A 1,116,637-nucleotide genomic window follows, 5' to 3' on the forward strand; every position below is an offset into this window, starting at 1 on the left:
TATTAAATCCTATTTTTTTTCTCCAGTAGGAAACAGATTTATTCCAGCTGTATTGCAAGTGATTGACATGAAACTCTGTGCCCAACTTCTATACGGCACACCAGTGTGGATTTCAGGTGACCTCAAGAGGTTGGATAAATTTCACGCATCCCTTTTGAGGTCATTATTAGGACATGCAAACTCTGTAAAATATGAAACAATATGTTGTGAGCTGGGAATACTGCCTTTATCAGTAAGAGCATGGCTGAGGACCTTGAAATATTGGATCTTCCTCCATTATAGAGCCCTATCCCCTAATTCTATACTTTACGATCTTTTAAGTGATAGTGCAATCTACAATTTATCAGTGATTTGTAGGAGAAAACTGGATTCGATAGGGCTCACTCTAACTGATTTTGAAAGCTCTGATCCCAAAGATATATGGGAAATTATCAGGAAGACCCTCACAGAAAAAAGTGTTCTCGCCATGCTTGAGGTTGCAAAGCACAGCACCTGCTCTCCTATCCACCTAAATCTCCCTTTGTGTAGAGATTTCCAAAAGGGATACATGACAAATCTGAAGAAACATGAATCGTGTAGGCTGTTTATGTTGGCCAGATTTAACATGTTTCCCTCGGCGGTAGTGAGAGGAAGATACTTAGCTATCCCAGAATCAGAGCATCTCTGTAAATGCAGAAAACAGGAACCCGATACTCTAGAGCATATATTCTTTTCCTGTGATTTTGGCAGCTATGCCAGAAGACAATTATTTGAGGCCCTAAAATTTAATAGACAGTTTTTTACACAACCAACTGTTCAGGACCTGCTGGCGGACAGCGATGATCAAATTACTTTAATAGCGGCTGAATTTTTAAGTGCTGTCCATGAAGAAAGAATGGGCCATGATAAAGAGACTTAGTGGTTTTTAATGGTAGGTAATGTTGCTGTGTTGTATTATATTATTTATGTACATCGATTTATTTTTTGGAGTTAAGAATAGGACTGGGATAAATTGTGTTCGCTAAGCCCGTATTTTATACAGTCTGTATATGATGTTTGTTTGTTAATGTGAGGTGTGATATGCCTAATAAAGGATTTTGAATTTGAATTTCAATTTGAAACTAGCCAAGTATTCTTGTACTATCTCCTTAGTTATTCTGGGCTGTGTTTCCTCTGCTGAATCATTTGCTCCAAATTCTTCAGGTCGGGCATTGTTTTCTTTATCGGAGAAGACTGAGGCAAAGAAGGCATTGAGGAGTTCAGCCCTTTCTGTGTCCCCTGTTTGCATTTCACCATCTTCTCCTCTGAGTGACCCCACTGTTTCTTTGTTCTTCCTTTTGCTACGGACATACCCATAAAAGCCTTTCTTGTTGCTTTTAACCTCTCTAGCAAGCCTGAGTTCATTCTGTGCTTTAGGTTTTCTGACTTTGTGTCTACATGTGCTGGCTATTTGTTTGAATTCCTCTTTGGTGGTTTCCCCCCTTTTCCATTTTTTGTACACATCCTTTTTTAATCTTAACTCAGTTAAAAGTTCTTTAGATAGCCACCCTGGCTTCTTTAGGCACCTTCCATGTTTCCGTCTCATTGGTATTGCCTGAAGTTGTGCTTTTACTATCTCCCTCTTAACAAACTCCCAGCCATCATGAACTCCCTTTCCTTTTAGTATTACTGTCCATGGGATCTCACCCAGCACTTCCCTAAGTTTTATGAAGTCGGCTTTCTTAAAGTCAAGAAATTGAGTCCTAGTATGCTTGGCTGCTCCTTTCCGCTGTATAGTAAACTTCAGGAGAGCATGATCACTCGCGCCTAATGATCCTTCCACTTCTACCCCACTAACCAGGTAATCAACATTGGTTAGGACCAGATCTAAAATGGCTGTTCCTCTTGTTGCTTCTCCCACTTTCTGGACAATGAAGTTGTCTGCAAGGCCAGTGAGGAATCTGTTTGACCTTATGCTCTTGGCTGAGTTTGACATCCAACAAATATCTGGGTAATTGAAGTCCCCCATTACTACTATCTCCCTTCCTTTTGCATGCTTGGCCATCTGTTCCAGGAAGGCATCATCTATGTCCTCCGTTTGGCTTGGGGATCTATAGTAAACTCCCACAATGAAGTCTCTGTTATTCTTCTCTCCCTTAATTTTGACCCAAATGCTCTCACTTTGGCTTTGAGGTTCTAAATCTTGGATCTCTTCACAGGTATACACATCCCTGACATATAACGCCACTCCTCCTCCTTTCTTGTCTGATCTGTTTCTCTGAAATAGATTGTATCCCTCCATTATTACATTCCAATCGTGGGACTTATCCCACCAGGTTTCAGTGATGCCTATTATGTCATATTTAGTTTGCTGTACCAAGAGCTCAAGCTCATCTTGATTATTTCCCATGCTTTGCGCATTAGTGTAAAGACATTGAAGTCCATTAATCATTCCCCCGTGTCTCTTATTTAAGGATTTTTCCTCCCACCACTAGGTCTGCGTGCTGTTTGCTCCATTTGATCTATGACATTTGGATGATCATCTTCATCAATTGATAGACTCCTACCTTCAGGAGCACTGTCTCCCGCCCCCACATTAGTCAGTTTAAAGCCCTCCTGATGAGGTTTCTGAGATTTTTGGCAAAAACATTCCTCCTAACCGCTGTGAGGTGCAGCCCATCGCTTGCCAGAAGTCCATCTTCAATAAACTGTAGTCCGTGATCTAAGAATCCAAACCGTTCCTGTTTACACCATTTGCGAAGCCAGCTGTTCACTTCCACTATTTTTCCCTCTCTCCCTGGGCCACGTCGTTCAACTGGGAGGACAGATGAGATGACAATTTGTGCATTTAATTGCTTCAATTTCCTGCCCAGAGCCTCGTAGTCTCTTTTGATCTTCTGGAGGCTATTGCTTGCAGTGTCATTGGTTCCCACATGAACCAAGGGGTATTTGTCAGTGGGTTTTATGATTCCTTGCAGTCGTTCAGTTACATCTTGGATCTTAGCCCCGGGGAGACAGCACACCTCCCGAGACATCTTGTCAGGCCCACAGATCACTGCTTCTGTTCCCCTCAGTAAGGAATCCCCTATCACCACTACACGCCTCCTCTTAGGTCTGGTCGGGGTTCTTCCGTGAGCTGTCCGTTGCAAGGTCACCTGCACATTCCCTGAGGACTGACTTTGCTGCTTGTCTTCATATACCTGATCGACTGTAATGAGGGAGAGATCCTCAAATGGAGTCTGTTCTTCGTCTTCCATGCTAGGGGAGAGGACTTCAAAGCGATTGTGTATTTCTAAACAATCAGAGCGAACCCTGGGCCTCCTACTTCTTTGAGTCACGTTTCTCCATATATCTGGCACCTGTGTTGGTGAACTAGCCTCCTTCTCAGGGGTGTCCCCTGTCTCCTCCTTGGTGGAGACGGTGTGCTCTGTTGCTTCCAAGAAGAGCTCCAGCTCTCTAATTCTTTGGAGCGTAGCTACACGTTCCTACAGTTGATGGACTTTGTCTTTTAAGAGGGCAATCAACATGCAATTGCTGCAGGTAAAGCTGCCTGCAACCTTTGGCAAGATGGCAAACATTTCGCAGGAACCGCAGGCAACTGCAGCTGTTCCCTCACCATCCATCTTGAAAACGTGTCGTTGGGGGTGGCTACAGTGGTCCTCCATCTTAAAAAGCATGAAGACAGGACAAATAACCCCCCTAAAAAAACCTTGGTCTCCCCCAACAAACGTTTGAGACTAGCTCCCCTAAATCTAAAAGATGGATCAAACTGCGCGCGCCGCCAGCTGCTGCCCTGCAAACTTAGATATACCTCTGTCAGTAAAGCACGAGACTCTTAATCTCAGGGTTGTGGTTTCAAACCCCATGTTGGGCAAAAGTTTCCTGCATTGCAGGGGGTTGGACTAGATGACCCTGGTGGTTCCCTTCCAACTCTGTGAATGGTTCTGTTATTCTGTTGTAACTGAAGGGCTGTTCATGTCAGCATCACCCTTGAGCCAGTGCCACCAACTGGACTCATCCACTTCAGCCCCGACTGGGCTAGGCGAGCTGGGTAGCACTTCCAGAGACCACCTTCTGCACAGGAACAGGTCAAAGTGCTGTGGACTCACAGCCTAGAGTTGTGAGCACCGGATTCACTTCCACAAGAAGACAGTCGTCGCACAGCAGAGTACAGCAGAGTATAGCAGAGCATAAACGACTCGGAGAGCAGCTCTGTAGAATATCTTCTTTATTCTATCTACAACTACAGTGGTGCCTCGCAAGACGAAATTAATTCGTTCCGCAAGTTTTTTCTTCTTGTGAGTTTTTCGTCTTGCGAAGCACGGTTTCCCATAGGAATGCATTGAAAATCAATCAATGCGTTCCTATGGAAACTGCCTTCAGACCAGGTCCGGGGACAGTCTGTCCCCCGACCTCTTCTGAAGGCTGGGGGGGGGGGACAAGGGCTTTTCTTCCCACCGCCAGCCTTCAGAAGGCTGTTCTGAAGGCTGGCGGTGGGAAGAAAAGCCCTGCTCCCCACCTCCCGCCCCGCAAGCTCCGGGGACAGGAGGGCTTTCCTCCCGACCACCAGCATTTTAAAAGCCCCCAGGACAGCGGAGACTTCTCCGCTGTCCCGGGGAGATTTTAAAATGCTGGCGGGCGGCAGTGAAGCCTTCTAGCCTGCCTTCAAAAGCTGTCGGGATAGCGGAGAAACGCGCTGCGCTTCTCCGCTATCCCGGGAAGGCAGGCGGGGGGGGGGGGGAAGCAAAGACTTTTGCCCCCCGCCGGCCTTCAGAAGAGGTCCAGGACCTCTTCTGAAGCCCGGCGGTGGGCGAAAGTCTTTGCTCCCAATGGCCAGCATTTTAAAAGCGGTTCGGGATAGCGGGAAAGCGCAGCGCGCTTCCCTGCTATCCTGGACCGCTTTTAAAATGCTGGCCATCGGGAGCAAAGACTTTCGGCCCCCGCAGGCCTTCCTGGACCTCTTCTGAAGGCCGGAGGGGGGCGAAAGGCTTTGCTCCCCACCGCCAGCATTTAAAAGAGGTCCCCGGAGATTTCCCTATGGGCTTTCTTCTTGCGAAGCAAGCCCATAGGGAAATTCGTCTTGTGGAACGACTCAAAAATGGAAAACTCTTTCGTCTTGCGAGTTTTTCGTTTTGCGAGTCGTTCGTCTTGCGAGGCACCACTGTATAATACACAAACTATATACAGAGCTAAATGAGGTCTAAGCAAAATGAATGCTGAACTGCACTGAGTGCCTGCAGCTGCTCTTAGCAGCAATCTTATCTATACACACCATCTCTAACACTCAGTCTCTCTCTCCCCCCCCCCCACTGACTGACTGACTCTTTGATGTTAGGCTGGAGTGGAATAAGTAGAGAGCAGAACACAGTCTCTCTGGAAAATCACCAGACTCATCAGGAGATTCTTGGATATGGGAGGGGTGAAATCTCCTCAGTTCACAGGAAAGATGGAGCAAATGTGTTTTGTGAGAGATGCTTGTGCTGTGATTCCTGCACTGGAGAGGGTTGGTCTAGAGGACCCTCGGGGTCCCTTCCAACCATCCTGTTCTGTGATACTTTGATTAAAATACTCCAAGAAATAAATAAACAGGCTTCCCTGTGGCAGTCACTGGAAAGGGCTCCAGGGGCGGCCATCCCACAGAAAGTTTGGTATGTGCCCTGTAGCCCAAGCCCCATTCACCAGGCAGGACCCAGTGAGCCGAAGGAACACTCCACAGTGGCAACAGGGCTGTCCAGGAGAGCTTGAGTACGTGACTGCACACCTGAGGGATCATGGCAGGAACTGATGGGGTTTGAAGTACTTGGCCAATGGTATTAAGGGGACTAGAATGAAGCAAATCGAAGGAACTAGTGATTTTATATGAATTTCCAAAGTTTTGAGGCTTTTTCCTAAAGTCGACAGGTTTTGGAAATACTCTGACATTCACTCTGACATCATCCAGGTTATGATAGAGTTAACAAGCTAATGAGGAGGTTTTGGTAGACTCAGTCCATTGTTCTCCCAGCGGGAGATCAATCAGGTGCACCTGGGATGAAGAGCGGAACAGGGTCCTACTGCCTCCAAAGTGCGCTGGAAGCACGCAGGCACCAAGCCCCTGCTCTGCCTCTCTTACCTCCCTGCTCTCCCCTCCCCGGACTCTCTGCCTGGCACCCTCCACTGCTTGGTGCCCTGGCTCACTGCGCCACTACTCCCAATGGTAAAGACGTCCCTATCCAGCGCCCACAGCCGTGAGGGAGCTGAAGGGATTGCGTGGGTGGCACTGATGCCAGAGGAGTCTGGCAGCAAATAGGGGAGATCCTGATTCACTAAGAATGTCACTACACAAACACACATATACACACACATCCTGGTTGGCATTCGTCTGTCTCGGGAGACAACGGAAGAGTGTGCCTTTGTGGAAGGAGTTAAACCGTTGGGTTACAGCGCCTGCTGTGGCTGTAGAGACTGACATGGGAGACCGTGGGTGCCCAGGGCTGTGGGTGCCATGCAGCATGCATGCATGGCCATGGCACAAAAATTTGTGGGTGCCTGGTCCCTTCATGGGGGAATTTTGTGGATGATCGGACACCCAGGGCCCCATGGAGTTGGCACCTATGGGGAGAGATGTTTTGATGCAACTGGGGCTGATGAAGGCATCGGGTTGTGCTGATATAGGTGTACCATACAAATATGTGTGTGTAGTCTCAGACACCCAGAGAGAGACACATATTATATATATTATACATACATTTCTATCAAGCCTTCTCTCCAAAGCGCTCAAGGTTGTGTGCATGGTTCTCTTCCTCCCTGTTTCATCTACTCAACAACAACCCCAAGGTAGGTTAGGCTGAGAGGCAGGGACTAGCCTAAGGTCACACAGTGAGCTGTTTGGCTGAGTGGGGATTTGAACCCTGGTCTCCCAGGCTCTAGTCCAACACTCTAACCACTGTACCATATTGTCTCTCTTAAATACATTCTGCTACTAAAAAGAAAAGAAAAGACACACACAGTTACAACTGTAATACTTCAACATGCACCAGAGGCTTAAGGGAGATGAACGTCTGCACTACCTACATTCTTAAGTGGTACAGATTAGGCACAAGTTGGCCTCAAAGAGAATAGACCCTGCAAGTACCAGAGAACAGGACAGATCAGCAATGTTGAAGAAAACGGCTTAGAATCTTCCTTGCTCCAAGTCCAGCAGCACATTCCAGAATAATATTGCTCTTCTGTGCTGTCCACATTGCCGTAGCAATTAAGCAATTCCTGCTCACTTTGGTGCGCCTGCATATCAGTAAATCAGGCCATGCAAGTTGGAGTTAACCCTTTATTAGCAAGAACACAATCAGCACAGATTTGGTGGACTGTTGGGCCTAATGAACACAGGAGCTCTGCCTCATTGATCAGCTGTCAAGACCGAAAGGCCCTGCGTCCCCACAGTTGTCTATGTCTCCTCCTCTCCAGGGCTTTTACCAACTCTGTCCTTTTCATGCCTCTTTTGGTTTTGGGTGACCAGGGGGTTAGGAAAGCTTGTTGCAGCAGCTAGGAGATGTCGAGGTTCCTTTAATTGCTGTTAGGAAAAATCTGCTATACGTGTGAGACATGGTACCCTTATTTTGCACCTGCAGGTCTCCTGATCAGTGTTTGAAGGTTACTGTGACCTGGCAACAATTTTGGCACTGCACCAACAAATTACTGCAGGGGTCAGCAAACTTTTCCAGCAGGGGGCCAGTCCACTGTCCCTCAGACCTTGTGGGAGGCTGAACTATATTTTGAAGGGGAAAAAATGAACCAATTCCTATGCCCCACAAATAACCCAGAGATGCACTTTAATTAAAAGGACACATTCTACTCATGTAAAAACACGCTGATTCCCGGACCGTCCACCGGCCGGATTTAGAAAGCAATTGGGCCGGATCTGGCCCCCGGGCCTTAGTTTGCCTACCCATGAACTACTGCACTAGTTCTGGAGCCCCACTAACAGGTAAAGGTAAAGTTAAATTACAACAAGTAATTATTTATGGATTGAGTGGAAGGCTAAACCCCAGGAAAGTTCTTTAAACTTAATTAAACTGGATTTTGGTTCAGCAGCATTCCTAAAACAATAGTGCCACCTGCAGCTGGCCTGGTGCAATTATCCTGGCTTTCCCAGCTATTCACCTATTTCACCTATTATCCATTTATGTAAAATTACAAATAAACTTAAAACCCTGCTAATGTATTAACCTGTGTACATTGCTTCTGTATATATGCAATAAACATCTTCCACTCTTCCTTAAATTCATATAGGTGATATAAATATGTAATAAATTTAACAATGGATATGCAGCATGTTGATAAATACAGTGGTACCTCCACTTGTGCACGGGATCTGTTCTGGAGCTCTGATCAGATCCTGAGGAATTCGCAACCGGAGGTGCTGCTTCTGTGCATGTGTGCAGCGCAGTAGAGCGCTTCTGGGTTTGCCACTTCGCATCCTGAAGGGTACCAGAGGTGTGCGTATCCAGAGGTACCACTGTAATGGAACCAGAGAAGGGACTAGAGGGAAGTCAATTTTTTGTTTTGTATTGTTTTTTGTTTTTGGAAAATCAATAAAATATTATTATATTAAAAAAAAGACAAGTGTTTGCCAGAATGATGCGGAGAGCAAGAAAGATCACGGTTAGGTCTTTACTCCACAGACGAACAGAGTCCCAACAGCTTGACTTTATAAAACCTGCCCCACTATTGAAATGCTTTGCTATATCTGCTATATCTGCAGATGTTGGTTCTCTGAGAACCTCCATTTCAGCTATAATCTGCTGCTGTTAGGTTATTAAGCAATCTGGATGTAGTTGGATTTCTGCAATTTTAAAAAATTGGATTCTTTTTAAAAGCTGCTAGGTCTTTCAGAACTGCCCTATTATTCTATAGCAAGGTAGATTCTATACAGAGAAAGCTTGCATGCTGCAGAGTGGTCTGTTGACAAGACATGCATGTGGTTTGTATTTTTCTTCACTAATGAGCTTATTGGACAGCCTTTGGTAGGCAACAATTTGCCAGCTCCACTACTTCATCTTGGTGATAAGAATACTGGACTATCTCATAAAGTTGTTGTAGGAATCATTTAGAGCTCCTTAAATTCTTCACAGATTATTTTGGTAGAAAATGCATTTTCTCTTATTTTTGCTTTTTATACCAGTTATGATTGTTTTATTTCTTTTTTCTCCGTAATCTGTTTGCTAAGAGTTTTGATTCCTTCCCCCCAATTCGTATGTTTTTGTTTTAAATATGACAGCTGTATCATTTTCTCTGCTTCTATAGTTTCTAATTCTTTCCATTTTATTTGTAGCTTTTTAAATATGCCCTTTGATCCTCTTCCTCTGTGTAGTTGTTCTAAAAAGGAGATTTCCTGTTCCAATTGATATTTTCTCTCTCCATTCTGTGTTATCTGTTTAATTTTATCTGAATATAAGCACCACTCATGACTGTCTTTATAGTTTCCCCCCAACAAACTGGAGCTTATTCCTCCAGTATTATTTTCTTTAAAGAAATTTGCTAGTGTTTTTGTAAACTTTACCCTAATCAGCTGATTTGGGCTGAAGTACCACACTGGAGCAAAGTCAAATTTTGCACAGACTGGTGCATGTTCTGCTATTTTAATGTCTCCTGTCTGCGTCCCTTGCACTGCATTCAGAAGTGAGGCAGAAGTTAAATCTAGATTGTGAGCTGAAAACTGGAGCCACATGTGAGTGACTCGTTTCCCCTGGGTTCATGTGTCTCTCAGCATATGTCTCTTAATCCCCACTCTTGCAGCAGTCTTGAGAGTTTCAGCAGCTATCTGCCTTCTTAAAGTTCCAGCGCACTTTTCTTTTTCTAAGCAGAATCAGCCAAATGCTTATGATAATCCTTTTATGTTCCAATTAAGGTCACTGTCAATTATTAAATCCCTAACACAACAAACAACACAAGCAACATGATGACAGTATACTAGATAGCACTGCAATTCTTATTGCATAATATACATAATTAGTACAACAAAAACAAAATTATTAAATCCCTAGCAGCTCTGCCCAAAGTTATTTTGCAGGAAACTGACCACTATTTGGTACATAGACAGATGCCAATGTTACCTTAGGCATTCCATTAAAAATCCCTTCAACAAATGCAAGTCTTCCATTTACATCTCTCAGCGCTTTAGTAGTTTGGAAATTAAATAATGTGTGTATTAATATGCCTATACCTCCTCCTTAGCTTGAACCTCTTGCTCTGAACCTTTGCCCCACCCATAACTGAATAAAACATATTTTTTCCAATCGGCTTTGTGTGTTTCTGGCAGGAAAAATATTTGTGGATCCCTTTTATAAAGAAATGCTGCTGTCTTAGTCCATTTTATCAGGTTTTCCAACCCCTTCACATTTAAAGCAATTGCATTTATACCTGTACTCATTCATGCAAATAATCACTACTTTTCTCGACCAATCCATATCTCCTATGTACTGTATATTAGTCTGTTTTTGCTCATTGGTTGGATCTCCAACAGGTCTACTTAAGTTCTAAGCCGTGGAACCTTCATAAAATATTCAATAAATAGTTTGGTATATGCCCAGCAGAGGGCACTCCAGCACCGTCAATGGAATAGAGCAGCAGTTTCAAACTTCTTTTTCTGGGCCATACTTTCAGAATAAAAATATGCTGGCACCACACTGTTGCTGTTTTATTGGTAAGAAATGCATTGGAAAACACAACCAGGATTGTTCTCAGTATCGCTTGATGCTTTTGCTCTCATTTCGAAAAGATATCTATCCATATTCTGCAATATATATATATATATACACACAGAACACCCATATGCACTATATTTAAACATTTTAACATGTTTAAATATTTTAAACATTGAAATGTTTAAATGTTTCTCTGATTGTCCTTGAATCTTCCCACGACACATGCCATCCTCTCTTACCACACCAGTGCACACAGTGTAATAAGCAAATCTATTTGAAGCATCTTAGATAAAAGCGGGAGGCATATTGAAATGGAACATTAGTTTTCAAATACAGCTGTACCTTGGTTCTCGAACGGAATCTGTTCCGGAAGTCTGTTTGACTTCTGAAAACCAAGGCGTGGCTTCCAGTTGGCTCCAGTTGGCTTCCTGCACTCAATCAGAAGCCGCGTAAGCCGTGTTGGACGTTCAGGTTCCAAAGAACATTTGCAAACCGGAACACTCACTTCCGGGTTTGTGGCGTTCGGGAGCCGAAATATTCAAGCTGCAAGGCGTTCCAGAACCAAGGTACGACTGTACCATATCCCTGCTCCTGGGTACCTTCTTTGAGATTGCATTTTTAGCCCTTTCTGCTCTGATTGCTTTGTTTCTGTGGAGAAGAAGCTTTTCTTTGTCAACAACATTATGTCCTTAAACAGTTCTATTTTGTGGGCAGACAAATATCTTTGAAGTGTGGGTGTTCCCCCTTCTGCCCCATGGCCTACTGATATACCCAGGCTCTTGTTATTCACATGTGGGGGATGCTCCCTCAGGTATACCTATTTTGGGAAAAAGTCTTTCATGAAATGGGACTCATAACACAAGGACCTTGATTCTAAAATAGCAATACTGCCTGTATTGGGGGGGTGGGGTGCAGAAGGTTAATGCTCTAAAGACCTTATGGCCCAACCAATGACCGCAGCACAATTGTCCGTAGCTGGGGACTGGAGAACGTTAAATATAAATTTGAGATTTGTGGTTGGCCCAGCTTTGACAGACAAGTTAACTGACAGGGTATGTGGATACAGAAACCAACAAAAAGACAAGGCACCCCATGTCTGCAAAAAATGCTTTGACTTCGTTTCATACAGTATTCTTTTATTGCAATAGGCTAGGAGTTCCAAAGTGCAGGTGCTGCCACACTAAATAGTGCAGTACAGTACAGGTATTATGTGGAATCTGTAGTAGTGCTTGAAACTACTGAGGGGAAGTTTTCCTTATTGTGATTTCACCATACTCTGTATTATTTGAAAAGGAAAACACTTATTCTTGCTTCTAAATAAGCAGGGTGGTAGAACAGCCTGCACAGCAGCAATCTACTCGCCTACATCATGATCAGTGGGACTTATTCCCTAGGGGGCGATGCATAAGATTGGCTGCAATCCTATGCACCCCTTGCATCCACCTTGTGCCCCAGGAATCTGCACAAACCTGCACCAGAGAATTGTAGAGTTGGAAGGGACCCCTAAGGGTCATCCAGCCACCCCCTGGCAATGCAGGAATCTCAACTAGACCATCCCTGACCGATGGCCATCCCAGCCTCTGTTTAAAACGTCCAAGGAAGGCGAGGCCACCTGCTCCCGAGGGAGTCCTTTCCACTGTCGAACACAGCTCTTCCCGCCAGAAAGCTCTTCCTGATGTTCAGATGCTGAACCTCCTTTCCTGTGACTTTGAATCCGCTGGTTCGAGTCCTTACCCTCCGGAGCAGGAGAAAACAAACATGCTCCGTGCTCCGAAAAAAACAAACCACCTGCATGGCGATGCGTTTACTTGCGAGCAAGCTCCCTTTCCTTGCGGAATAAAACGTGGTCAGTTAAGACTCTTCTGCAAACCTGTCAATTGACCGCTGTTATTATGGTCACTTTAGGGTTGCCATACAGTGGTACCTCGGGTTAAGAACTGGAGGTCCGTTCTTAACCTGAAACTGTTTCTGTTCTCATCCTGAAGCAAAGTTTTTAACCCGAGGTACTATTTCTGAGTTAGTGGAGTCTGTAAACTGAAGCGTCTGTAACCCGAGGTACCACTGTATATGGAAGAGCAAAATAATAATATATATATATATATTTAAAAAGAGGACTTTGCGCCGGCTATTCAAAGCGAATAAATGCAATTTGTCTCAATTTGTTACTCCCCCTTTAAAAAAAAAAAAAGGGCACGTAGCAACCTTTAATTATTATTGCAAGTGAGTAGCAGCCCTCGGAGGTGGCTTTTACTCGCGAGCGCAGCATAGGATCGGGTCCGCACGGAAACTGAGTGGGTGGGTGGGACACCTCTACCTGCGGGCAATAAATAGCAATCAGCTCTGGGCGTCCGAGGGGCTCCTGGCTTCGCTCGGCTTTCCAGCGGCGAGGCAACGTCCCTTTGACAAGCGAGGAGGAGAAGGAGGAGAAGAAGGAGGCTCCGGCAAGCAAAGGCTCCCCAGTTCCCCCGCGGGCAGCGGGGCCCGGCGCGCTCTGCCCCGGGGAGGCCCGAGCAAGAGGCCGCGAGGAGCCGGTTTGGGGGCGGCGGCGGCGGCGGGAGAGCCGGTGAAGGCCTCCGGTAAGAGGGGGAAGCCAGCCGCGGGTCCGGCTTCGCCCTCCGCCAGCGACTAGGCCTCTCCCCGGGAGAAGGGTCGGGAGGGATGCTGGTGGGGGACGCCGTACAGCGGAGCGGGGGGCTCGGCAGTCGCCCTTCGAGGCCTGCCCTGGGAGGCGGGGGCGGCCGGGGGAGGGAGGGGGCGAAGCGGCGGGAGGGGGGGAATGGGGGAGCGCTGGCCCCGGGGGTGGGTTTTGCCACGGATAGGGTTTCGGGGCGGTAGCTGTGGGCTTCGCCGAGAGCACCTGTGGGGCGGGGAAGAAGGGGGAGGTGGGCCGGGGTCGTCGGCGTGGTTGGGGGAGGGAGGCCTGCTGGCCGGAATCGTCCCTAGGAAGGCGTGGACGGTCTTGGTCCCCTGCCGCCGCCCGCTGGGGTGGTCTAGGGGTGCCGGGGGTGGGTGGCTTGGGGGGTGGTCTAGGGCTTTAGGGGGTGTGTGGCCTGACTGCATGGCTTGTGAGTGGTCTAGGGGTGCAGGGGGCTTGGGGGGTGGTCTAGGGCTTTAGGGGGTGGGTGGCCCGACTGCATGGCTTAGGGTGGTCTAGGGGTGCAGGGGGTGGGTGGCTAGGGTGCATGGCTTGGGGGGTGGTCTAGGGCTTTAGGGGGTGGGTGGCCTGACTGTATGGCTTGGGGGTGGTCTAGGGGTGCAGGGGGCTTGGGGGGTGGTCTAGGGCTTTAGGGGGTGGGTGGCCCGACTGCAGGGCTTAGGGTGGTCTAGGGGTGCAGGGGGTGGGTGGCTAGGGTGCATGGCTTGGGAGTGGTCTAGGGGTGCAGGGGGCTTGGGGGGTGGTCTAGGTCTTTAGGGGGTAGGTGGGCTGACTGCATGGCTTGGGGGTGGTCTAGGGGTGCAGGGGGTGGGTGGCTAGGGTGCATGGCTTGGGAGTGGTCTAGGGGTGCAGGGGGCTTGGGGGGTGGTCTAGGGCTTTAGGGGGTGGGTGGTCTGACTGTATGGCTTGGGGGTGGTCTAGGGCTTTAGGGGGTGGGTGGCCTGACTGTATGGCTTGGGTGGTCTAGGGGTGCAGGGGGCTTGGGGGGGTGGTCTAGGTCTTTAGGGGGTAGGTGGGCTGACTGCATGGCTTGGGGGTGGTCTAGGGGTGCAGGGGGTGGGTGGCTAGGGTGCATGGCTTGGGAGTGGTCTAGGGGTGCAGGGGGCTTGGGGGGGTGGTCTAGGGCTTTAGGGGGTGGGTGGCCTGACTGTATGGCTTGGGGGTGGTCTAGGGGTGCAGGGGGCTTGGGGGGGTGGTCTAGGGCTTTAGGGGGTGGCTGGCCTGACCGCATGGCTTGGGGGTGGTCTAGGGGTGCATGGCTTGGGGGGTGGTCTAGGGCTTTAGGGGGTAGGTGGCCTGACTGCATAGCTTGGGAGTGGTCTAGGGGTGCAGGGGGCTTGGGGGGTGGTCTAGGTCTTTAGGGGGTAGGTGGGCTGACTGCATGGCTTGGGGGTGGTCTAGGGGTGCAGGGGGTGGGTGGCTAGGGTGCATGGCTTGGGAGTGGTCTAGGGGTGCAGGGGGCTTGGGGGGGTGTTCTAGGTCTTTAGGGGGTGGGTGGCCTGACTGCATGGCTTGGGGGTGGTCTAGGGGTGCAGGGGGTGGGTGGCTAGGGTGCATGGCTTGGGGGGTGGCCTAGGGGTGCAGGGGGCTTGGGGTGGTCTAGGGCTTTAGGGGGTGGGTGCCCGACTGCATGGCTTGGGAGTGGCCTAGGGGTGCAGGGGGCTTGGGGGGTGGTCTAGGGCTTTAGGGGGTGGGTGGTCTGACTGTATGGCTTGGGGGTGGTCTAGGGCTTTAGGGGGTGGGTGGCCTGACTGCATGGCTTGGGGGTGGTCTAGGGGTGCAGGGGGCTTGGGGGGTGGTCTAGGTCTTTAGGGGGTGGGTGGCCTGACCGCATGGCTTGGGGGTGGTCTAGGGGTGCAGGGGGTGGGTGGCTAGGGTGCATGGCTTGGGAGTGGTCTAGGGGTGCAGGGGGCTTGGGGGGTGGTCTAGGTCTTTAGGGGGTAGGTGGGCTGACTGCATGGCTTGGGGGTGGTCTAGGGGTGCAGGGGGTGGGTGGCTAGGGTGCATGGCTTGGGAGTGGTCTAGGGGTGCAGGGGGCTTGGGGGGGGTGGTCTAGGGCTTTAGGGGGTGGGTGGCCTGACTGCATGGCTTGGGGGTGGTCTAGGGGTGCAGGGGGCTTGGGGGGTGGTCTAGGTCTTTAGGGGGTAGGTGGGCTGACTGCATGGCTTGGGGGTGGTCTAGGGGTGCAGGGGGTGGGTGGCTAGGGTGCATGGCTTGGGAGTGGTCTAGGGGTGCAGGGGGCTTGGGGGGGGTGGTCTAGGGCTTTAGGGGGTGGGTGGCCTGACTGTATGGCTTGGGGGTGGTCTAGGGGTGCAGGGGGCTTGGGGGGGTGGTCTAGGGCTTTAGGGGGTGGCTGGCCTGACCGCATGGCTTGGGGGTGGTCTAGGGGTGCATGGCTTGGGGGGTGGTCTAGGGCTTTAGGGGGTAGGTGGCCTGACTGCATGGCTTGGGAGTGGTCTAGGGGTGCAGGGGGCTTGGGGGGTGGTCTAGGGCTTTAGGGGGTAGGTGGCCTGACCGCATGGCTTGGGGGTGGTCTAGGGGTGCAGGGGGCTTGGGGGGTGGTTTAGGACTTTAAGGGGTGGGTGGCCTGACTGCATAGCTTGGGGGTGGTCTAGGGGTGCAGGGGGCTTGGGGGGTGGTCTAGGGCTTTAGGGTTTGGGTGGCCCGACTGCATGGCTTGGGAGTGGTCTAGGGGTGCAGGGGGCTTGGGGGGTGGTCTAGGTCTTTAGGGGGTAGGTGGGCTGACTGCATGGCTTGGGGGTGGTCTAGGGGTGCAGGGGGTGGGTGGCTAGGGTGCATGGCTTGGGAGTGGCCTAGGGGTGCAGGGGGCTTGGGGGGGTGTTCTAGGTCTTTAGGGGGTTAGTGGCCTGACTGCATGGCTTGGGAGTGGTCCAGGGGTGCAGGGGGCTTGGGGGGTTGTCTAGGGCTTTAGGGTTTGGGTGGCCCGACTGCATGGCTTGGGAGTGGTCTAGGGGTGCAGGGGGCTTGGGGGGTGGTCTAGGTCTTTAGGGGGTAGGTGGGCTGACTGCATGGCTTGGGGGTGGTCTAGGGGTGCAGGGGGTGGGTGGCTAGGGTGCATGGCTTGGGGGGTGGCCTAGGGGTGCAGGGGGCTTGGGGGGTGGTCTAGGTCTTTAGGGGGTGGGTGGCCTGACCGCATGGCTTGGGGGTGGTCTAGGGGTGCAGGGGGTGGGTGGCTAGGGTGCATGGCTTGGGGGGTGGTCTAGGGCTTTAGGGGGTAGGTGGACTGACTGCATGGCTTGGGGGTGGTCTATGGGTGCAGGGGGTGGGTGGCTTGGGGGGTTGTCTAGGGCTTTAGGGGGTAGGTGGCCTGACCGCATAGCTTGGGGGTGGTCTAGGGGTGCAGGGGGCTTGGGGGGTGGTCTCGGGCTTTAGGGGGTGGGTGGCCTGACTGTATGGCTTGGGGGTGGTCTAGGGGTGCAGGGGGCTTGGGGGGGTGGTCTAGAGCTTTAGGGGTGGGTGGCCTGACTGCATGGCTTGGGAGTGGTCTAGGGGTGCAGGGGGTGGGTGGCTAGGGTGCATGGCTTGGGGGTGGTCTAGGGGTGCATGGCTTGGGGGGTGGTCTAGGTCTTTAGGGGGTAGGTGGACTGACTGCATGGCTTGGGGGTGGTCTATGGGTGCAGGGGGTGGGTGGCTAGGGTGCATGGCTTGGGGGTGGTCTAGGGGTGCAGGGGGCTTGGGGGGTGGTCTAGGGCTTTAGGGGGTGGGTGGGCTGACTGCATGGCTTGGGGGTGGTCTAGGGGTGCAGGGGGCTTGGGGGGGTGGTCTAGGTCTTTAGGGGGTAGGTGGGCTGACTGCATGGCTTGGGGTGGTCTAGGGGTGCAGGGGGTGGCTGGCCTGACCGCATGGCTTGGGGGTGGTCTAGGGGTGCAGTCAGGCCACCCACCCCCAAAAGCCCTAGACCACCCCCCAAGCCCCCTGCACCCCTAGACCACCCCCAAGCCATGCAGTCGGGCCACCCACCCCCTAAAGCCCTAGACCACCCCCCAAGCCCCCTGCACCCCTAAACCACTCCCAAGCCATGCGGTCAGGCCACCCACCCCCTAAAGCCCTAGACCACCCCCCAAGCCATGCACCCTAGCCACCCGCCCCCTGCACCCCTAGACCACCCCCAAGCCATGCGGTCAGGCCACCCACCCTCTAAAGCCCTAGACAACTCCCCAAAGCCCTAGACCACCCCCCCAAGCCCCCTGCACCCCTAGACCACTCCCAAGCCATGCAGTCGGGCCCCCCAAGCCCGACTGCATGGCTTGGGAGTGGTCTAGGGGTACAGGGGGCTTGGGGGGTGGTCTAGGTCTTTAGGGGGTAGGTGGGCTGACTGCATGGCTTGGGGTGGTCTAGGGGTGCAGGGGGTGGGTGGCTAGGGTGCTTGGCTTGGGGGGTGGTCTAGGGCTTTAGGGGGTTAGTGGCCTGACTGCATGGCTTGGGGGGTGGCCTAGGGGTGCAGGGGGCTTGGGGGGGTGGTCTAGGTCTTTAGGGGGTAGGTGGGCTGACTGCATGGCTTGGGGTGGTCTAGGGGTGCAGGGGGTGGGTGGCTAGGGTGCATGGCTTGGGGGGTGGTCTAGGGCTTTAGGGGGTTAGTGGCCTGACTGAATGGCTTGGGGGGTGGCCTAGGGGTGCAGGGGGCTTGGGGGGTGGTCTAGGTCTTTAGGGGGTAGGTGGGCTGACTGCATGGCTTGGGGGTGGTCTAGGGGTGCAGGGGGTGGGTGGCTAGGGTGCTTGTGGGGCTGCATGGCTTGGGGAAATAGTTGTAGGGCTGCAGGGGGTGGCTGAGGTCTTATCATGGGCATAGCAAGAGGGACAGGGGCAAATTGCCACCCAACAAGTATATAAAAATAACTAAGTGGGGTTCTGCCCCCCAACCTGACGCCTGCCCCCGTAACGTGAAGCCTGTTTCCCCTAACAAACCCTGGCTACACCCATGGGTCCTAGTGGTGCTGAATGGCTGGGTGCTAGTTGGGGATGCAGGGGTGGGTGGGGGAAACCCCTGTTTTGGCAGAAGAAGGGGGCATGAGGCATGGCTGCCAGAGGTGCTCTCTGGGCTGTTCAAAGAAGGCTGGGGGGGGCAGCTTGCCTGGGGGAAGAAGCAGGACAAGTGGGAAGGGCTGGCATCACTGAGCCCTGTGGGAGTGGAAAAAGGGGTGCTAAGTGTTGGCTCTCTGTGAGGCATAAGCAAGGTCTGAAGGTGCCTGGGACTAAGTACTGGGTTGTGTTTGAAAAGCAAGAGGGGACTTTCAGCTCTGCAGGGTTGCAGGAACAGGGGAACTATCCCTGTTGGGGTGGGGGTGTTGGTTGTCTACATGGCTTCAGAAAAGTCCCTGTGGTGGGGTAGAAGGTGGGCACGACGGGCTCTGTGGCTTGTGCCAAGAAATCTCCCTGTGGGTTGCAGAAAACCATGGACTCTTCCCTCATGGAGTGGGGCTGCGCCGCAGGTGGCGAGTGGCAGTGTGGGCAGCTGCATGGAGTTAGGGGAAAGCCTGTGGTGAGGAAGTAGAGGGCATGAGAGCTTTCCTCACACATTCTAGAGAATATTGGCTGTGTTGGGTAAGGTTGGGGCAAGGAAAGAAGCATCTTCCTTAGCAGTGGAGAGGGTTTCCCTGTGGTGGTGTTTGTATGGGTAAAGGAACCCTATGCGATGGAAGAAAGGGGGTAGTGGAAAGTATAATGGGGTTAGCACTCTGTGGGGCATAAGCAAGGCTCTGCATGCAGATGGTTGCCTGACACAGGGGTCTGGTTTGCTTAGTGGGTTTATGTTTGGGGGTCTTTATAGGCTCTGGAACCCCTTTCTTGGGCAAGAAGGGTTTGTGAGGTACAGCTACTTTCCTCTTTCTGGGCCGTGTGAGGAAAGCTCTGTGTGGGGCTGGGTTGTGGGAGACTATTTATGGCATTTATGGCTCTTCAGCCAACTCACTTGGCTCCCGTTTTATCCCCACAACAGCTCTGAAGCAAGTTAGACTGGGAGATTGTCCCATGACCACCCAGTGAGCTACATGGCTGCGTGGGGATTTGAACTCTGGTCTCCCCAGCCCTAGTCTTCACACTGTACAGTCACTACACCACAATTGCAGCAAAGGCCTTTCCTTAAGGAGATGAGTGGGCCGTGGCAGTAGAGAAGGTTATTTGTTGCCCTAGAGGTGTGAAAGAAGGATCAATGTGCAAGCCACAGGAGAGTGGAGTGGGCCAGCACTCTGTGGGGTGTGAGACATTATTGGGATTGGGCTGTGGGGATTAGAGGCCTCTGGAATGGACTGTGCTGCTTTCTGAATTGGCTCAAGGAGTCATGGGCGGTGTGTGGGGGGGGGGAGAAAAAGCATGTTGAAAAACTTTAGGGTTTGTCAGCTCTGTGGTGCTGGGGTGCAGGAAGCTGAGGACCTGTGGAGTGGTCTGTGGCTGCATTACTGTGTATAATTTAAAGAGGGACTTGTTGCTGTATGAAAGAAGAGCAAGAAAGCTCTTTGGAGCAAGAAAGCCGTTTGGGCCTAGGGAAATAGTTGAAGCCTGCTCATGACTTGGGCTTGGCTGTGTAGGGTGTGTTTGCCTCTGCATGTGTTATTGGAGTTGTATGTGAGAAGGACCGCATGTGCAGTGTGTGTATGTTTGGGTGCATGTGCTGCAAGATGAGGATGTACTGAGAGGCCCACTGATTAGAAGTGTTCAGGTCACATATATGTAATGTGGAAATGCTCCTTGGATAATTTTATTTTTTAAAATCCTTCAGTTTTAAATTTTTATTTTTGTACATAGGGCAATACCTGGGGGAAGGTGTTATTTGGGGGTGGGCTTAGGAAGCAGCAGCTTATCTAAGGGGAACATATATGTGGATGAGGAAGAAGAGGTGTTGTGAAGTCCAGTATTGAAAGCTGAGGGTAGTGGAGGTGTCATTTTATGGATGAGAATAGACTCAATTTGTGGGAACTGTGTTTTACAATTTACTCTAGTGCCTTTCTGTGGCATATACACCAGAGGGAGCTATGCCCCCTTTTTGATATGAATTGAAGGAAGCAGATGATTGAAGACTGCATATCTAGATTGAAAGGAGGGATGGATTTATATGTTATGGGAAGCAGGAACAGGTATCTCCAAGTATTGATAGGGTCTAGGAAGAGCCAATGTTAGGCTTGGATTGAGGAGAAGGGTCAAATTTCTGCTCGACTATGCTTGATCACATAATAGAGTGATCTTGGTTGATCATAAATTGGCATAATATTGGCCTAACTGCCATGACCCCACAATATTTCCAGTGTGTGTTTTAGGTTTTTTTTTTGCCTCACCGAGACCCTGGGGAGATAAAAGGGTAAAAATAAAACCAAATAGCTCCTTGGATAATTTTATTATCTTTTAAAATCCTTCAATAGGTAACTAACAAAAACACACTAAGAACAGCAAAATTCACAAGAACAGCACTCAAAATTCAGAGTAGATAGGACCAGTAAAATCAGTTTAAAAGCCTGGGATAATAAGGTATTTGATGGCCCCAAAATAATTTCAGAATAGGTGAAAAGCAAGCCTTTCCACAGATGGCCTGCCGCAAGCAGGGCACATTTGCTGAGAATACTCTTCTTGCTTGCAGAAGAAAGGGCATCATGTCATCCTGTCACATCAACAAATGTAATGATATTTTGACAGTGATGGGTCCCTGTATAAGGGATGAGAAGGGTGGTTAGGAGGGAGAGGAGCATCAGGGTGTTTCTGTCTTGTCTTTTTCTAAGCCAAAGTAATATAAAGTACAGTTCTGTAAAAACAGTAAGCCATCCTTGAAGATGCACAGAGTTGGGTGGACAGATTCTGGAGAAGGGACTGTGAAGATAGAAGCAAAATAGGATGCCTGTGTTTAGGAAGAAGGGGTTGAATTGTTTTACAACCCACACTGCAGCATGACAGTACTAGTGCAAGTCTACTGCTAACCGCTAAAAGGTCAGTTGCATCACCATGCAGTCTGAATGTGGTTACAGCTGGACCATTATGGTGCAGGTTGTATATAGCTTTCACTATAATATTCTGCTCAGCCACAAATTCCTCTTGGGTGTCTACCATCATGCAGTATTATTGAAGATAGGAACAAATTTCTTTTTGAATTGCTTCATAAAACTTCCTCTTCTGTTTGTGGAACTGTCTTAACAGTCCAAGTTTACCAAAGGGAACCAAGATACAGGCAGATGAGCCTGCTACTGTAGTTGAGGTTTTTTCCAGCATCATTGGACACTTACCAGGCTATCAAGAAGTTATTTATATGTGCTACACTCCAATTCTCTTTTGTGTGATTTTAATTTTTAAGATAGGATGCTTTCTGGTTATTGTTGTTTTAAAGTATGGCAAAGGACATTATATAGCCCATTTCAGCGTTGTGTTTGAACTTCATTGGGTGTATGTATTTTACTGGGATGTTTATTAAGAAGCAAGATAAGCAGCAGCACATGTGGGTGTACACCTGTGATCAAGGTGTTTTTTTAAAGGATGGGAACAGGTGATGGCTTTGCCAGCAGCTGCATTTTATTATTTGCTCCAGTTTCCCTTGAGTCTTGCAATTTGGACCCTGACATCTCAGAAGAGAGCTGGCAAGGATTTGCCAGTATACTTTCTTAACACATTAATATAGCAGAAGGACTAAACTGAGGAGTATTTTGTTATGCTCTGACTTGAATACATAAAAATACAAAAAAATACATAAATCTGTTGAGAACTATGGCATTTTAGGAGAGAATGCAAACTGTACAAATTGGAATATCATAATTTCTAGTGCAGAGCTTAAGGACAAACTAGAGGACTGAGAAGGGAAACATACTACAGTGTGGAGGAATGGAATTCATGACTTGTATTCTGAAAAGCCAGAAAATCTCAAGATAAAAAAATTGACTGGATTATATTGCCTTTCGAAGTAAACTGCATTCCAAGGTGTGTAATTAATTATAGCATGGAGTGTGAGGAACAGATTTCCCTAAGTTATGTTAAACTAAACTTGGAGTGTAGACCTCTTATGCACTTGACCTATCTTGCCTTGAAACTTGACATAGTTGTGAGTGAATTGTGGAAGCATTTATTTGCCATGTTAATGGAAACTAGTTCATCCATGTAACACAGAAACTGCATTGCTTGACTTGACTGTGGGTTGTCTAAGAAGACAGAATGGTTTTTGATTACTGCAGATGCTCTTTAAAAGCAATAGTCATTTTATTTTTAACAGAAAAGAATGTTTGACTTGTGCAGTTTACATGTTCTTATGTATTGGAAATAGCTTAGTTAAGTCTAGAGACTTTTCCTAAAGTACCCATTTGCTAGAATTACTAAGCTGTGTTTATAGATATTTGTAGATGTGTAAAGTTTCAGAAAGCAGTTTTTGTGTAGTTTGTTTTAGACTTCGTTAAAATATTTTTATACCATTTCCCCATCAGTTCAATTTTAATTTTAAAGAGAGCTTGGATACATTAGCTGCAATTCTTTCATGGCTATTAGAGCTTGAAGGGTGTAGTCCTGATTACACTTGCTAGGGAGTAAGACCAGTGGAATTCATTTCTGGGTAAACATAGTTTGCAATGTGCCACGAGTGTGTATTTTATCTTACTTGGTTTCTTGGTTATCTTATTGGGTTTCTTTCAAATTGGTTCTTGGTTGGCATTCTGTGACATGCTTAGTGATTTATCCAGTAGTGGTGTGTATTTCAGCTGCAAATGCTTTTTTTGTATCTGCATAGTTTTTCATGTGTGTGCGTTTTGCTGGGAGTTTGGATTTAATTTCAGACTCTTCCGTAGTTCAATAAGAGATCCTATTGGGACTGTGTATTGTATTTAACACTCCTCACAGTGTGTATTATATCTCTTCCCTACCAACACTTTAGGATGATTGTATGCCATTTCTAAAATGACTGTATATCATTTTAAAGATATTTTGTGCTTTTAGAAGATAACCTTTAAAACAGCAAACAAGCAAGGTTGCAATCGCAGTGAGCTCCATTGAAATAAAAGGCCCTTCATTCAAAGTAAATTTGCAAAGATAGGGTCAAACAGTTTTAGGTCTAAATGTGCCTCTAATTTTAATTCAGAAAATAGTGTACTTGTCAGAAATTTGGAAAACACAGGTCCAGCTTGAAAGAGGTGTGGTATGAATGACAGCTGTGTTTAATGTCATCTTGCACTGTTTGCATGGTGCAAGCAGCTGACCCTGGTAACTATGTAGAATATAAAGGAGCATTCTTTATTTGCTCTTTATCATAACTGCTCCTCTTTAATTGTTTTTCTAAAGGACCTCTGGACATCATGAATCACACTGTAGTATATGATACCTCAGAAACTGTGGAGTTCTGTGCTTTTCATCAACTCTTTCTTATGCCAGTAGTGAAAATGACAATCTGTATAGTGCTTCCAGAACCCACCGGACCTACCTACATAGTCCCAAAGTGGGAAGTGATTGAAAAGCTGAAGAAAATGGTTTGTCCAGACCGGTTCGCCAGTGTTAAGGTTACCAAGAACACTAAGGGTTTCATTCTGTGTGAGGGAGAGGCAGACACCAATCGTGTGTTTTGTAGGCTGAAGGAGAAGCTTCATGGCAAGATGATAAACCTCAGTGGCTTCAAAGATGATTTGCAAGTGGTTGTCATGGAGCCACCTTCCAATCCGCCAGCTCCTCAGGAGTTGGAACCCACTAGAGAATTGCCAGAGGAAGACTTAGCAGAGCAAAGCAAGTATAGTCCTGGTTGCATCTATTTGGAAGGATTGCCATGCAAATGGTTTGCAGTGAAAGGCTCAGGTAGTGAATCACCAAGGGAAGATGTCTTGAGAGCAGTGTTTGAAAATTTTGGGAAGATCAAGAACATAGATATCCCTATGCTTGACCCTTATAGAGAAGAAGTGGGAGGACGCATGAATAATTTGACTTTGCGTTCCCTTTTGAACCTGCGGACATTTGAAGCTTTTGTCCAGTACCAGGAGTCCACATCTTGTTCAAAAGCTATGGAGACATTTAAGGGAATGAAGCTGGTGTTTAAAGGGGATGATGGAAAAGCTCTTGCATGTTACATCAAGGTAAGAAGTATTGCTTAGGAGTAGCTATTTTTAGTCTATTGCTGTAAAAACTACCAAGTCTTATGCCACCTGAAAGGCTGGCAGTTTTATTTTGGCATAGGCATTATGAACTATTTTCTACCATAGGAGGAAGTGCCTAGTGATGTGGAATCTAGTCCCATGAAAGGATATGCTGAATTAAATTTTTCATGCATCTGATGGTGGGAGTCATGTTCCTCAATTAATCTGCCACCCTTTCAGGTGGCTCCAAAGTTTTTGTGTTGTGCCAGGGATGGGGAACCTGTGGATCTCCAAGGCTGCTGGGCTACAGCTTTTGTCATCCTTGACCATTAGCCATATTGGCTCAAAGCTGATGGGAGCTGCAATTCAACAACCTCTGGAAACCACATTCTTTAGGAAACAGGAGTCCTTCCGTTTGTGGAAGAGTCTTGCAGAAGCCAGCACTAATGGAAGAGGAGGTGAAGAGATGTTTGCCTATCTATCCTACAACCTCCTATACCCACTTCCATGCTGTTGCAAGGGGTCTCACAACTCACTGGAGCAGAACTGAAGAGCACAATTCACCCTCCCCCTTGCTGCCATATGGTTTTGACAGGTTTGGTTTTCTTTATATGGGGCATCTGCTTCCATATACAGAAACTTTGAATGATTACTGAGAGTAAATCATAACTTCCTAAAAAATATGCATTTTTCTGGGGCTCCCTAACTGGAATATCTTTCAGCATTATTTCTATGTTTGGTCTTTAATGGGTATACAATTGCAGCTTTGAAAATAATTTCACTTTGATCACCTCTTAGATTACTTGGATTTGATTTTATTAAATGTATGTAGCCTAGTTACACAGACACCTTTTAGTTCTTTTCATTTTCAGCACTGTGGTTTTTAATATGGGAGAGGTTTGAAAGATGCCCAATTCTCATTTTAAAATTGAGGGCAGATAACAGCTGGTTTTCAGAGCCTTAGGGATATCCCATGGGTACCTTCACATGACACCTGTATTCTGTTTACACCCTATCCCAACTGAACCTTTAAACTGCCTTTATAATTCCAACCCCCAGCTCCAAAAATAGAAGCTTGCAGTGTAGCATAGGGACCAGGTGGGAAGTGTTTGTGTTCATGCTGGGTTACAATCACAAGCAGTTATTTCTCAGTAGCACAACTTCCTTTACTTGAGCATGAGTCTCCCTGCCACCCCTATGTCATCTGTGTTGGACTGCATAGCAAAGGCCTTCTTTCTGGTATGGAGATAATTGAGCCAAAGTGGTTTAGGGAATGTCCCAATGCTGTTAAGGCTCCCTGTGTTCTATTTGAGATCTTGAAATTGGCTCTGGAGACCTTGTAGATTTTGTATGCTTGAGTGAGCGAGACTACAATTTGTACTTCTTTGATTTTTAAACAGGTGACGTCTGATACTACTGATCATTTCAGTGATACTGCTGTAAATCAGAGAAACCTGGAAAAATCAACTCTGCGAGAACTAGAGAGAGAGCGAAAGAGGAAAGAAGACAGGGGGGGGAAACGGATTGAAAGGTGAGGAATCTCTGTGGCTTTTTCTTTTTTCTCTTAAAGACAAGATTGAGCATGCCCTGTTAGTGGGGAAACTGAGATAAGAGGATTGTTTTTTGTGGCTGTGGGGGCTCCATACCTTTTCTTTGCATAATGGCAGCTGACATTGTGTACCAAAATCAGCTGGACCTTGTGACTTACCTAAGTTTATGCAGGTAGAGAAAATCTGCGTACTTTCCCTTTTTAAGCCATTTTATTAGTTACGCATAATTCAGATTTTGTTTAGTTATTGGGATATCTATGTGAGATAATGGAAAACGTGCCCCCCAAGTACTTGAAATCTTTTCCAGACACCTTTCTGCAGGCATTTATACATAATATGCTCCTTGCCATGAGGGCTAGAAACATTTCTTTTAAAACAAACAAATGAAAGTTGAGTCTTGGGAAACTAATTTGTTTACCCGGTACTAAATTGTGTGCTCCTGTAGCATTCACATAACCATGATTATTTTACTGTCTTCCCTAAAGTACATTTCAGTGTAACTGATAAAGCTGAAAGACTTTTAACCAGAAGGCTGCAAACATCAAAACACTGTTTCTCACTTCATGTTTTATCTGCAGCTGTTAATAGTGTTACAATCCATCCCAATCTCTGATCAGCGTGAGATTCCAGGGGTTCCGGGTGCTTAACCCAGGGTTTGTGTTTTCTTTTGGAAATGAGGCACAGTGGGGACTGTATGTCTTTAGGATATATGGTTTATTTACACATATATGCAGCCTGAACATACGATGGAGGGGTTCACAGCATTAACACCCCAAGAGGGTGACCATAGCCATAGCCTTAGATTTAGTAGACATCAAACATTATGCTCTGCCTCTCTAGCTTTCTAGCCTGCAGCTTTACTTCTAGATCACCACTCCTAAACTCTTCCTTCCACAGACCCCCCCCCCCTTTGCTCTCCTTACTAGGAGGCTAGCTTGGTTTGAGTAGTTTTGAACACTTGCTAGTTCCAGGGATTAGAAGAGTCTGGCATCCACAAACTCAGAACAGTATCTGTAGGTGTAAACTTGATAGTAAAGACATCTAGATTACTGGAGAAAACTAGCAAGATATAAGCAGTCCAACTTTTGGCCATGGGATTACTATCTGGTTACTAATTTCATGCCCTGCTATTCAAAACATGTTTCTATCAGGTAGTAGTAGTAATAATAATAATAATAATAATAATAATAATAATAATAATAATATGTGATCTATACCCCACCCATCTGGCTGGGTTTCCTCAGCCACACTGGGCGGCTCCAAACATAATATTAAAAACACACACAAAAATCAAACATTAAAAACTTCCCTATACAAGGCTGCCTTCATATGTCTTCTAAAAGTCAGATAGTTGTTTATTTCCTTGACATCTGATGGGAGGGCGTTCCACAGGGCAGGAGCCACTACCGGGAAGGCCCTCTGCCTGGTTCCCTGTAGCTTTGCTTCTTGCAGAGAGGGAACCACCAGAAGGCCCTCAAAACTGGACCTCAGTGTCCTGGCTGAACGATGCGGGTGGAGACGCTCCTTCAGGTAGCTGTTACTGGGCGACTGAAAATCCAGCAGACTCCAAATTCTGCCATTTTACTGTTCAAAGACTTCCTGATTCTGCCAAGGGGAACAAAAAAGGAGTTTAAAAAGGATATTTTTGCCATTTTAGCTGTTGGTTATATAGCTGCATGAATTTTTCCATAGATGCTTAGTTCTTTTCTGTTGGTTCAAAGTTGCCTCCTCATGGTAATTAACAAATAGAAACTTCAGTGAAAGGGCAATATGTCCTTTGCTTTACGTTAATAGATAACAAGTGACGGTTCTGTATGAGGATGAACCTTAGGCGCATAGTTGCATAAGACCTTTTTTTACAATTTGGTTTGTTTTATCAATTGCTGAAATTCTGTATAACAGCATTATGCCTACACTGAAGTTAGATCAATTTTTGTGAGAGAATATAATGTAATTTGGTTTTTAGGTTTTGCTGCTGAGTTCAAAGATAAATGTGTGTCACTACTTGTTTTCTCAACCTCCCTTCGCTCTCCAGAGGGCTTCTTCAATGCCAGATTACATCTGAGCACATATGTTCTTATTCTGCAGGGAGCCTTGGGCTCCACCTTCTTTCTTGCATTCAGAACAAAAGTTGTTATGCCAAAAGACTGAAATAGTAACACTAGATTTACGAAACTCTCAACAAATTCAGCTTTTGCAAGACGTTATTTCACCCCTCCCCTTTTTAAAGACTTATTTAGCAATTAGGATATAAAATGCAGACCCTCAGGCCCAGGGATTTCCTGTTACAGGTAATTTGCAACGTATGCTCATGAAACTTGTATGCGTTTAGCTTTATGAGGTAGGCAAAAAAAAATAATTAACAAAGACAGGGCAGAAAATGGGTGGGTGTCTGGGGAAAAAAAGACTTGGGCAAGCCCAGTCGCAGTGTGTTTTGACTACACACAATTTTGGCTTTAGGTGCTATCCCTGGTACATAGCCCCTCCATACATTGAGAGCCACCAGTATGTACAGAAGTCCGAGTTGGCTGCGTACCAAAATTGTTTCCTAGAAAATCAACAAGGATTTTACAAAATATTTTTTCTCATCAGGAATCGTTCAGGTCTATAGAACCCTTACAAAATCCTTTCTGCAATGCTTCTCAGGCTTTATGAGAACTCTGGCACACTTTCTCCGAATTAAATTTGGAGAGACGTGCTTCATTCATGCTCCTGGAAAAGGCCTACTTTTATACTATGTGCGTTACAATTCACCTGCCTTTAGAAGGGCCCTCCTAGCTAGAAGACGGCAAGGTCAGAGCAGTGATTCATGCACAGACACAACAGACCTCTCAGACCAGGACGTTCTATGTTACTCCATGAGGAGTGGTAGAACGATCCATTTACATCTAGTGACAGGTTAGGAGGAGGAAAGATCAGAGTAGTGACTCACACAGATACCAGAAGCATCCTCTTCTGTGGCTGGGTACTTTTGAGCTCACAGGAGCATTATATATGCTCATGTGACATACTAGCAGTTTTCACACAGCACAGAGTTTGGGAATTAGCTGCTCTGTTCAGTCTGCAGTAGGGCTCAGCAACTTACAAGGCCAGAACTGCTTAGATCTGCATTCTGTGTCTTGACACCATTTTTGTGGCCTGTGGAGGCATAGAAATGTTGACTGGAGGTTAGGAACAATGATTAAATTGAAAGCAAAGTGGTCCGTAGCTCTAACTGTAAAAAAGAAGAGCCAAGGTCAGCAAATGCACAAGGCCTCCAGACGAGTGTCTTATTTCTTTTCTTGAGCCGGGGAAGGTGAAAGTGTTTGTATATAATCTGTTAGCTTTCATAGTGCATCTGAGCACTCCCTGAGTAGTAATAATGATGCCTGTTCAGGAGTGATGGGGAATAATCCTAGCGTTTGGCATCATTATAATGAAGCCAGTGAAGGGCGGAAGAAAGTTGTTAGGTTATCAGTATTGCAGGTATGAACACACTAACGGTGCAGCAAGAATGAAGGAACATTAATGACATGTAGAAACTATTCTGTAAGAATTGGGGAGAAAAGTTTAAGATGGGTTTCTTAGCTTTTTTAAAAAAAGCAAATATAAGTGAACTTGCTATACAGTGGTACCTCGGGTTACAGATGCTTCAGGTTACAGACACTTCAGGTTACAGCCTCTGCTAACCCAGAAATAGTACCTCAGGTTAAGAACTTTACTTCAGGATGAGAACAGAAATCGTGTGGCGGTGGTAGCAGGAAGTCCCCATTAGCTAAAGTGGTACCTCCGGTTAAGAACAGTTTTGGGTTAACAACAGACCTCCAGAACAAATTAAGTTCTTAACCTGAGGTACCACTGTGCTAGATTTTTATTTACTGATCATTTCGTAAAATTTATAGACCGCTTGATTGTAAAAAAAACCCCCAACAACTTCAAAGAGGTTTACCCAAAGATAAAACAAGAAAATAAATAAAAACCACAAGCATGCTTTAAAACATAAAGTTAAAACACACATCACCTCAACTTTCTAAGCATCTGGGTAGGCTTGCCTAGACAAGATGGTTCTTAGTGTGGTATGCTGTGGCATGATTGCTGACTGCATTTTCCAGCTCACATGTGAGGGAAGCTCCATGTAGAGTGCATTGCAGTAGTCCAGTACACTGGTACCTCTGGATCTGTTCCGGAGCCCCATTTGCATCCAGAAGCGAATGCAACCTGCATCCGCGCATGCGTGGGTCACGATTCGCCACTTCTGCGCATGTTCGTGGCGTCATTTTGACCATCTGCGCATGCGCGAGCACGAAACCTGGAAGTAACACGCTCCATTACTTCCGGGTCGCCGCAGTGCGCAACCCAAAAATACTTATCCCGAAGCTACTTCAACCCGAGGTATGACTGTATTGATATAACCAACACGTGAACTACTGTGGCAAGGCTTTCCCAGCCCAGGAATGGCCACAGCTGATGGACCAGCTGTAGTTGGTAAAGGGCCTTGCCAGCTGCTGAGGCTACCTGAGCCTCCAGTGATGTAGGTGGATCTGGAAGCACCTCACTCTGTGAACCTTCTCCTTCAGGGAGAGTGCAACCTCATCCATGGTAGGAACTGACCAATTTCTCAGACAAAGGAGCTGCTCACCCACAGTGCCTCTGTTTGGCCAGGATCCAAGCTCAGCTCACTTGTCCTCATCCATTTCACTATTGCCCAGGGATTGCTCAGGTTCATTGTATTGGCATCAGAAATGTATTCAGTGCAAATTACCCTTGCTTTTCAATCAGTCCAGAAGACCCATATCACTAATCTAAAATAGCAAAAGCAGTGGTGGATCTAAGCTTCAGGGACCCTAATCTTGGAGGGTCCCCAGAAAAGACTTTAGCCTCGAGTGGTACCTCGAGTTAAGTACTTAATTCGTTCTGGAGGTCTGTTCTTAACCTGAAACTGTTCTTAACCTGAAGCACCAGTTAAGCTAATGGGGCCTCCTGCTGCCGCCGCGCAATTTCTGTTCTCATCCTGAAGCAAAGTTCTTAACCGGAAGCATTTTTCTGGGTTAGTGGAATCTGTAACCTGAAGCGTATGTAACCCAAGGTACCACTGTATATAGCATTCCTCCCATAACTCAAGAACTATAAGGCATAGGATTTTTTTTTATTCACACCAGTGATTTTGACATGTGAGATAATCTGTCCAGTATAGCAATTTAAATCAAAATCTGAGATGTAGCAGTTATCATTTTTAAGTGTGTGTGTGTGTGTGTGTGTGTGTGTGTGTATGTGGTGATCTGCCACGGAATACCCCGTTGCAGATAACAGTGGGCACCCAGACCTTGTTGCTGATTGTGTAGGGGCCCGCATAACAGTTCAAACTTCCAAAATGTAGGTCTGCCACTGAGCAAAAGTGCCACACCGTTGAAGGACCGGGTGCGGGCACAGGGTTGTGAGACTAGGTTCATTATTGTCATGATAAACCATGGTTTATGGCAGTGATTGAAATAGCTCATGTAACTTTAGATGCAGTACTGGGAAATGTTAGCACCAGAAGATGTTTCAAGAGAGAGCTGCCCTGAGGTTATCTTCAAACATTTTGCATCTCCTTAGAATGTGTGAAGTATATATGTTTACATTCCAAAACACAAATTTGTAGGAAGTGTTCTCTCTTGTGTCCAAACAGATTTCAAGGGTGGAAGCTCTTCCTGTTACCTCCTTATCTTCCCTTCTACCTTGCAAGGGTTAAAACTGTAAAATTATTTCCCTCCCGCACCTAAATTGTCCCATATCAATAATTGCCTAGAAAACGACGCGATGATGAAGAAAAGAAAACTGGAGAAGGAAAGAGGAAGTATAAGCACAAGAAACATGGGCGAAGGGAGATAGATTGGGATACAAAACGCCCAAGAAAGCAGCGGAAGGTAACAGATGCGGAAGATTTGTGGACAGAGAAGATGCCCAATTGGGAAGAGAAGAAACACGATATAGCTCAGAAAAGAGAGGAGTCCATGAGGCTGCTTTCCCTGCTCTTAAACAAAGTAAAAGTAAGGATATAATTTTCAAAATCTTCTAAGGGTTTTTGTTTTTTAATGTTTTTTAAAAATATATGTAATAAGTTGTGGACAACTGTAGGCATATATGATAGCAGAGTTTGCCAGAAGTGGGCAGCAGGTTTCTCAGTTTCCACATCCAAGGCACACCACATTTTGATGCACTGAACTGGGTGCGCTGGGAGATGTTGACTCTGAGAATGAAGTGATTTAAGTAAACTCCTCAGCAAGATGTAAGGCTTTTGATAACTTCTCCTTTTCATCCTGTGATAAAGGATCATACAAATGCTTGTTGGTGGAAGTTCTCTTTTCATATAGGAAATTGCTGTGAATTATTGAGGTGGGGCTGAAACTTGCTTTCTTGTGTGGGGTCATTATTTTAGTAGAACAACTCCGAAGTTGTTATTAAAAAAGCGAAAGCAAATAAACCGGCAATTTGACTATTGCCTATGGCAAGTGACTTTCATTAATAATTATTTTTCCTCTGAAAACAGCAAAATCAAGCTGGCTTGTATCTTAAAGGCTATGATTTGTGCAGCTTTGTGAGCCTTTTAAGATGTGGTTTGAAGTGAATTGGCATTTAAAAAACAAAAAACACAGGTTTCCTTTCTGGAAAAATTGAACCGCCTCAAACAGCAGTCTGCAGAGACAACTCCTACAGTGAATGAAGTCTTAAGTGTGTTTCCCAAGCTGTGTATTTTGGGTCTTGCTAAGACTGGCAGGGAGGGAGGCAGATTTCACCCATGAGGTACAACCCACAGGGAGGTTATGCATAAGTCCCTTTTTATGGGGGTGGGGACGAGCTGTTAAAACACAACAATGCTTTTATGCAGCTTTTGCATTTTAGTAGAATCACTAGGACAAAGTAATCCATCCATGTTGTCCTCCAACTGTTCTTGGACTCCAACTCCTGCAATCCCAGGCCATTTGACATGATGGGAGTTGTAGTCCAAGAGCTTCTGGCCACACACCAGGTGCATTCTGGCTTGTTTGACCTGGGTGGGTGGATGCCATTTGGATTTCCTGTCTTAGGCACTGAAGAGTCTTTGACTAGCCCAAATTGTACATAAAATCATTTATCATTAGGCTTTGCTGATTTACCGGTATTTGCTTTCTGCTCAAGCCCCTTGTTCTGTTGCGCTATAATTCTTTTTTTTATTCCCCCCCCCAAAGGACGTTGCACAAGCATCCGAGCAAATAGGGGGCCCTCTGCTGAATCTTGAAATCAAAAGGGAGAATTGCTCCTTTGCATCTCAGATACAGAATGCACCAAAGGAACAAGTAAACTGCCTTGGGCAACAAGAGTCGAAGAATAAGAGAGAAACCAAGTGTCAGTCACCTCAGTTGGCGGATGCTTTTATTGAGCAGCAGCAGCAGCAGCAGCAGCAGCAGCAGCAGCAGCACATTCCATTTAAGTTGCCTCCATTACCTGATCCGTTTTGGAGAAATACTTTGAACAGGCCAGTCGCGGAAACCATCACCACCTACGTAACACACGGCCCCCATGACAGCCACTCGTTTGGGTGCTCCTCTAAAGCTTCCAGGGAGAGAGAATTCAGGAAGCCCAAGGTATATGAAACTGATGAATTCACACATTATTTACTCAACTACTATCAAACCCCAGAATATGCACGGGACTTTCCAAGGGTGGATAACCCAGCGAATAAGTCTCAGTGGCAGAGGGTGGTGTATTTCAATAAGGACAGCTTACAGATTAACCTGCAGAACAAAGATAGGCAGTGCATGACGGATTTGATTTGTGTACCAAATACCCAAGAGAAAAGCTCTAGACGTAGTGATAACTGGAAAGTAATGGATGAGGAACCTGGGGTTATGCCAAGAAGCCAGGCATGTGCTAGGGAGTTTGCCAAAAACTATCGGGGCAAAGATCTGTCAAATGAGGCTGAAGAAGGAACGCTGCGTGGTAAATTGAATAGTCGTGTCCTAGTAAGTGTAGCTCATGATAGAAAATCTGAAGCAGAAGACACTGAAATGGTGGCTATGGCATCACACAAGCTAGTTGGCCGTGTGAATAAATTGAAGGATGTATTGGAAGAGATCAGCAGTGATTCTGAATCCTTCAGTGAGGCACTTAATGAGTCACGAAGCAAAAAAGAAAGAAAAAATGGTGGTGGCTGCAAGGTGTCACCCTTCGGTCAGAAAATGGTGAGAGATTTGTCGATTTCTGTCCAAAATGATTGTTGTGGTACTCAAGGTATTGAACGCAGCAAACACAGTTTCTTCTCACGCTCTGAGTACTGTGATTCAGCAAGGCACTCCAAGCTAAAGCTTAGGACAACATACAAAAGAGCCAGCAGCAAAGCAAGGGGTGAAGAACAAAGAGTCAAATGGACATCTAGTGATGAGGAGAGGGAAGCTGATCGGAAGAACAACAGAAAGAGATATTCTGGAAACAATTTGTCTGATGATGAACCGCAGTTCTTTAAAGCAAACCATTGTGAAAAGATGGAGTCTCTTGGCAAGATGTCCCATCACAAAATGAAATGTAAAACTCATCACATCATGCCAGAGGCAGTAAAAGCAAAAGATGCCACCCATTCGGGCGGGTCTCCTTTTCAAGAAGCTCACCCAAAGGCAGATAAGGGGAATGTAGACATTAATAAGACCGGTGAGAATGGGTGCCAAATAAATGAAAAGCAGAGAATTTTCAAGGCTAGCGCAAGAAGAGTGGTGCCAGGGCAGAAAGGAAAGGCGAGAGAATTGGTGAGATGGTGAAACAAGCAAGTGGGTGGAATAGGATGGGGGCAGCTTTCAGTTTTTGGAAGCCCTTTTTGGTGTTAATGAGCAGCTCCTGCAACGGGGACATTCTTCACTCCAGGAGGTTTTGCTGCAACTCCTGGTGTTCAGGGGACTTGCTGTTAAGAAAATAGGTGGAAACAGATTCCTGAAGGACGCCCTTTGTTTCCTGTCAAAACAATTCAATCCATATGCAGAGACTGTGGAGGAAAACTTGGATGATAACTTGGTTGGTCTTGGGGGGTGATGGGTGTGGTTCTTGAAAGCTCAAATTAGGCCCTCTTAAGGACTTTAAAATAAATCACATTTGGTGATTTGGGTGCTCTGCTTGGGCTGCTGTGCATGCTAGCAGAGCACGAGAGGGCAGGCACAGCTTGGCAAAAACTGGTCAACAGATTCAACATCTGTACTAATGACCAAAATTTTTTTTTTATTAAAAAAAGTTACTGCAGTGCATGATTGAAGCCATGTTGAATGGTCTACTCAGAATCTGAGCCAAGTGAAGTGAATGGTCCCTGCCGATTTTGGAGGGAGCCACAGAATATGAAAGTAACTGTACAGTTAAAGGAGTTAGTTGAACAAATTGTTTAATTTATAAGATAAAAAAAAAGAAAGTGCCTCCTCAGTGATGTCAGAAAGGGGATGGTGTGAGAGATGAAACATTTATCCAAAAGGCAGAGAAGGAACGTGTTTGTTTATAATTTACTGCAGACGTGGCAATTTGAGATACTCAAGCTTTTTTTTAATAATTATTATTATTTATTTTGCAAGAAGCCTTTTATTTATTTAGAAAGATTTATATGCCACTTAATCAGAAAACTCTGCAATTAGCATAGCTTAATCCAGCATTGGGCAGTATATGCTGTGTGCCAGATTCTGCTTCTCAGTCCAGACCCTTTTTGTGGCAGGTCCCTTTGGGTTTATTGGAATGGTTTAAGTAGAATAACAGGTGCCCTGGTTTGAATGGCTCCTCCCTTTAATTCTGCCTAAATCTTCTGCCCTTTATTATCCAGCCGAGGGCAGGACACAGGAGAGCCATTATTGGATTTCCTGCCATTCATTTTTTTTCCTTTTTCCTTTTGAAAGAGCAGTTGCAGGGTGCTCAGATGGCAATCATAGTAGTGGAGTTGGGAGGAAGTGTTTAGCCCTTCCCACCCCAGTCACTTTACTAATAATAAGTAACTCCCTACTAGCGTCAGGGTAAGGTGGAAATGTGGGCATGATAGAGGTAAGGTTGGGCCCATATCTTATGCCCACCTTATATATATATATTTGGGGTGGTGGTGATGGTAAATACATAAATGGAGAGCGAGGTAAACATTTCATTCCCAGCTGTTTATTTCCCCCCACCTGTGCACCCAGCAATTTTTCCTTGCTTGCCAGGATTTGGGAAGATAGTGGGAAGCTCCCAGAGCCTGGTAAACAGCCCTTGCCTTATATTTGGGCTTCCTGACTGCACAACTTTGCTTTTGTGCATGGGCACCTGGAACAGAACCCTCGCTTTAAGTGGCGGGCCAGTTGTATCTGTTTTCCCCCACTGCCATGGGACAGAAGTCAGTGGCAGGAGGGGACTATAGGTGGGAGGAAACAGCAGGGAAAGGGAAGGCTTAGCACCCCTAGAGCCCAGCATCCCTGCGCCAGTCAAAGCAGGATGCACCAAGGTTGCTTTAAAGTGTCTTTTTCTTTTTTCTTTTTTTAAAAAAACTCATATCAGGAGACCAGGAACTCACACAGAGTTTGGCCCCCAAGTTAATTTATTTTGAAGAATAGGTGGGGCTTGAGAGGGGAGAGCTACATTAAAATCATGGTTGATGTTGTGTGAGAACCAATGAAATTTCCCCCAGTCCTCTCCTAAATGTCACAAAATTAATTTCATTTCATTTCAAAAGACAGAATTAATTTCATTTTCATTTCAAAAGACAGAACTAGAAAGCAAGAAGTCCATATTTTCACATGTACTTCACAGGCTAGGGGTGCTGTACTTTGTATTCGATGGATCTGCTGAACAGGGAATGCTTTGAGCAGTGAAAAAGGGGTATGAAATCTACTTAAGTGCTGGTTGGTATTTTGTTCCTTGAGTAAGTGACCTTCTAAGCATAGCTATGTAGTCTGAGCCCATAGAAATTATTCTGTTCAGTTATTGCTTATAATTTTATGAAACATGGAACGGGCAAAACAAAGACCGTCAAGGACTACAACCTGAAACCATTCTACTGACAAGAATAGGCAGTTCCGAGGGCTGCAAGCTAGGTTGTCGCTTGTTGCACCAGATAGTCACAGCTGTAAGAAGAGGAACAAATTATAGTTTGAGTTTTTGCTTATACTTTTAATATGCTTTATTTATTTCATGTCATGGTAATTTTCATGTGAATAAGCGTTCCCTAGCATACCATCCATGTTTGTTAACCTCTGCTCCAATAAAGTAGTAATGAAGCAATGTATGCAGGTATTTTCTGTGCTTAGATTCATGTTTTGCGTCAGGCTGATGGGTGGTGGGTGGTGGCAATTTCCACAGTCCTCTAAGCTTGTCTTTTCTTTAACGCTAACCTAGTTTGCAAAAATTGAATGGATTTCCCAATGCAGCCAACAAATGTTTATTTAATCTGAAAGTAATATTTTGCACTTGGGTTTTATTTATTCATTTAGATCATTTAGTGCTCTTCGGCCAATGGCTCCCAGAGTGGTTCACATACAATCAAACTAACACAGTGCTGCCACTGTAGGCTTATAATCCAGGGGGGGTGGGAGAAAGGACACACAAGGGGAAAGGGACAGGGAGGGAAGAGGAAAGTAAAAAACCAAAACTCAAGCACCAATTTCTAAACAGGTGTGCTGTAATGACCAGCTGGCACAGTAAAAGGGTCTTCCGCAAAGCCAATGAAATGAACCGTCCTTCCTACCTCTTCCACTGAGGCAACCTGATGGAATGGCTACCCCCAAATGGCAGTTAAGGGGAGAGGACAGTTGAGGGGTTCCATTTCCCCCTCTGGATCTTCACCACCCTGCAGCGAATAATACATTTTACACGTGTGTGCATGTTTTTAGTACACGGTTTGTACACATTTCATTTTATGACGGCAAGCATGAGATGCAGTGCTGGGGAAACAGGCCTTCCTGCATGGTAATCAAGAGGGGCTTGTGGTATCATCATAACCCTGCAGCTCATATCATCTGTTGGAGGTTGCTGAGCCTCTGCAAAGGGTGAAAAGTGGCTAAGTGCTCTCAGCGTAGGTCCCTTGGAAGCATTGCTGAACGTCTTACTTTATTCTGCCACAAACCAGCATAACCTAAATAAATAGCATAACAGTATGAATCTAAGCGAACAATTATTGAATAAATGGGAGCAAGAACCAATTGTAGATTAAAACATACATAGAATATTTGATTAAGCATAAATAACGGGTGAATAAATAATAATAATAATAAATTTATTATTTGTACCCCAGCCACTCTGGGCGGCTTCCACAAAGACCAAAAATACAGTAAGATGTCACACATGAATGTCAGGTGTCTTCTGAATGTCAGGTAGTTGTTTATCTCTTTGACATCTGATGGAGGGCGTTCCACAGGGAGGGTGCCACTACCGAGAAGGCCCTCTGCCTGGTTTCCTGTAACTTTGCTTCTCGCAATGAGGGAACCGCCGGAAGGCCCTCGGCGCTGGACCTCAGCGTCCGGGCAGAACAATGGGAGTAGAGATGCTCCTTCAGGTATACTGGGCCGAGGCCGTTTAGGGCTTTAAAGGTCAGCACCAACACTTTGAATTGTGCTCGGAAATGTACTGGGAGCCAATGCAGATCTCTTAGAACCGGTGTTATGTGGTCCCGGCGGCCACTCCCAGTCACCAGTCTAGCTGCCGAATTCTGGATTAATTGCAGTTTCCGGGTCACCTTCAAAGGTAGCCCCACATAGAGCGTGTTGCAGTAGTCCAAGCGGGAGATAACTAGAGCATGCACCACTCTGGCGAGACAGTCCGTGGGCAGGTAGGGTCTTAGCCTGTGTGCCAGGTGGAGCTGGTAGACAGCTGCCCTGGACACAGAGTTAACCTGCGCCTCCATGGACAGCTGTGAGTCCAAAATGACTCCCAGGCTGCGCACCTGGTCCTTCAGGGGCACAGTTACCCCATTCAGGACCAGGGAGTGCTCCACAGCCGCTCGCCTCCTGTCCCCCAAAAACAGTACTTCTGTCTTGTCAGGATTCAACCTCAATCTGTTAGCCGCCATTCATCCTCCAAGCACCTCCAGGTACTCACACAGGACCTTCATCACCTTCACTGGTTCTGATTTAAAGGAGAGGTAGAGCTGGGTGTCATGTGTATACTGATGAACACCCAGTCCAAACCCCCTGATGATCTCTCCCAGTGGCTTCATATAGATATTAAAAAGCATGGGGGAGAGGACGGAACCCTGAGGCACCCCAGAAGTGAGAGCCCAGGGGTCTGAACACTCATCCCCCCCCCACCACTTTCTGGACACGGCCCTGGAGAAAGGAGCGGAACCACCATATAACAGTGCCCCCAGCTCCCAGCCCCTCTAGGTGGTCCAGAAGGATGTTATGGTTGATGGTGTCAAAGGCTGCTGAGAGATCCAGCAGAACTAGGAAACAGCTCTCACCTTTGTCCCTAGCCCGCCAGAGATCATCAGCCAGCGCGACCAAGGCAGTTTCAGTCCCATGGTGAGGCCTGAATCCCGATTGGAAGGGATCCAAATGGTCCGCATCCTCCAGGCGTGCTTGGAGTTGTTCGGCAACCACCCGCTCAATCACCTTGCCCAAGAATGGTAGATTTGAGACTGGGTGATAGTTGGCCAAATTGGCCGGGTCTAAAGATGTTTTTTTAAGAAGCGGTTTAATGACTGCCTCTTTCAGCGGGTCTGGGAAGGCTCCCTCACAGAGGGAAGCATTCACCACCCCGCAGAGCCCATCGCCCAGCCCTTCCTGGCTCGCTTTTATCAGCCAGGATGGGCAAGGATCAAGTAGACAGGTGGTCAGTTTCACTTGTCCAAGCAGCCTGTCCACATCCTCGGAGGTAACAGATTGGAATTGATCCCATGTAACAGGACCAGACAGAACTCTAGCACTCTCCCGCCCTGTCCCTGCTCCCACGGTGGAGTCTACCTCCTTCTGACTCTGAGCGACTTTATCTGCAAAAAACTTTGCAAAAGCACTGCAGGAGATCTTGGGGATCCCCGGTGGTACAGGTGGTTCCGATAGATTGCGAACCACCTGAAAAAGTCTCCTGCTGCTGTTTTCTGCAGATGCAATGGAGGCGGCGAAGAAGGCCCTCTTCGCTGTTGCCATTGCCACTTGGTAGGCTCAACGTTGAGCTCTAACCCATGTCCGGTCTGATTCAGAATGAGTTATCCGCCACCGGCGCTCTAGCCGTCTCAACGATTGTTTCATCACCCTCAGCTCCGGGAAAAACCACGGGGCTGTCCGGGCTCCATGCAATCGGAGAGGGCGCTTCGGAGCCAGACAGTCAATAGGCCTGGTTGACTCCGCATTCCAGTGTGCCACCAGGGAATCAGCTGAAAGGCCATCAACTTGGGATAAAACATCCTCTACCACTCTCTGGAAGCCAATTGGATCCATTAAGTGGCGGGGGCGGACCATCCGAATCGGTCCCACCTCCCTGCAGAGGGGAAGGGTCGCGGAGAAGTCCAGTTGCACCAGGAAGTGATCTGACCATGGCACTTCTTTTGTTTCGCTTTTAGTTAGTGTCAGATCACCCACGTCACTAAAGGTAAACACCAAGTCTAAGGCATGTCCGCGGCTATGAATTGGGCCAAACTTATTCAGAGACAGCCCCATGGAGGCCATGCTTTCCACGAAGTCCCGAGCGGCCCCTTGTAAGGTCGTGTCGGCATGGATGTTAAAATTCCCCAGGACAACCAAGCTAAGTGTCTCCAGGAGAACATCCGCCACGACCTGAAGCAGCTTGGGCAGGGAATCCTTGGTGCAGCGGGGAGGTCGGTACACCAATAGGAATCCTGTACTGCCCCTATTGCCCAACTTCCAGAACATGCACTCAGAGAACTGGGTTTTCCCAATAGGACGCCTGGTGCAAACTAATGACTTCCTAAAAATCACTGCAACCCCCCCTCCCCGCCCACAAGGCCTGGGTTGCTGTGCGTAAGAGAAACCTGGTGGACAAGCAGCGGCAAGGACAGGCCCATCTGCTTCATCCAACCAGGTCTCTGTCACACATGCCAGGTCAAATCCTCCATCCACAATCAGGTCGTGGATGGCAGTGGTTTTATTCATCATTGACCTGGCATTGCACAGCAACACTTTCAGGTGATGTGGGTTTCCCTTGCTGATTCCTGTATCCTTCCGGTCAGGACCAAACCTGGAGGCAGGGATAGTCCTCAAACAACGACTAAGCCTGCTTCCTCGGTAATGACATGGTCTGGTCTTAGCATAACTCCTCCTGCTGCCCGTGATCACTGAGATTTTAAACTACTCCCCACCCTGACAAAATGCTTATCCCACCCCAAGAAAAATTAAAATAATAAAATAAAATAATATTCTAAAAAACAACAGCCACCATTTAAGGTGCTGCAAATTAAAAGCGCTTAAAACATTTAAAACCATTTTTGTCCCTTGCTGCAGGTAGCTGCTCAGGCCTCTAAACTGTAGTGGTGAGTGCAGGCCCCGCCCCCTAGGCCCGATGGAGTTGGCAAGAGAGGGAGTGGTCTACCCAGCACTCACCAGAGCAGCAACAGCAGCAGCAGTGTCCCAGAGGCCTTGATGGAGGCCCTCAAGCTGTGGCGCTGAGTGCAAGCCCCAAAAACTATTAAGAATTAAAACGACCAGTTAAAACAGCTTTATGGGGTGGTGCTTCAGTGATACAGATCTAACAATATGGGCCTTCATTTTAGGACTGATTTGTAGCATAGACCATCCTTCGACGAGTATCTATCATGACAGCGCAGAATCTGGCGCCTGAATATATGACTTCTGGGCTTTCGTCCTGTAGTAATAGGGAAATTTTGTGTTGTTCTGAATGCCCTGGGAATTTATATAGGATAGGCTGGATAAACCTGGCTCGGATGTCTATATAATACTGGCAATAAAGAAGGGCATGCTCCATTGTTTCCTGATGCTCAGAGCCCATGGGCATTTCCTCCCCTCGTAAGGTATCTTCCTATAACGGCCTTCCTGGACTGCCGAAGGGAGGGCCTGACAATGGGCCAAGGTGAAAGCCCTTCGCTGTTTTGGTATTTCGAGGTTAGCTATGTATGGCATTTGGGAAGTCAAGTATCTTCTAGTTTCACTAATTAGAAATTTTGGGGACCTGGCTAGGTCTACCTGTCGATTGCTGAACGTCAAATCTCCATGGAAGTACGCCACAATTGAAGTTGCATTTTATAAGAGCCTCCTAAGAGAATGCTGTGTGCTTCTATGCTCCACACAGCTTTTGCTAATGCTCCGATTCGAACAAAGACGTAGCTCTTGCATCTTAAAATGAAATGCCAATACAGTGGTACCTCAGGTTACATGCGCTTCAGGTTACATTCGCTTCAGGTTACAGACTCCACTAACCCAGAAATAGTGCTTCAGGTTAAGAACGTTGCTTCAGGATGAGAACAAAATTCGTGCTCCGGCGACGCGGCAGCAGCAGGAGGTCCCATTAGCTAAAGTGGTGCTTCAGGTTAAGAACAGTTTCAGGTTAAGAACGGACCTCCAGAACGAATTAAGTACTTAACCCAAGGTACCACTATATGGCTTTTTCATGGCCCTTAACACCAAATGAAGCCATGGGGCATCCGAGATGTCACCCAAGGATTGAATTTAGGAGCTGGGTTTGGGTTTGTGTGCTCCTCCACATAGAAAGAAAAGATTGAATGGTTCAGGGGAGTATTCCATGTTTCGGTGAATGCAGACGCTCCTTGGTTCGGTCATTCACTTCTGTGGGGAGGACAAGTAAAATCACCCCACTGGTAAAGGTAAAGGGACCCCTGACCTTTAGGTCCAGTCACGGACGACTCTGGGGTTGCAGCGCTCATTTCGCTTTATGGGCCGAGAGAGCCGGCGTACAGCTTCCGGGTCATGTGGCCAGCATGACTGGCAAACCAGAGCAGCGCATGGAAAAGCCATTTACCTTCCCGCCGGAGCGGTACCTATTTATCTACTTGCACTTTGACGTGCTTTCGAACTGCTAGGTTGGCAGGAGCAGGGACCGAGCAATGGGATCTCGCCCTGTCGTAGGGATTCGAACCACCAACTTTCTGATCGGCAAGTCCTAGGCTCTGTGGTTTAACCCACAGCGTCACCCGCAGCCTCACCCCACTGATAATCCCAGCCAATTTCCCTCCAGGGATGCTCCCCAAACCTCCAGAGATAAAAAGCAATTACTTCTTCATATGGCACTGCAGAAGATAACTTTAGCTAGCAGCTCCCTTATTTAATCACTCGGGAGTGTCAGTTTCTACACAAAACTGTGCTGAACTATTTCCCTGCTTTTTATGTGCTGCCAGAATTTATATATAGAGAGAGAGAAAAAACACTGGTTAGGTTGCCAAAAGATAAGACATGTGCAAAGTAACCTTGCAGATGTTTTCTAGGATTCTTTGTCAAATGTCTTTTTAAAGCAATTGTGAATACGTGTTCTGATTCAAGCTTGTACTGCTTGGGGGAAATCTGTCTTAAGAAAAATAAAAATATTTATGTAAATTTGTTTAAATGCTAGTTCCTGATAATTATTGGCAAGCAACAACCAACATAGTGTATTGTTTTGAAATTAAGGTGGTTCTAATGGCCAGGCAGTTGAGAAATGGCAAGAAAAGTGAGAAACCTTTACAAGGAGGGAGAAAGAATATTAAGTTTACCGTCATCTACTGCAGGTTTTTGCTCCTCTTGTTTGCACCCATATCATCTGGAGGTGCTAAACCAGCCACATAAAATTCGATTGCTACGTTCTAGCTTTGCGTTCATCCCAGGAACTGAGAATTGATTCATAGGCTAGACTTTTCAGCAGCAGAAGGGCTTATAGAAAGGAGGGAAGATGGCTGTTCCACGACAGGCAAAACTAGAGCTAGAATAATTTAATACTTGGCCTTTGCCCCATCAAGAATGGGCCTTGGGCTCAGCTGCCTGATTTGCTCACAAAAACAGGCTGGGCCTGAGGCAATAGGAAGGTTTGGTTCTCTGTTGCAATTACCATGTTTCAAAACCGTCAGTGTTGAATTTCCAAAAAGAAGTGTCTGGGTTAAAATGTTCCTGTGACCTCTGTGCCTTTTTAGTACGTAATTGAAAGTCTTAGTTTTTATTTCTTTATTAAATTTGTATACCACCCTTCACCCACTGATCTCGGGGGCAGTTCACAGCATGTTAACAGAGCTTTTTCATGCTAATCATTTGTTGATGTAAGAAGCTAGTGTAAAAGGTAAAGGGACCCCTGACCATTAGGTCCAGCCGTGGCCGACTCTGGGGTTACGGCACTCATCTTGCTTTATTGGCCGAGGGAGCCGGCGTACAGCTTCCGGGTCATGTGGCCAGCATGACTAAGCCACTTCTGGTGAACCAGAGCAGCACACAGAAACGCCGTTTACCTTCCCGCCGGAGCGGCACCTATTTATCTACTTGCACTTTGACGTGCTTTCGAACTGCTAGGTTGGCAGGGGCAGGGACCAAGCAACAGGAGCTCACCCTGTCGCACTCTGATGCATGTCTACTCAGAAGCAAGTTGTGCTGTTTTCCATGGGGCTTACTCTTACTTAAGAGCACTTAAGAATGCAGTCTAGCAGCAAATATATATACACAGAATATCTGCACAGAAGTCCCATTGAATTAAATGGGCCTTACACTTCCACATTAAGTGCACAGAGGAGATTGCAGTCTTAGTATTGATGCTGCCTTACTTAATGGATTTTGGACATAAGATCCAGGCTTTTGAATTTCAGACTTGCACCAATACAAAGACAAGGAGAGGAGATATGCCAGGGTTGAGTGTGTTCCATTCTGTACAGCAGTTTACCTGATCCTATTTGCCTAAACCATGAGTGGCAAACCCGCAGCTCTCCAAAGGTTAAAAAGGTAAAGGGACCCCTGACCGTTAAGTCCAGTCGCGGACGATTCTGGGGTTGCAGCGCTCATCTCGCTTTATTGGCCGAGGGAGCCGGAGTACAGCTTCTGGGTCATGTGGCCAGCATGACTAAGCTGCTTCTGGCGAGCCAGAGCAGTGCACGGAAACACCGTTTACCTTCCCACCACAGCGATACCTATTTATCTACTTGCACTTAACATGCTTTCAAACTGCTAGGTGGGCAGGAGCTGGAGAACGGGAGCTCACCCCGGGACTAGCTAAACTAAACTAAACTTGGAATCTGGAAAAGGTGCCAGGAATCCCAAATCCTTTTGATGTAAGTGCCCTTTGGCCACACAAGTGACCAGGCAAAGTTTGGGAAGAGCCTGAATTTCAGTGGTGGACAAGTTTTAATCCATCCCTCCTCTACCTTATCCACTCTGGAGGTGGCCTATGCCATAACACTGTGTCTGTCATGTGGCAATTGGAAAGCCCACTGTACATACTCAGAAACATTCTTTGTCACCTGTTCTAGAAGCAGAGGGAAGGGGTGTAGCTAAGGGGCAGAACGCTTGCTCTGCATTCAGAAAGCGGCAGGTTCAACCCTGGGCATCTGCAAGTAGGGCTGAGAAATTCCCCACCTGAAACCTTGGAGACCTGGTGTAGTCAGCATGGATGTTACTGTGCGAGGCAAACCAATGTGCAGACTTGATAGGAGGAACGTTCTGAACTAAGCCTTGGCTTTGTGGTTGAAGAACCTAATTGTGAACATTGCACACAACATGGTTTGACACAACTTTGCTTGGAAAATGTATTGCAAGTGTCTTTTTTTTTTTTTAATTCTCCAGCAGCAACATTCTAGCTACTAGCTGGTACTGTGGGGATTTTCAGCTCTTCAGTTTGCCACTGCTTACATAAATATGAAAGAATCCCTGTCCCAGTGGCATAGAGATTGGTTATGTAAAACCTAGTTTCAGACAGTTAAAAAAAGGTGGATTGAAGTCCCTAGAGATTTATAGAACTTCCTGAGTTGGAAGGTGTGAAGTTACTGGGAGATGCAAGGATAACAGAGCAATTATTATTTGTATATCGCCCTATACCCACAGGTCTCAGGGTGGTTACAACATAAAACCACAATATAAATATAAATAAAAATACATAAGAATAAAAAATAAAACCCCCTCCCAAGCACATTTTAAAAGGGCATTGGAAGTCAATCAGCCAAAGGCCTGATTAAAGAGGAATGTCTTTGCCTGGCGCCTGAAGTTACCACCCTCAAGACTTCTCGAGGAGGCACATGAAGAAGGGCCTCAGATGATGATCTCAGGGTCCGGCTAGGTTCATATGGAAAGAGGCAGTCCTTGAGGGGCATTGTGGTTCTGAGCCGTTTAAGGCTTTATAGGCCAAAAACAGCACTTTTTATTGGGCCTAGAAATTAATTACCTTACCTCTCTCACCCTGACCTAGCCACTGTGATCCACGCGACGGTCACCTCCAGACTAGATTATTGTAACTCGCTCTACGTGGGGCTGCCCTTGAGACTGACCCAGAAACTCCAGCGGGTGCAGAATGCTGCAGCGAGACTCCTTATGGGGTCCTCGTCGCGGGATCACATTCACCCAGTGCTATACCAGCTGCACTGGCTCCCTGTGGAGTACAGGATCAGGTTTAAGGTGCTGATTTTAACCTTTAAAGCCCTATACAGCCTGGGACCCTCGTACCTACGAGACTGCCTCTCCTGGTATGTCTCGCAGAGAAACTTACGGTCTTCAAACAAAAACATCTTGAAGGTCCCAGGCCACAGAGAGGTTAGGCTGGCCTCAACTAGAGCCAGGGCTTTTTTGGCTGTGGCTCCGATCTGGTGGAACACTCTGTCACAAGAGACTAGGGCCCTGTGGGACTTGATATCCTTCCGCAGGGCCTGCAAGACAGAGCTGTTCCACCAGGCCTTTGGCCAGGGCACAGCCTGACTCCCTCCTTCGGCAATCTTCGTGGAGCTCTGGCCCAATGGTTGCCAGTGGTTTAATTTGAATTAATTTTATAAGGAATGATTTTAGAGTGTTGTGTTGTACTGTTGTATTATTGTTAGCCGCCCTGAGCCCAGCTTCGGCTGGGGAGGGCGGGATATAAATAAAAATTATTATTATTATTATTATTATTATTATTATTATTATTATTATTAATTGGTAGCCATTGCAGCCAAACCAGGATCAGCGTAATATGCTCAAACTTGCTCCGGTGAGCAACCTGGAAGGCACTCCAAGCCACTGAGGCCACCTGAGCCTCAAGTGACAGTAAAGGATCCAGGAGAACCCCCAAGCTACATAGGTAAAGGACCGCTGGATGGGCTCATCTCTGCTTTCAGGCCGAGGGAGCTGGCGTTTGTCCACTGACAGCTTTTCTGGGTCATGCTGCTAGCACAGGGGTAGGTAACCTAAGGCCCGTGGGCCGGATGCGGCCCAATCGTCTTCTCAATCCGGCCGTGGACGGTCCGGGAATCAGTGTTTTTACATGAGTAGAATGTGTCCTTTTATTTAAAATGCATCTGGGTTATTTGTGGGGCATAGGAATTTTTTCATATTTCCCCCCGAAAATATAGTTCAGCTCACCACAAGGTCTGAGGGACAATGGACCGGCCCATGGCTGAAAAAGGTTGCTGACCCCTGTGCTAGCATGACTAAACTGCTTCTAGTGCACGGAACACTGACAAATACCAGAGCACACAAAAAGACTGTTTACCTTCCCGCCACAGTGGAACCTATTTATCTACTTGCGCTGGTATGTCTTCAAACTGCTAGGTTGGCAGGAGCTGGGACAAAGCAGTGGGAGCTCATCCTATTGTGTGGATTTGAATTGCCAACCTCACGATCAGCAAGCCCAAGAGGCTTGGTGGTTTAGACCACAGCACCACCAGCATCCCTGCCTCAAGCTACATACCTGCTCCTTCAGACGAAGTGTAAACCCTTTGAGAGCAAGCCACCTCCCACCCACCTGGTCTAGGAAACAGTGCCTTAGTCTTATCTGGATTAGCTTCAGTTTGTTGGATCTCATCCAGTCCATTACAGAGGCAAGACACCATGCAATTCCATGCAACATTATTACAGAAACTACTTTCAACTTGCAGAAATTAAGAGAGAGCACTATATATATAGCATGTGCAAGTTTCTTTGTGTTGTCTAATTTCCTATCTCTGAACTTTTTAGTAGTTCAAAAGGAGTCTAAAGGTACAAAGCCAAAAAATGGGTGGTCGAATTATTACCCTAAAATAGTTATAAATCTAGTCATAACCTTTGGAATTCCAACTGAAAGCCTACTACCCTACTTGAATGTGCTACATTGGAGAAAATTTCAAGTGCAGTTCAAACTTGATGTGAATACATATTTTTTAATTGGGTGAAAACTTCTTAATTTTCAGGGGAGATTTAAAATCATTCCTGCTTTCCTAAGTTTTTTGGGGAAAATACTGTTACCTGAAAAATAGAGTTCTTAAAATACAGTACAGTGGTACTTCAGGTTACATATGCTTCAGGTTACAGACTCCGCTAACCCAGAAATAGTACCTCGGGTTAAGAGCTTTGCTTCAGGATGATAACAGAAATGGCGCAGCAGCAGCAGGAGGCCCCATTAGCTAAAGTGGTAGCTCAGGTTAAGAACAGTTTCAGGTTAAGAACAGACCTCCAGAATGAATTAAGTTCTTAACCCAAGGTACCACTGTAATTAACAGTATTAGCCATGAGTGTATGCAAGTATGTTATTAACCATTTTATCACTGATCTGGTTGCTGCCCTGGGCCAGCCTAAATCTGTGTCGATAGCAGGGGTTAGGCCTCAAAAATATTTCCTTAAATGATGCTTTGCCACTCAATGGTGCCCAAAATCTTCTGCTTAGTGGCTTCAGTTGACTCTTGTCAATAGAGTAAGAACACCTTAGTTGTGTGAACAAACCAGTACATTGGAGAGAGGGCTTGTGTTGTATGTGTTATAGAAACTTATGTATCTTGCCCTTCCACAGGGCTGTTCTTACCCAATTTCTTATATTGTGTTGAAAAGCTGTGAAGTAGCTTCAGCCTTGCTCTACTGAATGTGTGAAGACTGAAATAAATATCTGATTAGAAACCCACTGCTTATTTCATGAGGAGCATTGGAAGGCACACAAGTGAGAGATTCCATTATAAACACTTCCATTTCCTGTGACACAGGAGCGCTTATTACTGCTGGTTAGTTTTCAATCAGACAATGAGGCGCCAACTTTTATGGAAGATTTTTATTTTGCCATTGAGAAAACAAATGCATGTGTCTTGAGTTGGAAACACCCCCCCAAGAGACACAGCAGTACAATTAAACATCATTTAGTGTACTATCAGTTAACCTTCCAGGGGTAGGTCATGATATACTTCACCCAACAAGTGACAAAAAAAATCTAACAAAATCTTGCATTAGAAACTGAGAATATCCAGTAGCAGCTGAACTTTTGTTCTTTATCATACTGGAAATTCAAAGAGACACCACTTATTGCTTTGTATAAAGAATGCAGGAAAGAAACTAAGTCATGTAAAAAATAAAACACATTGGTACAACAACCTTAATCCAATCATTCCCACTGTTGGGGTTATCTAAATGGGTCTGTGTGCTTGTTGTTTCAAGCTATTTACCCATAGTAAGGCCAATCCTAATTTCATTTTTGTCTTCTGCACTTTGCAAGGGTTCTGTGGTACAGAGTCAGGGCACAGAAGCTAAGAGCACCTTGCAGCTGTACAGTAATGGTGAGCCAAGCATCTTTGAAGTAATGGTTGTCTAATCCTTAAGCACTGTAATCAGTGTATGCTGGTGAGCTTCCAAAGAACCTCTCAGCTAAGGATGCAGTTCAGGCTTCACAAAATCAAATTTTAAGCCATACATGAACTATGGCCATCTAATCTAGGCTCCACAACATACACTAACATCAAGGAAGATATTCCTCAGACCTAAACAAATCTTTCTGCAGGTTTTGAAGCTGTTGTTTTCCCATTTGTTCGAGGCTGCATTGGTGGATTTTTTCCAGGTCCAGTGTTCATGGATCCTGCTTGCTCCCAGACCGTTCTAATGAAATCTGATGCAGGGGCTTTCGCCATTGGGTTGACCCAGCAAAGGCAGATGTTTATATATACCCCATATTTGGAGCAATACATCACTAAGGAACCATATAATAGCCCCTACTCCCAAATATTAACAGTAATCAAGATTATGAGTAAACCATACAGAAGCAACTTGCAGTAGACATAAATTGAGAATATGTGCCCGAATATGGGTTATGGTGGAGCTGTAGTTAATAAACAGAGGTCAGATTTTTTTAAAAAAATCATAATAGCAACATTGCTGCTGTAAAGGAATGGAAAGCTGTTTGATCCCCTTCGATTCACTGTGAATACAGGAAAGGGAGAAAAACTCTACCTTAACAAATACCTGCTATCTCCCAAGCTGGAGGGCTTTTGGAAAGCACCATTAAATGTATGGAAACTGCACAGCATCAAGACTTGGGTGGCTGCCCCCTTTATTTACCAAAGAACTGGGTTCTGTTGTAACCCCATTGCCAGATTTGTATCACATTATCTTTAAGAAGTTTAATGCTGACTTGGCAAGGTTATGTAGGAATGTAGATTTAAATGTATTTAATTAAAGATAATTCACATACTATTTCTAAAACCAAAACTGGTTTAGACTGAGAGAAAATCGGAATGCAAGATTTAAAAAAAAACTCATAACAATTTCAAGATCGTTCTCCACTAATCATCCTTGCGAGCCTGAGCATCCTTGGGTTTCTCCTCTTCTTGGGCTTTTCCTTCTTCTTGGGGTTTTCCTTCTTCTTCGGCTTTCCCTCCTTCTTGGGCTTTTCCTTCTTCATCATCTGAATATACAGTGTGCTCTTCCCCATCCTTCAGCAGCTTGCCCACGTAGTGGTATTTAACTGAATGAAGACCAAAGAAAAATACTTTAGTAAACATCCACAAACTTTGGGTACCAACACTTTTTGGGGAGGCAGTTGTGGTGACGCTTTAAATGTACGGTTAGAACATCCTTGATACCAATAGTGAAGTCAACAGAAACCCGTTCTGTTTAGATTCTGCAACAGGAAAATTTGGATTGTGTGTGCCAAGAAGATGACAAGTTTTTATGCAAATACCTGCAGAAAATTTCCATGGGTTTGCATTAAAATAGTTCCTCTGTCTTGCGGCAGCAATCCTAACTGCACTTCCCAAAGAACCAATTCCATTCAACTTCAACCTGTGGCATTCTGGATGATGTAGGACTCACAAACTCCAGTTAGCCTCAGCCAGCGGAACCAAGGGTCAGGAATGAGAGCTCTAGTCCCAGCTTCATCCAGAAGGCCAAAGGTTCCTCAAACCTGTCTTCAGGGATTTGCTTCTAAGCAAAGATGCTTGGAATCGTGCTATGTATGGAATCGTACTAATAGCACTGTTTTTAGTTAATGCTAATGTAAAACAAATTCATCTGGAAGACAATGGCCAACTTGTTTAGGAAAAAAGTGAGATGGGTTCAATCCCCAATCCATAATCAGTTATTGACCAATATGATCTCGTGGGAGGGTGTAAAAGATTAAAAGTTTTGGGGCAACAACATTTGAAATACTTACATTCGAACTGTTGTTCCCAGTCGCTCAGGGTCTCTCTCTGGGTGGCATCAAGATCAGAAAGATCATCATGTCCCTCCTTCAGAATCTCTCTATCCAGGCAGAAGGTGGCAAGGCCTCTGGATGCATCTCTTCCACCAAAAATCCCATAAGGACCATCTTCAGAGAAAAAGAGTGAGATATTAGAATGCTGATACCTGCCTGACCATAAGGACTTGATAACAAGGTCAAGTACACATGACATGCCAAATGCCTGCACTCACATCCCCTCCCATTTGGCCTCTAAACTTATGACATGAGTACTTAAAACAGGTGTTCGAAATTACCCAGATACCTGGCTTTTGACCACTTGTGACTTAAGTGAAGCTGCCTGGATGCCTGGATGGCACCAGACATCTCCACCTGGGGATCATTGGATCTGGACTGTTTCTACACATTAGCAACACACCCTGTAGAATTCTATCAGCTGTATTTTATCTGCACAGTCAGAATGCATTTCTGGAACCAAAATGCTTTTTTTCTGAGCAGGTGCACTCACCATTAAGAAAAAGAGGTCAGGATAGGCCAATATATATGTGTGTGTGTGTGTTGCTAATATGTAGAAACAGTACTCCTTCCAGCCAGAATGTCTGCTGGTCAGGGACCTGTGGGAGGCCAGTGGTTCCATATTCCTGGTCTGCACCAAAACTTAGAATTAAATACAACTCCCCATCTGTCTTCCTATGGGAAGTCTTGAGTTAGCACAGGCATAATGGGCAAGGTCACCCCCACCCACTGTATATGCAATTCTGGCAGGCTTCTCTATGGACTTTAGACAATAAAAGTGTAAATCAGTAACTTTCCTAGTTCATCACTCCCTGATTTCTCTGAACTGTTGCTGGAACACCATAATTTTATTTCAAAATTTCTGTACAATCAATCTGTGGGTTTAAAAAAAAATTGGGAGGAGGGGGGAATCCCCCTCAATTTCCCCAACATAGATTCACTTTCATCATGAGGTCTAGAAACATACGTTAAGATTGGATTATAAATTCCAGGCTCTGAAGCTGCCTGGTAGGAATTACTGAGACACTTTCAAGAAAAGTATGATCTATGCTTGGGGAGGGAATGGGGGTGGGGGGTGGGAAAGAGAAGTAAACAACAACAAGAGACAACAGGCAGCACATTGTGAATAAGGAACAAGGAGTAGCAGAAAGAAACTATGCAAAAAGTAGGCCATATGAAGCTGTTGCCAAACAATATTTGCCAAACAACATTTAGGGACATAGAAAGTTTTGGCAGGCGAAAGATTAAAGTGCTTGCTGACCAGGAGCAAAAAGGTATGAGTGGAGATTACTTTGAAGCCATTCCAAGCTTCAGTGGCATGTTGCATCTGAGTTCACTGGAGACTTCAGATCTCCTATCAGTTATGGTTGACATTCTGGCAATTGCTCTCAGTCTAACCTACCTTGCAGGCTTGTTGAGAGGATTAAATAGGAGGAACTCCAAAGTATGCAGCTCTGAGAAAACACCCATGGCTACCTTGCTGTAAATCAGCAATAGAAGGGGGACAATTTGTGGTGAAGTGATTGGGGGAGAGGTATGGATGAGGTTAAGAGGGTGCTTCAGCTCCCCACCCCCACCCCTGCTGCTTGTATTGGAACTTTTATTTTGGAAATAAAATCCTTTCTTACTTCCATGCAACAACAACAAAACAGTTTGTTGCCATTTTGTTAACATTCATTTGCCTGCAAAAGTCTAGTTAGGCCCCAGGCTCCTGCAGAAAGAGCAGGCCACAATTAATCATAATCATCTATCTTCCACAGTTGAATAAAAAACAAAAGTTGTGGAAGAGCCATGGTATATGTTTAGCTAGCTATACAAAGGGCTCTGTATAGATCCTGTGACTGCACACTCTGGCCTTTTGGCTTGCCCAACATCTGGGTTGGGAGAGAATGGAGAAAGTTTGGGGAGAAGCCTCTGGGTCTTGTGCAACCACAGGGATTGCATGCCAAGCAAAGCTCACCTTGAGAGGGGCTAGAAAGAGACAATAGGCCAGAGTGGTCACCTCCCTCCCTCTTTCAGTGCCTGGGGTATAATCCCCTCTACAAAACAAGACTGGCTGGTTAGGCAGGAAAACAAGGGGGAAGGGAACTGGGCAGAGTCTCTCCTTACATCCGAAAGGCTGTTTCAGTGTACCTCTTCCCAGTGTTCCCAGTACCTGAGCATTTTAATCTAAAGATGAGGAAGACTTTAGTCTTGTTGGATTTACCACTGAAGAGCCAGGCACACAACACACATAGCATTAATGAAAAAAGCAAGGTGGTGCCTTGAACCAGGTGCCTCCCTAGTGCATTCCAAGCCTAGGAATTTGTTTCCAGCACCGGAACTGAATTGAGCGCACAATACTTTCACAATAAACGCCTGCTCCTTATCAATAAGGGTCCCCCCCCCAAATTTCTGCAGCTTAGTTGCAGTCTACAACAACAGGTGGGCAGAAGTTAGATCAAGCTATATTAACATCTCTGGATGGAATTGCAGATATTCCATACCAATCTGCAAATCACCCAGAGATATTAATACAGCCTGATTTATCTTCTGCCCACCTCTTGTACCCGAGACCAATCCAGATGCTAACCTTTCATATGTGTACTCAACATGATTTCCGTCAAATTTCTACCTGCCTCTCACGTTCTGTGCTTCTCTTTCCACTGCCCTGGAAACCCGTTTTGCAGAGTCACACAAAACTTGGTTTCGTGAAACAGCGCACCAGTTCTAAGCTTCAGGCACAACTTTAATGTGGGGACCATGGCAAACAAATCTCTGGAGTCCTAAAGGGCTTTGGCTGCTAATTTAAAATGAAACAAAGAAGCAACTGAACATCACCATCATCTCTCAGCTTCTATTTCCCATCACAACTGGTGCAGAGCTTCACAACTGCTCCCTACCGCAAGTCTGGGGTGCACACCTTCCCTCTCCCAGGCCCCCCCACCCATGCTTTTTGCACAGAAAGCCCGCTGCAGGTCAAGAACAGACTGTACTGGCCTAGGTGGACAGACAGTATCACAGTTGAATAATGCTCTTCAACCAACAAAAGCACTCAAATGAGGGGATGGAACAAAGAATAGTTTACAGAGAGGCATTTGGCCTCCACGTTCCTTGCAATGTTTCCCAAACTTGGGTCTCCAACTGCTTAGGGTCTACAGCTCTCACCATCCCTGGCTACCAAGACCAGTGGTCAGGAATGATGGGAACTGTAGTCCGAAAACAGCTGGAGACCCAGGTTTGGGAAACTGCTCTAAAGTGCCATGTAAATTGATGACAATGCAATAACAGTACATAAATATTTCCTCCATTCCTGTCACAACAGTTTAAATCCCTCTCTCACACAGTTTCAATCAGGATGGCTGATCAATTGGAAAATGGTCAACTATTTAATTCATATTTACACACAGTGAGAAAGTAGATGGCGCAACACATTATAGAGCCCCAACGAAACAGCAGACCCACAAATCATTAGAGGTGCCATCAAAGCATGAGATTACCCAATTTTAATCACTATTTACAGGTGCAGTTTTTTACTTAGCAAATGGGTCAGGATTTTAGGCACTGACACCAAACCACAACACCTAACTCAGAATTAAGATGGTGAAAAGAGAAAATAAATTCTTCAAATGCAAACTTGTAGCAGAAGCCTGGATTTAAATTATACATTCTTGGGAGGAAATGAACAAATGCTGCCATTGTACTGGTTATTCCAGATTGATATAAAGTGCTGATCAGCACGGAGGCAAATACCCCGATCCAACGAAAGCTTACTCGAGAGCAAATATTAACTGCTCAGTAAGTCTAGACATGGCCTATGGCAGCTTGGCTATTACCCAATTCCCTCTTGGGTAAGCGACAACGAAATCTGTGGAACTTTCTTCCGAGCAAACGCAAGCAGGCTCAAGCCTCGCAAACCTCAACCTAGACCCAACAGCATTCTGCTTCGAAAATATCATCTCAGCTACATATATATTTTTTTAAAAACCGAATTCGACCGCAAAGCGAGACACACTTCCCCGCGAGCAAAAGCCCCGCCAGGCAACTCCACGGGGCTAACCTCTAGAGTAGACCTCTCAGCAACATACAGACAACATTTGCCAGTTTAAGTGGCTTTTCCGGCAAGGGACTAATTGCTCTCTTACAATATAAGAAATACTGGCTTGTTTGGAAAGACTCTACTGAATCAATTTCCAACGCTAGCCCAAAGTGGCCTTGCCGGGAGGTAAAGCAAACTGACTCAACAGGCAGACTGACCCGGAGCGTGCCATGCAAGATTGCACAATTCGCAACCACCACGCCACCACCCTCCTCCCCCCCCCACGAACTTCTGCCTGCCTGTCTGCCCCGCTCCCCCGCCCCCGCCCCCCCCCCCCCCGCTGTAACTAGGGACGGAAAGGGCGCAAAAAAAAAATCTCATACCCGGCCCGTAAAACTTCCTGGCGCGGGACACGTCGAAGACCTTCCCGTTAATGGCCATGAGGATACGCTCGTTCTGGACGCCGTCGAAGGGGCGCAGCTCTTCCAGAGTGAAGTCGCGGCGCTTGAGCTTGGGCAGCGGCGGCCCGTCTTCGTCGTCTCTCTTCTGGATGGGCTGGGACCGATCCCCCCGGATTATCTTGTAGAGCAGGTAGCAGCAAAGGCCCAGCAGCATCAGGTTGAGCGGGGAGCTCAGGATCGCCATAAGCAGACCCGGGTCATCGGCCTCTACGTTCTCGTTGCCCGCCGCTGCCGCCGCCGCCGCCGCCTCGTCTTGAGTCATCCTGGCTGGTACGTTTGCGCTCGCCGTGCGTGTCCGGGATCTGTAGACAGTGGTCTCTCGGTGGTCTCTCGGTTAGCTCCTGGGGTAGCTCCTGGCTTAGAAAGATCCAAGGCAAGAATCCAAAGGAACAGGACTCGGAACAGGCCAGGCGAGCGAATATAAAGAGGAAGAGGAGGTGGAGCCGGGGCGGGCGCAGGATGAGCTGGGATCCAATGTACGGAGAGGTGGGAGGCGCGCAGCCGGAGACGGGGTGGAGACTGAAGCGCCGCCGCGCTTCGGAAAAGTGTTCGCAGGTGGGCGGGAGAGAAGAGAGGGACCCGATCCCTGTGCAACTCAGGTTGTAGAACAAATTGCTTCGATCAAACAGTGACAAAAAAGACTTCTCTGGCTTATCCAACAATTACATCAGGCCAGGAGTGCCGACTTGAATTGAATATTTGCACACACATACACCCCCCCCCCCCCGCGTAATTGATCACATGACGCAGTGCACGCACTCCATTGAATGGCAGGGCCCTTTAACTTTATGGGAACCTGGGGTCCTCAAATATTTTATTGGGAGGCCAAATACACCTGTGCTCCTAGAAATTGGCTCCTATGCATAAGGCATAGGATTACAATTACAATATGCCCTTTCACAGGCAATTCCTATTAAAAGCGGATTAAAGCAAGGATATATATTGGCACCATTCTTACTTAATTTTTATATCAACAATTGCATTCCTGATATGGCATCCCATGTTTTGCAAAGTGTGAAGTGCTCATTCCATTATACAGTATACTGATAACCAGTGCTTTTTTCTGGCGGGACATTGGGGGGTATGCATACCCCTAAACATTTTGTAAATCGAAGTTTGGCCTCATTGAGGGGCAGTATTTCAACATGAGTAGGAAAATGTTTTTGTTGTTTAGTCGTTTAGTGGTGTCCGACTCTTTGTGACCCCCTGGACCAGAGCACGCTAGGCACTCCTGTCTTCCACTGCCTCCCGCAGTTTGGTCAAACTCATGCTGGTAGCTTCGAGAACACTGTCCTGCCATCTCGTCCTCTGTTGTCCCCTTCTCCTTGTGCCCTCCATCTTTCCCAACATCAGGGTCTTTTCCAGGGAGTCTTCTCTTCTCATGAGGTGGCCAAAGTACTGGAGCCTCAGCTTCACGATCTGTCCTTCCAGTGAGCCCAGGGGCAAATGAAGGCATCGTGACACCTGGGGAGGGGCGTCACTACGTAGGCCGCATTTGCAGCCTTGCTACGTACGACGCATGCACTGTATGTAGCCATGCTGTACATGCACTGTACATAGCGGTTTGCCCCCAGTGCCACTCCAGCGCCATACGGACAGTGCCGGGATCCTCTGCTCATGGCTGCAGCCGCGAACGGAGGATCCTCTACATGTGGCTGTAGTGACAATGGAGGGATCCCACTGCCGTCCTTACAGACCCAAGCAGCGCCGGCAGCAAAGTGCTATGCCCTCTGCTCGCAGCTGCAGCTGCAAATGGGATATCCTCCACATACACCTGCAGCGGCGCAATGGTTGCTCGTGATGCCACGGCGGGGCGAGCCCCCATGGGGTGCCTTCTTGTGTGTGTCCCCCGACATGGCACCCAGGGCGCAACCGCCCCCGCCCTCCCACCCCATTGCGATGCCACTGAGTGAGCACTCAGGGCTGGTTTCCTTCAGAATGGATAGGTTTGATCTTCTTGCAGTCCATGGGACTCTCAAGAGTCTCCTCCAGCACCATAATTCAAAAGCATCAATTCTTCGGCGATCAGCCTTCTTTATGGTCCAGATCTCACGTCCATACATCACTTTTAAAATACTTTTTTAATACTTTTTTAAAAAAATACTTTTTTAATACTTGGGTTTGTTACTGTGTAGATATCCCTTTTAAATAGGAAGAAAGCTTTTAAGTCCTCAAGTGGTGAGGGGAGAGACTTCATCAAGCAAGGCCTCCTTCCACCTGCCTTGCCCCACCCTTCAGTCTCTGCTTCTCAGTTTGTATTGTATTATTTTATGCACTGTGGCTTGCTGTTGTTTTATTGATTGTAGTTTAGAAATCATTTATTGTAATTGTTAATAGAGTATTTCTGTTTAATTTTTATATGCTGATATTTAATATTATTCTATACTAGTCTAATGGTTTGTTGAATGTACTTTATTTGATGTAGGTTGCTTGTTTTAAAGTTATGTTTTATTATTACATTTTTGTATTGCATTAGATTGTTATAAGGTGTACATTCTTTGTTTCTTCAGCTTGTAAACCGCCTTGGGTATTGTAAGATAGAAAGACGGTATACAAATTAAAAGTGATGATGATGATGACTACTACTGGGAAAACCATGGCTTTAACTATACAGACCTTTGCTGGCAAGGTGATGTCTCTGCTTTTTAAGATTCTGTCTAGGTTTGTCATTGCTTTTCTCCCAAGAAGCAGGCATCTTTTAATTTCATGACTTCTGTCGCCTAAACATTTTTTTTAGGAAAAAAGCACTGCTGATATCCTAGTTTTGCTTTCTTTGAATAAAATTGGACTTAGAAGGATGCTAGTTAAATCCAGGCACATGGGTGTAGCTAGGATTTATCTTTGGGGGGGAAGAGGCAGAGCCTCAGTTAGTTAAGTATGTTTTATTGATTTACTATGCCCATGTTTGAGCGACGTGGGTGGTGCTGTGGTCTAAACCACAGAGCCTAGGGCTTGCTGATCAGAAAGTCAGTGGTTCGAATCCCTGCAATGGGGTGAACTCCCATTGTTCGGTCCCAGCTCCTGTCCACCTAGCAGTTTGAAAGCATGTCAAAGTGCAAGTAGATAAATAGGTACCACTCCAGCGGGAAGGTAAACGGCATTTCCGTGCGCAGCTCTGGTTCGCCAGAAGCGGCTTAGTCATGCTGGCCACCTGACCCAGAAGCTGTCTGCAGACAAACGCTGGCTCCCTCGGCCAATAAAGAGAGATGAGTGCCGCAATCCCAGAGTCACCTGCAACTGGACCTAACGGTCAGTGGCCCCTTTACCTTTACCTTACACCCATGTTTGGGGAACTGTGTAAAAAGGAACGGCTAAAAGTAAATTATTATAAAACCAAGCTTGTCATATTTGGTAAGAGGGTTCCTAAGTCCAGGTGGCCATTAGATGGTCATATACATGAACAAGTAAAAGGTAAAGGTAAAGGGGACCCCTGACCATTAGGTCCAGTCGTGGCTGACTCTGGGGTTGCGGCGCTCATCTTGCTTTACTGGCCGAGGGAGCCGGTGTACAGCTTCGGGGTCATGTAGTCAGCATGACTAGGCCGCTTCTGGCAAACCAGACCAGCGCACGGAAATGCCGTTTACCTTCCCGCTGGAGCGGTACCTATTTATCTACTTGCAGATTGAGGTGCTTCGAACTGCTAGATTGGCAGGAGCTGGGACCGAACAATGGGAGCTCACCCCGTCACGGGGATTTGAACCACCGACCTTCTGATTGGCAAGTCCTAGGCTCTGTGGTTTAACCCACAGCGCCACCCGCGTCCCTCACGAACAAGTACATATGTTTAAAATTTAGGATTACTTATCATTGAAATCCCATCTGTTTGATGGTTTGGTTGGCATCCCTCTGTCTTGGGAGATAATGGAGGAGTGGGCCTTTGGGGGTGAAGCCAAACTACTGGAGAGCTACAGCGACTGCTGCAGTGCATAGCTATGGGGCTGGGGGCAGGGCAGGGGGTTGGCTCTCTAGGTTTCTTGCCCTGGGTGAAGCCTCCATTGAGGCTCCCAGCCTGTGTGTGTGTAGGCAAATGTGCATGGGGTATGTGCCAAACTGGGTCTTTGACCCAGATGAAAGAAAGCCTAGTTTTGCCCCTACCTGCTGTGGCTGTACAGACCAATACAGGAGAGCAGGTGTGAAACTAGGTTTTATGTCCCTTGGGTCAAAGGCCCATGAACATGCATTTGCGCACACACACACACACACACACACACACACACAGGCTGGGAACCTCAGTGGTGCCACTCTGGAGGTTTCACCCAGGGCAAAGACCCCCGGCTAGGAGCCCCCATCCCCACCCATAGCAATGGCACTGCATGAGAGACATGTTTTGTTGCAGTTGGAGCAGATGAAGGCATCCAGTTGTGGTACTGTGGATGCACCATTGCATTTCTTCTCTCTGCGTTCCTCCCAGCAGTCTTTTCTCCTCTGGTCACTGTTGTGGATACACAACCTGCCTTGTCTCCAGGCACTGCGGTTGTCTTGCAAGGAATCATGTCACGTTTGCAGACATCTTTGTAGCACAGCATTGAACTGCCAACAGGTCTAGTGCTTGAAACCAGCTTCCCTGGGGTTCCTGCCATCTTCCCTTCTGCAGATACCCAAGGACATAACACAATCCCTGGCAGGCAACCAATGTGCCAGCCAAGACAGAGCACCCCTTATCACTGCTCATTGCTCTACTAGATACTCTCAAATCAAGGACAACCACTCACGGCCCCATTATCTGGAGACGCTTCCTTTTCCACAGTTATGCAGGGCTTTTGTTGAACTTAGGTTTCAGCAGATGCCTTCAGCATGTTTGGAGGGGGAGAAACTTTGGAAATAGGACCAGAAATGCACCTATGGATGTAACCAGGTTGAGGACATCATGCACTATTTGTTGATTTGCCCATTATATACGATGACCAGAGTTGTTGTTTTCAGATTAATCCCCCAAGGAAGTGATCGTTGAACTCTTAGACGATAAATACATACAAATTACACATCTGGTAGCCAAATTTGCTCTGGCAGCTAAGAAGCTTTGCTTCAGTTGTGTTAATGTGTTGTGCTTTCAAAATTTTATGCTGTGGAATTTTACATTTGTGTTGCCTGATTCTAGATGAATGTCTTCCTTTTTGCCCTGTGGTGTTATGAAGACCTATGGCTGTATACAATGAGTTTAGCTGACTGATTTTTCCAAGGCACTGGATGCAGGCTCACCCACCAACACCAATATAACTCCCATTTACTTTAATGTAAAATATTGTGTGTGTGATACTTTGAATATGTATGTAAAGGCCCTTCACGGCCTAGGACCCTCGTACGTACGGGACCGCCTCTCCCGGTATGCCCCACAGAGAGCCTCAAGGTCCATAAATGGCAACACCCTAGTGGTCCCGGGCCCTAAGGAAGTTAGATTAGTTTCAACCAGAGCCAGGGCCTTTTCAGCACTGGCTCCGGCCTGGTGGAACGCTCTGCCTCATGAGACCAGGGCCCTCCAGGATCTGATTTCTTTCCGCAGAGTTGTTCCGCCTGGCCTTTGGCTTGGAGCCAATTTGATTCCCCCCCCCTTCTTTTTTCTTTTTCCTTTCTCCTCCTGTGATGAGGCGGCGTTTTAATATTTAATGTTTAATGTTTCAATATTTTAATGTTGTATTTTAATCTTGTTTTTAAGTTGTATTCATTCAACTTGTTTTTATTATTGCTTGTTAGCCGCCCTGAGCCCAGCCTTGGCTGGGGAGGGCAGGGTATAAATAAAAATTATGATGATGATGATGATGATGATGATGATGATGTGATTTTGTTAAAGACATTGAATTTATTGTAGATTGTTAGTTCGACTGAGTGTAGAGCAGGCTTCCTCAACCTCAGCCCTCCAGAAGATAGGGTAGATAGGGTCTCGGCCTGCGTACCAGATGGAGCTGATAAACAGCTGCCCTGGACACAGAACTGACCTGCGCCTCCATGGACAGCAGTGAGTCCAAAATGACTCCCAGGCTGCGGACCTGGTCCTTCAGGGGCACAGTTACCCCATCCACACCTGCCCGCCTCCTGTCCCCCCCAAAAGCAGTACTTCTGTCTTGTCAGGATTCAACCTCAATCTGTTAGCCGCCATCCAAGAGACAATGGAGTGTGCTGCTCGGGTGAAGTCAAACCACTGTGCTAGCAACACGGATGTGACCTTCCTGGGGCTCAAGCCTAGGCAGTGTGCATGGAAGTCCTAGGTTGCCAAGGTGACAGGACCCCACTTTGGGCCTTGCTAATGTTGTCCAAAGGAAAGCAGAGCAATGTTTGGCACCAGATTGGCTGTGGGGGTTGCCGGAAAGAGGCATACAAGATGCCATTTAAATATCTTAGGGCAGAAGTTTTCAACCTTTTTGTGTCTACAGCTCCCTTGACCAAGTACATTCTTTCTTCGGCCCCCCTGTGGGGCTCAGGAGCCCAGTTATGTCACCCCTTGCCTGCAGAGCTGGCAGCCTCTCACCCTCCCTTGTGGAGGGTTCCCTCAGCCTCCTCTCCCCCTCCTCTCCCCTCTCCTTGGGAGTCCTCTGGGCAGCAGCTGCTGCTGCCCCTGGTCTCTGAGCTGCCCCCCTGCCCCAAAGAGAGGTGCCTCCTCGCACTGACCCACAGGGGTCTGGGACTTTTCTGTCCATTCCCAAAAGCAAGGGCTGGCAGGCTGGCGGGCTGGGCTCCCTTGCCCGCTAGCTTGTTTGCATACTCCGAGGCTACCTCAGCTCCTGGCAACCAGCACCCCCTGAACAGCCCCAAAGGCACCATTCACATGTGAGCTTGTAGCCAGGGCTTCAACAGCTGTGCTAGAGGCAGAGACCTGAGAGGGCATCAGTGGAAGGGAGGGAAGGAAAGAGGGACAGATGCCAGTGTTGTCTGCAGCACCCGTGACCATCATTCAAGGCACCCCAGGCTGCCATGGCACACTGGCTGAAAACCACTGTCTTGGGGACTCCAGATTTGTGTAGGGTTTACTCTTTTCCCTTTTCTTCTCTCAAGGCAGCAAGGTTTAGGATCAGAGTTTTCCTTCTCCTAGATGGACTACCTTCCCAGGCTGACAAGCCCCATTTGCCCCTCACTTCCCTCTACAGCACAAGCAGAAACCACCTTTTTGACTATTGGATCTACTATTGGTCCTAGCCCCTCAGCATGCAGGGAAGTCCCTAACTCGCCAAGGGTTTGAGACCCATTGACTACCCTCAACTGGTTTAGCTGGCCAGTCGAAGCTGTTTGTTGTGGCCTGGGATTCAGACTCAGAGGCTGAACCTGAGGAATCCCAGCCTGCACAGGAGTCCCCACCTCCAGAACCAGCTGAGCCGGGGCTGGGGCCTGAGCCTGAAGGGTCCTCACCTGTGCTGGATCCTCAGGTGCAGGCACCAGCTGAGTCTGCTCTGGCCCCTGAGGTGATGGAGGACCCATTGCCTGCAGGTGCTCCACTCTCAGCCACGTCAGGGGAAGAGGAGGTTGCTTCTGGGTCCGGCAACCCTCCAGCCTCTCCTGAGCTGCAGAGGCTCAGAGGCAGAGGGAACCAAGTTCCCACAGGAGGAGTGCTCGCCTCCAGGCCAGGAGAGGCGCATCACCAGAGGATCGGGGCCACTGTTGTGGCTGCTATCACATGCTGATAGCTTCTAAGAGCCACAGGTGAGAACTAAGCGCAGGGTGGGGAGTGAGATATTTGTTCCCCAGTCATGAAATGCTTCTTCTCTTCAGCAGCCCCACAACCAGTAAGTGGTGGCTATTGGGGGGGGGGGGAGAGAAGTGCTATGGGGTAGGTAGGTTTGTTTTCAGCCTTTAAACCCTACACCATTTTGCCAATGGGGGAGCTTATAAAAACCAATTCCATTATTATTTCATTACTTAATACACTTGAATCCCCTTCCAGGCTTTCTTCCTAGTTGGGATCCAGCTAAGGCAGCCCTTGACCTCTGCCTACAAAGAGATGACGCAAGGAGAAAAGGAGGTTGCAGGACAGAGATGCAAGCTGAAGGCAGTTGTTATTGTTATGACTACTTTAAGTCATCAGTATCAACTGTGGTTCTGGCGGCTTTGCCCAAGGTAAAGAATGGCTATAGCCCTGAAAGACTCTTTGCGCACATATTCAAAACCGCCAAAGCAGACCCAAAAGCAAAGCTGGTGACCATGCTAAGGCTTGGCTTCGAGGAAAAACACAGATCTCTCTCTCTCCCCCCCCCAATATATTTTATTAGTTTTACAAATAAAAAATACAAGTAAGCACACATCAATAAAGTCATACTGTATGTGGAGATTCTCCGAATCTCGCAACTTCCCCCCATCCCGTCCATCTAATCTTGTTTTAAACATCTGCAATTGCATATTAGTCCATACTCCAGTTTTTATATCAAACCATATTATCCATAATGTTTTTTACACTATAAGTGAGTCAAAATCCTGCTCTTGTTTCCATCTGCCTGCAGTGGTCTCCTAGATAACTAATAAATTTTTCCCATTCTTTTATAAAGTTTTTATCCTCTTGGTTTCTGAGTTTTCCAGTCAGCTTTGCCATCTCAGCATAGTCCATCAACTTTGGCATTCTTCTCTGGTAGTTACTATCATCTTTCCAACTCTGGGCCAATAACATCCACACAGCTGTTGTTCCATACACGGGGGCGGAGGAAGGGGTATGTGGTAGGAGTGGGCCTTCCCGGGTGTCACAACTGAGAGGGGGTGACAAAATGCCGGGCAGCACTCACCACGGGGCCTGCAGCGCACCTGAGCCATGCATATCTCCTGGGAGAGATGTGGTGGCTTGGGCGCACGCAGGCTTCCTGCTGCCCAAACAGTCCGCTCGCTTCCTCCCCCACAGCTGTAGAGTGGCTGAGTGGGAGGAGGCAGTAGACTCCTTGGAGGCCCCACGAAGTGTCCTGCCCCAGATTGCCCCACCCCCGCAGGCGGCTGGCCCCACCCCTGGGCACGCGTGCCACCCAAGGCGCCCAATTGGCTTGCTCTGTCACTGTCCATACATGAAAAGTCTTTTCTGCTCCTTCAGAATGTTACTACAGTCATTCCTCGGGTCAAATATGCTTCAGGTTGAGCGCTTTTGGGTTGCACTTTGCGGCGACCCAGAAGTAACGGAACGCATTACTTCCAGGTTTCGCCACTTGCGCAGGCACAGGTGCTCAAAACGACGTCACGAACATGCACAGAAGTGGTGAACCGCTGCACATGCAGATGTGGATTGCTTTCACTTCAGGATGCGAACAGGGATCCAGAACGGATCCCGTTCGTATCCAGAGGTACCACTGTATCTGTTGTTGTTGTTGTTGTTTAGTCGTTTAGTCATGTCCGACTCTTTGTGACCCCATGGACCAGAGCACGCCAGGCACTCCTGTCTTCCACTGCCTCCCACAGTTTGGTCAAACTCATGCTGGTAGCTTCAAGGACACTGTCCAACCATCTCGTCCTCTGTCATCCCCTTCTCCTTGTGCCCTCAGTCTTTCCCAACATCAGGGTCTTTTCCAGGGAGTCTTCTCTTCTTATGAGGTGGCCAAAGTATTGGAGCCTCAGCTTCAGGATCTGTCCTTCCAGTGAGCACTCAGGGCTGATTTCCTTCAGAATGGATCGGTTTGATCTTCTTGCAGTCCGTGGGACTCTCAGGAGTCTCCTCCAGCACCATAATTCAAAAGCATCAATTCTTCGGCGATCACCTGTAATTCCTAATGAAAAATGCTTCTGGTTTGAAAACACATCTTAACCCCAGCTGAGATGGTGTGCCTGTGGCTCAACCCCACCTGGTTCCAGAGACACTGGACAGCGTGCCTTTTGGTAGCCTGTCTTGTTGATGCCCCCTCCCAGGCTTAACTATAAGTATGAATAGCTTTCCAAGGGTGGCCATGCTGCTCTGGAGCAGAAGCATACCTAGGTTCTTTTGCACCCTTGGCAAGGAGCTGTACTAGTGCCTCCAACCCAGGGGAGCCACAAAACAGAAACTCTGCTTTTTGTTGCCTTTCGTGCTCCTCCAGTGACTTCTTCCTCGGCCACTGGGTTCGGGTCTGCTCTGCTTTGCCTCCCATCCTCCTCCTCATTCTCTGCCTCCATTGGTCTGTCTGTCTGTGTGCCTGCCTTCATCCCTCCCAGCCAACTGCAGAGTGAAGAGGCCCAGTTTTTGCACCCCCTAAGCCAGCAACCTTGGCAAGGGCCAACCTGGACAGCTCCTAGGTTGCTCTGGAGCACCCATGCCTCTGAAAGAAACTAGACTTTAGGGATATTAAACTGGAGGCTCACAGACCCAGCTGCCTAGGGTGGGGGGTCTCAGGCAGGGGTCAGTGCTGGTGGGAACTGGTGGGATATTGCACCCCTGGCAGTGGGCCTGGGAGGCCAGGTGCTTATGCCAGGCAAGAGAGTGCACTGGTGACAGCCACTCAGTGGATGATCTAGTGTATGTGGCAGCCATATTTTGCACCAATGCCAGCAGTTGAGAACGCAAGACCAAAGCCTTATGTTTCCCAATGCATTAGAAATACCAATGTTGCAATCACATTGCTGCTGCTTTTTTGTTTGCCTAACCAAGAACAGGTATGACAAGGTGCCTCTTAAAATTAGGATGAGGCAAGTAAACAAGGGGATTTACAAGCACCTTCTTCTTATCAATAAATTTGGATATGGATCTCCTTCCTCTTTTTCCACAACACCGGTTGTTCTAGTTTAGCTAAATGGGTTTCTCTAGTACCAAGAAACTCACCTTTCTTTTTCTCAATTTTTTTTATTGATGTTCCAAATTTATAACAAATATAACACACAAAAAAGAAAAACATTACAATATTAAAAAGAAAAACAAACAAACATATAAACACCTATTCTTTCTAAAAAGCCAATTTAATTTTCATTGTTAAGTGACTTCCTCAAATCCCCCCAACTGAATTTCAATGGATCTCCTTGTAACAGTTTTCCAATATTCACTTTCTCATAAAATTAACTCATTCAAATTGCTCTCTTCGTTCCTTTTCATAATATTCTGAACCCAAAATGTTATACAATTAAACATACTTTAATCCTAGGCCAATTTGATACTTACAGGTAGTTCTACTTACCTTATATTAGAATATCTAGCTAAATAATCTTTAAATTTCTTCCAATCTTCTTGGTATACCTCCTCTTTCTGATTGCGGATTCTTCCAGTCAGGTTGGCCAGCTCCAAAAAGTCCAACATCTTCATCTGCCATTCTTCCACTATTGGTATTTCTTGCGATTTCCAATTTTTGGCTAACAAAATTCTTGCTGCAGTTGTGGCATACAAAAACAAAGGAACTCACCTTTCTTATCTCTTTTGTTTATTTCTTTACTTGCAGATTTATATATTCACCTAAAAGGCTCTCAGGGAGGCTTGCAAAAGCCACTACAAATGCTGTCTCTGCCCTCAGGCTTGCAGTCTGAAGAAAAAGGCATGACACACAAGGAAAAAAGAATGGGAAGGAGGCAGGAAAAGCAAGCACAAGTTCACAGAGGTCACAATACAGGTGTGAACTGACATTCAAGCAGTATCTTTTAAAATACTTTATACTGTAAACCACCCTGTGCTCTTCCGATGAAGGGCAGTATATAAATTCCCTCACACCATGGGTGCCAACATTTATTGGGGGGAACTGTGCCCTGCATAATTGATCACATGATGCAGTGCACACCATTTGAATGGCAATACCCTTCAACTGGGTCGCGGGTGGCACTGTGGGTTAAACCACAGAGCCTAGGACTTGCCGATCAGAAGGTCGGCGGTTCGAATCCCCACGACGGGGTGAGCTTCTGTTGCTTGGTCCCTGCTCCTGCTAACCTAGCAGTTCAAAAGCACTTCAAAGTACAAGTAGATAAATAAGTACCGTTCCAGCGGGAAGGTAAACGGCGTTTCCGTGCGCTGCTCTGGTTCGCCAGAAGCGGCTTAGTCATGCTGGCCACATGACCCAGAAGCTGTACACCGGCTCCCTCGACCAATAAAGCAAGATGAGCGCCGCAACTCCAGAGTCGGTCACAACTGGACCTAATGGTCAGGGGTCCTTTTACCCTTCAACTTGGGGGGGGGGCGCTGCTGTGAAAGACACAGCAACTCAGGTGCTCTGAGCCCAGCGGCACTCACAAAAGCAGTTTTGGGCTGGCACATGCCTGCTGCATTGCTCTCAGCTGCCCTCCTCCAGCAGCTCATGACGCCCTATGAGCCCAGCACCATTTTTGTGAGTCTTGCAAAGCAACACAGGGCTTGCAGGATGCCATGAGTGCAGCCTTCAAAGCGGGCCGGCCGATGGGCTGATGGTGGTCATAGCGGCGGTGCACCCTGCCCCACAACATAGCAGCGGTGCACCCTGCCCCACTCACTGGCAGTGGTTCTCAAGCTTCACCCACCCTCTGGGCCACACTTTCAGAATAAAAAATTGCTCTCACCAAATCTTTAATTGATAAAGAAATACATTAGAAAACAAAAAGAAACAACTCGTAGCTGTGCTTGATTTATGACACAGAAAACAACTACTTTATAATATGATCCTGGGACACCCAGAAAGCAGATGGCTAGATAATTTATTATGGTCGGAGACCAGCTTAACACCCAGAAAGATAAAACAGTGCAGTTACATAAGAACACTCCCATAGTATAATTAATAAACAAGCCTCTTACATATGTACCTTAAATATGTATACTCAATGGGAGGTGTGAACTTGCTTTTGCCAGGTAACCTCATTTATATATCAGGTCGAATTTGAGACTAACAAACTCTCATCTCCTCATCAACACAGTGAAAAGCCTTTCTCTTTTCTGATCTTTCGTATTTGTCAGAGTTGAAAATCCCTCTTCACAACAATATGTCATGGAAAACTGTAGAAGAATAGCCAGTGATCTTGAAGAGACATGTGGATACTGTTTCTGTTTGTATATCCAGTAAAATTAGATTGATACTATACTGTGATACACTTTACTGAACTGTTTAAATGTTTCTTTGATTGTCCTTGAATCTTCCCAGCACGCCTGCCATCATCTCCTGCCACACATGTAAAAGCCATAATCATGCATTAATGAAACTTAAGCATGCAGGTTATATAAGACTCATCTATTGCAATTATTTGCATGTTTTAAGCAGATTTTACATATGTGTATAGTTTTAATTCTATTAATATTTAATTGCTTTTTAATGATAGCTTTTTCTATGCTTGAGGTCCGTCAGGGGAAAAGGTGGAGTTTAATAAATAAATATAAGAGATAATGAAAATATATAATAATGCCCCCTGTAATGTCCTCTTCATGGGGTATTTTTTCCTGTGATCTCCAATCTCAACAACTTTGACTTCCTAAGAAAAGTTAAACAACTTTGGCTGCCCCCCCCCATCCTGGCTATACCCATGTTTCACATAGTGAAAGACAGAGCTATAGCCATATGTATATTTTGTCACACCAAGAGTAAAGGTAACTATGTTAACACATCAGAAGAACTCTAAAATCCGTATTAGGGCAGTGCCTTTATTAGGCCTGTGTAAATGCCATGAAATAGTGTGAAAAATAGTCTGAGTCTTAAAATTATTGTTGCAATTCTAGTCCCATCTTTTACCATAAGGGGAAGAAGTTCTTGCACAAATGTTCACCATGGAAGAATTAATTCAAGACTATAAAACAAAGGTAGACAAAATAAAAGATTCACACTGAAGGCTACACACCTAACTGCAGCTATTTATTATCACTTTCATTATCATGTATTAGCCAACTTTCATCCAAGGGTCACAGAGCAAATTACAGAATAAAAGCACAACAATGGATAACATAGTGGCTTGATGAGTCAGTGTGTCTGGCTATTAACCAAAACATTGGTGGTTTGAGCCCACACAGGCATGGCTGTGGGCAGGATTCTTGCACTGCAGTGCCTAAAACTAGATGACCCTTGGGGTCTCTTTCAACTCTATGATTCTCTGAAACAAAAGAATCACACACACACACACACACACACACACACACACACACACACACTCCAACACATTAAAAAACAACAACCCCATGGATTGTTTAATTAGCCAAAAGTCTGGGAGAAGAGGAATATTTTCATCTGGTGCCTAAATGCGTGTGATGAAGGTGTCATTGGGGTGAACATTCCACAAACACGGAATTGATGCCGAAAAGGCCTGCTCTCTTGCTGCACCCTCCCCAGGTGTCTCACGGAGGGGGCATACAAAAAAGAGCCTCAAAGTGTCCAGGTTGGTTCATATGGAGAGAGGCAGTCTTTGAGGTATTGCAGTCCTGAGCCATTTAAGTTTTCATAGGTCAAAACCAGCACTTTGAAGCAAGTATGCTGCCTTGCCCCTGTAAGAGCAGGTGCCCAGTGCTCTGGTAACCTTAAAGTTAGATGTGTTAGAGGTGAAGTTGCCTCTGAAGAAGGTTTGGAAACTTAAACTGGTGCAGAATTCGGTGGCCAGGTTGTTCCAGGACCAAAATACAAGACAGATTTTGCATATGTATATAGTTTTAATTCTACTTATATTTAATTGCTTTTTAATAGCTTTTTCTATGCTTGAGTTCCGTCGGGGAAAAAGATTGAGTTTAATAAATAAATATAAAATATAATAAATATATATAATTATGCCCCCTGTAATGTCCTCTTCACGGGGTATTTTTCCCTGTGATCTCTAAGCTCAACAACTTTGATTTCCTAAAAAAAGTTCAACAACTTTGGCTGCCCCTCCCCCCAACAAAAATCCTGGCTATACCCATGCTTCACATAGTGAAAGACAAGAGCTATAGTCACATGTTTATTTTGTCACACCAAGAGTAAAGGTAACTGTGTTAACACTTTAGAAGAACTCTAAAATCTGTATTAGGGCAATGCCTTTATTACTGTTGTTTAGTCGTTTAGTTGTGTCCGACTCTTCGTGACCCCATGGACCAGAGCACGCCAGGCACTCCTGTCTTCCACTGCCTCCCGCAGTTTGGTCAAACTCATGCTGGTAGCTTCAAGAACACTGTTCCACCATCTCGTCCTCTGTCGTCCCCTTCTCCTGGTGCCCTCAATCTTTCCCAACATCAGGGGCGTTTCCAGGGAGTCTTCTCTTCTCATGAGGTGGCCAAAGTATTGGAGGCTCAGCTTCAGGATCTGTCCTTCCAGTGAGCACTCAGGGCTGATCTCCTTAAGAATGCATAGGCTTGATCTTCTTGCAGTCCATGGGACTCTCAAGAGTCTCCTCCTATTAAGTAGTGGGTGGACATAGCAGACGACACAGAGATTTCTCCAAGTAGTTCTTTATAAGTAAGCTGGAACTGAACTGAACAGCGAACAGCTCAGCTGGGCTGCTTTTATAGGCAGCTGGCATTCAATATTGTAACAACAACAGCCCTGGGTTTCCCGCCTAAATTAACTTACGTGGACCTGAGTGAAAACTATATACACAATCCCCCCTGGTGACCAAGCTGAGAACTTCAATACATAATACCCCTCCCCACCAAGATAAGACATTATTTACAATCATAATGGTTCCATTACATCAGCACTACCCTTATTGATTCAGTAAGGCACATAAGCATATTGATTCCAATTTTACAAATTCACAGGCATAACTGTTTCACTATCAACTATATTGTCTGTAAGACTCACAATCACATATTAATTGACCCTATTCACCATACAGCAATTACATGTGCAGTTTGTCTGGTGAACATAGTCTTTTAAATAAGCTGGGCGTTTGGAAACCCTGCTGGACCGCCGAGGGCCAATACCAGAGTCCGGGTGGCCGCCTGATTCTGGCTGCAACTGTGGTGTGACCAAATGTGGCGTTGAGCCTGAGTTCCCTGGCTCCGCTGCTGTCAAAGGAACCGCCACGAGCGGACTCAGCGGACGGTCAGGGATGGCAGTGGTCCGAGTCTCTGGAGAGCCAGGTAGACCCACCAAAATGGCTTGGCTCGGCTCCACGCCCACAGGTTGAAAGGAAGATGTAGGTGGAGACTTGCTTTCCATTAGCATCCACTCCGGAGCTGGTGCCACAGTTGGGGGCATAGCGGTAGCGTTCAAATCCCCAACCCTGTGCCTTAGCTGGTCTATGTGCCGGCACCACAAGCGTCCGTTCTTGAGTGCCACCTGGTACGAACAGGGCTTCGTGACTCCCACTTCATGACAACCCAGAACCGGCCGACGCCTACCATAGGGATGTCGTTTCCCTGGTAGTCTCTCAAGTGTGGGTCAAGTTGCCTCTTGGACAGCTTGGGCATGAATCTTTTGATGGTGCTCCAGGATACAATGGACAAGGCAGACCCAGTGTCAATCTCCATGTCACACGGAGCTCCTCCGATGAGCAAGGTGACGTGTAGCTTGTGACACATAGGCGAGTTGGTTTGGCCAATCATGAATCCGGATGAGGAGTGGCAGTTGGTGAGGGTGAAACAGCTTCTGCTGGTGGACTGGGGTGAAGACTTGGCCTTGCGAGACGGTGAAGAGGGCGCGTCGGACTGAGCCGATCGGCAGACCTTAGCAATGTGGCCCCTTCTGGAGCATCGCCAACAGATGGCGTCTCTGAATCGACACTTGATACAGGAATGATTGCCTCTACACCCAGCACATTCTGATCTGTCCTTGGACCTCTATTTGAACTTCCCGCATTCCCGCTTCGTCTGGTGCACGTCTTCGCCTTCGCTGGGGGACGCTTCATTACTGCTGGCCTCCTTGTGGTGCACTGGAATTGGCTTCTTAGCAGGATGTGGGCTACTGTCCTTGCGAATCTCCTGGGTGGAGAGTTCAGCAGCTTCTGAGGCTGCAGCCTCCTCGAAGGTCTTCTGCAGTGTGAGGGCTGGCTTGGCGAGAAGACACCATTGAAGATGATTGTTCTGAACCCCATAGACCAGTCAATCCATCAGGGCACCGTCTAAGTCTTGGAACTCACAGTGCAGTGCGGCCTTTCGGAGGGCGGCGATGTAGCTGTTGATCGACTCCCCCTCTGCCTGGTCCCGGTGGTAGAACGTATGGCGGACAGCAATTTTGGACGGCTTTGGAGCATAGTGGTTTTTTAGCTTCTCTTTTAGCACGTCCCACGGCACTGCCTGGACGGCGCGACCAAAACTCGGGCTGTCTCGAACACCTCGGGTCCACAGAGGCTGAGGAATAGGCCCCATTTATGCTCCTCTGACCCTTCCATCAGCTTGTTTGCTTGGAGGTAGCAGGTGAACTGAGCGAGGTATGAGTCCCTGATTCAGAGGCTGGTGGGCGATGGATGGAACACACTGCTCTAGCCAGTACGGTCAGCTCTGAATTGGGTTCTGTTCAGTGATATCGCTCAGTATTTTAACTCAGTGATTCCACTCAGTGAGTGATCGAATCTGGCTGTGCTCTGATGTCCATCCAATCCCACCTTCGTCGCCAGTATAAAGTAGTGGGTGGACATAGCAGATGACACAGAGATTTCTCCAAGTAGTTATTTATAAGTAAGCTGGAACTGAACTGAACAGCAAACAGCTCAGCCGGCCTGCTTCTATAGGTAGCTGGCTGTCAACATTGTAACAACAACAGCCCAGGGTTTCCCGCCTAAATTAACTTACGTGGACCTGAGTGAAAACTATATACACAAACCCCCCCTGGTGGCCAGGGTGAGAACTTCAATACAGAACACCTCCAGCACCATAATTCAAAAGCTTCAATTTTTCGGCGATCAGCCTTCTTGATGGTCCAGCTCTCACTTCCATACATCACTACTGGGAAAACCATAGCTTTAACTATACGGACCTTTGTTGGAAAGGTGTTGTCTTTGCTTTTTAAGATGCTGTCTAGGTTTGCCATCGCTTTTCTCCCAAGAAGCAGGCGTCTTTTAATTTCATGACTCCTGTCACCATCTGCAGTGATCATGGAACCCAAGAAAGTAAAATCTCTCACTGCCTCCATTTCTTCCCCTTCTATTTGCCAGGAGGTGATGGGCCCAGTGGCCATGATCTTCGTTTTTTTGATGTTGAGCTTCAGACCATATTTTGCGCTCTCCTCTTTCACCCTCATTAAAAGGTTTTTTAATTCCTCCTCACTTTCTGCCATCAAAGTTGTGTCATCTGCATATCTGAGGCTGTTGATATTTCTTCCGGCAATCTTAATTACGGTTTGGAATTAATCCAGTCCAGCCTTTCGCATGATGAATTCTGCTTATAAGTTAAATAAGCAGGGAGACAATATACAGCCTTGTTGTACTCCTTTCTCAATTTTGAACCGATCAGTTGTTCCATATCCAGTTCTAACTGTAGCTTCTTGTCCCACATAGAGATTTCTCAGGAGGCAGATGAGGTGATCAGGCACTCCCATTTCTTTAAGAACTTGCCATAGTTTGCTGTGGTCGACACAGTCAAAGGCTTTTGCATAGTCAATGAAGTAGAAGTAGATGTTTTTCTGGAACTCTCTAGCTTTCTCCATAATCCAGTGCATGTTTGCAATTTGGTCTCTGGTTCCTCTGCCCCTTCGAAATCCAGCTTGCACTTCTGGGAGTTCTCGGTCCACATACTGCTTGAGCCTTCCTTGTAGAATTTTAAGCATAACCTTGCTAGCGTGTGAAATGAGTGCAATTGTGTGGTTGTTGGAGCATTCTTTGGCACTGCCTTTCTTTGGGATTGGGATGTACACTGACATTCTCCAGTCCTCTGGCCACTGCTGAGTTTTCCAAACTTTCTGGCATATTGAGTGTAGCACCTTAACAGCATTTAGGCCTGTGTAAATGCCATGAAATAGTGTGAAAAATAGTCTGAGTCTTAAAATTATTGTTGCAATTCTAGTTCCATCTTTTACCATAAGGGGGAGTGCTTGCACAAATGTTCACCATGGAAGAGTTCCTTCCATCAGCTTGGGCTGGTGGCCCAGCTACGCCCCTATCTGGACAGGAATAGCCTAACTACTGTTGTCTATGCTCTGGTAACCTCTCGGTTAGATTACTGCAATGTGTTAGAGGTGAAGCTGCCTCTGAAGACAGTTCAAAAACTTCAGCTGGTGCAGAATTTGGTGGCTAGGTTGTTCCAGAACCATAATACCTCAAGGACTGCCCCTCTCCCTGTGAACCTACCAGGACCTTGTCATTATCATCTGGGGCCCTGCTCTGTGTAGCTCCTTCACAAGAGGTCTGGAATGCAATAACATGGGAACATGTGGCTCCCTTTGTGGCTCCCCATGTCGCTCGGGGCTCAGATGGCCTCAGCAGCCCAGAGTGCCTTCCATTAGCTTGGGCTGGTGGCCCAGCTACGCCCCTATCTGGACAGGGAAAGCCTAACTACTGTTGTCTATGTTCTGGTAACGTCATGGTTAGATTACTGTAATGTGTTGTACGTAGGGCTGCCTCTGAAGACGGTTCGGAAACTTCAGCTAGTGCTGAATTTAGCAACCAGGTTGCTCACTAGAGCAAGAGGGTTTGAAAATATTACCCCAGTCTTGGTCCGACTGCATGGGCTACCAACAAATTTCTGGGCCCAATTCAAATTGCTGGTTTTGACCTATAAAGCCTTAAATGGCTCAGGACTGCAGTACCTCAAGGGCTGCCTCTTTCCATCTGAAGCAACCCAGACCCTGAGACCATAATCTGAGGCCCTCCTTCGTGTGCCTCATCCTTGAGAGGCCTGGAGGGTGGCAACAAGAGAACAGGGCCTTCTCGTGGAAATCTTAGAAAGTAATACTAAACTTCTATCCAAAATGTATAACCAACTGTTAGACTGGGATACTAGAGATGAAGAGGTGAAAGGAGTCATGGTCAAATGGGCCAGAGACCTTGGATATAATCTGGAGTATGACAGATGGGTAAAACTTTGGAAGAAGGGTATGAAGTTTACAGCATGTGCTGCTCTCCGAGAAAATATGGAGAAAATGATGTATCGTTGGTACATCACCCCGGCAAAACTGGGGAAGATGTATAAGACCGGAGACAGCACATGCTGGAAATGTAAAACTAAAGAGGGTAATTTCTTTCACATGTGGTGGACCTGTGACGAAGTGAAAAGATTTTGGGGACAAATTTACGATGAATTAAAAAAATAATGAAATACACTTTCCCCAAAAAACCTGAAGCGTTCCTTTTGGGTATGATCGGAGAGGAGATCAAAAATGAAGACCAAACATTCTTTCAATATGCAATGGTGGCCGCCAGGATTTTGTTAGCGCAAAACTGGAAAACTTCAAATATCCCCACCATTAGAGAATGGCAAATGAAACTATTCGAGTATATTGAATTAGCAAGAATGTCACAAAAAAATCAGGCATCAAAAAAAATGTAAAGTTTACGAACGACTGGAGTAAATTTTTAAGTTACATTGAAATTAATCTAGGTATTACCAAAATCACAGTAGGCGGAATTTAAAACCTGCGATGTAAAGAGCTGAAAGAGCTGATATGATACAACTGCAGATAGGTTATGAGTTTATCTTGCCTAAACTGAGATGGAAGGAAGTCAATTGAGTGATGTTATGTTGGTTTATTTGTGTTATGTTTATAGGTGTGTTTTTTTTCTCTCTTTTTTTTTCTTTTCAGTTTTTCTTCTCTGATATTATTTTTGGCATTTATTAACTTTGTTTTTTTAATATTTTTGTATTTTTTGATGTTGTTTTCAAGATTTCAATAAAAAGATTATATATAAAAAAGAGAGGTCTGGAGGGTGGCAACAAGAGAACAGGGCCTTCTCTGCAGTGGCTCCCCGTCTGTGGAATGCTCTCCCCAGGGAAGTTTGCCTGCTGCCTTTATTATACACTTTAAGGTGCCAGGCAAAAATGTTCCTTTTTAACCAGGCATTTGGCTGATTTGACCGACATCCAATGCCCTTTTAAAATGTTGCGAGTTTTTTTGGGGGGGGGGAGTATTGGGTTGTTGTTTTTATTTTTATTATATATTTTGTGGTTCTATATTTTGATTTTGTTCTGTGAACCGCCCTGAGACCTTGATGCATTTCATTAATAGGTTATCAGAACATAGACATAGTAATTAGGCTATCCCTGTTTTTCCTTCCAACATCTCCTGTAATGTGTAATTCCTTCCTTGTCACACATTTTTCTGGGTGACTAGAGTCACTCTTTTTGCAGGGGGGATTAGGGCATGTACCAGAAATCTAGGTTTGCACAATTAAAGCAGATTCAAGAGCTACGTTGCCTTAGTGCAACAAATCCATTAAAAAGAAAAGACACGGGACTTTTGTTAGGACTTGTGGTGAGGAAATGCATTGAAAGGTGTGAGATGAACGAATGGTTCACAAAGTTTGTGCAAGCAAATCAAGATGAACAAACTGTGTCATATAACTTCCCACCCCAAACAAATGTTAAATAAAGATCAAATACAGTCTAACTACTGCACACATTTTGTGCAAGACAAAGGTGTACCTAGGCTTGATTGCACCCTTGGCAAGGAGATGTATCAGTGCCTCTGGGATCTGGAGAGATCATGGATCAGAAACTTAAAAAGTTTGCTTTCTGTCGCCTTTTGCACACCCCCAGCGACTTCCTCTGCAGTCACCAGTCAGGTCTGTTCTGCCTCCCCTCCTCTTCCTGTTGGTCCATCTGCCTGCCTGCCTTTCTGCCTTCCTCTTTTCCTCTGCTCACCCGCTTCCCTTCTGCCTCCTTCATCCCTTCCCTCTTTCTTCCTTTTTCCTTCCTCCTGCAACTCTCACCTGCTCTTGCTGTCTTCCTTCCCTCTGAGCCATGCTCCACTCACACTTCTAATAGTGCTGCTGTCCGACTTGGGAGGGGCCTCTGCAACAGTCCATGCCAGTGACCTGGAGGTGCCCAGAGGAGCCTTTGTGCCTCACCTGGCCGCCCAGAGCAGTGGAGGAGTAGCTCGAGGACCGTGTGGGTGGGCTGGCTCCTGAGCCAGAGCTCAGAAGTGTGATTTTAGTGTGCCCCGCCCCCTTGGTGGGGTCCAACCTAGCCAACCCCTAGGTACAACCTTGGTTCAAGCAAACCAGGATGAATGCTAAAAAAACTGGCCACTAGAGGACCCTTCTGTTTATTATGCACTGCAAATTAAATCTCCCCTGCTGTGATGGATAAGATGTCTGTAAGAGCTTTGCTTGTGAAGACACAATTCATTGACTTTTCTGGAATCTATGGTGTTGTTGTTTAGTCGTTTAGTCATGTCCAACTCTTCGTGACCCCCTGGACCAGAGCACGCCAGGCACTCCTGTCTTCCACTGCCTCCCGCAGTTTGGTCAAACACATGATGGTAGCTTCGAGAACACTGTCCAACCATCTCGTTCTCTGTCGTCCCCTTCTCCTTGTGCCCTCCATCTTTCCCAGCATCAGGGTCTTTTCCAGGGAGTCTTCTCTTCTCATGAGGCGGCCAAAGTACTGGAGCCTCAGCTTCACAATCTGTCCTTCCAGTGAGCACTCAGGGCTGATTTACTTAAGAATGGATAGGTTTGATCTTCTTGCAGTCCATGGGACTCTCAAGAGTCTCCTCAGGCACCATAATTCAAAAGCATCAATTCTTCGGCGATCAGCCTTCTTTATGGTTCCAGCTCTCACTTCCATACATCACTACTGGGAAAACAATAGCTTTAACTATACGGACGTTTGTTTTTTTTATAAATAATTTTTATTAATTTTCCAACACAAATATACAATTTTATCAAAATTTCCACAAATTTGGTTCTTTTTGGACTTCCTTCGGCTTCTCTGGCAATCATCCATATTTACCTCTCAATTATGCATTCCTCTGTTTATATTGCCATTAAACTTCCCTCCCACTCCTGTTTCTTTTTAACAATATATCTCAACTTTCACAGTGCTTCTTGAAATCCCGCCAGTGTTGTTTGCACATCACATATTCTTTTCAGATACTCAACAAATTTCCCCCAGTCCTCGATGAACTTTTGGTCTCGAAGATATCTAATTTTTTCGGTTAGTCTGTCCAATTCTGAATAGTCAGTCAGCTTCAGTCTCCATTCTTCTATTGTCGGTATTTCCTCTTGTTTCCATTTCTGGGCCAGTAGAATTCTTGCTGCTGTGACTGCATATTGAAAAAGTTTACAGTCTTTTCTTCTTATTTCATTCCCTGTAATTCCTAAAAGGAAGGTCTCTGGTTTCTTTACAAGTGTATATTTTAACATCTTTTTCATTTCATTATAGATTATCTCCCAGAAACCCTTCACTTTCTTACACTCCCACCACATATGATAAAACGTACCTTCTTTTTCTTTACATTTCCAACACTTATTACACGTCTTATACATTTTTGCTAATTTTACCTGTGTAATATACCATCTGTAAAACATTTTCATAACATTTTCTTTAAGTACCGTACAAGCAGTAAATCTTAAATTCTCTTTCCACAGTCTTTCCCAGTCCTCAAACTGAATATTATAACCGAAATCTCTGGCCCATTGTATCATTACCGATTTAACTTCTTCATCTTTGGTATTCCATTCCAACAATATTTTATACATTTTTGACAAAATTTTACAATTATTATTGTAACCCTTCTCCGGCATCGCTTGGGAGCCTTGCCTCCACTCCTGGCTCCGATGGCAGTTCCCTGACATCCACCTACCCCCCAGGACCCCCTCCACCTCCGGCCCGTTCCTTTGACCCAATTTCGTCCCTTTCCTCGGCCGACGATGCGGGGAATCCCCGGAAGGAGCTGCCCCCATCCTCTGATGATTCAAACTCTGCTTCCCACCTGCTCCTATCTCTTCCCGCGGGGTAATCTTCCCAGTCCGATTCCTCTCCCTCGGATACCTCTCCTCCCTCCTCTTTGGAGGCCAAAAACCCCACAAAATCCCCTTCATCTTCTGTGATTCCAAATTGCTCCTCCCAGAATCTCGCTAGTGGTTTGGGTTTCCTTGGGAACCTACTGTGAAACTCCTCCCTAAGATACTCATCCCTGATGGCCTCCGCGGGAACCCACGTGTTTTCTGACTCGGGTTCGCCCTCCCAAGCCACCAAGTACTCCACCTGGCTCCCTTGCCATCTTGAATCGAGTATTTCCGTGGCTTGACTGTGAAGTTCCCTCTCCTCCACCTGCGGGTGTGTGGGGACTTCTCCCTCTCGCCCCAGAAATTCCCGCCCCTCCCTGTATGGTGAGAGTAGAGACCTATGGAACACCGGGTGTAATTTCATGCTGGCCGGCAACTTGAGCTTAAATGCCACGGGGTTCACCTGCTGTGTTACCTCAAAAGGTCCTAGTCGCCTTGGCCGCAACTTCTTGCAACCTCCCTTAAAAGGTAACCCTTGGGTTGACAACCACACCCGGTCACAACCCGTATGGTTTCCCCTTCCCTACGGTGCTTGTCTGCCTGCCTCTTGTAAATTTCCTTGGCCCGTTCCAAGTTCATCTTAAGTTGCTGGTGTAAGGCCTCCATTTCTTCCACAAACTGCTCTGCCGCCGGTACGCTCCACCCTTCCTCCCCTTTCCCCGGGAAGGCCCTGGGGTGACACCCATAATTAGCCATGAACGGGCTCATTCCCGTGGACACATGTTCAGCGTTATTGTATGCAAATTCGGCCAGCGCTAGTTTCTTCACCCAATCGTTCTGCCTCTCGCTGACGTAGCAGCGTAGGTATTGTTGGAGTATACTGTTCGCTCTTTCCGCTTGCCCGTTGGTCTCTGGGTGTCTCGCCGTCGAGAAGCTCACCTCGACTTGCAGCAAGCTCATGAGCTTCCTCCAGAACCGGGAAGTAAATTGTTTCCCGCGGTCGGATAAAACCCTCAAGGGGGCGCCATGCAGCCTGAAGATGTGATCCACAAACAACCTGGCTGTTGGCAGAGGAAACACTTCTTGGCTGTTTTCCCATCCCTTCCCTCCTTCTTGCGCACTTCGCTGGAGTTTGAAACCCCGCTCGCGCCCCATCGATTTCCATTGGCTCCACTGGCTGGGAAGGCTGCCTCGGTATTTCAGGAATGCGGTTGTCATGCCAACGCTCTCCTCTCCCTTCCCGCTTCTCTTGAGCCCGCGCCTCTTGCCTTACACCAGTCGCAAGCACAGCCTTGGTCAGCTGATCCATCGATTGCGGGCGGGGTGCGCGGGAAAGCTTGTCTTTCACTGATGGGGCTAATCCTTCCTCAAACAGCATTTGTATGGGTTCCGAGTCCAGATCCCACCCAAGTCTGTGGATAAGCATCGCAAAACGTGACCAGTACTCTCTAACTGATCGGCTCCCCTGCCTGCAAGCCATCAGTTCCCGGCGAGTCACACTTTGCTCCACTTGACTGGAAAACATGGTATCCATGGCGCCAAAAAATTTCCTAAGGTCTTTTAAGGCAGCATTCTGCGTTGCCATTAAGGGCCTGATCCATTCCCTGGCCCCATCTTGAAGATGCCCTACAACATAAGCCACCCTCTCCCCATCGTCAGCAAAGTCATCATACTGCAGTTCCAAAGCGTACTGTACCTCCGTTCTGAATGCATTATAGTCTCGGGGGTTCCCCCCCAACTTGTGCACCAGTCCTGGTACCTTCCTTGCGATGGGGGTGGGCCTCCCCTGGGCATCCTGAGTCCGCCTTTCGTCTAGCCGCGCCATCAACAGAGCAACCTGCCGTTCCAGATCTCGGTTTCTCTCCTTCAGATTTGGCACTGCCGCTGCTTCCTCCATGGCACCTGCTCCACCGGTTTGACTCATGGTGCTGCCTGTCCTGTCGTTGTGCACAAGCAACGTCAAGGCACTGACGGATTGCTGTAATGGGAATTGGGGTTGCTCGTGCGTAAGTGGCCGCCACTCTTGGCAAGGTTGCCTGGTTAAACCTTTCCCTGGCTGGACAACTTTGATCCATATTTTTGTAATTATTTTAGTTTTCTTCTTGTTTAATCTGAACCCTGCCACACTTCCAAATTTCTCAATCTCATCCAAGACTTCTTTTACACTTTCTAAAGGTTCTTCAATCGTAATTACCAGATCATCTGCAAAGGCTTTTACTTTATATTCATTCTGACCAACTGTTACCCATTTTATTAGTTCATTTTGTCTCATTGACCTCAGGAAAACCTCTAGGACCATTATAAATAGTAATGGCGAATTGACACTACAGGAGCCAGAATCTAGTACTAAAAGAGTATTGGATCTGATTCAAGAATTTGGTCAAGTGGCAGGATTTAAGTTGAATAAGTTAAATACTAAGGTTCTTGAGAAAAATTTAACACCGATTGAGAAAGAGAGGTTTCAGAAGGAGACAGGGTTAACATTGACTAAGAAAGTTAAATACCTGGGGGTGAACATGACCACAAAGAACTTAAATTTATTTAAAGACAACTATGAGAAATGTTGGTTAGAAGTGAAAAAGGATCTAGAAATATGGTCAAACCTGAAGCTTTCCTTGCTTGGTCGAATTGCTGTTACAAAGATTAATGTATTGCCAAGAATGTTATTTTTGTTTCAATCGTTGCAAATTTTGGATAAAATGGATTGTTTCAAGAAGTGGCAGAGAGATATTTCTAGATTTCTCTGGCAGGGCAAGAAGCCCAGAATAAAATTTAAAATATTAACTGATGTAAAGGAAAGAGGTGGATTTGCCCTGCCAGATCTTAAACTCTATTATGAATCAGCAGCATTTTGCTGGCTGAAAGAATGGCTGCTTCTTGAGAACACAGACATTTTGGATTTAGAAGGTTTTAATAATGTTTTTGGGTGGCATGCATATTTGTGGTATGACAAGGTTAAAGCACACAAAGCATTTAAAAACCATATTGTCAGGAAAGCATTGTTTAATGTCTGGATAAGATACAAAGATTTACTTGAAAATAAAACCCCAAGGTGGTTATCACCGATGGAAGCGAAGGGTCAGAAAAAACTCAATATGGAGGCCAAATGGCCAAAATATTGGGAGATTTTGGAACAAGAAGGTGACAAATTGAAATTGCAGAGTTTTGAGAAATTAAAAGATAAAGTGCGAGACTGGCTTCATTATTATCAAATAAGGGAGGCTTACAATATGGATAAAAAAATTGGCTTTCAGGTGGAAAAATCAAAATTGGAAACAGAACTGTTAGATCCCAAAACTAAGATACTATCAAGAATGTATAACTTGCTGTTGAAATGGAATACGCAGGATGAAACGGTTAAATCTGCTATGATTAAATGGGCACAAGATGTTGGACATGACATAATGTTTGCTGACTGGGAACAGTTGTGGGCCACAGGTATTAAATTCACGGCATGTAATGCCTTAAGAGAGAGTATTATGAAAATGATATACAGGTGGTACATGACACCAGTCAAGCTTGCAAAAATTTATCATTTGTCTGATAATAAATGTTGGAAATGTAAAGAGAATGAAGGTACATTCTTTCACCTTTGGTGGACATGCCCAAGGATTAAGGCTTTCTGGGAGATGATCTATAATGAAATGAAAAAGTTATTGAAATATACCTTCCTGAAGAAACCAGAGGCCTTTCTCCTGGGCATGGTCGGCCAATTGGTGCCAAAGAAGGATAGAACTTTCTTTATGTACGCTACAACAGCAGCAAGAATACTCATCGCAAAGTATTGGAAGACACAAGATTTACCCACCCTGGAAGAATGGCAGATGAAAGTGATAGACTATATGGAACTGGCGGAAATGACTGGCAGAATCCGAGACCAGGGAGAAGAGTCGGTGGAAGAAGATTGGAAGAAATTTAAAGACTATTTGCAGAAACATTGTAAAATTAATGAATGTTAAAATGATGTTGGATTGAAATGAAGCGGCCTTAGCAACAAGGTTAATAAAAATATGTAAAAATGGATTGATAACGGATGAAAATATAAAGTTATAATATGTTGAGATATAGAATTAAGATAAAAATAAAGAGGGTAAGGATTTGCTGAATTAACCATGTGAACGGGAATACAAAAAAGGGAGGTGTAAGGAGGTTGGGGAAATGAGTAAATGAAATCTAAGATGTGAAAAGATTGATTTGTTTTTAACTATTTTCTATTTATTTTTTCTGTATTTTGCATTTCCCCCCCCATGTATTTTTGTATTTTGTGTATTTTTCCTTTTTCTTCTTTTTTACTTTTTGTAACTTTTGTAACTTTTTCCTTTTTGTAAAACTTTAATAAATATCTTTTTAAAAAAAATATAAATAAATAGTAATAGCGAGAGTGGGCACCCCTGTCTAGTTCCTTTTGTTATTTTTATGTCTTCTGTAGTCACATTATTTACAATTAGCTTTGCTTTCTGCTCTGTATAAATTGCCTTTATCCCATTAAAGAACTCAGTCCCCACATCCATAAACTCTAAGTTCTTCAACATAAAGTCCCAAGCAATATTGTCAAAGGCCTTTTCTGCATCAACAAACATTAATATGGCTTGTTTCTCATTCCTAGCAGTCAGATATTCCATAATATTAATTACATTTCTTATATTATCTTTCATCTGCCTGCCTGGAAGGAAACCTGCTTGATCTTCAGGGATAATTTCTTTCAATATTTTTTTCAATCTATACGCTAAAATCCCTGCAAATATTTTATAATCTGTATTGAGCAGTGAGATAGGCCTATAATTTTTCACTTGTGTTAGGTCTGAGTCTTGTTTAGGGATCAATGTAATGAATGCTTCTTTCCATGTTTCTGGGATGTCTCTTTCCTTTAAGATGTTGTTCATTACTTCTTTCAATGACTATACGGACCTTTGTTGGCAAGGTGATGTCTCTGCTTTTTAAGATGCTGTCTAGGTTTGTCATTGCTTTTCTCCCAAGAAGCAGGTGTCTTTTAATTTTGTGACTACTGTCACCATCTGCAGTGATCATGGAGCCCAAGAAAGTAAAATCTCTCACTGCCCCCATTTCTTCCCCTTCTATTTGCCAGGAGGTGATGGGACCAGTGGCCATGATCTTCGTTTTTTTGATGTTGAGCTTCAGACTATATTTTGCGCTCTCCTCTTTCACCCTCTTTAAGAAGAAGAAGAGAAGAAGAGTTTGGATTTGATATCCCGCTTTATCACTACCCGAAGGAGTCTCAAAGCGGCTAACAATCTCCTTTCCCTTCCTCCCCCACAACAATGGGTGTCCCAATACACCCCCCCCCCCGTGGAACCTGCCCCAGCCATTCTATTGGCTGAGGCCCACTCCCAGGCAGCCCTGACCCTTCCCCTTAAAAAGCAAAATACAAACTATATAATAACTTAAAAGAATAATAAAAAACAAAGCAAGAAATGATAGTGCTCAAATTAAAATACTCCCCACCCTGACTAAATGCTTATCCCACCCCAAGCAAAAATAAAATAATAAAATAATAAAATAATATAATATTATAAAAAACAACAACCACCATTTAAAGTAAAGGTAAAGGTACCCCTGCCCGTACGGGCCAGTCTTGCCAGACTCTAGGGTTGTGCGCTCATCTCACTCTATAGGCCGGGGGCCAGCGCTGTCCGCAGACACTTCCGGGTCACGTGGCCAGCATGACAAGCTGCATCTGGCGAGCCAGCGCAGCACACGGAACACCGTTTACCTTCCCACTAGTAAGCGGTCCCTATTTATCTACTTGCACCCGGGGGTGCTTTCGAACTGCTAGGTTGGCAGGCGCTGGGACCGAGCAACGGGAGCACACCCCGCCGCGGGGATTCGAACCGCCGACCTTTCGATCGGCAAGTCCTAGGCCCTGAGGCTTTAACCCACAGCGCCACCCGTGTCCACCATTTAAGGTGCTGCAAATTAAAAGCGCTTAAAACATTTAAAACCATTTTTGTCCCTTGCTGCAGGTGGCTGCTCAGGCCTCTAAACTATAGTGGTGAGTGCAGGCCCCGCCCCCTAGGCCCGATGGCGTTGGCAGGAGAGGGAGCGGTCCACCCAGCACTCACCAGAGCAGCAACAGCAGCAGCAGTGTCCCGGAAGCCTCTCTCAGGCCTCTTAAGCTGTGGCGGTGAGTGCAGGCCCCGCCCCCTAGGCCAGATGGAGTTCTTTAATTAAGAGGTTCTTTAATTCCTCCTCACTGTCTGCCGTCAAAGTTGTGTCATCGGCATATCTGAGGTTGTTGAATCTATGGTAGCCATCCATTGTTAAGGATGATGGGTAGTTTTTGCCTTCACAGCAGCATGATCTCCAAGGACTTTCTCAGGCCTGGGAAGGTAGAAATAAGTTTGTTTGCCCCTTTATTGGGTGGGTGGCTTTTTGGGCAGGGCCTCCCTAGTAAACAAGCCTATTGCAGGCCAGATTGTCTTCCTGTCACCAAATGGGCCACTGGCGGCAGGAGTTAGGGAGCGTTCCCTTGTCGTAGGTTATAGGGTTTGTCCCCCGCACACCAGCATCACCCTTAGAAACACTCCCATTGTCTAAAGCTTACCGACTCCTCCTTGACTGGAAAGTCAAGGAGGAGGAGGTAACAGCAGCCATGGTGAGGTGGTCACAAGATTTTGGCCATTCTATAACTATGTTCCAATGGGAAAATTTGTGGAAGAACAATTGGAAATTCACAAAGTGTTATACCACTAGAGATAATTTTCTAAAAATGCAACACCGATGGTACTTAACAACCTGGAAACTTTTGAAAATATATAAAAGTGTCCCAAGTAATTGTTGGAGATGTGGAGATAATTCAAGAACTTTCTACCACATGTGGTGGTTATGTAAGAAAAGACTGGTACAGTCATACCTTGGGTTGAATGTGCTTCAGGTTGAGCGTTTTCAAGTTACGCTCCGTGGCAACCCGGAAGTAACAGAGAGCATTACTTTCGGGTTTCACCACTCACGCATGCGCAGATGCTCAAAATAACTTCACGCACATGCACGGAAGCGGCAAAACGCAACCTGCGCAAACGCAAATGCGCAGTCGCGTCTTACGTTTTATTCAGGATACGAATGGGGCTCTGGAACGGACCCTGTTAACATCCAGAGGTACCACTGTATTCTGGGAGAGTACTCACTCAGAACTGCAAAAAATGCTAAAGATCTCTTTTAATAAAAAACCAGAGGCCTACCTCTTGGGAATTACCGATTTGGATATTCCGCAAAAAATGAAGAGTATCTTTTTATATGCTACGGCTGCAGCAAGAGTTCTCATCACGGCAAAATGGAAGAATATTGAAATTCCCTATATACATGAATAGATCCAAAAGCTGACAGAATATGCCAAATTAGATGATCTATCAGAAAAAATAAATAATAAACCAAAACAGGAATTTGTTTCAAAATGGGAGGTTTTCAAAGACTATTTGAAATATAATTACAGTAGTTTAAATTCTGTTGCAGCATTTGAGGAATTTCAGTAAAGCTGCAAGTTAGACATAAGAGTTTAGATATATTGAGAAAAAGTTAAATTATGATAAAAGTGTGTATTAGCAATAAGTAATATAAAATTAAAATAAGGAATAGGAGGTTGGGTCTATAGTGTTAAGACCAATTTATGTATTATTGTTTGTTAAGAAAACTTTGTGTTTATTGTTATTCTTGTGTGTAATTTTGTATTACAAAAACGAAAAAACGTGTTTTCCATTTTTTGTTGTATTGATTAAAAAAAAGAAAAAGAAAGAAACACTCCCAGTGGACTGGCGGGAGTTACATACGCTGTTACTTACCACAATTCCCATGGCCAAACTTCACATCTGTAGCCAATAAAGTTGTGGCCTTATTTGATCCCAAAAACCAATATGCCATGTGTTGTCTAGTTATTCACACCTTAGGGAACAGGGTGGTCACGGGGCCTCAATATGCAAATGCTGCCCTCCCTAGTCCAAAACCACACTCAGCAAAAGATATAGAAAAGGCGATGGTATCCTATTTTAGAGTCCTCCTTCTGCCTTGACCAGAGATGCAGATTACTGGCTAGTGTAGTATTCTGTCAGCTATTCCTCAGCACCTAGAAGAGTGCCAAAATTTTGCTACACTTGAACTGGAGAAGGCGACGAAATATGGGAAATAAGCATTTGAGGCTTTTTGAAAACCGGTTATTATATTTTGCTGTGAACAGGAAATGCTCCAGGCTCTGATATGAAAAAAAAATGTGTGCCTACAAGTAAACTGCAGTGTTTGTGCTCTCTACATTGGATTGAGATGATGAAAAATTTGTAGGTCATGAGAAGTGGGCATTTTGGGTTGGGGGAGGGAAGGCAGCTGTCATATTTTTATACTTATGGGATGCAAAGGCATATGGTGTCCCAGGTATAAGGTCTCAGCAGGTTGCAGTTTTTGGTTAATCCACAGAACTGGCGCACATGCGCGCGCACACACACACACAAAGTTCTGTTTAACAGTGCGACAGACTCACATGAGAGGTGGTGGACTCTCTCCTTCCTTGGAGCTTTTTAAGCAGAGGTTGGATGCCCAGCTGTCATGTGTGATTTAGCTGAGATTCCTGCATGACAGGTGGTTGGACTAGATGACACTTGGGTTCCTTTCCTACTCTACAGTTCTATGATTCTGAATTTATATTATTTTGTTACTCTAGAAGTGCCACAATAAGATGCAGAAAAGGGCAAGCCCAGGAGATGCTGGATTTTGGCATCAATGTCATCCAATGAAGAAAGATAACTCCCCAGGTAGGAGAAGTGATCAGCACTTTCCAAAGTTACACCACTGAGTTGGATTTGTGGCACTCCAGAGGGGTTATTTTGTACTTGTTGGTGCAGCACTTTGGTTTTTTGGATATTGAATGACAGGCCAAGCTTTTTGTAAGCTTCTGCAAATATATTTAGGATGGTTTGGAGGTTATCATCTGAGTGTGCACACACTATGTTGTCATCAGCATACTGAAGCTCTATGACGGAAGTTATGGTAAGCTTACTCTTTGCTTTCAGCCTACTCAGATTAAAGAGCTTTCCATCAATTTGATATGATTTCTACTTGAGTTTCTCTTTGACAAAGTGTAGGATCATGGCAATGGAAATAATGAATAGAGTTGGGGCAATAACACAACCCTGTTTAACACCTGATCCCACCGTGAATGGTTCACTTTGAGAGCTGTTGTTATCTGTAATTGTTGCTCTCATATTATCATGGAGGAGCTGAAGGATGTTCACAAATTTATCTGGGCAGCCAATTTTCAGAAGGACAGGCCACAGGGCATTACGATTTACAGTGCTGAAGGCCTTAGTCAGGTCAATAAGTGCCATATAAAGGGGTTGGTTTTGCTCTCTGCATTTTTCTTGAAGCTGTCGAGTGGTGAAAATCATTTCCGCTGTCCCCCTAGAAGGTTGAAAGGTCAAAGGGGAGGAGCTAGACAAAAGAATGATCCAAGAAGTCCTCAAAAGCAGAACAGGTGGAAGATACCATGGCTGTGAAGGCAGATGAAGGCTGCAGCAGCTCACGCCATCAGACTAGAGCCTTACTGCAAAGACTGTGTGTTGGTCAGCATGCACTGATCTACACACATAAAACAAATTCAAACACAGGCATCCTCCAAAAACCCATCCCAAACCCCCAAAAGTCCCACAGCAGTCGGCAAATGGCAACGGGGGCAGGACCATGAAATCTGGAAGCCCCTAATCATGAACCGGTACATGGGCGGTGGATATAGATTCAGTCACTCTGACTCAAGGAATGAGACAGTTGAGCAGCTCGGCAGCTGTATCCATGACTGAACAGCCCTATTTAGGATCCACTCTGCTCATCCCAAAAAGAGGGAGGAGCTAGAAAAGGTACCCTAAACATAGTCTGCCTCCCTATTTCCCTGACTGGATTACCATGCCCAGTGGGGTCACCCAGTGGTTGTAAAAGACAATTGAACATCAACAAAATATATCATGAGGTATCAATAGACATCGACCGATGGGAATCATTGACCCTGACCCTGTGGGGGAAAGTCACTGCTCTTAACATAATATCCAGACAGTTTATATCTTAAGAGGAATTCCAGTTCACATACCGAGCAAATACTTTCACAAAATTAAATCTTGTTTAGAAGATGCTTTTGGGGCTCTTCAGTTCCAAGAATATCTATTCAAAAATGCAAATATTGATAAAGGAAGGCCGCAAAAAGATCCCATTAAGCACATGGATTGACAATATGGACAGACTAGTTACCTATGAACGAATTGCATATCAACGCAAATTAAAGGTAAAGGTAAAGGTACCCCTGCCCATACGGGCCAGTCTTGCCAGACTCTAGGGTTGTGCGCTCATCTCACTCTATAGGCCAGGAGCCAGCGCTGTCCGCAGACACTTCCGGGTCACGTGGCCAGCATGACAAGCTGCATCTGGCGAGCCAGAGCCTCACACGGAAACGCTGTTTACCTTCCCGCTTGTAAGCGGTCCCTATTTATCTACTTGCACCCGAAGGTGCTTTCAAACTGCTAGGTTGGCAGGCGCTGGGACCGAACGACGGGAGCGCACCCCGCCGCGCACCTTTCGATCGGCAAGTCCTAGGCACTGAGGCTTTAACCCACAGCGCCACCCGTGTCCTTCAACGCAAATTAAGAATGGATAAATATGAAGAAATCTGGAAGGAATACTTAAGCGATAAGGCGGACAGTGGTGGGAAGTAGGGGGAGGAGAGGTGGGGATATATTGTTTAAAAGGTGTAGTTATAGGTATATCAGTACTCAAATCTGAATTGTTAAATTGTGTTATTAGTGTTATTGTGGTTTTCGTTGTATATATATTTTTTGGTTGTTGTTTGTATTGAAAAAATGATTAAATAATTTTTAAAAAAATATATTGATAAAAGAAGGAGGATTTGGGATACCAGGCTTAGAATTATATCACCAAGCATATCTACTGTCAGGTACACAATTCTGGAGACCTATAACTCAAAATAGTCCAAATTGGGCTACTTTGGAATATTCCTTTGTAGCACCTGTAGAAAGATGGGTGGCACTTGGGTCTAAATACATGAAAACTCAAGAAGCTATTGAAACAATAACATCAGTTTGAACGATATGGCACCACATGCAACAAAAAATATAAAATCGACCTTTTCTCCCATGACAAAATGACTTTGTGGGGAAACCAGTCTTTAAAAACTGCGAAAGAAATGGTTGTATGGAAGAGGTGGATGAATTTGGGTATATTAACATTACACCAACTGATAAATGAAGAGGACAAATTTAATACATATTCCGTTTTAGGAGACAAATACAGATTACCTACAAATGCTCAATGGCAGTATCTCCAGATAAAACACTTGCTAACCACTATCTACGGCAGTTGATTAATTCTTACACAACAAAAAAAACGGCCATCAACCTATATACCTTAAATCTTTGTTACTAGCAAACCAATGTGATATACAGGTGTTGAGGGAGGAATGGAATAAAGAACTAGAGATCTCAGTTTCGACCACACAGTGGGAAACTGTTTTAAATGCTATAACAAGGGCATCCCTGGACCTTAAATTGAGGCTCATACAACAAAAAATAATATTTAGAATATACTGGATACCATTACGTTTGATTAAAAAAGGGCTATCTAAGGTATCTAACTGTTGGAGATGCAATAGGGATAATGCTTCTTGTAAAACATGTTTTTTTCATTGTCCTATATTGAAAGATTTTTGGCAGAAGGTAACTGAAACTATCAACAGAACTGTACGGAACAACCTTACATTTACACAGCAAAATACCCTTTTGAATTATATGCCAAGCACATGGAACCTTACAAAAGGACTGTATGAGTGAACTCTCCATGCCCTTATCATAGGGAAAAGACTGATACTGATGAATTGGAAAAATAAAAATGTGGCTCCCTTCTTCAATTGGATTGAAGACATACAAACTCACAACATATGAACAATTTGCATATAAATGCAGACTTGCCACGGGCAAATTCAATGATATTTGGAATTCATTCTTACAAATACTGTAATAGGTTAAGATCTGGTGAAGTAGGACCCAGAAATGGAAAGAAGACCAAGTTGCAACACAAGAAGAGTGGCAGATGAAGATGATGGACTATGCCGAAATGGCAAAATTAACCGGGAGACTCAGAGACCAGGAGGAGAAGTTCAAGAAAGAATGGGAGAAATTTATAGTGTATTTAAAAGAGCATTGCAAACAATTAAAAACTTTGGCAGGATTAGAGTAATAATTGTACAGTGGTACCTCAGGTTACATACGCTTCAGGTTACATACGCTTCAGGTTACAGACTCCGCTAACCCAGAAATATTACCTCGGGTTAAGAACTTTGCTTCAGGATGAGAACAGAAATCGCGCTCCAGTGGCACGGCGGCAGCAGGAGGCCCCATTAGCTAAAGTGGTGGTTCAGGTTAAGAACAGTTTCAGGTTAAGAATTACGAATTAACTTCTTAACCTGAGGTACCACTGTAATATAAAATAATACAAAGGAAAAGAAAATAATATTAATAATAATTTAGAAAAATTGGATAAGCTGAATGAAAATAGGGAATGTAATGGAAACCAGAGAAGGGTGGTGGGAAGTCAAAGGATCCAGAGAATCTTACATGTAATGGTGAATGATATGTTTTGATGGAAATTATATTTGTAAAAATTAATAAAAATATTTGCACAAGGAAAAAGATCTGGTGAAGTACAATAACAACTTTGTAAAATACCTTGGTTCTCGAACTTAATCCATTCCAGGAGTCTGTTCGACTCCCGAAACCATTCAAAAACCAAGGCGTGGCTTCCAATTGGCTGCAGGAGCTTCCTGCACTCAAGTGGAAGCCACATCGGACGTTCGGCTTCTGAAAAACATTCGTAAACCGGAACACTTACTTCCGGGTTTGCGGCATTCAGGAGCCGATTTGTTCGACAGCTAAGCCGTTTGAGAACCAAGGTACCACTGTATACAGTTTCACCCCTCCTTATTTTCAATTCTACATTGGTTCTGTTTCTCTTTTTCTTTTTCTCTCTTTTTGTCTCACCATGTTTAGTGCACATATAATTATGTACTTTTTTTTTACTTTCAATAAAGATGTCTGGGGAAAAAATGAATGAAAACATTAATATTAATAAAACTAATAATAAAGAAGTTAGGGAGACGGGCTGTAGCTTAGTGGTAGAGCATCTGCTTTGCATACAGAAGGTGCCAGGTTCAATCCTCCTGCATCTCCAAAAAGGGCTGGAAAAGGCTGTGGTCTGAAACCCTGGAGAGCTGCTGCCATTCAGTGTAGACAGCACTAAACTAGATGGACCAATGGCCTGACTCTGCATATGGCAGCTTCCTTTGTTCCCAACTTTTCATTAGGCAAATTGTGAATGGTCTAGAACTACCACTTCCAGTAGGGTAGCCTAAATCTCTTTGCATGCCTACCTGGCAGTAAGACCCATTGTGTTTAATGAGGGTTGTTCCCAAGTAAGATTGTAGCCTTGGTCTGTCGCAGCAAGGAGAACAAATAGTCTTTAAGATGCCACGTAATATTGCACCTTAGCTGTTTTTCCAGAACAACCAGTAGATAAAAGCATAGGATTATAAAAGACTTTGTGAGCCATTCTTTGCCAACCCTCCAGATGTTCTGGACCACGACTCCCATCAGCCCTGGGACCTGTAGCCCAGAATATCAGGAGGCCAAATAAACGGGCAAAGGCTATGCAGCAGGTCCCCTAGTCTAGAGCTAAAGCATCTCCAGCAGATAAGCTGACCAGCCCCTGCTTGGAAATCCCCATCTTGGTTCACAGGGGACCTCTGTCTCTGAGAACCTGCACTGGTGGACTCCAGTTCCTATCAGCCCCAGTATAATCTGTATTACACAATATATGGAGGACACCAGGATGGTGAAGGTGGCCTTTACTTCAGAACTGGGGAACCTGTGACCCTCTAGATACTGATGGACTGGAACTGCTATCAGCACCAACCAGCACTGTCACAGGTCAGGAAGGATGGGAGTTGCAGTCCAGCAATACTATGAAACTAAGTTTAAACTTCAGGCCCCTAATCTCAGATGGGCCCCAGAAACCTTAGTCCACATTGCTTAGAAATTTGAGGTCAATTTGAGCTGCATTACTTTTTTTGGGTATATATTTCAACAATCCCAAAGCTCGAGAGTCAGTAGCACAGATGTTGTAAAAGTGTGGTGATCTGTTGTGGAACAACCCCATTGAGAAAGAGAACAATGGTTACCCAGACCTCGTTGCTGGTTGCAAAGGGGTCTCCATGACAGTTTAAGCCTCAAAGCCCCCAAAATGTACGTCCACTACCGACCAAAGCTAAGACTTCATGCATCTGATGAGGAGGCTTCTAGTCCATGGAAGCTGATGCCACATCACAGCAGTGCTCAACTTATTTGCAGGGAGTGGGGAAGATAGGAGTGCTCTTAACACTTTGTTGGGGGAACCTGTGGCCCTTTAGATTTTGCTGGATTACAGCTTCTGTCATCCCTGACCATTGGCTTTGCTGGCTGGGGTTGTGGGGGCTGGAGACTGGAGTCCAGCAAGGGCCTTAGCTCAGTGGCAGAGCATTGAATGTGTAGGTCTCAGGTTCAATCCCTGCTGTCTCCAGGTGTCCCTCATCTGAAACCTTGGAAAGCTAATTCCAGTCTACGTAATACTGAGTGAGATGGACCAATGGTCTGACTCTGTATAAGGCACCTTCCTATCTTCTTAACATGCCCTCTGCCTTCTTAACAGCCCTCTGCCTTCATGATATCCAGAAGCCTTGCACTACCTAGACTTGTGCCCTGTTGACCGTGGCGGACCAAAGTTTTGAGGTCCTGAAGCTTGAACTGTCACAGGGGCCCCTTTGCAACAAGCAATGAGGTCTGGGTAACCACTGTTCTTTGCTTCAATGGGGTTGTTCCATGACAGATTGTTGGCATCTGTCTGTCTCGGGAGATAATAGAGGAATGCACCTTTGGGAATGAGGTCAAACTGCTGGAAGATTGCAGCACCTGCTGTGGCCGGTGTAGGAGAGATATGTTTTGTGAAGACCAACATCCTGGGTCAGGACGTTGCCAGCACATCATCACTGGTGACCACATGCTTGAGATGGTAGACAAATTTGTCTACCTAGGCTCCACCATAACCAACAACCTTTCCATTGACGCTGAGCTCGACAAGCATTTTTGCAAGGCAGCTTTGGCAATGGCTCACCTCTCCAAAAGGGCATGGGAGAATGTGATGCTAACATCCAATACAGTGGCACCAACTTGAATAAAATATTGGCAGGGGTGTTGCCCTGCCCCTCACTAGAAGGTCACTGGAAGGAAGGAGGGAGAGGGAGGCCAGAGACAAGCGAGCCCAGCCCAGGATGAGGACCTCCAGTCAGGCAGAGGTTGTGCCACCTTCCTCCTCACCTGGTATTTCCAAGACCCAGGAAGCCAGACTCCAGGCATGGGAGGCGGTGCTGCCCTGGCTGGTGCTGGTGCTGAGAGACTGAGCCAGGAGGCCTGCTGGGGGACGATGGCAGGTCCAACTCGTGCACAGCTGCTTCCTCTTCCTGCCTGGTTGCCAGCAGGTGGCGGCGGCCAATTTCCCTCTGTGACAGGTGTGTCTGTGGTGCTGCTCATGGGGGGGGGGGCAGGACCAGGCCACGCCTCTGGAGGGTAAGAGGAGGGAGAGCACCCCGGGAGAGAGGCAGGCAGGTAGGTCTTACTTGCACTTTCATGCCACGGTGGTAAAAGAAAAAGTACACCAAGAACTCAGGCCAATGTAAGTTTCAATAGTGGGAGTGATCCCTGCTCACAAATCAATAGTCAATAGTAACAAAAACTAATCCATTCAAAAGTATGTATTCTGACAAGGATTACAAACTCAAATAGAGATTACAAACTCAAATTCATAAAGATATGTATAACACAATAATTCATTTCAAAGATTTTCTCTTTTTCACTCGAGAATAATGTTGATCCTTACAATTTATCAGCTTGCAGATGGAGACTCTGTTTCAATCACAGAGCAAAAGTCAGAAGTCAGTTATGGATTAGAAACCAGGACAGGGCCCTGTTTCGATGTATTTGCCTTCATCAGCTGGAAGTATCAAATATTACATGAAAATACATTTAAATTCTAAATTACCATAAATTATAAATCAGCCCTATCCTGGTTTCTAATCCATAATTGAGCAGGGACCACTTCCACTATTGAAACTTACATTGGCCTGAGTTCTTGGCGTACATTTTTCTTGGTATATTTAATAACAAGAACTCCAACTTACTTAACGGTGGCAAAGGAGGCTGGGTGGCTCACCAATTTGGGGGTAGTGAAGGGGTGTGGGCCCCTTAAAGTTGGAACCTATGGTCCAATACTAAGGAGGAAGGTCCACTAAGCTTGCTTGTTGAGCCCACTGCCTTGCAAAAGTGAGTCGTGGGCAACTTACAACCGTCAGGAGCAATGCCACAATGGCTTCCACTTCAGGAGGATTTTGGGTACACTGGTAGAGGAAGAGGAATGTGGGGGGAGCGCACCGCCCCTGGCAGCGTGATCCCGGTGGGGTGCCATCGCTGCTGCCCCCCACCTGTGCTGGGTGCCACTGCCCCCCAGGCAGCGTGCCCCACCCCCAGGAAGCGCACCCCACCCCTGCAGGTGGCGCGCCCTGCCTCTAGGATGCGTGCCAGCCCCGCCTCTGCCTGCTCTCTGCCCCCCCCCAGTGCCGGAGCATGAAGCTCCGCCACTGTTTGGGTATCACATGGCAGGACAGAGTTTCTTTTTAAAAAATATATATTTTATTTTCAATTTTTCTAATAATAACAATTTTCTTATACATAGATATCAAACCCAAATTTACACTGACCCCCCGTTTCCATTTCCCCCCTTATTATTTTCATAGTATTTTTTCCCCACTTGATTTCCAATTATTTTTCACAACTGATTCTGCATTCATTTCATAAATGGTACAACAGTCTTGCTAATGTTTCAACAGTCTTGCAGTGTTCTTTAAAATAATCTATAAAGTTTTTCAATCTTGACTAAATTTTCCTTCATCTTGGTGCCTGATCTTCACGGTTAGTTTTGCCATTTCGGCATAGTCTATCATCTTAGTCTTCCATTCTTCTTTCGTTGGTATACTTTCTTCCTTCCACTTCTGGGCAAGTAACATTCTAGCAGCTATGGTCACGTACATAAACAATTACTTTTGCTTATTGGGTACTCCATCTCCTAATATTCCTAGTAAAAACAGCTTTCCCCATAATTCAAGTGGTATATTATACCCTATATCTTGTGCCCGGTGTATCATTACCACCTTAACCTCTTCATCTTCCGTCTCCCATTCTGACAGTAGTTTATACAGGTGAAACTCGAAAAATCCCCAAATCTCTTTTCTAATGAGAGCAGCTTTTACATCTCATATGGAAACCAAGGACCCAGAGTCGGGAAGAAGACTGGGGAGGCACACAATGCCAGATGCTTGAAGTCCAGTGTGAAGTTTCCACAGTCTGTCTTGATTTGGGGAGCCATGTCATCAGCTGGTGTTGGTACACTGTGCTTCATTAAGTCCAGGGTCAACGCAGCCATCTACCAGAAGATTTTGGAGCACTTCATGCTTCCTTCCACAGACAAGCTTTATGGGGCTGCTGACTTCATTTTCCAGCAAGACTTTGGCACCTGCCCACACTGCCAAAAGTACCAAAACCTGGTTCAATGCCCATGGGATTACTGTGCTTGATTGGCCAGCAAACTCGCCTGACCTGAGCCCCATAGAGAATCTATGGGGCATTGCCAAGAGAAAGATGAGAGACATGAGACCGAGCAATGCAGAAGAGCTGAAGGCTGCTATTGAAGCTTCCTGGTCTTCCATAACACCTCAGCAGTGCCACAGGCTGATAGCATCCATGCCACGCCACATTGAGGCAGTAATTGATGCAAAAGCGGCCCAAAACCAAGTACTGAGTACATATGCATGCTTCTACTTCTCAGAGGTCCAATATTGCTCTATTTGCAGTCCTTGTTTTGCTGTTTTCAGTTAATATTCTGAGATTGTTATTTTGGGGTTTTCATCAGCTGTACGCCATGATCATCACAATTGTAACAAATAAAGGCTTGACATATCTCGCTTTGCATGTCATGAGTCTATCTCATATATTAGTTTCACCTTTTAAGTTGAATTGCTGAAATAAATGAACTTTCCCACGATATTCTAATTTTTCGAGTTTCACCTGTACATTTTTGACAATTTCTCATTGTTTTCCAATAATTCCTTTTCGAACTCCTTCCCAAAGCCCGTCCCTTTATTGCATCTGAATATGTCAATTAATTGATCATATTGTAACCAATCTGTTAACAGAAATTCCATTTCATTATATTCTTTCACCCTTAATTGATTTTCTGATTCTATTAACAGATCTTTATATGTTGCCTAGTATCCTTTCATATTTACTTTTTTCAGAGATATCGCTTCCAATGGGGAAAGCCACCAAGGTGTCTTACATTCTAACAAATTTTTATATTTATCCCATACTTGAGAAATTGATTTCCTTATAATGTAGTTCTGGAATCCCTTGTGTACCTTTGCTTTCCCATACCATAAATAGGCATGCCAACCAAATCTATTATCGTGTTGGTAGGACAGAGATGTGCTTTCCCAAGCTCACGTTCCCAGCATGATCACACTCCTGTTTCAGCGATGTCTACGCTGGGTTGGTCATGCCCACAGAATGGAAGATGGAAGGATCCTTGATGACATGCTCTATAGGGAGCTGTCTTTAGGCACCAGGCCTTGGGCAGACCAACAGCATTACAGAGATGCCTGCAAACATGACATGAAGGCATGACAGATCACCACATTGTTTTGTTTTAAGCTAGGAATACATCTCAGATTTTGCTTTAAAATTGTGTACCATGACACTCCACCTTTACAACATCTGTGCTACTGACTTTGTGAGTGTTGAAATATACAGAGAAAAAGAGAAAAATAACTACCAAACTTTTAGAAGACATCTGAAGGCAGCCCTGTTTAGGGAAGCTTTTAATGTTTTTAATGTTTTTAAAGCTTTTAATGTTTAATAGTTCCAGTCACAGAAAGGTAGCCATGTTGGTCTGCCATACACTATCTGAAGAAGTGTGCATGCACACGAAAGCTCATACCAAGAACTAACTTAGTTGGTCTTTAAGGTGCTACTGGAAGGAAAAATTCTTAATGTTTAATAGGTTATTGTATTTTAGCGTTTTGTTGGAAACCGCCCAGAGTGGCTGGGGAAACCCAGCCAGAGGGGCAGGGTATAAATAATAATTATTAATAATTATTAAATATTAATTTTTAATAATAATAATTATAAATTGTTGTTGTTGTTGTTGTTATTATTATTATTATTATTATAGAACAAAAAACTAATCAATTTGAGTTGTGCGAATCAAATTGTTTCTACTGGACCCAAATCTTTCAAGCAGTGTGGACTGAAGTTGCTTTTGGGGCCCATCCAGGATTAGGAGCCCTGAAGCTTAAGCTTTCTTAGTTTCATAGTAGCTTCACCCCTGCCCAGAGAAGACACTTTGGTGCTGCTAACGCATCAAAAACAACATGGGAAGCAGCAGCTCTGAATGACCAGTCTCTGCAGCCACAGTTGACTTCACCCCTAGAGGTGTACTCCAGCAACACAACCCCTGACTCCCTCCAGCTTTTGTCAAATCTCCCACTCCCAGGTTTCTAACAACAGCAGCTAAGGCGGGCTGTCATGAAAGATAAGTCACTCCCTGTTCCCTTGGCTTTGGGTACTTTGAGCACCCACTGCCTTGCTAGTTTTCCAGATGCCTCCAGTTCTCCACCACTGCCACCCTTGTCTGTTCATTTCTTCCCTTTCTGTGACCTGGAAGGGGGGGGGTCCTTCCACTTCCTGATCGGCAAACCCTGTAACGCTTTAGAGAGAGAGAAAAGCACTCTGCACATGGTCAAGTATGCTCTTGCCTATTTTTTAAATCTGAGCGTGGGGGAAGGGAGGGGAAGAGAGGGGGAACCCAAGCCTGCTGCAGAATACGCAGGAGCCTGGGTGGTACGAAACGAAGGCAGCTTAAGTTTCAGGGTTCCTAATCCTGGAGGGTCCCCAGAAGAGACCTTAGTCCACATTGCTTTAAAAAATGAGTCCCGTGTACGCATTTTGAGTCGCATGGCTCAAATTGATTTTTTTGTCGTATGTATTTCAACAATCCCAAAGTTTGAGAGCATGTAAGCACAGATGTTGTAATGGTTACAACCCCATTGAAGAAGATAACAGTGGTTACCCAGACCTCGTTGCTGGTTATGAAGGGGCCCCCATGAGAGTTCAAGCTTCAGGGTCCCCAAAATGTAGGTCCGCCACTGAGAAGGGGGAGGAAGGGGCGGCAGGCAGGCAGGCAGGGTGGGTGCGTGGGTGGGTCTCGGCGCCTGGTTGCCGCTCCGCCCGCTGAGCGGCTGGGGAGGCCGATGGGCGGCGACTTGCTTGCTTGGAGAGGCAGGGCTGGGCAGCAGAGAGGGCGGAGCTCGGAGAACCACAGAAGGTGCCGCGGGAGGGCAGGACGCACCTGGGGAGACCCGCTGGATGTGAGTAGCGCCGGCACCAGGGCAGGGAGGGGAGGAGCGCGCTGGAGAGGAATTTGGATCAGTGGCTTCGGCCGGGGAGAGGGCTTGGCTGGAATAAGCCTGGATTCAGGGGAGACAACAGCCTCATGCAGCAAAAGGGACCGGGTCCTCCCTTGCGAGGCCGGGGGTGCGGGAGACGATCTGCTTATTCTTTGCCCCCAGGAAAGAAATGGGGGTGGGGTTCTTGATGGCGGCGCCGGGCACAGCGCTGCCCCCGCACCTTTCTTCTCTCTCTCTCTCACGCCGCGGAAAGCTCAGGGCAGGAGGGTGTTGCAACCGCGGGAAGAATGGGCGTGGGAATAAGGCAATGTTCTAAACAAGGGTTTTATTGGGGGCGGAATCCTACTTGGAAGTACCCCCTCTGATCGCGATGCCCCGCCCCTCCAACCCCTGAAAAGTTTGAGGTCGCGTGCTCTGCTTCTTCTGAGGGAGGTGTACACGATCCCGGACACGAGAGGTCCCTTTTCTTCAGTATCCCAGAGCTCGCTGGACCCTAGTGGATCCTGGCACACATTTTTAATTTCGCGTGTGACTGGATCGCAGCTGTCATTAGCGTGCTTGCGTACGTGCGCGACTGTATTTTAGTTCGTATTCTTCCAGACTTTAAAATACAACTCATCACAGGCCCTCAGGAAAGTGTGCAACTCTTAAATCAAAGATAGGGAATGAATGGCCTGCCAGATGTTACTGGACTACAACGCCCATCGTCCCTGGCCATTGGCCTTGCTGGCGGGGGCTGATGGGAGTTGGAGTCCAACAACATCTCGGGAGGGCAGAGCTTTCGCTGCCTTTGCCTTAACAGCTTAACTGAATGCACGCACGTTAATAATTGTGAATGGAATGAGAAGTGTATAGCAGATTCAGGGAGAGATTGGGAGCAGTTTGATCGAACTCCTGACATTCTAAATGTTCTTGAAATTATGTGGACTTGACTCCCTGGTTCTCATTCTCAAAGTGGTCCTTTGGGAGATTTGGGTGCTGACCCGCCCTTTAGAATGAAGGAATGAGCGCTTTCTCCTGAGCTCCCGGCTTATCTGACAATGTTGTGATTGTACGAACACGAAGTGCTTCTCTTAAGAGCCTGAAATCTCTTGCGTGATGGCAGTGGGGGCATGCACCCCCTCCCAGCCTTTAGAATTTAATCTTTGAGGGAGGCAGCGCTAATGCAGCCCGGGGATGTCAGTACTCAAGATGTCAAAAGGCTCCATCTGTCTATTTTAAGAATACGGGGAGGCGGAGGGATTAGCTAGGCTGGCTAGTTAGACAGCCAAGCGTTCCACCATATGCTTTCTAATTTTCCTTCTTTCTCCCTCCACCCCATTTCTCTCTCTCATGTGCGTGAGTTTGGTTGCCCTTGGGGATGGTTGCTCTTAATTTATAAGCACAATTTGAGCCACTGCACATATTTCTAATTGAAGATCCTTAGTTATTCCAGTTGCACTCAATTCAGTGTCACTTCCCCATATTTCTCTTCCTAAACCTTGACCTGAGAGGTTCAAAAGTATTCTGTTGTTGTTTCTATTGCTGGACATAGAGGGGTGGGAATGGAGATCTGTTTTATTATTAGCATTTATGATAGCAGGTTCCCGCACTCCCTATCTAAAGTTCTTATAGGAATATCATTATAGCAGCTATTTCTGCACGGCTACCATATATTTCAATAATTCCACACAAGCTTATTTATGCTGGTATTTATGTGCTTTCCTACAGGTAAGATCAATACACTTGCTTGCATTAGGGCATGGGTGTGGAACTCCCGAGCAATTGGTGGACTGCAACTCCCATCATCCTTGACTGCTGCCCATGCTGACTGGGGCTGCTGGGAGTTGGAGTCTAAAAGCAGCTGGAGGATCACAGTGTTACAAACCCAGTTTGGGGTGGAAATGCGCAAGTTGGTGCTAGTGCTTCTGCTTACAGTGGTACCTCAGGTTACAGACGCTTCAGGTTACATACGTTTCAGGTTACAGACTCTGTTAACCCAGAAATAGTAACTTGGGTTAAGAACTTTGCTTCAGGATGAGAACAGAAATTGCGCGGTGGTGGCGCGGCAGCAGCAGGAGGCCCCATTAGCTAAAGTGGTACCTCAGGTTAAGAACAGTTTCAGGTTAAGAACGGACCTCCAGAATGAATTAGGTTCTTAACCCAAGGTACCACTGTATTAGGGCTGCCAACTTACTAAAGCAATTTAAAAAATAAAATAAAACGGTGCATTTTAATCATGGCAACAGGTTCCTTGTCCTTGCATGATGGACTGTACAATAACAGAACATGTTGTAGATAGTTTTCCCAGAAGAACTCCCATTCTTCTGGAATAATTAAGGTTATTCCAGGAACAAATACGTTGAAAAGTGCTTTCTTTTGATATAGCTGTTTTTGGTGGAGGGAAATGACCTGACCTGCTTCGTTATTGGGAAATAACCTGACTTTGCATTTAGGGATGGGGAACCTGCAGCATTTCTAGATATTGGTAAACGTCAGCTTCCCAGAGGGACTTGGGGGTCCAGCACTATGAAACTGCATCAAGCGATATTTTATTTTATTTATACCCACTCTGCCTTTTCCTCTTTTTTTAAAAAACAATATTTTATTAAAGCAATATATTAAATAAACTAAGTAACATAACAAACAAACAAGATACACACTGTTATCGCTAACATGAGCAATTTTAACTTGGAGCAGTTTGATTTTTACTGTCTCTCTGGACGGACAGTAACAGCTTTCGTTTGTTTTAATTTGTTATGTTTGTATGAATCATTGCCATTAATAATAATAGTAATTGCATTGAACTTCTCCTTTACTCCTCTGTTAGCTGCCCTGGAAACATAAATTCAAACCACATTTTGTAAATGTTTAGGGCTCTGGAGTGCAGGGAAGGCAAGTGCTGCTGCTTCATTTCTTGAATTTCCTTCCCATCCATTTATTTGTTTAGGTTTTCATAGCACTGGAAACCACAGTGTCAATGGAAAGCAATAATTTTAGACTCTGGTTGCTTTTGCCAGCACCTTAAGGTACCCCTGCCCGTCCGGGCCAGTCGTGACTGACTCTAGGGTTGCGCGCTCATCTCACTCAAGAGGCTGTGAGCCGGCGCTGTCTGAAGACACTTCCGGGTCACGTGGCCAGCGTGACGAAGCTGCATCTGGCGAGCCAGCACTAGCGCAGCACACAGAAACGCCGTTTACCTTCCCGCTATAAAGCGGTACCTATTTATCTACTTGCACTTAGGGGTGCTTTCGAACTGCTAGATGGGCAGGAGCTGGGACTGAACGACGGGAGCTCACCCCGCCGCGGGGATTCGAACTGCCAACCTTACGATCGGCAAGTCCTAGGCACTGAGGTTTTACCCACAGCGCCACCCGCGTCCCTCTTGCCAGCACCTCGGTACTGTCTAATGAGCACAAATTCCACTCCACAGAACAGGGGTGAAGACACAACCTCCAGATGCTGCCAACGTCCAGCCCTGCTGGCTGTGGCTGATGGGAGCTGGAGACCCTCAGCTTTTGGAGGGCCACAGGTTCCCCACCCCAGCACTAAACTGTGATTGACATCCACCTGTCTTGAGAGACAATGGAGTGCACCTACAGGGGTGAAGTCAAAACTCTGTGTGGGCAGCACTGAAGTGATACCCCTGGGGTGCAAACCTGGGCAGTGTCTATGGAGGTCCTGGGATGCCCAGACAACAATATCCTGCTTTTTGCTTCACTGATGTGGTCCAAAGGAAAGGAAAGCAATGCGTTTGGCACCAGCTTGGTTGCAAGAGTTGCCGGAAGGAGGCGTACGAAGCGCCATCCAACTGCCTTAGGGACTCCACTCTGGATTTGTGTAGGGTTTACTCCTGAACCTTTTCTTCTCTTGAAGATCTCCTGCAAGGCAGCGGAGGTTTAGGAGCAGAGCTTTCCTTCTCCTAGATGGGCTCCCTTCCCAGGTTGACAAGCCCCATCTACCGCTTCTTGAAATACTTTGTACACTGGAAAAAATAGCGTATTTTCTACTTCTTTACGCATAGCGACCTCTGGATATTTCGTTATCCTAGCAAATAAACGTTTTCACATCTCCAATCAATCTTTGCCTGATGCTTAACTGCATTTTTAAATCTGGTGAACATAATCTAATACATAGTTTTAATGGGATAAAATACACAGGGCCCTGGTCAATAGGCCTGATCTTCTGCCTCTTTCCTCGCCTCCTACTGGAGGATTGCCGCTAATCTTTGTCTTTCTAGCATAGCCGCTTGGTTAGGCTCTGTGGTTAGCCTCCATATCATTAGTTACATAATGTGGGCATCAAATGATGCAAAAGAAGAGCAAGCACAGGGTAGAAGCTGCATCTCTTGGTTTCTCTTGGGGTTGCAAGAAAATGTTACCCTGCAAAAAAATTTCAAGGAAAAGATGTGCTTTCAGGAAGCAAACAAACCTACTTTTGTAACAACTTGCATTTTTCTCTCTGCTCATTTGCAGCTCTGGTGAGGTACTTTTAATATTTCTCTCTCTCCAAAATTCTGCACAGCAAAGAGACCTGCATAACCTACTCAGCATCCATACCACTTGACTTCATCTTCATCTTCAAAATACCTGCAATTAGGGATGGAAGGATCTCTCAATTCCGGTTCTCTCAGTTTCTCGTTTTTCGAATCTTAAATTCAGTTCTCCACATTTCTGCAGCAATTTACGAACATGTGGTGGTTTGTTTGTTTTTAAAATCCTCATGGAAATTCTTCAACATTCTTGTGCGAATGTCTTTTAATAAACACATTTTTGTATGCAGTTTTGACAGATTCACACATTTTTGCAAGCAAGTTCTCCTCTAATATAATGGATTTCTGTGTTATTTTCACTAGCATAATTATTTTTATGCACACTTTTACCTAATATATGCCTGGGGAGCAGGGGTAAACATTGGAGGAGTGCAGCACAAAATTGAAATAAATATAAATTTCAGTAGATGAGTGTGCTTTGGTTCTTGGATGATTCCAGAAAGTGCAAATTTGATAGAGTCACCTTTAAATGCAAACTAAATCAAATTTCTCCCTTATCCCATGAAAAAGCTGCAAGTAAATTGTTTAGGTATTCTGTAGGTACTCTTCTTTCTTCATTGCATTTCACCTCTTTCTAGTACACCTCCCCACTAACATACGCATTTTGCACGCCCTTTATAAATGCAGTATACCTACTTTTGTGTGCATATTTTGGGACTGAAAATCTGGAGAAATGTGTGATCCAACTACTAGTACTGCTGTGATCCACAAGCAGCTTTGGAAAAGTCAAATCAGGTTGATCTGCTGAAAAAAAAGTGGACAAATTCTTCCTACTCTCCCTGGTATTTTGCACCTGAGTTCCTGGACCCGCCTTCAAAGATGCCACTGGCCCTTAGCATCTGTTTACTCCACTTCAAAATGCAAAGTACAAAACTGTCTGGATTGTTCCTATGATCCTACACTGCAGGACTATGTACACCTTAAGGGCTTGAGATGAATGCATCAAGATCGTTTCCTCCTGCTGTGGTTCAAGAGATGTTCTCACGGTGTTATACACATCAGAGCAGGGTTGTCTTCAGCCAGTGCTCAGGACCTGCTTGGTTTCTTTGCCACTGCAGCCCCATCTCCAGAACTCCTATTCATGAAGCTGTCATCTGCACATGCGTGCACATTTCTAAATGCACAATGGGTATCTCAAATGTACACACCTGATTTCAGTACAAAGTGAATGTGGCTTTAAGCTTTATAGTCTGATTGAAGCTGGTTTGATAGAGAGAGAGAAAATGCACCAAACAGCATTATTTCTCAGGAAACTACAGGACTGTTTTGGTTTGTGGCTATCGTAAATGCAGCTTCAAGAACTAGCAGTGGGAATGCACTGGCTGAGGAGTAAAGTGTGTAATTTGTACACAGTCTAGGCTACTTATTAGAAGAATGCAGCAAGCCAGGCAGAGATCCTTTGCATGTTGCTAACACGTACAGATTTGAGCTCAGCTTTCACACCAGATGTTCCTCTTATTAACAGTATTCGTCCTCAACTTCACTTGATAAACCTGGGTTTTGTCTGAGCTTGCCTGTCTTCTTCCCTGAGGAACTGTAGAGCAGGAAAGCAACTCCTTGTAAGGCGTTTTTATTTTTTATTTTAATCTTGGTTTTTTTTGGCGTGCTTGCCTGCAGAGCTTCTTCTTTGATGGTGCTCCTCTGTGTTGGTTCCACCCCTCTTCCCCCAGTGAGTTGCAGCTGGGCAGGTTGCCAAACATAGAATTGTCACTCTACTTCCAGATGGAATGAGACAATGCTCCTGACCATTCTGTGCCTCCAGTGGCTGCCTTGGTTTGGGTATCTGCACCAAGTGATACTTCTTAGGACTGATGTCGAAGATGGAGCAACCCCCAGTGAGGAACAGCTAAACCTTTTGTTTGGCTGAGACAAATAGTCCTGTAATGAAAAATTCTGTAGCGTCGCATCAAGTGAAGAGCCCCCCCTCTTGATTTTTCACTATCGGGTGGCTATTTACTTAACAAAATTTGCATGCCGCTCAGCCGTACATAAGCCTCCAGGAAGTGGTTTGTAAACAATATGAAGTATGCATTAAAACTGACATTAAAAACAGCTTATAACAAAAAGCAAAATGAATAAAATCAACAGTTAGAAGTATGCATTTCTAAGCCAAAATTACAGGCTATTTGTCTTTACTGGTCTGAGTAGGTTCACCTAAACTGAAACTGTATTAGCAGGTGCTGAAAAGAATACAGGGGAAGCACCAGGATAATATCAATGGGCAGGGAGTTCCAAAGTGTAGGAGCCGTCACACTAAAATATCAGTTACTTACAAGTGTGGAATGAACATTCTTAAAAATGCCAGTTTTGCAGCTCTAAGTGTTTCATTGGGCATATGTAGTGTCAGCTGATGTTTCTGTAGCTACCTGAAGCTGCTTGCTCAAATGGCTGCTGATGGCTAGGTTAGGAGATGCTGTTTCACTCACGTTGATAGCTCAGGTGGCTACTAAGGAAGGATGTGCCCCGCAAAATGAGGTCTGGGAAAGTAGTTGAGAATTGCCATATTGCTAGCACAGGAGGCAGAGAGTTCAGTTGTGCTGGTGGTCGGAAGGAGGAATCCAAAATGTAGCAGCTAGCCTGGTTGGTTGACCAGTCCTGAAATACCTACATTGGCTCCCAGTATGTTTCTGAGTACAATTCAAAGTGTTGGTGCTGACCTTTAAAGCCCTAAATGGTCCTTGACCAAGAATACCTGAAGGAGCGTCTCCACCCCCATCATTGAGCCCAGAGACTTAGATCCAGTTCCAAAGGCCTTCTGGTAGTTCTCTCACTGTGAGAAGTGAAGCTACAGGGAACCAGGCAGAGGGCCTGCAGTGCCACCGATCAGATGTCAAGGAGATTAGTAACCATACAGTCAAACCTCGGTTGTCGAATGTAATCTGTTCCATTCAGCTTCCGAAACATTTGACAACCGAGGTCCGGCTTCCGATTGGTTGCAAGAGATTCCTGCACTCAAGTGGAAGCCGCATTGGACATTTAACTTCCAAAAAATGTTTGAAAACCAGAGCATTACATTGCAGATTTTCAGCGTTCGGGAGCCAAAATGTACGAAAATGGGGCCATTCAGGAACTGAGATTTGACTGTATAACCTTTAGAAGACATCTGAAGTCAGCCCTGTATAGGGAAGCTTTTTCAGGTTTAATGTTTTCTTGTTTGTATATATGTTGGAAGCTAGAGTGGCTGGGGCAACCTAGTCAGTAGGGTGTGGTACAATTATTATTATTATTATTATTATTATTATTATTATTATTATTATTATGTTAAAGAGGAGGACTATGTAGATGCTGTTTGCTTTGGGGAAAAGTGATACTGAGTCACACAGTAGTGCTGTCTGAGTGCCTGTGTTCTCCTTCCATGCTCAACCCATATATATTTGTAAATATATAGATATGGGTGGGTTGGGGACTACTCTTAAGCACCCAGTGCTTTTTCCTTCTAAGCAACTCCATTATCATTGCAATTTTTACTGCTAAGAAGAGGAGGCGGGGAGGTTGTGAATGAAACTGGATCGTGCCAAACAAACAGGTGCAATGGCAATACAAAAACCCTTTGCTTGAAATTGCAGGAGGGGGAGTGCTCTTGTGTTCAGGTCCTACTTGTCAGGTTCCCATGGGCACGTGAAAGCCACTGTAAGAACATGATGCTGGGCTAGATGGGCCATTCGCCTGATCCAGTTGGAACTTCTTATGGTCTTAACTGGGTGAATATTCAGCCTATGCCAGCTGAGTTATATGTGGCATGAAAACGTTTGCTGTGCCTGTGTAATAGCCCTAGTTGTAGGAGAGGACCTGGCTATGGAGTCTGTAAAAGCAGAATATGGAACAATGAAAGGAGATGTACTATTTGGGACATGCTGTTATATATGACAAGGAGCAATATGGATCTCATTAGAAAGATCTTTCATCTCCCACCCCACCTCACTGCCCCATCGTCATTATGCAAAGCCTTCTCAAGCTTAGGAAAAAGTATAACAGCATTTCCCTCTGGCTTCAATTTCCCCAGCACTAGGCAATCCAATCAATAAATTTTTTGGTCATTGGTTTAGCAGGGAGAATGAATTGGTCCTGCTGCTAAATTTTAAACTCAGTTTTGTTTTGAGTTTCTCTCTGGGTTTCCCTCTCTTTTTGATGAGGTTTCCCATCTTAACCATTTTCTGCATTTATTGCAGTTGACAGCTTTTCCCATTCAAATGCCTGAAACGTTATAGTTTGGAGCTCAAGTTCCAAGCTGGCACACAGAATGTAATCCTTGGGAATTCAGTTCTGAGCGATATTAAATTGTACAATTTCAGTTTTGATCTCAGCCTCTCTTTTTCTGGGCTTACTCTGTTGGATCAAACTGGGGAAGGAATTTCTATCTCACTTCCTGAATTTATTTATTGTATCTATATACCGCCCTATATCCAGAGATCTTTGGGCAGTTCACAGAAAAGATCATAATATATAAAATCAAAATAAAATCAATAACCCAAATAACCCCCTCCCCGAAGAGCCACATTTTAAAAGGGCATAGTATGTAAATCAGATCAACAAAGGCCTTAAAGAGGAACGTTTTTCCCTGGCACCGAAATGTGTATAATGAAGGCGCCAGGCAAACTTCCCTGGGGAGAGCATTCCATGGATGGGGAGCCACTGCAAAGAAGGCCCTGTTCTCATGTTGCCACCCTCCGGACCTCTCAAGGAGGAGGCACACGAAGGAGGACCTCAGAAGATGATCTCAGGGTGTGGGTAGTTTCATATGGAAAGAGGCGGTCCTTGAGCTATTGTGGTCCTGAGCCATTTAAGACTTTATAGGTCAAAACAAGCACTTTGAATTGGGCCCGGAAACTTATTGGTAGTCAGTGTAGTCAGACCAGGATTTCCAAACCGTCCTCAGAGGCAGCTCCACTTATAACACATTGCAGTAATCTAGCCTTGAGGTTATCAGAGCATAGACAACAGTAGTTAGGCCATCCCTGTCCAGCTGGGGTGTAGCTGGGCCACCAGCCAAAGCTGATGGAAGGTGCACTGGGCCACTGAGGCCACAAGTGCCTCGAGTGACAGCAAAGGATCCAGGAGTACCCCCAAGCTGTGAACCTTCTCCTTCAGGGGAAGTATAACCCCATCAAGAACAGGAGATCTCCCAGCCATCTGGTTTAGGGAACCACCCACTAACAGTGCCCAAGTCTAATCTGGATTGAGCTTCTGTCTGTTGGCTCTCATCCAGTCCATCACCGAGGCAAGACCCTGGTCCAGCACTTCCACACTGTCTCACCTGCAGATGTAAAGGAGCACTAGAGCTGAGTGTCATCAGCATACTGCTGACAACGTACTCCAAACCTCTGGATAACCCCACGCAGTGGTTTCATGTAGAGGTTAAGCAACATGGGGGATAGGATTGAGCCCTGCAGAACCCCACATTGAAGGTTCTATGGAGCTGAATGCACTCCCCAAGTAACACCCTCTGGGGACGACCATCCAAGTAGGACTGGAACCACCGCAAAGCAGTGCCACCCACCCCTACTTTGGAGAGTCGCTTCAGAAGGATACCATGGTTGATGGTATTAAAAGCCGCTGAGAGGTCGAGAGCAATTAACAGGGACATGTTTCCCTTGTCTCTCTCTCTCAACAGACGCAATCATACAGGGCGACCAAAGCAGTTTCTGTGCCAAAACCAGGCCTAAACCCCGTTCCAGGAAATCAGTTTCTTCCAGAAGTGCCTGGATCTGGTCTGCGACCACTCACTCCAGAACCTTCCCCAGGAAAGGGGGATAAGCAACTGGCTGGTAGTTACTTTTCTGAATCCAGGGAAGGTTTCTTAAGGCTTGGTTTTACCACTGCCTCCTTCAGATAGGCAGGGACCACCCTCTCTCATAAAGAGGCACTGATCACCTCCCTGGCCCAGCCAACTGTTCCCTTCCTGCTGGTTTTCGCGAGGTGAGTCCCCCCCCCCCGTGGAAATAATGACACATGACACAATTATTAAGGTTAATGGGATAAATAAGGCCACAACGTTTATTGGTTACAGGTGATGAGCGCTATTGGCTTAGGCATTAGTCCTAACCGACTATATCAGACTATAGCCCATCCGCTAGAAGTCCGGGAAGGGTTAACCACCAGAAGGGGGAGTTCTGCTGATGCACATCAACTAGGAACTCCCCCGGGGTCACTGCTAGGGGGGCATGCCTTAGGCCCTCACCTCCTTAGGCTTCAGACAGGGCCACGCCCCCCGGAATCCTCTACCGGACTACCCCTCAATATGTGGGGCAGGTGATGGCGCTACCTCCCCTCTCCCACCTACAGAACTATACCAATGCCTAACCACCAATACCCAAAAAGTTGTGATGATTTGCCTACAAGGTAGGCAAAAACCAAGTGGCTGGTGTCACTTTGCCAAGTGGAAAAATTCCTACCAGGCCCCTCAACGGTGACCAACCAAGGTCCATAGCAAGGTCAAAGAACGAAAACCTTATAGGGCAGGAGGGTGGGAAAAGCAGGAACAGCTGGTAAGCGGCAAAGAAGGAGATCCCTGGCCACGTCCTGCTTTAAATAAGGCAGGCCACACCCCCAGAGTCAGCTGATTGGCTGGCCAGGAGGTGACACAGCCGGGAATCTCCCCAATTGTGTGGGAGCTGTGTTCCAGCCACCACGCACGTGGTGGGGCCGTGAAGCCTGCAACTCCACCTTCTCCAAAGGGCGGAAGTGGCTTTATCAGCCAAGAGGGGCAGGGGTCTAGAGCGCAAGTGGTTGCCCTGACTGATCCAAGCACCTTGTCCACATCCTCAAGCCTTACCAGCTGAAATTGATCTAACACAACAGGACTAGACTATGCTCTGGACGCGCCATGAGATTCATCTGCTATAACAGCAGAGTCAAGGTCTTGGTGGATGCAAGCGATTTTATCCTCAAAATGCTTTGCAAACAAGTCACAGTGAGTTACCGTACAACCTGGAAAAGCTCTGCCGGACGACATAATGAAGAGTTGTTAGGGGTTGTTAGATGCTGTTCACAAGTTCAGTATGCTCAACAGCCATTATGCTCCTTGAAGAAAAATTTCTTAGCCCCTAGCCATCAAAAGCACCTGAGCAAGCAGCTTCAGCAAACTGCAGATCAGTTGATGACTGCTGTTCATTATCAATCAACCAAGTGGAACAAACAAACAAACAAGATCATAATCTCTTCACCGGAGGCAGACAACATCGCAGCATTTTCATTGCACCAGGGATGGGGAACCTGTAGCTTTCCAGTTGCTAATGGGCTGCACCTTCCACCATCCCAGACCATTGACCATGCTGGCCAGAGCTGATGGGAGTTGCAGTCCAACAACTTCTTGAGGGCCACAGGTTCCTCATTCCTAATTTACAGAACTCTTTGTCGCAGTGATACAAAAAAAGCCTAGCTGAGTTCATTGGTATTTGCATCTGGCTGAAATAGAAACCTTCAGTCCTCTGCAAACTTGCATGGGAGTAAGGGCTGTTGAACATGGTGGGAGTTAAGGTCGTAGTGGATAGCTTGATAAAGACATCAACCTAGTATGCAGCAGCTGTGAAACAGGCAGGAAAGGAACTGAAAATAAAAGTGACCGTATCTTGATGCTGTTATACAATTCTATGGTGTAAATGCATTTGGAATACTGTTGGAATACTGTTCTGGCCACCTCTCCTCCAAAAGGATATTGCAGAGTTGGGGGGAAACCCAGTACAGTGGTACCTCGGGTTAAGTACTTAATTCGTTCCAGAGGTCCGTTCTTAACCTGAAACTGTTCTTAACCTGAAGCACCACTTTAGCTAATGGGGCCTCTTGCTGCTGCCGCACTGCCGGAGCACGATTTCTGTTCTCATCCTGAAGCAAAGTTCTTAACCTGAAGCACTATTTCTGGGTTAGTGGAGTCTGTAACCTGAAGCGTATGTAACCTGAAACGTATGTAACCCAAGGTACCACTGTAAAGGGCAGACAAAATGATTGAAGTGGTGGAGCAATTCTCCTATGAGGAAAGTTTGCAGCATTTGAGATTTTTTTTTATGTTTACGGAAAAGGTGAGTAGGTGCTGGCATGACGGAAACCAATAAAATTCTAAATAGCATGAAGAAGGTAAAGATAAGCCCCCCCTTATAATAACAATATAACTTTTTGACATCCAATGAAGCTAAATGCTCAGGACAGATAAATAGCAGGTATTTCTTCACATAGCACATAAACTGTGGAACTTGCTTCTGCAGGAGGCAGCAATAGTCGGTCCCCAATTGAGATGGCCGTAAAAGAGGATTGGACAAATCCATGGAGGGTAAGGCTAGCAATAGCCCTGAGTGCTCACTGGAAGGAGCACCTGAAGCTGAGGCTCCAATACTTTGGCCACCTCATGAGAAGAGAAGACTCCCTGGAAAACACCCTGATGTTGGGAAAGATGGAGAAGGGGATGACAGAGGATGGAATGGTGGGGCAGTGTTCTCGAAGCTACCAGCATGAGTTTGACCAAACTGCGGGAGGAAGTGGAAGACAGGAGGGCCTGGCGTGCTCTGGTCCAGGGGGTCACAAAGAGTCAGACATGACTAAACGACTAAACAACAACCACAAAGGCTAGCAATAACTATTAGCCACAAGAGCTGTGCCTTGCCTTCATAGTTGGAGGCAGTAGTGCTTCTGAATACCAGTGGCAGGAAGCCACAGGAGCATAGCTGTCAACGTTTCCCTTTTTCAAAGGGAAATTCCCTCATTCCGAACAGGATTCCTAGCAAGAAAAGGGAAAAGTTGACAGCTATCCACAGGAGGGGAGAGGTCTCTTGGGCTTGAATCCTGCTTGCATTTGCCAGTTCCACACAGGCATCCGGTTGGCCACTGTGAGAACAAGACCCTGGACTAGAAGGGCCTGATCCACAGGCTCTAACTTCTGAGTAAACATGCATTGGATTGTGCTGCCAAGCATGGAAGAGTAGCCATATCAGTGCTTTCCTCACTGGTTGTTTTTAATCAACATTTACCAACCCAGTTCCCTCAGATGTTCTGTATTATTTACTCTCATCAGCTCCAGCTAGTGCAGCTGTGCTTGTTGGGGCTGATGCAGGGTGATTGTTACCCAAAACACCTGGAGGGAAAATAGTTTGCTGAAGATTGGTTTTAATGACTTCATTTTCAGTGTTTTTTATTTTATTTATTGGTATAGAGGTTTTTGTCAATTTGGTGGTACAGTTGTACCTTGGTTTTCAAATAACTTAGTTCTTGAACGTTTTGGCTCCCAAACGCTGCAAACCCAGAAGTGACTGTTCTGGTTTGCAAACTATTTTTGGAAGCTGAACATCTGATGGGGCTTCCATGGCTTCCGATTGGCTGCAGGAGCTTCTGAACGTTCTGGAAGTTGAACGGACTTCTGGAGCATATTTTGTTCGACTACCAAGGTCCGACTCTATATAAATCTTGTCAAGTAAAATATAACGGGGATCTCATTTAAAAAAATAGCTGGAAGGAATAAGCTACACTGTTGCATTGCTGAGAGAAATTACTTTCCTCAACAACTGGCTGTGCAGCATGCTAGAAAGGATGTTCCTTGTTGTATAATTTAGACTCCTAATGGCTAGAGGAAATAACTTCTCCATTGCTGCTATTAACCTGTTGACACTGTTTTCTTCTCTGCATCTTTTGGGTGCCCCAACATTTCACAACAGCCTATTTTCTGAAATCACTCCAATAGCAGTGTTGGAGCAGCACTCCAACCATCGCCCCTCCAGATGTTGCAGCTCCCATCATCATAGGTGTCAACGCTTCCCTTTTTTAAAGGGAAATTCCCTTATTCTGAATAGGATTCCTCGCAAGAAAAGGGAAAAGTTGGCAGCTATGCCCATTATCCCTGATCATTGGTTCTGCTGGCTAATGCTGATGGGACTTGCAATCCAGAAGCATGGGGGGGTGCCACAGGCTCCCCATTTTTGCCATATAGAAAGCTGCCTTGCACTGAGTCAGGGCTGTTGGTCCATTTAGCTAAGGATTTGCACTGGCAGGCAGTGGTTCTCCAGGGATGCAGCCAGGAGCCTTTTCTGCCCCTTCCTGGAGCTGCTTGGGATAGAATTTGGGACCCTCTGCGAACAAACGCTCCTTTTTCTTAACAGGATTGCAGCTTGCTAGTTTGCCCCATCCTTTTTCGTACGGCGTGTTTCAAGTGTGTGTTCTTCTTTAATAGTCGGCAGAGTCCCTTATTAGCCATGGGCGGGGTGGGGGGGGGAGAGAAAGAGGCGGAGAGACAAACAGATGGTATTTAGGGCTGGAGATGCTGTGGTTTTGTAGAGTTTGAGAGAGACAGAGACAGGAAAGGGGAGAGTTAACAATTCTTACCCATGTATGGAACAAGCACAACCTTCTTTGAATCCTGTTAAGCAGAGCCCGTGGGCCTCAGATCAGGAACTTTATCTGGCTAGTAATCTATAGGCACGCTAGCTTTCGAGTTGGTGTGAGGGAAAGCCGGATGCTAAGTGCTTAGTTCTGATAGAAGGAAGCATCGTTATATTGCACGTGAGGAGTTATTAAATATACCCTCACACTGACTGTGTATGAGATACCATGGCGGCGTTCTACAGCTGTCTGAACTTTAAAAGGTAAGTGACTTTAATTATTCTTCGCTTCCCACCTCCTTCTCCCATATATCTTTTGCAGCGTGGAGACTTTTGCAAACACTTCTTTTTCTTCCTTTAATCATTGTATGATATTGTATGCAAGAACAGGGACCGCTTATCAATTGTTTTAGGTTGTAAGCCTGCAGGCAGAATCGGTTGGTTTTTTAAAAAAAATTTGCTCTGTGTAAATGTCCAGGTCTTAGGTGTTTAAGAAAGACCATTCTTTTTTTCACATGCAAAGGATGAAGCACCAAATGAATTATCTGGCTTTCCTGAAAGTGCAACTTTTGATATAGAAATGGATAATGGTAATTAAGTTTGCAAATGTACCTTGGGGTAGTGTGAGATAGTGGGAGATGCTTCTGCATAAATATGAACTGAATCACTGCAATCTTATTAAGTTACCTGGAAGTAAGCCTCATTGAATAGAAGTGAACTTACTTCTGAGTAGACGTTTTTAACAATGCAAAGTGGGATTTCCAGTATGAAAGTGTATGTGCTTTTATTGTTTCTATAGTGTTTTTTAAATATGCATTATTAGTTAGAGAAGATGCTTTCAGGTGTGCTAAGTTGTTTGTGAAGTTGAAAGCAGGAAAATATGTCAGTGTGTCAAGTTCTTGGAAACTAGTTGGATTTAAAACACTAAATGGAATTGAAGATGAGAGTGTTCCACTTGCAGAAAAAAATGAAGGTTTTTTTTAAAATTTAAAAACGAGTGCGATATTATAAAGCAACATCTTTGCAGTTTTAAAATAAATAGGTTCTTATTTGTTTTGATTAATTGCTCTGTGGCTGGAATCCATGCAGCAAATTGCAAAAGGGAAGAAGAATGGAACAAAGCAGGGTTATGTCTGTGTTCTTCTTCTTCTTCTTTATTAAGTTATGGTCCATTAATTTTAATATGTACTTGTCAATCACTGAAATTAGTCATTTAAAAATGTGTACTACTTCCAGTGTAGTATCAGAAGAGGTGTACCAGCTTCTGGGAATTGCAAGTTTGGAGAGTGCTGTTGCATCCATGTCTGGCTTGAGGATTTCCCATGGACATCTATGAGAATAGGATACATGGAGTTTCGGTGTGACCCAGCAGGAGTCGCTTTATGTTCTACAGAAAGCAGCTTTGCCAGTCCTATACATGGTGCATTGCTGAGCAGAGGGCCTGCAAAGTGCCTTTTGCTGTGGTGCCCATGTGTCCAACTCCAGTTGGCTGTTGGGTACATGGGAAGCACTGTGGAAGGGAGTTTGATGGACAGGTGGTTGGCCTGCACAGCTGTGAGAGGTTAGCAAACCTTCACTCCTTTCAAACCTGGCTTTTTTCAGCAAACCATAGTTAAGGTTAGTTGCGCCATTGGGGTGGCAGAGACCCCCAAAAAATTTCAAGGAGGGGCCTGGGCCCCCCTCAAAATTCCCTGGCGGTCATGTGCACATGCCACAGGGTGTCACACGTGCAAACTGTGGGGTGTGCACACAACACATCAGCAAACCCTGTGGCGCATGCAAGTGACTTGCCCCACAGTGTGTGCATGTGGTGCGAGCATGCCGTGGGACACACTTATGTCATGTGCGCATGCCCCTCAGTGTGCACACACAATGTGCTGACGTCACATGGCCCCAGCCACCTTAATCACAGGGGCAAGGCAGTGTGCATGCTTAAGGTGAACTACAGTTTGTCAAGTCTGTATGCAACACTAAATTGCAGCTGATCAGAAATGGTAATGAAAGCTTCTGATGTCTTCCTTTTCAGGTGTGCTAAAGGAGGATAATGAAAGAAGGGGACATGCAAGGCTCACCTAGACACCTTCTGGTCACTCCAAACCAGTGGTGGCAAACCTATGGCATGTGTGCCAGAGAGGGCACTCGGAGCCCTCTCTGTGGGCACACGCGCTGTTGCCCCAGGGCAGTAGCTTCCCAGCCGGGGGTGGGGGAGGAGGAGAGGAGGGCTCTTGCGTGCTGTCCAAAGCCTGCGGCACCAGGGCCTGGCAAGTGAGCAAGGGGCTGAGCAGGCATTGACTTTTAATGCGCCAGGACCTCCCACCAGTCTGTTTTTCCTACTTGGGAGTAGAGATGGGAAGGCCTGGAAGAAAAAAACAACCAGGAAAATTGGGGGGAGGAGAGAAACCAGGGTTTTGTGCCTGGTTCCCCCCCCCCAATTTTCCCGGTTTCTTTCCAGGCCTTCCAGCACCCCCACTTTGGAGCTGCCTGCCGATTGACACCAGGCAGGTGCTCTCACTGTACCTTTTCTGGCAACAGCTGAAAACATTTTGGTTAGGGCCAGCCCACCTGGACACATAGAAGCTGCATGCGATTTACGGTATTTCCTTTTAACCACTGCTGACTTTAATCATCTTTTGAATACTCTTAAATACCTGCTTTTAACTGTTTCATCAATCATTTTAATATTCTGTTGTATATTTCTGTAAACTGTTTAGAAAGCTCTCTTACCATCATGCGATGTATAATATATAATAACAAATTCAATTAAACACACACACACACACACACTCCTTTTCCATTCAAACAGAGTTTGAGCCTTAGTGCAACATACTATTCAGTAACTGGATGTTGGTTACTTCTGGGCCTGGCATGCAGAAAATTTGCCGTATGCTTTGCCCCGGCTGTCCTCAAGTAGAGATGGAAAGGCCTGGGGGGGAAATTGGTAAAATTGGGGGGGGGGACAGGTATCCATCCCACCCCACTCACGTTTTTCCCCAAAGCAGTTTTTTAAAACTCCATGAGAAAAATGAGAAAGGGGAAGAGCAAGAAGAAATGGAAAATGATAGCATTACAGTGGTACCTCGGGTTACAAACACTTCAAGTTACAGACTCTGCAAACCCAGAAATAGTACCTCGGGTTAAGAACTTTGCTTCAGGATGAGAACAGAAATCGTGCTCCGGCAGCGCAGCAGCAGCAGGAGGCCTCATTAGCTAAAGTGGTGCTTCAGGTTAAGAACAGTTTCAAGTTAAGAACGGACCTCCGGAACGAATTTAGTATTTAACCCGAGGTACCACTGTAGTTCAGAAAATGAGATAGAATGAACCGCATGTATATGTTGTGTCTTCTGGTTTTGTTTTTTAAAAAAGCACTGCTCAAAGGGTAGACTTTCTATGGAGCTTAAATATTGAGGCGGACCTTAACTTTATGTGCTGTTGGTGCTAAGGGGCAAATCTGATTATTTTTTATGTTTATGGTTTCTTGCTTTTTTTGTTGCTTTTGAGGGAAAGGGGGTGGCTACCCGTTTTATTGCAAGCATAATACTTTTATCTACACTCTGTTTCACGCAATTTGTAAAACTACTCCACCCTGAACGTTTTTTTTTTCAATTTTTCCAATTTTTCCATTTCCCCCAGGGGAAAAACAGGGGAAAAACCTTTTTCCCCCCTCATGGCTTCAAAATTTCCAGAAATTTTACATCTTTACTTGGGAGTAAGCCACCCTGAGTTCAGCAGGGCTTAACTCCCAAGTCAGTAAGCATATAAAGACGGCAACCTAAGACGGGTCTGCTGGGTTTACAAGTTCGCTGTGCTTTCCCACGGAAGCCAACAGAGAAATCCATTCCGTGGAGGCTGCGATCAAACGGCAGCCAAAGAAATGGCAAAATATAATAATAATATATATTATTTATACCCCACACATATGTCTGGGTTTATTTTAATTTTTTTAATATTTATTTGTATGTGCGCATGCAGACAATCATTACTATCTCATATTAAACACTGGGAGATGGTGGCTCTTAGTATAGCCCTCCAGTGTACAATAGTGGCCAAAATTGTGGAACCTTCTGGAAAAAATGTATTTCCGAGGTTTGATGGTTCATAACACCACTTTGTTTTGGAGTAATACCAGTGCTTTTTTTTCCTGTGGTGACGCAGGGGGATGCATACCCCCAAACATTTTGTGAATTTAATGGGCGAAGAAATTCACTGTATTTATTTCCCCCAATTTGAACTGTATTTATTTCCCCCCGGTGGCAATTTTCTTGAGTCAAAATGGCAGTACCCCTAAACATTTTTTTTTTTTAGGAAAAAAGCACTGAATTATACTATAAAATTATATATCAATGGAAAGATAATTTAATGAAGAATGTAATGCAATAACTTTTAGGAAGCATTATTTATTACAGCAGCAGTCATAAAGAAGAAACGTGAAACGCACAGAAAAAATGAGAGACAGGTTAAATTGCCGTGTTGGCACTTTGCAATAAGTGGGTTTTGGGTTGCAGTTTGGGCACTTGGTCTCTAAAAGGTTTGCCATCACTGCTCTAAACCATGGCAATAAATATGGTTTATTATGGCATCTGAATGCAGCCCATCTCTTGGTTGTGACCTGGGAAACCTAGTTGTAATTAGGAATGGGTGAATCTGCCAGTTTCAGTTTCCCATACTTTATCATTTTCCCCATATTAAATTCAGTTTGTCGCATTTCCACTTCAGTAGTCCTCATGAAAATTTGTCAGCGTTTTCACGAGCATTGCTTTTAATATATACATTTTTGTATGCAGTTTTCCCTAATGTAACACATCTTTGCAAAGCAATTTCCCCTAACATAAATGCATTTGTGTGTGCGTTATCATTAATATATGCTTTTGTAAGCATACTTTCCCTAATATACACATTATTGCACAAATTGGGTTTTTGTTTGTTTGTTGGAAAACTACATCACAAAATTCAGAGAAATGAAAATTTTAAAGGATAGTTGTGTTGTAAATAACTATACAACTTTTGGAAGACCCCTGAAGACAGCCCTGTACAGGGAGGTTTTTTATGTTTGATGTTTTATTGGGCTTTTATATTTGTTGAAAGCTGCCCAGAGTGGCCGGGGCAAGCCAGTCAGATGGGTGGGGTACAAATAAGAAAATTATTTTAATAATAATAATAATAATAATAATAATAATAATAATAATAATTAATAATAATAATTTTGGTTTGTGTATTGTTTTGGTAAGAGTGAATCTGATTCACATTAAATTGCAATCCAAACTGAATACCTGCGCCCCTCCCGCATCCCTAGGTGTGGTCGCTGGTCTGTGAGATCTCAATCAGAATGCCGAAATAGGTAAGATGAAACTTTTAATTTGACCACTCTGGTGTTGTAGTGTGTGTGTGCATGGACACACACTCTCTCACACTCTTTAGGGTTGTATTGTACTCATTTCACAGAACATCTTCCTTCTGCATGGCAAGGGGTGCTGTATAACTCTGAACTTTGCCTATGCCAACAAAAAACTCTGCTGTGCTTATTTCTTTCTCTCTCTCTTTTCTTTCCCCATATCGTCTGCCTTTCTGGAGCTCAGAGTGCAAATTAAATCCGTGTTGTTTGCAAAAGTTTGCAAAAAAAAAAAAATTGACTCTCAAGGTTTGCTGTTTTTTGGAGAAGTAGGTTATCAATGACTGCTAACCCCGAGGACTATGTTCTGCCTCCAGTGGCAGAGACTAGAGTACAGTACCAAGTTCTGAAAACCATGGTGAGGGGAGAGTTCTATTGCACTCAGGTCCTGCTTGTGTGCTTTCCATAGACTTCTTGCTGACCACTGTTAAAATAGGATATTTGGCAAGTTGGTTCTAGAACCACAGATTCTTCTTTTTTTTGGGGGGGGTTCTTCCACCCAAAAACGATCTTTATTGAAACTTAACTTATATACATAATAACCAAAATTCCCAATGATTCCCTCACATAAAATATAATATCTAAATTACAACAGCTGCATAATTATGCACTTAATTATAAAATGCAGCACTCACCCTCTACTTCCCTCCACAGCAATTCAACTTCTTTATATTTCTTTCTACCTTTCCCCCCTTGCATTCTGTAATAAATTATTTTTGTTAAATTCTGAGTTTTCCTTTTCTTTATTGGTTTTGTTATTGCTTACATTTTTTATTCTAAGCCTATTAGCATGTCATTTTTAGAACAATATTTTGAACAATCGCTATTTAGCACCATTACATTACAAAACAATAGGAAATTATTATCGAAAATTTACACTCTGTTATTGGACTATGATTTGATGGATGAAGAGGTAAAAGAAACAATGGTCAAATGGGCACAAGATATCGACCACGCTTTATATTTAGAACAGTGGGAGAAACTCTGGCGTGAGGATATTCGCTTTACCGCCTGCTATATGATAAGGAAAATTTTGTTTAAATGTTTTACAGGTGGTATTTAACACCAGTTAAACTCGCCAAAATTTATAAATTAAAATCCAACCTTTGTTGGAAATGTAACAAAGAACCTAGAATAATAATTCATATGTGTTGGGGTTGCAAGGAAATAAAGAAGTTTTGGGGAATAATCCAGGAGGAATTTAAGAAAATGCTTTAAAAAACCTTGATAAAAAATCACGAAGCTTATCTGTTAGGGTTGGTTGGCAAAGACATAGTACATATGAAAAAAAAAATATTTTTATATGCAAGAACAGCTGCCAGGGTAGTGATTGCCACTAAATGGAAATCCCAGTACACGCCAACAAAGGAAGAGTGGATTTGTAAATTAAGTGAGTATATAGAATGGGCAAAATTAACTTCAATTATAAGATATCAATCAAATCAAAAGTTAAGAATGGAGTGGAAGTATTTCGAAGATTTTATGTCAAAATATAGAACCACAGCTTCTTATTATATTCTAGCATGTCAGAAGCTACACAAAATATTTGGCATGCAAACCTTTGAGCAGACTTGAGATTGGATACCCCTAAAAATGTGCCGTAAATTATATTTAGTTCTCCTCTCCTGTGCCTCAATCCTTTTCCCCTTATCTCGAACCGGCAGCGCCGTCCTATTGCTAGTGCAAAGTGAGAACATAAGAAGACCTTCATAGACCGCAGTATGGTCAGGGAAATCCAGTCACATAATTTTTGTTGTACAGTGGTGCCCTGCAAGACGAAATTAATTCGTTCCGCGAGTTTTTTCTTCTTGCGAGTTTTTTGTCTTGCGAAGCACGGTTTCCCATAGGAATGCATTGAAAATCAATTAATGCGTTCCTATGGAGACCGCCTTCAGACCAGGTCCGGGGACAGTCTGTCCCCGGACCTCTTCTGAAGGCAGGCCGGGGGAGAACGGCAAGCTCCGGGGACAGAGGTGAAGGGGCAGCACTCCTTCGCCTCTTTCCTCGAACCTCTTCTGTAGGCAGGCGGGGGCTTCAGAAGGCTGTTCTGAAGGCTGGCGGTGGGAAGAAAAGCCCTTCTCCCCCCACCGGACTTCAAAAGAGGTGCGGGAAGTCCGGCGGGGGTCCAAGGGATTCCCTCACCGCCGCCCGCATTTAAAAGCGCTCAGGAAAAGCAGCGCGCTTTGCTGCTTTCCCCGGAGTGCTTTTAAACGCGGGCGGCGGTGAGGGAATCCCTTGGACCCCCGCCGGACTTCCCGAAGCTCTTTTGAAGTCCGGCGGAGGTCCAAGGGATTCCCTCACTGCCGCCCGCCTTTAAAAGAGGTCCCCAGAGATTTCCCTATGGGCTTTCTTCTTGCGAAGCAAGCCCATAGGGAAATTTGTCTGGCGAAGCACCTCGAAAAATGAAAAACTCTTTCTTCTTGCAAGTTTTCCGTCTTGCGAGGCATTCGTCTTGCGAGGTACCACTGTATCAGTTATTAAATATGGAGGTGATCATTATTATATTGGAGTTTATGGATTGGGAACCTCAAGGCTAGATTGCTGCAATGCACTGTATATGTAGGGCTGCCCTTGGGCCTCATTCGGGAGGTCCAGCTGGTGCACAATGTGGTGATCAGACTATTGATACTTTATTTATTTCTTTACCACATTTCTAGAACACACCCTCTCTCTCTGTGCAATGTGCAGAAAACTTTAGGCAAGAACAGACCACTTAAGCGACAAATATTACACAAATACAGAGCTAACTTATAAGAATGTTACATTAATACGGTACAAAGCATAAACAGATATCCTGCAGCAGAAGGAAGGAAAGAGGGAGAGAAGGCAGCTGGCTGGAAGAGGCAGCGTGGGGAGAGGCAATGGAACTCAAATATATGCTTTATTAACAATAGTGCAGTAACTCCCCCTTACATCTCAGACCAGCCAGTACGGAGAAATTATCTTAGTGCTCTAGATAGTATACCCTGTGGGTGTGAGCTTAATCTGTTTTCCGTCTCTTTTGATGCCATGTGCACAACTGCATGCAAGGCTTAACATCTGCACATGTACTCGTTCTAGAAGACAACACTTTATGCTTGGTAATTGTTTCAAAACATTTCAGTAAAGTTTGTAATAATAATAGAAATAATAAAAATAATAATAAGAAGAACTGGTTAACATCAGGCCACCTATCTACCTTGTAAAAAGCAGCTGCCCGTGAGAGGCTTTTGTCAGTGGGAGTTTATTTTCTTTTTCTTTTTCATGTTCAAAGATCTTTATTGAAACTTAACATATATACATAATAACCAAAATTCCCAATGATTCCCTCATATAAAATATAATATCTAAATTACAACAGCTACATAATTATACAGTTAATTATAAAAGCCACCACCCACCCTCTATTCCCCTCCACAGCAATTCGACTCATTTATATTCCTTTCTACCTTTTTTCTTTGCATTCTATAATAAATTATTTTTGTTAAATTCTGATTTTTCCTTCTTTCTTTATTGGTTTTGTTATTGCTTATATTTTTTATTCTAAGCCTATTAGCATGTCGATTTTAGAACAATATTTTGACATATAATCTTCGAAATACTTCTACTCCATTCTTAACTTTTGATTTGATTGGTATCTTATAACTGAAGTTAATTTTTGCCAATTCTATATACTCTCTTAATTTGCAAATCTACTCTTCTTTTGTTAGTGTGTCCTGAGATTTCCATTTAGTGGCAATCACTACCCTGGCAGCTGTTCTTGCATATAAAAAAATTGTTTTTTTTTTCATATGTGGTATGTCTTTGCCCACCAACCTTAACAGATAAGCTTCAGGATTTTTTAGCAAAGTTTTTTTTTGCATTTTCTTAAGTTCCTCATGTATTATTCCCCAAAACTTCTTTATTTCCTTGCAACCCCAACATATATGAATTATCGTTCCAGGTTCTTTGTTACATTTCCAACAAAGGTTGGAGTTTATTTTCAATAGGGTCGGGATGGTATGGGGATGAGGGACCAACTCCCTTCTCTTGCGGGGGCCCAATTAGTGCCATTGCCTTCTGTTAAGAGTTTGGGTGTAATCCTTGACGCCTCCCTTTCCATGGAGACGCAAGTTACAGCAACAGCCAAGGTGACATTTTTCCACCTTCGCCGCATCAAGCAGTTGGTCCCTTACCTTTCCCGCCCCGACCTGGCCACAGTGATCCATGCGACGGTCATCTCCAGGCTTGACTACTGTAATTCGCTCTACGCGGGGCTGCCCTTGAAGTTGTCCCAGAAACTCCAGCGGGTACAGAATGCTGCAGCGGGGCTCCTCATGGGGTCTCTGCCATGAGAGCATATTCACCCAGTGCTTTTCCAGCTGCACTGGCTCCCGGTGGAGTACAGGGTCAGATTTAAGGTGCTGCTTTTGACCTTTAAAGCCCTTCACGGCCTAGGACCCTCGTACCTACGGGACCGCCTCTCCCGGTATGCCCCACAGAGAGCCTCAAGGTCCATAAATAACAACACTCTAGTGGTCCCAGGCCCTAAGGAAGTTAGATTAGCCTCAACCAGAGCCAGGGCCTTTTCAGCACTGGCTCCGGCCTGGTGGAACGCTCTGCCTCATGAGACCAGGGCCCTGCAGGATCTGATTTCTTTCCACAGGGCCTGTAAGACAGAGTTGTTCCGCCTGGCCTTTGGCTTGGGGCCAATTTGATTCCCTCCCTCTCTTTCTTTTTTCTTTTCCTTTCTCCTCCTGCGATGAGGCTACATTTTAATATTTTAATGTTAATTGTTGTATTTTGTTTTTAAGTTGTATTCATTCAACTTGCTTTTATTATTGTTAGCCGCCCTGAGCCCGGCCTTGGCTGGAGAGGGCGGGGTATAAATAAAAATTATTATTATTATTAATAATAATAGGGCTAGACCCTACTGAGCCCACAGACCGTTAGTCTGATTAGCTGCAGCTGTTCAGGACTCTCCCCAAATCAGCCCACCTGAAAAGGAGTTGCCTCTTTGGGCCACCCACTTTATTGTTTCATTGGACATTGTTATGTGTGTGGTGTCCCTTTCTCTGGAAGGTTTATGTTTTCCTCTAGACCAGGGTTTCCCAAACTTGGGTCTCCTGCTGTTTTTGTACTACAGTTCTCATCATCCATGGCTACTGGATCTGCTAGCTAGGACTGATGGGATTTGTAGTCCCCAAACAGCTGGAGACCCAAGTTTGGGAAACACACCTGTAGGTCATTTCTTGGGTGAGAGGCTGGATGTGGTCTGGTCTAGTGGAAGTGGTTTCATATTCCTGGAGTGCACAGAACTGTGGCCCTTCCAAGGTGTGAGGCAGAAGGGAATGTGGAGTTTTTTTGTCCCAGGTGAGAGCTGGAGTGTGAGTCACGCCAATTTCTTATTTTTGTAAATTTCTCCTTGTGGATGTTCCCCTGACACAGTCCTCTGCTGCTTGTCTGTGTTCCTAAGGTAGGTCATGGACGTTGTATGTCTGGGTCAGGGGGGTGGATGGGAGCTGGACTGCCAACCTTGTGGTGACAGGTTGGTGGGCATTCTCTGTGGTGGCCCCTAAGTTGTGGAACTTCCTCCACATCTGACACCCTCATTATACAGCTTCTGCAGGATGCTGAAGACAAATCTCTGTATCCTAGCTTTTGATACTTGAGGTGTAAATTCATAGGACCCACCTTATTTTTATAATTGTATGTTGTTTTAAGCTACTTTTTTGAATGATGTGTTTTAATTTTGTAACCTGCCCTGGGACTTTGGGTGCAAAGGGTGGATAATAAATAAATAAGTAAGTATAATCCCAGTTCAATCACTGAGATCAATGGCAAGAGTGTTGTTGGTCATTCCCCAAACTGGTGAGGCTCATTTGACAAGAACAAGAAACTGAGCCTTTAGTGTCATGGGCCCATTATTGTCAAATCTCTCTGCCAATAGAGATTCATTGGGCGCCTTCTGTGCCAGATTTCAAACGCCGCTGAAAACTTTTCTATTCAGTCAGGCTTATGCTGGCAATTAAGAATAGGTCTCTCCGTAACAGCTGATATCTGGTTCTAACTTTTTAATATGGTTTTAATTCTATGGCACTGTATTTTATTTTATTTTTTAAAAATCAGTAGTGATATCAAAACATTTAAAGTAAATAAGTAAGTAAATACAGTATTACTGTCCTGTGTTATCCTGCAGAACACAGTAATTTTTTTCCAGATCAGAAAGGCAAGCAACACGGTCGTACCTTGGTTCCCAAACACTGAAAACCCGGAAATGTTCGGTATTCAAATGTTTTTCGGAAGCCAAACATCTGATACGGTTGTCTGCTCTTTGGGGTGGTGGGGGGGGGGGCGCCTGCACCAATCAGAAGCTGTGCCTTGGTTTTCGAACATTTCAGAAGTCAAACAGACTTCCGGAATGGAATAAGTTTGGTGCTTTTGTTTTTGCTATTTATTTTGCGTTTTTGTTTTTGAGACTTTTTCTGTTAATTTTTATCATCTACAATACTGTCTTATTTATTTTATAGTACAGTATATTGATTATTGCTTTTATTTTATGGATCAGTGGTCTCGTTAGATAGTGAAATTCATGTTAAATTGCTGTTTTATGGGTTGTTTTTAAAAGTCTGGAATGGATTAATCTGTTTTGCATTACTTTCCATGGGAAAGTGCGCCTTGGTTTTGGAACGCTTTGTTTTTGGAACGGACTACCTGAATGGATGGGACGCGGGTGGCACTGTGGGTTAAACCACAGAGCATAGGACTTGCCGATCAGAAGGTCGGCGGTTCGAATCCCCATGATGGGGTGAGCTCCTGTTGCTCGGTCCCTGCTCCTGCCAACCTAGCAGTTCAAAAGCACATCAAAGTGCAAGTAGATAAATAGGTACCGCTCTGGCGGGAAGGTAAACGGCGTTTCCATGCGCTGCTCTGGTGGCCAGAAGTAGCTTAGTCATGCTGGCCACATGACCCGGAAGCTGTACGCCGGCTCCCTCGGCCAATAAAGCGAGATGAGCGCCGCAACCCCAGAGTCGTCCGCGACTGAACCTAATGGCCAGGGGTCCCTTTACCTTTACCTTACCAGAACGCATTAAGTTTGAGAACCAAGGTACCACTGTACTGTCTTTGGATGGTCTAAGCAAACATGGGGGAAAGGAGGTGTGGCCCATTGGCTTGATGTAGAAGCTCTCCTGTTCAATTCCTGACATCCCCAGTTACCTGGTTTGGGTAGCAGATCTCAGCAAAGCCTTCACTTGGCGAGCCACTACCAATCAGAGTAGATCACACTGGGCTACTGTTGTGGACCAGTGGTTATAGCTCAGTATGGCCTTCCTCAACCTGGGGCTTTCCAGATGTCGCTGAATGACAACTCTCATTGTTCCTGACCATTGGCTGTGCTAGCTGGGGCAGATGGGTATTGAGGTCAAAAAAACGTGGTGATTACCAGGTTGAGGAAAGTTGGCTTGAGGCATCTTCCTATGCATCCTCCCAGGGGTAAGGAGTGGCTATTAAAAGCAGCGCATAAGCAGGCACTAAATGCCTCCCTCTCCCATGAATATGTGTGCAGCTTACTTTGCAACTGGATTCCAGCCCCTCAACCCCTGGTAAGTTGACTGAAGAGAGCTTGTTGGCAATGCAAGAACTGAAACCACAATGCCTGCCTTTCATTTACAATCTAGAGGCTCAAGGATGGGGAGCTGGGTTTTTTTCCCCCAGGGGTGGGGGAAATTAGTTTTTGTTTTGGCTTGGAGATTAAATGTTTATGGCAAGTGTCCCTCCAGGAATGCATGCCAAAAGTGTACCCTTCCATATTGGAATTCCCTGACCATGAAACATCTGCATTGAATACACTTGGAATCAAGTCTGCCAGCAAGGGATGGAAGGGGAATTCAATTTTGTCTAAACTGCCTCCTGTTCCCCATTGGAGCTGGTTGGTTTTTTTTTTAACCTACCAATTGAAGCATAATTGACTCTTTTTCTTAGAACCTCAGAGTCTTTCCTGGTATTTTGAAAAGAAAAGAAAGAACACCAAGCATTTTTAGACTTAAGCTCTGACCTAACACCAGAAATACAATACCATAACTTCCTTGTAATGGGTAGAGGGTGGGAGAGAAAAGCTGTTGGGAGAGGGGGCAGAACTATGCTGATTTTCAGTTTCTTTTCTTTCTTTTTTTAAAGAAAGAAACTCCAGTGTGGCTTTTGTACAGGGGAGCAATGGGTGGGTGGAGTGTCTCAGGTAAGTTCCTGAACCAACAGGGCAATAAAGCCCCAGGAACATAATTACCTTATACGGAGTCAGAGCACTGGTCCCTCTACCTGAGTATTGTCTGTACTGACTAGCTGTGGCTCTCTAGGATTTTGGGTGGGTGGGGGGTCTTTCCCAGCCCAACCTGGAGATACTGGAGATTGAACCAGGAATCTCCTGCATGTAAAAGCAAAAACACTACCATAGACTTAGGATCCTTCCCCAGCTGTGGTGCATTAAAAAAAAATCTTGGGTGGTGGAACTGGATGTTTGGTGAATGGGACCCGCTTCTCAACGAAGAAGCAAGAAGAACCTCAAAATACTGTTTTAAAAAAGGAGTATTTTATGAAGTAGCAAAATCTCCTCTTAAAATAGTGTAGCACTTCTTCAGGGAGAAGAACAGGAACAGCGAAATCAAAAATAAATAGAGGCTGTTATAGACATACCCACTGGTTTATAATTGAAGGAGCCATCCTTTAAAAAACAAGCACATCTTAATACAACAAACCTCAACTAAATCCAAACACAGCTGCAGCCAGAGGAAAATCACACATGGTATCCTACCAAATCTAAAGGCCTGTGCATTTTTTTGTTTAAAAAGCCATTGTTGTTGTTGACCACCTTGCTGTATGAAAAAGGGGGAGGGAATTTAAACATCTATATGAAACCGCTGGAGAGATCTTCCGGGGGTTTGGGCTGGGTGTTCACCATTATACTCGGCTCTACCTCTCCTTTAAATCAGAACCGGTGAAGGCAGTGAAGGTCCTGTGTGAGTGTCTGGAGGCGGTTGGAGGATGGATGGCAGTTAACGGATTGAGGTTGAATCCTGACAAGACAGAAGTACTGTTTCTGGGGGACGGGATGGGGAGTCCTGAATGGGGCAGCTGTGCCCCTGAAGGGCCAGGTGCGTAGCCTGAGGGTCATTTTGGACTCATAGCTGTCCATGGAGGCACAGGTCAATTCTGCCTACCTGTTCCACCTGGTACAATAGCTGAGACCTTACCTGCTTGTGCACTGTCTTGCCAGAGTGGTGCATGCTCTGGTTATCTCCTGCTTGGCACAATCAGACTTCCAGGACACATTCCAGTCAGGGAAAGACACATTCGAGGGCAGGCCAGTGAGGGGTGTAGCTTGGGGAGGGCTGGATAGAGTTGCTTTTGCTCCCCCTCTGCCTGAGTTTCCCTAACTCCTGAGACAAGGGAACTAAAGGTGTCCTCAGCGCAGCCCAGCCCAGGTCATAGGTGTGTGTGGGTGATAGCATACATCAGTGTGCTGACACATAATGTGTGGAGTGTGGTTTTCATCTAGCTTCTCACCTGTGCTTGACCTAGAGCAGCAATGGTGATCTTGCAGCATTCCAGGTGTGTGTGGACTCCCAGTGCCCCTCTACCACAGTCAGCATGGTGATTGGTCAGGGATGTTGGAAGTTGTAGTTCAGCAACATTTGGACAACTACAGGCTCACCAACCTTAGTTCGGAGGGTGGGTGTGCCACAGCAGGGAAGGTATAAGGCAAAGGGCCTTCTTTCTTCTCCCTGCCCAGACACAGGATTCTTTCTGGAGACAGAACAGGTTTCTTCTGACTGGGAGATGCCCCTGTGCATGTGGAATAGCTAGTGGAGATGCTGCGAGTGACTCCTTCATCCCCAGCCACATTGAACATTCTGGGTTACCCACGGTGCCCAGATTGTGTGAACTCAGCAGAAGTTCAGAGTGACCAAATGACAGGAGCCCAACTGCATCTCTTTAGGATGTGTATTCGTTTATGACATTTGGCTTGCCTTGAATGCCTGTGTCGGGAGATTTCTATTACTGAGGCGGTGCCGTATAGGTGGGAAGAAATCGAGGCAGCATGAAATTCAAGATCTGTGGCTCAAAGAGGCGTTTGTTCCCTTGGCTTGACTGCTACGTAGCAAACCATTTATTTTCGTTTCTTTCACCAAAGAGACTTGCCTTGTCTTTCATTCCCTTTGGCTTCCCCAGCTAAGCCTGTGTAATTGTATGAAAAGCATTTCCTCCTGTTACATTTTTTTAAAGGGGGAAACCCACGAAACCAGCTGTTTTCTATTAGATTTTGTTTTACTTGCACATGAGCACACACACAAAACTCTCTCCAGCAATAAAAGGCACTGCAGTAAAGCCTGTTCAATGTGAATGGCGGGAAAATCACACACACTTCTCCATACAGATGTACTTCTACTTACTACTATTCCTTCTCCTCCTCCTAATACATTAATGTGTAATTGTATTTAATCAAATACCTTTTTATAGGAATTGTATGGGCCTTTGTGGTGCACCCAGAGAGCTCATTTGAGCGTGATGTCCGTTGATATTTGCAAAAAAGCCAACATGACCTTTTAATGATCCTAACAGAATGCTTTCATTAATATTGAATGTCACTTGGCTGCTAAACTCGACTTTCTTAATGCTATTATTATCTTATTATATTTGTGATACTTAAGAGAGAGCTTGGCATCTTAGACCTACCTCAGCTCTGAATGTGACCTATAGCTTGGAATGTGTGTATTCATTAGTTACATGAGAACGTGGGGCGGGACACTGGGGAAGCTGTGTGCCACCAGATGTTTTGGACTACAACTCCCATCAGCCCCAGGTAAAAATGGCCAATGGCCACGGTTGATGGCGCTTGGAGTCCAGCAATATCTGGGGGGACAGAATCTCTGACTCCTGTCTAGGATGTCAGAATAAGTGCAGAATTGAACTTCTTCAGCTGTCCTCTTTACATACATAAAAGTTTTCAAGCAACTTTCTGGCCCTTTGATTGTAAATATATGCTTGAAAGTGTATACATGGTTTGCAACCTGTAATTGATTAATTGGTTATATTAATTGATTCTAAAACCTTCTTTTAACTGATTAAAAGATTAACTGGATTATCAGTCAGCACATTTCAAAAAAGTTCATTATTTTTAATACAATACTTATATAAAGGGTTGTATCAAGTGTTTGTCCTCCTTATTGTAGACCTATTGACGGGCATGGCTTAGGCCCATTAATTTCAAGTAAAACTTAGTTGGCTGCAACTCAAAAACTGTAACCGCTAGGTACCATCTTAAAAGAAGGCGCACCTCCCCCCCCCCTTTACTTCCTTACACGAGCATGCCCACAACATTTAAAGATTCTCCATTCCTGGAATAAAATTAGGATCCACAAGCACACTTGGTAGTTCGCCAGTGATACCAGGCAGAATTCAGGAGAATGAGGAAAAGGCAGGGGCTGCCCAGGATGCAGCACTGAACCTTGTTATCAGGGTTGAAGCCTGTCTGGACCTCTGCCTTCAATTGCATAGAAATGCAAGAAAGGAAGCAGATGGTGGGTTGTGGAGGAGAGTGTTTTGCAAGCTAAGCAAGTCTGCAACCCTTCTGACTTCTCTGGTATGTGGGCATGATGGAAGGGCAGTCCGGTGGTTGCACTGCAGAACTGGGATTTTTGCAGCCCCGAGCTGAGGGACCCTATAATAAAGCACATCAGTTTAGAAAGATAGTTACATGAGGGAGCTCTGTGGCTATAGCTATCTTTTCATTCCCCCGCGCCATTGGATCAGATCTGCCCCCAGTTTCCACTGCTATCATCTGTTGGGACTTGAGCCTAGTCCTTTAATGAACCCAGTAGTTAGGTTAGCCAGAAAACTCTCCACTTTGAAGAAGAAGAATTGTTTATTATACAGTCACAGACCAATAAATTTTTGTACAGAAACAGAATATGTGTCACAACAATGCGAAAACAAATACTTCTAGATATGCAGCCAAATCAGATGTGGACAGCAAGGATAAGTTCCTATTTTAGTCCCTGCTCCGAGGGGGGTTAGACACAGTCCTGTTTCTTTTAAATTTATTTCTAAGTGACCTGGCTTCTTATCTGCATATTGTTGCCTTCACATCTGCTGTTTTCTGCTGTTGCTGCTGTATTTCCATTTATTGAGTGATAGCTCATATTCTCCGTTATGTAGATCCTTTAACCCCTTGGCACAGAGGTGGGGGTTTTTTAAGTCTAAAAAAAAGCTGTAGAGTCTGATCTGTGAGATTCTTTTGCCCACGGGAAAGAAAAAAAATTAAACATTCTAAGCATTTACTGTTTCTTCCCCCTCTTAATGCGAACGTTGATCCCAGCTTCCTGAAAAGTGGTACATGTCCTCTTGAGAAGCAAGGCTGTTTGTTGTTTTTGGCTGGAGAATGGGGTGTTATTGAAAAGTGAGGGAAAGACCGTTTAGCTCCTGTGCAAACATATATGTGAAATAACCCCCCCCCCCCGGTTTGGTATGCACAGAGTGGTTCTGTAGGACTGCATCAGAGACAATGTTTTCCTTCTTTGCTGGGTGTGGAACTATATCCCCGTCTATCATGAGTACTTCAGAGTGTGTTCACATCTAAAGTAATCTTTCGTTTTATTCTTGGAAATTTCAGAGAGACTGTGATGGCGACTGGAGTGTATGAGATAGAGCCATGTGAGGTTGAAGAGACAGAGGAAGAATGTTCAAGTAAGTAAATATATTGCACTTTCGATGGCTGTTTTGAAGATGTCCTGATCTATGGTTTGGCAACTGTCAGTCTGAACTAACCCCCAATAAGCTGATGGTACCTGGTCAGCAGCAGAGCCACCACTCCCAAACTCCTCACCACTTTCTCTCTTGTAAGCTGAAACTCTGGCAAGGGGCTACTTTCTTCTTTTTTCTCCTAGAATAGCCTTACTGAACTGTGGTCCTCTAGATAATTTTGGGCTACCACTCCTATCACATTTGACTATTGGCCATGATGGCTGGTGCTGATGAGAGTTGTAGTCCAAAAAAAAGACATGGATGCCACTCTGTTGGGGAAGGCTGTTCTAGAATGGCCCTCATGAACAGCAACAGAGGCCTGAATGGCAGCATGGAACAATGGCTGGCTGACTGCTGTCCAAAAATGTTTTTCAAAGTAGCAGCTAGGGATGGGGGAGCAATTTGATTCAGTTCCCATTGAAAGGTGTATCTTATCAAATTTGCACTTTCCAAAACTATATGAGAACTGAAAAACAGCCATTGTTCAAAATTCATGCTTATCCAAATGTTGTGCTGCAGTGCCCCGTATCAACCAGCTTTTTTTTTTTTAATGTGAGTATATGGGGAAAGTATATGAAAAGCAAATTCTCAAATGCATTGTATTAATTAGGAGAAGTTTCTTGCAGAAATGCGTATTTTAGTCAAAACCGCATACGAAGATACGTTTCTTAGGAGGGATTCACACTAAAATGCTAGTTAACTTTCACTAGAACTTTAAAAAATTGCAGATTGCTGCATAAGTGTTGGGAACTGGATTTAAGACGGGGCGAAAGCTGAAACTGAGAGAGCTGAAATAAAACAACAACACCTGAAATTGACAGGTGTCCCTAGTAGTAGGGTCTAAAATTTCCTGTCTAAAATCCTTTGGGGCAGGCTGCAAATGAGCCTCCCCCAGAAGTTGTCCCTATAGTCTAGGTGTTTTGCTTTCTCGCATGCACGGCACACACCAAACTATGGACTGTGTATGGTTGTCCTTAAGATATCCTGATGTTACACTGTTTATGGAAGCCTTTAACTGTGAATTCCTGGCAACTCCAAAACACAAACATGTTTGGTGATGAACAAAAGCGGATCCTGCAAAGTCTACTGCTTTGCCAGTTTCCCTGTCTCTTAGATCAAGATGCCTAATCACTATCTGCATCAAACTACGTGGCTTAAGTCATGTTAAGTATGTTGGCTGTGGCTGACATCTCTCTCCCACAGAGCAAGGCAGAGAGAGAGGGCAGGTAGCAGCCTGGAGTCATTGTTCACTCCACAAAGCAGTTACTGTGCAAGCCACTCTGCAGCTGATGGTGGCACTATCTTGCCCCTGCCATGCATGCTGGCACGAGGCGGAGAGAAAACATTGCTGACAAAATGATTAGCTGGCAGGGAGGGGAGGAGATGAATTCCCACTGAAGTGATGCTTTTGTTTTCGAAGGAGCCCACCCAGCTGTGAGGATTTTTAAAATGTCGGGTGCCCCTGTTTAGTCAATAGAATATGTGTCGAGGCAGGTTCTGGTCATCTCATGACTTCTTTGCATCCAAGATAGTGCAATGCAGCTGGGAAAAATTTCTCATCTTAGAGGGAAAGAATAGGGCGGCGGCATGGAAATATGTGTAATAATCTACACATTTAACAAATGTATGAGTTAATTGTTAGAGGAACAGCCCAATGTTTTCCAGGCATGTGAAGGAGCATAAGTTTCCTCCAAAATCAGACAGATCCATATTTGCTGCCGATTGAAAAAAATAGAAACTTTTGCTATCTAGCAGGCCACGAGCCTTCAAAAAACCACCACTGCTAATTAAGGAAGCAGCTGAACTAGTTTCGTGCATTGTTAATATGTGATATTTTAGCATAATCTTGTGTATTGTTCTTGAAATCTTCAGCTGGAGTAGAGGCCATAAATGGCTTTTCCATCACTTTATTATTATTTCCTCCAGGGCTGCTAACAGCAATCAAACAAATAAAATCAAAGTGAATAAACTACAGCTCTCATCAGCACCACCAAACATTGCTAGTGGCCAGAGAAGTGGTACTGTAGCTCAGCTACATCTGGAGTGCCAAAGTTTCCCAACACCTGTTTTAATTGCTGTGGGTATTACAGTGTTGGGTCTTTAAGCTGTACGCTGCCTTGCTATATTTCTTACAAAAGTGCCATTTATAAACAAACAATATTTTAAACCAATGCAGTATAATAAGAATGGACGCGGGTGGCGCTGTGGGTTAAACCACAGAGCCTAGGACTTGCCGATCAGAAGATCGGCGGTTTGAATCCCTGCGATGCGGTGAGCTCCCATTGCTTGGTCCCAGCTCCTGCCAACCTAGCAGTTCGAAAGCACATCAAAGTGCAAGTAGATAAATAGGTACCGCTCCGGCGGGAAGGTAAACGGCGTTTCCGTGCGCTGCTCTGGTTAATCAGAAGCGGCTTAGTCATGCTGGCCACATGACCGGGAAGCTGTACACTGGCTCCCTCAGCCAATAAAACAAGATGAGCGCCGCAACCCCAGAGTTGGTCACGACTGGACCTAATGGTCAGGGGTCCCTTTACCTTTACCTTTAATAGAATACAACACAGCAGGCAGCCATTAGTTGGACATACTGTTGTCTTCCATTTTCTCACAGTCATTATAACGCCAGAGAGGTTTCCCCCCTTCATGCCAACTGCTTTGACGTGACACTTTTAAAATTTTCTTTGTGCAGAGAAGAAGAGATCAAGGTTTCAGACTTTTAAGAACTTTTTCTCCAAGAAGAAGAAAAACAAGGAGCAGCCGTCCTCCCTGGGAGAAATAAAATTAAAGCCAAGTCAATCCAGTAGTGATGTCAGCATCCGAAACCTTGATTCCTGCATACTCCATTTGCCAATAGAGCCTGGGTAAGGTAGTGCAATTGTCTTGTAGCAACAGGTTAAAAGCAAGAATTGTCCCACAGCAAGCTACACATTTCATTCATGCTGGTGCACAAACAAATCCCAGCGCTGCAGCTGGAATGCCAGGAATTTCCTCTTTTCCATTTGCAGCGTGCCTCAAAACAGCTAGTGCAGTAAAAAACACACCCTCTGGACTGTTTTAGCTCACAGAGGCGCTGAGAGATGGGATTTGACCGTCTGTTGTCTAAAATCCACCCAGACAGCACCAATTAGCATGGGTGCTGCAGGTGGGTTCGTCAATATTTTATTGTTATCATATGGTACCTGAAATATTATCATGGCCTGAGCAGCTATTTCATACCACGATTGTGGGAGGAACATGACCTTATCCCTCCACCTCCAATATGCAGACAGTGGCAACACTCTGCAACTAATAAAAAAGGATCTCTATAGCCAAATCTTGAACTTGCAGCAGTCCAAAATACAGAGCGTAGATGTGCACAGTATTATTGACTAATACAAGGTATTATTTTAGGCCACATTTCCACGAAGAACAAAGTCCCCAAGGCTGCTTTGTATTGTGTATTGTTGTATGCAGTAGTGAACACAGGAAACACAGAGTTGGAATGGGCCACCAAAGGTCCTCTAGTCTGACCGCCTTGCCAATGCAGGACAGTCTGGCAGGCCAGTGTGAGAGCAGAATGCTGGACAAGAAAGCTCTGACTCAACAGAGATCTTCTTACATGCTTATTTGCTTCTCTAGCCTCTGCTCTTAAAAACCTCTAGCAAAGGAGAGTCCACCACATTCCAAGGAGGCCTGCTCCTCTGAGCAGTGGAAACTACTCCATTAGGATGAATGGTGCACTGCTCCACCAACCTCACTCTGACCCCCACCTTCCTGCCTTCTTACTAACAAGCAAGACAGTAGATGGCACTGTGTGTCAGCTTCCGCCTCCTCCTTAGTCTCAATGGTGCCCTTGCAGAATTCAACAGGGAGGAGGATGAGAACAAAACCAGGAAGAGTTGGCTGTGCCTGTCCTTGGGTCTTGCTTCACCTACTGTTGGGCTTCCTGCTTTCTGCCCCAACCCTACCAATGGGCACCAGAAACCACTGCCATGGAGTCAAACCACTAGTCTTTCTAGCCCAGCAATGGCTGTTCTCCAGGGTCCCCTACAAAGGACTTTCACGGCCTCTGATTATTTATCTGGCTCTTCTATAGGCACTAAACTAAGGGTCCTGCCCTGCTTTCTATGTTACTATGGTTTTTATGGTTAAGCCACCTTGGCTGCTACTTGTAGAAGCACAGCAAGTAAGTTTTCTTAAGTATATATAAAATAAGAGTTATAATAAATAAAGTACTTTTGGTGGCAGACCCACCCAACCAGGTGCCCCCTAGATGCTGTTGGACACCAAATCCCATCAGCCCCAACAAGTAGGAGCAATAGTCAGGCATGATGGGAGATGTAGTTCAGCAATATCGGGGGCTCCAGCTTAGGAAAGCTGGAGTTACTCTCTAAGACCCAGGAAGCCTCTTTCTCGGCTTAGCTTTGAATACTTTGAGCGCCTTTTTTAGCTGCTAATTTTTAGCCTTGGTGCCCTATGCATGCTATGTAGGAAAGACAGCCCTACCTTACAGGACTGTTGTAAAAATTAGCATGTGCATGTGGAGAATGTAAGGCAGAGATGGAAGCCATCCAGACTCCAATTCCCATCGGCACCTTCCAGCAAAGACAGTGGCTAAGGATGCTGGGAGTTGGAGTTCAGCATCATCTGGAGAGTCATAGCTTCCCCGCCTGTGACTTAAAGAAACATTTTTTAAAAAGCGTTAAAATATAGTTTAAAAAAAAGTATGAACTGCCCCTTTTTCCCATTTCAGATCCAAAGGGAACATGGGAAACAAAGCCTTATCGCACGACAGTGTTTTCACAGTGTCCTCTCCAGAAACCTTTCCAGGGAAGGTGAAAGCTTTGCAGGTAAGAGGACCTTCACCTCTCCGGAGGGCTGTGGTTTCTTGGTTCAGTTGAGGACTCTCCAGGATCCCCCTTTCCTTCCAGCACAGTTCTGTCACTGAGAACCAGATGCTGCCACTGTAAGTGGGATCATATGAACTCACCAAGGAGGAGCATGTGTTTCAATGCATGGTGGCGAGAGAATCTCTCAAGTGAGCTCACTCAGTCTTGTCTTTTAAAGCTTGGTGGGAGGGGAGTGACAGCTGTTGGGACACCTCCCCACCACCCTTCAGTCTTCCATCTTTTTCCTTTATCATGTATCTTGGGAAAATGACTTCTGGGCCCATGCTTGCTGCCAAGCCTGTGCCATTATTAATAAGAGACACAGTCGTCATGTTTTAGGATGGGAGCATGGCAAATTAAAGCCTTTCAGCATAGCAAAAGCGACTTCCTTTTCCAAGTCAGAACTCATTCTTTGAGTGGCTGTGGATATATGCAAATTCCACATGAGGATGTGCATCAAGACATTTGTCTGAATGAAGATATTGTACAGCCGCCGTGGGCTCATTTCTGCCCCTTCCTTTTTCGTGTATGTGTTCTCTGAATGAGCACATTTTTCATTGGGTTGATACAAATGCCACAGATTTCAGAGCTCAGGCCAATTGACACTGCTTTAGAGAGACCACACAGCAGGACTCAGTTACCCACCAGGAGTTCTTTGAAGTGCTGGAGATCAACTTTTGGAACGTTTCTCCCCTGTCTCCATGTTCCATGAAATGTGCATGTTATTATTATTATTACAAGCTATGCCCAATACAATTGTAACCATAAGGAACTCGTTTCTTGCCCTCCATATCCGATAAAAACTGAAGTTATTGGTTTTTGCAGTCAGCATCACATTCTGAAGTTTGGTCACTTCCAGGTGACCTGTTTATTGAGATTTGTTTGCTGGGAGGTTAGATGATGTTGTACTGAGCAACTGTTATCCCACACTTCCCATTGCATTTCCCCAGTAGTTTCCTTATTGTAAAAAGTCCAGCCTTGTGTGGAAGTGGATTTGACATGTACGAGCTCCAAGTCGACCTCAGTGGTGCAACCTGAATTTGCCAGGATGTACTTGATCCAATTGGCGGGAAGGTAAACGGCGTTTCCGTGTGCTGCGCTGGCTCGCCAGATGCAGCTTTGTCACGCTGGCCACGTGACCCGGAAGTGTCTCCGGACAGCGCTGGCCCCCGGCCTCTTAAGTGAGATGGGCGCACAACCCCAGAGTCTGTCAAGACTGGCCCGTACGGGCAGGGGTACCTTTACCTTTACCTTTACTTGATCCAATAGGAATATTATTACGTTTGTGTCCTCCAAGGTCTGTCCCATCCTGTTGCCCACAAAGCTAGCCTGCTGTCCTCAGGTACAGTGGAGGAGGATGCTATCATTGCCAGTGCTGAAGAGCAATTAAACTCTCAGGACAGCTGGTTTTGAATGCATATAGAGCTGTGGAAATTAAGAGTACCATCCTGTCCTAGGCTTCAGGTAGCAAACTCTCTTGGGCTGGCCCAGGTTGCAATGTAAGGGTAGAATGGAAACCGAAGCAACCTTAGCAGCATTGTACTTGCCAAGAGGGCTGCACCTCCTAGTTAAAAAAAATGTTTGACGACTCCTGTGTACTTTTATTCCTTCCTTTCCTTCCACCCAAACAGCTTCAGTTACAGCCGAACCTCGTGTTTCGATCACCACCGCTTGTTATCCCCAGCAAGAGAATGGAAGAGGTGGGTGGCATTTCGGAAGACGATGGCTTACCCAGAAGTCCTAAGGGAATTTCCTCCCTCCATGATGTTCTGATTTGTTCTGCAAACAAGGTACCGTATTTTGCGCTCTATAAGACGCACCAGACCACAAGACGCACCTAGTTTTTGGAGGAGGAATATAAGAAAAAAAATATTCTGAATCTCAGAAGCCGGAAGAGCAAGAGGGATTGCTGCGCAGTGAAAGCAGCCATCCCTCTTGCTGTTCTGGCTTCTGGGATAGCTGCGCAGCCTGCATTCACTCCATAAGACGCACACACATTTGCCCTTACTTTTTAGGAGGGAAAAAGTGAGTCTTATAGAGCAAAAAATACAGTATGTGCTGTGCCCTTTTGAACACAAGGGATAATAGAGAATAGCACTTTGGGGGCACTTTTCCCTCACACTATTAATGATCTTGAGGTGTGGGGAGAGGGAGTGGGGTATGCTGCTGGCAGTGGCGTAGCGTGGGGGGTGCCAGGGGTGCCGGCCGCACCGGGCGCAACATCTGGGGGGGGGCGCGAGTCCAGAGGGAAGGGACAAGTTCCTTCCTCCGCCGGGCTCCCCGCCGCCACCACCAGCCTTGCGCCCTAGCGCGCGCCCGCCCCCCGCCACCGCTGCGGCTGCGCTCCACTCACTGCTCACAGGAGGAGCAGCCGCTGCAGCAGTGCCGACGCCTGGCCGGGCACGGGCAGCCTCCACATCCTGACGCCGCCGCCATCCCCTCGGCCCAGCCACAGGCGGCGGCTGCTTCTGCCGACTGGGAGGGAGGAGAGCTCCGAGGGGCCTCGCCGCGCCCTGCGCTCCCCAAAACCCTCCGAGAGGAAGCCGGCGGGCGGGCGAGGGTCTCCCGGCGGAAGGGGGCGCCGCTGGCTCCAGCCCAAGGAGAGGAGGGGGCGGGGAGGCACCCGAGGGGAGGGGGCTTCGGCTGCCTCGGCCCGCGGGGGCTCCGCAAATAATAAATTTAATAAATTCCTGCTGAGCCTTGGGGGGGGTCCATGGCTCCTTCGCTCACCCCCAGCCCCAGTGGCGTAGCGTGGGGGGTGCAGGGGGGGGCGGCCGCAATATCTGGGGGGGGGCGCGCTCGCACTCGAGTGCTAAAATCCACGGGTTAGGGGGCGCAAATTACTTGCCTTGCCCCGGGTGCTGACAACCCACGCTACGCCACTGGCTGCTGGCCCCTGTCCTGGCTATCCAGGCATTGCAGAATGTGAGGCAGAATGTCCTTCTCTATACATGTAGTCTCCTGCGTGGGGTGTGTGTGTGTGTGTGTGTGTGTGTGTGTGTGTGTTCCAGTCACTGGGAATGATCAGCTTTCATGCATTAGGGCAGGCTGCTTCCAAGAGGGGATGAGGACATACAGTGCCACACTCACAGCCCTGCTCTCTCCTTCACACATTTTAAATTGTACTATTGCATTTATATTACCACTTTCCTCCAAGTAGCTCAAGGCATAGTACATTGTTCTCCCTCCCCTTTCATCCCTGCTTTATCCTCACAACAGCCCTGTGAAGTAGCTTATGCTAACAGAGAATAACTGGCCCAAGAGCACGCCATGAGCTTTATGGTTGGGTGGGGATTTAAACCTTGGTCTGCAGTGTTTTAACCATGGCACCACTGTTTAATCATGTGAAGGATAATGCCCGAATAGGTCTATTATATCATGAGGTGTGGTGCCTCTGCCATTTGGCAGGCAACAGCAAATGTTTCACTACACGTTTCATTTCCTTTTCCTCCATTCCAGCTTTATTTAATATTAATTTGGACAAATCCTGATAGTTCTCCAAATCTTTATGGTCATGGTGGTTTCCCTCCCCACCCCTTTTTAATCCAGTCCTCAAATCAAGAAAAGAAAAGAAAAGAGAAAAGAAAAGTGTGTGTGTGTGTGTGTGTGTGTGTGTGTGTTTTAAAGGGTAAAAGTAAAGGACCTCTGGACAGTTAAGTCCAGTGCTCATCTTGCTTTTCAGGCTGAGAGAGCTGGCATTTGTCCACAGACAGCTTTCTGGGTCATGTGGCCAGCATGACTAAACTGCTACTGGTGCACATATACATGTATATGAATAAGGGAGGGGAGCAGGGTTTGAAACTCCCATTGTTCTTGGCGCATTTTGCGACAGGGAATTTCATTAACGCGAGCAGTTTCTGAGCTCTGGGTGTAGTACTGCGCCTAAGATTTCAGATTAAAACTGCAGAGTGGAAGGAAAGGAGGACCTTTTTCTGCCTCCCCACTTCCGGTTACTCTCTGAAGGCTGGAGAAGAGACGCTCTTAAGAATATTAGAGGGGTGGGCAGGGGAAGGACTAGACCATGTGAAAAATGAACATAATATTTCAGCTGCAGTTCATTCATTTTCAGCTTTGTATTCTTGTTATAAAAAAGTATGCTTAAACATTCCATTGTTGTGCCCATAACTTAAGTTTAAGGTGCCATTTAGCTCCTAGCTTTCATATTTCAGTTTCTGACACTGGTGGGGAGAAAGACATTGGTCTGCTGGAGCCCTTCGTATTTTACAAAGTGGTGGCACTGAAATGCATAGCAAGTGTTCTTGAAGCGTGGAAGAAACATAGGGTTATATTCAACGAAGTCCTATTTGGAGTAGAATCACTGAAATTAATGACCTGAAGTTAGACCTTATCTGCACTATCCATTTAAAGCAGTATCATACCATTTTAAACAGTTCCTACAGAGAATCCTGGGATTCGTAGTTTCTAGAGGGTGCTTGAGTGTTGCCAGGAGACCTTATTTCCTTGACAGAGCCACAATGCTCAGAGTGGTTTCACGGTCAATCCCTCTTCACAGGGAACTGTTCCCATGGAAAACCACCCATAGAAATTGCAGCTTGCAGCTTGTGGTTTTAAGGCCCCTGTTCCTCTTTACTTTCATTTTTATACGAATCTGATTTGGAGATGTTTCATGAAGCCAAAACAGAGAAAACTCTCAGGAGAGCCCTGCTGAACCAGACCAAATGACTGTCTAGTCTTGCATCCTCTTTTACACAGTGGCAAGCTAGATGCCTCTGGGATGGCCAGAAGCAGGGCACGGGGGCAAGGGTCCTCTCCCGCTGTTGTTGTTGCATAGCAACAGAGGTCCGCTGCCTCTGCTGCTGGAGGCCATAGCTAGCTATCATGATTAAGAACTTTAAGGAGACTTGGCTAAAGCTTTCCAGTGCACCCCAAAGCTTTGGAAGCAGCAGTTTATTGAAAACACTTGCCAGGACTTAGAAACCAAACATAACTTTGCACTGAAACGTAACAACTTTGTCCTTGCTCTGCGCAGGCCCTTTCCTGAAGAGCACTGGAGGGGTTCAACACCCCACTCAGCTATGAAGTTCCCTGGGTGCTGCCCACTGTCCTTCAGCCTAGCCTACCTTACAGGGTTACTGTTGAGGATAAAATGGAAAGCGGGAGAAGGGTATATGCAGTGGTTTTTTCCTGGGGGGATGCAGGGGTACACATACCCCTAAACATTTTGTGAATCTAAGTTTGGCTTCATTGTGGGGCAGTATTTCAATATGAGTAGGAAAATGAGGGTACCCCTAAACATTTTTTTTAGGGGGAAAAAGCACTGGGTGTATGTCACCTTGAGCTCCTTGGAGAAAAGGTGGGATATACAGTGGTACCTCGGGTTACAGACACTTCAGGTTACAGACTCCGCTAACCCAGAAATAGTACCTTGGGTTAAGAACTTTGCTTCAGGATGAGAACAGAAATCGTGCGGCGGCAGCAGCGGGAGGCCCCATTAGCTAAAGTGGTGCTTCAGGTTAAGAACAGTTTCAGGTTAAGAACAGACCTCCGAAACGAATTAAGTTCTTAACCTGAGGTACCACTGTAATAGCAACAAGTACAACCTCATCTGTCCTAGTGGCAACTATTTTGGCAGTGCAACGATAGTTGCCGGCAATATTGTCATAAATGCATGAGAGATGGGTGCTGTGTTGACATTCCTCCCTCCACCCCCGATTTCCCCCACCCCCTTTGTGTTTTCTCATAACTGTCCTTTTTATGGGCCATCCTGGAGAACGTTATGCCAGCACCATGCTTCCCTGACTTATCCCTTTCCCTTGTTTTATCCTGCAGTCCTCAATCCCTGCCCAGCGCTATAACTCTTTGAGTTTAGGTGGCACAGACAGTGAAGATGACCAGGTAAATAGCCATTTTTCCAGCTGCTGCTGAAGTGGCAGCCTTTTGTACTTTTCCTGCAGTGGCAGAATTCAATCCCACACAGAACCAGACAGACCCCCATTCCTCCATAGCTTCACATGGGTCTGAAAGACCTGTCTTTTTTTCTTTTTCTTTTACTTCTGCCTTCAGGGAGTGTGTGTGGCTAATTGTAAACTGAGCTGTAGAAATAAATGGTCCTTTGGTTTAATTGGTTGTTTTATGTATAAGGCTTGTGCTGGGTGATTGCCATGTCTGTGCTGACTTTGCTTTTTCTTCTTCTTTTAGTAGCATTATGAAATAGGTCTTTTAAATGGAACTCTGGGAACTGTAGCTCTTTGAGGGGAATAGGGATCTGCTATAATTCTCAGCACCCTGAACAAACTTACAGTTCCTAGGATTCGGGGGGGGGGGCGGAGCCACAGCTGTTTAAAATTGTGTGGTGTTGATTTAAATGTAGAGTATAGCACAGATGGGACCTACCTTGTGCACACCAGGCCAATGTCTGACCTAAGTTCAGCCTGTGAGTTTTGTGGGGATTGGAATCCTTAACTTTCAAAGTGTGTAGTCCAGCAATCTCTATCAACAATATTACACTCACTTGATTGGACAACAGCCTACTTCAGTGCAGTAATTTTCCCAGGTCTAAAGGTAGAATCTTACCTACTTATAATGTTTGTTACGTGCTTACATCTGAGTATTTTAGCTTCTGAACCCAAATTGTTGTTGTTGTTTTTAGCGCAATAATCACATGTATAGGGGAGGCCTGAAACCTATTAAACTTGTCTGCATTTTTCAGGTCACCTCAGAATCTGCCTCCAGACCCCTTAGCCCACAACCCTCTGCAGTTGTTGGGAGTCCTACCTTGCCATACTGCCACTTGCTTCCTGTTGATTTCAGCCGTCCACCCACTCCGCTGGGCTGCCTCGACACATCAGCAGCCAAGCACAAGATTGCAATAAACCCGCGAAAGCAGAAAGCCTTCACTCACAAAACCCAAGCTATTTCAGTAAGTGCCTTCTGGAGGTTGGAAGAAATTCTCTCTTATGAGCCTTCCTGTTTGTTACGATATTCACACAGGACTCTGCTCCAAGAATGTTCTTGCCCAGATCTCGTCAATGCTTGCAGCATCAGAATTCTGAGCTGACAGCAAGGACTGTACTACTTTGGGTTACAGATGGGGAGCATTGCATTTTGAATTGTTGCCTTTTTTATTAATTGCAAGAAGAAAACTAGCCTCACAAGGAATGGGATGGGCTAGTTTTCTTCTTGTAGGTTGGTAGATTTTTTTTAAAAAAAAGAAAGATATGAGGGATGATCCAATTCCTTCCTGGTTCTTTTGGAAGAGATTCTTCCTTATGGTTTTTTGTAGTCTGTAATTTTTGTAGTCTGCCAGGCTTTGGGAAGGGTAGGTGTTAGATTCATGCTACTTTATCCATTCTACTTCGTCACATTTTATTGGTCTATTGTCGTATGCTGCCTTGAGGTCAAGGGGTGTGTTAAAACAAATGAGTTTCCTTTACCTATGGTTCCATCAACACTGTTCTCTTTGGATCTTGTACAGAAGCTCTTGAAGAATAAGAGTTTGATGCAAAACAAAGGAATCTTTTCCCCCTTTCCATTCTAAGTTCCCGACAGCGCCTTTCAATATTACATTGTGAAATTGGTTGGCTGCCTTAAAAAGGCAGGCAGCTGATCAACCCCCAACCCCCTTTTTGTTGGTTGAAAGCCCTTTTTGTTTATGTTCAGTTTAAAAAAATGGAATCTGTGCCCTCTGCAAATTGTCTGAACTGTCTTTCTCTTTCACAATAGGTAAAAGAGGTGGCAAAACAGCAAGGCCTTCTCAAACCCAGAGAAGGAAAACCAGACCATGAAAAATTTCTTGAAGAAGATGGTAGAAAAAAGGAGGGCTTGGCAGGTAATGGCCTCCGTGTGTGTGTGTGTGTGTGTGTGTGTTTGCATGCGTGTGCGTGCGTGCGTGCGTGCAAGAGTGTGATCATGCATGTGCCAGCACATGTGGGAGAGTGTGGGGAAGAGCGTTGAGGTTTGTATTGGTTCTGCAGATCAGAGACCTATGGAAGAACACATTGTTTGCAATGCAAAAGGTCCCAGGTTCAGTTACCAGCATCTCCAGATTGGGATGGGAAAGACTTCTGTGTGAAACCCTGCAGAGCCAAAAGCAGCTGGTACCTCCCACCATTCCTCTGCATCCAGCCAGCCCATGACATGGACCAATGATCTGACTCTGCTTCTTGTGTTCTTTAACCATCTTCTTCTCTCCTCCTTTCTTACTTAGGCCTATCAATCCAGAATACCAGTAACTTAAATGGGAGTCAAACTAATGATGCATTATCCATGACAAGGGCCTCTGATGCTTTGCGTTATTCTTGGAATGCTGGCCCTGGTGCTGAGGAGAATTGCAGATTAGAATCTGAGAACCAGAACCGTATGGAAACAGATCTCCAGGCTTCTGTAACAGTGTCCTGTCCAAATGCACTGTCCTCTCTAACAAAGCACAAAGAAGAAGAGATGGAGGAGGAAGGGGTGAAAACAACTGGGCAACCAACTGATAACGTCACGTTGAACTCACAGAGCTCCGTGAAAGAGATCATTGAGAAATTTGAACCTTTGCAGACTGAAACAGAAGATATTAGATGCTTAGATGCTGCCTTGCCTGGGAATAGCATGGATAAGGACCCTGATGCAGCAGAAGAGTGTCACAACATACCATGCCTACAACCTGTAGATCAAAAAGCAAAAGACTCCATTGATGGCAGTGATGCAATACATATTTATAAAGCAGAAGATAGACTTGGTGACAGGGACAGCTCGGTCACGCTTCAGGAAGACCCTGCACTGCATGGTCCACAGTTTTCTGCATCCACTATGGAGGCTCCCACAGAAGCAGAGAAGGCTGTAGACTCAGCCCTTGAAAAACACCAGATACCCAAAGAAGTTACAGGAGGACAGTCTGCAGATATGGAAATTCAACTGTGCAAAGGCCACACAAAGCCAACAGCTGTTCCACAGGGAGGACCAGCCATCTCAGATTCCCAAGTAGATGAGCTTCCACATCACAGTGCCGTGGGTGAGAAACCTATCCACCCAAATGAACCTTATTGTTCTGATTTGAACAGCAGCCGAGGCGGGCAAGAGGATGCCAGCTTTAGAAACCTGAGCAACCCTTCTCTGGTAGGTATGTCCTCTGCAGGATCCCCCAAGGTTGCTCCTAAAAGTAGCTGTTCTGATGACGAGGCTGGAGACTTACCAAGAAGTGTGAAAATGGAAGAAAGCAAAGGTCCAGATGAGATTGCCAAGGCCCACCCAAAGTCCACTTCTGCTAAGCCTGCCAGGTTCACCATTGCATCAGCCTGGCAGAGGTCTCTTTCGGGGGGTTCGAGTTCCATGGATAGTTCCTGCCCTGGAAGCACCCCTTCTTCACCCATAAGACCAGAGTTGTTTGAAGGAGTGCCCCAGTTGGATGCAGCCACAGAGGGATATATAGTAAGGAGCCCAGAGTGTCTTGACAAGGGTAATGGGACTGTTGGCGCCAACTTAAATTCTGCAAACGAATGGCCAAAAGAAAATATGCTTGACCGTGAGAGCCCATTTGGGGTTAAGCTGAGGAGAACACCCTCTCTCTTGAAATACCGAACCCAGCAGAAGCATCACGAGCCTGCAAAGCAACTGACATCTGTGGTTCCAGGAACCTCTTCTACTTTGATCAAAGAAGATCTGATGCCATCAAGTTCTGGGAAGCCTCCCCAAAATCTGACAGGTGGGACTCAAGCTTCGGTTCCAAAACCCATCTTCCAGAAGGAGAACCACCCCATCAAAGCCATCAAACCTGACGAAGATGAAGCCAAGCAGCAGATAGGCAAGCTCTCAGGTATTTGTGTTATTATACAAGCAAGCTGCTTTAGAGGCATCTGCTTGTTGGCTGCTTGGTAATGCATGGATGCTCAGGAGAGTGCTACATGTTATGGCAGATGTGTTTCATGCTGCAAACATCTTCATGTCGCCCAACAGATGATGCTGGAATCCAGCTTCCATTGGCCTGAGCCAGCATAGCTAGTGCTCATGTACGATGGGAGTTGTGGTTCAACAAGTTGTCTGTATTTGGTGTACATAATTACTTTTATTTCTTAATGTGTAGTTTGCATTTATGCCAAAATTCCACCCCTGTATATACATTCAGAAAACCACGTTTTTATACAGGTTCTGTGGGCTTGGCTGCACTATGAACACAGTGGACTTTTAAATTGTTATTTTTGTGCATATATACAATTTCAAGTTCACAGAACGTTGGGACATAATAAACCAATAAAAACATTTGAGTTTACTTTCATTCATTCCAAAAATCCATCAATCAGATACATAAGCACTACGTCAGTTAGAAATAGATCATCTGAACCATAGCTTGAACAGTTTTTGCAGTTTTTAGGATGCATTTTGACATTTGAGACTTTGAATAACTGTAATGCAGGGTTTGCTGTTCAGCTGTGCATTGACATGATTTGAATTCCTCTTCTTGGAATTATGCACTTTGCAGAGTCTGGATCAATAAAAGGGTGTTGAAGAACTTTTCTTTTTTACAAACTGTGTGTGTGTGTGTGTGTGTGTGTGTGGACTTGAACAGACTCACTAAGGATTAATAATATACGTCTATTTCCATGGGCAGTAGCTTTGTCATATCAGCCACCCTCTGGTCTGCCACTGCTGCTGTTGAATGCTAAGTCAGTGCTGAATAAGACCTCCCTTACCACAGAATCTGACTGTGGATGAGGAGGCTGAACTAGTCTGTATCACTGAGACCTGGGTGAGCAGGGTGCAGTTGGTCTCAACCAGCTTGTACCCACCTGGGTACTCAGGGCAGCATCAGGGCATGAAACAGTTGAGTTGGGGTCATCCAGAGTTTTGGAGTTTTCTTTTACATCTGCTGGTGTTGCAGTAGATGTGCTGGACTGTTGTCTTTCCTCTGTAATGGATTGGATGATAGTCAACAAACTGAAGCTCAATCCAGATAAGATGGAGGCACTGTTAGTGGGCGGTTCCCCAGACTTGCTCTTAATGGGGGTTCACTCCTACCCATTAAGGTTCAGGTACATAGCTTTAGGGTTCTTCTGGATCCATTGCTGTCACTTGAGGCTCAGGTGGCCTCAGTGGCCTGGAGTGCCTTCTATCAGCTTTAGTTGGTGGCCCAGCTGCACCCCTTTCTGGATAGGGATAGCCTATACTGTTGTCTATGCTCTATTGGTTAGATTACTGCAATGAAGCTGCTTCTGAAGATAGCTCAGAAACTTCAGCTGGTGGCCAGGTTGTTCCAGGACCACAATACCTCAAGGACTGCCTCTCTCCCTATGAACCGACCCGGACCCTGTCATTACCATCTGGGGCCCTGCTCTGTGTAGCTCCTTCACAAGAGGTCTGGAATGCGGCAACATGGGAACATGTGGCTCCCCATTTATGGAATACTGTCCCCAGAGAGGCTTACCTGGGGCCACCTTTACATATCTTTAGGTGTCAAGCAAAAACTTTCCTCTTCACCCAGGCCTTTCACTGATTAAACAATCTACAGCGTTTTAAAGTGTTGGTGGGCGGCAGCAGGGGTATTGTTTTGTTTCTTATTATGTCATGTATTTTGTGTTTTTATGTTATGTATTTTGTGTTTTTATACTGTGACCTTTGGATTAAGGGAAATATATACAATTGATAAATAATAATAATCTTACATATTTGCGATTGTGCCTGTCCGTGTGTGGATTAAGTGTATGTGATCGTGTGATTGCAGTCCCCAAACAGATTTTCTTACCAAGGCTGCATGGCGCTCTGCATGCGTCAGGTGTACCAGGAGGGAGGCCAGTGTGAAAGTTTGATCAGTTTCTCTCCAATCCCTAGGGCAAACCCCGGCCTCACATCTGGAAAGCACATCCTCTGAACCAGCATGGATTCTGATGGCAAAACTAAAGCAGAAAGGCTTCCAGGGTCACCCTCTTGCGAAAGAACAGAAATGCGAGGATAAAACCTCTGCCAAAACTGAACAAGGAGGGGAGAAGCGCAGCAGCATTTCTCAGCAGGAAAAGGTAGGTGCATACTGACCCTTGTTCATATCATTTAGCGGGATAGTTTTGTAGGAAGCTCTCTGTTGGTATACTTGGAGATTGACTGATAGTTTTATTTCCGATTTTAATTTCCAGTAATTGTGCACCTTGAGTACGTGTGTGTGTGTGTGTGTATAGTTATGTAGAAAACTGCTTCATCAGGTCAGACTGTTTGTCCATCTAGCCCGTATTGCCTACTCTGACTGGCAGCGGCTCTTCGGGTTTCAAGCAGGATTCTTCCAATCCAGGGCCAGCACCAAGGGCAGGTGTTACTGGGCTCTTTTCAAGGCCCTGGCCCCTGACCACTGCCACACTCTGCATACAGACTTACCTTCCTGCTCCTCTTTGCTGTCACTGCCTGTGTTCACCTTCTGTCTCTGAACATACGGGCAGTGATGAGCGAAGGGACATGGCTGCACCATCCACAGGCCTTAGTAGGTGGTTGTCTGGAGCAAGGAATGGGCAGCAGTGCCTCAGAGAGCAAGAGAGGAGCCAAAGAGGTGTCCAAAGAAGCACCTCTGCAGAACCTAGAACCAGCATTGTTCCCATCATCTGCTACTTAAGTATCCCTTCAGCTTTGGCTACCAGGGATTAAACTGCCTATGCTCTGCCACTGAGCCATGACCACTCTCACTAATACATTTGGATATCAGGATTTATTTTTTTAAGAGCCTAACTCTTCAAAACTTGACTTCAATATTGTGACAGTTGCAGGGAAGGAAGCACATCCTGCTTTGTTTAGACATGGTCTCTGGGTTTGTGTGTAGGGTGCTTCGTGTTGGTGTCATGTGAACAATTGGTTAATTGTACACAGTGCTTGGGCTCTTGAGTTGAGGAGCACATCCCACATGTCTTGATGTTCTGAGATAATGCTTCCAGGTGCACTGGGTTACCATAGTAACACCAGCGGAGGTCAAGCGTATGACTTCCTGAGAGCTTCACCCTCTCCTCAGTATAATGGTCTCTAGGGCAGGGTTTCCTAAACTTGGGTCTCCATTTGTTTTTGGACTGCGGCTCCTATTATCCCTAGCTAGCAGGACCAGTGGTCAGGGGGTGATGGGAACTATAGTCCCAAAACAGCAGGAGACCCACGTTTGGGAAACCCTGTTCCAGGGCATTGTGTTCATTATGTATGTCCTGATGTCTGTGTCCTGACGCATGTCCTGATGCTACCCTGGTTCCTGTCGGGGGCTGACTCTGAATCTGTGAGAGTCAGCAGAAGAGGCTGTGGGTCTGCAACCTTAGAAAACGACTGTTAGTCAGTGGACGGAGCAAAAGTCTTTCTCAGCATAAGTCACTTTCTTATGTTTCTATGACTGTTGTGGGAGTACTTTATGCACAGAAACTGTTCATGGCTCAGCCAAGCCATTCATCTTTCAGATGGAACAGTCCGGCCGTGGTAAATCTTTGTTTAGGAAGCCAGAAGCCAGTGCCAAGTCTGCACTCCCCTTTGATGCTTCAACCCTGGTCTGTATAAATCAAAGTTACTTTTCATGTCTTTCGTCTCCAGGGTCTGATATATTGGACAAAAGTGGGAACTGAGCCTGTAATTAAGGCTTGATGAAGTTAGGCTGGCTCTTAAAACGTTTATGTACGTGTTTTTCAAATGCTGCTCAGTTTTAGATTTTTATAGTTTCTAATTTGCATGTAAGTTTAGTGATAGGATTTTGATGGTGACTTGCAAAGTGGCATACAAGCTGCAATGTACGAAGAATCCCTCTAGATCATAGCTGTCAACCTTCCCTTTTTTTGCGGGAAATACCCTTATTCCAGCGCTGTTTCCCGCTGCTTCCCACTGCTATCCCGGATTGTTAGATATCCAGGTGAGGCTGCTGATCCCTTATTTTCGAGGCTGCTGATCCCTTATTTTTCAAATCTGAAGGTTGACAGCTATGCTCTGGATTTGTGTTGGTTTGCTTACTAGGCACTTAAACAAGGATTTGACTGTGGCTTAGAGTCCTGATTAATACACTGACATTAAACCAGAGTTCCCTATTTCAGTAGTAATTAGGATGCAATTGCAATGGGAGGAAGGGGAAAGGAGTGCCTGGGCCTGAAGCTCACTCCCAACTTTCTAAACCACTGTTTGTTAAACTGGAAAAACCATTGGGTGAAATCCAACACTAGTCATATGTTACTGATTGAAGTCAATGGACTTAAGTCACTCAAGCTTCATCTGCTCTGCAGTGCATGAATTACATTCTTCTTTTTTTGCCTTATAGCAAACAAATTTTACCAGTGAGAATATATTGAAGAAGACCAGTGCTCCTCAAGTACGTACACTTGAGAGTAAAGTCCCATTGAAGATGGCTCCATCAGCTATAAAAGGTATTAAAAACTGGAAAAAAGAACAGGAGTGGTTATTTAACCTACCCCATTGATCTCAACTAATGTGGAAGGGATGTTTAAACTTTGATATAGCACCGTGCTTGGATGGAAATAGCAGCTATATTTGGATATATTGCAGGATGATGCATGCATGCAATTCTTCTATGGGCAGTGAAAAACTTCAGGGGCAGTCTTCACTGAGACTTGGGTTCATTTTGAAGAAGATTCCTGCATAGTGGGAGGTTAGCCTAGACAACCTTTGATCAGCCAGGACATATGACTTATTTACATACAAACAAGCAGAGCACAGGTGGAGGTACAGCGTTGACAGTTCTTCCAGGAAAGCAGATCCACTACCTCCCCTTCAACATGTTTTCCATCCTTCCAGCAGAATTTCACTTCTCTTTGTGAATTTAGAAAACTGCCTTTTACTTAATCAGGCCATGGATCTATCTAATTTGGTGCTGTCTACCCTGATAGGCAGGGACGCAGGTGGCGCTGTGGGTAAAACCTCTGCGCCTAGGACTTGCCGATCGTCAGGTCAGCGGTTCGAATCCCCGCAGCGGGGTGCGCTCCCGTTGCTCGGTCCCAGCGCCTGCCAACCTAGCAGTTCGAAAGCACCCCCAGGTGCAAGTAGATAAATAGGGACCGCTTACTAGCGGGAAGGTAAACGGCGTTTCTGTGTGCTGCGCTGGCTCGCCAGATGCAGCTTGTCATGCTGGCCATGTGACCTGGAAGTGTCTTCGGACAGCGCTGGGATGGGCGCGCAACCCCAGAGTTGGACACGACTGGCCCGTACGGGCAGGGGTACCTTTACCTTTACCTTACCCTGATAGGCAGCAGCCATCCAGGACTTTAGGCAGAGTCTCTCCCAAGGATTGCCAGGGATTGAAGCTGGGACCTTCTGCATACAAAGTAGATGAGCTGTAGCTCTTCTTCCCCGTCTTACTCTGCCTTAACCACAGTTTATTGAAGCACAGCGACACAGGCACCACAGGCACCATCCCTTAATTGAGGAAGACAATAATTCCTGCACACTTTCCAGGATCAGGAAGCCATCCCCTAACCAAGGGACGGGGAACCTGCAGCCCTCCAGGTGCTGTTGGAATTCAGTTCCCACCATCCTTGACCATTGGGCATGCTGGCTGGGGCTGATGGGCCACCTCTGGAGGGCCACAGCTTCTCGCTTATTGTTTTAAGCCAGTGTTTCTCAAACTTGGGTTCCCAGCAGTTGTTGGGCTACAATTTGCACCATCTGTAACCGCTCATCCTGCTAGCTAGGGATTGCATCCTCATTAAGCAAAACTTTCCCGGGTAGCATGAGACCTTTTACAGTCTGGCCCAAAGGAGGTAGCAAAACTGATTAGAGCTCACTGTGACTTGTTGACAAAGCATTTTGAAGAATAAATCACTTGCATCTGCTGAGAACTCATCTCCAGTGTTACACAGTTTAATCTCAAGGGGGTTACATGGCACTGCTTTGTCCTGTTGGATGAGTTTCAGTAAGGCCCAAGGACACAGACATAGTGCTTGGATCGGTCAGAGCGACCGCCTGTTCTCTGAACCCCTGGCCCTCTTGGCTGATAAAAACTAGCAGGGAGGAGACAGCTGGCTCGGCCAAGGAGGTGATTAATGTTTTCTTGTGAGGAAGTGGTTCGTGCTTGCTTGAAGGATGCAGTGATAAGACCACTGCTTAAGAAACCCTCCCTGGATTCAAAAAATCTGAGCAATTTCCTGTCTGTTGTCAATCTCTCCTTCTTGGGCAAGGTTCTTAAGCGGGTGGTGAAGGACCAGATCCTTGCTTTCTCAGAGGAAACTGATTTTCTAGATCCATTTCAACTGGAGTTTAGGCCCAATTTTGACACAAAAAATGCTTAGGTTGCTCTGTATCTTGATTTTTGTCAGGAGAGAGACGGGAGAATTAATTCTCCTTGACTTCTCAGCAGCTTTTGATGGCGTCAACCATAGAATCCTTCTGTGGCAACTGTCCAAGCTGAGGGGTGGGCGGCATGTTTTGTGGTAGTTCTGTCCTACTTGGGTGGTTGTTTCCAAAGGGTGATGCTTGGGGTGTGCTCTTCAGCCCCATAGAGCTGGAGGCTCAATGTCCTCCTTTTCTCCCCAGCAACATCTGTTAGAACAAAGCCTCAAGAAGCCCCTCAAATGGAAAAGGAAACGAGGCCGTTGCCAAGCCTACCAATGTCATCGTGCAGCCCTGCTGAACCACCTTGGCTTTCTCTGGCCAGGAAAAAGGCCAAAGCATGGAGTGAAATGCCTCAGATTGTTCAGTAGCCATTCGGAAGAACTGTCTACACTGCCAATAGCTGCATTAATAGTATATACCAATGTTTTCACTGTGATCATTTATTGAGGGTTTGGAGGGATGATGGGAAGCACTGGTGAATTGGGGGGGGGATTTCTACCACACATTTAATACGAGGGTAACCATTGGAATTATTAATACACTGGGTGCTTTTCACTGTAAGACAATAATTGCTCCAGGAATCTTTGGCCATATGTTACAGTATCAGTGTTAAGGTCAAAGACTCTGCTGAGAAGGACCTTGAAGGTGGTTACACATTTCCCATTAAAAAAAAGCCACCTGAGATACAGTATTCCTGCACTGGGTGGAAAATATTGTGCTGGTATTTCTGGCTTTTCTGTTTTCTGCCAAAAAGACAGAAACCCTAAGCAGGCCCTGGATTGCCAGTGGCTGATGGTGAGGCTACAAAGATGGTGGCTGTGTTCTGTTCTTCAAATAGTGAACTTAGTTTTCTAACAGCAAGTGCAACACCAGTGCCTGCTTTGATAGTAACCAAAGACATCTCTCACACACAGACTTCCTATTGTATGGGAGATATGGTTGTGCAAGGAGACGGATTGTACCGATTTTCCAGATGTTTAGAGTCAGTCCAAAGTACTTGTCGCTCAATGGAAGAGGTACCCAATGTGGTGCTCTCAAGATGCTGGACTACAGCTCAATCCACCCTGGCAAGTGGGACCATTGGTAAAGCATGTTGGAAGTTGTAGTCCTAGCATCATCTGGAGGTCATCATATTGACTGCCCTTGTGTGGAGACCCAATGGCAATTCATGGTAACCCTTTCAACTCCATTTCCCCCAAACATCTACTGCTGCCCAGCCTAGTTTTTACCTATACAGGCAGCAGAATAGCAGCCATGACTTCAAGGTGTGTTTATTTGTGGGAAAGGGCACAACTGGATAGTGCTGCTCTTGGCAATGGATGATTGCCAGTAAAATAGCACTTGATTCAACCATTCAGGAATGTCCGCATGCCTGTCCAGAACTGTCTGCAAATACAACAAATCTAGTTTAATATTTTTTTCAGGCTTTGGCATAGATGTCTGAACCAGTTATGCATTGTAAAGAGCATACGTAACACCAAGCAGAGTTGAGTTTTCTGGCTGAGCATACTCGGAATCTGAATCTGCTGCAGCCCCTCAGATTTTCCAAAGCATCTTGTCGCTGGCGATGGATGAAGTGGATAGGTTGTTTCTGTTCCCTTCCAAGGAAAACAGGAAGCCTTATAGTTGCTCAGGTCTTCCCCTGTTCCTTATGATCCTTTTGAGCCCCAGTCCAAGAAACTGGCTGTGAAATTCTAACTTGGGATCAACTTCCGATACCAGACTTTGCTAACCTGGTGCCCTTCAGATGTTTTGAACTACAACTCCCATCAGCTCCAGTTAGCACATGCTGGCTAAGGCTGATGGGGCTTGTAGTTCAAAACACCTGGAAGGCACCAGGTTGGCAAAGGCTGCTCTACACATAATGATGTCTTCCTTTTGCACTAGGTATTTAAAGCAGTATCATACCACTTTAAACAGCGGTGGCTTCCCCCAAAGAATCCTGGTAACTTTGCCATGGGTACTGAGAGTTGACCCCTGTTCCCATCACAGTGCTACAGTTCCCAATCAATCCTTCTTCCCAAGGAATGCTAGGAATTGTAGTTCTCTGAGGGTTTCCTAACAACTCTCAGTGCCCTGAACAAACCACATCTTTCAGGATTCTTTGGGGGACGCCGTGACGGTTTAAAGTGGTATGATACTACTTTAATAGTATAGTGATGGTGGGCTATTGTCTTGGAATGCTGTCCTGCCATTCCTGATCCTCTTCTTCTATGTAAAGGATACACAAATCAATACATTCCTGGTTTCTGTTCCTGGTTTTTATTCTTTATTGTTTATTCTTTAAAAAAGAAAGAAAGAAATGTCTCTTTTGAAATGTATGGAATGTATATATGTTTTTGTAATCCTTGCCTTTCTGGAGCACATTTTCATTTTTTGTATTTTGTTCACACACTTTGTTTACTATTAAATTCTTTTGTCACAATTGACTTTTTGGTTTGTTGTGGTGGCAGGGAGAAACACATTTTAAAAGAAGACAACACCTTTAAATATCCAAGATATTTAATATCCAACACGTTTAAATATCCACTTTCAACTGCCTCTCTCACCCATTTGCTAAACCAAAGGCACACATGCTGTTTATAGCATTAAATAGATGGCGATGTGGGACGCGGGTGGCACTGTGGGACCCGGGTGGTGCTGTGGTCTAAACCACAGAGCCTAGGGCTTGTCGATCAGAAGGTCAGTGGTTCAAATCCCTGCGACAGGGTGAGCTCCCGTTGCTCGGTCCCTGCTCCTGCCAACCTAGCAGTTCGAAAGCAGCACGTCAAAGTGCAAGTAGATAAATAGGCACCGCTCTGGCGGGAAGGTAAACGGCGTTTCCGTGTGCTGCTCTGGTTCGCCAGAAGCGGCTTAGTCATGCTGGCCACATGACCCGGAAGCTGTACGCCGGCTCCCTTGGTCAATAAAGCGAGATGAGCGCTGCAACCCCAGAGTCGTCCGCGACTGAACCTAACGGTCAGGGGTCCTTTTACTTTTACCTTTAGATCTACAGTGGTACCTCTGGTTACATACGCTTGAGGTTACATACGCTTCAGGTTACAGACTCTGCTAACCCAGAAATAGTGCTTCAGGTTAAGAACTTTGCTTCAGGTTAAGAACAGAAATCATGCTTTGGTGGTGCGGCGGCAGTGGGAGGCCCCATTAGCTAAAGTGGTGTTTCAGGTTAAGAACAGTTTCAGGTTAGGTACAGACCTCCGGAACGAATTAAGTACTTAACCCGAGGTACCACTGTATATTTATGCTTCAAAAGTTTTCAATTGGGTTCCTCCCCTTTGCCTGCCAGTAGAGGGCAATAGGACACTATTTTGGAAAAGTTGTTTATTATTTTGTTTTATAATGGCAATCAACACTTTTTTAATACAATTAATTTTTCATTGTGGATTCCTGTTCTAGGAAGATAAAAAAAAATCCCTGAATCAGCTTGTTCTATTTCATGTGTGGCCCTGGTTTGGTTTATGTAGTTGTACAGTGGTACCTCGGGTTAAGAACTTAATTCGTTCTGGAGGTCCGTTCTTAACCTGAAATTGTTATTAACCTGAAGCACCACTTTAGCTAATGGGGCCTCCCGCTGCTGCCACGCCGCCACATGATTTCTGTTCTCATCCTGAAGCAAAGTTCTTAACCCAAGGTACTATTTCTGGGTTAGTGGAGTCTGTAACCTGAAGTACCACCGTAGTTAATAATAATAATAATAATAATAATAATAATAATAATAATAATTTATTATTTGTACCCCGCCCATCTGGCTGGGTTTCCGCAGCCACTCTGGGCGGCTTCCATAGAAACAAAAAATACACTAAAATATCACACATTAAAAACTTCCCTGAACAGGGCTGCCTTAAGATGTCTTCTGTATGTCAGGTAGTTGTTTATCGCTTTGACATCTGATGGGAGGGTGTTCCACAGGGCGGGTGCCACTACCGAGAAGGCCCTCTGCCTGGTTCCCTGTAGCTTTGCTTCTCGCAATGAGGGAACCGCCAGAAGGCCCTTTGCGCTGGACCTCAGCTTCCGGGCAGAACGATGGGGGTGGAGACGCTCCTTCAGGTATACTTCAGTTAAGGCTGCAATCCAATGCATCTGTTAAGTCCCACTGGATTCACTAGAAATTACTTTAGGCCGCAATCCTTTGCACGTTTTCCTGGGAGGACATTCTGCTAAGAAGTGTGTGGTGTATTAGGGGAAGAGGAGTACCTCTGGTGGGGGAAATGTTGTGCTCCTTCTGATGTAGTTTGTCCATCTTTGGCCCCCACCCTGTGCTCAGAGCTCACCTGTGGCCCCTAGAAACTGTCAGCATGACAACACTGCAGCAGTGACAGCGGCCACACCACAGGAAAAGGCTTTGACTGGCTGATTAAACCAAGTGAGGGCAGCTGATGGGTCTCAAACCCTCAGTGAGTTAGGCACTTCCCCTGCATATGAAGAGAGGCTCTGGTGAATTGAGCTGACAAGGCCAATAGTGGGTCCAATGGTCAAGAAGGTTTCTGCACGTGCTGAGGAGGGAAGTGAGGGGCAGATGGGACTCGTCAACCTGGGAAAGGACCCTTTTCGGATTATCTGAGAAAATATTATAGTCAAATGAAATCACAGGCAGGACTTGAGGAATGATAAAGGAATGTAATGTAGGGTATACCGTATTTTTCGCACCATAGGACGCACTTTTCCCCCTCCAAAAATGAAGGGGAAATGTGTGTGCATCCTATGGTGCGAATGCAGGCTTTCGCTGAAGCCTGGAGAGCGAGAGGCATCGGTGCGCACCCACCCCTCTCGCTCTCCAGGCTTCAGGAAGCTATCCGCAAGCCTTGCAAGCCCGGCGGGAGTTCCCGCGGGCTCACAAGGCTGGCGGGCAGCAGCCTGCAGCCCCGGCAAGTGTCCGCAAGCCTTGCGCGCCGGCGGGAGGTCCCGACGGGCGCGCGAGGCTTGGGGCGGCAGCCTGTCGCCCGAAGCACGGGGAGCCCTCCGGAGGGCTCTCCGTGCTTCGGGCGACAGGCTGCAGGGCTTGCGCGCCCGGCGGGAGGTCCCGACGGGCGCGCGAGGCTTGGGGCGGCAGCCTGTCACCGGAAGCACGGGGAGCCCCCCAGAGGGCTCTCCGTGCTTCGGGCAACAGGCTGCAGGGCTTGCGCGCCCGGCGGGAGGTCCCGACGGGCGCGCGAGGCTTGGGGCGGCAGCCTGTCACCGGAAGCACGGGGAGCCCCCCAGAGGGCTCTCCGTGCTTCGGGCAACAGGCTGCAGGGCTTGCGCGCCCGGCGGGAGGTCCCGACGGGCGCGCGAGGCTTGGGGCGGCAGCCTGTCACCCGAAGCACTGGGAGCCCTCCGGAGGGCTCTCCGTGCTTCGGGCGACAGGCTGCAGGGCTTGCGCGCCCGGCGGGAGGTCCCGACGGGCGCGCGAGGCTTGGGGCGGCAGCCTGTCACCGGAAGCACGGGGAGCCCCCCAGAGGGCTCTCCGTGCTTCGGGCAACAGGCTGCAGGGCTTGCGCGCCCGGCGGGAGGTCCCGACGGGCGCGCGAGGCTTGGGGCGGCAGCCTGTCACCCGAAGCACTGGGAGCCCTCCGGAGGGCTCTCCGTGCTTCGGGCGACAGGCTGCAAGCCTTGCGTGCCCGGCGGGAGGTCCCGACGGGCGCGCGAGGCTTGGGGCGGCAGCCTGTCACCCGAAGCACGGGGAGCCCCCCGGAGGGCTCTCCGTGCTTCGGGCGAGTGTCTGCAAGCCTTGCGCGCCCGGCGGGAGGTCCCAACGGGCGCGCGAGGCTTGGGCAGCAGCCTGCACCCCGAAGCATGCGGAGCCCTCCGGAGGGCGCCCCGTGCTTCGGGCAGGTGTGCGCAAGGCTTGGGGCGGCAGCCGCGGCTGGGGGGGAATAAATTTTTTTTATTCATTTCCCCCCCCAAAAAACGAGGTGCGTCCTATGGGCCGGTGCGCCCTATAGAACGAAAAATACGGTATGTTTTGGAGACATACTACTTTTATGGCAGTAGATGAATGATTTGAATTGAAACGTCACGGAATAAAGGGTGGGAAGCCAAAATTATAAGGGAATATTGTACTGAAATTGAACTGAATTTGTTAAATGGTTTAAAAACTCATAAAATTTTATTAAAGCAAAAAGGATATTGTAAAAAAAATTACTTTTGAGAAGACATGCTTAGGATTGTGATTGTTAGTCCCAGCGGAAGTAGTGAGACTTGTTTCCAAGTAAACATGCATCGGTTTGTTCTGTAGGGCTGCTATCTGCACACCTATCACAGAACTCTCCAGTATTTATGGCCAAATATGCAATAGCTTCAGACAGTAAGCCTTATGAACATCTGCTCAGGACTGTGGATTGCATGTCCAACTGAAAGCAATGGAAGAAAGTAAGTTGACTAGCTGGCATCAGTGGTGGAGCTTCATGCTCCGGCACCGGGGGGGGGGGGGGGGTTTGGAGAGCAGGCGGGGGGGGGCCTGGCATGCATCCTGGGGGCGAGATGCACTGCCTGCAGGGGCGTGTCCTGTGACCTGGGGGCGGGGCGTCCCACCCAAGTTGTGAGGCTGCTGCTCCAATCAGCCCTGACCATTGACCATGCTGACTGAAGCTGATAGGAGCTGCTATCCAATGACAAGGGGCTTGGACCATATGACACTTGTGGCCTGCTCTACAATTCTATGAGTCTATGAACAAAAAAAAATCCAGAGAGCAACAGGTTCCCCATCCCTACATCTGAGACTTGTTAACCCCTCCCACATCAGCATCATCTTTTAAAATTTTAAATTGTTCAGCTGGATTATCATCACTTTCACTGGCCTCGTTATTAGCAGTGCTTTCTAAGGCCCATTTGACTTCACTCTCCAGGATGTCTGGCTCAAGGTCAGCAACCACACTACCTGGGGTGTACGAGCCATCCATATCTTTCTCGTATAATTCCTCTGTGTTTTCTTGCCACCTCTTCTTGATGTCTTCTGCTTCTGTTAGGTCCTTTTGACTTTTGTCCTTTATTATGGTAATCTTTGTACAAAATGTTCCTGTCAGTTAGGAGATGATGTTCTAAGCTTGGACCTTGTAGCTCGAAGAGAATGCCTGCCCGAGGAGCTTCAAGGCCACTGACTAAATCCCTCTTGGAAATAAAACAATGCACAGCTCAGATCTATGGGGCCTTGACATTTCTGCATGGAACTCAGTGTACAGTGGAACCTTGGGTTGCAAACATGATCAGTGCGGGAGGCACATTCTCAACCCGCACTGTTTGCAACCTGCAGCACCGTGTTTGTGCACGCGCGGGTTGCGATTTGGTACTTCTGTGCATGCGCAAAGTGCAATTTGGTGCTTCTGTGCATGCTCAAGTACCGAAACCCAGACGTAAGCTGTTCCGGTACTTCCGGGTTTGGCGTGGTGCACAACCCAAAATCGCGTAACCTGAAGCGTTTGTAACCCGAGGTACCACTGTACTGTATGGAACTCCTGCACGGAACTCTGTTCACTGCAAAAACACAGAACCCAACTTCTCCAAGAAAGGCTGGGGAAGGGTCCTTATCTGAAATTCCAGAGAGCTGCTGACAGTCAGTCTTGACAACACTGACCTAGACAGGCCAATGGTCTGATTCTGTATAAGGCAGCTTCCTATGTTCACATCTGCCCACTTTTTCCATAGAGACTGCAACCCTACCCTCACTTATTTGAAAGAAAGTCTCATTGCAGTGAATGGTGCTTACTTCTGAGTAGGGGTGGAAAGACCTGACAATTTTGTTTCTTACAGATTATCATCCCACCCACGCCCCACCACTGTTTCAGATTCAGTTTTCCACATTCTACAGCAATTTGCAATGTATTAGGAGAAATTTTAGTACAAATTTTTGTATGCCGTCTTGACTAATGTATGCTATTTTTGCAAGCGATTTCTCCTAATACTATGCATGTTTTTGTATGTGATTTTCACTAATATAGTTATGCACACTTTCCTCTAATATATTATTTTTTTGTAAACATTGTTTGGTTGAAGAGCTGTCTTAAAAATCTGGGTAAGTGTGAATTCGATAGATTCATCTTTAAATGCAAACTGAATCAAATTTATTCCCCATCACTGCTACTAAGTAGACCTAGATGGGATTGTACTGTTGCTCATTCACCTTACTGGCTTATCCAGTTAACACTTGTACATTTATTTACATGTTTTAAAATATATTAATTTTTAAAAAAGGTTTTCCTCCCAACTTTCATTGCAAATGTTGGGAGGGAATCCACTTATCTCTTGTCCCCAGCTTTCATTAAATCTTTGAACTTTTAGACTTTTGCAAATCGACAACTGATTTCTAGCGATTTGGGTGGCTATGGAAGGAGATGAGATCTGACCTAGAAAACAAGAAACAGCAGCTGCAAACTGACATTGGCTGCAAACTATTGCAACAAACAATATAGGTGATGAAGGGAAATAAGCTGTTCTGAAAAGGTGTGAGGAACTGCAGTGAAAGTAGGCTAAATATTATACTACATAGTAATAGAGTCTATTACACAGAATGAGCAGAACAAAGCAGAACATTCATAATGCAGGGATTATGGCTAAAAAGGAATACCACTATAACTTAACCCTTAGGAAATAGCACCAGGCCTTTGAATTCTCCAGGGGAAAACACTGGAAAGCTGAGAAACAGAAAGCATATTGCTAATGTTTTATGTCTCTTTATGTAGAGTTAGATTATTCTGCTGGAACCTGAAACCCCTGATGTTACAAGGGGTATATTTTCATTCAGTTTCCTTTCCCTGTCCCATTAAAAGCCAAGCCTTCAGTATTTGGTTGTACAGAACCACTCTCTAAGGCAGAACAGCCAGTTTTGCTGTTGTCATCATTCAGAGTGTAAGTTGACTTGCTTGTTGCAGGTGACCTCCTGCAAAGCTTACCTTAGTTAGCAAGGGTGACCTACTTCCCTCCCACTGCTTCTGGACTTTAAACCTCATTGTATTATACCACTGACAATGGGGAGTCCATCAAGAGGTCTTCCATCCTGTCCTAAAGACTAAAATAATCCAACTCTTTGTCCAATTCTAAAACAGTTCCATGGTTCTGGAGAGCAGGAAAAAATGGTTCAGTTTCAAATTCTGCTGTTACAGGTCTATGGCTTTATAAGTGCAAGACAATATTGCCTTTTGAAATCTCTGTGTGTACACAGCTTTCTTTAAGCATTACCTTTCTTTTCCTCATAGCTCTGGTGTTGTTTTTCTTGCAAATTTGGTTTCCAATTAGCTATGGAAAGTTATTTAGGGAGGCAGCTATGACTAAGATTGGATATTTATTTGTTACTTTATTTCGGGGGGGGGGGGACACACACACAGACTTTTAAAAAAATCCTTATTTTCATCTGGGACTCTGTAACCTTTAGTTACAGAGGCTGTGGTGAGGACTGCAGGGCCTGCTCCCTTCCAAGGCCTTTTCCAACTGGAACAAACTTTTGGGGAAGTGTGGGAAGTTGTTCTGCTGTTGCTTCCCTGTTCCAAGTGGCTAATGTGTTTTAAAATGTCCTTAAGCAGTTAATTAATTTTAGTATAACTGTTCTGTTTTTGTTTTTTTGTTGTTTTATTGGTTGTTGTAAAGTTTGTGTTTTGTTTTTAAGGGGCGGGATGAGGACTGCCTAGGAGTGGGGCCCCAGCCAATACAATGGCTGCGACAAGTTCCACAGGGGGGGAAGCACTGGGACATCCGATCTCGGTGATCATAGGCAGGAGGAGGAGTTACACTAAGACCAGACCATGTCATTGCCGAGGAGGCAGGTTTAGTCGTTGTTTGAAGACTATCCCTGCCTCCGGGTCTGGTCTTGACCGGATGCATACTGGAATCAACAAGGGAAACCCACATGACCTGAAGGTGTTGCTGTGTAATGCTAGGTCAATGATTCATAAGACCACTGCCATCCATGACTTGATCGTGGATGGAGGACTTGACCTGGCATGTGTAACAGAGACTTGGTTGGATGAAGCAGATGGGCCTGTCTTAGCTGCTGCTTGTCCACCAGGTTTCTCTTAGGCACAGCAACCCAGGTCATGTGGGCAGGGAGGGTGGGTTGCAGTGATTTTTAGGAAGTCACTAGCTTGCATCAGGCGTCCTACTGGGAAGACCCAGTTCTCTGAGTGCATGTTCTGGAAGTTGGGCAATAGGAGCAGTACAGGATTGCTTTTGGTGTACCGACCTCCCCGCTGCACCAAGGATTCCCTGCCTGAGCTGCTTCAGGTCGTGGCGGATGTTCTCCTGGAGACATCTAGTTTGGTTGTCCTAGGGGATTTTAACATCCATGCCGACACAACCTTACAAGGGGCCGCTCGGGACTTTGTGGAAAGCATGGCCTCCATGGGGCTGTCCCTGAATAAGTTTGGCCCAACTCATAGCTGCGGACATGCCTTAGCCCTGGTGTTCACCTCTAGTGATGTGGGTGATCTGACACTAAGTAAAAGTGAAACAAAAGAAGTGCCATGGTCAGATCACTTCTTGGTGCAACTGGACTTCTCCACGACCCTTCCCCTCTGCAGGGAAGTGGGACCGATTTGGATGGTCAACCCCCACCACTTAATGGATCCAAATGGTTTCCAGAGAGTGGTAGGGGATGCTTTATCCCATGTTGATGGCCTTTCAGCTGATTCCCTGGTGGCCCGCTGGAATGCGGAGTTAACCAGGGCTATCGACTGTCTGGCTCCGAAGCGCCCTCTCCGATTGCATGGAGCCCGGACAGCCCCGTGGTTTTCATCGGAGCTGAGGGCGATGAAACAATCGCTGAGACGGCTAGAGCGTCGGTGGCAGAAAACTCATTCTGAATCTGACCGGACACGGGTTAGAGCTCGACGTCGAGCCTACCAAGTGGCGATAGCCACAGCGAAGAAGACTTTCTTCAACGTCTCTATTGCTTCTGTAGAAAATAGTAGCAGGAGACTCTTTCAGGTGGTCCACAATTTAATGGAACCACCTTTACCACCGGGGTCTTGTAAAGACCCCAAGATCTCCTGCAACGATTTTGCAAAGTTTTTTTGCAGTCACTCATAATTGGAAGGAGGTAGACACCACCGTGGGAGCAGGGCTGGGGCGAGAGAGTGCTAGAGCCCTGTCTGGTCAAGTTGCATGGAATCAATTTCCTTTGATTGGAAGGGATCCAAATGATCCGCATCCTCCAGGCATGCCTGGATGTTCAGCAACCACCCACTCAAGCACCTTGAACAAGAATGGAAGATTTGAGACTGGGCGATAGTTGGCCATACTGGCCGGGTCTAAAGATGTTTTTTTTAAGAAGCAGTTTAATGACCGCCTATTTCAGCAGAGTGTGAAACCAAGCATCTGTCTCCTTGATCCTTGCCCATCCTGGCTAATAAAAGCAAGCCAGGAAGGGCTGGGCGATGGGCTCTGTGGGGTGGTGAATGCTTCCCTCTATGAGGGAACATTCCCAGATCTGCTGAAATAGGCGGTCATTAAACTGCTTCTTAAAAAAAATATTTAGACCCGGCCAGTATGGCCAACTATCGCCCAGTCTCAAATCTTCCATTCTTGCTCAAGATGCTTGAGCGGGTGGTTGCTGAACAACTCCAGGCATGCCTGGAGGATGCGGACCATTTGGATCCCTTCCAATCAGGATTCAGGCCTCATCATGGGACTGAAACTGCCTTGGTCGCACTGGTTGATGATCTCCAGCGGGCTAGGGACAAAGGTGAGAGCTGTTTCCTAGTTCTGCTGGATCTCTCAGCAGCCTTTGATACAATCGACCATAACATCCTTCTGGACTGTCTGGAGGGGCTGGGAGCTGGGGGCACTGTTATACAGTGGTTCTGCCTTCTTCCCGGGACGTGTTCAGAAAGTGGTGTGGGAGATGAGTGTTCAGACCCCTGGGCTCTCACTTGTGGGGTGCCTCAGGGTTCCGTTCTCTCCCCCATGCTTTTTAACATCTATATGAAGCTGCTGAGAGATATCATCAGGGGGTTTGGGCTGGGTGTCCATCTATATGCAGATGATACCCAGCTCCACCTCTCTTTCAAAGCCTGTGTGAGTGCCTGGAGGCGGTTAGAGGATGGATGGCGGCTAATGGGTAGAGGTTGAATCCTGACAAGACAGAAGTACTGCTTTTGGGGAACAGGGGGTGGGCTGGTGTGAAGGACTCCCTGGTCCTGAATGGGGTAACTGTGCCCCTGAAGGACCAGGTGCGCAGCCTGGGAGTCATTTTGGACTCACAGCTGTCCATGGAGGCACAGGTCAATTCTGTATCCAGGGCAGCTGTCTACCAGCTCCACCTGGTACGCAGGCTGAGACCCTACCTGCCCACAGACTGTCTCACTAGAGTGGTGCATGCTCTAGTTATCTCATGCTTGGACTACTGCAATGCGCTCTACGTGGGGCTACCTTTGAAGGTGACCTGGAAAGTACAACTAATCCAGAATGTGGCAGCTAGACTGGTGACTGGGGGTGGCTGCCGAGACCACATAACACTGGTCCTGGAAGACCTACATTGGCTCCCAGTACACTTCCGAGCACAATTCAAAGTGTTGGTGTTGACCTTTAAAGCCCTAAATGGCCTCGGCCCAATATACCTGAAGGAGCGTCTCCACTCCCATCGTTCTGCCCGGACGCTGAGGTCCAGCACCGAGGGCCTTCTGGTGGTTCCCTCATTGCGAGAAGCAAAGTTACAGGAAACCAGGCAGAGGGCCTTCTCGGTAGTGGCACCCACCCTGTGGAACGCCCTCCATCAGATGTCAAAGAGATAAACAGCTACCTGACATTCAGAAGACACCTGACATTCATGTGTGACATCTTAGTGTATTTTTGGTCTTTGTGGAAGCCGCCCAGAATGGCTGGGGTACAAATAATAAATAATAATAATAATAATAATAATAATAATTACCCCGGTTATGTAACTGGGCCACAGTGCAACTGTAGTTCTAATGACCCCCCCCCCCCGAACTCCATGAGTTCAGAAAGGTGTTATCTGTCAAGTTGGTACAGCAGCAATAGCTTTCCTGGTTTGTTATGCAGGTATGCATAAAGCAAAGAGAACTTTAGGCTGGATAGTGCAGAAGTTTGGACAGGTTAGTAGGTCTTTGAGTACAGCAACCTCAGCCAACCTTGGCGCCTCTGGATGTTTTGAACTGCAGTGCCCATCAGTCTCAGCCAGCACTGATGGGAGTTATAGACTCACAGAATCTTAGAACTGTAGAGTTGGAAGGGACCTCGAGGGTCATCTAGTCAAACCGCCCCCCCCCCGCAATCTCAACAACATTATACATGACAGATGGCCATCCAACCTTTGCTTAAAAATCTCCAAGGGAGGGGACTCCACAACCTCCCAAGGGAGTCTGTTCCACTATCAAACAGCTCTTATGTTCACAAAATTTAGTCAGAATCTCATTTTTTCTAACTTGAAGCCAATGGTTTGAGTCCTACACTCCAGAGCAGGAGAAAACAAGCATGCTCCATCTTCCATGTGATAACCATTTAGATATTTGAAGATTATTATCATAACTCTTCTCAGTCTCCTCTTTTCCAAGCCATACATACCCAGCTCCTTCAACCTTTCCTCATAAGGCTTGGTTTCCTTGATGGCCCTCATTTGCAAACATTCCAGCTTGTCAATAACCTTCTTATAATGTGGCGGCCAGGTGTTGTCTGACCAAGGCAAAATAGAGTGGTACTATAATTCCCTTCATCTGGCCACTCTACTTCTGTTGATGCAGCCTAGAATAGCATTAGATTTTTTTGCTGCTGCATCACACTGTTGACTCAGGTTAAGCTTATGGTCTAAGACCCCCTCGATCCTTTTTACATTTCTGCAGATGGTTCTTCCTGCCTAAGTGTAAAACTTTGCATTTGTCCCTGTTGAAATGAATTTTGTTAGTTTGGGCCCAGTTCTCCAATCTGTGAAGGTCATCTTGAATTCCAATTCTATCTTCTGTGGCATTAGATACCCCTCCCAGTTTGGTGTCATTTGCAACTTTCATGAGCATCCCCCCAGCTCCCTCATCCAGAACTCTGCAGCACCCCACTTGTCACTTTTCCCCCAGGATGACAAGGAACCATTGGTTCAGTCAGTCAGCCAGCTACAAATCCACAGTTACCGTATTTTTCGCCCCATAGGACGCACTTTTCCCCCTCCAAAAATGAAGGGGAAATGTGTGTGCGTCCTATGGGGCGAATGCAGGATTTCACTGAAGCCTGGAGAGCGAGAGGGGTCAGTGCGCACCGACCCCTCTCGCTCTCCAGGCTTCAGGAAGCTATCCGCAAGCCGTGGGAGAGCTGCCTGCACCCCGAAGCCTGGGGGCGCGCTGAGCTCAGCGCCCCCAGGCTTCGGGCTTCGCGCAGCTCTCCCACAGCTTGTGGAGAGCTGCCTGTTCTGGGGGGTGGGGTCAGGGGAAGCTCGGGCTTGCCCCGCCCCAGCCCCACGCCTGGGGGGGAAATAATTTTTTTTCTTTATTTCCCCCCCAAAAAAACTAGGTGCGCCCTATGGGCCGGTGCGCCCTATGGGCCGAAAAATACGGTACCTTGTCCAGCCCAATTTTACCACCCTCTCTGTAAGACTATAATGAGGGACTTTTGTCAAAAGCCTTAATGAAAACAAATACACTACGTCCACAGTATTCCCCTGATCCACCAAGCTTGTAACTTTGATTTTAAAAAAAAGACTTGTGAATTGTAGTGGTGACAGCATAGTTGGAGAACCTCAGGCCTGTGGGCCAAATGTGGCTCTCCAAAATTCTCTGTCAATCCCTCAAGACTCTCCCTAGGCCATGTCTCCTCAGGCCGCACCTTTCATTGGTCCCCCTCAAGTGCTTTTACCTGGCTGGAGTGGGTCTGTGCAATGATAATACCTGGCTGGAGAAATATGTCCTTGCGTATATCTGATTTTATATCTGAATGTAACTTCACACCACCCACTTTTGTCTTGTTCCCACCTACCGACAACCCTAAATACACTGGTTTATGATCTTAGGCCATTTTCTCTCAGACTAAACCTACATCATAGGGTTCTTGAGAGGACAGATTTGAGGTGGGTTAGAGGAATGGGAAGAACCCTATGTGATGACTTTGTGGAGGAAAGGTGAGCTATAAAATAGATGCATACATTAAAAGCTAGACTGTACAATGAGAAGTGTGGGTTTAGCTAGCCCTGAGCTAAACTGTGCCTCACTTTATACCTATCAAAGGAGTGTTTTTCCCCCCACTCTCCAGGTATTGAGTGTCAGATTTCTTTTGCAGAAACAGAATGTGTGCCTACGCCCCAGTCAATAAGGTAAGTAATAATGTGCAACCTTCTGTTACAAAACAACACAATGACATCCCATATCAGTTAAGCCACCAACACACGTTAGTCAACAAACAATTTTTTTATTAGCAAATCACAGATCACCAAAGCTTTGATGCTAAATGACATAAGAACACATACAGATTTTATTTTTTTAAAACTAGACTATGAAATACATTTATAACATGACAAATCAGAATGCACTGGGGAAAAAATTCCTAATCAAACCTAACAGAAAGAGGTAGCTGAACCATGATAAGAATTTATACTTAATTTCACTTCAAGTTCATTGTAGTGCAAACTTTTGCTTGTTTATTAATTCATTCATTTTTAAAGAATGCTGTACAAAGTGATGTAATTTTGCAATTTCACAGGAGGTTGGCTACCTTGGGGCGGCTTAATTTCTGGCATCAGAAACATTTTATTGTTAATGCAGGGCTAAGACAACTGAGACCCTCCAGATGTTGTTGGATTGCAACCCCCATTGCCCATACTGACTGGGGCTAATGGGAGTTTCATTCCAGCAACATCTGGAAGGCCAGTGGTTCCTCACCCCTGGTTTAATGGGATTGCTGAGGAGCAGCAACTTAACCTATTTGAACTTTGGCCTGTTATACACATGCAGACTAGCTGAGTTGTTGAGAGTACTGCAATAGTAAAATGGGCACTCCTTCCATCTCTGATATTTAAATGCGACTGCTGCGGCATATATAGCTAGAGCAGTACAAACCACACGAAAGAATGAAGCTTCAGCAGGCTTAAAAATACCAACACCTTAAAATCTGCAGAACAACAATAAATTGTTACAAAAAGCCCTAAAAGGGGCGGTGCAGTGTGTGTGTGTGTGTGTGTGTGTGTGTAAAAGATGTAGGATTAAGCATGTTCAGTGACCAATGCTGAAAAAAAATGGAAAGTAGGTAGAAAGGGAAATGGAGTGGACATGGAAATGAACAGGAAATGTTAATGCTGCAACATTTTGTTGCATGCCCCACCTGTACTACTACAAACTACAGGTGAGGTGCCATTTTTAAAAATATACATTTCATTAAACAAACCAACATAACTCATTGCATGTAGAAATCTTAGACAGCAGAAACCGGGTTGGGATAAAACCTACTCCCCCAGCCAATAGGCTAGTTTTCTACTTGCAGGGAGTTCCTAAACCAACCAACCAACCCTTAAAGGAGCATTCAGACATGGTGCAGTGCAACTCAGGAACAATCTGCCACCTTGTTCTGCTGTTTGTGTAGACTAGGCTGAAGCCTTGACAGAAAACATTTCAAAGCATAAAACACTGGTTTTGCTACACTACGGCTTTGTAAACCTTTTCGTTGCTCAAAATTTACTCTCAAACATATTTTCAAAATCTTCTTCAAAAAGTAGTATATGGCTCATGAAGTCTGAGAAGCTCATAAATAGCAACTAACAAAAGTATTCAGGCACTTCAAATCCAGGAGTTAAGTCATTCTTGTCGTATGAAAACTTCAAAGTTTAAAGGAACAACAGACATCAACTTTGCCAATGCCTGTCCAAGTTTTGTGGTCTCTAGGAGACTGTACGTCAAAATATCCTGAAAAACCAAGAGAGAGACTGAGACAGATCAGTCTACTAACTATCACAACTGCATATTATTAGATTTCAGGTTTAAAAAGTCTCTGCTGATTAATTGTATGACTTTTTAAGGCCCACTCAGGAATTCCACTGGCACTACCCAACAGAGGGAATTCTAACAAGAACCCCCTGGTCCTCCTCTTCATTATTGCAACAGACCAGTTCACACTGGTGGTGAAGAGGAGTACATCCCATGGCTGCTTGCTCACTGATTAGCCCCTGCCTGAACAGCACACAGGTGTGAGCAAGTGATGAGGAAAGGGAGAAGCAGAAGCAACAGCAACAGGTTGCTATGGTGATGAGGAGGTAGACTCACTCATTGAAGGAGGGAGGCCTTTGACAAGCGCGCCCCCCTTAAAACCCCCATCGAACTGGCTTTTGTTAGTCTTGTAAGTGGGTAAAGGGCTGCAGCCCAAAGCTACACGCTTTCCTGGGAGCCCCACTGAACACACAGCTGGCCCTACTTCTGAATAAACATGAATAGGACTGCACTGCTAGAGCTCCAAAACTTTGCACAGGAATAAAAACAACCATTCTAAAAATAAACATATCATCTCTCCCCCCCAGCCCCCCTCAAAATACATGTGTGGCGGCAGACAGCATCTCAGCAGGGCGAGAGAAAGAGGCACCCACCACATGAGGATTTTGAAGTCCGTGTATATATTAAAAAAAAATCCTTTTTTTAATAAAAAAGTTCTTTAAATATCTGCAGCCCACTCCATCAGGGTCATCCTCAAAATCCAGTAAAACCTTTTTCAAAACAGTTTCATTTAACGGATTAATTTAAATATTTAATCGTTGATATTCTACCAATCTTGCTAAGTACCATAGGCTTAATATGCATTGCATGCTTAAGATTCCCCCCCCCCCCAAGTCAGCATCTCCTCTGACTTGGACTATATTGAAAGATGGCCTGAAGGGGGTCTCTACCAATTAGGGCAAACTGTAGAGTTGCAGAACTGTAAAAAATGGCAGTGGCATCATGAGTCCCCTTATTCAGCCATTCTCAATGTCACACAGAGAGAAAGCAACAATTCTGTGTTTCCACCCACAAGAAAAGCTGTTGTCCACATTTCTTTTACACACCCTTAATGGACCTGTGCCAAATTCTTACGTTACCAATATGGCAACCTTCCTAGTAACCAGTGGTTACCAGTGGTTTAACAAAAAATAGAAAAGATTTGGGCAAGACCCATCCAGAGAAGATAAATATAACTCATTGCAGGCCAAATTTTCCATTACTGGTTACATAAATTTATTCAGCTCTGCTATATGCAAACTGCCATTGTCTACCTCCCAGAAAGGTCTTCTACCTGAGGAGGTGAGTATGGGCGCACACAACCAAACCACACAACTGCAGTGTTGCTTTGCTCCCTATTTGTGACTGCATATATTTAATGAGTAGCTTCACAGTACAGTTTTGGTCTCGACACATCTTTGGTTTCTTTCAGGCAAATGCGCACACAAAATTCCGGGCACTTTTGAATGAGATCATTTCCGTTACTGTTTTTCTTTTTCTTTTTTACACTATCACTTGGAGTGGGTGGGAGGGAAACCGGCACAAAAATCCACAGGTGGGAGAAAAGTCTCTGAGGACCTAGTGCTATATAATGCCTGGAGTGGCCAGTTACATAGTGCAACAAGTGAGGAAATGTATCAACCAAAAGAAAAGAAAGACAGGTTTGCATAAAGTACAACATGCCGATTTACATACAGATGCACATTTGGAAATAGTAATAACAACAGCAACAACAATAATAATAATAATTCATTAAACTGAACTTGCATCTTTAAATAGAGGTCTTCAAATGCAGAGAACTGTCCTCCAAAATAGAACACAATGGAGATTTATGTAGAAAGCAGTGAGTCAGATTAGTAGCGTAACCAACTTTGACTTTTTTCATCAATTGCTTTCCACAATTGCTAGAGCATAGCCAATGAGGAGGCAGAGGTGGAGATTACATCCTCTGCCCCAGTTCCCAAGTCTGTTGTAAGCTACAGATCTGTAAGTACTTGGGGAAAGGACTTTTCTAATGGTGGCAGTACTGCTCTGGAATCGCATCCCCATTTAGGTCCACCATATATCTCTTTAAGTGTCATAGGGTTGCCCCTTCTTCGAGGAGTCATTTATGTAATAATAGTGCATTAGTGGCAGATTTACACTAGGCTGTCCACATGTCAGGCCCTTTTTTCAGCTGGAACTCAGTTCTGGCACCTCTCAGGTGGGTGTCATTGCCATAGTAAGAGAATAAGGGAGGCATTCACGGTGAGTTCTGGCACCTCTTTTTCTAGAAAAATAGCACTGTCGTATGCTGTTCTGCAACAGTTGTTCTGGGGTGCTCCTGCAATATTATTGTTCTATTGCTATTTGGAAGGGTAAAGGTAAAAGGCCGACTCTGGGGTTGCGGCGCTCATTTCACTTTATTGGCTGAGGGAGCTGGCGTACAGCTTCTGGGTCATGTGGCCAGTGTGACTAAGCTGCTTCTGGCGAAAGAGAGCAGCGCACGGAAACGCCGTTTACCTTCCCGCCCGAGTGGTACCTATTTATCTACTTGCACTTTGACATGCTTTCGAACTGCTGGATGGCACAAACAGTACTGAAAGCAGAATCAAGTAGAATCACCCCGATACCATCAAGAGCACAAATCGTCATGAATGCAGAATAAAAGGAACGTCTGTAGGGATCCGTGTTCATTCTACCAGGCTTTCGGCTATTATGAACTGCTTTTGTTTGCATTTAAGTCTTCTCCTTTGATCACATGTATATGTATATATAGATCTCATGATACCTTTGCACCATCTTGTTTTCAATCATTGCCTACTTTTGCTATTTTTATTTCATATTTTTGTAAACTGCCTTGAGCACTCCAGTAGAAAATAAACAGTTTTTTTAAAAAATAAAATAAATAAATCTGGCAATGCAATCGGTAGGAGTGCAAATATTAAATAAGACATTTCACCTGGTTTTAAGGACAGGTTTTCATCATGAGTCTGGAGGAGGGGAGCAGTGCGCGGTGGCGGCAGCATTTCAACCTCCTTCTTTGAAGTTTAAAAAGGGTCAACGTCTCTGCACATTAATGTCCATCACAGTAGTTTTCAGCCCCAGAACAACTCAATCCCCCCTCCACCACTCCCCCCCAAAATTTATACAACTGCAATGCATTTCCATTTGCAATGCAGACCTCATGTAAGAGCATTTCAGAGAACTGCAGCAAAACCTGTCCAGAAATATGTTAGGAGGCATCCAAACCACCACCAGCCTCGCAGTACAGTTAAGATAAAAGATACATGCTTTTAAAAAGTGATGTTGTTATCACATTATCTAAATAAAAACAATGCAGTTTTGCAGCAATTGGGAGCCAGAGGATGCAGGTGTCAGAAAAGCAACAAAGGAAAGGGAATGTAGGAGGCTGCCTTAGAACAGAGTCAGATCAATGGTCCGGCCAGCTGAGCATCATCTATGCTGACTGGAAGTGACTCTGTGGATTCAGGCAGGGGTCTCTCCCACTCCTAACTGGAGATGCCAGGGATTGAACTGGTGGCCTTCTGCATACAGGCAGATGTTCTACCACTGAGCAATGACCGCTCTCCAATTTAGGAATACATTCCCAAGGAGAGTAAATTGAGAATTACCAATGGGAGAGTAACACTGATAAAGCCAGTGGGAGCAGTATCTCAATCTGTTACTCTCCTGTAGGCAATCCGCATAATCTTCCTATGTGGAAAGTTCTTTGTGTCCTCCTGTTGCTGCCATCCAACCTGTCCCCAGTATAAAGGCTACCAAAGAAATGCTGTAAAAGAGTCTCTTCAAAGTGGTCTGCAGTTGTTTTGTGAACAGCCACCTAAGAGCTCAACTTGGCAAAGCCACAACATTCATTTAGATCAGAAAAATAACAGCAATCCCAAAGCAAACTGTCACAGCAAGCTTCTCTAAACAACAATATGAAGGACAGTGTGTTATGTACACCTTGTTCCCTTGTCCCTGATCATTCTTCCTTTGACCCTCACTGCTGTCCTTGAACATCCTTTTTACAAATTAAATGTCAAAACAAGATTTGTCCAGATGTTATCTGGCTCCTGGTACCAGGTACAGATAATTCTGTACTCAAAGAAAGAATTGTAAGTACTATTTTTGGTGTGTTTTTTTTAAAGAGAGAGAGAGAGAGAAATCCATCGAAGCATACCTTGACACATCTTCAAAAATTAGAGGGTTGGATCCAGACTTCAGTGGCAACCCAAACCCCACTTTCCTAGATGTAAGTCCTATTGAATTCAATGCAACTTACGTCTAAGTGGACTTGGTTAGGGTGGTGCTGTTAGTCATGCTTTGAACAGACCCAGCTAAATTAATCTTAGGTTAGTCATCATGATAATGTCACATTCATGTCAATGGGTCTACCCTAAGTATGACAAAGTCTGGATCCAACCCATTGTATCAGAGCCATTTAGACCTTCCACAAAATGTAAAAGCAAACTAGTTATCAAGCATGAGACTGCGTATTATTAACACTCCCACCCCCCATCTTCATGTTCATTATTAAAAACACTATAAGATAGTAAAGCAGCCAGACCTCTATGAAGAATACACACAGTCCTAGGCTATGATCCTAAACACACTTTCTAGGGGAGTAAGCTAAACGTATGTATGTATGTAAGCTAAATGAATGTAGCAGGATTTACATTAGAGGATCATGCTGTGAATTTGCAACTGAAAACCAAATAAACGTTTTTTAGTCCAAAATAATACTAATAATATCCATCAAAAACTTCTGAATACTGTTAATATACAGATTTTTTTAAAAAAACACACACCAAACCAGAACCCTTTGGAATATGCCTTGAAATAAAACAGCACGATGGCTAGTTATTTCAGCTTCACATTAAACCAGAAATATTTCAATGCAACTGTTCCCAGATAAAATAAAATAAAAATTTGGACAAACCCTTAAAAAAATTGTTTATAGCAAAAAAGAAAAAAAGTTCACATCTGTTTTGTTCACTTTCATTATGCATATATGTAGAAAGATATCTATATATTTATGGAAACATTGGTAATTCTTTTTGAACTGAAGAACCAACTCAGCAACATTAAGGCTGCAGCCCTTCAGAGTGGTTACATTGAAGTGAAGACCTGTCACGCTTTTCAGGACTTACTTCTGAGTAGAACGTGCTTGGGATCGTGCTGCATGCTCCCAGCACAGTTTTTGCTGTGTTGATGTTAGAGCCATTTCTCGCTCCAAAAAATCATTCTCTGTTAACACATCATTGCAACTAGCTAAAGGGCTCTTCCACCCGTGAAGCTTAACCTTGCAGATCTTGCTTCAGCTGGCGAAGAGACAATGAGATGTAATAGCAGGAGAGAAAGCTCAAGAAGCCATCAGTGTAAGGAAACAGCCGAGAGACGCTCAAGTATTCTAACAGGATTCACAGGATCTCTTGCGCCGCTTATCCTCATGGTCCTGGGTTGGCCATATAGTCAAGAATGCGCTTGATGCCGAGGAGACGTTCTTTCAGGGATGTCATGGCAAGAAATGGGAGCTGGGCTCTGTTCTCAAGAGGAAAGACAGCAAGGATCCACCAACACCAGGCAGGGCCATTGGGGTTGGACTGCAAGGAAGAGCAAGCATTATTGTTAACAGCCATGGTTAATAATTGGAGAAAGTGGCAGGATGGAACCCCGTATTCAGGAACTGCCAACCTAATTGTAACATCTTAAATTAAAAGGCAACGTGCCATATTTTTCGCTCTATAGGGCACACTTTTCCCCCTCCAAAAATTAAGGGGAAATGTGTGTGCGTCCTATGGAGCGAATGCAGGCTCCTTGGCTTCAGTGATAGTAACGCGAAGCCTACCAAGCGCAGAGGGAGCGCTCGCTCCCTCCATGCTCCGGAGGCTTCGTGTTGCTTTCGCTGAAGCCTGGAGAGCAAGAGGGATAGCTGCCTGAAGCCTTTGGAGCACAGCGTGAGTTCCCGCTGCGTTCCGCAGGCTTCAGGTTCCTTTTGATGCAGCCGGGAGAGCAAGACTGTCCGCGCAGCCTGTCCGCTGCTCTTTGGGGCTGCGGGGGGGGGTAAGATTTCCCCCCCTTGATTTCCCCCTCTAAAAACTAGGTGCTCCTTATGGTCCGGTGCGCCTTATGGAGCGAAAAATACGGTATATAACAACATGAATAAGCTTCATATAATTAAATAACTGAAACTATACCCAAGGTAAACTACACAAAAAAATGCAAGGATGGCATGCAAAGCATCACTCTGTTCTAAACAGTGTACTCCAAGGTTAAGGAATAGAGGAAGCTGCCTTATACCAAGCCAGACCATCAGTTCATCTAGTTTGGTACTGTCTACACAGACTGGCAGCAGCTCTCCAGGTTTCCAAGGTTTTCACACGCCCAGGCCTGCCTGGAGACGCCTGGGATTGAACTGGGCAAATTGAGTGAGCTCAAATTCTTGTCCCTGCCGGAGTGTTACATCCTGTACCTACCTGTGGATCTGAATCCTTGGCAGGCATTAGACCAAAGTGACCAAGGATACGAGACTTGAGCCCTGGACCGAGGGCATCAAACCACTTGTAGGCCTCGTCATATACAGACTCGTGAAGGAGCTTCAGCTCAGCACTTTCTGCTCCTTGCACCTGGAATCATAGAGTTGTAGAGTTGGAAGGGGGACACAAGGGTCATCTAGTCCAACCCTCTACAATGCAGGAATCTTTTGCCCAACGTGGGGCTTGAACCCACAATCCTAAGATTAAATCTCGTGCTCTACCAAACTGAGCTATCCCAGGAGGTATCACCAGGGAGCGTCAGGGGAAAAACAGTTTTAGAGGGATTCTAACAAAGAAACCCAGGCACCTGGATTAGTTGTCAAGATTGTAGGCTGGATTTGGGATGGTCAAGTCAAGGCATTCCTCACTGAAGCTGGCCTATCTCACAGGGTTGTTGCAAGAATAAAATAGTATACCACAATCAGCTCCTTGGAGGAAAGGGGGCTATGCAATGATACTGGTAACAAATAATTGATATTAAACAGCTGCCTTTACTGTACTGTTTTTGGCACCTGCTATAATTTATGATGATGATGATGATGATGATGCAAGCCTACCCAGACATGTGAATTTGACATGTAGCTTTATTTTACATATGTTTGTCTTTGAACCTGCTGGTTTTATTTTTAAAAAATATTCCACCCAACTTACCTTACCTGGTAATTTTAATGTATATATTTATGTAAACCAGGTAGGTTTTGATGAAGCAGTATATAAATCCTGTTAAATTAAATTAAATTACAGCAGTAAGAAAGCATGGATATGTCAGGAATCCAGAATGCAGTGGTGGCCACGACACTGAATCAGTAGCCGCAGGCCCACTGGCTGAGGGGCTTGACTGGCTTTCTGGCTCTGAGCCAGATACTGGGGCCCACTGAACCAGAGAGTGGTAGGCAGGAGACCACTGAACATCAGGACTCCACAAATTAGGGTCTGCAGAGCCAAGGCCATGACAGACACCTTCCCTGAGCCTAAGGAACAAAGTAGTCCTGTTACTATCTTGTCGGTCCTATGGTCAAGGGAGGGCACAAGACCACATCCCTACTATGCATCAGAGAATCGTAGAGTTGGAAGGGACCCCAAGGGTCATCTAGTCCAACCCCCTGCAGGAATCTCAGCTAAAGCATCCATGACATATGGCCATCCAACCACTGCTTAAAAACCTCCAAGGAAGGAGAGTCTACCACCTCCTGAGGGAGAACGTTCATGGCTCCCTGCAAAGAATTCTAGGAGCTGTAGTCCTTTAAAGCAGTGCTCCCCAATCTTTTTATCGCCGCGGACCAGTAAATGTTTGATAATTTTTCCGTGGCCCGCTTGTTTTGAGCTGAGTCCCCCCCCTCCGTGCACTTACCTCACGGCAGCTTCTCTTCAGTCCCCGCGTCTCCGACCTCGAGTCCTCAGTCCTCCCGTGGTGCCTCCTCCTTGGCCAATGGCGTGAGGTTTGCCTTTCGGCCAATCAGGAAGTGGGTGGACCCACTCCCTGATTGGCCAGGAGGAGCATCAGTGTAACAATAGCGAATTTTCATTCGCTATTGTCACACAATGGGCAGGCTTGAGAAGGCGCAATGCTCTGCGCCTCGGCCGCCCGCCACAGTGAAATGATTTGAAGTTCCTCGGGCAGCCCGGTGCCGATTGATCCACGGACCGGCACCGGCCCGCGGCCCGGGGGTTGGGGAACACTGCTTTAAAGGGTCTGGGAGTTGTTTGGAGACACCATAGAGCTCTAGTTTCCAGAGTGGTTTAACAACAATTCCTGTTCCCAGGGAACTCTAGAAGCTGTAGCTCTGGCACATCGAGTCAATGCTCACCTTCTGATCTTCTATGTACTCAATGTCTGCGGTGTTGTATCCATCGCGTTGGCCATGCTTCAACACCTTGAACCTCCTCTTGCCAATACTGTCAACCACAGATCGGCCGTCAGCAAAGAACTGAACATTTTTTATCTCCAGCATACAGCCATAATCTGCAAATCTGTAAGCCAGAAAGGACAAGGTAAAGAAACAAGAGTTACTCTTTTCTGGCCGCAGTTTCCACAGGTCAATGGTGAAGACATTCAGCAGTCTACTTCAGACTTGCTCAACTTGGTGTCCTTCCATACATTTTAGGATTTACCCCCCAGCCAGATGGAGCTTGTGGTCCACAGAACCATAGGAAGCTGTCTAATCAGACCATTGATGCATCTCACAGTATTGCCTACAGCAGGGGTTGGGAACCTCAGGCCCAAAGGCCAAATGTGGCTCTCCAAGCCTCTCTATTTGGCCCTCATGACTCTCTCCACACCACACACCTCATTGGCCCAGCATTGCAACCTCATTGAGTGTTGGTACCTGTCAGGGCTGGGTACCAGGAGCAGGTCAGTAATAACTCACACAGCATCAGTGTGAGCTATTAAAGGAAAAAAACAGCTCAGGAGGCCAGGCCTAGTAAGCACAGCTGGTGGATCTTGCCCCTATAAGGGAGTGGCAAGGACTGAAGGTCCCTGCCTTCCCACAGCTAAGTCTCCTCCCGGGTTCTTCCAAGGAGCCTGAGCCTTCCTCACCTTCTGTATCTCTGCTCTGCCCTCTTCATATCTCTGTGGGTACTGGGCAACCAAGATGGAGGGGAGCTGGTCACAGCAGGAAAGGGAGACTACTTGGCTTCTTCTCTGCCTCTTGGCCCCCCTCCTCTACAGCCTCCTCTTCTGCCTCAGATTCTGTACCGCTCTCTGCCCCAGCCTCTTCCTGCTCACTAAACCCTGTTGCGTCTTCAGCTTCCAACACCTCCTCCCCACACTCTGCCCCCTCTTCTCCCTCTGGCCATTCATCTTTGCCCCACCACCACTCCGCAGGCTCTGAGCCATCTTCCCTTGGGGGTTCCTCAGCTGGTTTCTCCCACCATTCCTCTGTGCCCAACCAGTCCATGACAATGCCTGGCTGGAATGTGCCCTTGAATTTTGATAACGCTTCTTGCTTCCCTGGGTGGAGGAAAGAGTGAATGTGCGCACAAACTACCCTGTTGTACAAAGGCAAAATGTTCACCTGTTGCTCCACCCACGTTTTCCTCTGGTACTACCCACCACTGGAATTCAGCCCCTGCCGGGAAGAGAATGTGGCCCCTAGGCTCAAGCAACTTATTCCCCTCTGGTCTACGCCAACTGGGAGGAGGTCCCCAGGTATTCAGAGAAGAGCCCCTCTCAGCCCTACCTGGATATGCAGGAAAATTGTGCACTACCACTGGGCAGTGACCCTTCCTCCCCCTCCCCCCCACGTCCAAAACATCTGGAGGGACTCATGTTGGGCAAAGCTGGTCTAGCAGCACATAACAGCATCATGCTCTCTGTCACTCACCCTCTGACAGGGTCGCCAAGGCACATCCCAAACTGCTTGGTGCCAGTTTCCATACATCTGCGGATCATCAGACGGTAGCATGGTTCAAAGATGTGCAGCGGGCAAGGGACGGTCGGGTAGGCAATCGTGCAGACAAAGATGGGGACGTTCTTATTCAAGCTGCAGGACAAACTTTTGGGTTAAGACTCTGAACATGCCACACTTGCTCACAATGCAAAACACAAGAGAGGCAGGGTGTGGAAGAGGGGCAAATATTAAACTGACAGAGAGGGCGGCGATCAACTCAGAATATCGTTTGTTTCTTCATATTGTACTAGGAGAGAAAGCCCGCAGTTCCTGGTTTTTTGTATCGTTTTGCTGATCTACTAGATTTTTAGCCGTCGTCTGCATTCATATGTGGGGTTTACAGTGCTACCTCGGGTTACAAACGCTTCAGGTTACAGACTCCGCTAACCCAGAAACAGTACCTTGGGTTAAGAACTTTGCATCAGGATGAGAACAGAAATCACGCGGCACCAGCACAGCGGCAGCAGGAGCCCCCATTAGCTAAAGTGGTGCTTCAGGTGAAGAACAGTTTCAGGTTAAGAACGGACCTCCAGAACGAATTAAGTACGTAACCAGAGGTACCACTGTATCGTGTTAGTTTTTCCTGGCGCTTCTGTCTCGGTTTCTAACATCCCTTTTATGCTGCAGTATCTGTTGTGTTATGGGACTGTGGCTTTTTGATCAATATACTGCAATGGAACACTAGTTTTTAAATGGTGAGAAAAAAGTGTATGCTGGGATGCCGCTTCATATTTAGTCACACACAACTCCTGCTATTTTCCAAGTTAACAGGGTGGCAAGCTGATTTTCTCTCTCTCTCTGGAAACAATGAACACAGAATGGGTACTAAACTTCCACTAGATTCCCAGGTGGGTTTTTTTATGTTGTGGGAAAGATCATAGCCATATTCAGGCCACACCATGCATTTAAAGCAGTATTATACTACTTTTAATGGTCATGGCTCCCCCCAAAGGAATCTGGGACTTGTAGTTTAAGGGTGCTGAGAGTTGTTAGGTGACCCCTATTCCCCTCACAGAGCTACAGTAATTTTAGTTCTGTGGTAATTTTAGTTCTGTGAGGAGAATAGGCGGTCTCCTAACAACTCTCAGCACTCTTGGCAAACCACACCTCCAAGGATTCTTTGGGGGAAGCCATGTTTGCTTAAACCCAAGAACAGGGTCCTCTCAGAGAAAAACAGACTTCATTCTTAATGAATCCTTGCTCCTGGCCTGCAAGTGCTCCAATTGGAGAATAGCCTTTACCAAAGGTGTCATGAGCTTTGAAGACACTTGAACTTAGGACGCAAGGGAGAAACATACTAAGAGGAAGGCATGCTTGTCAAATCCACGCCGTGATCAACTCCTGCCTGAAACCAATGTCCCCACTGTGGAAGGACGTGTGGCTCCAGATTTGGCCTCTACAGTCACTTACGGACTCACTGTTAAGACTGTGCTCATGGAAGACAATCTTACTCAGCTACAAGTGCATAGCTGTCAACTTACAGATTTGAAAATAAGGGACCAGCAGCCAAAATAAGACAAGGAAGATTCTTGGCAATTGAAATTCAAGTTCAAGGAGAAAAATTTTTGATAGTGGGAATATATGCACCTAATGAGGGGAAATCAGAATTCTTTAAGAAGTTGCATGAGACTTTGTTGGATTATCTGGACTATAACTTAATAATGATGGGAGATATGAATGGAGTAGTTTCGACGAACATGGACAAAACTCAAAGACAAACATTGACCAAGGATGGAAGACTACCAAAAACATTTTTTGAAATGACCGACAATATGGATCTGATTGATATATGGAGAACAAAGAACCCCCTTGAAAGAGAGGGAACTTTTTTTTCCGAAGCCAAATTGACATGGACTAGAATTGACCAAATTTGGGTCACTAGAGGAATGGCATCAAAGATAAAAAAAGTGGAAATCTGCCCGAAGACTTGCACCGACCACAACCCAGTAAAAATGGTGATGAAACAAACAACAACTGGCACTTTTAGATGGAGAATGAATGACAACTTGTTTAGAGATCAAGAGGTATACAAAAAGGCTCAAAAAACCCTGAGAGATTATTTTGAAATAAACATGAATACTAATGTGGAGAAAAGAGTAATTTGGGACGCAAGCAAAGCCGTAATGAGAGGATTTTTGATACAACAAAATGCAATCCAAAAGAGAATGCAGAATGAAAAAAAAGATAAGATTTTGGAGAAGATAAAGGATGGAGAAAAAAGATTAAGATCAAAACCAAAGTCCCAAGAGATTCTGAGAGAAATTAAACTTTATCAAACACAATATATGGAATTGATGAATCAAGAAATAGAGTGGAAAATTAAACAAATGAAACAAAAGACATTTGAATCAGCTGATAAATGCGGTAAACTTCTGGCTTGGCAATTACGTAAAAGACAAAAATTTAATATGGTCTCAAGTCTAGAAGTGGAAGGAAAGAGTATTCATAAGCCCAATGAGATTAGAAATTGTTTTCAAAGATATTTTAAACAACTATACTCACAAGGGCCGCAGAAAGAAGAGGACATAGACCAATTTATTGAAAAGTATGGATTACAAAAAATCTCTCAGGAACATAAAATTGTGTTGAACCAGAAAATAACTGAACAAGAAATAGAAGGGGCCATTCAAAAGATGCAATTGGGCAAATCTCCAGGACCAGACGGACTCACTTCCAAGTACTATAAGATGTTGAAGGAGTGGATTATACAACCAATGAAGGAAGTTTGTAACGAAATTTTGGAGGGGAAAAGGGCACTGGATTCGTGGAAAGAGGCCTATATTACACTAATACCAAAGACAGAGACAGAAAAGACTCAGCTTAAGAACTATCGTCCCATCTCGCTATTGAATGTGGATTACAAAATATTTGCTGATATTTTAGCTAACAGACTGAAGAAGGTTTTGACAGAGGTGATTCATGGGGACCAAGCGGGCTTTCTCCCGAGAAGACATTTGTCAGCTAATGTAAGGAACATTATTGACATTTTGGAAATGTTAGAAGTGAACATAAACACTAAAGCTGTCCTTATATTTGTTGATGCGGAGAAAGCTTTTGACAATATTTCTTGGAGTTTCATGAAGAAAAATCTTCAGGGGATGGGGGTAGGTCAAGGATTTGAAAATGGTATTGGTGCAATATATTCAGAACAGAAAGCTAAACTAATTGTGAACAATGTGGTTACAGAGGAATTTAAGATAGAAAAAGGAACACGTCAGGGGTGCCCAATCTCTCCATTACTTTTTATATCGGTCCTGGAGGTTTTGCTAAATAGGATTAGATGTGATCAGTTGGTTAGGGGGATTCAGGTCGGAGTTAAACAATATAAACTGAGAGCATTTGCAGATGACTTAGTACTTACTTTACAAGAGCCAGAACCTAGTACAAAAAGGGTTTTAGAACTAATTCAAGAGTTTGGTCAAGTAGCAGGATTTAAATTGAATAAAACTAAAACTAAGGTTTTGGAGAAAAACTTAACACCTATGGAAAGGGATAGGTTTCAGAATGAGACAGGTTTAACGGTGGCTAAGAAAGTGAAATATCTGGGGATAAATATGACAACTAAAAATTTGAACTTATTTAAAGATAATTATGAAAAATGCTGGATAGAAGTGAAAAAAGACTTGGAAATTTGGACGAAATTGAAGCTTTCCTTGTTGGGTCGAATTGCAGTTATAAAAATGAATGTATTGCCTAGAATGTTATTTTTGTTCCAAACTTTGCAGATTGTGGATAAGATGGATTGTTTCAAGAAGTGGCAAAGAGATATTTCTAAATTTGTCTGGCAGGGCAAAAAGCCCAGAATAAAATTTAAGATATTAACTGATGCAAAAGAAAGAGGGGGGTTTGCCCTGCCAGACTTAAAACTTTATTATGAATCAGCAGCTTTCTGCTGGTTGAAGGAATGGCTACTACTTGAGAATACAGATATTTTGGATTTAGAAGGATTTAATAACATTTTTGGGTGGCATGCATATTTGTGGTACGACAAGGTTAAAGCCCACAAAGCTTTTAAAAACCATATTGTCAGGAAAGCATTATATAATGTCTGGACAAAATATAAGGATTTGTTGGAAAATAAAACTCCTAGGTGGTTATCGCCAATGGAGGCAAAGGCTGTGAAAAAACTTAATATGGGGCTGAAATGGCCGAAATATTGGGAAATTGTGGAACAGGAGGGGGACAAATGGAAATTGCAGAGTTATGAGAAATTAAAAGATAAAGTGCGGGACTGGCTTCATTATTATCAAATAATGGAGGTCTTTAAGTCAGACAGGAAAAATGGCTTCCAGGTGGAAAAATCAAAACTCGAGACAGAATTGTTAGAATCCAGAACAAAGAATTTGTCAAAAATGTATAACTTGCTGCTGAAATGGAATACACAGGATGAAACAGTTAAATCAGCTATGATTAAGTGGGCACAAGACATTGGTCATAACATTATGTTTGAAGACTGGGAACGGTTGTGGACCACCGGTATAAAGTTCACGGCGTGTAACGCCTTAAAAGAAAATATTATGAAAATGATTTATAGGTGGTACATGACCCCAGTCAAACTTGCTAAGATTTACCACTTGTCTGACAATAAGTGTTGGAAATGTAAAGAGAGTGAAGGTACATTCTTTCACCTCTGGTGGACGTGCCCAAAGATTAAGGCTTTCTGGGAGAAGATTTATAATGAAATAAAAAAGGTATTTAAATATACCTTTCCGAAGAAACCAGAGGCCTTTCTCTTGGGGATGGTTGGCCAGTTGGTGTTAAAGAAGGACAGGACATTCTTAATGTATGCTACAACAGCAGCAAGAATACTGATCGCGAAGTATTGGAAGACAGAAGAACTACCCACCGTGGAAGAATGGCAGATGAAAGTTATAGACTATATGAGACTGGCAGAGATGACCGGCAGAATCCGAGACCAGGGAAAAGAGACATCGGAAGAAGAATGGAAGAAATTTAAATATTATCTTAAGAAACACTGTAAAATTGTGGAATGCTGAGACGTTGTGGATTTGGAAAATATGAGGTTGAATGCTGTAACCATTATGTTATATGAAAAGAAAGGTTAAAATTTATTTATTAGAAAATAGGGAAGGATTTGTTGATCATAATTAATTAGGGATTGGAATGCAGTAAGGGGAGGTATGAGGAGGTCGGGAAAATCTTTTATGAAAAAAGGGTTTGAAATTATACATGTGGTGTTTTTTGTGTTTTGTGTGTGTTTATGTTTTTTGTTTTGTTGTGATTTGTGTCTTTATAATCTGTGAAAAATTAATAAATATTTATAAATTAAAAAAAAACAAAATAAGGGACCTGCAGCCTCACCTGTTCCAGGCACTCCAGTCTTCCTGTCCTCCTGCAGTCTGGTCAAACTCATGCTGGTAGCTTCGAGAACACTGTCCAACCAACTTTGTAACCAGAGGTTCAACTGAATAGAATCTGAATCACATGCACCACAAGGCCTATGCAGCCTCAACTTAAGATGGCTCCCTGGCCTGGCTTTGCACTGCAAAGTTTGCAGCAGCACGTGCAACAAAATGGCGTCCAGCATTCAAAACCCCCCTCAGTTTGCATTAACTAGCCACACACAAGGCATGCAAACTCCACCCCCCAGTCGTTCTTAGACTTCTTATTGGGTGAGCAACACAGCCAAGCAACACAGTTGGAGCCTCCCTCCTCCCTGGCCAGCAGGAAGGGGGGGAGAGGAGCTGCTTCCTTTGAAATTTAAGGGACATCATTAAAGGGACATTTAAGGGACATCCATCAATAAGGGACAGCAGCGGGACATGGCGCTGGAATAAGGGACTGTCCCTTCAAATAAGGGACACTTGACAGCTATGCGAGTGATAGCCAACACTCCCCAAGGGTGGTGGTGGTAAATGTTTTAACACCTCCCAGATTTTTGGGGGGTGGGGGTGGGGGAGCCATGATTGCCTAAAGTAGCACCACAGTTTTTTAAATGTATGGTTTGCATGTGGCCTATCAGGTAAGGAAATGTAAAGAAAATGTTCTTCTTTGAATAATAGGTTTGGAATTGCCCAAGAAAGATGTTAGATTGTTTTTGTATGCCACAACTGCTGCTAGAATTTTGCTGGCTAAAAATTGGAAAACACAAGAAGTGCCAACAGTGGAGGAATGACAGATGATGATGACGGACTTTTGGGAGCTAGCCGACCTGACCGGAAGAGTCCGTGACCAGAAGGAGGAGGAATGCCAGAAGGAATGGACGAAATTTAAAGACTACTTAGCTAAATATGCTAAGATAACTAAAATAGAAATACTTGCAAGCACCAGATTGGCCTAGGATTTAAATATGTCATGTTATAGAACAATATGTTTAAAGTTAAAATGAAAAGAAAGAAAGAAAGATGTTAATTGACTAAGTAAATTTTATGTGAAAATAGTTTTGGAAAACCGTTACAATGATATACATAGAAACTCAGCCAGGGGGATTTGAAGAAGTCACCCAGCAATGTTAACAAAAATGGAACTATTACAGTTAGGACCAATGTTGGTTTGTTTGTTTGTTTATTTGTTTCCTTTTTCCTTTTTTGATGTTTCTTATAAATTTGGAAAATCAATAAAAAAATTGGGGGGGGGGAGGAAATGTAAAGAAAATGTTGTCTGAATGCAGCCATAGAGCAAAACCCAACCTGTGCAACCCCAGCCATCTTGATGCAGTCAAAATTAGGGATGGGTACATCCCTACACCCCAACAATTTCCAACAGAGCAGGCTTTTCCCCGCTGCCCAGCTAAAAAGAGTGGGCAAGGCTCCCCTGGGGGGGGGTTGGTGCATCACATACAGTGTAATCAGTGAGTACATCAGCCATATGAAACCCACGCACAGCTTACACATTGCTGAACCTCTCCAGCAGCGCATGGAGGGTTATTCAGAACTAGCCCCCCCCCCCAGTCTCTTGTCCTTCTCCAAACACCTGTTTATGATCTGTTGGGCACAGAGGATTATCTTTTCAATGTACTGCTGATGAGAGAATCAAGGTCGCAGCTTGTGATCCCTTATCTTGTACCAGGATAGCACATCGTGTTCCTACCCTTTCCGCTCAACTGAACAGAGAAAGGGAGCTTGAAAAATGCAGACTTCTGCACAGAGATGTTGCAGGAGATAGGGTACCAAAGCCTGCTTGGTGTGAGAGTTCTGAGCAGTGCTTTTTTCTGTGGGGACACAGGGGTATGAATACCCCTAAACATTTTGTGAATCTTTGTACTTTTGTCCATTTACTATATATATATTTTTTGGAGTCAAAATGAGAGTACCTCTAAACATTTTTTAATTAAAAAAACCCACTGGTTCTGAGAATGCTAAAAGCTTATGTGAATCCCCTCTGGAACCAGAGAGAGATTCAAGAGAAGACTGATAGGCTTTATAATTAATTTTTTATTTTTATTATTTTTATTTTTATTATTATTATTATTATTATTATTATTATTATTATTACCAGCCCATCTGGTTGGGTTTCCCCAGCCAATCTGGGCGGCTCACAGCACATTTCCAAAAATACTAAAACTTCAAACATTGAAAACTTCCCTAAACAGAGCTGCTTTCAGGTGTCTTCTAAACGTCAGGTAGTTGTTTATTTCCTTGACATCTGAAGGGAGGGTGTTCCACAGGGAGGGTGCCACTACCGAGGAGTGCCAATTTTGCCTTGGTTCTCCTGCCACCATCTATCTTCTCCTGTCACTGCCTGCTCTGCCCCATCCAGCATGACAGAGATTAGGCACTGCCATCAGCCCCACAAGGTCTCATGCAATTTTGGGAGAAATCCTGCCCCAAATGGACGCAATTTTGCCCAAAATCAGCACAGATAGAGTTGGCACTTTGCCTGTGGGTGTGCTTCCCCGTGGGCTCCTGCCGCCTGAAGTAGCAAGCTCACCTTGCCTAATGGGTGAGCTGGTTCTGAAGGAGGCAACAGTCAGAAAATTCTCCTAAGCCTTCACCTTCAGGTGAATAAGTTTTATTGCTTCACTGGACTTTGCTCGCATAAACCCCAACAACACCTTGGGCACAAAGGAATTCTACCCCAGCTGACAGGATAATTAAGAAACAAAACTTTCAGGTCAAACCTTAAGTCATAAACACTTACGGTTGTAGCCACTCAAGAGCAGACCTATTGAAATTAACGGACCTGGGTCTATTAATTTCAGTGGGTTTACTGTAAGCAAGAATTAGCTAGCTATAATCCTTATCCATGAATCTACAGTGGTACCTCAGGTTAAGTACTTAATTTGTTCTGGAGGTCCGTACTTAACCTGAAACCATTCTTAACCTGAAGCACCACTTTAGCTAATGGGGCCTCCTGCTGCTGCCGCGCCGCTGGAGCACGATTTCTGTTCTCATCCTGAAGCAAAGTTCTTAACCTGAAGCACTATTTCTGGGTTAGTGGAGTCTGTAATCTGAAGTGTATGTAACCTGAAGCGTATGTAACCTGAGGTACCACTGTATTTAAAAATGATTATACAGAACTATTGCAAACATTTGTTACATGAAACCATTTTTTGGTAGGTTGATAGCTGAGTGTATTTGAGGTAAGGTTCTGATTCTCTCCCCCAATGCACTGGGTCAGTTCTACGTCAACAGAATAACTTTCTGACACTTTTCATAACTCTTCACTCCTGGAGGGTTAAATATTGGGAAGGGAGGTGGAAGAGGGGAAATCCACTTGGAGGGGACTGGGTAAAAAACATATGACATACTTGGAAAGTTCAGCAATTTCCTCTTCATGGAGCCTCCTTCTTTCTGTGAGTTGCTCAGGAAGGTACTTTGCTATTAAGTCTTCCACCAGCACTGTCTTACAGTGTTTCCTTATTGCCAAACACTGGAACAGAAAACAGGGATTCCTCTCAGGCTTGGTTTAGAAATGTTCAGGATTCTGTTAGAGCAGCTTCCCCTGTTAAAATCTTCAGCTTCATCTGATTTTATTTTTTTTGTCCTCTAGCTAACAGCTTTGTGCCTTTAGTGGGGGCAGCCTGAGTGCCTCTGAAACTGCCCTACTGCCTCTGAAACTGCCCTTGTATCTACCTGGAGCCCTTTCAAGGGTGTATGGAATAAAATGTGACAAGCAAATAATAGTGCCATTAACATGTCTGAATCAATAGGTTCTGGGGCAGAAGCCCAATATGCTAAATTCTACTAGTGGGCGGGGAGTTGTGTGATTTCCAGGTGGGCGGAGTTATGAATACGAAAGTTTGCAAAGAAACCATGCTCACCGACCAAGCATTGCTACCTGCTCTACACCTGACATGAAGTGTGGGGCAGGCAAAGATGGGGTTGGGCCTAAGGCAGGTGGGGGGGGAGGGTTTCCACATAGTGCTTTGCATGCCCTGAACATGGTAGGGGCTTTTATACCTAGCAGGGAACCTAAAACATACAAAATGTTAAATGCTAAATGGACTGAAATGTTAAAATGGATTAAAATTCACACCAGTATTTGTAAGCATCGGGGAAAGGTAAAGGGACCCCTGGCCATTAGGTCCAGTCGTGGATGACTCGGGGGTTGCGGCGCTCATCTTGCTCTATAGAGTGAGGGAGCCGGTGTTTGTCCGCAGACTGCTTCCAGGTCATGTGGCAAGCATGACTAGGCTGCTTCTGGCAAACCAGAGCAGCGCAAGGAAACACCATTTACCTTCCCGCCGGAGCGGTATCTATTTATCTACTTGCACTTGGCATGCTTTCGAACTGCTAGGTTGGCAGGAGCAGGGACCGAGCAACGGGAGCTCACCCCATCGCGGGGATTCAAACCGCCAATCTTCTGATCGGCAAGTCCTAGGCTCTGTGGTTTAGACCACAGCGCCACCCGTGTCCCATTAAGCATTGGGATAGACTTGTATAAGCATGAATGTCCAGCAGGATACCATGGTCAATGGTATCAAATGCCAACAAAGGATCAAGCGGCAGGAGCAAAGTCACACACCCCCTCTGTCCTGCTCTCTGCAAAGGTCATCCATCAGGGCAACCAAAGGCGACTCAGTTCTGTGGCCAGGCCTGAACCCAGATTGGAATGGATCCAAATAATCCACGTCCTCAAATAATGCCTGCAGCTGCCTCACTACAGACTTCTCCACCACCTTCCCCCAAAACAGGTTATTGGCAACTGGTCAATAGCTGTTCCAATCCCTAGGGTCCAGAGCCAGTTTCTTTAGAAGCAGCAGGGACCACCCCCTCATGCAGTGAAGTATTAACCACTGGACCCAACCAGTTACCCTCCCTCCGCTGTATTTCATAAGCCAAGAGGGGCAGGGGTTGAGGGGGCATGAGCAGAATGCCTAACATGGGCTATGGCAAAAGGAGCGTTTCAATACAGGAACTCAGGAAGCTGCCTATTCCAGAGGGGAATTCCTAGCCCTACATGGAGATGGAGGGATTTGAACCTGGGATCTCCTGCATGGAAACCAGTTGTTCTGCCCATTGCGATAGAGTCCTTCCAGTTTCATGACTCATTTCAGTCCCTAACCCACCCCAGGTGCATGCCAATATTTAGAGAAACATCAGTGACAAGACACAAGCAACACACAGGCTCACCTCTGAGAGACCCTCTTTGCACAGGGGGCAATTTGGTTTGTGATCCAAACATCTTTCAAGGCATTTCAGGCAGAAGGTATGTCCACAAGGGGTGGTGACAGGTTCGTAGAAGACCCTGGTACGGAAAAATCAGGAGAGGAAAGAAAAGCAATACAATCTTTTAGCAGGAATAATGGAAGGCATGGGAATTCACAGCAGTTGACACCCATGAACAATCAATGTGGCAAGGGTGAAGTTCCAAACATCCCAAGGACCAAAAACATCAGGAGTGTTACAAGTAGAACAGCAACAGAATGTTGCTGTGTGAGGTCTTCCTATCCGGACTTTCAGCCAGCCTTTTGGAAGATACTCCACTCAGTTTCCTCATTTTTCTTGTCTAAATCAGTCAGAATGCCTTGATCATTGAGCATACTCAGTCCTCATTGGGCTGACTGAGGTGTCCCTTCCTTAATTTTTTATTTCTTTCCAAATCCTGGGATTTCCCTGAACCTACTGATGTCCCTTTGTTTGTGTTATATAGTCAATAGTCACATATTAACTATATAAGGATCCACAGAGAGAATGAGTTCCTTTAATAGTGGAGAAGATGATCTGTATAGGGTTTCCTTGTTACGTGTGTGCATATGTGTAACTATGAAATCATATAAGTAGATATCTATTTTGTGTGTCTAGGGCCCCACATGCACTATACAGTTAAAAGCAATATCATGGAGAGCCCTGGAAACAGCAGTTTGTGAAGGAGCTGAGAGTTGCTAGGAGGCCTCTATTCCCTTCACAGAGCTACAATCCCCAGAGTGGTTTAACAACCAATCCTTCTTCCCAGGGCACTGTGAAAACTGTAGCTCTGAAAGGGAAATAGGGGTCTCTCAACAATTCTCAGCACCTTTTACAAACTACAGTCTCAGGCTGCTTTGGGGAAAGCCATGACTCAGCTGAGAGCTGTTATAGATTGGGGGCCTGAAATGTTAATACGGTGGTGGTGGCTGAAAGTTTTAATATTTGGGGTGGGCCTGAAAGTCCTCTCCTCCAGCAACTTGTCACTTCCAGCAGAGCAGCCAAAATTACAGTGGACGCTCGGGTTGCGAACGTGATCCGTGCGGGATGCAAGTTTGCAACCCGCAGCAGCGCGTCTGCGCACGTGCGGGTTGCGATTTGGCGCTTCTGCGCATGAGCAAAAGCGATTTAGCACTTCTGCGCATGTGCGACCACCAAAACCCGGAAGTAACCCGTTCTGGTACTTCCGGATTTCGGAGGTCCATAACCTGAAAAAACGCAACCTGAAGCATCTGTAGCCCGAGGTACGACTGTATTCTATTAGCTCACCTGGAACAAGGCTGAGGATTCAAGTACCTGAGTTCAAAGCAGTTCAGGGTACGAGTCTGAATGTGTTTTATGGAGAAGGATCAGGGGAGAGGATTAAAAAGCAGCCTCGGAGAAATTCTGTCCGATTACCTAGGTGTGCTGCAGGTGTTTATGCAGGTTTCTTGGTCTGTCCCTGACTCACTCCCTGGATGTAGGTCAACTACATTACTTAGTTGGGCGGGCAAACTGGGTTAATAACAGCTTGGGCCAGTTGGAGATGAGATCACTGGGTTACTGGTTCATGGAAATACAGTATGCAGATTTCGTTGAATTTCCTTATGGGCAATTATGACAAGCTCTACAAGTTAAAGTAAAAAGACTCAGACCCATGCCAAATCAGTTGCATGGATTTCCAGCAATTCAGGCAACCTATCACCTGCCTAGCAACCTGAACAATTCTTTCTAGGTGTTCATGCTTGCATTCCTTTTCATTCCCTCTCCTGAAGAACTTGAATTCCACCCTCCAGCTTTCAGGGTGATGTTGGCACCACCATCAACCATGGTTAGCATTAAGCAGGTTCCGGAATTGGTTTCAAGTGGGTTTCTATTCCTAAGTTAACACTGCACCTTGGTTTGCATCTGTCACAAAGGACAGATCTCCTGCTTCCACCATTTCTCTAAGCCGGTCTGTCACCTATTTCCTGCCAGTTCTGTTCACATGCAAAAGGGTACTTGGGTTTCCCATATGGGAGGTGTGACATATCTGACAAACTGACTGTGGCTGTCACTGGTCAGAAAGAGCGATGGGTTGTTCCCTCCAAGGAGAGGAGAGAAAGCCTTTAAAAGCTGAGCTGCAGCTATGGTCCCTCTTACCATTAGGGATCCAGGCTGGATCTGACCATCCTTGCTGCCTACTTGTAAGTAGACCAAAAATACTGTCCTGTGGCTTAAAGGCTAGGATTAGTCCAGATATACAGCCAAAGCACTTTTATTTATTTTGCATTCTGTTTGACCTGTTGCCTGCTTTCCCTCACCATTTATTTCTTCTTTTTTTAAAAAAAATAATTTTTATTAAAGATTTTCTTGGTTTAAAAATTATGTACATTGTCTCTTTCTTCAAGACTCATTTATTTCTGATAAAGTTTCATAATCCGACTGTTGATACGTGTGTGGTTGCCAGTCCCAGCACTCTAGTATCCCTAGAAGCTTGGAATCCAGTTACTGAAAGGTTAGGCTCAGAGTCATAAGAGATCAGAATATTCTTCCACCCCTGGAAGAGACTTGGGGGAGCATGGTCTGCCTTTATGCTCTGAATAAACTATAATGGAGCTGTCTGGGAAATGCAAGGTGAGTTTGTCTTGGAGTTCCTGGGCTTTGAGAAATTGAGGGGGTCTACCAGGGAAATGAGCAAGCTGCTTTGATCTCAGGAGTGAGATAAGGCTGGAAACCAGCCCTGTTTTCCCCAAGCAAGTTGTGAGTCAGTTAGGCTGATGAGTGGAAGGTCCACTGGTTTGGACCCTATTTAAAAAGTACAGGCATCCCCCCACTTACATGGGGGTTACGTTCTGGGCCCCTGCGTGCCTAAGTGGAATTGTGTAAAGTAGGGAACACCCTCTAAAAAGCCTCTAAAAGCCTATTTTCCCCTGCTCTCCAGCTCTCTCCCCCCCAGTCTCTTTCCAATCCACACCAAAATATCTGGAGGACACATGGAAAAGCAGCTGCTGCTGCTGTGCAACCCTGCACATCAGCTGTTAGGCAGGGAGGCTGGGCAGCCTAAACAGAGCCCTGCTGTGCCTCTGGTCTCTTTGGGGTTTCCTCCACCCTCCTCTGCAGACTCTGGGGAGAGTCTTCTCATGAGCCACAAGAAATCTCTGGCCCTCCAGAAGTTGCTGAATGCCAGCTCCCATCAGCCCCAGCAAGCATGGAGTTGTAGTCAATCAACATCTGCAGACTGAAAAGTTCCCTGCACCTATTTTAGACAAGAAGATAGTAATGGTTACCTCATGCACAACGAACACTCCATATCTGATGGTTCCACAAATCCAAACAGAGAACTCTTCCCAGCACCGGATCCTTTCCCCTTACTTGCATCTGTTAAAAATGGGAGTGGGGGGGGCGGGACAAAGAAGGAGAAAAACCAAACACACACATTACAGAACTGGAAGGAGCATATATTGGAGTTAAAAGTGTGCACTTGGCCACAGATGTGTAAACGCCAAACAATCGAAATTGGTGACTTAACAATCATCTCTCCCACAAGAACCCACCATTTGCACCTCACATTTTTGGGCATCACAATCGTGTCTGCAGGTTCAAAGGTCTAACATTCGTAAGTGCTTAATACAAAAGTTTTATAGTTTAGAGAAAAGTGTTGTCACTCACTCCACACCATTGTGTTTAGGGGGGCATTTAATCCACATGTACTTTATGCAGAACATAAAGGTAGAGGTAAAGGGACCCCTGACCATTAGGTCCAGTCGTGGCCGACTCTGGGGTTGCGGCACTCATCTCGCTTTATTGGCCAAGGGAGCCAGCATACAGCTTCCAGGTCATGTGGCCAGCATGACTAAGCCGCTTCTGGCGAACCAGAGCAGCGCATGGAAACGCCGTTTACCTTCCCACCAGAGCGGTGCCTATTTATCTAATTGCACTTTGACGTGCTTTCGAACTGCTAGGTTGGCAGGAGCAGGGACCAAGCAACGGGAGCTCACCCCATTGCAGGGATTCAAACCACCAACCTTCTGATCAGCAAGTCCTAGGCTCTGTGGTTTAACCCACAGCGCCACCCGCGTCCCTATGCAGAACATACAGTGGTAAAATTCTGGATGGTGCCACTTCAGAGAGCAGGGATTTGTTGTATTTTAGAATCCTCCAGCCCCATGGCAATTTTTTTAAAAAAATAATGAACAAGACTTTCCTACATGTAGTTTCTCTCGCTTTCTGATGGGCTAATTTTTTACACATAGAGGGTGGTGGGTTTTTTCATGCGAAGATGTAGTGAACCCTGGCATATGCAATGTGAAGTAGTACAATCTACCACCTCTTTCTGCACATCATGTAGCCTGGCTACAAGTAACATTTCCAAAAAGGTACATATTCAGATTTTACAACTGAATTTAAATTTAGGCTCTTCCCTCTATTTGAAGACATCCTGATTTGTATCAAATGCTAGTCCTACTTAGAGTAGACCTACTGAAAGTAATGAACATCACTAATGCAGGTCCATTAATTTCATTTTTTAAAATAGATTTTATTGATACATCAGAACAACAACAACAAAACAGAAAAAACAAATGTTTTGTTTTATACATTTTAGCTATTTTTGAAGGTGTTAGATACCACCTATAGAACATATTATCAGGGACGCAGGTGGCGCTGTGGGTTAAACCACAGAGCCTAGGACTTGCCGATCAGAAGGTCAGTGGTTCAAATCCCTGCGACAGGGTGAGCTCCCGTTGTTCGGTCCCGGCTCCTGCCAACCTAGCAGTTCAAAAGCACGTCAATGTGCGAGTAGATAAATAAGTACCACTCTGGCAGGAAGGTAAACGGCGTTTCCATGCGCTGCTCTGGTTCGCCAGAAGTGGCTTAGTCATGCTGGCCACATGACCCAGAAGCTGTATGCCGGCTCCCTCGGCCAATAAAGCGAGATGAGTGCTGCAACCCCAGAGTTGGCCACGACTGGACCTAATGGTCGGGGGTCCCTTTACCTTTACTTTATAGAACATAATGATTTCATTTCCCCTTAATGCCTTGCGAGTAAAACTTTGTTGGATACAGCCACCCTCTGTTTGAAAGGTTCTCAGGTCCAAGCCCAATTTAAATAAAGAAACTTCAGAAGGGATGAGGGTCCAGAAATGGCCTATCAGCAGTCAGCATCTGGATGGAAGACTAAGCAGGTACTCAGGTGACCTCCTCAGGTGACCTCCTCAGTTTTCCCACACTATGGTGAGGTGTACTCTATTGCTATTTAAATTAAAGTAACATTTAAAAAATGCATCTAGCCATATAAATTATAAAGTGCAAACTTCTCAAAAATTATAAGCCATCCTTTTTTTTGGCATTGCCACTTTAAAGGTATAATAATAATAATAATAATAATAATAATAATAATAATAATAATTTATTATTTGTACCCCGCCCATCTGGCTGGGTTTCCCCAGCCACTCTGGGCGGCTTCCATAGAAACCAAAGATACAATAAAATATCACAGATTAAAAACTTCCCTGAACAGGTGTCTTCTGAATGTCAGGTAGTTATTTATCGCTTTGACATCTGATGGGAGGGCGTTCCACAGGGTGGGTGCCACTACCGATAAGGCCCTCTGCCTGGTTCCCTGTAGCTTTGCTTCTTGCAATGAGGGAACTGCCAGAAGGCCCTCGGCGCTGGACCTCAGCGTCCGGGCAGAACGATGGGGGTGGAGACGCTCCTTCAGGTATACTGGACCGAGGCCATTTAGGGCTTTAAAGGTCAACACCAGCACTTTGAATTGTGCTCGGAAACGTACTGGGAGCCAATGTAGGTCTTTCAAGATCGGTGTTATGTGGTCTCAGTGGCCGCCCCCAGTCACCAGTCTAGCTGCCGCATTCTGGATTAGTTGTAGTTTCTGAGTCACCTTCAAAGGTAGCCCCACGTAGAGCACATTGCAGTAGTCCAAGCGGGAGATAACTAGAGCATGCACCACTCTGGCGAGACAGTCTGCGGGCAGGTAGGGTCTCAGCCTGCGTACCAGGTGGAGTTGGTAGACAGCTGCCCTGGATACAGAATTGACCTGCGCCTCCATGGACAGCTGTGAGTCCAAAATGACTCACAGGCTGCGCACCTGGTCCTTCAGGGGCACAGTTACCCTATTCAGGACCAGGGAGTCCTCCACACGAGCCCGCCCCCTGCCCCCCAAAAACAGTACTTCTGTCTTGTCAGGATTCAACTTCAATCCATTAACCGCCATCCATCCTCCAACCGCCTCCAGGCATTCACACAGGACCTTCACTGCCTTCACTGGTTCTGATACCAGTACCCCTGCCCGCACGGGCCAGTCATGACCGACTCTGGGGTTGCGCGCTCATCTAGCTCAAGAGGCCGGGGGCCAGCACTGTCCGAAGACACTTCCGGGTCACGTGGCCAGCGTGACTAAGCTGCATCTGGCGAGCCAGCACCAGCGCAACACACGGAAATGCCATATACCTTCCCGCTAGAAAGCGGTCCCTATTTATCTACTTGCACTTAGGGGTGCTTTCAAACTGCTAGGTAGGCAGGAGCTGGGACTGAACGACGGGAGCTCACCCCGCCGCGGCGATTCGAACCGCCAACCTTTCGATCGGCAGGTCCTAGGCTCTGTGGTTTAACCCACAGCGCCACCCGCGTCCCCGACTTTACTTCAGTGCTAAAATAGATTCTTTTTTTCTTTTTTAAAGAAAGCTTACCCCTTTTCATAATTTTGCTAGGTGGGTCAGTGTTTGGGGCCTCATCAGAACAGTATTTTCTCTTTAGAAGACTGCACTGATCAGATATAAGGGTGTCTGATTCAGTCGCTGAAGAGGCATGACTACCTTTCTTGCTCTCTGCCACTGGGGTGGACTTTTCTAAGCCACTGCGGTCAGCTGCTTTCTGATCTTCACGGCGAGCAGCACACATTTCCATATTTTCCTGTGCAAAGAAAAAGGTTATTCTTTAGAACTACTGATCCCCAGAGATGATGTTCTTCACAAGACCTTCACAGATATCCTCAAAGCGCACCTGCACAGAACATGGAACACCTCTGTTAACAACCTTTTTTATCTTGCATTCCTGACAAACTACACTTCCCAGGATTCTTTGGGATAAGCTGTGATTGGTTAAAGCAGTATGATACTGATTTAAATGTAGAATGCAGATGAGGCCCAAGAAATAACAAAGAACAGGGTTCTATCAGAGAAGAGAGCAGGCTTCCTTCAACTCCCTGCTCACCACGGGCAGCAGGAAGATATTTTAACTCCCATTCTCATGGTGTTTCTCCCATATAGTGGTTTTTAAAATTTTCTTCCTGTTTGCATGTTTCCAAGAGAAATTATCACTATGTGTTGGGTAGCTGATAAACAAATACAGTAGTAGTTTGGAAATATTGAAAGGAAAATGAAAAGGTGAATAAATAAAATAAATCTGCTTCAGGGTGGTATCATTTCAGCCTACAAGTGAAGGCTCACATTATTCCCCCCCCCCAAACATACCCTGCATGTAGAAAAGTAAGATGTCAGGGAGAAGGTTTCAAACTTTGCTTTCTGCCCAACAAGCTGGTTCGCAACATGCAGGTATATTATTAGCAGTATTATGTTAATTAAAAAATTAAAAAATATCAGTAGTTGTAGTAGTATGAAGTGGTATGGCTTTGAAAAAGATTGACTACTTCATTCAATTGATTTGTGAAAATTGAGGCTACTTCTTATGGGAGTTAATAACATTCAAAATAGAAAATAAGCTATTGTTGAGGTTAAGCTTTAAAAGGCCTGGTTACCAGAGCCGGTCAAGATTTAACCTTAGCAGTCATAAGCCAAGGCTTGCCACTGGGGCAAACTATTATCTGAGTTTTTTCAAGAGGCCTTCCAGGCAGGGTACAGCTCATGCTTCTACATAAAAATCTGGAGTTTGTATATGACTAAGTTATAGTAGACCTTTAGTTAGTCCTGTCTATTAATGGTCCCTATATTAGTCAGGCCCATTAACTTTAATGTGTCTGCTGGGAGTGGGACTACTATTGGTGGGATAGCTCAGTTGGCAGAGTTTGAGACTCTTATTCTAAGGGCTGTGGATTCAAGCCCCACGTTGAGTGAAAGATCACTGCATTGCAGGGGGGTTGGACAATATGACCCTCGTGGTCCCTTCCAACGCTACGATTCTGTGATTCTAGGTGAGACTCACAACAAAATGGTGCCATGCAGAATGTTCCTGCTCAGGGTTCCTGCCAGCCAGTCACACCTTTCCCCAAGACAATCCGTTCCAATCTAATCCCCTCTCTGCAGTTTTCCATCTAACCCACCAACCTGAACACTTTTCCGGGTCCACTTAGCATGCTCAGCCTTCACTAAGATGCTTTTTGGGAGTCTCTTCTCCACCTTTGGTTTTTTTTGTACTTCGGCGAACATTGCAATTCCCCCAAGCTTGTCCACATTGCCCTCTTGGCATGGATACTAGACACAGCCATTTGGACTGTGCAAGGACCAGCATTTGGAGAATGAGTTTGCTATGTAGGATGCTTTGGCAATGAGGCTGTGTTTTAGGAACCTCTTCCCCGCACCATGATGAAAGAGCAACTCTGCCCCAAAGCTAACTTGGCCGGTTTCAGAGATGGCCACCAGAGACAAAACTGGTCCAATACATTTTTGGCAACTGAGGCAGACCCCAGAATGGCAGCCCCTGCCCTCCAGGGAAGAAGGCGTCAGCAAAGACCTACATCAGGAACAAGCTGGGGGAGAAAGATCGATATTGGGATCTGCTGCCTGAGGCAGTCACCTCACCTTGCCTCATGGGTGGGCCAGCCCTGATCAGAGGTGACTACCAGAGAATGGGGAAGAGGTGGGGGTCCCTATGTTTCCAAGGAACAATGCTTAATGCTGGAAGGGAGACTCCATAAATTAAACTGCCTCTCAACTCAAGACCTAAAATGCAATTCAGTGCTTCAAAGCAATCAAATCACCCTGCAGAAAAAGCTACACATCCCCTAAAATCAGGCTTAAGGTTGCTGTCATCCCCAATTCTAAATAGAACTTCTGCAACATCTTGCCTGTACAGCATCTTGCTCACAATTTGTCGTGAGGCAACTGAAGCAGGATGAGCAACAAATGACTTCAATAGAAAAACAATCCTGCTGCAAAAGTAACAGAGACAGACTTGGGTAATCTTTTGTAATATGACGCCCTGTGCGTGGCCAAAATTTTGCACCCCCAAATGGATCTTCTCAATTATGGATCTTCTTAATTTTGCACCCCCTCAGTGCACTTTTTTGTGGTGGGGAGGGACTGACTGCACAGCACTGAAAGTACAGATAATACACTGGGTGCAACACTAAGCAGTAAAACAGTTTAAGGGTTGCATTCCCTGCCAGGGCCACAGCCAGAAGTGGGTGGAGTAATGAATGTAAACCTTTATGCAATAGGCTAGCTTCTATACCCACCCACCCACTCACCCCTCTCTCAGTCCTCCATCCAGACAAGCAAGAGGCATAATCAGAGTTCAATAACACGTTCCAGCTAGGCAAAAACACTCAAGGAAGGTTTGAAGCAGGGCTGGTGAGCGGTGTGGCCTAGGCAGAGTACCAAGGGCCAGACAGAGAAGGCAAATACAATGGCTGTTCTATCTCACCAGCTCAAAGACACAAGATCAGTTCTTTGCAGCCCAGTAAATCCATACAAAGCCTATTCTGAAATCATAGATCACACTTTCTGGTCAAGGTCTTGAAAGGAGAACTTATAAAAAAATAAAAAACATTGCCCACATGTCCAGCTTTGACATTTCCCAGAAGCACCTGGCTGTGGCGGGACTTGGGTACTATGACACCCCTCATTGATCTTACTGCCTTCCCAAGGCAGGTAATGAGCCCCCCCCCCCCCGCATTAGGAAGGAGGCACAAGGATTTTGACAGGGTCCTAGAGCCCTCCCCCTCCTTACAAAGCTGGGAAAGCACAAACCAGGCTTTGGGAAGGAGGCGGGAGGCCTAGGACCATTTGGGTCTGATCTATCAGCCAGACTCTTAAGTTGTAAGAAATAAGACCCAGTTTAATGAGTCTTCAATCCCAACCTTTCTGCCAAGCTTTTCCCTAATGACTGGCTGCAATTCTCAGAGAACCCCATGAGCATCTTGTTAATAAAACTAGAACCCCCATGTGCCTTGCTAATAAAATCTCAGGGTGGTCAGCAGCATGCACTCATGCATCAGGCCAATGACCCTACACACTCACCCAGCAGCAAACTGCGCAACCACCTCCCCTCCACAACCAAATATTAACATACAAGGACAGTATCACAGACAAGTGTTACCTTGATCAAACTTTGTAGGCAATGGATGGTGCCTTCAGATGGTGCTGAACTTAAAAGGTTCCCTTTTAATTTAGGGTGGCGGGATACCAGCTGCAGGATATCAGGCATGCGTTCCTGAGCATCCCTCGGGACACGCGAAATTAAATTAAGTAGAAGCTATGATATAAAACAAACACACACACACACACTTCATTACTTAATTTGAACACATAACGTCTTGCGTTCAATTCCTGGCATTTCCACTTCTGAGGACTAGGCCACATCCACACTATAAATTTAATGCACATTTGATTTAACACACATTTAAAGCACATGGCTTGCCCTAAGAAATCCAGGGAACAGTAGTTTCCCCCTCACAGAGCTACGATTCCCAGCACCCTTAACAAACTGCAGTTCCTATAATTCTTGAGCATGAAATATGCTTTAAATGTATGAAGCGGATATGGCAGCAGGTGATGGAAAAGCTCTACAGGGGCTCCAGAGAGCCATTGCCAGTCATGGCCATCAATACAAGGCTATCTGGGACAAGGATCTTATTTAGTGTAAGCTAGCAACAGATGTTGAGGCTTGGGGTATTCAGGAGAGAAGTGCTCTTTAAGCTTCCCTGCAGAACAGTTAAGCTATGAAAAGCACACACACAAAAGGCTGCTGCAATGCAAACTCATCTTGTCAGTGCCAACAGGTTGATAGTCATACATTTCCTGTTTAATAGACAGACTCCTAGCAAAACAAAACAAAACAATTTTCAGTCATCTGGGTTTGACCACAGGGCAGGGCAGATTTGACTTGTGTTCTACCCACACCATTAAAAATTTAAACACCTGCATCCTACCTGTCTTTCAAAGGGAAGAGGCGAGCATATCTGGGGTTATCCTACTTTTATCTACACAACCACATTGTGGGGTGGGTTAAGCTAGAACACATTCCTTGTCTCTTGGGATAAGCATTAGAACATAGTTCAAAGCTACACGAAGTGGGCAGGAATCTAAACCCAAGGTTCAACAGGATGGGCCAAGCCTGTGCATCCCATCTCTGAATGAAATCCAACAGAGGTAAGCATCAAGTTTAATCCTCTGCACCAAAGCAAGATTTGCTGTGTGCTTTTACATTCCAAAATGGGATCATCATACATTCAGAGAGAGAGGGAGCCAACAGATTCACAAAGATGTGAAAACCACTGGTTAAGTGCCAGCATCAAAAGAATGCTGATTCATCTGAAAACTATTAACTGCAAGCTATCTCAGCATAAAAATAAAATCAGAGGCTGGAAAATTCTGCTGCTTTATTTTCTGGGCTCCTAAAATAATCCAAGGCTTGCTTCTGTTGCCTTTTTGGCAGCTACCAGAAGCCATCCCCTCTTTCAATAAGACTTTTAAGTAGGGAGCTTTCAAAGTCTACACCTGTAATGGAATTCTTTTAAATATATTTTATTGCATGTACATTTGCTGCCCTGGGCTCCTTTGGATAATAATCATTAGCCCCTTCCCTCTCCAGTCAAAAGGATCAGGTAGCAACAGGAAGATTCCTTTGCCCAAAGAGCAGCTGCCGGTCTGCATAGACAACGTTGGGCTAGATCAGGGTTTCCCAAACTTGGGTCTCCAGCTGTTTTTGGACTACAACCCCCATCATCCCTTGCTAACAAAGCCAGTGATCAGGGATGATGGGAATTGTAGTCCAAAAACAACAGCTGAAGACCCAAGTTTGGGAAACGCTGGGCTAGACAGACAAATACTCTGATCTGGTATGAGGTTGCTTCCTATGTTTTTGTTTCTTAGAGGCAATCCCTTTTTTCTGCCCTCTACATCAGGGATAGGGAGCCCAGTGTCCTCCAGAGGTTGTAAGGACTACAACTCCCATCAACCTTGACCACTAGCCAAGCTAGAGCCCAGCAACATCTGGAGGGCCATTTATCCCCTACCTGCAGTTTTGCATTCTCATCTCATGAGACTAAGAAGCTAACGCTAACCATTGGCATCAATATTGCGTTGCATGGGCCCAGTGCAGTTTGCTGCAACCCTCCTAGCTTGAATTGCACAGTGGAAGACTCATGCACACTGTGTGATGTGACCAAGTCACAGGACAGTACGGGTTTCTCTTGGCTGAGATGTCTCCCAACTCCTTTCCCCTATATTCCTGAACAAACAGCATTTGTGAAACCCGGAGGCAATATTCTGAATTGAGCAAGGGCTAGAGGGCCAGAAACTTATTTGCTTCCATATTACCTAAGACCCAAGCCAAAGGGCTCTTTAACCTCCTCCCCACACTTTATTTCAGGGCTGGGGAACCTGTGCCCCTCCAGATGCCTCTCCCCAGCCAGCACGGCCAATGGCCATGGTTGATGGGAGTCTGACCATATCATAGGCTCCCCACTCCTACCTCCCCCAACCCTACCTCCCCTACCTGCAGCTCATTTTTCTGAATGCCAATTGCTCAAGATACTCAAATCCTGCCAGAGCCTCTAGTTATTTACACTGGAGAAGGAGGTGACTTAAAGAGCCCTTGCGAGCAAAGGTATATACTTTAATAAACAGGCATTGAATCTGGAACAGAGACTTTTCCCAGTCTCCACTCTGGAATTCCAAGGTAGAAGGGAGGTCAGGTTGCTTCCCTGAACTTTATCATGCTCACTGAACACAACCCACTTCTTAGGCTGATGGCAATTATAAACTAAGCAACCAGCTAGGATGAGCTCAGCTTCATGGGTTCAGTCTGAGCGCTTCTGAAATAAGAGTGTCACAACTGCCCAAACAGCCTTAGTGAAGAATCAGACAAGTTCACTGTGCTGTGCTCTGAGGACAGTCATCCAATTCACCCAAAGGCTACTTTTATCATTAAATGCAGCCTCCTTCACACAATGCACTGTCACCAATGCAACTTTGGAAAATGAACGTTATCAGTTCATTGCAGCGTTGTGCTGAGGAACAGCACTGAAATGAGACACACCAGTACAAAAACAGCACATGGCACAATGACAGCACATAAGGCAATGGTTTGTCAGGGAGGCAGGGGGAAAGGGACATGCCAAGATACAAAAGTTGGCATATATTTACGGTATATATATATATATATACATACAATATATATATATGTATGTATTTCACCTTACCAAGAAAAGGAAGTTAATTTTAAAACCAGTTGCAAAATTGCTCCAGGGGCTGCCAAGAAGAAAAGAAGAAGTGGCGGGTTGGTGACATCAGAGTCACTAGCCAACTGGCAGCCTTCCTCCCCACAGCCAGCTTTCCCCAGTTCAGCCTGAATCACGCCAAAAACCTTGTGCAACTGGTTTTTCAAAGTTCATCCCAGGGAGGAAAACTGTGTGCATTTGATGGCACCAACATCACCATAATTAAGCTATCTCTATCCCTTTTTAAATCTTACAACATAATGACATGACTTGGCTTAGAGGTTTAATATGACAGCTGACAAAAAGTGGACTAAAAATCATGATTATGACTGTTTTTTATTTATGCAATGCCATTAGGGAGATGGATGCAGAGGGCAGACACGGGAACAATATGCAATTACTTTAGAAACCCATGGGCAATAGACGTGAGGCATGAGAACTATGGGGTTATGCTAAGTACTTCTAAGGGAAAGGTAGGTTTTGAAGAAGGAGCTGATGGGGGAAAGGTGGAGTCATGTAGGGCAACCAGGATACAGTTACAAGTAAGGGGAACTCGCAAAGGGAGAAAGTCACAAGATCCATGCCAACTTCACCACCAATCCCTGAAGCAGTTTTTAAAAATATTATTGATGAAGTGGTGGGGATCAAAGTTGAAGTGAACACCCTACATTTAAAAAAGTGAGCATGGTGCAAAAGGGGCAAGACCGATGGCTGAACAAACATCTGATTTGCTATTTTGCCTGTCTGTCATGTGCACTGTGAAGGACTCAGTGTGACCTCTGCATCACAGCACCACCGATGTGCTTGGCAGCTTCATATGGCAACAAGATGGTGACAGTTCCCTGCTCCAAAATAACTTACATAAGGTTCACCCAGACAATACAATAGTGGAGAGCATAATGAAGCACAACCACATCCCATAAACTGATAAACTGGTAAGCTACAGGTTGGCTTCTTTTTTAAAATAGGAGATGGTGCTACGGTTAAAGATGTGGACATCAGATAAAAAGATACATAGGACTCACCCTTTGAGCTTCTGATCTGGCCATTTTGTTCCCAGAATCCAAGGCAAGGGAGAATAAAAAGGCCTGAAAAGCTTCTTCTGTTTTCCCAAGTTTAACAAGGGCTTGTCCCTTCCGTAAGTGACCCTGCAAGAAGGAAGGGAGTCATCACTGCCTTTTCCTAGGCTCACCTAACAACTTAAACATATGCAGTAAAAACACAGGAAATTGCCTTGTATAGAGTCAGACCATTGTTTAGTTCATCAAGTTTAGTATTGTTTACATGGACTGGCAAGGGCTCTCCAGAGTTCCAGAGAGGGAGTCTCTCTTGGCCGTACCTGGAGACTCTGGGAATTGAACTTGGAACCTTCTGCATGTGAAGCAAATTCTCTGCCACCCAGCTACAGCCCTTCCTGTGCTTCTGGGGATACAGCAGAGAAGACCTATAGTTTGTGCACCAGCATCTTGAAGGCGGCAAGTGCACCAGCCCTGTTATACCGCAAAAGCCGATAAACTTTTTCTTACTGAGGGCCGCATTCCTTCTGAGAAGTTTCTGGAGGCCACATGACAGTGGTGGGCAAGGCCAGAGGCAAAATCATGCATACACAAAGCATTATCAGAGATCAAGGAGAAATTTCAGCCAAGCAAAACCACTCAAGGAGGGTGAGGGCTGGGAAGAGGAGGTGTAGCCTATGGAGAATCCTGACAGACGGACAAAGATATCTAATGAGCTGCATTTGCCCATGAGCCTCAGATTCCTCACCGCTGCCATACTAGGTCATCTGTAGTGAGCAAAATTACCTCCAAGTGGCTAGGCAAGGAAGAATATTTTGTAAATGTAGCTGATAACTTGACTTTTTCTTTCAGGCCACCAATTTGCCAGAAACTACCAAAACGTTGGGGGACGCGGGTGGCGCTGTGGGTTAAACCACAGAGCCTAGGACTTGCCGATCAGAAGGTCAGCGGTTCAAATCCCCGTGACGGGGTGAGCTCCCGTTGCTCGGTCCCACCAAGCAGTTCGAAAGCACGTCAAGCGGGAAGGTAAACGGCGTTTCCGTGCGCTGCTCTGGTTCACCAGAAGTGGCTTAGTCATGCTGGCCACATGACCCGGAAGCTGTACACCGGCTCCCTCGGCTCCAATAAAGCGAGATGAGTGCTGCAACCCCAGAGTTGGTCACGACTGGACCTAATGGTCAGGGGTCCCTTTACCTTTACCAAAACGTTTGTGGACTAGTAACTTGCGTGGAGTTATTTGCAAGCTCAGGCCTCCTTTATATCTCAGAAGTTACCACTGCATATTTCCCATCACAAATTTAACTGCCCACAATCTGCTGGCCTGTTTGAGGAATTGCCAATTGGCCAAAAATCAGAGACATTTATTTCCACTGTGACACGGACAGTGATGATTTGCTCAGTTAAATAAAAAAGATGTGAATCTGAAACCAGCACTCACCTTTATCCACGTTGGCTGGAGATTACAGGCCATTTCTGCATCTTTCAGAGCTTCTTCCCAACTGTTCAAAAGTGAGTGAACCTGGGACCGGTTGCTATATGTCAAATGATCACTGGGCTCTGGAAGTAATGGAAACATTGACTCAGTACAACTATTAACAAGAACTATAGGCACTTCTGATGTATACAGTATCCTTCATAATCACTTCGTCTCCGGTACGTCTCGGAAACATCCATTATTTAAGTTTTAAATTAACTGGAGCTCTCAGGAACTGGTGTTATAAGAGCCATCATGTTTGTCTTACACAAGCTCTTCAGGAGTTTCATAAACACAGGTGATGACAAAGCTATAAGATCACACAGTTTCTATAAATCAATGGGGAGGAAATGAAGGTTCTGTTATTTCTACAAAAGGGTGGATCAAAAAAGGCTACCTTAGCAGACAGTGACGTTTAAAACATGAATTTCCTGATTTTTAAAATAGTGTTTTTCATAGTGTGTTCTATGCAATATAAACTTTACATAAGGGTGACAGGAACCAGTGCTCCCCTCCCTCTGTTTGCAATGTTCAGAGGCAGGTGCTGCTGCTAATGCAGTTGAAACAGCAGCATCCACATAAAATGTAGAATCATAGAGTTGTTTTATTATTATTATTATTTATGCTTTTCAGGTTTATACATCTCACTAATTTTACAATCATTTTAACATTTCAAAACTTGACTTCCTTCCCCCTTTCTGCAGTTCCTTAAATTTATTTTTTTTTTATAATAAATGTTTATTAAGATTTTACAAAACATAGAAATCATAAAAAAATCACATAAATCAAACAATCACATATATCAAAACAGAAAGCAAAAAACAGAAAATACATACTTAATAAAGAAAAGAAAAAAGAAAAAGAAAAAAGAAAAATCCACTTTTAAGTTTCAAGGTTCTATATCCCTCTTTCCTGACCTCCTCACATCTCCCTTTTTTGTGTTCCTCTTTATTCCGTCAAGTTCAGCAAATTCTAACCCTCTTTCAAACCTCATTCATGATTATATGTTTCCACTTATTATGTCTCTAGTTTCCCTTATCTTGGTCCTTTACTCCACCTTATATACTTTGACATAATATTTATTCTAGTCATACCCCCCTTCTCTTTTTTAAGATTCTTCTTTTCATAGCTCTTTTAACCATATCCCAAATGCCATGTTACCTTCACATCCCACATCATTTTAACACTCAAACATTTTACAATATTTTTGTAGATAGTCCTTGAACTTTTTCCAATCCTCTTCCATCAATTCTTCTCCCTGGTCACGGATTCTGCCGGTCATTTCTGCCATCTCCATATAGTCAATCACTTGCATCTGCTACTCTTCCACGGTGGGTAAATCTTGTGTCTTCCAATACTTAGCGAGAAGTATTCTTGCTGCTGTTGTTGCGTACATAAAACATGTTCTGTCTTTCTTTGGCACCAATTGGCCGACTATGCCCAAAAGGAAGGCCTCTGGTTTCTTAGGAAAGGTAAATTTAAATACCTTCTTCAGTTCATTATATATCATTTCCCAGTAAGCCTTAACCTTTGGGCACGTCCACCAAAGATGAAAGAATGTTCCCTCAGCTTCTTTACATTTCCAGCACTTGTTGTCAGGCAGATGATAAATTTTTGCAAGCTTAACTGGGGTCATGTACCACCTGTAAATCATTTTCATAATATTCTCCTTTAAGGCATTACATGCCGTAAACTTCATACCTGTGGTCCACAACTGCTCCCAGTCAGCAAACATAATGTCCTATGTCCTGTGCCCATTTAATCATCGCTGATTTGACCGTTTCATCCTGTGTATTCCATTTTAACAGCAAGTTATACATTCTTGACAATGTCTTAGTTTTTGGTTCTAGCAATTCTATTTCCAATTTTGATTTCTCCACCTGGAAGCCAATTTTTTTATCCAAATTATAGGCCTCTCTTATTTGATAATAATGAAGCCAATCTCGCACTTTATCTTTTAATTTCTCAAAGCTCTGCAATTTCAATTTGTCACCTTCTTGCTCCAAAATTTCCCAATATTTTGGCCATTTGGCATCCATATTGAGCTTTTTCTGAGACTTAGCTTCCATTGGCGACAGCCACCTTGGGGTTTTACTTTCCAACAAGTCTTTATATCTTATCCAGACATTGAACAATGCTTTCCTGACAATATGGTTTTTAAATACTTTATGTGCTTTAACCTTGTCGTACCACAAATATGCATGCCACCCAAAAACATTATTAAAACCTTCTAAATCCAATATGTCTGTGTTCTCAAGAAGCAGCCAGTCTTTCAGCCAGCAGAAAGCTGCTGATTCATAGTACAATTTAAAGTCTGGCAGGGCAAATCCACCTCTTTCCTTTACATCAGTTAGAATTTTAAACTTTATTCTAGGCTTCTTGCCCTGCCAGACAAATCTAGAAATATCTCTCTGCCACTTCTTGAAACAATCCATCTTGTCCAAAATTTGCAATGATTGAAACAAAAATAACATTTTTGGCAAAACATTCATCTTTATAGCTGCAATTCGACCCAACAAGGAAAGCTTCAAATTAGACCAAATTTCTAAATCTTTTTTAACTTCTGACCAACATTTCTCATAGTTATCTTTAAATAAATTCAAATTTTTCGCAGTCATATTAATCCCTAGGTACCTTAAATTTATTTTTAATATCTTCCACATATCCAAATTAACATAATTTGCTCATTTATTCATCTACTTTAAATATGTATTCTTATGAAACTGCAGGTTATTACAATAATCCTGCCAACGTTCTTTATCTGTTTGCAATTTATTTGTAAATATTTAATGAACCATTTGCATTCTTTTATAAAAAGTTTGTTATCTTGATTTCTTATTCTTCCGGTAAATTTCACCATTTCTGCATACGCCATACGTTTCTGTATCCATTCTTCCTTTGCTGGGACTTCTGCATCTTTCCATTTTGAGGGCGAGTAACATTCTTGTCACTGTAGTAGCATACATGAATAAGAAAACCCAGAAGCTTTTCTTTTGGGAATTATAGGGAAAGAACTACTTAAACTGCATAGAATTGTAGAGTTGGAAGGGACACCAAGGGTCATCTAGTCCAACCCCCTGCAATGAAGGCAGTTGCCTAATAGGTACATCTAGGCTACTGGTTCTTTTAGCTCAACGTTGACTATGCTAATCAGGGCCAGATTTAGGTTTTATGAGGCCTAAGCATGGGTGGCGCTGTGGTCTAAACCACAGAGCCTAGGGCTTGCCGATCAGAAGGGCAGCGGTTCGAATCCCTGCGACAGGGTGAGCTCCTGTTGCTTGGTCCCTGCTCCTGCCAACCTAGCAGTTTGAAAGCACATCAAAGTGCAAGTAGATAAATAGGTACCACTCTAGCGGGAAGGTAAATGGCGTTTCCATGCGCTGCTCTGGTTTCGTCAGAAGTGGCTTAGTCATGCTGGCCACATGACATGGAAGAACTGTCTGTGGACAAACATCAGCTCCCTCGTCCAGTAATAATAATAATAATAATAATAATAATAATAATAATAATAATAATAAATTTTTATTTATACCCCACCCTCCCCAGCTAAGACCGGGCTCAGGGCGGCTAACAACCAATAATAAAAACAAGTTGATTAAAATACAATTTAAAAGATTAAGATACAACATTAAAACAATTCAGGAGCAATCTCTTCATAGGAGAAAGGAAAAAGAAAGAGGGGGAGGGACTCAAACTGATTCTGAGCCAAAGGCCAGGTGGAACAACTCTGTCTTACAGGCCCTGCGGAAAGAGATCAGATCCCGAGGGCCCTGGTTTCAAGAGACAGAGCATTCCACCAGGCCGGGGCCAGTGTTGAGAAGGCCCTGGCTCTGGTTGAGGCTAATCTAACTTCCTTAGGGCCCGGGACCTCTAGGGTGTTGCTATATGTGGACCTTAAGGTCCTCCGTGGGGCATACCAGGAGAGGCGGTCCCGTAGGTATGAGGGTCCTAGGCCGTGAAGGGCTTTAAAAGTCAAAACCAGCACCTTAAATCTTACCCTGTACTCTACCAGGAGCCAATGCAGCTGGAAAAGCACTGGGTGAATATGCTCCCATGGCAGAGACCCCGTGAGGAGCCTCGCTGCAGCATTCTGCACCTGCTGGAGTTTCTGGGACAGCTTCAAGGGCAGCCCCACGTAGAGCGAATTACAGTAGTCAAGCCTGGAGATGACCATCGCATGGATCACTGTGGCCAGGTCGGGGCGGGAAAGGTAAGGGACCAACTGCTTGATGCGGCGAAGGTGGAAAAATGTCGCCTTGGCTGTTGTAACCTGCGCCTCCATGGAAAGGGAGGCGTCAAGGATTACACCCAAACTCTTAACAGAAGCATCTGTAACCTGAAGCGTCTGTAACCCGAGGTACCTCTGTACATCATAGGAGCCTACACAACCCAAAACACTGTTGTTGTATGTAGGTTTTATTTTATTTGTTTTTTAATCTTATATTTTGGAAATGTACATCCAGGTTTTTTTCCTTTAAATTTTTTTGGGGGCGCCCAAGTGAGTGGGGTCCTAAACTATAGCTTGTTTAGCTTATACGTAAATCCATCACTGAGCTGATTGACAATGTCTCACCGGAGTGTCAGGCAGGGTTCTCTCCCCGCCATACTCAGAGATGCCAAGGATTGAACCCAGGACCTTCCGCACACAAAGCAGATGCTCTAACATCTTCCTTAAAAAAGAAACCAGTTTTGAAAGGATGAGGGAGACCAATTAGTGGACACAGGAAGTTGTTGTACACCAGGTCAGATTACAGTGGTACCTCGGGTTACATACGCTTCAGGTTACATACGCTTCAGGTTACATACGCTCCAGGTTACAGACTCCGCTAACCCAGAAATAGTACCTCAGGTTAAGAACTTTGCTTCAGGATGAAAACAGAAATCATGCGGCAGTGGCGCAGCGGAAGCAGGAGGCCCCATTAGCTAAAGTGGTGCTTCAGGTTAAGAACAGTTTCAGGTTAAGAAGGGACCTCTGAAACAAATTAAGTACATAACCAGAGGCCCAACGTACTGAGCTAAAACACTCATGTCAAATGCACGGTCAAATTATGACTGTATGATATTATGGCTGTATGATATTGTGATGATATCTAATGCTGTATTGTTTTTAATATTCAGTTGGAAGCCGCCCAGAGTGGCTGAGGAAACCCAGCCAGATGGGCGGGGTATAAATAATAAAATTATGATTATGATTATGATTTATGGCTGTATGAACGATTGCTTGATATTATGGTTACATGGTATGGCTGCATGATTTGATGATTTGATTATATGATATTATGATTTTCACTACAGATGATGCTCTAAGGGTCAACATTTTTTTTCTCTAAACACAACAAAAACTTCATGGCATCCCAAGAGTTTTCCTTTCATCTTTAAAAGGTGCCACAAAGAACCTCTGATCTCTCTCCTTTTTTTTTTTTTTTTTTTTGGCTGCAAAATACTTAACACAGCTACCACTCTGGAAGTTATGCAAGTTTTCCAAAAGAAAAAAGATTTTAAAAAAAGCCAGCAGGATTCATGTGTCAAGCCTCTTGCTACAGAAAAGGTAATATCAAGATTCTTTATGGAAAAGCTTCCACAATTTCTGACACACTGACACTGACCCCCTCGATTTGGCACAATCAATGCTTTCTTAAAAAGGCATTTCACTCAATTCAACAGTGTCTATTAATCCTAGCTTGCATGCTGCTTTAAAGAGAAATGCGTGGGGCGGCGGCGGCGGTGCGCGCGCGGGGGGGGGGGATCCTTTGCAGACAAAAAGCCACTGTTCACATCTAGAAATAAAATCTAATTCCAGTGAGCAAGAGACCACAGCAGTGAGTCATTGGCAATTTAACTAAATATGATCAGCCCGCTAGTGGGATGCTTTGGAAAACGCGACCTGTGCTTCGTTACACAACCATTCCATAGGAAGGGGGCAGGGAATTAAGACCGGGCTACTAAGCTTATGCAACATACTGTTCTCCTGACCTACTTTCACTTCGGACGGAATCGACAAGACTTTGGTGAGGATGCAAAGGTGAGGGTTTGCCTGATGGACAAGACACAGCCAGGGTTCATTGCTCTTTCCGTTCCTGGGCTAGATGCTAGTTAGGGGTTGTTGCTAATCGTGTGCGTGGTCCAGGGACTTACGTGATCTTCTGTCATTTCCTCTACTTTTAAAAAAGCTTTTAAAAAAAAAACAAACGACGACGACAACAACAACAACCACAACAACAACTTTGTTTATAGGGCAGCTCAGCATGCTGCAAAGCGCCGTGCAGCTTACAGATCGATATTTGTAGCTGTACATATAAATCAGCATATGTACATTTTAGTCACGCCGAACCTTTTAAAGACCTTGCAGGCTACACCCCTCGGAGGGGGGTGGGTACTTAGATCTCCTTATACAGTGGTACCTCGGGTTAAGTACTTAATTCGTTCCGGAGGTCCCTTCTTAACCTGAAACTGTTCTTAACCTGAAGCACCACTTTAGCTAATGGGGCCTCCTGCTGCCACTGTGCCGCCACTGCACGATTTCTGTTATCATCCTGAAGCAAAGTTCTTAACCCGAGGTACTATTTCTGGGTTAGCGGAGTCTGTAACCTGAAGCGTATGTAACCCGAGGTACCACTGTATTTCGTGGCCGGCAGTATAAGCTGGCCAAGATATTCAGGTTGAAACCCATCACATTACAGTAACTGATACCGTCAGCATCCCAGAGGAAACACACCTGTCCTTCTTTTAATACACTTTGGCTTTATACAAAGATGAGAGGCGGCCAGAAGCATAGTGGTGATAAGACTACCTTGAAGGTATGAATTAGTGTTACTAAGCTGTAATTTATCATGTTTGTATTTACCTTCTATTCCATCCTGCCAACAGGCAAGAAGACCTTTCTTACATGGCAGGTGTAGATGTGGGGTACATTGGTTGTATGAATGCGCACTCTCACCAGGTACCACACTATGCACAAGCAGTTACACTGATCTGCCCTGGATAACATACACGGCAAACAGAGCCCTTGTTTAGGCACTCACAATAGTGACCCAACACCAATACTAAATCTGTCAAAACAAGCTGCGATTGGAGTACAATAAACTCAGATTCATAACAATCGGTGCACATCTTCTGTATAAGGTTGCTGGCTTCTTCTTTTTTACTGATCTGCTGCTATACCTTTACACCCATCCACCCACACCCCAGCAGCAGCTCTACATATTGCCAAGAGCTGTACCAGTTGAATTTCTGCCTGTCAGGATACAACACAGGGCCGGAGAGCAGGGCCAGTTTAACAAATAACAGCAGCTGGCCACCTCACGTCCCTCAGAAAAGTTTAAGAAGTTGCAAGGAGAACGGGAAACGTCAAAGGAGTGACAAGGAGCTGGTTCACACGTGCGTATTTATTTCTAGGAAACGGAAACTTCCTGTGGTAGCTTGCACATGTGCACGAGTCACCAGATAGATAAAAACACGGAGAAAAGTTTCAACCCCACCCCCCTACCCCGCCAGGAATACCACTTTCCCCCATCAAAGCGAAGAAACTCACACGCTCATTTGCGACTCAGCAAGAAAGCAAGGGAATAACGCGTTCTACGCTCACGCGTGAACAAGCTAGCAGAAATACAACCCCACAGGTCCCTGGTTAAGCGAGAGGAAGAGAGAGAAAAGAAAAGAAAAGGTGGCGCTGAGTAATCCACTGCCCACCTCACCTACGGAGCGCATCGCAAGGTAATTTACCTAATCGGATTGCTTCGTTGTACTTCTGAAGGGCAGCCTGCAAATTCTTCTCCTTATATAAGAGATTCCCTTCACACCGGAGCTGCGACGCCTTCACTCTTTCAGGAAAGCATTTGGCCAACAGGTTGCTGAGGACGACATTTATCCGGAGCCGGGGCAGAGCGCCCTTGCTCCCTGGACAGATGCTGCATCCTGCCGCCTGGCCCCTTTCCTTCTCCAGGCACTTTTTGCAGAAAGTGTGGCCGCAGAGCAACGAGACAGGCTCGTAGAGGAAGCCTTGGCATTTGTGGCAGCCGAAGACCTCCCATTCACGTACCGGCGCCGAGCTGCTTTTCAATCGGATGCTGCGCGCCATGCAATCCACCAGCTCGCCCATTTGCTCCGCGCGCAGCAGCCGAGTGTTGCCCGACGCCAGCTGACAGAGCCGAAGGACTTCGGGGAGCTGCCCGCTCTGCGCCAGCCACCGTTCTGCCCTCTGGAGCATCCCCTGCCACTCGGGCGGGCGCATCGTGGTCTCTGGCGGCCGCGAGGACGCAGAGAGGGCGACGGAAGCCGAGGGAGAAGAGCGCTCTGAACCGCGCGCCTGGGGAGCCTCGGCAGCTGGTAGCTTTTGCTCCTCCTGCCGCTGCGGGGAGCCCATGACTGGGCTTGAGCGGAGGCGGTGGGTGGCTTCTGCTCGGGAGGGCTGGCACGCTGCTCAAGTGGCGCCGCGGAGCGCGACAAGCTGGAGGAGGCAGAGGCAGCGTCTACACCGCGCTGTTGCTGCTGCCCGTCTGTTTCTGTGGAAGCGCCAGCCCCTCCATTCTGCCGGCTTCCCTCCCCAGACACGCCCCTCATGAAAATACCTCATCTATGCAAATGACTTATGTAAAAATCAAAAGGCCAATGCGATTGTCTGCCTCGCTTTCCTTCTCTCCACCCCGCCCTCCTCCCGCTGCAGCCGCTCATTGGGCAGCGGCATACGGGATGGTTACAAAACCCAGGCAGTTTTATAATGTGTTGTTGCTGCGAGCGAGTTGCAGGACGAGGGAAGCGCTTGGAGTTTGGGTTCACCTCCTCGTTTCAGTTAGCTCGCCGAAGCAACCCCACAACACGGGTGGGTAAACAGGGGCAGGATTCAGCCTGCCGTTAGTTTCTAACAAGAGCTCCCCAAGATCCCATCCACGGAAGCCCCATACGAAAGAAATGCACTGTGTCCACACGTTGCACTGTACACGGTGAGGTGTGTCTGCGTGTGTTCAAATGTTTGTGCACATGCTGATTTGTACAGGTCAGCTACTCATGCGCACAGAAACTCGGACTGGACATTCAGGTCTTGCTTTGGGGCTTTCCAAAGGGACCTGGTTGGGCACCATGAGAACAGGATGCTGGACTAGATGGGCCATTTGCCTGATCCAGCAGGCTCGTTTTATTTGGATTAGCAGAACTGCAAACCTATGCATCCAGTTTAGTTTACCTAGGAGTAAGCTGCTGCATCAAACTCTCTCAGGTGGTCCTTCTGTCCTTGGGGACCTGCATGCTTTCATTCCCGAAACTGACAACATTCCCTTCCCTTACAGAAGCAGGTCTGCAAACATTCCAGTAGCTTCATCCCCTGAGCACACCAGCTTAGCCAGTTGATAGGCAGCTAGGCTTCCCCACTGCAAGTGCATCACATTACAGTGAACTGCTCAATTTACCCTTAAGTGTGCTTTGTGTGTTTACAGTATACACATTGACTTTGCATCACAGTTGACCCATTTGATGTAATTTTGTCTGCAGAGCTACAGTTTGGTGAATTATGCCTCAAATAGCTGGGAGAGGCACATTTAAAGTGACTAAGGTTTAGATTTCAAAACAAACAGCAAAAATGTGTCACTGCTGCAAGCATATCTTCATTCAGAGATCAAGTGGCCAATTGCCTCTCACAGTGGGAATCACTCTTAGGATGAAGGGTATTGAAAATAGCAACAGGTGGCCATCAAAGCAAGAGCCAGGAAGAAAAACTGATAATGCAATTATGAAAAGATGAGTGAAAAGGGGGGTCAGACTTTCTCAGTTTGTAAATAAGCTCTCAGAATAAAAAATGGGGGCATGAACAACTTTTACACATCTCCCTATAATAGACTTGTTAAGTGTTTGTGGCTCAGCACGGCTCACAGCTCAACTAGGCTTGCCGAAAGGGAGGGCTCAGATGATGATAAAATGGAGGCAGGATGCGGTGGTACTTGGGGAAGAGCGACAGCTCAGTGCCAGAGGTTGCAAATTCAATCCTCAGCATTCCCAGGTAGTGTCATGGACTAGCTGGATGCAGATGAGTGGTGCAAGGAACTAGCTGGGGAATCCCTAAGGGAAGAAGGTTCAGAACCCAGGGACTGGTGGTGGGACAACAATGAGTGGTCAGTCAGAGGGAGAAGAGGGAGCAGCCTGGGAAGAGGAAGTGTTGGAAGCTGAAGAGGTAACAGGGCTTAGTGGCCTGGAGAAGTCTGTGGCAGAGAGAAGCTCAGAAGGCAAAAGCTGAAGCAGAGTAGGAAGGAGGCCAAGAGGCAGAGAGGAGTCTGGATGGTGAAGAGCCTCTCCTGCCGCAACTTCCCTACCTTCTGGTCTCCAAAAACCATTGAAGGTATGAAGAGGAAGGAGCAAAGACAGGCACCGCAACTGAGTCTCAGATTGCCTGGGGAAGACCCGGGGGGGGGGAGGAGACTTAAGCAATGATGGGAGAATTGCAGAGTTGGGGGGGGACCCCAAGGGTCCCCTGGTCCAACCCCCTGTAATGCAGCAATCTCAACTAGATCACACATGACAGATGGCCACTCAACATCTGCTTAAGAACCTGCAAGAAAGGGGAGTCCTCTACCTCCTGTGGGAATCTGTTCCACTATTGAACAGCTGCTTTGCTCAGCAGCTATTATATAATAGGCAATTGCTTAACTGCTCACAATGAAAAAAAATAGTAGCTGGAGATGAAAGCAGAGGGGCTACATAAATTAAATGAGTGCTGAATATTTAGTATATCAGATAAGTATGGCTCTCAGCAGTCAGCAAAGTTGACTGGGATTAGCAATGGGTGAACCTGTTTGTTTTGGTTTCTCTCAGTTCATTTTTCCAATCTTGAGTTCAGTTCTCCACATTAGTTTGCAATTTGGGGTGGGGTGGGGTTAAAAAACAAGTTCTCATGAAAATTCACTAGCATTTCAGCATGGCTCTCTCTTTATACATGCAGTTGTATGCAATATGGCATCATTTTTGCAATAGACTGTATATAATGCATAATATGCATTTTTGCATGTTATTTCACCTATTTGCATTTTATGCACATTATCCTGCTTCTTAAACATTACTTGGCTGGAGAACTGTGTTGCAAAATTCAGATAAGTGCAAGTTTCAAAGGACGGCTATGTTTCGGTTCGTGCATTGTTTCAGAAAGTGTCTATCAGGTGGGCTCTTTTAAATGCAGACTGAATCGAATTATCCATTGCATCTCTGTGATACTTCAATTTGAACTCTACCCTCTACATCAGGCATGGCCAAACTGGGCCCTCCAGCTGTTTTGGGACTACAACTCCCATCATCCCTAGCTAACAGGACCAGTGGTCAGGGATGATGGGAGTTGTAGTCCCAAAACAGCTGGAGGGCCAAGTTTGGCCATCATTGCTCTAGAACAGGCTCTTCTTCAGACACTGCCCATCCTTTCTTGCTTCCCCCTCTTGTAAACCTCATGTGGAGATACTTCCTTGCTTTTCCAAACAGTGCCCCATGCACTGACAAGCAGTTTTGCTCACATTCATTGTTTCCCTGACCTCTCCCCTGCTTCCTCTGACCTCTCTTTCTAACCACTGCTAGCTAATTATAGATGGTAGGTTCCCTGGGGCAGGGACCTGTGTTTTGCTTACGTCACATTTGTTGTTGTTGATGAGAAGTCCATTATTTTGGGAATAATCTGTTGGCTGCGTTATGCTGCTGGTGGTACACAGGACTGAAGTATTATGGGTGGGGCAGAGCCCAAAAGCTTACACCCCTTTCACCTCTCTCTTTCTGATGCCACTCCCTTCACCCCACCCTATTTCTGAAACCCTTTCTCCTTGCCCAGGGGAGGGTCAGATTGCTCTTGCCAGCTGTCTCAACTGACCACTTGCTTTTGCAATTAGGCTAGCAGCCTTAGGGGTGCAAGTTGCCCAGTCCTGTTTTAAAGTGCCATGTAGGCATTGATGACAAAAGGAAGTACTGCAGAATTTGCCCCCCCCCCAAAGGAGTGGTGGGAAGCAACTTAGTCTGGTTGTTGCAACGATTAGAAAAAAATTAGATAAAGCTTTCAGTAGCTACTAGCCGCAAGGGCCGTGTTCTACCTCCATTGTCAGAGGCAATACATCTCTGAATATATTGCCTCCGACGATGTATCCAGAGCACTGTTGTTCTCAGATTCCCAGAGGCATTTAGCTTGCTTCTGTGAAAAGAGGATGCTCGACTAGATGGGGCCTGATTCAGCAGGCTCCTCTCCCCTCTGAATGTATATATTGCTCAGCTGAACAGAAGAAGTTTGGATAACTGGGTCCATAGCTCCATCGGTAGAGCATGAAACTCTTAAACTAAGGATCATGGATTTGAGCCCCACATTGGGCAAAATATCCCTGCACTGCAGGTTGTTGGGGTGGATGATCCTTGTGGTCCCTTCCAACTCTACAATTCTATGCCAAGGATCCTGTGCAACAGCGACACTATGGCCTGGCCAACAGTCCGTCCCCCCCCAGTTCCCCACAATAATTAATAAAGGCCTTGACCCTTAAGAAAGAAGGGCATTTTTGCTGGCCAGGTTTAATTCAAATCCATCAAACCTCCTTTGGGGAAGGTTCTCTGGTAGGGTGGAAGGAGAAAGAACTTGCCCACGTGAAGACCACCTGGTGGAAACCCTCACACATATGGTTTTCAATTGTAAATTATATGCTGATCTCCTCCAACAATTTCTAAATCAACTGTGTATCCCCAAATGGAAACCAGAGTCAGAGGTCATACGTTTTCTATTACTGGGGGGAATGATCAGGAGCTCATCAAGTTAGTGGCTAAATATCTCTATTTGGTTTTTTGTCGTCGAAATACACTGCAGACGTCTGATCTCCCTGGAGACCAAGAGATGTGACGATAGACTGCTCTGCCTCCTTTCTTTTAGCAAATGTTTTGCACCACTGGGGAGGTGGTAATTCTGTATTGATTTGTTTTGGATGTTGTATGTGATGCCAATAAAGGTTTTACGATACGATACGATATGATAAAGGCCTTGAGTGGAGTTACACAGTTTAGGGACACTTCCCTGCTACTGCTTCTTCAACAAACTTCAAGTCTCTTTTACTTTCATTGTATGCAGCACAATGCCAACTGCAATTCTTCTTTAAGCAAACAAGCAAGCACACGTGCACACACGCACGCAAGCAAGCAAACAAACAAACTGAATTTCATTCCTGACAAATTTCCCTGTTTTTCAGCTAAAGGTCATCTGAAAGGCTACAACACCTTTCCCCACCTGTTTTTCTATGCTGCCGGTAGAGCGGGTTGTGAGCAGATCTCTCACAAACTCTTAGAAATAATTAGTGAGATGAATCAGCACTCTTTCAGAAAGGGCTTTTTCACATCTATAGGGACAGCTATTTTTAAAACGTTTCAATGAATCACGCAAAAGGGCTTATCCAACGAGGATAATGCTATCTTTATGTGTAAAACTTAAAGGAAAAATAACAACAATCTAACAGCTGCTTCTAATACACAGGCGAAAAAATATTTACAGCCACATTATCAGAAGGGTGACGTCGCAATACATGTGATTACAAAACAGAAGCAACTTCTTTTTGATGGTGTTTCTTGTGTGGTTCTCCTAATGTCTTCAAGCCCCAATAATTTAATCAGAAAGGGTTCAGTCCTGAATTTTCAGAACACTCCTTTTCTCCAGGTCATTCATCTCCTTCAGGATCAGAGCAACATTGTACCTTAATTCTTGGAATTTTCCAGCTGGCACCTGGAACATAAAAATACCCAGAAAGGTCAGGGTACAACATCTCCTTCTGATAATATATAATAGGCTTGTAGGAGGCCCCTGCATTCTGAACCTATTTAGAGGACAAGTCACCAGAGGAGAAATCCGACAGATCACCTGAACATTATGTCCCCCAAATTGAAATGGTTTAATTAATTGCATTTTTGCAAATAGAGTCCACAGATCTTAACTAGCCCACAAAAAATTCCTGCCCAACATCACTACAAAGGGAGACAGTGACTTTCATTTCCTAGCCAATTTGAGCCTACTTCAATTCCGTACCCATGCATCTGGGAGTAAGCGCTTCGGAACTCAGTGGATTTACTCCCAAGTATTTATTTACAAATTGCAAAGCTTTCTTACCTGCCCTTCACTGTAAGGTCTGAGGGCAAGTTATGACAATATGCAATTACAGAAAATGAAATTATAAGAACAAGTCAACAGCATGACAATGATAAAACACATAAATCCATTCCAAACGCAGCAGAACATTATAAATTCCTGCAAAAGGGGCGGGTCCCACAAAACACACTACTTTAATCGTCAAAGGCCAGGGGCAAAAAGGTGAGATGTCAGCATCTGTCAGAAGCTGCATAATGACGGTGCCAGATAGGAAGGCAGATGTACAGTTTAGAGGCTGCCACAGAGAATGCCTTTTCCCAGGCTGTCACTCCCTGCAATTCTGAGGATGAGGGATCTACCAAGAGTTCTCTCCTCTGCAGATAATAATAACGTTCAACCAGTACGCATGTATAGGATTGTGCCATTAAGTCTGTCATCAAAACTGATTATCAACAGCAGATCTAACTCTTAGATTTATTAGCAGCAGCCTTGGGACTTCTGGGTTAGCGCCATCGGCTAATGGCGGATTCCCACCGAGCTCCGGAGGGAATCGGCTCCGCAGGATCCGGGTCTTGCCGGGTCTTGGCGACGCGGGGACCCTCAGAAATCACAGGCGCTGAAGCCTGTGAACTTGGTGACTCGGCAGGCACCATTTGCGCCCCCCGACCCGCGAAGGAGCCTTTTTAAAGGCTTCGGAACGGGGGACGGGGTGAGCGGCGCGGTGCTGAGAGTCGACTGCTTCTCCTGCAGAGTGAAGCCGCATGCCATGGTTGGAGAGTGCTGACTTCTTCTTGTGAACAATTGGACTCTAAAAGTAACAACCCATGAGTAATACGGAAATTGGATTTGTAAAGAATTTTTTTTTTTTTAATTAGGCACGATCGGGGAAGGCGCAAACAGGAAGTCCGTCCCCCCGTCTTATAAATAATCTAAAGCAAGGACTAGCTAACTAAGGTCGAGAGAATTTCTTCTTCTTTATTGGGTAAAAGACATTAATTTTACGATTTGGCAGTATAAGTAATTTCACTGGAGGATAAGAGCTAATTTTGAGAGCTGAAGTGCCACCCCCCCGGACCCGGGAGTGATCTGCGAGAGAGCCTGTTGAGGAGATATAGAAGAGTTTGACAGCTGTCAAATTAGCTGTCAAGAAGGAAAAAGAGAACTTTGTTTCTGCTATCTCTGCTGGATATATTTGCTACAATTTGGCTATATTTTGTTGAAAACAAGGAAGAAGTGATACAAACTAACTTGATTTTTGGATTTGAACTGGAAGGAAGATAAAGTAACCAAAATCCCTCTAGAGGGGATTTTGGGACATTACAAGAATGGCTGAAGGAGGAAAAATTCAAGCTAAATTGGACAGAGTGTTTCTTCTCTTGGGAAAGTTACAAGGCCAAATTGATGTTTTGGCTACAAATGTTGCAATTCTGGACTTAACAGTAAACAAATCCATTGAATTTGATAAGGACTTGACTCATGAAGTCCATGCAGCTGGACAAGAAGAGAAACTTGAAAGATTTGAGAGTGTGGAGAAAGAGATATATGTTGTTTCTGAGGAAAAGGAAGGAGGAGATGTAATGTTGCAGATGACGAAGGAGAGCCAGAGGCCTGACATGATGGCTACAAAGGAAAACAAGTACTGGATGATGAAAATCTGTTTTGAATTGAAGATTGAAGAATGGAGAGATCTCCTTATGTGGAGATCTGAAGACCTATGGATTACAAATTTGATTAAGGTGAAAGTTGGAGCTTTTGGGACATTTGGACTTAAAAGGAGTAAGAAACAAGATTCAGGCTCCACTTTTAAGTATGGAGGTCTGGCTGGAAGAAACATGGACCCTATTGGGACAGAGCTTCTCCGAGATCTGGTGTTTAATACTAAGGACTACCAAAAAAACCGGCAGAGAGGAATTGAGAGAGAATTAAGAGCCTCGGACGTGAGGTCTCCAGGCTGATAGTAGACTAAGACTGATGGACATTTGTTGGGGATTGAAACCGGGAAAGGGTGGGGTGGGGTTTGGGAATCCAAAGGGTGCAGAATAGTAATCTGTTTGTTTTATTTTGTTTTGTTATTAGTATGAAAATTGGGGAATTCGTGGAAGGGAATTTGGGTCGACTTTAGAAAAAAGTTTTAAGAATGAGCACTGATGTTTAAATACTGATGTTTATAAGTTAAAATAGGTTTTTTTAAAAAATGAATTAAATATAAAAAGGTCAAAAATTGGGGACAAGAACTTGTTGAATTAACAATTTGAATTGGAATATAAGAAGGGGAGGTGTGGGGAAGTCAGGGAAATATGTTATTGAAAATAAGGATTGTAAACTTTATGTGTTTTTAACTTTTTTGTTTTTTCCTTTTGGATTTTTTAATGTATAAAGGTGGAAAAACTCAATAAATATCTTTAAAAAAAAAAATATTAGCAGCAGCCTTGCACTTGTTACTCAGGAACTCAAAGATACCAAAATATCGGGGCAGTTTTGAAGTCAGCGGTTAAAATCAGTTTTGAAACATTTAGCTTGCCATCTTGATTGAAAATGGCACACTGCTATATCCAAAACCTGCTCCTCAGGAATAATCACCCAAAATGTGCTAATAATATCTTAAAAGGTGTCCGAATGCACAACTTTCCAAAATACTTTTTAAAAAACAAACAAACCCAAATGCATTGAAAAACATTGGGGAAAAACTTCTTTCATGTTGCTTTGATGGAACAACCTCCTGAAAACACCCAGAACAAAACAAGGTTGCATAACTTTGTATAAAGAAAAGCCGCAGTTTCAGCAACTTCTGTGTTTTCCCCACCTCCTGGAGAGTACAGGATCCGACCTGGCCACCTAGCACATGAGTGTGCTGACTTAGAAAAATGTGATAGCTCAGGATCAATTTCTCTTTCAGCCTGCCAACAGCATTAAGGATTTTCCTCATCTAGTTGCCAAATCCCTTCATTAGATTCATGAACTAAATGAGAGATAATCTGTGGAAATGACTGCTTATCTCCCTGCTGCCAAACATACAGCTCAGTAGGTAGAGCATGTGACTCTTAATGTAAGGGCTGTGAGTTTGAGCCCCACACTGGGCAAGAGTCCTGCATTGCAGAGGGTTGGACTAGAAGACTCTCAGGGTCCCTTCCAATTCTACAATTCTTTGATTCTATACCAGGGTCTCCCAAGCTTGCATCTCCAGCTGTTTTAGGACTACAGTCCCCACCATCCCTGACCACTGGTCCAGCTAGCTAAGGATGATGGGAGTGGTACTCCAAAAAACAGCTGGAGACCCAGGTTTGAGAAATACTGTTCGATACCAATTCACCTCTCACATCACACACTTTGTACTCCAGATTAAGCTTTGTAGGATCTACATCAGTGCTGGGAAACCTATGGCACTCCAGATGTTGCTAGACTTCAATTCCCATCATCCCTGAATGCTGGGTGTGTGTGTGCTGCGGATAGGGGCTGGATTCCAACAACATCTGGAAGGGCACAGGCTACCCAGCCCTGACCTACATTATGGGTTTTCAAATCAAATTTAGGCAAAAAGGAGAACTTGCTCTCTGGAGAATTATTTCTTGTCCGCACCACAACAACTGCATCCCACTAATTTCTGCAGAGCTGCAATACTGCCCACTCAGTTCCATGTTGCCCCCACCTTCCAAAAAGGAATGGGGAAGAACTTAAGAGCCCTGATAGTAAAGGTAAAGGGACCCCTGACCATTAGGTCCAGTCATGGCCGACTCTGGGGTTGTGGCGCTCATCTCGCTTTATTGGCCGAGGGAGCCAGCGTACAGCTTCCGGGTCATGTAGCTAGCATGACTAAGCCACTTCTGGCGAACCAGAGCAGCACACGGAAACGCCGTTTACCTTCCCACCGGAGCGGTACCTACCGTATTTTTCACCCAATAGGACGCACTTTTCCCCCTCCAAAAATGAAGGGGAAATGTGTGTGCGTCCTATGGGGCAAATGCAGGCTTTCGCTGAAGCTTGGAGAGCTAGAGGGGTCGGTGCGCACCGACCCCTTTTCTCTCTCCAGGCTTCAGGAAGCTATCCGTAAGCCTGGGGAGCCCGCAGGAGTTCCCGCAGGGCTCCCTAGGCTGCGGAAAGCAGCCTGCTGCCCGGAGCGTGGGGCGCACTGAAGCAGAGTGCCCCACGCTTCGGGAAGCTATCCTTAAGCCTGGGGAGTCCGCAGGAGTTCCCGCAGGGCTCCTTAGGCTGCGGATAGCAGCCTGCTTGCCCGGAGTGCGGGGCGCACTGAAGCAGAGCGCCCTGTGCTTCGGGCAGATATCCGCAGCCTAGGGAGCCCTGCGGGAGTTCCCGCGGCTGGGGGGGGGGAATAATTTTTTTTCTTTATTCCCCCCCCACCGAAAAAAAACTAGGTGCGTCCTATGGGCCGGTGCGTCCTATAGGGCGAAAAATACGGTATTTATCTACTTCACTTTGACGGGCTTTCAAACTGCTAGGTTGGCAGGAGCAGGGACCGAGCAGCGGGAGCTCACCCCGTCATGGGGATTCGAACCGCTGACCTTCTGATCGGCAAGCCCCAGGCTCTGTGGTTTAACCAACAGCACCACCCGCGTCCCAAGAGCCCTAATGGACCAGGCTAAAAGCCCACCCAGTTCAGCACCCAGCTCTCACGATGGCCACCAGAAGCCTGGGAGTCCATCATCAGGACATGGGGGCAACCCAATGTTCTCTGCTTGCAATTTCCAGCAACTGGTATACAGTACATGGGCTTGCTAAAACTTGTTGCTTAAACACAAAGGCAGTCTTGCAGGGACCACTCTGAGAAAGAGGTGTGAACCACTAGCAGGGCCCCCCTTTCAAGGCACCGTTTGTGTGGGCAAGCACCTCTCCATGGCCGCTGCACTTTACAACCCTGCAATTCTCTGCAAAAGCAGAGCAGCGGCCTAGAAAGGTTTGAAGACCAAAGCTTAGTGTGAATTTACAAGGCCGTGCACCATAGCTCACTGGGCAGAGCATCTGCTTTGCATCTAGACGGCTTCAGGCTCCATCCCTGACATCTCCAGGTAAGGCTAGGAGACAACTCTGGAGAGCTGTTGCCAGCCAGCATGCAGAGCTAGATGTAGCAGTGGTCTGGCTTGGTATAAAGCAAGCTTCCTACACTCCTAACTATATCTTGCATCTCAAATGTTCATTAGTTATTTGCCTATTTAGACAGCTGAGCTGATTAAAGTCTGTTCAGCAGCAGCAGACAATGCCAGGGAAAGCCAGCGTGGCTCCCCTCCCGATGCTGTTCAACTCCCCTAAAACCCCAGCCAACATGGCCAACAGGAACTGCTCTTGGCATCAGTCTGTCTCAAGAGGCAATGGAGTGAGCCTCCTCTCTGGGATGCAAGCCTGGGCAGTGTGTATGGAGGTCCTGGGCTACACAGACAACAAGAATCTCCTATCAGCCTTGTTGGTGTGGCCCAAAGGAAATCTGAGCACCACCTTGGCAGCAGCCACGAAATTAAAAGATGCCTGTTTCTTGGGAGAGAAGCAATGACAAACCTAGACAGCATCTTAAAAAGTAGAGACATCACCTTGCACATCACCTTGCCAACAAAGGTCCGTATAGTAAAAGCTATGGTTTTCCCAGTAGTGATGTATAGAAGTGAGAGCTGGACCATCAAGAAGGCTGATCGCCGAAGAATTGATGCTTTTGAATTATGGTGCTGGAGGAGACTCTTGAGAATCCCATGGACTGCAAGAAGATCAAACCTATCCATTCTGAAGGAAATCAGCCCTGAGTGCTCACTGGAAAGACAGATCCTGAAGCTGAGGCTCCAATGCTTTGGCCACCACATGAGAAGAGAAGACTCCCTGGAAAAGACCCTGATGTTGGGAAAGATGGAGGGCACAAGGAGAAGGGGACGACAGAGGACAAGATGGTTGGATAGTGTTCTTGGAGCTACCAGCATGAATTTGACCAAACTGCGGGAGGCAGTGGCAGACAGGAGTGCCAGGCGTGCTCTGGTCCAAGAAGAGTCGGACACGACTAAACGACTAAACAACAACAACAAATGGCTGCAGTAGTTGCTGGAAGGAGGAGTACAACCGTCTTAGGGACTCCACTCTGGATTTGTGTTGGGTTTACTCCTGAGCCTTTTCTTCTCCCAAAGATGTCCCACAAAGCAGCAGGGATGGATTTTCCCTTGGGGTTTACTCCCAAAGCCTTTCTTACGAATGAGTATAGCAGAGGTTTAGGACCAGAGTTTTCCTTCTCCTAGATGAGCTACCATCCCAGGCTGACAAACCCCACCTGCCCCTCACCTTCTTCAACAGCTTATTCAGAAAACCACCATCTTGACCATTGGGCACACTACTGGTCTCTTCATCTCCATCTGCTAGAGCCTGTCTTCACATGCAGGGGAATTCCCTAATTCACCAAAGGTTTGAGACCCTTTGGCTACCCTCATTTTGTTTAGCCAGCTAGTTGAAGCAGCTTTCTGAGTTGTGACTGCTGTCACATGCTGACAGTTTCTAGGAGCCACAGGTGAGAGCTGAGTGCAGGATAGGGACCAAAGGTGGACAAGCTATCGCAGAAGGAACATGATGTGTCCCCCGCCAGGGGTGCTACCTTTCCCCTAATACCCCATACACTCCTCAGAAATGGTTGACCAACAACATATGGAGGACCAACACTGACACTTTGTGCCGAATTTCTTCTGAGATGATGAGCTGTGGCTTTTGGAGGAGAATGTTTTTATTAAACAATGCCTGACACACTACAAATCAATTATTTCCTATTATATAGGAATATAATTCTGGTATATTCTGCATTTCCTTTTTGGATGAAATGACCAGGAGATAGTCGCAACAACAAATACACTTTGTTTGATTGATTGATTGACTGACTGATGGATGTTCGTAAGTGGCAGGCTTAAGTGTAGTTTCAAGGGAATCTTAAAGATTTTAATTTATTTTTAAAATGCAATTAAATGTAAGCTGGATAAACCATTAAGGTCAATGCATAAGAAGTGAACTCCTATGAAGATCTGCTCAGAAGGAAGTACCTTAAGCTCAATGGGACTTACTCCCAGGTAAGTATGTATAAGATTGCAACCTAATGTATGGGAAACAGTAAACACATGAAGCTGCCTTATATGAAGTCAGACCAGTGGTCTACCTAGCTCAGTATTGTCTACACTGACTGGCAGCAGCTCTCCAAGGTTGCAGATGGCTGACATTCCCAGCCCTATCTGGAACTGGACCTGAGACAACTGGCATGCTCTATCACTGAGCCAGAGCCCATTCAGTTGGATATTTCAGACTTGTTGCTTTTCATGTTTCTCTCTGAATCCAGAAGAGCAAGAGATGTATATTTCCATTTTTTCACCCATCAAGCTCAGCCCTTGTTGGGGTCTCCTTCTTGCAGTTTTCCCTAAACCACACAACCCTTATGCCTCGGCACTGTTGTTTTAACCTCTTAAACCACAGCACTCACTCAATGAATATTGGAAATAGAGATAATGCAATGCACTCTGAGAGCTTTAATTTGTTTTACAGCCCAGGTCACCCTGTGCCTGATTCTTAAGAGCAGTCTTTCAGAGAACTCCATACAAATCCATGAATATAAATTGCTTCCAAAGGCTTTCTAAAATTCCTAGTAAACAGCTATTCACTGTCGTACGAAGAATATAAAGCGAGCCCGCTCTTATTTAGCAATGGCAGTACTTACTTCAAAGCGATGAGCTGACCCGTCAGAGAGCTTCAGTTGCATTAAAATGGATGGCTGCAAAGCCCGAGCCAATGAGCTGAAATCAATCACATTATTACCATTAGAGTTGCTAGGGGAACAAGGAAGACTTGGACATGAGTCCTTTACATGTAGTGCAAAACAACAACAACAACAACAACAAAACCCCACAGGCAGTATCTGCTACATTCCAGGGGAATGTGTGCCTTTAAGCTGGACAGGAAACCAGATCCAATTAATGGCCACAACAGCTGGACTCTACATGTAAGCAAATGTGGGTATATGTGTAAAAAATACAATGCAAATTATCTTAAGATATAACCACTATATGAAAAACACAGGTGTCAGGGTTGTCTTAAGCATATGCGGCACTGGGGTGCAAAGACCTGCCCGGCGCCCCCCCCCCACAGCCCAGCGCATCAAACAAGCCCGAGGCATTGGCAACTGAGCGAAGCCAGGCGCCTCGTGGTGTGAGCAGCATGCGCTGGGCAGGCCTCTCCACAGCCCTACACCAATCCCAGGCGCGCAGGAGGGTGGAGCCAGCCGGCCGCTTCAGTGCCTCGCTGGCTTGCTCGCCCCCAAACTCACGGTGCAGAGTTGCCCACAGCAGAAGAGCCTGCGGCGGCGCTCTGACGGGTGACCACTTCCCCAGACTCCAACTCTTGGGCCCCCAGACTCTCGGCCTGGTGCCCCTGAGAGCCTGGCTCCCGGATGCCCCGCACCCTTGGCGCCTATGGTTAAGACGGGGCCCTGACAGGTGTTCTTTAAACCATGCACTCTTGGAGGAAACTGATTTTATAGAACCATTTCAATGAAAGTCTAGGCCCATTTTGGCACAGAAACTGCTTTTTTTCAGAGGCCTTTGGCTAATTAAACACTCTACAGCCTTTTAAACCGTGTGCGTGCGTGCGCATGTGTTATTGTTTTGTTTATTGTTAAGCTATGTATTTTTTGTGTTTTCATACTGCAAACCGCCTTGTGATACTCTGAGGAAGAGCAGCATATAAGATTTAATAAATAAATAAAATAATTGACGAGCTCTCCACAGTTTAAAGCATGAAACAAGATGTATTCCTGGAGACTATGGTTACGTGCTTAAATAATCATTATTGCTGGTATCGTTTTATTGTTTCTTGTGACTTCATCATTCATATACTTCCCCCCCCCACCCCCCAATGAAAGAAAAACTGCTGGGGCTGCCCTATCAAAGGCTCAAACAGCTGGACCACTAACACAGTATATTACCTACTGTGACAGGCAACTGCTCTCTTAAGATCTCAGGAGCAAGCCTTTTCTTCTTCCTATCAGAGAAGTTTTTCACTGGAAATGCAAAGGACTGATCTAAGGTCCTTCCAACAAGCCAAAAAAGGTTCCATAACATTATAATCTATCCCATAGTATGATGTCAGCTGCTTTCAACCTGGTATTATGCCCCCCTCTAAATTCCTTAATTCCCTGGTCCAAGCTAAGTCCCACTCAGAGCAGAACCACTGAAATTAATGTGCATGACTAATTTTGCCCCATTAATTTCAATGGGCCCAGGTTTGGTTGAATACAACCTACTGCTCTCTCTCTCTCTCCTAGCAGTGGGATTCATTTCTGAAAGTGTTATGAGCATTAGCATTCCTCAGTAAGGATGCACTCTCAGCAAACTAGCACGCAGGAAGTCAACAGGGTGGCAGGGGAGAGCAGTTTTCCACTACAGTGGTACCTCGGGTTAATTACTTAATTCGTTCCGGAGGTCCGTTCTTAACCTGAAACTGTTCTTAACCTGAAGCACCACTTTAGCTAATGGGGCCTCCTGCAGCTGCCGCGCCGCCAGAGCACGATTTCTGTTCTCATCCTGAAGCCAAGTTCTTAACCTGAGGTACTATTTCTGGATTAGCGGAGTCTGTAACCTGAAGAGTATGTAACCTGAAGTGTATGTAACCTGAGGTACCACTGCGTTTCTCATTTGCGAAAATTTTTTCCATTACCTGAAAATACACTGTTTCAGAAAGCTAATTAGAAACAGGATGATTGCATGATGATATCACTCAAACTGGGCAGTTTCAAAAACAGTAATTCACTCTCTGCTACCCTGCAAAGCAGTTGAAGGCCACCATCCCCTTACCTAACACATGGCCCTGGAAACAACCTTGAGACCTTATTGTTTGATCAAGGTTTTCTAGCTGGATGAGAACATCTCTGGCTTAGGTGTTCCTGCTGCTTTGCTTTCAAAATTATGTTCAGTTGCTTTTATGGCTACGCTTGTAAACAACCTTGAGCCTGATGTGGAAGGCAATCTGTAAAATAAATTAATGAATTTGTATTTGCAAAAGGGGGTGGCAGGGGAGTTGAAAGGTGTTAAAACTGAAGGAGATTAAATTTTATTTGATTTGAAGCCAAAAGCACACATAATCCAAACACGGAAAATTAGATCTAAATAGAGTTAGGGCATGTGGGGAAACGTTCTGATTGAAAGTTATCGAAACAACAACGACAACCCCACATCAGCTGAGAAAGAAACCCATCTCTCTGAAAACAGGACAAGGACCTTATAGCAACCAAAGTGAGGGAAGGGCCTTTCTGGAGCCAGCCTTGTTGAACTCTCCCCAGAAGTAGAAAATGAATCACTGTGTGTGCCATTCTGCCAGCCAGTTGGCCTCTACCAAAATTAGAAAAGAAACCAGCAGGTGCCAAGAGCTCTATGGCCAAGAATGAACTCTCCCCGTGCCTGTAGGTGAGGCTGTTCCTTGAGGATAAACAGGAAATTTCTGGGGGAGCTGGCAAGGGATGGAAACCAAGAAGGAAGAAAACCCAAAAATGGAACCCACGTTCTCCAAGGAAGGACTGTTTACACCTCCCAAAACAACTAAGGTGAAGAATATTTAGCTATGTGTTCTCCAGTCTTTCGTTGGTGCACAATATATAATAAAAGCCACTGTTATGATAGTACTGTTGACTCCAAATAAATAGAGGGATTCAGCTCCCTCAACAGCTCCTGTCAGGTCAGGTTTCTCTACCTAAAACATGTTCAGCAGATTTCCGTATTTTTCGCCCTATAGGACGCACTTTTCCCCCTCCAAAAATGAAGGGGAAATGTGTGTGCGTCCTATGGGGCGAATGCAGGCTTCAGGAAGCTATCCGCAAGCTGTGGGAGAGCTGCGTGAAGTCGCGCAGCTCTCCCACAGCTTTTGGAGAGCTGCCTGCACCCCGAAGCCTGGGGGCACGCTGAGCTCAGCGCCCCCCAGGCTTCGGGCTTTGCGCAGCTCTCCCACAGCTTCTGGGGGCTGGGGTCGGGGGAAGCTTGGGCTTCCCCCGCCCCAGCCCCGCGCCTGAGGGGAAAAAATCTTTATTTCCCCCCCAAAAAACTATGTGTGTCCTATGGGCCGGTGTGCCCTATGGGCCGAAAAATACGGTACCTTGAGACACTGACTACCTGGCAACTACATAGAGCCTTTGTTGGACCAAGGTTCCAACAGATGCCTTCAGCATACTTAGAAGGGAGACACCCAGGAATTCCCAATATGGAACGCAAATGCATTTATGGATGCAATCAGGTCGAGGGTATCATGCAATACCTGCTGATTTGCCCCTTATATACCGTATTTTTCGCTCTATAAGACACACATTTTCCCCTCCAAAAATTAAGGGGAAATATGTGTGCGTCCTATGGAGCGAATGCAGGCTCCTTGGCTTCAGTGATAGAAATGCGAAGTCTCCGAAGTGCAGTGGGAGCGCTCCCGCCGCGCTCCAGAGGCTTTGCTTGCTTTCGCTGAAGCCCGGGAGAGAGAGAGGGGGGTCGGTGCGCAACGACCCCTCTCGGTCTCCAGGCTTCAAAGATAGCTGCCTGAAGCCTCTGGAGAGCAGCGGGAGCTCCCGCTGCGCTCCGGAGGCTTCGGGTTCCTTTCGCTGAAGCGTAGGTGCCCCTTCAGCTAAGGCGCAGCACCCCTTCAGCCAAGCGGGAGGAGAAATGGAAGGGGCTCCGTTTCTCCTGCCGCTTCGCTGAAGGGGCGCTACGCAGAGAGGGGGAGAATTATTTTTTCTTGTTCTCCCCCTCTAAAACAAGGTGCTGCCTATGGTTGGGTGCGTCCTATAGATCGAAAAATACAGCACAATGCACAGACAACTTTTTTTAAATGTCCTCTTCTCAGGCTGATCCCCCTCAGGAAGTGACAGTTGATGTTTAGGCTTAGCTGATAAAAGATCTACAAATTACCGTATTTTTCGCCCCATAGGATGCACCGGCCCATAGGATGCACCTAGTTTTTTTGGGGGGGGGAATAAAGAAATTTTTTTTTATTCCCCCCCCCCCCCCAGGCGTGGGGCTGGGGCAGGGGAAGCCCGAGCTTCCCCCGACCCCAGCCCCCAGAACAGGCAGCTCTCCGCAAGCCTTGGGAGACCGGCGCGACTTCCCGCCGGGCTCCCACGGCTTGCGGATATCTGCCTGAAGCCCAAACCAGGTCGGGGAACAGTGGGATGTTGGCGCTCCGCCTCCCCACTGTTCCTTGAGCTTGTGGGGCTGGCGGCGGGGAGAAGCGCGCTTCTCCCCACCGCCAGCCTCCAAACCAGGGCGGGGAACCGAACCCTGGGGCGCGCTGTGCAGCGTGCCCCAGGCTTCGGGATGCAGGCTACTATCCGCAAGCCTAGGGAGCCCGACGGGAACTCCCGCGGGCTCCCAAGGCTTGCTGAGAGCTTCCTGAAGCCTGGAGAGTGAGAGGGGTCGGTGCGCACCGACCCCTCTCACTCTCCAGGCTTCAGCGAAAGCCTGCATTCGCCCCATACACATTTCCCCTTCATTTTTGGAGGGGAAAAGGTGCGTCCTATAGGGTGAAAAATACGGTACACACCTGGTAGCCAAATTTGCTCTGTTCCAGTTATGTTAATGCTTCCTAATTTTAAATATTTATGCTGTAAACTTTTTATGCTGCAAACTTTTATAGGTTATGTCGTGATTTCAGAAGAAAGTCTTGCTCCTGCCTTTGTAAAGGCCTAATGGATTGATTGATTGATTGACTTTCAGCAGACCAGCTCCCTACTTCCCTCTGCTACGGCCTGGAAAACTACCAACTATGAGAATGGCAGGCTGTCAATTGGCAACAAGAACATGATCGGGGTCCCTCTGGGTTTACATCTGTCCTGGTGGTTAGGCTTTTCCTGTCTGTGTGTAAATGTGCCTGAGAAGGTGCTTATTTTTTAAGAATGTGGTGGCTCTGCTGGACAAAGGCCTGTCCAATCCAGCATTCTGTTCTCACAAAGGCCACCCTGAGGCCTATGGGAAGCCTGCAAGAAGGACACTCTCTTTCTCATGACCCCCAGATACTGGAGGTAACACATAATCTTCATGCTTGTGTTTTCCTAACCAGGTGGGACCTGGCTGAGGGGAGATTTCAGTTGGGGGGGGCACTTTTGCCATCTGCCCAAACTGGGCCAGCCTCCACAGACACCCACTGAAAATTCAGGCATGGGCTTCATATATCCTGTACCTGGTAGAAATGGCCACATCTACCCTCCACTTGAAGTCTTCGATTCTAGGCAGCTTACTAGCTTGCTTCTGAATGGCCTCTTCAAGAGCAGGTTGCCTGTTGGTGAGAAAAATAAATGGCACTCAAGAAAGCAGGAGCAAGACTCTTCAGAGCAGTGGTGCAATGGAACCTTGGTACCCCAAGGGCCACATTGCCTTCTGGACAATTTTCCAGGGGGCCACACCCAGCAGTGGGCAGGATCAGAGGCAAAAGCAGCTCAAGAGGCAAAAGCAAATTTTACCTTTGTATACCAAGCTAACTTTCTGCACACACTCACTTAGCTGTCTGCCCCCTTCATTCAGGCAAGCAAGAGAAATAGCCAAAGTTTAAGGGCAAATTACAGCCAGGCAAAAACACTCAAGGAGGGTGTAGAGGAAGACACTGGTGTGGCATAGGGAGGGAGTGTGGCATAAGGCGGGTGTGTGGCCTGGAGAGAATTCCGAGGGCCAGACAGAGAGGTTGGGAGGACCACATTTGGCCCCAGGGCCAAAGTTCACCAACATTACTCCAGAGGCAATGAACTGGGAAGACTGGAGTATGACTTCAGTGAATAATCTAAAGAGTAAGGTATACTGCCATGACTAAGGAACATAGGCCAGTATCAGTGTGTGGGATATTAAGGGGATTCTCTTAGTACTTCCCCCCACCCACAGGAAAGGGCATTCTCTGTGGTAACCCCCTAATTCCCCCTCCTTAAAGTCTTTCCAAGACAGAACCAATAAACTTTCTGATGAATGGCTTGTTCAGAAATATATTAAATGAAAGAATAAGACCTTGTGGAGAGAAATATAGGTTAGGGAATGATGCAAATCTCAAGAAAGGGAAAGGGAAAGACTGAAAATCTGCAAACTTACCTGTTTCCAAAGACTACAGTGGCGAAGTCCACAATGAAATCTTCTGGAATCCTTAAAATAAAAGAGCAAATTGAGGCAAACGGCACACGAACCCCACTATGAAGTATGTCCTCCTCCCAGTTATTAAAGGAAGAAAAGATAGTAGCTTACTGGATGTGGGATTGCTTTTTAGGAAGTCCCCCATAAGGAAAGCCAGCACAACAACCTTGTGGTCAAACTATACCAGCGTCTTGGACAGCTGATTTTGTTATCACAAACGCTTCTCCGATGTTTTAATCCTCTAATGTTCAATTTCTGTTTTGAATTCTGTATATTGTATTTTGTAAGTTCGTTTGGGCCCCAGGTGGTGAAAAGTGGGGTATACATTTTTTAAAAAGGTGAGTAAATGGAACAGGAAAGTTTCCCTAGCTGAGTGAAAACCTCACCCAGAACTTCAGGGTAGGAGAGGAGGCGAGAGGTGAAGGGGTTGAAAGGAAATAGAATTCTCTTTAGATGGGAACTCCCCCAAGGCCTATCTTTCAAATTTAAAGGAAGGAAAATAAGAATAAGGACAGTGGATGATAAAGACAAATTTTTGAACGACCACGAGGAGGATCTACTGAAGGGGGTGGAAGCTGGAGAGGAGCCAACTGCATCAGAAAAAGGAATTGGGGACATAGCAAACTTATCATTTGGACTTCCTGAACCTGGGAAAGATACACCACCGACAGAAGAAGAACAACAACTTGGTGCAGTTGGTGGGAGGAGCAAGTAACTCACTATGGCTCTGCAACTTCTAAGTTGGAATTGTAATGGACTTAATTCCCCTCAAAAGAGAAAAGGTGTTTTTCACATATTAAGAAAAGAACAATTGGATTTGATTTGTCTACAGGAAACACATGTAATGAAGCTACACAGGAAGATACTTATTAACAAGAGATTGGGACAAGAATTTATTTCATCTGATAAGGTCAAAAAAAGAGGAGTTGTGATATATGCAAAGGAGAAACTTTTACCGAAACAAATCTTTAAGGATGAACAAGGAAGATATTTGGCTATTGAAATTCAACTTCAAGGAGAGAAATTTCTGATTGTAGGGGTGTATGCACCGAACGAGGGGAAATCTGAATTTTTTAAGAAGTTGCATGAAGTTCTTCTGGACTATATGGACTATAATATAATCTTAATGGGAGATATGAATGGAGTTGTCTCCACAAATATGGACAAGGCACAAAGACAGGTAATCACCAAAGATGGTAGATTACCAAAGACTTTCTTTGAACTGACTGACAATATGGACCTGATTGACATTTGGAGAACTAAGAACCCCCTAGGGAGAGAGGGAACTTTTTTCTCTGAAGCTAAAATGACCTGGACTAGAATTGACCAAATTTGGATTACTAGAGGAATGGCACCAAAGATAAAAAAAGTGGAAATCTGCCCTAAAACATGCTCTGACCATAATGCAGTAAAGATGGAGATGAAGCAAATGACACCCGGCTCTTTTAGATGGAGAATGAATGACACTTTATTTAGAGATGAAGAAGTATATAAAAAAGGCCCAAAAAACCTTGAGAGATTATTTTGAAATAAATATGACTACTAATGTTGAAAAAAGAGTAATCTGGGATGCCAGTAAAGCCATGATGAGAGGGTTCCTGATTCAACAGAATGCAATAAAGAAGAGAAGTCGAAATGAGAAAAAGGATAAAATTCTGGAGAAAATAAAAGAAGGAGAGAAAAAATTGAGAGTAAAGCCAAAGTCACAGGAGATCTTGAAAGAAATAAAGTTATTTCAGGTACAATACATGGAATTGATGAATCAGGAAATAGAATGGAAAATTAAACAAATGAGACAGAAGACATTTGAATCAGCGAACAAATGTGGGAAACTACTTGCTTGGCAACTGAAAAAAAGACAAAAATTAAATACTATTACAAATTTGGAAGTAGAAGGAAAAGATATACATAACCCAATTGAGATTAGAAACTGCTTCCAGAAATATTTTAAACAATTATATGCACAAGGGCCACAGAACGAAATGGACATAGACCGATTTTTGAAGATAAATGGATTACAAAAAATCTCACAAGAAAGCAAACTTATGTTGAACTGCAAAATATCTGACCAGGAGATAGAATGTGCCATTCAAAATATGCAAGTAGGCAAGTCTCCAGGACCGGATGGTTTGACTTCCAGCTACTACAGATCCTTGAAAGAGTGGCTATTACAACCATTGAAGGAAGTCTGTAATGAAATCTTGGAGGGGAAAAGGGCACCAGAATCGTGGAAAGAGGCTTATATTACACTAATACCAAAAACAGAGACTGAAAAGACTCAACTTAGGAACTACCGTCCCATATCCTTATTAAATGTGGATTACAAAATCTTTGCTGACATTTTGGCTAAGAGACTGAAAAAAGTTCTGATTGAGGAGATTCATAAGGACCAAGCGGGCTTTCTTCCGGGAAGACATCTTTCTGATAACTTGAGGAATATAATTGACATTTTGGAAAAGCTAGAAGTGAACATAAATACTAAGGCAGTTTTGATATTTGTGGACGCGGAGAAAGCCTTTGACAATATTTCTTGGAGTTTTATGAAAAAGAACCTGCAGGGTATGGGGGTAGGCCATGGTTTTGAGAATGGTATAGGTGCAATATATTCAGAACAAACGGCCAAACTAATTGTAAATAATGTGGTTACTGAACAATTTAAGATAGAAAAAGGGACACGACAGGGATGCCCAATTTCCCCTCTGCTCTTTATATCGGTCCTGGAGGTTTTGCTGAATATGATTAGAAGGGACCGGATGGTTAAAGGTATACAGGTTGGAGCTAAACAGTTCAAATTGAGAGCATTTGCAGATGATCTAGTTTTGACATTACAGGAGCCAGAATCTAGTACCAAAAGAGTTCTAGAATTAATTCAAGAATTTGGTCAGGTTGCAGGGTTTAAATTGAACAAGTTAAAAACTAAGGTTCTTGAGAAAAACTTAACACCGATTGAAAGAGAGAAGTTTCAGAATGAAACAGGACTGACTGTGGTTAAGAAAGTGAAGTACTTGGGGATTAATATGACAGCAAAAATGGGAATTTGTTTAAAGATAATTATGAAAAATGTTGGGCTGAAGTGAAAAAAGATTTAGAAATTTGGTCAAACTTGAAGCTTTCCTTGCTGGGTCGAATTGCAGCTATAAAGATGAATGTATTGCCTAGAATGTTGTTTTTGTTTCAAACATTGCAAATTTTGGACAAAATGGACTGTTTCAAGAAGTGGCAGAAAGACATTTCTAAATTTGTCTGGCAGGGCAAGAAGCCTAGAATAAAATTTAAGATATTAACTGATGTAAAGGAAAGGGGTGGATTTGCCCTGCCAGACTTTAAACTTTATTATGAGTCAGCAGCATTCTGCTGGTTGAAAGACTGGCTGCTTCTTGAGAATACAGACATTTTGGTTCTTGAAGGTTTTAACAATGTATTTGGGTGGCATGCATATTTGTGGTACGACAAGGTTAAAGCACATAAAGCTTTCAAAAACCATATTGTCAGAAGAGCATTGTTTAATGTTTGGATTAGATATAAGGATCTATTGGAAAATAAAACTCCAAGTTGGTTGTCACCAATGGAGGTTAAGGCTCAGAGAAAACTTAACATGGAGGCCAAATGGCCAAAATACTGGGAAATTTTGGAACAAGAAGGGGACAGATAGAAATTGCAGAGTTTTGAGAAATTGAAAGATAAAGTGCGAGATTGGCTTCATTATTACCAGATAATGGAGGTTTACAATTCGGACAAGAAAGTTGGTTTCCAGGTGGAAAAATCTAAATTGGAAACAGAATTGTTAGAATCCAAAACTAAGACTTTGTCAAAAATGTATAACTTGCTGCTGAAATGGAATACTCAGGATGAGACGGTTAAATCTGTAATGATTAAGTGGGCACAAGACGTTGGACACAATATTATGTTTGCTGACTGGGAACAGTTGTGGACCACCGGGATTAAATTTACGGCATGTAATGCCTTAAGAGAAAATATTATGAAAATGATATATAGGTGGTACATGACCCCAGTCAAGCTTGCAAAAATCTATCATCTGCCTGATAACAAATGTTGGAAATGTAAGGTAAATGAAGGTACATTCTTTCACCTTTGGTGGACGTGCCCCAGGATTAAGGCCTTCTGGGAAATGATATATAATGAATTGAAAAAGGTATTTAAATATACCTTCTTGAAGAAACCAGAGGCCTTTCTCTTGGGCATGGCCGGCCAAGCGGTGCCAAAGAAGGACAGAACTTTTTTCATGTATGCTACAACAGCAGCAAGAATACTCATCGCAAAGTATTGGAAGACGCAATATCTACCCACTCTGGAAGAATGGCAGATGAAACTGATTGACTGTATGGGATTGGCAGAAATGACGAGCAGAATCCGTGACCAGGGAGAAGAGTCGGCAGAAGAAGATTGGAAAAAATTTAAGGACTATTTACAGAAATATTGTAAAATTAAGGAATGCTGAATGATGTTGGATTGAAATTAAGTGGTTTCTAGCTGTAATGATATAAAGGAATATGGAAGAAAAAAAGGGTTTGGATAGAAAATAAGGTGATATTGTAAGCTGTAATGCTTTAAGTTAAGGATTTGCTGAACAAAGAATTTAAAAGGGAATACAAGAAGGGGAGGTATGAGGAGGTCAGAGAAATAGGTTACTGAAAAGATTGTTTTATGAACTATATGTCTTTTTAAATTTTTCTTTTTTTGTTTGTATAAAAAATTGAAAATTTCAATAAATATCTTTAAAAAAAAAAAGAGAGAGAGGTGAAGGGGTTGGGGAGCCAACAGTGATGGCGGCAGGAAGAAAAGACTGTGGCTCAGTCTCCACTATACGTTTAAAGTGGTATCATACCAATTTAAACAGCCATAGTTTCCCCCAACGCAGATGGCGCGGTGGGTTAAACCACTGAGCCTAGGACTTGCCGATCAGAAGGTCGGCGGTTCGAATCCCCACGACGGGGTGAGCTCCCGTTGCTCGGTCCCTGCTCCTGCCAACCTAGCACTTCGAAAGCACGTCAAAGTGCAAGTAGGTGAACGGCGTTTCCCTGCGCTGCTCTGGTTCGCCAGAAGCAGCTTAGTCATGCTGGCCACGTGACCCGGGAGCTGTACGCCAGCTCCCTCGGCCAGTAAAGCGAGATGAGCGCTGCAACCCCAGAGTCGGTCACGACTGGACCTAATGGTCAGGGGTCCCTTTACCTTTACCTTAGTTTCCCCCAAAGAATCCTGGGAACTGGCATTTAGGAAACCCCTATCCCGCACACAGAGCTACAACTTCCAGAGTGGTTTAACAATCAATCCCTCTTGCCAAGGAACTCTGAGTATTGTAGCCCTAGGCAGGTTAAGGGGTGGGTGTGTCTCTGAACAACATTCAGCACCTTTAACAAACTACAGTATCCAGGATTCTTTGGGGGAAAGCCATGGTTGTTTAAAGTGGTATGATACAGCATTATTGCAACAGCACTGATGCATTTTTAAACCCAAGCCAAATCTTTGCCAGCAGGTCTTGAGTTCTCTCTCATTTTCTCTCTCTTGCTATGTCCAAAGATAGGATGTTTCAAATGCAGCCTCTGCAGCACTTTAGTGCTTATGCAAAGCCTTTGCTTTGCACCACCCGGCAGAGATTTTGACTAAGTCCACGTAACAAATTGCATATTTTGCTTGCTAATTAGAACAAGCGATCACACCCAGACAATACAGGCGGATTCTGCTTGTTATATCACCGTCCTTTGAAAATAGAAGGAAATGTTTTAAAAGTAGGACAGGGTGTCTCATTCAGAAATACCAACTGTCTTGCTATTAACAACAACAATAAAAAGTTTGTGTGTGTGTGTGAGGGAAGGTATTTGTGGGAAATTAACATGCATGCGAGAAAGATATAATTTAGAAGAACTGATAGAGGCCCATCTCTTCTATATAACATGCACTCAGCACCACATCAAAAAAAAAAGGACATGTTATACAACATCAGGGTGATTCTCCTGGCTTCCAATGAGCTCATTAGTAAACTATTACATGCAAAATTCCATCTGAGTGGGACGACAGGGCAATGCTTCTCTCCTAAGCACCAATAATCTCTTTTGTGATAGTTGGGGGTGGGGAGAAGAAGCTGCCAGCCATATTTCATCAGCTGATTTGTAATATTAACAGGCTACTGAATTAGCCTGCCTGAAAACTGAGATGAAGCAGAGACCAAGCCCACTTCTACACTATACAGCCAAAGCGTTACAATACCATTTTAACCAGGCATGGCTTCACCCAAAGCATCGTGGGAACTGTAGTTAGTTAAGGATGCTGCTAGGATGCGCCTATTTCCCTCACACAGCTAAACTTCACAGAGTTCCCTGGGATAAGGGATTGATTATTAAAGCACTCTGGGAATTGTGACTATGTGAGGGGAATGTGTGTGTGTGTGGGGGGGTGTCTCCTGACCCTCTGTACCCTTAAAAAGGTAAAGGGACCCCTGACCATTAGGTCCAGTCTTGACCGACTCTGGGGTTGCGGCGCTCATCTCGCTTTATTGGCCGAGGGAGCTGGTGTACATCTTCCGGGTCATGTGGCCAGCATGACTAAGCGGCTCCTGGCGAACCAGAGCAGCGCAAGGAAACGCCGTTTACCTTCCTGCCAGAGCGGTACCTATTAATCTATTTGCACTTTGACGTGCTTTCGAACTGCTAGGTGGGCAGGAGCAGGGACTGAGCAACGGGAGCTCACTCTGTCACAGGGATTCGAACCGCTGACCTTCTGATCGGCAAGTCCTAGGTTCTGTGGTTTAACCCACAGTGCCACCCACGTCCCTTTCTGTACCCTTAAAGGTAAAGGTAAAGGTACCCTTGCCCGTACGGGCCAGTCTTGACAGACTCTAGGGTTGTGCGCCCATCTCACTCAAGAGGGCGGGGGCCAGCGCTGTCCGGAGACACTTCCGGGTCACGTGGCCAGCGTGACATCGCTGCTCTGGCGAGCCAGAGCCGCACACGGAAACGCCATTTACCTTCCCGCTAGTAAGCGGTCCCTATTTATCTACTTGCACCCGAGCGTGCTTTCGAACTGCTAGGTTGGCAGGCGCTGGGACCGAGCAACGGGAGCGCACCCCGCCGCGGGGATTCGAACCGCCGACCTTTCGATCGGCAAGCCCTAGGCACTGAGGCTTTTACCCACAGCGCCACCCGCATCCCAGTTCTGTACCCTTACCTTATAGCAAACTACGGCTACCAGGATGCTTGTTTAAAATGACACTGTGGTGATTTAAGTGTACATTGTGTATGGGGCCCACGCTTAAAGTTTTATTCGTTTATTGTATTTTATATACTGCCTTTATCTTCCAGGGATCTCAAAGGTGGTGCATATGGTTCTCCCCCCACCCATTTATTCCTCACAACGTGAGGTGGGTTAGGCGAAGAGATGGTAACTGGCCGAAGGTCACCCAGGGAGCTTCATGGCTGAGTGGGGATTCGAACCCTGCTCTCCTAGGTCCTACTCTTGACCATTGTGCTTTGTGTTTCAGCTGGTTGGAGTAAGCCTGGCAGCCTACAACTGAAACCTGAAATCTGTCAAGTTCTTCGACTGCCTGAACCACTTCCTGTGTGCGCTGCTCTCTCCCTCTTTCTGTGTGTGTACGTCTAACTGTGGCCTAACGATATGTCTTCCTTTGCTGCCGCTAACTCTGAGTGATCAACCGTTTGTGTAATTTTAAAAAAACCTGCCCCATTTCCAAGCCCTCACTTTTCTCTCTTTGCAGAGGGCAGTGGAGCAGAAAAGTTTTATGCCCCTTCCATGTGCTCTGGAATGTAGGTGCTGCCAGTTGACATCGCACACACTTGACTAGCCCCGCTCACGATATCCATGTGTTGAGAATGGGCATCCGTAGTTTAGGTTCCCATGAGCTGACTGCAGTTCCAAAAGGCCTTGAAGACCATGCCTCAAGGATGCTGGAGGCAGGGCCAACAGGGCGTCCCCCAACCTCTGTTCCCATCAACGTGTGGAGCCCTGATTCATCCAAGTAACACATGAAGGGGCTCTATGGCAGGGGTGAGGAGCTTCAAGCCTGCAGGTATAATGTGGCCCTCCAAACCTCTCCATCTGCCCCCCAGGAATCTTTCCAGGTCACTGTCCCTGTGCTGTGCCACTCTCAGGTATGCATTCTTAGCTGGAAAGTATTTCTCAACCATGATAATGCTTCTTGCTTTCCTGGTGGGAGAGAGGGAGGTGGAAGTATTTGTGTGTGCCACATGGAGAAAGAGAGAGCAGAAATTCAGTCTACCGTACAAAAGGTATGAGTCACACCTGTTGCTCCAACCACTTTTGCACCTGGTATCACCCACCACGGGGATGCAGTCCCCCATCCCCCAGAAGTCTAGTTCTTCTTGGGCTGGGGGAAAAAGTGTCCCACCCCTTGCTTTTCAGCAACCACTTATCCATCGTGTTTGACACAAGCAACTGGCAGATTGACCTAAAACAGGCATACCTGAGCTCCTGTAGGTCTTCTTTAAAAACCTGCAAAATGAAAAGACAATGAGAGTTCAAGGAGAGCTTCTGCAAGAACAAGGGTGGGTGCCCCTCAGACGTCTGGGAAAATGGAAAGGGATCTAGAAGACAGTGAAACCGCCCCCCCCCCCCGGCAACTGATGCATCCAAACTTCAGGGAGAGTATGCCAAGTCTGGGTGACCCAAGATAGGCAGCTTTCATGAGTGGCTGACACCACACACCCGACCAGTTGAAACCGTTCCCGGGGTGTGGCCTCTGTTGCATGCTGACAGCGTCTAGGAGCCAGATGTCAGAGCAGGGTAGGGAGCAAGGGTGGACAAAGTGCCCAGAAAAAGTAGTACGTGTCCCCTGCCAGAGCTAGCTCAGTACTGTCTACACTGACGGGCAGCAGCTCTCTAGGATTTTAGGAAGAATAATTCCCTGCCCTAACCTGGGAAATGGGACACGGGGGGGGGGGGCGCTGTGAGTTAAACCACAGAGCCTAGGACTTGCTGATCAGAAGGTTGGCGGTTCGATTCCCCGCGACGGAGTGAGCTCCCGTTACTGGGTCCCTGCTCCTGCCCACCTAGCAGTTCGAAAGCATGTCAAAGTGCAAGTAGATAAATAGGTACCACTCCAGCGGGAAGGTAAACGGCGTTTCCGTGCGCTGCTCTGGTTCACCAGAAGTGGCTTAGTCATGCTGGCCACATGACCCGGAAGCTGTACGCCGGCTCCCTCGGCCAATAAAGCGAGATGAGCACCGCAACCCCAGAGTCGGCCACGACTGGGCCTAATGGTCAGGGGTCCCTTTACCTTTAACCTGGGAAATAGCAGTACAGTCATACCTCTGGTCACGTCCGCTTCATGTTCTTTCAGGATACGTCCCGCAGCGACCCGGAAGTACCGGAAACGGTTACTTCCGGGTTTCACTGCTCGCGCATGCGCAGACGCGCAGAAGTGGCGAATCGTGACCCGCACAGACGCGGGCTGCGTTCTGCTCATGTTGCGAACGGGGCTCTGGAATGGATCCTGTTTGCAACCAGGGGTACCACTGTAATTGAACCTGAGACCTCCTACACGCAAAGCAATTGCTTTACGACTGAGCTAAAACATCTGGAGGGTCACAGGTTCCCCATCCCTTTTTTGGAGCTACCATCTTGCTCGTCTCACAGTTTACCACATACATAGTTTTTATTGAGGAATGTGTATGCCTTCTACTCACTTCTTGCTTCAGAGAAGATGTGGGCAGCCTCAAGGCCTCTCGCAGGAGAGTATACATTCCAGAGATGAGGACAGCAAGCTGTTCATCTGATAGTTTTGCATTCTCGGAAATCACTTTTACCAGTTCTTTGCAGTCTTTTCCTTCTAAGGCGCTGACAGTGACTGTTTGGCAAAATAACAATAAAGGTTAAGTTATCAACTTTGGCAGAGTCCCGCAAGTGCAAGAACATAATTTCAGCATGATCAAAAGCCCTTGGGAAAACACTAGCGACTTTGCAACAGCAGCAGCATCTAGGGATCTGACACCATCTAGTCGCGCTTTAAAGGAGGAGGTTTGTGCACAAAACAGGGGAGGGAAATTTAAATGGAAAAGAACAGCATACAAACTTCAGAAGAACCTTCTTGAATCTGGCCAATGGCCAATCTAGTCTAGCATCCTGTTCTCACAGTGGCCATCACCAGATGCCTGCCAACCGGACCTGAGCGCAACACCACTCTCCCACTTGTCACTCTCAGCAACTGACATTCAGAGGCAAACTACCTTGAACAGTGTAGGCGGAACATAACCATGTGGTTTAGCTGTAAAGAACTTTCGGAAGAGTCCCATTTAGTGTTTTTTCCCCTTAAAAAAATGTTTAGGGGTACAGTGGTACCTCGGGTTAAGAACTTAATTCATTCTGGATGTCTGCTCTTAACCTGAAACTGTTCTTAACCTGAAGCACCACTTTAGCTAATGGGGCCTCCCGCTGCCGCCGCATGATTTCTGTTCTCATCCTGAAGCAAAGTTCTTAACCCAAGGTACTATTTCTGCGTTAGCGGAGTCTGTAACCTGAAGTGTATGTAACCTGAAGCGTATGTAACCCAAGGTACAACTGTACTCTCATTTTGACTCAAGAAAACCACCATTTTACAGTCATACTCAGGTTACAGACGCTTTAGGTTATTTTTTTTTTCCGGGTTGCAGACTGCCGAAACCTGGAAGTACCGGAAGTACTGGGTTACTTCCAGGTTTCAGTGATCGTGCATGCGCAGAAGCCCTAAATCATGCTTTGTGCATGCGCAGACGTGCCGAATCGCAACCTGCGCGTGCACAGATGCACCGCTGCGGGTTGCAAACGTGCATCCTGCACGGATCACGTTCACAACCCAAACGTCCACTGTATAGTTCAAATTGGGGAAAATAAATACAGCAAATGGACAAAAGTAAAAAGATTCACAAAATGTTTAGGGGCATGTGTACCCCTGTGTCTCCCCAGAAAAAAAAGCACTGGTCCCATTTAGTCCCACTACTGTGGATAACTGCTCCCTCTAACAGCAAATGCATCTGCTGAGTGCCAACAGGATTAAAACCCAAACCTGGAAACTGAGAAACAAGAGAGGTATCCGTATACTCAGGAAAACACCAAGGTTTGCAAAGTACGAAAGAAAAAGGGTGAAAAATCCTAAACACACTTCAGTGAGGGGGCAACCATTTTACACCCCCAAACCCCACCCCAAAAAAATTCAGCCTAATGAGAACTGCGCATACTTTATGACCACAGAATGTTAGGGGTGTACAGGGGCAGGGAATGGAATCAGTGTTCGAAATTAGCCAGGCGCCAGGCACATTTTGCACCTGACTTTTGACCACTTGCGACCAAGTGAAGATTCCTGGGCGCCAGTATGGCACCTGACAGCTCCACCACCTGGAGGTGCATGCCCGGGAATCATTGGATCTGGACTGTTTTCACACACTAATACTCGATACTGCAGAATTCTATGTTATATTTTATTTACACCAGTGGTTTCAACCAGTGTGCTGTGAACCCCTTGAAGGATGGTCATGGGTGACGCAAGCAACACTGGCCTCTGTCCCTCTTTCCCATCCTCCCTCCTCTGATGCCCTTTTGCATCTCTGCCCCCCCCAGCTTGCACAGCTGTTTGTTGCAGCAGCCCTGGCTACAAGCTCCCCAGGTGAATGGTGCCTCTCGGTCTGGCCAGGGGGTGCTGGTTGCCAGGAGATGAGCAAGCAAGCAAGTGGATAAGAGAGCCCAGCCAGCTAGTCCTCCAGCCCTTGCTGTTGGGAATAGACAGACAAGTGGGAGGCCAGGCAGGCAGGCAGGCACTGGCCTTTCTTGTGCTTGCTGTGTGCAAGGCCTGCCTGGGAGCTGAGTGCCCGGTGCTGAAGGGGACACAGTCTGCCATGCAGGCCTGGCAGTGCCCGCTGTTGCCACTGCTGCCTCCCAAGGTAAGGTGCTGGCCTCACAGTCATCTTTGGCCAGTCTCTGTTGGACCACTAAGGCTGGGGGCATCTTCTGCCAGGCCCCTGTGGGCAGTGTGAGGAGGCACCTTTCTTTGGGGCTGGGTGGGGGGTAGCTCAAGAACCAGGGGCAACAGCAGCGGCTGCCCAGAGGCCTCTCAAGGAGAGGGGAGGGGAGGCTGGGGTAACTCTACAAGGGAGGGTGTGAGGCTGCCAGCTCTGCAGGCAAGGGGTGACATAACTAGGCTCCTGAGCCCCACAGGTGTAAGGCAGAAAGAATGCAGTTGGTCAAGGGAGCCATAGACTCAAAAGGGTTGAAAACCTTTGCTTTACACAATCAGAATGAATTTCTGCAGCCAAAATGCTTTTGCTGTGCAGCCTGGGCAGTATACAATATGCAGTATACAATAAAAAGAAAAACAACAACCCAATAGCCCACCCACACAACAAAAGCAGCAACACATTTTAAAAGGGCATACTATGTAAATTGATCAACCAAAGGCCTGGTTAAAAAGGAACACTTTTGCCGGGCGCCTAAAGGTGTATAATGAAGTTGCCAGGTGAACTTCCCTGGGGAGAGCATTCCACAGACGGGGAGCCACTGCAGAGAAGGCCCATTTTCGTGTTGCCACCCTCTGGACTTCATGTGGAGGAGGCACACAAAGGAGGGTCTCAGAAGATGATATCAGGGTGTGGGTATAGGATTGAGTCCTGCGGAACCCAACAATGAAGGTCCACAAGGCTGAAAAGCATTCCCCAAGTAATTAATTCTTCCGTGGTGAACATTTGTGCAAGCACTCCCCCTTATGGTAAAAAATGGAACTAGAATTGCAACAATAATTTTAAGACTACTATTTTTAAGCACGTCAAAGTGCAAGTAGATACCACTCCGGCAGGAAGATAGACAGCGTTTCCGTCCGCTGCTCTGGTTCGCCAGAAGCGGCTTAGTCATGCTGGCCACATGACCCGGAAGGTGTACGCCGGCTTCCTCGGCCAATAAAGCGAGATAAGTGCCGCCACCCCAGAGTCGTCCTTTACCTTTTTTATTTTTCGCACTATTTCGTGGCATTTACACAGGCCTAGTAAAGGGACTGTCCTAATACGGATTTTAGAATTCTTCTAAAGTGTGAACATAGTTGATTTTATTCTTGGTGTGACAAAATAAACGTGTGGCTATAGCTCTGTCTTTCACTATGTGAAGCACGGATATAGCCAGGATTTTTTTGGGGGGGGGCAGCCAAAGTTCATGAATTATTTTTAGGATGTCAATGTTGTTGAGCTTGAAGATCACAGGGGAAAATACCTGTGAAGAGGACATTACAGATGTCATTATTATATAGTTTCATTATCTTTTATATTTATATATTTAATTGCACCTTTTCCCCTGAGGGAACTCAAGCATAGAAAAAGCTATCATTAAAAAGCAATGAAATATTAATAGAATAAAAACTATATACATATGTAAAATCTGTTTTGTATTTTGATCCTGCAACACCCTGGCCACCAAATTCTGCAACAGTTGAAGTTTCCTTACCGTCCTCAGAGACAGAACAGTCTCAGGTTAAGAACAGACCTCCATAACGAATTAAATTCTTAACCCGAGGTACCACTGTTATTACCGGTAATTCTTCCATGGTGAACATTTGTGGAATCACTCCACCTTATGGTAAAAAATGGAACTAGAATTGCAACAATAATTTTAAGACTCAACTATTTTTAAGCACATCAAAGTACAGTGGTACCTCGGGTTACAGACGCTTTAGGTTACAGACTCCGCTAACTCAGAAATAGTACCTCGGGTTAAGAACTTTGCTTCAGGAAATCACGTTCGGGAGCCCCTTTCACAACCGGAGCAGAACGCAACCTGCGTCTGCGCGTCTCTGGGTCGCAATTCATGGCTTCTGTGCATGCGTGTGATGTCATTTTGAGCACCTGCGCATGCGCGAATGGCAAAACCGGGAAGTAACCCGTTCTAGTACTTCTGTGTCACCGCAGGACGCAACCTGAAAAGATTTAACCCGAGGTATGACTGTAATTAATTCTTCCATGGTGAACATTTGTGCAAGCACTCCCCCTTTTGGTAAAAAATGGAACTAGAATTGCAACAATAATTTTAAGACTCAACTATTTTTAAGCACATCCAAGTACTAGTAGATAAATAAAGTACCACTCCGTTTTCCGTGCACTGCTCTGGTTTTGCCAGAAGCAGCTTAGTCATGCTGGCCACATGACACGGAAAAACTGTCTGTGGTCAAACGTCGGCTCCCTTGGCCAGTAAAGCGAGATGAGTGCCACAACCCCAGAGTCGTTCGCAACAGGGGTCCTTTACCTTTTTTATTTTTCACACTATTTCATGGCATTTACACAGGCCTAGTAAAGGGACTGTCCTAATATGGATTTTAGAATTCTTCTAAAGTGTTAAGCTTTATTCTTGGTGTGACAAAATAAACATGTGGCTATAGCTCTGTCTTTCACTATGTGAAGCATGGATATATTATTAATTGCAAAGCAGATTTTATTTCATTTATTTATTGAATTTATATACCACCCTATACCTGGGGGTCTCAGGGCAGTTCAAGGAATATAATCAAGATATAAAACCACAAAATATATAATAAAAATAAAAACAACAACTCTATACCGCCCCCCCCCCATAAAAAACACATTTCAAAAGGGCACAGTATATAAATCAGATCAACCAAAGGCCAAGTTAAAAAGGAATGTTTTTGCCTGGTGCCTAAAGGTGTATAATGAAGGCACAGACAACAGTAGTTAGGCCATCCCTGTCCAGCTGGGGTGTAGCTGGGCCACCAGACGAAGGTGATGGAAGGCTGTCCGGGCCACTGAGGCCACCTGAGCCTCAGCGACAGCAAAGGATCCAGGAGGACCCCCAAGCTGTGAACCTGCTCCTTCAGAGGAAGTGTAACCCCATCAAGAGCAGGCGACCTCCCACCCATCAGGTCTAGGGAACCACCCACTAACAGTGTCCCAGTCTTATTGGGATTAAGCTTCTGTTTGTTGGCTCTCATGCAGTCCATTACCAAGGCAAGACCCTGGTCCAGCACTTCCACTGTCTCACCTGCAGATGTAAAGGAGCACTAGAGCTGAGTGTCATCAGCATACTGCTGACAACACACTCCAAACCTCTGGATAACCCCACCCAGTGGTTTCATGTAGAGGTTAAACAACATGGGGGATAGGATTGAGCCCTGCGGAACCCCACATTGCAGGTTCTATGGAGCTGAATGCACTCCCCAAGTAACACCCTCTGGGGACGACCATCCAAGTAGGACTGGAACCACCGCAAAGCAGTGCCACCCACCCCTACTTTGGAGAGTCGCTTCAGAAGGATACCATGGTTGATGGTATTGAAAGCCGCTGAGAGGTCGAGAGCAATTAACAGGGGCATGTTTCCCTTGTCTCTCTCTCAACAGACGCAACCATACAGGGCGACCAAAGCAGTTTCTGTACCAAAACCAGGCCTAAACCCCGTTCCAGGAAATCAGTTTCTTCCAAAAGTGCCTGGATCTGGTCTGCGACCACTCACTCCAGAACCTTGCTCAGGAAACGGGGATAAGCAACTGGCCGGCACATTGCAACAAGCGGAAAGATGCAAGTAAAATTATACCACCCAGTTTATAGGAAGCGCAATTAACTATTTTAATCACAAAACTGATTAACAATATTTCCTGTGGCCATCACATTAACTAGTCAGTTTCCCATCACAGCGTTGGAAGCGATCCGCAAGAAACTTAAGCAGTTAAGTTAGAATAAAGGTGAGAGGCTGCCAGCTCTGCAGGCAAGGGGTGACATAGCTGGGCTCCTGAGCCCCACAGGGGTGATGCAAAAACAATGCAGTTGGTCAAGGGAGCTGTGGACTCAAAGAGGTTGAAAACTCCTGCTTTACACAATCAGAATGAATTTCTGCAGCCAAATTGCTTTTTTTGTGCAGCCTGGGCAGGCGCACTCACCATACAGAAAAAGAGGTCAGAATAGGATAATATATATGTGGACTGTCCCTGGAACAACTGACTTTTCCTCCTTAAATTCTCAAAGCTCTTAACTTGGCTTAAGACTGTCTTATTACCTAGCCAGATGTTCAACTGAGAATCAATCACAGTCAGTCCATCGAATATGAGAGGCACCTGTGTTTAGGCTCATTATTCCAGGACTTCTAACAAGTTCCCACGCAACCCACAAGCCAATCCTAAAGAGACTATATCACACCACCACGGGAAAAAGCCAACTTCAAATCAGGAACCAGCATAGTAACCAGGCAAGAAAGGATCTGCCAATTATGGTTCTCTCATTTTTCCAATCTTAAATGCAGTTCTCCACATTTTGCAGGAATTTGCATTAAAACAAAATTCATGAAAATGCATCAGTATTTTAGTGTGAAGTTTCCCTTATAAACACATTTTTACATGCAGTGTTGACTTATGTACACATGTTTGCAAGCAACTTCCCCAAATGTAATGCAGTTTTGTATATTATTTTTACCAATATATCCATTTTGATGCACACTTCTTCAATTGAAAGAAGTGCAATTCCCTATTTTAATTGCAAAGCTGATTTAATTTCATTTATTTATTTACTGAATTTATATACCGCCCTATACCTGGGGGTCTCAGGGCAGTTCAAGGAATAAAATCAAGATATAAAACCACAAAATATATAATAAAAAGAAAAACAACAACTCAATGGCGCCCCCCCATCACATTTTAAAAGGGCACAGTATGTAAATCAGATCAACCAAAGGCCTTAATGAGGAACGCTTTCGCCTGGTGCCTAAAGTTATATAATGAAGGTGCCAGGTAAACTTCCCTGGGGAGAGCATTTCACAGACGGGGAGCCACCGCAAAGAAGGCCCGTTCTTGTGTTGCCACCCTCTGGACCTCTCAAGGGCACACAAAGGAGGTTCTCAGAAGATGATATCAGGGTGTGGGTAGGTTCATATGGAAAGAGGCGGTCCTTGAGCTATTGTGGTCCTGAGCCGTTGAAGGCTTTATAGGTCAAAACCAGCACTTTGAATTTGGCCTGGAAACCCATTGGTAGCCAGTGCAGTCGGACCACGATCGGTGTAATATATTCAAAGCGTCTTGCTCCAGTGAACAACCTAGCCGCTGTATTCTGCACTACCTGAAGTTTCCAAACCATGTTCAGAGGCAGCTTCACCTCTAACACATTGCAGTAATCTAACCAAGAGGTAACCAGAGCATAGACAACAGTAGTTAGGCCATCCTTGTCCAGATAGGGGTATAGCTGGGCCACCAGCCGAAGGTGATGGAAGGTGCTCTGGGCCACTGAGGCCACAAGTGCCTCGAGCGACAGCAAAGGATCCAGGAGGACCCCAAAGCTGTGAACCTGCTGCTTCAGGGGAAGTATAACCCCATCAAGAACAGGCGACCTCCCACCCATCTGGTCTAGGGAACCACCCACTAACAGTGCCCCAGTCTAATCTGGATTGAGCTTCAGTTTGTTGGCTCTCATCCAGTCCATTACCAAGGCAAGACACTGGTCCAGCACTTCCACACTGTCTCACCTGCAGATGTAAAGGAGAAATAGAGCTGAGTGACATCAGCATACTGCTGACAACGTACTCCAAGCCTCCGGATAACCCCACCCAGTGGTTTCATGTAGAGGTTAAGCAACATGGGGGATAGGATTGAGCCCTGCAGAACCCCACATTGAAGGTTCCACAGGGCTGAAAAGCATTCCCCAAGTAATTAATTCTTCCGTGGTGAACATTTGTGCAAGAACTCCCCCTTATGGTAAAAAATAGAACTAGAATTGCAACAATAATTTTAAGACTCAATTATTTTTAAGCACATCAAAGTACAGTGGTACCTCGGATTACAGATGCTTCAGGTTACAGACACTTCAGGTTACAGACTCCGCTAACCCAGAAATAGTACCTCGGGTTAAGAACTTTGCTTCAGGATGAGAACAGAAATCGCGCGGTGGTGGCATGGTGGCAGCGGGAGGCCCCGTTAGCTAAAGTGGTACCTCAGGTTAAGAACAATTTGGATTAAGAATGGACCTCCAGAATGAATTAAGTTCTTAACCTCAGGTACCACTGTACTAGGAGATAAATAGATACCGCTCCGGTGGGAAGGTAAATGGTGTTCCCATGCGATGCTTTGGTTTCGCCAGAAGCGGCTTAGTCATGCTGGCCACATGACCCGGAAAAACTGTCTGAGGACAAATGTCGGCTCCCTCGGCCTGTAAAGCGAGATGAGCGCCGCAACCCCAGAGTCGTTTGCGACTGCACTTAACTGTCAGGGGTCCTTTACCTTTTTTTTATTTTTCACACTATTTCATGGCATTTACACAGGCCTAGTAAAGAGCCTGTCCTATTATGGATTTCAGAATTCTTCTAAAGTGTTAACCTTTATTCATGGTGTGACAAAATAATCATGTGGCTATAGCTCTTTCTTTCACTATATGAAGCATGGATATAGCCAGGATTATTTGGGAGGGATGGCAGCCAAAGTTGCTGAATTTTTTTTAGGATGTCAAAGTTGTTGAGCTTGGAGATCACAGGGAAAAATACCTGTGAAGAGGACATTACAGGGGGAATTATTATATAGTCTCATTATCTTTTATATTTATTTATTAAATTGCACCTTTTCCCCTGATGGAACTCAAGTATAGAAAAACCTATCATTAAAAAGCAATTAAATATTAATAGATTTAAAACTATATGCATATGTAAAATCTGTTTTTTATTTTGGTCCTGGAACAACCTGGCCACCAAATTCTGCACGGGGTTGAAAAGCATTCCCCAAGTAACACCCTCTGGGAACAACCATCCAAGTAGGACTGGAACCACCGCAAAGCGGTGCCACCCAGCCCCAGTTCAGAGTCACTCAAGAAGGATACCATGGGTGATGGTATTGAAAGCCGCTGAGATGTCAAGAGCAATTAACAGGAACATGTTTCCCTTGTATCTCTCTTGACAAAGGTCATCATACAGGGCGACCAAAGCAGTGTCTGCGCCAAAACCAGGCCTAAACCCTGTTCCAGGAAATCAGTTTCTTCCAAAAGCACCTGGATCTGGTGTGCGACCACTCACTCCAGATCCTTGCCCAGGAAAGGGGGATAAGCAACTGGCCGTCACATTGCAACAAACGGAAATATGCAAGTAAAATTATACCACCCAGTTTATAAGAAGCGCAATTAACTGTTTTAATGGCAAAACTGATTAACAATATTTCCTGTGGCCATCACATTAACTAGTCAGTTGCTGATTTTTTTTTTTAGGATATCAAAGTTGTTGATCCTGGAGATCACAGGGGAAAATACCTGTGAAGAGGACATTACAGAGGGCATTATTATAGTTTCATAATCTTTTACATTTATTTATTAAACTGCACCTTTACTCCTGATGGAACTCAAGCACAGAAAAAGCTATCCTTAAAAAGCAATTAAATATTAATAGAATTAAAACTATATACATATGTAAAATCTGTTTTGTATTTTGCTCCTGGAACAACCTGGCCACCAAATTCTGCACCAGTTGGAGTTACCAAAGCGTCCTCAGAGGCAACTTCACCTCTAACACATTGCAGTAATCTAACCGAGAGGTAACCAGACCATAGGCAAAAGTAGAAACCCAGAAGTAACCCGTTCCGGTACTTCTGGGTCGCCGCGGGACGCAACCTGAAAAGATTTAACCCGAAGTGTCTTTAATCTGACTGTAATTAATTCGTCCATTGTGAACATTTGTGCAAGCACTCCCCCTTATGGAAAAAATGGAACTAGAATTGCAACAATAATTTTAAGACTCTCCTATTTTTAAGCACATCAGAGTACTAACAGATAAATAGGTATTGGTCCGGCGGGAAGGTAAATGGCATTTCCGTGCCCTGCTTTGGTTTTGTCAGAAGCGGCTTAAGTCATGCTGGCCACATAACCTGGAAAAACTGTCTGCGTACAAACACCAGCTCCCTCGGCCAGTAAAGAGAGATGAGCACCGCAACCCCAGAGTCGTTCACAACTGGACTTAACTGTCAGGGGTCCTTTACCTTTTTTATTTTTCACACTATTTCATGGCATTTACACAGGCCTAGCAAAGGGACTGTCCGAATACGGATTTTAGAATTCTTCTAAAGTGTTAACCTTTATTCTTGGTGTGACAAAATAAACGTGTGGCTATAGCTCTGTCTTTCACTTTCCTGGGTATAGCCAGGATTTTTGTGCGTGGGTGGGAGCCAAAGTTGCTGAATTTTTTTTAGGATATCAAAGTTGTTGATCCTGGAGATCACAGGGAAAGATACCTGTGAAGAGGACATTACAGAGGGCATTATTATAGTTTCATAATCTTTTACATTTATTTATTAAACTGCACCTTTACCCCTGATGGAACTCAAGCACAGAAAAAGCTATCCTTAAAAAGCAATTAAATATTAATAGAATTAAAACTATATACATATGTAAAATCTGTTTTGTATTTTGCTCCTGGAACAACCTGGCCACCAAATTCTGCACCAGTTGGAGTTACCAAAGCGTCCTCAGAGGCAACTTCACCTCTAACACATTGCAGTAATCTAACAGAGAGGTAACCAGAGCATAGGCAAAAGTAGTTAGGCCATCCCTGTCCAGATAGGGGCGTTGCTGGGCCACCAGCCAAAGCTGATGGAAGGCGCACTGGGCCACTGAGGCCACCTGAGCCTCAAGTGACAGCAAAGGATCCAGGAGTGCCCCAAAGCTGTGAACCTGCTCCTTCAGAGGAAGTATAACCCCATCAAGAGCAGGCGACCTTCCAGCCATCAGGTCTAGGGAACCAACCACTAACAGTGCCCCAGTCTTATCAGGATTGAGCTTCAGTTTGTTGGCTCTCATCCAGTGCATTTCTGAGGCAAGACACTGGTCCAGCACTTCCACTGTCTCACCTGCAGATGTAAAGGAGAAATAGAGCTGAGTGTCATCAGCATACTGTTGACAACATACTCCGAACCTCCGGAGCCCCATTCGCAACCTGAGCAGAATGCAACCCGCGTCTGCACATCGCAATTCACTGCTTCTGTGCCTGTGTGTGATGTCATTTTGAGCACCTGCGCATGCGCAAACAGCGAAACCCAGAAGTAACCCGTTCCGGTACTTCTGGGTCGCCGCGGGACGCAACCTGAAAAGATTTAACCCGAAGTGTCTTTAATCTGACTGTAATTTATTCGTCCATTGTGAACATTTGTGCAAGCACTCCCCCTTATGGAAAAAATGGAACTAGAATTGCAACAATAATTTTAAGACTCTCCTATTTTTAAGCACATCAGAGTACTAACAGATAAATAGGTATTGGTCCGGCGGGAAGGTAAACGGCATTTCCGTGCGCTGTTTTGGTTTCGTCAGAAGCGGCTTAAGTCATGCTGGCCACATAACCTGGAAAAACTGTCTGCGTACAAACACCAGCTCCCTCGGCCAGTAAAGAGAGATGAGCACCGCAACCCCAGAGTCGTTCACAACTGGACTTAACTGTCAGGGGTCCTTTACCTTTTTTATTTTTCACACTATTTCATGGCATTTACACAGGCCTAGTAAAGGGACTGTCCGAATACGGATTTTAGAATTCTTCTAAAGTGTTAACCTTTATTCTTGATGTGACAAAATAAACGTGTGGCTATAGCTCTGTCTTTCACTTTCCTGGTATAGCCAGGATTTTTTTGGGGGGGGCAGCCAAAGTTGCTGAATTTTTTTTAGGATATCAAAGTCGTTGAGCTTGGAGATCACAGGGAAAAATATCTGTGAAGAGGCCATTACAGGGGGCATTATTATATAGTTTTATTATCTTTTATATTTATTTATTAAATTGCACCTTTTCCCCTGACGGAATTCAAGAACAGAAAAAGCTATCATTGAAAAGCAATGAAATATTAATAGAATTAAAACTATATACATATGTAAAATCTGTCTTGTATTTTGGTCCTGGAACAACCTGGCCACCAAATTCTGCACCAGTTGAAGTTTCCAAACCATCTTCAGAGGCAACTTCACCTCTAACACATTGCAGTAATCTAACTTTGAGGTTACCAGAGCATAGACAACCGCATCAAGAGCAGGCGATCTCCCACCCATCTGGTCTAGGGAACCACCCACTAACAGTGTCCCAGTCTAATATGGATTGAGCTTCAGTTTGTTGGCTCTCATCCAGTCCATTACTGAGGCAAGAACCTGGTCCAGCACTTCCACTGTCTCACCTGCAGATGTAAAGGAGAAATAGCATACTGCTGACAACGTACTCCAAACCTCTGGATAACCCCACCCAGTGGTTTCATGTAGAGGTTAAACAACATAGGGGATAGGATTGAGCCCTGCAGAACCCCACATTGAATTTCCACACGGTTGAAAAGCATTCCCCAAGTAACACCCTCTGGGAACAACCATCCAAGTAGGACTGGAACCACCGCAAAGCGGTGCCACCCAGCCCCAGTTCAGAGTCACTCAAGAAGGATACCATGGGTGATGGTATTGAAAGCCGCTGAGATGTCAAGAGCAATTAACAGGGGCATGTTTCCCTTGTCTCTCTCTCCCCACAAAGGTCATCATACAGGGTAACCAAAGCAGTTTCTGTGGCAAAACCAGGCAAAACCCTGTTCCAGGAAATCAGTTTCTTCCAAAAGTGCCTGGATCTGGTGTGTGACCACTTGCTCCAGATCCTTGCCCAGGAAAAGGGGCTAAGCAACTGGCCGGCACATTGCAACAAACGGAAACATGCAAGTAAAATTATTTTGTTGTTGTTTAGTCGTTTAGTCGTGTCCGACTCTTTGTGACCCCATGGACCAGAGAACGCCAGGCACCTCTGTCCTCCACTGCGTCCCGCAGTTTGGTCAAACTCATGCTGGTAACCTCGAAGTAAAATTATACCACCCAGCTTATAAGAAGTGTAATAAACTGTTTTAATGGCAAAACTGATTAACAATATTTCCTGTGGCCATCACATTAACTAGTCAGTTTCACATCGCAGCGCTGGAAGCAATCCGCAAGAAACTTAAGCAGTTAAGATAGAAGCACAAAAGCAGTAACAGCAAGATGTCCTGCTGTCAAGAGCAACTGACGGGAGCGTGAGGAAAGGGCCACGCAGAGCCTACGACCAAGCTCGCTTCAGGATCGCTGGAAGGAGGTTAAGCTAACCAGCGCCTAAGCAGGATAAGCTCTTAAAGGCAAGAACTCCCTGCGGGCACTGATTCCCACCCCTCTACCTGTCCTGCCGGCAAAGCGTTTGTTTACCTTTGAGGAGTTTGCGAAAGGTTTCCTTGTCCAGCTCCCGAACGCTCCTGGCCATCGCTTCCACCTCTGCGGGTATCCGAGCCCCCAGAAAGCTGACCCTGCTGAGGTTAGTCTCCAGTCCCGACTGCTGGTAATGGGGTAACAGGGCCTTCGCAATCGCAGCCATGGCAGCAGAAGCCCCCTCTGCAAGGCTTTGCAAAAACGAAAGAAAAAAAAATGCAGGCCCGGCTGTCAAGTCACGTGACTCTCCTCTTCCCGGGGAACGTTCTATTTCATTCGAGCGCCCCCTAATGGCCCAAAGTCCGAAATGAAGGATGGGAGAAAGCTTGTTTTCTCCTGTTCTGGAGCGCGGAATTCGAACCAATGGCAAGGCAGGAGATTCCGAGGAAACATCAGGAATAACTTTCTGTCAGTGAGAGCTGTTTGACGGTGCAACAGACTCCCACGAGAGGAGGTGGCCTCTGCTTCCTTGTAGGTTGGATGGCCATCTGTCCTGAATGCTTTAGTTGAGATCCCTGCATTGCGCGGGGTTAGACTACAGGACCTTCGGTGTCCCTGCCGACTTTATGATTCTGTGATTCTATGAATTTGTCTGTCTTCGGGAAGTAAAGGGTAAAAGCTCGCGCCCCGACAAAGAGCGTCCGTCTGCATACTTGTAAATCCATCGTTTGATGACTGCAACGGGAATAGCGTCCTGTGAGGCATAAATAGGACACTCCGCATATAATGCGCAGATATTACAGGCTTACCCAACCTGGTGCCCTCCAGATATTTTAAATTTGTTTGCATCAATTTGTTTAAAATGCTGCCAATTAATCACAGTCAGTTTTTGTCATTTTCTTAAAAAAAAAACCCCAAAACCTAAGCATTACTAAAAATAAAGTACCAATTCTTACATTATGGTGTGAAATAACGGTTACATAATATTCAGGTGGAAAGGGTGCTTCTAGTGTGGTCCATTCAGCTAGCTGCTTGTTAGAGGAATCAAGAAATGTGTGAACCCGGACCCCTCTATGTATGTAAACAGTTATCAACATTAGCTCAAATTGAACAGTCACCGTTCTAGGCACACGTAACAGTACTTTGCATCTGCACCTATGAATTGAATAAAGTTAGGACGACAAATAAGAATAGTAATCATCATTCATAATTATATGATTTGGCTATAATGGCTAGGTTTGCAAATTATGTCCAGTCACAGCATCATACTTTTATAATAAATTGCTCTGCGCCATTAATTTTTATAGACAAGAAGTCAAGGAGGAAGAGGTAAAATCAGTTATGGTCCATTGGGCCCGGGACATTGGAAAGGCTTTGGAGAGAAAACATAATGAAAATGCTGTACCGATGGTATCTGACCCCGACCAAACTGGCCAAGATGTAGAAGAAAAGCTCTGACGTTTGCTAGAGATGCAAAAAAGCGGTTGCAAATGTGATGGGACTGTGTGAAGATAAGATTATTTTGGGACATAATATCCAATGAACTCAAAAAGATATTTAAATTTTCGTTTAAAAAACACACACCCTGAAGCCTTATTGTTAGGCATTATGTCCATTGATATACAACCCTCCGCCCCAGAACCCTCCTTATGTACGCAACCACAGCGGCGAGGATTTTAATAGCAAAAAATTGGAAATGTGATGTAATCCCGCAATAGCTGATTGGCAAACAAAGAAGATGGAATATTCAGAACTTGCAAGATGACTGGGAGAATAAGAGGAAACTCTAACCAGAAATTTAGTAATTTCATAATGTTCAAAGAATATCTTTAAAAGTACTGTAATAACACAAATCTCCTGACAGATTCGGATTGAATCTTGAAGTTCAAGGAAATTATAGAGTAAAATCCCCCCCCCCGATAATTAACTGAGAAGAATAATAAATATGAAGTGCGTATACACTAGTAAGGTATAAAAAGCACAATGAGGTGAATCGGAAGTTAAAGGCTATGTAATGTCAGATGAGGTGTTCTATGTAAATTGTTTTGTAACAAAGAATCTTCTTAAAATGAAAAAAAACCTTTTATAGATACAAACCACACTCATCTAATAATGTTATACGCCTGTACTTATTTATTTTTAACTTGCTGATAAAGCCTGCAGTCCAGATCCACTTAACTGCAAACAAGTTCACTTGAAAGATAAAGGTCTTACTTCTGGGCAGGCATATATAGGATCGCAGTGAAAGATAAATGCATATTTGTATGCACAGGTGAGCCGTAGCGGGAATTTACGCCAGCAACACAGGCTGTGTACACGTTACCGCTTACTGTGGCTCCAGTGCGCTCCCGCTGCTGTTGTTTAAAGTCTAATGCACACGGCATTAGCCACAATCCATAAGTATACTGTAGTTTATTTCAAAATACTCCTCTTTGATACGCTTTCCCTCAAACAAGCTTCCATCAGTTTTTAAGCTGCGATGTGTACCTTTGAGGCCGGCTTTGCCACATGCGATGGACAAAGGTTCGTTGAATGGGAGTTTGAAAACAAACCCAGTAATGTACCCTGGGTGAAGACATCTCCGCTCCCTCTTTGGTGTGCCCACTGGGGTTGCCGCCGCATGCAGGGTTGCCCTGTATTTAAATGTGAAATACGTGAAATATTTGAAATATTTAAATACGTCCCGTATTGATAGTTTTGTCCTGCATTTCAGGTCTCCTCTATGTCTCTCTTCGACAAGTTAGGGGCGCTCCCGAAACGCGTGTGTTTGAAAGGATGTGGGAAAGGACATGTCTTTAAGCTCTGGGTAGCCAAGGACAGGCAGATGTACAAATTCAGGTGTAAGTGTGCGCGCAGGTGTGCAGCGAGTTCCAGAAGGGCTGTCCTGCTGGGCTGCAAATAGGTCGTAACGGATTTCTTCAGCACCAGATGAAAATGAAAACGAAAATCGCCCCGTATCATGCCAGAAGAAAGGTTGCACCCCTAGTACAGCTTTGTTTAAAAACAAAACAAAAACCCCATATGAAACGCAGGGTGTGGAGGGAATCACCTTGCAACATCTTAAGTCGCTAACGAGCGTGTAGCTGTATTCATTCACTTATTTGTATATAGAATTATGTTCCTCTTTGTACTAGCCTGGGCAATGGCGGAAATGTAAATCCTCCTCGGTTTATTAATTTATTATTCTCAACCTCTTTGCTCACCATCTAGCTGACGACCCCAGATTCAGTCCCTGGGAATCTGCGGGTAGAACTGGGCGAGGCACTACCTCCCCACCCCACCCGCCCTTCAAAAATGGCGCCGAACGCCGAGGAAAGTGGTGAGGCGGGAGGCGCGCAAAGCAGGGAAGGCTGCTCTCGAGTAGACTCTGAGAAAGGTCTTCTTTCACCCTCTTCACGCCGCGCCTCTTGCAAAGTTTCTTGTTGTGTCTGGAGGCTGGTTGAATCAGGCACGACCCCTTTCTATTAGTAACCAATTTACCCGGGACTAGCCTGGTTCCCCCCGCACCCCAGTCCACTGTATACCGATGCTAAGCCGCCTGGACACCCGCTCCCACAAGGCTTGCAATTTGCCCTTAACCTGTAATCGGGATGTATGGCATTTCTACAAAGCCTTGAAAATGCTTAAGAGTTTACAAAGCGACAAGCGGAGAAGGAAACTTAATTGCAATTTGTGCTCGGTAGTGGAATTGTCCCCTGCTTGCAACTAGCTATCGGAAATGGACAGTAAAGGAATGCAAAATCTAACACGCAGTGTTTCTTGCACTTAAATGATATTTCCAAGGACCTGCATCTGCTTAAAGTACGTTGGAATGTAGGTCGCTAAACCTTCCATTCCCGGGGAACGATCTATTACAAAAACTAATGAGACAACAGGTTGCCCATTTGGGGTCCAGAAGACCCAAAATGGGCAACCTGTTGTCTCATTAGTTTTTTTAAATTAAAATACGTAGTTAATTAAAATACATAGCATTCTAGTTTACTAAGCAGATAATTGTAAAGAAGTGAATTAGTCATAGTTAGGTGAACCAATTTTTTTTTATTTTTTTTCCATCAATGCAGTTGCACCCAGTGCAAAATAGTAATAGATATGCAACAACCCCAAACTCCAAAGTCAAACCCCAAAGTCATTAACTCTGCAGGCAATAAACTCTCCTTTTCTTCTCCTGTAGGTGAGCACTAATTGTGCTAACAATGCAGTAAGCCAAACATTCAAAGCTCATAGAATTTGTCAGCAGGAATTATAGTAATGTCACTGCATATGTCCTCTTGCTTCATGTCAATAGCTCGCATATTTGCAAGCTCCAACAAACAGTAGAATGTTTCTCCTACTTGCTTGCAGCCCATATGATGTGTTAGTTCAAAAAAGCTGATGGTTTTATTTCCAGTTTTGGCAACCTTCTGCTGAAGAACACGGAGCAATTGCTGAGGGGTCTTGTTCCATTCGTGTTCCTCTTCTTCATCCTCGGTTGATTGAATTTCCCCCATTTCACCTAAGAGCTGCGGCTCTGGAGTTGTCTGCAATGGCACCAAAGTCTTCATCCTCGCTTCTGTAGCAGCAACCGCTTGCTCCACATTGTACGGAGGCGAGGCTTTGGAAGCGGCTTCCTGGTAGCTACAGGAGGGCTGCTCCTCCTTATCTGGCACTTCTCGATTTGTCTTTCTCACTTTCTTTTTCGGTTCGGAGGATGGAAGCATTTCGGTACTCTTGAAACCCTTTGTCACACTCGGCTCCCCTCCTGCCCTCTTTTTGGTAGCTGCCGCCGCTGCCGCCTCCTCCTCTGGAGCCACAGTTGGTTTATCCGCAGGTGACGGAGGGAGGTCCACCATGGCCACTTCACTTTCCAAAGGAGCAGCTCTTTCGGCATCCAACATGCTTCCTTCGTCGTCGTCAAAAAGCCCTGCAAACGGGATCAAGCCATGGTCGCCCTCTCTGAAAATGTCACTCAAGTCGTCGTCACAGTCCATGAGGGAACTTTCATCTCTCGGGTTGACGATAAAGCAGTCTATGATGCTGTCGTCTCTCATTAACTCGTTGATAGTTCCCATATCAACACCAAATATATTTCCCTCATACACAGGGATGTTCTCCGTGTTGTCTTCCATCGTAACGCTGCTTTGGTGCCAGCAACAGCGCCTCAAATTAGGAGATTTCTGATAAGGTGGTAGCGTTGTGTCTTTGTCCCAAGGCTATTCAGCGCGTTATTAGCCTCTTCGACAAAGCACGTAGCCTTTTTATTGCAAACCTGAGTAGCACCCAGCAACAGCTGTGCTGAAGCCTCCAAACCAGGAGAGATAATTTGTTTCCCACGCCTCTCCTGTTTGCAATCGCCTGCAGCTAGCCAGACCGAGGCTAGTGCCCTCTTATTTTTTACAACAAATTGAGCATACGTGGCTCTAAATTTGCAGCCGTCTAGTCCTTCAAATACTCTCGCGGAAACCATGCTCCCCACAATTTCCCTCTATTTTTTAAAACTCTAGTTTCAACGCCCACTTGAGCTCGCTGCACCCCTTGCCCGCCTCCACGGCAGGGGGCGCTGCAGGGAGAGAGAGAGAGGGGGGGGGAGAGACGGGCTTTCTTCTTTCTCCCCCCTCCCCCCTCCTAGGCAGGCGCGCGGCTCAGCAAGGAAGCTGGCGATAGAGGCTTCCGGTGCGATCGCCCGCTGGATCTCTGACAGGAGGCTCCGTTTGGAAGCCGGCAGTGATCGCGGAGGAGAATCGCTTTCTTTCCCGTTATGGCGGCTCGGCTGAGCCTTCCCGTCGCGGGGCCCGCGGGCGCCTGAGGGACGCGTAAGCCCCGCCGCCTCCGCCATGGCCGGCGAGGAGCCGCAGAAGTTCCTGGCCCCCGATGAGCCCAGCGCCCTCCTCTTCTCCGCGCCGCCCCGCGCTCACGGCGCTGGCGGCGGCCTCGGCTTGTGCGATGAGGGCTCCGCCTGCCTGGACGTCAGCGACTTCGGCTGCCACCTCTCCTCCTGCCACCGCACGGACCCTCTGCGCCGCCTCCACGCCCACAGGCGAGAACGGGGGGCGGCGAAGGGTGTGGGGGGAGCGCCTCCAGGTGGTCTTGTGGGCCCCCGATGCAGCGGCGGCGGCCCTGGCCCTGGCCTACCTCGCAGGGTTGTTGTGGAGGCTGGGAAGAAAGGGAATGGGAGAGCCGTGGGAGTTCAAAGGGTCGTCGACATGGGTGTGAGGTGCTGCGGATCATGCCCCGAATAGTTTCTCCCCCCTCCCCCCAGCTTTAAAAGCCTCTTAACTGCGTGGGAAGCTGTGGGGGAAAATTAGACGTTTCTTTGTGGGAAGCCCGAATGCCTAACACCTTCCCTATCTGGAAGAATGAATCGAGGCGGTTATCTTTTCATATCATCTTCTGCTTCAACATCTAAAGGGCCTCCGTAATAATAATAATAATAAAAAAATTCTTCTGTAGTATTTAATAATGCAACATTTTCAGTAGAAGCCCCTATTTTTGTTTTTATTGATTTCCCATTGGGAAGAATGCAGGTAGGAGAATTCTCTCCACGGGGTATTTCAATCCTGCACCCCAAAAGTCTCAGAGCAACACAAATTAATGGCGAGAGGCGGTGGGGGGGGGATTGGTACCAGTCGCATCCGCATTGTGCATTGAAAAGCACATGGTGTTTGGGTACAAGGAGGCTAAGAAGACTGCTGTGGGTAAGGGGACTGTATGGGCTTTTAAAAAACGTTTTCTTAATAAAACTAAGGAGAGACGGGACTAAATACTAACATATTGGCTTCAATACACTGATGTGGTTGAGGCCGAGTAGAAGCTAGGTAGGTTTGCTACTTCTTTTTTTAATAACCTGCTTGGCATGCAGAAAATTAATAGGCAGAGCTGTTCCCATTGCTGATATATCTGTGCGAGGGAAAGTGTCACTTGTTCAATTTTTTTATTTGCAGTACTGCTGTTCAGGGCAGAGGATCAGGGCCAGAAGAGAAGGTGGCAACCCTTGCAGTGGGTAGAGATGGCAGCTTCTTTTCTAGCAGGGCTCCTGTGCCCTTAACATATTCCCACGGAAGCCTTTTACACTGTTGATATTTGCACACTAAGCAAGTTTCTGAAATATGTTTCTGGACAAGCAGAAATTCAAGAATTTCATTTCTTTTTTTTGTAGCAGAGTGAAGCCTGCCCTGTCTTGTATCTGCCTGTCATGTACAGGTGGAACTCAAAAAATTATAATATCATGGAAAAGTTCATTTATTTCAGTAATTCAACTTAAAAAGTGAAACTAATATATGAGATAGACTCATGACATGCAAAGTGAGATATGTCAAGCCTTTATTTGTTATAATTGTGATGATTATGGCATACAGCTGATGAAAACCCCAAATTAACAATCTCTGAAAATTAGAATATTAAATGAAATCAGCCAAACAAGGATTGCAAATAGAGCAGTATTGGACCTCTGAGAAGTAGAAGCATGCATATGTACTCAGCACTTGGTTTGGTCCCCTTTTGCATCAATTACTGCCTCAATTCAGCGTGGCATGGATGCTATCAGCCTGTGGCACTGCTGAGGTGTTATGGAAGACCAGGATGCTTCAATAACAGCCTTCAGCTCTTCTGCATTGCTCGGTCTCATGTCTCTCATCTTTCTCTTGGCAATGCCCCATAGATTCTCTATGGGGTTCAGGTCAGGTGGGTTTGCTGGCCAATCAAGCACAGTAATCCCATGGGCATTGAACCAGGTTTTGGTACTTTAGTTAGCATCCCCATAAAGCTCATCTGCGGAAGAAAGCATGAAGTGCTCTAAAATCTCCTGCCAGAAGTATCAAAACCTGGTTCGCCTGATCTGAACCCCATGGAGAATCTATGTGGCATTGCCAAGAGAAAGATGAGAGACATGAGACTGAGCAATGCAGAAGAGCTGATGGCTGTTATCCTGGTCTTCCATAACACCTCAGCAGTGCCACAGGCTGATAGCATCCATGCCACGCTGCATTGAGGCAGTAATTGATCCAAAAGGGGCCCAAACCAAGTACTGAGTACATATGCATGCTTCTACTTCTCAGAGGTCCAGTATTGCTCTATTTGCAATCCTTGTTTTGCTGATTTCATTTAATATTCTAATTTTCAGAGATTGTTAATTTGGGGTTTTCATCAGCTGTATGTCATGATCATCACAATTATAACAAATAAAAGCTTGACATATCTTGCTTTGCATGTCATGAGTCTATCTCCTATATTAGTTTCACTTTTTAAGCTGAATTACTGAAATAAATGAACTTTTCCATGATATTATAATTTTTTGAGTTTCACCTGTAGGTACAGAACCCCTGATAGAGAAAATAAACAATGGTAAACTTCAGAAGGGTTCATGGCAGCCATTATTCCTGCTTTTTTGCCTGTTGGATCCCTGAAGCAGTTTGAAACACAAAAATTGCAAGATAAATACTTATAACAATAAAGCATTATACAATACTCAGGAATTTGCTTGGAGGGGGGTTGTTCTTGATTTTTTTTTGGTATCTTTATTTTAGGTCTGATTATGATTTATGTGGAAATTTTTCAATTTGGTCATGTATTTTTGATGTTTTATTATTTATGACTACTTTTCTTTGTAGTTGAGCATCCCCCCCCTCCCATTTTGCAAGCCGCCATAAGCATGGTTTGAATTATGGAAAGGCTGCATACAAATAAAATGGTGTATGTATGTAAACAATTTCAGTTTACAGTTATTAACACATCTGGCTGCAGCAGCATATTGAAAGCTAAAGTTTTGTCTGTGAAGTTCATTTGAAAAAGAGGTGCATTTACTTCTTTTCTGAAGCCTGGAAAGCTGCTAAGCTTGTGGACTTCTGATGGGATAATGGAGTTTATAGATGGGGTACCATTGTTTAAGAAATATTAACTTGAGGTCTAACTTAGGGCTTATTTTGTCATCCTTCGAGGCCGTTGTCTGGCTCACTGTGAGCTGAACATGAACAATCCCTAATCTGCCATGTACCCTTTGTTGCCCCATAACTGGTGCATATTTTGAATGGCTGCTTTGAAGCTCGATGCAAGATATGGGGGACACACAACTTGCTTACTGCATGTTATTGTGCACTCAAGGTCTTAAGCAGATACCTGTCAACAGCTGTTCATCCTGGTGCTTAGGTTAGCTGGCTTTTAATTCCAAGTAAGCTAGCAACATTCAATGTTACTGAAATACTAAGGTCAAATGTGACTGCCATTCTGTTTTGCAGGTGGAACTTGACTTCATGTGGCACGAGTGTAGCCAGCTCTGAATGCAGTGAAGAACTGTTTTCGTCTGTCTCTGTCGGTGACCAGGATGACTGCTTCTCACTTTTGGATGATCAGGACCTGACATCTTTTGATTTGTTCCCGGAGGGTAGTGTCTGCAGTGATGTCTCTTCTTCCATTAGTACATATTGGGACTGGTCAGACAGTGAATTTGAATGGCAGGTAAAAATGCTTTTATAGGCTGTCCCATGCATTAATAAACTGCCGTGGTCTGTATAACAACATTGAAAGCACTGTGTTTCTAGCTAGACAGTAGCCATAAGTCAATGCTACTTTTCCTAACACAGTTGGTTCCCATGTAGGTGTGTTTAGGATTGAAGCCTTAATTTTCCGTATTTAATTCTAGTGTTTTAGTTTGTTCCTGAATGTTGGACTGCATTGCTTCATTCTGAAATTGATCGGATATATGTATTTTTTTGTCTATAAGTTGCCTGGCAGTGACATTGCAAGTGGAAGTGATGTGCTTTCTGACATCATACCCAGTATATCAAGCTCTCCCTGCATGCTCCCAAAAAAGAAAAACAAGCACAGGAATCTTGATGAGCTTCCATGGAGTGCAATGACTAACGATGAACAGGTAAAACCTTTTTGAATTTGGAGACTGCATGCTTGTAAACAAATTTTTAAGGGCTAAATTATTCATAGCAGATAAAACTCTGGTTTGCAACAGTAAGTGCTAATTCTCTTAATTATATAGAGGAGGTTAATTTCTCAAGTTTTATTTTTCTGTGGTGTTATTCAAGGTATCTTGAATTGTGAAAGAGCTGACATTTATACCCTGCCTCCATCTAATAAAAATGTTTTAAAAGCCCCCCAAAGGCCATCCATAATAGACTAAATAGAGGATAAAGCATAACTAGCAGATAGCAACTGGTAGGAAAGAATTGGGGAGGATAGACAGTAAGGCTTGGCTTGTTGTCTAAAGAGAGCAGAGATGATGCTACCCAAATTTCTCTGAGGAGGCCAGTCCAAAGGCAGGAGGCTTCAACCAAGAAATCCCTGTCCTCCTCTCACAACCCATCTCCCCTTGAATGTGGGATTCTCAGTGAGCATCATTGGTAACTAACTACCTGTTCCATTGTTTTCTTAGGTGGAATACATTGAATATCTGAGTCGTAAAGTCAGCATGGAGATGGGGCTTCGAGAGCAGCTTGACATCATTAAAATTATTGATCCCACAGCTCAGATTTCTCCTACAGACAATGAGTTTATTATCGAACTAAATTGCCTCACTGATGAAAAGCTGAAACAGGTATGTGAAACTGAGCTTGAGATTCTTTTTAAACCAACTATTTGTCTTATTCTGGTATGCATGATCTTGCTGCATACTTCTATAAACAGTAACAATTAGTTGTTAATTTAAGGGCAACTGAAAGACTTAATGCATTTTATTTTGGAATGAGCTCTCATAAGGTAAAGCCCTCTTTGTTGGGCCCCTCAAGAGTAAGAATACATACTTCTACAATTGTGTCAGGGTTGTTCCATCCCTTTCGTTCTCCATCAGATTTTTGTTGTTACTCATATGTGTTTACTTGAAATCATTTCCACCATACCTTACTTAATAAAGAGATACTTATTGAAGGTAGTGGCCTGTGGATATCCTCGTCTATCAGCATACTCTCTGGAGATGGGGATCCTTGAATATCCTGGTCCCAGGCTACTTAGGGCTTTAAAGTATATTGAAAAGGAGGGGAAGTCATTGGTGTTGGTGGGTGAGCATCTACTCTTGGGTTTTCCTTTCTTTCTGCAGCAGAGTTCCTTTTACAGAAAAGTTTTCCTGCATCTTTTACTTCTTTACAGCAGCAGCATTGCAGCTCTTAGTGAAATCCCCATTACAGGAATAAACACCATTTGGTTCTGTTTTTCAGAGCCTTTATTGTTTACAAAACTTTACACTGGTCATTTAATAAAGAAAACAAATAAAGCAACATAATCTTTTTCTCTTTTAGCTATCCAGCCAGAGACCTAATGCAGACTCCTTCACATACTCATTTACAATGACCCAGACTTAGTTGAGCACCTGTTGCTGGGGAAATTTTCTGTTCAAGACCATTTTCAAAAGTTTCTTCTAGAATATTCCAGCCATTGGACCTGGTAAAGCACCTGTATGTATAGTAGGGTTCCCCCTGTAGTTGCTTTTAAAACCAAGTGAAGTTTCTGAACAATCTTCATATAGCATCATGTGGACCATACAGCACTAATTCAGGCCCCATCTGCAGTAGATATTCAAAGCAGTATCATACAACTTTAAATAGTCATGGCTTTCCCCCAAAGAATCCTGGGAGCTGTGGGGTTTTGTTTTTTAAGGGTGCTGAGAATTATTAGGGGATTCCTGTTCCCCTCATAGAGATGCAATTCCCAGACTTTCTTGGGGAGAAAGATTGATTGCTTAACCACCTAGGAATTTTAGTTCTGTGAGGGGAAGAGGAGTTTTCCTAATAATTCCCAGCACCCTTAACTAACCGCAGTGCTCAGGATTCTTTGGCCAGAAGCCATGATTAAATTGGTATAATAGTGCTTTGGATCAAAACAAAATAAAAAAATTCCTTCCAGTAGCACCATAGAGACTAAGTTTGTTATTGGTATGATCTTTCGTGTGCATGCACACTTCAGCCCATACCAATAATAAACTTAGTTGGTCTCTAAGGTGCTACTGAAAGGAGTTTTTTTTATTTTGTTTCGACTACGGCAGACCAACACTGCTACCTACCTGTAACTAGTGCTTTGGATGTTATTGTGTGGATGTGGCCTCAGTCTTTTGAAGGCCAGGTGTACCCAAGCACTTGCCACTTTGACTCTTCGCCTTGACTTCTTTCTTTGTGTGTTTAGGTCAGAAATTATATCAAGGAGCATGGCCCCCGGCAGCGGTCTGCAAGGGAGAACTGGAAGCGAAGCAGCTACAGTTGTGGCAGTGCCAGTGGAGTGAGCGGTGCCAGTGCCAGCAGCAGCAGCGCCAGCATGGTCAGCTCAGCGAGCAGCAGCGGTTCCAGCATTGGCAACTCTGGTTCAAACTCCAGCGCTAACATGAGCCGGGCTCACAGCGACAGCAACTTGTCTGCAAGTGCTGCAGAGCGAATCAGGGATTCAAAAGTAAAGCTTCAGATTCAGATGGACTTTAAAAAAACCTTATTAGTATACTTTGAATCATTGCAGTTAAAATGTAAATGCATTTACATGTTGCAAAAGCTCGATGAATGTTATTTTTTGAGGATTCCGGAGAAAAGGGTAGCCCACCTTTCCTGTAGGTAACTTGCAGCTTAATGAGCTCTAGCGCTCTTTTATTTTGCCATCAGATTTGAAAGTATGGAATAAGAGCTAAAACAGCTTAAGCAAACAAGTTCAGTATTTGTTAGCATTGTGGACAATTGAACTTTGAAAGATTAGCACTTTCAGTATAGCACCATTTCAATTACTCATATTTCTTCAGGAAAGCCATAGTATACTCCTGACCCCAAAGGGAAACTAGCTGTTAACTTTGGATTGTAGTCAAAGAAAATGTCATTAAGATTTCTCTTTTTTGTTTTCTTTTTAAAATTTTTATATCTATACAATCAAAGGTGAAGGAAAGCAGCCATTCCCGAGTCGAGTCACGTTTTGAACCAAAGAAAGCAATGAATATGGTCTTATGTTGTTGTTAAATTTATAGCTCCAAAAAAGAAATTGTTGGTTTTTTGGATTTATATACCACCCTTCCTCCTCAGGATGCCCAGGGCAGGAAACAGAAATGCAACTTAAAAAAAGAAAACAAAGCAAAAACATTCTAAAACAGTTTAAAACATTAGGAAACCAGTTACAGTTACATTATTCCATCCCATTACAGGATTGCCAGAAACAAATATTCTTCAGCCACCAAATGTCTGGGCAAACAGGAATGTTTTCAAATTCCTCCTGAAAATTAATAACGGTAGAGACAAATGTGCCTCACTAGGGAGGCATTCCAAAGCCAGGGAGCCACCACTGAAAAGGTCCTGTCACCCATCTTGCTATAAATCTGCTTTCATGCAGATTTCTGTAAAGAGTCCTTTCTCATTGAACTTCGTGTAGGGAGGATAGAGTTGGCATATCTCTGTGGGTGGAGCCTTCCAGCATCATCAGATTATTGCCATATGTAACTGGATATTACGAGGCATGTAGAAGAGGGTTCCTTTCTTCCTCTTCCATCCCAGTATCCCAGTAAAAGATGCTTACCTGAAAATACTGGATTAGTTTTTGGCTGTATACACAACATCTGTTTAAAGCACATCTCCCCACCCTAGTTGGAACTGTGGTTTAGAGCTATGATGCTCAGTATCCTTAACAAACTACAGTTCCCAGAATTCTTGGGGGAGGGGTGCTTTAAATGTATTGTGTGTACGAAGTCCTAGTTAAATATGTGTCTTGTTTTACAGTGGTGTGTACAGTTTTGTGTAGAGACTGGGATTGACTTTGGCCATTTCCTTTATTTTGACAGAAACGTTCTAAACAGCGCAAGCTTCAGCAAAAGGCTCTGCGCAAGAGACAACTGAAAGAGCAACGGCAGGCTCGAAAGGAGAGACTGAGTGGTTTGTTCCTTAATGAAGAGGTTCTTTCTTTAAAAGTCACTGAGGACGACCATGAAAGAGATGTGGATGTCCTGATGTGACAGGGGTGATTTTTTATTTTATTTTAAATCAGTGTTCTTTCTAAGCCTTAAGCCTATTATATTGTTTACATATACTTTTACCAAAATTTTGATTGGAGCTGGGGCTAGTTAGCCTGTGTCCCTCATCTATAGTTTAAAAGCAAAAAAAGGCATGTGATAAGAGATTAAGAGGATACTTAAAAAAAATAAAAATAAACTAAGGCTAATTTATTTTGCTTTCAAATATCTGTGAGTACTTTACTGAAAAGTTTGCATTTCGTTTGTAATTCCGCCTTAACCAGATAGATATAATAGTTGTTCTTTGGGTAAGAGTATTTCCCCCTCTACCTGCTTTTTGGCCTGAATGGCTTAATGTTATTTTCTTTTAAAAACAAAACAAAAAACTGCAACTCCATTAATAGTTAGTGGGTGACACGTTCTCCCAGTGGATGTGACAGGATTGCCCTTCCTTCTCCTCCCCCCGTGCCCTCCCCATCTGCTCTGAAGGATCCCTCAGTTTTTGCAGAGCAGATTTTGGGAATGTTGGGGAGGGCTACAAGGGCAAGTCCTGTTTGCACAAGCAAGACACTACAGTTTCACGTCGCACATTTTTGTTCCTAGTGCAAATCATATCAAGGCTTTAAGGCTACACAAAATCATTTTTAAATTTATTGAAATAATTATTATTTAATTTTTATTTTGCCCTATGCCCATAGAACTCAGGGCGGTTCGCAACATAAAATTACAATAAAAAAAAGAATACATAATAAAAACAGAAACAAAGAAACCCCAATAATTCTCCCATGCCTTCATTTACTGCAGGGACTGGGGAACCTTTTAAGCCAAATGCACCCCATGACTAACGTATACATGGCCCACAAGGGACTATTGAACCTGCGTTTCTGCTTGCCAGGGAATTCAAAACCAGGCAGGCAGAAAGTGCTTGCAAGTGCCTGTCAGGCCATGAAATATGGCTACATATAGCCGGGTGGGTCATTCATGGTGTGAAGGCCTGATGTGGTGTTACAAAGCAATAGGACAATCTGGTGAAGGAAACTTCTAGAAACAAATTCACATTTCCTCCCTCTAGATGCATGTGTGTATATGTTCCAAATCACTGTAGTGTCATGTGCCTTAAAATTTATTTGAGACCTCTTCTTTAAAGTGAAGGTTTTGAGGAGAACATTGCAAAATTGAAATTAAGCAGATAACATTTTCCTGGTGTTTCAAAAAGATAATAATGTTTATTTCTCAAAGTCCTCTTCAGCTTTTTTGGGGAAAAAGGCAGCGGTTGAGAGATTTCCATCCTGACCTTATGTTTTTGCATAAAACCACATATTTCTTTATTCAGTTTCATGGTTAAAGTGATCTCATTTGGTTAATATTTATGAGTGGTTTCATGACATTATTTGCTATAACAGAGTTAAGCAAGTGTGTTTAAAAGACCCGTTGCACATCTTCATTACTACTGCCTCTACATTGTTTAGCTTTCATAGCGTCAATCTGTGGGAGATGCACTAAATTCAGCGTTATGTGCATCCTCCAATACCAGCTAGGAAGCACCTTCTTCCATTTCCGACTAACCTCTGTTTATTTCACTTGAAGTGTTTTCGAACTGCTTAGTGTAAGCTACTGTTTGTCTAAAGACGCCAACTCAAAGTTGGTTTCTGATCTTGGCTCTTTTGCATAAACCATGGTTAAAAGCAACCGTAGTTCCCAACTCAGGTGAAAGTGGCAAACTCTGGTTAGCTTAAAACTGAAGTGGATGTTGCTGATCTCTGTATGGCCACACTGGATAAAGAGATAGAAGTGGGGAGCAGGTTCATGCATGTAATGCTAAGCTGTAGTTTAATGTTTCTGAATCACATCTAACTTTTAGGAACTGATGATACTGTGGGTAAATTTCAAGTAGTTACAAGTGTTGGACATTCACTAGATAAAGGGATTTCTACTTTAAAAGCAGTTCTTAATGATGTGATACTCCTGGCTCTAATTCTAAAAAGTTTCTACTAAAGTCTTGTTTCATTAGGCAATCACACATAACACACACACATACCCCTCCCCCAAAGCAGGAAACATTTGTTTTGAAGTAGCTCATAGGTCGCAGGTAAGATACTTTGGAGTAAATAGGATAAGACCACAGCCAAAACTCATCATTATGGCAATTTTTTTGAGTGTTTGATCTATTTTGCCTCCCTCCTAGATCTTGGTTTTTGTAGCTGAATGGTTGCATAACACTTTATAGTTTCCCTTTAAACCCCCACCCCCATTAATCTTTATTTTATTGAGCACATAATGTACTGTGTTTAAGGTGCTTCTCTGTCTAAACTGAACACACTGGTCACTCCGTGAACATTCATTTTGAATTAAACTAGCATTGTAAGTGAAAATGAAACTATAGCTGAGCCCCAACCCCATTCATACACACTTGTTATAGAATGGAAGCAAGTTGGGGGGTCTGCTTGGTAGACTTTTGTCTGGGTCCTATTTATCTTGAATGCTTTACAAGATGCATAAATAATTTAACTAGTGAAAGTGAGCAAATACACAATTCACCTTCTTTGGAATTGCTGATCTCACAAAGCTTAGAAGGAGCACTGAAAACTTGATTGGAAAAAAAGTTGTTCTCTTAGCCTAATAAGATCTGTTTTACATCTTGTTCTTGCATCTGCATTGGTTTCATTTTCTGATAGAAATGTTTGACTGAAATAAAGCAGTGACATTTGTGTAAGGCAGGATATAGGATGCTATACCCTGGTTCTGTTCAAAATGCTCGCTGAAGTTGGCGATCTCAACATTTAAAATGATCTTGTGGTTCGCAATAAGTTTTTGTTTTGTTTTTTCTGTATGTTGGTCAAAGAAAACCATAGAGAATTTCTCACACAAATATTACATCAGATTGTATATATGACTTAAAAACCCCTTAAGGCTGGTGTACAGCACTTGTAGAAAATGTTATAGGACATTAGCCAAATTTCTTACTAATGCTGAAATAAAAGGACCTGTTAGTGCTCATATTTTTCCCACCCCCTTGGCACACCTGCCTTCTAAATATTAGCATGCTGTTGACTTTCTTCCTTTTTGCAAACAGGTTTTCCCAGTAGATCAGATTCTCATCACTTATCTGGAAACCTTAACTTGTGGGTGACTAGCCTGTGGCCCTCCATATGCTCTTGGGCTGCAACTCTGCTGATCCCTCAGGCTGATAGGAGGTGAAGTCCAACCACATCTGGTGGATGCACAGTTTAGCCACTTCAACATGTTGGATCAGTAGTATTATACTCCCTGTGTCTTGCAGATTATTTTGGATTATTATTTGTCATGTTGGCCAAAATCAGTGCAGCAGGGGGGCAATTAACATTATAACCTGAGCTGTTATCAGATCATGTGCATCATACTGGATCAGAATGCATTGGGTGTGTGTGTGATGGTTTGTGACCGGGGGGGGGGGAGATTAGAGAGATGCAGGGAGCATCAAATATGTTCAGAAACATGGTTGAGAGTTGCTTCGTAAGGGCCAATGGCATTGGCATTCTGAGGATGTGTGCTTCATAACCAAAGCAAAGAAGATGTTTACCTTTGGCAATATACTTCAGATGGTCTTAAATACAAATAGATATATTAAATCTGGACTATTTTCCAGGTTCTCTGCAAAAGTGTATTGTATGCTGAAATGCACATGTACATACAACTGTTTGCTGTACATTCTGTATCTACTCACTATGATGTTTGTGGAAAACTCTGTTCTTTCTTTATTTTTTGATGTTGTGAAGGTTTTTCCCAATAGGATACTGTTTTACTTTTCTCCCCCTTAAGCCCTTAATTGTACTTTAAATTAGTGGATATGATAGTTTGGAATAATATTAAAATGAAACATAATAATGCAACTATATGTGTTCAGTGCCATACTTGGATTGCTCCTACAGATAAATGGATTATTTATGTGTACTATACAGTCATTGCATATGGTGCTTGGCAGAGTGAGTCAGGAAACACAGATAGGTCCCTGTTCTCAAGAAGCTTACAACCTGATTCCTATCAAGTCAGACCACTGACTTACCAAGTTCAGTATCATCATGGACTGGTAGCAGCTTTACAGTGTTTCTGCAGCGCTCTTCCTATTGTCTTTAATTGCAACACCTTTTCCCAGGGACAGGGACAGGTGTGTCAGCATGGGCCCCTCCTCAGCCTTGACATCTACCCAACAGCACCAACTACTTAATGCTGCCAGAAGGAATTTTTAAAAATGTGCTGTACAGTGGTACCTCGGGTTACATATGCTTCAGGTTACATATGCTTCAGGTTGCAGACTCCGCTAACCCAGAAATAGTGCTTCAGGTTAAGAACTTTGCTTCAGGATGAGAACAGAAATCGTGCTCCGGCGGCGCAGCAACAGCAGGAAGCCCCATTAGCTAAAGTGGTGCTTCAGGTTAAGAACAGTTTCAGGTTAAGTACGGACCTCCAGAACAAATTAAGTATTTAACCTGAGGTACCACTGTACTTTCATCTTAATTTGCTTGCAAGCATCTTTGGTTTCCACTAGAGGGCATCCTGCAACTACACAAATAGTAAGCGCTTGGTTTAGAAAGCAAAAGTTATTGCTATGTATCAAGTAGGTGCAGATAAAAATTCTGGAATGCAAAACCACTCAGAGCAGAATTTTAGACACATAAAAAGGTGCTCGCCTGCTTGATTTATCCATGAGAATGTCGAAGGTAAAGTAAATCAGTTTACATTAACAGATGATAAAATGCATATGTGATGGCTTTTGCATGTGTGCACCCCCCCACCCCCCCCAGACATACTTGTGTGGACCATCCTTTAGATATCAAATGGTATGTGTATTAGCATAAGGATCCTTAGAAGATGATACTGGGCAGCTTCTGTAAGTAAAGGTTAAATGGTGTTTTTAAATATGTTCTAGCAAAATGAGATCATGCTCTACTGGTGGCATCTAATTAACATGCCAAATGTGAAGTCTGAAAGACAACTAGATCTGGAGGCCATTTAGGTCAGCACTCTGCCAGATAGTGTCCAGTAGCTCCAGTCTTAAGACCAGTTCCCAAACTCACCGCACCTGCTGGACCACTTACAAATTGGTTACTGATTTTATTATTATCATTATCATTGCCTATTGTAGCAATTGTAATGCACTGTGCTCAATGGCCCATGGTTTTTAATTGTATTTTTATTGAGTATTACTTTTTTATTGTATTGTAATTTGAACGCCCCAGAATAAAAATTGTAATACGGAGCAATACATCTTATACAATGTATAAGATAAAAAGAGGCAATAGAAATACAATTAAGAATCAATATGGCTGTTTCATGTGGACATGTTGTGGATCACCTGAATGAGGCTTTTGGGCCACAGATCACAGTTTAGGAACCCCTTTCTAAAGATAGAGCACCATCTTAGTTTTCTGATACTTTCCAAAATACAGCCTAAAAGAGGCACAGTGAAACATTAGAGAAGGGGGCAAGGGAAGACTATGTCATCATTTCAATTACACATGTTTAGGCTGAGTTGCAATAAGAGCCAAGGATTAGGCACTAGGTTAGCATCTCCCAAATTATTGACCCCCCCCTTGGGGTTGATGGGACACTACAGGAGTTGAATAAGGACATGAAGCAGTTACTCTGTCACTGAGATGCAGCCGTTCAAAGGAAACCTATTCTAAACGATGAGGGAGAATGATCAGTGGATATAGGAAGCTGTCACAAACCAGGTCTCCACCTCTCTCAGTACTGTCTACTCTGGGGCTGTTTTTAATAATAATAATAACAATAATAATAATTTTTATTTATACCCTGCCCTCCCCAGCCAAGGCCGGGCTCAGAGCGGCTTACAAGCAATAATAAAAACAAGTTGAATGATTACAACTTAAAAACAAAATTAAAATACAACATTAAAATATTGAAACATTAAAATATTAAAATGTAGCCTCATCGCAGGAGGAGAAGGAAAGGAAAAAAGAAAGAGAGGGAGGGAATCAAATTGGCTCCAAGCCAAAGGCCAGGCGGAACAACTCTGTCTTACAGGCCCTGCGGCAAGAAATCAGATCCCACAGGGCCCTGGTCTCATGAGGCAGAGCGTTCCACCAGGCCGGAGCCAGTGCTGAAAAGGCCCTGGCTCTGGTTGAAGCCAATCTAACTTCCTTAGGGCCCGGGACCATTAGGGTGTTGCTATTTATGGACCTTGAGGCTCTCCGTGGGGCATACCGGGAGAGGCGGTCCCGTAGGTACGAGGGTCCTAGGCCGTGAAGGGCTTTAAAGGTCAAAAGCAGCACCTTAAATCTGACCCTGTACTCCACCGGGAGCCAGTGCAGCTGGAAAAGCACTGGGTGAATATGCTCCCATGGCAGAGACCCTGTGAGGAGCCTCGCTGCAGCATTCTGCACCCGCTGGAGTTTCTGGGACAGCTTCAAGGGCAGCCCCACGTAGAGCGAATTACAGTAGTCAAGCCTGGAGGTGACTGTCGCATGGATCACTGTGGCCAGGTCACATAGCTTCCTGCAGAGAATCCTGGAAACCGTAGTTTGCACTGAACACAGCTATAATTCCAAGCATCCACAACAAACTACAGTTCCCAGAATTCTTTGGGGTGAGCCATGTGCTTTAACTGTGTATGCAGCCTGGGAGAGCCTGGGAGTAGCTTTCCAGGGTTTCGGGCAGAGCTCTTTCCTGCCACTTGCTGCCTCATCCTAATTGGAGATGCCAGGGACTGAATCCGAGACCTATTTTCCATTCAAAGCATGTGCACGAATACTGGCTCTCTCAGTTGGACAAACCCATGTTTAGGTGTGTATGTCCACCCACCTTAATGGCTTAAAAGAATCGGTGCCGGTTGCATCTTGGGAAGAGAGAGAATTATGTAGCCAGGGTGCCACTATCACCAAGAAGACCCATTGCCACATGGTGAATTTCAGCTGCCCACGGTAGAGCTGCAAGGACCTCCCTCCAAGATCTCATGGGCAGATCTTTAAGGGAGAAGACACACTCCTTTAGGTATCCAAACCTTGTGTTGTTTAAGGACTTTATAAGCCAACCTAAGAACCCTGAATTTGGCTCAGTAGTGGATTGGCAGTCAGCATGCTCCTTTCAGAACGGATGTTCTGTGTAATTCTTAAGACAAATCCACTTCCTTCTTTCCAAACCAGTAGATCTGGGGGAAAGGGAAAAAAACCAACCATTTGAAAGGAACCAGCTGCGTTTCGTCCAGCTGCAAAACAGTCGATCATAATGCCCTGGAACAAATCCACTCACTGACCGATAAAACTATTTGCAGACTGATAAAATGAGTAATTTATGGTGCTGAATACCTTGTTGGTGAATGTATTAAAATTCTGAAATATATCTGTCTGCCTGGAAATTACAGTTAATGCAATTCCATATAATGCTTGAATTCATTTATATATTTGCACAGCATGCTACCAGATAAAAAGTGCCAAAATGTGTATAAGGAGGTCATCACTTGAGCTTAATTGCACACAAATTTCCGGCAGACTGTGATGTTTAAGACCAACAACAACAGCCCGAGAGCGAGAATTAATGCATTAGCCCATAAATGGAGAGCTTATACTTGCATGACAAGGGCCACATCGTCTCTAAAGGAGCTTAGTAACATTGATTTGTGATTAATCATTTTACTTAATGACTCATCTGTGATCACAGTGCAAGGAAAATGTCATGTTTGCTTAGTTGCATTAAGTCCATTTATCTTATGTTCATCCAGCCTATGTTGGGCTGTGAATATGCTTCGGCTATACAGTTGTGAAAGATGGATGTTGGGGTGTTTGTTAATGTGGATATTGGACACCCTACCTCTTCTTTCCAATGTGCCTTCCATTGTCCAACTGTAATCACATGGTACACACCAATGTAGCACTGCTGCTCTCTTCTCTATAGATAACTGAATGGGAATGGGTTACAAGCTTGTATCTGTTTAATGCCAGTCCTGCCATTTGGCAGAGAGAAGCAAGCAATTCTTTCTGCAGATGCTGGGGGACAGTGGTGGTGGGTAATCCCTCTGGCTGTTCCTCCTGAGTTATTTTTAGTCACCCCCTTCTGTTGCAGGGCAGTTCACTCCTAAACTAGCTTGCTGCTTCAGGTGCAGAAGAGGATGCTATCCCACCACTTGTGTTGATGTAAGATTCAAATGCCCATCCAAATGGTTTTTGTACATGGAAGGGGGAGGAGGCACCACCTTGTCCTTCACCTTAGGAAGCAAAATGTCCTGGGCATCTCTTTCCTTCATCATGGTTTAGTATGAATGCGTGTACCAATCCAACCATGGTTAAGATCAACCAGAGAAGGGGCAGGGCATGCATGCTAGAGAAGAAGGAGGGAGAAGTCTGCAGGCCTCTCTTGAGGAGCACTTAATTGTTACTAAGAGTGAGTTCTTCCGTCTGCTGTTAAGTATGCACATTCCTCAGAGATTCTGTAGCAGCTTCCTACAGAGCTTGGCATAGAACTGGACTTGGTTTGCATCTCTGTCGAATGATTTCATGCACAGAAATTTATCCTTTTATGATCTAATACTGTGGTTCCCAATTAGGGATCCGGGGACCGCTGGGGGTCCGCGGAATGCACCCTGGGGGTCCGCGGCACCATCCCCTGCTGGGGGACTCACTTATCTTGTTAATTGCACAGTGAAAGCCTTCCATGGACCACCCCAGCCTCTGCTTGTGACCAATGCCTGCCTGCTTGCATATGCAGTTATTTTTACATACAGAAGTGTGTTGGCTGTCAAGGATGAAAATACTGAAGCGATTCTTTGAGTTACGTGATGAAGTATGACTTTTTCTGAAAATTTCCATGTGATCAGTTGAACCACTTTGTGTGGTTGTTTATGGTAGCCTACTTAGCAGATGTTTTCACATACTTGAAGACTCTCAACACAAGCCTTCAAGGTAGTGATGTGAATATTTTCTACGCTGAAGATAAGATTGAGGCAGTGATTTAAAAAATAAGGTTATGGGCAAGCTGAGTAGAAGGTTGAAGCCTCATTAACATCCCAACACTGGAGACCACTGACAAAGAATTGATACCAGAAGATTACTTCCCTGCACCAAATCCTGAAAACTCATGGATAAGGAATCCTTTTGAATGTGGTGATGTACAACTAACAGCTCTGTCTGCGGAAGAGCAATAGGCACTTGTTGACGTAACTTGTGATGGTTCATTGAAATCATTTTTCAAAGAATGTGGACTGGACCAATTCTGGGTGAAGGTTTTCACTGATTATAAGAAGTTAGGTGAGAAAACTTTGAAATGTCTAGTTCCCTTTTGTTCCACATATCCAGGAACCCTATTTTAGGAAGGTACCGTACAAGGAGAGGAAGTGCCCCTGTGGCTCAGGGCAACTAGAAACTACTGAACATGTCTTCTTCCACTGCCAGTATTATAGAGACAGACAAGTCAGGTTCATCCTGCCAATAGTACACAAATTCCCTGGACGGACAGAGCAACTCTATACCTCCTTGCTACTTCAAGATGCAAACCCAGACATAATATACTCAGCCAGATTTTCCACTGCTGTGATGGTTTGGGTCACACACTTGACCAAAACGCAAGGCTCAGTCGCAAGACCCATTCCCTCTCTTGCACCCTCCCTTCTATAGTTGCTTTTGCATCTGCTTGCTCTTAACCCTCTAGCTAATTTTAAGTCTCTCTCACGCATTCCCCCTTCTTTGAGTCATCCCATTCACCCGTTTTATCTGTTCTGTTTCCTAAATTATTGTGTGTTTCTATTTTAACATGTGCTGGTCTGTGACCGTAATAAAGATGATGATGATGATGATGAAGCTCAACAACTTTGGCTGCTCCCCCTACAAAGAGCTCAACAACTTTGGGTGGGTGCTCCCATAAAAAAAAGCTCAGCAAGTTGCACCACCTCTTTTTCTAGAAAAAAGAGAGCCCTGGATCTAGATCTAGATCTGTTATTAAGGTTTAGTAGCTGCTTCACATGTCATCATTTGTTCGCTTGTACTATACGTTAATAATATTCAATTTATTTCTGCTCCCCCAACTAAATCTTTGTCATTTTTGCGCAGTAATATCAAAAATTTCATGGTTTGTTTTTTTTAATACAGTGGTACCTCTGTTTTTGAATGTCTCGGAAGTCTAATGTTTCGGTTTTTGAACACCAAAAATCTGGAAGTAAATGCTTCAGTTTTTGAACGTTTCGGAAGTCGAATGGTCTTCCAGAAGGGCTTATGTTTGAAAACCGAGGTACCACTGTATACCTAAAATCCTTTGCTTATTAGGGGCTACCCCACATTCCCCCCTCCCCGAATTGCTTTGAACAATTTAGAGTTATCAACATTAGCAAAAGTAGAGGGGTCCGTGGCTTGGCTTTTGAAAAATAGAGGGTCATCAGTAATTAGTCAATTGGGAACCACTGAAATGCATTTGGGCAGGACTGCATCTGAGTAAGATGGAAATATTGGTTGGAAAGCATGCAAGAACAGAGATAGCTAAGACCAAGTGGCAGAGCATCTGTTTTGCATGCAGAAGGTCCCAGGTCCAATCCCTGGCATATCCAGGTAATGTGGGGGAAACCTCTGCCTGAAATGCTGGGAAGCCACTGTTAGTGTGTATACTATGCTGAACTAAATGGACCCAGCAATCTGGCTCAATATAAGGTGGCTTCCTACGTTCTGCTTCCTGTGTTCCTGTTGATAGAACCCATTCCCAAGATTGCAAGTTGTTGCTTTCATGAAGAAAAGGGCAAAGAGTTTATTGCACTCTGCTTTCCAGATGGCAGGACAAGCTTGTTGAAGCAAAGGTCCAGGTTTGAGTCTGGTCAGTGATGTCTCAATGTGTGACTGACCACCTAGGAAACTCATGTATGCTGCCTTGGGTTCTGTGAGAACTTGGGGCCATCTGATGAAGCCCAATGTTGGAAGATCATGAAATTCCAAAAAAAGTACTTCTTCACAGAAGGAAATAGTTATATTCCACTTTTCAGTAGAGTTTCAAGGGTGGGTGACGCAGTTACAACTACAGTGGTAGCTTGGTTCTCGAACAACTTGGCTCCTGAACAAGTCAGCTCCTGAATGCCACAAACCCAGAAGTGAGTGTTCTGGTTTGCAAATGTTTTTTGGAAGCCGAACGTCCGATGGGGCTACCACAGCTTCCAATTGAGTGCAGGAAGCTCCTGCAGGCAATCGGAAGCTGTGCCTTGGTTTTTGAATGGTTTTGGGAGTCGAACAGACTCCCGGAATGGATCAAGTTCGAGAACCAAGGTACCACTGTACACAAAATAAAATAAACTGGCAACTAAGTCATTCCCATTGAAACAAATGGATTTAAGTTCTGTACATCCTTTGTTCTCAATGGGTCTTTTTATTTAGTTATGAGATTTCTTATATACCCTTCACCATGAGGCTCCAGGGCTGGTTAAAACAACTTAAAAGAAAACTCTGTATGGCAAACACTGGATATCTCCCTATAAATATGTAATTTTATCCCTTAAAAAAGGCAAAAATCCTTAGTGGCAGCGTATAAAAAAGATCAAATGGAGTATAAAAAGATTTTTGCCAGATGCTGAAATGACACTGGGCATGGAACTCTTTAAGTGTCCTTAAAGAGAACACTTCACAATCATGGCACGGCCACTGCTCCCAGGTGCCTTGGATGGTGGAGAAATCTATGGAAGGGCCTTTACTGACTGATCTTTCGGATGTCCTTGTCACAAATTGTGCTTTGATTTAAAAAACAAACAAAACCAGTATATTCTACTGAGCCTGGAAACAGACGTGGACCTGGGGCAGTTGACAAAGTGTTAACTGATTATAAGTGTCTCAACAGCAATCAAACAGCTGTATTCTAAATCAACTGCTGTTTCCAAACCAGCCTTGGCCAACCTGATGCTATCCAGATGTTTTGGGCTACTACTCCAATCTGGCAGGGACTCATGCTAGTTGCAGTCCAAAAAACTGGGGAGCAGGCGGTTGTTGAAGACTGGTCCAAGCAATATTCAAAGGCAGCCCCATGCACAACTTATTATAGCAGTCTAATAATCACTGGGCAACAATTTTTTACTTTTTGAATGTTGTGTAGATTTCTACAACTGCTTTAGGGTATTTTTGCACTGCTGAATCAGGAAATGGCATCCGTTTCTCTCCATCAGGTCAGGTTTTTGTGCTATGTTGATTTGAAAAAAATCAGATCTTGTGACAAAATCGATTACATTTTTGTGGCATTATCAGCTGATTTTTGTCAACACATATCATCCTAAATATGTTTTTAAGAGAAAATAATGTTTTTCCAACAACATATATTGATTACCTGATAGAAACATTGATTACTGTAAACTGAATGGTGGGCATTGATAAAGGTAAGTACACGTAAATTGCATGTTGCTTCACCATTTTTCAAACTTCAGGGCTTGAACTTCTGTTTCTTGGAACTCCTGGAATGCTCAGCAGCAGGGAGGTCTCTCTTCAGAGTCCAACAGTAGTCAGCCATCATGACTGCGTCCCAGCGACCCTGATACCTGGTCTCCATCTCTTTCATGTCCTGATGGAATCTCTCCCCCTGCTCGTCACTCATTGAACCCAGGTTCTCAGGAAACCGGTCCATATGTGAAAATAGGTAGTGCATCTTGACGCTCATGTTGCAGCCCAGGTTTCTGAAAGCAGTCAGCATGTTGTTGACAAATTCTGCGTAGTTTCTGGCCTTATTGTTGCCAAGAAAGTTCTTCACTACCAGAACAAATGCCTTCCACGCTTCCAGTTCCACTTTGTTCATTGAGTTTCCGAACTCTGGATCTCTGATGAGCTGATGGATCTGAGGACCGTCAAAGATGCCAGCTTTCAACTTCTCCATGGTCAATCCTGGAAAAGCCTGGCAAAGTAAGTGAAGCAGTCACCATCCTTGTCCAGAGCCTTGGCGAACTGCTCGATTAAGCCAAGCTTGATGTGCAGCGGTGGGAAGAGTATTCTGTCTCTGTCCACCAGAGGGTCGTTGATGACGTTCCTTTTTCTGCAAGGCACCAATTCCTCCCGCACAGGTCAGTCCTTCTTTGTGTAATGCTGAGCACGGTCCCTACTATCTCACATGCACAGAAAACATGGGTACTTGGTGAATCCAGACTGTTGTCCCAACAAAAAGTTCACCATCTTCAGGTCAACAAAAATAAACCACTTATGCTGATCATAACCAATTTTTTTCCAGCACATACTTCACCGCTTCATAGATCTCCTTCAGTGTACTTGAGTGAGCCAGGGGTATAGAGGCAAACTGGTTGCTGTTGTGTAGCAGAACACATTTCAGTGATCGATTGCTGCTGTCAATGAACAGTCTCCAATCTTTGGGTTCGTATTGTGGCACTCCAAGCTTGAGCAGAAGCTGCGCAATATCTGCACAGTACACCAAGTGCTTCTCTTCCGAGAAAAAACGGAGGTACTCTTGATGCCTGTTGCGGAAGAAGCTGATGTGAGCACTGTCAGAGAGGAGGTTTTTTTCCTTCAATCTGGATGCCAACAGTTTGGCAGAGTCCTTTGACAAGCTGAGGTCGCGAACTAGATCATTCAACTCCTTTTGGGAAAATGGATGTGGAGCATCATCTTCAAGAACTTCTTCTTCAACACTGGAGGCATCTTCGTCACTAATGTCAGGAAGTTCTCCGAAGATAGGCACTGGAATTTCATCACAATGAGCTACAGGACGATGTGCTGATTGAAGATCAGGATACTTGAGGCTGCTCCGGTTCTTTCTGTTGATCCCAGTCACATCAACAGCGGAGAAGTAGCAGTCAGTGACATGGTTTGTTGGCTCCCTCCAAACCATGGGAATTTCAAAGTTCAGACTCCTCTTGCCATTGGTCCACCCACGTAGAGTCTCGGTGCATGCCTTACACACCATGTGTGGCGCCCAAGCTTTATCCTGGTCACCAAGTTTAATACCAAAATAAGCATGGTAAGCAACTTTATGCTTTGCCGCACCAATTTATGGAAGTTTTCGAGGTTTTATGACTTCAAACTGATCCCTTTTCGACATAATCACCCAGAACTATTGGACCTGAATACTTCTTGTCATTAAAATAATCATTTCCAATCAAAACAATTATTTGACATGGCATTTTACCCCCACCAACTTCTCCTAAAATGCTCCACACAAGCGTACATGTAAACAAAAACGTAAAAAAATGACATGTGGCCATAGCTCAAAAACGTGACCTGATTGAGCAAAACCAATGTGATTTTTGGATTCAGCACATCAGATTAATCCTAAATCAACTGAAAAAATGCAGACAACAAATTTGTTGTTGACCAGTGTAATGCATGCATGGTTTCAATACACATTCCTCATCCAACTTGTCCCTTTGTTCTAGATTAGAATGTCTTTAATTGAGCAACAGCTCCCGTTTTAAGCCATTAACAATTATACTTAAAAAAAAAAGTTTGGTATTCTGCTTTCTGGCTATTTAAGCTTTGGCACATACTTTAAAAAACAAAAAACAAAACAATGAACAGTTCAGTTCTCCATGTCCGTCTGAAGCTTTTTTCTTAGGAACAAAATTCTAAATATTTTGTTTTTCCTTCCTGAGCGGATGCTGATCCAAGGAATTTTGAGCAACGGTAATCTCTTAACAATTCAAACCAATAACACGAGACTTTACAGTTGCTTACAGCAACGTATGTAGCGAACATGATTGCAGCAATTTAGAAGACAATGTAGTAATCTGAAATTCCTTGAGTTGTTAGATACTGATGCTTTTTTTGCTATAGCATCAGTTTGGCTTCTAGCTAGGAGGTGAAGGACAAAGAGACTTAACGTTTTTATTTGCTTTCCCCTAAATGGAAGGTTTTCAGGGGAGTGGGAAATGACAATCTGTAATTTTAACTTTGTTTAAGTTAGTAAAATCTGTCTTGTAAATGTCTAGTTACCAATACATATCTTCAAGGGGTTTCTTTGAAGATTAAGCATTACTGTTTATATTTCACCTTATATCACAAGCATCAGCTTAGCATGGAACATTGTTCTTCTGAGAGAAGGAATGTCATGAAAAAGAAACAGTGGTCAGGAGTGTCCTGCGATATTTTGCTCTTTGTGGTGAGAACTCCCATCCCACATACTGAATCTTCCCTAACTATCAGTTGAACCTTATCTGAACACATGATGGTGAAGGACTGTGGACACTCATTGCAGAATCTGGTTCAAGGTAACCTTAATATACTGGAAAACTGGGCCCAAACTAACAAAATGAATTTCAATAGTAGTACAGGTGAAAAGGATCTGTGGGTCTTAGTAGACCACAAGCTTAACATGAGTCAACAGTGTAATGCAGCAGCAAAAAAGGTGATGCTATTCTAGGCTGCAGAGAAGCATAGTGTCCCAATCAAGGGAAGTAATAGTTCTGCTCTGTTGCTTTGATCATACCCCACCTGGAGTCCTGTGTCCTGTGGGACCTGCATTTATTGTCAAAATACTGTACAAAATACAGGAACTTCCACCTAATATATGCCAGGCATATATTATATATGCCTGGCATAGTTCCAACTCTGCTTACATGTGATGAAGAGAATGCTTGCCGCAAAGGGGCACTTAAATAACCTTTCCTGCCTGTTTATCTCCTGTCCTCCAAAAGCCCTCTTCCAGTCCTATCTGCTTTGCTCAGCCAAGCTCCTTTCAACCTGGAGAGCAGTAATTCCAGATACTCTCCCAACCACAGAGCCGCCCCTAAAAAGGTAAAGGTAAAGGACCCCTGACAGTTATGTCCAGTCTCAGATGACTCTGAGGTTGCGGCACTCATCTTGTTCTATAGGGCAAGGGAGCCGGCGTTTGTCCGCAGACAGTTTTTCCAGGTCATGTGGCCAGCATGACTAAGCCACTTCTGGTGAAACTAGAGCAGCGCACGGAAACACCGTTTACCTTCCCGCCGGAGCGGTACCTATTTATCTACTTGCACTGGCATGCTTTCAAACTGCTAGGTTGGCAGGAGCTGGGACAGAGCAACGGGAGCTGACCCCGTCGTGGGGATTCAAACTGCTGACCTTCTAATTGGCAAGCCCTAGGCTCAGTGGTTTAGACCACAGTGCCACCTGAGTCCCTTAGAGCCGCCCTTACCATTAGTCAAGGTAAGGCACCTGCCTAAATTGGCAGATTTTCCCTGGCTGTTCCTCCTAAGCCCTCCTGGCTGTACCCCTCTTTTGGGTGGATAGAGCTGTATATGCTACATGACATTTCTTGCCTGCTGAAAAAAACTTCTCTTACAAGTTCCATGGATTTCAGACGCCTGCTCCATAGTGACTCAGAACAGGGCTTTTAGTGTGGTGGCTCCTGTTTTGCGGAAGAGCATTTCCATCGAGTTACAACTATCTCTGTTTTCTGGAAAGAATAGAAGACATTTTTTTGTTCCGAAAAACTTTAGCTCCATCTTGAAAGCTACTCTGAATTGTTTTTAGATCTGCTACTGCTTCCTGTGTTGTTTCTAAACCTTTTAAGCAGTTTTTACTGCATGTTGTACAGCTCCTGTGGGTGATGAATAAACAAACAAACTACCGCCACAGATTATATTTTTAATTTTTTAAAATAATTTTTATTGAATTTTCTAATTTTACATTTCAAATTAAACATCTTTTATTATACCAAACATTCATTGACTTCCCTCTCTCCCCTTCCAAGGTTTGTTTGACCTATCCAGTATTCCTGCATATTTTAATATATCCATCTAATTCAATTTACCTTTCTTACAACACTTCAAAATATGTTATACTGTTGAATTACTTTAATACTGCCAACATTTTTAACTGTGCACAATTATTTTCAATACAGTGGTACCTCGGGTTAAGAACTTAATTCATTCCGGAGGCCCGTTCTTAACCTGAAGCACCACTTTAGCTAATGGGGCCTCCCGCTGCCGCCACACTGCCACTGCGCGATTTCTGTTCTCATCCTGAAGCAAAGTGTAACTTGAAGCGTATATAACCCGAGGTACCACTGTATACTCAATGAAGATTTTCCACTCCTCTTTAAATATCTGTTCTCCTTCTTCTTTTATTCAACTTGTTAGACCTGCTAACTCTGCATTTTCTATTATTTTAAGATGCCAATCCTTGTTACTAAGGACCTCTCTCACTTTCCATTTTTGGACTAACAAAATCTGAGCTGCTGTTGTTGCATACATAAATAATTTTTTTCTGACTCCTTGGAATCTCTGTCTGAACAATTCCTAGCAGAAATGCCTCTTTTGGGGGGTTGGGTGGGGGTGCGGAATTGTTTTAAACATTTTTTTTTCATTTCATGATATATATACAATGGTACCTCGGGTTAAGTACTTAATTCGTTCCAGAGGTCCTTTCTTAACCTGAAACTGTTCTTAACCTGAAGCACCACTTTAGCTAATGGGGCCTCCTGCTGCTGCCGCGCCGCCGGAGCACGATTTCTGTTCTCATCCTGAAGCAAAGTTCTTAAGCTGAAGCACTATTTCTGGGTTAGCGGAGTCTGTAACCTGAAGCGCATGTAACCTGAGGTACCACCTTACTCTTTAACTTTTTTGCATGCCCACCACATATGAAAAAAGGTTCCTTCTACTTCTTAACATTTCCAACAGAAATCCGATTCCACATTATACATCTTAGCCAATCTCCTTGGGGTTAAATACCATTTCTGAACAATTTTCATATAGTTCTCTTTCAATGTCTATCATGCAGTGAATTTCAAATCATTCTCGCAAAATTTCTCCCAGAGGTTTAATGCTATATTGCAGGGATGTCCAACCGGTCAACCACAATCGATAGTTCGACCCCCTGCTGCTAGCGGTCGATCACGGGGTCATTTTCCTCTGTGGGGGAAGAAGAGCATCCGACCCTGCTCCCTCGCTCTGTGCTTCTTTTGTGCACGATCACAAAGTCAGAAGAGGGAGTTATTGCTGCTGGTTTTTGCACTCCGTTAGCAATTTTATGCGCTAAAAAAAGTGCTAGAAGTATGGCGCCCTCCCAAAAGTTCAACAACTTGTTCCCCCCCCGGCTTGTTCCCCCCCCGGGAGTAGATCGCAGTCTCTTGGGAGTTGGACGTCCCTGCTATATTGTATCCTATATCCATTGCCCAGTGGGTCATTGATGCTTTAAACAGCTCATCTTTTGTTTCCCATTCCAATAATAATTTGTACATTTTGGACAATCATTTTTCCTTATTCAGCAATAGCTCTTTTTCAAACTGTGAGCTTTGGTCCAAAAAACATTTTTCTTATCTAATTTAAGCATATCATATAATTGATGGTACTGTAACCATTCAGTAACTTGGTTCCTTACTTCCTCCATTGGTTTCAATCTGAGTTCATTCCCTGAAAAGTCCAACAAATCCCTATAAGTCGCCCACCGTCTATCCATATTTATTCTCTTAATTGTAATTGCTTCAATTGGTGATAACCATAGGGGTGTTTTTCTTTCCAACAGTTTTTTATGTTTCTCCCAGACTCTATAGAAATTTCTCCTAATAACATGGTTCATGAAACTCTTCTGTATTTTAGCTTTCCCATACCAAAGGCATGCATGCCAGCCAAACTTCATATCATAGCCTTCCAGATCTAAAATATGTGCATCCTCCAATATAATCCATTCCCTTAACCAACACAAACAAGACGCCTCATAATACAATTGCCAGTCTGGCAGGGCAAAGCCATCTCTTACTTTTGTATCAGTCAGTATGCCAGACAAATTTAGAAATATCCTTTTTCCATTCCGTGAGGCAACTTGGTTTATCAACAATCAGGATCAACTGGAGTAAGAACAACATTTTAGGGAGCACATTCATTTTAGTAGCTGAAATTCTACCTAATATGGAGAGCTTCATCCTTCCCCAAATCTCTAGCTCCTTTTTAATCTCTTTCCACAGTTTAATATAATTATCCTGGAATAGGTTAAGGTTTCTCAATGTCAACTAGATCCCTAGGTATTTCACTTTCTTAACTATTTTGAGGCCAATTTCCGTTTCCAAAATCTTTTTGGAAAGTTCCATTGCACAAGCGCAAATCTTTGAACTAATTTACTTAGCATCTGTAGGGTAGAGATGGACACAAATCATATAATTATTTTTTCTAAGTGCTTGTTGAAATTTTATGGTGGTTATATCTTCACCTGCAACCTGAAGGACCAGGTGCACAGCCTGGGAGTCATTTTGGACTCACAGCTGTACATGGAGGCACAGGTCAAATCTGTGTCCAGGGCAGCTGTTTACCAGCTCCATCTTGTATGCAGGCTGAGACCCTATCTGCCTGCAGACTGTCTCGCCAGAGTGGTGCATGCTCTAGTTATCTCCCGCTTGGACGACTGCAATGTGCTCTACGTGGGGCTACCTTTGAAGGTGAAACTGCAACTAATCCAGAATGAGGCAGCTAGACTGATGACTGGGGGCGGCCGCCAAGACCATATAACACTGGTCTTGAAATACCCACATTGGCTCCCAGTACGTTTCCGAGCACAATTCAAAGTGTTGGTGCTGACCTTTAAAGCCCTCAATGGCCTCAGCCCAGTATACCTGAAGGAGCGTCTTCACCCCCATCGTTCTACCCGGACACTGAGGTCCAGCACCAAGGGCCTTCTGGCGGTTCCCTCACTGTGAGAAGCCAAGTTACAGGAAACCAGGCAAAGGGCCTTCTCGGTTGTGGCGCCCGCCCTGTGGAACACCTTCTATCAGATGTCAAAGAGAATAGCAACTACTAGACTTTTAGAAGACATCAGAAGGCAGCCCTGTTTAGGGAAGCTTTTAATGTTTGATGTATTACATTATTTTAATATTTTTTTGGAAGCTGCCCAGAGTGGCTGGGGAAGCCCAGCCAGATGGGCGGGGTATAAATAATAAATTACTACTACTACTACTATTGTATTTTCCCAATATGTTGTTATTGATATACTTCAGTGATAGCTGCTGCATTTACAACTGTTTCTAGAATCCTACTTCCATCATCCTTGCCTATTGGGCAAGCTTTTATATATGGTGGTTGAAAGTGGTAATTAGGCTAAAGATCTTCCTGGCACTGGGGTGAAATCTGAATCCTGGCTGCAGAGTGCTACATAAAAGCTAAGTTATAGAAACTGTCTTCAAATTACCGCTGTTTTTTATCCTCATTAATTTGCTTTGTCAGAATAAAATGGACTTGACAGCACGATTGTCTGACAAGAGCTGAAAAGCAGCATTTGCTGTAAGTAATTTAAATTGAACTCTATTACCATTTACAGATTTATTCTGTTTAGAATCAATAAGGGGATGGGAGGGGGGGAAGAATCACTAGCTTTAAAGCTAATGCCAATCATTTTTGGTTCAGTAGCTCTTTATACCCTATTTGCCCGCCCCCTCCACCTAAATTTAGTAATTTGTCATCTGGGGAGAGAGACAAGACTGAAGTTCCATCTAACAGATTCTGATGGAAGTCTCTGTATATTTTCAATTAAAAACAAGGGCTGGGATCGAAAGGGCCACTGTATGACTTGATCTGCTATGTGCCCAAGGGGACTTTATGGCCATGATCCATGAACAGCACAGCAGCTCCCCATGTGACACGGGAACCCACTTTTTGAAATGTGTAGAACTCTTGAAAGCAATTTGGAAGTTGGCAGGAGGGTCAAAGAGGACAAGTCGAAGATGCCACTGGGTCTGCCTAAGCCTCCAGGTTGTGTGCCTCATGTAGCTCTTTTTTGATCCTGCCACCTATGAAGGCACTGGACCGGTGATCAAAGTAACTTGGAAAGAAAGGCGTCCTGAGCAGACTGGGGACTCAGCTACATTAGTAAAGAGACAGTGATTTGAACTTGCTATGAACATCCAACACCAGATGGTGCCAGAGAGCAGGAAATTTTAAAACATGATTTTCCATAGAGATTCCCCCCCCCCTTGTTATAAACAGGGTTGCTGTACATCCGGAATTTCTCGGACTTAGCCGGGGTTTGGCCGTCTGAAACAGTGTCCAGTTGGAAATTGATGAGATGTCCGGGAAAATCTGGGTGTATGGCAGCCCATGTCAGAAGTGTAGAAATTGGCAGTAATTGCCATTAAGAATAGCTCAAACCTTAAAAAAAGAAAAAGAATTTGCAAAAAAAGTTCAAAAACTTTGGCACAAAAAGTTTTGTTTCTAGATTTTCACTTTTATATATTTTACCCCTAGTTATAAGCAGCTAGTTTCTGACTTATTTATAGTGATTTTTTTCTGTGTCTAGATCCACCCTGGGCAACAGAGGTGGGAAAGGGAAAGATGGAGACAGACAAGTAGGTGTTTAGAACTTCTTATGTTCCTATGAAAGATGCTGTTATTAGGCAGTGGGGTGGTGATGCAAATATTGGAGTTATTCCCAATAACAGTTAAATCTGTGCTTAGCTTCTGTACTGGGTATCCAAAAGTATTCTGATGGAAATTATATGCTGTGGTTATAAGCAGATACTTAAATGCTAAGCCAGTGGGCTTCTTACTGACCACAGCACGATTAGCAATAGCTCAACAATGGAATAACCATGCTGAAATACCCCTGAACATATGGGAAAATAATATCTGGGATACAGCAATGTCTGAGTGTCCCACCAGACACAGGAGGGCAATTGAAGGCATAACAAAGAGAGACACCATCCAAGAAATGTGGACCCCTTCCTTTAACCATGTTAAGGGCCAAAACCAAGACCTTGTTATACCAGCTGCTCTAACTGATAGGTTTGAACACTGAATGTGTGAGCTTGTGTCTAAAGTCAATGGATAGAACAAACACCATTTAGATGTACTGCTGGATAAGTGTTTAATGGTTCTTGCATTTGTATTTGCTTAAAAAACAGTAAATATTTGTGGGTTTTTATTTTTAAAAAAAGTTTGGTGAGAGCTATTCAAAAAAGGAAAAGGGAAAGGGGGGAAAAAGGAAAAAAGAAATCCTGACAGGGAGATAGGACAGAGCAAATAAATTAATCCCTAGGGCCAGCTGTGAGGAATCTTTGGCCTTCTGGAAGTTGCTGGATTGCAACTCTTAGACTCATAGAATTGTACAGTTGGGAGGGAACAGGGCTTTTTTTCAGCTTCCAGAACTCAGTTCTGGCACCTCTCACCATTCCCATTCTAAGAGAATGAGGGAGTTGTTCATGGTGAGTTCCAGCAACTCTTTTTCTAGAAAAAATAGCACCGAGTACAACTCCCTGCAATGAAGGTATCTTGTGCCCAACATGGGGCTCCAACCCAAAACCTTGAGATAAAGAGTCTCATGCTCTGTCGACCCATCATCCCTGGTCATGCTTGCCATGCTTGCTAGTGCTGATCGGAGTTTTAGTCCAGCAACATCTGTAGGACCTAAGGTATTATTCAGAGGCATCATGGGTAGCACAGAGCCATCATAGTAGCCATAGGTTGCCTTTCCCACTATGGAGTTAGAGAATCCCCTCTTTAAAGCCATCTAAGCGGGAGGCGCTGTGGGTTAAATCACAGAGCCTAGGACTTGCTGATCAGAAGGTCGGTGGTTCGAATCCCCACGATGGGGTGAGCTCCCGTTGCTCGGTCCCAGCTCTTGCCAACCTAGCAGTTTGAAAGCACATCAAAGTGCAAGTAGATAAATAGGTATCACTCCAGCGGGAAGGTAAACGGCGTTTCCATGCGCTGCTCTGGTTCGCCAGAAGCGGCTGAGGCATGCTGGCCACATGACCCGGAAGCTGTACGCCAGCTCCCTTGGCCAATAAAGCGAGATGAGCGCTGCAACCCCAGAGCGCTGCAACTGAACCTAATGGTCAGGGGTCCCTTTACCCTTTACCTTTAAGCTTGTGGTGATGGCCACATTTTGTGGCAGTCAGTTTAATGGTTTAATTAAACTGTTCCTCAGGGAGCACTTGAGGCCCAGTTCAGATGTACTGAGAAAGCAAGGGGTCCTACTGCATGAACAGGCCACTTCTAATTCATAAGAAATTATGAAGCCTGATGCATGAGGCCAATGGCATCCTGTTCTCAGTGGCCAACCAGATGCCTATGATAAATACACATGCAGGACCTGAACGCAACAGCTCTCTCACCACCAGTGATCCCCAGAAACTGGCATTCAGAGGTACAACATAGCCCCCAGGGAAAGTAGCCACTGATCATGTTATTGTCCGTGATTTTGTCTAAACCTCTTTTAAAGCAATGCAAGCAGCTGGCCATCTGCTTCTTACAGGATTCTCCCCATACCTGCCTATTGGATTGGGGTAGCCTTGCCACAACAACCATCCATTATACTCCTAAATCCATAGTAGGCCTAACTGGGTTGGTTCCACCTTTGTACATCAATCATCCATTATAAGCATGAATCCAGGGCAGGCCTTTCTGCTTATTGCCTCAAGTAGCTGGTTTTGGTTGTCATGAAAGGGCAGCAAAATTGAATGATTATTGCAGTTTTACTGCCAGGGAGAGATGGAAGCACTTGTGAGATGTCTGGTCCTGAGTGCTACTCACTCCGACGTGAGTAAGGGCAGTTATGGGGTGCCATTTGCTGCTGCACCTCAGGCAGCAAAATGTCTAGGGCTGGGAATGTATAATTTGTTTAGTTTTCCATGAAACAAGCTGGGTCCTCCTTTTTAACTCCCAGCCGTCTTCTGTCTAAATGCCACAAGCACAGCATGCATTCAAAGTGCTCGTATGCTTCTTGAAAACAGTCATAGCTTCCACCAGAGAATCCTGGGAAATGTCATTTGTTGAGGGTGCTGAGAGTTTGCACACGGCCCCTCACAGAGCTACGCTTCCCAGCACCTTTAACAAACTATAGTTCCTGGGATTCATTGGGTGAAACTATGACTGTTGAAGTGGTATAAGAGTCCTTTAAACATATGGTGCAGAGAGGTGGCCTAAAATTTCCTTTGCTAGTTACCGCATTTTTCACTCTATAAGATGCACCCGACCATAAGACGCACCCAGTTTTTAGAGGAGGAAAACAAGAAACAAGAAAGCAACGCAAAGCCTCTTGAGCAAAGAGGCAGGAGCTCTCTGGCTGCGCTCAGGAGGCTTTGCAGGGATATCCCTGAAGCCAGGAGAGCAAGAGGGATCAGTGCGCACCGATCCCTCTTGCTGTTCTGGCTTTAGCTATAGCTGTGTAGCCTGCATTCGCTCCATAAGATGCACACACATTTCCCCTTACTTTTTAGGAGAGGGAAAGTGCATCTTACAGAGCGAAAAATACGGTAACTTTTCCAAGCAAGTCCTTTAAAACACACACCAAAACACACACCCAGCACGTGGATTAAACTTTCCTTCTATTTCAAATGGGCTCTAAGAGCGAATATAATATTTTTTTTCTTGTGTGTGCTGTGAACAACTATAAAAAAAACACATCAAAGGTTTGAATAACGGGTAGCTGTATATTTTGTAATGCATGCCTATTGAATTTCCATTTTGTTACTCTATTTAAAGGGGGGTATTATCATGCCCCATTTCCTGCCAGCCACTTCTATTTGTCTGCACGGCAGGGAGGCAGGACACTTTTAGGTCCAAAAGAAATTATCTCTCAGTAAATTACTCCTAACTCCATTACGGAATACTAAATGCTGTTCCTCCTGTTTGCTGTACCTGAGCAGCGCAAAGAGATAACATTGCAATTTATTTATTTGGTTTGTCATCTCTGCCTAGGTGACACGATGGGCCCATTTGAGCAGGAGAAGGTGATAAACTAACAGCTGCATTAGATCTGCAATGGAGAGTAAAGTTTACTTTGATTATGTAGTAAGTGTCAAGATGTACAGTGGTCCATGTCACTTTGACGGCTCTCCTAACGTATAATGGCTTGCCTTTTTCACAGTTGATTGGACACTAATTTTTGTCTAATAAGAGGGCTATCAATCGAAAGTGACTTCAAAAGTAGCCAGAGTTCTTTATCCTCCCCAAAGGGAAACCATTCGTGAAATTATTTTAAAATTTGTTTAGATTGCTGCTTGTATTTATTTACCCCCTCACCCTTAAAGCCTCTGGTTTGTTCAAAACAGCCTTTGTGTTTTCCAGTGGTCTCCACTGGATTTGCAACACTGTGTAAGGCCTTCCTATGTTAAAATAGCTTTCTGAAGGCTGTCTCTATCGATATATCAGGGGCTGTGGAACCTTAGGCCTGTGGGGGGCACTTTCTGTCTGGCCTCTGGATTCTCTTCAAGTGCATGATCAGTGGTCACCCTCCTCAAATGCTTTTCCCTGGCTGGAATTTGTCTCAGTGGAATCGTGACAATGCCTCTGGCTTGCGTAGATGAAGAAACCTCTGACTTCTGCTTTTCTGGAATGTAGCCTACTGTACAAAGGTAATATTTGTTGCTTTGTTCAGTTGTTGCTTCTTTTTAACAATCCTGTGAGGAAGGTTAGGCTGAGAGGTTGCACTTGGTTCAAGGCGACAGATGTTGATTATTATATGACATGTATGTTTGTGGCGAGAGCAAACATGGGAGAAGCTTCCCCACGTCCCTATTTTCATCAGAGAAATGTTGGAGGGTATGCAACTGGAGCAATACGATCTTTCAGGTATATTGGGCCCAAGCTTTATCAGGCTTTAGATACCACAACCAGCCCTTTGAACTTGGCTGAAAATGACTTCCTACAGACTCCTCCTCTAAATGAGTACAGTGGTATCTTGGGTTAAGAACTTAATCCGTTCCAGAGGTCCGTTCTTAACCTGAAACTGTTCTTAACCTGAAGCACCACTTTAGCTAATAGGGCCTCCTGCTGCTGTCACGCCACCTCCGTGTGATTTCTGTTCTCATCCTGAAGCAAAGTTCTTAACCCGAGGTACTATTTCTGGGTTAGTGGAATCTGTAACCTGAAGCGTCTGTAACCTGAAGCGTCTGTAACACGAGGTACCACTGTAATTAGGTTTTTAAAAAAAGTAATTTTACATATTTACCCAACTTGTCTGCTCATAGAGCACTCAAAGTAGTTAGCAATACAGAGCGCAACACAGTTAAAAACAAATGAGCATTAAAACAAAAACACTAATTTATGAAAAACACAATCAAAAGGAAGCAGCTCAAGAATAAAATAGTTTTAGGAACATAGGAAGCTGCTACATAACTGAATCTGACCGTTGATCCATCTAGCTTAGTATTGTCTGCATTGACTGCACTGGCTCTCCTGGGCTTCAGGCAGGAGACATTCTGAACCTGACATGCATAGCTCAGTTAGCACTGGCGTAGCTAAGGGGTGCGTGGTGGCACCACAGCCATGGCTCACAACCTGCTCTGGCTCAGGCATTGCTTCCTTGCCAGTGGACCAAGAAGCCACCAAGCTCTTCCTCCAGCATGCATAATCTGGGCCATGCAATAAACCTCCAACTACAACCTTAGTGAGCCTCCTCTTCCCACCCCACTCTACAGGAAAAAAAAGATGAATCAGAGAGAGAAAGAGAGAGCGAGAGAGTTGTACTTGGATATGGAAAACAAGTACCTACCCCACTAGTTCCTCCAAGCTCCGCCTGCCATTTATTGATGCACTTTGGATTGGCCCAGCGGGGCTATCTGAGATTGCCTTGCAAAAAGCTTGTTAGCTTGGAGGAAAAGTCTTGAGCTTGATCGGGAGCAGGAGGGATGGGGGTGTCCCTGGGGGTTTCGCTTTCAGGATGAATCTATCTAGCACTCCCAAGCAAAAAACAAAAACAAAATGCAGAGTTAGGAGGAGGAGGAAGATGAAAGAGGCTTGTTTGATGGTCCTTTGTCAATAACACATTCTGCTTCCTAGCAAAGCCAGGGACTTTAGACCGAAAGCTGGGAAGGAGAGGAGCAGGAAAGGGGTGGGCAGGTGTGTCATGCTTTTGCTCTGTATCGATCCAGAGCAGGTCTCAACATATAGCTTGCAGAGCAAAAAGCTTAAACACGTTACAGGGTTCCCAAAAAAACAACAACTCTGAGACAATCAGCTTAATTCAGCAGAGCTTTTTACTACTGATTGCAAATGAGCTTAACGGTCACAAATCCATACATCTTCAGGATTGGCTCAGTCCTTAAGAATCCAGTTGCAGCAGACTTAACTTAAACTTACAACAAGACTAAAATCTTAGCACTTAAACATACTACAGTCGTACCTTGGTTCTCGAACGCCTTGGTACTCATACATTTTTGCTCCCAAACGCCAAAAACCCAGAAGTAAGTGTTCTGGTTTTTGAACATTTTTTGGAAGCCGAACGTTCGACACGGCTTCTGCTTGTGTGCAGGAAGCTCCTGCAGCCAATCGGAAGCCGTGCCTTGGTTTTCGAATAGTTTCAGGAGTTGAACGGACTTCCGGAACAGATTATGTTCGAGAAGCAAGGTACGACTGTATGTACAAAACACCACACCAGAAGGAAAGAGAGACAGAGAATGAAACCCAGGCTCCTTCTGACCTTTTATTACAGGACACAATGACCTTGACAGAAAGAGGTAACAGAACCAGTTTGAACCAGCTGTTCATCTTTTCTGAAGGAATAACTCAAACATCAGGAACCTTCTGCTTGTTTCCAGGCAGAATAGGAACTTACTAATCAGCTTGAAACTTCCAGCTTGCACCAGCTTGGCATCAGCCAGAGAAGCTTCCAGAACTCTCTTGAATTAATTAGAATTGGTTTACTTTCTGTACCAAATAATGCAAACCTGACAAGGCGAGCAGCCTCTTTAATAATGCAGATGCAGGTGAATTGGGAGTTGGCAGGGATGTAGCATCTTTCCCAGTGCTTCCCTTGAAATGTGGGCTAAGGAGCAGGACTTGGAAGGTTGTGTCCTTCCATAGCACGTGCACAAATTGGGGAGAAATGCTCTGCATAGTTTAAATCTTTTCCAGGAACTCTGTTCCTCCAAGGAGACTGCTGTACTTAGTGAATCATATGAAAGAAATGATGAGCATGTTTTTGTGCATGTGACATAGACATAATATACAGGCTTTCACAGGAAGACTAGCAATTATACCCAAATACTTACTGAAGTTATTTAGTCTTTTGCAACAAATATTCTTGATACTGGCGCTTTGGTTGGTAAACAAGTGTTGTCATCCAGATGTAAGGACTGGCGATGGACATGTCTCTCTGCTATTCTCGTGTCAAAAGTGTCATATTCACTCTGAAACATATATGTCCCATGTTTTGTGATGGTTGCGTGCTTTGGATGTCCATGTGCACATGGGAGATGAGCAAACTGGAGGCATATATGATTTTGTCCGTCCCCTGTTTAAGTACTGTTTAAGCTTTTGCTTTTCAAAAAGAAATCAGTGAGACACGGTGGGGTAGACCTAGAAAGGAGGTTTCATTTGGTCACAGAGAACACCCAATGCAAGCGTATTAAATCGCCATACCAGCACAATACGTGCGTGTCAAGATGTGCAGTAGGGAAGCAGGGGCGCGTTTTGAAAAAGTATGACTAGGCCAAGCTGGGATAGATCAGTTGGAATTAAAGTTTTACTTCAAAAAATAAGCATAGTGTTTTATTTCCCTATACAATGGTACCTTGGATTACAGACACTTCAGGTTACATATGCTTCAGGTTACAGACTCTGCTAACCCAGAAATAGTACCTCAGGTTAAGAACAGTTTCAGGTTAAGTACGGACCTCTGGAACGAATTAAGTTCTTAACCTGAGGTACCACTGTACATCATGTTGTTTTTGTAGTATTTGTCTGTGGTTGAAGCAAAAGAAAAGAAGTCCGTTCGACTTCCAAAATGTTCAGTAACCAAAGCACGGCTTCTGATTGGCTGCAGGAAGCTTCTACAGCCTATCAGAAGCTGCAGAAGCCACGCTTGGATGTTCAGCCAGTGTGGTGTAGTGGAGCCAGTGTGGTGTAGTGGTTAAGAGCGGTAGACTCATAATCTGGTGAACCGGGTTCGATTCCCCGCTCCTCCACATGCAGCTGCTGGGTGACCTTGGGCTAGTCACACTTCTTTGAAGTCTCTCAGCCTCACTCACCTCACAGAGTGTTTGTTGTGGGGGAGGAAGGGAAAGGAGATTGTTAGCCGCTTTGAGACTCCTTAGGGTAGTGATAAAGCGGGATATCAAATCCAAACTCTTCTTCTTCTTCTTCTTCAGCTTCTGAAAATTGTTTGAAAACCGGAACACTCACTTCCGGGTTTTGATTGTTCTGGAGCCGAAACGTATGAGTTCCAAGGCATTCAGCAACCAAGGTATGACTGTACAAGTAAAGTGAAGAAGAGCAGGAGTCTGTGGTGAAAGGGAACAGAGTTCCTTCCCACCCCTTGGAAAGCAGGGGAAAAGAAGGGCAGTTGGAGAGGAGGGGAGGTCCGTGGCCAACTGGTGGGCCTCCTGGATGGGGAACAGTGAGATGAGCAGCAAAGTCAGTGACCGCCCTGTGCGGTGAAATCCTTAGGTACACCACTGATTAGCGAGTGGTGCTGATAACACCAGGGTGGTAGGTTTGATCCCTGTGTGGGACAGTTGCATATTCCTGTATTGCAGGGGGCTGGACTAGATGATCCCCAGAGTCCCTTCCAACTCTGTGATTCTGTGAAATGTTGGCAATTGAACCTGATATCTTTTGTGTGCAAATTAGCTGCTTAGTTACTGCTCTTCCCTGAGCCTAGAAGCAGAATAAAAATCTACCAGTATTAAAATGTTTTCAACCTCAGTATAAAAAATTGCCCAAAGGGGAAGAGGGACTGACAAATTTTATCTGGGATGATATTTCAGAGTAATGGAGCAGCCACTTAAAAGGTCCTGGCTCTCATAGTAACTTGCCTAGCAACTTGGGATGACAGCACTGAGACCAAAGCATCTGAGGGAAACACAGGTGTAAATGAAGACATTCTTCTATGATGTTACAGCACAGGAAATGTAGGACAAAGGGGTAGGGGATAAATTTGATTCAGTTTGCATTTAAAGTGAAATGTACCAAATTCATTTGCTACAAAACAATATGAGAACCAATCCACAGACATCCTTCGAAATTTGCACATCTGAATTTTACGATGCAGTTCTCAAACCAAATATTATTCACGAAAGCAATATATCGGGGGGGGGGGGTTTGAATAAAATATGAAACTGTCAGTGAACATATCATACAAAAAATGCACTATATTAGGAGAAATTGTTGGCAAAAATATGTACATTAGTCAAAACTGCATATAAAAAGGAAAAATTCATGCTAAAATGCTGGAGAATTTCCATGAGGTTTTTTTTTTTAAAAAATTGCAGATTGCTGCAGAAATGTGGAGAAGTGAATTTCAGATAGAAAAGATTAGAAACAGAGAGAACTGAAAATGACAGGTCTTTCCATCCCTAAGTAGGTCACCCAAGATGGACCCAGGCAGTCATCATCATCATATTGTCATCATCATCATCATTTTACTTTCCTCTCCACAAATCTTCTTTCTGGGAAGACAATGTCAAAATTGTGGTAATATTTTTTATAAAAATGCGTTGTTTTAAAAATGCATCCCATGATAACATTTTTGTTTACGTTTTTATTTAATTTTTAGAATGTAACAACAATAAATAAACAAAACGAAAAACCATGTCCATTTGGAGCTAACGAAAGCTTCAAGTCCCTTCATGTCCTCCTTTGGGGTAGACAGTTTTGGCAATGTTCTTTTTATAAAAATGTGGTGTCATTTTGAAAACACGCTTCAACAAAGCAAATGAGTATTCGGCGTATTGGCTCTGTTTGCACGTAGCTCCATCCATGGCTTTGGACAAAGGCACAATTTCCTGATGGGAGTTTATTTATTTATTGCATTTATACCCCATCAATGGGAACTAAATGCAACTCACTCACCCTGGATGCAGCCCCCGGAGTGTTTCTACCTTGCCTAACAACAGAAGTTCTTGAGGCCGCTTGTAATACGTATTAAATACAATAAAGCAACACACTATTGTGGAAGGGGCAGAGCATGTAGAAGGTCCCAGGTTCAATCCCCAGTATGTCCTAGTAAAGCTCAGGATGTCCTGCACTTGAAATCCCAGAGAGCTGCTGCCAGTCAGTGTCAACAGTACTGAGCTAGATGAATCAGTGGTCTGTCTTGGTATAAGGAAGCTTCTTATGTTTCCAAGGGGAAGCAAGCTGCATAACAGCTTTCTCCAAAGCCACACTCACACCATGCATTTAAATGATGCCACTTTAAATGTGACTTTCCCAAAAGAAGTCTGGGAGCTGTAGTTTGTTATGGGTGCTGTTAGGAGGCCCCTATTCCCCCCCCCCCCATGGAGGTACAGTTCCCAGAGGGGAACGGTTGTTAAAGAGTGTTGCCACCTGAGGGAATAGACAAGATGTTCCCTCCCAAGTTCACATACAGAGGTCAGTTTGATGGGCAACCTGAAATCTTGCAGACAGCAACTTGCCTGCAAAGGTGGCTGTGCCTCAGATTCATAGAACATGGGAACATAGGGCCATAGGAAGCTGCAGAGTCAGATCATTGGTCCATCTAGCTCAGCATTGTCTACACTGACTGGCAGAAGCTGTCAAGGATTATAGAATCATAGAATCATAGAATCATAGAGTTGGAAGAGACCACAAGGGCCATCGAGTCCAACCCCCTGCCAAGCAGGAAACACCATCAGAGCACTGCTGACATATGGTTGTCAAGCCTCTGCTTAAAGACCTCCAAAGAAGGAGACTCCACCACACTCCTTGGCAGCAAATTCCACTGTCGAACAGCTCTTACTGTCAGGAAGTTCTTCCTAATGTTTAGGTGGAATCTTCTTTCTTGTAGTTTGGATCCATTGCTCGGTGTCCGCTTCTCTGGAGCAGCAGAAAACAACCTTTCTCCCTCCTCTATGTGACATCCTTTTATATATTTGAACATGGCTATCATATCACCCCTTAATCTCCTCTTCTCCAGGCTAAACATGCCCAGCTCCCTTAGCCGTTCCTCATAAGGCATCGTTTCCAGGCCTTTGACCATTTTGGTTGCCCTCCTCTGGACACGTTCCAGTTTGTCAGTGTCCTTCTTGAACTGTGGTGCCCAGAACTGGACACAGTACTCCAGGTGAGGTCTGACCAGAGCAGAATACAGTGGCACTATTACTTCCCTTGATCTAGATGCTATACTCCTATTGATGCAGCCCAGAATTGCATTGGCTTTTTTAGGATATCAGACAGGGATCTCTATCCGCTCTACCTGGAGAGGTTGGTGTTCAAACAGGGAACCTTCTGCAGATAAAGCACAAGTTTTGTCCCTGAGCTATGGCCCACCCAGTATCAATGCAAATTGATTGATGCACAGGGCACAAGCCCCTTGCTTCTTCAGTTTCAAGTAGGGGGCAGAAAGATTTTTCTCTGACCACTTCTTGGCCGCTTGGCTTTGGGTACAGTTTTCCACCTGGAGTCCTGCGCTTCCACAGCCCCACTCCTCACGCCTTCGTTTTCTTGAAAATAAAGCTAGAATAATGCCATCCTTTCTTGACTTCTGCCACAAACATTAATCCTGTGATTTTGATCAGCACCAAATAGGACCACAGATAAAGCACCGTCTGGATTGGCTTCTGTGAAACTAGAAAACTGAAATTATTCGGTTTAATTGTGTGTGAAAGTCAACTTTTGTCAAAAGTCTCTCGCGGCAACTGGATGCTTACAAAAATGCAATATATTACTTTTCTTTAGAAGATTACCTAAATACATTTTACCAACAAGCCTTTTTTAAAACTAGATGAAACTGTAATTCAAGCTGTCTCACAGTCTTCTGCTTTAGTTCACAATAATGTCACTAGGCTGCTCATTCCAAACACTGTTAAGTTGTGTGTGTGTTTTGTCCCCCCCCAACCCCAACCCTTATTTTTATCGGCTATATCAAGTACTTTTGTCCTCATTTTCTAAAGATCGTGACTGTTAAGACAACTTTTTTTAAAAAATGGATTTTTCTTCCTTACATTCAGTGTATGTTTCTAATGCCAGTATTTTGATGCTTGGCTCATTGCTGAGCAGACTTGTGATTTTGACCCCACCACTTTTCATTATATCAATTTTTTTTGCTCACATCTTTACATGAAAGTAAGGATTGAATAAGCGGGATTTTCTTTGGTGAGATGGATGTGTCGAAAGTTGGTTGGAAAGGGGGGTAAAATTTTTCATTGAAGTTTATTTAGCTTCACTTTTTTAAAACAACGACAACCAGGGCCATCTTTACCCGAGGGTGCAAGGGGTGTGGGGCACCCAGGTGCTGAATTCTGCAGTCGCCAGTCGCCAGTCGCCAGTCGCCTGCCGCTGAAGCCACCTAAGCTCTTAACTGTCTACCTGTTACGAAATAATAAATAATTTTCAAAGCCAGCTGCTGCTGCCTCCTCCACCCTGGCCGCTTTCTCCTCCCCGGAGTCCCACTCTGCATGGAGAGGCGTTGCTCTCTCGCCCACCGTCAGCGTGGCTGCTGTGTCCCTCTTCTTCTCCTTCCTCCTCCTGGGGAGCTTTTAAAAGTGCCTGGATGTGAAGCTGCATGCCTTTGTGGAGTTCAGTGTGGCGTTCGTCTCACGGACTATTGACCCGTACACCACTAATCCGCTGCCACCAACCAGGTCCTCCCTGGTAAAATCACTTCAGTCTCAATCAGCTTCTCAATTAATAAAGAAGAGTGTATTTTATTTCAGACTCAAACAAAACTTTTACAGCATTCCAAACATTGTTGCTCTTTACTTTCTTAGTCTTATTTTTCTCTCTCTATCTCTTCTACCTCCCCACACTCAAGAACCCACTGCCCTAACTGTCTCTCTATTACCAACTGCCTTTCCCAACCAGCCAACCCACTAAATCCAACCAACTACCCACCAACAACTCCCAATGAACTCCTCCCCGAACTCCTCCCAGAACTGGTTTTATAGTCCCACTGACTCCACCCCCCTGGGTCCTGATTGGGCAACCTGTTTAACTATCTCACCTCCAGCACTCTCTCTTATGTTAACGTCACACTCGAGTGCCCGGTTCTTGAGGGGCAACAGCAGTGAGACTTGGAAGAGCAGGCCGCCACCGCCGCCATGGCCTCGCCTGCAACTGTGAAGTATATCTTGGGTGTAGACGTGGGCAGCACTAAATCTGGGGGTGCTGGGCGGATCTTTTAACCCCGGCGGCACATATGCTAAAGACGGCCCTGACAACAATACTATTTTTTATTCCAGGGGTTCCCAAACTGTGGTATGCAGACCAGCAGCGATCCTCAAGCACCATTCGTGTGGTATGCGTGTCTGTGCATTTATTCATCATCATCATCATCATCAATAATATTTATATACCCCTTTATATGCAAAATTCCATAGCACTTAAAACACAGTAAGATAATGGAAAAATAAAAACATACAATATGTGCAACATTTAAAACCCAAAATACAAAGAAATACATCAGTAAAAACAGAGAAGCCATAAAAAACAATCAATTAAATATAAATAAACAATAGAGTGGTGTGATGAATTTTATGAGCCAGGGAATGCCTGCTGAAATGGATGGGTCTTTTAGGAGATTTTTAAAGCTTGCTGCTGTTTCTTCCTCATGAGCAGCATGTGAAAGGGCATTCCAGAGACTGCACGGAACTCTGACCATGGGCCATGTTGACTGGGGCAGACCGGAACCCAAATGCAGGTGGAATGCCAACAGTTCCCCATCCCTGGTTTAAAGATAAACTCTGGACCAGGATTTGTGACTGAAGACTGGAGATGGCTCGTCCATTGCATTAAATATCCGTACTGGTTTTAGTTGTGTGCAATTATTTGGAATTCAAATTGCAATTCAAAAAAGCATGGTATGCAATAAATTAGGGAACATTGTTGGTAGGTTTTGTATCACTGCCCATCTGTCACAAGTGCTTTAGTTGAGATTCCTGTGTTGCATGGGGTTGGACTAGATGACTACTGGGTCCCTTCAAACTCCACAATTCTTTGAGGACAATCTTTTTTTCAAGAGCTATCAGGGGATAGTCCTCTTTTTATTTGAAGGGGTGTACCTTGGGTTACAGATGATTCGGGCTGTGCGGTTTTGGGTTGTGCACCGTGCAGAACCCGGAAGTACTGGAACAGGTTACTTCCGGGTTTCGGCACTTGCACATGCGTGGAAGCGTTAAATTGCGCTTTGCGTATGCGCAGAAGTGCTGAATCACGACCCGCACATGCGCAGGCACAGCGCTGCGGGTTGCCAACGCTGCGGATTGCGAACGTGCTTCCCATACGGATCAGGTTCGCAACCCAAGCGTCCACTGTATAGTTAAATATATGAATCACTGGGGGGGGGGAGCAGGACCTTGAAGTGGCCCATCAGCTGTTTGCATCTTGACAGGCATACTGTTTCCTCTATTTTGAGCAGATGTACTGTATACCTATTTAAATTCTATACATTGGATTGTATTCAACTGTTATTCATATTTGGAGTAGACCCATTCAGTTTAATGAACATCCCCAACTCAGGCCTATTAAGTTGAATGGGTCTGTGGTGAGCATGGCTAACACTGGACACAACCCCATAATTTCCATGTTTTCATAAATATCAGGATACAGTCATACCTCAGGTTGCGAACACTGCGGGTTGTGCGTTTTCGTGTTATGGACCATGCCAAACCTGAAAGTACTGGAATGAGTTACTTCCAGGTTTCAACACTCCCACATGCACAGAAGCGCCAAATCACGCTTTGCACATGCGCAGAAGCGCCGAATCACGTCACGCGTGTGCACAGATGCGGCGCTGCATGTTGCGAATGCTGCGGGTTGCGAATGTGCCTCCTGCACAGATCATGTTCGCAACCCGAGGTATGACTGTATTGGATTTCTATGGAAATCTCTGTCCTCTTTCTGGGCATACATCTGCACCTCTCTCTCTCTTTTGCAATGTGCAAATAGCCTGCCAGTCGAAATGCTAGGCTGAGCCCTTTTCCCTGGCATGCCTTCTATCTCTTTGGGGTGGAGCATGCATACAACAGTATCCCTTCCTGCTCACCTGTAGCCAGAAATGATGCAGTGCAGGAAAAGTTGCACCTCTTGATTCTGTGGGTTGGAGAAAACCAATGGCAGGAGCAATGAAGGTCTGGTTGCTGCTGTTGTATGGTGTAAGTCAATTATTTTTCTTGGAGGTGGCACACCTTCTATGGAACTCTTTTCTAAGGGACATAGGCTAAGCACCCCCACCTATCAAAAAGCAGTATAGACTGTCCTTTTCTACCAGGCTTTAGAGAGAGAGTGGCTGAACAAGATTGACCTCTTCTAAATTGGTCTGTGGCCTTTGTTTTTAAACTGCATTTTCCAGGGTAATCTAATCATGCTTTAATTGATGTTCAGCCCAGAGACTTTTAAATGCTAAAATTAATGAATAAATAGATTTGATTCCATATATTTAGGGGGAAAGGAAACTCAGAAATTACAAGAAAGCCCACCAATGACACAGTTTTCATTGGTAACATTTTTTTTTAAGAAGGATTAGGAGAAAATTAAAACCAGTAACACCTAAGAATTCTGTAAAAGTTGCCTGCAAATCGTTATACTTGGGGGATACAAACTTAGCAACATATTCAAGACTTGTCCACACTTTGCTTGTCCTGCATCTAGGAAGCACAAGTCGAAGCAGTTTTCTATGTGACCTGCCACTTTCCCTGGGAAAACCTGCTCTTTACTGCTGAACTGGAGCCAATGTCAATCCATTGAAAACCCAATTTGTGTTTGTTCCAGTTCAGTGGTAAGCAGGTTTCATGGACTGCTGGCCATAGAAACATGATGGGAGGCACCAGCTGGGGAACCCCGAAGGAATGAAGGCTGGGGATTGGGAGTGGGATGACAATGAGTAGTCAGAAGGAGAAGAGGGAGAGGACTGGGAGGAGGAGGTGTCAGAAGCTAAAGAGGCAACAGGGTTTAGGGAGCAGGGTGAGTCCAGAATCAGAATCAGAGGCAGAAGCAGGAGAGGAGGGAAGCCCAGAGGCAGAGATGAGACAGGCTGGTGAAGAAGCCAGGATGTATCCCCTTCTTGCTGCAACAAGCTCCGCTCCCCCTTGATCTTCGAGGACCAGAAGAGGTATGAGGAAGGGACAGGTGTGTTGGCAGGGACAGGTGTATTGGCGTAGTTTCTGATTGCTTGAGACGGACCCAGGGGAGGAGGAGATTTGGGCAGATGTGGGGAGACAGGGCTCTTCTGCCTACTCAACTGCCTCATAGGGGCAAGTGCTGTGCTCACTAGGCCTGGCCTCCTGAGCAGACCTTGTTTAATCTAAAAAAGAGTTAACTTATTCTGTGTGATTTATTGCTGGCTGGCTCCCTGACAGCGGGTTTTCCTGGGGCAAAGTAGTGAGACAAATGTAACTGTGGATGAGCTATAAAGTCTTGTGCACCCCAAACCAGAAAAACTATACCACTGTAAAGATCTGTTGAAGTGTTCTACATTTATTTAAGATGCTGGAGTTGCAGCGAATGGTAGTCCTACTCAGAGTAGACCCACTGAAGTTAATAGACATGACTAACTGAGGTCAATCAATGTCACTGGGTCTCCTCTGTGCAGGATTTAGGACTATACAGCTACAAATAAAACATTTCAAAAGTGTTGTAAAGTGCAATATAGGTGACACTAGATGGCTACAGGGAGCTATGCCAAATTCAATGTATTTCAAAACATTTTTAAATCATTTACACAGCATTTTTAAAAATAATGTGTGTAGAATTCCACTTTAGTTGAGCACAGCCCTTTGTTTCTCAATTGTAGAGTTCTGATGATGCTTTATTAAATAACTAAAATAACGTTAGCCCTCCTACTGAAATGTAGGAGACATAAATGTAAAAATGAAATAAAAGTTGCTTTGCAATCCAAATCCAGCTAGTGGACTAGCAATTGGCAATCCTTTCAACAGGTTGGACTAGGACACATACAGTGGTACCTCGGGTTACAGACGCTTCAGGTTACAGACTCTGCTAACCCAGAAATAGTACCTCGGGTTAAGAACTTTACTTCAGGATGAAAACAGGAATCGCACAGCAGCAGCAGGAGGCCCCATTAGCTAAAGTGGTACCTCAGGTTAAGAACAGTTTCAGGTTAAGAATGGACCTCTAGAATGAATTAAGTTCTTAACCCGAGGTACCACTGTAAATTAAAAGCCCATCTATCCTTTTGGGGGGGGGGGTTGAATGCGAAAGAAAGGGAAACCTCACCCACCCAAAATTCATTTTGGGCAGACCACTTTGCAAGGTGGTCACTTACATGTAACAGCAACCCGCATTGAAAGGATTCCTCGTGCATTCCCTATCAAAACAATTATGGCAACTTTAAGTGAATTAAGTAATTTTGTATGCCGTTGTGGCTCAGTCTGCCCCTGCCCCTATTCAGTGTCCTCCTTCAGCACTTTGGTCCCACGGATTGTTAAAGGCAGGTGCATCCCTGCAGCTCACAAAACGAAGACAAAAAGCCCTTGGTGGAAAGTCTTTTATCTCCATCTGTATCTGAATCTTAAGAGTCCCTTTTCCAATTACTGCACTAATTGTTTAAGAGATTGCTAGAATAAAAAAAGAAGTTTGAATTGCTAATCTGTTTTTTAAAGGGACTTAACGGGCTCAGAACCTGAGCTACATACTTCTTAAATTAATTTTCTTCATGAATACTTCCTTTCTCAATGCAGATTTGTGAGTTTGAACACCCTACTGTGCTACTGCTTTTGTCTGCTCTTCAAACACCTGGCTTATTATTCACACATTCTCTCCTTCTCCCTCTTCCATCTCTCTTTCTCTCCCTTCCACCTCTCTTTGCCATGCACCTCCCTCTCTCCTCACATGCAATGATTTCATAATTTACCTTTTGGAAATAATATGTGTTCAGGGATATGGGGGTGATTGGTTTCTGGGAATCAAGCAGTGCATTCTGCAGTCACCCATCTCTCCAGTTGAACCTGAAGGGTTGATGTGCAAGCACAGTCACAAACCATAATGTCATGCCAGTGTTTCACATGGTTAGGAATGGAGTAGGGATGAGTGGGAAATCCAGTTCCATTCACATTTAAAGCCAAATCTATCAAATCTGCACTTTTTGGAACAACGTGAGAATGGAAACACAACCATTTGAAATTCACACTTATGCAAATTTTGCAATGCAGTTCTGCAACAAATTTTTGCAAACAAGAAGAAGAATCATATATTATTGGAATGAATCAATAGAGAATAGTGAGAGCAACATAAAAAGCATAATATTATGAATAGAGAATAGTGAGAGCAACATAAAAAGCATAATATTAGGATAAAATTCCTGCAAAATGTATATATTAGTCGAGACTGCATACAAGAAATTGGCACTAAAATGTAGAATAATTTTCATAGAATCATAGAACTGAAGAGTATCATCTCCAAGTATCATCTAGTTCAGCCCTCTGCAATGCAAGATGATGATGATGATGATGATGATGATGATGATTTTCTGGGGGTACTCAAGGGTATGCAATACCGGCACTTCTTTCCTCCCCAAATGTTCCCCCAAAAGTGTGGCATTTACTGTAACAACTTCATGGTGAGTACTTCCCCCCCTCTTAAAAAACCTCCTCCTCCTCCTCCTCCTCCTCCTCCTCCTCTTCTTCTTCATCTTCTTCATCTTCTGTAAACTGCTGCAGAAATTTTGAGAATTTAAGAGTGGAATTTAAACTGAATTTAAGACTAGAAAAATGAGAAACATAGAGAACGGAAATGGACAGATTCATCAATCCCTTTATATAGTTAAGATTTCCAAACATTTAGGCCCAGAACAGGTGCGGTCACAGGTGCAGAACAGGTGTTTGCCTGTGGATGAATCAGTTTTGATTCTTTCACTTTCTAATTTCTCCTGTCTTAAATTCATCTATCCATATATCTGCAGCAATTTGTGAAGTCATGAAAAGTCTTCAGTACTTTAGTGTGAATTTCTCCCAATTAAGCACATTTTAATATGCAGTTTTTACTATTGTACACCTTTCAAGCAATATCCCCAAATATAATACCTTTTTGTATGTTATTTTCACAAGGCTGTTCATTCTTATGCACACTAACCCTTAATGTATATGCATTTCTCTGAACATTGGCTGAAGAACTGTACTGTAAAGTTTAGATTAGTGCAAATTTCGAAGGATGGCTATGTTATGGTTCTCATATCATTTCATAAAGTGAATATCTGATAAATTCAGCTTTAAATGCAAACAGAATCTGATTTCTCCTCCACACCTAACCCTCTGCTATTTGGATTGGTGTGTGTGTGTGTTTGCACTCTGGTGCGTGTGAGACTGTGGGGTGACTATGACTGGGAAGGATTGCAACACGGCAATGGGCTCTTTGCACCAGAGCCAGAAAAGCTCCCATCAGTATGACTTTTTGTCACAGTTTCTTGGTTAAAGCACAGAGCCTAGGATTTGCTGATCAGAAGGTTGGTGGTTCGAATCCTTGTGATGGGGTGAACTCCCATTGCTCGGTCCCAGCTCCTGCCAACCTAGCAGTTCAAAAGCATGCCAATGCAAGTAGATAAATAGGTACCGCGCCAGCAGGAAGGTAAACGGCGTTTCCATGCGCTGCTCTGGTTCGCCAGAAGCAGCTTAGTCATGCTGGCCACATGACCCAGAAGCTGTACGCTGGCTCCCTTGGCCAATAAAGCGAGATGAGCGCCGCAACCCCAGAGTCGCCCATGACTGGACCTAATGGTCAGGGGTCCCTTTACCTTTACCTTTACCATTACCTAAATCACTGGTACCTGACATGATACTCTCCAGATGTTGTTGGACTACAACTCCCATCAGGCCAGCCAGCACTGGCAATGGCCAGGGGTGATAGGAGTTGCAGTTGAACTATATCAAAATGTCAGCATAAATGTCTTCAGCACATGGTGGAGGCAACTCAATGACGATGCTGGACAAATCTCTGTGTGGAGGGAATTCCTGTCAAAAATGACCATCATTCCTCACAATTCTGAGGATGGTGGGACTATCAAGAGTGACCCACCTGCTGGTCTTAACAGTTGGGAGGGTCTGCAGGGAAAGAGTGGGGCTTTCAGATATAGCCTCCTAACAATTTTGCACCTAGGGCACCCCCCCGTGCCTCCCCACGCTATGGCCCTGTTCCTGACCCATCTGCCAACTTGGGTTACTCATTGTGGGAACTTTGGTATCTATTATTTTTTAATCAAACAGAAGTCATTTGAGGATTTGTATAGCACAGGGCTGGGAAACTCCTGACCTTTCTGATGTTGCTGAACTACAACTCCCATTATCCCTCTTGACCGTGTTGGTGGGCCAGTGGGAACTGTAGTCCAGCAACAGTCGGAAGGCACCATTCACAGGAAAGCTGGCATAGCACTTTTTGAAGCCTGCAGTTCTCAGTAAAGTTCAAATTCTATTGAGTTCCTTGGCATTAACGAATACACAGGTCTGGGATTCAGCTATGGCTGTTTGTTTATTCATTATATCTTATATCTTAGCTTTCATCCAGTGTGATATGCATTATTTTCCTCCCCCCATCTTATCCTCACAAGCCTGTGAAGTAGGTGAGGCTGAAAAATAGTACCTGGCCCATCTAGTGAGTGTGTCCCCCCCCCCTGTTGTAGCTTCTTTAAGAATGTAGTTATGGACCTGAGGCTTACAAGGCAAAGCTTTTTCCTTTGGCTTTCTTCTTTGGACACTGAGAATTGAAAACCTTCTGTCAGAATTCCCACCCCACCATTGGTATATTCTCACTGGCCAAGTGGTAAGCTTGAAGGAGCATGTGATGCTTAGACCTTGGGCGTGAAGCTTTTCCTTTGCCCTGCTTACTCTTTTTGGGCTGGGTAAATGACTCTGAGCTCCTAGCAGTCTAAAACCCAAGAGGATAGGTTGACTAGGGTTGATTTTTCTCTGAGATGTGTCACAGGGTACCCCAACCGTGTCTTCAACAAGCTAAAAGTGATAACAGGATGTTCTGGGCAATTGTATCATCCTCCCTTCTGTGGCTTTGATTATCAATTCCAAAGCATTAGTAGTGAAAAAGTTTTCCTCTTAAAAGGCATTGGGAACAGAGAACGAATCCTTGAAAAGCAAAGTTGAAAATCTGCAATGGGGAAATACAGAGCAGTATGTGCCTTGGTTTTGTTAAGGTAGGTCTTAAAATCAGTTGCAGCTACGTCGGTGCCTACTAGAGGATTTCACCCCAAACTGCTGCTTTCTAGGGGGCTTGCCTTATCTGACACTCAAAACCTTACCACACCCCTATAAAGTATGCCCCTATTGCAGATGGGGAGCTAAGCCCAAGAAGGAATGGCTTTCATGGTGTGTTCGTGGCATTTGTGGCCGTGTTTATGAGATACAACCTTACTCGGCTACAAGTGATTGCTAAAGAGAATGTGGGATCTGACCTTCCAGAACCATAGTCCACACTTGCAACCAATCCTATTAATGAATAGTCTTAAATCTTGGAAGTTCTCTGTCAAGGTGTGGGGCGCAAGGATTTGGCAGTTAGCATTGGATGATAAGTTAACTCAAGAATGCAGATGGACCAGAGGGGAAACCTGAAAATACATTTTTTCTGGAAGTTTGGTTTTGGTTTATTTCCCATGCCAAGATGAGGGGAAGACACGTCAGCTGCCACTGGGTCATCTTTCTTTCTGGACTGACTCCACAAAGTCACCTAGGTCCTTGGACAAACTCATGTAGCTAATTAATTTTTTCTCTCCTCCTGGCTCAGTGCTTCCTTTGGTATCTGAGATGGTAACCTGAGATGGTTCAAGCTATGTTGTATTTTGCTACTGTTCTGTTTTTTGTTTCTATTACAGTGGTACCTCAGGTTACATACGCTTCAGGTTACATACGCTTCAGGTTACAGAGTCTGCTAACTCAGAAATAGTGCTTCAGGTTAAGAACTTAGCTTCAGGATGAGAACAGAAATCGTGCTCCAGTGGCGTGGCGGCAGCAGGAGGCCCCATTAGCTAAAGTGGTGCTACAGGTTAAGAACAGTTTCAGGTTAAGTATGGATCTCCAGAACGAATTAAGTACTTAACCTGGGGTACCACTGTATAACTAAAAAAAAAGTTCAGCAGAAATCTATTTGCAAAACAACAGAGTGGGGAAGGAAACTCACAGTGCAACCCTGTGAATGAAGTGATTCCTAATTGTATACCTTGGTGCTTACTCCCAGCTAAGCGTGCACAGAGCTGCGGCCTTACTAACTAGTACAGGGGTAGCCTTTGGAAAAAGGGTGCCTTTTGGAAACCATTGAATTACAGCTCCCACCATTCCTGACCATTTGCCCTGCTGGCTGGGGCCAATGTGATTCTAACAACATCTAAAGGGCAGTAAGCAGGCATAGAATTGCATTCCTTAGCCCCTGCACATTTCCCAGTCCAATGACCTCCAGCGGTTGTTGGGCTTCATCAGCTCCAACCAGCATGGCTAGCTTTAAGAGATGATGGGAGCTGTAGCCTAATACAGCTAGAGGGCAGAGAAGGCTCCCCTGTGCTATGGGTGCATGCATGCATGATTCCCGATGAACTCTGAAACAAAGGACCCACAGTTAAAAAATAAATAAATCCAAACTACATCCATTCTACTTTTAGGATTTTATTATAATTGTTCATTGTATGTAACAAGTCAATGTTATATCTAAGGATTTATTTATTTTTAATGCCGCAGCTGCGACAATAGATGCAACGTATTAAGTTATCATAACATATCAGCATTCTGATTTGCTACAAGCAGGAAAATGCATTTTGACAGCAAATATCATCTATCATGAGGTGTGCCCTGCAGCTGGATCCCTTTAGGCTCAGAACAGAGTGCAAGTCCGCCAAATGAAGGCGGTTAACGAAGATCCTCATTGGCACTAGCAAAAGTGGGCCCAGGGATTTTTTGGGCGTGTTCTTCTGCTTTAAGTCTCAGATCTGCAATGCTTGAATCTCTCCTTTCAGCTCGGGTGGGCTCAGCAACGGCTGTTGCAACGGACTCCGCTGGGGGTTCAGGTGCGTTCATTGAAGCCAAAGCAGTTGTCCGAAAGGGGGTTAACCCACCATACCCACCAAAATAGCTATATTCATTGGGGAAGAAAGAGAAAGTCAATATCAATTACTTTAAGGGACAACATGTTGCTACAAAGGAGAACAGAAGGGCACCAGACAAAAGGTAGATTTGCTCCAAATCTCTTTTCTTTCAAGAGTGTTCCGTCCTGCTTTGCCTATAGTCTGGGGTGGCTTATTATGAGCAAATAATTTGATATATATGTCAAACTCTAAAATCTGCAATACCTTTGTCATGATCAACCAAAGTGTCGTGAAATAATGAGTAAGCTTTGGAGTCTTTCATAAATCCTTGTCAAGCAAGATGCTACACATATTGAGCAGACAAGGAACAATAATAACTGCCCCCCACCCAAAGTACTAAACTCTTGTGGCTGTTAGGCTCATTTTCCAGGTGGAGGTTGCAGGCCAAGTTAAGTACATGGTGCTACAGATGATGGGGATGATGATTTAATAAAAAGTTTATTTTAAAAGCTAGCATAAACAGTGGTGGTGCTATAAAAATAGGGGTTCATTGAAGAAACAAGGAACCTTTTCGTGTGTGGTTTGGGAGAAGTTTGTCTCACATGTTAGGAGTTTTGGAAGAGGAATAACAGTGTATTTTGCTCCCAAGCTCCAACTTTACATATGCTTATATCTGAATTAAATCCTATTGATTTTGATGGAGTTAACTTTTCAGGTAGCAAGCTTTGAACTACAGCCTTATTTTAATTTCCAGTTTGTGACCCAGTTATAATTTGTATGACGTAAGTGTATTTTCTTCGAATAACCACATGGACCATAGTTGAGTGAGGGGAGTTATAGGTCTGGGGGTGTGCTTGGTTCCCTGCCCACCCCCACCCCCTCTGGTGCTGCTGAGGAACATAAAGCCCATTAAAACAGATCAGTTGCATGAATGGTGCCTCATCTTGCTGGGCACTGATATGTTGGCAATTGCGTGAACGGCTTTTGAAAAAGTAAAATGTAGGCAAGAGAGGGCCTGGTCTGGGTTGGGATCCTGGTGTGGGTGCTAAGGAAATTTAACCCATTGCTGTCTGCTGTGACCCTAATCTGGACTGGGCTTCCTGAGCCACACTATTTGCAAAAAACAAAAAACCCCTTCAATTTGCTCTTTTTTTTTGCACAAATATCAGGGATAGAGGGGTGACTTCAACAGGGTAAGGAAGAGTTAAAGCCCAATATTCCCCATGCTATTTTCCCAGTCTGGATTTCCCCTATCCTTGACATTTATGTCTAGCGTTTGCAGCTACTGCCACTGTCTCTTCACTCGATCTCTCCCGTTTGGCTCCAGTTTGCAGAGCCACCTAGTGGGAAAAGAGGCATGATGAACGGAATGAAAACTGCTCCTTCCCCTTGCTCCTGCCTGACATGGGTCATTGGCTACGAGGGGACAGAAACAGCAGCAAATAGCCAATGTGGAGGAACAACAGAATGGGGTGGGGTGGGGGGCTCTTTGAGCTGGTAGTAGCTCCTTGGCTGGGATGAGAGTCTTGGCTGCTGCCCAGTGATGTTGATCCTTGGTGCCAGCCTGGCTTATTACTTCCTTGGGTACCAAGCCCACTTTTGTGTGCTCTGTGTCACTTGACTCCTTCCTGAAGAGAGCTTCTAACATTCTCCCATGGTGGGAACAGACACACCTCCACTTATTTATTTGATGGGGAAGTCCATTTCAATCTGATGGGGATTACTTCTGAGATATAGGATTACACTGTTAATCTTATGTCTTTTATTTGGGGAAAAACTACTTTAAATACTGTTAGAATATTTTATTGATGCTCTAGGGATTATAGAATCTTTGCAGCAGCAGCTCAAAAAACGCACTGCCATTGTCCAAGGATATCTGCTGTAAAAGGACCATCCAAAACAGTATTTTTTATGTTGTTAATCTATAACGATTAGTGTTATATGTTAGTGCCATGCTCGGTCCCTGCTTCCCTCATGTTTGTCCTGACAGGAGTTCAGATCTGCTACCAATTTGTGATTGTAGATACTTGTACATCCTGTTTCGTAATGGCCATTGTACCACTGACAAATGAAACGAGTCAAAGGATACTACTATAAGCTGTCTGGCATGATAGGCAAGTAAATAAATAAAATGACCTGATGAGTTAGGCTCTTGATCTAAAGAACTTCAAAAAAATAAATAAATAAAAGTCCAGGAAGCCAAATGGGGCTCTTTTTTCAAAAGCAAGGCTTTTCTCCACCTGCTTTTGAAACAGGGTGGTTTGGAGGCAACCTTCAAGCTGTTCAAAGGAGCAGGGGCCATATTCCACTGGACTAATAAAAGTACCTTCACAAGTTTACACCGCTACCCTCTGGAGCTCAGCATAGGACAGGGCACCCAATCTTGAAGAACTTTGTTGCCTAAGATGGGAACCAGAGCCAGTGGCGTAGCGTGGGGGGTGCAGGGGGGCCCGGCCGCACCGGGCGCAACATCTGGGGGTTAGGGTTAGGGGGCGCAAATCCATGGGTTAGGGGGCACAAATTACTTGCCTTGCCCCGGGTGCTGACAACCCATGCTACGCCACTGACTGGAGCCCATGAAAGCTTATGCCACAATAAATTTATTAGGTCTTTACAATACCACAACACTTTTTTTACTTATACTTCTGGTTCTTATTTCGACTTATGGCATTATCTTGCTGGGTTTTTAATGTTTAACATTAGTTGTAAGTAACTGAACTTTCTTTCTCTTTCTTTCTTTTTACTGAACTGATAACAATTCTCTTAAGATACTGTTAAGAGAAACTGTTATTTCTAATGATGTACTTCTTATGGACATAGAAAGCTGCCTTAGACAGAATAGGACCATTGGTCCATCAAGCACAGTATTGCCTGCACTGAATGTCTGCATTTCTCCAATGTTTCAGACAGGGAATCTTTACCTACCTGGGGATTGCAAGGATTGAACCTGTGACCTTCTGCATGCATAACAGCCTGATCCTCTAAAGCAGAGGTTTTCAGCCTTTTTGTGTCCACGGCTCCCTTGACCAACTACATTCTTTCTGCCTCACACCTGTGGGGCTCAGGAGCCTTGCCTGCAGAGCTGGCAGCCTCCCACCCTCCCTTGTAGAGTTCCTCCAGCCTTCTCTCCCCTCTCCTTGGGAGTCCTCCAGGCAACTGCTGCCACCACCCCTGCCCCAAAGAGAGGTGCCTCCTCACACTGCCCCACAGTGTCCTGGGAAGAAAATGACCCCAGCCTTAGTGGCTCAACAGAGACTGGCCAAAGATGACTGAGGCCAGCACCTTACCTTGGGAGGCAGCAGTGGGCACTGCTGATCCTGCATGGCAGACTGGCTCCCCTTCAGCACCAGGCACTCAGCTTCCAGGCAGGCCTTCCACACAGCAAACATAAGAAAGGCCAGCACAGTGCCTGCCTGCCTGGCCTCCCACTTGTCTGTCCATTCCCAACAACAAGGGCTGGAGGACTAGTTGGCTGGGCTCCCTCCTCTGCGTGCTTGCTTGCTTCCTTACTCATCTCCTGCCAACCAGCACCCCCTGGCCAGCCACAGAGGCATCATTCACCTGGGGAGCTTATAGCCAGTGCTGCTGCAACAAACAGCTGTGCAAGCCTTTGGGAGGCAGAGACATGAGAGGGCATGAGAGGACGGAGAGATGGAAAGAGGGACAGAGGCCAGTGTTGCCTGCAGTACCCATGACTATCATTCAAGGCACCCCAGGGTGCCACAGCACACTGGGTAAAAACCACTGCTGAAGGAGTTTACGACCAGTAAGGTTGCTTAGTCCTTATAGGCAGGGTATGGGCCTAGGACACAAATTTACATATGCTAATCTATACATATAGATGCAAATCTATACTGACTTTGAAAAGTATAAAAAATAATTATTGTCTTATCTATTTGATATTAACAATTTTTTTTAAAAAAAACAAGGGTACAAGTGGGAGAACGAGGGCTCTATGTAAAAGGCTCCTTTGCAGCGCCTCTGTTTACGACACAGCAAAGCCCACTGAAATCAGGATACTTAAAAGCATGCCTCACTCTGTGCAGGATCCGGCAGTCAGATGTGCATTCTCCCATTTTAATCTCAATATGCAGCCTTCAAATTGATTGGATTCTTACCTTCCAAACTGGGGGCTCATGACTGGATTCTGGAATACGGATGCCCAGGTGAGGCCAAAGGGAGTGAAGCCTGGTGGGCAGAAAGGTGGGGCCAAAGCTGGCATAACCATGGGTGGGAATGGCACTGATCTCCTCCATATGGAGTCGAGGATAGGTGTTTCACCGAATGGCACATCCAAGTACACACCCAAGGGATGTGTCGCGGCCAGGTTCGGATTTCTCCTTAAAATTTGAGATTTCTCTCGTTTCCTCCACTTTGCTCTTCGATTCTGAAACCAAACCTTCAGAGAGAGAGATTTGCAGTGCATTAGCAATAGTTACCACTTCTATTTACACTTCCATTATTGTCCCATCATTATTATTGACTCAGTGCAATCCTTGAGATATCTGTTAAGAGTTAACTCTCATTTGAGTCCAGTGGGACTTGTTGCCAGGCAAGTGTGTACAGGATTGCAGCCTAAAGCCCAGAAATATTATAATGGACCAATGGTTTTCTACCCGTCACCAAGGGCTGTGACCCACTTTTTACAGTGGTGCCTCGCAAGACGAACGCCTCGCAAAACAAAAAACTCGCAAGACGAAAGAGTTTTCTGTTTTTGAGTCGTTTCGCAAGACGAATTTCCCTATGGGCTTGCTTCGCAAGAAGAAAGCCCATAGGGAAATCCCCGGGGACCTCTTTTAAATGCTGGCCATCGGGAGCAAAGACTTTCGCCCACCGCCGGCCTTCACAAGAGGTCCTGGACCTCTTCTGAAGGCCGGCGGGGGGCAAAAGTCTTTGCTCCCCCCGCCTGCCTTCCCGGGAAGGTTCGTTGCCGCCCACCAGCATTTTAAAAGCCCCTGGGACAACGGAGACTTCTCCGCTGTCCTGGGGGCTTTTAAAATGCTGGCAGTCGGGAGGAAAGCCCTCCTGTCCCCAGAGCTTGCGGGGTGGGAGGTGGGGAGAAGGGCTTTTCTTCCCACTGCCAGCCTTCAGAACAGCCTTCTGAAGGCTGGCGGTGGGAAGAAAAGCCCTTGTCCCCCTCCCAGCCTTCAGAAGAGGTCGGGGGACAGACTGTCCCCGGACCTGGTCTGAAGGCGGTTTCCATAGGAACGCATTGATTGATTTTCAATGCATTCCTATGGGAAACCGTGCTTCGCAAGACGAAAAACTCGCAAGAAGAAAAAACTTGCGGAACGAATTAATTTCGTCTTGCGAGGCACCACTGTATTTCCTTTTCTTGCCATTTCCTGTATATCTGTCAGGAGATGGGGAACCTGTGCCCCTCCAGATGTTGCTGGACTCCAACTTCCATCAGCCCCAGCCAGCAAATGGTTAGGGATGATAGGAACTGGAGTCCAAGAACATTTGGAGATTTCTCGTCCTTGCTCAAGAACAATCCCCCTTCTTCTTACCTTCTGTTCACCGAAGACTGCAATAATGCCAGCGATGGAAGCCATGTTAGGGCTGTGTACATGCCATACATTTGAATCACATTCAGACCACACAGCTTCCCCCCACCCCAAAGAATCCAAGGAACTGCCTATGAATGCTGTTAATGCAAATGCACCACTCTTTGGGAATCAATAACAAAACCAGAGCCTATGACCCTAGGAGCAAAGAAACATGTACACATGGAAAAGATGGGAAGGTCAGAACAGAGACAAAGCCCAGCTGGATGGCTTGGGGATTGTTATTATTTCTTTAGTGTCACTGATGAATATTGTTGCACATGCTATCTAAAGTACTGGCAGTAAAGGAGAACCTTCAGTAGACAGGGAATCATAACCATCATGGTAATAGTAGGTTTCCCATATTCCCCAAAGTGAAAATCCAGGCAGAGTTGTTGAGTTTTTTCGGGTGGGGAGGGGGACATCTTTTTTGGGAACACCCCCCCCCATTTGGGGGCTTTTCTTTGATTTTTAAAATATTCTTTTTTTAAAAAAAGAGCTCAGCTTGCCATACAACCTGGGCATTTTTCAGCAATTCCTGGACTAAATAATTAATAATAATAATAATAATAATAATAATAATAATAATTCTCCCTGATAGGGACTCAAGGAGTCTTACATAGAAATATGAGAACCCCTAAAAACAGAGAAATAAGAGAAAGTTCAATTTAAAGTGATCAAGATTTGGCTTCAGTTGGGTTTGGGTTTTAAACAAAAAAGATCAGTTTTGAAGTATAAACTACCAAAGTGTTTATTAAATCTAAATTGGGGATGGGGTATTTCAGGCCTGGGTGGCTGAATGTGGCCCTCAACACCCAGTGACTGGCCCTCAGAACTATCTCCAGGTCACAGCTTCTCCTAGGCTGCATACTCCCTCTGCAAGTTATTCCCAGAGTGCTTTAACAATCAATCCCTGTTCCCAGGGAACTCTGTGAATTGTAGCTCTGTGAGGGGAATTGGGATGTCCTAACAATTCTCAGCGCACCCTTGACAAACTACAACTCCCAGGATTCTTTGGGGGAAGCCATGACTGTTTAAAGGGGTAGTATACCACACTGAGAGATTTTACTTTCTTGGGCTCCATGATCACTGCAGATGGTGACAGCAGCCATGAAATTAAAAGACACTTGCTTCTTGGGAGAAAAGCAATGCCAAACATAGACAGCATCTTAAAAAACAGAGACATCACCTTGCCAACAAAGGTCCGTATAGTTAAAGCTATGGTTTTCGCAGTAGTGATGTATGGAAGTGAGAGCTGGACCATAAAGAAGGCTGATTGCCGAAGAATTGATGCTTTTGAATTATGGTGCTGGAGGAGACTCTTGAGAGTCCCATGGACTGCAAGAAGATCAAACCTATCCATTCTTAAGGAAATTAGCCCAGAGTGCTCACTGGAAGGACAGATCGTGAAGCTGAGGCTCCAATACTTTGGCCACCTCATGAGAAGAGAAGACTCCCTGGAAAAGACCCTGATGTTGGGAAAGATAGAGGGTATAAGGAGAAGGGGACGACAGAGGACGAGATGGTTGGACAGTGTTCTCGAAGCTACCAGCATGAGTTTGACCGAACTGCGGGAGGCAGTGGAAGACAGGAGTGCCTGGCGTTCTCTGGTCCATGGGGTCACGAAGAGTCGGACACGACTAAACGACTAAACAACAACAAATACCACTTTAAGCAGGGGTCAGCAAACTTTTTCAGCAGGGGGCTGGTCCACTGTCCCTCAGACCTTGTGAGGGGCTGGACTATATTTTTTTTTTTGGGGGGGAATGAACAAATTCCTATGCCCCCAAAATAACCCAGAGATGCATTTTAAATAAAAGCACACATTCTACTCATGTAAAAACACCAGGCAATTGGGCCGGATCCAGCCTCCAGGCCTTAGTTTGCCTACCCTTGGCTTTAAGTGAACAGTGAAGATGGGGCCTTAGTTGAACCAACAACAACTTTTCTGTAACGGAGTCATTGATGTGTCAGCAAAGGAGAAAGGAGGTGGGGGAATGGGGGGCTGAGCATGAGCCAATGCTGTGATGAGGGATTGAGGTAAGCAGTGCTATTTCTCTAGAAAAAGAGGGGCGAGAACTCGCCATGATACGATACGATAATCTTTATTGTCATTGTCCATACAGAACAACAAAACTGAAAAAAAAAATCTACATAAGACATTCAAAACCAACAAGCCTGCTATCCCAGCTATCCCAGCCTGGTTAGCCCGCTAAAAACTCTGATACCCCATTTTTAAAATACAATATACTCCCATAAAGACTCCTTACGCTGTGTTTAAAACCAAACCAAATCTTATAATGGCAATGGCATGCAGTTCCGGTGAGTTCCGGCTGGGGGGGGGGCAGAAAAAGCTCTGGAGATAAGGCTGGTTTGTACCTGTGGGACATTTCTACAGTTCCCACCCCCATTCCATTCTGAAGACAAGCAAAAGAGTAGTAACATCCAGATCTGGCATAGTGATTGATTCACTTTTCTATTTCTCACATTCAGAGTCAGACTTTGATTTACCTAGCACTATAAAATATGCATAGGGACGCGGGTGGGTAAAACCTCAGCGCCTAGGGCTTGCCGATCGCATGGTCGGCGGTTCGAATCCCCGCGGCGGGGTGCGCTCCCGTCGTTCGGTCCCAGCGCCTGCCAACCTTGCAGTTCGAAAGCACCTCCGGGTGCAAGTAGATAAATAGGGACCGCTTACCAGCGGGAAGGTAAACGGCGTTCCGTGTGCTGCTCTGGCTCGCCAGATGCAGCTTGTCACGCTGGCCACGTGACCCGGAAGTGTCTGCAGACAGTGCTGGCTCCCGGCCTATAGAGTGAGATGAGCGCACAACCCTAGAGTCTGGCAAGACTGGCCCGAACGGGCAGGGGTACCTTTACCTTTTTTTTATAAAATATGCATATGTAATAAGGTAAAAGCTAAAGGACCCCTGGACAGTTAAATCCAGTCAACGGCGACTATGGGGTTGCGGCACTCATCTTTCTTTCAGGCCGAGGGAGCCGGTGTTTGTCCACAGACAGCTTTCTGGGTCACGTGGCCAGCATGACTAAACCACTTCTGGTGCAACGAGACACTGTGACGAGTGCCAGAGCACACAGAAACATAATAATAATAACAATAAATTTATTATTTGTATCCTGCCCACCTGACTGTGTTGCCCCAGTGACTCTGGGCAGCTTACCTGAAGTAGCTGTATCTTACCTGAACTCTGGATTCCTTAAGGTCCAGGCTCTTTGCAAGTGCCTCCCTGCCAATGGAGGAAAAAATGCATTTTGAACATGATTTTTGCAGCATTCTGTATACAGTACAGTGCTACCAGTGGGCCTGCTTTATATGAGGCCAATGTCTCAGCCCCAAGGAGCTTACAATCTATAGTATAATTCAACACAGGGGAAGAACCGAGGGAAGGGATACAGGTGGAGGAAGGCATTTAAAGCACATCAGATTCCCCCTCAAGAATCACCAGAAGCATAGTTTGCTAAGAGTGCTGGGAACTGCAGCTCTGTGGGGGTTAAACTTCAGTTCCCAGGATTCTTTTGGAGAAGTCACATGCTTTAAATGTGTGGTGTGTTCATAAATACAAGATCTGCTAAAGCAGAGGCTGGAGTTCCATCACAACTGGAACTGGATGGTGGGCGGCAAGGTCCATTGCCCTGTGGTAGACGCTCTGCAGATGGTGTCTGGTTTGATCCCTCACTAAGGAAAGTAAAGATCCTTGCCTAAAACCACTACCAGTCAGAGATGACAAAACTGAGCAAGATAGACCAATGGGCTCACATAATAATAAATAATAATAATAATAGCAGCAACAACAATAATCGTTTTATTTATACACTGCCCATTGGGCTGGGTTGCTGCAGCCACTCTGGGTGGCTTCCAACACATAAAAAAAATAGTAAAATGTCAAACATCTAAAGATTCCCAGCACAGGGCTGCCTTCTAGTGTCCTCTAAAAGTTGTACAGTTCTTTATCTGGTGGGAGGGCATTTCACAGTGTGCCACTACCGAGAAGGCCATCTGCCTTGTTCCCTGTAACTCCGCTTCTTGGAAAGAAGGAACTGCCAGAAGGCCATCATTGTCTGAGCTGAATGATGTGGGTGGAGATTACCCTTCAGGTATACTGAGCCAAGGCCGTTTAGGGCTTTAAAGGTCAGCAACAACACTTTGAATTGTGCTCGGAAACATACACTGAAGCTCTGTGAAGGTCCTTTAGGACTGGTGTTATATGGTTTTGGCGGCCACTCCCAGTCACCAGGCTAGCTGCCGTTTTCGGGATTACCGTATTTTTTGCTCTATAAGACGCACCTTTTCCCCTCCAAAAATTAAGGGGAAATGTGTGTGTGTCTTATGGAGTGAATGCAGGCTCCATGGCTTCAGCGATAGCAACGCGAAGCGGCCGAAGTGCAGAGGGAGCACTCCCTCTGTGCTCCGGAGGCTTCGCGTTGCTTTCGCTGAAGCCAGGAGAGCGAGAAGGGTCGGTGCGCACCGATCGCTCTTGCTCTCCAGGCTTCGCTTTGCTGGAGAGGCGCTGCACAGCTTTCCCTCTTTGCACAGTGCCCCTTCAGGGAAGCGGGAGGAGAAATGGAAGGGGCTCTGTTTCTCCTGCCGCTTTGCTGAAGGGGCGCTGCGCAGAGAGGGAGAGAATTTTTCTTCTTCTTATTCTAGTGTAAGAGAAGCCTGAGGATCGCTGTGTAATTTTTTTGGTGGGCTGACTCCCTCTTTGAAAATATTTGGGGTCCATGGTCCATCCCTCCCTCCACCTCCAGATGGCACCTCTAGTTATGCTTTATATAATTGTTTCATTGCTTGTTTTAGTTACAAATTTTTAAGGCCACAGTGTCAGCATCTGTGTGTCTGGATAGGCTCACCTAAACATAAATGTTTTAAGCAGGTGCTGAAAGAAAAAGCATACAGCAAAGGTAGCTGGTTGCCTGACATCAATAGACAGGGAGTTCCAAAGTGTAGGTGCTACCACACTAAAAGACCAATTTGTTACAGGTGTGGAATGAGTGACATGCACCAACTATAATGGTTGGCTGGCTTGCACCTGATAAGCAATTGCTAAACAAGGTACACTGTGAGGTGGAGTGGAGAGCAACAGAGAGGCATTAGCAAGATGAGCTGGGGAATGAGTGATGCAATAAACAACCTTGACATATAAAACATAGGGAACTGTCCTGTAATGTTTATCCACCTTGTCTACTATTTTTGGCTCTAACCAGTTTTAACTGGCATCCCCATCACATCTCTAAATCCTTTTACAGTGGTACCTCAGGTTAAGAACTTAATAATAATAAAAAGAATGGACCTCCAGAATGAATTTTTATTATTGATAGAGAAAGAAAAAAGAAAAAACACAAATACTAAATTTGCACACAGGAATAACCATAGACACATTATTTTCTTAAACAAACAATAAAACATAAATTGGTCTTAACACTAAAGACCCAACCTCCCGTCTATTCCATATTTTGATTTCATATTACTTATTGCCAATACACACTTTTATCATAATTAAACTTTCCCTTGAAATATCTAACTGGCATCCCCATCAAATCTCTAAATCCTTTTACAGTGGTACCTCAGGTTAAGAACTTCATTCCTTCTGGAGGTCCGTTCTTAACCTGAAACTGTTCTTAACCTGAAGCACCACTTTAGCTAATGGGGCCTTCTGCTGCCGCCACGCCACCACCACACGATTTTTGTTCTCATCCTGAAGCAAAGTTCTTAACCCGAGGTACTATTTCTGGGTTAGTGGAGTCTGTAACCTGAAGTGTCTTTAACCTGAAGTGTCTGTAACCAGAGGTACCACATTAACTGGAAATGCCAGGAATTGAACCTGGAACCTTTGCATTTTCACAACAATTTCTTTTTGTACAGTTTTTTTTTTATTTTAAAAATTGGATCTTCTCAGTAGATACCTGTATAGATACAGTGGTACCTTGGGTTACTTACGCTTCAGGTTACAGACTCCACTAACCCAGAAATAGTACCTCGGGTTAAGAACTTTGCTTCAGGATGATAACAGAAATCGTGCAGTGGCGGCACAGTGGCAGCAGGAGGCCCCATTAGCTAAAGTGGTGCTTCAGGTTAAGAACAGTCTCAGGTTAAGAACGGACCTCTGGAACGAATTAAGTTCTTAACCCGAGGTACCACTGTATAGGCATTATTGTTGTTGTTGTTGTTGTTGTTGTTGTTGTTGTTGTTGTTGTTGTTATTATTTTGTTTGCATGCCCTCTCGACTCTTCACCCTGTGCAAGGGAACCACCCATACCGCCCTAAATCCGGCGCTGCCTCAGCGTCTCCGAGTAGGAGATGGGAACGTTCCGTCTGAAACCCTGGCGAGAGGCTGTTAGCGTATAGACCGCAATATAGCAATATAGACCGCAAAGCCAGACTTAGAGCAGACCCGCAGCATACTTTTGAAGCACGTAGCTCTCCTCCCCCAATCTTGGGCACTTTCGTTTAAGGATGAAACTACAGTCCCAACGCGGTATTTAGACGGATAGTGCAGATGGGGACACACCTGTTCTTCCCGCTACCGAAGGCGCACCTAGCCTACCTGGTGCCCACGTCGGGGTAGTGGGACGTGCGGAAGGAGCGCTCCAGTTCATCCAGCTGGGAGTCGCTGAAGGTTGTCCGGTAGCGGCGCTTCCTCGGTGGCGCGGGCCCAGGAGCCTCGACGGCGTTGCGGGCTGCGTTCTGCGCCGGGATGTTTGGCGCGCCTCTCCCCCCAGCTTCCTCTCCTCCCTTCCCCTGGTCCGCGCCGCTCCCCGCCGGGAGTTCTGGGGCCATTTTTTCCGCCATCGGATGGGCCTGGGGTGGGTTCGGCGGCTCGACGGGGTCTCCGGCTTGCAGGAGGGGAAAAGGAGAACTTTTGTGAGTGCAGGGGTAGAGGCGAGGTAAGAATCGCGTCCGTGCCTGCCCTTGGAGAGTGAAACGGGCGTCAGGATCGCGTCCTGAAAAAGCGCTCGCCGCAACCCCCCCTCCCTCCGCAGCTCAGTTTACTTGGAAGTAAAGCCTCGGGGAGTTCCGCGGGATAGAAGAAAGGCTAGTTAACCCCCCCACGGCAAATAGGCAAGTAAAGTAAAATTTAGGCTTGGAACTAAAAGTGATGTATGCCAGTCAGGGCAGGATATAGGACAGTTTTTGGTGTGTTTAAAGTCTGCGCAAACCCCGACAACACCGAATAAAGTAAGGCTGAAGCCTCACTTGCGCTTACCTAAGGTATGGGGGACGCGGGGGTAAAGTTCTGTTTTGATGGAGTAACTTGGCTGCAAAGGTGTTTAGGATTTGCGTTTAGGGCTGCGGCGATAACGGCTGAGCCTAAACAGGTGCAGGTGGAGATGAGCGAATAGGTATTCCCCCCCCCCCCGCCCCCGAGATCAGAATTCTAGCAACTTTCCCACCCTGGAGTTCTCTGCCTGCAACGCTGGACATAACCCGCCCCCCCGACTCAGTCCCCCTGGGCCCAATGGCATTCCTGGGGTCTCCCTAAAACCCCTCTTCTCCATCTTGATGGACGGGGCAAGTTAGAAGAAGGGCGCCCCAGTCACTGATCACCCCGGTACCGTATCCTTTTCCTCCTCCGCCGCCGCTCACCGTGGTGTCCCGCGTCGGGGCTCCGGCTGCCTAGGATGCTGTCGATGGAGTAAGAGGTGAGCGAGTGTCGGGCGGGGGCAGCGGAGGAGCAGGCGCTCTCCATAGTTACTAGCCGCCCATCGCGCGACGCCGAGTTTTATTGGAGCGGACAACGCCCGTATTATATTTCATGGGCGGGCGCGGCAATGTCCCTGGGCAGGTACTTGGCCTCTGGGGGTGGGGTGGGGGTGCGAGGCGGCCCCTGGGAAGAAGAACGCGAATAGCAACCGCTTCCGGATAATGTAGCATCCAGCCCGAGGTGTAGTCTACCAGCCAGATGAGTTGAGTTGCTTTTTATCCCAAGGGTGGCTTGACAGATTCGAAAGTTCTGTCGGAGAAACTATTACTGTAAAGGGTGCCTACTTTCCAGGCGGTCCGATTCTAGAATCTCGACCATCTTTCTCTGGAGACGATGGATGGGGTGCACCTGAGCAAGGATAAAAACAGGGAATTTCCGACCCCTCTATCCCTATTCTCCATGAATTTGGCAGATGTCCTAGCTTTTTCTTAAGGGGTTAAAAAGTATCTTGATATGGCTACAGAAGACGCTGCTTTACGCAGAGTCAAGGCGGCTCGGTGTTGCCCCACAGAAGGGCATCAGCTGTGTGGGATTTTGGACAAGATTCTCTCCCAGCCTCACCTGGGACTTTCTGCGTATAGATGAGCACCTGTACTGCATTTCATGCAATGTACAATTAAGTCGAAACACCCATTTTGTTGACTTTTATTTGTTATTTTATTCTACTCCTCTCTACCGAAATAATAATCTCGTACTGCAACGCAATGTAGTTCTATCAACAGCATAAAAATGGTGTTCCAAATAATTCACACACACATATATATAGTTTAATATTGCTATTTTGTATTATATTATTTCATATTTAAAACTTTCTACATTACTGCTTCAGGTTTTCATTTTGTAAACTGCTTTGAGAAGGTTTTTTCTTTTTCTTTTTTTATACCCCCCCATGGTATTTAAACAATACTTTAAATAAATAAATGAGCGCCCTGCAATTTCTGAAGTTCATTACCAGACTTTGCAAAATTGCAAGACAGCAAGGATGCTAGTACTTTAATTAAAATTAAATCTAATGAAATGGATATAAGTGTGAAATATTTTTCATTCTTTATGGTGGTTTCTTACAGCCTTTGCCCTCTAACCTTTCACTCTGTTGCAAGGGTGCTAACTTGAATAAAATGTTTTTTTGGGGGGCAGGTAACCCCACCCTGCATCACAAGACACAGTGCACACACACCATTTGAATGACAATGCCCCTAAACTTTGGGGGACCATGCCCCCTTCAAATATTTTATGGGGGGAGGGCAAAGGGACCTCAGCCCCTAGGAGTTGGCTCCTATGCTCTGTTGAATATGCTCCCACCCTCTACGCCCACACACATCTGCATTCCTGGGCTTGATGCTAGAGAAAGCACTTCCTATTGCTCAAATTCTGCCCCAGTTTCAACATGAAAAGCTGATTGAGGCAATCCTATGCACACTACACAGGTGGTGTGTCAACCCATTTGATTTCAGTGGGGTTTGTTGTTGTTTAGTTGTTTAGTGGTGTCCGACTCTTCGTGACCCCATGGACCAGAGCACGCCAGGCACTCCTGTCTTCCACTGCCTCCCGCACTTTGGTCAAACTCAAGCTGGTAGTTTCGAGAACACTGTCCAACCATCTCATCCTCTGTCGTCCCCTTCTCCTGGTGCCCTCCATCTTTCCCAACATCAGGGTCTTTTCCAGGGAGTCTTCTCTTCTCATGAGGTGGCCAAAGTATTGGAGTCTCAGCTTCAGGATCTGTCCTTCCAGTGAGCACTCAGGGCTGATCTCCTTAAGAATGGATAGTCCATGGGACTACAGCCCATGAGACTTTCAAGAGTCTCCTCCAGCACCATACTTCAGGCTACACTCCTAGTAGTGCAGGCAGAAGCCCAGGACCCCACTCCCAAATGAGTAGAAGGGTCCCTATACATAGCAAGGCGGGTGAACCACATTTTTGGCAAGTGTATCCAGAAACATGTACCCTGCGCTGCATGATACTTGCGTTTCAGGGGTTTCCAGCTTTACAATTCTACGATTCTATCATCCTTTTCAGAAGTGGCACCTTCTGGAAGAAATGTGGAAAGTCCTTTTACTGGATTCCTTTCAGGTCTTCCAGAATTCTTTGGCTAACGTTCTCTGGTTATTTTTCAGCTGTCTTTGGATCCTGACTTTACAGTGGTGCCTCGGGTTAAGAACTTAATTCGTTTCGGAGGTCAGTTCTTAACCTGAAACTGTTCTTAACCTGAGGTACCATTTTAGCTAATGGGGCCTCCTGCTGCCGCCAGAGCACGATTTCTGTTCTCTTCCTGAACAAAGTTCTTAACCTGAGGTACTATTTCTGGGTTAGCGGAGTCTGTAACCTGAAGCGTATGTAACCTGAGGCATATGTAACCCGAGGTACCACTGTAATATAATTTAGTATATGAGTTATTCTACTGTTGTATGTAGTTTCCAGCCAGCCATTACCTTTTGCAGCTTTTATATTTTAATTTTTTATTGGTGTTTTATTAGTGAACTTGGTTTGATACTTTTATCAGATTTGTGTGTGTGTAAAACTTTGGGTCTACCTTTGAGGGAGAAAGGGAGGATAATTTATACCCCCTTTCCATTTTTCATTAAGGCATCAAGGTGTTAGACGTGTACACAATTTTTCAAAGTGCCAAAGTCCAGGAAAGAGACAAGAGGAGACAGTGAACCAGTTGCCCAGGAAGTAAGTCCATTTACCACACCTGCTTTACCACAAATGTATGGCGCTGTGGGTAAAAGCCTCAGTGCCTAGGGCTTGCCGATCGAAAGGTCGGCGGTTCGAATCCCCGCGGCAGGGTGCGCTCCCGTTGCTCGGTCCCAGCACCTGCCAACTTAGCAGTTCGAAAGCACCCCCAGGTGCAAGTAGATAAATAGGGACCGCTTACTGGCGGGAAGGTAAACGGCGTTCCATGTGCTGCGCTGGCTCGCCAGATGCAGCTTTGTCACGCTGGCCACGTGACCCGGAAGTGTCTCCGGACAGCGCTGGCCCCTGGCCTCTTAAGTGAGATGGGCGCACAACCCCAGAGTCTGTCAAGACTGGCCCGTACGGGCAGGGGTACCTTTACCTTTTTATGTCTAGGTGGCTGAAGAAAGTACCTGATGAAGAAGCCAAACCAAGGAAATATGAATCTGGGAAGTTCACCTTTAAATGCAACCTGAATCCGGATTCTCTCCAAGTCCTGAAAGAGTAGCACTAATGAAGATTAGGTTTACAAGCCTGATCCAGAGCTTTGGATTTCCCTGAAGCACATTTCTAAAGAAAGAAAATTCTAGAGAAAGCGATTTCCTGCAGTTAATCAGGCAGTGGCATTTTCTACCTGCCTTGCCCCACCCTCCAGTACTAGCAGCTTTCCCCAGACCATGATTTTGAGAACAGCAGAGTTTTTTGGTTTTTTAAAAAACAAAGTTGTGAGTCCTTATTTCTCAATTTGATCCTTTTGCATAGCGTTCCATGTTTTGTAGTGTTTTATGCATCATGACTTGCTGTTATTTTTTATTGTTTTTAGTTTGTTGTTGTTGTTGTTTAGTCATTTAGTCATGTCCGACTCTTCATGACCCCATGGACCAGAGCACGCCAGGCACTCCTGTCTTCCACTGCCTTCCACACTTTGGTCAGACTCATGTTGGTAGCTTTGAGAACACTGTCCAACCATCTCATCCTCTGTCGTCCCCTTCTCCTTGTAAACTCCATCTTTCCCAACATCAGGGTCTTTTCCAGGGAGTCTTCTCTTCTCATGAAGTGGCCAAAGTATTGGAGTCTTAGTTTCAGGATCTGTCCTTCCATAGTAGTTCTTTATTTTAACTGAAAAGTGTAAACTGTTTAATTATATTTTGCTGATACTTTATTTTACTGTTTACTATTATATTCTAATGGATTATTGAATATTGCTTTATTTGATATGTTGTTCATTTTAAAGTTATTGTAACTTTTTTGCATTGGTATTAACTGTTATTATGTGTGTGATCTCTGCTGTCTGTTTTGTTGTTTCTTCAGCTTGTAGACCACTTTCTTCAGCTTGTAGACCATATAGAAAGGCGGTATAAAAATTAAAAGTGAAATGAAATGAGTAACTATCCATAAAACAACTAAAAACAGCAGATAAGCCTTAACTTGTTTCCTGAAGCTTTCAAAGGTCAATAGTTTCCCATGTGAGATGTTCAGAGAAGACTAGAAAAGAGTTGCCAGAAATATAAACAAACACATTTAATAAGTGCACATTTATTAGGAGACATACTGCCAATGAGGACTTAGTTTCAGGTTAAGGAGTTCAAGTTTTCAGCCTGATTCTAAAAATGTTCACTCTGAAGTGAGATTCTAGTGCCAGTTCCTCAGAGGCAGTAGAGCTGCAGTTAAGAGTCTTTTCAGAAATCCTTTTTATTACTCATTCATGATGATTTGTGCACTCTGTGGTATTGGAGTGGTTATACACTATCCCACTTTCAATAGCATTTACCCCTGCATACGTTTTGGCTTTTTGGCTTTTCCTGCTTCATTTCCAATCAGTGTGTGTCCTGTAACTTCCTGCTGAGATCTTTGCAAATTTTTATATCACAAATGTTCCCATTTATTCCCCCTCTCCCCACTTTTGTTGCGCTATAATGGAAGGGGGCCTCTCCAAATGGTAATACAGTGGTACCTCGGGTTACATACGCTTCAGGTTACATACGCTTCAGGTTACAAACTCCGCTAACCCAGAAATAGTACCTCGGGTTAAGAACGTTGCTTCAGGATGAGAACAGAAATTGTGCTGTGGCGGCGCGGCGGCAGCAGCGGGAGGCCCCGTTAGCCAAAGTGGTGCTTCAAATTGAGAACAATTTCAGGTTAAGAATGGACCTCTGGAATGAATTAAGTATTTAACCCGAGGTACCACTGTAATGCAATAACAAGGGAGGAAGCATTGTAGGACAACTTATAAAGCAGATCTCCTTCCTTTTGTCTATTATGCTTCTACCATTCTGCTTCACTGGATGACCAGGGGATTCCAGTATTATGAAAGAAGAATGGAATTATCTCTCTATCCCCTTCACATCATTCACTACTTTATATACTGGTACCTTTATTTTATATACCCTACTCACCCATCTTTTTTCCTAAACTAAGAAGTTCCAACCTTTCCTTTCCTTTAATTTTTTTATTATTACTATGTTGTAACTTTTCCTCATAGGTTGATTATAAGTTGATTATTTGGGTTGTTCTTTTCAGAAACATTCCCTACAGTATCCTTTTTTAAGGTACAGTAATCACAACAGGGACGCGGGTGGCGCTGTGGGTAAAAGCCTCAGCGCCTAGGGCTTGCCGATTGAAAGGTTGGCGGTTCGAATCCCCGCGGTGGGGTGCGCTCCCGCTGCTCGGTCCCAGCGCCTGCCAACCTAGCAGTTTGAAAGTACCCCCGGGTGCAAGTAGATAAATAGGGACCGCTTACCAGCAGGAAGGTAAACGGCGTTTCCGTGTGCTGCGCTGGCTCGCCAGATGCAGCTTGTCACGCTGGCCACGTGACCCGGAAGTGTCTGCGGACAGCGCTGGCTCCCGGCCTCTTGAGTGAGATGGGCGCACAACCCCAGAGTCTGTCAAGACTGGCCCGTACGGGCAGGGGTACCTTTACCTTTACCTTTTAATCACAACAGACGCGGGTGGTGCTGTGGTCTAAACCACTGAGCATCTTGGACTTGTCGATCAGAAGGTCGGTGGTTCGAATCCCCGCGATGGGGTGAGCTCCCGTTGCTCTGTCCCAACTCCTGCCAACCTAGCAGTTCAAAAGCATGCCAAAAAGTGCAAGTAGATAAATAGGTACCGCTCTGGTGAGAAGGTAAACGGCGTTTCCGTGCGCTGCTCTGGTTTCGGTGTTCCGCTTAGTCATGCTGGCCGCATGACCCAGAAAAACTGTCTGTGGACAAACACCAGCTCCCTCGGCCTGTAAAGCGAGATGAGTGCCGCAACCCCAGAGTCGTCTGTGACTGGACTTAACTGTCAGGGGTCCTTTACCTTTTAAATCACAACAGAATGATTCAGAATGTGATTGCACCACAGATGGGTATAACAGTATTATAATACTGTTTGTGTTTTTATTTTCAACCTCTTTCCTTATTATCTCTAACATGGAATTTGCCTTTTTGACAGGTACCACACACTGAGTTGACACTTTCTTTGAGCTATCCACTGCGACTCCAAACTCTGCTTTCTGGACAGTTGCAGTAAGTTCAGACCCCATAATTATATCGGTTTAAGTGTACCGGTTGTTGAAATAAATAAAAATAATGTTAGGGGAATCCAGCCAGAGCTTAGACGAGTTCTAAATTGGACTTTAACGAAGATTCAAGAGTCGATGTTACACTCCAGACAAGGAAAATGCGAACAGATTAACTTTTATTTTATTTTCATTCCAGCAATGTAACAAGAGGCATAAAACAGGACTCAACAAGTTATATAACTCCTTCCCAACTACCACTTTCGCAACCTGCAGCATCTGCGCACGCACAGGTTGCGATTCGGTGCTTCTGCGCATGCACAAAGCATGATTTAGCACTTTTGCGCATGCGCGACCGCCAAAACCCGGAAGTAACCCGTTCTGGTACTTCCAGGTTTTGGCGGTCCATAACCCGGAAAAATGCAACCCGAAGCATCTGTAGCCTGAGGTATAACTGTATTCACCACACAAAGAAACACAAAAAATCAAGTCATAGTGTTTAGTGCCCTCTGGAAATTTCAAGAGGTTACATGCTTTTAGCCATGGGTAGACAAACTAAGGCCCAGGGCCTGGATCTGGCCCAATCGCCTTCTAAATCTGGCCCAGAGACGGTCCGGGAATCAGCGTGTTTTTACATGAGTAGAATGTGTGCTTTTATTTAAAATGCATCTCTGGGTTATCTGTGGGGCATAGGAATTTGTTCACCCCCCTCCCAATATAGTCCAGCCCCCCACAAGGTCTGAGGGACAGTGGACCGGCCCCCTGCTGAAAAAGTTTGCTGACCCCTTCTAGCCTTCCTATTTCAATACTGGAAATAATCATTATGTGAGCTCTTTGCTGTCCCTGCCTTCCCAACGCACATATTAATATACTCAGATATCAGGCTCAAATTACCGTATTTTTCGCTCTATAACACGCACCTGACCATAACACGCACGTAGTTTTTAGAGGAGGAAAATCCGTAGGCATGCCACCCGTAGGCATTCCCTCCATAACACGCACAGACATTTCCCCTTACTTTCTAGGAGGAAAAAAGTGAGTGTTATGGTGCAAAAAATACGGTACAGCTGACCTGTAGAGCTCACATGGTCACCTTGAGCCAATTACAATTGCTCAGCCTAACCTACCTCACACGATTGTTTTGAGGAAGAAATGTGCGATGGAAGGGATTAAGTACATCACCTTTGACAGATAAATGGAATGAAATAAAAGTTTAGCTGTAACCTGCATTGATTCCCTGTCAGGGGAAAGATGGACAACAACAACAACAACAACAAGAAGAAGAAGAAGAAGAAGAAGTCCTATTGACCTCAATGGGATTTACTTCTGAGTAAAAATGCTTAGGGTTTCAGTGTGTAGGAATGCAGCCTTTACCCAGTTACTTGGGAGTAAGCTGCACTGAGTTAAATGGGACTTACTTCTGAGTAGACATGCAGAGGCTTGCAGTGTAAGGCTCATAAAATTGTTGGAAGTTGGAAGGGAACACAAAGGTAATCTAGTTCAACTCCCTGCAATGCAGGAATCTTTTTGCCTAACATGGGCAAAATACATATATACATAGCCCAGCATGCTTTCTTTTTCAGCATAAATAATTATCCATGGAATTTGTGTTTTCATTGAGGGTGAATTGCTGTAGGATTAGTCATAGAATCATCAAACAGTAGAACTGGAAGGGACTCCAAGGATTGCCATATTTCAAAAAGTGAAAATCCGGACACAAAAGTTAAGCAAACTTTTTGGCAAAGTTTAGCCTTTTTTTTTTTGGCTGGGGGGCAAAAAAAATAGAGCTGTTTTTAAGGAAATTCACCAAAAACACTTCCAACATGGGTTACCATACACCTAGATTTCCCCAGACATTTTTACCAATTTTCAGAAATTCTGCCCAGACACTATTTCCAACGGACGAATCCCAGGTATGTCTGGGAAAAGACACACAGTCCTGGGGCCTAGTTATGGCTGTGTGGATGCAGCTTTCAAGAAAACAGCTCTTAACATGTTCAGATTGCACTTGGGGGATCTGTACTAGTTGCAGACTGAGGCTGCAATTGGCCCCATAGCAGCAGAAGGGATGGGGGACCTTTACAACCTGGGCTAAGAAGTAGCAAGTCCTCCTGCAAATCAGATGTCAGCCACATGGTTTTTCTACCCATAGACCAGTGTTTTCCAACATGGGGACAATATTCCAAGAGGGCCACAGGCGAAAATTGCATAAATGGGGGACCATGGCATGGGACCGGGGGACCACAGAGGAAAGTGAAAAGTGAAGAAAATAGAGAAGAGACTGAGAAAAAACAAAACAAAAAAAGAGAAGCAAATTAAATAGAAAACAGAGACCTGGAGGGAACAGAGAAGTGACCGTGCTTCCCAGTGGGTGCATCGCCATGTGCACTCTGCAGCAATGTTGCTTCTGTTTCCTTCTCCCACTGCGTGCACCAAGCCATCTGCATCTCATTTGTCATGGACAAGGTATGTGGCTGCAGCAGTGTTAGTGTGGGGGGTGCTGTTCTGTTTACAAACAAAAAAAATTAAATAGCTACCTTTCAGTAGGACAGGGATGCCACAGGATGGAATCAAGGTGGGAAGGGGGCCACAGTTGGAAAAAAAAGGTTGAGAAACACTGCCACAGACACATGGGAGGGACCTTTTTCATACCCTCCCAACATTTCTCCAATGAAAATAGGGACATCCTAAGGAAAAGCTGGAAATCAGAAACTGAAGGCGACTTCTCTAAATCAGGGACGTTCCTGGAAAATTGGGACACTTGGAGGCTCTGCACTGACTTCCAGGGATGCATGCATTTATCAGACCAAAACCAACCCGGGCTTGCCCGGCCACTTAAACATCTTGAAGGTCCCAGGCCACAGAGAGGTTAGGCTGGCCTCAACCAGAGCCAGGGCTTTTTCGGCTGTGGCTCCAATCTGGTGGAACACTCTGTCACAAGAGACTAGGGCCCTGCGGGACTTGACATCTTTCCGCAGGGCCTGCAAGACGGAGCTGTTCCACCAGGCCTTTGGCCAGGGCGCAGCCTGACTCCCTCCTTTAGCAATCCTTACAGAACCTCTAGCCCAATGGTTGCCATTAATTTGATTGGAATTAATTTTATAATGAAATGATTTTAGAATGTTTTATCGTTTTGCTGTGGTTAGTCGCTCTGAGCCCGGCTTCGGCTGGGGAGGGCGGGATATAATTATTATTATTATTATTATTATTATTATTATTATTATTATTATTTGCCATAGCTATACTTGGGATTAGGGTTGACTGAGTGGTGCAGAAACCTGGCTGGCCAGAGAAAAGGATATTGATAGAAATGTCTCCATGAACCTCTGGAAGTTCACAGAAGCACAAAATGACCGTGAGAAATGAAAGAATGTGTAACTTTAAGGTGTAGATGCTTTTCTTATCTTTTTAAGAAAATTGCTTGACATTTGGAAGGCATCTCAGCGGCCACGGTGGACCAGCATTAAGTCCGGTTAAATCTGGTGGGATGTTCACTTCTCGGACTGAGGTCTTCTCCAACCGGATAACCGTGCTGGGAGTTAGAATCTAAAATATTTGGAGGGCACCAGGTCTGGGAATGCTGGCTAGTTAGCCAGTATTTTTATCTCACTTATTTGTCCACTAAAAATGCTTCAAGGGCAGAGAAGTATTATTCGACAGATGCTTTTCTTCAAAACAATTCTCTCTCAGATTTCCAGTGGTGTTTAGTCAGAATAGTTGGGCGGGGGGGAGAGACAATTCATCCCTCCTTTGTTTGTGTTTGGAAAATATTTTATATGTGTTATAAAGCGTGGGGAACATTTGGCCTTCCAGATGCTGCTGCTGAACTACAACTCCCATCTTCTCTGGCCACTGGCTATTCTCGCTGGGACTGAAGGGAGCTGTAGTTTATAGCAACATATGAAGGACACATCTGGTTTATTTGTACAGTACTAGCCCAGTCTTGCCGAGAGCTTCAGCGTGTCTCTAATTCAAAGCATTGGGCCTAGTGACCTGATTTTAGGGTGCTGTTGAGTCTAGTTAAGGGGTCAGAAAACTTTTTCAGCTGGGGTCTGGTCCACTGTCCCTCAGACCTTGTTGGGGGCTGGACAATATTTTTTGGGGGGCAATGATGCAAGAGCACCATGAGCCCAGGTGGCTGCTTACCTGTGTATTGCGAGCATCAGGGGCTGGCGGTGGTGGAGGGATGATGAGCAGAGTGTGAAAGGGCTCCAGAGAGGGGCTGCTTAAAATGGTGGCCACTCGAGCACTGCTGCTGCTGGCACCAACAAAGCCCAGCCCCCTTCCTCCTCTAGGCAGGGCAGGGAGAAGCCAGGAGGAGGGAGGGAGGAGGTGCCGCCATTGCTGCCGCCATGGGAGGGAGAGGGAGGGAGAGGGAAAGAATGTGCGCGCTGGTGATCCATGCGGCAATTCCCAGACCATCCGTGGGCTGGATCCAGAAGGCAATTGGGCCTGATCCAGCCCACGGCCCTTAGTTTGCCTACCCATGGTCTAGTTGTTTATATGGCTGTGGAAGTGGTATTTTTGCGTGTTTTGAGTAGGAGCGATTGTCAATGTTGTCATGATCTCATGAGAACAGTTTATGAGAACAGAAACTGCTGGGGAAATGAACCTACACTCCCTCTTGTGGAAAACATGGATAGTGGAGCATGATTCGGGAACATAGGATACAAAATCAAAACATTGGTCTGCTTAGCTCACTGGTGTCTATGCTCACTGGCAATGGCTCTCCAGAGTTTTAGACTGGATGTCCCCATCTTACGTGGAAATGCTGAACGTCAGACCTACTGTATGAAAGCCATGTTCTCTAGCACAAAGCTATGGTCCTTTCCCTTAACTTAAATAAGTGACATGGCCAGGCTGGTAATACAGAAGTTGGGACGCTCTGGCTCTCCTTTGCAGAGCTGCAGTGACCAGCACAAACTACAGTTCCCAGGATTTTCTCTGTGTGTAGAAACTCATGTGTTTTAAAAGTGTGGGTGAACACAACTGTTCTCTTGCACCTTTTCTAGTAGCTTGTTGTGCAGATACTTCCAAATAAAGCTTTTCACAGCATGGAGATGGGATTGTCCAGGAGGCAGCAAAGGGACGAACTTTATGTTGCACGTAAATGCCCTGGCACTTTAGTGCTTATTTCTCCTAACATACTCATTTTTGAAAAGCAGTTTCCCATAATATAGTGTACTTTTGTATGTTCCTTTTACTAATCTATGCATATTTATGCATACTCTACCCCCCCATATATGGGCTTGGACTTGGCTGGAGAACTGCATTGCAAAACTCAGGGAAGTATTAATTTTGAGGGCTATCTTGTGTTTTGGAAAGAGAAGCATGGACCTCCCGCCTGTACACAGCTTTAATGTGTTATCTGAGAAATTTTGTGGAAGTAACTCTCAGATAATCATTGTCCTTCAATTCAGCCAGAAGCATTCCTTTTGGGTCAACATGGCACCGCACCAGCTGCAACCACACTAGCTGCCCTCACAAGAATGGTCACGCTGAAATAATTAAAACTGTATCATTAAAACACATGAGCTTTTTTGCAGCTAATCAAAATAAAACAAGCTAAAACAAATCACGGAGCATTTTAGCCTTCTCCCTATCTGTGTTTCAGGCTGTTTATTATTATTTTTTCCTCCTTTGTCCCCCCTCCCAATTTTTTTATTGCTTTTCACATTTATCACATAAAAAAGAAACAAGAAAAGGAAAAACATTACAATACAAAAAACAAAGAAAAACACATAAAAAAGAATTTTTACTTCCAAATCCTAATTTCATTGCATTGATAACTGACTTCCTCAAATCCCCTCTAACTGAATTGCATTATATCACCTGTTTATCACAGTTCTCCAAATTCATTTTTCTAACAATATTAACTTCTTTCATTTTCTAACTTCTTCTCCTTTGTTAATATTCTCATCCTTAATATTTATTAACAACATATTCTTATTCTACCCCTAAGCCTAATTATTACTTTCAATAAATTTCTCTTTATCTTATGTTACAATATTTAGCCAAATATTCTTTAAGATTCTTCCAGTCCTCTTGTGTCTCCTCTTCTTTCTGGTCGTGGATTCTTCCAGTCAGGTCGGCCAGCTCCAAAAAGTCCAACATCTTCATCTGCCATTCTTCTATTGTTGGTATCTCCTGCGATTTCCAATTTTTAGCTAATAAAAGTCTTGTCGCTGTAGTGGCATACAAAAACAGTCTAACATCTTTTTTGGGCAATTCCAATCCCATTATTCCCAGTAGAAAGGCTTCTGGTTTTTTAATAAATGTATTTTTCAACATTTTTTTCAACTCATTATATATCTTTCCCCATAAGTCTTTCATCTTAGGACATGTCCACCACATATGATAGAAAGTACCTTCTTTTTCTTTGCATTTCCAACATAAATTATCATTTGTAATTTCAGGCTGTTTATTACTTGGTAAAGTGTGACTTACGTAGTGTTACCTTTAAATGCAAACTGAATTGAATTCCCATTCCCATTTGTTTAATTATTGTAGTGAAAAGCAGCTTTAGGCAATGGGGTGTGTGTGCCGGGTCTCATTTATTTTATTTTCTCACATGGCTATCACTCTGCTTTATATTTTTAAAGGGGGGGGGGAAATCTCAAAGTGGTTTACAACTTAACTTAAAGCATCAAATAGAATATTACAAAATGAAGGTCAAATGCACAATTAAGGGACCATAGAAATAGAAAAATAATCTGGACTAAATATTAATGTAACCAGTTCAATTTATGTGGCATCCACCAAAGAACATAGGGATGTCCCATTCCATAATGATAATTTTACTATTCATACTATTTTACTATTTATGGCTTTGAGTACAGTGGTACCTTGGCTCTCAAACTTAATCCGTTCCGGAAGTCCGTTCCAAAACCAAAGCGTTCCAAAACCAAGGTGCGCTTTCCCATAGAAAGTAATGCAAAATGGATTAATTCGTTCCAGACTTTTAAAAACAACCCCTAAAACAGCAATTTAACATGAATTTTACTATCTAACAAGACCACTGATTCATAAAATGAAAGCAATAAACAATGTACTACTGTCATGATCAATCAATCAATCAGTAGCTGAACTGGGTTCCACACAGCCACAAAAACAAAACCAAAAAGAGCCACAAAAACAAAACCGCAAAATAAATAGCAAAAACAGACAGACCTCAGCATAACACTCAAAATGGAAATGTGGCACTCAAATCGGAAGTGTAACACTCAAAATTGAGCACATTTGGCTTCCGAAAAACATTCACAAACTGGAACACTTACTTCCAGGTTTGCAGTGTTTGGGTTCCTAGCTGTTTGAGCACCAAGGCGTTTGAGAACCAAGGTACCACTGTACTGGCAATCTGGCCCTTTTAAAACATCCCCAACAGGTTAGAGAGTTTGCATGTCACACTTTATCTTTTACAATAATGTGTGTTCACTTTCTCCTCTTTAACTTCTTTGTGGTCTAAAGAGGTCCCATTGGAGAGTTGAGACAGAAGAGAAGATATTTAATCGTATTTCAGAAGCCTGCAGCCTTTCATCTGGAAAAAAAGTGTCAAAGAAAAGTAAATACATTTCCTTCTAATTAATGCATGTGTTACTTTAGACCATTCCCCCCCTAGGTTAACTCCTTCCTCAAAAAGTTGAGACAAGATTCCTCTCCCCCTCACCAAGTTCTCTCAGCATGGAGAACCATGTTGCTGTCTCTCCCTTTCATCTCTAATCATCTTGTAAATTAGGGTTGCCATATTTCAAAAAAGGAAAGCTTTTCTTTTGGCAAAGTTGTTGGCAAGATCTCAAAAAATAATAAGTTTTCGAGCTATTTTTAAGGAAATTCTCCAAAATCTACACTTCCGATATGGGTTGCCATATGTCCAGATTTTCCAGGACATTTAAGCGATTCCGCCTGGATGCTGTTTCCGACGGCTGAATCTGGGCTATGGTAAGGTAAAGGGAAACGGACCCCTGAATGTTAGGTCTAGTCGTGGCCGACTCTGGGGTTGTGGTGCTCATCTCACTTTACTGGCCGAGGGAGCTGGCGTACAGCTTCCGGGTCATGTGGCCAGCATGACTAAGCTGCTTCTGGTGAACCAGAGCAGCTGCCCTGTGTAAATAGTTCCTGCCAAGACAAATCTGCTCCTGCATGAATGAAGCCTTTGAATTTCAGAAATTGTAAATTAATTATCATTCCATCCTAACTCACCCAAACGGCAAGCTGTCCTAACAGAAAGTCTCCTAAATTCTTCATAAGAGCTGTGGAGGACAGTGGTTGAAAAACTGTGGCCCAATAGTTGCTGGACTACAATACCCATCAACCTCAGCCAAAATAGCCTATAGTCAGGGATAATGGGAGTTGTAGTTCACCAACCATTGGCACCAACTATTGACGCTGAAGAATATTTCTTGCTTAATGAGTTTTTAGAGAGTGTGTGACATCAGCAGCCATCATACAAATCCTTACCCTTACCCTAAGTCAATTTGCTGGTTGCCTAGCAACCAACATACAGTGGTACCTCGGGTTACATATGCTTCAGGTTACATACGCTTCAGGTTACAGACTCTGCTAACTCAGAAATAGTGCTTCAGGTTAAGAACTTTGCTTCAGGATGAGAACAGAAATCGTGCGGTGGCGGCGCAGTGGCACCAGGAGGCCCCATTAGCTAAAGTGGTGCTTCAGGTTAAGAACAGTTTCAGGTTAAGTACGGACCTCCGGAACGAATTAAGTACTTAACCCGAGGTACCACTGTACCTTGAGAGACCCCAAGGGCTGCTTGGTTTATAAACCTAGAGTAAAAAGGGCTGAAATGAATGTATCTACTCTCCAACATTTCTCCAATGAAAATAGGGATGTCCCATTCCATAATGATAATTTTACTATTTATACCCCACACATCTGACTGGGTTGCCCCAGCCACCCCAGGCAGCTTCCAATGTATATAAAACAGAATAAAACATTAAACATAAAAAAACTTCGGACAGCTCAGCAGTTGGATAACTTCATACCCTCCAACATTTCTCCAATGAAAATAGGGACATCCTAAAGAAAAGCAGGACATTCCGGGATCAAATCAGAAACCGGGACGGCTTCTCTAAATCAGGGACGTCCCTGGAAAACAGGGACACTTGGAAGGTCTGTGTATGTGGACATAGGGAGGTGAGCAGAAATCTGCTTGATTGCTCAACGCACACTTAGCTATTATTTAGGTGGTGGCATAACTGCTACTTTGCAGGGCCTTTGCTCATATAGGAAGCTTGTTGCCCTGTTCTGTATTTATTGGAAAGCAAGCTGCCTTGAAGCATTTTGGATGTGACTTCTGCAATTTATAAGTGCATTAAGGCTTCTCTTGTTATTCCACTTTTTTTTTTAAAGAAAAGCTTCTTTGAATGCAGCAGAATGTCATTTAACAGCTTGTAGACACTATAAATCCTTGACCACAGCTGCCTCCTGGGCTCGCCAAGTGATTTGTCAGGCTGCTTTGGCGGTTATGTTGCTTCAAACAGAAAGAAGCGGAAAGATGTTCAATCTCCAATGAAAGCCAATTGAGCTTCAAATGAATTGTGGGTGGTGCTAAGGAGCAGGCCGGGGGAGTAGTCGGTTGTTTCCTTGTGACTAACAAGGTTGGCTAACAAGGTTGGTTTCTCAATGGCCAGAAGCCATTCCATCTTGTGTGTGTAAATAATAATAATAATAATAATAATAATAATAATAATAATAATAATTATTTATTTATACCCCGCCCATCTGGCTGGGCCTCCCCAGCCACTCTGGGCGGCTTCCATAAAAACCAAAAATACAGTAAAATATCACATGTTAAAAACTTCCCTGAACAGGGCTGCCTTAAGATGTCTTCTGAATATCAGGTAGTTGTTTATCGCTTTGACATCTGCTGGAAGGGCGTTCCACAGGGCAGGCGCCACTACCGAGAAGGCCCTCTGCCTGGTTCCCTGTAGCTTTGCTTCTCGCAATGAGGGAACCGCCAGAAGGCCCTCGGCGCTGGACCTCAGCGTCAGGGCAGAATGATGGGGGTGGAGACGCTCCTTCAGGTATACTGGACCGAGGCCATTTAGGGCTTTAAAGGTCAGCACCAACACTTTGAATTGTGCTCGGAAACGTACTGGGAGCCAATGTAGGTCTTTCAAGACCGGTGTTATATGGTCTCGGCGGCCGCCCCCAGTCACCAGTCTAGCTGCCGCATTCTGGATTAGTTGTAGTTTCCGAGTCACCTTCAAAGGTAGCCCCACGTAGAGTGCATTGCAGTAGTCCAAGCGGGAGATAACCAGAGCATGTACCACTCTGGCGAGACAGTCCGCAGGCAGATAGGGTCTCAGCCTGCGTACCAGATGGAGTTGGTAAACAGCTGCCCTGGACACAGATTTGACCTGTGCCTCCATGGACAGCTGTGAGTCCAAAATGACTCCCAGGCTGCGCACCTGGTCCTTCAGGGGCACAATTACCCCATTCAGGACCAGGGAATCCTCCACACCTGCCCGCCTCCTGTCCCCCAAAAACAGTACTTCTGTCTTGTCAGGATTCAACCTCAATCTGTTAGCCGCCATCCATCCTCCAACCGCCTCCAGACACTCACACAGGACCTTCACCACCCTCACTGATTCTGATTTAAAAGAGAGGTAGAGCTGGGTATCATCCGCATACTGATGAACACCCAGCCCAAACCTCCTGATGATCTCTCCCAGCGGCTGCATGTAAATGTTGAAACGCATGGGGGAGAGGACAGAACCCTGAGGCACCCCACAAGTGAGAGCCCAGGGGTCTGAACACTCATCCCCCACCACCACTTTCTGAACACGGCCCAGGAGGAAGGAGCGGAACCACTGTATGACAGTGCCTCCAGCTCCCAGCCCCTGAAGACGGTCCAGAAGGATGTTATGGTCGATGGTATCAAACGCCGCTGAGAGATCCAGCAGAACTAGTAAACAGCTCTCACCTTTGTCCCTAGCCCGGCGGAGATCATCAACCAGTGCGACCAAGGCAGTTTCAGTCCCATGATGAGGCCTGAATCCCGACTGGAAGGGATCCAAATGGTCCGCTTCTTCCAGGCATGTCTGGAGTTGTTCGGCAACCGCTCGCTCAATCACCTTGCCCAAGAATGGAAGATTTGAGACTGGGCGATAGTTGGCCATCGTGGCCGCATCTAAAGATGGTTTTTTAAGAAGCGGTTTAATAACCGCCTCTTTCAGCGGGTCTGGGAAGGCTCCCTCACGGAGGGAAGCATTCACCACCCCACGAAGCCCATCGCCCAGTCCTTCCCAGCTAGCTTTTATAAGCCAGGATGGGCAAGGATCCAGGAGACAGGTGGTTGGTTTCACTCGTCCAAGCAGCCTGTCCACATCCTCGGAGGTAACAGATTGGAATTGATCCCACTCAACTTGACTAGACAGAACTCTAGCACTCTCCCGCCCCGGCCCTGATCCCATGGTGGAGTCTACTTCTTCCCGAATCTGAGCGATTTTATCTGCAAAAAACTTTGCAAAATCATTTGCACATACAATACTAGGCCTTGTTTGTCTTGGCTTTAAAACTATCATGTTTATGTGTGCTATTGTTTTAAACTGTTTTTATATTCATAATTTTTAAAAATATGTATCAATGTTCTTGTATATGCAGTTTTATGTTAACTGTTTTATATGTGTTGCAAATTGCTTTGATTGCCACATGGGAATTAAATGATAATTATAACAGCAAATAAATAACAACATAATGGTCATAGTGAACTGCTTTAAAAATTTGGCACAAAGACCATTCCTGCTAGCCCTGATGAATGGGCAATTTTGCAAGGCTAGTAGGATGTATAACTCCTCTTCATAATTGCCATGTGAGACATGTAAGGGAGTTGCTGTGATGCAGTCAAAACATGTGTGACTTGTACATACCCTCCAACATTTCTCCTATTAAAATAGGGACATCCCATTCCATAATGATAATTTTACTATTTATACCACACCCATCTGACTAGGTTGCCCCAGCCACTCTGGGCAGCTTCCTACATACAGTGGTACCTCGGGTTACATACGCTTCAGGTTACAGACTCCACTAACCCAGAAATAGTGCTTCAGGTTAAGAACTTTGCTTCAGGATGAGAACAGAAATCGTGCTCTGGCGGCACGGCAGCAGCAGGAGACCCCATTAGCTAAAGTGGTGCTTCAGGTTCAGAACAGTTTCAGGTTAAGTACGGACCTCCGGAACAAATTAGGTACTTAACCCGAGGTACCACTGTATATAAAAACATACTAAAAGATTAAGCATTTAAGAAACCTTCCCTATACAGTGGTACCTTGGGTTAAGAACTTAATTTGTTCTGGAGGTCCATTATTAACCTGAAACTGTTCTTAACCTGAGGTACCACTTTAGCTAATGGGACCTCCCGCTGCCGCTGCTCCACTGCTGCATGATTTCTGTTCTCATCCTGAAGCAAAGTTCTTAACCCGAGGTACTATTTCTAGGCTAGCGGAGTCTGTAACCTGAAGCGTCTGTAACCCGTAGTACCACTGTACAGGATTGCAGCTCCGACAGCTCAGGGGTCGGATAACTCCATACCCTCCAACATTTCTCTATTGAAAACAGGGACATCCTAAGGAAAAGTGGGACATTCTGGGATCAAATCAGAAACTGGGATGGCTTCTCTAAATAGGAGATGCCCCTGGAAAATAGGAACACTTGGAGGGTCTGGAGATATGCTCAGTTCTAGTTCCATCAGACTGAGAACCACATTCCCTCATGGGCTATCAGCTGGTGGGGCAACCCTCCTCTTTCATTGGAAAGAAATAATGAGCCTGGGTTTGGATGTAAGGCTATGCTAAACCATGTATTATTTCCTGCAGCAGAAGGGATGAGGAGGAAAAACAAATGTAGATTTTTACCTTTGTACAATAGGCAAGTCTGTCTCTACACACACACTGCTCTCTGTCCAGGCAGGCAAAAAAAGATGTGTCCAAGGACACATTCCAGCATCAAAAATACTTGGGGGGAGGGACAGCAAAGGGGGGGCTATTGAGGAGAGACCCCAAGGGTGAGGTGGAAAGGCTTGGAGAACTGTGTACTCCCAGGCCTGAGATTGCACAATGATGTGAAAACAAGGCTTCTGTTTCTCTTTCGACCCATATTAATAGAACTGGGTTGCTTGATAAATTGCAAATTTAGTTTCCCACTGCAGATGTTTACGAGGGTTGGAGACATAACAATAATGTTTTAGGAGAATTTGAAAGTGGTTCTCTTCACAGGAATCACTGCTAAGCGCACACATAGCTGATCTATCTGGATGGGTCATTCCGCCCCCCCGCCCCGATGTGGTTTTTTTGACCAAAGATAATTCCAAGACATAAAAAACATGTTTAATCTTCGGGTGGGAGGTAGTGGACTTGGCGTTCTCTGTTGTGTGTTTCTCTAAGCTGCTCTGAAAAACATATTTTCCTAGAAAAGAATTAAAATAAAAGTGGATGGGAACCATCAATAAACAAGAGCGTATGGAGAGCACATGCACACTACCTATATGATACCACTTTAAACTGTCATGTTTTCCCTCAAAGAATTCTGGGAGTTGTGGCTTGTTAAGGGTGCCAAGAAGGGTGCTGAGAGCTACAATTTCCTGAGTTTCCTATGAAGGTGGATAGATTGTTAAGCCAGTATGAGAACTGTAGCTCTGGGAGGGCAATAAGGGTCTTTTGACGACCCTCAGCACGCTTGTCAAATTACAGCCCCCCAAATTATTGGGGGGAAGCCAAGACTGCTTAAAATGGTATCACAGTGCTTTAAATTCATGCTGTGAAATGTATGGCCAGAGAGACACACATTCTCTAGAGCAAAGCTTTCCAAATTTTTGGTGACATGACACACTTTTTAGACATGCATCATTTCGCGACACAGTGATTCAGCTTTACTAGCAAACTGGAGGTTAAACTAACCCCTTTCCAGCTCCGGGAGAAGAGCAGGGAGCATTCGCACAACTGCAGCACTGCAGCAGATACACAGCTTGGAAAGCTCTGCTCTATAGAGCCAGCATATTCAATTTCCTTTCACCAAATCATGAGATAGGGACGCGGGTGGCGCTGTGGGTAAAAGCCTCAGCGCCTAGGGCTTGCTGATCGAAAGGTCGGCGGTTCGAATCCCCGCGGCGGGGTGCGCTCCCGCTGCTCGGTCCCAGCGCCTGCCAACCTAGCAGTTCGAAAGCACCCCCGGGTGCAAGTAGATAAATAGGGACCGCTTACCAGCGGGAAGGTAAACGGCGTTTCCGTGTGCTGCGCTGGCTCGCCAGATGCAGCTTGTCACACTGGCCACGTGACCCGGAAGTGTCTCTGGACAGCGCTGGCCCCCGGCCTCTTGAGTGAGATGGGCGCACAACCCCAGAGTCTGTCAAGACTGGCCCGTACGGGCAGGGGTACCTTTACCTTTTAAATCATGAGATAACAGAACTGTTTATTTAGAACAGTGGCTCCCAAAGTGGGTGTTACTGCCACCTGAGGGGGATTACCTAGGGGGCACTAAAAGGCGAAGGGGCAGCAGGGGGTGGGCACAGGTGGGGTAAATGACTATCAGGCTTTGAAAAGCTGGCATCAGTGGATCAAGTTCGTCAATTTTGTTGAATCAATTAAACGTAATACAGTTGTACCTTGGATCTCGAATGCCTTGCGACTCAAACGTTTTGGCTCCTGAATGCTGCAAACCCAGAAGTGAGTGTTCCGGTTTGCAAGCGTTCTTTGGAACCCAAACGTCCGACCCGGCTTCTGATTGAATGCAGGAAGCTCCTGCAGTCAATTGGAAGCCATGCCTTGGTTGTTGAACATTTTTGGAAGTCAAACAGACTTCTGGAACGGATTCCGTTTGACAACCAAGGTATGACTGTAGTTTTAACTGGATTTTTTTTTTAAGCGTTTATTAATTTTCCAATAAGAACATCCAATTAACATATCAAATCAAATCCAATAAAAATAAAAAAGTCCAATTGTCTTCCAAATTGTAATAATTTTTTGTTTTGGCTCCCCACGGTCTGAATTCTGAAGCACTTTCAACATCATAGTCCTGCCTCTCATCATCATCAATGTTTTTCATAATTCCATATCACAATTTTATTTAACTGGATTTTTAATAAATGCAATTAATTGTTGCTATTTTGAATTTTATTGTGTTATTATCTTTCTTAGTGGGTTGTGCAAGCTGCTATTCTGAATTCTTTTTATAGGGTAGGGATGAATTTATGGAACCAAGGTGGCAGTGGGCTGCAGAAGTTTGGGAACTACTGATTTAGAACATGTTTGGGCTGTTTCTCCGATAAGTTCAAAGCAGCTTACAAGTACATAGGTATAAAAGCCATGCTTAAGAGCTCATGAATAACTGCGAAATACATGACTGTTACAAAGGGAGATTTAATAACTTCCCTCCAAAGAGAGGCTGTGGAAGATATTGTCAGACTGAATAAGCATATTCTTGATTAATCGGGTCATTTGCAGGGCTGGCAGAGAATCAGGGGTGCAATAAATCAAAGACAATATTTTTTAACAGCTCTCTGCAATTTGAAGCCTTAATTGTATAACTCTCTTGTCGGAGCTAATCTGGGGACTGTTTTTCTCCCCTTAACCAATGTGACATTCTTTGAGAAACCTTGAGAGGGCTGGGTGGGTGAAATTAATGAGGATGTGTTTGGGGAATGTTGTGAGTAGTAGTATGTTTCTGTGTGTGAGAAGCAGCATTTTCTAGGCTTCCGACAGCAGACACACTCACTTTTTTACTCAGTTAAATTTAGAGGCACAGCTTTAATCTTATGTCACATCTTTACTGTACTTTTGTGGGATAACCAGGTTCATATAGCCAATATGCCTAATTAATGCATGAAGGAGTTGATGTCATAGAGAAAGCTGTTCTGCCAGGCTTATCTCACATTGTGAAGGACACTAGGTAATCAAGCCTTTGTTCACCTACCAGAGAAGCTCAGTGTGTGAAGGTTTTGAGCTGGTTGCTGCAGCTCAGACCGCATGGCTTGGAGGAGGACCTGGAAAGAGAGCTAGCATGTGTGGCCTTGCATTCTCTCTCTCTCTCTCTCTCTCTCTCTCTCTCTCTCTCTCACACACACACACACACACACACACACAATTGTAATTCTATGCACATTTAAAGCACACAGCTTTCCCCAAATAATCCTGGGAACTGAACTGCAGCTTTTTGAGGGGTTAAATTACAGCTCACAGTATTCATTTGGGGAAGCCATGTTGTTTACATGTACAGTGTGGCACCCCAAAAGGGTTGTGTTTGCAAATACACATATCCTACAGTTGTGCTTGTTAGGACAGCAGAAATGGCTGCAGAACCCTGTGAAGCATATCCTCTGGATGTGCTATGCAATGTGTGAAATGGACGTAGAAGGGACATGGAATATCATAACATTTGGAGGCCCTGTGCTATAATCCAAAATCAAGAATTTCCTCATTCACCTCTCTCTCTCTCTCTCTCTCTCTCTCTCTCTCTCTCTCTCTGTGTGTGTGTGTGTCTGCCTGCCTGTCTCACAGAATGCTCAGGTGTGCCCCTCTTTGACCTGACTGTGTGCGAAAAGGCCCTCTGCATGATGCTGATCCAAGCCTTAATTTTGTGCCAGTTATTTAAATGCTGAAGTAGTCAAACCGCCTTGCCTTTACACTGCATCTTGCCTAAAAGAAATGTGTTAACAGAACAACTATGGTGAGCTTTTTCCATAAATACTGGGGGCTGCCACAAGATGTCACTGCCTTTCCGCAGCTTGTGCTGATATGTAAAGTGCTGGTATGTAAAGATGGACCTACCACAGTGCCATATATAGACATATTTTCCCCCTCCCTCTTCCCTACCTGCTTGGGGAATGCCTGAGAATGTTGGCTTTATCACTGCAGGCAGGAGAGTGACCCTCCCTTTTTGTGCTGATAAATCACCCTATTGGGCTAGACAGTTTTTTGGTGGAGGACTCAATAGCTGGGCTGCCACAGCTCCCAGTTAAAGGCTTGCTGGAACTAATATTGTTAGTTTATAACCCATATTTTTTTAAAATCTGAACCAGGTTTTTAAAACCTGGGTTCTTGGGTATAGACATGTGCCTGTGTGTGTAACAATGATCTAGGTTAAGGGGAGGGATGGTGTCAGAGGAGGGGCAAGGCAGGTAGGGGTCATGGCACAGACAGGCAGTAGCTGTGCTGGGTACTAACCCCTTCTCTAGCCAGAGGAACTGGGCTGCTCCTGTAGTTACCCCTTGGCCCTACAGGTGTTGCTTTTCTTTTTAAAAAAATTCTTTTGATTAACAGTTTCAAAACAAATATTTTGTAAACACATTAACAGAAAAACAAATCAGAAGGCACAGGGCATTTTCTGTACAGCAGTTTAAAAGCTTTTTCTTTTGTTAACAAATACATAATTACTGATTAGTGCCTGCCATTTTTAAAGAGTAGATGGGGGGGGGCGTTGAGAGAGGAAGGACATGAGATAAAAAGAGAAGACCTGAGACCACTTTCACTTGAATTGCTGAGATTCTACCAGGCGTGGTAACTTTTTTCATTCTAGCAGCCATTTTTAAAATTTGATTGATTAAAGTAATGTAGTTTAGTTTAAATAATTTAGATTTTTTCAAAATAAAAAAATAGGAATCTGGACTCTCAGGCAGGGAAAAGATTTGTAGCAGATTAGAATTCCTGCCATTTTACTGGTCCGAAGGACCAATATTCAGAGACATCAGCTGGGATTTGTCAAAATTAATCCCTAGGTTTGCCACTTGTTCAAAGCGCTTGAGCTCTGTCTGTCCTTGCAGGATGGCTGTTTTTGGTTTGGTTATCATCTTTATAATGACAACTGCATAAAGATTTAACAGATGTTCGCTCTGTTGTCATCGCCCCCTCCATAACACGTGTATTAGATTATTATTACGAGGGAGAGGGCAAAGAGTAGAGGAGAAAGTGGAAAACCTTGTTTAATAATAATAATACTTTATTATTTGTACCCCGCCCATCTGGCTGGGCTTCCCCAGCCACTCTGGGCGGCTTCCAACAAAGATAAAAAATACATTAAAATGTCAAACTTCAGATGTCTTCTAAATGTCAGGTAGCTGTTTATCTCTTTGACAGCTGATGGGAGGGCGTTCCATAGGGCAGGCGCCACTACCGAAAAGGCCCTCTGCCTGGTTCCCTGTAGCTTTGTTTCTCACAGTGAGGGAACCGCCAGAAGGCCCTCGGCACTGGACCTCAGTGTCCGGGCAGAACGATGGGGGTGGAGATGCTCCTTCAGGTATACTGGGCTGAGGCCATTTAGGGCTTTAAAGGTCAGCACCAACACTTTGAATTGTGCTTGGAAACGTACTGGGAGCCAATGTAGGTCTTTCAGGATGGATGTTATATGGTCTCGGTGGCTGCCCCCAGTCACCAGTCTAGCTGCTGCATTCTGGATTAGTTGTAGTTTCTGAGTCACCTTCAAAGGTAGCCCCATGTAGAGCGCATTGCAGTAGTCCAAGAGGGAGATAACCAGAGCATGCACCACTCTGGCGAGACAGTCTGCAGACAGGTAGGGTCTCAGCCTGTGTACCAGATGGAGCTGGTAGATAGCTGCCCTGGATACAGAATTGACCTGCGCCTCCATGCACAACTGTGAGTCCAAAATGACTCCCAGGCTTTTGAATGACTCCCATTGAATTTCCATAGGTATTGATTCAGTAGAGTTTGTGCAAACAATATCAGTGTTTTTGCAGTAGAGTTGAGCAATGTCCTTAAGTAAATCTAGAACCTAATTTGAGTATCTCCATAACTTTTAATAAAAAGGGTCTTTCCAAACAGTCGAATGCTTTGTCTAGAGACAAAACAGCCAAAGGAGATTTAGAATGTGTGGCCAAATAAACCACAATTAATTTTAGGACCGGGTCTGAAATATTTATTTTGGGCAGGGCTTTTTGTCAGCCTGAACTCACTGGAACTCGGTTCCAGCACCTCTCAGGTGGGCGCCATTGCCATTATAAGAGAATGAGGGAGGCGTTTACGGTGAGTTCCAGCACCTCTTCTTCTAGAAAAATAGCATTGCTTTTGGATATGAACCCTGTTTGACTGGTGTCTACAATTTGAGCAATAATACAATAATACAATTTAGTCAGCATTCCAATATGGATGTAAATAATTTCTGATCTTGGTTCAGGAGGGAGTTGGGATGGTACAACCCTCCTACTCACATGCTCCCCAGGCTGCTCCCTCACTATTCTGGGTGGCCAAGCAATACACACAGGTTCCTCTGGGCACCCTGGTGGGGGAGCACAAGAGAAGGGGTGGTGGTCCCGATATTGCTCCTTGGCAAGGATGCAAGAGAACCTAGGTATGTCTCTGCATTCTCATCTGTGGAGTATCAGAGCAAGCTTGAGAGTTGGGTAGAGAGAGCTGCTGTAATTATAGGCATCCCCATCCCCCCCTACCAAGCATCTGACCATGATGAGTGGGAAATTCTGCTGGTCTCGCTTCCCAGTAGTCTCTCTGCCACCAGCAGCCATGTCCCTGTGCCGGCCCTTGATTGGTCCAATATCGTGGGTGGGAAATTTGAATGCCCAAGGCTACAGTCTAGGTAAATACACTTCCCAATGGCTGCCAGAGCCAGCACATGCTGTGGCACAGAAGATGGTGGTAGAGAGGACACTGGGCTGCACACACCATGTCACCATTGGAGGGGTGAGTGGATATTATGCATAGCCAGACCATTGGATCATATTGCAACTGAAATCACCAGTGTATTTCCTTGACAGGGGTTGGGGGAAAGGGGAGAGGAGAAAAAGCATAGTGATAACTAAAACAGCAATGAGACCCACAGTGCTTTTGTTTTTGGCTAGGTCAAAAAGAAGTACAGCACAGTGCTATCTGCTTAATGCGAAATAGGGAACTGCTCGTCTATCACCAGATACTGCCTGGTGCTGATCGTGGCTTGGCCCTGCTTAAGGAATCTCGCATTTGGTTTTGGAGCGCATGCAGAGCTGTTTTCTTCTGTCACCTGGGATTTGGGTTCTCTAGTCCAAGGAGCTATATTTGGCGAGTGTTTTTTGCAGTCTTAGCTGCTTCAGCGAAGCATTGCTTCCAGGGCCGTCAGTGGTGTCTTAATGCTGTTCCTTTCCAGCAGGCTGCACTTGGCTTTTTGCAAGACCTTATTGGGAAAGCACTACAGTGGCAAAGAAGAGTCTGCTGAGCAGAGACAGTATTAAGAAATATTTAGCACCCATATATGCTATTCTTGTGTCTTGCCTTCACAATGGTTGATGGGCATTACTCAAATCAGCTGTTGGTAAGGATGGACAAATCGGTCAGTTTCAGATTTTCTCACTTTCTCATTTTTTCCAGTTTTGAGTTTGCTTTCCACATCAGTTTGTGATTCCTGCCCCCCTTGAAGAGGTAGTCACACCTTGAAGAGGTAATCACATCCTTGGCTTGCATGGCTGCAGGGTTGACCAAGGCTGAATGCAACCCCTGGACAAAGAGAGAGAGAGAGAGAGAGAGAAGAGGTTAACTTCCTTGCTCTAAATCACCAACTCTTTGAAGTGTGGCTGGAAACAAATGGCTGCCTTGCGTGTTTGGTCCAGCTTTTGCTTGTAAAGCTGACAGCCAGGAATCTTGATTCTTGTGGCATCATCCTGAGTGGAAATGCTCTCCTCTGATGCCTGCTTGATTGCCATTTGCATTGACCACATGACAGGGTTTTTGCTGGCCCGCATGCCTGAATCTCTGTCAGAACCGCTCTCTTGTACCATGCTGGGAAGGCGGTGATCTGTCATTTTCTGTCAGTTCCTTTTTTTCTTCTTCTTTTTCCCCCTGTGGTCCCTTTGGGAGCGTCAAGGCGAGTAATTCATTTAGCTTGTTTTAGGAAATGTCATTTTGCTATGCCGATAAATTAGCTTGGCTGCAGTATCTCACTGAGCCTCGCAGCTTGCTTTTCCTACAGCAAACTCCTACATGTTCAGGACTTGAATTTTTTATTATTATTTGCTTGAACATCTTGCATCATATTTTATGCATATATATTTTTTCTGTTAGTCCTTTTAGCTTTGCGTTTCCGTTTGCAGCCAGGGCTTCTCATGGGTGATGCTTCCTGCCTCCCGTGCCCTCCTTGTTCCTTCCTCAATGCCCTGCCTCTTTTAATGCCCCACTTTTTTTTTGGCATGGTTTTGCTTATTGCATAGTTCCCTTTCCTTCTTGCCAGAATAAATTCTCAGAAATAACACAGATTACTCCAAAGTTGAATATACATCCTGTTTCACACTCTGCACTTAGGCCCACTAAATCATCATGCTTCTTCATTCAGTGTGCAAAATAGTGAATGGCATTTGCTGGTTAGCTTTAAAATTCATGAAGGAAAAGGCAATTGGTGTAGTGGCTAAGTTCTACCTCTGCTGTCAGAGGCAGAACACTGAGGAATACCATGTCGGGAGAATTACAAGTGAGGAGAGGAGAGCTATTGTTCTCAGGTCCTGCTTTTGGGGCTTCCCTGAAGAGGCATCTGATTGGCCACTGTGAGCTATAGGATGCTGGACTAGATATGTCCTTGACCCAGCAAGCTCTTATTATGTTGCCTCGCATGATGGATGCTAGTTAAATGAGGCACCAACATGGCTCCTGCCAAATGTTTTGTTGGTTGAAGGAGCTAGGTATGTTTAGCCTGGAAAAGAGGACAGCGATAGGAGATATGATAGCCATCCTCAAATATCTGAAGGGCTGTCCTATGGAAGGTGGAGCAAGCTTGTTTTCTCTTGCTCTGGAGGGTAAGGCCTGAACCAATGGCTCCAAGTTACAAGAAAGCAGATTCTGATTAAACATCAGGAATAACTTTCTGACAGGAAGAGCTGTCGGTCATTGGAATGGTCTCCCTCTGGAGGTTGTGGACTCTCTTTCCTTGGAGGTTTTCTTGCAGTTGTTGGATAGCCATCTGCTATGAATGCTTCAGTTGAGAGTCCTGGAATCCTGGGGGTTGGACTAGATGACCCTTGGGACCCCATCCAACTCCACAATTCTTTGATGCTTTGACTCCAGCTCCCATTTTTGGCCATGCTGGCTCATCAAGCTACATCTGAAGGGAACCATGTTGGCTACCTGCGGGATTTTTTTGTAAAAAGGTATTAATAGCTATTAGCCGTTATTAATAACTTGCCATCATCAATATTAGTGGGGTCTTGGGGCAGAAACATTTGTTCTGAGTGGCCGGGCTACCCTGCTCTAAACAAAGTAAGCCCCTCCTATCTGTGCTATACATTGAAAACAGTATCACATTGCATTAAACGGGCATGGCTTCTCCCCCCCCAATAATATTGGGAACAGCTGTGTGTTAAGGGTGCTGAGAGCTGTTAGGAGACCCTTCATCCTCTCACAGAGCTACAATTTCCCTCTTCCCAGGGAATTCTGGGAATTGTAGTTCTGGGAGGGGAATAGGGGGTCTCTTTAATGCAATCCTGTGCCATATTAATTTGTCAGTAGTTTATTGCCCTCCACTGTAGTAACTTTTGTCCAAGGGTCGTCTATCAGTAGTAGCCACTAGGAAGGAAGTCCCACTTTAAGTGAAGCAAACCACACCCAAACACCTCTTAGATGTCCAGCCTATAAGCTTATAAGCGCCACAATCACAGTTTGATTTTTTTTTTTGTCCTATGGGAAGAGGGACAGGCTGTGGACCGCCCCTCCACTGTGAAAGAAAACCCAGTTCTAGATCCAGAACGTGATAATGTTTTGTTCATTCGGGCCTTAAAAATACTTGACAAAACATTTGTCCTTGTTCTAGAGAAAAACGAACAAAGCTGAACAGAAGCCAAGAGGCAACAGGTGGATGGGACAGACAGGGTGAGGAAGAGCAAAAAAATAACAACACATGAGACAATGCGGGTCCATTTGATACACCAACTGCCTGGCCGTATGTTGGAAAGCAGAAGATGAGATGAATGCTCTGAAGCATTTTGAGAGATAATTGAAAGCAGCACCCTGTGAATACAGTGGCATGAGGAAACATGTTTCAGCAGCCTACATAAGGTTTCTTGTTGGGTGGACTCTATCTACCCATCCACTCCTCCATTTGGTGGACCCCTGGTTGCAGCTGTCTAGAACCTGGGGCTACTTGATGGCTAGCCAAGGCCTTGTCCCTAGGTCCTTTGGCAGTGTTGGATTTCAGGCGGATTATGTACCTTTGAGCCTGCTTTTTTTTGTTCATGGTGGTGAATGATTGACAACAAAGTGACAAAATAATCATGCACAGGACTGCACGGTAAACTCCTTAAGTGGATCACTGGGTACTGCAACGTGCAGGGCTGTGCAGAGAACATGCTTGCAAACTGTCAGTATCCACAATTGCCATTTCGTCGGGCTGTTGGGGATAGATGGTAAGGCCTAGGGTGCTTTGTCCTGGATCTTAGGCAAGTCAATCAAGAAAGCGCCTTTTGGGGGGCATTTTTGTAAAAGAATAGTTCAACAACTTTTGGGGTGCCCTGGTGTTTACTTTTTGAAATATGGCAACCCTAGTAAAGACTCCCCATCTCCTCTCCAGAAAGGCCAACAACTTTTGGCTCCCCTTCCTCCTCCTTGAAAACTTTCAGCTCTCCTTACAAGAACTTTGTAACTAAGAAGTAATGCCTGAGTTTTATTCCCTTCTGCCCTTCTACCTCCTCTTCCGTTTGTGTCTTGCCCTTTTTAGTTCATAAGACTGAAGGAAGGGACCTTCTTGCTTGTCGTGATCTGTAAGCTGCTTTGGGAGAGCAAGCAAAAAATTCTTTAAATAGCAATGTTGACAATGAATGGTGCAAGTGTGAGAATTCTTCAGGTAAGCTGTGTAGTGGTGGCACCATTCCACATGTGATTCTTCTGTGCATGGCTTGTATAAAGACTTGGGCTAGGCTGGGATGTTGTCATGAAGTAGGGAAAGTGTATGCAGAAGAGGTGTGCATGTCTGCATTTCATACTTCCTGGAGGACCACTGAAATGGAAAGTCATGCATTTCTCCCACAGTGAAATGTACAGATGTATCAATAGAAGGATGACATGCCATGGGGAAAACAAATACCTTTCTTCTTTAGTTGTTACACCAAACAGGGATCCCATTGTTCCTATGAGTAATTTTGTTTCTACCCCCTGTTTTACACTCCTTTGAACCTTCACAAAATTAGTTTCTTTTACTATATCCCTGCCATCAGACAGTACTGTTATTAGGACCAACCAAAATATTATAAAATGATGGGCAAGCTTTTGAGACCTTTTGAGTCTGGGTGTTAGGCAAAATGGAGTGGTGATGAGGAAGACATAGGATCATGTTGGGTCATTGGTCTGTCAAGTTCTGCCTTATATATACTGACTGCAGAGGCTTTCTGAATGTTTCAAACAGGGGTATTGAACCTGGCAACTTCTGTGTGCAGAGCACGTGCTCTACCATAGAGCTACAGGGCAAGGAAAAAGCCAGCATGATGTGAAAGGCATGAAGTCTGCAGTTGTAACAGCTTAAGATGGAATCCTGGAGGAGTTTTGCAGATTTAATGGGATTAGTTGCTGCTAGTTGTTAACAGGTTTCAGGTTGCACCTGCGGCTACTGGGATAAAGAAACAATCATAGCTAATCCTCATTTTCTCTAAAACAAATAAAATAAAAATTAATGGCTAGAAGAAAATGAAAGCATGTTTCCTTATAAAAAAGTATTTTTATATTTTTGCTCTTCCCCCGTTCCATGGATCAACATAACCATCTGAGGGCCACATGTGGGGAACCACCATAGTGGTGGTTTTGCAGCTAAATTTTGTGGCATGCAATTGGTGCAGTAATAGCGCACTGGTGATGGATTCATACTGGGCCATCTACACATCATTTTGATTTGATTGTATGATATGATATATGATTGCATGATATGTGATTTGATTGCATGATATAATATCACATGATGTAATTGAATGGTATATGATATGATTGTTTGGTTTTATTTTGATTTCATTTGTAGGAGTCCCTGAAAGCAAAGATCATGTATATCTGTCCTCATACTATCATTTCATCTGCAAATTTCATGAGCATCCTCTTGATACCTTCATCCAAGTCATTTATAAAGATGTTGAACAACAATTGGCCCAGGACAGAACCCTGTGGCAACCTGTATATCACATTTCCCCAGAATGACGAAGAGCTATTAGTGAGCACTTTTGGTTCGGCCAGTCAACCAGCTACAAATCTACCTTACAAATTACCTTGTCCAGTCCACATTTTACCAGCTTCTCCTCAAGCATATCATAGGGGACTTTGTCAAAAGCCTTATTTAAATCCAGAAACATTATGTCCACAGCATTCCCCTGATCCACCAAGCTTGTAGTTCCATCAAAAAAAAAAGAAAGAAATGAGATTCGTTTGGCGTTACTTGTTTTTGAGTAATTACCACATCCTTTTCTAAGTGCTTGCTGACTCAAAGATAATAGACAAAGGCTCTGAAATTACATCCACAAGCTCCTTTAATACTCTTGGATGCAGATCATCAGGGCTTGGAGATTTGAATTCATTTAATGTAGCTAGGTGTTCCCTTACTGCCTCTTTCCCTATCTTGGGCTGCAGATCCTTCCTTACATCATTTATTCTGTTACCACCAGGTTGGGCATCACTTTCCTTTTGGGTAAAGACAGGGGCAAAGTAGCTGTTGAGTAGTTCTGCCTTTTCTCTGTCACCCAATAGCATTTCTCCACCTTCTCCACGCAGAGGACCTACCACTTGCTTGTTCTTCCTCTTGCTTCGAACCTATAAAAAGGACATCTGGAAATACCCTTGATGTGACATTAAATAGGTCTTTAAATTGATAGTGATGAGGGATTCTCCTAATTTTCCTCAGGGCTCTAGCAGGGAACAAAAAGATTAAATTCCCTCTTCCACACCCTGATCTCATTAATTATCAGCCCCTCCAGCTGATGCCAGTCTGCATTTAAAGACAGACAAACCTGCATGTTAAATGGAAAGATGCATCTGATGGTTTAGTTTGGCAGCATTTTTATTTTTTATTTTGCTTTACAGTGTTTCTCTTGTTGCGCAAGGAACTACGTGGCTGTTCTACCTGAAAACAAGATTGTGGTCACTGTTGTGCTGACATTTGTCATATAAAAGTATCAGAAATAATGAATTGAAGACTGGAGCTTTTATGTCATGGAGCAGCAAAAAGCGTTCCTTTAACCATTTATTGAGTGCACCACAAACTTCAGCTATGGCCTTGCTGTTGAATGTCTGGAAACTTCAGCTGGTACAAAATCAGTGGCCAGGTTGCTCACTGGGGTAGGATGGTTTGAACAATTCTGGCCCAATTGAACTGAATGCCAATCAGTTTCTGGGCACAATTCAAAGTGCTGGTTTTGACCTATAAAGCTTTAAATGGCTCAGGACTGCAATACCTCAAGGATCACCTCTTCCCATATGAGCCAACCCAGACCCTGCAATCATCCTCTGAGGCCCTTCTTCACGTGCCTTCTTCATGAGAGACCTAGAGGGTGGAGACTCTCTGTGGTGGCTTCCCACTTGTGGAATGTTTTCCCCAGGGAGGCTCTCTCTCCTGGTGCCATCATTATGTATCTTTAGGTGCCAGGCAAAAGCTTTCTTCTGTAACCAGGCCTGTGGCCTTTCAGAAGTAGGAAGGATGTTTTTAATGTATTTCTATTCCCTCTTGGTATTTACTGTTTCTATGTGGGGTTTTTGTGTGTGTCAGTTTGTTTGGTTGTAAGCCACGATGGGTTGCCCTAGGCAAGATAACGTGACTAACAAATCATCATCAGGAGAAGCAGCATTTAGCATAAAGTTGCCTTCTTCAACCCATTTCTGCCCTCATACTCCAGTTTGCACCAGCCCCATGTGGCATAGCCATGCTGGCTGAGACTGATGGAAGCTGGAGCCCCAAAAACCTGGGTGCCACCAGGTTGGAGAAGGCTGGCACAGAGCAACGTTTCAGCTTGTCTGTATAATAGGATTTCCATAAATTTCTTTTCGCAATGTAGACTTCAAAAAGTGCTCTCTTTAGCTAAACATATCACATTTGCCTGGTTGGTTCTTGAAGAAGATAGCCCTCAGGCAGGGCAAACAGTTTGTGGTGGTAATTAGGAAATGAACAGACTGTAATAAAGATGTCGAGTGTGAACATGAACGGCTCTTCTCCTGTTATTTTTGTGGCAGAAGGGAGGTGAAAGGGCTGGTAAGGCTGCAGTAAAGTGCAGAGTGGGCAGTGGATCTTCTGTCAGCTTTCTTAATGTGCATTTGGGCTGTTTATTTGGAATAGGATGTGCACCCAAGTATGCCTAATTCATGCCAAGTCTGCATCAAACCCATTGACCACCTGCATTACTCCAGACACTATGCCTCAGTGTTTTGGGCTTAGCACTCTTGCTAGATTTGTACCCATGGAATCCATGTTCAGAGTCAGAACATAGCAGAACATTAATGGTGGCTGGGGAACAGCAGCAGAAGCTTTACTGCTATAAGACAAAGGGTGCTGGATCAGGTGAGCTCTTGGTCTGGTGCAGTAGGGCTCTTCTTATGTCCTTGAGGGTTCATATTCCACAGAATAAAAGCATCCCCTCCAACATTCTTGGGACCGAAATTGGGATGCTCCTTTTTTTGGTCCTGAGCTCTCTTGCATGCACAAAAGCATGAGACCAAAAGACACTCATTTTTTTGGTCTTGCAAGACCAAAAAAACAAGTGACTTTCATTCCGGTGTTCTGGCGCAACCCAACTGACACGCGTCAGAGTGCTCGGATGAAAAACAAGCATCTTCCAGTCTGGTTTTCATACGACCCAGCTGCCAAAAAATGGAACATTCCAGAATCCAATCAGAAGCTGGGATTGGCTTATGTGATTCCGGGATGTCCCACTTAAAATGGGACAGTTGAGGATTTTGTAATAGGCCAATGGCCCACCTGAATGTAAAGCATCTTCATATAAAATGATGTATACAGGACTTTCAGGGTCTTACAGATTGGGCTTCTCTTCTTTAGATGGTAATATGCTTTACCTCACTTGTTTAAAAATGTGAAAAGCCAGTCCGGCTGCATTGGGGGACACTCCTGCTCATTCTGTTGAGTGGGACCCATGATGTCTGCCCCCACAATCGGACAGGTGAGGCCATTGCACAGTCAGCATGGTGGGCATGGCCCAAGCAAGGAAGGAAATCTCTCTCTTGCCTTTTAACTTTTTCAGGAATTGTTACTTTCATACTCACAGTAGCACTTAAAGCTAAGTGGGCACTTGGGGATTTCATGCACAGATGGTGCCTTTAAGAGGTATGCACACACATTGGAGGGGGAACAATAGGGGCAGGGATGTTTTTCTGCTGCTTGCAACATTTTTATAGGATTGGGATATAATTGGTGAATGCTTGTCAGCCATGTGGCTGTCCGTAATGAGGCAGGTCAGTGCTGTGATGTAGAGGATTGCAAGCTGACTTGCATGCTTTCTGCAGAGGATCAGCATGAAGTTGGAAAGGGTCAAGCAAATCGGGCAAGTGCTGCTTTGCCAGGCTTATCCAACATATGCCAACCCACCCGGTTGACCAAGAGTATTGTTATGTGCTCAGAATGTTCACAATCAAGATTGAGCCTGTTAAACAGCAGGCGCCTTAAATAAACAAACAAGCAAATCTGCCAAGCTTTTGTCGTCTTCCAATTCATGATATTAACTCCTTCATTAACTGATTGATGACACAAAAGCAGAACTGTTGCTTCGACTGTGATGGGATGATGAGCTGCTTGTGCGTAAAATCCTAATCCCTCAGAGTTTGGCTAAGTCCCCAAACCTCTGTCTGTGATGGAGCTCCTTAAACATGACTCCATCAATCGCTCGTTGAATCGGACAGTGGGCGTTTACGGAACTTCTTCCAGCATAAAAGCTCCTTAACGGAAACGCGTCTTCTGGACTCTCGGCGTGACAGTTTCCGCCGAGGAGTGGGTGTCCCTACAGGAGGTCCTGAAATCTCCCCGCTGCTCCCGCTTGAAGTGTCTCTGAGCCCTCCCTCCGACTCACTTTCCCTTGGAACTCCACTTCTCCCCCTGCTGGTCCCCTCCTCCGCTGAATGGTCTCTCTCACCCTCCATGAGCCCTTTCACCTCCTTAGTCTCAGATGGCAGTTCCCTGACATCCACCTCCCCTCCAGGGCCCCCTTCACCCCCTTCCCTCCCCTCCTCTGCGGGAGGCGAGGGAGCAAAACCCCTGAAGGAACCTCCCTCATCTTCCGAAGTTTCGAACACTTCCCTCCACCTTTTGCTGTCTCCGGTTTCCAAGTACTCCTCCTCATCGGAGTCTGTTCCTCCTTCCAACTCCGATTCCCTGAATCCCTCCAGTTCCTCCTCATCGTCGGTGGTGCCAAAGTACTCCCTCCGAAACCTCGCTACTGGCTGAGGTTTCCTGGGGAACCTTTGGTGGAACGTTTCGATCAAGATCTCGTCACGGACCTCCTCTGCCTTCACCCAGGTGTTTTCCGACTCCGGTTCCCCTTCCCACGCGACCAAATACTCCACCTGATTACCCTTCCACCTGGAGTCGATGATTTCCGCCACATGGTTGCGGCTTTCCCTTTCTTCTATGGCTGGCCCCCGTGTGGATACCCCTTCACCTTCCCCCCTGTATGGTGACAGTAATGACCTGTGGAATACTGGGTGCAGTTTCATGTGGTTCGGTAACCGGAGTCTGAACGCCACTGGGTTGACCTGTTGGATGACCTCAAATGGTCCCAATCTTTTGGGTCTCAATTTCTTGCAACCCCCCTTGAACGGCAACCCTTGGGTTGATAGCCAGACCCGACTCCCCACCCTAATTGTTTCACCTTCCCTTCTGCTCTTGTCTGCCTGCCTCTTATATTCTTCCTTGGCCCTTTCTAAGTTGAGTTGGAGTTGACGATGGATCGCTTCCATTTCTTCTACAAAAAGTTCCGCGGCCGGAACACTCCATCTTTCCCCTCCTTCCCCTGGAAACGCCCTGGGGTGGCACCCATAATTAGCCAAAAAGGGGCTCATCCCGGTGGACACATTCTCAGCATTATTGTAAGCAAATTCCGCTAGTGCCAACTTTTCGACCCAATCGTTCTCTCTGTCATTGACATAACACCTCAGGTATTGTTGGAGAATACCGTTTGCTCTCTCCGCCTGCCCATTGGTCTCAGGGTGCCTGGCAGTCGAAAAGTTGACCTCTACGTGCAATAAGCTCATAAGTTTCCTCCAGAATCTGGACGTGAACTGTTTCCCTCTGTCGGAAACCACCCTCAAGGGGGCGCCATGCAGTCTGAAAATATGTTCTACAAACAATTTCGCTGTTTCTTCCACCGTGACTGCATGTGAGCAAGCTACAAAGTGACCCATCTTAGTTAACAGGTCTACTACGACTAGTATGGCGGTTTTCCCCTGGGATTTGGGCAGATCAGTCATAAAATCTATCGACACCGCCTCCCACGGTCGTTCTGGTGTGGGTAACGGTTCTAATAACCCCGCTGGTGCCCGCCTTTCTCCTTTGGCTCTCTGGCATTGGTCACACCTTCTCACATACTCCCGTACATCCTCCCTCACCTTGGGCCACCAAAACTCCCTGGTCACCAACCACATGGTCTTGTGTTGCCCAAAATGCCCCGCTGTGGGATTGTCGTGCAGCTGTTTGAGTACTCTCCCCCTCAATTCCCCTTCGGGTATATATAGCGCCCCTCTGTAATACAATGCCCCGTTTCTTTCTTCAAAACCCCCGGGGTCTTCTCCCTCTCTCCTTAGACCTCTGAGCTTGTCCTGGGCGTACTCATCATTTACCGTTCCCTCTACCAGTTCTCTTTGCCCCACCCAGGCCGCACCACACACCCAGTGGTCCTCTGGGATAATATGTCTCTCTTCCGGCGCTCCCTCCCCCTCCAAATATTCAGGTTTGCGAGAGAGAGCGTCCGCTCTGATGTTTTCTGGACCTGGCACATAGCAAATTTCAAAATGGAATTTGGAGAACTCCTGGGCCCATCTCACTTGTCGTTGGTTGAGCACCCGTGCCGTTCTCCAATACTCCAAATTCTTGTGGTCCGTACACACTTGCACCTTATGTTGTGCGCCAATTAGTAAGTGTCTCCATCTCCGGAACGCTTCGTGAATGGCGAGTAGTTCTCGGTCATATACCGTGTAGTTCCTCTCGGATTTGTTCAGCTTACGCGAAAAGAAGGCACACGGTCTCCATTCCGACTTATTGCTCCCTGGCTGAAGCAGCACCGCCCCCACCGCCCGGTCTGAGGCATCAGTTTCCACTCTCATGGGTTTTTGTAAATCCACATGCAGGAGCTGTTCTTCCGAAGCGAATGCCCTTTTCAATTCCTCAAAAGCATGCTCCGCCTCCGCCGTCCAAACGAATTTCTTCTTGCTGCTTAGACAGTCCGTGATGGGAGCCGTTAAGTGGGCAAAGTTCTTGATGAATTTACGGTAAAAGTTCCCAAACCCTAAGAACCTTTGCACATCTTTTTTCGTTTTCGGTGTCTTCCATTCCAGCACCGCCTGGACCTTCCCTGGATCCATGGCTAATCCCTTGTCTGATAAGCGGTACCCCAGGAATTCCACCTCCTTGGTGTGGAACTGACACTTCTCCAATTTCACCCACAACTGGTTTGCTTGCAGCTGGCTCAGCACTTCCCTGACATCCTTTACATGCTGCTCCTCATTCTCTGAATATATCAGCACGTCATCGAGGAAGGCCACGCAATTCTTGTAGAGCAAAGGTCCCAGTACGTGGTTCATGAGCGATTGAAAACAGGCGGAGCCTGATTGTAATCCGAATGGCATAACGAGATATTCAAACGCCCCCAAAGGGGTGAACATGGTGGTTTTCCATTCATCCCCCTTCTTTATTCGTATCAGGTTGTATGCTCCTCTCAGGTCCAGTTTCGTGAATATCTTTCCCTTCCTCACCCTGGTCAAAATGTCATCAATCCTGGGCATGGGGAAAGTCACTGGTTCTGACACGGCATTTAGGGCCCGGTAGTCCACGACCAATCTCGGTTTATCCGTGTTTTTTTTGTCCACAAAAAACACTGGGCTCCCCCCCACCGCTCTGGACTCTCTGATGAAGCCCCTCTTCAGGTTTTTATCAATAAACTCCCTTAACTCCTGCATTTCCCTGTCTGACATGGCGTACAGCTTGCCCACGGGGAGCTGGGCCCCAGGGACCAGATTAATTTGGCAGTCAAAGTCTCTGTGCGGTGGTAATTTATCTGCTTCCCTTTCACTGAAGACCTTGCTCAGGTCAGCGTATTGTTTGGGCACCTTCCCTTTGTCCGCCACTTCCGTCCCTGCTAGAGAGGCTTTTGCCCCTTCTGGCACCTTTCCCTCTCTGCAGTGTTCCAGACAATGTGCTGACCCAAAGGAGACCACTCTCTGATGCCAGCCCACTAGCGGGTCATGCAACGCTAGCCAGCTCATTCCCAAAATGACTGGAGCCCCTCCCAGGGTGGCTACATTGAACGCTATCCTCTCAGTGTGCCTGGCCACCCTCATAACCATTGGGACGGTTTGTAGGCTGACTTCTCCTCCCAGCAGCTCCCTCCCATCGATCGTGGTGACCTGCAGGGGGTTGCTTAAAGGGAGTGTCTGTATCTGGTGTTCAGCTGCAAACTCCTTGCTCATAAAATTACAGGAGCTGCCTGAGTCCAGCAGCGCCTTAGTCTTTAGTGGGTATCCGTTTGCCAGCTCTAGCAACACCTCTATTACTAGGGCTGGTCTTGGAGGTTCCGGAGTGGGCACTTTTACTGCTCCTTGGCCTGTCTGCAGTGCCCTGACAGAGGCAGACAGGCGTTGGCTTTTACTGGCTCCTGGACTTCCTCCTCCTTCCCCCCAACAGCTCCAGCCATCCCTTGCCATTCCTTTCTTTGCGGGCAGACTCTGGCAAAGTGACCTGGCTGCTGGCAGAGATAACATTTCTTGGCGCTCTTTCCCTCCTTCTTCCTCCCTTCACTGGGATTTGAAACTGCGCGCGCGCGCGCTGTTCCAACTTCCATCGGCTCTCCTGGCGGGAAACTTGGTTCTGGAATCTCTGGAATGCGGAAATCCCTCCAACGCTCTCCTTTCCCCTCCCGCTTCTCCAAGGCTCTTGCCTCCTGGCGTGCTCCAATGGTCAGCGCTGATTTGGTCAGCTGGTCCATAGACTCTGCCCTGGGCGCCCGGGAAAGTTCATCTTTCACCGCCGAAGAGAGCCCCTCTTCAAAGAGCATTTGAATGGGTTCCGCCGAAAGGTCCCACCCCAATCTATGTATCAACATTGTAAACTCAGTCCAGTACTCACGAACCGATCGGCTCCCCTGTTTGCACGCCATCAATTGTCTGCGCACCAGCCCCTGTTCAATCTCGCTGGAAAACATCAAATCCATGGCGCGAAAAAACTTCCTCGCGTCCTTCAGCATGTCACTATTCCCTGCCATCAGGGGTCTGACCCAATCTCTCGCCCCTCCTTCGAGATGGCCAATCACAAACGCCACTCTCGATGCCTCGTCGGGAAAGTCATTAAACTGCAGTTCAAGAGCATACTGCATCTCTGTCCTAAAGGCTTGGTAGTTCCTGGGGTCCCCCCCAAACTTCTGCACCATTCCTGGCATCTTTCTTGCTAGTGTAGCGCCTTTTGCCTTTTCTGCATCCTGCGCCCTCCTTTCTTCTAGCCTCGCCGTTTGCATTGCTAGCTGGAGTTCCAACACTCTGTACCTTTCTTCCAGGCTTGGACCCTCTCCAGCTCCTGCTGCTCCTCCGGCTCCGGCTGGGTTACTCATGATGCCTCTCTGCACAAGCTGCTTTCAGGGACTGTCCGATTGCTGTGATGGGATGATGAGCTGCTTGTGCGTAAAATCCTAATCCCTCAGAGTTTGGCTAAGTCCCCAAACCTCTGTCTGTGATGGAGCTCCTTAAACATGACTCCATCAATCGCTCGTTGAATCGGACAGTGGGCGTTTACGGAACTTCTTCCAGCATAAAAGCTCCTTAACGGAAACGCGTCTTCTGGACTCTCGGCGTGACAGTTTCCGCCGAGGAGTGGGTGTCCCTACAGGAGGTCCTGAAATCTCCCCGCTGCTCCCGCTTGAAGTGTCTCTGAGCCCTCCCTCCGACTCACTTTCCCTTGGAACTCCACTTCTCCCCCTGCTGGTCCCCTCCTCCGCTGAATGGTCTCTCTCACCCTCCATGAGCCCTTTCACCTCCTTAGTCTCAGATGGCAGTTCCCTGACATCGACTTTCAAAGATGTAGCTGCACTCATGAGGACTAGAATATTTTTTTGAAAAAGTGAAAGTAGAATGACACAGAATTCTACCATGATGTAGTGTAATTCTACATCCTTGATGTAGTGGATCCTGCTAACCTAGAAGTTTGAAAGCACGCCAGTGCAAGTAGATAAATAGGTACTGCTGTGGTAGAAGGAAAACTGCATTTCCATGTGCTCTGGTTTCCGTCATGGTGTTCCATTGCACCAGAAGCGGTTTAGTCCTGCTGGCCACATGACATAGAAAGCTGTCTGTGGACAAACACAGCTCCCTCAGCCTGAAAGCGAGATGAGCGCCACAACCCCATAGTTGCCTTTGACTGGACTTAACCATCCAGGGGTCTTTTACCTTTGCTTCTAGATATTGAGGATGTGTAGCCATTGAAAGACAGGTTGTATTCCAATACTTTTTCTTTATTTCTACAACTTAAGTACTATTCATAAGACAAAATCACATTAGAATCACATTGACGCGTTGAAGGATGTTCTACAAACTGGGGAAACTGGAGGAATAAAAATGAAGATCTTCATTTTCTCAGGCTTATGACCTAAGGCCCGAATCTAGCAAAAGTCTGCGATAGCTCAGCTGGTAAAGCATAAGACTCTTAAACTCAGGGTTGTGGGTTTGAGCCCCACATTGGGCAAAAGATACCTGTTGGGTTGGACTAAATGACCCTTGTGGACTAAATGACCCTTGTGGTACCTTCAAACTGTACAATTCTATTATTTCACTGAAAGCAATGGGACCTGAGTTTCTTTTGTTCTATTGATTTCAGCGGGACTTACACTGCAGTCATATGCATATTTATTCAGAAGGATGTCCCACTATACAGTGGTACCTCTGGTTGCGGGTGGGACCCGTTCCGGAGCTCCGGTCGGATCCCAAGGTTTCTGCAACCAGAGGGACCACTTCTGCGCACGTGTGCTTCTTCACCTGCGCGCATGGCAAAAACCCGGAAGTATACTTGCAGGTTTGCCGTTTATGCATCCCGAAGTTTACGTAACTGGAGGGATACGTAAGCAGAGGTGAGACTGTATTCAATGGGGCTGATTCCCTGATAAGTTTGCATAGGTTTGCAACCTTATTCACAACTGACTTTCGATGAATTGGGGCCAGAAATACAGGTCCCTTCCAGATGGCCTGTTTGCTGAGCTTTCGTCACAATTCATTTACACAACATTTGCTCAGAGTCATACACTAGCCCACTATTAATGAGCATTTATTCTGATTTGTTTCTGGGGAAGTTATATGAGGTTGCCTTGAGCGGGTATTCCCTGTGCTTATCCAGTGCATTTCCCTATCTCTTTCCTTACAGCAAAAAGTCTGATTTTTTAAACGGGGGGAGGGTAGCTTTGTTTCGCAAGAGCCCAAATCCACTTTAACTGCACAACTTGAATTTGCTCTTATGTTGTTGAATGCCACCAGCAGGAGAGGGACAGTCTGAAAATGCACAGGGGAAGTGAAGTATAGGGCAAGTTAGAGTAGGGTGATCATTTTGTGAATGACGGAATAAGAGGTGAGTTTTTGACAGGCATTTGGACACAGAATGAAGTTCTCCTGGGGAAGCAAGCCCATTTCTGCTTTCTGTCCTGTGGCTTATGAATGGGGGTCAGGCTGATCTTCCCCTGCTGGAACTTTCTGGTTGGGAGGGAGCCACGGGGCAACTGAACCCATCCTTTAAGAAAGCTCTGAGGAAATACTACAATATCTTATTGAAAACTGCTGAAGTGTTATTGCAGCCTGTGACCTTCACCCCATTCCCTCTACAACCCTCTTGAGTCAGATGCTCCAAGGACATCCTCGGTGGTTATAAAGCAATGGTTTTAATAGCCTGCTTGAGCTGGCTTCTGCAATGGAGTGTTGTTGTTTTTATATATATGAAAAACCCGGACTAGCATAGCATGGCTTACCATAACCATGCAATTTATAAATGAGGAGCCTGGGATCGCAGTGAAACACAATCCATCCTTGGGGGGAAATTAATATTTTTTAAATGATTTCTCTTGCATATGCAAACATGTTCAATGCACGCTTAGGAACGCGGGCGCTTTTCTGCCAATTGCTCATTCTGGAATTCCAATGGCATCTTTGCATTAATGAGAGCTCTGTAGTTCTGCAAAGACAGGATGGGATGTGCTCCATAGCTATTTCTACTCCCTCTTTGATGGCTATAAGGAATGAATGGATATAGGCCAGACTGTTAGAAATGCTCTAGCTTATCACTATTCCTTCTAATAATATCCTATCAATCATTACTAACAAATGCCAATGAGGTGCCCAGCCACCTTAATGAGTGGGTGACGCCTGCCAGCTCTTTATTACCTAGGTTAAATGTGACACAGTCGTTTGTTGAGCAATTTCTGCTGGAGAAAATAGTTTTTGGGCAACCATAAAATATGGGAAAATGGAGACAGGCAGCAGTGGAGGCCTGGCAGAGTTATGCAGACTGCGAGTGCACAAGCCATTAATTCTGCACTACTTTACATAAAAGCATTGGAAATGAAGTTTAATTAATACACAGAAAGTGAACATTCTGAATTATTTTTGTTGGGGTGGGGGAGCAGAAAAAGCTTTGTTCTAGAGTTCAGCTCTAGCATCTGTCAGCCAATTGTTCAAAATGCTGCACAACCCATTTTTTAAAAAAAATATTTTAAAATGAAAATTAGGTTCAAAGGCTGGGGATTTTTTTTGAGCGCTGCAGAAAGAGTAACACAGAACTCAGTCTAATAAAGCCTCTCAGGTGTCATGACCTGGGAACCTTGCAGTGTGCTTCAGAGACCTTTGCTGAGGATAAGCTTCAGGTTGCCTCCTTAGTAAGGTTATCAGATATTTTTCAATGAATCCAGGGATACTTTTCAACTTCAATGGATTTTGTATGGGGACTGACTTGTAAATCCGGGGACTGTCCCAGGGAAACGGGGACGTCTGGTACCCCACAGCCCTGGATCCATTTCAATCAGGGTTTCATTACAGAAGCTGCTTTGGTCACTCCCTATGATGATGTCTCTTGGGAGAGAGACAGAGGAAATGTGTCCCTGTTAATTTTCTTCTACCTCTCAGTGGCTTTTGATACCACCAACCATGGTACAGTGGAACCTTGGGTTGTGAACGTGATCTGTGTGGGAGGCACATTCACAACCCACAGCACCGAGTTTGCGCACGTGCGTGATGTGATTCGGCACTTCTGTGCAGGCACAAAGCGCGATTTAGCGCTTCTGCGCATGCCAGAGTGCCGAAACCCGGAAGTAACCCATTCCGGTACTTCTGGGTTTCAGTACATTTGTAACCTGAAACGCATAACCCGAAGCGCCTGTAACCCGAGGTACCACTGTATCTTTAAAGGGCGGCTGGCTGAGTTAGGGATTGGAGGCACTGCTCTGTGGTGGTTCCAGTCCTGCTTGGATGGTTGTTTTCAGAGAATAATGCTTGGGAAGTGCTCTTTGGCCCCATGAAGCATTCAATGTGGGGTTCATCAGGGTTCAATTTTATCCCCTATGCAGTTTTACATCTACATGAAACTGCTGAGTGGGGTCATCCAGAGTTTTCCAGTACAGTGGTACCTCTAGTTAAGAACTTAATTCATTTTGGAGGTCCTTCTTAACCTGAAACTGTTCTTAACCTGAGGTACCACTTTAGCTAATGAGGCCTCCCCCTGCCACCGCACCACTGCCATGCGATTTCGGTTCTCATCCTGAAGCAAAGTTCTTAACCCGAGGTACTATTTCTGGGTTAGCGGAGTCTGTAACCTGAAGCATCTGTAACCTGAAGCGTCTGTAACCCGAGGTACCACTGTATGTGGTCAGCAATATGCGGATGACACACAGCTCTACATCTCCTTTACATCTGCTGGTGTGGCGGTGGATGTGCTGGACCAATGTCTTGCCTTGTTAATGGACTGGATGAGAGCCAGCAAACCAGCGCTCAATCCCGATAAGGCTGAGGCACTCTTAGTGGGTGGTTTTCTGGACAGGATGGCTGGGAGCTCACCTGCTCTTGATGGGGTTATACTTCCTCTGAAGGAGCAGGTTCGTAGCTTGGGAGCACTCCTAGATCCTTTGCTGTCGCATGAGGCTCAGGTGGCCTCAGTGGCCCAGAGCGCCTTCTATCAGCTTTGGCTGGTGGCCCAGCTATGCCTCTATCTGGACAGGGATAGCCTAATTCAGTTGCTGCTGCTGCTGTTGTTGTTGTTGTTGATGATGATGATGAATGATGATTTTATTTTTACCCTGCCCATCTGACTGGGTTGCCCCAGCTACTCTGAGCAGCTTCCAACAGATATAAAAACACAATGAAACACCAAATATTAAAAACTTCTCTATACAGGGCTGCTTTCAGTAACCTTTAGGTTAGATTACTGCAATGTGTTATATGTAGGGCTGTCTCTGAAGATGGTTCACAGATCCTGCATCCTATGCCTATGGCTGCGTGATGAGAAAGAGTCTGTTTCTCGGGTTGGAGGAAGTGATAAGGATTTTCTTCCTATTGTCAGCCTTCCTGCCTGGGCAAGCAGAGGATCTCACAGGCAGACCTCACAGGGAACTCACCTTGCAAACATGGAATTTCATATTTTGACTCGAGCATCATTTCCCCACAATACTTATTCAGGCAACACTCTCATGGGACCAGACAAACACCAGCCATACCTAGGGCACCAGTCACTAACATGATGTAAGCTGTCATCTGCTAACAATGCCTGTCTGCCATTTAGGCATGCTAAAAATAGATCAATCTCTTTGACAGAGAATAAATGGATGCAAATCATACATAAGAAATGATAACAGAGAGAATCCAACAGAGGAGCATTTCATTTTCCCAGGATGTTCTGTTGCAGACATTAAAGTGGCTGTACTCTTAAAAAAGCATTTCAAAGGGGAATGCTTAACATAAAGCTGCCAGATTGGAATTCATTGCCACATTTTACAATGTGGAACTTGGTATCAACAAGTCTTGGGAGCTGCTAGTTTTTGTTGTAGAAAGTAATTGTTCTTAGGTGTTTGTTTACACAATTAATATTGCTACTGTTATTAATTGCCAATGGCCGCTAGTCCCTAGTAGATCACATTGATGCTGATCGTATCTAACATTCATATAAGGCAGGGATGCGGCACAGGATCCTCTGAATGATATTGGGCTCCCCACTCCCAATGGCCTGGGGGTGATAGAAGTTGCTGTCGAATAACATCTGGACAGGTTCCTTATCCCTGTGTTAAGCAGCTTCTGTATTAGTTTGAGTTCTGTATTGTCTTCCACCTTCTGAATTGTTTGACCTTTCACACAGGTCAGCATGAAAGACGCAGGGCTCCATTGTGAGTGAAGTTAACTCTTTATTCAAGGAAATGGCATATAGCTCAGCAACCCTTTCCAGTAGGTCCCTACTGGGACTGAAGGTCCATGCCTTCCACCCTTTCTAAGGTTCCTTCTCTCCTGGATGTTTTCCAATTGGTCTCAAACTGTACCTGCACACCTCTGTCCTCTGTTCTGCCTTCCTTGTTATCTTGTGCGTTCTTGAAGATGGGGGAGGGGGGCACGGGAGCTTGTTGCAGCCAGAGAGGGAGACTCCCTGGATTCTTCAGTTGCCCCCTGACAGTTGTCCTCTCCTCTGTTTCAGCCTCGGAGTCCAAACTGCTGCCACCGGCTCTTCCTGCTCACTAAACCCTGTTGCCCCTTCGGCATCCAGGCCCTCCTCCCAATCTTCTTCCTCTGATCTCTCCTTGGTGTGCCAGCATCAATCCCCAGGGAGCCTTCCTTCTCTGGGGGTTCCCCAGCTGGTGCCTCCCACCACTCCTCTTCGTCCAGCCAGTCCCTGACAAATACTGAACCAGATTGTCCAAATGCCTTGTGCTTGGTATATGGCAACTTCTTATGTTCCTATTTCTCTTATTTCTACTCCATGTTCTGTAGATCACACATTGAGACAGGAGGCTATCCTTTTTATGCACTGTGTCTGCACTGTCTAGATTGCCCTGTCATCATTAGTCAAAGTGATGGGTTGGGGTTTATTTTTTGTGGGGGATGCTCAATTTAAAGACCTCAAATTATAGCCTAAAGTTAAATTAAAATCTCCATGTGAAATGGTTAGCGTGTGTCTCTGTGCGGGTTAGCTTCTCAGGGTTACTCAGATTCCTTTATTTTGGAAACAGGTTGGCATACATATTAATGAGACCCAGGTGTTAATGCCATGCTGTTTTCTTTCTTCTTTTTAAAAAACCTTTACATTAAAATCAGTGATTTGCTGCTAGAAATATTTCTTTGGGAAATTATACAGCTTTGCTTCCAGGCACTGCAGTATCAGATCCATCCAGTGTTGCCCTTCTCCCAAGTCTTGGGCAGGCAATGTAAATCTTATTCAGAGGAGCGTCCCAAGGGAACCCAATGGCTCCCCAGCAATATCTGGGTACCTTAGGGCCATTTTACTGCTTCCAATGCACACAACTTCAGAAGGGGGCACGGGGTGTTTACAGGGTGATTAATGGCCTCCTGGCCACACTTGGCAGGGGTGGGGGAGGGTACAAAAATCTAGAGAATGGAAGATCATACTGGTAGCCTGAAACATTTGTCCCTGTCTTACAACATTATTACTTAGGGCTGTCCCAAGACATTTTGACACCTGAGGTGAACCAAAGCATGTCTCCCCCAACACTGGCCAACCATGAAGATGTTGACACCAGGAACAAGGGAGGGCATCAAGTCAACCTTACCCAATGGCTTAAATGGGAATCAAAGGCCATTGTGTGTCTTTGTGGGGAAAGGTCCCTGCTCTGAATCACACCAGGTGAATGCAGATCCCAGGAGACCCGCCCCCCCCCCAGAGGGCAGCCTCTGCTGTTTCCTCCCTATGGGTGGGAGGAGACCAGCAGACTTCCTATTTGCCGAGAGGCCTCTGTGGGGGGCGGCTGTTGTGAAGGTGGGAGATTTGGCCTCTGAGGAGTGTGCGGCAGCTTGGAGGCTGGCTCCTGTGGATTCCGCCGCCCAAGGCAGTTGCCTCACCTTGCCTCATGCATGAGCTGGCCCAGGTATGACTCCTCCTCCTCAATGGAGGCTCATCAGACAGGGGAGTTAGGGCATTGCCCCACCACCCTCAGTCTGCCCTCATTCCACATCCCACTGTCAGCTTCCTCTTCCTGCGGCAGCACCTAACAACTTTCAGCACCCATTAACAAACTACGGCTCCCAGGATTCTTTGGCAAAAATCATGATTTTTTGAAGTGGTATGGATACTGCTTTAAAGGCACAGTGCATGTTGGACCAATAGGACTAATATAGGTAAAATGTATGCTGTATTAAAGCCTCACTATTGTTGCAAAGTGGAATTCTTCTGATAATGCATTTTCCCTGCTGAAGGCTCCTCAAATACCACAAATAAATCTTTTGTACATATCAGTGCTCTGAGGGTTAATGGAAAACTGTGTTTTTGCAACCCAACAGGATGTCCTTTGTCTCTTGGTGGCAGCCTTGGGTTGTCACAATTGTGTTGCCCTCCAATAAGTCTGAGGGCATTTTTAAATTTTTGATGTTCTGTGTCATTTGAGTTAAACACAAAGGTTACAGACGACATGGAAACAGCCAGTTCTCTATCAGAAACACCACAGAAAACCTCTTGCTTTGCTTCTTTCCCCTTTTCTGTCTTTGATTTTTTTTCTATATATATAAAAATACATTGCTTCATAAAGTAAGATGAGAACTTTATGACCTATGCTAGAAGGCAAGCTTTTATTTACTTAGCTTATTTAGATATGTAGAAAAAAATAAAAGGGGATGAAAAATAGTGGTTAAATACTGCAGAAGTGTACACAGACACACAACAACTGCAAGGACCAGTAAATTCCTTAGGAAGAATATTCCTCTAGAGGAATTGCATGTGAATATTTTGGAATGTTGAGTTTGTAGTCATTGAAAAACCTGCCATGGTCCCATAATAGCTTGTAGCACAGACTAGGGTAGAGTTTTCATTTGGAAGGCTTCGCCAAATGACTATTATGAAACATGGAGCAAGAACTATCTGCAACAAAATGTTGCGGTGTATCTTCATTCTTCATCTTGCAACTTCAGTGGTCCTATACATTGTTATAGCCAGCTGTTCCTGCAGTGCAGTGACCCGCCCCCCCCCAGTTTTCTTGTATGTCTTTTCCAACTGACACACAACTTTTCCTCACTGAGTGTTCTGAGTCTCCCTCCCCATTAGGCTGTTCTTATGGTTCTTCCATAACTTTAGTTCTTTAAAACTCTACTTCTGCAGACCTTCTTCCTGCTTCTCAGATGGCATTATTATTATTCATTGTTTGTTTGTTTTTTTATACCCCACCAATTCTCTGATGGGACTCCAGGTGGCTTACAGATAAAAACAAGAACTGCTAAAAACATAGGAAAGAAATACTAAAAAACCCCAATTAAACATTAATAGAATTAAAAATATATAATATAAACATGTCTGTTTAACACATACCACTACTTACAATAAAAACAGCATGACACTAGCCCTTTAATTAAAAGCAGTCAATTCCCAAAAGCCTGTTGGGACAAGAAGGTAATTCACCTGCTGACAGCAGGACAACAAGGAGGGAGCCAGTCTAGATTCTCCAGGCAGGGAGTTCCAGAGTCTGGGAGCAACCAATGAGAAGGCCCAGCTGCCCTGTTTTGCTTCCATTTCTTCTGACACACACCTGTTGTGTCACCTTCTGACACACAAACTTGTTGAAGGACAAACCTCAAGACTGATGCACTGAACATTTGGATTGCTGATACAAACCCAGAAAACTGCACACGTTTTCTGAACCTTTCTCTCAGTCAGTTTACTGGGCAGTTTACATTACGCTAACTTCTAGATCTCTGTATTTTCTGCATCTAGCTTGGTCACCTGCATCATAGATCCCTGGGAATAAGAGCCAAGCTAACCCCAATAAATACAGAACATGAACAGTTTTGTTAGGTTGATAGATTCAAGCAAAGCAATAGGTTCGGCTGACTGAATTTACATATGGGGTGAAAGCTAAGGCATGTATATTTATGCGCAAAGCTTTTGATTTTTCACTCTGGAATTGCCCAGAGTGCTCTGCACAAAGCACCCTAAGGGAAAGACTGGGGCGGTTGTAAAAATAGCTTGCATTCTCCTCCTCCCTCTCTAAAGTCTACTTGTCACAGAAATATTATGTGGTTTTTTTCCTCCAGAAAAAATTACTTCGTCTACAGATTTTAAGGATGAACAAATGAGCCAAATGTCGTGTTAGTTCCTACTTAGCGAGGTCCCTTTGTGAGTGACAGGGAAGGGTTAGGCAGCTGAGATAATTGCCCATAAGTCTTAAATGATTGCCAGAAACAAATGCTCACATAGTTTGCCAGTGGGTGAGTTAAAGACATCCATGCGTTACCCTTCATTCTGCTAGGGATATTTTGCATGTGGTGCTCCCCCTCCCAGTAAACAAGGGAAATTATAATTTTATTTGTCTTTCATCTTGTTTTTGTAAGCCACTCTGGTTCAGCTTTACTAAAGGGTGGCACCGAAATATTTAAAATCAATAAAAATAAGAAGCTGCAAGTCACATTATTTGTCTGTGAAGCTCAGTATAGCCTATTCTGTCTTGGCTGGTAATGGCTCTCTAGCCAGTGTGGTGCCGTGGTCAGAGTGTTGGACTAGGACCTGGAAGACCAGGGTTCAGATCCCATGGGCAAGTTACTGCCTTGCAGTCTAACATACCCATAAGTAATGTATGTTTTATTGGTTTCATGCAAAAGCAAATACAACAACAATAATAAACAAATAGCACTCAGGTCCCTTTTAAGTCAAAGTTCATTAGTCATGAGTCATTTGTTTCCAGTATGAAAGTTAACATTTATATAACATATTTGTTGGCCAAGCATGTCTTTCCAGAGTGATCCATGTGTAAGGAGGTGGTTGGCAATTCTGTCCCTCCATTGCAGCAAACATTATCAATCTATACCAGTACACATGAAAACTATCAGTTTGATTAGTATCATACATGCCTTCCTTTATCCAGCCTGTCATTCCATCAAAGCAACAGACCATAGTTGTTGGTAACAAATTTCAATCATATTAGAAATGAGGGCTTTCCAAAATCTTGCAGTAATGAATTTTGCTGCAGTCAGAATTAATATAAGCGAACCCTTAAACAATAGAACAAGATTTTCCTCACTGAATATGGAAAGTAGAGCTAATAATCATAGAATTGTAGAGTTGGGATCACAAGGGTCCAATCCCCTGCAATGCAGGGATCTTTCACTCAACATGGGGCTTGAACCCACAACTCTGAGCTAGCCATTTGAGGGCTTGGTATAATCTGTTAATTTCCTCAGAAAGCTTCTTCCCAAATGCTTTGATGCTTAGGCAATCCCACCACCTATGGAGGTATATTCCTGACTCCCCACACAACCTCCAACACAAAGCAGAGTTTGACCTGGGGAGAGACAGGTACCAGTGACGAATGTACAAAGTAGATCTATTGCACTAGGATCGCAGAGCACTTTCCCCCAGTTTAATGGAACAAGCCTAAATTTCTAGTATGTGCCCAGAGCCCTACTGACAGTATGGGAGGCAACCTCATGCATGGCCTTGCAAGGCTGCACCAGAAGAAAGAAAACAGAATCCCATCTCAGTTGAAATGGCTTGTTGCATTGATCTGTTTTCTTGGGAATATTTTGCAATGAAAATTTCTTTGCAGGCTGCATGGCAAGGAAGTAACAGATGGAGCAGCCACACGGTAGCAGGGACATTGTAAAAGTGTTAAGAGAAATTAAAACAAAAACAACAACCAAAATGCCTGTTGCAAAGTAAAAACTTTGGAATAGTGTCTCTCTCTTCTCTAACCCCCCCTGACAAATTTCAGTTGTTAGGCAAGTCTTTGAAGGTCAGTTAATCTAACGGTCATTCATTTAATTAATATTTTAAAGCAAACTGTTATATTACAAACACGGTACGTGCATGGATATGCATACAGTTGCTAAAGTTCTTGGAGTCACAAAGTTCTTGAAGGATATAGATCTAGATATTGATATAGACGGGACGCAGGTGGTGCTGTGGGTTAAACCACAGAGCCTAGGGCTTGCCGATCAGAAGGTTGGCGGTTCGAATCCCCACGACGGGGTGAGCTCCCATTGCTCGGTCCCTGCTCCTGCCCACCTAGCAGTTTGAAAGCACGTCAAAGTGCAAGTAGATAAATAGGTACCACTCCGGCGGGAAGGTAAACGGTGTTTCCGTGTGCTGCTCTGGTTCGCCAGAAGCGGCTTAGTTATGCTGGCCACGTGACCCGGAAGCTGTACGCCGGCTCCCTCTGCCAATAAAGCGAGATGAGCGCTGCAACCCCAGAGTTGGCCACAACTGGACCTAATGATCAGGGGTCCCTTTACCTTTATTGATATAGATACAAATTTGGATAATGGTATCATGATGTAAAATAGATTGATTTATACATGTAAAGATTTTCTAGGCATAGATACAGGAACAGAGCTCAAGGCTCAGTGGTGGAGCATCTGCTTTGCATGTATAAGGTCCCAGGTTCAATCCCCGGCAGCTCCAGATAAAGCATGAGGCTCTTAATCTCATGGTCAAGGGTTCGAGCCCCACATTGGGCAATGGATTCCTGCATTGCAGAAAGTTGGACTAAATGACCTTCATGGTCCCCTTAAACTCTGCAGTTCTGTGATTTGAACCCTACTGCAGCCCATAAGCTCAAAAAGGGTATGGAAGATGAGAGAGGGGTGGAGTGGAGCATTTAAGCCCTTATGTTCTTATACTCCTTCCACAATAAATATAAATAAAATAAAAGAGGATCAGAGATAAAAAATCACATTTGATTTAAATATATTTGTTTATGCTACAATACAGGTTGTTCTCGAAGCTACCAGCATGTGTTTGACCAAACTGCGGGAGGCAGTGGAAGACAGGAGTGCCTGGCGTGCTCTGGTCCATGGGGTCACGAAGAGTCGGACACGACCAAACGACTAAACAACAACAATACAGGTAAGGAGAAAGAATTCACTTTGCAACTTCCTTTTATATTGCAATGTAGATCAGATCATCAGAAGACATTAGTATTAATTTAAAAAGTAGTTAAACTTACTATTTACTTTTTAAAAAGAGACTTTCTGGCCTTTTTGTGAAAATTTTTGAATCACAGCATGGAAATTAATTGTTGTGGAATGTTTGCTTCAACACATAGCCCGGCCAAATCCACAAGATGTTCCTGAGACGTTGTAGACCTTAAATAATTCTTAATTAGCTAAAGTTTGTTAAATGACCTCTCTCCAGGAGCAACTATTGCTGGAATAGTATTTTTAAATTAACACAAGCATTTGAAAACAGGTCACCATGTCTGTACTTTGTTAACAAGTTCAACAGATGTAATGGCTTTAATTGTGCACTTGCAAAAATTGATTTATGGACAGAAGGTAGCTGTTGAATTTCTGTTCCAAAACCATCACCATTAAGGGCAGCTGGATATTGCTCTGATAAAGATAAAACTTTTTCTCTCCACATCACTTTCAGACATGGTATGTTTCCACATGAAATCCTCCCCCCCCAACTGCTTAACAACATTGAAGTGGACATTTAATTATGCTATAATATTGTCTACCATAACATAAAACACAGTTTCTGAAGTAGGCCTCTTCTGGAGTATTAGATCTGTGCCAGCTAATATTTTTTTTACCACACAGCTGACATTAACACACAGGCAAAAGATGTCACATATAATAAAACTCCATGGAATTCATTTCTAGTTTGGGTCAAATTTAGTTCTAGGAGGTCTTCCAGTGCTAATTTAATGTCAGTCAAGTGAGCTGCAATGGCTTTACACATTCAACACGTTACACATTTGATCATCTGGATTCAGATAATGAACTTGAAACTGCCCTCTCCTTTTCTGAGACTCCTGGACACCTAGCACATGTTCCTGAAGGATGGGATCCCACCTGGAGAGCAGTTCAATGAGTCCTAAAAAGCTTCAGTTGTTTGAATAATGAATTTGATGGGATGAACTAGTAAAATGCTAGGTCACATTCTTCCAAGAAGAGTACCACATTGGTGGTGCTCTTTAAAAGATTGTACCGTTTCACAGCTTCAGTTTTGATTGATGCTTTTAAGATCATGTCAGCTCCTGTCACACACAGCAGGTGCCTTCCTAAGTTCTCACCATTCTCTGTGACTATTGCCTTTTTCATGTTTTGGGAACCTGTAGGAAAGTTCCTGCCACTTCCCATTAGATTCCCAGTGTTCAGCAGATACCAATGCAGACTTTGAAGCAGAAGTGCTAGTCTTGACTGTCTTGTGCCAAAACAATTGACATGGAAAGCAATATAAAACTTGTTTCTGTCGACTCCAGACAAGCCACTCTTTTACATTAGTGCTTTGAAATGTTAGCATGCTTTCTGGGAAAACTTGATTGCAGATGTCTTTTGGGAATGTTTTAGACAGAAGGAAGTCATCGTTCGCAATATACTTTTTGAGATGGAAACTTGGTTGTGGTACATCCAGTGTCCAGCCCTACATTATGATTACTCCTCTTATCTTCCAAATTCACTTCCACTTGTGTTTGTATGCCTGCTTCTTTCTGTTTTCCCTTTCCATTTTCTGCATCTGCCCCTTCACCAAAGGGGCATGATTACCCAAATAAACCGCTACTTGTTTGCGGATGAGGTTTCTGATAGTTTCTTCTTGCTCCAATTCTAAAGGGGAGTCCAATGAAAAAAAATTTTTTTTTGAAGCTGCACTTAATCCAAATGGAAAGAGCACTTGTTGACTCTTCCCTTCATTTTTCTTGTCTTTTCCCTCTCTTGGGCTCATGCTTTATGAGAATACATTTTGGAGAGATAATTTATAAAATAATATTTTTACATCTGAAGAAAGGAAAAATGACGTTAAGATAAAAATATATATTATATACTAATAATTTAGCGGTAGTAGAAGTAGTGGTAAAGGTGGTAGTACACAAGTCGTCATATTTCCATACTTTAGTGGTCAAAATAATACCAAATCCAGTACATTAGTACCAAATGTGTCAACACTGCTGAAGTGGTTGCCATGGTGATATAGAAAAAAATAGGAAAGAGGTGGAGTAAATATGACCCCCACTTATCCATTTAAGGGTTAAATCATGCTGATGCAATGATGCGGAGATGAAAGTAAATAATTGTTCATTATACCTCTACACTATATAATATAGACCACAACTACTATGAATTATGATAAAACTATGTAGCCTTACACAAAATGAGCACCCTAGTATTCAAAACCTGCAGTCAACAATGTAGTGGTGTGTTCAGGAATACTTCTAAATTTAGAAGAGCCAACTAAATGGCAATTTGCTCCTAAACCAGGAGTAGAAAATCCTGAGTGGTTTGGGGTTTCTTTTGCCCACTATTTCCAACTGCAGTTTATTTAAGTAAAGGTAAAGGGACCCCTGACCATTAGGTCCAGTTGCGGACGACTCTGGGGTTGTGGCGCTCATCTCGCTTTATTGGCCGACGAAGCTGGCGTACAGCTTCCGGGTCATGTGGCCAGCATGACTAAGCCGCTTCTGGCGAACCAGAGCAGCTCACGGAAATGCCATTTACCTTCCCGCCGGAGCGGTACCTATTTATCTACTTGCACTTTGGCGTGCTTTCGAACTGCTAGGTGGGCAGGAGCTGGGACTGAGCAATGGGAGCTCACCCCGTCGCAGGGATTTGAACCGCCGACCTTCTGATTGGCAAGTCCTAGGCTCTGTGGTTTAACCCACAGCGCCACCCGCATCCCTTGCAGTTTATTTATATGAGACAAAATTGAGGAGCTGTATTTGCAGTGACACTGTTGGGATGGGACAAAGGAGCAGTCACCTCTTGCCCTTTGCTCTCTTGTTGATGGGAGGTGCTGTAGTAGATTGCTTCTCCCTCCACCCACACCCAATCAAAGGGACTGTGGTGGTGGTGGTGGTGAGAAGGAGGAGGAGGAGGGTGCACTCCAGGAGGAAGGCCCACTGTGAGCATCTTGGTCAAGGGGGCAGCACATCAAATCGTAGAATTGGCACTGCTCATGGAAATGTGGACTTTTTCTTTTGCTAAAGAAAGCCTAGAGATTGATAGGGAGTGCCCCAAGGATCAATGCAATATGCAGGCAGAGGAAAATTGAAAATGATTGCTTGTCACAAGTGTCCAAGGAATCAATTATGTGTCTAGGTCACTTGCTCAAAGGACACGAAGAGCACTTTTTCTTTCATTTTGTTAAAATAGGATAGCCCACTAGATAGATTACTGCGTTTTTATTCTTCAGGAGGAGGGCAAGAAGTGAAAGCTGAATCAGGCTTCCTGCCCTCTCCACTTCCCAGGAAGGGGAAGGTCTCAGTGGCTTGTGAGACTGGAAGAGATGGATAGAAGGAAGCAATTTTTCAGAACTGGTCCCATAGACAGATGGCCCAGTAAGCAGCAAATGGAGAGTAGCGCATACACATATCAGCATGATGGTGTCACAAGAGGTTCTAGGCTGAACTTAGCTGGAAGCAGAGAATGAGAGGTCAGAGACCAAGATGAGAGCTCCAAGCCAAAGTGGTTGCAACAAGGATGCAAGAAAAGGAAGGCTCCTCCGGGCCACCTGTTCATTTATCCTGATTTGTTTGCGCAAGCTTGTGTGGTGGTATATGAATTGGAACAAAGCCATCCATACATACTTATCATTAACTTTGCCATGAACCAATCACTGCCCACCTTATGCTCTTGACTGGTGAGAACAATTAAGAGGGGCTTCATACATGGGCATGGGGGGCAGGCTTCAAGCTGGGGGGGGCAGAAGAACCTCAGTTAAGTATTATTTATATTGCCCCCCCTTCCCCTTGACTGTACCCATGGTTTCATATCTTCCATCACAGGCTCCATCATGCCATGCCTGACAGGTGTCTTCCGACAATTCTCCAAGGTAGATAGCACAGAGCAGGTGTTCCTGAGGAAGTGCATCTTTTGAAACCCATCTTGCAGACAAAGAATTCAGGGTGGAAGCTTAGGCTTGACTTCTCTGCATATAAAATACAAGGTAGTCATTGTCTACCCTGCAGTATTGTTACACAGATGACTTGGAATAAGATTGTGAAGCACTTGTGCTGTGGAATTGTGATTGCTGCTTTAATCCCACCCCAGACAGTGGTGATGGTGATGGTGGTGGTGGGAATCTTCTCGCTCAAAATAAAAACAAAAATGGAACCCTTTTGACCTTATTCTGAGATAAATGTTTGGCAGTGATGCTTTGATGGCAGTGATGCTTGAATAGTTTTGGCTGCCTCTTTCCCAGAGATCAAAGACCATCACATGATGACCATAGTAAGTTTCATACTGAGATTTAAGATGCGGCTTTTAATAAATCTGCCAGAAGAGATCGCAAGCAGGTTTCCCCTGCAAAAAGAAGAATGGGTGTGTGTGTGGGGGGGAAGGGTTTTCTCAGTGTTTCTTCTCTGCCACAATAATTAGTTTGCAACACCTGATAATAATCAGATGAGTCACTTTAGAACCCTTCAGCTCTCCTCCTTCTTTCTTCTAGGAGAGAAAATGAAACAAAAAGTGGCAATTGTTAATGCACGTACCTCTCATGTCTAAGGGAGAGGAAGAGAGATTCTCAAGCTCCCATCTGTTCCTGGAGATATTCTCAGTAACAACTTCACTTAAGCCCTAATGCAGGGGAAAATATTCAGTGCAATTGTCAGATGGCATATCTGTGAATGGACTTTGAGCAGCCCGTGTTCTTTTTTGGGGGGCATCTGTGTGTGAGCGATGTGTCTTCATTATCCGCAGAACAAAAAGAGACATGATACTAAAATGTAGGATGCTGCTTTATACCATTGATCCATTTAGTTCAGTATTACCTACACCGACCAGCAGTGGCGGTCCAGGATTTCAGACAGAAATCTTTCCCAGGTCTACCTGGAGATGCTGGGTGTCGAACCTAAGATCTTCTGCATGCAAAGCAGATGTTCTATCACTGACATTCCAAAAGAATTCCCAATAAGCCTCCAGATAGACCATTGTAAGGATTACTCAAGTTTTTAGGGCTTCATGTTTGAAGTAGGGACTGTGTAACCTAAAAGAGGCTGGTGCAACTGTTGAAGGCATCAAAGAGCAATGCCCAGGAGTTGAAAGAGAGGCTAAGACCTATGAAGGCATCTAAGGCAGGTTTCCTGAGAGGAAGAAGGCCAAGGACCTTGAATATTGTCAGTGGTGCTAGGTGTGATAGACCTGTCCCCATTTAGACAGCCAAGCTGCTTGCCCAACTAGCCTCCCCATCCCCAACTTTCCTGTTTACCTTGATGAACACAATGATGGAGGCAAGTGTATTTCTATGGGAAAGGCCATCTATAATATTGGAGCTGCAGCTGGAAAGACTTTGTCTCTTGTTCTCACATGCCACACATCTCAGTTGGCAGAGAACCTGGAGAAGAATCTTGTATGCTAACTAAAGCCATTATTCTCTTTCCTCCAAAAATAAAATTATTATTTTATTTATATAACACCAATCCCTTGGCTCTGAGCTGGAGGTTCCCTAGGGGGTTCCCTGGCTAGTGCCTCCCACTACTCCTCAGCATCCAGCCAGCCCATGACAGCTGCAGACACAGTGCTCAACAGTCATGATTCAGGAGTTCAGGAGCAAAGCAAGAAGTTCAGAGTTTGTTAGATTCAACAAAGTTGTCCCAAGAAGTCCCTACCCCACCCCGCATAGCTTTCAAATCTGAGATGCGGTGCGTTCACTTGGAAGACTCAGAAGGTCTGCCCCCTCTCTTGTTTAGGCTCCTATCTGGTCATTGGTGCCCCCTGTTCAGCCGCCCACCTCAGCTGATCAAAGTCATCTTCAGCCTTCATTGAGGCTCTCTGCTTCATAGGAAGATTGGAGGGGAAAGCCAGCATTCCTGTTACCCCTTCATAAGTGGTTGAAGTTGGAGTGGAAAGGGGAGACCCCCCCCACTCCTCCAATTCAAGTTCTTCCAACTCAGGCTTCACTCTGGTTCCTCTTTGTCTCCTTCCTCCTTCTGTGTAAGAAGGACCCGATCCCACTAGTGCTGTGTGGCTCATGACACCTTGGCCTGATCCAGCAGGCTCTTCTGTATATGCCATGTTCATAGACTTATGTATTTGGGGAGGGCGCAAGACATCAAGAGAACAAGACGGGTAAAGCATCTCAGATACCTTTGCCTAAGATCTGGGAGACCTATTGCCTGCCAAAGTAGGCAAAACTGGTTGGGCAAGATACTTTGACTGACAGTCTGATTCAGTCTCAGGCAGTTTCATATGCTAATTTCACTGCAATAGTCTGTGGAAATTGATGAGATGGAGAAAAGGAAACTGTTCAAGCTTCATTTTATTTTTTTATTTGGGGAGAAAATCACTTTAGATTAGAAGGCGATGTTGTCAGCTTTAAAGAGGTCAGCTAACAAAATTGATTTTTTTTCTTTTGGGGAAAAAAAGACAGTTCTCTAATCTTTCATATTTAGAAGGCAATGAAATCCTGCCTTGTGGTTGTAATGTGCTTCTTCTTTCTTTGTCAGAAGGAAAAGAGAGAAAACATTTGCCTGCTGGTGCTTCCTTTGAACTTCTGCACTTATTAGCCCTCTGAATAAATATGCAGCATGCCTTCATTACCAGTCAAGAGAGTTTGGACTCCCCCCCCCCACTCCTCTCCCCGCTTCTCCATCAAATGTGATTATTTCCCACCCTCTAGCTGTTAGGGAGATGTTGCTTAAGTGCTCTTTTGCCTGGTGATCAAAACATGAGCCAAGCCTTGTGATGTTTGGACATGCTAGTCAGCACCCAATTCATTTATCTTTTGGGTTTCTGACAGATGCTAAGTAATAGCAGCTGTACAGTGAGATTTTTCTTTAGCGATCCACACGTAACAGTGCTTAGGGGCGTGGAGGGTTGATGCAGAATACATTGCGTTATGTGCTGTGAATTTGTTATAGAAACAGAAAAAAGTAACTCCAAAACTGAATGTCTAAGGCAGGAGTCAGTGAGATAGGGGAGGAGAGGAGTGTTCCAGAACTTTTTTTTCCAGGGCAAGGGCAATGACATAATCTGCTAGAGCACTAAGATAATTAACCAACAAAGAGTGAATGAGGTAAAAGCAAGGCTTTCATATTTTAGGACTGTTTGTGATAGATTATGGGTGCTTTCAGTGTGGGATTTATACTAGCTAATGAAAGCTGCACAGTTATAGTTGTCTGGGAGGTCTTGGCAACCAACCTGCTTCCCCAAAAGGTCAAACGTTTTGAGATGATAAAAGTGATGAGAAAATGAACTGGGAAAGCGTGGGATGACACTTGCTTTGATGCACCACAGTCTTATCTCCCTACAAAGAAAACAGAGTGAATGCTCATTAAATAGCCAACATCATCTGATCTCCCGGCACACGTCAGGATGAATGCTCAATAAACAGGTCCTCTTGAAGCAATCTAGGAAAGAGGAAGTTGGAGAATAAGGTCAGATACAACTATTCATTAGATTGTATCCAACTAAGGCTGGATCTAGACACATCAACAAAAGTGTTTTAGAAAATTGCATTGTAAACCTCAAAGTGGGAAAACATCTTGGCAGTATGTGGACCAAGAACTCCCAGAAGTGCAAGCTGGATTTTGAAGGGGCAGAGGAACCAGAGACCAAATTTCAAACATGCACTGGATTATGGAGAAAGCTAGAGAGTTCCAGAAAGACATCTACTTCTGCTTCGTTGACTATGCAAAAGCCTTTGACTGTGTCAACCACAGCAAACTATGGCAAGTTCTTAAAGAAATGGGAGTGCCTGATCACCTCATCTGTCTCCTGAGAAATCTCTATGTGGGACAAGAAGCTACAGTTAGAATTGGATATGGAACAACTGATTGGTTCAAAATTGGGAAAGGAGTACAACAAGGCTGTATATTGTCTGCCTGCTTATTTAACTTATATGCAGAATTCATCATGTGAAAGGCTGGGCTGGATGAATCCCAAGCCGGAATTAAGATTGCCGGAAGAAATATAAACAACCTCAGATATGCAGATAACACAACCTTGATGGCAGAAAGTGAGGAGGAATTAAAGAACCTCTTAATGAGGGTGAAAGAGGAGAGTGCAAAATATGGTCTGAAGCTCAACGTCAAAAAACAACAACAACGAAGATCATGGCCACTGGTCCCATCACCTCCTGGCAAATAGAAGGGGAAAAATGGAGGCAGTGAGAGATTTTACTTTCTTGGGCTCCATGATCACTGCAGATGGTGACAGCAGTCACGAAATTAAAAGACACCTGCTTCTTGGGAGAAAAGCAATGACAAACCTAGACAGCATCTTAAAAAGCAGAGACATCACCTTGCCAACAAAGGTCCGTATAGTTAAAGCCAAGGAGAAGGGGACGACAGAGGATGAGATGGTTGGATAGTGTTCTCGAAGCTATCAGCATGAGTTTGACCAAAGTGCGGGAGGCAGTGGAAGACAGGAGTGCCTGGCGTGCTCTGGTCCATGGGGTCACGAAGAGTCGGACACGACTAAACGACGAAACAACAACAACAAAGGCTGGATCTAGACACATCAACAAAAGTGTTTCAGAAAATTGCATTGTAAACCTCGAAGTGGGAAATCATGTTGGCGAAAGATGGAACTCCACATTCTGCTAGTATTCGACTGTACTGGGTTTGTGTGGTCAGAGATAATCTATGCCATATAGGTTGGCGGTGCCGTGGTGCTTACCTGACCTGTTACCAGCGCTGCTGCAAATTACTGAGAGGGTGAGGTTGGCACATTGCAGATTCACTACTGAAGGAACCAGATTAGCTCCGCTGGTGTGTTTGCACTGCCATGACCCAACCACCGCCTCTCCTTCTCAGTAATTTGCAGTGACAATGGTGGCAGGAGGTCCAGTAAGTGCTGCCCTCCACTACTGAAACTAGTCATGTCTAGTACCCATTTGGTTTGGTAGGGCAGAAGGCAGGGAGCCCAAAAGTAGGTGGAGACAGAGCCAATGACAGGCAGAGCTAACAAATTCTATGCTTGCCATGGCAGACAGAGGCAATGAAGGAAGCAGAAGCTGACAGACAGTGCTGCCCCCTGGACTAGCTGTAAGTAAGCAGGTAGGGAGTTGGCTAAGAGCAGGTTGAGTTAAGGGCACACTGCTCCATTTGCCCTTACAGATTAGCCTTCACTGCACGAATTTATAATTTCCAAGCATGTGGCCTTAAAGCAGACAGAGTTTCCATGCATATTTGGGATAGAGCTGCAAGGTTCTAGTATTATCTTTCAACTTGCAGTTTTCCTTTCACCCCTTCTCTCCAGCATCTTTAACCACCAGCTCTTTCCCTGCCTGCTTTCTTCCCACTTTTTCTCCAGCTGGATTCTGAGACCTGTAAAAAGCTCAGAAAATGCTTTTTAGGAATTGGAAAGGAAGGTGTATGCCCCTTTTCTTCTGCCCACCATTTACTCCACTCCCCACCCGCAAATTGGCCCTAAAATCGATGCAAAAACATATCCAGAGACTCGCTGAGCTGGCTTCTCCTGCCTTGCAATATTCTTTCCTGAACGCTCAGCTTTCCTTTAAAAGAAAAACCCAAGTCTCTAGTTCTCATAGTTACAGAGATAGAAGGGAAGATGTGAATACCACATTCTTCCATTGAGAAAGAAACCTGCTCCTGTTTCCCAGTACTTGGAGAAATGAGTGCAAATGACACTACTTTTTCATTTCATTAAATTAATAAAACATATTTTTAAATGACAACTTTATTCATATTGTTTAATAAATTACACAACGTCATAACATTAGATTAATTGTATTTGGACTGTTTCACATTGATTTAGGACGCCTGTTTGCAGATTTCCCAACTGCTAAATTGCTGGCTGTGGGCTTTGATTTCTCTTTAGTTAATGCATTTGAAGATTATTTAATAGTTCAATTTTCTTAATGATGCTGAAGGCGAATTAACATTATCTGGCATAAAAGTCCTTGCAAATCTCAAATACCTACTATGCATGAGTTTAATAGTCTGTCCCTGAGGATATGAACCTAAGAAATTTAATATCTAAGGCTGGAATCCAGTTGTTAAAAAAACACCCTCTTCTAGTAGAAATATTTTATACACCTAAAACAACTGATATTTCCAGAAATGGGGGGGGGGGGGAGAGAAAAGGTGGCAATGCAGTTTGTGGCCAGATCACAGAGCTGTCATTTTAAACCCTCAACCAAGCACGTTAATTATACTAATCTATGCTATTAAGTAGTCCTGAGGAATTGTGATTAGGTTTTAAGTCATGATCATTGGAGGTCTATATAAGACAATGAGTCTTTATTGTTTTATGAGGAAAGTGAGCATAAAAGGGAATGATCTGCTGTGATGATGTATATGGTGTGAAATGGCTCATTAAAAGTTAAGTTGCCCAACGCTTATTCATACTGGTAAACTATTCAATTGATGGTTGCCGCTTAGAAGGGGTGTGCTGCAGTAGGTGTAAGACATGGGCTGCAAACTGCAGTCCTTCAAATAACGTTGGACGTCATCAGGCCGGGCTAGTAAGGCCAATGGTCAGGGCCAATGGGAGTTGCAGTTACAAGTGGGCACACAGTCAGGCCCTCCGATGTAGATCCAGCATTGTAGTGGCAGATTCAGACGTACAGGGTCTCTTCATAATAGTCATAACCATTCTAAAGTAATACAGTCTTCTAAGATTATGCAATAATTTTATAATTATACAATGATTATATTAATTAGGGTTGCCTTTTTGTTGCTGGCATCTGTCTGTCTTGGGAGACAATGGGGGAATGCACCTTCGGGCGGTGAAGCCAAACAGTTGGATGATTATAGTGCCTGCAGTGGCTGTAGAGACCGATGCGGTAGAGACATGTTTTGTTGTAGCTGGGGCAGGTGAAGGCCTACCAGGCTTGCATGTTGAGCATATTGCTTTATGGAAGTGAGTCATGTGCAACTTACAACTATTAGGGATGCATTGCAATGATTAATGCAGATCTGCATGTGTTGCCTTTCCGCTATTATTTTCCATGCACGGGCATAGATAAGTGGTTCGGAGTACTCCAGTATCTTCTTCCAGAGTGACTTACGTTGTGCTTTCCTTAAAATTCCATTGTATGTAACAGAACTTGCACACCATTCTCTGGAAACAGAAGCACCTTGTGTTTTCACTCTTTCTAAAAGCTGAGCTTCGGGGCATATAGTAGCTAAAGAAGCTCCCCTTTCATGCCAGTTGGGTGTCTCTAGTACTCTGGAGACACTGACCTTGCAGGGACCCTGCTGCAGAAAAAGCAATGGGTCTTCGACCCCCTATGACCTTGGACTACTACAACACTGTGTGGTAAGGGTAAGTTAGTATGAGTTGGAAGACAGTCTTCCAAACAACCTGATTCCAGACAACAGGAAGCTGAAGACAATCCTGGTGCCCTGATCATTGTCCCTTTGTAGGAGGGATGGGGAAACTCTTGCTTGGGGGCCAAATGTGACCAGACCTAAGGTTTCTTGCCCCTGGTCTACTGTGCTTGGAAATGATTCTCAGGTAGAGATCCTGCCTATCACCTACTGCTGAATTCTTTTAGCTGGAAATTCCTGAAGTAGAACCTTGACATCTTCATACAAAGCTTGGGGTCCATTCTGTTGTTTTCTTTTAAATGCTTTATTGAAGTTAAAGAAAAACAATGAACAGAAATTCACCCAGAAAGAAAACAGTAATAAGTGTTACAACAAATCACAATAAATTCTTCTTACAACTATAACAACTCCCGTCACCCCATCATGCATCTACCACTTATTTTTTCTAACAACTATCCATTTTCCTTTACTAATTTCCATTAAAGACTTATTATCCTATAAGTATCCACAACATCACAGAAGTCATTCAAGGCCTGCCATTGATGTCATGTTATTACAATGTTCCTTAAGATATATTTTTGTACATACAATACGATAATCTTTATTGTCATTGTCCCATACAGAACAACGAAATTGAAAAAAATCTACATCAGGCATTCAAAAACCAATAAGCCTGCTATCCCAGCCTGGTTAACCCCCTAAAAACTCTGATATCCCATAATTAAATACAATATACTCCCACAGAGACTACCTTACACAGCGATAAAAACTGTTTCTCAGGCGGCTAGTCCTATTCTTTAAAGAATGTCCCATTCTTTAATAAATGTCTGTTCACTATGACCTCTCAGTTTCCCTGTCATTTTTGCCAACTTGGCGTATTCTAATGGTTTACTTTGCCACTCCAGTTTAGTCGGGATCTTTTCGCCTTTCCAATTTGTAGCGATTAATATTCTTGCAGCTACCGTGGCATACAAGAATATTCCCCTTGCTTTTTTAGGTATATCTGTGCCTAGTATCCCAAGGAAGAAGACTTCTGGTTTGTTCATTTTTATAAAGGAGATCTTAAACATCCTTTTGAGCTTGTTATAAATTACATCCCGAAATTCCTTTATTTTCTTACAGGTCCACCATATATGTAAGCTTGTGGTCCATTCTGAGCTGTGGACACTGCGCTTCAGTAGTCTGTGGCTTATCAGATTGTGCAGAGCCTCTCCTTTTTAATTCATTTATTTAACAAGTAGCCCAGTGACAAAGGTTGCAAAATCCCATGGCCTGTGGTCTCCCCCATTAGCTTCTGTTTAACCCCTCTCTTCATCTGCTGCTCACTTTTGTGAAAAGCATCCTACCTTCTGACTCTGCCTATTGATGAAAGGCAAGTGCATCATAGATACAGAGCATGTGGTTATCAAATGTTAGTAATGGTGGTGCTGTGAAGCTTTGGAGATGAAACTGTTTACCTGGGTGAGGTGGCACAGCAGTGGGCCAAAGGTGCTAGGAGATCAAACCTGCAACCACTGTGAAGCCCACAATGTTTCCTGACAATATCTGACAATATCTTTCTCTGCTTGCAGCATATGTGAGGGATGAATTCTGAAGTTGCTCTAAGGGGATGGTGACAGTTATCCTGTTTTATGCTTTAAGCACAGATCAAAGGGCCACTGGGTCTACTTTGAACTGCCTTTAGGAAAAATCCTCCTGCTGGTTCTGAGTTCTAGTTTAACCCCCAGCAGTTGTAAAAGCAAACACACAGTGGCTGGACCATTACTATAGCTTCACACACATGATGACACGACTCTCCACACCGGAGGGAAATGTGCCTGCTCTTGAGAAGAGGTGCTTTAAATATACATTTTACTCTGACAATAGGCTGGAGGAATCCTTTAATGTTTTTGTGGCTGCCGTTGATCTTTTCACTGCTGTCAGAAGCTGCTGAAGACATACAGGGTTGCTTTTTTGGCACCAGATGTTCCATATGAGATACTCACCATGTGCCTTTCCTGCACTTTGGGGAAAAGAACATTTGTCGAATACTAAAATAGTTTGAACCATGATTCGTATAATCTAATCTGGTCTTCTGAAATTGTCAAGTCCTGAGAGGGTCTCTTTCTCCTTCTCCTTCTTCTTCTTAACATCCAGGTTTGAAACTGATTAAACAGTCACAATTACTTGGAAAGGCAGCTGCCTCCTATTTTGAATGGAGACAGGTATGTGCCATCTATTGAACTTGTGCAAACAGAATCCCCCACTCCCATAGAAGTGCATGCTTACAAGCACAGTCTTCTTATTTGGGATGAGAGGCATGCAAATGACTGGTCCTATCCTGTTCATTTAAGGGTAGAGTGAAGGGTGTGTGCATCTGGTGTTAGGACAACATCTTAGCTACTCCTTACACGTGAGGATCCCTGCTGTAGTGTACCCTGAACTCTGGGCTATTGTCTGCTGACTTCTAATATAAAGCTTTCAGGTTTCCTTTAGTGAAGAAGTTTCCCTGTGTCCAAGGATGGGAGGAACATAGAAGGATGACTTATGATGCATTTTATTATTTATAAACAGAGCATATTGGAAAATACAGTTACTGACTCACACTTGTGTGCATGAAAGAGTTAACCTGAGCCCCAAGCTCATTACCAGAGTGGGTGTGGCTTAGCAGGCCTCAGCAGTGTGGCCATGGCAAGTGAACTAAATCTCTCTAAAAGGAAATTTTATAACCTGCATCTTTGCTAACCCAAAGATTGCATGGTCATTTTTGTAAGGAAACCATGTTCTTTTCTTTTAAAGTCATTTGAGGCCTTTTCCCTCTTTGTTTTAATGCCAGTGGGTGGCAACTTCTAGAAAATATGTGAGTCAAACCTTCACTTATTTGCAAAATTATGTGTCTGTGATTTATTCTAGCCTAAGATTTTTTTTGGGAAATGTTTGTTTAAAGGTGGATGAGGGCAGATGTAAAGCCTAACTAAGGTCCAATGTGCTTGATAGCAATCACTATTGTGCTAACTCAGCTGCACGAGAGCAAAGGAGTTCTTCTCCAAACCTCTCTCCCCAGCAGACCATTGGTGCATCTCACTCAGTATTGTCTGCTGTGACTGGTAGTGGCTCCTGAGGAGTTCAGACAGAGAGTCTCTCCTAGTCCTCTCTGGAGGTGCTGGGGATTGAACCTGGGACCTTCTGCATGCAAGGCAGATGCCCTACCACTGAGCCATGCCCCTTTCTCTAAAGGAGCTAGGTCAACATCAGGGCTGGGGAAACTGAGGTAACAGGTCCCTCTAGTTAGCCCTTGAGACTCTTCCAAAGCCATACCCTCTCCACATCCACGCTGCTTACCAGTCCTGCTCAAATATGTTATGTTAACCTGGCTGGAATGTATCCGTGAACTCCGGCAAAAGTGCTTCTTGCTTGCTAGAGAAAGATGTGCAACTTTACAAAGATACAATTCATACTTGTTACTCTGCCTACTGTTGCCTCTGGCTTCACCCATCACTACCATTTGGCCCCCTGGAAGGTTTTCCAGAATGGAATGTGTCCCTTAGGCTGAAAAGGGTTCCTTGCCCTGTGATACATCAATCATGCTGACTACCAACTTTTTACACAGATGAGACATGGAAAAAGGATTGACCCTTCCAGTATCCCAGTGTTTCTCAAACTTGGTTCTCTAGCTGTTTTTGGACTACAACTCCCATCATCCCTTGCTAGCAAGACCAGTAGTCAGGGAAGATGGTAGTCCAAAAACAGCTGGAATTCCAAGTTTGGGAGACATTCCTGTACCCAATCAGTCAACTTCTGTAGCCATTAATACGACACAAGTGGGACCATGACATCCCCCTCCACCCACAGTTTTGCTTCCCTTCCCCAACAGTCAGGCAGCATTCCATAATCTCGGACCAAACCTGGACTTTACCGGGCTAGTTTTGGGGTTCTCTCCAAATTTTTGTTTCCTCACTAAAGATTCCAGCCCCCCCTACTTCTGCAAACCTTGGTGCTCCCCTGATCCTCCTGATACCACATTATTGTGTAGTGATGATGCTGTTTGACTCCAAATGGATTCACTCTCACCTCTGAAATTCAGAAATAGAAAGGACAATATCAGATCATGATTCAGTAGATGTCTGTGCGCTGGTAGCTGTGGGTCTCAAGGAGATCTTAATTCTCAGCTGCAATGAATTTCTCTCTTTTACCAGGCCAATTCATTGTGTCAGTCTCTTTTCAAGTGGGAAGTCAACTGCAAAGTGCACCTTTAAACAGTAATGCTTGCGATGCAACTGCTGGAGAACAAACACCTTCATGAAATAGATCACTAACTTTAACCACCTGACTAATTAAGCAGATAGTTGCAAAATGGGAGCTGAGTTGAATGGAGAAATGACACACAGAGGTTTCCGAATTGGGGTGTGTGTGTGTAGGAGTGAGAGTGTCAATGCACAAGTTTGTATATCTGCAATCTCCCAAGGGCCTCCTTGGTTTACACACTTGATAGGATCTCTCATTTTTAATTGGTCCCATTCAATAGTGTTTAATTGCGGGATCAATAATATGCCTGATGTAACAGCACACCTTGTCAATACTCATCCACTGCAATCCCACTGATCTATGGGAAATCAATAGGGATAATCAGGAGTTCTATGATGATGGGGGGGGGGAAAATACAATGGCCTATGGTCATCATGGGGTAAGTACTATAATGGCAGTTAGATTATCTTTTTTTAAAGGCTTGCTTGCTTGCTAATGGTAAGTAATGATCAATTGATACTTCCTCTGTGGTCGTTAATAGCTAGAAGGTCTTTCATCAACAGCCCATGACAGTTGGTGGCTACCACATGCCAGCCAGGATGGGATGCTGACACAAAACCCTACGCTGACACAATAGCAATAGAATGAAAGAACATTGGGGTCTGGGTAGCTCAGTTGGTTAGAGCAAGGTGCTGAGAACACCAAGGTTGCAGGTTCAATCTCCCTATGGGACAACTGCATATTCCTGTATTGCAGGAGGTTAGATGATCCTCAAAGTCCCTTTCTCTCCTGTCTTCCACCCCAGCTACAAGATGTCTGTGACCGTAGTGTCTCATACTGAACATAAACAAAAGGTGGAAAAAGAGTCTTATGAATCAAAGATGAAGACACTATATGTACTTTTTCTTGTTTTGTTGCACAAGAAAAATCTTTAATAAAACCTAATAAAAACAAAAAGCAAAGAGGAAGGTAGGACTGAATTTTCCAGCTAAGGAAGAAGGAGCCTGAACCAGACAGTTCCAAGTAGGTGTGACTTGCTTTTGGGTGGAAGTGATTATCATGAGGAGCAATGAGGACTGGGGTGGGGAAACTGGTACAATCTATGTCACCTGAATCACCAGCAGATAAGCACGATTTAGTGCCTTTTCCAAGACTCCTGAACCAGGACCCCAGAGGAAGTTCCTCCTAAGCCCAACTCTCCCTGTGCCATGTGTCCCCCATTGACCAGGCATGAGCCTGGGCGAACGAAGGCGGGGCATCGCTACGTAGGGCGCATGTGCGGCATCGCTACATACAACACATGCACTGTACGTAGCATGCCGCACATGTGCTGTACATAGTTTGCCACCGCTGCTGCTCCAGCGCCGTATGGACGGTGCCGGGATCCCTCCGTCGCCGCTACAGCTGCGAACGGAGGATCCTCCACATGCAGTTGCAGTGGCGCGATGGCTGCTTGTGCTGCTGCGAGCCCCTGTGGGTGCCTTCTTGTCACCCCCCCAGACATGGCACCTGGGGCGCCCCGACCCCCTGTTGCAATGCCACTGGGCATTGGGTTAGTGGCGAAGCTGCATGCTCCGCTACTGGGGCAGAGAGCAAGTGGGGGCATGACATGCATCCTGGGGGCATGGTACGCCACCCACGAGGGCGTAGTGCGCTGCCCGCAGGGGCATGGTGCACGTTCTGGGGGTGTGATGTGCCGCCTGTGGGGGCGTGGCATGCAGCACATGGGGGGATGCGCGGCTCGTGTCTGGGGGGGGGAGGCTGCTGCAATGGCACCCTACTGGAATAGTGGTGCTGGGGGTGGTCCGCTCCCTCCGCACTCCCATTCCTCCGCCAGTGCATGAGGTAGCAGAGAGTGATTCATGCTCCAGACAAAGGTCTGACCTTTTAATGATTCAGCGAGGGGCCATAGACTGGAGAGGGATAAGGCAGGGATAACCCCCAGATGTTTTGGAATACAACTCCCACCATCCCACACCATTGGCAATGCTGTCTGGGGCTGATGGGAGTTAGAGCTGACATCTAGAGGTCTATCCCTGGAATAACGCATCAGCTGTAGATGGGACTTTGTTGGAGCAAATTGCTTGCTCGCCATGATCTGCCTGAAGCCATATGCCCTGCACTCCCTCTTTCAAAAATTTTTTACGTGTGAATCCTTCACGACCCTTGCCCTCCAAAATTACCTCCAATATACTGTAGGGTTGCCATATGTCTGGAATTTCCTGGACCTATCCAGAATATCTGTCTCCGGACATTGCTCAAAAAGAGCTTTTTTATTTTTTCCCTCAACACAACCCTAATATACTGCCTGCCTCCTTGATCCAGCTTCTCTCTAGCAAACTGGATTATCAATATGATTTCCCTGGTTATCTGTACCTTGGTGTATAAGCCTGTCCCACTACCCTCTGCACAACACATATAAATCACAAAATAAAAGTTTTTACTTGCTAATGTAAAAACCTAATTTCAGTTGAATGATTGGGTGGGGAGGTCTTTCAGGAAGATTCCACTTGCTCAGCATGTGGTGGTCTCTGAAATAAGAGATTAAAAAACAATGCAGGAAAGGACAGAGAAAAGGAAGCACTGTTCCATGCATTTTCTATATTATGGAGAATTCAGCTTCTGAGGGGCATCAGAAATTTCTTACACTGTCTCAGTTGTTTATTTATGTCTTTTGTGGTATCCTTTAGAGTAGCACATTAGTCAGAGCTGTTGTGCCACAGCTAGAGTGAAGTTCCACTATATAAAGCTGTAGGGAATCCATCTGCATTGTTTTCGTTTTCATAAATGACACTGATGTTTCAATTAGGCCCATGAGACTGATTTCTTGAAGCCATGCCCACCTCTCTCACATCTGATATGTGACTTCAGGTGTAGAGCAGGTATAGGGATAGCAGGATTTGTCTGTTTCCATTCCCTCCTAACATGAATCAGCCCCCCCCCCAATTCCACATTTTGTAGCAATTTGCGTTTTTATTTTAATCGTTGTGAAAATTCACCAGCATTTTAGTACGAGTTTCTTTCCTAAATACATTTTCATGTCCTGTTTTGACAAACGTACAGATTTCTGCAAGAAATTTCCGTGAACAAACTACTTTTTTGTATGTTATGTTTTCACTAATGCCTTCATTTTTTATGCACGTCTTCATCCAATATATGCAAGTACTCCACAAAATTCAGTAAAGTCCAGTTTTTGAAGGAGAGTTATGTTTGGGTACACATATTGTTTTGGGAAATGCAAATTTGATAGGTTTAGCCAGCAGTTTTCTTCTAGAAAAAAAGGTGCTGGTACTCACCATGAAGTTGTTATAGTAACTACCACACTTTTAACCAGTACTTTTCTTTCTCTTCTTCTTCTTCTTCTGGTGCTGGTACTGCGTCCCCTTGAGCACACCCAGAGAAAAGCATTGGATTTAGCTTTAAATTCAAACTGAATCAAATTTCTCCCTCATCCCAAGGCAGGTAAAAGACCTGACTGCTTAGGAAGAATTGGGAGCTTAGAATGAGCTCCTAATCGGTCCTTTTCAAGTGAGCAGGAGGACAGTCGCAGCCACATTTGCAAGGGCATTGGGTTTTCCAAACCCCTGACCGTTGTCTGCTCACTGCGGCTTGTGTGTGAAGTGGTTTGATCCCAAACTACACATGGTATTGAAAATGGGTTACCTGGTGGCTGGATGGTGAAGTTGACCTATGGGTGGGTGGATGGATAAGATAATAATCCAGTCCAACATCTGGATGTGGTTCCCCTCTCCTGTCATACCAAATAGCAACATGTAGCTCTACAGAACAATTTAAGGAGCAAAACCGTTTTGAGAATACTGAATGAGGCTTGAGTTGGATGGCCCCTTTCCCTGGTTTGGCTTTAGTGTTCTGTAATACAGACACAACCAATCTTCGTATTATAGGTGAAGCAGAGAAGAAGTACAGATAATCCATAAATGGCTTGCAAAATGCTGGGTGGCAGCGCTGCTGCTACCATGCCACCATTAGGGGATCTGATAACGACACGCCAAATTCTGTAATTAAGCGACTATAGCGTCTTGTAATGCTGTTATGTTTCATCTTAGTCATTCCAAATAGAATTAATTATGAGCTAATTAAAAAGCCCTCCTGCCTGCCTTTCAAAAATAACTCCGCTGTTTTAGCTATTCGCAGATAGCCATAAATCTTAGCTCTATTTAAAGAGGGGGAATTGATTGCTGTTCTAATACTTATTGAACACCTATAACAGATGTTTAAATCTCTCCAAGCCTAGCATAATTAAAATCGTAAATCCACACTCGTTTGACAAGAACGTTAGCAGGAATCAAAGGTGTAAATAAGCAAGTGGAGTGAGGAGGCATTATTTTGCTTGGTGTGGTGATCAAAGTGTCTATGATATTCCCCATTCAGCTGGATGTCCTGTGGATTCTCATCCTTAGGAATGGAGGGGTTCTCCTGTCAGCTGTGTGGAAGAGAAACTTGTCTCATCACCTCAGATCATTCTGGCCTAGTTGAGGTAACCCTCAAATGTTTCTGTAAAAGTGTGTGTGTTTCACTAGAGTGACGGGGAAGCCAGTGAGGGAGGGTAAATATCTCTTCCTGGGGTGGGCGTTTCTACCACTGCTTCTTCTCCCCTGATTATTTCAGCTGATACAGGATACAGTTTCCACAGGATGAATGGGAAAAGAAAAGGCAATAAAAAACAAACAAAAGCCATGCATTAGAAAATAAACGGGTGAAGGATGCAGCAGTGATGGGGTTAATTCTGTGTCTGGGAGGAGGGAGGGTGAAGAAGTGAATGGGAAATCAGGAATGCCACAAAAGATGCCTCTAGCTTGCGAGTCTGTCCAGCCAGCCAATAGGAAGCAGGCTGGTGAGCGCTGCAGGAATTGCAGTGCAGGTTTCCCCACCCAGTTTTCTGGCCCAGCAAGCTAGTAGCAAGCAGGCTGGTTATACCGCTGATGCATTGTCCAGAAAAAGGAAAGCAGGCTGGAGCTGTGGAGAAGGACCCACCAAGAATAATTCTTGATAAAGGTAAAAGTACAGGTAAAGCAATCCTGGATGGTTAAGTCCAATTGAATTTGACTTTGGGGTGCGGTGCTCATCTCTGATTCCAGGCCAAGGGAGCCGACGTTTGTCCACAAACAGATTTTCTAGGTCATGTGGCCAGCAGGACTAAACTGCTTGTAGACACATAACAAGCGATAGTTGATCTGATTGCCTGTGAGATAGCTTCTTTGACCAACTTTGGACAATGTTAACAATGTTGTTTGGATAACATACTAAGCAATAGTTACCTATGGCTTAGAAATAGAAATACTTTATTGTCACTGTACCACTTGTTTACAGTGAGATTAAATGAGTCCCCTCCCCTCCCCAATCTCTCAGTCCTTGTTACACTCTGTGGGCTGTCGTACAACCGCCAATCCTGAAAGTCAGCTGCAATATTGCTGCCTTCCATTCAGCAGCTTAGCGTATTATCAGAACAAGAGTATTGAATCAACGGTCAATGATCATCAGTCTCAATACTGAATACAATGATTGGCAGCGACTCCCCAGGATTTCATGTAGGAGTCTCTCCAGCTCATCCTGGATATACCGGGAATTGAACCTGGGACCTTCTATATGCAAGGCAGATGCTCTACCACTAAGCTACAGTCCTTCCCAGACTTCCCCCTTGTGTTCTCTCTTGCAACTCTTGTGATTCCCAGCTTGACTTCATTCTTGAGATTCTTGCCATTGCTGTCTTTGCTTTTCTTCATTTTTGTGGATTTCAGGCACTTTTTAGTACTCCCTTTTCTTTAACTAACAAGGGCCTGTCCCTGTACTAATGAAGGGAATCTGCAAGCTCTCCCTGGCCCCCCTCCGCCCAAATGCCCGTGGTGTGTTCTCTTTCAAAGTATGTCTTCCTGTCAAGGGAATTCAGCCAACAATCCCCTTTGTGAATAATTGCCTCTTGCCTGTCAACGTGGGGTTACAGATATGTTCATTTTGGGAAAACACTGTCGAGAGTTCTTTCTTCCCCGCTAGGCATGCATTATTATACAGATGTTCCGAAGATAATTCAGCAGAAACTTATCCTTGATGAAGAACCTGACATAAATGCTTGGGGAAGGGATGTAAAACATCTGCTTTGCATACAGAAGGTCCCAGGTGCAGCCCTCAGTATCTCCAGGTAGGAATGGGAAATACTCACAGCCTGAAACCTAGGGGAACTGCTTCCATTTTTTTTATATAAAGATATTTATTAAGTTTCCAATTTTATACAAACAAAAAGCAAAAAAGCAAAAAATAAAAATAAAATACAGTTCACAATACTTAATTTTCAATGACATATTTCCCTGACCTCCTCATACCTCCCCTTCTTGTATTCCAATTCAAATTATTTACTCAGCAAATCCTTATCTCAAAACATTGCAGCTGGAAACCCCTTAATTTCAATCCAACATCATTCAACATTCTTTAATTTTACAATATTTCTGTAAATAGTCCTTAAATTTCTTCCAATCTTCTTCCACCGACTCTTCTCCCTGGTCACGGATTCTGCCAGTCATTTCTGCCAATCCCATACAGTCGATCATCTTCATCTGCCATTCTTCCAGAGTGGGTAAATCTTGCGTCTTCCAATACTTTGCAATAAGTATTCTTGCTGCTATTGTAGCATACATAAAGAAAGTTCTATCCTTTTCTAACCCCAACTGGCCGACCATGCCCAAGAGAAAGGCCTCTGGTTTCTTCAAGAAGGTATATTTAAATACCTTTTTCAATTCATTATATATCATTTCCCAGAAAGCCTTAATCTTAGGGCACGTCCACCAAAGGTGAAAGAATGTACCTTCGGTTTCCTTACATTTCCAACATTTATTATCGGGCAAATGATAGATTTTTGCAAGCTTGACTGGGGTCATGTACCACCTGTATATCATTTTCATAATATTCTCTCTTAAGGCATTACATGCCGTAAACTTCATACCTGTGGTCCATAACTGTTCCCAGTCAGCAAACATAATATTATGTCCAACATCTTGTGCCCATTTAATCATAGCAGATTTAACTGTCTCATCCTGAGTACCTAGGGGAACTGCTTCCAAGCAGTGTAGGATGTACTGCACTAGGTAGACCAATGGTTTGGCTCATTTTAAGGCATCTTTTAATGTTGCATTAGTTTGAGAGCAGGGTATCTCTACATAGTAACTTATGTTGGTTTTATACCTCCTTGACATGCCATGGCTTCTTATGCTGCCTGGAACTAATTGGCCATGCACCCCCAAATACCTGGAGGGTAACAGGCCGGGGAATGCTGATGAAAAGGTGCTCTACTCTTATAATTAATCCAAAGGAGCAGGTGAGAATTCTCAGTTCGAGATTGTTAGATTTCCCCAGCTCCACTCCCAAAGGTGCTCTTGTGAAGGCAAATGACTGTTACAGCGGTGTTAATCTGTAGAGCAGGGGTCCCCAAACTAAGGCCCACGGGCTGGATAAGGCCTGAGGGTCTCATTTATCCGGCCTGCGGTGACCCCCGCTGCCTGCTGCCCACTCTTATCGGTGCTGTGCTGCACGGCTGCCCAATTCTGGGTTGGAGGAGCACTGGAAATAGCTTGTGCGCATGTGCAAGCTATTTCCGGTGCACATCCAGGTCGGAGGAGGCCCGTGCACATGCGCATAAGCTATTTCCAGTGCTCTTTCAACGTGGAAGTGCACTGGAAATAGCGTGTGCACACGCGCTCCCCCACCCTCCAGCCCGCAGCGCAATCGGCACTGGACAGACTGACTCGAGGTGCCGTAAGTTTGCTGACCCCTGCAGTAGAGAGTCTGTGTGATGCAATGGTTAGACCAGGGATAGCCAACATAGTAACCTCTGAATGTTTTGGACTTCAACTCCCATCAACTCTACCCAGCATGACCCAGTCATCCAGGATGATGGGAGTTTTAGCCTGCAACATCTGGAGGACACCCCTGGGTTAGAATGTCAGAGCTGGACAGAGTTAAAATCCTCACTTAGCCATGAAGCTCACTGGGTGACCTTGGGCCAGTCAATGTTGCCCATCTTAACCTACTTCCAAGGGTCATTGTGAAGATAAAATGGTGAGCACCACCTTCAGCTCTCTGGAGAAAAGGTGGGTTTTAAAATGTAATAAATAACATGACTGAGTAGAGTTATCTACATTTACCCTAGATCACTAGCCACATCTTATTGATTTATTAGCACCTCTTTAGCCGTGGCTGTCAGAGCAGCTTACAAGTAGAAGCACATGAATATAGCAAATTTCAACGAAATAACAAACCCCAGTGGTCATCAAAGCACACAAACAAGTCTAAGATGCCTGTGCAAATGAAAAGTTATTCATTTGGAACTGGCAGAAAAATAAGATTGATGCCAGTCAAACTATTCTTGGAAGGAAGCCACAAATGCAGGGGGCCACCACTGAGAAGGCTTTATTTGGTGAAAATGCTTTGGAGTAGTGATGGAGGAGAAATGCATTTTAACCCCACTTTAAAGCTGGATATATCCAGTTCACACTTTCCAAAACCAATATGCAAACTGTAACCTTTGAATTTTGCACTTATCCAAATTTTGTGATGCAGTTCTCCAACCAAACTGTGTTTACCAAAAAAATCATATATTACGGGAAAGTGTGCATAAAAATGGAGATATTAATGAAATTACTGTACAAAAACTCATTCTGACAGGGAACAATTCTTCCAAAAATGTGCACTTTACTCAAAACAACATATAAAAATGTTTTTTTTTAAATAGAAATTTTAGGAAAATTCTCATAAGGAATCCTGCGTTGCTCCTTCCCAATAGGAGACACACAGTTTTATCTTGTAGAAGCTGAAACATCTGAACAATGCACTTTGAGGACACATCCCCAATTAAAGGGGGATATGCTTTAAAAGTGTGCATTTTAAAGAGCTTCATTTGGGCTTATTACTTCAAGGTGACCTTACTGCATCATTATTTGGAATGTAGCTCCAGGAGACCTTTATTAAGATTTTCATTTTGGAAAATGAAAATTTCATGTGCTGTACAAAGGTTTGCAGAAATAGCATGCCTTATTCTGGCTACAAGAAAAATACACTGGGTGATGTAATTTAATGAATCTGAAATATAATGACTCCTCTGATATGAGCATAGGAATAATGATGTTGAAATTAGGAAAGCTTCAGTGACTTCCAAGGCATAACCAGTTTTTGCCGCAGATGAGGAAAACTGATTTTAATTTTTGTCTTAAACTAACATTTTTCTGTGATAAATGGGTAATGGGATCGATCTAATGGGGAATGAACTTCTCTTCTTGCCCTAATTCTTCATCTTGGCTTTGCCAACCACCCACTGATTACTCTTACAGCTCCTTTTGCTCAAAGAGCAAACTCAGTCTTGGGTTCTTCAAGATTAACTACAGTTCCAAAAGATAGAGCCAATTTTAAAAGTTTATGGCTCGTTTCATAATGTCTTGTAAATCAGACTTTGCTTCTCTCCCTTTTTTTAATTATGCCAACTGGAAACTAGCAGCCAAGGCCAAGCATTGGAATAACTTTATAGTAGGATAATTGTTTTAAAGCCTATTATGGCCTCTCCATTATTAAACATGATGTGGTTATGAACACGAACTTAACTGCCCATTTATGGAATTGCATTAGGACTCTGTTCAGTTATTTCAGATGCATTAATGTGACTCTTGGACGGCAGGGCGGGAACATGGAAGGGTCCAAACCACTGTGAGAGATCAAAGTGAACTGGGGCAGAAGGGAAGAGTTGCAAAACTGGCTTGAGTGGGAGGCAAAACAGCTGTGCCTTTTATTTTGACCCAACAGCAGCTAGAACAACAACAACAAAAAGAACAGAGAAGAATATGAGGCAGATCAGGGGCGGGTGGGGGGAAAGCAAAGTGTTAGGCGGCTAGCAACATTAAATAACATCTATGGCCCAACTGGGGAATGGGTGAACATGTCAATTTCAGTTTCTCTGAATTTCTCATTTTTCCAATCTTCAGCTCAGTTCTCTACATTTCCAAATGAGTTGGTGGATGATGATGATGATTAAAAGGCCTTGTGAAAAGTTTTGCTTAATGCATACAGTTTGCAAAGCATTTTCCCGAAATATAATAAAAAAATAATGTATGGTATTTTCAGTAATATACTCATGCTTATACACACTTTACACTAGTGAATACTTTTTTGTACACATTGCTTGGCTGGATAATTCCATTGCAAAATTAAGAGAAGTGTGGATTTCAAAGGATGCCTGTATTTCCATTCGTGTGTTGTTTCAGAACATGTGAATTAGGTAGGTTTCCCTTTAAATTTGAACTGAATCAAATTTCTCTCCTCTCAGAGGAGAGGCCCAGGCACTCATTGTACCATGAGTGCCCTTACAATTTCTGTCCAGCAGGGAGATAGCTATACATATGAGATTCTGTACAATACACTGGATATGTCCCCGCTGGCCCTCTACTTGCTTACCTGTTGTTGATATTTATCAAGTTTCTTGAGAGGTTGGGATTTCTTATATCAGAAAAGGGCAGGGGAAATAATCTGCCATGGTCTGATCTGGACACCTGACTTACCTGTTACCTTGACACTTTTGCTGGGGTTGGGGTTGAGATGCTTCATCAACTGGGACCCTCCACTTGCTGGCAGAATTGGTTCCCTTGTTAAGTTGCCTGAAGCAACCTTCCCCCCACCCTCAAAGAAAAGCCCAATGAGGACTGAACATGCTTAGTGTCACGGTGTCCTACAAGAGGGACGGCTGAACAGGAGCACTCCATGCTGCAACAATCTGCTGTAGTCCCAACGTTTGTAATACTGACTGAATTTCTGTGTTATTTAACACACGTCTTATATACCACTTAATCACCAATATTTCTAAGCAGTGTACAGTGGTAGTCTGGTTTATGAACGTAATCTGTTCCGGAAGTCTGGTCTTAAACCAAAGCGGTCTTAAACCAAGATGTGCTTTCCTATAGAAAGTAATGGGAAATGGATTAATCCATTCCAGACGATGAAAAACAACCCCTAAAACAGCAATTTAACATGAATTTTACTATCTAATGAGACCATTGATCCAAAAAATGAAAGCAATAGACCAGGCTGCCATCTACTACCCAGTATAAAAGCCCTTACCCTGCCCACTCTGTCCTGCGCCCTGCAAGGGAATGCTATGGCAGTCACTTCTGGAGGCAAGCTGTCTCTCGCTCTGCAGGGGAAGCCCAACAATAAGAGTGTCTCTCTGTCTTCCCCGCACACAGAGAAGTCCCCAGAAACCAGATGCGTTTTCACACTTACAGCCCAGCGCTTATTACCACTCGAGCAATATGGGTTTACTCTGTCACACACATAACTGCAGCATCAAGGACCCCTTCTCTGCTTCTGGGTGATGCTGCTGCAGCTGGCCCTGAACGAGGGAAGGCTGTGCCGACAAAATGGAAGTGTACCCTTGAATGGAGTATGTTTGCAATCCGAAAACAAAATGCAAACTGGAACACACATATCTGCTTTTGAAGTGTTCGTAACCCAAAAAGTTCACTGGCTACGCTGTTTGTAACCTGAGGTACTACGGTACATTAGAAACAAATCACAAAAGAAAATGAAGCAATAAAACAACAAAACTTTATAATAAAACCACACACTATCTAAACATGCCTGCTGGAACAAGTAAGTCTTAGTCATGTGCCTGAAGTTCAGCAAGGTTTCCTGGGCCCAAGTTAAGTATAAATTAATGCAGCAGTCTTGAAATCAGCACAGTAACATATGGGTAGCCAGTTCAAGCTTTTAAGCAATGGAATTATGTGCTGATGTGTATGTTCATTGAATTCTGGTATATGCAATGGACACCTATCTTTTCCAGGAGACTTTCAGAATCTTACAGTGCCTTCTACACTGAGGTCAGAAAGAGATTTCCTGTATTGACAGAAATCAACGTGGAATGGCATGAGAATGAATTATAGTGAATCATTAAAGAAGCACTTAGGAATGTGGCTGAAAGTCACATTCTAAAGCAAATCAAAGCAAAAAAAACCTGATGGGGCGGCCTTGGGTGTCAGAAAGACCTCAGATAAGGCATTAAGGAAGTTAAACCAAAAGGTCTCCATGTTCGAAGGCGTTTAATGGAGTATGACTTGCTAAGCAGAGAGGCTGGGGAGACCTTGGAATAAGATACAGCAGCATACATTAAGGGAATCTGTAGGACAAAGGTTTAAAGATAACTACAGGCTTTATAAAACAGAAAAATCACTTCTGCTGATCATAAAAAATGGTTGCAGCCTCCCTCCAAAGCAAAAGCGATAGTCTTGGCAAGAGACGAACAGCCGATTATTATTATGAAAAACATTATGTTGGCGCAGCAAAATGCATTAATGGCCAAATGTCAACATGAAGCTGGCTATAGCTTAGTGCCCCTTTCCACAGAGTAAAAAAATGGAATTGTTCTTCATTTGTTGGATGAAAAATGGAGAGACCGTTGGTGCAAACCATGTAAACTCTGGAAAGCAACAAATGGTGGTTTCAAAAGCGTAAGAAGTGCTTGCATTAAAAAACAGTGGGAGTGTTCTGGGTTTGACACTAGAGGTGGGGTGGGTGGGTTGAAGATTAACAATGCACAAACCATTTTGCTAAAAAAAGAGAGCAACTTTCTAAAGTTTTAAGGAAAAGTAGGTTTATGCAGTTAAGGTGGATTGAAGTGCTGTGCAACAAATCAATTAAACAAACAAACAAACAAACAAACAGCAGACATGCTTTGGAAAGTGTGGAATGAATGACTGGTTAACAGGAAGACATATTGACACCTTGAAAACAAATAAGAACAATTGCTAAATAAAGACCAGATACAGTCTAAACGCCACATAAGCTTTGTGTAAGCAAATCAGGATGAATGTTAAATAAACAGGTGCTGTAAGTCAGTGATCTTCTGGAGAATGGAGTACTAGCAGCATGAGGAGCACTGATCTTGGCCAGAGGCATCAACTTCTCAGAAAGATTGTGGGGGCCTGACACCACGTGCACAAGGGAAAGATGGGGGGAAGGCACCCCTGGCCAATGGCGGCAGCAGCAGCAGCTGCCAGCCATTGATGCCTCACTGTTCCTAGCTCTGCATTTGCCCTCCTCTATCCTCTGAACAATGCACCCCCAGCTCCCTAAAAAACACACATTGTGGGGCTCAAAGTGGCTCGGCCCCCAGAGTTGTTATCTGTGATCTTGGCTGGCTTAGGAGAATGGCAAGAATGAGGTTAAAGGTAATAATAGCATGGGGAGCAGCAAAGTCCTTCTGATTGGGAGCAGGCTAGGGAAGGCTGAATCCATCAGCTGAGCATTTGGAAATATATCACTGACCTGGTATAAAGTAGCTCCCTTTGGCCATTACAGCATCTTGTGATAATTAATTCCATAATTATGCAATGAGTTAAAAATAATTTCTTGGGAAGAAGCCAGCCTTATCATTCATGCAGTTAAATCAGACTAACACCAAAATGTACAAAAAGCAAAACAAAAGCACAGTGGAGAAGAATTTGTGGTTGAATAAACGTCGTGCTGGAAGACACAGGAAAATGAAGAATTCAAGCTAAGTATATTGTCTGATACGAATTGAAACTAATGGAGAAAAATAAGTATGGAGCTGTGAATATAAATGTAAACATGCGAAATTAGATGAAAACAAATGCACTGAATATTGTAGCCCAAATTCAAATATTACAACCCCCCCCATCATATGCAGTTTATTTTCATGGTGAGACACTGGAGCTTTCAAATCTCAGCTGTGCAGTGTAAACTCTACACTGAAATTTGGGAAAATCATATTTGAATTTGGGAAAATCATTAGTTCTCTTCAGGCATTTGTTCCTGAATGAATGATAAGGGGCTTCATGTTGATTCCACAGGTGTGGCCAATTAGGGTTCCTAACATCCAACATCCTAACATTCCAACATCCATGTTGGAAAACGTTTGCACTATGAAGGTTCCCCCTTCAGTCTCAGCTGATTGTGTGTTGGTTGGAAGAGTCGCTGGCATATGCACCACCACCAAGTGGTCAGAGTGAGCCCTGTGAGTTCCTGCAGGCCCTTTCATATGTTCAGAAACAAATGCCTAAGGAGGGTTCTTACTGAATCTACGAAAGTGTGCTTTTCTCTCTCTCATGTGAGTATTAAAAGGAACAGTGTTGAGAAGTCAGTTTTCCTTTGTTCATGAAATATGCAGAAGCTTTCGACTGCATTGGTCATAAAGTGACGAGTGTTGGGAACTGCTTCAAAAAGGGATTTTCAGGACACATCACAGAACTGATTTGACATCCGCTGTGATTATTCAGTGGCCGTAAGAACGTTTGGCATCATGCTGCAGCAAAATAGATTCAGAGGATCCAGGCCAAGATATCTGAGCAGGAATTATCTTGCTGTCTAACAACGATGCATAGATGAAAGCGTGGGGGTGGCAGTGCAAATTTGGAAAGACTTCTTGGTTGATACTGCATTTCATACTTCTCACAGTGTGAGGATCCTGCTGTGCTGTTTTGTAAGGCCACAGAATATGCTCCTATATAAAGCAGGGATGGGGAATCTCTGGCCCTCCAGAGTGACTGGCTCCAACTCCTATCAGCACTAGCCAACATAGCCACTGTCTAAGGATGATAGGAGCAGTAGTCCAGCCACTTTTTATGGAGCTTCCTTTCAGATGAGGTCAGACAAGCTCCCTCCCCACAGAATTCCCAGCACCTACTGAATACTTCGTTTTTATTCCAGCATGCATTTTAATTATAGTTTTAGTTGTGGCTTTTTGGCATTATATCTTTGTAAGCCACTTAGAGATAATTGTAGACAAGTGCTATATAAATTGTTGACGCAAATAACAAATAAATAAAAGCATCCAATGGGCCACATGTTCCCCATTACTGGTAGAGAGGTGTGAAAGGCCTCTGCTACACCAGGAAGAGCTTTTACAGGCATTAGGCTTTAAAACAATGCACAGCAGGACTGGGGAACCTTCTAATTTATTTATTTATTAAGCTCAAGGGTCACATTCCCTTCTTGTCAACCCTTTGGGGGGGGACATGCAGTGACAAAAATGACCAGAGCAATAAATGTGAGTTTTACCTTTGTACAATAGTGTCAGGGACTGATTGGAGGAACCAGCTGGAGAAAAGGGAAGAAGTTTCAGAGAATGAGGACTGGTGGTGGGGTGACAATGAGTGTTCAGAGGGAGAAGACTGGGAAGAAAAGGTGTTGGAAGCTGAAGAAGTAACAGGGCTTAGTTAGCCGGGATAGTCTGTGGCAGAGAGAAGTCCAGAATCAGAGGCAGAAACTGAAGCAGGATAGGAGGGGAGCCAAAAGGCAGAGAGGACACAGGCTGGAGTCATGGGTGTCTCTCCCTCCTGCTGTGACAAGCTCCCCTCTCCCCTTGTCTCCCAGAACCAGTAGAGGCATGAAGAGAGTGGAGGAGAAGTTGGCTTCATTCTGGCACAGTCTGAGATTGCTTGGGGGAAAGCCCTGGGGAGGAGGGGACTTGGACAACTGTGGGGAGGGGGAACCTTCAGTCTCTGCAACTGCTTCATAAGGGCAAGACCTACTGAAGAAGAGTTGCTGTGCTCATTAGGCCTGGCACTCCTGTGCAGATCGTTTCTTCTAATAAAGACTTTATTCTTCTAATAAAGAGTTAACTCCACTTACTTCGTGTGATTTACTGCTGGCTTGCTCTTGACAAATAGTGCCCCTCTCCATACCAGCAAGTGAGAAGCATTATCAGCCAGGCAAAAATACCCAAGGAGAGTACAAAGTAGGGGCCGTGAGAGGTGTGACCTAGGGAGAGCCATAAGGACCAGCCAGAGAAGTCTGGAGAGCTGCATTTCGCCCCTGGGCCTGAGGGTCCTCCACCCCATGCTATAAACACTTATTTGAGAGCATTGGACTCAGTGGGACTTACTTCTATGTAGACATAGATTGAATCAAGTATTTGGATGCCTTTGTTTTTAGTCATTATATTATTTATTTATTGCATTTTATATTTCACATTTCCTCCAAAAGAGCTAATGATGGCACACATGGTTCTCACCCTCCCGGTTTATTCCCACAACAACCCTGTGAGTTAGGTTAGGCTGAGAGGTAGTGACTGGCCCAAGGCCCCCCTGTGAGCTTTGTGACTGCGTGGGGATTTGAACCCTGGTTTCCAGCTCCTAGTCCAACACTCTAACCATCACACCACATGGGCTCTCACATATGTCACACATGTCACCAAGACCATAGGATGCTTCCAGACTGAGGCAGCCGTCTTAACTCCACTTACCTGTGACTAAGCCCTACTGAATTTAACAGGAGTTACTTCTGAGTAGACATGGTTTTAAATTACACTGTAAATTGTTTGCACTTGAAATCAATGCAACTTAAATTAGCCATAGCTAACTATTCACATTGATTGCAATGGGCACATAAATGCCAGCCATGTATCCCTTCAGATGTGCTGGGATTCTCAATCTTAGAATAAATTCTCTGTTGCACTTTCCTTGATTCGTACTGAGCAACACCGTCCTGTTTCGCTCCATTAAAAAAGATGTCAGGAGGTAATTGTGTGGCATTGGATGTGAGCAAGATCAATATAAGGGAGTTAAAATGAATGGGGAAGTTGGATAACAGGTTAAGGACTAAACCGCAAATAAATTTACTAATGAGCAAATCCTGCTGAACACTGTGGTTCTTACTTCAGAGTAAAATGTATAGTCAGGCTGCAATCCTACCCACAGTTACTTCGTTTAACTCCACAGGACTTAACTTTGGTGTTAACATGCTTGGGTTTGTGCTGTGTGCTTGAATATTGGGTTCGATGGCTGGTTTTGAAGCAGTGTATATGCTTTGGATGTGCTGATAACATTAAGCTCTGTGGGGAAGGGGTCAGTGGATGCTAAGGGGGAGGGTGACTGAAAAACATCAGTATGGTTTTCAGTATGGTTTTATTCTCTCTCTCTCTCTCTCTCTCTCTCTCTCTCTCTCTCTCTCTCTCTCTGTGTGTGTGTGTGTGTGTGTTTGCTCTTTAAACTCAGTAAAATTGTCCAGAACTCAACTGGATGACAAGATCTTTGATTTGGAGAGAGTGATATTTCATAGAATCATAGAATTGTAGACTTGGAAATGACCCTGAGGATCATATTGTTCAGTGTTTCCCAAACCTGGGTCTCCAACTGTTTTGGTACTACAATCGCCATCACCCCTGACCACTGGCCCTGCTAGTTAGGAGTGATGGGAGTTGTAGTCAAACAACACTTGGGAGACCCAAGTTTGGGAAAACCCTTATCTAGTCCAACCCCCTGCAATACAGGAATACGCAACTGCAATGTAGGAATATGGGGGGGGGGTGTCGAACCTTGGCATTACCAGCACCATGTTCTAACCAACTAAGATATCCAGGCTTGGGGTCTTATTTTATTTTAATAATCAGCTTTAGCTTTTTTAAAAAATATAAATTCTCTTTTTTATAGTTTTTTAATTCAAAATTATAACAAGACATATTATCCAAAAACATATCACCCTTGTTTCCCCCCCCCAATTTTCCTCCCTCCCCCTCCCACACAAACCCCCTACCCCCCCCCGACTTCCCTCAGTTCCAGTCTTTGGTTTCTCTAAGAATGCTGTTTTCTGCATGTTACAAAGTTGTATAGATCCTCAAACTATTTAGCTGATTATTATCAATAAAAAGTTTGTGAATGTTTATTCAAAACCTGCCAAGGAGTCCAGTTCACTTTGTTGCATCATCAGATACTTTGTAAAGGGTTCCCATTCATCCTTAAAGTCACAGTTATCATTGTCCCGTAGCTTATATGTCAATTTTGCCAGTTCTGCATAGTCCATCAATTTTTGTTGCCATGATTCTTTAGTTGGGGTTTCTTCAGTCTTCCATCCTTGTGCTATCAGAACTCTCGCGGCCGTTGTCACATGCATGAAGACATTTTTCAACTTTTTTGGCAGGTCTTTCCTCAGCATAGAAAAGAAACAGTGATGAGTTTTGTTTTGTTTTGAAGTGGGCATATTGATCAGTGGGAGATGGCATGTTTTGCAGGCAAGATACGGCTGTAGATGGTGGAGCATGTGGTGTGGACCTCCACACCTGCAGTGGTAGAGTGTATATGTTCAATTCTGGGATGCTCAGTGTCCAGCTGCTCCAAGGTATCAGCCAACAGAGCTAAGGACAGCACCCATCCAAGAACCTGAAGAACTGCTACTAATCAGAGTAGACAATTTGGGTTAGATCTACTGCTGTCTAATCAATGGTGGCTGGCTACTAATGGACCTGGTGGGGCTGGCAATGGAAGTAACTGGAAATGGAGTCATTTTGCCCTAGGTTTCTCCCTGTCCTACGCCCTTGCAGAGGTACTGTGGGTACTTAATAAAAGCAGTAATAAAACTACAGTGGTACCTCGGGTTACATACGCTTCAGGTTACAGACTCCACTAACCCAGAAATAGTGCTTTAGGTTAAGAACTTTGCTTCAGGATGAGAACAGAAATCGTGCTCCGGCGGCGTGGTGGCAGCGGGAGGCCCCATTAGCTAAAGTGGTGCTTCAGGTTAAGAACAGTTTCAGGTTAAGTACGGACCTCTGGAACGAATTAAGTACTTAACCCGAGGTACCACTGTACAAGTAGAGCTCTTCCCCACTTTTCCTCTGTGGATGGGCAAATCTGTCAATTTTGGTTTCTCTCAGTTTGATATTTTCCCAGTCTTTTTTTAAAAAAATCCTTTAGACTTTATTATGAAGTTAAAAATAACTCCCAATAAGAATTATGAAATAAGATATATGAAAAAGAAGAGGAAAACCCCCAGTACACACAAAAAAACCAGCCATTACCTCATAAAATAAAGTACGTTCTCAAGAGACTACACAGTGAATTAGATGTTACAGCAAAAACTGACCTGGTACAGAAAGAATACAAAGCAAATGTTATAAATACCAAATAAAGGCATAATTCATTGGCATTTCCCACCCCTGTGTTTGGCCTGTCATACAAGTAACAAATAGCTGCCAAATGGAGACAAAATCCAAAGGTTGAGCTACACTCTGAAATATGTACCCTTAATTTATAATTCAATTTCTTAGTAATGAGAATAAACATTCCTTTATTGAATCAAATATTTAAAGAAATATTTAAATCAAATATTTAAAGAAAAACCCGAGGACTCCTTCCAGCTCTTTGATATGGTCTAATGAGCAGCTATAATAGAATTTTTAGAAGTGGTTTACACATTAAGTCTGTATTGGACTCATTAGAATTGATAAAAGATACAGTTTGGGGTTTAAAGGCACCAGCACATTTATTATTTCAGAAATTTGCTTCACCACCACTTCCCCAACTGGACACATGTCTGCAAGACCTCCACACGTTCCAAAAGGTTCCTCTTTTGTTACATCCCATACAAAACAAAGGGGAAGCAGCTTGTTATATGTGCAAGACTGACTGGTTGTTTTTGTTAAGTTGTGGGTGAACATATCAGACGACACAGTGATTCTTGAAACAGCTCTTGTTTATTCACAGGCCAGAACAGAACTGAACTGAAGGGTTCAGCCAGCCTGCTTATATAGAGTTCCAGTACAACGCAAATGTAACAACTTTCTGTAACTATCCAATCACTGAAAGTCACTTTCGACCCCTTATTTGCATATGTGGACCTGAACTATCTACAGTATCCCCCTGCTGGCCCAGGGTGAGAACTTCAGTGCATAACAGTTTTTAAGGAGTTTTCTCAGATATTTGTGGAGACAGGTCTTTCAAGTCTTAAGTTCAGTTTTTCACAGTTCTACGGTATGGTTTCATGAAAATTCAACAGCATTTTAAAGCTATTTTTCATACTATTTTGTAAAGCAATTTCTCCTAAAACAATGTGACTTCGTATGTTATAGTCACTAATATTTGTATTTTGTGCATGTTTTACTCTAGCATATGCCTTTTTTCGTACACATAATTTGGATGGAGAACTGCATTGCGAAATTTGAAGAAGTGTAAATATTGAAAGAAGGCCGTGTCTCAGTTCTCAAATTGTTTTAGAAAGTGCTCATTAGGGATGTTTACTTTGAAATATTTCTCCTCTATCCCTTCCTGCCTCCCATGTATCTGACAGCTGAATCACAACCTCCTTTGAGGAAAGACCTTGTATCTCTCAGCTTTTAGATCAGGGCTCAGAAACCTGCTCCTCCTCTTCCCAATCCTGTTGAATTCCCAACAGTCCTGACCAGCAAACTCAGGGTTTCTGGGAGTTTTTGTCCAACAATATCCTAAGGAAGGGAGACCACAAATATTTTAAAACTCTTCAGACTAAGGGCCAATAGCCTGGGTATAAAGAAAAGGGTTGGGGTTTTTTTTTGCCTGGCACCAAAAAGTAGACAAAGAGGGTGTCTTGTGAACCTCTCTAGGGAGAGAATTCCACAAGTGGGGAGCCATTACCAGAATGGCCCATTCTCATGTTGCCAGCCATGTAGTGGGGGAAAGTAGAGGGGCCTCAGATGACTATCACAGGATCTGGGCTGGTTTACATGCGAAATCTCAGACTGCGTTTGCTGACCTTGGGCCAGTCACTGTCTCTTAAGCCTAACCTACCTCACAGCGTTGTTGTGAAGATAAAACAGGGAGGGGGAAAACCATGTATGCTACCTTGAACTCCCTGGAGGAAAGGTGGGATTAAAAAAAAAACCCAAGTAACTAAGTTATGGATGTGTGGAATTTACCAGAATTAGATGACAATGCAATGGAGCACAGGCTCAAATAAGCTTAAAGGAAATTTGTCACTTTATTTATTTATTTTTGTACAAAATCTGAATTCTTCTCTCGCCAAATAACGAAGTTGACATTGAAGCAGATTTGACAAAGGCACAATTCTTTAAGCACAAACAAAACGAAACAAGACACTGGGGCACATCTGATGCGTACTATCTTTGCAATATCTCTTTGTTATCTTTTGGTGTTAGTGTAAGGGGAGGAAAAATGATTGTGGATTTAACTTTGCCTTTTAATATAGCTATTTCCAACACTGATTAAATCGTCTCCCATGCTTGACATCATCTTTTGGGATTTCACCCATGCATAACATTTAGTCTGTAATCCTACAGCATTGTGTCATACTTGACAGCTCAAAAAGCCTGTGAGAATTGGATAGTATAAGTGTTTAATGTGACAAAATAATGGAAGATCCAAATGATATATGGCAATATAAAAGCAATTTAACTACCAAAGGAAAATAGATATGGCTTTTCTTTCATGGTTTCATTTTTAATACAACGTGGGCTACACTCTGAGTTCAGTTACTCTGATGTAAATCCCTCTCATTAGAAATACTGCATATTTTAATATGAAGCAGAAGTCCCCTAAGACCAATGGACAGAGAAATGTTTGCACTGTTATGAGGGGGGCCCACTATCAAGATCCTTATGTCTTGTCTTTGTAAGATCGGCCTCTCATAAGACCTAATTTTTTGGTTAGGTTACAGCAAGAATGGCTGACTTTAAATAAAACACGATTATGGGACTCGGGTGGTGCTGTGGGTTAAACCACAGAGCCTAGGGCTTGCTGATCAGAAGGTCGGTGGTTCAAATCCCCCCGACGGGGTGAGCTCCCGTTGCTCGGTTCCTGCTCCTGCCAACCTAGCAGTTCGAAAGCACGTCAAAGTGCAAGTAGATAAATAGGTGGGAAGGTAAACGGCGTTTCTGTGCGCTGCTCTGGTTTGCAAGAAGCGGCTTAGTCATGCTGGCCACATGACCCGGAAGCTGTACGCCGGCTCCCTCGGCCAGTAAAGCAAGATGAGCGCACAACCTCAGAGTTGTCCGTGACTGGACCTAATGGTCAGGGGTTCCTTTACCTTTTTATGAAACAGGGTCTATAATCCAGGACTTTGAGATCTGTTTAAGTTTAGCTTTGCACTGCTTATCTTTGTGGCTGCTGTCTTCCCACCTACTCAACCTATATGTTTGTCAAGAAACAAATATTGCAATAAACACCCCACACCCCACAAGCCCCCAGTACTCCATCCTGAACAGGAAGTGACCCTGTAAGATGTTCCTGAAACTTTGGATCGACTGGTGAAGTGGAAAGCACAAAAGCATATTAATCTTTGCTTACTGTTCCTCATCTTGATTTCAGAGTGAAACCCACTATCATTAAGATCATAAACAGAATAGTTAGCTGTACTCTAGACAGATGGGTACTTGCAATATAGGCAGAAGGAAGTGATATAATTATGTGGAGGTGCTTCAGGTAAACATTGCTTGCAGATGGCTGAAAAATACCAAGTGGTTCTCATCTGCTGAAAATAGTGCTAGTCTTTTTGGCTCTGGGCAACTCATTTTATATTTAAACTTATAACTTTACTTTCATGGTGGTGTTTTTGAACATATATATTTGAAAATAGGGCTTACAATGAGGTAAAATTGAGGGGGTGGGGAACCTCAGGCCCAGGAGCCAAATGTGGCCCTCTAGATCATTCTGTATGGCCCTCAAAACGGTCCCCAGGCCATGTTCCTCCCTGACCAATATTTGCACTCCAAGAGTTTTTACCTGGCCAGAATGAGTCACTGAAGTCAGACAATGTCTCCCATTTGTCTGGATGGAGGATAGGGAAGGCTCTGTGCGGGTGTGTATAAATTTTGCAAAAAGGCAACATGTTCATTTTCTGCCTTGTGTACCCTTTTGCCTCTGCTTCCATCCACCACTGGCATGTGGCTCTCAGAAGATTACCCAGAAGGGAATATGGCCCTTGGGCTGGGAAAGGTTCTTCATCCTTGCTCAAAAAGAACACCGTTCTCTCTTGATGTCCCCACCCCTCCTTCCTCATATGACATCCTTAGAAGAATGAGAGCATCTGTGACTGGCAGGGTGGAAGGCAAGGAGGCCAACAGTAGGTGGAACCAGAGTTAATGTCAGGTGGAGCTAGAGGCAATGATAGTTCTCGGTTTGCCCCTATGCTCCCCCCTGCTGAGTTCTACAAGGGCAGCGCTGAGACTAAGGAAGAGGAAGCTGATAGGCAGTACGATGTGAATTGTAGACTGGCTGTAAGTGGAAAGTCTGGCAGGTGTGGGCTGCCTGAGAGGAGACTGGGGTTGGTGGGGCAGTGCCCCATTATATGTACAGCTGCCTCTGAAGGCAGTTCAGAAAATTCAGCTGGTGCAGAATTCAGTGGCCAGGTTGATTATTGGGGCAAGATGGGTTGAGCATATTTCACTGATCCTGGCCTGACCATACTGGCTGCCGATTAGTTTCTGGGCCCAGTTCAATAGGTTATGACCAAGGGTAGGCAACCTAAGGCCCATGGGCCGGATGCGGCCCAATTGCCTTCTCAATCCAGCCTGCAGACGGTCCGGGAATCAGCGTGTTTTTACATGAGTAGAATGTGTGCTTTTATTTAAAATGCATCTCTGGGTTATTTGTGGGGCATAAGAATTCGTTCATATTCCCCCCCCAAAATATAGTCTGGCCCACCACATGGCCTGAGGGACAGTGGACCGGCTCATGGCTGAAAAATGTTGCTGACCTCTGGTTGTGACCTACAAAGCCTTAAATGCCTCAGGTCTGCAATACCTCAAGGACTGTCTCTTTCCATATGAACCTACTCAGATCCTGACATCATCCTCTGGCATCCTTCTTCATGTGTCTCCTCCATGAGAAGTCTGGAGGGTGGCAACATGAGAACTGGCCTTTTCTGCAATGGCTCGCTGTCTATGGAATGCTCTCCCTAGGGAAGTTTGCCTGGCACCTTCCTTATACACCTTTAGGTGCCAGGTGAAAACATTTCTCTTCAACCAGACTTTTGGCTGATTGACACTCAATGCCCTTTTAAATGTGTGTGGGAGTGGGGATTTTTGTTTTGTGTTTTTTTTCTTATTTGATTATGTATTTTGTGATTTTTATATTGTAATTTTATGTTGCGAACCGTCCTGAGATCTATGGATAAAGGGTGGTACACATATTTAATTAATAATAAATAATAATAATTTGCCTTAATGGCTTAGCCTCCATTGGCTGCTGGTCTCACAGCAGTGGGAGTTTACCCTTTCCACCCTTTAAATAGCACTGCTTAGGGTGAACCTGAGAACTGCTCAACCTGCAAAACATTTACCGCTCAGCTACAGCCTCCTACCCATAGTGTGATCACTTTAAGAAGCAATCAAGAACCCACTTATCAGCTGTTCATTCATTTTAATAGGACTACTCAGAAGTAAATGGATTCTTAATTGCAGGCTCTTAGTCACAAGCAATTTTGTCAATAATGAAGCCATCAGTCCATAGAGCCAAAACACTCCACATATTGTTCATTAATCACTTTTATGGTACACTGAGGGATTGGATAACATTGCAGAATTTGAAAAAGGTGGACACAGTCAATAGTCATAAGCCTTTGAGAAATCAATGAGGAGGAAAAAAAATACAACCAAAGGCTATCCCTGCTCACCCCTGCATTTTGGCAAAACAAGATGCTTATGCAGTGAATGGGTTTCTGTTTTTTGTTTGACACCCCCCGCCCCCGCTCTTGAATTGTTCCTCAGATTTCAGTAAGTATGAGTTGGAAATGATGGCAATCTTCAAGAGGAGGAGGGGTGTAGTTACAAGATCAAGACCAGGCTTCCTCAACCTCGGCCTTCCAGATGTTTTTGGCCTACAACTCCCATGATCCCTAGCTAGCAGGACCAGTGGTCAGGTTTGATGGGAACTGTAGTCTCAAAACATCTGGAGGGCCGAGGTTGAGGAAGCCTGATCAAGACCAACAGTGTCTGGTTTTTAAAAAAAGTCAAATAAAGAACTTATTCCAGTAGGTAAACTCAGAGCTCTGCTTGCTGCAATGAGCCTGGAATACAGCATGGGTAAAAGACAGGAAAAGCAATAGCTGCATACACTTCCACAGCTTCGGAACTTTTAAGTGGGCAGGGCAGGATTTCTGGGTAGTGACCTGGCAGCCACATGGGCCATTTGCATACAGAGTCAAGCCTTTCCCCATGCTAGCCTAGCTAGGTCTTGGCAGGGAACACCACTATGAATAACATCACTGTGACTGTTTCTGCACTGTTTCTGTTAACATCTAAGTCCTCCAGATGTTGTTATATCTCAACTACCACCATCCCCGATCATTGACCATGCTGGCTACATGGGATAACCAGCTTCATATAACCAACATGCTTAATTAGTGCACAAAGGGGTTAAGACCATAGAGTAAGCTGTCCTGCTAGGCTTAGCTCACTCTGGGATGGATTAGGCAATCAAGCCTTTGTCTCCCTGCTCCAGTCTACCTGACAAACTCAGCATGTTAGGAAGTCTCAGCTGGTTGCTCCAAGTTCAAACTACATGGCTCTCAGAAGCCACTCTTGAGTTCCTATGCCAATAAGTAAGGCACTTTGGAACAAAATTAAGTTTTACTGCCTGTGCTGCCTTTCTGATTGATGAATGGAAAAACACAGGAACCTGACCTTTGGAGAGTTTGTTAAGTAAACCATTTTTAACTTACTAAATGTCTGATCTTTTGCTGTGTTAGGGGAAGAGGGGATTTTTTGGAACTGACTTAGAAATACATTTTTCAAAGGTCTAACAGCCTATATTTCCATGCTTCACTTTGCCGCATATTATGGCGAGTTTAAATATCTGCTGGGGTTCTGTCATCAATGAATACTTGCCCCAAACTTGGAATTGGTCATCCAGTGAATTCTCCTTTCTATACCTACTTTTAACTTGCCACCAGCAGGCTGCTGAGGGTATGAGTCCAGATTCCCCGCCCCTGGTCTTGGAGAATTACAGATCATCATCATCATGTGTTTCTTAGCAAAATCTCTTAAATAAGACAGATGGAGTTCAGACAGAAAATGAATCCTGATAACTTTTCACTTAGGAAACTGAATAAAAACAGTGCATAATTAGAGGAGAAAGAAATGGAGAGGCTTTGTGTTTCTTACTTTATTTATAAGCAGAGAGACATTCAACAGAAACATACTGAGGTAAAACTTCACCCAAACTGCACGACACATGCTGCTTCACTTAACTAACTTCACTGTCTGGTTCCTAAGCAATAACTCCACCCTTTTGATCCTTTAGCTAGTTCACTTTACCACTAACAAAACTGACCTGTAAGTGGAATTATCTCTGCACTGTACTGCAGTGTTTCCCAGTCTCTGCCACTCCACATTGGCTGTTATTACTGGGGAGACAAACTCACAGTAAGACAATGTTATGTGCCAAGTTTAAAAACAGCCATGGCATCTGGGAACTGTAGTTAGCTAAGAATGCTGAATGTTTTTAGGTGGCCTCTTTCCTTCCACAACTCCAGTTCTTAGAGTGGCTTCATAATCACTTCGTCTTCCCAGTGAATTTTGGAAATTGTAGTTCTGCGAGGGGAATAAGGGTCTCCTAACAATTCTCAGCACCCTTAACAAACTACATTTCCCAGGCTTCTTTGGGGGGAAGCCATGCCTGTTTAAAGTGGTATAATACTGCTTGAAATCTATGCAGATGGGGGCCTAAGTTTTGCTTATTTTCATTGGCTGGATAAAAGGTATTTATATAACACAGTGTATGGGCTTCAACCCATAATGAATATTTTGTCAATATAGCTGTTTATTGAAAAAAGAAAAGAAAAGCAGACTAGAGCTTATTTACAGGAGAGTATTAAATATGTCCACGTCAGCAACTCTCAATGTTTTGCATGCCACAATACCCATGAGATTTAACTAATGAATTCCTATGAACTACTGGCAATTATTATACCTGACAACTACCACCTTGGTATGCACCAAATTCCTCCTAGTCAGCATTCAGTTTCAAGGTTCCTAACATGACAGTAGGAAAAGAAAATGTACAGAAATCTATGGTTGGGGTGTGGAGGTGGAATTTCTGTTGTAAATATCTGCTCTGAATTATCCAGGTCATTGGTTCTTCTCAAAGGGTTTTAATCTTATCAGACTCAAAAGTTGTTACATATAAAGGACGATCTGTGCCACAGATCTGAACTGGTTTAACAGCCATTGTTTTCTCAGCTTCAGCTCCCCAACTGCAATGTGAATGATACTGACCTTCCATTCAGGCATGCTGCAATAATTTCTGTGATACTGTGCATCACGAAGCATGGCGAACAATGCATATGCCTCACACCATTCCCTACATTACTTAAGTTGGGTGTCCTGAGCATAGATATAGCCTCTCCTCCCTCCAAGAGGGGAGGTGTTGTGGGCGGGACGCGATTTCTGCATCACCCGCTCACCTGGCTGGCGCCCCACACCCACAGGTAAGCGCGCAACCGGGCGGCTTGGAGTGGGCGTGGATTGCAGTTTATGTTACTGCTGCACCAGCCATTCTGCCTCATTTTCCGCCTTCCCGTCTCGAGTGTTTGGTGTTCCCTTTTCGCCATTCTGCTAAGTGGCTCAAATTCTTCCTTACTAGGAGCTGTCCAGCAAGTCTAAGATCTCGCAGTTGATGATATTAGGGGAGCTGTCCAACAGGAAGCACAACAAGATCAAATGTTGCTTCAACACTGGTTAGGTGAGTAGCATTATAATGAATACTGCTGCCCCACAAACTTCTGTCCTGTCATCCTGATTCAAAGCACATGAGGAGAGGAATCAACAATCCTCCTCATGACCACGACTCAGGGAAAGTTGACCTTATTCTTCCAGCACTGATGGATTTATGCAGAACCCAAGTAAGCTGCAGTTTAGGGTAGGGTCCCAGCTTATGAGGGCCCTCTAAATTTCCAATTTTCAAGGTGATGGGTGACTCTTGAGAGTTTGCCACATTTTAAACAATACATTTTGTTTAACAAATGTATACCCTACTGTTCACACTTTTTCCTCAAAGCAGCTTACAAAGAAAAAATAAAGAGTACAGTGTACAAGATTTGAAACATAGATTAAAACATCAGAAAATAAATCTCCTATGAAACTTCTTTGGAACTCCTGGTGCCTGATAAAAGCATTTTTGTTTAGGAAAGTCTATCCGGATGTGTAGAATACTGACATATGTTTTAATCTGATTTTTGGTTTATTGCTGATTTTAATTAATTTTTGAATGGTTTAAATTGTTATTTTTTAACTTTTTATGGATTCTATTGTTCTGTTGTTTTTGTAAAACACTTTGAGGCTTTTTAAAATTATCAGGCAGTATATGAATCTTGTGAAATAAATAAATATTTATAAAAAGAAAGAGGTATTTATATTTTCAGAGAGCGAGAGTGAGATACCATCAGGAATGCAAAAGGTTTATACAGTGTAAATGAAGGGAAAGCTGTATAAATATGTGGTAAAAATAGAGGAGATGAATCTATATGCAAGTCAACTGTATTGGCATACAAACAATCAAAATAAATAACCATGTGGAAACTTTTTGCTCAGGATAAACTGAGGCCCTGTTTGCACAATGCATTGAAAGCAGTATCATTCCACTTTAAACAGCCATAGCTGTCCCCAAAGAATTCTGGGAACTGTGCAAAGCTGTGCAAAGTTTAACAATCAATTCCTCTTCCCTGGGCTCGCTGGGAAATGTAGTTCTTAGAGGGGGGTAGGGGATTTCCTAACAACTCTCAGCACCCTTAACAAACCACAGTAGGAAGCCATAATTATTTGAAGTGGCATGATGCTGCTTTCAATGTGTAGTGCAGATGGGGCCTGGAAGAATTAAGATGGCTTTGATCCAGGATGCTGAGCAGGAAGATACCAAATGTCCCAAGTACGTATGTCGACTGGCACACCTGAATGAACAAAGTAGAATACAGGAAATCTTTGTGAAAGACTTAAAAATATAAAGGGGGGTGGAGCTGAACAGATACGTGTTCCATTGAGCAGAATGTAAGAAACAACAAAATAGAAAATAGCAGTATGACAGAGGTCGTTGAGAGTGCTGTCAGAATGTGCCTCTCTGTGTTAACATGAATAATGAGAAGAAACGAAGTTCTTCAGAGAGCAAAGCACACCATCCACTTTGATAGAGGAAATTTGATGTGTTTCTCTCACCCTTACTCAATGAAACACTTCAAGAACTAGAAAAGAGTGGTGACCTTTGCACAACATGCTGTCACAGTGGGAAACTCATTTGAGTGCAAAACCTCTGAACAGGTGAACGTTTTCTTTAACAGCATTTTTTAGATCAGGGCGGAAGTGTGGGGACCCATTCCAGGCCAAGGGCCACATTTCCTTTGAGTACACCCATCGACATCAGCAAAATGCAGGTGAAGCAACAGGTGTGATATTTTACCTGTGTACAGTAGAATCATAGAACCACAGAACTGTCAAGCTGGAAGATACCCACAAGGAGAATCTAGTCCAACCCCCTGCAGTGCAAGAATATCAACTAAAGCATCCAATCTCTGCTTAAAAACCTGAATGGAATATGGCAATATGAGATGGGAGGAGAGTTACAGAAACCTTTTGCATAGTTGGAATGTAACCTGCATTTGATAGGGACAAACAGTGCTTGATTTACATATAAGCTAAACAAGCTATAGCTTAGGGCCCTGCTCACTTGGGGGCCCCCAAAAAAATTAAAGGAAAAAAAACCACTGGATGTACATTTCCACAATATAAGATAAAAAACAAATAAAACCTACATACAGCAACAGTGTTTTGTGTTGTGTAGGCTCTTATGATGTAAGTAATGGGCCACACCTGTTAGCCTGCTCCCTAAAATATCACTGGTTTGCTCATTTCCATATATAGGGTGCCTATATTCTGCATGACCTGGTTGCATAGCAACATGTGCAAATGGCTTTAAATACCTATTAGGTCCATAAATTACCATATAGCATATATTCAACACAAAAACCAGCAACAATTTGTTGTTGACAAAGGATAGCTGGACATATAATGGGCCCCATTGCCTTCAGGAGCTTAAGGCCTCATCAAACCTAAATCCGGCCCTGGGGACAAATGTAAGGTTCTGCACTTAGGAGGAACCAAATGCACAAATATAGGATGGGGTATGCCTGGCTTGGCAGTAGTACACATGAAAAGGTTATAGGGGTCTTAGTGGATGACAAATTTAATGTGAGTCAGCAGTGTGATGCAGCAGGAAAAAGCTAGGTCTATCTTAGCCTGCATCAACAGACATATGGTGTCCAGATCAAGGGAAGTAATAGTACCACTCTATTCTGCCTTAGTCAGACCACACCTGGAGTTCTGTGTCAAGTTCTGGGTACCACAATTTAAGAAGGATATTGAAAAGCTGGATTGTGTGCAGAGGAGGGCAACCAAGATTATCATGGGTCTGGAAACCAAGCCTGATGAGGAACGGTTGAAGGAGCTGGGTATGTTTGGCCTGGAAAAGAGTAGACTGAGAGGAGATATGATAGCCATCTTCAAATATCTGGAAGGTTGTCACATGGAAGATGGAGCAGGTTTGTTTTCTCCTGCTCCGGAGGGTAGGACTTGAACCAATGGTTTCAAGTTACCACAAGAAAGGATACAACCTAAAGTGACAAAGTATGTTTACCAATGGGTCACGACCAAACCCATTGATGGGGAATACTTAGCTTGAACTACTGTAGCTTTCTTGGTTTCCTCTTCCAGTGGTGCCACACTTTTGTTCAGATCAAAGCCAAAATAAACACCTATTTTTAGGGCATGTGCAGAGTTCCAGCAGAACTGAGCTTCTCGGTAATGACTCCTCATCCCAATATTTCCACATTTACTCTGACTCATTCAGTAAAGAAATTAATGAATATGACTAATTTACATCCATTAATTTCAGTGGGTTGCTTGCATTCAAATAAGTTCTACTCCTAATAAACCCATTGAAGTTAATGGATCCAAGCCAGCCATGTCTATTAATTTCCATAAGTCTATTCAGAATAGAACTAACATTGGATACAATCCATTGGGTCTACTCTGAGAAAATTGTAGCTGTATGCAACCCTTCATCTTGAAATGAAGCAAAAGGTGAGGACTTAATACAGAGGTTTTTTTTTTTAAGAAAAAGAATAATCCATTTTTGGTAGTGAGCCTCTCATTTCATGCATAATGTAGCTGTCTCTTACGGCAAAGTATAATCACAGAGGTATTTCTGATTTATTAGAAAAAGCTTAAAGTTTGCCTAATGATAGTGCTTTATCAGGTCATTTAAAATTAAAATATAAATCAAAGGTATCATTAAGTATAATTTCACTTTGCTGTATATTTTTGAACTTCCAGGGGATGTTCTATGCTGGTACCTCTAATAGCTTAATTCAGCTAAAAAGTGGCTTTTCGCAAGCGACTTGATACATAATTTAAAGCAAGTCACTTCTATGCCATAATCGTGCCAGGAGAAATGAAGACCCAGCTCCAGTGTCAAATATTATACATGGTTACTAAAACTGCCAGTATTCTGGTATAAAGAGAGAGAGAGAGAAAAAACTGATCATATGAAGATAGCCACCTCACAAGGCCTTTCTAATTAGTTGAAAGATTTATACAGATACTAAACATTGGCTGTTTTATTGATTTTCTTCTGACTCACTCTGGTTCTACAATATTTTTTGCTCATTTGTTGTATACAGGAGAATCTTTCTGTGATCACCAATGTGACACTCCTGGAATTGCTAAAGTGCTCTTTTAAAAAAAGATCTATATTTTTCATGTTCTTCAACTTGTCTGAATTTAAAAGGCTCCCTGTTACATGGAGGGCTGGAGTCACACATTGCGGCTCGTATCCCAAATGAGAGCAGACCCATTGAAATTAATAGACACGATTAACTTAGGTCCACTAATTTCAGCTTGAGTAAAAATAGACCTGCTTTTATTTTTCTATTTGTTTCTATTTAGAATAGTCACATATTCACAGGAGATGAGGGCAACAGTTAATTAACAGATTTCAGTTCTAAAGTTTCTACCAGAGTTTCATCTGCACTTCTATCTTTTTTCCATTGTTTTGTCTCAGGGAGAATTTATGAAACACAAGACTCAGTTACATTAGTCAAGAAACAGTGTTTTGAATGTGTTATAAACATGCAACACCAGATGGCGAAAGAGAACACAAAAAAATTCTAAAAGATTTTTCCATAGTGCCTCCCCCTTTATTATAACGATTTAATTTCTGGCTTATTTATAGCGTTTCCCCCCCCATGTGTAGATCCACCCACAGACTTCAGGGACTCTTGATTTGTGAGTGGTCTCTTTTAGTGGATTGAATGCTTGTTTATTTGGGAATACATGCCACCAGCGGATCCTTACTTTCAAATACATATGCATAATGACTGCTTTTTAATGCTGCAATGTAATTGTGCACTGGATTCAGCTGAGGTCAGAGTGCTGTACCAAAGATCTGAGGGGATCTAGGCATTGCTCGAGCTGGGTTCAGTCACCCCTGGATTGCTGCAGGCTGGTTGGATGGGACAGAGGGATCTGGGCCTGATGGGTGGTGCTGGTGGGTGGAGGAGATGAACACATCAGATACTTTGGCTCCCAGTATGTTTCCAAGCACAATTCAAAGTGTTGGTGCTGACCTTTAAAGCCCTAAACGGCTTCGGCCCAGTATACCTGAAGGAGTGTCTCCACCCCTGTTGTTCAGCCCACTGAGATCCAGCACCGAGGGCCTTCTGGCGGTTCCCTCATTGCGAGAAGTGAGGTTACAGGGAACCAGACAGAGGGCCTTCTCGGTAGTGCCACCCGCCCTGTGGAACACCCTCCCTTCAGATGTCAAGGAAATAAGCAGCTATCTGACTTTCAGAAGACATCTGAAGGCAGCCCTGTTTAGGGAAGCTTTTAATATTTGACGAATTATTGTATTTTAATATTTTACTGGAAGCCGCCCAGAGTGGCTAAGGAAACCCAGTCAGATGGGCGGGGTATAAATTATTATTATTATTATTATTATTATTATTATTATTATTATTATACATGTGAACAGACTGAAAGTCACACCTGAGTGGCTGTGACTTCCTGGGACAAGGTAGAAGTTCCCACCTGCCTGCTTCCTGCTGGACCTCTCATTCCTGCCTGATGCCCCAAGCCCTGAAGCAGTGGCATGCGGAGTAGAATGCTTGGCTTTCCACAAGGGGCTTCCTTGGAGGGAACTGTTCAATGAGTAGCATCCTGCAGAATTAAACCCTACAGCTCTCATCGCAAGGGGTACAAGTGCCAGGCTATTTTGCACCCTAGGCTGCTTGTACCCCCGGCCCCAAATGACTAGCTTTGATTTTCAAACATAGACATATGGTGTGTGTGTGTGTGTGTGTGTGTGTGTGTGAAAAGCACAAAACTTGAAACTGCAAAATTTATTTTAAATAGCAATAATAAGTAATAGAACAATCTTTGGTTATTCCCCCCCTCAAATACAAAATAACAAAACTGAAAAAGAAATATTCAAATCATTTTGAATAGTCTTGTGAACTGTGATATTTAAAATCAAATCTCTTAAAAATTTCAGTTTCAGGCACATCAAAATCTCACTTGCATGCCTCTTCCTATGCAAATTCTTGTCACACCTGCCGCCTGCAAGGTAATTCTTGGTCACTTGTAGATGAATTTAAATCAGTTTCCTTAGTGTGTAGTCTTGCTTGCTTGCAAGACTGACTTAAAAACGATGTTGTTTAATATGACATTAGGTGCCCAGTCCAGAATAATTTAGTTGTATTTGGCTGAGTTTGCATGTGCTAAAAATTTCTACTTTATAGCAGAATCTGTGTAAATTCATTTGGCTAGAAACTGTATAAGCTCATTTTTGGATATCTTTTCCTAGGTAGTGAACCAGTGTTTCTTGATCTTTAAATCTGTGCAAATGTTCAGTGTAGTGTAGTGGTTAAGAGTGGTAGACTCGTAATCTGGTGAACCGGGTTCACTTCCCCGCTCCTCCACATGCAGCTGCTGGGTGACCTTGGGCTAATCACACTTCTCTGCAGTCTCTCAGCCCCACTCACCTCACAGAGTGTTTCTTGTGGGGGAGGAAGGGAAAGGAGAATGTTAGCCGCTTTGAGACTCCTTCGGGTAGTGATAAGGCGGGATATCAACTCTTCTCTTCTTCTTCATTCATGACAGGATAACAAAATTTTCACTCGTACCCAGAATGCCAAGCTTTGCATGCCAAGAACTCTGACCAAAGCAAACAAGTGTTCCAAGATTTGTCATCGTTCCTTAGATAAGCACAATTCAAGTTCTCTCCAGGTCTGATAGTTTTCTAAATGGTCAGTATTCCTCCCATTTGAATACAGAATTGTTCCAATGTTCTTCCAGACTTTTGAACCTGTTTCTTGTAGGGATCATGCATTATTTTTATTTTTTAGTGAACATCTTGCCACACAAAGAAAATATCTTTTGAAGTTTAATATATCAACCACTGACAGCACACTTCTTCACCATTTGCTAGTCTCCTCTTGTAATGGAGAATTTTTTGATATATATATTTTTAAGTCTTTGGGGAAGCCATGCGATACATCCTGCTGTGGCCCATGTTGCATTACAAGCTATTGCAATCATTGCAATAGTTTGGCTAGTTAGCAGAGTCACTGTAATTCAAGACAGGCACAATGCCATCTTCTTTTGCAAGACTTTGCAGTACTCTCAGTTTTCTTGACATCCTCTTTTTTCCTCTCTGTGTTTTCTAGAAATGTCTCCAGTTTGTGAAACTTCTGTCTTCGAGTTTCTATCATTTGTAGTAGAAGCACCATGTTCAGCTCCCTCATTGCTAGTTTCAGCAAGAGTGTAGCCCTAGTCTTGTTCTTCAGTTGTGTACAAAGGTATTTCAGGAAGAACCCCTCTGGCTTTGCTTGCTCCTTAGCTTTTTTCTGCCTTTCGTTTGCGGCACTGAGCTCCAGATGGTCATTTTTTTTAATCAGCCATAGCTCACTAGTAAAATGAATACCATTTTCTAAACAAGAGTAAGAAGTGATCATAAGATTTAAAATTAGGTGCATTTTCACTGTGTGAGTGTGTGTGTAAAATGTAACTTCCAATAAACTCAACAATCTATTTATTTTATACATACATAAAAACAATTCTAATGTGTGAATTACTTCAAAAATGATGAAATTCTTCAAAATATAAAAGGTATGCATTATCGAAATGTGTAAAGGTAAAAGTAAAGGGACCCCTGACTATTAGGTCCAGTTGCGGATGACTCTGGGGTTGCAGCGCTCATCTTGCTTTACTGGCCAAGGGAGCCGGCGTACAGCTTTCAGGTCATGTGGCCAGCATGACGAAGCCGCTTCTGGCGAACCAGAGCAGCGCCTGGAAACACCATTTACCTTCCCGCCGGAGTGGTACCTATTTATCTAATTGCACTTTGACGTGCTTTTGAACTGCTAGGATGGCAGGAGCAGGGACCGAGCAACGGGAGCTCACCCCGTCGTGGGGATTCGAACCGCCGACCTTCTGATCGGCAAGCCCAAGGCTCTGTGGTTTAACCCACAACGCCACCCGTGTCCTATCAGAAACGTATAAGACGTAACAAAAACTAATGTGTATGAAGCTGTGCCTTTCAAAGGCCAGTTCTCTGCCCCTCTGAGGTCTGTGCCCTAGCTAGCTGCCTAGTTGACTTGGTAGGTGGGTGGGGTGGGGGGATGAAGAAGATTCAGCATCTCTCAGGACTATATCCTGAAAAATGAAACATTAGTCCAGCCCCCCCCCCAAATTGATACATGGCTGGATACAGGGGAGGGTAGCTCCCGCGGGCACAGAGCAAATCTGCCCTCTCCAGGGTCCCTGGTTCAGGGCTATGGTGTGGATCAAGGCATCTCTGCGCAGCTCTAATATTTACTTGGTAGTAAATCTCTTTTTTTTTTAAAGAATATTTATTAGATTTTCCAATTTTTTAAACAAACAAACAAAAACAGAACAAACAAAAACATTAAAAAAGACATAAAGTTCATAAATCATACTTTTAAATAACGAATTTCTCAGACCTCCTCATACTTCTCCTCCTTGTATCCCAATTAAGGTTATTTGTTCAGCAAATCCTTCATTTAAAGCATTACAGCTTATAACATTACCTCCTTTTTCAAACCCTTTCCCCCCCATCTATGTTCCTTTATATCATTACAGCTAGAAACCTCTCAATTTCAATCCAACACCATCTAACTTTCTTAAATTTTACAATATTTCTGTAAATAGTCCTTAAATTTTTTCCAATCTTCTTCTGCCGACTCTTCTCCCTGGTCGCGGATTCTGCTCGTCATTTCTGCCAGTCCCATACAGTCAATCAGTTTCATCTGCCATTCTTCCAGAGTGGGTAGATCTTGCGTCTTCCAATACTTTGCGATGAGTATCCTTGCTGCTGTTGTAGCATACATAAAAAAAGTTCTGTCCTTCTTTGGCACCACTTGGCCAGCCATGCCCAAGAGAAAGGCCTCTGGTTTCTTCAAGAAGGTATATTTAAATACCTTTTTCAATTCGTTATATATCATTTCCCAGAAAGCCTTAATCCTGGGACACGTCTACCAAAGGTGAAAGAATGTACCTTCATTTTCCTACTTGGTAGTAAATCTCACTGTATTCAATGGACTTAACTCGAACATAGTTTTGGGCTGGGTGGGCATGGCAAGCACGGCTTAAGAACACAATAGACCAATGGCCCTGGAGGAGGGGGTGGGGTGGATCCACTTAAATGTGGCATGGTTAAGGAGAATCTAGAAAAACCGAGAAGCCTGCATCCAATTGTCCTTTGTGCCTGAGGTTCCTGGCCCTTGTGCTCTAGTCTTAACAAAGCTTTACCAACTGAATGTGGTGATGATATAAGCTGGAGCTTGGCCACAGGTCTGTAGGGGGAAATAAGTAAAAATGTTATGTTCCCAGGTGGTGCTCCAGCAAATGGAAACTTAAAAAAATTCCTCTTTAGAACACTGGGCTCTCCAAGGGCTGGAAATCAACTAAAGAAGAAGAAGAAGATGTATTTTAAATTGGTCCCCCCATTATGTTTTTACTGTGATTTTATTGGTGTTAGCTGCCCTGAGTCCAGCTCTGGCCGGGGAGGGTGGGGTATAAATAAAATTTATGATGATGATGATGATGATGATGATGATGAAAAGCAGCAGCAGGAAGAAACACCACTTCACCTTAACTTTCGCCCACCTGAACAATACAAAGGGGTGCAGCAGTATCCATTGCATATTTACTTGGAAGTAAAAAGATAAAGGACCCCTGGACAATTGAGTCTAGTCAAAGGCAACTATGGGAAGCGGCACTCATCTCACTTTTCAGGCTGAGGGAGCTGGTGTTTGTTCACAGACAGCTTTTCCAGGTCATGTGGCCAGCATGACTAAACCAGAAGACCACGACGAGTGCCAGAGTGCACAGAAATGCCATTTACCTTCCCACCGCAGTGGTACCTATTTATCTACTTGCACTGGCATGCTTTCAAACTGCAAGGTTGGCAAGAGCTGGGACAGAGCAACGGGAGCTCATCCCATTGCGGGGATTCGAACCACTTACCTTCTGATTGGCAAGCCCAAGAGGCTCAGTGGTTTAGACCACAGCACCGTCCCTAGACTTGGAAGTACATGCCAATGAACTCAGTGGATCCTTACTTCCAAGTATGTATGCTTAGGATTGGTCTGCAAACCTGCACACCCAGACATGTTTACTTGGGAGTGCAGCAAATTTCATTCAAAGGGCCTAACTTCTGTTTAAATCAGCATAGGGGTTGGGGTGGCTACAGGGGTGGCCACAGCTGGTTCTCCGCTGTGACTGGAAGGGTAGAAGGAAGGAAAGTCATCAGTAGATGGAGCCAAAGCCAGAGACAAGCAGGCCCAACAAATTCCAGTTTTGATCTCTTCCTCCTCTCTGATGGGTCCTACAATGGTCAACACTAAGGAGGTGGAGGCTGACAGGCAATGCTTGGTCTGTATGTAAGGGAGAAGGCAGGCAGCTGGCAGCTGGCTGGGGAGCAGTGGCCCATTTGCTTTAACAGACCAGTCTTCACCAGCCAACTGTGTATCAAAAGCAGAACTTACAGAACCAAAATACTTGGACATATGCAAAGGTGGACAGGGCTTTTGCGTTTTTAATAGGTGTGTGGAAGAGGAAAGTTCAACAGGCATGACAAACCACACCTGCCAAAACGTCCCTCTTAATAGGTGTGTACCTATTAAAAGTGCAAAAGCATATTCCTCTTTTGCATCTGGTTGCCCCACTTTGACATTCAACCTAAATGTTACTGTCTGATAGTCGCTCTTACCAAAAAAGGGGGGGGAGAGAAAAGGGTGGTTGCATTGGGGAAGAGAGTAGGGGAATTTCCCTTTTTGATTGCTATCCAAGCTCCGGATTTGCACAAGCTACAGTACTAAGGCAACGCGGACGCAAAACGCTTAGGTGTACGAAATCCTGGAAGCGGAATATCTCTACTCTGCCCACCAGGCGGCGGTGCAGCGACGCAGCTCTTTTGCTGATCCCTCCGAAAGGTAAGTAAGCGAAATGACATTTTGCATTGTGAATGGAGGGGGCGGGTGGAGAGCGGGTTTTCTTTAAAAACAAACAAGCAAACAAAAAAAGCCAGAACCTCTAGGAGGGACGATTTCCTCCCCCACCCCTCGGTCTCTCTAATGAAAAGGGGACAGACTTGCTCGCAGCTATTTCGTTTCTCCATCTCCCCTGCAATACCCTTGTCTGGGGAGAGGTAGTTCAAGAGTTTGCGGGAGCAGTTGGATAGGATTTTTTTGGAGCACTTCTGAATAGGAATCTGATATGCCTAGTACCACTTGGGACTGAGAAAGAGAGAGAGAGAGAGAGAGAGAGAGAGAGAGAGAGAGAGAGAGAACGCGAACTGAACTCTTTATTATATTCTGCGCCTACTAATAGGATTTTTCTAAAGCTCCCTTCTTTTTTGGGGGCAACTTTCCCCCTCTAGGTGTCTTCGTCGTTTGCCAAAAAACAAAACACAAAAGCAAACAAACAAAAGCAAAAACCCAAATCAACCTGAGGACCTAAACGTGTAGACAGCAAACCTTCCTATTTCGATTCTGCGAAGCGCGACGGGGGGCGGCAGCGGGGGCAGGGGAGGGGGTTAGAGAGAAGAGACGGATCCAAGGCTCCTGAGTTCTGCTGGATTGACAGATGCCCAGGGAAGGTGAAGCAAGTTTCCTTCTACCCGTGGATGTGTCGTCAAGCCAATCGCGTGACCAGAGCCTGTTCAGGTGAAGGGAGAAGGCAAGGCAAAAAAAGGAGGACTCCGCGTGGTTTCAGAGGCACTTCTGGGGTTTGCTGAGTCCGGAGGTGTCTCCTTTCCTTTCCACGGCTAGCTCGAGCCACTGAAGAAGGGGGAACAACAACAACACGCTGCTTCAACCCAGAGAGGACTCTTCTCTCTCTCTCCTGGCATGCTAGGGATGTGAGCCTGTGTTTCCTTAGGGAGCGGGGACATCCGGATACTACTTCTAGTGGATTGTTGCAAAGAGTACGGGGATGGAGCGCCACTACCTGTGAGGTCCCCGCTGTGTGGGTTGTAGGTAAGATGCGTTGCATGGCTTTCGTCTCTCTCTCTCTCTCTCTCTCTCTCTCTCTCTCTCTCTCTCTCTCTCTGTGTGTGTGTGTGTGTGTGTTTTATGGGCTTTTCTGCATGTGGCTCATTCTCTCTGGGCTTCCCAAACTCTTCTTCAGACATAAGGCGCAAAGGTGGAACTAAGCCCCCTGGGAACTGAGAGCTTTGCCTCCCTTCCAGGTCCCCGTTTTCCACCCTAGGGCTCAGCCTGTGTGGAAAAAAATCACAAACCTCAGCACCCCTGAGGATGCGCAGAGTGCTTTCTTTCTACTCCCGAGTCCTCCAGACCTGCCTCTTACACCTGACAACAAGAGTATATGTGGTTACAAAGCAGGCTAGATACTGCCTGTCACATTCTCTCTCTCTCTCTCTCTCTCTTTTTGTAGGGACGTTATTAACTGCACCCTCATCTGTTGTTGGGAAGTAGATTGAATCACTGCACGACCAAATGCCGTATACTTTTGCTCTTGCCTCCGTTGGTCAGTTTTAGCGTTAAATGGCCCAAACGTGCTTTGGTTTCCGGCTGCCTGGCAGCAGGGGTTGGTGGTGGTGGTCCTGTGCTTTGGACAGCTGTGTCGCAAGCAGATGGTTAATTATTGGAGCTTGTTCCAGGACCATACCTGAATGCTGTGGAGAGCTTCACCTGCTGAATTTCTGCTTGATACACAGGTGTTGAAAAGGAGCAGGAACCCTGTTGCAGGGGCCGGGGGGGGGGGAGACTTGGCAGTCCTAGTGGCAGTGAATGGATCACCTGGAAAGCCCCCTGATGTTCACCACCATATATTTAAGTAGTTCACTTTTGGAGTTTGACCCTCTGTCTTGCTTATCAATTTCCTTCCACTGTGCTCTTCTGTGTTGCATGGACTAAATGCAGGGTGCATTTTTAAGAAGCATGCCACATGTGTTTTGTGCAACCTCAGCTCACCCTTAATATTACTGGAAGTCTGTTGAATGTTTCCAGGATTCCAAAGTGCATATATATATTCCTCTCCATTCCCCGCCCCCCCCCCTGAAATTTTGAACTTGCTAAGACAGATTTTCTGTATACGCTCAAGCTCCCCTGGGGATGGATTTTATGGGTTGATCCTCTGTGGACATATAGTTCACTCCTTTTGATCAGACTTAGCCTGTATCGTCTTGGACAACATTCTCCCAGCTGATTTCATAGATCCTACCAGCCCCCCCGCCCCCCAGAAATAAATAGATGCTGCTCATGAAATAATAATCTAATTACACACACACACACACACACACACACACACACCCTCAACATTTATCCAAACATGGCTTCCAGGATACTGTAAATAATAATTCCAGACATTAATGCAATATTAAAATAATAATGATCAAAATGAGATCAATACCAGATCTATCCAGCCTACTAAAACATTGCAGGGAATCTGAAAACTTGGGCATTTTAGACCTACTGAGCCCTAAAATTATTATGTTTCTGGTTTTTTGTTTTTTTGCAGGGCAGGGTGGGTGGGGGAATAAATGGCTTTTATATTGATCTGTGATTCTTTGGCTCCAGTAGGATGGTTGCAGACAAACTGTATTGTAGTGGGGTAGTAGTCTGGGTCCATACCGACAGACCCAGAAACTCCCTCCCTGTAAAAAAAAGGAGAGTTTGTCAACAGAGAAGTTAAGTAAACCAGCAACTGGCACTGTCAATGAGTCTCTTGCCCAGGGGATGGCAGGCTGGTGCGAGAACATTGATTTCTGCCTTGCGATAACTTCTTTGATTAGGAGCCTGCCTGGCTGCAGACTCTGGTGTTTGAAAACACCAGTTCTAACTTTTGCTGCTGGCTGATTCATCTGAGAGGTAAGTGGAGGTAGGAAGCAAAACTTGGGAGAGAATCTGTAGAGAGTGTGAATCTCCTGGCAGAAGAGGAGGGGAAGGACTTGTCGATTTCTGATCTGTATCAAAGCCAGGTGAAGGAATTGGAAGTGTACGTAGTTGTGAGGGTGGCATAGTTGTGAAGAGAGCAGGGCTAGGGAACCTGTGGCCTGTCACTGGGGCTCCCAACTTTCACCAGCCTGTCATCTGATTGCTAGTGGTCCATCTGGGGTACTGGGAGTTGAGCTACAACATATGGATGGTCAAAGGTTCCTCATCCATGAGTGTCAAGGTTTGGACTGGGGAGACTTCAGCTGCATTCAGACCCCCATTTTCTATGCCCACACCATGTTCCTAATGCTGGATTTTTAACCCATGTTAATCCAGACTTGTTTTTTAAATAAAGTGCTACTGTTTGATGTGCTGTTGCTCAAACTAGCTTAGATTCAGTTGGAATCCTTAAGCTATTCTTAATTCACATCTAGCCAAGTTGCAGACACACTTTGCACAGGGTAAAGACATCCCCAATGTGTCGACGCCCCTGGTGTGTCCGCAAACAGAAAAGGACTCTGACTCCAATGAAGCTGTGCTGATGTGAACAGCTTTATGTGTGGGTGTGGGAAGAATTGCGAAATGTACTGGGGAAAGAAACCTTCAGCTTCACTGCCCTCTAAGGTGGTGATGTGAACATACCCTTTCCTTCAAAATTCCTGAAGCTGATGAGAGCCTTGTCCTACGTTGTAGGCTTGGTTATGAATAAATTAGGTGGCAGGGAGAGACATATATGCCACATTGAGTAAGGATGAGATAAAATGAAGTAAAATCTTTGTGTGCTGTGATGTGTTGAAAGGCATGTTTGTGTGAAAAGTGAAACTAAAGATTGCAATGCAGTTAGCCCAAAAGAACTGGTTAGTTTAGTGGTAAGAGAGAAAACCGCTAGTTCAAGATTACACCTCCTCATTCATGAGGTGACTTCAAGCAATCCTTTCTTACTGGGTTGTGGTGCATTACTGTAATATCATTGCTGTAATAAATGATGTGAAGTGCTTGGAAACAGTATATGGGCTTCTGCTATATAAATACAAGTGTGCCTATATAGCACAAATGCTTGCAAAAGTACTCGTTACAGTTTTAGTCCTTTCCACTGTCTATAAGATTTGCAGAAGATCTTCACACTTCAATATGGAGATAACATTATAATTTCTGTAAACTGCTAAGCATAACCAATACCTGACCTCTTCAGCTGGTTCTGTCTAATGGTTTGGAAGCTGAATTACGGTATTCTTACGGCATGAACTAAAATAAGGTTACCAGATTTTTTTTAATGAATCCAGGGACACTTTTCAACTTCAATTGATTTTGTATGTGGACTGATTTGTAAATCTGGGGACTGTCCCTGGGAAATGGGGACATCTGGTAACCTTAAACTAAAAATGGCTGGAGGGATATAATTCTCCTCCTTTGTTTCCCCTTCTTACTGAAGCTGCTTCCCAAGTCAGGGGTGGCACCTTCCAGATGTTGTTGATGACAACACTGATCATACTTGACCATTGGCCATACTGACTAGGGCTGATGGGAGTCCACAATATTTGGAGAAAACCACACTGACTGCCGTTCTCTTTCATAGATATCCTTTCAAATCCCATCAGCCCTTTGAATTGTACAGCGCAACTCTATACATGTCCAATCAGATGTAAGTCCTATTGAGTTCAATGAGATGTACTCCCAGGTAACTGCAGATGGGATTGCAGCTGTAATCTTTTAAATCCAAAGCTATAAATGGAATGAAGCTTAATTTCATGGAACCATAGAATATAAAACTCCCTGGGAGCAGGGATATTTCTTTTGCCTGCAGTACTCTGCAAAGTGCTAGGAGCAGTGATAGGTCTGTGTAGAGGACATTGTATTTGTGTCTCCTTTTGAATTCTATATTATTGCATCCCTTTCGATCACCGACACCCCATTTTGAAGCTGAAAGTGTATCAATATTTCCGCCTTGGACTACTACTTAGAGCCACAGAGGGTCATGGTGAAGGGGCATTTTGCTAAAATGGTCTCTCTTCCTTCAGTCAAAGCCTTTCCTTTAGAAGGAAAATATTTAAAATCCTATGTGCAAAACATGTCACTAGCTCAGTGCTTGGTGGGGGGTGGGGGGTGGGTTGGTATGAAAATGGCATTAATCATATATAGGGTTTTTTTCCCCTTCAGTGGAATATATTTGGGCTTTGAGTAATGTCCCTGAAGTTTTTATGTTTTAAAATGTCGTGGGATGCTAAATCTTTAACGTTTGCTAAACTCCCTTTTAAAAGCAGTAATGGAAAGCCATGCCTGGTACCCTTATTGGGTGTGTGTAGGCAGATCTGTAGTGACAAAGGGATTCCTTTTTTCTCTTCCACATCAGTTTGCATTCTTTCCTGGGGGTGGGGCGGAATCAGCGTGAAAACTCACCAGCAATTTCTCCTAACAGACATGTTTGTCTGTAATTTTGTTTACTATTCACATTTTGGACCAGCTGCTTAATGTAATGCATTTTTTCCTATGTTTTCAGTAACACATGTACCTCTGTACACACTTTGTCCTAGGCTGTATGTTTTTGTACATGTTTTGTATAGGCTGCTTGGCTGGAGAATAGCGTCACAGAAGGATGGCCGTGTTTCAGTTTTTGGAGCATTTTGGAAAGTGTGAATTGTTTTCATTTATCTGTTCGATTTCTATATTTCATCTGAGGATCACAGGGAGGTTTACAATATAAAAACACATAAAACTACAAAACATAGTAACAATCAAAATGACACCTGTCAGCTTGGGGGGGGGGAGGGTGGCTGTGGTGTGGCGTAGGCTGCGGTGGTGGGTACCCATCCAGCTTTGGCCTATCTCGGGGGAGGAAAAGAAGAAGAAGAAGGGTTTGGATTTGATATCCCGCTTTATCACTACCCGAAGGAGTCTCAAAGCGGCTAACATTCTCCTTTCCCTTCTTCCCCCACAACAAACACTCTGTGAGGTGAGTGAGGCTGAGAGACTTCAGAGAAGTGTGACTAGCCCAAGGTCACCCAGCAGCTGCATGTGGAGGAGCAGGGAAGCGAACCCGGTTCACCAGATTACAAGTCCCCCACTCTTAACCACTACACCACTCTGGCTCCATCTGGGGTTCTTGCCTACCTCGAAGCAACCATCACAACTTGGTGGTGATGGGGTGGATCCTTATAGTCTAGTTGGATGGTGGAATTGGAATCTCCACCAGTCCAAGGAATTAGGGTATCCTCTTAAAGGGATCCAAGCTGCAGGTGCTTCTGTCCACCAAGCTGATCTCAGGCATGGTTGCCCTGCTTTAGTGTGTGTCACAGGGTGATCTGCAACCTTGGTTAACCCCGCCAAGATAGTGAACCAGCAGATGACTTGGTTGATTGAGGATACACACCCAGTATCCTGTGCCAAGACTTGCTGACATCTGTAATCAATAAAGTTGTGGCCTGTTTAAATCCCAACTGATTGTTCTGTGTTTATTGCAGTATTTGTCACTGTTTCACTGAAAAATGGTGTCACAGGACCAGCCATGTGCTGCTTTCTTGGATACTGTCTTCCTCCATTCACGCCTGCAGGTCAACTTTGACCTGTAGGCAGACCCACCCACCTGTCAGTCACCTGGTGTCATGGTGTGGTGTGTGGGGAGATATAAAAGTCTGGACCACTGGGCCAAAAATGTCCCCTGCACCTGATCTGGAAGGCCGTTGTTTCTCCACCCCTTAATCTAGGCTTCCTTATCTTGATTGGCACCAGCATTCCAAGGTATTTGCGAACCTTAAAACAAAGCTGAGGATAACTTGGGACTGTTCTGTGTGTGTGCGCATGTGCAAAGCATGTGCTCTTTTTCTGAGCTACAATCCTGTGATATTGCTTGCAGCTATCTCAATTTTCTGTGAGCAGCTGAGGTGTCTGTTCGATGAGGTGGCTGAGAATACAAGGACGACAGCTTGCTTCTTCTTCTATTTTTTTGTTTTTTGTTAATAGTGGAACAGACTAGTCTCTTATGTTTTCCTGTAATAAATCTGTGTGTGTGTTTTCAAGAAGAAGCCAGACAGCTGGTGTGTTGGGATTCACACTGACAAGGCTTGCTTGAGGAGGGTGGGGGGAGGTGCTGGGTGACGAAAGCCACGTGGTCCCGGGAAAGATCACAGATCAACACTCTTGAGGCTGAACCGTATTTTTGTTGACGTACATGAGCAAAAGGCAAGAAGCCTGCATCTCCAACTGTACATTCCTCCGTGAATTCATATATCACTCTTTCTTTCTTTCTTTCTTTCTTTCTTTCTTTCTTTCTTATTTGATGGGGGGAAGTATGTATGTAATAAGCAAGTGGGTTCTCTCTTGCTCTCTGCATTGCACTGAGATTAACAGGCTAGACACATAGCAACTGTTTGGGCCAGGTGAAAACTTGTCCTCTGAATAGGACTATTGTGCAGGAAAAATCTTACAATTAACAAAAATAAATGTTCACACACAGATGGAAGATTGTAAGGTTCTGAGATTCTTGTAAGGTTCTGAGATTATTTTCTTCTAATTTAAAGAACCACTATTTATTATCACTCTAACAACATAAGAACAAAATGACAGTGGATTTGAGCATCACATGATGAGGTTAACCATTGATGTATACCGTGAGTAGGAAGTCTTTCCCTCACACCTAAGGGCCTTGTTCTAGGTCTCAGAGCTGCTGCTTCTCTTACTCTCCCTCTGGTCCACCCCATTTAAAAAACCTTTATTACAAGGCTGCCGGCTATGTTACTAAGTGCATTATTGGTGAGACCCTAGCGACACACCATCTTAATTTGCTTAAAGGCCTACACATAAATTAGCATGTGCACATTTACATAATTTTATTTATTTAGACAATTTATACACCACTTAATTTTTCAAAGAAAATCTCTAGGCAGTTTTACAACCTCCTAAAAATACCGCAATAATAATAAAAACTGCAGTCAACATTCCACATTTTCAAAAATTGCGGGCAACCATTAGCCAAGAGAGCCTCATAATAATAATAATAATAATAATAATAATAATAATAATAATAATTTTTTATTTATACCCCGCCCTCCCCAGCCAAGGCCGGGCTCAGAGCGGCTTACAAGCAATAATAAAAACAAGATGAATGATTACAACTTAAAACAAAAATAAAAAACAACATTAAAATAATGGAACATTAAAATATTAAAATGTAGCCTCATCGCAGGAGGAGAAGGAAAAGAAAAAAGAAAGAGAGGGAGGGAGGGAGGGAATCAAATTGGCTCCAAGCCAAAGGCCAGGCAGAACAACTCTGTCTTACAGGCCCTGCGGAAAGAAATCAGATCCCACAGGGCCCTGGTCTCATGAGGCAGAGCGTTCCACCAGACCGGAGCCAGAGTTGAAAAGGCCCTGGCTCTGGTTGAGGCTAATCTAACTTCCTTAGGGCCTGGGACCACTAGGGTGTTGTTATTTATGGACCTTGAGGCTCTCCGTGGGGCATACCAGGAGAGGCGGTCCCGTAGGTATGAGGGTCCTAGGCCGTGAAGGGCTTTAAAGGTCAAAAGCAGCACCTTAAATCTGACCCTGTACTCCACTGGGAGCCAATGCAGCTGGAAAAGCACTGGGTGAATATGCTCCCATGGCAGAGACCCCGTGAGGAGCCTCACTGCAGCATTCTGTACCCGCTGGAGTTTCTGGGACAGCTTCAAGGGCAGCCCCGCGTAGAGCGAATTACAGTAGTCAAGCCTGGAGATGACCGTCGCATGGATCACTGTGGCCAGGTCGGGGCGGGAAAGGTAAGGGACCAACTGCTTGATGCAGCGAAGGTGGAAAAATGTCGCCTTGGCTGTTGCTGTAACTTGCGCCTCCATGGAAAGGGAGGCGTCAGGGATTACACCCAAACTCTTAATGGAAGGCAATGGCACTAATTGGGCCCCCGCAAGAGAAGGGAGTTGGTCCCTCATCCCCATGCCATCCCGACCCAGCCATAGGACCTCTGTCCTCGAAGGATTTAGTTTCAATCGGCTCCCACGAAACCATGCAGCCACAGCTTCCAAGCATCTGGTCAGTGTGTTCGGGGCCAAGTCAGTGTGGCCATCCATCAGCAGATATAGCTGAGTGTCATCAGCATATTGGTGACAGCCCAGCCCAAAGCTCCGGATAATCTGGGCAAGGGGGCGCATAAAGATGTTAAAAAGCATCGGGGAGAGAATTGCGCCCTGCGGCACTCCACACACCAAGGAGTGGCGCGACGACATTTCCCTCCCTAGTGCCACCCTCTGTCCCCGACCAGAGATAAAAGAGCACAACCAGTTACGGGCTATGCCCTGTATCCCCACGTCTGCGAGACGGTGGTCCAGAAGATCATGATCGACCATGTCAAAGGCTGCTGACAAATCTAAAAGGATCAGCAGTCCTGACTTGCCTCGATCCAGTTGTCTAAGGAGATCATCTGTTAGGGCAACCAGAGCCGTCTCCATCCCAAAACCAGGACAGAAACTGGACTGAAATGGATCTAATGCCGATGTTTCCTCCAGAAACCTACCAAGCTGTTCAGCAACCGCTCTCTCAATTACCTTACCCAGGTATGGAAGGTTTGAAACTGGGGGGTAATTGGATAGGTCTAAGGGATCTGATGAAGTTTTCTTTAAGAGTGGACACACCACTGCTTCCTTCAGTTCCCCTGGGAATGTCCCCGTGTCAAGGGACAAATTGATAATTTCAACAAGGGGGGTCCACGCAACATCTGGACACTCCCTAATCAGCCAAGACGGGCACGGATCAAGGAGGCAGGTGGTGGGCCTACCAACTTGGAGGAATCTATCCACATCAGTAGGGAGTATCCGATCAAAATGGTCCAACACTGGACCTGAAGTCAGTCGAGGGGCCTCCTGTTCAGTCACTGTATCTAAATTGGCAGGGAGGTCACGGCGGAGCAACAGGACTTTCTCCGCAAAAAAGCTTGCGAATGCCTCACAGCTGTGGGTCGAATTTGTGCTTAAATTTGGTTGTCCTCCTAAGGACATTATTGACCTAATTATTCTAAAAAGTTGTGCCGGGCGAGAGCTAGCGGATGCAATGGAAGCTGCAAAGTAAGATTTCTTAGCAGCTTTCATAGCCATCTCATAGGCTTTCATAAGCGTCCTATAAGATGTTCTTGAGGCTCCGTCACGAGTCCATCGCCATACTCGCTCTACCCGTCTGAGATCCCGCTTCATTTTCCGGAGCTCCTCAGTAAACCAAGGAGCCCGGTTTCGACGGGGTCGCAGAGGGCGCTTAGGCGTGATCTCATCAATGGCTGCCAAGAGCCGGTTATTCCAGTCCTCAACAAGGTCATCTAATGAGTCACCAGGAGGAGCAGGGTTCCGCAAGGCTTGTCGGAATCTATCAGGATCCATCAGTTTTCATGGATGAGCCCAAATAGGTTCGCCACCCGAGCCGGGGAGGAGCGGGAAGTCAATCTTGGCTTTCAGAGCATAGTGATCAGACCATGGCACCTCCACAGCGGGGAGCATGATCACATCTATGCCAGCCCCAAAGATCAGATCCAGCGTGTGGCCTGCTTGATGAGTGGGGCCCAAAACAAACTGGGAGAGCCCTAGTGTTGCCATGGAAGTCACTAAGTCCAGAGCCTGTGAGGAGGGAGCGGCATCGGCATGGACGTTGAAGTCTCCCAAAACCAGTAGGTTTGGGAACTCCAAGGCCAAGCCCGCCACCACCTCCAGCAGGTCTGACAGGGTGCCTGCAGGTGTGCTGGGTGGTCAGTACACCAGCCAGACAGCCAAGCTCTCCTTGGTGCCCCACACGAGACCAACACATTCAATGCCGGAGATCGCCGGTGATGCCAGAGCTCTGAAAGAACAATCCTCCCGGAATAACAACGCTACTCCTCCCCCCCGACCCACAGTCCGCGATTGATGGAGGACAGAGAAACCTGGGGGTGTTATCTCATGTAGGGAGACTCCTTCGCCTTCCTGTACCCAGGTCTCCATCACGCAAGCCAGGTCAATCCCCTGCAAGACAAAAAAGTCACACATGGTGGTGGTTTTGTTGCCTATGGACCTGGCATTGCACAGCACCAATGACGGAGGTGTGTAATCCTTGCTCTCCCTACCCTCATCCCTTGGGATGGGGCGTAGATTGAAAGGGGTTCGAGGATCACTGCATCTCGAAACCCTTCGCCGATAGAGATATCTAGCCCCACCGCCATTCCTCCCTAGCCCTTCAATTGTGGAAATCCCAGATCCCATACTAGCCTCCCCAATAGATGGGTAACATCCCCTCAATAACAAGTCATCCTTGGGCCAGGACTCCTGGGTCAAAATGGTATGGGAAAGAGGTGGAGGTCTGATAGGGTAAGTATCCCTAGAAGATAAAACCCAACCAACCGCACCCCAAGCAGGGGGGGGGGCAGTCCCATGGTGTTTCATTAACTGTCAATCCCCCTCTCCCTCCTGGGTTAATTGGAGGATTGTTGGTTCTGTGGCTGTGGAAGTATTAAACATCAGATATAAACCGCAACAGCTAACATAATACCCACAAGCCGATCCAAAATATGTATAGCAGAGACCAACCAAACATGCAAATATACAAGCATGCATGTAACAGCAGCACTCTCACATCTGCAGCTATCAGGAACCTGAGCTCTTGAGATAATGCTTGAGTGTCCAGCAATGCCATTGGCCAGGGCAGCTGCCCCATGTGGCTAACTGTTGGAACTGCAGCTTGGAACTTGGAACTTTTTCAGCTTTGTCTCCTTTTCTTTTGCTTCCAGTTCACCTCCTGTCATCTGTTTGCTGTCAAGCCTTGGAGCTGGGTTTCCTTTCTCAGGGGTTTACCAGGCTGCAGCTCCAATTCCACACAAGTGAATGGAGTGATGGGAAGAGGGGCTGCAATGAAGGCAACCATGGGACTTTACTAGGGCTTTTACGATTGAAAATAAATTATAGTCTTATTTATTAAAATATTAATCTGTATATGAATGAAACATTCTAAAGAACCATAGAGTTGGAGGGGACCCCAAGTGTCCTCTAGTCCAACCCCCTGCAGTGCAGGAATCTCAGCTAAAGCATCCACAACAGATGGCCATCCAACCTCCAAGGAAGGAGAGTCCATCACCTCTCGTGGGAGTCTGTTCCACTGCCAAACAGCTCTGACTGTCAGAAAATTTTTCCTTTTCTTTTTTAGTGATGCACAAGTTGAAGCTGGCACCAGCTGTTGGGAACTGCTGGCCACCACCTTATGTGGCAAGCAGTGTTACTACAGATTCTCAGGCAAGAATTTTATGGACTGGGTCCACCCAGGCTGCCTATTGGCTCCTCTTGGGCAGGAAGGAGTATAAGAAGACTTCGTGTCCCAGGGCTACTTTGCTCTAATTCCCCTTTGCATGTTCAGACCCAGAAACCTCCCCCCTAAATAAATTCACATTTGACTCAAATTTTAGTTTTGGTTTTTGGCAGAATTTAGGCCACAACTTTATCATTTACAGAAAAGTGAGTAGTTGCATAGGCTCTGGTTTGACTAGCTCCCTGCACCCTTGCAGGTAGCGCTGACCCAGGTCAGCCAAGGGTGAACACCTGAGGCAGGTGAAAAGCCTGGGAACAGACTTTGTTCACTCCCCAGATGCTCCCCTGGACTCAGGCATGGGCACAAGACCCCTTTCGGGGGTTGACGAAACCAACTTGAGCTCCTGGATTTCTTTAATGGAATACCCTTCACATAGGGATGGCGAGACCGTTCTCCCATCCCTATCACATGAACCAGTGCCTATCCGCAACCTGCTACTTGGCAGGTGAAACCCAAATGGCTACAGCCAATCAGGCAAGTGGGGAAAATTCCTGCTGCGCCCCTGTCCCAATGACAGACAACACACGATGGCATAGCAAGGACAATTGCAAAATGCCCTAAAAGTAGGGAGAGGTGGGCAGTTGTTCCGAATGCACGCGCCAAAAGAGGAAGCTCTAGGTTACGTGCATGGGCATAAATAGGTCCTTCGAACCATTTGGACTGCGTCCCATTGGCCAGATTGCACCCAGCTACGAGGGACCTACCAATCTAGTGTTGTGGTTATCCAATAGACCCACCCACAACCAGGAGGTCAGTCTCCAGGTCTCACCGCAACACATGCCCTCTTTTAGGGAGGACACAATTTGCTTGCTTTCCCTCTGAACCTAATTTTTCTTCAGTACTGACGTTTCTTACACCTCTTAGCTCCCGGCTCCTGACTCACCTTTGACCTCTGCCCATGGCTCAACTCTAGCACCAACTTGGAAGAAGCACGCCTTCCTGTGGCAGGAGGGAGAAGTGCTTTTTCTAAGACTGCCTTTGCCACTTGTGGTTTTGGGCAGTTCATTTTCAGTCAAAAGGATTTTCATTGGTTAATTTTTTTAAATAAATGCTTGGACATCTTCTGTTGAGTAAGCAGCACATAAATCATTAAAATAAAATTTAAAATGGATTATTCTGTTGAAACTGCATTCATGCATAAGAGCTGCATTGTTAATTAAGAGCATGGACTGTTCTGAATAAGTATATACAGAATTGTGCAGTAAATATGGCAGCTTGTGGGAGGAAAAAACACACCCCTATTTCACCAGAGCTTATGGGTCATTGGGGTTTGGGGTGGGGGCAGAAATTTGATTCAGTTAGCACTTAAAGTGAGAGCCGCCTAATCTACACTTTCAGAAACAATATGTGAACCAAAGTACAGCCATTCTTCAAAATTTGCCCTCCACAGAATTCTACAATGCAGATCTCTAGGCAAATAATGTATACAAAAATGCATGTACTAGAGTAAAGCATGCATAAAAATGGATTTGTTGGTGAAAATAGCAATGCTTAGGAAAATTGCTTCATGAAAAATGTGCATGTTGGGTGAAACTGAATACAAAAATGCATATATTTGAGTAAATCAACATTAAAATTCTGCTGAATTTCCCAGACTTAAAATCACAAACTGATGTGAGGTTGTGCTAAGGTTGGAAAAATGAGATCCCAAATGGGAGACATTTATTGAACTATGAGCAGCAGAAATAATTAGGGATTGTTGTATTATGGTTATGCTATAACAGAGTGAAGATAGGATGCAGCAATGAGATAGAATTTAAACAAAACACTGCAGAAAATGAGATGGGAAGTCGATAAAACACAATAAAATTTTATTATGTATTGGAATTTTATGTGAAAATTGTGGAAATTTAATAAAATAGATTTTTTTTTAAAAAAAGGTTGGGAAAATGAGAAACTGGGATAAACTGAAATTGACACAACCACCCATTCCAATGAGGTCAGAGACAGAGGAGGTGGGGGCTACTATGGGGAATAAATGAGTGGGGGGGGGAGAGAAGAGGGTGGGCAGTGACTTTACTGAAAATGTTTGTCTAATTACCTTGGTGATCCAAAAGTCGCACAGCGAATTAATCCAAAATAAATCCTTACTTGCCAATGTGCAAAGAAAGTGCCATGTCTGTTGGAAGAAGCCAAGCTCGATGATCTGCTGGTGAAAGGCACAGATGTTCTCTTCCTTTGATCTTTTGGGTTGCTTTTCATGCTGTCAAGCTTCAGGTGTTTGTTAAACAGGGCCTGTGATCTGTAAGTCTGTAACGTGACATTTCAGAAGCATGTGTGTGACACTAGAAACACAGCTGCCGTGGGGGGGGAGATGGCGTTGGGATTTGTTTTTTAAAAATGGTGTCTTGGTGCACCTGAGATGTCTGTGGAGCAGAGGAGCTGATGAAAGGAAGATCCTCGTTAAATAGCAGAGTTAGTGTGCTAAGAATAAACAGAACAGAAATTGCTATCTATGGTATTTGCAAACTGTTGAAAGCATTTGGGGGAACAGACCCTCAATTTAGAAATAAATAAATAAATAAATAAATAAATAAATAAATAAATAAATAAATAGCACTGTCTTCCCCCTACAGTTCAAGGAGGCAAGACCACCTCTCCCCGCCCCCAAGACAGGTGAGGGATGGCTGACAGCATACAGGGATTGGTGGAGCAGTGCCCCAGTGGATCAGCTGCCACTGGGTCTACTTTGAATATGACTTGGTCCAATGCAACCCATTAGAATTGCTTTGCTATAACAGAGCAAGGTATATGTTTGCCCAGCATCTTGCTTTACTGGATTAGAGTGTCTGTGGTCCAGCATTCTGCTTCAGTGGCCAACTGGAAACCTCTTGCAAGCAGGCTATGAAAGCCATGCCCGTATTTTTAGTTTGCTATACCTGCTGTTTGCCCAGTAACTTAGGACTCCAGTTCTCTGGATGCTGTGTAACAAAAAATAGTCTAAAACAGAGGATTAATCTTATGCCGTCAAAGACACACTGAAATCCCATAAAACAAAGACAAGGAAGGAAAGCAATTCCGTGAGTTGAGAATGGAGAATTGAAGCAACCTTGTCAGACCAGACATGGGGCTGTAGCTCAGGGCTAACATAACTGCTTTGCATGCAGATTCCCAGCGGCATCTCTAGGTAGGGCTGGGAATGACTCCTGGCTGAACCCCTAGGGATCCACAGCCAGTCAGGGTAGACAATACTACTGAGCTAGATGGACCAATTGCCTGACTCAGTAAAAGTCAGCTCCCTATCCTGACTGCCATAAAAGCAGTTATTAAAATGCTGGCTTCAGTATTTAAATATTGTTTGCTAAAAGGCGTAGGAGAACAAAGAATAGAATTTACCAGGCACTGGAAAAGCATTCATGTGGCTGTGAGCATCTGGAATAAAGGCTGTGCAGAGGGGTATTCAGTGCTAGGCCTACTCAGAGTAGACACATTGCAGCCCATGGACATGGCTAATGTAAATTTATTAATTTCAGTCAGGCTACTCTGAGTTGGACTCAGATGAATACTACCCACAACCTCTGGACATGGAGGTTCAATGTGACAATCATATCTAATAGACATTGATAGAACATTTGTTCCATGAACTTGTGGAAAATGTATACTAGTGCTGCTGCTGCTGCAGTGTGAGCACTTGTAGTGTAACAGCTAATGCCATTTTACAGCCTAAGGCATAGGTCCCACTGAGCCATTGGTAGTGTGGAAAGCAGGGTTGGCTCAAGCTGACTTGGAGCTGAGATTGTGGGTAAGGCTAGCATGGAGCGGAAGGGTGATAATCTGCTAGGTCCCGCCCCTGAGTCAGATTTCTCAGCTGTGACACTCTCTCGGGCGGCTCTGATGTTTCTGTGGGAAATTACAGTCAAGTATAACTAGCAAGCACAGGGATAGTTAATGCATGATAATGGACTCAGCTAGGTCACACCCCTCACCTGGAAGAAAAGAAGTTTCCTTCTTTTTGTTCTCTTTCACAATGTGAACTCATGGAAATAGGATGTGCAGTTTCATGGGGGCCTGCTACGGCCTTTCCCAGCCTGCTGGGTCCCATAGCTGTCAACGTTTCCCTTTTATTAAAGGGAAATTCCCTTATTCCGAATAGGATTCCTCGCAAGAAAAGGGGAAAGTTGACAGCTTTCCTGGGTCCATGCCTGGGATTGTCAGCCAGCAACTCTTTCACCTCCTTCCACTCCTCATCCTAATCCAACCAAACTCTTCTAGGCATCTCCTCAGAGCTCATGACTTGGCTAAGTATAGTAAGACTTGGCTAAGTGTTTTGAGAGCTTGTTAAGCTGCACTTTGCAGAGTCAGGCCAGTGGCTAATCTTGTTCTCACAGTGGCCAACCACAGGCCCATGGGAAAGTTGCAAGTAAGGTCCAAGCAAGACTGCACTCTCCCTTCTGTGGTTTCCAGCCACTGGTGTTCAGAGGCATGACTGCGTTTGACTGTGGCTAATAGTCACTGATTTTACTGTGGCTAATAGTCACTGACTTTACTTCCATTACTTTGCCTAATTCTCTTTTAAAGCCACCCGAGCTGGTAGCCATCACTGCCTTCTGCGGGAGGGAGTTCCAAAGTTGAACTATGTGCTTTCTTTTGTCTCTCCTGAGCTTCATTGGATGTCCCTGAGTTCTCTGTCCACTTCCTTCATGCCATGCATAAGCTTATAAGCTCCTATCACATTATCACTTGCCTTTTCCTTAAATTAAAATGTTCCAAATGTTGTAACCTTTCCTGATAGAGGGATTGCTCCTTCCCCTTGATCATTTGGGTTGCTCTTTTCTGAACTCTACAGTTTCCAACTCTACAATATCCTGTTTAAGTTAATTAGCTGAAGAACTGTATTGCAAAATCTGGAGAATTATGAATTTCCTAGGATGGCTGTGCTTCAGTTGGAATGTTCAGGAAATTGTGAATTAGGTAGGTTTGCCTATAAATGCAAATTGAATCAAATTTCCCCTCTGCCCCTACCCACTGATGTTCCATACAGTTGTATGGAAGGAAGGCTACTGTGGTTTACACATTTCTGTGGGTAATACCTTCACTAATTGGAGCAACTTTCTGACATCTCACGCTTCCGGTTGGTATCGGGTTTATGAATGCATGAAGTTAAAATAATTGAAAATTGTGTAGGGGCTTGTACTGCTATTTTTAAAAAATATTAATATCATACAACACTGTGACTTAAATGGTTTCTCTGCCCCCCTTCCAATTTGTAAATGCACTAAAAATGGGCCCATAACTGTTCTCTGTCCAACATTACATAGAAATATCTAGGATAAAACCAGACTTTGCATTTTTGCAATGATATTAAATGTGCTGTTAACATCAGGAACAAGACTGTCAAAAATAGCAATAATTTTAATGGGATTTAAAAAAAATATTTTAAGGAACACTTGAAATATTCCCTAATAAGGCTTGAACAGGGCTTTACCCTGATAAAAGAAATTCTCTCATACTGTTGGACTATAGTACTGTTCCATATATATACCATTTTTTATATTGAGGTTTCACATTATTTTTTGAGGTGGAACTGTAATTGGATTTAGCAATGAAATACGGATCTCTTTGCCATTTCCAGGGGTGAAGAACCTGTGCCCCCTCCCCAAGATGTTGTTCGGCTCAAACTCCCTTCATCCCTGACCATAGGAGCCAATTCCAAGGGGCCATAACATAATTGTAGGAGCTGGACACCCATAATGTCAATCATTAAAGCCAGAGAGAGCCATCCCGCCTCTGCAGCACTGCCTCTGAGAGAGAAGCAGTTCAGTTCCTCCCTCCGTCTCTCTGCCTCCGAGTCCGAGCCCCTCCCCACAGAAAAGGGTGCCTTGCTGGCTGTGGAGAGGAGGAGGAAGAGGAGCTGGCGGCGCCAGCCACCACACACAACACGGACGTGATACATCACACACACAAGCCACCATGTAGTGTGTGTGACATCACATGCACAATATGCAACATCACATCACATTTGGGGGGGAGTCCCAAAACATGATGTTGTGTGTTGTGCATGAGACACCATACGCACAACATCCAGGTGTGTGCATGTGATGTCGCACGTCTGCATTATGGAGGCGGGCACCCACAATCCTGAAGGCAAGATGATGCCCCTGCCCCTGACTATTGTCTCTGCTTGTTGGGAGTGATGGGAGTACAGGGACATCTGGAAGACCACAGGATCAGGGAGTCAAATGTTCTTTTTTATACTAATTTTTATTAAATTTTCTGTTTTACAATTTCAGATAAACATTTTACAAACTTTAAAATATCCAATAACTTCCCTTCTTCTCTTTCCACGGTTCATTTTACATATCCTACATCCCTGCATTTTCTACTATAACCATTCAAATCAATTTTCCACTTTTACACCCAAAAATTATTTACTCTGTTGAATTTATCTTAACGCTGCCAGCATTTTCAGCTGTACACAGTTATTTTCCACATACTCAATAAATGTTTTCCAATCTTCTTTAAATGTATTTTCTTCTTGCTCTCTTATTCTATCAGTAGCAGAGCTTCATGCTCTGGCATCGGGAGGCGGAGAGCAGGCAGAGGTGTGGCTGGTGTGCATCCCGGGGGGCATGGCGCACTGCCTGTGGGGGCATGGCGCCCAGCACGGGTGGGGGCGCAGCAGCGATGGCACCCCACCGGGATCATGCTGCCGGGGCTGGTGCCCTCCCCCTGCCCCCCTCTTCCTCCACCACTGTATTCTATATGTTAAATCTGCAAGTTGTGCATATTCTGTCAATTTAAGTTGCCAATCCTCTTTAGTTGGGACCTTGCTCACGTTCCTTTTTGGGCTAACAAAAAACGTGCCACAGTTGTTGCATACATATATAAGCTTTTCTGACACCTGGGATAGCAGTCTTGGTGATCCCCAGCAAAAAGGGCTCTGTTTTTTTGGGAAAGTAATTTTGAACATTTTTTTCACTTCATTATAAATCATTTTCCAATATACTTTTACTTTTTTACAGGTCCATCACATGTGAAAGAACATTCCCTCCACCTCTTTACATTTCCAACACTTATCTGATTCTGTCTTGTAAATCTTAGCCAACCTACTCGGTGTTAAGTACCATCTATGAATCATTTTCAAATAGTTTTCTTTCAAGACTGTAAGGATACACTGGGCACAAGACATAGGGTATAACATACCATTTGAATCATGGGAAAAACTGTGGAAAGAGAATTTAAAATTTATGGCATGCAGTTCACTAAAAGAAAATTATATGAAAATGATGTATAGATGGTATTTAATGCCATTAAAACTTACTAGGATGTATAAAAATTCATCTAACCAATGTTGGAAATATAAAGATAAAGAAAGTACATTTTTTCATATGTGGTGGACATGTAAAAAGGTGAGGGGCTTCTGGGAAATGATATACAATGAAATGAAAAAAATGTTTAAAAATACGTTTGTTAAAAAAACCAGAGGCCTTTTTACTAGGAATACTAGGAGATGTTGTTATTAGATTGTTGTTATTAGAAAAATCGCTAATAATTTTTTTTTAAATCAAATATTCTTTCAATGAATAACATGCTGTAAATTTCAAAGTTTCTCCCAGAGGTTAAGATCTATATTGTGTCCTGTATCTATTGCCCAGTGTATCATGGAAGCTTTAACAAGCTCGTCTTTGTTTCCCATTCTAATAATAATTGTTCCCCATTCCCATTCTAATTATACATTTTAGACAAAAGTTTTTCTTTGTTTTGCAAGAGTCCTTCCCTCCCTGAATTGTGAGCTTTGGTTCAAAAAACCATTCTGTCTATCTAATTTAAACATATCATGTACATGGTGATATTGCAACCAGTCCGCAACTTGGCTCCTTAGGTTTTCCATTGGTTTCAGTTTGGGTCCCCCCCCCAATAAAATCCAGCAGTTCCCTGTAAGTCGACCATTGTCTGTCCATATTAACTCTTTTAGTTGTAATTGCTTCAATGGGAGATAGCTATAAAGGTGTTTTTCTTTCCAGCAGATTTTTATATTTCTCCGAAACTCTGTCCAGATTCTTCCTAAGAATGTGGTTCATAAAACTCTTACAGATTTTTTGCCTTCCCATACCAAAGGCATGTGTGCCAGCCGAATTTTAAATCATGACCCTCTAAATCAGCCTTTCTCAACCAGTGGGTCCCCAGATGCTGTTGGACTGCAACTCCCATCACCCCTAACTAGCAAGGCCAGAGCTCAGGGATGATGGGAGTTGTAGTCCAACAACATCTGGGGACCCACAGGTTGAGAACCACTGCTCTAAATCTAGGATGTCTGCACTGTCCAATGCAATCCGTTCTGGGGAGTCAAATGTTCAGATTGAAATAGCTTTGCTTTCCCTTGCACAATCAACCCCATTTGTTGCTTTTTGTTTCTGGCCAGAAAGGGCCCAGGGATTACTCAATCTGCCTGATGTTAAAGTAGCTGGAAGCAGAAGAGGACATGACTCCTGTTAGGACTGTGCACCAGGTTCTGCTGAAGTCCAAACTGAGCCAGGCCAAATCTGGGTGGTTTTGAGATCCACCCAACTTGTTTGGAGACAGTTTTGGATTAGGCCAGCTGAGGTCTGGGTGTCTTGGAGTGTGTTAAAGCACAAACTGGCTGCCACATCTGATAGAGCAGAGAAAGAAACAAGAGCACAGAATGGTGTGGGTGCGCACCCCCAGCACTTGCCCTACCAGTATAGGGGGAAAGGCACCTACATCAGTTACAGAGAGAAGCTCTTTGCACCTCTCCTTTGTTCAGAACAGAAAGGAAGTTGGATGTCCAATCCTGTCATCTAATGAAATTGTCTTCCTGACATCACTGTGAACAATGTGATTTAGCGGCAACACACTGCCCCCTTTTTTTGTTTGCAGAGGTCATGTGTATTTATTCAGGTTGAGTGAATGAACTGCAATGGCTCTTTAAGTGCTGCCCATGCATTAGGAGAAAGCCTGCCGCAGGTCTGTGCTAAGAGTCCTGTTGTAGACTTGGGTATAACCCTGTTCAGTTAATCTGTTGCATTATAAACACCTATGTGCACCCTGAATCTGCAGTGAAGGTTCCCTGGATAGTGCATGTTAAAATGTGATCATATAATGTAATGTATATTCATAGCTATGCTTTCATGGCAGAGAGGAGGGGGATCTTGACACTGGGCTGACTTCCTCAGCAGCAGGCACATACTTGTCACCTCTAGTTCAGCTTTCGCTTTCTCACTTTCCCTTCTAAAATCAGGGGCAAGGCTTTCATTGAGCATAATGCAGGTGGATTGCACCCTAAAGCCACATAACACAAAGCCTTGGGATATACTCTGCTTAGCTGTGATTCTGTTGTCACGTGAATTTTATTTTATTATATTTTTTTGCAATTCCTTAACTGCAGGAAACCAACAGTGAAATCTGTTGCATCCAATAAATTAATCTCCATCACATTATAATGTGTAGCCTTAATTACAGGTACGTGTCAGTGTTGCTAAGCGTCAGCCCCAGTATTTGTTAATGTTATTACAACATATATATGTAAATGTCAGGCTTGCTGGAGGCGAAAGAGGAACGTAGGTGTCAAACCATTCCAAAATCAAACTCTTTTTTACCCAGGGATAGCAGCATCATGGGATTCTTAGTGCATTTATTGACTGGCGGAGGGAGGCAATCATTCAAAATCACAGTGACATTTTGAGAACTGAAACCAGCAGGGTTAAATTATTTTCATTTATTTCTGACAATTACTTTTTTTGAAAAAAACAACTAATTTGCAAGAAATTTTGCTAACCTCATTCTGAGATGTGTGCTTTAAAAGATGTTTAGAAATTGTTTTTGCAGACTTCCTTGTAAAGTTTTTATTTCTGGTGTGTGTGAGAGAGATTGCCCCAATTTTTATTTCACTTCTGAAAAATGCACACCTCATTTTAAAGACATTTTCCAAATTTGTGGTTCTGGAGTTTAACAGCACTGGGATGGTGTGGTGGACAGAGTGTTGGACAAAGACCTCACCAGCCATGATGCTGAGATGTTGACTCTGGTCCAGTCACTAACTCCCAGTCTAACTCACTTTACACAATAAAAGTCTTATCGCTTAGATTAAATTCTAACACTTGCTGGATCCAGGGATTAGAGGGTTCTGGCACCCACAAACTCATACCATTATACTGCAGACTTTAATTGGCCTGCCATGCCTAATATTTCTACAAATAAGAATGTGTGTGTGTGTGTGTGTGTGTGTGTGTGTGTGTGTGTAGTGTGTCATAATGCTTATTCTAGAATCCATAAAGAAGGAATACCTGGACAGTGGCACTCTTCCTCTCTTTTGGCTGAACTACTATTAGGGTCTTGAAAGTGGCCACCTTTAGCTTTAAGAAATATCATCCTTGGGGCTCCAGTCCACATTCTGGATCAAGGCCTCATACCAGTTTTCTGTTAAAACTCCCACCCCAGCTTCTTTGCACCAACTGATGCCATTTGGTTCCTTGTTGAATACACATTGTTTCTAAGCAAATGCTCATAGGATTTTATTTGTAGGCACACATTCCTATGAACGCTTGCTTTGGAACGCCATATGCTTTACTTAACAGAGAACAGCCCTCTATTTGAAGGACAGTTCAGTCCAAGTCTAGTTTAACGCTAAAGAACCCTAAGAAGGGGGAACAGGAGGGGCTTTGAAGTTGCCCATCAACAGCAGCAATAACTCTGGGCAGCAGAGTAACCTGACACACAGGTCACCTGGTCACATTAAATGATACTACTTTGCCCAAAAGCTTAGCATATGCAAATCTCTTTTGGTGAAGTATAAGGGGCTGCCTTTCTCTTCCAGAGTATAGGATCATCTTGCATCATGTGCCTGGCGAAAAGCGATTCTGTAACCAAGCTTAATGGGTACTTGTATTTTGGTGGGTAGCTTGTCTTTCCTTCTACCTACAATACCATATGAAATGTCTCCACTGAGTGTGTCTTTCTAGTAGAAGGTGGGATTCTGGGATGGCTACTGAGATACCCTTCTAGCTAGGATGGGGATTATAGGAGTTTTGGGGTGGAGCTCCTTTTTAAACAAGCATGCTTTCTGCACATTTAGGTATATAGTGGTGGAACGACAGGAAGAGGAGGCGAGGTCGCATTCCTAACCCCATTTTCCTGCATTTCTAACCCTGTTTAATAAATGTGGTAGGAATTCCAAGTAGATCTAAGTACATGTCCAATGTGGTGTAGACCCATTGATATTAATTGGTTTTTACTATTAATTGATTGATTTATTGATTATATTTTATCCGACTTTTTCTCTCTCCAAGGAGCTCCTCATTTAATCTGTACAACAACCCTATGATGTACGTTAGGCTGAAAGGCAGCGACTGGCCTAAGGTCACAGGCTTTATGGCTGAGTGGGGATTGAAGTCCCAGTTTCCTATGTCCTAGTTTGACACTGTACACCATACTTACTCTCCAAGGACTGAATTTCAGTGGGTCTACGCAGAGTATGCTGGATACAACCCTAACTTAGTGCATTTGAACTCAATAGGACTCAATTCTGATCAGACATTTATATGATCGTGCTGTAATGCACTATGGAAGTTACCTGTCTCTATCTGAAGAGAGCAAAGCGGGGAAAGTAATTTGCAAAGCTACACTTGAAAATCATCCTAGCATAACATCATCATTACAATTATCTGTCATAAGATTTAGTTCAATTACTTTAAGGGAAAAAAACCCGCTCTCTTGTCAAGATGGCCCTTCTTGTACTGGGATTTGATACTCCGAGGAAAGGTTAAGAACTCCCCCCCCCCCAGCATACTAATTCCTTCATTAACCATTGTTGGACAGCTTTCACATCTCATAATTTTCCCAGTTTCCTTTTGGTTCTCTAGTGCTCTAACCCCAGGGAACCAGAAAGCATTGAGTGCTCAAGGGAACAAAAACTTCAGGAATACGAAGCGCTGCATATTTATAGCCCATAATATGGAAGGGAAGAAAGAATCTTTAAAATGTACATGGTAATTTTGAAATAATTGAATAAGCAGAGTAATCGCTATCATGTAAGTGATTATACACAGCCTTTTACATTCGCTTTGCAGAGTGGTATGCTGGTACTAAGATGCTCAGGGTGGGAAAGAGGGGGGTGGAGTGGAAGTTGTCTTATAATAAAGCTTCCATTTGAAATGTTGATTGGGAGTGGGAAGAAAAATGCAGCAGACACCCCTCTTTTCTGGGAACACGGCATTCTTTCTAAGTGGTTACCCATGTTCTCATTCTTTGAGTCCAGTGGGATGCCCAGGGGGCAGAGGAATCTTCTTTAGACCAAGTCAGACCAATGGCCCATCCATCCAGCTCAGTATTGTCCACACCAGGCGTGGGAAATATATGGCCTTCCAGATCTTGACAAACAACAACTCCCATCCCTGGCCATTGGCAATGCTCAGGGGTGCCGACTTGGGCCCCAGATCATGGGTGCCCAGTGTCATCAACATAACATGATATCACCCCTGGAAGTGATGTAAGATGCCCTGTGAGGTCTAGGATGCCAATTTCAAGGCCCTTGGACATCGTGTCCAAGGCCCCCTGAGGCCTCAGACAGGACCTGGAAGTCACATCCAAAGCCCCACAGAGCAGGTACTGAACACCCACAACAAAATTTTGTGGGTGCTCGGGCCCCCAGGGCTCCCTGGAGTTGGTGCCTGTGGCTATTCTCCTGTCAGCCTTTGCAAGCAAAGCCAGTGGCCATAGGTGATTTATTTATTTTTTATTTATTGAATTTATATACCGCCCTATACCTGGAGGTCTCAGGGTGGTTATAGTTCAGCAACATCTGGAGGACCAAAGTTTCTCACACATGGTCTGCACTGACTGGTAGTGGCTCTCCAGAATTTCAGTTAGGGTTCTCGTCAAGCCTTACCTGGAGATACCTGGTATTCAACCTGGAACCTTCTGCATGTATACCCAATTGTTCACTACTGAACTACAGCCCTTTCCCTCTAGCCTTATAGCAGGGAACAACCTGTGGTGTTCCAGATGTTGTTGTACTCCAAATCCCATCATCCCTGGGTCCATGTTGGCTGGGGGTGGCTTCTGGAGTCCAACAACATCTGGAGGGCTCACAGTCCTTGCTCAACAGCATGGGGAGGAGTCACATCTCTGGTCCCTTGGTCTAAAGATACACAGGACCTCCACCTTGCTTAAGCAAGTCTGGGCAGTGCCTGGAAAGGTGGCTGTCATGCTCAACCCTGAGCTGGTTACAGACATGGCATCCTCAATGATGAGTCAGATACTCCACAGGTTGAAGATTGGGAGGAACTGAAGAGCCTCTGCAGCCTTCAGAGGAGAAGTTGAAGCCATCCCACAGCCCCTGAGAATACTGGTGCACAAAGATTCTGGTCCTGACTAAAGAACATCAACATAGCATATATCTAAGTATCCAAAGTCATGATGCTACTCAGGAGTAAAGGGTGTACTTGTGAATAATGGGTCCATTTATGACTAAGCAATCACTGGAACTCATTCACTCCCAACAACTGTGATCTAGGAGGTCTGGTTATACAAGATTTTCCTCTAGAGTCATCCACTTGCTGGAGGAAAAAACCCAGGTCTCTGACTCCTTGCACCTGATTCCTAGTTTTGGTCCTTGGTGGTGTTGTAATCTGCTGAGTCCCCTATTAACTGTGGACTATTGCCTGATTCTGTCGCATCACCAGTGCTGAAGTAGCATTGTGAGAGGTGTCTTCTTGTCATTCACTTCAAGCATCCAAATGCCTTAGGCAATTGAATGTTATGCAGAACCAGATGCCTGTGACTAGCTTCTGAGTCTGCACTGTCACTTGCATGATGGTGACTTCTTCTGGACTATAAGAACTATTCATCATGTTAAAAAGTGGGTATCCTCAAGTTGGGCCCAGGGGCGGAGGAAGAGGGGTGCGGTGGGTGCGGTGGGTGCGGTCCACCCCGGGTGTCGCCACTGAGGTGGGTGACAAAATGCCAGCCAGCACTCACCGCGGGGTCTGCAGCATGCCCAAGCCACATGTCTCTCTTGGGAGAGCTGCAGTGGCTTGGGCACATGCAGGCTCCACGCTGCCCAAACTGTCCACCCGCTGCCTCCCCACCACCTGTAGGGTGGCTGAGTGGGAGGAGGCAGGCAGACTCCGGAGGCCCTGAGGTGTGCCCCACCCCTATGGGTGGCTCGCCCCACACCTGGGTGCGCCGCCCCAGGTGCCTGAGCGGCTTCCTCTGCCACTGGTTGGGCCAACCTGAAATTCTGGGAACAAATCTTCCATTGTTCACTTGTCTCTCTCATTTCTTCTCTGTTTCTGCTGTGGAGAAGTTTAGGTTGTACACTCATGCATTGCAAAGTACCATGGGCGTCAATAGTACAATATAAGTAATGGTGCTTCCTGAAGCCAGTTCTATTTCTGTCCCTTGTTGTTCAGAAAACTATTTCCCCCCCCCTTTCTTTTTAAGAAGAGGTGTGTTTGGTGATTACCCCTACATCTGTGAAACTCCTTCTCAGTTGTCTCATCTAAGTGCAAAGCACCGTCTTTTGAGGTAGGATCTCATAGACATGATTAAGGAGGTGTTGGGATAATTTTAACTCTATAGACATGATGGGTATACAATTTATGCTGTTCATTTTTGTAGGCTGCAGTGTTAGTGTTGTTAACAAGCAGAGGCAGTTTAGAAACCGAAATGAGCAAACCGAAGAGAGTGGCTAACTGCAGGCATTAAAATCCTGAGTAAGATATTGAAGGTGTCCTGACCCAATACAAATATGTCCTTTTCCAGAGGATTTGCAAAATAGGGGATCTAAAAGCAATACAGTGGTACCTCAGGTTAAGTTCTTAATTCGTTCCGGAGGTCCGTTCTTAACCTGAAACTGTTCTTAACCTGAAGCACCACTTTAGCTAATGGGGCCTCCTGCTGCCGCCGCGCTGCCAGAGCACAAATTCTGTTCTCATCCTGAAGCAAAGTTCTTAACCTGAAGCACTATTTCTGGGTTAGCAGAGTCTGTAACCTGAAGCGTATGTAACCTGAGGTACCATTGTACTGTATATTGATTGCATGTACAACTGGAAGGCGGGAAAGCACTGTGGTGAGTGAGCAGTGGTGAAGTGTGGGCAGATAGAGTTGTATCTGCCAAAGGGATAGGGGAGAAATTTGGTCCAGTTCACATTTTAATGTGAAACCCTCTAATTTGCACTTCCTGGAACAATGTATGAACTAAAAGGCAGCTGTCCTTCTGAATTCACCCTTCTCTGAATTTTGCAGTGAGGTTCTCCAACCAAACAATGTTTTTAGAAATGTATTTATTGTGGGAATGCATGCTTAAAAATGCATATATTCGTGAAAGTAACATAGAAAAATGCATTATATTGCAGAAAACTGCTTGCAAATTGTGTTTATTAAGGAAAATTGCATACAATAATTTGTATAGTAGGAGAAATTTGCACTACTGTACCGATGTATTTTCATGAAGATTTTGAAGATTTTTTTCCATTGCACATTAATATGGAAATGTGGAGAACTGAATTTAAGACTGGGGGGGGGGGGAGAAAAACAGAGAGAATGGGCTGAGTTACTACCGAAGGGCTACTGATGTAAAAGCGAAGTGAGGGAGGGATCGCTCCATCTTTCACTTGAGCACAGATTCAGACTTGTAACAGTGTGATCCTAACCACGCCTACTCAGAAGTAAGTCCTGCTGAATTTCTTGGGGTTTATCTCAGGTGAGTAGGGTTAGCGTGGCAGCTTAAATAACTAGCTTCAGCCATTGTACCAGAGAGGAAGCTTTAGTGGACATATTTTAATAGCTTTAGTTTCAATGTGATTTTTTTTGGGGGGGGGACTTTACACCACTTAGAGATCTTTGAAATATTAATCATAGAATTGGAAGGGACCACAAACATCATCTAGCCCAATGCCCTGCAATGCAGGAATCAACCTGGGACTCAAACCCATGATTCTGAGATTAAGAGTCTCATGCTCTACTGATAAGTGCATTTAAGTAATAATAGAGAGGAATAAATGTATTGACTAGATATTTGTATGTGTGTGTGTCTTTGGGTGGCTACAAAAGAGAAAAATAATCACCCGAAAGGGAACAAAGGCACCAATTTGCATATTCTAATAGCTATAGATGTCAATTTAAGAGTAACTATAATTTAAATGAAGGGACACGGGTGGCGCTGTGGGTTAAACCACAGAGCCTAGGGCTTGCCAATCAGAAGGTCGGCAGTTCAAATCCCTGCGATGGGGTGAGCTCCCGTTGCTCGGTCCCAGCTTCTGCCAACCTAGCAGTTCAAAAGCACGTCAAAGTGCAAGTAGATAAATAGGTACCGCTCCAGCGGGAAGGTAAACGGCGTTTCCGTGCGCTGCTCTGGTTCGCCAGAAGCGGCTTAGCAATGCTGGCCACATGACCCGGAAGCTGTATGCTGGCTCCCTCGGCCAATAAAGCGAGATGAGCGCCGCAACTCCAGAGTTGGCCACGACTGGACCTAATGGTCAGGGGTCCCTTTACCTTTATAATTTAAATAAAAATGCATCCTATTGTAGTGAGTAAGGCTTAGAGAAGATCTGCTGTCTCAAGTGGTCATCTAATTGCTAACTGCAGACAGGAAACTTCAAAGACCCAATTCTGCTCTCTTTTCTTAGTTGTTGTTTTTTAAATAAAAAAAACATGTCAACCAGATTTGGACCCAAACAACCCTTCAAGCATGAGGCTGCCCTCTGCAAAACTGATCACATGGACACTCAGTATGTGTGGTGCTTGGATAAGGACCTTATATATCATGTTTGTATTTCAGCTGCCAAAGGGACTCCAAGATGAAGCCGTCCATCTTCTTGTTCCTTGTGAGTTGCAGTGTATTCAGCGCTGATGTGAAGCTGGTGTCGAAGAGAAATTCAGGTAAGTTCCAGAAAGCTGCTTCCAGTAACCTTGTTGAGACATTCTGCTGTGCATTCTTTAGCTGTATAGTAAGCGTTTGCTGAGGCTTGCCTATGCACATGAAGGACAAAATTCAGCAAAGGGTGGTTCTTTAAAATATAGTCAGTGTTCTGCTATAAGTATTAGGTTTAAAAAGAAGGTGTTATTTTAAAAGTCTTAAATGGTGACAACTAATAGAGGTGCTGTTATTTCAGTGTCCTCAATACTAACAATAACTGAATGACTGATTCATTGAATTTTATATTCCTTTTGGAAGGAATGCTAAAGAGCTTTGTTAAGTGCGGCTCTTTGCAAAGTGCTTCTTTTTCTTCAAAAAGCACCTTCGTTTCTTTGCAAAAAGGTGTTTGGCAAAATAGCTCACATCTAAGCAGATGTAGTTCCACAGCAGCTGCTAAGAATGCACTTTTAGATGTAGTGTATCAGTTGCAAATGTTAATGTCAGATATAGAGTGCTTTGGACCAAGGGATTTGTGAGTGTTGGAAACAATCAGGATTATTTTTTAATTTATTTATAGAAAAATAATTGTATACTCATTTAGAAAAAAATTATCGAAGTGTTTTAAAGTAATGAAATATAAAACCACACAATAAAACTATTAAAAAGTTATTAAAAAGTTAAAGACAGACATAAGTGACAAGCCTGTGTCATTTGTTGATGAAATGAAAGAGCAGAATCTGCATCAAATCTGGCACAGAAACGTTTCGTAACCCCAAATAACTATGCTGTTATTTTAAAATACTTAAAGTACTATGGAAATTTTAATTCATTTTTGAACACCACTATTGCTGGGAAAATGTTCTTTCTAGAACAGGGGTCACCAATCCTTTTCAACTAGTGGGCACATTTTGAATCTTCAGTGAGTGCTGGGGTTGCTAGTCACAAGATGGCTGCCACAGAGGGACATAGCATAACACAAAATGGCTGCAAAGGCAAATGTCGTATAACATGGAAAAAGAAGAAGAAGAGAGAATCACCCCCAATAAGCTTCTGCTTTTCATAGGGAGTCAACTAGGTCCTGCTGGGCCTTATCATAGAGATCACACACATAAGCACTGATGCTATTGGTGTTGCTTTCTGTCAGGGACTGGCGGGACGCTGATGAGCATGCTCTGGGGGATGGAGGGCTGGAGTCTGACTCAGGAGAGGGGGGTCAGTGGTTTCTGGGGACCTGTATCAGCCAGGAGGCAAGAATCAGAGGCAGGGGAAGCTTCAGAGCTGGAGGGTGGAGCACAGGATGGGTTGGAAGGGGATGAGGAAGAGGCAGGTCAGGCAAGTGAAGGGCCAGTGCTTCCTCACCCTCTCCTGCACCACTGCCTCCCAGAATCAGGAGGGGGTTGAAAAGGGAGTTTTTGTGCAGACACAGTCTCTGGCTGCATGCGTGCAACCCGTTGAGGAAGGTACATAAACTGGTGCAGGGGGAGTGGCCCCATGTTGCTGCAACTGCTCCATAGAGCGTGGACCTGCGAATTGCTGCCTGTGATACTAGATTGGTGTGCGTAAATATCCAGAACTGTAGAAGCGACTGTATTATCTTTGTCAATAAATACTTACCTGTCTGCCATCTGCATTCCTTTGGCTGGGAAGCACCCTTGACACTATCATAGAACTGTAGAGTTGGAAGGGACCATGAGGGTCATCTAGTCCAACACCCTGCAATGCAGGAATCTTTTTGGCCAATGTGAGACTCAAACCCACAACCTGCTCTACCAACTGAGCTATATCTAACAACAAGAGGAAACATTCCTCCATACTAGGAAAAATATTCCTCCATACCAGGAAAAACACTACTCTCATTTTACATAAATTGCTTAGAAGGTACCGGCACATTTTGCTTCATAACTTTCTTTTGTTCTTTCTAGAAGGGCTAGGCACTTACTTTTTTTTTTTTAATGCAAGTTCAGAGTCTAGGGCACTTGCCCAGGAGAAACCTTCATGGGCAACATGCTCTCCACAGGCACTGGGTTGGTGACCTCTGTTCTAGGAAGACACCTCGGCAGTGGACCCCAATGTTTTCTGGAATGCTTCTCCACATAAAGGCCTACACAGAGCCTTAGATCATCGGAGGCCCTTCTCTGTGTGCTTTGTCTGAGGGAGTGTTGGAGGATGAAGGGGGAAGGCCTTTTCAGTTGTGGCTTCCTGTTTGTGGAATGTCATCGCTAGCAAGGTCCATCTAGCACCTTTACTGACATTTTGTTTGGTGCCCGATTAGAACTATTCTTTTCATGGACTATGATGGTGATTATATCTGCTGTTAGTGTGCTGCTGAAGCTTTCTGCTGCTGCTATTAGGGTGGGTGTTACTTTCTGAATCTTTCATGAAATGGCATGTTTTATGTGAATGTGTTTTACTTGCGTCTATGTCTAAAATACGTTGCGAGTTGTTTGAAGAACTACGTAATTAACAAGTGACTAACAAGCTTAATCATAATAATATACATTTTTGCCAATGTATTTTTTTATAACAATACTTTGACGGCCAAGGAAATGCAACAACCATTTTTAAGCATCCCTTGTGAAATGTGCCCATGTGTAATATAATGGTTTGCTAGAATACAAGTGATTTCTTGTTCGGGATTCTTCTTTCTCCAGTATTAAAGGCTTGATCTTGCCAACCTCTATAGAAAATATTTGGTGCTAAGATAGTTGTGCTTTGTTTAACGCAAGAGTAAAATAGTTACATATTGCACGATGCTAAAGTAAGCAAATTATGAAAGTAGTTCAAACCCCTTTCCTTAATGCTGCTTAGATATGTGTGGGGTGCTTCTTTTGTTGGAATTGTACAAGTGTAAGTGTGTGTGCATGTGTGCTACTTGGTAGTGAATTCATATTGCCTATGAGTAGCAATTTAGCAAGTAACATATGGCACAATCAGAGCTCTGATCTCTTAATGATATGCGAGTACCCCAAAATCAGTTGCACCAAGCATTCCTGTGCAATGCTTGGAAATCTCAAGGATTTTTTTTGAGTGTATAACAGAAAAGCCCACTTGCTCTGAATCCCACTTTTGCTGCTAGTCCTTTCACTTTCCCCAATGGGAAAGAAGCCTTATCTTATTAGTTTACAAATATGCAGTGTCCTTTCTTACAAGGATTATGGAACTGGTTGATTTCTACTTACAGAAGGGAAAGGACTAGCCAATGCAAGGTGTGTATCCCACCTTGAGTCATACTCAGATGAAAAGGAGGCTGGACCTAACTTTAAATAGGACAATACTTTTTGAGTGTGTGCATTTCAAGTTTCTTTCATTTTACAATCTTGCCCCATGCTTCATGGGCCTGTCCTGGAAGACTTGTCTCCCATCCTCTTGAAATGGAATTCCTCTCCTAACTTGATCCTTACTAAGGGTTCAGTTGTGTTGGCAAAACCTGAACTCTGTAAGATGTGCAACTTGGCTAGAGTTGTATCTCTATATAAGTACTGACCTTATTTCAAGGTGCCTTATAGAAGAGTAAATAATGTCTTTTCTCCCTGGTGGTGCAGGTTGAAAGGAACCCCCCACCCCTTTATGTATCTCTAACATTGCATTTCACAAGCAAATACATGCTTTCGCTACTATCTCTGAGCCCAAGCTCTGCATATAGGAAAGTTTCATATGTGTAATAGGTGACATCTTGGGTCTATTGATCAATGCAGACTTCCTCACAACTTTTTTTAAAGGGTTGCCACCTGAAGCAAAGCTATTGATGTTTCTTTCGATAATGTCATGTGCTAAATGGATTTTCTATGTTTCTCAGATTTTAAGGCTGCTCCTTGAAGCATAACTAGTGACTGTGTCCTTTTCAAAAGAAGGATGTTGCACATAGAGCCTTGTCTCCAAATTGCTCAGTGGCACGCGCTGGGAGGATTTGCTCTAATTTGCCATGTTGAGGCTTGTATAAGGGAGAAACGAACACCTAGGAAAACTGTTCAGAGGATACAATTTTGCAACAAGCTAAGAGGATGGAATCAATCATCTTCCCCAGGAAAGGAATACACTTATCAAGCCACATTTGTGTTCTTCAGTCTGAAGCTTAAAGGGTGACATTCAACTAAATTTTACTCGGGGATAGAACCATCAAAATTAATGAATATAACTATGTTAGATCCATTAATTTCAGTAGGCCTATTCTAAGTTAAGCTTAGCTGAATGCCACCTAATATATATTTACATGCAAATGTTTGTAAATATTTTTAACCTATAGTTAAAAGTTACAGGATTTCAGCAGGAAGCTATGGGACATGCACCAATGCACAGCCTGAAACTTTTGCAGGTGCAAACAGTATTGGATTGTGGAGACTTCCGGGGAAGGAAATGGCAGATTGGCTGTCTTTCTATCGGCTCTCCACTGACAGAAGATAATTACGTGGTGATCGATGGTAATCAGGCTGAAGTTCTGACTATCAAATCACTCTGTGATAAAGAGTGATCGAGTGAGTAACCTCAAATGGTCTGATCAAAGCCGTTTTCTGCTGTTGGCACCTGGGGGGATTAGAGGGGGCCTAAAATGAGCTGGTGAGCCGAGGGACTGACATTGCATCCAAACGCCACATAAGATCCCTTTGATTTGCACCCTCTCTTTCTTAAACACTTTTGAGACAAGATAACTCTGTGACGTTGAGAGAAATGAAATTTCACAATCGGAAATCTTGCTGTTCTCTGCTGTCTGCACCTAGGGGTTCAGAAGGGCTTGGAATGAGCTGGCAAGCAGAGGACCTGACATGGTGCCCAAGCACTACAAGAAAAAACTGTCTTAGAGAGATTTATCTGTCTGCTGGTGAAAATCTATAATTGGAAATCCTGCAAAAACTACCTTTTGTCGCTAAGAATAATAAAGGAAAATTGGTTGTTAAAGTGTCTAAGCAAGAGCAGAAAACTGGATTTAGGGTTGGCAATAAAGATTAAATAGGTGAGGTGACCCCTTGTGTGAAAAATATCTATTTCTTCTTATTCTTTAAAAAAAATGGCGCTGATAAACTGAAAGTAAATTACTCTCTATTATGCCAATAAAGGCTGAATGAATGAATTACTTTCTGTTGGGAAAAAAATCTTACTTTCACTGTGACTGTATTCTTAAAGTGGAACAACAGAAACTCTCAGTATGGCAAAGGTATTTTGAATCTTTCGGTGACTATTGGGATTGTTCAGCAGTTGAAGGCTGAACAATGAAAAGTGATCAGATCAACATTTGATAAATCAGAGAGAGATGAATTGGAAAATGGAGATGGAGACTATCTAGAGACTTGAGACCAAATTGATGAAAAACTGGCAGAATTGGATGGGGAACAGTAAAATGGGAGAAAGCAGATGGTGAAATGGAAGTGCCTTCCATTCAAGAGTTTAGAGGAGAAGGAGAGGATGGAATCATAGATGCAGAGAAAGAGATGATGGAAATGAGAGGGGGGAAACTTTGGAAAAACATCAAATGTAGCATTCTGCATATGATTTGGAGTGAATTCAGAGAACAATGCTATTATATTCATGAAACTATCTCTGGAAAAAGACTGGGGAAAAACAAAAGTGGGAGGTCCTAGAGGAGGAGATCAGGGTACTATCATAAACACAACAGAAAATGAAAAACAAAAGGAAGTGGATTTTGAGCATATAGAAGTGAGCTCATATAATGAAAAAAATGACCCCCCCACTCAATATGTGATCACAGTGGAGAGATTTTAACATGAATGAAATAATTTATTATTACCCAGTATGGATGAATGGCGGTGGGAATTAATGAAGGCAAAGTTAATTACCAATAATAATAACAATCTGGGAATCCCTCTTGGACTTTTTGTGGGGAAAGAGAAATTAATGATTCTGAGACACTGATTCAAAAGAAATGTTGTTTAACAGAAAGTGGAGAAGGTAGCTATTAACATGGACTGAATGTCTTAAATAATCTTTTTTTTAATGTAACTGCAGATGGAAAACTGGAAGTCTTTTGTTATCTATCTCTAATGTTTCTTTTCCTCTTGTCTTTTTGCATATCTTCTTCTTTTCTTTTTTTGTTCTCTCTCTCTCTCTCTCTCTCCTTTTTGTTTTGTTTTTTGGAGCCCTGTGTTTGTTAAGGTCCATGGATTAAGGTCCATGGATTAAGTATTCATGAGAATGGTGGATGGAGGGCCCTGAGTGGGAGACAGGAAGTGTTGGTCTCCTAGGGTGAGATGCTGGGAGGGGCTGCTACCTTCTGCATGTGGTGGGGGCTGAAAATTGCCTCCAGAAGAGGACTCTGTATTCTACTTGTTCTGCTTGTAGTTTTTGTAGCTGTTTCCTTATTGTATGGCGAAATTCTTTAATAATAAAAAAAGTTATTAAAACAAAAACAAACAAAAAATTCTGGAATTCTGTAGCTGTTTTTAAAATTTACATTAGTTTTCTGTATCTTACTGTAGTGTTAAAAAACTTTAATAAAAATATTAACATACAAAAGAAAGAAAGAAAGAAAGAAAGAAAGAAAGAAACTGGAATTGCGTGTATCACCCAACACTAGCATGAGCAGGGCTGCCCCAAGACATTTTGACACCTGAGGCAAACCACAAAATGTTGTTTCCCCCACCAGGGAAGAAAGGGTGAATGGAGATCCACATCAGGAACAAGGTGGGGAATAAAGATATACATGGTGAACAAGAGGGTAAATGAAAAACTACATTGGGAACAAGTGAGAGGAATCAAATCAACCTTGCTCAATGGTTGAACTGGGAATCAAAGGCTGTTTGGGGTGGGGGTGGGGCCCACTGTGAACCATGACAAGCGGGTGCAGACCCCAGGTGACCCCTGTGCCGGGGGTGGGGAGAGGAGGCCAGCAGTATGGCCTGTATGCTGAGAGCTCACTGAGGATGGAGGCACTGGGATGGGGGCTGCAAGGAGGTGATAGATCCAGCCTCCAAGCAATGTGTCACAACTGTTGCTGCTACTTGGACAATAGTAGTAGTGGGCATTGCATTCCTTGGAGACCAGATCTGCTGCCCTGTATATCCTGTCACCCGAGCTGGTTGCCTCACTCTGCCTCCTGAGTGGACCAGCCCTGCTCATGAGTACAAATGAATGCACAATATAAAACATGTCTGGAAGGGCCCAGAATTGGCTAGCTTGCCCCAAGCGGTTGCCTGTACACTGTGGCCAGTTGTCACTCAGTAAAGGATCCTTAACATTCATCCAGTATCATGTAACCCACAGGTAACTAAAGAGGCTCCTTCAAGATGCTGTTATATTACAGTTTCCTTAATCCCTGACCATGGAGCATGCTGTTGGGGCTGATGGTAGTCGGAGTCAAACAGCACCTGGAGTTAAACACTGCCTACCCTCTCTGTAACCCATGTGTTGACAAAAAATATCTGTAGAGTGCTGAGCAGCCGTGGTATTTCTGGCAGATTCAACAGCCTCTGGCTGGCTATGGAAAATAAATGGATGACTTCACCGGAACACAACAGGGTGCTTTCCTACTGCTTTGTCACGAGAGGGATGAACAGTGTAAAGGCGGTCTTTGTTGACCAATGACAAAATTGGGAAACAGGGCAGTCTTTATTGGGTGGTGATGTGTTAAGCAGGCCAGAATGGGTTTCTGTTTTCCCTCATGATGTATGGTGTGGCTGAGATTAATTAATTTGATGAACTCCTAAATACTTAGTGTCAGACGGTTGTTTATAAAATTGCCATGGGCATTGGTGCTTCCATTGCCAAAATTGCACCACCTGTGCACAGGAGAGCATATCATTAGAATGAGAGCAGGATGGACCCCCAAGGCTTGCAGGTGTACAAAAGCACTTTTTAATAATGACCAAAAAAAGAAAAAAAGAGGAGCAGGGAATCCCCTCTCCCAAATAGCTCAGTGAGGGCTAAGTGTGCTCAATTGCCATTGAACGTTAACCGACTCCTTGGGAGCTGGGCGGTGAAAAGGGGAAGGGGGACGAAAAGAAGCAGCTGGAATTCAGGGCACTCTGTACTGCAACATTTTGTTGCTGCTCCCACTTGTTTCTATAACAATGCACATAAGTAAAACAGAGTTCATAAGCCACCCTGTGGGTCTCTAAGTGGCCTAGACATGGACAACTTTCCCCCCCTTTTCTTTTGCTTCTGATGATGCTTTGTGAAGAAAAACAACACCCTAGAACATACTGCGAGGAACTGGTTTTCCAAGCTGGTGGCTTGGAAGTTTGAGTCTTATCACCACAGGGACCACTAACCTCTTGAGGCCTGTGGGCCCATTGGTACACCAAGAAAGCAGTCGTGGGCAACGCAAGTATGCGCGAGTGCACACACACACACACACACACACACACACACACAGCAGCTAAGCACACACTGCAACCTATTCTAGTGTCTACAGTGGAATGCTTCTTTCAAGCCTATTCTTGATGTATATGGAGGAAATTCTGTGGCTAGTAGGGAAGGCACCTGTGGTTGCATATGCAGCTGTAGGTACCACACTGATGACCACTGTACTTCCAGGTCACAGCCTGGACCTATGGCATGTGGTGCCTCCATATAAATACGTGGCAAAACCCTCCCACTATATTTAACATGGCAGTATCTATGCTTTGGAACTCTCTGCTTATTGACATCAGGCAGGTGCCTTCCCTGTCCTGTTTTCAGTGCTGTCCTGGATTGGTTGGACGCAGGGCAATGGTGGGAGGAACCAGCTGGGGAACTCCCATGGGAAGAAGGCTCAGAGTCCAGGGAGTGGTGGTGGGAACAACAAACAGTGGTCACAGGGAGAAGAGGGAGAAAACAAGGAAGAGGAGGTGTCGGTAACAGAGGTAAACAGTTTAGTAAGCTGGAAGAGGCTGGGGCAGGGCACAGTTCAGACTCTGAGGCAGAAGTGGGGGCTGGGGAGGGGTGGGGCCAGGAGACAGAGAGGCAGGCTGCTGAAGAATCCAGGGAGACTGGCTCCTGCTGCTGCATTATCATGTGACTGAGGGAACACCAATGTGTTTGGTTTGGAGAAGACATGGTGGGGCAGGAGAGGCTGAAATGCAGCCCTCTGGGCAGTTGGCTTTTCTTAGGCTTTCACCTTCCACACAAATACACCCCAAACCTACATTGATTTGTATGTGTTCTGTTTAACTATGCACTTTATTTGGATATGTAAGAGGATTCTTGAGTACAGATGAAGGGGACAAGTGCACTGTTGCCATTTGCAGGTGCTTTTAAACTTCTGCTTCAGGAAATGAATGCCATATATGCAACGGTCACAGTTTGACAATATCTTAGTACAGTAATTATTCCTGCTTGGCATGTTAACTGAGTGTTTTCGAAATGATTGAGATCCTCCAATGAGTGGTTTGGCCTGCGAGCAATTTTCACCAGGAAAAGTAGAGTTCTGATTTATCTAGGGTAGGGAAAATTGGCCTTTCACACGCTAGCTTAATTTTTTTAAAAAATAAAAAAGTATTTTACTGTGAATGCTTTATGCACCGGCCGTAATATTATTTAAAGCTAATCTGGGATTTAAGCAGTGGGAGACATGAAACCATTTCTTTTTAAGATTTATGTAATTCTTCAAAGCCACTCTGGGTTCTTGAACAAATAATTAAATATGTTTATAGGAATGTTAACAATACCTCCCCAAGATCCTAGGCAGAAATCTCTGTAGTCAATAAAGTGGAACAACTCAGTTTAAGCTCTTGCTGATTAAATGTGGTGGTGGACCTTTATTTCTCTGCAGAAAGTAAACACTGCTTCCACTTTCCACTTGGCTCATTGCTAGCACAATTCTGTCTTGGTTGCATTTGAAGCCTCAGGGTACACTTGTACTACAAATAAAACACACATGCACTCAGTCCCTGAGATCCCATCTTTAGTGTGTAAACCCTTGCAAAGGTTTGACAAATGTCACCTGTCCTATTTAGGTTAGGGTTGAGTTTCCAGTCAGCACTGAACCAGTGATCTTTGGAGCTTAAAACATAAGGTCTCTCTCAAGAGGCATAAGGTCAGGTAGCTGCATCTTCATCAGGCTCTTGGGTCTACTGAGCAGCAAAGTGAACTCATTATTAAATCAGAAGGGTATCATCTTAATGCGTCACCCCAAAAAGAAAATGCATTCATTAAAAGAAGAACAGAAGAGGATGCAGATTTACATATGCTAATTTATAGATGCAAATTAAGAAATAATTTCTGTAATTTAAAGAGAAATAGGCACTCTCGCTGTCACTGTCAGACCCTCTAAGTGTCAGTATTTGCAAGGGACATTCCTGGATTTACAGAAGCCGTCCTGGTTTCTGATTTGATCCCAGAATGTCCCAGTTTTCTTTAGGACATCCCTGTTCTCACTGGAGAAATGTTGGAGGGTGTGGAGATATCCAACCCCCAAGCCATCTGAAATCAGCCCTGTATAGGGAAGTTTTTTTGATGTTTAATGTTTTATTATGTTTTTATATATGTTGGAAGCTGCCCAGAGTGCCTGAAGCAACCCAGTTAGATGGGTGGGGTATAAATGTTGTAATCATTATCATCATGGAATAGGATGACTCTATTTTCATTGGAGAAGTGCTGGAATGTATACACTGTTGATGAGCAGCTTCAGGGCCTCTCCTATTCTGCCTTCTTTGAGCTTTCCCCCTTTGAACTGGACTAGGACTGGACAGCCATTGCAATTGAGGGCTGTCCTCTGTAAAGCAGGATCACGTGGCTGCCCTGTCAGTCAGTCTTTCCTTACAATGCAGCCTCCAGAACATTCAGTTGCCACATGATAGTCCAGTTTGCATTTCAATATAACCTAACCTGTTGTGCAATTAAGCTTCTTTTCCTCCAGATCTTCAGACCTTGGGGAATGCTTTGTTCTGATTTGATGGGCCAGAGAAGACTGAGACTGAGACAATTCATGTTTGTTTTAAGGGATGCAGCGGGTTGGTCTGCAGATGTAACTGGACTACAAGCCCCAGTGAGTGTGTTCAATGGGAGGGATGATAGGAGTTTTAGTCCAGCAAAATCTGGAGGGCCGAAGGTCTCCCACTCCTGCAAATTAGGAAGGTGCCTCTTGGGCCATCCTAGCTCAGCACTGTTTGCACTGACATGCAGTAGCTCTCTAGGGTTACAGACAGGGGTATTCTCAACTCTACCTTGGGATGCTGGGTATTGAACCATGGACCTTCAGCTTAATGGGATGAACATGGAAGAACAATGCAGTTATTGGACTATAATATCTCTATTCAAAATGACATCTGTAATTTTTAGGCAAATCTGAGGCCTTCAGTGAAAAAAAATCTCCCTCCAGAATGGAACTTCTATGTAGGTCAACGCAACTCTTATTAACAGTGACTCAGCAACCCATTACTTACAGACTTTCGCTCTTCCTTTAGGAGTGATCAAATCTGCTCATTACTGCTCTGCTTTACTTTTTGTCGGGAAATGTTTTGGCCCAACATTAAACAGTTCTCTGCATTTGGCAAACCAGAGCACAGCCACCAGATTCACTAGAACCAGTGGATGGCTCAAGAAGACCTGGGATTAATTCATTTGTTTTCTTTAATAGAATTGATTAGTTTAGGGATGGGGAACCTGCGGCCATCCAAATGTTGCACTCCAATTCCTGTCAGTCCAAACTATTGACCTTTTGGAGTTGGAGTCCAGCAACATCTGGAGGGCCACAGGTTCTCCATCCCAGAATTTTGTATCCCACCTTTGTTCCACTATGAAACTCAAACAAGGATTATCCACACTTACTTTTGCCCCACTCTTTCCTGGCACTGGTCTTTGCTTTAAAGCTCCACGTCCGAGCACTATTCTTTTTTTTTGCCCCAGAGCTTCCCCCATAAAAACCCGCTCTTTAAATCTGAAATGCAACAAATGGCAATAGGGGTTTTCTGCAGATTTCTGTTTTTTCTGATTGAACTTTAAAGAGCGGGTTTTTGTGGGGAAAGTGTGCTTGGACACGCGTGGACACAAAGCTTTAAAGCATGCACTATGCCTTGAAAGTATGGAGGAGAGGTAAGTGTTGTTAAACCCTAAGTGTACTGGGGTTTCTCAAGTGGTATCCCATCCAATCACTAACCATCCTTAGACCTGCTTAGGTCCAGCATCACCTGAGTTGAGACCCTGGTGCAATCTTTGGGTTTGAGACACAAAGAAACCCATCATTACACATGGCTGCAGTATAAGACTGCTCACCTTTCATGGTTGTGGCTGGGCATCTGGGTGTGGCTAGGGTGTGGCCATGGGTGTTTTAAACCATAGCATAGCCAGGGGGGCTACCCTATCCCAACCCACCTGCCTTCTTTTTAAGCTTTGGTATGACACGACCTTGCTATGGACAAATGTCGGCCGCCTTATTGGGACTGGGTAGGAGTTTTTCCACTTGGTGAATTGGCACTGGCCATTTGGTTTTCACCTACCTTGTAGCAATTGTCACAACTTTGTAAGGTTAGGCATTGGGTAAGCCTTTGTTTAAGGGAGGGGAGGTTGTAGCCTTTGCCTGCCCTTCCTCGTTAAGGGTATTCTGTTAAAGGGATTGGGGTGTGTGGATCCTGCCTGGAGTCCAAACATGGGCTAGGGCCATGCCACGACCCCAATGGGGACCGCTCGGGGTGCCCCTATTTGATGTAAGTCTTAGGGCTCCCCTTCTGGTGGTTTACCCTTAATTTGACTCCCTGCAGACAGGCGGGAGTCAAGATATAGCCTTGCTTCAACCAGTGCCTAAGCCAAACTGCTCACATCTGTAACCAATAAAGTTGTGGCCTGTTTTGGTCCATTAACCTAAATACTCGCGGTTCTGTGTTATTAATCAATAAGGAACTGCAGGGCCTTGGTCCTTGGCATGCAATATATAGTTTATCCCCTTGCTTGTAGCTGTGTCTTGGACCAGTTAAAGGGGGTATGTACATATCTGACCTGAAGAGAGCAGCTTATTTTGACATTGATTTTATTATTTAAGTTGGCATCCCCCAACCTGATGCCCTTCAGACACTGTTGTAACTCCAGCTTCCATCTGCTCTAGCGACCATAGCCAATGGTTATTGAAGATGATGGGAATTGTAGTCCTAAAAGAACTGGATGGCACCAGGTTGGGGAATGGTGAACAAGGTCATGGCTGCTTTGCTAGAGGTGACCTTAAAACAAGGTGTGTACTTCAACTGTTCTTTTGCAGATTATTTTTTTTTTTAAAGCTAAGGAGTAAACCCTACACAAATCAAGAGTGGAGTTGGATGGTGCCATTTACGCCTCCTTCCAGCAACTCCTGCAGCCAAGCGAGTATTGCTCTGCTTTCCTCTGGATCACATCCATGAGGCTGAGATGGTGTCTTGTAGGCTGGGCAGCCCAGGACCTCCAGACACACTGCCCAGGCTTTTACCCTGGGGGAGGTCACTTTGGTGCTGCTAACACAGCAGTTTGACCCCGGAGTTGCACTCCACTATCTCTTAAAACAGATGTATGCCAACAGCATCTGAAGAACATGGATGCTCTAGAAATTTTGTAGCAAATTTGTAAGTTCATCCTTTTGTACTTGTTCCCTTTGTTTCATTCTTCTGCTGTGTGTCACAGCCCCCCAGAAGACATCATTCCTTCTCTAGCAACTCTTTATTCCTCCATGGAGAAGCCATCGTGACATTTTGAGAACAGTGAATCTATACACGACTTCTCCCCCTTCTCTCCTCCTCTCAACAAATATTTCCTCTTTTTTTCAGATGGTTTCTTTGTGCAAAGTAGCCTTGTTCGTTCAGGGTTTGGCTTATACTGGGCAATGAATGTTCTTGCTTGAGATTCTGGTCACGAAATCTAATAACCCTCTAAATTAGTCACCATTAAACAGAATCATGGCTTAGTTTGCTTTCTTTTTGCATCATCCCATACCAGATTGATGATGTTTTTAAGAGCACATCCTTAAGGGGCTATTAGTTTATGCAAAAATAAAATTCCCTCTTCTAGATCTAAAAATATTTCCTAACAACCTAAACAAAATTTAAGGAGTTGAAAATTACCTTTTAGAGCTCCCTGTTGGAAGGCACAGCACGAGTACTAAATTATCCCCATAATTACACCAGTAATAATGCACAACCTTCATGCACACAATAAGACCCTTAAAGGAGATCTGACTTTTACAAGTATATTATACCTTAGTGTGCCTAATGCAAGACAACCCCAACAACCGGAATGAGATGCTCTTTCACTGCAAAACAGAAAAATATATTTAAGTAAATATCTTTCTGATATATATATATATATATATATATATATATATATGAATGAGAGACACCTGGTTCCTTCTGCTCTTTTTACCTGTAAACTATTTTTGACAGCAGCTAGGACTTAAGGGACTTAGGGACGTGGGTGGCGCTGTGGGTAAAAGCCTCAGCTCCTAGGGCTTGCTGATTGAAAGGTCGGCGGTTCGAATCCCCACGGCGGGGTGCGCTCCCGTTGCTCAGTCCCAGCGAGTGCCAACCTAGTAGTTCGAAAGCACCCCCGGGTGCAAGTAGATAAATAGGTACTGCTTTATAGCAGGAACGTAAACGGCGTTCCATGTGCTGCTCTGGTGCCGGCTCGCCGGAGCAGCTTCGTCACGCTGGCCACGTGACCCGGAAGTGTCTGCGGACAGCGCTGGCTCCAGGCCTATAGAGTGAGATGAGCGCACAACCCTAGAGTCTGTCAAGACTGGCCCGTACGGGCAGGGGTACCTTTACCTTTACCTTGAGGACTTAATGGTTCCAATATTGTACGGAAGTGGCAGTTTTTGTGGGAGCAACATCTGGGTGTGTGTGTTTAGTAGGTTTAATCAAATGGCTGGCTTGTTGTGATTCTGTTGTGAATGCAACCTTGCATTCTGAAGAGGTGGTTGGATTTTCACAGTGCTGTGTTCTGACTGGGGTTCTAGGAGAGGCCTGTGCTTCAGAGGAAGTACTTCAGTAGCAAATAGGAATGATGTAGAAATTCAACTCATTTCATATTTAAAGGCAAACTTTAAATGGGAAGGTGAACTTACCCAAATCGTACAGAGATCCTTCAAAATTTGCATTCCTTTGAATTTTGCAATGCAGTTCCCAAGCTAGGTTGTTGGTCTGTAGAAACAGTGGAGTGCGCCTCCAGGGGTGAAGTCAAACTGCTGTGTTAGGAGCACCAAAGTGACCTCCCTGGGGCACAAGCCTGGGCAGTGTGCATGGGGATCCTGGGCTGCCCAGATGACAATACCCCCTCTCACATTCACAGATGTGGACCAAATGAAAGCAGAGCTATACATTTGGCACTAGCATGGCTGCAGGAGTTGCTGGAAGGAGGTGTACAGGGTGCCATCCAACCGCCTTAGGGACTCCGCTCTGGATTTTGTGTAGGGTTTACTCCTTAGACTTTTCTTCTCCCAAAGATCTTTTGCAAGGCAGAGGAGGTCTAGGATCAGAGTTTTTCTTCTCCTAGATGGGCTACCTACCCAGGTTGATGAGACCCATCTGCCCCAGCCAAGTAATGTGCACACAAATGCATATTATCAGTGCAAAGTGTGCATATAAATGCATATATTAGAGAAACTAACATCAATAATGCACTAGGCTGGGGAAAATTACTTGCCAATAGTTTATATAGGCAGAACGGCATACAGAAATGTGTTTATTAGGAGAAATTTGTTACAAAATGCTGATGAAAGAAGATCAGAAATTGCTGCGGTAATGTGGAGAACTGAATTTAAGCCTGAACAAATGGGAAACACAGAGAAGTGAAACTGACAGATTTGTCCATCTCTAGTAGTAGCAAATGTAGGTTTAGCACAACCTGGGGTAAGGCTGCACTGGGTGGTGTTGGGCTAGTCTTCTGGGGCTAATGGGCACTGCTTCCCCAACCTCAGTCTGCCTCCAGCCTGCAAGCCATCTTACTTATAAGCAGTCCAGGAGATGGACCTAGCTCTCCTCCTCTTCCATAGACTTAATGTTGCCTTTCTAGGACTTTGCAGGGAGAAGAATATGAACAAAACTAAAATCAGTTGGCTCTGTCTGTCATTAGCTCTGTCTCCACCTACCATTGACCTCTGTGTCTTCTGCCCTACCAACTCCAGTAGAATAAGCTGCTCTATTAGCTTCCTGGCAGGTGGGTCACTGTTGCTTACTGGGAGGAGAGGTGGCAGGGACTTTGGTGCAGTGCAAGCACATCAGCAGGAGTGCCAGATTGGCTCCACCAGAGCTGACCTCTGGGCCACCTTGCCCTTGCCCTCGGTTAAGCAACAGTGTCCCTCCTGCTGGGAGGCTAACATAACAGCTCCACCCCAACCAGCAAGTTGCTATTGCTTCCTGATATACATTGTGCTCTTGCCACCCACTTTGTAAAAAACGAACTCCTGCCAGCTTCTGTCTCAAATAGGTATGTGGGCTGAGAACACCGGAAAGTTTCTAGGTTTCAGTTAACGAAACATTGTTAAAACATGCCATTATAATTGGTGCTTAAGCATTTTATAATATGGCTTCTTAATACCACTTGCTAGCAAAGGCTGTATATAAACCAACGCAATCCATGGTTTAACATGCCTGAAGATTAACATCATTAAAAGTAGTGGCTAATTTGACATCAGAGAATTTCTTTAGTAATTATGGGCTTGCTTGTATTTTACTGAACTTGGCTACTGTTCAGTAAATTTGAATGTCCAAAACTACAGCTGATTCCAATTATTCAGCAGTTAATTGCTGTGTAACTCACACTGTCCTATGGCAGAGCTTAATTCCCTTCTTAATACTTTTTTGTAAGAGGTATTACTCTTTTCTGATTGTGGCTCCTTGCTTGGCTTCTCTGGTTCACCTTAGGGTCGTCGTCCCCTTGTGAATTGATGCTGGAATTAAATTCCTTTTTATATAGGCACCCTCACTTGGTGGTAGCCATAGAAGGAACAGTAGTTTTGAGAAAGTAACAATGACTTAAAGGGTATTTGCAACCTGTGGATTAAAATGCTGCAGAAATGTGCCTGGTTAGAGAGTAAATTAATATGTGGAATATCAAGCAAGAGATATATAGGCTGTAAATATATCTGAAGTGAGCTTACTTAAAAACAATTATTTGCTTAGCTTTCCGCTTCCCAACTCTTGGCTGCTAGAGAGAACAAAGTTAAATCCAAGATCGGAAAGTCCTCTCCCGTCTACATCCCAGTTTAATTGCTTTTTCTGTAAGGAAATTACATCTTTGTGGAATCTTGTGACTTTTGTGCCTTTGAATATGAGGCAAGATTTCTGACTTTTTGTAGAGCAAGTTCATCTTGTGGTTCTGTTTTATGAAGTTGTGGAGGGTGTAGCACAGTTTCCTCCAACCTGGAGGGTATTCCAGCTTCCCATCAGCCCTAATCAGCATGGACAATATTTGTAGTGATGGGAACTGGTACAAAGAAAAAAAAAAGGACACCAGGGCCACACCTGCACTATAGATTTAAAGCATTATCACACCACTTTAAACACTCATGGATTCACCCAAAGAATCCTGGGAGCTGTAGTTTGCTAAGTGTTGCTGAGAACTGTTAGGAGACCCCATTCCGCTCATAGAGCTACAATTCTCAAGTAGTTTAACAGACAATTTATCTTCACATGGAAGTCTGGGGCCCACACTGTGAGGGGAATAGGTGCCTCCTAACAACTGTCAGCTGTAACAAACTGCAGCTCCCAGGATTCTTGGAGGGGGTGTGTGGCTGGTGTAGAATCATGACTTTTAAAGCAGTGTATTGGCTGTTAAAATGTATGATATTGATGTAGCCCAGGTTGTGGCTTTTGACAGTTAAGATAGTCTCTTGAGCGGGGGTCTGGGGGGGACCTCACTTCTTTATCCTGTTCAGTTCCATTTGGAACAGGTTTTTATTGTAGCCCTTCCTATGACCTTATTGTGAAGGGCAGCAAGAAGTCTTTTAAATCAGTGAATAAAATAAAATAACGCTAAGAAGTGAAAATTGATGTTGGAGTCCATAGATGATCTTTTAACTGTGGTCAGGAAACGTCACATCTGTATTGAAACATTGTTACTACTTAAAAAGGCTGCCCACGCACCCCTTTTGCTTCACCTGCCCACCTTTTCCCATTCAGAAATAGTTAACTACTCCAGCCAATTCATATCCAATTCAAAAAGGAAGGCTTTTGACTTGTATGGTGAAATTCCATTACAATTTTTCTCTGCCTCTAGCTATACTGGGGGTTGAGCAGCTTTCTAATTTCAGATTTCACAAGTGGCCTCCTAATGTTATATATATATATATATATATATATATATATATATATATATATATATTACACACACACACCTTACATTTTTAGCTGTGAAGCAATGTTAAATAAAAGTCATTTATGGCAATTTCACCCAGGGCAAAGGTAAAACTCAGGAGCCCCTTCCCCCCATTACAACTGTTCTGTAGTAATGCATGATAGTTAGTAATCTGTACAGTTAAATATTCATTCATAAGCTGTTACAGTAATTAAATCCTACTGCAAAGGGAAGTGTTAAAGAGTCTCTGGAGGGGATGTATCACACACCAAATGTAATCTTGCAAATTAACAAAGCTTTTCAGTTATTTAGTGGTGTTGCTGTGCTAATCTCCTCCCTGTGTTAATCTTAAGAGCACATTTCTCCTTTTAAGCTGTTGTGAGCTCTTTGAAGAGCAGATGGGAGAAATGAGATGATCCATACTTCTCAGCTGAATTTTAGGATGGCCATGAATATTGCCATCCAGCAAGAGGATGTCAGAGAGAGCAGAAAACACGGGCAGTTTCTCCAAATCCTCACTGGCTCAAAGGTGCAATTAAAAAAACATCATTTCCTATCCTTTCCTTTCCAACATAGGATGCTGACTTGTCCTGAACCAGATCAATGATTCACTGTACATACCATCAACATCTCTCCAGGATTTCAGACGGGACAATCCCAGCCCTATCTGGAGATACCAGGGATTGAATCTGGGACTTTCTGCATGCAAAGTGGACAACAACAACAACAACTTATTATGCTTTACCACTGAGCTATGAGCCCTCCCCAACGTTAATCCTTGTGCAGCATTATATCTATGCTTACACTAACAATGGTTACCCTTTGAATCACTGTTCAAAACTGTCTTACAAACACAGTTGTTGTGAAGGGTGATTTGGCCTACTTTTGTGCTCTAACTCAGGGGCGTTCAACTTCCAAACATTGTAAGAGTTGTTGAGTTTTTTTAGGAAGCCAAAGTTATTGAGGTTTTTTGTGAGTGTTTGCTGGGGGTTCAAAGATCGCGATTGACCTGTTGGACAGCCCTGCTCTAACTGGATTGTTGCAGGCTGTGTTTCTTGAATCCTGTTGCCGTTTAGATCCGACCTTCCTTTACATCCCACCACTCTTTGCACTAGTGTTTGTGTGTGTAATCTGTCTATCATCTATCTCTATCATCTATCTATCTATCTATCTATCTATCTATCTATCTATCATCTATCATCTATCTATCATCTATCATCTATCTATCTATCTATCTATCTATCATCTATCTATCTATCTATCTATCTATCTATCTATCTATCTATCTATATCTATCATCTATCTATCTATCTATCTATCTATCTATCTATCTATCATCTATCTATCTATCTATCTATCTATCTATCTATCATCTATCTATCTATCATCTATCTATCTATCTATCTATCATCTATCTATCATCTATCATCTATCTATCTATCTATCTATCTATCTATCTATCTATCTATCTATCTATCTCTATCTATCTATCTCTATCTATCTATCTATCTATCATCTATCTACATCTATCTATCATCTATCTATCTATCTATCTATCATCTATCTATCTATCATCTATCTACATCTATCTATCTATCTATTGTCTATCGTCTATCATCTATCTATCTATCATCTATCTATCTATCATCTATCTATCATCTATCTATCTATATCTATCTATCTATATCTATCTATCATCTATCTATCTATCTATCTATCTATCTATCTATCTATCTATCATCTATCTATCATCATCTATCATCTATATCATCTATCCAGTGCTATTTTTCTAGAAAAAGAGGAGCTGGAACTCACCATGAACCCTCGTTTTCTTAGAATGGCAATGGCGCACACCTGAGAGGGGCCAGAACTAAGTTCCAGTGAGTTCCGGCTGAAAAAAGCCCTGTATCTATCATCTATCTATCTATCTATCTATCCATCCATCCATCCATCCATCCACCCACCTGTCGGTTGAGGACCACATTCTATGCATCTGATGAAATGGGACTCTAGTCCACAAAAACTGATACTAGAATAAAAACGGGTGGCTGTTGTTTTTCCCCCTTTGCCTAACATAGAAAGAATTGCAGTAGATGGCATTTGGCTATATGTCATGTGTCCTTTGAGGGTCTGCTTGGGGTTGGCAGGACAGTTGGTGGTCGTGGGTCTTTATGAAGGCTTGGGCTATGAGCAGTTGCCTGATGGTGCTAACTCCATGGCACTGGGCCATGTTGCTTATCCCTGAGTAACCAACCCCTAGATATCATGCATGAGGAGAAGCTTCCATTCCAAAGAGTGGCTCTGGATTGCATATTTAGGTGGTGAACCTTCGGCTCTCCAGATTGTGCTGGACTACATTTCCCATCAACCTTAACTATTGGTTACGCTGCCTGGTGTTGATGGGAAATACAGTTAAGAAACATCTGGAGGGCCAAAGTTTCTGCATCCCTTATGAAATATACTCGGAGTTGAGAGTGGATTTCATGCTCCTTATTCAGCTCATAGTGGTGAGGAGGAATGGAAGTTCCCGCAGAATGTCTGCTTTATATACATTATTTACACAATGGGCCCCACGTGATTGGCTAATTCCGGGATTCTCCTGTAGGCCAATCAGGTTGCGGATTCAGTTCCACCTGGAGCTGGATTGGGTGTCTCCTGTGGACCAATCAGACCGCTGCATTTTGGATCCTATTGTTCTAGGACCAATCAGACTGCTGCATTCTGAATCCTATTGTGCTAGGACCAATCAGACTGCTGCATTTTGGATCCTATTCAACTCAGTACATAACACCTTAAATATAGTAAAGAGACCACACCAGAGGTACGCTGATAGCCACTTCCAGCTTTGGATTTTCCTTTTTCGTCATCTTATTCCACCAAGAAGATGGTGTTTCAAGAAACGGAACTGTTTCAAGAAATGGAAAATCTGTCTATATTTTATCCAGGAGGCATGTCATTGTTGTTTCTTTGTTGTTTAGTCGTTTAGTCATGTCCGACTCTTCGTGACCCCATGGACCAGAGCACGCCAGGCACTCCTGTCTTCCACTGCCTCCCGCAGTTTGGTCAGACTCATGTTTGTAGCTTCGAGAACACTGTCCAACCATCTCATCCTCTGTCGTCCCCTTCTTCTTGTTCCCTCAATCTTTCCCAACGTCAGGATCTTTTCCAGGGAGTCTTCTCTTCTCATGAGGTGGCCAAAGTATTGGAGCCTCAGCTTCACGATCTGTCCTTCCAGTGAGCACTCAGGGCTGATTTCCTTAAGAATGGATACTTTTGATCTTCTTGCAGTCCATGGGACTCTCAAGAGTCTCCTCCAGCACCATAATTCAAAAGCATCAATTCTTCGGCGATCAGCCTTCTTTATGGTCCAGCTCTCACTTCCATACATCACTACTGGGAAAACCATGGCTTTAACTATACGGACCTTTGTTGGCAAGGTGATGTCTCTGCTTTTTAAGACGCTGTCTAGGTTTGCCATCGCCTTTCTCCCAAGGAGCAGGCATCTTTTAATTTCATGACTGCTGTCATCATCTGCAGTGATCATGGAGCCCAAGAAAGTAAAAATCTCTCACTGCCTCCATTTCTTCCCCTTCTATTTGCCAGGAGGTGATGGGCCCAGTGGCCATGATCTTCGTTTTTCTTATGTTGTTTCTTTAGCCTGCCCCAAACTGAAGGCTGAATTAGAATTTAATGTGTAGGGGTGTTGTTGTTTTTTATACTGTACTGTAGTGCATGTGTGTATGAGAGAGAGGAGGATGGAGGGAGGAGGAAGGGAAGGGAAGGGAAGGGAGGAAGGAAGGAAGGAAAAGAAAAATGCTGTACACAGAAGGTCCTAGATTTAATCCCCAGGTTTTGGAGAGAACCCTCCCAGAAACCATGGAGAGCTACTGCCAGTCAGTGTAGTCAATTCTGAGATAAATGGACTGATGGACTGACACAGCATAAGGCAGCTACCTAGGTTCCTGTGGAAGGTTGCTTTAACTTTTCCCTCTCCTGGTGTTTTGAGGGAATATCTGAAACTGGTACTAAGTCTTCTGTTGGTGTTAATAAGCCACCCCCCGGCCACAAGCAGTGGTGATGGGTCCATGTTGGGACTGGCTGGGTGGGAGGCAGAGAGACTAACAGTAAGTGGAGCCAGAGCCAGTGATTTCAGGAGGCAACTACTCTTTGTTTCCTCCTCCTCCTGAGTTCTGAGAGCAAGAGTTTGACTGAAGATAGTCTGGGTTGGTTGAAAGTGAAAAAAATAAAAAAGGCAGGCAGGTGTGGGCAGGCTGAGGTGGTAGGGCAGCACCCCTTACATGTTAAAGGAGCTGTGTGCACTGCACGCAAGGCAAATTCAAAAGGGGCATTTCCTCAGGATTTTAGCACAAAAGGAAAGGGTGAAAACTCCCCCCCCCAATGCAAGCTGTGATCTAAGTTTCTCACAGGTGATTATGGAAAATTTTATTTTGAAGCCTGCACTTCAAACGCACTTTAAATGCAAAGATGCATCTAACTAGACCCTCAATCAAAAATGGCTCCTTCCACATCTTCTGCATTGGATAGCTGCATGGTCTGTCGTGTAGCTAGAGGAACCTTTGGATAGAACATAGAAGCTGGAGACAAAGGTATGTTCTGCTGTAAAACTCCTGAAATCCAGAGAATGGATAGAGAATTGCAGTCTCTGTGGCCCCCCAAATAGAAAAAAAACACTGCAATGCCAACCAGCCAGCCAGTGAGGGTAAACAGCTGAAGGCTTGCTAAAGCAGTAAAAAAAGCTAATGGTATGAAAGATCTGACAATGCAGGGAAGGCACTCTTTGCACTGATGTGAAAAGTGCAAGGGTCATAGAAGCTCCAGAATCTCAGGCTCCCTCTTTCGTTGCAGTTGTCTTTTCAAGTTGTGCTTCATTGCTTGGGCATAGCAATGCTCCTGTAGAGAGCTTGACCTGTGCTATTTACTGAATGTCTGGAAAAGAGGAGAACCAGAAAGGTGAAATTATATCTCTTTCTGAGTTAACAAAGATACTTAGGGTAGCTAGTAAGCACGCTGGAAGACTTGCTTATTAGCAGTCATCTGAAGGTCTGATCCCTTATGCCAGTGATGGACAGAGTCAGCAGTAAAAAGAGTGCAGGGCAATGGATGCACCTTTGTACAGGATGCACAGGTGATTTCATTCAAGCCATGCAAAAGGCAGAGATCCATGCAGGACAGCAAGCAGGAAGCATTATCACAGTTCAGAGTGCTTGAAAGGTTTTGGAACAGAGCCTGTTCCATTCTAAGAGAAGTTCCAAGCTAAGATTGTAGCTTAGGGAGAAGAGATATGGCCTTGGAAGGAGGTGTGGGCTCAGAAGCATGCCAAGGACCAAATTGAGAGGCCTGGGGGACCACGTTTGTCCTATAGGTCTGAGGTCTCCCACTCCCTGATTTAAAGCATCTTATAGATGACTTTCATCTATCAGGAGAAATAAACATCTTTGCCAAAAATCTGGGACAGACAGTTCAGACAGAATGCAAACTGGTCCATCTGCTATTGCTTGATTGGGGGGAAAATGTCATCAATGTGTTGCATATTCCCAGGGAGTGACATGCTGACTGGTCTTCTATCATTTTAAAATGGTTGTGAAAGGGAGCTGGCAGATATTGTGGAACCTGCCAGTCTTGACTGCTTGTAAATTCAATTAGTGTGCAAAACAAGCAGCTTTGGAGGATATACCTAAACTTAATTAGTCAGCAACCTAGGATTGTTAGCACACCCATTCAGATAATGCATTTTTTTAAAAAAAGGAACTTGAAAACAGCAGTTGCTAAATATGTGGTCTTAGTGCTGTATATAGTGCTGCATGCCATACCAATCTCTGAATGGTGCGGAATTTCAAGGATTCCCAGGCATAAGTTTCAATTTCTTGGAATAAGGAACAGCAGAGACTGTGGTGTCTCAATGATCTGTGGTTTATTTAGACATGTATACAACCTGAGCCAACAATGTAGGCGCTCACAGCTTTGGCGCTCACGCATAGTCGAGTAAGATTGTCTTCCATGAACATGATCTTAACAGTGAGTATGTAAGTGACTTTGGAGGCCAAATCTGGATCCACCCGCCCTTCCACTGTGGGGACATAGGTTTCCGGGTGGGAGTTGATCACGGCGTGGATTTCCCAAACGTGCCTTCCTCTTAGGTTGTTTCTCCCTTTCGTCCCAAGTTCGAGCATCTTCAAAGTCCATGACACCTTTGGTAAAGGCTGTTCTCCAACTGGAGCATTCGCAGGCTAATGTTTCCCAGTTGTTGGTGTTTATACTACATTTTTTTTAAGATTTGCCTTGAGAGAGTCTTTAAACCTCTTTTGTTGACCACCAGCATTACATTTTCCATTTTTATGTTCGAAATAGAGTAGTTGCTTTGGAAGATGATTATCAGGCATCCGCACAACATGACCAGTCCAATGAAGTTGATGTTGAAGAATCATTGCTTTGACACTGGTGATCTTTGCTTCTCCCAATACACTGGCATTAGTTTGTCTGTCTTCTCAAGTGATGTGTAAAAATTTCCAGAAACACCATTGATGGAGGTTATCCTCTGAGTGTGCACACACTACATTGTCATCAGCATACTGAAGCTCTATGACAGAAGTTACGGTAAACTTACTCTTTGCTTTCAGCCTACTCAGATTAAAGAACTTTTCATCAGTTCAATATATGATTTCTGCTCCAGTGGGGAGTTTCCCTTTGACAAAGTGTAGGATCATGGCAATGAAAATAATAAATAGAGTCAGGGTGATAACACAACTGTGTTTAACACCTGATCCCACCGTGAATGGTTCACTTTGAAAGCCATTGTTATCTGTGATTGCTGCTGTCATATAATCATGGAGGAGTTGAAGGATGTTCACAAATTTATCTGGGCAGCCAATTTTCTGAAGGACAGGCCATAGGGCGTTACGATTTACAATGTGGAAGGCCTTAGTCAGATCAAAAACGCCATATACAGGGGTTGGTTTTGCTCTCTGCATTTTTCTTGAAGCTGTTGAGCGGTAAAAATCATGTCCTGTAGGTTTATTGTTGCTCAATCAATTGGCTACTCTTTCTTCCCTTTAGCTCTCGTGCTTCTGGATTCTATGCTTCTGTGATACCAGTCTTCAACTTGCCCCACAAAGCTATTCCTGGCCTTAGTTTTAGGCTTTAATTCCAGCTGGACTGACAGCTTTCCCTTCCCTCATACTTGATACCGAGAGCTTTGTTCTATAAGCACCCAGAATGTCTGAAAATTTTGTGCTACTGCAGCAACTCAGGCAATTGGTGTCAAAGTCCTCACTTCTTCTGCAAGCACAAGAAAATATTGATTGCCCACTTGGCATTCTCTTTCAAATGGGTGTGACGTTGGCCACTGTATTAACTGCGGGCAGAAACCTGATTAGAAGCAAGTGTTACCATATGCAAATTGAGATGAATAGCTTGGCAGGTTATTGCTATTCATTGCCTATTACATGAAAAGCAAAGGCAGGACAAGGATAAATGTAACTGTGATAAAGATATCTATGCTCAAATCATTTTAGTGAGCAGCAGCAATTGTAGCAATCCTGGCAAGCATTAAATTATTTTTCCAAGTTTATTTTCTTGCATTACTTGCAACGGTTCAGAGGTACACAATCTGGATGGTTATCATAGGATAGTGAATGCATGATCTTTTTATAAATCAATGCTTGGGAAAGGACTGGGAACTTGTGGTCCTCTGGATATTGTTGGACTTCAGCCCCATCAACCTCAGAAATCATGGCTAATGGTCAGGATGATTGAAGTTGCAGTCCAACTTTATCTGCAGGGCCTCTGCTTCCTCATTGCTATCAGGGCTTTGCTTAACACACTGCTGTCATTTTCCTTGCTTAGTCTGTTTATTACCTTTTTGATAAGCTCCAAAGACTGAGCATTGCAGCATCTTACGGGTGAATTTGGCTTAGTGGTTGACAGTGGTGACATCACTGACTTGGTGGGAATTTGTGTCCAACAACTGGATGCACAACATTGGCTGCACCTGGTTTAGAAGAAGCCAGTGGCTGCAGAAGATGCATGGTCACTTTTGATTCAATAGATGCAGCACTTGGGGAGAGGGCTTTATACCTTACACTACATACCTTAGACTATAAAGCTCTTTATGTTGCTCCAGGACAGTGCTGTGACAGCGCCTTAGCAGCAAGGCTGCTAACCATGGTCCTGACTCAGTGGCTCTGTCCAGGGTCCTGGTCTTGTCTAGATTTCCCTTCTAATTCAGAACCCTTGGGCCTACCAGTCTCCAACCGGCTTGGGTCACCATCTTCTCCTGGCTTTGGTGGACATCACTATTGTGGCTGTATGGTACAACTCAAATTGTTTTTCAGGATGCAGCAGAACAGTCATGCGTTTTAATTTTAGTTAATGTGTTCCTTTTGCTACCTGCTGCAAGAAAGAGGGAGAAAGAGTGCAGATTCCCTTTAAATCCTGATCTGAGGCAGCCCTTGTCATTTCTCTTGTCAGGGGAAGTTAATCAAACACACTGACCTCGTGCAATGTAAGCTGACTCCTGCCACATTTTGTTATTGGCATTACTGAAAGACTTTGAGGGGCAGGCAGTTGGGAGTGCTCTGTAGCTTGAGCCCCAACCTCCCCAGTAGAAGCAGATGGTGAATGTTCTGCTACAACCTCGTCACTCTCAGCTGTCTTGGTTTGGTTGGTTTGGAGTTAACTGCTGCAGCTACTTGCAGGGAGTTAGGTTTATGAGCAAGCAACTCTAGTTCCCCTAGCACAGCTTTTCCCAACTTGATGCCCTTCAGATATAGGTTTTACTAGAACTCCCACCAGATCTGGCCAGCATGGCCAATGGTCAGGGATAAATTGAGTTGTAATCCAATGACAAATGGAAGCTACCAGGTTGAAAAAGTCTGCTCTAACATTTACGAAGCTGATTCAGCCAAGCACACATTTACATCCCTTGATTTCTCTGTGCTATGATTCCTTTAGCAGCTGGTGACTGGCAGTTAAATGTGTAAATGGACTCTGTGGAATAGCGTTGTGCTTTGAAGTGATAGGAAGCAATGTGAAAGGTGCAAGATTTGTGATGGCTCAGACCCAGTGTGGTGTGCTGGTTAGAGGTTTTAAGACAGCAAGACCCTAGATCCTCACCTAACTATGAAACTCACTGGCTGACCTTGGGCCACACAATCACACACCTGTTAAAGGAATCAAAGCACTTGAGGGTAAAAGAGGTTGAGGGAAAGAGAAGAAGTGGCAAGTACTTTGCCTTGTGTGCCTTGGAGGGTAGGTGAAACATAAATATAACAGTGATACTTAAAACCCACACATGTTACTTGTATCATTTGATGTTGCAGACATCAAGGTATGATCATGTGTGCTTGAACCAATCTGTTTCCTATTGTTCTGAATGGTGCATCCTCTGATTTGTGGAGGTTCTCAAAACACTGCACTTATCCAGGCATTCTGCATGTGTAGCTTCTATGTACAGAGAAGAGGAGCAGCGGGATCATGCTGATGCTAATGTTGGGGTGTTTGGGGTATTTTGTTTTGGAGGGGGCTGTTGCTTCTTTTGAACCTTATTTTAGATCTTGTTGTGATTTATGTGGAAATTGTTCAGTTTGGCTATGTATTTATTTATGTATTATTTATTGTTTATGACTGCTTTTGCTGTGTTGTAGTTACATATTTTTTCATGTTGAAAGCCCCCTTGGGCATGGTTTGAACTGTGGAAAGGTGGCATACAAATAAAATTATGTATGTATGTATCTAATATTTTCACTGAACATGCCCCTTGGACGTTTGCATATTGGCACAGACACCTGCATTGGAAAGCCTGTACACATTATCTTCCACTTGTAAAAGTGAGCAAGCATGGAGTACCAACATAATACTGAGAGGGTGCTCTGCGTTGTGATCAGTTATGATCAGTTTTGCTTACTTGTGTGGATTCCTATCCCACCCTCCTTCACTCAAATAATCCTAGGGTGGATCACATAATGAAATCAGAGCATACAATCCACAACAACCAAAACATTGATATGCAGCAATAAGCATCTAATAAGCAAATTTTTTAAGATTTGCAGCAAGAATACCAAACCCTACCCACAACAATGTACCACTACTGGCCTTCCCAGTGTTATGTCTACAGCTGTCCTTCTCTTCAGGTTTATGGGCTGCCAAAGCAGTGTACAATAAAATTAAAATGAAACTCAATAAAAACGACAACAAAGTAACCATGGCATAAAACACATACAGATGGGTACAAGACAGTCTAAAGCTTACAAACCCAGAGATTTAAGAGCTTCATTTGTTTTATTACATATTTATATAATATTTATTTGTAATACATACAACTGAAAATAAAATTAACAGGTAAGTATCCAAGGGGGCAGGGATGCGGATGGAGCTGTGGTCTAAACCACAGAGCCTAGGGCTTGGCGATCAGAAGGTCAGCGGTTCAAATCCCCGCAATGGAGTGAGCGCCCGTTGTTTGGTCCCTGCTCCTGCCAACCTAGCAGTTCGAAAGCACGTCAAAGTGCAAGTAGATAAATAGGTACCGCTCCGGCGGGAAGGTAAACGGCGTTTCCGTGCACTGCTCTGGTTTGCCAGAAGTGCCTTAGTCATGCTGGCCACATGACCTGGAAGCAGTCGGCGGACAAACGCCGGCTCCCTCGGCCACTAAAGCGAGACGAACACCGCAACCCCAGAGTCGTCAGTGACTGGACCTAACAGTCAGGGGTCCTTTTACCTTCTACCCAAGGGGGCAATGCAACAGATGGAATCTTAAACAGCAGCACTGCAACCATTTGTTGCAGATCTCAGGCCTAACTTTTATGGAAAGCAAATGTTTGGGTGTTATTTTGCGAGACCAAATCATCCCTTGCCACACACAAAAGCAACCTCTTCATTGCTGCCTGAAGTATTACAGCCTGGGCAGGGGTAACAATAACTCATAATTAAGCTGTGATGGTCCACGGCCCTTGCAACTTTACAGCTTGTAGTCACAGTTTTATTAAGTAAACATGCGTCTCCCTCCTCTTTTGTATTCAGGGCACTATTTTTTAATTTGTGATGAATACCTAGAAATGTCACTCATCTTGTTCAGGTGTACTTCCAGGGCTGTGAGTTTTAAATGGTAATGGGATTTGTATCTACCCACTTATGAATGCTTTCCAATTTGTCTCTCTCCTCCTGTTTCACTTTCAAATAGAACTGGCATTATTTCCTATGAGTGCATTCCATTATTTATCATAAAGCTTGCTTGTGCTTTTTTAATTGGTTTTTGGTTTTCTTCAATCTCACTGTAATAATTTGATTTTTGTCTCCAATATTCAGTCAGGCTTACCATATGTTGAACATCGTTTACACTTTTTTCTTTTCTTTTAAAGCTACTTGCTGTGGTTGTGTTTTAAAAAAATAAAAACAAACTTTCTGGATACTGTTAGAGCTTTCTCAGTAAGGGCTTCCTAACCATCTGCTGCCCTCTGAATCTTGTGCTAATGTAGACATCTGCAGTTCTGACCCCAGGGTTATTAAGCAGCCAGGTCCAGTTGAATGCCCTTGTGCGTGGCTCTCCAGTGTTCAGCATCTCGGACAAGGAATTGCTTTAGCTGCAACAAATGCCATTAGGTTGTACGTGGCCGGAGAATATATGGAAGCATAATGGTCATTCCAGGAATGCTGATTGGGTCATAGCAATCTGGGGAATATAACCCTCTCAATTAGCTGTAAATTCAGACGGACACCGAGTGAGATTGACAGCCTCATTGGCACTCCCTGGAATCCGCCTTGTGGACTGTATCCTCTGTACCAACAAATACTTGATATTTAACAAAATTGTTTGCAATGAACCCAGCTGTCCTTTGAAATTCCAAGGTCGCCCTCCATCTTGTTGGGTTGGCCTGAAGGGGATTGCACCCAGAAGAATACTTCTGGTTTTCTCATCTTGCTGCAATTACATATAAGTTATATGCAGTAAGAGATGGCTTGCTGAACTTGGAAATCTACCAGGAGCTTGACGGACGGGTGGTGGTGGGGGATGGGACTTTAGTCTCCAGAGTGTAATTCTATGATTCTAACATCTGGAATAGATGCATCTCCATAAAACAGGCTTCCTGCCATCAAACAAATGGTAGGATAAGAGCATATTAAGTTACGAGGTTCAGATAGACATTTTCCAGGAATGCCGGTCTCTCTGTAGCAGGAGAGGCAGCCTGGCATAATGCTTTTAAAAGGCATTTTTCAACTTGAAGACAACCCCTGTCTGAAAAGCAAAACACTTAGGGAATCTAGGTTGTTTAGTCATACAGTCTTGGTAACTCTGTCACCCTGACTATGGGCTGTCTTTTATTATACATGTAGGTTCAATTTACTCGTTGATTGCAGCATCAAATAGTGACCTGATGGTAGTTGAAATGCAGTGCTTTTGAATGGAGTAAGTTCAGACATTCAGTTTGAAGTAATCAGTTGTCAGGAAATGAAGGGATGTAAGAAGCTACCCTACAATTCTCTGTGGAATGGTGAACTCAACCCAAGATAGAGAAGAAACCTTTATTTGCTTACATGATCACTTATGATGAATGAGAAATAAGCCCAGGGCCTTTAAGTTTCCCATAGTTTGTTGACTTACAGTACATTACCTTCCAGTTCTGCTTTGCCTGTGCAAACAAATTTGAAGCAACTGAAGGGGGGTGGGTATCCAAAGTTAAATTTTAAACAAATCCAATGAGATCAAGCTAGGTGCAACAAGCAGGTCTGCTGTGGGCCCAGTCTCACTGCTTTGAAGCTTTGGAGCTGTAAGACCATGCTGGATCAGAATAATAGCCCCTCTAGTTCAGTCTTCTCACAGTGGTGAACCAGATGCCAGCAGGACCTCAACACAACAGCACTCTCCACTCCAGTGGTTTTCAGTAACTGGTATTCAAAAGCATTGCTGACTGTGAAGCCAGTCAGATTGTGTCAATGTGGAACTGCAGAAGAAGCATTGGGCTACACCAGAATGTGCACATTAGCCCATTCACTAATGACTGTCTATTACTGTCCGCACCATGGTAGAACTCCGTCCTGGCTATCTGCTTTTGCTATGGATATCCTAATAATAGGGAATTGCCCTATTCTGCATCAGACCATTGGTCCATTTAACTCAGTATTGTCTACATTGACTGGCAGAATCTCATTAGGGTTCCAGGCAGGGGCCTCTACCAGTTCTACCTGGAGAAGGTGGGGATTGAACTTGGGACCTTTTACATACAAAGCTGTTCCACTTAGCTACAACTGTTCCCTATGACAATGTCCACTGAAGCTCAGTGCTTACTCTGTAAGAACTTAAGTACTGTCTGGTACAACAGGCAGAGGCCATTCATTCTTTGTAGTTCTTTGCAAATCAGCAACCTGGTCTTGCTCCTTTAAACAGGTATTTATCAACTGCCCGATATTTGAAAAATATTGTGGCTGTGTACTAAGAATAAATGCCAATCAAATCCAAGGTTAAAACAGTAAGTTTTGTGTACTTATATGCCACCTTTCTACAGTGAACTGCACTTAAGTGGCTTACAACATATGCCCACTTACCACCAAAGTATAAAACCTAGTTACATAACATATCAATAAATAATATCCACAATCTTACCCTGAAAAAAGAGCCTGGTTGAATAAAAAGGTAATTTAGGAGGTACCTAAAAGAATGAATTGTCAGTACTATCCTAATTTCCAGGGCGAATGTATTCCAAAGTTTGGAACTAGTACAAAACAACAACAACAACAACAACAACAACAACAACAACAACAACAACAACAACTTGCTTCTCATAGAGAGCAAGGAGCAAGATGGGAACTAGAAATATATATGGAAATACCCTCAAGGTCAAGATTTCCAGAAAATCCCAACATTCTTCCTCTCTTGATGATGGCTCTGAGTTTGAGGTCAGCGCATGAGAGATCTGCTTCATCAACCTGGTACACCTTAGTGATTATTGGAGTACAACTTCCATTGTCCCTGACCAGTGGCTTTGCTGGCTGGGGCTGATGGCAGTCAGAGGGCAGTCAGAGTCCAGAAGAGCAGGAGGACACCAAATTGGGGGAGGCAGTTTGGGCAATACTTTGGCATGCTTTTTCAATGTTGGAGAGGAATTGGGCTAATTTTTATGGGCTAATAGCCGTAAATAAAGAAATAAAGATAAAGAATGTTGGAGAGGAATTGGGAAACTGAGGTCTGGTCTTTTCAGTCAAGGACAAAGTACATAATTCCTGCAGTTGTTGCCCCCCCAATCTGGACTTCACATGTGGGGTGACTGTAGAGAAAACCATGCAAAGAACAGTAGTTACAGGTAACTGCGACAAGATACTCTCTACAATAGTCCATTGTCCATAAGGGCAAAAAAATAATAATAATGTCTCACTCTTGTGGATTTTCATCCTCAAAGTTCAACACTGGAGATGGTTGTTTGTTGTCCCTCTGAGGTAGGAAAAGTCCCCTGAGTCCATTCTTGGTGCATCTCATGAACTCAGTTGCTCATTTTTCATTAAGCAGTTCCTTGATTAGATAAAAATAAAAGTTGCTTGAGCATTCATTTCTGCTGTGATGCATAACAAATTTATGCAGATTTGGGTAAGACTAATCTGCATGTGAAATAGAACAGTGTGATTACTAACCGAAGTGCACCTGTATTGAAGATTCATCGGGCACAGATTAATGGGCAGAACAAAGTTTAACCAAGTGCAGAGCTCTGTGAAGTTTGACTGAATTAATGAGAAGGATCAGAATGAAATGCTTCTTGAAAGCAGTGGTGCAGCCTCCCCAGATGTTCTGACATATTGCATGAGCAAAACTTCCTCTCCTGTTGTTCATCATGATTTGTTACGAGTCTTTTATTTTCATGTTCCGGAAGTACTCCCAGCAAATAGGTTGGTCAGTTAGCCATGAAGCAGGCTATATGTCCTGCCAAGTGTGCTCCCACACCCCCAAAATTAAAGTGCCAATAGTTTATATCCAATGCAGTGCTAGGTTAAAGTCACTTAGATTTAAAGAATTGTAGAGTTGGGTCATGTAGTCCAACCCTCTGCAATGCAGGAATCTTCTCCCCAACAGCCAGCCAACGTTCTGTGGCCACTGAGCATGCTCAGTCTTAATTGGACAGTTTTTGTGGTTCCATTTATTTCCCCCCACCCCCACTTTAATGCTTGTACTTCTGCAAACCTTGGTGTGACTCAGCTGATATCTCCCACTTGAGCACACATGATGTGTGTGTTGCCAGCAACAACAAAACTGATAGCTTGAGCAGCAGGCATACAGGGGGAAATTGGTATATACAATCTCCAGCCACCATTTTGTGTTCGCAGTAGCTGTCAGTTCCCTGCCACAATACCCTGAAAAGGTGCTAGGTCTTAGGCAATGTAGGGGATGTCAGATGGGGGGCCAGGCTGCTAACACAGTTGCAACTGCTGCCACTTGAAGTGCCAACATGGGAACAACACTTAGGGGGAAAGAAAGAAGCTGTGGTATTAAAGGAAATGAGTTTGGAATGGGCATTCAGGAAGTGTGAAGACTGTTGGATATAACTAAGTTTTGTTCTGCACAGCCTTCACTATCCTGGTGCCTTCCAGATATCCTGTGCCAAAACAGAAAAAAATACCCTCCTGCAAGTCCTCTTCCTTTTTTTCATCTATAGATATAAATTTTCTTTCCCCCCCTTCCTTTTTTTAAAAAACACCAGTATAAATACAGCCCTACATTTCATGCTTAAAGAGCTGCAAAAATAGCAAGAGGTTGACAAGATCTATGAGAGTGGGATCTTGCACTCAACACCCAACCTGGCAGCATCCATTTTGCAAATTGTAATGAGCAGGACATGTCAGCACCCTCATTTTGACATTTTTGGATGCTGTCACTTGGCGCTGTAGTGTTAAGTGGTTTTGATTATTTGATGTCAGCTTGTTTTAGGTAACAAGTGACTCCGGCATTTACATTTAGTTATTTAAATGTGCAGAGCCAGGCTCTGAACAATACCTATTAGCACATTTTTGCCATTGACCAGTTGCTGGTATGCCTCAGCAGCAATGGTACGATGGGCAAAATGGCATGAAATTGGAGGTCAGTCCCACTTCCCAAGAACTGGTGAGCACTGAAGAGAAAACTACCCCTCAATCATTCTCAGGGAGGAATGTCCATCACAAGTCTTAATTTGCAGGGTCTGCTATTCTGCTATTCATAGATAACAATTTTACGTCATTTCGATTGGAACCTGGTCCATTAGGGTAAGTGGGGCAAAGGCCCACCAAAGTCAGTCTGCCCTCAGCAAGCCCACACCTGTGGAAAGGGCCACAGCTTCGTGCAAGACCATCTGCTTTGGACTCAGAAAGTCCCAGGTTCTATCTCTAGTACTTCAGATAGGTTGGGGATTATCCTCTGGCCGAAATCCTGCAGAACCACTGTTAGTCAGAATAGATGATACTGAGCTCGTCTAACTTGATATAAGGCAGCTTCCTCCTACTTATTATCAGTATTGCCATTGCACAGCTCTGCAGAGAGGCAGATGGGGTTGAAACTAGACAGCCCCTGTCTCTCATTGGCTCTGCCTCTATCTGCTACTGAGCTCTCTGTCTTCTGCCTTACCATTCCTAAGAGGCATCCGCCACTTCCATTTTTTTTCATATTCTTCTCAACATTGCTTAATATTTTTCATTAGACCATTATAAAAACCCTGCTCCCTTAAGGCACAACACTGTCTTTGTCTACTTAGAAGTTAATTCCTATTGAGTTCAGTGGACTTGGTCCCAAGTGGGCACAGGATAATAATTCTATGCATACTGTACTCCCTAGGTGATCCTCCTGCAAGAAACTTCCTTTCCAAATATGTAAGCCCTCCTTCATTAAGTCCTTCAAACCTTAGTTTTTCTATGCAGCCTAGCAGAGTGGCTAGGGAAACTCAGCCACATGAGTGGGGTATAAATAATAAAATTATTATTATTATTAATTATTATTATACCCCATAAAGCTCACCTTTGAAACTAAACAGTCCATTCTGCATGACATTTAGTGTGGTGGCACCTTCTCACTGGATTGCCCTTCTAGTGCATATCAGACAGGGGTTGTCCATATTGCATTTTCAGTGCTTCTCCAAGTCCTTTCTACGCCCACCCCCCGCATGCGTTTTAAGTGGAGATCTTTCTCCCAGGCCACATCTGTATTGGATTTGGAATCAGTTTTCCATGCAACATGGCTTCTGTTCTTATATATAAATATTATTAATAACAACAACACATCACATGCCACCTAACATAAAGACAATATTTTAGTTTTCCATAGGTTCTAGATATGTGTTACAGTTGTTGACAGAGGGTATTGCATTTCTGTATTATTAGCATGCCACACTTCACAGAAATTGCTTGCTCCTCCTACACCTCTCACCAGTCTAATTTCATGTGTTAGCTTTTCTACTATCACCATCTTCCAGACATTTATGGGCCATAAAGTCAAGTTCAGATTTTCCAGAGATTCCCATGTTTGAGCTGTGGACAGTGTATCTGCCCTAATAAGAAAGGGTATTAAATCAAGGGTTTTAACAGTGAGATTAGAAGCTTTCAATAAGGACAATCATATCAGCCTAGATGTGGGCATTATCTGTCATTCAAAATCACAAGAATTTCCTTCTGTATTGTTTCCCAAAATTTTACAGCCATAGGACTGGTACACCATAAATGAAAATAGGTTCTGCTTTGTCCACAGTTATGCCATCAAAATGAGAAGGTGCCCTGCCGAAAGTTGGTGGTGTTCAAATAAGTTATACTCAGAGCAGACCCATTACAATTCATGGACATTACACAATTAGGTCTATTAATCACAACAGGTTTTCTTTGACTAAGACTTAGCTGAATACCACCAAATCCTTTTAAAAAATCATTATATTTGCTTCTTGTTGTGAAATTCCTTTGAAATATTTTATGGGAAGTGAATGATAAATGTCATTAAATAAATATACTTTTTATTTTCTTACATCCATCCTTTCCTATATTTGTCTCTCCACTCCTTTCCCTTCGACTTTGATCTTCCTCACTGCTATGTTGATTGTTCTACCAGGGCCAGTGTTTCAGCTTGCCAGACAGAATGGTCCCTCCTTTCTTCTGGGGTGTCCTCCCAAGCATCTCCAACCAATTTGGGAGGGGTGCAAAGGGCAGGAGAGTGGGGAAAGCCCTGTTGCATAAGCAGAAGTCCATGTTTGGGCTTCCACTAACTGGACTTGTTAGTTGCACCTTAAGAGTGCAAGCTCCTTGTGTGCAGGGACTTGTCTTTGTTTGCACATAAGACTCTGCATAGTGCCATGCATGTTATGTCATTGTATAAATATTATATATTTCCAGTACTATTCCTCTACCATATGTGCTCCAGTAACTAATAAAGAAGGAAAACATTTATTCAATAATTCAACTGGAACATGCAGAGCACTTTTCTCCCTATAAAGCCCATCTGCTTGCCAATTTCATCCATTTCAGCAATTTCTAGGACTTCCTTCAAATAATTCTGAAGCAGCTGGCCTATTTTCCAGTGTTTGGCTAAGAAGGGTCCTCACCACCACCAATACATTCCTTGCTGCCATAGGATAGAAAACTTAGGCTGCAAGCCAATAGCTGTTTCAAACATTGCTTTATGTGTGTACTTGACTCTGCAAACCAAGCACACTGTCACATGAGTTACCAGAAGACTGGAGAGAACAGTTATATTGCTTAGCTGCATCTACTGATCTCTAAGGTCATGAACTGTGGATGTTCACTAAAGAAGTAATGCACTTGCCTGAGCATTATTCTTACTGGAAGAATAAGAAATCAGGATAACAAACTTTTTAATAAAGGAATGGAAATGGCATATTGAATATTTACAAATAATTGGCAAACAGATAAAAACATTGGCAGGACCAGTGGCGGAGCTTTATGCTCCGGCACCAGGGGGTGGAGAGCAGGCAGGGGCGGGGCTGGTGTGTGTCTTGGGGGTGTGGCCTGCTGCCCGCGTGGTGCCCAGCGCAGGTGGAGGGGCAGCCATGATGGCACCCCACTGGGATCGCGCTGCTGGAGGTGGTGTGCTCCCCCCGCACTCCTCTTCCTCCGCCACTGGGCAGGACTATTGTAATAACCTCCAGTTACTATAAAATATTGTAAACATTGGCATTGGCTGGACTATTGTAATAACCTCCAGGACTATAAAATATAGATATATGAAAATAGATGAAGAAAAGAATGATTTAATATAAGTAGGATATGCAGAGAATGGTGATAAAAAATTTAATGAACCGCGGAAAGGGGAGGAAGGAATTTGAATTTTGAAATGTTTGATTTACTGCTAAACTACCACTGAAATGTATATAAATGAAAATCATAAATAAAATATATAAAAAACCCAACCTTGAAGCCATCTTGGTTCCATTTGCATCCACAGTACTATCATTCCATACTAAGCTAGGGCTGCTTGAGGAATCTTTTTTTAAAAAAACATAATTTCTATTAACAGGCCAATCATATCACATTATTTCAATTCACATTAGTTCCAAATTATACAGCCAAATTTTTCAATTTTTGTTGGGGGTACCCATACATCAAGCTCTGAACGTGGATCCAAACATCACTTCTATTACTGCTTTAATTAAACAGTTCTATCCAGTTCTATCCAGATAGTCTCTTTATTACTTTCTTCATCTTCTTATTGTTCTCATATATTCCTTTCGTTGCGATCTCTGATAATCTTCACAAGCAGGTTAGAGCAAACATCGTCTGTGTGGGTTTTACACACTCCGCAAGTCATATCTCGGGACAGCCGCCATTCCCTTCCTCCTTCAAAGATTTATCTTCGGTCTGCCCTTTAGTTTCCCCAGGCTTGTAAAATATCTCATAGAGGGCTCTGCCAGGTTAAAATCAAATTCAATCATCATTCACATTCCAATGAGTCCTGGTTCTCCTCCCCCCGTCTTTCTTAAACAAGCCTGTCTTGTGAGACGCCATTTTAAACTGCGTCATAGAATTTTCCATTCTCCGATATTTACCAATCCTCTCTTCATTCATCATTAATTCATCCCACACAGTTTTTAAATTCCTGCTTATGATAAATAAAATACGGCGATTCTTCTTTCTTCTTTCTTTGGGGTGGAGGGTTATTAATACTCACATAGGGCAAAGAAAAGAAAAGTTTTTTCCTCCATCCCCCTTCTTCTCTCCAAACATACCAATCTCTTAATGGCGCTTCATCGCTTGATTTATTTGTCCTCTCCCGCCGCTCTGATCCCAGAGATCCATTAATCAGCAGCCTTATCTCTCGAACTTTGCTTGATGTATGTGCTTCAGCTCCTTTCCAATTATATATTTCCAATTATATCTCCAATTATATTTCCGAGCTAAAGCGAACCAGCACGCGCAGATTAGAGACGGCGTCCGGGAAGAGCCGACTTCACCGAGGGCTGTGCCAAGTGACCGGCACCCCCTTCTCTCGATTCCAGGGGTGCATTATGGCCACCGCTGGCAAGACTGTCTCCCCCATCTCCTTGGGTGGTCGGGAAGACTGCATACTTCCCATAGCAGCCTCTTAATTACCTTGTGTGGGTCGGAGAGATGTTATTGTCGGCCATCTTCCAATGCGCCACCTGGTGGCCCCCCGGGCTGCGTGAGGAATCTAGGACTGATGCACACCTCCCATATCATTCTTCGCCAGCCTGATACCAAGTGGTATAACATGGGATCCTAGCGCCCAGGACCACATGGAGCGGGTGGGAGACAAACAGATGGAGTGTGCATGCACTTTCAAATTCCTGATGGTGTCCACATCACCCAGGAGATAATAGCCACAGAGATAAGAAAAGAAGAGTCATTCTGTTTTCTGGAGAGGTCACTTCCTGCTTGGTATGGAGAAGCTGTTTTCAATGGAGCCCAGTGACAGAAGTGTGCAGCTGTATTGAGGCAACACTGGCTGTTGAAATTTTGCGCCTCTAACAATTTTACACCTGGGGCAACTGCCCCTGTGGGCCCCTCATGCTATGCCCCTGCTGATGCCCTCCATATGCTTTGTACTCCAGCTTCGGCCAGCACAGCATTGTTGGTTGGATGCTTGAGGAAATAATACAACCTACCGTTAAGTGACGGACTTCTGTCCATTTGGTGTCATGGATGTTATCGGTTTATATTTGGCAGTCCTACAGTTTTGTCCTACTGATCTTCGGTAAGCCAAAGACAAGGCAGCTATATCTTCCCAAGGTTCTTGAAGACAACGCGAAGATTGATTTCTAAGCTGACGGGTCTTGCTGTTGTTGGAGGAAGACAAATGGCCTCCTTTTGTGTAGTACTGCATCGGATGCTGTGCCTCATAGGATCCAGCATATCCAGGATGTGCCTTCATTTGTTAATGAATAAAAAAAAGAAATGAAATGAATGGCTCCTGTTGTTTCATTCATTATTCAATAAGAAATGGGTGACATTGAAGCAAATGAGTTTGGAATGGGCATCTATGAATTTCTTAAGTTTATTTTAATTTATCCTAGCAGCAGCCAGGTCAGTTGTGAGGTTATTGGGGGCGGGGGGGGGGGAGAGAGAGAAAGAAAGAGAAAGACACTAAAGTTACAGGCAGCAGAAGAGCCGCCTAATTTTCCATTTAAAAATACAGTCATACCTCGGGTTACAGACGCTTCAGGTTGCGGGTTTTTTTGGGTTGCAGACCACCAAAATCTGGAAGTACTGGAATGGGTTACTTCCGGGTTTGCCACTCGCGCATGCGCAGAAGCGCAAACCACTCCGTGTGCATGCGCAGACACGGCGCTTTGCCCTGCGTCCTTTTCGGCTAGTGGCCAGGGCTCCGGATTGGATCCCGGTCGCAAAACAAGGTATGACTGTAAAATGAAGTTGCCACGTGAGCCTCACTGGGAGAGCATTCCACAAATGGGGACCCACCACAGAAAAGTCCTATCCTCGTGTTACCACCCTCTGTGCCTCTTGTGGAAGAAGGGCCTCCAATGGTGATCACAGAGTTCATGTTGGTTTATATGGGGCGAAGCGGTCCTTGAGGTATTGTGGTCCCATTTAAGGCTTTATAGATCAAAACCAGCACTTTGAATTGGGCCCGTAAACTTTGGCAGCCTGTGCAGTCAGACCAAGACTGCCATTATATGCTCAAGCCATCTTGTCCCAGTGAGCAAACTAGCTGCTGAATTCTGCACCAGCTGAAGTTTTTGAACCATCTGTAGAGGCAGCCCCATGTATAGCACCCAATGGCATTCTGGCTATTTAGCTACTTCCCCAGGTGCATTCTGTTGTGACATATAGGAAGAGTACTCAGACCAGTACTAATACACATATCAATCAAAACACAGCTTCATAACAGCTGAAGCTGATTTTCTTCCACCGCAACGGATGCAGCTTCATGTCTTGCATTTAGATCCTGGCATGGCACGGCAATGAATTGTGTATTGGAAGATTGCTAAAGAACATGTCACAGTGAATTATGAAGACAAGCATTTGAAATGGAGTATTTGGGGAACAGATTTCCCAGCAGAAATGCAAATATCAATTTTGTGGGCTTGATATTTGATCCCTGAAATTGGTGTCTGACCTCTGAAATCTGATATCAAGGTGTTTAAAAAACAAAACAAAACAAAAAAGTCCCCATGGAGAAATACATTATTGGAAGACTCACCTATTACCCCCATGTATTTACTTTCTTTATGCAGATGGTTCTGTGGAGTTTCATCAATCCAAATGTTGCCTTTCCAGTGGCGTAGCGTGGGGGGTGCCAGGGGTGCCGGCCGCACCGGGCGCAACATCTGGGGGGGGGGCGCGAGTCCAGAGGGCCCAGCCCCGTCGTGCCCTCGGCCCGCCCCTATTGTCAGAGCAGCCAGCCAGCCTCTGCCTGCTCCTACCTTGCCCACCCGAGGACTGCGGCAGCGCCCGCCCCCGTGGCCACCTACCCCCGCCTCGCCCATTGGCTTGCCTCCCTCGGCCCCGCCTCTCTCCGATGGCTGCGGGGGTGTCCTGCTCGGCGCCGTCGCCTTTTTTCAGGAGGTAGGGAGGCTGGACGGGGAGGTGGGGTCAGAAGCGGGCAGAGAAGGAGGGGAGCTCGTAGCCAAAAGGGCTGTGCCGGCCGGCAAAGGGCCGGGGAAAGTTTGGAGAGGAGAAACGCACCGTCATGATTTCCCAGTGGAAGCGGCAGGATTAGGGATGGCGAAGCGTAATTACGCACGAATTTCGCTGGGTGAGAGCTTCGGGGATCGATCGGCGGAAATGGGAATCAATTGGAATATGAGAAAGAGAGAGAGAGAGGGACCATCATTCATAGGCATAGATTTGTAGGGTTAGGGGGCGCAAATCCACGGGTTAGGGGGCGCAAATTACTTGCCTTGCCCCGGGTTAGGGGGCGCAAATTACTTGCCTTGCCCCGGGTGCTGACAACCCACGCTACGCCGCTGTGCCTTTCTCCAAGTTTTTAAAGCTTTGCCTTGATAAATGGATATATATATATATATGTGTGTGTGTGTGTGTGTGTGTGTGTGTGTGTATAACACGCATCCTATTTTATAACCCCATAGCAGACCTCTGAACTGGATGATCTGTGTTCTCCCCATCTTCGAACAAGCACAGTAATGTATATATATGGGGATTTCCCAGAGGAAGGACTTTATCTCAGTGGTAGAACCTGGTGGGACAACTTTGCTCTAGGAAGTAGCAGCAGTCAGATACCATCAGTGGAGGAGGGGAGCTGTTCTTCCGGCCCTCCTCCACAGCTGCTGGAGTCCATCCTCCTCTTTTTACACCTTTGTCTAGCAAAGGTAAGCCTGCCCAACCACACCCTGCTGACTGACTGACTGAGAGTGCACCTGGGCTCAATCTACCAGGGGTTGTCTTCCGTCTGTTTTGGGAGACAATGGAAGAGGGTGCCTTTGGTCAAGCTGTTGGAAGGTTGCAGCAGCTTCCAACAGCTTGACCTCACTCCCAAAGGGATTAGGGGCTGTTTCAATACCTGGGCTGATGAGGGTGCCATGGCCATCCCCACAACATCATTTATCTGGGGATGGCCTTGCCCTTAATGTTTAAAATGTTTTATATCTTTTTAACTGCTTTTCAAATTGTGTGTTTTTAAATTTGGAATTTTTGTTGCTTTTTAAATTAAAGGACATAAACGAGTAGCCAGGGATATCAGCCAGCCTAATGGTTGCCATCTATTTGATTTGAATTAATTTCATAATGAAATGATTTTAGAGTGTTGTACTATTTTATTGTTGTTAGCTGCCCTGAGCCCGGCTTTGGCTGGGGAGGGCGGGATATAAATAAAATTTATTATTATTATTATTATTATTATTATTATTATTATATCAGGGGACCCCAGTCTCAGTGGTTCTGGGCAGGTATAGTTTGGAGGGTGGGGCAGGTCTAGTAAGGGGCACATGCAATTAGTGATTGTGCCATGTTCCAGCCCTTCCTCTAAGCCAAGGAATTGTGGTTGTCCTATCAGCCAGTCCTTGGGTCTGTGGCTGTTGCTTCTGAATGCCAGGTCAATTTTGAGTAAGTCCATCTTCATCCATGATCTGATTGTGGGTGAGGAAGCTGTTCTGATCCATATCACTTTGACTTTAGTGGTTGAGCGGGGCAGAGTTGGTCTCCTTTGGCAGGAAGAGCAGGATACAAATTTAATAATTAAATACATAAATAAGTGTCATTAGTATACTCACTGAAGCTGGTTTCCACTACCTGTTTTGTTTAGCTTAGGTGCAGTATACCTATATTTTTCCTTTAAAAAAATCACCTTTTCAATTCATGGAATTAGTGAGAGTATTAGATGGGTGACCTGAGGCCCACCTTCTTGGACTTGGCACCAGGGTTAAGTGGAGGTACACTTTGAAAGCCTGCAGTGACTGCTAGACTATCCCAGATGCATGTCAATGGAGATGGCTGGCTTTGGTGTTTTCATTCAAAGTTGAAGTGTTGCTGGAAGTTCACCTCAAAAGGGAGGCACAACAAGGTGGTAAGACATTTGCTTTCACAAAAGGCAGCACAGGTAGTAATTTAACAGAGTAATTTAAAGCTAATTGCCAAGTGGCCTCTTGGCTGGATAATTGAAGGAGCAAAGAAATTTATACACAACCAATACTTTTGCCTCATTATGCATGCTAATTGTGACACCAGCATTGTGGCCCAAGTGATCGTAATAAGTGTATACAAGCCTTCAACATCCCAAGGTCTCAACTCTTTTTGAAGGTGGTTCTGCCAGCTTTCCTGCCCCCCCCCCCCGCAAATTGCTTTATTAGAATTTGAGTTTATCTCTTGAGCACTAGAAGTGCATTCAAAAAATAGAGGGGTGCAGAATATGTTCCTGGTCTTTCTTGATATCCTGACATGTCCTCATTTTTTAAAAATTTAAAATAGGGCTCTTGCTGTATATCATTGGGCAAAGTATATTCAGAATTGGCTATGTAAAACAAGCGTCATCCCTGTGGTGCTTCTGGTCACCACACTCTCTGCCAGTGCCTGCAAAAGGTCTTAATAAGTATCCTCTGAAAAAGCAACCACACAATGCGTAAAAATCTGTTTCATTGTCTATTCTGTTCCTGTTTATTCTGGAGCAGCCTTTCCTGTAGTGAACATGCCCCCTGAAACATGTCCATATTTCACTGAATGTCAGGACTGGACAGAGGAAGGATGTCTCTGTGAGCCGCTGTGGAAGTGGCTGATGTAGATGCATTTTCTCAATTGGTGGGGTAGCTGATGGGCAAGCAAACCCACACTATTTTGTGGTCTTGTTTCTTTTTCTGCTCCATTAGATGTGGCAGCCATTTTGTGTTACAGCATACACACCCCATGGCAGCCATTTTGTGACTGGTGCCCACAGTAAAGGTAAAGGGACCCCTGACCATTAGGTCCATTCATGGCCGACTCTGGGGTTGTGGCGCTCATCTCGCTTTATTGGCTGAGGGAGCCAGCGTTTGTCCACAGACATGGGACTGTCCGGGTCATGTGGCTAGCAGAGTACTTTCTCCAAATTGCAGATGTGCCTACCAGTCCCAAAGTGTTGGTAATCCCTGGTGTGAGGTGTCTCAAAACCCACCTTTTTCATAAGACCTTTGGCTCAATTCCTAGTCTTCAGTCACCAGTGCTTTATAATATATGCCTTTTGTATGATGCCTGCTGGCTCAGTCAGTAGCTCTGAGCACTTCTGCAGGTGATTTGTGCATGGGTGGATGAGCGCAGGGACTGGACTCGATATTACACAAGAGGAATCAGCCACAGAAGGACTATCATGTAAAAGGAAAACAAGTCCCAGAGCAGATCTGGTTCTATCTAGCTTTGTATACTCCAGAATGACATACCCTCCAACTACCCCAAAGTAATGGGATCTTCATGAAAACTCTTAAGCCATCACAGCTCCTCACATTGTCATGCAGAGTCCTGAATTCCAGAGGCCTTCCCTCCAGTACCGTGTTTCAAGGTGTTACTGGAAGTTCAGATCTGTGTGTCCCACCACATTTTTTAGATCTATACCTCCCATTCCACCCCTTCAATATGGCACCACTTCCTGTTTTTATGGGGGCAGGGAAATGTCTGGGTCACTTGAATGCCCCTAAGGAAGTTTTCCATCATTTTCCTGCTCATCAGTTGGTTGGTCTGCCATAAAGAAAGTGGTGAGTGGGGGAACAAAGAGGGTAGGGCCTGCCCGTGAGGGGAGCAAAGGGGTCTTAGTTGCTAAAGAGTGACTGTTATGTTCGCTTGGCTCCAGCTTGCTTTGTTCAGCCACTGCTTCTGCGTTCTTGCCCCCAGCCTCTGAGGAGGAAGAGGCATGGGGCGGGCTGTAGAACATGCCCCTGTTTTCATATGAGGAATGTTGGAGGGTATGCAACAGATTTTTCCACTTGGAAGCATGTCTCTTTGATAGTGGGGAGTAGATATGTTAGGGGTGAAGGGGAAATTCATTTTGTTTGCATTTAAAGTGAACCAGCTTAATTCACCAGCCCTAGACCTGAATGCAGACCAGAATGCAGCTATCAATCACATTGCACGCTACTCTAAATTTTGTGGTGCTCTTATGGTTCTAAAAGCAAAATGCATGCTTTAGGGGGAAATGCATTGAAAACCATACAAAATGCATAGTTAAGGGGAAAGCATATACGGTTTTAATGCAAACCTTTCATTTCATTTTATTTTTAAAATAATGGGTCTATGATTCATTGCACATGTGAATACGTCATGGAATGAAAATAGGCCAAATATGTAGGCTCCTAGCACATGCTGTGGATTTTTGACATGGATCAGGGTGGGGACAAAACAAGATTTTGAACAAAAGCAGGGGCAATTAAAAAAGAAAAGAAAAAACATTCTTAGCATCTCAAGAAGTTTGTAGTGGAATGGTACAAGCATTGATTAAGAATGATGAGTTAAATGTGGAGAGAGGATATTTATGTAGTGAGAGAGAATGGGACATTTCCCCATTGCCAGAAATGCTTAATGGTATGCTAATGAATTGAGTCGGCCGGAGGGTATGGAAAGGGCAAAATGGGAGATGATTGTTCGCATTATGAGGCAGCAGGTAGGTCAGTGGGCATTTGAAGTCACAGTCAGGATTTCCATTCAAATAGCTGAATAAATGAGGCACTTGTGGAAAAGGCAAATGAGGCACTCTCGGAAGGCAAATTGTTTCTGCGGTTCTAATGAAAATCTGAGGTGCAGAGGCTTTTTAAAGGGAGAATCAGAGGCTTACTCTTGAAGAATGCAAGGATTCACATAAAGACAAAGGGGGGTTGGAAATCTGGGAAGAAATTAGGCAGCTTGTTATGTTCCTGCTGGGTTCCTGATGGTGCACTTCACAGGGTCCTTGTTAAAAGTCCCTGGAAGAGTGCAAAGAAGATGTTGCATTGATAATCCCTGGGAGAAAGTTGTGCACTCACTGCTGCCTCCATCCAAGAAGAGATTGCCAGTTCAAGTGATTAAAAATAATGACTCGGGTCTTTGAAGAGAGAAAGTAAGGTGTGATTGTCTTCACAAACCAGTGGTTGTTTTTTTAAGTTAGTTGCTTAAATGCATTTTCAGACTTCTGGATATGTTGAGTGATCTTTTGTTTTGCGGGGGGCTGTGAGGATGTAGGTTGTGATCTTTTGCTGGGTGCTGTGGGGTATAAATTGGCTGCAGGTAAAGTATGGCTTACTGGCTCCTTATATCATAAGGGGGTTAGGTTGGAGGAGAGATCTTCAGGAAGGATGAGCAGGGATAGCACGATAATCCAGAATCCTTCTCATCTTGGTCACCATGTGACCCCTGAGTCAATCTAGGGCCACTGCCCATGCCCAGATTTGCTGCCTTCATTCAAGGTTAACTTGTTGCTGAGTGAGGCCACTGCTCCAGTATTTTGCTACCAGAAATGAAAGAGTAGATTCCAGTTCCCTGTCCCATGTATCAGGACTGCAAAACCTTTTCCATCTGGTGTGATGTATCCTTAGGCCACTCAATGGATCCAAAGGCCATTTTGACAGGTGGGTGTGGATCCAAAGGCTGCCTAACCTGTCAATCATCTGACACCATTGTGATGCCAGGTCACATGCTTACCTCTACACTTGCTATCTTAAATTATACTGTGTGAGCACAGGTATTGGGATTTGCAGGTATTTACTATGCAAATATTATTCAGGCAAGGAGCAACATCTTATCTGCCCCATCTGCCCTGGTATAAGGTGTAGGGCAGATCAATGTGGCTTGGGGAAATTTCGTTGTGGGCCTAGTTAGGATCCCTGCTGGCCTGATTGGGCCCATGGGATGGATTGATTAGACATCAAGAGATATGGTGGGATATGACCAAAACTGAAACCTTGCTGTAGACCTACAGGCCTGGATGCTTTATAAATTTGTTAACATATGTAAGATGCCAACACATAAACATACAGCAGAATGGAAGAAAGACTTGAATAGAGAGATTCCAAGAGTGGTTTGGCAGTTTTCACTTCACAAGAGTTCCAGTTTTTCTGTTGCAATATATTAGAGGGAGAATTGCATGGAGATGGCAGTTCAGTGGCACTGGGCCGTGTGGAAAAGGAAATAAATAAGTAAGTGGGGGGAAGCAAAGGGAAGTGGTGGGTGTGTCAGGCTCCAAAAGTTGACCCCCCCCCACAGTACATGGTGATCCTGTAAAAAAAAGGGGCAGATACTTTGGAAAATGGTAAAAGACATGTTAAAATCCAAGCAGTCTTTTATCTGCTGTTATCCTTACTGAATAATGTATGAGGGCAATAGCTGAAGGAGGCTCCCTTGGACTGGTCTACTCCCTGAGCATAAAAAGGGAACTTCAAATGCTCTCTTCACCTTAATTGTCAAGGGCTTCCCCATCCACCCCTTTTTACACACACACACACACACACACACACACACACACACACACACTCAGTTGGTTCTCTTGATGGAAAGGGAATTTTTAATGGTCATCAGTCAGCTGCTGGTTCTCAGGGGCAGAGAGAAACTTTTTACCTGCTGCCTGCCTGGCCTTGGTTTTGTAGGGGCAGGGGGTTCTCATCACAAACTGGATGTGTTCTAATTGTCTCCTTTCTCATTACAACTTGTGATAGTGGGAGAAGCATTGGGCTCAGTTCTTAAATGGGAGGGGTAAGGGAGGGGCAGTCTGCGTCACCATAAGGAGAGATCCCCTTAAGGGATCTTGGAGGGCAGAGGCTGACAGGCCTGCCAGTGGGGCTCAGCAGTAGTGGTTTATGCCACCACAGACCCCAACATTAGTCAAATTGCACTGTGGGCTGACAGTGCATTGACCAGCACTTAGGGTGCCCAGTCAGTAGATCCATACTCCATGCCTATGCCAAACATTGTTTGTAATCAGTAAAGTCGTGGCCTTCTTTTACCATAACAACTTACTAGAATTTGCATATGATGGGCGCAGAGGAATAAGTGTAAAATCTGCTGTTGCATTCTTCACAGGTGTAGGTGTAGGCAATTCTTCCATGAATTGTGTTATTCAGTTGAATGAGAGATCTATCTACATGGTGCAATTGTTAATTCATATTTGAACCACAGCCAACACATATCAAGGTCTTGCTTTCAATAAGAGGAGACACTTTGGTATTGGAATTTGACTATTTCAACTTGTTTTGTTCCCCTTCATTTCCTCCTCACACCAAAAGAGAATAGTGATTTATGATTTAACATCTAAACGTCTTGTGACTGTTCGTTCAATTATTGTGAAGACATTGAATGAGCTATGCGTTACGATATGAGCAAACAAGAATCATGCAGATGAACACTTATTTTAGTCTGCTTCCTTTGATCTTTATCAAACCCCTGGCGTATGCACTTTTTGCCACTGGCCCTGGCCCTGAGAGCAACTTTATTGCTCATCCTACAATAATATCAAGAGCTTTAACTAGAGAAAGTTCTGTTCCACCTGGATCGATCCAGACGGACCACTAATTGCAATATACTATATATTGCTAATATTTTGTTACGTTGGCAAGATATTTTTCATAGGTTTCCCAGTGAAAAGAAAGTCATAGTGGGCAGCATTTCTGTAACATGTTTGGTCATCTATGGTGAGTAGGTGTCACCTCTGTGGGGACCAGACCTGGGAAACTCTTGCAATCAAAAAACAAGTTAATTCTTCTTTTATTATTTTGCTGCCATCAATGTGCCTCAAATGGATGCCATTGGGACAAACTAGAGACCATACAAGTGATCTGAAACTGAATATCGCCTGTGTCTTTTATATTGCTTGGAACTAAACTGCAGTGGTGATTTTATGCTTTTAAAAACTGATTTAAATTGTTCTCTTGAGGTTGGTACATGTGGGCAGTGGGGGCATGTAAACGTTGCTTTAGGCTACTATCTGAGAGGAAGTCCCAACTGAGTAGGGTGGCACTGTAAGTAGACTTATTTGTGAGGTTGCCCCTCTAAGAGATTTAAATTCATGGTGACATTGGGGCATTGTTATTAGCAACTCATGCCATTGCTATCTTCTTTATTAGAAAGAAGAGTGAAGTGTGGTTTAATGGGAAAGCTTTTCCATTGCAGAAACTTGATTGAAACCCCGAGTTAGTCACAGATTTGTAACTTTAGTATTCCTTCCCAATGCGATAGGCGAATGCTAAAGAGGCAGAGTGAATGAGTGAGGCTTCAAGTTAGTTTTCACAGCCAAAGTTCTATGCAAACGATGCTAAAAGTTGTGTGTAGGAAGGCTGTGTTAAAATTACCTTTGCACAAATGCTATTGAATAACAAATTGAGCTTATTTTCTTTAGAATGGATTGAAGGCATCTCTTAAGTAAAAGGATGGGGAGTGGATCTTGTAAAACCTTGCAGTGAATTTTGAAATATATTGATGCTCCCTCAGATATGGAATTACAGATAAGGTCGCTTTCAGGAAATTTAACAGCTGTGGATGCAGATTTCAGAAGGGGAAAGGTTTCAGAAAAGAGAAGGCAAGAATCTTAACAAAGGTTCACAGATATATTTATGATGTAAAGTGCAAGAAAGTTGTATTTTAAGAATCTCCTTTGTGGTTAATCACAATAATAGTAGCAGTAAATAAACACAGGGCGGTCACTCCCCTCTTTTAAGGAAATACATTTTGCTTTCAATATGCCCACTTAGCACACAGGTCATGTACCGTATTTTTCCCTCTATTACACGCAGATTTTTTCTCCTAAAAAGTAAGGGGAAATGTCTGTGCGTGTTATTGAGCGAATGTGTGGTCCCTGGAGCTGACAAGCGCGAGTGAAGGCATAAATCAGGCAAATATCAAAACGTCCGGAGAAGGGAGGAAAGCTGCTGCTTTCCTGCATTCTGCCTCAGGGTCTTACTGCCCACCCGCTTCTGTTTCCTTACTGTGTTTGCTCAAACGGAACAAAGAGCAGAGAAAACCCCTCCCCTCCAGGCAAGCAGAGGGTCCTAATTCCTCTCCGTGCGTCTGGGACTCGAAGGCAACATGCAGGTTGGGGGGGGGGGGAGAGAGAGAGAGAGAGAGAGATAGCTGGCTGGCTTGTGGGGGGGGGCACTTTTGCCTTCCTTTCCTTCCTTCGGTAAAACCCCTCTCCTGCATTCTTAGCCAGCTGCTTCTCTGCACACCCCTCTCGTTCTCCTTGTCGCTTCTATGTTTTTCCTTCCCTCCCTACTTAAAACGTGGTTCCAATCACGGATCCACATGGATCCTCAGGATCTTTGCATTGAGTCACCCCAAATTCACCATCAGATCACATAGCAATGATCTGATGCAAAAACAGGGCTGCAATGGTGCAAAAACATGGTTACAAAGCACGGATCCACATGGATCCTCAGGATCTTTGCATTGGGTCACCCCAAATTCACCATCAGATCACATAGCATGTCCATGGCTACAGCCTGCACCAAAAAAATCACGCACCCACTGTTGCCTGGGGCTGCAATGGTGCAAAAACGTGGTTACAAAGCACGGATCCACATGGATCCTCAGGATCTTTGCATTGGGTCACCCCAAATTCACCATCAGATCACATAGCATGTCCATGGCTACAGCCTGCACCAAAAAAATCACGCACCCACTGTTGCCTGGGGCTGCAATGGTACAAAAACGTGGTTACAAAGCACGGATCCACATGGATCCTCAGGATCTTTGCATTGGGTCACCCCAAATTCACCATCAGATGACATAGCATGTCCATGGCTACAGCCTGCACCAAAAAAATCACGCACCCACTGTTGCCTGGGGCTGCAATGGTGCAAAAACGTGGTTACAAAGCATGGATCCACATGGATCCTCAGGATCTTTGCATTGGGTCACCCCAAATTCACCATCAGATCACATAGCATGTCCATGGCTACAGCCTGCACCAAAAAAATCACGCACCCACTGTTGCCTGGGGCTGCAATGGTGCAAAAACGTGGTTACAAAGCATGGATCCACATGGATCCTCAGGATCTTTGCATTGGGCTACCCCAAACTCACCGTCAAATCACATGTCTGTGGCCGCAGCATGAAGCACAAAAATGATGCATCCACTGTTTCATTCAGAATTTTTTTTTCTTGTTTTCCTCCTCTAAAAACTATGTGCGTGTTATGGTCGGGTGCGTGTTATAGAGCGAAAAATACGGTAACTGTTTAAAATAATGGTCACTCAGCCTGCAGTTCTAAACACAATTACTGTATGGTCCTAACCATGCCACTCAGAAGTCAGTCATACTGAATTCAATAGGGCTTACTCCCCAGTAAGGGAGGTTAGGACTGCATTTAATTCGCGTTAAGTTTTTCCATTTTATTTGACAAAAGTACTAATATAAGCTGTTGGCTCTTCAGTTAATGAGATTGTAGGCTTGATTCACACATGGATACATATCAATTGGTTGACAGCTGGTAACCAGCACCTGGCTGTGTAAATGGGCTTTGTTGGAAACAAGGGCAGAGTATGGCGTTGGTATTGCCAGTCTCCTGTTGCTTTTGTTTATCTGCTGCCTACAAGGAGTAGGAGCAATTGGGAGGAGGCTTAACACCCTTGGTTCTCTTCCTCTGAGAAGTGGGGTGGGGGGGTTGGCTTCAGAGGGACAGACAAGCAAATGGGCAACAGTGGTGAGGAAGAGGTAAGTGTAAAGAGGAAGGGGGCACACTGAGGTTATCTGTCAGCTACTAGTCATGTTGGCTAAGTTCTACCTCCAATGTTGGAGGCAGCATGCCTTTGAATGCCTGTTACTGGGCATTGCAAGTGACTATAACTCAGTCGGTAGAGCATGAGATTCTTAATCTCAGGGTTGTGAGTTTGAGCCCTACATTGGGCAAAAAGATATTTGCATTGCGGGTGGGGGTTTGGACTAAATGACCATTGTGGTCCCTTCCAATTATACAGTTCTATGATTCTGTAAATCTATGATTTCATACATTGATTTCCATCACTGGGTGCATGAATCACTAAGTGATTAACAATCTGTGATTAATCAGCCTTTAGTTATTGGCAGAAGCCATGCGATGTTGCTTAGATATCATTTTTAGCAGTCTTTATAATATGTTAAATATTGTTATAATACAATGAACACTGGTAAGAACTAGACACACTCTCAGTGCTAATTAGCTAGATCAGTTGTGTATGTTACACAAATTAGCTAGCCTACAAATTAGTTGGCGTGTAGTAGCACTGAATTGCATTATTTCCATTTTGAAAGTAATAGTCACAATTTGCAATTTGAAAGAGTTGCAGCACAAGCGGTCTAGGTTGACAAAATGTTTGCATAATTTGAGTAATGAATAAATTAGAGAACAGTATGATCTGTGTGTAAACATTAGGCAAACAGAAAAATTAATCAGCTCCATTTGTTAGGAGTTACTCACTCTATACCAGGGAAAGCAGGGAAGGAATCCTGTGAACTGTTGTGTTTTTCTGAGCCATTTAAATAGTTGCCATGCTGAATTCATGATTGGTTGCCACCTTAAGATGTGTGGCAGAGTTTTAATCTGGTATCCTCCAGAGGTTTTGGACTACAGTTCTCATCATTCAGGACCTTGGTCATCCCGACTGGAACTGCTGGGAAATGTAGTCCAAAATATCTGGAGGGCATATCCCTAAACAGCATGTCCTTCTGTTGTTTAGAAACCTGTGTCTTCTGCGGAGGGGAGTAATGAATAGATTAAAGGTGAGATTCATTTGGAGTTTGGAGCAATAGTCGTGATGTATTAGGTGCATTTTGGAAAAGATGGACTTGTGCAGAATTAGATGTTCTAATCATGAGATTAGATCAAATGTTGGATTTTGGGGACATTGCAAATGCCAGAGGATGAAACAAATCTGTGCTCTTATCCAGCTCCTTTGTCATTGCAATGGGGCTTCTGCTGATTCCAGTGAACTGTATGCTGTCTTGACCTTCAAAGCCCTTCATGGCTTGGACCCTCAGAACCTGAAAGATTGCCTTTTCACACAAATACCTACCTGTGCCTTTGAGATAATCATCGAAGGCTCTTTTCTGTGTACCTCTGCCACATGGGTTCTGTTGGGCAGCCACATGCGAAACAGTTTTTTCAATAGCCCCTCCCAACTTTAATGCATTTCTAGCACAAAGCAAAGGGCTTTAAAAAACAAACAACTTACCTATATTTATTTATTTATTTATTATGGTGGCTTAGTACTGTATTAGTTTTGTGATTTTTTTTTAATGCACAAGCACTGTGTGTGTGTGTGCTTTAAATTTGATTTAGCGTAATGCTGCAGAACTTGGTAACTTTGCTATCTGTTTTTGAAGTCGTCTTTTTGGATTTAGAAATGTGTTTATTTGCTGCATTTTATTGTATTTTTATGGTAATTGGGATGGTTTTAACGTGGGTCTTGTTTCTGCAAGCCACCCAGAAAACTTCTGTTATAGAGTAGCCTGTAAAAAAATATGTATAAATAAATAAAATAAAAATTGTGTTCTGCTAGTTTGCATGGGTGTGCTGTGATGCCATTTGGATACAAAATTGCTTTACACCAACTCTGCTTAGGATCAGAAGTTTCCTTGCAAAAGGGACAAAGAGTTTAAAAAGTTTCCAAGCTTTGCTTTGTAGAAATGAGAGAGATGAGTTGAAACCCTCCTGAGGAATGTTGCTAATCTTATTGAAATTATTTAAACTTTTCTTTCAAACAAACAGGAACGTCCTCGCCCCTTGAGTTTTAGCTGGTACCATCAATGTCAGACTTTTGATGCTGGTTCTTCTCCAAGACTTTTAGTTAGGAGTTGTGACCTTGATGCATCCGTTTTAAACTGGTTACGGTTACTGCTGTATTTTAATAATGGGTGTGTGTTGTGTTTGATAATTGTAACTGATTATTTTAATTCTTTTTTGCATGTATTACAAATGTCTTGCATTGTTGCCTCTTCTGGGATCTGATGAAAGGCAGGGTACAAAGTCAATTATTAAATGCCACCTGTTAGCTGCAAACTCACTTTTGGGCCTTGCACAAACTCTTGGCCTCAGCACTCCCATCTGCATTGTCAGGATTGTGGAACTCAGGTGATGTGTGTAAAGTAATTTACTGATTGCTTGCTATTCCTACTCAGTTATATGAATTTGCCCTATACCTAGTCAGATCACTGGCATTGTTTCTTCTGTTTAGCAGTGGATCACCAGGCCTCAGGCAGAGGTCATTCTCCCAGCTCTGCTACCTGGGATCCTTGACGTGGAGATTCTGGAGATGGAAATAGAGGTTTTTCTGCATGCAGAGCATGTGTTCTGCCATGCCCCCTCTATCTGCTTGCCACCAGGGATTGATCAGCTTTTTTTTTAGCTGCAGAGGTTACTTAGCCAGCGATGTCAAAGTGTAATGACAGAAAGTCTTGAAATCAATGTTCTCTTATTTAGCAAATTGATCTCTGAACCACTACAAAAATATATTGAGGATTAATAGCCATAGGGTCATCTGCTGCTTATCTCTTAAAGATAAACTCTGTTTTATTGCCACCTTCACACTTTGGGGGAATGGCTGCTTAAGCCTTGTTTGGGCAATTCATCTAAGCCAGTGTTCCTCAAATGTCTGATAAGTAAGGGCCATTTTTTTCTGAATTAAAGTTGGAAGTACACTTCTTTCTTAGATCCTGAAAGATTTACTTTAAGTTTTATGAAATAGCAAGAGGGCCTACTGTTCTGATTTGTCTGTAGCTTGCATTCACAATTCAGGGATGCAATGCAGGCATGGCAGAGAAGACTTGCAAAACAGACCATTGGATTCAGCACTATGGACAGCTCTCAACAAGCCATTTGCACACCTTCCTTGACCAACTACATTCTTTCTGTGGCTCCCCTGTGGAAACATGCTTTGAGACTCAAAAGTCCAGTTATGTCACCCCTTGCCTGCAGAGCTGGCAGCCTCTCACCCCTTTTCAAACACCTTCCCTCTCTCCTCTCCCCTCTCCTTGGGAGTCCTCTGAACAGCTGCTGAAGTCACCCCTGGTCTCTGAACCACCACCCCAAACAGAGGATGTGCCTCCTCACATTGCCCCACAGGTGCCTGGGGGGAGGATGCCCCCAGCCTTAGTGGTCCAACAGAGACTGACCCAAAGGTGGACCAAAGATGCCAGCACCTTCCTCACCTTCGGAGGCAGGAGTGGTAGCAGCGGGTGCCACCAGGCCTGCAAGGCAGAAAGGCTCCCCTTCAGTGCTGGGCACTCAGTTCTCAAGCAGGCATTGCACACAGCAAGCAGAAGAAAGACCAGTGCAGTGTCTGCTTGCCTGCCTGGCCTCCCACTTGTCCATCCATTTCCAACAGTGAGGGCTGGTGGACCACCTGGCTGGGCTCCCTCACCCACTTGTTTGCTTACTCTAAGGTCACCTCAGCTCCCGGCAGCCAGCATCCGCATGCTAGCTCCAGAGGCACTATTTGCCACAAATAGCCAGGAAAGCTTTGGGAGATAGAGACATTTCAAAGGGGAACTGTGCTTCAGTCTCTGCATTAGTTCAGAAACTATGAATCTGGGATGTTCTTCTTAAAATGGTGACTTAAACAAACCCTCCCTTCACATCTCTAGTGCTCCCTGTGCTGTTCAGTGGTTGTAGTAATATAGGAAGTACTAAATTCCTCAAGCTCTTAGAAAAGTCCCCAAGGGTTATCTAGTTCTGCTGTCTTCCAGGGTTAGAGTGAGGGGCCTAGTCCATTTTCCCAGTCAGTTACACAGCAGCCTTGGATTTGGCTGACTCATCTTCCTCTTTTGAGTTTGAAGCTTGGGCCATTACACCCACCTTCAACAGGGCTTGCCCTCCATACATCTGCCTGAGTCACCATTTTGAGCCCTGACCCACTTCTCTGCATACCCACTTCTCTGCAGGTAGCTAATTCTTCTGCATGACCTTGTACTTAGAGTGGTTGAATGATCTACTGCTGCATGATGTAGAGATGCTGCAGAATCATTTATGAGCAAGAAGGCAAGGCCAGAACAGTGGGTGGGTGAATCACACAGAGAGGCAACAGATGACCTCCTCTGTTGCACAGGATTTACAAGGAGCCCTTAATTATATAATGACTGTATTCCTCATGGTGTGCAATTTGGGAATTAATTGTTTTAAGCTTTGCTGAAACCGTTCCTACAGTAGCTGTCAGTGATACAAAGTTATCCTCTCCTTTGATGCCTTTTGATAAAAGTGTCCTAATTATCCCCCGTGTACTTTTTTTTGGAAACTCTGTATGATTTTTCTCTTTTGCTTTTCATAAAAACATTTGTTTTGTATTGATTTGATTTGTTTTTGTTTGCTAACTCCCCTGCTGTTTTGGTGGACATGTTGACTGCAGCTTCCCATTGTGTGAAACTAACCATGCAGCCAGTTGGCTGAGGCACCACTAGAAGCAAACCCGCCTCCCCTGCAACTGGGTATCTGATTGCTGCAGTCCATCAAATGTGTGTGATAATTGGTTTCTTCTATAGTCTTTTGAGGATAGCAAAACTCAATTAACATGTTTGCATGTTTAGGGGGTCTCACCTCGCCAATAGGCAGTTGAATCTGAAAATGACTTAAACACAAAGCAAGGGATTTAATGAAACAATGGATGCACATTCTTGGCAAAGCATTTGTGTCTCATTATGATTAGAATAAATCCTTTCATGACTACTGCAGTAATACATTTGGATGGTTTTTTCTTTTTTAAAATACCAGATATAGTGATGACATTCTGATCAAATTATATCTTGGCTGAAAACAGGTAACTTTCTTCTTCTTCTTCTTCTTCTTCTTCTTCTTCTTCTTCTTCTTCTTCGAAAATGGAAGTTGAGATTCCTGAGTATTTTTATTCTCTGCCTTGTACCAAATTATATACCTGCAAGTCCAGCCCCATCATTAGGCAGGGTAAGGCAGCTGCCTCAGGCAGCACACATTGGGTGTCATGAAACTCAGCAAATTGATAGTTATTTAATTTGACAAGATTAAATTTGAGAAGATTAAACAGGCACTTGTGGGATTTGTAGCCTCAGGTTTAATGCACTTTGATTTGTTGTGGGGACAGGGTGAATTTCCCCCCCTGCTCTCCCTCAGGCAGCAAAATGCCTTGGGCTGGCCCTGTCCACTTGATTGATACAGAATAATCCTGACCACCTAATCTACCCACAATATACATTTAAAGCACACTTACACCACTTTAATCAGTTATAGCTTCCTCAAAAGGGAACTGTAGTTTGTTAAGAGTGATGAGAGTTCTTTGAGACTCTCATTTCCCCCACAGAGCTACAATTTCCAGGGTTCCCAAGGAAGAAGAATTTACTATTATATTCTGGGAATTGTAGCTCTGTGAGAAGAATAGCTTTTCCCTCCAGCTAATCTACTGAGTCGAACCTTTCCTTTAAGATATTCATTGCCACCACCTACTACCACCACCCAGTTCTTCCTCCTGGGTCAACACTAGCATTCTTTGGCATTTATCTTGCCATATGAAATTGTCAAGTCGGTTCTGCCAACTTTTTAGTTTGTGAAGGGACATAAATGAGGAGGGAGGCTTTTGAGCCTGGATTTTGAAGAACCTTTTCAACCTGAGGACCTTCTTGGCAAACTTGCAGAGCCCTGTAGGAGTTCAAATACACATTCCAGCTAGACAGAGACTCTCAGTGAATGAGTGGAGCTGGGGAGTGGAGGTGAGGTATGGGGAGAGCATCTTGACTAGGGGCCAGAGAGAGAAATACCTGGAGAACCATATCTTGCCCCTGGGCCTGGGTTCCTCTCCTCTGCTGTAACCCAATTGTTGCTCTGGCAGCCTTAAAACACTTATGGAATTTTAAGTTTTAATTCAGTGGCGTTGTTCTGCATGTGACATTTCTAAAAGCTTTGCCGGTTATTCAATTTCATATTCTTATTAGAAGACAAGAATAGGTTTTTTAATTTAAAAATTGCATTTGAAGATACTAAGAATAAACCACTCTGTGGCTCTTTTCAAATCTGTTGTCCTGAAAGGGTTATTGCGAGTGAAGTTTCTTTTAGAATGAACTCAGGAGGCTTGCCTTCTGCCTGCTCTTTCCCTTTTATCTCCGCAGCTCGTATGTCTGTGGTACATAGCCATTAATTTACCAATTTTGAAAGGATTTTTATCTAATAAAAAGAGCAGCACCTAAGAGCCCACACTTCATTTCAGACACAAAGATGTAGTTATGACAACATAATCTCAAGCGCCTGTAATAGAGCTTAGAGGTTCACTCGAGAGGAACTGAAAGGAAGCCTCTCTGTAGAGATGGTGAAACCTGGAAGCTCTTTTGCGTATTCCTTGCTGCAATATATCACCAACCCGTTTGCTTCTTCGGAAGATGGAGAGGCATTTGAAAAGACTCTCCCTCTGCCCTCTCTCTCACACTCTTTCTGTCAGCTTCTGAGGGATTAATGTTGCAGACATTCTATATCTGTTCAGGGGAAAAGCAGAATCCTCCTGTCTTGCCTCGCAATGCTGAATACAGGATGATGTAAACCAAGGGACAGAATCAGTGCACATGGGGACTGATAGGGCAGAAGGCTGAGTGGCCAACAGTAGGTGGAGCCAGAGCCAATAATATGTGGAGATGGAGCTAATGGCAGGTGGGACCAACTAATTGACATCCCCCTGCCTGCTGATTTCTACAAAATAGACTAAAGAGGAAGTTGACAGTCAGAGCCAAACCCTAGACTAGTAAACAGAAATGCAGGTGGGTGAGGGCTTGGTGGAGACTGATGGAGGTTGATGAGGCAGTGCTCCATTCACCCTAATGAACCAGCCTCCACCAGACAGAATACACATCCTGGGCAAGACAATATAATATAAGCAGAAACCCTTGACATTCTATTGCAAATCACCCAAATACCTTCCTTCTCCACACCCCTGCAGTGGGGTTCCAAGAAAAGTCCCTGATGTAGAATATAAACAATTGGCCCATTTAGTCCAGCATTCTGTTCTTACAGTGGCCAGACAGATGTCTCATGGGAAGCTGGCAAGCAAGACCTTGAGCACAACAGCACTCTTCCCTTTTGTGATTCTCAGCAACCAATATTCAGAGGCATACTGCCTCCAACTCTGGAAGTAGAACATGGTTAGTTGCCGCAGAAGGCTAGAATAAATTAGCTTCCATTAAGGATTATCTGTTTTGGTTTAGAATATTTCTCTTTCTCTCTGTGTGCGTTCACACTAATGGTGTTGCGGGGGCTGGAGTCTTCCTCAAGTTCAGCCAAACAACAAGCAGTATCATCAGCTAAGTGGCATTATACAGAGATAACAACAAAATAATAGAAATTCTGGAGAAAGTTGTATTTCTCTCCATGTGTTTATGTATGCACATCTTTTGAAATATGACAGGGTGGTAGCTGAATGTGTTTGACAGCTTACACTTGCTCATCTTTTGAAATTAGCTGAGTGTTCCGTTTCAAGCTAGATCTCTTTGCCCATTCATCAGGCCTAGTAGGGGTTGCCAATTAGCACCTCTGCTAATTCTGACACAATGACACCATGTGCCAGAAGTGCTGCAGGCAGGCTTGCCAATGCCTCAGCACTCATCTTTCTGTACTTCTCACAGGAGTTTGTCACTCTGATGTCTCTGCATGCCAGAGACAATACCCTGCAGACCAAGCTTGGTGAGCCATTAACAAACATTATGAGTGCTTCTGTTTGCAGCCTCAGGTTCTTCCAATGTATCATTTTGATCATATGTATGCCTTGCAGTTAAGCATACTCTGTTACTCCTGCGTGTGGGTCTACCTTCCCCACCCACCGTTGGTTTGGTAGTGTGGGACTTTTGGTCTCCTGGAATAGAGAGTTATATAAAGCATGGTGCATTGGCTATTCAAGTTTCTGCTCAGCCATGAACCTTCCTTGGTAGCCTTTGACAAGCTGCATCCTCTCTGGAAGTGCTCAGCAGGGCTAAAGGAAAAGGCATGCTCCAAAGAGGCTGCTGGTTGGGTTCTGTTTGAATCCATGAAGTGCCACTCTCAGTCAGCGTAGCCTGAAGTAGCCAGCATGATACCTTCCAGATGTTACTGAACCCCAAATCTCTTTCATCCCAGCTAGTATGGTTAATGGTCAAGGAGGATGGGTGTCTTAGTCCAGTAACATTATGAAGCCTCCATGTTGGCTAATTCTGCTATACACAATACTGAGGTCAACTGATCAATGGTCCAACTTAGTATGATATGGTATAATATTCCATTACCAGTCAGATGCCATCTCTATTTTATTTTCAGGGGCTATCAAATAGCTTCCTTTTTTAACAATGAAGCCTTCCAAGTGGATATTTTTATTCTAGTCTGTACTATTGAATTTGAAGGGGTTTAAAACAAATCAAATCAAATGAAGTTGTTTTGGATATGTTCCTATCATTTGCAATCCTAATAGTCTTTACCTGGGAGCCTACCCCATTGAATTTAAGAAGATTTACTTCTTAACATGCCTCAAATTGCATTGCTAGTATTTTAAAGCAGTTCTGAAGTACGTTGATCTCCCCCTCACCCCTTCTCCATACATTTGGACAACACAGCCATTGTGCAATAGAGAAATTGCAGTCCCCACTGACCAGATCTTTGGAGGCTGTGCATTGAACCAGTTTTCCCAGAATCTGCACTGACTTTCTTCTGTGGAAAGAAAGGGTTTCATCTAGAGTCTTGTCCTGCTGAAATAGTGTGGGTGGATCACCCCTGAGGCGCCAAATAGTAATCAAAAGACAGTCTCTCATAGAGCACATTGCAGTAGTCTAGCCTGGAGGTTCACAAAGGCCTTAGTGGTTAATTTTCTCTCTCCTGGATTTTCTCTTTGTACACCGAATCTAGCTGAGGGGAATGTTAGTGCTTTATATATCAGAGCTCTTTGCATCTTCAATAATTTATGATGCTCTATTATTTCTGGTCTTGTGTGTTCAGAAACGATCACTATCATTTCATATATATATATATATATATATATATATATATATATATATATGTGTGTGTGTGTGTGTGTGTGTGTGTGTGTGTGTGTGTGTATTCATATGTAATATATAGAGTGAGAAGAGGAAGGATTGGGATGAGGCAATGGAAAAGGAGTTCAAACACAATACCGAAAAAGTTAAAATAAGATAAATTGTGCACTCATGATGTCTTGTAGTCAAAGCTTGGCAGCAGTGTTGCATCTTATGTGTAGTCTTCAATGGTGGTTATATGCTCAGCAAGGGAACTGTGCTTGCTGTGGATATGCTATTGGGGAATTGTGTCTCCTGCAAGTGAGCACATTGGATGGTGAAGGAATCAATTTGAAATGGACTTTTACAAGGAATTTGGTGGTTCTGACCTGACTGAATTTTGCCCACGTTGGACCACATTGCAAACACCCTCTTATGTGCAAGTTCATAGCCATTACTTTTAAGGAACAAAACAATAAAAAATCACATGGGAGCAAAGGAAGCTGCCTTATACAGACTCTGATGTTTGGTCCATCTAACTCAGATTTGTATAAATTGATTGGCGGCAGCTCTCCAGGATTTTTCAGATGACATAGCTCAATGGCAGAACATTTCCTGTGAATGCAGAAAGCTCCAGGTTCAATCCCTAGCATCTCCAGATAGGGCTAAGAGCAGCGTTCGAAACTCCCATTGTTCTAGGCACATCTTGCGACAGAGAATTTCAGTAATGTGAGCAGTTTCTGAGCTCTGGGAGCAGTACTGCCCCTAAGATTTCAGATTAAAGCTGTCACTGCTGGAACAAAAGGAGGACCTTTTTCTGCCTCCCCACTTGCAGCCAATCTCTGAGGACTGGAGAAGGGACCCTCATAAGAATATTAGGGGGGTGGGCAGGGGAAGTGTGGCTTTGTTTTTTTCAGTCTTCAGATGAGCACTAGACCATTTGAAAAATGAACATAAGATTTTAGCTGCAGTTCATTCATTTTCAGCTTTGCATTCTTGTTATTAAAAAGCGCACCTAGACATTCCGTTTCAGCGCCCATAACCCAGGTTTAAGGTGCCATTTAGCTCCTGGCTTTCATACCTCAGTTTCTAACACTGGCTAAGAGTGTCCCCTTTTCTGAAACCTTGGAGAGCCACTGACCAATTGTTTGATTCAGTATAAGGCTATGTTCCTATGGCCCTCTGCCATAGGAAGATGATTGGATTGGCAGTTGAATCTGATTTCAACACCGGAAACAGGGTAGCATCATCTAGCACACTTGACGGCAGCAGGTCACTTTAGGGTAGTTTGCATGGCACACAAACAGCTGTCTTCCAACAGAGGGAGATGGCGAGGGATACCCCTAATGGTGGAGTCAGCCCTGTCCAGCAGAAAAAAAGAGATGCTACCATTATCAGCATCTTCATTTTACAGAGTTGGGGGGAAAAGGAGACCAGTGGACCTCTTTCACTACTGAGGAAGCTACATCCACTGGCCAGCTAAACTGTCCTGAATTCAGGGTGTATGTTTTCCCCTTTGTGGATGAGGCAGCATGCAGCACTGAGCCCTTTCAAGCATTCAAGCACATCCCATGAAAGGTTTCAAGGGTATAATTAATTTTCAAAACAGGCCTAAGGCTGCTTAGCCTATGGCAACAATGGGGAACCTCAGGCTCTCCAGATGTTGCTGGCCTTCAACTCCCATCAGCTGCAGCCAGCATGGCCGTGGTTGGGGATGATGGGAGCTCCTATACAAAAACAGCTGGGGAGGTTCACCGTTTCCCCATCTCTAACCATGAGAAGTTGGGGGGGGGCAGTTGCAGATTCAAGACCAAATATGCTTCCAGGAACAGGATGGTTTGTGACAAAGCGAGCCCTTTGTTACATTGGATGAAAATGAAATTTTAGGCCAGCAGTTTCTGAATGGCTGGTAATAATGTCTCCGGCAAGCTTTCTGCATGTGCAAAATTTTACAATGCCAACCACTTTCCCCCCATCTTGCCTTTTTAATACCTCACGATCCCTATTCAGCATGGAACTTCTGGTTGCTTTTGTGTCACAGTCTAATCTGACTTTCTTTCTTTTTTGTTGAAACCCAGCCTTTTCTTCTTCTTTTTATTCTCACTTTACCATGGCCAGATGATATATTATCGGGACTGGGATGGCAACTCTTCATTGTGCAGGGTATCTCCAATATGACAGCTCTGCATCTTCAATGTCAGCTTCACTGCTTCTGAGTTGTAGTAGATTTACAGATTCTATTATACCTCTATTGAACAGCTCTTAATCTGGTCAGAGGAAGGGGGAGGGGGAGGATCATGCTACAAGCAGCACATTTTATCCCTCACCTTTAATATTGGAATGGATTTTTGGCAAGGTTGTACAATTGCATTAGAAATATTTGAATACTGGGCATTTTCTTCTTTAAAAAATATATAAGAGTTTGGAGTGTCAACACTGCAAATTCTAGACAGGATTCATTCTTTTCACACTTCATGTTGTGTTTTTGATGGTCAGGTGGAAAAAGAGCACAGAGCTTGTGCACCTTTAAGCATTGTGCAGAAGACAGAATTCCAACAGGGGTAGCAGCTTCAAGGTAGAGGACTGTTCCCTGTAAAGTAGGCCATGAGGTCACCCTACTGGAGCTAATGAACATGCCCTTATTGGACTCCCAGGTTTTTGCATTCTTCTTATTTTTAATAGGCTTTGTACTTCTGCAAATATTGGGTTTCTCCTGAGAATGTCAATACCTCTCTCTTGTTTGTCAGTAGTCCTGTTTTGGCTCCTTTTCTGCTGGCACTCACCACCTGATTTTGCAAATGGAAAGGGTGATGCTGTTTGCGTGCCACACTTTCCTAAGTGCTCCAAATGTTATGCATACTATGTGTTTCAGTAATTCTTACAGGAGGCCTGCAAAGCAAGCTGGTGTCCAGTCCCCTGCTCTGATGTACCATATTTTTCGCTCTATAAGACACACTTTTCCCCTCCTAAAAAGTAAGGGGAAATGTGTGTGCATCTTATGGAGCGAATGCAGGCAGGAGGCTCTACTCAGTGCTCCCTTTAAAGAGACCCTTGGAGCGTGTGTGCAGCTCTTGGGGGCTTTCCCCCCAAGAGCTGCACACACACTCCGCATTCTTTTTAAAGGGACTGCGGCTCTTAGGGGAGCCTTAGGCTCCCCTTGCCTGGGAGAGACTGCATGCAGCTATCCCATAAGCCAGGACAGCCAGTGGGATTGCTGCGCTGTGATCCCGCTGGCTGTCCTGGCTTCTGGGATTCAGAATTTTTTTTTCTTGTTTTCCTCTTCTAAAAACTAGGTGCGTCTTATGGTCTGGTGCGTCTTATAGGGCGAAAAATACAGTAATTTCAGCACCAGCCAAAAAACCTTAAAGATCCCCAGGCTATTTAAATGTGAACTTCGAAGGCCTGACAATTGGGAACTGCAACAGAATGTTGCAGTGCGGAGTACTCCTCTTTATGTTTCTGGGCACTCTGTTCTATAACTCCTCCCACCTCCAGTAGCTAGCCAGCATTATATTCTCACCAACCCCAACCCCCTTTTCGCTGTTTTCACTGTGTTTGGACCAGCACTTGGAGAACTGAATTTGCTGTTAATATATATGACAATAGGTTTTTTTATGCTGCTGTTTTTTACCAACTGCTTTTAATTTTAATTTTATTGTGCTTTCACTGTATTATTGTGTTTTTATTGCTCCTTTTTTGCTAGTCACCCTGGTAAAGCATGCGTGTAAAAGGCAAGGTGTAAATGCTGAAAACGAGAATATAAATATGAATAAATAAATGAATACAGGAAGCAGCCTTATACGGAGTCAGGCCATTGGTTTGTCTAGCACAGTATTGGCCACACAAGTGTTTCTCAAACCTGGGTCCCCAGCTGCTGTTGGACTACAACTCCCATCATCCCTGACCACTGGTCTTGCTAGCTAGGGATGATGGGAGTTGTAATCCAACAACAGTTGGTAACACTGGGCTACACAGCAAGAGCAGCTCTCAAGGGTTTCCTGCATGGGTCTCCATGCTGGGGATTGAACCTGGGCCCTTCTGCATGCAGAGCAGATGGTCTACTACGGAGCATCTTTGTTTTCTACCAGGGGATCCTATTGGACTCCAGACCCCATCATCTCTAGCCAACATGGTCAGTTAGGAAGGATCAGGACTGTAGTCCAACAACATCTGGAGAATCCCTCCTACCAAGTTAAACCATTGGTCCATCTACCCCACTATTAACTACTCTATTTGACAGCAAATTTCCAAGTTCTGAGGCAGATCTTTCCCATCACCTATTACCATCGGATTCCCGGTCCCCCTAAATTTGAGGTGGTAGGGATTGAACCTGAGAACTTTTGCACGCAAAGCATGAGCTCCACTACTAAGCTATGGTTCTTCTCAAGTTATGGCTTGCTCAGGGCCACCTGGTAATTCAAGACTGGGATTAGATGTGAACTATAGGCTTCCTGGCTCACAGCTAGTTCTCTTAAAAGAGCAGCTTAATGATGCTCTCAACTCAATGAACTTTTCATTATCTCTTCATTATAAAGATGTATAATGTTCTTTTAATTTTCTCTTCCTTCTCCATTGCTTCTCCCTGTCTCAACGCTTCCTACCCTATTGCCTTGTCTAAATTAATTTGCGGGCCTGTGGGGGGGGGGTGGAGAACGTCATCCTACCCTATATTTGAATAATTGCAGTAACCTACTCTGAGCCCTAGGGATAGTGTGGGCTATAAATCAGCATAAATATTTTTTTGGCAGCCTTCTACAATTCCGTACTAGTCTTTATCACTGTGTCCTTTTTTAAAACAACAACAAAAACATCCCCATTCACTTGTACAACGTAGATTTCCTTTTTTAATATTTTTTTTAAAGAAGCCAACTCGGACAATTACTTTACAATATACAAAGGAAGTATACTTGATATATAGATTTGCATGTGTTTTATTTCCTACTCAAGAATCTATGCTTTGTTGTTATATAACACGGTTGTGTTTTGTGTGTTGGCATGCCAGGACTAGTTAGCATAGTGCAGAGGGTAGGTTTCTTGGCTGCGAGGAGGCAGAGGCATTATAGAGGGTAGCAAGAGGGCAGGCTGGAATCATAGCAACCTTTGCTGCATGGATGATGTGCTCTGAATGTGAAAGGGTTGGTTTTGTTCTGCTACTCCGATTCCTCTCCCCTCCCCACCTGCCATTCTGACCTTGTATCTCCCTCCAGATTCACACTTTTGACTACCTTCCTTTCTCTCCCCCCTCATCTCCTCAATTGATCCCCTGCTGTTAGTGCTTTGAATGCCATTGACTTTACATTGTGGCTCTTCCTACAGCTCAGCAATTCTAGCTAGAAGCTGTCTTGCCACTCCTCCTGCCTCTTATCTGGTCTCCTGTAAATGTTTTGTAGATTTATTTGCTTGGATATTTTAAGGGTGCCTTTCAGGGCAAGGCAGCCTACTTGTGTGTTTGTGTTGTATACATATTTCAAGAAAATCCCACAATTCAGAACAATAAGCAACGTAAGCTCAACATCCAGCCAAGCAGTCCCTAAAACTAATCAAGCCAGTAAGAGCACAATTTGAAACCAGCTAGAAAACAAATGAACACCCATTAAAATAATGGAAGACTGGCCCATGTGAACTAAATGAAAACATCTCGTCTGAAAGACCCTTTGGAAGCCAATAGGTCTTTGAACCCCATTTAAAAGCCAGAATGAATGGGGCTCGCTTTATATTTCCTGGGAGGCCATTTCACAAATGTGGGGCCACCACAGAAAAATACCCTGTCTCTTTTGCCTGCTAGTGTAACATAATTTATTGGTGGGTTGGAGATCAGGACTTATGGTGATGATCTTAGGGCTTGGGCAAATTCAAATGGGTGCAGGTAATTTGTAAGAAAAATGCCAAGAAAACCCTAAAAGGCAAAACAGGTTCTGCGAGCCAATGAGGAGAAGTATTAGAAAATCAAGCTTGCTGCTGGGAAATCCAGGTAACAGGTGGGATGAACAGCAAAATGTTCCAGTGTATTTTTGCTTCACAAGGAAGGGGTCATATTTAGAATTTCAACCAGTTATTCCCTCTAAGCAAACATTTCTCTCTCTCTCTCTCTCTCTCTCTCTCTCTCTCTCTCTCTCTCTCTCACACACACACACACACACACACACACACCATTTCCAGATTCCCCACTCACCAATACACTCAATACTCTATGGCAGAGGTTTTCAACCTTTTTGTGCCCACGGCTCCCTTGACCAACTGCGTTCTTTCTGTGGCACTCATGTGGACTAAATTCTAAACACTTTAAAACACTTAATTATAAAAGCAGCATAAAATACAGTATAAAAACATGAGTAACAATAGAATTCAAAAATCAATTAGATAATCCCCAGGGCTAGCTGGCTGAACTGGTCCTACTTGGGCCAGAGGAGAATTAGCTGTGGGTCTCAAAGCGGGTGATCTTCATAAAAGAGGAGGGGGAGGGAAGAGAAGGGAAATAAAAGATCAGGCTGAATTCAAATTAAAGGCCATGTAAAAAGAAAAGCATGTAAACTGGGAGAAACTTGCGTGAAAATGCTGATGAACTTTGATGAGGACCTTAAAAAAAAAAAAAGTTTGCAAACCAGTGTGGAAATTTGGAGAACTACATTTAAGAATGGTAAAATGAGAAACTGAGAGAAACTGAAATTGACAGATTCGTTCATCCTTACACTCTACCACTGCTTCTGGGTACATGCACACTGTTGGAGCGCATTATCTTTCTTTTCCAGAAGAGAGAGAGGAGGGGGAATGGGACCAGAAGAGCACAGATGCAGAATAAGAAACTATCCAAATTGGTTTTGTAATCTTTGGAAGGAAGGTGGTGATGGAATGACAAAAATACGGTTGCTCTTCTTCATGTACAGATGTAGGTCATGAAATTCCTAATCAGCTTACATTTTGTATCCACACATTGCAGGAAAGTAATCCTACTTAGCTGCAGCCCTTTATGGGGTTTGGAGGCCTTTCAGAAAACAACAATCCCTCCTGACCTTTAAATACAACATGAGGATTGCTGATTTGTGTGTAGAAAGAACCCATATGTGTATATATTTATGTATACATTGACAGGCAAAGTAGCTTTCCTTAGCTCGCAAAAGGGGCCTAAACTCTCACTTCAAAGCCTGTGAAACAGCTTTTCTAATTATGCACCGTTTTCTCAGTGAGGCTGTTTCTACACAATTTTAGGGTTCTTATTGCAGAAAGCCTATATATATGTAACCCTAGAATGTGCAGTTTTACCATTTTTAATATAGCTAATAGCTTCACCACTTGTGCGTGTCGAGAGGGATAAGAATTCAAAGTTAGAGTGAGAAAACAAGTTTCAGAGGTGTTTCCCCCCGCCTTCAACAAATGTTGTATTTCATCCTGGATAAAGGGAACAAGTCTTCAACCCTATGCACAGTTTTCTAAAAGAAAGCCCCGCTGAATTCAATGAAGCCTCGTTGAATTCAATGGGATTGCCTTTTGTATAAAATCATTTAAAATTTATCTACGACATTGAGAAAGTCTCTCTGTTGGATGCAAAGGACCTTTTAGGGGAGGAACATGTGGCCCTGTAGAAGTTGCTGGACTCCAGTTCCCATCAGACCCAGCCAACATCACCAGTGGACAGGGACTATGGGAATTGTAGTCTGGGAACATCCAGAGGATCACTATTTCAATGTCTAATAGCTATGATGGCTAAGTTCTACTTCTGAATGCTGCCTCTGAGAGTGGAGGTAGAACATGGCCATCATGGCCTTTGGATGTTCCTTGAGCCCATGTCCTATGTTTGCTGCATGTGCCTTCTGTGGTTCCTTTGCTGTGTTCAGTGCCCCCTATCTTACATATTACCTTCTGTGATTTAAATGTTGTGAGAGGATCCATATAGCTTGAGGATGTAACTGCAAAGAATGAAGGCTGTTGGGTTGGCTTTCAAATGCTCCATGTGCTGAGGACTACTTCAAGTCTATTCTTTTAGCACTGCAAGGGTTGCTCATCCATCCTTTTGTGATGTACAACTCTTCATCTAACCCTCCCTTTACCTTTCATCAGTCCAGTCCCCCATCCATCTAACCAGCTATGCGCTCCAAAGCACAATCATCTAGCTATCAATTCACTCTGCCATCCCCCTCCATCTGCCCATTATCTCCAATGCATGCAAGTGTCTATGGTTTGCTCATTCATCTCTGCACAGCCCTCTGTCCATCTTCCCCTTCCCCTTCCTTTATGCATTAATCCTCCTATTCCTTTCACACAAAGTGAAAGATGACCGTTACTTTTGCCCTGGCACATTTTTCTTGCTAAGTTATGAACTGTTGGCCTCTGTTGGCACCAGCTTTAGACAGCTTGGCCCTTGAAAGAAACTTTGGGCCCTTGGTCAAGGAAGCAAATAGGGATTCCTCCTTTCAATAGTTCTTGCCTGCCATAATAGGATTCTTGGAACAAGATCTATCAGAGTTGTCTGACACCTGTTTTACTTCTTCATTTCCCTTTACAACTTGAATTTCTGCTTTTAAATGCAAGGGCTGTTAGCTGATGAGCTGCTTGTGTGTGTGTCCTCCAAAGGTGGAGGCAATGCTGAGGAAGGTGCCCATAGAATTTTGTCACCCACAAGCCAAAATGACTAGATCACAGTTTATTTCTATAGCTGGGTGAGTCCTGCTCATGACAATACTTGGAGGTGGGAAATTCTGAGACTCTACCTCTCTTTCAAATCAGAACCAGTGAAGGAGGTGAGGGTCCTGTGTGAGTGTCTGGAGGCGGTTGGAGGATGGATGGCAGCTAGCAGATTGAGGTTGAATCCTGACAAGATAGAAGTACTGTTTTGGGGGGACAGTAGGCAGGCAGATGTGGAGGACTCCCTGGTCCTGAATGGGGTAACTGTGCCCCTGAAGGACCAGGTGTGCAGCCTGGAAGTCATTTTGGACTTGCAGCTGTCCATGGAGGCACAGGTCAATTTTGTGTCCTGGGCAGCTGTTTACCAGCTCCATCTGGTACGCAGGCTGAGACCCTACCTGCCCACAGACTGTCTTGCCAGGTAGCTCTATTTATCTTCTGCTTGGACTACTGCAATGCGCTCTATGTGGGGCTACCTTTGAAGGTGACCCAGAAACTAAAACTAATCCAGAATGTGGCAGGTGGACTGGTGACTGGGAGCGGCCGCTGAGACCACATAACTCCGGTCTTGAAAGATGTACATTGGCACCCAGTATGTTTCCGAGCACAATTCAAAGTACTGGTGCTGACCTTTAAAGCCATAAATGGCCTCAGTCCCGTATACCTGAAGAAGTGTCTTCACCCCCATCTTTCAGACCGGACACTGAGGTCCAGCGCCGAGGGCCTTCTGGCGGTTCCCTCACTGCGAGAAGCAAAGTTACAGGGGACCAGGCAGAGGGCCTTCTCGGTAGTGGCGCCCTCCCTGTGGAATGCCCTCCCACCAGATGTCAAAGAAAAAACAACTACCTGACTTTTAGAAGACATCTGAAGGCAGCCCTGTTTAGGGAAGCTTTTAATATCTGAAGGACTATTGTATTTTAATATTTTTTGGAAGCTGCCCAGAGTGGCTAGAAAAACCCAGCCAGATGGGCGGAGTATAAATATAATGTTGTTGTTGTTGTTGTTGTCATCATATAGTGACTGGCTCAAGGCTACCCAATGAAATTCATGGAACATAGTTCTTCTTCAGCTGTGGAAATTCTAAGCACTATGTACCTAGCAGCACTGCAAGAGGTTTTTCAGTGCTTAGGCAACCATTGCATATGGGTCAGATCTGGCTTGTGGATATGATTGCAAGGTGAATCACAACCCACCTTCTAATTGTTTGATTTATTTTATTCTTCATTCATTGGCATTATAATAATTTCATTCATGCTTCAGTCGTAGTAAATTCATTTTTGCCACCCATCATTTCCCCCCTTTTGTTTTCATTTATATTAATGAGCAACTCAGTTGGTCTTCCAGTGCCTGCAAGTTCAGTATTTCCTATCAACATAGGATAGCATTTTCTAGCACTCGCAATACTTCAGGTGTGCCAGATGGCAAAGCGAGGAAGAGGGAAGGAGGGCAGTCTGTCCATTTATGCACAACCAAAGAAGGTTCTTTTGTTTATTCATGTGCCTAAAAGTGGATTTAGGGCAGCGTGACCAGTTCTACCACACTGGGCACTGAGTCTTGGGGGAACATCAGGGTGTCCCAACTTTGACATAGTAAATTGAGCAGGACAGAAGGCCAGAGGTGGGTGGAGCGCTGAAATTTGGCTTTGCGCAGGGAGACACAGAAATTCGAAAGACCAAAGGTAAGGTGTAAGAAGGTGCAAGATTCCTCTGACTCTAACACCCCCTTTGACACAATCATTACATGTGAAAGGAGGAAATCTGTGATGGACCTAATGTGGTGGCTGCCATTTTGTTTAAATACATTTACCCTTTTACAACAACCTTTTCTGGTGACAGACCAGTTCTGATGCCATTATTGGAGCCATTCAGGAATGTTTTTGCAGCAGTCTTTTGTTGAAATCAGTATTGTGTGCAATAAGAAGAGGCTTATCTCCACTTAAGAGTCCCACTTTCAAACACTGAGTGTTTGAGATTAGAGTAAGTTCCAGGAAATGGTACCATTATGAACACATATTTAAAAGTCATTTCCACAGACTTGGGGGGAAAAATCATTATTGCAATCACACTGCTTCTATTCTTAATAATAACTGGGGGAAATTGAATGACGAAAATGCCAACTGATATTTAAACCACCTCTTATTATTAAATCAGAGTTCCCTGAGATAAAAATCACTTAATTAAGCAGCTTTCTGTTTGCTAAGCCCCCAGATCAGTATTCAATAGAAGGGAGGTAAATAATAATGCTCTTGTGGATTCAAATACCAGCCATTGTATTCATCTTATGGAATATATTACAGTAACTATCACTTTTTAATATAGTGCTTCTTGGCGCCTGTAAATTGATCTATTTCACAATTGTAGGGTGGGCTGTTTGCCTAAGCAAAAGCTGTAAGTAATGGAGGGAAGGTGGAAAATCTGAAATGTATTCATTAGTAAACTGTTTAGCTTCCATTTTGTAGGGTTGCCATACGTCTGGAATTCCCCAGACATGTCCAGAATACTGCAGTCAGAAGCAGTGTCTGGGCAGTAATCCGGGGGGGGGGGGGAATGCCCAGGGAAATCCAGACGTATGGCAGCCTATGTCGGCAGTGACGTTTTTGTTGAATTTCCATAAAAACAGCTCAAAAACGGCATTTTTAAAATAGCTATTTTGCCAAAAAAGTTCTGTCTGGATTTTCACTGTTTGAAATATGGCAACCCTGCCATGTTGCCTCTTTCAAGTTGTTTGATATAGGTATTTGAGAATTTAAAACAGGTGTGAGGAACCTGTGGGAGGGCTGGATCAGGCTGGATTTCCAAACTGAATTAGGCTTAGTCAGACTGACCTGGAATTTGACTGGGTTGGGGCAGTCCTGGATTGCCCCAGGACAGTTTGGGTCTACCTGGATTGATCCAGGATGTTCAGAAATGGGGACAGTCTGAAAATAATAAGACTAAATGCACCATGGTAATTGAAAAACGGGTGCCACTGTGGCAGAGAGCCAATTATTTGTACCCAAGCTGTGAAATAAACTGAGCATTATTATTTATTTATTCCGTCTCACACCTGCATATTGCTTCCTCTGTATCTGACAAATACATGGACTGTGTCCCATGAAAAGAATCCTATTTTATGTATGGGGATATAAAAGGGTTTTTGTTGTTGTGTGAATGGGCACCATCACAAAAAAAACAACCATTGCTTGCAGTTGCAGGCATCGAATAACTAAACCAGCTCTATGCCGCCTCTTACCCAGTATTTGGATATGGCTGTAGGAGAGAATAGCTGCAACCACCCAGATACATTATCACCTGGAAAGGACAGTGAGACTTTTTGTGGGGTCAGTTTTTAATCTACCACAAACAATAAGTGATCGTGAATTTCCAAATTAAACAATAAGCAAGGTAGGGGTTCAAAAACTTTTCTGTCTCACACTGCATTCATCCAGGAGTAATCTGTTACTAGTAGTGGGTGGCACCAAAGCCAGTGGTGGGCATATTCAGGGCCAAAAAGGAATGTGTCACTTTTCTTTTCTTTTTTACTTAAGAATGCAAGAGGAGCTTGATTGGCAAAAGGCCATTGAAACTGGCATCCTTTTCCCACAGTGGCCAACCAGATGTTCATGGAAATCTTGCAAACCATTCTTGAGTGTAGGGGTGCCAGAAGGTTCTGATGAAATTGGAAACAGGAGCAGAAATTGCTGGTGTTTGCTTATTCATCTTGTGTCTGGAACAGAAACCAATCCAGCTGGAACAGAAACCAATCCAGCAAATATGATCAGTATTCACTGCTGTTATTGTTGCTTTCAGTCCGCAAATAATATATAATTGATTTCTTCCTCCCCCTCCCAGTTCATTTGCATTGTGTTTCCTTTGCACTGAAATAAATAGGGTGGAATAATCTAACGACAACAAAATGACATGATTTCTTTATTTAATTAATTAGACGAAATAGGTAAATTATGCAATTTTGCCACAGCAGACAATGAGATGAATAGCATAGCTTTTGACAGAAGCTGAACTGCAGTGCAACAGAAACAATGCCGCATGCAATGACTACAGGGTGGAATGAAAAAAACTATGCCTTCTTACATATCAACTTGAGTGAAATAGTGCTATCACCACTGTTGATTCTCAGCAGCACTTTGCCCCTTCCTTGCACCCCTTTCATTCATTTCTCTCATCGTTCTCGTGATATTAGGCCAGATGTCATGGTTGCCTCAATGCAATCAAGATTGCAAGTGGTTTGGCAATCCCAGATGGAAAAGAAGGAAGGAGAAGTGGGGAGGGCTTGAAGGCTAGCACTCAGACATGGAGGATGTGGGATGGAGAATGCAGGATGGAGGATCTCCTCTTGTGACTTGTGGGAGCCATAAAGCCATGCCGTCAGTGACTCTAGATTTTGCAGAGTCTCATTGGAGCGTGGGGGGGGGGGGAGTGTTGAACCAAAGGTGAGCTGTTCTGGAAGCTCTGCAAACATTATCTTGGTAGTCCAGATAACCCCACAATTAACTGGTAGTTGTTGTAGCAATGAGCTCATATATTAGCTTGCTTTGATGTAGGCTAATTGGTTTGCTTCAATGTTACCCTTATTTGTGGGCTTAGGGAGCTGGGCTCTGAGCCCAAAATGGGGAACTATTTGTCAGATTTGGGTATTGGCCATATATGCACTCATCTGGTCAGGTGAAGTGACATATGCTGCTTTGTGTTTAAAGAATGTATGAATGTTTGTGTAGGCATGGACAAGCTACCTCCTTCCTGCGGTATCTACCTTTCTTTAATAAAGCAGTAGAACTGATCTCTCTGGCATTTTTGGAGATCCTTCTTTGGTATCCTTGCACCCAACCACTCTTATGAGTCCTCCTTTGGACCTGCGGTTCAGAACACGTGGACATCAACCAGCTAGTGGGAAGGGGTGATGAGGAGGAGCAGGTGGCAGAGATGGATCAGAAGGGCAGGACACAGTGTTGCCAGTCAGAACCAGTTGCTTCCTCTGGAGGTACAATCAGATGCACCAGCCCTGATGGAGTGGACATCTGAATATGTGACAATCTCATAGTCTTGTGAGTGAGCTTGTCCTCCCTTGTCTTTGAAAGCATGGGAGGAAGGGTTTGGTGGCTGTTAAGGCATCTTCACTGCTTCTGTCCAGTTCTGGGTATCCTGCCCTATTGCCTTGAAACCATGTCTTTTGGATCCTGTGCTGGCTGCTGAGCCTGCACCATTACTACCCAGAATAAAGAACTCTTCCTTACACTCCTGAGTAATTCTATCATTGACTTGTGGGATGGAAGCCTGGCACCAAAGATCACATGAGCTGGACTGTTGGCCACCAGTTGCCCACCTCTCAAGTCAGGGAACTTCCTCATTTGTGCTGGAAGTTTGGAAGGTGGCATGTAGAGACTTGGGCTCAGAGATTTTCTTATGAACTGAGATAGTTTAAGAGGGGATAACTTGACAGAAAAAAGAATGCATTCCTCCCACCTACTCTGCACAGCTGTTTCATGTGCCAAATAATAGCAATTAAGCAACTGAGAGGAAGCGAGGTATACATTCTCCTACAAGTGAATCGTCTTTGTTATGCTGCCCCCCTCCCTAGCTCTTCTTTTCACGGTCAAGGCAACAAAGAAACGACTGATACTGGCAGAGCTGAACAAATACATCAAGCGATGCCTATGCCAAGGGCACAGTGATGAGCTGTTTTTATTCCCATCTCTACGATGCCTTCCCTGTAATAGATAGTGTGTCAGAAGCTTCCTCAAACGCTGTACTGAATGAGAAATAAATTAGACGTAAGATCAGAAGGAAACATGTCTTCTGTTGCCTTTGCTAGTTCCAAGATCATGGCTCCTGTCTTTCTGTGTTGTTGCCTAGGCTGTATCACTGAGAGTGAAGAGGGCCAACTAATATATTCAGCAAAATTAATGTCCTAGCTCAGTGGTAGAAGATGGCTTTACATGCAGAAGTACCAGGTTGAAACCCCCGCATCTCCAGGTTGGGAATGCCCCCTGGGCAGCTGTGTGGACAATGAATTAGGTGGACCAAAGGCCTGACTCAGTATAAATAGCTTCCTATATTCCTGCTATACTATTTCATACCGGAGGCTGAATTGCATATTTTAATGTACACAAAGCAAAAACAAACATCCCTCCCTTGTGGAGGGGCCATTAGCTCAGTGAGTAGAGCACATGAAAAGGATATTGTGTAGCAGTTGATGTGAGAGGATCCTTCCTAGTTGACATCCTGGAAAGTCACTGACAGTCACTATGCTAGATAGACCAACAGTCTGACCTGTGGTATGGCAGCCTCCTGTGTTTCTGGAGGAATAGGCAGGATCTTCATTCCTTAAACCCTAGTTTTCCATAAGCAGGGAGGCTTAAAACAGGCTGTACTGATGCCTCTGCCTTTAAATCCCTGACAATCTAATTCCTCTCTCTGGCTTATGAGATTTCACCAAGGCAGTGTTGGGAGAAGTGCGGAGGACATGAAGTTATTTCAAGCATATTTTCACAACCATAAGTGCCAGGAACTTGAAGCTGAATTCTGCACTGATTCTGCTGTTTTCCCTGTGCCTCTATGGAACTGTGGTGCATATGCACACTCCTGTTTTGGCACCCTAATCCATTGGCTTCGTGCAGCAAATATTTAAGGAAAGCGACCAAAGCCCTTCAGATGTTATACATCTGCTTTGGGTGGATGGTAGCAGAAGTACTGGCAAAGCTCCTCTTTCCCCTCTGAATCATATCAAAAGTTATCTGGGAGGTTTTTTTTGGTGTGTGTGTTTTTTTTTTAAAAAAACTTTCCTTTTCAATGTGTGCATGCGTACAAGTAGTTTTTCCATTAGGGATAAGGTATGCAGATATGCTGATTAGCACTGTGGTTTCTTGCAGCATGAGCTGCTTTTATGCTTTTAAGCCACATAGCTTAAGATAATAAAATAGGTATTTGGTGCTCATGTGATTGGAGTGGATGTTTGTGCATTATTTATTTTTTTCACAGACAATGTGCAACTTAATAGAAGGGTGGTGGATATTTGTGCATCCTTCAGGGACCATTTGCTTTCTGGAGATGAACAGTGCTCATATTGCACTTGTGATGTCAGATGATGCAGAGACAGTAGGGATGCATCAAAGCTGCAGTTGTTGGCCTTATTGGATTACTGAACATTTTTGTGTGTCCTTTTGTCGGTTTTTTTTTTTTTGCAGGGAATCAGATGTTCTGGTACTGCAAATCGCTTCTTCCAAATGGCTTCTTTCGAAAACAACACCAATCTTGCAGGTCTACATGAATACATTTGTGCATTGTCCACTAAGACTCTGAACCAGTGGTGTGCAGTCTGTGGACCAGAGGGACTAGCCAAGCTCCCTCCTCCCCCCGCCTTCTTTCTCCTCCTCCAGCCCTCCTTGAACCTTACTTGCTTAGCGTCTTTCTTCCTTTAGCCACTCTACTCTACTTTCCCACTTTGCCTGCATCTTGAAAAACGCAGCTCTTGTGTCCACATTTGGAGCTTCTAGATTTTAAAGTCCTTCGGTTCCAACTGCGTTTGGAGGACAGAGTGATGCAGCTGGAACCCCTTCCCCACACAAAAGCAGGTTGAAGGAGGAGATATCTTTGCAACCATTGCAAAGCATAGTGGATTGGAGTGGGCAGCTGGACTTGCAGGCCAATACTCTTCATGTTTACCCCTTGGGTTCAATAGCACTTCCCTCCCTCTAGGTCGCAGCCTGGATCAATGGGGAGCAGTTCCTTTGCTTTATGGCTCCTGTTTATTTTATTTGCAAAGAAAATAACATGTAGGCATGTTCCTACTGCACAGTGAGTCATGTGTCCTCATGGTGGCTTAAACATTAAATCCTATACAATACAAATTCACAATCATGAGCACGAGAAAGAAAAAAAAAGCAAACAAACCACCCAATCTGTATATAAAATTATATACAGAAAACCTCCCAGCACACCCACCCATGGGGCTCTACCAATGGAGTGAGGAAGCTGCTTGTTTTGGGAATATTTTCCCCACACTGCCTTTTGTCCTAGTCTGCAAGGTGAGATAGCCATGGCAGCTGGAAGTGCAGTGCTGTAAAGGCTGGTCTACTAGGGTGAACGTGGCATTGTCCCACAAATCTTGGCCTGCTCTCCCATAGCCCTGACCTGCCAGCCTTCTTTACTTGCACTTAGCCCAGCAGGTCATACTCTGGCTGCCAGTTTCCGCCTCCTTAGTCTCAGTGTTGCCTCTTGTAAAGAGGAGAATGGGGGCAAAGCTAGAATTATTGAGCTCTGACTGTCATTGGCTGTGGCTCCACCAACAGATGGACTCTCTCCCTTCTGCTCCACCAGTCCCAATGAGGACCAGCCACCAATGACTGAAAGGATTGTGCGTTGTTCTTTCTGTGCCACAGCAACAACAAAAAAGAATACTGCATTTTAGCACAAAAATGTGGAGCTCAGAATGCAAGCAGCTGCCATCTGTTCACACCCATATCAGGTTACAATAAAAAGGGATCATTGCTCTGAACAGCTGTCATCTGCCTGGTCACAAATCTGTGTATCTTCCTATCTGCTGCCCTCATCTTAAGAGTTTTCCACAACGTTTACCTCCAGTGCCCAGCACTGTCATGCTAACCTAGTTTCATTGCACTTTTAGCAACAAATGCCACCCCCCTCTTGCTGCCTTTTCACTGGGTTTTGTTCAAAATGAATGTTGCCCCCTTTGAATTACAGCATCACCATGCCCCACCCCTGTCCCATTTTACAGAAGGGTGACCTGTGTTCTGAGGCCCAACCAATTAATTGGGCATGGGGAAGCGCTTGGGAAGTTGTGCTGCCTCTTGCAATTACGGTTGGGGGAGAAATTAAGTCAAATCAGATTTCAATGCAAATCTACCTCATTTGCATTTCTGGAAACTATATGCAGACTGAACCATAGCTACTTCAAAATGTGCAGTTCTCTGAATTTTGTGATGTAGTTATCCACCCCACCCCACCCTTGAAGAAATGCCCCAAACTGCATATATTAGGAGAAAGTGTACATTGAGAATACATATATTAGTGAAAAATATTCTTGAAAAAATGTGTTTATCAGGACAAATGTATGCTAAAGTGCCAACAATTTTCTTTTTTGAAAAATTGCAAACTGATGCAGAAATGAGAACTTAATTTCAAATTCCAAAAATGAGAAACTGAGAAGAAACCAAAAAGGACAGTTTTGTCCCTCTCTCCTTGCCATATCCAGAGGTTGGGGCAGAGGGTACTGGTGCACTTTCCATAGCAATGAATTGGTCATGTGATTCCTTCCTCCTGTGAGCTATTATAAGAAGGGGAAGATGATATTGTGTAGACCCAAAAGTGGCTAACATGTGACCCTCCAGAGGTTCTTAGGCTCTAGCTCCTGTTGGCCTTGACTGCTGGTCACTTTGTCTGGGGCTGATGGAAGATGGATCCCAATGACACGTGGAGACTCACAGGTCAGCCACCCCTGCCATAGCCAAGCATTGACAAGCAGGATAAAACTGTCCTTCTGAACCATGGCTGAAGCCCAGCCCATAGATCATTGCCACTCATTTACAGCAATTGTTGAATAACACATGAATTAGCCTTTAATCGATCTGCAGCTTCTTACTTCTGCTGCCCGTTCCTACTTACAGGAAGGGCTGTCAGCTATTGATAACCTTGTTTTGTCAATACTAGCAATTTAGCAACAGAGCGGCTGCCTTGTTTCTTCCCCATAAGCTGACGGCCCTTCCCTTGCCCTCAAGTACATCTCTTTATGCCGAGTTGAGCTTTCTAGTTACTATGTGCATTCATAGAGGGCAAGTGAAGAGATAGCAAGAGCAAGGAGGAAGATGAGGACAATGGCCAGAAGCTCCAGGCAGGAGACGCTTGCCTGGAGTGCAATGCCAGCTTTCTGGCAGTAGGGTCTTTGCTGCTTACCAAGGGGAGGTTGGTACCAGCAAGAGCACCAGATTGGCTCAGCTGGTGCACCCACACTGCGCTGACCTGCCTGCTACCTGGCTCCTTCTCCTGTCTCTCCCAGTCAGCAGCAGCAACCCCAATACCAGGGAGCTGGCATTTTGGCTCCACCCTGCTGGGCAAGTTGCTTCTAGGTGTGTGTACATCCTCAAATGGGATGTAACCCTCAGCAGGTGCCTGATGCTGATGCACAGTTAGCTTCCTTGACATGCTGCATTTTTAGTGTTTTAGTGGAGAAGAGTTGAGCACATTTTCCATGACCCAGGTCTTGCTTCCCTATCCAACAGGTATACTTCATCCATAGGGTCATAGGAAGCTGCCTTATATTGAACCAGAGCATTAATCCATCTAGCTCAGTATTGTCTATACTGACTAGCAGTGGCTCTCTAGGATGTGAGACAGGAGCCTCTCCCTGATCTACCTAGAGATGCTGAGGATTGAATTTGGGACACTCTATGTGGGAAGCAGATGCTGTGGCCTAGCAGGATGGTAATATTTTCAGCGGCGCAAGTTAGAACTAGCGTTAACAGGAGAAGCAGAGAAAGATTGGGGAAACTAAGAAAAGGCGAGAGGAAGTGGAAGATAAAAGGAACCATGGAAGGAGAGGAAGGGAAGTCCACCAATGACTGTATTTTTAAAATGTAATATAATAAGTAATATGTAATATTCTTTTTCCTATTTCCTATTACATTCGGGGTGTTGTTGTTTTTTCTTGTGTTGAAATATATCAGAAATGTAAATTTTTATATATATATATATATATATATATATATATATATATATATATATATATGTTGATGATCTGCCACTGTGTTATGGCCCGTAGCAAAGATTAATCATTGCAATGCATTAAATCTATTTACATTCTAACTATAGTTGGCTTCAAAATCAGGGTTCAAAGTGGTGTTGCAAACTATCACTTAAAGCTAACCACGGTTGCTGCAAAGAGTCACTAGGCATACATTTATGCTCAAATTGAACTGTCACAGGCTTTGTTCCTTGAATTCCGTTGCCATTTGGCTCTGACCTTTACATCCCACCCACCTTTGTATTGGTGTGTGTGTGTGTACACGTGTGTGTGTGTGTGTGTGTGTGTATGTGTGCACACACACACACACACACACACATCTACCTGCCAAGTGAGTATTGCACTGCATGCATCTGATGAAATGGATTCTGGCAGAAGAAGGATTGAGTGCACAAATGAATCAGGATTTCCCAGGAGGAAGAAGCAGAGGGCTGGTGACTGACAACAGAGCATTTTGACCAGAGTGGCAATTGAAGAGTGATGCCATTTCTGCGTTAGTCTTTGTTCTATCTCCTTTTTTAGGTTTCAAGATGTTAAATTAGGGGTGTGAGCATTGCCTTAGATCCTGAGATAAAGCTCACTTAAATGGAAGTTCATGGAAGAAACTTGTGCTCTCCCCACACCCGGCTCCACAGCCATCTGTACCCTTGAAAACCTACTCTAGAGGTTCTGGTGGCCAATTTGGTATGGGACACAGAGGTTTCCTGAGGAATGAGGAATTGCTCCAAATCATGTTTTGGTCCTAGTATAAGTTTACTTAAGGAAGATCGACAAAAGAAAAGTTTAATCACTCCTTTGTCTTCTGTGTCCCATTCAGCATGTTTTGAGAGCCCAACTTACCGGTACCTCCCAGAGAGGCTTCTCAGGGGACTGTAGAAGGGAGGGGCAAACAACTTTACTTCTGTAAGCTAACCAGTTGTAGGATTTATTTTTACAGTGTTGTGCATTGTTGTACTTTTTATATATAGAGATAAAAAAAAATGGTGCATTGACTTTTTGTAATTCTTCTTGTAATGACGATTTGTAATTCTTAGGGTTTTTTCCTGAATTGTTGTTGCTGTTCATTAGATATACTGTGAGCTGCTTTGGACACAAACCTTGTGGGAAAGTGCCAGGCAAATAAAGAAATGAAATGAATGGACATATGAGTTTGTGCGGAATTTTGGAAAGAGGTCAAAAAAAGTATTCCATGGCTCAAGCACACTAGATATGAGAAAATGACACATTGGAAATTCAGATTCCAGTTTTCCACTATCTTAACTCTTGACAGTGACCCAAAATTTAAATTCAGCCTGGCTAGCTGTGGCCAAGTTGTCCACTGCCTCATTGCTCTTTATCTGTTTGGTTTTTAAAAAATGAATGCCGTGTTGCTGCTGCTGCTCTTCCCCTTCTTCTGGGCTGCAGATGCTCTAGGAATGTTCCTGTCACTGTGGCTTCTGTAGACCCGAAGGGGGAAAAGACTCCAGCAGCTGTGACTGCATCTTCTCAGTCTGATTGGGTCTGCTTCTTTTTGGCTACTGCTAAATCTGAAACCAAGAGATTCCTTTCCTACAGCTGCCTCCCTGGACTGTCTCCATACCAAATTTCCGTCCGCCGCCCCCTCTCTCTCTGTCACAACTTACTTCCACAGTTCACACACCACTCAGTTTTCTTTCCTCCTTCACATGTTATTATTATTAAATTTACATGACAGAATGGCTTTTACATGGTTTGCAAGTATTAAAAATCAATCATAAAATATCAACACATAATTAAAATACACAATAAAGCAAGCCCGTTAAAAAGCGTAACAATCAAAAGAACAATTCAAACAATTCAATCAGGAAGTTCAGGTGAATGCTTGCCTGGCAAATAATGCACTGTGTATTTTTCTCTCTCAATTAAATGCACTTTTTATTCACACTTTACCCAAGTAAATGTTGGTAGAAAACAATAGTTAGCTAAAGAATTGCAATGTAAAAAGAAGTCTGAAGGATGGCAGTAGTATGAATTTGGGGTGGTGTACCTGCGTGAAGTTGCTTCCTGCATTTTCATGATTGAATCTTGGGGAGGGGAAGACGAAAGCATGCATGTGCAGAAAGGGTAGGGGAGTAGTGACAGTCACTGTTGCGTCACACCACACCTACTGGTGTGAACGAAATATAGCACTGCATGCTGGTATATCAGTCAAAAAGCCATGGTTCCATAACACAGCAGGTGCTGCAGTAGGAAAGGGATGTTGAGATACTGGTACAGAAACACTAGCATAATATTCAGGAAAACAAATGCATTAGCTACCACGTGTGAATGCACCATAAGTCCTACTGAGAGCAGACCTGCTGAAGTTCATGGACCAAAGATTCAGGAAGGTAGCCGTGTTGGTCTGACATGGTCAAAATAAATAAAGAAAAACTAAGAAATTGTCCAGTAGCACCTTGGAGACCAACTAAGTTTGTTCTTGGTATAAGCTTTTGTGTCCATGCACACTGCTTCAGATACCAAAGTTATTGGTATCTGAAGAAGTGTGCATGCACACGAAAAGTTAGGTCATGCCTGTTAAATGTTTTTATTGATAAATGGTTTGAGGATGCTTTATGGGAAGTGATTGATTGATTGATTGATTGATTACAGAATTTGCTGCCATGAGATGTGGTAATATCCACTGCCACCATAGGAAATTAATTGATTGATTGATGCCATACGGTGGCAGTGGATATAACCATGTCTCATGGCTGCAAATTATATAAGTTACCTACTATATTTTGTCATTTCATCAAAGGCTGGATCTGGCCCATAGGCCTCAAGTTAGCCATCCATGCTTTCTCTGGCTTTAGTTCTCCTCAGGACATTTTTAGATTCTGTGAACTGCAGATTTTATTTTTTATTTTTTTCAAAGCTGAAAAATTACTTGGTAAGCATGTATGCTCTCATTATCCTATTAGATTTCACACTTCAAGAAGAGGTTCCACCTTCTGAACTGTTTTCCCCTCTGGAGAATTGCTTTTGAACAGTGGCACTTTGATAAGAATTTTGCCTCTAAGGAATATGTGAGCAAAAATTCCCACCTCGACATTTGAGTAGGTGTTTTCAGTCCTATTAATCCTGCCCTGCCTCCCCCCTCCCCGCTTGGAATCTGTCAGTTTCCCTATGAAAGCACTTGTTGTTGTCAATTCTTTTTATTCTTTGAGGTTTCCTCCACTAAACGTGTCTCCTGAAATGATGGCATGGAGCTGGCTCTTTGAGAGAAGTTTAGTAGTTAAAAAGGCAAGCAACTTTTCTGGAAAAGAAAAGATTTTAATAAGGTCCCCAGATCCCCAATTAGCTCTCTTTTAAAAACACACTCATCAGTTCTGACCACCAATTGCATTAGGCCTTCTCTGAAAATAATTAATAGTACAACACCGAAGTCATTTTCCAAGGTAAATAGAAGTTTAAGGCTGGGCAGAGTAATTACAAGGAAAGCTGCCACTAACTTCCTTGGTTAGTAAGAAATTAAATGTGGCTTGAAAGCTTGGCCAACTTTTTCAGGGCCATGATTGATGTTTCTAAATTACTTTAATCTTGTCAGGTCTCACTGACATCACAGCAGAGTGAAATCTCATACTTGTCTACTCAGGGAAACTTCCAGGTAAGTGTTTATAGGATTGCAGCATTTACCACTCGTTTAAGCCTGCCATTAAAACATATGACCTGGGAGCCACTGTGGTGTAGTGGTTAAGAGCGGTAGTCTCGTAATCTGGGGAACTGGGTTCGCGTCTCCGCTCCTCCACATGCAGCTGCTGGGTGACCTTGGGCAAGTCACACTTCTTTGAAGTCTCTCAGCCCCACTCACCTCACAGAGTGTTTGTTGTGGGGGAGGAAGGGAAAGGAGAATGTTAGCCGCTTTGAGACTCCTGAAGGGGAGTGAAAGGCGGGATATCAAATCCAAACTCTTCTTCTTCTTCTTCTTCTTCCTAACTGTTCTAGCTATCATCAGGGTTGGCTCCACCATTAGACTGAGTGAGGCAAGTACCTTAGGCAACAAATGCAGTGGTGGCAGGCTGGAGGCGCATTCCAGCTGTTCCTTCTGAGCCTCCTCACAATTCTCTGCTGAAATATCAGAACTATGTGCTACAGGCCTGCCACCCCCCCAAAAAATATCCTGCTATCCTCAGGTGCACTGGAGGACACCATTGCCATTGTTGGAGTAAGATGCAACAGCCAGACCATTCGGCTTCTGTACATATCATTGGGGTGGGGTGGAATCTCATCCTTTTCCCCAGGAAGCAAAACGTCTTGGTCACATAGTGACCTGGCTGCAAACCTAGCTGGAAGTTATGTTAGGGCCTCTGGGTAAACAGTTGCACACCTCATAATAATAGAATCCAGGCCCATCTAATGATGCTGAATGCTGGGAAATTCATGACAGGCAAGAGGACAACCTTCTTTACATAGCACATAAACTATGGACAAGATATGCTGATGGCCACCAATGTGAACAGTGTTGAGGACATTAGACAAATTCGTGGAGGATTAGGCCATAAGTGGCTACTAAACATGATGGATAATTATTAGCTCCCTGCTCAGAGGCAGTGTGGTGGGGATCACTACTGGAAGAATACTATTCCACTCATGTAGCATCTAGAGAACTATGCTGAAGAACAGGGTACTTGACGAGACATTGGACTGCTTTGGACTGATCCAGCAGGGCTCTCCTTATGTGAATAGTAGTATTTGGCGTGCTCTGGTCCATAGGGTCACGAAGAGTCAGACACGACTAAACGACTAAACAACAACAACAACAAAAGTATTTGGAGAATGTGCTCTTAAGATCCAAGAGGCTGTTGTTCTTTAGCCCTAAGATGTGCATGTAACTCCACAGCTCCTATTGCAGAGCTCTCATGTTGAAAAAGACATTATGGGGCTGAACCCCATTGAACCTAGTAGGAAATGCATTACCAAGGGAATTCAGACAAATGCATGAAATTAAAATTCAGATAAGGATTAAGCAGTTTAGGTAGAAATAGTTGTTTCCTATTACAGCATTTATATTACAGAAGTCTGCAAACCCTTAAGTCAAATTTGTTTTTTCAGAGTTCCTTTCCTGTCTCCAGGCATCAGAAAATCCATCTGCCTCTTTTGACTTTTGGCCGATACTGTTTGTTGCAGCTCTTCCTTTGCTGTTGCCAACTAATGCTTACTCCTTTTATAGTCTCTTGGACATCTAGATATATCTGTGCTTTTCTCACAGTCACATTGCCTTCTGGGTTTTTCAGTCTCAACAGTAATGTCCAATGTGGCAGAATAAGGTGATGCAGCATTGCTAACTTGGCTTCTCTATATGGAAATCACAATCAGTAACTGAGCTGGAGAAAGGCAAGGCAGTGAAGAGGTCAGCATGGTGTGGCAGCAGCAGCGGAGTTCACCCAAAGCTTCTGCTGCTGCACCCTCACCGTGCTGCCCTCCCTGTCCCCTGTTCCCTTTTGGATACTGGCAGTGACTTCCATATTGGGAGGCCAGGTGAGCTGTGCTGCCCTACCCTGATCCATCCCAGCTGTTGTTGAGTCTCAAAGCTGGATGAATGGAGGAGAAACCAAACAGATATTTTAAATCGAAACAGACTCCAAGGCACATTTTAAATAGAGATGCTTATCGCATCATGACATCTACAAAATATGCCTCTTCAAGAAAAGTGTATTTTTAGTACTGTGCCATACCTCTCCTTCAGGTTCTCAAATGATTCCTTACCTTGTGGAGAGAAACTTTTATATCTATTTTTTTTTTTGCCTCATTTTCAGGGCACTTTAGAAATGCTCATTAAAACATCTTATAAAACAATTACAATTAAAAACATACCTCCATCCAATGATCTCAAGGTTGACAGAAACAGTATTCTTCAGCCACCAGATCCCTGAGTAAACAGGAATGTTTTCAAATACCTCCTGAAAGTTAATTTTCACATGCAAGAATGGTTGGGTGAAAGGAAGAGGAAGGAGAATTTTTTGGCAGGCATACGACTAGTTATTTCTGAAAAGAGCTTCCTTCAGGCCAATGTTCTGGAGTTCCTTCTTTTGTACAGCATCCTTGACAGGCCATAACAATTTGAATATCCAGACATTTATAGATGGGTGTCACTCGCAAGAGAGAGGTTTGAATTCCCCAGAACCCTGGCAAAAACTAATGCTAATAATATGATTTGTTTTCAGTCCCCCCCACCCCCCGCTTCCCGCCAGGTCCAAACCATCAGTCTCATCAATCTGCTCTCCCACCCTTACAGGCAGATTTCTTTCACAAAGCCATATGAATAAATAACATGCGGGAGTGCTGTCAACTCTTGGTATACACAAACACTTCATTTTCACCTCTTATTGATTTTGGCCTTGCTGGTTTGTGTAGCTCCATGGACTTCACAACTTCAAATATGCATCTGTCCTGGCAGACTAGTCGTCAATCAAAGAAAGGTTAATTTGACTCCCTTGACATTTTTATCACTGGGTCCTTTTTTTAAAATGTGACTATACAACAATTTTCATTTGGGACTCAAATTTTCAAAGCCTCTGAGAATATCTGGAGGACTTTTATATTTTTTTGTAGTCAAAGGTGTGATGGCACTTAGAATGATGTACTCATTCAAGAGGCATGAAAGAGTTTTTGGGAAATTTGATCTTGCTCAAAGTAATTTATTAGTGCAAAAAATGCTTAGGCTCTCTTTCCCCTCCTCACATATCTGATAATCTATACCACCTTTTTAAAAAAGTCACCAGAAAGTTCAAGCACAGCACAATCTTTAACACCTTCTGAAAAGGTGAAGGAAATCTCCTGACCTTTGCATTTCCAGTAAGAATTAAGTTACAGAAGATGATTTACCACAGTTGTGAGTTTTTAAAGCTGAATTTCCACTGTATGATTTCTTCTGTATGTCCCAAACTCGGATTTCGTAGTTTTGCAGCTTCAGGGAGATGCAAATATCTTGAATCGTTTTTTCAGCACTGTCCTGATTAAACCGTTTCTTCCCTTTCTCTAGCTTAACATATGGAGTTAACACATGCACTGATGGCAGCGTCACATGATCTTTGGACATTTGCAGTCTTTTGTCCTGTGGTGTCACACCTGGTCTTTCACTTGTTAGGGGCAGGATCACTTGAAATCTTACTGTAGTTTTCCCCTGCCAAAAGTAAACCCTCCATGAGTGCAAAGGGGAGGCCCAAACTGGATGTGACATATTGTGCATATTCTTCCTTTCCATTTCCTTCCTGGTAAGCAGCCACACAGGCTGTTTTCTTGAGTGGTGTCAACCAAAGCTGGTCTATTAAAGCCAACACAGCGCTGCCCCACCAACTTCCACCTGCCCCTACCTGCCAGCTTTCTTTCTTACAACCAGTACAGAGGCTGTACTGTCTGTCAGCTTCCTCCTCTCCAGCCTCAGTGTTGCCTTTGAAGAACTCAACAGGGAGGCGGATAGGGGAAAATATAGTGGTTCTGGCTGTCATCAACTGTGATGCTGCTTTTGTGAATAAAAAGTATATGGGGAAATATAGAGCAGCCCAGGCTTTTAAGATAAACCTTGGAATTCCTTGCTCACTCTGCCATCATTCTGCACGGTTTGGTGAATGGCCACAAAGATCTGCGCCTTCTCTGTGGTGGCACTGTGGTTCTAAAATATCCTCCAGGTCGAGATTTGGCAGGCTTCCTGTTAGATAGAAATTCAAAACAGTACTCTCTCTCTCTCTGTGTGCATACATATATATTGCTACAGCTTGAAACTGGGTTTAAATTGATTTTAAACCTGATTTGCTGCTTTTAAGTTGCATTGTTCTTAATTTTGCATTTCATGACATTTTCTTTTTTGATGGAGGTCATGGTTGGTGATTTCTGACAAAAGTGCAGATAAAAGGTGAACAAATCATGGTTTATACAACCGGTGAATTGCAAATAACCAACATTACCCAAGGTCAACTGAGATGTTATAATTCTATTTGCTCTATTCCAAATGAACTACAGCTACAATGCTAGCAGTCCCAAGGAGTGCTAATTGTGGGTAAATAATGACATTTTAATGCTGATTGCTCTCTAATAGACCCTATTATCCCTCCCCCCCAAACAAATGCTAGTTTGTGCCAGATGTTCCCTTAGTAATGGAATCTCTTATTTATTTAACATGGCTGTGAGGCAGAACTGATCTTTTTTTTAAGTCTTATCTATTCTTGCTATTAATTTTAAGTGTTTAAAAATACTTTGCAAAGAGTATTGGAATTCAGTGGGGTGAGACATTTAGATACAGAAGACACCTGCATCTTACTTAGTGATTCTATTCATATGTCATACCAAATCACATTTTGACATTTCATGAATGGTCCAAGAATGAGCTCCAAGCTTCAGTCCTGTGCTCACTTATCTGTAAGGAAGCCTCACTGAATGAAACTGACTTCCGAGCAGACATGTAGAGGATTGCACCAGCAAATAACGGCTTGTGTTTGTCTGCAAACTAAAATCAGATCCTGATTTACCATCCTAGTTTTCAGGGCAACTGCAGGCTGCAGATTGCCTGTTCAGATGTAATGTCAAGCTATAGTTTCCTGCAAACCAGAACATAACAAATTTAACAGAGAACATGAGGGGAAGGGTCGGGGAAGGAGCATACAAACTCAGGGATGATTCATTCATGTAGTGTCAAGCCTGTAGGATAACCAGCCTCATATAACATGCTTAATGCCATAGAGTAAGCATATAAAACATATAATGCACACAATTTTAAAAATGAATCAGGAAATAAGATAGCTAAAGCAGCATTCATATGTGGAGGGCTCCTGAAGTAGGACTGTGTTGACCTGATGTATGAATTTTTGCAGGGACAGTACCTTCCTTTCTACTGGGAGGGAATTTCCATAGGACCGTTAAATCCAGAACCTACATCTGATTTAGCCACTGAGTCATTCATTTGAAAGACCTAAAAAATTGATGGTATGTGGTATAAGGTGCCCTGAATACTAGTAAAGTCTGAAGGGGAGATAGCTATATGACTCTGCTTACATATTCAGGTTGGGGTGGTGGTGGGGTGGGCATGCATATCTCAAAATGATTAAGGTACTCCCGGACTACCCAGAAATATGGATTTTAATTCCCCACATAATTCCTCACCTGATTCTTAGAAAATTGGAACATGCAGCATTTTTATAGCTAGTTGAACTTTAGCCCATGAATAGGATTTCATTATAGGAGCCAGCACTACAGCACAATCTGAAGAATTGGTGAATTACAGGGATTAGGGACAGATTATGGAATCATAGAATTGTAGAGCTGGAAGGGACCATAAGGTCCCTATGCAGGAATCTCTCGCCTGACATGGTGCTTGCATGACCCTGAGATTAAGAGTCTTATTCTCCACCAGCCGAAATCTATCAATTCTGGTTTCTCTCGGTTTCTCATCTTTACCATCTTAAATTCAGTTCTCCACATTCCTGCAGCAATTTGCATTCTTTTAAAGAAAACGTTCCCATAAACATTCTTTGGCATTTTACTGCAAATTTCAAATAATATACGATTTTGGGCTATATCCAACATTAGTCTGACTTAGAGTAGATCAGCTGAAATTTGTGGTTGCTACTAATTGGGGCTACTTTGAGCAGGACTAGTTAAAACTCCTTGTATGCAGTTTTAACATTGCAAGAAACTTTCCCTAATAAAATTACATTATATTATGTGTTGTGTGCATATGTATTTTATTGCACACTTTCCCTCAATATTTGCATTTTTGTACATCTTTTTTGGTTGGAGAACTGCATCGGAAAATTCAGTTTGGAATTTCAACAGATAATTGTGTTCTGGTTTGAAAAGAGTGAATTAGATAGTATCTCATTAAATTGCAAACAATATTGAATTTCCTGCTTATCCCTGATGGGGATTCCATTTTTGCTTCATGCACACTTGACTCAGGCTCAGGGCTGGGAGGACAGGACACTCAAGGTGGCAAAATACAAGTTTCATCGATGTGTAAATCAATAAGCTTAGATCTCCGAAAGTTGCTGAGAGCAGTAAATGTTTCATGCTTTTTAAAAACACAAAACAAAACGAAAACCAATTTATATAGCACCCTACAGACAAAGGGCCACAATCCAGGCAGCTACATTAAGCACAACCTTTCATGTTGTTGTCCCTTCCTCTCTCAATTTATTTCCCGTCCTGTCAAGCAGACATCTTTCCCAGAATGGCAACAAAATACATCGTTGCACCTTTCCAGAAAATGAGTTGCAGTGCTAACCATGTTTACTCAGAAGCAAGGGCCTATTGAATTTTATGGAGTTTACTCTTTGCAAAGTGAAGTTAAGATTGCAGCCCTGCTGGATCTATTTCTGCGGTAGCTCAGAAATGAAAATTGGTCTCCTCTCCACCTCTTGACCTGATCTCATTTACCACTGCAATTGGTCTGATAAAGAAAGAATTTTGCATTCTTCTCAGATGTGTGATCTATTCAGCTTGTGACACTAGACGGTTTGGCTTCTTTCCCCCTCCTCCTCCTTGCCTTTTAGTCAATTTCATTACTCAGCAGAAAGAGGCTTTGAGCTTGGGAGGATTGTCATACTAATCGCAGTGCAAAAACACACATACATAACAGTGGAGATTCTGTCACAAAGCCCAAGGCTGCATTTGATGAAAGTGTTTGTGGTGCAATCCTGTACAGTCATACCTCTTGTTATGTTCAGTTCAGGTTACATCTTTTCAGGTTGTGTCCCGCGCTGACCCGGAAGTACCAGAAAGGGTTACTTCCGGGTTTCGCTGCTCGCGCATGCACAGACACGCAAAATGACGTCACACACATGCGCAGAAGCAGCGAATCGTGACTTGCGCATGCACGGACATGGGTTGCGTTCCTTTCAGGTTGTGAACAGGGCTCCGGAACTCTTGATTCTGAATAGGAATTGGGTACAAGTTCAATCCAGCTCACATTTAAAAGCAAATCCACCTAACTGGTACTTGCCCAAGCTATGTGCGAACTGAAGCACATATGCCCATTGAAAGACACCACCCTTCTTTGGATTTTGCTGTGCAGTGAAGCATGCAAAATTGCATATACTAGGTATGTGAATAAAAATGCATATGTGGGTGAAAATAACACACAACAATGCATTATACAGCACTGGGATAAGCTGCCTTAGAAAAATGTGCATTGGGCAAAATTGCATACAGACATGCATGTATATTAAGAGAAATTTGCTCTGAAATGCTGACGAATCTTCTTTTTTCGAGGGAGTAAGTGGTGATGTAGACGTGGCTGTGGGGAGGGGGCAGAGAGACTGAGTTGTCTTTAGTGGGGTGACCGAATTTGCACCAATAAGGGCTGAATGGAGCTGGCTTGGAAGCATCTGGGCTGCCCCAAATAGAATTGTGGCAGATTTGGATTAATTTTGGACTAGGCACATACTCTGGATGTTCTGGTGCCTGATCCACCATGATTTTCTAATCTGACTGCAACTCTGCAATTTTAGGTGCTGGTCCTGCAGGGCTAAAAAGATGGTCAGATGGCAACCTTTCCCCAGCAAACCCAACTTTGCAGCAGTACATTGCCAACCTCGAAGGGGCGTATTAACCTTTTGTGCATATGTGTTGGCAAGGGGGATAGAGCTAGCATTTCAAAGATCAAGAAGTATATTGATGGTGGTTTTTTCAGTGACCTTGTAAGGTCCTGCATTATTAAAGTGTCTCTCATGGAGCACAACCTACATTTCTGAGCTGTGCAATACTGACATGGTGGGGGGGAAAAGAGAAACCATGTGAACTGTATTCATACAACAATTTCAGGCCAGTTTTTTTAGTGTCATTTAAGGAGGATAGACTTTCCCCATCACTCTCCCAATGCATGAGCACCTTAGCAGATTTTACTGCCCTAATAAGGATAAGCGAGGGGTGTGTTTGTGTGTGTGAGTGGTGAATTCATAATGGAAATAGGTGGTTGCCAGGAGCCTTGTAGAATGTTCACAGATCCTTAAATAATTGAAATATAGTAGTATATGCCCTCCTGAGATTTACAAAGCAATCTAAGCAAAATAGAGTTATGTGTCTGGCTTTAAAATAAAGGTCATGACTAAAGACCAGTCTCCTATTACTTTTGTTACTACCACAGAAATGAATCTCATATGAGGCTGCCCTACAAATTGAGTCAGACCATTGTTCCCTCTAGTCTCCTGCTGTTTACTTTAACTGGCAGCAGTTTCCAAAGGCTCAGGTAAAAAAAAATATTCTTTTCCAGTTCTCTTACCAAAAAATCCTTCGAATTGTCAGTGGCAGGGCTTGAACTTAGAATCACACATTTGAAGTGGTGGTCCTTGTGGACCAGATTTGGGGAAATTGTGTGTCCATCTTGCAGTGCTAGATTTGGGGCACTGTCAAGGGGGCACAAAACAACAACCACATACAGTCATACCTCGGGTTAAATACACTTCTAGTTGAGCGCGTTCGAGTTGCGCTCCTCAGCAACTTGGAAGTAACGGAGCACGTTACTTCTGGGTTTCGCCGCTTGCGCATGCACAGACACTCAAAATGACGTTATACGCATACACAGAAGTGGCGAAAAGCGACGCGCACATGTGTAGATGTGCCATCACTAGTTACGTTTACCTATAGATGTGAACGGGGCTCCGGAACGGATCCTGTTCGTATCTAGAGGTACATGGGTACCTACTGAGAAGATCCATAAAAGGCAACTCTACCAAAAGGAATTATTGTGAAAATAATAAATATTGGGGTGGGGGAGGGTGTGCCACATTTTGTCCTTACTCAGAGCACCCTACTGGCAAAGTCCATCCCTGCATCTAGCATACCCTCCAAGTGTTCCGATTTTCCAGGAACAGTCCTGGAATCATGAAAGACATCCTGGCTTCTTATCTGATCCCAGAATGTCTCTACTTCCCTGCAAGTGCTGCCACCGTTGAGCTCAGGAAGGAGGATGAGCTGTCACTTCTCCCAAGTGTTGCCTCTCCAGGGCCTCTCAATGGCTGCTGACTTCCTCCCTTGGGCAGCTCGTGGCAGCTGCTAGGGAGCAGGTGAGGAGTTGCAGAGGCCTGCTAGCTCTGAGGGGCAGGCAGAGGGCAGGGCCACTCTGGGAGGGAAGGAAGGGGGAGTGGAGTCGAGTGCAAGGAGACTTATTTAATTTTTTTTAGTAAAAAAATATATGCTTTGTATGTCTGTGTCTGATCTTGCCCCTTTCTAAAATTTCCTTTATCAGTGTGTGGGAACTGCCCCTGTTTCATCTGAGGAATGTCGGAGAATATGAATGTTGGAGCATATGTGCTGACCTTTAAAGCTCTAAACAGCCTCAGTCCAGTATACCTGAAGGAGCGTCTCCACCCCCATCGTTCTGCCCGGACACGAGGTCCAGCTCCGAGGGCCTTCTGGTGGTTCCCTCACTGCGAGAAGCCAAGTTGCAGGGAACCAGTCAGAGGGCCTTCTCGGTAGTGGCACCTGCCCTGTGGAACGCCCTCCCACCAGATGTCAAAGAGATGAACAAGTACCAGACTTTTAGAAGACACGTGAAGGCAGACCTCTTTAGGGAAGCTTTTAATGTTTAATAGACTATTGTATTTTAATATTCTGTTGAAAGCCGCCCAGAATGGCTGGGGAAACCCAGCCAGATGGGTGGGATATAAATAAATAAATAAATAAATAAATAAATAATAATAATAATAATAACAACTATTATTATTATTATTATTTAGTTAGGGGGCAAGCAGAAAGTGAGCACGGATCTCCGGCAGCTGTCTGGGTGAAGACCAGTTTATGGCTCCCTGAGGTCTAGCAACAGCAATGACTAAATGGCATCCCTGTGTACCACCTGGTGTTTGCCGAACTACAGCCCCAGCAAGCATGGCCAATGACCAGGAATGATTGGAGCTGCAGTTTCACAACACTTGGTAGACTAAAGTCTGCCCACATCTGTGGCATTCCACAGATCATGGCAACCTGTCCATAATTATTAGCATATGCCTGCTCTCCTCAGCCACCTGTTTCTCATAGCCTAGTCCAACCTCCGGCTTGAACTGGGGAACACAGAGCTATATAGCATAGTGCTTAAAGATCTTCAGCTAGGGAGAGCTCACCCTGGCCCATGCCAGCTAATGAGTTCTATTATTAAACTGTTCTTAGCATCAATAGATGTCTCCTAATGCTCAACTGGGACGCGGGTGGTGCTATGGGTTAAACCACAGAGCCTAGGGCCTGCCGATTGGAAGGCTGGCGGTTCAAATCCCCACAACGGGGTGAGCTCCTGCTGCTCGGTCCCTGCTCCTGCCAACCTAGCACTTTGAAAGCACGTCAAAGTGCAAGTAGATAAATAGGTACCGCTCCAGTGGGAAGGTAAACGGCGTTTCCGTGTGCTGCTCTGGTTTGCCGGAAGTGGCTTTGTCATGCTGGCCACATGACCCGGAAGCTGTACGCCGGCTCTCTTGGCCAATAAAGCGAGATGAGTGCTGCAACCCCAGAGTCGGCCATGACTGGACCTAATGGTCAGGGGTCCCTTTACCTTTACCTTAATGCTCAACTAAAATATATCATGAGCATATTGCACCTCTTCTAGGCTTGCCATGTGTATTTGCTCAAGAAGCTCAACAACTTTGTGAAAAAAAAAAGCTGAACAATTTTTCTGTCCGGATTTTCACTGTTTGAAATATGGCAACCCTGACCTATTCCTTCCCTCTGGGCAGGGCAGAGAACAAGATTCTGGCCTATTCTGTAGGTCAGCCCTTCAGATATTTGAAGAGTGCTATCACGCCCCCCTCACCCCACTCCTGGTCTTCACCAGTTTCCTTCAACCTTTACTTAAACCACATTGTTTTTCGCAACCCTGGCCCTTTTTTGTCTGGGGCCTCCTGTGTTTAAAGTTGGTGCTCTGCAACTGAACTGCTTTTTCTTTGCTTTTGGAAGAGGGCCATATAAGCATTCAGTCTCTTAAGAGACTGAAAACCTGCAGTCAGTGATGGGGAACCACATTTGGTTTCTTGAGGGCCACATTTCCTTTTTGACAACCTTCCGTGGGCCACACTGCCAGTAGGAGGCGGGGACAGAGGCAGAAGTGGGTGGAGCAACAAATGTGGATTTGATTTTTGTACAGTAGGCTGGTTTCTGCACACACAAGTAAACCTCTCTATCCTCCATCCAGCCAAGGAAGAGGCAATATCAGAGTGCAAAGGCACATTCCAAACAGAACCACCCGCCACCTTCCTCATCCTCCTTGCGGGGAAGCTCAGGTAAAGGGAAAGGACACAGCTCCTTTAACCCTTCCAAACAATGCTCCTTGCTGGAGAGGAGACATGCAAAGAGGGGCTGCATCTCCTGCTGCCTTCTTCCTTTCTCTTCCCCCTCCCCCGAAAGGGAGGGAGACCACCACCAGCCATCCAACACTGGAGAGAGTGGCCATGGGGCATGCAGGAGGCTCTGCCAACATAAACAGCTTTGCAGAGCCCACGATCCTCCCTACGTCCTCCCACTGGCTCAGAGGGAGCTTGAGCCCCACGGTGCTCAGTCCCCATCCCTTTTGCAAAGATCTGCTTGGAGAAATGACGGGGCGTATGTTGCCAAACTACCTGTGGGGACAAAACAACCCAGACATTTTGGTTGGGTTGCCAAGGTAAAAAGTTGTTGAGCGCTTTTTTTTTTTTGAACACTTTGAACGGTTGCCATAGATCCGGGTTTTATGGACATTTTAGCCTGGACACTATTTTCAATAGGTGGATCCCGGACATATGGCAGCCCTCCAGAAACACTTGAGGAGGGTGCAAAAGTGGAGCCATAAAGAGTGTGTGTGAGAGTGAAAAGCAGGCTATGTGGCCAGGAGAGAGACTCAAGCCCATTAAATCACCACAACAACCCTGTGACGTAGGTTAGGCTAAGAGACAGTAACTGGCCTAAGATCAGCTTCATGGCTGAGTGGTGATTTAAACCTGGCCCTTCCAGGTCCTTAGCCCACCACTCTAACTGCTGCAGCACAATGGCTGTCTACTGGTACTGTAACACCACACTGGCTCCCCAGATTGTGGGCTACTCCCCCTGAGAGTCCCAGGCCTCTTTTTTGTGGCCTTTGGTGTGATTCTTTGCACCCACCCCTCTTAATTATTTTATTTTAGCCGATTTTGGCTTAAGTTCTCTAGATTTTTTCTTTCTCTCTACTTTGTTGTGTTAGCTCTCTGCTTTCTGCTTTGTTGTGTCTTGTACTTTGTGTCCTATATCTTATTGTTACGTTTTAATTATTGCAAACCACCCCTGGGGCCTGCTTTGGCTGAGAGGTGAGATAAACATCCTCACATAAACAACTACATTCCTGACATTCTTCAGGCAGGTGAGGCGCTAGCATTTCAGCGGTTCACATCTGAAAGGCTTCTACTACAATTGTGTTGGCAGCTTTAAAAAAAGATGTCACTACAAAACTGCTGCTTGGAAACAAAACCGAATGACCCCAAGGAAAAGGCAGGAATGCGACAGCTTGAGAGGAAAGTTGTCTGGATTTTCACAAATACAAGATGGGGGGAAAATGATATCGGCAATGGAGAGCGAAGCTGTAATGCAAGGAACCTTATCCTGTACTTGTCAGTAAGTTCCAGTGACTTCAAATTGCGGGAGTCAATGCAGCTCTGAAAAGCCAGGGATTTCCAGAACATGAGGCAGTAGTTCACACTAATCCCTCTTTTTCAAAGGAAGCATCTTCCCTTTTATTTCTAGGAGATAGACCCACCCCCCCTTTGTCTCTCTCCCCCCCCCCCGCCCGGCACAAGTTTCTACCCAATCATACTTTTCTTGCAGTTTTCTTTGAAGTGATCTTCACCTTTCTGTGTCTAGCACAAAACATTAGCAAATGGCACACATGTATTTTGTATGAAAGATACCGGGGCGTTTCCCCTCTTGACCTGAATCTCCTGTTGTAATTGCTGTTCTAACTGTCACACTGCTTTATCAGGATTGCCTTAATAATAATAATAATATTGGGCATTTTAATTATGGTGGTTTATATTTTAATGTTTTTTGAGATGAGATTGTTTTATTGTGTACTTTTTTATTTATAAAAAAGTGTATTTTACCAACTGTTGTACAGCAGGCTTTTATGTTTTCTAAACCGCTTAGAAGCCATCTGAGCTGTATATTAATTCATTAAATAATAATCAAATTTTATTAGGGAAATAATGCTGTGTTCTACATGTGTGCTGAATAAAGATGGCTGCTTGAGGGATCAGCCTGTCAGACAGCAGTTAAGTTTCAGCATCTCAATCTAAGTATCTCCAAATTACAACTCACCGCCTGAAAAACAGAACACTTTATAATGCTGCTAATTTATTGGGAATTACAGTACACTGCCTTAGGAGCACATAATCAATGTGTAAAGGTGGGTTAAGGTTTTATTTGAATAATTAAATAGAAGAGATCAATGCTGCCCTGGCTGGGCTCTGAGCTCTTGGGTAATTAAGTAACAGCCACCTCTTAACAGGCTGGTTTAGTGAGAGAAGCTGTGGAGTCATCTCAACGGAAGGCTGGGCTTGGGTGGAGCCAAGATAGTATTTTGGTACCTTTGGTACCAAGTATTTTGGTACCTTGGGAAGTATAGAAATTTATGCTAAAGCGAATTTCCCTCTCTTGGGCACTCTGGACCACCCAGAGTCAGAAAGAAGGAGAAAATTGACTCAGTTCTCATTTAAAAGTGAGCCTATCTAATCCACACTTTCCTAAAAAATATGAATCTGAACATTGTTCAAAAAGTGTACTTCATTGAAATTTGCGATGCAAAATTTTCCAGCTGAGTAATATGTACAAAAATGCCCACATCAGAGTAAAACTGCATGTATTAGTGAAAATGACATACAACAATGCATTATATTAGGGAAAAGTGCTTTGCAAAAACGTGTTTATTAGGCAAAATAGCATAGAAAAATGTGCCTGCTATGAGAAGTTTGCACTAAAGTGCTGATGAGTTTTCACGTGGACTTTACAAAAATATACATGTCTGATGTGGACATGTGGAGAACTGAATTTAAGACTGGAAAAATGAGAAATGCAGAGAATATGAAATTGACAGATTCACCCACCCCTTACAGCTAGTGGGGGAAAAATGCCAAAAGTGTTGGCCCAGCTCTACCAGAAATATGCCAAATGCTTTGACAATCTCTGAAATGTAGAAGAAAAGTAAAATTTGCAAGAAAAACAAGTTGCAAACTTGTATGCAAAGTTGTTTTCCTTGGTGTGAAATTTTCTTTGGTGTTTTCTTTTTCTTCTTGGTGTTGCATTTTCTTTTTTCTCGCTCTCTCTTTGATATAAAATGACCTTTAGCCCCGAATACAGGATGTCTCTAAAGATTAACAGTTGGTTACTATTCACTGATGGAATTAATCACTTGCAATGTGTTTGCCTCGGTTGTCTGTTCAGTGCAGACAGACTCGGAGGAGGGGATAAAAATAGGATGTTTTTGCCTTCTCGCCATCTGGATTGGATTGCTGTGCTAGATCGTAACCTTTCTGTGAGTGTAAGATGCAGTAACTGCTGCTTATTTTACCCAGTTATATGTTGTGAACATGGCCAATGTGGGATATACACAGTGCTGCATAGACATGGTAGTAATGGTGAAATGACTGGTCTATTTCTGACCTGTGTCAATTTCACATGTGTTCCTTTGGTCATATGGAAGGGCCATAGCTCAGTATTAGATATTCTACTCTGCATGCAGAAGGTTCCAGGTTCAGTTCTTGACATCTCCAGGTAGGACTGGAAATGTTCCCTGTCTGAAATGCTGAAGAGTCACTGGTAGTCAGTATGGATAATACAGTGGTACTTTTGGTTGCCAATGGTATCCGTTCTGGAGGCCCGTTTGCAACATGAAAAGAGCGCAACCCGCAGCGGTGCATCTGCGCATGCGCAGGTTGTGATTTGCCACTTCTGCACGTGCGCGTGACGTCATTTTGTGCTTCTACGCATGCACGAGCGGCGAAACCCAGAAGTAACCTGTTCTGGTACTTCCGGGTCGCCACGGGACGTAACCTGAAAGAATGTAACATGAAGCGGACGTAACATGAGGTATGACTGTATCCATATGGATTAATGATCTAATGATCTAAGTTCAAGGCAGCTTCTTAGGTTTCCTTTATAAGTCCATTTCATCCATTACTCAGTGGTCTCAAGATCTTACTGTCCTTTCTGCATTTGAATGCATATCTCAGAATTGTTTAACCTGGTTTGGATATCTGTTTAGATATACAGTATGGACTGCCTGTGTTAATACATATTATAAATTAGGATTCATGGCTCATGCTTAATGTGGGCTGGCATAGTTTCTTTCTTCCACCATTGTTGTTGTTATTATTTAATGGGTCTCTTCAGAGCTCACCCAGGACTGAACAATGGAACCTGACTGAAGAGTCCTTTCATAGGTCAGAATATACCTGGAGTGGTTTCTCCATAACATGATAATGATGAGAAAATAATTTTGTGACTAACTAGGAACTGACGTGAGTAGATAAATTGAATTTCTGTATATCCCTCTGGTAGCAAATTCCTGTTCTGAAGACATGCTAATAGCTCTTAATGGACTGGCCAGCAGTGGTAGTGCTTTAAGGGTGGTGCAAAGTTTATTGCAAATGAGCTCTCAGAGGACTTCATTCTGGGTGTGTTCTTAGATGATTTGTTCTGAATTAGGCCAAAAGGGAAACATGTACATACCCAGGGTTCTCATGCAGTTATGTGAGGCTGGTGAGAGGTGATCCCGTTGAGGCTAACAGCTATGAGCTTAAGCTTTCTTGCTGTGGCCTTTTCTTGCTTTGCCAGGTTTTTCTAGGCAAAGCGAGAACAGCTAGAATTTAAGCACTTAGAGTAGGAAGCTCAAAAGGCCAGCGAGACTGAGTAATTGAATAACAAAGAGGATATTTGAGTAAGTAGTCCATAATGGGCATTCTTGAACTTGGCACCTTAGTTGGTTGCCTGCCATTAAATTCAGCTATCTTCCTTTATTTATTACATTTTTATATCACCATGAGTTCCCTGGTGGTTTACATACCATTAAAAATACAATTAAAATTTTAAGCTGTAATTAAATATTAAAACCAAATATAAATAAATCAAAACAGCTAAAACCAGCAACGATGACAACTGCTGAAAACAATTTAAAACTAGTATAAAACCAGGGGGGAATAAGTTAGTGCAAAGTCATGAAAGCACTAGAGTAAATGAATCAATTGTAAAAAAAGAAAGAAAGAAAAAGGCCTGAGAGAATGAAATATCTGGTGCCTCAAAGACTATAGCATAGGTGCAAAGTGAACCTATCTGGGGAAGGCAATTCATAAGCAGGGTGCCACCACTAAAAAGACCCTTCCTTTGAGTGTTCCCTGCCTCATTTCACTGATAGAGATGAGGGAGAAATTTAAGCCTGACAATATCTTCTTTGGGCTCTGTGTTGGGTCTTCTGAGGGAAGTGCATTCTGGAAAAAAATTTTTCGGTGGGGGGGGGGAACCCTGCAGCCTATGAAACTAGAAAAAAGAACCTTGATTGTCCTATATTTCTACACATCTTCTTTTAGCTGTAGGTCTGAGCATATTTATTTCAAAAGATACACTAAGGACTTATCCACACATATCTTTCCTCTGTGCTTTCAAGGTATAGTCAGCACTTTCAAGGTCCATGCCTAAGTGCCTTCCCCACCCACTCTGGAGCTTTTCCCACAAAAAAACTGCTCTTTAAAGCTGTATTGGAGCAAAAGGCAAACCACAGAAAACCCGATGCAGCTTTAAAGAACAGATTTTTGTGGGGAAAGCTCCAGAGCAATAACAACAACAACAACAACAACAACAACAACAACAACAACAACAACAACAACACCAAGCTTTAAAGTGCAGAGCTGTACCTGGAAAGAGAAGGGCAAAAGATAAGTGTGGATAAGCCTTGAGTGCAACAGACAGCAAGAAAATATGTTAGGAATTGACCTCTTGGTTGCAAAATCAAGGCACCAATTTGTATTTAATCTTGATTTGCATGTGTTGTCTTAGATAGGCATTGGACTGTAAGTAAATTTAAAATGTGTGTGTGTGTGTGTGTGTGTGTGTGTGTGTGTGTTTAAAGAGACATTTAGTTCGAAAGTCAACATGATGAAGAGTCTGTTTAAGAGAGAATGCTCTCTTCCTATGTTCTGGATCAATAAATTAAACAAATTAATTAAGTCAAGTTATCAAGGCTGTTGTGCAGAAAAGCCAGCAGAGCTATCCATTTATCAGGGGGTGGAGACTCTATGGGAATATAAAACAATCTCATAAGGTCTAAAAATGAGCAGGTATGCAGAATGCCTAAGCAATGCCCATCATCTGATTCCAAATGATATAAAGAGTGAGTAGGATAAATTGGTCAGCCCAAATAATTACTTGAGGTTGGAGACTGAGCTTTCTGTTGCAAAGAGTTACCCAATTTATTCCTAAATTCTTCCATTTCTTGGCATAAATTATATTCATATAAACAAACATATGCAGACACTCATGTACATAGTAGAACTGCATGGGTTTTAGTTAATTGGTATGTTGATTATATTTGCCTCTAGTTCTTAGATAACTGTAGGAACTGTTTGACAGTGGAGTGGACTGTCTTGGAAGTTTGTGTATTCTCCTTGACTGGCAGTATTTAAGTAGAAGCTGCAGAAATAGTCATCTGGATTCCTCCCCAGGAGATAAGACTATAGGGGAAGAGCTGAATGCCTGTAACTGGAAAAGGAGCCAATTAATCTTTCCCACCCCAAGTCTATCACCAAATGAACAGAACCTGTCTAGGTAATGCCATCCATATAAGTGGGAACTCTGTGCATATGAAAAGTGTTTCTCCTTCAAATGAACACAAGATCCAGCCAGTGGAGGCTGTTGCATTAGGGTGAATAGGGGCACTATTTAACCAACATCAGTCTGCCCTCATCCAATCCACCTGCCTACTTTGCTACTTGCAACCAACCGAAGGAGTGGCACTTTCTGTCAACTCCTTCCACCTTAGTTGAGACAAAGGAGTTGAGACTGTGGGTTCTATCCAGCCTCATATAACCACCATCTTTACTCTAATTAATGCATGGAGGGGTTAATACCATAGAGTATTCTGTCCTGCTAAGCTTAGCTAGATCACACCACCTTACTGTTGGAGGAAGGGTTACCTAATCATGTAAACCCTGCCAGTAAGGATGTCTAAACTTAGATGCTCCAAGCTTAGATCACGTGGCTTTAGCAAGCCATCTTTGTGTTTCTATACAAATGATTCAGAAACATCATGGAACCTAAGTTATGCTGCTGTTCTTTTATTGCTGCTGTATGGAAAAGCACATAAATCTGATCTTTGAAGAGTGTGTAAGTAAACCATTTTTAACTTAGCAAAGGGGTGGTGGCTTTCTATGCAAAGAAAAGTGGGAAGCAACTTAGACGGGGATATTTTAAATGGTTGATAGCCTATTTTCCCCACATTTGCTGTATGTTTTGTGATTTTAAATCTCTGATGGGGCACCCTCACCAAAGACTACTTGCCCAAAACCTGTATCTAGGCATCTAGGGAATTCTCGCTCTTTATTATACCTAATATCTATTTTCCCATTTTAACTAAAATACAAAAACCAACAGAGACTCAAACTCAGCAGGGATGAGGATGGGAACTAAACTACCATCAGCTGGCTCTGCCTGTCATTGGCTTTGGCACCACCTATTTATGGTTTCTCTGCCTTTCGCCATACCAGTCCCAATGGACACCAGTCATCAACGGATCCAGCAATGGGGCACGAGGTATTTGCTTCCCTTCTCTCTGACACCAGCTTCTTTCTTTGGCAGCAACCACACACATCCTGCTATATCTAGTTCCCATCTTCCTTTCAGGCAAGAAAGGGTATGGCAGCGAGAGGGCAGCCACTCGTTAATTCCTGACTTGGAGGACATTTCTCTAAGGGAGATGGCATGTTTACTGCAAACAGCAAACGAAGTGAGAGGAAGGACTAGGTGACCTGCACCACCAAGAGGGGATGTTGCAGCACAGTGCCATGTAGCCACACATAAATATTATTTATCGGCCTTCTTAAGCAGCTACAATGTATTTGCAGCAGCAATAGAGAATTTCCATGCAGCCCTTCGCATACAGAAAAAGCATACTCACTATTAATCTCCATGTGAGGAGAGGTGTTTCTCAGAACGAAGCATCCAGCACAGAAGAAGCCTCCCGACCTTTTTTGGCAAGTGTATTTTGCAACATGTCATTGATGCCATTAATAGTGCATTACTGTTGGGTCCACATTATTCCACTTTATTAGCTGTTCTGTGATGCTTCACCAATGCTACTACATTATTGTCATCTGTAGGGGGACCCTACTGCTGCTGTGCAAGAAAAGTAAATAAATCAGAACTACACACACACACACACACACACACACACACAAACACAAACATTACAGGATTTATTATTCCTGCATTGCAGGGCGTTGGACTAGATGACTCCTACGATCCTTTCCAAATCTACAATTCTATTATTTCAATAGGGCGTTATGGGACATCCACCGTTCATAAATGAAGCAATCTGTCCACCCCAAATCTTTTCCCTGTGCAGACTGTTTCAATAGTGGGATAAGGTATAACCACCACCCTGATACCAGCATGAGCACAAATGATCATGAATGCACAATAGACAGGACAGGAGCCCTCTGTCTAGGCAATTACAGGTGACCTTCTGTGGTTATGCAAACCACTTACAGTGGTACCTCCGGTTACAAACTTAATCCGTTCTGGAGGTCTATTCTTAAGCTGAAACCGTTCATAACCCGAGGTGCACTTTCGCTAATGGTGCCTCCCGCTGCTGCTGCACAACTTCTGCTCACATCCCGGAGCAAAGTTCACAACAAGGGGCATCTATTTCCGGGTTAGTGGAGCTCGTAATCTGCAGTGTTCACAATGAGGACAGTACGTAACATGAGGTTCAACTGTACATTAATTTGGGGGTGGGGATGATGCAGTCTATAAAATTTTGTTGAGCAAACAAATAAAAAGACACATGGATGAATGAATCTGTCAGCTTCTGTTTCTGTTTCTCATTATTAATGCACACTTTCTCCCCTAATGAATGCATTTTTGTAATAATTTGTTTGAGAGCTTGTATCAGAACATTTGGAGAAGGGCGAATTTGGAAGGCTCATTGTATTTCTGTTTTCTTGTGTTCTTTGAGGAACTTCAAATTAGGCAGCTTCATATGAAAACATAGTGGTTCCTTCTCTTCCCTATGAGTTGGCAGACAGGCAGCTGTACTCCAGGTTCTCAGGCAGAAGTCTTTCCCACTCTCTGCTCCCTGATCCTTTTAAATAATAAATAAATGAAAAATAAATAAATAGGAGGTGCCAGGGACTCAACCCTGTAACTGCACCTTGCAAAGTTCTGCCACTGGACTGAGGTTGCTGATAGGCTCATCTCATTTTCAGTCCTTCTGCTCCTTTTGGTTTCTTTGTCTCTGGCTCCTGCAGGCCTTGTGGTCAGCATACAGCTGAACTGGAGATATAAGACATGAGTTTTATTTTAATGCAAGTTTCTCCTGGTGTCTCATCTGCATAGGACCAGCTATAAGATTTTGTGTCATCTCATTCTCCATGCATGGTGGTGGATGGCTGTGCTACAGAGTCTGCAGGTTTTTTGTTTACAAGGCAGGAGCGTGGTTTAGTTTTTGCCTTCCTGTTTAGCACAAAAGAGCCATCTTATTGCTTTTGGTTTGGTGCAGCTTCTACATTCTCACGGGAAGTAGCATGCCTGGTGGGGCAGTGCCACTACACTCATTCCTGGCAGATAAGGTGGGTAGAGGTGCAATGGTGGAGAGGTTAGCATGGTGCAAACACACTGGTGGAGGCATGGAGCTAATCCCTTGCTCCTGCTAGTGTATTTGCACCATGCTACCTGCGCTGTGGGTTAAACCACAGAGCCTAGGACTTGCCGATCAGTAGGTCGGCGGTTCGAATCCCCGCAACAGGGTGAGCTCCCGTTGCTCGGTCCCTGCTCCTGCCAACCTAGCAGTTCGAAAGCATGTCAAACTGCAAGTAGATAAATAGGTACCACTTCAGCGGGAAGGTAAACGGCATTTCCGTGAGCTGCTCTGGTTCTCCAGAAGCGGCTTAATCATGCTGGCCACATGACCCAGAAGCTGTACGCCGGTTCCCTCGGCCAATAAAGCGAGATGAGCGCCGCAACCCCAGAGTCGGTCACGACTGGACCTAATGGTCAGAGGTCCCTTTACCTTTACCTTACCTGTCATCCTTGCCTCCCCTCCCTTCTCCTTCACAGTAAGCAACAGCAACCTACCTGTTGGAAAGTTATTGTGATTATGCTGCCCCATCTGGCAAGCTGTTACTGCTTTTTAATTTCACACATGCACTGGTGGGGGGGGGGTCCTTAAGTGACAGTCACCTTTTTCCAGGAAAGAGGTGATGACAATTTATCTAGTATATTAGTTTATCTTTTCTTTTTACAAAGTGTTTCTACAAAATATCCAGAACTGCTTATCAAACATTTTAAATCCACAGCATAGTATAAAACATGCTGTTAGCTAAGTCTCTTAAATAATGCAGACCAAGTTCAGAGACAAAAGAAATCCTGATAACTTTTTACTGCGGAAACTGAGCAAAAAATGCTGTGTAATTTGAGGAGGAAGAGGTTAATCTCTTAATCTCAGGGTCATGGGTTTGAGCCCCACATTGGGCATAATTCCTGCATTGCAGGGGGTTGGACTAGATGACCCTCATGGTCCCTTCCAACTCTACAATTCTATGGTTCTACATCTGGCCTTGTAAATAGCAAGGAGACACACAACCAAACGAAAAAAGGAAAACTCCCTGAGACCTACCAACAACCGACAGAGCACATGCTCTGATGTCGTAGACATCATGCCACTCTACCTGGTTGCTAAGCAGTACCTCTACACCACCTCTTTGTTAGCTGAGTTGCCAATAACAGAATTAGCCCTTGAGTTACAGAATGAATAATCCCTGCTGTTGCACTTGCAGCAGGCCCAACTCAGGGAACATCTCCCCAATTGAAGAGGTACCACACTATATTGCCTAAGGCTGTGCATGGCACCCTCACTCTGCCTTGTGGCCCCAATACCTACCCCCCCAGATCAGATTCTCAGCCATGGGTCAGACTAGGGACTCCCTGCCCCAACCTGGAACCAGTGGCGTAGCGTGGGGGGTGCAGGGGGGGCCGGCCGCACCGGGCGCAACATCTGGGGGGGCGCTCGCACTCGCAGCTCTCTGCCCCTACCTGGCTCACTCACTTTCTCTCACTGCAGTGCTGGCTGTGCGAATCCGATCTGAGCCGCCGGGTCGCTGCCCACTGTGGAGGGGATGGGTGCCAGGCGTGCGGTGCGGAGAGAGAGCCAGGGACTATCTGGGGGAGGGACAGTGCAGCGGCCGCCCAGCGCAGTGCTGAGCGCGGGAGAGAACCACACCAGACCAGACCAGGCAGCAGCAAGAAGAAGCTGGCAGCGGCGGCAGGTTAGGGGTTAGGGGGCGCAAATTACTTGCCTTGCCCCGGGTTAGGGGGCGCAAATTACTTGCTTTGCCCCGGCTTAGGGGGCGCAAATTACTTGCCTTGCCCCAGGTGCTGACAACCCACGCTACGCCACTGCCTGGAACCACCCCCAAAGTAAATGGGGTGGGCAAAAGGTTTTTAAAATCATATTTTTAGCATATGATTGGGAGGGCAGCAGGGGAAGGAGGAGAGACTACATTTCCTTTCCCCCTTGCGGACCTGCAGGATGTTGCTCTTTGCATCTACAGAAGCTGATCTGGAAGCTGTAGCAACCAGCACTTCAGAGGATAAAATTCTCTGATTACCCATTGAATGTTTCTCCTTCTTGCCCACGTCTGCCTCTCCTTCCAATGCCTCACCCCCTGACAACCCTAGATTGCACTGGGTTGCAGACCCCAACCTGTGGTGACCTCAGCTATCTCAGCCTGATTCGAATGATACCTGGATTCCCCTGAACTCAGCCTGAATTCATTTGAGCTTTAGCTGAATTGAATGCACACACAGCCCTAGGATTGGCCACTGCTTGTTATGCTACATACTCTTAGTCCTAAGAAGGGAGAGGAAGGATGCACTGGGGCCCACTGTGAAGTTAAGCCCATGTCCCACGGCTGTATCTGACGGCCATAAAAACTACTGTTTGTTACAAGTTACTTTGAGTGCCATTGTGTTTGTTGATAGGAACAGGTTGAACAATGAAGTCTTAGATGCCGAGTTTCTCCTAGCTAGCCCTGAGATGACAAGGATATAATAAAGAGTGTAATAGCGCTGTTTTTCAGGGTGCTGATGTAGACCAGAGTTTGCATGCACTTCCATTTCTCAGAGGCAATATTTTTTATTTTTAGTTTCCAGTGGCATCATTTTCTACCTTTTTTTTATTGCTAGCTAGCATTTCATTTCAGGAAAGGTTATTAACAATCTCTTAAGACTTATAGTGCATTTTCAAGTTTCTGATTCTACCTGACCTGTAATTAATATTGGGGGGTTTTCATTTTGTGATTAATATTTAGCTTTGGCGACAAATCGCAAACAAACTTTTGAAAAAGGGAGATTTATTCCTGCCTTTTGCCTGCTTTCCCTCCCCTTTTACTTCACAAATAAATGGAACGTTCCCTTAATCATTTGTCATTTGAGAATTTTTGCCAGTTTTAATTCAGTAAAAAGTAGCAGTCATTTCTCATATTTATCTGCAAATTGCATTGACTCTGCCTGCAGTCATATTAGGTGGTAATGATTTATAGGTCCTCTAATAATTTATCTGATTATGCAAGTTACGTTCCTTTTTTTTTAAAGAGCTATTGAATTAATGCTCATGGGCATGGGGCAAAGAGAAATAAGTCCCAGGGACTCTGCTAGCTTTGTGGTTTAGCTTTGCCTATGCGATACATTAATTTAGTTGTATGTATGAATCAGACTGGCCATTTATTATGGGAGTGGAATACAATCTGACTGTGGAAGAAATCAAAGAAACTGTGGATTGGTTCCATATCACCTAATGTTATGCTAAAATCTGTCCTCAAAATTCTTTTGAGGGTTCACCCCCCCCATTAAATAAGCTTCTGTTTTTCTTTCTCATTCACAGGGCACTTAAGAATTGTTTTAGAATACCCTTATATTTCTGGCATGTGCAAGATTGACATTAGGTGTGAGGTGGCCAAGGGCGATGGTGGTGATTTCTGTTTACATTAAACATTTGTCTGATGGTCTGCAGCCTCCCTGGCTGCCTGTGTTTTCTGATCTGAAAAAGCCCCAGGGGAGGAGTTACCTCATGATATGTTCACCTGGGCTTTAACTGAGGTGCAGTAAGCCAGAGAGGTTGGTTGCTGAATATCTGCAATGGGTATGCTTGCAGATTTTGCTTTTAAGGGAAATCCTTCCTTTTCTCAGTCAGGGGCATGGTAGGCAGTCTCCCCAGTTTCCTTCACTTAAGTCCAGTTGAGGATAACATGGGCTTTTCAGGAAGTGCAGGCACCCAGGAAGACTGAGAAGAATGCAAGTGACTGGAGGGATTACTGATAATTTTCGAATGCAATTTCTAATAATCAATATTATTCATTATTATTTCATTATTAATTTTTTAAAACCTGCTCTTCATTCTAATATCCCAGGGTGGGTTACAACAATTTAAAACTCAACCTTAAAAACAGTTCAAAATGACTTACAGTCACAAACAATTGGGTGGATCCTAAAAATATACACCTCAGGTGTCAAAGCTAGGGTGAAGAGGTGCATTTAGTGGAGACTGATGAAGAACGGACTCTAAAAATGCTTAACTAACATTGGCTCCTTGTGCATAGGATTGCTCCCTAAGAAACTGATATGTGTTCTAAACTGTGCATGCAATGATGCACACAAAATACATGGTGTGTGTGTGTGTGTGTGTGTGTGTGTGTGTGTGTTAATGGAATAATGGAGATTTTCCATGGCATTGATTCAGCAAGAGCAAGTAATGCAGAATGCCAAAATTCACAGAGAAATTTGCCTGGGGATGATTTCAGGAGCATCTTGGGGTATGGTAGTGGTACATGGTGTGGTTGAATTCATTCTTCAGAAATGCGGGACAAAAGGTGGTGTTTGTTGAAGTATTGCTCTGCTGTGCTTACTAAGTTCACACTTGATCTATTTTTTTGTGGGCTCCCTCTGTTTGGGCATGATCAAGTGCAAGATTCATTGGGTGTGAAATTAGTTTTAGGGGTATGGGAAGCATCTTAGCAGTTCTATAATGCTTTGCAGATCTAATGTGGTCTTATTGAATGGATCTGGCTCCTGAAATATCACTGAACTAGATTCTCAGTGAATCCTAAATAACTTTTCTATTTGACCCCCAAAAAAACCATCAAATAATTTTACAGCTAAAATCGAGATTATAAGGTCTTCTCTTTCAATATTACTATCTCCACTTGTGCTGATGACCACAGAAATGTGGATTCTTTTGCTGCTGAGAGGTATTATTATTGTTTTAGGCAGTTTAAATGACTAGTAACACCTGTTCTTCACACAGGATGTGGGATCCAGGAGGTACAGTGCGGTACATTAGATGCTGATGAGAACGGCCAGTTGTACAATCAAACATCTGTCAGATTTAAGGACTTTGGGGTCCTGTTGTGCTCAGGTCCTGCTTTGGAGCTTCCCATGGGCATCTATTTGGCCACTGTGAGAAGAGGATGCTAACTAGATGAAACATTTGTATGATCTAAGAGGGCTCTAATGTTCTTAAGGGTTGATGCTGGTGATACCTTTGGAGCAGAGTTAACTGATGTTTTCACTTTTGCAAAAGATGATGCTATCAGCGAATATCCTCATTACTCAGTAGGAATCAACACCTCTGGTTCAGAACCCACACTTACTCTATGAAGTGGAGATGAGCCTTCCGATGAAGTTTTTGAAGTCCAGTTGTTGTTGCTTTAATAAAACAACAACTTTGTGCATCAGAGAAATGAAGCCTGTCCCTTTCTTGTTCTGCAGGGATGAAGTCATTCCTAAGTCACTTGAAACATCTTAAGAGCCCTCTTAGGATTGGGCTATAATTGGTAACCGGAGTTGTACCATTGGCACTTCTGTTAGGTCTCCAAGAATTGAAACTAACTAGAGGGCCTCAGATTAATATTGATTCCCAGATTTCATGTTCTTAGTTCCTGCTAATTGTTTAGCAGAGGCTGAGCCCAGCTCTGCTTTTCTTTCCTGCTCCATAGTTTCTATACCATTTCTATACTGAATTCTCAGTTACAATTCCCAGACTGATTCATGATATTGTCTTTTTCTCTTTGCCTCCACTGCATGCATGCATGCATGCAAGCACACGCACACATATGTAACAGGAGGAATTCAACATAGTGATAAGCAGATCCAGTTTCTGCCTGCCTGATGGAACAATTTGCCCTCTCCTCCCTGTGCATGCTGTTCTGGGGAATTCTTCTGATACCCACATAAGCCAATTTTGGGGTGTAGCAGAGGGAAAGAGAGGGTGGAAAAAGTTCTGTTGCACTAGTGGAAGTCCTTGCATGTGGGACTAGTTAGTTGAATCCAGAATCTATTGGCAGTTCACTGCTCATCTGACTCCTACACTGCCCTGTCTTCAGATAGGATGCCTTCAGTCCCAGCTAGTCATTGCAATGCTTGGGCCCGAAAGTGAGTCCTGCAATCTGCAGGTGGGCTTGGGAGGGAATGTTGCCTTTAGCTGAAATGCTTCTGTTTAAATGGAGTAGATCAGGGCTGGGAAACCCAAGGACTTCCTAATGTTTTTGGACTACAAGCTCCCATCACTTCTGACCATGGACCATGCTGGTTGGGGCTGATGAAATCTTGACTCCAAGAACATCTGGAGAGCTGCACGTTATTCACCCTTGCTTTGTGGTTTGATGGGTTGTTTGTTTAATCCAGCAGGGCTTGTATAGTATATCTGTGTTTTAGGGAGTGAGTAAGTGGGAGGTCAATGTGGTGCCACAAACTGAAAAATACATTACGAGGGGCTCAAACTCCCGAGGTTACAACTCTCACTTTCAGTCAGGGCTGGGGAACCTGTGACCTCCAGATGTTAGCAGACTCTTGACTACTCTCAACCCCAGCTAGCGTGGCTGAGTCAGGATGATGGGAGTTGTAGTCCACCAACATCTGGAGGGTTACAGCTTTCTTGCCCCTGATTTAAATAATCTCTCCTTTTTCCCCATTCACTCACGTTGCTTGTTTCAGAAGATTCTTGCTACTTTTGGAAAGATGCCGATGAGACCATTCCTCTGCTCTGTGGAATAATATTTCCCCTCCTTTACCTTTCTTGCAAGAGGGATGTTTTTGCTTTTTGATAGATTTACATATTAAAGGCAGATGTGTAGTCAGAAACATCTGTCAAAGCTGCTAAAGCACAAAGCCTCTTTTGCATCAATATTTAGTTTACAGTGACGTGATTCCACTTAATTTTTTTCACATGATACCAGTTTGTGTTCTGGCCAGTGCTATGTAGCATTGCAGAGGCCACTAGCCAATAATGAATGCCCACCTTTCATTTTTTGCTTTTTAAAAAACACTTCATTAGTGTGCAAACTCTGGAATTCACTTCCACAAGATATAGTGATGGCTGCCAGCTATGATGGCTTTCGTGGAGGGTAAGGCAAACAGTAGCTTCCTAGCCATGATGGCTATGTCCTTGGAGGCAGGATGATTCTCATTACCCATTGCTGGGAATCACAAGAGGAGAGAGAACTGTTGTTCTCAGGTCCTGCTTTCCCCATCTGGTTGGTCACCATGAGAAAAGGATGCTGGACTAGATAGGCCTTTGAGCTAATCTGGTAGGGCTATTCTTATGTTCCCATATCATCTTATGGGAACAGGTACACATTCATGTACCATCCAAGTGATTAGCTAAAGTAAGGATGGGCCAGCTTTTCTCTGCTGAGTGCCCCATTCCTTCAGGGGCAATGTGTCTCAGATTAGAAATCCTAGTCCCCATCAGAGTAGCTGTAAACCCCACTGTCTGGGTCTGCCATATAAGTCTGGTCACCCGTTTTGGTGTGGCGGCATTGCAGGATGGCAGCGACTCCACTGGGGCCTCAATGAAGGAGCCATGGCTTCAGTGCCCTTCCTGATAGATCTATCAGGAGCCAGATCCTAGCCTGCACACTGCTTTGGCAAATGGGGATGCAGACTGGGGCTTGAACTGTGCCATGGGGTAGAGCCATGGAGCAGGAAGGCTTCCATTGGCTCCGCCTCTTGGCCATTTAAGCAGCCAGCACCTGGGGCACTACCTGTTTGTTCCTTTGTCGGGTTTCCCCACCCATCCACCCTCGGTTTAAGATGATAGTCAATGACTTTGCTGTGGCTACGGTGGTCACCATTATTTAAGGGGCCAGTTAGGAATTGGCTCACTGGGCTAATTGACAATGACCTAGCAGTTTTTCCTACCTCATAGCAATTGCTACAACTGGTTGGGCATTGGGGCAATCCTTTGTCTTAGATGGAGGGGAGGTTGCAGTCTCCAACTGCCCCTCTAAACGCTGTGGTATCCTGTTAAAGGGATCTGGGGGAAGTGGTCGTGTCCACGTACCCAGGTGGGGACAGGGCCTAAGGCACTCCCCCCAGTCAGTGGTCCCTGCGGGGGTCACCCTATTTGATGTAAGTCTTAGTAACCCCCCTAAATGGATTGAGCATGCATCACTTCCAGCAGGTGGACCGAAATTATTTTTTATTGCCCATGCCCAAGCCAAAACTCTTTCATCTGCATTCAATAAAGTTGTGGCCTGTTTTGATCCAAAATGGCCTTATTGGTCTCTTATTTATATGGGTTTGGGTATGGGGAGCACAATGCCTGGGCCTGTAAGAATGCAGAGCACAAAACGTCAACAGGCTTTAGTGTCCTATGCCAACAAGATCTGGCAAGAGGGTAGGATTGAACAGGAAAGAAGAAACTTTTGATTGGATGAAAGAATAAGGCAGCTTCAGAAGGCCACCTAAAAATAGGTCAGGGCTGCATGTTGCCCAGTTGTGAGCTAAAGGCTCCCATTAACTCAGAGTTACTCACCTTCGACAAAGGCTACCCATTGTGTCTCTTTACATGCCATGCTTCCTTCCCACCAGGCTCTTCTAAGGCTGGATGATTCAGCCCTTGCCTCTGTCTCAGGTAGGATCAGATCATTCCATTACTACTGATGCAAAGGCACAGCAGAATTACCCACCCTTGGGGGAAGTTGCCCATCATGGTTGTGGCCATGGTCTCCTTCCCATCAGGTGGCATGATCACACGGGCACTCACGGGGTGGACTCTCATGGGGAAAGGAAACTCATTCTCCTACACTTTATAAAATTAAACCTTTAGGGGTGCAGCAGTGGAAATGCGCCTCCAGTTTTAATTCAGCAAAAAAAGGGGGGCTTCTGCCGTTGGACATTTGGGAAATGGTAATTACAGGGTTGCTATAGAGTTGAGGATGTGGTCCTTCAATGATAACTGAGCTGGTTTGAAACATAAAAAAAAAAAAATCCCCTCCAATGCTTAAGCAGGTTTTTTCACACTTCTACATAAAATGTGTGCTTCGCCATGGCAGCTGACTGAATCTCTGGTGTTTGCATGAATACACAGCAAATAAACATGGCTTTTTGGGTGACTGTAGGGTTGGAAGTAAGTTTCGGGTATTGGAGGTTTTCCCCCCATATCTAAATCAAAATGCTATATTCACTCCCTGAATGTGCAATGGATGGGCTGTTGATTATTCTTGAAAAGCGTTTTTGTGCATCTGTATTTGCTGTTTAATTTGTTGCAACTCTTTTATTTCTCATTTTCTTTCAAATGAGAGAAAATTAATACAAAGGAGAAAATACTTGTTCCTCTCAAATATTTAGTTTCTTTTCTCCACTGGGGATTCTAAAATAAACACCCAGCAATCTGAATTTAAATAGCAAGGTATCAGTCTGGCTGTTTCAGTTGGCTGTTGTTACTCATGAGGATACGGTTACAGTAGATTATATGGGGATACCTGAGTCTTCTGTTTTACATTTTCAATCAGCGTATTATAGATGAACTGTGAAAATTGGAGATAGCTTTTTATGATAATTGGAAGATGTTTTCCTTGAAGTATGGAAGGCCCTTGAGAGAACTCAAATTGCTTGTCTGTAATTTTGTTATAAGCTCCACTGGTATTTGTTTAACATAGAGCTTGAATAAAATTATATTATTTATTTTGCATTTCTCCATCCAAAGCAATTTTTTAAAAATATACCTAACAATCAGAAGGTTTGTTTGTTTGCTTGTTTGTTTAAAATAAGACTAGCTGAAGCCCTTTCATAGAATTGTAGAGCTGGAAGAGACCCTGGGAGCCATCTAGTCCAGCCCCTTACAATGCAGGAATCCTGCCCACAGCCATCCTTGGGTGGTCTTGAACCACCAACCTTCTGGTTAATAGCCAGACGCACTGACGCACTGTGCCACAGCCATGGGGTTATCCAACTGAAATGATAACCTGAGGCTGGGGGCAGAAGGGAGAAGCAATGTGATGGCTCAGTCTTGAGATCAGCAAACAAGTTAAGATTGGGGCAAGGCTGTGGCTCAGTGGTAGAGTATCTGCTTTTTATGCAGGACAACTTAGGTTCAATCCCCAGCACCTCCAGGTACAGTCTGCTGTGTGAAACTCTGGATAACCTCTGGCAGTCAGTGTCGACAGTGCTGACCAATAAACTGGCTTGTTGTAAGGGAGCTTCCTGTGTTCCTAAGCATTGCCCCTACTTCATCATTGTCCTTGAATCATAGAATTGTAGAGATGGAAGGGACCCCAAGAATCTTCTTGTCCAACCCTCTGCAATGCAGGAATCTCAGCTAAACATCTATGACAGATGGCCGTCCAACCTCTGATGTGCAGTGTTTTACCTTTGTCATATAGAGGAATGAATAACAGTCATCCTGTTCCTCTGTGAGAGTGGTGTTACAGGCATGTGGCCTCTGGATGGTTACCCTTGTGGGAATCATAGAATTATAGAATTGTAGAGTTGGAAGGGACCACGAGGATCATCTAGTCCAACCCCCTGCGATGCAGGCAGGAATGTTTCGCCCAACGTGGGGCTAGAACCCACAACCCTGAGATTAAGAGTCTCATGCTCTGCCGACTGAGCTATGTGGCCCGTGGGCTGCAATAGGTTCCTTATCCCTGCCAGAGCTTATTTCCTATTCCAACCTCCCTTGCACAACAGTCAGAATCAGGAAGAATATCTCCAAACTTTCCTGTGTTATTTATAATATTTTGTAAAACAACAACAACAATCCTTCCTCCCTTCTCCCTTCCCACACAAGTCTCTGTGGATTTCAATTATTGCTGGTTTTAGTATATTTTCTGTGATAGGAATGTTATGTAAACCTCCCTGGATATTAACAGCAGAAAAGTGGGAATTAAGGTTTTAAATAAATGAAGGAATGTTAGCCATGCATCTAACACCACCCGCATTATTTGGTGTGTGCGCTTCATTCCATGGATCCCACAGTGGGCATCGTACAGCATATGTAGCGTAAAGCAGCTCTGTAGATAGATGCACACTTCAGTGAATATATTTGCTTGTGGGAAAGATGATAGTTGTGAGCAGGGAATGTTGGGTCTTCTTGAAGCCCTGAATTGTGTTTACTATGTAGGGCAGCAGGGAAGCGTGCATAGGGCACAATCTTGTTCTGTGATCCGTACTTTGCTGCTCTTAACCCATTTCCCCAGGCTTCTTCTTCTTCCCCAGCTTGCTTCATCCTGACAGTGAGCCCTTCTCATCACACAGAGAAGTAAGATTCACATAGTGAGTCAGTGCCATATGGAGGAAGTCTGGATGTGAACTTTTGACTTCCTCTCCAGCCCCTTCATTCAAGTCATGCTGGTTTGGGAACAATGAAGGAAAACATTTTTAAAAAAATACAACATGATTTCTTGGCCCAGGAAGAACTTTCTGGCCTCAGTTGATGGGACAATAATTGGAAAAGTTCCCAATCCCTGCTTTTTCACACATTACCCTGGTTAACCTTCAGATTCTATCAAGCAAGACAATTTCTGATTTCTGAACTTCTGACAGCACTTGTTGCTGGGTAAGTAATAATTTGGTGCATCTGACAGACTGGGTCAAAGAGCTTTCTCTGCTGCAGAAGTTTTGTTTGGTGGGAAGGGACCCAGGCAACCATATTCTGTAGACTCTTAAGAGTGTTCTCATTGAAACCCTGTGAGGTGTCAGAAGATTAACAATACATTCCACAAACTGAAGATTAGAAACTGATGAAAACGTTTCTTGAATGAAAGGCAACTTACTAGTCTGCTACCATCTTCCCTGTAACGATCTTCCCTGCAAGTCCAGCAGGTTGTCATAGTGGGGCAGATGGGAATCAGGGCCTGTTCCATTAGCTCTAAGACCAGCTCCAAAAGAATATGAGTCCTGCTGGATCAGGACAAAGGGCCATCTAGTCCAGCATCCTGATCTCGCAGTGGCCAACTAGATGCCTGTGCAAAGTCCTCAAGCAGAACCTGAGTATCACAACACTCTCCCCATCTGCAGTCCCTAGCAACTGGCATTCAGAGTCACACTGCCTCTAACAGTGGAGGTAAAAAAGGGTAAAGGTAACAGTTAAGTCCAGTCACGGATGACTCTGAGGTTGTGGTGCTCATCTCGCTTTACTGGCCAAGGGAGCTGACGTTTGTCCACAGACAGTTTTTCCAGGTCATGTGGCCAGCATGACTAAGCCGCTTCTGGTGAACCAGAGCAGCGCACGGAAACGCTGTCTGCCTTTCTGCCTATATATCTACTTGCACTTTGACGTGCTTTAGAACTGCTAGGTTGGCAGGAGCAGGGACCGAGCAACGGGAGCTCACCCCGTCGCAGGGATTCGAACCACCGACCTTCCGATCGGCAAGCCCTAGGCTCAGTGGTTTAGACCACAGCACCACCCGCGTCCCCCAACAGTGGAAGTAGAACATAGTTATTGTGGCTAGTCGCCATTGATGGCTGTATTCTCCATGTATTTGTGATTGTCACTAAATTGGGCAGCTTTGAAAAAGGATTGGATACATTGATGGAGGACAGGACTATCAATGGCTACCAAACATGATAACCATGCTCTGTGTTCATGGTTGGAAGGAGTAAATTCTTCTGAATACCAGCTTCTGAAAACTATGGAACCAGGGGAGAGTGCTCCTGTGCTTTTAGGTTTCCCACAGGCATCTTGTTGACCACTGTGAAAACAGGATGCTCCACTAGATGGGTCAGTGAGCAAGCTATGGAACCCCAGCCAGCAACCTAGATGCTATGTTTTGTACTGGCTGAAGTTTCTAAATCAGCTTCAAAGGCAGCCCCACATAGAGTGCATTGCTGTAGTCCATTCTGGATGTTACCAGAGCATAAAGTACAGCGACTAAGTAATCCAGCTAGACCTAATGGTTACAGGACGGCCAAGGCTGTACATTAAATGCAGGGAACCATCTTGTTATTCAGGCAATAAATGTTGGGTTGACACAGCTTCCAAGTTAGTTTGTGGTTTTTTGCTTTACTTTCAAGGAACTAGTTCTCCACTATATTTTTCTCTAGCATATATTATCTTTTCAGTCTGTCCACTTCAGGCAGATACCCCCCCCTCCCCGTTATGTGAAAACAAAGCAACGCGGGTGTACGCCCACATCACAACTCTCTGTGCAGATCCTATTGTTGCAAGCAGAATCGCTCCCTTGAGTAGTAATTTCCCTTCGGCATCTTGTTCGTAGCAAGTTGATGAGAATGCCGGGAAATATTCTGCCTACTTAAAATTGTAAGAGCCTTCTTGAAAGGCCCTACAGTAAAGTAAAATAAAGCAGTAAAGTCAAGGGCTAAAGTGATGTTTAAAAATTAAACACAAAAATGGGCCTACAGTCTGCATTACCAAAGAGGTTTTAAAAATTAAACTATGTACTGCATTTAATGCTTATGATCAAAGGGTGTGTGTGCATTGAGGGGAGTGCAATAAGTCTGCATTAAAGAAATCTCAGGTCCCTCTGTAATTAAGTACAGAAAAGCTGTGTGTGTGCTGTTTTTTTAAAAAAACAAACCCATCCAGTTTCCCCCTCCTAAGTCAGGGTTAATTAAATTGCTAAAAACACCATGGCACACACAATTTAAAGTTTCTTCTCAATGTGATTTATTTTATTTTATGTGCTGCTTAATGGTGTCTTATTAAAAAAAACTTGATAAACTTACACAGAATAAAATACAAAAAGCAAAACAGTAAGGCATCTTCAGTTATGCAAACACATGGTTGCCTCACAAGGAAAACCCTGAGTGTTACCCCCTTGGGCACTTAGCGAGTTAACAGGTTGTTGGATGTGCCTATGTGAAATTGTATGATTATTAGGAATGAACTAGAAATTTGATTTTGTTTTCATTTTAATGAGAGCTACCTATTCCTCGAACCAATATGTGAAATGAAACATAGCCATCCTTTGAATTTTTGCATTGAAGTCTTATACTGAACAAAATGCATGTATCTGGGTAAAAAGTGAAAAAAAACCCAACAACCCCAGATAGCACATATTTTGGGAAATTGCTTGGAAAAAAATGCATATACTGCATTAGGGGAATTGCTTGCATAAATGTGTATATTAGTCAAAACTGCAAAATGTGTTTATTAAGATAAATTCACACTAAAATGCTACTGAATTGCCCGTTGCCGTGGAAATGTGGAGAATGGAATTTGAGATTGGAAAAATGTCCCATAAGAATTATAGGACATATGAAACTGCAGTAAACTGAGGCGGAAAGTGGATTTTTCTCTACTGAGGACATTTTTGTTTAGGAAGGCTTTCCCCGAGGCAAAACCCAGTGTTTTATGGAAGATCAATTATATATGTGATGAAATTGTTTCAGTTTCTAAAAAGAGTTTGTATGGGTGGAATTTAGAGTTTGCATTTCTGTGTTTTATTCTGTTTTCATAATGTACACAATTTTGATGGCTTTTTATGCTGTGAAAAATCTTAGAAGAAGAAGAGCAGCAACAACAACAACATTGGCCCATCCAGCATACACTGATTTAGCAGGAGGTGTCCATAGTTTCAAACAGGGGACTTTTCCCGCCACACCTTGAGAGGCCAGAGATTAAATCTGGGACCTTGTATGTACAAATCAATGCTCTCTTTCGTTGAGTTGTGGTCCCATTTTAGTATAGGTAACTGAGGACCATATATACATACATATATACATACATACCCCTTCTGCCTAGCTGTGCTGACTTCTAGGCTTATTGGGTGGGTTGGGGACCTAGAAAAATCACACTCAGCATAGGTCCTTAACCTGAGCAAATGGACAATTTTCTCACACCAACTCTGACCTTCTTGGGTGCTTTGGGCAAGAATGACTGCTCTTTTGCCAGTCAGAGTCTCAGCAGATGCCCCTGTGGGGCTGGCTCTGCTGAGACACTGGTCAGAAAATGGAGGCCAGAATAAGCTAGGCTTTGGAGCACATTCCAAGCAAGGGAAAGTAAATGTGTGGACCTTTTGAGTTCAGAAAAAAAGGTATGGGGTGGGATGGGGGGGTAGAGAGACATATATAATTAGGCATGGCATTGAGAAAGTGAACAAAGAAATTTATATGCCACTTATGTGATAAAGGACCATACCTGCCCTGTACCTAAGTAGCCAGCATGGAGCTGTTGGACTCCAATTCCCATCAGCTCCAACTAGCATTGCTAATGGTAAATCATTATACAAACTGTAGTACAACAACATCTGCTGTATCAAAACTTGAGAATAGCCATTTAAAGTTATGGTGTTAAATTCAGGCCAAACAAAAGAAAGTAGTTGTATTTAGATATTTGGTTAGCCACTTTCAGAGGAAGGATGCCAGATCTTCATTTTTATTCAGCAAGATTATTATTGGGTTTGGGACCTTCTGAGCTGAAGTTCTTATGGGTTTTGGACCTTCTGAGCTGCAGGCATCAAGTCTGTAGCACCCATAAGCAGGACTGGTGCTCATGACAAATTTCCATCCTTTCTGGTGGAGCGCGGTCTCTGCTCTGCCAGTTTTGGTGAACAATTGAATAGGCTGCTGTGATCAGCTAAAACCCCAAGCATCTTAGCTTTGTCCTGGGCAATGTGGAGTTGCTAGTCTCACAGCTTTCAAGGAGCTTGGGCGGACACCTAGAATTGGGTGGTTTCCTTGACTTCTTTGCTGAATCAGGTTTCTTTTGTACTGCTGAATATACAGATTTATAAGAGCATTGGAACTTGGTTAATGAAAAAAAAATGATGGTGTTAAATGTAATGTCAAGGGCATTTTTAACTGAAATGTAGATCCCTCCCAATTAGTTAAAAGGGAGGAAATAAGCAGCTTAAAAGGTTGCAGTCTCTGACAATTCCACCTATAAGCTTCAATAGGGAATCCGATTGTTTGTTGGGTTTTAGTCAGATTTCTCTCTCTCTCTCTCTCTCTCTCTCTCTCTCTCTCTGTGTGTGTGTGTGTGTGAGAGAGAGAGAGAGAGAGAGAGAGAGAACATTACAGAGTTTGCTTGCATAATAGTGTTATTACCCACAGTCTAATTTCTGGTAGAAGAAGGGAAAAACATAATTTATACCTTCCTGTTTAAAGTCTTGCTCCCTTAACACAGTGATTTCAGGAAATAAAGAAAGATGGAAACACTTTCATTTTGGGATTTCATTCTGCTGTTAGAAATCACTGGATTACAGTTCCCATCATTTCTGACTGTTGGTCATTCTATCTGGGACTGACAGGAATTGGAGTCTCAATAAAATCTGGAGGACCACAGCTTCCGTATCCCAGCTTTAATTTTGTTGAAGTTAGAGGTGACATGGTCTCCACGACCCCTATTCTTACTGAAGCTGGGTCAGTAATAACATCTCAACTAGGAGACAGTCCATGTAATAGAACAATGTGTTATGCATGATACAGTTCCCCCCTTCCCCCTTTCCTTCACCACCACTTGTACCTGTTCAGTTGGTATAGTGCCCATTGTATGTAGCATTATGTGCATTTCAGTTGTTGCTTATGGTTGCATTCAGTATTCTCACAGTGTTGTGTGTGAAGTACTGGAACTCATTTTTCAAATTCCCACCAAACTCACCAGGTGACCTTGATCCATTGACACTCAGCCTAATCCACCACAGAGGATGGTTATGAGAATGGCAAGGTCAGGGGGACAAGCATGTATATTACCTTGAGCAACTTGGAGGAAGGGTGCCATCAAAATGTAGCAAAAAATTAAAAGGCACTCCTATATTTGGGGGGGGTATAATAAGTTACCCTGGGAAACTATGGTTGCATTTATTTGAACATGTTTCTGACAGCAAAGGGTACAACATCTCCATAAGCATTTGAAATTGCACTAATATCCTGGCCACTTATGCCTTTCTTGACACAAATACGATCTGAAACCTTCTTGAATAGCTCATGACCGATTTATGTTGGACGTCATGATTGTGATCAGCATTGTGGGGAATGGTATTGACGTTATAAAGCTCAGCAGAAATCACAGTATCCTTCTTGGTCGTTTAGTGTGGTTTTCTAGATTGTAAGCAATGATGCTGAAGGAAATGAATCCTTGGTTCCTCCTTAAAAACACAACAAATGCTTTTCACCCAGCAATGTTCTACCGGCCATTGCTAGCTGTTCTAATGGGGGAAATAATCCTCTATCCTTGCAAACTGAAGCTCTGCCTCAGTTCATGGTCAAATGCTAATGAGCAAGAGTGAATGCATTGCCCTTAAATAGCCGGCTCTGAAATATCTGAGTGCTAAATTGCGCACAAAGTAGCTGCCCTTCTCTTACGGCACTGCAGAATGCATGAGCATGAATCAGTGGCTTGTTTCCCAAAGGAGATGATGCCACAGAGCATCAACATTCCACAAGCATCAACACTCCACAAGTTCTGAGCCATATCTCACTCCAGATCCCCTGCTTTTGTGTCAATGTTGTACAGATTGTGACTCTACAGCAGGAATGGAGAAACTGTAGCCACACAGATGTCCCAACTCCATCAACCCTGAATATTGGCTGTGCTGGCTGGGACTGATGGGAGTTGGAGTCTGACAACATCTGGACAGGGGGCAGTTTGTTTTTGTGTATATACAGCACCTAGCATGTATTGGGAGCTTTTGTAAGTAATGTGTAATTATGGTGGTTCATAATTTACCCTAGGAATGGGCAGAAGGTAGATCAGGATCCACTGGGTGATTTGCAGTAGATCTGCAAGGATTTATGACTCTGAGTTATTCAGCAGCAGCAGCAACAACAAAGCAGCCCGCTATAATGAAATGAAGAAAGCTTGGAGGTGAAACTTTGGTCGCACCTGCACCAGAGGTGGATTTAGGAGAGCATGATTGGTTCGGTCACAACTTGGGGGTGCTGCAGGGGGTGTCATAACTATGATGTAGAATGGAAAGTGAGTGCTGGGGAAAATTTTAGCACCACACAGGCAGATGAAAGTGATAGACTATATGGAACTGGCGGAAATGACTGGCAGAATCTGAGACCAGGGAGAAGAGTCGGTGGAAGAAGATTGGAAGAAATTCAAAGACTATTTGCAGAAACATTGTAAAATTAATGAATGTTAAAATGATGTTGGACTGAAATCAAGCGGCCTTAGCAACAAGGTTAATAAGAATATGTAAAAATGGATTGATAACGGATGAAAATATAAAGTTATAATATGTTGAGATATAGAATTAAGATAAAAGAAAGAGGGTAAGGATTTGCTGAATTAACCATGTGAACGGGAATACAAAAAAGGGAGGTGTGAGGAGGTCGGGGAAATAAGTAAACGAAATCTAAGATATGAAAAGATTGATTTGTTTTTAACTATTTTCTCTTTTTTGTATTTTGTATTTTTTTCTATGTATTTTTGTACTTTTTGTATTTTTTCTTTTTCTTTTCTTTTCTTTTTTATTCTGTAACCTTCTTTTTTGTAAAACTTTAATAAATATCTTTTTTTTTAAAAAAAGGAAAATTTTAGCACCACACAGGGTGTTGTACCACAAGGTCCTCCGCTGCCTGCACTATACATTTAAAGCAGTATCATGACTCTTTAAAGTTCCCCCAAAGAATCCTGGAAATTGTGGTTTGCCACAAGTGCTGAGAGTTGTTAGGAGATGCCTCTTCTTCTCACAGAGCCACTATTCCCAGAGTATGATGGACTGTTAAGCCCCTCTGAAAACTGTGCAAGGTATGTGTGTGTGGGGTCTTCTAACAACTTACTCCTAGGTAAATAGGGTTAAATTGCCATCCAAGTCAGGCCTTTACTTTCTTCCCTAGCTTTTATTTAGAATATATCTTCATTCCTCCTTGTCAAGGCAATCCCAGAGTGGGCCACGTTAAAATCAATACAAAGCACATATTAATGCAACAGCCTAAAGTCAACAGGATGATCCGCAATTCAGCAGAGGCCTCCAAATGCCTGGGTAAAATAAATGAGTCGTCAGCGCAACAGAGCCCAGTGCTGGCCATATCTGTGAGGGGAAGGAATCCCATGATCGGGGCATTGGTTCTGAGAAAGCCCTCTCTCACATTGCTACATACCAAATTTTGGTCAACTGTGGCATAGACAAGAGGGCTTCCCCATAGTCTTGATGCATAGGCTGGGCTATAAAGAGATGGCATTCCATCAGGTAACTAAGCTCCCAGGCTATATATAGGGCTTTATAAATCGACTACTGGGGAGTGCCAGTAGAAACCCAGAACCCCTGGAATATCACAACACTCAGAGATTGGGACGTGGTATGCAGCAATAGCAACAACAACGAAATAGAATTGCTTTATGGGCCAGCTTGATGCTGCCAGCTTTGGACATCCTTACAGTATATGGTACAACTGAGAGAATATTACCTTCCCTTCCCTTAATCTGTATTTTGAAGACTGTTCTGTATACTAAACAAAACAAATCCCAGTCTTGCATATTGTTTTCTGGAGGATTAATTACTGGAATAAACTTTCCTGCACATTCTGTTTCATTTTCTTTATGCAACGTTTTGGCAGGAGGCAGGTCTTCAGATGCAGCTTAAAAAGCATCTTCTGAGGACAGGCTTCTGCCATTATGTTTTGGAGCTGCTCCTTCCTTCATGCTCAGTTTGATGTTGCTGTTTCGAAAGAAACGGCTGATTTCAGCTCTTCCACTCTGGGTGTCACTGCATGCTCTCAAATAGTAACATGAAGGCAGGTCACCAGGTTTTTATATGCACAGGATGAGGAGGAGGGGGAAAATCAATTTTAATCCCCACAAGTGGGGACTGTCAATGCAGAAGGTCACTACCGATTAGCAATTGCTTTGTTGTGGTCGTGGAGCTTGCATGAGGGATCTAGTGGGGATATAAAAAGACATGAGCTTTGAACAAGACCTGTGCTGCCTCACCTCTTTGGTACATTGTTAAAGGACAGTAATCTATTCTCTCAAAAATGCTGTGGTGCACAGGTTGATTATCTCTGTGGGTGGGATTTCTTTTGCATTTAAGCTTCTGTAAATACTAGCAGTATGGGGAGGAATAAATGCATCCATGTAGACTGGAAATATGTGCAGTATTGATTATTGTGTACATGCAAGTAGTGCATCATGTTCACAGTCCATCTTCTATGAGTGAAAACAGTTGGCAGTTTGGTTGGGAATAAGCCTTGGATTGGTGTACATAGTCCACATTCCAGGAGAGAATGGAAACTGGCTGAGATGGTTGTTTGGATTGGATTACAGAGGAAGCACAGTGGTGTTTGAAGAAGGGTGCAGAATAGCAACACACTGAGTAAGAACTGAGAATATAAGTAGGCAAGGAATTGAAGAAAGGATGGAATAATTATCAAGTAAGGAAGAGCATAGCAAGAGGAGGCAGGAAACTGACCAGGACGGGATAGAAAGAAAGGCAGAGAAGCCAGCAACAAAAAAGTATGGAAATGCAGAGGGTGGTAGTGGCGGCTTGGCTAGTTGCTTCTCTTTACAACAATCTCAATGGACTAGGAGGGGAGCAGCAAATCTTGATGCCAGGTAGCAGTCAGTGGCATGAGATTTGGTTCAAGAATTTTGAAGATTCTTGAACTGCTGGATCTTTTTCACAGACTCTTTTTCACTGGTCCAGGGAGTGCAGTGGCTTCTGACCTTTTGGAGGCAATTTATTTATTTAAACTATCATGCACTGCATAATTACTAGTGTTTCTAAGTGGTATGCACAAAAAATAATTTTAAAAAAACCACATGGTGGATAAGATAATTTAAACGTAGTAATAAACAGAAAAGGTCCTTGAAGAGACGGCTGAAACAGAAGGGTCTTCAACAAGTGCCTTAAGTTCCACATGGAAGGGGCCTATCTGATCTTAGTTTTGAGGGGGTTCCATGAAATCATTCCAAAATGCCGATAGCACAGCTCCTGGGACATTTGAGCCATTTATCTGAGTCAAGTGGGACTACTAACAGAGACTCCCCCCCAGATATTTAAGTGATCAGGCAGTGATATAAGGGATCAGGAGGCCCTTAAAATATCTTGGACCCACATTGTTAAGGGTTTTGCAAATTACTACAGGAACCTTGTACTTTGCCCATTAACATATGCACAGCCCGTGCACACTTTTAAGCACTGGAGCTATGTGCTGGCGGTCATCTGCCCCCGCCAGCTGTTTAGCCACAGTATTTTCGGACCAGGTCCAAGGGTAGCCCCATGTAGAGCCCTGCATATGTATAGATGCAAATTTAGGTTGGCTTTCAGAGGAAGTCTGCTCTAAAAGCCAAAAACATTTGTTTTGTGTGTGTTAAAGTTTTTGAAAGAGGAAGGGGGAAGGAGCAAGAAATCCATGGCTAGGGTGGCAGGTCCCCTGGATCTGCTAGAGAGCAACACCCTTGGTTCTTGTTCTGTGGGTACTTGAATAAGTGGCTGTGGGTTAGATCTGCTCCTGCAGATATATCACAGCCACTGCATAGCTTAATACATTTAAGTTCAAATGACTGGTGGGTAATTACGTCCCTTTGAGTTGACTGCAGCAAATGGCATCCACTTGCATTGGAACAATCTGTGTTTGGGGGAAATAGATTTGCTTTTTTTGGTATTGAATCAGGGCTCTTTGCTTTGCTGCAATAGCTTGACCCCACTAATCAACAGTGCCCTTTTCAGCTCCTGCTTGTCTCCTCTATTTAATTTTTGCTTGGAAATCACCCTATTAGGGGGATACTTGCAGCCCTGGAGGAGGAGGGGATGCAGCTGGGGATGGAGGGAGGGAAGAATGATCTATCTAAATAAAACTGTGTGTTTGCCTGTAATATTGACGTTTATAAGATTAATAGTTGTGAAGGACATCTTCAAAAAAATAAATAAATAAATCACCCTGCACCGTTGCTGGAAGTTATATTTTACTTGGGGGAATGGACAGATGCTGAGCATTTATATATCAGCGGACATGGAACTGGTATCTGATGGAAGCAGCAGGTAGCAAACTAATTAGTCAGCTCTCATTAGTTAAACGGCTTGATAATTGCTTTTGGAAGTCCAGGGTTGTCTAAAGAGAAACTGAATGGAAGTCATACAAAGCCAAAAATGGCATGTACAAGAACAGTAAGAACTTTATGGTCCTGAGAGTATATTTATGTCCCTAAGAACAGTTCTATTGGATGAGGGCTACAGGCTCACCTACAACAGGCTTTTGCTTTCAACAGTGGGCAGCAAAATCAGGGTTGGTGCCAGGTCCTTGGCATAGCATTGCTGATGGACACAGACCACCCCCTGCAGTGATCTGTGAACTGCGCTCCCAGTAGACCTCTCCCAGTAGACCCAACATGACAGCTACTGCTTCCGATAGGTGGCAGCACTCAGTTGGCTGTCACTCTATCCCATACTTACCTGGCTTTGTGAAGGCAGCACAAAGACTGGGGGGGAGGGGCTGACAGATTTTGGCCTTGTACAGAGTGCTATAGTACCACAGGTCCGCCACTGCCTGCAGGCAGGTGACTCTGGGAAGATCATAAACCCTATGAAGGCAGGAATCCTCTATGGCTGTTTCTCCCCAGCATCTGAGACTTGAAGATATAACCCTTTTAAGATGGAGGTTCCGCTGTGCTACCAAGGCTAATGGGTACTAGTAGGCTGAGCCGCCATGAATGGACCCAGATCCGTTCTTAAAAGCCATGTAAACTGGTGGCCATCAATGCAGCCCTGGAAGCAATAGTTCACCAGCTAATTACATGCTGTGTGAAGACACACAGCTTATATCTTCCCTGGAGGTCAGTTCTCTTGGAAGCATGAATCTTGGAAGCTAATCTATGGAATTTGCTTCCATAAGATGTAATGATGACCACAAGTCATGGAGAATGAGGCTTGCAATGGCTACTAGTTACAATGGCTATGTTCTATCTCCGCAGTCTGAATACCAGTTGCTGGGAATGGCAGGTGGGGTGAGAGCTGTTGCACTCAGATCCTCCTCCCGAGCTTCCTTTGGCATCTGGTTGGCCACTGTAAGAACAGGATGCTGGAGTGGATTAACTGAAAACAGGTTTCTCTCCAACTGCTCTCTTGCCCATACTCTTCTCATGCAGAATCAAAATGTCTTTCTGTTTGGGAAAGGCTGTAGCTCAGTGCTTCAATCCCTGGAGTGGTTAAGTTGGGAAGGACTCCTTGCCTGAAACCCTGACAAGCCCCTGCTAGTCAGTGCAGACAACACTGAATAGATGGGCCAATGATCTGACTCTGTTTAAGGCAGCTCTCTGTGCTCCTAAGCAGACAGAAGCATATTCTGTCCCTGAAAACAATTTGTCAAACCTCCCCGCCCCCAGTAATTCTGACATCTATGCCTCTCTTCAATGTCTGTTGCTGGTCCTGAGCACAGCAAAATGTATCTGGCCATTTTCTTCACACAACACCTAGGGACATGGGATGTTGCCCCTAAAGAGTCTGTGATATAAATGGCTCAAGGATGAAGGCAAAGGAGGCAAGGGTTTTCCCTCAAGGGACAAATATTAAGAAGCCTGGTCTCAAAATACCATTTCCCCCCTCAGGAAGTACATGCTTAATTGGGTGTGTGGGGAGTTGGTGTGTGAACTAAGGATGTCACATCTTCCTCAAACCGATCGATCATTCCCTTAGGAGACTGGACCCTATATCAGCCAATGGATAGCCTAATGTAGATGGAACTCTTTTCATTAAAATGTTACAGCTTCATAATTTCTGAAGTACAGTACCTATTTTTAAAAGGTCAGGTCCTTGGTTGACTAAGACAATCACACACACCCCTACACCTCAGAATGTCCTATTGAAACCAGCTAGGGTATTGTGGAGGGGATTACTTATGGATAGACGTGTCTAGTGTTGCACGGTTAGACAGTTTAAAGCAAAATAATTCAGAGAAGGTTGCCTGACTGTCCAAAATTAAACATGTTGTGCATATAGTTTAGAAACAGCTCTAGTCTGTAGGTTCACGTTGGTGCGAATCAAGGTGACAAAATCCACCCCAAGAGAACAATTCATTATTGCTTATAAGCTGATGGAAAGGTGTTACCCTAGAGCCAAGTTTGATTAGAAAATATTCTTGCACCCAGTTAATCATCTTATCTTATAAATAGTATACTGCAGTTTAGGCCACTCTCCTCTTCATTTTGATGGTGGAAGATCAGTGAGTCATGTATTAAAAAGCTCTTTAAACCACCTGTACTTGAGAATTAAATTATTATTCTAGTTTAAACTCAGCAGCTTGTGTGTGTGTGTGTGTGTGTGTGTCTGCCCCGACCCAGTGATTCTACAATAGCTCATAAAGATGATTAGGTTTTAAATGCCAGTTATTTCATGCTCATCCTGGAGGTCTTGGAGAAAACAAGATGGAATAAGCAGGCATGTAAATACACTATCATTTTGGAAATGATCAAAATGGCTTGGAGATTTGTAGCTATTCAGCTGAGTGTGAGTCGCAATTCTGAGGCCAATATTGGAAATCTATGCATATTCTTGTAGAAGTAGAATTTCACAGCAGTTTTGTAAACTGCTTAGAGGTCTTTTGTTTAAAATTAGTTAAATAAATATCTTTTAAAAAATAAAAGTCCTCATGAAAATTCACCAGCATTTTAGTGTGAATTTTTCCTAATAAAGATATTTTTTTTGCAGTGTGTGTGTGTGTGTATGATCAGTTTTCTCTAATATAATGCATTTTAGTATGCTATTTTCACTAACGTATTTTTAACACACATACAGTGGTACCTCGGTTTACAAACACTTCAGGTTACAAACACTTCGGGTTATGTATAAACTCTGCTAACTCGGAAATAGTACCTCGGGTTGTGAACTTTGAGAATGGAAATTGCACACCGGCAGCACAGCAGCAGTGGGAGGCCCCATTAGCTAAAGTGGTACCTCAGGTTAAGAACAGTTTCAGGTTAAAAACGGACCTCTGGAACGAATTAAGTAACCCGAGATACCACTGTATTCCCTTAATATATGCATTTTCACACACATTATTCAGTTGGAGAAGGGCATATTTTGAAGGATAGTTATGTTTCAGTTTATGTATTAGTTCAAGAAGTGTGGATTAGGTTGTTTTTCATTAAGATGCAAATAAAAACAAAATTCGTCCCTCCATCCCTTATGCCAGCTTCAGACAATTAAAAAAAAAATACTTGGCAAGAGATTTATACAGTTGTGCATGAGATGGATCCAGTGGACAGCAATATATTTTTCTCCTCTTATAATGCTAGAACATGGGTTTGGAAATTGCATGAATGTTTGGAAACTTCATGAAACAAGCTGTTGGAGGCAGTGTGCCTCTGAGGAATCACAAGAGGAAAGTGCTCTTGCACTCAGGGGTCCTGTTTCGGGCTTCCTTTTTTTTTTTAATGTTTTACCATTCCAAGTTTATTCTAGCAGCTTACTGATATCACACAATCTGAGTGGTCAGTGTAAAAGAGAAACAATCAAATGAGTCTTTGATGTACATACTTTTTGTAAAATGCAGTTACAGCTTAATTTTCAGTTTCAAAGCCGTTCTCATTCTTTCTTTCTTATTTTTTTTATATAATATTTATTGGAATTTTACAAAAACATCAGTTTACAAAATACAAAAAAGAACATATGAAAAGAACAAAATAAAAAAAAGAAAACCTAAAAAAATACATAAAAAAGAAAAAATACAAATAAAAATACAATATGCAAAAAACGAATAGGTAAAAGAGAATTAAAAACAAATCCATTTTTTATAACTTTATGCTCATTAACTTGTTTCCTTGACCTCCTCACACCTCCCCATTTTGTATTCCCATTTAGATAATCAAATCAGCAAATCCTTACCCTCTTTCATTTATCTTAACTCTATATCTTAACATATTATAACTCCATATTTTCATCCATTATCAATTCATTTTTGCATATTCTTATTAACTTTGTTGCTAATACCCCCTATTCAATCCAATCATCATTTTAACATTCATTAATTTAACAATATTTCTGTAGATAGTCTTTAAATTTCTTCCAATCTTCTTCCGCCAACTCTTCTCCCTGGTCTCGGATTCTGCCAGTCATTTCCGCCAGTTCCATATAGTCCATCATCTTCATCTGCCACTCTTCCAGGGTGGGTAAATCTTGTGTCTTCCAATACTTTGCAATCAGTATTCTTGCTGCTGTTGTTGCGTACATAAAGAAAGTTCTGTCCTTCTTTGGCACCAATTGGCCGACTATGCCCAGGAGAACCTGTTTTCGGGCTTCCTGCAGGAATCTGGTTGGTCGCTGTGAAAACCGGATGCCGAGTCTTTGTCTTGTTCCATGATCATCCATACAAAACTTAGAATACAGATAATTTCCCAGATTTGTATAGTACATATTTGAATACATTAGTGCCTCCAAGATCCCTGCTTTCAGTTACCGTATTTTTTGCTCTATAAGACTCACTTTTTCCCTCCTAAAAAGTAAGGGGAAATGTGAATGCATGGAGTGAATGCAGACTGCGCAGCTATCCCACAAGCCAGAACAGCAAGAGGGATCGCTGCTTTCGCTGCGCTGCGATCCCTCTTGCTGTTCTGGCTTCTGGGATTCAGAATATTTTTTTTTCTTGTTTTCCTCCTCCAAAAACTAGGTGCGTCTTATGGTCTGGTGCGTCTTATAGAACGAAAAATATGGCACTTGAAGTCTTCCAACTAATACTTTTGCATCATGCTCCCTCACCATAAGCAAGAAGCATCTCATTGGAGTTAAATAGTTGACCAAACTATTAAGAGGCTGAAGATTAATCAATGAAAACTGCATTAATTTGGAGAAAGAAACTATGCATACAAATTAAAAAAACACACAAGTGTTTATTTTTCTCCATGTGCTTGGGAGTCTCTGCATTCTGGGCACAAAGCAGAGCACTATGGCTGTCTGTTGTAGGTAGTAATAAATCTTGTTTGTGTCCTCATATTACTGATGAAAGAGCAGTAATGTGGAAGCTACCATAGGTTCCCTTCCCCACCATTCTCGGATAATAAAGGAAGGTTAAAGGAGGTATTTATCCCTCTCCCTAACCCGTGTCTCTTGTGCTTTCAGGGCAAACATTTCTCATTACGATTTTTATTGCTGTTGGTGTTTCACCTTTCTGGGTTCTTTTTTTTAAAAAAATCTGTCTTGACCACAGGTAAGGAGATATATATATTGCTGGCAGATTAACTGGCAGTTTCTTTGGGCAGCAATTTCCTCACTCATTCTAGTGTCCCTATCAAACATTTTCATCAATTGTCACTAAGACGGAATTGACAGGATCGCTTTTGTAAACGTTTGTAAGCTTGCTGTGCACCTTACTCCTCTGTGCAAATAAGACCACCTTCTAAGTTGCAATTCCCCTCGTTTCTCTCCACCCCAGCCCTTCGGAAGGATTACTGTTTTATTTACTTTTCTCACATGGGCAATTTTTTGCTCAGTTAAAATAAATAACAGCATTCCTGTCAACTTAATACTTTCCCTCCATCCCATATTCTTTTGGATTGAACCAGAGCAGTGGTTTTCAAATAAAAACAGATGAAGACCCAAATATGTGCTTTAAGATTAGCCAGATTGCTAACAATCATGTCTGGGTTAATGGAATGCAAAAAGGTCCCCACATCACTTCCATCCTAGACACCTTTGAGCCCAGTGATAACTTGTTATATTTTAAATGTTTTAGCAGCTTTGGTAGCTCTTAAAATGAAATCATCTGAGTGTCTGAAGGGGTAGAGAGAGTAGGGGACCTCCCCACCACTTAGAACAGCAAGCAGTTGCTTTGAGAGTCTTAATGAGACTTTATTTTGCTGTAGGCACATAAAAAGCTATAAAGAGGCTCATACTTTCGAGGAACTGGCGTTTGCAAATGCGTTACTGCTTTATCATCATCGCTGCCAACATCTGAAGGGCACTATTACTGCAAAGCAAACTTTAACAGAGTGCCTACTTTTCCTTCCCTCTCTTAATTAGCAAAACATCACATCCTGAAATATTTGTTAATGCCAATTAAGACTTCCCAGTGTGGCAGCTCTTGTGCTTGCGCTCCTGAGGTATTGGTTTATTAATCACAATTGAATGGCATGGCAACAGGGGAATGGTGTCTTGTCAGTCAGACCTGGCTTGGGAAAGGACTGTAGCTCAGTGGCAGAGCAGGTGCTTTGGTTTTTTTTTATTTGTAATTTTCAGTTATCTGCATTTCAATAGTTTTACAGTCATTTTAACAAAACCTGACTTCCTTCCTCCTCTTTCTGTGGTTCCTTAAATTTATATTTATCATTTCCTGCATATTCTAAGTTAACCTAACTTATTCTTTTATTCATCTACTTTAACTATTTACTCTTACGAAACTTCAGGTTATTTCAATACTCCTGCCAGTGTCCTTATCTGTTTACAATTTATTTGTACATAATCAATAAACCATTTCCATTCTTTTATAAAAGGTTTGTTGTCTTGATTTCTTATTTTCCAGTAACTTTAGCCATTTCTGCACAGTCCATGACTTTTTGTATCCAGTCTTCTTTCATTGGGACTCCTTCTTTCCATTTTTGGGCAAATAACATTCTTGCCACTGTAGTCGCATGCATCAATAAATTTCTATACTGTTTTGGTAGTTCTACTCCTATAATTCCCAGAAGGAACATTTTTTTTACAAATGTTAACATCTTTTTCAATTCATTATATATCATTTCCCAGTAAGCTTTAACCTTACTGCAGGACTACCACATATGATAAAAAGTACCTTCTTTCTCTTTCCATTTCCAACACTTATTCAATTTTAATTTATATTTTTTTGCCAGTTTACTCAGTGTTAGATACCATCTATATAACATTTTCATACAGTTTTCTCTTAAACCATAGCTTGCTGTAAATTTTATATCCATAGTCCACAATCATTCCCATGCTTCCATATCTATATTATAACCAATATCTATTGCCCAATGCATCATTGATTTTATTTCTTCATCCTTTGTTTCCCAGTCCAATAATATCTTATACATTTTAGACAGAACTTTAATATTACATTCCAACAGATCTCTCTCCATTTGTGATATTTGTTCCCCAGACCCTCAGTTCTTATTTTTCTTAAATACTTCATTCAGTTAATGATATTGTATCCATGTTGTTAACTTTCTTGAGAAATCCTTAAATTCTTTTAATTTAAACTCTTCTCCCACCAGAATTGATTGAAACAAAAATAACATTCTTGGTAATACGTTCATTGTTATAGTAGTCAGCAGAGTAGGTTCAGTCCTTGGAGCCTCCATTCAAAAGGACCATAGAATTATAAAGTTGGAAGGGACCTCAAAGGTCACCTATCAGGTAAACACATCATGGGAAACATCATTACCTGTGACCCTGGAAAACCACTGTGAGCCAGAGCTTTAATCAGCTATTTGTTTAAAAAAAAAAAAATGCAGCCACAAGGTAGCTTCCATATAGAATTAAACAGAGATTCCAGTTTATCTTTTCTAATATTCCCAATCTTAAATTCAGTTCTCCACATTTCTATATCAGTTTTCGAATCTGATTTTTAGTGTGAATTTCTCCTAATGTATCTTTGTATGCACATTTGTCTAATATATACACTTCTGTATGCAACTTGTATATTTTTACAAAGCCATTTCCCACTAATACAATGCAATTTTGCATGTTATTTTCACAATTATGTGCATTTTCCCTGTTCACTTTGCCCTAGAATGCACTTTTTGTTTGGTTTTGGAAGTAAATATTGTATGTCAATGTGCTTTAACCCATCCTGGTACCTTGCCGAAGAGTGGGTAATTAATTCTAATAATAGCAACAATAATTTGTGTACATATTACTTGACTAAAGAACTGTATTGCAAAATTCAGGGAACTGCAAGTGTGGAAGTATGGCTGTGTTTCAGCCCATATATTGTTTTGTAAAGTATTAATTAGATAGTTTTGCCTTTAAATGTGAACTGAATCAAATCCCCCCCCTCATTCTTTCTATTAAAACACACTCAGGACCACCCAACAGCAGACATCTTACAAAATTATCATACTATGCCACAACATAAAAACCATAAAGCTCGCCAGAGTAATAAAAGACAGGACCCAACCGGCACAATACCATTTTAAACCAAGTAAGCCTTAAAACCCATACAGCCAATTGCAACCCAGTGGGCTGCAGCTCCTTTCCTTTTACAAGAAATCCATCTGAAATAGATGAGCCTTCAATGTCCACAGTAAGGCAATTCTGGGGTCCACGGACAAAGAGTATGACTTTGCAGTTTCCTATCATCTTATGACAATCCCAGTTATCTGGAACCTGCTCCCAGAACAGCAGCAATCCACACTGGACCATTCATTTTGCAACTCTGTGGGCATATTCAATCAAACAAGCAATTTATTGCAACCAATGGACTAAAAAATTTAAAAGCACATAGCACATAAGACTAAGGGAAAACCAGATTGTAAGGTGCAAAAGAAGAACAATCATATAAAACAGGCATAGGCAACCTCGGCCCTCCAGATGTTTTGGGACTACAACTCCCATGATCCATAGCTAACAGTACCAGTGGTCAGGGATGATGGGAACTGTAGTCCCAAAACATCTGGAGGGCCAAGGTTGCCTATGCCTGATATAAAACAACAACAATACTGAGTGATTCCCTGAAGCCTGTCCTTTCAGCTTCAGGTGTTGAACTGTTCTCTTGTCCTCACTGCTACCAGAATTAATTCAGCCACTGTGAGAGACACCTTTGCATTTTTACCTTTCATTGGATATAAAATTGAATCAACCTCCTTGTAAGTTTGGTAAGCAAAGGGCCAATCATATGAAGTCCAGCATAGAAATTACAGGAGAGAAAGACATGTTCTATAGACTCTACTTCCTATTACTACAGGTGCATAGCCTGAAGGGAAAAGGGACGGCAGCTTACCTGTTGCAAAGTACTTGGGATGGAAGAACATTAATTCTGGTCAGAATAAGAGCTTTGCAGTATTTAACAACATGCAGATTCCTAAAATAGGCAGCTAGCTGGAATGGATCGTCATAAGAGATATCTAAGGAGCAAGGTGAATAGGTTGTACATGAACGAGCCAGAGTCTGCATACTGAAAATTAAGCAGCTGAAATAGTGTATGTGACAGAGTTTGTGATCAGCAATGCTACACCACATGTCAGGCTTCAAGGGGTAAACTACAGTTCCCAGGACTTTTTTTTTGGGGGGGGGAGATCTGCTTTGAACTTGCTTTAAATGCATGGTATGTATGCACCCTTACATATGGAAGCTGGAAAGATGAACACCCACCATCAATTATACAATGGGCCAAGGACCTTACTGCCTTTGCTACTTTTGAATGGTTTTTTCTTCTTCTGATAAACATCAATTTCATTTGTATATATATCAGAGCATCTGGATGGCAAAGATTGACTTACATGTTTAAACCAAGGTGGATATACTAATGGTCATTGTATTATTAATGTGAACTGATTTTTTTTTCTTGTCCTTCCTTTTGTTTGTTTGTTAAACTTGCTATAAAATTGAATAAGAAAAAGTTAAATAGAAATATAACATCTCTTTAGAAGACCTTGTATTCTGTCCTGGTGACCCTCCCCCCCTAATTAATGTGCTGTATTATTGTAAGGCCCATCCTACTGTCCCTTCCTGTGTTCATTTATTTTTTTATCTGCTGTTAAACTAGGCAGACTTTCAAAGAGAGGGCTGTCCTCTGTACAGAAGGACACTGCACCACCCTGGCTATCAATATTTAAAAATGGCAAAGTAGGGATCAAACTGGGGGCAGCAGTGTCTGATGTGGCTTGGCATCAGGCAATGCAAAACATCTCCAGTACATGAGAACAGTTGGAGCGTTGGCAGTTTCTGATGCTATGAATCTAATTCTCTTGACCAACCTGCTTGGCAGATTGTATCTGTATTGCAATTTGCTTATCTGCTTCCCCACCCCCTTTGATTCCTTGAGTTTCAGCCAGTCGGCTAATTAAGAGCAAATGTTCATTTCAGTCAGGTAAATAAAGGGATGGCTTCTGAACTGATAATTAAATGGCTTTTTAGAGTGGGCCAAGGGTTTTAATGGGAGACCAGGGAGCTCTTAAGTTTCCTTTGTTTACTTCAGCCAACTGAATAGTATTTTAATGAAAGCAGAGGACAGAGGAGGCTGTCTGATAAAGCCAGGCCTTTTTTTAAAAAAAAGAAAAAGAAAAATGTGGTAATGCATGGGCTAAAATCATTTGCCTGTGTGTTGTTATATGTGGTCAAATTGGGTCCCTGACTGTCATTGGTGTAGCATCAGTCCACCACTGTGGTGCAGGCTGAAGCCACAGATCTGTGATATGCTATCCCAGGGCCTGGTTCCAGCATCTCCTGATGTCCAGTTCCTTCTGTCCTACAGAAGGGGAATGATGCTGCCATTAGGGTAAGTACTTCTTCATCACCAGGGGGAAAAGGACAAACATAGACACAGATGTGCATAATAGTTGTATGTCTGGCTGCATACCTTTATATTTTATAATTTAAATTAAAATACAAGCCGTCTCACAATATTGCATATAATTTGATCCACGTGGTTGCTCAATCTGATGTCCGGGTGCAAAATGTTGATTGGCAAATTCAAGGCCTCTTCCCTCCCTTCTTCTTCTGGGTCTTTATTTTTAAAACTGGACTCGGACTGGAATCTTTCCAAGCAAAGAACATTTTCTTTTAGAGGACTGTAAAGTTTGACACATGGCAACACTAGCTATAAGACTATAGGGTAGCATCATTCTCGGGGGCGTTGCTGAAAGAAAAAAAGAGGGCTGGCCCCATTTATGTCAAAGGCCCATATAATCCAGCATCCTGTTCTCACAGTGGCCCACCAGGTGCCCCGTGGTGCCACAGTGTGGTTTTAGAGCACATACCTTGCATGGAGGTGGTCCCAGATTCAATTCCGAGCATGTCCAGTTAAAAAGATCAGGCCACATTATCCAGTTTAGAGAGCAACTGCCCATTAGAGCACTGCACTAGGTGGTATTATCTGACCTTATGTAAGATGTCTGTTAAGAAAATGACTTGATTACTGGATTCACATTAACCCTATTCAGGCATTATTCACCAGCCTGAGTTCTCTAGATGTTTTTGACTACAACTCCCATTAGGCCCAGTCAGGCTGCAGTCCAAAGTTGTAGTCAAAAATATTTTGAGATCTGTAGGATGGTGACGGATGCAATATGCTATCTGCTTTAAAAGCAACTTGTGTTGGGGACATTGTGATGCATGCCCTCTTAATCCCTGGTGGTTTCATGTTTGATCTTTGTGTGAAAACACAGGCGTCAGAAGGTGGCTTCTAAGGGTGCATTCAGACATGGGGAATATTGCATTAGTTTCCCTGATAATAATGCTGGTGCCTCTGTCCTGTTTTTGATGTTCCTTTCATACTGCAGTATCTGCTGCTTTGTGGAATTGTGTGTGTTGTTGTTGTTTTTTACAGCAATATAGTGGCATACCAGGCAAAATTTCATTCACAGCAGGGGGTGTGGTCATGTGACACAGCAACAAGGATCATTCAACAACAACACTACTCCCCCACCCTTTCTGCACATGCATGTTTCTGTTCCCCCATGAAAACGGAAAGAAAGAATTGTATGCCAGTATTCCATCCAAGTTTTGTTGCTTTATTCCTGCAATTTTCTGGGTTGTTTGGGTTGCAAACAGGTATTTATTTTTTTAAGCGATTAACATGGAAATGAGTGCCGAACTTCAACTATATTCTGCTAGGTTTTGAGAAGTGGCTTTCACATCATGTGAAGGATCATATATAAAGTGGAAATCAACAGTTAGATAAATGTCAGGGAAACAGAACAAACTGTCGTGTGAATGCAGCCTGAGTGTGTTCCATGCAGTTTGGAACCTTGATAACCCAAGGTTCCTGACTATGGGTCGGACTGTCAATGCATTCAGCTGGACACATTGAAGAAGCCCCTTTTGGACTGTTGCAATTGAAAGCATCCCTGGCAGAGATAGGAACGTTGGGGGCTTGGGCAGGGGGGTGGGGACTTATAATTTTAACATGATGCCTAAATAAGTGCTGCAAATCCTTTTTCTTGGCATGAGGTGACATTGTGCTGTTCCCTTGTGGGAGAAATCTATCTGCAAACCCAGCATTCTGGATCAATCTGCACTCTGGATGCAAACTGAATTGGTGGAAGTTCAGCAGTCTTGACTTGATGATTCAGAGTGCATGGTCTGAATGTATGTGTGTTCACTGCGAGTCTGAGCTAAAACACTTTAACCTAAGCTAAAGGGAGGTGGCTCTGGCATGTTTTCTTTGCATGGAGATGCATAATGCATAGGATCCTGGCTGGTAACCCTTAATACAGTTGGGCCTTGACCTGGTTTTTCTCCAGATGGAACAGCAGCATGAATGTTTAATACAGTAGTGTATGATGGCAGCGGAACAAAGAAAAATGCGAAATGAACTATAGGAATCCAACCACAGCACACAGCTCTGGAATAACATCTGTGTGTGCGTGCGCATATGTGATGATATCTTGCCAGTGCCATGTTTGCATAAAGGGATTTGTGCATGATGTGGTCTATGCCTTAAGGAGGAGAAACAAAGCCTTGGTTGTGGCAGGAAGAATTGGTGACTTCTAAATTCCTATCAGAATTATCCTCCCATTCTAGGTCTGAGGTGCTGCTAATGTTTTCTGAGGCCCCTGAGAATGGAGCATTGAGCCTGACCTTAGTTCAGAGCGTCTGGCTGTTAACCACAAGGTTGGTGGTTCGAGCCCACCCAGGGAAGGCTGTGGGCAGAATTCCTACATTGCAAAGGGTTGCATTAGATGGCCTAATCTAGTTGAACTACATGTGCCTCCTTACGGGTACTGCAAGTGGAAATAAGCATTTGCTGCTTGCTTCTCTGGATATTTGTGGCTCTTCAAAAGGTTGCACATTTCTTATTTTTCAATTAATCTGAAAACAATCCCCCCCCAACATTATTTTTGTTATGCATTATTGCAGATGCATTGCCACTTATCATTGATCAGAGTCTGGAAAGGAAAATTGTAGAACAGGTTTGAGTGACATTGTTCCATGCCAAGAATTTCCACGATTCTTTCTGGATAATAGAAGGGTGGCCATCTCCCCCCCATAGCAACCCGACTAAACCTTAGCAAAGGTGAGAGGAAGCGACTGATCAGTGCCATTGCTGTCCCCTTTTGCATAGGTGGTCTGCTTTGATCCTCTGAACTGTTCTTCTTTCATGTGGAAGGCATTTGTAAATGAAAGGAAAGAAAAGCAAGCCCTGCTTTGGAGCCATGGCTCTTTTTGCTAAAACGTCGTCTTAGATCAGAGCTGTTTAGCTTTCCGAAACCTTTGTAGCCTGTCTTTGGAGGCATTGACACTGCAGCAAAGCCAGAGGATCTAGATTGTTATTGAGCAAGATAACTGTTGTTATGATATCTGGAGCATGTGTGGAGGAAGGGTCTGAATGTTCCACAGTTTTTGGGAGGGAAGGGGCTGCCATGTATCTCCCTGCATTGATACATTGCACATTTCTGATGAAGTCCTGGCTAGATGCTCTCTATGTTGCAACAGTTAACTGCAGGTCCACTTGTTATCTTGGGCTTATGCACTTTGTCCACTTGTGTGCTATTTTATGGCAGGCATGGGTTTATTTCTACCCTGGAAACTCTGCTTACTATTTGCTGGATTCCTTGTGATTCACTGATGTGCAGTAAATTTACAGTTCATGACTGCAGGCTCAGGACTTGAGTTAAATGATCCTGAGTATTCACTCTTGCTTAGGAACAACAGTGCGATGCCAAATGAAACCAAGTTCTGCCTAGGCCTTGTGTTCCAACATCGACTAGACCCATCACTACTGCTTGGCAGGAGGGGAAGCCCATCAGGAGGCTTCCCTGACAGACGGACGGGGCCTACTTGAGAACACTTTGTCCCTGGAGTTGCCATTGTGGAGAAGAGCAGGCTTTTGAACTAGAACCTGTGTCTCTCTAGACATTCCTGAACTACAGCTCCCACTACCCCTGACCATTGGCCATGCTGGCTGGGGGTAATGAGAACAAGAGTCCACCAACATGTGGAGGGCCACAACTTCACCACACCTGGACTAGATGTCACTTATCCCTTCCAGTGTTTACTCCTCTGTTCCAGAATATATAACCCGCTGGTTCTCATCCCTCCATATCAGATATCTGCGTGATCAAGACTAGCCAGTGGTTGCAGTCCCATGGGTAGCTCTGAGTGGCTTGCTCCAACAAAGCTTCAAGATCAACTGAGGTCTTGTGAATCCCTTCTTCCCATCCAAATTTCCCATGCCCAAGTTCTTTGGTTGAAAGGGCTCATTCCTGGTGCAAATGATGAGCACTTCATTGTTTCTCTCTGCCTTCCCATTTGCTGCAACCTCCACCTTTGGGCAGGCATGATAGTGCAAGAGGCACTCCATTCCTCTGGTGCAGTGGCAGACCTCGGGCTCTCAAATTTCAGTGGCACCCTGTGTGGCGCCAAAATTCAGCACCTCTCACCTTCAATTTTGCATTACAGTTGCAGCACCTCCAAGTCTCTGCGTCCAGTGTGGCCAAACCAGTCACACTTTCCTAAATCCACCTCTGTCTGGTGAGCCAGGCTTCTTTAGAGGCAGCATCTGTGAAGGTCCTCTGCAGGCTCCAGGCCACTGCTTTTAAGTCACAAGGGCTCTGAACCATCAGTCTCAGAGCATTCTGAGCTCTGTGAACTACATACTAGAATCAGGAGACTGGCTCAGTTCCCCAGCTGAACTCAGCTGATTTCTCTTCCTTCTCCAAGCTTGAGGCCCGTGCTATGACAGGAGGTCTTCTGCCTCTCAGTGATACCTGTGAAGCATTGATGAGCATTACACTGGGCAGATGTGGGTCCTGTTTTCAATGTAGTGGATTTTTCCCCCTTTGAAAGGCTTTGAGGTGTCACTTGCAATCATGTGTAAGCTGGTGCCAGTAGCCTGCGAGTATTGTACCAAATGTAAAAGTACAAGCTATTCTGAATAATGTATTATTTATTGTGCATTAAGTTATTAATAGAGCTAGCTGTCTAACATTGCTGAGGACAAACTTCAGTTGGGGGGCTAACTATTACTATAAAGTGTAGGAGTTGCCAGATTAATGTTTGCTTTCTGTTTCAACCCATTCCTAACCCTCACCCCACAACAAGCTGAATGCATGTTCTGATTCCCCCGCCCCCAAAATTCTTTTCTCAGTTCTTTTGGGAAATAAAGAGGGGGGAATCAACATTCACATGCTGTATTTGTTCCTGGCAAAGATTGCTTTTCTTTGGATGGGTTCTCCAGGTTGGTGCAATAACATTTATTTATTTATTAGTATTATTACTTTAAATAGAAATACAATCCCTTTCGTTATGGCAAAGACTGTGACCTGTGAGCTTCCTCACTGCTATCCAGCTGCTAACTGTGGGTGGGGATCTTAAATCTGTCCCACCCCACTCCACCCCACCCTGCTCTCCCTTCTTATAATTTTTTTCTTAAGCTTTAAGTCAAACATGAACTGGACAGCCCTTCAGATAGAGGACTCACTTATCTGATGGCATGTCTCCCATCCACATCAGCAGGCTACATCAAGTGAACGTTTTCATTTGTGTGGAGAGAAAAAGATTTGATTACAAAATAAAAAAAAAATATTACTTTTTCTGATAAACTTATTTTGACTCGTGTGTGTGTGTGTGTGTTTTTAAAGCTGCTGCAAAAGAAATACTTTCTCTTGGGTCAGAACATTGTTGGAATCCACTGTATGTTTTCTTAGCTATCAATAAAATGTAGAAAGGAGAAGAGCAGAATCCGCTCTTGAGTGCTCAGGATGGGTGAGGTACAAATCTAAAATAAAGAGCAGAATGTTCATGCCATTCTCCATTCAGTTGTGTGAATAGAGAAAAAGGGCTGCCATTGCCAGTATCTGGAAGCTAATTGCTTGTGGATGTGCCTGGGCATTCCTCACACAACAGCACAGTTTAGTGAATAAAGATAAACAAGAATTGCCTTCCATGTATGCATGTAAATAATAAAACCTCAAAAAAAGGATATTGCAGAGTTGGGAAAGGTTCAGTCAAGAGCAATCAAAATTATCCAGAAGATGGAGCAACTCCCCTATGTGGAAAGGTTGCACCATTTGGGGCAGTGTTTAGTTTGGAGAAAAGGCAAGTAGGAGGTGCCATGATGGAAATGTATTGAGCTACGCACAACATGTAGAAAGTGGGTGAAGTTTACTTCCTCTCTCATTGCACCTGAACTCATGGGCATCTGGTGAAACTCAATGTTGGATGATTCCCGACAGAATAAAACCATTATTCATGCAATTTGTTGTTGTTTAGTTCTTTAGTCATCTCCGACTCTTCGTGACCCCATGGACCAGAGCACGCCAGGCACTCCTGTCTTCCACTGCCTCCCGCAGTTTGGTCAAATTCATGCTGGTAGCTTCAAGAACACTATCCAACTATCTCATCCTCTGTTGTTCCCTTCTCCTTGTGCCCTCCATCGTTCCCAACATCAGGGTCTTTTCCAGGGAGTCTTCTCTTCTCATGAGGTGGCCAAAGTATTGGAGCCTCAGCTTCAGGATCTGTCCTTCCAGTGAGCACTCAGGGCTGATCTCCTTAAGAATGGAGAGGTTTAATCTTCTTGTAGTCCATGGGACTCTCAAGAGTCTCCTCCAGCACCATAATTCAAAAGCATCAATTCTTCGGCGATCAGCCTTCTTTATGGTCCAGCTCTCACATCCATACATCACTACAGTGGTACCTCAGGTTACATACGCTTCAGGTTACAGACGCTTCAGGTTACAGACTCCGCTAATCCAGAAATATTACCTCAGGTTAAGAACTTTGCTTCAGGATGAGAACAGAAATCAAGCGGCAACAGTGGGAGGCCCCATTAGCTAAAGTGGTGCTTCAGGTTAAGAACACTTTCAGGTTAAGAATGGACCTCCGAAACGAATTAAGTACTGAACCCGAGGTACCACTGTACCGGGAAAACCATAGCTCTAACTATACGGACCATTGTCGGCAAGGTGATGTCTTTGCTAGCATAAGTTAAATTGTGGAACATACTTCCACAAGAGGCAGTGATTCCCACCAACCTTGCTGGCTTTAAAAGAGGATTAGATTTATGGAGGGCAAGGCTACTGGCCATGCTTGCTAGTTTCCATCTCCACTGCATATGTGCCGGCTCCAGGGGGCTGAGGCTCTTTGGACCCCCTCAATCTTTTATTTTGAGGGGGGTGGGCTCCCCTTTGGTTGAGGTTGAATGCAGAGCCAGGCACGGAGTGACATCAGGATTTTGTGTTGCACCCCCTCAATATTCTTTGGCAGATGACGCCTCTGTTCTACTGTCAGATACAATATGCGTGTGAATACTGGTGGCTGGGAATGGCAGGTAAGCTGAGTGCTTTTGCACTCGTGTCCAGTTTGTAGGCTTCCTACAGGCCTCTGGTTGGCCACTGTGAGAACCGGATGCTGGAGCAAATTGGCAACCGGCCTCATCTCGTGTTCTTAATTATGGTTTTAAATCCACTGCTTTGGCAAGATGTCCAACTCTGCTTTTCTGATTATTTGCTTGCACATCAACAGTACTGGCTTTCAGGTTATATTGATATCAGTACAGTGTACACATAACCCTTCCCCCACAATTAATGTCTTACAAGGATTAGATGCTCTGTGAAATTCACAATTCTGTTGCAACAGGGCTTCCTTGTGATGGAGTCATTTCTGTGTTTTTCTGCCCTCTGGGATTCTGATCTTCCAGGCCGCTGTTTAGTTCATTCTAATTACCTTAATAAAGATTCCTCTTCTGTGCTGATTAGTAAGCTGTTTCCTTGTTAAGCAAAGTGATAGTACACAAATGCTATCTGGATGTCTAGGGCCACTCAGCTTGACTGATCATTTCAAGGCAGTGTATCATATTATGTGCTACATCTTTGTACATCAAGATGCAGATTGTAGAACATCTCTATATATGCTTTCTAAGTGTGAAGGTATGATTCATTCATAAGCAAGGCCAACAGTTTTAACAAATTAGTATTAGCTTACTATTTGGTGCCAATAGCCAGACCTTCTGCATATCATAATCACTCAGAATGGGTAGCTTATTTGAACTAACAGGGAATACTAATAGCAATAACCATAACAACAACAACAATAATCATAATAATTTTTCTATATAGCCCTCCATCCAAGGATAAGAGGGCAGTTTACAATATAAAATACAAAAGTACATAACATAGTACGTAATGAACAAAAATAATATCTCCTTCCCCCAACAGTTTAAAAGGCCATAGATTGTTCAGTTAGCCAAAGGCCTAGAAGAAGAGGGATGCTTTTGTATGGAGCCTAAATATATGTAACAAAGGCTCCAGGTGCGCCTCCCTGGGGAGAGCCACTGCAGAAAAGGCTAGTTCTCACATTGCCGTTCTCTGGAAAGGGGTCCATGAAGCCTCAGAGGATGATTGCAGGGTCTGAGTCAATTCATATGGGGAGAGGTGGTCCTTGAGGTATTATATGAAAGGACATCAGTCAGAAGTGTTGACACCAGAGGAAAGACACTAGTGAATAAGATGAAAATAAGTTGCTCGTGGTAGTGCAGCTGCTTGTTGTTCAGTGGATAGTGATATGGGGGGAAATCTATGAGAAAAGGAAACAAGAGTGGAAATTTCCACATTTGGCAAGTCAGGAACAGAAATCTTGCAAGTGAATCAACCTGGTATCTGGTATCATTAGTTGTTTTTAGCCCACAAATGTCATACACAAGCCATGTACTATCTGCACTATTTTAGACGTTTCCCTTCCATTGTAATGCATTGACATTTATTTGTTTTGGCCATGGCGGATAGTGAGATGAATAAAACAGATTTTAGCAGAAACTGAACTGTAGCAGAATGGAAACTGTTCTGATAGTGAGGAAGACAGGACAAGATAGAAATGGCTGCCTCCTTACAGCCTTAGTAGTGGGACACTCAGCTTTACACATATTATGCCAGTGTAGAAAGATCTGCACTGGTTGCTTCATCCACCCACATGAAGCATAGGAGCTGCCATTGGTCCATTAGGTGAGTACTACCTACACTAACAGGCAACGGGTCTTCAGGATATACAGGTGAAACTCAGAAAATTAGAATATCATGGAAAAGTTCATTTATTTCAGTAATTCAACTTAAAAGGTGAAACTAATATTTGAGATATGATCATCACAATTATAATAAAGGTTTGACATATCTCGCTTTGCATGTTATGAGTCTATCTCATATATTAGTTTCACTAATATATTGATCATCACAATTATAATAAAGGTTTGACATATCTCGCTTTGCATGTTATGAGTCTATCTCATATATTAGTTTCACCTTTTAAGTTGAATTACTGAAATAAATGAACTTTTCCACGATATTCTAATTTTCCGAGTTTCACCTGTAATATAGTAGTTTTCCCCAGCTCTGCTGTCTGAGATACTTTCACTGGAGATGCCAGGGATTTTGATCCCCTGACCCTTCTGATTGCAAAACACATGCCCTAGCACCGAACTATTTGTCTGGTTCCATCTAAAGGCTCTGTAGTGCAATGAAACAGTTCATGGAGAAAGACCTCTGAATATTGTTTTCACCTTATGTGATGTTTCTATGTGCTGGTTTTTGCGGATGAAAATACAGCGCGTCTGAAATATTTATAAGTGCGATAAACAAATTTAAGGCAGGGAAGCATCCTCCTATTTATGCCCCCTCCCACGCGCTTGTATATCAGTTATGCTAATAAATAGCGCTTGTCTTCACAGAGGTTTTATTAGTTGCTATAAACAGTGCGGCTTGGGGTTTCTTTTTATTTAGTTTTTTTGTTTTTGTTTCGAAGAAAGAGAGAGGCATCCTTGTTATCTTGTTATTGGTGACCTTCCTGCTGCAGCTGATGTGACTGATGACATAATAGGTAATGGGGAGAGATGGTGCATTAATATTTAATCAGGACAGAGAGGTTTATTATGGAAACATGTAAAACACTCTCACAGCTGTCGTTTGTAATGACTGCTGGAGTCAAAAAGGTATGTGCCCACTTGTCTACAGGATTAAGTTTGGAACACCAGGGAGGATGACAAAAAGTTAAAGCAACTCAGTGGACCAATTTTGTCCTTCTTCTTCTTCTTTGGTGATCATTCGTAGCCAAGTAAGATTGTCTTCCATAAACACGGTTTTAACAATGAGTCCATAAGTGACTGTGAAGGCCAATTCTGGATCCACACGTCCTTCCACAGTGGGGATATTGGTTTCTGTGTGGGAGGTGATCATGGGGAGGGTTTGCCAAGCATGCCTTCCTCTTAGCACATTCTCCCTTGCATCCTGAGTTCCTCGCTCTAATATCCCAAATGTTCCACCCATTTAAGAAGAGTAGCCACATAGACCTGTTCATCCACCACTGCAACCAGCTCTGTCACCCACCTCTCACTCCTGGCCAGACAACAGTGTTAGTGGCCATATGGAGAAGGTGGAACAGCAACTCCCACTGCCTGCTTGCTCATTGGCTCTGTATCTGACCAGTAAGCAGGTGGTAGGAATTATAAGGAAGATGAGTAGCAGAGGCTGGTGAGCTAGAATCATGGAAGGAGAGGAGGCCATGAAAGGCACTGGGGGCGGCGGAGAGGAGAATGCCATCTGCAAAAGTTCTCTCATATTAAGAATCTCCTTGCAAGTAATAGTATTATCAGGAAGAAAAGGTCTAGCTCCAAGTGGGACTAGATGTCTACTTTAAGAGACAATATTGCATATACTGGGCCAAGTTCAAGATGTTACCATTGATATATAAAATCCTTAAGAACTTGGGACCAATTTACTTGCAGCATTGCTCCACATGTGCTCGCTCAGCCACTTAATGCAGACCCAGGTCACCAGTCCTGAGCTTCCACAGCTGCCATCTGCCATGAAACACCATTGGAAGAACTCGCAGCAGCAGCAGCAGCAGCAAATATGTTCTATGCTTATGATAATATTTTATTCCCTTGCTAATTATGCTGCTTTAAATGTTTGTTTTACATTTTTCTTCCTTTAGTAGCATTTTCTCTTGAAACATTTCAAGGTTCTGTTTTTTGTTTTTTAAACTTTGCTGTGTTAAATGCGCATCCCATACCTGACCTTCTTTGTACCGTAATGTTTTATTTCAAAATCGTAAAGATAATATTTTAGTTTCCTGTTACTTTTGTTGCTTTTGAATGTATACTTTATACTTGACCTTTTTCTGTAATGCTTTATACTGGATTGTTTTATTTTATGTTTCAATGTAGGCTGTCAACCTCTTTTGAGATTTTCTTCTTTAAATTATAAAGTGGTATAGAAATGAATGTATAATAGTACAGTGCCAGTGGAGCACTCACCTCCAGAGAGACAGGGCTACCTCCAGCGTCTGACAGCACCACGGCAGAGGGAAGGGTCAGAGAAAGGTTCCAACTGCTATGGGAAGGGAAGTGGGAATGGAGAGGGAGAGGGAGGTGGGGCTCAAGGCTTTCATTTTGGAGATGGGTGAGGTGAGAGAGCAAGTTGAGGACCCCCACCCCACTATCAGGCTGCTCCAATTCCAGCAGAATCCTCCACATCCCACTGGAGCCCTCTCTCAACCCCTCTATTTTGCATCATCTTGACTTGGTTATTACATACCCTTCCCCTGTGAGATTTCTAATTGTGATGATTAATCTGTCCACCTATAGACAACATTTCCTAACAGCAGTTCCTGATCTCACCAAGGCTGCCTTCATGTGACAGTTTGCTCCATTTATCCCAACACTTCCCTAACTGTTAGTTTCCAAATAATTTCTGAGCCTTGACACAGCGCAAAAACCACTTCCGTATGGAATATAGTGCTTGTTAAGCACTCATTTCTGCTTTGTTTAATTTTTCTTTTTTTAATCTGTTTCCAGCCCCCTTAAGCTGGAAAATCATAGGAGTAAAGTGATGAAATTTAGGGCGGTGTTCCACCTCAAGGTTCTTTCCTGCCACTTTCAGAGGGGAACAGAAGTAGGCATGTGCGGAGAGGGTGGTTGACTAGCAGTGTTATCCAGTGACAGTCATTGTGCCACACCACACCCACTGGTGTAAATGAAATGTAGCGCAACATGATGGTATATCCTTCAGAAAGCCACAGTTCCACAGCACAACTGCAGCATGAAAGAAGCATTAGAAACATGGAACAGAAGCACTAGCTTAGTAATCCTTCTGGTGGTTCCCTCGCTATGAGAAGCCAAGTTACAGGGTACCAGGCAGAGGGCATTCTCCATAGTAGTAGTAGTAATAATAATAATAATAATAATAATAATAATAATAATAATTTATTATTTATACCCCACCCATCTGGCTGGGCCTCCCCAGCCACTCTGGGCGGCTTTCATAGAAACCAAAAATACAGTAAAATATCACACGTTAAAAACTTCCCTGAACAGGGCTGCCTTAAGATGTCTTCTAAATGTCAGGTAGTTGTTTATCGCTTTGACATCTGCTGGAAGGGCGTTCCACAGGGCAGGTGCCACTACCGAGAAGGCCCTCTGCCTGGTTCCCTGTAGCTTTGCTTCTCGCAATGAGGGAACCGCCAGAAAGCCCTCGGAGCTGGACCTCAGCGTCCGGGCAGAACGATGGGGGTGGAGACGCTCCTTCAGGTATACTGGACCGAGGCCGTTTAGGGCTTTAAAGGTCAGCACCAACACTTTGAATTGTGCTCGGAAATGTACTGGGAGCCAGTGTAGGTCTTTCAAGACCGGTGTTATATGGTCTCGGCGGCCGCCCCCAGTCACCAGTCTAGCTGCCGCATTCTGGATTAGGTGTAGTTTCCGAGTCACCTTCAAAGGTAGCCCCACGTAGAGTGCATTGCAGTAGTCCAAGCAGGAGATAACCAGAGCATGCACCACTCTGGCGAGACAGTCCGCAGGCAGATAGGGTCTCAGCCTACGTACCAGGTGGAGCTGGTAAACAGCTGCCCTGGACACAGATTTGACCTGTGCCTCCATGGACAGCTGTGAGTCCAAAATGACTCCCAGGCTGTGCACCTGGTCCTTCAGGGGCACAGTTACCCCATTCAGGACCAGGGAATCCTCCACACCTGCCCGCCTCCTGTCCCCCAAAAACAGTACTTCTGTCTTGTCAGGATTCAACCTCAATCTGTTAGCCACCATCCATCCTCCAACCGTCTCCAGACACTCACACAGGACCTTCACTGCCTTCACTGGTTCTGATTTAAAAGAGTGGCACCGCCCTGTGGAACGCCCTCCCACCAGATGTCAAAGAGAAAAATAACTACCAAACTTTTAGAAGACATTTGAAGGCAGCCCTGTTTAGGGAAGCTTTTAATGTTTAATAGGTTATTGTATTTTAGTGTCCTGTTGGAAGCCTCCCAGAGTGGCTGGGGAAACCCAGCCAGATGGGTGGGGTAAAAATAATAAATTATTATTATTATTATTATTATTATTATTATTATTATTATTATCCAGCAAGCAATATCCCCCACATCTGAATATACCCCACAATATAGAACACAGGGCAGGGCTATGTAAATAAAGCGGTGGGACTATGCAGATTCGGTCTGTATTGGTTCTCACATAAGTTTTGTGAGAGGTGGCAAATTAGCAGGAGCTCCTGAAGTGTACAGGTCCTACATCTATATTTGCCCATCCATGGGTGCAGGATCCTGGGGCCCAAGGCACCATGGGTCCCACTAATTATTATTATTATTATTATTTTGGAAGGGGCCAGGCCTCCTCAATGTTCAGTGTGCATGGCATCAGGACATTGTGCGGCATTGTCCAGAGAAGGTGGCACCTCTGTGCCCATCATGCCAGCTACAAGCATTTTGCTGGTTTCACACTATGCAGATGTGTTAGGGGCAGAGGAGTGTGATGTGCGCCAGGTTAGACTCTTTGTCCATCTAGTGCATCATTGTCTGACTGGCAGCAGTTTTCTAGGATCTCAAATGGAAGGGATCTTTCCCATCAGCTGCTACCCAATCCTTTTAAGTAGAGAGGCCAATGTAGTGGCGACTATGCCTATTGGGGCCAGTGGTGCAGAAAGCAGGGAGGCCAATGGCAGGTGGAGTCAGAGTCAATGACAAGCACAGCCAGAGCCAATGAGAAGCAGAACCAACTAATCCTAAATTTTGTCCTCATCCTCCTTTCTGCTGAGCTCTGCAAAGGCAATGCAAGAAGGAGGTAGCTGATAGGTAGTCCTACCCCCTAGACTGGATATAGCCAGGTGGCTGAGGTTGGTGGGGCAGTGCCCCATTTGCTCTGATTGACCAGCCTTTGCTGACCAGGCACTGAATATAGGATCTTCTGCATGCAAAGCAGATGCTTTTATTACTGAGTGGGACACGGGTGGCGCTGTGGTTAAACCACAGAGCCTAGGACTTGCCGATCAGAAGGTCGGTGGTTCAAATCCCCACGACGGGGTGAGCACCCGTTGCTCAGTCCCTGCTCCTGCCAACCTAGCAGTTCGAAAGCACGTCAAAGTGCAAGTAGATAAATAGGTACCGTTCCGGAGGAAAGGTAAATGGCATTTCCGTGCGCTGCTCTGGTTCGCCAGAAGTGGCTTAGTCATGCTGGCTACATGACCCGGAAGCTATACGCCGGCTCCCTCGGCCAGTAAAGCGAGATGAGCACTGCAACCCCAGAGTCGGTCACAACTGGACCTAATGGTCAGGGGTCCATTTATGGTTACATGTGGCGCCATGGGTCTGTGTCCAGCTGTTAACCAGAAGGTTGGTGGTTTGAGCCCACCCAGGGACCGTTGTGGGTAGGATTTCTCCAGTGCAGCGGCTTCAACCTTGGGGTCCCTTGCAACTCTACAAGTCTATGAAATGTTCCATATAATAAATAAAACAGCTTTACTCTTCCAAGCTCTTTCCCTGCATCTCCAGGATGTGGTACAGAATGTGAAGAGGAAAAAGACAAAAAAAAGTTATGAAATCCCCCCCCTCCATGTCCCCTATAGGAAAGGGTTTGTTTTGTGGAGGGGGTGTGGCTTACTCTGAGTACATGGCTTCTCTAGCTTCTCCTTTCACCATGCTTAGTCTCTGTTTCTCCTTTCACTCCCACCCCTTTGGTTTTTAAAAAGAGGCTTGATGACAAACTATGAGGGATGCTGTTGCAATGGGTTTCCTGCATCAGGGGCCGGACTATTTGATATTTGGACATACCTCTCAACTCCAGGCTATTCCAAGGATTGCCATTCTTTCTGGGCCACTGGTCACACTTGGAGTTATGTGCAAGTACAGTGAGCATCTGTCACAAAATATCTGCCAGTGTGTTGTGGCATAACACAAAAGAGCTGCCACACCTAAGCAAAGGGGCATGGGAAAAGATAGGAACACAACATTGCGTAGCCATGCCCCTCCACATCAGTACCCACAATCCACAGAAAGCACAGGCACTTACATTACACCTATGCCATGTATCTTTGCACCTCTCCTCTGTTCAGACTAGATAGGCTATGCCTCCAGTGCTGACATTCAATGAAACGTGAGCATGCAGCAAGGCGTATGGTCAATGTAGGAGAAGCCAAGCCACCACAAACAGGAACTGAGCAGGAACAACAACCAATATCTTCTGCACTGTGAAGTTTTACAGGGATATTTACGGAGGCTTTTGAAGGGCTCGTTTTGGAGGGCATTTGATTGCCTGTGACCCCAGATTCATGACTCCTGATCTGTTCCCTGACCCCAGCTCCGTAGCCATCATATCACTTTTCTAAAAGCTCCCCCCCCCCACTTGTTTCTTCCTTGCAGTTCGTGCTTACGGTCCCAATGTAGCCTCCCCTTATCTTGCCCCTGAAAGTTCACTCAGGGTTGACTCTGGGGACATGCCAAAAATCATGTCACTCTTGGTTGTGCCTCTGCTGGTTGCAGCTCTCCTTACTGAAGTCTAAGCTCCCAGGGGTGAGTGAATCCTCTTACGCTCCAGTAATGCTGAGTATACAAAATCATTTAGTTTACTACCATTTGCATTTTGCTCATCAAAAACGAAGTAGCATCCCCCCACACTCCCACCAAAAATAATAATTAAAAAATGCATTATACAAAATAAGTTGGCAGAGATGAGACATCAGTACATCTGATTCCAGAATGGTTCTTCTGCCCTCTGGAAACCTAGTCAGGTATATTTATGCATGCATGACAAGGGTTAATCAGTTTCCCACAGTTTGGTTATTAAAAAGGGTTCTCCCTGACCACTAGCCATCTGCTAGGGTGCAGAATTCTTTCCTTCAGGGAAGTGTGCCTTAACGAATTTTTGACATCACCGTCGCATCGGCTCAGCGTTTTCCTGTCATCTCTCGGTTCCGATTAACTTTTTCTGAATTGACAGCTGCCATCAAAATTGCTGAGGTGGCAATCTGGAGTGTGTGCTCAATGGAGCAAGGTTAAAGCTTTTCCCCTCTTGTTTGCCACATGGCAGAAAAGCAGGGGCAGAGAGAGAGTGGCAGGCTGAGCTTTTGCCAAACCATGCCCCACAAGGAAAACTGATGTATACTCCTTTGGGTGTTAGTATTTACAAATTAAGTAGCATTTCCCTCCAATGTGTTCTTTTTAAAAACTACATGAAATGCTTCACTGCTTTCTAAAACTGAAGTCTTAGTTTATTGGCAGAAGCGGACAAAGACTGTACGTACGCTGTGCTAAAAACTAATAATAATTGGTCAAAATTCTGCATCAGTGTTGGCCATCTTTTGCAACTGTGTAAATGTTGTGCATATTGTTTCCTGTCTTGTATAACCTATTATGTGTGTTTTTATTTAAAGGAAAACTATTTTGCATAATTTATTTCACTTCTAGTAGTCATAGAGAGGTTCAAAGGTATATATGCTTCCCCACAGTGATGGATAAATTCACTGAGGTGCTGAGATCTGAGATTTGTTTGGTATTGCCCACTGCAATCATAAAGACTAGATTTATTAAAGGCGTAATTTTTTAGAAAGGAAAGCAGCAGCAGCAAGCTGAGATATTTAGGAAACTGGTTTCTGCAACCAATACCTGCAGAATTCTGCAGTGTTCCATGCTTCAGGAGGACCATGTTATACACACAGTCCTGGGTCCTGTCTGTGTAGAAAGGACTGAGAATGAAATTCCAGTCCCTTTAGAAATCCACTGAACATGGCTCAATGGGCTAGCTTCTCCATTGCATTGTTGTAACCCACCCTGAGACCTGCTGGAGAATAATAGGTAAGTAATTAATTAATTACTAACAAGAAATAAATTGTGGTTTTGCTTTGAATACAGTGTGGACATCTCTGAACTTTCCTCGGGAGAAGAAATCAGTTTCTAGCAAAACTGTAAAATATAAAAGAATTATCTGTCTTGCAGGGGATTGGATGAAATGACCCCCAGGGCTCCTTCCAGCTCTACAATTCTATGAAAGCTGGCACCTAGTCTGAAACTAGGATCTGTAGGGTGGATGAAAGGGGGGGAAACATACAGGATGACAGCAGGCAGGTATTTGGGCATGAACATATGAACTGGATGGGTGGAGAGATATAGGCAGTCACTACAGGAGACCTGTAGGAAGGCTGGCAAGCAGCCTTTGGCTCAAAGCCAAAGCCATGGGTTTTTCTGTGCTGTGGCAGAGCTCGAGTAGGGAAGGAAAGTGTTTTCTGCTCAAGGCAACCTTATGGAGGCACTGCATGCTAGTTGTGGACAGGGCAGGGGCAAAAGTGTAACAGATGTGGCAATTGCACCTACTTTAGTTCTGTAGGCTGACTTACAATTAAGCAAAAGCCATAGGGAAGCAGGAACCTGATTTGAACCATTGGTCCACCTTGCTCAGCATTGTCTGCACTGACTTAAAGTGACTCTCCAGAGATTCAGGCAAGAGTGTCCCCCAGCCTTGCCTGGAGATGCTGAGGATTGAACCTGGAGTCTTCTGCATGCTTGTGCATAAATTCCCCCCACCCCACCCCTTGCATGTACAGCATATAGGTGCATACCCAACCTCCATTCGGGCAAGCAAGAGGAAGCATCACATATCAATGAGGCATTCCAGTCATGCAAAATCACTTGAGGAGGGTGTGCAGCAGGGAAAATAAGGGGCGTGGCTTGGGGAAAGAGGATGTGGATTGTGAAGAGCCTTGAGGACTCACTAGAGAGGGATGGAGGGCTACATTCAACCCCTAGGTCTGATCTCCCTTAAGAGTTTCAATAGCAGGATGTGGCTCCTGAGTGGTCCTCCACTGTCACTTCCAGGCTCAAGCTGAAGCTCTGCTTCTACAGATCCTCATTTCAGACTAGGTGCCAGCTTTCATAGAACCATAGAATTGTAGAGTTGGAAGGAACCCCAAGGGTGAGTAGAACTCTTAACTGGGCAGTAGTACTAGCAGTATGGTGAATGATATACCTGGCTGTCCAGGCTTAATGTATTTGAGATACTTTTCAGTCATTTCCATCATACTTGATTCATTCCTGTTGATTCTCTACCTCGCCACCACACAAATGATTTATGGTACTGGCAATAGTAGGGGAATGGTTTGGCTTGAGTTTTCCCTCAGGCATCATGCTTTACAAGGGCTTTTCCCACATGAGGCACGAGGCTTGCCTAAACCTCAGTGTTAACAATACGGCAGAAGCAGAATGCAAAGGCGAAACAGTCTTCAAATTGGCATGCTTTCGCAATGGCATTTGTGACACATGGCCTCCATTATTAGAAGCCATTTTCCTCCTGTAGTTTGTGCATTTTTGGAAAGCACTTAGCCCAAAGGTGAAAAATGCTCCATTATGCAGTTTTGGGAAACTATCAAGGAATCCTAAAATGAAATAAAGCACATTGAAAAGTATCCCCTCTCCCAGGTTCCTGACCTAGTTTGTTAGATACACTGTTTCCTACAAAATTTACTAGATAACAGCTGAATTCACATCATTATAGTTAAAAGCTGTATCAGCATATCCTTTATAAAGTATCCCTTTCTCTCAACCTTCCCCAGACAGGTCTCAATTTATTTCCCCCTATAATGATCCTCTGACATTCCCTACGCCTTTGTGAACAGTGACCTGTTTATTGCTGCTTAGAGACACTAAGATGACTTCTTTTTCTTTGGGACCAATTCTCAGTTCTGATCTGGTTCTTTTTATCACATATAGGGCAGAGCTTTCCAAACTGTGTGTCGTGACATGTTAGTGTGTCGGCTGCAGTGTGTAGGTGTGTTGCGCAAATGCTTCCTGCGCTCCTCCTGGGACTGAAAAGGGGTTAGTTTGACCTCCAGTTTGCTAGTAAAACTGAATTACTGTGTTGTGAAATGATGCATGCCCAAAAAGTGTGTCACCAACATGAGAAGTTTGAAAAGCTCTGACATAGAGAATGAAAAGCAGTCAAAAGTGAAATATTTCCATTTTTAGTGATTTTGCGAATGTTTGAGAAAGGGTGCTTGACAAAGCCAACCCTACTATTAGGCAAGGTGAGAAAGCTACATAAGGCAACAGATATGGAGGGATGCTAGACATAGCTGCATGTGCCAAATGGTTGCCTTGTGCCTTCTAAGCTAGCCCGCTTAGGACATAGTGTGGAATGGTAGCACTTGGCTGACCTCCCCACAGCGGAGTTGCTTCTGTTTCCTGAGAGGGAAATGGGGAGGGGCAAAGTGGTGGAGAAGTCAGCATGGTGCAAATACCAATCCAGTGCTCTTGCCACTGTGTTTGCAGTGCACCATCCCCCCCACTGCCTTGCCTTCCCCTTCTCCTTCTTGGAAAGCAGCACGGACTCATCCGTTAGGAAGTCAGGTGAGCCCCACCAGCCCAGCTTGCTGTCTACTAGCAGGTGAAATGGAGGGTGCCGCCAATGCTGAAGTAAGGATTAAATGCCAATCTAGTTCGTGTTTGCACATGGGATGGAGGGGGAGGTTGTCAGAGTGAAAGATGCCTCTGTTGCAGGCATTGATGTCTTCGGCATTGTCCACTAAGTAGGTAGTCATGGCGATGTTGCTCATTATTTGGTGTGAATAATTATGGTTTGCTGTTGACTTTCCTAATAGCCCTGAGTAACGCATTGATTTATTTGATTGATTAAATCAATGGCTAAGAAAGCTTGGGTTATAGTATTTTGGACTCCTCTGTGTGCTTCTGAAATTAATTGAGCTGAAGCCTGTGGCTGGACTGCAGGAGGCAATTTACTGACCCACTCACTGTAGTGTTTATGTGTGCCTCTGATTGTTCTTGCTTTTTCAGATATATTCTTCTGTGAGTTTGTGGAAAATGCATTCTGTCCCTTTGCTCCAGTATAACTCTATCCCCATCACCATGAGCACTGTCAGTGGGACATCCAGGAAGCTTGAGCCCCATAACGTTTTGCTGCGCCCCCCTGGTTCTGATTGGGCATTGTGAGAGCAGGAGGCTGGGATAGATGGACCCTTGGCATAACCAAGCAAGGCTCTTTTTAGGTTCTTAACATTAGCTATCTGTTTACCTTCAGTATTCAAGATGTTTTCTTATTGTAGTCTGATTATTGTGCCTTGGCTGGTGGTGCTTGTTTCTTGCCAAGCTAGACAAAGTGTTCTCTTGCCAGCTTCTTTTTCTGTCCAATGTGTGCTTGCTATTGAATGTACAGATGTTTTTAAATCACATTTCAGCATGTTGTCTAATTTTTATGGCACGTCATTACAGTAACTATCCTGATGAAAATGAAAGAGGAAATTGGTTTGGCTTCAAAAATCAATGAGCCATTAAATAGGGGACAGTAGTTGGAATAGGAATTTAGGATATTTAATTAGCTTGGCAGTGCAGTTGCCTATTCCCTGTTTCCTTCAAAATATCAAGCATGTGTACTGATATTTTTGTGGGATTTGGACATGACACCTTCATTTTTATTTTTATAAGGGGTCATCCATCACTGGAGCATAGGAAGATATAAAGATGCCATGCTCTGAGGGCCTAACCACACTTCCATTTCTCTCACATCTACCCCCCTCCCACTTGAAGATCAGTAGTGCCATAAGTTTTGTCCAGGAATCCTGTTCTTCATGCCACACTGCAATGTTTTAAGGAGGCATCCCTGAAAACATTTGATATTCCATCCACTGCTGTTCCACTGTTCCTCTTTCTCTGCCCCCTTGTGGTTCAGCTTAGCTGCACATGCCCTCCTTTCCTGTTGTTCTTTTCCCGGGGATTCTTGCAGTTCACTGTGTTCCTGAACACAAGCACTTAATATCATGTTGTCACTTCTCCGGAAACCCCAAGAGGGGAGTCCAACAAGGTAAAGGTAAAGGAACCCCTGACCATTAGGTCCAGTTGTGACCGACTCTGGGGTTGCAGCGCTCATCTCGCTTTATTGGCCGAGGGAGCTGGCATACAGCTTCCAGGTCATGTGGCCAGCATGACTAAGCCTCTTCTGGCAAACCAGAGCAGCGCACGGAAACCTTCCCGCCAGAGCGGTACCTATTTATCTACTTGCACTTTGACGTGCTTTCGAACTGCTAGGTGGACGAGAGCAGGGACCAAGCAATGGGAGCTCACCCCATCGTGGGGATTTGAACTGCTGACCTTCTGATCGGCAAGTCCTAGACTCTGTTGTTTAACCCACAGCGCCACCCGTGTCCCTTATAGCCAAGGGACGAGGGTGCAATTTGGACAGTGTACATTCATCCGAAGTCATTCCTAACTTTTGCGTTGTGGTCACACATCTGACACACATTGGGCACTGGAAAGGAAAAGTGCTTTCGCTCACATATATGTGGTTGAACACAATGCCTATATGACTGCTAAAGGGGGACACATTAAAAAATAGTGTGGGACAGAAGACTGGGAGTGCACAGCAACGTGCTCTGGAGACAACTGGCAAATTTTACTTATGGTGTGGGCAGAAAGAGCCCAGGAAAGGATCAGATCAGAAGGGGAACAAATTTCTATTTGGGTTTTAAGGGGTTTTTCATTTGTTCTGATACAGCAGTAAAAAGCGTGTGTTTTGGGTTTTTTTAAATGTTTCTTTGTTGGGATATAAATGAAAAGCTTTTGGGCTAGTGTTGCTGATCCAGTGCAAATTCTAAGAAAGCACAGTACAACCGGAAGTGTGTGTCAGACTACTGTTCCAACTAGACTCACTGGCAATTCCTCTATTGGGTTTCAGACAAAGGATAGTCCAAGTTCTACCTGGAGATTGAACCCGGGAACCTCCGCATGTGGATCAGATGCTTTGCCACTGAGCTAAGACAAAGGGAATGGTCCCCTGCATTGCACTGGCTACTCAGTTTGTCTATAGACTGTAAGGTTCTTTGTTCTGCACATAACTTTTAATCATTTAAGTGACATATGAATTTTACTGAAAGTCAGTTGGGCTTGTCTACCATTGTTGCTCTTAAAAATCCCACCAACTGAGTTCAGTGCAATTATGCAATGGAAACACATTAGTATCTCCTGCTGCAATTATTAAGTGTGATTACCCTGGCTTGCCTTGGGTTGCTGTGTAGTTTACTTTTTATTTTTCACCCAGAGCATGTCTTTCTGAATCTAGGTGATTCTCTTTGTATGCTTTTTGCATGATGACAGCTGCATAATGGAGGCAGGAGAAGAGCAGGAGCCTGAATTGAAGGGTTATTTTCTAGTCTAGAAAAGAAAATTGCGATAGAAAATTGCATATGTTGTAGAACTACTCTGTATCCTTGCCAAATCAAGGCTTCTTGCTTTCCCTCATTTGTCATGGTGTATTTTTGGGGTTTTTCTCCCAGCATGGATTCAGCTGGCCCAGACTCTGCTGGACTTCCCAGTAGGATGATGTAGGCATTTTCAGCCTGAAGCAATCCCATTGTCAGGACAGCTTTGGCTGATACTCATTGTGAAATTCTTTTCTGTTAATTTAATCAGGAGCACTGGAAAGAAATCAGTGCCTCAGGCATGATCTCACAGTGGCCTCTAATACCAATTTAAGTCATTTCCAACTGGTAGATGAAAGAGGCTACTGACATACAGCTTTTCCTCCCCCTTCCCATTTATTAAACTGTTCTCTTAAACCTCAAAGTGAGGTCAATTCTGCAGCTCCTGTGCATTTACACTAGTGTGCCAGCTTCTGTGCAATTCAGATACCTGCCCACAGCCTACACATATATGGATATAACTAGAGGCTGTTGCCCTGATCATGTTGCTCATCAGCTTCATGCTGCTCTGTGACTTCATGCAAACCCAGGACTGTGATGCAGTAGTACATATCCTCCAATGGGAGCTGAGTGGTGACAGCCTTACATTTTTATGTATATTGGAAGACACAGTGCTTTTTCTGGGGGTACACAGGGGTACGTATACACGTTTTGTGAATCTTTGTACTTTTGCCCATTTTTCCTGATTTGAACTATAAAATGATGATTTCATTGAGTCAAAATGAGAGGACCCCTAAACACACACACACACACACATATAGCACTGGGAAGACATAATAATTACTTTGCTGGATCAAACCAAGATGCATCTAGATCTAAATCATTTTGCCTTTATATACATATCTAATTCACACTTTTTGAAAGAAGATGCAAACTGAAATACAGCCATCCTTCAAAATTCACTCTTCTTCAGATTTTGCAGTGTAGTCAGGTAACATGTACAAAAATGCATAGTGTAAAGTGTGCATATAAATTCATATTTTATTGGAAATGCTGTACAAAATTGCATTATATTAGCAAAAATTGCTTTGTAGAAATGTGATTATTAGGCAAAATTGCATACAAAAAATGTGTTATGTGTTAGAAGATGTATCAGGAGAAATTCACACTAAAATGCTATTGAATTTTCATAAGGACTTTCTTTTTCTTTTTTAAATGCAAACATATCTGAAAATGTGGAGAACTGAACGTAAGTTTAGGAAAAGGAGAAACTGAGAGCAACCAACATTGACATTTTTGGCCATCCCTATTGTAGGCAAACTTTCCATTTCCAGCAGTGGCCCAGCCAGATGGAATTTTCTGCCCCAAGAATCTGCCTTATGATGATTTAAATCATTTGTTTACCTAGCTCAGTACTGCTGACACTGACTGGCAGCATCTCTCCAGCGTTTCAGACAGGGACTCTTCCAGCCTTACCTCTAGGTTGAAACTGCAACCTGCTGAATGCAAAGTAGATGCTCTGCCACTGATCTAGGACTGTTATCTGAGGGGCCATAGCTCCATGACAGAAAGTCTGATGTGCAGGCAGAAAATTGTTTTTGCATATTTTTGTATATTATTTTCACTAATATATACATTTTATGCACAGCTCATTTACCCTAGTATATGCATTTTTCTTCACATTACTTGCCCAGAGAATTAAACTTGCACTTGCTTGCACTGCAAAATGTGGGAAAATGTTAATTTTGAAGGATGGTCCATGTATTGTTCTATTGTTCTGGAAAGTGTAGATTAGATTGGTACACTTTAAAATGCAATCTGAATCTAATACCCCCCATCCCTATTGTTATGATCCAGCAGGGCTCTATTTATTCCCTTGTGATTTCTCAGTGGGCTTTAGTGGTTGCCTAGATGGAATCTGATGCAGATTCTTTTTTGGGTTGGGGTCCTCATAGATGTGTTGGCTTTTGCAACTTTCGGGCAACCCATCTCCTTTCCCATTTCTCACCTCCTGATGTTGCAGGAAGCCTTGTGTCTTGCTGTGAGTGGAGTGTGTGATTTAGCCAAGCATTCTTAACTTTGGAGACTGTGAAAGCAAAAAGAATAGGATTTTGGTAGCTTTTAGTGTGCTTGAAATGTTTTCCTTTTTTGTATAGCGGTACCTCGGGTTACAGACGCTTCGGGTTACAAACTCCACTAACCAGAAAGTGGTTGCTCCAGGTTAAGGACTTTGCCCCAGGATAAGAATGGAAATCACACAACAGCGGTGCAGCGGCAGCGGGAGGCCCCATTAGCGAAAGCACGCCTCAGGTTAAAAACCATTTCAGGTTAAGAACAGACCTCTGGAATGAATTAAGTTCTTAACCCGAGCTACCACTGTAAATGGAAATGATATTGCAATAAAGAAACACTGAGAAACCTTTTCTTATGGAACTGGAGAATCAGTCACCCTGTTTTTGTTTTTTACAAAGTGCTCAGTGTCTCTGTAGCCTCCTTCGATTTCAGCTGAATTTGTGAGTAAGCAGCACTTCCAAAAGATTAGGCCATTTGCCTGTTTCCATCAGCCTGTTAAAATGCATATTAGATCTCCCTTTAAATTATTTAAAGGAAAGGTGATTCAGAGGATGAATTCAACAAGTAGTACCCATTCCTCACTGTGCAAAGGAAGAACTATTTTTGGGCATTTTTGCCAAAGTTTCAGGAGGACAGAAAAGCAAAACATGTTCAAGTAGCAGAAACTAATGGCTGAATCACCCCAAGAATTTTGAGCGGAGATTTCATAAACTGTGTGCCTCAAGGAGAAAATGAATTCAGTGGACCATCTACCCACAGAAGAGGCTGCATGATTCTACTTAGCACCCACCCACTGGATGGGGAATTCTACCTTGAGATACCACTGGAGTAGTCAATCACTCCTAAAGTGGAGGCTAGTCCATCAGCATCAATCTCACCCCTTAACTGCCTGTTTTCTGAGTCATCCACAGGATGACAATGGCGGTCTGCCTCCTGCTCCTTCGTTTCGGTGTGGCGTTTTTAGGACTCAGCAGTGAGGAGGATAGGGACAAAACTAGAATTAGTTGGTTCTGCCTGGTATTGGTTCTAGCTCCATTGGCCGTTCATCTACTTCATTTGTAGGCCAACTCTAGTGGCCCCAGACAGCACTGGTGATGATCTAACAGAATTGCCACCCCCAGAAGAGGGTGATCATTGAATCTCTTTAGGTCTGTTCACACGTTACAATGAAGACAAGCACAAGCTTGTGCACATGCCCCAAGTGTTTGTACAGAGGTGTGTATAATTGTACAGCATAATTGTTGTCAGCTATTGTGTGCGCACATTCAAGCCTGCACGCTTGTTGGATGTTACATGTGGATAACTGCGAGTATACAGCTCAGCTATTTGGGTGCACAGATGCACACTCATTTAAACACCCTTTTTGTGATTCTGGGTTCTAAAGCTGCCTCTTTCCAGTTGAGAGATGTGTCCACAGAAGAGTGACCCTTTCGGAATATAAGGAGTGGGCTCTACCCACAAAGGGTAATTCTTATTCTTAAGAAGCCTTTAAGCAAATTTCCAGGGAAGGGAGTGTATGAATGGCGAGGAACCTATGGTTTTAGTTGCGAGGAGGTGGCAACTTTGCTCTGAAATGTTTGAGAAACATTGATTTTGGATTTACTGAAGGTTTATGCATGTATTTATTTAAAGCATTTGCAGCTTCCCTTTTATATAAACAGCTCTAGAGGGCTAACAACACTCATTCGTAGCCCAAGGAAACCAAAGGACATTGCAGGTGAAGTTCTACGGCATGTCCTAATTGGTATTCTATGTGAAGGAATCCATCCATAAGCATACTTATTAAGATGAAAATAGAGTTAAGTACTGCTTTTTGGTATTTAATGAATCACAGCACTCCTAAGCAAGCCTTCTGCTTTGTTGTTGTGTGCAAATGGGAAACATACCTTTAGGGACTCTTCCTCAATTTGAACAAAGGGCCGGGAGTGACACAAACACTCAGGCTGCTACAAGTGCTGGCACAAAGTATTCCCATGAGGGCTGCCTTATGAGTCAGCACCCCATGGCAGGTGCCCAAGGCGGCACTTTTGCTGTAGCAGCAGATGGACATGGCTTCCCCCTCTTGCAAAAAAACTCAGTGTGTATGTGTGCCTCTATTGCTCAAAGATAGCAGAGCAGAGGGACGGAAGGACAGAAGTATTTGCTATAAGGAAGGATCAAGCAAGGGACAAGGGGTGGTAGAAGGAGAAGGAGAGATGTGTGGAATGTAACTAGAGGAAGGTGACCAAGATGATGAAGCTGGGCTCTGGAGACCAAGTCTTAGGAAGGAGGACTGAAGGAACTGGATATGTTTTTAGCTTTGGAAAAGAGGCACTAAATGGGTATTGAGAAGCATCTTCAAATATTTCAAGAATATTTAGCATCATTTCTGTTGTATGTACTGTGCTTGTGTGTGTTACACACACACACAATCTCAGTCACTCACACACATTTATCTATTGTAAACTGCTTCAAGATCTCCAGTTAGTCTATAAATGGCAATAATGATGCTGCTGCTCTTTGGATGAAGGACAGTATACAAATTCAACTAACAACAACAACAACAATTCAAAAGCCATTTAGTCCTATGCAGAGGCAATAAAGCAGGCAGGATTGCAGTGGTGGAAATTCCAGAAATATATATATATTCAGCTCGCTGCTGTCCACTTGACGCTGTTAAGCTGGCCATCAACAATTAAAAATCATTTAATAACCACTTTGATACATGCTCTTTAGAGTGATTCATTTCACCTTCATTTCACTTTCACAATTCTTTCCCTCCCCACCTCTCTCTCCTCTCTTTTTAATAATCTCTAAATGGAATCGTAGGAAACTGATTGAAGATAAATGTCAGAAAAGATATAATGAGCTCCTAACAAGTGTGTGGCTCTATTTGCTGTGCACTCAAAAGTCTATTGGAGCAAAGTTTTCTTAAAAGCTTTGAGTCAAATTGAACTTGCTTCCATTTTTAGAACGCTCTTAACTTTTTCTTTAGGAGAGAGGGAGGTAGATGTTAATGGATAACAGGATTTTATTTTTATACAATAGTTTTCAGAGTGGGCTCACTTATGGGCATTTGTGAGCATTGTCAAACTTTAATTATTTAACTTTTCTGGCCAGCAAGACCTCGTATTGGTGGTGCAAATAGATCCCTAGGGAACGGAGTGAAGAAAGGGATGGACCATGGAATGTAGTCCAGTTAGCGGCTTTTGCAGTTTCTGGCTGAGATGCACCAAGTCAGAGTGGGTTCTTTCCACATGAAGAAGGATGTGAAGGACCACCCCACTACTCTCTGTGCATCTGTCCTCAGTGGGTATAGGATCAGCAACCAAGTTAGCAGGGCTTGCTGGTGGAGAATGATTGGGAGACAAGCCTGCAGCCAGACAAGACTTGCCAATTCTCCTCCCTGCAGTGTGGCCTGATAAAACAGATGAGGAACATCTGGGGAGAGATTCACTGGTTGACAGTGTGGCTTCAGAGTTCCTTATAACTGAGAAGGAAGGAAATGGATAGGGCAGAAAGGATCTGCCAGAAGTTCTGGTTGAGCCAAAGCTCAGCATGAGAGAGGGTCTAGAAGGAATTTGAGGGACTGACAGGCCACAGGGGAAAGTGGCACTCCAACAATTTGCTGCTAAAGTATATGGGGTAGTGTGTGATGTAACATCCTGTCCCCAACAAAGAACTGTAATCTGAACAACCCAGTGGTTGTGGCTGTGCAGGAAGAGAGGTTCTGGGGACACGCACACAAACACATTTTTTGTGTAAGTATTTCCTTACATATCTAGGTCTTGAAGCAGCAGTTACAGTAGCAAAATGAAGGCAGGTTTATAAAAGCTATCAAAGTTACAAAAGTACAAATATCTAATTTCAAAATGGTGTCTGAGCTCAGACACACATGTGTGGTCAGCTTGGAGGCATGATGAAGAAAGTGAGACCTAGATAGGAAGAAAGTACAGTGGTACCTCTGGATGCGAATGGGATCCGTTCCGGAGTCCCGTTCGCATCCTGAAGTGAACGTAACATGCATCTGCGCATCTGCGCGTGCGCAGGCCACGTTTTGCCGCTTCCGTGCATGCGTGTGACGTCATTTTGAGCATCTGCACATGCACAAGTGGCAAAACCCAGAAGTAATGCGCTCTGTTGCTTCCGGGTCGCCGCAGAGCGCAACCCAAAAATGCTTAACCTGAAGTGTATTCCCAAGTGTATTCCCAAGGTATGTGTAGTATTATAGCTTCCTCCTAAGGCAGATAAAGGAAGTGATGTCACAGAGTTCTCTCTAGCAAATTTTACAAGGAAAGCTCTTTGAGCCTCAGACTCTTCATGTGCCCATCTAGCAAAACATGAATTGTTGGCTTTGACTGTAATAATGTCCCACACTGATGAGGGTGTGAGGCCTGGGCAGGTTCTCAAGGGTCTGATAGAGAGGTCTGGAGGGCCAGATTTGGTCTCTAACTCTTGTGCTAACTGTTCATCTTTACTTCTAGAAGTTTCACTGGCTGCTAGCCCACTATTGCCTCTTCCTGCTTCCAGACTCCTTGCTAGCCAACTGCACCAACTTCTGGCTACCTGCAGCCTCTCTAGCTGCTGCAACCTTTCCCTGCCAGTACTCAGCATATCTTTAAGTTTTATGGAAAGTCTTGCTGTTTCCATTGAACTTGGCTGGCCTTTAAGCATAGCCCCATCCTACTTTACACCAGCTGAGGATCGGCCACAGGAGCCCTTTTCCCCAAACGGTCGCTGTCATCGTTTTTGTCACTGTTCTGCCTTTGATGATGTTTTTCCGCAGTGACATTAAAAAACAACAAGAAGAAGATTTTGCCAATTTATTTACTCACTGTGTCTGGTGGGGATTATATAAGATACTTTCAGCCGGGATGTTGTCTTTTCCGTTACTATCTCCAAAACAGGATGGCTTTTGATCTTTCTTGATTGTTACTTGTGTTCAGTGAAGCAAATGGAACTGTCTAGTGGTTATGTGCCGAGCAGGGGAGTTAAATAGAAATATTTAGATGGGGGTAGGTAGAATTGAAAAACAGCTTGGAAGAAAAGTTGCAGGCTGTTTACAGTTGAAGAAGCAAAACATCTCATTGTTTGTATGTGTGCTTGACAGGTGGCATAACTTAAGGCCACCTTGATAAGTGTCATATCACAGTGCCGTATTTTTCGCTCTATAACACGCACCCGACCATAACACGCACATAGTTTTTAGAGGAGGAAAACAAGAAAAAAAATATTCTAAACGAAACAGCGGATGTATGATTTTTGTGGTTCATGCTGTGGCCACAGACATGTGATCTGACGGTGAGTTTGGGGTAGCCCAATGCAAAAATCCTGAGGATCCATGTGGATCCATGCTTTGTAACCACGTTTTTGCACCACTGCGGCCCCAGGCAAAAGTGGGTGCGTGCTTTTTTGGTGCAAGCTGTAGCCATGGACATGCTATGTGATCTGATGGTGAATTTGGGGTGACCCAGTGCAAAAATCCTGAGGATCCATGTGGATCTGTGCTTTGTAACCATGTTTTAAGTGGGGAGGGAAGGAAAAGCACTCAAGGGACAAGGGACACGCGTGGGGTGGGTGGAGAAGAATGCTGTTAATAATGCAGAAGAGAGGTATAAGAGGAGAAGGCTCCTCTCCTCTCCCGCTTTGCTCCTTTAAAGCAAGCAGGCTCTCTGTCCCTCTCTCCTCCCCACTCAGCAGCTCTTCTCCCGCTTTGCTGTTTCAAAGCGAGCCATGGAGGAGGGAAGGAAGGGGAACCATGGATCCTCTGCTCACGACTGCAGCAGACCCCCCCCCGCCATCCGTAGGCATTCACTCCATAACACGCACAGACATTTCCCCTTACTTTCTAGGAGGAAAAAAGTGAGTGTTATGGTGCAAAAAATACGGTATGTCTAATATGGCCATTGCAATATCATAACACCCACATTATTCAAAAAGCACACTCATAAATGCTGAGAGGTTGTGGCAGGAAATGAAATCCAGAAAAGTATGGTAGATTAAACACCATGTGAACTGCCCTGAAATTAAAAGATAAAGGGCAGTATGCTTATTTAATAAAATTTAATAAAATTTAATAAAATTATTGTATATTCCCAAGAGTACTAAGTTTGACTGTAATTGTTCTGATGGCCTGTGAGCCTTCAACATCTCTTACCTGGCAACCATTGTGGAGCTTCTTTCTTTGTTTAACTCTCCCTTTTCCTTACTCCCTGACATGTGAAACTGTGCTATGATACCTTTGCAGGCACTGGGACTGATGTTGTGTAAGGTAGGAGGCCAACAGTAGGTGGGGCTAGAGCCAATGTGCTCCATCCTCCTTCTAAGTTCTACAAAGTTCTACAAAGACAACACAGGGACTGAGGAGGAGCATGTGGACAGCCAGTGCCACCCCTTGGACTAGTAAGGAGGCAAGTGGGGGCTTCCTGAAAATAGACTAAGGTTGGTGGGCCAGCGGTTATAGCTGTGTTCTCTCCACACTGTTGGAGAATCAGCCCTAGAGTCAGAGCATTTTTTGTGTGGGGGAAGCACAAGGTGCCAACCAATTCCCCATTCTCCAGAGGGAGAAGATGCAAAAGCCAGCCCAAGGAAAGGGAAAGACAGGGGCCTTTCCCACCCCCATACAGAAAGTGTGTTAACTTGACATTTACTAGGGCTGCCACATGTATGGAATTTCCCAAACATTACTGGGATTTCAAAGGTGGAATTGATGTCCGGGGAGAATTTATGAAAGGTGGCACTTTCTCCTGGATCTTAGGCAAGTCAACAGAAAAATCATGGTTTGGGGGGGGCAATTTTGTAAAGGAAAAGCTCAACAACTTTGGGGTGTCCTGGTTTTTACTTAATGAAATATGGCAACCCTACGTTTACATAGCCCTTTATATAAGTTAACAGAAGAATAAGTATGTGTGATAGGAATGAAATGACTGGCATTTTTTTTTTGTTTCCTAAGAAAGGAATGTTAAGGATACAGCAAACAAGGCGTTACCAAAACATGCACCAAAAGTTTCTTTTTCATGCCACGTAAACATTACTGAAACATGAACCATGTTTGTGAAACCCTCTTGATTTTTCAAATGCCTTCTTCTAGTCTTTGAAACCTCTCGAAGTAAAGACATCTTATTTTTACATATTTGGCTGGAGGTTTAGACAAGCATAGACAGAAACTGTATCAGTTGGTAGAGAATATTCTAACCATTCATAATTCTGAAACCATTATTGTTGGAAATTACAACCCCACACTGTTTTCTGGGTATGAATGAAGTTAAATCTGTTGAATTGTCTCACCCCTTACGAGAGATCCTCAGGAATACCAGTCTCAAAAGTTTAACTTTGCCTTTAGCTCCAGTTCTCTTTCACCTGTGGTCTGGCCCTTCATTCTGATTCATCACGAACTGAATTACTTTGGTAATGACAGTGAGCTTCTGAGGTTGGCTTTGATGCTGGGTTAGTTACCTCAGGTTTAAATTCCACTTGAAAAACAAACTCGTCTATATTCCAAGTTTAGGGAAGGACATGTGGATAGCAACTGGAATTTTTTAAACTGGTTGCTGAGTCGATTTTTATGTCTAGAAACCCTAAAAAGGTCTCATGTTGAGCTGCAAAGATTAGGAAAATAAAAAATAGGCCTTTGTTACAGCCTAGGTTTCTAGTCTGTCAGCTATCCATAGTGTGCACAGCAGTGTTTCTGTTCCCCTACAGCTGTTTTCATCTTTCCCCATCAAGTACTTAAGAAAGAGAAGAAAAATAGCCACTATAATTTGAATGTAGTGAGTGTTTCAAAAGAGTAACGGGTAAATAGTAGGGTTGTTTCCCCCCCCCCAGATCACTTTAACTCTTTATCTCACCTTTTAGCAGTAACCCCATAATGCTGCTCTGCTAATTGTAATAACTGCAGAATAAACAAACTCTTCTCGCTGCAGGCAAACAAGCATGCATCTTGATTGCAGGCTGCATTGAGAGCAAAAACTGAAACTGAAAAGCAGAGCAAAGGAAGGTTGAATGGGTGGAGTCTTAACTCTAGCCCATAATACAAAGTTCTAACATTTAACTCTACAGGCTGTGTTTTTTGTTTTTTACCCCAGGATCACTAAATTATTAGAGGGTGATTGTGATCACGAAAAATCCACCCTCTGTCAGGGAAAGTATTGAGTGAGCAGACTTTTGGAGGATCTCCCAAATGAAGTTTTGTAGGGCCCTATTCTAAAATTGTTTCCCCCCCCACATACATATTTGTTGTTTTTTAGTCATGTCCGATTCTTCGTGATCTTCCACTGCCTCCCGCAGCTTGGTCAAACTCATGTTGTTAGCTTCGAGAACACTGCCCAACCACTTCGTCCTCTGTCGTCCCCTTCTCCTTGTGCCCTCCATCTTTCCCAACATCAGGGTCTTTTCCAGGGAGTCTTCTCTTCTCATGAGGTGGCCAATGTATTGGAGCCTCAGCTTCACGATCTGTGATATATATATATATATATATATATATATATATATATATATATATAAAAAACAGGAACAATTTTAGAATACACACACACATATAGACACTGGGCAAAGTCTAGGAGCTTGCAGTATTCCTCTGAATACCAGCTGCTGGCAGTCTAAGGTGGGGGCAGAACTGTTGCACTGAGGTCCTCTTTGTGGACTTCCCATAGGCATCTGGTTGACCACTGCAAGAAGAGGATGCTGGTCTGGGGCCCCCTTTGGCCTAATCCAGCAGGGGTCTTCTTATGTTGTTGCTGTTTTTACAATTATTATTACACATTTTCCCCTGACACGACTCAAGGCATCTTACCTATACAAATAAAGGTACCCCTGCCCGTACGGGCCAGTCTTGCCAGACTCTAGGGTTGTGCGCTCATCTCACTCTAGAGGCCGGGAGCCAGCGCTGTCCGCAGACACTTCCAGGTCACGTGGCCAGCATGACCACGCTGCTCCGGCAAACCGGCACCAGAGCAGCACACGGAAACGCCGTTTACCTTCCCGCTATAAAGCGGTACCTATTTACCTACTTGCACTTAAGGGTGCTTTCGAACTGCTAGGTGGGCAGGAGCTGGGACCGAATGACGGGAGCTCACCCCACCGTGGGGATTCGAACCACCGACCATGCGATCGGCAAGTCCTAGGTGCTGAGGTTTTACCCACAGCGCCACCCGCGTCCCACCTATACAAATAAGAACCGCTAAAAGCATAGAAAAAACAACCATTGAAAATCATTATGTTGTTATGAATGAGGAGCAAGATGCCATAAGTAAGTTGTTTAACAGACATGCAGTTCCAAAAGCAACATATGTGTATCTTCTTTTGCATCTAAGAATCCCGAATATGCAATACCATGTGAGGGAACACATACAAATCAGATGGTTATACTCAGTGCTATTTTTCTAGAAAAAGAGGTGCCGGAACTCACCATGAATGCCTCCCTTGTTCTCTTAGAATGGTAATGGCGCCCACCTGAGAGGTGCTGGAATGGAGTTCCAGTGAGTTCCGACTGGAAAAAAAAGTATTGGTTATGCTGAGATATCTTTAGCACATTCCCAGATTGATTCTGCATTCTTGGGGAAGTATTATTTGGTACCCTTGTTTCACACACGTGCGCTGCCACCAAACTGAAATTTCATTGCAATGACATTGAGATATAAATAAAATGGGGTCATAGGGACTGGAACGACCTTCCCAAGTGTAGCCTGTGGGCTTTTCTGCATGAGATCTTGAGTACTTAAAAGCATGACCTTTTGGCACTTGAACTCCAAGGACAAAGGGCTGGTTATCATCAAGGCTTCCCACATAATAATGAACCCAGGCACAGAATGCTTCTGCTCTCATTGGCAGAAAGACCCTGAAGTAGGGGAGAATCATAGAATCATAGAATTGTAGAGCTAGAAGGCACCCTGAGGGTCATCTTGTCCATCCCCCTGCAATGCAGGAATTCTGCCCACAGCCATCCTTGGGTGGGCTTGAACCGCCAACCTTCTGGCTAATAGCCAGGCACACTGACCCATTGTGCCACAGCTGTGAGTGTGCGAAGTGGAGCAAAAGGCCTTTGCAAATGTAAAACCAGAACAAGGTATTTGTGCAGATGTCTTTTTCTGCTTTAGGATGGTTGGGCTTTCAGACGGTCATTTCCAAAATAAGATCTGGAGTAGGAGTTCTTGAGCCCCAAATCCACTGTAGTCACTGGCGGAGGAAGAGGAGTGTGGGGGGAGCGCACCACCCCTGGCAGCGCGATCCCCAGGGTGCCATTGCATCTGCCCCCCACCTGCGTTGGGCACCCCACCCCCAGAACACGCACCCCACCACAGCACCGCCCCACCTGTTCTCCGCCACCCGGTGCTGGAGCATGAAGCTCCGCCACTGACTGTAGTCTGTTGCTAGAACCATATCTGGGATTGGTAATGCTGTAAGCAGGAATCCCTGCTCTGCTAATTAGGCAAACACAGGAGGAGAAAGGCTGTAGACGCAGGAGGAGAAAGGATGCATACCTGGCCTGACCAGCCCGAAGCCTTGTCCTGCTTGCTAAGCAAATGAGGTGATGTTCAGGACTGGCACCAGTACATGCCATCCTTGAGTAGTTGCAGGACCCCAATGCTGATGCCTGTCATGGACCCTTAATTCCCTGCCCCACCGGCACTCTGCAGAGTGCCAATTGCCTAGGTCTGGTCATCATTTTAACTCACCACAATGCTCCAATCTAGCATAAATTTACAGCATGGCTAGACCCAGTACTACTCTGCCACCAGAACCAGGAACAGTCACCAGGCTACCAGAGTACACTTTGCCCAGAGCCACCTCAACATGGATAAGGCAAGAACATATGCAACTGCCTTGTACCAAGTTAGACCATCGATCCACTTAACTCACTATTATCTGAGGTGCCTGGCTGAGGCTGTCCATATTTCAGGCGGATGTCTCTCCCACACAGGGATGGAAGCTTGTTGCTTCTGCGTGCAAAGTAGATGCTCTGCTGACTGAGCTGTAGCCCTTTCCCGAGGTGCATGAAGAGGTTCTGAAGTCTAAGCACTGTCAGTCCTAAGCAGTAGGCTTAGTCCATGAGATGCCTAGTTCAACATGGCAAATCCTGGTAACTTCCACAGAAGCCCCTTTCTCTGGGGAAGGTCCATAGCTTAGTGCCAGAGAATCTGCTTTACATGTAGACTATCCCATGTTCAATCCCTGCTTTCTCCCTGCTGCGACAGACCCCTGTCTGAAACCCCAAGGAGCTGTCTTATACCAAGTCAGACTATTGGTCTATCTAGCTCAGTATTTTCTACCTTGTCTGTCAGTTGTTTTCCAGGGTTACAGACAGGGGCTGTCCTACCTAGAGATGTTGGAGGTGGCATCTGGGACCTTCTGCATGCAAAGCAGATATTCTGCCACTGAACTGCGCCCCTTCCTTGAAAACAGTTTCTCAGCAGTGAAAGCAACCACATAGACATCTGGCCGTGCCATGATGGCAGTGCTAAGATGAAGTAGCAAAAGAAAAATAAACCACCCCTTTAATTGTAGATGAGTTACACATGATCTAATAGAGCAGTGGTTCTCTTCTGGGTTGCAGACCACTTTGAGAATCTAATGAAAGCTATGGGGCCCCCTTCCTTGAAAAATATACACAAACATTTGTCTACAATTTATTTTATTGCATTGGAAAAATCATTTATATCTGCACCTGGTTCATGATCCTTCTGAGGCCCACAGGTTAAGAACCCCAGTAGTATTAGATATGTGGTTATGTAGGAGATGTTTTCTTCTGTACCAGTACAACTCAATCAATTTCTTGGAAAGTGAACTGGAAGTTACTCAACTTTTCTGTTTCATCACATCAACAACTTTCCACATCATATCCTATTAGAATCAGGTTGAATTAGTGTTAGTTGTCATCATTAAGGTATGAAAGACTGATCACATTAGAAAGTGTCAGACTGCATTAGTTGAAGCAAATGCTGAAACAATAAGATTGAGGGAGGGGGGTGTATCACTCATTGCAGTGTTGAGCCTCATTAGTTCAAGACACCAGCATAATAAGATGGGAATAGTTGAGAGGGGAGATCACTCTCTTCACAGGAAGCAGAAGTCCTCCTTTTGAATGTAGGAATGAGATCTTCGGGTCTGGTCAAGATCAGGACAGTATGCCAGAGTATGAGAGAGGGAGAGAGAGAATTGATCTCCTGAACCTCAAGGATCTGGATCCCTCTACCACTCATTGAAAAAGTGGCTCCAACAATCAAGAAGGTGGTTTCTGCACGTGCTGTAGAAGGAAGCAAGGGGCAGATCGGGCTTGTCAACCTGGGAAGGGAACCCATCTATGAGAAGGAAAACTCTGATCCTAAACCTGTGGTCTTTGTTGGAAGCCGCCCAGAGTGGCTGGGGAAACCCAGCCAAATGGGCGGGGTACAAATAATAAATTTTATTAGTATTATTATACTCATTCAGGAGAAATGCTTTGGGATCAAACCCTGAGGAAAAATGCATACCCGCTGCTTTACAGAACATCTTCGGGAGAAGAAGGGACAAAGCAGTAAACCCTACACAAATCCAGAATGGAGTCCCTAAAATGGTTGGACAGCATCTTATAAGCCTCCTTCTGGCAACTCCTGCAACCCACTTGGTGTCAAATGCATATTGCTCTGCTTTCTTTTCGACCACATCAGCGAGGCTGAGACTTGTTGTCTGGGCAACCCAGGGATCTCCTTACACACCTCCCAGGCTTGCGTCACAGAGAGGTCACTTCGGTGCTGCTAATGCAGCAAAAACAATACGGGAAGCAGCGGTTGCAAGTTACTGGTCTCTGTAGACACAACAGGTGCTGTGATTCTTCAGTGGTTTGACTTCATCTCAAGAGGTGCACTCCATTTCTCTTGAGATAGAGAGATGACAACAATGCAGTGCATTGGAAGCAGGAGTCCTTACTTCAAATTTTGGAAACTGGGCAGTTGGTGTTGGAACTGGAACTGGAACTGTATGGATCATTCAATTTGTAACTTAAGGGTTAATTCTGTTGGCGTTACAGTCAGCCAGTTGTGTGGGTGGGTGTTGCTTAGGAACCAGGCAGAGTGGCATGATATTCAGTGAGATAGCATGTGCTCTGGCTGTGTAGTTCTGAAGGAGTTCTTCCTCTGTACGCTTAGTTGAATGTCTCCCTGCTATGTACAAGGCCTGAACTAAGAAATACAAAACCTCTCTGTTCCTTTCTTCTCAGATTATACACTGTGTTTTGTTCAGCCTCCCAAGTAGAATGGCACAAATACTTTTCTCTCTGGACTCCATCCATAATCTTTAAGTGATTTTGCCAGCAGTAGAAACAAATTTTCAAGGAAGGCCTGGTCAATATCAGAAGAAAAGGCCAGAGCATGGGAGCATTGATCTCCTAAGCTTCTAGGATCTGGGTTCCTTTTCCAATGATTGGAAGCAGGATTCCTGATTTCAAATTTAGGATGGGGATTTGGGCAGTAGAAATGAGATCTTGGGACTTGATCAAAACCGGGACAGTATGCCAGAATATGGAGTTGTTGATCTCTTGAACCTCAAGGATCTAGATCTTTCTCCCATTCTTCATTTATAAATCCAATTCTTTGGTAATCAGTAACAATACAGAGTTGGAAAGCAAAATGCCTGAAGACTGGTTCACATTTGTAGACATATCACTCACCGTTTCCATAGGTGAATGTTGCAACTGAAAAGTGAGATCATGTGAAAGTTCTGTTGACCTGTCCAAGTCACCATTAGGTGCTTCATCCTCAACAGAGAAACTTTCATGTGTTACCTTGCCCAGAGGTAATCCTGGATTAGGTGGACAGCATACTTCACAGTTTTGAGGTTTTTGTCAGATGGGGTTAGAACAAGAATGGGGAAACTGTAGCCTTCCATATATGCTGGATTCTGAATCCCATCATCCTTGAATATTGAGCTATGCTGGCTGGGGCTGATGGGAGTTGGAGTCCAACAACATATGGAGAACCCCCAGCTCCCCATCCCCAAGCACATTAACCATGGGTTGGCTGGAATCTGAAACAGAGAAGAAAAGGCCACCTGTAAAAGGTGGGTAGGGGGGGCGGGTTGTGCAAGCAGTACTAAACTGCATTAAAAAGGTAAAGGGGATTTGAAGGGGATTTCCTTCCATGGAAAAACTTCTTCCGAACTGAACATGGAGAGCTTTTGCATCTGGAGTCTAACAGCATCTGGAGGGTGCAGTTTCTCCATCCCTGGGTTAGAAAGAAGGAATCTGAAGCTCTGGTGGGAAAAGGAGACTAGCTTAAGAAACTTCGGTTCGGCTATTGCTTCACAAAGGCTGCGTAGTTTAGTGGGTGGATAGAAAATTGTCATTGGGAGATAGGGACAAGTGAACATTTTAAAAAATGTATGTGGTGTGTTACGGGAGCTGTCACGAACCCTACAATTATGTGTGATGATCTTGCCTTTCAGAAGATCAGGATGGAACAGTGACAATTGAATAGTTAATGGCTATTTAATAATGAAACCCTTTTGTTAATCTTCAGTAAATGCAGCACACACACGTAAGCAGATTATGTAAAAAAAATAATGCTTTTTTTAAACCACTAAATCCCACTTTAGGGAGGAAAAGCTTTTAATACGCTGGTTAAAGAGTCTAGTCATGCTAGATTAGCATTGTTATACATGAATAATAAAAATAGCCGGGCCTGATTAATGTCACTTAAAGTTTCTTAAAATGAGCGATATAACTCTTTGAATTAAGCAGCTTGAACTGCAGCTAAGGATTCCTGGGGAATGATTTGTATTAAAAAGTTAAGACCTTCACTTCTTTTTCTAAAGGGAAATCTATCATCCATGCAGGAATTGCATACCATTCACTTGAAAGCATGAAAGGGAAGGCACTTCACAGGCCATAAAGCGTAATAAAAGAAGATCTAAAATTGACTTTCATGTTAAACAGATTACTTACATTTTTTTCCTTCCAGAAAGGGACAGGTATGGGGAAGCTTCCTTGACTCTTTATCACCATCCAGACCTATAGTTACCTCTTTCAACCGATAGCTTCATTTTCTACCAAGTGTTCATAAACCAATCACTGTGTTTCAGAATTCCCTTTCTTATTGGTGGGCAAAGAAATGAGAAGACCATTTCACTATATTTCTTAAGAATCCCACCCCCAGCCATTTATCTTGAGTATGGGACTCACCATTGGCAGTGGCACAGCTTCTTACTGTTTCACGCTACTCCCCAGGTTGTGTGTGTGTGTGTGTGTTGCAAGTAATTGCAGCAGCAACTGTGTCAGCACCTTTCCCCCTTTCTTCACCCTCCACAATGCCCAGGACATGGCGTCGTTCTGGGGTACCCATAACAAATATCTGAAAATATTTGGAGAAAACTATGCAAAGCAGTTGTCTTTTTCAAGATGCGTGAGGCACAGGAAAATCCCTGTTGTTTTCTCAGAAAAATCTCCATGGAGAAATTTTGGTTCAGCTCTACTGCAAATGCAGCTCTGCTCGCTTGTAGTTAGATACCAGGTAGAAGACAAGAACCATACCATCAGCCAGGAAACAGGTCAAAGAGATCAAGCAAGGGAAAGTGCCATGAGTCGGAACAAGCTAGAGCTGGGAAAGACTATCATTTGCCCAGGCAAAAGGCCCAGCTTAAACTGGTAGCCTTCACAGGCCTTCATGCTGAGGGATAACACTAGACACTTAAGCATCTGGGAAACTGTCTGATTCCCACCCTTGCTGCTGTGTGGATCATATTCACTGTTTACTGACAAGTTCAGGGAGGTGTTCAATAAACCAAGGACTTCACGATGGCACTGGAGCTGTTCCACAATGAAATCATTAAAAGCTGAACTGGATGACATTAGGATACTGGAAATAATGAGGCAAGACACAAGGTATTGGGCAAAACTAGGACCACTTTATTAAATATAGCATCAGAACATAATGGCATATGCAACTGCACGGGGGAAATGAAAACTGTGAGTAGTAAATATCCCCAATAGTTGATATTTCGTTGTTGTTTAGTCTTTTAGTCATGTCCAACTCTTCATGACCCCATGGACCAGAGCACGCCAGGCACTCCTATCTTCCACTGCCTCCTGCAGTTTGGTCAAACTCATGCTGGTAGCTTCGAGAACACTGTCCAACCATCTCGTCCTCTGCCGTCCCCTTCTCCTTGTGCCCTCCATCTTTCCCAACATCAGGGTCTTTTCCAGGGAGTCTTCTCTTCTCATGAGGTGGCCAAAGTATTGGAGCCTCAGCTTCAGGATCTGTCCTTCCAGTGAGCCCTCAGGGCTGATTTCCTTAAGAATGGGTAGGTTTGATCTTCTTGCAGTCCATGGGACTCTCAAGAGTCTCCTCCAGCACCATAATTCAAAAGCATCAATTCTTCGGCAGTCCATGGGACTCTCAAGAGTCTCCTCCAGCACCATAATTCAAAAGCATCAATTCTTCGGCAATCAGCCTTCTTTATGGTCCAGCTCTCACTTCCATACATCACTACTGGGAAAACCATAGCTTTAACTATACGGACCTTTGTCGGCAAGGTGATGTCTCTGCTTTTTAAGTTGATGTTAATATCCCCTTAAGTTGAAGAGAGAGGTATGCCTGATTCACACCCTTTAGGGCATGGGTAGGCAAACTAAGGCCCGGGGGCCAGATCCAGCCTAATTGCCTTCTAAATCCGGCCCGCGGACGGTCCAGGAATCAGCGTGTTTTTACATGAGTAGAATGTGTCCTTTTATTTAAAATGCATCTCTGTGTTATTTGTGGGGCATAAGAATTCATTCATTCCCCCCCAAATATAGTCTGGTCCCCCACAAGGTCTGAGGGACAGTGGACTGGCTCCCTGCTGAAAAAGTTTGCTGACCCCTGCTCTAGGGGCTGCAAAATCCCAAGTCAGTGACACATGTTAACCTCAAAAGCGATCCATACCCTGCCCCATGGGTCACAAAGCCTAATGTGCAAGTTTCTGGCACCACTGTTCACCTCAAACATGCTGCAGGGTAGTCACCGTTTGAACCTCTTTCCTTCCCAGCACACCTCCAAGGGACCCATGGGAATTAAACCAAGCTACCTAATTATCCAGCATCCACTCATAACTGCTCCTACTCCAGTGTAGAACAGGCAAAAGAATTCCCCTCTATAGACCAGTAATAGAAAAATACAAAAATAAGCCAACTGCTTACTTGGTCCAAACTGTGGCAACCAGTTAAACTCATACTGCATACTGACTGAGTGCTCAGAAAGGAGGAGGAGGAGGTGGGTGACCTGGCCTTAAATATCCTCTCTCCTATGCTGGAACATGCCAGCTTCATAGACCAGAAGTGGCTTCATGCCAGTTTCCCAGGCCCCACACAAAGGCACTCTTACCTAAGCCCTTTTTGAAGCTGGACACAGGAGCAATCTTGGCACCAGTGATTGCTAGTTATCAAAGACTTCTTCTGGTGTTTTCCTGAAAATGCAAAAGTTAAATGTCTAAAGTTAAACAAGCCCTGCCCCCATCTGTGTGGGCTTAAGATGAAGGGGGCTTCTTCATGCATTCTACTAAACTTGTATCAAGGGTTCCTGAACACTTGGTGGCTTCTAAATCTCATCCAGTTCTCGACTTGTCACTGCTAGAGAACTTGCTAGCAATGCTAGGAACCAACTCCCTACAATATGAGATTAAAGGCAAGGGTCAAGGGTCATCACTGAGATGGGGAACCTGTGGCCAACAACAGCTCCTAGGCAGCCATAGGTTTACCATCTTTGGGATAAGGGTTAAAAGTGTACCCTGCCTCTCACAACAAATCCAGTGTCTAGAGGCAGAAGCAAGTTTTGCCCATGACCCAGATCAGAGCATTTACTAAGCTAGTCTACCTAGATCTGTTTGAGGTGCAGAGAGAGTTTGTATCATGATCAATCTAGAGTGTGAAGGGGCGTTGCAAGAGTGGGGCAGGATGTTGACAACTGTCTTCAGTCAAGAATGGTTGTGGAACCATTATTTCCAACACAATTGTGTACAAGTATTTTTATTTTATTTTTAGAATAGAGCCTTTAATCTACCCATTTACTTTCACTCCCGCTACTGCACTGAATTAGCTTTATTCTCATGAGAATTCTGCAAGCAATCTATTGGGTTAAGCTTATATTGGGTGTTTGTGCTTTTGGCCAGGACTTAGAGCAGAAAATAGGAAAATGAGGTAATTCTTCACTGTATTTCCATGCTTGCCAAACCCATTAAGTATTTATAATCTCTTACACAGAATTCCTTCTTAGTCAATCTGCAGTTCTGGTTGTGGGCTGGGGAGACTTGGGGAGATTTAGGAATAAACTGAGGAAGAAGACAGAGCCAGTTTATACAATCAGCTTGCATAAACTGTCTCTTGGGCACATCAGAAGCTGCTTCCTGCTGAACTGGACCACTGGTCCTTCTAACTCAGTATCATCTACAGTGACTGGCAGTAGCTCTCCATGAATTCAGACAGCCCTACCTGGAGTTGTTGGGGAGCAACCCTGTGACTTCCTTCATGCAAAAGCTCTACCACTGAGTTTTGGCCTCTCTCATGGCTGCATCACTTCAGTATGTAGCTGGAGAGATCTCAAGACCATATGCTCCCACATATATGTCTGTGTTTTAATAAAGCTCCCTGTCAATGGGAAACATATTGTGTTCAGGTCAGCCTAGAATGCTGTTTTTGTAGGTGAGGACTTATTTTCATGCCCCCTGATGGAATCCCCCAAGCGTTACATTTCACTTGAGTCTGGGGCGTATTATGAACTGGCCCTCCACGAGCCATGCTTTGGAGCTGCCTCCTACAGACACAATCTGTCCTGTTGTGGTAGGTCAGCAGAAGACCCAGAACAACTCCCTCTCAAACTTTCATTATATGCATTACATAAAGCAATAGCTACTCCCATGGACAGTTTAGAGCAGGGAACTTCTGGCTCTCCAGATGCTGTAGGACTTCCTTGACAATTGGCCACAATGGTTGGGACTGATGGGGGGGGCACAGGTTCCTCATCTCTGGTTTAGGGAGGAAAATCTCCACAGTGTGTTTCACTTACATTTTCAGGAAGCAGTGACATCTGAACAATCCTGAAGGCTCTCACAGCTGCACTTGAAAATATAGCTTGGGGCACTGGATAAGGCTTCCCGAGCTGGGAGTTAGCTACCTTTGCTTTCATATGAGTTGATGCTGTTGCTAATTCTGAATTCCTCTGCTGGTTATTTTATTTGTTGATGTGTTAAAAGCTTGCCTTTGCTTTTCTGAAAGGAAACAACCTCTGACAGTCACCCCCCCCCCCAATGTCTTGGAACATTTTTTTAAAGGAAGTTAGTTGCAAATTGTCCAATCCCAGAAGTCTTACTGTCCAGCTCTGTTTTCCTGATATTATTGATTCTAAAGCTTTGGAGCAAGTGAGAGAGTCTTGCCTGAAAGTCTTTGCTGACCAAATGCCTAACAGCTTGAAATAGTTTCCTATGGGGATCTTAAATTGGAAAGTCGGCTCAGACTTGGATGCAGTAGGTGGCCCTGGGCAAGTCACTGCCTTTCTGCTTCATTGTCCCTGCCCCTAAAATGGGTATAGTTGCCATCTTTCTTGCCCAAGAAGGTTTAACATATACATGAAGCTGCTGAGTGGGGTCATCTGGAGTTTTGGAGTAAGTTGTAAGCAATATGTTGATGACATGCTGGACTGATGTCTTGCCTCCATAACATACTGGATAAGAGCCAACAAAATGAAGGATTTGATGGTAAAGAAATGTGGAAGCTTTCATTCTGCATGCAACTCTCAATCCAACAAAGCATGCAGAAGGCATTCAAATTTAAGGTGAAAAAACACAGTTTTTTAGCACAGATGGCAACACAAATGGTTATAATCAATGGTAATAAGCTATGGCTTAGAATGCAGTTTCCCAGCTGCTGTATTGTGGAGCTGGTGTGGTGTAATAGTGCAGAGACTGAGTTGTCAACTGGAAATCTTACCTTTGCCATTAGGTGACTTAAGACAAGCCATTGCGTCTCAGCCTCAGTCTCCTGCCTGCAATATCAGGATCAATAAACTGACTTAGGCCAATACATTCTATCTGAGAAATTGAACATGACTAGGAATTTATAGAGCAGGAAGTGGTATGTGATTGGTTCCCTGTATCCAACTGGCAGTGACACAGCACATCAGGGTTGGGAACTTGTATCCCTCCAGATGTTGCTTGTGTCCTTCAGCTCCCAACACCTCCAGCAGTCAGAATGGCCCATGGTAAGGGATGATGGGAGTTGTAATCCAGCAACATTTGGGGAGGTGGCACAGGTTTCTCATTCCTGCCCTAAAATGTTGGCATTCCTAAAAAAAACCTGCTGCCCCATATGGGTCTTCATTACTTGGGCCAGCCTTTAAACCAAAGGATCCTAATAACTAGACAATTCCATCACCTATCAGATGTCTAGGAACCAGCCTAGCTGATAAGATGCTTGCCTGAAACACTGTGTGTTGCCTGATGGTGGAATGCCTTATTTTAAAAGACAGGTACTTGTACCCTTGGTGACATGTCTGCATATGCCCCTCTTTCACATTTCCAAACACTTAGATGCATTTTGGCCTTCCAGCCCTTTCCCCATTCTCTCAGCACTTTTGTATGAAATGAGTGTGCTTCATACAGTGTCAGAGTGAATACAAGAAAATCAATAAGCAATTTGTGTGATAATTAATTAGGGTGCCAGAGTGAATTATGGCTCCTTCCCCTCCTGATTTGGGTCAGAGTCCCATTTGATTTAGGAAGTTGTCCATTTTTCAATTATAGTTTGCTGGCTACTTTTTTGGGGAGGGAAAGAAAATATGACCAGAGAAGAAGACTGGCAGGTGGAAAATCATGTTATACAAAAATGCATGACATGGTAAGCTGACCATGTCAGCTACAACGTCCTGGATTAATTCTATGCCACAGGAAATTCACTGTATCAGTGCATATCAGAGATCAAAAGGCTAGGGCTGCCATCCAGCAAAGCTGTTGTGCATGAATAAAACTGGATGTGTACATGGAAATCGTTATCTGCTGTGCCCTTGGTTGGCTTGATCCAGGGATTGGAAAATCTTGTGTTTCTGGGGGAGGAACTATGTTGCTGAAATGCTGACATTTTTCATGGTGACTGAGCTGAAATGCATCTAATTTTTTATTCTTTTTTTGAGGGGAGGAGAATATAAAAATACTTCCCATTTTCTCTAGTCAGGTGCATTTTGGTTGTTTTGATCCCATTTCTGTGTTCCTCTTACTGTTCAAGGCACTACAGGAAGAAGCCTTATCTATTATCAGATCATTGGCCCCTCTAGCTCTGTATTATCTGCTCTCATGACAGCAGCTTCCTGGGATCACAGGCATCAATTTTTCCCAGCCCTCGAATTGAACCCCGCACATTTTCCCCTGCAAAATGATGGCCCTTCCTTGTCTTTGCACTAATTTGTCTACATGATGTCTGTGTTCTGTCTCAGGTGCGTTATGCCTCTGAGTATCAGTTACTGGGAATATCGGATGGGCTGACTGCATCTGGTCAGCCATTGTGAGAACTGGATGTTGGACTATACGAGCCATTGGTCTGATCCAGCAGGTTTGTCTCATGTATATTAAAGATAGGCACCAGGATGAGGTCAGTGAGATTCATAGTTTGCACAACAACATCTGCATCTGTATATAAGGAGATTTCTTGTCCTGGGTGTGGGAATGATAGAGGGTTGGTGGCCCAATCACTATTATTTGTATTGGAATCTGGGTGAATGCTGTTGCAACATTTCACATGTTGAGAAGCCTGAATGCCCATATTGGAATCGGAATTCATTCTGAATCTGAAAGGCAATAGTAACAACAAAGGAGAAATGGAACCTACTAGTTCTGGCCATAATGATATCACCATACCTCTTCGGTTAAGTATGGTGTGTATGTGGACTCAATAAATTGTCTCAACTGCTATGTGCCATACCCTAGCATGGCTTTTGCTCCTCCTTGCTTTTATTAGTCCTTAGGTGGTGCAGTGGGTTAGTGTGTCTTGTCGTTAATCAGAAGGCTGGTGGTTCAAGCCTACCCAGGGTCCCTTCCAACTCTACAGTTCTATCATTCTATGATCTACCTATAGGCATAAACAGGTCTCCACAGGAACAGGAGTAGAAGCGGCTCTGCTGTGAATATGGTGGATGATTGCCTGTGTTATTTTGGACGAAAACCAACATTGAATTACATTAACACTCAAACCCGCCAGTTCTGCTGTTTTACACATGTTCTACCTCCCTGCCATATATTGTTACCCATCCAGAGGACATCATTAATTTGGCAGTGTATGAATGATGTAAATTAATATAATGCCAAATTGCAATAAGTGAATCTGCTTTTAGCTTTTCCTCTTGCAAGCTTAATTCCCAGGGATGGCTGGTACCCACTGGAACTGGCAGAGAATAAGTCAGGGAGATCAATTACAGTCAGAATCAATGAAATCTAGATTTGCCGCCATCTTCCTCTCATAAGAGTTCTGCAAGGGCCAAACTGCAAGGGCCAAACAGACTAAAGAGGAGGAAGCTGACAGCCCATGCTGCTTGCTGTACTGTGAATAAGAAGGCAAGCAAGTGGAGGCAGACTGAAGTTGATAGAAGGCTAGGCCCCAGTGGCCTAGCCTCCACTATCAGTGCCTCATAAAAGAAACATTAATTTTTTTTGTGGTCCTTTGCAATGTCTTTTTGTGGAGAAAAGTAATTAGCAAGAGATAAAAAGGGTGGAGCTTAAGAACCAATGCTGCTTGCAGTCGAAGGAAGCTAGAGTTGCTCTCACACTGTTACATGATATTTTGGCTGTGTGGTTCATGGAAACAGTGACTTGACCTTATACCAGTGCCTTGACAAATGAGTACATAAATTGTTAGCTCAGTCTCCCTTGGGGGTAGACAGCTTGGGAAACTGTCTCCTTGCAATCTTTGAATCTGATTTGCTGCTATTAGTTCATGTATGTATTTGAGCAGTTTCCCAATAGTGCAAAATCTCATCACAATAACAGGATTTGCCATAGCCCAAACAGACATGTAGTTTCTCTTCTAACCTTCTATACTCCCACAACATTAGAATTCCAGAATATTAAGCACTTAAAAAAAAAAAAGCAAAGAAAGTGCTAACTCTGTGCAGGTGCTCATAACTCTGACATTTGCAGACCAGAGGAACACAAGGGTATATAAGGTGTGTGAGAACAGTCACATAACTTCTCTCAGTTCTGGCACAACCTATCATTAGGTCAGAAAGGAAAACCTTGCACTCAGTCTTGGATAACAGCAGCGTGTGACCAAAGGTGCAGACAATCAGCAGCAAATTCACTCTTGAAAACATCAGATTGAAGTGGTAAGAGCAGAAAGGCCATAATTATTTTGCATCCCATCTCTGCATTAATCTATGAATTCTTTTTTTAAAAAAAAATATAACCCGTATTTATACATATTTTTTCGCAGTGTAAGCATTTCAAAATGTATTTGGTTCTAAAATATGCACAGGATTCATAGGGTGAGACAGGCCCAGTGCTGTTTTCCTGAGAGAGAGGGCACATCAAGAAAAACAAGGAGAGGTGATGTCTTAGTCAGAGCGGGCAGGAATTCCTGCAGGGATTCTTGTATGTATTCTTTGCCTCTTCTTAAAAGCTTGGTGGGTAGGCAGGAAAACCCATGGGAACAAGTTTGCAGTGCCTAGGCATTCTTAGAACTCCTGTTACTAGCCTCAGGCTTGTGAATCTCAGCCCTTGGTCCAGGACTAGATTTATTGTTGCTACTCCTTTTTCTTGTAAGGGCAGCTGGATGAGCTTGTGTCTTTAACACAATAAGAGCCTACTGAATCAGGCCAGTGGCCCATCCAGTCCAACATCCTGTTCTCACAGTGGCCTGTTGGATCACATGCATAGCGAAAGTGATGCTGAACCCAGTTTCATCTAAATCATCCATCAGAGGTTGATGGATTGATCCAACATGGCCAACCAGATTCCTGTGGGAAACCAGCCAGCAGGTTTCAAGTACAAGAGCTCTCTCCCCTCCTGTTCTTTCCAGCAACTGATATTCAGAAGAATTACTGCCTCTAGTTGTGGTGACAGAGCATTTCTTTCCTTTCATCTAAGTGTACTTGTCATTGGTTTGGGGCAAGTGCTAGGACAGGAGAGCCACTGCCAGTCAGTGTAGAGAATAATGTAGAACATAATGGGCTAGATGAACCAGAAGCAGCTTCTTATGTTTGCTTGTGGCTCTTTGCATGGCGGCTTGGACCAACTTATTGACTTTATTATGTACTCATTCTGTGATGTACAGCTACTGTCCCATCACTATTAGCAATGGCAAGAATTAGCAGATTCTACTGGAGGTTCTTCAGCTCCTTCTCCAAGAAATGATACCAAGGTCCTCTGTCGGCATCAGCTATGAAAACATTGCCTTTCTGTGTCCCTTTGCAAAACTTGGTGGTGTTGCATCAAAGAGCTAAATACACCCTGCTAGTCTTCTAAAGATAACGGTCTGCCCTTTTAACCTGAGAGGAGGCAAGACAGAAGCACTGTAGTGTTAGCTACTTGTGTTTAATGAAGAATGCTGGTTGCGATACAAAAAAATCTCTGTGTGTGTGTGTTCAGTGATGACCTGGGAATGTAAGAGCCCAGGGCACTGCAACAATGTGTTGCTATTTTTAAGGATGGCTGGGTGACAGGTAAAACCCATTAATTTGCGCTCCTATAGGGGTTGATGGAAGATTAGATTACTTTTCGATGCTTTTTCCTCCCTAAAGGATTTTAGTAAGGCGAGGGAGAGAAACCAGGGTGGCTTTTTTATTATCGATTCAAAAATGCTTTAGCGGACTCTTTTTCAAACTGGAGTACTGTGGGGATCTTTTCAATGTGGAGGTTAAAGAGATGGTGTACAAAAATATGTTTAAATGAGGGCTTATCTATGCCACCATGAACTTAGCTTGCTGTTGCACCAGTTTGACACACAAAAAAGGGTTTTCTTGTGTGTGTTTCTTGTGGCTGATTAGCTGCTCTCCCTGTGCAAAGGTCAGAGGGGGCAGGGTTTCTGTTGAGGCAGGTGATTAGCTGTGGGAGGAGCTTATCAGAGCTTGTAGGGCAGCGGCGCGCACAGTTTGATCCATCTTTTAGAGGCTAGTCTCAAACATTTGTTGGGGGAGACCTAGGTTTTTTTGGGGGGGGATTTATTTGTCCTGTCTTCACGCTTTTTATGATGGAGGACCGCTGTAGTCACCCCCAACGACACGTTCTCAAGATGGAGGGTGAGGGAACAGCTGCAGTCGCCTGCGGTTCCTGCGCAATGTTTGCCATCTTGCCAAAGGTTGCAGGCAGCTTTACCTGCAGCAATTGCATGTTGATTACCCTCTTAAAAGACAAAGTCAAGCAACTGGAGGAACGTGTAGCTACGCTCCAAAGAATTAGAGAGCTGGAGCTCTTCTTGGAAGCAACAGAGCACACCATCTCCACCAAGGAGGAGACAGGGGACTCCCCTGAGAAGGAGGCTAGTTCACCAACACAGGAGCTAGATATATGGAGAAACGTGACTCAAAGAAGTAGGAGGCCCAGGGTTCGCTCTGATTGTTTAGAAATACACAATCGCTTTGAGGTCCTCTCCCCTAGCATGGAAGACGAAGAGCAGACTCCATTTGAGGATCTCTCCCTCATTACAGTCGATCAGGTATATGAAGACAAGCAGCAAAGTCAGTCCTCAGGGAATGTGCAGGCGACCTTGGAACGGACAGCTCACGGAAGAACCCCGACCAGACCTAAGAGGAGGCGTGTAGTGGTGATAGGGGATTCCCTACCGAGGGGAACAGAAGCAGTGATCTGTGGGCCTGACAAGATGTCTCGGGAGGTGTGCTGTCTCCCCGGGGCTAAGATCCAAGATGTAACTGAACGACTGCAAGGAATCATAAAACCCACTGACAAATACCCCTTCCTCTTGGTTCATGTGGGAACCAATGACACTGCAAGCAATAGCCTCCAGAAGATCAAAAGAGATTACGAGGCTCTGGGCAGGAAATTGAAGCAATTAAATGCACAAATTGTCATCTCATCTGTCCTCCCAGTTGAACGACGTGGCCCAGGGAGAGAGGGAAAAATAGTGGAAGTGAACAACTGGCTTTGCAAATGGTGTAAACAGGAACGGTTTGGATTCTTAGATCACAGACTGCAGTGTCTTGAATATGGACTTCTGGCAAGCGATGGGCTGTACCTCAAAATGGTTGGGAGGAATGTTTTTGCAAAAAATCTCAGAAACCTCATCAGGAGGGCTTTGAACTGACTAATGTGGGGGAGGGAGATAGTGCTCCTGAAGGTAGGAGTCTATCAATTGATGAAGATGATCATCCAAATGTCATAGACCGAATGGAGCAAACAGCACGCAGACCTAGTGGTGGGAGGAAAAAATCCTTAAATAAGAGACACGGGGGAATGATTAATGGACTTCAGTGTCTGTACACTAATGCGCAAAGCATGGGAAATAAACAAGATGAGCTTGAGCTCTTGGTACAGCAAACTAAATATGACATAATAGGCATCACTGAAACCTGGTGGGATAAGTCCCACGATTGGAATGTAATAATGGAGGGATACAATCTATTTCAGAGAAACAGACCAGACAAGAAAGGAGGAGGAGTGGCGTTATATCACGTCAGGGATGTGTATACCTGTGAAGAGATCCAAGATTTAGAACCTCAAAGCCAAAGTGAGAGCATTTGGGTCAAAATTAAGGGAGAGAAGAATAACAGTGACCTCATTGTGGGAGTTTACTATAGATCCCCAAGCCAAACGGAGGACATAGATAATGCCTTCCTAGAACAGATGGCCAAGCATGCAAAAGGAAGGGAGATAGTAGTAATGGGGGACTTCAATTACCCGGATATTTGTTGTATGTCAAACTCAGCCAAGAGCATAAGGTCAAACAGATTCCACACTGGCCTTGCAGACAACTTCATTGTCCAGAAAGTGGGAGAAGCAACAAGAGGAACAGCCATTTTAGATCTGGTCCTAACCAATGTTGATGACCTGGTTAGTGGGGTAGAAGTGGAAGGATCATTAGGCGCGAGTGATCATGCTCTTCTGAAGTTCACTATACAGCGGAAAGGAGCAGCCAAGCATACTAGGACTCAATTTCTTGACTTTAAGAAAGCCGACTTCATAAAACTTAGGGAAGTGCTGGGTGAGATCCCATGGACAGTAATACTAAAAGGAAAGGGAGTTCATGATGGCTGGGAGTTTGTTAAGAGGGAGATAGTAAAAGCACAACTTCTGGCAATACCAATGAGACGGAAACATGGAAGGTGCCTAAAGAAGCCAGGTTGGCTATCTAAAGAACTTTTAACTGAGTTAAGATTAAAAAAGGATGTGTACAAAAAATGGAAAAGGGGGGAAACCACCAAAGAGGAATTCAAACAAATAGCCAGCACGTGTAGACACAAAGTCAGAAAAGCTAAAGCACAGAATGAACTCAGGCTTGCTAGAGAGGTTAAAAGCAACAAAAAAGGCTTTTATGGGTATGTTCGTAGCAAAAGGAAGAACAAAGAAACAGTGGGGTCACTCAGAGGAGAAGATGGTGAAATGCAAACATGGGACACAGAAAGGGCTGAACTCCTCAATGCCTTCTTTGCCTCAGTCTTCTCCGATAAAGAAAACAATGCCCGACCTGAAGAATTTGGAGCAAATGATTCAGCAGAGGAAACACAGCCCAGAATAACTAAGGAGATAGTACAAGAATACTTGGCTAGTCTAGATGTATTCAAGTCTCCAGGGCCAGATGAACTGCATCCAAGAGTATTAAAAGAACTGGCAGATGTGATATCAGAACCACTGGCAGTCATCTTTGAGAATTCCTGGAGAACAGGCGAAGTCCCAGCAGACTGGAGGAGGGCAAATGTTGTCCCTATTTTCAAAAAGGGGAAAAGAGAGGACCCAAATAATTACCGCCCAGTCAGTCTGACATCAATACCAGGGAAGATTCTGGAGCAGATCATTAAGCAAACAGTCTGTGAGCACCTAGAAAGGAATGCTCTGATCACCAATAGTCAGCATGGATTTCTGAAAAATAAGTCATGTCAGACTAACCTGATCTCGTTTTTTGACAGAATTACAAGCCTGGTAGATGAAGGGAACGCAGTGGATGTAGCCTACCTTGATTTCAGCAAGGCATTTGACAAGGTGCCCCATGATATTCTTGTAAAGAAGCTGGTAAAATGCGGTCTTGACTATGCTACCACTCAGTGGATTTGTAACTGGCTGACTGACCGAACCCAAAGGGTTCTCATCAATGGTTCCTCTTCATCCAGGAGAAGAGTGACTAGTGGGGTGCCACAGGGTTCTGTCTTGGGCCCGGTCTTATTCAACATCTTTATCAACGACTTGGATGATGGACTCAAGGGCATCCTGATCAAATTTGCAGGTGACACCAAACTGGGAGGGCTGGCTAACACCCCAGAGGATAGGATCACACTTCAAAATGACCTTGATAGATTAGAGAACTGGGCCAAAACAAACAAGATGAATTTTAACAGGGAGAAATGTAAAGTATTGCACTTGGCCAAAAAAATGAGAGGCACAAATACAAGATGGGTGACACCTGGCTTGAGAGCAGTACATGTGAAAAGGATCTAGGAGTCTTGGTTGACCACAAACTTGACATGAGCCAACAGTGTGACGCGGCAGCTAAAAAAGCCAATGCAATTCTGGGCTGCATCAATAGGAGTATAGCATCTAGATCAAGGGAAGTAATAGTGCCACTGTATTCTGCTCTGGTCAGACCTCACCTGGAGTACTGTGTCCAGTTCTGGGCACCACAGTTCAAGAAGGACACTGACAAACTGGAACGTGTCCAGAGGAGGGCAACCAAAATGGTCAAAGGCCTGGAAACAATGCCTTATGAGGAACGGCTAAGGGAGCTGGGCATGTTTAGCCTGGAGAAGAGGAGGCTAAGGGGTGATATGATAGCCATGTTCAAATATATAAAAGGATGTCACATAGAGGAGGGAGAAAGGTTGTTTTCTGCTGCTCCAGAGAAGCGGACACGGAGCAATGGATCCAAAGTACAAGAAAGAAGATTCCACCTAAACATTAGGAAGAACTTCCTGACAGTAAGAGCTGTTCGACAGTGGAATTTGCTGCCAAGGAGTGTGGTGGAGTCTCCTTCTTTGGAGGTCTTTAAGTAGAGGCTTGTCAGGAGTGCTCTGATGGTGTTTCCTGCTTGGCAGGGGGTTGGACTCGATGGCCCTTGTGGTCTCTTCCAACTCTATGATTCTATGATTCTATGATTCTATGACTATTACGGCTTCTTCTAAAGAACCTTTGCAATTATAGTCTGGCTAGTATTCCTTGCTGATGATCCCCAAAACTATAAATGAAAATGCTTCCCAACCAAATAATTCAGGTTAAACCCATTTTAACTCTGTAGTGGTGATGCAGCCTAAGTAAACGCTACCATAGGTCTTGCAGCTCTGCTTGGGAAAGCATGCTATAAGGGACTTTGGGTGTGAGCCTCTTGAGCAGGACCAGCCCACACAGGAAGCAAGGTGGCCCACTTGGGTGGCAGGATCCACAGGGGCAGCACATCCAGCCTCCAAGGAACGCATTGCCCATGGCTGCTGCTGCTGTCACAGTTCTTGTTGTTGTTTAGTCGTTTAGTCGTGTCCGACTCTTTGAGACCCCATGGACTAGAGCATGCCAGGCACTTCTGTCTTCTGCAGTGACAAATGCATCATGCTCTTTGGAGACTGTTCAGCAGCTCCCACCCACCCCCATACCACTTCTGCAGTGGCCTCTTGGTGTCTAGGAGGCACTTCTGGTCTGCTCCCAATGCTAAGGATTAAATGGCAGGGGCTCCCTTCTGGGATCTCCTGGGGTCTGCACCTTCAAGGCATGAGTCAGAGTGCCCCCCAACCCCCCCAGCCTTTGATTCCCACTTTAGCCATTGGATAAGGTTGATTTGAATCCCCTCTCTACTTGTTCCCAGTGTATATCTTCACTCCCTGTTTCTTCCCTGGTATTGGAGGGCACCATGTTGTAGTTAGCCTCAGGTGCCAAATGTCATGAGCTGGACCTGCTCTTGAGCAGCAGCCACACCTCACCCCCCACCCCATGCTGCACGACAACCTGCTTGCCTGCTTGTGAAACAGAAGGTGGCCCAAACAGCTGTTTGTGATAATGAAGGGCCTTGTACTGATAGATAGAAAGAAAGAAAAATCCCTACAGCTATGACCAGTCCCTTGGAAGCACCCAATGAAGGAGTCTTTGGACCTTGGCCAAGTTATGTCCGAAATAAGTCCTTCTGTTCTACTGTATTTAGGATAGGGGATGAATTCTATTCAGTTTGCATTTGAAGGCAAATCTATCAAATTTACACTTTACTAAACAATGTGGAACCAAAACACAGCCATCCTTTGAAATTTGTTCTTGTATTGAATTTGTGATGTAGTTCTCCAACCAAACAACATTTACAAAAATGCATGTTAGGGTAAATTATGCATAAAAATAATTATATTCAAGGGGAGAAACATACAAAATACATTATGTTCAGGAAAACTTTGCAAAATAATAATAATACAGTAGTCAGAAATGCATTCAAAAATTGTTTATTAGGATGAATTCACACCAAAGTGCTGATTAATTTTGATAAGGAATTAAAAAAAATACATAGTGCTGAAGAAATGTGGAGAGCTGAATTTAAGATTGGAAAAATGAGAAACCAAGATGTCTGAAATCATCAGATCTTTTCAGCCCTGATAGTAATATGGTGTCTCAATCCAGAGGTTCCTCTGGTTTTTTTGTCTTCCATGCTGTCCTTTTCCATTGGATAGCTATACTCCTTTTTCCTCTAAGGCTCAGCTCCTCAAACAGTGGCTCATCTTGTAGTCATCCTTCCTGACTCCAGCCTTCCTTAACAAAACCTTTTATAATTTCCATGACTTATGGTCTTTGTTTTGTTTTTTTTAATAATATTTATTGAGGTTTTAAGGGGTACAAAAAGAAAAAGTAAAAAACATCATTTTAAACAAAAAACAATACAACAACACAACACATCAAAATAGGTAAAGAAAAAAGGATAAAATACAAAGGAAAAAAACAGAAAAATAAAATCCATTAAAGAAAGAAAAAACAAAGAAAAATACAACAAATCTTCCCATTACTTATCTTTCATTAGCTTATTTCCTTGACCTCCTCACACCTCCCTTTTTTGTATTCTAGATCGATTATCTATTTCAGCAAATCCTTTCCATCTTTTCAAATTTTAGTCCTGTAATTTATCTTAGTATAATGTAGCTTTACTTTCCCTCCTTTCACCAATTAACAGTCAGTTTTTCCCAAATCCTTTATATCCTTCCTGCTAAAGTCACATAACATCATTCCAACATCCTTCTAACATTCATTAATTTTACAATGTTTCTGTAAATAGTCTTTAAATTTCTTCCAATCTTCCTCCACCGACTCTTCTCCCTGGTCTCGGATTCTGCCAGTCATTTCCGCCAGTTCCATGTAGTCCATCACCTTCATCTGCCATTCTTCCCGGGTGGGTAGATCTTGTGTCTTCCAGTACTTTGCAATAAGTATTCTTGCTGCTGTTGTAGCATACATAAAGAAAGTTCTATCCTTCTTTGGCACCAATTGGCCGACCATGCCCAGGAGAAAGGCCTCTGGTTTCTTCAGAAAGGTATATTTAAATACCTTTTTCATTTCATTATAGAACATCTCCCAGAAAGTCTTAATCCTTGGGCATGTCCACCAAAGGTGGAAGAATGTACCTTCGGTCTCTTTACATTTCCAACATTTGTTATCGGGCAAATGATAGATTTTTGCAAGCTTGACTGGTGTCATGTACCACCTGTATATCATTTTCATTATATTCTCTCTTAAGGCATTGCATGCCGTGAACTTCATACCTGTGGTCCATAACTGTTCCCAGTCAGCCATCATAATATTATGTCCAACATCTTGTGCCCATTTTATCATATCAGATTTCACCGTTTCATCCTGAGTATTCCATTTCAACAGCAAGTTATACATTCTTGACAAATTCTTAATTTTAGGATCTAGCAGTTCTGTTTCCAATTTTGATTTTTCCACCTGGAAGCCAATTTTTTTATCCAAGTTATATGCCTCCCTTATCTGGTAATAGTGAAGCCAATCTCGCACTCTATTTTTTAATTTTTCAAAACTCTGCAGTTTTAATCTGTCTCCCTCTTGTTCCAAAATTTCCCAATATTTCGGCCATTTGGCCTCCATATTGAGCTTTTTCTGAGCCTTCACCTCCATTGGTGACAACCACCTTGGGGTTTTATTTTCAAGCAAGTCCTTATATCTTATCCAAACATTAAACAGTGCTTTTCTGACAATATGGTTTTTAAATGCTTTATGTGCTTTGACCTTATCCTACCACAAATATGCATGCCATCCAAAAACATTGTTGAAGCCTTCTAAATCCAGCACGTCAGTGTTCTCAAGAAGCATCCATTCTCTCAGCCAGCATGTCTTATGGTCTTTGAAGGTAGCTTTGATGGCGCTGAGGTTGTGCTTTTGTAGTGTATTTTCTTCTGCAGCAGCCAGATGTTTAAAAATACAGTGCAAACATGCTAGCCATTTTTAAAGAACCTTTCAAGACAAGCATCTCTTGCGATCCACATTAGACAGGTTCAGCAGGTTTTGTTTTCTGAAAGCAAATTGTGTTTGGCAGGAATTGGCTTGGAGCCACTAAGAATTTGAGTGACGCGGTAACCTGATTTTCAGAACCATTCGAGGAAAATGCTTCTGAGCCTCCAGTAAATAAATAAAAGTGAAGGATCCTCTTGTACAAGTCAAAAATTCTGTGGCTTTTCTGAAAACACAGTATTTCATCAGTTTAAGGCAGGAGTGGGGAGACTTCTTTTCCATCAAGGGACCTTATGACAGAGGTGGGTGAGGCTAGAGTAATAAATGGGCAGGGCAATTTAAAAAGAGGGCAGATTCCTCCTTCTTTCTCTGCCGCACACTTTCTGCCCACTTCCCTCCAGTGCTTGGAATGAACTTATTTGGTTTAATGAGCTTCACTGAATTAGGTTTTTTTTAAAAAAATAAAAAAATATCTGAACTGCACCCAAAAGTTGCTCCCAAAGTTACCAGGTAAACTGAATATGAATGAAGTCCTTTTGGGGGTAGAACTTTGAATGATTTTCTTAAAGGAATCTTTGAAATATAGGCTTTGCCCATAAAACCCCAATCCAGATTTCATTTTTGCAAAGTTTCATGTGACCAGTTGTTGATGGCATTGTGCATGTGTGTGTTTATACCACTGAGAGATAGCCATGCTCATGTATCCAATCTGAATTGCATGCAGCCTGTGTTTCTCCTTCTTTGCCAAACCTCCATATTCAGTCATTGATTTCCCTCCTTTACAGAAAATAAATTGTATGGAATCAGACACAATGAAAGTTCAAAATAATTGCCCACACCAATGGAGCAGCAGTTTCTGCATCAGATTACAGTGGTATCTATTGTTTAAGGTCAGATAGAGTCAGCAGACAGACCATCCAAAGCTCCTCCATTATACATTTTCCTTCGCTCAGTTGCAACACAGTCAGTTCAAGTTAATGCAACATGAATTGTGCACTGCAACTATTTCAGCAAGAACATTTCAAATGTCAAAGGTACTCCTTTAAAGTTATCTTGAGTACACTGTGCTTCAGTGGCATATTTTGTGAAACATACATAGAACTTTAGCAAAATGCTTTAAAAATAACATTTAAAATAAATAAATTGGGGGAGTTCTTGCTGGGCTTTATCACATCAGGCTGAAAGTGGTGGTAGAGGATTGCACCCCAAGTAGATTTTCTACATGTGGGGATATGCATGCATGTGAATGTGATCCTTGTTTTAGGGAAGCTGGATAATTCCACTGAAAGCAGAAGCAGGAATAGCTTTCACTTATTTGTCCCATGTCCAGTATGGAAATCCATCCAGTGAATATGATCAGTATTTATTCCTTTTGGTGTTGTTACTTTTTTCAGTTTGCAGTTGATTGGTATCTGATCACCCACCCACACAATTTGCATTGCATTTTCTTTTAATTGAAATAAATGGGGTAGAATAATGTGATGACAAGGTATCTGCACCACAGTGGACAGTGAGATGAATAATGTAGGTTTTTTGTCAGAAGTGAAACCGCAGCAGAACAGAAAATGTGGCAAATACAGGGCAGAATAGAAAATTGCACCTTCTTCCATCCCTTTGGTGCAAATGGGTCAGTTCGTCTGGCTGTTAACCAGAAGGTTGGTGGTTCAAGCCCACCCAGGAACGACTGTGGGCAGGATTCCTGAATTGCAGGGAGTTGGACTAACCTTCCAACTCTACATGATTCTGTGATTCTACTCACCACCATCACATCCTGCAGACATGTTCTAAAGCAGAGATGAGGAACCTCAGAGATGAGGGCCAAAGGTTCCCACCAGGCTTCCCTATTCGTCCTTCAGGACTTTCCACAGATCCTCCTCAGGCCATGCTTCTCACTGGTGCTGGATTCCCCTGAGTACTTTTGCCTGGCTGGATTGTGTTTTTGAACTGGGATAATGCCTCTTGCTTGCCTGCATGGAGGATGCAGAGAGATGTACTTGTGTATAGAAACCTCTTTCATGGCTTACTGATGCCACTTCTGTTGCTCCACCCTCTCTTGCCTCTGGCCACACCCACTTTTGCCACTGTTCCTGCCCACTCTTGGAAAGTTGACCAAGAGGGAATGTGGCCCCTGGGCTGAAAAAGGTTTCACACACGTGCCCCAAATATTCAATGGCTGTCAAGGAACCATCTTCTGGATTGCTTGATGATGATGGGGGCGAGATCTTTCTGCAACAATGAGCCTTCATGGTTGGTGTCTGGACCACACGAAACATGCCTCCATGGGGACTGAAGCAGCTGTTAAAGATAACCAGCAAGAAAGACGGGTGAAGAGGCTGCTTGTTTGGGGAAGGAACTGGTGCTGCTTTGCACCACTGGCCTTCAGCTGGTGGGTCAGGATCCACTATTGGGTCACAGCTGGATCTTAGGTGGGCTGCAACAGTAGCACTACCACTATACAAATACATGGTAAAATTTATGAAATGGGCCAGTAAATGCATGTTCAGGCTAAAGGTGGGCCTTTAACCCAAACAAGTCTGAAAAGGATGGAGACTACCAATGTATACCACATATATGTGTTACATAAGCAAAGTATTGCTTAGAAAGACCATAAACTAGTGGACATTTTCATCACTTGTTGGAAGTGACTAGGGATGGATGAATGTGTCAGTTTCGGTTTTTCAATCCCCCGCGCCCCCCAGTCTTCAATTTGGTGGTTCAGGAACTGCAAATGACAGAGGTTCAAATTAAAATGTAAACTTAACCAATTTCCCCCACATCTCTAGAAGCATGTAGCAATATAATCTCTCTTGCCCTTTCCAAAGTCTATTTGAAATCAGACTATTCCCCCAATGATGGCAGCAGCAGCAGCAGCAGCTCCTTGTTGACAAATGCACTTTAAGGAAAACTGCCTTCAACCTCCTCCTTTTTGAGAGAGAGTAATTGCCAAGGAATTTCAGAAACTGTTCACTTTCAAGATTGCATTTGTCTCTGGAGAGTAATTGTGTACAGTTGTATATTCTTGAAGCAGTATTTACAATCCTTTTTAGAACTTGCTGTTCAGTGAAGGCTTACGTCTGTCACATTTCATTATTGTGCAGGCACGTGCTTAACACCTTTTTTCACATCAAAACATCGCTATGCCAAAGCATCCACTAGCACAGTGCTGCTGCATGATGGAAACTTTGGCTGGATCTAGACACATCAAAGAAGCATTACAGTTAAAAGCATTGTAAATTTAAACAGGGAAAACAAGTAGAGAAAAACGGGACTCCATGTAGCCATCTGGTGGCACAATATTATATTGCACATAAAACGCATATAAATCGCTTTTTCTTCACCAGTCTAACTCAGTCCTTTGTCTTTGTTTAATAAAACACAACAACAGTTGATTCAAATCTAGTTACTTTCTTGAGTTTTGACATATCTATGTTGTGTCAAACAATTGATTTGAAGAATTGCTTAATACTGATAGACCAAGCGGCTCTTTTTTTGTTAATGACATAGCTTCCTAGTATGTCTAAACTAGCTGCTGCAACTGCTTTTTGGGGGGTCAATTAGGAACCCTTGGGTTGAAGGAGATCTGGACCTCAGCTTAGTAGCCTAATCTTAGGCTCAAGTTCTGCTCAAACATTCCACATTTCTGAGTCATCCCTTGCTCTCCAGTATGGTGTGTACCAGATTTTGAGTAAAGTCAGGCAGTCCTTGGAGATTTTTATTTTTATTTTATTTTTTAGAAAATGGATTTAAGGTAAAAGTATTTTATTGTATTAAAGAAGAACACTTTGAAATTAGTTTAGAATACACGACTTTCTTATTGCTGCTGATCAAATGCACAATGACTTCTCTATATTTTTTTAACTTGAAAGAGGAATGGATTCCTTCAAAACTAGAGAGAACAAGCTTCCCCCTTTCCCCAGCCTTTCAAAACAGAGCATTGTTGTATCGCTAAACCAGCCTGCCTCTGTGCAATCATCTGTCTGCTCCTGGGACCTGACACAATTACTGCTGAGAACAAGGAAGCTGGAAGGACGCCGGTAGTTTTGTTGGTGAGGAGGGGATGGATGAAGTTTGTTTGAAAATATATTTCTAAAAACTTTCCTTGTGATGCAGTGCAACTTTTGACTCTGAATTCAGAAGTGTGCTCCATGTATGGATGGGGGAGAAATCCGTTTCAGGTCACACTTGAAAACAAACCTGTTAAGTTCACACTTTTTGTAACAATATGTGAACCAAAGCACATCCACGGTTAAAAAATTACACTTCTCTAAATTTTACAGTGCAGTTCTCTGACCTGGTAATGTGCAGAAAAACACATACCAGGGTAACAGCTGCATAAAATAATAGTGTAAGTAATGTGCAAAACGGCATTACTTTTAGAAAAATTGCTTTGCAAAAAGGGATATATTAGCCAAAATTGCATACATAAAAGAGTTTGTGCTGGGAGGAATTCGCACTAAAGTGACAATGAATTTTCACGAGGACTTAAAAAGAAATCCACAAGCAGATGTGCAGATGTGGAGATTGCAAAAAATGAGAAATTGCAAGAATCAAAAAATGACAGATTTGCTTATACCTAGTATGCAACTTCCAGGAGATGCTGATGTACTATTGATAACAGAGTGGTTTTATTTTTTTAATTGCAACAGTCCCCAAAGGACTATAAAATGTCTTCCACCTAAGATGTGCTTGTACAGCACTAAGGATCCAGCTATTTCACAGTCCATGGTGTTTTGTACTTTGCTGTTTTGCGTGGGTGCCAACTTGAATAAAATACTGGGGGGGGGGAGGTAAGCCCCACCCCACATAATCGATCAGAAGACGCAGTGCATGCACGCCATTTGAATGCAATGCCCAGCATCCTCAAATATTTTATTGGGGGAGCCGAAGGGACCTCAGCTGCTAGGAATTGGTTCTTACGCTGTTGTATTTTTTAATTTGGGGGTTTTCACTAATGAAAATATCACCAGGGATCAGTTTGACCCCAGTTAAAGTAAATAGGAGTGAAACACTATGCTTCTAAGGTATTAGAGCTCTAACTGACCCCAACAAACTCAATATTTCATTTATTTTGATGCATAGAGATAAAGAGGGTTACCCACTCAGTATTCCCCCCACCTCGCTTAATTCATAAACTCAGCTGTTTAGAAAGTATGACAGCATGCTTCTACTGAGCCAGGGTAGCTCAGTGTTGTTTTTAACTGACTGGCAGCAGGTCTTGTGGGTTGAAGGCAGGGATATTTCCAAACCTCCTCTTTATATGCAAGGGGATTTGCCTTTCACAAGCAAAGTGTGCTTTGCTTTGTGCTACAGCCCTGCTGCTTTTCAGTTAAATTGTGTGGGTAAAGGGATCTCGGGCCTCCAAGACTCTATGACAGCATTCCCTTAGTTGGCTCTCCAGATGTTGCTGGTCTCTAACTCCCATCAGCTCAATGCAGTGTAGTCAAAGGATGATGGGCTCTGTGGTCCAATAATATCTGAAGCTGCCTAGTAGGAAAGAACATAGTGGAGAACACAGGACACCATCGTTATATAGATGTAGCCCTGCACTGTAAACCATAATTCTTAACAGAATGTCATCTATAATATTATTTTATTCGTAAACCTATATATGTGGGTTGCCTTTTAGGACACTGTCCTCACAAGGCAGCTTATAATTTGTCTTTCTCTCACACCTAACCCCCCCAAAAAGCAGCCAACTTTTCATTACAGTAAAGGCTACAGACAATATTCAATTACAACTTCATTTTCTCATTTCATATCACAAAATATTGAAGTGAGTGTCAGAGGTTCCCTTGTAGAGGTAAAATGGTAAGAAACGGTCACCACCTTTGAAGAAAATCACCAATGTAAGAGAAATCACTTGCCTCTCAAAATCTTGTTCATAAGTAAAATTTCCAAGAACTTGTTAAACTGTTCTTTAATGGGTGGTGAGGGGTGGGGAACTATTGCAGACTCAACAGGAGCAACTCACCCTGTGATTACTTTGCCCTCTGGATGCTGTTAGACTGCAGCTCCCTTCATCCCTGGCCTTTTGTCTAGGACTAATGGGAAATAGAATCCAACAACATCTGGAGGGTATCGTGTTAGCTACCCCTGCATTGAAAGAGTCCTGGCCAACCTTAGTACATGTGCACCTTAAGTGGTAGTAAGTTCCTCTCTTCCCACATTGTTTGCAGCAATGTAAACTACTGATTTTCAATATTTGATTAGTAAAGTGTTTTTTCTTTCTTTAGCAGGATTAGGGCAATTAAAAAGACTGAGTAGCAGTTAAATGAAGTGTCACAGTCAATACCTAGGATTCTAACATGAGTGAACAGAAGGAAGTTCATGAAAGGCAAGTTTCTCATTTTTCCTTCTCCACTGTACCATCTACACAGTTTTCACCAGAGGGATCTTCCTGAATCATGTTGGATGGGGCATACATGGCCCCTGGGGAAGGAGGTATCTCCCAAAATGAGGTTGGAGGTACCTTTTCCTTTTTGATTGATTATTCCCTTGCAACCCAGCCCTGAACACATGGAGAGGTATTTCAGAGTACTTAGCAAGGGTAAGGGAATGGAAACTTTTCCTTCTTTCACTTCCTCAGGATCTGAACCCATGATCAAAATTGTGATGACGGCTGACATTCACATACAGATGCTGATAATCCCAGGCAAATGTCATGATTGTCAGTCATATATCCCCACTTGTTGGACAAATACTAGTGAATGATGACAGTCACACTTAGGTGACTGTCAAAACCCAATGGTTTATTTATACTTGTGGGGCATTTATACAGAGAAGATTGTAAAGATATGAATTCAGGCATTCACTAATTTGGGGATATTTGCCATAATGTAAATGTTCAAGAATGAGCAAGATTCCTGATGCTGGATTTATCCATAAACAAAGCTTCCTTTGATAAATCCTCTTGCACATTCCAAGTCCATATGCTGTCCTGGTAATGCTATAATTAAGCCAAAGAGTCATGTCAAAACGGCCTTTTCCATCTGTTGTGTGATCTGCTCAGGGACCAATTCAGAAAGAGTGACAACTGACCTGAAAAAAAAGAGAGACACTTCATTCATTTTACAAGAGTTGTTGTTTAGGTCCACCTCTTCTTTTTCAAATGAACAGGAGAAGCATTCCAAGTCAATAAAATAACTGTTGTCCCCCCCATCTGACCGACACATTCTGAAATCTGCTGTGTTGTTCCTTGAAAATGTTGTGTCTTGTAGAGAAGGCACAAAGGTCCACTCATGCACAACATACAAACACATTATGAAACATTTTAATTTTCCCCTTATGTAAAGTACAAAAACCATGGGAAGAATTAAAATTAGCAGCAGACGGTCTGTACCCCCCCAAAAAAACCCCACTCTCTTTCGTTAGTAAGATCACATCCCAAATCTGCTTGCTGTTCTCTGCTAAGTCTGAGAATGTTTGGTCTAAAGAACTGACGTGCAGGACACCAAGAACTCGGCCTGTATTTATAATACTAATTGATTTCATTTATTTTCCCTCCCCGGAGCATTTTTCACTGTCAGCCTTGCCATTATCTTAATGTTGTTGTTTCCAATAAACACTCTGAAAAGTCTTTGAGCACAGATGTGTCAGGTGTATCAGCCCGCTCTCCTCTGAGACAGTGAGATTGGCTAGAGGAAACCCCATGGAATGTTGCTTCTGAAAGAGCCATGGTTTAGCCATCTGTTTGAATCTCTGCTACCTGGAGGAAGTCTGTCTCATGCTTGGTCCCATGACGGCATGGAGTCATATAGCAGAGGCGCTTACCGTTGGGTAATGTGAAACACGAGAGTGTTTGGAACCAGAGGCAATCTTTCGAAGGTCATTATCTTTTAACAGGGAGATAACAAGGTTTTTCTGTTGCTGTGTACATTGGAGGGGCTGAGTTTCTGCACCAAAATATTTGCAAGCAGATGGGGCTCCTGTGGGCAGCAGAATAGTGCTGCTGTTGGGTTTCACCTAAAGGGCAATCAAATTCCAGGTGAGTTTAGAAGTGCCAGCACCATCTGATGGAGTTGAGGAGGTGATAAAAGTGGGTGGATAACTGTGTGATTCTAAGCACATTAGCATGGAAGCATGTCCTAATGATTCCCTGGAGCTTATTCCCAAGGAAGTGCATATAGGATTGCAGCTGAAAATGAGCTGAATATACTGTGGAGTGGAGGAGAGCACATTTTGAATATTGCAGAGGTGATACTGGAATCCATTTGGACAAATAGGGTTGAATTTGGAGGTCACCGGCTGGTGAACTTCTAAGGAATGTTGGAGAGGTTCAGTTTGGCTGTAATAAAATATGTCAGACTTTAGGGAGGTTTACACAACCCCCCACCACACACACATTGATAGCATCTGTGTCAGAGGTGGCTTGTAAGAGCCATGCATTCTGAATTTGGAGCAACCAGCTCAGACCTCACACATTGAACTTCCCTAGTTAACGGGGCAAAATATTTTTTCCTATTGGAGATTTTTGAGAACAATGTATTATTTTTGGCATTTTTCCTTGCCACCAACCAAGAGCATCTCTGGGTCTTCATTGAGCTAGGGTCTTCATTGAGCTAGGGTCTCTCCCCCCACCCATACATCACTATGCTCAAGAAGACCTTATCCGTGTGAACAATGGGGAAGCATTCCTAATATATTTGGCTGCTTTATGGACTCTTTCAATATGCATAGGTGTGATTGCATGTGTGAATCGCCAAATTAAGTTTTCAGCAAGAACATAACTCATACATAACTGGGAAATCGTTTGTGCTCTGACTACAACCCTGGTTTGCAAACCAGGATGAAACCATGGTTTACCAGCTTTGTTTCTAGTCAGAGCTTGAATCACAGCTTCCCGGTAAGGGTGTAACAGGGAACTTCAGTTTAACAAACCTTAGATGGATTGCATTAAGGGGTGAGACTGGAGGGAGGGCACTTTTTCTTGATCTTGGGTGTATTCACACCTGGGGTCTAATTAGTTTCACTGATTATAATGGTGATACTTCTGTTCTGATAGAGTTGCTTGCTGTTCTGTCTGTGGAACTTATATAGTCAGAGTGGTCCAGTGCAAGAATGTCTTCGATTTTTGCTAGGGATTTTATTTGATCTAGTGCCAGAACTTTTTTTGTCCTCAAATCCTTTGAGGATATGTAACAATAGTAGTATAAATGGCTATCACTTCTCCCTCTTCTGGTGGTAGGGTACTTGCATAATTATCTTCTCCCATGCAACCTTAGATTGTGACCTGCTGCTTCTCATTCTGTTATACATATGACTAGTTTCATGGAAAGCATAATCCTCTGACATTTCCCCAGCAAATTTATTATCATCTTTTGCTAGAACACAAGCTGAAATAAAGCAAGATAAACATGTTGTCTTAGATTGTGGTTGGGATGCATGGGATGCAATGCAACTTTGTCACTGAACCTCAAAATGTGATAAAGTCAGTGATGATGATGGTTCTTTTTTCCCATTTTGCTTTAACATGTTTGTGAAGTTGATCTTAATCTCTACACCAATATTAAAATAAGTCATGCTGTAGGGTTGGCCATACTTTTAGCATAGGGTCAGTGGCTTAAGATATCCAACCCATAAATTTTGCTGGAGACTCAAGGTCACTACTTTAAAATGCATATTCTTGTTGAGTTTTCTCTCAGGCTACAGTCTTATACTAGCCACATTGAACTCAATAGGACTTACTTCTGAGTAGTCTTGTTATCTATCTATATCTATCTATCTCTCTATCATCTATCTATCTATCATCTATCTATCTATCATCTATCTATCTATCATCTATCTATCTATCTATCTATCTATCTATCTATCTATCATCTATCTATCTATCATCATCTATCATCTATCATCTATCATCTATCATCTATCTATCTATCATCATCTACCTATCTATCTCTATCATCTATCTATCTATCTATCTATCAATCATCTACCTATCATCATTATCTATCTATCTATCATCTATCTATCTATCTATCTATCTATCTATCTATCATCTATCACCTTCCAAATCAATGTACAAAATGCAATAACAACAGCTGGAGTCAGTTAAAATCAGCACAGAAAAATAGCAGCAGAGCGGTTTTAAGAAACAATACAAACTAGTCACCCATGGCAGAGACCTATTCATCCAACTAGGGAAAAAAATGTCAGAACAAAAATGTCATGGTTTCCAGAAAGTGCAGCTAGTGGTTGCCTTTTGTATATTGGCAGGAACAGAGTCAGACCCACTATAAGCCTTGCTCCAAGGTACTGTGGAATGGGCTTCTGAGATCTTTGTAGGGTTGTGCTGTTAATTGTCAAGCAATACAGCACCATGTGATGCGGTTTCATCAAAGCATACATTTCCCTGTTCCTGTCCTTGAAAGGCATTGGTGGAGAAATGCATATTGTGATGGTGTCACTGATCTGGCGGATTGAGTGGATGAGACCAATAGTGGGTCCAATGGTCAAGAAGGCAGTTTCTGCGCATTCTGTAAAGGGAAGTGAAGGTCAGATGGGGCTCGTTAACTTGGGAAGGTAGCCCATCTAGGAGAAGGAAATCTCTTATCCTAAACCTCCGTTGTCTTGTGGGATATCTACACAAATCTGGAGTGAAGTCCCTAAGGCAGTTGGATGGCACCTTGTATGCTATTGTCCGGCAACTCCTGCAGCCAAGCTGGTGCCAAACATCTTGCTCTGCTTTCCTTTGGACTACATCAGCAAAGCCAAGAGGGGGGTCATTATCTGGGCTGCCAAGGATCTCCATACATGCTGCCCAAGCTTGCACTTTGGTGCTGCTAATGCAGCAGTTTTACTTCACCCCAGGGGGCTCACTCCATTGTCTCTCGACTGAAGGATTCCATTTGTGCCAGCATCCTTGTGTATAGTTTCAGCCTTGGCCAAAGAGCTATTAAACTGTAGTAGATTGGGGTACTTTAGCCTCTCTATTTTAGGTTTTGGATATTATTGAAATAGCAGCCGATGCCACATAATCTACCTCCTTCAGCAATCTAGACTCCAGTGTGCAATCTCCTTTGTATTCATGACACCTGCCCTTTCATGGTGTCAGCATTTTCCCACTCTCTACAAAGACAGTCTTTCTTTAGGTCATTTAAAACCAAATTGAAAAGCCGCAACATCACCAGCTCTGACCCAGACTGTATCTGACCTCTTTTCTGCCCCCCCTTCCCCTCCACCACATTCACAGAGAGCCATTTTTGCTGACTTGCTGCATAAGCTCTTTGCGGTGATTTTCACCGTCCCTTAAATGTGCATTGCTTGGCTAGGTTTTTGTCCGTACAGCAGTGCACAGGAAGAAAATTCAGACCATTCACAAGTGGCCCACCTTTGTCCACCCCAACTATTGTGCCATGCCATTATACAACTCAATCTTCTCCCTTCCTTTCTCTCTCAATTACAGATTCTCTCAGTTCTCATTTTCCCAATGTTAAGTTCCTTTTTTCTACATCAGTGTCCTTTAAAAAAACCCCACAACTTGTGAAAATTCATTAGCATCTTAGTGCGAATCTTCTCTAGTACACACATTTTTGTATACAATTTTGTCTAATGTACACATAGTTGCAGAACAGTTTTCCTGAATATAATTCACTGACACACAGGGACTTCAAGACTGCTTGGTCACCATTTCCCCACATGCACCACATTCTTTTTGACTGAAACCATGGACAAGTTTTCAATGAATGCCATGAAGATGATGTCAAACCTCCAGGGGGCAGCTAAAATTGGTTCAGGCCCTCATTTGCCTCAGGTTACTATCTCCCCACAGCCACCCCCCCAATGGCTGTTATGCAAGAGACTTGTTTTTTGGACCTATCACTAGCTTCTCTCTCGGCTCCATAACACTTCACTCAGGCCCTGTTACTTAAGCTCTGCCTACCTAGAGAAAGTGGTAGGCTGCTTCCCTCCCTTTCCACTCCACCAATATGGAAGACCTTTGCCAGGGGTAATACGGCAGTGCCCCGCTACTTCAATGAAGTATTAAACAGAATTGTTTCCACATCATGACGACCTGCCAGAAAGCTTTAGTTCAACTTTCAGAGCAGGATTTTTGAATCCTGAGTCACTTGACCTTCAGGATGTTGTGGAAAGGATGCTTGTGCTTTTATTATCCAAGCAGTTTTGCCCAGCGGAATCAGGCAAGGATTAGTGGTAGGCAGGAAAGATACATTTCTCCTTTAAAAAGAAAGGGGGGGGTGTATGTCAGGAATAGCCAAAGTGGTGCCCAGTAGATGTTGCTGAACTTCCATCAACCAACATCACCAATGGTCAAGGATGATGGAAATCAAGCAACATCTGCACGGCACCATGTCCATTGTCACCATCATGAGTTTATTTGTATGCCTCTTTTTCATGTTAGAGCCATGTAGACTACCCCTGTTGGATGTGGTGCAGAGGGAAGAGGCAGCCGGGTACACTTGCACTGGTCCTCAGAGGGCTAAGCTGGCTAGGGGGCCCTGCCAGGGACTGGCTGCTTTTCTGTTTGAGTTTATAACTTTATTCTAACAAAACTCCCATCCCGAGCCTCAGACAAGCTCTGCACAGGCCTGTTACAGACACACTGTCAGGGACTGGGCAGAGGAGGAAGACACTGGAGACAGGGGTGATGTCAAGGGCTGGGCAGGGGAGGAGAAGTTGTGGAGACTGATGGGGATCTTGACCCTTCCAGGGAGGAGGAAGACAGTACAGTGGATGCTCTGGTTGCGAACGTGATCCGTGCAGGATGCACGTTTGCAACCCACAGCATTCGCAACCTGCAGCGACGCATCTGCGCACACACAGGTTGCGTTTCGGCGCTTCTGCACAAGCGCAAAGTGCGATTTAGTGCTTCTGCACATGTGTGGCCGCCAAAACCCAGAAGTAACCCGTTCCGGTACTTCTGGGTTTCAGCAGTCTGTAACCCCAAAAAAACGTAACCTGAATAGTGTGTAACCCGAGGTATGACTGTATAGATTTACAACAGTGTTTGTGGGAGGTCACAGCTCAGAGGCAGATGAGGGGAAAAGTTGGGAAATAATGGGAGAGGAGGAGCAGGTAGAGCCGGAGCAGCAGCTGGCTGACACGTTGTCACTAGAAAGCATTCCAGACCCACCATCTCCCAGAACCTTGAAAGTAGGGGAGAAAAGGGCTCAAAGACAGAGGGCACTTAGAGGCACCTGTAGGGGAGGTGATTATGATGATGAATAAGGAAGTAGAGATGGAGGAGTGGAGATTCACTCAGGACAGTGCCATTATCCAAGAGGCTGGGTTCTATAGCTTCTCTCTGTAAAGTTTGAAATTAAAAATAATGGTAAGAAACTTTTCCTTGTCTTTATACTTTCCTGGGCAACCAGCAGGGAGCCGCTGACAGCATTCTGTCACACACCTAATAAGAGTGTAGGAGTCAGGAAAAAAAAAAAAACAACAACAACAGCAAAACTAATCGGACTGTTATGATGAGAGTGCATGTCGGATTTCGTCTTCAGTTTTCCTTTTCCTGTGATCCGTCCCCTGGAGCTCTCCTGGCCCCAAGCTGTCATTTGGCTCTGCTCAATGACCCACCCTTGCATCGTGGTGTTCACCTTCTGTTGTCGGATATATCGGTTTTTATGTCTCTGTGTTTTTATGTTTGTACATATTTTATGGGCTAATAGCCGTAAATAAATAAATAATAAAGTGTAGGAGTCAGGAAGTGCAACAAACCTTGATATCCTGGAGCCTGGCCCCACTGGGTCCTGACAGGTTATCCCATTTGATCTTCAGAGAGGGAGACAGAAAGAGACTTGCCCAAGCCCCCCTCACTGCAGGGGTGCTGACTTGGGCCCCTCATTGTGGGTGCCCAGCACACGCACATTGTGCCGCAATGTGATGACATCACAACATGATGTGATGACATCATGTGACATTGTCGTGACGCCGTGGTGCGCGTGCTCCAGCACTGCGGCAGCGATTGGACCGTGGCCTGAGCCTCCACCGTGGGGCCTTGTGGAGGAGACCCAGCCCCTGGTCCAGTCGCCACCACAGCACCAGAGCATCAGAAGTGAAGCAGGGCATCAGAGGTGAGCATGAGGGCAAGGGCAGTGGGAAGGGGCTGTGGCAGCTGCTATTGCGGGGAGGTATGCAGAGCTGGGAGCAGAGGTCGTGCAACCACAGGCACCCACAGCAAAAATAAAAATGTGGAAACCCGAGCACCCAGAGTCCTGGGGTAATGGTGCCTATGCCTCATTGTGTTATATGACTGGGCATTTATTTCCCCCCCCCAAACAATGGTTGAACACTCTTTGTCCACTGTTTTTTTAAAATACGTTTTGGTCAAAGAGCATGCTTAGCTTCCTACATCAACTCATGTGGCTTTATCAAGTGATATTATAGGCTGACTGAATTATTTCGTTCTTTTCTTTATGCTTGACTGGTTGATAACCTCAGCATTGGTTCCCTCATGGCTTTAAAAGGTAAAGGTAAAGGGACCCCTGACCGTTAGGTCCAGTCACGGATGACTCTGGGGTTGCGACGCTCATCTCACTTTATTGGCCGAGGAAGCTGGTGTGCAGCTTCCGGGTCATGTGGCCAGCATGACTAAGCCACTTCTGGCGAACCAGAGCAGCGTACGGAAACGCCGTTTACCTTCCCACCAGAGCAGTACCTATTTATCTACTTGCACTTTGATGTGCTTTCAAACTGCTAGGTTGGCAGGAGCAGGGACCGAGCAACGGGAGCTCACCCCGTCGCGGGGATTCGAACCACCGACCTTCTGATCAGCAAGTGCTAGGCTCTGTGGTTTAACCCACAGCACCACCCGCGTCCTTTAGTGAGTGTTTATTTGTGTGTTTTGGATTGTATACAGTGGTGCCTCGCAAGACGAAATTAATTCGTTCCGCGAGGCTCTTCGTATAGCGGTTTTTTCGTCTTGCGAAGCAAGCCCATTGACAGCTTAGCGGATTAGCGCTATTAGCGGTTTAGCGGCTTTTAGCAATCAGCTGTTAAGCGGCTTATCAGCGGATCAGCTGATAAGCGGCTTAGCGGCTTAGGAAAAGGGGGGGAGGGGAAAAACCCGAAGGAACTCGCAAGACTTTTTCGTCTTGCAAAGCAAGCCCATAGGGAAATTCGTTTTGCGAAGCGCCTCCAAAACGGAAAACCCTTTCGTCTAGCGGGTTTTCCGTCTTGCGAGGCGTTCGTCTTGAGGGGCACCACTGTATTTGTGGGAGATGTAACCAAATCACAGAAGCATAGAATTGTAGAGTCAGAAGTCATCACGAGGGTAATCTATTCCAGCCCCCTGCAATGCAGGAATCTTTTGCCCAGTGCAGGGATTGAACACATGGCCCTGAGATTAAGAGTCTCATACTCTACCAACGGTACTACCCTAGCGTGCGTGTAGGTGTAAATGCTGTTAATGTTGCTTTGTGTGATTTTCTTTGATATGGGAGGTCTTCGTGAACTGTTTTTGGAAAGCACTCTTTGTGCACCACAACTTTAGGACTGAGCTGAAATGGGAGGAGTGTTTTTTCATGCCCCCATTAAAAAGGCCCATTCATTTTGGTGAAATTTTGTGGAGTGAAACTAGCGGGGGTGGGGTGGGGTGGTAATCTCAGGAAGAGGAGGAGTGCATTGTGCTTTGCATAGCTCTGGAGGTCACCATTCTTAAAGTGACTCCCACAGCCGCTTTAAGAATGGTGGAGACCCTCTGCCATTCAGAGCAGACAACACCGAGATAGATAGGCCAATGTCCTGACCTGGTATAAGGTTGCTAACTGTGATCTGAAGCAGTGGGCATAGCTCCAAAGTGCAAGCCAGCAGCTTTCCTCGAATTAGCCAGTGATCAGGCTTTGGCAGAACTGTAGGGGTGAATCCTCTTTTGTGAAAGTTTAAGTGCTGCATGCTTAAATGGGAGCTGCTTCGAAAAATCTAGGAATAACAAATAAACCCGTTAGGGGCAAGTCCTTTCTATTGGCTTCCAGCAATGCTTAATGGCTATTGTGGGATTTAACGGAGCTGAGGCAAGCAGAAGTCAATTAAACTTTAATCAGTCACGACTGGTGTCTTATTTATTTTTTTCCTGTGCAATGACATTGAAACAGCCCTTTGGCAAGCAGCCTATGGCAATGGCTCTTTCAGTCTTTTCTCTCCATCTTGCAGAACATCAAATTCGCCTTTTTTTTTTTTAAAAAAAAGAAAACTCCATTTCCTGCCCGTGCCCTTCAATATCACTTATCCTCTTCACAAATCTACCCCTGTTCTCAAATCAAAGCATCCTGTTTATTCTTCCTGACCAAAGGAGGGCTGCCTACTCATTGGTAATTTTTTGTCTCTTCTGCTAGATAGTCCTAGAAATTCAGCAGGACAGTTTCAGGAGGACAGGAAGCTTGACCAATTCTAGCATTGAGTGGAAAACCCTTCCCCCATTATTTCATGGGTCTATCAGAAGGAAGTGAAGAAGGGCATTTTTGGTGATTTCATAGTGGAATAGGTTTCCCTGACCTATAAAGTGTTGTGTCAAAGAGGTACAACACCTGCTTTGCACAAGAAAGTTTTCTGGTTGGAGAACTCTGGAATGGAGAACCCCAGGAATGGAGAACCCTGCCTGGTATCCTGGAAAGTCACTCCCAGACATTGCAGACAATGCTTAGCAAGATGGACCAATGACCTGAGTCAAAAGCAGGCAGTTTTCTATATTCCTACGTGTAGCTTTACATACAGCTGTTGGCAGGGCATGCATGTAAGGCTGTCATTTTCTTCCCATGGTGCTTTGGAATATCATTAGGTCCAGGGCATTATGTAGGATTCAAAACTATTATTATTATTTCTTTAATATGTATGCCACCCTTCATCTGAAGATCACAGGGCTGTTCAGAACAAGTGGCTGCCAGGCTGGCAAGAGAGCCAATACAGTTGCCACTCTGGGAAAGGAAAGGAACTGTGCTACAATCGCTGCCAATGGCAAGCACCACCCATGATAAGTTCTTGGATAATTTTTCCTCCCCCTGGAGATATTTGGTGGGTTCTTGCTCCATTTCACCACCTAGCAATAGGGTGGATAATTTTAAGAGGTCCTTTGTGCCTCTCTCTAATCTAAACCTTTACTAATTTCATCAGCTAATGTTTAAGCAAAAGTTGAATCGTGCAGCTCTATGTGAATAACTTGCTCTGCTGTTGCCAATATGACCAAATTTTTCTGTGGACATTATAAAGGTCAGCCAAAAGTGTTCAGCCACAGAAAAAGAACTCTCAATGAAACACTAACGGGAGGAATTTAGTTCCGCTTCTCTTCTATGAAGTTACCGTAGCTGACACAAATGACTGCAGGATGCGATTATAATAGGGCAGTAAAACCAATTTGATGAGGCTTATTAATTTCTTGTTGCTAACACACACACACACACACACACACACACACAAACTTTTGATTTTTTGTAAAATGACATATACAGATTGGGCCTGGTATCCTCTGCATGACTGTGAAAGATGAGAAAATGTGGTAGATCGCTCAGGAAAAAAAGGATCAGATTGAATGTTGATTGGCATGCTGTACACTTTATATTCCATGAGATGTTTGTCCCGTTGGGCAAGGGTATCAGAGTTAGAGTGCAAACACAGCAAATTCTACCTAGAGCAGCTGGCAATTATTTCTGTTGTCATTAAAATTTTACATTACCTCTGCTCCTTTAGAGAAATGTGAAAGTTCAGATATAGATAGACAGAAATAGTTTTTAAAGTTGGTTTTTTCAACAGAGCAAGACCTATAGCTCAGTCAGTGGCGGAGCAAGCTGATCGGGTACCTGGGGTGGCGTGTGTGCCCTGTGCCCAGGAGCAGGGCCAGCTGCCTGCGGGGGCGGAGTCAGCCACCCATGGGGTGGAGCCAGCCAGGGCAGGTGCTCCACGGGGTCTCCGAGGAGTCTGCCTGCCTCCTCCCACACAGCCGCCCTACAGCTAGCGGGGAGGCAGTGGGCACCCAAGCCACAGCGTCACTCCCAGGAGAGATGCGTGGCTGAGGTGGCTGCAGGGCCTGCGGTGAGTGCTGCCCAGCATTTTGTCACCCCCCCTCAGTGATGACACCTGGGGCAACCCACCCCCATCACACCCCCTTCTTCTGCCCCTGAGCTCAGTGATAGAGCAGAATATCTCCAGGCAGGGCAGAAAGAGACACATTCCTGAAATCCTGGCATGTCTGTGAAGCACACTTAAATTTTGAATCTTTTAGAATTCAAATTCTAATGCAATAAAATGCAACATAAGAAATAAAAGAAGCAGTAAAAATACAATTAAAAACCATACAACAATACTAGATAGCTCTGTTGGTTAGAGCAGAGGTTTTCCACCTTTCTGACTCCATGGCCCCCTTGACCAACTACATTCCTTCTGCATCACCCCTGTGGGGCTCAGGAGCCCAGTTATGTCACCCCTTGCCTGCAGAGCTGGCAGCCTCTCTCAACCCTCCCTTGTAGAGTTACCCAAGCCTCCCCTCCCCTCTCCTTGGGAGTCCTCTGGGCAGCTGCTGCTGCTGCCTCTGGTGCTTGAGCTACCCCCCACCCAGCCCCAAAGAGAGGTGCCTCCTCACACTGCCCCACAGGGAAGAGGATGCTTGCAGTCTTAGCGGCCCAATGAAGACTGGCCAAAGGTGAACGTGAGGCCAGCACCTTACCTTGGGAGGCAGCAGTGGCAGCAGCAGTGGAAAGGCTCCCCTTCGGCACCAGGCACTTGGCTCCCAGGCAGGCCTTGCACACAGCAAGCACAAGAAAGGCCAGCGCGGTGCCTGCCTGCCTGCCTGCCTGCCTGCCTGGTCTCCCACTTGTCTGTCTATTCCCAAAAGCAAGGGCTGGAGGACTAGCTGGCTGGGCTCTCTTACCCACTTGCTTGATTACTCTGAGGCTGCCTCAGGAAAGAGGGACAGAGGCCAGTGTTGCCTGTGGCTCCCCTGAGTATCCTTCAAGGTGCCCCAGGGTACCATGGCACACTGGTTGAAATCCAGTGGGTTAGAGCATGGTGCTGATAATGCCAAGGTTGCAGGTTTGTTCCCCATATGGGACAGCTCCATCTTCCTGCATTGTAGGGGGTTGGAATAGATGATCCTAAGGGTCCCTTCCAACTCTATAATTCTATTGTTACAGTTGCTACAACAGGTGGAAAAAACCCATGTTGTGTTCTGCCAAACATTTCAGTAATTTTTAAGTGGTTCATGGGGGCAGGCAATTTGGGGACCACTGCTCTGGGCAGTCGTGTTAAATAATATGATTTATTTAATGGAAAAATAAAGCCCTGGGATGCAGGTGGTGCTGTGGTCTAAACCACTGAGCCTCTTGGGTTTGCTGATTGGAAGGTCGGTGGTCTGAATCCACACGACGGGGTGAGCTCCCATTGCTCGGTTCCAGCCCCTGCCCACCTAGCAGTTCAAAAGCTTGCCAAAAAGTGCAAGTAGATAAATAGGTACCGCTCCAGCGGGAAGGTAAACGGTGTTTCCGTGCGCTGCTCTGGTTTCGCCAGAAGCGGCTTAGTCATGCTGGCCACATGACCCAGAAAAACTGACTGCGGACAACGCCGGCTCCCTTGGCCTGTAAAGCGAGATGAGCGCCGCAACCCCAGAGTCATCTGCAACTGGACTTAACTGCCAGGGGTCCTTTACCTTTTCTTTTTTAAAAAAATAATTTTTATTAGCCGACCAATCAAATCAAATCACATCACATAAATTCTGAATTACAAAGCCGAATTTTAAATTTTTGTTGAGGGGACCCATATTTCAAGTTCCGAAGGGGGATTCCGATCATCTTCTTGCTACTGCGTTAATATCCAAATCAGTCCAAATAATGTTCATAATTCTATCCAGTCTTATCTTGCTGTTTCCACATCTCATCTTGTTCGTATATTTTTTCTTTTTTTCTTTATGATCTCTTCTGATAATCTCCTTAAGCAGATAAACACCAATTATAATTCTGTGTGAATTTTCCGTTCGTCCAATCCTCATATCAAGATGGTTTCCATATATCATCGCTTTCATAAATAACATCGCTCTTTCCATCATTAATCTCACAGATCTGTCGCTCTTAAGTCCCTCTGAGGAGTCTCACCCACAATATAAAATCAGCTCTGTTCCTCCTCCCAGACTTAAGTCCTCCGACAGAACTTGCCAACATGGTGACGGTATTTTTAACTGCGTCATTCTAAAGCTCTTATACTTTCCACGATCTTCTTGAAACATGCTTTGGTTAGAAAATTATCTCCACACAGACATAAATCCACAGCTTAAGTCATTAAAACGGCATTTCTGACTCCCATCACAGCCTCCTAACTACCTCGTGTGGGTCGGAGAGATGTTATTGTCAGCCATCTTCCGATGCGCCCCTAGTGGCCCCTCCTTACCTTTACCTTTTTAAAGCCCTGGTGCCATTTGCTGCTTGAGGAAGCCAACATTCTGTTACAAAGGGCATCACAACCTTCATGCAACTGACTCCTGTCCAGATGACACTCTTTGTGTTGAACACCAAAGGCCAGGCATGTTCTCCGCCTGGTATGTTAAAAGACAGCAAAGGCAGCTGACAGTGACATTACACTAGTCAGAATAGTCCAATACTCAGGGCTTGTAGGGTACCTGTCACAGCGCATTGTTTGCAGGATGGAGAAATGTCGTATTAGCATAGCTGGTTCCCCTTCTTCCCCCGCCCTTCCAGTGTGTCTGTGTTAACCAAGCTCAGTTGACAACACCTTCAGTGGATTTTTTTTATCTAACAAAAGGAAAGCACAGCTGAAAGTGCACCCTTAACAGACGTGGAGTTTCATTAGCATGTTAATCTTGCTACCTACAAATAGCATATGTATTTCATCTCCCTTGAAGTAAGTGACATAATCTTTTCCGCTTGGATGTTACAAATATCTTATTTAAAGGGGGGGAAAGAAAAGAAATAGACCCAAGAAGAAGAGATTACTTGTTCATGTAGTGTGTTAACAATAAGTGGAGTTTCTGCTTTGAGCATTCAAAGAACAAAAGGGAATTGGGGTTGGCCATGAGCAAATCATTTGATTGCTTACAGCAGAACGTGTATTCTGCTCAGGGCTGAGGGGGAGGGTGTTGAAAAAGTACAGTGTAGTGAGTCCTATTTCAGCAATGGTGGTCCTCCTGTGGTTTGTGGGAGGCCTATGTAGGATTGACTTGGTGGGACTGGTAGTTCCAAGTAGCAACCATTTCTTCCTTCTGCAAAGCTTTGGGAGTTCTGGGACATTTTCAGAAACAAAGATAGTGGCTACCTGAAACTTACAGGTAGTGGGAAGGAGGAGGAGGAGGAGGAGGACTCTACTAGGGTCCTGCTTCCTCAGCAGCTACCCAAGGATGGCACCTGCTGTTTCTGGGTCTAACCCTGTCTCTGTTGAATTCCATTGTCTTTGGGGCAAGGTGAAATGATAGAAATAACCTGCGATAGATCATGCACACTTGAGTGAAGTCATAAGGTGGTGTAAGTGCATGTGTGAACAAGCCGATGGGGAATGAATCAAACAAGGTCACATCCACAACACACAACACATTTAAAACACATTTATACCACTTTAACCATCACAGTTTCCTCCAAAGAATACTGAGAACAGTAGTTTGCCCCTCACAGAGTTACAATTCCCAGAATTCTTAGCAAACAAAAGTTCTTAGGATTCTTTGGGGGAAGCCAAGTGCTTTAAGTGTGGATGTGACCTAAGTCAAACCAATCCAGTAGAAGATCTAATGGCAGATGATTCTCTCTCTCTCTCTCTCTCTCTCTCTCTCTCTCTCTCTCCCTTTTCCAACCTAGTGACCAAATATTTTGGACTACAGCCCCTATCAACCCCAGATAGTTTGACAGTTCCAGGCTCTGAGTCAGGCCCAGTGGTCATCATGAGTGGCTTGAGTTTGGATCTAGCATCTCTGCCTCTGGCCCTGACTGATCCAGCTGACTTCTTCTTGTCCAGATTAGGGTCAGAGTCCATCATGCTTCCTGGGCTTGGGGTCATGTCAACCCAAAACTTCCATGTCTTGACTAGAAACAGCATAGATTCCCATTGACTCTGCCATGTTTGGCACCCATAATGAAGTGTGGTCATGACGCTCATTTCTGTTGCCCTGGGAAACAACAAGCTTGGTTGAAGTGGAAATAATGGAATGAAAATTGCATTCTCTAGGAATGAATCTTAATTGTGATGTATAGATTGCATTTATGAGGCCAAGAACTGCAACTGGTGGAGTGCAGAAGAGATGGGAGGGAGAACAGTTGGAGGAAATATCACTTACGCATCGACATTTTCTTCTTAGAGCCAACTTATCAATTCAGCTATTTTTTTTAGTGGCCATGGGTTCAAATTCTGGCTTTGGTCCCATGTAATCACATTTGCTGCAGGTTTTTGCTAGGCAGGGAATCATATCTGTGCTCAGTCAGGCTCTGGCATCTAATTTACTGTCTCTGCTTAATGCAACCAGGCAGATATTTATCAAACTAAGGAGTACGGTTTGGTTTCCCATGTTTATGAGTCCCAGGGCTGAGTAGAAAGTGAGCCATTAACTTCAAGAAAGAAGCTATATGTTGTACAGAGTGTTGCATTGCAGTAGCTTTTCTGGTCTTAGATTTCATTTGTGCCCAAAATCCAATTAAGAAAACGGTTCCTGGGTGATTAGGCACTTTAAGAACGTGCAGTTAAATGGTCCGAAATATGTAAATAACTTCTGCGTATTTTGTTGTGATGCATATCCTTATTTAAAATTAATCGCTAATACAGTTCATGCAAAATCTGGACGAATCTCATTCTTTTTCATTAAATTGCCCTTTTAAAATCGATAATGTTTTCTTTAAAGGAAAGCTTTGGCTGTTACCAATTTAAATCTCATTAACTTTTGGCTTTACAGTCCAAGGTTCAGTTTGAGTTGTGTTGTTTGTGGAGATCTGAAGCAGCATGCCACACACAATTCTATTGAACAAGATGCAGGAATACTGCTGCTAAGTAAATATTAGCTTGCTCTGCAATCCTCTGCCTGTCTACTCAAAGAGACTTACTCCCAGGCAAGGGAACTTGGCAAGGATTTCTTATGAGTGGACATGCATAAGATTGCACTGCTGGAGTGTTAGAAAGTGGGGTTTTGAAGGGCTTCCTTTTAACCTAGTTTGACATCTTAAGTTGGCTGAAAACTTAAGTCCAAACCATAAAATCCAGTTCAAAATCTTCATGGGTGCTTGGAGAGGCACATCCAAGAAAGGAGAGTACTGGAGATAAGAGAATGGTTGGTTCTACCACTGCTGTCACATGCTGACAGCTTCTAGGAGCCACAGGTGAGAGCTGAATGCCAGGTGAGGACCAAAGGTGGACAAACTACCCCAGAAGGAGCACAAGGTGTCCCCCCACAAAAAGTACTACCTCCCCTAACACCCTGTACACCCCAGCTTCCAATATTACAGGATAATTATTTAGCAAAACATACGTATCACTTAATGAAAAACAATAAGCAGTTTACCAGGTGAAGGTAGCCGATGGGTCTCAAACCCTTGGTGAGTTAGGGACTTGTCTATCCTCTGCATACAAAAACAGGCTCTGGCAGATTGAGCGGATGAGACCAATAGTGGGTCCAATGGTCAAGAGGGTGATTTTTTCATATGCTGTAGAGGGAAGTGAGGGGCAGATGGGGCTCGTCAACCTGGGAAGGGAGCCCAGCTAGGAGAAGGAAAATTCTGATCCTAAACCTCCAGTGCCTTTGTGGGATATCTTTGGGAACCTACACAAATCTGGAATGGAGTCTCTAAGACGGTCGGATGGCACATTGTGTGTCTCCTTCTGGCAGCTTCTGCAGCTAAGCTGGTGCCAAACATATTGCTCTACTTTCCTTTGGACCACCTCAGTGAGACCAAGAAGGGAGGAAGTGTATTGTCATCTGCACAGCCCAGGGCCTCCATACGGACTGTCCAGGCTTACACTCTGGGAAGGTCACTGCTAATACAACAGTTTGACTTCACCTTCAGAGGCGCAATCCATTGTCTCTCAAGATGGGCAGATGCCAACAGGTCTTACCATTAGTCAGAATGAGACAACTGTATCAGGCTTCAGGTTCTTGGGTGCGTACTTGTGGGGATGCAGCAGTGGCAGCTCCCATGGCCATTATTCCTAAGACCCTCCCCCCACCATTTGCAGACTTTTTCAGTGGTGTTTCAAATATACACAATTTCACTTGTGTGGTGCCCTGGAACGTAACCCCCATGTAAATTGAGAGTTGCCTGTATATCATGGATTGAACATGTGACCTTCCCATAGCTGTCAACTTTTCCCTTTTCTTGCAACGAATCCTATTCGGAATAAGCGAATTTTCCTTTTTAAAAAAGGGAAAACGTTGACAGCTAAGGACCTTCTGTAAGCAGAGCAGATGTTTTTTCACTAAGCTAGGGCCCTGGGGGAATTTGGATTTCAATGTATAAACGCCCCACCCCATCACATAAGGGGCAAGGAACAACCCCTTCTCTGAAGGGGTCTTGTAACAGAACCACAGTGTAAGTGGATCACACAAGGGAGCCGCAAAAACAATGTGGTTGGTCAAGGGAGCCATGGACTCAAAAAAGGTTGAAAATCACTGACATAAGGGACAGAGTAATGTTTTAAATCTTTAAAATGTTGGCCTCCCCAATGAAAATTCTAGCAACTAGTCAAGAAGCATCACTATTGCTCCAGAGTGAAAAATTGGCATCCTTAGCTGTTGATTGGCAATGCTAGGCCTCTGAAACTAAACCTACATCTGCTACAAACTTTTCTTTGCCCCTTAGTCCCCCACAAGTTCCTTACAATCTTTTTTTTTTGTTTTGACAGGATAGCTGTCATGAAATTGGCATATTTACTTTTAACTGCACATGCACACATGCACAGATGTGTGCGTGTGAGTGAGCGAGTGTGTAAAAATTGCTATTTTAAGCTCTCATCTCTTCACAAATGAGCTTATATTTCCTGACACTGATTACTTTAGGCATACTGATCCATCTGAAAGAAAGAAAGAAAGAGGAAAGCTTCAGTTCTTATCACCTTTGTTGACATTTTAAAAAAAGTTTTTGGCCTTAAACTAGCAAAATATTACATTGTAATGGGCTACAGTGCCTTAGGCGGGCTGTCATGGAGACTGAAGATTTAGCAAGGCTTTTCAAAAAAGTTGGCTGGAGGGGGAGTTTTGCCACTCTATTATTTGCCTTGCATAAACATTAAGACACCACAACTGCTGGTTGCTTTCAATTACATGGACTCCTGTGCCTCTTAAAAGAGATTAAGATGAGATTTGGGGAAGCATCAGAGAATTCTTAAAACTGACAGCCCTGACACAGCTTGATTTCAGATTAGGCAGGATCTGACATAAGTACATTTGCAAAGGGAATTCTTTTCAAAGTCATCATGTTGGAGGCATTTTGCAATGAAGACATCATAATAATGGCTTTAATATGTAAATTGTAATAATTGCATTTATTACACTGTCAAGACCAAGCTGAAATATCCATTTCTTTCATAAGAGGCAGAGGAGAAATAAAGTGGTGCTGGCTTTCATGTCTCTCTTAATTTGGTTGAAAAATAATAATTTTGATAATACAGTGGTACCTCGGGTTAAGTACTTAATTCGTTCCGGAGGTCTGTTCTTAACTTGAAACTGCTCTTAACCTGAGGCACCACCAGAGCACGATTTCTGTTCTCATCCTGAAGCAAAGTTCTTAACCCGAGGTACTATTTCTGGGTTAGTGGAGTCTGTAACCTGAAGTGTCTGTAACCTGAAGCGTCTGTAACCCGAGGTACCACTGTATCGGGGACAGCAGTGGGTTTTTAAAACTAGAACCATGAAGTTGCTTTGTGTCTCCTAGATCAGAATTACATTGACAGACCACTCCTCCATGGTGGACAAACTGTCTCATGATGATAGCTTTGGGTCGGAGGGTGGGAACTTTTTTTCAGCCAAAGGACTATATTTGCATCTGGGCCATCTTCTGGGGGCCACGTGACAAAGGATGTCTGGATCCAGATGCAAAATTGGGTAAAGCAATCCTTAATTTTGTAGAGTAAAATACACTAGTTTCAACACACACACACTACACCCACTCTATCACCCATCCAGACATGAAAGAGGGATGGTCACAGTTCAAAGACACATTGAGGAGTGGGGGGGCTGAGATTAAGAAGCATGACCTGGAAATTGTGGCTCGGGAGCAGGTGTGGCTTGGGAAGAGTTCAGAGGACCAAGCAGAGAGGCATGGAGGGCCTTGCTTTAGGAATACCAAGAAGAAAGTGAAGTTGTTTCTGGGGAACAACAGGGTTGTTTCCCTTAAACCCTGCTCATGAGCTTTCTGCAGACCTCTGGATAGCCACTGTGGGAACAGAGTGCTACTGTATGTATTTACACTGGCCCACTGTCAACAGTGTTCCCAGAATCAAAGGGTGCTATGCAGTTAGTGTCCTGCCACTTTTGGAATGAACCTGTCTGCAGCACAGGGAGGGAAGCAATTCAGTGACTCTCTGGACCAATTTTGTTTTTTGTTTTTATAATAATTTTTATTGAGTTTACATTATTTTTACCATAATCACAATCCCTTAAAATCATAACATCACCTATAATCTTGCTCAAACTGAGCCTCGACTTCCCCCCTCCCATTACTTGGCTTTCATAAATATTCACTTACAACTTAGCATTTCTATATCAACCTATTTACCTTCTTTCATGCTTGTAAAATTTACCTTATTAATTGTAAAGAGATTCCAAAAATTAGCATTACAAAATATTTTAACTCAAACCTTCAAACATTTTCAAAGGTTTACAATGTTCTCTCATATATTGTATAAATTTACTCCCCTCTCTGCACCAATTTTGGGGAGGATGGGGTGTCCTTGCTAGCTGGGGCAGGCGGAAGAAGAATTACCCCAAATAACTCCTTTCCTTCTCATATATGCCTTGTGTCATTACTCTTGCTATTATGGTGACTGCTACTGGTGCTACTGGCCAGCCAACCAGTCACTGCCCTGTCCTCTCCCCATCCAACAGCTGTTCCCTGGACCTCTAGGAGTACCACCAGTGTACTGGAGGGACAGCATTATTCCTAAAGAACTGTCTTGTCTGTGCCTTCGTCTGAAGAAGGGTCCTTCCTCAAAGGAACAAACTGTGGTTGATGTGGTCCTGGAGAGCCTCTTAGGCTGGTATTCACCAACCAGATGAATGGACTGCAGATGTTTTGGACTGCAGCTCTGATCAGCCCCCATCACAGCCCATGTTGGTTGGTTGTTGATGATAGTTGCAGTCCAAAAGTATCCGGAGGGCACCCAGACTGGGGAAGGCTATATTAAGGGTCTGGGGCAGCCTTTGCTGACCCAATGGCCTCAAGTTGTTGTAGATTACAGCTCCCATCAGCCCCAGCTAGCTAATTGGGATAATTGGGGCTGTAGTCTAAAACACCAGGAAGGTCCCAGATTGCCAAAGGCTGGCTTAGGCCTTTAAAAGTCAACAGCTACACTTTAAAATTGAGCCTAGACATGAACTAGTAAGAGATGTAGTTGATGTAGTATTAGTATAATCTGTTCTGGTAGTCTTGCTCATGCCTGAATTCTGGACAAATACATTTAGAACCAGAGAGCAGTTACAGAGTTTTCTGTAGGGTATTTTGGAACAACATTTCTTTTCCAATTCTTTCATTGCTATTTTTCAAAATAGAATCAATGTGAATTAATATACCCATGACTGACGCTTGCTGATCAAACAATAATCATGCTTCCTTTTCTTTTCTTTTCTTTTCTTTTCTTTTCTTTTTAAACCAAACAAACACTGAAGTTCCTTTTTTATTTGAAAGTGTCTTTTCTGGTGTAATGAAATGCGTACTTATATGTTCTCATCACAGAAGCCATTTATATTCTCCAGTGTGCATGCAGCTAATGAATTGAAATGAGAGAAGAAATGACAAACCTTAGTCTCAAGAAAGGGTCAACACCTTTTCAAGCAAAGGTCCTCCAGTCATTTGAGTGGAAATGTTAATTGGCTCACTGCAGTTGAAATTAGCTCTACCAGATGTTGGGATGGGATGGCATAAAACAGAGAGGGAAAGAAACTGTTCAGTGAGTAATGGCTGGCAGTAAAGAAGAGGGGCTGTGATCTTGTGTGCAACTGAGTTGCTTCAATCCCATTGATATCAATGGAGCTTTAGCAACATTGTACATGGCCTATCAACCTCTGATTTGTGATAGATGAATATGTGGATTTTGATCTTTCTTCATATCTTATTTTCCCGATCTTAAATTTAGCTTGGCTAATTTCTGCATTGTTTTGGTTTTCTCCGTTATAAAGGCTGCATGGAAATCTGCATGCATGTTCATGCACATTGTCCCTACTTTATACACACTTTTGTAAGTAGTAATTTTAATCAAATCAATGTATTGGATGCACACTATTTTCACCAACATTGGCATTTTTATGCACCATTTCACTTAATATATGCATTTTGGTTGGAGAACTGCATTCCAAATTTTGGAGAAGTGCTAATTTTGAAGGCTAGCTGCATTATGGGTTGGGTGTTGTGTATATTAGTTCAGGGACTGAAAATTGGATAGGTTTCATTAAAATGTGAACCAGATACATTTCCCCCTTTCATTTCTTCCTCTAAGAAATACTGTCAGTGGTTCTTGACTTAAGAACAGTGCTTGATGGGACTAAACAGCCACCTGGTAATTCAGCATCGTGTTTCCATGAATCTTCCATCTCAGGAGAGACCACTGGTCCATCTAGCTCAGTCTTGTCTACACTGACTGGCAGTGACTTCCTAGGGTTTCAGATGGGGAGTCTCTTCCAGCTCAACCTGCTATTCCATGGATTGAACCTGGGACATTCTGCATGCAAAGCAGATGCTCTACTGCTGAACCATGGGTCTTTCCCTGTAAAATAATGCATTTAACAGTTGCTCCATCACTGAACCATGTCCCTTCTCCTACCCTCCAAAGAAGCCCACAGTCAGGGCAATAGCTCTCTATAGTTGTAGTCCCCTAGGAACTGGTATTCCATGACATATTGTGTCTGAACAACATTGGCTTTGTTTTGCCACTATAGATTTGGAATGATCTAGCAGAGCTCTTGTCTTCTTACAGTTTACCCAAATGTAGTCCTGCAGTGGTGCAGGTCTGCAAGAATTGAGACTTCTCATATTCATCTGTTTCATCTCTTTGCCCTGTGAAAATAGAACTTGTGTGTCATAGTCTCCTCTGTTCCTGAATGTCAGCTATCCTAGGCCACCCATACACATTAATAATTGTGCTACCTGTACATCTTCCCTGATGTGTTGAGAGAAAGAAATAATCTTTTCCTCACTCAGAATGGCTGATATATTTTTTAAAGGCCTATTGTTTTCTGTCAGAATAAATATTTGATTCTGAGGTTTGCAGTGTGTGCCAGGTGTGGAAAACACATTCCTTTCAAGTGGCAAACCTTGTGCTGAGAAGGTTCATTTGGGGGTAACCTGTATCTGGGAACATCGTTTGGTTACCACATGGAAAAGATGGCAGAAAGCACACTAGATGGTGCATTCTCATCTCAGGCAATCTTTAACCTGCCAGTTTTCATTTGCTTTCCTCTCCATCAGTTGAATCTTCTTGGACATCCCTCCCCACTCCCACCCCTGGTAAAAAGCTGCCATCAGAACTGTCAGGTTGCCTAGCAGACATGCTGGGTTCTACTTTTTGATGGAGCCCTGTCTAGTAGAACTCAGTGAAGTCTCCTGCTGTAGCTTTTATTTCTGAACTGAAAGGTCTACATGTGTAGTGGCATAAAAATGTGGAATGCTCGCCCCAGAGAGGCTTGCCTGGTGCCTTCATTACTTATCTTTAGGTGGCAGGCACAAACTTTCTTCTTCTCTCAGGCTTTTGACTAATTATACAATCTATGACCTTTTAAACTGGGGTGGGGGGATAAGGATTGTTTTTGTTCATTACTATGTTGTGTATTTTTGTGTTTTTATATTGTAAACCCACCCTCAGATAAAGGATGGTATGGAAATTAAATTAAGGTAAACAGATAAATAAGAAGCCACATCAAAAATTCAGTCTCTCTCACTCTGAATTGTCTATGTCAACCTTCTCCAATGTGGTGCCCTCCCAGTGTTTTGGACCACATCTCCCATAATCTCCAGCCTACATGGCCAATGGTCAAGGATGAATGCTGGCCAAAGGAATGCTGGCCAAAAAAATCTGGAAAACACTAGGTTGGAGAAGGCTGGTCCACATTGACCGTGCGTGGTTTTACAGGGTTTTTAAAAGAAGGCATTTCCTAGCCCTACCCAAAGATGCTGATGACTGAGCCTGGGACTATCTAAATATGAAGTATGTGGTCTGCAGCTGAGATATGTCCTGTGCACCTTCAAGACCATTTAGCTCATCTTGTCAAAACCCTTCAATCTTCCATTGACATTCTTCAAGTTATCATTGTCCTCATTAATTGACCTGCAATTCAGGGTTGCACATGCTGGGGCATGTGGCACAGAACTTCTCTCCATCTTGTGAAGACCACATGCCCAGAACTCTGGGAAAGCGCCTCCCCCCCTCTGTGTGTGTGGTCAAGTCTCTCTCAACACAAATACAAATGGAATCAGAATTCGAGCTCAGTTTCTGAGCTAGGACTAAGCTCATCCATAGCTGAGGAGAGGTGCATGCTCACTAGGTTGCTGTTGTCTCCACCCCCTGATTTGCCCACTCTGCAGATTTGTTGCAGATTTCCTGTGTACAAGTTAATGCATTTATCATTTGTTGTTGCTTAGTCGTTTAGTCATGTCCGACTCTTTGTGACCCCATGGACCAGAGCATGCCAGGCACTCCTGTCTTCCACTGCCTCCCGCAGTTTGGTCAGACTCATGCTGGTAGCTTCAAGAACACTGTCCCACCATCTCATCATCTGTCGTCCCCTTCTCCTTGTGCCCTCCATCTTTCCCAGCATCAGGGTCTTCCAGGGTTTTTTATCATAGAATCATTAAATTGTAGAGTTGAAGGGACAATCTAGCCCAAACCCCTGCACTGCAGGAATCTTTTACCCAATGTGGGGCTTGAATCCACAACTCTGAGATTAAGAGTCCCATGCTCTAGTGACTGAGCTAGATTTGCTTCAGTGCGATGCATCTTGCCTGCTATTTCAGGTGTGGGCACAAATGTCCACAGTATTAATTTTTGCATTTACTATCTGTTCAAACTTGCTATTTTAGGGCTCTGTAGCCTTTGGAAAACTCAAAAGCAGTTTCCAGCTTTTATGTGACAGATGTGCAGGCGTTGTGATGCAAAAGTCATGGCTCATGATGGACACCTTCTATTAGAGGAGATTTGGAACTATTTTAGAAGTATTTGCAATACTCTTGCAAAGCATATAGGACTAGTCTTCCTTGGATCCATGCCACTGAAGAATATTGATTTCTTTCAGTGTTTCTTTGCTCAATAAGGACTAAAAGTTACTGCAGTAGAAGCCGCTTGCTGTGGCCTGGTCCAGTTAATTTCACAGCACATGTATGAGAGTAGAAAAAGCAGCAGCAATTAGTAACTAGGTAACAGAGAGCGGGGAATCAAATGCACAAGCTTTTCTTTCAGACATTACAAGCTCTCTTATGCTCTAATACCAAACTGCAGCTTGTCATGCTAATCCTAAAAGGGACACATTAGGGATCAGTCTAGTTGAATGGGTTTTTTCAAAGTATGGCAAGCTTGCTTGATCACTTACCTAGCAGCCTCTTCACAGAGCCCTTGATTTAAACAAAAGCACAATTCTCATCTGCTGCTGTGTCCTTCTAGACACACTAAGCACTACATCCTTAACAGGGTATTTCTGGGTCCACCTGGGTCACTGTCAAATAGGCAGTGTGGGGTATATTTTCTGCTTTGTATGTGACCAAATAATGCACTTCTAAATCACACCACTCCAACAACATGGGTTATTTGGGCAATATGGTGCTATAAAACTACTATGGTGTGCTTGTGAGAAGAATGTACTTGCTTTACTTATCCCCTCACTCAAGACAAACTTTCTGACAGTTTACATGTGCTCTTTTCATCCAACTCTAATCACAAAAAAGTCATTTTGCTTGATAACAGCAGAGAGTCCAATGTGCTTCAGTCTTTTCCCTCAGAATTATTGTCTGCTTCAGAGCAAAATGCAATTTAAAACGAAAAGAGAGTCAGAATCATGGGCAGCTTTTAATTGATCAAAATATGAAATATTATCAAATGGTACCTTATTAAAACACGTCTAGTGGATGAGAGTCAGAAAGGAATATACATTTTCCATTCTCTCCCCCTCCCCCTTTCATCTGTTCCTTTTCAATGGCAAGATAGTTTGGCTATGTTAATGCTTCTCCTGATGGAATATGCCAGACTCATGTACAGAATTGCTGCTTAGGTAGCCTTTTAATATATATGTTCCCTTTCTCTGCTTTCCGCCATATCCTTGGAGGAGCAACATAACAATTGACTGCTCTCCCCTCATTTTCATTGATGACTATCTAACTACAGTAGAATCCAAAGTGTGGAGCTGTTTTCCATCATCACCCATCATAAAATGCACAGATTTCTCTGTACAGATGCGCTTTTCACTCAGAAGAGCTGAGTGCTGGAACAAGAGCGCTCCACACAGAGTAGAGAAACCTTTTTTCAGCCTGAGGGTCATGGACTGATTGGTGGGAGGAACCAGTTGGGGAACCAACAAGGGAAGGAGGTTCAGAGCCCAGGGAGTGGTAGTCGGACAACAGTGAGTGGCCACAGGGAGTAGAGGGGAAAGACTGGGAAGAGGAGGTATTGGAAGTTGAAGGGGTAACAGGGCTCAGTGAACCAGGATAGTCTGTGGCAGAGAGAAGTCCAGAATCAGAGGCAGAAGCTGAAGCAGGGGGTGGAGGGAGGCCAAGAGGCAGAGATGAGTCAGGCTGGTGAAGAGTCATAGGTGTCTCCCCTTGGGAAAAGCCCTGGAGAGAGGGGGTCTTAGACAGCTGTGGGGAGGTGTGAGCTTTCAATCTTGGGAACTAATACATGGGGCAAGACCTACCGGAGATGAACTGCTCTGCTCATTAGACCTGGCACTCTACCAAGTCTGTGGAGATAGTATTTTTGCTAATAAAGAGTTAACTCCAACTTTAAAAGGTGTGATTTACTGCCAGCTCAGTGTTTGACACTGAGGGCCACAGTTGCTTCTGCAAAGCTTCCAGGGGCTATGAGCCAGAGGCAAAAGTGAGCAAGGTACTGGATGTAAAATTTACCTTTCTATAGTAGGGAGCATCCTTGAAGTCACTCATAAATAGCTACCACCTATACTGAGCAGGCAGGCACACAGGTCACCTGGTCACAGTCCTCTCCACCAAAGTGAGCTGCATTGTATTTATATTTAAATTAAAATAACATATGCAGGTGAATTAGCATATACAAATTGTATGCAGATATGTGTCTTCTCTCTCTCTCTCTCTCTCTCTCTCTCTCTCTCTCTCTCTCTCTCTTAGTGATGCCATAAGTGACCCCCCTAGTTTGTAAATCAGCATTGGTACCTAAAAGGAACAGGGTACATTGGGAGCCCTGCAAAATTTTGCTTTCAAGCTGGGTGCAAAAAATAAATAAAAAATTGCTTAAATTACAACTAAACCAGTCTTTCTTTCTTCTACATGGTGCAGAACACTAATTTCTTCCCTACCTAGGCTGATTGTAGGTTTATCATAGGCCCCAACCTTAATAGGCTGCCAGTGAGCAATCAGCTAGAAAGGGGTGTTTGTTTCATAGCCTTTACAATATAGTGCGGTTGAAATCAGAACTGGGTGTTCTAAAGGTATTGACCTTGATGCTTACTGAAATCTTGGGGTGAGCTTTTTTTCTTTGGTATAGTTAATTATATGCAACATATGCAATCATTTGCACTATGCTTTGCAACAAAGGTTGGGACGTGGGTGGCACTGTGGGTTAAACCACAGAGCCTTGGACTTGCCGATCAGAAGGTCGGCAGTTCAAATCCCCGTGGCGGGGTGAGCTCCCGTTGCTCGGTCCCTGCTTCTGCCAACCTAGCAGTTCGAAAGCACGTCAAAAGTGCAATTACAGTGGTACCTCGGGTTACATACACTTCAGGTTACACACTCTGCTAACCCAGAAATAGTGCTTCAGGTTAAGAACTTTGCTCCAGGATAAGAACAGAAATCGGGCTCCGGCAGCACGGCAGGAGGAGGCCCCATTAGCTAAAGTGGTGCTTCAGGTTAAGAACAGTTTCAGGTTAAGAACAGGCCTCTGGAACAAATTAAGTACTTAACCTGAAGTACCACTGTAGATAAATAGGTACCACTCCGGCGGGAAGGTAAACGGCGTTTCCGTGCGCTGCTCTGGTTCGCCAGAAGCGGCTTAGTCATGCTGGCCACATGACCCGGAAGCTGTACGCTGGCTCCCTCGGCCAATAAAGCGAGATGAGAGCTGCAACCCTGGGGTCGGTCACGACTGGACCTAATGGTCAGGGGTCCCTTTACCTTTACCTTGCACCAAAGGCTATCAAGCACTTTGAAGACTTCCATGCAAATAGCCCCCTACTGGGCTTAGGGAACAAGTTGTGACCTCGCCCACAAAGGGTGTCCTCAAATGAAGCACTTTTCAGCTTGTCCACAGAAAGGACAGGCAGGGAAGGGAAAGAGATGCTCAGTTTTGGGATGGAGTCCCTGGATGTAGTTTTGGGGGGTGAGGCTTTGCTCTTCTCAGCTACATTCTGGGTAGCACCTGTCCACAGAACTGAATGGAAACCACTGAGGACAGAGCCAGCCTATATTTGGATATAGCACTGCCTTTGCTGGTTCCAGTACTTGAGGTGCAATCTTAGGTATATTTCCTTGGAGGAAGCCCCTAAACTGGAAGCAATATAGAAATTAACTGTATATTGTTTCAGGTATTACATTTTCCTTCCCTTTTTTTTCTAAAAAGGTTATCTACCCCTGGTTTACAACATCTCAGTATTCTAGACTGCTCAAAAGCAACAGAAACAGGAATGTCAAGATTTTGCTTTACTTAGCTTTTCTCCTAGTAAAGGTATTGTACAGGGGCAGGGAGCCTGTGACCCTCCATATGTTGCTGGACTACAACTCCCATCAGCCCCAGTCAGCATGGCCAATGGTGGCTTGCAGTCAAACAACATCTGGAGAGCCATAAACCTCACCATCCTAGCACTACAACATGAGATAAGCAAATGAAGAAGTGACCAGGAATAATTTGAATACCATGCCAAGGAGATTCAGGACAGGCAAAAGAGAGGGTACAGTACTTCTTCAAACAGCACAAGCAATGGAGTCTATCTACCAAAAGATTGGACAAATTTATGGGGGATAACGATATCAACAGCTGCTAATTATGATGACTGTATATTGCCTCTACTAGTTTTTGGGACTCACAGGTGGGAGATCATGAGTAATGAGAGTGCTTGCTGTGCTCATTAGTAACAGGCAGAATGGTAGGGTGCCACCTGCCCTCCACTCAAGCATATTGCTGCTCCTTATCAGGAGGCAGAGGGGAATGAAGAGGGCAGTATCAAGGTCAGTGTGGTGCAAATGGACCAGCTGAGTCAATCCTGTGGACCTGCTGGTGGGTTTGCACTGTGCCAACCCTATTGGTGCCTCACCCTTGGTAAGCAGCAGCAATGCAAGCAACCAGAGATTTAGTGGGCAGTGGTGCACCACCTCACTGTCTGTTAAAAAGGTAAAGGTAAAGGTACCCCTGCCCGTACGGGCCAGTCTTGACAGACTCTAGGGTTGTGCGCTCATCTCACTCAAGAGGCCGGGGGCCAGCGCTGTCCGCAGACACTTCCGGGTCACGTGGCCAGCGTGACATCGCTGCTCTGGCGAGCCAGGGCTGCACACGGAAACGCCGTTTACCTTCCCGCTAGTAAGCGGTCCCTATTTATCTACTTGCACCCGGGAGTGCTTTCGAACTGCTAGGTTGGCAGGCGCTGGGACCGAACAACGGGAGCGCACCCCGCCGCAGGGATTCGAACCGCCGACCTTTCGATCGGCAAGCCTGTCTGTTACAGGCACTCAAATCACATTGTGGGCTTCCCATAGGCAAATTGTGGACTAGAGGGGCCTTTGATCAGAATTCAGTGGGGCTTTTCTTAGGATCTTGTGCTGTAGGATCCAAGCTGCTATTTCAGGTTTGGGCATACCAAACAACATTGTTTACATTTTGTCATTTGAACCACAGACTGCCCCACCTACTCTGCAATTGCAGAAATTGTCATTGAAACTTTCTTTGGTTTCTAAAGAGGTTCTTCCTGTGGTGTGAAGGGCTGTTCTTTGAGAAACCTGAGCCCAAAGATTCCTTGGGTCTTTTGAATTAGTCCTGTAGTTTTGGGACATATGTGTGTAGGTATATGAATACACTCATATGTGCCCGTGTATAATCCTTGTTCCCTTGATTATATTTATTACATTTGTATCCCTCTTTCCTCTGAAAATCTCAAGGCAGTGTAGCCCACCCATCCTGGCTTTTCCTAACAACAACCCTGTGAGGTAGGTTAGATTGAGAGTTCACACAGTGAGCTTCGTGGCTGAGTGGCAATTTGAACCTGGATCTTCTCAGCTGGAGTGTAACAAGCTAACCACTACACCCCATGCTGGCTCTCACCTTTTGTAATAGCTCAGTCAGTGGAGCATGAAACACTTAATCTCAGAGTCATGGTTTTGAGTGCCATGTTGGGCAAAAGATACATGTATTGCAAGGGGGTTGGACTACATGCCTCCACCTGGTCCCTTCCAACTCTACAGTTCCATGTTTAAGTCTGTAGACTTTTACAGCAAAATTCCTACTCAGCTGATGCCCATTTGGATGGGTGGGGTAGAAAGCAGAGAAGTCAATGATAGATGGGAGCTGAAGCCAATGTCAGGCACAGTATCCAGCATGAGGTCGTGCTGTTGAGGCACTATTGGTCTCCTGGCTTCCCTACACAGCTGGTTGCTGGCACTTACAAAGAATGTGAAGGGAGTGGTAACAAGCAGAGGGCTTGGCCCAGTGCAAAACATAGTGGTTAGAGTGTTGAATTGGTTCCACCACCGGATGCTGCACCAGATCAAGCTCCTTGCACCTCTCCCCTCTCCTCTTAGTAATCCACTGGGTTGGGAAGCCAGGAGAACCTTACCAGCTGTTCCTGGTTTTGTCTCCATTCTCCATTCTCCAAACTTCTCAGGGAGCAGGCTGAGGTTGGTGGAGCAGTGCCCCGTTTCCCCAATTGCACCAGATTCAACTGTTCCTACTGGAAGCAAGGAACAGCATGAAGTGATTTGATGGGGCATGCTTGCAATATACTGGAGCATATGCAACAGTAAAATAGCATGAGTTGTGTAACTTTTTTTCATTTTCATTTTTACGTTGAGCTTAAAAATTCTGACACGTCTAACAGTCCCACAATTATGAATTGCTTCGGGTGACAGTTGCTTACAAAAAGTGTTACAGGCAGATTTGGAATGTAAAGATTATTCATATGACAGCAAGCAGAGAGACAAATTACTTAGTGATTGTGTACACGCTCTCTTATAATTGCTCATAAATTATTATGGTTCATGCTAAAATGCACCCAGAATCCCTAGACCACTGGATTTATTTAAAATATGAACCACAGCAAATCATTTGAAATGTGGCGTACATGTTGTACAATTATTGCAGATAGAGAAATATATATTCTGGCTTGCCAGCAGTGAAGTTCATTGACAATCCATTGTCGGATTTCAAGATTTCCTTTTCATCTATTCCTGAAACTCGGAGCATGATTAGTTGCTTGATATAAGGGCTATATTCTGAGGGCTTCTGCACGTTAACAGCAGGATCTGATGCATATCTACTTCCAAGTCCCATTGAGTTCAATGGAATTTACTCTCAAGTAAGTGTGTATAAGGAGAATGTGTGATCCTAAGGGCCCTTTCAGAGAACTTCATGGAGTTCAGTGTGGCTGGCCAACATTGCTGCACTGCTCCCTTCTGCTTGTGCTGCTGCTGCTGATGACCATCACTCTGCTCTCTCCCTCCTTCCCTCTCATGCCTGCCTGAAGGAGGAAATGTAGGAAGAGGAAGTGAGCAGTTGGAGGTGAGTAGTTGTGGAGGCAACACAGCCCCTGCCTACCCACCTCAGGCAATGCAACGCCTTTTGCTGGTTCTGATGCTCATCCGGCATGGAGGAGACCTGTGGCCCTCGAAAGCAAATGCCATTGACACAGGCTTTACATACAAGTATTCCTTACTTGGAGATGTGACCTCCTGCATACATATCCTGTGCTATACCACCCTCTGAGTTTGGCAGCCAGTCACTACACCCTGTAACAGTGTGCTGCATTATTTACTCCCTTTTATTTATTTATTGCACTCTCTGTTAGTCTTCTTCATGGTACATGGGGTTCCTGAGGCAAGTCTCCCTTCACTGACCAGACCAAGGCTCCGTGCGCACTAACTTGTTTGTAGCAAAAAAATGTAGTTTTTCTCAATGCAGAATCATGCTCATCCTCAACATGCTGTTTTCAATCTGGGTTGATTCTAGATCCTGAAACCAGAGTAGATTGTGGTTGCTTGGTATGCATTTGAAACCAGCCAAAGGAATGCACATGGCAGATAGTTAAGTATTTATTGTCAAAGGTAACACTCAAGGTCGCTTCTACAGCTCTGGATATCTACGCACACCAATCCAACTGCTAGGCAGCTATTCCTAGATCTGTGCTCTATGGAACAGTTGCAGCAGTTGGGAACCATTCCCCTTCCAATGGTTTATGTATCTTCTCCCAACAGGCTGTGTAAATGTAGCCAGAGACTGTTTCTGTGTGGAAACTTCCTCTGCTCCTCCCTTTTCAATCCCCTCCTGGTCCTGGGTGGTAGTGGTTCAGGAGAGGGTGGGGAAGCACCTGGCTCTTCACTTGCCTGACCTGACTCTTCCTCTTCTCCACCCTCCAGCTCTGAAACTTCCCCTGCTTCTGATTCTTGCCTCCTGGCTGGTATGGGTCCCCAGAAAGTACTACATGTCTCTCCTGAGTCGGACTCCAGCCCCGCTGCCCCCTGGGGCACACTCATCAGCACCCTGGTAGTTCCTGACAATTAGGTTATCTACACCTTTTCCTCCTTGCACATGCCCCAGGAGAATGAATAAGAAAGTAGCGGTTGTTATTGGGCAGGTGTGGATCAACTCCCATTGCTGGAAATGCCCTCATCTGTTTTCATATGTCCCCACTGCAAGGTAATGCAGAATTAATCTGCAAAGAGCTATTATTTTAAGAATGAAACCAATTTCTCAAGAAGCACTTTTCGGTGGCAAAAATGCAGTAGATCTAGGCTGTGTGTGCACTACCTAGAAGAAACAATTTCCAAAGATTCTGGAATAAAATGTCATGGGCACACATCCCAGGAGTTGGCTTGTATGGAAATAGGTTGGTATAGACATAAACTGAAACAAGCTGTATGTTGTAATTATTAATGTATCTAATCAGAACTAGGTTGACCCAAACTCAAATGGCTTTGGGACAGTCTCAACCCAACCTACTTCATAGGATTGTTGTGAGAATAAAACAATGGGGAAAAGAAACAAGGCAGACCATCCTTAAAGGAAGGCAGGATAAAATGATGGCAAGATTACCGTTAACACACCTGTGTCACATAACTATTGTGAGGATGAAATGCTGCATAGGAACATGGAAAGTTGCCTTACATTGGGCCATCTAGCTTAGTATTGTCTACACTGACTGACAGCAGCTCCCTAGAGTTTCAGACTAGGACTCTTTCCAAGCCTTACTTGGAGATGTCTGACATTGGACCTGGGACCTTCTAGATGAAAAGCAAATGAAGGAAGGGTGAGATAGAATGATAGTAGCATATGAAACTCCATTTTTGTAGCCCCCATCATGTTTAAAATAATAGCATGGGGAATTTTTCAGATAAAGCTTGCGGCTTTTGTGCTCCAATGACTGGTAGTTCAGTTACTATCTTGGGTGGGAGGGAATCTTACTTTACAGCATAAGCTTTAGAGAGCTTGACCTAGATTTGAGCCCATGCATAGCTACGAAAAGAAGAAACATTCTTGATGTGGCTTTCGATGAGAGAAAATGACACGGGCGGGGGGGGGGAGTCATCTTCTGTTTGATTAGCCTCTCTTCAATGATTATGATTTAGTCCAAGCTCATTTCAAGTCCCCCCACCCTTCCCCTAAATGTCATCAAATGTTACGTACCCTGTTATAAATAGTCTTCAGTCAGTTTCTCAGAACATGTTGCTCTTTGTAATTATCTCCTTGGAGCTCGTTGAAGACTTAGCCAGGCAACAAATGAAAGAGCTCCAAGCCAGGCAGAAACAATGAAGAATCATGGCTTACATACATTGCTCCCTTTCAACAGAGGCATCCACATCCTTTAATTATTCCCATCATTAACTGCTGTGCTTGGTACAAAATTGTAATAATATTTGGACCCAGCTGAAGAAAAAGACAGACTTGTCAATGTGGAAATGTATTATGTCACTTTTTTAAAAAAAGAAAAAGAAAAAAAGATCCCAATTTGCCCCAGGATGTCTCTGGAGTTGTTACATATTCAGTAATATGGTATAATTCTGGGTTAGCCAATGTGGCTCACTCCAGATGTTGAGGTTATGTCACCTTCCACATATGTCTCTGGGCAATGTGCACAATATAATAAAAACAGTTTAAAACAGCACAGGAAATAACAGCAAATGAATGTAAAAATCAATGCAAAGTGGGCACCCATGGCAGAAAAATATCTATCCAACCGAGAAAGCTTATTGAAACAAAAATGTCTTCACCTGTCATATCTCAACCGGAAAACTGCTCCACAGAGCAGGAGCAGCCACACTAAAAGACCTGCTCCAACTTACCGTATTTTTTGCTCTATAAGACTCACTTTTTCCCTCCTAGAAAGTAAGGGGAAGTGTGTGTGCGTCTTATGGAGCGAATGCAGGCTGCACAGCTATTCCAGAAGCCAGAACAGCAAGAGGGATCGCTGCTTTCACTGTGCAGCGATCCCTCTTGCTGTTCTGGCTTCTGGGATTCAGAATATTTTTTTCCTTGTTTTCCTCCTTCAAAAACTAGGTGTGTCTTATGGTCTGGTGCGTCTTATAGAGCAAAAAATACGGTACTTCGGATCTCTTTGGGACCGCTAGGAAAAAGTCTCCTGGATACTGCAGTAATCTGCTGGGTATATAAGGGATAAGGCAGTTCCTCAAGTAATGCTTTGGACTATGACTCCCATTAGCCCCAACCAGCATTACCAGTGGCCAGGGATGAAGGGAATTGTAGTCCAAAACATCTGGAGGGCAACATAGTGGCTTACCTTGGAACAGTTTTTAATGATGAAAATTCTCCAGTATGAAGTACTTGTGGTACCTGTTTTTCTACAGTTGTGGTCTGGCAACTCCTGCAGCCCAGCGAGCACCAAACATATTGCTTTGCTTTCCTCTGGACCACATCAGTGAAGCCGAGAGGTGGGTCTTGTCGCCTGGGAAACCCAGGGAAGCAGCAGTTATGAGTTACCAGTCTCTGTAGCCACAGCAGGCACTGTGATTCTCCAGCAGTTTAGATTCACCCCGGGATCCACACTCTATGTCTCTTGAGTCAGAGAGATGCCAACAACAAATTGGTCCTGATGTAAAGCACACACACCTTGAAACCATATTCATGTGCATATAAGCAGCTGCCTTATACTAGTTTGGACCATTGATCTACCTAATGCATTATATCTACAATGACTGGTAGTAGATGTCCAAGGTTTCAGACAGGGGTCTTACGCAGCTATACCTGGGGATGCATAGGGATTGAACCCGAGACCTTCTACATATATGACATGAGCTCTACCTCTGAATTTTGGTCCTTCCTAACAATGCCAAATTCCATCCCAGGGGAAATAACAGCTTGAGGTAGCGAGAGAGATTTCCATTGGAGCCATAGCATGGCAGGGAATATATTAAACTTTCTTTTTTGCACAGAATGCTCTTGGTCTTGATCGCCACTACGCTGCCCCCCACATGCCTGCTGTTTTCAAAAAATAAAACCCCAAACTCATAAAATGCAATCTTCCATTTTATGTATTGGCTAGTTGGCCCTGTCTGAAAGAGGCTCTTTAGATTCTCAAGCAGACAGCATGCTTTTCTAGCTGTGCTCCCTAAGATACTAGTGTGGTATAGTGAATCGAGTGTTAGACTAAGATCTGGGAAACCAGGGTTCAAATCCCCACCAGTAGCAGGGCCAGGGGGGCACTGGGTGGCACATGTGCTGCAGGGCCCTGGAGTCACTGCCCCTTCTGGGTGCTTGGCTTGTGCAGGGCTATCTCTGAAAAAAAGCTCAGCAATTTTGGGTGCTCTAGGGGCTGGTGGCAGTTGCTATGCCGGTGGTCCCCACTCAGCTATGAAGCTCACTGGGTGACCTTGTGCCAATCACTCACTCTCAGCCTAACCTACAGTGTTGTTGTGATGATAAAAAGGAGAGGAAGAGGACAATATTGAACTCCTTGAAGGAAAGGTGGGATAGAAATGTAAACTACCGTATTTTTCGTTCTATAACACGCACCCGACCATAACACGCACATAGTTTTTAGAGGAGGAAAACAAGAAAAAAATATTCTAAACGAAACAGTGGATGTATGATTTTTGTGGTTCATGCTGTGGCCACAGACATGTGATCTGACGGTGAGTTTGGGGTAGCCGAATGCAAAAATCCTGAGGATCCATGTGGATCCATGCTTTGTAACCACGTTTTTGCACCACTGCGGCCCCAGGCAACAGTGGGTGCGTGTTTTTTTGGTGCAAGCTGTAGCCATGGACATGCTATGTGATCTGATGGTGAATTTGGGGTGACCCAGTGCAAAAATCCTGAGGATCCATGTGGATCCATGCTTTGTCACCATGTTTTAAGTAGGGAGGGAAGGAAAAGCACTCAAGGGACAAGGAACACGTGTGGGGTGGGTAGAGAAGGATGCTGTTAATAATGCAGAAGAGGGGTATAAGAGGAGAAGGCTCCTCTCCTCTCCCATTTTGCTCCTTTAAAGCAAGCAGGCTCTGCTTCTCTCCCTCCTCCCCGGCTCGCTGAAAAACTTTGCTGCTATTTAGCCAGCTGAGTGGGGAGGAGAGAGGGACAGAGAGCCTGCTTGCGGAAAAAACTTTGCTGCTATTGACTTCCGGGTTAGCGCCATTGACTAATGGCGGATTCCCTCCGAGCTCCGGAGGGAATTGGCTCTGCAGGATTTGGGTCTTGCTGCTGCGGCGACGCGGGGACCCTCAGAAATCACAGGCGCTGAAGCCTGTGAACCTGGTGACTCGGCGGGCACCATTTGCGCCCCCCTGACTCGCGAAGGAGCCTTTTTAAAGGCTTCGGAACGGGGGACGGGGCGAGCGGCGCGGTGCTGAGAGTCGACTGCTTCTCCTGCGGAGTGAAGCCGCATGCCATGGTTGGAGAGCGCTGACTTCTTCTTGTGAACAATTGGACTTTAAAAGCAACAACCCATGAGTAGTACGGAAATTGGATTTGCAAAGGAAAAATTTTTTTGAATTAGGCATGATCGGGGAAGGCGCAAACAGGAAGTCCGTCTCCCCGTCTAGTAAATAATTTAAAGCAAGGACTAGTTAACTAAGGTCGAGAGAACTTCTTCTTCTTTATTGGGTAAAAGACATTAACTTCACGATTTGGCAGTATAAGTAATTTTACTGGAGGATAAGAGCTAATTTTGAGAGCTGAAGTGCCACCCCCCCGGACCCGGGAATGATCCGCGAGAGAGCCTGTTGAGGAGATATAGAAGAGTTTGACAGCTGTCAAATTAGCTGTCAAGAAGGAAAAAGAGAACTTTGTTTCTGCTGTCTCTGCTGGATATATTTGTTACAATTTGGTTATATTTTGTTGAAAACAAGGAAGAACTGATACAAACTAACTTGATTTTTGGATTTGAACTGGAAGGAAGATTAAGTAACCAAAATCCCTCTAGAGGGGGTTTTGGGACATTACAAGAATGGCTGAAGGAGGAAAAATTCAAGCTAAATTGGACAGAGTTTTTCTTCTCTTGGGAAAGTTACAAGGCCAAATTGATGTTTTGGCTACCAATGTTGCAACTCTGGACTTAACAGTAAACAAATTCATTGAATTTGATGAGTATTTGACTCAGGAAGTTCATGCAGCTGGACAAGAAGAGAAACTTGAGAGATTTGAGAGTGTGGAGAAAGAGATATATGTTGTTTCTGAGGAAAAGGAAGGAGGAGATGTAATGTTGCAGATGACAAAGGAGAGCCAGAGGCCTGACATGATGGTTACAAAGGAAAATAAGTACTGGATGATGAAAATCTGGTCTGAATTGGAGATTGAAGAATGGAGAGATCTCCTTATGTGGAGATCTGAAGACCTATGGATTACAAATTTGATTAAGGTGGAAGTTGGAGCTTTCGGGACATTTGGACTTAAAAGGAGTAAGAAACAAGATTCGGGCTCCACTTTTAAGTATGGAGGTCTGGCTGGAAGAAACATGGACCCTATTGGGACAGAGCTTCTCCGAGATCTGGTGTTTAATACTAAGGACTACCAAAAAAACCGGCAGAGAGGAATTGAGAGAGAATTAAGAGCCTCGGACGTGAGGTCTCCAGGCTGATAGTAGACTAAGACTGATGGACATTTGTTGGGGATCGAAACCGGGAAAGGGTGGGGTGGGGTTTGGGAATCCAAAGGGTGTAGAATAATAATCTGGGTTTTTTTATTTTGTTTTGTTATTAGTATGAAAATTGGGGAATTCGTGGAAGGGAATTTGGGTCGACTTTAGAAAAAAGTTTTAAGAATGAGCACTGATGTACAAATATTGATGTTTATAAGTTAAAATTGGTTTTTCTAAAATGAATTAAATATAAAAAGGTCAAAAATTGGGGATAAGAACTTGTTGAACTAACAATTTGAATTGGAATATAAGAAGGGGAGGTGTGGGGAAGTCAGGGAAATATGTTATTGAAAATACGGATTGTAAACTTTATGTGTTTTTAACTTTTTTGTTTTTTGTTTTTTGATTTTTTAATGTATAAAGGTGGAAAATCTCAATAAATATCTTTTAAAAAAAGAAAAGAAAAAACTTTGCTGCTATTTAGCGAGCTGAGTGGGGAGGAGAGAGGGACAGAGAGCCTGCTTGCTTTAAAGGAGCCAACCGGACAGGAGCCGCTTACACTCGTGTAAGCAGCTCCTCTCCTCTCCCGCTTTGCTCCTTTAAAGCAAGCAGGCTCTCTGTCCCTCTCTCCTCCCCACTCAGCGGCTCTTCTCCCGCTTTGATGTATCAAAGCGCGCCATGGAGGAAGGAAGGAAGGGGAACCATGGATCCTCTGCTCACGACTGCAGCAGATCCCCCCACCATCCGTAGGCATTCGCTCCATAACACGCACAGACATTTCCCCTTACTTTTTAGGAGGAAAAAAGTGAGTGTTATGGTGCAAAAAATACGGTAGATTCTGGATCCCCTTCATGCAGAGTATGTCTTCTACCATTGAGCTCTGCCATCTCCCTATTGGAGGGGTGAATCTTGGTATGTCATCTCTGTCCTTGCCCATTGCTGTGCACCTGGCATGGCTGGGAAGAGGTAGAAAGGGCATAGCTGCCCATTATGGCTATGTGAAGCCCCTCTTCATCCTGCTCTTTCTGAGCAGATGGTTACAATCATGGCTTTTGTCCTATTCCTACCCAAGAGTCTAAGCTTGATGAGGATTGCGGAAGAAGTCCATTATCATGACAATCAAGCCTATGAATGGTGAAATAACATGAAAACGATGGATTGTTCTTGATCTCTCACTTTGAAAGCAACAACAAGGATGCTTTCAGTACAAGCACTGCCCTAAATGTCAAATCAAGCAGACTTTGTTTACACAAACCAAAGCCACGTGTACCATTCAACCAAGGACAGGGATGAATATAGACTGCCTGTTTTCTTGGTCTAAAGGGTTAGCTGTATTTGATTTCTTAGGGCAACCTTAAGATCCACTTTTAATAAGCTGTTCAAACAAGCAACCTCTAAGCAATGAAAGATAAATGTTCAGCCCTTGTTAAGGTCACTCTGAGGTCCTTTTTTTTATTTAATCTAATTTGCTTCATATCTATGCTTATTCACCATCTTATGATGCCATGAAACAAGTTGTGATTGTTTAACCATCAGATGCATAATGCAGAGAATATTCAGAAAGGTTATTCCCTGAGGAAGCAGGGTTAAGCTCCATGCAAATTGTTCTGCTGATACAGTTTGCAGTTGTAACATAGGAATCTGCCCTACACAGAGTATTGGTCTATATCAGTGTTTCCCAAACTTGAGGTCTCTAGCTGTTTTTGGACTATAACTACAGTTCCCTGACCAGCAGTCCTGTTAGCCAGGGTTAATGGGAGTTGTAGTCCAAAAACAGCTGGAGACCCAAGTTTGGGAAGCACTGATCTGGTCTAATACTGACCACACAATGAATAGCAGCATGACCCCAGTATTTCAGACTGGAGTCTTTCCCAGTCCTACCCTGATATGTCAGAAATTGACCTGTGAACTCTGGCCTTAGCTCCACCCATTCATATCCAGGAGCATCCATGTTTTTGTCAGTGCAATATTACAGGATTATAATAAAAATGTATCTACTTATTCAGGAGGACAGACAGCGTGGCTAGGTTTTTCAGGCTCTGCATTTTAATACTACAGTTACGTTTTCTTGGTGTGTCATTAACGCCAAGAACATTTTATTTTATTTTATTTTATTTTACACATGACTCTTGCGTTAGTTTTCAGATCATGCCTGCTGCCTCTTGAACTTAACCTGTCTTGAAACCTTACATGACAAAGGTTTACAAATGGAAATTTAGCTGAACCATGCAAAATGCATTTGAAATATGGTTCACTTGCTCAGTTCAAGTGACCACACTGTAATTAAATTTGAGATGCTGTGATTTGGAAATTAGTCTTCTAAGCCTGGATTTGAAGGGATTTGAGAGGAGCTTAAAGTAACTAAAGAAAAATAATTAAGAGCTAGAGAGAACTGTCAAAGAGGGCTGGGATTTTGGTAAGTGATGGATTTAGGAGAGATCTTTGTACGCCAACAGTGCAATCATAACCAGTGGTACTGGCCACCCCAATTTCTGCTGAGTGGGGCATGAGATTCCAAGGCATCTCGGCACTCAACCAGGGTCGATTTTCCTTTGGGGAAGATAAGGCACAGAGGAGTCTGCAGTGTCTTTGAGATATTATTTATTTAGACACATTTACAGCAAAATCTTCAGTGGAGAGAGATTTCTTCAAAGCAGCCCAGCACTGGATTCCAGACATCTCCATGTCTCTCTCCCAGCCTGCCTTCAGCCAGTCTGCCAAGAAGGCTTTGGCTTTCACAGCAGTTCATCAAGCCCATCTCTAAATTTGAAAGGGACACATTTTTACTGTGTGACATCATGCCCACTGTTACCTCCATCTCCCAACTCTGCTATTTACCCAGGGTTCAGGCAGTGCATCATTGACTGGCCACTGTCCAGCAATTACACCTTGATGGCCCTTCTCCTTAGGCCAGGCATGAATAAAATATACATTTAAAGCAGTGTACAACAACAGCTTAAAGATTAAAATCTAAAATAAACTGGCTGTGATCTACCCATTGGATTGATCAAAGTTGTTGAGCTTTTTGGGGGGAGCCTGATGCAATTAGCTAGTTCTGTCTACTCATCTTTTCCCATTACAATAATTTGTAATAATAATTTATTATTTATACCCCACCCATTTGGCCAGGCCTCCCCAGCCACTCAGCATTATGAGCTGAGGGTTTTTTTGGGGGGGCGGTCTGATAGAAAGACAGAGGGAGGAAGTCAGCCTGCTGGTGAGGGAAGCAAGGAATTCTTGCCTTTTGCTCAGAAGAATCTGGAAGCTCATGATGCTTGAGATGCAAGTGAGCTACTGCTACATTCATGAAGCCATAAGCCCCCCACAAGGTGATTGTAGATAATACATTTGCATTGCAGGGATGAGGGAAACTGTGGGCTTCCAGAGGTGGTGGACTCCATCCTCTGATAGCCAAGCATGGCTAGTGGTCAGGGATGATGCAGTAGCTCAGCAGTATCAGAAGGGTCCCTGGTGCTTCATCCCTGGAGAAGGGTAGGAAACTTGGGCTGCAGTGACTTGGGCTGCAACTCTCTTTCTCTCACTCACTCTCTCTCTGCCTCAACTATTTTTTATCTCCACTTTTAAAGAAGGGAATGAACGGGCTGATAAATGTAGCAAAATCACTTGAACTGAGTAGTGCTGCAATGAAACATCCCACCCTAAAACACTACGGGGGGAGGGGATGTCGTAAGAAACCAGAATGGCTTTTGCCCACTGGTTGGCACCTGTCTACAATGGAGACAATGGAGTATGCCTCGGGGGGGGGGGGAGGAAGTGAAACTGCTGGAAAAATCACAACACCTTCTGTTACTGTGGAGACTGGTAACTTGTAACTGCTGCCTCTCACATTGTTCCTGACCTCCCCAGGGCACAAGCCTGGGCAGTGTGTATGGACATCCTGGGCTGCCCAGATGACAAGACCCACTTCTTGGCCTTGCTGATGCAGTCCAAAGGAAAGCAGATGTTTGGCACCAGCTTAGTTGCAGGAGTTGCCAGATCACAATGGTATAAAAATGGCTTCCACAAGTACTTCACACTGGAGAACTCTTATCATCAAAAGCTATTCCAGGGTAAGCCAATGAGCTGCCCTCCAAATGTTTTGAACTAAAATTCCCATAATACCTGGCCACTGGTAGTGCTGGTTGGAGCTGATGGGAATGACCTCACTCCCTTCACCCCTTTCTATATGGGAGACCAACTGACTGAGGGAGCAGGGTTAAGCTCCATGCAAACTACAGTATACAGTTGTAACACAGGAATCTGCCCTACACAGAGTATTGATCTATCTTGGTGTTTTCCAGTCTTGGATCTCCAGCTGTTTTTGGACTATAACTCCCAGGACCAGTGGTCGGGTGATGGGAACCATAGTCCAGAAACAGCTGGAGATCTAAGTTTGGGAAACACAGGTGACCCAGATCTTGTTTTCATAAAAACAGGAAGTGGCACCATATTGAGTGGAGGGAGGGAGGCATAGATCTAAGAAATGTGTTAGAGAGACACATGGATCTGAGCTTCCAGTAACGCATTGAAACACTGTACTGAAGGGAAAGCCCTTTGGGAATTTGGGACTCTGTGTTGAAAAAGTGAGAAGCTTTGATGGCTTAATGGTTTTTTGTGACGATCCTGATGTTTTGGGGGCAGCTGGAGGGTATGAAATGCACTTTCACTTTCACTGAGCTGTAGCCCTGCCCCAAGGAGTTCCTCCCACATTGCCTGGAATTTCTTGGGTGGGCCTGGGAAATAGCCACATTGCAGTGGTACCCATGTCACCATGAAAGCACAAGAAGAGGCCTTGGGGTGGGAACGAAAACTAGCTAAATGACTAAGGTATTGCATAAAACACAAAAAGTTAGCCTCTTCCTCTTTTCTGCCAAAATTATAAATGTTTTCTGCGGAATCTCTCAAGTCCTTGTACACTCAAGTACGTATCTTAATTGGTTTCTAATAAATGCCTTGCAGGGTTGCCTTCAAGTCAAAATTAAACATGGTGTGGATTTTGTCTCCACCACTAATCAGTATTTTACACAAAACATAGCTCACTAGAAAGAGGAAAGGAAAATGGAAAAGGTGGTTTTGAGAACAGATGCCATTCTAGGGGTTTTTTTTCTATTGGAAGAAAATTGCAATCACTAAACTGGTCAATTGGGTCAAGTGGTTGAGGTGAAAGCTCTAGAATTATTAATTAAGGATGGTGCATCTTGGCAGCAGGAAGGAAAGAAACATAGAAAAGGGAATGGGAACATGTGAAGCCACCAATGCCCTCTAATAATTACCTAGAGTGTTTATGTCAAAATGGGTAATGTAAACCATCACTTTTTAATTAGTCTCATGTCTTATCATGGAGTGGTAAATAGCATTGTTTCAATTGTTATTTCTTTAGGGATGAGATTAATTTATATCAGTTTCCTAAGTGGTTTTGTGTTTCCATTTTCCATGTTTTACTGGTAGGACTGCCAACAGGTAGGGAACAATGGTTTGGATCCAATGTTAGTCCTACTCAGAGCAGACCCACTGAAATTAATGGGCATATATCTAGCTTAGATATATTAATTTCAATGGGTTCTGTCCTATTAGAGACTTTGAAACTTTCACACACTTACACCCACACTCACACACAAACTCACACACACTCACACACACACATATTGTATATATACTTATTCTTTTTGTTTGCAGTGGATGGTTGCATCGACTGGTTAGTGGATCTCAAGAAATACATGGCTTTGGCAGGTGAGCCCGTTCGAGTGAAATGCGCCCTTTTCTACAGCTACATCAGAACCAACTACAGCATGGCTCAAAGCACAGGCCTTCGTCTTATGTGGTACAAAAACAAAGGAGACTTGGAAGAACCCATTATCTTCTCTGAAGTCAGAATGAGCAAAGACGAAGACTCCATATGGTTTCATGCAGCAGAGGTTCAAGACAGTGGTTTCTACACCTGCGTGCTAAGGTGTGTATCATGCTAAACTATAATTGCAGGTTTAATGCATTTTGAAACGGTGCTTTGATTTAAGATTCAGAGCTGTGGGGAATTTGAACCACATTTTCTGAAACACGGTGCAATAGCTTCACCAGTCTGGTTCCAGATGTTTCGAACTCCAGCTTTCAAGCCCAAGCCTAATAATAATAATAATAATAATAATAATAATAATAATAATAATTCATTTATTAATCACCTTCCATGGAAGCATCTCTAGACGATGTACAATAGAAATAGATAAAAACAGCAGAAATATTTAAAAAGCAAAGCATTGTAGACATGCATGGCAGAAACCCACTCTTCTAGCTGGGAAAGCGTGTAAGAACAGAAATGTCTTCAGTTGTTTCTGGAAAGTGCAGATAGCCAGGATCTCAACAATAGTGCTATTCCACAGAACAGGGGCAGTCATACTAAAAGTCCTGCTCTGAGTTGATGTGAAGTGGGTTTCTGTTGCCCATATAAAACTGCTTATGTATGCATCATAGAAACAGCTAATCTGTATTGCTTCTCATTTTCCTTTCTTTCTTTGGGAATCCTGATTAATTTTATATTTAAGATAACATTGTCAATGTAGCAAAAAGAAGAAGGGGATAAAGGGTCTCTGCTGCAAGGATCTTACAATTACAACCTAAATTTTAATGGTTGGGAAGGAAGAGGTGGAGGCATGCAAAACAAATAGCAGAGAGCAGAGGAATGGGAGAGAACCATGAGGGATAGGTTTGAACCAGTGCTGTACATGGTGTATTTACAAATAAACACACCCGGTACTGTTCATACCATTCATAATAATTACGCCCACTTCTGTTGGATACCTACTTTAGGTAGCACAACTGAGTAAAGCAAGCCTTACAAAATAGCAGATTCAACAAAACTAGCTCTCAGAGTAACATCTTTGCAGATTGATTAGCACCAGGGATAAGGAATATGTTGCAGCTCCCAACATCCCTGACCATTGACCGTGATGGCTAGTGATGATGGGAACTGGAGTTGATCAACCTCTGGAGCCCTGCAGGTTCCCCATCATTGATTTAGACATACAGTCCTTTCCGTTTCTGCTTTTCAGGCATAACCAACATTTCTTATGTAGCTAAAATAGCACCATTCTGTGGCAACTACAGAGGAAACAGAGAATTGGGAAACCCATTATATTAGTGGGAGTGGGACAGGTGACATTGGTAGACATTTCCCTGTATTTCTGCAAAGCCAGGAGGTGAGGGGAATATCTCTGTGGCAGGAGGTGAATCTCAAGTGGTCACAGAGATGTCCCCTCACACCTCTGACAAAGCTTACTTGAGCACCCGACAAAAAAAGGTCATTCTACACTTGGTTTGTGTGTGTGTGTATGCATTTTGAAATACATCATTGATGCAATGGTAATGTATTGGTGATGTGCCAGCCAAAATACCCTCACAAGAAAAGCAAACAAATGGCATGCAGCCCCAGGGTGGAAAGACTTGTCAGCTGTCACAAAGGGGAGAAAGCTATGACATTCATACATGGGGACCATGTATATGGCTCTGAGGTGGGTGGGGGAGTGGGGTGGGGAATTTCAGAAGAGACATACTTCTGCATATCTCTGGATATTCTCTGTGACTGTCACAACACTACGAACATTTGCTGTTAGATTAAAGTTTGTTTTCTGACTCCAAGAGGGCTTTCTCTTCCTGTATGCACACTGCAGGTTGTTGTTTTTTCATAGTGTGTCTGGTCTACAAAATGTTGTGGCCTGTAAGGATATGTGTGCAGTGTGTTGCTAGGTACCACCACTGAAGATTTGTCCTACTGCACACATGCACCAGCTATGCTCCATGGGCCTGCCTTATGTTCTGTGCATGAAGAACAGCTTTCTTTTCCTCATTCTTGTTTGGGTGAAAAATGAAGTTTTGGAAGCACATAATCAGGCAGGCTTTTGCACATACACAGTCTGTTGTAAAAACAAAAACAAAAAAAAACAGCTCCTCCCCCATCCTTTCAAGTTGCTTCAAGGCAATGGTGACCAGCACTTATGGATGGGGGGAAATTGAATTCAGTTTGCATTTAACAGGAAACCTACTTAATCCACACTTTCTGAAACAAGGTGTGAATAGCCAGACAACCATCCTTTGAAATTTGCAGTATTCTGAAATTTGCAATACAGTACTCCTGCCAAGTAATGTGTATCAAAAATGCATATGCAAGGGCAAATAGAGTACATAAAACTGCATATATTAACATGCTAAACTGGGGTATAAAGGTAAAGGTAAAGGGACCCCTGACCATTAGGTCCAGTCGTGGCCGACTCCGGGGTTGCAGCACTCATCTCGCTTTATTGGCCGAGGGAGCCGGCGTACAGCTTCCAGGTCATGTGGCCAGCATGACTAAGCCACTTCTGGCAAACCGGAAATGCTGTTTACCTTCCCGCCAGAATGATACCTATTTATCTACTTGCATTGGCATGCTTTTGAACTGCTAGGTTGGCAGGAGCTGGGACCGAGCAATGGGAGCTCACCCCATCGTGGAGATTCGAACCGCTGACCTTCTGATCAGCAAGTCCTAGGCTCTGTGGTTTAACCCACAGCGCCACCCGCTGGGGTATAGTGCTTGGTAAAAATCTGTCTGTTTTGCATATAAAAATGTGTATATTTGAAGAAATTAGCACCAAAGTGCTGATTAGTTTTTTATGTAAGGCTTTTTAAAAATGGCAAACTGATGTGGAAATGTTGAGAACTGAGCTTAAGTTTGGAAAAATGAGAAATCAAGAGAAAGAGAAACCGAGTCAGCTATCCTTACCTTTTGTGCATGCACTGCCACTGCCGGTCTCAAATCAGTCCAACATTGCTTTGTGACTTCAAGTCGATGGGTTTGATCTCACACTCAAAATGATGTATTTCAGAGCTTTGCTGAATAGGGGCCATTTAACAAGCAGAGGAGTACCTCTCCTAAACACACATTTACATTGGGGACCAAGGAGGTCATGCGATCTTCTTTTAAAATGAATGAGTTTGCCTTTAAGTTCACCCAGGAGAACTTTAAAATGCAAAGAGGTCTGAACGTGCTTCCAGCCCAAACTGCCTCTGCTCCAAGGGCAGAGAGACTGACAAGCAAACAAATGGAACAGTCTGGGTCATGACTCTGATATGCCATTGCCTGACCTGTGTCCATTACTGCGTCTCCCATGGCCCCCTGATGGGATAGCATTTAATAGGATTGGCTATTGTATTAAAATGTTAAACTTGAAGTGCTATAAGCAGTGGATTTGATGCATAATTGAGTATTTCAGTGATTGTAAAATAGTTCCCTCCCATTAAGTTGGTGGAGCTTAGGTACCTCACTGCTTCCTGCGCCAAAATGACAGCTTGCTGCAAGTGGGAGACTTTATGTAACTGGCTTTATTTCACAGCCCTGCAGCATTGCTGCTAAAGGATGGCTGGTGAGTGGTACTTCAGGTTCCCACCGAACCAGAATCAGGTGACATTAAAAGCCAATAGGGCAACTTTCCCCACCCTAGTGCCCACCAGATGTTTTGAACTACAACTCCTGCCATCCCCAACCATTGGCCAAGTTGTCTAAGGCTCATGGGAGCTGTAGCTCAAAACTTTTGGATGGCATCAGCTACAAAGCTGATGACTTGTATGTCTTCTCAGGTTGGGGCAGTTTTTGGACACTTGCCTTTTGCAGGTGAATGGACACTTGCAAGCCACATGGCTGTATGTAACATGAGTAAGAGAGCCGTGTAATGAAATCTAGAGGGCTACAGTTGCCTCCCAGCATCTGAGGCCTTGAGCTCTGAGGAATCTGTGTTTCCCACTAGGACTTTTTCTGATTATACTGGAGTTCCTGCCACCTATACAAACTGTCTGAGCACAACAGTGACCTTGCCTGAAAACTTCCATTATTCAGGATCTGTATGGATAACATCATTATCATCATCATCATCATTACGTACAATTATATAATTGATCATTAATAATAATTTTGTTCAAGCCAGGACTTTTTATACAGGGAGGATTTTTTTATTCTTTCCCCTTTCCCATTTTTTTTTAAAAAAGAAATGTCTGAGTACTCCATTTCTTGGCATTATTTCTTGTAATTATACATAAGACCACATTTCTTGCTTCAATGCATTTATCTATCTCTTTTTTTGTCCCCTTTCCAGAATTTGGCAATGTGCTCTTATTTTCTTTGTTTATCAAATTGCAGGTGGCTTGAAATAGTGGAGGATTCAGTTAACAGTAATTCATTTTCATTTCATTAAATGTGTGTGTGTTGGGGGGTTAATAATGTATTAGCCCCTGGATGCCCATGCCACTGATCTCGTAATTCCAGACAGATATAGATATGTAGATATATGCACACAACATACTTCTCTTCTGAGTAAGCAGATGTTTACATTGTTCTTAATAGACTGCTCTTGTCTGCTGGCTTTCTTCACAGCAGAGAGGGCTATATTGCTAGGTACCCAGGTCCAAATGCTGGCGAAATTAACCCCCTACAGCTAGAATATTTGGAGCAAATGGAGCTATAGTTACAAAGAAGGGTTGTAGCCCAGTATTACAGCAGATGTCAGTGCCTGTCAGTAATCACACATTTCAAAGTTGGCATTAACTCTTTATTAGCAAAATTACAATCTCCACAGACTTGGTGGAGTGTCAGGCTTATTGAGCAGAGCAGCTCATTCCCAGTGGACTTACTCCATGAAAAGCAGTTGCCGAGAATGGAAGTCCCTGACTCCTCACAGCTGTCTAGGTCTCCTCGTCTCCAGGGTTTTTCCCACGCAATAAGGGCCTAAGCCTACGTGAAGCCAACCTCTCCTCCACCTTTTTCATGCCTCTTCTGGTTCTGGGAGACAGGGGAGGAGGGGAGCCTGTTGCAGCAGGGGGCTGCAGACTCTTCACTAGCTGGAACTCTTCATCTCTGCCTCTTGGCCTCCTTCATCCCACTTTCCTGCTTCAGCTTCTGCCTTGATTCTGGGCTTCTCTCTGCTACAGACTCCCACAGCTAACTAAGCCCTATAACATCTTCAGGTTCTAACACCTCCTCTTCCCAGTTTTTCCCCTTCTCCCCTGATCACTCATTTTTGTCCAACCACCAATCCCTAGGCTCAGAGCCTTCTTCCCATGACGGTTCCCCAGATGGTTCCTCCCACCATTCCTCTGTGCCCAACCAGTCCATGACATCATGTTTTGCATGCAAAAGGTCTCAGACTCTTATCTCTGGCCACCTGCTTGTAAGGTTAGAAAAGATGCCTGTCCTGTCTGAAACCTGGAGAGATGCTGTCAGTCCTTATGGACTAGGGAGGTGGGGGGCTTTTTCAGCACAATGACTGCATATCCTCATGAGCAAATTTTCAGAGATTATGTGTTAATAGTGGGCAAGGCCACAGGCAAAAGTATGTGGAGCGAGGTATGAAATTCTTGCCTTTATAAATTAGGCTACATTCCAGTCACCAGATGCCAGACACTTCTCCATCCAATAGAGAGACAGAGAGAAAGAAAAGAGGGAGAGTCTGGGAGCGAGGTGGACTCTGGCCGTTCCTTCTTCAGCCACACATCTTCCCATCCAGGCAAACAAAAAGCACAGTTTAAAGACAGGTTTCAGCCAGGCGAAATCACCCAAGAAGAGGGTGGAGTAGGGCCAGTGAGAGGCATGGCCTGAGAAGAGTCCTGAGGATCAGACAGACAGCCCTGGAGGACCACATTTGGCTCTTGGGGCTGAGACTCCCCATCCCTGGGATAGACTGCAGTGAGCCAGACAAGCCAATGGTTTGACTAGGTTCAGAGCGTGTGCTGATGGCCCCTGAAATCCCTCATTATGCGTCTTTATCTTTAACTCATCAGACATTCAAATAGAGGACTAACACAGGACACACAACCACTCTACTAACACAACCTAAAGGTCCTCACTAGCCCAGGTTCCAGCCACCATAGCTGAAGTCCTAATGACCCTGTTTCTGTCATGATGCTAGAAGGAAGCGTGACGATTGTGATCTGAACATAATTCACCCTGGCTTCCAATTCATGTCTCCCAACCATCCGCGTGATGTTGTGTCGCCCAACACGAACCACAGTTAAGAGACACAGCTTGGGTACCTTGACATTTCTGAGCAGAGTATAGAAAGTAATGCATTCTGCAGCGTGTCGGTATGCCATTAATCTTCCTCTGCCTGCTGATGCTACCGTAGTTTAAGACTGTCAGCGTTTCCATTACAAGGCCTCATTTTTCAAGAACTTAACAAATCAGCTGCAAATATTCCGCTCTGGATTGAAACATTTCAGGCAAAAGCACCAGGAAATAAACTATCTGCCACCATAATTGGTTGAAATAAAACATAAATCCAAAATCCGTGATGGCTAAAACTCATCAGCACAAATTGTCTGTGGATGCATGTTCTGGCAACTTCATAGTAGCCCGGAGATTTCCAGGCACTTTTAGTATTATTAATAATAAATAATTTTGTAAAATTCTTTATATAAATTTTGCATATTAAACCAATTTTACACATATTGATCAGCTGATGAAGCCACATGATTTGCAAATTCAGCATTAGCAAACCACAGGCTGTTGTATTACCACACAACTCAACTGTAGGACTTCGGAATTCACTAGGGATGAAAGAATCTGCTAATTTCTGTTTCTTTCAGTTTCTCATTTTTATAATGTTAAATTCAGTTCTCCACATTAGGTTGTGATTTTTTTAAAAAAAGAAATAAAGATTGCACCTTCGCCTAAAATACGGATTCTGCTATTTTTATTAGCAGATATAAAAGTTCAGTTTATGCTGGTCGGCGTTGATCACCATCCAGAGTCCTGAGTGAATCTGCTTAGGGGACAAAAACAAAGATGTAAAATTTGCTCTCCTGAAAGGAAGGAAAACCACAGCTTCAGCTAAGAACAAAGCTGATTTGCTGCTAACCTCAGCCCCAGAGGGAGTTGCTAGATAGTACTCCTTGCAGTTTGTAATAACATCACACTTCATTGCCATTGGGTGCAGACTGTGGGAAAAACAACCACTACCACCACTGATTCTTTTGCCATGCCTTGTGATTCTCACACCTGGTTTGCATTTGCAGCAAAGGCTGCTGTGCATGGTGATTGCTTCCTGACACATTTGCAAATATGGCTGCCAATTTTTATGCTAGGTAAGACATTAGAAGTCAGGGACCCTCCCTCCGTTGCTGGGAGGGGGGAGAGGCCAAAAGAGAGCACCAATCTGCACAGAATTTTTGTATGCCAATTTATAGATGAGTTTGGAAATCATGACTTTAATTGGGATGGAGATCCAGAGGCCCTCTGGATGTTGTTGGGACCCCAACCCCTGTGAATCCCTGGCAACGTGGACAATGGACAGGGATGATGGGCACTGTAGTTCAGCAATGTCTGGAGGACCACAGGTTTCCTATCCCTGGGCCATATTTAATAGGAACACAATAGTGTGGCCAGGATGTCTGGGTGCCTGTTTAGTATGTGGGGATAGCAGGGGCTCTCACAGACCTCTTCCTTGCCCAACTGCTGTGCTACAGCCCTGCAGTGCTGCCAGTTGGCTCTTATTAATTTTGGAAATTAAACCAGTTACACACATATCAATCAGCTGATGAATTCACATGATTTCCACAGCAACTTAATTATATAGCTTTGGGCAGTGCAATAGCCTCAAATGTTGCTGAGGGCTGCAAAAAAAATGTGCATATATGTTGCGTCATACGCAAATTTGCACCCTCTTTCACTGGAGTGAACTAGCTGGATTTGACTAGCTGGATTTCTGCCATGCTTGCAGGTAGAAGAGCTCCGTTTCCCCCTCAATGGCAACCCCAAACAATACAAAGGTATTGAGTTTTATGAGTTGTCAACCAGTTTTATTACTGTGGATCTTTCACCAGTTGATTTTAGGCTGGTAATGCTACATTTGGTGCAACAGAAGGTATGGCAATTTATTGTGGAGGATGAGGGAAGGATTTAAGATTTGCAACAACCAAAGTTCAGGTGTGCATACTTGGATAAAGAGGTCATTAAATTGTTCAAAACTTTAAAAGTGTGAGCAGGTAGATGCACGGGGTCTGGAAACAATAGAGCAGTGCTCTTTCTGCCCCCCTCTCAGCATGAGCTGATGTGGTAGAGTGTCCTCCTTAACATTTTTTTATTCCCTTTAAACAACAAAGACAGGCTTAAAGCAGTAGTTGAGTTCCAGCTGGCAGCCCATTTGCTACCTTTGTACTCTAAATGCCTGAATGAGTGTGACTCTTGTGACATGACATGACACAGAATATTTCCCAGGAGCACTATCAGGTGTTTTTGTTTTGTTTTTAAGTGTGTTTTGGGGGTGGGGGCAGGAAATGCCAGCCTCAGTCACCAGCCATAATTAGGGGTTGGCAAGAAATTCATTTCTGTTTTCTTTTTTTTATTAACATATAAAACACATACATATACATTTACACAATACACGTACACAACACACTACCTAATTTTCATAACACAAAACATACCTACATTACTCTATATAATACCTACCTATACTATACATATCAACATACCTACACACCTACCCCATACGGACACCCACCAAGTGACTTGACTTCCAGCTGTTCTTGTTATGCTACTTTATTTTTCCAACTTGCTTAAACGCATTTCATTATTTCTTTAATCTCTTCTTGTATCTTAACTTTACTCTCCTTTCACTCTAATCATTTTCTGGATTCACTCAGTATCTGTCAGAAATTCTACTTTTTCCACATAATTTTTGATGTACAGTGGTACCTCTGGATATGAACGGGATCCGTTCCGGAGCCCTGTTCGCATCCTGAAGTAAACGTAAGACACGACTGCGCGGGTCGCATTTTGCCGCTTCCGCGCATGCGTGTGATGTCATTTTGAACGTCTGCGCATGTGTGAGCAGTGAAACCCAGAAATAACACGCTCTGTTACTTCCGGGTTACCACAGAGCGCAACCCGAAAATATTCATCCTGAAGCTACTTAAACCCGAGGTATGACTGTATTCCTTAAAGATAGCCCACTCCTTATTCACTTTTTGTACCATATCTCCTCTTATCCTCCCTGTTAGTTCGGCAATATGGAAGTATTCCATCACTTTAGATAACCAGTCTGTTTTAGTTGGGAGGCTCCTGCTTTTCCAATTTTGGGCAATCAATAACCTTGCCGCCATAGTTGCATACATAAATATTGGCAAGAAATTCATTTCAGTTCATATCTTCATATGAACTAACTTCATATGTGCTTTCTGATGCAATACACAAACCAGAATGCAGTGATCCATTGAAATGCACACTTCTTCAAGTTTTGTGGTGCACTTCCCTGTTCAAACAAAATGTGTACAAAAATGCATGTATTAGGGGACAGTGGGCACACTAAGATGCTGATAAATTTCCACAAGGCCTTTTCAAAAATGCAAACTGATGCATGAATGTGGCGAACTGAGCTTAAGATCGGAAAAAACAAGAAAGTTGGGTGTTCTTCCCTATAGGGGATTTGTTAGGGTTCCTCCCCCATATTACTTACTTTGAGGCTCCCATGTACATACAGATGCCTCCTTTTTTGTGGAGTGGGTCTACTTTAACTGCAAAGCTATCAAGCATATCTTGCCCAAGTTCAGTATTAGAGCAGATCCTCTGAGTCCCTATTTTCCAAGGACAGTCCTGGATTTACAGAAGCTGTCCTGGTTTCTGATTTGATCCCAGAATGTCCTGCTGTTCCTTAAGTAAAGGTAAAGGAACCCCTGACCATTAGGTCCAGTCACGGACGACTCTGAGGTGCTTATCTTGCTTTGTTGGCCGAGGGAGCCGGCGTACAGCTTCCGGGTCATGTGGCCAGCATGACTAAGCCGCTTCTGGCGAACCAGCGCAGCATATGGAAACGCCATTTACCTTCCCGCCAGAGCGGTTCCTATTTATCTACTTGCACTTTGACATGCTTTTGAACTGCTAGGTTGGCAGGAGCGGGGACCGAGCAACGGGAGCTCACCCGTCGTGGGAATTCGAACCGCCGACTTTCTGATCGGCAAGCCCTAGGCTCTGTGGTTTAGACCACAGCGCCACCCACATCCCTCTTAGGCTGTCCCTATTTTCATCAGAGAAATATTGGAAGGCATGGAGTTATCTTACCCCCAAGCCATCTGAATGCAGCCCTGTATATGGAAGTTTTTTTATGTTTAATGTTTTATAATGTTTTTGTGTCAGACCCTCCAAGTGTCCCTATTTTCCAGAGACAGTCCCAGATTTACAGAAGCCGGTTTCTGATATGTTCCCAGAATATCCTGCTTTTCCTTAGGATGTCCCTATTTTCATCAGAGAAATGTTGGAACATATGGGGCCATCTCTATTTTCATCAAAGAAATTTTGGAGGGTTTGTTAGAGGGAGGGCCTATTAACCTGTTCAGGCCCTCACAATATCAAGGGGATGTGAGAGCCCTGCTGGATCAGCCAAGGGTTCATTTCATCCAGTGTGTTGCTTCCCACAGCGATCAGCTCCAGGAATTCCACACAGAAGGTTTGAAGGCTATAGCCCTCCTGTACCTGGTATTCAGAGGCAAATATTCTAATATCAGGACCCAAATTTATCTAGCATTTTATTAAAGCTTAGGCACTGCGGTGTATGTGTGTGAGTGTGCGCGTGTGTATTTTTATATAAAAATCCATTTCATCAAAGATAGAAAACCAACAAGGAATCCTCCCCTGTCCTTTCTGTTGCCTTGGTAAGAATTATATTCCTGATAACTGAACCATGGAAATGCCTCTGGGGGATCCGATGTCAAAACCAACATTCATGCTAAACTTTTATATTCGCCTGTAGTGACATTTCTCTGATTACATTTAACCTGATTGGTCAGTGGGAGATTTCCTTAGGATTCTAGAGCATGCACCCCAGTGATTGTGTTGGCAATTTGAGTCCCCCCCCCCCGATCCATGATAAACTTGAATTCCAACAATGGGAGGCAGAGAGTGTGACAGAACCATATGGTGCGGTAAGTGAAGAGTGCATGAAACCCTGTCGAGAAAGAGGGAGCAATGCCAAAGGATTAAGGTGGGTTGCAATAAAGGCATCAAAAATATATGTGCTATTTTGCTGTTTTATAAGACGGGGAATTTACATGCTGAATCATCTGGATTATTGGTGCAGGGGGAGGAATTGGAGGTGTTGCACAGAAGAACACTAGTGATTGCACTAAAACGTGGTAGCTCAATGAGCAGAATCATATTAGAAAGATAATAAGCAATGGCAGTTGTGGTGGCTACCCATTGCAACCGGTGAAGTGGAAGGCAGAGAGGCTAAGCATAAGTGGAGTTTAGCAACAATTCATGCTGAACTTGTATATTTGCAGTAGTGGCATTTTCTGCAATAGGCAGCACCAACTAATTTGAGTTCAGTCCCCATCCTCCTTCCTACTCAGGCAATACTGAACGAAGGAGGAGGAATCTGACCGTCACCAAAGATAAACAGTGGTCATAGCTGTCAACCTTCCCCTTTTTTGCGGGAAATTCCCTTATTCCAGCACCATTTCCCGCTGCTTCCCGCTGCTATCCCGGATTGTTAGATATCCCATAGACTGTCCCCGGGACAGGTGAGGCTGCTGATCCCTTATTTTCAAGGCTGCTGATCCCTTATTTTCAAATCTGAAAGTTGACAGCTATGATCCCGGATTGTTAGATATCCCATAGACTGTCCCCAGGACAGGTGAGGCTGCTGATCCCTTATTTTCAAGGCTGCTGATCCTTATTTTCAAATCTGAAAGTTGGCAGCTATCACAGTGGTACCTCTGGTAAAGAACGTAATTCGTTCTGGAGGTGCGTTCTTAACCTGAAACTGTTCTTAACCTGAAGCACCCCTTTAGCTAATGGGGCCTCCTGCTGCTCCTGTGCCGCCGGAGCACGATTTCTGTTCTCATCCTGAAGCAAAGTTCTTAACCCGAGGTACTATTTCTGGGTTAGCGGAGTCTGTAACCTGAAGCGTCTGTAACCTAAAGCGTCTGTAACCCGAGGTACCACTGTATTGTGAACACAGGAATAATATAACACTTGAGCAGAACTAGTCGTGGATCAGAGACTTAGGCTGCATCTGCACTATGCATTTAAAGCATTATCATACCACTTTGAACAGATGTGGCTTCTCCCAAAGAATTATGGGTGCTGTAGTTTGCTAAGGGTACAGAGAGTGGATAGGAGATCCCCCATTCCCACAACAGAGCTGCAGTTACCAGAGTTCCCTGGGAAGAAAGATTGTCTGTGAAACTACTCTGAAAATGGCAACTCTATGAGGGGAACAAAGGCCTCTGAACAATTTTTAGCACCCTTAATAAACTACAGCTCCCAGAATTCTTTTGACTTTTTTAAAGTGGTATGATAGTGCTCTAAATGTATGGTGTGAATGTGGTAATGAATAGCCTTCAAAACCATATAAACTGATAGTGAGGTATATAAAGTTGTGGTTTTGATAGTTTATGAGCTCCTGCATTAGTGCCTCCACCAAGGGGCTTAGGCAATAACGAGCTGAAAATTATTTTCCAGATGCTAACATGTTATATACTTTTTGTTCAATATTAATCATGGTCATTATCACAGCATTACCACAATGCTGGGTTAGATGACCCCATGGGCTGGGCAAGTAAATTTATTCTGAAGTTCTAATTGCAATTTTTTGAAGGTGATAAACTAAAAAATGAAAATGGATTGTGTTTGATCCTTCCACCCACAAACCAAAACTTTCAGAATTGCACACACATTTTCAGCTAATGCACATCCTTTTTGTGCAGACAAGTGTCAGCCTTTGGAAGGCAACACAATGGAAATCAGGATAGTTGGCAGAATGACACGTTGGAATAACCAAAAGCTCCTTTATAAGATCAACCTTCAAGTACCTTGTCTGATTTCTTAGCAGAGACTAGGATAGTCGCGCGCCTTCAAAATCTGATAGTCATGAACCTCATTCTTTCAAGCAGAATTGGGTGTTCTCTACTGTGTTTAGGTCTTCATTTATTTGAGCTGAAGTTCCCTACCTCCACTTTGGAACAACCTTCCAAAGTATAGTGTCTGTTCTTACTGAGGTCATTTCTTCCCACCTTCACCTTATAATAAAGGAGATTGGGGTCCTTTTTTTTTTTGTCAGCCACCCACATAAGTGAACACATTAGCCATGCAAGAACATCTTCTTCCCTTTTTTTTTGTTCTGTGAGTGCAAATCCATTTCTTTCCTTGACCCCAGACCACTGCAAATAACACCCAGCAAAAGCTATGAGAGTCTAATGAAAACAAATATAAAGCAATGATTCCTTTCCCCAAGAGAACAAATAAAATAACCTTTTATTTAAGCAAAATGAGGAGAGAGGTTGTAATAATAAGGATAACAGCAGCCACCCAACACGTACTTTCAAGGAAATCCATTGGTTCCAAAACTAAAAGTAATTGGAGCAGGGGGAGAAAACCATGCCTTTTGAGAGGCATCATCTTATTTATTTATAGAAAAGTAGTGAGAGAACAATAATAAGACAAGGTTTAGAAGCATACAGTAGAATCCTAGAGTTGGGAGGGACCTCAGTGATCTTCTAGTGCAAACCCCACTGATGTAGGAAGTTCACTACTGTAGCACTTGCCATAAACCATGTGGTGGTGTCCTGGAAGGATTGGTCAGATCAGGAAGAAAGATAGGAGGAGCTCAGGAAGTTAGAACTAGATGACCCAGGGGAGGGTCCCAGTAGGCTTAGGAAGGCAACACTGGAGCCTCAAGAAACATCAAAGCTAGAGTTACTAATGTGTTAAGCAGTCACCATTAGCCAGACCCCACCAACTGCATTTTTAATTTCAGAGTTTGAGACAGAACCTCAGACAGGTTTTTCCCAGCCCTTCCTAGAGATGCCCAGAATTGGACCTGGAACTTCTCCCTGCAAAGCAAGTTCTGTACCACTGAGCTATTGCCCTTTCCTGCTTAAAAAAAAATATCCAGGCGACCTGGATGTTAGGACTTTAGAGGGTCTGGTGGATTCCAATTGGCTTGTAGGAAGTTGCCTTGCACTGTCAGGCCATTGGTCCATCGTCCTTCCCAATATCCGACCAATTGATGGGCTACGTTGGTTATACTGATGCATCCTTTCCTCCACCCCCAGCTGCCCTATATTTATTCATACTTTTGCTTGTCAAAACTCATCCCAGCAATCCTCTGTCTTGAGCCAGAATGGAATGCCCTTGAGAATTGTACTCATGGGAATGCCCAAGCGCATTCCCATTTGGTTACTTTGCTTGCTGATCATGGGTAATAGCACCTATACTGGACACTTCCTATTTCTGAAGTGTGTGCCCTATTAATCCCCTCTTGTCACCCCCCTGGCCGTGTACACAGTGTTTTGCTAATCAGACAGTCAGTTTTCTCAACCTTGCCCACCCTTAATTGTAACTAATGAGGGGAGTTGTGCGTTTTTAGGTCCTTGTTCCACAGAGCACTTTAAATAGAAACTGCCATGGGCAGTGTTGAAAATATGAGCTAAATAATGCAAGATTGTTAGCAGAAAAATATGGCGCTATTAAATTAGACCAAATGCTCGTTTTTTTAAAAAAAAATCAACCCTCTCATGAATTCCTTATTTACCCAGACTTCCAATCTGTTTGACCTTTCTTTTTGTAATCAGAAAAATCCATAATCATCCAGGTAAGTTAATTGTTATCAAATGCTCCAAGTCTGCTGATTATATAAATAATGAATTTGAATTATGACACACGGGCAGCTGGAAAACGTGGATTTTCCTCCGAAAGACTTCTGAAAGTATCTCTCTGGGGCATGTTCTGGGGAAAACTGACTTCTAGCCAGGTATGGCCAATAGCAGGATGCCTAGGAGACCTGAGAAAGTTCTCAAGGATAGCAGGAGTTAATCCAACACAGGCTGAGACTCCATCTGCACTTCAGTTTTAAAGTAGGATCATACCCCTATAAAGTGTCATGGCTTTCCTGAAAGAAAATTGAGAAATGCAGAAGACCGTCCAAGTTCTCCAAATTTTCCAATTTTCCAGGGACAGTCCTGGTTTCTGACTTGATCCTGGGACATCCCACTTTTCCTTAAAGGTAAAGGGACCCCTGACCATTAGGTCCAGTCGTGACTGACTCTGGGGTTGCGGCACTCATCTTGCTTTATTGGCCGAGGGAGCCGGCGTACAGCTTCCGGGTCATGTGGCCAGCATGACTAAGCAGCTTCTGGTGAACCAGAGCAGCGCACGGAAAAGCGGTTTACCTTCCCGCCGGAGCGGTACCTATTTATCTACTTGCACTTTGACTTGCTTTTGAACTGCTAGGTTGGCAGGAGCAGGGACTGAGCAACGGGAGCTCACCCTGTTGCGGGGATTCGAACTGCCGACCTTCTGATCGGCAAGTCCTAGGGTCTGTGGTTTAACCCACAGCACCACCCGCGTCCCCACTTTTCCTTAGAATGTCCCTATATCCATCAGAGAAATATTGGACAGTATGCTAGGACATCCCAGCTTTCATCAGATAAATGTATGGTGTAGTTTGTTAAGAGTGCTGAGAGCTGTTAGGGGACCCCCATTTCCCTCACAGTGGCCCCTAGCAAGAGAGATTGTGTGTGGAAACCCCTCTGAGAACTGTTGTCATGAAAACAAAATTCAGCAGCATGAAAATAGCATAGAGTTGAGCCAGCAGAAAACACCAAATTAACTAACGGTCTGTTAAGAATTCCAAGACCTTATCAACTGCCCGAAGCATTGTTGTGATGGGGCATGGCAGGCCTCGCTCAGCAAGGAATTCCATAGGGGAGGTGTAATAATGGTAGGGGCTCCGCGCCTTTTTATTAGCCTCGCCTCTTGTGGTTGAAGAATTTGGAGCAATGCCCCAGCTGTCAATCAGAACATGTGAGGAGGAGAATATAGGAAAAAGTGGTTCCTGAGATAACTGGGCCCCAAGACCTCAAGGGCTTTATTTATTTATTTTTAAATAATATTTTTATTAAGTTTAACAATAGAAAAATAAGACAATAAAAACACAGAAAAACAATATAAAACACAACAATACAAACTTTCACAATACATAAAATACAAACATTTAACAAGAAGAAGAAAAAGAAGAACAGTTAACACACAAAAAATAAAATAGGAAAAAACACAAATCACTCTTTTCTAGTTATTTACCTTCAATTAACTTATTTTCCTGACTTCCTCACGCCTCCCTTTTTTATATCCCTTTTTAACAATTAGTTCAGCAAATTCATATCCTACTACTTTGTCCTTATACATTTTACCTCCCAAATTTCAAATTTTTATCTCTTATTACTAGAACCCCTTCATTTCATTTCAATGTCATCAGCATTCATACATTTTACAATACTTCTGTAAATAAATTTTAAATTTCCTCCAATCTTCTTCCACCAACTCTTCTCCCTGGTCCCGGATTCTGCCAGTCATCTCAGCCATTTCCATATAGTCGCTCAAGGGCTTTTAAGACCTCCCCTCTGGATTAGCCCAGAAGCAAATCTGCAGCAAGGAAAATTGTTTTAGGCAGTAAGTTCTGAGTGGGAGGATGGGGGCACAGCGTTTGTGCTGTGGTGTTGCTCCACCTGTACTATGGATAGAAGGATCTGGCAGTTTCATTTTTCTCAATTTCTCATTTTTCTGACCATAAATTCAGTTCTCTATACTTCTGCAGCAATTAGATTTTTTTTTTAAAAAAATCCTTATGAAAATGCTTTAGCATTTAGTGGGTACTTTTTCCCTGATAAATACAGTTTTGTATGTGGTTTTAACTAATGTACAGTCTTTGCAAGCAATTTCTTCTCATATAATGCACCTTTGTATGCTGTTTTTACTAACATGGTCACTTTTAGTTACACTTTCACCTAATAGATGCATCTTTGTAAACACTGGTTGGTTGGAAAACTGCATTGCAAAATTTGGACAAATGCATATTTGGAAGGATGACAGTTTTGGTTCTCATGTTGCTTTGGAAAAGTATGAATTGCCTGGATTTGCCTTTAAATCCAGACTGAACTGAATTTTTCCTCCATCCCTAACCCCCTACTTAGACTCTGAAGTGAAAGAATCCTATTTACCACCTCAGGATATCTTTGATTTCATTCTGCTGTGAGTGTAAGGCTGCACCAAACTCCCAATAAATTCAGTGAGACTTAGCAGTTCAATTACACATGCCTATGATTGAGTTTTTGGTGACCAGCCTTCTCTTCCAAAGATTCAGTGACAATTTTGCATTTTTTAAGGGATATATATTTATTCCTACGTCCTACAACATAGTAAAGAAAGTTGTTGTAAATAAGACACATTAAAGCTTGAAATTATAAATAGGCAGGCTAGTTGTGATCTACCAGCGCAGGAAAACCCCTCACCTCCAGCTCAACTGCCGGATCCGGGGGGGGGGGCATTGTTGCCATCATGCAACAGCGTTCAACCTGGAGGTAAGCGTCATTTTTCAAAATTGCACCTGAGGCTCCTATTACTCCCCTGTGTCATCCCAGTGCCACTTTGGGAAATGCTGGGTGGAATTCACTCCAGCAAGTGATGGTCAAAAAACCTGGGTGGCTTTAAAAGAGGATTAGACAAATTCATGGGGCGGGGTGGGGTGTGTGTGTTGAGGCTATAAATGGCTACAACTGTAATGACAACACTCCACTTCCACTGTCAGAAGCAGTGAATACCAGTTGCTGACAGTCCCAAGTGACAGCTGTTGCACTCAAGTCCTCTTTGTGGTCTTCCTTACAGGCATTTAGTTGGCCACTGTGAGAGCAGGATGTTGGCCTTTTGGCCCAATCCAACAGGTCTCTTCTCCTGTTTTTATATTGTCTTTTATAAGCCCTCTTCCTTTGGCTACAGAAATAATTTTGAAACACTGATTCGTGTGTGTGTGTGTGTGTGTGTGTGTGAATATATAGTTGCAACATGGTGTACCGATCATCAGGATCTGGCATCTCCTATTGTGGCAAATTCCTCCCAAGGGTTTCTCTTTGATGGTTTGTAACCATCCAACATGTCAGTCTTATTCCAAACCCCTTTGGCTTTGGTGTAGCCAATTAAAGTGACAAAAAGAGGCATGATGGGGAAATACAGTCCTCATTAAGAGATCTGTCATCCTTTGTACTCTGCTCTTAAAGGGCTGTGTTTCCTATCATGCCTAATGAAACTCAGAATGTGACAGATTGGGTTGCAACATTCCTGTGCGGTCTGTAAATACTTGATGATAACACCATAATAAGTAGCAGTGTGAGCTGTTTTAACGGTGTTTGTCTAGCGCAGCGAAAGGTGAGCATTTTAAACCCACTTTCCCACCCTTAATATTTCATCTTACAATTTCAAACAGCGGTGGCTAGCTTGTGCCTCTTGAGATGCTGTTGGACACCAAATAATATCAGGTCCAACCAGCATAGCCAATGGCCAGGGATGATGGGAGTTGTAGTCCAACAACATCAGGGAGGGGGTTGTCATCTTGATGGGGTGGGTGTGAATAATTATGGAAGGCTAAAAAAGAAAACAGCTGGTTTTTATGGGCATGGGTTTCTGAGGAAGCAAAACAGCACCCAAGGCTTAGAGACTGTTATTTCATTTTTTTGTTCTAGTCTATAATGACTGTATATAATATGGATAGCACAACATGGGTTGGATCTAAACTAACGCTATGTATATATCATAGTGCCTTTTCAAGTCACATGTGTACACTTCTGTATACACCTGAGGGGGGGGGATGTCTTCACCCAATGCCCATTACCTGATTTTGTGCCCCACACTGAACTCTAGTTCACTGAAGCTGTCATCTGCGCATACGTAATGGCTGTGTGAAATGTACACGCCTCTGCTTAAGCATGCTTCCATTTTCATATTAGACAGCAGCTGGTTTGAAGGAAAGTGCATCAAAAAGGAGTATTTCTCAAGAAGCTACAGGATACCCATGGCTTGTGGCTGATGTCCTGTGCATTTGACTTCAGACACCAGCAGGGGGTGCATGCTGGGGCAGGAATAAAATGGGTAATGTGTACACAGCCCAAGTTACTTGAACATGGGTTCCATTGAAATAAATGGTATAAATTAGTCATAACTTTATAGTTTCAATGAACATGAAGTTTGTTCAACCTGGTCTGTATCTACCACACAATATTTCTTGGTAATAGTATTGCTGAATATCATATATCCTAGTAATTAGTCACTCCCCCTCAAGCATAGGTGATAACATCTGAATGCAGTTACCTTGCTAGAGGGTTTGTCCATTTACATCGGTATTGCCTTCCCCAGCTTGGAGCCATTCATATGTTTTTGGACAACAACTCCCATCAGCCCCAGCCATCACTACCACTGGTCAGAGAAGAAGGGAATTGTTGTCCAAAACATCTAGAGGGCACCAGGTTGAGGAAGCTTGTCTCCTTTGAGCGGCATCCTTTGAGTAACATCCGGTTCTCAGAGCACTTTACAGACAGTCCCAGTTTCCCACGGGACAATCCAATAACAGCCACATCCTGTTTACCATTCCAGCCACCTGGTGCTTGCTTCTGCATTGCTCCTTTTTCGTAACAGTTCTCCAGGGTCTCAGGAAGGGTCTTTCCAATCACCTACCTACTGGATCTTTGTAAATTTCTTCAGAGTAGAAATGTGTACGATTATATCAATGTGTTCCAAGATGTCATAAGCTCTGTAGAGATATCCTAGAAGAGGTAGTCAGACCAAGAGGAAGTTGTAGGAAGAGCTCAGAGAGCTAGAGCAGCCTTTCTCAACCTTGGGTCCCTAGATGTTGTTGGACTATAACTCCCATCATTCCTAGCCAGCATGGCCAGTGGTCAGGAATGATGGGAGTTTTAGTTCAAGAACATATGGGGACCCAAAGTTGAGAAAGGATGAGCTAGAGCCTGATGATCCCAGAGTGGTTCTTGTTATCCACTTGAAATGAATTATTTGTTCTGTTGTAATCCTTTGTTTTCTTCTGAACCCTGTAGCCTTTGGCATAATTTATACAACAGTTTGTATGAAATCATAGTGGAAGACCTGTCAAAGTGGTAGTGTTTTTATCTCCTCCTCACCTTGTTTCTCATATGTTTTAATTTCTGAATGCTGCTAGGATTTTTAAAGTATTTTTATCTGTGTTTTTTAAGAAGGTATATCACCTTTATATTGTAGTCAATTTTAACATCCTGATTTTCCTTCATTGCTTTGTGTGAATGAAGCAGCAAAGCACCTAAAAATTCTCTATTATTATTAAAATGATTATTATTATAGCATTACTAACGTTACCCTTTGTTGTTTCTCTGCAGAAATTCAACGTATTGCATGAAGGTGTCGATGTCCTTGACAGTTGCAGAAAATGAATCTGGGCTTTGCTACAACAGCACAATTCGCTACTTAGAAAAATCAGAAATCACTAGAACAAAGATAATTTCCTGCCCAGATATTGAGGATTATAAAACAGGAAACCAAGAACCAGATGTAATATGGTACAAGGTAATACAGCAATAGGTTTTGTCTTTTTGTTAATGCACTCCAATTTACAGCGAATTTCTTCACCATGACCAGGCTGGAAAGACTTTTGTAGTGCAGAGGGAATAAAGAAGTTCCATTAATGCTAGTGGGATTCATGCTGGGTTATGTCTAGTCCTTGTGGTCACTTTCTAAATGTGGTATTTTATGGGTTCAAGAGCATCTTTAGTAGCAAAGAAGTTTACTTCCAGTCCTGGAAGCTTCACCATTCTCCTACAACTGAGCGGCAAGGAAGAGGGAATTCTGAGGTTGGTGTGCGAGAAGAAAAACCTAGCAATATTTATATATTTTTTGAAGACTGCTATGTTGCAAAAGGAAATAGCAAAGCCATCCACACAATAATATAATACAGAATCATCAGTAATATCTGACCACAGACATTGAGTATTAATAACAATTAAGGGTGAAGGAAAGCTTGGGTAGACATGAATGGCTTCAATTTATTTGATTATTAGGGTTTTTTTGGTCTATAACTTTCCTTTCCTGGCAGTCAAAGGTGGCAAAGGGAAAGAAAAAAACTCACGCACATCCAGAATGCATAAAACACCAAGTGCTCATCATAAAATGCAAACAGTTTTAAATATGAACGAGGCTTGTTAAAAGCAACAGCAGAACACACTCACAGTAAAGGTAGTTGCAGAGTAAAAGCTAAAGGTAAATGACCCCTGGGTGGTTAAGTCCAGTCAAAGGCGACTGTGGGGTTGCGGTGCTGATCTCGCTTTCAGGCCAAGGGAGCCGGCGTCTGTCCACAGACTGCTTTCCAGATCATGTGGCCAGCAGGACTAAACCGCTTCCAGCACAATGGGAAACCGTGATGGAAGCCAGAGCACACAGAAATGCTGTTTACCTCCCTGCCACCTATTTATCTACTTGCACTGGCGTGCTTTTGAACTGCCAGGTTGGCAGGAGCTGGGACAGAGCAACAGGAGTTCACCCCCTCACGGGGATTCGAGCCACTGACCTTCTGATTGGCAAGCCCAAGAGGCTCAGTGGTTGACCCTTTAGTTGCAGAGTAAAAGCACAAGGAGACAGATGGTAAAAGTTAAAAGCCTTTCTTAAAAAGAATAAAAAGGGCATTTGCCACACAGTAGACTACCAGTAAAGTGGGGGCAAGGTGGGTCCTGTTCAGGAGGGAGGCCCACAAAGAAGTGGAACTCTTCAAATTTGCACTTTTAATTGGCCAACATTGGTGGGCTAACTACTTTATTAATGCTGTGGTCCTAACCCCATTTTCCCCACTGAAATCAATAGGATTTAGACCCTATCTGCCCTGTACTTTTAAAGCAGCATCATACCACTTTTAACAGTCATGGATTTCCTCAAAGAATCCTGGGAGCTGTAATTTTATTTTATTTTATTTATATACTGCCCTATACCTGCAGGTCTCACCGTGGTTCACAAGATAAAATTACAATATAAAAACAGAAAACACATAATCAAAATATAAACAGAAACAGCTGGATAACCTCCCACCCCAACACATAAAAAGTTCAAAACAATTAAAAACAGTTTTAAGAAGTAAAATAAAAACCACAGTTAAAAAGCAGTTTAAAATAATGTAAACAGTACTCTCTGCTGGGCAGCAGCAGCCCTTTTGTAGCCTGTCAGGCCCCACCCTAGGCCTGGCAGAGAGAGGCAGGGGTAGGACCCTCAGGATCTCTGCAGGTATAGTTTGTCGAGGGCACTGAGAGTTGTTAGGAGATCCCTATTCCCCTCACAGAGCTACAATTCTCAGAATTCCCTGGGAAGAGGGATTGATTGTTGAACTGCTCTGGGAATTGTAGCACTGCGAGTGAGGGAAATTGGGGTCCCCTAACAACAAAAAAGCACATTTTGGTATGCAAGCTTTGACAGCTCTACCCATTTTTTGAAAGTAATTTCCTGTAATATAATACATTTTTATGCTGCTTTCACTAACATAATCATTTTTATGCACACTTTCTCATAGGATATTTTATTTTGTAAACATTAGTCAGTTGAAGAACTTCATCACAAAATTCGGGTAACCGCAAACTTCAAAACATGACTGTATTTCAATTCTCATATTGCTTCAGATAATAAGATATTTACATCATTGTTATTTGTACTAGATAGGCACCTATACCTACTAGATTGGAATTTCATGATAAGCTTGAAGTACTGCAGCTTGTGAATTTCCTTTAGTCATGGGCTGATCCACCTCCTTTCTTCATTTTCCTTCTTTCCCATTAATTTCATCTAGCCTTCCTTCCTTCCTTCCTTCCTCCCTCCCTCCCTCCCTCCCTTCCTTCTGGTTAGGATTAGCCAGCATAGTGCTCTTCAAAGACTGTTAGACTACAACTCCCATCAGCCCCAGGGAGCATAGTGATTCGTCAGAGATAATGAGTATTGTAGTCAAACAACATCTGGAGGCCACCAAACACTTTTGTAGTTCTTGGGGGGAGGGAGTTATTGCAAAAAATTAAAAGTAATACAAATTTGCATTTATATATATTTATAAAAATAATGGAATGCCACACAAGGCAAGAAATTTCTTTACTAGACATAAATTGGAATGTCAAGCAGGGAGTTTCCATCAGTCCAGCACCACTTTGTTTGAGTACAGCTGCCAATGTGAAATTGGGCAATTTGAGTTCCATCTCATCAGCCTCACTGTGTTCGGTTTGTGCACAAATAATTTATTTGGAACTGGGATGACATGCAGGGAGCCATGATATGTCAGAAGAGAGCAGGGAGCCCAGTGATGCTCTGTCAGTCTGTTTTTTCATTCACAAGATCCCTGCATATTTCAACGAAGGCTGACAAAAGCATGCACTGTGACATGGGGCAAGGATAAACGAGATCTTCTTCTTCTCTTGTATCTTGTCAGCTATTAAGGCAGCTTTGCCCCCAAACGTCTGGAGAAATTTATACAAGCTGGTCCAGTTAAAGAGGAAACTGTAAGACGGAGCAACCATATCCCTGTGCATTGAAGAGGAAGGAGAGTCCCATCCATGGACTGTGGTGTAGTCTGTGGAGGCTGGGGCCTATTGGGGGTAGAAGGGCAGAAAGCAGGGAGAGCCACCCACTTCTGGTTTTGCTCCCAAACTCTTCCCTACTGAGTTTTATAAAAAAAATATGCTGAGACAAAGGAGGGTGAATAGGAAAGTTGGGGGCTGAGCTTGGTGGGAGCAATGCCTCATTCATCCTAATGGACCAGTCTCCACTGGTAGTGGCTATGTAGGGTTGTATTTAACTAAGTAACCCCCCTGAAATTAATGGACCTAAGTTACAGGTGAAACTCGGAAAATTAGAATATTGTGGAAAAGTTCATTTATTTCAGTAATTCAACTTAAAAGGTGAAACTAATATATGAGATATGATCATCACAATTAAAACAAATAAAGGCTTGACATATCTCGCTTTGCATGTCATGAGTCTATCTCATATATTAGTTTCACCTTTTAAGTTGAATTACTGAAAAAAATGAACTTTTCCACGATATTCTAATTTTCCGAGTTTCACCTGTAGTCATTTTCGTTCATTCATTCCAATGAGGCTAACATTGGCTACAGCTCATGATTTTAAAGGTCTTAGTAGAAGGTCCCCTTGTTAGACTTCTATTCATTACAGGGGTGAGGAACTTCAAGCTCATGGCCAAACATGTCCCCAGCTTCTCTGTCTGGCCCTTGGATCCCTTCCCAGGTCAAGCTCCCCTGAATCCCTCCTTGTGTGTTTCTGTCTGGCTGCAATGTATGCTTGAACACTGATAATGCCTCTTATTTGTGTTGATGAAAGGCAGAGGGGGGGGTGTAGAAACTAGTCTGCTGTACAAAGGTAAATTTGCAAATCATAGAATCTTAGAATTGGAAGGGACCCCAAGAGTCATCTAGTCCAACCCCCTGCAATGCAGAAATTTGTTGCTTTTCCCACGTTTGTCCCCAGATCTGCCCACTATTGCCAAGAAGGGAATGTGGTTCCCAGGCTGAAAATGGTTCTGCATCCTTGGTGTATTAATTCACTTAAAAATTAGTTGTGTTTCTATCTGCTGTGTGAGCCCCTGAGCTACTGCTCCAATGATGTGCCTTGACGGTGCCATTGTGGTTCATCATGCCGAATGCCCAAGCCAGTCATAGATTACAGCTGAGTACATTTTGGAAATATAAGAGCAGTGGGGCTTTGAGTTGGACAAGGTCTTCAAAAACACTTGTATACCACAATTTCATTTTAAAAAGTCAAAGTGATTTTTCAATCAATTCTTTTCTCACCAACCCCAGCTATATGCGGGGTTGCCCTTAAGTGTGGTCTGTAAGCTCCAGCTGGTGCAGAATGGACCAGACAGACTGCTGGTGGGGGTATCTGGTCAACAACCTGTGATACCATTGTGCAAAGCATCTGTACTGACTGTCCACTTACTGCTGAGCCAGCTTCAAGGTCCTTGTGCTAATTTATAAAGCCATGAAAAGCGGAGGTCCAGAGTGCCTTAGGGACTATCCAAACACTTAAATTCCAGCTCGACCACCAAGATAATCTATAGGAGCATCACTAGTTGTCTCCTGAGTTGGTGAGGCTCATCTGACATTGATAGGAAATCAGGTCTCTAGTGTAATTGGTCCACTCCAATAGATTTTCAGCGCATGTCTTCTTGAAAAATTGCTGAAAATTGCTCTATGCTGCCTGCCTTACACAGTCAATTAATAATAATAAAAATCCTATAATAGTTAGCTGGTGATCTATGATTTTAAAACTTCATGTGGTTTTAATTGTTGTAAACTACTTTTATGTTTTTTATGTTTGTTTTTTCAAAATTGCGATGTACAAGTATCTTTATACATAAATACTAATATTGTTAACCTACATAGTGCAGATGGGGAGACTGAAGCTAACAAAGAATGGCTTACCTGAAGCAGTGCCCTTTAACCTTGAATCCCCAGTTGCTGTCAGACTACAACTCCCATCAGACCCAACCAACTGAGCCAATGGTCAGGAACAACAAGTGTTGTAGTCTGACAACATATGGTGACCCCAGATTTAAGAACACTGGCCTAAGTGAGTTCATGGCAGAGGCCAGATTCAAACCAGCAGCTTTCTTATTTGTAGGTTGGTCGCTTTGCCACTGCACTACACCAGCTCTCCGAACTCTTTCCTCTTTCATTATTAGTGTGCCCCACATAAGTTATACCACATCTGCCTGATGGGTGACAGCTAACTATTAAGCTGTCACATTGATTAAATTGAGCAGAATTGATATTGTACATCAAAAAGAGCAATGTGGCAACAAGACATTAAAAAAAGAGAAGGAGGAAGAAAACGATTGCTGTGTGGGGAAGGGAACACATCAGACTATCCCCTGGGTTCCTATATTTTATGCATGTTGAAATTGTGAATTTACCCCAGTGGGTCTTGCAATGGCAGAACAAACCCTGCAGTTTGGGTTCTTTGACAGTGGCAAGCAAAACTCTTGAGGTTCACAGCAACACATTAAGTTATCTTGCACAGTGTTGAACCACTGGTCTCAGTACTGTCTACAACAGGAATTCACAGACCTACTACCCCCAGGTCCCCCTTGTGATAGGTGGGAAATGCTGAGGCCTGCCAGTCACAAAATGTTGACACATGGAGGCAGAGTTTGGCATAATCAACTGGAAATTACTGGCATCACTAACAGTGCTTTCCTTGTTGTAAAGAGTTCCATAGCTCAGTTTTCCTCAGGCTAAGTGCAGACATTTGCTCTGGAGGTATCATGACTAAGCCTCCACATTTTAGACAAAAGGTGCTGATCCAGTGGCTCGAAGTGGGGAAGGCCTTTCTTTTTATATTTTCCCGTTCCCACTCCTGCATTACTCTCAAAGTGTTTTTTATTTTACCCATCTCCTGTAATTTCTTCTGCCATTCTCCTTTCATACTCGGCTTGTACTTTATTTGCAGAAGTCCACACCAAATGACCAATTTCTTTCATTCTTCTGGTCCTTTTGCATTCACCTTCTCCTTCTATAACAGCTTTCCTTTCTTATCTCTTTTATTTATATCCCTAGATTATTTAAAACTATAATAATTCTGCTGCTGATAAATATTTACCTTTTACCTCTCTGTCTAATTTCTTTCAACACATAACCCCTGGCCCTTTCTCTCAGAGAAAGGAGACCTTCTGAAATTGGATGACTATCTGCTATGGATGCTTTCATTGAGATTCCTGCATTGCAGGGGGATGGACTAGATTCCAACTCTAGAATTCTCTGATTCTAAGATCTGTATGTTGGATCAATCCATCAGCCTCTGATGGATGATTTAGTAGGATCAGGTCCAGCATCATTTTCTCTGTACGTGTGTGCCAGTATCCATACTCAGCAGAGTTACAACTCAACGCAGCTCCTTCTTTGGAAGCATCTTTGGGGTTGAAGGTACACACAGTAGGTGATAAACATACATGGATGCCATAAAGATTCAGTAGAGGTTTACTTGACAGGCAGAAAAGCATATTGGTAGGAAATATATACACTGCCATGCTTAGAGACTGTCTCAAGGCAAATCTAAAAAAATGTAGTATAAACACTGACAACTGGGAAACACTGGCCTGCGAGTGCTCCAGTTGGAGAACAGCCTTTACCACAGGTGTCATGGGCTTTGAAGACTCTTGAACTCAGGATGCAAGGGAGAAACGAGCTAAGAAGAAGGCATGCTTGGCAAATCCACACCATGATCAACTCCAATATCCCCACTGTGGAAGGACATGTGGATCCAGAACTGGCTCCACAGTCACTTACGGACTCATTGTTAAAACTGTGTTTATGGAAGACAATCTTACTTGGCTACAAGTGATCACCAAAGAAGAAGAAGAAACTTAGAGTCCAACAAGAGTCCAAGACTCTCTGCTTCTCTCACTGCAAGATGCAAGCAAGAGACTCACAAGAATCTACACAGAACCATTGTTATCAGTGCTTCCTGGTGCACTGTGCATTTCTAAAGAACAGTTCCCACAGAACTGGCATAGGCAAAACCTTCTCAGCCTTCTGTTGCTTCTTGAAACTTTTCTGTTCTTCTCTGTTTCTGGAACAAATGATTCTCTCACAGAAGAATATCTAACACTCTATCTCCAGACCACCTTTGCTCAGCATGCAAGGAGTTGCTATATCTGCTGTTGGTGGAGAAAGCAACTGAAGAAACACTAGGCATGGGCAGACCCACCTGAAAATGGCTCAAGATCCACTGGTGGGTCTTGTCCCAAACAGTGAAACACTGGTCTACACTGACTGGCAATGGCTCTCTAGGCTTTCAGGGGTCATTTCCAGCCCTACCTAGAGATGCACAGGATTGAACTTGGGACCTTCTGCATTCAAAACGAATGCTTTGCCACTGAGCCATGGACTTTCCCCAATATCTGTATTCGTCTTATGCAGAGATGGCTTCCTGCCATTTGAAGTATCAGTCTAGAAGGGGAAAAGCCCAGTCCACAGTACTTAACACATGATTGTGTTTATACATCCAAACATTTGCTCCAGGCAGAATACTTTCCATCAAAACCCTTATATTTAACCATAGTGTAAGTTTTCTTTGTTATGGAAATGTTGCCCGTGAAATGGCTCTCTTAAGGATTTGCACAATTATGGTCTTTGTTACTGTTTCCGTAGCGCCATTAGGCCTAAAGGATTGTTGTGACAACATGGATTGAGTGCAGGAGTCAAGATGTAATTGAATGAGCAAGGCTTAAATAGAAAAGCTGTTCTCCTCTGAGGGGTGGGAGTGGGAGTGGGGGGATGAGAGATGGGAAGTGGGGGTGGAATTTAGGCAGCAATATGTGATCTGTCTTTTGGCTCTTCTCTTATTATTGAAGATAGACAAGAAAATTTGAAAGAAAACCTATCAGACTGGCAGGTGAAGGGCAGGGAGTCATTAACATGACTTTTGTGAGACAAGTATAGAAGAGGTATTAGTAATTTCAAGGCAGAGAAGGTGTAGCTACAATAACAAACATATCAATTATTCAAAAAGTTCAATGTTGGGTTTGCCAGCCGGTCCATAATTGATGGGCCCAAATGATAAAACTAAGTGCTTTGAAAGGTAACCAGATTGTGGGTCTGAAAAGCTGATAAACTACAGGCGGCGACCATTTTAGGTGTGTCCAATTGACGTCTGGCCACCAATGCGCGAGTCCATTTGGAGCCAGATGGAGGCAAAGCAGGGGAGGAACTGGGGGCAGGGCGTAATGGGGCATAACAGGATGGGGCACACTTATAAGTGCTTTGCCAACACATGTGGTAGACTGGGAATGGAACCCTATACAGATACAAAAATGAAGAAGTGCCCATAAGGCCTGCCAATGTCAGGGCAGTTTAGGGGATGAACCTAAGAGCCTTCTGGATCAGGTCAATGACCCAACTAGTCCAGCATCCTCTTCTCACAGTGAACAACCAGATGCTTCTAGAATCATAGAATTTTATATATATATATATATATATATATATATATATATATATATTCAATATTTAATAATAGAATAATAAAATTGTGCAGTTAGAAGGGATCTCAAGGGTCATGTAGTCCAACCTCCTGCAATGCAGGAATCACAGCTAAAGAGTCCCTGACAGATGGCCATCTAACTCTGCTTAAAAACCTTCAGTGATGGAGACTTCACTACCTTCTGCCTATTCCGTTCATTCTTACTGTCACAGAGTTCTTCCTATTGTTTAGTTGGAATCTCCTTTCTTGTAACTTGAAGCCATTGGTTTCAGTCCTCCCCTATAGAGCAGCAAAAAGCAAGCTGCCATGTGACAGCCCTTCAGATATTTTAATATGATTTATCATATCTCCTCTCAGTCTCCTATTTTTCAGGCTTAACATACCCCACTCCCCCAACTGTTCCTCATAAGGCTTGGTTTCCAGACCCTTGATCATCTTGGTCATCATCCTCTGTACATATTCCAGGTTTTTGTTATCCTTATTAAACTATGGTGCCCAAAGCAGGGCACAGTACTCTAGGTGGGATCTGAGCAAGGCAGAATAGAGTGCCCACTATTACTTTCCTTGATCTGGACGCTCTATTTCATGCAACATTACTTTACCATGCCAAATTAACACTCTGTTTGTTTGTTTGTTGTTTTGTTTTTTGCAGGAGTGTAAGCCAAAAATGTGGAGAAATCTAGTAGTTCAGAAAGAGAACACTCTACTAATACAAGATGTTCAGGAAGAAGATGGTGGGAATTATACTTGTGAGCTAAAATTTGAAGGAAAGCTGATACGACGAACAACTGAGTTCAAAGTTACAGGTAAGAATCTTTTGGGGTGAAATTGAAGGGAAAGAGCATGACATGTAGGTCAGGAAAACTGATGCCTAGAATGATTTTTTAGAACTTTTTTTTTTTACCCTGCCTTATCTTACATTCCAAAGTGGCACTACACACATCAACAGAACATCAAACAACCAGACATCAACTGAACATCATACAATATATTTGCAGCCCATCTGTGCAAATAACCTGTGCAAAAGTACAAGGTAACTCAAAAGTCAGCTAGAGCAGAAAATTAAGTTAGATAACCTCTCTGAAAGAGGTAGAGCTCATCAGGGCACCTTTCCCATAAAAATGCAGCCTCGGAATCCATGCCCCTACCATTTGCAAATATTTTATCAACATAGGAACATAGCAAGAGCTGTGCTGCATAAGGCCAAAGGACCACCAAGTCCATAAGAACTAGCACTGGTGCATGTCCATATTTCAAAGGTGCTGATGTTGAAATTAAAAGTTCTCACTACTCATAAGGATTCCTGTTCAGCAAAACCCCTTCACTGTTGCTGCCCAATACTGCATGTATCTGGGTTTTTTGTTTTGTTTTTTGTTTGGCTCTCACAAGCAGTCTGATGTTGAATGTAGCTAATTACGGAGCTAACTCCAGATTTTGGTGGAGCTTCGAGCACCAAGATCCCAGTGTGTTTTAGTGGGATCTCTGGCACTTGAATTCCCTATTCATTGATCCTTGTGTAATCAATCAGTGAGCCCTGAAAGACAGGAATGTGCAGGAAGCTGCCTTGTACCAAGTCTGAGGACTCCATTTCCAGAAGCTGCTGTTACACCATTTTTTTGCAATTGGAAGAGACTGTACAGCATTTTGAGCTTGTTAAAGCATGTGCATAAAGCTAATAAAACCATATGTGTTCATATGCAGTTTGGGGTGTCTCGTTGGTGAGAAGTATTCAAATGTTGCACTTGGCTCTTCATAGCCAACCTATTGTGTTAGACTTAGGACCAATGAGAATGGTTCAAGTCTGCCTGAGCAGCTTCCCTTGGTAAACCACTGAGCAAGATCCTGTTTTTTCACCTGTCTTTTTGGAGGTGTGGGATGTGTGGGTGATGCCTGTGTGATCTGAAGACATGTGACACACCCACCTTCCTATGTCTAGAGCAGGTGTTCCAATGATCCACCTTGGTTACATTATTGAAATGCATAGCTTGTTTTCCCATCTACCTTCAGAAAACTACAAATGGAATACTTGTTTTCATAAATTCTCACACTGAATTCTTATGACATTGCTGCTGGGCAGGAAGTGGTTCCCTTTGCCCCAACTTTTCACTCTACTTTTGCAGAAGACAGTGTCCCATCTCCATTGCTGCCTCTTGTTGGTCTTCTTTCAAATGCCAATTTAAACTGCCCGGTTACTTCTGAAATTTGTGTGTGCAACAATCAGTTGCTCTGGCCATGACAAATTATTCCACTCAATTACATCAATTGAATGCTTCTGCTTGAACTCCCTGTTCACTTAATCTCTCTTAAATCTCATTAATTCCCTAATTTTCAAATTGTGCCTGCTGTTATTGGGAGGGAATTTGCCATGGTAGTTGTTCCGTATTGGATGCCCTTCTCAACTGGAGCAATCTGCCTGAATTTCATTTCAGCCAAAGACAAATGGTGTGGAAGTGCCACTTTCCAGCTTGGATGACAAACCAAAGCAAGCATATCTTCTTCAACCCCAGCATCTTTCTCATGCTGTAATATCAAAGTAAACTCCCCAGTCAGAACAAAAGTAGGTACCTCCAGAATGGAGACCAGTGGACCCCATAAAGATTCTCATTAGCAGATAGCACCTAGACCAGGGGTCAGCAAACTTTTTCAGCAGGGGGCCGGTCCACTGTCCCTCAGACCATGTGGTGGTCAGGACTTTTTTTTTTAATGAACGAATTTCTATGCCCCACAAATAACCCAGAGATGCATTTTAAATAAAAGGACACATTCTACTCATGTAAAACATGCTGATTCCCAGACCATCTATGGGCCGGATTGAGAAGGCAATTGGGCCGCATCCAGCCTCTGGGCCTTAGGTTGCCTACCCCTGACCTAGACAGACGAGGCACACAGATCACCTAGTCAGACTCTTCCATACTGAGATGCAAGGTATTATATATCCATTTAAATTATACTTCTTCTTGAGGGAGCCTAGGTCAGCAAATACGCCAGTAATAAAGAGCACATTTTAGAAAGTGTTCTAAAAACAGTCACAAACATTCTAAAAACAGTTTTAAAGCATTCTCTTGAGCAGTAATTTGAGGAAAACACCCATCAGGCTCCACCTCATGAACCTGACTCACCCCAGCTTTCACCCACAGGACGCTGGAAGCCCTATGAGTTGACAGGATGTAATTGCAAGCATTTGCTCTACCATATTTCTTATAAAGGTGCAAAATGCTTACCATTTTGATTTTTCTGAAAGAAAGCTGCTTCCATTACCAACAGAGAAATAGGTCAAGTGATGACACAGATGGCAGAGAAACGACCATGGCATTCTTTGCAGCTGGGATTTGCACCATCCATATCTTATTTTCAAGTGCTATGTAGGATGTGCCCCCGCCCCCCAATATTTCACAGAGCTGTCTTTTGTGCAGATGGCAGCAATTTGCATGAAATTTGAATAAGCTAATTTATTGTCTAGGTGCAAAACTAGAAATGACTACTGTGATTTAAAAAGAAATGCAATTCATCTCACCACAGTGAGGAAGGTTGTGCCCTTGTGTCCTGTGCCCCTACTTAGTCTAGTGTCTAGATGCTCCCTGTTGGTGGGTTGCTTCAAGGCTGCCCCCACTCTCCCTACTGATAGTTTTTTATCTTGGCCAGGCAGCTCCTCAGATACAGGATTGTCCTTGGACAGATGACTATTCTCCCTGATGTAGGGGGCATGGCCACCTTAAATATCTCTTTTCTCCCCCAAAAAGAATGGCTACCAAAGCCACATCCTTCCTAGCTCCCTCAACATCCCCAAAGCCTTCCTCCTACCCATCAGTTTGACATTAAATTGGCAAGAACAGCTTCCTATTAAGGGGAAATATTGAATGGGGAGTTTGAATTCAACTGTGGACCTCTTTGCTCTTCTTATGGAATAGATGCAGTTCAAATACTTTCAGCAACATTTTACCATCTTGGATAGGTAAAAGAAGGGCAGAGTGCAAGGGGAGGAGTGTGGTAGCATTGCACATACATGGTCAATGGTCAAGGATGGTGGGAGTTGCAGTCCATAACATCTGGAGGGCACCACTTTGGCCACACATGAAGCAGAGGGTGGGTGGGGAAACAGTCGCCCTCCAGATGTTGCTGAACTACTCATCCCATTGTTCCTGACAATTGGTCATGCTGACTGAGGCTGATGGGAGAATCTCCTCCAGAGCTGGCGCACCTATGAGTCAAGGTGAGGCAACCAATCAAGCCTGGAATCTTTCAAAGCCCTACCTGGAGGTGCCAGGGACTGATCCTGACAGCATAGAGTCAAGGAGTTGTACATCTTCTCCCTAAATTTCTCAAAAAAGGGGGACATAGAGATTGTGATTTAGGACTAGTGCCAGAAACTAGAGACTGGTCCTGGTAAATATGGAGAGTTGGGATACGTGGTTTTATAGAGGAGTCATCGTGTGAAATATTCAGTGCTTTTTGCATTTAGATATGTTGTGGCGTTTCTCAGGTCGATTTTTTTTAAAAAAAATATAGTGCTGCTATTATATATTATGATCTTGCACAAGAACCAATGGGTTGGATCAAAATATTAAGGCCGCCTTCTCTGTGCCTGGGATTAAATGAACTCAGTGGGATTCCAGATGTGGTATGTGTGTGAATGCCACAGGTGTGTAAGGCAGGGTCAATTGCCTATACAATGGTACCTCGGTTAAGAACTTAATTCGTTCCGGAGGTCCATTTTTAACCTGAAACTGTTCTTAACCTGAAGCACCACTTTAGCTAATGGGGCCTCCTGCTGCTGCCATGCCACCATTGTGCGATTTCTGTTCTCAACCTGAAGCAAAGTTCTTAACCTGAGTACTATTTCTGGGTTAGTGGAGTCTGTAACCTGAAGCATCTGTAACCTGAAGCGTCTTTAACCGTAGGTACCACTGTATTTTCTCATGTATGGGTAGTGCCTTCTGAACTGAAGCACACACGTGCTGCAGCTGCATGCAATCACATCAGGTGGATGTGAGTATGTGAAGAAGAGATGCCTGGTGAATTGTGGTCTTCTGGATATGTGAAGCAACTCCATTGAGAAACAATGTGAAATTGTGCAAGGCTATTCTATAGTTCTGTTTCTGGTATCAGAACTGTGACAGTATCACTTTTACTACCACTATTACTTTCTGCCTTTCCTGCAAGGAGCTCAAGGAGGCATACATGCATCTCTCCCTCTCCATGATATCCTCCCAACCACATAGGTTAGATGGGGAGATGGCCCTCTGCGACCCCACAGAAACCGGGCTCCCTGGTTTACCGAGGAGCTTCGGAAAATGAAGCGGGATCTCAGACGGCTAGAGCGAGTATGGCGGGGTGCTCGTGACGGAGCCTCAAGAACATCTTATAGGGTTTTTATGAAAACCTATGAGATGGCAGTGAAGGCCGCTAAGAAGTCTTACTTCTCGGCCTCCATTGCATCCGCTAGCTCTCGCCCGGCGCAATTATTTAGTATAATTAGGTCTTTAACGTCCCTTGAAGGACAGCCAAATTTAAATAACAATCTGACACACAGCTGTGAGGCATTTGCGAGCTTTTTTGCGGAGAAGGTCCTGTTGCTCCGCCATGACCTTCCTGCCAATTTGGACACAATAAATGAACTGGAGGCCCCTCGACTGTCCTCGGGTCCAGTATTGGACCACTTTGACCGGATATCTCCAGCCGATGTGGACAGACTCCTCCAAGCTGGAAAGCCCACCACCTGTCCTCTTGACCCGTGCCCGTCATGGCTGATTAGAGCGTGTCCAGATGAGGTGCGGGCCCCCCTGGGGGATATCATCAATTTGTCCCTTGGCACCGGGATATTCCCAGGGGAACTGAAGGAGGCAGTGGTGCGTCCGCTCTTAAAGAAAACATCATTAGATCCCTTAGATCTGTCCAATTACCGCCCGGTTTCGAATCTCCCATTCCTGGGTAAGGTGATTGAGAGAGCGGTTGCTGAACAGCTTGGTAGGTTTCTGGATGAAACATCGGCTCTCGATCCATTCCAGTCCGGCTTCCGCGCTGGTCATGGGACCGAGACGGCTCTGGTCGCCCTAACAGATGATCTCCGCAGGCAGCTGGATCGAGGCGGGTCAGGGCTGCTGATTCTTCTAGACCTGTCAGCAGCCTTCGACATGGTCGATCACGAACTCCTAGACCACCGCCTTGCCGACGTGGGGATCCAGGGCACAGTCCTCCAATGGCTGCGCTCGTTTCTCTCTGGTCGGGGACAGAGGGTGGCGCTTGGGGGGGAATTGTCATCGCGCCACTCCTTGGTGTGTGGAGTGCCTCAGGGTGCGATTCTCTCCCCGATGCTTTTTAACATCTTTATGCGCCCCCTCGCCCAGCTTGTTCGGAGTTTTGGGCTGGGCTGCCATCAGTATGCCGATGACACCCAACTCTATCTGTTGATGGATGGCCATCCTGACTCGGCCCCAGACACACTGACCAGATGCCTGGAGGCTGTGGCTGGATGGTTACGTGGGAGCCGGTTGAAGTTAAATCCTTCGAAGACAGAGGTCCTCTGGCTGGGACGGGATGATATGGGATCGAGGGGGCAACTCCCATCTCTTGCGGGGGTGCAGTTAGTGCCAGCACCGTCCGTTAAGAGTTTGGGTGTAATCTTCGATACCTCCCTCTCTATGGAGGCGCAGATTACAGCTATAACAAAGGCGGCATTTTTTCATCTCCGCCAAGCTAAGCAGTTGGCCCCTTATCTCTCTCGCCCTGACCTAGCCACTGTGATCCATGCGACGGTCACCTCCAGACTGGATTATTGTAACTCGCTCTACGTGGGGCTGCCCTTGAGACTGACCCAGAAACTCCAGCGGGTGCAGAATGCCGCGGCGAGACTCCTTATGGGGTCTTCGCTGCGAGACCACATTCATCCGGTGCTATATCAGCTGCACTGGCTCCCGGTGGAGTACAGGATCAGGTTTAAGGTGCTGGTTTTAACCTTTAAAGCCCTATACGGCCTAGGACCCTCGTACCTACGGGACCGCCTCTCCTGGTATGCCCCACAAAGAAACCTACGGTCTGCAAATAAAAACATCCTGAAGGTCCCAGGCCTCAGAGAGGTTAGGCTGGCCTCAACTAGAGCCAGGGCCTTCTCGGCTGCGGCTCCAATCTGGTGGAACGCTCTGTCAGAAGAGACTAGGGCCCTGCGGGACCTGACATCTTTCCGCAGGGCCTGCAAGACAGAGTTGTTCCACCAGGCCTTTGGTCAGGGCGCAGCCTGACTCCCTCCTCTGGCAACCTGCACAGAGTTTTGCTTAATGGTTGCCATTAACTTGATTTTAATTAATTTTTATAATGAAATATTTTTAGAATGTTGGTTTATTTGATTGTTTGATTATTTGATTGTTGTTAGCCGCCCTGAGCCCGGCTTCGGCTGGGGAGGGCGGGATATAAATAAAATTTTTTATTATTATTATTATTATTATTATTATTATTATTATTATTATTATTAAAATCTCCCAGTGAGCTTCAAGGCTGAATGGAGATTTGAAGCCTGGTCTCCCAGATCGTAGTTCAGCATTCTAGCCACTACACCACACCAACTTTGCTTGATCTCACAATCACTGTTTGGCACTGAGTATGCCCAGGGGACGCGGGTGGCGCTGTGGGTTAAACCACAGAGCCTAGGACTTGCCAATCAGAAGGTTGGCGGTTCGAATCCCCGTGACGGGGTGAGCTCCCGTTGCTCGGTCCCTGCTCCTGCCAACCTAGCAGTTCGAAAGCACGTCAAAGTGCAAGTAGATAAATAGGTGCCGCTCCGGCGGGAAGGTAAACGGCGTTTCCGTGTGCTGCTCTGTTTTTCCAGAAGTAGCTTAGTCATGCTGGCCTCATGACCTGGAAGCTGTACGCCGGCTCCCTCGGCCTATAGAGTGAGATGAGCGTGCAACCCCAGAGTCGGTCACGACTGGACCTAATGGTCAGGGGTCCCTTTACCTTTACCTTATGCCTAGGTGAACCAGCCCCATAGAACTGGGATAGGGAACCTGTGGCTCTCTGGGTGCTGTTGAATCACATCTCCCATCATGCCTGATCATTGGCCATGCTGGTTGGGGCTGATGAGAGTCCAACACCCCCTGGAGGTCCTCAGGTTCCCCATCCCTGCTGTAGCAGAAGAAATGGAACCACTCCGCCATTCCCTATGCATCAGGCAGGTAGGTAGGCAAAGTTACCCATCTTCATCAAGATAATATACTGCCTGCAAGATGGGCAGGTAAATTAGCAGGGTAAGCAGTTGAGTTGTGTTCATTTGCAGGTAATGATGGACTTCAAAACGAAGAGAGAGAAATATACAACCTCAGCATATCAAAGTTATTGAGAAGAAAATGTGTCAGTGTTCAGGATGATTCAATAAAAGCTGCTCTTTAATTTTTGGTACCCAAGTCAATAAAGATAAGAGATGTGCCTGTTGACTGAGTAGGAACTGTTTGTATGCTCGTTGATGTGAAATGATTCCAAAAGACAAATGGAGGGGGGTATTATGCCAGATTTCCCTTAGAAGTACTGTAAAAGACGCAATGAGAAATGTAGCAATATGCTGCAGTCTATGAATTATATATCACCCAGCTACTCCGAGTGCTTTGCTTTACAGCTTCCCAAGCTGCCTGCCTGTATTGTGAACATGCAAAGTAATTAGAATGGCAAATAATGTTCTCTTTTATCATACTGTGATGGGTTCCTCCATCACTTTCTTTAGTCAACTTAATTCCCTTTCTCTCATGTCTTAAATCAGCAGATGATAGAGCTTTGCACAAATGGACTCTTGCACAAATTCTCCACCCTGTTTGGGGGAAGGGTAAATTGGGGGGAGGTGTTCACTGAATTTCTCTAGGGCAAGGACAAAAGGTATAAATGATTCCTATGTTCTACCTCTAGCTGCTGGAAAAGTGAGGAGAATGATGTTGTGCTTATGGCCCGCTTGTGGGCTTCCTAGGGGAATTGGGTTGACTACTGTAAGTATAGGATGGATCCATCAGCTTCTTCTTATTTTCTCTGAGAAGCTCTTGGAGCTGAGGCTCACCATTACTGTTGCCAGTGGCACAGTATTATTTCTTTTACCCTAATTTCTTCTTCAGTGGTGGCAGCCCAAGTGACATCTTTGCTAGAAAACCGGCCACCATTCTGCATCCCCCATACCTACTATTGTTCTGGGTCAGTATGGGTGGAAAATAGCAGTGCCCGCCCGCCCCAATAATGGTGGAGAATAGTGGAACAAAATTCTGCAAAAGTTATTTTCTTACTAGGGTGGGGGAAAGAAAATTCCGGGGGGGGGGGCGCTTCTGAAAAATGCTATATCAGATGTAGTTTGTAACTTGGGTGGAATCTACACACATATAAAACATTTTGAAAATACATTGAATTTTCCATGAGGCTCAACATCAAGTGTCACATTGTATAGTGCACTTAAAATACACTTAAAACATTTTATTTGCAGCTGTATAGCTGAGTCCTTGGTGACTTAGTCACACACACAGGTTCAGCAGCTCCTGACAAAGCAGCAGGTCAGACTTCCAGTTCGGCTCCTAAGACCTAATTTTCAGTGATATGATCAATCTCTTAAGTGGAGCATAGCAGCAGAGCCTCTGTGTAGTAGTGGGTGCCCTGCATGGACAGGACATTGGACTAGATGACCTTTGAGGTTCCTCCCAATTCTATTTTTCTAGGCTGCTCCACTGCAGGCTACAGATAATTATGACTGAAAGTTTGATGCTCCTCAATATAAAGAAAAGCTCTGTACATAGCATGTCAGGAAAAATAGGCTGGATAAGAACTCTTCTCTCTGGCTTGCTAATTTTCTGTCTGCAGGGATGGCGATGATTTTGTATAAAGAGTATCCAGTCGTGATAACCTCCCCCTGCAGTCTGAAGTATTATAGCCCAGAGCCAGGTTTACCATTTCAGTGAGAAGTAGATCTCACTTAGCCTAAACCTGGAGTCTGGCATATGAGATGTGACAAGATCAGAGCACTAGTTGGTATCGCTGCAGGCAATTGTTGTTTCCCCATGATCCTCCCCAACATGCAGATGCTAATAAATTACAGATGCTGGCTTTGTCCTTTGCAATTTTAAAGATGAAAGGACAGGTGAAAAACACACAAGCACATTTAATCTCCTTGAGTTGCGGGCATTTCTCAGGTGCTTTGCCAATATGCTTGGTTGACATATGGATATGCTTTGTTCGTTCTGTATTTGCATGCTGGCAATGAATCACATCTATGTTTCTTGGGACATAGGAATGTGCCTTGAACAGAGCCAGGGCTTTGGGTGCATCTAGTTCAGTACTGTCTACATTGCCTGGCAGTAACTCTCTGGGGTTGCAGGCAGGGAGTTTTCCCCAGCCCTGCCTGGAGATAGCATGGGATCAAAACTGGGACCTTGTGCATGCAAAGCAGTGCAGATGACCTTTTGCTATCTGACAGATGTGATCTGTAAACTTTCTGCAGTTTGGTGCAAATTCTGCTGCACCGATGGGAGCTGATGGGAGGCCAACCCCCACCTGGAAGGGCTCAGATTCCCCAACCCTGGACTACGGTATCTGCCACACCATAGGTGATGTCTTAATTGTTATACCTACTAAACAAGAAGGGATGGAAGCTAAAGGGAGTTGCAGGATGGGTCCTGGGTATGAACCAGGTAGCCAAGGAACCAGGAGAAGCTCAAGTGGCAAAAAAATAATCACATTCATCATTATCAGCATCTTCAGTGAATGTGAAATTGTGTATCATGAAGTGTTTTATAAGCATGAAGGAATCGGATTGGCTCTCCCCTAGCCCCTCAGATTATGCTCTTCATCTCACAGATTCAATAATTCATGCCCCAGGCCATTAAAATGATTGATTCTATAAGCTGATAGTACTCTGTATTTCCGCTGGAAAAGAAGAATTTGATATAGGGTTGTGGGACTGCACAGGTACTTTAAAAAAGCTAGCAGGGCATGGGAGCTCCCCCATTCTACTGGCCAACCCTGTTCCCACAACCCCCTTACTAAATTTCTTTAACCAAGGCTTGCCCAGTCAAAGGGTTCCAAATTAATAGTATCCTCCTTCCTAGCTTTCATTTGTTCCAGTGGCTTAACCATGATGGCTGTTTTACCTTTATTGTTGGAGGCAGGAAATGCCTCTAAACACCAGTTGCTGTGAACCACAGGTGGGGAGAGTGCTCTTGCACTCAGCTCCTGCATCTGGTTGGCCACTGTCAGAACAGGATGCTGGACTAGGTGGGCCTTTGCTCAGATCCAGCAGGGGTCTTCTTCAGTTCATTGCCCGTAAGTGCATCCTGGGTCTGGCTCAAGGAAACTTTGGAGACTCTGCAGATAAAAGGCGAAAGATTTATACGATCTGAAGAGAAACCATTTCAATTAAGCGAGGTCTAGAAATATTGTAAATTGTTTTGTTGTTGTTGTTGTTTAGTCGTTTAGTCGTGTCCGACGCTTCGTGATCCCATGGACCAGAGCACACCAGGCACTTCTGTCTTCCACTGCCTCCCGCAGTTTAGTCAAACTCATTTTAGTAGCTTCAAGAACACTATCCAACCATCTCGTCCTCTGTCGTCCCCTTCTCCTTGTGCCCTCCATCTTTCCCAACATCAGGGTCTTTTCCAGGGAGTCTTCTCTTCTCATGAGGTGGCCAAAGTACTGGAACCTCAGCTTCAGGATCTGTCCTTCCAGTGAGCACTCAGGGCTGATTTCCTTAATAATGGATACGTTGGATCTTCTTGCAGTCCATGGGACTCTCAAGTGTCTCCTCCAGCACCATAATTCAAAAGCATCAATTCTTCGGCGATCAGCCTTCTTTATGGTCCAGCTCTCCCTTCCATACATCACTAATGGGAAAACCACAGCTTTAACTATACAGACCTTTGAAAATTTTCCTTTTCCCTCCAAAGGAAATGGGTAGACATGTGATGAGGAAGAGAGGAAGGGAAATGAAAGAAAACATTTGATCTTCGACACCCTCTGAAGTTTCTGACTGGCTGCCATTTTTTTTATACCCCTATCAGCTCAGGATAGACTACTTAATATTTAAAACTATGCTACTTTCCCCAAACCTCTAAATAGCTTTATTTGCTTCCTTGCTCTGCCTGTGTTCTAGCTGCTACAGATGTTGCTGTCACATTTAATAAAGAGTTTGTAAGGCTTAAATATTATACTGCTGTAGTGTGTGAGGTCCCCCTCCCCCGCTTCCCCTGGCAGTATGTCTTTGGCATAGGAAAAAAGAAGGCTTTGCTTATTAGGTTGAGGCGTCTCTACTGCTAGGGCCACTGACACTGGTGTTTCATCTCTAGATGACAAAGAAGCCACAATAATTCATCTCCTTACATCTCAAGGTCATCAGGAGTGGAACCTTCACATGCTCCAGTCTCTGCATAGTACAGTAATGAAGCATTGGCAGCTTGTCATCCTGTTCAAATATCCCAATGTGGTTGGTGAGATACCCAAGCATTCCTAGACCAGTCTTTTCCCAACCTGGTGCAAAGCCCAGACATTTTAGGATAATGGGGCCTATAAGCGCCAATCAATCTGGTGATTACATGCATGATGTTGTGGGTATTGAATAATAATTAATAGGGAAATGATTCAAGTCCAACTTGATTTTTACCAACCAATATTTGCCTTTAGATATTGTTCTTACATGGATATCTTGTCATGTTGTAAGCTGCCTTGAGCATTGTTTTAACTATGGAAAGGCGGCATACAAATAAAATGATGATGATGATGATGATGATGATGATGATGATGAGATGGGGGAGAAATTTCATTCAGTTTTCATTTAAATGCAAACCTATCTATCCTGCTGTCATAGGTGCAGCAACGGCCAGAAAGACACAGAAATAAACACAGGAGATTGGTATTTTGAGTTGAAATAGGCCACAAATTTTATTGGTTATGCATGCAAGTAGGGTATGGCCAATGCAGTGGGTATGAATCTGGTATGAAGCAGCCTGCCATAAGGAAGGGTGAGCATGAGCTGGGCTGCGACTGAGCAGCAGGCTCTGCTCCCTCGGAGCCCCAAGTGAGTGGGAACGTCCACTTTATAAAAACAATGCACAAGCTGAAACATATCCATCCATCAAAATCCACACTCCTCTGAATTTTGAATTTCAATTCTGCAGCTAAATAATGTGTACAAATATTAGGGTAAAGCGTTCAGGAAAAAGGAATGTATTGGCAGAAGTAATAAACATTGCATGAGAGGGGATTGCTTTGCAAAAGAAGTGTCTATCTGGTAATATTGAATACAAAAAAATATGCATATTAGGAGAAATCTGCGCTAAAATAGCCCATAAACTGATGTGGAAATGTGGAGAACAGAACTGAAGACTGGGAAAGTGAGAAACGGAGGGAAACTGAAATTGACAGGTTTGCCCATCCCTGTTGAGACTTGCGAGCATTGCTTCTTTTCTCTATGCTTGATTATTGTACAGTAATGACTGACAGAACAATGTGTTATGAACAAAACATAGGAGAAACACAGGCTTTTGGAATACGATTTATTTGTGAGTTTTCATTGGCTGCAATTGCCTCTGTGCTTTATGGTTTTGCTGGGGATGTATTTTAAAATTGTTGTTTAACTTAGAACCACATTGGAATCCATCTTTTATGAAGGGTGCTATATAAATATTTTAAATGAATAAATGCAGTCCCATTGAAGAGTAGCCTTGCATTTGAGCCCGGTGTGAGATCTTCTTATCTCTGGTACCTTAAGCATCCAAATGAAAAGTGATGAAATATTATAAGGGAAAGCCTGGCTAAAGCATGTTTTGAGGGGATGGATCAATAAGACACCTTACTAGAAATAAAAAAGGTTGATTTAAACAAAGAAAGAGGTCACATTATGTATCACATTTATTTTCTGCTAACTGCAATGGGTTGTCCTTTTGCCCAAATCATATTCCGAGTTGCAGAGGGAAGAAAATGTAGCTACTTCCATTTTGACAAAATGACTGCATTTCAAGAATATTATCAATCTCACTTTCAGACACTTTGCAGAACATGACCATGTTTTAAATTGGAGCATTCCAGGCTTTTTTTCTTGGAGGTCATGGCAATTACTGTTTCTTCATGTTCACCCTTTGATGGCAAGCTTGGCTAAGACCTGCCTGATAGATTGGTATTATGAGAGCAAAGGAAATGAATTCAGGATGTTATATAGAGTTCACAGATGCCGAGAATTAAAGCTTCTATCAAGGAACCGTTGGGGAAGTGTTTGCGTCAGTTTTCACCCTGAACATGAAGTCTTAGTCAGACTCTTGATTCCCATCAGCCCCAGTCATCATGGCCCATGGTCATGCATGATGGAGGATGTAGTCCATGCTTTTAAAACTCATTAGAATCTTAATGCAATTAATGGATTGAAGCTGTAATTGGTAGATTTTGACCACTGGTTCTCGTGTTCAGTCTTTCATCCTAATGTGGCTATAATCCTTTTCTGAGCTTTTTGCCAAAGTGGAGAAGTTGCATGATCATCATTATCATTTAATTTATGTACCGTTTATATGCCAAAATGACATCTAAGCAGTTCACAGTTATAAAATCAATTATAAAAACCATACATAATTAAATTGCACAATAAATCTATTCCACTCAAACATCCATAATTAAAATTCACCATAGAACAATATGGTTAGCATAATAAACGTAATATTACAATTCATTTCAACCTCATCTTCTATTTTATAGCATGCAAGATATGCTCAGTAAGGTCCTCCTTGGCCCCCAAGGCAGCCATTAATGTCCCACAGATCAGGAAAAGGGCAATAAACGCTTCAGCCACTTGGTATTCAGCCCAGAAAATGCTGGGCTACAGCTCTCATTGTCTCTGACTATTGGCCATACTGGCTGGGGCTGATGGGACTTTATACTCCAAAACATCTGGAGTGCAGCTGTTTGGGCAGGTTGGAGAAGGATGAAATTTGTGGGCTACCAATGTATGTTGGTGTTGCAGAATTTTTTTCCTGCCATGGGTTCTTCCAAAGAATCCTGGAATTTCTTTGGAATGCTGAGGATTCTGTTCCAGTTTCCTAGCCCAGTTGATAAGCCATAAGGTTCCTTTGAAAGAGGTAACGGTGGTGTAGCACCTTGGGCTGAGACAAGAGGAAATCCAATACCCCCATTAATCCATGAAGCTCCCTGGGTAACCCTGGGCTAGTCAATGGCTCAGTTCAGGCATACGCATGAACACACAAGCATGTGAGTACAGTACTTACAGTGGAAACCGAAACTCTTTCAGTCCTCCCCTAGCCATCTTCGTGTTATGCTAACTGTAGCTAAGCCTTAGTGCTATGCCTTAACCTCGGCTGACAATTTGTCTTCCCCAGAAAAACCATGGGTGGCGAGCCAAGAACAAACATTGGCTGAAAGTGGGGCAAATCGTGTGTATGGGTTCTGGTGAAATGCTAAGACAAACCATGGCTTAGCTTTTGGATATTTCAGCAGCAGGATGACCAGCCACAAAGCAGTCACAATTTTATACTGCTGAGTACCCTTAGTGTTATGTGTGAATTGCATCCATCTCTCTCAGCCTAACCTACCTCATAGGGTTGTTGTGGGGAGAGAACATGGTATGTATTGGGGCGGGGGGAGAAACAATGCACATTACCCTGAGGTAAGTGTAATTAAGAAATACATTAAACCTATAGTGTTTACAGGTTTAATATCACCTCGTTGAAGTAATATATGAAATAAGCTGCTTCTAATTTAGCTTTAACTTCCATTTTGCATGATTCTGCTGTCACTGTAGAATAAGAAAAGAAGAGCAAAAAAAAAATCAGAGAACAAATACTTCTTGTAGTCTCCACGGACCTTTCTTGCTAATTATTAACAACATCAAATGCTGTTTTGTCAAAAAACCTGCTCAGTGCATAGGGCTTTGGAGAGGGGTTGTACTTAGCTGATGAATTATAGAAGGTAAATAGCCATCCTAAAAATATTTTGCTACATGTGGGGATTGGTGTTTCTCTTTCATTACAATAACAGAGCCGTTGTTGCAGTTTTCAGGAGGCTCTGAGGTCACACAGGGTTTTTTTGCTGTCAGTGGCTCCAAAATAATCTAACAGAGAAGGGAGAACAATGGGTAACAGAGATATTTGTTAGAACCACATCACTAGAACGGCCAGTGAAATTGAGTCCCATGCCTTGAAACAGAATCAGTTTGCAAGCTGTTCCAGTTAGGGCCCCTCCAGACTGGTGGGGTTTTTTTTGGGGGGGAGGGGAGTGCATTCTGCACTATGTCACGATAATAAGGCATTAGTGGTGAATTTACACTGGTCTTCCACAAACCATTCCACTTTATTAGCTGTTCTGCAATGCTTATCCAAGAGCGGTACTCTTGCGCTTGTTGTTGTTGTTGTTTAGTCGTTTAGTCGTGTCCGACTCTTCGTGACCCCATGGACCAGAGCACCCCAGGCACTCCTGTCTTCCACTGCCTCCCGTAGTTTGGTCAGACTCATGTTTGTAGCTTCGAGAACACTGTCCAACCATCTCATCCTCTATCATCCCCTTCTCCTTGTGCCCTCCATCTTTCCCAACATCAGGGTCTTTTCCAGGGAGTCTTCTCTTCTCATGAGGTGGCCAAAGTATTGGAGCCTCAGCTTCACGATCTGTCCTTCCAGTGAGCACTCAGGGCTGATTTCCTTCAGAATGGATACGTTTGATCTTCTTGCAGTCCATGGGACTCTCAAGAGTCTCCTCCAGCACCATAATTCAAAAGCATCAATTCTTCGGCGATCAGCCTTCTTGATGGTCCAGCTCTCACTTCCATACATCACTACTGGGAAAACCATGGCTTTAACTATACGGACCTTTGTTGGCAAGGTGACGTCTCTGCTTTTTAAGATGCTGTCTAGGTTTGTCATTGCCCTTCTCCCAAGAAGCAGGCGTCTTTTAATTTTGTGGCTGCTGTCACCATCTGCAGTGATCATGGAGCCCAAGAAAGTAAAATCTCTCACTGCCTCCATTTCTTCCCCTTCTATTTGCCAGGAGGTGATGGGACCAGTGGCCATGATCTTCGTTTTTTTGATGTTGAGCTTCAGACCATATTTTGCGCTCTCCTCTTTCACCCTCATTAAAAGGTTCTTTAATTCCTCCTCACTTTCTGCCATCAAGGTTGTGTCATCTGCATATCTGAGGTTGTTGATATTTCTTCCGGCAATCTTAATTCCGGCTTGGGATTCATCCAGCCCAGCCTTTCGCATGATGAATTCTGCATATAAGTTAAATAAGCAGGGAGACAATATGCAGCCTTGCCGTACTCCTTTCCCAATTTTGAACCAATCAGTTGTTCCATATCCAGTTCTAACTGTAGCTTCTTGTCCCACATAGAGATTTCTCAGGAGACAGATGAGGTGATCAGGCACTCCCATTTCTTTAAGAACTTGCCATAGTTTGCTGTGGTCGACACAGTCAAAGGCTTTTGCATAGTCAATGAAGCAGAAGTAGATGTCTTTCTGGAACTCTCTAGCTTTCTCCATAATCCAGCGCATGTTTGTAATTTGGTCTCTGGTTCCTCTGCCCCTTCGAAATCCAGCTTGCACTTCTGGGAGTTCTCGGTCCACATACTGCTTAAGCCTGCCTTGTAGAATTTTAAGCATAACCTTGCTAGCGTGTGAAATGAGTGCAATTGTGCGGTAGTTGGAGCATTCTTTGGCACTGCCCTTCTTTGGGATTGGGATGTAGGCTGATCTTCTCCAATCCTCTGGCCACTGCTGAGTTTTCCAAATTTGCTGGCATATTGAGTGTAGCACACTCTTGCGCTATACCACTCTTGCGCTATACCACGGCAAAAGTGGGACAATCCTCCCCAGCCCCAGAACATTTGAGGGATGAAAAGCTAAAGGACTGGAAACAAAGCAGCAGGACCACCCTAAAACTCTAGCAGGCTCAAACAGTGTTGAAACTGGGATTGTTTATAACCGCCCCAGCCAGTACCATCATGAGCACAAACCACAATGAATCTACTACTACAAATTTTTAGAAAGTTGTTAGTTTTTCTGTTTACTGTGCATTTGGGCACTTCTTAAGATACTGCTTTTTAAAATATTGAAATTTTGAAATATCAATGAGATCGTCTAGGTTTGAAGACATTTGGACACCATTTTGAATCAAGATGGCAGACTGAACCTTTTGAAACTGCACTGATTTAAACTTTAAAGTTTTGCATGATAGTTGCTGAGACCAAGGAGCAGATTTCATCTGTGTTCGGATGCAAATGGATGCCCCACAGTTGGCTCCAGACAATCCATCAGAGCAAGGTCCTTTGCTTGCTGCTCAAAGCTGCCTTGCATCCAGTCTCCACAGGGAGCTGGACAGGGTTCTGATCTCCTGTAGTGTCCCAGCTTTCTGGCAACTACAATAATTATGAAGGATACATCCTAGTGGCGGATGAGTCATAGCACTGGAGATCAGTCTGGAACTGCTGATATACATGTAGGACTGTCCCCTGTGGTGAACTTCAGGTATCAGCATCCTTACTGAAGAACCTTCTAGAATCACTCTGGGAGGTTCTTCAGACTGAACATTGGATCTTTCTAGGCATGAAGGAGTAGATAAGAACTTCCTTTTGCAGGTGAGCCTTGCTTAAGTGGCGAAGCCTTCCTAACCCAGGGTGTTTTTCTGTATTCTGACTAGCCTCTGGTACTGACTTGCTGTTTGGTAAGAACAACAAGTTGACCTCTATTCCATGTCCCTCTGTTTACAGTCCTAAGCATGTCCAATAATAGTGCAATCATGCTGGATTTATACTGGACCACCCACACATCATTCCACTTTATTACTTAGTATACTTTGAATAGGAGTGGCATTGGATTCAGTGTTTACAATCCTAACCATGTCAGTGCAGTCCTAGTCATGTCTACTCAGAATAAGGTCCTATCGAATTCCGTGGGGCTTACGGCTGGGTAAGTAGGATTAGGAGTGCACCCTAATTAGTTACAGTGTAGGAAATTACTCTCTGGAAAAGCCTGCCAAAAGGGATCTGCTAAGCAGCCTCTGTGTATAACTCAGTTTTTGCACATTGATAAAACAACTAATTGTGTATATATGGGAAAGCATCAAAAACATGCTGAAAATAAACTTTAGAGTACAAGTGAAAGCATTTGGAGGGGGGAGGGAGTACATTATACCAAGTGTGTATACCAAAATGGCTGATTCTGTTGACATCTCAGTAAGTGTTTGCACGTACCACTGGCTTCCACATCTGACCCAGTGGACCAAATCATATTTAAAGTAGAACCAAGCAAATTGCTATCTTGTTAATCCTGGGGTTGCCACTGATATTTTGGTGGCTGATCTTCAGGCAAAACATCTGAGAAATTTGATTAAAGCAGGGGCATTTTTCAGCTTGAAGGCCACATCCCCCTCCGTACAACCGGGGGGGGGGCACATGCCTGGGGCAGACATGGTTAGAGGCAAAAATTGATGGGGAAATGAGTGCAAATCGTGCTTTTGTGCTGTAGATTCGCTTCTGCACACATTCTCTATCCTCCATCCAGGAATGCAGAAGGCATTATGGAAGTTTAAGGACACATTCCAGCCAGGCAAAAAAGTCTCAAGGAGGATGCATAGTGGGGCCAGTCAGATGTGTGGCCTAGGAGGAAAGCCAAGTCAAGTCCTTAGAGTGAGGTAGGAAGACCAGGAGAACCACATTTGACCTGAATTTCCCCACCCCAGTTTAAAGGAAACTAGAAGTCTGGTAAAAATGTCAAGCTGTCTGTGCAACCTGAAAAAGAACATGGGATATGTAGGGTTACCAGCACATTTTGCTGCTTAGAAGCAAAAGAGTGTCCTTGGGTAGCTGCTCTCATTTGGGGTCATTCAGGAGTGCTTGCCACTGGTCCATAAATGGTCCATTTGAGTCGAAGAAGGTTTACTTGCATAAGACTGTGCAGGTCCTCCCAAAATTGAGACAGCCTAGCCTGAATTTCCACTTCCTGATTACAGATTTCAGTCGTCAGGAATTACTAACTCTCCCTCTTCAAGGTCCGTGGCGTAGTCTACCCAAGTGTGAAGTCTTAAAACAGATCTGCTTTAGAGCTAACCAAGCATTATAAAAAGTTCCTGAAAAATTGAAGAGATGAGGGGGGTGGGGAACAGCTTGCGTGTTGCTGGCTGGATTTTTTTTGTTTTTGTTTGCTAGTTTGTTTGGGTGTTGTTAGATAAAGATTGTTAAAATACACCACAAAATCCCTCATATCCTTTCGTTCTGCAGGAAAGAAAGAGCTGTGCCTGCAATAAATAAAACATGGCAATAAGTCAAGTCAGAGTTCTGCAAAGCAATTGGTTTCTGGGGCCTCTGTGGGTGCTTGCACCTTGCTTGATGCTTGTGAGCTGACTTTGTCAAAAAGCATTGTTGCTAAGGTGAGATGTGAGCTGTGTTATTGACATGTGTGGCAGGGGGCTCATTTGTGCATGCAAGTAATGCATGCTAGATAGGATGGCCAGCCTAAGATGCCTACATAAAGTGGCCATTCTAAGAATCACATGAAAGACGCTGGGAAGAGCATCCTGACACACATCCTGTCAGCAGCATCCTCACCTGCACGCATTGGAGGTCTGCAGTGGGGAAGCTTTTTATACTCATTTAGGCTCCTCATGCAATTTAGAAAACTAAGAGATAAGGATTCCATGCTGTGAGGGGAATCTACACGAGTCGCAAAAGGTGACTCACTTATTCCTTTAATTTCGTTAACTGATTTATAAACTGTTTCACAGCCTGAAGCCATAGAAGTGGTGTGCATCAAGAGTTGAATGAGTTGAAGTCATCCCTCCCAACTCATGGAGAGTCCTTGTCTATTTCCCCACTTCAGGGACACTTTGCATTGGAGCTGTTGCTTCAACAATAAGACAGCTCAGGCTGAGCGCTTATGTAGGAGCTGGAAGCCTCACCCTTTTCTGGCATTCAGGTGCTCTCATAAAGTTTCCCCTACTTCCAAAAAGCCTCAAGTGCATCAGCTGGGGGTCTGCTTGGCTCACCAGCTCCTCTGCTGCTTGGTGGCTCTGGGGGGTGTCTGGGTACAGAGTGGCTCCTTAGGCTCACTGGTGGTGGGGAACTTTCCTGGTGGGCCCTGCTTCTCCTCTGAAAAGGCCCAGGTTTGAGGACTGAGCATGGCTGACTCCAACACTGTTGGAGATGGCAATAGGGGTGGAACTAGCACCCTCTATTCTGCATCCTCTATTAGGATGCCTAAACTGGGCTATCCTTAAAAGTATTCCTTGGTAACAGAATGGCACAGAGCCCAGTGGATTCCAATTAGCTAAGTACTGCAGACCCCCTCTTTTCCAAAAGCCAAACCATGTACCCCCCTACTTTTGAAAAAATTGATATCTCTATGGTACTTTTTGTTATTTGAATTGTGCTATGGACCCCCTGGGTGGGTTATGCAGAACCCCTGGGGTCCACAGACCACCAATTGGGAACCAAGGTCTAGAGAACTCATGATGCCTTGTTCCCAGATGTACTTTGGGAATGTGGCACTAGCACCATAAATATTAATTTTTTATTTTTCTTACGGATGTAATATTGTTGGATGGAAGGGGGTTTAGAGGAATCGCATAGAAGAGGAAAATAGGAAATGACAACAATCCCTGATCTTTCAAATATAAACTGAAGAAGTAATCATAATGCGAGGGATATCCTATAAAAAGCTAGAAATAACCAAGACCGATCTGTATTCAAACCAGGCTTGTCTGGTTATATTATGGTATTGTTTTGACGGTGCTCTGCAATTCCTTGTGTGGGTATTTTAAACCTGTGCTGAAGGGAGCAGTTTATGGGCAGGAAAGAAGACAACACTTTGGAATAAGAAGAATAGCAGCCGAGACCCAAACAGTAAAATGGTAGGGTGAGATTGTTCAAGTCTTCAGCTTTTATCTGTGTGCCTGGTTTCAGATGAAAAAACTTCAGACCTCTCATCTCAGTGAAAGTCAGATGTTGGATCTGCCAATTTGGGTGAGGTTGGGGAATGCACATGTCTCCAGGGATACAAATCAGGTGAAGTTGGGTATTGGTATAGTAAGGCAATGGTCTTCTCCAACCTAGTGACCTTTGGGTGTCTTTGTCATGCTGGCTGGGGCGGATGAGAGTGCTGTTTCTGATGGGAGTTGTAGTCCAAAACATCCAAAGGCTGGCTGGGGGTGGATTTCTGTGGCTGCCTGTGTGAACTGGCAGGAGGAAGAGCTGCTGAAGTGTCATGAACTCATTGTGCCATCTGTGTTGTTTTATCCAAGATCAGGTTTGTATACGTGGGCATAGGAATCATTGCTAGAAAATTTTAAAAGATGGTAAGATTGGGGTGTGAATGCTTGGTAGGGGAGGGTAAATGGAGCCAAAAGAATTTTGGAGGATTGCCTTAATGATTCTTGGAAGGTGAACAACTACGTTCTTTCTTAGGGAAACTACAGGTAAGTGACTCACAGTGACTAAGGAATAGTTGGAGACTACTCTGATAAGTGAATGCCATCCTCCCTCTTTCCCTCCCTCTCCCTCTCTCTGACATAAGAACATAAGAAGAGCCTTCTGGATCAGCCCAATACCTCATCTAATCCAGTATCCTGTTCTCATGGTGGTCACCAGATACCTATAAGCAGGACCTGAGTACAGGAGCCGTCTCCCCTCCTGTGGCTTCCAGTGATTGGTATTCAGAAGCATCACTGCCTCCAGCCATGAGGCAGAGCACAGCCATCATGGCTGGTAACATGCACACACAAACTTCAGCTAAAGATAGTGTAATCTACAAGTCTGTGAAGAAAGCAAAACACGAACCACAGAAGGAGACAAAGAGTGTTGAGTTTTGACTCTGTAACTGGCAATCTTTGGGAGCTAGCTGTCTCTGTCCTCTGGAGATCTGATATGGCAGCTGTGGGCTTTGGACTGTCAACTGGAGGGTGTAAGACAGTCTTGTTTTACCTGTTGGTCACCAAATTCTCATTGGGCTACAATCCCCATAATCCTTGTCCAAGTACCTTGGAAGGCACCAGACTTGGAAAAGCAGGTTTAAGGTGTTCATCCACCTATGTTCAACCTGTGTATCTGTAATTTCTTTATTTATTATGTTTAGATGGCTGACTGCATAACAAGGTCACAAAGCAAAACACAACATTCAAATGCAGTATAAAGCAGCAGAAACTATAGCTAGTCTCACATATAGCTAGAAACTGGTCTCATTACACTAGAACTTGTATGGACATCCAGTGAAGGTGATTTCTGGAAGATTCAAGATAGATAAAAGAAAGTATTTATTCACATAGTGCAAGGAAAAACTGTGAAAATTGCTGCCACGGGAGGCAGTGATGGCCATCAACTTAGAAGAGGACTGGGTACCTTGAAAGGCCTTAATGACCAGTGATCATGTGGGCACTATTGTGGTGGCCCCCAGCTTAGATCAAAGTATGCATAATGGAGGTGGTACAGTCTAGCTCAAATTTCACATGGAAAAAGTTTGTGCAATGAGCTCTTGCATGGAAGCACAATCATGCCAAACCAGCACATATGTGTCACATGGTTATTATTATTATTACCGATGATTAGGTATGTTTTATGTTGTAAACTACCCAATGATCTTTGCATGAAGGGTGGTATATAATAATTTGTTTCTTTGTTGGCATCGGTCTGTCTTATGCACCTCCAGGGGTAAAGCCAGACTGTTGCATTAGCAGCACTGAAGTGACCTCTCTGGGCCAACTTAGTCATGTTCATTAATTTAAATGGGGCTACTCCAAGGAGGAGGGACGCGGTTGGCACTGTGGGTTAAACCACAGAGCCTAGGACTTGCCGATCAGAAGGTCAGCAGTTTGAATCCCCACGACGGAGTGAGCTCCCATTGCTCGGTCCCTGCTCCTGCCAACCTAGCAGTTCGAAAGCACGTCAAAGTGCAAGTAAATAAATAGGTACCCCTCCGGCAGGAAGGTAAACGGCGTTTCCGTGCGCTGCTCTGGTTCACCAGAAGTGGCTTAGTCATGCTGGCCACATGACCCGGAAGCTGTACGCCAGCTCCCTTGGCCAATAAAGCGAGATGAGCGCCGCAACCCCAGAGTCGTCCGCGATTGAACCTAACAGTCAGGGGTCCCTTTACCTTTACCTTTAGTCCTACCCCTAGTATCCATTTTTTGAAATGTCATTAACCCTCCATGGACCTCCTTCCAAAGGGAGCCTTCCAGTGGTAGGTGATTCACCACTGGAACTTCTCACTGCTCAGAGAAGTGCAATGGTATTTACTTTTCCTGTGGATGTCTGCATATTTATTTATTTTTAAACTGCTTTGGTTTGCAAATTCAGGCACTGAACACAAACAAAGCAGTGTTTCCCATTTCCATAACAAAATCATGCTCCCCCACACATCGTGCTGCCTCCCCAGAAACCCTGTCTTATTAACAATGTGGCTTCTCAGAGTAGGCTGTGCCGAAGGTGACATCTGCACAGTTCAACAACGTAAGGGATTTTGAGCAGAGAAAGAAAAGGTACTGGTGAGAGATAACACCAAGGTTACAAAAGGATGCATTAATGGTCTGACTATAAAGGAACTTCATCCTCATGCAGAGTAAAGCAAAGAAAGGGGGTGGGGTGGAGAAAAGGTAGCTGCAGTTTATGCACCTGAACCTAAGGTGAGCAGTTTCCAAAATGACAATGGAATCCTCTGACAACCATCAGTGTTTTGTATCACTAGCCAAATGGCTTAGGCGTGGTATTTTTAATGGGGCGTGGGGGGTTGTGAAACAGTGGCTTTTCATCTTTTGCTAGAAAAGAATCCAGGATCAGTACTAATGAACCTGACCTGGATTTCTGAGTTATTATTAGATGATCCCTGATCTTGAAGAAACCCAGTACCTTGATGAAGCTGTGCGGTCTGGAGGTGGACTAAGGCCCTGGATTTAAGTCCCCATGGGGCAGACTGGAGCAAAACCTGTTGGTTCAATCCTACCTGCCCCAGGGGCAGGGGCAGCACTCCAACTGGCCTGCCTTTGGCCAATTGCACAGACTGGTCCACTCCCTGAGCCCAGGTGAAGCCAAAGACGATTCACCCAAGCCTGAAAAATACCCTCGCCTCAAGCACAGCAGCTGAATCCAGGGATGGCGTTGTCACTGTCCTGCAAATTATAACACACAATAATTAAATTTAACAATAAAAAACAATTTTTTTCATTGTTTACTTGCTTATGATATGTACATTGCCACCCATCTATAAATGCTCCTCAAACTGCTCACAAACAAGGCAATATTTAAAGAATCATACATAATGATGTACATAATCATACAATTATAGAAGTGTTGAGTAGTAAGGGACCCACGGGTCATCTAGTCCAACCCCTTGCAATGCAGGAATCTCAGCATAGACAACTTGCCTTGCAACAGTGAAAACCTAAATTGTTTACTGCTTGGGTTTAAAACACAATTAGAAAGCTTTGGTCGGGGGGGAAAAATAGAGAAGGTGCTAGGCAAGACTCTCTGGGGAGGCTATTCCATAGCAAGGGTGCCTTTACTGAAAAGGCCCTGTCTTTGGGTAGTCAGCTACCTTACTTCATTCACTTGGACAGAGTCCTAGAATCCAGGCCTCTGGAGAATATCTTAATGCTTGGGGAGGCAAATTCCCAATTCTTCTTTTGCCAGTTGTGTGAATCTGCTGACTTCACAAGGATTATTCCTGACATGGCAGGAGAAATGGAAGAAGGCAAATGTTTGCTTGTATCAATTGGAAAAATGGAAATGATTATGCAACAATACCTATCATTTTTGTCTGAAGAATTTATCTTAAATGGTATGCATGTTCCTTCTATAATTAACATACACACACAGCTTTTACTGAAGATGTAATTACTTTTCAGACTTACAAGTTTTATTTTCTTTCTTTTTTTAAAAAAAGTCATCTGTTGACTTTCTTTTAACACTAGACACATAATCATCTGTTCAAAACAATTATGCCAGATTCCAGTTGATCTGACAAACGTCTTCTAGCCTTTCAGCATATAATTAGCATGTACAACTTATCTGCCTTGCTTTTGTATGGGGGAAATAGACCTATTGTCTGCTGTGGCACTTTTCGCTTTTGTTAGGCCTTCATTACAAACAGCAGGAAAAGTTAAGATGGATTAATCTAATCTGGGCTGCAATACACTTGAGGGGGCAAAGCAGGCAGGGGGAGCCTGATGCAAAAGGACCCAGAAGGATAAGGGCCTACTTTAAAATTGCTGTCCTATAGCAATGTAAAGGTAAAGCTACAGGACCCCTGGATGGTTAAGTCCAGTCAAAGGCAACTATGGGGTTGCGGTGCTCATCTCGCTTTCAGGCCGAGGGAGCCAGTGTTTGTGCACATACAGCTTTCTGGGTCATGTGGCCAGCATGACTAAACCGCTTCTGGCGCAATGGAACACCATGATGGAAGCCAGAGCACACAGAAATGCGGTTTACCTTCCCGTCGCAGTGGTACCTGTTTATCTACTTGCACTGGAGTGCTTTCGAACTGCTAGGTTGGCAAGAGCTGGGACAGAGCAACGGGAGCTCAATCCATCTCGGAGATTTGAACCGCCAACCTTCTGATCAGCAAGCCCAAGAGGCTCAGTTGTTTAGACACCAGCACCACCTGTGTCCCTTCCTGTACCAAGGATGGGGAGCCTGAGGTCTACATTCCCTTGTGGGCACCCTCCAGGGGTTGCATGTATGGAGGGAAGGCAGAGGCAAAAGTGAGTGGAGCAACAAATGTAAACCTTACATTTGTTCACCAGCTAGGCCATACCTTTCTCTGATGAAAACAGGGATGCCCTATTCTATTATTATTATTATTATTATTATTATTATTATTATTATTATTATTATTATTTATATATACCCCACCCATCAGACTGGGTTTCCCCAGCTACTCTGGGCAGCTTCTATCATATATAAAAACATAATAAAACATTAAAAATTAAAGAAAAGCACTTCCCCATACAGGGCTGCCTTCAGATGTCTTCTCAAGGTTGTATAGTTACTTACCTCCTTAGCTCAGGGGTTGCATAACTCTATACCCTTCAACAGTTCTCCAGTGAAAACAGGGACATCCTAAGGAAAAGTGGGACATTCCAGGGTCAAATCAGGCAGCTGGTTCACTGAGAACTAGATGGGCCACTGATTTAATTCAGCAAGACTCTTTATTTCCTTAACTGTGACTTTTGACCATGATATAATACAAATTTAGCCCAGATTTATCCTTCAGGATGACCCAAAAGCCACAGTTGCTGCTCACTTAGTCCACTAGACCAAGCTAGTCTAGCATTATTTCCCAACAGTATCAAGAGGTATGTTCCTGCCCTGTTGTCTTCAGGGCCTGGTATCCAGAGTTGACAGGACTATTTTATATTTTTATTTTACAGAAAAAGAGGTGCTGGAACTCACCATGAACGCTTTCCTTATTGTCTTAGAATGGCAATGGTGCCATTGCCTAAGAGGTGCCAGAGCTGAGTTCCAGAGAGTTCTGGCTAAAAAATAAATCCCTGGCTGTTGCAGTATTTCTTAATCCACATAAGACTGTGATTTCAGCCCTCACAAAAGAGGGGGAAGAGAGAAATAGGGTGGTTGTTGCCACTAGGGATGTCAGAGAATTCTGATGAAAAAAGGAAATGTGAGTGGAAATTGCTGATGTTCACTTATTCATCTCACGCTTGGAATACAAATTAATACAGTGAATATGATCAGTATTTGCTGCTGTTCTTGCTTTCAGCCTGCAAACGATACATAATTGGTTGCTATGTTTCCTTTGCACTGAAATAAATGGGGTGGAATAATGTAATGGCAATGTAAGTTCTGTCATATTGACATGGTTCTGGGCAGAAGACAAACTGCAGTGGAATGGAAACAGTGTTGTATGTGACAAAAACAAAGTGCTATGGAAAGCAATGGCTTCTTGCATCTCTAGTTGCCACTGATCTAAAGTGCAAGGAGAACCACTATATCCATCAACATTTCACAAACAAAAATAGGGGCATGCTTGCAGCATCCCTATTCTTGTACCAAGGATCACAAGCTGAAAGCCCTGCTCTGTTTAATGTTCTATTCATTTAGGCAACAAAATCCAACAGCTTCAATTGAAAAGCCTAGAGGATATATGTTATTTTGGCTAAAAGGTTTGCTAGGGAAAAATAATGGTTGTCCTGGACCTTGTGAAATTGCAAGTTGTGGGGGCTTGGCATTCCTTAGTTTAAATAAAATATAATGTGCAGTACCAGAAGCAAGTTCCACATCTCTGGCAGGCTGTGTAGGTAAATAAATACAGTCAAGGAAAGTATTAGGGAGAAATCCCAAGCAAATGGGTAACATGGGTGAACTGTTAAGGAGAGTCATCATTCTCCTGATTTATAGCCCAGTGCTGTGCTTTTTACATTAGCTCTGGCAGAAAAGCACAGGTGCTTGTTTGGCTGAAATAGTGTTCTGTCCTTGGTGAAGAGGGCAGAATTAAACATCTGGTAGGCTTGGGCCCCAGAAATTGCCATGTTCAGACATTTTGCCTGAGACGTCAATTCTGGTTATGCGTGCATGGCTGAGGAGGAGAATCTGAATGGAGAACAGCATGCATGTAGACAGTAAGCGTAGGAAACCTTCGAAGGACCACATTCCCTTCTGGGCAAATTTATAGGCACTACATGTGAGTGATGAGTAGGACTAGAAGCAAAAATAAGAAAAGCACCAAAGGTGAAATGTACCTTTCTTTTACCTAGGCTACTTTCCTTACACTCAGACATTCTTATCTATTGTCTACCTGGACACCTCCTCAGGGAGGTGTGTCACCTGAGGAGAGTCCTGAGCACCAGAGGGCTAGGCCTGAAGAGCCACATTTGGCCCCGGTCCAAAAGTTCCCTGTCCCTAAGTCAGAGAGCCATAATTTCATACACTGTAAGATTTCCACTACACCAAATCGCTGCTTTTGAATCATGTTTTAAAATGTGTTGCTGAATTAATCAATATGCTTTTTAGTTCATTAAAAGGGTTATTTTGGGCTGGAATCCTAACTCCACTTACCTGGGAGTAAGCCCCACTGAATTCAATAGGACTTAGACATGGTTAGGACTGCACTGTTAAGAGATTTAACTGATCTGGCTTTGCAAGCAGACCCGCAAGCAAACTCTGGATCAGACCGGGATTGTTGTCGTTTAGTCGTGTCCGACTCTTCATGACCCCATGGACCAGAGCACGCCAGGCACTCCTGTCTTCCACTGCCTCCTGAGGCTTGGTCAAACTCAAGTTCATAGCTTCGAGAACACTGTCCCACCATCTCGTCCTCTGTCGTCCCCTTCTCCTTGTGCCCTCCATCTTTCCCAACATCAGGGTCTTTTCCAGGGAGTCTTCTCTTCTCATGAGGTGGCCAAAGTATTGGAGCCTAAGTTTCAGGATCTGTCCTTCCAGTGAGCACTCAGGGCTGATTTCCTTCAGAATGGATAGGTTTGATCTTCTTGCAGTCTATGGGACTCTCAAGAGTCTCCTCCAGCACCATAACTCAAAAGCATCAGCCTTCTTTATGGTCCAGCTCTCACTTCCATACATCACTACTGGGAAAGAAACAGGCGTCTTTTAATTTCGTGACTGCTGTCACCGCCTGCAGTGATCATGGAACCCAAGAAAGTAAAATCTCTCACTGCCTCCATTTCTTCCCCTTCTGGACCGAGCACTGGGAGCTCACCCCATCGTGGGGATTCGAACCGCCCACCTTCTGATCGGCAAGTCCTAGGCTCTGTGGTTTAACCCACAGCGCCACCCTTCTACTGTGATGTTAAAAGGTCTGCCTTGGATTCATATCGAGATCATTCTATCATTCTTGAGATTGCATCCCAGTACAGCTTTCGCCACTCTTTTGTTGACTATGAGGGCCACACAATTTCTTCTATGGGATTCTTGCCCACAGTACAGTGGTACCTCAGGTTAAGTACTTAATTTGTTCCGGAGGTCCGTTCTTAACCTGAAACTGTTCTTAACCTGAAGCACCACTTTAGCTAATGGGGCCTCCTTCTGCTGCCGCTCCGCCGTAGCACGATTTCTGTTCTCATCTTGAAGCAAAGTTCTTAACCCGAAGTACTATTTCTGGGTTAGCGGAGTCTGTAACCTGAAGTGTATGTAACCTGAAGCGTATGTAACCCGAGGTACCACTGTAGTAGATATGATGGTCATCCGAACTGAATTTGCCCATTCCCATCCATTTTAGTTCACTGATGCCCAGGAGGTCAATATTTATTCTTGCCATCTCATTTTTGACTACACCCAGCTTACCAAGGTTCATGGTTCTTACATTCCAGGTTCCTATGCAATATTTTTCTTTACAGCATTGGACTTTCGCTTCCAGGCATATCTGCAACTGAGCGACCTTTTGGCTTTGGCCCAGCCGCTTCATCAGCTCTGAATCTACTTGTACTTGTCCTCCGTTCTTCCTCAGTAGCATGTTGGACACCTTCCAACCTGAGGGGCTCATCTTCCAGCATCATAACTTTTATATGTTGTCTTTGTCTATGGAGTTTTCTTGGCAGGGATACTGGAGTGGCTTGCCGGTTCCTGCTCCAGGTAGATCATGTTTGGTCAAAACTCTCCACTATGACCTGTCCATCTTGGGTGGCCCTGCAGGAATTATAACCTGGCAATGCAGATAATGCTGCTTAGAAGACGGGATATCACCAACCTGTCCACTGGCTGGCCCCTCCCTACTGCAATGCATTATCAAACCAATGCAATTACTCATGTGATCCAATTGATAACTCCCTCTTAAAAGGAGCAGGAAGTTACAGGGCAGGCTAGAAACACCATCAACTCCTTTCTGAGCTCATAACACCCAAGCATTCAAGAAGTGAAAAGTAAATGGAGGCTCAAGGTAAGCATGCGTCAAGATCTAATAATGCTGCATGCTTAATATGCAGCTCAGTAACTACAGCAAATCTTCCAACACTTTTAATCTTGCTTGCTGTACTGGTTTGGAAGGATGATCCAGAATGTGAAGCAGCTCCCTAATTAGGGGGAACATTCAGTTTCCTTGTAGCAATGTGATGTGTGTTTGCAAGGAGGGGTGTGTGTTAAAAAATCATTTTGCTTACTGCAGCTTCCTCCCAGCCCTTCATTGCTATTTTGCTGTCTTTAATACCTCCTGATTGCATCTTGTTATCATCTTGTCCTGATTTGCTTTGTAGCTTGTTACATAAAACAGGCTCTAATCTTTCAGCAATTAGTTTCTTATTAAAGTCAATTGAGATTTCTACCAATTGAGAAAGGGAGCTTCTGTTTGTGATTAGAAATCAGTCATGGCAGAAGTGTGAGTGTGTGTGTCAAGATGACACTTTCATGGAGGATAGGACTATCAATGGCTACTCGTCTTGATTACCATGTCCCAACTCCACTGTCAGATCCAGTACGTCTCTGTATACCAGTTGCTGGCAATCACAATTGGGGAGAATGCTTCTGGGCTTCCTATAGTCTTCTAGTAGGCCACTGTGAGACCAGAATGCTGGACTGGATGGGCTTATTGTGTGTTCTTATGATAATTGAGGCTACTTTAGCATTTCTCCATACACTCAGCTTGGCCTCAGCTGCTTATGGAAGCTAACCACTATAGCAGGACAAACACATGGACAAAGAGATGTATAGGTGAGGAACATTTGCAGCATGGCAGAATATGGTGTTTGAGCTATAGCTCTGTGGCAGAGCCAGTTGTTTTGGGTGTAGAAGGTCCCAGGATCGATCTCCACTTAAAAAGCCCCCAAAGAGCTAGCCTGGGAACTTTGAGAACTGCTACCAGTAGGGATTTCATTAGTTAGTGCATTCCTTAACCAGCTGATAAACTAATACATAGGCAATTAGTGATTTGTATTTCTTAAATCATAATCTAATCTCGAGGTAATTACGCTAAACAGTTTAAAACAAAATAGGATATAATAAAATAGATACAACACGCCGAAACAATGCATGAAATAAAGCAGCCGGAAAATCAGAATGATGGGTGCAAGGAATCCCAGCCACCATCATTTGAGAACATAGGAAGGGTCTGCTGGATCAGGCCTAAATGCAGCCTCACCCTGCAGCCTATTTGCATGGTGACTGACCAGATGCCCATTATGGGAAGCCCACAAGCTGGACCCAAGTGCAACAGCAGCTCTCCCTCATGTGGTTTCCATCAAGTGGTGTTCAGAAGCATGCATTCTCTGACCATGGAGGCAGAGCATTGCTTCTGACATGGATAGCAGCCACTGATACACAGAGGAATTCTGTTTTTATGGGTTATGATCGGAACAGTGTTTCTCCAAAGGATGCAGCACAGTTCTTGGCTAAAAAAAATGTCAAAATGTGTTCTTAAATCCTTATGATGATTATTCAATTTCTATCCTGCCCTTCCTTCCGGAGGAGTCCAGGGCGGCAAACACCAAAACGGTGAAGTGATGCAATTTAAAATAAGATAAAAACAATTAAAAATATTACAAGCACCTAAAATGTGTAAATCTCAAAAAAACTGCATATAAAAATGACATGTAAAAATGCATATTCTGAAAAAAATCACTTTTAGGAAATGATATGTTTTTAAAGAGAAAATATGTTTTAAAATATGTATTATAATGTGGATTTTCATGCCTTAAAAAAACAAAAGTGCATGAGTGCATGGAAAAGTAAAACAGACTAGAAGTGGCCTGATTTGTCTATACCCAGCTGCCGGGCAAAGTGAACAATGCTGAACTAGATGGATCATTACCTAACTGTATAAGGCTGAAATTCACAACCCCACTTTTGTAGCAGGCAGCTCCATTGATATGAATGGGAGTTGCTCCTTTCTGAGCAGCCATGCAATTATCTTTGTATTTTCTTTCACGCTGTGGTTAAGGTATCCTTTTGTACATGGCCAGCTGCATTTACTCAGAGTAATGCCTATACTCACAACCTTAGGGGATGTAAGCACTTCCTTCAGATGTGATTTAGCAATTTTCCCAGTGAACAAAAGCAGTAGCAGAGGGGGCTGTACTTAAGAGGCTGGAACACACTGGGTTTAAATCACAAGCCATTTGAGCAATCTAAAAAAAAATATGCTAGTCCATTTAGGCATATATGTGTAAGGCAATAGGCATTTATCGAAAGAAACTTTCAGCTTTAATCATGGGGATCAAATTATGCTCTCAAAGGCTACCCAGGGTAAAATATATAGCATTACATCCCACTTTATCTAGTTATCTATCCATCCATCCATCTCTTTAATCTGTGCATTGTATTGTAGGTCTAATGGTCTGGAACTGTGGCAGAGTCATTCAGCTTTTAAATCAAACTTCTTGTAAAGCATTAACCATTTCTTATCAGCAATATCAGTTGCCCAACAGCTGGCTAAAAACTAAAATGCGTATAAATGGACACACACACCTTTACCCATTTTGTTTGTGCTGTGATAGCTTGAATATGACAAAGCGAAAGCATGACAAAAGCTTCGAAGCATTTCATTACTTGGATTATCAAGGAAATGCTGTATCTGGATAATGTGTGAGATAATATGTATTATCACACATAATTTTTACATTGGAGCCTCAGAGTGATCTGTGATGCAGATGTAAAGAGACCAGGAGGTAGCTTAACAGTGAAATATTTTAAAAGGCATAAATTACATGTTAGTGCGTTATGAGCCTTATCCTCTATAGTTGAGATAATATATTTATTTCCATTAGCAAAACAGCATCCATAAATCAGCATTGGCAAGCCATGGTATTCTCAGACTCATAGATTTAATACCTGTAGTTACGCTCTGTGTGTGTGTGTGTGTGTGTGTGTGTGTGTGTGTGTGTTTCACAGCATTGTTGCTTGCCCTGAAAACTTTTGCTGCCAAGGAGTCTTGGAATTTACAAATATCTCAGTACAGTGAATGTGAGAACTTTGAAACATTTGTAAATATGGGGTGGGGTGGGGAATTCACTTCTTCTAGGTACCAGCAATGCTCATATGCACTCAGGGCCAGCCCTACCATTAAGCAAAGGGAGGCAGCTGCTTCAGGCAGTGATTGGTCAATGCATGGGGAAAACAGAGCTTGCCATTCCCTGTGTTGGAGAATAGAGCTATTTGTGCTATGTTCACTGCTCTGTGACCTTAACGCTAGCTTGCTGCCCTCAGATGCTGTGGAAGACACTGTCTGCCCCATCACCAGTGTTGAATTCAGTCTAGTAAGCTTCGGTTTATGGAATGATTTTTGAACTTTTTGAATTTTGAATTGTGTGATTAGTTTTTTCCTGTTGTAAGCAGTCTTGAGCATGGTTTTAACTGTGGAAAGGTAGCATACAGATAAAATGATGTATGAATGGGAGGGGGCTCTGTTTTCCCCTTCACCTTGAGCTGACCTTGCATGCACTTCTTGTTTCTTGTGATGGGACACCAGCAAAAACTACTGCCTGATTCTAGACTTCAGTACCAAAGGGTTTAGAAATACAGTGGAGTCTGTTAGGGTGATTTGCATGTGCTTGTAATAAGTTTGTAAACTGTGGAGGAGTCAGTCTTTTGCAGCCAACTGAATGGTGTATCCATCAGCTTTTTTTGTAAACTGCATAGAAGTCTTCTTGCGATCATGTGATATATAACTTTTGTTAAATAAATACATAAATTTAAGTTTAACAAAATGTTTGTGACACATCACCAATGAGGTGGCCTCCAAGGGTTGTTGGACTCCAACTCCCCAGCCAGTGGCGGAGGAACCCTCTCCATCACCCAGGGTGGGATGGCGAGGAGTTGGGCGAACTGCCCAGTGATGCATGCATGACATCCGTACAGACTGCGCACATGCAGAAGCCTGTATGGTTGCCATTCAAGTGGCAGCCCATACAGACACCCATACGGATGCCGTGTGCAAGCGGCAGCCTGTACAGATGTCTGCACAGACGCTGTGCGCAAGCGGCAGCCCGTATGGATGCTGTGTGGATGTAGTGCGAGCGGCGCCCACAGAGGGTTGCGTGTGCACCCTCTGCTGCTCTACAGCTGGGGGGAGGCAGCGGGCCATCTTGTCATCCCCCAGGGCGGTGACTGGGGTGGACCACTCCCTCCGCGCGCCCCTTCGTATGCCCCTGTTCCCAGCTAGCGGGGTCCATCATCAAACATGGTAGGGCTTGGATTCCAGCAGCAACTAGAGGGCAACACACTGGCTATCCCTGAACTATAGCTTCAGTGCCTTAATAACAGCAGCAGCAGCAGCAGCAGCAGCAAACAAATCAAGGCTGTTTGCAGAAAGAATCCTGGCTAATCAGACAGAATGTAAGCAGAATATGATGATGTCACATTGACTGAATGAGAACTAGAACTGGCTTGTAACATCACAAACACAAGTCGGTGAAAGAGCAATTCATAACATCATGCTAGAAAACAAATGAATAATATTCTAATCAGAAGAGTTTTTCATTTTTCTCCTTCTAGTCCTGAAGAGACTGCAAAAGATGTTTTTTAAAGCTATTTTCTAGAACAATTTTTTGGGAGGGGTGTTGCATTTATTGACAGCATTCCTATCGTAACAGCTGGTGTTTAATTATAATGTCTAAAAATAATTAATATCATTTCTGTAAGCAGAGGGTAGATGGTGACCCCCATACCATGTCTATTGGGTTTGATTATTATTATTTTTTGCAGAATTTATTCCAGAGCCTATATTTATCTACCATATTGTGCCCCCTATTAATGCCTTTGCAGTGTTGTATGCTCACAGATTAAATCAAGTCATGATGTGCTTATGTGAAATATATAGATTAATAAAGAATATGTGGTGTTTACTACTCTCCAGGAAATAAATGGTTTCAACAGCTTTCACATCTCACTTCAATTCTCCATAATTTAACGTATTTTGCAGACTCTGTGGGATAATATTTCTAGCGGAGTTTATTTATTTCCTTGTTATTTTTTCCCAACACAGAGATTTCTTTCAAATATAGAGGGCTTCCCTCAGGTTTTAAGTGGAGTTTCATGAATGAATGAAAATGCATTAAGAAATCTGTCTGTAAATAGCATGTGCAACACATTCACACTGAGATACGACTTCCCATCTTAGCATGAGTTGATACGTTAATATTAAGTGAAAATAAGGGGTAAAAAGAAAGGCATGTTTACTTCCTTTGAAATTCATAAGACTTTTGCCTAAGAATGCACATCACAAATTCCTTTTCACTTTCCCCCCCTCCATGAAATTTCAGTGGCAACTTGATGGAACACTCTGCCATGCTGGAGTATTCTTCCATTAAAATTGGCCCTTCTCTCAAAATACTGTTCAGTTTAGGAGACGTTCATTAAACATGGCTTGTATCCCATGTTGGTCATACACAGAGTAGACACACCGGAATTAAAGGACATGTTTTTCAGCTGATCTACTCTAAGAACATATGAAGAGCCTGCTGGATCAGGCCAATGGCCCATTTAGTGCAGTACCCCATCCTCACAGTGGCCAACCAGACACCTGCAGGAAACATGCAAGCAGGGCTGGAGCCCAGGAATCCTCTCCCCTCCTGTCTATGTTTTAGGATGTAATTAGGTGATTTCACCATTGATGTTTTCTACTAATTTATGAGTAGAGGGCGATGTTTATGTTACAAATTTATTGTAATGTATGATGTTGGTCTTTTGTTTTTGTTTTGCTTTGGTTCTTGTCTGTTTTTTGTAAGTTTTGGCGGTTTTAAATTTGGAGGTTTAAGTACATTATGTTGGTATGGGAAACTGTCGTGTGATGGGCCAATGGCCGTAATAAAGATCAATACAATATCCTCTCCCCTCCTGTGGTTTCCAGCAACTGGTATTCAGACTGCTGTCTTCGACTGTGGAAGACAGAGCATAGCTATTGTGACTCTCCAAATGTGGTCACTCCATAGATTTGTATATCAGCAGTTTTATTTTCAATTCCATTCCTAATGATCCCGAGCATGGAATTCACCTTTTTTCCACAGCTGCCACTCACTGGGTCATCTCAAGCCTATCCACTACAAATCCAAGACCTTGGTCCTAGTCAGTTACTGCCAGTCTGAACCCCATGAGTGTCTAGGGGAAAGTAGTTTGGCAGTAATCCTGTGGTTATCTAGGACTTAACCATGAACTTCAACTTTAGCAAGTGCCTGGAAGCTTTGACATAGTAGGCTGAAGTGCCATTTCAAAACTAGTTATGGTTAGTGAAAGTATCTTAGTTTCCTGGGAAGAGGGTTTGTCATGGCTTTCCCCTCTGTGAGAGGAAATAGGGGCTTCCTAACAACTCTTAAGACACTCCCCAGGATCCTTTGAGGAAAGCCATGACTGTTTAAAGTGGCACAATTATTTTAAAAGTATGGTGAATTAAAAAACATTGGCTTTGGTTGGCTTCTGTCCCCCTCCCAATAACTTGTTTACAAGCAGAATTATTCTAAAACGTTAAGAAATTGCTATAATGTTTCCGTTGTAAAAACAAAAACAAAAAGCAGGAATTATGGGGCATCCACGCTCTGTTTATTAAAGGGATTCGACAATATTATTTTCCTGGTCTCTCATGCAAGCAAATGACATTTTGAGATATTATGTTTTGAAATGTAGGACGCTTACCTCCTCGTTTCCCCTTCAATTCTGTTAAAATCAATAATATCTTTATGTTAATCATGTCTTATTCTGGGTTCAGTGAAACCTGTTTTATGAGGTTTGCGATGATACCCTACTCTTAGAGACAAGCTTGATTTATATAAAAGTACACAGAATCCGACAGTTTATGGAACGATTTGGGATGAGCACTGAAAGTAAGTGCGTCCCACTACAGATGGATGATCCATTAATCATCTTTTTTTTTAGTATTGTTCAGTGATTATGCTTAGGGCAATCTCTGAGGACACGTTTTGCTTTCTCTAAGTGTCAATAATGGATTTATTTGTTCTGTTTGCACTGCAGTCCATGGGAACATGATTAAGGCATTCTGTTACTTGCTTTTAAATCTTACCTTGCTAAGTGAGGCTGGTTTCACACTGAAGTGGGGAACCTTTTGCCCTTCAGATGATGCTACCTTCATTTTTTTTTTTTTTTTTTTTTTTTGTGGAGAAATACTTTTATTATGTATTAAATTTGTATAGACCAAAGTGACCCTGCATGAAAAACACTGAAACACCTGAGCCCGGGCGAATGAGACCTTGCACAGTTCCCTGTCGGGGGGAAACAGGCGGGGTCTAAATACCAGATGGGCGTGGAATAATAATAATAATAATAATAATAATAAATTAAATTTAAAATATATTACTATATGTATAATAATAAATTATACATATAATTGCGCAAAACGGAAGCGCTCGGCGGCACTCCTTCTGATGCATTCTGGGTGCTGTAGTTCTCCGTGGATCACTTCGGAGGCCGCCGGTTCTTTATGCGCCGCACAGAAAGAGAGAGGGGGGGGAGGAGTCCTGCCACACCACGGTTCCGGTGTTTGCACTTCCCACTTCCTTTTTTTATAATATTTTTATTGAACAATTTTTTATATAACAGAAACAAAACATACATCAAACAATAATAAAACATAAAACAAGTACCATTTCATAACCTAATTTCAAAACCTTACTTCCTCGACCTCCTCTTACTTCCCGTTTCTGTATTCCAAATTCTTACAGTTATTCAGCGAAATCTTGCCTTATTTTATTATAAATTTATGGTATTCACCCTTATTCTCTTTATCATAACCATTACTGATAGTAACCATTTGTTTTAATCCAACATCATTCTAACTGTCACCAATTTTATAATGTTTCTTTAAATATTCCTTGAACTTTTTCCATTCTTCTTCAGATGATGCTACCTTCAACTCTCATCGTCCCTGAACACTAGCCATACTGGCTGGGACTTGTAGTCCATCAGCATCTGAAGATGCAAGGGCTTGTCTCTTGCTCCTTCTTACTTTGGGAGCTGAGTGGGGCCAGGGCCCAGTGGTGCTGGAGTAGGATTGGTAGGGTTTGTCAGAGAAGGAGCAGAAGGACCCTGAGACGGGAGATGGGGAAAGTTCAGGCAGTGACATGAACTGCATCCTGGGCCACCTATTGCTAGACATCCTCACAAGGGATGAGGATGTTTGCATTGATATTTGTGTGCTTATCCACACTCACTGTACAAATCCAGGGTTGGTGCTATCACGAGGCAAACTCAAACAACTGTCTAAAATGAAGGGGTGGTGGGAAATTTAGGCCCTTCTGGGTGGGGAGCTCATTCACTTGCTCCCTTAGTTTCTGGCCTTCATTATAACTACTCCCAACACCACCCATCACTACCTCTGGCAAGGTTTCCAGCCCTCCGCCCCTTGCTGCTAAGGAGGTCATTCCTCAGAGACAAGCCATTATGGATGAAGTGGCCAGGAAAGTGTCAGTGCTGCTGCTACAGTTTTCCACAGTGGGTAGAAATGCTGTTTTACACAGTCATTGTACCTGTGGTGGCACTGCAGGCACTCCCCAGTCACCTCACACAGAATGTCTTGCTCTGAGGAAGGACCTTCTCCCTTGGTCCTTCAGTGTGACGCAGGGAGAAGTGGAAGGGAGAAAAAGTGGGTTGAAGGGGAATAGGAAGGTGGGAGGGGGAAGATGAAGAGCAGGAGTGGGGTGGGGGAGTCAGAGCCACTCTTAAATCCCGCCTGTGTGAACCTATGGCAGGGGTGAATAACCAAAGTTCCCTGCAGATGTTCTATCCAAAATGTTCCAGGTTCCAAGTTCCATCAGCCCTAGCTAGCACGGCTAACAGGTAATGGATGATGGAAGCTGTAGTCCAACAACAGTTTCCCTTTCTCTATCTTAGGGTGTCAGCACCTGTCTTCTGCAAGTTTATAAGCATAACATTATTTTCTTCAGTAATCATAAGTTATAGATACTCATCAGGAACAATGGTACCATCTGAAGGGCCACAATTCCCCACCTATGTATTAAAGTGATGTTAGCAGGTTCACCATCCTCAAATTTTATTGCAGCTTTGAAGCAGCCATTACAACAACCCTTCACTAGTTAAGTAGCAGAGAGCTTCTGAGCTTTTCTCACAAGTTTTCATGTCCAAGGGTTAAATGTAAATGCAGACTCACCTTTATGTTGGAAGTGCCTCTCTGTTTATAATTAAGCATAAAGCCCCCAGCCCCATCTGTCAACTAGAAGGCTTGTTTGCATATCACCTTAATGGGCAAGAAGGCCTGTTATGTAAATTGGTTGATATCTCAAAGGCACAAGGTTAAAATTCATAAAAGGAGTGTATTAACTACAGCTATGGATGGGGCTCTTGAATTAAAAAAAAAATGATATAAATTGAAACAATCATTCACTTGAGCTGAACAAATCTTAACTCTGGCATATAGAGAGGATGTTGGAGTCTCTGTTCACCAAAACTGTGGTTCATGGTTCCTGATATGAGAGAGGAAAAAATCCTCTCTGTTCCTCTCCACTTTTTCCAAGTCCACAGTACAGTGGTACCTCGTATTAAGTACTTAATTCGTTCCAGACGTCCATTCTTAACCTGAAACGGTTCTTAACCTGAAGCACCACTTTAGGTAATGGGGCCTCCTGCTGCCGCTGCACCGCTGGAGCACAATTTCTGTTCTTATCCTGAAGCAAAGTTCTTAACCTGAAGCACTATTTCTGGGTTAGCGGAATCTGTAACCTGAAGCATATGTAACCTGAAGCATATGTAACCCGAGGTACCACTGTATTCAAATTATGGACCGCCACAGGGTCTGTGGACTTTGCAATGGACTTTGACCTGGAAAATTTGAGTTTGTTGATGGAGCATTGAAATTCTGGAATGAGCAAACCTTTGAAATGGGCAATCAAGCTTCACACCAACTTGTTTATTTTTAAAAAGGTACATTCATATACAGTACTGTAACTACTTAAAAGGCACCAGATTCCATCTTTGTGTGCCAGAAGCAGTTTCAGAAGAGCCATGCTAAGTGTGATAGTAGTAGGCAAAATGTGCCAACGATTCCTTACTGGGTAACAACTTTACAAATCTGATGTTACTGCAGATTCAGCTGCTTTGGAGCAGTAACATTTCCAACTGAAGGGGAAATGCTGGATCAGTAAATGAAATCTTTAAAAAGGAACAAAAGCATATGTTTCATGTTATCAGATTGGATTTTCCTCCTGCTGCCTGTTCATAACTAGTATTTCACTTGCATCAGGATTAAATTCCTTTTGTTGCACTGGATGCCTGTCCAAGAGGATTTGGCCAAGGAGAAAATACTTGCAAGTAGATGTTTAATTCTGATAAATCATTTTGTTGGAGATGATACATCAGATCCCCCCAATTGGCTTTTCTTTGCATCACACAGAAGCAAAAGATGTTATCCTATTGAGAATGACAGCAAGAGAAGTTTTGCATTTCCTGAGCGGTCCCCCTCCCCCAATCATCTCTCATTTGATTTTTCTTTTCTTTTCCTGTGCCAGATGTTGCATTAAGGGCTGTTAAAGCCAAGAGTGTTGAAAGAATGTAACACATTTAAAGAAATTGCGGTAATGTACTGACTGAAACGGGCTTTGTGCTTTTTCCGTTCTTCAGTTCCTGGTATCAGCGTATTTGGGGGAGATAATGTGGAACCTTCCTTGCATTAAAAGATTGGCATTCACAAGGAAACATGTAACTGTTAGATTATAAAAGATGAAGAAGGGAGAAAACTTGGGCAATTCAAAAGAACTTTCTTGCTTGGTCAGGCAAACGTCCATCCACATCCAAATTCTCTGGGATGTAAGCAAGGCACAAAGACCCTTCTCCTGTTGTCCAGAAGGAGAATGGGGGTTCATTCCCATAGGGATATAGCCCTAGACAAGGTGACATTGACATTCTCAGGTGTGTTTTATTTTATTTATTTTATTTTATTATTAACAACATTTTGCATGCTGTCCTGTCACATGAAGATCTCTGGGCAGCTTATTGGAAATTTAAGTATTGTACCAATTCAAAATACAGAGCAAGACATAAACCCAAGAAATCAAAACAACCCAAATACAACAAGAAAACAAGAAAACAAAGTTAAAACACAGATCCTTAAAAAAATAAAATAAAAGAGAGGACCAATTTTGGCTAATTAGGTAAAAGGCCTGGTTTAGGTAAAACAGTCTCTGCCTGACTGAAAGAACCGCAATGATGGTACCAGGTGAACCTCTCTGGGAAGGGAGCTAAGTACCATAAAGGTCCTCTTCTGCCTTCCTACAGTGGAGGCACCCAGAATATGTGACCTTAAGTTTGGGATAGGTACATATGAGAGAAGGGTGTCTTTTATTTAAGCTGGAAGTGCAACAGCAGGGATAATTCAGTTTGCTACTTAAGGGTTAATTCTGTTAGTGTCAAAGTCAGGGAGCCAGAGGGATGGGTGGATGTGTTGCTTAGCAACCAGGCAGAGTAACATGATCTATCCTGAGGCAGCATATGCTCTGATTGGCTGTGTAGTTTAGAGGGAGTTTTCCTATGTATGTTTAGCTGAATATGTCCCTCCCTGCTATGCACAAAGCATGACTCAAGAAAGACAAAACCACTCTGTTTAACCTTCCTAAAATCCTACATTGTTTCTGTTCAGTTTTCTATTTTCACTCTGGATTCCAACTACATTATTTAAGCGATATTCCTAAAAATCTGGTCACAAATTGTTTAGCACTTTAAAATTAGCACTTTACATTGGACCTGTAAACAGACTAAGAGCTAGTGCATGTATGCACTGTTCCTCTAATGATTTTGTTTAAAAAAGGAAATAAATAAAAAATGGTGGCCTTCTGTAAAGTTCCATGTTGTTTGATCACATTCTTTGATTTTGGAGGGGAACAATATATGAGGAAAACAAGACATTTCCAGCTGTCTACATTTTGGAGTTTTAGTTCATTTTACATTTTTTCCTTTCTACTACTTCTTCTCCTCCAGATTTACTATGGTGGCAAAAAGGTTAATTTCTTTTCTGTTCCTGGATCTGATGATGGATTGTTGCAGAGCACACTTGGAACCAGTTTCCATTCTAAATAATAGGCCCTGGTAGTTCTCAAAAATGGACAATGTACTTTTTGTTATCTCTCGTGAGGGACGTAAAATTAATGAAGAAGTCAACAGAGAGGTGCTGTTTTGCTCTGTTTCCACCAAACTGCTGCAGAGCCTGTTAGAAATAATATAATCCATTTTCTGCATCTATATGGTGTCATTTTGTCAATTAAATCTGCCTAAAATCTGAACCAAGTGCTTCTCTACAGACTTGCCTCAGCAAATTAAACAGGACTCAGATTACTGGTATGGTTTCAGTTTTAGGATAAAAATATCAATTTTGATAGTTGGGAAATATTTTTACCAAAGCATTTTTGATACTGTTGATATTCATCTACTGTATTAAAACCATTGTTGTTTCTGTTGCATGCTTTTGTTTGGTATAAATCTTTCTCCCATGTTCCCCCCATGTTTCCTGAACCAGTCATGTGGGTGATCCAACACAATCAAGAAACCCCGTTCCCTCACAGATATACAATTCTCCGAGTTCCCTGGGAAGAGGAATTGATTGTTAAACCACTTGGGGAGCTGAGGGGAATAGGGGTCTCCTAGCAACTTTCAGCCACGGTTGTTCAAAGTGCTATGATACTGCTTTAAATGTATTGTGCAGGTGGGGCCTTAGATTGCATATGCCAGCCAGCTAGCTTTCAGTCTGATTTCTCAGCTGATCCACCTTCAAATATTTCAGAGGTTAGCAAGTATGAATAAATTCACTGCATTAAAAGAGGGCAGATGTACAGTCTGGGAAGCTTTCCAAATCTGGGGTTATCATTACCCATTTAAAACAAAAGCAAAAACCTGAGGGAACTCTAGTGTAAGGGACAGGTGGAAAGATATGCATTTAAAAAGTGTATCCACCTACATGGAGGTAACCATACCACCAAGTTTCAAAAGTGTGATCGCACATCTTTTATGATGAAAGCACGTTATATTCAGCTTTAAAAGTGGGGAAAGAACTCAAATCAACCCTTTGACCTATGTCTTCCTTTCATGCATGATAGAGCAGCCTCTTTGATCTTTTCACCTTCGCTGGTGAATTTCCTCTTCTGTCGTTCCCACCTGCTCAGTTGTGCCCTAGCTGAGCTTCTCAGCTATTCTTTAGGAGGCCCGTGTTGACCTACCTGGGTTCTTCCAACCAACTTTGAGAACATAAGATCCCTGGTGGATGAGTACAAATGTTCACCTAGTCCAGCACCCTGTTCTCACAGTGGCCAGCCAGATGCAAGCAGGACCTGAGTGAGACAACCCTCTCCCTACCTCTGGTTCCCAGCAACTGACATTAGAGACATCCTACTTAACCATCATAGTTGTAGCCAAAGATAGCCTTATTCTTCATGACTGCCTGTTTCGGGCAGGAATCCCTTGGATGTGGTCTCATTATTATTATTTTTTTAAAAAAGCTTAATCCAGTGGAATACACTAGCGCCCCATGGTGACCTACATGCCAGCCTATCAGCATGACATCTTTAAGTCCTTGGTTCTACAGTAGCAGCATTCACCTTTTCTCTAACAATACTCCATTTGGGCCACTCTATAGCAAATTAGGGAGTGGTGCCAGGCAACTGATGGCAACTTTACTACGCTTTGGAGCAATTGCACAGCTTTTGTTCTGCTGGGCAATCTGTGGCCCTCCAGTTGATGATGGACTCCAAGTCCAATCATCCCCAGGTGGGATGGTGGGAGTTGAACCCTGGCAACATCTGGAGGGCCACTAGTTCCCTATTCCTATTATTTTGTATAATCAGCAAGCTTGGCTACCTCATTGCTTGCTCCTAACTCTAGGTTGTTTATGAACAAGCTAAAAAATAGAAGTCCCAGTATCCTTGAGGGACTCCATTTTTTTACATCCCTCCATCTGGAGAACTGTCCATTTATTCCTGCTCTCCACTTCCTGCAACTTAATCAGCTCCTGATCCACAAAACAACCTCTCCTCTTATTCCTTGACTGTTAAGCTTACTCAGTTGTCTTTGGTGAGTTACTTTGTCAATGCTTTTTGAAAGTCCAAGTATACTATGTTAACCAAACCACCTCTCCCTATATGCTTGTTGACACTCTGAAATAACTCTTAAGATTTGTGAGACAGAACTTGCCCTCGCAGAAGCCATGCTGTCTCTGCTTCAGTAAGGATTGTTCTTCTGTATGCTTATGTTACCTTACTCAAACTCACCAGTAACAATATCTAAGTTTAGAATAGTGTAAAGGCTAAAGGACTTCTGCCACTACCCTATTTGTCCACCCCCTTTCTCTTCCTATAATTTCAGTCCATTTCCCACTGTGGGCCTGCAGGCACAGTATTGCATATTTAAAATGGATTGTTTAGCACGTAGTGATTGTAGGCCCTTTATAAATAAACTAGAGGAAGGTGGTGGTCTCACTATAGAGTTTCTCCCTCTCCCCTTTCCCCACCCACCGTTTCTGGCACAGACTTTGGCCAAGATGCTGTTGGGATGAGAAAACATTGAGGGCAGTTTACGGCCTCAAGTGCCTCTTGGAAGGCACAAGAGTTGAGAGCTCAGCTCTTCCTCATCACTAGGCAAACAGGCCCTGTACTGTAGGGTACCTTGGGGGAATGAAAAGCATCTTAAAAATGTATAGACCAATGTACAGACAGGGATTGCAATCTGGGTTATAATTAATGACTTCAATGCCTATCCAAGCAAAGACAACCGTATTTCATGCTTCAAGGCTCAAGCTGGTTGCCTGTGAGATATTGGGGGCAGGGGATTTGGAAAGAAGAGAACACACACACCCTTCCCATCTCTCCTTGCTGAGCCAGGTGCAGATGTGTTGTGTTAGAGAATCAGTTTTGCCATCCTGAGCACTTCAGAGATTGGCCAGTTTTGCTCAGAGGAGGGAATTCTTGGCTGCATGGATCACTGGTGCTGCACTTGGCAAATTCGGCATTACTTAACAAACACTTGGCTTTTCTGCTCTGTCCATGACTTTGCTAAATGAGGTCCTTTTAATCTAACCTCTGGGAGCAGACTAATTCTGCCTCCTTCACTTGAAGTTGAAGTAAACAGGAATACCCATGCCAAGTAATTTATCCAGATGCTGTAGGCATTGTTGTGTTACTGGAGCCTTGTTTCCAAGCTGAAGTGCTTAAGTTTTGGAATGTTGCTCCAACTTTGATTAAAATAAGCTTCAAACAAGGGAAGGGAGTAGACAAGAGAGGGATGGCTTTCTTTCGATGGAAGACTATGTGCATGACTGATATTTAAAATAAACTTTAAAAGAGAGGAACATATTGCTTGGCTAAAATGTATAGAGAAGAGTAGCTCAATGTCATGCAGCAAAAAGGGCACTGCAGCTAGGATGTGCCACATTAACGAATTTCATTGCAGGAAAGTCTGACAGTGTGTCTGGACACAGTTTACAAGTCTCTGAACAGATGAGTTATCAAATATGTAAGTTGGCCTTGCAGCTGAACTTTGCAGCTCAGGATGCTCCTGCTCAGGGCTCCAGCCAGTCATGTTCCCTTTCAGCTCCATTTTGTTCCCATGGTTTTCCATTCCACACAAACACTCCCATCAAGTGATCATGTTCAGTTTTCACTGGGCTGTTTTGGAATGTACCCCTTCTCATGTCTCCACTTTAAAGTCTGCCTGCTGATATCTCTTCTGCACGGGTGGCGCTGTTATGACCACATAAGTATCCACATTTCGCGAGGGTGGTTTTGCTATTGGCATACAGTGTAATGCATATTACATGTATTCACACTGTGGGAAATAAACAGAAATTGTCAGTTGCCATCGATGAAGATCAGGTTAAGTTTGCTTCGGTGTGTGTGGACTCAATGAATTCCTCATACACAGATCATGTAAACCCCCAAAATCAGCTAACCTCAGGCTGATGTCCTCAAGTGTTTTTTGATGACAACTTGCATAAGCCCAGGGGTGTGACATGGGGAGGGCCGGGGGGGGGGCTGTGGCCTTGGGCACAGATTTTTGAAGGAGCACAAGGCTGCGCAACCAGCTGCCCCCATAACAGGCTCCCTAACCAAGCCTGGAGATGCAAGGGGGCAAGCCAAACCATGCCTCGCCTGGGCCGGGCCTTCAGGGTGGCATCTCCTTCTCCTTGTGAGCAGCGAAGGGATGCTCAAAGGCACCCCATCCTTGGGCCACTCAAGAGGGAGGAGGAGGGCACCGCAGCAGCTGCCACTGCCCACCAAAGAGAGGCAAGAGGCTCTGTCAGCCTCCTCCTCCTTCATGAATGGGGCAGCACAGCCCTCAGGTCTGCCCTTCTCACAGGGTGGCTTCAAGCCTCTTTCTCCCTCCCTTCATTTTGCCTCATTCTGCACATGCTGCCCGGTCTCCTTCATCTCCTGTCAGACTGGTACAACTCAGTGGTGAGGTCTTGATCTGGCACTGCCATCCTTCCTCTGGCACCCTGACCCTGGCAACCTGTGCTACTCCACTGCATTAGCCCCAGCCAGCATGGCCAATGGTCAGGGACAGTGGGAGTTGTGACCCAATAACATCTCGATGGCGCCATGTTAGGAAAGGCTGCTTTGGAAGGGCGCAACGCTGATTGGTTGGGTGTAGGAAGGAATCTGGTTATGAATCGTGCATATCACAGACCTTGAAAATCTTGAGTTGTTGCTCCGGTTGACAAATAGAGACATTTGATGCAATGACAGGTGATATAGTGTGCCATATTTCTCTTTCTATTGCTGCTTAAATTGTATATTTAGTGAATTATTTTTGATTGATGATAGCTTTGGAGGTACTCACCAGGGGGAGAAAAAAGATGGCATATTTTAACTATATTAATGGTTTGAGACCTAAGCCGAGCACCATATATTTTTGTAATCCGTCAGGAGCAAAGCTGCAATTTATACAAATGGATTCTGTCTATCTTTAGCCTCAGCAAGTCTGACAAAGAGATGTCACTGGGAGTAATGTTTCTCATCATTCATAGATGCAGAAGCCAGAGGCTACATTTCTTTGATACGAAATCGCTTTGGAGTTTCTTGATTCCTAGAAGAATAAAAATAATGTTGATAATAACAATAACAACAATATCAGTATTTGTTGCCATCAGTTGCCTACGTTGTTTTTCAAGGCAACAGCAAAGCAAAACCCCACCGTCTGTTTTCCAAAAGAATAAGAAAATCCCCAACCACGTCAATTTGCAAACAGCAGGGGCTGTGCCAATTAAAGGCTGAAAAGCAGGGCAAGGCTTTTGCCTGCAAAGGTTCTGAACTCCTCAGCCTAAAACCTGCAACACTGAAATGACGGCCTGACAGTCCCGTCAAAGGGAGAGATACTTGTGGCACTTAGCCGTATGGCGTGTTAGTTCAGTTCCCTTTATGGTACTTTGGTAATGAGGTGTGAAAACTCTACAGAGAAGTGCTGAAGATGAGGCTTGGGTTTTTTTTTTTTTTTCTTTGCAGAAATGATAAAATAAAATTCTTCTCGTTTGCTTCAGTCTGAGAAGTGCTCAGCCCCAAGGATCACTGGAGTCTGCACCCGTCAGAAATTAGGGCACAACCGACCCAGCAGCAGAATATGTTTCACACTGCTGCATATAAGAGTCTATGTGTGTGCATGCCCAGCAACCAGATATCTTTCACTGCCAGCTTGGTAGGTGCCAGTTGCAGAAAGAAGGGACCCAGATTCTGCTTGTACATTATGCTTGCTGACAGATGTAATATGAATAGATCCTGTTTGTGTGTGTGTGTATGACTTCATGGATAGTATGTTGTCTTGGCTATAAACAGTAACATCTGCAGGGAGGGGGCATAGCTGAGGGGTAGGGCATACACTTTGCATACAGAAGCACCTATATTTAAGGTTCCCAAAATTTACTCAGACAACTCCCCCACTTGTGCGCGGTCCAGTCACACGCAACCATGTATATGTGGAGCACCAGGAAATGGCAGTTGCAGATGGTGGAGTGGCGCTGCACTGCTAACCTGGCCCCCAGCAGCAGAGTGGCTACTGCTTACCAGGAGGGAGAGTGGAAGGGGCAAGGCAGTCAGGAGACTGGCACCATGCAAATGCGCCAGCAGAAGCCGCAACAATTAAACTGCCCTGAAACTGATCAAAATTTGTAGTGTAGCTATACCTATTCAGTTCTTCAGGGTCTCTCAAGCATCCTCTCCCCCCCCCCGCCCCCGGCTTGGTTTTACAAGGGGCAGCACTCTTAAGATACTGGTTAGCTCAGTTGGTTAGAGTGTGGTACTGATATTGCCATGGCCGTGGGTTCAGTCCCCATTGGACCCTTGAGGTCCCTTCCAACTCTACTATTCTATGATTTTATGAGACAAAAGAGAAGGAAAGTGATAGCCACTGAACTGGCTGTAAGCAAGAAGGAAGGCTGGCTGAGGGGAAACTGAGGTTGCTGAGGCAGTGCCCTCATGGGCCCCCCTCCACTATAAGCATGCATTGATTTCTAGAACACCATAGCAATGTGTTGTGGTGCTTTCTCTCCCCCCCCGCCCCCCGTCTTGTTATAAAATACCACATTCCTACTGGGGGAAATTTTTTGAGTCTTGTTTAGGAGAGTAGCATTGCCTCAATACCTGTTGAGATGCAGATTAGAGACAAGCTTACTCAGACATCGCACACTCTATCTGGAAGAAACCAACCAAGCCCGCAAGCAGCTTTCTTTGAACAGAAAGCCTTAGCTGGATGTTCTTTGATTAAAATAACTCTTGACACTGCGAGGAAGGCAGAAGACAGGGGTGAGAAACTTCTCCTCCAAGAGCACCAGCCCTGCCCTTAAGGGGAAGCCCAAGTGGCAGATCATGTATTCTGCTTGATCCCAGGAATCCTCAAGGATTTAGTATGGTCTACATGTTTAAGTTACTTGATCTAATTTGCAGTTCCTGGGCTAAATACATAGACCAGAACAAGGTAATCCTTCATTTTTCCCACTTCTCTACATTTTCCTGCTTCTTTTTTGCTGTTGTTGCAAAAAAACAGTTTTAGGTTAATATGCATGGGGGGTGAGGAAATAAATACATACTTGTAATGGTTCTAGGGGTTGCTCGTGCGTAAGCCGGTGCTTATCTCCCTGGCTGGGTGCAAACACCTGGCTGGGTTGCCAAAGTGAACCTTTTCTGTCCGGACAGCCACTCACCCGTGGCTGACTCAATCGCTGGCAGAATCCGTCAGTGGGTGTTTCTTAAACTTCTTCCAGCAAAGAAGCTCTTTGACGCCTAGTCTCCTCCTACTCTCTCTGCGCGAAAGCCTTCTGCGCAAGGAGGGCATGGGCAATGGAGGACCCCCACTCTCCCCGCTGGTCCCAGGCAAGGAGTCATGGGACCGCCTCACCGCTTCCCCCACCTGCCCCCCTTCTCCACTGATTCTCTTCCCCAGAAGATGGGCTGCTTCTCCCGATCCCTGGACGCTCTCTGGAATCCCTCTGGCTTTTGCTCTCTCCCTCCGGCACTGATGGCAGTTCCCTGACAATACTGGGGGACAAAATGCATGTGTGTGTGTTGTGTATGTGAACATACATACATACACACAATTTTTTGACAAAAAAAGTTGCAGATTGATGCAGACACTGCATTGGGACAGACTTATGAATGAAGATATGTGAAAGGGAAAGGAACTTAAAATAGGCCAGTCTTTCCATCACTGCTCGATATTGTAAGGTTTCTTGGGGCAACCCCCCCCAACTCCTCATGGCAGGTATGCTATTTAAAATCTACCATTATCAGTGCACCCAAGCTGTATAGGAGTTATTGTACATTTTTATTGGGCCATAAATAGGAGTCACAGTTGTCACCTATTCAGCCTTTTAAATAAGCCCACAAAAGTTATAGTCACAGGCAAGGGGTGCAGTGCTAGCCTACTGAAGACAAGAAGAGGTAGAGTGGAGAGCTCAATCTTTCCATCAGCAGCCCACTGAATTTTACATTGAACTTGCCTAAGGGTTTCTGTCCTCTGGTAGATTTTCAGCTCCTATGCTGGGCACACAGGTATGTTAGATCCCTCTATCCCTGCTCTGCCATTCCTCTCAGTCACCTTCATGGAATTCCTTGTTGCCTATGGCTGGGCAGCACTATGTTGCTTCATCTTTTATGTGCAAAGCTGGTCATCATCTACATCTACTCCAGTGTTTCACAGGTGGAAACAGAGACCTGCTTGCAGCTAATGGTGAGCAAATCTGTTAATTCCAGTTTCTCCTGGTTTCTCATTTTTAAAACTCTTGAATCCATTTCTCCTCATTCCACATACAGCTAACATACACATTTTTGTAGGCAAATTTGCCTAATATTTCTGCAAACAATTTCCCTTGAGATAATGCACCTTTGTATGTTTTCTCTAAGGTATGCATTCTTATGCACACTTCCAGCTAATATGTGCACATTATTTGGCCGGAGAACCGCATAGCAAAACTCAGAGAAGTGCAAATCTGAATGGATATCTGTGTTCCAGGATTTCCCCTCAGATGTGAACTGAACTGAATTTCTCCCCCGTCCATAATTGCAACACCCATATTCTCATACGAAATAACACCATCTGATTCCCCAGCCCAGCCCTGACAAACATTAGTTGCATCCATGTTTATGGGCTGCAGTGTGTTTATTTTATTATGCAGTCTGTTTATTTATTTAAAAGTTCATCCTAAAGAAAAAGGGTGGATTTTCTTGCTTTGCTGGAGGTGCCCTCCCTGCAAAGTACCTTCAGCTGGTTTGGCATGTACAAAGAATTGATCTCTGAAGGCTTAAGCCCTAATGAGAAGTGCTTATGGGAGTGTTTAATCTGACTTTGTTTGGGATTTAGAGAGTGAGCAACCTGCTGCTTTGGTTGAGCTGAACTGAGCTTATCCAAAGAATGCAACACGGAGCTGATATAACTTATCAAGCGCCCAAGTCTCAACTTTGTGGTTTTTGTTTGCTCTAGCCTAAAACACACCCGCAGAGTGCAGAGAGCATGAATAACACCAGCTGCAAATTTGGAATGGTATTCCAATGTAAATGTGCTTTCAGGAGCCTTAGACCAGAATTATGGATAGATGGGAGTGTTGTTCATTGCAGAGTTGGTTTCAGAAGTTGACTTTCTGGGAACCTGCTGCAGCTCCAAAGGGGGGGGGGGCTCATTCTGTCCCTAGAGCACTGTCCTCCTGGCTGCTGTATAGAGGAAGGTGCCTTATACAGAGTGAGATCATTGGTCCATTTAGCTCACCACTGTCTACTCTGCCCAGCAGTGGCTCTCCGGGGTTTCAGGTAGAGGACATTCCCAACCCTACTTGGAGATGTCAGGGATTGAACCTGAGACCTTCTGCATGAAAAGCGGATACCGTACCACTGAGCTACAGCTCATCGGTACAAAAGTCTTCTTTACAGACAAGTGTGAGAGGGCTTTCTCTTGTGTCATTCTATATTGTGGAATGCATTCCCTGTGGAGCTATGGTCCAGTTCCCACCCTCTTTTTCTCAGCTTTTAGAAAAGGTGTCAAAACACACACACACTTAAAGACCTTTAAAATAAGTATAGTGCTATTGCTGCTGGTGCTAATGTTTCTAACCATGCTTTATTGCCTTGATGTTTATAGGACACCCTTTTTTTAGTCTTGTGATGCATACTTTCTCGATTGGTTTGCAGAAAGTTGGTTTCAAAGTTTCAATGCATGCATAAATGCATAATGTATGGGCAGGCAAAAAGCTCAGAAACGGGGGGGGGGTTGTGGAGAGAGGGAGGGAGTGGCTTAATCAGCCAGGGATCCATTGGCTCATGAGACAACTGCACTGCCATCATGTGATGGCATGGGGCGCAATTCAAGCTGGTGCAGTGATCAGCCTGCACTTCCCCACAAGTGCAGCTGTGCCCTCCCCCTGCTCTGTTAAGTCCCAGCAGGCAACAGCTGGGGTTAGGATTGCACCCTAAGACTTCAAAATCCACTCATAATTGTCATTTATGTAAGAGGTGTCTGTAAGAAGTGGTCTTATTGGTCATAGAGTGTTAATTGAATGCAGATTTTCCATGCTCTAGTTGTCAGGTTGGCGTGAATGATAGTCTTCATTTGCATGCAAAGTCTCCTGCTCTCCCTTCAAGATGGATGGTGGACCCTTGCTTCATCTGTCACCACTTTGCTTTGTTTCCCCCCCCCCTTTTTAGTAAGATGAAAAGAATTTGGGGAGGGGGGAATTAAGAATATATATCCTTGAAATGAAGGATAACATCAAAACAGGTTGCTCAACACAAAGTGTTTAGAGCAGAGATGAAATGGTGCGTCTACTGTGTAAAACATCTTTTTAGTTCATTAACTGAAGTGAAATTTTGATTCTGACATCAATGAATCATTTTTACAGTGAAAAAGTAGAATCTACGTGTGTGTGTGTGTGTGTGTGTGTGTGTACAACAGTTTAGGAGAACTTAATCATGTCTGATGTAAACTTCCTGTATGTTTTTTTGCCAGACAAGATCAGAACCTAAGCTAATCTATACAATTAAGCCCGTGTTTAAACACTTTTAATTAATTCCCTTTGGTTTCACTGCGAAAGAAGGTGCAATCCTTAAAACAATAATTACTTCATAGGAATGTACTGCATGCATCACCCCTCAAAAAAGAAAAGAAAAAAGAATAATAAAAAATATTGTTGATCACTTCAGGATGCCTCATGGAAACTGAGCCAGGAAGGTGATTAATACCTCCTTGCAAGAGGAGGTGGTCTGTGTCTGCTTGAAAGAGGCAGTGGTAAGACCACTCCTTAAGAAACCTTCCCTGGACTCAGAATACCGAAGTAACTACCAGCCAGTTGCTAATCTCCCCTTCTTGGGCAAGGTTCTTGAGCTGGTGGTCATGGACCAGATCCAGGTGCCCTTGGAGGAAACAGATTTTCTAGATCCGTTTCAACTGGGGTTTAGGCCCAGTTTTGGCATGGAAACTGCTCTAGTCACCCTGGATGATGACTTCTTTCAGGAGAGAGACAGAGGAAATGTGTCCCTGTTAATTCTTCTTGATCTCTCATTGGCCTTTGATTCTTTCAACCATGGTCTCCTTCTGCAGCAATCTGAGTTAGGGGCGGGTGGTACCACTTTGTGGTGGTTCCAGTCCTCCTTGGATGGTCGTTTTCAGAGGATGATGCTTAGTGGGTCAGCCCTGTGGAGCCTTCAATGTGGGGTTCAATTCTATTCCCCATGCTGTTTAGCATCTACATGAAACCATTGAGGGGGGGTCACCCTGAGTTCTGGAGTACATTGTCAGCAATATGCTGATGACACACAGCTCTGTTTCCCCATGACAACTACAAATGTGTCACTAGAACTGCTGGACTGATCTGCTGGTCTTGCTTCAGTAATGGACTGAATAAGAGCCAGTAACTTTAAGCTCAATCCAGATAAGACTGGGGCACTGTTAGTGGGTGGTTCCCTAAACCGGATGGATGTGAAGTTGCCTGCTTTTGATGGGGTTACATTCCTTCCGAAGAAGCTAGTGGGTCCTTCTGGATCCACTGCTGTTGCTTGAGGCTCAGGTGGCCTCGGTGGGAGTGCCTTCCATCAACTTTGGCTGGTGGCCCAAGCACACCTCTTTCTGGGCAGGGATAACCTATTTCTGTTGTCTGCACACCGGCAACCTTCAGCGTGTTGTGTGGAGGGCTGACTTTGAAGATGGTTTGGAAACATCAGCTAGGGTGGAATTGAGCAGCCAGGTTGCTCCCTGGGGCAAGATGGTTTGAGCATATAACACTAATATTACACTGTTCCTGAAGAGGAGAGATGGGGGATGGGGGATAAAAAGGAAGAATATGAATGAAAAGGATCCCAGAGCAGCTGAACCTCAATGGCAATACAGAGGAATTTTGAGGGGAAATTTAAGCTTCACTTCCCCAAGTACGTCAGGGGCAGGGAACCTTTTTTCCCCTATCCAAGGGCTGCATTCTACTGTGTGCAACCTTCTGGAGACCACATGCAAGTAATAGGCGCAGCCAGAGACAGAGTGTTAGAGGCTGCATACCAGCCATGCAAAAGTAAGTGGTTTTTACACACATACACCCTTTCATCCACGCAGGCAAGAGGCGTTATCATAATTTAAGGATACAATCTAGCCAGCCAGAAACACACTGAGACCACAAACAGGACTGGAGAGGGGTACAGGCTGGGGAGGTGGAACTTTGGAGGGCTGGTGGTGGAGAGTATGGCTTGGAGACAGTCCCAAGGGCCTTATAGTGGTCTGGAAGGGGGAATTTGAGCCTTTGGGCTGGGGCTCCCCTCCCTGACCTACATACAAGCCACAGGAAAGGGTGAAAAATGTTTGTCCTCAAATGATAGCGTTTTTTTCTGCATGAGTCAATAGAAATATGCAATTCTATGCAATTAAGCCAGGAGGAGCAGACTCTCTCTCTCTCCCCCCCCATTGTTCTAAACCAAAGATGGGGAGTATTGCAAACCCAATGCAGCAGTGAAAGCTAAGAAAGATGCAAGTTTTGTTTCAAGTTACAACAATAAAATATAGTGTTTTCTGGAAACCACATGAGAGGACAGTGCTGTTGTGCTCCTGTCTGGATTGCAGGCTTTTCATATGTATCTAGAGGGGCTACTGGTATGATCAGCAGGACTCTTCTTACAATCTTATGTTCATAAGAAGCAGAATCAGTCTAGGAATCCCTTACTGACAAACAGATGCATAGCTAATAACATAAGAAGAGCCTATTGTTCTCTGGGCATTAGTCTGTCTAATTCAGCATCCTGTTCTCAGAATAGCCAACCAGATGCCTGATGTGTGTACCCAGTCTCCACATAGGGAAGGGGAAAAACATAGCCAATCTGCATTTATTTATTTGCTCAGCGACATAGCAGGAGATTTTCAGCCAAGCTGCCTCTCCAACACAAGGAGAAGAAACTGAAAGTTTAATGCAAAGTTAGCAAGACGTGCTGGAACAGGGAATCTAAAATCGAGAATCATTATGCTCTCCGGTTGTTGCCGACAAGTGATGGATTTCCTACTTGAATAAAAAAATTCAAATAGAACAGAACTATGTCACAGGATAATGATGTCTCCCTTGCTCCCAGCTGAATGCTGAGACATTTTATGGAAAATAAGTGTGAGATGTTTATTTTCAAAGCCGGAGACATTTATCCTCTGACAGCACTGTGTTATAGTGACTTTATTTCAGCTCTTTCAAATGACGGATGCAGGCGTAATCATTTTGTCAGGTTGATATTGCTGTGTTAGTAAAGGAAAGGCAGTTCAATCTCCTGAATACCAAATTGCTACCAGATTAGTCAGAAATGCAACAATGGTGCCTTTTGTTTTTGTTTTTTTGTGTGTGTTTCCCAAATGAACCACTTTGGATGACTCTCACCTTTTTCCATATTAATTTCCATGCAGGAGTCTCAAATTTTAAAATAAATTTAAATGTCAAAGTGGTGTTGAGGTTCCAGGGGTTCAGACAAATATCCTTCGAATGAGGTGACCGTGGGGGGGGGGAAGATTGTGGAGTTTGTGTGATATATGGTTTCACTGATATCTATCATCGATCAGGGTTCAAAATTAGCAGGGGGCCAGGTGCATTTTGCACCTAAAGATTCTCCATTTGCGAGCACCTTAAAAAGTCTGGGTGCCATTTTTTTATATATATTTTTGCGCCTGGCTGACACTCAAGGATGACTGAAATGAATGTGCTTTGAAGCCTTGAAGTACATCATAAGGATAGCCAATATGTTAAGAAGTCTCTTTATTGTTATAAAGAGAAGAGTGTTTTGAAAACTGAAGCATGGTGCCAATAATTTTTATTGTAAACACCAAATTAGACATGTATTAATAATTTGTGCTAAAATGTGATATTAATAATGGGTCACTTATGTGAATTGTGTATTAATTCATGCCTATCAAAATAATAAATAAAAAGTGTTGCTGAACCCCCCCCCAATTGGTGACCAGACATTCTGTTTTGGGGCCCATAACCCAGGTCCCAGAAGCCATTTGGCTCCTAACTTTTCTATCCCACTTTTCTAACTCTACTCTCTATCATCTATCATCTATCATCTATCTATCTATCTATCTATCTATCTATCTACCTACCTACCTACCTATCTATCTACCTATCATCTATCTATCTATCTATCATCTATCTATCATCATCATCTACCTATCTACCTACTACCTACCTACCTACCTACCTATCTATTATCTATCTAATCATCTATCATCTACCTATCTACCTCTCTACCTACCTACCTACCTACCTACCTATCTAGCTAATCTAATCATCTATCATCTATTGGTTGAGCACAGATGGAGACACATCATAGCTCCAAATTAACTGCTCCCGGTCAGATTCATAGGGAACATGCTAGCATCATCCAGTTCTTGCAGAGAACCAGTATAGCCTCCTCTCTGTCTCTCATGGTATCTTCCCAAAGCTACACAACCAAAAAACAAATTTGCAGAGAGCAGTGACAGTCAGTGGGGAAGGAAAGGGATCCTTCTCCCAGAGAGAAATCTCCAGCCATTTGCCTACTCTGTGCTAAGTCCTGCCTTTCAAACCCATCAGTTCCACCCCTCCAAACAAAAGAGAATATGCTGGGCTGTACTTTCCCAACTAGCTTGACTCACTCTAGCAACAGTGATGACTGGTGAGAAGTGGGATTGGTAGGGAGGAAAGCAGGGAGACCAACAGTAGGTTGCGCTAGAACCAATGGCAAGGAAAGGCAACTTATTCTAGTTTCGACCCCAACCCCTTCCTTGATGAGTTCTACAAAGGCAACACTGGGGAACTTAAAGAGGAGGAAGCTGATAGCCAGTTCCACAACCTGGTCTTTTTTCTAAGAAGATAGGCAGGTGGGATCTGGCTGAAGGCAGCTTGATGTTAGTGGGGCAGAGCCCTATTTGCCCTAATGGAACAACCTTCATTAGTCTAGCAGTCTAAAGGCTTGGAGGTCATTCAGGTCAAATCCCCACCCATATCAGTACAAATATCATTCTGATACTGAAAATAATTCCCCTCCCTTCCTATTTTATCCTCATGATAACCATGTGAAGTGTTACTAAAGGTATATCTCCATAAATAGCCCAGAGGGCTGCTTAGCAGGGGAAAGGATTTTTGTGAAGGGGTGGAACAGAGTTCTCCGAAGCCCAAGCAGCACCACTGCTGGTCATTTCTGGAGCACTTGAAGGAGCTGGGAATGTTTAGCCTGGAAAAGAGGAGACTAAGAGGAGATATGGTAGCCACCTTCAGATATCTTAAGGGCTGTCACATGGAGGAGGGAACAAGCTTGTTTTCTTCTGCTTTAGTGGGTAGGACCTGAACCAATGGCTTCAAGTGGCAAGAAAGGAGATTCCGACTAAACATATGTAAAAACTTTCTGACAGTCAGAGCTGTTCGGCAGTGGAACTGACTCCCACGAGAGGTGGTGGACTCTCCTTCCTTGGAGGTTTGTAAGCAGAGGTTGGATGGCCATCTGTCATAGATGCTTTAGCTGAGATTCCTGCATTGCAGGGGTTGGACTAGATGATCCTTGGGGTCCCTTCCAACTCCATGATTCTATTATTCATTAAACATTTTAGTGAAGCAGGCCAAACAATCCAATAAAGCAAAAATAATAGTACAAATACAAATACTTTTTAAAAAGCAGTGCAGGATATCTGGAAGAGACTTGAATCAGATAAGCAGAGTACTTAAAACCATTAGAAAAGCCAAATTTCATGTTGTGTCATGGAGAGGGAGTGCTGTGTGTCTATATTTGTTGTTTTATATATGATAACATCCCATCAACATGCATTATTTTTTCTGCTAGTGCTAAACTCCACTTATGTTTATATCAGAGTGCGTTGCAAGTCCCATTATATTTTCCATTTTGCAGCCACCAGTATCCATGCCAAGAATTCTTGAGAGTTGAACCTTTTCAGCTGATTGTTCCATAGTAAACAAATCTGTGATAAAGTTGGAATAGGCTATTTGAGTATTTCTTGACAAACCACGGTCCAGAATTAAAATAAGGTAAAGGTAAAAGTGGGACGCGGGTGGTGCTGTGGGTTAAACCACAGAGCCTAGGACTTGCCGATCAGAAGGTTGGCAGTTCGAATCCCCGCAACGGGGTGAGCTCCTGTTGCTCGGTCCCTGCTCCTGCCAACCTAACAGTTCGAAAGCACGTCAAAGTGCAAGTAGATAAATAGGTACCATTCCGGCGGGAAGGTAAACGGCATTTCCGTGCTCTGCTCTGGTTCGCCAGAAGCGGCTTAGTCATGCTGGCCACATGACCCGGAAGCTGTATGCTGGCTCCCTTGGCCAGTAAAGCGAGATGAGTGCCGCAACCCCAGAGTCGGCCACAACTGGACCTAATGGTCAGGGGTCCCTTTACCTTTACCTTTAAAGGTAAAGGTAAAGGACCCCTGGATGGTTAAGTCCAGTCAAAGGCAACTATGGGGTTGCTGTGCTTATCTCGCTTTCAGGTGGCCGAGGGAGCCAGCATTTGTCCACATACAGCTTTCCAGGATTAAACCACTTTTGTGCAACGGAACACCATGACGGAAACCAGCGCACACGGAAAAACCATTTACCTTCCCGCCACAGTGGTACCTATTTATCTACTTGCACTGGTGTGCTTTCGAACTGCTAGGTTGGCAGGAGTTGGGACAGAGCAACGGGAGCTCACTCCGTCACAGGAATTCAAACTGCTGACCTTCCGATCGGCAAGCCCAAGAGGCTTGGTCGTTTAGACCACAGCACCATCCCTAGGAATTTCATAGAACACTATAGGAAGGATACCGTATTTGTGCCTAATTCTCAGGCAAGGGCTTTATTACTGCTGCTTTCAAACTAGTATGTGGGGCTGCCTCTGAATACAGTTCAGAAACTTCAGCTGCTGCAGAATTCAACAACCAGGTTGCTCACCAGGGCAAGGTAGTCTGAGCATATTACACCAATCCTTTCCCAACTATACTGGCTGCCAAGCAGTTTCCAGGCCCAATTAAAAAATAGCAAGTAAAATAAATCATGCTTAACAATAACAAGGACACCACGCTAAAAATCAACTAACTTCAGCAAACCTGACAAGTTCTCCTACAATCAAGTGGTATATAGAAGTTGTTGAATAACTCTGTAAAAATAAATAGAAGCCATTGGACCTCCCCTAAAAGAATCAGGGTGCAGATATGCTTCATATATCAACACTGATACATGCTCAGCTGTTGAGCAGAATCCATGTGTCAGTAGTATGTGGCCCCCTTGGATGAAGAAGTTTCCCCTCCCCTGCTCTTAACTGAGGATGCAAGAGGCTGAACTTAGGTCTTCCTACATACAGTTCATATATTCTGTCATTGTACTATATGACTCTTTTAACTGAAGAGTATTTTAACCAAGGCAAACTTTTGCTCTGCCACTGTGGCACAGTCTCTCTCTGAGTCTGATACAAGCTGTAGTATGGCTGGCTTTCCACTGTTTATATGGGAATGCCTCTTGGCAGTGGGGAGACCTACCTGGCTTTTCCCCAGAATAATTTCCCTGGTTACAGTGCAGACTGCTCATTAGAGGGCATAGACTTCTCTTGTGCAAAAGTGCCCTGATTTGGAATTAGGCTGAGCCCTGTGCACACAATTTCAGATCTAAGAGTGACAATGAATGCTGCAAGTCTCTTTCTTGTCACACTAGGCTGGTGGGAGCATCTGGGGCAGACTCAGCCTGAGGCTGAATGCTACATATCTGTTCTTAATGCTTTACTTGCCCTGGGCAGTACACCTGCCTGGTGCAACTAGTCAGAGCTTATTTTATGCAAGCAGTAAAGAAGCCTGAGCATTAGGCACAGATAGTCTACCTTAGGTCATCTTTATCCTTGCAGAGTAGAAAGAAAGGGCATCACTTTTTCCAAGGCCTCATCTGCACTATACATTTAAAGCACTATAGTTCCACTTTAGCCATGTTGTTGTTGTTTAGATGTTTAGTCATGTCCGACTCTTCATGACCCCATGGACCAGAGCACTCCAGGCACTCCTGTCTTCCACTGCCTCCCGCAGTTTGGTCAAATTCATGCTGGTAGCTTCAAGAACACTATCCAACTATCTCATCCTCTGTCGTTCCCTTCTCCTTGTGCCCTCCATCGTTCCCAACATCAGGGTCTTTTCCAGGGAGTCTTCTCTTCTCATGAGGTGGCCAAAGTATTGGAGCCTCAGCTTCAGGATCTGTCCTTCCAGTGAGCACTCAGGGCTGATTTCCTTAAGAATGGATACGTTTGATCTTCTTGCAGTCCGTGGGACTCTCAAGAGTCTCCTCCAGCACCATAATTCAAAAGCATCAATTCTTTGGCGATCAGCCTTCTTTATGGTCCAGCTCTCACTTCCATACATCACTACTGGGAAAACCACAGCTTTAACTATACAGACCTTTGTCAGCAAGGTGATGTCCCTACTTTTTAAGATACTGTCTAGGTTTGTCATTGCTTTTCTCCCAAGAAACAGGCGTCTTTAGCCATAGCTTCACCTAAATCATTCTGGGAACTGTAGTTTGTTTTGGGTACTAAGCTTGGTTATGAAACCTCCATTCCTCTCACTGAGCCACAATTCCCAGAGTAGTTAGCAGTCAATTACTCCTCCCAAGGAATTCTGAAAACTGTATCTGTGAGGGGAACAGGGGCCCCCCAAAGGTTACATAAATAGTTGTGCTCTTTTCTGCATTGTTTTTGACATTTCCATTCCATTGCAATGCATTGAAATTGATTATGTAGTTCATTACTTAATTAATTATGTTGGCTTCAGCCATAACAAATAATGAGACAAGCAAAGTAGATTTTAGCAGAAGCCAAACTGCAGCAGGACAGAAACAGGGCAGATTGCACCTGCTTACCAGGCCCATGCAGAGCTTGTGAGGCACGAGGTGGGAGTCTTGTTCTTGGCATGACAGTGTAAGTCTGGCAGGATCCTGACAGGGCTCTCCCGCTAGTTTAGCAATCCAAGGCCAGGGGCCAGTGCACTTGGCTGCCCCTTCCATGCCTTCTCCTTACATCCCTATTCCCAAGCAATATCTGCCATAAAATTGCTGTGTATTGAAGAGGATTATGGGAAATGCTCTAAGGTGCACACGCACTTCATGCAGAACATTACAGAGGTCTTTTAGGCCCCAATGCCACGTTATGCAAACTGAGTATGTGTCAGAGGAATACTTTCGTGCAGTTGCAGTTTTGATGAAAGCTTGCAGATTGATGGGAAAGTTGCCTTTCAGGGAAGTTTACCTGGCATGACTAATTGAAGTAAGCTTCTGGAAAACAAAAATGCTCCCAACATCACATTTTGAAAACACTGCTCTAATTCAAGGAATCCAAAAGACATACTTAGATCTTGACTAGCCATCAGCACCACCACCACTTCCTCTACAGTAGCAAACTTAGCTTGCTGAGCGCTGATTCGGACAGGACTAGAGCAGAAATGGGGCCACCATTTTTCACATGTACTACTCGTACATCTTATGTTTGTGCAGCTGGTTCTTCCTGCCTAAATGCAGGAAAACATTTGTCCCTGTTGAAATTCATTCTGTTAGTTTGGGCCCAGTTCTCCAATCTGCCAAGGTCACATTGAATCCCACTTCTGTCTTCGGCAGCATTAGTTTCCTTTCCCAGTGGATTATCTAATTCCCAAGGGCTTCCCCTCGCCTCCAACCCAGTAACATGCATAAAATTATTACTTTCCCTCTGTGTTCTGTTCTGTTTGGTTAGTTTGCTTCCCTTGTCAGTCACAAGAGTATCGTACTGCATAAGATTCGTACTGAAATGTTATCTGGGAGGTTGTGTATTTGAGCTGGACATGAACATAGAATTAACTTCAGAGATGAATTAATTTCTGCAAAAAAAATCTTGGCAAGCCATGATTTTGCCCCCAGCGGATGCTATTCAAATGTACAAGATCTGCTGTCAAGATGGATGCCAGCCTCCTGAATAACTAGTAGGAGAAGCCTTCTGCTGATTAATGGGGAGACAGTGCCAGAGTTTTTGGTTAGAGGAAGGAAGTTGGCATTTCTTTGTAAAGATGGAAGGAAATGAAACATTTTCTTCAGCTCACCCACCCACCCCATGCTGCTGCTGATCCTCATAATTTAGCAATCCTTCATTTTCAATGCTTGCCATTAGGCCCAGCTCAATTTTCAACAGCAAAACGACAATCTATTTTTATTTATTCTATTTAACCAGATTTATATATCACTTAATAAAAATAAATCTCAAAGTGCTTTGCATAAAATAATATAAAATATTCATAAGAAAATACCAATAAAATCAAGAGACATTAAAAAGAAGTAGACATAGTTAAGTTATCAAAATATAGAAACTATCAACAGTTTTTTTAAAAAACAACAACAGCAAATATCCATAATAAATCTACTCACAGTACCTACAGATATCAATTATTCATTACAGCATGCGTTGCCAGTTGTTATCACAATAAGCAGAGTACTGGAAATTAAGTTTTACTTCTCCCTCAGAAAGAAATTAACTGTTTTGCCAAGGGTTCAAAGTTGTGCTAATTAGTGTGTATTTTGCCACACACTGAAAATACATGAGCCCAAGGACTGCAATTTGACTCAGCTGCACTCAGTGGGAGCCTTACGGCCTGATGCATAATGTGCAAATTATTCCATATTTCTCCTTCCTACAAAAAACTGCAGATCCCATTTTGTATTATGGATTACTTATGGGTGAGCTCCCCTTTGCTTACACAACAACTACAGTGGTACCTCGCAAGACGAATGCCTCGTAAGACGAAAAACTCGCAAGACGAAAGAGTTTTTCGTTTTTAGAGTTGCTTCGCAAGACGAATTTCCCTATGGGCTTGCTTCGCAAGACGAAAACGTCTTGCGAATTTGTTTCCTTTTTCTTAAAACCAGGTGCATTGCTTGAAGAGGTGCAGTTCCGTGCTTCGCAAGACGAAGAAACTCGCAGAACGAATTAATTTCGTCTTGCGAGGCACCACTGTACAGGCGTTCCCCTACTTATGCAGGGGTTATGTTATCAGGCTTCACATCTATACATGAAATCATGTAAAGTGTGGAGGGCGCTCTTGACAGAGGCTGGGAAGTGCCTTTTTCTCTGCGAATCCTTTCCCCAAGCAGCAAGGCACCTTGCGCATGCACACGCACCCTGCCTGCCTCTGGTGAATGGAAAGTTGAGCTGGGAGGTGGTCAGTGGGTCAGTGGCTGGGTAGCTCCCAGCACCCAGTGCTGCTGCAGGACCTCTCAGTGCTCTCCCTGTTAGTCTTGGAAGTTGCTTGAGATGGTTTATTTTTATCTAGTTTCTCCCCCACCCACCAGAAATAATGCTGCTGCCTGTTTGTGGGGAGGCTGATGGCAATCGGAGGGTAGAAGGACCCTAGGAACAAAATTGACAGGTAGGTGGGTGGCAGAATGGAGCAACACCCCCCACATGCAATGTTTCTGCTGGCCAGGAAGAAGAAACCCATGGAGGATGATTGAATGGGGTTGGTGAGACACTTGGAGCAGCTGTACAAGCTGTTTTCCCCTGCTCTCCAGCTCTCTCCAGCTCTTTTGTGCCATTTTGGTGCCATTTCTTGGTTCAAATCGTTTATTCATTTCACAGTGATGCATGTAAATGCAGTCACATGTGAATGGGATACACATTAAGTGGGGGGGGATGCCTGTAGTAAATTTTCAACCTTTCCTGGAGATTTTTTCTCAGGGAAAACTTGAATCCATTACAGTGGTACCCCGGGTTACAGACGCTTCAGGTTACATACGCTTCAGGTTACAGACTCCGCTAACCGAGAAATAGTACCTCGGGTTAAGAACTTTGCTTCAGGATGAGAACAGAAATTGTGCGGCAGCGATGCAGTGGCAGCAGCAGGAGGCTCCATTAGCTAAAGTGGTACTTCAGGTTAAGAACAGTTTCAGGTTAAGAACAGATCACCAGAATGAATTAAGTTCTTAACCCGAGGTACCACTGTATAATATTTCTTACCACTGCTTCAGCAGAAACACCTATGGAGAGTTACCACAACAGAATATGCACAATTTTAACCAATAAAACCACTGAGTGGGTTCATCTAATGAGCCCCATTGATGGAAACCTTGTGAAAGGGTTTCCACTTGTGTAATGAAGCTTTGTCACACCCCCAATCCTCTCCTGCACATCCCCCAATGCTCCCAAAATTGGCTGGGGGGAGGGTGTTGGTAGAACCCCCAGAACATGATGCAAAGGGATGAGAGATGGGATTGTTCTGCCTGACAAGCTGCAATACATGCTCAGATGGGATGTCTATCATAGTGCAATTCTACCCATTACAATTATTACAGAGCAAGTCCTGGAACACAGCACTGTAAATTCAGCAAGATGTGGGATCTTACAAAACAAAATACCTTAACTGTCATAGGGCAGGTTAATGAGGTGCCTCTTCAGCATATGGCAAAAGGTGGATACAGCTCTAGGAATAATTACTAGCCATGGTGTTTTGACTTAGGGTCCAACAACACCTTAAGTTCCACAGGTCCCCCCCCCCACACCTTTGTTTGAAGGACACCATAAGCATGCCCATTACCCCCCAGAGACAGCACGTTGCAGAAGATCAATAACGGCAGCTAAATTGCCTTTTAGGGAATCTGATCCACCATTACCAATCAGCACAAAGATAAAGCCCCCTCATAAGCTGTTAGGACGAAACAGCTAACCTTTGTGTGCTATTTCCAACCTTGAAAATAGTCTCTGAATTCATTCAGCCATGGGTTACTTATTTCACGTATCTGTTTGGTTCAGTGACCACTTGCTCCCTGAAAGTGTTTTATGCCGTTCATGAAAGCAATGTTTAAAATGCCTAAAGAGATCAGTGTGAATTCCAGCAGGCCGTGTATAGCAAAGTGGTTTCCAGAGTCCCAAGCCTACAAATGTTATGTACTCAACAGGACCATGCAACTCCTTCCTTGCCTAATATTTATATCTATTTTTCTGGCTCAATCATATCACTACTGGGCCAACTGAGAAAGCTTGACATTTTTTGGCAAACATCCACCACTAATTCATTTCCAGAGCCAGAAAATGCATTTGGGTCTCCTGATAGCTGTCTTTGGATTTTGCTGCCAGATAAACTCTGCTGTACAGTTTTCCCCAAGAAAATAGTTGAAAGCAAAACGAAATGATGCTAAGTTTAAGAGACTATAGAAGGGTGGGATTCATCTTGTGTGTATTTTTTCCCTTCTAAGTGAGATATCATGATCCATATTTCACTATACTCTATGTATTGTCTCCATACTAATGAAGGGAGGAAATCAGGTATTTCCAGTCAAGCGCTATTGAAATAATATTTATCTATTTATAAAACTATCCATACATCACCCAGGTTATAAAGGTAAAGGGACCCCGGACCAATAGGTCCAGTCATGGCCGACTCTGGGGTTGCGGTGCTCATCTCGCTTTACTGGCCGAGGGAGCCGGCGTACAGCTTCCAGGTCATATGGCCAGCATGACTAAGCCACTTCTGGCGAACCAGAGCAGCACACGGAAACGTCGTTTACCTTCCCGCCAAAGCAGTACCTATTTATCTACTTGCACTTGCTTTCAAACTGCTAGGTTGGCAGGAGCAGGGACCGAGCAATGGGAGCTCACCCCATTGCCGGGATTCGAACCGCCGACCTTCTGATCAGCAAGTCCTAGGCTCTGTGGTGTAACCCACAGTGCCACCCGCGTCTCCAACACCCAGAGTATAAAACACAGCAAATATAAAACAGTTATTAAAATGGCTGGGCACTCCAAATTTTTTTAAAAAAATAAATAAAAATTAAGCAGCTCCATATGAGCCGTTGGCATAATGAAGTATTTCACTAAAAGGGAAAAGGAAGGGTATCTGCCCAATCTCTGTTCCACAGGTTGTGTCTAGCAGCAGCCCTCCGGATGATGTGGTATCAACCTGGGATATAAGGGTTCAGGTGGGACTCCGAGTTGTTCAAGGCTCGGAGGAGGCCATTTTGGTGATTTTTTTTTGAGGGGGGAGGGAAGTAAAATTGAAATTGTAGCAGTGGATTAACAATCTTAAAATGAACACACACATCCTCTTTAATATTTGCCATGTTCTGCCTGGCAAAAGGCAGGTCTCTTTGCCTCTGCATGTTTTTTTTTGCATTTGGGAAATAGGTCTACAATTCTTTTAATAGTCCCAGCATTACTGCAATTGCTCTGAGCACACCTGAGGGGGTGGAGGTTGTCACCTGCTATTCATCTGAATTGCAGATAGAGAAATAATATTTCCACATCATTTTATAGTGATACCTAATGCATTTCCTCCTTTGGCTCCTCATGAGCACCAGGAGTAGTCGCTTGTTTAATGATGGGGCTTCTGTGTAGCCTGCTCTTAATTGGCTTCTCTAAATTGCTTGTGGGGAATGATTTTATTTTTTTTAAGAACCAGGGGGGAAACAATATAATAACTTTTAGTTTATCAAAGCCTCGCCACATATTTTAACCGTACGGACTTTTAGTTGCCCCTGTCAATAGGTGCAGAAAAATGGGACCACTTTATTCTATGAAGTTATGCAGAGAATTACAGAAACTGCTGTTGTGCATTCCTGCTAAATAATAGATGTTTCTTAAGGGAGCAGACAAATACCAGTTTAGGAGTTTTCCCCCTACTTCTTCTTCTTTTTTTAAATAAAAACAGAAAACCTTTGAGGTTTTTTGCTCTGCCAGCAGAGTAGCAATAAGACATTCATAGGCCAAGCTTGAAGTGGACACAAAAGGATTCCTTCCAAAATGAAATGCCTGTGTCATTTTGGCAAATCAATGTTGAAGTTAACCATTTGGAATAAAATAAGGAGTGTTAAAGGGATGTGGGTGGCACTGTGGGTTAAACCACTGAGCCTAGCAGTTCAAAAGCACATCAAAGTGCACGTCAAAGTACAAGTAGATAAATAGGCACCACTCTGGCAGGAAGGTAAATGGCGTTTCCCTGCACTGCTCTGGTTGAGCACCGCAACCCCAGAGTCAGTCACGACTGGAACTAATGGTCAGGGATCCTTTTACCTTTAAGGAGTGTTAAAAGGGTATAATTAATAACGCCTCTCCTGAGTCTGGGGGAAATTTACAACCCCTGAAAACTGTTTTGGGCTTACCCAGGATCCTAACTGTGCTCTCAGGTTTCAAATATGTTTTGAACAATGCTGTTCAGGATTTCAGACAGGGGACAGCCCTGCCCAGAGCCGTCAGTAATCTAACATGGGATCTTCTGCCTGCTAAGCGGTTGTTCTTCCCTTCCCCTCGTGCTACTGTATTAAAGTGTGGACCTCCATTTTGTCAAATTCTCTCACCTCACTGTACCCAGGCCTGACGGTTGCACCGAAAAGAAAACACAGCAATCACACTACCCTGTGATACTACCTCATATCTAAGTTTGGAGACGTAAAAGGAGAGACCTGAGGAAGAACACTCATTTGTTCAGCAACAAACAGCAATTTGTGGCCAGTTACTGATAGGGAGAAATGCCTACACCCTTCCTTAGGGCAGTCCTCTGTTCGAAAGTGTTCCCAAGTCTGAGGTTTAAAACTCTTAAGGGTTCATTCACACAGGCATATATATACACGGCAGGTTCTGGAGCTACTTCATGTACGAGTTCAGTCTCTTAATGGAGCTACTTTTCTTCAGAATGGAGCATACTAGGATTCAATACTTTCTAGCGTAGGTCAGGACCTCGATATCAGAATGAGGGATAACGGCTCCTTCTGCCCATTGCAGAACGACAGCTCATTACGTTCTTTAGGATGGATGTCAATGGTCCTTGTGTCTTCTGCTGTCCTTTCACAATAGCACCCTACTGTTTCACCATGTTGCAGATTGCCTCTTCTCCAAGAGTTCCTGCAAAAGGAAAAAGCTGTACAAAAATTACAGGGGAGGGTGGGAAACACCATGCAAACTTATCAGGAATTGGTTGCCTTTAGCAGTAAGCCATACCCCAGCTTCAAGTGCTCAAGAAAGGAAAATAAGTACACATAGAATCTTTGCAGTCAGCCAAAACCAAAGAGCAAAAGATTTCTCCTGAAGAGTTTGCTTTAGATAAAATGGTTGCTATTAGGTTATACATAATTTTATGCACTTCTGGTTCAAAGGTACTTGACTTTTATGCCCCAAGTTTTCAGGAGAAGAATGATCGTGTAAGGGGAAGTGAAGTTCAAGCAATATCAAATGAATGCACACACACATGCACACAAAGATATACACACACACACACATATATATGTACATGCATATTTTGTTTCTGCTTGTGTTGCTTACCACCTACAGCAAACCTCACCCCTTTATCAACCCACCGACTCCTAGACTTTGTGAAACCTTACATGCTAATCCAAAGTGGGGAACCTTTATAGCTCCCACCCTGTGGTCCAGCTTCAACTGATGGGCACAGCAACTCACAAATCAATTGCAAAAAAAAGTATATTAGTCAAAACTACATACAAAAATGCATTTATTAGGAGAAATTTGCCCCCCAAATGCTGATGAATTTTCCTGAGGATTTTTTTAAAAAAAGAATTGTAAATTGTTCTGGAAAATTAGAGAATGGGATATAAGATTGGGGGGGGGCATAAGAAACTCTAAGAACCAAAATTGACAGATTTGTCCAGGTACTTCTATCTCCTAAGCTCCTTCATTTTATACTAGATTGAAGGATTACCCCCTATTTTCACCCTACTCCTCATCCAAATTTTAAATAATAAGTCAGGCCTTGAGCTCAGGCTTTCAGTCTAAAAGGCACAGCACAAAGGGAAAAGGGATTAGGAGAGAGGAGTGTGGAAAGAAAACTCTTGCTGCCCATTGTTGCTCCCACTGTAGGTGGGACACAGAGCAGGGTCTCTGCACCAGATCTTAGGGAGCAGCCAAGTTGATATGGGAGTTGGCAGTGCTGGTCCTAAGCCATTCAGGGCTTTAAAACCATTCACCAGTCTCTTGAATTGTGTCCTAGATTGAACTCTTTGGCCAGAGCCAATTTTAAGTCACATAAATTAGTCCTTAGTATCTATACTGAAGCAAATTAGGATTTGAGAATTGTGCTACGATCCATCCCACAGCTTCTGAAAATTCTCAACAGAGATAGCACCATATATGATTAGGTAGCAATGACAGCTCTTCCTTCTTCCTCTAATAGCATTCAGAGGTCCTGAGTGCGTTAGCAAAAGAAATTGATTATTAGGTTCCTGCCATCAACTTTCTGCTCCTCAACTATTCCAAAAGTAATTTAATTGTTTCAGTGGGCTGGATGTTTCCTAGGGGCCCACTGTCACTTTTGAGTTTGGAATGAGGTGCCTTGCGCCAATTCCATTCTTACAAATGGAATTTCCCATTTTGCTCTAATAAAATTGTACGTGTAAGCAACATAAGTCTTAGGAGATCCACTCATGATTATTCTGCCTGGGTAAACAGAACTTTTCATCCGAATGTATCCTGCTTGTATGTAGGGAAGGAGATAACTGAAAATCTGCTCTGAAAGTCTGATACGAATACTGGAATGTTATTTTATTAGAAGTGGATTGGGGAAGGTAGAGCTTCTATAGGTCTGCACCTCAGCTTGGTGAGGTGATTATAATTCCAAGAGTCTAGATCTGCCACTTGAATTTTCTGGGTTCAGGTAGGGGCTTTGGGCAGAGATTGCACAGAATGCTTATCAGTGGCATCTCCAGGTAGGACTGGCAATGCACCCTCTTTGAAACCCTGTAAAGCCACTGTTATTCAGCAGGGGTTGGTCTCTTACCTGTTTTTGGAAGCAGGTATCTATGCTAGCCAAATAACTTCCCTTTAACTTAGAGAAAAGGCAAGCAAGAGGAGGCATGATAGACATTTATGGAATTATACATGGCATGGAGAAAGTGGAAAGTTTTTCTCCCTCTCTCATAACACTAGAACTCATGAACATCCACTGAAGTTGAATGTTGGAAGATTTATGTCAGATAAAAGAAAGTATTTCTCCATGCAGCAGATAGTTAAACTATGGAACTAGTTTCCCCAGGAGGCAGTGATGGCCAACAACTTGGATGGCTTTAAAAGAAGATTAGACAAATACCTAAAGGAGAGGGCTATCAATGGCTACTTGCCATGATGGCTATATGCTCTACTTCCACAGTTGGAGGCAGCAATGGTTCCAAATAGCTGCGCTGGAAACCATAGAAGGGGAGAGGGCTCCTGCAGTCATATGAGAGCCAGCATGGTGTAGTGGTTAAGAGGGTAGTCTTCTAATCTGGTGAACCGGGTTCGTCTCTCCACTCCTCCACATGCAGCTGCTGGGTGACCTTGGGCCAGTCACACTTCTTGAAGTCTCTCAGCCTCACTCACCTCACAGATTGTTTGTTGTGGGGGAGGAAGGGAAGGAGAATTTTAGCCACTTTGAGACTCCTTAGGGTAGTGATAAAGCAGGATATCAAATCCAAACTCTTCTTCTTTTCTTCATATTCTGCTTCCTGGTTTCCCACAGGCATCTGGTTGGCCACTATGAGAACACGTTGCTGCACTAGATGGACCATTGGCCTGATCCAGCAGGCTATTTTTATGTTCCCATTTCATCCCTTCAGGCTGATTGGCTCCTAGGGAGACAGAGAGCAAGGAAGTGGGGAGACCAGAAAAAATGGAGGAAGGGAAGGAGTTTTGAGAAGGGGTTATAATAGTAATAATAATACACCCATCTGGCCGGGTTCCCCCAGCTACTCTGGGCAACTTACTATGTGAAAACATAGTAAAACATTAAAAACTTCCTGATACAGGGCTGCCTTCAAGTGTCTTCTGAAACTTATGTAGTCCTTTATCTCCTTGACATCTGAAGGGAGGGCATTCCATAGGGCAGGTGCCACTACTGAGAAGGCCCTCTTCCTGGTTCCCTGTAACTTTGCTTCTCGCAGTGAGGGAACCAGCAGAAGAACCTCAGAGGAGGACCTCAGTGTCCGGGCTGAGCAATGGGGGTGGAGACACTCCTTCAGATATACTGGGCCGAGGCCATTTAGAAATGATGGAAGCAGATGGAAGGAGATAGTAAGGGAAGAGGAGAACTTGGGCTATACAAAATAAAAAATGCTTTATATGGGGAAATTGCTTGGGGGGGGGGCAGTATATGCCATTCTAAACTCTACAGAGGGTGGTGAATACAGCACATGATATGGGCTGTCCCTTGAGTCCGCTAGATGACATCACAAGGGATCATTGCCTTAGGAGATCAAGAAAAATTCTCAGGGATGACTCACACCCCGGCCATCACCTCTTTAATCTTCTACCCTCAGGCAGGAGATATATAAGTATAATCAGCCATACCAACAGGCTAAAAAATAGCTTCTATCTGTGGGCTGTTAGGCTGTTGAACAGAAAATAACATAGTAAAATTGACTTGCGAGGTGGTGTGTTGTTTAATAAGAGATTGAGTGTTGGGGGGGGGAGGGAGGCTCGTTTAATTTCATTGTACACAGGTTGCACAATGACAATAAAGGTGTTGTTGTTGTTATACAGAAATACAATTGGGGGGAAATTGCACTAAACTGCTGGCAAATTTTCATGAGGATTTTTTTAAAAGCAAATTGTTGCACAAATGTGAAGAACTGAATTTAAGATTTAAAAAAATAGAAACCTGAAGAAGTTAAATTAACAGATTTGTCCAATCTTAGCTGCCCACATGGGCTTATTTAGGGGGAAGGGCCATAGCTCAGTGGTTGGGCATCTACTTCCCATGCCAATGGTCTCAGCTTCTATTCTATCTCAGCATCTCTGGGCAGGGTTGGGAGAAGCTCCTATCTGAAATCCTGGGGAGCAACTGCCAGGCAGTGTCAGAAATACTAAGCTGGGTGGACCAATGGTCTGACTCAGCATGAGGCAGATTTCTATGTCCCTATATTCTTGCTGCAGTCTGACACTACCAAAACAATAAATGTAATAAATGTTTGTTGCACCAAGACTACAAAAATGCAGCCATTTGTGACAGCTGTTTTCCTTATTCTGCCATTTGTCTGAAGTTTCCTTCATCCCTCTTTTGTCTCATTTTTCTCTTCTAGCCTTAGTCACTAAGAGGCCTCCTCAGCCTATGTACCCTATGGAGAACCAGACGAGCATGATAGATGTCCAGCTGGGTAAGTTGCATTTTGGGGGGGGATAACAGTCTGGAGAAAATGAATAAAGCCAGAAAAGTTTATTGCCGGCGTTACTACATGCAAGTCAATTTGCAGTGCTCTCGTTTATAAGGGTGGAATTTATTGCCACAACAGCTGCAGAAAATGGGTTTGCGTAGTGTCAAGGAACTCTGCTAACTGGCTATTTAAGACAACGGGCCTGTGGGTCCTTGGAGAAGATGATGGATGGTGTCACAGGTGTCTGAAATGGCACATGCAACAGCCTGTTCTTACTGTGCATGGAGCAAACATGCTTGTAAAATGATGCATTCTTAACAGTACCCAGGGTAGGGGCATGATAGACAATTATTCAGTTATGGAAAAAGTGGAGAGAGAGAAAGATGGGTTTTCCTTTCTCTCCCATATCACTAGTAAGTAAGTCATCTAATGAAGATATTTTGCAGGAGAACCAGGACAGACAAAAGAATGGGCTTCTTCATACAATGCACAGTGGAGTTAATGACAGGAGAAGGGAACTTTTCCCAACCCAACATTCCATGGGTCACATACTGGGGTTGGGTGAGACCAGGGGCCAAAGTTGGTGGGTAACAAAGCAAAAGTGGGCAGCCCTTGAGGATGTGAAGCAGCCCCAGGGAGCAATGTAGCCCAGGAGGAGGCTGAACCCCCTAATGTTCTGTTGCATAAAACTCCCTCAGAATGACACAACCAATCAGGGCACACCCTACCTCAGCTAACATCATGTCACTCTGTTAGGTTACTAAGCAACACCTCCACCTGTCTTCCTCTTGGTAGGCTTCAACACTAACAGAAGTAACTCTTGAGTTAGGAACAGAATGATCCCTGCTGCTGTACTTGGAACAAGGAACATACAAAATAAATGGAATCTAAGCAGGCTCTTCAGTAAGTCCAACTAGTTATCTGACCTAATTGCAGTCTCTAGACTTCAGATAATACCTAAAGTTGGCTTTGTTCTTACTAAGAAGCATTTTCTTCCATTCCTTTATATGATGACAAAGATCAAAACAATCCTGTCAAACTGAGACAGAAACTGAAAGCTGGAGTTGCTTTCCACATATTTTCTCTCCCCAGCTCCCATTATACGGTGCTCAAAATTTAGAATAAGATTTCAAGAGAGCTACAAAATGAAGAAGATTCTCCAAATCATATTAATTTCCTTTTGCCATGCTAAGGCAGACAATAATTTAATCCCAAGAGGACAGCCAATCTCACATTCATAAGTTCTGTCTCACAGTTATTTTAGAAAGATCACATAGTCCTTTGACAATAGACACATTACTGCAAACTCATTTTGCCTTGGTAAGTCAGGAAAGAGTATTAACAGATGTGTGGTTGTCAGGGTGCTCCATCCTACAGGATCTCAGTGGGTGTAACAATATGAAGAGTATTACTAGGCAGACTTCTCAACAGGTGGCAACTGTGGGCAGTTGTTGGGGCCAGTTGGGGCAGCTTTATTAGAGTAAATGGGGCATTGCCCCACCAATCTCAGTCTGTTTTCCACCTGTATTTATAATCAGTTCAGAGAGTGGCACTGGCTGTCAGCTAACTCTTCAAAAATTCAGCAGGGAGGATGATGGAGACAAACTTGAATTGGCTCTGCCTGTCATTGGCTCTGGCTCTACTTACCACTGGACTCCTTTGTGTGCCCAATCAGTCTCAAAGGACAAAATCTACCACTGGTTGGGGACCCAGCAAAGATGCACTCTTCCATTGACTCTCGAGACAGACGGATGCCAACCAACCAGCCTTGGCGACACTCTGTGTACAAGCTAAACTCCCCTTTCCATTTCTCCTATGCTTGAGCTAACCTAAGACAATGAGTGGCTTTATACCATCAGGCCATTGGTCCATATAGCTCAGCGCTGAGCACAATGACTGCCCAGCAGCTCACCTGGGTTTTAGGCAGAGATGTCTCCCAGCCCTTCCTGGGGATGCTGGGGATTGAACCTGGAATCTTCCATGTGAAAAGAAGATGCTTTGCCACTGGAACAGCTTTTCTGTTCCTGGTGGCTTCTGCCCAACCATTTCACCTGTTCTTCTGCTTTTCATTCCCTACATTTGTGGGTTTTTGATTTTGTTTAGTCTTGTCTATGATTTTATTGCCACTGCCATCACTATGGATGATAAATTTGATTGATTAAAAGAGCATTCCTCTATGTACCATTTGAACTTATTTTACTTTGTAAAGCATCTTAGTCTTATCTGAAGTAAACATCCTTCTCTTCTGCATTTGTTAACACTTTCACATTCTTAGGATTGAGGTTTTTAAAAATTCAGCCTTTGTTTCATTGACCAGCATTTGGTCTGACATATTGAGCAATTCCCAGAATTTTATTCACCCATTTGTTCCATTTATTAATGACTTCCTGCAAAACATATCAGAAAACTTAATGCTAAAAACGTAAACTAATTTTAACAAATAAAAGAATTTCCAATATACGAACAATTCTGCAAACTTCCCCAAGCTATTTTCCTATAGATAAAATTTTTAGATAGTCCATTATTCGTTTGGAAAGTTCCTTAAAGTGTGCTTAAATCAAAGCATCAGCCTTGATTGATTTGCTCAAAGCTTTCAGTCCTAAAGATCTGATTCCATTATGGACATGGCTGGGCTCTCCAACACTTTGATAAGGAGGTGAAAGATTTCCTTTGGAACCTAGTTGGAGCCAGGGAAAATTCATTGCTGAGTGTAGCAGCATTGGGATCAATCCTGCTCTTACCAATTCATTAGTATTTGTTCCCACTAAAAATGTAAAAACAGCTCTGTTGGCTTAGATCAAAGGTAACCCAGAAGGAGGGTATCTTAAACTCCCCAGTATCTATTGTCACACTTCAAAGAGGGCTATGGGGTTTGCTAACAACTAAATATATTCAGTGCTTTTTTTCTTTAAAAAAATATTTACGGGTACTCTCATATTCCTCCTCATATTGGCCCCTCAATGAGGCCAAACTTAGATTCTGAAAATGTTTAGGGGTATGCATACACCTGCGCACCCCCCCCCAGAAAAAAGCACTGTTCACAGAAAACTGTGACTTCACCGCTACCTTCTTTCAGGGTAATGAGCTGTAGTACAAGTTCTCTATTCTAAGAGAACTTGCATGTGTAGTGGTTAGAACAGCCTTTCTCAACCTTGGGTCCCCAATATCCCTAGCCAGCAGGACCAGTGGTCAGGGATCATGGGAGCTGTAGTCCAACAACATCTGGGAACCCAAGGTTGAGAAAGGCTGGGTTAGAGTGTTGGACTATAGGGAAATGAGGGTTCAAATCCTCACTCAGCCATTAATACGACTTTGGGCCAGTTACTGCCCTTGAGTCTAACCTACCTCATATGGTTGTTGTGAGGATAATATGGAGAAAGGGAGAACCATGTATGTCACTTTAATCAAACGAGTAATGATGATGATTATTGATGCTGGTGGTGACAGGTGGTTCTCCTCTGACTGGGGCACAGCCCCAGAGAATGATTCCAGTGGCGTAGCGTGGGGGGTGCAGGGGGGGCCGTCCGCACCAGGCGCAACATCGGGGGGGGCGCTCGCACTCGCAGCTCTCTGCCCCTACTAAAATCCACAGGTTAGGAGGGCAAATTACTTGCCTTGCCCCGGGTGCTGACAACCCACGCTACGCCACTGAATGATTCCTCAAGGTCCCTACCCCTTGTATTTCTCCAGAATATCCACCTATTACTTCTCCCTCAACAGTTCCAGATTCATGTAGCCATGCTTCCCAGGTCAGGGCATCTGACATTCATTGACTGGGTTTCCCCAGAAAGAAGGGCACCTTCTTCTGCCAGGGGAAAAACCTGGAACAAGCTCCCTTCCGGGCAAACAAGGGAGCTCTGCAGAAGTGAGAGGGGGAAATTGCTTCAGTTTGCATTTCAATGTGAACATACCTGTCTTCACACCTTCCAAAATAGTACATGAACTGATACACAAGCATCCTTCAAAACTGCAGTGAAAGTCTCCAATCAGAAAATGTGCATGTAGTGCATATATTAAGGGGAAGTCTGCATGAAAATCCACATAATACTGCATGACGTTAGGAGACCCTGATTACAAAAATGTGTATATCGATGAGACAAAACTTCAAAATCCAAAAGCAAGCAGCAGGCCAGGGGGAGGGGGAGGGCAGCTGCATGCACTTGTCTCAGGCCTTGGAGGACCAGGGGCCCCCATTAGGGACTGCCTGCTTTTTCTGTTTGTGTTTATAACTTTATTATAGCAAGACTCCCACCCTGGGCCTCAAACAAGCTCTGCATGGGCCTGGCAAGCCCCCATTGTGGCAGTTGAGCTTTGCTGGGTCATCAGACTAAAGGCCCTTCTAATCCCACACCCAATCCAGGGTATATTGCTACTGAGAAATGCTTGTCTTTCCCCCACATGACTTTGAAGTAGTACCTGGAATGTGGTTATATCAGTATCACAGCCCCTATTGTATAGAACCAGTGGTGTCAATGATGGTGAGAAACATGTATCCTTTCTGCCTGAAGTCATTTAAAGGTTAGCACACACAGGTCCCTGGGAAGCTCCCAGAAAACTGGCAGACTTAACTTGATTATGGGGGCGGAGGGGAGAGAAGTCTATTGGTGGAAAAGTTTTCCCATTGCCAACGCAATAGGTTTTCTGTTTTACATTAATGAATGCACTTGAACGATTTGCAATTCAACCTGTTTTCAGAAAACAACAAATAGAAAATGATATCGGCTGAAATGTATTTCTTGCTCATGGTTAGGCTTTGAGAACTTGCCAACGTTCATTTTTATGAGGTGTTATTTGAGGCATTGCTGCGGGTGGGGTGGAGGTTTGCATTTAGGTGCTAGAGGGAGGAACAGAAATTAAAACTGGGTTAAGTTTGCATCCCATTCTCACCCTTATTAGAAAAAAAAGAAAAGAAAAGATCCAACTTTTGAAATGGATTCACACTGTGACTTTTATGGTCTTTTTGCTGGGCTTGTCATGAGAATGAGTTATTAGAATGTGAATGGCTCATATACTCTGTAAATTACAGGATAGTAACATTCTGCTGTGCTATTTTGACCTTTTCAACATTCTGCAATTTGCTAGGCTGTGCCATTCAGCATTTTCCCTTGTTTACAGCTTTGCTAAATGGACGAGAAGTGGCAGAACAGGCAGCCAATCAAAATATACAGTATTGGTAAAGGTCAAGATCGTGCATCATGCTACTTTCCCCACAGTTGGCTATCAAAGATTAGGGCATCTAGATTAGCTTAATGGGCTTCTTTTTATGAGAGTGGAAGGGAGGGGGGAAATGGGATTTCCTAATTGGTTTCAATAGGGCAACAATAGAGCATTAATAATGAGAAAGTGTTAATTAAATTCCCCTAGAGTATAACAATATGGTGTTGGGTTCCTTAGGCAGAAAAGTCACACGGTTGGGTGCTGCCAGCAGGTGATCTAACTTGGGGAACTTGGTCATCTTTGCCACCCTGTCAGTTTTACCATACGGCGAGGGCATCAATGTGCTTAAATGGTAATCTACATTGGCACTTTGTGTAGCGCAAGGATTGTCAACCAGAGTTGGCACATTTGGAATTCTGAGAAAGTGCTGTGGGTGCCAGTCACAAAATGGCTGCCCTTTGGCCTAGCTTCAATTTTAGTCAGCAGCAGTTGACACAAATCCACATGCCCTTCTCTATCCTCCATCCAGGCAGGTGAGAGGCATTATCAGAGTTCAAGGGCGCATTCCAGCCAAACAAAAACACTCAAGGAGGATGTCAAGGAAGTCAGGTGAGGGGTATGACTGAATAGGTGTGCAGCCTAAAGAGATTTTCTTGAGGGCCAGACAGAGAGGGCCTGGGCCTGAGGTCCACCACCCTGAACCAGAGCAATGCAGCCAGAGCACTGTAAGAAATTAGAGCTGGCAGTGTTGCTTGAACATAGTGATGGGATGGAAACTTGATTCATTTATTTAGAAACATTTACATACTGATAAATACTTCCAAAAAGCTCTGAGCAGGAAACCTACCCAAAGTCACACTTCCTGTAACAAATACACGAACGGAAACATAGCCACCTTTCAGCATCTGCACTTCTCCAAATTTTGCACTGCAGTTTTCCAGCCAAGTAATGTGCAAAAAAATGCATATGCATAACTAGGGCAAAATGTTCATAAAAATGCAAATGTTAGTGAAAATAACATGCAAAGAAATGGATTCTATTGGGGAACATTGCTTTGCAAAAAAATGTGCACTTTAGGCAAAAGTGTGTGTATTAGGAGCAATCTGTACTAAATGTTGATGAAATTTTATGAGGACTTGCATACTTATCTAGAAATACAGAGAACGGAACATAAGACTGGAAAAATGAGAAACTGAAAGAAACCAGGATTGACAGATCAAACCATTCCTACCTGCTCAGTGCAAAACAGAGGGCTTGGGGGCAATGCTGGAGCTTTGTGCTAATGTCACTAACAGCTTTGTGCTAATGTCATGTGCTGATGTTGGGCATGGACAGGAACTGTGGGCAGAGAGGTCACAATGCATCTCTATGTGCAAAGTTCATAGATGTCCATTCTGGCTTTGGCGGGGGGGGAATCCTTGTAAAGTACTGACCCTCATTTTGCTCCCCCCTCCAATAGAGATCTATTTGGCCAGCATGTAAATAAATATCAGTTTAATTTTAGCAGCGCTCCAGCCTAACAGTTTACTTCAAGGGACTCCAATTATGTGGCTCGCAAATGTTGCTGCATGCTTTACTGCTCAAGCTTCCTCCGATTCTCTGCTAACTCAAAGCATTTTCCATCCTTCACTGCCCAAGCTGAATAGTTTATGGGTACGGAATTTACATATATTACAGCCATCCATGATTAAGCTACAAATTATAGTTCACTGATCCGGAGACAATGACTAGAGCTGGGTGAATAATTAATTAACAACAGGTAATTTATTCAGTGGATTTCAGCCTTCTTCTCTGTTCGTGAATTGGACATGTAGAGACAGAACGGGGTTTTCTGCAGTGTATTCAAATGATTTTGGTAAATAAGTCTGCCTATCCAGCCCAGCCCTCGCCTGACTCCTGGCAAACATTCATTATATCTAATCCAGAAATTGGATGTTCTGATGGGAACTTTCAGCCTTCCTCTAAGGTCTGCTTCCCTTTCATGATTGATGGGTCTAGGCCCTTAAAAACAGAGAGATTTTTTATATAAGGTGTTCTAATGAATTTGCTCATTCAGCTTTAGATTCTACAAATACAGGGGTGGGGCTACCCACTTCTAGGCAGGACTTGTTGCTGTGTTTGTGTTTGGACAGGAACAGTAACATGATGATGCTACTGGTCCTTAGGCTCTATATCAGGGTAGGAAAGTTCAGACTTCTGGGGGATACCCAGGCCTATCCTTCTGGACCCCTGGAGTCATCCTAGGCCATACAGCATACAACTCTCATGTATTTTTTAATTCTTTTTTCAGGCTGCTTGGAGTGTATGCAAAGCATACACTCAGACTTTTTTACATCTTTAAGTTTCATTCTGGTGAGTACCTTATGCCCCGGCAGGGCCAACCCACCCATGCAGCAAGGTGAGGCTGCAGCCTTGGGTGGTGAGAGGCACAGGGACAGCAGATCTGGCCTCGAAGCTTCAAGTTAGAAGAAAGGAGATTAGGCTAAACACCAGGAAGAGCTTTCTGATGGTCAGAGCCGTTTGACAGTAGAACAGACTCCCTCAGAAGGTGGTGGACTCTCCTTCCTGGAGGGTTTTAAGCAGAGGTTGGGTAATCATGGATGCTTTAGCTGAGATTCCTTCATAGCAGGGGGTTGTACTAGATGACTCTTGGGGTTGCTTCCAGCTCTACAGTTCTGTGATTCTATGAATGCATCACCTACTGTTGCTACTGCTGCCACAGTGGCAGCAAAGGCTGTGGTGCACTCCTTGGAGGCTGGATCTGTCTCCTCTTTGGCACACCCCCCCCCAATCCCTCCTCCCAACTCTAGGGAAGAAATGGTGGGAGCTCCCCTTTAATTCCCACTTGACTTGATTCCCTCCTTGTTCCCGTAGATCTTTATTGCCTCCATTGTTCCAGATGTAGATATTCACTCACCCCCTTCTTCTCTGGTGGGGGAGCACCCATTTTGTGTTTCTCAGGTGCCAAAATGTATCATGTCCCAGGCTATTTTCTGCCTTTTTGCCATCTCTTGTGGGGGCTGGTATTCTCATTGCCAAATGGCCTTGATTAGCAGTAGACAGTATGGAAACTGACAAGAGCATTCTCCCTGGGCATGCTATTTTTTCATTAGATGACTACATTTGCAAAGAGATGCTAGGATGACAGATGTGTTGATTTGTGCCCCAAATCCACATGCTTAATTTACATGATAACTGATACCTGGAGAGGGTAGTGGTAGTGAGGAAAGCAGGCACTTGACAAGAGATAGCCTATATGTGATTGGCTTATCATCACCTCCCAGCTTGACTCTTGTTGGTAGTTAATCGTTTGGCGTGATAAGAGGAAATGATCAGTGATTACTGATAGGCTATAATAGCAGCTTCTTTCTAAAAGATAAGGATGGAAAACTATGGCAACTGGAAATGGAAGTGGAATATTGTTATATTATATAAACACCGCAAAGAAATTCATGGGGGGGGGTTAGCCTGGAAGTTGTGAGGTTGGACTGGATCAGTATTATGGCTGGCACTTATTTATAATTAAAATTGGGGAATCTCTATTAGACTTCTTGGATGGGAAGGAAAAGTAATGAATCTGTGCTGCCTGGACTGAACATTGGGAAAACATCAGCAGAAGGAGGAATAAATGGATATTAACCTGGATTGAATATCGGGCTGTTATGAGGAATGTTTGCTGGCGCAACTGATGGATGGATAGTTAGAGAACACATCTTTTTTCTGAATGGGGCAAAAGTTAAAGACATATCTGTGAGAGAGGACCTCGTATTCTTCTATCTCTCTTCTCTTTATTATTCATTGTGTAGATTAGCTTGTCTGATAGCAGGTTAGCACCTTTAAGTTGTCAAATGATAACTGTAAATGATAAGGTGCTTCTAGGTGTTCTGCTACTTCTGCTCTGTAAGCCTGCAGGTGGTAAACAGCACACATCTCCTAGTAGCAATGCTGCTGAAAGTAGTGATACAAGAAACACTTCCCTTCCCTCCTGTTCCCCTCCCTCTGAAACAAACAGATCTTACTGTGGAACACCACATTTTTTAATGGGACATTGGTGAATGCCACTTATTTCTGAGCACTGCAAATGCAACAGGGTCTCCTTTTTTATGAAATTTTGATCCAGGAACAGTACATGGCACTGTTGACAACATATACTTTGTTGGGGGGGGTTGGAAATCATAGATGATCTTTTTTTAAAAAAAGGAAAGAAAAGAAAATCAAAAGCATCTGACTTTTTAGAAGACAATAATGGGTGATTATGAGATTAAAAAAGGGAGAAATAGAACAGCTGGCTAAGTCTATCATTTTTATTTGTTTTACTTCTTTCCACTACATTCTTGATTGAAATCACCAGTTTTCAGCACTAAAGCTGATTGTTTTGAACCTAATTTAGATCCTGATTCAAATCAGAATGAGACACAAGGGTAACTGTAGTGGATGCCCCTTGTAATTCAAACAGCTCAGCAGAAAGCTATGTCTCTGGTCTCAGCGCACCTGTTTTGTGCAGAAACAGGCAAATCTGGTCAACCCTTGGTTTGTGCCTAAGAATAGCTTGGGTCACTGGACAGTTTTAACTTTTTGGCATCAGCTCCAGCAATTCCTCCCTAGTTTTAAAAATCTTCGCTTCACCAACAAAATGCCTCTTTGCATTTCCCCTCCCCAGTTTGTTCTGAAAGGAGACTAAAGTCTGGCTCACACATGTGTGTCCATTGCTGATTTACTCAACATCTGATGACTGTTGTCCATACAGTGGTACCTCGGGTTAAGAACTTAATTTGTTCCGGAGGTCCGTTCTTAACCTGAAACTGTTCTTAACCTGAAGCACCACTTTAGCTAATGGGGCCTCCCGCTGCCGCCGCACTGCTGGCATACGATTTCTGTTCTCATCCTGAAGCAGAGTTCTTAACCTGAGGTAGTATTTCTGGGTTAGCGGAGTCTGTAACCTGAAGCGTCTGTAACCTGAAGCGTCTGTAACCCGAGGTACCACTGTATATGTAAAGTATCTTTGTTCAAAATTATTATTTATGGGTTGACATATCTGTCTCTAGTGATGTCTATGTGTTGGCTTATCCAGACATTCAATTTTTTGTGGATTGGCACAGAGTCCTGATTAAAAATGGTATGATACTTTGGAAGATTCAATTTCTGATCTGAAAATTAACCAGAAACCACCAATTCTATCTGGCTAGCTTTCCCCAAGGGCTTTCTTTTTTTGGGGGGGGGGAATGATAAAAAGCTAGAAATGTGATGCACCCCAGTGAAAGCAAGTGAGAACACCTGTATTTAGACGTGTACTTTGACATGCATCCCAGAAGTAATGTATAGCAGCCATGCTTCAATCTGCATGTTGATGCACATCCCATGGAAAGTCAATGGAGAGGCAGGCTCTCCATTGAAATATGTATCCTACTGAAAATAATCCCACATTAGGATGCACATCCAATTTCCAGAGATTTCCAAGATTTCCTATAACATGGATGTGGATATCCAAGATTATGGGGTAGAAAAGTGGGAACCTCTGTGGAAGTAAAGGGCCAGATTTCACACACAAATAATCCTCGTATTTGTTTCTGATTGTACTCATTGCAGAACAGACTGTCTTGTTGATCTGTTGTGTATGTAATGGTATGAAAACTCATAAACATCTCCTGGCTTACTTTTCAAGTGCTCTTAATATTTTTCCAAAAGCAAACTGTAGCCAACAGTTTGATCCTTGTGTACATAATGCCTCTGTAGCTAGTAAGGTCACCAAAATAGGCAGAGAATAGCAAGGAAAGCACATTAATAAATGATGCAGAAGTATCAGAGGGGAAAACTACATTTAAATATTCCCTCTTTTTTCTTTTTTTCTTTTTGAAAAGGTAGGGCTTGCTGGGGATTCGGGGGGAATGTGTCTCGCACGAAGACACATATCAAGTGTCTAGATAATAAGTGACACAGCAGAGAAGGGATTTGGCGAGCGTCGCCTCTACTCTCTGTGCACTGAGCAAAGATTTTTCATTTCATCCATCATTCACAGCTCACTGCAGTGCTTCCAAAAGTCACTTAAACTTATCCTGCTTAGGAAACTATGGGATGGAGAGAAGCCAAGAAATCCGTACTGTGTTCCCTCTTATCACACTAAGTCTGTTACAAGCTGGCTTGGAGTCATGATTGTTAGCGGGATTGATACGTATTGACGAATGAATTCCGTGTTCCAAGTCTAGGCAACGTCTGCTGCGTTTTTCCTTATCCCTGAAATAAATGGTGTTGCATTTCCCCCTGAAAGTTCCAGCTGTAGCCTTTTATAAAAAGAGACTTTGTAAGCACTGACAACTTGATGCTAGACATTGAACAAAAGAAAATTGGAGGGTTGTGTTTTTTTTATAAAAAGTATCTTCCTGGATGCCTTCCTAAATTCTGAGGAAATGGAAAAGTTTATGTATGGTGTTTTTTAAATAAAAAAAAACCCACAAAGTTCCTGTCAATCAAATATATAGAAAGTAGGGGGCTGGGTTGACACTTGCTATCCTCCTTTCCCCACTGTTCCATGTATCCATTGGGTCAATACAGCACCATGGACAGTTCCACACAAGCAACTTGCTTCTCTCCTCCTCCTTGCCAAGCTCCACTCCCTTGGTCTGGATACTATGGTTCATAAAGTTCCAGCCATGGCCTGAAGATTAGACTTTATTTACCTTTCTCTGGACTCCCACCTAGTGAGCTCCCTGCATAGTTGGGCAGGCATAGCAATACAGGATGCCCTCCATTCATCTCCTGAGTAAGGCTGGGAGGATGGCATCTGTCAGAGTCCTGGTTTGGGATCTTCATGTTCCAGAACACCAGGCTCAAGATCTTTCAGCTTTGAACCATCAGCATTAGGGATCTAGTTCACTTCTGCAGCTGGTGGTTCAGCAGCCTTGTGCTCAGCTGGCTCTTCTTCCTCCTAGTCTCAGCTCATGGCCAGGACCATGAAGCCACCTTCCAGCTAGTTCATTATCTTCTCCAACTGGCAGTAGGTCACCATAGTTTCAAATATGGGACTTTTCCAGTCTTACCTAGAGATGTTAGGGTTGAAGCTTGGACCTTCTGTGTGCTCTAACATGAAGCTACCTGATTGTCAGGGCTTGTTCATTGTTGTTGTTTTATGGTGTGACAGATGCATAAGAATGTATTACTATGAATCCCTAGAGCCTGGAAGGAGCATAAGTCTGTTTTCATTGCCAGTGAAGACTGAGGTCACCCATCATAGATATGACAGCTGTTCATACTGAAATGCAGTGGTCCAAGTGGTCGCAGTACTAGACCAGTGTTAGTCAGGGATGATGGGAGTTGTACTCCAGCAACATTGGGCGACTTGAGGTTGAAGAACATGCTCTAAACAGCATTCCCAATAGGCTGTGGGTTAGCATCTCTTTTCAGAAGCCCACCTCCAACCTCTGCAGCTCCAAATGTATATCTCATTCATTTGGTCATGGGATACAGAAGCTGGGTGCCTGGTGCCCATATTTATCACATTCTACAAGACCTGAAATACTGCACCTCACTCCCCATCCCCAAAAAAACATTCTTGCAATGACAGGACCATCACTGTTGACCAGTGATGAATGCAGAAAATCCTTGCATTTATGAAGCAATTACAAGCATATTCTCTTTTTCAAAACAAACAAGCAAAACAAAAAACAAAGCCATTGCAAGGCAAGATATTGTAAAGTAAGACGAGAACAAACAAGAGATTTTAGAAAAGTGCCATAGTGCGGGTGGGAAGGGAAGAACTCTATGCGATCCATCCTTTGAAAATAAGGATGTTATATAACACCGCCTCTATTTTGTTTTGTAAAATATTGGTGGTTACATAATTTGGTTCTCAGTTTCTAGACTTTGTGAACAAATTCCTTTACAGACAGCTGAAGCAAACACGTGCAAATGCTTGGGGTGTGGTGGGAAATCCTGAAGTGGCAACGCAGAAGCCCTCCCCCCCAGCAGCCTTTGTTTCAGCAAGGCAGCAAGAGCAGCCAATATGGCGTGGCCAAGTTCAATGATTATATTTCATATAATTGCTGTTGCACATCTGATGAATCCTGTTGCAGTGAAGAAAGTCAGTCCTTGGGGACCTATTATTCTTGGCATGGACCAGATGTCTGGAACTAATCCTCCTGTTTGCTGTTTCATTATCCTGTAACATAGATTGATCCTTACTGAATTACCTAAGGAGCAATAGAGTTGAAGGAGCAAAGTTCACAGCTAGAGCTATAATGGGAAATATGGACCATCCCAGTTTTCTCTTCTTATTTTTGTTTCATATGCTTGCCTATGACTTTCAGATCCCTTAACACTCACAACTAGTCAAATGTCTCCTGCTTCCTTAAGCAACTACATACCTCATTGTCCCCAGTGCTTGGAACTCTCTCCCTGAGGAGTTTGGTGGTTCCACCTCATTCTTGTCCTTCAAGGCCCTCCTCGAAATTCAGGAAATCCAACTGCATAATCCTTTAGTTTTCCATTTCCAACCAGAATGAAACTTGAATATTGATTATTTGTTTTTAATGTTATTTCCTTAAGTTTGTATCTCATCTTTCTTCAGTCATGGAACCTAAGATGGCATACAAGTAGTTTGAAGGCACATGTGATCACTCATCCAGGCACTGAGCAGGCTCAGACCTGCTTGGCTTTGGCAAGTTGGTGGCCTTGTGTGCCTTCAGACCATACCCTGAATGTGTTGACTTACATTCAACCATTGTTACATTTCATCTCTCCTTCCCTCCTTCCTTCCTCCTTCCCTCCCTCCCTTCCTCCCTTGCAAACATTTATACTTTAGACATCAACTACCATCTTTCTTTCTGTCTATGCTACTCTATAAAACTCATATTCTGTTCCCTTTTTCACATGATTGGAAATCATGTGGGCTGAACACTTGCAAGCTATGAAGGTTGGTCCATTAGGGCATCCAAAGCACTGCTCCACCAGCATCCAGTTTTCTTCAACCAGCCCTGACCTACTTGCCTTCTTACTATCAGTCATGCCAGTGGTCTTGGCTGTTTGCTGCCTTTTCTTCAATCTCAGGGCAGATACACACCATGCATTTAAAGAACATTCAATGCACATTTAAAGCACATAACTTTTCCCAAAGAAATACTTGGAACTGCAGATTCCCATTCACAGATTCCTATGTCCCAGGTCCCTTAACAAACTACAGTTCCCAGGATTCTTTGAGGAGGCCATGTGCTTTAAATATGTGTTGAATGTACTTGAAAAGTGTGGTGTGGATGTGCCCACAGCTTTGGCTTTGTATAATTTAGCAGGAAGGAGCATGGGGACAAACCTGGGGACAAATGGCTCTGCCTGCTTTAGCACCTCCTGCTATTGATCTCCCCATTTTCCTCTCAGCCAGTCCCAACAGGCACCAGCCACCACTGCACAGAAGGTCCGGGAGATTGCACATTCTGTCCCTGCTCCCAATGTCCACACATTCATCGGTTCTTTGTCATAGCCTACAGATGTGTGGTGATTAGATGTGGGAGCAGTGGGTGCAATTCCCCTACCCTCCAAGCATACAGCCTATGTGGTGACCATGTGAAAAGGGCTAGCAATGGTGATAAATAAAACAATCAATAATCATGATACTATCAACTTGCATCATATCTTCCATGAGGATGGATGGCGGCTAACAGATTGAGGTTGAATCCTGACAAGACAGAAGTACTGTTTTTGGGGGACAGGGAGCGGGTTGGTGTGGGATTCCCTGGTCTTGAATGGGGTAACTGTGCCCCTGAAGGACCAGGTGCGCAGCCTGGGAGTCATTTTGGACTCACAGCTGTCCATGGAGGCGCAGGTTAACTCTGTGTCCAGGGCAGCTGTCTACCAGCTCCACCTGGTACGCAGGCTAAGACCCTACCTGCCCGCAAACTGTCTCGCCAGAGTGGTGCATGCTCTAGTTATCTCACGCTTGGACTACTGCAACGCGCTCTATGTGGGGCTACCTTTGAAGGTGACCCGGAAACTGCAATTAATCCAGAATGCGGCAGCTAGACTGGTGACTGGGAGTGGCCGCCGGGACCACATAACACCGGTTCTGAGAGATCTGCATTGGCTCCCAGTACGTTTCCGAGCACAATTCAAAGTGTTGGTGTTGACCTTTAAAGCCCTAAACGGCCTCGGTCCTGTATACCTGAAGGAGCGTCTCCACCCCCATCGTTCAGCCCGGACACTGAGATCCAGCGCTGAGGGCCTTCTGGCGGTTCCCTCATTGCGAGAAGTGAGGTTACAGGGAACCAGACAGAGGGCCTTCTCGGTAGTGGCGCCCGCCCTGTGGAACGCCCTCCCATCAGATGTCAAAGAGATAAATAATTACCTGACATTCAGAAGACATCTTAAGGCAGCCCTGTTCAGGGAAGTTTTTAATATGTAATGCTGTACTGTTTTTAACACTGATTGGGAGCCGCCCAGAGTGGCTGGGGAAACTCAGCCAGATGGGCGGGGTATAAATAATAAATTATTATTATTATTATTATTAGTTGTGCTGCTCATGTCATTAGACCAATAATGCAGAAACCTATATATGCACACTCAGATGTAAGCCCTGTTGTGTACAGTGGGACTTATTTCAGTTAGGTGAGTGTGTGTACCAAAGATGGGGAACCTGTGACCTTCCCAGTCATGTTGGCCTCCAACTCCCAATAGCCAACATGGCCAATGGTCAGGGATAATGGGAGTTGAAGTCTAGCAACAACTAGAGGCACACAAGTTCCTTATCCCTGAGATTGGGTGACATTTGATGCTAGTTCTGTTCATGCTAGTAGAACCAGTGAAGTTAATGGACATGAATAACTTAGGTTCATTAATTTCAGTGGGTAGAACTACTCTGAGTAGAACTTAGTTTAATACAACCCATTATTTCCAAAATGCCCAAGGTGAAAACTGCTTAAGCTAGTTTCATGATAACCAGAAAGTTGGAATTTGGTACACATGTAACTGAAGGTATCTTGAAACTTAGGGTTAGAGTGGACTTCCCCAAATAGCTATAGCTGCCTTTTGGGGTTGACTGCTACTCAAGCAGCTTAGATTGCCTCTAAATGAAAGACCAGCATGGGGTTGGAATGTTGGGCCATGGGATAGATGTGTCCAGAAACATCTGGAAGGCCACAGTTCTGCATCCCTGGTGTATAGGATCTCAGAATAAATGTGCAAAACAGTGGCCAAATATATACCATGCATGAATCATTGCTGATGAGAGCATGGCCTTCCATTGTAGTGTAGCAATGTGAACTCTGGCCAGCTGCCTGTTATTTCTACAAACAGGACAAGCAAAGTTTTAGCATCTCACCCAACCGCAGTGGCACTTCCTCCGGCAGGACCAAAGGAGTCTTAAACTGCGTATTAATCATTATCAGCCAGGCTCAGCATAACACTTACTCAGCATGAGCCTCAGGTATGGATTATTACATAAATATAAACACTTTTCACAGTTGGGAAGGGGAAGAAATGCTAGCAAGTGCATGAAACAGATAATTTTACCTAAAATGGAACCTAGCGCGCGCACACACACACACACACACACACACGGCTATACCATTAAACAGGGCTGGGGAACCTTTGGCTCTCCAAAGGTTGCTGGATTTCCAATTCCCATCTGCCCCAACCAGTGTGGTCAGTGATCAGGGATGATGGGAGTTGTAGTCCAGCAACATCCCGAGGGCCAAATGTTTCCCAGCCCTGCATTTGACAGAGTGTGTCCCCTGCTTCTGGCAGCAGATGTTGGGAAAAGCTGCAGCAGCCCCCTGGCTATTTATTCTTCCTAAGCCCCTTGGCTCTATACTTCTGTTGGAGGGTCAGAGCTATGTGTGCCAGGAAGATTGCCTTGCACCCCACAATTAGACTGTTGTCCCTGGATGCGTTGGAGAACATCCCATTAGCAATATTGAAATTATATTCAACTGCCCTTCCAGTCCTAGGGGTGGGGGAAGAAATTTGATTCAACTCATTTTTAAAGGCAAACCTAGGCTACAACCAAAGCAGTACGAGAACTAAAACCTAGCTATTCTTCAAAATTGAATTTTGCAGTGCAGTTCTCCTGCCAAAGAAGAAGCAGCAGCATATGCTGGGGTAAAATGTCCACAAGAGTGCATAAATTAGTGAAAACAACATAGAAAACCATGTTATATTAAAGTAAACTTGTTCATCAGAATGTGTATATCAGACAAAATGACATATGAAAATATGTATACTAGGAGAAATACTAAAATGCAGGTGGGTTTTCATGAGGAACACACACACACATACCTATTTCTCTTTTTCTCTCATCTTGAACTGCTTTAGGGCTTGCTCACATCCTGTGCAGCCATTGCCCAAGTAGTTTTCTCAGATTGTTTGTGTAAGAGTCTCTGCAAAAAGCCTCCTGAAAGATTCATGGCCACCTACATGTCTAAACAAAAGCAGATAAAGTTCTGTCTTACTGATGCTATATTAATTCCTGTCGCAAGATATAGTTTTCATTCCATTTCCCTTCTCGAGATAAAGGGTTAGCCGCAATTGCTTTCAAAATGCTTCCTTTGGGGTCAATTCCATGGCTGCCCCTGAGTGTCTGTAAGCATTTGCACATGCAATCTGAAACACCGCTATACTGCAGTAGTAAAAATATTTCTCTGTAGTGCTCTCTGTGTGCTAACCCCTATTATCAGGAGCTACCAGAGATGAAGCTGATAGCCACCAGCTTGGTTCATGGCTGACCAATGTGGTAAACTATGAGAGCTAAGCTGCAGGAGCTCCACAGACAATAGAAGAAGAAGAAGAGTTTGGATTTGATATCCCACTTTATCACTACCCTAAGGAGTCTCAAAGCGGCTAACATTATCCTTTCCCTTCCTCCCTCACAACAAACACTCTGTGAGGTGAGTGGGGCTGAGAGACTTTAGAGAAGTGTGACTGGCCCAAGGTCACCCAGCAGCTGCATGTGGAGGAGCGGAGACGCGAACCCAGTTCACCAGATTACGAGTCTACCGCTCTTAACCACTACACCACACCACAGAATGTTCCCAAGTATTGGATTCATTCTTCCTGTACAGGCTTTCTGCAACAGGAGGGAGGGAAGTTTGCCTGGGCAATGATAGCTTTTCAAAGCTCTGGTTTATTCTGACTCTAGGTGTATTCCTCAGCTCAACCCCTTAGCTTTAATGGCTGACTTTTGGCCCAACCCTCCTGGTTCTGAGCTTCTGACTCCCACTGAACAGTTGTGTGTGGTTTAACTCTGCCACCTGCTCCCTTTGCTGTAAGGGCATTGCTAGGTACTTCAGGGCATGGGCCCATGTCATAAATTTGCACTGAATTTGCATATGATTATTTACGTGCACAGACAAATTTAGGCTTCTTAAAGCACAAGAGCACTCTCCTCATCTGAGGTTTCCAAAAGCTGGTATTTGGGAGCATTTTTGTCTCTGACCATAGAGGCAGAGCATAGCCATATAGTATTTCCCTCTTCCTGTTGATTTAGAGACCACCAGCCCTTAAGAGTAGAGCCTTTGCCTTAAAATATTTTTTTTTCATACAGAAAATTAAGCAGATAATGAGTAAGCAATTCCACACTGTGTGATTTTGGCAGGCAGTGGATAAAAGTTGCATTATATTTGCGTGACAGCTGAGAAATTGGCTTTATCAGTTGTCAATAGTCCCCCCCCACCCCCAGTAGAGAGTGAAGCAACTTGGTTCTGATTCAAAGGCTGAGCTGGTTGTCTTTGATATCCTAGATAAATGCTTGGATAGTTACTTTTTAATTGCTTCATTGCCAGAAGTTTTCAATGAAGCCATAAAAAGGGGGGGAGGGAGATCAGCCTAATTGCCTCAAGATGGATATGTAACGCATAAATTTCTTGTTTAATGGAACTGGTAATAGACCACCTGTTTTAGTTGCCTTTTCCCCATTCAGCGCATGAATTAATAGTTCTCTCATATGTGCACTGAGCAAAATTGCAATTGCACACTTGAAAATTCAGTGAATTTCTACCACCCCCTATATATATTTTTCTACACTTCATCTAGGGACATTCAATCTTATTCCCGGATTGGTTCCAAACTCATTACACTTGCTTTTAAAAAAAAATCAATTCATGCATGGTGCTTATTCCATTTCCATGGTCAGTCAGTTTGCATACACTAAGCCTTGTTTTTGGACCACGGTGAAAATATGAACATGCTCAGTAGATAATTTGCATAGTGAGTAAACAGATAGATAGGTGCGAATGCAAACAGGGACAGTTCCCATCAATGGACGTGGGCTGACATGGGGGTCTGGAAGCTGAGTTTCTAGGGATGAAATAATGCCTTATATAAAAGCTTGAGCTACAGAGCCAGGTGGGTCAGTAGCTGGAGCCAAAGCTTCTTGAAGTTCAACATGAAATCTTGTTGTCTAAGTCTTGGCTTAATTTTGTGAGCTAGCTGGATGGATCTGTGTGTGTTCAGGCCTGGCGGTCCTCTTCAGACACGACAGAGAACTGGTATGTGTAGTACTGCTTTCTGCCAGGGTTGGGCAAAAATAGACACCATTTTATTATTATTATTATTATTATTATTATTATTATTATTATTATTATTTATATCCCGCCCTCCCCAGCCGAAGCTGGGCTCAGGGTGGCTAACAACAATAAAACAGTACAAAAGTAACCCAGTATGCGAGCCATAGGGACGCGGGTGGCACTGTGGGTAAAACCTCAGCGTCTAGGACTTGCCGATCGCATGGTCGGCGGTTCGAATCCCCGCGGCAGGGTGAGCTCCCGTCGTTCGGTCCCAGCTCCTGCCCACCTAGCAGTTCGAAAGCATCCTTAAGTGCAAGTAGATAAACAGGTACCGCTTTATAGCGGGAAGGTAAACGGCATTTCCGTGTGCTGCTCTGGTGCCGGTTCGCCAGAGCAGCTTCGTCACGCTGGCCACGTGACCCAGAAGTGTCTGCGGACAGCGCTGGCTCCCGGCCTCTAGAGTGAGATGAGCACACAACCCTAGAGTCTGTCAAGACTGGCCCATATGGGCAGGGGTACCTTTACCTTTATGCGAGCCATAGGGACGCGGGTGGTGCTGTGGGTTAAACCAGAGAACCTAGGACTTGCCAATCAGAAGGCGGCAGTTCGAATCCCCTCGACAGAGTGAGCTCCCATTGCTCAGTCCCTGCTCCTGCCAACCTAGCAGTTCGAAAGCACCTCAAAGTGCAAGTAGATAAATAGGTACCGCTCCAGCAGGAAGGTAAACGGCGTTTCCGTGTGCTGCTCTGGTTTGCCAGAAGTGGCTTAGTCATGCTGGCCACATGACCCGGAAGCTGTACGCCGGCTCCCTCAGCCAATAAAGCGAGATGAGCGTCGCAACCCCAGAGTCGTCCATGACTGGACCTAATGGTCAGGGGTCCCTTTACCTTTACCTTTATGCGAGCCATAAAAGGAGGGGGAATTTTGTCTATTCGAAAGCAAGGAGTTTAACATTCACAGTCATTCCTCCCAGTTCCCCACTGCCTTGGGATGCCATTTTGTTTCCTCAGAATGAGAACCATAGTCAAGGGCACAAATCCCTTACCTGGAGAAAAGGCTTGCCTGTGCCAGGGATAGGAATGTATGGCCATCCAGATGTTGTTGGATTCAAACTCCCATCAGTGCCAGCCATCAGGACCAATGGTACAGTAGGATGGGACTTGTAGCTGTTCTGAGGAATTAGAACATTCACCCTAACCTTCATTGGCTCCCAGTACGTTTCCGAGCACAATTCAAAGTGTTGGTGCTGACCTTTAAAGCCCTAAACGGCCTCAGTCCAGTATACCTGAAGGAGCGTCTCCACCCCCATCATTCTGCCCGGACGCTGAGGTCCAGCGCCGAGGGCCTTCTGGCGGTTCCCTCACTGCGAGAAGCAAAGCTACAGGGAACCAGGCAGAGGGCCTTCTCGGTAGTGGCGCCCGCCCTGTGGAACGCCCTTCCAGCAGATGTCAAAGAGATAAACAACTACTTGACATTCAGAAGACATCTTAAGGCAGCCCTGTTCAGGGAAGTTTTTAACGTGTGATATTTTACTGTATTTTTGGTTTTTATGGAAGCCGCCCAGGGTGGCTGGGGAGGCCCAGCCAGATGGGCGGGGTATAAATAATAAATTATTATTATTATTATTATTATTATTATTATTATTATTATTAACCCTTATTCTTAAAACAAACCGGGTTGTATCCAACTCCTACTCAGAAGAGGCCCACAGAAATTAATGAACCTATGTTTGGTCCTATATGCAACATTACATTCAAAGCACTTTAAACAGCCACGACTTCCCCCCCAAAGAATCCTGAGAATTGTGATATGTAAAGTGTGTTGAGAGTTGTTAAGAAAACCCCTATTCCCCTCACAGAGTTCCCTGGGGAGAGGAATTAACTGCTTGACTGATAAACTACCCTGGGAACTGTAGCTCTGTGAGGGGAATAGGAGTCTCCTAACAACTGCCAGCACCCTTAACAAACTACAGTTCCCAGGATTCTTTGGCTTGACTGTTTGAAGTGGCATAGTACTGTACCAGGTGGCACTGTGGTCTAAACCACAGAGCCTAGGCGGGAAGGTAAACGGTGTTTCTGTGCGCTGCTCTGGTTTGCCAGAAGTGGCTTAGTCATGCTGGCCACATGACCCAGAAAAAACTGCGGACAAACGGCTCCCTCGGCCTGTAAAGCGAGATGAGTGCTGCAACCCCAGAGTCGTGTGCAACTGGACCTGATGGTCAGGGGTCCCTTTACCCTTTACCTTTAACAACTGCCAGCACCCTTAACAAACTACAGTTCCCAGGATTCTTTGGGAGAAGCCATGACTGTTTTGAAGTGGCATAATACTGTTCTGAATGTATAGTGCAGATGGAGCCCAAGTCATGTCTGTTGATTTCAGTAGGTCTACTCTGACTATGACCAACACACATTTGATACAATACACTGTTTTTGGGGAGGTTGGGCTCCCTGCTGCCCAATACTGCAGTGTGTTTGCTGCAGCTTCATATGTGTGTGCACACCCACCCACCCCAAAAACTGAACTAAGGTGCCTCCTATGGATTATTTTGCTCAAAGAGCTTAGGGGTCTGCTTGCATGTGTACACAGGCACATACGCATGCCATAAATGGCACAATAAAGATTTTGGTATACTTTGATTATATAACAGCCTTTTATAATGGGTGCCGATAATCTCTCTATCCGTCAGCTTTGCAGTGCGCAACATTATAGTTGATGATCATCTACAAAGCTGAGCATATGGTCCTAAAAGGGTTCCAAATGATTTTTACGTTTTCAGCTTTATGATGATCCATTTGATACTTAGAAGCCGGCAGCATAAGGCACTTAATTCTCCTCCCCATTCCCTTGTGAGCAATATTAAAACAATTCAGAGCAGCGCATATTTCAGCTGTCTTTTAAGGATGAGTTATGGCTGGGCTTGCCTCACAGGGAGGAGGCTTTTGAGGGGATTTCTGAGCCAAATGTGCTTTGTGAGTGGGGATTTGGAAAATACATATATAAATAGTTAAAGTTTATGAGGGTTTTAGATATAACTCGCACACCATTTGTTTAATCCTGAAATGCATCTTTAATTATGGGATCAGTAATGAATCCGTAGGGAGGGAGTTCCTGGGAATTACTGGCTGCCAAGCGGAAAGGGGTGCAGCGCACGCTAGTATCAAGGGAATTACTAGTACTAGAGGGTGTTAGTAGCAAGGGAAGTAGTAGCTACCTGGGGAAGGGAATGGAGGAAACTCTTAATTTCCGTTCTCTAAATTTTTCCAGTATTAAACTGCATTCTCCACCTTTCTGCAGCAATTTGTGCATTTTAGTTAAAATAATCTCCATGAAAATGCATCAGCTTTTTAGTTTGGATTTCTCTGAATAAACACGTTTTTGTATGTTTCTCCCACTAATATGTGCATTTATATGCACACTTTAAACACACACACACACACACACACACACACACACACAGGAGATCTGCACTGCAAAATTCAGAGAAAGGGATTTATGGAAGATACATCTTTTCTCTCTCTGGCATAACAATCTGTCAAGGCCAAAACTCTTTTTTAGTGCTGGGCTGAAAACATTGCTCCCCCACTCTAAACACACACACACACATTTATGAGATATGTGCCCCCACACCCTGCAAAGGATTTTCAGCCACTTTCACAGAATGGGAGAAATAATAATATATGGACAATATTTTTATAACACTATACTGTATCATAATTCATAAACAGAAGACATATAATATGTGCATGGAGTCACAAACTAATCAGAATCAGATATGAACCAGAATGGCTAAATATGAGGCTATCTGGTTCAGATCATTTGAGATCTGTAACATGGCATACAGAAATGTATGCTATTAGAGAGAAATTGTTCAAAAAATGCATAAGCTGGTCAAAATTGCATATAAAAATATTAGTAGATGTTCACACAAAAATGTGCATGAGTTTTCCTGCAGACTTTTAAGAAAGAAAATGTCAAATGGAGCAAACCAGACATAACATTGGGAATATGAGAACCTGAGAGCATTGAAGATCGACAGAGTCATTCACCCCTAGTGGGAAGCTTAAATAATGTTCCTTGTGTTGTGAAGAAAGGTGTGCAGCTTTGGGGTAAGGAGGTGTACTTTCAGACTGCCAAAATACTACTCTAAAATTGCTAACATTCCTCTTTCATGTGCTATATCAATCATCAGACTTTCTGGGCCCTGTGACCGGTTCACTTTCTCAGTTTTTAGATGCCAACAGCCTCTAAAACCCAACAATTACCAGTAAACATTCTAGTGCAAGCTAATTCCCAATGCATTTCAAAAATGCCAGTGTTTCCTAAGGGCAAAAAATTAAAATGCAGAAGCAATCTTCTCATCTGATTTGTCATTTTCCATGTATTACACCAAGGTAAATAAATTAATTAATGCACTAATCCAGTAAGTATGAAAATAATAGAGCTGCTAAAAAAAAAAAACATATTCAAGATGCATTGGGAATTAGCCCAGCAATAAATGATTTCTGCAATAAATGATTGCCTGCATCTCTTGCTTCCTGCTTCTCTCTCCCTCTCCCTCCCTCTGATGTGAAGCGCTCCCAGTTTTCTTTAGTTTTCCACTTTTTAGGTTGTAACATTTTGGCTGCCAGTAATAGGTTTTCAGCCAATGTTTGATGTTCTTTGACAACTGAATCTTTAAAGAAGCCAGGCTAAAAATATTTCTGGCTCAAACAGAATTCTATATCCCAAAGTCTTCCCCCCACCCACCCACAATCAAACATGAGAAGGTTGGTGACTCATTTTGCTTGTAGTGGAAAGCCCAGCATCTCATACAAAGAATTTTCCCTGCTCCTCTCTTGGTGGAGACAGGCAGGCTTTCAATAGTCTGATGTCTGGGCAGTATCAACACAGGAGAAAGTTTGCTATCACGGTGGGTGGATTAATATAATCACAGACCGAGGTGAGGCTTAGTCATTCAAAAACAAAGATTACACAGATCTAACCTATCATTTCTTATGAACATTATTCATTTTATGATGCATTACAGTTCGGAGGGTGGGAATGAGCAAATTCTCCCAAGCCAGGAATTGCTGGAGCAGTTTGCAAAAGCAATTCTCAGTGCTCCAGCCTATAGCTAAGTCCCAATGTATCATGGCCAACCAAATGTTACTCAGAGTAGGCCCATTGGAATTAATGCACCAAAGTGAGTAATGCTTGCTAATTTGAGTGGATCTTCTCCAAGTATGACAAACAATGGATACAAGCCATTGATTTCAATGAAACGTGCTTCCAGCTGTGTATCACAGAAGTGGGAAACCTATGGTCCAAGCGTCTCATTTCATGAAAAGGGGTGGAGGAGACCAGGAAGGGGGGAAAACACATGAAGAGGCCTGCTGAATAAGGTCAAGGGCCCATGTAGTCCAGCACTCTGTTCCCACAGTGGCCAACCATACCCGTGGGAAGCTAGAATGCAGAACCTGAGCACATCATTCTCTGCTCCTGTGATTCCCAGCAACAATTCAGAGGTAAGCATTCCTGTATCTAAAGATGGCTGTCACAGCATCTTCTAACCTTCTCCTAACTCCTTCATGAAGCCATGACTGTTTAAAGTGGCAGAGGCTGGATGGCCACCTACCATGGATACTTTAGTTGAGATTCCTGCATTGCAGGGGGTTGGACTAGATGACCCTCAGCCTACCTTCCAACTCTACAATTCTAGGATTCTGTGACACTGCTTTAAATATATAGTGTGGATGGGGCCTGAGTATTATCTTGGTGCCTGAGAAGCGACCAGCTCAACTGGCCTTGTTGACTGGCTAGACTTTCTTACTGAGATACTAACTTGTAACCTCAAGATCTTTATGCAGGCTGGGTGAGAACAAGAGGAGAATGACTTAGACTGGAGGAGGAAATGGATAAGACATGTGTGGCAGTGCTTTGTAGATCTTCCTTCCTTAAGATTAAAATGCTTAAACAGCAAAGCAAAATGAATCACTTATATTTGCATGGACTATTGCCTGTTAATCCATCATTACTTTTTTAAGCCCTCCTGTTTTTATTAAGGCATGACAATATATATTTCATAACAAAAGGCTAAAATGAGGAATTTAATTTTTTTTAATTTTATTATTATTTAATTGTCCCGGCAGTGCTCTTTATAGAACCAGCCTTATTTGTGAAGATAGCTGTGAGGCCTGCATAACTAGTAGCAACTTCTCACTTTCCAGGGGCAAAGTTATCACCCAGGTAGGATTTATTGATCTCTGGCAGTAGCAGTGGTTTTGGGTCCTGCTGGGTGTCCAACATTTTTCCAAGTATGCTGTGTGCTGACCGCAGACCTGATCAGTCCTGGCTCAGTATACTTGGGCTAGTTTCAGGCAAGAGTCTTTCGCGGCCCTGCCTGCAGATGCTGGGGACTGAACCTGAGATCTTCTGCAAGCAAAAGCTCTGCTCTTCCACTGAGCTACAATCTTCCCCATGAGAACAGCCCCAAACAGAATGAATTATAGCAGTGGTATAATTAGAGTTCAGTGGTAGGCCTAAAAACTGGTGGCAAAGCCTTTCTTTGTCCAGGAGAGGATAAATCTGGAGCATCAGGCATAGCTTCTCCCTTCCTCCTCCTCAGAGAATGTGGTTAACGCGAGTGAAAATGCATAGAGTTGAATGATTTGCTTACTGATATTCACACACAGAAATGCATTTGTAGAAGTGGCCTGTATATTTCTAGACTGTTCAAGCTTATTTGCCCCCCTGCCCGCTGCCTGCCTGCCTGCAGTACCCAACTGTTTTTATCTCCAGTGGCACTGAATCTTATTTCCATCTACAGTTTGGGTACTATGAGCAACAGCTGCAGCAGCAGCGGCATTAATGCAGCCCAGAAGGCTTTGGTGCTGTCACTACTAATGGGATCTGAGATAGAAGCCACCTTGGCTTCATCAGAATGGCAGGAGCTCCTGCTGCTGGCAGGACCCTTGCAAATAATAAATGGGGCCATAGTCACAGGGAAGAAGGTAACCCTGGAGTTAAGGAAAGGCATGGCAGAGGGAGAGGAGGGTGATTCTGCCTGGGTAGAGATACTAGGAAATCTTTCCTTCTTAAACAGGGACATTTCTGCACCTTAAGCTTGATTCACACATTGCTTTTCACTAAGTCTTGCAACTGAAGAAGTCATTTGGGTTTTTGCTTTACTTATGTAAGTGGGGAAATGGCATGTGAAATAGAAATGTCATTGCTCAAATTTGCTCAGAGGGCTCATATCTTTGCCTTCTGTCATGTCACCTGTAGCTACTGTTTTTGTGAAAACTACAGATGGGTGGTAAAGTTGGGTAATATTGCAGGAAGTTGGGGTGGGAGTTGTGAGTTTCATTAAATGTCCACCTATATCCCATGCATAATTTAAGGATCGCATAATGTATGCAGCAGAGATGACCTGTCTTCAATTTTGTGTACAATGAGCGTGCAATTTACATGGGGGTTACATTCTGGGGACTGCAGATAAAGCCAAAACATATAGCAGACGAGTCTAAAAAGCCCAGGGCACAAATTTTCACTGCCCTATAGTACCTATGGTAGCTCATTTACCAGAAGTAATGTATTTACCTTTACCTGGAAATGTACACTCAACTCTGATAAAACTAAGCCTCCTAAGCATTTAAAGGTAAAGGGACCCCTGACCGTTAGGTCCAGTCATGGACAACTCTGGGGTTGCGGCACTCATCTCGCTTTATTGGCAGAGGGAGCCAGTGTACAGCTTCCGGGTCATGTGGCCAGCATGACTAAGCCGCTTCTGGTGAACCAGAGCAGCACACGGAAACGCCGTTTATTTTCCTGCTGGAGCGATACCTATTTATCTACTTGCACTTTGAGATGCTTTCGAGCTGCTAGGTTGGCAGGAGCAGGGACCGAGCTAAGTAAATACTCATAAGTAAAGACATTACTTCTGGTAAATGTGTCACCATAGCTGCTAGGCTAGAGGGAAGTTAAAATTTGTGTCCCAGGCTTTTTAGACTCATCTGAAACCCAAGGGGCGTGGTGATTGCCAGATGTGATTTTTTTTTCCCCCAGGCAGCTCTCCCACCCCACTAACAGCTCTCAGAAGTTTCTCTGTGTTGGGAATAAAAGCAACAAGACTTGTCATTAGTCACCTGAACCAGTAGGGGGCAATAGACCAAAAGGCAACCTCCTTAATGATGCCTTCTCTTTTAGTATTACTTGTTGGCACAGTGTATTATTATTATTTTTTATGGCTTTTACTTTCCTCCTTAGTTACAGTGTGAGCTAGCTGTAGGAGCTTGTGTGTTCTAGTGCCTCCACTTTGGCCATGTTAAATGCCTGTATTCAGAATAGCTTTGCTTGCTGTGGGTAATAGACCTGTAAGTTTTCTTTGTCTTTCAACTAGCAGTCTTATCAGACTCTTTCTTTCTGCACTATATTTACCAAATTCTTAACAGTCCAAAAGGAAACACAGTCCTTGGAATGGTAAGGTTTCCTCACGTAGGCAGAAGTGAGTTTAGAAAGGCTCCCCAAATTCATCTAAACTTAGGAATATCAGCAGCTGGTATGTAACATAATCAACACATCCTTCTGCCAGTAGAGCTTCCATTACCAGGTCCCAGCAAACAGCAATTACCTTAATCCCAGGAGCTCTTGTGCAGGGGAAATGGGCTCCAGTGTAGCCCAGGCAAGACTAAGTTCTCTAGGGATGGCTGACAGTGAATCCAAGAAAGCTTGCTATTGCTGGCACAGCCTGAGTCAAGTCAGGAAGGATGGAAATCTCACTTTCCTACTGCATTATTATAAAGTGCAAGGGGGGAGGGAGGAATGTTAGCAGTGATTTTCAGCTCTTGCTTTTGTACAGATTGTCCCAGTTAGACTTTGTCTGAAATTCTTTGGCATTCACTTACACTATGTGCCTGTCACATTTCTAATTGGATAAGGCGCCATGTCATCTAACCCTATTACATGGCATAAAAGAAGTTAGAGCTTCTCCATATAACCCTAAGCACCACCATCTGCCTTCTAAGCCCTTTAGAAATTGGAGTTACATTATCAGATATGAATAGTGACAAATTATGACAGAAGGAAAAAGGAAATGAAGCAGTTGCTCACTCGGAGGTAAACTACAATGCATATATCAGAGAAGAATAAATTGCAAACCAGGCCTGAACCACTCTTAATATGCTCAGCCACAGGGAGGAGGGATGGCAATGAAGATGAAGAGGAGCAGCAAGCAGAAGGACCTGGAGGAAAATAGGGAAGGGGACAGGCAAGGAGATAGGCTAGAGGAGGAAAAGAAAGCCAGAGAGCCTGGTTGTTGCCCAAGCAAAGACCAAGGCGGGGCCTGGAAGGATGAGTCACAAGGCCAAGTCAACTGGAATCAACAGGTGACCAGGATGGTCTCAGAAAAGCCACTGATCAAATTACAGAGTAGGGGTGTTTGCAAAGGTGCCCTAGGCCTCTTTCTTTTCTGATGCCTCCCCTAGCTACTGTTTTAAAAAGAATATAGTGGCCATGATTTGAATAAACCTGAGAGAACGTTAAAACTGTCTTGCTGTGTTAGACCAGAGGTTCATTTAGTCCAGCATCCTATTCTCACAGTGACCAACCAGAAGCCCACAAGCAGAACCTGAACACAGCAGTACCCTTCCCACATGTGACTCCCAGCAAGTGGCCCAAGTGTCTCCAGCAGTAGAGGGAGAAACATAGCCATTATATCTAATAGGAGGTGAGAACTCTGAATTTCTTAAAGGGGCCCCTGACTCTCCCTCCATAATTCAAACACTGGGTGGGACCTTGCTGAGACTTGCTAGGGCAATATGTTGTGGAGTTCCCTAGTCTCCTTTGGATGGCAGGGTAGTAGTAGTAGTAGTAGTAGTAGTAGTAGTAAGAAGAAGAAGAAGAAGAAGAAGAAGAAGAAGAAGAAGAAGAAGAAGAAGAAGAAGAATCTAATGCTTGTCCCACACAGAGTAAATTCATTGAAATTAATGAACCTGGGTTTGTTGTATCTATTAGTTTCAACGGGACTAACGTTGGCTACAACTCAATAGTAATAATAATATGTTGACTCTGCAGCCTTGAGTAGCATGCAAACCACAAGCCTCCCAGTTCAGTCTTTCTCCATCTATTCCTCTTGGTCTCTCTCCCTCTGCCTCAAAAATGTTCATTTTTCATGGTTCCAAGCCAATGGCTTTGAAATGGCATTTAGAAGTAAGTTGGGCAGTTTTCTTCAATTAAATGCTTCTCTGAAAGTCACTTACCGACTCCACTAAAACGTATAGCCGCAATGGAGAATGCTGAGGGTGCTCTAGAGCATTTGCTCTTCAAATGGTGGGTCTGGACCCAATATCAGGTCATGTCCTTATCTAAGGTTGCACAAATAGATGGCAAAAAAGCTGAGAGATGGGTCTCCAAATGTGCGATACTGTGAAAGGTATGTCCCAGGTCTGAATTGGTTGGAGACTGCTGCACTAGGGTGTGCCCTCCATGCATACATAATAACAGCGTGTGACCCAATCCCTGCCCCCTCAACAGAGAGAATGCATCTTGGAACATTTCCCAGAATCCTCAGTGATGAGCAGCTCTTCAGCAGAGGCTTCATACATCCCATACATTAAAAGCGCATTGTTTCCCCCCATATAATCCTGGGAACTCTACCCATAAATGAGCTACAATTCCGTGCACCCTTAAAAACTACAGTTCCCAGGATTTGAAGGAGGGCATGTGCTTCAAGTGTATGCTATGTATACAGCCTGAGGTGGTTCAAAATCCCTGTTGTAAGAAGATGAGAATCATTCAAACAATCTCACTTAGCTCTTTTCCAATATAATTCATAATGAATTCATTAGGACTCAGACTGAAAATGTTATTCCCCTTGGCATCGCTTTTTAAAAACTGAAATATCTTTGGGGCATGAATATAGTGTGTCTGTCTGTGCCTTCTTGGTTCTCTGGCTTTCAAGTAATGAGTGCTATAAAGGGGCTTTTGTGTTGATCTGGATCTGTTAGGAATAGACTGTGACACTGGTATAAATAGTTGTTAGACTTTCAAAGAAAATTGCTGCACTATTTCATTCCAAGTGTTGAGTTTCTAATAATTGATGCCAGGAAAAAAAAATTGAAGAGACATCTTGAGAGGGAAAGAGGCAGATCCTGTCACATATCGAAAGCTGTTCTTCTCTATTTAACAAGATTCTAAAATTGCAACCTGTCCAATGGATTGTGACAATGAATGAGAAACAAAGCCCATGAAACTGATAACTCCTCACATCTGCAATCCGATATCCACTTTCCTGGGAGTAAGCCTCATTAAACTAAATGGAACTTACCTATGAGTAAACATGCACGTAGATGGTCCTGACAGATTCCATATAGAGCTTCATCTCCTGGGTAACATAAGTCCTGGTCCCCCTCCTTAGTCTTAATTACAAACCAATAAACCAGAGAATTAATCTGTGGAAAACTTAAGTGCATGGAGGTACTGGTTATTCTGAGGCAAGGTTCACTCACAAAGTTGTTACCCTTTATGGTGAATAGTGTACATTAGCCTTTCCCCACCTAGTGGACAACCACTCCCATCAGCTCCAGCTACCATGGCTCATAATAAGGAATTATGAAAATTATAGTCCAACGACTTCTGGATGACATCCTGTTAGGGAGGACTTGCTTACACTGTTTAACTCCACTTGTGTTCATGGCATACCTTCATAGGGACACTCCCAGAATTACAAATTCCATCCCAGCTTCTGATTTGATCCCAAATTGTCCCTATTTCCCTCACCAAGCTCTGGGAGGCGGATGAGCTGGCACTTGTCCCAAGCAGTGGCAGCGAGGAAGCATCCCTTTGCCTCTCCATGGCCACTGCTGCTGGCCTTTTCCCTTGGGCAGCTTTTAACAGATGCTGGAGAACGGGCCAGGAGGAGGAAGAGTCTACAGCTGCCGAGGCACAGCCCTGTGTGATGCACTGGCTCTGAGGTGTAGGCAGAGGGCTGGGTTGCCCACGGCAGGAAGAAAAGGGGACCAGAGTGCAAGGAGTATTGATTTTATGTGTGAAAAAAGAAATGTTTTGAGCACCCGCATCTAATCTTGCCCCTTTCTATAAAAAAAGTATTGGTGTGTTTTTTCTGTTTCTAAATCTACCAAAGAATAAAATAAAATAAAATCAGGATGAAGGGGTTTTCTCAGAACGGTGGAGGATGTGTGCGCTGTGTTCCATTGGTGTGGTAGTGGTGGCACTTGCCTTCTTCTTACAGGGAATGCTAAGGGAGGGCAGAACCTCCAAGTGTCCCTATTTTCCAGGGATGTCCCTGATGTAGAGAAGCCATCTCAGTTTCTGATTTGATCCCACAATGTCCCACTTTTCCTTAAGATGTCCCTATTTTCATCAGAGAAATGTTGAAGGTTATGGAATTATCTAACTCACGAGCCATCTGAAGACAATCCTGCATAAAGAAGTGTTTTTTAAAAATATTTAAGGTTTTATTATGTTTTTATATATGTTGGAGGCTGCCCTGTGTGTTGGGGGCAACCCAGTAAGATATGTTGGGTACAAATAGTAAAATTATCATTATGTAATGGGACATCCCTGTTTTCACCAGAGAAATGTTGGAGGGTATGACAAAAAATGGGGAATTGAGGAGGGTCAGTTTGGTGGGGGGGTGAGAAATGTCCCTGTTTTCATCTGAGGATGTCATGGGGCAGGGGGAATGGAAGCAAAGGAGGATTCAGATGAAAACGTTACTACTTTTCAAAGAAGAATTGTCATATATCTACATATGGCAGCTGCTGGAGTCACATTGCCCAAGCAGGGACCTATCACAGAGAACTCTCCCTCTCCCTCTCCCTTTTTTAAAGCCAGGTGGCAGAATCTGAGAGTTGGCATTTTATTTTTAATTTATTTGACAAGATTTAGATGTTGCTTACAGATAATTTAAAATATCTCTCAGAGCAACTTACATATAATAGTATAAAATGGTCATACAACCAACAGACCTTAAAAACATGTAAATGCTCTCAAAATATAGATATAGGCAGCCATTCAACATCACATTCTTCCCATTGCTCCATCAGCACAAGCATTTCAGATTGCCTGATGGAACAGTCCCATTGGAAAACCCCTGAGCCAATTGGGGGTGGGGGTGGTGCACGAGTGAAAAGGATGTGGGAAGTCCTGTTGTGCTAGTGGGCACCTACTTTGTTGAAAGTGGACCAAAGTCAACAGTTTTAAAAAACCAAGATATGCAAGGTTGGGTAGGCTTGCCTGAACAAAATGTTTCTTTTTAGTTTCCCACAATGCCACAAAGAGGCACTATGCCACTATGTGTTGAACAGTGTGAATGCTGACTATCTGTACTTGATTTTTTTTTAAAAAACCCACCACAATTCCATTTGCTTTTGTTCAATGACCTTGAAATAGCTGAAAAGCAAATTAACTGTATCATGTCTTATTCCACTTCTTCAAACTCCCCTTATTTCCATCTATCCACCTACTTAACTAGCAAGAACAGGAAAGCCAGCTTGCAACAGTAATATCTATGGGGGAAATGATTGAAAGGGGAGAATAATTCAAGGCCTGCTTCCAAGATAATTCATGTTACTTATTTTCCCCAGCGTGGCTGGGAAAATGCAGCCAGATGGGCGGGATATAAATAATAAAATTGTTGATGTTGTTGTTTTCTTAATAGAAGGCCTCTTGCCCCTCTGCACACATCAAGGCTAGGGAGCCTTGGCCCTCCAGATATTGCTGGATTCCAATTCGCATCAGTCTCAGCCAGCATGGCCAATGATCAGGGATGATGGGGGTTATAGTCCAATAACATCTGGAAGGGAAAAGATCCCACAGCCCTACCATACACTGACAACTGTAAGGAGAGAAGTGGTTGCAGGCAGGTTTCATGTACAGTCATATCAATATAATCTGGGATGTATTTTTAGTATATGGATCAGACAGTTGAATCATTCAATCCGCTGTCCAGATTAAGTACAGGAAATCTTTGGCCCTCCAGAAGCTGGTGAACTGCAGCTCCTATCAGCCCCTGCAATGGCCAGGGATGATGGGAGTTGTAGTTCAGCAGCATTTGGAAGGTGTGGATTAATTCAAGAAAGGTCCCTTTAAATATGTGGACTGAGAACTATCATCTCTTAATACAGCAGTCAGAGATAATTATTACAAAGTAATGGCAAGATGGTATATAACCATGGTTGTGATAAAAGATACATAAGGGCTCCTCCTAAATCGTAGGAAGTGTAAGATCCAAACTGGGGATCCGTAGTGCATCTACTAGGGGCGCCCAGTAGCAGACACCCCCAACCTGGTGTCCTGAACACGCTGTCTGTGGTTGATGGGAGTTGTAGTCCAAGATATCTGTAGGGAACCAGGCTGGGGAAGGCTTCTGAACAGCAAGATAATGGAGCATAGTCATATCAATATCACTGAGAAAATACCAGGGGGTGAAATTCTGCTAGGCTCTCATATCTGCCTCTTAAAGTATGGCATTCCTATAAAGTAGGGGTGGCTAACTTTCACCTCCCCAAATCTGGGGTCCTGATCTCCTCAAGCAATATTTTCTGGTCCCTCCAAGACCTTAGGAAGTTTAACAATGCAGGCAAGAAAAGAAAAGAAAATTAGATATTGTGCTGGGATTTCTTGTTGTGTGTGCCCAGTGTGCTTGCATGTGAGAATGTGTGTGCAAGAGTGTCAAGAGTGCCACTCCCTGTACAGTGGCTGTACAGTGGTACCTCAGGTTACATACACTTCAGATTACATACACTTCAGGTTACACACTCCGCTAACCCAGAAATAGTGCCTCAGGTTAAGAACTTTGCTTCAAGATAAGAACAGAAACCGGGCTCCGGCGGCACGGCGGCAGCAGGAGGCTCCATTAGCTAAAGTGGTGCTTCAGGTTAAGAACAGTTTCAGGTTAAGAATGGACCTCCAGAACAAATTAAGTACTTAACCCGAGGTACCACAGTACTCACTTGCTGCCTAATGTTAGGGCCGGCCTCGACCATAGCAGATAAACCTATCAGTGGCTCCTGTTTAGGATGGCATTGTTCTGAAGATGTTCTATGCCTCTGAATACCAGTTGCAGGGAATCACCAATTGGAGAGAGCGCTGTTGCCCTCAGGTCCTGCTTGTAGGCTTCCCATGGGCATCTGGCTGGCTACTGTGAGCGCAGAGTGCTGAACTAAATGGGCATGGCCTGATCCACTAGGGCTCTTCTTACATTCTTATGTACATACTTTCACTACATCACCCTGTGACTGTCCATGCCAGACTTACTCTCAGTGACCAATAAACATGACCCTGTGCATGCCTACTCAGAATAAATTTCCATTGTTCTTGATGGGACTCTCTTCCATGTGAGTATGGCTAGGATTGCAGCCTCGGGGTGATTGCTAGACCACTGTCCTAGTCAATTAAAGTCAAATAAGGTTAAAATGAGAGTACCTCTAACCCCAATAAGTACTCAAGTGATAAAGCAAGGGAAGACATTTACATAATAGATTAGAGAAACAATTGCCAGGAATGTTTAATCAGCATGATTGGTCCTACTCAAATGAGACCTGAATGGCATTTCAAGGTACCTTCAAGTCCTAAAAATGCCATGATTGAATTAATTATCTCTTGAGTGCATTTGTTTAATTATTTTTTTAAAAACTCGTTTTGTTAATTGAGAGCCAAAGGCAAAATATCCTGGACATTCGGCAAAATATAGAACTGTAGTTCATGTTCGACAGTTTGGAATAATGAAGATTATCATGCTAAGTGTCTGAATGATATGCTGATTGATTAATCTTGGGGCAAGTAATCTTTTTCACCCCAAGGGCCACATGATATTCTGGGCAAGCTTTCAAGGGCCTCATGCCAGCAGTGGGCAGAGTTACAGGCCAAATGGGCAGGGCAATAAACGTGAAGGCTATCTTTGTTGAATAGGTTAATTTCTATACATACTCTCACACCCCTATCTATCCTCTATCCATGCAACCAAGAAGCATGGCCACGCTTCAAATAAATATTGCAGCCAGGCAGAATCATTCAGGATGTGGTGCAGGGCCATTGAGGGGTGTGGTCTGAAAAAGAGCTTCAAGGGCCAGATAGTGACATGTGGAGAGCTAAATTTGGTCCCCAGACCTGAGAATCCCCATTCAAGTTAATCAAACACACTGCAACAAGAGTGGACTTCTTGTAGTTTTCTTTCTTCAGAACCCTTTCTGAGCTTGCAGACTATATGAGCAAACTACCACTAAAAATTCCATTGGTCCCCAAAAAAAGCAGCTATTAAACAGAGCTAGTCTGCATTAGCGGTAGCAATACAGATAAGGCTGGAATACAACTCCACTCATTCCTGGCTATCGACTATGCTGACTGTGACTGATGAGAGTTATAGTGCAACAACATCTGGGGGAGCATCACATTAACTACCCTTGGTTTACATGATTAAATAAACATTCCCTGGCTCTGGAGTGGCTTGGGACTTCATGGTTGCCACGGCAACCATGGGGCTGTTCTAACATGTCATCAGCCCAACGAATGTGGCAGGCCACACTCTGGACCTGGTGCAGAATTCAACAGCCAAGAGAGTGCAAGATACAAGATGGTTTGAGCATGTTACACCGATCCTGGCCCAACTGCACTAACTGCCAATCAGTTTCCTGGCCCAGATCAAAGTGTTGGTTTTGACCCTTAAAGCCTTAAACAGCTGAAGACTGCAATACCACCTCTTTCCATATGAACTGGCCTGGACCCTGTGATCATCTGAGTGCTTCTTTGAATGCCTCCTCCACAAGAGGTCTGTAGGGTAGCAACATGAGAACAGGCCTTTTCTGTGGTGGCTCCCTATTTGTGGATGGCTCCCCCCAGGGAGGTTTGCCTGGCACCTTCATTACATATCTTTAGGTGCTAGGCAAAAACATTCCTCTATAACCAGGCCTTTGGCTCCTTAATTGTGTTTGTAGGAGGGGACTTATTCATTTGTTTTTGTTTTTTGGTCGTGTATTTTGTGTTCTCATTTTGTATTTTTATGTTGCACACTGCCCTGTAATCTTTGGATACTTTGCAGTATACAAATGTTTATTATTATTATTATTATTATTATTATTATTATTATTATTATCATCATCCAGGAGGAGTGCTTGGTGAAGTGTGCCCTCTCTTCTTCAAAAAATTGGTACAATTTGCATTTAAAGGCAAACATACCTAATTTGCACCTTCCAAAACAATTTGTGAACCAAAACACAGCAATCTGTCAAAATGTTCCCTTCTCCAAATTTTGGGTTGCAGTTTTCTAGCCAAGTAATCGACACAAAAATGCATCTATTAGGGAGAAGTGTGCATGAGGACGCAAATATTGATGAAAATAATGTACCAATATGTGTTATGCTTTGTAAGATGTGGAAATTGCTTTGTAAAGCTGTTTATAATATGCAGAATTGCATAGAAACATGTACATAGTTGGAGAAAGTTGCACTAAAACACTGATTTTTTTATTGAGGGCCTTTAAAAAATAAACTGATGTGGAAATGTGGAGAACTGAACTTTAGAATGGAAAAATGAGAAACTGAGAGAAATCAAAACTGGCATATTCACCCATCCATTAATTTACATTTTAACCATGGATCAAGGTTTTATTCCATAATGATAAGCCAAGTTTGCTTCTTGGGTTCACATCCCTGGTTTGTTCAAGTGAACTATGAATGGTAACCCATTATCTGTTGTTTCCTGTGACCTGCAAATACATGAACTGTGTGACTCCACTGAAAAGCATTGTTTTTGAGATACCGTAAACCTGCAGTGTGATGGTGAATCATCCTTCATATTGCAGTAGTTCAGTCCTTAATATTATAGTCATCATGTTGTGGATGTGCATTTCTGAGCCACTCCTTAGGGAGCTAGGTTGCAAGGATATGGCACAGCTGACAGTCAGACCAAATGTATATTTTTATGCTTGTATCTTTCAGCAATACTGAAGTTGTTCCAGGGGTTATGAAATCTGGTGGGGAGGGTTTCTTGGGTTAAGCACTGAGATTTCCAAGGTGTTTAGTCACCCTTGTTTGCTTGTTATATTGGGTCACCATCTTGTCTCTTTTTGTATTTGTGATTGCCGGTTAAGGCCATTTTACCTGGATAGCTAAGTCCAGAAGCTCATCTTCCAAAGAGCTCTTGTGCCAAAATGGCACAAAACCAGAACTGAGGGCGGGCTGTGGCTTCGTGGTCATTTAAACAAACTCCACAACTCTGTGTTGGAGTTAATCCTAAACTGGATTTATCTTTACAAAAGCACAATTTTCCTCCCATGGATGCACAGCACCATTTCTCTGGCCTGCCTCCAACTTCGGTATCATTGTGATCCAGACCACATTTGTCTAAAAGAACTTTTTGGAATAGGTAGGCTGACTGTTGCATGCCACAGATAAGAATGCCCCATATTCCTTCTGTCCTCAGCACATTGTAATGTAGACATTTCTTTTCCTTTTCTCCCTTTCTCCCCTTCCGTCCCTCCCTCCTCAAACACATGCACCCACAGACATCATGCACAGGTCCTAATTCAGCTGCAGTTGGGCAATCAAAACATTGTTAATGTGTGATGACTAGTTGGTGCAAGCTTGTGGTTGCCTTTCATCCTGCTCTTAAGAATGCATTGTGGAAACGAATATTTGAGAATGAGGTGAACATTATTAGGTACATAATAACTAGCAGATCTGTGGTTTGTACCCAAATCCAAGAGGCAATATGCAGGACATTTGGGGAAGCCGGGTCCTATTCTTCAAGCAAGCAATTGGGGAAGGGGTTCTGTCCAGGCATCTCCAGTTTTAAAGGTTCTGGTAGCAGATGACTAGGAAGGCATTTCTCTGTTTGAGGCTTTGGAGAACTGCTGCCTGAATAGACAACACCCCACAAAGATTACAGAGAATTGTAGTATGTTAAGGGTGCTGAGAGTTGTTAGGAGGTCATTAATAAATGACAGTTCCCATGATTCTTGGGGGAAGCCATGATGCTTAAAGTAGTGTATGAGTGCTTTAAATTTATGGAGCGGATGTGGCATAATAGCCTGGCCTAATACAATGCATTTTCCCATGTTCCTAACCTTCCTAAAACCCTCTCTGCCAATCCTGCTCATTATTCAAGGTCTCACCTGATCCAAAGTCACTTTTCCATACATCTCCTCAATTTAGTGGACATCTCTTTTAGTCCATTCATAGTGGATTCATTTGTTAAACTTTAATGCAATGCAATGTACAGTACTCTTGAAAAGTAGACTTGTCAGATTCTTCTGCATGACTACGACAACTTCACTTTATTGTCTTAATAAATGAAATAATGAAATCTAATTAACTGAATCTTGAGGACAGTTTCTTAAGAATCGCACACCTGATTACATGCCCCAAAGGCTGGAACCTCTGCAACCCTGATTTCCTATCTGTTTAAAGAGGCCCTTGAATGGGAGGTCAAATTTATGCTTCCCATTAGCCTGTCTTGAAAATTATGACTTCATGGGTCCATAAGCTTGGGGTGTGGTTTGATTTCTCTGCATTCAGTTACCAGCTATACTAACAAGGAGAGCTTCCATTTGAAAGTGAAATAAGGTTTTGCTTCAGCTGTTACCAATCTTTGTGATGAAGGACATTTTGATTGGTAGTAGCAGGTTATTAGGAGCAGTAGTATTATTATTAATATAGAAGGCTGCCTTATACCGAGTCAGACCCATTGATTGATCTAGCTTAGTATTGTCTGCACTGGCTGGCAGCTACTCTGCAGGTTTTTAGGCAGAAGCCTTACCTTCGTTTCCAATAATAAGCACTTGGGAGGGAAACAGGATGAGGAATAAAATGTATGTATTTTATTTCACATTCATTTTATACTACTTAATCACTGTAAATAAAACCTCTAAGCGGTTTACAATCAAAATAGCAATTACATTGGTGACAGCAATACCAAACAGCTTGGCCTCCCTTGGCCTGGGAGCAAACCAAAGAGAAAAAGGCTCTCCTTCACATCTGTTCCTCTGCACCTTCTGAGAGCTGATTGGCTCCCAGGGGAGGACTTAGTCACAGCATGGCAGAGCAACATCCCGAACCAGGAGGCTATCAGTCGCATCCGAACCTAACGCATTTGCTTCACCCCTGCACATACAACAAATTGGGCCGCCCTGTTAAATAGGGACCACAGTACTGGGTTGTAAATTTAAATATGCATGCAGATAAGAATTTGGTACCCTGTTGTAGCAGCTCTCTTCTCTTTTCTTGCTGAAAAAGAGACATGAGTGGTTGACCCACTCCTGCTATAGGTAAGCCACAACAGAAATGCTACAGAGACTTAACAAGCAGAGACCAAAACACATTTCTTCTGTTTGTAATGCTAGCTTTAAAATCCTTGGTTTGGTAATAACTGAGCAAATCAGATGACCTCCTGGTTTAGTCAGCATGGCTTTCTGTGCTTCCCCCTCCCCCAAAAGGACCCCTGTGTGGTTTTAGGAAAAAAATAAGTATGATTCAGCCACTTTTACTGGGGTAAATTATAAAAAGCAGTTTTATCATTTATTCTGCTGCATCTAACATTTTTGTATTCATCTCCATCGTATGCTGGTGTTATTAGGATATCTTTCAGGCTGCATCACACAAATAGTTTCAGGAGGAAAAAACCTGTGCTCTCCGACTTTTGCAGTGAAAATGAGCAGGATCACATCCATCTCTGTATATAGATGTGTTATTCTGAACTGGGTTTTCAAATGGAAATCAGTGTAGCAAATCCCAATTCACTTTGTGTCAGATAGTGTTTTCTGGTTAGGGCAAGTCAGGCAAAGACTGGTCAATTTACAATCAAGGAAGAAGTCAGGACCATGGACAGCTAATGTTGTCTCCCCAGGGAGCTGAGTACTCTCCTGCTTATGATCCCAAGCAACTGGTATTCAGAGAGGCATGCTGCCTCTGTTCCTGGAGGTTATAGCCACCATGACCAGTAGCTATCAATAGTCTTATCCTCCATGAATATGTGTAATCCCTTTTCAAAGCCATCTATGTTGAAGACTGTCACCACATTGTGTAGTAATGAATTTATCTATGTTTTGTGTGAAGAAATACTTGCTTTCGTCTGCTTGGAATCTCCTCTTATTGGTGGCCTAGTATTGTTTGCTCTCTCACTAGGAGCTGATCTCCAAACTCCCTGGTGGAAGTCTTTTTCAGCTCTACTGACTAATATCTCCTTTAAAGTAGGGATGTTAGGGATTGAACCTGAGACCTTCTGCATGCAAAGCTATGACCTTTCCCAAAGAAAAGGGCACCCACATAAAACCATCTCCAGCAGAGGCAAGATCTGAGCAAGGAATTGATTGGTTCACAGCTCAGCCTCTTAGCCACTTCTCTCCAGTAGCTCATCAAAGAAGCTGACTTGACCACAGACAATGCTCAGTGCTCCAGGAAGAAGCAAATGTCTATGTGAATGTTTGAAGCGACTTTTTGATCCAAGCTTGAATTTAATGAGCATCAGCTTTCAATGTGTTATAAATCTGAGACATGTTATAAACCCCTTGGAAAATTGTCATTTTTACCTGAGATGTTTTGCAGCCCGCTAAACTCCTAAGCTGGAGATTACAGGCTGACCCTGAAGGACAAGATAACACATCAAAGAACAACTGATCTTTATAGCTGTCTGGCAGCATCCCACAGCTAGAGTGGCACCTATGCTCCCCTTGAAAGTGTTGTCAGATGTCAAGCAAGGAAGAGAGACGTCTAGAAAAAAACAGCAGAGGCTTGAAAGGGGCACAGGTTATTTGATTTTTAGAATGTACTTATCCCCAATATTTCTCTTTGCCCCCCTTGCCCCCCCTCACAAAAGGGCATTATAGATTTACTTAAGAACCATGTCAATACAAAAGGCTGAATGTTATTCATTCTAACCTGACCCTTTCTGATAATGAGAGCAGCCCAGAAAGATTTAAGAACCTCTTGGAGACAGGAGTTCCCTAAGAAACCACATCTGTCAGGTGTCCTTCTCATAGGGTTTTAGCCTGCCACCCATCCCCATTTCCAGGACACTCCATTCTCTCCTTCCTGCCTCCCCTTCCCCACCAGCAAATTATTGGCTACTGAACATGCTCAGTCCTCACTGAGCTGTTTGAGGACAGGGAAGGTTGCCCAATGCAATCAATCAATCAATCAATCAATCAATCAATCAATATTCTTGTGCCTTTGCAAACTTTGGGTTTCCCTCAAGCATAACAATACCCTCTCTTGTTTTTTACTTGCCACACAATTCTATTGGCATTCACCAGCTGAGTTTGCTAATAGAAGGAGTGATTTATTTAGGTATTTCTTCAACCCTGCTATGCACATATCAGTTTTCTTGATAACCATTACCTCCTGTTTAAAGTTCCTGGTGGCAATAAAGGAGCATTTTCCTTCAGTGCTTCTAGTTTCCATAAGGCAGCTCTTGAAACACATGAATGCCACTGTTCTGACTGAGATCGCAGGAGAGTTTGATCTTCCTGTTTCTTTGAATGGAGTTGCAAGGTTATCCGCCAATTTCTGGTCCCGCATCACAACTGGCCTGTGGCTTTCTTGACCCAGAGTGTTGCCGAGAGCTGCCAGCAGCATGTATAATTCATGGCACAAGGACTCCAACAATGGCACCTTTCCCGCTCACACACGCAAACAGATGGAGCAGTGCATGGGGCCGAGAAGCCGCCACTAGTGTGCGCCAAGGCTGCGGTGCCGTTGCCAGATAGCACCAGAAGCAGAACAGATGAGAGAAAGAATAAAGGAACAGAATTCTTGTGGGCGAAGGTTATTGCATTTGTCAACTCCAGGGCTGCTAAGGTGCATCGAGAGCCAGAGAAAGATTAAAGTCTCTTGAACACCTCAACGTTTTATTATTGTTTGCCCTTTCCTGGAAATGTATTGGAACATGAGGAACCTGCCTTATGCTGAGGCAGAAACCCTAGCCCATCTCACATAGCATTCAAATTCTCTGGTCTTGCTGTGGGTCTCTAAGGTTTCAGACTGCCCTAACCAGAGATGGTGATGATTTATTTATATGCTGCCCATCTGACTGGGTTACCTCCATCATTCAGGGTAGCTCCCAACAAAAACCAGTAAAAACACAATACAACACCAACTACTAAAATTTTCCCTGAACAGGGCTGCCTTCAGATTCTTTTTAAAAATCACATAGTTGTTTATCTGTTTGACATCTGCTTGGGGGGCATTTTGTGGGGTGGGCACGACTACCAAAAAGGCCCTCTCACTGGTTCCCTGTAGCTTTGCTTCTCGCAGTAATGGAACCAGCAAAAGATCCAGTGTGGTGAGTGTGGAGAGCCAGTGTGGTGTAGTGGTTAAGAGCGGTAGTCTTGTAATCTGGGGAACCGGGTTCGCGTCTCCGCTCCTCCACATGCAGCTGCTGGGTGACCTTGGGCAAGTCACACTTCTCTGAAGTCTCTCAGCCCCACTCACCTCACAGAGTGTTTGTTGTGGGGGAGGAAGGGAAAGGAGAATGTTAGCCGCTTTGAGACTCCTTAAAGGGAGTGAAAGGTGGGATATCAAATCCAAACTTATTCTTCTTCTTCATCATCCTCAGAGCTGGACCTCAGTGTCCAGGCTTGGCAATGGGGGTGGAGACGCTCCTTCAGGTATACAGGGCCAAAGTTGTTTAGGGCTTTAAAGTTCAGCACCAACACTTTGAATTGTGCTTCGAAACATACTGGGAGCTAGTGTAGAGATCCTTTAGGACTGGTGTTATATGGTCCTGGCAGCTGCTTCCAGTCACCAGTCTGGCTGCCACATTCTGGATTAGTTGTAGTTTCCATGTCACCTTGAAAGGTAGCCCCACGTACAGTGCATTGCAGTAGTCCAAGCAGGAGGTAACCAGGGCATGCACCACCCTGATGAAACAATGCACATGCAGGTATGATCTGAGCCAGCATACCAAGGATTGAATCCAGAGGCTTCTGCATGCAGAGGATATGCTTCACTGCTGATCTACCTGCTGTCATCATCACCTAAGAGCATAAGATGTGCTGGCTGGATCAGGCCAGTGGCCCATCTAATCCAGCATCCTGTTCTCACACTGGCCAAACAGGTTCCTATGGGGGGCAGTGTATAATTTGACAAAAAAGAGAGGTTTTATCTATGGGAGATGTTGTTGTTGTCGTCATTATTGTCGTTGCGTGGCGAGTTCCCGCCCCCGCCCCCAGTGGAAATAAAGACACATGACACAATTATTTAAAGTTAATGGGCTAAATATGGCCACAGCTTTATTGGTTACAGGTGATGAGTGGTATTGGCTTTGGCATTGGTCCTAACAGACTATCCGGCTTCAGCATGTCCACTTGAAGTCCGGGAAGGGTTAACCATCAGTCCTGCTGATGCACATCAACTAGGAACTCCCCCGGGGTCACCGCTTGGGGGCGTGTGTTAGGCGCTCACCTCCATAGGCTTCGGACAGGGCCACGCCCCCTGAATCCTTTATCGGACTACCCTTCAATATGCAGGGCAGGTGATGGTTCTTCCTCCCCTCTTCCATCTACAAAACAATACCATTACCAATGCCTAAATGCCAGTACTAAGAAAGTTGTGACAATTTGCTACGAGGTAGGTGAAAACCAAGTCAAGGAATGAAAAGCTTAAAGGGCGGGAGGGTAGGAAACAGGAACAGCTGGTATGCGGGAAAAGAGGGAGATTCCCAGCCATGCCTGCGTTTAAATCGGGCGTGCAAAGCCCCCAAAGCCAGCCAATTGGCTGGCCAGGGGGTGACACAGCCGGGGATTCTCCCAATCGCACAGGGGCTGGGCTCCAGCCATGGCGCGCGTAGTGGGGCCATGACACCCGCAATCCCACCTGCTCTGCAGGGCGGAAGTGACTTTAGCATTATTATTGATATACAGTGGTACCTCTGGATGTGAAACCCTCTGGTTCCGGAGCCCCCTTCACATCCTGAAGCGAACATAACCCACGTCTGCATGTGCGTGGGTCACGATTCGCCGCTTCCGCGCATGCGCGTGATGTCATTTTGAGCGTCTGCTCATGCACGAGCGGCGAAACCCAGAAGTAACGCGTTCCGTTACTTGCGGGTCACCGCGGAACGTAACCTGAAAACGCTCAACCCGAAGCTACTTCAACCTGAGGTATGGCTGTATATTTATTTATACCCTGACTTTTTCCCTGATGGAACTCCAGGCAGCTTCTAGATAAAAACAAGAACCACTGAAAACATAGAAAAACCTATCATTTATAAAGCACCCAAACATTAATAGAAATAATGCTATATGCATCTATAAAATCTGTTTAATTCATACCAATTATTACCATAAAGACAGCACGGTACCAGCTCTTTCATTAAAAGCAGTTAGTTCCCAAAAACCTGTTGGAACATGAAAGTCTTCAGCTGCTGCCAGAAGGACAGGAAGGAGGGAGCCAGTCTAGCTGTTCTAGAGAGGGAGTTCCAGAGTCTGGGAGCAGCAGCCATGCAAGCAAAAACATACAAATGAAAGCTCCCTCAGAACTTTCATCCAATCAGAGCACGTAGTGTATCATTGAAACTCATGCCACTCTGCCTCTTGGCTAGTTGACTTTAACACTAACAGAATTAACCCTTATGTTGCAAATGGAATGATCCCTGCTGTTGCATTTCCAGCTTGCTGTACTACACTATGCTCTGCAAAGAGATGGTGGTGGTGGCAGGGACACAAAGCAACCTTCAGGATTCGCTAGCCCAAGTTTGCCTATACTTGCATGTTCAGTCATAAAGGAATGCAATATCAGAATATTTCAAGACTGAGGCATTCTTTGGGCATGCTTCGAGGAGCAGGGGAGCCGCTTTTGTGCAGGCATTTGTGCATATAATACTATCACATGGACATACTGTGCAGGTCTTTCTCATGCATTCTGCATCCCACTGAGGCAAAGAGCACTGATCCGATTAGAAAGATCCATGCAATTGGCACCACCCACATGGTCATAGTGTTCTCATGCGCACACCCCTGGAGCATGAAATCACACTGCATGGAAGTGGCTCCCTCATGCTGCTCTGAGCAGGTGCGAAGAAGGCCTAATTGCCCATGGAATTGACTTTGAAAGCTGGATCAGTTTGCACAAAAAAAGGGCCTGAAGTTCAATAGGGTAACAAGACAAATTGAAAGAATTCTGGACTAACTTCCCTGCTATTGTCCAGCAGTGAATTGCCCCCTTTGATGTGTATAATTTAGAAGTCCTGTGTGTTGTAGCAAGGCAATTGTTGCTCAAAATGACTGCCTTTTAATCATACAATTTTCTCAGTCGCTTTTTTGGAGCTTGCTCGTAATTCATTGCAATTTGCGCTTGGCACAGTGCTCCAGAGCTGTGTTTCTAAATTGGAAAGAGCTTTGAAATTCACCCTCAGCCTATTTGTCTATTTGATTTGCATCATTAGATTTGTTTGTGTTAACATTTGGGCTAAATTCTCCCCTCTGATCAATGAATGCATGTCTCTGATAAGGAGCAGGAATGAAACATTCGCTCAGCTATGCCGTGTGTGCAAACTCCCTTTGCTTTGAGCAGAGACCTCTTTCCTGATGCAAAATAATATTAATAAAAAACTAAATTCCACAGGGATGACTGAAAGAATCGCATATCCATTGCTCAGAAACCATAGCAGATTCCCAGTAAGAGTTATATATGTTCTGCAGTTACCTTTAAATTGTACATCAGATGGGTTATATTCACTGCTCTTGAAGAGCTGGTGATGGAGCTGCTTCTGATGATACATCTGTGGAAGAAAGGATATAAGAAATAAATGCCTGAGGAGGTACATTTCTCACCTGGTTTACACACTTGGTGGTGACAGCATCCAGCAGTACCGCAGAGAAGCAACATGGCTCAGTGGTAGAGGGTCTGTTTTTCATACAGAAGGTCCCAGGTTCAATCCCCAGCCTATCCAGGCAGGACTGGGAAAGAACCTGGTTTGAAATCCTGGAAAGATGCTGCCAGTCAGTGTAGACAATACTGAGCTTGATGGACCAATGATCTGACACTGTATAAGGCAACTTACTAGGTTCCTGTGCTCCTATATCTGAAAATTCTCCCCAGATTACTCCCCACTGATAGCTTGCCCTCTCAACATGTCACAGATGACAATAGCAACATACTTGTCACATCTCTCTTCATATGCCAAAATTCCTCCCAGGGCCAGCATCTGCAGCTGGCTTCCTTTTAGCAGCTGGCTGTGTCCACTGCCATCTTTAGCCCTGATCCTCAAACCAATGGCTTGGTCAAGAAGGTCACCTGCCATTTTAATGGAAAGATGACCTATGTGGGCCACTCCATCTCCACTGTGCTGTCATATCCCTAGTCTCCTCCAACCTTCCTATCCATTGCTCAGCAGCCAGTCAGTGAACTGTCCCATACACAGGTGCTGAAGACAAGAATATATTGGAAACAGGTTCAGCAAGTGACAATAGCCCCCAGATCTAAAGCGTAAGAAGAGCCTCCTGCATCTAGTCTAGGTTTACCAGACATTCCCAGTTCCTGGGGATAGTCCCCAGATTTGCAAATCTGTCCCCGGGAAACGTGGCAGCTGCAGCCTCAGCAGCCCAGAGCCAGCCTGTTAGCGCAGTTGGCTCTGGCTTGCTTCAGGAGCTGCTTGCTGCCCACTGCCTTGGCGTCTGCCATTTTTCCTGCAATATGGCAGCGAGCAGCTCCTGTAGCCACCCAGAGCCAACTGCACTATCAGACTGGCCCCTCCTGGGCAACGGCCGCCTGCCCATGACTCCCGAGCCTCCCCTGATCTGTCAAAACAAAGGGAGAAGAGGGAAGGAGATCGGGGAAGGTTCAGGAGTCACGGGCAGGCAGCGCGCCATTGCCCAGTTTTTTAAAAAAACCTCTGCGGATTTATGTTTCACAGGGTGTGAAAGAAGGGCTTTGCACCTTTATACAATATGCATGTGTGCTTGGGCCCAGGGTCTTTTGCCTCACCACCCCCACTACTGGCTCCCTGTTGCTACTCAGCTTTAAAAAGAAAAGTGTCCCCGGATTCATTGAAAAAAATCTGGTAACCATAAACTAGTCCATCTAGTTGCATCTAGCCCAGCTTCCTGTTTTCACAGATACCAACCGTATCCCCTAACAGGAAGCCCACAAATAGGTTTAGTGCACTTTCCCTGCTTGTGTTTCCCAGCACCTGTTATTCAAAGGTATACTGCCTCTGATAGTGGAGGTAGGACTTGGTCATCATAGCTAGTAGGAGCCATCAGTAGCCTTATCCACTATGAATTTGTCGAATCCTCTTTTAAAGCCATCCAATTTTATGGCCATTGCTACTTGAAAAAGCAGCAGACCCAAAAGTAAGTTCATTTTAGAACTTATTTATAGCTGCCACTGTCCAAGAGAGTGTTAATGCTAGCATCATATTGGAAGAAAGCCAGGATATTAAAAGCAAAACAAACAAACTGTCTGAACATAGTATGGCATTTTTAATTGACTCCAATGTTTGTGGGTAGATGACATATAAACCTCTGAGCTTCACAAAGCTCTTTGTCAAGCTGAAAAGTACGAAGAGCATCATGTTATTAAAACAAGCAATATATAGAGAAGTGAAGTTAATAAGGGAAGCATTCTAATATCTGGAAAAGACTGCTCCTCAGTTCTGACCAAATGAATCTATGAAGCATTCAGTTAAACATAAAGTATGCTGGTTTGCATCATTCCTTGACTATGAACTAAAGTAAGACAATATTTTCTGTCCCCAATCTGCATTCAAATGTAAAGATGCTGCCCTTATTAACTTCATTTCTCCATAAATTTTGAAAGCGGTATTGCTTCCATGACCTTGTTATAATTAGCTTGTTAATGAGCTATTGCCTGCTAATCCATATAATTCTTCTGACAGGCAGACAGCCCAAGAGATTAACAAAGTTTGACCAATATCTCAGACTCACTGGTAAAGCTTCTTCAGCTTCTGACAGCAATATAAAGATCTCTGTCTTTGATTAATGCAATCTATTATGTGCATAAACCTCAAATGTAGAGCTGAAATGCAATTCCATCGTTTGTGTCCTTTTTGTAAAGAGGGGATTGCCACCTTCTTTCATTCAGCCCCAGTTTCGATCTGACATTGTAGTACAGTGCTAGTAAATCTGGAATTTATTAGTACAGGCATCTCCTGATTTAGATGTGTCTGGATGACACGTAATTGTGCACATACACTCAGCAGTGAAACTGGAAGTAGCCCAAAAAAGTCAGAGAGAAGGGTGTGGTGGGGCAGAGCAGGCTTATGCTTGCTCCAGTGATGCACACAAGGGGTCCAGAATGGAACCCCCGCACAAAATGAGGATTGCCTGTAGTGAGTAAATAGAATACTGGAAGATCCTGCAGTCACAAACATATGTTCCTTGCTGCAGGAATTTATATATATAAACATTTATAAACCACACAGGCGGTAAATATCTTTAAAAATGTAATACTATAATAAAATGGAAATAAAGTCAGACACATCAATAAATGCTGGTTGGGAAAAGAAATCTCAGGTTCTAAAGGCTTGCCTGAATAATACGGTTTTCAGAAGATCTTTAAAGCCAGGTATGACTCCTACCAAACCTCTATCGACAGAAGTTGTGTCCACTAAAGGCTTGGTCCCTGGTAAATGCCAATCAGATCTCAGATGTGTGGAAAACCAGTAGAAGTGGCCCATCAGAAAACCTCAGTGATCCTGTTTGAGCGTAAGAAAGCAGGCAGTCTTTAAGGTACTTTGGACCAGAGTTGTTGAGGTGCTTTGTGAACTAACATAAGAACCTCAGGATAGGTGGATTCAGATATGTGAACCTCAGTGTCAAGAGAACTGAGATTGGTATTGGATGCCACCAAGCTGAATCCTTTTCTCAGTGCAGGATCTAGAGCGCAGATTCAACCACATTATCCTTGGCAGGTGGTCATTTAGCCTCTGTTCAATGTCTCCAGCAAAGCAGAACCTACCACCTTCCAAGGCACTGCCATCCTTGACCCACTGTCAAACAGCTCTTAAAATTAGGAAATTCCTCCTAATCTTTGCCAAGATTGGCTTCCCCCCAAATTCCCACCCACTGGTTCTAGTACTCTGGAGCAACAGAGAACAAGTCTACTCATCTTCTGCACAACAGCACTCTGATATATTGAGCACAGTTATCAAGTCTTTCCTTAAATCTTCTCCAGATTAAATATGCCCAGTTCTTTCAACTGTTTCTGATAGGCCTTGGTTTCCAAATGTGAATACAGTGGTACCTCAGGTTAAGTACTTAATTCGTTCCGGATGTCCGTACTTAACCTGAAAATGTTCTTAACCTGAAGCACCACTGTTGCTAATGGGGCCTCCCGCTGCCGCCGCCGCACAATTTCTGTTCTCATCCTGAAGCAAAGTTCTTAACCTGAAGCACTATTTCTGGGTTAGCGAAGTCTGTAACCTGAAGCGTATGTAACCTGAGGTACCACTATAACTGAATTTAGACTGGAAATATTAGAAACTGAGAGGACCGAAATTGACAAATCCTTGGTTACTCTAATATAAAAGTAGCTCAACAAATTTTTGATCTTTGACATTTTGGAAACAGAGGATTCTGAATACCCTATTTCAGGGTTGTGGAACCTCCGCCTCTCCAAGTTGTTGTAGGACTACAACTCCTATCTTCTCTGGCCATTGGTCATGCTGGCTGGGACTGATGGGAGTTGGACTCCAATAACATCAGGAGGGCCACAGGTCCTCCAGGTTCTGGGTGCTCGCAGACTGGGTGGTCTGAGAGCATCCCCTAAATATTCAGAGTGTACAATGAACTGCTGAGTAGAGCTGGATGAAACGCTATTGGCTCTTTTTTGTTTGCTTTTGTGTGTGTGTTTTTATAGATATTTATTGAAGTTTCAAAAAAGGTTACAAAGAGAAGGTTACAAAGTGAAAAAGGGAGAAAAAAAGAAAAAATACAAAAATGCAAAGAAATACAAAGTACAGAAAAATAAATAAAAAGCTGTTAAAAAACAAATCAATCTTTTCAAATCATATATTTCATTTGCTTGTTTCCCTGACCTCCTCACACCTCCCTTTTTTGTATTCCAGATCAATTAGTTAGTTCAGCAAATCCTTTCCCTCCTTGTTTTTATCTTGACCCTTTGCCTTAATGTGATTATAACTTTACATTTTCACCAAATAACAATCCCTTTTTACATACTCCTTTATAACATTGCTGCCAAAACCACTTAACTTCACTCCGCCATCAATCTAACATTCCTTAATTTTGCAGTATTTGTCTAAGTAGTCTTTAAATTTCTTCCAATCTTCTTCCACCAACTCTTTTCCCTGGTCTCGGATTCTGCCAGTCATTTCCGCCAGTTCCATATAGTCCATGACCTTCATCTGCCATTCTTCCAGGGTGGGTAAATCTTGTGTCTTCCAATACTTTGCAATAAGTATTCTTGCTGCTGTTGTAGCATACATAAAAAAAGTTCTGTCCTTCTTTAACACCAATTGGCCGACCATGCCCAGGAGAAAGGCCTCTGGTTTCTTCAGGAAGGTATATTTAAATACCTTTTTCATTTCATTATAAATCATCTCCCAGAAAGCCTTGGGCACGTCCACCAGAGGTGAAAAAATGTACCTTCATTTTCTTTACATTTCCAACATTTATTATTGGGCAAATGATAGATTTTTGCAAGCTTGACTGGTGTCATGTACCACCTGTATATCATTTTCATAATATTCTCTCTTAAGGCATTACATGCCATAAATTTCATACCTGTGGCCCACAACTGTTCCCAGTCAGCAAACATAATGTTATGTCCAACATCTTGTGCCCATTTTATAATAATAATAATAATAATAATAATAATAATAATAATAATAATTTATTATTTATACCCCGCCCATCTGGCTGGGCCTCCCCAGCCACTCTGGGCGGCTTCCATAAAAACCAAAAATACAGTAAAATATCACACGTTAAAAACTTCCCTGAACAGGGCTGCCTTAAGATGTCTTCTGAATGCCAGGTAGTTGTTTATCTCTTTGACATCTGCTGGAAGGGCATTCCACAGGGCGGGCGCCACTACCGAGAAGGCCCTCTGCCTGGTTCCCTGTAGCTTTGCTTCTCGCAATGAGGGAACCGCCAGAAGGCCCTCGGCGCTAGACCTCAGCGTCCGGGCAGAATGATGGGGGTGGAGACGCTCCTTCAGGTATACTGGACCGAGGCCGTTTAGGGCTTTAAAGGTCAGCACCAACACTTTGAATTGTGCTCGGAAACGTACTGGGAGCCAATGTAGGTCTTTCAAGACCGGTGTTATATGGTCTCGGCGGCCGCCCTCAGTCACCAGTCTAGCTGCTGCATTCTGGATTAGTTGTAGTTTCCGAGTCACCTTCAAAGGTAGCCCCATGTAGAGCGCATTGCAGTAATCCAAGCGGGAGATAACCAGAGCATGCACCACTCTGGCGAGACAGTCCGCAGGCAGATAGGGTCTCAGCCTACGTACCAGATGGAGCTGGTAAACAGCTGCCCTGGACACAGATTTGACCTGTGCCTCCATGGACAGCTGTGAGTCCAAAATGACTCCCAGGCTGCGCACCTGGTCCTTCAGGGGCACAGTTACCCCATTCAGGACCAGGGAATCCTCCACACCTGCCCGCCTCCTGTCCCCCAAAAACAGTACTTCTGTCTTGTCAGGATTCAACCTCAATCTGTTAGCCGCCATCCATCCTCCAACCGCCTCCAGACACTCACACAGGACCTTCACCGCCCTCACTGGTTCTGATTTAAAAGAGAGGTAGAGCTGGGTATCATCCGCATACTGATGAACACCCAGCCCAAACCTCCTGATGATCTCTCCCAGCGGCTGCATGTAAATGTTGAAAAGCATGGGGGAGAGGACAGAACCCTGAGGCACCCCACAAGTGAGAGCCCAGGGGTCTGAACACTCATCCCCCACCACCACTTTCTGAACACGGCCCAGGAGGAAGGAGCGGAACCACTGTATGACAGTGCCCCCAGCTCCCAGCCCCTCAAGACGGTCCAGAAGGATGTTATGGTCGATGGTATCAAACGCCGCTGAGAGATCCAGCAGAACTAGGAAACAGCTCTCACCTTTGTCTCTAGCCCGCCGGAGATCATCAACCAGTGCGACCAAGGCAGTTTCAGTCCCATGATGAGGCCTGAATCCCGACTGGAAGGGATCCAAATGGTCCGCTTCTTCCAGGCGTGCCTGGAGTTGTTCGGCAACCGCTCGCTCAATCACCTTGCCCAAGAATGGAAGATTTGAGACTGGGCGATAGTTGGCCATCGTGGCCGCATCTAAAGATGGTTTTTTAAGAAGCGGTTTAATAACCGCCTCTTTCAGCGGGTCTGGGAAGGCTCCCTCACGGAGGGAAGCATTCACCACCCCACGAAGCCCATCGCCCAGTCCTTCCCGGCTAGCTTTTATAAGCCAGGATGGGCAAGGATCCAGGAGACAGGTGGTTGGTCTCACTCGTCCAAGCAGCCTGTCCACATCCTCGGAGGTAACAGATTGGAACTGATCCCACTCAACTTGACTAGACAGAACTCTAGCACTCTCCCGCCCCGGCCCTGCTCCCACGGTGGAGTCTACTTCTTCCCGAATCTGAGCGATTTTATCTGCAAAAAACTTTGCAAAATCATTGCAGGAGAACATGTGGCCCATACTGGGCCCCGATGTTGCAGGTGGTTCCGCTAAATTGTGAACCACCTGAAAAAGTCTCCTGCTGCTGTTTTCTGCAGATGCAATAGAGGCGGTGAAGAAATTCTTCTTCGCCGTCGCTATCGCCACTTGGTAGGCTCGACGTTGAGCTCTAACCTGTGTCCGGTCAGATTCGGAATGAGTTATCCGCCACCGGCGCTCTAGCCGTCTCAACGATTGTTTCATTGCCCTCAGATCCGTGGAAAACCACGGGGCTGTCCGGGCTCCATGCAATCGGAGAGGGCGCTTCGGAGCCAAACAGTCAATAGCCCTGGTTAACTCCGCATTCCAGCGGGCCACCAGGGAATCAGCTGAAAGGCCATCAACATGGGATAAAGCATCCCCTACCACTCTCTGGAAACCATTTGGATCCATTAAGTGGCGGGGGCGGACCATCCAAATTGGTCCCACCTCCCTGCAGAGGGGATGGGTCGCAGAGAAGTCCAGTTGCACCAGGAAGTGATCTGACCATGGCACTTCTTTCGTTTCGCTTTTACTTAGTGTCAGATCACCAACATCCATAGAGGTGTCAGATCACCAACATCCATTTTATCATAGCAGATTTCACCGTTTCATCCTGAGTATTCCATTTCAACAGCAAGTTATACATTCTTGATATTATCTTAGTTTTGGGATCTAACAGTTCTGTTTCCAATTTTGATTTTTCCACCTGGAAGCCAATTTTCTTGTCCAGATTGTAAGCCTCCCTTATTTGATAATAATGAAGCCAATCTCGCACTTTATCTTTTAGTTTCTCATACTCTGCAATTTCAATTTATCTCCTTCTTGTTCCAAAATCTCCCAATATTTCGGCCATTTGGTCTCCATATTGAGCTTTTTCTGACCCTTCACTTCCATCAGTGATAACCACCTTGGGGTTTTATTTTCAAGTAAGTCTTTATATCTTATCCAGACATTGAACAATGCTTTCCTGACAATATGGTTTTTAAATGCTTTATGTGCTTTGACCTTATCATACCACAAATATGCATGCCACCCAAAAACGTTATTGAAACCTTCTAGATCCCAAATGTCTGCGTTCTCAAGAAGCAGCCATTCTTTCAGCCAGCAAAATGCTGCTGATTCATAGTAAAGTTTAAGGTCTGGCAGGGCAAATCCACCTCTTTCCTTTGCATCGGTTAATATTTTAAATTTTATTCTGGGCTTCTTGCCCTGCCAGACAAATCTAGAAATATCTCTCTGCCACTTCTTGAAACAGTCCATTTTGTCCAAAATTTGCAATGATTGGAACAAAAACAACATTCTTGGCAATACATTCATCTTTATAGCAGCAATACGGCCTAGCAAGGAAAGCTTCAAGTTTGACCATATTTCTAGATCCTTTTTCACTTCTGACCAACATTTTTCATAGTTGTCTTTAAATAAATTTAAGTTCTTAGCGTCATATTAACCCCCAGGTATTTTACTTTCTTAGCCAATGTTAAACCTGTCTCCTTCCGAAACCTCTCTTTCTCAATCGGTGTTAGATTTTTCTCGAGAACCTTAGTTTTTAACTTGTTCAACTTAAATCCTGCAACTTGACCAAATTCTTGAATCAATTCCAATACTCTTTTAGTACTAGATTCTGGCTCCTGTAATGTCAGTACTAAATCATCTGCAAATGCTTTCAATTTGTACTGTTTGGCTCCGACCTATATACCTTTAACCAATTGGTCCCTTCTGATCATATTTAGCAGAACCTCCAGGACCGAAATAAAAAGCAGTGGGGAAATTGGGCAACCTTGTCATGTCCCTTTCTCTATCTTAAATTCCTCTGTCCACTATTGGCTCTTTTTTGTCACCTGATCCCTCCTGGGTAGGGGCCTGCAGTTCCACTCTCTGACCATCTCCAGTGGTGGCACTGCAGAGCAAACAAATCAGCTTTGCAGAAGGAGCCATGTACAAATGCCACATGGACAAACTAGGGCTTAGTTAGTCCTTAACACAGGTGGACTCTGGTGTGTGGGGAGGCAGACAATGCATCGTGTTCTCCAGTGCCTGTGAAACAGCTCACTGCATGTGGCAACTGCCACATAGACACAGCATTTAGCAGCTGGCCACTAGTGGCTGAGCTCCATGAAGAGACCTTACAAGAGGAGCACCAGGGGGAAAAAGAGTTCTCTGTGGAGCGCTGGGACGCAGCTGAGAGACCAGTTTGAGAAAGTGATGCTAAGCACATAGCAGCTGTCAGATGGCAGGCAGATCAGCAGGAGTGTGTATCCCTGCTGGAAGCAGTTTGTCATCACCCATTTAGGTGCTGAATATTTTAAACGACATGCAGATTTCCTTGAATGCTAGATAGCAGCATTCCTTCACCAGATAGAGGTAAGGGCAACAAACGTGAATTCGCTAATGGCATCCAGTAGGTAAACTACGTTTTCCTAATGCAATTACACTATCAGACCTGAGCACGGGATAAATGAACTTCCTTGTCTCCCCGGTGGGGACAGCTTGATGAATGTGAGGTTCACTCCAGATGGCCGCTGGAATCCAAAGTGCACCTCTTGGATAAATATGCCATTAATCTTACCGCAAACTACTTCTCTGCTGGAAATATCAGTACCCAAAGAAGCTGCAAAACCCAGAACTGTGAGAAGTCTAGGAGATGAGCACATTGGCGCTGGATGCATCACGTTCACCTTTGCTACTCTTTGTTTAACCAATTGTTGTGATGATACGCATAAGGAGCAATTCACATACAATTTGCATCTTCATCTGACAAAAGTGACTGTTGGAAATTTGGGTGCAACTTAGTTTGCAGAAGACTTAGTTTGTGGGTTAAAACAGGGATGTCCAGATTCCCTGACTGTCCCTGCATCTTTAATTTCTTGAGGTAACCTCTCTGTCTCTTTGATGTTTAGACTGATAGATCTCAGGTGTATTCCTAGCAATTTCAACCTGCTCCTTGTAACAGGAGGTGCAAAGGGTTGAATGTGGTTTGTGCTGTATTTCTAGCAATGCCTGAGGGGTTCAGTTTCTGCACATTCTGCTACAAGCTCTCCTGATATGTTCTGATTTGCACATTACTCCAGGAGAACAATAATTGTCCTTTGGGTTTTACACTTGTCTAAAATTTGCTATTGGTAGTAGTACCTGTGTGTGTGTGTGTGTGTGTGTGTGTGTGTGTGTGTGTGTTTATTATTTATTTCATTGATGAATTGCTTTTCCTACAAGGCATCTCAAGGCAATTTACTATATATAGAGATATATACATAGTAAAACTATTGCATATGTAAAAACAAAAACAAGAAATACATATAAAGCAATTGAAACCCACAACATCAGTTACATTTATAAAATCAATTTCAAATCTAATGCGGATACCAACCAAGATAGCACTTGTTGAAAGAGGAAAGTCTTCAAAATGCACCTGAAAGGCAATAGAGACAGTGCTTGTTTGATATGTAACAGAGGGGAGTTCCAAAGATAGGCATCACCACACTAAAGGCCATGTTCCAATATTGTGTGGAATTGACCTTTTCACTGGATGGTATATGCAAGATGCCCTCTCCTGCAGAACGCAGTGATCAGTTTGGTATATAGGGGGTGAGATGCTATTTTACATACAAAGTTTATCAATATAGTTCTTACTTCCCTAAACATACCAAAATACATATTTAAATGTTGTGTGTGTGTGTGTGTGTGTGTGTCCCTCTATCTGAAGATCACAGTGTGATTTATAGCATAAAAATACAAAAGGAAAATACAAAATACATTAAAAAACAAAGCCAAACAAACAGAAAAAACAGTATCTCCTTCCCACATTTAAAAGGTCCCAGATTCTTTAATCAGACAAAGGCCTGGTTACAGAGGAATGTTTTTCATTCGGCACCTAAAGATATGTAATGAAGGCACCTGCTGAGCCTCCTTGGGGAGAGCATTCTACAAGTGGGGGGGCCACCCCAGAAAAGACCCATTCTTGTGTTGAAACCCTCTGGACCTCTAGTGTAGGAGGCACATGAAAGAAGACCTCATATGATGATCACAGGGTCCAGGTCGGTTTATATTGGGAGAGGCGGTCCTTGATGTATTGTGGTCCTGAGCCATTTACAGCTTTACAGGTCAAAACCAGCACTTTGAATTGGGCCCAGAAACTAATTGGCACCTGGTCCAGGATTGATATTGTATACTCAAACTGCCTTGCCCCAGTGGGCAACCTGGCTGCTGAATTTTGCACAAGCTGAAGTTTATGAACTGTCTTCAGAGGGAGCTCCATGTATAACACATTAATCTAACCTAGAACATACCAGAGTACAGACAACACTAGTTAGGTTATCCCTGTCAAGATACAAGTCCAGCTGGGCTACCAGCCAAAGTTGATCATATATTTTAGGCAAGCATACAGTGAGAGGAACTACATAATTGAACACACATTTTGTGATAAATTATTTTCCAGGCAGATTATGTTGTTGTTTTAAAAGGCAGATTAATGCAGAAACGGGATGAGACACAATTATGAATGGAGAAATTTTTTTTAAAAAATGGCCAGAAATAGATTGCTCCCTTCAGATCTACCTACCACTGATTTATGGCCACTTTGACGTCTCTGACTTCATGCGATTTCTATGCAGCCATTTTATACTGAAATCCACACCAAGAACAGCCTAGTGAATGTTACTTATTTTTTTCCATAGATTTATACCGTGCGCTTTCTCCCAGTGGCAGCCCAGAACAGCTAACCATATAAGTTTCAGTAATAACAAGAAAACCACACTAAAAATACCAATAAAAGCATACGAACCAGCCAGTATAATTAGTACTGAATTTATTGACACTACAAGGATATGCATTACATTTCACTGCAAATCCACAGAAGTTGAGAATCATAGAGTGGATCAGAAGAATCTGGGAAATTGCTCTCTCTTTGGAATAAAACATATTTTGGTAGTAGTCAGCTGCAATTCTCAAGCCAATACATTTCTAGAAAAATGGTCTCTCTTCATCAGTTTATGGGGCACTATTAATTACAAGATAAAAACCAGCCATGTATTTAATCCTCATTGTTATAAACCACCTACTTTGTATTAATAATGTACTATACCTTCACAGTGTTAGTTATGGTTGTTGTAAGTTACAAATTATGTATTGTGTATTGTACATTATCATGACTGTTGTTTATCATCAATTGTTTGTTAAAAAATGTTTCCTAGGTGGCCTGGGGACATCGGTGTGGGGAGAGAGAGAGAAAGCAAAAAGCAAAACAATAACAACATTTAAAACTATACAGCACCAACTAGTTTACCACTGAACAAGTGAAAAAGACATAAACATATGATTCTATATAATCTAAGAACCTGCAGAAAGAATAAAACCAATCATTATGAATGTCTGATGGAATAATAAGGGTTTTAAGGCCCATCTACAAATGATGATGAGGGCCAGGCTTAATGTATTTCCCCAGGGACACGGTTCCACAATAATGGGTGGAATCTAAACACTTATTTTTTTTAAATGCTTTTTTTTAAAGTGTTTTTTAAAAAACATTGAATTTTCCATAAATCTCACTATTGCCATCTAGTGTCACATTGTATATTGCACATAAAACACACTTAAAGCATTTTATTTGCAGCTGTACAGCTGAGTCTGATGTCACCAGTGAATACCCTAACATTGGCACGTGTCAATCTGATCTTAACTAATGGCAGGCTAGAAAACAGGACCTCTAACATTGATCCTGCAATTTTGTACTTGCTTAACCAAGTGTAATTTCTACTGAACTCAGTGGGACTTACTTTTGAGCAGGCTGTAGATGAAAAATATGGGCTTTCTTGAAGAGGCTTCTGTTGGCCCAGTGAGCTCTCCCTGGTCCTGAAATCCAAGAAACTATCTGAAACTGGCTCTGTGACTTGAGAATGATACCCTGCTCTTTGTTTTCTGCTATTTTCCTGACATTTTCCCCCATCGTAAGACCTTGCCTAGTTTTCAACCTGGGCAAAAGGCAAACAGACAGAATTCTTAGTTTTGTTTTTTTTTGGTTTGTGATGAGCAGACAGTACTGTTACAAAGAGGTAAGGAATGCAAAGGCCCATTTGCATGGACAGGCGGAGTCCCCCTGACCCCAGGCGACCCTGAGTGGAATAATGACTCAAGACAACATGCTATGGGATTAAAATTGGCCACAACTTTATTAGGTTTCATATGTAGGGAGACCTTGGCTCAGCCATTGGCCGTTTATCCTTCCCAGTCCCCAGCCGGGGATCTGGGAGACATCAGGGTTATCCAGAATGTGTGGGGATTGGGCTGGCTCTGGAGGGCATATGTTCAAGCAGAGAGCCCACCCTCCGTTTCACCGCCATTTGGGGGGAGAGCAATGACAACCTCTTGGTGTATGGCCAATGCCTCCCCTCAAGACCCCTTTAACGGGGAACCCTGGTATCACCGCCGCAAGGGAGGCATGGGTCACCGCTCCACGCCCTCCCCCATTTAGGAAGATAGACTAAAGGATTCTGCCCAAGGCCTGAAACTGCCAAGGTTGTGACGTTTTGCTACAGGAAAGGCAAAACCCGCCAATGCAGGAAAATTCCTTTCAGGCCCTTCAACAGCAGTGCCCGCGTACCTGTGGAGAAGAGGTTAACCTGCAAAAGAAGGCTTAACTGAGGGAGGGGAGGGTGGGAGAAGCTCTGGAGCCAATTGCCACTTCACAGGTAAGATTCACCTTCTGTTGTGTGGGCAGGATGGTCTCTCCCCTTACCTGGCCAATCCCCTGGCAACGCCTCCCCAGGCGGGATTGGGTGATTGGCTGAGGCAGGCGGAGACCTCCAGGTATCCAGCCTGTGGAGGATGAAGCCAGCCCAAACTACCAGGAGTCACAATGGGATCCGGGGGGGCTGTGCACGACCATGCAAAAGGTGCCCCCCATTTGATGTGGGGAGCGGTCATTGCTGTTAATCCTGAAAGACCTTGAAGTTAAGTCTCCTTCACCTGAGATGCTAATGTTTAGGAATCACTGTACTTGAAAAAATGGGGTAATTTCCTTTAAAAAAAAGTTTTTTCAAAGGCTGAGAGGTGCAGGCCCTGTTGCTTGTTAGCACAACGGTACATGCAATGTCAGTTTAGTTCCCCCTAAGATCTTGATGTTGAAGTAAGAGGTGGCTTTTAAAAAGCATTAATGAGGTGGAAGCAGGTCAGCATAGCTCATTAAACGTGCTCTTCTGGTCAGGAACAATTGTCGGTGCGACTTGCAATGATGGTTTCAGCATACTTTTATGAACTGAGGAATTGCAAATGAGTCACAAAATTGTAGTGAATAGAAAGGGGAATGTTTACCTTTAATTTTTGAAATTATCTATGAATATTAAATGGATTTTATTTTTTCTATAGATTGCCTTGTATAAGGCAGTATTTTGTTATACATGGTTTTGGTTGTGCTTTTCATCACTTATAGCAGAGGTGGGGAACTTCTGGTCTGTGAGCTGATTTTGGCCCACAGAACCATTTCCCCCAAATCACACCTGCCCACTCATCAGCTGATTGGCAGAAGGACAGGGTTTCATTCTGCAATGGCTGTGTGTCTTAATCTCAGCAGGGCACTGGATCGCACAGCCAAGGCAGCAGGATTGAACCTTTGTCCAACTGATGAGCAAGTATTACAGCACTCCTCAATGGAGTTATTTGAAGCCCCTCATGCAATTTGTCTGTGAATGTTAAGAGCCACCACCACCCACCAACTTGCAGGAGCTGTTGAACACAAGCTGTTTGAAACACCTGCCTCCACACCTCTCCTTTAAGTGAGTGGGCAGTGGCAGCAACAACTTGGGGGTCTTCCCCTGCATATCTATCAAGATTTCAAACAGAGGCAGAAAAAGCTAAGTTATTTGTAAGAATCTCTGTCCCTGAGGGAAAACCTGAATGATGGTGAGCACTCTTTCGGGGTGTTTGTGTGTCTCCTCTCTTCTCTCGATGCACCATCTCCCTGGGAGACATCACTAGCCATACCACTTCCTGTGAACTCTCCCTTGCTGTCCTGGCAAGCTGGGCTGCTGGGATGCCCTCCACCGCATCCTCCATAGGCTGGGGGTTTCCCACCAGGCACATCCAGGAGCAGAGTGGGGCGTTGTTTCATAGTTCTCATCTCTGTTGCCCCCAGCCAGGTCCTCATCATCAGATACCTCCCATTCCTGGTCTGAATCAGGGCTCAGAGGGAGCCATGACACATGGGATATTCACATGGGTTGAACATACTCCTTAGCTACCCCTAACCATATGGTGGGTGAAGAGGAGCCATGGAGCTTCATGATGGGGCTAAATGTGTGGCCCCAAATGTGTCCTCCCAAATGTGCTAGTAACCCCTTTGTGTCTTCCCAAATGTGCTAGTAACATTTGAAATGAGACTATAATAGGATTGGGACGCGGGTGGCGCTGTGGGTAAAAGCCTCAGCGCCTAGGGCCTGCCGATCGAAAGGTCGGCGGTTCGAATCCCCGTGGCGGGGTGCGCTCCCGTCGTTCGGTCCCAGCGCCTGCCAACCTAGCAGTTCGAAAGCACCCCCAGGTGCAAGTAGATAAATAGGGACCGCTTACTGGCGGGAAGGTAAACGGCGTTTCCTGGTAAACTGGCTCGCCAGATGCGGCTTTGTCACGCTGGCCACGTGACCCGGAAGTGTCTGCGGACAGCGCTGGCCCCTGGCCTCTTGAGTGAGATGGGCGCACAACCCCAGAGTCTGTCAAGACTGGCCCGTACGGGCAGGGGTACCTTTACCTTTATAATAGGATTAACAAAGGACCCTACTGGGGCCTTCTTACTGTACCACTACACACAGCAAGAGCTCTGTCATTAATACCAACAGCTTCTAGGCCATTCCCTTTGCTCAGAACACAACTTTCTGCCTGAAGAAAATATATTGTTAAGCATGAGTGCTTGCCAGGAAGATCAGTCTGGTTCCCTGCAGTCTGCCAGTCTGTGATCGGCACCTCGAGAAATCTGCACACAACTTTCTGAAATGTACTCACCGAGTCACATCACTGAGTGCTTAATCTCTAGGAAAGTTAACTTTCCCAGCACAGGCAGGAGTCTTGCAACAAGATTCTTGCCTGGTGTATCCCCCAGGTGCTTATTATGCCTTCTGCTCCTGTTGTAAGCAGGACTAAGGAAGGGGCTCTTTCCACTGGGAGCCCTTTTGATGTCAGGTGCTGTTGCTTTCTCCAAATGGATCAGAAGTGCAAAGGCACAGCTTGCTTAGCACAGCTCAACAAAGATGTTGGTAGGCTTCAATCAAAGAGCTTGCCAGTCCTAACACAGGGATGCATGAACTCTGTTATTAGACAGTTCTTTTTGGCCTTTGAAATCCTGTATCAACAATAGGGTATGGTGCTGGTTGGTGTAGAAACAACAAAATGAAGACAAAGAATTCAACAGCCAAAAGTTGTGGGTACATGATTTATTGCACCATTAAAATTAGAACAATCCACCAGTGCTCCAGCACTGCAATAATATGTTTCCTACATGCAATTAGCAAATTAGCATACTAGATTTTCAGTGTAAGCCAGTGGCCAGGATATGGCCACATTTAATTCATGGTTATGGATTTATTTGCTCAGTGAATTGTGCCTGCCAATTAATGACTAGGCCACCTGATTCCAAAAGATAGGCTTTAAAAGTGGGTTTTGACCAGGGACTTCTTCAATGATGGTGTCCCATTTATGGAACTTTCTCCTCCAAGGAAGCATGTCAGGCATTCATCCTGCTCTCATTTAGATACCAGACTAAAACCTGGGTATTTGCTCATACTTTTAAACTACTTCTGAAATACTGGTAAGACACTGGTAGTTGTCCTGGGTGATTTCACTCGGGGGCATTTGGAGCACCTTTCATGTTGCTTGTGTTTTGTTTTGCTATGGTCAATTGCCCTAGGATACATGTCCCAAAGGACACCACACAAATGTTCTCAATAAATAAATAGTTCCAAACCAACCCAGCCCACAGCCCAATATCTTGCCTCAAGAATAAAAGCTTCATGCATGCTTCTGAAATGCAGGCTCAGAGTGTGACTCAGGTCCCAATTGGGGGGGGGGGAGTTCCAACTCTCTAGAACTCATCTCCTTCCTCAGTTGCAGACTCTGGGCTCATGTGAAGCCTTTCTTGTTTAGGCAAGATTTTGAGCTATAGTACAGAGTTGTTTTTATACCATTTGTTTGGAGATGGAGAAAGTGCAAGGAACATCCCAGCGACCTAACATTTCTGAATTAATGGTATGCAGAGTCAAGCAACCTCGTCTGACTTTAATGATTTGGGAGGTCCCTGGGGGAGGTTTTCAGTATGGAGAGTAGATTGCAGAACAGAAAAATGACACAATTGGAGACACGACACAGTCTGGGAGGAGCCTAGCAACACAATTATGCCTGAAGATTTGTGAAGAAGGAAGGGCAGGAGGACCACCACAACCACAAGGCCAGGGGATAAGAAGAGTTCAAAATAGGTGGGAACTGGTAGGTAGATTTCTAGGGAGCTGTGGGATCAAGAAGGGCTAGAACGGGTCAGCATGATCAATGGTCAGGGATAATGGGAGCTACAGTATAACATCTGGAAGGCATCACATTGGCTGCCACTGGGCTAGAATCTATAAGAACAGATGAGGTGTAGGCTGTTGATTAGCCTTTTGGAACTCCAGTGCCAACTCTTTGGGCACATGGAAGCACTGGAGTAAGGACAAATCAGCCCCCAGGTCCAGGGCTGTCATGGAGTGAAGGTACCACTCCATCCCACCAACTCTGAGGTTGTCAGCAAGCATTGCTTCAGCACATCTGGCAGCATGGAAGCAATTTGGTAATTTCATTGACAGTATCCCACAACAACCACCAAAACACTGAGAAATGTAGAATTATTTTTATTATTTTTAAAAACCCGTTCAATGCTTCAAATGTAGTGGCTGGGATTAGTTGAGACATCAAGAAAGACAGAATATGTCTTGCTGGCAGTTATACATGGGTTGTGTGCTTAATTTCTATGCACCTGACACCGTGCACCTTTCACTACATCAAAGGACGCTGTCAGGATACTTGTGGCTTCAGAGGGATATTGATCCTGATTTCTGCAGTGGCGGATAATTACTGCATTGCTTTCCCAACTTCTTAAACATCCTTTCAAACTATTCCTTTCCTGGCATTGAGACCTTGATCAGACATTGAGTTTTGAAGCTGCCAGCTGTTCAGAACAATGAGAAGAAAACATCTGAAAAGAACAGTGGTCGGCACTTGAAGGAAAGGTTGTTCGCCGCATGGGACGTCTGGCAGGTCCAATAAAATAAGCATTTCCACTGTGCCACGTCAGTGTTGCCTCTAAAGCTACGGTGTGCATTTTCTAAGCGGTTCAAGGAAATATGCTCATGTTCCATGAATAAAAAATGGAAGGGAGAGAAACTGTCCTGCAATGCTGAGGAATTGTGCATTCCCCCCAAATTTCCAGGCATCTTTCCCAAAACTCTTTTGTTAATATGCAGATGTCTCTGTGTGTGCTGTGTGCTGTCAAAAGTCACTGCTGCAGATGCCAATTCAAAGAAGAATTGAAAAGAGTGGAATGGGAGTCTTGTACAATTCAGTATTCAACTTCAGAGAGAAAAAGGTGTTGCAAGTACTAACCAGCAGGAATCAAGGAGAGATTTGGTTTGGTTTTCATGTTAAAAGGAACCTATTTAATTCATAAATGTGGGTGGTGCTGTGGTCTAAACCACTGAGCCTCTTGGGTTTGCCAATCAGAAGGTCGGCAGTTCAAATCCCTACGAAGGAGTGAGCTCCCGCTGTTCTGTCCCAGTTCCTACAAACCTAGCAGTTTGAAAGCATGCCAGTGTAAGTAGATAAATAGGTACCACTGTGGCAGGAAGGTAAACAGCATTTCCATTCACTTTGGTTTCTGTCACGGTGTTCCATTGCGCCAGAAGCGGTTTAGTCATGCTGGCCACATGACCCAGAAAGCTGTTTGTGGACAAACGCTGGCTCCCTCAGCCTGAAAACGAGATGAGCGCCGCAACCCCATAGTCACCATTTAATTCACACCTCCTGAAACAATATGCAGACACAGCTGTCCTTCAAAATGAGCATATCTCTAAATTTTTATGGTGCAGTCCTCCAGCCAAAATAATGTGTACAAGACTGCAGATATAAAACAAAATGTATGCATAACATGCAGAAATGCATTGTATAAGGCGAAATGGTTTGCAAGAATGTGTATATTAGGACAGATAGCATACAAAAATCTACATATATTCAGATGAATGCATACTAAAATCCTAATGATTTTTTGTGATAACTTTTCAAGAAATATTTGCAAACTGATGTGGAAATCTGGAAAATTGAATTTAAGATTGGAAAAGTGAAAAACCAAAATAATGAGCTACCCTCAAATAAATATGTTACTTGTTAAGGCTGCTGGAAGTTGCTATGAGGCCTCTAATCCCCTCCCACAGAACTCACAGAGTTCTCTGGAAAAATGGATTGCTTGTTAAACAACTCCTGGAATTGTAGCTCTGTGGGGAGAATAGGTGGTCTCTTAACAACTCTCAGGAGCCTTGCCAAACTACAGCTCCCAGAATTCTTTGGGTATCACAGTGCTTTAAATGTATGTTGTGAATATGGCTATCGTCTATTTTTACAGTTTAATGATAGGCTTATTGATCTTACATAAGCCGCTCTGGGAGCCTTGTCAGCTGAAGAGTGGAGTAAAAAAATGTCTCAAACAAACAAATGTTCATAATAACACTGGCACTGCCTTTTAAAATTTGAACAGCTTATTGATTCATTTACATAGAAAAGACACACACACAACCAGAAGAAAGCCTTCACAGTAAGAAAAAAAATTCAATAAACCAAATTTCATAACACTGCAATGATTAAGATAAATACTGAGATATAAAAGATAATATTGAATTAGATTAAGGAGGAGAAGCATCTAACGGATTCTTTACAGTGCAATTCATCACACTGAACAAAGGGAAGCTAATAAAGTTCAAAACAATCACTTACCTTGGGCAGATTGTCTTTGTTTCATACATAGTATGTTAATTTAATTATTTTTGTCACACCATACTTTCCTGAGCCATTCATCTATCAGGAAAATCAATGGACCTCACCAGTGTCGAGCAATAATTCATTTTGCGGTAATAATTAAATTCATTAGCAGCACTATACAGCAGTCAGGGCTTCCCAGTTATGGAGCACATTTGCTCAGGTGCAGCATTATCTACAAACACATATATTATGCACATTGCACCCACATCCAAAAGAGAGGTGCAACATTTAAAGGGTGGGGTTCCTGCTCTTTACAGTTGGAAAATGTTTTTAATTAGGCCATCAATGGCCCAGGAAGGGGTGTTTGAGCATGCCGCTGAGTGCAAGCCACCAACTGCCCATCTGCAATGATGTAAGCCATCTAGTCTTCAGCTGACGCCACCAATGGCTATTCATCACACTCAGTTAGATGGAGGGGTGAGACAAGGCCCCTTCTATCAGTTTATCTGGAACGAGCTGCTATTTTGGTTCCTTCCCTCTCAGAAACGCCTCTTGGAATAACCATGCCATCTTATTATTAGATAACTTGATCAGAACCACAATACTGTTCCTCAAGGACTGCCTCTGCCCATATGAACCAACCCAGACCATGCAGCAATCACCTCCTCCACAAAAGGCCTTTAGCACAGCAACACGGGCCCTTTCTGCAGTAGCTCTCTGTTTGAGGAATGCTGTCCCTAGTCAGGCTCACCTGGCACCTTCATTACATACCTTTAGGTGCCAGGCAAAAATGTTTTCCTATAACCAGGTCTTTGGCTGATTTAACACTCTTTGGACTTTTACGTGTGGGTGTGGGTATAGGAGTGTTTTTGGTTTGTTTGTTTGTTTGTTTTTGTTTGTTTGTTGTTATGCATTTTGTCAGTCTGTAGAGCATGAGACTCTAAATCTCTGGGTTGTGGGTTCGTGTCTCATGTTGGGCACAGATTCCTGCATTGTAGAGGGTTGGACTAGATGACCCACAGGGTCCCTTCCAACTCTACAATTTTATGATTCTATAAAAGCACCCTATGACCTTCAGATGAAGGATGGTATATCAATTTAACTAACTAACTAACAAATAAATAAATAAATGATGATGATGTTTAAACAATTCTCAAATTAGGGGGAAGGAAGCTTCTCTGTGGCAACCCAGGAGCATGTCTCTGTATGCAGAAGGCAAACTGTAAGGTAAAGGTAAAGGCACCCCTGACCATTAGGTCCAGTCGTGGCCGACTCTAGGGTTGCACGTTTATCTCGCTTTATTGGCCAAGGGAGCTGGCGTACAGCTTCCGGGTCATGTGGCCAGCATGACTAAGCCGTTTCTGGCAAACCAGAGCAGTGCACGGAAACACCGTTTACCTTCCCGCCAGAGCGGTACTTATTTATCTACTTGCGCTTTGACATGTTTTCTAACTGCTAGGTTGGCAGGAGCAGGGACCGAGCAATGGGACCTCACCCCGTTGCGGGGATTTGAACCGCCGACCCTCTGATTGGCAAGTCCTAGGCTCTGTGGTTTAACCCACAGCGCCACCAGCATCCAAGGCAAACTGTATTTACTAGTAAATAAACAGGGTTGGTAAGGGCTAAAGATCCTGGATAGCTGCAGGACCATCTGATAGTAGGTATGCCCACATCATGCCTTCAACACTTTGCACTGATGCAACCCAAAATAGTGTTTTAAGCATGGGGGGAACCTTGAGAAAATACATACAAAGCAGTTTTTTGAAGAAAACAAAAAAAGAAGAGTCATTGGAAATGCTTAGTAAAACAGAAAAGATTCAACAGCAGTGAAAATGGCTCAATTTTCCATTTGAATCATATTGGTGTACAGGGGGCCGTATCCTGCGGTGTAGCCACCTACTGCTTTATACATTTCTAAGCCCTATTCCCCGCCTCAAATTGGCCATCAAATTGGCTCCGGCATGCACTTTTATCCTCTTCTGCATTATACCATTTTGACAACCAGTGCAACTTCGTGGGGCTTCGCTCACATCCATTTCTGTTATGCTGCTTGGTGTGGATGTGGGTCTGCATGAAAGAGAACTATCAAGCCCTGTGCTTGCAGAAGAGAGGCATTTCTCTGCTATTCCACCAACACGAATGCTTCTGCCTCATCACTCTTGCTTTGTGTTAACAGCCCAGCATCCTACAGAGCATCTCTCGAATACAGAAATCAAATGTACTCCTGGAAGCTCAGGTCTCTCTCATCTATGAAAAATAGACATTGAAGGGAGGGAAGATGTTCTCACAGAGGGTACAGATCACTGGAAACAAGGTGGCAGAATCCCTGCCCTCAGGCTTACAACGTGAAAGGCTCGACATGAAAGGAAAATGGATTGGCGGGGGGGGGGGGGGAACAAACTCAGGAACCAGTTCCTCATTGTGAGTTGGCATGGAAGAGAAATACAATTCAGTTCGCAGGCGAACCTATCAAATGTGTACTTTCCAAAACAGTATATGTGAACTGAAACAGAGCCATCCTTTGAAGTTCACACTTTTCTGAATTTTGGAGAAAGTGTTCATTCAAATGCATGTATTAGTGAAAAGAACTTGTTTTGCAAAAATGTGTATATAGGCAAAATTGCTTACAAGTAGAAAAAAATGACAGGAAAATGCTGGTGAGTTTTCATGAAGATTTTTTTTTTAATCACAAACTGATAGGGAACTGTGTAGAAGTGAATTTAAGACTGTAGAAAAGACAAAGCAAAGCTGATAGATTTTTCCATCCATACTTGCAAGCTGTGATGGGAATATTCCAAGGAAAGGAGGAGCCAGAAGTTGCTGATCTCTCAGGAGAGCTGATACAGTGACCCTGCTTCCTTTCTTACATCCTGATGGAATGGCTGCTATCAGGAGGCAGTTGACTTCTGGCAAACTCCTTTTTCCTTCGCCAGAGTCTCCTGGAGATCAACGATACTTCTTAAGGGACTCGAGTTAGTATGATGTCTAACTGGAACTTGCATGTTCAGGAATAGTATGCTGTTGAATGTCAGGTCTCAAGGAAGCAACATAAAGAGAGATCTATTGCCTTCAAGCCTTGCCTGTGGGACATAGGAAGCTACCTTATATCCACACCCACACACATTGTGCTTCCTTTGCACTGAAAGGTATGGGGCTGAAAAACATTATAACAATATAGATTCAGGTAGGTAGCCATGTTGCTCTGACACAATAAATAATTAAAAAAAATTGTCCAGTAGCACCTTAGAGACCGACTAAGTTTGTTCTGGGTATAAGCTTTTGTGTGTGTATCTGAAGAAGTGTGCATGCACACGAAAGCTTATACCCAGAACAAACTTAGTCAGTCTCTAAGGTACCACTGGAAAATTTCTTAATTTTTTAATTTATAATAACAATGTAGTTTGTGTAATTAATTACCTAAGTTATGTAACTTCACCACAACAGGCAGCGAGACTAATAATGTAGGTTTTGGCAAAAGGCAAACTGCAGTGGAAGAGAAACAGTGCTGCATTCAATGAGTACAGGACAGAATGGAATGTTATGCCTTCTGACAGATATTACCTGCTCTGGGGAAATGAGAGTGCAGAAATGAGCACTCACACTATATTGTGGGTGCCTTTTGCGGGATCGCGTGTGGTGCTACAGTTCCCAGGGAACTTGCTAGCAGAAGGGGGCTGGCCTGCTTCTCAGTGTATTATTCAGAGGTTCAAGCCCGGCCTCAGCTTTAAGTTTCGTTTCCTGGGAAGTGGGGCCAGACCCATTATAAGTAGGGGGAGGAGCTGGTATTAGCCAGCCAGTCGGCTCTGGAGATTCACCCTCCCTACCCTCCCTTTGTTAATGTTTCTTGTTTACAGGTTAACTTTTTCTTCCTGTTTAGCAGGCACTGCTATGGTCTTTTACTGGTTGCTGCTGAAGGACCGGGAAAAAGTTTTCCTGCATTGGCAGGTTTTGTCTTCCCCGTAGCAATTCGTCACAACTTTGGCAGTTATGGCCTTGGGTGGAATCCTTTAGTCTTTTCTTCCCTATAATGGGGGAGCAGGTTTGAAGTAGTGACTCACCCCCCTGCGGCAGGTCCCCTCTTAAAGGGGTTACATAAATGGGTGTCACTGGCCCAACTGAAAGGTTATCAGTGAACTACCCTGCGTGCGGGGATATGGGCTGGGCTGCCTGCCTACGCTTACGTCTTGCAGAGTACCCCCATATCCCATTTACTCTGATGTGCCCCAGTTCCCTGGCTGGGGGGCTGAGAGGGATACACACCCAAGGTCTTCCTGCATTCAGAAGTTTAATGAAGTTGTTGCCTAATTTTAATTCCATAACGTTGTCAAAGTCTTTATTTCCTTTCCCACATTCCCTGGGTGCTGGGGCTGTCTCTCCTGGTCACGCCATGGTAGCAGAATCTTCATGATTCCCTCTTCCTTCCATGTTTGCAGATGACCCTTCTGATGCTCTTGAGATGCAGATTTCCTCCCCTCACCCCACTTCTGTTATGTTTGAAATGGATAAGCTGATTTGTTCTGTGCGAGTAGCCTATGGTAGTCAGTTGCTGAGATAACATCACTTGGAGACACAGGTTGAGAGAAGAAAAAACGCATTTCAGAAACTTAAACGGCAAGGTTACAATGGTTACTTGTGGTCTAGAGAAAAGAAACCTGCACCTCTGTACGCATGCATCCTTTAAGAATGTGCAGAGGGCATTAAAAGGCTACACTGCCCATATCCCTTTTGGAAAGTGAGGTCTGTGCACACAAGCTTTTCATCTTTGTGTGTCTTAGCAGAGGAGGGTGCCATGATCCACAGGAGAGAATTCCAAGCCTTAAAGAGCAGGTGACCCTTAGCCTGTGACCTTTATGGCATGCCCATGCAACAGTTCCCTTTCTCTCAGTTTGAACACGAGTTAAAATGAAAGAGTGAGTAGCCTTCCTTTATAAAAACAGTTCATGGACTCAGGGCTAGATGGCTTGAGATGCCTCGTTAACCTCAAAATTGGAGTGCCTGGAAATAACATCAAATCCATGAACCACTTCCTTATTTTAACACAGTGTGTTTGCCAACCTCACTATTCTCTCAGGAGTATTGCATCCAAGTAGTTTAGGATCAAGTAACAATAAGGTTCACACTGACAAGCCAGAGGTTTTTTTTAATATCCCATGGCAAAACAGAAACATAATCTTAAGCAATGTGGGGGGGGGGAGGTTTATTTGCGGAAAGCAGGTCATAATATGAGGAAGATGAGAGAGAGAGAGAGAGAGAGAGAGAGAGAGAGAGAGAGAGTATGTAACATAGCTTAAAATGCTGGTGTAAAACTCTTTTTGAGTTATCACAGGAAACTTCAAATTACTGCAGAGTTGCCACTCTACTGAAAGTAGGTAGACATTGCTGCACTTGGTCAGATAGTATATCTGAATTCTGCTCTCTTCTGGATAGTCCAAGCTTTTAAACTGATGCCACAAGATTGTAAATAGCAGCTATTTTATAGTGTACTTAATCAGTTACAGACCTCTGTAGCTATTGCACATTTGCTCACAATGAATAGAATGGTTGTTTGACTGTAGGCACAAAATTATACTGAAAGCTTGCAGGGTGGTCCCGCTACATTATGTAAAGTTATCCTCCTGATTGTTCCAATTTAGGCCTTATTGGTTTCTTTATGGCACTTGGATTACATTTGTGCTTCAGCTTTTCCCCTCTCCATTAGTATTCCCCACTTATTAGAAATATTTGAATAAAAGTCATGCCTGATGCTCAAGCCCAGTATTAAGCTTTCATATTGTTTTTTCCATCTCCACCTTACAATTCCTTCCCCATAAATAATGAGACTCATACTATGCAGTGAAATTTTGAAGAGTGGTTTTGCCGAGAGAAGGGATGGGGGTCATCTGAAATGCAAAAACCTTGTGCAGCATAATGCTTCCTAAAAATGGCATGCATGAATGTTGGATAATATTAATATTTGGACTCTTGGGTACAGCAGACACACACAGAGAGAGTATTAAATCCTTTTTTTTTTTTCATTATTCTGCATTTTTCACAGAGGCCTGGTGCTGTTTGCTCTTCCTCTTCTTTGAAACGACACCTTGCTATCACCTCTGTCAGCAGCCAGGGACACACATACCCACACACCAGCCTGCTTGCTAAGAGATCCCTGGCCTCTGAAAACTATTCAAGTCTGCTTCTGATCAGAAATGTGAGGTGGGGGAGAGCGACAACACACTAGCCGAATTTTTGCCTGCCTTACACAGAAGCCTGGACAGAAAAACAAAGAACAGTAGGTCCTGCACACACAGAGGCATATCTAGGCTCCCTTGCACCCTTGGCAAGGAGCTGTATCAGTGCCCCCCCATCCTAGCTGCCGAAAGCAGCGGAGTGGAGAGGCACATTTTTTGCACCCCCTCCAGGCCTGCGCCCTTGGCAGGGGCCAACTTAACCAACCCCTAGGTAAAGGTAAAGGACCCCTGGATGGTTAAGTCCAGTCAAAGGCGACTATGGGGTTGTGGTGCTCATCTCACTTTCAGGCTGAGGGAGCTGCCGTTTGTCCACAGACAGCTTTCTGGGTCATGTGGCCAGCATGACTAAACTGCTTCTGGCACAACGGAACACCATAAAGGAAGCCGGAGTGCATGGAAACGCCATTTACCTTCCTGCCACAGCAGTACCTATTTATCTACTTACGCTGGTATGCTTTCAAACTGCTAGGTTGGGAGAAGCTGGGTCAGAGCAACGGGAGCTCACCCCATCATGCAGATTCAAACTGCCACTCTTCTAATCAGCAAACCCAAGAGGCTCAGTGGTTTAAAACTCAGCGCCACCCATGTCCCGTCAACCCCTAGATACACCCCTATGCACACATTGCCAAGCAGTGATAAAGAGATACTTGCTTTTCTTTCTGGCTTGTTCTGCAATCTCAGAATTGTACAAAGAGGGAAATTTCAGCCTTCGTCAACTCTGCCTGACAAGCTGTGACCACTGAAATTCCTTCTTCCTCATAAGAAGAAACAAGTCCTGTCATTCTGTTCTCCCTTATATCAAGCCATTCCTCAGCCACCATCACTGCCCATTTTGCACGCTACAATTCTGGGGCTGTTGTGCCTTTTAAAAAACATGGTTCAAGTGTAAATTTCCCCAGAAATCTCAAGCATGAAGGTTAGTTTTGGGGGAAGGGTTTTGGCTCTGTGGTAGAGCCAATGCTTTGCATTGCAAAGGTTTGTAATAATAATAATAATAATAATAATAATAATAATAATAATAATAATTATTTTTATTTATACCCTGCCCTCCCCAGCCAAGGCTGGGCTCAGGGCGGCTAACAAGCAATAATAAAAACAAGTTGAATGAATACAACTTAAAAACAAGATTAAAATACAACATTAAAATATTGAAACATTAAAATATTAAATGTAGACACAACCCCCAGCATCTTCAAGTAGGAATGGAGAAGACCCTGCTTGAAATATTGGAGAGTCACTGCCAATCATTGTAGAAAATGCTGAACTTGCTGGACCAAATGGTCTGACATTGCCATCAGTAGACATGACTAATTTAGGTCCATTAATTTCAATGGGTCTACTCTAAGTGCATTGGCTGCAACATTATTATTGTTGATGATGATGATAATTATAGTCGTTTGTTACCTAAAAGTTTTCCAAGCAACTTACATTTACAAACATAAATATATTACACCACAGGGTGCAATGTAGCATAACACTGTTTCCTATTTACTTTTGTTTCATAAAATTTATACACTGCTTGATTGTAAATAAAATAAAACTCTGAAGCAGTTTACAAAAGATGAAACAGTAAAATCAATAGAAATTACAACTTAAAACATACAAAACTTAAAATACTTAAACAGATTGCCTCTACTTTCTAAGCATCTGGATGGGCTTGCCTAAACAGGGATGTTTTTATCAGGCACCAAAAAGTGTACAGTGAAGGCACCTGCTTGATCTTAATAGGCAGGGAGTTCCAAAGTGCAAGTGATGCCACACTAAACGATGGAGTTCTTACAAATGCAGAACAGGAATGATGTGGCATCGGTAGCAGTTCCAATTCCACCAATTGAAGCGGTCAAGTGGGCACATGTGGGGTAAGGTGATATCATAGGCAAACTGGTCCCAAGTTGTTAAAAGTTTTATTTACTAATTGTATATAATAGAAGCTGGCCCAGTAGCAAATTGGTAACCAGTACAGATCTCTTGAGCACAGATGTCATGTGTTGACATCATGCTTCAGTGACTAACTGCAGCTTCCAGATTAAGCACAAGAGAAGCCCCACATAGAACAGAATGCAGCAATCCAGCCTTGGAGAAACCAGTGCATGAACTACTGTGGCAAAGCTTTCCCACTCCAAGAATGGCCAAAGCTGTCTAACCAACCACAGTTAGTAAACGTGAGTTCTAACCAGAGAGGCTACCTGAGCCTCCAGTGATGTAGGTGGATCTGGGAGCACCTCAGTCTGTGAACCTGATCCTTCAGGGGGAGTGCAACCCCATCCAGGGTAGGTGATTGATCATTTCCTTACACACAGGAACTACCGTACTCACTCAAAGTGCCTCTGTCATGGCAGGATTGAAGCTCAGCCTTTCCCCCCCTCATCCATTTCACCACTTTATCCAGGCAGCAACCCAGGGACTGCACAGCCTCTCCTAATTCAGGTGTTATGGAGAAATAGAACCGAGTGTCCTCAGCATGCTGATGGCACCCTGCTCCGAAACTCCTAATAACCACTCCCAATGGCTTCATGTATGTTGTTCTATCTTCTTTGCCAGCATTTCTTGCCTAGCTTTACACCTGTCTTTTCCCTTCATCCTCTACTCTGGAGAGAAGAGATCTGTGGCCCTCAACATTTTGCTGGACAAAACTCCCATTATCCCAGACTACCATATATGCTGACTGAGGCTGATGGGGCTTGAAGTCCATCAACATCTGGAAGCCATGTGTTCCCCATATGTACGTGCACTATTGTTTCCAAAGAACATCATCGGTCCCTTGGAAGGCTCCTTCTGTCCCTTTTTAATGCAAAGCATTTATGAGTTATGTGGCTCAGCACAATGTGTGTTATTGTTCACATCCCTTCCCTACCCCTCTTTACTAATTTTTTTAAAAAACAGTTCTTTGCTAACATCCCTTCCCTTAATGTACACTACCCAATGGCCTATGTTCCCAAAGCACAGGCAGATCAATTTAGACATTGCCATCAGACAGCACCTGTTTTAATGGATCAAATGGCTTTCCGAAATGGAACCAAGGGTTCGCACAGAGGTCTCTGCAACAAAGGGTGGGGTGGGGGTGGGTAATACCGCACTGCCTTTGCGCTCTGCCTCGGGTTCTTGCTTTCCTTTCAGATTCTTAACTCTTTTATGCTGATATTTGAGTTGCTGGCACTCGATGCTGAACTAAAGACAAAGGCTGCATAGCAGGGAGATTTGCAAGTTTGGACACTCTGGCTTTGTCCGTTGGCTCTTGTGGCGCAACGTTGGGTTGAGTCAGGCCTAGGGCAATAGAAGGGCTACCTACACATTTGTGCCACTAGCTCCCAAAAGAAGGCCATGGCCAGGTTTGTTCTGCAGACATTAGCAGGTGTTGCTTCTTGTCTCCATGTCACCAGCTGATTGCTGAAGACTGATGGTAAGCAGAACTCTTGGTGAGGGAAATGAAGGTTACAGTGAACATGCAGGGACAGGCCAGGGTGAAAATAAATAGCACTGGTGGAATAGAAATGTACTGGTACTTGGTCAAGAGAGGATCAGTGGCTCTCTTTGTTGGATGAGTTAACAGCTGTAGATGAGTATGTGGGTGTTCAATACTCAACTGATAAGATGTGCTAAGTACTGTCCTGATAAAGCCCCTCCTGGATAAGCTGGAGGTGGTCTGTGCCACATTACTACAGAAGCCAATTTTGGCCAGCATGAATGGTTCTGTCACACAGGGCACAGAGCCTAGGGGATGCTGCATGGCTTCACAACTATGACATAGTGAATTGAGCAGAAAGGTAGGCAAGAGGCTGAATGTTGGGCTTGCACAGGGTGCAACTGAAAGTTGAAAGTCTTAAGTCTGCCCTTACAGGCTGTGACCATTTCACACAGCGGTTCTGTCCCTGGTCCCCTGCATGCATCAGCAGAGCATGCATAAGTGCACCCTCCCTATCCCCACTGTGCCCCCATTCTGCATTCTTCCAGGTCCAGAAGGACCCGAACATCAGCAATCATGCATCAGTTGGACGCACCTAAAATAGTTGCCACCCGTTTAACAAAAACACTATCCCTATATAGGCAATCAGTCAATATAGAATTGTAGAGCTGGAAAGGACCATGAGGGTTATCTGCAATGATGGAGGGGATTGATTAGAACTCTACCTATTCTCCCCACCTGTCCTGACCTCAAGTCATGCAGCTGAATATCTGAACACACAAGCACAACTTGTCCATTCATAGGCTCTCTCTGTACAGTTGGGAACAGGCATGGTGCTTGATAGGGATTTCAAGCCATGTTCATGTATCTGCTTCATTCTCATTATTATGCTTGGTGTGGAGAAAGTGGATAGAGAAAAGCTTTTTTCTCCCTCATTAGAACCCAGGACTATCAACGATAAGGTGTGGGAAGGAGGTTATTTATTTATTTGTTTGCTTTTTCTTGTTTTTATCATGTATTTGTGGTTTTATATTGTATTTTTATGCTGGGAACTGCCCTGAGATCTGCAGATGAAGGGTGGTATACAAATTTTAACGATGATGATAAAAAGCTGAGTGTTGGGAAATTTGGGACATGCAAAGGAACTAACTCCTTTGCACAATGCATAATTAAACTATGGAACTCGCTCCCACAGGAGACAGTGATTGCCACTTTCTTGGATGGCTTTAAAAAAAGGATTTGATGAATTCATAGAGGATAAGGCTATCAAGGGTTATTAACCACGATGGTTATGTTCTACTTCTGCTGTCTGAGGTAGTTTGCTCTGAATACCAGTTGCTGGAAGGATGGAAGGTAGAATAGCAGGCATGATTCCAATTTCACACATGCACACACACGAAGATTTATACAAGGCTGCATTGACGCATCAGCCATTGTTGTTGAAGTTGCTTGTTGCTTCTTCTCCCCTTCTGCCTTCAACAATCACCAACTGTGGCTCCGACTATACTTGATGCTTCTGCATTGATTACTTTCACTTTAAGCCAATTCTGAGTCAAATCCCTTTCTGCGGTGACCCTCTGGGCATGCTGAGATGAAGGGCCAGGCTGACAACTTAATTGAAGCAAAAGGCTGCCTCAGACACAAGGATCTGAGATGGGTTTTCTTTTCTTCTTCTTTTTTTTGCCTGAGATGTGCCTGGCATCATTCCATCAACAGATTTTCCAGAGAGAAAGAAGATTCCTGCACACATTCTTAGGAATAGAGGAAGATGCTTTGTCAGACCATTGGTTCATCTAGCTCAGTGCGGTCTACTCTGACCGGCAGCAGCTCAGCAAGATTTCAGGCAGAAGACATTCCTAGTCCTACCTGGAAATGCTGGGTGTTGAAATCCGTGAAACAGATGCTCTACCGCTGCGCTATGGTCCTTGTGCAAGGCTGGCTCAAGACTTTCTGCTACCTGAGGCAAACAAGAAGATGGTGTCTTCCTTCCCATTCTACATAAAATAAAATAAAAAGGCAACCAGACATAACTAGAAAACCTGCCTTTAAAGGAGAGGCATGTTTGTTACTTGAAACCCGGAAGAGGGAAGAAGGTAGCACAATAGAAGAAACCAGGCAAGGAGAAAACAATTTCCCAGCCAGTCTCCTTTCATTCTACTCCACCCCAGCCAAGTCTCAGGTGCACCATCTTGGGTTGTGACTAGTCAGCAAGAGCAACCTCTGCTTGGGTTCAAGTGCAGACCATCAGATCAGAAACAATGTGTTAACATAATTGTCTGGCTGCTTGGCAGAAGCAAATGGCAGCCTTAACTTGGTGGTGTGATTATTTGATTGGCTGGAGCATGTCAGGACATGAGGATGAATTTTCTTCCTTTGCACATCTCATTCTGAAGGGCTTGTTACTGCTTCGAAAATCAGTGCTCCCTCCCATGCTCCAAGTGGCACTCATAGTAAATATCACACACAGACACACACACATGTGCACATACACACAGACACACACTTCTGGATGAAAGGCAGCCTTACATATGTCTACATCTCCCTGGGCTGCAAGTAGAGTTGAGCTGAAAATTTCTGAGAATTTCCTCTCCCCCACCCCTCACAAAAATACAATAATTTTTCCACCGTTTTCGGTAGGGTAGTCACCATTCTTCCTCTACGACACCCAAGAGTGTGCTGGGCATTGTGGGGGATGCAGAACATAATTGCTGCTAATATTGCAGCAGCCTGAAGGGGGGGTTAAAAATAGCTTCAAAATAGCAGTGGCTGGAAATTGCATGTGAGCAGAGCTCTGTTTCACTCAGATCCTGGGTACAAAAATCATCATCATCATCATCATCATCATCATCATCATCATTATAATTTTATTATTTGTACCCCACCCATCTGTTTGGGTTTTCCAAGCCACTCTGGGAGGCTTCCAAGAGACTTCTCAAAGGCATCTGGTTGGAGAGGCCCACACCCCAAAAATGGTTTCTTCTCTCCCTGGAAAAGCAGTCAATCAAATTGTTTATCTACTTATATCATTTATGTCCCATGCTTTTTCTCCAAAGACCTCCATGTGGTTACCCTACCCTACCCCTCATTTATTGCCCACAATAACCCTGTTATTAGGATGAGAGGCAGTGACTGACCCAAAGTGAACTGCATGGCAAGTGGGGATTTGAACCCTGGTCTCCCAGATCCTATCTTGACACACTAAACACAACACCACACCAGCTGTTTCTCAGGCTGGTTTTTCTGACAAACAAGGTAGAACCCTTGGAGTGGTCATTTTCACTCCACTCTGGCTGCTAAACAACCTAATCCATCATTATGTGCTCATGCTTAAAAATGTTGAAAACATGTTCTGCGGTGTTCAAGGCATGACCATCAAATCCTTCTCTTAAATCCATGAGCCGGTACACTTTGATAAGCTGGCACTGCAGCAAAGCAAGTAGCTGGGATGTGCCACCCTGCCAATGTGCCACTCTACTTCTGTATCTTTCCAGCGGTCTGTGGCTGACCTATAATCCCATGCAATCTGCACCTTTTTGGCTGGATCACAGTGGTGGTGATGGTGGTGGAAGCTAGCTCTGTTGTGTCAAAGGGAAGGAGACAGATTAACTGCACGTTCTCTTCAGATGCTCATCAAGTGATAGCTTTGATCCAAAGGATGTGTGTGTCACCCTTCCAGTTGAGTAACATTTTGGAGCACAATCTCAGCTTGCACTTGTATGACTCCTCTGCAACATTAAATTGACCCTCCTTCTTTCCTCTCGCATGTCACACACTGCAGTGGGGAACCACTTTGGACTACAAAACTGGATGGTTGTTTCACACATTGCATCTTTTTAGGGGCACACCTAAGACAGCCTTGTACCAGAGCATCTGAAGCAACTTTCTCAAGGTTGAGAGTCACATGTGTTTACCTACACAGGTGTTATAAATCACCAGGAGACCTTGGTGGTAACAATTTATAGTCCAACTTTTCTCCAATGAGATCAAGAGGGTTTACATGGTTCTCTCCCCACCTCCATATTATCCTCACAACAATCCTATAAGAGGCTGAGAGCTGGTGACTGGCCCTGGGGAATTTGAACCCTGGTTTCCAGGTCTTAGTCCAACAGAGGAAGAGCCTTACTGAATCAGGTCAGTAGCCCAGTTAGTCCAGCATCCTGTTCTCACACTAGCCAGCCATATTCCAATGGGAAGCTGACATGCAGGACCTGAGCTCAATAGCATGTTCCTGAACTGCTATGCTACACTGGCTCTCTTCTCTGAGACGGTTGGTAGAGCAGGAGACTCCTGATCTCAGGATTGTGTGTTCAAGACCCACATTAGGCAAAAGATTCCTGCATTGTTGCAAGAGATTGGACTAGATAACCCTCACGGTCCTTTCTAACTCTACAGTTGCATCTCACACAAGATTTCTTTTAAGGCCCAGGAGCTTTTAAGGGCTCCCCTCCCCACTGTATGCACACGAAGTAACGTGTTGCTAAGCCACCAAGCAGTGCAGGTCAAAGCAGGACAAGCAAGCACAAGCTATTTTGCATTTTCTTTCTCTTGCCAAGAACTAGTGCATGCCTATTGTTAGAGCTGATGCTTTAAAGTGTGTGCATGTGTGTGAATTAACATGCAAGCAAATGTATAGGTTTGTAACTTAATAACCCATTTTATACTGGCAGGTTATTCTTCATGCTCATTGACACAACTGCCAAAAGTACCATTTGCATGGTGTTAACTCAAATGTTGTTTCAACTACGGACTAACTTTCAGTGGCTGCTTTTATAGTACTGCTTGGCTGAGTTTGGCGAGAGGAATGGAGCCACTGAACGTCTTGCAGAAATATTCTTAAGTGTTGCTAAACTGATTTAACAAGGCTGGAAGGCAGAGGAGCAAAACTATTTCATACGAAAGTGCCTTTATTAGGGCCAATAGGTACGGCTGTGTGGAACTGGCCTCTTCAGTTCATCAGTTTTCAGGGAAATTCCTTCTCCACTCCTTGTGGCAGAGAAAAGTTGGATCACATACGCCCACAGGTGAAATCTCACTCCATGGCACTATGTGGAGTTGGGCAAAGTAGCCTTAGCTCCTACACTCTGGTCTGCAATATGGGAGGTGGGGAATAATATTGCCCTACCTTACCTTAGTTCTTGTAAAGCAGAAGTTTTCAACCTTTTTGAGTCCACAGCTCCCTTGACCAACTACATTCTTCATGCAACACCTCTGTAGGGCTCAGGACCCCAGCTATGTCACCCCTTGCCTGTAGAGCTGGCAGCCTCTCAACCTTCTTCGAACACCCTCCCTTGTGGAAGGTTCCCTCAACCTCCTCTCCTCTCCTTGGGAGTCTTCCGGGCAGCCACCGCCCCTGGTCACTCAGCTGCTGCCCCTGCACCAAAGAGAGGTGCTTTATTGCTCTGCCCCACAGGGGCCTGGGAAGAGAATGCCTTCAGCCTTAGTGGCCTGACAGAGAATGGCCAAAGGTGAATGTGAGGCTAGCACCTTACTCACCTTGGGAGGCAGCAGTGGCAGCAATGGGCACTGCCTGGCCTGCATGGTGGAAAGGCTCCCCTTCAGCACCAGGCACTTAGCTCCCAAGCAGGCCTTGCACACAGCAAGTACAAGAAAAGCCAACGCAGTGCCTGCCTCCCATTTGTCTGTCCATTCCCAACAGCAAGGGTTGGTGGACTAGCTGGGTGGGCTCCCTCCCCCACTTGCTTGCTTACTCCAAGGCCACCTCATCTTCTGGCAGCCAGCACCCCCTGGGCAGCCCCAGAGGCACCATTCGCCTGGGGAGCTTGTAGCCAGGGCTGCTGCACCAAACAGCTGTGCAAGCCTTTGGCAGGCAGAGATGCAAAAGGGCATCAGAGGAGGGAGAGAAGGAAAGACAGACAGAGGCCAGTGTTGCTTGTGATACCCATGACCATCTTTCAGGGGTTTCACGGCACACTGGTTGAAAACCACTGTCTTGCCTTATAAAGCTGCTGTATATAATTATACCCATTATATGTGCTAATTATAAATTATTAAACTACCACTTCTCATCTGCTGTTGTACTTCAAATCATGCGTTTTAACATTTTAACATAGCCATGACTTTTTTTTCAAATATTCTGAAAAATATTTCCATTCTTCAAGAAATTTTTCTTCATTCTGTTCTTTAACTCTCACAATTAGTCTAGCCATCTATTCCATCATCTTCACGAGCCATTCTTCTTTTTTCATTGGGATGCCCTCTTCTTTCCCAGAACTATTGTTATCTCTATGCAAATATAGGGTGATTTAATCCATTTATTAACTGACAAAAATGTGTACAGTTAATTGACTAGCATTTCTATACAGCAATAAAACAACAACAGCAATAATGTGTGTTTTTTAATGGCAATAGCAAAAAACATTTTTGTATAGCTAAACAGCTTCTATTTTGCAGAGCAGAAATCATCTGTCTACACTTGTGATTAGTGTTCTCTTTTACATGCAGCTCTCTAAACCTGCTGAGCAGAGAAGCAGCTTTCACATCCTTTCTCTCAGCATCTAGGATGTTCTTAGATTGCAAGGGCACCCTCTAGTGTTAAATATATGCCACACTTTATCGTTCTAAACTCAAGTGGATTTTTAGCAAAAAATAAATAAATCTATATGTGCTCATGGTGCAGTGCAGAGTGAAATAAGCAAGAGGCAGGTTCTTAGCTCCTAGGGGCTTGCAGCCTAGACTGGGTGGCAAGGAGGAAGGTTAATCAAGGGAGTGGAACTATGATAAGGTTCCACTTATCATAAGGTTGCAAGCTCTGAATGTAAGCAAAGGTCATTTCCAGCTGATCTGGTTTTTGGCCATTCATCCTAATCTGTTTGCACAAAGCTTGCAGGGAGGTTATATGATGTCATATCAAGCAATTGTTATCCCACACTTTCCAGTGCTTTTTCGTGTTGCTTTACCTATTGATTACAAAAAGTCGGGGGGAGGGGAGCTGTTTGTTGCAGAGGAGCACCAGACCAATTTTAAACGTACAACTTGAATTTGCTGAAATGTGATTGAATCCAACTTCAAAATTAGTAACCACCTGGAAGCACCATTAATTTCAGAATGTAAGGAATTAGAACTAAGTGTTTTTTCAGTGTGGATTGTGATGAAAGGATATGTTGACCTGCAAACGTCAAAATTTTACCACCACCTCACTTTTTGCAAATGTTGAATTGTGGCATCCTTGGTTTCATTTGCTTTGCTTCTTTAGTTGCTGAGTTCCATGGCTTATATTTTGAAATATGCTGTCTTTTGCTTAAGGATCAGCATCTTTCAGCTGACTTACTGCACCTATAGTTTATCGTTTGAAATGAGCTGCATGGAAATTGATATTCATCATAGAACCCCAAAGTTTAACTGTAGGACAATTCCTTTATTAGGACCAAGTAAATAAAAATGTTTCTCTAGTAAAAAGCCACAAGAGCATCAGAAAGCATTTGAAACCTCATCTGCACTAGACATTTAAAGCACTATCATACCACTTTAAACAGTCATGACTTCCCTAAAATATCTTGGGAATTGTGGTTCATCAAGGGTGCTGAGAGTTCTTCGCAGATCCCTATTTCCCTCTCAGAGCTCCAATCCTGAGTTCACTAAGAAAAGGGATCGACTGTTTAAAAAACTCTGGAAATTGTAGCTATGTAGGGTGGAATAGGAGTCTCCTAACAACTCCCAGTGCATATTTTTTTATGCTGGATATTGAGCAAAAATAAATGGGGATGCACTGAGGGAGGGACGGTATTGCTGCACTAGGTGGGGGAAATTCCTCATTTGCAGATTGTTGTAAAAAGGGATGGGGCAGGGGGCATAGTTGTAGGGTACAGCACAAATTCAAACCTTGCTTCATTCCTCAGGCCTGAGGTTCTCCACCCTGTTCTATGCCAAATGCTTAAGTATTTGAAAATTACCTGGCATCACTTGTCAAAAGGATGACAATAGAAAAGAATACCTGGTCAGCCTTCCAGAGATTGTCGCTTTTTTTAATGGGTGATGTCAGTTAGCAATAGTTAAGCTACAGATGTGATAAGTGATATAATATTTATAGGATCATTTCAAACTCTGTTTTGAGCCTTAGCAAAGACTGTTACGAAATCAGCAGAGGTTATTTTGCCTGCATCCAAGACCTGTCAATTCGATGGCACTCCTTTTTTCTTCCTGTTTCTTTATGAACGATGTCATCGTGCGCTGCGCAAAAAGTCGCACAAACTCACCGAGCAAGTGCCCCAGCAAAGCACGCATAATGCAATCAAGTTATCAGAAGTCATTTTAGCCAGTGAGGAGGCCCTTCATGATCTTATCAGCAGGGAGTTTGAAACAAACAGGCCTGATTGACAGAACAGAAGAAGGAAAGCTAAAGAAGACTTTTCCAGCTTGGGAACTGAGGGCCTTTCATGTAACAAGGTGACCCCACTTTAAAGTGGAGAATTAATGACGTTCTAACACTCTACTCAGCCCACCTTTCCTTTTTGCCACTTGAAATATCCTATTAAATGTTAATGCGTCAGGAATGTGCCGACTCTGCTCCCATTTTTCCTCCAGTGCATCTTTAAACTATTGGACTACACTTCTGATGGCCAAAAGGGACATCGATCTGAGACAAAGATGCTGTATGCATTCTGCAGGCCTTTGATGCTTAATTAGATAAACCAAGGGAGATATTAAAAGGAAAGTAATTAAAACCAGAGTGCTGCGAAGTGCTTTCCTCTAATACACAGTGCAATTAAACTGCATGTGAAACCTTGGACAACGCCCCAAGAGCCAGGGAAGAGGACCTTTGTCGAAGCAGCATTTCCCAATTTTCAAATTGCCCCCATGGGGCGCACCCCAAAGATTGTGCATGATGTATGTGCTCTTTCCTCACACACACCCCCATCTCCACCTCTGTTGAGCACAGAGGCAGAAGCTACTCTGCACAGGAAGTCATCTTCTTGCATAGCAACAAAGAAAAGAAAAGAACTTCCTCTCTTGTTCTGTTCAATCCTAAGCACCACCAGCAGCTTCCTGTCTGAAGCATGGAGTTGCTTTGATTTAACCCTGTTGAAAGTGCAACAGCAGGGATCATTGTGTTTGTAACTTAAGGGTTACAGAACATCAGCTAACCTAGGGTGGGATTAGAGGTGGTTTTAGGGTAGTGCGACTGGTGCAATCACATTGGGTGCCACCCTTCAGGGGGTGCCAAAACACAGGTTGCTTTGAGAGCACAAAGGCCACCACTAGTGGGGTACTGCTTAGCAACCAGGCAATTCCATGATATTTGCCAAGTAAGCACATGCCCTGATTGACTGTACAGTTCTGAGGGAGTCTCCTTCTGTTTATTTGGTTAAATGTCACTCTGCTATGTACAAGGACTGGCTTAAGAAAGGCAAAGGTTCTCTGTCTCTCCAGATACTATACACCAGGTTTTGTTCAGTTTTGATCTGTAAAGTGTTATCAGGATTTCTTTTCTCTCTGGATTTCAGCTGCATTATTTAAGTGCCTTTGCCCACAAATCCCAGAGTGTTTGAGGAGAAATGAAAAATTCACAGAAAACTGGGAAGTCTTGGATGAACCCTACTAGACCTAGTAATCAGCTAATTCCACCTCTGTTCCAACCGGTTCCCTCTTCCAGCTTTCAACTGATAAAGTTCCATCCACCAGCCCATTCCATGTTCATTCCAGGTTCCCCGAAATTTTCAACATTCCTTACGCCAATAAATTTCATCCCCAATTTCCTCCATTCACAAACCCCAAGCATGGTTCAGCACACAAGTATTAAAAACTTGATAGGTTTTCTTATAAAGTATTTTCAATGCAGTTTAGAGCTGAACCAGAAAGTCCATTTGAAACCAGCAATATCACCTCCAGATGAAGATGAGTAGGATTCGTCTGCTCACTCCCCCTGCCCTAACCACTTTAAATTCAGCACTTAATAAACATTTCAGGAAGTGAATTTCCATGCCAGATTGCAAATCTGTCTGCTTAGCAAACGGGGCGAACTATTCCTACAGCATTTTTGTGTTAGTAATAATAATAATAATAATAATAATAATAATAATAATGTTTATCATCATCATCACCATTATTTTATTTCTTCTAACAGTGTGAATCCCTTCAGGAAATGTTTTCTGCTTTTGTAGAAATCAGACATCTCTTTGGAATATTTCCATTTCCTCTCATTGAATTCTTGGTTTAAAAAAAGAAACCTTGGTGGGTCAGTTAATAGGAAACATGCAGCCCAAGCTGTTTGACTAGTACCTCCCAGTGTGATATACTGTAGAAAGGGCAGGTGCTGTCAATATTGATTGACCACAACTCAGGGCTTTTCTTCCTTTCTCACATTGCTATAAGTGCCTCTCCCTAAAAAAATCAAAGAAGAGCTGTATATACACTCATGAGCACATGTTAAACATTTCTAAAAAGCATATTAATTGGCACAGCTCCTTACAAAATTACTTAGAAGGAAATTGCACCGTGTTCAAGGGAGCTTTCACCCAAGTAGTTGTGCACAAAACTGCAACCTTATAGAGATGCCCTCTGTTACTTCAAGGCAGACTGTGGAACAAAAACTTAGAGTTCACTATCACTTACGTTTGCTCTGCATTTCTAGGAACAGGTCCAGGCTTCCCAGGTCAAGGTCCAACAGCATCCCCACCCCTCCATCGAAAATTTGCTCTTTATCACTAAATTGGAGCAATTGGCAAGCTGCAGGAAACTCAGTATGTAATTTACTCCAATTCAGCGGTAATGATTGAGTTTTCCTGGGGAAAGCAATGAGGCAAAACAAAAATGCTTGGAAACAGACTGGGAAAGTGTGGACCTTTGCCTAGAAAGCATGGGGCAAAAGAATGGGGCATGCATGAGCCAATTGATAGGGTTAATGTGTGGAGAAGTGTCACAAAATTTCTATCCTCAGGCCAAACACACACACATACACACACAGCTATATCAAATGCAGCCCTCCGAGCTTCTCTGTTTGATCCTCAGGACTCTACTCAGCCTCTCCCTAGTCCCACTGGCCCTGTTTCATACATTCCTTGAGTGGTTTTGCCTGGCTGGAATGTGTCCTTGAACTCTGGTAATGCCTCTTGTTTCCCTGGATGGAAGACAGTGAGGGATGTGTATTTGTAGAAGCCTGCTGTACAAAGGCCCCATCCATCATTTACATGCAGCCCCCAGAAGGCTGCTGAGAAAGGAATGCAGCCCTCAAGCCAGGCATAGGCAAACTTGGGCCTCCAGATGTTTCGGGACTACAACTTTCATCATCCCTGACCACTGGTCCTGTCAGCTAGGGATGATGGGAGTTGTAGTCCCCACACATCTGGAGGGCCGAGTTTGCCTATGCCTGCCTCAGGCTAAAATAAAGTTTCATTGGTTTAAGGAAAACTCATCAGCGCTATATCCCAAAACTGATTTTTTTTATTAAAAAAAACCTCTTTGAAGAAGAAATGTATATACCATTGTGCTCTCATCCTTACAACCATCCATCTAACTTTCCTTGTTCTGTGTCTTTTCTCAGGTCAACCACTAACAGTTGCCTGCAAAGCATTTTTTGGGTTCAGCGGAGAGTCTGGTCCAATGATCTACTGGACACGAGGAGAGAGATTTATTGAAGAGCTCGAAAATCACATTAAAGAAGGGGAAATCAGGTACATGGCACCACTCCAAAATTAAAAACAACAACAACAACCATGTATCTCAAAATTGTGCACTTAGCAGGCTGCTTGTGTTGAACAGAGAACCATTCCCTAGTCTAGCTGTTGATTGATAGATGGCTAACTCCTTAGCATCATTTGGGCTTGTGCTTCCTTCTTGTTCCTGAAGAAACTGTAGAGATTCTGCAAAGATGTCTCTGGAGTCCCTTGTCTAAAGCCAATGCATCTCTACTTGGGTTTGGGGACCTTCTTTAGCCTTTAACACAGCCTGCTTTTGGCCTCTGCCACAACACTTGGGAAACTGTCTTAATTGCACTGTATCAATGTAATCTGAAAGATGGATGGCATCCTTTGAGAAAAATATAGCTTCAGTTGCCCCTGAACTAAGCATGCTACCCACATGTTGCATTCAGCAACTGTGTGCCCAGCTTTCACCATCTAATCTGTGCTTTTCACATCTACTAATTCTGTTGGCTTTGCTATTAAGTGGTGCATGGGTGGTGAATATCCCTTGTTGCACTGGAACAATTGCAATCTCTGCAGCCTCAGCATGGCCCTCTCCTGTTTTTTTTCTCACTCAGGGCAAGCATGTCTTTGTAAAGTGATTTTGAAAGCGGGAGAGATAGCATGTCAGACCTTGGCCAAGCTCAGGAGCATGCCATACCTGGGGTGGTAGCAGTGGCAAGGTTGGTTCTGTCTCAGCTAAACAAGCACTCACAAGGCCACAGGAAGTAGATGCAATCAAAGGCAGATAGGGATGGAAATGAAATACAGTTTAGTTTGCATTTTTATTAGAAACCACCTAAATCGCACTTTTGCATGCAAACCAAAAAAACAGCTATCCTTCAATATCTACACTTTGCCATATTTTGTGATGCAGTTGTCCAAAGACACAATATGTACCAAAAAAAAGCTTTTGGTAAATTTGGAAAAAAGCTTAGGGTGAAATGTGCCTAAAAGTCAATATATTAATGAGAACACCCCACAAAACAGTTTAAGAGGAAACTGTTTTGCAAAACTGTCAAATCTGCATATAACAATGCATGCATTAGAAGTGATGTGCACTAAAATGCTGCTGAATTTTCATTAGCATTCTCATTCATATATATATATATATATATATATATATATATATATATATATATGGGACATGGGTGGCGCTGTGAGTTAAACCACAGAGACTAGGGCTTGCCAATCAGAAGGTCGGCGGTTTGAATCCTCGGGTGAGCTCCTATTGCTCGGTCCCTGCTCCTGCCAACCTGGACCTAATGGTCGGGGTCCATATATATATATATATATATATATATATATATATATATATATGAAGAACTGAAATGTGAAGAACTAAATTTAAGATAGGAAAATGAGAACCGAAATTGACATATTCATCTGCCCCTAAAGGGAGACTGGTTTTCGGGATCTGTAGAAGGCAGGCAAGAACTAGGAAAAATGGGAGTGGGTAACTGAATCTGGCCAATGGGTCTTTATCTTGCCTGTGTCCTGTTGGCTGGGTTTGACCATCTGTCAGCCACCTGACATCACAATGACATCAAATGAGCTTTTTTTTGCACATGCTGTTTGCAGTCAAACCCTGCAAGTAAAGGCACAATCTTATGCAAGCCCCAACGATCACCTGATTTTTTGGAATTGCAGAGTGCCCAGTTGCATCAGGTATTGCATTAGGTGGAGGAAAGCTAGATGTGGCTTGCCTGAATTGACCAGAATTTCCCCACCATTGGGCTATTCACAAGTAAGATATTCCTCATGACCAACTGAAAGGCCTACAACTATACTCTGGGTAGGGCTTTGAACCCTCATAAAACCCTCCCAGCCTTTAGCTCCCAGCCTCCAGAGCAGGGGTGGAGAACCAGGTGTTGCAGAACTTCAGCTCACATCATCCCAACCCTTTGCCCTGCTGGCTGGTGTTGATGGGAGTTAGAGTTTTAGCAACACCTGGAGGGGCACAGATGCCTCACCTTTGCTCCAGAGGAATGGTTGTTCCACCCCAGCCCTGCCTCACCATGAGCGGGTGGCAGGGGCCACTGTAACAAGGAGGGCATGAAGGCCTGAAGAGGAAGGAGGGAGCAGGAGTAGAGGATATTTAGATGCATTCAAGTGGATCTGCAGCTTTGGGAAAGTGTCAGAGCATGGTAAATCTATTGCAGCAGTGTACAGGGGGTGGGGGTGGAATAGTCTGCTAAGACCGCTGGTTGAAATAAATAAAGAAAACTGCAGGCCTTGAGTATAGGTCTTGCATGCTGCCAAGATGGAGTCAAGAAATTAAAAACAGCACACGCTGGCACATACATACTGACTTGAACAAACTAAACTTGGAGAAGAAGCAAGAAGCAAAGCCTTAAAGGAAGTGATCTACTTTACCAGCAAGTAGTTACTGAAAGAGAAGGAATCAGGGAAGAGGGGGGAGAGGTTGCCTTTCTGTCTATCAGCTCCCAGTGGTACAGGTAACTTACTACAAGCATTGTTGTAAGGAGCGCTTATTCACTCTTAGATGGAGGAAGTGAAGGAATGCTAAGAAGGAAGAGAGCAGTCTGTAGGGGACTGCCCCCTATCCCAAGCTGTGCTGAGAGCCTGGGGTGCCTGAGAAGTGCTATGGGCACCAGTATTATGCTTTCCCCCAGTTGAATCATCTGCTCCTTGAAGAAAGCCCCAGACCCAGTGCAATACCCGTTCTTTTTAGCCACACCCCTCTTTCTTTCTTTCTTTGGCTTCCTAACTGTTAAAGTAACAGTAAAAACCAGCAACCTGTCTTACCAGTAGCACAGAGGCAAGAAGTCTGACTCTTTAAGAGAAAAGCCCAGCCTATATTGCCATCATCCAGCAATATGTGGGATCAACTCTGAGGTCTTTCCCTGACATGGTGGGGTCCAGCTGATCCACTGCTGAAAGGAATGGCTGATTGGGAGGGGTGGGGGGAGCATGGAAGAGGGAAGAATGAAATCTCCTTGCCAGGTGGGCTTTTAAGAGCTGTAATAAAAACATTGTGTAAATCGAACTGGTCCTCTTAAACAAGGAATAATAGTCTTTAAGCCTGCCTGGAGGGTTGTGAATTGTGTCTGATTGGGAAGCAGCCCGCAATGAATTTCAATACTGCCGCTTCTGCTGTAACAGAGGAAAATTGTTCAGTTTTGAATTTTACTGCATATAAATCACCCTATCAGTTGCTAATTTTTCTCTTTCTTTGGTTGAGCCCATAAAACAGTGTACAAATTTCTCAAGAGGCTTTCCCAGAAACTATTAAATTTTCTATCCATCTCTGGTCCCCTACCCACCCCCTCGCACACCATGTTTCCTGTTTATTTTATTTTAAGATAAGAAAAAATGAGATTCATACTGGTTTGCGTATGAGGATGGAGGCACATTGAATTAAACCCTTATTTTACTCCTCCTTGATTAATTTACCACTTTGCACTCTCACCCACATGACATAATGAGGGGGATAGTGAAACCTCCAACAGCGTGAGGAAATATAGGAAGGAGCAAAGCGACAAAGTGAGAACACTTATCACTGCTGTTACATAGATGGTTTGTTAGATTCTGAGAAGAGGCCATGCTTCCATGGGAAGCTTTCAGGTGCAAGTAGAAAATATGCAGTCTAAGTGTACCAAAATCTGTATGACTCAGTCATGGGGTGGGGGAAGGTATCAAAGTTGTTAAAGGCCTTGAGCTTAAATTTGATACAGATGTAAATGTGGCACTCTGTCGTTGCTAGTCATATATGAAACCAGGTCTCATCAACATCTTCATAACTGGCTTGGATACAAAGAACGTGTTCCCAAGCAGGGGCGGAGGAAGGAGGTGGGGGCGAGTCGCCCCGGGTGTCACCACAGAGGGGGGGTGACAAAATGCTGGGCGGAACTCACCGCAGGGCCTGCAGAGTGCCCAAGCCACACATCTCTCCTGGGAGTGACACGGTGGCTTGGGCACCCGCAGGCTCCGCGCTGCCCCAAATGGTCCGCCCACTGCCTCCCCCCCCCCAGCTGTAGGGCGGCTGAGTGGGAGGAGGCAGGCAGACTTCTCGGAGGCCCCGCAGAGCATCGTACCCCAGCTGGCCCCGCCCCACGGGTGGCTGGCCCCGCCCCTGGGCGCAGGGCCCACACACGACCCAGGCACCCCAGGCTTGCTCTGCCACTGTTCCCAAGGCTTGTATTTCAAGGGCTGGCCCTACCATTCATGCATTTGTAAACTCAAGACCTGATTAAGGGCCACAGTGCAGCAGGCCAGTGTTACCAAGGGAGGAGATTGACAACTGTGTATTGCAGTAAGAAAGACATGACACCAGCTTGGGATCAAAGTGGCCAAAGCTTTATTGATTGCAGATGTAAGCTGGATTTTGGAATGGGCACAGGGCAAGCATCCTGAATCAGCCAAACCTTTTGCTGGTGGATATCTCCATCAGGGGCAATCCTGCAAATGGACACCATCCATTGATGCATATCTAATGGGGAAATCCCACCAGGATGCCATTCAGGGAAGTTCTATGGGCCAGCAGCCCACCTCTGGGCTTTCAGACAGAACCCTATCCGTGGACCCCTTTACTAGGGTACCCAAGTAGTCTGGGGTACCAGATTAAGTATACAACCCAATGTCTTTTTCTGCCAAATGTTGTGTCAAGAAGCACAACAGTTTTGTGTGAAATGTCGTAATTTATGATATAACTCCAAGAGGAATTCAGCATAGGATTACAGCAATTCTACCATTAGCTCAAGCATTTCTGATTGCCAGACAGAATGATCTCCCCTCTTCTCTCCCCACTGTTTTTTTGGGGGATTCTACCAACCCCCCAGCGCTGCGTAGGACATATGGAGGGAGGCGGAAAGCCCTACTGCTCAAACAGATGTTACTGTAGGGCTTCCGCAAGTGGGACTCATTAGTTGAATCTGGCCCACTGTTTGTGTGTGTTTTCCAATTCCACAATCATAATTCAGGATATGCATGGGAGTTGATGTTCTGAAGATCACATTCTTAGATCACTGCGGTTTCCCCCAGCATATTTGTGAGAAAGGGTCACTGCATAACTAAAAGAGGAAGCTGCCTTATATCAGGTCAGACTATATCTTCTCCTAGCCCAGTATCATCTACTCTGACTGGTAGCAGCTGTCCAGAATCTGAAACAGTCATCACTCCCACCAGATGTTGCCAGGCTCCAACTCCCATAAGCCCAAGCCAGCATGACCCATGGACAGGGGTGATAGGAATTATACTTCAGAAACATCTGGTGGGCCTGTTTTAACCGGAAATGGCAAGGACTGAACCTTCTGCATGAAAGCATGTTATTGCCCTTCTTTTTCATCTACCTCTTTTCCTTGACCCACTTTCCCCTCCACCACAAGATAATTTTTGCACTCATACTATAATGCAATCCAGAGGAAGTGGGGGGGGGAGGGAGAGGGAGAGAGATGCTTTGTGAATAAATCCAATCCATCTTCAGTTTCCCTGCCAATGTGAGCCTGACAATCTTCTAAAAATGATTCTTTCTCTTAGGCTTCTCAAAGAGCATCTTGGAGAAAAAATAGTGGAGTTGGCATTAATCTTTGACGTTGTGAAGGAGCCAGATCTGGCCAATTATACATGCCACGTAGAAAACAGAAATGGACGGAAACGTGCAAGCATCATTCTGCGTAAAAGAGGTATTGGGGGGGTGTTACTCCTTTTTCTGTTTTGTGGCCACACCATGATTTTGGAAGAAACTAAGCTGGTAACTCCCCCACCACAGTATTTACAAACTAATATCTCCAGTGATTTCTTCCAGAGCTCTACTGCCCGACAAATAAAATACACAAATTTATTTTCTACTCTTGAGCCATTATATACTCCTTTGCCATCTTGCTTTCCTCCCAGTCTTCTCCATCTCATTTTCTCAACATTCGCGGCTACTCCTTAAGCAGAAATGGGGAAGACATTTGACCCACTTCTTACTTTGATGAAAACCTGCTTCACCACCTTTTCATCTTATTCCACCAGTACAACTCGCCATCATGGCACAGCGGTATTTCCTGCTGTCAAGGTCCCTGTATGACTCTGGGCATCGACCAAGCTACAGAATCCCCACACATTACAGTGGTACCTTGGGTTAAGAACTTGATTCGTTCCAGAGGTCCGTTCTTAACCTGAAACGGTTCTTAACCTGAAGCGTGCTTTTGCTAATGGGGTCTCCTGCTGGTGCACAATTTCTGTTCTTATCCTGGGGCAAAGTGCTTAACCTGGAGCAACCACTTCCTAGTTAGCGGAGTTTGTAACCCAAAGCATCTGTAACCCGAGGTACCACTGTACAAAGAATTTTGAAGAACTATAGAAAATGAGAATACAGGGATCTCTAAAATGTGCAAGAAGCTTAACCAGCTGTCAACCCATCGAAATTTAGCACTGTTAAAAGTGCATCAAACCCCTTATAAAATCATTCGCATGCTTATCAGGTCATCTTCAGAGGCCCTTCTCTGAGTACCCCTGGACTTTACACTTCCGCACACAGCACAGCCTCCCAACATGCCAGACTTTCCTTTAACCATTCCCAGGTCACTCACACTTGTTAATATCATTTATCTAACGGGGTGGAAGGAGGAGGCTCAGAAGGTGTCTGTTTCTGAGTGATAAGCTTTGATTTACAAAGGAACTGGCATGTTCACAAGCATCTAAGTAAACAGGCTGCCTCTACTAAGGTAGCTGCTTATAGGCTGCCAAATAAAGAGGAAATGCATCACCCAAACAGAGGATTAAAGAGGACAGAGATTTGCATAAATTGTGCATATGCTAACTTACATGTAGAGATGCAAATTGGCCATTGTGCCTGCTCAACAACTGTATTGCAATCTTACTGTTTGTGGGTCGCTTCACAGCCCCTTATGTTTTTTTCTTAAGCGTTAAACTGGACTTGGATAGAGGACTCTGTATAGTGTCCTCTAAATAGTGAAGCATATGGGCACTCTAATCTCACAGGGTTGGGTGGAGAGAACAGACCTCAGAAATATGGATCAAGTGAAGCATATTCTAAAGCAGGGGTGAGGAAGTTGTGGCCCTCCAGCTGTTACTGCCCTACAAAGCCCATCATCCCTCATTATTGGCCATGCTGGTTAGGTTGATGGGTGTTGGAGTCCTACAGTATCAAGGGAGCAACAGGTTCCCCCACCCCTGTTTGGAATATAGATGGGTGAGTTGTTGGCATATGTCTTGAGAGACAATGGAGTGGGCTTCTGAGGGTGAAGCCAAACCACTACATGCAGCCTGGGATTTGCAATAATTAAGGATATGGAAATACCAGATTATGGTTGTGTGTAGGTATTTGACTGAGGCTACAATGCAACGTAGGGACGCGGGTGGCGCGGTGGGTAAAAGCCTCAGCGCCTAGGGCTTGCCGATCGAAAGGTCGGCGGTTCGAATCCCCGTGGCGGGGTGCGCTCCCGCTGCTCGGTCCCAGCGCCTGCCAACCTAGCAGTTCGAAAGCCCCCCCGGGTGCAAGTAGATAAATAGGGACCGCTTACTGGCGGGAAGGTAAACGGCGTTTCCGTGTGCTGCGCTGGCTCGCCAGATGCAGCTTTGTCACACTGGCCACGTGACCCGGAAGTGTCTCCGGACAGCGCTGGCCCCCGGCCTCTTGAGTGAGATGGGCACACAACCCCAGAGTCTGTCAAGACTGGCCCATACGGGCAGGGGTACCTTTACCTTTACCTTTTTTACAATGCAACGTAGTTTGTGTGATTTTTATATTATTGAACCACTGAATCAATATTTTACCTAGACCATACATGCATTTTAAAATTGCCATGAGAACTTTGAAATTTGCTGGTAGCTCTGGCTAAGATCGTACCTCAAAGAGGGCCACAAATGCTGGCCAGCTAAGGTGATGCTGATGTTTCTTTTCCAGGTACAGACTTTCCCTGGATTTCAGAGTTCCTCCCAGCAATTCAGCCACCTGTTTGTGACTCATTGCACTCAGTGCTGGGTGATCGCACACATCCAGCACTTGCTCCCCAAAGACTTGGAGTCATAATAAACCAAATGATTGTATCATGGTGTTCATATTCTATACCCCACGGTCAGCAACCCTTCTAGCATCTTTCACAGGACTTGGTTGTTGTTTTAAAAAAACTGGTTTTGTCAATTTATAAAAATGATTTTTCTACCTAGTCTCTGCTTCCATGCTGCCTGAACATACTTTTTTGCTGGGGTCATGCAGAGCAACCACTTCTGCTGTTGCCCATCTACCTAGTCACAGTTCCACTCCATACAGAACAAGGAAATTGGTTAAGACTTCCATGAGGAGGAGAAAATAATCTTAGGAGCTAGCAACATGATATATGCCTATAGATTTAACTGAGCCCCAACATTATTGTTGTTGTTAAAATTAAAAGCTGTTTCAGGGGAGAATTTAGAGTGGCGAAATAGTGAAGGGGAGGAGTGCTTAACCCTTTGCCAAGCCACCCATTCTGCCAATTGCTGTTTCCCCACCTCTCCCTCACCCCTAATTGTCTTACCACGACTGCCACAAGATTTGAAAACCATGTTTGCTTCAGGAAATATATGCAGGGTGTAGTTAGCCTCTTAGGGACGCTGGTGGCGCTGTGGGTAAAACCTCAGGGCCTAGGACTTGCCGATCGCATGGTCGGCGGTTCGAATCCCCGCGGCGGGGTGCGCTCCCGTCGTTCGGTCCCAGCGCCTGCCAACCTAACAGTTCGAAAGCACCTTCAAGTGCAAGTAGATAAATAGGGACCGCTTACCAGTGGGAAGGTAAACGGCGTTCCGTGTGCTGCGCTGGCTGGCCAGATGCAGCTTGTCACGCTGGCCACGTGACCCGGAAGTGTCTGCGGACAGTGCTGGCTCCCGGCCTCTAGAGTGAGATGAGCGCACAACCCTAGAGTCTGTCAAGACTGGCCCGTACGGGCAGGGGTACCTTTACCTTTACCTTTACTAGTTAGCCTCTTATAAACATTTTCTCCCTAATGCAGGAAAAAAATAATTCTAACTACTCTATAAACATCTTACAAGAGGAACAACTTGTCTTTCAGTTCAAGAGTACAGGCTGATTTGCTCTGCCAGTTCCTGACAAGTTACACATTGCAGATTAAAAGGAAGTAAGACATCAGTGTCAGTTTAGCACTTGCGTTTGAGAATGTCTACTTCATGCAAGACAAGAGTGAAGTGTTTTTTGGGGGACTTCATATTCTAAGCAGGAATCTACCTTTTGCATTTTAATCATCTGGTGTTCGGCTCAGTGCTTATCCTGTACACTAAAATATTGAAACCACCTTAGTGTTCCAAATAATATATTACTTCTAGAAGTCTGCTGGCAAAAGAATTCTTGGTAATTCAAATCAGTGTTTAGAATTCATTGTGAACCTCTCAGCTTTTGAAAATGTAGTTGCTCCCCACAAGGTGGCTAAAGGAAGTAGTTGCTCTGTCTGCAGTGTCTTCCAGATGTGTCGGACCATCATCCTTGACCATTAGCTGGGTGGGGATGATGGGAGTTGTATTCCATCTAGAGCAGACTTTCTCAAACTTGGGAACCACCGATGTTATTGAACTACAACTCCTGTCATCCCTGACTGCTGGCCATGATGGCTAGGAATGATGGGAGTAGTAGTCCAACAGGATCTAAGGACCCAAGGTTGAGAAAGGCTGATCTAGAGGGTTCTAGGTTAGTAACCTCTGGCCTAAAGTATAAAGCCAAAGCTCCCTTGCGTGAGAGTTAATGCTGTTACTGTCCAGTTTATAATAAGTATTGCATTGTTCACCCATATCCCAAAGAAGTAGAAATACAGTGTCAGAAGTGCCATGGCTCCATGGTAGAACATCTGGCCTGCATGCAGAATGTCCCTGGCTTAATCCCCAGCATCTCCAGGTAGCCTTTCCTGTTCTGAAAGCTTGGATAGCTACTGCCAGTCAGTGTATACAGTACTGAGATAAAGGCACCAATGGTTTGACTCAGTATAAGGAAACTTTTTGTGTTACTTTTTACTACTTAGAAATAAGATGAGAGAATATGGGATTACTCCAGGATTTTTATCCTAGAGACATATTTTCTTTTCTTCTTTTTCTGATTAAAAACAAAACAATTTATCAGTGTTTTGTTTTGTGTGTTTTTTTGTAACAACTTGAGCAGATACAACAACCCCTCCCCACCAAAAATCCGCTTTCCTCACTTCCCCTTGACCACAAAGCAGTCATTTATAACAGGTGTATCTTTTCAACATTTTGCTCAAGTTGCTGAAAGCAGCAAAGCATCTTTTACATGCTGGAAGAGTGTCTGGCTCAACTGCTCTAGGAAGGTTTATACAAGGCTCCTAGCTGGTTTTAGGGATGCTTGTACACCATTAGCTTATTACTGACCATCAGACATTAAGAACGTAGGAAGAGCCCTGGTGGATCAGGGCAAGGTCCCATCTAATCCAGTCCCCTGTTCTCACAGTGGCCGACCGTATGGGAAGTTCAAAAGCAGGACTCGAGCACAGTAGCGCTCTCCCAGCATGAAAATTCCAGCAACTGGTATTTAGAGAGCAGGGGGTAGGAGTACAATTTGAAGAGTAGTTCTGAACCGCAGAGCTCAAAGGAGGGCTTGTGGGAGTGGTTGGGTGCAGGGATGCCAAAGAAAGGCGTGAAAAACACCAGAGAGATCGGTTCTAGTGCTTAATTAAAGAAAGGTGTAGATTTGCAGCATATCAGCCTGCCAGGTATGGGATGGGATGGACATCACAAAGATGGCTTATCCATGCCCAAACATTCTTTATACACAAAGCAGCATATGTCACTTTGACCTGGTCTCCCCATCACTTCACCTGACCAGATGAGGGCATAAGTGGCAAATGGCCAAATCTTACAGATAGTTCCCTCTTTCTTTGCTCAGAGCCCAGCACCCCACAGATAAGGGTAACATCAAAGCAAGCCAATTAGCCTATATCAAAGCAAGTGAACATATATGAGCTCACTGTTACAACAACTGCTAATGAATTGTGGGGTTATCTGGACTACCAAGATGGTGATTGCAGAGCTTCTGGAACAGTTCACCTTTGGTTCATCACAAGGATCAAAGCAGATCATGGGTTGGAACTGCTGGACTTTCCCACTGCCTGCACTTTCATACCCTTCAACATTTCTCCAATGAAAATAGGGACATCCCATTCTATAATAGTAATTTTACTGTTTATACCCCACACATCTTGCTGGGTTACCCCTGTCACTCTGGGCAACTTGCAACATCTGTAAAAACATAATTAAACATTAAACATAAAAAAACCTTCCCTATACAGGATTGCTTTCAGATGGTTCAGAGGTCAGATAACTCCATACCCTCCAGCCTTTCTCCAGTGAAAATAGGAACATCCTAAGGAAAAGCGGGACATTCTGGGATCAAATCAGAAACTGGGACAGTTTCCCTAAATCAGGGACATCCCAGGAAAATAGGGATACTTGGAGGGTCTGCACTATTTCTCTTATCCCAGTTTCAATACCAGACATGATCCCAGCTGTCAGGAAAGCTGTCTAGTGTCTAGACATGGCTAAATGGAGGTTCAGCACACACAATTCACCCATGTGTCCCTGTGGCCTTTAAACTACAAGCTCTGCTCCATTTTAAATGTGAATGGCATCTACTACTGTCACAGGGCCCATATAAACTGTACATTTCAAGCAGTATCATACCACTTTAAACAGCCATGGCTTCCCTCAAGGAATACTGGGAATCGTTTGTCAAGAGTATGAGAGTTCGGAGACCCCTAGTACCCACATCCTCTATGATTTCCAGAGTGGTTTAATAGTCTATCCCTTTCCCCAAGGAACTCTAGAAATTGCCCTGTTCCAGAATATTCTGTTCCCTTTCACCCCTGAGGAATCCCTCAAGTCTGCTTGATATTGCCATTTTGGCAAGAGAATGAGTCCACTATTTGTTTGCTTGCTTTCCTCTTTCCTCTTCCTTCTCCATTCCGTTTTTCCTTTGATATCAAGCCTGTTTGTGTTGCTTTTATTGGCAAATGAGCTGCTCTGGGATCTCTTTGGCTGAATAGCAAGCTGTAGATACTTCAAATGAATGTATGAATTAAACATATTGGGCTGGCCAACATACTGATGTTGATGGACTTTAACTCTGATATCATACCAATAGTCAGAAATGCTTCAAGTTTTAATTCAATGACATTTGGAGAACACCATGTTGGCTGCCCCTAATATATATGAAGCTGCTAGGTTCCTTATAGCCTTTCTGATAAACCTACCTGCCAGGTTCTAATTCCCTTTTAATGCCATTTAAGCTAATGTCCAACACTGCATCTTGTGGCAGCAGGTTCCATGGATTAATAACACATTGCATGTTGTCCTTTCTTTAAATTGAAATTGCCCAGTCCCATCAGAAAGCTTTAGGGGGAAAATATAGCCAGTGGGCTTGATCCATGTTTGGGCTCCAGAAACAATTACCACGAGGAAGCATTTCTATCTCTTTGTTCTGTTGTTCTCTGATACCGTGATATAAACAAATACTTTCAGACGTAAATTACAGAAGCAGGATAAGTTGCAAGGGGAAAAGTTGACTCCTGAACTTTCTGGGTAAACTTTAAGGCGACATTGATGGTGTATAAACCGATTGCATCGCCTGTGCTTTTGGAAAGCTTCACGTTGCCTCTTTTCATTTGTTACATCGCCAGAGTTTTATGCCTTTTCCAATGCTTATTTATCATAGCAATAAATATCTGCACTGACAGAGGGTGTAAATTAATACATCTTCTTGGAAGTATCTCTCATAGTATTAGACAGGCTCCTCGTGATTTTTAATGGCTGGGTGAACTGAAAAGCAAGGTTAAGAGCATCGGGTGCCTGTGCTATATTTGAAACGGCATGTCAGTCCGTTAAGAAGTGCTTCTCAGTGCCATTCAGATATGGTCATAGTGAATCATGTTGATGTTTGACAATTGGTGTTGGAAACTAGAGGTGGACTGGCCTTAAAAATCTACTTTTTATGGTTTCTTTTAGGGGCTAGTTTGAAGATGTCATCTGCCTTTTGGAATAGTCATCCCACGCTGGGCACTGTCTTTAGGCACTGGTTTTTAGTAGTATTGTGTACTATAATGAAATGTCTCATCTGCTTTTGCATTATTGTTACTTTTTGGTGTGCATTGGGGTGCATCTGGTTTGTAGTGCTAATTTAAAAGTCATTGGGTGGGATACTTTCTCTACTGGCAAAATGTTTTGACCCAGCAGGATGCTGTTGCGCAAGAGAATGCATAATAAGCAGGTTGCTGGTAACTTTGTAGCAAAGCAAATCGTGCCATCTGTTGCACAACAAATTTCCACCAGCCTAATGTTTGTGCTTCATTCCTCTGGAGGGCAGTGTCGTGGACATTTTCATGAATAACCAGATGCACAAATAACCGGATGCACAAATACACAACACCTGGCTTGCCAGCAGTACATGTGAAAATAGGATTTCTTAGTGGACCACAAGCTGAACCTGAGTCAACAGTGTGATGCAGCAGCAAAAAATCCTAATGCTATTCTAGGCTGCATCAACAGAAGCATAGTAACCAGAGCAAGGGAGTAACAGTACTACTTTATTCTGCCTTGGTAGACCAGACCTGGAATTCTGTGTCCAGTTTTGGGGAGGAGGAGTGAGGGCTCTGACAGAGTCTTCCTGCCCATTTCCCAAGGACAGGAAAGTGATTTCCCAGCTTTGGGAAGGAGATAGGAGGGCTCTAGGACCCCGCCAGAGCCTTGCACCTCCTTCTCAAATCCTGGAATAAGGCCAGCCCTGCAAGCACTGGTGGGAAGGCAGCAGATGGACTTGCACAGGACAGCATATTACCAAGGTCCACCCCTGAGGGTAACCAAGATGATGATGGGTCTGGAAACCAAGTGGGGTGGGGTGTTAAACAGCTGTAGAATGTTGAAATAGGGGTGGAATGGATCAGTGACCGGGACATGTGTGAAACAAAATGGAATGAGAATACAGTGGATGCTCAGGTTGCGAACGTGATCCGTGCAGGAGGCACATTTGCAACCCGCAGCATTCGCAACCCGCAGCGCCGCATCTGCACACGTGTGGTTTGCGATTTGGTGCTTCTGCGTATGCGCGACCACTGAAACCCGGAGGTAACCCGTTCTGGTACTTCCAGGTTATGGTGAGTCCGTAACCCAAAACACACATCCCTATTGACTCAGCATAATGAGCTGACACTGTGCAGCAATGAAACCGCCGCAAAAAGTAGAGGCTGTCAACCAGGATATGCACAGGATTGTGTAACCAAAAGTGGAAATGGGGTGGTGGTGGTTGTTGTTGTTGTTGTTATGGCCATCTGCATATATACTAAGGAATGTACATTCAGAATGCATCCTATTGCTCTCAATGGGATTTATGCTTGAAAATCACATTCTGATGCAACAAGACTGATACTAGAGAGGGACTTCACGGCTAGGGCAATGCAGCTTCATTTGCCCTCACTGTTGTCGCCACATGTCCAAATCATCATTGTTTCCATGATGTCGTCACATTCACCAGTTGATCACTGATTGACTAGGGTTATGTGTGGATAAAGGAGAAGCCCTGTTGAAGTTACAAAGAATGGTGCGGATGTGGCAGCCATTGAGCAGAACTATCACTGCAAATGGGTGTGAGAAAAAAAGCAGCTCAAAAAGCAGAAGATAGAGGTTGGTGGGGTTTGGGGGTCCAACAAGAGCACCCATTGTGCCTCAGAAATTTGCATGGGTGAAAAATCTATACAGCTCTACTTTAAACTTGCATTTTCCTGGGGTCGTGATGTACATGTGCTATGATGTGAAGAACTGACTTCAGATTACTCAAGAAATGTGTACTTGCAATGGCTTAAATTTATTTAAAGCTTAATAGCCTAAACCTGACTTAGCTTAAAGACCACCTCTTCTGATGTGTCCAGTTGTGATTTCTAAGATCCACCAGGAGCCCCCACTTCATGATATAATCCTTGTGTCAGATGCAGACCGTAAAGGCACAAAGACAGGTATTCTTGGTGGCTTCCCTCAGTTATGGAACTCCTTTCTCCTGTAGACTCACTCATGTCCAAGCCTGAGCATCTTTCATAAGCATAGCAACGCTTCCTTGTCTGGACTGACCTTTGGAGACTATGGTTAAGTTAGGAAAGGAGTGGGGGATTTCAGCTGAATTGTATTCCATTGTGCTAGGGATCCCCCACCCTCCCAGAAGCTTTAGGGCAGGGGTAGGCAACCTAAGGCCCGTGGGCCGGATGTGGCCCAATCGCCTTCTCAATCCGGCCCACGGACGGTCGGGGAATCAGTGTGTTTTTACATGAGTAGAATATGTGCTTTTATTTAAAATGCATCTCTAGGTTATTTGTGGGGCATAGGAATTCATTCATTCCCCCCCCCCCCCGCAAAATAAAATAGTCCAGCCCACCACATGGTCTGAGGGATGGTGGACTGGCCCACGGCTGAAAAAGGTTGCTGACCCCTGCTTTGGGGATTTGGTGGGTTATAAATCAAATAAACAAAGCCCATGAATGCTGCCCTAAGCTGCTCGGAGGAAGGGCATGATAGAAAGGCAAACAACAGCAGCAGAAACAACCTTCCATTTTCTAGCCCATCCATCTTTTCCCTGCTTTATTCTAGATCTGATATCAAAAATCGAACTTGCCGGAGGTTTGGGAGCCATCCTTCTCGTGCTGGTTTTACTTATAACGATCTACAAATGCTACAACATAGAGCTGATGCTATGTTACAGACAGATGTTTGGAGGTGATGAAGCAATGGATGGTAAGTGCACTTCCAAAAAACTATGACAAATGTTGTTGTTTTCTGTTGAGCATCCAGAATGCTGAATAGCTATTGTCTCCTTTGGAATGGAGAATAGATGTGAAATGTACTAAGGGCTTTGGGGGAGATTGATTAACAACAACAACAACAACAACAACAACAACAACAGGCACAATCCGCTGGGAAGTTTGTCTGCAGATGCACCGTTGACATTAACAGGAGTTGTGCAAAAAGCACAGTATTAGGAATCAAATAATAATCACAATTTGTTTAGTTAAACTACTTATGTACCACTTAACTGCAGTGGTCTTTATTGCAAAGGTACAATACAAAAAATGAAAATCAGTTAAAACTATGACATCAAACTTAAATTAAAATGCCTGCTAGAATATTTTTTTTAAAAAATGCATTCAATAGGTGTAGGAACTTCAGCAGGGGGAGGGGACTGTCTGACATCAACTGGCAGGGAGTTCCACAAGACTGGACCCACAATACTGAGCACACAGCTCTTGGTAGATATGAGGTGTGCATCGGAGCCATTGGGGGGCACTAACAGTAACTTCCCTGAATACCCCAGTGATAGGGTTGGGATGAAATATGTCCCTCAAGGTATATTGCTTAGATAGGTCCCTTAGGTATATCACTTAGATAGAATATAAACAAGAATAATTTAAATGCACAACAGAATAGTTCCATCAAAATATTAAAACAACCTCCTGCAATTAAGATGTGCAGTGAAACAAGCCCATTAAAACAGCACACAGCAATTGAAACAGGAGGTTCAGGTCAGGAGTTCAGCAGGAACAGGTGTTTCTTGGGATGCGGACAGTAATCCTTGGGGGAAACTCCATTGTCTCAAACTCCTTGGGGAAAATTGGTGTCTGACATGCTGCATAGCAGCAGCCACACACTAAGCGGGGGCAGCAGCAGCAACTAAGTAAGTGGACGGGAGGGGAAAGGTGATGGGTTCTGTTGGTTTGAGGTTGGCTGGACAGGCAAAAGGGAAGAGGATTGGAAACTGAGTGGCCCAGTCTGTCATCTGCCTCTTCCTTAGTCTCTGTGTTGCCCTTGTAGAACTCAGCAGGGAGGAAGATGAGGGCAAGGGATAGCTCAGTTGGTTAGAGTGTGGTGCTGATAACACCAAGGTCATGGGTTTTATCCCCATAAGGGACAGCTGCATATTCCTGCATTGCAGGGGGCTGGACTAGAAGCCCCCTTACAACTCTGTGACAAAACTAGAATTAGTTGGCACTGTGTACCCTTGACTTTGGCTCCCTTCCTTCTGCTCTACTAGTCCCAAGGGGCACAAGCCTCTACTTCTAAAAAGGTAAAGGGACCCCTGACCATTAGGTCCAGTCATGGCCGACTCTGGGGTTGTGGTGCTCATCTCGCTTTATTGGCCGAAGAAGCCGGCGTACAGCTTCCGGGTCATGTGGCCAGCATGACTATGCCGCTTCTTGCGAACCAGAGCAGCGCACGGAAACGCCGTTTACCTTCCCACCAGAGCAGTACCTATTTATCTACTTGCACTTTGATGTGCTTTCGAACTGCTAGATTCGAACCACCAACCTTTTGATCTGCAAGCCCTAGGCTCTGTGGTTTACACCACAGAGCCACCCACTACTGGTACCATGCATCTAATTGCACAACAGGGTGGGATATTCTTCCTATAAACCAGAGTTTCCATCATCCAGTTGCTGCGTCACACTCCATTGTTTACCAGGAAAGCGAAAGACTTTCACGCTCCTTGGGGGTTTAAAAGCTGATTTCCTTTTGCTAAGCGAACCATGCCAGGATCCAACCTCGGCCCATCCATCATCTAGCCTTGCTCTCATATTGAAATATGCCAACCCTGCTAAAACCAGTAACAGCTCACTGGAACACCTTGTTTTCTTCAATAGGAAGAGCAGGGGAATCAATTCTCTAGCTGAGAAAAGAAATGCCTGCACGTTCCCTGATTCTCCTCACAAGTCTCAGCCAGATCCACCTGATGAAAATTTGGGTAATTGCCATACTTTGGGGGACACATATGAGTGGCTATTTAGCCTCCCTTTTTTAATGCAAAGTATTCTTTTAGATTTGCTGCTAATGATTTCTTATCCTCCAACCCCAGTTGCTGTTGTTGATGATTGTTTAATAATAATAATAATAATAATAATAATAATAATAATTTTTATTTATACCCCACCCTCCCCAGCCAGAACCGGGCTCAGGGTGGCTAACACCAGTAAAATTACAGTAAAATCATAATAGGGGGGGAAACCCAATTTAAAATACAGGTTAAAATGCAATTTAAAATACAGCATCATTTTAAAAGTAGCCCATAGATCAAAACCATAAGGGGAGGGAAAACATAAGGGTCAGACTGAGTCCAAACCAAAGGTCAGGTGGAACAGCTCTGTCTTGCAGGCCCTGCAGAAAGATGTCAAGTCCCACAGGGCCCTAGTCTCTTGTGACAGAGCGTTCTACCAAGTCGGAGTCAGTACTGAAAAGACCCTGGCCCTAGTTGAGACCAATCTAACCACCTTGCAACCTGGGACCTCCAAAATGTTGTCATTTGTGGACTTTAAGGTCCTCCGCAGGGCATACCATGAGAGGCGGTCCTGTAGGTACGTGGGTCCTAGGCCGCATTCTGAGCATTCTGTACTTTTATCTTCACTGCATTAACTGTTCGATTTTTCATTTTCTGTTAATAATGGTAGCTTCTCACAAACACTTATCAGAACTACCTGTCTCAGCCACGTCTTTGCCCCCAGCAGACCTGAGAAGTGATATAAAGCTTTGTGCCTCTGCATTAAAAGCTCCAGTAAATAAATGCATTCAATATATACATTAAGCCAGTTGCATGTACAATGTAGTTGTGTGTTAATACAGGCAATGTAATTGTTTAGGTCTGCTGGTTTCATTTACAAAGTTCCCAGTCCTTTGAAACTTGCTACGAATGTTGGATGTAGAAGTACAGGGGTGGAGAAGAAAGACATGGTGATGCTTGACATTCATTGACAACTTATCAATATTTAATATATTTAATACAAACTGACAGTACATAATATGTGAACAGTTCCAGGTTCATTCTCCAGCAGCATCTCCAGGGAGGGCTGGGAGAGACCCCTGTCTGAAACCCCGAAGAGCTGTTGCCAGTCAGTGTGGAGAATGCTGAGCTGGGTGGGCCAGTGATCTGACTTGGCACGAGGCAGCTGCCTATATTGCTAGCTAGCACCGGACCCAGGCATTCTTCATTATCTCTCCGATACAAGGACATAACTCACCAGTACAAGGGTATTTCTTCTTTCTTTTTCTTTCTTAAAAGTGATTTGTGGTTTTATTTACAGACAACAAGGAATACGATGCCTATCTCTCTTACACAAAAGTGGATCCAGACACACTGGACTGCGACAACAGTGAAGAGGAACAATTCGCCCTTGAAATCTTGCCAGATGTTCTGGAGAAGCATTATGGTTACAAACTCTTCATTCCGGACAGGGACCTGATCCCTACTGGGAGTAAGTACCCATCACCTTGGGGTATGAGACTACCTGTGCAATTCTGCTAAGCAGGGCTGGCCCCAGACATTTGACTGCTGAAGACAAAACTGCTGGCTCCCCACCACTGCCAGTTCCACTGTGTGCCTGCCCTTGTGTGCCCCCCACCAGTGGCAGAAGGAGGAGGCCAACAATCGCAGGGCACGCTCCAGGGAGGTCAGATCTGCAGCTGCTCCCAGCTGTCTGGAGTCTGCCACCCTGAGGCAACTGCTCACCTCAGGCATAGCCAGCCATGCTACAAAAAAAGTGCATGCTGATTCATAAGCTTCCGCTTCCTTTTTGTATGGCCCTCTCCAAAACGAAATACAAAGTCCCAACAACAATGAGGCATGACTGATGAGCTTTACAAAAGGGGTAGCTGCCGGGCTCAGCTTTAACCCAAGGCCAGGGAATCTGTGGCTCTCAGAAGTTGCTGGACTGCAACTCCCATCGCCCCTGCTTATTCATTGGCCATTCTAGCTAGGGTTGATGGGAGCTGGAATCCAACAACACTTGGAAAGGCACAGGTTCGACACAACGTGCTAGCAAAGCTAAAAGGTAGAGACTCTGGGTCAGAAAAAGGCTACTTGGTAAGGAAGGAAATTCTGGAGAAGACAATCTCCTGGTGACTGGCCATGCCAGCTCTAGGTTTTGGAGGGCCCTGTGGAACGAGGTAACCCATGAGCTTACCTCCTCTTCACTGGTGTCCTCGCTGCCTTTGGGCCCAAGCTGCACAGCTGCCCAGTGAGAAAGTGTAAAGTCTGCCACTCATTGCTGTCCCTGCCTCTTCACCTGCCCCTCTCTCTGCATTCAAGCTTGGTTGGTGACCAGCACAGCAAAGAGAAGAAGCAGAGCCTGGAGTCTCTGGGAGTTGACAGTGGGCCCTTTGCAGAGGTGTGGGTCTTGGAAGGTGCCCAATGATGTCAACCTCTGAAATCAGTTCTGTCAACTAGAATTACAGTGCCAAGGTCTAGCAAAAATGCAGCTCTTATTTGCTTTTGCTTTTACATTTGTCACATTCACTTTTTTGTTTGTTTGCGGCATTTATACCCTGTCCTTTAGCCGAGGAAGCACCTTCTAAATATCAGTAGTAAGATGGTCCCTGCATCTGGCTCACAATCTAAAAAAGCCATGGCAGACAGGGAAGGAGGAATGAAAGGGAGGGAGAAGCTCAGACACAAGTTCTTAAGAGTTTCAGTCCTAATAACACAGAGCAGGTGCAATGTCCAGGCCAGTATATTTTCTACAATCATGTTACACCAGAAAGAAAAAGCAGGCAATTAGACCCTGTGAATTTCTGTGGTATCAGAATGGCTTCCATCCACTAACCCTTCTACTGTGCAAATAAATGTCCCTTTCCTTTACATCTTTTGCATTTAATTTCCACTGACACGAAGACATAGTGATCAGGTTTTCTCCTCAGGATGAAAGTTTTAAACTAGGATTTAAAGTGTGTTTTCAAGGGAATCTGGTTAGTGCTGTTACAGAAGTAATATGCACCATTGTTCGTTTTAATACTGGAAACTGTGGAGGATTTGCATGAGGGAAAATATGTGTGGGGCTTATAACAACATAGCAAACTTCCTAACCATAGTTAGGCAATTGAGAATATTCTATCTGCACTCTGCCTGTGATAACAATTATAAAATGCAAACAGACATTAAAAAGAATTAACAACAGGAGAAATCACCCCCAAACATTTGTTAGTATTAAAGGGTATGTTTTAATAGCTTAGCCAAAGATTTTATTACTTTATTATTTGCGAATACCCTTTCTCTAAATTTCATTGGGTAGATTAATTTGATGAAGGTAGTAGCAGCACTGATCCTAATTAACCCCAGATGAATAGGAAGTCGAGCTGTTTGTCCCTGGAACTTTGCAACCAATGGATTTTGGCACAAATAGCATGCAGAAAACAGGTTGTCTTTCTGCCTTTTCTATAGCATTCAAATTAAGTTAACAACATGAATTTGGGAGCCAAGGGAAGAGAAGTGTTACAACCTGTTCTGCCATTGTTCAAGTGAACACTGATGTGCATGCCATTGTGCAAGACTAGCCCATTTTTGCAGACATGTTTTCTTGTAAGGGGGGGAAACCAGGCACCATATGTATTGCATACCAGGGGCTGCCACCCCTGCTCACTCCATTAGCCAACTCTGCCTACTCCTTTGCCCTTCCCACACACCTGATCAAAACCTCCTCCCTTTACACTTCATCCACCCCTCAGATATCCCCAACAGCTTGTCCCAAGCTCCTCCTGCCCCAGGCACCACACCCATTTAAAGGAGCAGAGTGGTGCTTCACACAGCAGCTTGCTAAACCACTGTGTGAAGCACCTCCTGCCCCTCCCACCTTGCTGCAGAAACATTTAATGAAGGGAAGTAGATTGTATGTATGTACATTTTTATTGTATTGGTATCCCATTCATATTTTGGAATGGTGAAAGGCCATTGCCCCTTTGCCTATGTAGCAGGTCTTTCAGACTCATCCTCAGTCCCTGTCACATACTATGATAGGGATGAGAAATCTGGTGCCTCCCAGGTGGTAGGACTCCAATTCCCATCAGCCCCAGTCATCATGGCCCAATGGCAAAAGGTGGTAGGAATTGTGGTCAAGCAATGATGTGATCCAGAAGAGAGTTGGACAGATCTCTTTTGGTTCCCTCAGTTTCTCATTTTTCCAATTGTAAATTCAATTCTCCACATTTCTACTGCAATTTGCAGTTTTTCCTTAGGGGAAAAAACTCCTTGTGCAAAGTTATCAGCATTTTAGTGAATTGTCTCCTAATATACACATTTGCATATGCACTTATACTAATGTACACACTGCCCCCTAAGAAGTGCGTCACAAAATTTAGAGGCATGTGACTTCAGAGGATGCCCATGGTTCAGTTCTCAAATCGTGTTTAAAAAGGTGGATTAGTAGGTCCATCTTTAAATACAAACTGAATCAAATTACTTCCCCAAATCTACCATGTGTCCTTCAGATGTTCCTGAACTTCACCTCCCATCTTCACCTGCCAGCATCCAGGATAGTCCAGGATAATGGGAGATGTAGTGCAATAGCATCTGGAGAGCCAGCAGTTACCTGTCCCTGTTGTAGCCCAACAGTCCTATCCTGCATGGCCAATGATCAAGGATGAGGAAAATTGTAGTCTAGCAACATCCAGAGAGGCACTTGTTCCTCATTATTGGTGTACTGCTGTTCTGAACCACAGGACCAAAGGAGGACTTGTCAGAAAGCTTGGGTGCAGGGATACCAAAGAAGGATGTCGAAAACTCCAGATTGATCAGTTCTAGTGCTTTATTAAAAGAAGGTGTAGACTTACAGCAGATCAGCTTGCCAGGTCTCCCAGCCTTTACAGACACGGGACAGACACTGCAGCAAGGAGATGGCTTGTTCTCATCAAAGCAAACATGTACACATCTTTTATGAACAAAGCAACATACGCCACTTTGGCCTAGACTTCCCATCACTTTACCTAACCAGATGAGGGCATAGGTGGCAAACACCCAAATCTTACAGATAGTTTCCCCTTTTTGGGTTCAGAGCCCAGCATCCCAAGCCCACAGATAAGATTAACATCAAAGCAAGCCAATTAGCCTATATCAAAGCAAGTGAATATAAATATATCTGAGCTCATTGTCACAGCAACTACCAATTAATTGTGGGGTTATTCTGAGTAGCACGATGGTGGTTGCAGAGCCTCCAGAACAGTTCACCTTTGGTTCATCACAACTGCTTATCTACACGCAGACACATAACAAGTTAAAACACACGTGAGGTATAACTATACACTCCATGAAGCCAATTATGGGAACAATTATTTTTTGTTTCATGTACAGCTGCTGTTTTTCCCAGGCGTAATTTGTTTTTGTTTTTTAAGGAGTGAGCAGAATCAAAGTATTTTAAGTCACAATTATTATTATTTTCTATGAAGAGAACAAATGCTTCAAATGAATCGGCATCCTTGCAGGTGCCTCTCTCTAGATGGGATGGCATTTTTCTTTGTGTCCACCTGTCATTCAGGCACTGCAGCAAAGACTCATCAGCATAATTTCAGAGAGTCATTAACCATCATCAGAAATATACACTACCTGAGGACGTCAGCTCTCATTGCGAAGCATTGAGTGATATATCCTGTCACTTCCCTCCCTTGCAACTGGGACGATTCATGGTTTCTGAAAGGATTTTGATTCTTTCATGCAGAACGGAAGGAATGCTTAATCTCCACCAAATGATGACAATGCAGAATATGAATTTGAAAGCAGGCTGCTTTGGGTTTCTTAAAAAATTTTTTAAAGAAAAACCCTGAGTTTGCAGTAAATAGACCCCTTATTTCTAGTGGAGAAATAAAACTTCCTTTCTAAGTCAATACCTGAGGTGCCTACACAGTTATTCATGGAGGACAGGCCAACGATTCGGTAAGTAGAATCTCCACATTCAGAGCAGTATACCTTCTGATACCTGATGCTGAGGGTAAACAATGCTACTCCAAACTCTATTTTAAAAGAACAGAAAAAAGACGTGCCCACTAAGATGAAAGACAGGAAAAGGCTGGTGCACTGGTCCTTTTCTAAAGCTGCCGTGATCTGTAAAAACAGGCATTGCCATCTTGTTCACACCAATGACTTAATTCTTTCTCACAAAGGAAAGGTTAAGCTTGTCGGATTGTGCCTTTAGGTCTGGCCTCACAAGCCAGCCAGAGCTTCCCCCTGTTGCTCTTTGCAAGCCTGTGGATTTGGCCAGGGTGACAAAAGACAGGGCATTGGGTTCCACCTGCTACCCTTGAGGAAAGATGCTCAGCAAGAAGGGGAAGAGCAGTGAAAGCAAGCTATCAGTTCTGACTGCAGTGCCAGCCCTGGGGAAAGGCATGCTGAGCCTAAGCCTTATATGCCTTGGTTGTCTCAGTGTCCAGTAACATTTTTCTTGTTTGCATAGATGTGTACACAGTGGAAGCAGACTGCATGGCTGTAGCCACCACAGCACAAAATCTTGAGCTGCATAATGTGCTGGTGGTGAATCTGTACCTTCAGGGCTTGCACGGGACACTGTGCCACCTGAGGTGCTTGACTGCTGCCCTCTTATTTATATTGCATTTTTGTTCTGCCTTTTCCTCTAAGAAGCTCCTACTGGGTGGGGTGCATGTGTCTCTCCTCCCCATTCTATCCTCACAACAACCCTGTGAGGTAGGTTAGGCTGAGCCTCATGGTTGAGTAGGGATCTGAACCCCTGTCTCCCAGGTCCTCTTAACACCAGTTCTCTCTCTCCACCTGCTGCCACCATCTTCTGCCACTGCTTCCCCACCACCAGCCAGCTGCCACTCATCCACCAATTGCCACCTCCCAGGACCACACTTTCCTATCTGGGCTGCACTCTGAGGAAGGCATTGTGAGTCAGATAGCCTCAGACAGCACCTGTGCCACAGCTGTCCGCAGAAACAGCAACCAGCAGATGTGGTGGTGATGAGAAAAGGCAGCTTTGCAGGTGGGAAATTGGGTTGGGGAGATGCTATCCACACACCCTCTTGATCTGCCACCTGAGCCACACAGTTCATTCTGGCTCACTATGGAGCTGCTCCTGATCCCTAGCAAAAATGAATCTCAGTGCTGTCATAATTTCACTTAAGGGTCAAAGTCAGTCTTTTTTTATTATTTTATTTTATTTGGTATGTTTATAGACTACCCTCTACAGTATAAAGTATTCTTGCATCTTTTTTTAATAGCACAGATAATGAACTGGTGGTCCTCCAGATCTTGTTGTATTGCAACTCCCATGAGCCCCAGTAAGCATGGCCAATGACCAGTTATGGTGGGAGTTGTAGCCCAGCAACTTCTGGAATGGCAAAACTTCCTGAGAACTGCCATAAATTTTATGCCATGGCGAGGAATAGCCTTTCCATTTTGTTTATCCCCAGCACCTGGTATTCAGAGGTATCCCATTTCTGAATATGGAGGTTCTGCTTAACTGTCATGGTTTGTAATTACTGATGGACATCCATGATCATACATGATCATTTTGGAAGACACGCACTGGAAAGAAAACTCTATGAGGAAAGAGGCATGGTGGTTGTTCACCATAAATTTTTTGAGCCTTCTGGACAAGTGACCATCTCCACATCTCGCAGCAACAAATTACTAATGGTTTTTATTTTGTTTTTTATAAAGGTGGAGAAAATGTTAAAATGGCTTATGGATCTTCATAAATTTAGGAAAGTGTAAGCATGTGTTGTGTTTTTATACTGCTGATGGTACTAACATACCTTTTGTCAAATTGTTCTTTAGGGCAACATATATCCTGGCATAGGCACTGAATTCAAGGGGCCGAGGAACTGTGGGCCTCCTCAGTGGGGGTTTTGGGGGGGCAGGGCCCCCCATTGTTGGAGCCAGGCACAGAGCGATGTCAGGACGATGTGTGACATTGCACACGTAACGTCAGGATGTTATACATGTGATGTCAGGACGTCCCGTCAGGCGCCCTCAGTGTGCTTCAGAAGATGGTGCCTCTGAATCCCAGTCCATTTATTAGCTACATTCAGCAATTAATCTGTTTGTATCTGATCTGGAAAGGGGTTAGCACATGAAAAAATTGCTTACATGGAGTCCAAATCTCCATGCCAATATCTTCAATTTTAACAACATTCTACTCCCACTCCTATTTGCAGTGTTTGTTCAGAACCTGGTGGAGTACAATACTCTCCAAAGTGATAATTGTGCTCCCAAGAGCTTGTTCATACTGTCCTTGCCCCCATAAGAACAGAGTGGTCCATTGCAGCCCACTTGATTTTGCTTACTACAAAGCAGCTCGAGATGCACTTGTGCTTTAACATCAGACACATTGCTGGAGGTGTTTTCCCTCTGCACAGCTTCATAAATATGTGATAGAACACCAGTGTAGCTGAGTTTTCCTGTTCTCTTCAACTGAGGAGCCAGCTCCATTGAAGTGAGTGGGAAACTTTGTCACACAGGTTTTCCAAGTACAGGTTGGAGCAGCTGCAAGAAATACTGTATAGGAATTCCCCCCTGTGCAATAGTGGTGGCTCTTCAAAGTCCACCAAGATCACAGAGATGGAAAATAAAGGATCTAGGCTGTTCTGAAATTTAGCAAGCAGTCTAATGAAAATTTGCCTAAGCAACTAGAATTCCACTTTCAATTGGCACCAGAAAAGATGCATTTATATCACAGATGAAACTGTGGCTCGTCTATATCCAAAGCTAACCCCATAAGTGTGGACAAGCTTTCAGCCATGATGTGGATTTTTAGTATTGATTGATTGATTGATTGATTGATTGCATTTATATCCCAATGAGCTTTGGGTGATGTATATTGTTCTCCTCCTCCTCATTTAATCCCCACAACAACCCGTGAGATAGGCTAGGCTAAAAGGCAATAACAAGCCCGTGGTCACCCAGTGAGTTTCATGGCAAGTAGGGATTTGAAACCTGGTCTCCCAGATCCTAATCCAACACTCTAACCACTACACCACATTAATTCTGATTGATCCATTTGTGATCAACCCTCCCCCCCCTCCCACTTTGTTCACCTATGTTTATTTCTGTGCCTTTGCTAAGAAAATAGGCCCTGTTTTTGTGCTGCAGTTTGTCCAGTACCCTGGGAAGGTGTCAGGGAAGGGGGGTAGTCAGTAAGGTTGACAATTTATCCTTAATCTCTTGTGTCACAGTGAGGCATTAAATAAGGCTTGCAAGCTTCCAGCTCCATGTTATTCTTCTGGGGAGGAAAGCAAAGCAGATGCACATGAATCTATGTGGGCAATTTGTGTTGCATCTTAGCATGTGGTTGTGTTACTCTCCACTTCATACAAAGTGTATATAATGCAGTTTGAAGGCAGTGCTTCAATGGCAAACTGATATTTGCACTGGAATGGACCCTAAAATTCAGTGGAATCATTACGGCTTTCACCAGAGTTTTGATAGGCTCGCTAGTTCCCTCTCCCATCCTTCTTTGTGATAAGAATCTAATAAAAAGAATTGAATATTGATGTACATTTCATCCTATGAATCAAGATGATGGTGCAGCAGTTAAGAGTCTTCTACACCAATAATTCGGCAAAACAGTGGTATGAAGCAGGAGTGGGGAACCTTTGTCCTTCCAGATGTGGTTGGACTATAACTCCCATCACCCTGTGTCATTGGCCATGTGGAATGTGGCTGATGGGAGCCACAACATCTTGAAGCCCACAGGTATCCCTGAGGCTTGCTCCTACTAGCCCATAAAACCACCAAACCATTTATTATCATGATCATTATATGCTGAACCGCACAGCCAAAACTGTATGTGGGATGAGTTCCACCTGGAACAACCCCTACAATGTGCTCTTTCTTCTGCAGGCTCTTCTTCCAACTGGTGCCCCTATCTTCCAATGGAAGGAGAGTTGAAAGAAGTAAGTAGAGAAGGACTTTGGCTAGTCCTCCTCTCCACCAGGGGGCATGGGTGAAATGGGAGGGGATTGTCTGCCCAGCTCTTCTTGTCTGCCCTCCTGCCAAAGAGGTATCTGTGGGGACAGCAAGTCACTAGTACAGTGAAGCTGTCTGGATCATGGCGGGGGGGGGGGATTATTTGACATTTGGAAAATATATTTGCCATGTGCTTTATAAGAATAAGAATAATATGAAACAAAACTGGTTCAGTATGTTGGATTTAAGATTCCATTTCCTGTCATATTTACAATCCAATGGAGGGCAACAATCAGGCTGGGCAATGGCTTGCTCTTAATTCATACATAACCCAACTTTGTTTCCATGCAGTTTTATTGCTATTATGAAAACCTAAATGGATGCAGGAGAACTTTTGAGGCCTTATTTTGAATAAATTTCACAATATATGGAAATAATATAGGGTGCAATTTTTAAAAAAAAAAAAAACCCACTTGTTTTTCGTCCCTCCTCTGGCCTGGGAACCAAGTCCTACTCAGAGTAATTCTTGTTATTATTCATTTATTATTTATTAAATTTGTAGACTGCCATTCATCCAAAGATCACAGGGTGGTTTACAACATAAAAATACAAAATGAAATCCCAAGGTATATAACCAAAACAAAAACAAACCAGTAACCCACAAACAGATTTAAAAGACCAGACAAAATTCCGGTTATAGAGAACTGTTTTCACCTGGTGCCTAAAGATATGTAGTGAAAGCACCAGGCAAGCCTCCCCAGAAAGAGAATTCCACAAATGGGGAACCACTGCAGAAAAGGCCTATTCTTGTGTTGCCACCCTCTGGTCCTCTCATGAAGGAGGCACATGAAGAACGGCCTCAGATGATGTTTTCAGGGTCAATGTTGAGAAAGGTGGTCTTTGATGTATAGCAGCCCTAAGACATTTAAGGCTTTATAGGACAAATCCATCACTTTGAATTGGGGCACTTTGATTGGCGGCCAGTGCAGTGGGGCCAGGATTGGTGTCATGTGCTCAGACTTTCTTGTCTCAGTGAGCAACCTAGCCACTGAATTCTGAACCAGCTGAAGTTTCTGAACCATCTTCAGAGGCAGCCTCACATATAACATAATGCAGTTATCCAATTTAGAGGTTACCAGAGTGTAGACAACAGAAGTTAGGCTATCCCTATCTAGATAAGGGCATAGCTGGGCCACCAGCCAAAGCTGATGGAAGGCCACCGAGGTCACCTGAACCTCATGCAGTTGCAAAGGATCCAGCAGTATCCCCAAGCTATGTACTTGCACAGAGGGAATGTATCCCCATCAAGAGTAGGACACCTCCCACCCATCCTGTCTAGGGAACAGTGTTACCTGGAATGAACTTCAGTTTCTTGGCTTTCATATAGTCCATATGTGGCAAGACAACAGCCTGACAACAGTAAGGTTACCAGATTTTTTTCAATGAATCCAGGGACACTTATTGTTCGCTATGTACATGTGAACACTGAGAAAGCTGTAAATCCGGGGACTGTCCCCAGGAAACGGGGATGTCTGGTGACCTTAGACAACAGTCCATATGTGGCAAGACTCACCAATTCTTAAATGCTTACACTACTTGCCTCTTAACTGCTGGGCCCAATTCAGATTGCTGATGTTTACCTTTAAGCCCTGAAAAGCTTGGGACCCAAATAGCTGGAGTACAGTGCATGTTCCCATACTGTCCTTCACCATTGGTACCTTAAGATCTTAATTAAGGCCCTTCCCTGAGTGGTGTGGCTTTCTTGGAAGTGCTCTTCCTTTAGAGCTTTAGCTGGCCTTGCTGTGACAAGCTCTTCAACACCAGGTTAATACTTTGTCTGCTTACACAAGTGGGCTGTGTTTGTCTTTCTCCCAACATAAGTCATCAAACAAGACGGCCCAAGCAGTTTCTGTGTCAAAATCAGGCCTATTGAAATCAAACCCATTGAAATTAAAGGGACCTAAGTTAGTAATGTCCATTCATTTCAGTGGGTGTACTCTTGAGTATGACTGGCATCAAGTACCGGCCTATATTTTTGTGGAGTAGGGCTAGGAATCTCTAATAAAATTCTCTGTCTGCCCACCAAACTGCAATGCCTGTGATTCTTTGGGGGAATATATCTGCAGTTTAAATATAGGAACAGAAACATTGGAAGACATTGTTCCACTTTGCTTAGTGTTGTCTACACTGACTGGCAGCAGCTCTCCAGGGTTTCTGCCTGCAATCTCTCCAAGCGTGACCTGAAAATGTTGGGAATTGAACCTGGGACCCTCTGTGTGAAAGGCAGGTGCTTTACCACTGAGCTATGGCCCTTCCCCGATATGACCTGAGTCAATAAGTCTGAGTTCCAAAACTCTGTGCAGTGGAAGGGAGTGATTGTCTTGTCAATAGTAGACGGGGAGGAAAATTTAATATTTTGTGTATTTGGTTAACTGGCTCTCTCTTTGTCCTTCAATCTCTTTCTTATGAAAAGAATAGATTTGGACAGTATCACTGGATCATCATAAAGAGCAAATTCCCCATTGTGGCCTATCCTAGGCAAGAGCAGTTCATAAAATATCTATAAAATGCCACCTGCATTTGTATTGCCAGATAATTCCTCCCAGAACCCATCTCCAGTGTAAATGTACACACCTTAAAACATTATTATCTTATGTGTCAGAAGCATTTTCAAAAATGGTTGCCTGAGCTGGCATTCCAAAATTCTCATTTGACTTACAATAAATATGCTTTACCAGCATTATATTGATATGTCAGCAAAGCAATGTGTACTCCTGTGCTTTTTCTTAAAAAAAGCAAATTAAATTGAAACTGTGCACCAAGAAAAACTAGAAGAAATAAACTTCATATTTCCAAACAAATAAATTTTGCAAATGTATATATTTTCCCTTTGTTTGCATAATTTATTCTGCAGTTCCTGGTCATGCAGGGAGGAGCAATGAAGCAGAAGTGGTGTCATGATCCTGAGCTTGTAGGAAGACTAGAAAACTGAAAGGGGTGGACCTTTTTCAACCTGAGGGCCACATTCCCTACTGATTGACCTTCCAGGGGCCACAAGCCAGTGGTGGGTGGGGCTAGAAATGAAAGTGAGCAGGGCAATTAATGTAAATTTTATTTTCGGCAGTCAGCTAGTTTGTACACACACACCTTTATCATCCATCCAGACAAGCAATTCTAGCCAGGTAAAACACTCAAGGTGTGTTACCTGGAAAGGAAACAGAGCAGGGTCAGTAGTGTGACTGGGTAAAGTTGTGGTCTAAGGAGAGTTCTGAGGGCAAGCAGGCTTACAGAGCCACATTTGAATTTGAGGCACAGCTGGCTACGGAGCCAGAGGCCTAAATTCCTGGGACCCATATCTTAGGGGAAGCTAGCAGATGGTGGAATAAGTGCCAGAGATGGGGTACCAACGTTCAGGCAAAGCCCAGAGCTTACATGGAACATTTTAGAGCCTTCCCAAGCCAAAGGAGACAAACCTGCAGCCTGGGGGGTGAGGGGTGGGAGAGGAAGGCATCCTCTTCCAGGCTGTTCTTCAGTCTGCAGCCCTGATCAGCTCAGTGCAAGAGGCAGCAGGTTGAAAGCTTCCTGATTATAATCATGGTGGCTCTCAACTTGTGGCCAGCTCTCCAAACTGGGCCCCAGAAAACTGCCAAGAGAGAGCCAGGAAGAAGGACTCAGAAGTGACAATCCAGGGATTAGACCCAGTAAGTACCTTGCTGTGGTTGAAGGAAAAGCAGAGGAGTCTGGTCTATTTGCATAAATGGGGCACTGCCCTACCAGTTTGTTCTCCGCCAGCCCTCCTCCTTATGGATGGCCCTGGGGTGGTGGTGCTTGTCAGCTTCTTCCTCCTTAATCCATGTAGAACTCAGCAGAGAGGAAGGTGGTGTCAAAAGTAGAATTAGTTGTTTCATGCACTAATTGTGCAGGAGTCTTAATGCTGTGCAACAGAGGAATCCAATTCAACAGCTGTGCTAGTGGTAACTTGTTGTGAAACACATTGCACAGTCTATTGTGGAACAAAGTTACCAGCAATCTGCTTGTGTATTTCATTGCACAACAGCATTCCACTCGCTCAAAATGTTTCTCCATCAGAACAAGTATACCACTACGTGACATCACCTCATTGGATACAACACAAAGTACATGCACTAGTAAATTATGATTTTCTGTGACTCCCATGCACATGTCCATGGCCTGTTTGGAGATGTGCATTTGCTCTTCGCATTTGAGGCGTTTTACTGCAACAAATACATGTAAACCACTAGGATATCTGTGAAGCAAGAGATGACTGATCTACCTGGGCAGAAGCTCATGCCTTCTCCACAGGATATGTGAAAACAGAGAATGCTTAAGACATAGAGAAGGCACAGTCATCTCCTGAGAAGTTATCTTGGATAATCTAGAAAGACTGTAGAGCTGACCAAGGTATAAGGGAGTGCTTACCCCCTACTTAAATTGGCTAATTTTTTAAAAGGCTAATTTTTTAATTGTTACTTTGGTGCAGTATATATTTTTCTCTATTTTACTGTCTTTCTGCTTTTCCTGTTTACAGCATACCTTGACGATCTCTCCAGATGCATAGAACAAAGCCGAAGACTCATTATCATCCTAACTCCAGATTACGTTCTCAGGAGAGGGTGGAGTATTTTTGAGATGGAAAACAGACTGCATAACATGCTTGTCAGTGGAGATATCAAAGTGATTTTCATTGAATGCCCTGAATTAAAAAGCAAAGTGAATTACCAGGAAGTGGAATCTTTAAAGCACACTATTAAACTTTCCTCAGTCATCAAGTGGAATGGCCCAAAAAGCAACAAACTGAATTCAAAGTTTTGGAAGACCTTGCTCTATGAAATGCCTGCAAAAAAAAAAGAGGTTTTATCTCGGCGCCAGGTCCTAGATTCTGCTGAACAGGGACTCTTTGGGGATCTTCAGGCAGTGCCTTCCATTGCTGTGACGGACACCTCTGCTTCCTTGGTTGCCTCTCAGGCCGACTTGACCGATTACCAACAACCGGATCCAGTGCAAACCAGACATTACTGCAGAGGATATGAGTATGACATGCAGTCTGCAACCTTGCCGTTAGCCGCCATAAGCAGTAATCACCACACTTACTGTAACATACCCCTGACGCTATTCAATGGACAGCTGCCTCTTAATAGCAGCATGAAAGAAACACAGGAATTCCATAGGAACAACCCCCTGCTACCATTGTCAACAAGGGAGCTTAGCTTCACCAGCGATATATGGTAGCAAAGATATAAGCATTTTGAAACTGATTTATTGAGCATCAGTGAGACAAATTATTAAAAGGACCTTGAACCCATATAACATCAGGTGCCAAAATATTTTGCCAAGTCACAAGTAACACACTTTTTGTACTTGAACCTCTTTGTTTACATTTCAAAAATTATTAGCAAGTGGTGGAGGAACCTACTTTTGTAGTTCACAAATAAGTTCATATCTTTTAATGTACAGTTTTAATGCTTCTTTATATGAAATATATATATATATGAGGGCATTGGAGAGTATTTTGAAGTAGAGTTTACAGCCTGACAATGGAGTGACATTTAAGGCTATATGTGATAGTCTGTATTTATATATTAGTAATTCAGAGATATAAATGGATTTTTTTTTAATAGAAAGAGCATAGGTAGGTAAGAACAACAACACAGTTTGAAAATTTGAAACATAACAAGCTACAATGAATTATTGTATTTTCAAATCATGCCTGGAGGACACATTCCTGTAAAGGAAATATTTTAGGACATCTTTCTTATAAGATAATCACCAATACGTTTTGGAAGGTGGTCCAGGTGAATGAACATTTGCAGGTGATAGCCTCTAGTTTTCATTCAGCAAATCCTACGCTTGGAGAACACTTTGTCCACTTCACTTCCTCCATCATTTCATCCTCAAGATATTTCTCGATTCAACTGAGTGGATGCCATTGTGTTTTTCTTAAAGAAATTAGGACATTTAACAACAGTTTTGTTTCTGTAGGGTTTTCTTCTTTTAAACTTGTTTAAACTGGCTTTGCAGGTTTTTAAGAACTTTCTCCCTTTTGCATTTTATGTACCAATGGTATTGTCTTGTTAACCAGCTGCCGATTGGAACATTTCTTAGACTTCTTGACCTTGTAAAATTTGTATTAATGGTAATGTAAGTTTTGCACAGGAATATTATTATTCCCCCCTCCCTCTGTTTTCCAGATTTAAAGGTGTAACAGCTTACAAATTGACATTTGACAGAGAATGTCAGCAATAGAAAGGAAAAAATACAGCAATACTCACAAACAAAAGTGCTGCATTGTTCGGGTTACCAGTGGTATAACTTCAGTCATATTGATAATCATCTAAAACAGAAGGAGAATTTGCATCCCTTGGGTACAACCCTGTAAAAGATTCGTTCTGAGCAAGTCCCATTGCATTGCTTTCAGTGGGCTACTTAGGATCAGTGATGGCTGGTGCCCATTGTGATTGTTGGGGTGGAAGAAAAGAAGATGGATAGCAGGTGAAACCAGAGCCAGTGACTGGCCACCTCCTGACTGGGTGCCTGTAAAAAGGCAGGCAGGCAGGCAGGTGCTAGCTGAGGGCCGGCAGGTTGGTGAGGCAATGCCCCTTTTGCCCCAATGGACCAGTTACCACTGGTTCTTTTTTTACAAGAGCAACGTGGTTGCTGTTCCATTGTGGCTCCATCCCATGCCACTTCAATAATGTTATGAGGAGTTTCATCACAGGGGAAGGACCGACAATGTGGCCGCATCCTGCAACGGTATCGCCTGTTCTCGGCAGTGTGCAGACTCAGAGTGTCCTCATGCTAGGAACCCTGTGGCCTGTCCTTAGGAGTGGGTGGAGCTGATAGTTTCAGTTTCTCTCAGCTTCAGATTTTTCCAGTCATAAGTTCAGTTCTCCACACTTTTACACGTTTCTTTTTTAAATCTTCCTGAAAACCCATCAGCTGCTTAGTGCAATTTTGCATTAATATACACATTTTTGCAGAACACCCCGCCGCCGCTCCCACCGCCAATATGTATGCTTCTCCTTTTTGTATCTTATTTCATTAATATATGTGTTTCTACCCACATTTTATCCTGGTATGTGTGTTTTTGTACAAATCAAATCTTGGCTGGAAAACTGCATTGCAAAACACAAGAGAAGTGCCCATTTCAAAGGATAGTAGTGTATTAGGTTCACATATTGTTTCAGAAAGTGCGAATTAGGTTGGTTCACCTGTAAATACAAACTGAATAAACTTTTGTCCCCCATTCCTACCTGTCCCACGTGATTTCTCCCACTCTCACAAGATAGGCTCTAGAGGGCAGTGATACTAAGTATTCCAAGACTGGATAACTTCCCCCAACACCACCTGGCTTTGCACTGAGCACTTAAGAATCTCAGAGCTGGCATGAGAGAATTATCCATCTCTCTTCACTTCTGGTTATCCGAGTTAACATGTTGCCCAACCAAAGACTGCACACCTTTTTCTTTTTCTTTTAATTTGGCCCTTGTAAACCACTAGTTTGTCCCTGTTTCCTGCCACTGTGGGATGTCTTGTTCCAATAAGCTCGTGTGAGTCACTAACATGATCACTCTTGAGGATTTAGAAGTTCTCTAGAAGTTCAGCCTTTAAATGAGTGCTTGTGGTGGGGGTACCCTGATTCTAGCCTGCATGCAAAGAAATACATATGTATTTCTAATACATACTAAGGCATAGTTACCTCAGCAGAGTATGTGCTGCAGCAGCGGAGGTATGTTTTGAATTGTTGATATAACATATTTAGTATAGGATGTTGGGTAGGGCAGTGGTGCTTACCTGACCAGGCAGGCGGGTCACTGCTGCTTTTGAGGAGGGAGAGGGACAACACGGTAGGGAGGTCAGCAGTGTGCAACATAATTGTTCTCTTCAGTATGATTGCACAACGCTAACTTCTCTACCACCTTGCCCCTCCCACTTTCCTAGTAAGCAGCAATGAATTTGCTGCCCGGACAGGAAAATGCTGCTGCCCCACCCTCTGCTACTGCTACTGCTAAACCAAACATACACCTCATTGGACAGGGCTACTGTAGGGTTAAGTAACACAGCAGACCAGAACCTTTAGCAATGTGTGAAAAAAACTGCAGAGCAGCCTACAAAACAATTGCTAGCATAAGAATTAGGATATTTCAGATGTGTCGCTATTTTCATCTGAGAAGTGTTGGAGGATATGAATTATGTATTAATTTAATAAATTTATGAATCAAAACAATACGAATTAATTGCCCTTACCTTGCCTGAAGGTGGGGCTCAGCAGATCTTGGCTTGTCTAGGTAGCCCGTCAAACTTTGTTGTCACCATGACCCTGATGTGTCTCCAAAGTAAGGAGACAGGGTCTTCTGATGCTGGCCTGAGCTCTACTCCCAGCACAACTGTAGTGGGATGGGTGCTCATCACCATTACACTAACCTTTAGGTCAGGGGTGGGGAAGCTTGATAGCCTGAGGACAGCATTCCCTTCTGGAAAATTTTCCAGAGCACCTGTGCCAGTGGCAAAAGTGGGCAGAGCAATGAATGTGAATGTAACTTTTGTATAGCAGGATAACTTACACACACACACACCCCTCTGTCCTTCTTCCATGGAAGCAGCCAAGCAAAATCTATTGTGTGAAGTTGTGGAGCAGAGCCACATACCCTCCAACATTACTTTAATGAAAATCAGCAAGAGTGTCTCTTGGCGCTGCAGCGCAAATCAGCTTGCGTGGAGGAACAGCCCTTTTGCTCCATTAATGTAAGAGCTGGCATTTACCAGATACTAACTTTGTGTCCTGTATGTTTAATGCACCATCTTGTATGCATCTCCTAGTTGGCAAATGTAGAACTTATATTGATGTCCTTGGTTGGGTGGTGTGCATATGCTGCAATGAATTCCATGCTCATTGTGCATGCTTAGTTTCTGCAGAGAACTATCAATACTTACCAGAAAGAACTACTGTCACATTGAAAACTGGGAGTCTCTTATGTACTTGTAATTCCCCTGTGTTGACAGAATGGTTCACACTCTGAGATCCCCCTCCCCTGTGCAAGTATGTGCCTACTTTGCAAAGCCAGCTGGGAAGTTTCCTGTTTGGAAAGGAAGTAACAATGGGATGCAAACCTGGCATTTTTGGTCAATGTGTGCACTTTTACATACATGTACACAGGAACATAGGGAGCTGGCCAATACTGAATCACAATGTACAGCTTAGTATTGTCTACACTAACTATAAGTGACTCTCCAATGCTTCCTCTTACAGAGCTAAAATTTTCCAGAGTGGCTTAACAATAATTCTCTCTCCCCAGGGAACTCTCAGATCTGTAGCTCTCTGCGGGGAATAGGGGTCTCCTAACTACTCTCAGCACCCTTAGCAAGCTACAGCTCCCAGGAGTTTTGGGGGAAAACCATAGCTGTTGAAAGTGGTATCATAGTGCAGATGGGGCCAAGCAATAGATTCAGTTGTTAGCTTCCATATAACTATAGAATGGCATAGAAAGCACTTGCGGCATCTACTTAGGGACAAGAGAGAAGTTTGATTACAACGTAAAGAGAGCTCACCAAACACTTTCTGAAAAGATTCTCTAACCACAAGAATGCAAAAAATAAATAATTAGTGAAAATAACATACAAAAAGGCATCCTGTGGAAGGGGGAATTGTGCCTACTAATTGTTTTTGCCAGGCATTATTGTGTACAAAAATGCATATAAACAGAGAAATGTGCATGAAATTGCAAAATGAAAATGCACAATAATATGCATGCAAGTTGTTGTGGGGTATGGGAGTGGGGGTGTAAGGCCGAGCATTTAAGAATAGGATGACCTGAACTTAAGGTTGGGGAAGTGAAACATGAAGAGAAACCAAAACGGACAGATTTATCCAGCTCAGCATCTCTTACTTGGTTTAGCAAACATAACTGTGCTGCCTATATCCAAACACATATCAGGCATGCAAAAGCTTGGAAATGCATGCCTGGAGCTGCAGAAGACAGCCCTCCATGGCATTCCAGTTGTTTTCACACTTTTTTGCTTTGGACAAGACATTTGCTTCTTGCCAATTTACTGAGGAAGTTTATCACCTTGTTAAGCTGCCTCTGTAAGAGTTGGCATGGGCAGCAGTCACAAAATGAATGGCCCAGCATAACACAAAATCACTGGTGGAGGAAGAGGCATGCGGGGGGAGTGCACCGCCCCCGGCAGTGCAATCCCAGCAGGCTGCCATCGCAGCTGCTCCCCCGCCCATGCTGGGCGCCACGCCCCTACGGGTGGCACGACATGTCCCCAGGATGCGCACCAGCCCCACCCCCGCCTGTTCTCCGCCACTGCACAAAATGACTGCCATGTCTAAAAGAGCAGTAAATGAGACAGAAGCACAAATTGCTGTGGTATCTCCACCACCATCAACAGTGGTGAAGAAACACTTCACCAGTCACTGCTTACAGGGAGAAGCTCTTTGCCCCTCTCCTCACATCAGAACAGAGACAATGGTGGGTGCCCAGTCCTGGGATTATCAAATGAAATTTGGTCATGTTTTATCAGGGGGGTTCAAGCAGGAAGAACAAGCAGTCACATGTGCTCTGTGGATTTTTAAGGGGATATTTAGTAAGACCTTTCAAAGGCATCATAGGCTGTACTGGGAGGCAAACTGGCACCCTTCGGTGCATGTTGTCTACCCCATCCTAGGTTACGAAGCTGGCCTTGTGACACTGGCCAGCACACCAGTGAGCCAAGGTGCACATGATACAGAATGGCCAGTCAGAGTTCACCCATCACTCGCTTGAGAGGAAGAGGGAGATTTGTGATAGCAGCCAGAAACCTGCCTGAAGATGGAACATGGCAGATGGGCTTCGAATGGGACATCTCCCTTCATGTGCTTTAGCAATCCTAGGATTAGGGGAGAGGCAGCTTCCAGGTGCCAAGTTCCCTCTGCTGAAACTCTTCTAGTCAACTGCAAAAGGTACAGGGGCCCAGCCCTCTCTTGCATCCGGTCTCAGATGCTTGTATTTTGCAGGCTGTATTGACGAGTAAATGTATAAGTCACTGCCACTAAGTAAATAGCCGTCTGAATCCCCTTTGAAATGGTCTCAAGTGGCTTTTTCCATCACCCACCTATTAAAATATTAAACAAGTGCCAGTGTGTGCTGTGAAGAGCAAATCAATCTGCTGTCCCAAGATACATAAGAACTGACCCCAATAATCCATCCACTCAAGTCCTGTGCTCCTCTGTAGCTACTTTCCCAGCTCTTATCCTGTAATCCTTAAAATATGTTTTCAAATGCTATTCACTTCTCCTGTTGCTAGAATTGTTGGAAGTTTCCCCCTCCACTCCCTGTTTCCTGTCTGCTATGCATTCATTTTATCCCAACACAAAACTATGAAATTAATTTTAATTTATTACACAGCACAGAACTCTTAACCTTTGTAGTCAAACTCCCAAGGCACACTAGGTTGCATAATATATTTTTCTATGGAGTGTCAAAGAGATCATTATGCCATTATTACCCCTATATCACAAGGGAGAAATGAGATTTTCAAAAATTTCACTGTTGTGGTGTTTTTTTTTTAAAGAATCCTACTCCCCAAAATGTATTTACACTGGTTTATGTTCTTGTAAATGGGAAAATGTGCAGCTTATAATGACTGGGAGAGATGAGGAACTCTCTATGAAAAGAGCTGTATATGGTTAAATGAAACTGTGTTTTTCATTCATTTTCATTTCCGCACTGTTTAAGCTCTGGTTCATTCACAAGGAACATGGAGCACTATATTGAGCATGAAAATAGACGCAAGGACTTCTGCTTTGTTAATCAATTATTTTATTCTATTTTGCAATGATCAGAATGTGAGCATCCTGTATTTCAGGAGCCGTGGCCATGATCCATTAAGTTGACCTTCAATCGCAAAGTATATTTTGCCAATGTTTGGTAGAGTTGGGGGAGAAATTCTGCTCAGTTTCCATTTAAAGGTGGCTCTATCAAATTTTGAAATGGGATGAGAACTGAAATACAGCCATCCTTCAAAATTTGCATTATGTGATGTTTATGATGCAGTCTGCCAACCAATAAATGTTTATGAAAAATAAATGCATTTATTGGAGAAAGGGTCACAAAATGGAATGTTTTCATGAAAAAAATATACAAAAATTGCTCGTGAAAAATGTGCACATTGGTCAAAACTGCAGATAAACCTGTGTATATTAGGAGCAATTCAGACTAAAATGCTGATGGGTTTTCATGACGATTCTTCTTTTTTAATCACAAATTGCTCTAGAAAGGTGAAGAGCTGAATTTATGATGGGAAAATGAGAAATGGAAAGAACTGAAATTGCCTGATCCATCCATTTCCTACTGCACAGTGATCTCTTTGAATATAGTTTTCCTTTACCATTTTCACTAAGTGTTATGATTGTCTTCTGTATCTCTGTATCTCTATACCTTAGATCTAGATAACATCAGAGACTTCGAAGTTGTGTGTTGCATAATTCAACAATGTACAGTGGTACCTCTGGTTATGAACTTAATTCGTTCTGGGGGTCCGTTCTTATCCTAAAACCATTCTTAACCTGAAGCACCACTTTAGCTAATGGGGCCTCCTGCTGCTGCCACGCCAGCGGCGCATTATTCTGCTCTCATCCTGGGGCACAGTTCTTAACCCGAGGTAATATTTCCGGGTTAGCAAAGTCTGTAACCCAAGGTGTTTGTAACCCGAGGTACCACTGTATACATAACTTGGAATCTTGGCATGACCCTTCCCCTTTTGCTTTTGAGGGTGGGGAGGACTGGGTGGAGAAGACTTTTCTTCTTCCTCTCAAAATGGTTCCATGACATTCACTTGGCAAGGACTCTCTTAACCAAATGGAAGGTTATGGGCATGACTTACCAGCCATTTAAACTAAAATATGATTACATCTCCCCCACCCACCCATAGCGACATAGCACAGAGGTTTTGCGTACTCTTGGATCCTGCAAGAGAATCTCGGGTTAAAAGGCTTGCATAGCAACCAGTGAGGAAAAGACACTACAACACAGGTCACATTCACCCATGGGCAATATCCAGAAACCACATTCTAGCAGTGGGCAAGGCTAGAGGCAAACGTTGGCAAAGAACCACATGTCAATTCTACCTTTGTACAATAGCCAAGTTTCTACACTCACTAACACACCTTTCCCTTTCCAGGCTTATCAATCCAATGCCATAGTCAAGCCAGGCAAAAACACTTGAGAAGGGTGCTAAACAGAAATGGTGAGGGTTGTAGCCTGGGCAAAGTCCTGAGAGCCAGCTAGAGAGGCTTAGCTTCCCAGCCTGAGGTCTCATGTGCCCTGCCGGGCCTGTGCAGAGTGGGCTGGGAGACAGCTGGGTACACTTGCTCCAGGCCTCAGAGGGGTTAACCAACTGGGGGACCCCACCAGGGACTGGCCACTTCTCTTTTTCTTTTTTTAAGTTCGTGGTTTCATTCTAACAAGATTCCTGCCCTGGGCCTTAGACAAGCTCTGCAGGAGGCAAATACTTTGACCTGGTGTGAAGCAGTTTCATATGCATTTGAGAACCTATGGGTGATATCCAACTAAGTCATACTCAGAGTAGACACGCCGTAATCAATGCACCTACTGTAACACTGAATGTCACCCATTGTTTTCCAGCATGGGAAATGGCAGAACACCTGTTTTCAAGGTTGATTTATACAGCTGTATATTCAATTCCTTGTCATACTGATTTTTTTTTTCATTTTCATTTGCTTTAAGCTTACCATAGGTAATCCTGTTAATTATCCTCATAATATTTCCAGGTTCCTTTGGGTGCGAGACAGATAGATATTTTATTATTCATAGAAGGTGGATTCTAAAATTCACCAAAAATGGAAGTGTGCAGAAATACACTGTAAACAAAAAATCCCTCACAAGAGGGATTGGGGTTTCAGTGTTCTTCAGCTGGCCTGGGAGAGTTGCATTGTCACCCACTTTGCAGAATTCATTTAATGGACAATTGTCTCTACTAACTCCTCAGAAATGTTAGCTCCCATGGATTTTCAAACATGGCATTGCCAGAGCCAATCACTAAAATGAATGGTGAGAATACAGGGCTTTTGAATATTTTATAAGTGATGGAGAAAATTGCACAATACTTTACAGAGGAAACATGAAAAGAGATGGGAGAGTGCAGTAATTCATTGTGTTCCTACAAACAAGTGAGGAATGTTGATTCTGTTTTCCTTGCTGTTGAGGAACACTTAACCTTCCTTCCCTTTCTTCATTAAGCGTTGGGCTGAAGTACCAATTTGAGTCCAATGTTTAGACGACAGTGAAAAATGCCAGGTTTCTCATGCACACATAATTACAAGAAAGGAGCATTTAATATTCACAAAGACGGTGATGTAACATTCATTCAACCTGCTTGAAGACAATTAAAGCAGAGTTTAATGGGATCACTTTGAAGGGAAAACTCAAAATATTTGAAGCCAATCAGAAGTTCCCTCTTTCTCTCTCTCTCTTTCTCTCCCCTCAAGCCATTTATGATTTAAATTGTAAAGTGGGAAACCTGCCAATAAAAGCAGATAACAAGCTGCCAGCATTTTATTGCATTGCAATATAGCCGAGCTGGAATATAAATAAGTGTTTTACAAAGGTAGTGGGATCAGGAGATAATCAGATTAGGAAATTTAGGTGGTGAAAGGTTACCACAATTTAAAATAGAGCCTAGTGCTTGCACTAATATTTAGCATATAAAGATTTATGTGACTTAGAAATAAAAATATGGGGAAATGTGGGGAAATATGCTTTTGCATCCAGTTGCAAGTGAGTAGGCCAGCTAATAAAACAAGAGCATTTTTATCAAGTGGTTTGGGCAAGTCATGCTCTCTTAGCTTAATAACCACCTCAGAGGGGCTCTCTGAGGCTAAACCATTCCTGTGAATTCTATGGAGGAAGGAATGAACTACAGCCAAGGATGTCTCCAAGTTCAATGACACTCTGTGAAAAGTACTCTCTGACAGCTGCTTTGGATAAGCTTTGGGTAGGTAGCACAGCTCAGTGGTACAGCATGCACTTTTGCATGCAGGTGATCCCCAGGTCAGTTCCACGAATTTCCAGGTAAGTCTGGGAGAGAACCCAGTCTGAAACCCTGGAGAACTGCCACCAGTCAATGGAATTGGTGTAAGGCATGTTTCCCTTGGATATACCTGGCGGCAGCAGTTCACCAAGGTTGACTAGAAGGTGCTGTTTTAATTTATCACTATGACCTGGACTGTCCAGTGTGTGTGGTTTTTTTAAAAGTAAATTGTGGTTCACAGACCCAGCCACCTGGAGAGCAGGGAATCATCAGGGCTCGTGAGTTCTCCTATACCCCCGGCAGCCAGTAGTGCTACCGGGGAAGAATTTGGGGGTAGAAGTCATAAGCCCCCTCAGAAGAAGAAGCAATGCTCTGTCTCCAGACTTGAAGGTACCATGCTTCCAAATACCAGTTGCTGGAAACCACAGAAGGGAAAAGCTACTGACTCACATGTGTGCATGAAAGGGTTAAACTGAGCTCTGAGCCCAAGTTACCATGGATGGGACAAAGCAGGCTCTCAGCAACCTTTGATTCTCTCCTCCCCCACTCTGTTGTGCTTTCTCCAAGAAGCTGAAGCCAAACACGGCTCCCAGCTCATGTAGAAAAGCAAGTGAATGAATCTCTCTAAAATGAGATTTCTACTGCCTGCATCTTTGCAAAAACACAAAGACTGCATGATTCTTTTGTAAGGAAACCCAAGTTATTTCTTGTTATGTCGATTGGAACCTTTTCCTTCTTTATTTTACTGCCAATGGATGGAGACTTGTTTGCTGTAACTTCTGAAATTCTGTGAGTAAAATCTTCACTTATTTGAACAGCTAAGTGTCTGTAATTTACTCTAGCCTAAGTATTTTCATGGGGAACATTTCTTTAAAGGTGGATGGTGGCAGATGTAAATCTAACAAAGTTTTAGTATGCTTGGAGCAATTGCCACTGTGTTAACTCTGCTATGAAAGAGTAAGAATATCTTTTCCAAATCACTCTCTCTAACATCAGGTTTGGGGCCCAGGCAGTATGTAGATTGTTGAGAGAAATGGTTTGCCTTTTGAGCTTTGAGTTTTGTTTTGAGACTTCTTTTTGCTCTTTTGTTCTTGCTAAGGAGGTTAGAGACCCATCCCCCCTTTCTTTTTTCTTTCCCCCATCTACCAGCTTTGTGTCCCAATTTAGGCTAATCTAGTCTCTATACACTTTTTAAATATATTTTTTCAGCATTGTTTTTTGTTTTTTCAGTTTTGGTTGGATTTTTTTGTGCATTTTGGGGTAACTTGTATTTTTACCAAAGTATCCCAGAATCCAATGAGTAGGCATAGCTTCACCCCTGCAAAGCTTACTAACTCCACATATGCCCAATGGAAAATGAGAATGGAGATCCTGTTAAAGGGGCATTAAAATGCATTAAGAATTCCCAGATCCACATATGATGAGGAAGCATGCAAATATGTTAGGGAAAGTTATTTTGCCATGTGGATCATTGCACAAAGCTTAGAGCAGGGTTTCCCAAACTTGGGTCTCCTTCTGCTTATGGACTACAAATCCCACCATCCCTGGCCACTGGTCTTGCTAGCTAGGGATGATGGGAGTTGTAGTCCAAAAACAGGTGGACACCCAAGCTTTGGAAACCCTGGCTTAGAGAATCCATGCAGATCCATGTTGTTGTTGTTGTGGCTGCTGTTGCTATTATTAATTAATTATCTATACCCCACCTTTTCCCCTGTTGGGACTAAACAATGTGAATCCGCAAATGAGGCTTTAAGGAAACTGGAATTTGCATGTGGCATTTTTAGGAAGCGGTTTCAGCCCAGATGGGTGAAGGAACTTCTTGGGCCAGGACTAAATTCCAAAACAGACTGTGGCAGTCTTTAACAGTCTAGAAGCCACAAATTGGAAAATTGTGATTGCTAAGGGTGAATGCAATGTAGATCCAAGGCAAGAGATCCAGCACTTTAAGATGCAGAGTAAAGATGCAGATCCAAGAGGCAATAATGTGGTTGATGTTTTACATGTTCCAAGTCTGATCTGCAATAGGCTAAATGTTTCTGCATTGAACAAGAAAGGGTTTGCAGTGCACTTTGAGAAGGGCAAATGCCAAGTTGAAGATGATGCTTTATATGCTGAAACAAACTTAACTACAGTGGTACCTCGGGTTAAGTACTTAATTCGTTCCAGAGGTCCGTTCTTAACCTGAAACTGTTCTTAACCTGAAGCAACACTTTAGCTAATGGGGCCTCCTGCTGCTGCCGCGCCACCAGAGCACAATTTCTGTTCTCATCCTGAAGCAAAATTCTTAACCCGAGGTACTATTTCCGGGTTAGCGGAGTCTGTAACCTGAAGCATATGTAACCCGAGGTACCACTGTAATGGCATCTATGAAGCAAAGCACTTGACAAGAGGTAGCAGGTGTTTCTCATACCCAGCAGAAGGATGAAGTCACCCTGGAGCTCTGGCATAGCATGGAGTGGGAATGCTGTAAAGGAACTCCAGAGCAACTGGCAAATGGTCTTCAGGTAACACCTGGCTCATATGACACAGCTAATTGTGAAAATTACATTTTACAGAAAAGTTGCAAGCCATGCACTGATAAGAGAAGCACCCGTGTGCTTGCGATGAAATATAGTGAAGTGTGTGGCCCATTCCATGTCCTTTCACTGGGAGGAATTAAGTATGTTCTAATCTTTCTGCATGATCATTCAAGGTATCGCACAGCCTACATCCTAAAAGGGAAACTTTTGACAAGCTCAGAGACTGTTGCAAAGGTGAGCAACAAGTTTGAGAAGAAACTGAATGCCCTTCTGGTGCTTCTAATGAAATGCAACGGTATCTGAATCAGCAAGGGGTCACACACATAAGGACTGTTGCTCATCAACCCTAACAGAACTCGATAGCTTAGAGGAAGTGTGGGTCTCTCATAGAAATGACTGACTGCATGCTAAGACACATGTGGTGTGATGTAAAAGTATATCTGCAGAACAGACAGCCAATCAATGAATGAACACACACACACACACACACACACCATATTAACTGTGGCATATGCATATTTGGTAGCATTTCCTATGCTTCTATACCTCACCAAAACAGACACAAGCTTGATCCCAGAGCAGAAAGGACTATAATGATTGGGTATGAAAAAGGCAATAAAGGCTTCAAGGACTTAAATACAGGCAAGGTCAGCATAAGACATGTACATAGAGTTTCAAAGAACTAAACAAAGCTGGCAGAGCTGGAACTATCATAGACTGTCCCAGTAATCCAGAGGAAGAATATCAGATGCAAATAGACTTGTCCAAGACCCATTCCAAGAGAATGCAACTTAAACACAAAGACATTAAGACTGCATTTCTCAAAGGAGATCTACATGCTACAGCCAAAAGATTTTACCAAACCAAATCAAGCCTATCTAGGATACAAACTGCAAAAGGGACCATATAGACTGAAACAAGCTGCTAGAGCTTGGAATGACACATTGAGTGGCATGATCGAGCAGCTACATTACACACAAAGCAATGGAGACAAATGCTTATACAATAGAAAGAAAAATGGACATCTTTGCTACATTCTGTGTTACATTGACAACCTGATTTGTGCATGTGCTTGAAAAGATTACACAGAACATGTGAACTATTTAAATAAACAAGTGGAAATCAAATAGTTAGGGAATGTGAATTTCTACTTTGAGGTTCACACAGAAAAAAAGTGAGATAGATCTTCTCTTCTGAACCAGAGACAGAAGATCATAGATCTACCAAACACCCTTGGACTGAAAGACACTAAACCAGTACATACACCCATGACCACGGACTTTGTAAAGGGGAAGGATGAATCCACATTGTTGCCAGACAACACTGAGTACAGATCAGCCCTAGGGAAGCTCCTGTACTTAACTACAACTGTAGACCAAGCATTGCAGACACAGTGGGAATCTTATATGCAGAAAGACAGATTCTCTCAGTGAAAGAGACTGGACAGCCAGCACACTGACCAAACCTCTACCTAGAGACAGCTTTGAGAACCTGCAGGTCAAAGATTTTAAAGATTTTCTTCATTTCTTCAAAAACCAAATCCCTGCTTGGATTTGTTTCAATTAACTTCTGCAAATTGATATATGATTAGAAAAAAGATAATTACAAAGATAATTACAAAGAATTACAAAGAGAGATAATAAGTAGACAAATGGAAACAGATTACTAAAGTTGATATTAGACCCCCCATAGAGGACGAAGGAAGTCAACAAAGAAAATGGATATGAAATTTGGTTGCATATATCGCTTATTTTTAAGATATGTGTTTATTTTAATCATTATTTTCTTTTTCTTCTTTTTTCTTTTTGTTAATATTGTTAAGATTGGTTTTTTTCTGTTTTGTGTATTAACATATTTTTATTATGATTTTTTCACTTTTTATGTTTAATTGTTATGTTTGTATGTCAAGTTTATCTGTCAGCATATAAATAAAAAAATTAAAGACAGAAAAAAGAAGAAAAGAGGTCAAGATGGGATTTGGGAGTTCTTAACATGTTATATTTTGTATATCTATGCATGTGCTCATCAGAGAAGGGCAATTATTGTAATATACAGTTATTGGCTTACACTTGTGTGCATGAAATGGTTAACCTGAGCCCTGAGCTCAAGTGACCATGGGTGCAACATAGCAGGCTCCCAGCAGCCTTTGATCCCCCCCTCTCTCTCCTGCTTCCTTGAAGCTACAGCCAAGCATGGCTCCCAGCTCATGTAGAAAACCAAGTGCATGAATCTCTCTTAAAGGAGATTTTTACAGCCTGTTTCTTTGCTAACACAAAAACTGCATGATTCTTCTGTAAGGAAACCAAGTCATTTGGAACATTTTCTTCTTTGCTTTACTGCCAGCCAATGGAGACTTGTTTGCTGTAACTTCTGAAACTCTGTGAGTAAAGCATACACTTATTTGCAAAGTCAAGTGTCTGATTTATTCTAGCCTAAGTATTTTCATGGGGAACAATTCCTTAAAGGTGAATGAGGGCAGATGTACATCTAACAAAGTTTTAATGTGCTTGGAGCAATATCCATTCAGCTAACTGTGCTACAAGAGAGTAAGAATCTCTCTTCCAAACCTCTCTCTCCAACAAAGTGTTCTTGGAGTTTTGTATGCAGGCTTTTCATAGGCATTTTGTTGGCTACTGTAAGAGTAGGATGCTGAACTAGATGGGTCATTAGCCTGATCCAGCAGGTTGCTATTCTGTTCTAAAGCAGGAGGGTCCCTAGATACAGCAGGCAGCGACATTTCCAATACGTAGAGTGAGGTCTGCCTCAAGCAGCAGATCCAGGAGAATGGCAAGACGTTGGATCACAGAGCTGGGAGTGGCCTGCCCTGTGCTATGCCTGGCTCTCAAGTACAGTAGAAGATGCTGCCCAGTGTTGAAGGTCCATCAGCCAGTTCAGTTTGCTTCTGTACATGGAATGGGAGGCAGTGACATCTTTTCCTTTGAGGCAGCGCAGAGTCTTCGGCTGCCTGTCTCAGGAGGTCTGGGTTACAACATCTTTGTTTAAGTGAAGTAATGCACATCACCATCTAAAGATGGCCAAGGGTCTAAAATTTATCCAGGGTCTAAAATTACCTGCAATGCTCCCTCATCTCTCTCAAGGCCATGGTTGGGGAACATTCAAGCTGCCAGATGTTGAACTTCTGCTCCCATCAGCACCAGCCTGCATGGCCAATGGTCAGGTATGATCGGAGAGATATATGTGATTCTTCCTTTCCATCTACTGGCATCCTTCTTATATTAACCCATTCATCCATTTCTCACTTATTTGCTGGGCTGTCTGTGGTTATTTTGGAAAAGGTTTTTAGCTCATATCATGGCCTGTAACTGTTGCTATCTCTGTGGGCCTTCCTCAGGAGTCTTCCCCAGGCCCAGTCCTTTATAGACTTGCAGCTGTGATAGAGAGGCCCTGAGGTAGTGCCATTTTTCTTTTGTCCCAAAACTGCCGCTGGTCAAGCAGGTTTGGTGTATTTTTGAAAGAGCACCAAATACCCCGCCCACACACACAACTGCAAAACCTGTTTTCCAGATGTGAAGGTGTGATGCCCACAACACCATGAACTCTCTCTTTCAAACTGCCTTCAGGGAAAGGGGAACAGCCAGCCCCCATTCAGTTCATATAAAGTATTGTGGCATTGTCACGAATTAAAGGTAAAGGGACCCCTGACCATTAGGTCCAGTCATGACCAACTCTGGGGTTGCGGCGCTCATCTCGCTTTATTGGCCGAGGGAGCCAGTGTACAGCTTCCGGGTCATGTGGCCAGCATGACTAAGCTGCTTCTGGCGAACCAGAGCGGCGCACGGAAATGCCGTTTACCTTCCCGCCAGAGCGGTACCTATTTATCTACTTGCACTTTGACGTGCTTTCAAACTGCTAGGTTAGCAGGAGCAGGGACCAAGCAACAGGAGCTCACCCCGTCGCGGGGATTCGAACCGCCAACCTTCTGATCAGCAAGTCCTAGGCTCTGTGGTTTAACCCACACTGCCACCCACCTCCTGTCACGAATTACTTCAATATTATTTAATGTTTAACTGCTACCCTTGACAGCCAACATATTCTGCCATTCTTTGGAAGTCTGGTGTGCTAACGTTGCAGGAGATTTTCCAAGACACAAAGCAGCAGCTGTTGTTGTTTTTTATTTTCCTTCAATTCAGGGCATTGTCACATTGTTAAGCAAAAGACTGAGGTCTTCAAAGTTGCATCAAGGACTGAGTTGCCTGTTGTTATTTTGCACATCCAGATGGCTGCGAAACACCTTCAGCCACAAACTATTGGACAGGGAAAGTGGAGAAAATAGAATATTGTTACAACAGCGTCTCCTGACACACAACGCTGGCACAGACCAGAGTCATATGGTACAACTGGGTGTGGGAACGTTACCAAAAATCTGCAAGAATCAGCAATATAAGCTGCAAAAGACATAACTGTTGCAAAAGCCTGCTCAAATAACCTTTGGGCTCACTCGTCATTTCCCTACTGGGCAGTCAAAACGATGTGTTTCAGAAAGAATATATGCTCTCTGTCCCTTCCCACCTCCAGAGAGCAAAGAAAAGTCTATAGATCATATCCAGAGATCTTGCTGAACCTAGCAAAGTCAGTTTCCTTTTCCAAATGGACAGGTGAGTTACAGGCACTGAAGGGAGCCTAGGACTTGCCTTTCTTGGAGGAATGAGGTTACAAGCATAGGCCAAGTGGCCACTGGAGTCATTATAGCACAGCAGAGAGAGAAAACTTGATTTTGGGAGGCAGGTTCTAGGTACAGTATATATAAAGGTAAAGGGACCCCTGACCATTAGGTCCAGTAGTGACCGACTCTGGGGTTGCGGGGCTCAATTTGCTTTATTGGCCGAGGGAGCCGGCATACAGCTTCCGGGTCATGTGGCCAGCATGACTAAGCCGCTTCTGGCGAAACCAGAGCAGTGCATGGAAACGCCGTTTACCTTCCCGCTGGAGCGGTACCTATTTATCTACTTGCACTGTGTTGCTTTCGAACTTCTAGGTGGGCAGCAGCAGGGACCAAGCAATAGGAACTCACCCCATCGCGGGGATTCGAACTGCTGGATCTTCTGAGTCCTAGGCTCTGTGGTTTAACCCATGAGCACCACCCGCGCCCCTATATATATATGGTATATATATGGAATCATAAAACTATATATGTTGAATATTTCACACCACATATCAGCCATCAAAACTTGGGAGGGTTTATTGAGAGGGCAACTGTGCCCATGTACATGGGATTCTTCCAGACAACCCATTTATTAAGCATTCGTCCTGATTTGCTTGCACAAAACTTGCATGGAAGTTTGATTATATTCCACCTTTATCAGAATCAATGGAACCTTCCCAAAGATCTTTAGGTGAGTTGGAGGGGAGGAACACGCAAGAGCTCCAGTAAGTGAAGCTCTTTCCATGGCAGGTTTCCCCCACTCTCCATTTATTTATTTTCGTACCCCCACCCCAATGCAAAGCTGTAAAGTGAGAATAAGTTGTGGCCCCACCATACAGGTCATTTGCAATTTGCGTGCATTCAGCTTTATGCATTTTACTGAAAAAATAGAAAACTATAAAATGGGGTCAGTGTCCAGCAGGGCAGATAACATGGACAATCTCATTGGGAGAGCATTTGGAGGTGCAGAGAGAGTATGTTATGACTGTACAAGATTTTGACATTATGTACCATACTTTCCCCAGAATGCAAGCCCTGTATAAGTTGAGAATCAACTGCACTTACAACAGATATTTTAATCGGTGCCATAACATGGCAGAGCATGCATTCAGAAGTTTAAAGAGCCACAGGTGACACTTGGCCTGCTGTTTGCCCACATGTTATTCTACATAACATGTGTGAGGCCCTGAATGGAAAGACTGGAAGTGCATGCTCTTTGGAGCTTGCCTTCTGTGGGGAGCCCTTCAGGATTTGTAAGCATCTGGGAGCATGCAGTGGGGATGAGGTGTGTTCAGCTATCATGTGCCACCTGTGCAGGAGCAACATGCAGACCCTTTTGCTTGCTTGCTTGCTTGCTTGCTTGCTTGCTTGCTTTTGTAAAGAATAAAGTCTCCCCTTGTGTTCAATGAATGGTTGCTTCTGCTTTTGGGGGCTACAAAGAACAACCCAATTTAAATAGAAATCTCCCTAGCTCTAAGGCTCTTCTGGGTTGTCGCATTGGTTCCTGCAACTTTCCAGCTGTTTCCTGTCACTTCCCTTGTGCCCCAACAGTTCTGCACCTTCTCATGTCCCTAGCCACCATTTTCTGTGTGTTTTCCAGTTGGTCACAATGGCTGGCATTGCTGTCCTGGCATTGCTAGCCCATAAACAGTTTCCCCTTACCCTTCAGGGTTTTGTCTTCCACTGCACTTGTGGTAAGGCCAGAAGTCCTGGGTCTACAGGAAGGTGCCTACACTTCACACCTGTGCTGTGTTTGGATCACTTGCTATATTCAAAGGCTGAGAGAGGGATTCTGTCTTCATACCAAATGCAGTGAGACCTGAGGGATTCTGCCTTCCTACAAGTGCTGTGAGTGGCGTATAGATAAACCCTTACTCTAGATAAGCCAAGCCCCCTAGTGCAGTTAAAAAATAATAGTGTGCCCACTAGTGGCACCCTGCCTTATGGTTCTACATTCAACCAACCCTTCCCCCCCACACACACTCCACCCCACCCCCAAAAAATTAAGCTTCTGCTTTCAAACCTCCAGGAAGAGTTTCAAGAATGGTTACTGTTGCTTTTGCTGTTTGGGGACTGGAAATAATAACCCGGATAGGTACTTTGTTTTTGCCTTCTTGCAACTGCTTTCAGCCAGCACTCTGAGCTCTGAGTTAGCTAACACCAGTTCTTTTGATTCAGAGCCCACAGATCAGCACGTCCAACAGGTATATCGTGATCTACTGGTAGATCACTGACTCCCCCAAAGAACCTCAACAACTTTGGCTCCCCTAAAAAAGCTCAACATTTTAGCCCTGCACCCCCCCAAAAAAAACCTGTGCTTTCCTTCTTCCATACAAAAAGCTCAGTAAGTATGACCTGAACCCTTGAAAAACAGACCTTCCTCCTCCCTAACAAAAGCCTAACAACTTTGACCCGGATCCCTCAGAAACAGGCCTTCCTCTTGCCTAAAAAAAACTCAACAACTTTGACCTGAACCCCCCAAAAGGGGTAGATCACTGCCGGTTTTTAACTCTGTGAGTAGATCACAGTCTCTTGGGAGTTGGCCACCCCTGCCATAGATGAAGTGGTGTGAAGCAGCCACTTCCTTGAGGATAAGCCCTAGTGGAGTTTGTTCTTTTCCACTCTGGGCCCTTGAGAGAAAGCCCTTGCAGAGCCTCACACCTCTTGCATCGTGGGGTGGTAGCAGGGCATTTCACCTCAGGCACCAAAACACTTTGAGCTGTCTCCATTTAGATGTCAGCAGTACCTTATGCAGCTGTGCCCCACAGTTTTTACACCCACTGCAATTTTGCCTTCCATTGCATTTGTTGCCAGGCCAGAAGCACCTGCAGATCCAGCTTCTGGAACAGCAGTGTCGTTGGTCTTCTGCTTGGTTTGAGCCATGCAAATAACAGAGATATCTTCAAAACAAACAAGCATAAAATCAGAAGAAACAATAAACTGCAAAGGCAGCAGACTTGTGCTTTTGTGCACATATCATATGATCAAAGTTTTCATATGAACACTAAACCAAAGGGGGAATCTTTAAATAAATATATAAAAATCCTTAGATCACATCAGCAGCACTGAAAACTGGAAGCGCACTTTCCAGAAGCTGGAAAGACAACTGAAAAAAATTATCTTTGAGGGATAGACCATTTGTGGCATCCATCTGTCTCAAGAGACAATGGAAGAATGTGTCTTCAAAGCCAAAAGGAATCCCATTCTGGAGCTATTTTTGGAAGGGTTTAGGAAGTGGGGCAAATCTCTCTACAGGTTTTCCCTGGGACTCATAAAACCTGATTCAGCTGCTGGCATCCAGGCTTTAATCAGAGCAAACAGCAAAGGGGATGGGGGTGAACACATTTCACACCTGAAATAAGAAAAGATGTCGGGAAGTGTGGATGAGCCCTAAAATAAACAGCTAAGAAAATGGTAGGATTCCTCTGGCTACAAAGAGGAAATGAGTGATTAAAGGGCTGATCTTGATCATGCCAGTGGTTTGTAGGGAATGGGTTCAGGAAATGACTAATTAAAGGGCTAATGTCAGTAAGGCCAGTGGCTGGGACAAACTGAAGTCATTTTAATCCTCTCCAAATGGGGAAAACCATCGAAGGCTGCAATTCCAAGCATTTTCAAGGGCCGAATGGGGCTTACTTTTGAGCAAACACACCCCAAATCTCCTGCCTGGCTTCTGTGGCCCCAGGGGTGGGGTGGGAGTTTCAGGAGCTGCCCAGGAGCCCAAACAACCAGGTCCCATGGTGGGAATTTCAGGGGTGCTGGCAGTGTACTTGATACACCCAGGGTCCAAGTTCCAGGTGTGGGAAGGGCCGAACTGACAGGTTTATCAAAAAATGCTAGAAAAAGGAAGAAGCACTTGCTAAACTCTCAACTTTACTCTTGTTTCTCTGCTTTAATAAATGTCACTGGAGGGGATACTGTCAGCTGGCACCTTTCTGGGTTTCTCTCCTCCCGAGATCAAACTCCCTGAATTGCAGACTGCCAGTGCTGCCTTCTCCACCCACTCTAGTATTCTATTAAGGAGCCTCCCTTTAGACTGATAGTTCCTAAGACGAATCTCCAAAGTCTTCCAGGTAAGTTCAGTCCACAGTAAAGTCAGGAAATGCAGGGCAAGCAATGCTGACGGAGTCCAGCCGTCATTAAATGGCGCACAGCATAGAAAAAAGACACAGAGAGCCAGCTATATTTTCAGGATGGTAAGAGCAGCTCCTTTCTCTGCTCTCCTCCGATTTATTCTCCTTTGTTCTCCCCAGCCGCATGGCTGTTTGCCAATATCTCACGTTACCTCATCCGGTCATGGCTTTTGCTACGCCCATCACCATATAAGGTCAATACATTCTAATACATTGTAAGGCACAGAGTGTGAGTCAGCCGAGGTCAGGGGGCACTCTGCAGTATTACAAGCCTCTGCCATGGCTTTATGACTCCCACACAATGCAGAGCAGCAGAGCATCACCAGCCTAGACCACTCCTCCCACCAAGTGCATCAATAGCACATGATCAGTCCACAGTGGGCAAACTGGCACTACAATTGCATTCATCTTGCCAATTTTATTTATTTATTTTTTATTTTTATAAAATATTTATTAGAGTTTTACAAAAAACAGAAAATTACAGAATAAAAAGAAAACAAGAGAAAAAAGAAAAGAAAAATACAAAAAATACAAAAATACAGAGAAAAAAAGAAGATACAAAATACAGAAAAAGTAAATAGGAAAAATTAAAAACAAATCCATTTTTTTCATATCTTAAATTTCGTTTGCTTGTTTCCCTGACCTCCTCACACCTCCCTTTTTTGTATTCCCGTTCACATAGTCAGTTCAGCAAATCCTTACCCTCTTTCATTTATCTTAACTCTATATCTCAACATATTATAACTATATATTTTCATCCGTTATCAATGCATTTTTACATATTCTTATTAACCTTGTTGCTAATTCCACTTTATTTCAATCCAGCATCATTTTAACATTCATTAATTTTACAATGTTTCTGCAGATAGTCTTTAAATTTCTTCCAATCTTCTTCCACCAACTCTTCTCCCTGGTCTCAAATTCTGCCAGTCATTTCCGCCAGTTCCATATAGTCCATCACCTTCATCTGCCACTCTTCCAGGGTGGGTATGTCTTGTGTCTTCCAATACTTTGCAATGAGTATTCTTGCTGCTGTTGTAGCATACATGAAGAAAGTTCTATCCTTCTTTGGCACCAATTGGCCGACTATGCCCAGGAGAAAGGCCTCTGGTTTCTTCAGGAAGGTATATTTAAATACCTTTTTCAATTCATTATAGATCATCTCCCAGAAAGCCTTAATCTTTGGGCACGTCCACCAAAGGTGAAAGAATGTACCTTCATTTTCTTTACATTTCCAACATTTATTATCGGGCAAATGATAGATTTTTGCAAGCTTGACTGGTGTCATGTACCACCTGTATATCATTTTCATAATAGTCTCTCTTAGGGCATTACATGCCATAAATTTCATACCTGTGGTCCACAACTGTTCCCAGTCAGCAAACGTAATGTTATATCTAACATCTTGTGCCCATTTAATCATAGCAGATTTAACCGTTTCATCCTGGGTGTTCCATTTTAACAGCAAGTTATACATTCTTGAAAGTATCTTTGTTTTGGGATCTAACAATTCTGTTTCCAATTTTGATTTTTCCACCTGGAAGCCAATTTTTTTTGTCCAAATTGTAAGCCTCCCTTATTTGATAATAGTGAAGCCAGTCTTGCACTTTATCTTTTAATTTCTCAAAACTCTGCAATTTCAATTTGTCTCCTTCTTGTTCCAAAATTTCCCAATATTTCGGCCATTTGGCCTCCATATTGAGCTTTTTCTGAGCCTTTGCTTCCATTGGTGACAACCACCTTGGGGTTTTATTTTCAAGTAAGTCTTTATATCTTATCCAGACATTAAACAGTGCTTTCCTGACAATATGGTTTCATCTTGCCAATTTTAGGATATGTGCTGCTGAATCGAGCACACTGCAATTGTATTCATAGTCAGAAAAATTGCCACAGACTGGATCTTTGAAAAGATCGGAACACAGAAAGGAAATAATAGGCATGCAATAATTTAGCAGCAGCGTTGTCCGGATTCTTTGCAACAACTGAATGGATGGATGGATGAATGAATGATGTCAATTCCAAAGCAAATAGCTAAGTTGGCAATAGACCTAGTCAATCTCTGAGATGTTTTGTGATAGAAACGCCACATGGGTGAATCATCCATTGTCTTCACAATGTGACATGATAAAGCTACCCTGAGTCATTATGATCCAACAGAATGGGAATGCCACCCCCCCCAATAGTTGGGTGTGAAGGAGGGATGAAGGGGATGGAGCAGCTCCCCTATGAAAAAAGGATACATCTGGGGCTTTTTTTCCTAGTTCAGAGTTAAGGCAAGGAATATGAGACGATATAGAAGTATACATAATCACACATAATGTGGAGAAAGAAAAGTTTTTATTCCCTGATGACACTAGAACTTGGAGACATTCCATGAAGTTGAATGTTGGAAAAATAGGACAGGCAAAAGTTCAGGCAACACATAGTTAAACTGTGGAAATGGCTCTGACAAGAGATAAAGATGGCCAACTTGGATGGCTTAAAAAAAAGAATTAGACAACTTCATGGAGGATAAGGCTAACAATGGCTCTTGGTCACAAAGGCTACCTTCTACCTCCACTGTTGGGGGCAGTATGCCTCTGAATACCATTTGCAGAGAGTCTCAAGTAGGGTGAGTGCTGTTGTGCTCAGGTCCTCCTTACTGGCTTCCCGTAGGTGTCTGGTTGGCCGGATGCTGCATTAAATGAACCTCTGGCCTGATCCTGCAGGCACTCCACCGCAGTCCTTTTCAGCTGTAAAATTCCTTATGATCCGACAACCTTTGTATCCAAATATATGCCGCTGGCATTTCAGATTTGCATCAGATAACTCAAACTGTGCATTGATTCGCAGCTGGGCTGTGGTTTGTTTTTCTCCAGCAGGCCTCACTGCTGGCCTCTGTTCTGAAAGCAAAAGTGATTTGTAATGGATTGTAATAGAAAACATCAAGCTGAGACAGCCAAGAAAGAGGTCAGAGAGGACTCAAACAACCATACCTCCCAGGGGCTTAGTAACAACTGGCAAAATTCATTTCATTAAGTCTATCCAGTGGGGACTTGGCTCAAGTCAGCCCTAATAGGATTTTTTAATTTTTTTAAAAAAAGAAAAATGTGCACAGGCCTTTTGCCTCCAAATCAGTGGTTTCTTCCATCCTGCCAAGCAGAACAATGGAATAAGTGCCCAAAGTAATTACAATCTAATGGTTTTTGGGGGAAAGGAGTTGTTGATCTCAGTTCAGTCCCTGGTGGAAAGGTGTCTGAATCCTTTCCACTTGCCTTGCCAATGAAAGGGTGGCTAGATCTGGCACATGAACTGGAGCATCATTGGCTATTTGTAGGCTGGAATGTGGGAGAATTATTCGGAATTATTAGGATGCCAGAGGAATCTCATTTGTTTGATTTACTCATTCACTTACCTACTTATTTTTACATTTGTATCTCATCTTTCCTCCCAAAGGAGCAGAGGGCAGTAAACACCAAAATGTTTAAGCAATGCTGAAATCTGAAAACATATTTAAAACATTTAAAAATATATTTTTAAAAAAACATAGTTAAAACCATTTAGAATATCTAAAAACATTTGAAAGCATCTAATCTTAATGTCCACAGTATATACTGTTATTGCTGTTATGGTTGGGTGGAACTTTCTTAATCTGGTTCATGTCCCTTGCTTGCACATGAGTAGTTCATTCAATCAAATACTATACTGGCCTGAATTAAGCCTCACTCCCCACCCCACCCCCAAATTCTGACCATGAAAAGTTAAAATGCAGCTTAAATTTGTGACCTTACAAAAATTGGCTTTTACGGTATCGCTGTTGAAACAGACATACAGTAAAATGGAACAAGTGTGAGTGCCTGCAGAATTTTAAGGGAGCAGCTTATATTTGGGTATTGTCTTTTTTTTCTTTTTCCCTCTTGAATTTTAAAGGTGTGGCTTATATTCGGGTGCGGCTTATATTCGGGCCAACACAGTACTTAAAAACTTAGTATACCAAGGGCATTGTACAGGGAAAGAGATGGCTTCACTCATAGCTATACAAGAGCAGCAGCAAAACAGTAAATAGGAGCTGACCATTCTCAGAAAGGTCTGTAGACATGTAAACTGATAATAATAATAATAATAATAATAATAATAATAATAATAATAATAATTTATTATTTGTACCCAGCCCATCTGGCTGGGTCTCCCCAGCCACTCTGGGCAGCTTCCAACAAAGATGAAAAATAAACTAAAATGTCACATATTAAAAACTTCCCTGAACAGGGCTGCCTTCAGATGTCTTCTGAATGTCAGGTAGTTGTTTATCGCTTTGACATCTGATGGGAGGGCGTTCCACAGGGCAGGCGCCACTACCGAGAAGGCCCTCTGCCTGGTTCCCTGTAACTTGGCCTCTCGCAGTGAGGGAACCACCAGAAGGCCCTCGGAACCGGACCTCAGTGTCCGGGCAGAACGATGGGGGAGGAGACACTCCTTCAGATATACTGGACCGAGGCCGTTTAGGGCTTTAAAGGTCAGCACCAACACTTTGAATTGTGCTCGGAAACGTACTGGGAGCCAATGTATGGTTATATGATCTCTGTGTCTGTGTTCTGATGCACAATTTCAGATGTAGTCTGGGGAGGTTAACTCCAAATTCTTGTGTGATTCTCCCCATCCCTAAATTAATTGTTATATCCTTCCCTCCCAAAAACTCTGGGAAGTGTAGGTTTCTGACAGGGCCAACCAAAGACATTTTGGAACTTGAGGCAAAACCTGAAAAGGTTTCTTCCCCACATTTCACATACACATGCCAAGCAGATTGGTACTTGAATTTTACTTAATTATTGGCAATGGGACTGGGACCTCCATTGCACAGGGGAGCAGCACCCTAGCTTAGAGGATGCAAAGCAGATCATGTGGCCCCTACAGTTCTATCCTCTTATTCCTCCATTTATTTCTATACTGCTTTCTATATTTATTCCTAAGACACCCTCCTGCTCTGCAACCCTCAGCATCAACAGTCTGAGGCAGTTGCCTCACTCTGCCTAATGATAGGAATGGCACTGTTTGCTGGGAATTCTCTGTTAGAGATATCTAGACCACTTCACAAACCCCAGGATCATTGGAGAGCAGGAATTGCTGTTAAGCAGGTATTAAGGTTGTGTGGTGTAGATATGACCTTGAGAGTTGTCCCTGCATCCCTGGTTGCCCTTGAGCTCAGCGGAGACTAGTGAAAATCCATGAGAATTGGGGAAGTGGTGTGGTGGTGGTGGTGGTGGGGAGAGGGAATGATTGCTAAACAAGCCACTGAACTTTCTTCACAGCAGTGTAAAGGGAAAACCCACAGCTGCTTATATACTGTAAGTGAAGCAGAATATCATCTGTCCAAGCAGGCATGCCATTGCAAAACAATAATCAGTCTCTGTAGGGTAAACCTCAAACCAACCCCTGTCCTAAAAAGTAAAAGGTAACTATTTCAGAGCTAACCCAAGTGGTGTTTCTGCACTGGCCTCCATTTCATAATTTTTTAAAAGTGGGAAGTGTCTCAGAAGTAACCACCACAGAATAAGAAGAAAGAGAAAGGAAACAGATATTGTGTGAGAGAGTGAGAAAGTGGGGGAGGGGGCAGTCATGCACATTTAGTAAATGGAATATCTTGACCCTTTCAAGATGGATTAAGGTAGAGGTATGGAATCTTTATCCTATAAAGTTTCCAAGGACCCGCAAGAAAAGTCAATCAGTCTGTAGCTGATTGTGGGCAGAGGCAGATCCAGTGATGAGCAGTATGATCAGCAAGCCAAGTCGGTATGCAGAGGATTGAAGCTTTCCAACATCTGGTGGGCAGCATGTCGACTACCTATGGATAGCTATCAATGGCTATTAGCCAGGAAATGTAACTGGAACCTCAGTGTATACCTCTGAACTGTTAGGGAAGAACTGTAGGAGAGGTAGGAGAAACTTTGGCCCTCTGGATGCTGTTGGACTGCAACTTCCATCTGCCCTAGCCAGCATGGCCAATGGTCAGGAATGATGGGATTCAAAGCTCAATAATGTCTGGAGGACCACAGGGTCCTCATCCCTGCATAGGGTCTGCAACAAAACACAGGGAACAGAAATAAGCCTAATTATTGAGTAAAGACATCTGAGGTCATATGTGTGCCTCTTACAACAACTCTAACTCAAAAACACTTCTGCTGAGCTCCACTGGCAGGTTTCCCCTTTAATGTATGTTTTTAAAAAAATATTCTGCTTAGTAATGTGCTTCTTGCAAAGTTATCCTGCTTCAAGGAAGACAGAATTCAAATTAAACTGAAATGTCATTTAGATGGTCATGGGCAAATCCAAACCGGCCTAAAACCCATAGAAACATAGAATTGTAGAGTTGGAAGGGATGCAAAGGGTCATCTAGTCTAATGTCCTGCAATGCAGGAATCTCAACTAACATCTAAAATAAGAGAAAGAGATGGGAAAATCTGTCAATTTCCATTTCTCATTTTCTAATTGTAAGTTGAGTTCTCCACATTTCCACATCAGTTTGCAATCCTTTTTCTTAGGTCAACATGAAAATTAACCAGCATTTATGTGTATGTTTCTCCTAATAGGTACATTTTGGTCTGCAATCTTGCCTAATATGTGCATGTTTATAAAGCAATTTCCCTAATATAATGCGTTTGTTGGCATTATTTTTACTTACGTACGTATGAATTTCTATGCATGCTTAAGTATATGCATTTTTGTACACATTACTTGGCTGGAGACTTGCACTGCAAAATTCAGTGAAGTGCAAATTTCAAATATTGGCTGTGTTTGGTGTGTGCATTATTTTGGAAAGCACAAATCAAGTAGGTCCCCCTTTAAACATGACCTGCATCCAATTTCCCACCCATGCCTAATAGTAATAGGTAATGCTGCAAACAACCTCAGACTGATATTTGCTGTTCTGGAGGGGAAGTCCTGTAGAGTCACCAGACATGCATTTCAATCATTAACTTGCTGAGGAGCAGCTCTTCCTGCCTTGTCTGGCCGTTCAGGAACTGGTGAGAGAGGAAGTTGCTCATTTATCATCTCCTTTTGGATATCCTGTGTATCCTTACATCCAGGATCTAGCAGAAGAAAAATATGTTTGTTTTTTAAACAGCCTGCTCAACAATTATTACTGAATCAGTGATTGTGCTATTTTCTCACTCCAAGATATGTTCTAAGATGCAGGAAATTCTAGAATCACATGTGGTTTTGAAGTTCAGGTGGTGTACACCCTATTAAAAGCACATTTGAAACACATTCTTTTCCTCAAAGAATTTTGGACACTGTAGTTTACACTGCAGAGTCACAATCCCTAGCAACCTTTACCAAACTACAGTGCCCCAATTTCTTTGAGGGAAAGAAAGTGCTTTAAATGTGCTTTAGAGGAATAGGCTGTACACATTATTGTACCTGTGTACAGTCTTTACCTGTGTACTTTCTGCTTGAATTCTCTGTGAACCGAATATATTAAAGGCCAATGCACCTGTTCCATTTTTAGATGTACACACAAGAACTGGCAAGAAAAGCATAAACACAACATATTGTTGCTATTATTTATATCTCATAGAGCTGTGGCTCACAGCACATGGTTCCCTTGAATTCCCTTGAATTGCTTTATGTGCACGTAAGAACATACCTTGTGGTATATGGTGTGTGAAAGGTTAAAAGGAGACTGACGGCAAACATTGGTTCTCCCAGTGGGTGGGATTTATGTTGTGTGCACATGTGTTTTTCAGCCCTCTGCCAGTTCAGTTCTGAGCAAGCGGGCCTTAGTGCTAGTCCTGTTTAATTGCCTGTCTAGTGAAGCAACTGTTCCACGGGTCTCCTGGAGTCTGCAGAAGTGCATGGTTTAAGGAAGGTGTGCAACTGTGTGGGTGGATGCACAAAAGGGACACACCTAAGAATATTACACACTTAACATCCAGCTCTTAAGCCAGGGATGTGGAACCAGTGGCCTCCCAGATGCCTCGGTCCTGTATACCTGAAGGAGTGTCTCCACCCCCACTGAGATCCAGCACTGAGGGCCTTCTGGCGGTTCCCTCATTGCGAGAAGTGAGGTTACAGGGAACCAGACAGAGGGCCTTCTCGGTAGTGGCGCCCGCCCTGTGGAAAACCCTCCCTTCAGATGTGAAGGAAATAAGCAGCTTTCCTATCTTTAAAAGACATCTGAAGGCAGCCCTGTTTAGGGAAGTTTTAAATATTTAATGCTATACTGTTTTTAACATTTGATTGGGAGCTGCCCAGAGTGGCTGGGGAAACTCAGCCAGATGGGTGGGGTATAAATAATAAATTATGTTGTTGTTGTTGGATTCCAACTTCTTTCAGACCCAGCCAGCATGGCCTGTGGTCAGGGATGAAGGGAGTTATAGAGCCACAGATTCCCCATCTCTTAAACACTGGTTTTAAAAGTCTGAATGGTTTCCACACCCCCTAAGCATTTTGGAGCTTCAAGGTGCACATGCCTGCAGATCTACACAGGACTGGCACCATTATTGCAAATCCAGCCACTCCAAAACCACTGTGAGATCATGAGAATTATGATGGGTGCTTCTAACATTCATGGTGGGTTCTTCATCCTGTTTCAGGCAGGAGAGAATTAATCAGGCTGCTCTTTTAAGTCTGTAGAGACAGAAATATTTGGTTACATGCCAGCTGGCATGACACACTCTGTGCCTGTGTGACCAGTATGTGAGAACGTGTCTGCAGGAACTACATATGGAGATGACAATCCACCTAACAGAAGAGGACTTTAATGTAACTAGCACCACAATACTTCCTTTTTAGATTGCCTAATGCAGGGTGTTTCTAGCAGCTGATTGAACTTGTGTGTGAATTACAGAACTGTGGGTGGCAGCTTCTCAGTGAAGAATATTCTGGGCCGACTCCACCCACCCAAGCTGACCATTGGATCCTTATACCCCAGAAGGGAGGAAATAGTCTTCCTTTCCTAGTGAAGCTTTGTTTGAGCAGCAAGGTATATTAGAGCTGTGCTGGGTTTTGGCTCTTTCTTCTGGTTTGTCCATTCATCCATCCATCCAGTCTTAAGCAGGGCTGGTTTGTTCTCACTAGGTATGGGAAGGTGGAAGGCAGAGAGTCCACAGTAGGTGGAGCCTGGAGCCAATGGCAGGCAGAGCCAGCAGCAGAGAGAGCAACACCCTTACTGGTTTTAAGACAAAAGACAGGCAGGTGGAGATTGGCTGAGGACAGACTGGGCAATGGGGCAGTTGCACTAATGGACCAGGCTGCACTTGTATTAGGGCTTGACTTGTTCTGGCCTGTAGCCCATGTTCCAACCCACCTGGATGAGTTAAGAATGGGTGTGAATTGGGGCTGAAGTTCCAAGGAAGGCCTTACTGGGTAAACCTTCAGTACAGAACCAAGGAGAAGCTGTAGTGGGGTGATTCTGCCTAGCCACTTTTTAAATTTCACTATTTTAAATTGTGTTTTATTAAAATAAATTAAACACCTTTTCAAAATTAAAAATGAAACTCCCTGTCCATAGATATTAGGCATTTGTGTTCATTGCAGTTTGTGATGCCCACTAAAAAGTTTTTTTTAAGGCAAACCCACCCAAACATGTAACTCTTTTTGTACATTTTTTTAAATCTATTGATTTTATTTACATTTTGATCACTTTATTGATTACAGTTTTTGAGCCTGCTTTCATTGCTATTTTAATCAATATTCTACACTGTTTTATGTAAACTGATTAGAGATTTTTTTTTTTAAAAAAAGTGGTATCTAAAGCTTGTTAAATTAATAAATGCAATAATAACCTGTTGGTAGATTAATATTATGAGTGACTTTTGTACCTTTTTTCCAGACATATTTTGGGATGGAAGACTCCCATAAATCCTTAAGACTTTTCTCATGCTCAGTGGTGTGTATGCATGGATGAAGAGAGGCTATCCATGACTACTAGCCATGATGGCTGTACTTTGCCTCCATAGCCAGAGGCAGAAATGCTTCTGAATACCACTTGTAGGAAACCACAGGAAAGAAAAGTGCTCTGGAGAGAGGCCTACATTACACTTATACCAAAGACAGAGACTGAAAAGACCCAACTTAAGAACTACCGACCCATCTCCTTACTAAATGTGGATTACAAAATCTTTGCTGATGTTTTAGCAAAGAGACTGAAAAGAGTTTTGATGGAGGAGATTCATGGAGATCAGGCCCGAAAAGGCATTTGTCGGACAATGTAAGGAATATAATTGACATTTTGGAGAAGTTGGAAGTGAATATAAACACTAAGGCTGTTTTGATATTTGTGGACGCCGAGAAAGCCTTTGACAATATTTCTTGGAGCTTCATGTTGAAGAACCTCCGGGGGATGGGGGTAGGCCAAGGGTTTGAAAATGGTATAGGTGCAATATATTCTGAACAGAAAGCAAAATTAATTGTAAATAATGTGGTAACAGAAGAGTTTAAGATTGAAAAAGGGACACGACAGGGGTGCCCTATCTCCCCATTACTTTTTATATCGGTCCTGGAGGTTTTGCTTAATATGATCAGGAGGGACCAGTTGGTTAAAGGGATTCAGGTCGGAGCTAAACAATACAAACTGAGAGCATTTGCAGATGACCTAGTACTTACATTGCAAGAGCCAGAAGCTAGCACGAAAAGAGTTTTGGAAATAATTCAAGAGTTTGGTCAATTGGCAGGATTTAAATTGAATAAGTTAAAGACTAAGGTATTGGAGAAAAATTTAACACAGATTGAAAAAGAAAGGTTTCAGAATGAGACGGGGTTGACTGTGGTTAAAAAAGTGAAATATCTGGGTGTGAATATGACAGCTAAGAATGTGAACCTATTCAAAGATAATTATGAAAAAACTTGGACAGAAGTGAAAAAAGATCTGGAGATCTGGTCAAATCTGAAGCTTTCCTTGTTAGGTCGAATTGCAGTTATAAAAATGAATGTATTGCCAAGAATGTTGTTTCTGTTTCAAGCATTACAAATTATGGACAAAATGGATTGTTTCAAGAAGTGGCAGAAAGATATATCTAAATTTGTCTGGCAGGGCAAGAAGCCCAGAATAAAATTTAAGATATTAACGGATTCAAAGGAAAGAGGGGGGTTTGCCCTGCCAGACTTTAAATTGTACTATGAAGCGGCAGCTTTCTGCTGGCTAAAAGAATGGCTGCTTCTTGAAAACACAGACATTTTGGATTTGGAAGGGTTTAACAATATTTTTGGGTGGCATGCATATTTGTGGTATGACAAGGTTAAAGCGCATAAAAGTTTCAAAAATCATATTGTCAGGAAAGCACTATTAAATGTCTGGGTTAAATATAAGGACTTGCTGGAAAATAAGACTCCAAGATGGCTATCACCAATGGAAGCTAAGGCAGTTAAAAAGCTAAATATGGAGTCGAAATGGCCAAGATATTGGGAAATCTTGGAAAAGGAAGGGGACAAATTGAGATTGCAGAGTTTTGAAAAACTAAAAGGGAAGGTGAGAGATTGGTTACATTATCATCAAATAAATGAAGTGTTTAAATTAGACAGTAAAATAGGCTTCCAGGTGGAAAAATCAAAATTAGAGACTGAACTGTTAGAATCCAGTACTAAGAATTTATCAAAAATGTATGATTTGCTGCTGAAATGGAATACACAAGATGAAATGGTAAAATCAAGTATGATTAAATGGGCTCAGGACATTGGTCATAACATCATGTTTGCTGATTGGGAAAAGTTGTGGACCACCGGGTTGAAGTTTACGGCGTGTAACGCCTTAAGATAAAATATAATGAAAATGATTTATAGGTGGTACATAACCCCAGTCAAGCTTGCAAAGATCTACCACTTGCCTGATAATAAATGTTGGAAATGTAAAGAAAAGGAAGGTACATTCTTTCACCTCTGGTGGACGTGCCCGAAGATTAAGGCATTCTGGGAAATGATTTACAATGAACTGAAAAAGGTATTTAAATATACTTTCACCAAGAAACCAGAGGCCTTTCTCTTGGGTATTGTCGGCCAGGGGGTGTTAAAGACAGATACAATTTTTTTTATGTATGCTACAACAGCAGCTAGAATACTTATTGCAAAGTACTGGAAGACACAGGATTTACCCACACTGGAAGAATGGCAGATGAAGGTGATGGACTACATGGGTTTGGCAGAAATGACGAGCAGAATCCGAAACCAGGGAAGAGAAGCGGCGGAAGAAGAATGGAAGAAGTTTAAGGACTACTTAAAGAAATACTATAAAATTAATGACAGCTAGAATGATGTTGGGTTTAAAATAAATGGTTACTATTAGTAATGGTTAAGACAAAGAGAATAAGGATGATTAACATAAATTTATAGTAAAATAAGGGAAGATTCGCTGAATAATTGTAAGAACTTGGAATACAGAAACGGGAAGCAAGAGGAAGTCGAGGAAGTAAGGTTTAAGAAATTAGGACATGAAATGGTACTTGTTTTTTGTTCTGTTATGTTTGTGGCTTGTTTATGTATGTTTTGTTTGTGTTAATATAAAAATTGTTTAATAAAAAATATTATTAAAAAAAAAAAAAGAAAAGTGCTCATGTGCTCAGGTCCTGCTTTGGGGCTCCTCATAGGCATTTGTTTGGCCACTGTAGGAGCAGGAACCTGAACTACGTGGACCATTTGCCTGATCCAACAGGCTCTTTTTTACGTTCTTACTGCAGGGTAGCGAGGGGCAAATATATGTTTAGCCTGGAGAAAAGGAGGTTAAGGGGTGATATGATAGCCATGTTCAAATATATAAAAGGATGTCACATAGAGGAGGGAGAAAGGTTGTTTTCTGCTGCTCCAGAGAAGCGGACACGGAGCAATGGATCCAAACTACAAGAAAGAAGATTCCACCTAAACATTAGGAAGAACTTCCTGACAGTAAGAGCTGTTTGACAGTGGAATTTGCTGCCAAGGAGTGTGGTGGAGTCTCCTTCTTTGGAGGTCTTTAAGCAGAGGCTTGACAACCATATGTCAGGAGTGCTCTGATGGTGTTTCCTGCTTGGCAGGGGGTTGGACTTGATGGCCCTTGTGGTCTCTTCCAACTCTATGATTCTATGATTCTATTCCTGCCTTAATAGTGGTAACAACATTCCACATCAGTTGTATTTTTTAAAACCCCTCCCCCAAAACTCATCTTGAAAATTTGCCAGCATTTTATTGCAAATTTGTCCCAGTAAACACATTTTGTACACAGCTTTGTTCAATATACCCATTTTTGGAAAGCAATGTTCTCTAACACAATGCGTGTTTACCCTAGTCTCATCATCATTATCATCAATTACCTGTCCTTCATCCTAAGGTCCTAGGGCGGGTTGCAACATTAAAAACAACAGCAACAAAATTTGCAATTAAAAACAATTTAAAACAGCATTTTTGTGCACATTAGTTGGCTGGTTAACTTCATTGCTACATTCAAAGAAGTGCAGATTTCAAAAGGACGGCTATGTTTGCTCTTCACATTGTTTTGGAAACTCTGAATTGGGTAGCTTTGCCTTTAAGTACAAACTGAACTGGATTTCTCTTCCTTCTCTACCACCAACCACCACCACCCCTGCCAATCCTTGGGCAAAATCACATTTCCTCTGCTGAACGAAGCAAAGTTCCTCTTCTCACTTCCCTTTTCCATGCAAGCATCCTTTAGCTTTAAAGTAGGGTTTATTGAATCCCCCCCCCTTTTTTTTTTACCAGCCGTCATGCAATGGGGGTTGGCAAATCTATTTCCAGCATTCTGCATTTCTGTAAAAATGATTCATCATGGGTTTTGCCTACTTGTTTTTGACTGCCCCTGCTCTTAACCTTTAACAGAGGCTGGAGAAAGAGAAATTCAATGTGGGCCGAGTTCTGGCTATTACTTTAACAACATTTGGGGTAGGAGGGGCATCTTTGCTTGCTAAATTTTTGCATTGGCTGAGCCCTGTCCAATACAGGCAAGCAAGAGGTATTGCAGCAGTTCAAGGGCACAGCTCCAGCCACACAAAAGGTATTCATGGAGAGTGTAGAATAGGGACAGTGGGAGGTTGCCTGGGGAGTTTCCTGAAGTCCTGGAGGGGTTCATTCAGCCCCCAGGCTTGTGGTTCACTGACCCTAAGTCAAAACTACCTGCATGGTAAAGGTAAAGGTAAAGGTATCCCTGACCATTAGGTCCAGTGGTGACCGACTCTGGGGTTGCAGCGCTCATCTCGCTTTATTGGCCAAGGGAGCCGGCATACAGCTTCCGGGTCATGTGGCCAGCATGACTAAGCCGCTTCTGGTGAACCAGGAAACACCATTTACCTTCCCGCCAGAGTGGTACCTATTTATCTACTTACACTTTGACGTGCTTTCGAACAGCCAGGTTGGCAGGAGCAGGGACCGAGCAACGGGAGCTCACCCCGTCGCAGGAATTCAAACTGCCGACCTTCTGATCGGCAAGTCCTAGTCTCTGTGGTTTAACCCAAAGCATCTGGAAGGCAAAGAGAACATGAATCAAAAATTGGCCTCGCCATAGAAACCTAGGAAGCTACCAGGACAGATGATTTTTCCATATACCCCAGTATTATTTTATTTTTATTCTGACTGGAAGCAGTTCTCCAGGGTCTCAGGTAGAAGACAACCATTCCCATGACGTGCTTTACTACAGTGACTTTCCCATGTATATATTATTATTGTTTATTACAGTTCTGGCTGCAATCCTATGCACACTTACTTGGCAGGAAGTCTCTTTGGCCTCAGTGGTATTTACTTTTATGGGCCCCTGCACAATGGGTTTTTTCTGTTTGTTTTTGTTTGCAGCAGGAGTGTATATTATAACATGTCTTTGACACAGTAATAGTGCATTCGTCATGAATTTATACTAGACCATGCACACATCAGTTGATATTATTAGTTATTGCTAATATTGATGCTTCCCCAATGTTGTTGCATTATTGCCATCTATGGGGAGGGCAGTCTTGGACTATAGGGCAACAAAAGCAAGACAAGAACTTAAGCTGAACATTAAGGTAAAGGTAAAGGTACCCCTGCCCGTACGGGCCAGTCTTGACAGACACTAGGGTTGTGCGCCCATCTCACTCAAGAGGCCGGGGGCCAGCGCTGTCCGGAGACACTTCCGGGTCACATGGCCAGCGTGACACCGCTGCTCTGGCGAGCCAGAGCCGCACACGGAAACGCCGTTTACCTTCCCGCTGGTAAGCGGTCCCTATTTATCTACTTGCACCCGGGAGTGCTTTCGAACTGCTAGGTTGGCAGGCGCTGGGACCGAACAACGGGAGCGCACCCCACCGCAGGGATTCGAACCGCCGACCTTTCGATCGGCAAGCCCTAGGCGCTGAGGCTTTTACCCACAGCGCCACCCGCGTTAAGCTGAACATTAGTGGTATGGCAAATCACCGGATTTCAGCAGAAAGTTAGGGGACATGCCCCGACTGGGAATGAACCAGTATGCTAGACCCAAAGGTTTCACAGGCACAAACGGTAATGAATGCTGAATCCCATATAACCACCCTGATACACATCATGAATGCAAATAATCACGGTGTCAGGAAGAGCCCTGAGTAAAACTTGTTTGCATGTTCCCATACTGGAAGAAAATCTGAACCAAGATCAGGGGTGCCAACTTCAATAAAATATTTTTTGGGGAGGGTGGCAGATAAGGCCCACCTGGCATAATCAATCAAAAGACATGGCACATGCACACCATTTGAATGGCAATGCCCATCAACTTGGGGGGGGGACTCCCTCAAATATTTCATTGGAGGGGCCAAAGGGACCTCAGCTTTCCTGGAAGGTGCCCTGGCGATCCTCAAAGGGAAGCACAAGGTGCGTTCTTCTGAGGATTGCCACGAAATGAGGCGGGGGGGGCGCCAGCGGCTCCTTGCTTCCTCTCTGTCTCTTTCCTTTAAAAAAAACACACAACCAGACATCATCATCATCATCATCATCATCATCATCATTATCTCAGTGAAGACCTTGGGAAATAAATACAACCCAGGTGGTTAAGAAAGCCAACAGAGACTCTATCTCCTCAGAGTATTGCGGAAGAACGATGTCAATCAACCTCTGATGATCTCCTTCTACCGGTCAATAAGAGAAAGTGTCCTTTCATACTGCATCACGGTGTGGTACGCTGGTTTGACATCATCTGATAGGAAGTGCCTACAAAGGGTGCTGAATACAGCACAAGATATTATGGGCTGTCCCGTGAATCTGCTGGATGAAATAGAGGAAGAACGTTGCCTCAGGAGAGTGAGGAAAATTCTCAGGGATGAATCACACCCTGGCCGGCACTTTCTTGATCTCCTGCCCTCAGGCAGAAGATATACAAACATGATTAGTCACACCAACAGGGTAAAGAACAGCTTCTATCCGTGGGCTGCTGAATGAAAAGATAACAACAGGCAACTGACTTTTGGGTTTGGTGGGTGCGCCTCAGTAAACGAGGGGAATTAAGACTAAGAGAGCTGAGTGGGGGGGTGCTCGTGTAATCTCACTGTATACAAGTTGTACAAGTGACAAATAAGTATTTAAATTTCAATTATTATACATACAGTAAAAAAATGAACATTAACAACAACAACAACAACAACAACAACAACAACAACCAGAACAGAAACACAATAAAGCAAAGCTTTCCAAACTGTGTGTTGTGACACATTAGTGTGTCAGCTGCGGTGTATAGGTCTGTCACGAGAACTCTCTCTGTGCTCCTCCCGGGGCTGGAAAGGGGCTAGTTTAATCTCCGGTTTGCTAGTAAAACTGAATTACAGTGTCACAAAATGATGCACGTCTAAAAAGAGTGTCACCAACATGAAAAGTTTGGAAAGCTCTGCAGTAAAGCATAACACAGATCAAGCATAAACCAGCCACAGCAGGAGAGAGAAACCAAAATTAGCACTCAAAGACCTGACTGTAGAGAAGAGCTGTGAAACAAGGGAGCCACTATAGACAAGGCCCTTCCTTATGTAGTCACCCTCCAGCACCTTGTTTGGAAAGAAATTGAGCTTAAAGAAGAACCTCTGAAGATGGCCTGAAGGTCCAGCCACATCTAATGAGACATTTGCAGAGGAATTATCTTCCACTGAATTCCAGTAAGGAAGAGGCGGGGAATCTTTTTTCAGTTCTAGGGCTGCAGTCCTCATGGCTAACTTTCCATGTGTCACCTGCCAAAGGTTGATGGGCCAGAGGCAAAAGTATGTGGGCAGAGCGTGGCCCTCAGAGAGCCAGTGTGGTGTAATAATAATAATAATAAAAATAAATTTTATTTATATCCCACCCTCCCCAGCCGAAGCCAGGCTCAGGGCAGCTAACAACACTAAAATAGTGCAACATTCTAAAAACATTATAAAAATTAATTAACATCAAAATTGATGGCAACCATAAATTGTAAAGGTTCTTTAAAGGTTGCCAAAGGAGGGAGTCAGGCTGCGCCCTGACCAAAGGCCTGGTGGAATAGCTCTGTCTTGCAGGCCCTGCGGAAAGATGTCAAGTCCTGCAGGGCCCTTGTCTCTTGTGACAGAGTGTTCCACCAGGTTGGAGCCGCAGCCGAAAAAGCCCTGGCTCTAGTTGAGGCCAGCCTAACCTCTCTGTGGCCTGGGACCTTCAAGATGTTTTTATTTGAAGATCGTAAGTTCCTCTGTGGGACATACCAGGAGAGGTGGTCCCGTAGGTACAAGGGTCCTGGGCCGTATAGGGCTTTGAAGGTTAAAACCAGCACTTTAAACCTGATCCTGTACTCCACCAGGAGCCAGTGCAGCTGGTATAGCACCGGATGAATGTGATCTCGCAGCGAAGACCCCGTAAGGAGTCTCGCTGCAGCATTCTGCACCCGCTGGAGTTTCTGGGTCAGTCTCAAGGGCAGCCCCACGTAGAGCGAGTTACAATAATCCAGTCTGGAGGTGACCGTCGCATGGATCACAGTGGCTAGGTCAGGGCAAGAGAGGTAAGGAGCCAACTGCTTAGCTTGGCGGAGATGAAAAAATGCCGCCTTCGTTATAGCTGCAATCTGTGCCTCCATGGAGAGGGAGGTGTCGAAGATTAGACCCAAACTCTTAACGGACGGTGCTGGCACTAATTGCACTCCCGCAAGAGATGGGAGTTGCCCCCTCGATCCCATATCGTCCCGTCCCAGCCAAAGGACCTCTGTCTTCGAAGGATTTAACTTCAACCGACTCCCACGTAACCATCCAGCCACAGCTTCCAAGCATCTGATCAGTGTGTCTGGGGCCGAGTCAGGATGGCCATCCATTAACAGATAGAGTTGGGTGTCATCGGCATACTGATGGCAACCCAGCCCAAAACTCCAGACAAGCTGGGCGAGGGGGCGCATAAAGATGTTAAAAAGCATCGGGGAGAGTATCGCACCCTGAGGCACTCCACACACCAAGGAGTGGCGCGATGACAATTCCCCCCCAAGCGCCACCCTCTGTCCCCGACCAGAGAGAAACGTGTAGTGGTTAAGAGCGGTAGTCTCATAATCTGGGGAACCAGGTTCGCGTCTCTGGTCCTCCACCTGCAGCTGCTGGGTGACCTTGGGCCAGTCACACTTCTTTGAAGTCTCTCAGTCCCACTCACCTCACAGAGTGTTTGTTGTGGGGGAGGAAGGGAAAGGAGAATGTTAGCCGCTTTGAGACTCCTTAAAGGGAGTGAAAGGCGGGATATCAAATCCAAACTCTTCTTCTTCTTCTCCTTTTTGAAGTTCCACCTCTTGGTAGCTCAGGTGGTGGTAGTGGCCTAGGTGGCCAGTTGGTGGCTCTGAAATGGTAAAATTCCCTCCCCACAGCAGTGCACCTGACTTCTTCACTATACAGCTTTTCTATAGTGAAGACAAACCTCTTTGAGACCTGAGAAGTATGTTTTCAGAGGGAGAAGAGTCGGCAGAAGAAGATTGGAAAAAATTTAAGGACTACTTACAGAAATATTGTAAAATTAAGGAATGTTGAATGATGCTGGATTGAAATTGAGTGGTTTCTAGCTGTAATGGTATAAAGGAATACGAAAAAATGGTTCTTTATAAGTAAAAATTTAAGGTTATAATAACTTAAGATGTTGGATAGAAAATAAGGTGTTTTTATAAGCTGTAATGCTTTGAGTTAAGGATTTGCTGAACAAATAATTTGAATTGGAATACAAGAAGGGGAGGTATGAGGAGGTCAGAGAAATATGTTATTGAAAATTAAGTATTATGAACTATATGTCTTTTTAATTTGTTTGTTTGTTTTTTGTTTGCATAAAAAATTGAAAATTTTAATAAATATCTTTTTTTTAAAAAAAAGAGAAGTATGTTTTCAGTACCCACTCTTATTACTGTGATTATAATCTGCTTCATTTATAATTTTAAACTGTAAGTTGTTGTAACTCATCCTGGGACCCGCTGGTGAAGGATGAGGAAATAATAATAATAATAATAATAATAATAATTCCAATGACCTCCCTGTTTTAGGATTACAGCTTCTCTTTTTAGCATCTTCTTTTAATATTTATAACTTTTCTTGCTATAGTTTTGAACATGGGGCTTCTTATCATTTCTCTCCTCTTCTAAATAAGTCTGGAGTTGTTGTTGTTTCTCTTTTATTTTTTTAAAGTGGGTTTCTTCTTTTGCTGGTTCATCTGTGGTGCTACTTGCTAGAACAAAAATGGTGTGGGGGGGGGTATGAAAACCCACCCTGACCAGTGCTGCTGCTTTTTTAAAAAAAATTATTAAAGTTTTCTTGGTTTACAAAGGTATGCGCAATGTCTCTTTTTTCAAGTTACATTTTTCATAGGCCGGTTTCATTTGTTGAGACATTAGGGTTACATTAGGAAGAAAAAAGGGGGGAGGTGGAGGGGGCCATGGTGGGTGAGGTCGGGATGTGTGGGTTTTTGTATGTGTGGGTTTTTGTGTCAGTGCAGAGGTGACAGTGCGGGATTTCTTTGAAGTCCGGAGAAGCCTCTTGGAATCTCTTTTAAGGAAATTGCTTCATGATTTATTGCAGCATTCTGTCCCACAGCTGTTTGGATCCGCAGCCACAACCATGTGTGTTAATAGAGAGCTGACACACACTTCATGACTCAGGCTCAAGCCTCTTGCTAAAATCACAACATGGAAGAAAAACTGTGGCTTGCAGGGGATCTGATGTGCTGAGTCAGTTCATACAGACTGAACCCGAAGGCACCGTGCAGGCATGCCTCAACAAGTAGTTGTCTCCTTCAGGCCATCCAAACCATGGTGGTTGCTATCTTAGGAGAGGCAGCCTCAGTCACAGAGCAGAGAATGCCTCTTCTCAGCATTGTAAGAGACATGCTGAGGCTGCCATAATATGTAAAGCACATTCCCTCCCACCCACAAGGAATAATGGGAATTATAGTTTGTTAAGGGTGCTGGGAATTGTAGCTCAACGAGACAAACTATTTCCCACGATTCTGTAGGGGGGGTGTCATGCAGCCCCTAGTGATGGCCACCAATTTAGATGGCTTCAAAAGAGGATGAAACAAATGTGTGGAAACTAAGGGCACCCTATATCATAGAATCTTAGGAAAGTAGAGTTGGAAGGGTCCCTGGGGTCATCTAGTCCAACCCCGTGGAATGCAGGAATATGCAGCTGTCCCATATGGGGTTTGAACCTGCAACCTTGGCATTATTAGCACCACGCTCTAACCAACTGAGTGAGTGCTGAGTGAAATGCACTCTGTGCTTGCCCAGGGGGCAGTTTTGTGGGTTCTCGTTCTGTAAGTTCCAAGGCTAAGCCCCTGCAGTGGAAACATCTGAGGAACCCTACTGTAAAAAGCCCCGTAGAAGGAAAATTGTAGGTTTTTGAAAAGGCAGGGGGTGAAGCTATGGTGCTTGTGTCAGCTTTGCCTGTTGTATACATTTGAGTGCTATGTAGAAACAGGCCAAGCAGAACCTCCACTGGTTACAGTCTTCTTTGCAGGCTTTAGTGGTTAGCATGCTGAAATTATGGCAGGGCGAGCTGAGTCACTGGGTGGCTGTGAGCCTGCAGCTTCTACTTACCCTGCCTCACAAAGTGCTTGTGAAGACAGAAGGTAAGAACAGCCTTGCTATCTTTGGAATAAACTTGGGCAATAAAATTGCAATTAACAACAGCAACTAATCTGTCAAACAGGGAAGACGCTTTATACATTTAGCCCACTGCAAATCTCCTGCTAGACCAAATCTGCCAGTCCTTAAGGCATGGGTTGGGCACCTGGGGCATGCATATCCCACCTTTCCCCCAAATGAGCTCAATGTGGTGTACATGGTTTGTCCACTCCTCACTGAATCCTGACAGCAATGTTGTGAGGCTGAGTGGCAGTGGCTGATCTAAAGTCACTCCCAATAGGCTTTATGGCAGAGTGGGGATTTGAACTCTGTTTCTCCCAGGCTCTAGTCTGGCACTTCAATACCTGGCTAGGGTGTGTTTAGTTTTTTCAATTTTCACATTCCAAAGATGAGGGGTGCTAAAAAGTTGTGACATGACTTGGAAAAGTTATTTTGGTTAATTAATATAATTTAGGTTTGCTTGGTAAAAAAAAAAAAAAGTGTGCAAAGTTGCCTAGAAATCATTAAAAACGATTGCCAAGGACTTGCAGCTATATTATTATTATTATTATTATTATTATTATTATTATTATTATTATTATTATTATATTTATCATTACCTGACATTTTCAGAAGGCAAAATTTTAGTTTTTTGGGTTTTCCAAAAGCCAATGTGCTTCTTCCATCAAACACAGACCTACCAAGCTAAATGTTGTCCAATCACAAAAGTAATAGCAGATTTGAATTGCTCACATCTAAATTTGCAAATTTGCAAAAATTAAGTTTCACCCGCTAAAACGACGGCCCTTGATTCATGGCTCATCATTCACCCTTGCTCTTCTTTGCTTTAGGGCTCAACAACATCTGAATTAGGGCTCCCCCATCCCCCAACTATCTGGTTCTGGGTGTCAGTGGGTATGGGAAAACGCACTCTTTCTGTCCCCTTTGGGCAGTAGCAGAAGGAGCCAGAATACCCGACCTGTTTCCTGCAGCACGGACACCCCTTGTGCCCCCTCTTCCCGCCAGATCCAGCTGTTGCATCAATCTCCCCACTATCACCCGCCTTCAACTCTCCAGCTCAGTCCGGCTGAGCCCATCCTCCGTGGCACGTCACTTCCTTGCAAACTTTCCCGTGAATATGCCCGTGCAAAAGTTGTTTGTCTTCAAAGGCTGGAGGCTGTGGGGCTGTTTCCTCGCCCTCTGACTGCGGGGGGCGGGGGAAGAGAAGGACCTTTCTCTCTCTCACCCCCCTTTCCTTTCCATTCTCGCTTTTCCCCCTCGGATTTGCATGTCAGGTTTCCTGTGTTTGTCACAAACGAACGGCTAGTATGGACAGGCTGCCTGGCAAGGGCTGAGCCACCAGGACCGTTAGACTGGCAAGGGAAGGAGAGAAAGAAGAAGAAGAAGAAGAAGAAGAAGAAGAAGAAGAAGAAGAAGAAGAAGAAGAAGAAGAAGAAGAAGAGATTGCGAGCCGATCAAGTCCTCAACCCCAGCAAGCATCCCGTGCCCGGGGACTTTCTCTACAACCCTCTCTTTTTCTTAGCAGCTGCGTCCCCAACGGCTCTCCGTGCCCCAGGAGCGCTTGGCAAGCGCAGCGCAGAGACCCGCCGCTACCGCATCGTTAAGAAGTCATGGCCAGCGACTACACGGCGAGGAGCCTGGACAGCATCGACCTGTCTGCGCTCAGGGTAAGTGCCTATGTCCTGGCTGGGAAGGGAGAGACGAGCTGGAACGTGGGAGCCATGGGGAGAGACATAGCACAGCTCAGCGGCAGACCTTGCATGCGGAAAGTCCTGGGTGCCTACCCCGCATGGCATCTCTAGGTAGGGGCTTTTGGACAGACCCCTTGCCTGAAACCCTTGAGAGCCCGCTGCCTGTCAGTGCGGGCACTAATGAACTAGATGGACCCAACGGTCTGAGATTTCTGTGTTCTTAGAGGGCTTACAGCTGGCTCCTTCATAAGCCTCCAGAGGGGGCTGGCGGCAGCAAAAAGATGTCACTTCCCAGATGTCACTTTTGCTCTTCAGGGAGAAGTGGTCTTGCAAGGATCTCTTGCTGTAATCTGGCAGCTCAGCTCTTACAAAGCATGGTTTGGGTCTCTTAGTTGGCGGCATGGTGTTGGATGGAGGCTAAGTTGGGTGAACTGTTGAAACAAACAAGTTAACCATGACTTAAGACCTGAGCGAGAACTAGGTGTAACTAACTTAGTCTCAATCCAGTTTGTTGGTATTATCAGTTCTATTTTTCCCTTGGTCTCTTAGAATGGTAATGGCGCCCACATGAAAGGTGCTGGAACTGAGTTCTCGTGAGTTCGGCTGAATAAAATAAAAGTAATTGGGTATTATTATTATTAGGGCTTGAAGAGCTTTGCATGCATTGGACTGGCTATTAACAGCATACGCCTATATATAAGTAATACCTGTTGAGTTCAGTGGAGCTGACTCCCTGGTGAATGGTTTCAGGACTGCAACCTGTTGCAAGTTGTTGTTATTTATTCAGCTTATCAGTTGCATTACATTAAATTCTCAAAGCAGTCTACAAAATGAAATAAGTTGTACATTATACCGGTATATATATATATTAAAGTAATAAAACAATGAAAACAATGCCTCCATAACCTACCCCTCAACAGAGACTAGTTCAGCACAGCAATTAAATTTATATACAAAGGCCTGGGAGAACCAGAATGTCTTTGCCTGGTGCTAGAAAGATTTTGACATTGGTATCACAAGCCTTCATTGACGGGAGTGGGGGACAACCACTGAGAAGACCCATTTTCTTGTCAGGATTCTCCTAGCAATTTGTGGAGGGACCCACACAGAAACCGGCACAGAGGGAAAGCACAAAGATTACCTCAGGCTCCAAGTTGTACCTAGTTTATATTGAAATCAGTGGGATTTGAACTAAGACATGATTGAGTTTCTCTCAGTATGAATTCAGCCCCTCATCTCAGCCTTGGAAAGCAAGGATTCTTGCTCAGGGTCCAATCACTTGCATCTCCAGTTAAAAGGTCCAGGAGACATAACCCTGTACTCTGACAACATGAACCTCCTTACACCCTGGAAAGCAGCTGCCAGTCAGAGTAGACAATACTAAGTTTGATGGGCTTATGGTGTGACCTGGTTTAAGGAAGCCATCTTCCTGCCACCTTATTGCAAATGAGCTGTGCATGCTCTGAGAGGGGCTGGGGGGACCTGTGCGGAGGCATCTGCAGTTAAGTTGACTGCATGTTTTATATGCTTTTTCTTTAAAACTTCACAACAGCCCTGAAAGGTAGGGCTCTATGTTTGTGATTATTTTCCCTGCTGTATCTGGGATGGAGTAGGGAGATGAAACTTGGATAAAGCGCCTGTTATAAACTCAGAAGAGGCAAAACAAGCTATGAGAATTCTTTGCCCTTTCACACGAACATTATCTCAGTGATCTGTACAACAGCCCTGAAATGTAGCCTGTGTGGTTATCCTGATAGGCAACTGGAGCAGGTGCAGTGTGTAGACTGGGAAATCCAACACATTGACTTTCTTGGGTGCAGTTAGAGTGCTGGTACATGCCACTGGGCTCTTGACCAGTTTTGGGAACCCAAGCAATTGCCCAACCTTGCTTCCTTCTTGAGCCCATTCTGCAGATTCAGGGGGCTGAGGCAACATTAGCATGCCATATCCCATCTGATGTACTAATAGCTGGGGTTAGACATGAATCTGGAACATTCCAGTTCTCATCATGGCTCAATGCAAATATATTTAATTATATTTTTAAAAGCTTTCAGCCATAGATTCTAGAATTCATATGGTCAAAGCAGCTCATGCAGGTGTTGCTTTTCTAATGCTTTCAAGTACAGTATCTTATAAATTAGTCCAAAACTTTTATCCTCTTGTCACAGATGATGGTGGGGGTGGGACTGAGGTTGAGAAGTAGTGACTTGCTGGTAATACATAACAGACGCTTCCGATTGTGCACCCCAGGACTCCTTCTCCAGCTCTTGGGGAGCTCCAGAGGCCACATCCAATATCCAGGCCATGGCCCTCACTGCCATGCACCATGCCCCCCCCAATTGTTTTTGCACAACTGGAATATGTCCTGGGACGATACCACTAGTTTGCCAGGTTGGCGGATGGAGATGTTTGTGTATATATGGAAGCCTTCGGTGTATGCGTGGCTGGATTGACACCTACTGTACAAAGGCAAGAGGCACAACTGTTGCTCCTCCTACTTTTGCCTCTAGCGCCACTCACTTTTTGCCTAAGCCCCACCACCAGCACTGCTTGCAGGCACGCCTTTCACCACCTCTTCTCCGAAGCTTTGAACTCTCAAAGTTAAGCAGACTTCACCAACACATTTTGGTGTCTTTAAAGGCTTTGGGATGCCTCCAACTAAGTTCCACACCATGTAGACCATTCAAAATTATGCTATTATTATTTATTGTTTATTCAGTTTACATACCACCCTATATCAAAAGATCCCAGGGCAGTGTACAACATTGAAAACATATTTTGTGGACCATAATAAAAATAAAAAACAGAATGCAAAGCATAACACTAGACAGCATAATAAGATTTAACATAACATAACATAACATAACATAACATAACATAACATAACATAACATAACAGCATAACACTAGACAGCATAATAAGGAAATAATCACAATAGCAGCCTTGCCACCGCCTTTAACAGGCCATAGATTATTTCATGGCCAAAGGCCTGGGTAAAGATGAATGTTTTTTGCCTGGTGCCTAAAAAAACATATAAAGCCTCTCTGGGGAGAGCATTCACAGATGGGGAGCCACCACAAAAAAGGTCTGTTCTCGTGTTGCCACCCTCCAGACCTCTTGGGGATGGAGGCCATAGAGAAGGGCCTCGTATGACAAGTGCAAAAAAGGCTTAAGCTAGTTGTGTTAATAATTTCAATAGGTGTCCTCTGAGAATGAGTAACACAGGATAGGTTCCTGCTCTTCAGTTGTGTGAAGGGAAAATCTCTGGCCCTCCAGATGAGCCTGAACTACAACTCCCATTAAACACACCAAGCCAGGAGCCAGGGGTGACAGCAACATCGTAGTTGGGCAACCAATCTCGCCCACACCTGCTGTGCTTTTGAAAGATATTCAGGGGTCCTGTTATATTGAAGGTGAGCCTTGCCAGTATGTTTGAAGAGCTCATCGGCCCTCCCCACCCCTGATCTTTTGGCAGGAGAATAGCGACTTTGTTTTAAAAAAACACACCAGAAAACAGACTTCAGTTGCTCTGCAGCTCCAGAGCAGTTTCTAGATGGGGTCCACCCAAAGTTTAGTCCTTCCCTTTATTTATTCAACCAATCCCTGGCCAAAAGCACTGAGAAGGGTGGTGGCCAGGGAACCGTTGGGTTTGTAAGAGAGGTTTGCTTTCCCTCCTTATCATCAGCAAACATGAGTTTGGCAGAGTTTTGTTTTGTGTTTTTTTTACATATATATAAAAAGAAAACCTGGCTGAAGTTCTGCTTAGTCCTGTGATTTGAATGCATATCGAGTCATTCCCAGGACTGGGATGGGCAAGGGGTTTCTGTCATAAAGGGATTCCAATAAGCATCGCCCCATGGGTGAATAGAAAAAAACTGGTCATATGAATGCACCCTGCAATGTGGAACCACCATAACTCTTGCTGTGTTTTGTTCATCATGTTAAATAAAAAGATTCCATCACACATCTTGCAGACTTTTCCAGCCAGGAAGAAACATCTGGTACATCTAGTACAAAGTCCATCACTTCAGTTAAATTTTGTTGGAGATGTGTGTGTGTGTATGTATGTATGTATGTATATACATACGGCGTGTGGTGCTGTGGTCTAAACCACAAAGCTGAGGGCTTGCCGATCAGAAGGTCGGCGGTTCGAATCCCCGCAACGGGGTGAGCTCCCGTTGCTTGGTCCCTGCTCCTGCCAACCTAGCAGTTCGAAAGCACGTCAAAGTACAAGTAGATAAATAGGTACCGCTCCGGCAGGAAGGTAAACGGCATTTCCGTGCGCTGCTCTGGTTCACCAGAAGCGGCTTAGTTATTCTGGCCAAATGACCCGGAAGCTGTCTGCAGACAAACACTGGCTCCCTTGGCCTACAGAGCGAGATGAGTGTGCAACCCCAGAGTCGTGGATGACCTAACGGTCAGGGGTACCTTTACCTTATGTATATATTTATAACCTCCAGAGTCCAATTCCTTGATTTCTGGCTATATAATTTATCACTCTTGTTAATTTCTTCTGGAGGAGATCGCTGGAGGTTTCTGTGAAATAGGATTAATTTTGCAGGTCGTTTTTCCAGCACCTGTCCTTGCAATCTGTATGTTTGCAGCTGATCCCCTTGAAGCTTTTTTTGCACAATCTGTCCAAGTTTGATTCCACTGCTGTTTCGCTTTTTGCACAGTATTTCCACCCGTCTCTTCTAGGTGGCTTCAGTCCAGCTAGAGTGCTGCAAAACTAATGACATCAGTTCTTTAGTCATATGCTTGCTGAGAAGTCCCATTAACCCAATAGGGCTTACTTCTGAAAAGACCCATATAGGTGTGCACGGCATGACTGCAATCTTAAGGATGCTTAACTAGGGCAGGCATAAGGAACCTCAGGTCCCAGGCCTCTCTATCTGGTCCTCAGGACTCTCCCCTTCTCCCCAGGCCATGCACATACCCAGTTTTGCTTTGCAGCATCCTTGAATGTGTTTGCATTGCTGGAAATGTATCCTGGAACTCTAATTATGTTTCTTTGCTTGCCTTTATGAAGAATTTTCCACTTCATCTGTATCATCCACAGCATCTGGAGGGAAGGAGGCTAGCTTAGGAGGGCACACACACCTCTGTTCTGCAGGACTTTGCCCCTGCTCCCCAGTTAAACTTTCAGCTATGCATGAGCATATTTCACCAATGTGCTGCTGAGGGTGTGGGGAGAGGCAGCTATAGGTACTTGTGGTGGACGTGCCTGAAGGTGGCCAATTTTGGGGAGTGAGTGTTTAATGAGATAAGTACAATTACACACCAGCATGTCACAAAGACCTCAGAACTTGCATTACTGAATCTGTAATTAAACAAGAATCAGGACTTGGTGGATGTGCTACTAATTGGATTTCTCTTAACTGTTGCATGTATGGTTGTACCCACATTTTGGAAGGACTTAAAAGGTGTAAACTTAAATGCTTGATGCAATAGAGTATGGCATATTGCCCTCACTGCTAAATTGACTCACAAATTAAGATTGGCAAGTGCATCAAAGTACAAAGATAACTTTGCAGGAGAATGGCGAAGCTTCATTTGGTTTACAAATTCTCCAGTAAACTGAAGACCACTTCCCACGGCTTAGACTAATTTGTGGATCATTTAATAAGTGTGTGTTTTATAGATGTGTACTATTATAAGTTGTGGTGCATACAGGAACACGGATTGGCATAATGTGTTTTGTGGGTCTCCGGGGAACAAGGTCCCTGAAACAAGGTTGTTGTGAGGATAATATGGAGAAGGAGAGAATCATGGATGCCAATTTGAGCTTCTTGGAGAAAAGGTGGATTTTAAGTGTAAATAGCAGCTAGTGGATGCTTGAGTGCCATTCTCTTGAACCATTCCCATCCTCCTGTGCCAGCACCTGACAATGGCGATGCTTCATTTTTGCTGACCTAGGCTATCCAGCTGTCTTGGGAGTCAAGACAGTGTTGGGAAAGGTTCCTGGCCAACATAGCAGGCAAGCACACACTGGGCTGTCCATGTGACAGATGCTGGCAGAATTTGTCTGAGCAGGCACAAGGTGGAGCAATGTGAGAAGGAGCAAGGTGTTGGAGGTAAGCGATCCTTCTGCACTCAGGTGAAAGATGCTGTCCTATTTCCAGCGCTGAAGTAAGATTGAACTGTCAGTCTAAATCAGGGGTCAGCAAACTTTTTCAGCAGGGGGACGGTCCACTGTCCCTCAGACCTTGGAGGGGGAGACTATATTTTTTTTGGGGGGATGAATAAATTCCTATGCCCCACAAATAACCCAGAGGTGGGTGCATTTTAAGTAAAGGAACACATTCTACTCATGTAAAAACATGCTGATTTCCAGACCATCCCCGGGCCGGATTGAGAAGGCGATTGGGCCAGATCTGGCCCCCGGGCCTTAGTTTGCTTACTCATGGTCTAATTGGCATCAGTATGGAAGGGGTGTCCTTTTACCTATCATGGAAGGACCCATCCTAACTTGGGCCTTCAGTTTATGTTCTACCACTTGGACATAGTTCCTTCACTAAGAAAGGAACTGAAGTTCTCACAGTACACAGGAATTCCATCTCCTGTTTGCGAAGAGGCCAGCTCTCACTCATCATAAGCAAGTCACTGCGCACAAGCCTGCTTGAAAATGGAGATGACTTTTTGCCATCCCTTGTGTTACAGACGGCAGACACCTTATGCTGGGCTCTGACTTTAGTCCTTGGATCTGTCCTTGTTCTGATTGGAGCACTCTGTGGTCTATTACAGCTTAGCCTTCCAACCAGGCCAAGTTCCTAATTGTCTCAGAGCTGGACGTGTCTTTGATATAGAGCTTCCTCTCCAACAGCATTTGGTATTCCAGGGTCTGTATGGCCCCTTGCTATCCAGCTACTGCCAAGTTTGCTACATTTCCTTTGGCAGATGCCAAAATCCTGACCCAAACATTAATCACTTTGAGGTTAATTACTGTAATGCACTGTACCATATGCTGCTCTTCTTGCTTCGTCTTTATCATTGGATGAGGAGTCCAAAAGGCTGGAGCAAGGCAGCTGACCTGGATGCCACGAAAGCTAACTTGCCATATTCATGCTCCTCTGTAAAATTGTAAGACAGAAATCTGTACAGGAAACCAGAGCATACTGTGTTTCCTTTATATTTAAACCAGGTGGAAGCCAAGACTTTGCAGTTTTGGTTTTGTTTTCTTTATGCTTGAAAGCATGAGAAATTGATTTTAAAAATAAATAAATAAAATCCTATTATTATCTTGTTTGTTTTTGGATTGTCCAATCTGTCCATCGGATCTTAGAGGGCTTACAATAAAATGCAAATAAACTCAACAACATTAAAAGGGGAAACAACCTACTTTCTCTTTTGTAAAGAGTACCCTACACCTCCCAAATAATCTGTCAAGTTAAATAATTAGATGTAATCAGGATGCTCTTATTTTTTAGGATAAAACAGCTAAGTATTTTCTCTCTGACTTGAAGGTTATTGCTGTTCCAAAACTCTTTTACTGGTAAACTTTCTTGTATATAAAATGAACGATGGAACGTCAAGGGTTTCTTGCACATTAGTGTAGACCAGGGGTCAGCAAACTTTTTCAGCAGGGGGCCAGTCCACTGTCCCACTCAGACCTTGTGGGAGGCCAGACAATATTTTTGGGGGGGAAATGATGCAAGAGCACCACGAGCCCAGGTGGCTGCTTATCTGTGTCTTGCAAGTGGCAGGAGCTGGTGGCGGGAGGATGATGAGCGGTGCGCGAAAGTGCTCTGGAGAGCGGCTGCTTAAAATGGCGGTCACTCGAGCACTGCTGCTGCTGGCACCAACAAAGCCCAGCCCCCTTCCTCCTCTAGGCAGGGCGGGGAGAAGCCAGGAGGAGGGAGGGAGGAGGTGCTGCTGCTGCCGCCGCCATGGGAGGGAGAGGGAAAGAATGTGCGCGCTAGTGATCCATGCAGCAATTCCTAGACCGTCCGTGGGTCGGATCCAGAAGGCAATTGGGCCTGATCCAGCCTTAGTTTACCTATGCATGGTTTAGACTTTGCAAGATAATAGCTGGAAATCAACCACATCAGGACAAAAGCACATTTTTAGTTATCAAGATTGTCCTTTTGGCTTTGCTGTCTTGCTGAAATGTAAGCATTCAAGTACCAAAACTGTTTTTGGATAGTTTTCTTTTACTTTCAAGCTGGTGACCTTGACAGAAGCAGCAGGTAGATCCAACTTCTAAATTCAGGAGGTGATATTTAAACTAAGGTTACCAGACGTCCCCGTTTCCCGGGGACAGTCCCCAGATTTACAAATCAGTCCCCCTACAAAATCCATTGAAGTTGAAAAGCAACCCTGGACTCATTGAAAAAGATCGGGTAGCCTTAATTTAAACAATCCTCTTTTGCAGTCTCAAATGAAGCAACATTTGCTGGTCAAGTTTTTAGGCACTGCCCTTTGAAACCCCAGAGTATTTGTACTGCAACAATTTGGCACTGGCTCCTCTGTGATTTTGGACAGGCTTCCCCATGATCTTCCTTCCAAACTTTTTGTTTTTAGAAAACTGGGTTGCCTGCCTTTGGCTTGGGTGAGGTTGAGCACAGTTTAATTTTCTGTTCTCTCCATGCTTTACAAGAATAGCTGTGGCTCCCTTACACTGGCATTTCCACATTCCAGGACCTGCTTTGGCCCACATGGCTTTTAACATAGCTACGCCATTAACTCTTTGGAGGAAATGCTTCCTTCACCCCAATGAGTTTGAAAAAGGCAGGCTTCCCCAACCTGTCACCCTCCAGATGTTGCTGGACTACAACTCCCATCACCCTTGACCATGGGCCATGCAAGCATCTGGATGGCACCAGATTGGGTAGGGCTGCAATAGGACAGCAATAGAACACATCTACCGTGTGTGCATATGTGCCCAACTGACTATGGTGCAGGTCCCATTCATTTCAAATAATCTTGTGCAGGAGACCTTCCAAATAAGTTGTACCCCTAATTCTTCATAATCCAAGAGATGGAATCATATAGGAGAAAATAGCTTGGTTCTTTAAGTAAAATTAATCAATGTGTTTCTTTATTGTTATTTTTTTCAGGATCCAGCAGGGATATTTGAACTAGTACAAGTTGTTGGAAATGGGACGTACGGGCAAGTCTATAAGGTAATGAACAAAACTCAATATATTTCATGGCATATTGACAAAACTGAAATCCTGGACATAATGGCTATACTCAGACATTACACCAAACCTTGGTCTGGCAAGCCAACCTGCTTACAAACCATAGTTCATGAGGGCTTCCCTAGTCCAGATCTGAAACCATGTTTCAAAGCTGGTTTTAAAGCCATCATTTGTGCTAGGGGTGGTTTGCTTATCTTTCTGAATTCACAGACACACCACTGCTGTGCGTCAAGAGCTGCCGCACCATGGGGACAGGAGTGAACTTATGAAGGTGAGCTCTGAGCCGAGGGAAAAAAAATAATTAGATACATCAAAACCATGGTTTGCCTGCTATATGTTTGTAAACTGAAACCATGGTGTGGGTTCTAAATATCACAAACCACAATTTGGAGTAAAGTCTGAATTGAGTCAATGGCCCATGGGTAAACCCTATTTAATGGTGGCCTGTGGATGTGGCACTCACTCTTGCTGCACTCCTCCTTTCTCACCAGCAAGAGCAACAAACCATGGCCTTTGGCTTAGCATTCCTTATGAACCAGAAGTCATGATTGGCTCTGCATGATTGGTAAGCCAAGACCAAACTTTGGCTTAGCATTATGTCTGAACTGGGGATTGTGGCTTGTTTTACTCCAAACAAGCCATAGTCCCCAGTTCAGTCATAATGCCAAGCTAGAGATTATGGTTTGTTATGCCTGCTGGCTAGAAAGTTGTTGAGCAAAGCAGGAACATTCTGTGCATTCATGGTAAACTGTTAACTGTGTTTTCCTGCAAGGTGTCATGTAACTGATTTCCATCTGATCCACAACAAAGCTGTTGTGTGCACTGCTGGTTTCATTGTCATTTCCTCCCCGCTTCTTTGATTGGTAGGTGATCTTTCACCCTGGCTGTTTGGTTGTTCATTCTCTGCTAGTCCCGGTCTCGTGACTATCCTTCCAGGTTCCTTTACAGTTGGGAGACAAATCAATTGAGCAGGCATGTCATGATGAGAATGCATTTTTATCCCTGATAGATGCTTGCCAGTGGACCAAAAAAACCCACAACAACTTGGAACATTGTCTTTTGAGGGTGTGGTGTTGTTGCTGCTGTTGACATTGCATTGTTTTCTCTCTGTTTCTGTTATGAACTGTGAGCAATTTAAAATTAATTGCAGATTAGCTTGGCCGCACAACAACACTGGACAAACCCTCCTTTGGGCAGAAAGAAGCGGCTTAGACTGGACAGCTCTTCAACTAGAGGGTGCCTTCAAATAGAGGACTGTCCTGTTTGAAGCAGGCAGACTTTTACAGTTAGCATGGCAAGACCCGTCCTTTGATCCTGGGAAGGAAAGACTTGAGCTCTTGGTTTTTTGTTTCGGAAAGGACTTTCTTTCCCCCACTTATGGTGTTTCTGGGGCTGTGTAAAAGCAGCCAACTGAGAGACTAGCCTTTCTCTGGAGCAGAGAAATAAATAAATAAAACTATCTTTTTGTTTGGGCAGCGGTGGGGGGGGGGGAGAGAGAAATATGGGCAGAGTGCAATGGATCACATGGCCTTGTTAAATTATGAAGTGTGAAAGCAGCTTGTGTGCCGTGCAGAAAGCCTGAGCAGATTGGAGCACCGGAGGCAATTACTGGAAGGCTAAATTTAAGAAACATGTACGCCCAAGAGCAAAAAGAATGGGGGGGGGAGCAGGCTGGAAGGACAAATGCATTGGGCTGTGGTCTTGAGCCTTAAACTTCTTGCATGCCTCTCCTAGATACCATTACCAACTGCCAGGTATATTTTCCACCCACTTTGCATTTTGACCTTCAGTGTTGAGTACTTTCTTGAATAAATCCAGTATTTCGAGGGGTTAGAAAATGGTTTCATTTGACCTTGTGCTGTGATGGAATCATTAGGCTCCGCCCTTTTGACTTGGCATCCTCTCTAAGCTCCTCCCATATATTCATTCACTCAGGAAAGGGCTGTGGCTCAGTGGTAAAGCATCTATCTTGCATGCAGAAGGTCCTCAAGTCAATCTCTGACATATCAGGTTCTGGCTGGGAAAGATTCTACATCTGAAACTCCCAAGAGCTGCTGTCATTCAATTCAGATAACACTGAACTAGATGGACTAATGGTCTGATTCAGCATAAGACAGAGTTGTATGTTCCTTTGCCTGATCTCCTGCTTTTACTCATGAGCCAGGTAAAGGATGCAGGTGGCACTGAGGTCTAAACCACCAAGCCTCTTTGGTTTTCTAATTGGAAAGTCAGCAGTTCGAATCCACGCAATGCAGTGAGCTCCCATTGCTCTGTCCCAGCTCCTGCCAACCTAGCAGTTCAAAAGCACACCAGTGCAAGTAGATCAATAGGTACCGCTGTGGTGGGAAGGTAAACGCCATTTCCATGTGCTCTGGTTCCCATCACAGTGTTCCATTGCACCAGAAGCAGTGTAGTCCTGCTGGCCACATGAACCAGAAAGCTAGCTGTGGACAAACGTCGGCTCCCTCGGCCTGAAGCGAGATGAGCGCCACACCCTATGGTTGCCTTTGACTGGACGTACCGTATTTTTCGCTCTATAACACGCACCCGACCATAACACACACGTAGTTTTTAGAGGAGGAAAATCCGTAGGCATGCCACCCGTAGGCATTACCTCCATAACACGCACAGACATTTCCTCTTACTTTCTAGGAGAAAAAAAGTGAGTGTTATGGTGCAAAAAATACAGTAATTGTCCAGGAGTCTTTTACTTTTTTATTTTTTAAAACTGCTACTCTGTCCCTAGTCAGATACTGTGCATCTTCCTCTCCAAAGTTGTTGTTCTTTACCATGACTGAAGAAAGCTTTCCCAAGCTCACAATGGAAAAGACAGCTTTGTTTCCTATTAAAGTGTGGTGGTGTATGGAGAGGAATCAATTTTATGCGAATGAAAGAGGTGGGGCTATGCAAATAGAACAGGCTACTTTTAATAGTCACTGTAGTCCCCAAGGGCGGAGAGAAGGTTTAGCTTGCACCCTTGTGTCTGTGAGGGTGCCCCATTGCTCTTGCACAGAGAAACATTAAATACTGCACTTGTGACTATTGTTTTGGGGAGGGCAAAATCTTCTGTCCAAGCTTGACCACAAGGGGCAGAAATATATGTCTTGCTGCACAGAGACTTATTGTAATCCCTGAAATCTTTGCAATAAACAAATACTTCTTCAGGGCTGGTGCAATACCACTTCCTCTCCCACCGCCACATCCTTCAGTCTCCTTCCCCTTCCCCACTCCATCCTTCTCTCCACTGCTGCCTCATCTGCCCTGCACTCCTCTCTTTTCCTGCCTATTGATCTCATATGGTCTCAGCTTTGGTTTATTGGAAAGCATTTGATCCCAGGGTTAAGTCCTGTGGGTGAGGTGGCTCAGAGAGTGCCTACACTACTACCATTGTGGCCCCTCCAGGCACCATTTTCAGGGCACATTCATGATGATTCGTGCTCATGGTGCTATTGGGGCAGCCATACATGATCATGCTTTGTTTGAATACCGTTTGCACCTGCGAAGTTTACCAAGAATATTTCTAATTTATTTTTGCCCTGCTTTTGTTGTGCGGCAATAATTACCACATTCACACCATGCATTTAAAGTACCACTTGTCATGCCTTCCCCCAAGGAACCCTGGGAACTGTAGTTTGTTAAGGGTGCTGAGAGTTTTTAGGCAGTCCCCATTCCTTTCACAGACTACATTCTCAGAGTGGTCTAACAACCAATCCCTCTTCATGAGGAACTCTGAGAATTGTGACTCCTAACAACTCTCAGCACTCTTAATAAACTACTTCTTTCTTCTTTGGTGATCACTCATAGCCGAGTAAGGTTGTCTTCCATTAACATGGTTGGTGTGTCTATACATGACTGTCATATTCTGTATTCTGGATCCACATGTCCTTCCACAGTGGGGACGTAGGTTTCTGGGCAGGAGTTGATCACAGTGAGGGTTTACCAAATGTGCCTTCCTCTTAGCACGTTTCTCCCTTTCATCCTGCATTTGTGCTTCTTCAAAGTCCATGATGTCTTTGGTGAAGGCTACTCTCCAATTGTAGCACTTGCAGGCCATGATGATTGTTTGGAGTGGTATCATAGTGCTTTAAAAGATGGTGTAAATGTGGCTAATGCAGTAGCTTGGGGAAGCACCACAGAACAGCTATTCTATCAGAATAGACCCACCATGGTTGCGTCAAGAACCTTTTGCCCAATATACCCATAATAAAACACCTGCATGGAGGGGCCCTAAGTAGCATTTTAATGTCAATGTCAGTCCATCTTTCTGGCTCTGTCTTCTGGGTCCCTTCAGCTTTCCAAAAACTTTATCAGGTATGTTACCTGAGATCTGCTTTAAAGTGCAGGTGTCAGGGATCAAACCAGGCACTCCCTTGCAAACAAAGTGTAGGTTTGACCACAGAGCTGCAAGCACTCCTGCAACTGAGCACTCCAACTGAGGACAGCTGTGGAGTTACCAAGAGGGACAGTAGGAGACGACTGGCTGATTTATGCCACTCAGTGACCTTTAGGAGAAAACAAAAGTTAGATGGCTCCTTTACATTGCTTTGGTCAAAAGCCCCGTCAACCATCCAATCGGTGTTTTAAAAGTTTTAAACCATTGTCTGGTAGTCTGAAAATGGCTCCCAAAGCAACAATTCAAATAAACCTCCTAATGATCCTGGAGAAAAGGGGGGGCGGGTTTCTCATATGGAGTTGAAGTAAGGGGTTCTTATTTTAGACATCCAGTGAAGCTCAATGTTGTAAGATTCAGAACAGACAAAAGGAAGTAGCACAGAGCTGAACTATGGAATTTGCTCATACACAAGAGCTACTCGTAATGACCGCCAACTTGAATGGCTTTAGAGGATTAGACAAATTCATGGAGGCCAAGAGCACCTGTGGATTCTAGCCACAATGGCAGCTCAAAGAAAGTCATGGTGGTTGATTGTCTCCTTCCCTCCCAAACCCAGTAGTAGGTAAAATGTTTGCCCAACCCTGATTTATTTATTTTTTAGCGTTTGTTTGTTTCCCCCCATAGACATTCATGCCATGTAAAAAATGGTACATCACAGTTTTAGGTCTTCCTTTGCAGATGGCCACACTAATTGTCCTAGCATGTGTCAAACCCTGAATACAAGGGCTTTCCTCTTCAAGCATAGTTATTAACAGCTTTTAAAGACTGTGTGTGTGTGTGTGTGTGTGTGTGTGTGTCTTTCCTTTCCTTTCCTTTCCCAACAATGTCTAGGACCAGTAGACGGAAACAACTTAGAGGAAACCACACACACACACACGAGAGGAAACCATGTAGCATTTCCGCTCCTTTGGTTTGCTGGAAGTGGTTCTTACTCTTTCCTTGCCAACACATCCAGAAACTATATAATCAGAAGGCCCTTTATGTGGCCTATTAATGGCACATATCCTATTGCACCGGAGGGTCTCAATCCCACCACAGTCACTGGGGCAAGATCAGCATAGGGCTCTTCGGACTCCCACAGAGTCCTATGGATATAGCCACTTTACCATTTGGCATCCTTTTATGGTGGAAGAGGACAGCTTTATTTTCCATCAAATCCACAGAACCCTGTTTATTCCACAAGCCAGAAAAGAAACTGTTATGCACAGGGAGAGCAGTATAAGATAGCTTTGTGGGCGGGACCCAATGCACTCGTTCCGTTAGCACAGGGACTCATGCTTGTGCGTTGGAACTCTCCTCCCCCTGCATGTACAATGCATCCTCCCCAAATCTGGAGCTTTCCGGGAGTTCCCAGGGAGGAGGCAGAAGTTCCGTAATTGTACAGGGACGAAATCCTTGCCCTAACAGAATGAGTCACTTAAAACTACCCTGTGTGTGATCCAACCAAAGCCACAGGACACTCCTCTGCAGGTTTACTCAGAAGCAAGTCCCGAGTTAAATGAAGGTTACTCCTCCCAGCTAAATTTGAGTTAAGTACTGCAGCTTTTAGTGTCTTTAACCAACATTAATTAAACCCATTGCAGATGGTGGGACTTAGAATCATAGAGTTGGAAGGGACCCCCAAGGGCCATCTAGTCCAACCCCCTGCAATGCAGGAATCTCAGCTAAAGCAACCAAGGCAGGTGGCCACCCAGCCTCTGCTTAAAAAATCTCCAAGGAAGGATATCTTGTTCTTCATCTTAATCTTGTTTTGCCTGTGCCTGTTTGCTGTTCAGCATGCTCACAAGCTTAGTTTGCTCCATCTACCTTAGTTATGCCTACACGGACTGGCAGCAGGGTTTCAGGCAGAAGTCTTCCCTACTGCTCCTTGGAAATGCTGTTGATTGAATGAGGGATCTTCTAGAGGAAAAGCAGATGCAATGTTCTTTTCCAACATAGGACTCAGGCTGAGACCCTGGAAACTGCAACTGCTCCCCACTGGTTATCTGCAGCATCACGCTAGATGCCACCTGTTCTGGCTGAAGACGCACTTTTCTCATAGTAACATAACAAGACCTTTCTGGGTCAGGCTAACGGCTCATCTAGTCTAGCATTCTATTCTCAAAGTGGCCAACCAAATGCCTCTGAAGAGCCTGCAAGGAGGACCAGGGCACAACAGCATTCTTCCCCACCTGCAATTTCCAGCATCAGGTATTCAGAAGCATATTGTCTCCCGTGGAAAACGTAGAACAGTGCCATGCCAATCTCACTATAAATTGGTCCCTGGCTCCATGCTTTATGACCAAAGCCACACACAAGATATATGTTCAAGTTTAATCAGCCCTTCATTGACTTCTGCTTGGCTTGCAAAATAACAACACGTTATTTTGTCCTAGGGGGGTGGGGGTGGGGAGAGAATCCACATATATTGCTTATATCATCACTCAGGAACTTGATTTGTTCCTTACAAATGCATCTTGAGTAGTACTTAAGTAATTTAGTCAGAGAGGGGGTAGTTCTTTTTGGAGAAAATCATATGATAAAATACTTTTTTCTCTCTAGTTTCTTTTCTTTTCTTCTTTTTTTTAAAAAGCAATGCATTCTTTTGATGCCAGAAAGCTTCTGGCTCTGTTGAGTAAAATTTTATGAGGGTTTCTCTTCTGTTGTTTTCTTTAAAAGAAACTTGGGAATTTAAATGGAAAAAATAACAACGAATAAACAATTTACAGATCATTTCTGCTGCGCTGCATTCGCTCAGACATCTTGCTTTTATAACTTTGTTCTTGAGAACATTCACCCCAAAATATATAAGGAAAGCCACATTTATAAAATAAATTTACTGTTAATTTAGATAACAGACTCCGTGATTTATTTACGTGCGGTGTCCACACATGTAGTTTGCAGTGAGCCTGACATTTTTTTTAAAAAAAAGAAGCTGAAAGAGAAATAAGATTCCTTTAATGTTTGCCCTTTCCATCTTAACATAAAAGATTTATTAAATCTGTTCAAGCAGTCCATTTGCAAAAAAGAAAGGCCAAATTGCTTCTGCAGATAAGTGATCACAAAAATGCAATTATTTAAGGTAGAGATTTGGGGGTGGGATTGCAGTTCACATCTGGATAGCAAGGTAGGAAAGTAGATGGAAGGTGTCACAAACCTTCATATTTCCCCATTCAATGGGTGCTTTTAAAGCCAAGGTGGGGAATTTTTGACCCAAGCCCAGATGGGAGTTGCAGCTCAGCAATGTCTCAATCGCCAAGGACCCCCCAACTCAATTCAAAGCAACATTTCCCAGCCTGGCACCCTCCAGATCTTTTGGGCTACAACTCTCATCAGCCCCCAGAGTGCTGGGCAGAGCTGGTGGGAGTTGTAGTTCAAAACATCCAGAAGGCAGCAGTTGGTGAAGACTGGCTTCCGAATCTTCAAATCAGTCTCCAGGTTGCAAGTTTTACTTTCGCCTTGCAAAATCTGGGGAAGTCATTTTGTTGTTTGGACCAAGAAACGTGCATCCCAAGTATGTGATTTATTGTCTCAGCAAAGCTTGTGTTCCTTGTTTGTGTTCCTTTAATGCTGCCAGAAAGAGCAGCATTCTCTCTCTCTCTCCCTCTCCCTCTCTCTTTCTCTTCTTGTTTAGTCATTAGCTCAGGCTGTTGCCATTGTATATTTAGCTGTTTTCTTGGAACTGCCCAGTCAGCTGTTTTTCCTCTTGAGAATTCTAATTGCCTTAAGCAGAAGTTGCTGGGGTGGGTGCATGGCTGAGTGGCAGGCAGTGGCAGCCAAACCACTCCACTCATTTCATTTCAGCTGCTCATCTGTTTCTTTCTGCTGGAAATTAGAGCTGTGTGTACCATGTCCTCTGCCTTGCTAATCTCTGAACGATCCTGCTGCCCTCAGGTGCAGTGGTGTATACTGTCCTGCAACCATTGTTAGAGCAAGGTTCAGTTCTCAGTATAGTATTCTTCTGTATGGACGTGTCCACATCATACATTTAAAACACATTTAACACACTCTTTGAGGGCAGGAACAGAGAATCATAGGCTTGTGGAGTTGGAAGGGTCTAGTCCAGTGTTTCCCAAACTTGGGTCTCCAGCTGTTTATGAACTACAGTTCCCATCATCTCTGACCACTGGTCCTGCTAGCTAGGGATGATGGGAGTTGTAGTCCAACAACAGCTGGCGACACAAGTTTGGGGAACACTGGTCTAGTCCAACCCCCTGCAATGCAGGAATCTCAACTAGATTATACATGACAGATGACCATCCAACCTCTATTTAAAAACCTCCAAGGAAGGAGAGTCCACCACCTTCTGAGGGAGTCTGCTCTCCTATCAAAAAGCTCTTGCTGCCAGAAAGTTCTTACCAATGTTTAGTCAGAATCTTCTTTCTTGTAACTTGAAGCCTCTGGGGCAAGAGAAAACAAGCTTGCTTCATCCTCCATATCTCCTTTATGTCAGGCTAAACATACCCAACTCCCTCAATCGTTCCTCATAAGACTTGGTTTCTAAACGCCTTGATAATATATTTTAATAATAATAATAATAATAATAATAATAATAATAATAATAATTTATTATTTATACCCCGCCTATCTGGCTGGGCTTCCCCAGCCACTCTGGGCAGCTTCCAACAGAATATTAAAATGCAATAACCTATTAAACATTAAACATTAAAAAAACATTAAAAGCTTCCCTAAACAGGGCTGCCTTCAGATGTCTTCTAAAAGTCTGGTGGTTGTTTTTCTCTTTGACATCTCATGGGAGGGCATTCCACAGGGCTGGTGCCACTACCGAGAAGGCCCTCTGCCTAGTTCCTTGTAACTTGGCTTCTCACAACGAGGGAACCGCCAGAAGCCCCTTGGCACATTGAACACACTTTTGAAGAACATGGTCTCCCCCCAAAGAATCCCAATAACTGTAGTTTACCTGTTTGGGTCTATTACTTCATAATAAAGAGAGTTACAATACCTAGCCAACTACAGCTCCCAGGATTCCCTTGGGAAAGCCAAGTGCTTTGAAAGGGCTTTAAATTTATGATGTGGATAAGCCCTGCTGCTGCTTAGCTTTAGCAGGGCAGTGGAATTACAACCTTTGTGCCAGGACCATTTCAAAAAAGCTTGTTTGGGAGAACTTCCAACTGGGTTATGCTCTACATTCAGTTTATAGATGGGTTTTCCATCGGAGACAGCAAAATGTCATGGGCTGTCCCTATTTAATCATTATCGGAATTAAAACACCACTGATTTTAGTGGGTGTGGCTATTTAACAACCTCTCTTCAGCCTTTAAAAAAACAGCCTTTTAAAACTGAAATACTAAATCAAATATATTGACAGATTTATAGTTGATGTGGCAGCAAACACATGATAGAGGCTGTCCCCCACTGCTACCCCATGCAAAGTGTCATTATGCGCATTTTGGTGCTGGTGATGTTTTGAATCTTCTATTCATTCCACTCCTTCCTCTTCATACTTCCTTCTGCTTGTGCTTTCCCCCCCCCCTCTCTCTTTTCAAGAAACCTTAAGCAAAGGACACATTCTGCATTTCCACTTCTACAATGGAAGGAAATGCTTTGGGGCCCAGATGTTGCAGCTCTAGACGCTGTTAAGCTGCTTAAACTTCACCAAAGGTCAATACAAGTTATGCATCTCACACACAGAAAGAACAGCACAGGGATTGCCACCTTCCCCACAGGTCTCTCCTCTGCGCCAGAACACACTGCTAGGCACGTAGCTTCAGGGCCAGGCTGCCCTTTTACCTGGGACTATCCTCTTTCCATGGGATGCGGGTGGCGCTGGGGGTTAAACCACAGAGCCTAGGACTTGCCGATCAGAAGGTTGGTGGTTCGAATCCCCATGACGGGGTGAGCTCCCGTTGCTCGGTCCCTGCTCCTGCCAACCTAGCAGTTCGAAAGCACGTCAAAGTGCAAGTAGATAAATAGGTACCACTCTGGCGGGAAGGTAAACAGCGTTTCCGTGCGCTGCTCTGGTTCGCCAGAAGCAGCTTAGTCATGCTGGCCACATGACCCGGAAGCTGTATGCCGGCTCCCTCGGCCAATAAAGCGAGATGAGTGTCGCAACTCCAGAGTCGTCCGTGACAGGACCTAATGGTCAGGGGTCCCTTTACCCTTTTATCCTCTTTCCATAGGGCAAGGCAGGCCAGGGGGCAAATGCAGACATCCCAAGGAGGAGGAGGGGAGTGTGAAGAAAGCAGGCTGGTGTAACCTGGTAAAATTTGCATTGATTGATCCACCCACTTTTGCCTCTCGCCCCACCCACTACTGGCATGTGGCCCCTGGAAAGTTGCCCTTAAAGGAATGTGGTCTTCCTGCCCCTAGAGTATCAACACCCCTTTCTTTAAGGTTAAACATCCTCAGGCAAGCACAAGAGACAAGAGGAAAGCCCTCATAAGCCAGTGTTTGTTGCTGCCTTGGGAACCGTATTCTTATGTGGGAAATGCTGGCTATTTTAATATGTTAGAGTGAAATGTGTTGTAATCCCTGAATGTTAAAATGTGTGTGAGGGGGGGGAGAGAGAGAGAAGGAGGGAATTTAGCATTCAGGGGAATATTTTATGACACTAGGCCACCTGGTAGTCCCTCTTTATACAATGTCACTACAAGGACTTCCGGGTTAGCACCATCGGCTAATGGCGGATTCCCTCCGAGCTCCGGAGGGAATCAGCTCCACAGGATTAGGGTCTTACCGCTGCGGTGACGCGGGGACCCTTAAAAATCACAGGCGGTGAAGCCTGTGAACCTGGTGACTCGGCGGGCACCATTTGCGCCCCCCCGACCTGTGAAGGAGCCTTTTTAAAGGCTTCGGAATGGGAGACGGGGTGAGAGGCGCGGTGCTGAGAGTCGACTGCTTCTCCTGTGGAGTGAAGCCGCGCTGCCATGGCCAGAGAGCGCTGACTTCTTCTTGTGATTTGGACTCTAAAATAACAACCCGTGAGTACTACGGAAATTGGATTTCTAAGGAAATTTTTCCTTTGTGAATTAGGCACGATCGGGGAAGGCGTAAACAGGAAGTCCGCCTCCCCGCCTTGTAAACAACCTAAAGCAAGGACCTGCTAACTAAGGTCGAGAGAATTCTTTCTGTTATTATTGGGTAAAAGACATTAATTTCACGATTTGGCACTAGAAGAAATTTTACTGGAGGATAAGAGCTAATTTTGGGAGCTGAAGTGCCACCCCACCCCCCGGACCCGGGAGTGATCCGCGAGAGAGCCTGTTGAAAAGACATTGAAGAGTTTGACAGCTGTCAAATTAGCTGTCAAGACGGAAAAAGAGAACTTTGTTTCTGCAGCTTCTGCTGGCTATATTTGTTATAATTTGACTATACTTTGTTGAAAATAAGGAAGAACTGATACAAACTAATTTGACCTTTGGATTTGAACTGGAAGGAATACTAAGTAACCAAAATCCCTCTAGAGGGGATTTTGGGACATTACAAGAATGGCTGAAGGAGGGGAAATTCAGGCTGAATTGGACAGAGTGTTCTCTCTCTTGGGAAAGTTACAAGGCCAAATTGATGTTTTGGCTATAAATGTTGCAACTCTGGACTTAACAGTAAACAAATCCATTGAATTTGATAAGGAATTGACTCAGGAAGCCCATGCAGCTGGACAAGAAGAGAAACTTGAGAGTTCTGAGAGTGTGAAGAAAGAGATATATGTTGTTCCTGAGGAAAAGGAAGGAGGGGATGTAATGTTACAGAAAAGAAAGGAGGGCCAGAGACCTGACATGATGGTTACAAAGGAAAATAAGAACTTGATGGTGACAATTTGGTTTGAATTGGAGACTGAAGAATGGAGAGATCTCCTTATGTGGAGATCGGAAGACCCAAGGATTACAAATTTGATTAAGGTGGAAGTTGGAGCTTTGGGGACATTTGGACTTGAAAGGAGTAAGAAACAAGATTCAGGCTCCACTTTTAAGTATGGAGGTCTGGCTGGAAGAAACATGGACCCTATTGGACTAATGCTTCTCCGAGATTTGGTGCTTAATACCAAGAACTATAAAAAAAACCGGCAGAGAGGAACTGAGAGAGAATTAAGAGCCTCGGACGTGAGATCTCCAGGCTGATAGTAGATTGATTGATGGACGTTTGTTGGGGATTGAAACCGGGAAAGGGGGGGTGGGGATTTTAGGAATCCAAAGGGTGTATAACTATAGTCTGCTTTGTTGTTGTTTTTGTTATCTGTCAGAGAATCGAGGAAATCGTGGAAGGGAATTTAGGCTGACTTTAGAAGAAGGTTTTAAGAATAAGCACTGATGTATCACTATTGATGTTTATAAGGCAAAATTGGTTTTTTAAAGTGACCTAAATATAAAAAGGTTAAAAATTAGGGATAAGAACTTGTTGAACCAACAATTTGAATTGGAATACGAGAGGGGGAGGTGTGGGGAAGTCAGGGAAATATGTTATTGAAAATAAGGATTGTGAATTCTATGTGTTTTAAAACTTTTTTGCTTTTTCTTTTTTGATTTTTTAATGTATTGCAATGGAAAATTTTAATAAATATCTTTATTAAAAAAAAATCAATGTCACTACAAAGATGCAAACTGCAACACCTAATGCAAAACAAGTTTCGTGGTTCCTCTGCCTATTGTTGGGGGAGGCGCATACAGCATCACCAAAAGCAATTCCTCTAATTTCATGGTATAAGTCTCCTCTGTCAACTCTTTCCATCTTCAGTTGTGGTCATATGTACTGTCTCATACAGTGTGTGTGGGGAAACCAAAATCATAGTTGGGGAGAATTCCTTCCTGTGTCCTATTAAAATGCCATGGCATTCTTAATACTTAGCCAAGCTTGGTGGTAGGTTCCTTCTTCTTCGGGTTTGGTCGCTTACCCTACTGTGTACTCCTGACCAAGTCATTTTTTTACACCCCTTCCCATTTTTTCCCATGCTGCATCTGCTCCTGCCTTGCCTAAATGCACTCAGTCTTCACAAACCTGTAAAGTTCTGAATACTGACGTGCTTCTGACACGATGGCAATGTGAGAAAAGCAGCCCTAGTTGACTTGTAGGATGGGTGACTCATGTTAATAGTTGAGAAGCAGGCCAGAATCTGCTTTGAAACAGTTTTTAGCAGCTTGAACTTTGCTGCGCTCATTTGCTAAATTTAAACCAGATTATCTCTTTGGGATACAACTGTGTCAAACTTTGGCTTCTTACAGTTTTGAGACTGACATTTTCAGTCTCTCCACAGTTCGTGATTTACAATGTCTATTATGGATCACTCAGTTCTATAGTAATAGCATAGTAAGATTATGAAGGACGGCACTGTGGTCTAAACCACTGAGCCTCTTGGAATCTTGCTGATTGGAAGGTTGGCGGTTTGAATCCCCGTGACAGGGTAAACTCCCATTGTTCTGTCCCAGCTCCTGCCAACCTAGCAGTTCGAAAGCATGCCAATGCAAGTAGATAAATAGGTACTGCCACTGTGGCAGGAAGGTAAACAGTGTTTCCATGCACTCTGGTTTCTGTCACAGTGTTCTGTTGCACCAGAAGTGATTTAGTCCTGCTGGCTACATGACCCAGAAAACTGTCTGTGGACAAATGCCGGCTCTCTTGGCCTGAAGCGAGATGAGCACCGCACCCTATGATCGCCTTTGACTGGACTTAACCATCCAGGGGTCCTTTAAGATTATGAATATAGGAAGCAGCCTTATAATTGTCAGACCACTGGTCCATCTAGCTCAGTATTGTTAGTGTTAGAAACAGATATGAAAGCTAGGAGATAGCTAGGAGCTTAAACCTAAGTTATGGGCGCAACAATGGAATGTCTAAGCACGCTTTTTTATAACAAGAATACGAAGCTGAAGATGAATGAACTGCAGCTGAAATACTATGTTCATTTTTCACATGGTCTAATCCTTCCCCTGCCCACCCACCTAATATTCATAAGAGGGTCTCTTCTCCAGTCTTCAGAGAATAGCTGGAAGCGGGGAGGCAGAAATAGCTCCTTCTTTCCTTCCACTCTGCAGTTTTAATCTGAAATCTTAGGTGCGGTACTGTTCCCAGAGTTCAGAAACTGCTCGTGCTAATGAAATTCCCTGTCGCAAAATGCACCCGAACAATGAGAATTTTGAACACTATTGTCCACACTGGCTAGCAGCAGCTGTCCAGGATGCCAGATGGGGAGTTTTTTCCAGTTCTACCTGGATCTGCCAGGGATTGAACCCTGGCAGAACATCACTGAGCTAAGGCCCTTTCCCTAACTGAAACCACCTGTTATAATTACAAACTTTACCTGTGCTTTGCATCCATGAAGTGATGGTATAAACACAATCTCTCTGTTCTGATTTGATTATGCTGAATCAAGAAAGCAAAGAACACACAAACAATAGGAGCCTGCCGTTGGGAGTTTATAATACCAGCATATCTCTTTCTCCCTCTCCCTCCTTCCCAGGCTCTCTTAGGAGGTGATTAAAACAAAAAGGACAGTCCTTCATCAGAACTGCATAAACCCATCAAGGACTCATCTGGGTACTTTATGGTGAAAGATCCTTGCTAATTAACTGCCACGGAGTGATGGATTTTCACCCCCAGCCCAGTTGTCACAATGGGAGATGTGAATCATCTGCTCTGGGTTTAAAATGGTGTGATCCTTGAGAAATGGGCCATTTATTGCAATGGAAGCCTGGTGTGTGTGTGTGTGTGTGTGTGTGTGTGTGTGTGTGTTCAAAGAAAAAGAATATTAACCATTTCAGGTTCCAGGGAAAATAGCCAGGGAAAGTTTGGGCTTTAAATGAGGGTGCCAGCCTGTCTGGAAGGGCTTCATACTATACTGTGAAGTTTTCAATGCCTGGAAACATTTGCAAACAATGGCTTTCCATAAAGGAGCAGGAGCTGTGGTAGGAAGCAATGTGGAGGTGAGTGGCATTGGCTGGGTACAAAATAAGCGCAGATCTCCTCTGTCTCAGACAGCAGCCAACTCTGCAAAACTGCCGTTTGCTGCTTGGGGCAAAAGTATGGTTCTGTCCATTTTCCATTCTAGATACAGAAGTCATACATACAGGATGGCAGTGGAATCTCAGGTCACATGCACACCTCACACTGAAATCACTGTTATACCACTTTAAAAGTCATGGCCCTCCACCCCACCCCCCACAAAAAACAACAGCAACCCATGGTGACTGTAGTTTGCTAAGGGTGCTGTGAATTGTAGTTCTGAGAGGTACAGTGGTGCCTCGCAAGACGAAATTAATTCGTTCCGCAAGTTTTTTCTTCTTGTGAGTTTTTCGTCTTGCGAAGCACGGTTTCCCATAGGAATGCATTGAAAATCAATCAAATCAATCAATGCGTTCCTATGGAAACCGCCTTCAGACCAGGTCCGGGGACCGCCTGTCCCCCGACCTCTTCTGAAGGCTGGGGGGGGGGACACAAGGGCTTTTCTTCCCACCGCCAGCCTTCAGAAGGCTGTTCTGAAGGCTGGCGGTGGGAAGAAAAGCCCTTCTCCCCACCTCCCACCCCGCAAGCTCCGGGGACAGGAGGGCTTTCCTCCCGACTGCCAGCATTTTAAAAGCCCCCAGGACAGCGGAGACTTCCCCGCTGTCCCGGGGAGATTTTAAAATGCTGGCGGTGGGGAGCAAAGCCTTTCGGCCCCCGCCGGCCTTCCTGGACCTCTTCTGAAGGCCGGAGGGGGGCGAAAGGCTTTGCTCCCCACCGCCCGCCTTTAAAAGAGGTCCCCGGAGATTTCCCTATGGGCTTTCTTCTTGCGAAGCAAGCCCATAGGGAAATTCGTCTTGCTGAACGACTCAAAAACGGAAAACTCTTTCGTCTTGCAAGTTTTTCATTTTGCGAGGCATTCGTCTTGCGAGGCACCACTGTATCTAACTATTCTAATCACCCTTAGAAGTGGCAGTTGCCATGACTTTCAAAATGGTACCTTAGTACTTTAAATCTATGGTGTTGATGTGTCCATTACACAGCAACAGTGAAGTGTTAGCATCTTCCCCTGCACCTGAAGTAGCAGTCTAGTTTAGGGTGGCCAGGACAGGTCATGGGAACTTAAAATCGGCAAGGGGTCTACTGCCATGCACCTCCCCTGCCCCAGCATCTGCTTCCTGAGGCAGTCACCTCACTTAGCCCAATGGTAGGAGTAGCTCTGCTACAGACAGCCACACTGATAAGTATGTGCGTGTGAGGAGATTCATAGAAATAATGTTTCCCATCTCCTCTTTCTCTCTGCATCCCCCAGGAAGCCTCTCCAATGAGGAATGGGGCATGGAGGGTTGCTGGTGGAAGGGCGTTAGCACCCAAAATCAGGCAGAAGCTTTGCTGGTGGTGTCAGGGTGCTGAGCACTTTTTGGGTGTTGGAATCCTAGGAAACATTCAGTCTCACTGTCAATGGAAGCTTGTTCTGTGTGGCCTGTCTGCATGTGGGATGCAGTATTTACGTGGACCTGATATTCCATCTTTGCCATCGCTGGGGACCCAACAGCCACAGACTCTACTGCCCTGGACAGCTGCTGCCTGTCAGAACAGACAACACTGCGCTAGATGGACAAAGCAGATTGACCTGGTATCAGACAGTTTCCTGAGTTCTTGGAATTTGGAGTATACTGGTTTTTCAGACTCCTTACTTATCTGAACAATCTGCCAATCAGAGCATTGTCTGCTACTCTGTCTTAGAGGTGGGCAGGGGAGGCTGTATTTTTATTTATTTATAAATATATTCATATACTGCTCTATCATGAAAAATATATCACAGCTGTTTACAACAATATAAAAGCATGAAACCAGACAATGAAATCATAAAAGGTTAAAAACTAGATAAAAGGAAATTAAAAACAAACATCAGTACAATGGTACCTTGGGTTAAGAACTTAAATCGTTCTGGAGGTCCGTTTTTAACCTGAAACTGTTCTTAACCTGAAGCACCACTTTAGCTAATGGGGCCTCCCGCTGCCGCTGCACCACCGCCACGTGATTTCTGTTCTCATCCTGAAGCAAAGTTCTTAACCCGAGGTACTATTTCTGGGTTAGCAGAGTCTGTAACCTGAAGTGTATGTAACCTGAAGCGTCTGTAACCCAAGGTACCACTGTAGATCCATTGTGGGGGGTGCATTCTTAACTAGCTGCATAGTCCTGGAGGAATAGAAACGTTTTCAGCAGGCTTTTAAAAGTTGGCACAGAAGGTGTCCACTGAATCTCTATTGGCAGGGAGTTCCACAGGGCTGGGCCAATGACACTAAAAGCTTGATTTCTCAATGTTGTCAAATGAGCCTTGCCAACTTGGGGGATGACCAATGACACTCCTGCAAATGAACCCAGTGATATATAAGGTTTCAGGCAATCCCTGAGATATCCTGGACCCAAATTGTCAGGGCTTTATAAATCAATACAAGAACCTTGAGCCCAGCTCATGCAAGCAAGACCTGATTGCAACAGCAGCTCTCCCCTCCAGTGATTTCCAGCAGCTGTCATTCAGAAGCATAACTGGTTATGGAGGCAGATCATAGGCATCATGGCTGGTCCCCTTTGACAGCCTTTACCTCTAGAAATCTCTCTAATCTTCTTTCAGTATCACCCAAAGGACAGGACGTAGGCAGATGTAGGGTGAGGGTTTCACATCCTCACTTTCAGCTTCTGCTAGCCATGTCATGGACTACTATCCTAGTAGTTTTTGTGTCCACTGTCAGATGCTGTACAAATGACTTTCGCTCAGCTGAGCAGTTTTAAAATTGTGTCTGCTGAAAAATTGGTGCTTTGATTCACTGGCTTACACAGGTCATTAATCTGCATAATTATGCCAGCATTGTGTGCTTATTTGCCTGTATTGTGTTCTTATCGCCTTCCCAGGGTCGCCATGTGAAGACTGGGCAGCTTGCAGCAATCAAGGTTATGAATGTGACGGAGGTGAGCAGAGAGATCACCAGGCTTTTCTGGAAGTGGTGAGGGGGTTCTACAGAAAAGAAGCAGTTTCTAGCTTTCTGTTACACTCTAGCTTGAAGAAGAAATGGAACGGAAGGTTGTTTAGGGGTGGCAACATCTGGCAATTTCAGTTTCTCTTGGTTCCTCCAGCCTTGGTTTTCCAGCCTTAAATTAAGCTCTCCAAGTTTAACAGCTTATGGGTTTGTTTGTTTGTTTGTTTGTTTGTTTGTTTGTTTGTTTGCTGGCTTGCTGGCTTGTTTTTAAGTTTTCGTGAAAATTCCTAAGATTTTAGTTTAAGTTTCTCCTAATATATTCATTTTTATACATTTCTGCAAAGCAATCTTTTCCTAATATAATGCATCTCTGTTTTCACAAATATATGCATTTATATGCATGCTTATAACTCTAGCATAGCCATTTTTTCTACATTTTAACTGCCCAGAGAACTGAGAGTTGTTAGGAGTTTACTGGTTAATACTACAAGTTACAAGAGGGGCGTTATAAGGGACCCGTCCCTGAGTGTTAAAATTATGGCTTCTTTATGGGAGAAAATGATCTGCTTGTATAAATACAGTTCTTTGCACCACACATCCCTTTTCCAAAGGCAACTGAGGATGGTTATATAGGCAGCTGGTCCCATTTTCAATCATGCTTGTGCAATTGGGGCATGGCAATGGATGATGCTTAGTTGTGTATATTTTTCTGGTCTATAATAATGAAGCAATGGAGCCTCTTCCTACTTATTTCTGGGTGATTATCTGTTTCCAGAGATAGCAAATAGAAGATTTCCTGTCGGTTCACTGCAGCCCCTGCTGCGTTTTCATAACATCACTGCCCCCTGCATATACCAGCCGTTTGCTCTGTGAAATCTAGGCCACTGTAGACAGGCCGGCAACCCACAAGTTGTTGATGCAAATACATCTTTCAATTCCCCACCCCACCAGTTGTTTAAAAGAAGAAAGAGGTGGGGGGGGACAGTTTTTATTTGCTGCCGCCCAGCTTGCAAATTGGTGTGGCAGGACTACAAATCTAAGTGGATACGTTGGGCTCCCTACTACCAGCTAGATGGTTGACCCAGTGTTGGCTTCTCTGACTGGTGGTAGCTGTCAAAGGTTTTGTACTGAAGTTTTTTTTTCAAAAAAAAAAAAAAGAAGGAATAAAACATGGACTATGAATTACCATGATTGACCTGGGAGGGAGAAATCTGACCAATTGGGACCCCCTGCTGCATCATCAGTTCTCTGCTCAGGGACCTTTTGCATTGGTTTGCCAAAACAAGTTATGCTCTCACTCTTGATTAGGCGACACGGCTGCTTTTCTAATCATAATGTCAAGGTCTCTGTGAGCCATTATCAAAAGCAGCAGAAATGCAAACTGATCAGCTTGTAGAGGGGAGACAGACACTGCGTCATCCGTTTTGATCCATCACGACTGTTCTTCTGTGTGCACAAAACATACCATAACTGCTGAGTGTGGTCCACATTGCAGGCCTAGTAGGGCCCAGATCAACACCTGGGATCTTCTGGGTACAAGGCTCTGTCAATGAAGTGCTGCCATTGAAAAGGCCTTTTCTTTCCTTTCCTTTTTTTTGCACCCTCGGCTTTTAAAGTGGCTGTGAAGTGTAGTTTGCTCAGTTTGAAGGACTCTGGCAGCTTAGTGGCTCTGGGTCCCCCTTCATTTTTAAGCTTTGATCTTGAGCCACTTCATTGTAAACTGCTCAGGCAGCAGGATGCTGTGGTGATCACCCTGGGACGATTTGCCCATCTGTCAGGAAGAGCTGCTTCAGTGTCGAGCTTTTGGGAGGGGCCTGGGAACTTTCAGTCTGCTGCATTGGATATGAGAGTCAGTGTGGTTTTTGCAAGCATCTCCCCAGCGCCCGCACTTCCTGTTATCTGACAGAATTAACTGGGCAGGGCGCTTTTTCGACAAGATCAAAGTCTCGGTTGCATTCTTCTTTTTGAGGGGAAACGGATATAACGAAGGCAGCTGCCAGACACTCTAGTTCATTCGGCTCTTATTCCTTTGTGTTCCTCCATTCATAATGCCAGATAAGTACTGCAAACTAATAGTAAATTCACACAGTGGATTTCAAGGCTGCTATTCAACTGATGGGCTGGGACCCACCAGTGGATCGTAGCCTGATTCAAGGTGGGTTGCAACAGGAGCACTCCCGCCATGCAAATGTATAGTAGAAGATTAAGAGATGGGTCTTCAAAGGCATATTTGGACCCTAAATGGGTCTGGGGCTTGAAAAGATTGAAGGTGCCTGCTTTTTATTGTATGCATTATGTCAATAAGAGCGGCTCTGTAAGATACCCAAGATTAGTAGCCCTAAAGTGTAGTTGGAGGTTGCGTTTGAGATAACGGTGGCACAATAGCTCAGTTGTTCAGTACACGCTTTCCATGTGAAAGTCCCCAGGTTAAGTTTCCAGCAACTCCATGTAGGGATGGAAAAACAGCCGTCGCATGTTGTAGAACATCCTTCCTCAATCTTGGGTCATCAGATATTGTTGGGCCACACATCCCACCACCCTTGACCACTCGGGCAATGAAGGATGGAGGTGTTAGGAGTTGAAGTCTAGCAGTATCTGGAGACCCAAGATTGCTGACTCCTGGTGTAAACAATACCAAGCAAGATGGAACTATGGTCTGCCTCCAAATAGCTTCATATGGGTGTCTTTTTTGTGTGGGGGGGAGCATTTTAATGCTGCGACTGTAGTCCATTTCACAACACCGATGCACAATTTGCATGCACAGTTTATCCCTTCCATAAACGTGCAAGCATCTAAGTAGGATCAGCTACATTGTTTGTTGAATCTGTGGTAGATTTTCACGCCTGGTTTTTTATTTTTTTACAAGAACGTTAACACAGCAATGGCTTCGCAGTGAATGGGTGCCAGGTTTTCAAGTGAAGACCAGCTGCTTTGTACTATTTTGCAGAAAGCTGAGCTGATAGCCTGTGACAGGTACCCCTCTGAGCCCTGTGCTCCAGGTGGTTGTTGGGTAGCCTTCTTCCAAATCTAAATCCAGCCCACCTAGTGAGTTTATGGTGGATGCAAAGCACAGCTTTTGCTTCTCGAAAAATTGGGGGAAGATTTATAATGCTTTGTAATGCCTTTGGAAAGTGCTCGGAAACTTCAGCTTTGGGAGCATGTAGCTCCCTTTTTACAACAGCTCTACGGGCTGGCTACCTGTCTGTTTCCGAGCACAATTCAAAGTGCCATTTATGACCTATAAAGCCCTATATGACTTAAGTCCAAACAGTCTGAAAGTCTAAGCTGTCTGGAAGACTGTACAGTCATACCTCGGGCTGAATATGCTTCATGTTGAGCATGTTCGAGTTGCGCTCTGCGGCAACCCGGAAGTAACGGAGTGCGTTACTTCCGTGTTTCGCCGCTCGCGCATACGCAGACGGTCAAAATGATGACACGCACATGCGCAGAAGCTGCGAACAGCGACATGCATGTGCGCAGATGTGCCATCGCTAGTTACATTTGCTTCTGGATGCGAATGGGGCTCTGGAACAGATCCCGTTCGCATCCCGAGGTACCACTGTACTGTATTCCCTCATATGCACCTGCCCAGGTTCTAATACCTTCAGGGGAGGCCCTCCTCTCAGTTCCGCCACCCACAGCCACACTGTGGAGAGGGCCTTCTCGGTGGCTGCTCTCAGACTTTGGAACTCCCTCCTTAGAGAAGCTAGACTGGCTCCCTCATTGTTGTCCTGCTGTCAGGCCAAGACCTTCTTGTTCCAACGTGGTTTTAAGAACTGACTGTTTTCAGACCCTCCAAGTGTCCCTATTTTCCAGGAACTTCCCTGATTTAGAGAAATTGTCCCAGTTTCTGATTTGATCCCAGAATGTCCCACTTTTCCTTAAGACGTCCCTATTTTCATTGGAGAAATATTGGAGGGTATGAAGTTATCTGACCTCTGAGCTGCCTGAAGACAATCCTCTAAAGAGAAGTTTTTTTAAATGTTGTTTAATGTTTTATTATGTTTTTATGTATGTTGGAAGCTACCCAGAATGGCTGGGGCAACCCAGTAAGATGTGTGGTGTAGAAATAGTAAAATTATCATTATGGAATGGGATGCCCCTATTTTCAGCAGAAATGTTGGAGGGTATGTGTTTTTAATGAGGGGTCTGGTGCTATGCTGTTTTTGTGGTGATTATATTTTTTAACAGTATATTCTGAGTTGGCATCTGTCTGTCACAGGAGACAATGTGTTCTGAACTGCAGGCCCAAAGGAAGGCTCATGGGAGTGGATGGGTGCAGGTATACCAGAAAAAGGCTCTCAAAAAAAGTAGCACCTACAAAAAGGTGTAGACTTACAGGAAATTACCCTGCCAGGTTTACAGAAGGACACTGTAGTAAGGAGATAGCTTGTCCACACCCAAGCAACATTTATAACTTCTTTAGAAAACAAAGCAGCACCTGACCAGATGAGGGCATGTGGCAAATACCCAAATCTTGCACATTGTTCCCTGTTCTGGGCTCAGAGCCCAACACCCCAAGCCCCCAAATAAGGATAACTTCAAAGCAAGCCAATTAGCTTGTATCAAAGCAAGCACATATAAAGACATATGAGCTCATTGCTACAACAGCTACCAATTAATTGTGGGGTTATCTTGACTACCAAGATGGCGGTTGCAGAGCTTCCAGAACAGTTCACCTTTGGTTCAACACACAATGGAAGAATGTACCTTTGGGGGTAAAGTCAAACATTTGGAGAGTTACAGCACCTGCTGTAGTTTTTGAAACCAATGCGGGTGAGACATGTTTTGTTGCAGCTGGGGCAGATGAAGGTGTCTGGTTGTGCTGCTGCAGATGCACCATGGTGCTTCTTCTCTCTGTGCTCCTCCCAGTGGTCATTCCTCCTCTGGTCCTTCTCCTCTCTGTGCTCCTCTGTCTTCAGGCACCGTGATCATCTGCAAGGGCTTTCCACATGGTGGAGTTAATGTTGCCAGTTAATGTTGTCATGTGATAGATAGATGATAGATTAGATAGATAGATGATAGATAGATAGATAGATGATAGATAGATAGATAGATGATAGATAGATGATAGATAGATATAGATAGATAGATGATAGATAGATAGATGATAGATAGATAGATAGATAGATAGATAGATAGATGATAGATAGATAGATAGATGATAGATAGAGATAGATAGATGATAGATAGATAGATGATAGATAGATAGATAGAGATAGATAGATAGATAGATAGATAGATAGATAGATAGATAGATAGATGATAGATGGATATGTTTAATTGCTTTTTATGATTTGGGGGTTTTTTGTCTGTTTTTAGCTGTCTTGCTTTATCTGTAAGACGCCTTGTGTCCCTGTCAGGGGAAAAGGTGGGGTATGAATAAATATATACTAATAATAATACTTATAGAGGAGGTCATCGGAAATGATGTTAGCCATAATGTGAATGTCTTTCTTTTGAGGTTAAAGGTGTGTGTTTTGCACCTTAGGTCTGGGTGGGTTTCAGATTGGTTTCTGAATGTAAACATCAACCCAAGAAATAACACATGTCAAGCAAGCAACATCTTCTTCGCATGTCAGAGCTGCTTTGAACAACAGTTTGCTCAAAGCCAGCTCTGCCGTAGGGCAAAATGAGGCAGTGGCCTCAGAAAACTGATTCTGAAAGAGCAGAGAGAGCATATAATTCAGATTAATGGACCTAAGTGAAGCATATCCATTAATGGGTGTAATTTGAGAAGGACCAGCATTGAAAAGAGCATAGCATTTTTTACTGCCAGGGAGGTGGGGAGGTGCTTGTAGGATTTTCTACTTCAAGGTTACAGAGTAACTTGGCTAGTCTTGGGCAATATGTACCACCATGATGTGTGAGGTGTAAGATACCATTTGGTTCTCTCCCTCAGACAGCAAAATGCCTTGGACTGGTCCTGCTGTTGTTTACAGGCCAGATACTGCCTAAGCAAATTCTGGGTGCTTTGATCCTCATTGCATTGGAGAGCAATTTCCAACAGCATCATGACATATGGAAGTAGTGCATTTAACGTCATTGAAATATATTCGGAGTTGAGAGTAGATTTCATGCTCATAGTGGTGAGGAGGAATGGAAGTTCCCCCAGAATGTCTGCTTTATATACATTACTTACACAATGGGCCCCACGTGATTGGCTAATTCCGGCATTCTCCTGTAGGCCAATCAGGTTGCGGATTCACTTCCACCTGGAGCTGGATTGGGTGGCTCCTGTGGACGAATCAGACTGCTGCATCCTGAATCCTATTGTTCTAGGACTAATCAGATTGCTGCATTCTGAATCCTATTGTTCTAGGACCAATCAGACTGCTGCATTCTGAATCCTATTGTTCTAGAACCAATCAGACTGCTGCATTTTGGATCCTATTCAACTCAGTACATAACAGTCATGTGCAACTAAGCCCTTAGCAGTTGGTGGACCTGTTTTCCAAGCACTGGTCCAGTCTCGTTTTAAAGCTCTCCAAGCTTGTGGCAGTGAGTTCCACAAACACTGCCTTGAGTAGTCTTTCTTCACTGGGCTCAGGTCAGGCTTCTGAGAACTCTCTCTGTATATTGATGCCCCTGTAATCTCCCCACCCTTCTTTTTGCCCTAGGATGAAGAAGAGGAAATCAAACTGGAAATAAACATGTTGAAGAAATATTCCCATCACAGGAACATTGCAACATATTATGGAGCATTTGTAAAGAAAAGTCCTGTGGGTCAGGATGACCAGCTGTGGGTAGGTATCCAGTTTTCTCTTTGTGCATCTTTAAAGGTCCCTGTTTAATCAGTTACTCTCGGTGCTCATTTAGGGAATAGAGGTTTCCACCCATTCAGCTCCTTTATATCCTCTCTTTTTCTCTCTCCCTCTCGCCTCTTCATTCCTTGCTTCCTGAACTAAGGGAGTAATTCGGTGTCACACTTTCCCCAACATTCTGTCAGGGCAAGCATTTCAGAACAATTCCCTTCCCCTTCCACTGCACTGGTAGAAGCTTCCACTACTGGGACCAGTTAGTAGAATCAGGGTGTAGAAGAATTTCCGAAAATTCCTTTACATACCCAGCTGCTCATTGCGGTCTGCAAATATTATCTTATCAGGAAGTCTGTTCCGCATGAAATGAGAATCAGGCCTTTAGTGTGGTGGCACCTGCAATTTGAATCTCTCATTACATATCATACAGGAACCATTTTTATTATTTTTGGCACCCATTGAAGACTTTCCTCTTTCAACAAGTCTTCTAAGTGGAGATTGTTATCCTATTATTTATTATTATTTCTATTTATTGCATTTATATATCACCTTTATCTTCAAAGGAACTCAAGGTCTCTCCCCCCCCCCATTTCACCCTCACAACAACCCAGTGAGGTAGGTTAGGCTCAGATATGATGACTGGCCCTGGGCCACCCAGAGAGTGTCATGGTTTGAGTACAGGTTCGAACCCTGCTCTCCCAGGTCCTAGTCCAGCACTCTAACCATTAGGCCACACTGGCTTGCACTGCACCAACCTCCCCATTGGCTGACCTTTCCAAGCAAGCAGCAGCAATGTGGCCAAGCAGCAGTCGCAGGTGAGCAGAGGCACTCCACATTTTCTGCTTGTAACTAATCTAGGTCAGAAGGAAGGAAAGGAGAATGAGGAGTGGATGAACCGTGCTTGTCCTGGGAAGGGAAACACTTCCCTTTTTCCTCTATTCACAAGGGACACCAGTGCATAGATCAGGAAGCGATTTGGCTTATCCTGCCTGCAGTTTAGTATCTGGGAGACATGGGCTAATATTTTGTTAGGGAGGATCATACATTAGTGCAGAACATGGGACTCATTGGCCTTCAGGTCTTCTCCATGCCTATAACTTTGTGGCTGCATAGGGAGATCAGCCATGGTTATCGACCATCTGGAAGCCGACTGATGGCCACTGTAATTGCCGTTTTGCACAGTTGTCCATGAAATTAGCAGTTGTGACCAGAGCAAAGGAATCTAATAGATGCAAATGTTGACTGTGGCATTAGAAGGTGCTTTAGTTATATATACATATTTTAAAAGGTTATTACAGGCAAGATGGAAACAACGGGAACATTAGCAACTCAATGCAGTGTGTGTCTGCATGAGTATGTTTGTTTTTAATATCGTTGACCAGCAGCCATTCCATCAGGCTGTAGCAGAGAGAGAGGCGAGGCAATTTCAATGGCTCTCCCAAGGCGCCTGCTCCATCTGGTTCTTTCTGTCCTCAGCTGTCATCTAGCAACAGCCATTTCTTCAGGCAGATGGAAAGCAAGATCTCACCATCAGCTTGGCTGAGAGACCACCTTCATTTGGTCCCTCCTCTTCTCTCTGAACATTTTCCATTCCAGATGGTCTTTATAAGAGCTGCTATGTAGCTTTTACGAACTGGGGTCTGAATATGTGTGTTTTCCTCTTCCCTCCTCATCCTTTCTTCTTTATGTGTTGTGTCTTTTAGATTGCAAGCAGGAACTGGCTTGTGTGTGTTTCTTTTAGCTGCTATTAGACAAGTCACTTTGAGAGCTCTTGTGGCTAAAAGGCATGGTAAAAAATTGCTGCTGATGAATAAATAAACCTGGTAAATGTGCTGAAAATAATTGCCAATTAGTTTACAGGGTTTGTTTTGTGTGTTTGATTGGTACCTGTGGCAAAAGTGATACCTAAAGACCAAGTGGATGACACTCCAAAATTAAGAACTGGTCAAATTCTAGTATTAACAGGAGCTTCAAGATGCTCTTCTTGCATCCTTGAACAGTCACTTTCTAAAGCAGATCCAGCCCATTCATTATTTGAGATGGCATGGAATAACAACATAGTGGTCCCCACCCTTTTGCCAGCCATTAGATTCGCTTGGCAAGTACTAGGAACACAGTAATTATTCAGCTATACATGCACAGGAAGCTAACATGCACTCAGTTCAGATGGCATGCACAAACCACAGTTTGTCTCCCAGGGGCAGTGAGTATTTATTTTCTAAATGTATTAGACACTCAGTAGCTATTGCTCTCTGGGCATCATATGAGAAAACAGTAAAAAACAGGATAAAACCACAAAACCCAGTAGCATACAATATTGAAGCCACGGCAGGTAAACCAATTGACACTGGTCAAAGCTTAAGCAAATTGCTTTAAATTAAAGTAATGACCGCTCCCCACATTAAATGGGGGGCGCCCTTTGTGTGGTCACGCACAGTCCCCTGGACCCTATGCGGCACCATTAGCTCAGGCTTGGCTTCGCCTCCCCCCAGGTGGGATACCTGGAGGTCTCCGCCTACCTCAGCCAGTTGCCCAATCCCACCTGGAAAGGCGTTGCCAAGGTGATCAGGCCAGGTAGGGGGAGGGACCACCTGCCTACACAATAGGGGGAGGATCTTACCAATAAATAAATAAAATGTTGCATTTAACTGCAGCCAGGTAAATAATAATAATGTGCCTGTTACTTAAATTTCTTCTTTTCAGCAATAAATAACTGTGCTTTTGCTCTTCCCCAGCTGGTGATGGAATATTGTGGAGCTGGTTCTGTGACGGATTTGGTGAAGAAGACAAAAGGAAACTGTTTCAAAGAAGACTGGATTGCGTATATATGCAGAGAAGTTCTCAGGGTAGGAGTCACCTCCATGAAATACAGAAGCAAACATTAATTTTTGTTTGAGTCAGACTTGGGATGGCATGCATCTGACACCATCATATGTACTAAGTGTGAACTCAATAGCTGTGCTATGATGACTTCGCCTATGGAGCTACTGGAAAATGAGAAAGTTATCAGCAACTCTTCAGGGGAATTCTGATGTTTTCAGAAGTAGGAAAGAGAGGAGAAAGTGGGGATTCCATGTAGCCCAGTGAGCTTGCTCTGTGGCAATGGAATGGCAGTCTGTCAGGAGGGGAGGCAGAAGCCAGACAGTATGTTAGAAGAGCAGCTGGCCCCATGCATGGAGGTAGCACCCTTTCTTAAAATTAAACCTCAGAGAACATTGAAATATACTCAGAGTCGAGTGTGGATTTCATGCTCTTTATTCAGCTCATAGTGCAAGGAATGGAAGTTCCTCCAAACTGTCTGCTTTATATACATTATTTACACAATGGGCCCCACATGATTGGCTAATTCCGGGATTCTCCTGTAGGCCAATCAGGTTGCGAATTCACTTCCACCTGGAGCTGGATTGGGTGGCTCCTGCGAACCAATCAGACTGCTGCATTCTGGATCCTATTATTCTAGGACCAATCAGACTTCTGCATTCTGAATCCTATTGTTCTAGGACCAATCAGACTGCTGCATTTTGGATCCTATTCAACCCAGTACATAACAAACAACTTAGCAACTTAGCAACCTAAATTTTGCTTCTAGAATCTGTATTTTTCAACGTAAGTGGTGCCAGCATGTGCCATGGGTGCTGTCATCTCCCTGAGTTATTGGTCCTCTTGCTGAGGATTGTGGGCTTCCCATCAGAGCATTTGGCGCTGGACACTGTGAGAACAGGATGCTGGACTAAATGGGCCTTGGCTTGATCCAGCAGGGCTCTTCTTATGTTTTTAGGTCCTTATCCTTAGCCTATCTAGACAGCGCACAATGTCAACACTATTGGGCAAGTCACCATACAGTCAACTGCATTGCAATATGTTCTTTATTTCAAGGACCTCCCTCCCACTAGCCCACCCCGGATGATTATCTTTAGATGATGAATGAATGAGGCAGTGAAAGAGGTCATTTCCTCACCCAAAATACAAGCTTTGTTGTTTAGTTTGAATAGAAGCAGGAAGGGGCAAGATAGCTCAGTGTGGTTTTTTTATCTTCCAGGGATTAGCACACTTACATGCTCATCATGTTATCCACCGAGACATTAAAGGGCAGAATGTGCTCCTGACAGAAAATGCTGAAGTGAAGCTGGGTATGTGTTCCTTGTCTTTTTTGATGGGGACTGTTATGTGCTACTGAATGCATCCCTTGCCACTACAATGCACAACGAGTAGCAAAGCTTCAGAGGTAACTGTAGTGTTGTAAATAGGGACACTTGAAGGATTTCACATTTGTGAATTTTGAGGCAAGCAGACCCTGATCCACAGCACCCAGACTAATGTGGGGCTCAGAATATAATCAGGTTCCTCATATCTCTGAATTCTGTGGTGTAGTTCTCAGCTCCAAAAGGCTTTTTAAAAGCACTAAGGTGCATAGATTAAGAATTGCATACATTGAAATAAAATACATATACAGTGGTACCTCTGGTTACGTACTTAATTCGTTCCGGAGGTCCGTTCTTAACCTGAAACTGTTCTTAACCTGAAGCACCACTTTAGCTAATGGGGCCTCCCACTGCCGCCGCATGATTTCTGTTCTCATGCTGAAGCAAAGTTCTTAACCCAAGGTACTATTTCTGGGTTAGCGGAGTCTGTAACCTGAAGCGTATGTAACCCGAGGTACCACTGTATAAATATGACTTTGCATATCCACTCATTGAAATTTGTGAATATAAGATTAATTAAGAAAAACAGGGCAGAATGGATTTGTGAATGAATGCCAGCAAAATGGCTGTGGCCTGGAAAGAGGCAGATCCACCCATCCCTTGTCACGAAGATACAGAATTATTGAGAATTATATTTTTTTAGAAGGGGTGGCACCTTTCCCTTTAATTTTTCTTTCTTTCTTTGTAATACGCACTTGGAAGCATATACTTAAGCTTTCTCATCAAGTGAAGAAAATCACCTGTAGCTCCTTCAGTGAGAATAGAGACGGAGTCTGAAGAGTGATTTAAGTTGTTGTTAAACCTTTGTGTCCTCGGGGTTTGCTCACATATGCATGCCCATAATTTGACGACATAATTTGACAGCTTGACTATAATTTGACACCCGCAGTATCAAGTGTTGTAGTCAGCACGAGTGATCAAAGCAGCTCAAACACCACAGATAGAATATTTAGTCTTAGCTCAGATGGAGTGCATGTTGCACGGGCTCAGCTCATGGACAACAGGAACCCATGGCTTCCCATGGTGAGAATAATATGTGGCGGCACTTGCAACATATGAACGCATTGCTTGTAGCTGCAGACTTTGTATAGATAAATATATTTATATTTGGAATAGGTTTATACAGACTATAGTAAGTTATTAATAATAATCATATATGTATTAGCATTTATAAGAATCGTGTATAAATTAGCACCTATTGAACTTGGTTCTTCTTTTTTCACTTTATTTTGTACACACACACACACACACACATGTAGCGAACCTTCAGCTTACATGCTTCCCGCTCTCTGCCTTGTTTGTGCCTGTGAGGAGACTGGAAGCATCAATTTACAGTTTTAACCAAGCCACAGTTCCTTGTGATGTCCTAAATCAAAGGACTGTTTGATTTAATTATAGCTAGGGAGAACAAGCCAGGATCACACCATGGTTTCTAATCCTGACTTGCTCTTGAATGTTAAGCAAGTCATAGTTCCCCAAGGTTGCATGTTACAGGGAACTTTGGTTAACTTAAAATCAGAAGCTCCTCTTCCTTGATAGTACAAATCAGGAGAGAGGGGATGCATTATCTTAAGGCTTGCCATTGTTTCTTGCCATAGTGGGAAACAATGCCTTTCCATTACATGTAACTGAAGCCTATATCTGCATATGTTCAGCCATTGTCTGTCCTTCTAACTGATTAATTAGATGTATTATATATACATAAATGTGTGGGCGAGAAAAGCATTAGTTTTGAAGGGGGGAAATGCATTTTTACTTTTCACAATGATGCCTACACATGCATAGCAGGCACCATCTCTAAAGAGATAGTCCCTCATGTGCAAAAGAAGAATGCCTCTTCAAAGGAGGGCATTTGAAGAGACATTCTCACCCTTCAAAAACATGCAAGAAGCATCACTGTGTGATGAAGAACTAGGAATGTCCATTCTAAGAGGGTTTTTGAAAAGTGATTCCCTCCTGCCTAAGAGAAGAGGAATGACTCTTCTTAGAATGTTGAGTTATAAGTACTTACATTTCTAAAAAGCATTAACATTTTTATTAAAAAAAAACACCTTCCTGATTCACTTGGACCAAGTTTTTAATCAGTCTCAATTAAATGGGCTCTATCCAATGTTCATTTTCAGCTAATGCAAGTTTTATTGTTGTGCAAGAGCAGAAACCAGTGCAATAGCTGCATTGCAATAGCTGCACTATCAGAAACTGGTGCAACAGATTGTGCAATCTATTGCACAACAAAGTTGCCAGCAACCTGCTTAGGTTGGTTGTGCAACGGTGTTTCGCTAGTGCAAAACATTTCACCAGCAGAGCAAGCATATCGCTGAATAACTTAGCAGTACATTGGACGTGACACAATGTAATTGCTTGATCAACTGAGCATTTTATTCCCCCTCATCACCTCAAGCACAATGTTTTGACTGGATTCCGTTCATGCATTCAGCTGCACGTCACCAGGAGCATATGAGAGCCCTTCCCTGTGGTCGTGCTCTGCTTTTTTGCAACCAGCTGTGTGGTTCCACGCACCCCTCGCTTGCTTCATTGCTTGTGCCTGCTTGGCTTTTGCAGTGGATTTTGGAGTGAGTGCCCAACTAGACAGGACAATTGGCAGAAGGAACACATTCATTGGGACCCCCTACTGGATGGCACCGGAGGTCATTGCTTGTGATGAAAACCCAGAGTCAACATATGACTACAGAGTAAGTCCTGTTGCTGCTGGCTGACCTCCTGCCCACCTCCTATCCAAGCACTTGGCCAAAACATGCTTTGTTCTCACTTTTTTCTTTGCTCTGGAAACAAAGATGTTTGGTTTTTTCCTCCACTTCTTGAAATCAACCACTGTGATCTGCACCACAACAGTCTTCCACCTCATAAATATTGCCTTATGTACTCTTCTGTATCCAGCCCTCCTTTGTCCCCTACACCGCCTTCCAGACCATTGCTATTTCTTCCACAGCATCCCTTCTGTATCTAAAGTCAGCTCCCTGTTTTTTGTTTTGATCACATCACACCTTCACTGCTGTTTTCTCCCTCTGTTTTCTTGCTCAGTTCTGATTCCCCTTCGGTCACTTTGCTCTCACTTAAAACCTTGGCCAATGAACAAAATAAGCAGGTGTTTTGTTGCTGTAATAGACTGAGTTTGGATGAGAGGGGAAAGGAAGGAGAAGAGCCCTTGGAGTATAACATTTTAAAACTTACAACAGTTGGGAAGTGACAGTTGACAACTGGGAGAGGATGGAAGTGGTTTGCTTGGGTGGGAATGGGTTTAGGAAATTAGTAGCTCTGATCCTGTTCATCAGAGATTTCAGTTTACCTGAGAATTTATTTTTATTGTTCCTTAATTAAACACTCTGTCTGGGGTTAACCCTAAGTAATTGCCAGTGAAAGTTAGGCTATTTATTTATTTATTTATTTACCGTATATCCCGCCCTCCCCAGCTGAAGCCAGGCTCAGGGCGGCTAAGGATTGAAACCTATCCCTATATCTGAAGAAGTGTGCATGCACACGAAAGCTTATACCCAGAACAAACTTAGTTGGTCTCTAAGCTGCTACTGGACAATATTTTTATTTTTTTTAAACCTATCCCTATACCCATACATTGGTAGGTATGGGAGAGGATTGCTTTAGTTTACACTTAAAGTTGATCCTACCAAATTTGCACTTTCTGAAACAATTCAGAAACCAAAGCACAGCCATCCTTTGGAATCTGCACTTCTCTGAAATTTGCAGTGCAGTTCTCCAGAAAGGTGAAGTGTACAAAAATGGATGCACTAAAGCAGAGTGTGCATAAATGAATGAAAATAACATAAATAGATGCATTGTATTAGGAAAAATTGATCTGCAAAAATGTGCATATTAGGCAAAATTGCATTCATATTTATTAGAAGAAATTTGCACTGAAATGCTGATAATTTTCATGAGGACCTTTGAAAAAAATGCAAACTGATGTGTAAATGTGGTTAATTTAACTTAAGATTGGAAAGATGAGAAAAAGAGAAAGTGAAATCAGCACATTTGCCCATCCCTATGCAATGGTTGAGTTGCATTCAACTTGGTAGGCCCTAAGTGGTGCCAACCTGCTCTCTACTGTCCCTTTATGTTTATGCATTGTCTGTTTTCCTTTAGAGTGACTTGTGGTCACTGGGAATCACAGCTATCGAGATGGCCGAAGGGGCTCCTCGTAAGTTTAGTTTTGTTTTGCCTTCTATAACATGTTCAGTCTTAATGTCAGTGCCCTTGTTGAATGTAGAACATTGGCTGAATATGTGTATTTCCAAGTTTACATAGCCTCCAGTAAATTGTCCTTGTGGTTACTAAACCGAATAATAGATTTATTTGTATCTAGAGGTAAACACACACATAGCAGCAGCAGCAGCACTGTTGCTCAAAGCAAGGGACTTTTTGCTACTCATTCATGCAGCCCATTTCCACCCAACCCTTTTGAAGCCATTGTGTGATGGAAAACCAATGCAACATCAGTGGTGGACTGGGGTACTATGGCACCCTATGCAAGCCAAGACTCCCCCCTCCCACCGGCAGCCCTAACACTGCCATCCCAAAGATGGGTAAGGAGGTGTCTGACTTTGGGAGGGAGGCACAAAGGCTCTAGCAGGGTCCTAGAGTCCTCCCACCTCCTTCCCCAAGCTGGGAAAGTGCTAACTAGGCTTTGGGAATGAGATGGAAGGACTCTAAACCCCTTTTAGAGCCTCACACCTCCTTCCCAAAGCCCAGCACACAGCCCTAAATCCACCCCTGGCAACATATTTGCCTGTTCCACAAATCCCATTCTCCCACCCACCCCTCCCGGAGCTGTGAAGGCTTGTGGTTTTCCATGATAAATGATACATAGAATCTTACAAAATAACAAGACTCCAGCCAATGGAGTAAAATGCAGAAAGTAAGAACTGGAAATGCATTTGGCTTGCTAGAAGAGCCAAGCATGTAGCGAGAGGAAGGGCTGGCTCACATATGCATGTTCATCACATGATAGCTATAACATCTAGTGAAGACTAGGGACAACATGGATCAAGCACCACAGTGACGATTTTCACATCATGTCACACAGTCAGAAACTCAAGCCTTATAAGTGGAGCCAGTTTATACATTCATCTTGCTGTCATCAATGGCTAGTTAAGGCATGCGAGTTGCTCATGAAATGTTGTGTGCTGTTTGTTAACTCACAAGGCACTTGCATTTGTCTGAAGGTGACATCACAGCTAGAACAACATAGATAGCATTTTCAGATTGCCTTGTACACAATAGACCACACTTAGTCATACCTAAAGCAGGCCCATTGAAATCAATGGGACTTGTGAGTCATGACTAACCTAAACCCTGTTGGCGCTGTTGCAAGTATGATTAAGTCTGGATCCAACCCAGTGCTTTTCAGCAAAGTCTGTTCACATGTTCTCATCAAGCATGTAATGCAATCAAATATAGAGAAATCAAATGATGGCAGGATTGGGAGGCTGAAGGTATCCATTTTAACAGATTGCATATGTGTGCTTGTTCTTCCTCTTCTTCTTACAGCATTGTGTGACATGCATCCCATGAGGGCTCTGTTTCTCATTCCACGGAACCCTCCCCCAAAACTGAAATCCAGAAAATGGTAAGAGGCTTCCCTTAAATGGCAATAAATGCTAACTTGTTAAGAACATAAGAAGAGCCTGCTGAATCAGGCCAGTGATCCATCTAGCCTAGCTTCCTGTTTCCACAGGGACCAACCTGCATCGTGGACTGTGGTTTCCATCAACATATTGCCTCTGATAGTAGAGGTATTGTATAGCCATCATAGCTAGTAGTCATTGATATGCTGGCTTGGAGCACAATTTTGGCAGGTGTTTCGATTCAGACTATTGAAATCTTTCTACGCATCCCAGATATTGTGATCGTATTGATTCCTTCCAAGCTCTTATCTGCACTGGAAGTTTTGTCCCTTGTTGCAACGGCCTCTGTGCAGACATGGTTCACATTAAAACAGTGCAAGGGAGTGACTCAGGGGTATAGTACAGGACTGCCAGTGTAGATGACCCTTTGCATGCAGAAGGCCTCAAGGTCAATCCCTGACATCTCCTGAGCAGGTAGCATGGAATGTAGTAGCAAACACCAATCTGATGCGCTCGCCTAAGCTCAGAAGTGAGATAGCTCCATGATAGGGGCACTTTCTGGTTGCCGCCAACTGAATTTCCAAAGGTTACAGTGCAACCAAGAGGGCCTCATCAGTCATTGCAATAGTGCAAGGCAGTAAGGAGGGAGAGTTCTTATTTAGGGATCCTGGTCCCAAACTGTTTAGGACTTTGTAGGTCAAAACCAAAGCCCAGCAGCTTATGGGCTGCCAATGCAACTCCTTTAGGAGCCATGTAATGCGCACATGATGGGAGATGCGATACAATAGCCCAGTTGCTGCATTTTGCACTAGCTGCGGCTTCTGGACAGTTTCAAGGGCAGCCCTGCATAAAGTGCCTTGCAGTAGTTTAGACTTGCTGAGATATTCTTCTAAACTGTTTGAGGAATTGCAAGGGAGAATTCCTGAGTGAAAAGAAGTCTTTAGGTTGTTGTTGTGTTTTTAGGTCAAAGAAATTTCTGAACTTTGTGGACACCTGTTTGGTTAAGAATTACGTGCATCGCCCAGCAACAGATACCCTGCTTAAACATTCCTTTATCAGAGACATGCAGAATGAACGACAGGTGCGCATCTTGCTAAAAGACCATCTAGATAGGACCAGGAAGAAGAAGGGAGAGAAAGGTAAGGACTAAAGCTTAATAACCTGGGACCAGATTACCTATGGGATCGCCTTAGCAAACCTGTGCCAATTCAACCACTTCAGTTGGGGAATTGGCACTGCTGCAGGGACTACATAATACCTGTTCCACATTTGTCAGAATGAGATTTTAGTGTGGTACTTTGGAACCCCCTGTCTCTTGAGATCAAGCAGGTGCCTACTTAAAACATTCTTGTTTAGACAAGCCTACCCAGGTGCTGAGGTAATTTTTATTTGTTTTGGTATTTTACCTTTTGTGTGTTTTAAAGCTGGGTTTTAATTTTTTCTTGACTTTACTGATTTATCTTTTGTAAAACGCTTTGAGGCTTTTTACAATCAAGAGGTGTGTCAATTTCATGAAATTAATTAATTGAATAAATACATTGCTGCCAGCTTCCTCCCTGTTAACCTTAGCAAAATTTTGCATGGAAGAGAACAAAGGAACATAAGAAGCGGCTTTATACTGAGAAGATCATTGGTCCATCTAGCTTAGTATTGCCTGCACTGAACGGCAGCAGCTCTCCGGAATTTCAGACAGGATTCTGTCCCAGCTTTACCTTCACACATTATGCTTTGACCAACTTGGGTTTGCCCCTGAATGTACATTCAGAAGGGAGCCTCAGTCAACTCTGGCTCCCTGATTAGCACACGACCTGATAGACAGTTTTGCAAATGTGATGGTTGCATTCAAAGCATTCACATACTGCATTTTTAGCTGTGTGCCTGAAATAGCTTGTGTGTGAAGCTGTGTTTTTTTAACTGAAGTAGGACTTCACTGAGAGCTGACTATAGCTACATATACATATTAGTAAAAGATTGATTAGGCAATTAGGTGTTTACAAGACTTCATCATCATTACAGATCAGTAAGATAAAAAATCAGATAATATAGCATTTAAGCAGAAAACAAGTGAATGCTCGTATGTTTAAAATGTTTGACAGTTTCCAGCGTTTGTTGCAATAAATGTGGGGGCAGATTGTAACACACAAAGCAGTCAAGTTTCCTAGCTAGATTTGGTTTTCCTTCTTCTTTCAGATGAAACAGAATATGAATACAGTGGAAGTGAGGAAGAAGCCGATGAGCTGAATGAAGATGAAGGAGAACCAAGGTTTCATTTTGCATTTGTAGATAAGATCTGGGTTGCACCCAGGAGAGAGATGACTCCAAAGTTTGATCTGTACACTTCCAGAGCAATTTTTGGAGTCATTTCCTTGTGATGCATTCTTATTTTGGATAGAGCGGCAGAATTAAGTTGCTCTTTCCCATGCATGATTGCCTGCACAGGGGGCCTGTAAACTCTTCCCCTGGAAGAAGGAGCCACATAGGGCCAGTATCAGGAGTTGGCATGTTTGGGCACTCACTGAGGCCCATTGATAAGGCTACCATCTCAGATGACAGGCTCTGGTCCACGCCTGCCACCACCCACAGTCCGCCGCTGCCACTGGGAAGAGGAGAAAGGCAGCTGGCTGAAAAGGCATTCAGACCTGTCAGCCACGTCTGGTCACTATTTCTCCCTCTTCCCTGAAGGATACAGATGCAGTGAGCAGGGTTGGTTCACAGCAACCATATCTATCTCGCTCAGAGAAGAGGGAGCTACAGCTTCTCTTCTTCCTGAGAAAGGAAGACACAGAGTTTGTGAGCCACCCAACCCCCTCAACCAAATAGGCCTACTCAGAAGTAAGCCCCAATGATTTGCCATGTTGAGGAAATTGCAGAAGACTTGAGGAGGCTGGGGTTGTGCTTGCCAGACTTTAAAAGCTCACAGTGCAACTATGCCTACTTTGAAGCAAATCCCACTAAGTTAAATTACATTTACTACCAGGTAAGCAGTTTTAGGATTCTATGGAAATAGAGGAAGCAGCTCTTACTCCTAATAAACAAAATAATCATGCTGGATATCTTACTTACTTCGGCTGCTAAAATCTGAGGAAAACTCCACTAGAGTTTGAAGCATTGACCTGGTGCTCCCCTGTCCCTTGCCATCGAAATGGGATTCCATGAAAACTCAAATATATATATCTCTCTGAATTGTCTCTTGTTCCCATTCAGTGTTTGCTGATGAATATAAAGTGTGAACAGATGCTAAAATTTGTTTTGGGAAGGCAACAGTGAAGTAAAATCTCCAGTGAACAAACAGATAATCAGCTTTAGCCTGGATTCTGAAGTGTTGTTAAAACAGAGGCATTGTAAATATAGAGGAGGGCTGGTGGGGGAGAGAGATTCTGTGATTATTTTTTTTCCTGGAACATTCTTCTTCTGTAAGCTAGGACAGCAAGCTTTCCCCCCAGTGGCACTGTGTTTGCTCTGTCGCCTTAATATTATGGTTAGTCAAACTGATATTTCCTCTTTTTTTTTGGAAAAAAAATTAAGCTCCATTGTTAATCTCCCTGGTGAATCCACCCTCCGCCGTGAATTCCTGAGGCTTCAGCAAGAGAACAAAAGCCATTCCGAACCTCAGCGACAGCAGCAGATCCAGAAGCAGCAGCTTAAAGACCAGGAAAAGTACAAAAAGCAGCTCTCGGAAGAGAGGCAGAAACGGATTGTGGAACAAAAGCTGCAGAGGAAGAAGTTGGAGGATGTACGATTTGGATTCAGATTTGTTTGTTTTTTCCTGCATGACAGTAGTACTGCATTACAGATATCAAATAAGAAAGGAAGCCATGTTTCTTGTGTCCCCATCTGCACTCCATCTCAAGCACCATCATGATGCTTTAAACAGCCATGGCTTCCCCTAAGGAATCCTGGGAACTGTAAACCAGAGTGGTTTAACAGTTAGCCCCTCTTCCCAGGGAACTTGGGAATTGTAGTTCTGTGAAGGGGGAAAGAGGGATCTCCTAACAACTTCCAGCACCTTTAAAAACTGCAGTTCCCATGATCCTTTGGAGGAAGCTGTGACCATTTTAAGAGGTACAATGCCTCTTTAAATGTACAGTGCAGATGATTTTAAACAGCTTCCTGCTGTTATTTAGTGTTGGCAGTGCACATATGCAGAGTGGCTTAAGTGTAACCCTATGCAAATCATAGCAAAAAGGCCAGGCCGTGGACCCCAAGGTGCTTATGGTCTGCATTTTGATATTGGCAAGGCAGCAGGTAGAGGCGAGAAAGACAGAGGCAGGGGTGGCAGATCTGTGGCTCTCCAGATTCCAGGTAGAATCCCATCAGCCCCAGCCAGTATGGCCAAGAATCAAGTGTGATGGAAGTTCTAGTCCAACAATATCTGGAGGCCCACAGGTTCTCCACTGCTGGACAGAGGTAGCAGGGAATGCTGTTTTATGTGTATAAACTTTGTCTCAGTTTGGAGGGATGTGTGCAGAGCCATCCAAAATATAGGAAGCAAGTGCAGGTTACACTAGAGTAAATGGTGCTGGTGTAATTTGCCCCTATTCCAAACTCTGTTCTAGAGCAAGGCTACTGGTGGCTGAGGTAGGTCACTTACAGAACTGAACTCCTATCTTTATAAATGTTATTGTTAGTGCTCACACTTTTTGATGAGTGACAATGAACTAGTTTAAACTATCACATCTTGGTTTAACCAGCCAATGTATGAATGAATCTTGTGGCCACAAATGTAGCCTACTTTGTGATGGAAGCAAATGAGCTAGGATCACTTCAGCTGACTACAGTTCACCTGAACTGGGAAAGTTTGGTTAATGAAGGTTATGAAGCCAACTTCAACCCAACATCTCCATATCCCAGCTTGTTTTGGAGCCAATAACCCTAGTTTCCCAGATCAGATGAAACAGGAAACTTTGGTTGATGGAAGGCTTACTGGTGTATTTGCTTCCACCACAAAGGCAAGAGCAAAGGGTTCATTGGCATCTTGATGTTCCCAGCGAAGCTGTTCTATTTTGGGATAGTTCAGGGCAATTTCTTTCAGACCACTTACTAGTTAGCTTGTCAACACAAGTTAATAAAGATGAGAAGACATTTCCAGCTTTTGTAGATTAGTAGCTATTGTAGAACATGGGTCTCCTTGTTTTCAAAGCCATGTTTGCACAGAATTAGCCATAGCAGCAGTATGACTTTAATAGCAATTCCTTTTATGAGCAATCTATGATGGGAGATGAAATGAAACCAATATTATTTCCTGGCATGTGTTTAGCACCAGAAGAGAGAAGAGCTTCGGAAGCATTTGGACTTCGAAAGGAGATGTCCGGAGATCAAGGCAGCTCAAAACAAAATGGAGAAGGATAAAGATGTCCTGCAAAGTCATGAAGATGAGTGGAGCAAAGTGGAAGGAGACAAGAAACTGGAAAATTATCAGGTGTGGATGTAGTTTTGCAGAAGAGAAAATCTCCACAATTTCTGTGGCAAATGTGAGGTGTAAAGCCTGGAAGAAAAATGGAAAAACAAAACCCTGCTCCTCTCCCAAGCATTCAGAAGCAAATAGGGTGAACAGGGGGGGAAAGAGGAACCCAGGTGGTGGTGGTTTTCCAGGTTATTCCGTACGTTTCAGTCACAGAGGGTAGCAAGACAGCATAAGTTTTAACTGAAGCTGAACTGTAGTGGAATGGAAGCAATGCTGATTGCAACAAACCCAGGGCAGGACAGAAATTGCTGCTTCCTCACATCCCTAGTTGTGGGTCCCACTTATCTGAATTATACTCGGCACATGTCCTCACTATGTCTACTCTGAATCACCATGTTCTCATGGTTCCAAATGCCTGAATCAGACCCTGCACCTCATTCAGGCATTTGGACTCATCCTTAGAGGGAAGAGATGGTTCACCAGACCTAGCCAAAAGTCCATTGGGTTTATAAATTTTTGGGTTCCTCTTTCCTCACAGTGTTTTCTTGCTTCTTTCCCACCCTAGAAAAAAGTTGAAGAAGTGCATCATGGCAAGAAGCTTCATCGGACTCTTCCTAAAGATCAAACACAGCTGCTTTCTCTCCAACATGACCACAAGCAGAAGAATAAAGATCCCCCGAAGCTCCTCAGCCCCCAAACCCGTCTCCCATCAAACAGTGCAAGCAAAGAGGTACATTGCAGCTCTCTGGGAATGGGTTGTTCTCTGGATTGAAAATGATCTGCTTGGGCAGGTGGGGTTTTTTTAAACATGCTCAAAATTTCACTTGGAGAAAAAGGAAGCCATTAGATTCTCTGTTTATCTAAGCCAGGAGTGGGGAACCTCAAACTCAGGGGCCAAATATAGCCCTTGATGTTTTTCTGTATGGCCTTTGGGATTCTCCCCAAGCCCTATGCATCTCTAGCTCTCCTCTGCACCTTCCTCACGTACTTTTAGCTTGAGCCATTATAATGCCCCTTGCATGTCAGTTTGGAGAATGTGTGTATGTGCACATTTGCAGCAACCTCTGACTTGGCTGGGACATAGCCTGTACAAAGGTAAGAATCACATCCCTTGCAGCACTCACATTTGCTTCTGGTTTGCCCAACACAGGCATACAACCCTCCCAGAAGGTTGCCTGGAAGAGACTCTGTCCCTTAGACTGGAAAAAAAGTTCCCCATCTCTGGTTTAAGCTATCACATGGTTGGTAACCATTTGCTTCTACTTCAAGGCTGCAGACAAATGGATTGTTGTTTGGGCTGTACAGAAATTCAACCAAGAACTTGGTTTTCTTTTTTTAAAAAAAAGCAGGTGCTTAAAAGAAGAAGAAGGGGACTTCCGGGTTGGCGCCATCGTCTAATGGCGGATTCCCTCCGAGCTCCGGAGGGAATCTGCTCAACAGGGGTCGGGTCCTGCCGCGGCGGCGACGCGGGGACCCTTAGAAACCACAGGCGCTGAAGCCTGTGGACCTGGTGACTCGGTGGGCACCATTTGCGCGCCCCCCGACCCGCAAAGAAGCCTTTTTAAAGGCTTCGGAACGGGGGACGGGAGTGGCGTGGTGCTGAGAGTTCGACTGCTTCCCCTGCTGAGTGAAGCCACAGGCCATGGATGGAGAGCGCTAACTTCTTCTTTTGAACATTTGGATTAAAAGTAACGACCCGTGAGTAACACGGTAATTGGACTTAAAAGGGAAATTTATTTCTGGGAATTCGGCAAGATCGGGCAAGGTGCTTAAAAGGAAGTCAGCCTACCCGCCTTGTAAACATCGTAAAGCAAGGATTTTATTACTAAGGTTGTGTGAATGCCTTTCTTTTTGTGGAAAAGAGCAATTAACTTTATATTGGGCCAATTTAAGTGACTGTGCTGGAGGATAAGAGAACGGAATTCACCCCTCCCCCAAAACCCGGGAGCGATCGGGGAGAGAGCCTGCGGAAGAGGTTTATAGATTTTGACAGCTGTCAAACTAGCTGTCAAAGTTGGGGAAAAAAGGAGAACTGTGTCTCTGCTGTCTTTGCTGGTTACATTTGATACAATTTGGTAACAAATTGTTAAAAATAAAGAAGAAAAGGCTAATTTGTTATTAAGTAACTAGAATCCCTCTAGAGGGGGTTCAGGACATTACAAAAATGGCTGTAAGTGGAAAAATACTGGCTGAACTGGAAAAGACCTTTCGTCTCTTGGGAAATCTACAGAAGCAGACAAATGTTTTGACTATGAGTGTAATAACAATGAAGGGAACAGTAAACAAAATTGCTGAACCTGGAAAGGATATGATTCAAGCTCCTGCAGATGAACAGGGAAGTGTTGTTGCGGATCCAAAAATCCTTATAGCCAAACAGGAGAAAGAGTCTGAGTCATTTGAGGTGCCGTTTAAAGAGGAACAGAAGAAAGAAGGAGGCGCTGGGATGTTGCAGATGACTAAAGAGAGCCAGAGGCCTGTTAAGTTGGAAATAATGGAAAATAAGAACATGACGATGAAAGTTTGGTTGGAAGTGAAGAATGGAAATTGGAGAGATCTCCTCTTATGGGGATCTGAAGACATATGGAATATAAATATGGCCAATGATGAATTTGGAGCCTTTGGGACATTTGGACTTATGAGAAGTAAGAAACAAGATTTTGGCTCCATTGTTAAATATGGAGGTCTGGCTGGAAGAAATATGGACCTTATTGGAACAAAGCCTCTTCGAGATTCGGAATTTAAAATAAAGGACTATCAAGAAAACCGGCAGAGAGAAATTGAGAGAGGGTTAAGTGCCTCGGATGTGAGATCGCCAGGCTGATTTCGAATGGACTGATGGACTTTGGTTGGGGATCAAAACCGGGAAAGGGGGCAGTAGGGCTTCGGGAATCCAAAGGGTGTAAAAATATAATTCTGTTTTAACTAAGTTGGTTTTTGCCACTAACATAAAAATGGGGAATTTGGGGAGAGATTTAGGGCCGACCTTAGCAAAAGATTGTCAAGAATAAGTGTTGGAGTATAAAGACTGAGATTTTTAAGTTTAAATAGGTTAATTAAATTGATGGAGGAATTTAGGGAAAGTAGGTTAAGAATAAGTTTTGAAATATAAAGATTGAGGTTTAGAAGTTAAAATTTGAGTAAGTAAATTGAATTAGAGGAAATAAGGTAAAGTGGGGGGGATAAAAATTGCTGAGCTAAAAATTGGAATTGGAATACAAGAAGGGCAGGTGTGGGGAAGTCAAGGAAATTGGGTATGGAATGTAATTAAGGTAAACTTTTTTAACTGTTGTTTTTTCTTCTTCTTTTCTTTTTTCTTTCTTTTTTTTCTTTCTTTTCTGTTTTTCTTTTATATTCTCTTTTGAAAATTTTAATAAACATAATTTTAAAAAGAAGAAGAAGAAACCATTTGTGGGTAGCTAAGCTTGCCATTTTCTGCAAATACATGGAAGGCTCTAGGAGCCTGGATTCTAAGGGGTGAGGAAAAAGGACAGCTATCTGGGTCTTGAGATCCACAGGCGTCCTCTGAAGAAGCTAAAGGAAGCTGGTTAAAACCTTTAAACAAAAGCTAAGGAGTTTTGTTGCTTTCCTCATGGTTGTAGCCTTAGAGGGAACAACTGTAGAAATTCAGACCAGTGTGAATTCAACCACTTCAGTGTGAGCTGAAGTGACTGAATGCTCCTCCGTGCAAGAAATTTAAAAAATCTGCCTAGAAAATACTAGCATGCCATGGAGAAGTGTTCTTGCCTAAGCCTATCCCTGATATGCTATATTTCTAAGTGCATGGAGTGTTTTGTGTGCACATAGAAGAGCATTCATCAGGCTGTAGCAGAGGGAGAGATAGGCCTGCAAAGAAACAAGCAGTTTTTACTTCTCCTCCCTTTGAATGCTTTCCATTCCAGCTTCTATGTTAACTTTTTTCCTCTTCCTTTTCCATTTATGTTGTGTTTTTTATATTAGGGACCGGTGGCAGGGCCCATGTTATTATTGATAATTGTTAGGCGCCCTGGAAGCCTTTTTTCAGATGAAGAGTAGGATTTTTTAAAAAAAATGTTTTAAATAAGTAAACAAACATCAGCCCTGCCCATCCCAAGTAGTCTGAATTTTACAGCTGAGACAGAAATTTACCGCTTCAGTGAGAACTAAGTGAACAATCTTATTGTACTCCCAGTTAGGGTAATAAATTTTTTAAAGTATACTTTCAATGCATACTGAAAGGTGGGTTGTGGGTTTTAATCATTGTTGATGTTTGTCAGTATGCATCCAGGGTGTGTGTTCAAGTGAATGAGTGCAGAATATATAAAGACGGGAATCTTGTCTAGATAATGCAGCTGACTGAGAGACACCATTCTTAGCCAGCAATAGGATTGAGAATGGCGAAACTCCTCTTTCATTAGATACTACAGATAGGTGGGAACTGAATTTGATGAATGGCTCGGCTTCCTTGCAGAAGTCATTTGGGTAGATGATGCTCAGGAATTTTGTGCACCTCCGGTTTGCTAGTAAACCTGAATGACTTTGGTGTGTCATGGAAACACTCCCCGTGCTCCTGCCAGGGCTGGAAAGAGGTTAGTTTAACCTCCGGTTTACTAGTAAAACTGAAATACTTCATCGCAAAATGATGCACATCAAGAAAGTGGGTCACCCACATGAAAAGTTCTGATCTACTCTCTGGTTAAAGGCCACTGGTGGTCTCCAGTTTGGGGGCTCCCCAAAATCATGAGTTCAGCAAAGAGTCAGTATAAATGACTTATTAGAGGTTGGTTGGGTAGTTGGGTAGTTCTAAGCCAGGCATAGGCAAACTCCAACCCTCCAGATGTTTGGGACTACAATTCCCATCTTCCTTGAACACTGGTCCTATTAGCTAGGGTTGATGGGAATTGTAGTCCCAAACATCTGGAGGGTTGGAGTTTGCCTATGCCTGTTCTAAGCTTTAGGGCAGGAGTGGCTAACCTTTGGCCCTTTAGATATTGCTGGATTGCAGTTCCCACAACCCCCCAGTCTGCAAGGCCAATGGTCAGTGATAGTAAGAGTTGGAAATACAGGCATAGCTTGAGGACTACAGGTTAGCCAATCCTGCTTTAAGGGATTGGAAATGGTGCTCTGCTTCATTGCTTCAACTTTCTCCTCTATTTTTTTTTTTTTAAATCTGTAGCCCGAGGGGAGGGAAACACACATCGCAAAATGCCAGCTCCAATATTCATCTGCGTCGCTGACATGTATTCCATAAATGACCTCTTTGTACTGGAATGAAACGCATTGTAAAATTTAGTCCATGCCATTACTGTTAAATTTTAATCGAAATGTACTGTTGTGGATTTCTGACATTAGCAGTTGTAGGCAGTGAGTCTCTGTTGGAAGTGTGCGGCATTAAAAGGAAGCAAATTGGGCCTGACATAAATACGCAGTTTCTCTTGCAAGTGCTGATCGTGCCTTGTGTGTTTCCAACGCTATGCCGCCGCCGTTGTGGTTCTGCCTGTTCAGTTCCTTTAATCCCATTTGGCACCATGTCGATTTTGCTCGGGGAGGGAGGGGAGTTGTTAGGATTCACAGGGACAAAATCATTGACTCAAACCATTTCCCCCCAGTGAAATAATAATTACTTCTTATCAAGATGGTTGTCATTTAGGTGAATCTCCTGGCGTTATATTAACAAGGAAGCTGTCGCCATCTGCTTGGAGGAAAGCATGGCAGCCTGCATGTCGAAAAATAAAATAAAATGTGGGCCTGCATTTTTTGGGGAGAGAAGTTATTCAGTGACTATTTATCTCATCTTTCTCCAGATGCATGGATGCATTCCTGTCTGGGCAACATTATGGGGGGGTCAGAGGCAAACGTGGGTGTATGAACTAATGCAATTTTTTTACTTTTGCACAGGAGGCTAGGTTCTGTGCACACTCACACATCACTTTCTGTCCTCCATCCATACAAGCTAGGGGCTTTGTCAGAGTCTCTGGATACATTCCAGCTAGGTGGAAACGTTCAGGGGGCAAAGCAGAGCCATTAGGTGTTTGGGAAGGAAGGGGTGTGGAAAATCACAAGGGCCACATAGAGAAACCTTAAAGGCCACAGTCTGGCTTCAGGCCTTGTCTTTCAGGCTTCTCTGTCTAGCTCTTGGGCATATTATTATTATTATTATTCTCTGCCCATCTGGCTGAGTTTCCCCAGCCACTCTGGGTGGCTTCCAACAGAATATTGAAAACATGATAAAACATTAAACATTAAAAACTGGCTGCCTTCAGATGTCTTTTAAAAGTAGGATAGTTGCTTATTTCCTTGACATCTGATGGGAGGGCATTCCACGGGGCGGGTGCCACTACCGAGAAGGCCCTCTGCCTGGTTTCCTGTAACCTCACTTCTTTCAGTGAGGGAACCGCCAGAAGGCCCCCGGCTCTGGACCTCAGTGTCTGGGCTGAACAATGGGGGTGGAGACACTCCTTCAGGTATACTGGACCGAGGCTATTTAGGGCTATAAAGGTCAGCACCAACTGTGCTCAGAAATCTACATCTCCTCCAAGCCACTTCTTCTTGGGGGCTAGACCCTCCAAGTGTCTCTGTTTTCCAGGGACAGTCCTGGATTTACAAAGTTCATCCTGGTTTCTGATTCGATCCTGGAATGTCCCACTTTTCCTTAGGGCGTCCCTGTTTTCTTTGGAGAAATGCTGGAGGATATGCAGTTTTGCAGCCTTTGAGCCAAGGAGATAAGAATTCTACAACCTTTAGAATACATCGGAAGGCAGCCCTGTATAGTCTTTTTATAGATGCTGGAAGCCGGCCAGAGTGGCTGGGGCAACCCAGCGAGATGGGTGGGGTATACATAATAAAGGGATGGTGATGGCAAAGACATCCCTATTTTCATCAGAGAAATGTTGGAGGATATGTGAGGAGAACACACCCACTCTGAGTGCTTTTGGGTGGCTGAAATGTGTCCTTGAACAGCAATAAAGCCTCTTGCTGTGTATAAAGTGTGTACAAGTATAGAAACAGATGGCATTTGACTGGCTGGAATGAAGCCTACTGTACAAAAGTAGGAATCACAACCATTGCCCTGCTTCACCCATCAATGCCATGCAGCCTTCAAAAAGCTGAACATAAGAGAGTGAGGTGCTTGGACTGCAAAAGCTTTTCTACCCCTGTCTTAGCCTAGCCAAGGGCAGAAGCAAAAGCTATTCACCAGTTCCTGGATTCCCAACCCCATGTTTCACCCTTTAAGATGAGCATGGAGAAGCCTTTCAAGATGACTGCAAGGGAGAATCAGCAGGTGGAAGGAATATATCACTTTCCTCTGCCTGATGCTTCTCCACTTCATCTCCTTCATCCTTAGCTGTTTCTCCATCATAAACACACACACCAGTCAGCAGCAACGCCAGATAGGAAGGGTTGTGCACAATGTCCTGCCTTCCACTTCCCCTCCAAACAGCTCCGCCTCCAATCACGGTAGGTGCAGATACAGAACTGGGAATCCCATGATTGCTACTTAACTTCTAGTACTGATCTAGCAGTCCCTTTTCAATTGCCATCATTATAAAATAGGAGGAGGAGTTGTGGTAACTAGTGAAGAATGAATTTAAAACCAGGTTGAGGGGGTGAAGCCAGAAGAAAATGCACAGGGAAGTCTAGCTGAAGAAAGTAGGGCTTTGTATCTACACAGGTATACATCATACCGCATAAGATCTAGCTGCAATATCAGAAGTAAGTAGATTTATTGGTTTGGCCTTAAGCCATAACAACAGTACTGAGCTACCAGGGCAAAATAAAATCAAAAAATGGCAGGGGCCTGCACAGGTACATCATATATGGATTTGTTTGAACCATAGGTCATGGCAAAAACCATAATCTGATAAAATAGGTACAGGATGTCAAAACCCATACGGTCATCGATCATTAGAACAATTCACGACATGCCCATGGTGCGGTGGAGTCTCCGCTGTGAAGGCAAACAAAGCCACCATTTCATTTACATACCCATTGCTGTCGGATAGCCCTTGGAATTTTAACGTTGTTGATTTAACAGCAAATATAGAAAATGCAAGCAAGAAAATGTTGCAGATGTCTGCACCTTATCTCCTTATACACAGGGCAACTCAACAACAACAGGGGTAAACAGACACCCATCTCATTGTTGAATTTGTTGAATATGTCTGTCTCTGTTGGTTTGTTTCCAGAGTGAGAGCAAGCGTGAGAAGAGTGATAGTATCCAAACTGATCTCAACTGGGCAGCCGTTCTTGGGCATGATGCCACCTCACAAGGTCGACTAGGTTCTGGAAGCAACTCCAGCCCATGTACTCCAGCTTTGCAAAGAGCAGTGGTGGCTCAGGTAGGAGATCCCCACTGGAGGTTATTTACAGTTGTAGAGGTCTATGAGATGAGATGATCTGTCAATTTTGGTTTCTCTCACATTTCCATATCAGTTTCTGACACACACACACACACACACATAAAATCTTCAGGATAATTCATTAACATTTTAGTGTGAATTTATTCTACATTTTTCCAGGCATTGTTGCCTAATGTACACATTTTTGCAAAGCAATTTTTTTCCAAATATAATGCATTTTTCTACACTGTTTTCAATATTCTATTAATTTAAATGCACACTTTATATGCATATGCTACTCTATGCATTTTTGTACATATTACTTGGCTGGGGAATTGCGCTGTAAAAATTGAAGAATTTTGTGGTTTGTTTTGCTTCTTGTTTTGGAAATAATTACCTTAGGTAAGTTTCCTTTAAATGTAAATGGAATCAAATTTCTCCCCTCTTCCTAGAGATGGTTTAGGCATGATGCGAAACCTTGGTTTGTTACCCTCTCCAAACAATATTTCTTCCCCAAACATATGTTTCAATTCTTCTTTTTTTAAAAAGGTCCTCTTTTCAATGGCGCAGTCCAATTTCTCTGCCTTTTATCTTTTCTGTGCTACAGAGAAGAAAATAAATCAGGTGATACAGGAGCACAGGAAGCCGCCTTGTACTGAATCAGATCATCTAGCTCACTATAGTCTATATCAATTTCAGCTCTCTGGGATTTCAAACTAGGAGTCTTTCCTGCATGGAGATGCCAGATATTGAACCAGCGACCTTCTGCATGCAAAGCAGATGTTGTTCCACTAAATCCCTTTCCAGAAATACAGTTGCCCTCTACTGAAATTCGTGTCAGCTTCTGCAGTGGTCAAATTTTTCTTTTTCTCTCCCCACTTTTGGCCTAGAACTCAGACAGAATTGGGCTGTGACAATCAATTGTTTGTTAATACTTCCATTTCCTGCTGAACGATAAGCAAGAGATGCAAGGCAGGCCTAGCAAGGTCTGCTTAGATGACTGTTATTTGTGATGACATTAATGCCTGACTGGATAAATTTCAGGATATTATTCTTGCATGTTGCACAAAAAGCCTGCTGTATTTCCATTGGAAATATTTTATTGTGCATAATTCATAGTGCACAATAAATGTATCTTTGTGTTTGGCAGAGCAAGAATGAAGGAAGGTTCTCTTCCCAGAGGGCCAAGTTACAGAGGTCATTGTGAGGGAGGTTGGGTAGGAGGGTCTGTCTCTGTTTGCTTGGGCTGTGGCTTCCCTGTGTCAGACTCTGCTCCCCATGAGGTTAGAAAACAGACAAGCAGCACCCATCAGTGAGCTGAGGAGCGGAAGAAGGGTTGTAGCTCAGTGCTGGAGCATCTGTTTGCATGCAGGAGGCCCCAGGTTCAGTTCCCAGTGTCTCTAGGTAGGGCTTAGAGAGACTGCATCCTGAAAGCCTGGACAGCTGCTGCCAGTCAGTCTAAGCAATATTGAACTAGCTAGACCAATGCTCTGACTCCATATAAGCTTGCTAGTTGCACCTCACTGGTAAACTTCCTGACTTGGGAGCATAAGAAGGTGTTGAGGTTCCACCTGACCCACTTTAGTCCATCAGAATTAAGAGGTATCTTTGCTAGCACGGCTAAACTCCTGAAAGTTCCCTCATTTTTGGCCTGAGGTGGGTGGTGGCAGGCAAGTTGACCTGTTGCCTGATTATCTCCTGGGCCGCCAGTTCAAGAACCATTGTGGGCTTGTCTCCTGAAAATGGGATCTCAGCTTTTCTCAAGACATAGCCCCTCAGCGGAGCAAGCAAAGCACCCAAATGCTCATCCCGAGGAAGATCCTTTTGGGGTTCTTCCAGTGCTGTGAAGTGTTTTGAACACTTGAAGGTGCTAAAGCTTATGAACCAGTCCCTTGCATCTTTCATCCAAAGGACAGGATGATATTGTGAGGATGCTATGCAAAACACGCATGCACAAGCAGTCCACAGGAAGTTGCTATGTGGACGCGCTCTTCATTATCCTGCTGTGTCATTCATTGGAAGCAATGGCAATTGTCAGCCTCCTGAACTTCCCTCCTGGCTAAGTTTTATCTGCCATCCCAATAAAGGTCCGTATAGTTAAAGCTATGGTTTTCCCAGTAGTGATGTATGGAAGTGAGAGCTGGACCATAAAGAAGGCTGATCGCTGAAGAATTGATGCTTTTGAATTATGGTGCTGGAGGAGACTCTTGAGTCTGCAAGAAGATCAAACCTATCCATTCTTAAGGAAATCAGCCCTGAGTGCTCACTGGAAGGACAGATCCTGAAGCTGAGGCTCCAATACTTTGGCCACCTCATGAGAAGAGAAGACTCCCTGGCAAAGACTCTGATGTTGGGAAAGATGGAGGGCACAAGGAGAAGGGGACGACAGAGGACAAGATGGTTGGACAGTGTTCTCGAAGCTACCAGCATGAGTCTGACCAAACTGCGGGAGAGGCAGTGGAAGACAGGAGTGCTCTGGTCCATGGGGTCACGAAGAGTCGGACATGACTAAACGACTAAACAACAACCCCTTAAATTGCTGGAAGGGCTCCCCCATTACACTACCTGCAAGTGGGGCAGTGAAACCGACAGCTATTTTCACTCAGCCCTTGTTTCGTAACTCATCAAATTGCTGCTTGCTGGATGCTTCATGGGCTGTTCCCAGATGCCACTCAACTTGCCCATCCAGGTCACCAAGGTAGTTATTGGCAGCACGAACTTTCAAGCATGCAAGCAGCTCCTTCTGCTGATTTCAGTTGTTCCTTTGGAACGGCTTACAGTTCGGAAAATGCTTTAAGCCTTTTGCTGACTCAGGCTCTGGGAAAATGACAGGCATCTTGATAACAGGCTTGATAACGCCTATCTTCTCATACCAGGGTTAGCTGCTTTTTGAGAACAGCTTGACACTACAAACTAGTCTGGTTAAATAAATACTATCATTAGTTGCAATCATATTGGACAAAAAAAGAGGAAAACAAGTCTTTTTAAGTACCATATTATTAGATGCCATTCCTGCTGAAAAAGCTGTTTGCTGGAAAAAGGTAAAATATTTGCCAAGAACTGAGATAAAACAGCTGAACACCTTGCTGGATGAGGAGGCAAGAGCAGAAGTCGGTAGTAACAGATCTCTCTCTCTCCCCCCTCCTGCCCCACTTAGCATTGCAGCAAGTGCAGGGAAGTAAAGACTCACATTTCTACCATCAGTACTCTGCTATGTTCCTTCTGGAACACAGGTGAAGGAACGACTTCAAAGACCTCCAGTACTTTCATGAGCACACATGGAATCTTTTCCTGAAAAAACACCACAAGGGCAAAGGACACTTCGCCTTTGTGCTATTTTTCCAGGGACAGACGCCTCCCCCAGCTCTTTGCTGGAGGAAAGGCACAGGATGCTTCCGGTCCGTCTCTATTTTCTGGTAAGAATTCAATCACATACTGGCAAATTCAGGGTACCCTGTTCAAGTTGATTCGGAACTCTTGTGCAGTGAGCCCAGTTCTCCCCACCCCAAACCAGAGGTGTTTATTTTACAATAAGGAAACTGAGAGGATATGCACTAGAAAGTGAGGGGCAACTTTTGCTTGACACAAGGTCACCTAGCCTCCAAACAAACAAATCAGAATTAATGCCCAGTAAATAGCTGGCATTGTCCAGCCACCCAGTAAACAAAACAGGATGAACTCCTGTAGTTTGGAAGCGGCCAGAAATACTCCCATCGTTTCCCCAGGAGGGGGTAAATGTTTCGGGGAAGGGGGAGAGAATTTCAAGAGCTATACAGTCTGAACGAAAATGGGCTTTAGAAGCCCGTCTACCTTCCCAGCAGTGTTCCACTTAAAAGCAGAGCAAACTTCCCCAAAGAACTGTGGGGCTACATGCAATTTGTAGTTTTGTCTTCACTTCCCTACGGACGTCTAGCAGCCACACAGCACATTTTCTCAAAAATGAATCCCTTTGGAGTCCCAGCAGAACTTACTCCAAATTAAACGTACATTGCATTGCAGACTTTGAAATCCCTAGTTACTTTGTTTGTTTGTTTGTTTCCAAATTGGTTTAGTTGTGTGATTCCTCACAAGGTTATCTTGGGGGGATGGAGACAGACGCTGCATAGTGAAACTGGAACGTCTTGAGTGTGCTTAGGACTCCAGCTTCTGCCGAATTATTCACACAGGTGTTTTCTTTTTTTAAAAAAAGAAGAACACACACCCCACAGAAGGGCTTTTTATTTTTTGTTAGTAGCATTATCATTCATTTAAACTCCTTTTTTATTCTTGCAAAAATTGCCAGGGTATCTTTAAGAGCTACAGGGGATCGGGGGGGGGGGCATCTTCATAAAAAATATTTTATTCTTTTGCATTTGAAGGAGTGAGTTTGAAGCACAGCAGTTATCAGCGCATTGTGACCCTGAATCGGTTGTGACTCAGAGGAGGGAAATGTCTGCTAATGAATAAAGAATACCCCTTTTGAGAGCTCCGCTCCTTCTCAGCATGTGATATCTGACAGAATAGCAGAACAAGATGGTATAGCTCTGGGCATCCCTCTCCATATTTCTGTCAGGGCCACATCAGGTTATAGGAACTGTATGAACCAGGCTCACAGCAGCAGTGGCAAAGGAATGCAAAGGCAGCACTGGGTCTCCTGGAGTGAAGCAGAAGGGGGCCTTTAGAGATTCAGATCTTGGACTTCCCTGAGTTGTTGGGTTGTGCTGTTCTGAGGGCTGTGGTGTCTGTCAGAGACCTGGGTTTCAGCCATGAGCATAAGAAAAGCTATGCAGGATCAGGGCAGTGGCCCATCTAGTCCTGCAGCCTTTTTCTCAGCACTCTCCTGTCCTTCAGTTTCCAACTGGAGGATACCATACCCTCTACCATTCCTCAGACGAAAATAGGGACATGTCTCACTCCCCGCCGACTGACCCTCCTCGACCCCCCCCCATTTTTGCCCCCCACAGAGCATTTCCTATCAGAAGAAGGGTGAGTGCCACCAATGGGACACAGTGAACACACCCTCCACCATCCTGAGATGGATCCCAATTTTATTTATTCTTTGGTATATTTCCAAAAGGGACGTGGGTGGCGCTGTGGGTAAAAGCCTCAGTGCCTAGGGCTTGCCGATCGAAAGGTCAGCGGTTCGAATCCCCGTGGCGGGGTGCGCTCCCGTTGCTCGGTCCCAGCGCCTGCCAACCTAGCAGTTCGAAAGCACCCCCGGGTGCAAGTAGATAAATAGGGACCGCTTACTGGCGGGAAGGTAAACGGCGTTTCCGTGTGCTGCGCTGGCTCGCCAGGTGCAGCTTTGTCACGCTGGCCACGTGACCCGGAAGTGTCTCTGGACAGCGCTGGCCCCCGGCCTCTTGAGTGAGATGGGCGCACAACCCTAGAGTCTGTCAAGACTGGCCCGTATGGGCAGGGGTACCTTTACCTTTACCTTTATATTTCCAAAAAGAAAAACATACACTAATAAATAAATTGATTATTTAATTTACAATCATATTTAATTTATAATCGCCGAAGAATTGATGCTTTTGAATTATGGTGCTGGAGGAGACTCTTGAGAATCCCATGGACTGCAAGAAGATCAAACCTATCCATTCTTAAGGAAATCAGCCCTGAGTGCTCACTGAAAGGGCAGATCCTGAAGCTGAGGCTCCAATACTTTGGCCACCTCATGAGAAGAGAAGACTCCCTGGAAAAGACCCTGATGTTGGGAAAGATGGCAGGCACAAGGTGAATGGGATGACAGAGGACGAGATGGTTGGACAGTGTTGTCAAAGCTACCAACATGAGTCTGACCAAAGTGTGGGAGGCAGTGGAAGACAGGAGTGCCTGGCGTGCTCTGGTCCATGGGGTCACGAAGAGTCGGACACGACTAAACGACTAAACAACAACAACAATAAATAAATTTTAGAAAGAGCTGGCACATAGTGTGGGGTTGGGCTGTGGCGATGGCAGCCTTTTCTCCTCCCCACCCCCTGCTCTCTAGCAACTGCTATGAGCTGTCCTATAAGCTCCTATATTCAAGCTAAAGTCGTTCACTTCCAGGGGTTTGAACTGGAGAAGACCTTCTGGCTTTTGGTACACACACACACACACACACACACACATACACACACACAGTGCCTGAAACCCAGCCCCTGTATATCAGCCCACTCAAGAGGGTTGTCCTAGCAGCACATACCATCAAAAAATGCAGCCAGACCGTGGCCCTCATATTACCATTCATTTCTGGAATCCAGGAATGTTGATCGACATCTCTTGAACAGATTCTTTTTTGGTGTTCTCCTTTGAAGTATCTAAATCATGTACATAACCCCATCACCTGATGGATGCATGGATTTCAAAGTAGTCCTGTTTCATGCTGAGCCAGAAGCCTGGCATCTCAAGCCCTGCTTGAGGGTGTGTTGTATAAAAGGCTTCTATGTGGTAGGAAGACAAGACTTCTCTTGGTGTTGTTTTGCAATTGCATGCCATATTTCCCCCACCCTACCCCTGACTGTATTTAAGTATAAAGTGGTTTATGTACCAAGGCTGCAGAATAAGCTGTAAGTTGTAAGGCACAGGTAGTTTCAGGATGCTGTCAGTGGCTCCCGGCTGGTTGCCCAAGAAAGTATAAAGACAAGGGAAAGTTTCTTACGGTCCTTTTTTATTTCAATCTTTACAGAGAGAGGCTATAGAACCCAGCCTCTTGGATAATGGCATTGTCCTGAGTGAATCTCCACGCCCCGTCCCTCCCACTTCCTCATTCATTATCATCATCACCTCCTCTATGGGTGCTCCTAAGTGCCCTCTGTCTTTGAGCTCTTTGCTCTCCTACTTTAAGGCGTTCTGGGAGATGGAGGGTTTGAAATGCTTTCTAATGACAACTTGTCATCTGAGTGTTCTTCCAACTCTCCCATGATTTCCCAGCTTGTCCCCTCATCTGCCTCTGCACTGCGACCTCCCTCAAACCCCTGTTGTAAATCTATACTCTCTTCCTCTTCCTCCTCCCTGGAAGGGTCAGGATTGGGAGGTGGTCTCCACCAGTCCTCCTCTGCCCAGTCCCTGACAGGTAAGGAGGTTGCTTTCTCACTGTTGGACTCTGGCAGGCAGTCTCAAGCACCATATTTTCAGTGTCACCACATCTGCTGACCTGTCCTCTGTTGTGCTTAGACCAGGGGTCACCAACCCTCTCGGACCAGAGGACACATTTTGAATTTTGAGAAAGTGTTGGTGGTGCCAGTCACAAAATGGCTGCCGTAGAGTGGGGAGTGGCATAACCCAAAAGTCAGAGAGAAGCTACCAACAACAGCCTTATGCTTACCTTGGAAAGTAAGCTACACCCCAGTATCCCTGACTGTGGGGATCACACAATATTCATTACACACAGAGAGAGGTGCTATTATGAGAGGAAAAAATATACAAGGAAACCAAATCACACTCGCTCACATTTCATGAAATCACTTAGAAGGTACCTCCACATTTTGCACCATAACTTTCTTCCTAGGGTGCCTGCCCAGTGGCACCAGTCAAACGTTTTCATGGGTGCTATGACCCATGAAATCAGGCAATTTCAGTTTCGTTTTCTCCAGCATTAAGTTCAGTTCTCCACATATCAGTTTGTGATTAAAAAAGAAAGTCATAAAAATTCATTATCATTTTACTGCAAATTCTTCCTAATATTTGTGTTTGTGTGCAATTTTGCATAATACACAATTTGGCAAGGCAATCTCCTCTAATACATTGCTTTTTTCCTGTTATTTTCAGTGCACATTTTTATGGACATTTCATGCATTTTTGTAGAACTGGAGAACTGGGTTGAAAAATTCAGATAGCTGTGACTTTTGAAATATGGCTGGGTTTTGTTTCTCATATTCCCCCCCTACCAAGTGTGAATTAAGTGGATTCACCTTTCATTGTGATCTGTATCTAATTTCCTCTCCCATCCCTAGTTATAAGGTGGTTTAAAGTGGTTAATAAGAGTCTTACCAGCTCCATAAAGCCTTCAGCTATGGCCCATTTCCTCAGTTTGAGCAATGTATTGCTGCCTGCAAGCTATCCAGGCCTGCTCTGGGCTTGCTTTGTCCCTAAACTATCAGAAACAACCTTAGAGTATTGCTCTGCAAAATGCTGTATTTGCTCTGTCAAAACTCCATCCTTTACCTATTAATGGTTAAGCATAAGTGAGAGATTTCAGCAGTTGAAGTTTGTGACAAATTGCACCTGCCCAAATCTCCCCAACTACACCAATGTACAAAGCGGAGAAAGCCCAATAAGGAAAGGTTTACCTTCTCAAGTCAGTCGGTGCAAAAACACTGGCAAAGAAGGCATGTTCTGGCTCTAAGAACTGAGCTGCCTCCAGAACACCAACGTGAAGCTCTTTTCTTTCAAATCTCCCCCATCATGCGGAGCTTTTTGTCTAAATCAGCCACAGTACAATCATGAACGTTGGTTTAGTAAATGCCAGAGCCTTCCAACGATGAGAACACCTACTATTGCTTGAACCCTGCATTCTGGTCCCTGAGGTATTGGCACTCCCGGCTACCATTTTTATTTTCCTGAAACCCTTGTTTTGGTGAGATGGTGGCCATGGTTGTTTTTAAACCCACAATGATTAAAAAAAGCCACAACCAATCAGGCATTATACTGTACTGCATTTCAGGGAACCTCCAACACAACCTTCTTGACTAAGGAGGTCTTCCACTCAGATTCTTAGCTAGCAAGGCACGCTAGACTACATCCTGCTGAGTTTCTTCCAAACCCTGGTGCCTGCCCTGAAAGTAACCCCCTCAGGGATGGGGGACCTTTGGTGCTCTGGTTGATGCTGGGCCATCATTCGGTCTACACTGAGTAAAAACTATTTGGGTGCAACCCATGACAAATGAACTTGATGTATGTTTTGTTTGTTTGAAGAGTGAAAACCTACGGGCCAGTCGAGATATGTATCACAGCAGTTCATTGTCTGATGTGGCTGGCACCCCAGCGGGCCCCAGTCAGGACGATGTCTTCTGGAGTATATGTCAAAGTGAAGAGCAACCTCCAAAGGTATTGGGAAATTATTTGGATTGTCCATAGATTTAATAAGAGTTTAAAAATATAAAACTTCTGTTCCCAAGTAAACCCAGTCCTTTGTCAGCTGTGGCTAACCTGTGACCTTCCAAATGTTGCTAGACTCCAGCTCCCATCAGCCCCAGCCAACATGACCAATGGTCAGAGATTATGGGAACTGAATTTTCATTTGTTGTGACTTTCCCTGGGATTGTATGCTGAAGGGTGGGCAATAAACCAAATTAATCATCTCCGTTGTCACCCAGCAACATCTTGAGGACCACTGGTTGGCCAAAACTGTTCTATATGAAGAAATAGTAGGATTCTAAAGTTCATGAAGGTGATTTGCTTATTCTATGTAGTTTACTTTTTGTACACTAGCCAAGGCAAGGGACAAGCCTGTTTGTAGGATTACCATAGGCATGAGGCTTGTGACTATGAGAATGGGTTGTTGGGACAGATGGTCCTTTGGTTTGATCCAGTTGAGATCTTCTTATGGAACCTTGAATTCCTACTCATTGCCCACTAGAAGTCCCTGTGCTTCCCCCCCCCCTTTTCCCTTTTAAATAAAACCACACATTGCTCACATATTTTCCGTTTGGGTCTTGGGGACTAGGTTTTCTGAATATCAGTAAAATGATTGTGATGGGCTACATTTTTAATACTCTGTGCCTATACTGACTATAGGCAGGTGGCTATGCACTGTTTTAAGCATGTGTGTATATAAGAACAGTAAACAGGCATATTTGCTTTGATCCTTAAGGTTCCTGAAAGGACAACCTCAAAAATTTATACCAGAGATCATCTTGGTAACCAGAGTTACCCATCAAGGTAAGCTCCTTGGTGATTCCTCCTTAAACTTACTTTGATATACATCTGTACAAATTCATTGCAGTGTAGCAGGCAGATGCCACCTATGAGCCATTTCCCCCAAATAATCAGGGAACAGTATGGCATAACAGGCATTCTGCTTTGCTTTCTGAGGCCATCCCACCTGATCACTCCCCAGTGATCCTTTAAATAAATAAATGCATGGATAAGCCTCCTACATTGCTCCACCCTTGTGCACAGGTGTTGCTGCTGATCCAATAATGGTAGCTGCTAGTGGGAGTGGGAGAGGTAGAAAACATCAGTGTCCCTAAACCACTTGATAGAGACAGAAAGAGTTGAGAGGATTTTGATAGGGACTGGGTAGGTGGAAGAGAGAAGTGGATTCCCTCCCCCCCCCAACTCAGATTGCAATCCAAGCCAGAGAAGAATTGAAGGGTCATGAAGCTCATCTAATATTTGAGTCAAACATTACATGTCCCCAAGAGGCCTATTTCCATATCTGGGGAGTGGGGAAGTGTCCCTAATATTGTTGCATATTTTAAATGTGAATGTCATTCCAGGAATGCTAAGTTTCCACCTGGATATTATAATAGCTACCACCTAAGGATATTGTGAGCATTGGTTGGGCTGTTTTTAGAAGTGGCTTTGAGACCCTGGAACAATGTGCAGTGGGAGTTCTCATCGTCTGTTGTTGCTCCCCCCCCCCCACAATTTTCTGGTCTTTGTTCTCTACAGCACACAGCAACCATCCCTGGGGGGACCTGCAACGAAAACCAACAACAGCTGCTGCAACTCCAGCAGCAGCAGACAAAGGGAGTCGGCATCTCATCAGAACAAGCGATCGGCTTCAGGTAATCCACAGGTCACACTTTTCTCTGTCCACACAAGCAATTATTGTGAGGCACTTCCATTCCCAGTGGGACAGGGTATGATAGCAAGGCCATTCTATTCATAATATAATTTTGCTAAGCGCCTCTTGTTTGTTGATACAGGTTTTCTTCTTTGGGATTTTTAAAATATATAGTTCTATATATAGTTTCAGCAACCTGCTATTTCTTTCTAGTATGGGGTGGTGGTGGAAATGTGTAAGGGAGGACATGATAAAGGTGTATAAAATTATGCTATGGAGAAAGTACTTTTGTGATACCAGAACTTGGGGCGAGCCAATGAAAGTGACTGTTAAGGGACAAAATGAAGCACTTCTTCACACAGTGAATAGTCAAACAACCGACTCAGCTCTCACAAGATGCAGCAGTGGCCATTGAGCCAGCCCTCCCTTGCATGCCTTGAGATTGGATCCTCTTATTTACATGTTTGATATGATTGATGAACTAATATCTCTCTCTCTCTCTCTCTGAAATTTTCTTTTTGGGACACCCAGGGTCATCCCGGCTAAACAGCCACCACCAGTCGTACATGAAACCTGGAAATGCATCTCATCAGTTTCATATTTCAGTAGGTTTTATTTTTTACTGTAAGCATATTTTTCAGCTATTGCAATTCTTCTTCATCTCCTTCTGAGGATTGTGTTTGTTGCCCTTTAAAGTAAAACACACCCTTAATTGATTGTATGGGGGCTTTTTTTGTCTTTTTAATAGATAAGTCAATGGGGCAGTGTGTGTGTGTGTGGTGTGTGTGTAAGTGTGTAACACAGATCAAAAGCAAGCAGCATACTTCATTTGTGGTTTTTTTTGCCTCTCAGTTGGTGTTTTGAATATTCCAAGATTTAGATCATGAGGCTTCGACTACCATGCAGAGCAAATTAGATTTTATTTTTATTGCTGCAGTGACAAATTATCTTCAAAGAGAGGATTGTAGACAAGGGAACCTTTGAGCTATGTGCTTAAAATAAATATCTTGATAAGAATTAGCCACTCTCCCCTTCTAGACGAAGCCAGTCATGTGGATGTGTGGAGCTGCCTTACACCAAGTTAGCTCTGTAGTGTCTATGATTATTGGCACCAGGTCACCAGAGTTTCCCAGACCCTCCTGGAGATGCCAAGGATTGAACCCAGGCACTTGATAATGCAAAGCATGCTCTCTACCATTGTGCCATTTTAATTTAGGGTCACCCTACACATGGAAGGGGACACAGGTAGAGCTGTGGGTTAAACCACAGAGCCTAGGACTTGCCGATCAGAAGGTTGGCGGTTCAGATCCCCCCGACGGGGTGAGCTCCCGTTGTTCAGTCCCTGCTCCTGCCCACCTAGCAGTTTGAAAGCATGTCAAAGTGCAAGTAGATAAATAGGTACCAGTCCAGTGGGAAGGTAAACGGCATTTCCGTATGCTGCTCTGGTTCACCAGAAGCGACTTATTCATGCTGGCCACATGACCCGGAATCTGTACACTGGCTCCCCCGGCCAGTAAAGTGAGATGAGCGCCGCAACCCCAGAGTCGGCCACGACTGGACCTAATGGTCAGGGGTCCCTTTACCTTTATCTTACACATGGAAGCAACAGACCTATTTGTTTAAATATGGATCTTCTCCAATCGCCTATAAAGCAGGGGTTGGGGCAACTAGGTATTGATGTTTTTTGAGCAAATAAGGTGCCAAGCTCTTCATAGCTGACCTCCCTGCAGCCCAATATTATTCCCTCTGCCTTGGTGGCCTCTAGTATTGTAAGGGAACCTGTCTGGGAGGGGGGACAACAGGGGTGTGGGGAAGGCACTGGGGTGATAAGCAGTGGGAAGAGTGATGGTTTGGCTAACCTAACCTGTGCATTCATTTTGTTTAAAAACCGGGGAGGCACAAGCTATTTATACATGATTGCCACAAGCTGAGTTTTAAACAAATACCGTATTTTTCGCTCTATAGGATGCACCTGACCATAGGACGCACCTTGTTTTAGAGGGGGAGAACAAGAGAAAAAAATTCTCCCCCTCTCTGCTCAGTGCCCCTTCAGCGAAGCAGCAGGAGAAACGGAGCTCCTTCCACTTCTCCCCCCGTTTCGCTGAAGGGGCGCTGCGCAGCTCTCCCTCTCTGCTGAAGCCACTCTGTCTTGTTCTCCCGGCTTCAGGTGGCTATCCCTGAAGCCTGGAGAGCGAGAGGGGTCGGTGCGCACCGACCCCTCTCACTCTCCAGGTTTCAGCGAGAAGCTTAATCTTAACTTAATCTTAACTCTTCAGCGAGAAGCTTAATCTTAATTTAGCTCTCCACTGAATCCAGTGGAGTTTTCTGTCCTGGGTTCAAAACTTCCTCCTGAGTGGATTAATCCCTGAGAAGCATCTGGTTCCACTATGGCAGCCCTCCCCAACATGGTGCTCTTGCTGGTGGGAATTGTAGCCCAATTAAGACGGCATCAGGTTGAGGAAGGTTGCAGTATAATTCTAGAATGATCGCCCTTATTCTAGGACAACCTGAAAGAAAAATTAAACTGGGCTCCTCATATGATGTGAGTTCCAGTGTGGACAGAAGCAATCAATCAAGTTCTTCTTTTCCCCCCAGAGTCCACCCTTTTTTGGCAAGGGGAGAGATGGCGGCAACTTGCTCCAGAAATCATCAGAATATTCATCCTCCAGTGATGAGGTGTGCAGCAGTGACGACGATGACAGCGATGGCAATCAGATACGGTTGGCTTTCCTACTCTTTCCTCTGTCCATGCATTATAAATTGAAGATTAGTTAGATTTTCCATCTCCCCCCATTGTTGTATCAGAGCATAATGCAAGCATGAAGCATAAAGAAACATCCCACAGGTGTTTATACGCATACAGTATGTATAAAAACATAAACACAAACACACTTCCATAATCCAGCAAAAGGTCAGAGACTTCATTAAAAAATACTCTTTCATATTGTGTTTCCAGCAGTACAAATGGGCAGGTATTTTCTTACATCTTGTTTCACCTATGCATTTTTTAAAGAATCTATTTTTAATTTAAAAAATTATCAAGTTGCCTGCCTTCCCTCATTCTGACCATGTTGCTTAATTTTACCTTATATGCAAACCCCAACACCCTTTATATTCAGCCCGGGGTTTACAACATACGGTAAGCGCCCATGATTTTTTAAGGTTATTGGATATTGCTACTGGAGCAACAGTTAGAATATGTATACTTAACTCATCCACTGGTGGGACCAGACCCTTTATATAGACAAATAATACATTTAATGCATCAACCAGAAGTTAATGCACTCTTATAATTTTAATTTCATTTATTATATACCCCTGGAGCATGAAAAAAAAAGATATGAACTATCTCCATAATGGTTGGTTGGAGTTAGTCTCATATTGCACTAGGAGAACAAACTTCCATAAAAATTGGGTAGTTAAGGAGGGTAGTTAAGATGCACTTGTTGTAATAATAATTATTATTATTATTATTATTATTATTATTATTATTATTATTATTATTATTATTATTTATACCCTGCCCCCCTGGCCAGAGCCGGGCACAGGGCAGCTAACACCAGTAAAATAAAAACATAATGGGGGGGGGACCAATTTAAAATACAGGTTAAAATGCAATTTAAAATGCAGCCTCATTTTAAAAGTAGCCCATAGATCAAAACCGTAAGGGGAGGGAAAAACATAAGGGTCAGACTGAGCCCAAACCAAAGGCCAGGCAGAACAGCTCTGTCTTGCAGGCCCTGCGGAAAGATGTCAAGTCCCACAGGGCCCTAGTCTCTTGTGACAGAGCGTTCCACCAAGTCGGGGCCAGTACTGAAAAGGCCCTGGCCCTAGTTGAGACCAATCTAACCACCTTGCGACCTGGGACCTCCAAAATGCTGTCATTTGTGGACCTTAAGGTCCTCCGTGGGGCATACCAGGGGCATACCTCTGCAAGGTATTGTAGTTCCAATGTGCCCTATTCCAGTCTAAAGGCTTCTAGTTCTTTCAGTTTAGTGTTCCTGCAAAGACAAGGTGTTATATCATACCAGGAGGGTCCGTGTGACTTTTATTCACATACCGTCTGTCAACACTGACCACCAACATTCATTCCTAGCACAATTTTCACATGACTGTTGGTCTCGGTGTGCTGCATCAAAAAACTAGAAACCCCAGGAAGAAACAATCCATATATTTGTGCTTCCCAGTAAAATGCCTGTTCACAACTGAAATGGTGAAAGAATGAGTGACACCATCTGTGGTACATGGTAAACAAACACTTCCCAGCAACAAACATGGAAGGACTTATCCTTTTATAACCATGTTCATACATATTGCAGCCAGAGATTTGAAAGCATGTGTGTCAGTTGCAATTGATAACACCACCAGTGTCTTTTGCCATTTAAGTTAAATGCTAGATTCCGCTTCCCCACCATGGGATCAGCTTGCTAAGGGTCCTGATTTGGCTCACAGTCTTGTTTTTCCTCTGGCCAAACCCACCTGTCCCACACTTGCTCCACAAATGCAAAGGGAAGCAATTGGGAACCTTAAAGCATGTTCATGGTTCTACTTCGGCAAGCAGAGCTTGCTTATGGTGCCTTTTAAATTTGGCACTGAATGCCAGCCTCAGTGGGACTGTTTCCACTCGAGACCTCCTGCAGAAGGCTGTGTTTGCAGTCAGTGCTGGGTTTAAATTCATGCTGAGACCAATGCCCCATTTTCAGTGGGAATCTTTGCAGCCCGAGCTTGAATTCAAGCCCACAGCTGTAAAGTTTCTTCCTTTGCATCCCCAATGTAAACAAAAGCTGGGGTTCATGGAATAATTCAGAAGCAGCTTTGAGTACATTCCCAATTCTTCCTTCCAAAGTCTTATTCACCTGACGCCCTATGATGCCAGGTGATTGAAAAGTCAGTAGTCACATCTTTCTGGATCCAGTTTCCCACCCCTGGACCAAGAGAAACAAAAGATAAGAACATTGTTCCAGTTCCTTTTGAAAGCCACTTTTGGTTGATAGGACTGTATATCTTTGGAGCAAATCCTGTTTAACTGCCATTATCGCTGCCCAAATTGCCATGATTGTTTGAAAGCAGGCAGAGCCCCTCCAAACTCCATGGGACTCAGGAAGCCCTCGATATCTGATTTCACATCTCAACCATCCAAGATCAGAGGCGATTCATATTGCACTTTTTAACCTAGTGGTTGTATCCAACCTAAGTTAGCCATGTCTTTCAGTATGTCTACTCTGAGAAGATATTTGATATTTGATTTTTTTTTTATTGTGAATAGTGGTATACAAATATTTGTATACATCAATAAAATTTTAAAAGTAAAATGTGATATGCTTGGTGCTGTATGGAAAGAAAGAAAGAAAGAAAGAAAGAAAGAAAGAAAGAAAGAAAGAAAGAAAGGCACTTGTTCCTATTGAGTAACTTTATTTTATTTTTGTTTAGAATACATGTGGATTTTTCCTTTTGAGTTTTCCTTTCTTCCTTCCTTCCTTCCTTCCTTCCTTCCTTCCTTCCTTCCTTTCTTTCTTGCCTGCCCTACCCAATCTCTGTTCACTAAACTGGCATTTGTTAACTAGGCAACTACCCAGCAATGGAGTGATGGGTTTCTCAAGGGCAAGAGTTCCAGACGAGACTGAACCGAACCCTCAGAGTTCTGTAGTGGATCAGAAGGTAATTCAACCCCCCATTTCAAAGGGGCATCCCTCTGTGCATAGTAGAGAGATCAAATTCTGATTGCTAATATTGCAGCCATGCTGGTTGGCATCCATCTGTCTTTGGAGACAATGGAGGGTGAAGTCAAACTGTCAGAAGGTCATAGCATCTGCACAGTAGCTGTAGACACTGATACAGGAGAGATATGTTTTGTTGCAGCTGGGGCAAATGAAGGCATCTGGTTGTGCAGATGTGCCATGGTGTTTCTTCCCCCTTCGCTCCTCGCAGTGGTCATTCCTCCTCTGGTCACTACTAGGGCTGCACAACTTTTCTGTCTCCAGGCACTGTGTTCATCCGCAAGGGATTCCCACATGGCGGGGTTGATGTTGCCAGCTTTAATGTCACATTTGCAGACATCTTTGTCATGCAGAGTCGGTCTGCCAACGGACCTGGTGCCTGAATCCAGCACCCCATAGAGCACGCCCTTGGGGATCCTGCCATCTTCTGTGGTAATATTGCTAATATTACCCTTTGCAAACATCATACATGGATGGAGTGCTATAGAAACTGGCCCTGGGAAAGTATTAAGGCAGAAAGATAGTGGCTGACCCAAGACAAATTGATGACTTCATTTGACCCATTCTAAAGTCCCACAGTCTCCCATGTAGTTTCTACTGACCCCTAATGTTCCAGGTGAGCTTTGCATCCCATAATAATTTGCAGTTGCTGTCCTCATTGGCTGGAAAGCAGGAACTGATACAGTCATACCTCGGGTTACAGACGCTTTGGGTTGCGTGATTTCGGGTTGCGCACTGCACCAAACCCGGAAGTACCGGAAAGGGTTACTTCCTGGTTTCAGTGCTTGCACATGCGCAGAAGCGCTAAATCGTGCTTTGTGCATGCGCAGAAGCACCGGATCACAACCCACGTGTGTGCAGACGTGGTGCTGCGGGTTGCGGACACTGCAGGTTGCGAACGTGCTTCCCGCATGGATCACGTTCGCAACCCGAGCGTCCACTGTACTTCCAGTTTTCTGCATGCTAGTCTGTACATTTGGATTCTACCCCTAATTACTCATACTTTGGAATGAACGTGCTAAACGTGCTAGCCATATTTTATCCTTACATTTTATGAGAATTAGAGTAATCAGGTTAAGGGAGGGAATTATGAAAGGTTATTAAACCAGATTAAATGTCTATTAGATCAATGCTTCATTTACACTTCCATGGCACAGCAAAGCATCCTGAATTTAAAATGGAGCTGCTTTAAACCTTGTGTGAGCATGTATAGAAACTAGCCTAGTGTACTGTACGTCTGTTCCTCCACTCGCTTTTGACTCTGGCCCCTCACACCAATGGCCCTCAGAAAGATGCTCAAAAGGAAGTGTATCCCTCAGGCTGAAATGTGTTCTCATCCCTGACTTGTGAAAACTGGAGTAATCAGGTTGAAAAGGTATTTTAAAAATTCATAGAATTGTAGAGTTGGAAGGGACCACTACAGTCATCTAGTCCAACCCCCTGCAATGCAGAAATCTTTTTGCCCAACATGGGACTCAAACCCATGATCCTGTGCTTAAGAGTCTCAGAGGCAGATGATGTTCCAATGAAAACAGAGCAGCAGCCAGTTAAGGTGAATCCCTACAAGACAACCTAGGAAAGTATTAAGCCCACAGACCTATATAAATAGGAATTTGCCAGCCAGCAGAATGCCATTGTTGTGTTCCCATGGAGGGTGAGGCCGATTCTGGGTCCCATGGAAAAGAAGGCAAGGCGGGTCAGAAGTTGTAAGACCACAGATAAGTCCAAGTGAGCAACTTGTTCCAGGAAGTCCCAGTCTGCTGGAAGCAGACTGAGGCCTTTTCAACCAGACTTACATCCTCCCCTTGTGGTGAAATCCAGAGTCTGACTCCAGGACTTCAAAGCACCCCACCCCCTGACATTATTAGTGACATCAGGTGACAGGCAGGTGTGTGGCCTCACTCACCTGTCAAATTTGGCCTGTGGAGGGGGGGGGGAAGTTCCCCACCCATGGTCTAAATGTATGCTGTGGATGTGACCGAGGTCATAACCACTTATTGCAGAAGATCTCAATTCTTCTAGAAGCACCAGTTTCTGAAACAAGTTCTGTGGTTGTCAAGAAACCAGCCCTCCTCTGTAACTATCACTTAAGCTTGCTCTTCTGTTTAGCCGTTGTTTGAGAGCGAGGTGGCTCTGCAACATTTGATGATAGGTTATAGACCCCACAATGCTGAGTTTGTACCTACTTTGTAAATTTAAGGGGATTGTATTATCTCCTCAAAGAATTGTAGGATTGGAGCTTGGTCGGCATGCCGAGAATTTGGTTAGTGATACTTTCCTTCCCCATCACAGGTCTACAATTTCCAGGGTTTCAAGAATGGCTATTAAGCCAATTTGGCTGTGATGTAGATAGGTCCTAAAGTCGGGGTGTGTGAAGATTGCCCAAGCCTTCAAAAGGCACCAGTGCATTGAAGCAGAGTTGGGAGTATGGCAAGAGTGTGAGGAGAGGAGAAGGCATACAAACCTTCTTCCCTTTCTTCTTCTTCCTCCTCCTCCTCCCTGCTCCTATTCCAAGAGCTGAATCTGTAAGAAGGTTTGCAGAACTCGTAAGAGAGAAAGAATTGCAATTCATGTTTTACTTTTGTGGTTTCTTAATGCTAAGCAGGAGGCAAAATGCTTCCTGGCCTCCTTCTCTTTTCCACATTTTCCAATTAGCGATTTGGCTTTTGAAACATCAGGCTGTTCCTACTTAAGATTCACGGTTTGCCTGCAAACATACAGGCTGGCACCCGCAGATGCTTAGCTCCAGTCCATTGTTTATCTCTTGTAGCAAACCACACAGAAGACTGGTTTCTATCTTTGGTGCCAGCCATAAAATACATCTCTGTGGGTTATTGCTTCAGCAGAGCTTAGAGGGGGAACGGCTGCACAAAGGCTATCAGCATCCATCTTGGTTCTTAATGGGAGCCTCATCCTTCTCAGAACTGTCAGCCATTCAAACACTGCAGCTTTCACAGGCATCTGGAGCATTCCAGCTGTCATGGGACCAGAGGACTGGAAGAGGTCAGAGATCACCTACTGGCAGCCAGGTCCATAGCCAGTCATTTCATGGCATGCACTCGCCATAAACAATCCATGTGGCAGAGCATTGGAGTTCAGAACATAAGAAGAGGCCTGCTCCTATTGCACATCTTAATTTTAAAAAAGGGCTTTTTAATTAAAATAAGCTTGCACATTGTACATCCTCACAGGTGGCAGTAGGTTAATTACCTACCAGCTGTGCAATTGGCACCGCATTTGTGCTCATGCACCCACACAGGGTTCTGCCCAACTTTGGGGGCCATGGGGAGGCTCACTGGGGCCTACCCTGCAAGGCCTGCCACAGGTCCCGCCATATTATTATTATTATTATTATTATTATTATTATTAGGGACTCCTGACCATTAGGTCCAGTCGTGGCTGACTCTGGGCTTGCAGCGCTCATCTCGCTTTATTGTCCGAGGGAGCCGGCGTACAGCTTCCGGGTCATGTGGCCAGCATGACTAAGCCACTCAAAGAGAGCAGACACGCTGATGGAGTCTCTGTGTATAGACAGAAGCCTGGAAGCCAATGTAGGTCTTTCAGGACCGGTGTTATATGGTCTCAGCAGCCGCTCCTAGTCCCCAGTCTAGCTGCCACATTCTGGATTAGTTGTAGTTTCCGGGTCACCTTCAAAGGTAGCCCCACATGGAGCGCATGGCAGTAGTCCAAGCAGGAGATAACCAGAGCATGCACCACCTTGGCATGCACCACTACAGGCAGGGAGGGTCTCATCCTGCGTACCAGATGGAGCTGATAAACAGTGGGGTGCAACTCAACACTGCCTGTGGAACAGAGCAGGGTTGAGCTGCATTGCGACGCGTCCCCTTCCCGGCGATAGGCCAGGCTCTCCCCGCCCATGTCCCGCCCTTGCCTCATGAGCAGCAGCACATCTTCAAGCGTAGCCACACGCACAGACTGAGGGGGGGCAACATTTGGCACGCCGCCCGCCCGCAACTCCCAAGTCTACCCCAAGCCATCAGGATAAGAGGGCGAGCTGTGCTGCTTTGCCAGCGGTCTTCCCCCCTTCTTCCTTCATTTTGACAGCTCGGGGGAGTCTCCCCAGAGGCTCACCTTGGCACCATCATTACATGTTTCTTTGCCGAGGCCTTTGGCCATTAAAGAATCACCAGTGGCCAACAGGCAGGTGCAAAATGCGCCTGGCTAATTTCAAACACTGGCATGAAGCTTCTGCCTACAAATCAGTTTTGCAAAATGCACAGTGACAACCAAGACAGGACTCTTTGTCAGCCACAAGAGAACACTTTTAATATAGACATCAACTTCATACAAGACATGTGGTTTTGGTTTGACTCGTGGTCTAGTTGTACATTTTCCAAGAAAAAACCTCAAAAAATCTTTTCAGGTGGAATATTTCCTATAGGAGAAACAGATAGAGAGTTATCAGCACTACTTGCTTTCTTCAGAGAGTCTTCAGAGAGCATACATGACGTGGCCTGTGGGAGAAGAAGACTCATTTTATCCCAGGTCTGTCCTCCTTTGCCCAAACCTTGAGCACTGCATTCCTTATCAGCTATAGCTCCGCCTTATCCATTTCTGTACTGCTTCCATGTTATTTTGATACTGGCTCTTGTAGGAACGCCTTGGTTTTAAGTCAGAGAGTTGGTCTGGAAGTCTGGAGCAGGGTGTTCTCCCCGCTCCATGCAAATTCTCCCTTCTTCCTCTTACCTATTTTATTTGTGAGGAGGGGGCTTCAACAGCAGCCACAGTGGTGCAGAAGCCATACCCTGCAAGAAAGAAGGAATCCCTGAATGTGTGAATGGTCTGTCACAGACCAAACGACCAAGGACGGGGCTTCAAGAAGCCGTTGCAGGAAGTCCCAGGTGAGCAGAGGGCTCTTGGGCTCGAATCCTGTTTGTGGCCAGGGGCGTCCCAATGGCGGGCAGGGGGCGGCTGCCCCAAGTGCCATCCTGAAGGGGGGTGACATTCCGATGCGCCCCCTGCCCGCACCCCCAAACACGCAAATCGTGAGCGGCAAAGCATAGAGCGGCAAAGCAATGAAATCCCCCTGTCCCCTTACCTGTGAGGCGAGAGGCCGTTGTCTCAGCTCCAGTCCCTCCTGGGATGCGGCGGCTCCCAGGCTGAACCTTCTCCTTGCTGCAAAACAAAGGGAGACATCAGCCGATGCCTGGCTCCCAGCCACGCGAGCCCCAGTCTGGGACAGGAGGGTGGGGACCTGGGAAGGGGGTGTTTCATCCTACCTGATCTTATAAGCTGCCCCACCCTGAACTCCTCCGTGCAGGCGTCTGGGCTCCGTCCCGACCAGCCTGGCACAGAGGCAGCAGCCAAAGTCTCCCCCGGCTCCGGAATAACTCTTGAGGTGTTATTGATGGGGGGAACCTTGTCTGCACCAAGTACGGCCGGGAAGGAGCCATGCCTGCACGGTGAACAGATGGAGGGTGAGGCAGGCGAGGATCAGGGGCCGGGAACTGCCATGATGGCCTGTTGTTCTTCGTCCCGGGAGCAGGCGCTGGAGCCTCATCCCTGGAGGCGTGGTCCTGTGGAGGAAGCAGGAAGCATCTGATGAGAAGGGGCTGAGGCAGATGAAAAACTACTGCCCCATTTTTGATGACCCCCCAAAAGAATTTCCACAAGGGCCCCTTCCTTCTGTCCCAGTACCTGATGTTTGCCACGTTTGCCAGTCCTCCAGGGATTTCGCCAGAATGAAGTAGACGTTGGGGAAAGGCTCCCTCCCTGCAAAGGAAATGGAGGAATCAGCAAGCGCCTGGATCCCAGATGACAGCACCAGTCTGGCGCATGAGGGAGGGGGGACACGGGAAGGAAACATTCCTAATATATGGGGCACTCAGTTGGCATTTCCACTTACCTGAAGTGGGAGCCTTCCCCCTCCCCTCATTCTGGCGGGCCTCTCGCCTAAGGAAGAAACAAGCTCTGTTAGTCAGATTGCTTTGAGGATTTGGAACCAGATAAATATATAGATGATAATATTTATTATTATCATCTATATATTTAGACATATTTATGAGCCAATTTTGTGCCCCACCCCTCACCTGTGCCCCTGGCGGGGGCCCACCTCATCACCCCCTAGCTAGGGCCCTGCTTGGACCACAGAGAAACCCTCTCCATAAAACTATAGGGATCTCTAAATCAGGCCTTCCTCCTCCACCCCCAAGATCACTGGGAAACCCTTCCCCTGCCACACAAGGTCACAACATACCTCCGGATTTTGCTGGGTTTCCCTGCACTACTGGGCTGCTCCTGGTTCCCCAAACCACGGCCCTGCAAAGGAAGAAGGACATTGTATTCTCTAGGGGGGCAGAAGAAGCACCCCTGCCAGGCTGCCCATGCCCACATCACCACAGGCTGCCAACCTGCTCCTGCCTGGGCGCCTGACCCCTGGCTTGGAAGGAGGGGGTGAGGGGCTGGGGCGATACGGGACTGCAACCCCCAACACAGCCCCTACCGCACAATTGCACTCATTTCACACGCTAGCAAAGTTATGCTTAAAATTCTACAAGGCAGGCTTAAGCCGTATGTGGACCGAGAACGAAAACAAAAATAAAAATCATTCCAATGAGAAGGAAATGCAAGAAGGGGAAGAAATGGCGGTAGTGAGAGACTTTCTTGGGCTTCATGATCACTGCAGATGGTGACAGCAGCCACGAAATTAAAAGACGCCTGCTTCTTGGGAGAAAAGCAATGACAAACCTGGACAGCATCTTAGAAAGCAGAGACATCACCTTGCCGACAAAGGTCCGTATAGTTAAAGCTATGGTTTTCCCAGTAGTGATGTATGGAAATGAGAGCTGGACTATAAAGAAGGCTGATCGCCAAAGAATTGATGCTTTTGAATTATGGTGCTGGAGGAGACTCTTGAGTCTGCAAGAAGATCAAACCTATCCATTCTTAAGGAAATCAGCCCTGAGTGCTCACTGGAAGGACAGATCCTGAAGCTGAGGCTCCAGTACTTTGGCCACCTCATGAGAAGAGAAGACTCCCTGGAAAAGACCCTGGTGGTGGGAAAGATGGAGGGCACAAGGAGAAGGGGACGACAAAGGATGAGATGGTGGGACAGTGTTCTCGAAGCTACCAACATGAGTTTGACCAAACCACGGGAGGCAGTGGAAGATAGGAGTGCCTGGCATCCATGGGGTCACGAAGAGGCGGACATGACTAAATGACTAAACAACAAGAAGTTGCTTTGGGAGACGATAATCAGGCATAGCCCAGTTCTGTGAAGCTTGGAGGGGGAGGTGAGGCATCTGGGTTTTAGCAGTACCGTGGTACCTCGGGTTAAGAACTTAATTTGTTGTGGAGGTCTGTTCTTAACCTGAAACTGTTCTTGACCTGAGGTACCACTTTAGCTAATGGGGCCTCCCACTGCCACTGCCCAATTTCTGTCCTCATCCTGAAGCAAAGTTCTTAACCTAAGGTACTATTTCTGTACAAGCCAAGCCCTGGCTCCATGGCTCACCTCAGTTAAGAAAATCCTCTTGCCTCCAAGTTGGGAGAGACCCCATTTTTTCAGCACTGAATGGCCACATGCTCAGAGCGATGGCGGCCGTGCTGCTGCTTCTAAGTCCAGCTCAGCTTCAGCCCCCCCCCTCGTGCCCCTTCTAGAACCAACCGCTCTCAACCGACTCTCACCTGCCCCCCCTTCAAACTCCCTTTCCAAGCCTCCTTCCATCTTCCGTCTCTACCAGAATTCCACTCTCTCTCTTCCCCCTCCCTCCCTGCTTGACATTCCCTTTGGAATTGTAATAGCATCACCTCACAATAATAATATTGCCACTCATCTCCTCCAGGCCTCCTACCTTGAGAATCCATCTTTCTCTACCAACTCTCACTGTCATCTTGCAGGGCACTATAAGGCTTGCTTGCAAAGCAGCACTTTGTGACACCAGCGGGCAAATAGGGGCCAGGCTGCTGGGTTGTCCGGCAGCTAAAACCAGGGGGGTCAAAGTGTGCTGGGATGAGGCCACCGTGGGTCAGGCTAGAGGGGGCTGTTGGGGTGTGTGGTTGTGCCTCCCCTTCTGCATCTTGCTCCCCCACCCGTTCCTTCAGCTGCTTGAGAGAATCTTAGCATGGTCGAGTTGGAAGGGATGCCAAGGTTCATCTAGTCCAACCCCCGGCAGTGCAAGGATCCTGTCCACTGCCAGCCCCTGGCTGGGCTCCACACTCCCACCACCTTCTTACCTGCCGGATGCACAGACCCCTTGCCATTCTGCATGGGGTGGGGAAAGGGGAGAGAGAGATGTTTTGCTCCCTGTCCCTCCGTACATGGATATGAGAGCCCTGTCAATATCTCAAGGGCGTCACAGGAAGGAAGCTTGTTTTCTCCTGCTCCAGAGGCCCTCAGGACCTGAAGCCATGGCTTCAAGTGACCAGAAAGGAGATTCCAACTCCAGGAAGAACTTTCTGACAGCAAGAGCTGTTTGACAGTGGGAGGAAATCCCTCGGAAGGCGGTAAGACTCTCCTTCCTTGGAGGTTTTTCAGCAGAGCTTGGACGGCCATCTGCCATGGGTTCTTGAGCTGAGATTCCTGCATTGCAGGGGGTTGGACTAGATGACCCTCGGGGTCCCTCGCAAATCGACAATTCTAGGATCCTCTGATTTAAAGTGCATCCAGTGAGCATTTAAAGCACATGACATCCCCCAAATGATCCTGGGCATTGCAGATTCCCTCTCAGAGAGGCCAGTGTGGTGTAGTGCTTAAGAGCGGTGGACTCGTAATCTGGTGAACCGGGTTCGATTCCCCACTCCTCCACATGCAGCTGCTGGGTGACCTTGGGCCAGTCACACTTCTCTGAAGTCTCTCAGCCCCACTCACCTCACAGAGTGTTTGTTGTGTGGGAGGAAGGGAAAGGAGAATGTTAGCCACTTTGAGACTCGTTAAGGGGAGTGAAAGGTAGGATATCAAATCCAAACTCTTCTTTTTCTCCTCCTCCTCCTCCTCCTCCTCCTCCTCCTCACAGACCTACAAATCCCAGAAGCCCTAACAAACTACAATTCCCAGGATCCTTTGGGGGAAGACACCTGCTTTTTAGAACAGAGAGGAGAACCTGCAGCTGACTTCCCCCAATTTCCTAGGAACCAGGAATGGGAAGCTCAAGTGCTTCTAAGAGGATGACTTCACAGAGCAGGGGGGATAAAATATTGCTCCAAAAGTTGGCTGCCTCCCCTGGATGTACATTTCCAAAATAGAAGATAAAAAACAAAATACAGCAAGAGTGTTTTGTGTTCTGCAGGCTCCTATTTGTTATGTGCAAACGGCTTTAGATACCTATGAGGTCCATAAATTACCATGTAGCATATATTCAACACAAAAAACAGTGGCAATTTGTTGTTGACAAAGGACAGCTGGACATATAAAGGGCCCCATTACCTTCAGTAGCTTAGGGCCTCATCAAACCTAAATCCAGCTCTGCATTGGACATTCGGCTTCCAAAGAATGTTCGCAAACCAGAACACTCACTTCTGGGGTTGGGAGCCAAAACGTTCGAGTCGCAAGGCGTTTAAGATCCAAGGTACAACTTTATGTTCTTTTAAAGTTTTTTTAAAAAAAATGTTTTCAGCTTTAGGTTTGTCTTTGCTGAATGAAATGGTCTTAAATAGATACTGTGAGCTATCTTGAGCAGTTGTGGAAAGATTTTGAGTATTTCAAATAAACAAACGGCAGTGAGTGAAGCCATCAGCAGGATCAATCCTGAGACCAAAAGACTCTGCAATACTCCCAAATTTATGTCAGGATAATAAATCAGCTAGGACTGAGCCTTCAAATCTGCTCACATGTTGCAGTGCTAAACACATTGGCAGTGAAATGTATTTTTAACCAATTCTATGCAGGAAAACCCCCAATAGTGAGCCCACCCACTCCTACCATCTGGAACCAAGGACCTGGGTTTTCAGATCAGAGGGTAGGACTTCAGGTCTGGTTTCCACTTCTGCTCCTTTCCTTTTTTCTTGTTGAAAACAGCATCTTCCAGTATTCCAGTTGCTGGTTGTGGTCCTACCCTGTCTTTTCTGCCCCACCTTTAGCACATATATTCTCAGTGGAGGAACCGGCTTCATGAATCACGGTTGTAAGCCGATTTATTACAAAACTGACTAAGAATTTGTTTTTAAACAAAGATCTCTGCTTGGAATGTAGGGATAAGTAGAGACGCTTTGAAAGTGAAGCAAAACTCAGCCGTTCTCCCAGCACTGAGGCTCAGCCTCATGGAGACTAATCCTGTACATAAGATTAATGTTGTCTGCTTCATGTTGCATTTGTGATGCTCTATCATGTCATTGTTATTTATTGTTGGTTAGCCAAATGGTCAGGGGTCCCTTTACCTTTACCAAACCTCAGCACCACTGCCAAATAAAAAGGTCCTTTCTGGCTTCATCTGGAAGAAAGGGGTTGTGGGTAGAGCTTCCCTAGTAGAAGATCATAAGAGGCGCACTTGCAAGGTGAAGCAATCTCTGAAATTCACCCTTCTTCTAGTTTTGATGCTGGCTTCTTAAAGAGACTCCACCTCATTACCCCTGCTGCTGGAATGCTAATGCGTCTTTGGCTCTGTGTCATGGGGGCCTGAGAGGATGGATTAGATATCATTTGCGAAGTGCTTTGAAGATGAACTTCACTGTATAAACATGGAGCATTACTAGTGTCCTTTAAGCAGCTCCCATCCATGAGAATCCCATTTCCAGTGTCATTTTATTTTATTACATTTTTTCCTGATGCGCTGACATTCCTGCCATAATCTGATTTTCATTAGCTGTGATGTACTACAGAGATTTGGACTTCCAACATTCACCAGCATTTGTTACCATAAGTGTTACCGCAAGTGAGCAGCGCTCCATGCTGGGAGGAAGGGAGGGGGGAATAGCTTGACTTTGGTCACAGAACAGCTCTTAAAAAGTTGTCGTTGTGTGCAGGGTTGTGTTGCAGGAAAGCTCAGCTGCAGTTCTCAGGAACGATTCTGGGGCATGAGCAACCAAAACTATCTTCTCCCAGACCTGTTGCAACAGAGCCAGGTTTCGAATTGTTCAGCAAACCAGCTGAAAGTTGCTCAGAACCACTTTCCGGAACCTCAGAGCCAGGCTATTCCCAACAAGGTAAATGTCACATATTATGACAATAAACAAACTGAAATGCAGTCCTTCTTTTGAGATTCAAACTTCTCTGAATTATATGATGCAGTTCTCCAATCAAAAAAGTATACAAACAAAAAATGCACATTGTAATGAAAATAACATACAAAACTACTAGGGGAAATGCCTTGCAAAAATGTGTAATAGGAGAAGTTGTGTGCAAAAATTCTTATCTCAGGACAGTTGCGCTGGCTTGACCCTGTGATTGAGGGGGACTAGCACCACCAATGTGCTGACGTCACCGCCTTGCAACATGCTCATGCTGTGTGTATATTCCACATGACTTGCTGACATCATTTGCGCATGTCGCCTGGCATATTATGCACATGCTGCGCAAGTTATGTGAGCATGTCGCACAACGTGACTATTGAGTTGTTGATGTTGTTGTTAGTTTTAGATGTCCAGCAGTGTCTAAAATGTCATATATTTTGAAGCCCTGTAGTAACTCTGTTTTATCCTGGGGGGTGATAGATATTGGCCATTAGCATTCCATTGCATCTTGCCAGAAGTTTTGGTCTGCATTGCTATGGATCTGCAGGGAGGCTGTGCCAGTTACTTGAGGTTGTTATAAGTTCCAAATTAAAGGAAAGCATTTATGTTCATTTACTTCAGTCTTCTCCTTTCAGCTGTTTTGGAAGGGAGATTTAATGGTGAATCATGGGTGTCTGTGTAGTGGTGAAGAGAAATAACCTGCCCAACACATGTTATTGCTGTATAATTTTTATAGATGTGAAAGAACTAGATTTATTTACCCTTTGTTTTTGTTTTCCTTTCCAATGAAGCTTTAGAGTACAATCCACTTCTAATCATCCAGATTTCTAATAGTTAGATCCACTTCCACCTTCTAGAATCAGAGAATCACTGAAATGTAGAGTTAGGAAGCACCACAATGATCATCTAGTCTAAATGCAGGAATCTATTTGCCCAACATGGGGCTTGAACCCATCACCTTGAGATTAAAAGCCACATGCTCTACCAACAGAGCTACCCCAGCTGGAACTTCTGCACACCTTCCATTCCAGAGCCCTGATAAGTATCCAGTCTTACTGGATGTCTGGAAGGGGTTTCAGAGCAGTGGGCCAGACTCTACTACTCACTCAACTAGGACTCTGTGTGTTTTTTTTATAATAATATTTATTAAAATTTCAGAGGAAATACAAAAATATAAAAAAAGAAAAAAAGAAGAAAAAAAGAAGACAAAAAGATACAAAATACAGAAAAATAAAAATAAAAATAGTTAAAAACAAATCAGTCATTCCATATCCTATCTTTCATCTGCCTATTTCCCTGACTTCCTCACACCTCCCTTTTTTGTATCCTGATTCAGTCATTGTTTCAGCAAATCCTTTCTACATTTTATCTTATAACCAATTAATTAACTCTATACATCCTATCCATCTTTCACCATATTCTGATGTTCAATTTACCTTACTTTATTTAACCTTATCTTACCATAAAATACCTTAACCTTATCTTAGCACAAAATACCGTAAAATACCTTAAAACTTTAAAACTTAATACTTATTTATCCTTATATCATTTCTGCTAAAGCCAGACAATTTCATTCCAACATTCTCCCTAATATTCATTAATTTTACACTAATTCCCAAAATAAAATTTTTTCTTTATAGACTCTTCCAGTTTTCATCCAACGTCCCTTCTTCCTGGTCTCGGGTTGTGTCAGTCCTTATTATTCAATTCCATCTAGTCCATCAACCTGGTAGTCTGATATCCGAGGCTCTTAAGTCTCTTCCATGCCTCTTCTGCAGATCTTTTTCTTCTTGTTTATGCTTGCACTTTTCCTTGTCTTTTGTTGGTCTCTTTCTTAGTTTCTTTCCTTTCTCCTTAGGGAGTAGGTCTCCGGGGAATTTCCATCCATACTCATGTCCATCTCCCCACGTCAAACCAGCCCATTCCCCACAGTCCCACTCCCCACAGTCATCAATATAATCCAAAAGATCTTTAACAGCATATTTTAAAATCTCTCCAAAGTTGAGATCCTCCTCAGCTCCAGATTCCTTCAGGCCTAATTCAAGTTCATTCTTCCAAAACAGCGGCTTATACTCCTGCAGGCCTCGGGTCTCACCATTTGTGTTGCTTGATGTAGCACCGTAGCTTCCTCCATTATTATCTGCCCTTGCATTTGCCCAGTCGAACCAGTTTCCTGGATTGGTCCCTGTATAATTTCTATGTCAATATTCCCTATTTGTCCACATTCACTAGTCATCAAATCCAACTTCTCATTCATCAAATCCACCTTCTCATGCAACTGCTCCAGCAAAGCACTTGTCTTGCAAAAAGCAAGCACCAGGACTTCTTCCAAACACATTTTTATTCAAGGTCACAGTCTGGTCCCACGATGTTAATCTCGCAGCTGTGAAATCCCCAAGTAAACTGCAGCAACAATTTGACAAGCTCTCTCTAGAGGATACAATTTCTATTTGTGTCCATCTTTTTAAATCATGTCCAACAAAAGAAAGTTACTTTCAGTTTTCAAATATTTTGTTTCTTTAGAATGCAAACAGGCAGCAGTGGAATCAATTTGTTTCTCTTTTTTCTTGCTAGGTTTGAGACGGTGGAAACTTATTTTCCTTTACTCCCTCTCCAGCAGGCTTGAACAGTTTAACCCCCCCCCCTTTTCTCCTGCTTCCAAGGGGGTTTTAATGGTTATAAATGAAGGAAATTTCGACCTTTGTAAAGCGACTTTCCAGGCTATTAGCTTACAAGATTTTTGCTTCAGTCTATTTACAGAAAGCGGAAGGCGGACTTCCTGTTTTGAACCTTCCCGCTTCGGTGCCAAATTAAAATATTTCTTGATCCAATTTTCCGTTTCTACTCACGGGTACTTGTTTAGAATCCAATTGTCGACAGGAAAAAGTCAGCGCTCTCCGGCAATGGCAATGCGGCTTCCCTCCGTGAAAATAGCAGTCAGTTCGCAGCACCGTGCCGATCACCCTCCTTCGCTCCGGAGCCCCAAAATGGGGTTCCCCGCGAATAGGGGAGGCGCTCCTGGTGCTCTGCCGAACCCCACATTCCCAGGCTTCTTCCACCTGGGATTTCTAGCGGGTCCCCACCTTCGCCGCGGCGGGTAGACCCAGTTTCCACGGAGACAGTTCCTCCGGTCGGAGGAACTCCGCCATTTCGCCGATGGCGCTAACCCGGAAGTCCACTCAACTAGGACTCTGGTCAGATCTACTGCTCCTTCCCATACTACCACACTTTCTTCTTCACAGCCTAGGTGGCTTTCTAGTAGCATTGGCCGCAGGGTACCTTAGTGCAGCAACCCAGTAGAATGCAACGTGCATAAGCTCTGCAGTGGTACCTCGGTTTACGAACAGCCCTGTTTACCAACTATTTGGGTTTTGAACTTCCACAAAACCAGAAGTCTATGAACTTTACCTCAGTCTAGGAACGGAATCCAAATGGTGGAAGGGCACCGGCAGTGGGAGACCTCATTAGGGAAAGCGCAGCTTCAGTTTAAGAACGGACTTCCGGAACAGATTAAGTTCGTAAACCGAGGTACCACTGTAATTAAGTTGTGGTATCACTTTCAAAGCAAGGTTTTAGTTTCGTTTGGGGTTTTTTTAAGGAGGGTGTTGAAGTAGAACCATCCATCCCAGAGACAGCAGCCTGTCCCAACCCTGGGCCTCCAGATCTTGTTGGACTACAACTCCCATCATCCCTGACTGCCAGTTCTGCTGTCTTAAGAATGATGGGAGTTGTAGTCCAACAGCATCTGGGGGTCCAAGGCTGGGAAAGGTCACCGTATAGTATACATGTAGCACCATCAATGCAGTCAGTTGTGATTAAGTTCCTTTGTTTCATCTTAAATTTTTTTCCCATTTTAGGCACCGAGCACTAACAACACTCCCTCAAAAAATAGTTCCTCATCTACGACATCATTCACATCATTCATAGATCCTCGGCTTCTACAAATGTCACCTCCTTCAAGTCCAACTGGACCAAACTGTGGTTCTCGTGAGTACAGTTGCTTTAATTGCAGAACATGCCATATTTGCCTCTTTTGGGGGGGAGGAAGGGAATAGTGTCCTCCCTTAAAGAGGGCATGTGTGGCGGAGAGACCTGGAGACTGACCACCTTTGTTGTGCGTGAGTAAGATTGGTCAGCCACAACACCCGATTGGCAGGTCCCTCATTGCTGGGTGTAATCTGGCCAATGGGGCGCAGTCCAAATGGATTGAGGGACCTATTTATGCCCATGCACATGACCCAGAACTTTCTCTTTCGGCGCATGCATTCGGAACACCCGCCCACCTCTCCCTACTTTTAGGGCTTTGCGCTTGACCTTACTATGCCATCATGTGTCATCTGTCATTGGGACAGGGGCACGGCAGGAATTTCCCCTACTTGGCTGATTGGCTGTTGCCATTTGGGTTTCGCCTGCCGCTTAGCAAATCGTCACAACTTGTAAGATTGCAAATAGGCTCTGGTTCAAGTGATAGGGATGGGAGAACGCTCTCACCATCCCTATGTGAAGGGTATTCCATTAAAAGAATCCAGTGACTCGATGGTTTGGTCAACCCCTGAGAGGGGGTTGTGCCCGTGCTGGAGTCCAGGGGGACATACAGGTGACGGAGATAGCCTGTTCCTGGCTTTCCACTTATCCAGGTGTTCAGCCTTGGCTGACCTATGCTGGTGCCCTGGGTCAGCGCTACCTGCATGGCAGGGAGCTAGTCCTCAATGGTAGTAGCATTCGCTTGTAAATGACGCGCAATGGTTTTCCATAATCAGGTGACTCTTACTTTGCTTCTCCCCTGGCACTAGTGGAACAAACCGCAATTCCTGAGTAGGGATAAGGGAGAAATTGAGTTTGGTTGCACATCTAAAGATGAACTTACCTAATTTGCACTTTCTGAAACGATGCATGAACCAAAGCACAGACATCCTTCATAATGTGCCCTTCTCCAAATTTTACAAACCAGGACTCCAGTCAAGCAATGTGTACAAAAATACACATATGAACAACAAAAGTGTGCATATAAATGCATATATTAGTGAAAAGGACATACAAAAAGGCACTACATATGGTGGAAATTGCTTTGAGAAAAATATGTACATTAGGCAAAAATGCATACAAAAAGGTGTATATCAGGACTAAACTGAAATGTTGTCTTTTAAATCACAAACTGATGTGGAAATGTAGAGAACTGGAACTTAAGATTAGAAAGATGAGAAACTGGGAGAAACTGAAATTGACATAGTCACCCATCCAAATCCCTGTCTTAGCCTTATAAGGATCATGGCTTGCTCCACTCCAAGCAAGGGTGGACTTGGGTCTTTCAAATTTATGCATCACCCTGTGCAAGGCCAAAATTTGGTGCCCCCTCCACCTCCTGCCTACTGTTCTGCTCAATTCACTACATCATAGTTGCAACACCCCGGAGAACTCCCTAGGCCCAGTGCCCAGTGCGGCAGAACTGGTCGCACTACTCTAATCCACCTCCGCTCCAAGCCAAACTTCGGTTTTGGCTTCCCATTCATGGTTTATTCAAGTGAACCACGAATAGTAAACCATTATGTGTGGTTTTCTGTTACCTGCAAATTTGCCTGGTAGAAGGCGGACTGCAGTGACCTTCTCCCAGCAGGCAAGCACCTTATTTACTTAGATAATTCTTTGTTCTTTGGGCGGAATACACTGGTCTGTCACATTTACTGGTGCCAATATGGGATGTCATTGCATAGGGAATACCATGCAAATAGTTGCTTCAAAGGAATGTTTTTTGTCAAGACTGACAAAACTCCCTGTACCCCACCTGCTCTGATCCTAAACATTATCAGGCTCCTTCCAGTAGTTGCTATTTGTATTTTTAAAATGTGCACATTAAATGCAAATGAATAGCATCACTTGCAGTCTGGCCCTTAGGTCACATCCACACCATAAATTTAAAGCAAATGCTCTCTCACAAAGCTGTGGCTTCCTGGATGCCTTGGGGGAAGTAATGTGCATTAAATGTATATTGTGGATGTGACATATTAGATGTCATTCAAAAAGAGATTAGAAATCCTGCTTTCATGAGGGGCACACTTAGAGTGTGGGGCACAGTTGCCTCACAAGCCATGTGTTGTGCAAGAAAACATAACAATCATTTTATAAAAACCCTCTGCTTCTCTTCCCCAGCATCCAGTGTGAAACCAGAGCCCACCAGCAGGCAAAACGCAAGGAAAGGCTCCGTTGTCAACGTGAACCCCACCAATATCCGCCCACAGAGTGACAGCCCAGAAATCCGCAAATACAAAAAGAAGTTCAACTCTGAGATCTTGTGTTCTGCGTTGTGGGGTAAGAAGGTTTATCTGAAGCAGGAATAGATGGCTTGCGATTCTGAGGTTCTTAGAGGCTTGTTCAGATCTTTAAAAATATAGGGGGAAGGGCCAAAGCACCCTGGAAGAGCACTTACTTTGCATGATCATAGGTAGGACTCCAGGTAGGACTGGGAAAGACTTTCACCTGAAACCCTGGAGAGCTGCTGCCAGTCAGTGTAGCCAATATGCAGCAAGATGGACCAATAGCCTAACTCATTGCAAGGCAGCTTCCTATGTTGCTATTATTACTTGTGAGATTTATATACTGCTCTTCATCAAAGGGCCACAGGACAGTTCACAGAATAAAGTACCGGATAGAAACAAGTAAATAATTAAAACACAACAGCAAAGCCATAACCTCCCCCTTCCCACAGACACATTTAAAATATTCATCAACCCAAGGCCTTGTTAAAAGGGAGCGTTTTCACCTGGCACCTAAAATATATATAATGAAGGTGCCTGGCGAACCTCCCTGGGGAGGGCATCCCACAAACAGGGAGCCACCACAGAAAAGGCCCATTCTCATGTTGCTACCTTCTGGACCTCTCATGGAAGAGGCACACAAAGAAGGGTGAACACAGAGTCCAGAACAGTTTATATGGGAGAGAGGCGGTCCTTGAGGTATTGCAGTCCTGTTTCTGTTCCCATTCAGTAAATTGCCCCGTTCCTGCTCAGCCTGATTGTTGGGGTGTCCTGGAATGCAGCTGGAGCACTTACTAGCAAGGCAAGATCAGGTTCAATACAAAGTGCACTAAAGCACCAGAGAAACTGTCCAAAAGGAGATGTTGCTCGAGCAACAGCTAGGTAGCAACTGAGTTTTTGTAACCCAGTGTTACCCATTTCTGGAGCATCAGTAGGGACCTGGTCTAGAGCATGTGTCAGTTTTTTTGCTTCTTTCTGCCTCTCAAGTCATGCCCAGAGATGGGAGGTCTTGTGATTCCAGTACATTTTCTGTCCTGGGCAGTAACTTGAGCCCATCACTTTCTAAAGTGGAGAACACTCTGCAACAGAAATCCTGGAAGGGGTGTTGGAAGGTTTGCAGGATCGCAGCCTTGTGGCGTCCACCAGTGCATCTCAGCTACCATTGGTCTTAGAATGTACTACGATCCTCAGTGCAATTCTCTGCCTCTGAGCTGGCCTTGACATGAAGCCCAGTTTCCTACATCTGAGTGTGATATACCAAAATGCTGGATGGACTGCACTGCCTGTCACTTAAAGATCCATCCTCATTATTGATGCCTTTGCTCCCCATCAGCTTTAATTTTCCATCTTCCTGACACCAGACAGCACGCCGACAAGCTCCATGGAGCTGATACAATATTTTACCCACACCTCCTGCCTTGATTCGAGCCTTAAATGAGAAACAAAATAAATGAATGAAATGCCGGAAGAAATTATCCCAGGAAATGTAGATTTACAGTTTACAGCTCTCTGGGTTTCATGTGATGTATGTTTGGAGGAGGCCAAGATTTTAAATTAAGAACAGAGCACCATAGCAAAGCTGGTAATGATATGTGTGCTGAGGTGGAGAACGCTATGTTCTTACCAGCCCATTGCTAGCATTCCACTGCTTTTTCTCTCTTTTTTTGTGCTGCGTAATACCTTATGCCATCTCATTATTTCCGCCAGGAACACTTCGATAAGAAACCTTATCAAATATGGCAACCAAATGGAAGCCTCGCCCGTTGGGTGTCAGCTCAAATCCGCAGTCCCCTCAGCACTTCTTCTGGCTTGAAAACAATTTAACTGTAGACAGATACTTGAGGGTCTCACCCAGAGAAATTTTGCAAGTCTTGTTTAACTTCTTAGGATGTTTCTCGAGAGCGGGGACCCCACTCCAAGTGACATTTCATGACAAATCTATGGGAACTCAAAAGTTGTTACCTTGCAATGGGCCCTTCTCTCCCCACAAAAGCTAACTGGCAGAGCAGTCCTAACCATGCCTACTCAGAAGTAAGTCCTATTGAAGTCAGTGGTACTTAATCCTAGGTACAGACGTAAGCCTTAAATGCCACATATTGCCTGTTCCCCCTAGGTCTTGACTTAGGCCATCACTCTATGGATTATCACTGTGCGGTGACCCGAAAACTGGAATTTTATGTCATTGTCTCTGCTCTGTGGAATGTTATTCATGAAGCACCGTCCATCAGTTGCTTCAGACATCTTGTGAAGGAATCTCTTTCTGCCTAGACTATTCCTGACCCATGAAATTGAACCCTGCTATTTCCGAAATCATCTTTTTACTTTTTAAAAATCTGTTTTCATAGTGCCGTTTTGCAGCTTTTATGACACTTTGATTGTTTCATATCATTTTCACATGCCATTTGGAGATGTTTAGATATTAAGTTGTTTGTTTAACAAAAATTGCACACTGCTTGATTGTAAAAAAACACACCAAAAAGAACACCCTCAAAGATAAAACTATAAAATCAGGAAAAATGGCAATGCATTAAAACATGCAAGAAGTTGAAATACTAAAACAGATTAAAATTCACACCAGCATTTCTAAGAATTTGGGTAGGCTTATCTAAACATGAATATATATTTTTAGCAGGCGCCAAAAAGAGTACAGTGAAGGCACCAGCTTGGTCTCAATAGGCAGGGAGTTCCAAAGTGCGGGTGCTGCCACACTAAATGAGTTCTTATAAATGCAGAAACGGTATTATGTGGCACCTGCAGTAATGCCAATTCTACCGATCAGTCATATGGGCGCATGTGGAGTAAGGCAGTCTCATAGGTAAACTGGTCCCTATTAAATGCTTTTAGTAAAGGTAAAGGGACCCCTGACCGTTAGGTCCAGTCGTGACCAACTCTGGGGTTGCGGCGCTCATCTTGCTTTATTGGCCGAGGGAGCCGGCGTACAGCTTCTGGGTCATGTGACCAGCATGACTAAGCCACTTCTGGCAAACCAGAGCAGCGCACGGAAACGCCGTTTACCTTCCCGCCTAAGCGGTACCTGTTTATCTACTTGCACTTTGACATGCTTTCAAACTGCTAGGTTGGCAGGAGCAGGGACTGAGCAACGGGAGCTCACCCCGTTGTGGGGATTCGAACCGCCGACCTTCTGTCCTAGGCTCTGTGGTTTAACCCACAGTGCCACCCTTTTAGAGAAATGCAAATAACCTCCCCCCCAAAAAAAAAACCCAACCCAAATTAAATAAATATAAACAAGAAACAAACAGGATCAGAGCAGCAAACAATCTAGTCCAGGACCCTGATTCTAGTAGTGGCCAACCAGATGCCCACAAAGCAAGACCTGAGGGCAGATTGCTCCACCCCACATCTGCCCCACAGCAGGGGTTATTCCCTGGCATGCTACTGCTGAATGAACCTTTTGCTGAATATACTAATATAGCCAAAACCAGAATGCCCATGCACAACAGTGGGGCATCAGCAGGCTCAGGGGAACCCCAAGGTTCTAAATACTTTAGGAGGGGGATCAAGGCGTGAACCTCTGTAGAGTTCTCAAAGAATCAGTAGGGTAGCACTATTGTTTGCGGCAGCACATACTGAGTTGGCAAGTCACCGGAAAACAGGATTTATGGCCAAAGGGTAGCTAAATAATATCCAAGTCTTGGCCTTCTTTGAAAGGCTGACATACCACAATAGTATGATTAGAGGGATGGCAGAAAAATAGCAAACAGTAATTGGAGGGGTAGCAGAAAAATCACTAATCTGATGTGATTTGGATGCCTTTTCTGGCATATGTCAATAAGAATCGGAATTTACTAGAACTTCCAACAACTCGAGTCATCAATCTGTGGATGGGTTATATTTTAAAAGTGCCCTTTTCCTGATGGACAAATGAGAGATTTACTAAGGGGAGGAAATGACTCAAATGGACAAAGAGTAGTTTGACTCACAATATGTGCATTGTAAGACCCATATGATAAGATGCCTCCGCTAGCTTAGTTCAGTTTTTGTTAACACTGCTTTTCTTGTTGTTATCGAAACCCAGTCAAAATCATTTGGGGGCGGAGTGGAACGGCCCCCAAACAGTCTAATGAGGACTGAGCATACTCAGTGACCATGGAATGCTCTCTATTGAGATGGCAAGAAAGGGGGAAGAGAATGGAGCATTCTGGGAAAGGTCACAGCTGGCCAGCTGGCTGGCTGGCTGGCGCCCTGAACAGGAACAGGCCACACACTGCAACATTAAGGCCGTGCACACACTCCCATTGAATCTGCATCCAGTGCACTCTCACTGCTGGTTTGGGAAGCGGCATGCACACAACATTAGCTGCATCCATATCTGTCCTGCCATTTCAAGTTACAAGAAGGGAGATTCTGACTAGACATCAGGAAGTAAGAGCTTTTCAGCAGTGGAACGGACTCCCTTGGGAGGTTGTGGACACTCCTTCCTTGGAGGGTTTCAAGCAGAGGCTGGATGGCCATCTGTCTTGGATGCTTTAGTTGAGATCTTAGTTGAGATTTAGTTGTTTAAGGAAACTTTTAATGTTTGATGCATTACTGTATTTTAATATTTTGCTGGAAGCCGCCCAGAGTGGCTGGGGAAGCTCAGCCAGATGGGCAGGGTATAAATAATAACTTATTATTATTATTATTATTGTTGTTGTTTAGTCGTTTAGTCGTGTCCGACTCTTCGTGACCCCATGGACCAGAGCACGCCAGGCACTTCTGTCTTCCACTGCCTCCCGCAGTTTGGTCAAACTCATGCTGGTAACCTCGAAAACACTGTCCAACCATCTCATCCTCTGTTGTCCCCTTCTCCTTGTGCCCTCCATCTTTCCCAACATCAGGGTCTTCTCCAGGGAGTCTTCTCTTCTCATGAGGTGGCCAAAGTACTGGAGCCTCAGCTTCAGGATCTGTCCTTCCTTTTTTTTTTTTTTTTTATATAATATTTTTATTGAACAATTTTTTTATATAACAGAAACAAAACATACATGAACAAACATTCAACAATAATAAAACATAAAACAAGTACCATTTCATAACCCAATTTCTGAACCTTACTTCCTCGACCTCCTCTTACTTTCCGTTTCTGTATTCCAAGTTCTTACAGTTATTCAGCGAAATCTTGCCTTATTTTATTATAAATTTATGCTAATCACCCTTATTCTCTTTGTCATAACCATTACTGATAGTAACCATTTATTTTAAACCAACATCATTCTAACTGTCTCCAATTTTATGATATTTCTTTAAATAGTCCTTGAACTTTTTCCATTCTTCTTCCGCCGCTTCTCTTCCCTGGTCTCGGATTCTGCTCGTCATTTCTGCCAAGCCCATGTAGTCCATCACCTTCATCTGCCATTCTTCCAGTGTGGGTAGATCCTGTGTCTTCCAGTACTTTGCAATGAGTATTCTAGCTGCTGTTGTAGCATACATAAAGAAGGTTGTATCTGTCTTTAGCACCCCCTGGCCGACAATACCCAAGAGAAAGGCCTCTGGTTTCTTGGGGAAAGTATATTTAAATACCTTTTTCAGTTCATTATAAATCATTTCCCAGAATGCCTTAATCTTCGGGCATGTCCACCAGAGGTGAAAAAATGTGCCTTCCTTTTCCTTACATTTCCAACATTTATTATCAGGCAAATGGTAGATCTTTGCAAGCTTGACTGGGGTTATGTACCACCTATAAATCATTTTCATTATATTTTCTCTTAAGGCGTTACACGCCGTAAACTTCAACCCGGTGGTCCACAACTTTTCCCAGTCAGCAAACATGATGTTATGACCAATGTCCTGGGCCCATGTAATCATAGTTGATTTAACCATTTCATCTTGTGTGTTCCATTTCAGCAGCAGATTATACATTTTTGACAAATTCTTAGTACTGGATTCTAACAGTTCAGTCTCTAATTTTGACTTTTCCACCTGGAAGCCTATTTTTCTGTCTAGTTTAAACACTTCATTAATTTGGTGATAATGTAGCCAATCTCTCACCTTCCCTTTTAATTTTTCAAAACTCTGCAATCTCAGTTTGTCCCCTTCCTTTTCCAAGATTTCCCAATATCTTGGCCATTTCGACTCCATGTTTAACTTTTTAACTGCCTTAGCTTCCATTGGTGATAACCATCTTGGAGTCTTATTTTCCAGCAAGTCCTTATATCTAACCCAAACATTCAGCAGTGCTTTTCTGACAATATGATTTTTGAAACTTTTATGCGCTTTAACCTTGTCATACCACAAATATGCATGCCACCCAAAAATATTGTTAAATCCTTCCAAATCCAAAATGTCTGTGTTTTCAAGAAGCAGCCATTCTTTTAGCCAGCAGAAAGCTGCCGCTTCATAGTACAATTTAAAGTCTGGCAGGGCAAACCCCCCTCTTTCCTTTGAATCCGTTAATATCTTAAATTTTATTCTGGGCTTCTTGCCCTGCCAGACAAATTTAGATATATCTTTCTGCCACTTCTTGAAACAGTCCATTTTATCCATTATTTGTAATGCTTGAAACAAAAACAACATTCTTGGCAATACATTCATTTTTATAACTGCAATTCGACCTAACAAGGAAAGCTTCAAGTTTGACCATATCTCTAGATCTTTTTTCACTTCTGTCCAAGTTTTTTCATAATTATCTTTAAATAAATTCACATTCTTAGCTGTCATATTCACACCCAAATATTTCACTTTTTTAGCCACAGTCAACCCCGTCTCATTCTGAAACCTTTCTTTTTCAATCTGTGTTAGATTTTTCTCCAATACCTTAGTCTTTAACTTATTCAATTTAAATCCTGCCAATTGACCAAACTCTTGGATTATTTCTAAAACTCTTTTCGTGCTAGCTTCTGGCTCCTGTAATGTAAGTACCAGGTCATCTGCAAATGCTCTCAATTTATATTGTTTGACTCCGACCTGAATCCCTTTAACCAACTGGTCCCTCCTGATCATATTAAGCAAAACCTCAAGGACCGATATAAAAAGTAGTGGGGAGATAGGGCACCCCTGTCGTGTCCCTTTTTCAATCTTAAACTCTTCTGTTACAACATTATTTACAATTAATTTTGCTTTCTGTTCAGAATATATTGCTCCTATACCATTTTCAAACCCTTGGCCTACCCCCATCCCCCGGAGGTTCTTCAACATAAAACTCCAAGAAATGTTGTCAAAGGCTTTCTCGGCATCCACAAATATCAAAACAGCCTTAGTGTTTATATTCACTTCCAACTTCTCCAAAATGTCAATTATATTCCTTACATTGTCCGACAAATGCCTTTTCGGGAGAAAGCCCGCTTGGTCCCCATGAATCTCCTCCATCAAAACTCTTTTCAATCTCTTTGCTAAAACATCAGCAAAGATTTTGTAATCCACATTTAGTAAGGAGATGGGTCGGTAGTTCTTAAGTTGGGTCTTTTCAGTCTCTGTCTTTGGTATAAGTGTAATATAGGCCTCTCTCCACGTATTGGGTGCCCTTTTCCCCTTCATAATCTCGTTACAGACTTCCTTCAAAGGTTGTATAAGCCCTTCCTTCAAAACTTTGTAATATTTGGAAGTCAGTCCATCTGGTCCAGGTGATTTGCCCAACGTCATGTTTTGAATGGCATCTTCTATTTCCTGTGCTGATATCTCCTGATTCAAAATTGTCTTACTTTCCTGCGAAATCTTTTTCAGCCCATTTTTCTCGAGGAATTGTTGTATATCTGTTTCTTTCTGCGGCCCTTGTGTATACAGTTGTCTAAAGTAGCTCTGAAAACAGTTCCTAATTTCCACTGGGTTACATATGTTCTTTCCCTCCACTTCTAAGTTTGTTACCGTGTTGAGTTTTTGTCTCTTCTTTATTTGCCAAGCCAATAACTTGCCACATTTATCTGCAGATTCAAAAGTCTTTTGTCTCATTTGTTTAATTTTCCATTCTATTTCTTGATTCATCAGTTCCATATATTGTGTTTGGTACAATTTAATTTCTCTTAGAATCTCTTGCGATTTTGGCTTCAATCTTAATTTCCTTTCCCCTTCTTTTATCTTATCCAAAATTTTCTCCTTCCTCTCATTTTGCTTTCTTCTCTTTAATGTATTTTGTTGTATCAAAAACCCTCTCATCACGGCTTTGCTTGCGTCCCATACTATTCTTTTTTCTACTTTAGTTCTTAGATTAATTTCAAAGTAATCTTTCAGAGTTTTTTGGGCCTTTTTACAGATCTCCTCATCTCTAAATAAGGTGTCATTCATTCTCCATCTGAAAGAGCCAGTTGTTGTTTGCTTCATCACCATCTTTACTACATTATGGTCGGAGAGAGTTTTTGGGCAGATTTCCACTTTCTTTATGTTCGACGCCATACCGCTAGTCACCCAAATTTGGTCGATCCTAGTCCATGTCATTTTGGCTTCAGAAAAGAAGGTTCCCTCTCTCTCTAATGGGTGTTTTGTTCTCCAAATGTCAATCAAGTCCATATTGTCAGTCATTTCAAAAAAGGTTTTTGGTAGTCTTCCATCTTTTGTGACTACCTGTCTTTGTGCTTTGTCCATATTTGTTGAAACTACTCCATTCATGTCTCCCATCATAATCAATTTATAGTCCATATAGTCCGTTAAGGTCTCATACAACTTCTTAAAGAATTCTGTTTTCCCTTCATTTGGTGCATATACCCCCACTATCAGAAATTTTTCTCCTTGAAATTGAATTTCAATTGCCAAATATCTTCCTTGGTCATCTTTAAAGATTTGTTTCGGCTGCAGATTTTCCTTCACGTAGATCACCACTCCTCTCTTTTTTACTTTATCTGAAGATATAAATTCTTGTCCCAATCTCTTATTTATTAACAATTTTCTATGTGCTCTTGTCACATGGGTCTCTTGTAAACAAATCAAGTCCAAATGATCTTTCTTTAAAGCATGAAATATATTTTTTCTTTTTCGGGGGTTGTTTAGACCATTACAATTCCAAGTTAGAAGTTGCAAAGCCATGATGAGGTTATTTAATTCCTCCTACAGCTCCCAATTGTTGTTCGTCCTTTGTCGGTGGTTCTGTGTCTTTGTCTAATCTTGAAGGATGTCCTTCTCCTGGATGGGTCTCTTTCTGTAGGTCTTCTTCGTGTTCTCCCAAGAACTTGTCTTTATCACTCACTGTTTTTATTCTTCTTTTCTTTCCTTTGTATTTAAAAGACAAGCCTTGGGGAAACTCCCACCTGAATAGTATGTAGTTCCTCTTGAGTAGTGTCACCAAATCCTTATAAGGACCTCTTGCATCCAAGATACTTTTAGGGATGTCTTTAAAAATCTCAATACAAAAATCCTCAATCCGAAGGGTTGTTTGATAATGCAGGTTCAATATTTTATCCCTCTCTTCTTTGGATCTTAGAGTTATCAAGCAATCTCTGGGTCTATTCTTCTTCTGCCTTGTTCCCAACCTAAATGCACTCTCTATTTTGAACTCTTCTTCTTTCAAGTCTTGCTTCCAAAAGTCAGAAAACTCTTTTGTCAAATAATCCACCAAGTTGTCTCCTTCTTTTTCCGGCACAAGTCTAATCCTTAGGTTTTTCTCCTTGCGTTGCATATCCTGCATAGAAAGTGTCAGTTCATACTCATCCAATTTCCTGTACACCGGTGGAAGTTTCCCTTCAACAGCAGTAGCAATTTCCTTCGCTTCTTCGGCTATCTTTCGCGTTGTAGATGAATCTTCCAATAGTTTCCCAATTGCTTCTGCATTAGAGTTCACTTTATTTCCAAGGTCAGTTATACTTTTTGTATTCAGATCAATTTTCCCAGAGATTTCTTCAATTTTCTTATTTGTTTCAGCCCCTTGCTTCTTTAATTCCTCTAAAGAATCACTTATTTTTCCCAAGGCCTTTGTAAACGCATCTTCTGAAGACATTGTTTTCACTCTTGCCTTTGTTGCAGCTGCAGTTCCCGGGGCCCCTGATACAGAGGCCCTTCTTTGCATAGAAGAGTCCACTTTGTATTGTCTACCAGATCTCAAAGTTGTTTCTTGTGGATCTTCTTTCTGTTTACCATCTGCCATAACAAAGTTTTTCGTTCAAGGTCATTCCCACACTCTTAAACTGTCAACAATAAAAAGTTCTCAGGTTTTAAATTCCACTTAGTTGCTGAAGCTGGCCAAATCCTCTAGAGGGCGCAAAATCAGTTTCTGAACTTTAAATTGTTCCCACAACTTCCAGAAAACAAAAGCCCTCCAAGTCCCTTACTTTGTAAAAGATCCAAATTAAAAGTGTCCTGCAAATGACTTACTATGTAACCAAATACGATGTTTCAAGTTGAGAGTAACCAAAGTCTATATATCAGTTACTTTCTAACCTTATTTGTAGCAACCGTCTTTAGCGGTGTCTTTCCTCCGGCAGTCCGACCCCCAGGTAGATCAGCAGCGGAAATCAGTTCAATCTCCTTTAAATTAGGCAGGAAATCCCTTTAAAGTCTTCTTCCCCCCCTCCCCTGCCTTTTGGGGGGGAGTTCTTTGCTTGGTGTTGGGTTTCTTAGCTCATAAAAGCTCCTGTCAAAAGTTACAGCTTCACTGTCTTTCGCTTTAATGTTGCTACAGGACGGTAAGCAGACTTCCTTTTTAGTACTTATCCGTCTCGGTGCCCAAATTCATTAATTTTGACGTCCAATTTGTGATGCAAACTCAATCCTACTCACGGAAAGTTGCTCTCTTTTAGTCCAAAATCTTCGGAAGAAGTCAGCGCTCTCCGCTGATGGCGACGCGGCTTCGCTTCGCAGGCTGGGTAGAAGCGACTCTCAGCACCGCTCCACGCACCCCTCCGCTGATCTACAGCCTTTAAAAAGGCTATTTCACAACGTCGGGGGGGGGGCGAAGGTGCCCGCCGAGTCTCCGGTTCACAGGCTACGCGCCTGTGACTTTTAAGGGTCTTTGCTCCGCCGTGAGCAACAAGACCCGAACCCGCGAAGCAGATCTCTCCCGGAGCTCCGGGAGAAATCCGCCATTCAGCGCTGGCGCTAACCCGGAAGTCTCCCAGGATCTGTCCTTCCAGTGAGCACTCAGAGCTGATTTCCTTCAGAACGGAGAGGTTTGATCTTCTTGCAGTCCATGGGACTCTCAAGAGTCTTCTCCAGCACCATAATTCAAAAACATCAATTCTTCGGCGATCAGCCTTCTTTATGGTCCAGCTCTCACTTCCATACATCACTACTGGGAAAACCATAGCTTTAACTATACGAACCTTTGTTGGCAAGGTGATGTCTCTACTTCTCAAGATGCTGTCTAGGCCTGTCATTGCCCTTCTCCCAAGAAGCAGGCGTCTTTTAATTTCGTGGCTGCTGTCACCATCTGCAGTGATCATGGAGCCCAAGAAAGTAAAATCTCTCACTGCCTCCATTTCTTCCCCTTCTATTTGCCAGGAGGTGATGGGACCAGTGGCCATGATCTTCGTTTTTTTGATGTTGAGCTTCAGACCATATTTTGCGCTCTCCTCTTTCACCCTCATTAAAAGGTTCTTTAATTCCTCCTCACTCTCTGCCATCAAGGTTGTGTCATCTGCATATCTGAGGTTGTTGATATTTCTTCCGGCAATCTTAATTCCGGCTAGGGATTCATCCAGCCCAGCCTTTCGCATGATGAATTCTGCATATAAGTTAAATAAGCAGGGAGACAAAATACAGCCTTGTCGTACTCCTTTTCCAATTTTGAACCAATCAGTTGTTCCATATCCAGTTCTAACTGTAGCTTCTTGTCCCACATAGAGATTTCTCAGGAGACAGATGAGATGATCAGGCACTCCCATTTCTTTAAGAACTTGCCATAGTTTGCTGTGGTCGACACAGTCAAAGGCTTTTGCATAGTCAATGAAGCAGAAGTAGATGTCTTTCTGGAACTCTCTAGCTTTCTCCATAATCCAGCGCATGTTTGCAATTTGGTCTCTGGTTCCTCTGCCTCTTCTAAATCCAGCTTGCACTTCTGGGAGTTCTCGGTCCACATACTGCTTGAGCCTTCCTTGTAGAATTTTAAGCATAACCTTGCTAGCGTGTGAAATGAGTGCAATTGTGTGGTAGTTGGAACATTCTTTGGCACTGCCCTTCTTTGGGATTGGGATGTAGACTGATCTTCTCCAATCTTCTGGCCACTGCTGAGTTTTCCAAACTTGCTGGCATATTGAGTGTAGCACCTTAACAGCATCATCTTTTAAAATTTTAAATAGTTCAGCTGGAATACCATCACTTCCACTGGCCTTGTTATTTGCAGTGCTTTCTAAGGCCCATTTGACTTCACTCTCCAGGATGTCTGGCTCAAGGTCAGCAACTACACTACGAGACATCCATTTCTTTCTGGTATAATTCCTCTGTGTATTCTTGCCACCTCTTCTTGATGTCTTCTGCTTCTGTTAGGTCCTTTCCACTTTTGTCCTTTATTATGGAAATCTTTGTACGAAATGTTCCTTTCATATCTCCAATTTTCTTGAACAGATCTCTGGTCCTTCCCATTCTGTTGTTTTCCTCTATTTGTTTGCATTGTTCGTTTAAGAAGGTCTTCTTGTCTCTCCTTGCTATTCTTTGGAAATCTGCATTCAATTTCCTGTATCTTTCACTATCTCCCTCACATTTTGCTTGCCTTCTCTCCCCCGCTATTTGTAAGGCCTCATTGGACAGCCACTTTGCTTTCTTGCATTTCCTTTTCATTGGGATGGTTTTCGTTGCTGCCTCCTGTATAATGTTACGAGCCTCCATCCATAGTTCTTCAGGCACTCTGTCCACCAAATCTAAATCCTTAAACCTGTTCCTCACTTCCACTGTGTATTCATAAGGGATTTGACTTAGATTGTATCTTACCGGCCCAGTGGTTTTTCCTACTTTCTTCAGTTTAAGCTTGAATTTTGCTATAAGAAGCTGATGATCTGAGCCACAGTCAGCTCCAGGTCTTGTTTTTGCTGACTGTATAGAGCTTCTCCATCTTTGGCTGCAGAGAATATAATCAATCTGATTTTGATGCTGCCCATCTGGTGATGTCCATGTGTAGAGTCGTCTCTTGTGTTGTTGGAAAAGCGTGTTTGTGATGACCAGCTTGTTCTCTTGACAGAACTCTATTAGCCTTTGCCCTGCTTCGTTTTGATCTCCAAGGCCAAACTTGCCAGTTGTTCCGTTTATTCTTGCCTCCCTACTTTAGCATTCCAATCCCCTATAATGAGAAGAACATCCTTCTTTGGTGTCACTTCTATAAGGTGTTGTAAGTCTTCATAGAATTGGTCAATTTCAGTTTCTTCAGCACCAGTAGTTGGTGCATAAACTTGGATTACTGTAATGTTAAAAGGTCTGCCTTGGATTCCTATCGAGATCATTCTATCATTTTTGAGATTGCATCCCAGTACAGCTTTCGCCACTCTTTTGTTGACTATGAGGGCCACTCCATTTCTTTTACGGGTTTCTTGCCCACAGTAGTAGATATGATGGTCATCCGAATAATAATGATGGTTATTATTATTATTATTATTATTATCATCATCATCATCATCCCTGCATTGCAGGGGGTTGGACTAGATGACCCTCAGTGACCCCTTCCAACGATTCTCTGATGAGTATTAAATGCTGTGTTATGATGCTCTTCCCCACCAAAACCAGCTTCCACAGGAACTGAGAAAACCAACAGCCTAGCAGTGCTGTCTTTAGTAAGAGCTCTTGAATACCAATATAGTAACCAAAGTGCTGTTCCATCCATTCACTCTCCAGTGAGGAAGTGGTCCAAATTGCCTTTAGATGGTTTTATATTGCCAGGATTACTTGCACTGATTTTGGTGTTCTTCCATATTTTAACAGGGGTGAATTTGCTTGTGGGGACTGAGAATGGATTGTGGCTTCTAGACAGAAGCGGGCAAGGAAGAGTTTACTCATTGATAACCAGGAGGCGGTTCCAACAGATGGATGTGCTCGAAGGACTCAACGTGCTAATTACCATCTCAGGTTTGTTTGGTGCCTAGAACCATCTGACCTACAGTAGGACCAGAAGCAATTACAAAGAAGATTAGACTGCAAATTGAGTTGTAAAAACTCGTCGGCTCCTCCTGATGCTTACAATCCTTGTATCTAGGGCAGATGTGATTCAGGGTGTTTCATTGCCTGCTTAGTATGCAAAGTGGTTTGCAAGATTTATAGAGTACACCAGATACTTAAAACTAGTTTAAAGCTGGCTTCTGAGTCTAACAGCATCAATCTCTCTGTATTTGTTTCTCTAATGTGGCTTCCATCCCTGCCCTGGAAGCTGATGGCAGCAACCATTAAATTATTCCTCCCTCAGCAGAGGCTAGGCATGTATATGTCTGATACCAGTGTTCTGAAATTATGGGTCACGGCCACCTTACCCTGGCCATCCCTATTCGATCACTGGTATCATCTGAGGGAGTCCTGTTAGCACAACTCTTGCCAACAAGAAGAGATGCCTTCAGTCTTAGGAGTCTTACTCTTGTGGAGCTCCTTGCCACTAGAAGTCAGACAGGCACCATCGCTGCTGAATTTTGGACGCCTGGTTAAAACTGTTTTATTCCAGGAGGGTTTTGCATCATGAGTACTTCTCCGATGCTTTAGAATCTTTTTGTTTGTTTGCATTTCTGAGGTTTTACATTTCTGAGGCTTTAAATTTCTGAAAGTTAATTTATGTTTTAAAATTTGCATCTTGTACCTGTACAAGCTGCTTTGACACCTGGGCACTGGGAAGCACGATATACATTTTTAACATTAATAGTAATGATCATGATGGTGGTAGGTGTGGCCTAGGGTGGATGTGCACTCATGGTTTTTGATGCTAAAAATGAATTTCTGATAACCATATTGCCATAGGAAGTTCTTTTCAAACATTAGTGATGTGCTGTTTAAATGTGGCACCAGAGGGCGCTGCAGACCTATCTCAATCCCAAAAAAATACCTGGTAAACTTTGTGGGAAACGAAGCGAAGGAAGAAACCAATTGCCTTGACGTTTTAGAATGATATTTTTAATATTGTTCTAATAACGTTTAAAAGGTGGGTTTCGATCTAGCCCTAGACTCTCCACTAAAGTTTGCAAATTATATACAGTACTAACTTTTATGGGAACAAACTGTTAGTTAGAGTGTTCAGACTTCCACATTATGAACTGCTCTATGTCAAAAGCATGGAAAGACAGGTATTAACCCCATCCAGGTGGTTTTTCATGATAAGACCCATAACTCTCCCGTGCAAAGTTATCTCCTATAGCTACAGGAGTGGCCATATTTTTTGTTGTTCTGAACAATGCTGATGCACAAAGATTATGGCTTACAACCAAAAAAAGGGGGGGGGGACGACTCACTAAAACAGAATGCCCTCAACCTTTAAGACATGTTTTGAACCAACAAAATCGAAACAGAGTAAATAAGACTTGTTGAAAGATGAAGTAATGGGGCTTTCCACACACACACACACACACACACACACACGAGGGCCCATGCTCAATGCTTGCCAACTGAGGGCTACAAAGCACACTCTCATGTATGCATGCATGCACACACAACCCCACATGTGCAGCAGATGCACTCAGCACACAGGGAGACCACACAGCAACCGTTTACATCACCTTGGAAATAAATAAATACATAGCAACACGCCCTCTCTCTGCCCTGCCCACACATGATATAGGCCAATATACTATAAAAGGTAAAGGGACCCCTGACCATTAGGTCCAGTCGTGACTGACTCTGGGGTTGCGGCACTCATCTCACTTTATTAGCCGAGGGAGCTGGCGTACAGCTTCCAGGTCATGTGGCCAGCATGACTAAGCCACTTCTGGCGAACCAGAGCAGCGCTCGGAAATGCCATTTACCTTCCCGCTGGAGTGGTACCTATTTATCTACTTGCACTTGACGTGCTTTCGAACTGATAGGTTGGCAGGAGCAGGGACTGAGCAACGGGAGCTCACCCCATTGCAGGGATTCAAACCGCTGACCTTCTGATCAGCAAGCCCTAGGCTCTGTGGTTTAACCCACAGCACCACCCACACACATGCACACAGACACATAGATGCACCACACATTACAGTTTAAACCACTCCACCCTGCCCAGTGCTGATATGGGGCAATTTTAATCTCCACCACAGCACTGGGCTGCACATGAATACAGTGGTGCCTCGCAAGATGAAATTAATTCGTTCCGCGAATTTTTTCGTCTAGCGAATTTTTCGTCTTGCGAAGCACGAAATCCCATAGGAATGCATTGAAAATCAATTAATGCATTCCTATGGTCAAAAAAAGTCCAAACAAAGCCAAATTTGGTACAACAAGAGTTTATTAAGTGCTCTTTAAAGTCACACATACTGTAAAGAGCATTTCAAAATTCAAACCCATAATTTTTTAAAAAAAACAGCAGAGTGGCCCAATGGTCACAGAAAATCATAAAAATGCAGGGGGGAAAACCAAGCTTCCAGATTCTTGCAAACCCCTCCCCAACTGTTCCCCCAGCCACCCAGCACACAGAAATTCAAATCCAGAATTTTTTTAAAAAAACAGCAGAGTGCCCCAATGGTCACAGAAAATCATAAAAATGCAGGGGGGAAAAACCACACAAGCTTCCAGATTCTTGCAAACCCCTCCCCAACACCAAGTCCTTGAATTCCAAACACCCCAACCCAAAATCCAAAACCCCCAAAAAAGTTTTAAAAGCTTAACTTACCAAATGGCTGCAAAAGAAGTTTTGGAAAAGCTTCAAAAATCACCAAAGTCTTTAAAAACCTCAAAAACGGCTACTATGTACACTGCGTTCTATGAGTTGCTCCTCGAAGTCAAGTCGCAACTGTATTAACGGTGTTAAGAAAAAGGAAACAAACTTGCAAGACGTTTTCGTCTTGCGAACCAAGCCCATAGGGAAATTCGTCTTGCGAAGCAGCTCATAAAACGGAAAACCCTTTCGTCTAGCGAGTTTTCCGTCTTGCGAGGCATTCGTCTTGCGGGGCACCACTGTACAAATACAGGCTGAAGGTTCACCACCCCTCGCCTTACAGGGTGTGGAGTGAAGGAGCTACTAAAAAGTAGAATCATAGAATCATAGAATCATAGAGTTGGAAGAGATCACAAGGGCCATCGAGTCCAACCCCCTGCCAAGCAGGAAACACCATCAGAGCACTCCTGACATATGGTTGTCAAGCCTCTGCTTAAAGACCTCCAAAGAAGGAGACTCCACCACACTCCTTGGCAGCAAATTCCACTGTCGAACAGCTCTTACTGTCAGGAAGTTCTTCCTAATGTTTAGGTGGAATCTTCTTTCTTGTAGTTTGGAACCATTGCTCCATGTCCGCTTCTCTGGAGCAGCAGAAAACAACCTTTCTCCCTCCTCTATGTGACATCCTTTTATATATTTGAACATGGCTATCATATCACCCCTTAACCTCCTCTTCTCCAGGCTAAACATGCCCAGCTCCCTTAGCTGTTCCTCATAAGGCATCGTTTCCAGGCCTTTGACTATTTTGGTTGCCCTCCTCTGGACACGTTCCAGTTTGTCAGTGTGGCTTTGTGGGGCAGGAACATGTAAACAAAGGAGATCCAACAAACAGATCTGGGGTGCAAAACAGATTGTTTGGAACGTCACCCTGAGCTGCAGTTGTGCTAGTGATACTAAGGAGTGGTGCCTTTCAGAAGGCTCGGCTCACACAACGAAAGCTTAACTGAACTAGGAACACGTCTGAGGGCACAGATACACAAGTATTCATTTATTTTTTTACATACGTTCTCTCACCACAAGGTGGTGCTATTGCTTTTCTGTCTGACTGCGATGATCCGAGAACATAGATCCGTCACTGAGCGTGAGCTTTGCACACAGAAAAACCCTGGCTTCGCTGCCTGACATCTCTGCTAAAAATGATATTAGTCAAGTAGATATCAGAAAGACCTCTGCCCGAGTCTTTGCGGAAAAAGCTGCAAGACAGAGGTTTGGTATGCACACCACAGATTTAAAGCACTCGGCTTCCGCTCCCCCTGCCCCCCAAAAAACCCTGGGGACCGTACTTTGGGAATTGCAACTCTGCGAGGGGCAAACCACAGTTCCCAGGATTCTGGGGGAAAGGAAGCTACGTGTTTTAAATCTGTCCTAATGGAATGGTGTTTACGCAGCCAGAACAGGCAATACAGTGGTGCCTCAGATTACAGACGCTTCAGGTTACAGACTCTGCTAACTCATAAATAGTACCTCGGGTTAAGAACTTTGCTTCAGGATGAGAACAGAAATTGTGCTCTGGTGGCATGGCAGCAGCAGGAGGCCCCATTAGCTAAAGTGGTGCTTCAGGTTAAGAACAGTTTGAGGTTAAGAACGGACCTCCGGAATGAATTAAGTTCTTAACCCGAGGTACCACTGTACTGGCTTGATATTAGGCATCTTTCCTCTTAGTTTAAGATATTACCAACCTCAAAACTACTTTCAGCCAAGTTGGTGGTGTGATACAGCCTAGCACTCCACAGTCATGTAGAGAAGTTAAGTTTTTAAACAAAATTCTTTTTCTATTTCTGCTCCATTAAATTGGCAGGCAAAAAGAACAAGTTGCGTGTGTACTATCTATCCTGGCTGAGGAATAAGATCTTGCGGAATGATCCAGATGTGGAAAAGCGACAAGGCTGGGTGTCTGTGGGTGACCTAGAAGGCTGCATACACTACAAAGTTGGTGAGTTTTCCCCTTGTGGGCTGCTAATAGCCAATTTCAGCACAAGATTTCTGTTGTTGTTGTTAACTCTGTTTCACTTCGAGATCTTTAAAATAATGTTTTAGTTTCCTGTTAATTCAGGAACAGAAAAAGCTAAGGGTAAACCCTGTGAAAATCTGGAGTGGTTGGGTGGCATCTTGTACACCTCCTTCCAGCAAAATGGGCCTGCAGGGTGAAGATTCCTCACCCCCTCTTTGAGGGCTTATTTGAACACACCAGATTCAGAGGTTGACACCACTGAGATAATATAGCTATTGTCTACATGAGCAAGATTTCTAAGGCCTTTTATTCAGATCCACATGCTGAAATAGGTTATTTGCGTGTGGAACAACATACACTACAGACACTGTCAACTAGGAGCAATATCCCATCAAGATTTTGCATTATCACTTCTTACCAGTTTTGATCCTAAATAGTTACATACAAAGGAAATGTTCTTTCATATGTGGTGGACTTGTAAAAGGGTAAAAGTGTATTGGGAAATGATCCATAAGGAATTGGGGGGGAAATGTTTAAAAGTACGTCGGTTTTTATTTATATATATTTTTTATTTTTATTTTTGTTGGGGGTGGGATAAATGTTGAGTTGGGGTGGGGTTGAGTTTTATTTTAGTATAATTTAGTATAATGGCTGGGGCAGGTTCCACAGGGGCAGAAGCACCGGGTACCCGATCTCAGTGATCACGGGCAAGAGGAGGAGCTATGCTAAGACCAGACCATGTCATTACTGAGGAGGCAGGTTTAGTTGTTGTCTAAGGACTATCCCTGCCTTCGGATCTGGTCCTGACCAGAAGGATACTGGAATCATTGCTTTGCAATGCCAGGACAATGATGAATAAGACCACTGCCATCCACGACCTGATTGTGGATGGAGGACTTGACCTGGCACGTGTGACAGAGACTTGGTTGGATGAAGCAGATGGGCCTGTCCTTGCCGCTGCTTGTCCACCAGGTTTCTCTTACGCACAGCAACCCAGGTCATGTGGGTGGGGGGGGGGGTTGCAGTGATTTTTAGGAAGTCATTAGTTTGCACCAGGCATCCTATTGGGAAGACCCAGCTCTCTGAGTGCATGTTCTGGAGCTTGGGCAATAGGGGCAGTACAGGATTCCTTTTGGTGTACTGACCTCCCTGCTGCACCAAGGATTCCCTGTCCGAGCTGCTTCAGGTCGTGGCGGATGTTCTCCTAGAAACACCTAGTTTGGTTGTCCTAGGGGATTTTAACATCCATGCCAAAACAACCTTACAAGGGGCTGCTTGGGCCTCCATGGGGCTGTCCCTGAACAAGTCTGGCCCAACTCATAGCCGCGGACATGCCTTGGACCTGGTGTTCACCTCTATGGATGTTGGTGATCTGACACTAACTAAAAGCGAAACAAAAGAAATGCCATGGTCAGATCACTTCTTGGTGCAACTGGACTTCTCCACGACCCTTCCCCTCTGCAGGGAGGTGGGACCAATTCGGATGGTCCACTCCTGCCACTTAATGGATCCAAATGGTTTCCAGAGAGTGGTAGGGGATGTTGATGGCCTTTCATCTGATTCCCTGGTGACCCGTTGAAATACGGAGTTAACAAGGGCTATTGACTGTTGGGCTCTGAAGCGCCCTCTCCGATTGCATGGAGCCCAGACAGCCCTGTGGTTTTCCACGGATCTGAGGGCAATGAAACAATCGCTGAGATGGCTAGAGCGCCTGTGGCGGATAACTCATTCTGAAGCTGACAGGACATGGGGTAGAGCTCAACGTCGAGCCTACCAAGTGGCGATGGCAACGGCGAAGAGGACCTTCTTCGCTGCCTCTATTGCATCTGCAGAAAACAGCAGCAGGAGACTCTTTCGGGTGGTTTGCAATCTATCAGAACCACCTTCGTCATCGGGGCCGGGTAGGGACCCCAAGATCTCCTGCAATGCTTTTGCAAAGTTTTTTGCAGATAAAGTCGCTCAGATTCGGTAGGAGGTAGACTTCACCATGGGAGCAGGGCCGGGGTGGGAGAGTGCTAGAGTCCTGTCAAGTCATGTTATATGGGATCAATTTCAGTCTGTTACCTCCGAGGATGTGGACAGGCTGCTTGGACAAGTGAAACCAACCACCTGTCTTCTTGATCCTTGTCCATCCTGGCTGATAAAAGCAAGCCAGGAAGGGCTGGGCGATGGGCTCTGTGGGGTGGTGAATGCTTCCCTCTGTGACGGAGCCTTCCCAGGCCCGCTGAAAGAGGAGGTCATTAAACCGCTTCTAAAAAAAATAATTTTTAGACCTGGCCAATATGGCCAACTATCGCCCAGTCTCAAATCTTCCATTCTTGGGAAAGGTGATTCAGCGGGTGTTGCTGAACAACTCCAAGCACGCCTGGAGGATGCGGGCCATTTGGATCCCTTCCAGGCCTCACCATGGGACTGAAACTGCCTTGGTTGCACTGGTCGATGATCTCCGGCAGGCTAGGGACAAAGGTGAGAGCTGTTTCCTAGTTCTGCTGGATCTCTCAGCGGCCTTTGACACCATCAACCATAACATCCTTCCGGATCATCTTGAGGGGCTGGGAGCTGGGGGCACTCTTATACAGTGGTTACGCTCCTTTCTCCTGGGCCATGTCCAGAAAGTGGGGGGGGTAAGTGTTCAGACCCCTGGGCTCTCACTTGTGGGGTGCCTCAGGGTTCCGTCCTCTCCCCCATGCTTTTTAATATCTATATGAAGCCTCTGGGAGAGATCATCAGGGGGGTTGGGTTGGGTGTTCATCAATATGCCGATGATACCCAGTTCTTCCTCTCTTTTAAATCAGAACCAGTGAAGGCGGTGAAGGTCCTGTGTGAGTGTCTGGAGGCGGTTGGAGGATGGATGGCAGCTAACGGATTGAGGTTGAATTCTGACAAGACAGAAGTACTGTTCTTGGGGGACAGGCTGGTGTGGAGGACTCCCTGATCCTGAATGGGGTAACTGTGCCCCTGAAGGACCATGTGCACAGCCTGGGAGTCATTTTGGATTCACAGCTGTCCATGGAGGTGCAGGTCAATTCTGTGTCCAGGGCAGCTGTTCACCAGCTCCATCTGGTACGCAGGCTGAGACCCTACCTGCCTGCAGACTGTCTTGCCAGAGTGGTGCATGCTCTATTTATCTCCCGCTTGGACTACTGCAATGCGCTGTACGTGGGGCTACCTTTGAAGGTGACTCGGAAACTGCAATTAATCCAGAATGCAGCAGCTAGACTGGTGACTGGGAGTGGCTGCCAAGACCATATAACACCAGTCCTGAAAGATCTTCATTGGCTCCCAGTACGTTTCCAAGCACAATTCAAAGTGTTGGTGCTGACCTTTAAAGCCCTAAACGGCCTCGGTCCTGTATACCTGAAGGAGCGTCTCCACCCCCATCGTTCAGCCCGGACACTGAGATCCAGCACCAAGGGCCTTCTGCCAGTTCCCTCACTGTGAGAAGTGAGGTTACAGGGAACCAGGCAGAGGGCCTTTTCGGTAGTGGTGCCTACCCTGTGGAACGCCCTTCCCACAGATGTCAAGGCAATAAACAACTATTTCAGTTTTAAAAGACAACTGAAGGCGGCCCTGTTTAGTGAAGTTTTTAATGTATGACACTGTATGGTTTTTAATATTCAGTTGGAAGCCGCCCAGAGTGGCTTGGGAAACCCAGCCAGATGGGCAGGGTATAAATAATAAATTATTATTATTATTATTATTATTATTATTATTATTATTATTACTACTACTTTCCCCAAAAAATCCAGAGTCCTTTCTGTTGGGGATAATTGAGACTGAAATTCCCAGGTGTCTAAAAAGGTTGTTTATGTATGCTGCTACTGCAGCCTGTGTTTTGTTAGCCCAAAAATGGAAAACGAGCTAGGTTCCAACTAAAGTAGAATGGCAACTTAAGTTGACAGAATATGCACAACTCACAGATTTAACATATAGAATAAGAGAACAAGCAGAACATACGTTTAAAGAAGATTGGAAAAAGTTTATGGGAAATAATTGTGCACAGCTGAAAACGCTGGCAGCATTAAGATAAATTAAACAGTGTAAACAAGTTTTGATGGATGCAATAATGGAATACTGAATGGTTTTGTTTTTGTAAAATATACTGTACAGATATTTATGATATGTAAAATGACCCATGGAAAGAGAAGAAGGGAAGTCATTGATATCTTAAGAATGTAAAATGAGTTGTTTTAAATTGTACAACAGAAAACTTAATAAAATTATATACTAAATGGTTACATAACAATTCTGGTAGAGGGTTTATGACTGTCGTCTCATTCCAACGTCTGATGTGAACCTGAGTGTATGGATAAATCGAAGACTCCAATTGGTCTCGGGATTGAAATATCAGGATAGATAACTATGTAAACATATGAATTCAAGCCACGTAAGATTATTGTAAGCCAAATTCATTATGTTCAGTATGCTATACGGACTTCATATACAGGTCTACTTGCTTAAATGTCTGAGCTCTGGGTTTGTCATAACCACCCCTCCCCCTTAGAACATGTTGCCTTGATTAATTATTATTTAGCTTGTATCATTTGAATAGTGGTTGCTGTTGTTGTTGGAAAACTGAGTTTTTAAAAACTTGTTCTTCGCACTTTCGCTGTGCAAAGAATGATTTAGAGAACCTTTCCCAATTTCTGTGCCTAGCTCATTAAAAAAATAAAACTATTACTTTTCAGTGAAATACGAGAGGATCAAATTTCTTGTGATCGCTGTGAAAAACTCAGTTGAAGTCTACGCCTGGGCTCCTAAACCATATCACAAATTTATGGCATTCAAGGTAAGTAAATATGAAGAGATTCATACTTGCTTTCCATAGTATGGAAACACACACATGAACAGAGTTCTAATCATGTCCCTGTTTCATCCTGTAATGATAAAAGATCATTGTCTGACAATTACTGGACTCCCAGTGGCAAATAACCTATGGGGTGGCGCCCAAATATTTATGTTTGCTTATATTAGTTTTAGTAACCTAATTGAACAAAAGTTGCATAAATTTGCATATGAAAGGGAACATGAAGGCAATGTAATGGAAGGCAGGGGAAGGTGTGCCCTTTCCAGGCTTTTGTTTCCTTCCTTATATAGTGTAACTGCTAAACCCAGGTAAGCCAAACATGGCAGAAACTAGGTTATCACCTAGTCTCTGGCATGTCTTATGCTGCCTTTAACGCTGGACAGGAGTGCTTTCTTGGGGATTCAAGCCAAATACTTAGAATCATAGAACTGTAGAGTTGGAAGACTCTTCTTTGCCTGAAATCCTGGGACTCAGCTACATTAGTAAGGAAATAGTGATTTGAATGCACTATAAACATGCAACACAAGATGGCGCCAGACAGCAGAAAATTTTAAAACGTAATATTCCATAGAGATCTTTTTTTATAACTATCCTGTGTCTAGATCCACCTCCTGAGAGCCACTACCACCGGTTTAGATAGGAAAACAGACTAGCCTAGTAAAAGGCAGATATGTTCTGGTGCATTAAAATAGTTCTTTAAAAAATCAGAATAATCAGAATCTGCTGCCTTCTTCATTGACCAGAATGATTTATAATCTCATTGATTAATCAGGCAAAAGTTGCAGCACTTCCTAATTTTCACCATGGTATTAAACTGATTTCACTGCCCACTCCCTCTTTCCAGAGAAACTTGAGAACCATAGTTCTGTGAAGGTAGGCTAGAGATTTCAAACAAGAGGCTTTTCAGCATTTTACCAAATTACAGTCTTGAGAATTATCTGGGAGAAGCCATGACAGGAAAGTGGTCTAAGGCTGCTATAAATTTGTAGTGTAGAATGTGTTTGCCCAAACTCGCTATTTCTCTCATTCATTTATTTTGATGTGGGGTTAGATAGGGAGCTTTATGGGAACATGAATTCCGCTCACATAGAATCATAGAGTCATAGAATCATAGAGTTGGAAGGGACCCTGAGGATCATCTAGTCCAACCCTCTGCAATGCACAAATATGTAGCTTTCCCTTATGGGGATCAAACCTCCAACCTTGGCATTGTAAGCACTGTGTTCTAACCAACTGAGCTATTCATTGTATCCTGTTCTCATAACTCATAGTCCATGACTGTAGTCATTCTTTGTGAAAAGGGATGCAGGTGGTGCTGTGGTCTAAACCACTGAGCCTCTTGGGCTTGCTGATCAGAAGGTCAGCGGTTCAAATCCGCATGACGGAGTGAGCTCCTGTTGCTCTGTCCCAGCTCCTGCCAACCTGGCAGTTCAAAAGCACACCAGTGCAAGTAGATAAATAGGTACCACTGTGGCAGGAAGGTAAACGGCGTTTCTGTGCACTCTGGTTTCTGTCACGGTGTCCCGTTGCACCAGAAGCAATTTAGTCATGCTGGCCACATGACCCAGAAAGCTGTCTGTGGACAAACGCCGGCTTCCTCAGCCTGAAAGTGAGATGAGCGCCGCAACCCCACAGTTGCCTTCTGACTGGACTTAACAGTCCAGAGGTCCTTTACTTTTGCCTCACCTTTGTGGAAAGACAACAGAAAATGCTAATCAGGACTCTTTTTGGTTACATGTTTAATTAACAGTAAGATGCACAGTGTCTGATTCCTCTCTTTGCAGTCCTTCACTTCACTTCACCACAAACCACTGTTGGTTGACTTGACGGTTGAGAATGGACAGAGGTTAAAAGTGATCTATGGCTCACCAGTTGGATTTCATGCTATTGATGTGGACTCTGGCTCAGTGTATGACCTGTACCTTCCCACACATGTAAGATACATCATTCTTCAGGAATCATGACAGTTTGCAGGGGGGGGGGGTCATCTTCTTCAGCCTATGCAGTTAAAGAGGGTCACATTGCTATTAATGCCGTGATTGTTATCATTATTTGAATATTTTTTCCTACTCCACATTTCCATCCACGTGGGTCCACAGAAGCTAGAAATTCTCATTTGTTTAACAAGATTTATTGCAATAAATGTAACGAAATCTCCAAGTCGTTTGCAATAAATATTAAAGCCATCAAGTAGAAACAGTTAAGAACGAGAAATTTAAAAACATTTTAAAAGATAATTAAAATTAGCAGTAAAAGGTTCGAACAAGGTAATGTCTACGTGTCTGGATAGGAAAAAAACTTAACATCTAGTTTCCCTGTTGATTTTGGAACCATTCAAGATATACAGAAAATATACTTAAAGAAAAATATTTTAACATCTAGTATCCCTGTTGATTGTGGCACCATTCAAGATATACAGAGCTTTATAAATCTATGTTGGTCCTCTCTGTGCATGCAGTTTGGGTATTGTTGTTGTTTAATTATTTGATTGATTGATTGGCCATTGCTTTTCTTCCAATATATTGGGGGCAGCATACACGATTCTCCCCTTCCCACTGATGCAGTTTTCTCCTCTCAACAACCCTGTGAAACCTTAGGCTAAGAGATAGTGTCTGGCCCAAGATTTGGGTAGAGATTTGAGCCTAAGCTCCTCTGATCTTAGTACACCTACTCCATTTAATTAATAGTGCCATGAGCGAATAATGCTAATGAATTTGCACAGGAAAAATAGAACAGGGACCGGCCCAAAAGGACCTTGTACTCTAAGGCGGCCTGCTATCTTTTTTCCCCTTGTTCTTCTTCAGCGATCACTCATAGCTGAGTAAGGTTGTCTTCCATGAACACGGTTTTAACAGTGTGTCTGTAAGTAACCGTGGAGGCCAATTCTGGATCCACACATCCTTCCACAGTGGGGACATTGGTTTATGGGCGGGAGTTGATCATGGTGAGGGTTTGCCAAACATGCCTTCCTCTTAGCATGTTTTGCCCTTTCGTCCTGAGTTCGAGTGTCTTCAAAGTCCATGACACTTTTGGTAAAGACTGTTCTCCAATTGGAGCTCTTGCAGGCCACTGTTTCCCAGTTGTCGGTGTTTATACTACATTTTTTAGATGTGCCTTGAGAGAGTTTTTAAACCTCTTTTGTTGACCAACAGTATTACGCTTTCAATTTTTAAGTTCGGAATAGAGTAGTTGCTTGGAAGACGATAATCAGGCATCTAAACACCATGACCAGTCCAACAAAGTTGATGTTGAAGAATAATTGCTTTGACACTGGTGATCATAATGATGTTGAAGAATAATTGCTTTGACACTGGTGATCTTTGCTGCTTCCAGTATACTGGCATTAGTTTGCCTATCTTCCCAAGTGATGTGTACATTTTTTTGGAGACACCATTGATGGAATCTTTCAAGGAGTTGGAGATGGTGTTTATAAGTAGGCCATGTTTCACAAGCATGCAGTAGAGTTGGCAGTACAGTAGCTTTGTAAACAAGCATTATGGTTTCCCTGCAAATGTCCTGGTCCTCAAACATTCTGCACTTCAATCAGGAGAAAGCTGCACTGGCAGAGCTCAGATGATGCTGGATCTTGGCATCAATATCAGCCCTTGTGGAAAGATAACTGCCCAGGTAGGAGAAGTGACCAACACTTTCCAATGTTACACCATCAAGTTGGATTTGTGGTGCTGCAGAGGGGTTGTTTTGTCCTTGTTGGTGCAGCACTTTGGTTTTTGGGATGTTGAGAGATAGGCCAAGCTTTTTGTAAGCTTCTGCGAAGATATTTAGGATGGTTTGGAGATCATCCTCTGAGTGTGTACACTATATTGTCGTCAGCATACTAAAGCTCTGTGACAGAAGTTACGGTAACCTTACTCAGATTGAAAAGCTTTCCATCTGTTCGATATATGATTTCTACTCCGGTGGGGAGTTTCCATTTGACAATGTGTGGAATCATGGCAATGAAAATAATGAATAGAGTTGGGATGCTAACACAACCCTGTTAAACACCTGATCCTAATGTTAATGGTTCACTTTGAGAGATGTTGTTATCTGCGATTGTAGCTTTTGTCAACACTCGTCATAGCTCTGGTAAGGAGCACATCACGGCGATCTTCAGCTTGGACAATTACATAGTCTAAGAGATGCCAGTGGTTCAACTGAGGGTGCCTCCATGATGTTTTAAATTTATTATTTTGTCGAAAGGGTGTGTTAATAAAAACAAGATTGTGCATTGTGCATATGGTTAATCCCCTGGTAAACCCAAGACATCCTGTTTTGTCTTGTTGTGATCTTGCACAATTTTGCACTGTGATTCCCCCCCCCCAAAAAAAAAGTTTTGGGAGGGGCACGATCTCACATGGGTCACCTTTTTTGAGGGGGCACAATCTCGCATAGGTCACGTGACTTACATGGGAGTGTGGCCCCAGAAGATGGTGTCCTCGTTTTTTGTTGCAACCTGTAGGAGGGTATGGCATGAATGAGTTTTGAGAAGAGTTTGTAAAGAGAGGATGAGAGGTGACACCACATTTTGAGCAGAAGGTGGTACAATGGCAAAGGGAAAATGTCACGAGGCCTCAGAAAAAATAAATGATGCTGGTCGCAGCAGCCTCCAATTTAATTAGATATGTAGAGAAGCAATATTTCCCAGCTCAATGCCCTCAATATGAGAGCTCCCCATGGATGGTTCTGACTATTCTGCTCACTCGTCCACCATGAGACAGAGTGCACTAAAAATACACTTTACCCCCAAGAGTGCAGGAACTTAAATAAGTGTGTCATTCCTGCAGCTGCTGGGACTTGTTGTTCCAGGAAGGGTCCGAATATGAGAGGTTCGCTATATCATTTTCTTCAAGGAGGTTTCTGGAATCAGCATCCTAGGCTTCTTTTAAAGGCAACAGACTAGGTGTAGACACATCTGCGCCTGGCTCCCACTTTCTCTCTCCCTCTCTCTTTCCCTCTCTCTCTCTGTCTGTCTGTCTGTCTGTCTGTCTTTCGCATCAATTGGTCATGCAAGTAATACCAAGGCAACGCATCAAAATTGCTCTCCGGCTCTGGATACCTGTCCTGGTACTACGGATAGTGGCTGCAGAGACACCAGACTGCATGGCTGGAATGGGTATACTCACTTTGGCAAGTAAAGCATCTGTGGTTCCCTTATGGGTCAAACGTGGCATTGAGGTGGTAGAGAAATGGATGTCCTTTGAGCTGCATGTGCCTTTGCACTTCATGAAAAGCAATAGGGGAGTTCTGGTGTTTGTTCTCCTTGTGAAAATGCTAATTGCATGGATCTTTCAGAATTGAATTAGATACTCAGGTTAATCCTATTCCTGGTACCGTAGACGGGGTAGGACTGTTTTCAGTATGCGTTTTTATCTCAAGGTTTCTTAAAACAAAGCACAGCCCTCTTTCATGTGCATGTACTACAAATCATTTTTCTCTCTCTCTCTCCCTATCTATCTCAGGAAGTGGGCTAGGGGTTTGAGATATTCTAAATTGCTTAAAGTTATTTGAATATTTTGCAGTATGAATCACCAGGTTTTTCTGAGAGTGAGTTGAATGCGTATATTTTCTTCAACGCTGCTTGCTTTTCCTCTGTATTTGTTTGTGTGTGTGTGTGTTTGACATGCTTTGAACATAAGCTTCTGAATGACCTTTGAGCAATATGTGCAGCCTCCCCCAACCTAGATGTTGTTGAGACTCCAGCTCCCATCAGCCCCATCTGCGTGGACAATAGTCAGGGGTGATGGAATTTGTAGCCAACATCTGGAGCAGACCCAAACAAACAGCACAGATAGAGGGGAATGTAAACATGGCTCCTTCTCTGGTGAACAGACTTCTGAGGAGACATTTGCATGAGGGCCTTGATGCTGAGAAAAGGCGATTAACTGTACCCCATTTAATGTACCCTCATTTAAGTGCTTCTTATCTGAACACTGCTATTTGCTGCAGGTGTGTGTAGGAGGCTGCTTGATTTCTCCTTCCTTCCCAAGGCGATTGAGAGAGTTTTCCCACGCAGTAGCCAACTTGACTCGCAGATATATCGACCTTTGTGCAGTACATCTTTTAAAGATAGTGCAGAATTTTTTTGAGATAAAAGCTATCAGGGCCGAAGGCTAACATGAAATGGGAGCTGCCAATCTCTCCCTCTAAAGTTGAAGAAAGAGGTTGAATAATAGGAAATGGTGCTTAGAATAAAATAAATAGTGCTACACTGTGTATTGAGCTCGTGCTAAATATGACACCCAGACTAGTAAACTGTTCTGTAACAAATCCGCTCCACTTCCCAGTGGGGAGGAGTTGCGGTGGACCACATGGCCACCCACTCCCCACGGGGGGCGGGGGACACCGTCGCCTGGGGGATCCCGGCCACATCAGAGCCCAGCCAGCCCCTGCCCCTCCATGCTTAAGGGTATTCCGTTAAAGGAATCTGGGGGTGTTGATCTAGTCTGAAGCCCGGCTGGGGGACTAAGGCCTTGACATGACCCCGACAGGAACACCAGGGGGAGCTTGAGTTGGTTCGCATTGACAGGGCTCCCCCTACCGGTGGCTTACCCTTACTGGGACTTCCTGCACAATGGGCAGGAGTCAGGCATAGTCAGGTCCAATCAATGCCTAAGCCAATACCGCTCACATTCTGTAATTTCAATAAAGTTGTGGCCAAAATTTGCCCAATAACATAAACCTAATATCCGTGTCCTTGTGTGAGTTATTCCCAACATGGGGGTGGCTGCAGGGTCTCGACACGCAATGGGAGCTTTGCTGTGTTATTGCACTGTCTGCATATTTGCAAGTTTAGATGCTGAATTCTTTTAATATATGCAGACTATCCAGAGCTCTCTTGCAAAGCTTTAATGCACCAATTTTTTATCTTCGTTGTGCCTCTAGCTCATTGAAACAGGGAAGCCAAGTGAGTCGACTCTCCAAATCCTCCTTAGATCACTGTCACCACCCAGGTGGTTAGTTCTGGAAAGGAAACAATGTTGGTCAGATAATGTGAAATCCGCACACTGCCTAACAAATTCTAATCCAAGTTTTCCCCTCACTTTTTGTAAAGCAGGAAGTATGTCTGCTATGCTGGTGAAAAACACTAAGAGAAAAGAAAAACAAAAGTTTATTCTTTGTCCATTCATATCTATATTTATCTGTATCTGTCTATATAGCTTTAATATTACTTTGTCAACTTAGACTTTGTTTTATGTGGTTTAGTGTTTGGTTTCTAAAATTTTGCTTGCAAATATTTTAAAGAAGACAATCACTACGTTGAAGTATAATGTATAATCTTTTTCTATAATGCCGTTGTTAGTCCTACTGCGTTGAAATTGCTCTTTGCTCACAAGACACAGAATACAAAGTGAAATATTGGACTTGGACAGTGACTATTGTAAGCTTTTTGATAGTTAAATATTTTCCCCCCTTTAAATACTGGCAGTGGAGGTAGAAGATAGCCAGCGTGGTTAGTTGCCATTAATAGCCTTACCCTCAATAAATTTTCTTATTCTCTTTTGAAGCCATCCATGTTGGCTTTTCACTTGGTAGCTCAGTATTTCTTGCTATTTCTATGCTCTCTAGATCGCCAAATGGCAGTGGGGAGCATATAGACCTTTTTCAAGAAATTTTTATTATTATTGTGGCTTCCAGAATCTTCACTGGTTTTAGTGCTCAGCCAGGATTGGTGGACTGCGGTTGCTAAAATGACAGTGTTTTCCATGATATAAATTTCGATAAAATGTTGTTTCAGATCCAAGGGAATATCCACCCTCATGCTGTTATCATACTCCCTAATACCAGCGGAATGGAACTACTTCTTACCTATGAAGATGAAGGGGTCTACATCAACATATATGGACGTTTCTCAAAGGAAAATGTTTTGCAGTGGGGAGAAATGCCAGCATCTGTAGGTAAGTATGAAAAGAACACAGCTGCCGGGAGGGAGGGAAAATGAAAACTAAGCAGGATCAGGCCCAAAGCCCATCTAATCCTGCATCTTGTTCTCACAGTGGCCAGCTGAATCATATGCCACTTGATCCTTAAACAACAACTACCTCAAAAAGAACAAAACAATGAAGGGAATTATCTAAAACAATCAAAACATAATAATTAAATCCAACAATAAGCTGAAACCAGATTAAAACACATGTCAACATTCTACATAACTGGAAAGGCTTGCCTAAACAAAAATGTTTTTAGCTGGTTCTCAAAAGAGGACAGTGAAGGTGTATGCCTATTATTATTATTATTATTATTATTATTATTATTAAAATTTGCATACAGCCGTTCACCTGTTGATCTCAGGGTAGTTCACAACGTATGGATGCCTCTGAGTTCCAGTATTACAACAGAGGGAGAAAAACATTGCTTTGCTTTCTCCACTCCATGCACAGTTCAATAAACCTCTGTTATGCTTCCTGTAAGTCACTGTTTTTTCTAAACAAACAAAACAGAAAATTGAAAGGTGCCCCAGATCATCCTGCTCCTGTTGTCCGTACACCGGCTTTTCTGCTTGGGGAAAATGCACACGGCACATGGATGGAGAGCATTTATCTCCCTCTCATGTGAGAACTCGGGGACAACCAAAGAAGCTGAACGCTGGGACACTCCGGGTGGGCAAAAGAAACTCCTTCTTCACAACGGTGCGCAGTTAAACTGTGGAACTCACTCCCACAAGGTGTGATGGTGGTCACCGACTTGGATGGTTTTAAAAGAGGATTAAACAAATTCATTTATAATGATTTAAAAATAAAATAAAGAACATTTCCCAAGAAACCAGAAGCCTTTCTTTTGGGAATGGTAACAACATAAATCCCATTTTTAAAATCTGACAGGTATGAGACTTAGGGCATGTAAAGTCATGGTTGGCTACTGTGGGAATAGCATGCTGGGCTAAATGGAGCAATTGGACTGTGCACATAAAACCCCAGTCATTCTCTGAAATAGCATCAGTCATCTGCACCAGGGCTGGGTAGAATCAGGATACTTGCTTACAGGCATTGATAAGTCTCTCCCCCACTCTCAGGGGCCTACTATCACCAAGCCCCCATTAAAAATCCATTGCCAGAGTCATGTGGGAAAGCCATGTAAGAGCCAGAGGTGTCTGCACTGAAGCCTGGTCCAGAGGAGCTGAGATGGGGAACCTGTGGCACTATGGATGTTGTTGTTATTGAACTCCGTTTTCCATTTTTCCTGACTTAAGGGACAAGCTGACTTGAGCTAGTGGTAGCTGAGCTATGTACATGCTACACATTTAAAGCTCAGGCCTTATCCCCAAAGAATTCTGGGAACTGTAGTTCATTAAGGGTGCTGGGAATTGTAGTTTTGAGAGGGGGTAAACCCACAGTTCCCATAACTCTTTAAATATATTTTAAATACACAGGCCACAGGTTCTGTGTCCCTGCCATTCCGCTCTTTCTATTTCTGCCTCCCTTTCAGAGGGAGATATTGCCTCTCCTGGTATGCCCCACAGAGGACCTTACGGTCTTCAAACAAAAACATCTTGGAGGTCTCAGGCCACAGAGAGGTTAGGCTGGCCTCAACTAGAGCCAGGGCTTTTCGGCTGTGGCTCCGATCTGGTGGAACATTCTTTCACAAGAGACTAGGGCCCTGCGGGACTTGACATCTTTCTGCAGGGCCTGCAAGACAGAGCTGTTCCACCAGGCCTTTGGCCAAGGCACAGCCTGGCTCCCTCCTTTAGCAATCCTCACAGAACCTCTAGCCCAATGGTTGCCATTAATTTGATTGGAATTAATTTTATAATGAAATTATTTTAGAATGTTTTATCGTTTTACTGTTGTTAGCCGCTCTGAGCCCGGCTTCGGCTGGGGAGGGCAGGATATAAATTAAAAAAAGCAAAAACCATGCAAATGTGATTTCCTAAGGTTCAGGCATTAGCTTCCAAGCCCTGTCTCATACATGTTCCTTCCTCCACAAAGCTGCAGCCACATTGCATCAGCGGCATTTTGATTTTTTTTAAATCCCTATGAACCAGAGTAGCTCAGAGTCTCCTTTAGTATGCCATCATTGCTTTAATGTTGCAAATTCTAGGGAAAATACCAAAGTTCTCATCTACTGGATCATACTGGTGGCTCACGAATCCATGCCAAGATCACTCTGTTGCTCCCCACCCGATGCTCTAATGAGATTCTGTCAGTATTCTTGGAACTGTTTCCCAAACGAAATGGACCAATCTGCAGGCTGCGATCCACTTTCCAAAGGTTTTCCAGTGCAGTGCAAGCTGGTTTCTCCCCCAGCCCCATGCCACGGCCAACATTTCTAAGCAAACTCTGTGCTGTGGTATCTTTCTCTAATTCACATTGGCCTAAATTAGGAATATACAGTGTGGTAGTGGGACGCGGGTGGCGCTGTGGGTAAAAGCCTCAGCGCCTAGGGCTTGCCGATCGAAAGGTCGGCTGTTCGAATCCCCATGGCGGGGTGTGCTCCCGTTGCTCGGTCCCAGCGCCTGCCAACCTAGCAGTTCGAAAGCACCCCCAGGTGCAAGTAGATAAATAGGGACCGCTTACTGGCGGGAAGGTAAACGGCGTTTCCGTGTGCTGCGCTGGCTCGCCAGATGCAGCTTTGTCATGCTGGCCACGTGACCCGGAAGTGTCTGCGGACAGCACTGGCCCCCGGCCTCTTGAGTGAGATGGGCGCACAACCCTAGAGTCTGTCAAGACTGGCCCGTACGGGCAGGAGTACCTTTACCTTTAATGTTTGTGGTGCAGCAGAGAAGAAAGGGAGAAAAACATGAAGACCCGCACTGCTGGGAACGGTAGTTTGTCAAGGGTGCTGAGAGCTTTTAGGAGACATCTAGTTCCCTCCCAGAGCTACAGTTCCCAGGGTTAAACCACTCTGGTAGGAATTGTTGCTTTGTGAGGGGAATTCCTAACAACTCTCAGAAGACTCTTTGAAGGACTCTTTATAGTAGAAAGAAAAAACAAGAAGGTATCTTATCCCAGAAGTGTTTCAGACAGCATTTTCCCCCCTATAAGGAACATTTCCCAATTCAGTCCATCCTACATTGTTGACACTACCTGATGATAATGACTGAGAAAACAAACTTGTTTTTCACAGACAGATGGCTTTTGTTTCTGAAGTTATTTTACTCTAGTATCTGTTCCCACATAAAACACCCTCAAACTGATATGATGCAGCTGTGGTGTTCTAGTAGCAACATCCAATTAACTCACTCTTTGACCTTCTAGTACAATTAAAGAAGCATTTCCTTCATTTCCAACTGAGTCTTCTGCTTAAATTGGTATGTTGCTTTAGTGGAACTAGGATGCTTACTAGGGTTTACTTCATAAACTGCTTAGAAGTCTAGGTTGGCATTAAGCTGCTAATTTATGATGATGGTGGTGGTGAGGGTGAATAAGAATAATAAATTTACCTATGCCCTTGGTATCACAGCATCATAAGTTTCCCCTCTCCTGCCTGGTACTGGTAGCCAACCGGCACTGAGGGGTCAGAACGGTCAGCCCACAACTGAGAGCTCCCTGAACCTCCTTTCTCTTACCAATGCCATATGCTGGTCTCCCTCTGTCCCAGAAGGGGTTGGTGATAAACTAATGGCAGATGTGAGGATGAATGTGGTCCAATGCTTGCTTGCTCATCCCCACCTGATGACCATCTTCTGCCATATTGGTGGCTTCCCCCCACCCCCAAATCACAAAGCAAAAAAAATCTGGGTAGGCCCTAGTAGGCTTCAATATCACATGAAACAATATCTTTGAGGTTACTGTGGTTCTAAAGTATAGCCAAGGTTTTCCTGGAATTGATTTTGATATAAAGAATGCAGGCCCTCCATATGTCCCTATTTTCCAGGGACAGGCCCAGATTTGCAGAGGCCATTCCGGTTTCTGGTTTGATCCTGGAATGTCCAGCTTTTCCTTAGGATGCCCCTATTTTCATTGGAGGGTATGGAGTTATGCGACCCCCAAGCCAAGGAGATAAGTAACTACTGTATACAAGCTTTAGAAGACATCTGAAGGCAGCCCTGCATAGGGAAGGGTTGTTGCTTTTTTCATGCTTAATGTTTTATTATGTGTTTTTTTAATAAGTTGGAAGTTGCTCAGAGTAGCAATTCAGTCAGATGGGTAGAGTATAAATAATAACATCATCATCATCATCCTTATTATTATTAATTGAATAGGACATCCCTATGTTCATTGGAGAAATGTTGGAGGGTGTCATGGATCAACCAAATTCACTAGAATGTTGTGAGAATTAGTTCATTGTTGATTTTAACAGAGGGTTAAGACAAGACCATGGAGATAAGGTTGACAATAGCAACTAATCATGAACCACAGCTGTGGACCACCTCCCATATTGGAAGTGGTACTCCTCTGAATACCAGTTTCTGGGAAATCACATTGCACTTCACTCCCATTTGCAGGCTTCCTGTAGATATAACAATAACATAATGACATCAGGTTGGCCAATGTGAGAAGAAGATAGACAAGATGGGCTTCGGTCTTACCCAGCAGATCTCTTCTTAAGTTCCTTTGTTCAAAAAACAACAACAATGCAAAATGATGTGTTGTAAATTGCACTATTGACATTATTTAATGGGGTTTACTAGGCTTGACTAGGTTCCAACAAGAGAAATCTTTCTTTCCTTGTTTATTTGTTAAGTTTCTCAATCCCCTTCATGGATCACTGCCTTGCCGTGGTGAAGGGGCTTAAAGAACTCAGAGAAGCTATGAACTACACCGAGCAGGGCACACAAGATGAACAGGTCATAGTGGAGAGTTTTGACCAAACGTGATCCACCTGGAGGAGGAACCGGCAAGCCACTCCAGTATCCTTGCCAAGAAAACTCCATGGACAAAGACAACAGGCATATAAAAGTTATGACGCTGGAAGATGAGCCCCTCAGGTCGGAAGGCGTCCAACATGCTACTGGGGAAGAGCGGAGGGCAAGTACAAGTAGATTCAGAGCTGATGAAGCGGCTGGGCCAAAGCTGAAAGGACGCTCAGTTGCGGATATGCCTGGAAGCGAAAGGAAAGTCCAATGCTGTAAAGAAAAATATTGCATAGGAACCTGGAATGTAAGAACCATGAACCTGGGTAAGTTGGAGGTGGTCAAAAATGAGATGGCAAGAATAAATATTGACATCCTAGGCATCAGTGAACTAAAATGGACGGGAATGGGCGAATTCAGTTCAGATGACCATCACATCTACTACTGCGGGCAAGAAACCCCATAGTGCCTGAAGAACTATGGATGGAGGCTCGTAACATTGTACAGGAGGCAGCAACGAAAACCATCCCAATGAAAAGGAAATGCAAGAAAGCAAAGTGGCTGTCCAACGAGGCCTTACAAATAGCAGAGGAGAGAAGGCAAGCAAAATGCGAGGGAGATAGTGAAAGATACAGGAAATTGAATGCAGATTTCCAAAGAATAGCAAGGAGAGACAAGAAGGCCTTCTTAAACGAGCAATACAAACAAATAGAGGAAAACTACAGAATGGGAAGAACCAGAGATCTGTTCAAGAAAATTGGAGATATGAAAGGAACATTTCGTACAAAGATTACCATAATAAAAGACAAAAGTGGAAAGGACCTAACAGAAGCAGAAGACATCAAGAAGAGGTGGCAAGAATACACAGAGGAACTATACCAGAAAGAAAGGGATGCCTCGTACACCCCAGGTAGTGTGGTTGCTGACCTTGAGCCAGACATCCTGGAAAGTGAAGTCAAATGGGCCTTAGAAAGCACTGCAAATAACAAGGCCAGTGGAAGTGATGGTATTCCAGCTGAACTATTTAAAATTTTAAAAGATGATGCTGTTAAGGTGCTACACTCAATATGCCAGCAAATTTGGAAAACTCAGCAGTGGCCAGAAGATTGGAGAAGATCAGTCTACATCCCAATCCCAAAGAAGGGCAGTGCCAAAGAATGCTCCAACTACCGCACAATTGCACTCATTTTACACGCTAGCAAGGTTATGCTTAAAATTCTACAAGGAAGGCTCAAGCAGTATGTGGATCGAGAACTCCCAGAAGTGCAAGCTGGATTTAGAAGAGGCAGAGGAACCAGAGACCAAATTGCAAACATGCGCTGGATTATGGAGAAAGCTAGAGAGTTCCAGAAAGACATCTACTTCTGCTTCATTGACTACGCAAAAGCCTTTGACTGTGTCGACCACAGCAAACTATGGCAAGTTCTTAAAGAAATGGGAGTGCCTGATCACCTCATCTGTCTCCTGAGAAATCTCTAGGTGGGACAAGAAGCTACAGTTAGAACTGGATATGGAACAACTGATTGGTTCAAAATTGGAAAAGGAGTACGACAAGGCTGTATTTTGTCTCCCTGCTTATTTAATTTATATGCAGAATACATCATGCGAAAGGCTGGGCTGGATGAATCCCAAGCTGGAATTAAGATTGCCGGAAGAAATATCAACAACCTCAGATATGCAGATGACACAACCTTGATGGCAGAAAGTGAGGAGGAATTAAAGAACCTTTTAATGAGGGTGAAAGAGGAGAGTGCAAAATATGGTCTGAAGCTCAACATCAAAAAAACGAAGATCATGGCCACTGGTCCCATCACCTCCTGGCAAATAGAAGGGGAAGAAATGGAGGCAGCGAGAGATTTTACTTTCTTGGGCTCCATGATCACTGCAGATGGTGACAGCAGCCACGAAATTAAAAGACGCCTGCTTCTTGGGAGAAGGGCAATGACAGGCCTAGACAGCATCTTGAGAAGTAGAGACGTCACCTTGCCAGCAAAGGTCCGTATAGTTAAAGCCATGGTTTTCCCAGTAGTGATGTATGGAAGTGAGAGCTGGACCATAAAGAAGGCTGATCGCCGAAGAATTGATGCTTTTGAATTACGGTGCTGGAGAAGACTCTTGAGAGTCCCATGGACTGCAAGAAGATCAAACCTCTCCGTTCTGAAGGAAATCAGCCCTGAGTGCTCACTGGAAGGACAGATTGTGAAGCTAAGGCTCCAGTACTTTGGCCACCTCATGAGAAGAGAAGACTCCCTGGAGAAGACCCTGATGTTGGGAAAGATGGAGGGCACAAGGAGAAGGGGGCGACAGAGGACGAGATGGTTGGAGAGTGTTTTCGAGGTTACCAGCATGAGTCTGACCAAACTGCGGGAGGTAGTGTAGGACAGAGGTGCCTGGCGTGCTCTGGTCCATGGGGTCACGAAGAGTCGGACACGACTAAACGACTAAACAACAACAACAAAGTTTCTCAATAGCTTTGTCTTGCCCAGGGCCACTCAAAGTGACGTATAACCAAAGAGACAGACAACAAACCCTGTATAATAATAATAAGAAACAATAATAATAATTTTATTATTTATCCCCCATCCACTGATCTGGCTGGGTTTCCTACTCTGGGCGGCTTACAGGATATATAAAACATGGTAAAGTATCAAACATTAAAAATTTCCAGATACAGGGCTGCCTTCAGGTGTCTTCTAAAAGTTGTGTAATACTTTATCTCCTTAACATCTGATGGGAGGGCATTCCACAGGGAGGGTGCCACTGCCAAGAGGGCCTTCTGCTTGGTTCCGTGTAACTTCACTTCTCGCAGTGAGGGAACCAGCAGAAGACCCACAGAGGAGGACCTCATGTCTGGGTTGGACAATGGGGGTGGAGACGCTCCTTCAGGCATACAGGGCTGAGGCTGTTTGGGGCTTAAACGGTAAGCACCAACATTTTGAATTGTGCTCGGAAATGTACTGGGAGCCAGTGAAGATCCTTTACGTGATCCCTGTGGCCACTCCCAGTCACCAGTCTAGCTGCCGCATTCTGGATTAGTTGTAGTTTCCGAGTCACCTTCACAGGTAGCCCCATGTAGAGTGTATTGCAGTATTTTTTGTGGGGGCTGAAGCCCCCACAGCCTCTAGGCATTAGCTCATATGGAGGAAGCACATGAAGAAGGGCCTCAGATGATGATTGCAAGTCTTGGGTCACTGCATATGGGAAGAGAGAGTCTTTGAAATGTTGCCGCCCTGAGCCGTTTAAAGGCTAAATTGTTTTTGACAGATCCCCATAGCCACCCAATTGTCTTGAAGTTTGTAGGAATATGGACTAGCTCTGAATTGCAACTAGCTGCTACTTACACAATGTTAGGAAGAAAAAGAAATGTCTAGGCCTTTGCAAAAATTAGTAAGGGATGAAATATAATTTATAGATGCAGGTCAAGGAAAACCCATCTTACTCATTTTAAGCTGACAGAAGGTATGTAGCCAATTTAGTAATTGGAATGAGGAAACTTGACTCCATAGGGAAATTAAAATTATAGAACTCCAGTATTTAATTTATTGACTATTCTAGAGGTGTACGACTAAAAGACAGGGCTTTGTCAGACAGGAAGAGAGGATGATATTTTAGAAACACAACATCCCCTCTCAAATGGAAACAGAAGCTGAAAGTTTGAAATTTACCTTATCCAAAAGTGGGACCTCCCCAAATCTACACTACAAGCATATATCCGTTTTATTCTAGTTATCATAGTTAACTGTCATGGCTTCTATAACGTCTCTGGAATCCGTGGGAGAGTTTTTACTTCTCATTATCCTGGTTTGAGTCCTACTCTTCAGAGCAGTAGAAAACAAGCTTGCTCCACCCTCCATGTAACAACCCTCTAGATTTTTGAAGGTGGCTATCATATCTCCTCTTAGTCTCCTCTTCTTACTATCAGGAATAGCGGCATTCGTTAAGAAATCAAAACTGGTAATGAGTTTTAACAGTTAGAGCCAGTATAATATTGTAGTTAAAGGCATTGGATTGGGGTGGGGAAACTTGAAACACACTGGGAAATCTTGGGACATTCACTGTCTCCCACCCACCTCACAGGATTGTAGCGAAGATAAAATAGTGGGAAGGGATATGATCATAGAATTGTAGAGTTGGAAGGGACCCCTAGGGTCATCTAGTCTAACCTTGTACAATGCAGGAATCTCAACGCATGGTTCCCCCCTCCAGTTTGAAACCATGCTTAGTTTTGCATAGCCCTCTTATATTTTCTTAGCAATGTGGCTGAAAATACAAGTGGGCAGATAAATTTGGTTAAAATGTTCCATATTATTTTCTTGCAAAAATAATGGAATGCGCAGATTAACTTTAAGTAGAAATTTACAAATGCACAAAGGAAGTAGAATTGTCCTAACAGGGTCACCATGGAGAAAGGCTGTGGTTCAGCAGTAGCATATCTGCCTTGCATACAAAAGATTCCAGGTTCAATCCTTGGCATCTGCTAGTAGAGTTAGGAATGTCCCCTGTCTGAAATCAAGAAGAAGAAGAAGAAGAAGAAGAAGAAGAAGAAGAAGCAGAAGCAGCAGCAGCAGCGGCGGCAGGGGAGTTTGGATTTGATATCCTGCTTTATCACTACCCGAAGGAGTCTCAAAGTGGCTAACAATCTCCTTTCCCATCCTCCCCCACAACACTCTGTGAAGTGAGTGGAGCTGAGAAACTTCAGATAAGTGTGACTAGCCCAAGGTCACCCAGCAGCTGCATGTGGAGGAGCAGAGACATGAACCCGGTTCATCAGATTATGAGTCTACTGCTCTTAACCACTGCACCATACAGTTTCTGCCAGTCAATGTAGGCACTTCTGAGCTGCACAGCCATTTGTCAGACCCAGTGTAAGATGGTTTCCTGTGCTCCAAATGTCCAGAATTTTGTATCAGCAAAAACTGGAGTAATAGGCAACTAGATTGTATCTCACTTCATTGCAGGAGAATTGTAGTAAAAAACAAACCCACCCAGAAGTTTCTGGGTTAGAAATCCAGAATCTCTTGGTACGGAGACTGATTCTCAAGCATCTAACAACAGAGTTAGCTATATATTTATAGGAAGACCAAGCTACAACATTAACAATAGATCAGGCAAGTTCAGACTTGCCCTGGAGGAAACACACATCCCGTGTTCTCTAGTTGCCAGCACACTTCTGAGGATGCTTTGTGGCTCTCTAGAAATGTCAGCTAACTATAGCCTTGTTCTGTAGAAATGGAAGAAACCTGGCCCAAACTGTTGCAGCCTCCCTGAGAATTATATTTAACCTGGAAAATTTAGTATAACACTGTGACACCTTTGCTCAAAGAATCCTGAGAGTTCTACTTGCTGAAGGCAATGAGAATTCAGTTAAAGATATAAGGGCTCCTCCACAATATCAATGCAAACACATTTACTGTTCCCTTGGGAGATGTTGTTACTGTACCACTAAACCAGTTTCAAGTGTCCTGCCTAGGGCAAGGAAGCAGGAGGTGAACCATGATTCATAATAGTTTCTCCACACACATGGGAGATGGGTAAGGAGAGGAATCTTGACCGACCCAAATTTCTGTTTGTTAGCATATAAAGCTCTGGCTGCATATTAAGGAAGGAAGCAATGCAAATGCCAACTCTTAGTGAGCTGAGACATCCTCTAGACTCTCTTATTGGGAAAGTGCGATGCAGAGATAAATTCTGACAGACAGTCCATAGCAACACCCCTTCTAAGACTAGACAACAAGAACAAACCTTTGATCAATGCAAACATTATGGCTTCAATTCCAAGGCAGCTTCCTTGTCATACTTGCACACTGCTTTGCTTAACATTGGACCTGACGGAGAGTTCTGGTGAACTCAAATGTTTGAGGACCATTTTGAGATGTTTTGATTGGTCAGAATAAAGGCATTCTGGAAAATGAAGACATCAGTTATGAGTTATAAAGGGACCCGATGGTGCAGACTCATTCTATGCAACTTGGCATTATTATTATTATTTTACATTAATCTCTGCTCACCTGGGGCTCCGGGGAGTGATGTTTGCCCACCAGCCATAGCCCAGTTCCACTGCCATCTTCTTCCCACATGACCATGCTGTAAGCGGATGCCTGGCAACCCCTACTTTAGACACAGTGGCCTGGCAGGATGGCCTAATTTCAATGGGTCAATCAGCTTGTAGGTGGAGGGGACTAAACCAAGCTTGCAAATTTCCTCTGGTTTTTTTTATGGTTTGCCCCTCGCCACACTGCTGGCATCATGCAGCTGTGAGAGCAATGATAAAACAGAATAATTGCATGGCCAGCACCGTATGCCTGATTTTGGACACTATAAGCCACAATAACTGCATATCCCAGTATCGGGACAGACCTGGGCTTTTGGGTTGACATCAATGGACTCTGTGCTCCCATGAGCACTGTGAACCAATCAGAACCATGATTAATCTTAATTTCTCAGGTAACTTTTCACCCTCCACCCTGTCTGAACTTTCACTGGTCTACATAATTTATAGTTTCATATTCAACACATAATGCACAATTTGTATAGTTTATAGTTATTTGTTTTATATTGCTTACCAAAAAAAAACCCCAACCACAACATTCCCACATCCTTGACAAACTCCCTTTTAAAAAAAAAACCCTAAGAACGATCTTCTTCTTTTTGTCCCTCCCTGCCTTCTTTGTTTCTTCGTTTTACTCTACTAACATGCGCTCCTTTGTGTGTTTTTTAAGCCTACCTTCAATCGAACCAAGTTATGGGCTGGGGAGAGAAAGCTATTGAACTGCGCTCGGTGGAGACGGGAAGCCTGGAAGGTGTGTTTATGCACAAGAAAGCGCAGAAGCTGAAGTTTCTTTGTGAAAGGAACGATAAGGTACGTGTGCTAAATGCTGCAAGATCACATGCCAACGTAAGAAAAACAATTAGTTGTGTTGGTTCTCTTCTTCATGAGAGGCAGGGCTCTACATCAGATTGGGGAGGGGGCTTGGGAGAGGATCAGCAAGCTGCCAGTTGTTTACAGCTGCTGAGGGATGGAGCTCTGCTCTCAGAAGGTATTGTTGGAGTACCTTTGCCTGCCTGAAAAATCCCTGCAAAGGGGAACCTATTGTTGGGCACAGGGCTGTCTTAAGCATATGTGACACCGGGGTGCAAAGATCCACCCGGTGACCGCCCCCCGGTTGCCCAGTCCCAGGTGCGCAGGAGGGCAGAGCCGGCCAGCCGCCTCAGTGTCTCGCTGGCTCAGTCGCCCCCCAACTCATGGCGCAGAGCCGTCTGCTGCAGAAGAGCCCGCCACAGCACTCTGACAGGCAGACAGGCTCTTTCCCAGACTCAACTCTCAGGCCCCAGACTCTCGGCCTGGCGCTCCTGAGAGCCTGGCTCCCGGGTGCCCCATACCTCTAGCACCTATGGGTAAGACGGCCCCGGTTGGGCACTTTCCACTTTTCCAAGCAGTGAGATGTTGCCTGAGTTTGGTTTCTTTAGAAAGCCAAGATCACTGCCAACCTCTTGGTGTTTTGTAATGTTTGGATTTATTCACACATGTACAGGCAGAGCACGAATAACTTAAGCACTCCTGCTAGTAGCAGATCCACTGCTTTTTGTGATCATATCCCAGATGTTTTCAGCTTACACCTCCCAACTCAGCTCTCTCTGAATCTCTCTCAAACTGCAGTTTTGTTTTGTCTTTTGTTTTGTTTTGTCTTGTTTTAATATCCAAAAACCTGTTTCTGTTATTTTACACAAATATACTCAGGCTTGGGAAAGGCATCAAATTTCCTTTCCCTTTTTTAAAAAAATAAATAAAAATCAGAACATCTTGAGAAATTTCCCAATTTTAATGGGGTGTTGTTTGGTGGTGGTGTCATGTTATTTTAATTTAGTATTTGCCCTTCTTTTCCCCCATGGTCCCAGGGGGGAACATCCATACGCAAATGAATTGTAGGAGTGTTGTGTGTGCCTGATTATGGTATAATTTGTCTTTGCTTATGTTTAAATGTGCTGTGAATTGCATGGAGACCTTTGGGTAACAAGTAGCTAATAAGTCCAATCAATAAATCAGTCAATAATATTCTTCTAGCCCTTTGATCTATTGAAAAGCCATCAACCACCATTAACACTCATTTGTCAATTGCTGAATCACAGCATTGGTCCATCAAGTCTAGCAGGGTCTAAGCCAGCTTTCTAGAAGCTGATGCCATAAGCTGTTGGGCTTCCAATTCGTATCAGGCCCAGACAGCCCTGTGGTCTGGGCAGACTACTCTGTTGCTGAAGATCCAGAAGTTGAACGTCAGAGCTATCTGTGCACATAACCATTTACTCCTACCAGTGGCTTTTGAATCCATCCTGTGCACACATGACGTTAGCCACACTCCATACCGCCCACTTGAAACCGTTGATAAATGGTTCTAGGTATCTTCTTTTCTGATGCGTGTGAATGGAGAATACATCATGCAGTGACAATTAATGTAGCCCTTTTAATAATAATCAGCATGACAAACAAAAGGAAGTGCTTCTGTGTAATTAACTTATGAGATTCATTACTTTGACGCCTTTAAAAAATGAATGAGGGGAAAAATAATAATTACAAAGATGCTTAGGACCAGTATTGGTCACTGAGTTGAATCTCCTTTTGCCGCAGCGCACATCTTTATGCCAGATCCTTAGGACAAACTTTCATGTATTGCTTGTAAACACCAAGGTTCATTGGGCTTGCTGCTGTTAGATGCAGAACATTGGAGCTGGTGAAATTTGGTCTGATTCAACTAGACAGTTTTTGTATTTTTAAAACAGTAAAAGAAGTGCATATCTCTTTGAATTAACATGGAGTGCGTGTGTGCGTGTGTGGGTGTGTGTAGATGTATATGCCACATTCTCAGATATGGCTAAAATGTTCTTATCAAAATAAAATAACATTAGCTCCCCCCCCCCAATTTCTTCTCAAGGTGTTCTTTGCATCTGTGCAGTCTGGAGGCAGCAGTCAAATATACTTTATGACACTTGGCCAGAACATACTATTCAACTGGTAAATCACATCAGGATGAAATATCGTTTGATCTTTCCCACTGGGTGTAAAAAGGAAGCCGGTTGCAGACGTTTCCATATTTTTCCACAAGGAGTAACAAGAACCCTACCATCATTATACCGTCCTTCAGCTGTGGAAAAGTTCGATTTTCTTTTCTTTTCACATAAATATTGTAATGTTGTTTTGCTAAGTGTTTTTTCATTCTGGACAACAATATGTAGATATATCTCTTGCTGTGAGCTGGAAATCCACTTGATGTTAAATTGGTTTTGTATCCTTTTGCTCTTCTTGAAAAATCTTAGCCAGAAGTATTCATCTTCATCTCAGAACTTACAAGTGATAACTTTTACTTCTCTGCAAAAATTACTTATTGGATTCTTTCTTCAGTCGGGGCAAGTCCAGGAGACGTCCCCAGTGATCTGTTACCCGTAAGTCATTTGGGGCTGCTGGGTTCTCCTGGAGACATCCTGGTTTTTATCAGGTTTTGAAACCTTGTATACGTAATGACAGTACACTGCTATATACACTATTACTGTATAATGTATTTCTAATGATATTTTAAACAGCAATGTATTGCTTACAGACATGGGGTGTTTGTAGATGGATCCTACAAACCTTGCTTGCACTCGTTGCCCTTACTTCAAGTGCAGCATCCAAGCTCCTTCTAGTTTTTGGGGTGACATAATCTGGTTTCAATAGAAATTGCTATTTATGTATAAGTCTGTAAATATGTTCTTTTCTCAACCCAAAGGAACAAGGGCCACAGTTCACTGGGGACTTCTTGCTGAAATGGGGGTGGTTCCTGCTCATTTCAGTGGGAGCTTAACACAGCAGAATTTGCCAGTTGATTAGCCTTTAAAAACAAGAAAACTCCTGATACGCATTGTGTATGAATTATGTCTGAGCAATAGTGACACACTGGTGTTTTTCCACCATGAAATTATATTCTCAGGGGTTTATATTTTGGGCTACTCTAGACTTCAGCTTTCAGGTTTACATGTGCAATTGTGACTTAGCTAAAGTTCATGCAATACTTTGAAAAATGCAAAGCACTATAAAAAGTACTACATACTATGATTATATAATAACTGAAAACTTGATACAAAATATTTTTTATCCAAGATAGATATACAGCAGTCTTTATTGGGGTGGGGGTGGAGGGGAATAGGAGGTTGGGGAAATTAAGTATTTTAAAATTAATATAGAGATGTGCCAGAACAGAAGCTGCAAGGTCACATAAGATGGCCTTCAGATGATGTTCAGTCAGATGTATTTTCAAAGGGCACTGTGACTCGGTAACACATTTTGTTTGCGGGTGGTTTCAGATTCCGTCCTTGGCATTATCTCAACAGTATGACTGGAAAAAACTGGAGAGATAATGCTTGTCAAAACCATAAAATACTGCACTAGCTAGCCTGACTAAGGCAACTCCCTATGTACCTATGCAAAGCTATAGCAATTTTAGTTACCGGTAATTGCTAAAATATGCAGAACAGATATTGGAGTGTTCTGATCAGGTTGACTTCAGGTGTCTGAGAAAGTTCTTTGATTTTATTCTACAAGCTGAAGCTTTGACTGAGTGCGGCTAAGTACACCAGATTAAGCAACTGCAAGGAAGCTGATGCTGAAGCAATATTCATTGTTAGAGTTTCCACCTTAAAGCGATGCCCCTTTTATTTCTTCCATCGTGTTTTACAAGAAGCGAAAACTCCCCACTGTGATCTTTGCTTCATGAAATTACACGTTTGTTTGCTTTTTGCATCTGCTCCTATTGCACAATTTCACACTGTATCTTCCTCCCAGAATTTGATGGAGGAGATAGCCATTTTGAGGCCCTTGATGGAATGGCTAGAATAGTCAAAGGTTCGCCCATCAGTTGGTTGGTTGGTCTTCTTGCTATTTGTGTCAGATTTGTATCAAGTCATTCTCTTTCTTGATCAGGATCTCATCTGAACATTACTGACATAAGGAGATATATATATACGCATATATATGAATGACCGGAAGTGGTTTGTGAGCTTATCTAATGATTTAAAATCTAATTATTTAAAAGGGCTCTTTGGTTTGCTACAGGATCCCACCCCTTGATGTGTCCCCTAGTCAACTGATTGCCAGCAAGTGGTAATTTCAAGCTGGGTAGCTGTCTGTGTCTTGACAATGGTATTCCGTCAACTGCTTTTCTCAGTATTCCCAAGGATGGGCTGTAGGTCACTTGTGAAGTTGTGATTTGCTGCAGTACCTTTAACTTGCAGAAGGGGAGTCCGGTTGTGTTGTCACATAGTTTGTGTTCCTGCCTTTTGTGATTTCATAGAATCATAGAATTGTAGAATTGGAAGGGACCATGAGGGCCGTCTAGTCTGACCCTCTGCAAGGCAGGACTCTTGTGCCCAATGTGGGGCTTGAACCCTTTACCGTGAGGTTAAGAGTCTCATGCTCTACTGACTGAGTTAATTGAGTCAGTCAGTCCACTATTCTAACTCAGTTGCTGAGACTCAAGAAAGGAGTTTATCCAAGATCATCCAGGGCATTTGGATGCAAATAGATGCAAAAAGATGTCTCGCAACTGTCGGGGGAACTGCCTCAGGCAGTTGTATACACACACACACACACAAAAGTGAACTTCGGGAGACAGATCATCAAATGCCAAAAACCTCTAACTTCCTAAGATATTTAGCTGAACTTGCTTGCAATGGCCCTTGTTTGGTTGAAACTATCATCTGCAAATAAACCGCATGGAAATCAGTGTGGTACTTCGTGAAGAAAGGGCTTGAAATCTGTTAGCATTTTGTCAATTTCAGTCAAAGGACCAGCAGAGCTGCAAGTCACCCTGACATTCTGAAACCATCTTTTGCTTTCTCTTTTAGAAAACTACTTTAAGTTAACAAATGGTCATCACTGAAAGCCAAGTGTTCACCAGCACTTATCCAACTTGTTTTTATAATGCTTTTTAAAAAAATGTGTTAAAATGAAAAGGGAAAATTTCAGTTGATTTAATATCATCAGTTGTAATTGTTATATAAAAGTTTCAGAGGCTTCAGGTATACATAATGAGATAAATGATTCCTCCACTTTGAGCTATGTGGCTGGGAAAGGGCCTTAGCTCTGTAGTTGGGCCATCACTTTGCATGCAAAAGGTTCTAGGTTCAATCTGCGAATTCTCCAGGTATGTTTAGGGCAAGACCCTTGTCTGTAACCCTGGAGAGCCATTCCCAGCCAGTGTTGATTAGCAGATGAACCATTGGTCTGACTTGATTTAAGGCAGCTTCCTATGTAGCTCAGTCCGTTGGTTTGCTAACTTTTTTCTTTTCTTTTTTTTATAAGAGTGTATCTATGGGATGGGCAAAGAGCAACAGCAGAATTTCCCTCCTGAATTACAGAACTATCAGTAGAGAAAATAGGATGGTATGGGGATGTGTGGCAAAGGTTATGTAGGGTATGTAGGGATGCCGGCTTTTCTCTCCCAAGTCTCTGATGGTTCAAAGTTTGCACAAAAAACAACAGATATACAGGCTGCGATAGGAGCTAACTCCTACAGGCAAAGATCCCTTCAGCTCCCTCCATAAATTATTTGAGGGGGCCAGTCCTCCCCCCTCCCAGTTGATGGGCATTGCCATTCAAATGGTATGTGTGTGCTGTGTTCCGTGATTGATTTTGTGGGGTGGGGCTTACCTGCCACACACCACCCAATATTTTATTTAAGTTGCCACCTCTCCATGTTGCATTCACGTGTCACTGTAAGTTTTGGTTAATGGTTCATTGAGAACATGCAGATTGCTTGTGTTTCGCTCCCCTCCTTTTTGCAAGTGGGAGGGAAAAAAACTCCACAACCCTTGACTGAGATTGCATCTGAACTAGATATTGTGGTTGTTTGGCTCCAAGCAAACTACAGTGGTTATGCCAAGAACAAACCTTGGCTTGCATATCAGGTTTTGCTTTAGGGAAAGCAAACCATGAGCCCTGGCTCAATTGCCAAGCTAAGCTAAGAATCGTGGTTTGTTGCTCCCATGCACTAGCAAGACAGGAGCAATCTGTACACTCATGATAAATAATTAATGATGGTTTATTGCAGGGATGGCCAGCATGGCACCCTACAGATGTTATTAGACTAAATATCTGACTGAATGCTGGCAGTGGCTGATGGGAACTGTAGTCTGTGAGGTCTTGCAGAGAACACAAACTGGACATTACGGCTACACACACTTACTAAGGAGGAAGCCCCACTGACCACAGCAGGACCAATGCCTGAGAAAACACATAGAACTGCAGTGTAAGAATATGTACTGTTATCTTTATTATTAGTTTGCCGTGGGATAAGCAGTCTTTAGACATTATTCTTTTGGTATGGGATTAACAAAAGCTAGTTGATAGGGATCTGTTATTCCTAAGCATGGTAGATCAAAAAGCCGAGGTTTTTGCATAGTTCACACTTAATGCAACAGTTAGGAAGAGCTACGCTGTGAGAGTCAATCAATGCCAGTAGGGAGAAATGAATACCGTATTTTTTGCTCTATAAGACTCACTTTTTCCCTCCTAAAAGGTAAGGGGACATGTGTGTGCATCTTATGAAGTGAATGCAGGCTACGCAGCTATCCCAGAAGCCAGAACAGCAAGAGGGATCGCTGCTTTCACTGCACAGCGATCCCTCTTGCTGTTCTGGCTTCTGGGATTCATAATTTTTTCCCCTCTTGTTTTCCTCCTCCCAAAACTAGGTGTGTCTTGTGGTCTGGTGCGTCTTATAGAGCGAAAAATACGGTAAATGGTCACAAAGGGTATGTGAAATGTCAGTAAGAAGAAGAAAATAGAAAGGCGAATGTTGGTGAACTATCAGGTTGCTGAGTGATTCCATACCCAATTTCTTGCAAGCAAGTTTCAACTCCATTAGAGTTACTTTTGAGTAAAATTGCTCACAAAAGGAACACAGGAAGCGACCTTTCACTGAGTTGGACCAATATGGGCTGCACTGACAGCTGGCAGCCTTTCAGGGTTTCAGAGACACAACATTCCCAGTCCTTGCCCAACAATTTTACCTTTTTTAATGACTTTTTGCAGTTACTTGCATGGAAACATACTGAGAATTGATTAAGAGGAAGACTTATGAAGTCTTAAGG

At 44.0% G+C, this 1,116,637-nt stretch overlaps 9 protein-coding genes and 1 long non-coding RNA gene across 19 annotated transcripts; 5 read left to right on the plus strand and 5 right to left on the minus strand.

Moving 5' to 3' along the window:
- The first annotated feature begins 23,314 nt into the window (after nt 1-23,314).
- Nucleotides 23,315-34,848, plus strand: LOC128406286 (A-kinase anchor protein 17B-like). The gene is made up of 4 exons (XM_053373563.1): nt 23,315-24,329; nt 25,730-25,860; nt 31,647-31,887; nt 33,067-34,848. The coding sequence occupies exons 1-4, from the start codon at nt 23,565-23,567 to the stop codon at nt 34,627-34,629; spliced, it is 2,700 nt and encodes an 899-aa protein (XP_053229538.1). The 5' UTR covers nt 23,315-23,564; the 3' UTR covers nt 34,630-34,848.
- A 14,453-nt stretch (nt 34,849-49,301) lies between these two features.
- On the minus strand, nt 49,302-56,251 carry PGRMC1 (progesterone receptor membrane component 1). The gene is made up of 3 exons (XM_053373901.1): nt 55,745-56,251; nt 51,302-51,457; nt 49,302-50,614 (listed from the first exon to the last, which is right to left on the minus strand). Exons 1-3 carry the CDS (start codon nt 56,082-56,084, stop codon nt 50,433-50,435), a joined length of 678 nt encoding a protein of 225 aa, XP_053229876.1. The 5' UTR covers nt 56,085-56,251; the 3' UTR covers nt 49,302-50,432.
- A 43,613-nt stretch (nt 56,252-99,864) lies between these two features.
- On the plus strand, nt 99,865-156,487 carry KIAA1210 (KIAA1210 ortholog). 4 transcript variants are annotated; one of them, XM_053373801.1, is made up of 14 exons: nt 99,865-99,962; nt 120,121-120,164; nt 132,832-132,915; nt 135,659-135,830; nt 137,702-137,798; nt 139,469-139,627; nt 143,628-143,693; nt 144,508-144,717; nt 145,521-145,626; nt 146,005-147,597; nt 149,607-149,791; nt 151,190-151,276; nt 152,032-152,137; nt 154,260-156,487. In XM_053373801.1, coding segments are annotated over exons 1-14 (3,078 nt in total). In that variant the 5' UTR covers nt 99,865-99,960; the 3' UTR covers nt 154,427-156,487. The 4 variants fall into 4 exon arrangements, with proteins under 4 accessions (XP_053229776.1, XP_053229775.1, XP_053229777.1 ...); XM_053373800.1 differs by lacking the exon at nt 99,865-99,962 and adding an exon at nt 114,765-115,094; XM_053373802.1 differs by lacking the exons at nt 99,865-99,962; nt 143,628-143,693 and adding an exon at nt 114,765-115,094.
- Nucleotides 156,488-175,562: 19,075 nt separating this feature from the next.
- On the minus strand, nt 175,563-215,601 carry LONRF3 (LON peptidase N-terminal domain and ring finger 3). Of its 3 annotated transcripts, none has more exons than XM_053374170.1 (12): nt 215,007-215,601; nt 207,249-207,367; nt 205,820-205,942; nt 201,671-201,826; nt 198,211-198,307; nt 194,665-194,755; nt 191,363-191,477; nt 189,538-189,659; nt 180,762-180,920; nt 179,244-179,406; nt 177,376-177,525; nt 175,563-176,502 (listed from the first exon to the last, which is right to left on the minus strand). In XM_053374170.1, the coding sequence occupies exons 1-12, from the start codon at nt 215,512-215,514 to the stop codon at nt 176,347-176,349; spliced, it is 1,959 nt and encodes a 652-aa protein (XP_053230145.1). In that variant the 5' UTR covers nt 215,515-215,601; the 3' UTR covers nt 175,563-176,346. The 3 variants fall into 3 exon arrangements, with proteins under 3 accessions (XP_053230145.1, XP_053230144.1, XP_053230146.1); XM_053374169.1 differs by having other exon boundaries at nt 198,085-198,307; XM_053374171.1 differs by lacking the exon at nt 201,671-201,826 and having other exon boundaries at nt 198,085-198,307.
- Nucleotides 215,602-220,659: 5,058 nt separating this feature from the next.
- Nucleotides 220,660-258,818, minus strand: COMMD5 (COMM domain containing 5). The gene is made up of 7 exons (XM_053374064.1): nt 258,584-258,818; nt 245,120-245,280; nt 243,898-243,926; nt 235,404-235,454; nt 234,511-234,606; nt 229,025-229,100; nt 220,660-220,989 (listed from the first exon to the last, which is right to left on the minus strand). The coding sequence occupies exons 1-7, from the start codon at nt 258,747-258,749 to the stop codon at nt 220,888-220,890; spliced, it is 681 nt and encodes a 226-aa protein (XP_053230039.1). The 5' UTR covers nt 258,750-258,818; the 3' UTR covers nt 220,660-220,887.
- Nucleotides 258,819-264,145: 5,327 nt separating this feature from the next.
- FAM199X (family with sequence similarity 199, X-linked) lies at nt 264,146-276,274 on the plus strand. Its single transcript, XM_053373675.1, has 6 exons — nt 264,146-264,536; nt 267,730-267,949; nt 268,215-268,364; nt 268,878-269,039; nt 270,617-270,877; nt 272,238-276,274. The coding sequence occupies exons 1-6, from the start codon at nt 264,334-264,336 to the stop codon at nt 272,406-272,408; spliced, it is 1,167 nt and encodes a 388-aa protein (XP_053229650.1). The 5' UTR covers nt 264,146-264,333; the 3' UTR covers nt 272,409-276,274.
- Nucleotides 276,275-315,980: 39,706 nt separating this feature from the next.
- ESX1 (ESX homeobox 1) lies at nt 315,981-329,405 on the minus strand. Its single transcript, XM_053374888.1, has 5 exons — nt 329,303-329,405; nt 328,263-328,551; nt 324,902-324,947; nt 320,275-320,555; nt 315,981-316,203 (listed from the first exon to the last, which is right to left on the minus strand). Exons 1-5 carry the CDS (start codon nt 329,403-329,405, stop codon nt 315,981-315,983), a joined length of 942 nt encoding a protein of 313 aa, XP_053230863.1.
- Nucleotides 329,406-436,218: 106,813 nt separating this feature from the next.
- IL1RAPL2 (interleukin 1 receptor accessory protein like 2) lies at nt 436,219-933,675 on the plus strand. 2 transcript variants are annotated; one of them, XM_053373742.1, is made up of 11 exons: nt 436,219-436,631; nt 464,587-464,687; nt 708,686-708,959; nt 729,212-729,398; nt 738,502-738,655; nt 810,659-810,733; nt 898,069-898,198; nt 903,707-903,852; nt 913,799-913,942; nt 917,275-917,445; nt 930,427-933,675. In XM_053373742.1, the coding sequence occupies exons 2-11, from the start codon at nt 464,606-464,608 to the stop codon at nt 931,125-931,127; spliced, it is 2,064 nt and encodes a 687-aa protein (XP_053229717.1). In that variant the 5' UTR covers nt 436,219-436,631; nt 464,587-464,605; the 3' UTR covers nt 931,128-933,675. The 2 variants fall into 2 exon arrangements, with proteins under 2 accessions (XP_053229717.1, XP_053229715.1); XM_053373740.1 differs by lacking the exon at nt 436,219-436,631 and adding an exon at nt 462,054-462,332.
- Nucleotides 933,676-974,303: 40,628 nt separating this feature from the next.
- On the plus strand, nt 974,304-1,112,248 carry NRK (Nik related kinase). Of its 4 annotated transcripts, XM_053374685.1 has the most exons (31): nt 974,304-974,893; nt 983,975-984,040; nt 1,002,237-1,002,293; nt 1,008,922-1,009,047; nt 1,011,795-1,011,905; nt 1,013,099-1,013,189; nt 1,015,824-1,015,954; nt 1,017,381-1,017,435; nt 1,018,785-1,018,863; nt 1,019,825-1,020,000; nt 1,021,052-1,021,124; nt 1,022,387-1,022,594; nt 1,024,119-1,024,280; nt 1,024,831-1,024,995; nt 1,032,428-1,032,580; nt 1,041,458-1,041,589; nt 1,042,356-1,042,423; nt 1,043,159-1,043,274; nt 1,043,805-1,043,878; nt 1,045,869-1,045,993; nt 1,048,838-1,048,931; nt 1,059,911-1,060,090; nt 1,063,975-1,064,104; nt 1,066,265-1,066,423; nt 1,080,130-1,080,273; nt 1,084,833-1,084,967; nt 1,089,674-1,089,774; nt 1,091,577-1,091,726; nt 1,097,528-1,097,687; nt 1,109,242-1,109,381; nt 1,111,450-1,112,248. In XM_053374685.1, exons 1-31 carry the CDS (start codon nt 974,837-974,839, stop codon nt 1,111,531-1,111,533), a joined length of 3,702 nt encoding a protein of 1,233 aa, XP_053230660.1. In that variant the 5' UTR covers nt 974,304-974,836; the 3' UTR covers nt 1,111,534-1,112,248. The 4 variants fall into 4 exon arrangements, with proteins under 4 accessions (XP_053230660.1, XP_053230663.1, XP_053230662.1 ...); XM_053374687.1 differs by lacking the exon at nt 1,059,911-1,060,090 and having other exon boundaries at nt 974,305-974,893; XM_053374688.1 differs by lacking the exons at nt 1,015,824-1,015,954; nt 1,017,381-1,017,435.
- Nucleotides 1,053,713-1,054,348, minus strand: LOC128406881 (uncharacterized). Its single transcript, XR_008328648.1, has 2 exons — nt 1,054,050-1,054,348; nt 1,053,713-1,053,756 (listed from the first exon to the last, which is right to left on the minus strand). It is a non-coding gene; the product is annotated as an uncharacterized LOC128406881 (long non-coding RNA).
- Nucleotides 1,112,249-1,116,637: the final 4,389 nt, after the last annotated feature.

The sequence above is a fragment of the Podarcis raffonei genome, chromosome Z (genome assembly GCF_027172205.1).
Source record: "Podarcis raffonei isolate rPodRaf1 chromosome Z, rPodRaf1.pri, whole genome shotgun sequence".
NCBI classification, from domain to species: domain Eukaryota; kingdom Metazoa; phylum Chordata; class Lepidosauria; order Squamata; family Lacertidae; genus Podarcis; species Podarcis raffonei.

Coding starts and splice junctions, on each gene's coding strand:
- FAM199X (XM_053373675.1), top strand. CDS start 264,334: ATGGCCGGCGAGGAGCCGCAGAAGTTCCTGGCCCCCGATGAGCCCAGC. Junction 267,950..268,214: donor ACAGTGAATTTGAATGGCAG/GTAAAAATGCTT, acceptor TTTGTCTATAAG/TTGCCTGGCAGTGACATTGC. Junction 269,040..270,616: donor CTGATGAAAAGCTGAAACAG/GTATGTGAAACT, acceptor TTGTGTGTTTAG/GTCAGAAATTATATCAAGGA.
- NRK (XM_053374685.1), top strand. CDS start 974,837: ATGGCCAGCGACTACACGGCGAGGAGCCTGGACAGCATCGACCTGTCT. Junction 974,894..983,974: donor TCGACCTGTCTGCGCTCAGG/GTAAGTGCCTAT, acceptor TATTTTTTTCAG/GATCCAGCAGGGATATTTGA. Junction 1,015,955..1,017,380: donor AGTCAACATATGACTACAGA/GTAAGTCCTGTT, acceptor GTTTTCCTTTAG/AGTGACTTGTGGTCACTGGG.
- PGRMC1 (XM_053373901.1), bottom strand. CDS start 56,084: ATGACTCAAGACGAGGCGGCGGCGGCGGCGGCAGCGGCGGGCAACGAG. Junction 51,458..55,744: donor CAGGAAGTTTTACGGGCCGG/GTATGAGATTTT, acceptor TTTTCTCTGAAG/ATGGTCCTTATGGGATTTTT. Junction 50,615..51,301: donor CTGGGAACAACAGTTCGAAT/GTAAGTATTTCA, acceptor GTCTTCATTCAG/TTAAATACCACTACGTGGGC.
- IL1RAPL2 (XM_053373740.1), top strand. CDS start 462,172: ATGGTGCTTCCTGAAGCCAGTTCTATTTCTGTCCCTTGTTGTTCAGAA. Junction 462,333..464,586: donor GCAAAGCACCGTCTTTTGAG/GTAGGATCTCAT, acceptor TTTGTATTTCAG/CTGCCAAAGGGACTCCAAGA. Junction 903,853..913,798: donor CATCATTCTGCGTAAAAGAG/GTATTGGGGGGG, acceptor GCTTTATTCTAG/ATCTGATATCAAAAATCGAA.
- KIAA1210 (XM_053373800.1), top strand. CDS start 115,060: ATGGCGGCGTTCTACAGCTGTCTGAACTTTAAAAG. Junction 115,095..120,120: donor AGCTGTCTGAACTTTAAAAG/GTAAGTGACTTT, acceptor CCGCATCCCTAG/GTGTGGTCGCTGGTCTGTGA. Junction 139,628..143,627: donor TGATTTGTTCTGCAAACAAG/GTACCGTATTTT, acceptor TTTATCCTGCAG/TCCTCAATCCCTGCCCAGCG.
- ESX1 (XM_053374888.1), bottom strand. CDS start 329,405: ATGGAGAGCGCCTGCTCCTCCGCTGCCCCCGCCCGACACTCGCTCACC. Junction 328,552..329,302: donor CCCCGACGCGGGACACCACG/GTGAGCGGCGGC, acceptor CCCTCCTGCAAG/CCGGAGACCCCGTCGAGCCG. Junction 316,204..320,274: donor ATGAGCCCCCAGTTTGGAAG/GTAAGAATCCAA, acceptor CAATGAATATAG/CTATTTTGGTGGGTATGGTG.
- LOC128406286 (XM_053373563.1), top strand. CDS start 23,565: ATGAATCACACTGTAGTATATGATACCTCAGAAACTGTGGAGTTCTGT. Junction 25,861..31,646: donor GGGGGGAAACGGATTGAAAG/GTGAGGAATCTC, acceptor ATAATTGCCTAG/AAAACGACGCGATGATGAAG. Junction 31,888..33,066: donor TGCTCTTAAACAAAGTAAAA/GTAAGGATATAA, acceptor CCCCCCCCAAAG/GACGTTGCACAAGCATCCGA.
- LONRF3 (XM_053374169.1), bottom strand. CDS start 215,514: ATGCGCCCGCCCGAGTGGCAGGGGATGCTCCAGAGGGCAGAACGGTGG. Junction 207,368..215,006: donor CAACGAAGCAATCCGATTAG/GTAAATTACCTT, acceptor CATTACTTCCAG/AGCCCAGTGATCATTTGACA. Junction 180,921..189,537: donor GAAATTGCTGAACTTTCCAA/GTATGTCATATG, acceptor TTTGTCCTGCAG/CTTGAATAAGAACGTCCCCA.
- COMMD5 (XM_053374064.1), bottom strand. CDS start 258,749: ATGGCTGCGATTGCGAAGGCCCTGTTACCCCATTACCAGCAGTCGGGA. Junction 245,281..258,583: donor CTTTCGCAAACTCCTCAAAG/GTAAACAAACGC, acceptor TTTGCCAAACAG/TCACTGTCAGCGCCTTAGAA. Junction 234,607..235,403: donor ACTGTAGTCTTTGGAAACAG/GTAAGTTTGCAG, acceptor TCTCACCAACAG/GCAACCTGCTCTTGAAGAGG.